Source organism: Hemicordylus capensis, chromosome 2, assembly GCF_027244095.1.
Source record: "Hemicordylus capensis ecotype Gifberg chromosome 2, rHemCap1.1.pri, whole genome shotgun sequence".
Taxonomy (NCBI): domain Eukaryota; kingdom Metazoa; phylum Chordata; class Lepidosauria; order Squamata; family Cordylidae; genus Hemicordylus; species Hemicordylus capensis.
Genome location: NC_069658.1, coordinates 385,871,972 through 386,823,141, shown reverse-complemented (window position 1 = coordinate 386,823,141; position 951,170 = coordinate 385,871,972). Strand labels below are relative to the sequence as shown.

At 43.9% G+C, this 951,170-nt stretch overlaps 6 protein-coding genes, 2 long non-coding RNA genes and 1 other non-coding gene across 23 annotated transcripts in view; 5 read left to right on the top strand and 4 right to left on the bottom strand.

The window, feature by feature from the left end:
- Positions 1-105,885: 105,885 nt before the first annotated feature.
- On the top strand, positions 105,886-120,489 carry FN3K (fructosamine 3 kinase). The gene is made up of 6 exons (XM_053293264.1): positions 105,886-106,446; positions 107,516-107,667; positions 111,969-112,060; positions 114,838-114,920; positions 116,931-117,053; positions 119,061-120,489. The coding sequence occupies exons 1-6, from the start codon at positions 106,306-106,308 to the stop codon at positions 119,397-119,399; spliced, it is 930 nt and encodes a 309-aa protein (XP_053149239.1). The 5' UTR covers positions 105,886-106,305; the 3' UTR covers positions 119,400-120,489.
- LOC128343826 (uncharacterized) lies at positions 106,454-123,180 on the bottom strand. Of its 5 annotated transcripts, XR_008315641.1 has the most exons (6): positions 122,557-123,180; positions 114,289-114,411; positions 113,867-114,008; positions 113,415-113,511; positions 107,205-107,317; positions 106,454-106,722 (listed from the first exon to the last, which is right to left on the bottom strand). It is a non-coding gene; the product is annotated as an uncharacterized LOC128343826 (long non-coding RNA). The 5 variants fall into 5 exon arrangements; XR_008315639.1 differs by having other exon boundaries at positions 113,415-114,008; positions 122,589-123,175; XR_008315637.1 differs by having other exon boundaries at positions 113,415-114,008; positions 122,557-123,174.
- Positions 123,102-341,947, top strand: TBCD (tubulin folding cofactor D). 4 transcript variants are annotated; one of them, XM_053293259.1, is made up of 40 exons: positions 123,102-123,273; positions 125,086-125,302; positions 129,892-129,942; positions 131,407-131,504; positions 134,836-134,937; positions 136,897-137,043; positions 137,812-137,867; positions 140,851-140,983; positions 160,281-160,326; positions 174,159-174,291; positions 181,026-181,177; positions 183,463-183,523; positions 191,665-191,739; positions 199,943-200,037; positions 249,069-249,225; positions 256,709-256,766; positions 263,384-263,413; positions 271,536-271,621; positions 276,465-276,545; positions 286,013-286,086; positions 287,841-287,958; positions 291,282-291,342; positions 292,513-292,535; positions 297,960-297,991; positions 299,740-299,802; positions 300,645-300,721; positions 305,518-305,596; positions 308,490-308,608; positions 310,948-311,039; positions 312,582-312,722; positions 320,314-320,397; positions 322,913-323,071; positions 323,664-323,802; positions 327,151-327,272; positions 329,639-329,716; positions 334,881-334,970; positions 336,873-336,960; positions 338,812-338,921; positions 339,754-339,838; positions 341,613-341,947. In XM_053293259.1, exons 2-40 carry the CDS (start codon positions 125,110-125,112, stop codon positions 341,619-341,621), a joined length of 3,597 nt encoding a protein of 1,198 aa, XP_053149234.1. In that variant the 5' UTR covers positions 123,102-123,273; positions 125,086-125,109; the 3' UTR covers positions 341,622-341,947. The 4 variants fall into 4 exon arrangements, with proteins under 4 accessions (XP_053149234.1, XP_053149235.1, XP_053149237.1 ...); XM_053293260.1 differs by having other exon boundaries at positions 123,189-123,317; XM_053293262.1 differs by lacking the exon at positions 123,102-123,273 and adding an exon at positions 123,502-123,640.
- ZNF750 (zinc finger protein 750) lies at positions 204,883-214,713 on the bottom strand. The gene is made up of 3 exons (XM_053293263.1): positions 214,483-214,713; positions 207,383-208,965; positions 204,883-206,008 (listed from the first exon to the last, which is right to left on the bottom strand). The coding sequence occupies exons 2-3, from the start codon at positions 208,789-208,791 to the stop codon at positions 205,300-205,302; spliced, it is 2,118 nt and encodes a 705-aa protein (XP_053149238.1). The 5' UTR covers positions 208,792-208,965; positions 214,483-214,713; the 3' UTR covers positions 204,883-205,299.
- A 1,489-nt stretch (positions 341,948-343,436) lies between the features above and the next one.
- On the bottom strand, positions 343,437-678,148 carry B3GNTL1 (UDP-GlcNAc:betaGal beta-1,3-N-acetylglucosaminyltransferase like 1). Of its 7 annotated transcripts, XM_053300502.1 has the most exons (12): positions 677,308-678,148; positions 666,947-667,063; positions 666,687-666,786; positions 660,875-660,939; positions 636,810-636,875; positions 591,840-591,935; positions 436,947-437,042; positions 421,724-421,848; positions 376,767-376,902; positions 360,406-360,474; positions 358,063-358,137; positions 343,437-343,661 (listed from the first exon to the last, which is right to left on the bottom strand). In XM_053300502.1, the coding sequence occupies exons 1-12, from the start codon at positions 677,497-677,499 to the stop codon at positions 343,581-343,583; spliced, it is 1,218 nt and encodes a 405-aa protein (XP_053156477.1). In that variant the 5' UTR covers positions 677,500-678,148; the 3' UTR covers positions 343,437-343,580. The 7 variants fall into 7 exon arrangements, with proteins under 7 accessions (XP_053156477.1, XP_053156481.1, XP_053156479.1 ...); XM_053300506.1 differs by lacking the exon at positions 376,767-376,902; XM_053300504.1 differs by lacking the exon at positions 591,840-591,935.
- A 15,714-nt stretch (positions 678,149-693,862) lies between these two features.
- On the top strand, positions 693,863-693,942 carry LOC128348439 (small nucleolar SNORD12/SNORD106). Its single transcript, XR_008318158.1, has one exon. It is a non-coding gene; the product is annotated as a small nucleolar SNORD12/SNORD106 (small nucleolar RNA).
- An 18,879-nt stretch (positions 693,943-712,821) lies between these two features.
- On the top strand, positions 712,822-747,301 carry METRNL (meteorin like, glial cell differentiation regulator). 2 transcript variants are annotated; one of them, XM_053300967.1, is made up of 5 exons: positions 712,853-713,221; positions 717,522-717,560; positions 721,046-721,434; positions 743,421-743,480; positions 746,205-747,301. In XM_053300967.1, the coding sequence occupies exons 1-5, from the start codon at positions 713,091-713,093 to the stop codon at positions 746,519-746,521; spliced, it is 936 nt and encodes a 311-aa protein (XP_053156942.1). In that variant the 5' UTR covers positions 712,853-713,090; the 3' UTR covers positions 746,522-747,301. The 2 variants fall into 2 exon arrangements, with proteins under 2 accessions (XP_053156943.1, XP_053156942.1); XM_053300968.1 differs by lacking the exon at positions 717,522-717,560 and having other exon boundaries at positions 712,822-713,221.
- Positions 747,302-766,574: 19,273 nt separating this feature from the next.
- LOC128347012 (uncharacterized) lies at positions 766,575-782,929 on the bottom strand. Its single transcript, XR_008317339.1, has 3 exons — positions 782,797-782,929; positions 777,811-778,018; positions 766,575-768,306 (listed from the first exon to the last, which is right to left on the bottom strand). It is a non-coding gene; the product is annotated as an uncharacterized LOC128347012 (long non-coding RNA).
- Positions 782,930-939,529: 156,600 nt separating this feature from the next.
- TRIM16 (tripartite motif containing 16) overlaps positions 939,530-951,170 on the top strand; it is a 14,305-nt gene continuing 2,664 nt past the window's right edge. The window contains exons 1-5 of the mRNA XM_053289005.1: positions 939,530-940,332; positions 943,989-944,084; positions 946,555-946,788; positions 950,791-950,962; positions 951,051-951,146. Of these exons, the coding sequence (XP_053144980.1) occupies positions 939,766-940,332; positions 943,989-944,084; positions 946,555-946,788; positions 950,791-950,962; positions 951,051-951,146 (1,165 nt within the window). The 5' untranslated portion in view covers positions 939,530-939,765. The remainder of the gene's footprint in view (positions 940,333-943,988; positions 944,085-946,554; positions 946,789-950,790; positions 950,963-951,050; positions 951,147-951,170) is intronic.

The following is a 951,170-nucleotide window of genomic DNA, read 5'->3' as shown; positions in this document are numbered from 1 at the left end:
GGTTTTTTTTTCTGTGCACCGTTTTCTTGTGGATTTCTTTCATGTGCATTCTTTTCTGGTTACCAACAGATGGTGATACCTACGGAATACAGGATGAGGGGTTGGCTTGTGATTCTTCTACATAAAGTACAGAACTCATGCAATTGAATGTTTTGGAATGCAGGGTGACTGAGGGAGAGATAGAATGTGAAGGGGAAATAAAGGGGAGCAGGAAGTTGGTTGGCAACCATGATGAGGAGAAAGCTGAAGAGTACGGATGGTGACAAGGGCTGCTGAGGCCTACAGCCATCCGCAGGGCCGCAGGGACCGCATGAGAGATGGCAGGAGGCGGCTGGAAGCCTCTCATGCTGCTAGTGTCTTCTCCCATCCACCTCCACGTCTACAAATGAGAACACTGGAGACCAGTTCAGAGAAGGCAGTAGTGGCGTGGGAGATTGGAGATGCCACTGTCTCCTTCTGCCCTTCCCTCCACTTGGCAAAGGGACTTTATTCCAGAGTCCCCAAAGCTAACAGTAGCAGCCCCTCCCCTCCCTCCTCCTCCTCCCACCCTCCAGGAATGAGAAGAGCTGCTGCCACCATCTGTGAAGCTGGGAGCAGTCACTAGCCAGCCTGTCAGTCAACCTCTGCCACGCCCCCTCCTTTGCCATTCAAATCAGTTACGGGGGCATAGTGGGGGTGCACCACAGGGGACGGGGCAGGCGATAGAACATCGTAGGGAGCCCACTGCAGGGCTTTGGCCTGGGCCCCCCAGTAACTTGTTGCTGCCCATACTGAAGAGAGAAGTGGGTGGGAGAGGAGAGCAGACACAGACAGGATGTCAGAAAGAAGGGAAGGAAAAACATTCAAACAAGCTTATTTTTCCAGAAAGCCTATTAACATCCAGCTAACAACAGACATTTGACATCATTGTTAAGTAATCAGAAGTCACTTGTTGTTGGTTCATTTGTATATTGGTTTTCCTCATTGTTTATAGTTGCGTTCTGTTTACTGTGTTAATCCATATTATGAAGAAACAGTATTTAGCGCCCATCAGCCCAGAGGCTGATTACCAGTCTGCCTCTCTCCATACCTTGAATTGAGATACTTCAATTGAGAACTGAGATGCTTCGCACTAGGCATGAGAAGAGAGATCCTTAATCAGATGTGCTTGGGTGTCAAGACTCATTGCTGCAAATCACAGTTCTATAGGAAAGTTTAGGAAAGGTGGAGAAGGGCTACTGCCCAGGATGGAGAACCACAGTTTAAAAGAAGAATTCCTATTCTCTGAATGTTAGTAATTGCACCGAATATTGGCATCTGAGCTTGAATTTTGATGATGTATCTAACATGGGTGGGTTGACTGGTTGGTTCATGTGAGGATTCTAAAATCTTTAGCACAGAATATAATCCCGTGGTCTACAATTTCACAATAAAAGGCAAATTATTATTTTTATACCTGCTAAGATGTTACACTCTTCAGAAGTCTTTGGGTGGTTTATTCTGCAGCTTCAGTATACTGATTTTTGTACCGAAAACAGGGAGCGTTGTTCCTGCTATAGACACCTCACGTAATATTTACATTCACTACCTACAGACAGTGGATGAAGGAGAGCAAGCCACATGCTCTTCAATATGTAAAGAGACCCAGAACAGAAAAAGCTGTCAGCTGAGCAATCAGTTGGTACTGTACACTGTTAAAGAAAAGAAAAATCATATTGCAATGAGCAGAAAAGCAAAGAAAGGGGGTAAATCAGAATATGCTGCACTGGTCTTCTGTGACAGAAAATCCCCTGAGAGTTATTCACACATGGCTTCATGCTGCGGGGTAAATGTTGAGCGAAGCCACTTCGAATTGCTCTCGCGGCATTGAGGGAAGCAGCCCCCCCGCTCTGTTCTCGGGTTTGCTTTTGATGCAAGTTCACATGGCATGCCTCCGTGTTTTCCTTCCAGCCAGTGGGCAGGGGCCACAGCCTTCTTATCATGCTAATGATTCTATGTCAGTGCCTCTCCCTATTTGCTCCAGCATTTTCAGAAAAAGTAGCTTAAAACCAGCATTTTAAAAACCCGAAATACATCGAGATAAGCTAGAATTCACAAGACCAAGCCCCATTTGTGTGCGGAGTGGGTCCAAGGATCTTGAAGGGACTTTGGGGTAAGTTTGGCTGGTGTGTGAACGCACACACTCTCTCCCAAAGGAGATGCGGGGCAGAAGCCCTGACTGTAAAGCCTCCTGGTGAGGACAGACTCACCCACAAAGAAGCAATGAAGGCCTGAAAAATGTATGGCAGATATTTAGTGACACACAATTTAGAGAGGGGAAATAATACAGTGGAAGAGCATATCCTTTGCACGCAGTAGGTTCTCGATTGCATCTTCAGTTAAAAAGATCAGTAGCAGGTGATGGGAAGGATCTCTTCCTGAGACCCTGGAGGGCCACTGCCAGTCAGAGTAGACAATACTTGGCCTAATGTTAGACCAATGTTCTGACTCAGTTGAAAACAGCTTCAGAGGTTCAATGAAGCCATGGTCTGAAAACAGTAAGTGTCATTCCAAGGGTACACATATTCCGTTTAATGCTGTGTTATAGCAGGGCAGTACATAAGAGAGAAGTTTGCTGCGCTCGACTTCTGTTCCTCGATTCTAGACTGATGAAAGCTCATTCAGGTGTAAATATAAGCAACACTGCTATCAAAAGCAACATGTCCTCCAAAGAGAACATATTCATTCCGAGTCAGTTGCCTTGGGTCTTCTAAAGAAGCTTTGAGGACTATGGGGCTAATGGAGTATAGACCGTAGCGTCTTAACAAGATGGGGGGGAGGAGTGCCAAAGGAGGCACAGCTACCTCTGCTTCCGAGTAGCAGCTCAGTTTGCTCCCCTCTGTCCCGCCCCACCCTGTCCCGCCCCACCCTGGTAGAGCTTAACCACATAGCTCAACCCGATGAATAGCCAGCCTGCAGGCAGCACGGCTCTCAGGGGCAACAGAGAGGAACAACCTGAGCTCTGCCAGGAAGCAGAAGTACCTGCGCCTCCTTTGGCGCCCCTCTTGCTCATTAGGACAGGCCAGAAATGAGTACAGAAGTTTTACAAAGTTGAGCTGTGAACTAGAATGTCCCTGGTTAAAATTTCACATCTTCCACAAACATACTAAGCAACATTCTGCAGGCCATTCTCTGTCAGCCGAAACCCACAATATTAATATTGTCCTACCTCACAGTGTTGTTGTAAACATTACTTAGATAGCATAAGTGAAGCATTTTGAACACTCTGAAGTGTTATGTAAATGCTAAGTTGTATTGCTATGGGTTGCTTGGGAAGGAAGGTGGATAGCCAGGGGGACAGCCAGCACCCAAATGGAACCTTCCTTGGCCTAATGTCTGAGTGGCAGCATAGTAAGGCAAACTGTAGCATCCAGATCTGGCTCTGAACTTTCTGACCATCTGGGTACCCAAGTAACTGAAATTCCGGTTTCAGTTCTATCCTTCATATATTCCAAGGCTAAAGTTGTCCATGTCACAGCTGGAGCTCTTCACAGGCAGCTGTCTGGCTGCAATGTGTGGATGAGTTTTTAAAACATGAGACAGCTGTGTACAGAAGCCCAGGGAGTGAGTCCCAACTCAGTCTTCCCCTCTTCCAGCACTAGTAAAGAAAAGAGCGCCTGTGTGGTGCTTTGGCTTGGAGCTAGGAAACTCAAACTCACATGCCTTCTGCCATGAAACTCAACTAGATAGCCCTGAGCCCGTTTATACCTCCCTGCCTAACCGACCTCATGGGGCTGTTGGGAGGAAATAACCTGTATGGGACAGGACTGTCCTGAACTCTTTGGAGGAAGGGCAGGGTGGAAATGTAACAAATGAAAAAAGCACCAGCCACCATGCTGCAGTGTGAATCTCGACCAAGATAACATGGAGCATTTCCAGATGGGACTTTTAGCTCGGAATGGAGGGTGTGGATTTGCACATTGGCCAGATTAGCACCAAAGTCTGTGTGAGCTATTGGGGAGCACTTCATACACAATTCGGGTGTTTGTTTGTTTTGTCAAATTTGAACTCACAGGAAAGCCTGCTGTCTGGAAAAGCTAATGGATTGGTGTGTTCTCCATGTTTTGTTTTGGTTTTTTTAATTATATTTAAATATACCCATCCCTTTTCTAAAGAGGGCCATGAATGCACCCAGAGCATAGTGAATCAAAGCATTGCCTGACTCATCTCCTAAACCTCATACATGTTTTTGAGAAACCTGGGATTTTATCCGCAGTGCTAGCAACAACACAGCAACAGAATATACCATCTCACATCATTGCATCTCCTAAAGCAGTGCATTGACATTGTGATTGCACAAGCAACTGAACCCATCAACACTGTAGATTTCACATGCTGGTTGAACAGTCAACATGCAGCTACATATCCACTGTGCCCTCTACTTACAGTGCACACTGGCACCGCATAAAGGAGCGCCTCTCCTTCCAAGGAACACAAGGAGAGAAGAGACTGCAGGCAGCTTTCCTCCCTCCCCACCTCCCATGCCACTTTCAAAACTTGCAGGTGTGAGTTTTGAAAGCCCCCATCATGGGCATGGGGCAAGGCAGCATCTGGGGGCTTCACCTCAAGCACCACAATACCTTGGGCCACTCTGTCAACAAACTATTGAAAATCCATGCAGAGCCAGAAAAAATGGAGATTTTAGGAACAACTTTTTGTGGGATTTTAGGAACAACTTTCAAGCCTTTTTTAGTGTTTTAGTACTCCTTTTTTAGCTTTTTATTAATAAAAATTTGTAATTTTAAATATGGTTTTAGCCTGGTCTGTTAACTTGTTTTGTTTTATTAATATTTTACTTTACATTGTATCTGTTTTATTAGTGTTCTGAACCACCCCGAGCAGTAGTATACTGGAGGGTCAGGCTATAAATATTATTATTATTTATTTACACAGTCAGACAGGTGTTATTGGCTGGTTTGTTTTATACAGACATCGAGTGCTTCCCAAGGACCTAGGATGGCTGAATTTTATTGTGAGTGTTGTTGCTGTTGTTATAGATATCGTCGCAGAATATAGGCTGTTCCCAGTAAAGCTGCTTTTTGTAATTGGCCGATGGTGATTTCTGTGGCCCCTATGGTGTTGAGGTGCTCTTCAAGGTCTTTTGGAACTGCACCCAGGGCGCCAATTACCTCTGGGATGATGATGATGATGATGATGATGATGATGATGATGATGATGATGATGATAAACATCAAAGCACATTCCTCTAGAACAGCTTGGAATATGCATAGGGGATGTTATCAGGGATGCTGTAGCTCCCTGTCTTGCTCATTTTGCCAGATACCACACATTTCCCATTTCACACAGACTAAGAAACACTCCACATCCTGTTAGAAGGAGCCAGCATGGATCTGAGTGCAAACTGTTCTGGTGGGGCAGCAGATGAGGTGATAAAGCAGCAGCTTTCCCAAAGTGGGCTAGCTGGCCACCTAGAAAATGCTGTGAGATGGTGGAGGCAGCACATGGCAGAAGCAGAGTCTCTGAACTGCATGCTGGTGATGCAGCCAACAAGGCTTGCCCAGGAGGTTTTTCACACATGGCTCTATGCCTCGGGGCAGGGGCGTAACAAGGCTGGAGTGGGCCCAGAGACAAAATTTTAAAATGGGCCCCTCGCTGATACACACACACACTTCACAATATATAGTCATGTGACTTGCTTCATGTGACTTGCCTCTGGGGGCCCCCTTGAGACATGGGGGCCCCCAGGCAGCCGCCTCCCCTTGCCTAATAGTAGTTACGCCCCTGCCTCGGGGAATCTGAAGAGTGAATCTGCTTTGCAGCAGATCCAAGGGATTTTAATTCAAGGGATAGATGGACCATTCGCATAGCCATCAACACCTTCGGAGAAAGCAGAAGCCCCAGAGTTTTTTTCAAAAGCTGCATGAAATAGAGGAATTTTGTTTTACCCTGGACATTACTCAGGCTAAGCCAGAATTCGCAGCCTCCATTGGGGAGAATCAAAGTCCTGTCTGTCCTGGTACCTGAGAGCCCACAGGGAGGTCGGGTTAAATCCAGCAAATATGTGGACTGGCACACTCCAATCAGGAGTGGATTCAAGGGGTAAGCCCAGTCTGTAAAACCTCCAGGAATTGCAGCCCTGAAAGAAAGCACACTCTGGCCCTACATCAGCCAGACTAAGACTAAGGACCATTGGGTTGTTCTCTTGGGCGGGGGGGGGGGGGAGCAAGAGGAGGAGTTGCATTATTTTCTTTTTGTAAGCTGCCTTGAGGTCATTCAAATTGAAAAGTGGGTATAGTATTTTAAAATAAGCAGGTGGGCAGTCAATTAGACATCATGGCAGGTCATATTGGTGATGATGTCCTCTCTCCCGTGCTATTTCCTGCTGGGTCTTAGCAAAGCTAACTGTATTTGACCAATGAGTCCAAAAATTCACAGCAAGTTTCAGATGCTTCAGAATGCAACTCTTGTAGGTTGTGAACTGTTCACAACATTTTCACAACAGAACTTGGAACGTTTCTGTTCTTTTGTTGCTTGTTCTGCTTAGCAACTGACCAAATCTGTAGATTTTGGATATCAGACAGGGCCTTATTCAATGAATTGGATGCACTTCATCAGTGCATCTAATTCCAGCAGCCAACAAGCATGGTGAGGGCTTGTCTCCCACCTGTCCTTGCAGCTGAAAAGAATAATTGGGTGACCAGAGCAGGCCTGACCAGTGTGGATGACCAGTTCTGTGGTGTTCTGGCATGGATGCCTCAGGAGAAAAGGCACCTGTGCCTTTTCCAAGAGCACTTCCAGAGTGCAGAAATCCCTTTTGCCAAAGGAGGGCATCTGAATGGTTGCGGCAAACTGTGCCTAACCAAAGCAGACAATGGGAAGACTGTGAGCTGCTTGTTCATCACTTGATTACTCAGTACTGAAATGTGAACTCACCCCAATGAAAATACTAGGTATGTCAGATGATGGAAGTTCTGTCTGTGGTGGTCCATTCACACATGCAGATTACCACTGATGCTACAGTCAGAAAATGATGTGCATGCACCTATGAACTGGCCTTAAGAACATTGCCACCAATCACAGGGAAGCATGAGAGAGAAAGATGCTAGACTGCATTATCTAATTGCATCACTTGTACTCAGAAGAATGTATGATCCACATGGTTCCCTTCGCAGCAAAGGGCTCCCTGCCTTGTCTGCAACTCTTTGAATGCCACTAGCTCCCTTTACATGATTTTACTACATTTGGCCCTGGAGATCTCATTTGTCTGTGGACACTGTGTACTGCTGGAAGCATCATTAGCAGATATCCATTTTTAAGTATCAGATTTTGAAGACATGAACAGCAGAGACAGAGTTGGAGTTTTGCAAATTAGGGAGAAAAAGAAGATCTTAGCTTTCCAAACAGCGAATATTTGATCTGGTGTTATCTAGAAAGAATAAAGAACAGCTTGAGCCAGATGATAGTGCGGAAAACTTGTAACTAATTTTGTTTTCTTTTATGAGTTTTCCAAATCTCTTTCCACACTGTCACTTTGGGGGAATAACCTCTTATGTTTCTTAATTTGGTTGGTGGAGTTCATCAGGATCAATGGATCATCTAACAAGCTATGTCTTAGTACCAATCTGGTGCTAGGTTCATAGGGGCCCTCGGCCAAGTGCCTTCGTGGGCCCCTCAGCAGGCTCTCCTTAGCCGTGCTAATTCTGGCACTCTTCCCCCTGGCAACCAAACCAGACTTTCTTTTTGCTTGATCCAATGCCACCATTTATTCACTACAATCTTCACTATACTATTACCCTCTTTTATAGCTAATATTCACTGCCCTTGGTAGGTGGGGGAATACTGTAGGCATGAGCGTTACACCCATAGAGTGTTAATCCATTCAGTTTTCAGGGCTGCACAACCATGGCCTTCCTCCAGCTCCCGTCATCTCTCACTCTTGGCCACTGTGCCTGGAGATGATGGGAGCTGTAGTCCAAAAATGGCTGGAGTTGTGCAGCCCTGAATTGGAAGGTAAAGATGATTTCTCAAAAGGTCATCTTTTTAAAACAATTCAGAAACTAAAAGATAGCTGTTGGACTTTCATGATGGCTCTGGCAGATATAACTGGCTTGTCTTTAACTTTAGACGCTATCACTTTTTCTGCCTGACCATCTTTCCAACTGCTCCTTTCCTTAATATCAGCCCACCATTCCTTCTTCTGCCTTACTGTCTGTATTACTGTCTGTATTTCAACCAACTGATTCCCTCGTCAGTCCTTCAACATCTTGTTTCCAACCTCTCAGTTACTTCACTCACTGAACTCTCTCTTCCTGCCACCCAGGTTTTGAAACCTACAGAACGCTTTCCACCAAAAAAATCCACCCATGCCCCCTAGAGACCATAACTACTGAGTCTAAGCACTTGGCAATGGCTGCCACGCTCACCTTCCCACTAAACCTCCAAACCAAGCAACGTGCAGAAACATAAACATTATTTAACCAAACCCTTTTTTCCGAGAGTCAGTTCTTCACAGACACAGTGTGGGGCATTGCATGGTAAAATAAGATGACAGCCACCAATGTGGCTGTCACTAAGGTAAGCCCCTCACAAATGTTTGGCAGCAGCAGCAGCAACTCTGAGTGCTTCTTGGCAGCTGTACTGATGTCTACCAACTTTTTTCACAGGGGCTTCAGGACTGACCAGGTGCCCTTTGATGGCCCTGGACCCCAAACCATTTCCTGAGTTGGCTGACCTCTGACACTGACCCTGCTTAGTGCTATCTGTGTCATTTTGCTCGGAGGAAATATAGAACAAAAAGACTCATATTTAAGCTGAAGTTTGTTTCATTGATAACGTCATGATACCAGGAACATTCAATCCAATCTTCACAACAGTCCTTAACATGAGTTGAGTTTTACAAAGTTCTGAATCCAATTATTCCATTTCTTATCACACAAGACATTTTTGTTGTTCACTCATTCTTAGATGCAGAAGTTTCTGTTTCTGCTTGGAGCCTACTTGTGCTCTGTCCTGGTGCTTGTATTGTAATCTAACTGGCCGTATTGCAGTTAACTCTGCATGTGATAGAATACACATTTAATATGAATAATGACACAGGTTTAATCCCTAGCATCTCAGTTTAAAAGTTTCTCAAAAAGCAGGAAGGGAGCAGGAGGAATCCCTGCCAGGAACTCTTGGAGAGCGATTGGCAGCCAGGAAATACTGGGCAAGATAGCTCCATGGTCTGAGACCTAACAGGGTAGCTTCATATGGAAGGACACAAGCCACTATCAATTTACTGAAGGCTGTGAAATGTTTAATTAGCAGTATTCAGGACTTGGGAGGGTACTGGAAGCTGAAGCAATTTTATAGGCATGAATAGACATATACGAAAATCTTTTAGTCCCTCAGCTTGACATCCTCCTCCGATGTAAGAACGTAAGATGAGTCCTCCAGGATCAGACCAAAGATCCATCCTGTCTAGAATTATGTTTCTGGCAGTATTCATCCAGATGCCTCCTTTTGTATGCCTCCAACATCTGGTATTCACAGAGATACTGCCTCTGAAGTGGGAAGTTCCTTTTCGTTACCATGGCTCATAGTCATTTGCTGAGTCCTCACCAAAACCTCCCTTGGAAGCTTTCTTTTTTGTCTGTTAAACCTGGACTATTGAACTCAGGCTCCATACAGATGTCAGTAACTTAATGGGTTTATTTACATGGCGACAGCATACCTTGTAGCAACCTGGCGCAGCAGGGAAATGATTTGGCTAGTAAGCCAGAGGTTGCCGGTTCAAATCCCCGCTGGTATGTTTCCCGGACTATGGGAAACGCCTATATCGGGCAGTAGTGATATAGGAAGAGGCTGAAAGGCATCATCTCAACCTGCGTGGGAGGAGGCAATGGTAAACCCCTCCTGTATTCTACCAAAGACAACCACAGGGCTCTGTGGTCGCCAGGAGTTGACATTGACTCGAGGGCACACTTTACCTTTACATACCTTGTATGTATGCAAGCTCCCTGACGTGGCTTGCAGCAGAGTTTTTCCTAGCCAAAGGGAATAGAATGAGGCTGGGTTGCCCTCAAGAGGACAGTGCACAGTTAATACACTGTGCCAGGATACAACACACTTTATCAGTCCTGCTGTGCTGATAAAAACTACCTTTCCCCAAAACTCAGGGTTCCTACATCCTATGATGTCTCCTCATCCCACTGATCCAGGTTATCCTCTTTCCTTTCTACAGACAGTCTCACACGGTGCCAGGTCCAGATCTGTGAGAGCCCTTGCCGTGTAAATGCCAGGGACCCCCTGCACCATAATAGAGTTTCCTTGGTTAGGAGAGGGGGAGCTTCTTGTCAGCTCTTCCTCCCATCCTTCACTGGAGGGTCAATCATTGGTGTCAGATGATCCTCTTCTTCCCACCCTCCCCACTGGAGGGGGTGAGGAAATAATTGGTGCCAGTGGCTCCTCCCACTCTTCCCATTAGAGAAACAGAGGGGGTTGCAGCTCCTCCTCGTTGCACCTTCCAAGAACAGGAGGATCTGTTCAGTGAAGGATCTGCTGCAGCATGATCAATGGGCAGGATGACCAATGAGGAGGATGAAAGGAGGCGACAGTAGCACCACTGTCTGCTGAAAGAGAGACACCACCACTGCCTTCTCCTGGCAGTCTAATGGCCCTGGGTCTTTGGGCCAGTGCCCAATTTGGCCAATCCCCAGTGCTGGGTTCAGTCCCATGCTTCCAACCAATTCTTTTACTGGCTGTTTTGCCTGCAACACAGTTCACATCTTATCAATGCAGAGACGGCATAGATTTATGGAAATCTCCATGAACTGGGCAGGGTGCAGAATAGCCTCTGCCATTGGGGCTTGCCCTGCCAGACACTAACTACAAGCGGAATTCCTCACCACCAACATCAGGGAATTTATACAGGCCTTTCCAGATAAACCCAACTTATTTAGCTGATAATGTATAAACAGTTTATCAGCTTTTGCGCATTCTCTGTGCAACAGGATGGCTGTTGTTCTTGGAATCCTGTTTGGTCATAATATTTAGAAGAGGGCTCCGATAGCTGAGATAAGCTGCTCACCCGCAACAGATGGCTCTGGAGACGCACAGCTGAGCCAACATTCTGCAGGGAATGAATAAACTTGTAAGTAATGCAAGTTGTTTGTAAGTGGTTTGGGTGAAATGTCATATGTAAGACTGCACAGGCATGCTCTGTTCAAGGTGTCTGAATTTATAGAAGCAAGCGATTCAATGAAAAAGGGCCAAATTTGGTTTTAAGGTTCCTTAAACAAATGTACAGCACATTAGATACCTCTCTGCTATTTGATCTGCAAGCAACCCTTGTTTTTTTCCTGGAGCTGATTTTCCTGCAAAGCCTGTTTACTGGGCTGGTATGTTGCGCTGCTAACTCAGTGCAAGGCATGATATGGCAGATGGAGACATTGTTTGTTAGCAAAGACATCTCCACGACTATGACCACTCCTCCTTCTCAAGCCTATGATGGTTTACTCAGAAGTAAGTCCCACTGAGTTCAGTGGGACACTGAGTTCAGTGGGACTTACATCTTAGCAAATATGCTTGGACTACAGTCTACAGTGGGGAAATGCTTGACTAACAAGCAGAAGGTTGCTGGTTCGAATCCCTGCTGGTATGTTTCCCAAAAACACCTATATCAGGCAGCAGCGATATAGAAAGATGCTGAAAAGCATCATCTCATACTGCACAGGAGGGGCAATGGTAAACCCATCCTGTATTCTACCAAAGAAAACCACAGGACTATGTGGGCACCAAGAGTCAAAATCAGCTTATTTATTTATTTTATTTGTGAATGACTTGACGGCACACTTTACCTTTACAGTCCAAAAGTCCAGTCCCATGCTTACTCAGAATTCAGTCCCATCGACTTCAGTGGGACTTACTTCCAGGTAAGTATCCATAGGATTGTAGTTTCTGACAGCAAACACTTATAAGTAAAATAGTTATGGAGCTTGAATGCCTCCCCCACCCCCCACATTATCAGGCAGTACTTATACTGCTTGGTTTAGATCAGGCCTGCTCAACTCCCTGCTGTTTTTGGACTACAACAACTCCCAGAATCCCACAGTGGCCAATAGCCAGGGATCATGGGAACTGAAGGCCAAAATCTGCAGGAGGGCCGAAGTTGAGTAGTCCTGGTTTAGATCCATACTAACCTGCACCCACACTCAAGTATTGTCACTGGAAGGAACTTGGTTTGATCCTTAGACTCAAAGAACATATTCCTTTGAGTTTCCTGTGGAGCATACATGGTTCCATAAGGCACATGTTCCAATTTTATAGGATAGCATGGACCAGAATATTGGTGGTGCCAGGAGCATCCTCGTGCTCTGCTTTATGAGAGGATCACGCACACAGTAGTGTTAATGGCACTACACTAGAGGCTGTTCCAAAGCAAAATAATAAAGGTTTTGTGATTTTCACGAACGTGTTCTCTTCCTTTCATCAACCCTTTGATCTCTTGCTTTTATTACTCCTGCTTAGCAGAGGCGTAACTAGGGAAAACGGCGCCCGGGGCAAGCATTGAAATGGCGCCCCCCCCGCGCCCCCAACATGCTACATTATACTTAGGTTTTTCCTCACAAGCGCCCGCCGCCGCCAAGCCAGGCCACTGACTGGCCGCCAGGCACCAGCAAAGCAATGGGGAGCGCGGGCAGCGCGGAAGGGACCGCTCGTGGGGGAGAGGGCGCCGACGCGCTCCCTTGACTGCTGCAGCGCTGCTGCACTGAGCAGGAAACATTTGTATTAACAAAAAATAAAAAAAATAAAATAATAATTTTTTGTCATGGCGGCGCCCCCCATGTGACCAAAAAAGATGGCGCCCGGGGCACGTGCCCCCCCTGCCCCCCCTATAGTTACGCCTCTGCTGCTTAGAGCAGGGGAAATGAACATGGCTGGAATATCCCCTGGATATGGCTGTCAATCACAGAAGATGAAGGCTATTAAAGCTATTTCTTGAGGCTTCCTGAACTCACCATTTGGCAGCAATGGGCAGGTTTAAACATTATGGCAAGTATGCTATACAGCAGAGGTTTGGGGTGGGGTGGGGAGACACAAATCAAAGTGCAGTTGATAGGAAGAAAGATTGTTGACTGTCCTCATAAACATGACAACAGGCTGACAACCAACATACTCAGAGGATTTTCGCTTAAAGCATCAGAAGATAAAAAAAGAGGAACTGACATGAGACAATACAATTACATTTAAAGTAATTAATATATGCTTCAATATAGATTCCAATCTTCACAACAGCCCTTAACATGAGTTGAGTTTTACAAAGAGAAATTATGATCTGCTCAAAAGGTATGTCAACACTATATATCTAAACTGGTTTAATATTAATTCCCTCCCTAGGATACTTTAGGAAATATAGTTTGGGGGGTGAAGGGATGGATGTCTACCGAGAATTTTCAGCATCTCTCCAAAATCTATTTTGTTGAACAAAGGATTCTTCGGGGGAAGTAAGAACATAAGAACAGTCCTGCTGGATCAGGCCCAAGGTCTATCTAGTCCAGCATATTGTTTCATGCAGTGGCCCACCAGATGTCTCTGGGAAGCCCACAGGAAAGAGGTGAGGGCATGTCCTCTCTCTTGCTGTTGCTCCCCTAGTATTTAAAGTCATCTTGCCTCTGAGGCTAGAGGTGGCCCACTGTCACCAGATGAGCAGCCATTGATAGATCTGTCCTCCATGAATTTGTCTAAGCCCCTTTTAAAGCCACCCAAGCTAAGGGCATCCACCACATCCCATGGCTGAGAATTCCATAGATTAATTATGCGCTGTGTGAAAAAGTTCTTCCATTTGTTGGTCCTAAATTTTCACTTAGTTTCAGTTTCATGTGATGACCCCCGGATCTAGTGCTGTAAGAGTGGGAGAATAATTTCTCTCTGTCCACTCTATCTACTCCATACATAAGTTTACAAACTTCTATCATGTCTCCTCGTAGTTGTTGGAAGTTAAGGACTTTGCGCTGTCTCTTGTCTCAAAGTCAGTGGAGGACAGACTAGTGAGTCAGAGGGCTAGAGGGTCAAGACATTGGTCATCCCTTCTCTACTGCTCTGACACTATCCCTTTGGAATGTAGATTGCTAATCTTAGGAACTTACTTCCTTCCAGCCACTTCCTTCTTCTCTCTCTTCTCTTCCTGTTCTTTCTACCTTGCAACATGCAAGTAAGCTCCTCTCCCTGCACCATGTGTGCAGAGAAGATGCAGAATCTATCTGCATCCAGCTAGCTAGCTAGATTAGAGATCCTAACTCCTCACTTTCCTATCTAGAATGGAGTTCTCTAATAAATGCCTTATATATTGATTTGAAACTATGAACTGGCTCCAAGTTACTTTACTCTCAGCATACACGCATGCCTAACTAAATCCGCTGTGTTGTGCCTCTGTGCACTCTGCTATAATTGAAAAAGGAATTCCCTACCAGAGAGAATTCCCAAAAGTAGTTGCCTCTTTTTCCAAACTAAAAAGCTCCAGGTGCACAGAAACATGAAGGAACAGTGAGAACCAGTGGGACACTGTTATCCCTGGATATAAACTCTATAGAAAGGACAGGGAGGGGCACCTTGGGGGTTGAGTAGCACTGTAAAAGAAGAGGTAGAACCTATCAAGCTAGAAAACCTAGGTGGACCGGAGTCCTACACAGGAACCCTGTGGGTGACAATACAAGGCCTGAAAGGACATGTGCTAGTGGGGATGTGCTATCGTCCTCCGGATCAAAACGCTGACAGTGACGGGGAGTTGCAGCAGGAAATCAGGGAGGCATCAAATAGAGGTAGGGCAGTAATAATGGGTGACTTCAACTACCCACACATAGACTGGATAAATTCACAGTCAGGTAATGACAAAAGGCCAGATTTCTAGATATGCTAAATGACTGTGCCCTAGAACAGTTGGTCCTGGAACCAACCAGAGAGAAGGTGACTTTGGACTTAATCCTGAGTGGCACCAAGAACCTGGTGTGTGATGTCAGTGTCATTGACCCTTTAGCGAACAGTGACCATAGTGCAATCAAATTCAGTATATATGTGGAGAGAGAATCACCAAAGAAGTCTAACACAGAGACTTTGAATGTCAGAAGAGGAAACTTCTCCCATATGAGGAGTAGGGATGTGCACAGAACCACGGAGGCGTGGTCCGGCACTGGAGGGTATGTAGCTTTAAGGGCGGGGGGGTAGTACTTACCCCTCCTGCCGCTTTCCCCCCTCCGGCGCTCAACTTTTAAGCAAAGTTTTTGGGGCGGCAGCATTCCTCCCTGCCGCCCCTGCCCCCGTCGTTGCCCAGCAAAAGGAGAAGTTTTGTGCACGCATGTGCTCATTGCAGCGCATGTGCACCGCACACGTCACACGCTGCGTGCACACGCAACATGTGATGTGTACGGTGCATGCGCATGGCAGCAGTGGGCACACGTGCGCCGCAACAGGCATATGTGCCGGAGGGGGGAAAGCAGTGAGAGGGGGGTAAGTACTACCCCGCCACCCTTAAAGCTACATCCCCCCCCCCGCCGGACCAGCCCCAATCCAGACCAGTTTGGAGGCCTCTGACATGGCCCCGGACCGGTCCGGTGCACATCCCTAATGAAAAGTATGGTGAAAAGAAAGCTGAAAGGGAAAATCAGGAGAGTCACTTTGCTCCAGAATGCATGGAGTTTATTTAAAACCACAATAATAGAAGCCCAGTTAGAATGTATACCAAAAAGGAGAAAAGCTACCACCAAGTCTAGAGGATTCCAGCATGGCTAACAAGTAAAGTCAAGGAAGTTATAAAGGGGAAGAAGACTTCCTTCAGAAATTAGAAGGCCTGCCCAAATGAAGAGAACAGAAAGGAACACAACTTCTGGCAAAATAAATGCAAGGAAACAGTAAGGGAAGTGAAAAGAGAATTTGAGGAACATTTAGCTAAAAGCATACAAGGGAATAAGAGGCACTTCTTTAAATACATCAGATGCAGGAAAACTGCCAGCGACGTAGTTGGACCTTTAGATAATGAGGGAGTGAAAGGGATTATTAAGGAGGATATGGAGGTTGCAGAGAAGCAAAATTAGTTCTTTGTGCCCGTCTTCATGGCAGAGGATACTGAGCATATACCTGTTCCTGAAACAGGCTTTTCGGGGATGGAGGCTAAAGAACTGAGTCAGATAGAAGCGACAAGAGATGATGTTCTAAACCAGGGATCCTCAACATGTGGGTCCCCAGATGTAATTGGACTTCAGCTCCCATAATTCCCAACGAAAGACCATGGGGGCTGGGGATTATGGGAGTTGAAGTCCAATAACATCTGGGGACCCACACGTTGAGAAACTCTGTTCTAAACTGTCTGGAAAAACTGAAAACTAGCAAATTGCCAGGGCCGGATGGCATCCATCCAAGAGTCCTCAAAGAACTCAAATGTGAAATTACCAACCTTCTTGCTAAAATATATAACTTATCCCTGCAATCAGGCTCTGCACCGGAGGACTGGAAAGTAGCCAATGTAACACTAATTTTCAAAAAGGGATCCAGGGGCGATCCGGGAAATTACAGGCTGGTTAGCTTAACGTCCATTCCAGGTAAATTGATGAAAAGCATCCTCAAGGATAAAATTGTAAAGCACATAGAAGAACAGGCCCTGCTGGGAGAGAACCAGCATGGCTTCTGCAAAGGTATATCTTGCCTCACTAACCTTTAGGAGTTCTTTGAGAGTGTCAGCAAGTGTGTGGATCAAGGTGACCCACTTGACATAGTATACCTGGACTTCCAAAAAACTTTCGACAAAGTTCCTCATCAAAGACTCCTGAGAAAACTTAGCAGTCATGGGATAAAGGGACAAGTACATGTGTGGATTGCTAACTGGTTGAAGGACAGGAAACAAAGGAGAGTTTGGAGAGTTTTCACATTGGAGGGAAGAAAGAAGTGGGGTCCGGTGCTTTTGAATTTATTCATAAATGATCTAGAAGTTTGGGTAAGCAGCAAGTGGCCAAATTGGCAGATGATACCAAACTTTTTCGGGTAGTGAAATCCAAAGCGGATTGTGAGGAGCTCCAAAAGGATCTCTCCAAACTGGGTGAGTGGGCGACAAAATGGCAAATGAGGTTCAATGTTGACAAGTGTAAAGTGATGCACATTGGGACGAAAACCCCCAACTTCAAGTATACATTGATGGGATCCAGCAAAACGGAGGTACTTTTTCACACAACGCATAATCAACTTGTAGAATTCTCTGCCACAAGATGTGGTGGCAGCCAACAACCTGGATGGCTTTAAGAGGGGTTGGATAACTTCATGGAGAAGAGGTCTATCAACAGCTACGAGTCGGAGGGCTATAAGCCACCTCCAGCCTCAAAGGCAGGATGCTTTTGAGTACCAGTTGCAAGGGAGTAGCAATGGGAGAAAGGGCATGCCGTCAACTCCTGCTGCAGGCTTCCAGAGGCATGGTGGGCAACTGTGTGAAACAGGATACTGGACTAGATGGACCTTGGGCCTGATCCAGCAGGGCCGTTCTTATGTTCTTATGCTGTAGTCTTGCCTCATAAGGAAGGTGCTCCAGGCCCCTGATCATCTTTTTCTGGTTCTACAAGGTCCTTCTTAAGATACAGTGACTAGAACTATACACAGTACTCCAAATTTGGCAGAACCATAGATTGGTATAAGAGCATGGAAAAAATGAAGGAAAGAGAAGAAGAGCATGACCAGCAGCAAAGTGGATGGACTCAATTATGACAGCAATGAATGCACCACTGAGAGACCTAAAAGGCCAAGTTGAAGACAGATCATCCTGTAAAGAATCTATCTACGTAGTTGCTAAGAGTCGATACCAACTTGACAGCACTTTATCAATCAATCAATCAATCATAATATTAGTATTTTTATTTTCAGTCCCCTTCCTAATGATCCTTAGCATGTAATTTGTCCTTTTCACAGCTGCCACACACTGAGTTGACATTTATTATTCATTCATTCATTCATTCATTCATTCATTCATTCGATTTCTATACCGCCCTTCCAAAAATGGCTAAGGACAGTTTACACAGAGAAATAATAAATAAATAAGATGGATCCCTGTCCCCAAAGGGCTCACAATCTAAAAAGAAATATATGATACACACAAGCAACAGTCACTGGAGGTACAGTGCTGGGGGTGGATAGGGCCAGTTACTCTCCCCCTGCTGAATAAAGAGAATCATCATGTTAAAAGGTGCCTCTTTGCCAAGTTAGCATTTTCAAGGAGCTGTCCACCACAATCCCAAGTTCTCTCTCCTGGTCAGTCACTGATAACTCAGACCTCCTCAGTGTATATGTGAATTTGGCGGCGGGGGGGGACGGGGACGGTTGCCTCAATATGCATCACTTTACATTTGCTTACATTGAACCGCATTTGCCATTTTGTCGCCAACTCACCCAGTTTGGAGAGATCATTTTGGAGCTCCTCGCAATCTGTTGTGGATTTCACTACCATAAATATTTTTGTGTCATCTGCAGATTTGGCCACCTCAGTCACTGCTTACTCCAACTTCATTTATGAACAAGTTAAAAAGCAGTGGTTCCAGTACAGATCCCTGTGGGACCCCACTTCTTACTTCCCTCCATTGTGAAAACTGTCCATTTATTCCTACCTTCTGTTTCCTGTCTTCCAACTAGTTACCAATCAACACATGAACCTGTCCCCTTATCCCATGACTGCTAATTTTACTCAAGAGCCTTTGATGGACAACTTTGTCAAAAGCTTTTTGGAAGTCCAAGTATACTTTGTCAACTGGATCACTTTTACTCGTGCCTGTTAACACTCTCAAATAACTCCAAAAGGTTAGTGAGGCAAGATTTGCCCTTGCAGAAGCCATGCTGGTTCTCCTTCTTCAAGGCCTGTTCTTCTATATGTTTCAGCACTTTCCATCAATTTACTCAGCACAGAAGTTAAGCTTACTGGCTTGTAGTTTCCCAGATCCTCCCTGGATCCCTTTTTGAAAATCTGAGTTACAATAGCTACTCTCTAGTCCTCTGGTACAGAGCCTGGTTGTAGGGACAAGTTACATATTTTTTTGCTAGAAGATCAGCAACTTCACATTTGATTTCCTTCAGAACTCTTGGTTGGATGCCATCTGGCCCTGGTGATTTGTTAATTTTTAGTTATTCAAGACAGTTTAGAACATCCTCTCGTCACCTCAGAATGGTAAAGTTCTTTAGCCTCCAAGCCTGAGAAGCTCAGTTCTAGAGCAGATATCTGGTCAGTATCCTCCACCATGAAGACAGATTCAAAGAACTCAATCAGCTTCTCTGCAATCTCCTTATCCTCCTTAATAGTCCCTTTCACTCCCTCATCATCTAAAGGTCCAACCACCTCCCTGGCAGGTTTTCTGCTTCAGACATAGTTAAAGAAGTTTTTGTTATTCCCCTTGACACTTCCAGCTATATGCTCCTCACCCTCTCTTTTTGCATCCCTTATTGTCTCCTAGCATTTATTTTGCCAGAGTTTATGCTCCTTTCTGTTCTCTTCATTTGGGCAGCACTTCCATTTTCTGTAGGAACTCTTCTTCCCTTTTATAGCTTCCCTGACTCTACTTGTTAGCCATCCTCCTTAACTTGGTGGTACCTTTTCTCCTTTTTGGTATGCATTCCAACTGAGCTTCTATTATTGTGGTTTTAAATAATTCCCTTGCTTTCTGGAGTGATTTGACCCTTCTGACTTTCCCTTTCAGTGTCCTTTTTACCAATCCCTTTATTTTTGAAAAGTTTTCTCTTCTGAAGTCCAACACGCCTGTGTTGGACTTCCTTGGCAATGCTCCACTGGCATATAAGCTGAATTAGATCACACCATGGATCACACTATGTTTCTACAACTCTGACATCTCACACCAGGTCCTGTGACAACTGTTCTAAGATACAGTCATTTAGCATGTCTAGAAATTTGGCCTGTCAATACCCTTACATGAATTTGCCCAGTATATGTGAGCATAATTAAGTTGCCCATTATTACAGCTCTGTCTCCCTTCGATGCCTCTCTCATTTGTTTCTCCAACTCCAGGTCACTGTCAGGGCAATAGCATGTCCCTCATAACACATTTCCTTTCAGTCCTCATATTATCAACCATAATAATTCTGTGGAGGACTCTGGTCCTTCCAGGTTTTCTTGCATGTTGGATTCTATCCCTTCTTTAATATACAGTGCTACTCCACCCCCAATTGGCCCAGCCCTGTCCTTTCTGTAGAGTTTGTATCCAGGAATAACAGTGTCCCATTGGTTCTCACCATTCCACCAGGTTCCCATTATGTCCAATATATCTGTTTTCATTAGCAACCATGCACTCCATCTCACCCATCTTGGCTTGCAGGCTTCTGGCATTGGTATATGAACCCCTATATGCTGAGTCTCTTACCTGGTGTTGGCATGTACTATCTTCCTTACTGCCATTTTATCTTTTTGACCAGCTGTCCTGTATTTTCATCTGCTCGACTCCTGGTTTGAATCTGTCTCCTTCTGGTTTATCTGAAACGTTTGCACCCTTGCACCTTTGGGAATTTTGCTGGCTGAACCAGATAACACCCAGTTCCTGTCAGCAATCCCCCAGGCATCATTTTAAAAACTGCTCCGTGACCTTCTTGATTTTAAGCATTAGTAATCTGGTCCCATCTTGATTCAAGTGGAATCCATCCCTTTGTACAGGCACCACTTGCCCCAAAATGTATCCCAGTGCCTAACAAATATAAACCCCTCCTCCCAGAACCACAATCTCATTCATGCATTGAGACCCCTCAGCTCCACTTGTCTCATGGGCCCTGTGCATGGAACAGGTAGCACTTCAGAGAATGAGTCCCTGTGGGTCCTGGACTTCAATATGCTACCTAGCAGCCTAAATTTGGCTTCCAGGACCTCCCCAACTACATTTCCCAACATCGTTGGTACCAACATACACCACGACAGCTGACTCCTCCCCAGCACTGCCTAACAGCCTATCTAGACACTGCATGACGTCCGCAACCTTTGCACCTGGCAGGCAAGTCAGCGTGAAGCCTACACGTGGGTCAAAAACACATCTCTCTATGCTCCTAATGATCAAATCACTCACTACTAGGAGGCCCCAAACCCTCGAAGGAGCATCCTCTGTGTGAGAGGATATGGGCACATCATCACCCAAGCAAGGGGTCCTTTCTAAGGGAGCACTCTCTTCTTCCTCAGACTGATGTCCTCCTTCCCTGAGACTTTCATTCTCCATGACAGCAGAGGAGCTGTCAGCCTGGGAGCGGGATGCCTCTATCACATCCCTGAAGGTCTCATCCATATATCCCTCTGCCTTTCTGAGTTTCGCCAGGTCAGCCACCTTGGCTTCAAGGGAACACATTTGTTTCCTGAGAGCCAGGAACTCTTTGCACCAAGCGCACACCCACAACGTCTGCCGCTCAGGCAGGTAGTCATACATGCAACACTCAATGCAATACACTAGAAAGCAACCCCTCCCCCTGCTGGCATTCTGCCTTCATAACATAAATTGGCTATTTAGAATATATAGAGCTTCTTAAGTTGAAAGCTAGGTCTTAGCTGCAATTGTCAGTTAATTGTCAGTTTCAAGCTCTGTTCTCCAAGAAATTTACAAAAGTGGGCTAGTACTCACCTCATGCTGGGTGTCTCCTTTGTGATAAAGGGGGACTGCTTGTGTGCCTCACCACACACTTCCCCGCATACCTCCTTTGATATATGTTAGGAATATCCTGTTCACAAACTCTGGGTAGCAAAGTTCCCCTGGTCTGAGCCTTGTCTTCATTAGCTGCTTCCAAACTGAGCCACCTCAGGGATGTAGCCCTACCAAAAGCTGTGTGACTCACCTACAGCTAATCCCCACCCAGGGGCATAGCTAGGGGAGAGGGGGCCCATGTTCACCCCTCTCTCTGATGGCCTCCCAGAGTGAGGGAGATATTGAAGATAATAGGGAGGGGTGGAGCTGGAGGGCCCTCAGGAGCTGGAGGGTCCTCAGGAGCTGGGGTGCCTGGGTTCTTTGAACCCTTTTGCTCAATTATAGCTACACCCCTGTCCCCACCCACTCATTCTCTAGGCACAACTGAAACTGCCCTGTCAAAAACCCCTAGCCAGCCAGAAATCAAACCCTAGAAAAGACTAGCCCTAACCAACCTAGCTTGACTTTCCCCCCTTGTCTTCTTGATTGGTTGGTTGGTTGGTTGGTTGATTTGCTTGCTTGCTTCTTTAGGAAGTAAAACAAACGTTTGCTGCCTCCCCTGGTCTGGGTTAAAGTTATATAAACCTTATATATTGTTTGTAGTGCCCATCAATCACAATCTAATATTTATACTTAAGGTGAGATGAACTCATCACAAAGAACCCTCCGAGTCTTTGATGTAACCCACTGGACGGTATTAGAGAGGGGGAAACCATTGCACAGATGCAGTTACCATCCATAGATGTAAGATTTAGCTCATTCAACAACGCTTATTTCAACCAAGTTCAGTTTGTGCCAGCCATAATATACTGTTCTCTCATGAGCAGTGTGAGGGTATCAAGAAACTACTTCTAGGGTGAAAGCTTTACCAGGAACATGGATATTCCCTGGATTCAAATGCCTGTCTCATCACTGCTAAAAGTTAACCAGATATTGTATCTCCATACACCTGCACATGGGTTAAATGTAGCTCATGTGCCATCATCTGCCTATTCCTCGAGTAAAACCTCAAATGTTTCTAGCGGCCAAAGGTATGACACTGTTCTAATGTGGCTTTTCTTGAAAGCTCTGAGAAGTTGCATTTCTATTGCTTCAGCTTCATGTCCACACACATTTGGTTTGGGCCTCTTTACTGCATCCCCTAATTGTTTAGATTTATGAGGCATCTACCGTAACCTCTAAGACAGCATTTAAAATCCCCCAGCTCTTGTTTTGTTTAATTCATTCCTTTTTTCTTGGAGTTTATGGTTCCAACTCAGCGAGTATAACTGTGCAATTGCCAACGTTCTGTTTCTTCTCCATAGCGCGAGGCAAGTCTACAACTCTGGAATGTATCCCTTTTTAAATTTCTTGCTGGCTCTGCTCACCTCCCTACTTCATAGTCCTTTCACCCAGGTGAAGTGGGCTTGCTTTTCCCCAGGAACCGGCTTCATCCACTCCCCGCCCCGACACATTCCCTTTTTGGTTTCTCATCCAACTGCTCTCAAACAGTTATCTAGGTAAAGCATTGCTCTTTGAAGGATTAATGAAAGTGCTCCCTGGTTTGGGTCTCAGTTGAATAAGCTTTTAGTGGCTTTTTGCATCATGTACAACTAATTATAGAGACAACACAAGCCCGATGCAGACATTATGCTAAATGAGTGTACAAATGTCTGTGCATTCGTACATGTGTTTGTGTGAATGACTGTACCTGTGTTCATTTTAAAAGTGAACCTGGATACAGACCCTTCAAATGCATGGTACAGATAGGAAGTGTACTTCTTTACCTGCATTCAACATAACATGTGAATGACTATACCTGTGTACAGATCTGTACCTGTTTATACTCTACACTTGTTGTACAAAAGTTGAACATAACATGTGAATGGGCCTATAGTCTGATAGAGTATCAAGTATTGATTTTAGACTCATTGGATAGGCTTCCACAAGACACTGTTTCTCAGGCATAAATTATCTACCAAGAAATAGGGATAGTAATTAAATTTCTATGAGGAGCAAACAGAGGTGAGTCAACTGTAGGGCTGACTGTATAATCTAAAGATGTTTTATTAAAAAAAACACCTCCAGATTCTGGAATGGATGAATACTTCTATTTCAGTGATGGACTGTCACTACATACCTGGAATACCAACAACTGGTTTCCCCACCAAAGGACCATCTAGGTAGTTGTCCTTCACATGGTTAAAACTAGCATCTGGAGAAGAGTATGTGAGAGTAGACAAAGTCCTATAATTAATCAGTTGGAAATGCAATTCACTGCATCTGCAGTCAAACTCCTTTGTCTCCTTTACTGGAATTGTTTAAAACTTCACCAGATTTTCATTACTGGCATGAGCACAATCAAGAATCTCTCATAATGCCTTTGTTTTTTCTCATTTTTTTCTGATGCAGAAGTGTTAAAAGATGTCTTAAAAGCCGATAAATTTCCAGGATAAATAATCACTAGTAATATCACTGATGAGTCTGTCATCCAATGGTCTGACTCAGTATATGGCAGTTTCCTATGTTCCTTCCTATCTATATGTTGTTGTTACTTAACTAATCAATATGTTAGTAGCCTTTACAGCAGACTTGTGCCAAATGCAGTCCACCAACCATGCATGGTCATCTGCCAAGGACAATCCCCACACCACTCAATTTTTGCATTCACAAGCAGGCAGCAACATCAAGAGGTTTACCTTGACCTTTAGTAGGCTACAGTACATGGTTGGTGGGCTACATACCTTTTGAGGAGTCACAAATTGTGTAAGCCCACTTCATAGCATCTTGTGTTGATGAATTCCACAGACTGAATGCCAACCATATGGGGAAAATACTTTATTTTGCTTATTTTAAACCTGCAGTTTGATAATTCAGTGCCTTCCCTAACTCTCATATTCTACAAATAGCTATATCCCCGTATCATTTAGTAACTTCTGCTCATAGAATTCCTTAAATTACTCCCTAACCTGAGTACTCTCAAGCCTGCAACAGATGGGCAGGGCAGAGTGATCTGTCTTGTAACCTGATGACAAAGCACCCAATGAGATAATGCCACCTTGTCCAGCAAGTTACTCCATCGTTGCTTCACTGGGGAGTGGTGTCCTGTGCAGTCCACAGTTTGAGATAAAGAACAATGTTGTAACAATTCTTTTGAACCCACGAAAATAAATGGAGTAGAGCATGCAAGAGAACTAGCCTGCAGATCATTAAAAGTGACCCATATCTTTTAACATTGTCAACAGTTGGAAGCGATTTCATCCCTCTAATTACTGTATGTTGGTTAATTTCCTCTCTGAATGCCTTTTTTCTTCTCTAACATCACCTCAAAGACAAAGTAAACTGAACGGTTCACAGAAACCAAGGTCTAAGAAACACCATTAATTTTTAAGTAGGCGCTGTGGCATTATAGTAATTTTCTTAGCAATTTTCTAGCCTCCTCCTAATATGTGTTAATGCTTGCCTCTCTCTCTCTATCTCTCTCTCTCTCTCTAACTGCAGCAGTTTGAGCTGACATTTTCAGAGAGCACTTTGCATGGACAGTGTTTCTTCACTCCCAGAGACCTGGCAAGTCCCTCTAATTGGGCAAGGGCACAGAAGGGATGCTGGTGTGTATGTGTGGCCAACAATACCTAAGAAGGTCTCAGCAATGACCATTCTCAGCCAAGGTGACATGTGATGCTGGCATTGTGTTTGGGAGGAGGGAGAGAAACTATCAGGCTTCATTTGGTAATTTTCACTATAAATGGTAAAGACTCCAAACTCCAGCTTTCTTAGGAAGTTTTTAGGCAACTTCAACTTTTATTCGGCTGAGGAAGCATTCTTTTATTTTGACATCACACGCATCCCCCTTTTATCATAGGGATAAAAAGTATCTTTTATCTAGACAGAATGCATCAAGTTGCAGAGTGACTCATCAAGCGAATCTATTCTATAAATTAAGCCAGAAAACAAGCGTCTCTGAGCCCTGTCAGAGTCTAAATGTCAGGCCTGGGGTACACAGTAATAAACAGTGATCTGCACTTTCTCAGCATTGGGGCAGCTGACAGAGGAGGCGGCAGCAGCTGCAGCAGCAGCAGCACAGGTCCCCCTGTAGGGTTGCCATGTCGCAACCCGGAGATCAGGCTGGTCTCTTTAACAGCACCACAGCATTGAAGGAGGACCCAGCTGCAACCAGTGTCTCCTGCCCCTTCCTCCAGTCTGTTGTGGGTCAGAACAAGAGCCTGCTGGAGGTGGGGAAAGAAGAGAAGCAGTAGATGACAGGACCTTGGCATCATCTGGCATCTGCTGATCCCATATCCAGCAGGAAGCCCACAGCTAACCCCTGGTCTGGCTCCCCTTTGCTGTTACTGCCAGTTCATCTGCCCTCTCTGAGATGGCAAGCACAAACAAGGGGGAGGGGGAGAGGAGTTGTTCCATTAACCTACCCTCTCCCTCTAGACCAGGCCTGCTCAACTTAGGCCCTCCAGCTGTTTTTGGACTACAATTCCCAGAATCCCCAGCCACACTGGCCAATAGCCAGGGATTATGGGAGTTGTGGGCCAACATCTGCAGGAGGGCCGAAGTTGAGCAGGCCTGCTCTAGACGGTGATGCGAATTGGGCTCGGAGGAAGAGGGCATGGGCAGTGGCGGGGAAGAGGTGGGCCCACATAGGGAACAGGGCACAGAAAGCATCTTGCCAAAACGCACACACACACACACCCAAACAGAAAGCACCTGAAGCTGGCACTGCCAGGAGAGGAACAACCAAGGGGGTGGAAAATATGACTGCAACCTCCAATTTGTTGCAGCAAAATTATTAGACAGGGACAATGTCCCTAGCTATCATGCCATCATTCGGGCAATAGAGTTAGCTACTAAAAAAAAAAAAAAGATGAGATTAAACAAGTGCTGCCAGTTCTCTGAGAGGGCAAAGAAGAGGAGGCCATGTGTGTGCCGGCATCACAGCCAGCATTGTGCCGCGGCAGCTGGGAGATAGCTGGGGGCAGACGCCAGGATTATGGCAATGGTGGCGATATTAGGAGGAGCAGGTATGGTCCTGCTCTCCTCTATGCAGCCGCAATGTGGCAATTTAGTTTCCCCTGAAAGCAGACAGTAGAGCAAAAGAATGGCAGAGAAAAAGGGAGAATTGTATGGACTTGGAGAGACCGCAGTGCACGGCACATATTGGACTTGGATCTGCCAGACCTGGATTCAAATTCTCTAAAAACCAAGGGTTTGCTTAATGGCCTCAAGCAAGACTCATATTTCTCAGTCTCTCAGATTGTTTGGGGAATGAAAATATAGAGGTTATAAAGTACTTTGGCATAAAAAGCGCTTTATAAACAACCAATTGCAATTTTTAAAAATGATCGTTTCTGGAGTCTGCAGAGAACTGTGAGTCACTGACAAAATGTTGGGGATTATATAGCCTTGTTTCCATCATGATTTACTGACCAAGAAGCCACCAAGGTCGGCAAGAGCCTATAGACCAGGCTCATCACAATGGCAGAGTGAAATGCATTTTAGATCACCTTTTCTGAACCATGCTAATATACTTTGTCTTTAGTATTTAACAGTTTAGTGTTTCTCAATCAACATGCTTCTTGCAAGCATGTCCAATCCTGGTGATTTTTATTGTACAACAACAGGTATGGTCTAAACAGTGTTCAGACAAACGGCCCTGGTATTACCACCCAGCCACACATTTAGAGCCTCATGTCAAAGTCCTATACGTGGAAAGCTAGCACCTCAGGGAGAGAAACTGGATTTGGCATTCACTGATGCTTAGCTATAGTCTCATTTCCATGGCTAAATTTCCAAATAAATTCCTACCATTTTGTGGGCATTGCAATTTCTCACAAGCAGTAAAGCTCCATCTCCAACAAAAGGCCCCCACATCAGAGGTACCTGTAAGATTAGAAGTCAGTCGAATAATATACATTGCAGCCTAAGCATGCAACCGTGCTAAAAGGAATGGTGGAACACACTTGGAGCCAAACTGGTTTCTACCCCCCAAGTAGAATGATTGGCCAGATCAGAGGTACATAAGAACAGCCCTGCTGGATCAGGCCCAAGGCTTATCTAATCCCAGCATCCTGTTTCACACAGTGGCCCACCAGATGCCTCTGGGAAGCCCCCAGGCAAGAGGTGAGGGCATATGCCCTCTCTCCGGCTGTGGCTCCCCTGTTGCTCTCAGCTTGCTTCTGAGGCTGGAGGTGGCCCTATAGCCATCAGACTAGCCATCAGGTCGGCAACGTGTGGCTCCCCAGATGTTAATGAACTACAGCTCCCATCATCCCAAGCTGTAATATAACGTGCTTGGACATGATGGGAGCTGTAGTTCAGCAACCTCTGGAGAGAAGCCTGGCCTAGACCCGGAGCTTGAAAGCAAAACAAATCAAAAGGAGCCCCCCCACCGCCCCCGCCAAATGTTTTTAGCTTTCAAACACAAGCCCACCCCCTCCTTCTGTTGCCAGTCCAAAAGACAAAAAACCTATTTATTTTTCCAACTCAACAACAGAGCATAACAAGGCAAGGCCATGGGAAACTATAAAAGTGCATTTCTTCCCTACGTGATGGAAATAAATTGCTCCTCCAATGTCTGGTACAGTGTAGTAATAGGGAGAGCCAGAGATAAACTGGAGCACTATCCTAAAGGAACACTGATGGCCGCAGGTAACAGGAATGTCTATGCTGACCCCTGATAACACACACTCAGAACTGCAAATCCTAAGTACTGGAGCCCCCCAGAGATCTAGGCAGACTGTACCAGACAGTCTCCTCCATTAGAGATAACTCCTTTACCCACAGATCCCACAGACAAGACTTTGCTGACCAAAGCCATTGCGCACAGACACACATACCCCCCGCACCCCACACTTCCCCTGGCTATCCTAGAGAATTCCGGTAAAGCTATTGGATTAAGATTCAAAGATGAAGGCAGTGGGGGCCATGCTTTGATAGTGCCTGGTTGGGCCAACCAAGGAATGTTATGGGCTTTTTCCATAGCTGTTTCTTCTCAAGCCTTAAGGCTTGCAACAGCAGAATGATGCAACTTTACAAACCAAAGCCCTTAGCTGCTCCATGCAAGGACAGGTAAACCTAGGAGGAGTTAGGAAATCCCTGCCTGCAAATCACTCTAGCATACATTCTATTTGGCTAAATCTAGGCCCCCAAAGAAAGCAGGAAGTCTATTGTATTGGTAATCTGGATAACAGCAGGATTCAGGCTGTTGCTACTGCCGCCCCTGCCTCTCCTGATTTTAGAACTCAAATTTAGGACTCCTGTGTGTGACAAGTTTACTGTGAGTCAGTGCTATCAGGCAGTTGGTCTGCAGCAGCTTCACAAAAATCTCTGGAAGCTACCGGGGCAGGAAAGTGGTGTTTATCACAGTTCATGCCACTTTGAAAGGGGGCAGGTTCTCCACTAGAATGTACCACATTACACAATTGTGCACAGATAAAAAACCAAAGAATCAGAACCAATCTGTTCTTGTGCCCTTAGCTGGCCTTAGGAATGGGTGAGCCAGGCAATCACCCAAGGCACCTATCTGAAGGGACATCAAGCTCAGCTTGCTGAATCGCTGTTTGTTAAGTGTACCATCTGCAGTGAGCTTTGGGTGGGTGGGTGGGAGATACAGCACCAAGAAAGAGCTTTCACTGCCTAATTTCTCTCTTATGGTTAGGGTGGGGTGTGTGTGCTTATGCTGGGCGTGTGTGTGCTGGTTTGGAAAAAGTATGGAGTGAAAGATTTGAGGAAGAGAGAGAAGACCGAAGGTGAAGGTACAGAAGGCCTGTGAGATTCCAGTGAGAGTCTAGAATGGAAGCAAGAGGGGAAATTGCTGAGAAGTTGCTCTGGGCCCTTTTCATGGGCATCGCTGGGATAAGTGGGAAACAGAAGGGCCTGTTGCACAGCTAGGTTCTGCAGTCCTGCACAACGGATAAAGTAACCATGGGAGCCAGCACTCCTTGTCAAGGCACGATTTATCCTAGGGTTGGCCCTGCCTAATGGTATTTTCCATTCCCCTAACACAAGTGGGGACACTTGGATCCAGGCAAATCTATATTTTACATGTAGTTCATAGAGTCTGTGTGTCTGCAGATATGCAATTGTGCACAATCCTGGAGTAATTTCTCAGATTTGAAACATACATTTGAGAAATTGTTCTGTTTTTTCTGGATTGTTCTTCCTTTCCTCCCCTCCCCCATAATATAACATGATATGTTAATGAAAGGAGTATATCAAAGTAAGGGTCATGGTTAACTTTTTTAAAAACTAAGAATAATTTGGTTGGTACTGCATATACCCCCTAAGTATGTAGACATTGCACAGGTTATGGGCTGGTAGAGGTACTATCACTTAGCTAGGTCATACTGGTCAATGGATTTCTGTTCACATTTACTTCCACCATAACAGAGGTGGAATAGTGAAGTGGTCAAGTGTGTGAGCTTGGCGGTCCCAGCTTCATGCCTCCCTCCAGCCATGAATTCACCAACTACCTAAGCAAGCCACAATATCTCAGACCTTAAACAACACTGTAAGGAAGGTCAGTGCTATTATCCCTTTAGGGCTTAATCTACATTGTTGTAAAGATTACTGAGATAATCTATGGGAAGTGCTTTGAATGCTTAGAATGTTGCAATATCAATGCTAGACATTGCTATAGAGTTGAGCACTTAGGACATGTTTGTGCAGGAACTTCCCTGGCTTTCAGTTTTCATTTTAGCACTGTATCAAAAAGACTGGAGAAGTTTCTGGGGGGAAATATAAACCTGTTGTGATGAATGAGAAGTCATTCAAGGCAGTTTACAAAACAAATTAAACACAACAAAATATTAAAATCAAAAACCATAACATAGCAACCGCAACTAGGGGAGAAGGAAAAATCCAGCTGAAACCAGCTGGCAAAATATCAGCAAGGATGGAGCCAGCTGGATCTCTTGTGGAAGGGAGTTGCATATGGCGGGACTGCCATAGAGAAGATCCTCTTTTATGCAGCACTTTTGGTATCTTCTACAGTGGCTGGTCCTTGGAACAAATGAGAAAAGAGATAGTGGGAGTGGAAGAAGCAGACTGTTGTGCTTCCTTGTCTGTTTTGTTAAAAGACAAGGAAGCACTGCAGTTAGGGTTGCCAGTTTTTTTAACTGGCCTAATTCTATGGCTTGAAGAGCAGCCTAATACACAGAAATTGAGTAGGTGAAGCTTCTACTGCTAAGGAAAGAAAGGGAAGGGCAGAAATTCACCGGCTTAGTTTCTGTGTACCAGGCTGTTGTTAACACCACAACAGCAGGGATAGAAAAGGGACTGGCAATATGAAAAACGTCAAAGGCAGAGGAAAGGCTTCACAAAACTTCTGAGAGGATACCCATTGACCACTAATCTCATAGAGCCAGCCCAGAGTGAGCACCAGAGAAGAACTGAGGAAAATTTAGCTCTAGTTATGCAGCTACCGTAGCTAATGAACTGAATAGCATTAACTCCCAAGGTCCTGCCTTCTAGGAGTTTGTAGGCTGCACTGTCCTGGCTGCAATGTAGAGCTGCTTTTTATCACTGAGGAAAGCGGCTGGCCAGCTGCTACCTTTGATAGGGAAGCAGCTTCAGAAACTCCCCAGGGCCTGCTGGTTGCATAAACTATCATGACCAGAGCCCACAGTATTTAAACACACCCATACACACACACATGTCATAAGAGGAGGCAAAAGATGCCCAAGATGCAACAGAGCAGGTTTCAGAGTTTTCTGGGTGCTGCACCCAAGAATAAGGGCAGCCGCTTCGGAGCTTAAAGGTCACAAACTCTCTTTAGCAGAGCTGTTCTTGTGGCTCTGGCTCTTAGAGACTCTTTCCAAGGCACTGAGGAGATGAGATGCTTGGCTTTTCCTATTGGCAGGCATCTCCTATTCACAAGCAATGCAGACAGTACTACTGGGGTTGCTCAGGTGTTTGCCAAAAACTCTCAGGCAGAAAGATTAGCTCCAGAAAGGGTTTACTCCCCCACAAAAAAAATTCTTGCCAATTCAGGGTATGCTGGGTGTTCCATCATGGCATGACATAATGAGGTGCAAGACGTGGGCATATGTTATCTTCCCATGATGTCACATTACTGTCATTCACACATCCCTGCTGAATGCATGTTGGGGTGGAGGGCTGGTGCAGTCTAATTAACAATGTCTGGAGTGCAAAAGCCAGAGTTTTCCTGCAGGGAACTCAAAACATTTATTCTGGATGACTCTAGAGGCTGGCGGTTAAAGGCAATAAATACAGATTGGATTTCAGAGTGTGTGGAGTAAAATTCTCATTTTTTAATAATATCACTGCTTGTGATCTGCCATTACTGAAAGAGATGTTGCAACACAATATCTGAGTAATTGAAGGATAATAGTATTTTCTTCAGCTCCGACTGGAGGAGAGCTGGACACATTAATCAGTCCTGGGGATAAAAGAAACAAAAAATGCTAGATGGTTTCCTAGAGACATTGCCAGGCTTGTGCTGCTAGGTCCAGAGGCTTTTGCGGGTGGGGGGGAGAGAAATACTGTAGTCTTCATGAGACAAATCAGTCATGGGTACCAGGATGGCAGCACCTTAGCAACATGAAACAGCTCTCTGATATAGGAAAGCCAGGAATACCCATGGCCCACCCTTTTCCCTTATCAATCCTGTGCTGCATTACAGCATAGGAGGAATACATTCCCAGGAAAAAAACATGGTGATGCTAACAGCTAAATGCTAAAAAGAATAAATGAGGGTAAGCTAGACTATGTTAAGAATTTTGTGAAGCAGGCTAAGATGAGGCAGTATTTGAATTATGAGGAGCAGGGTAGGCAGAGGGGACCCATACTCTTTGTGATAGCCCACTTGGGTACTGTTTTTAGAAGGCTATGGAGGCTATGAGTTGGCTAAAATTGGTGGAGGTCAGAGACTGGGGCTTATGGAAATACTTAAGGGTCCCCTGTCTTTTCCTTCACAATTCGAGCATTGAATGGAATGCACAAAGGGGTGCCGATTCCTATAGTACAGATATGGTTGCCTGATTAAACGAGTGAGAGATCAGAACTATATTCTGTCCATATTGGCTGGCCGAACTCACCTGGGCAAATGCAGCTGTCCCCAACTCTACTTTTCTTATACCAGCTATAAGAAAGGTCATCCTTACAACCTTTGCTGCAGGGCTGGAGAGGGCTAGAGGGAAGGCAGGAGCTTGCTTGGCTTTCCCCCACATGAGCAGCAGCCATCTTGGGCTCCTCCATACTGTGCATCCACACAGTCCTCTCACATTCCTAGGGCCAATGCCAGACTACTTTGCACCCTAGGCAAATACACTGACATTCTACACTCTGCGCCCCTCTGAGGTCTGCACTCTGCGCCCCTCTGAGGTCTGCACCCTAGGCAGCTGCCTAGTTGACCTAATGGTAACACGGCCATGCGCATCCCAGTGTGCACCACGCTCATGCTCAGTAGAGCAGCTGCTTCCCTCTGCGCAGCCACTCCTTCCCCCAGGTTTGCTGCCCAAAATGGCGGTGGGCTGGGTGGAGAGAAGCCCAGCTACCTGGCAGCAATTGCACATACAATCTTTAGAAATGTATAATAATGCATTCCTCTTATACTAGCCATAATTATATAAATTCATTTTCGCTTGTATTGGTGGAAAATTGGAAGCCTGCAACATATCTGTATCAGAAACCTCCCTCCGTTTTAGTGCAGCGTAATACAGGGAAGCTTTCCTTCATTCATGAATACCCTCATTCATAAAGATTCATCTCACAGTATCATCAAGGTTCTTTACTGGGAATGTCCTACTCTGTGTATATTGCCTTGATGCAATTCAGATATAAGCAGTAAGGCCTGGTCTACATGGCGCTTTCCAGATTAGACCCTGCAATGGGGTCACGTCATCTCTCGGACGTGTGCTTCCACACTTCCTGCGTTGTGACACCACAGTCCCTATGTGGACAGCAGGATGCCATTTACATTTCCAGTGCCTTGATTCGAATTTAATCACTGCAATATAGAGCTAGGATGTCATATAACTGGTGTAAAGAAGTTGCTGTTTTTCCGGGTTGTTAGTTTCCGCAAGACTGCTCCCCCTGCTGTTTACATTTTGAATGTGACTTGCCTGAATTGAGGCATCTTGCTGCTGTTGAGCAGCTAGTCTGGAAAGTGCCTATATGTAGTAAAATAAAATGGCAGAATTCTGAGGTGGTAGAGTAGTAATCTCTGTCACTTCATACTGTGGATGGGAGCTGGCAGATGCCATAAATTATTTCTCTAAGTATAACAAACCCTGCAAGCAGAAATTAGCACATCAGGGAGAGGGCAGAGAGTTGTGTGTTTTTTATGTTGGTGAGGCATTCAGAAAGTTGGATTACCCACCTGTAGTCCAAAGTGGTAGAGACCAATCTACCATCTCAGGACTTTATAAGTTAATTCCAACTTCATTTTTCTGAATGTATAGACTGGATTAGAGTATTTACAGTACAAGTAGATTGGAACATAGCAATCTGAGGAAGTTAGGTAAAAAATTGAAGCCTTTGAATAGTAGAGTAACCATAGAATTGATACAGAATGAACATATGAAACAAATTCTATGCATGATATGGGCATGTGCTCGAGTATTCATAGGACTAGATAAACACTCTGTTGGAACAAAAAATTGTTTTCACATCACTACCCAAAGAAATCTGGAATATAAATAGGCCCATGGAGTTTTGCATTTAGTGCAAGTCTCTAAAAAATTAAATTATAAAGACCCCACAAGAAACCAGCCCCTACTCTCAAAGAAATTATTCTTCATGAGTTCAGCATGGATTGTGGTGCTCACCATCTTATTGTTCTTGCCTACCACTGCGACTTTGTAATTCTGCTGGTATTAATGTATCCCAAAATGGCAGTTAGGTTTTAGGACTGGGCTGGGGGAGCGTTGGCCTCAGCACTGCCTTGCTTATTTATGTTCAGTCTGTGATGTTCGATGATGCCCTAAATGCCTCCCAGCATTGTGAAGGTCAACAATGTTTTCTTTCCGGGATATTATTTCCATCCCTGCTTGTAACAGTCGGAGGAAAGAGAAGTATTGTTCTGTGGGAATGACACAAAGCTATGCCTTAGTTCGCCACTTTTCTCCACCATTAATTTGTATGCTGTGGGCAGAAACAAAGACTGGGAAGCTGCTGGAAAATGATGCTACCATGTATCTGCTGGATGCAATTCCACATCCCACATGAGGGGCTGGGTGATGAGGAGCGGTTGTTACAGTGGAATATATGGGTGAAGAACCAGCTCTGATGGCAACAGATGTTTTATTTCACTTCCTGTCAGCCTCAAACCTCTTTGCTGGAAGAGATCAATGCTCCCTTTTCCTCCACCCAGGACAAAAATGCTCATGGGTTGTAATGACACTACCTAGGCCGTGCTTCTTTTAACAGGTTACAGGCCATTCTATAAAACGCTGCCCAGTACAAGCAGAAAGATTTGCTTGGATTTGCAGGGAGTGCTTTTGTGCCAACTTCCTCCAACATGTTTTACAACTGACCTGCAAAGAATGTGTGTCATTGAATAGGATATACAGCCCTGGAGAGCATAAAATACAGCTGCGTTGTTTAATAATCTCTCATCAGTGAGATTGGCAAGACAAGGGGAAGGTGATCTAAGGGAGATAACTCCATCTAGTGTGTTAGAAGGAACAGCTTTGCTACCTTCACCAGTGGAAGATTCTTATAAATTCACTCGGCCTGTCAGAGTGGCGCACAAGGGGTCATTCAATGTACTGACAACAGCAGTATGCAAATACTTCAGCCTTTGGCCACACGCTAAGAGAACACTCTGGATAGCTTCACAGTCAGATTAAAATGCCAGAGCAACCCGTGGTGGTGCACTTAATAAATTAGTGAGCGCATTTCATGTTTATCCTTAGCAAGCTTGGAGACATCAGAAAGCTGAATTTCTCATTGACAAACTGGTAAGGAGAGGGGGCTGCACACAATTTCAAACCGGGTTGGGCCCTACAAGACTCCTACCACTGTTAAGCACAAAAAGAGCTGCACCGGAGATACAAGGGGAAAATATCTTCATTTAAAGGAACTTCTGGGCGTGTTTGACAATAGACGTGATGGCACAGCAGCATATCTCCATTCCAGAGCTCCTGGCATGTTGCTGCTTTGCATAGCCCATCTCTTTCCTGATTTATAACCATGCATTCCAGATTTAGCTATGGAATGTCATAGAAAGTATCATAGAATTGTGGGGCTGGAAAAGATCTTCCATGCCAAGACTCCTTACAGATCAATCCACATAATCTATACTACATTATACTGCACTGATTTGTGGTGGGGGTGAAAGCCTCTGCACATCTTTCTACAAGGCCCCATCCCCAGCAATTGGTTGAAGTACTTTGATGTTATGGAATTTTCACTAAGATTGATACTAACTGTTGAACGAAATGTTCAGCTACAGAATGTTGGTGAACATTCCAGATTCCATCCACAATTCCTATCCTCCTATCCTGTGGCCCGCTCGTGAAGTGTAGCAGTTATAGACAGTCCACCTTGAGAAGTACCACTAGAGTATTCACATCCAGCAGAGTTGTCTAGGGGGAGGCAGCTAGTATAGTATGTGCCCCTCCCCCTTGAATTTGAACTTAGAACTATCAGTCACTCACTGTGATGTTTTCAATGACTTTTTTGCAGCGAAAATCTCTCTTATTCTGGCCAAACTGGATTCCACGTTTACTTCAGAGTTACTGTGGAGGTGTCCAGCAACTCCTCTTATAGGATTAGATTGGTTCACTTTCAGTTTGTGACTCCAGAGGATGTGGACAAACTGTTTCAGACTGTACAGCCCATAACCTGTTATTTTGACCCTTGCCCAACTTGGCTTATCTCATCTGGTAATTGTATTATCAGAGAGGGTCTGGTAAATATTATAAATGCTTCTCTGAGGGAGGGCAGGTTGCCTCCTTGTCTTGTAGCTATTATTAGGCTTTATTTGAAGCAACCTGTGTAGGATCCCTCGGAGTTAGCTAATTACTGACCTGTTTCCAATCTTCCATGACTGGGCAAGGTGATTCAGCAGGTGGTGTCCTCTCAGCTGCTCCAGGCAGTTTTGGATTATACAGATTATCTAGACCCTTTTCAAGCGAGCGTTCGAGCAGGCTGTGGGGTTGCGACTGCCTTGGTCAGCCTGATGGATGATCTCCAAATGGCTATCAAAAAAGGGAGTGCGACTTTGCTGATCCTTTTGGATCTCTTGGTAGCTTTCAGTAGCATTGACCATAGTATCCTTCTGGGTTGTCTGAGGGAGGTGGGATTGGGTGGTACTGTATTACAGTGGTTCCAGTCCTACCTCTCTGGTAGATTCCAGATGGTGTCATTTGGAGACTGCTGCTCTGCAAAGTGAGAACTAAAGTGTAGAGTTCCACAAGGCTCTATTCTGTCTCCAAGGCTCTTTAACATCTGATTGAAACCACAGGGAGAGATCATCAGGAGGTCTGGTGCAGGGTGTTATATGCTGCTGACAACCAGATCTATTTCTCCATATCAACCTCATCAGAAAATGGCATAACTTCCCTAAATGCTTGCCTGGAGGTGGTAATGGGTTGGATGAGGGATAACAAACTGAAGTTGAATTCAAATAAGACAGAAGTACTGACTGTGGGGAATCAGGACCCAAGAAATAGTTTAGTCCCACCTGATCTGGATGGGTTACACTCCCTCTGAAAGATCAAATACATAGGTTGAGGCAGTGACCAGGAACACTTTTTATCAGCTTTGGCTGATATGTCAGCTACGCCCATTTCTGGAGGTAAATTACTTTAAAACAGTGGTGCATATGCTGGTAGCCTCCAGGCCAGACTACTGTAATGCACTCTACATGGGGCTGCGTTTGTATGTAGTCCAGAAACTACAATTGGTACAGAATGTGGCAGCCAGACTAGTCTCTGGGGCAACCTGAAGGAACCACATAACACTGATTTTTAAAGAATTGCACTGGCTGCTGCTATGTTTCTGAGAGAAATACAAAGGAGTGGTTATTACCTATAAAGCTCACAATGGCTTGGTCCAGGGTACTTAAGAGAGCACCTTCTTTGTCATGAACCCAGTCATCTAGTAAGATCATCTGGTGTGGTCCAGTTACGGTTGCCACCAGCTTGTTTAGTGGTGACTCGGACCAGGCCTTCTCTGTGGCTGCCCTGGGGCTTTGGAATATGCTCCCTGTCAAAATAAGAGCATCTTCATCTCTGATTACTTTTAGGAAGACCCTCAAGACACAACTGTTTTCTCAGGCTTTTGACTGAAATTAATTTTAAACTGTTTAATCATTTTTATCCTATTTTAACTTTTTTTTATTCTGTGAAATTGTTTTGTTTTTACTCTGTTTGATATTTGTTGTTTTACATTGTGTACACTACCTGAAGATACACATCAGGCGATAATATAAATATGATAAATAAAGTAAGAGTTTAATGTAACTTAATGGATGAATTTGAATTGATGTCCTGTTCTGACAGAGGTAATTCTGAAGAAAAAATACACCCCTGTTCTTTTGTCAGCTTAAGGAGGTGTATTTAAGATATTTTTACCTCACCTATAAGGCTCCACAAGACAGCTTACAAGCTACTATACTATATAAGTGCTATACTGTACTTACAAGCTACTATAAAATCAGTAATGATACAAGTTGTCCTAGTAAGAACTAATCTGCCCACTTTCCTTTCACTATCGCTACAACTGGCCTAAATTTGGTCCAAATTGGTTAGGCAGTTTACATGTCAACCCACTTGTGCCTCAAACATTCACGTGTCCGCCATATTGAATCGGGGTGGATGACATCATCACAAACTACACCAGCCAGCCCTATGTGCCCTTCACCTGTAGTAAATTTGGTTCAAATTCGTTAGGCAGTTTACAGCTTGCAACTCAAATGTTAATGCATCATGACCAACCTCAGCATATCAGAACCTGGACAAGAAGTAAAGGTTCACAGGGTATTAGTGCGTGCTCCTGGGGTTGCAGGTGCTTATGCAAACCTCAGGTGCTGCCACCACTGTTCCCTTTAAGGCGTGTGCAGGTGTGCATGCTCACAAGTTTTCTGATGTCCGCCCAGTTAATTTTAGATCCTGCTCAGGTTGAATTAGGAAGGCCCCACTCTGAATGCATGTGCTCCACACAGTGCCTTGGTATAGCCGCCGAATGAAAAACTCAGTCTGCACAGAGATGAAAAAAATTAGAAGGACTACTGGCTGCCACTACATGTGAACTTGCCCAGTGTCTCCTCCCAAGCCCTCTGAAACAAATGTGTTTTGTTGCCATCTAAAGTTAGCAGGCTCAAATGAGACTCCCACCCAAGAAGGAGAAGGTTTTATGGCCTTGTTACCACCACTGTGTAACCACCTATCAGACCTGTGATGCTGAGAGAACACAAAGCAATATATAGGAGAACCTAAGTATTCACGGGGTTCAGCACGATGAATGTTAGAAAATGCTACTGGTGTGAAATATTAACTTCTGAATAACAGGGATAAAGAACACTTCTGGCATTTGGCTATGTGAACACACTCTGCATCTTTCTAGGTGGTAGCAGTTTGGCTTCTAATGTCTCTAAGGGTAACTGCTACCAAATTTTTTCCCCATTGAGGACTAAGATATCTACAAACAGCACATCCCACAGTCTTGTTGCCCATGCAGGAGTCCCACCGGAAGCTGAGCTCTCCTCACAGAATCTCTTGCATGCACCCTACAGGCAATAAATGGGTCACCCCATCCTCCATCAGTGGAACAAACTGAGCAGCATTAATCCTAGCAGGAAACAGGAAAGCCTTGCTGCCCAAGATAAGCCTGTGTATGTAGCTTTAAATAAGGCAACAACAAGGACAACATATTTTTAGCCTGGGTTGCTGCCACAGCAAGAGATGCACTATCGACAGGCCCTCATCAGCTCAGGGAAGTACATTAAGCCCCATGCCAGTTAGCACAGCATAGATTCTAATGCTGAACATTCAAAAACCATGTGCTTGGCCTGTAACCAATCTGACTTAACAGGTGAGATCTGTGAGAGGTTCCGATATGTCTCAGGGAACCACAGTTTCAATAAACTTGTGAGTCTATGAAGACTGGCCTTGATAATAAAATGAATGATAGAAACCAGATTAGAAGTATATGTTAAGTTAAGAGAGGCCAACCCTTTACTTTGGGACAGGAAATGGTACAAGATACATTTTCGGAACCTTCTGAATTACTTCTCGTGCTACACATTTTACACTTTCCCTAGACACATTATTTAGTCACTCTACTCATTAGAGGTTAAACATGCCACAGGTTACTGATCTGTTGCTGCCATGGGTTACTATTTTTCCTTGATAGCGGAGGCAAATCAAAGGATTTCATTCTCCTTTATGGTAGCCTGCACTTGCACCCACTCTTATGGCATTGTTAATTCTGGAGAATAGATGAGCTTTTCACTGGGCCTCTAGTTCCCACAACCACCTTAAGTGGCGCAGTGGGGAAATGCTTGACTAACAAGCAGAAGGTTGCCGGTTCAAATCCCGGCTGCTATATAGGAAGATGTTGAAAGGCATCATCTCAAACTGCGTGAGAGATGGCAATGGCAAACCCCTCCTGTATTCTACCACAGGGCTCTGTGGTTGCCAGGAATTGAAATTGACTTGATGGCACACCTTTACCTAGTGACCACAAGTAACACTCAGAGTGCTTCCATTCATGCTGCTCCCTACACAAGCTGCAGAAAGCTCCGTGCCTACCCCCCACCCCAAGCCGCAGGACCAGAGTGGGTTGTGTATGATGCACATCTGAATTTCTGTTTTCAGCATTAGGTCAGCCTGCAAGGGACAGTACCTGCCTTTCCATTTACACACCAAACTAGACGTGTGGGTCAGGTACCGCAAGGGCACACCCTTAGTTTTTTTCCTAGTTCCTAAATATTTGGCTGTGTTTTTTCCTCCAGTACTGACTTTTGGCTGTGTTTTTTCCTCCGTGCTGAATTTAAGGCAGTACAACAGGACCCATCGTACACACAAATTCGTGTTTCACACCACCTTTAGGTCTCTGAAAAACTCATCTTTAGGAGAGACCTGGACGGAAGTCACTCATGTAACTAAATGGAAATTCTCACAGATTAGATGGTTTTGTGACTGCAGACTTTTAGAATTCCCCACCATAATTGCCAGCTTATGAGTGCTGGCCAAGGGGTTCATATGACATCACATAGGATGTCATATGAGGCACATCACAGTCTTGTGACGGCTGTCCCCCTCCCCCCACCCTCAATGGTCTCCTTGCTTGTTTAGAGGATTTGTGAAGATGTGCAAAACTGAAAGCTAAAAGAGCCAAGCAGCCCATCTTCCACAAGAAAGGAGATGATGAACCAAGGAAGAAAGGCCTGCCAGGCCTATGTAGCCCAGTGACTGAGTATAGGGTTTGTCTGTCTATGTTGTTGCAGCCAATCCCAGTTTCCCCTACATAACAGGGGAAATGCACAGTATTGGCTGCCAAGTATCTTATTGTGAACAACATATCCTCCCTCCATCATCCACTGGACTGTATCCATCCACACTCTCTCTGCCTACAGACAGACTGCATTTACAAATAGGGCCCCTCAAGGAGCTCTGGAGACCCTACTACCACTGGAGAACACCTACTAAGCTATATAAGCAACATAAATGGAGACCTTTGAGCAGCCTGCTCTTGTGGGACGTATGGCCAGAACACACACAATAGTGTTACCTCATTTAACAACTATAATAAGTGTTGATCCACTTTCTCTTTCCCTCCCACCCTTAACTTTTCCCTCCTCCACTCCATCTTTCCCAGCTAGCCTTTCCCTCTCTCACTGAAGATTCCATCACATGTCTTTATCATTGTTTCTAATGCTATTTTTTAAAGAGAAAATTGTTACTTTAAAGACAAATCCCTCTTTTCCATGTTCTTTAACATTTCTATCCCACTCTGTCTCATAGGTTCAGAGCAGCTTACAGCAGAGCAGCCTACAGTATTTTTTAAAAGAAATATTTTACTTCTGTTCTCAAACTCTAAACAATTAATGGTTTGAGGAATAAAATAAGCCAAATGAAATCAACATGACATTAGAAACAAAACCGAGTTAGAAGAAGAACTTAAGGGAGCTCGATCCAAGTGTGGTGGTGGTAGTAGGGTCTCCAGAGATCTGTCCACAACTCTCCACTCCTGGAACACCCCTTTGCTTCCAGCAGCAACCCCAAGTGCTAATGGCAGCTGATGGAAAAGATGCAGCAGAGTGGGCTTGGCTAGGTGAGGGGCTAGAGCTTAGTCTTGGGTGTGGAATTCCAGAGACCGTCTCTGCCCAGGAGGGAGGTTAGATTTAACTAACAAGTGATGCTACTTTTCCTCGAGTAGCAGCACCAACAGCCAATGGCAGCTGCTGGGAAAGATGCTGCAGAGTAAGTTGGACAGGAGTCAGAGCCCAGTGCTAGGTGTGATGCACAACCCCAATGTAGGGGCGTAGACTTCTCAATTTCCTGGGGCGGGAGGGCAGAGGCACATTGGAGGAGAGGTCTTGTGGTAGCAAGCATGAATTGTCCCCTTTGCTAAGCAGGGTCCACCCTGGTTTGCATTTGAATGGGAGACTACATGTGAGCACCCTAAGATACTCCCCTTAGGGGATGGGATTGCTCTGGGCAGAGCACCTGCATGCATAGAGCACCACTAGCTTTTCTCCTTGTTATATTACTTCTAATCAGAGAATTATAGAGCAAAATAGCCCTGAGAGGCAGCTGTGCCTCCTAAGAACTTGCTGAGCTGCTACAAAGATAACACAGGACTGACTGATGAACTTGAGCATGAGAGTGTGCTGATGCTACCTGGCAGCCAGGATAGGGTGCACTGCCTCCCCACAAGAAATCAAGAGGAGGGCCTGAGTCCTGCCACCCCCACCTGACAGCCTGGAGGGGGCATTACCACCTCCGGGAAATCCCAGAGGGGCTTTGATCCCCACTGCTCCCACAAAGTTTACGCCCCTGCCCCGATGCTCTGCCCAGGAAGCAGGCGAAGGAGAGAGGCCTGCTGAGACACTAGAGGACTGCTTTGATCAAAGTAAGGAGTACTTGGGAAGAGGGATTGTATGTCAATGATACATCACATACATGCTTTGCATGCATAAGATCCCGGTTTCAATCTCTGGCACCTCTAGTTAAATAATGTTAGGTAGCAGAGTGAGGAAAAACCTCAGTCCAAGGCCCTAAAGAACTGCTGCCAGTCAAAGAAGCGCAGTTCTTTACATGCAGTTCCATAAGTGGGATGGTTGGTTGTGTCCGCCCCAAGGACTGACTTTCGATTAACAATTCAAAACTAAAAGATTCCATTCAATTGGGCGGGGGTGGGGGGAGATAGATGTTGGAAGTGAAGGACTTTGCGCTGTTTCTTGTCTCAATGACAGTGGAGGACAGACTAGTGAGTCAGAGGGCCAAGACACTGGTCATCCCTTCTCTATTTCTCTGACACTATCCCTTTGAAATGCAGGTTGCTAATCTTAGGGACTTCCTTCCTTCCAGCTGCTTCCTTCCTCTCTCCCCTTCTCTTCCTGTTCCTTCTGCCTTGCTCCTCTCCCTACACCATGTGTGCAGAGATGCAGAATCCATCTGCATCCAGCTAGCTAGCTAGATTAGAGATCCTAACTCCTCACTTTCCTATCTAGAATGGAGTTCTCTAATACATACTACTTAGATTGATTTGAAACTATGAACTGGCTCCAAGTTACTTTACTCTTAGCATACACGCATGCCTAACTAAATTCCGCTGTGTTGTGCCTCTGTGCACTCTGCTATAATGAAAAAGGGTTTCTCCTACCAGAGAGAATTCCCAACAATAGATTCACTAGCTTCCCCATTCTTCTATTACTCCTTGTTCTTCTGGTGGGGGGGAGTTAATTCAAGACTGACATTTGATTTGATATTTATTTTGGAATGTCTGCACAAAGCTGAAATGGAGATGGCAAGAGGTAACTTGGTTAAAGCAGAGAAACTTGGGAAAGAAACAATATGAACCATAACCATTCATTTCCTGCCTTTTTAGTCAAAGCTGCCCATTAAGATGGATTGGGGGAAGGAGGAATATGGAAGATTTCTTTCTTGACTGTTACGGCCAAAAGTCTTGCAAAGGTGTATAATTGCAGCAGAGATTTTAAACCATCAAAGGCTTGTCATTTTCATATTACTATGGGCAGAAGTGCACAATGATATAATTAAAATTTTACAGGTAAGTGCCTTTTCTGAGGAAATGCAGAAAACTTGGAGAAGCATCTCAGGCTTCCTATTTGACATTCTGATGCCATTTTCTTTCTTGATTTCTTTTTTAAAATCTCAGAGGAAAAAGACAAATCATAGTAGCAGCTAATCTTAAATTATTAGTAAGAAATTGTGATGACACATAGCACTGAATCTGCATCTCCTGCTGCTGCTGGAAAGGGATGCAAAATAATGTCCCACCCTCTAAAAAAAAAAAGAGAGAGAGAGCAACCATGTGGCATAAGAACACCCTGGACTGACAATATTTTGTCTTCTCGTCCTGTTTGTGCTTCATTTGGCCATGCAAATGTAACACTATTCTGGCAAAAATCCTAATTCACATTCACAAATGTTTTTCTTCCATAGTATGTATTTGTTATTTATTTATTTAGTGGATATATATACCACCCTATACAAAAAGTCCCTGAGTGTTTCACAATATTATCAAGCATGGCAAGAAGAGAGACACATTTGTGTGGAAATGTTATTTTATGTTCCAGTCAATAAGTGGCATTAACATTTGGTGGGAAGATAGTTCCTGTTGTTCATTCTGCCTGTTTCTTTAAGACAATAAAGAACTGTTACCCTAATGGCTTCTGTTCTTTGAGCTGCCATGAAAACCTCCAAAGGCAATTTAAAAATGAAAATGCCCTAAGGCAGTTGCAAAGCTGAAAACTGGCACACTGCACAAGTACTCTAGTGAGTCACCCACATTTCATGAATCAAGTATGTATTTCAAATAATGAAATGGTTTAAAACTGTGAGAAATGGAAATGTGGATTAGATTTTTTAAATGTTCTTCCTGAAGTCTGAGGGCTTTTCCATACACCAATAAAGTGTGAGATCTTGAAAACTTTTGTAGTAGCTCCAGAAGTTATTTTACTCACAGTCCACATGCTCTGCTCCTGTAGGCTTCTGTTCTCCCTCCGAGTGAGATTTTACCCTCTGGCCATATGACGAGCAGGGATCTCATGTAATCATCACAGCATCACCTGCCAGCCAGCTCTTGCATTCCAAAAAGAGCTTGTACCTTTCCTCAGTCATCACAGAAGTAGTGGGCGGCTCTTAACACACACATACACACCCCTTATCTTCCACCATTAGCTTCACAAAAAAGCTGGATTTTTATTTTATTTTATTTACTTCCAAAACACACGAAGTTGCAAGTTCAGTCCTGATATCTTCAGTTTTATGATCTCAAAACAGGAGGGCTGAGAAAGACTTCTGCCAAAAGAAGCCACTGCCAATCAGAATTGGACAGTATTAGAAAGGCAAACTGTTAGCCTAACTCAGAATACAAGATTAGCATTGGCCTGACCCGATGGCTTAACCAGCATCTAACAAGATTGTAGAGCAAAAAAACAAAAAGCGCTGTGGAAGCAGCAAGGCTCAATGGGAGTGATTTCCATAAACTGAGCCATTTATCAATCTCCTGTGGTAAGCAGCTGATGATTATTGCATCAGAAAATGCTAGAAATAAGTCTGTCTCTAAGAACAAGGCAGTCGTAGCATTCTGTCAGTTTCCTGGTTCTCTTATGCCTTGCAATGTAGCTTTGTTACTCTAGCAGCAGACAGCAAACCAAGAAATAAAACAGGTACATTCTGGAAATATATTGAAGCACAAACATGGCATGAATCACTTCATGTACTCCATTATGCAGCTACAAATGTCTGGAACTTAGAGGTTCTGAGCAACACAAGTTGTGCCCACAGTACAGTTCAAATATCCTTTTGTCTACTGTGGCCATAGTGTGGTTAGATAGAAAATATCAGATTTGACTAGCCCAAACGTCACCATACTCAGGGAGTATGAATATACATAGAGTGGGGATTGAACATGCTTATTTGATTGTCTAGCCCTATTCTCACAGCATATCAGGGCGAGTGACCCACACAGAGGAAGTAGGAGCATGGTGGCAGCATCCGCTCAATCTGCTCTCTTCACACAACTGGGAACTTTGAAAAATGAGGATTTCCAATTACAGGGTGAGAGCCCTGGAGAGAACTCACTGGTGGTTCAGTGGTAGGTTTCTCGCCTGCCAGGCGGGAGGCCCAGGTTTGATTCCTTGCCAGTGCAGCAAAAGGCCCTTATTGAGAGGAGAGCTGGTCTTGTGGTAGCAGCAAGCATGACTTGTCCCCTTAGCTAAACAGGGTCTGCCCTGGTTGCATATGAATGGGAGACTAAAAGTGTGAGCACTGTAAGATATTCCCCTCAGGGGATGGAGCTGCTCTGGGAAGAGCAGAAGGTTTCAGGTTCCCTCCCTGGCAGCATCTCCAAGACAGGGCTGAGAGAGACTCCTGCCTGCAACCTTGGAGAAGCCGCTACCAGTCTGTGTAGGCAATACTGAGCTAGATGGACCAATGGTCTGACTGAGTATATGGCAGCTTCCTATGTTCCTATGAGCCCTTTGTATGCACAATTGTACATGCAAGGACACCATGTAGACATTCAGATGGATGCACATAGATCTCTCCACCCCATGCATATTCCCTCATTCTGGACACCATGAGAATAAGACTTCTGCATGGAGTATATGCATATAGAACAGTATGCACACAGGGAGGTAATTCATATGACCAGGAAGGCCAGGATGGGGGAAAGGCTCATTTAACTCACCTCCCCCCCCCCCGATGATGGGCACTTGACCTTGCTGGGAGCACAGACCACGCTCCCAGGCAATCCACGCTGTGTGGTGCAGTGTGCAGCTCCAGAGGCCAGGATGATGCATCCTAGCCACCAGAGATCCTACAATGCCACTGCATGACATGAATGATGCATTGGGGGATTCCCCCAGGAGAGAGGCGCCCTAGGTGCCCATCCCTGTGTGCGGCCAAGCTGGAAGCAGCCCGATGTCACACCCGAGCAGGAAGCCAGGGTTAAGGGAGTGCTGTGCCAGGGTTCCAAATCATGTGGAGAGAACCCTACATGTGTACAGTTGGTTGTATACATATGCACTCCATACGGACATTTGACTGAATGTGTGCAGACAGGAGGTGGGGCCTGCTGATGTGATCCTGCTACTTCTATCCAGTCTCCCTGTATATATCATGAAAAATGGTTAAGAATGTGGACTTGGAGTTAATGGCAGGTTCAAATGTGTTCAGAAACCTCAGAATAGTGGCAAGCTAAACCTCAGATAACCCTTCACCATGAGTATGGAAATAAAGGTAAAGGTAAAGTGTGCCGTTGAGTTGGTGTCGACTCCTGGCGACCACAGAGCCCTGAGGTTGTCTTTGGAATAATACAGGCGGGATTTACCATTGCCATCTCCTATGAAGTTTGAGTATACTCAAAATCTGTACAGCAGGAACGTCAACATCCAAGATACTCTAGAAGATATTCCCTACTTGCAAGAGCCTCTAGTACGGGAAGATGAAGTTAGATCAGCACTCCGGTGGTGGTCATTACAAAGTTGAAAGGTTACAGGAATTGATGGAAAGCTACAGAAATATGGCAGGCAACAGAAGAATCAGTAGAGGCTCTAACCAAATTATGACAGCAAAAGAACAACACAGTGGCCAACAGATTGGAAGCGGTCAGTCTACATACCCATACCAAAGAAAGGAGACTTAACAGATTGTGCAAACCATTTTACAATATCCTTAATTTCACATGCTAGCAAAATAATGCTCAGGATCATCCAACACAGATTAGAGCCCTACGTGGAAAGGGAAATGTCGGATGTTCAAGCTGGTTTCGGAAAAGGCCGAGGAACAAGAGACATCATTGCTGATGCACGCTGGATAATTGGGAAAGCCAAAGAATACCCCAAAGAAGTCAATATGTGCTTTATTGACTACAGAAAAGCCTTTGATTGTGTCGACCATGTCAAGTTGTGGAATATCCTTAGGGAAATGGCATCCCAGAACATTTCATTGTTCTTATGAGAAACCTCTACACAGGACAGGAAGCCACAGTCCAGACAGAACATGATGAAACAGACTGGTTCCAGATTGGCAAAGGAGTAGGACAAGGCTGTATACTTTCTCCTTATTTATTCAATTTATATGCTGAGAGAAGCTGGATTGGAAGAAGAGTGTAGCTTTAAAGTTGGAGGAAGAAACATCAATAATCTGCACTATGCTGATGACACCACTCTGATAGCTGAGAATGAAGATGATCTGCAAGCTCTAGTAATGAAAGCCACAGAGCACAGTGGGAAAAATGGGACTACGACTAAACGAGAATAGGTAAACTAATGAGAATGGGTACAGCAACCAGCCTCAGAACTGATACTGACACTAAACTGGTGGATAGCTTCTGCCTTTTAGGATCGACCACCAACAGTAAAGGATCCAGCAGTCAAGAAATACGCCACAGACTAGCACTTGGTAGGGTTGCAATGAAGACCTTGGAAAGGATATTTAGATGCCATGACGTGTCTACACCGACAAAGATTAGAGCAGGGGCGTAGCAAGGTTGGAATGGGCCCAGAGACGAGATTTTAAAATGGCCCCCCCCCACACTCAAAGTCCAGGGCCTCCGCACACCCCAGGCCCCCAAGAATTTAAGTCTGATATTCCAAAATAAGTATGCTGCCTGGAAATACATTTAACTGAATACACACACGCACAGGTCACAATATATAGTGATATACATTGAGTACTATACATTTGTTTTACTTTTAATGCCTAGAACACACTAGAAAGATGAATGATTAAAATGGACCCCTTGCTGCAGATTAGCAAAGGAGACTTTCAACCATGCAGGGTGAGCCTATGTTTGTTTTCTCAGAATTCTGAACAAATTCAGTCAAGTTCGATTCCAGGAGGTTTTTCACAGGAGGCTTTTAAAGCCCTTTAAGACACATCTCCTCTGGAATGGAGGTGCTGCATTCACATGTTGGCCAGATTTACCCTGAAGTCCCTGCGAGTTATTGGGGAGCAGTTCACACACAAGAAAAATAAAATAAAAGCACCACACATGCTTCACAGTTCTCACTCAGACCTTCTGGGTTGCAAAACAACTTGAACATAAGTGTATTTATAAATGAATGAATGAATAAAATAAATATAATACTGTTTGTTCCAATAGTTTTTGTAATTTTCTGCCATGAAACAAGCCACTTATAGGACTTTTTAGATAGATCTTTTTTAAGCCAGCAAATTTTCCAAGCTGTTTTAAAATAAATATTCAGAGACTTCTCAGTCCCTCCCCCCCATATCAAAGCCCTAAGGCAAGCAGATCCCTATATATGGGGGTGGGGGTGGGAAAGGTAACCACAAAAAGGAGTTCACACTCTACTTGGCAAATGCTGGGCTGGGTTGGGCAGGGCAGCAAGGGGTCTTCTGCTGCAGAGACCAGTGGTGGCCACTCTGGCTGCCTCCTCCTTCCTGGCTGCCTTGGGCCCTACTCGAGTTCAGGCTTCACTGCGGCCTACACGGAGGCCTCCATGGAAGCCCCGCCCACCCGCCGATCAGCTGAGAGGCGGGAGAAAAGGAGCTCTTTGCAGCTTGTCTGCTGCCTGGATTGCCGGCCAGGAGAACAAGCTGGAGAGACGGCGAACAGGGCAAGTGGCTGAGGGGCCTTGGGGCTGGGCAGGGGGCAATGGGGAGTCACGTGAGGTGCCTCTGGGGGGCCCCTCCAGGCAGTGGGGCCCCCAGACAACTGTCTCCCCTTGCCCGATCGTTGTTACGCGCCTGGGACCATGGTTTTCCCCGTGACACTCTATAGATGCGAAAGCTGGACTTTGAAGAAGCAAGATAGAAAAAGCATTGATGCTTTTGGACTTTGGTGCTAGAGAAGACTTTTGAGGATACCATGAACAGCCAGGAAAACAAATAAATGGATTATAGAACAAATCAATCCAGAATTTTCACTTGAGGCACAAATGACCAGGCTCAAATTATCATATTTTGGACACATTATGCAAAGTCCCAGCTGCCTTGAGAAGTCCATAATGCTGGGAAAAGTTGAAGGAAAGAGAAAAAGAGGACTGTCAGCAGCAAGGTGTATGGACTTGATTATGACAGCAATGAATGCACCACTGATAGACTTAAAGGCCAAGCTGAAGACAGATCATCCTGGAGAGAATCTATCTATGTGGTTGTCAACACCAACTTGATGGCACGTAATCGATTGAATTGAAGCCCTTGATCAAAAATCAGAAACCCAGTGTTAATTCAGAGACAGATGTAAGGCGTGATAGGCTGCTTCCTGGCATCTGAGGTGGCCTGGCAAGCCACCACCCCTGGCCTTCCCTGGTAAACAATCTGCTGCAAATCCACTACGTAAAGGCAGCCACCTCACCCAGCCTCATTTGTGGGTTGACTGTATGGAGTGACAGCAGGACTTGGAAAGGCAAGAGCAGAACAAAAGCCTGGAAGCAACGAGCAGATTTACATTAGCAGAATTCGGATCAGCAGATACACAGACATATATGTTCAAACTGCAGGTCAGTCCAAGATTAAGCACCTTTTTCAGTCTCTGCTCTTTTTCTTTCACTGGAAACAACAATATTGACCTCGCCAATCCTGCAAAGGATTTGCATGTGAAGTGCTTTGCATAAAATTCCTGCTCAATAATTACTGTCATGCATCCATGCTACTACATGGGTCAGATCCTTTTTCAAAGGCCGGCAATTACCTTTTTATCATCTGAGCAATTTCTGATAAGACTGTTTAACCCTGAGGGTAAACTGAATGATTTAAAAAGGTTGCTAGAGAGAAGTGGTGATAGATCTGGACTGGAATTAGGTATGTGTTGAGAATGATGGAAGAAAAATCAATGAATCAGTCTTCTGATCCTGGAAGAGAGTAAATGCAAAGGATTTTGTTGGAGATGGAGCTCCAGTGCATTGACCTTCTGCAGCAACTATCCTAATGACTGCTAGAGGCATTGGGAGTAGAGGTAGTTAGTGAGGGTCTCCTTACCTGTCCCTGCTTGCCTCTACTCTATAACCCCTGCCTTGACTCCTCAGGTACTTCCTGTGCTGAGTCAGTCCTCTTCCTTTCCTCTTAGAGAGTAGATGGAAACATCTCTCTACCTACCTACCCATCCATTATGTAGCTGATAGATAGGACTAGGTCTTTCCTATCCAAAATGTAATTCACCAATAAACTTATTTAGTTTAGATTGTACAACAATCTCCATGCATGTTCTTTAAATAACTGCAACAACTAAACTCTGCACTCTACTCTTTAACTGGGGTGGGTAGCTTCCGGTTTTTTTGGCGCTTTGCTAAAATAAACACAAAACCCAACAGATTTCATGTATGCTTCCCTGCAGTGGGATAAAACTGTTTCTAATCCCTGCAAAGGATTTCATGTATGCTCTGATCAGCCACAGTATTTTAACTAATGAACAGGAATTGTTGGGTGAATGTCTCTAGCTCAATACATGAAGCCACATCCAGATGGGATCTGGCATCTCTAACTTGGATAGCTGCAGAATTGAAGTGTGTATGTCTGTGTCTTTTTGTTCCTGTCCATCTCCTATATATCAGTGTGGACTGAGGCCTAGTGGCAGTAAGCAAGCAGCCCTGTATGCAGTGAGGAAATGCTCTGGCATGGTGCATAGCACAGCCCATCATCCAGAACAGTATGTTTTATCCTCATTACATGTTTTATGAAACATTGCTGGCAAAAATGTGAAATTATTTGGCTGCATATGCATGGATCTGGCAAATCAAAAACTGTAAGTTTAGCGTCTCTGTTCTGAGACTAAAATGAAGTCAGATATTTTTAGCTACTCATTGTTAACAGGAGAACAAAGCCATCTCTACAATTCTGAGTCTCTTAGCATTCTGTAGTTGTCACATCCCTCCATGGTTAAGGCATGGCTTTTTCTTGGCCCCATAAACCCTGGAGGGCAAGAACATCCAGCCTTTAGGCAGCCCACCAACTCTATTAACATCAACTACTGAGCAACACAGCTTCCATACACAACAACACTTGGGCCAGGCCGGTAGCTCTGCTTGACTGTCAACAGACAGCGCTCATATAGATTGGCAAGCACCAGCTGTCCTCAATGCCTCTCTCTGGGTATTAGAAGTACGGGAATTTGATTTAACTCTGGGGAGAAAAACAGCTGATTTTGATGGATCTTTGCATGTAGCCAGGCAAGAGATGACATAAACACTATCGGCTAACTATGCTGCAAGATACTGTTGAACCAGAGGATCCCCCGAAGAAGAAGAAAAGCATGATTTAGGACACATTCTCATGACTCCTTAATGCAGAAAGATATTTTAACACCTTTTGTTTACATAAGCCACAGTGGCTAAAGCATGTTCAATTCTACGTCTGCAGACTTTAACTTGTTTAAACAGTTGGTTAACTAATAAAACCTTAATTGAATGGGTATTTTCAAGTTAACAGGAACAATCATTTCTTTTGTGAACCCATTTTGGTTCTGGAGTGGATTTTAAAAAGAAAAAACTCTTAAGAAGTTAGTGAGTAGTAACCAGAATTTATTCTGTTGTAAATTCACAGACTTCTTTCAATGGGGTCTTCCAGATGGTGATATAGTCCAATTTCAGTGCAAATTACAACAGGAGATAAAATTATTAATCCACACTACATTCAAGGCCATTGCATAATATTTGTAGCACCATCTGCTGGCAATCTTGGGCGATCCATAGAAAAAAACTACATTTCCCCCCCAAGTTAGAGTGAAAGGCACTTTCTGCCAGCAGATTGCGTTATTACACAATGTCCTTTAATATGGTACAGGTTTTTCATTTTATCTGCTGTTGTAATTTGCACTGAAGTTGGAGTATATTTATTTTATTTATCAAATTGCCCCAAACTGCCCCAAACTTCCATCTCTGGGTGGATCCATCTCTACATTCCATACCATATATTCCAGAAAATATATCATTTTCTGGAAGAATTCAATGTCTCAAGAGGCTGAGGAACTTATATTTAGATTCTGGTAAGATGCAGATTTATTTAAATATAAAACATCTTCAAAAGAGCAGGTACTAGTGCTGCCAGCTAGGACTGACAGAATTCTCCATTCTTCTAAAACATCTTTAAAGTGAAGAATGGTGAATGTAATCTCTTAGGACAAATCAACACTACACATTGAAGCATGTTTGAAACCTCTTCATTGCCATCTTTCAACCTCCCCAAGACAGTTTACAAATAATTAACATAGCATTAAAACAGGAACAAAATTGGATTACAGCAAAAACAGACACAGGAGCCGATAAAACTCTATCTACAACAGCGGCTAAAATAAATCTCCAAAATCCTCTCATGGTCCAAAGGCTTGGATGAAGAATGTGATTGATAAGGCCCACCTTCTCCTAGTTCAAACCGGCAGTTCTGACCAGCTTTCATCCTCAGCCAGAGGCACCGGTCAAGACAGACACCCCAAAAGGTGCCTACTCCCTATCCCATCATCCACAGCACAACTCTCACCAGGCCCACTACCAAGCATAATGAGGACTAACTCCCCAGAAACATTCCTTTAGTAATTGTGAAGAAACTTCAGGTTTAAAGTTCACACTATGAAAAAACATAGATAAATATACTGGGAGGACTAGACATATCTTTTTGATCATTCTCTTCATGTATTGTAAGCAAAAGAACAGCTCAAGCACGTTAACACGTGCTAATGTTGAGAATATGACCTAAAAATTTCCATGAGGGCTTTGGTTCTATGATAGTGATTATGAGAAGAAAACTGGAAGATGTTGTACATGCCAACTTAACTGAACACAATTATTTTGATAAATCATTGTCTCCAGAATAGGAACCTCAGAAATGTTAGCATTAACTTATAGCAAAGCAGCACAGACACCACAGTAATTTAAAAGAGGTTTTCCTTTCAGTAGAGAGATGTATACGAGCATTACCAAGCTCCATAAAAGCCCCCCTGAAAGAAACACACATTGTGTGCTGGACCCTGATCTTGGGGTACCACTCCACATCCTGACATTGCATTTTCTTATATGCACAACTGAACTGTTCATTAAATGTAAGTATTTCGCTGCTACTGAAGCAGTGTTTTCAGCAGTATTGACCCCGTGCTACCAGCCACACCCATCTCAAGCAGCTAATAGCATCCTCATCTCTGTGTATGTTTCTTCTTAGCTATGGATAACAAAAGCTATTAGGACAGGCCTTTGGCACAACATGAATTGGAAAGATAAAGCAACATGGTTCCCAAACACCCTGCATCTGGGAGTAGTATAAGGAGCAGTTTTGCTTCTACGAGTCATGAAAGGGGCTTGTGAGGTTGTGCATTATTTGGGGTAACTAGATGGCCATGATACAGAAGTCAAGCAATGTAGGACAGTTCTTCTTGAATACGGCAAATAAATGGGCAATGTTAGCCCCTTAGCAATGATGATCCTGCACAATCACTAAGGCAGGACAATTTTAGAAGCGTCTGTATTGGTGAAAGGAGTAGTTTTCCCCTCCAAAACTTATTTTGACAAAACAAAAGCCCATGCGAGTATCCATAGACACTCTGCCCCATTCATTAAAAGCCCAACTTCCACATAGCAAGGCAACATCCAGACTGAGTTAGTCATGACTAAGTCCCATTGAAATTAACGGGACTTAAGTTAGTCATGGCGAATTTCTCTCTTGATTTCAGTGGTATTTAGTCTTGACTAATTAGTCTAGACATTCCCCAATGTCTTTTAGTCTGAAAAGTGACCCTTCCGCCTGTTATTAATTCTCTGTAGAAAGTGAAACAGAGTTATCTTAGATCCCATGTATATTCTAATCAATTTAGATCTTTGTGTCATCTGCAGATTAGGGAAATTCAGCATTCACTGTTAAATACATCTTGAGGCTTTGAAATGTATATTTTAATATCAAGTTCACAAAAAGCATACCATATTCTGTGGCCTGTACCATTATTATGCAAAAGCATACTGTGTATGTATATTATAGTAATCCATGTGATACCATATACTGTGTATATACAAGTGTTATCTGCAATCTATGCATGCACATAGCACAGTATGTACTATACTGTCATATACATTTGTATGTGTGCATTCAATGTACTACACTTAAGTGCTTCCCACATAGCTACTTTAAAAAGTCCAATACAGATAAGTACAACCTATGTATGCACACATACAGTCTTATATACTGATGTCTACACACAATGTGAATATCTGTATGTTCATAATATCTTTATATCCAACTAATCCACAGTCCATAGGAGTGTATTTATATACAGTCATTTGTACAGATACAGTATTAAATGCACCAGGTAGATCAGCCTATGAGAGTGCTGTGGATGGGGCAGAAAGCGACCACATTGATGATGAAGCACCAGAGCTTTTGCACAACGAGAGGCTACAATTACAGGACCAATGTGGGAGAGAAAACAACTAGTGGGACAGAAAGAAAAGCGATTAGGAAGCATAAATTACCTTTGAGGACTTTCAGCTGAACTACAGGCTTTCGGCAGATCTCTTGGAACTGTGACTTCTTGGTGTCTCCGAGGAGTATGCCCAAATTTAATAGAGATCAGTGATGCTTGCTTTTAAACTTGAAGCACAGTAAGAACTAGTTTAACACAGAGTGAAAGGAGCTGGTGCAGATAGAATTAGACAAACTCTGGGAGCTGATTCTCCAAAAATAACTTAACTTCTTGCAACCCAAATTGAAGGGAGGCAAAAAGACTGCCAGGGTGTCTTCCTCACACACACTCTTTACCTGTGGCAGGAGGTGGCAATGGGGCTAGCTGAACTGCTTTTCCCTCCCTTGACTACGTCACCAGGTGATGGGGAGTGTATCCAGGCACGCGAGCAGGATGGCACAGTCTCTTTATTGCACACAGGGAGCACACACGCCACACTCAAGAGCCTGTAGAGCCTGGCAAATCTAGCAAATCGCCACACTTTCATGCAATGGGAAAGAGGCTGCTTCTCATCGGGAAAGAAGGCTAGAGAAGAAGATTGTTCTGCCCCGTCTGTGCATTGAAAGCCAACAGCAGCACTTAAGAGACAGCTCAGCAAGCGGCAGCTCCCTAGTCTCTGGAAGAGTTAAGGAAGAGAAAGAGGAGGAGTCTCCTTTCCCAGGGCTCAGATAACAGCAAAAGCCACTATGTTTCACTTCAGATGTGCCCCAGGCCCCTCCAGAACACTTTCATTCTCTGCCTGATGTTGGCAGATGATCCTCCCTTCACGTATGTGCCTCAGGACTAACCCTGTCTGTCACCAAAGCAGCACTCTGAAGTAAGTCCTGTGGCATTAAGTGGAGCCTACGACCCTTCTGAATAAACATGCTTAGCCTTGCACTGCATGTTTATCTGATTAGTGGACTAAGGAAGCATATTGCAAATGGGTGAGACAAACAGGTGAGCCAATTGCAGACTGAAGCTCAGTTTGAAGTGGAGGAGCTGGACACAAGGAAGCTGCGCTCCTGGGGGTTATCTGAGTGACTTTAGAGTAGGGATCAATTATGCGGCGGGTCCCGTGACAAGCTACGAGGCCAGTGAATCAGGGAGAGTTGTGGTAGAGCCCAAAGGTCCTGAACCCACATGGTCTGCAGAAGACTAAAGTTTAAACACATAACTTAGGCTGCCAAAATACCTAAGGCCAGGTGGCATGTTAATTGCAAAGCTGCCCTCATTTTTAATGCAGATGACACCGGGGTGCTGTTAGTTGGAACTTGGATGTACTACCAGTCTGGGAGATGGTGGTCAGCCTGTTCTTGATAGAGCTACACTCCCCCTGCATCAGGGCTTGACCATATAGGCAGGAGTCGCTAGGGAGCACAAGTCCAGAGCCAGGACTGGGAGCACCAGGTAGCAGACAAGCTGGTAGACAGAATGCCTTAGATTTGTAGTCCAATGGAAGAAAAGTCCTATATCCTGTAACGGTCGTCTATTGCCAGGTTTCTCTGGCAGCCATTTCCACAGTGAGCTATTTACAGTGGACTGGCAGCAGCTTTACGAACCAACAGCGCGACACCTAGGCTGGGACAAAGATTGTTGCCATCTCAGCCCTGTATGGAACTGCTGTGGAGAAGAGGCAGGAGGTCAATGCCCCAATGGCGGAGAAGGTCCACGACCCTGTAATTGTCAACGACCTGAGGCTCGTTTTCCTGGCAGCCATTTTGTGCGAGGAGAATACCAGAGGTGGGCTGGCATTCTTCTTTGGAGGAAACTTCAGTGAGAGCTAATTGATATAACTAACATTACTAAGTCACCTTGAAGACTTATATAGGTGGGAAGGTAGAAAACAAATTATTCAAATGAGTAAATAAATAATAAATTGAACTGGGGAAATTAAAGGTGGGCAGATATGGTATTGGAGGTGTTGCAAGGCTGCTGGCTAGTCTCTCAATATCTCTACCGGAACACTGTTTTTATCTTCTGTGTTTCATAGACTGTGTTTTAAAAGTCATGGCAAGCCACCTTGAGCTGTGGAAAGGCAGCATAGAAATGTTTTAAATAAAATAAAATAAATATCACTGTGCCCTGAACTGCTGGGCAAAGAATCTGGCATGTTTTAATAGCTCCAGCCCAATGAGCTAGAAATAGCTTGGGACAGACTGACTTCATTTTGCCTGTCTGAAGCTTGGAACACAGGGACAAAAAACTGAACTTGTCTATCTGGCATCTGAAAAATATCATCCTGTAAATAATGCCCCCAGAGAGCTTAAAGGTTCCCCTCTATATTGTTCCATACCTAAGCGGTAATGCTTTGAAAGGACTTACATTATAAGCTTGTAAATCAGGAAGACTATCATGAAAGCAAATGGTATCCATGATATACATACATTTCTAATCATAAAGAAGGATATTGAGGGAAGAGAAATATTTGGAAACATAGCTCTGGGTTTGGAGCACTACTTAAAAATTGGAGCAAACATCCGTCTGGAATTCCTGACCAAGTTTGTGGAAGATACTGTGGGAGCCTCCCCTGCTCTCATTGCTAGTGACAAAATGCAGAACCTGCTGGATTTTTAGAAATTATCCAATAACATTGGCAGGGAGGCAGCAATTCAGAAATCTCACTATACAGAGCAAAAAGAATCGAACCACAAATCCAAACAATGAAACAACTTCTTGCCTGTCAACTGTTAATTAAAGTATGAACACATTTCAAATGTAACCACTCTCTCGGTGATATGCCAAGCTATGAAGAGATGAAATAGGGTAATGGAGGACTAATTCCACCCCCCCCATAAGTAAACAATGAAGCAATTGTTGATAAGAGAAGGCGCCTGCAATTTTGGAAAACACCTACCACTACTACTACTACTACTACTGATATTTATATACCGCTCTACAACCAAAGTTCTCCAAGTGGTTTACATAGAAAAAACAAACACATAAATAAGATGGTCCCCTGACCCCAAAGGTCTCACAATCTAAAAAGAAACATAAGGAAGACACCAACGACAGCCACTGGAGGGATGCTGTGCTGGGGTTGGATAGGGCCAGTTGCTCTCCCTGTGCTAAATATAAGAGAATCGGCACTATAACAGGTGTCTCTTTGCTCAGTTAGCAGGGGAATCCAGAAGCTGCAATTTTGGAAAACACCATTTTCTATCTCTGCGACCTTTTGTTGCATGCTTGAACTCTGGTAGCTGAGCGGACCCAAAAAGTGCAGTCTGCTCTAGAGGAGGAACAGAATGGTCAGAGGTGTTGTTGGAGGGTGGTTCATCTGATCAAGGAAGAGATGTTCACCCTCTTCTGGATGGAGCTACATTCTTCCTTAAAGCCAAATACTCAGTCTGAAGGTGTTGACAGATTTAGTATTGTCATTAGAAACTCAGTTGGCTTCCATGGTGCAAAGTGCCTTTCAGAAACTTTGCTGTGACTCTACTGGACAAAGATAGCTTTCCCAAAGTGATTCATGTTCTGGTAATATCTCATTTAGACAACTGGGGCTGCCTTTGAATACTGTTCACAAACTTCAATTAAGTCAGAACACAGCAGCTAGATTGCTAAACAGGGCAGACTATAGTGACCATATCTTGCTAGCTCTCAAACAATGCCATTGTCTGCTGATCTATTTCCAGGCAAAATTCAAAGTGTGCTAGTGCTTTTCTTTAAAGCCCTAAACACTGGGACCCAGGAATCTAAAAGAACCACTTTCTCCTGCATAAAGCTGCCTGAGCATTATTGTCATATCTCTGACACCCTTCTTAGAGTCCCTACCTTCTGAAGTTAGGTGGTTGATGAACAAAGAGTTGGCCTCCTTAGTGGTGGCACCCTACAGCTGGAAAAATTTTCTTAGGGAGGCTTGTGGGATGCCAAAGTTTGTAGAGCTTTAAAAAATCCCTGCATGGATTAATCAGACATGCCTTTTATATGCTTTTTGATAAATAATGATTGTCATGTTGATCCCAAAGGATTCTGAGGATAATGCACCACTAAAAATAATCTGGCATGCAAATGATTGAAGCAGAGAGCAAAATGGTGTCAGAGTACTTACTACAGTAGTTTGTAGGTTTTGGCAGCACTAATTTGTCTTTGCTGCCTCCAGGAGCTCAGTACTGGAAGATGCTCTAGGCTATGTGTGCATATATCACCCATTTGCACAGAACAAGAATCAGCACAACTTCTGAGAGGGAGGGGAGCAAAGAAGGGCTGCAATTGGATAGCTTGGCAACAGACTCCACCAATGAGAGAGATGTGTTAATTGAGTGGCATGCCAGCTTGTCATGTAAGGAAATCAGCTGTTGAAGGAGGGTTGCTGCATTTAACAACAGCTCCTTCTATTACTCTCCCAGCATGAGGATAGACTCTGAGAGGTCAAAGGGATGCAGGTGACAGCCTGGAGCTCGGGAAAGAGAGCTGTTCAGACTGCTGGAACTGATAAGAAGACACTACTACATCCCTGCAAAAGGAAGAAATGCTGCTAAGAATGCTGAGACAGAGGCATATTCAGTTTAAATGGCCATCTTTTATCTTCTAAATCATCAAGAAATAATTGCTTGTCCCGATAGCTCTGGTGAGCTGGCATTAAAAATAGCACATGAACTACCTCCACTGTTTTTTTGCTACCAACTTCTTTGGAAGTTGGGCTTCCAAACATCATAATGTATTATTGTGCATCACAGCCACAATTTCTAGCTCAATGGATTACACATATAAGGTTTACATAATGAAGAAAACTTGAGCAATTCCCCCCCACACACCTAAAAAAATCCTTCAAAAACGTTTTATGGTCTAAGAAATTCATTTTGTACTATCTTCACATAATAGTATAGTAGTAACTAGTATTTTGAAAAATGTGAAAAAATTGGGGGAAACCCAGCTTCAGACATATTGCCACTAATAAGAATACAGTATGTGTCAGATTTAACAAATATGGAAACCTAGGTAATGTTGAAAGATGTGCCACCATAGCCTCAGTGAGGCTATGGCTTTATGGAAGGATAATTATTTTGTAGGTCATTAACAGATGCCAGCAGATCAACAAGGTCAAGGACCTCCATCTTTTCAATGTCCCCAAATTAAGTTGTTGGGGTGTTGTTTTTTCAGATTTTTAAAATAATAATAATTCAGCCCGGTCCTAACTTGTTATAACTCCCACATATTGTGAAGTAAAAGGAGGAATATAACAAAAACAGAAAACACTTATTAAAGACAAATTATAATGAAATTCAGTATGTAAAGCAGTGGTATGAAGAACAATATAAATCTCCTGGAGATAAAAATTGGAAAGATATTTGACAACACAGATAATCATTCTCAATTTACACAACTCTTAAAAAGTCGCATTACAAGACAACACTGAGGTGGTATCTTAACATATGGAGAATGTAGCTGTCCAGAGAACAATTTGTTATGGGGCAGCTAACAAATAAAGTTTATTATTATTTTAAAAGTTACAAATACTGAACTGGTCCATGTTGGGAACAGTGTGGTATCAAGGGGATATATGTACCTATATGATGGGAATTCCCCAAAAAATCAGCATGTATTGGGTAAATATTTTAGACAGATAACCCACAAGTGACAATACTGGGTTTCATTAATACTCTTATTCCAGTTAATAGAGATAATTAAAATATTGTTAATAACTGCTAGAATGTCTTTAGCTTGCATAGTGTTGTTCTAGAAATGAAAAACTGGCTGAAAAGACTGTGGGATGTGGCAGTTATTAAAAAAACCAACACATTTTTTGAGGATGAGAGAGACAAGAATTCAATCAAATATATTTCAAGACACTTGGACTCAGCTTATTAATTCCTGGAAAATGCATGGACAGACATATGGATTTCACACAGTTCTGCGACTACAAGATGTAACCAATATAGCATTTTTGTTGTAAACACTGTATGTTGTTTTTCCTTTTAATACCACAATAAAAGAAACTGAAAACTAAAAATAGCATGCAAACTTAGCCTCGCACACACAGATTGTGCGTGCTCCATGCCTCCCTCCTCCAGCTGCAAAGGACCAAACATATTCTGGCCTATCACTGTCCACAAAGTCTAAACCTAATACATAAGCCTGGTGCAGATGCAACACTGCCCAGCTGAGAGTGCCATGTAATCATCCGCTTTTATTTCCCCTTCCCTAGTTGTGTGGTTATTCCTCCCCACTTCCCAGTCTTTATAGGACTTCTTTCTAAAAGGTACAACTAGGAATATGTAGTTGTGGTCATGGCCTCTCTGAGGTGGCTTGATATGTTGCTTTTGGGCTTGGATACAAATGCCTAAAATACTTGTATACAGAACTGGTTGTTAAAAGCCCCTGTGTGTATAAGTCAAGTGTTTCCTCCTTTAATATGAGCAGAAGTGGGCCCCTGGATCTTTCCTGGTCAATGCTTCAGGGTATTTTAAACAGAAAACCTTATTCACACACCCACAAAATCTTTACAAATGACTTGGTATCCTTTCATTTTGTATTCAGATATCTGTACCCAAGTACAAAATGTAGCTCTGGTGGAGCAGCTGCAGGGGCCATTTTAAAGGGTTTGAATGTGCGCTATCAACACAGCTTCGTTTTTAGGTTCTGCTGGTCTACCACCTGTTTTCTCTGCGGAATTGGGGATGTGTGCAGAAAGTAATCTATAAAAGAGCAGGAACAGCATCTGAACTACCACAGCCTTCTAGAAAGAAAACTTGATGTGCTTCTGTTTTTATAATTAGGGGATTTTTATCCTGCTTTCTTATGAAAAAGGCACATCAATTATTTTATTTTATTTTATTTTATTTATTTATTTACTGTCACACTTATATCTTGCTCTTCCTCCGAGGAGCTCAGAGTGGTGCACATGGTTATTTTTATTCTCACAACAACCCTGTGAGGTAGGTTAGGCTGAGAGATACATGACTGGCCCAGAGTCACCCAGTGAGTTTCATGGTTCAATGGGGATTCAAACGCGAGTCTTCCTGGTCCTAGCCCAATGCTCTAACCACTACACTATGCTAAATTAAGATTAATAAAATCAATAGTAAGCAAAAGAATAAAACAACAGGAAAACCAACAGCAGATGTTACTGTTGCTGCTGCAACGGCAGCTTTTTAAAGAGGCTGTTCTCATGTGCAGCCTAACCCAGGCTAGGGAAGCCCAGCCTGGGTTGGGCTGCCCACGAGAACTGCTGGGATCAGGTCCGATCCTGGCAGGGCAGCGCCGCCTAGCCCGGCTCTCAATATGACAGCCCAGGACCATTTGTATGAAAAAGCTACGTAGTCACCTCATTGCTTTTTCAAAACATATACAAATGTGAGTTTTGCTTGTAGGAGGGCTGGAGCACCTCTGGAAGTCAAGATAAATCTGCTTATACACACACACGGTATAATTCTTAGAGAAGGTTAGGTTTATACAAGAAATTGAAGTTTAAAACCTCAAATACCATAAATAGTATATTTTTAAGAGCTTCAAGTCAGTTGCAGGCTTGGGGCCAGACCCCAAATTTGGCAGCTGACTTTGTTTTATGATTAATTAGAGTGAGGTAACAAAGCGAGACATATCTATTAACAAGGGTGTTTGCAGCATCAGTGGAGTATTCCAAAAACTGATTTCTTTGCCTTTAATCTTCAAACATCTTGATAGGAAAACAGTCTTTCCTTCTGCAGCCCCCATCTCTTCTGGTAGCAGGAGACGAGTGACTTTCAGACTCAGTTTTATCTTTATTGTTTCTGTTTCTTTAAACAAAACGGAAAAGCTCAAAATAAAAAATTTCCCAGTTAAAAAAAAAAAGTCTTAAACTGTTTAAAAGTGAGTCTCAGCGTAGAAGATATTCAAGCAGAAAACTACCATTTGGTGGCTTGGCAAAATGTACACATTTCCTAGAAAATGAATCCTACTTTTAGCACTCAGATGCCTGGCATCATTATATTCAGTGTGCTTTAATAAGCAGGGTTGGCCTCTGAACAATTAAAAATGTGGACAAATGAGAACTAATGACCCCGGATAACAGTGACAAGGGGCTGCTCGAAGTGAGGGCAAAGAAAATGTAAAGAACAGAGACAGTTCATACAGAAAATTAGGGAATTCTATTTGAAGATGAAATAACTCAAAATTATAGTACCAGACAGATATGCTCATAATGGTATCTATTTAACAAGTACAATGCCGGTTTATTCAATAGGTATACCAATGTGTAATAAATATGTTTTGAGACATACCTGTCAGATGTTCAGTACCTGTTTGGCTAGCACAGCACCGTCTGCCAGCCTGCTGTAGGAACTAGATCTCACAACTTGCTAGTGTACAATTATTTATCTATCTATTTATTTATTTATTTATTTATTTGTTCGATTTTTATACTGCTCTTCCAAAATGGCTCCGGGCGGTTTACAATTAAAAACAGAAACCATTAGATTAGATTTTCAATTAATTTTGAAAATCTGAACTATTTAGTTAGGGAGATATATTTTGCACAACAGCAACAACAGGCACCAAAAACTGCCCCCCCGCTTTTTTTTTGGTCTTAGAGATATTTATATGTTGAAGTCCACATTTCTTTGTTAGGTGATGCTACCAGACGACCTCATGGACCTTATCACCATCTTAAAGGTAAAGTTGTGCCGTCACGTCGGTGTCAACACCTGGCAACCACAGAGCCCTGTGGTTTTCTTTGGTAGAATACAGGAGGGGTTTACCACTGCCATCTCCTGTGCAGTATGAGATGATGTCTTTCAGCATCTTCATATATTGCTGCTGCCCAATATAGGTATCAGCAAGGATTCAAACCAGCAACCTCTTGCTCCCTAGGTAAGTTACTTCCCAGCTGCACTGAATAGGTACTTACATATCACCATCTTAGGAATTCCTTATTTCCTTCCCCTTTTGTTTCTCGACCCATTGTTGAAGGGTATATTCCTTATAACTAAGTATTCCCAGAAAAAGTTGTAATGGAACATACACAGTGTGGAGGTTCAGGGGGCAAACATCCCAGATAAAGGAACAGGGTCTAGGGGTGCCAGAAGCAGGAAGGCTGAGTGTGAGAAGCTCCATATGGAAAGCAGTAGTCCAGAAGGAAGCATCCTTATCAGCAACCAGCGTAAGGGCCCAGTTTTGAGCAAGGCAAGGAAGCTAGTGAGTAAACATGGCTAGATAGTGGTGCATAAAGGCAGAGAAAGGGGTAAAGACTCTTGGGTAATGGACAGGGCCAGGAGATAGTGGGGGCAAGGAACAGGGAGGCAGCAACCCCTTTCCCTCTGGCTGAAAATAAAGTGGGTAGGGTAAGGCCTGCTCTACCCCTTGTCCTCAAAAAAGCTGTGTTAAACTTACCCAGATTATCAAAGTGGGGCCCAGTTACTGTATTTTCCTGAATCCAAGACGAGGTTTCCCCCAAGTTCTTTGATGTTAGAATTGGGGGGGAGGGGTCATCTTAAATTCAGGATCCCCTTCTATTTGGGTAAATAGTATAAGCTATATTTAACCCATATTTTAAAAGGGGGTCATCCTAAATCCAGGGTTGTGTTCAATTTGGATAAATATGGTACATTTCAGCCATTGTAGGATAGTTATTTGCATCCAGTTGAATACTATTATGCTTTGTGGGTAAGCAAACAACACCTTGAAACAAAGGGGGTCAATTCCCCCTTTTTAAAAATCAGGAGAAATTCATGTTCCGTCTTTAGAAAAAGGTAATATGCATCCCTCCAATAACTTTTAAAGGTGTAAATTCTGATAGGGCTACTGTACATTTAGAAGTTATATTGGAGGCAGAATATCAATAAGAACAGCATTTCCTTTTACTGTGCTGCAGCAACAGGAATGCTGAATTTGACAAAATGCCTCTTCCATACAGCTTTTATCTCATAACCTTTGCGTAACCACATTTCATGCTGGATGTTCACAGTGGTTGTTGTATGTAGTAAAACCAAATATTTTTTTATCCACCAGCAATGTGATATAGTGGTTAGCCAGTGTGGTTTAGTGATTAGAGTGCTGGAGGACTAGGACCGGGGAGACCCGAGTTCAAATCCCCATTCAGCCATGATGCTTGCTGGGTGACTTGGGCCAGTCACTTCTCTCTCAGCCTAACCTACTCCACAGGGTTGTTGTGAGGAGAAACTTAAGTATGTAGTACACTGCTCTGGGCTCCTTGGAGGAAGAGCAGGATGTAAAATGTAAAAACAAAAAAAAACAAAAACAAACAGTTTGTAGTACTGAGAAAATGCCATATCCCACATTCTACAAGGCTTATCTTATAGAGACACGTCTGGATCATCTGAGAAAAAGGATGTGTGTATTTGTTACACTATAAACTTATTATCTGGAAGATCAGTGGTTATAGAAGGCAAGAGTCTTAAATTTGGAAAGCATGGGATGCCAGGGTTACAAAGAGGCAAAACAGCCTTGGGGTTTTTCTCCAGCACCTTCCCACAAACACTTAGGTAATCACAATAATATGTTGGTGACCTGCAGCATTGCAAGACCCCAGGGCAGTTTGCCTCTCCCTCTCTGCACCCCTGTTGAGTACAGTCTCGGGAAAATAAGGGAACACCACCTACAGTCATATTAAAGGCAGCACAGATGCACTTTCAGCTCAGTGCTGTCAATGGACTAATGTACACTCAGAACTGCCAACAGTGTCCTCCTTGCTTGGATGTCAGCTGTAGTGTGGGTACTCTGTGATGCCCTCTCTTGCTTCACATCCATCTTCATCTTCAAAACCTACCTTTTTCTATAATGCTTTGGGTTAACCCCTTAATCATCTTCCCCAACTAAAACAAAGCTTAAATAGCACTTTGCTCACATTCATCTTACCTTTGTCTCTCCCTTTCATACCTTCCTTTTGTTGTCTGCTTCCACTATCAAAAGTTAAGAGTGTAAGCTCATTGAGACAGGAATCTTCCCATCTGCTTAGGTTACTTTGCAAAATAAAATGTACGCTGACCACACTATATAAATAAATCTCAGCTTTAGATGTGAATTAATGCAATTACTCTCTAATACACTATTCTTTAAAAGCTATAACACAAATGGCAACTGAAAAACAGTTTCATAGAAGTAATTACTTCCTGTCCCAAGATACAGTATTATGGATGCCTGGAAGGCACCCTTGATATGTCCTACCATCCACCCCCCAAACCCCTTGGAGATCTTTGTATAATATGCCAGCAAGATGGTATATCCCAGCAGACTATTTCCTGCAGAACATACTGCCAGTTCACCAACACACGCACCTCACTTGGAAGAATCAGATGCAATGCCAAACTTGCTTATCAGTGGGAAGTTTGCATGACTGTTAAATGTATCCACCCGGCTATGAAGACAGGTTCACCCTCCCCATGACTCCAGAGAGTTAACCACTTGGGAAAACACCCAAGTCTGAGGAAAAGGGAAAAGCAGACTAAAATAGTTTAGTCTTGTTTTATTTTAATTTTTTTTCACAGAGGCTTCCAGACAGGGTGGGAGTCTTTGGTTGCGTCTGAGCTAAAATTACAGTAAATAGAGTAGTGGCTGGGAAGCCTGTGTTTGGGATAAGAGAAACTTGTACAAATTGCTCAAGAGCAGAAGAGGAGTACACCATGGATAAAAAGCCTATAAAGCACAGCTTCAGAGGTGTATTTCCCAGAAATGGCTGGAGAAGACAAATGCCTCTTCCTAGCCCCATGGCTCAGGGTATTTCTGTTACCAGTTCAAGTCCATAAAGAGGTCCACATGGGAACATGCCTTATTCAATTTGTTCCAATTTGGGGATGTACGGGCTGTGTAAATCTATAGATGTCTGGGGTTTGCGGGGAGCTATTGGGGCTTGAGCAAGAAGTTATTTTACAGGAATGGGTGCATGATCTGCTCGAGTTAGTAGCTAGCACATGAAAAATGGGCCCTCAAAAGTAAATAAACTGGATAAATGGTCAGAAATCTGGGATAACTTTCTTGAACTATTCTTAGAATTTTTTTTTAAAACCCTTTCTGATCTATTGGTGCAATGGTGTTTATTCCTTCTCTTCTCCCCTCCCTCCACCTCTGCTCCCTCTCTCCCTCTTTCTCTTTGCCTCTATCTCTCCTTTCTTTTTCTACCTCCCCTCAGCCACACCAGCGTGCAAAGGCTGGCTAGGGAATGGGAGATCGGGCTCCGGGGCAGGGTGAGGGAAGGGATGGGAGGAAATGGGGAAAGATGTATGTAAAATACAAACTGTCAAAAAACCATTAAATAAAAAGAAGACACTATTTTACATAGTTCTATATTGCTTCTCAGGTAAAGATTCACAATGCAGATTCACAATGCAGGGCAGGTGAAAAACAAGCACCACCACAACAACAAAAAACCAGCAGCCAAACACAAAAGCCAAACCACCATATTAAGGCACACACAAAAACCGAGTTGACTTGGCTTACCTGGAGCCAAGGAGAAAACAGAGTTGATATCAGGTGAGCATTCCAAAGACAGGGTGCCACAACTGAGAAGGGGTTCAGGGGTCACCACCTGCCTCATCTCAGCAAGCTGAAGGATCCACAGAAAGGCCTCCATTGAGGATCTCTATAGCTGGGCAGCTTCATGTGGGAATCCTTGAGGTATCTAGTTTGTAGGGCTCTAAAGGTCAAAACCAGGTTCAAGTGGAAGGGGAATAGCAGCATAGGTGGGAGGCGGAAGAGACAAATACTAGGTTTATGAAGAATATTTCTTTCTGAAGTATTCTTTGTAACTAATGCTTTTTTTCCAAATACATAGGGTAAAGCAGAATACTCAAAAAAGTCTACGGTTTTTTTCTTTGTAAAACAATGAAAAATACACCTTATTTAGACTGATATCTAGGGGAAATCCTTTACCATGATAACAACCAAACAAAATAAATCCAAAGCCGCATAGGACAAGCAAGAGCAAAATTTAACCAAATTAAGATCCTACTCCACGAGAATAAACTAGATTTGCAGCTAAGAATCAGAATGAAGAAATGCTATATCTGGTCTTTTCTCCTGTATGGATGTGAAACCTCCTGGACCACCAAGAAAAAAGCACATAAGAAACTGGAAGCCTTTAAGATGTGATGTCTCAGAAGAATCGATTGATTGATTAAGTGCTGTCAAGTCGGTGTCAACTCTTAGCGACCGTATAGATAGATTCTCTCTAGGATGATCTGTCTTCAACTTGGTCTTTAAGGTCTCTCAGTGATGCATTCATTGCTGTCATAATCAGGTCCATCCACCTTGCTGCTGGTCATCCTCTTCTTCTCTTTCCTTCAACGTTTCCCAGCATTATGGACTTCTCAAGGGAGCTGAGTTTTCATATAATGTGTCTGAAGTATGATAGTTTGAGCCTGGTCATTTGTGCCTCAAGTAAAATTCTGGATTGATTTGTTCTATGATCCATTTGTTTGTTTTCTTGGCTGGACGTGGTATCCTCAAAAGTCTTCTCCAGCACCAAAGTTCAAAAGCAGCGACACACAAGCAATGAAATGAGGTTAACTGAGTGCTTGCTCGGTGGTTTAGGTGGACTACCTGCCTTGGGAGCACCGGGTTCGCCTGCCATGACCACTGCCTTAGCCCGCTTTCCAGTGGTCGTGGGAATAGCTTCACTGACTTCTTCTGGGTATTCTTTGGCTTTCTCAGTTAGATAATTGAAAATATAATTTTGTGTAGCGTGCATCAGCAATGATGTCTCTTGTTCCTCAGTCTTTTCCGAAACCAGCTTGAACATCCAGCATGTGCAATGGTTTGCGCAATCTGTTAAGTCTCCTTTCTTTGGTATGGATATGTAGACTGACCTCTTCCAATCTGTTGGCCACTGTGTCATTCTCCAGATTTGCTGGCATAGTTTGGTTAGAGCCTTGACTGATTCTTCTTCTGTTGCTTGCGATATTTCTGTAGCTATTCCATCAATTCCTGTAACCTTTCAACTTTGTAATGACTGCCACCGGACTGCTGATCTAACTTCATCTTCCTGTACTAGAGGTTCTTGCAAGTAGGGAATATCTTCTAGAGTATCTTGGATGTTGACGTCCCTGCTGTACAGATTTTCAGTATACTCCTTCCATCTCTGTTTGATCTTCTCTTAATCAGTTACTATCGGTCCTTTGGCATCCTTAAACATACTAATTCGCAGTTGGAATACTCAGAAGAATACTCAAGATTAAATGGACCAGCAGAACAACAAATGAAGAAGAACAAAAACACATAAATAACTAATACAGACTAACAAAAGACGTAAACTGATGTGTGGACATATCCTCAGAGGAGTAAATTATCAAATACCACAACTAATGCTAGAAGGCAAGCTAGCAGGAAAAAGATCAAGAGGAAGGAGGAGAAAGGGATGGATGGATGGAAAGAATGGCTAGAAATGTACACAGAAGATATTATCCATGATTCTAGGGACTGTGATCTATGGTTTTTGCTGGCCACAACCCCCCAAATCAGAGAATACACATGAAGAGAGATTTAAACAGGATAAATAATAATCTGTAGAGCTCTTCCCACAATCCATGAGAATAGCTCCAGAGCGGTGTGCAGGGAAGGAAGGTTTAACGTACCTTCCCCGCAGATTATCACTGCGGCATCCCTGAGTGGGTGGATCACCCACTCAGACGACTGGAAGCTCACCCAACAGCTCCTGGGGTTGGGGTGCCAGACACGATGCTGCATGACCCCCTGTCCCCCAGAGCCCCAATAATGCACCGTGCAAGTGTGTGGTGCATTACTGGGATCCACCCCCCCACCGAGTGTGCCGGCCATGATTGCAAGCAGCTGCAGCTGACACACAGTTAGAAAAATGAAGTTAAAGGAGTGCTTGCTCCCTCAACCTCATTTAGCCTGCCTAATGAAGGACTGCCCCTTCATTCAGTGGACCACCCCCACCACCCTCGATGCTTCTGGCCACCACAGCCATGCTGCCCAGTTCCGATCCCCCTCCACCACCCCTGGCGGAGAACAGCAGCCCCCGGCAGTCCCAAGCCCGTCCCGGCACCACACTGCCAAGTCGGCGCTGCTATTGGCCATGGTGACGGCCACCCTCCTGCTCTGCACTGAACGGCCCAAGCAGAAGGTGAATCCAAAAACTGGTGGAGGGGAAGGTTTGGGTGGGTTGTGTTGCCCCGCCCCCTTTCCCTTGCTGTCAGATGCAGGGGGTGTGGCTTGGGGTGCTGGGGCGTGTGATGAAGGCCCCCTAGTTGCAATTTGTCCCCTGGCTGCTGGGAAGCTTGCTATGCCCCTGGCCTCAAAGGACTGATAATTTAACTATTGTTAAAAGCTTCTTAGCTTGACTCTACAAAAGAAAAATGAAGTGTCAGTAAGCAGCTAGGTTAAAAGAGGTCACAAGTACTTCACATAGTGGGATTAGTTGTCTTTCAGGGAAAGATACTTTGTTTGAACAGGTTTCATTTCTTCCTTGATTGCCTGATACTATGTTTGCTGTGTTCTTGAGAGCAAGGCTTGGTTCCTGCCTAGGATTTTTGGATCTTGATTGACTATGACCTTACAGCTTCTTTGTACATTCTGTGTTTTGGCTTAGGGCCTTATGTAGAAGTCTCTGTGTTTAATGTTTAGTTAGCATGCAGTGGTTTTATTTTTGTTTAAATGCTTAATGCTGTGTCTTTTCTTTTATTCTCTATTATTTAAGAAGCTGATGTTTTACCTCTGATATTCTATGATTTTACTCTATTTCTCGAGTCTAAATTTTGCACAAGGACTTCATGGTGAAACAGAGAGAGACAGACCTCAGACAAACAGAATTACCAGATTTATTAAACATAGGAAAGAAGGACAAGACTCAACAGAGGGAAGGATAAGGGGGAAGAACTGGGAAGAGGGAGAGGTTATGGAGGTTCAGGTTATATGGCATCTTACAGATGTTTTTCCAGGTCATGTACTGGCAAGGCAAAATGTCAGGACAATAATTTGTCTAAGCAGCCCTAGAAGCTAGCTACCATTGAAAATTAAACAGATCTGGACAGGTTGGAACATTGGGACAAAAAACCAGCAAGATTAAGTTCAACAGAGACAAATCTGAAGTCCTACATTCAGGTAAGAAAAACTGAATGCACTAGTTTAGGATGAGGCTGGACAGCATCAATACATGCGATAAGGATCTAGAGGTCTTAGTGGACCACAGGTTGAATATGAGCAAGCAGTGTAATGCAAGGGCTAAACAAATTGTTCTAGTAAGAACTAATCTGCCTACTTTCCTTTCACTATCCCTACAACTGGACTAAATTTGGTCCAAATCGGTTAGGCAGTTCACAAGTTAGCCCACTTGCACCTCAAACGTTCATGCACGTGCCATCTTGAATTGGGGTGGATGACATCATCACAAACTATGTGTTTGAGGTGTCCCTATGTGTCCCTACAACTGTACCAAATTTGGTCCAAGTCGGTTCCCACTTGCACCTCAAATGTTCACATGTCTGCTATCTTGAATTGGGGTGGATGGCATCATTACAAACTATGCCCTTGAACCATCCCCATGTGTCCCTACACCTGCACCAAATTTGGTTCAAATTGGTTAGGCAATCCACAAGTTAGCCCACTTGCGCCTCAGAAGTTTACACGTCTGCCATCTTGAATTGGGGTGGAGGATATAATCACAAACTACACTATTGGGGTGTCCCTTTGTGTTGCTACAATTGTACTCAATTTGGTTCATATTGGTCCAGACATTGTGAAGTTGATGGCAGCAGCAGGTATTGCATGGGGTGGGATGGACACACACACTCATGTACAGGCAGATGGATAGACACCCAGACGGAATGACAGGTGAACTCATAAGCCTACTGGAAAGTAGGCTAAAAAACTAATGCAACCTTAGGCTGCATTAACCGTGCATTTGAGAAGCCCTGTACCCAAACAAAACAATTTTTCCTCAGGGTCTCCTTCCTCCACGTCCTTCCTCTCACTGCTCCTTATGAAACTTGGTCAGGGATAGCACAGCCTTTCGTGGCCTGGGATCCTTCTGCCACCCATCCTCTGGCTCTTCTAGCCAGGGCCATCCCTAGGGAGGTGCGGGGCTGGGGGGCAAATCAGCATGTGCTGGGCCTCCTTAACATCTCATATCATTACAGAATCATACTGATTGGTGACATACAGTGTAAATAGTGTGAGTGAGGTTTTCGGACATGTCCAACCAGCTTGGACATATAATGCATTTCTAAAGAAAGAAAAATAAAAATAAAAGCACAACACATGCTTCACTGTTCTCATTCAGACCTCCTGGGTTGCAAACCAACTTGAGAATGGTGCATTTATTTATTTATTTATTTATTTATTTATTTATTTATTTATTTATTTATAAATAAATAAATAAATAAATAAATAAATAAAAATAAAATATTGTTTGTTTGTTCCAGAAGTTTTTTGAATTTTCTGCCATGAAAGAAGCCACTAATAGGACTTATTGGGTTGATTTTTTTTAAAAAAAATTAAATATATATATTAAAAAACCCAAGAAATTTCCCAATTTGTTTCAAATTAAATATTCAGAGTCTTCCTACCTCTGTGCCCAGTATCAAAACCCTATGGAAAGCTGATTCCTAAATATTCAAGGGCGGGGAATAACCACAAAAAGGAAATCACATTATACCTCCATTACTAAGCCTGAGGAGTCTGACTGCCAGCAGGCAAAGGTTGGGCTGGGCAGGGAAGAGGGTCTGCATAGAGCTGTGGTGGGCAAGGGCAGCCAGCGCTGGCCACCCTTCCTTCCTCCCTTCCTTCCTTCCTTCCTTTCTGCAGCAGGTAGCCTGCCTGCCAGCTGGCACTGGAAAGCTTCAGACTTCAGCTAGGCTGGCATGAGAGGCCTCTCTGGAACCCCCGCCCATGCACCGGCCAGCTGAGAGGCAGAGAGGGAAGGAGCTGTAGCAGCTTGCCTGGTGGGAGCCTTCCAATTGCCTTGTAATTATTTTATTGAAAGGTGGTATATAAATTTAACAATAAAATAAATAAATAAATCACAGGCAAGCCTGCATTGCATAAATAAAATAAAATAAAATTAAATTAAATTAAAATTAAAAGGTCGGCTCTTGGCTGGGCTGCGCGGGGAAATATAAATTGCTGGGACTGGGAGAGAACACAGGGCAGGCTGCAGTGTGCCAGAGCAGGGCCTGCGCGGGGCTGGGAGTGATCGCCACAGTTGCCCTGCTCTAAGGACGGCCCTGCTTCTAGCCAATTGCCACTCTGGTGCTTCTTTCTTAGGCCACTGCTTCTCTCCTGAGGTAACTCCAAAAATCTCTTCTCTAACGTTTACCTGAAAATATTCCTTCCTGTTGAGACTTCCTTGCTGATTAGAGGAGAGATTTGTAGATCCAGCTTCTGATTTATCTGGAACTTTTGCTTTCCCCCTTCCTCATAGTCACAAGTCATTCACTTTCAAGGCATCAAATGTGCTTACCTAGAGGTGTTCAAATTTTACCTCAGACCTTCCACAAACTAATATTTCATTCCCAGTGATGGACAGCTCCAACCTTTCTTTGCCCTTCACTGTAGACTTTGACTGGTTATCCTCCCCACATTTTGCAGACTAAGTTTGAACAAGTTGTTCTAGTAAGAACTAATAAGCCTACTTCCCTTTCACTGTCTCTACATCTGGACTAAATTTGGCTCAAATTGAGGTCCACAAGTTAGATCTCATGTACCTCAAATGTTCATGAGTCCACCATCTTGGATCGGGGTGGATGACATCATTACAAACTACACCATTGAGGTGTCCCTGTGTGTGACTCACTACAACTGTACGAAATGTGGTTCAAATTGGTTAGACAGTCCTCAAGTTAGTGCATTTGCGCCTCAAATGTTTACACATCCACCATCTTGGATCAGGGTGGATGGCATCATCACAAACTACACCATTGGGGCATCCCAATACAGCTGTAGTTCAAAACAGTTCAAATCAGTTAGATTGTCCACAAGTTAGTACAATGCACCTCAAACATTTATGTGTCCTCCATCTTGAATGAGGTGGATGACATCATCACAAACTATGCCATTGAGGTGTCCCTGTGTCTTAATAACTGCAACTGTACCTAATTTGGTTTAAATTGGTTAGACAGTCCACTTGCACCTCAGAAGTTCATGTGGCCACCATCTTGAATTGGAGTGGATTGACATCACCACACACTGTGCCATTTGGGCATCCCTATGTGTCCCTACAGCTGTAGCAAATTTGGGTCAAATTGGTTAGGCAGTTCACAAGTTATCCCTCTTGCTCCTCAAAGGTTTACGCGTCCACCATATTGGATAGGGTTGGATGGCATCATCACAAACTTTGCCATTGAGGTGTCCCTATGTGTCCCTACAACTCTACCTGATTTGGTTCATATTGGTCCAGGCGTTGTGAAGTTGATGCTGGGGGATGACACAAAGACAGACACATGGACACACACACACACAATGCTGGGTGATCCCATAAGCCCACTGGAAAGTAGGCTAAAAAAATAACCCAGCATTATAAACAAAAAATTAACTATGTAAAGACTAGGTCAAAATGAATTCTCCACAAAGACATGTACAACGTGTACAGGCATCTGAAAATATGTTCGACAGAATGTCTGAATAAGGCTCGAATTGCACTCTATTCTGTGCTTTCTCAGTTGGAAAGCTATCCAATTCTGGGCACTGTGTTCAAAGAAGGCCACGGATACACTGGGACAGGTTCAGAGGAGGGCAACAAAGATGGCGAGAGATACGGAAAACACGTCTACGAGGAACAGTTGAAGGAGCTGGGTATATTTAGACTGGAGCAAAGAAGACTAAGGGGAGCTGTGAGGGCCATTTTCAAATATCTGAAGGGGTGTCACATCAAAGAAAGAACTGACTTGTTCTCTTGTGCCTGAGGACAGCCCTAGAGCCAATGGACTGAAATTACAATGAAGCACATTTAGGCACTGGACATTACAGTGGCGGCCCGTGAACACGCCTCCAGGGGTGGGTGGGAGGCACCTTTAAGAGTAAATTAATTTGGCGCTCACCTCTGCCGTGGTGGCACCACAACGTGCCGCCCAGCAGTCCCTACGGTGGGGAAGTGGCTCCGCCACTCACGGGGCTGCTGGCGGGGGCTCGGCTCCGTGGAAGCCCGGTGAGTGGCGGAGGCACTTCCCTGCCGTAGGGGCTGCTGGGCGGCACGTTGCAGCTCCAAAGAGTGTCCCGTTGCCGCCACGGCGGAGGTGAGCACCGAACTAAGTGACTCTTAAAAGTGCCTCCCTCCTCCCCCTCCCCCGGAGGCGCGTTCACGGGCCACCACTGGGACATGAGGAAGAATTTCCTAACAAAAAGATTTGTTTTGACAGTGGAATAGTGTGCCTCATGATGGGCTCTCCTTCAGTGCAGGTTTTCAAACAGAGGCTGGACATTCATCCATTAGAAAGGACTGCTGTAGCAGGCCTGCACTAGGTTGATGTTTTTCAAACCAGCTGAATGCAACAGTGTCTTATGGACCTGAATGGGGGGTGGGTGGGTGAGTGGCAGAGTGAGTGGGTGAATGGCAGAGGTGATTCCCCGCCGTGGGGGCTGCTGGGCGGCACGGAGCACTGGCTCCATTTACCTTAAAGAACCCCCCCCCCCGCCGCCGCCCCTGGAGGCGTGTTCACGAGCCGCACCTGCTTCCATGGCTGGCTCTGAGAAGGAAGAGGCACAGGTTCTCAGCACAGCCAAGGTCTTCAGGGCAAGGAGGGCAGAGGGTGTGCACAGCACTCTGGGGCGGGCAGCCAGTGCTGGCCACTCTGCCTCCTGGCTGGAGAGTTTCAGGGAACTGGGGAGAGCTTCAGAGAGGCCTGCTCCAGCAGAGAAGCCCTTGGAAGCCCCGCCCACCTGCTGAACAGCTGAGAGTCGAGGAGAGGGAACTGTAGCAGCCTCTACTCTCCTGCACGGAGCCTCTGGATAGCAGGTAAGCTTGTGCATGGCTCCTGCAGGCTGCAGCTCTATAGCTGGGGGATGGGAGGAAGGTCAATGGCAGGCTGCTCCCCCACAGGGCCTGTCCCAGCGTGGGGCCCAGGGCGATTGCCCTGGTCACCCTTCCCTACGGATGGACCTGCTCAGAGGCGACATCACTTGTGTGCTGCTTTTAAAATATACTACTTATAGCAGTATATCAGAAGGAAAAGAGACAGACACTAATAAGTATCATTAAAACATGCCACAACTTTATTAAAAGAAGAAGAAGAGCTCACATCAGCTCCTCAGAGCTCTATTGTAGCCAGAGAACAGGCCCTGGAAAGGTGTGGAGAGGGCTGCTGCTCCAGGCCTGTGTGTCCCGAATGAAGGAAGGAGAAAAATAAATACAGTAACTGGGAAGCTTTATTGTCTCTAGGGGGCTCATAAAGTAGTCTATGAGTCCCTATATTGTTATAGAGCTCAGTGGGGGGAGGGAGAGATTTCTTGATCTGCCCCAGCTGCAGTGGAAGTGCACAGGTAAGGGAGCACTGCTCATTAGTATTGTCTAGAGACATGGAGGTTCAAGTTCCAAATAGTTTATTTAGGAAATCCATCAGGGAGGGAGATAGTTGCTAGCTTCATACAGGAAGTGGGGGAAGGGGAGAAGACAGAAATCTCTCCCTTGGGTGAGAGAATGAAACCCGAGACTATCACAGGGGAAGTAGAGTACAGAGAGCATGGTCAGAGAGGGAATGCCTTTACTGGCTATCTTTACCCCTATTGCTCCTAGTGATCAATAGGTGTTGTAAATCTGTTAGCTTGGCTAACCCAACAGGATTTACAACCCTTCAGCTGTCCCCCTGTGAGTTAAACAGAAAGTAGTAGCGAAGCTGCATGAAGGAAAACGAAAGGCTCACAAAGAAAATAGTAGTAAACGAATCAAGTCCCCTGAACTGAACTAGGTACCCCACTCTAACATAACTGAGTAATAACTGAAAAGAAAATAACAGAGCAAGGAATGAAATAGAACAAAGGACACCAGAGCAAGGAATTAATGGAACAAGAACACAGAGCAGGAAGGAACAGAAAAAGGGCAAACCGGAACTCGAAAAAGTTGAGGAATTCAACACAGAAACATGGTCCATGGTCAGCAATAGTTGTTAACAGCATCTGTGCAAGTCACAGACTGCTTAGTATATAGCTCAAGAGAACCAGCAGCCAATCAGGCTTCCCTGAGTCAGCACTTCTGCTTTCTCTCTTGTGATCTCCTGCGCCTGCGTATCTCCCACTAAGCTTTCCTCTTGAGATGTCTTCTCAAGACAGGTGAAATCCCAGCCTCCTCCTGATCAGCCTCCATGCCTGGCAGCTGTTCCGATTCCTCAGCTCCAGAGTCTGGAGCTCCTGGCCAAATCCTGTCGCTGTGCCTCTGAGCCCTCACTACCAGGCGAATCCTCCCGTTCCTCTTCTGACTCTTCTGAGTCAGAAGTCTGAGCCATGACAATAGGGTTGCTGGTGCTAAGAGTCTATACCATGCAGAGCTACATCTCATTCATCTCTATCTCTATCTCTATCTCTATCTCTATCTCTATCTCTATCTCTATCTCTATCTCTATCTCTATCTCTATCTATATGTTTAAAAGCAGTGTTCCCTCTAACAGGGATTCTCAGATATTGTTGACTACAACTCACATAATCCCTAAGCTATTGCCACTGAGGATGCAGGGGGTTGTAGTCAACATCTGGAATCCCTGTTAGAGGGAATATTGTTTAAAAGGTGCAATTCAGAGGGTTAAGGCCTACTATTTCAGTCAGATTGGCTTAAGGCCTACCACTGTTTTGCTGATTGTACTACCCTGAAGGGAATTAAATTAAGCAGGAGAACTGTGAGGTTTATGGGAAATTTCTGGGGAAACAATCTGTAGTTTTGAACATGGTTGTTAAAGCATTTGTTATTTTTAATTATAATTGGTGTGTGTGTGTTCTAAAGAAAAAGAAAAAATGAAGTACATATTTAAAGTGAATATTTAAAGTGAACACAAATGACCTGCTTCTTGTTGTGTCCTTATTTACTGCTGAATAATCATGAGGTGAGATCATACTGTCACTATTACTGAATTCACTAATTTATTTTAATTGTGTTTTTTCAGGCAGTTGGAATTGTGACTTTATCTTAGTTGATGATTTTACAAGGTTTTTGGTGTTCAGCATCAGGAAGTTCTACCATGTGGTTTGGATAAGTTCTTCCCCATAGTGTCTAATCAGATTTATTTTTTTAAAACACCTGGACATTCAGCTATCCAAAAACATTCAGTTTAAGATAATATGCTTTACATTTTTACTCGTGCTCCAAAAAGAATGGAAATTGCAAGTTAAGGTGCCCATCTTAACTTCTGTGCCATATAAGCTGTAAAGACTTTGTACAGTCTGGTATATAATGATGGCTTTAGAAATGAGGCTCCGGGCACTCAAACTTTGCCTTGGTTGGGTTTGGGAGGGATGTTGGGTTTGGTTTGGGATGCAAACCCAAATATTGGGTTTGGGAGGGATGCATCCAGGCAGACATTTAACAGGTGCATTTCCCCCAAATACTTCCTAGGGATGCTCCTGATGAATTTCTGCCTGATGCATCTCTGATCAGGGCAAAGTGTGGGTACATGGAGCCTCATTTCTAACGTCATCATCATATATTATTTCTTGTTTACACAGTCAAACAGGTGTTATTGACTGGTTTGTTTTATCCAGACATCGAGTCCTTCCCAAGGGCCTGGGTGGCTGAATTTAATCATCAATACTCTTGGTTATTATAGATATCATCGCAAAATATAGGCTGTTCCCAGTAAAGTTGTTTTTGTAATAGGCTGATGGTGATTTCTGTGGCCCCTATGGTGTTGAGCTGCTCTTCAAGTTGTTTTGGAATTGCACCTAGGGTGCCAATTACCACTGGGATTATTTTGGTCTTTTTCTGCCACAGCCTTTCCATTTCAATTTGTAGATCTTTGTATTTTGTGATTTTTTCTATTTCTTTTTCTTCTATTCTGCTATCCCCTGGTATTGCTATGTCGATTATTTTAACTTGTTTTTCTTTCTTCTCGACTACAGTTATATCTGGTGTATTGTGTGGCAGATGTTTGTCTGTAGTTTGAAGTCCCATAATATTTTTGCATCTTCATTTTCTACAACTTTTTCAATTTTATGATCCCACCAATTCTTGGCTACAGGTAGCTTGTATTTTTTGCAGATGTTCCAGTGTATCATCCCTGCTACCTTGTCATGCCTTTGTTTGTAGTCAGTCTGTGTGATCTTTTTACGACAGCTGATTAGGTGGTCCACTGTTTCATCTGCTTCTTTACAAAGGCGGCACTTGCTGTTTGTTGTTGACTTTTCTACTTTTGCTCTTATTGCATTTGTTCTTAGTGCTTGCTCTTGTGCAGCCAGTATTAAACCTTCTGTTTCTTTCTTCCAGTTGCCATTCTTAAGCTATTGCCAGGTCTTGGTGATGTCTGATTTTCCACTTATATTGTGCAAATATTGACCATGCAGGGGCTTATTTTTCCATTTTTCTGCTCGGTTCTTGACTTGTTCTTTCCTGTAGGCCTGCTCTGTTTAATTGATGTTGAATAGTTTCTCATTACTGACCATTTTAAGTTCTTCTTCTTCTTCTTCTTCTTCTTCTTCTTCTTCTTCTTCTTCTTCTTCTTCTTCTTCTTCTTCTTCTTCCTATTATTATTATTATTATTATTATTATTCAATTTCTATACCACCCTTCCAAAAATGGCTCAGGGTGGTTTACACAGAGGAATAATAAATAAATAAATACGATGGATCCCTGTCCCCAAAGGGCTCACAATCTCAAAAGAAACATGACAGACACTAGCAACAATCACTGGAGGTTCTGTGCTGGGGGTGGATATGGCCAGTTACTCTCCTCCTGCTAAATAAAGAGACTCACCACGTTAAAAGGTGCCTCTTTGCCAGGTTAGCAGGGGTGATACCAGACTATATAAAGTCTTTACATTTTATATGGCACGGAAGTTAAGCTGGGCAACTTTTTAGAGCATGAGTGAAAATGTAAAGCATCTTAACTCTCATCTTAAACCAAAGCTTTTTGGATTACTGAATTTGCTTGTGTGGGCTTGTGTGCAGTGGCAGCATCCCCTCCCACTCAATTGGTGTCCTAAGCTACCCAGGGCCTAGGCCTGGGCTACCACCAGCTCATGAGTGACATTGCCCACAACAGTTGATAGCAGGCAACCATTTAACATGCCCACCACGGGCATGTCAGCAGGCAGTAACTACTGTCAGCAGTAACTACTGGCAGTAACTACTGTCAGCAGGCAGTAACTGGTCCTATCCACCCCCAGCACAGTGCCTCCAGTGACTCCTGCTGGTGTCTATCTTATGTTTCTTTTAGACTGGGAACTCTTTGGGGACAGGGATCCGTCTTATTTATTTATTATTTCTCTGTGTAAACTGCCCTGAGCCATTTTAGGAAGGGCGGTATACAAATTGAATAAATAAATAATAATGATGAAAAGGGCCTGTCCTCCCCTATAACCTTTGGGAGACACTCCTAACTGCAGAGACAGTATTCTTGTGACATCTCACTAGTTCTTTAGGTAATGCAGTTGTTGCTCCTGTCTATCAGATGCTGTAGGAGGACCAGGTTGCAAAAGGAAGCCAGATGGATTGGGTGCCTCCCAGGGGAATGATGACTGAGTCGGCAATACCAGTTTGAGGCAGAGCTCACTATCTCACCCATGAAGATGAGGTCAGGCACTGAAATATCTTCCTACACATCCTCTGCCCTGTGTAGCCATATCAATGCCTCCTGCAGCTGGCTTGGCAGTCACTGCATCTCCCTCTAACTGAGGGAGCCCCCTGCTAACTTAGCAAAGAGGTGTCTTTTTAAAGTGGTGGTTCTATTTATTGAATGGTGTGGGGCGGGGGGACAACTGGCCCTATCCATTCTCAGCACAGCATCCCTCCAGTGGCTGTTGCTGGTGTCTACCTTATGTTATTTTTTTAGATTGTGAGCCCTTTGGGGACAGGGAGCCATTTTATTTAATTATTTATTTATATCGATGTAAACCACGTTGGGACCTTTGGTTGAAAACCACATTGGGACCTTTGGTTGAAGGTTGAAATATTCATCGTATTCATATCTCCCTGTCCTTGTCCCCACCTTCTTCCCTAACTAGCTGGTATTGGTGTGATGGTCTAAGCTAGCTAATGTCATCCTTGGCCTTCACTGCTGCTGCAATTAAACAAGAGCAATGCAAGACAACAGAGGTGCACCTAGGGAATTTTGGAGCCTGGACCTAAAGGCCTTTGGAGCCCCCTGCCCCCTGCTGGAGGTTAAGCATCCTCCTCCTCCACACACACGCACACACCGTGATACATACAGTATTTTCAACATTTGGGATCTTGAGGGCACAAACAGCAACTGAACTCATAAGAATGTAAGAATATACAACAGATATATTTATGAAAATATGCATTAGCTGAAACATTTCAACACACAACTTAATGTTTTCCCATCCCACATATTTCTTTCCCCCCACTCTCCCCTCTGTCTCTAAAGCAGAGGTCACGTTCGACTGCCCAGCACAGCGCTGGCCAGCAGCGACCACACCACCTGGGGCAGACTAAAGAGATTCTGGGGGCTCCCAGGGTGTGTGGAGGCCCTAGACTTCAGCCTGGAAGTCCAGGGGTAAGAGCGCCTTTGCAAGGCAATATATCCTACTTCCCTTTTCCTTCAGCATTCCAGGAGACAGAGAGCATTGAGCGGGTGGAGGAGAATGCCGGTGGAACAGACCATAGCTGGCATCCATCTTCAAACACCATGCTCTTATGTATTCTTCCCCACACTGTCATCCCCTTAGTAGCTTCGGTGCCAAATGCTGGACCTTGAAATCCCACCTGCCCCTGCATCAGCAACTACTACCCGATAGGTGTTCCCCACAAAGTACAGCCAGTTAAGATAGGAGTGGCAAGTAGTGCTGGGCAACCAGCCAAATTAATTTCCATAGGGCATCATCCACTGCAGGAACAAGACTCCCCAGGAAGAACAAGACTCCTCTCATCCTCTAATGCACCAAGGACCCCCTCCATGAAAGGAACACTTGTGGTCAAAAATATACCTTGTTCACTACCCACCTGTCCCCACCCCCTCTACCTGCGCAGGTCGAAGGACTGTATACTAGAGGTGTCAAAGCCAATTCTCATCGATGGCCTCTCCTGATGAGACTTGCTTATACACTGCTTTTCACCCAGGACTGGCCCCTAAATCAGCATACAGTTTAAATGAACAAAAAGTCGCAATACATTAGCAGCAACATAATGGAGCAGGGAGACCTTTCAAAATGGTGGTTCCCTTATATTTAGTAGTGGGAGGGCAACTGCCCCTATCCAGCCCCAGCACAACATCCTTCTAGTTATTGTTGTCTGTTTTATATTTCCTTTCAGATTGTGAGCCTGTTTGGCCTGGAACAGGCAACCTTGTTTGTTTGTCATTTTCTGTGCAAACTGTTTTGAGCACTTTTGTTGAAAAGCAGTATATTTGTAGTAGTCATAGTTGTAGACTTTTCACGTCCCTAGTGGTGAACCTCATAGGCCAGGTGTTGGAAGTGAAGGACTATACGCTGTCTCTTGCCTCAATGACATAGGAGGACAGACTAGTGAGTCAGACTAGTGAGGCTAGAGGGTCAAGACTTTGGTCATCCCTTCTCTACTGCTCTGACACTATCCCTTTGATATGTAGATTGCTAATCTTAGGGACTTCCTTCCTTCCAGCCACTTCCTTCCTCTTCCCCTTCTCTTCCCTTCCTTCTACCTTGCAACATGCAAGCTCCTCTCCCTGCACCATGTGTGCAGAGATGCAGAATCCATCTGCATCCAGCTAGCTAGCTAGATTAGAGATCCTATCTCTTCACTTTACTATCTACAATGGAGTTCTATTATAAATACTCCTTATATTGATTTGAAACTATGAACTGGCTCCAAGTTACTTTACTCTCAGCATACACGCATGCCTAACCAAACTCCGCTGTGTTGTGCCTCTGTGCACTCTGCTATAATGAAAAAAGGTTTCTCTTACCAGAGAGAGAATTCCCAACACCAGGCTCCTCCCTCAGCAGGGAAGGTGTAGAAGGAGCTGTAGATGGACTCAGGGGCTGGCTGGTGATAGAGGGCCCACAGAAAGAGCCCGCCATTGCTCTGCAGAGTCTTTAGAAAAGTTGCCACTTTTTTATAGGCCTGGGCCATAGACCTTTAATAGCAGCCCAACAAACAAATTTAGAAGCCGAAGGTTTCCCCTGCATTTATCTCTATGTTAGGAACGTTTTCCTGTGCTTGTTTTTTTCTTTTTTTAACTGTTGTTAAGATTGAGGGGCCAGTTTAAAAAAAAAAAAAGTCTAGCAAGAGCAACCTGCCACTCTGTCCTTGCCCTAGCTGCCAACCTCACAACAACCTTTATGGTGTGGAGTTTCAACACTGCCCCTATCACTATCATGCACCAGGGTAGTGTCTGTCACCATGTCTAGGCCTGCCTGCTTGTACCCAAAACTCACACATCCTGTGACAATTGGATGCAGAGCCATGCCCATGCTGCCAGCAATACTATCATTCATATTTATAGCCAGATGTCTCCATCTTCCACCAAGCTCGGAGCTATTGAAGCAACCAGTTCATGTGCTGGTCCTGGAAGGAGATCTGCATAGACCATCAGGCTTTCTGGCTAGGAGCAGCAGCTGCTCATGAATAGAGCAAGGACGTTGGTGGCTGACGTGTTGCACAATGTTCCGTCTACCTTGTAATGGAGCATGTGTACAGTGGCACAAGGACACTCTTGCTCAAATGCAGGAACTTGTGCAAACATCATTGCATGATTGGCAGCTATTATTTCCAATGATTCTCACAATCAGTGGAAATCAGACAAAGGGAGCTTAGCCCGGTTTCCCTAAAGCAGGTAACCCACTTAAATACCTTTCCCCTTAACCCAGGTTAGCGGAACGAGCGCTCCACTAACCCAGGTTTTCCGATTGTGTATTGCCACGGCACGCCTCCGTGCCATGGCAACACACGAGAAGACCCCTGTCAGGAGACTGCAAGCAGCCTCCCAGGCTCAGGGGCCTCCCCAGCATGCCCCGCCACACTCACGCAGGGCATCCTGGAACTTCCGGGGGCCACACAGCCCCTAATCCCTGCAGCCCACACTGGCTCCATGACAGAGACAGCAGTTGTGTGGGCGGTCAATTTGGCCACCCAGGGGTGCAGACTTGATCGTCTGCAGGGAGAACGGGCTAAGCCCACTCTCCCCGCAAACCACCTTAGGGCAGGTCTCACCGATCATGAGACTTGCCTCATTGTCTCCAATGGTTTGGAGAGAGCTTGTGTTTCTTTGGGTCACCATATCTTTGGATTTGGGGCTGTCATATTGCTCTTCCTTGCAACAGTACCTAGACACATTTTCAAACAGTTGCACCCACCACACCCACAAACTTAACAAGCCTATTGAACCTACAGTACTATTCAACCTTCAATGCTTAATAAAAGTCTTGCTTCAGCTATCATTCCTTTCCCTTACTTATAGGATCAAACAGCCAATCGGACAACCATGAAGCTCCGCTCCGCTCCAGGTGAACTGTTAACATGATCACAAATATATTTTGCGTTCAGACTGGAAAAACAAGCAAGTTTGCCTTAAACATAAGGAGTGTTTGCACTGGCCTTCAGAATCTTAGCACCTCTAGAATGTGTAAAGGTAAAATGTGCTGTCAAGTCGATTTCGACTCCTGTATTGGTAGAATACAGGAGGGGTTTACCATTCCCTCCTCCCGCGCAGTATGAGATGATGCCTTTCAGCATCCTCCTATATCGCTGCTGCCTGATATAGTGCCAGCGGGGATTTGAACCGGCAACCTTCTGCTTGTTAGTCAAGCATTTCCTTGCTGCGCCAATGTGTAGTAATCCTCAGATTTTAAGGACCTTTTTGTTTTGACTTACTTATAATCCAGAGACCACCTTTAAAGTGGCACTGGAATTGTGTCCCCACTGCCCTTTTGTACCCCTCACTTTGCACAAATCCCAACAGCCAGGGCAGGTGGATTGGGGTTAGGCCAAGACGAGAGCTATTACAGAGCTATAATATGAATCATTTCAAACCAATATATAGTAAATGCTGCCACCTAGAGGAAAGTTCATGTATCTCCAGGCAATTCAACGTTGATTGTTTGTTGATAGCACTTTTTCTCTTTTTGGCATTGATGCAGAGAGCATATCTACAAACCTCAAGTGGTTTAGCAGCTGTTTCCTCTCTCCAAGGAATCCTGGGAACTGTAGTTATGCAAAGAAGTGTGTATCCGAGGGCTCTCCAAAAGGATTTTCATCTGCCCCAAACTACAAGTCCCAGGATTCTCTGGAGGAAAGCCATTACAGTTAAACTGGAATAAAATCAATATGTTGGCAGTTCAAGGTTGCGGCAGATGCTGGGTTAGTGCAAGTCTGCAAGAGTTGCCAGTAACCTGCCTGAACTACTAAGAAACTATGCTTCATGACTACTTGATTGAACTGGCCACTCTTATCCCTCCTCATACCCTAAGAGACCTCTTAATTTGTAAATAGATGTATGGTCAGCCCTGCCTGGAACTGGTGCTCTATAGCCCAGAAGACCTTTGCCCAAATCCCTGGATGGAGGGGACTGGTTTTTATTAGTAGTAGTGAGGGTGAAAACACATTGCACATGCTCAGAGACATGCCTTCACATGGACCGGGACCAAGGCCTGGCATTTAAATGGGATTCGGAAGCTAAGCTATAGCAATTTAGGAGACAGAATGGACTGTCTGAAAAGAATCCTACTCTAGCAATCTAACTCAGAGGGGCTTTTACCCCTGGACTTCCGGACAGTTGTCCAGGGCCTCCACACCCCCTGGGCCCCCCAAATCCTCTTTAGTCTGTGGTAGCCATGCTTTTCATCCAGCCCACATTGTGCCGGGCAGCCGAGTGTGATTGTGACCTGTAGCGGGCAGTCGAGTGTCACCTCTGCCTTAGAGACAGAGAGAGGGGGGAGTGGGGAAAGAAATATGTGGGATGGGAATATGTTAAGTGGCATATTGAAATGTTTCTGCGAATGCATATTTGCATAAATATACCTGTTTTAAATTCTTACATTCTTGTGAGTTCAGTTGCTGTTTGTGCCCTCAAGAACTCACATGTTAAAAATACTGCGTGTGTCATGGTGTGTGTGTAGGGGGATGAAGCTTAACTTGCAGTCGGGGGTGGGGGGTGGAGGCCTATAGCAGCAGGCTCCAAAATTACCTAGGTGTACCTCTTCTCCTCCATGGATGGAGCTTTAGCTCAGTGGTAGAGTATCTGCTTTGCATGCAGAGTGTTCAATCCCTGGCATCTCCAGGAGGTTTTACAGACTGGGCTTCCCCCCCCAAATCCACTCCTGATTGGAGTGTGCCAGTCTGCATATTTGCTGGATTTAACCTGACCTCTGTGTGAGCTATCAGGGACCAGGACAGACAGGACTTTGATTCTCCCTGAATGGAGGCTGCAAATTCCGGCTTAGCCCAAGTTACAGTATGTCCAGGGTTTTAAAACCCCTCTATTTCCAGCAGCTTTTGAAAAAAGCTCTGGGGCATCTGCTTTCTCCAAAGGTGTTAATGGAGGTGCTGATGGCTTTGTGAATGGCCCATCTAATCCCTCGCATTAAAATGCCTTGGATCTGCTGTGAAGCAGATTCGCTCTTCAGATACCCCAAGGCATAGAGCCATGTGTGAAAAAACCTCCATGAGGCTTTACACACAGGGCTTCTGCCTTGAATCTCCACACAGCAGCCAAACTTACCTTGAAGTCCCTTTGAGATTTTTGGACCCACTCCACACACAAACTGGGCTTTGTGATGTGAATTCTAGCTTAGTCTTCATTTTTAAAATGATGGTTTAAGCTACTTTTTCTGAAAATGCCGGAGCAAATGGGAGAGGCACTGATGTACAGTTATTAGCATGATAAGAGGCACTCTCTCTTCCGAAATTCAGATCTATCTCTGCAGGAGCAGTCTCCCCCCCCCCCCCCACCATTGGCTAGAAGGAAAACATGGAGCATGCCATATGGACTTGTTTCAAAACAAAACCGAGAGCAGAGGGGAGGGGCTGCTTCCCTCAGTGCCACGAGTGGACTTAGAAGTGGCTTCGCTCAAAATTTACCCTGAAGCCTGAAGCCAAGTGCGAATAACTCCCAGGCAGGGCTGGGAAAGACTCCTGCCTGAAACCGTAGAGAATTGCAGTCAATCAGTGCAGACAATAATGAGCAGTGCAGACAGTACCAATGGTCTGACTAGGTATAAGTCAGCTTTTGACTCTCGGCGGTTCAGCGGTCTGGAAACAATCCAGAAATCAAATACTTCATTAGGGAGTTTTGAAGAAGAATAAACTCCCTGCAAGTGTCTGCCTGGTGACATCTTATATGAAGCTACATATCTCTGTGTGTACGCTGCCATTATGTGATGGGGAGGGCATGGAGGAAAGGGGAGAGTGGGGGCAGGAAATGAAGAGCACAGTCTTGGAACACCCATCGCCGATAGGTTCCTGTCTCGATTTATCACTATCCCAATGGCCAGGGACAGCCCCAGGAACCTTCTCAGACAGCAGGCTTTACCATGGGTTTTCTGCAAGGCTTTACTGCGAGTTCAAAACCTGACACAAAAAGTGGATTTTTTAACCCCGGGCTGGATATAAATCGGGCTACACTCGAACGCCTGATAAAAAATCCAAATTATGTGTGAAGTGCTTCCTGATAGCTCGCAGGGACTTCTTTTCCCCAATTTTGTGAATGCACATCTCCATTCTGGAGGTGATGTGAACTAAATGGCGGATGTGTAAAACATCCAGGTTGATATTCAGCAGTTTTCCATTTTCTGGCTTCGCTAACTTCACTGGTGATAAGAGAGCCCTATCTGTGGTAACAGGATCTGCACAGCAAAGCTATCAGGTAATAGTTGTAATGGCCATATGGAAAAGCCATCCTGTGGGATCTAATGACAGAAAAGTCATTTGTGAGCTCAGCAGACTGCTGCTTTCCCCTTGATGGACGTCTGCATACCAGAGATTATGCTAAGCACTGTCCTGGGAGAGTTTATCTGACCCACATTTCTCTGGCATCTCCCCAGACAGCCCAACGTGCCTAGGTCTGCTTTGCCCTTTTCACCCATGCATATTTTGATCAAATTCACTCATTTCTTGGTTCCCAGTTGGCAAGGGCAGCAGAATGCATTCTTGGAACCCTGGTTTTTTGTGCTGGTTCTTGGAGACAAGAATGTTTCCCAGGGTAAGCCCTACGTGAGGAATTATCTGTATTCTCACTTGTTGCTGCAAGCAATAACGGGCAGGGCATGTCTGAACTGTGGGGCAGGGGGAGGGATGGGTCCTGTTTGCTCTGGGTTTGAGAGTGTGATGTCTCCAAAATTTAAATGCTGTCTCTGCATGCAGTTTTGAAAGGTTATTTTGAGCTTCACATTTTTCTTTGCAAACAAAAATGTCTATTTCTAGATTTGCTGTCCCTGACTTGGTAGGGATTCAGACTAGAGAATGCAAGGCTCCCTGCCAGCACTACAGTGAAGCAGAGCGCTCTGTGGACACGGCCAAAGTGGGACAGACATCCAGATGCAACTGCTGTGGGGGAAGTGGCTGGCTCCGAGGGTTTTGTGGCCTTTGAGGCAGGGCAGGGATGACCCTGGGCAAACTGGGAGTGTACCCAAGAAAGCCGGTGATGCAGAAAAGGGTTCTGGGGTACACTCCTAGTTGGTAGTGAAATATCAATATAGCATGGTTGACCCCTTGTTTACTTGGAGGGCCAATCATTCTGGATCCAGCACAGGAACCTAGACTCGGATACTGCTTCTAGTATGGTTAGCGCCTGTTGCAGAGGCGTAACTATCATAGGGCAAGGGGAGACAGTTGTCTGGGGGCCCACTGCCTTGGGGGGGCCCCCAGAGGCAAGTCACATGACTGACTCCCCCAGCCACACACCCGCCAAGGCTTCCTTCAGTTGTATTCATCCTCCCAAATTGATGTGGGTGTTAAGACCTGGAGCAACCAGAACAGCATGTCTTTCTCGAGTACCATTACATGACTTGCATCGTCCACAATTTGCAAAACCTTTTAAAAAATAATTTAGGATGATGTTCTATTTTGGCACATAGGTGTGTGTGTGTGTGTGTGTGTGTGTGTGTGTGTGTGTGTGTGTGTAAAAACTATGTTTTCTGTTATCACTATTGAGCCCCATTTAAGACTTCTTTTCTTCATGAGCTGAGCTTCAGTGAGGGAGGGCCCATTTTAAATTCTTGTCTCTGGGCCCACTCCAACCTTGCTACGCCCCTGGCCTGTTGCATTGTGCTACCCCAGGCAAGTGCCTTGTCTGTCTTTATGGGCAAACTGTACCTGGTGGCTGCAGTGCTGGGGGCTCGTGTGGGTGTGTACAAGTGCATTTTCTCTCTGTGAGAAATGCAAAGAGAAGACAAATATAGAAGGAATGGAAACCTAACTATTCTGTGAAGGTGGAAAGTCTTCTCTATGGGATTATGTAGAGCTGTAGATTATATAGCATTTTCAAGGTGGAGCAGGGTTGCCTTCTCATCAGAATTCCACAGAACAAGAGGAATCCATACCAGATTGGGCCAGATCTTAAATCTCATGTGGGAGAGAGGCGAGGAAAGGACAGTATAGGACGTTGATGGGCAGCACAAAGGTGAAGGGTTGGGAGGGTATTGTCAAAACTGTTTTCTGTGTGTGGCATTGTATATATTGTTGCTCTCACAATGTTTATTTTTCTTCTTTTCCTTTTGCTAAGGTTTGTTTCTTTTTGTTTTCAGATGTCCTCTCTTTGTTTTTGTGTCTGGCATTTTCTCCCCTTTCCTTTTATACAGCCTGTGTCTTGTGTAACTGTTAATTAACACCAACTGTCAATGGTTTTCCTCCCTCCTTCCCTTCTCCCAATATTTTCTCTCCCCAACTTCCTCCAAACTGCCAGTGCTACTGACTGTGTCCTGTTGTTTGACAGGGGGAGAAGAACCTCCTTTCAGAACCCATGGCAGATTCCTTCCAGCCATTGAATGCTTGTTCAAGCATTCCCTGGCTATAAAATGTATAGCCATTTGCTTCTTTGGGGGTGCTTCTTTGCAGGTGGTTCTCAGGGGGAAGTCCAGGCTCTCCTCCCAAATCTAACATTTTGGGGCATGCCTTGTGATCCTTTCCAAATGCTTCTTCATAATGGGAGCTTGTGGAGGCTCTGTATCTATCCACGCACTTCATTAGCAGTCAGCAATATAAATTCTGTTGCACACAGAAACACTTATAAATTGTGTTACAAGCCAGATTATGACCTGTGTTGCAAGCTAAATTCTGGAAACCACATTGATTTTTCCAGTATAAATTCTTCAAAAACAATTAAAATATTTTTGTGACCAGGCTGCATCTTGCAAATTAGTTTTGTGCATTTATTTTACAAATTTGGTTGAAAAACCTACTTGCCTTGATATAGTTCCCATTGTCTCATTATAAATTATGGAATTTATAAACATGCAGTGGACCAGGAACCATAAATGTGACTATCTGCTAGAAGCAGCTATTAGTGTTTAACTATTCTATACCTAGAGATTGCCGTGAAGAAATTCTGCCCAAATTCTGCCCAACTCTAAGTCTGTGGGAATGTATGTGGTTCTAAAACTGCAGAACCCAGGGGCATAGCAAGACAGTGGATCTTGGGACAAGAAGTGAAGATGGGCCCCTGGGCCCTCTGCCTGTGAAGTGAAAAACAAGACATTCTCAACAAGCCCTTTCTCTTGCTCCTATGCAAATAATACACACTGCTCACACTCAGATCAGGAGCCAAAAGCTTGCCAGGGAGGCAGGAGGTTTTTCACACATTGCTCTATGCCTCGGGGTATCTGAAGAGCGAATCTGCTTCGCAGCAGATCTGAGGCATTTTAATGTGAGGGATTAGATGGACCATTTGCATAGCCATCAGCACCTCTATCAACACCTCCTCCCCCCCACCCACCCCCGCCACCTTGTTTAATTATAGTCATGCCCCTGGCAGAACCTGTAGTTGTGTGTTCATACACAATTGCTTTAGGAATTAGGGTGTTGGATGGAGAAGGCTGGCACCATGGAATAACAAAGACACTTGCAGGTGTCAGTCACAAAGTCTGGCAGGTAGGATTTCCTCCTATACAATGTTTTTAAGTGTGATGAATATAAACGGAGATACTACTCCATTTCAAACTGGTCCCATTTTTTAGGAGGGAAGCAATAGATATATTTTGTGTAGGGTTTAGGTCAGATGCTTCAAAGTAGCATTCAAACATAATATGGGAGTAGTGTAGACCTACAGTTCTTGCAGGATTTTTGGTCTAAGCTACTGCCCAGGATCTTCATAGGTTCTAGTTCTGAAATTGGCAGGACTTCACAGCTTTATAAAGCATAAACCAGATCCTTGCCAGTCTGGTTTTAGGCCGCAGCACAGCACTGAAACAGCATTGGTCACCATGCTGGATGGCCTGCATTGTAACCTTGATGTGGGAAGCGCACCTCTCTTGGTTCTTCTTGATCTCTCAGCAGCCTTTGATACTATTGACCATGCTATCTTCTGGAGCGCTTAAGTGGGCTGGGCATTGGGGGCACTGTTTTCTGTGGTTCCAGTCCTATCTTACTGGGTGATTCCAGTCGGTGTCGATTGGGGGTGAGTGTTCTGCACCCTGGCCCCTTTCTTGTGGGCTCCACAGGGCTCGGTCCTTGCTCCCATTCTCTTTAACATCTACATGAAGCCTCTGGGCCTGGTCATCCATAGGTTTGGGGTAGGTTTTCATCAATATGCTGATGATATTCAGCTTTATATCTCTACCCCTGGCCAAACAGGTGATGCTGTCCATGGGCTGGCTCAGTGCCTAGAGGCTGTCAGGACCTGGATGGGCCAAAACAAGCTGAGGCTAAATTCCTCAGTCTGCGATCTGGCCAATTGCCATGTGTGAGTTTATCTCTTGATGGGGTTGTGCTTCCCTTCAGAAATATGGTTCATGATCTGGGGGGTCCTTCTGGGCTCACAGCTCCTGCTTGAACAGCAGGTAGAGGCTGTGGCAAGGGGTGCCTTTGCCCAGCTTCGGCTGGTTCACCAGTTATGGCTTTTTCTCAACCAGCAGGCCCTGGCAACAGTAACTCATGCTTTTGTTACCTCTTGTTAGGATTACTGTAATGCACTCTACCTAGAGTTACCTTTGAAAACTATTTGGAAGCTTCTACTAGTCCAGAATGCAGCGGCCCACCTCCTCATGAGTGGCCATAGATTTGATAGTGTTACACCTCTTTTACGGTCGCTGCACTGGTTGCCTGTTCACTTCTGGGTCCAATTCAAAGTGCTGGTTCTCACCTATAAAACCCTTATGGGCTTAGCACTTGCATATCTCTGGGATCACCTTTCTTGGCCAGTTGTATACTGACCTGTGAAGTCTTCTCAGCTGGCCCTCCTTAGTGTCCCAGGCCCTGGTGTAGTTTGTGGTGCCTGGGCCCGTAGGAGGGCCTTCTCTGTGGCCACCCCTCTTCTTTGGAACACTCTTCTCCCCCAGATTCATTGAACCCCCTCCCTGGCTGCTTTTAAGGCCCTTCGACTCACCTGTTTCACCAAGCGTTTGCCCCATTTATTTATTTATGTATTTATTATGTAATTGTTATTGGTTTTGTTGTTTACTATCTAGAGTCTTTGGAGGAGAGGGTATAAGAAAATTTATATGTGTGTGTGTGTGTAATTGGCTTCTGGAGAAGGATAAAAATGAGGTATTAACTGACATCTGAAGAATATAGGACTGTTTCATATGACACAGTTTTAGCAGATATATATTAGACATTTAATGTATATCTATTTGTACTCTGTGTGAGTTGGATATACACAATTAGTTCACTACTGGAAAGTATACATCACAAAAAGACACTCCAGAACAGGGGTGGGCAAACTTGGTCCTCCAGCTGTTCTTGAACTACAACTCCCATTATTCCCAGACACAATAAATTGTGGCTAGGAATGATGGGAGTTGTAGTTCAACAATAGCTGGAGAGCCAGGTTTGCTCACCCCTGCTCCAGAAGAACTATGTTTCTATGTCATGCACATTAAGATTTACAGTGCATGTACATGCTAAATCCTTAATGTGTTTTTGTTAAAATTACAACATGTGAAGCAGCCTTCAGGCACCCTAGGCTCAGGAGCACGTAGGCACCCCAAATGCACTTTTTTTCATTGTGTTTTTTATTAATCTTGAAAGGGCTCCAGTGAACCAATGATAACACAAACTAATCCAGAGTGGGAGGAAAACTGAAAGAATGTGTCTGGAGAGAGAAGTCTAGACATTCACTTAAAGCAGAGACCCCGTCCCTGTGTGCCCCCATCTCTCAATAGATTCACTGAGGACTCTTGACTACAGTTAGGGACATGAGAAGAAAATGCAGGGACTGCAGAGGAAAATAAAAGGAAATATGGAATTATGACCTGAACTGGGGCATTTTGTATCTTGCTGTTTGAAATAAAGGCAAGAAGCAATGCAACAACCATACATTTTCAGATCAAACAATATTACTGCTATAATTTTATTACAGCAATTAAAAAAAATTAAGGAGAGTTTGTGTTATTGCTGCATCCATGCTATGGATCTCATCACATCTGACAAAACTGTTCTAATTTTGTGTGTGTGTGTGTGTGTGTGTGTGGTGGGACGAGGGAGTTTCTTTTAGATCCTTGTGGGCCCTGATTCAAACAAATACTTTCAGGACCAAGACTTCAGAATTTGTCACATTGCTTTGTATTCATGTTCCTACATTCCAGGAAAGGTGTTCCTTCTAACTGGAATGGGGTTTTGGAGAATAGTTTTGCGTCACCAATTGTGTGGACATATTTTCAGAGCCTGCATTATAATTAATGCTATTGGCTAAAAGTTCAAGGACAGGACATATCTGAGATGGAAAAGGAGATCTAAACAGTATATTAGCCTTTGGATAGGAAACCTCCTTTTAGCCTTTTGTGTGTTTTCATATAATACATATTTCTTTGCCGGACCTGCCACATACTATGTAAACAGACCTTTGGGTAATTCTTTACAGCTGACACATTTTTGCTAACAAATGTCAGAGCCCATTTGTCTCATAAGAAAGGCTCACTCCATGAAACAATTTATATTCCATTGTAGCAAAGGTGTGTGCATAGGCAGTGGCCTCTGAAAGCAGAGAACCCAGAAGACTACAGAATAATAAGCCCTAACCCATGCTGGATTCCAACTAGGACTGCCAGACGGGTTATTATAAACCTGGAAGGGAGGGAGAATTAAATGAATATTTAAATGAACCGGAAAAGGCAAATACATAATGAATGTTTTTAAAGAAGAAGGGCTAACAGACAAGATCTGAAACAAGATGGTAAATCCACATCACAAAGTCCCTAAGCTCTTGAGTTAAATCAGATCTTTCAGTAGATCAAAGCTTCAAATAATAAGGGGCATTGTTTCCTTATATCATGAAAAAATTCCTTTTTGGTCTCCCCTAAAACTTTCTAGAATAGAGACTGTACATCTTCCCTAATCAATAACCTCATTCAGATGCTATTAACAAAGGCTGTACTTGCATACAGTCTCTGAAAATGAGGCATAAGTCCCACTCGGCGTATATATCACTCCCCACTGTCAGGAAGGTCAGTAATGCTTACAGCCTTTGTCTGAAGAGATGAACACTGTAAGCATGACTGCATGCCTACCCATGATTGGAAGAGTGGGGTGCCCCAGTTTCCTGATGACAGGAAGGTGTACAATCATGCTTACAGCCTTCACCTCCTCAGACAAAGCCTGTGTGACTGCCTCACCCAGAAGGGAAGAGTGATTGGTGCACCGAGTGGTATTTCCTGATGTCTACCTGAAAGCTGTTTTATTAGAACTTTATCCTATTGTTCCTTGTCATTCCTTAATAATCTGGTGAACAATTTTTCTGTATCTGCTTTATGGCAGTTTTTAATATAAGAAAAATGGCTATTCTGTCCCATCTTTAAGTTTTCCAGGGACAGGTTCACATATTGTTGAATCTAAGAATTTTCTAACCATAACAATTTGCACATCCACCACTGTACATACAATGTCCTGTGTTATTCAAGTGTATCTGTATATATGTCCATATGTCAAACATGTAGTTATGGATGCCCTTGTTGGCCCAGATTCACTTGTGACTGCAAGATGAAACTAACATATGAACCAGATCTTATAATGCCACAATAACCACACAAATCTGCAAATTACTTTCATGTTGGCTATGTGCCAGGTATGGCTGACCTGCATGCTGTGTACTGTGAATAGTATACCAATAAAGAACCAACCTACAGATTACACATGGAAGAACAATACATGGAGTTCCCAATTTACAAACAGGCTGTGTTCCATAAGTCTGTCTGTAAGCTGGATGTTCATAACTCAGATCGTATATAGCTCCTAAGAGGGATGACTTGTATGTATGTGCAGGTTGGTGTTCGTATTTTGGGGACTTTGTTATGTTATGGAGCTTTGTTTTAAAGTATGAGTCATTTGTAAGTTGGGTGTTTGTAAGCTGGGGCGTGCCTGTATATGAAGATGTCTGCATAGGGTACTGTAGTCCTGCACTCCATGCCACTCCTGCTTCAAGAGCTAGGATGCACATGACTATTCCTTTAATGGTTTGTCATGTTGAAACAGGTGGTAAGGCTATTCACACAATGCAAGCCACCTTGTGTAACCCAGGCAGCTCGTATTGCCTGGAGCACTGGGAACCCTATGCTTCTGGCTGCTCCAGAACATGGTAGCCCTGTTTTTTTTTTACCCAGAGTCTTACCAAGGTAAAACAAACCTGTGGCTCATTTTAGCATGGCAGTAAGGATGTGCATGAACCGGTTCGTAAGCCCTTTTACGGACCTCTGAACCAGTTTGAAGGTCCGGCGGTATGATGGCATTGGCAGGGGGGTTACCTTTAAGGAGCAGGGAGGGAGCTCTTACCCCGCCACGTTTTCCCCACCAGCACTGTGATTAAAAATGGTCCTGCGAGGTGGCAACGCACCCCCTTGCCACTCTGGTACGCGTCGAATTTCTGGTATGCATCGGATGTTTCCCCACCAGCGCTGTGATTAAAAACAGTCCTGTGGGGTGGCAGCGTACCTCCTTGCCTCTCCAGTACATGTCGGACTTCCAGGCTGATGCACACCGGGGCGGCAAGGAGGTTAGTACGCTGCCACCCCGTGGGACCATTTTTAATCACAGCTCCAGTGGGGGAAACAAGCCCGTGGGGGGGGGGGAGCACCATCCCTGCTTCTTAAAGATACCCTCCCCCACACACACACTGTCAAACCAGCTGTTGCTGGTTCTGTGTACATACCTACTTGGTAGGCAATCATGTGCATGATCACCCCCGGGGAAATAGGCTTCCCTCCCAGCCCGCTGCCATTTCCAGCAGTGAGCCCGGGGGAAGGAGTGGCTGCCCTAAGCACGGGGAACTCTGGGATGTGAGAAGAGGAAGTCTTCCCACTCCCAGCTTTTGCCTTCACCACGCCGCTGCTCGTCATCGTATTCACCTCAGCCCTCTCACCTGCATCCATCATTTCGCTACCAAAATTATTCACTTCTTTTGTTGTATTGAAGTCACACTCCTCCCTACACTGCATCCTGTCTACTCTCTTATCCAGCACATACTTCTGTCCTCTTCTTGAAAGTTCTCCTTGGCCTTGTTTCTGCTCTCAGATCCCATGACACTCCTGCCCATGAACTTCACTCTAGCTGCATCACTCTTATCCACGTGAAAGTCTCCTGCTTCTACAAGCAACTCTGCCCTTTCTTCCTTGCTACCCTTGATGTTTTGAACTGCCTCCCAAAATACTTGCATGATGCCTCCATATTTCCTTCAAATTCACCTTTTCTGTAAAGCCTTTGGCACCTTAGTCCCCATACTCTCTACTGTGACTAAACTAAAGTATGTGTAACGGATCCATTTACATATTTTTCACCTGCTTATCCCTGCCTCCATTTCGTTCTCTTTCCTTGTGTTGAAATCCAGATTATGAGCCTCTCAGGGCAGGGAACTGTCCTCTCATTCTTTGTGAACAGCCATGTACATGGATGTTTTCGTTAATTAAGATGAGAAAACACAGAAGTATAGAACACAGCCTTTTTCCAGCCAAGGCTTGCTTTGGATTTTGAACCCTCAGCAGAAGAGTCTGTCCTGGTTTAAACTTTTCTTCATAAACAGAAAGGGCAGACATTTGATTTTAAAATGAGATTCTAAGGAATGTAATCATCCTTAGTGCATGTACATTGTGTGCAGGTACATTGACTGTCCTCTCTATAACACAGGTGCTGAGTTTTCCTCAACCTTCAGTTCATTCAGCTATCCTTTGGAAGAGCATCTAGTGTTCATCTATGGGCAGCAGCAAAGTAATTTGTTCTTATTGAATGGCTGAAATTTTATTTTGAGTCGCTGGTTCTCATGCAACCTTCCTTTCCTGAATTAAGGAGTCTGTTAGTACCCAGCATTATCACTCCACAAGAGTACTTAGCCATTGTAAACACTCTGTCATCACTGACTTAGTACTGCGAAAAGGGAAGGGAGGGAACTACTTGCCCCTAAATCACTCTTTCTCCTGATGGGAGTCTGAACGGGGAAGGAGGAGATCATGTGATCATGTCTTTCCTCTGTTCACTGCTATTTATACTCCCTTGAACTTCAGTAAGCTCATGATTGTCCATCACTACAAACATCTCGCCTAGAATATTTCAAATGCAAGCTCACAATAGACCAATCTCAGTGATCAGAGAGGCCAGGTAAACTCAATATCAGAAATTAGGAACAGCACAATAACATGATTCCTGAATCCCCAAAATTCTATCTATTTGGTCACTAAACCAGCTTCATTTTAATAAATTAAATCCAGGTTTAGTGTGCGTTCTTTCACAAAAATTTGTGTCTGTATTTAAGCCAGTCTGCTCATGGGAAAGGACTAGATGGAATTTTGGCCCAATTGAGCAGGGCAGTTCTTATGTACCAAGTGGCAAAGCTTTTCCAGGACCATACCACTTCAGGTTGCAGATGAAGGATAATATTTTGAATACTTCCCACTTGGTGGGTGGGCAGCTTCTGCACATAGACATAAACAAGTGTCAAGAGGCATGTATACTCCTCTGACAGTTTTCTGCATTCAGGAGGTTTTTGTTTTGTTTGTTTTGTTTACATGGGGGTGGATTATCCAAATATGCAGCCTCCACAGCTGCAGCCTGAAATGGTACAGTCCTGGGAAATTTTGCCACTTGATTCTGATGTATTAAACCTCAAAGGGTTCCTATTCCTCTTGCTAGTTTTATTACCACTTAGTTATCCAGGAAAACTGAATATGCAATATGGAGGCTATTTCAAGCAAAGCACAGTTGGGGGGTTGAAAGACAGATCAAAGCAATAAAAGGGAGTCTGAGTTGTTTTGAAGGAAGTGCCCATATAGAATGAGGGAAGCACTAGCTGCCATTTCTGACCTTCACTCCTCCATAATGTCTGTGAGTACCCATGATGTGACATTATGGTGTTCCATGTTGTCCCACCTCTGCCAGCAGCAGACAGTGATATAGCATGGAAGGGGAGAACATGGTGTACAATGATGACGTGGCACAGGTAGCTACTAGGTAATTACTACTAGACCTTTTGGTGTGGGTGGTGTAGGGACTAAACACGTGGCTGCTGTTTGTAACTATATACATGTGTGTATTTTTAGCAAGCATCACATCTAGCTAAGGGCTTAACCTTTGGATGAACAAACAATTGAGGAGTTTGCCATTCCAGAAGAGGAAAAACAGCAGTCAGCGGTATTCAGGGCTTGTAGTACATAAGAATAGTTCTGCTGGATCAGGCCAAAGTCCCAGCTAGTGCTTTACCAGGGATATACTGGCTTAAGCACAGACACATGTTTTTTTGAAAGAACACACACTAAATTTCATATGTGAAGAATGCATCAGCTGGCCCACGGTTACCAGCAGTATGTGGGAGCTGTCTCCTAATGGCTTTCTCCCCATGCCAGTCTAGTGATAGTGGGATCCAGAAATCACATGGGCAGGAGGACGGATAGCAATAGCAATAGCACTTACATTTATATACCGCTCTATAGCCGGAGCTCTCTAAGCGGTTTACAATGATTTAGCATATTGCCCCCAACATTCTGGGTACTCATTTTACTGACCTCGGAAGGATGGAAGGCTGAGTCAACCTTGAGCCCCTGGTCAGGATTGAACTTGTAACCTTCTGGTTACAGGGCAGCAGTTTTACCACTGCGCCACCAGGGGCTCTTTATCCTATCCCTGGTGGCACAGTTTTACCACTGTGCCACCAGGGATGACATTCAGGTGGGAAAAATCCATGTCATGGAGGCAGATAATCACTATAGGGATACTAAATACATATGTGAAAAACAAATGCAGATCACTGACCCTGCCCATGAAGTTTCTGGTCCAGATATTACCAGAGTAGCATGTGTGAATGAGCCCTTAGTACCATTTTGTGTCTCAAGGCAAAAGTTTGGCTACATCCACAAGTCTTTCCAATTAATACAGTACATAGAGCCTCTTCTCATGACCAGCGAGAAGGGCTAGGGGTTGGGCTGTGGGGAAGGCTGGTTAAACCTACCTTCCTCACAGATGAGCAGTCCTTCCTGGGGCTGGCGGATTGCCCACCCAGACAAGCACCAGCAACTGCCCGTAGCTCCGAGGGCCAGGGTGCCGGGACACGCTGCCCTGCCCTGCCCTCCAGAGCTCCAATAATGCACCGTGCATTATTGGGCTCCCTCCTCCACCTGAATCTGCCAGCCATGGCTGCAAGCAGCCACAGCTGACACATGGTTGACAAATTTGAGGGGATTTGCCAATTTTGAGGGGAGGCTTCCCTCCCATTTTGAGGGGAGGCTCCACGAGCAGGTTTGCTGCTGTGGTGCTGCCAGGATTGGATGTGATCCTGGCAATTCACACTCATGCACAAAACTCAAAACCGGGCTGGGCTCCCTTCGCCTGGTTTTCATGCACATGTGAATAGCCTCAGAGTTTCAAGGATGAGGTCTGTTGTCTCATCCTTGGCTCGCCACTTTGTCCCCCAAATTTTCCTTTTGGGAACTCACTTTCTTCAGCACTTATCCCACTGTCCTGTCATTTGTCTTTTCAAAGCATCTACTTTTATAAGCAATTTAGCTACCTCTCTCTACCATCTAATCTTTTTATATTGTTCTTTATTTCATCTAATCTGCTTTTAAATCTGCTTTTTCTAATAAATCTTAACCTATAGGGGATATTGAATAATCACTTTTCACAGAAGCTTTGGGTTTAGCAAACCTATTGCAATATCAGTGTTATCTGTAGGGCAATGATGGATAGAGTCACTGGGATAATCAGCCTGTTTGTGTATTTTGGTTTATCTAGAGGGATATTGCTTTTATATATTTTTCCATGATATACCTGATGCTATCTCTCAAACTCAATTAGTTAACCAAACTGGGCATTACTGTTGGTTAAGGTACTTATGAAACCAGATATGACGTATTTCAGATTCCTCTCTTCAGACCTGGAACAACATCTGGGGCAGTGATTCCACAGTGACTTCCCCCAGCTAGAAGTCATTCCCACAATTGATATATATATACATATAAGCTCATAAGATTAGGTATTAAGGGGAAATTAAACTAAAGTTGACCACATCAAACAATTAAGAAAAGCCTGAGCATCTGTACATGCGTGTCTCCTCTGACCACTTGATTGCTCCATAGTCTAGTCAGCACAGCAATTTCCCAACCAAGTGAGGGTGGGTGGGAATGAGCTCAGCTGTGTAGCAGCCACAGAGGTCAGGAACCATCAGCTGTGGAAGGAACACACAGTTTTGGGGAGGACTGAGCAAACACAAATGCAATATGAAGCTGCTTTTTATTTAGGCCATTGTCTCATCTAGTCCAGTATTGTCCACTCTGGCTGACAGTGCCTCTCAAGGGCTACAAGCTGAGCTCTTGCCCAGTTCTGTCTGCTACCTGAGATTTTTAAAGAGTGAAGCGCATCTTTTCAGCAGGGTGACTGATGTGGAAACACAGCCATTATATATCCAACACATAGTCTTCTTCCAAGTACTAGATTCAGATTGGGGGTGGGCTGTTCGTTTTGTTTACAGGAGAAACCAGATTTCCATCACGCTGATAGGCTGGCTCTCATGTCACTCATAGACCTAGTTCCTGTTCTTCTCAAAGCTGAGGTGTGCACAATACTGATTGCTGGCCCTTCTGTCAGTCAGCTTTCCCTGCTCTATCCTCCATAGGAACTGATTTAAAAGGCTGTGGAGGGGTGGGGCAGGTATTTTGGTGCTTGTTTGTTTGTTTGTTTGTTTTTTAAAGATAACTCACCACATATACGTTGGAGCAGATAAACTTACTCAGAATTAGCCCCACAGTTGGAAACCCACCATTGCTCCTGTTTCCAGGGTCTTCCTGCACACATGCTTACCACCGAACTATGGCACTGCTAGCTAAAAGTAGCAATTTAGAAAGGACCATGTAAGGCAACTGGGTGTACTTTAATTTAAGGTAACATGCCTAGTTTGGGACACAAGGGCCATAGGTCGGAAATAAAGGTGTTCCCGTATCTTTAATAGCTGTGTAGAAGCGGGAATTTTGGCAGGTTTTTCATACCATGCATGACAACCTGCAACTACTACATCCCTTCCTCTCTACACAACTTAATAGTTGTGTAGATGCAGGAGCCCTGTTCTTCTTTGGACTTGACAATCCTAGCTTTATATTTAAGCACTTTACAGAGTTACAATATTTGTAAAAGCTTCAGAAATGATGCTGATGTCAGTATTTCTCCGGTTGAGTGAACTGACACATGGCATCCAGCAACCCACATAAATATTTGCACTATATAATGTCATAGCCATGGTGGTGATGCAGGAAGGGCCGGTAGCCACAACAGGTTTCCAGAATTCCTTTTTGAACAGGCCACTAGAGGGCTGTGAGACTGAGATCAAGAGACGCTTCACACAGGCCTTTTTGTACAAGCTATTTGCCTGTTGCTATCATTGGAAGTTTGTTGGCAGCCGCAGGGCATATTGTACTATTGGTGACAATAATGACACTTCTATTTTATCTTATCTGTCCAAGTTCCCAACACTCTGTCCCTTTCTTATAACATTCCAGCATTTTCTAGCTGCTAGCATGACCAAGAAAAAGAAACCAGTACAGGGCTGTGCAGATAGGAGCAGGCTGGCTTGGGTCTTTATAGTTGGGGTTACAAAGGATAGGGATCAGCTTTAGCCTCCACCATGTCATGTCCCCAGTAAAGTCCTCCCCACCCCCAACTGCACAAGTGAATAACTCCCATTCATTCCTCTGAAGAAAAGTAAGGCACTTACACTTGCAGTGAATGTTGCTGTGGACTGTAGTGTAGCACTACACACCACTGACATGCTCATCACCACCAGGGAGTTATTCACATATGGCTTCATGCTTTGGGGTAAATTTTAAGCGAAGCCACTTCGGACTACACTCGTGGCATTAAGGGAAGCAGCCCCTCCCCTCTGCTCTCAGATTTTGTTTTGAAACAAGTTCACATGGCATGCTCTGTGTTTTTCTTCTAGCCCTTGGGGGGGGGGAGTTTCCTAAAGACTGATATCTCCATTTCTAAAGAGAACATCCCTCTTCTCATGCTAATGATTCTATGTCAGTGCCTCTCCCCATTTGCTCTGACATTTTCAGAAAAAGTAGTTTAAAACCAGCATTTTAAAAACCAGAATTTGCATTGCAAAGCCCGATTTGGAGTGGGTCCAAGTATCTCGAAGGGACTTCGGAGTAAGTTTGTCTGGTGTGTGAATGCACACACACGCCTCTGAAGTAGATTCCGGGTAGAAGCCCTGTGTGTAAAGCCTCCCTGGAGGACAGCAATGCCTCTCCTCTTCCTACTGGACAGTTATAGGGGTGAGGGGACAATATGTTTCTGATCTTCCCTCTCAAAAAGATGCTGGGTTTGGGAAGTGGAGGAGGCAAGGATGCAAAGAAGAGCATTGCCTTGTCCCCCACTTCCATGCCTGAATACACCTGCTAGGCGGAGAGCAGGGAAGTGGTCCTTATTATGCCTCCTCACGGCCTTGAAGCCATGGGGAAACAGTGAGCAGGACCAGATTGGTAAGAGCAGGCTTGCTCATGAGATAATGGCCCCAGTACTGGAAGAAGGGTGAGGAGTAGGAGAGTGGAGCCAGGAAAAGGGTTAGATATTTCCATCCCTTGTCCTCCTATTAAACCTTAAATTTAAGTTTGTAGTTAGTTGTCAGTGTCACCAAAATTTGTGATTAACCAAAACAGAATCCTCTGAAAGCTTAACAATCATAGCTCGAGTGAGAAGAAGTAGAAAAGAGGGAAAGAGCTAAAGGATTGGCATGAATAATGTGCCAAAAGCAGAGCTGTCTTACTGGAGTGGTTGTCCCATGAGGTGGTTACCTCAAAGTGGTGGATTACTGGGGTGTCAGTAGGGCAGCAAGATGCCCCAACTGCCTGCCTCTGCTACCCCTGCCATGAACAGCCAGTAGCGGCCGGTATGGGTAAATGAGGCACAGATGCAGCTCACAGGGACAGAAAGGATCTGAAGAGAGGATCTGTTAGTTCAATCCCTATGAAAGCACAGAAATCCACAAGTGGAAGTGAGGATCTTCTGAATGATTGCCACTGAGGAAGACTGCATACAGTCAAAATGTGTCTGGCAAAATAATAAGATTGATCAGATACTCCATATTCTAATTTCATATGGCACTGCGATCACATGGTGATATTTGTCCACACTTAGGAACATAGGAAGCTGCCATATACCGAGTCAGACTATAGCTCCATCTAGCTCTATTTTGTCTTCACAGACTGGCAGCGGCTTCTCCAAGGCTGCAGCCAGCAATCTCTCTCAGCCCTATCTTGGAGTCATTTATGCAATGCTCCTGCATAGGAAGAGGGAGGGGAGACACGACCAAGAGGTTCACGCAGATGAGACAGTAAATCTCTTCTGGAAAAGTTTGTATGGTTATGTGCAAAAAGACAAGAGTATCTCTTCTAAACAGCAATGGGACAAATTGTGGAAAAGGACGTCGGATGTAACCCCCCCCCGATTACCTGATGTGCCTTGAAATCCCCCACCCCCGAGTTACAGTACTACCTGCATATACTTCATAACCTTGTGGGTTTCCAAATCCTTGTGTGTAAATCTTTGTAGATATATCATGTACAAACAACCACTTTGTATATAATTGTGCTTTGGCAACATACTGTATGCTTTGGTAGTTTGTTGGTTCAATTAAAAAAATCTTGTCCTATTAAAAAAAATAAAAATCTTGTCCTATCTTGGAGAAGCCAGGGAGGGAACTTGAAACCTTCTACCCTTCCCCTGAGGGGAAGATCTTGCAGTGCTCACACATCAAGTCTCCCATTCATATGCAACCAGGGCAGACCCTGCTTAGCTATGGGGACAAGTCATGCTTGCTACCACAAGACCAGCTCTCCTCTCCCACAAGTTGACAGCATGATATTTCAGAAATGAATTATTGGAGATATTCTTGGGTTTAATTTTCTCAACTGGATGCACAGTGAATACTCTCACGAGACCTCATCTATTACTTTTTATGAACTCTTCCCTAGCTATGCCCCTGCTTGCACCTGTGCCTTCTACCAACAGATATGTGCTGCACTCTGTCTTCTCCTGAAAGGGAGCAGACAAAGGGCAGAAGTTTGTTAGTGGAAGGTGCAAGAGGAAGAGAGTGTGAGAGACAGAAAAGGATGCAGTTGTTGAAGCTGGCAAAGCAGTGGCGATGTGGAGAGGCCACAACTGCTTGCTGCCTTGCAAGCTCCATCCTTGCGGCCGTCAGTGACTTGCCACTTAAAGCAGCAATGCGTCCAGAAGCTGAGGCAGCCTCAGGGGGAAGAGAATGGCATCGGCAAGGGAGGCAGGCAGGGTAGGTTGGTGTTGTCAGGGGCAGGGCCAGCAGTGGCTCCTTCATTTGTTGCTTATGCGTGGAAGGGACCCCGGCCCCCAGTGTTCCCCAGTGCTTCACCCCGGTGTAGACAGAAAATAAGAACTGCTAGGGATACACCCAGCTATGCCTTCTCATACAGTTCGCTGCACAAGTTCATGGATGCGTGTGCAAAAAGCCCGTCCATCTGGAAAGACCATAGTAAAGGGGTAACGAATCCATGAAATAGTAATTGCCATAACATTATTGCCACATAACCAGTGATAATTACAACTTCAGGGATAAAGAAATGTAAACTAATGCATGCATAATATACTTTAATTCTTAATTCAATTCTTTAGTGGGCGCCAGAAGTCGAAATCGACTTGACGGCACACTTTACCTTTTACCAAGTAATATGTGAAATGTCCCAAAGAGCAAATGTAGGAATAATGTCTAGTCCAGGGCCTGGCCAAATTATCCAGCCCCTAGAAAACCAAGGGCATTTCCACAATGTGAGCCTACATACATTATCTGTCTTGCAAGTGTTTGTTAATGCAGCAGTATAAAAAGTAGGAGAGTCGTTTTGAACAGACATCCAATCTAACCAACGTAAACGTTTAGGAACTACAAAGGCAAGCATCAGTTTAATGCTTTACTAGCGAAAACGTCTTAAGGACGTTGCTCTTCTTCTTCCATCTCTCTCTCTCGGATTTAATATAGTGTAACCAGCATCCTTTACACCACACAGCCCCGTGAATGCAAATCGCTTTATTCGTGATCCGCACTGCAGCCTGATTAGAGCAGAAGCCTTGATGGGCGGTGTAACTTGAGGAGCGCTCCCCCTGGCGGCTTGTTGTTAGAATATTGTCTATTCGGTGCCCATGTGAGCACACATGTCGGGGGTGAGGGGGAGTTCGTCCAAAGGGAAAAATCAGGCCGACCGAACTACAAATAACAGGAGCTCCCAGGGCAGCCGCCTCGGAAGGCCTCCGCGATAGGCCCTGGGGCCTATTTAGTCGTAGCCGCTTGTGTTATGTTTTTAATTTACATTTGATTGATGAGAAGACTTCTCATCGTAGAGACGAAAGCCGCGCTCTGCAGAAGTGCTTTCTGTGCGAGCGAGCAGCTAATTTGTCCCCTCCGCTAGCCTTCTGCGCGCGCGTCATTTGTTGCGTACTTTGCAGCAAAGGAATAAGCAGGAGAAAGATCCCGATCTGTGCGTATTGGAGCCTGAGGGGGAAACGGCAGCACTCTGCATTTAACGCAGGCATGGAAAAACTGCTGAAGACCGAACTGAAAACGACCCTTCTGAAAGCATTTGGGAGCTCAGGCGGCGGATGCATAAGCCAAGGGCAGAGCTATGAAACCGACCACGGGAAAGTGTTTGTTAAAATCAACAGCAAGTCTCAGGTTAACGACGCGATTGACAGTTCATTTTAATAGCTGCAGGGGGAAAGGGCGTGGGGGGGGGGCGTGTTACTGGACAACAGGGGTTATTTCAAAGGTGAAGTTATAATAGGATCTTTGTTTTCCTTGCCAATTTCTCATGAGGTGGGCGAGGGCAGGGAATACACTATTGTCATCTTCCTCTGCTCTGCAGCATGATCAGCGACTGCTCTTCTGGATGTGGTTCTGAAGCCGTTTCTGAGATTCTTGACAGCAAATAGGGCAATGGTTTTTTAATCGCTGCATCATGAAAAAGGGAGTGAAAAAGAGAAAGCGCACCTTTTTATGAATTTGGAATAAGAATCTAATTAGAATTCCCTCCTATTCCAATCTGTGATCGTAGAACTTGAAATCTTGCAATAAAACCACTTTTTTGACAATAGAAATTAAGCAGTGTGCAATCAAAGCAAAATCTGCAAATACTGTATATATAGTCTTATAATCTACATATATTTTATTGTGTCCGAGACCTACCTCATCCTGCCTTGTCCCTCTTCAAAGAGTGTGTGGTGTGAATTCACAAACGAATGCAAATAAAGCCAACATAATTAAGATTTATTTGAATCCTGAGATGAGATGAAATGAAATTCTGCAATATCTGAATATCTTCCCATATGTCATGTTTGAATGTTTGTGCAGATTCATTTTAAACAACATTCATGCCAGCATTAATCAAACTACTAATAAACACAAATTTAATCAAAGGCCACGATGTTATTTACCTGATATGTACGTGCACAAGTTGCTAACTCTGACAGTAGCCTATAGACTTGGATGCAAGATTCCTGTCACCCATCCATCATTTGGGCACATCTGCGTTTGTTTATATAACTTCCTGGGGAAAGACAAAATACACCTGTCTAACAATTCCCACAGAAATCTTATTAAATTATCATACATTTACATTTGCAAGGATGAATAGATTTCCACAAAGGCAAAAATAAAACAACATCTTGCAGTCAGCTCCCCTACAAAATTCTAATATTCACTCTCGGTGATGTTCTCATTCCGTTGTATTCTTCTTTTTGACCAGGCTAGGACAATGTTTGAGGGAGAAATGGCAAGCTTAGAGGCTATTCAGCAAACCAACACCCTGCGGGTTCCACAGCCAATTAAAGTGATTGATCTTCCTGGAGGTGGGGCAGCATTTGCTATGGAGTACCTGAAAATGAAGAGTCTCAATAAGTACGTTTGAGTACTACTATATTACTCCTGTCCTTGTTAGGAAGTAAAATCAGAGGATCTGTTCTGTTGTCAGCAGTCCTCAGAGGTGACTCAAGCCCTCCCCACAGTGCTGGAGGCAGTGCCATGAATGGCTGCCCCCCGACTTTCTACCCCCATTCCGATGCTGGTGCACAGAGTGTGCAGCTCTTTTCTACCCTCCCTACCTAGGCTTGTCCCCTCCCTACTTTTTTTGTGGTGTGCAGTAGGGATATGCGAATCAATTTGTACCTGAATCTAGCTGATTTGGGAGATTTGGAGAAAGAATAAATCGCCCTTGTGGTCCATTGGCTAGATTCGGGTCCAAATCGAATCATGCCAGATTTGATTCAAATCAAGATTTGTATTCCTCCTATTAATTTCCACAAATTCCCAGCTTTCATTAAAAACAACAACACTAAGCTCTAGCCCTTGTAGAAGTGGAGTTATGGAGCAAAATGTGTGGTCACTATTTTTCAAGTGTTTGTATTCTTTGGTGTATAATAACTTTTCTTCAATGAATCCCTATGAGGATTCATTACACACCTTCATTTCTTCTATTCATTTTGACTATCTTTGGACAGTGCCGTCAACTGCCATCTGCCAATTACACTGCCCTCCCACCTGCAAGGCAGTGGGGTACTACTCAGTTTATGTTCTAGGGCAAGTGTTTAGACCAGGGTTTCTTAACCTTGGGCCCCCAGACGTTGTTGGACTACAACTCCCATCATCCCTATACATGGCCTTTGTGGCTGAGGATGATGGGAGTTGTAGTCCAACAACATCTGGGGGCCCAAGGTTAAGAAACTCTGGTTTAGACTCTTTGGTGTCTAATGACCTTTCCTAATAATTAATCCCTATGAGGATTCATTACACACCGAGTCTAAACACCTCAAAAATTCCTAAAAGATAATTTGAGTTCCCAGTGGGTTGTGGGGTAGTTGGCACATGGGATGCCACTAATTCCCCACCCTCACCCCAAAAGCAGTTGGGTCAAAATGAACAGAAGAAATGAAGGTGTTTAATGAAGAAACCAAAGAATCTGAAAACTACAATATTCCTAAAAAATAAACACAGTACCCCACTGCCTTGCAAGTGTGTGTGTGTGTAGTTGGCACATGGCAGTTGTCAGTTGGCACTGTCCAATGACAGTAAAAATAAACAGAATAAATAAAGGTGTGTAAGGAATCCCCATAGGGATTCATTATGAGGAAAAGTTCTTATACAACAAAGAATCCAAACATTTGAAAAATAGTGACCACACATTTTGCTCCATAACGCCACTTCTACAAGGGCTAGAGCTTAGTGTTTGTTTGTTTTAATTAAAGCTGGAGATCCATGTTAGGGTCAGTAAAAATGAAAAAAAAAATCATTAAAAATCAACCAAGCGCCCCACTGCCTTGAATTTTTGGTGGTAGGTGGCACCCACGGGGACCTACCCACCACCCAAATATGGTGCCCCTAGGACTTTTATAAGTGGTCCAAATCAATCTAAATCCAAATCAAATTGAATCAAATCCAAATCGAATCTGGGGTGATTTGGGGGGACAGATTTGGACACAAAACAAACCAGCAGGGATTCGATTCAGGCACACATTGAATTAAAAAAAATCAATTTGTGCACATCCCTAGTGTGCAGAGGGCTCTGGTCTTCCCTTGCCACCTCAGCTCTTCCCCTCCCCTACTCTTCTTTCTCCCTGGTCATACTCTCCACCATCGTTCTCCTCCTCCATTTTCAAATGTCAGAGGGGAAGGAAGTGTGGGGAGTAGAGTAGAGTGCTGGGCTAGAGCAGAGAGCCAAGCACTCTACTGTTTTCCTCCACACTTATTTTTGTTCCCTTTCCTCAATGGCGCTCTTACCCCTGAACTTCGGGGCTGAAGTCTGGGGACCCCCACACCCCCTGCCCCCCCTCTTAAGCCTGTCTTGGGTGGTGTGGCCGCCTCTGGCCTGCACTGTGCTGGGCAGGTGAGTGTCATTGTGACCTGTGCCAGGTAGAGACAGAGGGGGGAGTTGGGAAAGAAATATGTGGGATGGGAATATGTTAAATTGTGTGTTGAAATGTTTCTGCTAATGAATATTTGCATAAATATACCTTTTTCATATTCTTGCGTTCTTGTGAGTTCAGTTGCTTTTTGTTCCCTCAAGAGCCCACATGTTAAAAATCCTGTGTGTGTCACTGTGTGTATAGGGGGATGATGCTTAACTTGCAGCGGAGGGAGGGGGGCTCCAAAGGCCTTTAGGTCCAGGCTCCAAAATTACCTAGGTGCACCTCTGCCTTCCCTTCTGGCCTTTGAACATGCCAGAGGTAGGAGAAGAGGAAGAGGAGAGTGACAGCCGGTGTGCTGCCACCAGGTGAAATTTTTTGGGGTGGCAGGTAATCCACCACTTGTGGCCTGGCCACCTCATGAGACCTCATTAGAGGACTGGCTGTGGCAGTTCTGAAAAGGCCCTGTTTTACTGTCTTTAAATGACTCCCTGGAAAGAAAAATGCAAGGGAATTTTAAAAGCTCACATTCACGTCACATTATGGGATGACTTCAGTGAAGATATGCTAGCAGGGGCATTCTCTCTTTACTTACTTCAGGAATGTGTATTCTGTATCCTGACAATTAAATGTATCTGTCAGAGGTCTGAGAATGTCCATACTATTTTATCTGTCTTGTATGGAATGTTTTGGCTACACTGGGCGTCCTGTAGGTTTTGGGGCCAGCGGCTACCATTCTGACTTCCTGTGGTTCTTAAAACCTATAACATCTTAGGAGTTTGGTGTGGTGTTCAGTCTTGACTGAAATGTGGACAACAGGTACCACCGTGCATTACCCACAGCTATGTAAAGGGTCTTCTGTGCAGTAGGTTGCAGCATTACCACTTTAAAAGTGTGTCTCCCTAGGGGATCTCTCTTGCTGGAGATCTTCAAGCAGAAGCTTGACAGCCAGGGATACTCTAGCTCTGGATTTCCTGTACTGAACAAGGAATTGGACTAGATGGCCCATAAGACTCCCTTCAACTCTATGTTTCTAGAAGTGATGGAAATAGTATTTGAAAAGAAAAGAAAAAAAAATCCCACACATTTTCATAGGGTTTTGCTGCTGCTTCCCCCACTGTGTGAATTGTTTCTATCATGCTGAACTTGTGAATCCCCCAACTTGCTATATGGGCTATGGGGGATCAGCTTGCGTTGTGCACAGGTGCTGTTTGGCTTGTGAGGGAATGGAAATGCTGAACCCATGCACTGGTGCGCTTCAGAAAAAAGTGCAGGCATGAGTTGGCCTCAAGAGTGGCATGTACAGGCAGTCTATGTTTTATTAGTCTTGCAGGCAAGACTTGTGAGAATGAGCTCTAGGGATCTCCCAAAACAGATGCTCATGAAACAACCCGAGCCAATTTTGTTGTTCAGCACAGATTACTTACTACTACTACTGTTATTTATATATCCAATTTCAACAAAAAAAGTTCTCAAAGCAGTTTACACAGAAAATAATAAGATGGTTCCCTGTCCCCAAATGGCTCACAGTCTAAAAAGACATATCAGCAGCTATTGGAGAGATGCTGTGCTGAGAGTGAATAGGACCCGTGGCTTGCTACGTAAGATAATCACCACTTTCTTAGGTGCCTTTTTGTCCGTACCCTGGCCTCACAATTGATTTAACATGTCAACATAAAGGGCGATGATCCAGGTTGTGGGTATAATCTGTCCATACACAGAACCAGTCAGAAGACTGGGGAGATAATATATGCTTCTGCAGCCTGTGCTGAAAGTGAATCCACTCTCTGTTTCTACTTGAAGAAGAGCCCTGTGAAGGTCAAGTGTGTATATATTACAGTAAATGTCAGAAACTTGGGAATGCTGCCATTTTACTGGTAATTCTTAAGATCTTAGAACCCAGCAAGAAACGTCAGAGATGCTTGTATCATAGGGTTTCTTTTTGACATTTACTAGTAAATGCTGGAAAACTGGACAGCATTTGGACTAGACACTTATTTGGCTTTGGCATTTCCTTCTGGGCTCCTTAAAAGTTACCTGAAAATGTCAACATCCACCATATTTCTTACACTCGCTATCAAAAGTTTATCCCATATAAGGCATTGCATTCTCTGCTTTATGCTAGCCAGTCATTACTGGTGTACCATTCTTCATTATAGAAGATGGCTCTTTGCTCTCCAATGACTTTGATTTTGGGTGGGTTGAGGTGATATTAGTTTCCTGCTAATAAGCTGATGCTTACAGACTAATTCTGAAATGCTCTGATCCAAAATGTTGCATTTTGTGTCTTTGTTCTTCTAGATACTCTGCAAAACTTGGAGAACAAGTAGCAGATTTTCACCTTCATAACCAAAACCTTGGAGTGAAATTACAGAAAGATGAAAACACAGTTGGTAGCGTATTCGTAGAAAACAGATTCTGTGCACTGGTCTAACTTTGTAATGCTTTGTAACTCTGTAAAGTTTGTAACCTCTAGTCTCTTTCTAGAGAAAATTAGTTGTGCTTAAGTTCCATTTAAATTAATTGGATTTAAGCACAACTCATTTCCTGATAATTAAAAGCTGTAATGTTCAGACATTACGATAATAAAAAATTACATACTTTATAAGGAAACAATATATATGGGTTGGAGAATCCTATGCTCCTGCTGTGCCAAAGTCCTGTTTACCCTGGCATACTGTAGTTGTGATCCTATACCAGCACATGATGGGGAAATAAAAGAAGACCTGGGGTAGGGGTGTGATAGAGAAGTGCACCCCTGCTAGCTATCCCCCAGCATCCATACTATCCCACACCAATTGTGCTGATATGCCATGTGGGCCAGGTATGGAAGCGGCCAGTCAGTGTAGGCCAAGGGGATATGGCTGCATGATATCAGCACGCCAGACCACACACAAAAAATGTACAATCTGCCTGACACAAGGACGACATAGAATCTTCTGCTCCATGGCTACTGTGGCAGAGGCAACAAGAGGCTGGAAAAAGAGATCCAGAAGAGGATCTTTGAAGCAAGGGTTTGAATCCCCTTATACTACTGACACAGACAAAGTGGTTGTTCACACGACCATGCATGTGCAGGGTGGGCGGAAAGCGTTCAACCAGATGACCAGGGTTCATCCAGAAAGCAGGGTTCATCCCCAGACAACCCTTTGTAGCCCAAGTGGCACGCAAGCCATGCGCCCGCATGACAAGGGCTGCCAGGAACAGCATGGATGACTCTCTGCACTGCTCCCAGCTGCGCTGGTAAATGGAGACTGGGACTCATTATCCTGGCCTCCGTGAATCCCACAGTGCACTGCACGCCGAATCCACAGTGCACTGCACTCCGTGAATCCCACAGTGCACTGCACGCCACAGTGCACGGCACGCTCTAGGCAATCCTGGAGCCAGGATTAAGGGCACATTTGCCTTTAACCTTGGCTAAGAGCGGGCTGTGGCACTGGGTTTGTTGCTGCAGCACCGCTGGTATCCATGCAGTTCCCAGCAGTTCTCATGGGCAGCCAAGCCCAGGCTTGGCTGCTTGTGAGAACAGCCTCACACACTACTAACAACAACTTTTTTTACCATACAGCACGAAGGGAAGGACGATAGCTCCCTTGTAGCAGGAAGGCAGGGTAAGGGTTCATTTCTCCATAGGGAGAACTCCATCTGCAGAAAAATACTTTTTGCCAGGGAAGGTACTGGGGCAAGCCACAAGAAGAACCTGAACCCAACCAGGAGATATGATAATACTGGGGCCAAACTCACCTTTTGCATGACTGGCCAGCAATAACCATGACAGAAGCAAAAGAGGGAGAACACGTAGCTCTCAAACCCCACTATACAGATACTGCAGAACAGATCTCTAACCAAGCAGGAGACAGAAAAAGACACGTTACAGAGCATTAATTTTATCTCTGTACAGCCCCCCACCCGCAAAGTTGCAGCACAGGTCTCCTGGGGAAAGGATAATAGATTTGAGCTCTGGCTGTGATCCCCAGGAGATGAGAGAGAGTTCCCCACACACAGGCACAAAGATTGCAGTGTCTCAGCCAATCAGAACACTGCATTAGCGAATCACCTGGGTCTCACATCACTAGACTTGCCTTTTATGCCAGCTTTCCCATTTAGCCATGCACATCCCATGCTAATTTGCCTTACTGCCTAACAGCCCTTATTGGCATGCGCGGGCGCGCGCACACACACACACCCCAATTTACCATTACAACACTTATCTGGTTGCTGGTGAGCCCCAAGAAGGTAGGCTGCCTCTCTTCCACCAGAGAGGTACTTCATGGTCAGAGAGCAGTGCAGTTGTAGACCATGAGGCCAGGTAGCAGAGGGGTCCAATCCTGAGGCCAGCTGAAGTAAGAAACAAGAAGCAGGGTGAGAAAGGGATCCCTGTTAACCCTTGGCAACAAAGTAATAACTGTGACAAAGTGAAAGCTTTTACTGAAGAGCATCAGAGATGCAGTGGTATCTGAAGGAAAGACATGTGTGTTGGGTTTCCACCCTAGCAGAGCTTCAGTCCTGTATCCTTACAAGTTGCATGATAAGCAGCAGACTAACAAGGGTGTTGAGGGTCTGGCCGCACTTGTACAACTGTCAGTCATGGAGCTTCCAATGCTAAAGGGGTGCTTACCTAGAACAAGTAAGTTGGCAACTCCTTAAAGAAACAACTAGAGTCACACTGGGCACTGCTGCTGGTCATGCTGTGGGCTCTCCTTGTGGTTTGTCTGACCATCTATAAAAGTTGGAGGGCTGCCTGAAGACAGAAGAGAGAGACATGAAAAAAGTAACGTGCACTTATCAATGGCCTCTGGATCTGCATGTTCAGTGTTTCTGAGCAAGTGACTGAAAGTAGTGTTACCAGAATGCCCATTCAGTGGTGCCCTTGCTTGCTCCAGTCCTAGTTGCTTTATACCATTCTGTTTCTTCTCTTCCACTTTTTCCAGTCTTATTGCAATAAGCAGTACAAAATAAAATGTGGCAAACCGTTTGAGCTGAACAACAGCCGCAACTTAAGGCACAAGTCCTTGGTTGCTCAATGTGCATCTAACGTTTTACAAGTTACTTCAAAAATAAATATTACTGTTGATAACTATAATGCAATCACAACTATATAATATAAAATGAAATGTATATTCTCTGTCTTTGAACCTTTAATCTGAAAATTAATTTTGTTTAACAGGGAAAGGTGCAGGCATATCTGAACCCCGCTATGTGGATAAGTTTGGATTCCATATAGTCACCTGCTGTGGCTATATTGCTCAGGTAGGCTCCACATTTATACATATAATAGGCATAGAGGCTGTTCTTATGAGTGGCCAAGCCCAGTCTTAAGCAGCTTGACTGCCCACGAGAACCACCAGGATCTGAACAGATCCCGGCAGTGCTGCAGTGCTAAATCTAGTGCCGAAGACCAGCTCTTAGCCGAGGTTATAAGGCATTAAGCCTTTGACTCAGAGCCAGCTCACGTGGGGCGTGGGGTAGTGCTGAGTCACCCCTGCTGAGCCGCCTGAGTGGGCTTCCCTTTTAAAACTTACTTTAGACCTTTGGTAGATTAAAATGCTGCCACCAGACACTCTTTTATCAGAGACTGGACAGCCTGGACTGGAGTGTCACAGCTTAGACTTCTCTTTGTCTTGCTATTGGGCAAGATAAAAACCTTTTATATTTGCTGTTGGGCAAATATAAAAACCTTCCACATGTATGCCTACACGTGGTGAGAAAACAAGATTGCTAAGCTGAACTCTCAGAGACACTGTGCACTAGTGGGCTTCCCCCACCCTTCTTCCGAGTTAATAACCAACTCAGAGAGGCTTGTCAAAAGAAAAGAACAGTTTATTCATGACTACAGACTGGTTCGTCTGAGTCTCTAGCTTTTTAGATGCAGTTAAAAATCACTTAGGTTGGTTACAATAATACTTCAAAGCACCCAGATCTTTCTTAGGCAGTATGTAATGGTACTTAGTTGCTCAGTTAGAAAGAACAGATATTTAGGACTATACAAAACACGCACAGAAAGCAAAGTAATTCCGAACGCAAAGTCTGGCTAAATATACTTTCCCCTATGCTAGATTCCAAAGCCGTAAAGCCCTGGCTTAATTTCCCTTGAAAACTCACCAGAATTCCTGGCAAGATCAAGCCTGCTGCAAATCTCTCACCCTGAGATTGTCCTGCAGCATTCACCATGTGGGCGCAGACACCATGCTGCTCTGCACTCTCCCACTTCCTTCTTCTTCCCAGAAGCCCCAGCAGCAATCCTACTGTCCCACCCACATCGTGGACTGATTGGTCAAGATCTGGGGTGGGTGGGTCACCAGCCTGTCAGTCAAGACAGGGGTTCACTTCCCTTTAACTCTCTTGGGTTTGGTGATGCTGGGTCACCAAAGAGGTTAAGGGTGCAAATGCGCCCTTAATCTGGCTCTTGGGATCATGTGTCAGTGCAAGCTGTTTCCAGCTTGCACTGACACAGAGACAGGCACCTAGAGCACCTGTTCTGAGAGGGAGTGCACCATGGGATTCTCGGAGGCGGGGATAACGAGTCCTGGTCTCTGTTTACCCATGCTGCTCATGGCAGCTTGGGTTGTGTGGGTGCACGGCTTGCGCACAGCAGGTCTACAATGAGCGGTTATCTGGGGGAAGGTAGGTTGAACCCTGCCTTTCGCCCCTGCCTGCCTAACTGCACGTGTGGTCGTGTGAATAGCCCCCATAAGATGCAGAGACTACAATTAGTGGAATTTAATTTATAACTGCAATTTGAATTTTATAATGTTTAATTCAGGTTTTTTTTAATTTTCTGCTATACATCTGTGGAGACTTGCTTTCTTTTATATAAAAAGTGTTTATTCAAAAGCAAAGACTTCAAAGATACTTGCTGCATAAAAAAGTATTTATTCAAAAGCAAAGACTTCAAAGATACTTGCTGCATAAAATCCCTTTTTAATGAGAGAAATTTGTATTTTTCCTTCATGCTCATACTCTGTACTGGAGAAGATACAACATCAAACACAATTACTTTGTATCCTGGATACACTGATAAAGCCTCCATTGTTCAGTGCAAGAGATGGATGTTACCTTTATCATTATAATCTTTGCTACCAAATTTCCCCCGTGTATTTTATATTTCAACCTTATATTTGAGGTTGCTGACACAATAGACATAGTAATAAAACATAACTATTTTAATAATTGAAAATGTCGAGCTTTCTGTATCATCTGCTTAAGTGCTTAAGTATTGTTTTCCCATGATTACCTGAATGTTGATACTTGATTTTGTAGGTGAATGAATGGCAAAATGACTGGCCCACTTTTTTTATTCGCCACCGGCTCCAGGCCCAAATGGATTTGATTGAGAGAGATTATGGAGACAGAGAAGCGAGAGAGCTGTGGTCTCAGCTAAAGGTAGGGGAGAAATGCCAGAATGCCATTTTGAGAGATAAAGGTAAAGTGTGCCGTCAAACCACCTTGAGCCATTTTTGGAAGGGCGGTATAGAAATAGAATAAATAAATAAATAAATAAATAAAAAGTCGCTTTCGACTCCTGGTGCCCACAGAGCCCTGTGGTTTTCTTTGGTAGAATACAGGGTGGGTGGGTGGGTTTACCATTGCCTCCTCCCACGCAGTATGAGATGATGTCTTTCAGCATCTTCCTATATTGCTGCTGCCCGATATTGTACCAGTGGGGATTCGAACCAGCAACCTTCTGGTTGTTAGTCAAGCATTAAAAAAAAAAAAATATATATATATATATAAAATTAAAAAATAAATTTCCCTGCTGCGCCACTTAAGGTAAGGACAGGTTAAACGTATGAGCATCTGCAGTGTCTTAAGGCCTAGTTGTGCTGCTTTTCCAACTCTTTTCTTCATGTTGCCTTAACAGAAGGTTTTACTAGACTTGAGGTTTCCTTCCTACACAGCCCACTTTATCTCGCTATTGCCTGATCTACGCACATATACTGTACATTGGTTCATCTATTGCTCATCATAAATGGTGTCCTTTAGTTTCATATGTATGGTCTGTTTGGGAGCTTTCCCAGTTTGAGCTCTCTTTTCACACTTGGACCATTTTTCTGGTCGCATGCCACAAGGAATACAAGTCTGACAAAACGATGTATGGAGCCATAGTCTCCCTTTGGTTCTTCTTTCTCCAGACACATTGCATATTCATCCTGCTGTTTTTGCCATTTAGTTCAAACAAGCTGCAGTCCTGCCTCCAAGTCGGCTTTGGTTAGGAAGAATGGTTAGGACCCATGATTTAAATACATTTCTAACTTCCCTCATTCCAGGTATTGGGTGGAGGTAACTGAAAAATAGCCATATGCTTCCCACTGCTCCAGTTTGTGAGAAGTGCAGTAGAAGCATTACAGAGTTTAGTTTCCTTTGCATGAGAGTGTACTGAAATCTTATGGTGTCCTTGTAACATTAGTTTTATCTATAAATATACAAGCAGAACACAGTGGAATAAGATAAGAGCTCCCAGAGCATGCAGGAGCTCTTAATCCTGCATTTGATTTCCAAAGTAGGTAATTGCTTGGATTTCTCCAGTTCTCACCTCAACAAACTATGTTAATTCCAGTCACAGCTTTTTACCTCTATCTGATGCTGAATTCAAATTGCTACAAACTCTTTCTTTGTCTCTTGTATTAGTTCGGATAAATATCTCATTCCAAAGGCAGTGAGGAGAGATTTCCTGGCTATTAAGGAAAACATTCCTCAGTTATTAAGAGACATTAACATAATTCTGTGAAGTCTGCAACTATTTATTTATTGTCCTTTTAGGATGCCTATTATTGCTTGAACCCCCAAGGTGGGTTTCTAATAATTAAACCATCATTAGGAAAGGGCTGAAAAGAGCAAAATTAACAATAAATTACAGACTGGAAAGTGCAAGAGCAGTCACTACAGACAGTGATTAACTAAAACAACCTACCACAACCACCAACTCTCATGGCCCAAAGCCTTGAATAAAGAGAATGGCCTTCACTTGCCTATGAAAAGGCATTGGAGGAGTGTGTCTTCCAGGAAAGAGCTTCACAACCTGGGGGCAACAACTGAGAAGGCTCTGCCTTGTGTCCATGACAACTGGCTTTAGTTTGTACATGGAATAGAAGGTCTTGTAAGGTGGATAGATTCACCTGGGAGCAAGCAGTCCTTCAGATATCTAGGAATCGGATGCAAGTCATTTAGGACTCAAGACTATCCTTTAGTCTGTCACTTAAAACCACAGCAATAGTTCCAACCATACTAATTGCATTAAACTTATAATGCATAATAATTAGGATTAAAACAGGTGGAACACAACATTAAGGCCATTACATATATTTCGATATTTATATAGCACTTTACTATGGACAAAGTTTATCTCACTGGGCAATGTTTAAGGTTTGTTTCTGTTTATGCTTTTCACAGCCCAAGATCCCAGAGATGTTTTGTGGTCTGGAGATCATTCCTGCACTCATTCATGGGGACCTGTGGGCAGGAAATGTAGCTGAAGACGACTCTGGCCCAATTCTCTTTGATCCTGCTTGTTTCTATGGTCATTCAGAATTTGAACTTGCAATTGCTATGATGTTTGGTGGTTTTAGCAGCTCTTTTTTCTCTGCTTATCACAGCAAAATCCCCAAGGCTCCAGGCTTTGAAAAGCGCAACAAACTTTACCAGTTATTTAACTATATTAACCACTGGAACCATTTTGGGACAGGATATCGGGGATCTACTCTTAATGTAATGCGAAAACTCTTAAAGTAATCTTCAGACATAGTTATCCAGAGTAAATTATCTCCTGCTTTGCTGTTGTCAAAATGAGAAAACTGAAGTTTCAAAGATGATGGGCGGCCACATGGAAGTTGCAAGGGGAATGATCAGGTAGCATTACACATTTGATTCCTCACAAAGTGCTTGCAGTAGTTTTGGAATTTCTGCATTCTGCAATTGTTAGCCAGCATATTAATTACCACTTACCATTAATTAATAGCCATATTGGTAAGGTAGGGAAAATATGTACAGTTCATTATCCTAGAGAGTGATTTCTGTAATACAGTAAATTCACAAGCAACATAGACACTTCATCCACTGGAAAGCCCAATATTTCATTGTGGTTCTATAGTTAGCAACAGATGCTCCCATTTTTGAAAGTCACTTTTCAAATTGCATTGTCTTGGTGTGTTGAGACTACCACATTAGTTAGTCCATTTTAGCTGAAAAAATACACCTACAAAAATGTCCAATGGCTTGCATGAAAGCAGTAACTACCTCTCCCCTGCACCCCCCCCCCCACAGCAGCTCCTTCTACACAAACTGCTTTTAAAACTTCACTTCAAAAACTGGACTGGCATTAGAAGCTCTTTCTTCCTATGCAACGTAAGGAAGCTCTGTTTTATACAAACAGGTCACGCTATGTTGACTTCATAGTATGGTTATAATGTATACATTACACATTGTATTAAAGCTATAATGTACTATTTCATCTTCGAGACTGCAGCTAATTTATTGTGGCATGAGCTTTCATAGAAGAAGAAAACCTTTGGTTTTGAGGATCTTGTAATTGTAAACCTTGTTTTTATTTGAAACAAGCCAAATATATTTCAGATATTTCCCATGTGTTTACATGTGGAGACTGGTTTGGGGCAGTATAGAAATGTATTAAATAAATAAACAATAAATGTGGAGCAGCTTGAATAATAGCTTGGAAGCAGTGGTTACATAGGTTTTAGCCCTATAGCCTCACCCCTCTGTATTTAGCAGCCGCACCCTCTTCCACCTTTGGCTAAGCCTTTGTGTGTGTGTTAAGAACTGGATATAAAAATAATATGCTACAATAAAGAAAGCTGAGCTTGTACAGACTGCTTTTCCTCACCATTTGGAAACTGCAACCCACCCAATCACAATTAAAGTGCAGGGATTCCTCTAGGGCGGAGTGAGGGGTTTACGTGTAGGCCTGGGTCCTGGCACCTCTCTTTTTAGAGATTAAGGACTGCCCTCACTACCCTCAACAGGATTCTGAGGATGCAACCAAAATTGTTTGCCATCTTTTAAAGGTGTTAGCTCATAGTACTGCTGCTGCACCTGGTGGTAGTACTTTGATACCTGATCACAGATGCTTACTTTCAGCACATCACTTCCTAGAAATCAGAAGATATATTTTATAGTTCAACCATAAGACTTGCTTCAGCAATAAGTATGTAAGATACCTATTGTAGGATACTTATAACCACACATTTATCATTTTTTAAAACTGAATAAAGCAGACAACTAAATACACAAATCAAGTTACAAATGGAAGAATCAGGTCAATATTCCACGTTTGGTTTAAAATGAAAGTTAACTTGTGTACAGTTTTCACTTGTACTCTAAAAAGTGTGGAATGTTTAAGTGAAGGTAATCACCTTAACTTCTGTGTCATGCAAGCAATAAAGACTTTGTATAGTCTCATATATTATGCAGCTTTACAAGTAGGCTCTATGCACACACACTTTGTCTTGTTCTTTCAGCTCAACAGCAGGCTAGGAAGGGATGTGCCCAGGTAGAAATTCAAAAGGTGCAGCTCAACCCAATCACCTGCTAGAGATGCAGCTGATAAATGTCTGTATGATGCATCTCTGCAAGGTACTGTTTCCCCCAAATGCCACCTACTATAGAAAATGTCCTCCACTAGTAAAAAATGTTTTAAAATGACCAGCGCCATATTGATAGAGTGTTAATCACCAAACGTGGTGATTGTCTTTTATTTAGCAGGGGGAGAGTAACTGGCCCTATCCACCCCTAGCATAGTACCTCCAGTGACTGTTGCTGGTGTCTTTTTATGTTTCTTTTTAGATTGTGAGCCCTTTGGGGACAGGGATCCATCTTATTTATTTATTATTTCTCTGTGTAAGCCACCCTGAGCCATTTTTGGAAGGGCGGTATAGAAATCAAATAAATAAAATAATGTTACTCTATTAGTTAGGTACTAATACCATACAGCACTAATACAGTATTAGTGGCAAGTTAGTATGGTATGATGGTTCCCAAATGATTGCTTTAAAAAAATTGTAATTGTCATATGGCCTCCCTCTGGAAAAAACTTACAGTGGTGGCAGTTGGAAAGTAATGAAAATGGAAAAGGTGTAGGTGTGCTCTGAGATGGAAGTGTAGCAGTAGGACTCAGCCCCCCACAAACGCTGCTGAACCTGTGAAAAACCATGCCTGCCCCAAAAGATGGAATAGTTGTGCTAACAACACTTTACATGTGACATCACTGCACAGCTGCACCACTCTTCTATTTTGCTTCTGTATTATATACCTTCCAATAAGTGAACACAGATGCAGTACAATTGCCACTGAAGAAGAGCAACATGCGAAATGAGTCAGGTCTAAAATAGAGACAATATCAATTTGCTTAGCACCTTTGGGTTTCTGCCCTCTTTTTTTCTGTCTGAAAATACAAGCGGACGAGAGATGGATGATTAAATGTTGCATGAACCTCTGTAAAGGGGGAGTGAATAAGGTGTGACAATGCCCTGTTTGGAAGCATCCGTAAGCTCATCTCATCTCTCTCAACAGTCTGCTGAAAATACAGTCCAAACTAAATTACACATAAATAATTATTATGATGAATAGTTCTTTCATCCTGCTAAACCTTATCCCCTGCTTCTCTGGACTTGGCCATTTAAAAAAACAATATATTTTTATACTGCCCAAAACTTATGTCTCTGGGCGGTTTACAACCATGCCTACTCTCTGGGCACTTCCTGTTATGCTCCTTGTAGTGCCAGTCAGTTCTTGTGTGGCATGATCTCAGTGCGTTTTTGGGACATAGCAAATTGACCTTTCGCCCTTTACCCCTCCCGTTTCTGTTGTGGTGTGTTGAATCTGGGCATCCACACGCTTTTCAAAAAAAGACAGAAGAGTAGCACTAACAGCCCACCTGCACCTGTGGTTATTGCCTTGCTCTTCTACCTGTGTGTTTTTCAAAAGCTGGATTTCCTTCATTAATAAATGTGATGATTTAAGCTTCAGAATAATACGGGTGGACAACAGATGGAGCAGAGCTTCAGGTGATCATCCGTAAAAACTGAGTGAACGAAGTGTGACAATCCCAGACGAAGTACCTCGTCTAGAAGCACCCACTGCCGCTAGTGGGCTCTCGCTTTCCAGTTCCCAGCAACTCCCTTCTTTGTCCTGAGTGGCTTCCTGGCATTCATTAGGCTTTTGCAGACCACTGTTTCTCCTTATCTTTAGCTCTGACTACTGCATCACTGACAACACTTTTCCTGGGACATGCGCCTTGGTTGTGGTGGTTTTATATTTAAATAAATAACGAGCGTCGAAGATATCCTCGCAGCCATCTTGCCAGCAATTACTGCTTGTAACAACTGCAATAATAATCTTCTAATCTAGACAGACAGCTAAGCCAAACCTAGACACCATAGCTACGGCTTCCCGGCTGACAAGCTACCAGCCCCACTAATGCAGCGGTTCTCCTGACTCCCCGCCTTCGTTCGTTCTTTGTTCGGTCCACCTGGCTCCGCCCCACCCAGTCGCGGAGCTTTGACGATTCAAGCTTTTCTGTCCCTCGCGGGGAACCGTACTCAGAAGCTAGGCCCTGTAACAGGCGGCGGCAATTAGGATTGTAGCTAGCAAGGTAATGGGGGAAGCCTTCCTGGTCCCCAATGGAAGGGGATCTGGGTAAGACGGGCTGGGGTCCGTGCCGGAGATGGGGGAAAGGCTAGTCGGCGGGGAGGATCCCTTGAAGGTGGCTCCTTCTCACCAAAGCAGCCTTTCCTGGTGGCTGAATTGCAGAGCGGCTGGAGGGAGCGGGGAGCAGGGGCTGTGCGCGCGCTGCTCACTGGCAGAACTCCGTTGGGGGAAGGATGTGTGGGGGGCATCTGATAGCCAGCCCTCTTTAGGGCGTGTTCCTGCAGGGGTCTAAACTTGTTTAAATAGCAACCTCACACAACCCATACGGCAGAACTCGTGTTTGATGCTCAGCAACAGAGCACAGGACAATTGTAAGGGGGAGATTGTGTGAGTCTGAGCGTGCAAGTAGCCTAGAGAAATGCAAATGCCATACATTGTCGCAGAGGTGCACCTGGGTAACTTGGAGCCTGGACCTAAAGGCTTTTGGAGCCCCCACCCACAGTATTCTTAATATCTATCTATCTATCTATCTATCTATCTATTTTTGACATTTTGTATTTTACATCTTTCCCAGCCCCTCCCACCACCACACCCTGCCCCCCAGCCCAGCCTTCCCTTCCCCTTTCAGCACTGGTTGGGGGAGATGGAGAAATGGAAAGAGAAAGAGGGAGAAAGACTTGACCACACTACCCGGGACAGACTAAAAAGGATTTGGGGGCCCCTAGGGAGTGTGGAGGCCCTGGACTTCAGCCTGGAAGTCTAGGGGTAAGGGCGCCTCTGCATTGTTGCTGCTATGGTTTGAAAAGAATAATTTCCCAAGGGAAATTCCCCCAAATTTCCCAGTTTTGGGGACTAATTTATTCCCCAAAATTATTTGGGAATAATTTCCCAAGGATCAATAATTGTTCCTAATGAAACAATTGTCTATATAATTAATTATCTAAGCTAGAATGCGTGGGGATGCGTGGTGGAACTCTCATGAGATCCCGCAAGAGTTCCAGCATACTGCCTCACGCTCTGGTAACGGGCGCCGGGTCGGAGGAGAACGGGCCAGGACGGAGGAGGACAGGTGGCGGGTGAAGCCCCACTGCCCTGAGGAGCAGGATGGGAGGAGGGCGGGCCGGCGGGTAGAAGGTGGTGGTGGGAGGGCAGGGGAGATTGGGGCAGAAGATTGAGAACTAACTGGGCCTGAAGGGTGGGTGGGGAAACTAAGTGGTGCAGAAGTTTGGGGGGAGAACAAACTAGGCCTGAAGGTGGGGGGAGTGTAGTGGCGCACAGATGCTCTGTGCGGCACCAGCTTGTTTTGTATATTACACTGTAGCAAAGTGCATTTATTTCTTTAAAATATTATTCCAGGTAGAAGATGAAATAATGTATCTGTCAACTTTTGGGAATCGTCGAATTCAGATTTTTACAGTTTTGTAACCTAACAGTGTGTTAATGGTCTAATTTAGACCTTGACTGTCCACATCAGTTGGAAAAAATCTCACTCTGCCTCTCTTGATTGTGTGGCAGGAATCTAATCTCTGAGATATGGAGGAAATCCTTGCTTTGATTTTGAGCTAGGATTGGGAAGGTATGAGAGATGGAATCTGGCAGAGCTCATCTGCATTGTGAGCTGGAGAGGAATGAGCTGGAAATCTTGGGGGTAGAATGGCTAATATTTCAATACAGATTTGGGTGCATTGAAATTAGTCAGTTTAAAGTGCACTTAAGTCTGTTTTGGATGGTAACCTTTGTGTTTGAGGAGTGAGGCAGATTTTAATGGTTAAATTAAACCATAATAGTAATTGTTCATTTGCTGTGCTTTTAACAGAAGAATTTGTGATCAGAGTTGAGGATGGTTCTAAATGAGATGAGTGGTGATGGGTCTGAGCAAGAGGAAAACAAGGGCCTGGAACCTGATGTCATTGCCAGGGGAAACATACTTGAGAGTTTTACGGAGAGTCAAGAAGCACGAGAGTTGATTAACAACCTCCGATCAGTGCATGAGGACCTGATATTGCGAGAAACGGCAATTCAAAAGTTTAACGGTATGAGCTGTCTCTTTTCGTATGTATAGTTTTAGTATGTATCTCTTTTAGTATTTATAGTATAGTAAAGTATGTATAGAGACCCTATCTTCACATTTTGCTAAGAGCATGAACCACAAATGTCCTGCTTCAAATATAATTTCGTGTATGAGCTCACTAGGTGGCCTTAGGCAAGTCAGTATCTTTTGACCCCCTCTCCTGTTACCATATGGAGATAATTATACTTTCCCTATTTGAGGATACTGAAAATATTATTACTTTCCCAGAATCAAATCCTTGCTAATCTTTCCTATTACCGATATAAATCCTTAAATTTCCATTGAAGTGGTCTAGTCACTCTCTAAAAACGCCATTATTATTGTTTCATATTCATCAGTATTAGGCGTGTTATTTGTACTTGAGCAGTTAGTTCCCTGATGTTTGCCACAAGTAACATTGCATTCAAGACCTGATGTTCTGCAAAATACTCTGGTTTCACATTATTTTGCACATGTATTGTGAATTGCTTTCAGAAGATTTCAGATGCTGTAGGAATATCAGTCATTAATGCTTTATGTATTTTCTCTTTAATCTTCCAGTTTCCTACTTAACAGCATTCTTTCTATTTATTTACTTGCAAATGTGTTCTCAGTCTTATCATATTGAAGAGCTGATGACATTAACCAAAAAGTGGGTGCTCTTCTGAAAAGTTTAATTTTCCTCAGCAATCTGAAATTTGCTGATACCACAGTAACATGTTGCTTACGTGAACCATATAGAGTATGATAAGGCAGCAGTTGAAGATGTTGGCTGGATTTCAGACATGATGGAAACCAAGATTTGCTTAGCTAAAATCATGATCAACAAACCAGGATCTTAAACCATGGTTGGAAGCTGGTTTACAAACTACATTTTGTGCTAATCATGATATTCTGTTATGTCTGAATTCATAGGCCATTGACAAACCACAGGCAGGGCCATTGATCTACCTCAAGATGGCTGCTGCACCATAGGGATGTGCACAGAACCGGCAGGGGCTGGTTCGAGGGCGGGGGAGCATAGCTTTAAGGGTGGGGGAGAGTGCACTTACCCCTCCCTTTGCTTTCCCCCCTGCTGGCGCTCCATTTTAAAAGTCCCCGTCAGGGTGGCAGCGTACCTCCCTGCCGCCCCGTGCCCTCTTTGGCTGGAAGTCTTGGGTGCACGTGCATAAAAGGCCTCCGAACTGGTTCCGTGCACATCCCTACTGCACCATGGGAATGAGAGCTGCTTCTCCTCAGGTGGCTGCTGCATTATGGAGTTTTGTGAACTTTCTGAGAAGTGAAAATGAACTTTCTAAGCAGATGGAACAGCCAGCTCTAAACTATACGATATAGGAACATAGGAAACTGCTATATACTGAGTCAGACCATTGGCCCATCTAGCTCAGTATTGTCTTCACAGACTGGCAGCGGCTTCTCCAAGGTTGGAGGCCGGAATCTCTGTTGGTTCAATAAAAAAATCTTGTCCTATTAAAAAAATAAAAATAAAAATCTTGTCCTATCTTGGAGAAGCCAGGGAGGGAACTCGAAACCTTCTGCTCTTCCCTGAGCGGCTCCATCCCCCGAGGGGAATATCTTGCAGTGCTCACACATCAAGTCTTCCATTCAGATGCAACCAGGGCAGACCCTGCTTGGCTAAGGGGATAAGTCATGCTTGCTACCACAAAGTAGAAAAACAGCTCTAAACTATGATTTGCCCACTGTATATTGAAATTTTGTGTTATACCATTGAAAACCTAGTCATTGTAATGAAGAGCACAACATGGACATTATCATTGTGAGAATCTAGGAAAAATTTTATATAAACTTTACACACACACACACACACACACACACACACACACAGAACGCCATCTTCTTGGGCATTGTGGTGTAAGAAATGAGTTTTTTCTCATAATATGTGGAAAGCTAAAAGCATATTCTACCACGTTTGTCATGTCAGTCAGGGTTGTTCAAATGTTTAGTATCCTTAGACTGCCACCTAGTGATTATTTCGTGTAGTAGTGATGGATTAAGAGCAAATGGGAGTGCACCCATATACAGTATGCTCTGGTGAAACTGATTCTGTCTAATATAAAAAGTGTCTTGCATCCTGACTTACATTGCACATATGAAAATACTTTCTGATCACACAAGGGTGGAGGGCTAAATTTTGCTGATTCTTCCCTTCCCTCTGCTGTTTCTGATCCGATCCCATTATATGTCCCTGACTGTTGGAGGAACCAGTTGAGGGGGTGGACTCCCCCCCCATTAGAGGCTGCAGGTGTATTTCCCCCCCTAATTGGGGGAGTTTAGTTATTTTAAACTGGAGCTGAGTTTTAAAAAACAGTTTGTGTTGAATTTCTGCAAAGTGTTTAGAATGCACATTTATTTTGTTTTCGACATTCATTCTTCACACATGGTACTATGTACATATTAAAGATGCAGTGTAATGCTCTGTATTTAAAAACAGAATAAGCTCCAACCCTTAATGCTTTTTAATACAGAACGTTACAGTGCATCTTCAATATGTTTACCATATTATATGTGAAGAATGCAAGTGTGTGTCTTTCATTGCACATACATGTGGTGGGAAGCTACAATTGGCAGCAGTTTCTCAACATGTTCACACATGGGGGAAATAACAGTAGCAATAATAAATAATAAGCATTATTTTTTAGCCACCCCATAACAAACTCTTCTTTGTGTGACTCACAACATGCTTTTTTTACAATTCCTATCAGCCCCAGTCACAGTGGCCCGTGCTCAGGGATGATGGGAGTTGTAGTCCAGCCGCTAAAGGAGGGCCATCGTTGTGCAGCCCTGGTGTAAAGGTTTAACTACCATGGAGTGAGAAGGTTCTGAAACAAACCAATTTTGTTTGTTTAGGATTAAAATAGCGAAAGGTGACACAAAAGCAGGGAACAACGTTGTGCAGCCCTGCTTTACGCCTTTAATTGATCGCTAATTAAAGTGTTCCTGGTCCACTTCCTTTCGGGGCTGACTCGTTCACTTACAGTCTCGGCCCTCCAACAGACTGCCACGCTCCTCCTCCGTGTCATCAGCATGGACAGCAGCATGGCTGGACACCCTGCGCCTGCACTCTAGCACTGTGAGGGAACTCCATGATCTCTAGTGAGAGCTCGGTGCTAGCAGGTATTCATGCACAGTTGGAGGATGCAGGGGTTTAGATGCTACGTGTCCCTACCCAGGCACCATGTTGACCTGGTGCCTGGTGTTATTGAGAGCTAGTATAAGTCATAATATTAGCGTTTATTTTTGATCCCTTTCCTAATTATACCTAGTGTGGAATTTGCCTCTTTCACAGCTGACAAACACTGGGTTAGTGTTTTTATTGAGCTATATACCCTGATCCCAAGATCTTTTTCCTTGTTTGACCTAATCATCAGTGATATAAGAATATGGTAGTTTTTGCCTCAGTATGCACCACTATACACTTATTTACATTGAGCTGCATTTGCCACTTTGTTGCATGTTCACTGAATTTGGATAGATCCTTTTGGAGCTCTTCTCATTCTCTTTCGGTTTTTAACGTCCTGATTATTTATTTAATAAATGTGTAAACTGCCCACTACCAAAGTCTCTAGGCGGTTTACAGCATAAAACAAATGAAGAATTTAACAGTTTTAAAAAATCAGATTAAAATATCCATAAAAACACAGTGATTAGTGTGGCATGATGAACAAATCTGGCCACCTCACTGCTTATCCTTAAACCCAGATCATTTATGAACATATTAAAAATACTGGTTCCAATACAGATCCTTGGGAGACCCCATTTTTCACTTACCTCCATTAGGAAAACTGAGCATGTATTCCTACTCTCTGTTTTCATTTCTTTAACCATTACCAGTCTATAACATGACTTTATTAAATACTTTATTTATTAATTTTTTAAATTGAAATCCAACTACACCATGTCAACTGCATCGCCTCTGTCCATGTATCTCAAATAATTTGGAAAGGTTAGTGAGGCAGGCTCATTTTTGATGACATCTTTGTAAAGACTGCATTCTTTTTTTTTTTAAGTGGAAAGCTAGTGCATATTCTAATTCTTGTATACAACGCCAGTTGTGGGGAAGAGATGGCCCCCAAGAATGGGGGGATCTCAGGCGCTGTACTGAAACGTGTTATTTACCAAGATTTGGTAAACTTGGAGAGAGGAGGAAAGAGTGGGATGGCTTAGTATGTTTTGGCTCTTTCCATTATCAGAGTTCAAGAAGCTTGAATATAGACACTTACCCAGCCCCCTTCTTTACACCACAAGTAAAATAAATGCCCCATTAGTGGCCTGAGGAACTTTACAATGTGATATATATTATTAGTCAGGGCAGAAACCTTTCATTTGTTACTACAGTTTCCATTTTCACTTTTGAAATCCAAAGGTGATCTTTAATTACTTAGTATAACTACTAAAATGTGGCTTAGAGTGGAAAGAAACAGTGGTTTCAGTCTACATACTCTTCACTTTGAGTAATGCTTTAATTTTATGTTAGATGAACTGAATAATAGTAGAAAATTGGTGGTGAATGGTGAATGATTGATTTTCACTTATTGTACTTCTATATTTTAGTTATAATGAACAAGTACCAGGAGCAACCTCACCTTTTGGATGCACATTTAGGTAGGTTTTGTTGTGCCCTGTTATAAAAAGTTTTAATAGAATCTCAAGACTTCAAGTTAGTAATCTGTTGGGACTGAAATGGGAAAAGACTGGGATTACATTTGCCTTTACTGGACACTGGAATAAATTGCCTACCTCCATTGGCTTTGTAAAATCTGAACATTACATTTAGCAGAACTGTTTTGCTGTAATATGTGCGGTGTTTGCCTTTTAAAGATAACTTGGTTGGATGGAAGGATAATGTAAAGTCATTTGACTCAGAACAGGTAATAATGGAGCCATTATTATTATTATTATTATTGTTATTATTACATTTTTATCCCGCTCTTCCTCCAAGGAGCCCAGAGCAGTGTACTACATACTTGAGTTTCTCTTTCACAACAACCCTATGAAGTAGGTTAGGCTGAGAGAGAAGTGACTGGCCCAGAGTCACCCAGCTAGTTTCATGGCTGAATGGGGATTTGAACTCGGGTCTCCCCGGTCCTAATCCAGAACTCTAGCCACTACACCACGCTGGCATAATTGAAAATGACCTCACGTCTTTCCATATGAATGCAAGCTGGCCAGTCTACACTGTGCTGTTGTAACTCTGGGTAAAGGGATACAAAGATTCTGGGAATATCTTAACAAGACAAGCCAAGAACTGGTGGTCTAGTCTCTGACAGCTTAAGAGTCCCATTCTCCCTAAAAGAAAGGAGCCAGGGTTAAGGGTGAAACCTGTGGTGGTTACCTTGTTAGGATGTGTGTGTCACTTAATTCCATGCAGGTATGCTCGTTAAAGGCACTGCTTTTTTGTAGGGATGTGCACGTAACTTGTTTGGAGGCCCATTATGGGCCTCCGAACTGGTTCAAAAGGTGGCCGGTTCTGCTGGTTCGCTGTCCGGGGGCGGGGTGCTGCTTTAAAACCGGTGAGGGTGCACTTATCCCTCTCTATGCTTTTCCCCCACTGGTGCTCCCCTTTTTCAAAGTTCATCAGGGCAGCAGCGTATCTCCCTGGCGCCCCGTTACCCCCATTTACCAGATACAGCCAGAAGTATCCGTCGCACTGTTGCACGCAAGCGCCTGTGCCAGGACGTCGGATATAACTGGGCGCTTGCACGTGACAGTGTGTCGGATACTTCTGGTTATATCCGGTAAATGGGGGCAACGGGGCGGCAGGGAGGTATGCTGCTGCCCTGATGAACTTTGGAAAAAAGGAGCGCCGCCCGGGAACAGCGGACGGAGGGGTAAGTGTACCTTCCTCCGCTCTTAAAGCAGCACCCGCCGCCGCCATCGAGCTACCCCCACCTAGTTCCGTGCACATCCCTACTTTTTTGCACAAACATTTTAAGATGTGGGCCAAGGCCCCTTAAAGAAGATTGTACACTTTTCTTTTTTACTCTCTCAGAAGAATGAGAAATAGGTCATGTGGCATACGTTTGCAGGCTAATGTTTATTTTTCCTCCTTTACCATGTCTTCTTTAGAGTGGATGCTGAATTTATTACTAGGTATTATCCGGGATGAAGCATCTTCTCCTTCTCTAGTCCATCTGTCCTTTCAATTCCTTTACATCATTTCAAAGGTAGAAATGAATTGTAACCTATTAGAAATATGATTTATCCACTGTTGTTGAATGATATACAAGAATGTTATGTAGTAACGCATTAGCATATTAGATGTCATGTGAACAGCCCTATATAGGTGTATCTGTATCAGCTGTTTTTTGTGAGATGTGCCTCAGAGTGCTAAAATTTGGTAGTATTCTGCATCTCATCTTGGTTAGTGAGGTACAGAATATCACCCATTTTTAGTGTTTTCGAGCATCTCTGTAGTCCGTGTTTGCAGTTTATTATCTATCTATCTATCTATCTATCTATTAATTAAATTTATACCCTGCCCAAACTTATGTCTCTGGGCGGCTTATTATGAAGAAGTTGGCTCTTCATTAGAGGTACAGACTTCTTTGTAAAGCTCTTCATGAGGCCTAAATAACAAATAACATTGCCTGTTAGAAGCTTGCTGCTTGAAATAGCTTGTGCCATTGGATGACTTTAAGTATGTTATTCCTCAGCCTTCTGCTTCTAGGGGTCTCCACGTGAATATTCTTGTGATTGTCTTTGTGTATGTGGACTGAAAAAAATGCAAAGAACAGCATAATAATAAACTTTGTTAGCTGCCCCATAACAAATTGTTCTTTGGGCGGCTTACAACACAACATTAAAACATGAGATAAATACACACATTAAATCATAACAGACCAAAAAATGAAAGTGGGGGAAGAAAATACAAAATACAATACAAAAACAATTTTAAAAACATTTTTAATCAGTTACAATCAGATAATTTTTATTTTTTTTAAATTAAATTTAAAAATGTAACTGTCCTGGAACAACAAGGTACAAATGGGAAAACAAAAATAAAAGGAGTGAAGAAAGGAGCACTGATATATGAACATCTTTATGGGAGAATTATAGATTATCTAGAAGGCGTAGAAGGAGTTATGAAGTCCTGAGAGTCACTGCCTAAGACTACACCGTAAGCCAGCATGCATTGCAATCCAGTTTCTAGAGCTCAGGAAAACAAAACCAGGTGGGGGTACTTATCTTTATACAAATACTGGAGCGGACTCTGATGTGTGGATTTGGGAGGGTGACACGTCAAAGTATAAGGAGAATAGTATGGATGCTGATTGTCTTTCCCAGTTATCTTTCTTTAACTTTCCAAGGTTAGGGTAGTGTTAAACACCTCCGCCCCCGTATATCTACCTTGGCCACCCGCTTGGATGGCTTTAGAAGGGGTTTAGACAAATTCATGGTGGACAGGTCCATCAAAGGCTACTAGTCTGGTGGCTGTGGGCAATCTCCAGCCTCAGAGGCATGATGCCTCTCAATACCAGTTGCAGGGGAGCAACAGCAGGAGAGAGGACATGCACATACCTCTTGCCTGTGGGCTCCCCAGAGGCATTTGGTGGGCCACTGTGTGAAACAGGATGCTGGACTAGATGGGCCTTGTGCCTGATCCATCAGGGCTGTTCTTATGTTCTTAACCAAGCTCAAACAACTGTTAACTGGCATCACATGGTCAATCATAGTATCCTATGAGAGTCTGAGGGGGTTGGGAGTGGGAGGCACTGCTTTGCAGTGGTTCTGCTCCTACCTCTCAGGTAGGTTCCATTTGGAGACTGTTCTACAAAATCTGAAGGTTTGTATGGTGTCCCTCAGAGCTCCGTATTGTCTCCAGTGTTGTTTAACAGCTACATGAAACTGCTGGGAGAGATCATCAGGAATTTTGGTGCAGGGTGTTTTCAGTGTGCTGATGACACCCAAATCTATTTCTCCATGTCAATGTCGGGAGAGGGCATAACCTCCCTAAATGCCTGCCTAGAGGTGGTGATGGTCTGGATGAGGATAACAAACTGAGACTGAATCCAGATGACAGAGGTACTCATTGTGTGGGGTCGAAACTCTGGAGGTGATTTTGATCTGCCTGTTCTGGATGGGGTCACACTTCCCCTGAAGGAACAGGTATGCAGTCTGGGGGTGCTTCTGGATCCAAGCCTCTCCCTGGTGTCTCAGGTTGAGGCAGTGACCAGAAGTGCCTTCTATTAGCTTCGGCTGATACACCAGCTGAGTTCATTTCTTGAGATAAATGACCTCAGAACAGTGGTACATATGCTGGTAACCTCCAGACAGGATTACTGCAATGCGCTCTACGTGGGGCTGCCTTTGTATGTAGTCCGGAAACTACAGTTGGTCCAGAATGCGGCAGCCAGGTTGGCCTCTGGGTCATCTCGGAGAGATCATGTTGTAGCATGAAAGAGCTGTATTGAAAGAGCTACACCGGCTGCCGATAAGTTTCCGGGCAAAATACAAGGTGCTGGTTATAACCTATAAAGCCCTAAATGGCTTGGGCCCTGGGTATTTAAGAGAACATTTTCTTCGTTATGAACCCCACCGCCCATTGAGATCATCAGGAGAGGTCCGTCTGCAGTTGCCACCAGCTTGTCTGGTGGCGACTCGGGAACAGGCCTTCTCTGCTGTTGCCCCGAAGCTTTGGAATGTGCTCCCTACTGAAATAAGAGCCTCCCCATCTCTGACAACTTTAAAGACGCATCTGTTCACCCAGGCTTTTAATTAAATGGTGTTTTAATAGTTTTAACATTGCTTTTAAAATATTTTAAAATTGTTATAATGTGTCAATCTTTTCTGTTATCATTTATTTTGCTTTAATTAATGTTTTATCTTTTCTGTCATTTATTCTGTTTTAACTGATGTTTTAACCTTTCTGTTGTAAAACACCCAGGGATGTGAGTTTGGACTGTATAAAAATATGTTAAATGAATGAATAAATCAGTTGGCTCCCTTTCTTATAACTATTGATAGAGGCAGATAGAGTTTATAAAATAGAATGAAAAATAATAAAGCACTTTGTAAATTGATAAATACCCAAGAAATGATGTATACAAATAAATGTGATTGTACTACTTAGAATCTGAATAGAGATGATTCAGAGGGCGTGCATACATGTGGTTTTTGTGGTTAGGGGTTTTTCTTTTGGAGGTAATATTCCATCATGTGAGGAATGTTCTGCTGGCAATCTGCTGGCAGCCCAGGCACAAGTTTGCCATCTTAGTGAGAATTAGGCCTAGTGTGCCATATGTTAGCACAGTTGATGCTTAAAGGATGTCTTAAAGATACTTCTAAGTGGCATTCTGTGTGTGCTTTGGAGTAAGAAGGATTTGCTTCTAAGAAAACATGCATAGGATCAGGGTATTAAGAAGATCTAAATGTGACACTTTGTGCTTTGCGGGGGGAAATTGCGTGATGGATCTCTTTATTCAAAATATTTCCAAGCTTTTTATTTTACTATAACTGGAGAAGAGAACGTAGACTGAACATCCTTCTTTTTGTTAGGTACGAGGGTATAAACCCTTCCTAAGACTATTTCCTCATGAAGTAGTTGACGTACAGCCTGTCTTGGATATGCTTGTGTATCAGAATCCAAAAGACTACGAGGTGGGTTCTTTTCTTTTCTTACATCTAAAATAAATAAAAGCTGCAAAACTGGAAATGTGAGCAGATGGATGGGGAACAGGTATTTTAAAAATTTCAGCTAGAAGACCACAATGCTAATTTAGCAATGGCCATTAGGCTGCATTGACAGACACATAGTTGGTTAAATATTCTTTCGCTCACATTCTCTGTGAAGTAGCTACACAGCCATATTGTATCTGTATGCGCTACACACGCTTTCAGCGAAGCATGCTGCTCAGCCTACATTTTAAAGCCACAGCTACATTCTTGCAGCTCACACTTTATTCTTAGTGTGTGGAGAGTTGTGATTTGAAAAATATAATTTTTTTACTTTAATTAAAAGACCTGGGAATAGCAAAACCTTTTATGGAGTCAAAAACATGGATTCTTCCCCCGCCGAGTGATGTAATTTCTACCCTATGTTTGCATATGTCTCCAGAAACCCTGAACTTCTTTGGCAGGGTCCATGGAGATGGGCCTTAGGCTTGCTGAGAGAAATGAAGTAATCTCCCTTAACTTTGTTTGATTTACATCTGTTGATGATGTCATTTTGAAGTTTGATAAAACTGAATCCTGTTGGAAACAAATACAGTTCTGATTTTTTAATCTCTCTCTATCTAAAAATTTCAGTTTGTCACTCCTGAGGATGTGGACAAATTGCTCGGAATAGTGTGGCCTACCTCGTGTCCTCTTGATCCTTGCCCGACATGGCTTATATTATCTGGCAGGGAGGCTTTTGTAGAGGGCCTGGTAGAGATTATAAATGCTTCTCTGAGGGAGGGCAGGATGCTTGTCTGAAGGAGGCAATAATTACACCGCTTCTGAAGCCTGCCTTGGATCCCTCAGAGTTAAGTAACTACAGGCCTGTTTCCAGCCTTCCATGGCTGGGCAAGGTGATTGAGAAGGTGTTGGCCTCCCAGTTCCAGGTGGTCTTGGAGGAAACTGATCATTCTAGACCCATTTCAAACTGGCTTTTGGGTGGGCTATGGGGTGGATACTGCCTTGATTGGCCTGATGGATGATATCCACTTGGGAATTGACAGAGGGAGTGTGACTCCGTTAGTCCTTTTGGATCTCTCGGTGGCTTTCAATACTGTTGACCATAGTATCCTTCTGGAACATCTGAGGGGATTGGGGGTGGGAGGCACTGCTTTGCGTTGGTTCTGCTCCTACTTCATGGGCAGATTCCAGATGGTGTCTCTTGGAGACTGTTGTTCTTCCAACTATGAATTTTTGCATGGTGTCCCTCAGGTCTCCATATTGTTTCCATTGTTGTTTAACATCTACATGAAACCTCTGGTGGGAGAGATCATCAGGAGATTTGGTGCAGGGTATTATTAGTATGCTGATGACATACGTGGGTGGCCAGAGGTGCTTTTTATCAGTTTTGGCTGATATGCTAGCTGTGTCCATTACTTGAGATGAATGACCTCAAAACGGTGGTACATATGCTGGTAACCTCCAGACAGGATTACTGCAATGCGCTCTATGTGTGGCTGCCTTTTTATGTAGTCTGAAACTGTATCTCTGGCAACTTTTAAAAAGACACATTTTAAAAGACGCTGAAGATACATTTATTTGCCCAGGCTTTTGATTAGGTTTATGGTTTAAATTTTTAATGCTGGTTTTAAATGATTTTAATGTTAATGTTTTTAATGTTTAAATGATTTTAACTGTTAATTGATTTTAATTGTTTTTACTTGTAAACTGCCCTGAGCAATTTTTGGAGGGGCAGTATATAAATCAAATAAATAAATAAATAAATAAATAAATAAAATAATTTATTTTTATAATTTTTATAAAATATATTTATAGTCTGGATTTTGCATGTGAAGATGTTTTCACTCACACATATTGTAAACTTTCTGAGAACATGGGCAATACATTTATAACTTGTATTTTTGTACTAAAGAAAAATCTTTCCCTCTTATTTTTTGTTAGACCTGGGAGACTCGCTACATGCTCTTGCTGTGGTTGTCTGTAACATGCTTGATCCCTTTTGATTTGGCAAAGCTAGATGGGAATATCTCCTCTCCAGAAGGATGCACTCGAGTGCCAATAATGGATCGCATCCTCATGGTGGCAAAAGTGAGTATTGCTTTGATGTTAAGATCTATAGCAACTTCTATATGCTTGTGAAAGTGGAATACATCTTATAGTCTTCCAGGGTTACAGCAGGGCCATTGATCTAGTGTTGACTTGAGCCCTGAAACCTGGTCCCACAGGATCATATAAGACATGAACTAGGTTATCTTTTGGCAAGTTAGTGGGCAGCATCGAGACAAATGCTGCCCTTGTGTAAGCATGTTTAACTCATGTAATGGGAGCGGAGCAACTTCTGCATTCACCCCTTTTCTCTGATGCCCTCTGAAAATATGTCCCTGAGGGTTGGGAGAGAGGGAGGAGCAGCAGAGAGGGAAGATTGGCAAAAATTGCCTCATCATATGAGTGAAACATTCTTATAGGAAGGTATCATTTGTCTGGATTCTGTCCACTATTGTCAATCTCAGTGGCTCATTTGTCAAATGGGAATAGAAGGAGCCCACATTACAAGATTTTTGAAGACAAAAGAAGGTAAGCATTGTAAAATAACTGGCAAATGAAAATGTATGGATATAAAAACTGTATAGATAAATTCTGTTTGTACTGTAGACATAGGCGCACTTTCTTCTGTCCTCTCCATGGCGCTGAACCTCAGTTCGTGCACATCAAGAGCCTTTACATTGCAGTATTGTGATTCTTGCTTATTTTTGACTTCTGGATATGAAAGAGATTTGCTTTGAGGTACTTTGCCCACGAATGTGCATTTAGTTTTAATGTGGCAAATTATTCTTACTTGGTTCTCTTTGTTTTTAGTCCTATCTGGTTGTAAGTGACAAGGCTCGAGATGCAGCTGCAGTCTTGGTCTCAAAGTAAGTCACTTATACTAACATTGACCAAAGTTATGCATACGTGAAGTATTATGTGATAGTTTAAAGTTACAATATATGTAAATTGAGGCCTTTAAAAATATAAGAGTGTTACAATATATAGGCCATATGTATGATACTAGGAGGTGAGGCATGTTGTTGACCAGGCAAAATAATTTTGTGTCAATCATACTGCTAGGGAAAGTTCAAGAAAGTAAATTTATGTAATATAATTTTGTATTAATGTGCTTGCAAAAGGGAAATAAAATAACAATTTAAAATGGGCAGGATTTCAACTCCAAACATTCAGTTTGTTGAATAGTTACTGTACATAGTACACTTGAATCAGAAAATTAGTTGAGAAACATCTTCTAATTCTCTTGGGCATAATGTTGTTTTTGAAGTGTTGATCTGATTATTGAGTGTTAAAAATCTATTGAGAACAATAACAGTTAAAATATGATTATTATATTCAGAATTTCTAACTAAAAATATTTTTTAAAAATTATTTAATCCTTTAACCCAGCATATTCTGCTGTAAAAGGTATTGCATTCAGTTGCTTTATGTGGCAGCATTGTTTATGGACAATTTGATATTTGTAGGTAATTGTAGCAGGGTTTTCCCTTGCTAACTGGGCGAAGAGGCACCTTTTACCGTGGTGATTCTCTTTATTTTGCAGGGGGAGAGTAACTGGCCCTATCCACCCCCAGCACAGTACCTCCAGTGACTGTTGCTGGTGTCTATCTTGTGTGTTTTTTAGAATGTGAGCCCTTTGGGGACAGGGAGGCATCTTACTTATTTATTATTTCTCTGTGTAAACCACGCTGATCCATTTTTGGAAGGGCGGTGTAGAAATCGAATTAATAATAATAATAGTGAAGTTTGACTTTATTTTTCACAAACAAATCCCTAAACAGAGTCTTCAGAATAAACAATAGATAAACATGATGGGCCATTTGAAATTTAGTTGTCTTCCTTGTGTCTAATTGTTGCAGTACTGAAGGTGAATTTCTGCTATATGCATTGACTTTATGGAACTCATTTTTCATATGAAATTAGTGAAATGTAAAGGTCTCTGATGGCACAGCGGGGAAATGACTTGCCTAGCGAGCAAGAGGTTGCTGGTTTGAATCCCTGCTGGTACGTTTTCCAGACTATGGGAAACACCTATATCGAGCAACAGTGATATAGGAAGGTGCTGAAAGGCATCATCTCATACTGTGTGGGAGGAGGTAATGGTAAGCCCTCCTGTATTCTACCAAAGACAACCACATGGCTTTGTGGTCATGAGGAGTTGACACCAACTCAACAGCACAACTTTACTTTAAAGATCTCTTAGAGTCTCTCTTAGCATATGAGCTTAGCTTAGAGTCTCTCTTAGCATATGAGCACAACTGGGTATCTTGTAATTGCTCCTAGACACAGTACTAACATTTGTACAGAACCTTCAATAAATGCAGTGATGTGATTCCCTCCCTCTCCTCCCACACATTGATTTTTCATATGGACTTGTACAAATTATGATGAAAGCATATCGTTTTGGCAACATTTATCCCATCCTGCATGCCCTTTCTTCTAGTTTTATAGTGAACAAATCAGCTAAAAGTGAGGAATTATAATATATTTCGTGATCATATTGCTAAGCTGGAGATATGTTCACATGCAGAACATCTGTTCTGGCAAATGGGTCTTTGGGTTTCACAGAAAATATGAACTGAGGAGACCCAGGTTCAAATTCCTGCTTGGACATGAAGCTCATTAGGTGAATTTTGACCAGTCACACACTCTCAGCCTGACACAGTTTTTGTGAAGATAAAATGTGGGGGAGAATCATGCGTGCTGCCCTGAGCTCCTTGGAGGACTATTAAGGATATAAATGTAATAATTTTTATTACAGTAATTGTCCAGAGTATTGAAGTAAAGTAAATGTTAATTGCTAGTGACATCTAGTGGAGATTGTAGGTCGTTGGCTATACAAACCAACTCACATTTTGTGTTGGATTCTGAGGGAAGAAAACTGAGTGAAGATACAGAAAGTGGTAAATGTGAATTCTCTGTTATTGTTCAGTGCTGGCATTTAAAATAATACTGATTCAATCTTGTTACAAAATGAAGCTATAAAGCACTTTTTCTTTTCAAGTCTACTATTGTTCATGGTAAGAAACAAGTGTGGAATATACTTCTTCCTGCTAAGAATGAGAGGAACCAGCACTGGTTTTTAGTTAACTGCTGTCCCGAAAAGCAATGAAAGTTTGCTCCTGGGATTAACCCCTGCTAACAGGGCAAAAAGGCACCTTTTACTGTGGTGATTTTTTTTATTTAGCAGGGGGAGAGTAACTGGCCCTATCCACCCCAGCACAGTACTTCCAGTGACTGTTGCTGGTGTCTTATCTTATGTTTATTTTTAGAATGTGAGCCCTTTGGGGACAGGGATCCATCTTATTTGTTTATTATTTCTCTGTGTAAACCACCCTGAGCCATTTTGGAAGGGCAGTATAGAAATTGAATAATAATTATTATTATTCTGCTACCGACTACTGGCTATTTGCTGTCTTCCCTAGCAATTCCTGATTAAGACAGAGAAACACTTTCTTTGATCTACTAGCAGCTTTTCAGATAAGAGGAAAGCAAGAAATGCAGAACATTGTTCATTATCTGTAAATATTATACTATATAGGAAGATAGGAAATACTTTTGTTTTCCTGTTTCCAAATAGTAATTAAGTTTAGTGTATTTCTGCCCTCCTTCTCCCCCACCTTCAATTTCCAGAAAGGCTTGGTGTCAGTTGTGACTGTAAATGTCTGGGTGATGACCTTCTGATATGGTTAAAGAGCTGACTGTTGGAATGTCCCCAACCAAAATATGTTGGAAAGCATCCATTGGACAACTGCCTTTAGGAACAAAAACCAGTTTGGCTAACAGGAAGAATGAGTTACCAACTGAATTGCCCTGAATAAGTAACTTGCAGTGTTTTTTTTGTGACAGGTTTATTACCCGCCCTGATGTCAAACAAAAAAGAATGGCAGACTTCCTGGACTGGACCCTTTCAACATTATCTAAATCTTCTTTTCATACTATGGAGGGGACTATTGTAATGGATGGCATGCTTCAAGCCCTGGTAAACAATGCTATTACTTTCAGAGATAATCCCCCCCCCACCTTTTTTCTTTTCTTTTCTCTTTTAAATGCTTTTGCTGGCAGTAGCTCAGTAGCTGGCACTCAGCTACTCTCCCATCCCTTAAGCTTTGGAGACATATATATCTTTAGCTGTTTGAATTGCAGGTAGCTGCCAAGTGTAAAATGGAACAACATTCCTGTACTATTAATAGTTGCAGAGGAAGGAAGATTTCAGCAGGTGTGGGTTTTCTTATTTCTACAGCTCTATAGAAGGAGAAGCTGTACCTTCCCAAATTCTCCCTTCTGTGTAACTAAAATATACTGAAGTTTTGTTGCCTAATATTAAATCTGTCACCTACAGAAGAGTACTTGGGTTTTGTCAATTTTACCATGATGACTTGTGTGACTTGAGGCCAAATTAGGCAAGACTTGAAGCTTGTTATTAGCCCTGGTGTGCTTTCTTTTTCTTATGTGACTAGTTTGGGGGAGTTGTAAACTGGATAGGGACGTGTGTGTGTTAAGCCTATCCCCCATCATAGTCCTGACCCAGATCACCCCTCCCCACACTTGATATTTGTTTGGGGGGAGGGAAGACTCCCATTGGAGCCTGTGTGCAGATAATGGACTTGTACTTCCTTGCTGAAAATGGATTTAAGTAGGTTCACTTGATTGCTTCTTAGGTGCTATTTGTTAGCTTGGTTGTGAATGATATGACCCTCCCTTTAGGAACCTGCCATATACCAATTCAGACCATTGGTCCATCTAACTCAGTATTGTCTACACAGACTGGCAGCGGCTTCTCCAAGGTTGCAGGCAGGAATCTCTCTCAGCCCTGTCTTGGAGATGCCAGGGAGGAAACTTGGAACTTTCTGATGCTGTTCCCAGAGCGGCTCCGTCTCATCAGGGGAATATCTTACAGTATTCACACTTCTAGTCTCCCTTTCATATACAACCACAGCATACCCTGCTTAGCTAAAGAGACAAGTAATGCTTGCTACCACAAGACCAGCTGAACATTCCGACTCCAAACCTACTTCTGGGAATATCCCATTTATTTCAATGCAGTTTACTATTATTTAGTTAGTTAGTGTATTTATATAACGCCTCATACAAAAGAGTCCCTGGGCAGTTAACAATATACTATGTGTATGTATATATGTGTGTATGTATATGTATAAAGCATTAGATTTACCTCTATATAATATATGGTTTATTATTTTTTGCAAAACTTAAGAAACACCCAACCAGTTGAGTGTCTGAGGGCCTTGCCAAAGGTATTTTAAAAGGCCTCATTTTGGAGGCTTCTGGAGGCAACTGAGACTATTAGTTTCTGAAAAGTCTAAGCTAGCTTGATCATATCAGAATTCCTTTTTGCTCTGTGATATATTTATTAATTTGTATCTAGATTTTTAGACTGCTTGTTTTCCATAGGTCCCAAAGCAGTTTGCCATAGAATTAATAAACAAGTTGTTCTCGTAATAACTAATCTGCCTACTTGCCTTTTACTATGCCTTTGAGCCATCCCTATGTGTCCCTACAGCTGTAGCAAATTTGGTTCACAAATTTAAAAGGCGGTTCACAAGTTAGCTCATTTGTGCCTCAAATGTTCATGCACCTACCATCTTGAATTTGGATGGATGACATCATTACAAACCGCCAGTGAGGTGTCCCTTTGTGTCCCTACAGCTGTACCCAATTTGGTTCATATTGGTCCAGGTAAAGCAGAGTTGATGCGTGGTGGGGACACATACACATTGCCAGGTGATCTCATAAGCTTACTTTCTGTAAGGCTAAAAAGGATAAAATGCATTAAAAAACAAAAACAAAGAGCAGAACGATAAAAGCGCAGAATAGAGATGAGCATACCTAGCTCAACACCAGGGTAAAAGTACCAGATAGTAATCAAAAAGTTGTCTGAAGACCAGTGTTCCCTCTAACAGGGATTCCAAGATGTTGTTGACTACTACTCCAGCATCTCCAGCTGCAATGGCCTTTGCTTGCGGATTATGGGAGTTGTAGTCAACAACATCTGGGAATCCCTGTTAGAGAGAACACTGCTGAATACCCAAGAAAACAGTCTTCAACCATTTATGAAACAGAGAGAGAGAGAGAGAGAGAGAAGAACTGTCTTGCATACAAAGAGCATTCCATAAGATGGGGGCAATAACTGAGAATGTCCTGCCGCATGTGCACGACAACTGTTCTTGAGCCAGAGTCTATACACAAAAACAGGGCCTCTCTCCATGATTGGTTGGTAAAGCTAATTTTAATCAGTGTGCATATTCGTAACCTGTAAGGGAAAAAGGTACAAATGAAAGTATCAGCCGAGTCAAGTCACTTTTGTTGCATTTAGCCATAGACCATTGTAACTGCTATCTTCTTAGAATCAGACAGTCAACAGCAGAATAACTTCTTAAACAGTTTGTAATCTGCTTTATTTACTATGAAAATTGGAATATAAATATATTTAATACATATAGTAAAGAATAGTATCTCATTAATGCATCAGTACTCTTCTGGAACCAAGATTAATTAACCCCCTCCCCCACTACCACCATAGAGAATGCTCCAAATCTGGAAGGAAATTTGGATAGGGAGAATTTCATAATTTTTTCTAGCTTGTCCTTATATTCATTCAGGCATGGGTAGTAAATCTGCCTTTTGATGCCCAATTTGCATAGTGCACCTCATAGCTTGATTTTGTGTTCTGTTTGTACTCTTTACACTAGTGGTGGACCTGTCCAGGCTACAACTCACAATAACCAATCGGCATAACCAGTCCTCAAGCAGAGAAGCTGGCCTAATCCTGTTCCGTGTTACTTCTGTTGTAATGTTTTCAGTGATGAAGGGGATGATTAGGAGGTGAAGTTTAAGAATACTACTTCTACTCATCCCCCATTCTCCTGACCATATTTAAGACTATTGCCACAGGTGGGACAGGCTTCTTTTCCTAACCTGGCCTTGTTTCTCCAAACTGACCATGGCTTCCCAAGTCTCAAGGAGGAGATAAAGAATCCCTCCACTAGCCTGGCCAGAGTATATGTTTGGGATGGGAAAGTTGATGTATCTTTTCTGTTGTTGAATTGTGTGTACTATCCACATAATTTCATCTGGGTTCTGTTTTGTGGTATGATGCAATATCAGGAACTAGTTCTTAGATGTGCCAAAGCTGTGCTTGTGTTTCAGGGATCCCACACACAAACATGTATTGCACCCCATCGTGAGACTGACCAGTTCATCCAATTTTGGGGTGTTTGCCCACAGTTGTGGAAGTGCACCAGTGTGTTTTCTCATAGGCATAAATGGGAGTAATTCATTTTATTGGAGCAGGTACAGGATTGTAGTCATGGACACTGCTGAGCTGGGAATAATCTGTTATCTACTCTTCATGATTCTAGTGATTTGAGTGAAGGGTTTGCCATGCTCAACTGTGTCACAGATTGAGGTCCATTTACTTTGTCCTATAAGCATTGAGAACCAAGCTTCCTCCTATGCGCATAGCTCTATGCCTGCATCTGCAAAAATGTACTCAATTTCAGTTTTTCCTTATTCTTGTTCAAAGCAAGAGGAAAGAAAAATGTATTGCATTTCTGTTTTTCATTAGAGTTAAGGGTTAAAAGCCTTCTGCTCGTCAAAGTTGCATCATTGCTGCTGGTGCGTGATCAAACATGTAGGATGCATATTACAGTACTTTAATGCTTGTCATAATTCTTTTGAGTGTGGTTTGATTTCACCTGTTATTAGTGTGTGGTGTGTCTGTGTGTGAAGTGAAACAGGTGAAAACTTAACAAGCTGAATCGAAACTAGAATGAAATATAACTTCCTTGGAGCCAGAAGCCTGTGGGGGTGGGGGTATCCTCCCCTTCTTTTGACAAGAAGAGAACAGGTGTTGAGTAACTTCATTGATTTGACTGTCAACTTGGTTGTTTCTCCATATTGTTAATAATCACATAGATTGCGTATTAGTTGTCCAGTGTTCTCAGTGGTTATTTTCCTTCTATGATCCAAGATGAAATGGCAACTAACAGACAAAAATAATATAACTTGCAGCTGTGACTGTCACATGATCAATAAAACAGGGTTAGGAGAGCTCTTTCCTTAAAACTGTAAGGTGGGTTTGTCACCATGGTGGCGCTGGGATTGGGCCCGATCCCGATAGTTTACATGCACGTGCAAATAGCCTCTGTGTGAATGCAGCTCTCCTTCCATTCACAGAACAAGCTTTGACTGATGGAGCTCTACTCCACTAAAGGTGTGGATGGCACCCAATGCTTTTTTCTAAGTGCTCAGATTTCTTCTTGTGCATTAGATGGTAATTCTTACAACCACCATGTAAGAGAGAAGGGGAATGGGAATGAGGCTGAGGAAATGTGGCTTGCCCAAGATAATTCTGTCAGTCCAGGTTCAATCCCTGGCATCTCCAGCTAAAATGAACCCAGGTATTGGGTCTGGAAAGGTTCAGCCTGAGATCTTGGAGAACTGCTGCTAGTCATAGTAGATCGTATGGGCCAGATGAACCAATGTTTGCATGAAGTGAGATTTGAGCAATGGTGGTCTATTTGCAATAGTTATTTGAGAATATAGCTCCCCCTTAAGCATGAATAATGGTTTACTCTTAATAATTGACTCTTAGAGCCTATTCTGATGCTGTTTCTTTTCTCTGCATTTATGGAAGTAGATATGGATTTGGTGCTTGTGGATTCCTTACTGCTCTACGCCTGTTGTCTCACAACACATGTAATGTTTAGATTGAGATTTTTTTGGCTTTATTAGAATGCTGGATCTGCTCCCTGACCCTGTGTGATAAACAAAGGTTCTACACCCCAGAGTCTGACTCTGTGATAGGAAAGCTGCATTACAATTTACATTCAGATGAATGCAGGATCTCCTATGTTCAAATATATGCCGGGTAAATGCAGTGGTAGCATTGCCTGTTCACTTGGTAAAGGGGTGAGCAATGAGTATGTGACCCTTACACTCACTCTTCATCGTGTGATGAGATTCACTGGGAGCAGGAGGCGAAAGAAGACCGTAGCCTCTGAACAGGTCCAGAGTTTTAAAATGTTTCTTCCTGAACTTGTTTGAGCAAGCTGATATGCTACTGTTTAATTCATTGTTCTAGGCACAGTGGTTAACACTGACATAGTTCTTGTTGAAACATGCGCAGTGTATTACACAATTTGATTCCACTTATGGGCTTGTTTTTCTGCACCTGTTGATAGCTATACATCATTTCATAACAGGTGAGCTAACAGGTAGCACTGCTTGATCTCTTTCAGATGTCAGTTTTAAATACGGCACATCTGTATTGTAACTAAAAAGCAATATTTGATGCTTAATATATAGTGTTGACTGAGGATATCTACATTAAGTATCCACACCAGTGATTCCCAAATGGTATATTGGGATAGAACTGTGTGTTGGCACAGGCTTCTGTGTTCGTAGCCAATGTGGCATTAATTAATGTTTGGAACAATATAGCTAAATAAATAGAGCAATTTTATTTCTGGGTTGGAATGATTCTGAGGCAAGAGACAAAATTTTGTTGGTGGGACCCCATTAGTTAAAGGCTTGAGATTCTGGTATAGTTAATCTTTTTCAGATGGGTAGCCATGTTAGCAAAGACAACAGTCTTGTAGTACTTTAAAGACTAATACATTTATTATACCACAGAATTGCAAGAACTACAGTCTATTTCATTAGATGCAATTTGATTTGCTGTATGATGAAGTGGACTGTTGTTTATGAAAGCATATACTACTGTTGTTTGTCTCTAAGGTGTCGTAAAACCCTTTGGGATAATGTGTATATTTATACATAACACATATATGAATAATTTAATACAGCATTGATGGAGAACTGTTGGCAAACACACACACACACCTCAACAATTTGTCTATAATTTGAAGCTATATCTATTTGAGAACTCTGTTTTCTAAACGATAAACTCTTCTGTTCAGAAAGTTTGCTGTTAAGCCTGCCCCTATGTAACTAGCAAACTTTTGTTAGCCCTGCAGGGTGTAGCATGCCTGCTTCTTGCGTGACAGCAATGTCCTCATCTTGAAGTAGCCTGGGGCATAGAAACTTATTAAAATGGTGTTTAATTTCTTTTATAAGGAATACAGTATACAAATGTGAGTAATCACTTGAAAATAAAGCACTCTATCCAGCAAGTTAGTGAAACTGAAAATCTCAAGAACTATTCTTATTTGTGCCTAAGAAAAGGTCCTTTCCCTGAGAGTTGTACATGCTTAAAGTATTGTTTGATAATATCGCTGCACTCTGGTGGATTGTGCCCCAGGTAAGAAATAGCCCTGTTATGCAGTTCTTTAGTCTCAGAGGCACAAAAACGGAAGCATAGCTCTGATTGTTGCCCATATCACTGTATGTGATGTATATTTAGAAATCTAGGGAGGGAGGGCGTTGGGCGGGTGGTGTTCTGGGTACTCCCTGTTACTTTCGGCTGAACAGGGAGGTACGCTGCTGCCCCGACGGACACTTTTAAAATGGAACACTGGCGGGGGAAACATGGCAGGAGGGGTACGGTCACCCTCTCCTACCCTTAAAGGTATATCCCTTCGCCTTCGAGCCATCCCCCACCAGTTCCATGCACATCCCTAGTGTGAGTGAAAGAGGGCGTTTGTAAGAGGAGGAGAGCTGGTTATGTGGCAGTGAGCATGGATTGTCCCCTTTGTTAAGCAGGCTCTGCCCTGGTTTGCATTTGGAGGCGAGCTGGTCTAGTGCTAGCAAGCATGACTTGTCCCCCTAGCTAAGCAGGGTCCACCCTGTGTGACATATGAATGGGAGACTAGAAGTGTGAGCACTGTCAGCTATTCCCCTCAGGGGATGGAGCCGCTCTGGGAAGAGCATCTAGGTTCCAAGTTCCCTCCCTGGCAGCATCTCCAAGAGAGAGCTGAGAGAGACTCCTGCCTGCACCCTTGGAGAAGCCGCTGCCAGTCTGTGAAGACGATACTGAGCTAGATAGACCAAGGGTCTGACTCAGTATATGGCAGCTTCCTATGTTCCTATATAACACACTGATCTTATGTTTTTCTTCTTGCCTCTATATACAATTTTCTAATGTGTTTGAGATGCGGGCAGAGTGGAGTTCTAAACTGCTTCCTTTCTCTTGGCATTGGAATGAAGGGTTGAGGAACACATGATTTCCCCTAGCCCATTTTGAAGGTTCAGTTCCAGTTTGTGATTAATGCTATTGATAGTGTATAGATTTTCAATGACTCTAGTTCACTCAGAAATCTTTATGGACCATATGCCCATCTGAATTGCATCAAGCAGAAGCTAATAGACATATTCTGTTAATCCTCTAATATTTTGATTATTAGAGCTGTTTATTGGAACTGTTGACTGTGGAAGGAGAGTTGGTCTTGTGGTAGGAAGCATGAATTGTCTCCTTTGCTAAGCAGGGTACATGCTGGTTTGCATTTGAATGGGAGGCTACATGTGAGCACTGTAAGATGTTCCCCTTAGGGGATAGGGCTACTCTGGGACTGGGAAGATCTGCATGCTTGCATGTAGGAAGTTCCAGGTTCCCTCCTGGGCATCTCCAGACAGGGCTGAGAAAGACTCCTGCCTGTAACCTTGGAGAAGCCACTGCCAGTCTGTGTAGACAGTACTCAGCTAGATGGACCAATGGTCTGACTTGGTAGAAGGCAGCTTTCTATGTTCTTATGGCTCCAAATGTGAGAAAAGTACTTGAGAAGCATTTAAATGAGCCTAAGTGTAGTTGAGTTTATTTTCTCTCTCCCTTGATTCTGCAACTTCTGCACACATTACATTTAATAAGTTTATATAAAACCCATAAGTGTATGATTTTTAAAAGGAAAAATGAAACTTGAGAGCCATGGGAATCCTTGGGGATTATATGGATTATTTGCTTGCCACCCTCATTTGTATATAGATTCAGTCTTGACGATACACCTGATTCCCTTTTGTAACCATTTTTGTAAGTGTGCATTCAGTACGGTGAAATGGGCAAAGGATGAAACAGTGAATTGCCTGCCTGACCTCTGAGGGGTGCTGAAGAGCAATTGACTACCCTATCTTCAATCTTCCCTCAAGGCTGGGCATATCCCATTGCTCATAGTTTATTAGAGCCAGAGGGTAACTGCACATTCTCATGTGCTTGGCAGCAAAATGTGCCTGCTTCCAAGCAGTCATGCCATCCTTAATAGTGATGATTTGTATAGCTTGAGGAAGATGTCCCAGAGGTAATGCTGATTCTTACATCTTACAAAGGCAAAGTCTAAGTGTGTTATTTAGACAATTAGGGGGTGTGTCAGGTTTTTCCCTGATTACTAAGAAACTAGTTTTTGTTTGTACCTTGCACCATAGTATTTCGAAAGCAACAAAACCAGACCTGACACTTCTCTTGCTAGGATACGCCAATGGTTTTCTCTAATTTGTAGGTGGTGTAATTATTTAAAGGAGAGGTAGCTACATACCTCTCAACAGGTTGCTTTAGTTTGGCACATATTACGTGTTCCTATTTATATGGAAGGAATGTGGATTAGGAATGCCCAAGGCGTACATTAGACATTGTCCCTGCTTTCAATATGATATGCTGCAGACCATTAAAGTTTCTAAAAAGGAGGCAAAGCGAGCATGTTTATTGGCTACCTCATTAAAAATAGCTTTCTTCATTTTAAGGCGTACACACTTTTTGTTGCTTTAGGAGGAAGACAATCTGAACAATTTCCTCTTTTCACCTGTGTTATAAAAAGAGGTCTAGCGTTCATGGATGCTTAAAATGTAATTGCAATGTGATCTGAAGCCCAGGATCAAAGAGAGAAAGCTAAATTCATTGCATTTTATGTTTCTTTATTTCTTGTCCTGTTTTATTATTTTGAAGGAGCAATTCATTGTTTTTCACAATTCAGCCTAATAATCTCTTTGGAATAATATCATTGTCCACTGTGGTTTGGCATTTACAAAGTTTAGGCAAATTTTTTTGAAATTATGAAGCTGATGGTAAATTAAACATACTTGCTTGGGATTAAGACCCACTGACTCACTTATTCCTACTCAGTGCTGAATAAATTTGCATAGGACTGTGCTACACAGCAAGCATATTATTTGTGGATCTCAACCATGTGATAGGTTTTCATTTGGCTTTTCATGCTGAATAGTTAGCCCACTCGCACATGTATTGTCATTATGTGGCCAAACCCTTTGACAAATATTTGAGCTATAGCTAAGAATTTAGCCCACTGTCTTATAGTTATTTTTAAAAAAACAAACAAAAACCACACACATTGAAAACAGCTCTATAAGTGATTTAGAATCTGTATATTGTGTTTGGCTTCACTAAAACCCCGTACATGTGAGCCAGTACTACTCCTATTTTACAGATAAGCACAGAATGAGGGACTTGGCCCATAAGTTCATGCAGAAGTGAGATGGGTCCTAGGTCCATTAGATGCCAGTCTCTGAATCTCTTACAGTGTTATAGGGTTATCTCCCTGCCTCTCTCTAAAAAGAAATATAGTTGACAGCAGGTTGGATTGGTTTAAATAAAGGTGATTTAAATCGAGTATCTCACTGATGCTACTTCACATATTTCTTAATCAGTGGTGCCAGTCTGATCACTCAGTAGAACATTTACAACATCTAGAAAGACATGCTTCATGTTTTTCTTCATCTTATTTATTTCATCTTATTTATTTATTATTTCTCTTTGTAAACCGCCCTGAGCTATTTTTGGAAGGGTGGTATAGAAATCAAATCAAATAAATAAATAATGATAATAATAATGTTTTGCTTTTAGATAACTTGATTTTTATCAAACCAGGAAATATTATATAATGATCTTTTTTTAAAAAAAAAGTAATGGATACCTTTACTCGTTATCTTTGTCAAGCTGCCCTGCATATCCTTGTTGCACTGCTTACACTTGACATATTTTCTTTTTTACCCAGGGAAGGCATTTCTTCAAAATATTCCCAGATGGGAAGTCTCCTATACACAGAAGCAGTGACAGTTATTTGGTGGCAAAGTGTGGAGCAATACAGGAAGCTGTGTACTGAATAATGCCTCCCCCCACCTGATTGTTTTTCTACTTCACCGCCTTTCCAGTATTGGCTGGGTTCAGACTTAACATGAAACCGGAGGTCTCATCACTTCCAGTTTCACTAGCTGAATGTACACATGCAGATAAAGAAAAAAATGGACTCACAGTATCCCTCCCCAAACTCCATTTGTCACCTTCAGTTATTTCAAAGTTTCCTTGTCCCTACCTCTGGTTTGGAAGTGCCAGTGTTACATCTGAAACACTGGCACCACTGTTCACCTTCTCTGCAACCGGAGTAGAGGGAGGAAGCTCCTCCCTCAGTCTGACTCCCTATGAAGAGGAAACTCTTAAGTGTTGGTATAAAATGTTTGTGATGAGACTTCATTTTAAACATGGTTGCTGTTTTTTACATGAGAATTGGAAATTTAGTATTTTTTATACTTTAAAAAAATCTAATTTAAATCCAATTTAAATAAAAAGAACACATTTTTATTAAAACAAAACACCATCCATTTTTATCCACCCTGATTGACACAAGGCTTTACAAGCAATGGTTTATTCTCTAGGCACCTTACCCTTTCCTATAAATTCAGTTGCCGGAAATTGAAATGAGAAGAGACATTTAGAATGGAACATAATTTAAGATTATAGTCAGCATTTTTCAACACTTTAAAATACACTAGAGGTGGTTATTGCACAATTGCAAATACCTTGGTGCTTGTTGTTTCTAGTTTCCACTTCATTTCAGGCGGGGTTGTCAAATTTAAATGGATTGGAGGGCCAATTCCTTACCCAACAGGTGTCTAAGGACCACATGGAAATGATGTTAGATCCACCATATTTACCATAATCATTATCATCATCCTCTGAGGTACTGTGATGCTCTCCCCTGTACTTGACACACAGTTTCTAATGTGAAGAGAATTGGGTTTGATTAGTATATTGGGTACTCTTAAGAACACCTGATTCCTATACCTATAAATGGTTCTGTTTTGGAATATATAAAGGGGTGTTGTGGGCTGCATTGGGAACTCCTGAAGTTTCTGATAGGACTCTCAGGCCTTATGACTGTTCTAGAGCCTGAAGGCCTGTGTAGACATTGCCACCTTAACTAAGAAATGTGTGGAACTAGTTCTAGATCTTGTCAGGGTCCTTATTTCTGTGTACAGTTGGAGTCCAAAAGGTGATCTGAGATGAAAGTTATCCAGCCATTTTTGTGAGATCATTTTTACACAGTCATTCATGTCAGTTTAAACTCATCTTGCTGATTTTTGTGACTGGACAAATCCCTATATGGAAAGTAATGTCAGTTATACAATTGTATTTGCGATATAAACACTTCTCCAAAGGGTCAACAAAGATTCTGAAAATGGCTCTTAGTATATATATCATTATATATTTCTGAAGCACTGGTGATAGGAAAAGACACTTCTTTCTAACACAAGCGTATGCAGGATATTGCTAGCCTGCTTTATTTGAATTTCTCCATTGTTAGCTGGAAAAAATCAAGGCCTGATAAAGGTTCTCTGTTACTAGCATGCATTGTATTTAAAAACCATAAAACAGTCTTTGTCCATAAAGTGCTCTGTTACATTTGTAATGTAGTAGTATTCATTAATGCTTTGCCTAAGATCATGAAATACAGTTCTTCAAAATCTAAAACAAAGCAGGTGCATCGCCCCAGGGAGTTTTTGTTGCATTTACATCATAGCTGAAATTACTTAAGTCTGTAAATAGCAGTTGCATATGTGGAAATATTTCTAGGGTTGGGCCTTGTTCCTTTTATTTTAACTCCTGGCCATATTTATCCGAAAGGCTTCCTTCCTACTGGGTAACAAAACACAAGGTGGAAACAGAGTACTTAGTCTGGAGTCTGACTGAATGTTTACTTGAATAAATAAAAAATTAAATATTGTGTAGGGATATTATTTGGTTAGCATTAGCCATTTCTCCTTTAACTTGAGAAACTCTGGCATGATCCATCCCCAGTTCATCATTTATAGTGAGAAATATTATTTCAGATTTCAGTAGTGACTTGAACAGCCCTTGAAGAATATCTAGGAACTACAACTAGTGCAGAATGTGGCAGTGCTGGTTTTTCCCGGAAATACCCGTTGTTGACATATCACTTCCATTGTAAAAGTGCTGCACTTGCTGCCAATTTCCCCCCAGGTCCAATTCAAGGTGCTGGTTATGAACTTTAAAACTAAGAGACTGTCTTATTTCAGATGTTTCTGCCCACCTAACAAGATAATCTGTGTGGCAGTGCTTAAATAGATCTGGTTTGTGTGTACACAGAACAGAGCCTTCTCAGACTCTGGAATGCCCTTCTTGGGAATGTTAATTCATTGCCCCCTCCTTACTTTTTTTAGGAGTGAGTAAATGCTATTTTGTCTGCCCCTGTTCATTCCGTGGAGGTTGTGTTGAGTTTGTGCTACTGCTGATTTTGCTTGACTATTTAATTGTGTTGTTGGGTTCAGGGGTGTAGCTAGGGGAGAGGGGCCTGTGTTTGCCCCTCTCCCTAGCGGCCCCTCGGTAATGATAATAAAGATAATGAAGAAAATAGGGAGGGGTGGAGCTGGAGGGCCCTCAGGAGCTGGGGGTCTGGGTTCTTTGAACCCATCTGCTCAATTATAGCTACGTCCCTGGTTGGGTTTTTACTTGTTTAAATATTATTCATTACATTTACTGTTTTTCCTGAACACTGTCTTGAGATATGTTTTTATGAAGTATATATATTTGTTTTTAGCAGGGGCGTATCTAGGGGTAGGGCAGGCAGGGCACGTGCCCCGGGCACCACTTGAAGGGGGGTGCCATTTTTCTAAAATTAAAAAAAATTAAAATGGCTGCTGAAAACAAAATGGCCACCGCACATGCTCAAATGGCCTCTGTGAGGCCCTAGGCCATGCCAGGCCTCACAGAGGCTATTTGAGCATGCACAGTCGCCATTTTGTTTTCAATGGCCATTTAAAATATATATATATATTTTTAAAAAAATGGCCACCGCACATGCTGAAATGGTCCCTGCGAGGCCCTAGAGACCAGAGAGAGGAGGGGAAACCTTTTCAGACCCCCCCCCCACAGCCTTTAGGAAGCCCCCCGAAGGGGCTACAGGTAATTTTTTTAAATTACTTTTTTTAAAAAAATAATTTTTAAATTTTTTTTTTAAAAAATTAAGTCACTGTACACATATTCAGTTTGGCACCATGTACAGAGAATCAGATGGGTGTCAGATGCTTGGACAGGGGGCGCAATTTCAGTGCTTGCCCTAGGCACTATTTTCCCTAGATACGCCTCTGGTTTTTAGGTTGGCACTGTGTACAAATTATCTTGCCATGACTGCATCAAAGCATACTCTTCTGTACATGTATGTTCGGTCACACATATTAGGGGTGTGCACAAAACTAAAAAACCCTGTTCGGTTCAAGTAGAACTGGTCTTGAACTGAACCAGGTCCAGTCCAGTCCTGTGTTCACTAGAACCAGGCCTGGCCCAGCTCAAGTCTGAACTGGTTTGGGTGGGGGAACAATTTTTTTTAAAAAGAGAGACTTAACACCATTGCAGGGCTTTGGGGGTACTGCTGTGGCCACGGGGGATCTCCTGAGGTTCACCTTCCCCCTCCGGCCTCATCTCCAGTCATTTTTAGCTCATTACGGGCTCCTCTATGCTGGCAGTGACCATTTTGGAAACTGTCATGTATGCGCACTGGCCATCTGTGTGGCTGGGTTGTGACCCTGGCCATGCAGATGGCCAGTGTGCATGCATGATGGCCTCCAAAATGCCTGCTGCCAGCGCAGAGGGGCCCATATTGGGCCGAAACAGGCTGAAAACGCCTGAGGGAGAGGGAACCCGCTGTGGCCGTGGTGGCAGCACCTCCCACAGCCCCTTAATGGCAGTAAGTCCACTATATATATATTTTTGTTAACGAGAAAACTTGCTTTTTAAGCAAACAAAAAGCACACGAGACTGGCCCAGCAGGTTCAGATCGACCTTGAACTGAACTGGCCCTGGTCCGGCTTGAGGGCGAGCCTTCGAACCGGGCCAGTTTGAGTGTGAGCCAGCTTGACTGCAACCTGGCTTGCATATCCCTAACATATATAGCATCATAGTTACTGAGTGGTAGGAATATTGGGCAACTGGTCTGAAAAAATTGTTGGGAGATTTTACAGCTTCTAATTTCTGAGCATATTTTTTGTTTCATGTGTATTATGTGAATACTCAAAACATGATCCTATCAAACTAATTTCAGTTATAAGAAGTATGTAAAATTTCAAATTATTTTACTGTAACATAGTTTTCTCTGAATCCAAGAGCATATTTTTCCAAATATCCTGGAAAAGGGGAAAGACTTTTTAATGCATGCAGTATATAGCCAGTTGGTTCTGTTACAATGGACTTGATCCTCCCTAGATTGGATTTTTAAAAATTGTAAAATGCAGCATTCCAGAGTCCCAGGCAGTGGCCCACAATTATTATTTTGTTTTTGAGTTTATGCTCCTCATGCAAGAGTACTGGGTGCAGCAGTTTTGGTGGACATTGACTAGTGTCTTTCAAAGCTTCAAGATCATGAGAGTATAGTTACATTTGATGATAAGTTTGCAAGATAAAACAGGGGAAGACTGAAGTTATTTAGCAATCATAATAATGTATAGTTCAGATTGCATCTTGCCCCTGAGCAGTAGAGAATAAAACCCAGAGAAGAAGCATCTAAATCTTCAGATTCTACTTGCTACCTTGAGCATTTACTTCCTATCAGAAATCAGAATTCCTTGGGTTTTTTGTCCCTTCTATCTCAGACCCCTCTCCAAATGCTGCTATGTTGATTGTCATTCAGTTATTGCACAATTTATTGCTTTTATTGGGTTCTTTGCAGATAAATTTTCTGTATTCAGGCTGACTTGGACTCCACTATTTCTGCAAAGTCTGTGAAGGGGGTGTCCAGCAATCCCTCTTGCAGTATTAGACTGGACCAGTTTCAATCTGTGATTCTGAGGATGTGGACAGGCTGCTTGGGGCGGTGCGGCCTACCACTTGCTCTCTGGATCGTTGCCTGACTTGGCTGCTTCTATTTAGCAGGGAGATGGTTGGAAGTGGCCTAGTTAATATCATAAATGCATTGCTGAGGGAGGGTAGTGTGCCTCGTTGTTTGAAGGAGGCAATGGTTAGACCGCTTCTTAAGCCTTACCTGGATCCCTTAGCGATGGATAGCTACAGGCCAATCTCCCATGGTTGGGCAAGGTGATTGGGAGAGTGTTGGCCGACCAGCTCCAGGTGGTTTTGGAGGAAACTGACATTTCAAACTGGCTTTAGAGCTGGCTATGGGGTTGAGACAGCCTTGGTCAGCCTAATGAATGACCTTTTTTGGGGACTCGACAAAGTGAGTGTGACTCTGCTAGTTCTTTTGGATCTTTCAGTGGCGTTCAATACCATTGACTATGGCATCCTTCTGGATCACCTCGGGGATCTGGGGATAGGCGGCACTGCTTTGCAGTGGTTCCACTCCTATCTCTTGGGTAGGTTCCAGATGGTAGAGCTTGGTGATAGTTGCTCCTCAAAACAGGAGCTGTTATACATCAAACAAACAAACAAACAAACAAAGTGGAGTCTCTCGGGTTTCCATTCTGTCACCAATGCTTTTTAATATCTACATGAAACCACTGGGTGAGGTTGTCAGAAGATTTGGTGCTGTGTATCTGGAGCTTGTCTTTGTACTCTCTCAGCAGCCTCTGCTAAAGATGCTGTAAATTGCCATGAGCTCACTGTGAATTGGGCTTATTGCCACACAGTGCTCTGGCATATGCCAAATCTTTGCCTACAACGGCAACACATCACAAGATCTCAAGCATCTTCCAAGAAAGAGAAAGGAAGGAATAAACAGCTTTCAGTATCTTTTCATGGGAGTGGCTCTGAGAATTCCGATGGAGGACATCTGCAGCAATCTCTTATGTTAGGAGGGAAGGAAGATTCTCAGCCCTTTGTGGTGACTCAGCCACTGCCTCAGGAAAAGGAGAAGGAGTAATGACTCCCCATTGAGAGGTACAGAGGCATCCATGTGCAAACCAGACATGGAATATGCTGTCCTGCTGTGCAGCTCCAGGATATGATGGACAGGTTGCCAAGACTTAACAAAGTACACTGATTATTATACCTTCTTGGGTATCTCCATGGGAACAAATGACACTGCACAGCTATTAATGTTTTGCATCTGACTTTGAGGCTGTGGGAAGGAAGGTGAAGGTCTTGGGTGATCTTGTCAGTTCTTTCTGTAAAAGGTGGAGGGTGAGAGAGAGAAGAATTCACATGTATACACCTATTTTGTGGCAGCTTCACTGGCTGCCATTGCTTCAGAATAAATTCAGCATGATGGTTTTGACCTTTAAAGTCCTACATGGCTTGGAACCGGGGTCTCTGTCAGACTGCATTGAATCTACCAGAATCCTCAGATCCTCATCTTAGGTTCTGCTCTTGTCCCCACCAGTGACACAAATTCATTTGGCAGGGACCAGGTACAGGACCTTCTCAGTAGCTGTCTCTCCTCTTTGGAACACCCTCCCTGAGATTCTTCATCTTTCTCTCTCTCTCTCTCCTTGATTAGTTTTTAAAAGAATTTGAAAGCCCTGCTTTTTAAAGATGCTTTTTGAAATAATAAATGAATGAAGTAAATGGGGCCATTCTGGCTTAACTCATAGTACTCTAGTTAAGCAGGTCGGTGAATTGTGAATATTTGTTTTAGATATGTTGCCCCTCTTTTAAACAGACACAAAAATTGGCTGAGTTTATACATGATACAAAGCAATTATTTGTTTAGCAATCAAACAGCCATTAAACAATCAATTAATCAGTCCTTTATTACGGTCTCTGACCAGCCAAGGTTTGTTTTGTCTGAATCTGAGCCTGCCCATAAAACGTTGGTTTGTTTGACCCACCAAACCAGGACCTGAAACTATGGTTTGAAGTTGGTTTGAAACCATAGTTAGTGCTGACTGTTGCATTGTTAGCCTGCTTTCCAGTAGGCTTATGAGATCACCCAGCATTCTCTGTGTCCATGTGCCACCCCCCCCCCCAACTTCGCAATGCCTGGATCAATATGAACCAAATTGGATACAGTTGTAGGGACACATCGAGACACCTCAATGGTGTAGTTTTTGATGATGTCATCCACCCCAGTCCAAGATGGTGGATGCGTAAACATTTGAGGCACAAGTGGGCTAACTTGTGAACTGCTTAAGCGATTTGAACCAAATTTGCTGCAGCTGTATGGAAACATAGGGGCACCTCAATGGCACAGTTTGTGATGATATCATCCACCCCAATCCAAGATGGCAGATGCATGAACATTTGAGGCACAAGAGATCTAACTTGTGGAACTAGATTTGAACCAAATTTAGTCCAGTTGTGGAGACAGTGAAAAAGTAGGCTGATTAATTCTTACTAGAACAACTTGTGTTATATCTGCATTCATAAATCATAGTTAGAGATATTGCTCTGCTGCCAGAGGCTGCTACACCATGTTAACACCAATATTATGATGAACTGAAGATTTTGTGAAACTGATGGGAAGAAAAAAGACAAGCAACTCTAAACCATAGTTTGCCTTTTTGAACATCTGGAAGCTCAAACTATGATGTAGTTTCTGAGCTATTATTAGCATAAACCATGGTTTAACATTATGTCTGAAGTCATCCACTGATATTCTGTAGATATTTGCTCTTTTGAATTACATTGATCATTGCAAGTTCAGTAATTTGGAATCTTTGCACACAACTTGGAGAATCTAGGGCACATTCATGTGCTTAACTTGGGCTTCAGTCCTGTAGATTTGACTTTCTAATCTTTTTCTGTGAGTGGGTGGTTTATCTAGTATTTGATGGGCATAATGGGCAGATTTCTGTGTATGCCAGTTACTAGTGAGGTTCAGAGTATTCTCATTTGCGGTGAATGGGAAAGCTAACAGATTTTAAAATTTTACTTCAAAGAAAAACTACAGAAGTAGATAATCTTGGAGGGTCGATTTCAGGTGACTTCAATAGGTCAGCAGTACAGAATCTTTATTAGATGCGAGTAAAGAAATTTTTTTTAAAAGAACAGTAACTCTTCTGTGCTTTATTTGATGCTGCTCCTGAAACAAAATAGGTCCTTCCTGGATCTAGCTTAGCCTCCTTGAGGCTTAATGTTACAAATAAATTTTTGACAGCCATAAAGAAGTGTATCTTAAGCATATATATCTATATATTTAATTCTCTTTGCCGGCATGCGTGCCCAGGATCTGGCGGCGGAACTCTTGTGAGAGTTCCTGGCATTGGGCAAGAGTTCAGGGCAAAAAAAAAGGGCAGAGGATGGTGGTGTCAGGCTGCAAAATGGCCTGAGGAGGTGGCCTTGGCTGGCCGCCGGGAGGCAGTGGCGGGATGACCTGGCCTGGCCAGGCCAGGCCATCTTGGATAAGGGGGAGGAGACGGTGGCGGCAAAGCCCGGCCTGGCCACTGGGGGTGGGAGGCAATGGTGGGATGGCATACCAGGCCATCCCGGGTAAGGGGGAGGCAGCGGCGGCGGCGGCAAAGCCTGGCCTGGCTGCCAGGGGTGGAGGGTGGAAGCGGGATGCAGCGGGATGGCCAGCGAGATGAGAAAGTGGCGGGGAAGCAGTGGAGAGACTGGAAAGGGGATGAGTGGGCAAGAGAGTGTGGGGCAGGGTAGAGGGTGTGGTGGGCAAGGGAGTGGGGCAGGAGGGGGGTAGGGAGGGGATGGGGAAGGTGGGGCAAGAGAGTGGGGCAGGAGGGAGGGGGAGTGGGAAGCAGGGAGGGGGTGGGGGGCAAGAGAGTGGGGCAGGAGGGAGGGGGGCATGAGAGTGAGGAGGGAGGGAGAGTGGGGAAGGAGGGAGGGGGGAACAGCTGGCCCCAAATAGCGCACAGATGCTCTGTGCGGGTCGGCTAGTTATACTAGCCGACCCGCACAGGTCGGTTAGTGGCCATGGTGGTGGTAGTGAGGAAGGGACCGGTCAGCTGCTGCTGCTCCTGCAGGGAGGAGCAGGAGTGGGATGATGGTGGGGAGGTCTCTGGGGTTAGGGGCCTGCAGCTTGGCCAATCGGCGCTGGCAACGCCACAGCTGCAACCAAGAGGGTGAAGGGGATGGAAGCAATGCGATGGAGGAGGAGGAGAAGGAGCACAGCTCAGGTGAAGGTGGAGAGCTGGTCCAGTATGATTGAGAACTACTTTTGAAACATTTCTTGCGCATCTTAAAATAGTAGAATATTAAGAACATCTCTTTTCTTTTTCAGGCACAGCTTTTTAAACATGGCAAGAGGGAAGACTGTTTACCATATGGTAAGATTCTTCATAAAATTATAAACCACTTAGTAATTGGGGGAAAATACAGTGGGCATGATTGACTGGTGAACCTCAAAGGACAGTGAATTCCAAATTATCCTACAAAGTCATACCTCAGGGAGGAGTTGGATCAGGAGAAAGGGCACCCTATGAGTAGTTCTCCAGTTGTTGCTGAACACACTTTATTGTGACTGGGGATGATGGGAGTTGTAGTTCAGCAACAGCTGAAAAGGCAAGGTTGCCTACCCTTGCCCTAGAAGATCTCAATGTATGGGTGGTACACATGGGAGGATAAGATATACTGGTTCAAACCCACTTAAAACTTTAAAGGAACCTTGAATTGTGCCTGGTAATGGACCAGGAGCCAGTGTAGAAGACAAAGAATAGGGGTTGCATGCTCCCTACCCTGTGCGCATGACAGAAGTCTAGATGATGCATTCTGGATTAGCTGCAGTTTCTGAACACTTTTTGGGGCAGCCCCACATAGAAGAGAATCAACATTGGAGAATCAAGTCTCAGTGTGACCAAGACATGGGCTATTGTGGCCAGATCTAGATTACTCCTAGAGTAGATGCTTTGTGTGAGTGCAAAGCTGTAATGGTACTAGAATTTCACATTCTTTCCATACTTTCTGAGTTGAAATAAAGCATGATATTTTGATGTAGGTTTTTTCTTGCAGGTTTGTTGTACAATACAAAAGTTGATGGAAGTTGCAATAATTATTAAAAACTGTAGTGTGTTTTAATAATTATGTAATAATGTAGATAATAATGTAATAATCTCTTTAATAATGTAGTGTGTTTTAATAATTTAATAATTATTAAAAACTGTAGAGCAGAACCGCATAAAGAGCAGATGGGAGTCTGTGCCAGCAGGTCAAAGAGTCAAAAGAATAGCATACATCCGGGGAGAGATTCAGCATATAAGTGCTTATATGCCAATGCCAGAAGCCTCCGAGCCAAGATGGGTGAGCTGGAGTGCTTGGTTGCTAACGCAGAAATAGATATAGTGGGCATAACAGAAACATGGTGGAACAGTGAGAACCAGTGAGACACTGTTATCCCTGGGTATAAACTCTATAGAAAGGACAGGGAGGGGTGTCTTGGAGGAGGGGTAGCACTGTATGTTAAAGAAGGGATAGAATCTAATAAGCTAGAAAACCTAGGTGGACTGGAGTCCTCCACAGAAACCCTGTGGGTGACTATACAAGGCTGGAAAGGGAACGTGCTACTGGGGTCGTGCTATCGCCCGCCGGATCATAATGCCGACAGTGACTGGGAGTTGCAGGAGGAAATCAGGGAGGCATCAAGGAGAGGCAGGGCTGTAGTTATGGGTGATTTCAATTACCCACACATACTGGGTAAATTCACATTCAAGTCAGGACAAAGAGGTCAAATTTCTAGATACGCTAAATGACTGTGCCCTAGAACAGTTGGTCATGGAACCAACCAGAGAGAAGGCGACCTTGGATCTAATTCTGAGTGACACCCAGGACCTGGTGTGTGACGTCAGTGTCATCGACCCTTTGTGGAACAGTGACCACAGTGCCATCAAATTCAGCATACATGCGGGGAGAGAATCACCAAGGATGTCTGACACAGACATTTTGAATTTCAGAAGAGGAAACTTCTCCAAAATGAGGAGTATGGTGAAAAGAAAGCTGAGGGGCAAAATCAGGAGAGTCACTTCGCTCCAGAGTGCATGGAGTTTACTCAAAACCACAATACTAGAAGCCCAGTTAGATTGTGTACCCAAAAGGAGGAAAGGTACCACTAAGTCCAGGAGGATGCCAGCATGGCTAACGGGTACCGTCAAGGAAGCCATAAAAGGGAAGAAGACTTCCTTCCGAAATTGGAAGGCCTGTCCAAATGAAGAGAACAGAAAGGAACACAAACTCTGGCAAAAGAAATGCAAGGTGACAATAAGGGAGGCAAAAAGAGAGTTTGAGGAACATTTAGCCAAAAGTATCAAGGGGAATAACAAAACTTCTTTAAGTACATCAGAAGCAGGAAACCTGCCAGGAAGGCAGTTGGACCATTAGACAATGAGGGAGTGAAAGGGATTATTAGGGAGGATATGGAGGTTGCAGAGAAGCTGAATGAGTTCTTTGCATCTGTCTTCACGGCAGAGAATACTGAGCATATACCTGTTCCTGAACCAGGCTTTTTAGGGATGGAGGCTAGAGAGCTGAGTCCGATAGAAGTGACAAGGGATGATGTTCTAAACTGGAAAAACTGAAAGCTAATAAATCACCAGGGCCGGATGGCATCCATCCAAGAGTCCTCAAAGAACTCAAATGTGAAATTGCCGACCTCCTTGCTAAAATATTTGCTAAAATATTTAACTTATCCCTGAAATCGGGCTCTGTACCAGAGGACTGGAGAGTAGCAAATGTAACACCGATTTTCAAAAAGGGATCCAGGGGCAATCTGGGAAATTACAGGCCGGTTAGCCTAACGTCCGTTCCAGGCAAATTGATGGAAAGCATCCTCAAGGATAAAATTGTAAAGCACCTAGAAGAACAGGCCCTGCTGGGAGTGAGCCAGCATGGCTTCCGCAAAGGTAAATCTTGCCTCACCAACCTTTTGGACTTCTTTGAGAGTGTCAATGAGTGTGTGGATCAAGGTGATCCAGTTGACATAGTCTACCTGGACTTCCAAAAAGCTTTTGACAAAGTTCCTCATCAAAGACTCCTGAGGAAACTTAGCGGTCATGGGATAAGGGGACAAGTACATGTGTGGATTGCTAACTGGTTGAAAGACAGGAAACAGAGGGTAGGTATAAATGGAGAGTTTTCACAATAGAGGGAAGTAAGAAGTGGGGTCCCCCAGGGATCTGTACTGGGACCGGTGCTTTTTAATTTATTCATAAATGATCTAGAAGCAGGGGTAAGCAGCGATGTGGCCAAATTTGCAGACGATACCAAACTCTTCTGGGTAGTGAAATCCAAAACGGATTGTGAGCAGCTCCAAAAGGATCTCTCCAAACACGGGGAGTGGGCGACAAAATGGCAAATGCGGTTCAGTGTTAGCAAGTGTAAAGTGATGCACATTGGGATGAAAAATCCCAACTTCAAGTATATGCTGATGGGATCCGAGCTGTCGGTGACGGACCAGGAGAGGGATCTTAGGGTCGTGGTGGACAGCTCGTTGAAAGTGTCGACTCAATGTGCGGCAGCTGTGAAAAAGGCAAATTCCATGCTAGGGATCATTAGAAAGGGGATTGAAAATAAAACGGCTAACATTATAATGCCCTTATACAAAACTATGGTGCGACCACACTTGGAGTACTGCATACAATTCTGGTCACCACATCTTAAAAAAGACATTGTTGAACTGGAGAAGGTACGGAAGAGGGCAACCAAGATTATCAGGGGCCTAGAGCACCTTTCTTATGAGGCAAGACTACAACAACTGGGGCTTTTTAGTTTAGAAAAAAGACGACTGCAGGGAGACATGATAGAGGTCTATAAAATCATGCATGGTGTGGAGAAAGTGGAGAGAGAGAAATTTTTTTCCCTCTCACACAACACTAGAACCAGGGGTCACTCCATGAAATTGATTGCCAGGAGGTCTAGGACCAACAAACGGAAGTACTTTTTCACACAACGCGTGATCCACTTGTGGAACTCTCTGCCACAGGATGTGGTGACAGCCAACAACCTGGATGGCTTTAAGAGGGGTTTGGATGACTTCATGGAGGAGAGGTCTATCAATGGCTACTAGTCAGAGGGCTGTGGACCACCTCCAGTCTCAAAGGCAGGATGCCTCTAAGTACCAGTTGCAGGGGAGAAATGGCAGGTGAGAGGGCACGCCCTCAACTCCTGTCTGTGGCTTCCAGCAGCATCTGGTGGGCCACTGTGCGAAACAGGATGCTGGACTAGATGGGCCTTGGGCGTGATCCAGCAGGGCTGTTCTTATGTTTAAGGTTTGAGTTGTAATATGTTGGTAAATAGAACAAACTCCACAGCAGCTTTTTAAATATTTGCATGTATGTGGTGTATTCTGGAAGAATGATCACTGCCTGACAGAACTATGCAGGATTACTGGTTCTTCTATTAATATGGTAGCCTGAGGGTCATTCTTTAAAATGCTCAAGCATTGCTTCAGGTGACAAATATATTCAGTCTTTCCCCTCTTTTTGACCATTAACAGTGCTGTCTACACCTCATGCATCTTTTACATTTCTTATTTTTACTCTAGGACTGTTCCTGTGTAGGAGAGTGTTCTTTTCTGTTCATTTTGTAACAAATCTTGTGACTCTTCTAGTATGAATTTATAAACTGTCTTATTTCTGGCAAAAAAAAAAATAGCCTGAAGATAATGGCTCTAACAGGAGGTGGCAGGTATTCTCTGTTGCTAACAGGAAAAACTACCTGTATAAAGTTGTGATACCCATGAAGATTAATTAGGACATCCCAAAATACTGTGGCTCCTTCATCTTCTTCAGATAAAAATGGGACAGATGCAGGAAACATTACTGAACATTCTCCAATGTGGTCTCTGTCTTTTACACCAATGGGCTATGCGCCTGTGCAGAGACCTCATTGGAACCTAACAAGCTCAATTCTCCTGCTTTGGGCAGGAACCCCGCCCCCAGCCGCTATATGCGCCTGCACCACTCCTCATCCCCTCAGTCTTTTGTCCGCGCTTCTGTCAACATCGTGGAATCTGCAGCTTGGCAACGAGTAGGATTACTATTTATTCCCTTCTTGTTTTTTCTCCCTGCTTTCTTCTCTTTTCCTTTATTTCTTTTTTGTGTAGTTGCGTTTTTATCTCGGCATTTTGTTTTTTTCTGGGTTTCCCTCTTTTGGAGCTCCAATCCTGGCTGGGGCGGAGCGTGGTGGCTGATCTACGTATTTATGCTGGGCATGACAAACTTCAAGAAATGTGTTTGTTATGGATCTAAGATCCCTTCCCCTGATACTCATACTGAGTGTCTGTAGGGGTGTGCACAGAACTGTCTGGTCCCGTTCAGTTCGAGGCTGGACCAGTTCGGTCCGGCTCCCATCGAACACCCCCCCCCCGTCCAGTCCGGCACACATCCAGTCCTGCAAACTTTTTTTTTAAAAAAATTAAATTAAAAGTAACTACCTGTAGCCTCTTCGGGGGGCTTGCTGTAGCTGCGGGTGTGTGTGTGTCTGCGAGGGTTCCCTCTCCCTCCCACAGCCACGCATGCATAAATGCTCTCTGCGAGGCCCAGCCTCACAGAGGGCATTTGTGTATGCGCGGCGGCTAAAATGGCCGCCGCTTGCTTTACAGAGGCCTGAAAGGGCCAAAAAGACTACCTTTACCCGGCCGCGGTGGTGATGAGGGAGGCTGGCGGGGGGAGGGAGGGAGGGAACCCTCGCGGACACACACACCCCCGCCGCTACAGCAAGCCTCATGAAGGGGCTACAGGTAGTTAGTTTAAAAATTTTTTTTTAAAAAAAAATTTAAGTTCACGTACCTGTACCAGACCGGTGGTTCGGATCTGGTCCAGACGGAACCAGGGGTGCGGGGGTTTGGTTCGATCACGAACCCCCGGACCGAACCGTTGGACTGCAGACCGCCAGACCGGATCCACACATCCCTAAGTGTCTTTTGTACCTGGGGGAATCCCACATTGTTGAGACCTGTCTTCACTGCCAGTGGTTTACAAAGCAGGCTCACAAGAATAGGGCTTCTCACCTGTGCGCAGCCCTGTTGGACTTGGCTCTCCATTCTTTGGAAGCCTTATCATTGAAGCGGTCCATTAAGATGGCTTCCATAGTCCAGTCAGAGTGTTTGGAGTCCACTCCCATGGAAGTCGAAACTGGTCTCGGTACCGGTTTCGGTGTCTCCTTTCATCAATCCCTCGATGGTTTTGAGTGCTACGGTGTGTTCTGAGGACTTGCCTCAGCGTCCTCTGCCTGCGGTGCCGGAGCCTTCTCCGACTCCTTTGACATCAAAGCTGAAGAAAAAGAAGATGTCAAAGTTGCCACACCATTTACTGGCAGGTCAACAACTCCCTCCTATATCGAAGAAGAACGCGTCAGTTTCTGTGCTAGAAGGCGCATTGGCCAAGAAGCCTAAGTTTGATTCGAGACTGGCCCATACATCTCTGGATCGACTAACGGGCGTGGGCCACTCCGATACTGAAGTTGTCGGTTCCCGTTTGGGTTGCCGCTGGCTGGGAATTCGTTTGACATTGCACCTGATCATTCCCGCCCGTGTAGGGAGCTGTCGGTGGCAATGGATGAGCCTAGATACAGTTCGTCTGGGGAGGAAGCTTATTCGCCAGAGAAGCCTGCAGAAGATGCGTTGTGGCTGCCTAGACATCGTTCACCTCCTCGACGGTGCCAGGAGCATTTCCCCCCTAGGAATTGATGCTTCCGTTGGGACTTGGAAGATCGCTCCTTTGATTACAGGCTGGATTGGGACTGGGATCTTCTTAAGTCCATGTATGTGGATCGGTCTCGTGTACCAGAGCATCGTTCTCCCTTTATGGTGCTTGGTGCAGAGACTCACGGTCTTATGGACTGTCGTTTGGACTATGCTAGGTCCCGATATGGCCCTCGATATCCGGATGGCCCTCATATGGGAGATCTGGAACTGTTTGGGATTGGCGTGAACCCCCCTCACACTCCGAAGGGAGGTCACGCTCTCGCTCTCTACAACGCCCCTTTGGGATTGCCCTGAGCAACACGACACACTATCTACGGCCCCTGTTTTACAACAATCTTCAGTGCCTGCCCAGGTTCTGCCAGCGGAGCTTCCCGCCTCGGTACTAAACGATAAGGGCAGCAAGCCGGAATCTCCTACGGTTTCGACTGACTTGGCCCAGAATTCTCTGGCTCCTCCTGAGTCGGACTATGACAGCGATCCTAGCTCTTCGGAATCGGGGGGTGTTTCCCAGGGTTCGTCTCCTCTTGATATATAGTCGGATTCTAAGCCCATTTCTCCGTCAGAGGATCTTAAATAGTACTCGATGTATGTGGCCCGCATGGCTTCGGCCCTGGGCGTGAGCCTCGGTACCCAACAGAAAGGGGAATTGGACCCGTTGTTTAGCCTTATCAATGCGGAGGTCAAGGTTCCGGCCACTTTACCCCTTAACTTGGCATTGTTGGGGGGCATGTGGGGTCATTGGAAAAAGCCAGTGACTCTGTCTCAGCCTAACAGACGCTTGGAGAATTTTTATAGGGTGCAGTAACAGGATGATGCGGCCTTTCTAAAGAATCATCCCACCCCTAATTCTATCGTTGTAAAAGCATCTCTACAAAAGACCAGGGGTCACAGCCAGTTGGCACCTGGTGGCAAAGAGGGCAGACAATTGGACTCCTTCGGTAGGAGGCTTTACTCGGCCTTGGCTCTCCACTTAAGAGTGGCCAACTATCAGGCCTACAATGCCCGTTATAATCACTTTCTTTGGGAAAAAGTGGCCCCCTTTTTGTATCTCCTTCTGCAGGACAAGCATGATCTGTCTAAGGCCGTGAAGCTATACAAGTGGAGAAACAGGAACTCTATTTTGCCAGACACTCAGTGGAGTGCGCAGCTAAAGTGATGGACACATCTCAGGCTCTCAGGTGTCACACCTGGCTGCGTACGAGGCCCGCGCTAGGGTCAAGGACCTTCCCTTTGAGGGCTCTAGTCTCTTTGCGGAACAGATGGACGACACCTTTCAGAAAGTCCAGAAACTGCGGTGCACGGCAAGGTCCAGGATTGAACCAGAAGGTCTCTGCTCTCCTGTCAAAAGATGTGATAGAGACAGTCGCCAATCCGGAGAGTCCTGGGTTCTATTCCCGGTACTTTATTGTGCCGAAACCGGACGGAGGTCGGCGTCCTATACTGGACCTCAGGGCCCTGAACAGGTACCTGGTGTACAGGTGTTTCTGGATGCTGTTGATACCAACCACATACTGGCCATCCCAGAAAAGAATATGTGGATGGTCTCCCTGGACTTGAAGGACGCGTATTACCACGTCTCAATACGCCCTCAGCATCCACGCTTCCTGGGCTTCCAAATAGGGGGGATTTCCCTATCAGTTCAAGGCCCTGCCGTTTGGTCTCTTGATTGTGCCCAGGGTTTTTACAAAATGCCTGGCCCTGGTGGTGGCTTTCTTGCAAGAACACGGGTTGGAGATCCTATCCTATTTAGACAATTGGCTAATCCTGGCAAGCACCAGACGAGCAGTCCTGGACGCCCTTGAGATGGTTGTGGATGCCTTGCAGACTCCAGGTCTCCAGATCAATTTTGAGAAGACTCAGCTGGAATCGACCCACAGGATACAGTTAATAGGGCTGATTTTCGATGTGGCCTTGGAGAAGGTCTTCCTCCAGGACACTCGCATACATATACTCAGGAGGCTGGCCTCCGTCTTTCTAGCCAGGGGCCCACAGACTATGTATTTGGTGCAGCGCTTGTTGGGGCATATGGCAGCCACCCCTTACGTGGTTCCTCAAGTGTGCCTTCGGATGCGCATCATTCAGAGGTGGTTTTTAGACATGTTCGATCCCCATCAGAATCCGGTCCGTTTGGAGCGCACGCCCCCTCTCTGGGTGCAGGCGACTGTGGCTTGGTGGACTGATTCAACTTCTGAACGTCGGCACCCCTTTCCAGGTTCCTAGTCATGATGGGTGATTATGACCGATGCGTTGGAGCTTGGTTGGGGAGCAAACCTGGACAAGTTTCACCTGAGTGGACATTGGTCCTCCAGGGAGAGGACCCAGCACATCAACTATTTAGAGTTGTTGGCCATATTCAATGCACTCAAAGGATTCCTGGCAGTGACTGCAGGGTGCTTGGTGATGATCCAGATGGACAATACGATGGCAAAAGCCTATGTCAATCGACAAGGTGGCACATCTTCCAGGAGCCTTCTGTTCCTGTCACTGGACCTTTACCAATGGTGCGTGGCACATGCGGTCTCGCCCCATGTGGTCTACATACAAGATTCCCTGAATGTCCAGGCGGACACGTTGAGCCGTATGATGGTCTCCCACGAATGGACCTTGGACCAAGGTGTTCTCGGGAACATATTTGTAGAGTGGGTTGTTCCAGTCCTGGATCGATTTACTTCCAGGGACAATGCTCAATGTGCCCTCTATTGCTCCAGGGGAGGGGAAGGAGAGGGCTCTTTGGGTGATGCCTTTGTCCTGTCTTTGATGGGCCCTCTACTGTATCTGTTTCCTCCATTCCCCCTCATTCCAAGGGTGCTGAGAAAACTCAGGGTGGACCGGGCCAGGGCCATCCTGATAGCACTTTGGTGGCCCAGGAGGCCTTGGTTTCTGGATCTGAGGTGGATGGTGATGACTTGGATGTGCCTCCCTGATCTGCTGAACCTGCTGTTGTGGGAGTGGGGTTGGGTGCTCTACCCGGATGTTCGGGTCCTTCAGCTGACAGCCTGGAAGATCCTGCCAACTTCCCACTGAGACTCAAGGACATTTTGGTTGCGGCCCGAAAGCATTCCACGTGAAAATCCTATGGCCATAAGTGGACTAGCTTCTGTTCTTTTGCGTCCTTACATGGTTTTGATGAATTTAATCCCTCTGTGCAGAATGTATGTACATATCTGCTTTCCCTTAAGGAGTCTGGTCTAAAACTTTCCTCCCTTAGGGCACATTTGGCTGCCATTGTGGCACATTCCCCATCGACCCAGGCTTTGTGGTTTATTATTATTATTATTATTATTATTATTATTATTATTATTATTATTATTATTATTATTATTACATTTATATTCCGCTCTTCCTCCAAGGAGCCCAGAGCGGTGTACTACATACTTGAGTTTCTCTTTCACAACAACCCTGTGAAGTAGGTTAGGCTGAGAAAGAAGTGACTGGCCCACAGTCACCCAGCTAGTATCATGGCTGAATGGGGATCTGAACTCTGGTCTCCCCGGTCCTAGTCCAGCACTAACCACTACACCACGCTGGCTCTCTGGTTTAAAGACCCGGTAGTTAAGAGTTTCCTGAAGGGGTTTTCCCACGTTTTTCCGGACGATCCTGTTATGTCCCCAGCCTGGGATCTGTCTGTGCTTTTGGCAGGCTTGCTTCAGCCTCCCTTTGAGCCTTTGGCCTCGATCAAATCCTGTCTCCTGACATGGAAGGTTGCCTTTCTGGTGGCCATCACCTCCGTTAGGAGGGTGAGTGAACTCCAGGCCCTACGGGTTGATCCTTCTTACCTTCAATTCCATGAGGACAATGTCATAGTCAGGCCAGATGTCCAATTCCTCCCTAAAGTGGTCTCTATGTTTCTTCATTCTCTACCACTCATTCTGCCTTTATTTTTCCAGAACCCTTCCTCTGATGCAGAGCGTAGGTTATATCATTTGTATGTTAGGAGGGCATTTAGTACTTTTATTGTATCTGTGTCTATCTTATTGTTGTGAGCTGTCCCAAGCAGTAGTGCACTGGAGGGGTGGGGTATAAATATTTTAAATAAATAAATAAATCTCCTTCTATGTCCAGACAACTGCTGACTGGAGGAAAACTCCCTCCCTGTTTGTTCTGTATGATGGGCCACGTAAAGGTCTTCAAGGTTCTGCTCGGTCCATGTCAAGATGGATAGTCTTGACAACTGAGCTCTGTTATAAATTGGCTCATAAGCAGTTGCCTACTGCTCTTAAGGTGCACTTGGTTAGGTCCGTGGCGGCCTCTGTTGCCTTTGATCGCACAGTTCCCTTGGACACTATTTGTCAAGTGGCTACTTGGGATTCGCCCCACTCATTTATCCGCTATTATGCTATTGATGCCAGGGCACAAAATGATGCTGTGTTTGGCAGGAGTGTCCTGCAATCAATTTTCAGTTGATGTACTTGTTTCTGAAATAAATAATTCTGGCAGATTACATATTGCTTCTGCTTCCCTCCTCCTTGGGTGCTAGCATGTTATGCGCCCATTTGGTGTAAAAGACAGAGACGACATCGAAGAGCTACAGGTTTCTTACCTGTAACTTTGGTTCTTCTATGGTCATCTGTACTTTTACATGCCCTCCCGTCCTCCCTGCAGGGTCTCCTGAAGCTGGACTCCGTGACTAAGGGGATGAGGAGTTGCACAGCCACATATAGTGGCTGGGGTTGGGGTTCCTGTGCAAAGCAGGACAATTGAGCTTGTTAGGTTCCGATGAGGTCTCTGCACAGGCGCATAGCCCATTGGTGTAAAAGTACAGATGAACACTAGAAGAACCAAAGTTACAGGTAAGCAACCTGTGGTTAGTTTATAGCTAAGCCTGCTTATATGACTTCGTAGCATTAAAAATGCAGGGTGCTTAATTCAGTAAGTTTTTTGTAATATTAAGCTAAATCATGGAGACTTGGCTGGGAAAGCCTGGTGGTCCAGTCTGGTCCCAGCTTCTCCCCACCCCCCACCCCACTGGGTAGTCTGTATAAGATCAGGTGAGGGAATGTGGGCAGGGATGTGGAGTGGCTGTGATCTATAAGAATAGCATCTCCTTGCCAGGATCCCTGCTGAAGTACCTGATCATATTGAGTGTGTGTACTTAAGTTTGGGGACCAGGGATAGATTGGGACTTTTCTTGGTGTACCGATCACCCTGCTGCCCAGCAGAGTCCCTAACTGAGCTTGTGGACTTGGTTGCTGGTTTGGTGTTGGAATCTCCAAGACTTGTGCTGGGGGATTTTGGGACCAATTTGTCTGGGTTGGCTCAGGAGTTCATAGCAGCCATGATAACTATGGCCCTATCCCAAGTGTTCTCAAGACCGACACATGTGGCAGGTCACACACTCGATCCGGTCTTTTACTCTGATCAGGATGGTGTTCCATGGGTGGGGACTGCTGTGATTTCCCCATTGCCATGGACGGACCACCATCTGGTTAAGGTTGGACTCACAACCACCTCTGCAGGGATAAGGGGCCTATCAGAATGGTCCTCATGAAAAGGTTATTGGGTCCAATAGGATTCCAAGAACCTTTGGAAGGATTTAGTGTTGGCTCTGGTGATGATCCTGTTGATGCCCTGGTGGAGAATTTGAACAATCAACTCACCAGGGCAGTAGACATGATTGCTCCAAAGCGTCCTCTCTTATCCACTTCGAAATTGGCCCCCTGGTATATGGAAGATCTACAGGAGCTGAAGCAGCAAGGTAGACGACTGGAGCACAAGTGGAGAAAGACTCAACTCGAATCCAACAGATCACAACATTTGCGTATTTAAAGAGGTATGCTCTGGCCATATGTGTAGCAAAGAAGCGATTCTTTTCTGCCCATATTGCGTCCTCAAGCTCACATCTGGTGGAGCTGTTCAGGATTGTGAAGGGGTTAGTACATGCCCCTCATCCCTTGAATTAGAATCTGGAACCATCAGTTACTCACTGTGACATTTTAAATGAGTTCTTTTTGGGCAAAATATCTCATATTTGGGCAGACATAGTCTTGGATGCCACAGTTGTTGCAGTGTCTAAATTGGAGGTGTCCAGCAACTCCTCTCATGTGGTTAGGCTGGATCAGTTACAGTTTGTGACTCCTGAGGATATGCTTGGAGAGGTGTGGTCTACCACTTGTTCTCCTGACCCTTGTCCAACATGGCTTATACTATCTAGCAGGGGGTTGTTGTAGAAGGCCTGGTAGAAATTCTAAATGCTTCTCTGCGGGAGGGCTCAGAGGCCTTGTCTCAAAGAGGCAATTATTAGACCTCTTCTGAAGAAGCCTGCATCGGATCACTCAAAGTTAAGCAACTATAGCCCTGTCTCCGACCTTCCATGGTTGGGAAGGGTAATTGAGAGGGTGGTGGCCTCCTACCTCCAGGCAGTCTTAGAGGAAACCGATTATCTGAACCCATTATGGGCAGGCTTTGGGGTGGAGGCTGCCTTGGTCTATCTGATGGGAATTGACAGAGGAAGTGTGGCACTGTTGGTCCTTTTGGATCTCTCAGTGGCTTTCAATACTATCGACCATAGTATTCTTCTGGAGAGTCTGGAAGTGTTAGGGGTGGGATGCACTGCTTTGCGGTAGTTCCGCTCCTACCTCTCGGGCAGATTCCAGATGGTGTCACTCTATGAAATGTGGGTTTTTATATGGTGTCCCTCAGGGCTCCATACTGTCTCCAATGCTTTTTAACATCTACATGAAACCGCTGGGAGAGATCATTCGGAGTTTTGGTGCGGGGTGTTATCAGTATGCTGATGACACCCAAATCTATTTCTCCATGTCAGCATCATCAGGAGAAGGCATAACCTCCCTAAATGCCTGCCTGGAGGTGGTAATGGGCTGGATGAGGTATAATAAACTGAGACTGAATCCAGATACGACAGAGATACTTCTTGTGTGAGGTCGGAACTCTAGAGATGATTTTGATCTGCCTGTTCTGGATGGGGTCACACTTCACCAGAAGAAACAAGTGAACAGATTTGCGATCTGGGAGTGCTGCCGGATTCACACCTCTCTCTGGTATCTCAGATTGTGACAATGGCCAGAGGTGCTTTCTATCAGCTAAGGCTGATACGCCAGCTGCATCAATTTCTTGAGATGAACTATCTCAGAACGGTGGTACATCTCTGCTGGTCACCTCCAGACCTGCCTACTGTAATGCACTCTATTGGGGCTGCCTTTGTACGTAGTCCAGAAACTGCAGTTGGCCCAGAATGCGGCAGCCAAGTTGGTCTCCGGATCATCTTGAAGAAAGCATATTAATTTCATTGACTATAGTTGGGGGAGGGGAAGAAAATAATAATAATATATGTATATGTATATACACTTAGATTCTGAATCTACATGTATGTTTCACAGTGTAGTATTCAAAATATTTTCCTAGACCACCTCACACCTATTATGTATTAAAAATAAGATGGTAAATGAAAGTAGGACATACTTATTCATGTAGTAATTTAGTGCAACATGCATTGTTTGCTTACAGCTTCTACTGTGCTTGAATGCCTTGATAACTGCAAGCTCTCTGAAAGTAACCACACGCTCCTTCGCAAGCTGGGAGTGAAACTTGTTCAGCGACTCGGCCTGACATTTCTTAAGCCCAAGGTGGCAAAGTGGAGGTTTGTTCTTTTCAGAATCATGTTTCTACTTGCCTTCATTTTTTAATTAGGCTAATCTGAACTGTGAAGTCTGTCATTGTTGGAGGTGGATAAGTAATAAATACCATAGAGTCATTTGGTGACAAGAAGTTCTGGTTTAAACATATTGGCACAGGAGTGTTTATATTCCACAGGCATAAGTGGCTTCCTCCTTCCTGTACTGTGCATTACATTTCTTGTACAATGTGTTCCTTATTTTGTTCTGTATTTAACTGTTCCTTTTAGGGATACATTTTGGTTCATATGGAAAGCAAAATCCTGGCTTGTGTGTTAACTGGAAAACACTGGAATTTTCATACACAGAAAAACTTAATGGTATAAATGTAGAGCAGTGATAGGCAATCTTTGGCACTCCAGCTGTTGTTGAACTACAACTCCATTATCCGCAGCCACTGCCTACCCCTGGTGTCAACGAAATGCAGTGCAATGTAACATTGATGCCCAGTTTTACAAAAATTTCTGCCTGTATAAAAAGATTCATAGTCTTATTTCTCAACCTCAGGCAAATATTCTTTCTTCGAAGTGGTCTCTGTCTTCTACACAAATTGGCTATGCGCCGGTACAGAGACCTCGTTGGAATCTAACAAGCTCAATTCTCCTGCTTTGGACAGGAACCCCGCCCCCAGCCACTATATGCAGCTGCGCCACTTTTCATCCCCTCAGTCCTTCTTCGTCCGCACTTCAGTGAACATTGTGGAGTCTGCAGCTTGGCAACGAGTAGGATCCAGCTATCCCCTTGTTGTTTTCTCTCTGCTTCTTTGATTTCTTTCTTATTCTTTCTTTAATTTCTCTGTGTAGTAGCGTTTTTGTTCCTTGCATTTTGTTTTGTGGTTTTTCTCTCCTTTGGAGCTCTGATTCTGGCTAGGACGGAGCATGGTGGCCGGCCGGCCTTCGGCGTTTATGCCACGTACAATGAACTTTAAAAAATGTATCAGTTGCGTATCTAAGATCCCTTCTCTTGTGCTTGGGGGAATCCCTCATTGTCGAGACCTGTCTTCATTGCCAGAAGTTCACGAAGCAGGCTTGCAAAAATAGGGCTTCTCGCCTGCGCGCAGCCCTGTGGGACCTGGCTCTCAGTTCTTTGGAAGCCTTGTCGCTGAAGCAGCCCATAAAGATGGCTTCATTGGGACAATCGGAGCGTGCGGTGTCTGCTCCTGCGGAGACCAAAAACCCGGTCTCGATACCGATTTCAGCATCCTCTGCCACTCAACCATCGGCGACTTCGAGTGAGCCCACAGTACCTAAGTCCTCCCCAGATCTCTTGGGATCGGTACTGAAGTTGAAAAAGAAGAAACTGAAGTTGCATCGGGACTTGCTGGCGGGTCGTCACCTCCTTCCTATACCCAAGAAGAAGAAGGTAGAAGAAGCTCCTGCATTGGAGGCCCCTGTGGCCAAGAAGACTAAAGTGGCTTCAGATCATATCATGCAAAGATTGTTGGTGTCAATGTGGTCTGCTTTGCCTGTGGTGATGGAATCGTTTGACTGTGGCGACAGAGGAACCAGGTTATGCTTCCTCGGAGGAGATGTATTCTCCAGCCAGGCCAGCAGAAGACTCTTCATGGCTGCCCAGGCAACGTTCACCCCTTCAGGGCCAAAGAGCGCTTTCCCCTTAGAGACCGTGGTACCTGTTGGGAATCAGAAGACCGCTCCTTGATGTTCAGACAAGACCGATCCTGGGACTGTCGTGATCAGTATTATCCGGATTGATACCAAGTGGCGGAATATCACTCCCCCTTGAGCGCAGTTGAATCTTCTTACGGCGCATGGCGCTGGGACTCTGGATCGTGTGACTGGTACCAGATGGACTATCGGTCTGACTATTCTGACTATGCTCGTCCCCGCTATGGGTCCCGCTACTCGGAGGACCCCACATATGGGAAACGCTTGACGAAGGGTTGGCGAGACCCCCCCCCCACACACACATTCGGAAGGGAGGCCGCAATTCTCCCTGAGGGACCATACAGAGCATCGTGAACCACGCCCTTCAGTTCTGGTGATACCTCCAACTGCCTTGCCTGCCCAAGTGCTGCCAGCAGAAATTTCTGTGTCGATACCAGACAATCAGTGTAGCAAGCCGGGCTCACCTTAGGGCTCAATGTCTGTGGCACAGGACTCTTTGGCCCCTCTGGAGTCCGGATATGAGAGCGATGCTAGCTCTCCGGACTCAGGTTCTTTCTCTGGGATTGTTCTTGTTCGGTGTTCAGTCGAACTCTACGCTGGTCTCCCCGTCGGAGGACCTCAAACTATACACAGCATATGTGACACGAATGGCTTCAGCCCTGGACATAAACCTGGGGAACCAACAGAAGGGAGAGCTGGACCCGTTCTTCAGCCTTATTGATTCTGAGGCCAAGATACCGGCCTCTTTGCCCCAGAACCTGGCATTGTTAAAAGTTATCTGGGGTCACTGGAAAAAGCTGACAACACTTTCCCAGCCTAACAGGCGTCTAGAACATTTCTACAGGGTGCAACTGGATGACAATATATCCCTTTTGAAGAACCATCCCACCACAAATTCAATTGTTGAGGAGGCGTCGCTACAAAGGACCAGAGGTCACAGCCAGTCGGCACTGAGTGACAAAGAGGGCAGAAAGTTGGACTCTTTTGGGAGCCAACTCTGCTGCACCTCAGCCCTACATTTGAGGGTGGCCAATTATCAGGCTTATAACGCCCGATATAACCACTTTTTGTGGGTGGTGAGTCCCTTTCTGGATCTCCTCCTGCAGGACAAGATGGATCTGGCCAAATCGTTTGCCCGCGAGGCCCTTCAGGTAGCCAAACAAGAACTTTATTTGGCCCGGCATTTGGTGGAATGGGCAGCTAAGGTGATGGCCACATTTGTGGCGCTCCGACAACATGCTTGGTTGCGTTCATCAGGACTGCGTTACGAGGCCCAGGCTAGGGTCAAGGACCTGCCCTTCGAAGGCTCTAGCCTCTTCTCTGAACAGACTGATACAGTCCAGAAGGTTCAGAAGTCGAGGAGCACAGCGCACTCCATGTCATATGCTTCACTGGCTAGGAAAACACAGAGAACTGCCAAGTGGTCACTTTACCAACCATGGAAGGCCCCTTCTCAGCAACAGTTGCCTTCGGAATGGTCCTTTTGTGGTAGCAAATTCCAACCAAAATACAAGTTGGGTGGCCAGCCTAGTAAGCCAGACTTTCAGAAACAGCGCCCAAATATCCCCCAGAAGAAGCAATGACTTGGGGAGCTTCAGGACTTGCCTTGCTCCATTCTTGGCGAGTTGGGACAAAGTGACGACTGACCAGTAGGTCCTCACAATTATACGTTTGGGCTATGCCATGCAGTTTTGTGGGATACAGCCGGGGTCAGGGATTGTGGTGACTACTTGCACCCCGGAGTTGGATCAAGAGGTCGCTGCTCTCCTGGAAAAGGATGCGACAGCCCCAGGTTCTATTCCCGATACTTTCTTGTACCAAAGCCAGACTGTGGTCAGCGCCCTATACTAGACCTCAGGGCCCTGAACAAACATTTGGTCTACAAAAGGTTCCAAATGCTCTCGGTACCGACCATTATGACCATCCTGGAAAAGAACATATGGATGGTTTCCCTGGACTTAAAAGATGCATACTATCACGTTTTAATATGCCCTCAGCATCGACATTTCCTGCGATTTCAGATCGGGGGATCCCCTATCAATTCAAGACCTTGCCGTTTGGCCTCACAACCGCACCGAGGGTCTTCACGAAACGTCTGGCCCCGGAGGTGGCGTTTCTGCAGGAGCAAGGTTTGCAGGTTCTGCCGTAACTAGACGATTGGCTCATCGTGGCGAGCACTAGGTGTGTGGTTCTGGACGCACTCAAGATCACGGTAGATACTCTGCAGGAGCTGGGTATCCAAATAAACTTCAAAAAAATCTCAGTTGGAACTCACCCGTCGAATTAAGTTCATTGGGCTGATATTTGACATGACCTTGGTCTTCCTTCCAGTGGGCCACGTAGTTACTCTCTGGAGGCTGGCGGCCATTTTCCTAGCTGGTGGCCCACAGACTATGCAATCCATACAGCGCCTGTTGGGTCACATGGCATCGAGTACATACATACTACCTCAGGCACGTCTTCGTATGCGCGTCACTCGGAGATGGTTTTTGGACGTGTTTGATCCCTTTCGGGATCCAGGCCATCTAGAACGCACACCTCCTCAATGGGTGTGGGCGACGGTGGTGTGGTGGACAGAGTTTTGGCACTTGAGTGTCGGTATTCCCTTTCAACACCCTCGAGCCTGGTGGGTGGTCACAACAAATGCATTGGAGCTCAGTTGAGGAGCACACTTGGAAGGGCTTCATCTGAGTGGACATTGGTCCCCCAAAGAGAGGATTCGACAGATCAATTATCTGGAGCTGTTGGCCATTTTCAACGCTCTCAAAGGCTTCCTGCCCCTGATTGAGGGTCATTCAGTGATAATACAAACAGACAATATGACGGAGAAAGCCTACGTCAATCGACAGGGCGGCACGTCCTCAAGGAGCCTTCTGTTTCTGGCTCTGGACCTGTGGCATTGGTGTGTGGCGCATGTGGCATTGCTTCAGGCAGTTCATATTCAGGGTGCGCTGAATGTCCAAGCGGACACTGAGCAGAATGACGGTGGTCTCCCACAAGTCAGTAGGACCTGTCAGTAGTATTGCCTGGTCTACTACTGCTGTAGTTTGAGCCTTTGGCTTCAATTGATCCCTGTCTCCTGACCTGAAAGGTCGCCTTTTTGGTGGCCATTACCTCCACCAGGAGGGTGAGTGAGTTAAGGGCCCTGAGGGCTGTCCAACCTTACCTTCAGTTCCATAAGCACAAGGTTGTACTCAGGACAGATGTCAAGTTCCTGCCCAAAATGGTGTCTATGTTTCACCTGTCGTCCCCACTTACTTTGCCCGTGATTTTTCCAAATCCTTCATTGGATGCGGAAAGGAGGTTACACCGTTTAGATGTTCAAAAGGCATTGTCCTTTGTTCAGAGGTCTGCTGAGTGGGGAAAATCTCCTTCCTTGTTTGTTTTGTATGATGGGCCATGTAAAGGTCTCCAAGTCTCGGCCCAATCCATGTCTAGGTGGATAGTTTCCACAATTGAACTTTGTTATCAGTTGGTTCATAAGCAGTTGCCTGCTATGGTTAAGGCACACACTGTTAGGTCCGTGGCGGCCTCTGTGGCCTTTGAAAGTGCAGTCCGGTTGCACGCTATTTGTCAGGCAGCAACTTGGGCTTCCTCCCATTCATTTATTCGTCATTATGCAATTGATACCAGGCACAGAATGATGCTGCGTCTGGCAGGAGTGTCCTGCAATCCATTTTCAGTTGATGTACTTGTTTCTGAAATAAATAATTCTGGCAGAATCCATATTGCTTCTGCTTCCCTCCTCCTTGGGTTCTAGCATGTTATGCGCCCATTTGGTGTAAAAGACAGAGACGACGTCGAAGAACTACAGGTTGCTTTCCTGTAACTTTGGTTCTTCTAGTGGTCATCTGTACTTTTACATGCCCTCCCGTCCTCCCCGCGGGGTTTCTTGAAGCTGGACTCCGTGACTGAGGGGATGAGGAGTGGCACAGCTGCACATAGTGGCTGGGGGCGGGGTTCCCGCCCAAAGCAGGAGAGTTGAGTTTGTTGGTGAGGTCTCTGCACAGAACTGATGAGGTCTCTGTGCAGGCGCATAGCCCATTTGTGTAGAAGTATAGATGATCAGTAGAAGAACTAAAGTTACAGGTGAGTAACCTGTTTTCTTTATTTTTCTTTTTACTGGAGAGCAGACCCTTTCCCGTCTTGTGTATATTACATGGAAATTTTAAATTATAAGTTGCTACTGGATATCTCTCCCCCCCACCCCTGCCATTAATCTTTTACCCTTAAAACCACTCTTAAGCAAATTATTCCTTGTTAAAGGACGTACTTTTCTACTGCCAAATCCAAGTATTTGTTGGCAGCCTATATACATTTTGTATAGTTTTGTATCACTTTCTTGTTTTGTGTGTGTGCAAAATAAGGAGTTCTTTGAACACTGACTTGAACAGCTTTATTTACAATGGTCTAGATCCAAAGAACAGCACAAGTTCTATGTGTCCAGAGGAGCTTGGGGCTTGTTTATCTTTGATAGGAGGTGCTATCCCATGTCACACTTCTTTGAAACTGAGAAGTTTCAAAAGCAGTTTGTGATATGGTATGGAGGCCTACCACTCAAAGGAGTAAAAGTAAAAAACAAAACAAAAAACATTCCACTGGGTATGTTTAAGCACTTGAATGTACCTTAGAGCAGTTCTTTAACATGAACTGAAATACTTTATATTTACTTGGAGTTTTCAAAGACTAGCAAAATTCTCTTGAGGGTAATATTCGGAGCAATATTTAATTACTTGTAACTCTTGATATATATGTCAGTAGGCCCTCAGTGCCTAAGAGCTTTACTTGAATGAATGTACAGTATAGCTCTTAGGAATATTTATGTTTATTTGATCACTGGGCATTAGGCAGCTTCCTTGAGGAATGCTAAAGTATATTACTTCTTAAGTTGTAACCTATGTCTACACAATACCATTCTCTATTAGGTGCTCTTCTTCATAGAACGGAAATAACTTTAAAAATATCAAATTCTTATTTTCAAACTGTACTTCTGGGAGGTTTTGAAGAATGTACAAATTCTTTTGACTTCCATTTAGAATGGAAGTTTAGTATGTATTATATGTTTTTCCTTTTAGGTATCAACGGGGTTTCCGATCGTTAGCTGCAAATTTGCAGATTTCTACTGTGGGACCTGTTGCACCGAAAGCAATGAATGCAGCTTCTGTCACTGAGGAGGAGGAAGAGGAAGAGGAATATGACATTCCAGGAGATGTTGAAAATGTTGTAGGTGCGTTTGATCTAAAGTACTGTAAAGTCTGACACCATGGCTTGCGAACAGTTGCCTCATTTGCTTTTAAGGTTCAACTTCCTTCTCGTTATTAATCGGGAAAGCAAGAATGCAAATTATTTCAATTTAGCATCTCTTTAGCATTGTAGGGAAAATATTATGATGTCTCTGCTAGATATTTTTGTTCCCTGTTTACCCCTCCCCACATTCCTTCTGGTAATGAATGACTGAGTACCTCAGGATTTTTAAAATCTGAGACGTGGGACAAAACCATTATCTTCACCTTCTGGGGATCTTGATAGTCATAAACTACAATAAAAAGTGCATGTATGGAGGGAACCCTCCTATGTTTAACATTTTAATTAAAGGACATTACCAGTAAGAAGATGAGCCATTTTGTTCATTGTTAGCAGAGCATTCAAGCTTTAGGGCATTTTCAGATGCAACATGGAACCTTGGTTGAATTTGAGAATACTCGCTGTGCTTTCCCGTCCGAATGTGCCTCTCAAATTCATTAGAGGTACAGTTTTGCCAAACAAGCCGACATTTGTACTGAGGGTTTGTAGTTGGCTTGTTTCAAGTGTGGTTGAAATCACGGTGGTATTGCATCCGAAACGGCCCCCCTGTGGTTTATTCCTAGCTTAGCAAAAGAGGTGGGCACAGAGCAGCTGAGAAACAGCCTTGGATTGAGCGAATGGTGGAAGAAGGGGCCAAAAAATCACCACCAGCAAAACAAACCATGTTGCTGTTGTTTGTCTCTGTCGATTATTGTTTGCTTGATTTTGGAGTGTTGCATCTGCAAGCACCTTTAGTTTATGTCCAGTATAGATTTTTTGTTAGGTGGCATATAAATGTAAGAATAATAATCATATAACTTTAACACTTAAAACTTGAAAACTTGATTGAATAGAAATATTCAGTTGCACTTTAAGGTTACCACCTCCTTAATCCATGGTAATATAATACATTTAATACATGGCATATAATACATGCTGACTTTGGTATGACACTCTGTGGATGCGAAAGCTGGACTTTGAAGAAGCAAGACAGAAAAAGTATTGATACTTCTGAACTTTGGTCCTGGAGAAGACTTGAAGTGCTCGCTGTTCAAAAGGCCACATGCGGTTGCAGTGCTGCTTTCAGCAGCCTGTGTGTAGTGTTGGCAGGCGTATGGCTGCCGTGCATGCATGGTGGCCATTTGCGTGGTCAGCCACACAATGCTGACCATGCAAATGGCTGCCACACATGCACAGCGGTCAAGTGCAAGCTGATGCTGCATGCAGACTGCTAGGAACAGCACTGCAGCCACACGCAGCCTTTTGAACAGCAAGTTTCACACCTAGAAAAGTGGTGGGGCAACAATTGAGCAGGTAAGGCCCTGCTTACCTGCTTTTAAAAGGAACTGACCCCTGCCCTGCCCACGATTTCATGAGCCATTCGTGCACATCCCTAGCAGTAGCAGGTGAGGGATATCCTTTCATCTCCTGCTTGTGGGTTTCCTCAGAGTATATGGTTTGGGCCCTGTGATAAACAACATGCTGGACTCAATAGGCCTTTGAGTTGATCCAGCAGGGCTTAAGTTGAGTGATCTTGCTGCTTAAGTATCATATGCAAAGAAACCCTTGGGATTTTGTCTGGTAATTTAAATCAAGCGATTTTAAAATGGGGAATAGAGGTAGTGAGCCTTCCAGATCCTATGGTTTGGATGGGTGGGTGATGTGAGATGGTTGGAGCAGCTGTTATCGAACTAATAAAATGATGTTATCTCAGCAAGTCCTTTAAATATGAGGAATTGTATTTCCATTCAGATCACTGATTGATGTTTATATTATACTGATACTTGCCCCAGCAAGTATGAACATTGTATGTTTTTTGCTATGCTGAATGTGGCTGTAGGCATTAGTCATTGCCCGTGACATCTCTTGGAGGAGAGTGGTGAATCTCTACCCCCATCTACTCATCCCCACATACCTGCACCATTTTGCATTTTCTTTCATTACAAGCATTATTATCATTTTTTAAAAGGTGTGTTCTCATCCTCTCCATCATACTCTCTCTAGTTTAAACAAGCAAACGATAAAGGCTACGTTTTCTTTCAGTTGCAAACACCCTTTCCCCTTCCTTTAGTTGGGCATGAGAATATCTTGAACTGACTTAAACTAGTAAAGGGCTAATAGAACTGCCTTCCCCCATGAAAAGGGACTTCCTATAGAAAGAGTTTATACAAAGATAGGACTAAATATAACATCTGATTTTAATTTGTAATTTAAAACATTTTTTCACAGAGCAATTGCTGATTGGTTTGAAAGATAAGGACACCATTGTCAGGTGGTCTGCAGCAAAAGGGTAAGTGTCCTCAAATCAGAGAGGCTTTACATGGCTTAATCTGCAAATATCTCTAACTAAGGACCTTTTGCCAAAGAGGTGGATTTCAAATTAATATATGAAATTCAGCACCAGTTTTATCCTACTACCCCATTCCCTTGGCTCCTGATCTTATAATCCTCATGTAACAAATGTTTGATTGATTTATTGCTGGTCCTGGGTCCAGCTTCATCATGAAGCTCTGAGAACAGTTACATTGGATGGCAGATACTACAGGGGGCATTTCAGTATGTGTGATCTAAAGGAAAATGAGCTCCAATTTGGAGTGGAGGGGGTGTAATAGTAGCTTTTCATTTTGGAGGCAAAGATAACTGGGCCAGCAGTACTAATTACTGTACTTTAAATTATTATGGCCTGGTTCACACATACACTTTAACTGCAGTTAAAGCTGCCAGAGGTTATAACTGTAGTATGCCCGAATGCGCAAAACCACGGTTAAGGGCCTGAAGTTAACTTCAGTTTGCCCTGCCAAACTCCAATTTGATTTTGAACCTGAGGTTTTATCTATGTTTTGCTGCTGACAACTGCCGTTTTGCCCCTGAACTGTTACGCCTGAAGGCAGACTCACCCATAACTGCGGTTAAGCACCCAGTGCCAAACCCCAATCATAGAGGAGGAGGCGCAGACCAAGTTTTATTTTTCACACAGAGAGTTTGGGTAAGGGGGGCCCAGCTCCTTGAGCTCGCAGTCTGAGGGTTGGGATAACGCCTTAGCAGGCACAGGCATATCCCCAATAGACTGGCCCTCTCGTGAGAGTGATAGCCTCCTGGGCAGCAAGCTGCTTGCAGTGGCTTAGTGATGGGTCTGGCTGGAGTGCTCTGAGGGGTCTCCCCTCACGACATCTTCCCTGGTCATGGTGGGACAGACCCCCCCCCCCGAATCTTTAGCCCTGTCCCATCTGCATATCCTGTTCCAGCGAATGTGGGTTTCCCCCTTTCTTCCCGCAATGAAAACGAGATTTCATCTACCCTGGGTCCCCAAATCTCCCCCCCTGCCGAATTGGAGTTTGTGTGGTGCTTTTGGGGTGCATGGTTGGCAAAAGCAGCGCTTGCATTGCAGGGCATTTAAAGGGCTTTCAATGCGCTTGACCTGCCGAAGGTGCTCCAAAAATGCACGATCGCACTTGGCAGGCCCTGCTGGAGATCATTGCCAATCGTGGCTGATGCGGTGATGCTTTGCCCACAGTCTGGCCACAGAGATGGCTGGGATCAGGCTGGGAGGCTGAGCAGCAGGGAGAGGCTCCCCTCTGCTTCAATTCCTGTTAGGCTAACGGCGGTTTGCTGTACATCTGCAACGCGGATTGGAGTTAGCAATTGTAACTCTGGTTAGGGTTAACTGCAGTTATAGTGTACGTCTGAATGCAGCGTATGTGAAATTAGTTCATCTTACTTTTCATCAATCAGTCAAACTATTAAGATATTCCACATTGCTGGTTATTCCCCTCACAAGACCATTCCTTTCTCTCCACCCGTATGCTGCAGCAAACCATATCTAGAAAATCTGTAACTTAAAAAAAAAAAGTTGGAATTTTCCCTTCTTGTGTTAGTTGTCATGAATTGAGCATTCCAGGTGTTGCTCTTTCTCCTCACATATTAGAATATTTGTGAACATTCTGTACATTGCAGCAGCCCACATAGGTGCTGAGTACAGTTTGCTAACAGTTGCAGTACTTGCAATAGCAGCCATGAAGGAAGAAAAAAGATAAGTGAATAGTTTGCATATTTATAACCAATATCTGAAATTCTGGTGCTTTATGCACCTTGCAAGCTCTTATATCTGTGTAACACAAACTAATCCATCTTCTGGCTATGTACATCTCTTCTTTCTGCTCACTCTATTATCCAGTTTTAGTTCCTTTATTTAGTTTAGTTTTGTTCTGGGTGGCGGTATCAAGGCAGTGTGCATGCAGATGCATTCAGAATGGGGCCTTCCTGATTCAGCCTTAGTGGGATCTAAAATTAACTGAACGGACATCAAAAAACGTGTGTGCATGTACACAACTTAGCGAGAATACTACTCACCATTCTTCATTGCTTTTCCATTCCCACAAACCTTTATATTTCCATATTTTCTGGGGATTTATTTAGGCCACTTCCTCTCTTCCCATCCTTTCTACCTTACTCTTTTTCTTTTTCATTTTCATTCATTCATTTTTACATTTCTATACCACCTTTCGTTAAAAACACAACCCCAAGGCGGTTTACAAAAATTAAAACATACAATAAAAAATCAATAAAAAACATCAAGCTAAAAACATATAAAAACAATACAACAGATAAAAACACACAGAAGCCGCAGTAAAAACGATTATGTTAAAGCCTGGGTAAAAAGCCAAGTCTTTACAAGCTTTCTAAAAGCCGTGATGGAGTCCGAGGAACGAATGGCAACTGGGAGAGCATTCTAGAGTCTAGGAGCAGCAACAGAGAAGGCCCTGTCCTGAGTGCACGACAGCCTGGCCTCCCTCATTGTTGGCACCCGGAGCAGGGCCCCCTCAGATGTCCTCGTCAGGCGGGCAGCAACCCTTGGGAGCAGGCAGTCCCTCAAATACCCCGGGCCCAAACCGTTAAGGGCTTTAAAGGTCAAAACCAGCACCTTAAATTGGACCCGGAAACGAACCGGCAGCCAGTGCAGCTCTTTCAAAATGGGGGTGATATGTTCCCAATGGGCAGCTCCGGATAAAACCCTTGCTGCCGCGTTTTGCACTAGCTGCAGTTTCCGGATATTCTTCAAGGGCAGCCCCACATAGAGCACGTTACAGTAATCCAGCTGCGACGTGACTAAGGCGTGGGTAACCGTGGCCAGATCTGCCTTCTTGAGAAAGGGACGCAGCTGGCGCATTAGCCGAAGCCGTGCAAAGGCACCCCTGGCCACCGCCCCCACCTGAGCTTCCAAAAGCAGAGCTGGGTCCAGTAGTACCCCCAAGCTGCGTACTTGCTCCTTCAAGGGGAGTGCAACCCCATCCAGAACCGGTAGAATCGCCTCATCCCGATTGGCTCTCCTACTGACCAACAGTACCTCCATCTTATCCGGATTCAATTTCAGTTTGTTAGCCCACATCCAACCCATCACGGCCTCCAGCCCCCGATTCAGGACATCCACCGCCTCCCTATGATCAGATGATAAGGAGAGATAGAGCTGAGTGTCATCCGCATATTGCTGACAACTCAGTCCAAGTCCCCGGATGACCTCTCCCAGCAGCTTCATGTAAATGTTAAACAGAATGGGGGACAAGACCGATCCCTGCGGGACCCCACAGGCCAATGGCCAAGGGGCCGAGCAGTAGTCCCCCAGCACCACCTTCTGGACCCTCCCCCCAAGAAAGGACCGGAACCACTGCAATGCAGTGCCTCCGATTCCTATACTCGAGAGGTGGCCCAGAAGGATACCATGGTCGATGGTATTGAACGCCGCCGAGAGGTCCAGCAGAACCGACAGGGACGCACTGCCCCTGTCTAGTTCCCGGCGTAGGTCATCCACTAGAGCGACCAAGGCAGTCTCAGTCCCATACCCGGGGCGGAAGCCAGATTGAAAAGGGTCCAGATAATCCGTATCATCCAAGACCCTCTGCAGCTGGGACGCCACCACACGCTCCATCACCTTGCCCAGAAAGGGAAGGTTAGACACAGGTCTATAGTTGTCCAGGTTGGAGGGATCAAGGGAGGGCTTTTTTAATAGCGGTCTTACCACCGCCTCCTTGAGGCACGATGGCATCCTGCCCTCCCTTAATGAAGCATTAACGATCACCTCCAGCCATCTGCCTGTCCCCTCCCTGGTAGCTTTTATTAGCCATGAAGGGCAAGGGTCAAGAGCGCACGAAGTCGCCCGCACACTGCCCAGGATCTCGTCCACATCCTCAGGCCGCACCAACTGAAAAGAATCCAACACAACGGGACCAGATGGTACCAGAGGCACGTCTGCCGGAACTGCCAAAACTCTGGAGTCCAGGTCAGCACGGATGCTAGCGACTTTATCTGCAAAGCAACAGGCAAACCGATCACAAAGAGCTGTAGATGACTCCTCCCCCATTGTCCGGGGGGATGTGTGGAGCAAGGTTTTTACCACACGAAACAGCTCTGTTTGTCTGCACTGAGCAGACGCAATGGAGGCAGAGAAAAAGCATCCCACCACCACGGCATAGTCCCTAAAATGGCCTCTAGCCCGTGTTCGGTCGGATTCGTGGCGACTCTTCCTCCAGCGTTGTTCTAGCCGTTGTCCGAATTGCTTCATCGCCCTAAGCTCAGAGGAAAACCAAGGAGCAGATCGGGCTCCACCAAGCCGGAGAGGGCGTTTAGGAGCAACCGTGTCAACAGCCCGGGCCATCTCTCCATTCCAGAGGTCAACCAGGGCCTCGACAGGGTCACCAGCTCTGGACACTGGAAACTCCCCAAGGGCCGTCTGGAATCCAAGCGGATCCATAAGCCTCCGGGGGCGGACCATCCTAATTGGCCCACCACCCCTGCAGAGGGCAGACAGAGCAGTCAAACTAAACCCCACCAGATGATGATCTGTCCATGACAAGGGAGTGATCTCAAATTCCCCCAGCTCCAGATCATTTATTTCCCGGTCTGCAAAAACCAGATCCAGAGTGTGTCCCGCCACGTGGGTAGGGCCCGATACCAACTGAGACAGGCCCATGGTTGCCATGGAGGCCATGAACTCCTGAGCCGCACCCACTAGGGGGGTCTCAGCGTGGACAATGAAATCCCCCAAAACAATAAGCCTGGGGGAACCCAAAGCCACCTCCGAGACCACCCCCGCCAGCTCAAGTAGGGAGACTGAAGTGCAGCGGGGTGGTCGGTACACCAGCAGAATCCCCAGCCTATCTCTGAGGCCCACCCTCAAGGACAAACACTCGAAATTCTGAGATTGCCTGACCAGGCACCTGGAAACGGGGAGAGTCTCTCGAAAGATGACTGCAACGCAACTTATTTCTTCAGTCCCTGCTTCCCCCATCCCCCTCACCATTTTAAGTGTGGTGCCAGAGTTTTTCCAGGCAGCAGATCTACTCATGAATAAGGGACTTTGCCTGGTGCTGCATATGGGGAATTAACCTACTTGCTCATGAGTAGTGTTTGGCTGCTCTCTTTGCAGGTATGAGCAACACACCTGAAAATAACAATAGATGAACATTGGAGGAGGAGGGTAGTTTTTCTGGAAGCAGTCTGCCTGGTAGGCACATACATCTTCAGTCAATGGGTAGGGATTCATAGAAAGGAGAGGGCAGCCAGGTTTTAACTTTTATTTTCTACAGTTATATCTACATTCTTCCTTGGTCTCTGTACATTCACTCCCATAGGTTCTGTGCCTGCACGGTACCCTTTGGGAAATTTTTTAGAGCTTTGCCTAGGAGCATTTTGGCAGGAATCCTGCTCCTAGAGACCGTGCATGTTCACGGACGGACACACACACACTTTATACTACTGCCTTACGTATTATCCCTCAGTTCTTTTTCAAACTGCTGCAGCAGATACTTCATCTCAGTGTTTCATTCAAGTAAGCGTGTGCCTCTATCTTTTCTCTGATTTAGCATTTTCTTGTGTCTTTCTCATTCTGCTATTTTTTTGTTGAAATATTTTAATTTCTCTACACCACCCCCACCCCCAACACACTCCTTACCCCACTGCTTCAGTTGGTGCTGTTGCCTGACTGAGGCCAAAGGCCTTTGGTGAATAAGGTTACTTTTTAAAAGTGTTCCAAGTGTGAAGTGAAGCTTCCTTCCTTGGACAGTCACAAAACATTGCCAACTATTTACTTGGCAGAACTAAGCACTTCCTGCTTCACTCTGGGCAAAAGCCCTGTTGGTGTCTGATTTGTTAGCTAAGTCCCATATAGACAACTCTTTCACACCTGTCAAATAACACATACATTCATCTCCCCCCCACCCCCATCCCAATCTCCTCCTTGTGGAAAACAGCCAATATTTACACCCGGACATTCCTCAGCTTCACTTCATCATGGGGAGAATCTGTCTGCCTTCCTAGATTACATCCTGCTGTGCTCGTCCCTATCCTCAGATATGCAAACCATCCTCAATGAGTCTAGCAAACTATACTGGAAAGTCATATGCAGCAAAATGGAAGATATTCTCAAAATGGGCTCATCAATCCAGTATCTCCCTAACAGAATCATCACTTGGGTTGTCCTACCCTCTCTCCTTAGCCAGCTCAGGCCTGTCTGTATGTTGCATTTAAATTCATCTTGCAGCATTCTCTGCATTTCGCCAGCCCCTTTCACCAGGCCCCTTCTGCTCCTTGCTGTTGGTGAAGTGGAACTTACCCAGCTACTTTAACCAATACTGGCTGCAGTCTCCACTTGAGCCCTTAGTCTAGTCCTTTTCTGACTGATATCCAGGCTCTTCGAACACTTGGCATTTGAAGTTGCATTTCTTATTGCTATTATCCCAGCTAGGCAAGTGGGGAACCTCTGGGTGCTACATGCTGACCCTCCATAAGCTGCTAACTCGATCTGACTCTGTGTTTCTTCTGAAGGTCATATTTACATTCCAGCTATCTCGGGTCATCTGTCTTTCTTCCTTATACTTCAGACACTGAACATGCCTTATGCACCCTTATTATCTTCAGGACACTGTATTTTTACTTACATAGCTTCGTTTTGTAGAATGTAGCATCTCTTATTCTGCTATTCTGGACTCAACAAGCGTCTACTGCCTTGGTCTTCACATCTGCCCATTGGATCTCCTCTGTCATTTTCCTGGCTTATGTATTACCCAAGAAGCCTCTGCCATCTTGAATCTGACCATGCTTTACTAGACCTATTTCGACTTCTACAACTCATTTCTTACAACTTCACATCTTGAACATTAAGATGTTTTAATCCCAAACCTTTGCAGAACAGCTTGCTGGTCTCAAGCTACCACATTTCTTAAACGCTACATGTTGGATGTCAGATCTAGACGCGACTCTTACTTCAGGAGGGCAGTTATCCAGTCTTGTTTTCAAGATTTGGGACATGGTTTTTCTGCCTTCAGACCCAATACCACAGCTACATTGTTGGCACCTGTCTTTAAATTCAAATTGTGGATTTGAGAATGTACTACAGGATTTCATCTTCCTGGTTTCTGTTTGCACCTGCCTTATAGGTAACCTTTAGTTGCGATCTTCCTATAGGATGTGAATGTGAGACCATAAAGAAAAATGGTTCTTCAAGTGGTCATCTGTGCAGTCATAAAACCCTCTCTGCTGCAGTTTACTTAGCCATTGTTTTGTATAAGTTTGCTGCAGTTATCTTATTGAAGGGAGGATATGTGGGGTGATACATATCTACATCTGTCTATATACAATATATCTCTATCTGTGGATGGTCTCTGGGGCTGGAAAGCTCTGAGGGAAAGCTCTAGAAGGTTTCAGATGGGGCATTGTGCAGGTGCAGACCCCATAGATGTGACTGCACAGATAACCACTCAGAGAATATCAGTTACAGGTAAGAAACCTGCTTTGCCCCCTTCACATTCAAACTGGTAAAATATTTAGTGCTGATAGTATTCTCTTACCTTCCTGTTTCTATAAAATCCTGGGATTATGCTGAAGCATCTTTCTTTAAGCTGCTCTGTTTGGCAGGAGAAATTTAATGTACTGCTGCATAGCGGGAAGATGGCTCCTGACTTATCCTTGTATGCATTAAACCAGGGATTCTCAAACCTGGGGCCTCAGAATTTTGGACAACAACTCCCATCATCCCCAGCCACAAAGCTGTTGGCTGATGGGAGTTGTAGTCTAACAAAATCTGGAGACCTAAGTTTGAGAACCGCCGCATTAAACCTATTGTAAGGTGAGAGAAATTGTGATGGGCAGATAGAAGTAGTTCCAAAATTTTGCATATCATGATGATGCACTTCTCTTCATTCATCTTCCAATTTCAGAGTTAGAGCTGATTCCCCTTTAAATTTTGACACGATTTTTATTCCATTTCTTACAAGGGGCAGTCTTGTGTGAACTAGAATTTTAATACAGAGGCCTGAATTCTGTTTTTATTAGAACTCCAAAATACCAGTAATAGATTTTGAAGTGGGTGCTGGTGGCTTTGTTGTGGAATGTCACAAATAATGCATCTAAACCTGTATGAACTGCTTTTGATTTTTGCAGGATTGGTAGACTGACAGGAAGGTTACCAAAAGAGCTAGCTGATGAAGTTGTTGGATCTGTGTTAGACTGCTTCAGGTAATTCTTGCACATTTTCTAGATCTCCTACAAATTGTATAGTGAAATACATCCATCTCTGCTAGTGATTTAAGCTTTATTACAGTCCTTGACCAGTACAGAAATACAGAAATAGTACAAAGATTAAAAATGCCATTCAAAAGTAACAGTATAAAAACTATGAAACAATCTACAGATGTTATTGCTTAATTAATAAAGTAGCAAATAAACAACAATCAGACTCTTACCTTAATCTCACTCTATTATCTCATTAGCCAAAATTTCTGGCGAATTTGCAGCAGCACAAAACTTGGCTACATTATATGTCACCTCAAATCCTGAATCAGATAAAAGATATGCAATATACAGTTCATCCTCACCACTCGGCATATTATTTAATAGGGGAGAGATTAAAAATACTTGTAAATTCCGATTAAAAACTACAGTGTAGTAACACATGACCAATATATGGCATTAGTTCCACAGGGACACAAATTCTCTTTATACAGGATCTTTTTATATCTGCCCTCTTTTGTAGCTGAAAGTAGCACATCGAAACATGTCCAAGTATAAGCTCTGCAATATTTTGGAATTACCAATGATGAACAATAATCAGGATTATTGCTATGAGTAAGCCCCCAAGCCAGAATATGCATCGGAGCTAAGTTCGGCTCTTGTTGTTCTATATCTAAAATCTGTTGCCTCAAAACTCTTTTAGCTTGTTCATAACCCATATCTCTTGAATGTATCCAATGAAAATCCATATAGGACTAGCTTCTTTAAAGATTGTTTCCATACCAACTGAAATCTGTCCTATCCAGCTCTACTAGGAAGTCAGATGCGATCTGTAAGCACTTCCATAGCAGATAGATAGATGTTAGTCTCCTTTAAATTACCAGGATTTTTTAAAGTATGAAAAAACACCATGGAAATATGAACATCCTTGCAAAGACTTGGAGTTAATTTTTAAAGTTAATATAAAAAACCTAAAATAGTATCTCTTATTGTAAATAACTACAGTTGTCATCTTGTGCACACTTGTGAATAAGCCCATTGAGACTTCTGAGTAAAGATGCTTAAGCTTGGGCTGCATTCAAGGAATCTAACTGAATCCAAAAACAAGTTCAGAGAGTGCTCTGAGTGAACTGGAATTGAATCTAAACCTGAAATCTCTTGAACTTGAACTGAGCTTCTAAACACAAAGAGTAGTAACTGGTTCAGTAATGAGACATTCGAGAGATTCTCTTTAGATGTGGTGAAGGCTGCTCTGTACTCCAGCTACATTTTCGAGAAAATATTTTCCCAGTGAACCAACTGAAAAAAAGGGGAGGAGGAGCAGGAGAGATTGGTAGGCAGGGCCTAGGACTGGTAGCAGTCTTGGTGCTTAAGTAAAAACTGGCCCAACCAAAGGTATCCGACATCAAGGCCTTACTATGAAGAACAAATTCAAAAATAAACAGTTAAAAGGTTTTTGTTTCTCAAGTGCATTATTTATCATCATTGTAATATTTCTATAGAGTTGCATTGCAAGCAAAAGATTTCAATATTATTATGCATAAATTTTATTTCTATTGGTTCAAAACTGGTTCAAAGTGTCTGAAGTTACTGAAGGTTACTAAAGTTAGTGGCTGACATCCTGTCTACTAGAGGAAGTCATATTAAAATTAAATAGTCCTTTAGAGTAACTGTTGAGTACTACAGTATACTATTGAGTAATTTGGTCAGGATGTCAGCCAGTCTCTGAATCGGAGCTGAACCAGAAAGCTTAAAAAGTACTGGTGAATCTGAATCAAACTCAAATTTCTAATGGTTTGACTCCCTAGCTCAGGGGTGGGGAACCTTGGCCCTCCAGCTGTTTTTGAACTACAACTCCCAACATCCCCAGCCACAATTGTGGCTGGGGATGATGGGAGTTGTAGTTTAAAAACAGCTAGAGGGTCAAGGTTCCCCACCCCTGCCCTAACTGCATGTCTGTTACTACTGTCATAAGAGTGAACAGCTTCAGGGAAATTAGTTTTGCATATTTGATTGGAGTGAATTACTGAATATTAAAAACCTGCCTGTTTATGGATTCATCAAACATTTCAGTTATAAGAAGTATGTTTTTAGGATTGTCTCCAGTCTCTTTGCTTGAAAACATAATAAGAAAACAATTCTTTAATGTTAAGGTTTGAAATCTGGATATGGAATATAGTGTACAATTTTGGTTCTGTCAGCAATGCTTTTTGACATTTATATGAAACCACTGGGTGAGGTTATCAGGGAATTTGGTGCTGGGTGTTATCGGTATGCTGATGACACCCAAATCTATTTCTTCTTGTCATCAGTATCAGGAAATGGTGTTAGTCCCTTAAATGCATACTTTAAAATACTACAGGCAGTAATGGCTGGATGAGAGATAATAAACTGAAGCTGAATACAAGCAAGACGGAGGTGCTCATTGTTGGGGGGGTCGTAATCTGCAAGATGGGATAGAACTCTCTGTTCTGGACAAGGTTACACTCCTCCAGAAAGAACAGGTTCATAGCTTGGGAGTGCTCTTGGACCTGGGTCTCACCCTGGTGCCTCAGATTGAGGCTGTGCCAGAAGCACCTTTTACCAGCTGCAATTGATTCGATAACTTCACCTGTTTCTTGAGGAGAATGACCTGAAAATTGTGGTACACCAGCTGGTAATCTCCAGGTTGGACTACTGCAATGCACTCTTTATAGGGCTGCTTTGTACATAGTTTGGAAACTTCAGTTAATTCAAAATGTGACAGCCAGATTGGTCTCTGGGGTATCCTGCTGAGGTCACATTATGCCTGTTCTTAAACAGTTGCCAGGCAAAGTACAAAGTTCTGGTAATTACCTTTAAAACCTTGAATGGATTGGGTCCGGGTTACCTGAAAGAGCTCCTTTCTCTACAATGCACAATGAAATAATCAAGAATAGAAGATGCTCTTATTTCAGCAGGGAGCAAATTCCAAAGCCTGAGGGCAGCCACAGAGAAAGCCCAGCCCTGGGTCACCACCAGACGAGCCAGTGGCAAGCATAATCGGACCTCTCTAGAAGATTGTAACAGGCAGCAGGTTTATGACAAAGAAAGTGCTCTCTTAAAAACCCTGGGCCCAAGCTGTTAAAGGTTTTATAGGTAATATTATTTATTTTATTATTTTATTTTTACTTTTTATATCCCGCTCTTCTTCCAAGGAGCCCAGAGCGGTGTACTACATACTTATGTTTCTCCTCACAACCACCCTGTGAAGTAGGTTAGGCTGAGAGAGAAGTGACTGGCCCAGAGTCACCCAGCTAGTATTTGGCTGAATGGGGATTTGAACTCGGGTCTCCCCGGTCCTAGTCCAGCACTCTAACCACTACACCACGCTGGCTCTCTAATAACCAACACTTCGTATTTCTACTGGAAATGTATCGGCAGCCAGTGCAATTCTTTTTAAATAGGTGTTATGTGGTCCCTTAGTGTTGTCCTGGAGACCAGTCTAGCTGCCGCATTCTATACTAACTGTAGTTTCCGGACTACATACAAAGGCAGCCCTACGTAGAGCTCATTACAGTAGTCAAGCCTGGAGGTTACCAGTGTATGTGCTACTGTTTTAAGGTCATTTATGTCCAGAAATGGACATAGCTGACGTATCAGCCAAAGCTGATAAAAAGTGCTCCTGGCCACTGCCTCAACCTGAGAAACCAGGGAGAGCTTTGGATCCAGGAGCACTCCCAAGCTACATATATGATCTTTCAGGGGGAGTGTAACCCCATCCAGAACAGGCAGATCTAAACCATCTCTCGGTCCCGACCCCCCACAGCCAGTACCTCCATCTTATTTGGATTCAACCTGTTTGTTATCCCTCATCCAGCCTGTTACCGTCTCCAGGCAGGCATTAAGGAAAGCTAGGCCATTTCCTTTTGAAGTTAACATGGAGAAATAGATCTGGGCTGTCATCACCTTGAACCAGAACTCCTGATGATCTCTCCCAGAGGTTTCATGTAGATGTTAAAGAGCATTGGAGACAGTATGGAGTCTTATGGAACTCCACATTTTAGTTCTCGCTTTGCAGGACAGCAGTCTTCAAGCAACAGCATCTGGAATCTACCAGAGAGATAGGAACGGAACCACAGTAAAACAGTGCTACCCAATTCCACCTCCCTCAGGCAGTCCAGTAGGATACCATGGTCAATGGTATTGATAGCCGCAGAGAGATCCAAAAGGATCAGCAGAATCACACTCCCTCTGTCAATAGCCTGTTGGAGATCATCCATCAGGCTAACCAAGGCAATCTTAACCTCGTAGCCCTCATAAAAGCTAGTTTGAAATGGATATACAAACTGAAAATGATCCTATCTAATCCTATAAGAAGAGTTGCTGGACACCTCTACAGTAGACTGCACTAACTGTGGAATCCAGTCTGTCTTTAAAGCAGGTCGGAGAGGACATTTAGGAGTGATTGTTTCTACTGCTCTAGTGAGTTCTTTATTCCATGTTTGCACCAGAGTATAGACAGAACTACTAGCAGAGCCAACCCTAAACCCTTCCAGGGCTTCTTGGAATCCTGTTGGATCTAGTAACCTCCTTGAGCGGACCAATCTAATAGGTCATTCACCCCTGCAGAGGTGGGTCGTGGCTGTAAGTTCTGCCTTAACCAGATGGCTATCCGTCCATGACAATAGGGAGATGACATGAGTCCCCACACACAGAACAACACCCTGATCAGAACAAAAGACCAAATTGAGTGTTTGACCAGCATCATGTGTCGGTCCAGAGACCAATTAGGATAGGCCCACAGTCGTCATGGCCACTATGAACTCTTGAGCTGCTTTTGACAAACTGGTCCCAAAATGAACATTGAAGTCCCCCACCACCAAAAACCTGGGCCACTCCGATGCCAACTTAGCAACCAGGTCCATCAGCTCAATTAGGGACTCCACTGGGCAGTGGGGTGATTGGTACACCAGTAGAAGTCCCAGTCTATCCCTGGTCCCTAGACCTAGATACTCACATTCAATATAGACCAAATCTCTGACAGGGATCCTGGTAAGGGCGATGGTATTCTTATAGACCACAGGCATCCCACCTCCCCGCCCACATCAGTGGTCCCTTTTTTTTTTCCCCCCATCTCTATGTGGAATGTGTTTTGTTCTGGTTGGTAGTATCAAGTCGGTGTGTGCACACCTGCATTCGGAATAGGGCCTTCCTGATTCAACCTGAGTGGAATCTAAATTGAACTGAGTAGATATCCAAAAACTTGTCAGTGCATGCACGTGCACACTCCTTAGAGGGAACAGTGGCTCACATCTTTTCACCTGCTCCACCATGGAATAACCCTCTGGGAGAAGCTGGGGCCAAACCGGACCACGAGCCTCTCCCAACCAGGTCTCTGTGATACGTACCAAGTTGGCTCCTTCATCCATAATCAATGTATGGGCTACCTCAGATTTATTTTGAACCAACCTGACATTACAGAGTAATAAGGTGAGGTTCTGTGGGTAGTTGGCATTGCTCTCCAAGGTCAAAGAGGTGGTAGGCCTGCTGGAAGGGAAAACAGCAATTAAATTTCTGAATTCCCTTCCCCTATATCAGCCTGCTGGTCTACCAATGCCATCTCTTTGTCGATTTCCCACCATGACTGGTATAGCTGCCCCACAGTTATCCCCTACCTCCCCATCTCTGTTCATCCCAAAACACATACCTGTAGCAGGCCTAACTAAGTACTAAGTAAGACAACAGTGAGCTGAGCAGGAATCTTCCTTCCAGCAGTCCAAGACAATAAGGTGGCCAAGCCTTCAGTCCTACCCCTGAAGGCTGCCACCAAAGGCCAGCCCCCTTTGGCGGCAGGCTTCGATGGCCTCCTGCAGGCAGTTTGCGCCAGTGGCTGCGCCTCTGGCATGCCCCAGTCCTTTTTAAGCCATAAGCCCCCAACCCCACCTCTCATGTGGACTTCTGGAGCCTGGTTGCTGGAACAGCCCCCATGCAGCTGTAGCTTGTCAGGGCCATCAGACTGTGGCTCCAGCAGGCAATGATTCTCTGCTACTCAAGGCCAGTGGGAGGGAGGGCCAGCTCCACAAACTTCCTGGCTCAAGCAAGGGAACTTCTGCTGGTAAAAGAACAGACCCCCAGCCTCCCAGCAAGCCCCATCCTCACCCCTCCTAAATAATGAAACACGAACGTTCTTCACTTCTTAATACAGGTGGCCCTTGTTATCCACGGTCCTGGCAGTTTTGCGTATCCGTGGTCGGGCAATGTAGACCTGACCTTGTTAGATGCGGTTGAAAAATTAGTAAGAATTCGCCTATCCGTGGTTCCTGGGTGCCCGGAAACAACCTCTGAGGTCATTTCTGGCCACCCTTTTGCTCAAGGGAGCCATTTTGTGGCTCTTCTGTCAAAAAAAAAATAAGAATAAAAAAAAATCCCGCTCTGCAATTTTTTTCAGGAAATTGGTGGAATTCGGGGTTGGGGGTGGATTGCTGGATAGCTGGTGACCTGCAGAGCATGGCATGGCACTGTATTTCTATTATTTCTGCTTTTTAAAGCCCTTTTTCGTCTCCAGGAACCTAAACCCCAATTCCCATTGCCTCAAGGTCTCATTATCCGAGGTTTTTCTATCCACATTTGTAGGTTGTAGGTGAGACCTGAACCCCTGTGGATAACAAAGGCCCCCTGTATTTACTTTGCTCTCCTTTCAATAGAAGGAATTAAGACTTCTGATGACAAAATAGTTTTTTTTCTTTATTTAACATTTAATACAAGCAATATTTTAGTTTATTGACATGCTTGTGAAACATGATAATTGCTGTGTAGATTCAGCATATAAGCTCTCCTTCCATGTCTGCTAGTGCTCTTCCATTTTGAACCATATTTGCAATTTCTGTTATAGATTGCTTTCAATCCTTAATAAAACAATATCTGTGTGTGTCTGTGGTGCATACCTATCTCTCTTTTTGGACTGAGTTTTCCAGACTAATATACCTGACTTTCTACAGAGCCGGAAGTGCTGATTATGTTCACTAGCTCAGCATCTAGATTATAGATAGATAGATAGATAGATAGATAGAGATAGAGAGAGAGGGAGATTTATAAGAGTTTGCATAAAAGAAAGGGGAAGAGGAATAATGGTAGTCAGGCTAAGCCTCTTGTTGGGCATCTCAAAAGACTGGCATTTTGGTTAAAGGGCTTACCTTGGGTTACTCTTGCCAAAATTTGAACAGTCTTTAGGAGCCTTGGATTTGAGCCTGTGCTCTGTTGCTGCATAGTAATAAAGCATAGTATCTTGGCAAAAATGTGTGATACGTTGGGCTGCCTTTGTATGTAGTTTGAGAACTGCAGCTAGTACAGAATGCAGCAGCCAGGTTGGTCTCCAGGGTTGCCCGAAGAGCTATATTACTCCCATTTTAAAAGAACTACACTGGCTGCCAGTAAATTTCAGGGCGAAATACAAAATGCTTGTTATTACCTAAACAGCTTGGGTATGAAGTATTTAAGAGAACACCTTCTTCTTCAGCAACCCCACGGCCTGTGGAGGTCCAGTGGTGGTTGCCCTCGCCTCGGTTAGTGGAGACTCAAAACTGGGCCTTTTCTAGAATTGCCCCGGGGACGCTGGAACACACTTCCTAACGAAATTAGAGTTTCTTCTTCTCTGAATGTTTTTTTTAAAGGATCTAAAAACAGTCAGGCTTTTAGTTTATAGTTTTAAAGTTTCAGTTTTAGTGTTTTATTGTATTTTAAATTGTTTTAATTATGTTAGATGAATTATGTTAGATAGTTTATAGTTTAATTATGTTAGATTGTTTTAATTATGTTAATTAAAATTAAAAATTAAAATTAATTAATTAGTAATGAGCCCCTGGTGGCGCAGTGGTAAAACTGCCGCCCTGTAACCAGAAAGGTTACAAGTTCGATCCTGACCAGGGGCTCAAGGTTGACTCAGCCTTCCATCCTTCCGAGGTCGGTAAAATGAGTACCCAGAATGTTGGGGGCAATATGCTAAATCATTGTAAACCGCTTAGAGAGCTCCGGCTATAGAGCGGTATACAAATGTAAGTGCTATTGCTATTGCTATTGCTAATGTTTTAATGGTTTTATATTGTGAACCGCCCAGGGTCTTTTTTGTATGGGGCGGTATATAAATGTAATGAATGAATGAATGAACTAATGAATGAATAAATAAATTAATAATAAACAGACTGAAAATTGAAGCAGCCTGAACATAAGCCTCCTTTTTCTAAAATTATAGTTTCCAGGAAACTGACAATTCTTGGCATGGTGGATGTTTGGCACTAGCTGAATTAGGAAGAAGAGGGTTGTTACTACCTTCTCGGCTTTCTGACGGTAGGTTTGTTTTAATTTGATTAGTTCCTACATATATTGCATAACAAAAAATGAAAAACACGTTGAAAACTAGAGTGATTAATAAGCACAGCCAAATTCATGAAATACTTGAAATACTTCTACTAGCTCTTGGTCTTGGGAATGTCTTACATGCTACGCAAGTGTATTTCTCTGCCCCAATCTCTTTCTAATCACACACATTTGCTGACATTGCCTATTACCTCCTCCATTTTGTAGGTTTGCAAACCTTCCATCCTCCTTGACTCTTCAGTTTTCTTCTCATACCCTCTGGCTATAGTCTGGCATAGCTTCTTTTTTCAAGATAGTAATAATATTTTATGTTTGTATAGCACTTTAGCATGCTCAAGGCATCTCAAATCCATCATTGCTCACATCCTTACAACAATCCTATCAGTGATGTGGGGTGGATATTTTTCCATTTCTAAAATTTCATTGGCTAACATCCAGACTAACATTGGAACTTGCATGTGTGCAGACTACTGCTGCGCTGTCGCATGAGCAGGAAAGAAGCAACTTTTGCCAATCTTCCTTTGCCTTTGAAGCCTGCTGTGCGTCACCAAAATATGTTCTTGAGGGTCACATGATCCTCAGGGACATATTTTTGGGACACACAGTGGACTTCATAGGCAAGGGAAGATTGATGAAAACTGTCCCTTACCTGTGCAAGTGACAGTGCTGTGGTAGACTGGAAGTGGCATTACACCATGTGCACATACTGGTCCAGATGTCCAGCATTGTTTCATAAAATTCATTAGTAAAAATGAATGGATGCCAATGCAATATTAGGCAAGTTCAGCAGTTTCAAAGTTGTAGTGTTTTTTGGGTGAAGATACCTAGGAAGTGTGTGAGAGGCTGTTTTACTGGTTTATTGGGTATTCAAAATAAATAAATAAATACCACCACCACCTTTCCACATTGAATTTGTTTCAGTTAAAAGTGTCTTTATTGATTCCCACCCCACATCAAATATTTCAGTTCGAGTATTCAGCTACTTGAAAACTTTTGAGATGCAGGGTAGGAAATTAATATGTTGGAGGTGTATTTTTACTGTATAAATCAGTCAAATAACATGACAAATCAGGTCATAATCCATTTAGGGCATCATGAAAAAATTTATAGATTTTTAAAATATATATGCAATTTTTATGCAAATGAGGGGGAACTCTGCATGGGGAAATTTTCTGTTTCAAAAATTTCCAGAGAACCCACTTCTCTGAACTGCATAAAGTAGGTCAGTGTTATTATCCATACATTTCAGAGGAGTTTAGGACTGAGCTGACAGATTATCTAAGGCCACCTAGTGAAATCATGGCAGAGGCAGGATTTGAACTGGGGTCTTCGTGATTCACAGCTCAGTCTACTCTGTACTGTGGTACACTATATTAGGTGCACCATTTGTTCTCTGTACCTATAGCTAAAATTATTGGTGCTCATAAACTCTAAAGTAGACTTGCATATAAAGTAGACTTCCCCCTTCACCTTTCACCTCTTCTGGTGATTTAGAAAGCCTTTTCTGAATCTTCCTTTTCTCTAGTTTTCATATCTCACACCTTTTCATTCCGTAAGTCTCAGCATTCTCTTCAGGCTTTCTGTCTTTTCTTGCATTTCTTAGACACTTTCTCACTGTCTCTGTCCTTGAGGCTCCCCCCCACCCCTTCTCTCTCTGCACCAGGCCTTCCTGTTTGAAAGCCAATAATCTGTTCATTAGACTGTGCTGGCTCTCTTTAGCAAGGGTATTTCTTAGCAACCTCACCTACTCCCCTTTATATCCCCATCACTCACCTTGTCAATGCTTGACCAGTCTCTGTGTCTGACACTGTGGGCTTTCTGGACAAGAACTGGATCATTTATGTATTCTGTTTCATGCTAAGTATACTCTCACTACTATATATTCAATAGTGCAAATAATGTTCACAGTATGACTGATAGGTACTTTAGAAGAGTATGACTCCCTGATTTACTGGAGGACTCTTTTGGGATCATGCAGATAAGCAGCGAAGGAAAGGCAGAAGGTGAGCATCAGATAGCTGTGTAGCAACAGGGGCCACCCTGACCAGTCAACCTGGTTGGTAGGTGGGGCCTTGGGAGTGGGCCACAGTGGGAATGTGCTCACTTCGGTGCATTCCCAGGGTTTAAAGGAAGGCCCGTTTTGATTATCAGGGGAGTGGGCCAGAGCGAGAACTTATCTCTTGTGGTTTGCTTCTATGCTGTAAAATACTGTTTCCCAACCTGGGAGCCTCTAGAGCAGGGTTTCTCAACGTGTGGGTCCCCAGATGTAATTGGACTTCAACTCCCATAATTCCCAACCAAAGGCCACTGGGGCTGGGGATTATGGGAGTTGAAGTCCAATAACATCTGGGGACCCACACGTTGAGAAACCCTGCTCTAGAGGTTGCTGAACTACAACTCCCTTCATCCCCAGTCACAATAAATTGTGGCTGGGGATAATGGGAGTTGTAGTTCAGCAGCATCTGGAGGCCCCCAGGTTGGGAACTACTGCTATAAAGCAAGGCCTGTCCTGGTTGCCAGGCAATGGCTGACATCCTGACTAAGGCTGCATGTGCGCAGTGGGAAGAAGTGCCCATGCTGTGGAAGGCTTCCTAACTACTGCTAGCACTGGGGCGAGGGAGAGTGATTTTTTGCTTTTCTCTCTTTCCCCGGAAGTGCCCTGTACCACCCAAAAATATGTCCCTCAGTGCTGCATAACTTCAGGGGCATATTTTGGGGTGGCACAGGGCATTTTCAGGGGACGGAGAGAGTAAAGAAGATCACCCATCTGTGCAGTCACCCTACCTGCATTAAAAGAAGCCTTCTGCTCTACTAGTTCATCTCACATCGCATGCACACAGCCTTGAGATGTCAGCCAACATTCTCTTCGCCCGTCCTCCCTCACTCCTTCAATGATGAACGTCATGTTTTAGATGGTGTAATCCACTGATTAACTGAGTCATCCACTGGTGCTAGGAAGGAATTTTACCCATCTTCCCTAGTAGACCTGTGGTTTGGGGTTTTCCTCCCCTTATAGCAACATTTCTTGCCTCATATCCGTTGGGTCACTGGGCAGGGATCATAGCAAAAAGGACTAGCAAGCGTAGCATCCCTGCTTTCCCCCATCCTCTTTGAGGAAGTTCCCTTAAGAAGCTTTCTGGTTGGCCACTCTTGGGAAGTTAGCTTACTGTCTTTACCCCAAGCAGATGGCTTTGGAATTTGGCTGATTCCAAAGGCTGCCTGGCACTGTCTGGCACCCTGGTTCATTTCCAACAGCTGGACAATAACCATTTGTGTTTGGATCCCCTGCCTTTATGTATTCCAGTTCATGTTAACTTCTGGAAATAGTAATAAGCAATTTATTTGTGGACTTTTGAATCTCATTCTTGTGTGTTCTTCCAGCTTGCTTCAGTCCCTGCTGTGGGCACAACTTGTATACTAGAACAAATCCAGTCTTTCAGACTTTTGTTTTTCTTTGCAAGATATATAATAAAACAAAAGCAGTATAAACACTTTTATTTGTGCCATGATTATTCTTTGTTTTGCAAGTATGGTACATAACATTTTATTGCAAAATTAGGAAAATATGTCATACTAACAACTCATGAAACAGAAAATTGCTTTTGCTTTAAAAAAAAAAAAAGCCTCTGCACAAAAGCCACATGCACAACATCTTAGCATGCCAGTGTTTAGGGCACGAAAGATAATATAGATATAAACTATAGAAATAACTCCTTCACCAGCAATGCTCTTTCTAATATGAAGTGAAATAAATAACCCCCAGGTCTGTAGTTTCCTGGATCCTTGGTGTCCAAGGATGCAGTCAATCAAGTGTAGAAGCCTTCATGTGGGAGCATTTCTCTCTGCCTCTAACACTTGAAACTCCTTTGAAAATCCCAACCCCAAGACTTCAATTACTTTAATTGAAGGTGTGGATTGAATAATTTAAGATGTGGTTTGACTTTACTAAGATGACAGTCCAGTAACAAGGCTGCAGTGCCAGTAGAGTCATACCATAAGTCTTCCTGAGCTGACAAATGGATTTTTGTTCCAGTGCTTTTCCAAAGCAGTTTCATGCAGTTCTACATATGTTAGTATAACATAGGTTTCACAGTGGAATTGCAGAAGAATGTATTGGCATAAACACTTATGACTGAGGTGTTAAGTCAATCTGATATCAGTTTAGCTTCATACAGTTTGACTAAAGCAAGTTATATTTAAGCAATCAAAGAAGTTCACACAAAGACTGACATTTGACTTCAGCAAAAACAGGCGCAAGTCAAAAATTAGGAAGGATTAATATGAGTGCTCCCCAGTCCAGTTAACAAAGCATATTCTATTACTAAGCTTTACAAAGCACGTGGCATGTTCACACTTAATTAAACTGTAGAGGAATTTACAGAAACATATTGAACATAGGGATGTGCACGAACCTGTTTGGAGGCCCTTTTATGGGCCTCTGAACAGGTTTGACAGACTGGCGGTTTGACCAGTTCAAAGGTGGGCGGGGGATACCTTTAAGGACTGAGGAGGGTACTCTCCCCACCGTCTCCCCCACCGGGCTGCAGTTTAAAAGGGTCCGGCGGGGTGGCAGCGTACTTCCCTGCTGCCCTGTTGCCGGCTTGGGCTGAAAGTACCTGCCACGTGTGCACACATCGTGTGTGTGCACGCGCACCGGGTACTTCCGGTCACTTCCAGTTCGAGGAGGCAGCGGGGAGGTACGCTGCCATCCTGCTGGACCCTTTTAAACTGCAGCGCCGGTTAGGGGGAAGCACCCTCCCCAGTCCTTAAAGATATCCACCCTCGAGCCCTCCCCTCCCCCCTCGTTCCGTGCACATCCCTAATTGAACAACAACAACAAAAACCTTTAAACGACTTGAGAATGAAGTCACAGACATGGTATGGTATTGATATGTCATGGGTGATATTTTCCTGCTTTTGAAGACTACACCTTTTGAAATAAAAGTGGATGTAAAAGTCATCCCACTATAGTGCACTTACAATCCAACTTCAGTTTACATTTAAATGTTCACTTAGAAAACCAGGTTATGGAGAAATCAGGTTCAGGGGATATTGGGGTTGCTTTAAAACATAAATACAAATTAAAGACAGTTTATATTTACATGTTACTTGGAGGGATCAAACAGTCAGCTCAACTGAAAAATAGAAATTGTAAAGTTTTGGCTTTCTGATGGATAGCGTTGTTGGCAACTGTTCTCTTAAGTACTTGGTAGAGCATTAGAAAGTGAACTATTATGATACTCTGGTTCTCTTTCTCAGAGTAAACACTCTACTGCAGTCATTCGTTCTTACTCTTTTTGCTCCTTGCTGCAGTTTTGCCACTTCTCTTTGATTGGTCCTTTTTTGCCCCCTTGCTTTTTGACTGCAGTTATTGTCCTGAGTATCTGAAGGTTCGGGAGCAGGTTCCATATACTGAGAATTGTTGTTTTGATTACTTTTCTCTGCATTCTCCATTTGGACTTTACTAGGGCTATAGGCAGCTAACTGACAAAGCGCAACAGCTGCAGTTTGTTTCTGTTCATCACAGTTGTCAATTGTCCTGAGTTTCTGAGCTTCTTTCCTCTGCATCACAGGAAGAGGCTTATCACAGCAGCCCCTGCCCATGGAATCATCAGAGTTGCAAACCTCTGCTCCCAAATTTGCATTTTCAGGTTTTAAAGGTCCAGGGTCTTCAGCTTCATATGATGTGTTCTGGGATAATGTTTTTATGTTACAGTTGTCCTTTACTGAGAGATTCAGAGGCATTTCCTGCAGCTCCATGAAGTTCTGGTTTTCCATCTGGATAATGTGTGTACACATACTTTCATGAATAATGTTTGCAGCTGGCTTCTTGGAAAGATTAAGTGGTGCTATGCCTGTGTCGTCATCGGAATTGTCCAGGGGCTCCTCATTACCATCACTGGCATGCTGTATATTTTCATTTTCACTAGTGATACCACTGCTGCAAAAAAAGGGAAATTTTTTTGTGAAATTAGGCAGAATAAAAGTCGAAGTAAGACTAGTATGGTGTTTCATACTGGCAGCGGAAGCAATACAATAGACTGATTGCAAATAAGATACTAGACAAGATGCTATGAATTCTATAAAACAGGAATATATACAGATTAATGCAAAAATGGTATAAATGTGTTGCTACAAGGGGTTTTTTTGAACTTTGGAAGAACTAAATACCTGTTGATCTATTAGCAATTTATCGCTGCCTAATCTTCATTATTTTTAGGTTTTAATTTCTGTTTTTTTAAATTTTAAAATTGTTTTTGTATTTGTATATGTTTTTAACTTATTGTTAACCGCCCAGAGATGAAATTTTGGGGCGGTGTACAAATTTGATCGATAGATAAAATTATGGGATTGTATTGATAATAAATGATTAAGTTATAGCTCACCTAAAACTTCTGGGATAGATTGGGAAGGAAATATGTAAATGAGAGTTTGAGGGCTATATGCAGGCCTGTTATATGTTGTAATATATATAAATTATATATGTTGTAATATAAATAGCTGTTCAGAATTTTATTTACATACTTAACTATATTTTATATTTAAAGAACATTGGTCTTAGACTGACCATTGCAAGCCTTCTCTGGTCCAAGACTGTGGCTCATAAACTATATAGTATACCATGTATTGTGAAGTGGGTAGATCGCTACATTATCTTCTGTTCTTCTCATGCAACTTTATTTAGAGATATAGTTAACCTTGTTCTCAGGAGAAGAAACAGAAATTTTACATAAATTGAGTCCCTATCCCTGAATAGCTGGCAATATAAGACAGGAATTCTGTACACACTTACTTGGAGTAAACCCCATTTAATTTTGGACTTATTTAATATGTATGAGCTGCCACAATAAATACAATAAATTCAGGTTCAAATAGAGAAAACAACTCAGAAGACAGAAAGTAAAATAGCACTACTGTAAAATGAAATGTGTGAAATTCCATCCAGTATATTTTCCATTTCTAGCTCATTTACTCCTCTTTCCATGCATATCTCATTTTCTTTCAGTCACTCTACCCTGTTTCCCCGAAAGTAAGACCTACCCCGAAAGTAAGACCTAGCAGTAATTTCTGATGTACCGCTAATTGCCCTCGTGCATTTTTGGGGGCTAAAATTAATATAAGACACTGTCTTATTTTCGGGGAAACACGGTAGTTTCCCTGAATATAGTTACTTGCATACTTCCTACATGCCCTGTGTTTACCATTTTGAAATGCAATAAAAGCTGTCCTGGGAATCCCTGTGTAAAGTATCCTAAGGGCATGTTTGCTTTCTCTATAGAACTTTGGGAGTGGGGGAGATTTATTTATTTTTTACCTTCTGGGTGAATGGCCTCTGTCTTCCTTTGGCAGAGACAGAGTAGATTGGTCTGTACTTTTCCTTACAGGTCTGAATGCTGTAAAGTTCTCTTCAGATTGATCATACTTGCTAATACTAATGGAAGATGACTTGCTAGAAAGATCAAAAAGGCCTTCAGAAGCATGGCTTGTCTGAGTGAAGTTTGTTGGGCTGGGTCTGCCTGGGGACCCTGTTGCTGCACTTCCAGCACGTGGACTCATTTTGGCATTTTCTCTTTCATTTTGGTCCTCTTTGGAATTGTTTTTGTTGTGCAACAAAGAAATTTCTTTTTCATAATCAGCTGCTTTTTTGTGAGAATTCAGTGAATGTGACCTGGCAGGACTTGAAGAATGTGGGTATAGCAAAGTTGATTCCTCTATTAAATGAGAACTTGGGTCTCTATTAATACTAGCAATATGTGGAAGCCTGTAAAATGCTGGTTCTGTTGGCCTACAAAATCCATATGGCACTGGGGGATTAGAATGATACGGCTGGAATAAGCGATAATGTTCATAAGTTGCTGGGTTTATTGGTTTGGGAAGAGGGCTAGGATGAGGAAGAAAATGTCTTTGATCTTGAGAGCTGTAGACGTTGAGCACTGAACTTTCACACTCATGAGAGTTACCTGGAAGAAAGCAAGGTGCATAGATTGCTAATCCATGCTCATACAGAGGAGAATATTCTGGAATCATAGGCTGCATGTAAGATGGAATTGAAGTAAAACCTTTTGCTGGAGGAATTTTTTGAGAAAAATCTGGTGCAATAAGTGTGGACCCTGTTTTCCATGGATTGTTTGGAGCATGAAATGCTGACTTTGTGTGGAAGAGTGAGCCTTTGTTCGAATCGGAAAGAGATGTCAACTGCGATATATCATTACTGTCTTTACTGTTCCGATGCTCTCTTACAGGGACAAATGCAGAGGGTCTTACGATGCTTTCAAGGCCAGTTTGCATGTTGGCTGTACTTTCTTCTTCATTACCAGCAGAAGTTAGCTCCTTCTGAATTGATGGTTTTTGCACATGTACCAACTTACTTGTTGCTTGGTTTTGAACTTCCATGTTTTCCTTGGTGTCATCTTTGACAAAAGCATATTGAGGTTTAGAATCAAGATCTGACAGGGCTTTAGAGGAAGTTGGCTTGGCTGTAGGTTCTACCTGATTGATCTGCTTAGGCTCCAAAGAATTGGATTTTGAACACTTGATAACACGGTCCTGTTCAGACACTAAAGTTATTGAATTTTTGCAAAGCCCATACTTCATATGATTGAAAAGGTGTGATTTCTCATTGCAAGTGAAGGGACATTGAAAACACTTGTATTTAAATGGTTTTCCTGGAGGCCTTGGGATATAATGAGGCTTTTTTGGTTTACGCTCCTTTAGAAGGCTCATTGCTGTTCTTGTTATGAGATGTAGAGTTCCCCTTTTGGTAATTTGCTATCAGGTGTTTGATTTATGTTTTTCAGGCTTCCTTCTAACTCAGATAACAGGTTCTTGATAGACTTGATTTGAAACCAGTTATCCTTCTGGAAAGAGTCAGGAGAAAACAGCGCTTGCACCAGGAAACTGCAACACAAAAATGAATGTTAGAATTACAGGAATCTGAGACCTGGAAGAATGGCATATGTTCTTTCATATGTTGCACTATCGACCTTTTCATGTGAGAAGAGCCCTGCTGGATTAGACTGAGAGTCTAGCATCCTATTTTTAACAGCGGCCAGCCAAATGCCTCTGGGAAGCTCACAAATAGGACATGAAGGTGATGGTCTTCCCTTATTGTGTATGTCTCCAGCACATGGTATTCAAAGGTATATTGCCTTTGAAAAGATATTTTCCACTTAGCCATCATGTCTAATAGCTTTGATAGACCCATTCTCTATGAATTGGTCTAATTCCTCTCTAAAAAGGGATGTAAGCTAGTGGTCATAACTGGATCCTGTAGCAGTGAATTCTGTAAGTTGATACATCAATGAAATATTTATGTATTTAGCAAATTTGTTGAACACCTAACTTCCTTAGACTCAAGGTGGTTTACATAAGTTAAAACAATGAAGACAATAGAAGAAGGGGGGGGGGAGAAAAGGAAAAAGAACCCCCCCCACACACACACACTCATTAAAAACTAAAAGCCTTGCAAAATAGATAGGTTTTCAGGAGCTTCATAGAGGACAAAAGAGAGGGGCATTACGAGTCTCAGGAGGCAGAGTGTTCCAAAAGGAACATAGTGTTTCCTTTTGTCCATTCTGAAGCTACTGCTTATTCATTTCATTGGGTGATGCTGAGTTTTAATATTATGAGAGAGGAAGCTTAGCTTTTCTGGCTGCAATGTTTCTTAATAATTCATAATGCTATAAAGCTTGATAATGTCCTCTTAGTAATGCCCCCCTCTTGTGATGGCTTTAGTCAATTCTTGTAAGGAAGATACTCTAATCCCATGACAATTTTAGTTGTTGGGTTTATTTATTTATTTATTTTTGGTACCAGTGCTGTGACACCTTTTTTGAAATGAGGTGACCATAACTGTTCATGGCATTCCAGATGAAGCTGTGTATATGTGTGTGTGTAAGTGTTTAAAAGGTGCTACAATATTGTGAGTTTTATTTTCACTCCCTTTTCCTAACATTTTCAAACCCAGAATTCATATTTTTCTCTGTGAGTACATACTGAGTTGACAATTTAATTGAGCTGCCCGCCACAATTTCAAAATCTCTTTGCAGTGTAAGTCCCAGCCAATTCAGGCCCCATTAGTGTATGGAAATTCTTTGCCTCAGTTTACATCAATTTGCACTTGCATTAAATCTCAGAAGCTACTTTTGTTGCCCATTCACTTGGTTTGCAGAGTTCCTCACAGTCTGCTTTGGATCTCACCATCCTAAATCATTTGATGTTATCCACAAACTTGACTGCCTCATTCATTGCTCACCCTCAAATTCACAAATTACAAGCATTAGATATGTCCCACTAATGCAAAAGGATCTTAGAGTACCTTGCAAGGATAACTTCCCTTAAGGAAAAGCACACAGACCTATAGGTAGAGTCCTAATTAACTGATCCTGAAGTTCAGGGATGCCTACTACCTGAAATTCCTGTTAAACAAATTAAAAAGAGCTCATTTAAACCACAGCGGAGGGACATCCACTCAGGATGTGACTAGGAAAAGATGAAAGCAGGAGGGAGAAGTAGATAGATGGCAAGGAGGAGAAAAGGCAGGGCCTGAAAATAGCAGCAGACGCTTGAGTGCAATCCGGTCCAGCCAGTTGAGGGGGGAAAGGAAGAGATTCCTTGCTGGGGAGAAGTAGGGTGGAGTGGGATTGACTCTATCCTGGCGAGCTGACCTAGCTCTACTAGAGAACAAACCGGCTTTTTGAGCAGCCTAAGCAAATATTTAAGTACTATCTAGAGTGAATAACTTGCAACAACCCATAATGAGCTGGATTTTAGGTGCTTAAAATGCCCCCTCCCCCAAGACTGGTTATTAAGAGTACATAGCTGCTTTCTGTACTCTTTCCTGTGTTGCTAGTATGTATTTGTGTTAGTATGTGTTTGTGACCCAGCTGCCAGGTATAAATTTGAGTCAAGCATCCACTGATTTATAGGGACAGGATCTTGCTTTTTCTTAGAAAATGCAACAAGTGGATACTCTTAATACAGGCTGGTGATTTTTCTCGGCAGATAAGTCAGATGGGCTTGTATTTACTTGTTCCATTATGTTCACTGATTCTGAAGGCGTGAGAATCTCTCAGAGTCATGTTCTCATGATTTTATAGGATGTGTTATGGCAGAGATCTAAAAAATGATGATTTCATCATGAACTATAAGCACCATTATCAAAATGATGACTGTTGCAAAACCACATACTGTATCTGAGTTACCCGAAACTACAGTAATACTACTTGTTAAGTTAACAAGGAAGTTTGATGGGGATTTTTCTTTAAAAAAGCTTTTTGTCCATTGCTGATTAAATTATGAATTACAATAATACATGTTAAATATTTTCAATGTGAAACTACTTAGACTGGAGGGATTAATGCAGAGAAGAAAAGAAACGAGAAGAGAAAAGAAACCTTAAAGACAAAGTCATTTATTTCAGATACGTTTTCATAGGCAAAACCTTAACCTTGTAGGACTTAAAAAGTAATTTCATACACCTCATGAAAAGCATGTGCCACAATAAATTTGTTTGTCCTTAAGATGCCACACAACTCTTTGTTGCCTTGTTGCTATGACTATAGAAGACCAATACGGCTACTCATTGGCAAGTGATTATAAGCAGTTGAGTTTTTGTTCAAAGTATCAGTTACGGCCTCTTGGATTATTCATTTTGCTTAGTATTTTTCTTATATTTAACTATTTCTGCTTGAATTAGCTATTGATGCAAATTATTAGAAGCAAAGCTTATCATTTATTTTCTGTAATGTATGACCTATTTTAGGGATTTCTGACTCAGACTGGGATCCAAATAATTACTTCATGCCCAGTGCAGTTTGTAACTTCTGTTTCTCTTTGAGCAGCAGCAGACCCCACAAACTGCTTTTGAGACTTCTCTGAGCTTCTAAAGCAATTTGTCATTTAGTATGTGAGGGGGCAACTGCTTGAAAAAAATCACACCCAAACTCTTGTGGGGTGTGCAAAACTATTTGAATGTTTCTTTGGATCCCAGCCCAGATGATTTGAAACAGAATTGCAATTTGGAAAATACATTTCTAAAATAGTAAGCAAATTTTAGATAATTAGCATTGTGAGTGCAACTTAAATTTTAGGCAGTGGAGTATAACCAAAAGAGAGGCTTGTAACAGACTGTGAGTTAAGTTTGTACCCTGTTGTACCTTTTGGCTGGCTTGTAAGTCTCAGTGCACATAATGCTTGAAGTTTCTGTTGTCACAACAAACTATCCCCCAGGTTTCTGAAACTCAAGTTATGTATGTCAACAGTCTGAATTTTTATTATGAGGCAAAAATGTAATAAAAAGATAACATTTATTGCTTAATATACAATTTCATTTATCTAGTAATATAGAGGGCACTGCATTGTTTTATTAAACTGAAATGCTCATGTTAAGAAATTAAAATTTGCTCTGTAGGATCCTACAACTCCTTTGCATAGACCAGGAAGACAGGTTACTGAGCCATATGTTTATTTCCTTTAACTATAAATCTATTACTTTTAGGTTAGTGCATGAAAATAAAATAGCTTGTTAGAGGAAAGGTACCCTCCCTTTTACCTGAATTTCCCATATTTAATTGAGGCATATCTTTCCACGTAGTTGAAAACTCAGAAATTAAACTAATTTTGAAAGCATTAGTTTTGCTGTTCAGCTATTTCAAGTAGTGAAGGACAAAGTTGTTTACTAACTATCTATTAATTGTAATCCTGTGCACACTTATTTGGAAGTAAGTCCCACTGAACTCTGTGTACTTACTCTTGAGGAAACAAAAATTCAAGCTGTTAACTGTGTTAATCTGAGCTGGGTGCATAAAATGACTGTCCTTTTTAGCTTTAATATATGGCATTTTATTCAAACTTTGAAGGGTTTTTTTTAAAGTTCTTTTTTTTTTAAAGTCAAGCAGTGTGAGAGGAAAACCTGCTATTTGAATGTATTGTGGATAAATAGGAAAAGAAACATTCTGATTTCTTTCACTGCCCTCTCCCTGTAATTTCTTTCATGCTGTATTAAGGGCGTCTGTGCCTTTCTGCATAGCAGCCCACACAAAGATCCACACTCCTGCAAGGAAATATGGAGTTTTGTTTGGCCGTATGTTTTCTTAAAGATGCAAAACCAGCTCCCGATTTCTGTGATCTGGGCGCATTAGCAAAGTTAGGACTATTTTTGCTCTGAAAATAAACTCTTGAAAGTGTTGCACCAGCCTTCTAAGTAATATATTTCTTTTTTAAAATTAAAGGGGAAGCGTACACATTTTTAAAATTGCAGACAGTGGTGTAATTATCATATTGCTTAATAAGTCATAGCTATGAATGGCTTCACAACCATTTCTAAAGCATATTAATACGCACACACTCGGTTGCTGTTGCAGCATTCTTTTTAGCGATATTGATCTGGCTGACAACAAGTCCTCACTGGGGTGGAGCATTTTGAAGGGCATGCTATGATTAAAATATTGTGATGTGGCATTATTGCATAACTCAGGATCATGCCATTGTCACCTATCCAGTCTTTTGCAAGAACAAGACTTGTGAGTTTTATTCCAGTTTAGATTTTCCAAGGCTAGCTGCTCCTCCCTCCTGGATGTTTAATCCTTAAAACTGAAATGTATCCTCTTAAAATATTATTTAGTGCATGATATAGAGGGTGGGGATTAAATGATCAAAAGGGCAAATTCTATAAAGGTCAAGATTAGCTGTGGGAGAGGGAATTAAGTTTCATAGATAGCTGTTATGCAAACATTTGGCCCTGACTTTTCGAACAATAACTAATAACAATAAACTTCTGTTTTGAATACCTTCAAATCATTTTTAAATTATGAGAATAGCTGTCCACTTATTCATTTTTGAAAATCTAATATACCAGTGCAAATGACTACTGGAGCTATATTCTTCCCCCTCACACAACCCATGTATAGAAAGTACATTTTTATTAACTGAAAACAGTTGAACACATATTCAACTGTTATTTGAATATTGTAGTGCTCTGCTGAGTTTCAGTAGAAGTTCTAAAACTTTGAAATATGTGGCATCTTAGTTGTATAAACCTGTAAGCTGACCAAAATAGTCTAGCTGAACAAAATATAATAACTTAAGTTCAACAAGGAATTTAAAAGACATTCTTTTAAATTTAGAATAAAACAATGTTTTTCAGTCTTAATTGCCGTCATGTTCTAAAAATGAGCAAAACAGTGTGCAGTAAACAAGAAAACATTTTTTGTACTGATTAGAATAGCAGCTATATTTCCCTTTCGATTATAAAAATGCAGTAATGCACCTGCTACAAGAGACATTGCCTTTCTTTCAGCAGAGTGCAGTGTGGGGAGGGGTGGGGGGCAGGCTCACCAATACATCTGATTAGTATCTCTCCCTTCCCTTTAAAACTTTGTTGTGTTTTGATTGCTGATCTTAAAGTCCACTTACCTGTGAATTCGGCAGCTGAGATCCAAGATGTTCAGGGTTGTTAAACTGTTGCTGTCAGTGTTGAGAGAGAAGTACCTGTTTGCTGCTTGATTGTTAAGTGAAACTGAAGGAGGCTGTTTCAATGGGAGGGACTTAAAAGTGTAGGAGTTGAGCCCTGAGGGTGTAGAGATGCACCTGATATTACTTCAGCCTGAAGCTACAGTTCATGTGTTTCCATCCACTGCTTTCATTTGATGTTTCCTCAGTATCAGAGCTATGGAGCAGAACTCTTGCTGTGTTTGTGCCCTCTAACAAGCAAGTTTTTGTTTCTCTCAGTGACTTAATAATCTTCTCTCGTGGCGAATGGAACACAGTACAGACATGTTTTTCGGTTTTCATATCCTTTAAATAATTTCTGAGTGAGAGACTGATAATAAAGAAGACTTTAAATGGTCATAAAACAATAGAATAAATTACAGGCTGCAGCACATGGTGGTGTTTGATTGAGTTTCCTAGCCCTGCTCATTCTGTGAGAATAGCTACGTGAGGCAACATTCCTCCCCACTTCCCCACTGATACTTTTGTCCTCATGATAACTTCTGTCCGGGAGCGGCGAGACTGAACTAACTCCAAGCTTCCTTGCTGTATAAACCTGCCGAAGCTTGGCAGCAGCCTAATACATTACAAATGGAAAGGAATCACCTCAGTTGGAAACTGACTTATCACATCTGCTTAGTTTCTCCCTTCACAGTTTGATTTTCCAACTACTGAGCACACTGCATGGCAATTGCTAGTGTTGTTGCTTGATTATTTTGAACCACATCTGAGAGTGTGGGTGGCAGTTCAGTCTTGTAATAAGTGCTCAAGGGTTGGGTGTCTGTCTTCTGTTCCACTTGACCATGCCACTCCCTCATCCTACCCCACATTGCTGCTGCTGGTGTCTATTCTTCTCCCTCCTTGTTCAGCTGTGGGGCTGTCCCAGCTGCCTTTCGGAGACTAACCGAGGGGACAGCTTTCATAGCACAGCCTTGTGTTGAGCAAGGCAGCATGATCGAGGCTTTGTGTAAGATTGTCTTCCAAACTTAAAAATGGTCTTCCACTAGTTGTGCACTGCAGTCGTCATAGCACAGAGTGTTTTGACAAACTGCACATGTGCTCTGTTGGGTGACTCCAAGGGGTAGTGGGTGCTCCCTCCACCAAAAAAAATATTTCCCACTCCCCCATCCATCGGACTGCAACTTTACAGGTGACACAGGCATGGTATAGTATGGCCTTATACTATCGGTCTACTATATATATAGTAGACCGCTATATAGACCAAATACTATACTATTTGAATTAATGACAAATGACCAGTTAAGGGACTTGGCTATCATGGTTATTGGCCGGGGGGGGGCGGAACTTGTCAGAGTCTCTTGATCTGAAGAAAGTTGTAGACAAATGTGCTTCTTGTCACAATAGGAGATTTTAGCTTCATTAATAAGGTAAATAACATTCATTACCTTACCTCTGTATGCATGTAATATATAGCAAAATCCTCACTCTCCTAATAATATTCTTTGCCACCCCTTTGCTCCCTGAAACTAGTTGTTCTAGACTTGCTTCTGGGCTTTGTCCCCATGGAATTGGTGTGATGGGCTTAGATGCAATTGTTACTTGACAAGGCTGACCAAGCGAGTACTAAATTACAAGACTGTCACTGTGAATAATTAAAGCTAGGTGTTTATATTGATTTTCCGATAACTCATGGTTTTCTATCCTAGAGATAGGATCTGAAAGTCTATTTTGCTAAACGTTCTCATTATACAGAATGCAGATTTAAGATTGAATGTGTTTGAAAGTTGTTTATTATTATTATTATTTTATTTTATTTTATTTTAAAAACCCGTATCTCTGTATATACAGTTATACAAATTGGGTACAGTTATAGTGAGTGACACACAGGGACATTTCAATGGGGTAGTTCATGATGAGGTCATCCACCCCAATTCAAGATGGTGGACATGTAAACTTTTGAGATGCAAATGGGCTAACTTGTGGACTGTCTAACTAATTTGAACCAAATTAGGTACAGTTATAGTGAGTGACACACAGGGACATATCAATGGCATAGTCTGTGATGATGTCATCAATCCCAGTTCAAGATGGTGGACGTGGAAACATATGAGGTGCAAGAGGACTAACTTGTGAACTGCATAACCAATCTGAACCAAATTTGCTACAGTGGTAGAGACCCATAGGGGCACCTCAGTGGCATAGTCTGTGATGTCATCCACCCTGATCCAAGATGGCGGACATGTGAATGTTTGAGACTCAGGAGGTCTAACTTGTAGACTGCCTAACCGATTTGACATTTTGCCAAGTTGTAGGGATAGTGAAAGGAAAGTAGGCAGATTAGTTCTTACTTGAAAAACTTGTTTGTTTGTATGCTTGCATGGAATTTACAATATATCTAACTGTAAAGACAAGCCCTGAAAAATCAATAGAGAGTAAGCAATCCTTGCTTCATATGGTATCTAGGGGTTCTCAAACTGTGGTCCAGGAAATTTTTAATTATCATTTTTATTGTATGTGTTTTAACTTTTGTAAACCACCTTGGGATTATTTTTAATGAAAGGTGGTATATAAATATGACAATAAAATAAATAAATAAAAATAAAGCCTTTGGGGTTGCAAGTAACTTTAAAGGGGGTTGAGAGTGGCTGAAGCCAGAAGAGCGCTTACTCTCCAGAGACACTTGCTAGAGCTCTTCCCTGGAGAGGGGGCTCTCTTCAAGCCAATCAGCCAAAGAAGTTCCGTTGCTGTGCCTGCCTTCAGGTTTTTGAGAGAGGGAAGAGTTGGATGGTTGCTGGCTCCTGTCCCCCTTCCTGCCTCCCCATACCTTGGAGATGTCAGAGCATCATAGCTGCAACTCTCACTTGCCAGCTCTAGACATGAGCATTCCCTGGAACTCTCAAATCCCCCTCATCTAAGCCCCTTTCCATATTTTGTGGTTTGACCTTGAAAAATGTCTTGTATGTAAAAACAGCTGCCCCTCCGATATGCCAGTCTAAACTTGGTTAATCAAATCTCAAGTTTCCTGCCACCACCAGTTCTATTTTCTTCCCCTTCAATGGCAAATTGAAAATCCCACAGTTGACACCTGTACCACTAATTTAAATGGGCTGAGGAAAGAGTAGATTTTTAGCAAGCTGTAGTAACAAGAGGTCAGCCTCTTTGCCCTGTGCAGGGTATTCTTTTCTTCCTCTGAAGACAGTTCAGTAATTTTCCCCCCACTGTGTATTAGGGCTGCTGCAGGCCACAGCTAGGAGCCCATTAGGCCCCTAGGCTTTATGTTTGACAGCCCTTCTGTCTGTGAAAGTTGGTCTGTGTTAGCTTTCTTTTCATGCTTTGGTGAATCTGAGGGAAGTCAGGGTAGTGATGTTGGCCTGTGGGCATGATCCCAGTGCAGCAAAGAGCTTATTAAAAACCAGCCACTCCCTGGAAGTGGTTGCTGCTAGGCAGACCTGCTGAACTGGGGTGTAGCTCAAGTAGAGCAGAACATGCAGGTGCAGCAGGCATTGTATTAAACTGGAGGCAATAGAGTGAAGTACCTGGATATGCAAGTTCAGGGAGCAGGGCCTTGGGGACAGGATGCTTCTTGTTTTCTTCATTAATGGATATAACTGGTCCAGGTCAAATTGACCTAGAAAAGCTGACAGCTGTTTTTAATTGTCAAAGTGCATTTATGTACCCTTATATTGCATTGTATAATTATTACATATATGTAGACCAGTCACCTGACTGGTGACACCTTTCAAAAGAGGATGAGTGCAATAGTCATATTAGAGGCAATGAAATTCCAGGATTGATGCAATGTTGATTGTTATCATTTGTTATGCTCCTAACAATGACTCTACTTGGCATTCAGTTGTAGTAGAAATTGATCCCTGCATATTTTGGACTGCAGTTTGGGAAAGTGTTTCCACATCCACCCACCCCCACTACAAAGCTGTCATGCTATTAGCTTAAGATATGCCGTAGTTTGCAATAGGTAATATGTACAGGTGAAACTCGGAAAATTAGAATATCATGCAAAAGTCCATTAATTTCAGTATTGCAAATTAAAAGGTGGAACTGATATATGAGACAGACACATTACATGCAAAGCGAGATAAGTCAAGCCTTAATTTGTTATAATTGTGATGATCATGGCGTATAGCTCATGAAAACCCCAAATCCACAATCTCAGAAAATTAGAATATTACATGGAACCAAGAAGACAAGGATTGAAGAATAGAACAATATCGGACCTCTGAAAAGTATAAGCATGCATATGTATTCAGTACTTGGTTTGGGCCCCTTTTGCAGCAATTACTGCCTCAATGCGGCGTGGCATGGATGCTATCAGCCTGTGGCACTGATGAGGTATTATGGAAGACCAGGATGCTTCATTAGCGGCCTTCAGCAATTCTGCATTGTTTGGTCTCATGTCTCTCATCCTTCTCTTGGCAATGCCCCATAGATTCTCTATGGGGTCAGGTCAGGCGAGTTTGCTGGCCAATCAAGCACAGTACACTGTATACTTTTCAGAGGTCTGATATTCTATTCTTCAATCCTTGTCTTCTTGGTTCCATGTAATATTCTAATTTTCTGGGATTGTGGATTTGGGGTTTTCATGAGCTGTACGCCATGATCATCACAATTATAACAAATTAAGGCTTGACTTATCTCGCTTTGCATGTAATGTGTCTGTCTCATATATCAGTTTCACCTTTTAATTTGCATTACTGAAATTAATGGACTTTTGCACGATATTCTAATTTTCTGAGTTTCACCTGTACTTGTTTCGTTTAAATCAGTAGCTTCTGAGATTAATGTATTTTGAGGAAAATATTCAAAATGTCTTAGTAGTTGTGCTCTCATTTAGATTAGTTTGAGGAATTGTAGCCTGTAAGTAAAGGTTTCATATAAAACTATGGAGACTCACAAAACATATCAATAGCTTTATTTTATGGAAACTGCATTGTTGTGGGAAGTTCAAAGAATTTAGCCAAATTTCAGCACTTTTTTGTCTGCTGATTACTATTATCACCAGTATCCACTTGCATACAATACATAACCTTACCATGTTGTTACCTTCCTTTACCCTTAGGAGATCTTTTAACTGATAGTGTCACTCCAGATAAATAGCAGAAACCATTTAAGATCATCTGTGCTCCCAAACTGGCAAAGGATTCTTAAGAGTCTTCTTTCAATTCTTTTTTCATAACGCTTACTTTTACTAGCTCTGGATGCATGATTTTTGTCTTTCTCAATGACTTCCAATCTTGTCGTTTGGGGACCTGTTACTAGCCTGACCAAGTCAGATGCGCTGCATGTCGCCCATGTGGTTCCTGCTTTTCTTTGTTGTTATCTAGATTATCCAAGAATAAGCAAGAAGGGACTTGAAGAGGTGGAAAAGGAAAGCAGATCTGAGATGAAAGAATCCTAGTAAATAGCACTAGAACGTGCTACTAACACAGCTTTGTGTGCACATATGGGATTGGAGTCCTGCTAATGGAAATCAATCAGTTCATCAGATATGCTCAGGTTACAGTCAGGCCTCAGACAAAATAGCTGTGTAGTGCCTATGAGCAGTCTTTGCTTCCAGACCGAATTTCTTCCATTCATATAACTCAGTGCATGTGATCCTTCTAGCTACTTAAGGGTATTTTGTGTGCTCCAGTAAAGGAAAGTGCAGTATTGCTTTTTATCTCCCTTTGGTTTAAGATCTTATGCAAGAGGAAGGTGGGAAGCAAGAATTTTCTTGTCACAAATTAGGAGGATGTGTATCTCCCTGTGGGAGGAATGTACATCTCTTTGCCTTTTAATACAAAACGTGAAAGCTGGAGATGAAGTACAGCTCACTCATACTTCCTTTCATTTCTTACTACTTGGGTGGAATAGCCAAAATTGTCTTATTACTTTTCATGGTTTTGCACTAACCTCTCTCTCTCTCAGTGCCTAACGTTTGCTGCTTATTAATTATTATTATTATTACTATTACATTTATATCCCGCTCTTCCTCCAAGGAGCCCAGAGCGGTGTACTACATACTTAAGAGCCCCTGGTGGCGCAGTGGTAAAACTGCCTCCCTGTAACCAGAAGGTTACAAGTTTGATCCTGACCAGGGGCTCAAGGTTGACTCAGCCTTCCATCCTTCTGAGGTCGGTAAAATGAGTACCCAGAATGTTGGGGGGCAATATGCTAAATCATTGTAAACCGCTTAGAGAGCTTCCAACTATAGAGCGGTATATAAATGTAAGTGCTATTGCTAAGTGCTATTGCTATTAAGTTTCTCTTTCGCAACAACCCTGTGAAGTAGGTTAGGCTGAGAGAGAAGTGACTGGCCCAGAGTCACCCAGCTAGTTTCATGGCTGAATGGGGATTTGAACTCGGGTCTCCCCGGTCCTAGTCCAGCACTCTAGCCACTACACCACTCTGGCTCTCTTAGTGTACATGCACAGGGATCCTGCAATTTTGGTTTGGATTACCAGTCTGGAAAGAGAGAGGTGGTTTATCTCATAGGGATTTTGCAGAAGGTAGCAGCACTGAGGTGATATTTTGCAGGAATTAGAGAAGGAACCCTCATCTCCATTTTCCCTTCTCCAAATTCTCCCTGAAGGAAAGGAGGAGTGGCTAATTTCCATGTAGTTCACTTCCATGTGGACTCAGATTCAGAAAGGACAAGAAAGAGTGTGCACCAAATGTCAAATCTAGAAAAGTCAAGAAGGCTCCTGAATGAAAAGCAAATAAAGGAGTTTTCAATATCTTCTTAAATAAAAGAGGCAAATAAGCTAGAGAAATTGATAATGTTTGTCCCAGGCATATAAAACAAGAAGCAAAGGGGTTTGCACCATTTGTAAGCGGGCAATTGAATTTATGGAACCCTGCATGTGGATGAAGGGGCAGCACATTATGCCATCTAGAAATACTAAACAACATCCAGACTAATGCTGTCTTTGCATTTTCCTCCTTTCCTCTGTCTCCTTGAAAATATCCCCCTGAGGGCATCAAAGGGAGGTGAAGGTAGCATTAGTTTGGATGCTGCACTCTCTCTTGTCCAGATACTTTGGTGCCTTGAGGGCATAGATATATAAGTTTATTCAGTCATTGACCAGCAAACATTTACAATAAACCAGTACGAATTTTACAAATAATATAACAAAACCTGACCATAACAGAGATAATATCAGTGTCCATATTAGTTAAAAAGATAGTTTAAATAAAATTCATCAGACCGGCCAGGCAAATTATCTAACATAGGAGATATAAGTCTTAAACGGGGTTCACTATAAAAATCACAGTAAAGAATAACATGCGAGGTGGATGATGATTATTACATTTATATCCTGCTCTTCCTCCAAGGAGCCCAGAGCAGTGTACTACATACTTGAGTTTCTCTTTCACAACAACCCTGTGAAGTAGGTTAGGCTGAGAGAGAAGTGACTGGCCCAGAGTCACCCAGTTAGTTTCATGGTTGAATGGGGATTTGAACTCGGGTCTCCCTGGTCCTAGTCCAGCACTCTAACCACTACACCATGCTGGCCCTCCCCCCAGGGATTCTATAACCCCTTTGCACATGGGCAAAGTTGTAAAAATAGCGGAACTCCCTTAAACCTGCCATCCAATACTGCTGTAGGAAGAACATTTAAACGTGCTAAAGTGAGGGCTCGTCTAAATTTAGGGACAAGCAGCACATCAAAGTATTTAGCTGGTTTAAGATTAATAGCTTGACTCCCTAAGTATAAACCCTGCTTGAGCCATGCACCTTCTTGTTGAACTTCTATATCCAGGACACGTTGCTTAACTAACTTCCTGGCTTGCTCAATTCCTACAGTATGCAAATCCTCTATGGAGAGGCCAAAGGAATCAAAGTACTATATGTTAATGTTTTAATATAATACTAATAATGAATGTATATATTTGAAAGCTATCCTAGCCATATAAAATATAGTTAATTGATGTTAATAAAATATATCAATATATCACAACAGTTCCTGAGAACCATCTGCCCAGACTAGCCATCTTTCTGGGCTTATAAAGGACTGCTGCCCTGTGCTTCAGTTGCCAGAAACCTTTGAGGGTGGAAGACACCTTAACAGCTGCTTCTTAGAGATGGCTGCAGCCCAATGGTGAGAGCCTGTGTTGAGGACGTTTGTTGTTGCCAGCCAGTGTGCCCCCTAACTTGTGGGGCTGTGGCTGCTGCCCTGTGGGTGAGTCTGTGTGGGATTGGGGCCAGGGGGAGTGAGTGAGCAGTTCCTGAGGACCATCTGCCCAGACTAGCCATCTTTCTGGACTTATAAAGGACTGCTTTCCTGTGGTGAAGGGGCAACACCAAAGGGGGTTGCCCTTTGGGGGGAGCCACTTTGAGAGACAACGAGGGCAAGGGCCAGGTAGTCTTATTTTGGCTTCTGTTGTTTTTAAGTCCTGGGTGTTTCAGATCTGTCTTGGTTTGTCTGGGGATGGGGAGACAGGAGGTATGTCCACTGACTTTGGGGTGGCTAATCCGGTGGTGGTGTGGAATAGAAGAAGTAACATTGGCAGGTCAGCGAGCCGTTACAGGGGAAGGGAAATCAGAAATCTATTAGCTGTTTCCCCTTCCGTGTGTGCTGCCAGCTCCTTGACCTTTGGGAGCACTGCCAACCTCTCACCTTGCTCCTCTGTAATGTCAGGTCTGTCCAGAATAAGTCAGAAACCATCCATGACTTGATTCTGGGTGAAGGGGCAGACCTGGTATGTCTCAGAGAAACTTGGTTGGGGGAGGCTGGTGGCCCATTCTGGTCCCAGCTTCTCTCTCCAGGGTACTCTGTTGAAGAGCCAGTGTGAGGATGTGGGTGGGGAGGTGGAGTGGCTGTGGTCCATAAGAATAACCTTTCCCTAACCAGGATGCCTGTTGAAGTGTCTAACCATACCAAATCGCCAGGAGAGCTGGTCTTGTGGTAGCAAGCATGACTTGTCCCTTTAGTTAAGCAGGGTGTACTCTGGTTGCATTTGAATGGGAGACTAGAAGTGTGACCACTGTAAGATATTCCCCTCTTGGGATGGAGCCGCTCTGGGAAGAGCAGAAGGTTTCAAGTTCCCTCCCTGGCTTCTCCAAGATAGGGCTGAAAGAAATTCCTTCAACCTTGGAGAAGCCACTGCCAGTCTTCAAAGACAATACTGAGCTAGATAGACCAATGGTCTGACTCAGTATTTGGCAGCTTCCTATGTTCCTAATGTGTGTACCTAAGTTTGGGGACCAAGGATAATCTGTTGGTGTACCGATTGCCCTGCTGCCCAATGGATTCCCTAACTGAGCTGACGGACTTGGTCTTGGGTTTAGCGTTGGAGTCCCCCAGGTTTGTGGTGCTGGGGGATTGGTCCACTTTGGGACCAGTATATCTGGGGCGGCTCAGGAGTTCATAGCGCCGTGACAGCTATGGGCCTGTCCCAAGGGGTCTCGGGACTGACGCATGTTGCTGGTCACGGGCTTGATCTGGTCGTTCACTCTGATCAAGGGATGTTTCCCCTGTGATTTCCCCATTGTTATGGAAGGACCACCATCTGGTTAAGGTTGGACTCACAGTCACACATCACCTTCACAGGTGCGAAGGACCAATTAGAATGGTCCACCCGAGAAGGTTATTGGATCCATTAGGGTTCCAAGAAGCCTTGGAGGGATTTATCGTTGGCTCTGTAGGTGATCCTGTTCGTGCCCTGGTGGAGAATTGGAACAGCAAACTCACCAGGGCAGTAGACATGATCGCTCCTAAGCGTCCTCTCCGACCCGCTTCACAATTGGTCCCTTGGTATACAGAAGAACTATGGGAGAACTACGGAAGAACTACTGAAGGTGCGAACTAGAAGACTGGAGTGCAAGTGGAGGAATACCCGACTTGAATCAAACAGTTAACATCACAGAGCACATTTGAAGTTCTATACCCTTGCAATACAGGGCAGCAAAGAAGCCATTCTTTTCAGCCTGTATTGCATCTGCAAGTTCATGTCCAGCAGAATTGTTCAGGGTTGTGAAAGGGCTAGTAAGTGCCCCTCCTCCCTTAAACTAGAACTTGGAACCATCTATTACCCGCCGTGATGTGTTTAATGAGTTTTTTGTGGATAAAATATCTCATATTTGGTCCAACTTGGATTTAGAATCCACAATTACTGCAGTGGCTGAATCAGAGGTTTCCAGCGACTCCTCTTATGTGGTCAGGCGAAACTTTAATGCTGTAACCGCAGGTCATAACAAAGAAAACAAACAAGTACGTAGCACAATCATCCTAATGAAACAGAAATTATAATTTATAATAACTTCTGTTGGTAATTATTTTCATCATTTTCATAGATAAGAAGGCCAAAATAGCAACCTGGTTGGTAATAGGGATGTGAATGAAACTGTGGAGCTGCAGTCCGGCACTGGGGTGGGGGTTTCTTTAAGGGTGGGGGGAGGGTGTACTTACCCCTCCCGCCGCTTTCCCCCCACCAGCGCACGTTGTTTTTGTAAGCATTTGGGGCAGCAGGATACATCCCTGCCACCCCTTCCCCCTCTCGGCAGCAAAAGGCATCAAAGCCTTTTGCACGTGCGCTCGAACCGCCCCACGATCAGACTGGTCTGGAGGCCTGTAGAATGGCCTCCGGACCGGTCCGTGCACATCACTAGTTGGTAACATAAGGGAATATGTCTGCCAAAAGAAATATCAAACATTCTATAATGGAACTCCTAAAGTTATTAATAATCTGTCTTAGGGTCTTATCTCTAATTGACTTGTACCAGGGACAATAAAATACATAATGAATAATGTCCTCCACCTCACCAGACCCATAGGAGCAGAGTCGTTGTTCCACAGGTAATTTGTGAAATCTTTCCTAGAGATAGGCTGAAGGCATAGTTTGAAGGTGCATGGCAGTAAAGGCCTTCCTCAAAGATGGAGAATAGCAATTAGTCAAATACTGCGAAAAGGTTTTGTGTTTTTTATAATGTTGAAATCAAAAGGAAAAGCCAGAAAGTTGAACCATAGCAGCATTTCGTGCAAAAAGCCAATCTTTATTTTTCTCTCTCGACTCAAAAGCCACAACTCTGCAATTGGAGGCAAAGAATATCTCTCTATCATACGAGACAATCACACAGACCATAAGTTATTTTCCAAACAATAATTATGGCTATATTTTGCTAAGGAGTGATCCAAGAGGTTGTCTAACTTCTTAAAAATTTTTATCAAAGCAAGATGTATTCTAACTGATAAATAGGGGAGTCCTGCAGCAGGGGTACCCTGGAGGAGGCACAGAAGTTTCCTTAAAAAGGATAATGTGGTCAGGCTGGATCAGTTCCAGTTTGTGACTCCTGAGGATGTGGACAAGTTGCTTGGAGCGGTGCAGCCTACCATCTGTCCTCTTGACCCTTGCCCAACATGGGATCTGTCAGGGAGGTTGTTGTAGAAAGTCTAGTAGAGATTATAAATGTTTCTCTGAGGGAAGGTAGGATGCCTTCTTGATTAATGAGGCAATTATTAGACCTGTTTTGAAGAAGCCTGTGTTGGATCCCTCAGAGTTAAGCAACTATAGGTCTGTCACCAACTTTCTGTGGTTGGGAAAGGTAATTGAGAGGGTGGTGACCTCCCAACTCCAGGCAGTCTTGTATGAAACTGATTATGTAGACACATTTCACACTGGCTTTCAGGTGGGCTATGGGGTGGAGACTGCCTTGGTCGGCCTGATGGATGATCTCCACTTGGGATTTAACAGAGGAAGTGTGACTCTGTTGGTCCTTTTAGACCTCTTGGCATCTTTTGATATTATCGACCATAGTATCCTTCTGGAGTGCCTGATGGGGTTGGGGGTGTGAGGCATTGCTTTGCAGTGGTTCTACTCCTACCCCTCTGGCAGATTCCAGATGGTGTCCCTCAGTTCAAAATCTTAACTTTTGTATGGTGTCCCTCAGGGCTCCATATTGTCTCCACTGTTGTTTAACATCTACATGAAACCACTGGGAGAGATCATCAGGAGATTTGGTGCAGGGTGCTATCAGTGTGCTGATGACACTCAAATATTTTTCTCCATGTCAACATCATCAGGAGAAGGCATAACCTCCCTAAATGCCTGCCTGGAGGTGGTGATGGGCTGGATGAGAGATAACAAACAGAGACGGCGGTACTTAATGGCTCAGTGGAGGAGTAACTTGCCTAGGGAGCAAGAGGTTGCCGGTTTGAATCCCTGCTGGTATGTTTCCCAGAAACACCTGTATTGGGCAGCAGTGATATAGGAAGATGCTGAAAGGCATCATCTTATACTGTGTGGGAGATGGCAATGGTAAACCCCTCCTGTATTTCTCCCAAAGACAACCACATGGCTCTGTGGTCTCCAGGAGTCAATACTGACTCAACACCACAACTTTACTTATTGTGTGGGTTCAGAACTCGGGAGATGATTTTGATCTTTTGTTCTGGATGGGGGTCATACTTCTCCAGAAGGAACAGGTACACATTGTGGGGGTGCTTCTGGACACATACCACTCCCAGGTGTCCCAGGTTGAGGCAGTGGCCAGAAGTGCCTTTTATCAGCTTTGGTTGCTATGCCAGCTGTGTCCATTTCTTGAGATAAATGACCTTAGAACAGTAGTACATCTGCTGGTCACCTCCAGATTTGACTACTGCAATGCGTTCTATGTGGGGCTACCTTTGTATGTAATCTGGAAACTGCAGTTGGTCCAGAATGCAACAGCCAGGTTGGTCACTGGGTCATTTCGGAGAGACCATATCACTCCTATCTTAAACAATCTACACAGGCTGCTGATAAGTTTCGGGGCAAAATACAAGGTCTTGGTTATAACCTGTAAAGCTTTAAACAACTTAGGCCCTGGGTATTTAAGAGAACATCTTCATTATGAGCCCCACTGCCCATTGAGATCATCAGGAGAGGTTCATCTGCAGTTGCCACTAGCTCATTTGGTGGCTACTTGGGCCTTCTCTGTTTCTGCCCCGAGGCTTTGGAACGTGATCCCTGCTGAAATAAGAGCCTCCTCATCTCTTACAACTTTTAAAAAAGGCAGTCAAGACACATCTGTTCACCCAGGCTTTTAATTAGATTTTTAAAAATAGTTTGATGGTTTTTAATAGTTTTAACATTCTTTTAGATTTTAAATTGTTGTAATGTTTTAACCTTTTTACTTGTTTTCATTATTTTTGTTGTAAATCACCCAGAGACTTGCTTTTTGGGTGGCATACAAATACATTAAATAAATAAATCAACCAGGTTAATGAAAAATGAACAATACGACCTTATAATAAAGGTAAAAAGGTAAAGTTGTGCCGTTCAGTTGGTGTCGACTCCTGGCGACCACAGAGCCATATGGTGGGGTTTTTTTGTAGAATACAGGCGGGGTTTACCATTGCCACCTCCCACGCAGTACGAGATGATGCCTTTCAGCATCTCTCTATATATCTGGTGCCAGATATAGGTCTCTACCATAGTCTGGGAAACGTACCAGCGGGGATTTGAACCAGCAACCTCTTGCTCCCTAGGCAAGATACTTCCCTGCTGCACCATTAGGTGGTTAAGGCCTCATAACAGTCATCACTAAATGTCCAATTAAGTAGGGATGTGCATGGTCCGGACCAGCACTGAGGGGGGGTGTCTCCCTTTAAGGGCGGGGGGGTAGAACTTACCCCTCCCGCCGCTCTTCCCCCTCCGGCGCTGTCGTTTAGAACGAAGTTTTTGCGGCGGGAGCGTTCATCACTGCTGCCCCTGCCCCCGTTGTTGTTAGTAAAGCCTTCGTAAGAGCTCTTAGAGAAGCACGCATGCACGCGCGGTGGCGCACGTGCGCCTGTTGCTGCCGTGCACGCGCTGCCGACGTCACACGCGCACATGGTGGCGACAGGCGCGCGTGTGCTTCTCTAAGAGCTCTTACGAAGGCTTTACTAACAACGACGAGGGCAGGGGCGGCAGCGACGAACGCTCCCGCCCCAAAAACTTCGTTCTAAACGACAGCGCCGGAGGGGGAAGAGCGGCGGGAGGGGTAAGTTCTACCTCCCCGCCCTTAAAGGGAGACCCCCCCCCTCGGTGCCGGACCGGTCTGGATCCAGACCGGTCCGGAGGCCTCTAACATGGCCTCCGGACTGGTCCATGCACATCCCTACAATTAAGATAATTTGATCCAATGATTCATTTCCAAAGTACCGTACTGTCAATGGATGGGAGAAGTATAGACAGATATTTCCGTGTGCTTGCAATATCATGTATTGATTGAGAGATGAAATATCCAGTTGGTCTTGTAATATTGCCAAATGTATTTTGACTACCTCGGTCTTCTTCAGTGGCAAGCTTGAGGGAATATCTATATGTATAATACACTAAGGTTGTATGTGGCAAGCCCTAACCCCGCTGCAGCCACGGCAATAGAAAATGTAGGAGTGAGGCTTTCACATACAACCCCATTGTTGCTCATCCTCTCCACTGCCATGGGGCAGCATTAGGCAGGGTGATGTGGGTGGGAGGGAAGGCCGAGTGGAATTTCCTGTGGTGGTGGCGGGAGGCCAAGTGAGGGGGCCTTCTGTTGCCCCGCCAAGTCTCTTGGGTGGAGAAGGTTGAGTAAGTGGGTGGGAAGGCCAAATGCACTAGCGCACAGATGCTCTGTGCGGGTTCAGCTTGTCATATTATAATATATCTCTCTGTGTGTATAAATGTTTTTAAAAGCCACTATAAAACTAGACAGAATATACAAGGTATATTAAGATCTTATCTTATCTTAAATATCTTAATAGAAGCTAATATCCCAAATAATACTATTAACAAATGGGATACTCCAAGTGCAGTATTCTACTTGGAATAAATAAATTAATTGGAATTAATGAATTAATAAAATTACCAATATATCCAAATCTGGCTAAAATGAATAAATCTTAATGAAGGCTAATATCCCACATAATGCAAAGTTAATGTGCATTTCCAGTTCTCATAATACTTTATATATAGTCTACAACTCTATAAAAATATAAATTATCCTGAAGATAATCTGTTATACTTACTATCAAAGAATTCTCACTTCCAGTAGTACTCTCCAATCTCATCATGGGGATTAAACTGGCAATAGCTTCTCCCTTCAGCTTCCTCTGTTAACTGAATTCTAATGCCTTAAATAGATTCTGTCTGACCTCCATTGGGGCATTAGACACATCTGGTCACATCACTGAATTGAATATCCAGCTTCCTGATCCTGCTGCAACTTACACACACACACACACACACACACACACACACACACACACGTTAAAATGAAACAATCAGTATATCAAAAATGTCTTCATATATGTTATAAATATCTATTTGCGAAATCTAAAACAATGGCCAACAGTTCACTATATCTTAACCTGAAAACCAATTAACTTCCTCATTCAAACCAAATAGGGACCATGTTCTCAGTGTATGAATCCAATATAATTATCTTGGTCTCAGCCAAATATGTGCATCATTCCCCCTATTTTGAGAAATAGTTTGCGCCAAAACTTCAGGCTCTGTACCTGGTATTTGAATTCAGTTAAATGTTTGACCAAAGGAACTTGCATTTTCCAGATTTCTAATGCAGTTTTAATGTTCTATTATTCTCATCTGTCTTGTAGTCATTCCAACATCCAATAGTCCACAAGGACATTGTATGATGTAAATGACCCCCTTGCTGCTGCAGTTGAAAAGTTCTCTGATGTGATATTCCTTATGATTCTGAGGATTTCTAAATGTCTATGTCAGTTGCTGCATACTGAACAATGGCCACATCTAAATTGTCCCTTGGGTATAGTTCCATCTATAGTTGTGACACTTCTGGTAGAACCGTTGAACAAGTTGCTATGTACTAGCATGCCTCTCAAGTTTGCACTCTTCTTATGGGCAAACATGGGTTGTCCCTTGCATCCTGGGATATCTTGTAATAGATACCAATGTCTTTTAATTATCTGCTGTATATCTTGAGAATGTGTCATTGGTAATTGGAATGATCATCCTATTTGGTGTTTCCTTCTTGTTTTGAGAAACAAGTAATCCCCCTCGATCCAAAGCCTTAGCCCTATAAAAGGCTTTTTTGATTATTTGCATAGGGTAACTACTTTTCAAAAGTTATGTTTTCAAAATATTTGCTTGTCTATAAAAAGCATCCAGGTCTCCAAAATTTCTATGTAGTCTCTGCATTAGAGAATATGGAAGATGTGTTTTAAGACCAGTTGGATGATAACTGTCACATTTCAACAAAGAGTTCATGTGTGTAGGTTTCAAATATATAATTTCATTATTAGTACTACATTGAAGCATTAACACATAGTACTTGGATTCGATGTTGCTATTGTGATATTTGCTTAGAGTATAAGATGCTCCTTATAAATTCTGTACAAAACATTGGTGCTGATTAAATTTGGAAGAGATTTGGTTCATTTTATCCCCTGAAATTTCCATTCTGAACCAAAGCAACCATGATCAAGCTGGGCGGATTTGCTTCTGAAGTGATTAGGCTGTTTTGACAACCCTTGATGTGACAAGCTGGCTCTATTTTTATTCTTATCTGAATGTTCAGAGGTAGCAGTGTCTTCTGCAGCATCATTTAAAAAAGACTCCTGGAAGTGTTGTTTTCCCTTGCAGCCCTGGGAAAAACTCAGGATTTCTTGGGATTGTAGACTTTTCCATGAGGCCATTGCTGCAGCCCTGAGAAAAACTATAGTTTCCAAGAAAGTTTGCACCTTTCCCACGACTGTATGAGAAGAAGGCAAAAAAGGCTTCTGGGAGTCATTCGAAAATGATGCCATGGAAGAAGCTGTTACTTTGCTGCACCTGGATAAAAATAAAAATAGAGCCAGTCTGTCTCCTGCCCATGCCTGGGAAGTAATTAGAAAGGTGGGTGGGGGAGGACGTTTCAGCTCTGATTCCAACTGAAGGTGCGGTAGGACCTACCTTCAAATGCCAGAATCTAATTGAGGCTCCCCATCCTTCCAACCCAAGTTGAAGCAGGGCTGCTTCATGTAGCCCTATTTCTTATGGGGCATATTTGAGGAACATATTCAGAAGAATAGGTGTATTGAGAATTTGGTATGAGGGGGAAAGAACCTAGCTAAATGCAATACTGTGTATGTGACACACTGAAATTTTGGAAAATTTGCACGTACATAAGGTGGCATCCAGACTAGCTCTCCACTAGTGCAAAACTCCTTCCTGATTCCATTGGTTTTCTTTGAATTCCCCTTGCCCCCACAGCCATCCATACTGCATCTCACATTGTTGCCAAAGGTTGCTTAACCCTCAGAAATGACTTTTCTGGTGACTCTGGAAGCTGCAGTGACGTAAAGGGGATGGGTGAAAGTGCTTCTATTCACACAAGTGCTGCTCTGGATGCTAGCCACTGCAAGCAAGTCCTGTCACTCACAAGATGAGTAGTTCAGCTAAAAACCCTGTTATTATTTCCAAATAATATTGCAAATTGCAATTCAGTTGCTTAAATTGTGAGATGGTTTTTAAAATCTTGGAATTAGAAATGGCAATATATGGTTTGGATTACTGAGGGGTTGAGCTATGCTACTCTTAATGGTATCTTTTTTCCTATGAGGTTATTGAAATCATAATTTTGAAAGGTGAATTGACATACTAATTTGGCTGTGGGGCAGTCATGAACTCTCTCTGCTATTTTTTTAATTTATTTTATTTATTTTTACATTTTTATACCGCCTTTCATTAAAAGAAAACCCCAAGGCGGTTTACAAAAATTAAAAACATACAGCAAAAAGCAGTAAAAACATCAAGCTAAAAACAAGCATAAAAACAAGACAACAGATAAAAACACACAAGAACAGCAGTAAAAGACGATTATGTAAAAGCCTGGGTTAAAAGCCAAGTCTTTAAAAGCTTTCTAAAAGCTGTGATGGAGTCCGAGGAACGAATGGCCACCGGGAGAGCATTCCAGAGTCTAGGGGCAGCAACAGAGAAGGCCCTGTCCCGAGTGCACGACAGCCGGGCCTCCCTCATTGTCGGCACCTGGAGCAGGGCCCCCTCAGATGTCCTAGTCAAGCGGGCAGCAACCCTTGGGAGCAGGCGGTCCCTCAAATACCCCGGGCCCAAGCCGTTTAGGGCTTTAAAGGTCAAAAACAGCACCTTGAATTGGACCCGGAAACAAACTGGCAGCCAGTGCAGCTCTTTCAAAATGGGGGTGATATGTTCCCAACGGGCAGCTCCGGATAGAACCCTCGCTGCCGCATTTTGCACTAGATGTAGTTTCCGGATATTCTTCAAGGGCAGCCCCACGTAGAGCGTGTTACAGTAATCCAGCCGCGACGTGACTAAGGCGTGGGTAACCGTGGCCAGATCTGCCTTCTCAAGAATGGGACGCAACTGGCGCACGAGCCGAAGCCGTGCAAAGGCACCCCTGGCCACCACCTCCACCTGAGCCCCCAAAAGCAGAGCCGGGTCCAGTAGTACCCCCAAGCTGCATACTTGCTCCTTCAAGGGGAGTGCAACCCCATCCAGAACCGGTAAAATCTCCTCATCCCGATTGGCTCTCCTACTGACCAACAGTACCTCCGTCTTATCCGGATTCAATTTCAGTTTGTTAGCCCACACCCAACCCATCACGGCCTCCAGCCCCCGATTCAGGACATCCACCGCTTCCCTAGGATCAGATGACAAGGAGAGATAGAGCTGAGTGTCATCCGCATATTGCTGACAACTCAGTCCAAATCCCTGGATGACCTCTCCCAGCGGCTTCATGTAGATGTTAAACAGCATGGGGGACAAGACCGAACCCTGCAGGACCCCACAGGCCAACGGCCACGGGGCCGAGCAGTAGTCCCCCAGCACCACCTTCTGGACCCTCCCCCCAAGAAAGGACCGGAACCACTGCAACGCAGTGCCTCCGATTCCCATACTCGAGAGGCAGCCCAGAAGGATACCATGGTCGATGGTATCGAACGCCGCCAAGAGGTCCAGCAGAACCAACAGGGACGCACTCCCCCTGTCTATGTCATCCACTAGAGCAACCAAGGCAGTCTCAGTCCCATACCCGGGGCGGAAGCCAGATTGAAAAGGGTCCAGATAATCCGTATCATCCAAGACCCTCTGCAGCTGGGACGCCACCACACGCTCCATCACCTTGCCCAAGAAGGGAAGGTTAGACACAGGTCTATAATTGTCCAGGTTGGAGGGATCGGGAGGGCTTTTTTAATAGCGGTCTTACCACCGCCTCCTTAAGGCACGATGGCATCCTGCCCTCCCTTAACGAAGCATTAACGATCACCTCCAGCCATCTGCCCGTCCCCTCCCTGGCAGCTTTTATTAGCCATGAAGGGCAAGGGTCAAGAGCGCATGAAGTCGCCCGCACACTGCCCAGGATCTTGTCCACATCCTCAGGCCGCACCAACTGAAAATAATCCAAAACAATGGGACCAGATGGTACCAGAGACACGTCTGCCGGAACTGCCAAAACTCGAGTCCAGGTCAGCACGGATTCAAGCGACTTTATCTGTAAAGCGACAGGCAAACTGATCACAAAGAGCCGTAGATGACTCCTCCCCCATTGTCCGGGGGGATGTGTGGAGCAATGTTTTCACCACACGAAACAGCTCTGTTTGCCTGCACTGAGCAGACGCAGTGGAGGTGGAGAAAAAACGTTTCTTCGCCGCCCCCACCGCCACGGCGTAGTCCCTAAAATGGGTTCTAGCCCGTGTTCGATTGGATTCGTGACGACTCTTCCTCCAGTGTCACTCCAGCCGTCGTCCGAGTTGCTTCATCGCCCTAAGCTCCGAGGAAAACCAAGGAGCAGAACGGGCTCCACCAAGCCGGAGAGGGCGCTTGCGGGCAACCGTGTCAACAGCCCGGGCCATCTCTCCATTCCAGAGATCAACCAAGGCCTCGACAGGGTCACCAGCTCTGGACACTGGAAACTCCCCGAGGGCCGTCTGAAATCCAAGCGGATCCATAAGCCTCCGGGGGCGGACCATCTTAATTGGCCCACCACCCCTGCAGAGGGCAGACAGAGCAGTCAAACTAAACCCCACCAGGTGATGATCTGTCCATGACAAGGGAGTGATCTCAAATTCCCCCAGCTCCAGATCATTTATTTCCCGGTCTGCAAAAACCAGATCCAGAGTGTGTCCCACTACGTGGGTAGGGCCCGATACCAACTGCGACAGGCCCATGGTTGCCATGGAGGCCATGAACTCCTGAGCCGCACCCACTAGGGGGGTCTCAGCGTGGACAATGAAATCCCCCAAAACAATAAGCCTGGGGGAACCCAAGGCCACCTCCGAGACCCCCCCTGCCAGCTCAGGTAGGGAGACTGAAGTGCAGCGGGGTGGTCGGTACACCAACAGAATCCCCAGCCCATCTCGGAGGCCCACCCTCAAGGACAAACACTCGAAATTCTGAGATTGCCTGACCGGGCAACTGGAAACGGGGAGGGTCTCTCGAAAGATGACTGCAACGCCTCCTCCCCGGCCCTCGAGGCGGGGCTCCTGCACAATCTGGAAACCTGGAGGACAAAGCTGAGAGAGACCAACCCCGCCCAGCGCATTCAACCAGGTCTCCGTCACGCATACCAGGTCAGCACGCTCATCCACAATCAGATCGTGGATGAGAGATGTTTTTGCGTTAACTGACCTGGCATTCAGCAGCAGCACCCTAATCCTCGAAGGAGTGTTTTCAGAGCTCCCTAGGGTCAGAGGGTTGGGAGAGGGGCCGGAAAAAGGAACAGGCCTCAATTGCCTGGACCGATTTCCCCAGTAACGGCCCGCCCAACTCCCACTGCCATACCTCCCTCTGCCCACTACCCGTGATATTGCCGCCCCCACTCCAGACCCACTTTTTCGCTCTCCCAGGCACATCTCCCCAGACTAACCCACCACAGCTTCTTGGCTAATTTAAAAACCAGGACCAGGCTTATACGATCTCTGCTGATGTCTTAAATGAAGGAAGACAGATCTTCAAGGCAGATGAAGAAGGTCTTCAGGCCCCAGGCAGCTCGCCCCACGGCTGAGAGCCACAAGGATGAGAGCCGTTGTGCTCTCACCCTTCGGCTCGCGCCAAGAGGCTCACGCCCCTGGGCCAGCCTGCCCTTTATATTGGCAGAAGCCCCTGCTCAGCAACAGCCCAGGAGATGTTACACACCTGGAAGAGAAGTGGAGCAGAGGCAACAAACAGTCAGTGCCCCACCCAAGCTGTTCCCTGTTTCCTTCTTCTCCCAAGCCCCTGGGCCAGCCTGCCCTTTATATTGGCAGAAGCCCCAGCTCAGCAACAGCCCAGGAGATGTTCAGATGTTGGAACTGGTAGGCTTCTGTATGAATGCAGGATGTTGTATATAAAAGCCTGTTCTAGATGGGGTTACACTCCCCATGAAGGACCACGTTCGCGGTCTGGAGGTGGTCCTCATCAATCCAGCACTGTCGCTAGAGGCTCAAGTGGCTTCTGTGGCTTGGGAGAGTCTTTTATCAGCTTCAGCTGAGATTATAACTACAACTGTACCTGGACAGAGATAGCTTTACCACAGTTCGTCATGCTCTGGTAACCTCTCATTTAGATTACTGCAGTGCGTTGTATGTGGGGCTGCCTTTGAAAACGGCAGTTAGTACAAATATAGGGCTGCAAGATTATTAACTGGGACTGGGTGTTTTGATCACAACACTCCAATGCTTTGTCAGCTGCACTGTCTCCCAGTCCATTTCTGGGCCCAATTCAAAGTGCTGATTTCAATCTTTAAATCCCTAAATTGCTTGGGACCGAATTACCTGAGAAGGGCGCCTTGCCTCATATGCCCTGACTTGGACCCTAATATCTTTGGAAGCCCTGCTCCAGGTGTCCCTGCCAAACAGAGGCAGAGGGCTACTACGGAGAGGGCCTTTTTGGTGGTTGCACTCCGTTTATGGATCAGCCTCCCCAGTGAGGCTCGCCTGGCACCATCACTTTGTTCTTTTGAATACCAGGTAAAGACCTTTCTGTTCACTCAGACCTTTAAAATTTGATTTTTAAAACTTAAAAAAAGTCTTTCAATTGTTTTGTACTGTATTTTGTATATCTTGTCTGTGTGTGAGATGTAAATTCATGCATGTTATGTGTTTTTTACTCTGTTAATGCTGTGTTGTAAGCCATCCAGAGAACAATTTGTTATGGGGTAGCTAAGAAATAAAGTTGGTGGTTGTTATAAAAAGTTGAGGAGATGTAAAATGAAATGAATTTAAGAGTCCATAGAAGCTTCCCTCCTCCCACGTTTTCTTTCCTCATTCTAATATTGATTTGCATTGACAAGCTACCCCTTTTTACAGTAGAAGATCTAACATTCTGTCGTTTTTCTTGCGGTTTCCTTGACATTTATAAAAAGCAAAAATGCAAGAGATTGATGGTAAGCTGATCTAGAGAGGAATACATGTCCTAAGAAGCTACCAAAAGTGCTAAATGGGAAGCAAGAAGACTTGAACATCCCAAAATGATTTCTATTAATGAATTATCTACAAATCGGAAGAAAACTTTTGGGAAGGGAAGTAGAGAGCGGAAGTTTATATCTATGGATAAGAATAATAAGGAGCCTGTAAATGACGACACTGGTCAGGCCGCTGACTTCCCTTTTGGGGAGCACAAATTACAATCGTGGGAAGAATGATGATTCTTGGCACGGTTTCATGGTGGCTTCAAATAATAAGCTGGGGGCATTTAACACATCCTCTTTTTAAATTACTGAAACTCTGCTCCTAACTATATTAAGTAGCATTTCTCAAAACGCAAGGTAACTAGTTCATATAACCCAGTAGTGGCATCTGCATGCAGATCACCTTTGAAAATGATCCTGATTATATGCAAGTGCTTTAGAACAGTTGTCTCTAACGCTGAAATTCTGTGTAAATTCTGGAACTCTATAATCAATTCTAGAAAAACAAAAGACTCCAATACACTTGCACTGATAATTTGAATATTGTTTTGTTGCTTTCAGTGTTTCTGGAAAAAAGATACTTAGATAATTTATGAATTTATTCTCAAATAGAAATCCAACTCTAAATAATTACATTAATCAATACATGTTATATTCTATTCATGCTCTCCCACCCCACTTTGTTTATTTACATACCTTTTGAATTTCATTTATTGAGCAAAATTAGTTCAGCCAATCCCATTCTTACAACTCTAGTTTCTTACACTGGGCTAGTCGTTGTTGCTGATAAAGCTGGATTTCTGCTGTGCTGATTGCACAAAAATATTTTTCCCTTTTTTTTCTTTCATACATGTCTTTATATTAGCACAAATGGGTCATGTTTCCTTGCCTGGTATATTTCAAGCCAAATAAACATTTGGGTGCTTGAGTGAATGTGTTTTCACGTTGATTACTTTTACTGTCATGTACTTACGGAGAGTGAGCTGGAGATATGATTAAAAAACCCCACATACCACACTTTTGAGGTTGATGTGATTTTGTGCACCATTTCAATGAATGATGGAATTTTAGTACTTGACCACATGCCTAGTTAATCAGTTTCATGATATACAATGGGTGGTGGTGGGGGACTCAATAGATGGGACTCTTTGTCCCATGTGATGCCCTCCCCCTGCAAGGGGGTAACTTCGAAGGGGCTTGACTGATCCCCTAAATCCAGTATGGCTTTGGCTAAACAGATTTATTTGGCACTTGTACATGTTCATCTGGGAGTTCCCGGCACCCACCAGATTTGGAGGCTCCTCCTCCTCCTCCAAATATTGATATACTGCTTTTCAACAAAAGTTCTCAAAGCAGTTATGGTTCTATGCCCCAAAGGGCTCACACTCTATGAGAAACATAAGGCAGACACCAGCAACAGCCACTGGAAAGATGCTGTGCTGAGGTTGCGCAGGTCCAGTTGCTCGGGCCCTGAGAGGAGAGAATCAAGACTTTTAAAAGTGCCTCTTTGCTCAGTTAGCAGGGTCCTAGGGGACACATTCGATCATGGCCCCTCCTCTTTCCCAGCTTCCAGCCCTCAGACAGACTTGCAATCTGCACCCTTTGGGAAGGGTGCAAATTGGGTGCAGTCCATACTCAACCTTCTTGCAGTTTTGTGTTGCTGCAGTACCTGGACCTGTGTTCACGTTTCAGTGCCTCCTGGCACCAGGGTAGTCTCCTTAGATATGGGCGAGGAGTAGTGCTGATGAGCCAGCTCAACTGTGGGCTCTGCTAGTTTCTGCTACAGGTCCACGCTCCACTCCTGTTTGTTGCCATTGATTACCTCCTACCCTCATTGTATGAAAACATTTGGAAGGAAGTAAAGCACACCAAAAAATTGCTTATTTATGCCTGATGTGTCCTTGGGGCAAGCCATGGGCATCTGACTTTTTGTGGTGGTGGGAGCCAGCCACCCAATACCCTCCTGCCTGGGAGTATGCCCCATTGAATTCAATTGGGGGGGGCAACTGCCCCTGGCTCAATCCGGGGGTGGGTGAGCAGGCAACTGCCCTCTCTTGCCTCCCATGGACACCCATAGAGCAGGCCTGTACAACCTGTGAACTATTAAGCAAGTCATATTGTGGCCTTCAGGGTGCTTGGCAATCTCTCTGTTTTGCAGTTCTAGGAAGGCAGCAGAAAAAGGAGGCTTACTGAGCTTCTGGTAGGCCAGCAGGAGTGATCCATGAGCTGCATTCAGCTTGATTGCAACTTATGCCAGCTTCACTTGGAGCAATTACATTTACAGTAAATGTCTGGGTTGTGTGTGTCTCTGTGTGCGTATGTTTTGGTACAAATTGTGGTGCTCGTGTGATTATTCAAAAACTGAATTAGAGTATAATATTAGAATGGGTTCCCCATTGCTCAGAAAAGTGTTTTCTGAACTCCTTGCTCCTGGGAAGACAGGTTGCTTCCATGTTATCACAGGACTCAGAGCGAAGTGTTCTGTTGCAACCTGTAGTTAATGTTGTTAAGTTAGGGAGGGTGGGATAGAACAGGTGCTCATTAATACCTCTAGGCTACAGTTACAGGTGCCTGCATTTTTTCAAAACAATGTGCACAAACTTAACAGGCGGACCTGGATTCTGTTGGTTCTCTAAATATGATATATTTGAGCCAGTAATTACATAAGTATTCTTTTAATTTGAAAATGTATTAGTGTAACTTGTGCTTGTCTACTGCTGTTTGATGGATAATATGTATTATACATTATATGTATCCACCCACTGAAATCTTATGGTATTATTTTGAGTTTGTTTAAAATACACAAGAATCTGAATTCAGTATCTGTTTGGTTTTGAAATTAACAGTGACTGCTGATGTTTGACTGCATTGGTTTTTGAGAGGATATAGAAAGCTTATCCTAGGCTTTGTTTTTAGTCTGGGTACTACACTGTAAAGTTAAAATTTTTAACTTTACAGTGCAGTACACTGTAAAAACAGATCCCTAGGATAAGCTGTCTATGGTATCCTCTCAAAACTGATGTTATACTCAGCCATTAGCAGCCACTGTTAATTTTAACTTAAAATTAGCTAATGGCCTCAAGTGTTGCCAGAACCTGAGGGGTGTACTTGTGGGTCAGATGGGCCGTAACCCAAAATTTGGCTTTAAAAATTCTGGCAGTGCCCTCAACCACAAAACAAATACATTTTCCCACAAAAGCCTGGACAAATCCTATTTGTTGCATGCTCTTGTGTGAGATTGCAAAGTTACGGATATTGAATTCTATTTCTCTTCAATTGTCTGAAACAAAGATCTATCCATGTACACAAAAGTATGCCCATTCTGAACATAACTCATGTAGAGGTAGAAATTCCGCTTTAGCTGTGGTGGAATTCCCTTCCCAAAGCATGTTAACAAAACACCAACACCCTAATAACAGTATACAGGGCTAGAGGATGTCATTCTTACTAGATTTGTTAAATAATCTGCAACTGTATACAAAGCTATACATAGTTTATTCTAATTTATTGTATATTTTTGGTAGCTGAAGAACTTGAACAGTTAATTTCTTTCAGCATTTTCCTCATCCAGTTCCTTGTTTTGGGAATGTTGTGACCTCTTCATTTACTTGCAACAGTAAGTTGAGCTCTGGTCAAAATGGGTTCCTGTGATTTTATTGTTTTAATGTAATTTAAACAGATCCTTTTGAGGGTTCTTGAGTCAGTTACAGATGGAGACATACATTAATAGTTCTAATAGGCATTGTCCAAAATTTGTGACCTATATTCCAGTATATATGAGGTGGGGGGGTCTGCTTTTTTGAGCTAAGCAATGTGAGCATTTCCCCAGACTTGGTTTTTTATACATTTAGCTCCTTCTTTATTGGTGTCCTGCCACTGACCAAAGACTGTACTCTTCCAGTAAGCTTTTAATATTCTTTAGAATGTTGTTTTTGATTAGCTGGATCCTTAAAGTTTTTGTTTTATCTGCTTTGCTTTTGCTTATTATTTTTATTTATGGCATTTATTGTTTGATTATTCTGTGTTTGATTTTATTGTGAATTAATTTGATTGAGATTGTAAGCTACCTCAAGAACTTTCTTTTTGGAAGTGCAGGTTGTAAATTTTCAGATAAATGAGTAACTCTGCTTGATTAAAATAGCTGAATTGGTGATGGCTCAAGAAACAATGGGGCAAAATTAATAACAGCCACATGTAAACTGGAAGAGGCCCAGGTTTGGGGTAGGCAGCAGAAATTGATCAATGCTAGCTAAACAGGAAATATAGAGCCCTTGTACTGAATTTCAGCCACAAATTGAAAATTCCTGTGCATGTCCTCATATAACAGCAGGGGGCAAGCTCAAGACTGGAGCAGTAGCTTTGATTATCAGGTTCTTGGCAGGGAGTGGGAATGGTCTTTCATTATGCAGAAATAAGCGGCCCTTTTCCTTCCTCCTGTCCTCATGAAGGACCATAGATGGACCAATGGTCTGACCCAATATATCGCAGCTTCCTGTGTTCCATCTTTTGTGATGCCTGATGCCTACCTGAGTTAATAAGAAAAACCAAACTAGTAGCTGCTGCTTGACACCTGTCATTTACTGTCTCAAGGTGAAGAACTTATGATGATGGATAGATTATGTCTTTTTATACTTCTTGTACAAAACCAGTTTTTCCCTTGGTGATATTCAGTTTGAGGTGGAAAGAACAGCTTAAACAATAATATCAGTAGCAGGAGTGTTTAATCTTCACAAGGAGAAATTTATGGCAGATTTTCAAAAACTGCCTCCAGGGGCTGTTTCCGTGTTCCTGAATAACCAGTTAAATCCTTTTTCTTCTTCACCAGTTTATCCAACACGCTTGAGAACAAGTTGAACTACATTTTTCCAGACTGTGTTACTGCTGTTAGTTGTTTTTTCATTCCCCCTTTCACAAAACGTAGAAGAGACTCCCAAACTATTAGTTCTGCTCTGTGGCTTTCCCATGAAGAAGAGTTTGTGCCTTTTGAGGTTTTTAGGCAGTTCTTATAACTTAGGTGCACTTCAGAATTTACAGTGGGTGTTCCTAGATGATTAAAAAAAACCAAAACCCCAATGTTCTCTAGAATAGCATATTATCTAGACCAAGGGCAGGCAACCTTGGTTTTCCAGCTGTTGTTGAACTACAGCTCCCACGATCCCCAGCCGAATTGTGTCTGGGAATAATGGGAGTGGTGGTTCAACTACACCTAGAGAGCCATGGTTGCCTGCCCTGGATTCAGACCCTATTTAAAGGGCCTAGATATTACAGAGACTCATCTCTTCTTAATTAGAGGCCCACTGTAATGGCAGCTGGGGAAACTTAATCTATCAGTTCCTTTCCCTTGCCACTGCCATTGTTACTGCCTTGCTGGCGGGGTGTGTGTGTATGCGTGCGCGCGCGCACACACACACACACACACACACACACACACACACACACACACACACACACAGCAGCACGGGAGTCTTCAAAGGGAAATGTGTGTGCACCTGTGTTCAAGTGCACTGTAATGGTTCAACTTTTCCAAAAGCATTGTGCATGGTCCCTAAATCTTCCATTCTTCTGAAACCTCTATTTTGCCAGCCCTAAGGGAAGACAGCCCTCCTTAGCACCAACAGCATCTACCTCATCCTCTGCCATGGCTGCTTCTCGATTGAAGAAGAGGATATTTTTTTCTTCCAAGGGGTGTGTAATTTTCACTCAATAATTTTCAGTCTCTCCTTAAAAGAGGCTGGATCAGTGTTCCTCATTGAAAGGCTAGGGGCCAGTGTTGGCCCCCATCAGTGGTCCCTCTACTAATTTTTTTCATCTCTGTGCAGAATGAGTTTTGTTCTGGGCGGCAGTATCAAGGCAGTGTACGTGCACAAGCATTCAGAGTGGGGCCTTCCTGAGTCAACCTGAGTGGGATCTAAAATGAACTGAGCGGACATCCAAAAACTTGAGAGTGCGTGCACGTGTGCACGCCTTAGAGGGAACAGTGGCCCCCATTAACCTTAAATGCAGCCCCCTGACTAGTTTTTTCGCGGGGGCTGTGCAAAGCTTTGGCCAAAACAGAATATACTACATAGGCCCCTGGCACCATGCAGAGGTGGCCATTCCCAGCATGTGCTTTGTCCAGTGCCGATATGTGTGTGTGTGGTTGGCTCTTTATAGGGAAACTGAGTGCTCTTGAGCATGTCATCTTGAAAGGCATGCATGGAGTTCTGGGAAGGGTTGCTGTTGCTAGTGCTTTCCCGCAGACCTCTCAAAAGAGGGCTTCGTCTCTTTTAAAGGGTCTTCCCAGCACTGAGAAAAGCTCAGTACTGTGCGGAAAGAGCTCTCACATTGCTGTGGTTTGGGAGGAATGTTGTCTGGGTTCAGATATAAATGAACGAATTACTGATATCAATGCCAGAGAGAGAAGCTATTGTGAGAGCACCCAATTCTGATGGAACACATTACAAATCTGTGCTGTGTGCTTACTAAAATCGTACTTTTTGAAGTGCATACACATTTCACCTCAAATTCAGCACAGAAAACAATACAATATTTGGACTGCCAGTCTTGACAAAGAAAAGGAAAAATAAGAATTAAGTGACTTCTCTTTCCCCTGCAGGCTGTTGTTTTCCATAGGCTAAAGCCATTGATTAAACACATTGCTTACTGAACAGGATGTCATTTGAACCATGTTACTGGACTTGCAGATGCCAAGAGAAAGCCTTCTAAGGAAACCTGTGCAGTTGGTAGGCCTTGGCAGTATATCATTGGAACTGTGTGCAAGGTTTTATTCGGAAACTTCTTCAGCCCCACAAAGAAATTAGAAGATGTACAGGTGTATTGTTAAAGCCATTTGTTTTGTTTAATGTAGAAGTGACACATTTAGGTGCTAGGAGAAAATTAATTTTATGACCCACTGTAGATTGTGTCTTTTGGAGGTAGGGTATCCTAGCTCTAGTTCTGAACCATTTCACTTGCAGTAACTAGGTTTACAGGATCATTTGCACACTGAATGTGCAACTATTTTTATCTGAGGGGCCTAGTTTGACTACACATAATCTTTCATCAATATATCACCCAAAATAGTTGATGGTCAGCAGGAGGAAGTAAAGGATCTACAAGAAGGTGAACAGATCCTATTTTTCATGAGTCAGTTCATTTTTAAAAAATTTAAATGTTTATTGAAAGATAAAAGAAAAAAGAAAACAAAGTATAATTACATCTCTTGAAATATCAAGAAACATAGTATAGATCAGGGTTTCTTAACCTTGGGCCCACACATGTTGATGGACTACAACTCCCATCATCCCCAGCCACAATGGACATTGCTGGGAATGATGGGGGTTGTAGTCCATCAGCGTCTGGGGGCCCAAGGTTAAGGAACCCTGGAATAGATAGATCATTTGGAGTTCAAGACCGAGAGGAGGGAAAAAACGCCATACAAACAGTAAAACAATAGTTGTAGTATTACAAAATCATAACTTACAAATCAAAGCCAAACCTCGGAAACAAACAGTAACCTTGCTGAATACGGAAATTTATAAAAGGTTCCCAGACTAACACGAATGACTCTATTGAGGAATGATTCAAATAAACTGTAACCTTGGAAATCGAAGCATAGTCTCATAATTTCAGTAGCCAATCATCCATAGATGGAATAACTTGGGAGCACCAATTGGCGGCATATAAAATCCTAGCTGCAGTAATCATGTACAAAGATAGCTCAGTTCATTTAGTAGGGATATTGGGTTTAGTAATGTTTAAAAGGAAAAGTTCTGGCAAAAACAGAAATTTAATGTTTAAAATTTGCTCTATCTTTGAGTGAATTTGCTTCCAAAAAGATTGGGCCTTACTGCAAGTCCACCACATGTGGTAGAATGTCCTCGCTTGCTGATTACATTTCCAGCATTTCTTTGGATAGCTATTGTCAACTTTGTTAATAATCATTGGAGTGATATACCACCGATAAAACATTTTATACCAGTTTTCTCTTAGGTTGTTGCAAGAGTTAAATTTAATGTTCTTCTTCCATTGATATTCCTAGTCATAAATATCTATTGTTCTGTTTATGTTCTGCATCCACTCAATCATGCATAACAACTTGTATATCGCATCCAGCAAATGATCAGTCTTTTTATTTATTAATTCCTCGAACTCAGTTAATTCTCTAAGTTTTCCCCCTTGTCTTTGTATCTCCCTCTGCACAATCAAACTGATTTGTAAATATTGAAGCCAGGGAGGCTTTTGAGTCCATTCCAGTGTTAGCATTTAAATAGATTTTGGTTTAATCTTATCCTTAGTCAGATTTTGTAAGGTATGTACCTTTTCTCTCTAAAGTTTATATTTACTGGTCAATTCTTCTTCATGGAAATAGATGTTTAAAATTGATGCCAAAGGTGACAATACTGGTAGGGATGGGTCCGGACCGGTCTGGAGGCCATTCTAAAGGCCTCCAGACTGTCCGGACCTGGCCCGTTCGGTTCGGATGTTTGGGGTTCCTTTAAGGGCAGGGGAGGGTTTACTTACCCCTCCCGCTGCTTTCCCCCCTCCAGCACTCGTATTTCTTGTAATTATTGGGGCGGCAGGATACCTCCCTGCCGCCCCTTCTCCCTCTTCAATGCAAAAGGACATGCGTCGGGGAGACGTGAAGCTTGCACGCGACGTGCGCAAAAGGCTTGCCAGAGCCTTTTCAAAGGATGTTAAATTTTCACCGCCAAAGGTTCGTGAGGAGTCAGTTTAGTCAGTAACCCCTGTCATTTTATTATATCTGGGCCGGCATATTTCTTCCAAAAACAAGCCTTGCAGTGCTATGCATTAAATGTCATGTTTGCACACATCCTCTGTTATTCATTGCTTAAATCCTTTATGTAAGTTAAACTTCCTGTGTGATTCCTTAAACTTGAGAATGAGATCAATGAGGTGGTAGTTTGTAAAATGATTATGACTTGTATTCGCTAATTAAAGGGGCATGCCACTGCTTTATGTTGTGGAATTTATCAATTCTACATCAGAGGATTTATCACATCTCTGTCTTTCAGGTTAAGTGAGTTTCTTATTTGTCAAATGGAAACACTGCTTACCTTACCCTTAACAAGGTTTTGCAAGGATGAATAAGAGCTGCTTTGCTAGATCTGATTAAGGGCCATTTAGTCTTATATTATCTTTCCAGCAGTTTTTAATCAGATGCTTCTATGTACTCACAAACAGGGCACAAAGCATGACCATCTCCTGTTACACGCCACCATTATTTGGTACTGAGAGAAATCATCTTTCTGTACATGGAGGTTCTGTTTAGCTAGAATTTAGCTATTGACTGACTTATCGTCCATGAATTTGATTCCCTCTTTTAAAAAAATCTATGTAGGCTCTTATCACCAAATCTTATGGAAGCTAATCCTATAGCTATTATAGTAGCTATACCTTTTGTTAATTTAGTTTGTTGTGTTTGTTTTAGATAAACTTCAGCATATATAGCAGTTTATTAATGCTGATGTGGTAAATAATGATAAATAGGAATTGCAGGAGCAAAATACAACCAAAGTTAGTAACATCTCAGTGTCATTAATTTTAATGAGAGTGTTAAGCAGATGCTTAACACTTCCATCAAAATCAGTGGGATTTAAAAGTACTTAACTTTGGCTGGATCATGTTATAGGTGTGTCTCATAACTACTAGTTGAAACTATAAACAAAACATAAAGATTAGCAATAGTTTGCACCAAACATGGATGTTTCCTCATAGCAGTATTCCTGTTCTTCAGAGTCCTGTCTTATGAACTTGGCTATTCCTAATAGCTTCACTAAAATATGAAGCTTGTGAGAAGATGGAAAAATTCAAAGTGTTTTGAAGTGACTTGGAAAAGTTTGTTACCTATCTTAGGGTCTTCAAGAGACTGGCTTGTAAACACCACTGGAAGGTTGTGGAGAGTCCAGCATTCGCTATCGCCAGCCCCAAAGATGTGCGCTCTGCTGCTGAGGCTAGCTTTGGGAGAAGCATGTTAAAACAGGTGTTACAATAATCACTACTGCACCCTCTTCCATTAGGAGCTTGCTAAACACCCATTCTTATGGCTGTCGCTGGATCTTGATCCAGATAAACTGGTTGCTCACCTGTAACTGATGATCTGGATCGAGATCCGTTGACAGCCATAAGAATGGGTTCTGCGCCTGCGCAGGAACCACGTGGTAGCCATGCCTCAGCTTGTCGAGGCATCCAAGCCCTGCCCCCACGCCAGAGCGTACCATTTAAAAGCGGGCTGGATGCGATGTCCCTCAGTTCTTTTCCGGCCGCCTTTGCGTTTGGGCCTTGGTCTGCCGCCTCTCCGTCTGAAAGTTCCTTGTGAGCTCTTCATTCAAAAAAAAAAAGAGGGGGGGTGGACTGAATCCAGTGTATTGACCCATTTCTGGCTGATGAAAAATTCTGAATTTCTGACTCGGACCGGCTGACGACCTACAACTGGCTTTGACTCAAGGAACGGACTCGACTATCCTTCTTGCACGCCAAAATGGCTGAAGAGAAAAAGTCGTTTAAGAGGTGTGAGGCCAAACTTCCCTCTAAGGATCTTCATGACCTGTGCCTGATTTGTTTGGGTGAGGACCACAATGTGTCCTCGTGTAAAATATGCCTATCATTCTCGAAGCAGACACGGAAGAATCGGGCACTTTGCCTCAGAGCGGCGATCTATTATGAGTTGTTAAGTCCCTTGATGCCGGGCATACCTCGTCTTTCGACGTCGACACCACTATTGAAGTTGATGGCTTCATCATCAAAGCATTTGCCAACCCTAAAGCGTGTTTCGACATGGAGCCATACCTCGATATTGATTGCCAAGCACGCTTCGGCTTCGACCCAACACCGATCAAAGTCTACGACTATGGCCGCGAAGTCTTTGATGTCGACATCGAAGCCTTCGAGACATATCTCCTCTTCTACCGACAGCAAACTCAACGTCAGCAAACAATCTAAAAGGTCAAAGCCATCAAAGTGTACAGCGGCTGCTTGCACCTCGACCCCTGAGAAACGACAGAAGCTGATCAACTTGACAAGGGATCGTACCCCGTCTCTGTCTGCAGTTCAACATCCTTTATTGGTACTGACTGCTGTCTCAACTTCAGACCAACCAATGGAAGTGGAACAAACTGCTGAAAGACCGGTGTCAACCCGGCCGTTAACACCGATACCGACCTTTGTCATATCCCCACTCTGGGACTCAGCTTCTCAGGCTTGGAGGCTGAGGAACTGGGCCAATTTGAGGTGATGAGAGAGGGTGTTCTAAACTGTCTTGAAAAACTAAAAATTAACAAATCGCCAGAGCTAGATAGCACCCACCCAAGAGTTCTGAAGGAATGACCATCTTAGAGAAGTTCTTACTCCCTTAACCCTATCAGTTTTCTGCTGCCACTTAAAGACCCTACCAGGTTTTTAATGTTTAATTGGATGAGTATTTGGGATCAGTTGCTTTTTTAAGTGGTTCTGTTCTGTTCTTTGAATATTAAATGCTCCTTTTACTTCATACATTACCTTTGGATTACATGAAAGGTAATTAGTGCATTCCGTAAATAAGTAACATTTTTGTCAGGTTCATCAACCTGGCAGGTTCTGGCTTACAGTGAATTGAATATGTGGTGTTTTTATTCTGAAATAATTTTAAAAACAAAAACAAAACCTGAGTCAGTCTTTACATGAAAACTTTGTTTCTAACCCTTTAGCAATTTTTGCCATCATGTTTTGAAAAGTACAGAAATTTACAGCATGATCCATCCTCCTGCAGGTACAAATGACATCCTTCTAGACTTGCCTGTGTTGCAGGAAGTGCCTGTTGCGATTTAGTATTGTTGAGTTGAGTGCTTCTCTGGCCTTTCATTTAAGCACTCATGTATCCCTTTTAAAATATAGTAAATGCAACCCTGTTTGGCCATTTTCTTTTGAGAGGTTTACTCTTTCTCCTCTAACGGTGGAATGTGCAGCTCTTGTTTTTTCCCCCTCACAGGCAAGTTCAAAACAGCTTCTCTCCCACAGGAAGATTATCCTACATACAAAGTTATCCCCCACTGCCCCGTTATGTTGTAGTATCTTGCACTACTAATACACAATTGTAAAGGGAACGTAGCACCTCACATCGAATTGCTTCAAAACAATTATTCACTGTACAAACCCTTATTTGACGTTCTTTTGATTTTCATTTAACACAGCCTTCAATTAAATGATTCCATATGGAGTTCATATTTTTTGTTTCAAATCTTTTCTGCAGTTGTTCCTGTGATTTTAAAAGGACTGTCCTATGATGAGAAGAGGGGAGCCTGCAGTGTTGGCTCAAATGTACGGGATGCCGCTTGCTATATAAGTTGGGCTTTTGCTCGTGCCTATGATCCCTTGGAACTGAGGCCATTTGTTAATCAAATTTCAAGGTAAGTTACTGTAAATAAAACCTTGTTTTATTTATATGGATGGGAGAGATTTCAGAAAATTAACTATGGAACAAAATGTATATTTAAATGTGCTAATAAGTCATATAACATTAATGCAAAACCCACCTTATTTAAAATAATTTGGCAAAATATTTCACAGTAGTGGAAGCTGTTACTGGCTAAGTTTAGTTTGAATCAGAAATCATTTTGCTCTTGTACTAACTAGCAAGAATGGGCCGAGCTGCCAAATGTTGTTGGTTTTGACTTCCATTTTCTTTGAGAAATATTTGTGGGCTTCTTAAAGGAGAGTGGGGAAAAATGTCAAACCATTGTCTACAGATTATTTTACTTGACATATTGTGAACTCTGTCCATAATATGCTGCTCTGCCACCAATATATACATTTTGCATAAAGGACACTTCAACATAAACTTTAAAAATTTATGTGTGTGCAGTCAGCCCTCACCAACCATGTGGGTTCCATTCTGGAAAAATCACTCCTGAACTCCAGAAAATCACCCCCTGACCCCCAGAAATTGCAAAAAACCCACCCCAAATTGTCCGGAAATCTTGACATACTCGTCATACTCAGGCCACGTTTGGTGAGAGCTGCCACAATTTCCCAGTTGCGGATACTTAAAACTGTGATTGGGAAACCGAGGCCATTTGTTAATCAAATTTCAAGGTAAGTTACAGTAAATGAAACCTTGTTTTATTTATATGGATAAATAAATGGCGAAGGATGACTGTAATGTCATAAAAGGCCTGAGTCTTCATATAATGTATCTTCTTGGCTGCTCTCAGATCCTCTACCTATTCTCTTTTATGAATATATCACTACTACTCTTTATTTACCTGAAATACATTTCCTAGGATTACAATGCTTCTTACCAACCAGTTCCAAATTCTACAGAAATTCAGTCACCAAGTTCAGAACAAAGCATGCAAATCAAGCAATGTTAGGTAATAGGTTTTTGAAGGCTACTGATTTATACAGTTGAGGTTTCTGTTATGCCTGTGTAGTATGGTGTATAGTTTTTTACTGGAAGACCTCTGTTTAACTCTCTACTTAGCCATAAGATTTGATAGGTTAACTTTAGGCAAACACTGTTTCTCAGCCCAACTCATCTGATAAGGTTGTATGAGGAAGAACATAAGAACAGCCCTGCTGGATCAGGCCCAAGGCCCATCTAGTCCAGCGTCCTGTTTCACACAATGGCCCACCAGATGCCTCTGGAGAGCCCACAGGCAAGAGGTATGTGCATGCCCACTCTCCTCTGTTGCTCCCCGGAACTGGTATTGAGAAGCATCATGCTTCTGAGGCTGGAGGTGGCCCACAGCCACCAGACTAGCAGCCATTGATAGACCTGTCCTCCATAAATTTGTCTAAGCCCCTTTTAAAGCCATCCAAGCTGGTGGCCATCACCAGATCCCATGGCAAGGACTTCCATAGATTAATTATGTGCTGTGTGAAGAAGTACTTTCTCTTGTCAGTCCTAAATTTCCCAACCTTGAGTTTCATGGGTTGACTCCTGGTTCTAGTGTTGTGAAAAATTTATCTCTGTCTCCACTACATGCATAATTTTATTTACCTTAATCATGTCTCCCCTTAGTTGCCTCTTTTTCATAGTAAAGAGCCCCAGATGCTGTAGCCTTGCCTCATAAGGAACGTGCTCCAGGCCCCTGATTATCTTGGTTGCCACATCTTCTGCACCTTTTCCAGTTCAACAATATCCTTCTTAAGATACGTTTACCAAAACTGTATGCAGTACTCCAGATGTGGCCGCACGATAGATTTGTACAAGGGCATGATCATATTAGCATTTTTAGTTTCAATTCCCTTCCTAATAATCCCTAGCAAGGAATTGGGCTTTTTCACAGCTGCCGTGTACTGAATTGACACATTCAATAAGCTATCCACCACGACCCCAAGATCTCTCTCCTGGTAAGTCACTGAAGCTCAGATCCCATCAGCATATATGTGAAGTTGGGGTTCTTTGCCCCAATATGCATCACTTGACACTTGCTTACATTGAACTGCATTTGCCGTTTTGTCGCCCATTCCCCCAGTTTAGAGAGATCTTTTTGGAGCTCCTCACAATCTTCTGTGGATTTCACTACCCTAAATAGTTTAGTGTCATCTGCAAATTTGGCCACTTCACTGCTTACCCCAACTTCTGGATAACTTATGATCAAGTTAAAGAGCACTTGTCCCAGTACCGACATCAACAACTTTATTTGTTGGCCACCTCATAACAACGATTTTCTGAATGGCTCATGAAGTAAAACAATAAAGCAACAATGGAATAAAACATACAATAAAAAGCACACTAAAACAAAACAAGATTATAATAAAATACAAAAACATTTTCAAAAACTTTTTTTTTAAAGATCTGAGTGAACAGAATGGTCTTCACTGGTGTCTAAAAGAACAAAGTGATAGTGCCAGGTGAGCCTCACTGAGGAGACTATTCCATAAATGGGGTTCTACCACCAAAAAGGCCCCTCCTTAGTAGCCACCTGCCTCACCGCATTTGTCAGTGTTACTCAGAGAAGGGATACAATGGAATAATCTCCAGTATGCTGCCTTGATCTCCATGGAGCAAGAGCAGCATGTTGAAGCTAAGCCAAAAATGGCCCCTTCATAGGAACATAGGCAGCTGCCATATACCGAGTCAGACCATTGGTCCATCTAGCTCAGTATTCTCTACACACACTGGCAGCGGTTTCTCTAAGGTTGCAGGCAGGAGTCTCTCTCAGCCCTATCTTGAAGATGCCAGGGAGGGAACTTGGAACCTTCTGTATGCAAGCATGAAGGTGCTCTTCCCACAGCAGCCCTATCCCCTGAAGTGAATTGCTTGCAGTGCTCACATCTATTCAAATACAACCAGGGTGGACCCTGCTTAGCAAAGGGAACAATTAGTGCTTGCTACCACAAGACCAGCTCTCTTCCCTGCCCCATTTCCAGAAAGTGAAAATGGGAAATATTTTGATAAACATAGGAGTGATAGAGTGAAAGGGGAGGCCCGGCCAGTGGCAAGGTCCTCCTGGTTTGTGATGACATGGTATAATTCACAGGAACATTTGAGGGGGGAAATGGCAGCTGACAGTTGATAGCCTCTTGGAGGACTGCTGTTGAAACCCACAATAATGAACTAAGGAAGCCCAACCAAAAAAAAAAAAAAAATTAATGTAAGGACGTCTGTCCCTTCCGCCCTTCCCCCTGCACAATTTGAGGCAAACATTCTCTTTTGAGCTTTGGCTTAACCCAACCCTTCCACATATATGAGAACTAAATAAGATAATTATATTCGTGAACTTTGACCCTGATTTTATTTAATGGGGTCTCTCATGAGACTATTGCAGTATTAAAACCAATGAGTTCTTTGCTTTCTCTCCTCTAATGTAACCCAATGCTAAAACCAGCCCCATATCTCTGCTGCAAATCTCAGTTATATCCAGGTGATGTGATAACTTCTGCAATAAAAAACGCTGTGCTAGACATAAGATGACAGCATGATCATCTTGAGCATGTTACAGTTTCCTTGCCTGAGAACAGAGGCTTTCTTTCTGAGTCATCTGGGAATAATTTCTGAGGGTCTTCAGTCGCACACGTGCACTTTATTCAGACATGTGCTTTTTGCTTTAATTCAGTATTTAAAGTATTGTTATTAAAATATCGCCACACACAACCTTACATGAAGGGATTTCACGAGATCTATGACTGAAACATATGTTGAACTGATTCTCATGCAATCAGTTTTTTAGGCGAAGGTAGAAAGTGATGCTGGCAACTTGAATGTGCCCACAGAGCTTGTATCTGCTTTTGGATCACATCGGCACTACTCTAAATAAATATTTATCCATTTTCTGGGAAATAATATTTTTCTGTTGAGGTCCAGAAAAGCCAACTGTCTTTTCTAGTTGCAATAACTTAGAGTAGAGATTTATTTCCCAGCTCCCACACTGAGACTCTTTTCAGCATGACACACAGTTTCACCTGTATTAGCACACCTTGATTTGCAGCCAATCATATACCTTTTCTTTCTTGTCTCTCAGTTCTAGTCTTAGGTGTGTCACTCTTTCAGGCTGAGAAGAGTCATCTATTTGGCCACAAACAAATTGTTGCTACCTTTTTGAAAATGAACAATTCAGCATCTTGGAACAAATCTCTTTAAGTTCAAAACTATATAGATTACACAGTAATGTGCATACTCTATCTGGAAGAATGCAAATTAAAGGATGCAAACATGAAGATGGACTTTGTTAGTGCAGTTTTGTCACTCTTGTGGTTTTGTTTCGCTTCTAGATCCCTTTTGAATTCTTATCTTGCAAATATCTCCATGTGCGCTTTCAGTTTGATGCAGTGCACGCCTCGTTTCTCTCTGTGTGTTCAGCAGTGCACACACAGAATGTCGCACACAGAAAGAATGTTGCATATGCTATCTTCCATTTGTTGCTTATGTACAGCATGTGATATTTTTGAAAACAAATGGAGTGCGTAAAAATGCTAGTTAGACCTTTTCCCCACAAATATAGACTTTCTCAATAAACCATTATGTGCAAAACAGTATAATGTTCTAACAGGTTATTTAAAACCTCTTGTGGAGGAAGCTAGTATGAATTGAATGTTCATACGTAGGGTTAATTCTTAGAGCTTCAGTTGTCACTTGCTAAGAAATTCCATTCACCTGAATTGCTAGATAATTTTATTTCTTTGATATTAGTGAGGAAAATAATGGCTGAGAATAGTAATTGGAAAGTGAAGCTTTCGTTAAGACTCGAAAGCTCCCCCTTTACCTATGCTCCAGAACAGTACCATTTTTCAACTCAGAAGAAATTGATGACAGTGTGGGAGTGCAGGCAGATCAGTCTTCCCTGGAGTGTACAGCCTGGTGAGAAGAAAAGAGGGGTGTGACTGTCCTGTAAACTCCACTTAGCCCTAGGGCAAGCCTAGCTTGCAGAATCAGGAAATATGAATATTGCTTAGAGCTACATCTTGTGCTCTGATGAAATGCTGAGAATAATTTCCACACGAAGAATATATTTGTTGCCTGACTACTTCATTTTGAATAACAATTTTTGTCTGTTACATGTTGGGTAACATTTGTACTTCGTAACTGCATTTTCCATAACTGCTTCTCTTGCTTTTGAAACAAATTAAGGGGCCTTTTAGAGTAATAATCCAGTTATGTCTTTCAACAGGCATACATATTTGCCTTCCCATGGCTTTATCATAGTGGCTTTGGCATTCTTTCTGACCGGAGTAATTCTTTTTTGCTTTGATCCAAATTTCACAGAATATGTTCTGGTGGAATTTGTTCAGGTGGGAGGGGAGGAACGAAAAAGGGCTTCTTGCTGAAATTCCTCACAATGTTGTCAGTGAGTCTGCTGGTGCCAGAGGAAGCATGAGTATTCCCACCACCACCACCACCACCACCAATTTAAACAATTTAACTCCATACTTTATGTAGGTAGCAGTTGCAGTAACATCAGATGCACTATATGTTTTTGTTTGTTTGTTTTTGTCTGCTGGCTCATGCTGGCCACCATTTAGCCTACTCTCTTTAAGTAAAGGAAGCTTATGAGATCACCTGGCATTGATTGTGTGTGTGTGTGTGTGTGTGTGTGTGTGTGTGTGTGTGTGTGTTCCCTTCAATCAACTCCATAATGCCTGGACCAGTATGAACCAAATTTGCTACAGCTGTAGGGACACATAGGGACACCTCAGTGTTGTAGTTTGTGATTATTCATTTACCCCAATTCAAGATGGCAGGCACATGGATTTTTAAGGTCCAAGTGGGCTAACTTGTGACCTGCGTAACCGATTTGAACCAAATTTGCTATGGCTGTAGGGACACATAGATATGCTTCAATGGTGTAGTTTCTGATGATGTTATCCACCCTTATTTAAGATGGCAGAAGCATGAGCGTTTGAGGCACAAATGTGCTAACTTGTGGACTGTCTAACTGATTTGAACCAAATTTGTTACAGCTGTAGTGAGTGGCACAAAGGGACACCAGCGACATAGTCTCTAATGATGTAATCCACCCCAATTCAAGATGGCAGACAAGTGAACATTTGAGGCACAAGAGGGCTAAACTTGTGAACCGCCTAACCGATTTGAACCAAATTTGTACAGTGGTAGGGACACCTCAGTGGCATAGTTTGTGATGATGCCATCCACCCAAATTCAGGATGGCAGACATGCGAACATTTTAAGGCTGAAGTGGGCTAATTGTGAGGATGGTAATTTTCAATTAAGATTATAGTGGAAGGAAAGTAGACAGTGTATCTTGTTTAAAAGCCATAGAGTGCACTATAGAATGATGATACATCACCATATAGTGTAATTGCCGAATACATTCTCAGTGTGAATAAAGGTGCCTGATAGGAGCTAGATACTGAGGAGATTTCAAATGTTGTCGCCAGCACTTGCTGCACAAATACTGTTTTAAATTGTTTGAAGAGGACACCCATCCCTCTGCTGCCAATGGTAAGATCCTTGCTGAAATTGTGATAAATTTTGCCCCCATCCTTTGAAAATTACATACATGTTTTCCTCACTTTTCCTGCAAATTGGGCAGCAAAAATGAGAGACCTGTTTGGACTAATGCTAGTTTACACAAACAAGTAGTACCTATGATAAGGAAGTAATGCTGGCTTTCTTTTGTCCTTGATTGTTTGTGTTTATATATTTGTTGAGGAGCAAATGAGGACATATTTGTCTTCACCTGAAACGTTGTAGTATGAGTATTTACCAACAGAGATAAAACACTTTTTCTTGCAAGAATTAATAGCAAAAATATTTTACTGCCAGTAACTGATCGTGATGGAATTGTCCCCCTACAAATAGTGGTATATTTCTTGGTTATGTTAGAGTGTTATGAAATGTCGAGAATTTCATTACTCTAGTATAAAATAAGAAATGGTTTCTTAAAATCCATGCTATTGACAAAGGGACTGCTTGGTTCTTCGTGGCTCCTGTTGAGTTCTGTTGTTGGACAATATAAGTAGGCTGCAATATGAAACAAAGTGGGATGGGGGAACATCTTCTTACCTCAGTTGTGTCCTTAATTGTAGCCTGCTAGTCTTTGGCCAACCAGGATTGAAACATCTGAATTCAGCCACAGTTTCTGAGTTTTGGATATAATGTGGAACTGTGGCTTCTTTCAAAGTGAAAGTAAAAGCTCCCCACCTGCTCCTTATGTGTGAAGGAGGAAGAGACGGGAAATGAGAAACTGTGCTGCTCATAGAGACTTGTTCACATAGCCAAAAACCATAATTTTCTGTTGAGTCTGAACCAGGCTATAATTATGCTACATCATTGATGGGCTAGACATCTTTTGTTGTACTGTTTAAAGGCATTATATAACATTTCCCCCAAAAAACTTAAATATTCAAGAACTAATTTAAATGCTTAAATTTTGTCCAAACATATCTAAATGTTAAAACTTTATGTAATATATTTTCTCTTTTTAGTGCTCTGGTTATAGCTGCTGTATTTGACCGCGATATTAATTGCAGAAGAGCCGCCTCGGTAAGCTGTGACTTTACACATTCTAAACACGTCTGGTACTTGTATGGTGCTACAATAGTATGGCAACACAAGTTGCCCTTGTTATTTGCGGAGGTTCCATTCTCGCCTTTAACCATGAGTATGGAAACCTCAAATAAAGGAACCTCACCCCTCTGGGAATCTAGGAGTTATGTTCCTACCAAAAAATAAAATAAAAGCCAAACAAGTGGGAGCGGGAAGAAATAAGAGAAGAAATGAACAGTACTCTCCAGGAATCCAGAAATGTCCCGGAAAACCCTTGTTGTTGTTTTCCTATCAAAGGGTGGGATAAATTATTCTAGCCCTTTTTTCTTTCTCCTGCCAACTAGAGCTTAACCTGTTGGTGCTTAATTCAGATTTTATGTGTATGCACGCGCACACACATGCACAGACACACACACACTCTTATAGTTAAAAACAACAAACCATGTAGAAATATTTTAGATAAATCAGATATGTAAATCATCTGGGTCTTGTTGATTTTGTTTCTGGTGTGGAAATAAGTGGTCTACCCCTCTCCTGTGTAGGTATTTGACACTTTGCTGAGTGGTGTTCTCATTCTCCTACCCTCTGGTTTATTTAGCTGACACAGAGACTTATGCAAAAGAGGCAAACAGTTTGGTCAAGTTCTCCTTTAGCTTGAGGATGGGAAAACCTCATTTGGAAAAAACATCACCGTCTTTGGTGTGTCAACCTTACTGCTTTTTCTGTGATGAACTGTGTTGTAATCATAGCTGCAGGCAAACCCTGCATACAGTCTACCTTTCATGTCTAACCCTACCAACACTCCTTGTTGCAACGAAAAGGAGGTTGAAACAGAAACTGCTTAGGAGGAATTTATGGAAAGTAGGTATTCAGTGCTTAAGAAAACTCTTGTGTGATACGTTCTCTTAAAACAGTTTAAAACATCTAGTAGTAGTTTAAATATCACTTTTCCATGTGCAAAGCCTTTATTTTATCTCTCCTTGAGAGACCATTATTCTCATTTTTATGCAGAGAGGTCTCTGAAATTGAAGTACTTGATGTAGCACTCTCTAGCAGTGTTTCCTCTAATTTTTTTCATCCGTGTGAGTGGAATGCTTTTTGTTCTGGGCAGCAGTATTAAGGTAGTGTGCATACATGTGCATTATTATGTGCCACAACACACACACTCACACATATGTGTGTATTTTACAACTATCTTCTATTTATCTGTCTTCTGTTTTAATAGCAATTGTATTTGCCATTGATGGTTAAAAGTGGCCTATAAAATAATAAAAACTAGCTGGGCTGGATGCAGAGCATCTGCGCCTCAGGCTGGCCCACCCACTGCCGCTGTTCCCCACCACCAGCATGCCCGGCTTTCTGGCTGGCCAGCCGGCTGGCTGCTAGCTCCGCCCCCCTGCTGCCCGCTTCTCACCCTTCCCCCACACTTTCTGGTGGGCTAGCTGGCCAGCCCGCTTCCCCCCCCCCACGCTTTCTGACTTGTGGGCCAGCCGGAAAGCCGGCCTGCCACCTCCTCCTCCCAACTGCCAGGCCAGGCCAGCCCGCCACCACCTCCTCCGGCTGACCAGTGGCCAGGCCAGTGCCACGCCAGCCCACTGCTGCCTCCTCTCGCTTCCTCCCAGCAGCCAAGCCAGGCCGGCCCACTGCCACGTCCTCCGGCCAACCAGCAGCCAGGCCAGGGCCAGGCTGGCCTACCTCCACTCCTCTTCCCGGCCCAGGCTGGCCCACCAGAATCACTTGTTTAAGCAAATGGTCACTACTTTTTTGAATAGGTTATTGATGTAGTAAACATAGTTGCTCTCTGTTCAGAGTAACACTCTGCATTTGTTATGTGGGCTGTCTCCATTTCTCTTACTCTTTATTTCCATTAAAAACAACAACACCAACCATCAGTATTTACATTAACAAAGATTTAAATGTTGTTAGACCACAAGGATACATCCAGTTAAGACCATGAGGTGGAGAAGTCAGTGACTTGTTGAGTGCAGCTATTCCTAACTAGTTGGGATTCAAAAGGCCTTTTAGGTGTGCAGACCATTAGGCTTGCACATGGCTAATATGGTGTTTCTCTGTTTTTGACCTAATAGCAGATTATCTTATACTACACCGCAAGTTGCATTTGAAGCTGCCCTGAGTTTTGGAGGCAGCTTGCTTATCACCATGAGTGGGAGGAAGAAAACACCAAGGAGAGGAACTGAGTTTCATGCAGAGCTGCCCATATTGGCTCTCATGATGCGCATGACAAGGCGGTGTTGCTGTTCAACTGATGCTGCTGTGCACGTGGAAGTCAGCCTGGTATTGTTGTGCACCTACTTAAAACAGCTTGCCTGCACTTGCACACAGAACCAGTTTCCAGCATAAGTAGCAGCACTGCACAAGTGCAGTGGCATTGTCTTAAGTAATACAAGTGTGCAACCACTCAGTGCCACCAGTGCTGATTTTCACATGTGCAGCAGCACTGGCTGATTGGGAATATATGTGGGCTGCTGCTTTTGGATCTCTATATCTACAATGTGTATACCCTCATCAAAATATCACTGCATGGATCTGGTACTTCACATGGTTGAGAAGTGTTTGTTTCTGCATCTACAAGCAGTAGGAGTTTTCTAAGGATCTTAGGAGCTACATTTGATGCATGTGTAGAAAATAAAAGTATGCCTGATGCTTATATGACACTAAGGTGTGGGCATATTGCATATTTTATTTAGAAAGCAGAATCTCTCTTAATATTAATAATTATTGCATTATTAAATCAGGAATCAGTAACTGAAAATATTGCTGCTACTGATTTTTTTTAAAAAACGAATATAGCATTTTCCCATGACATAACAAAAGGTAGTAGAAATAAGTAGCCACTAGCATTTTGGATACCTACCAGCAGTTCAAGCTAAGACAGATTTAACATGACTCAACACCAAAATTAAAGATTAATTTAGTAAACCAATTCCCTCCTGCACCTTCCTAACAAAGTCATTGTTTCATTCAAATTTAATGTACATATTTGAGTGTTAACAAGCCTGCTGAATTCATTTTTCTCCAAACTGTTATTTTCAGAGAGTAGAACAAATTGATAAGCATAATTTGTGTAATTTAAGGCTTGTTAATTTGAAATGATGGGCATGCTGTATTATGAAGTTAAAAATGCACTGAACTGCCCCAAGATATGTGCTAAGTTTTCTTTTGAAGTCTGTGTGGGAATTGAACTCACTTACATGAAAATTTGGAAACAGGCTGAGATTTCATCTTTGCTGTATGTTATAATGGCAGAAAGAGTGGTTTACCTGAAGACAGTTTTTGCTGTTTAGTGTAAGCTTTTGAAGATCACTTTTAATTTTTAATATTAGACAAACTTAAACAATAAACTCTTCTGAAACATAACTAATTTATTCAGCCCAATTAATCCATCATAGCTAAGAGATTTTTTTTAGACGAATTATGGTTTAAGCATCCATTTTTTAATTGTGTCATTGTTTCAGTATGAACATTTAAAAGTAATGGTTTAGAGGTAATGGGACATAATTGCACGTACAAGAAAGAATGTGCTTGGCAACTTCTTAGGAAATAATTTATACAGATGGCAACTTCCAGCCCATTTCCAAATCTCGCAATTCTAGAAAAAAAAATGTTTAGGCTGTATAATACTAATACAAGCACTGGATAACTTTGTGCATTCACAATTCACTCACTCTGTTCACAGTTCAGTCCCTCTGTACTTATGGGCACTTTAGTTATCTCAGTACCCATTAGGTAATGAGACCTGAGTGAATTCTGCATGTGGTGCTACTACTGAGGATCAGGCGAAGACTTTAATATACTGTAACAAGTGGGTTTTTTTCTGCCATTAATACCATGAGGAACTATCTTCATTGATTCACTGGGACACTTCAGTGCAAAAGTAGCTACTTCACTGAAGCAACATATCCTGGCCAACTGACTTCACTATCCAGTCACATGGAATGCATATGATTTTCATAGAAACAGGGACAAAGTGTATTTGTGTGTAGGGGGGAATAACTTTTGTGTAGATCATATGGAAATAAAGATGGAACCCATACAGATAAAAATGACCAAGCTACCCTGGGTTTAGTGCTTCTATCCTAGGTGGCCAGATTTGGCTTTTAAAAAGTCAAATTCTGGTTTATGGCCCATTTGACCCACGCGTATACCCCTTAGGTTCTGGCAACTCTGTGTTCTATCTATCTATCTATCTATCTATCTATCTATCTATCTATCAATCAAACATATTTTTTGTACCACCCAAAACTTGCATCTCTGGGCGGTTTGCAATAAAACAATACAAATAACAAAAAAAGTTAAAACACTACAACAATTTAAAAAATTTAAAACAATGTTATTACTATTAAAATAGTATTTAATTAAAAGCTTGGGAGAACAGATGCATCTTTAAGGACTATTAAAAGGTTGTCAGAGATGGGGAGTCTCTTATTTCATCAGGGAGCACATCCCAAAGCTTTGGGGCAGCAGTGGAGAAAGCCTGTACTTGAGTAGCCACCAGGTGGACCTTTCCTGATTATCAGTGGGTGGTGGGGTTCATGGTGAAGAAGACATTCTCTTAAATACCCAGGGGCTAAGCTGTTTAGGGCTTTAGAGGTAATAACCAGCACCTTGTATTTGTCTGGGAACTTATTGGAAGCCAGTGTAGCTCTTTCAATACGGAAGTAATATGGTTTCTCCGAGATCACCCAGAGACCAACCTGACTGCTGCATTCTGGACCAACTGTAGTTTCTAGACTACATACAAAGGCAGCCCCACATATAGTACATTGCGGTAGTCAAGAATGGAGGTTAAAATCATATGTACCACTGTTTTGAGGTCATTCATCTCAAGAAACTGACTCAGCTGGCATATCAGCCAAAACTGATAGAAGGCACTTCTGGCCACCCCTTTAACATGGGACACCAGGGAGAGGCTTGGATATGTGAACTCAAAATATGTTATTAGTTGCCACAAATTCTTATTTTCAAAAGCTCAGTAAATTTGATTATAGATCACAGGAATGTAACATCATAATATTAATAAGCACAAACACACTTGATTTCCCAAGTGATGAAAAAGGCTCAGGGCAGTCTTTGTATGGGCAGTTTCCAACTATGAGCACACAGAGATCATTTTACCAACCATTCTACCATAAAAATTACCACATATTGGCAATTATTGTGAGGTAAGATTCTCTTTACCAACTGATATGATAATACAGACGATTAAGCTATCCTATTATACGACATTCTTTCTCGTATTCTTTCTCGTATTCGGGCCAACAATTCAATGTCCACAATTACTGTAGTGTCTGATGCAGAGGTGTCCAGCAGCTCCTCTTGTGTGGTTAGGTTGGATCAGTTCTAGTTTGTGACTCCTGAGGATGTGGAAAAGCTGATTGGATGGTACGGCCTACCACCTGCACTCTTGGCCCTTTCCCAACATGATTTATACTATCTGGCGGGGGGTTGCTGTAGAAGGCCTGGCAGAAATTAAAATGCTTCTCTGAGGGAGGCCAGGATGCCTCCTTTCCTTTAAGGAGGCAATTATTAGACATCTTTTGAAGAAACCTGCATTAGATCCCTCAGAGCTAAGTAACTACAGGCATTTCTCCAACCTTCCATGGCTAGGCAAGGTAAGTGAGAGGATGGTGGCCTCCCAGCTCCAGACAGTCTTGGAGGAGACTGGTTATCTAGACCGATTTCAAACTGGCTTTTGGGGGGCTATGGGGTGGCAACTGCCTTGGTCGGCCTGATGGATGATCTCCAATTGAGGACTGAGGAAGTGTGACTCTGTTGGTCCTTCTGGACCTCTCAGCGGATTTCGATACTATTGACCATAGTATCCTTCTGGAGCATCTAAGGGGGATGGGAGTGGGAGGTGCTGCTTTGTGGTGCTTCTGCTCTTACCTCTTGGGCAAGTTCCAGATGGGAACCCTTGGAAACTGTTGTTCTTCAAAATCTGAAGTTTTGTATGGTGTCCCTCAGGGCTACACAATGTCTCCGATCTTGTTTAACATCTACATGAAACCACTGAGAGAGATCATCAGGAGATTTGGTGCAGGGTGTTTTCAGTGTGCTGATGACACCCAAATCTATTTCTCCATGTTAACATCATGGAGGGCTGTGAAGCAGAAACACTCTGGCCAAGCAATTGTCAGTCTCCTTGTGTAGTTTATGAAAAGAGAAGGTGCATCTGAGAGTCATTACTATAAAAATCTTAAAACTTAATATTTGCCACACAAGCTTTTCCGGAAGCAAGTTGGAAAACCACCCTATCTCAGTACTTACATTCTAAGGGCATTGCCTTTTTCATTTCAACTGGAAAGCCTTGTGTCAGCAATAGAGGCCACTTTTGTGGGTGTGACTGTTTTTAATAAACGTGCATTCTTAAACTGTTGGCATGCAACATGCAGATTTAAAAGCACATTCACACATAAAGCAGCAGTGACAACTCCTCCTTGAGGGCATATTCAGCCAACAAAGCTGATTTTAATTTTTGAAATAAAGCCCATAGGTCATTTATACTGTTGCATGTTTGTTTTGAATTTATGATCTGGTGTTTGTCAGCAAGCTAACCTGACTCATTTTTATATGTTTGTTCTCTCTATTTGTAGGCTGCCTTCCAGGAGAATGTTGGTAGACAGGTACAGTAACTTAAAAAAAATCAACCCACTTTTCATTTAATTTCTTGTAAATCCACTGTAGCATAAAATTAAGTGTAGGCAGTGTGTCACTTGTAGAAGTGAAGTGAAGGTTTGGTGAATTTGGATAAATGGTTACAAAATGATGTAGTAATGCTTCTTGTGTACCTATTAAAAACATAATTATAATGTTTACTGTTTGCATACATTCTGGGGGAAAGCCTTCAGCTTCTTAAAAGGCAACATACTAACAATCTTACAGATCAGCACTAAAGTTAACTTAAATTTAGATCAGCTACTAGCTGTGTTCGAGCACTTGGTCACTGCATAAATGCAATGGAGGTGGGATGGGACACAGCTTTCATGAAAAATATTTTGTCCTAATTCTCAAGAGCAGTACATAGGAACATAGGAAGCTGCCATATACTGAGTCAGACGATTGATCCATCTAGCTCAGTATTGTCTACACAGACTGGCAGCGGCTTCTCCAAGGTTGCAGGCAGGAATCTCTCTCAGCCCTATCTTGGAGATACCAGGAAGGGAACTTGGGACCTAGATGCTCTTCCCAGAGCGGCTCCATCCCCTGAGGGGAATATTTTACAGTGCTCACACTTCTAGTCTCCCTTTCATATGCAACCAGGGTGGATCCTGCTTAGCTTAAGGAGTCAAGTCATGCTTGCTACCACAAGACCAGCTCTCCTCTTCAATAACTTCCCCCAGTATTATAAACAGTTGAGAAACTGTTAGATCACAGTGCAAGCATTGGAAAGAAAAGAGAGCGAATGCTCTTGATTGTACAGGAGAGGGAAAGTGCACCCTGCTCAAAGGAAAAAAATAAATTAATGCTTAATTTTGAAATCCTTTAGCACTGCTGTGAGAAAAAGCTTTGCACTATTTCTTCTTTTCTTGGGGGCTTAGTAGCTATGTGCACATCATATGCCTATTAAGTTATTTTAGGAGTAATGTAAACACCTCTGTACTCGAAGGGAAGAGACTGCTGTTTACCACCAGACATGCTGGAGGTGCTGTTTTAGTTTGTATTTTTAAAAGGGACAGGAACATAGGAAGCTGCCTTATACCATCGGTCCCTCTAGCAAAGTGTTGTCTACACAGATTGGCAGTGGATACTTCCAAAACTTTCAAAAAGAGAGAGAGAAAATGAGGGATAGTGGCGGTGTTGAAAGCTATGCGAGAGAGCCAGCGTGGTGTAGTGGTTAGAGTGCTGGACTAGGACCAGGGAGACCTGAGTTCAAATCCCCATTCAGCCATTATATTTGCTGGGTGACTCTGGGCCAGTCACTTCTCTCTCAGCCTAACCTACTTCACAGGGTTGTTGTGAAAGAGAAACTTAAGTATGTAGTACACCGCTCTGGGCTCCTTGGAGGAAGAGCGGGATATAAATGTAATAATAATAATAATAATAATAATGTCATGTCATTTTATTCTGAAAAACAGTTTATGTGGTCATGTAAATTAGTAGTTAGCAGTTGTTTTCAGAAGCATATTCCTCTAAACTTACACATCAAACTTAGTGGAACTTTGATTGAGAGACCAGAGAAAAGTGTCTGTGTGTTCTCTACTATCCTATCAGGATTGGTGGTGCAAACATGTGTATTCTTCTTGGAAATAAATTCCATTCTGTTCAATGGGACTTATTCCCAAGGAACAGTATTCAGTGTATTGTAGCCTCAGTCAATTATAATCCATTTGTGGAATAAACCCTTGTGCTATGATAATGTGTCATCAAATGCGCCGCCTCTATTATGAAATATGGGTATTGGGGATAATGTGTGCTTCTTGCCTTTTTCAGCATTTGTTTCTCTGTGAATCATTTATTTAACATTAGGGTTGTAGTCTTTCAGCATTCAAGTGCTGAGGAAGTTAGGATTATTAAATTAACAAATAAACCCAAACCCACCCCCTTCCCACATCCAATGATAGCTCGAGGTCAGTAATTTGCTTCCTTAGTATTATGTCAGGTTCACTATTTCACTTCTGAAAGCTTACCTAGTCTCTCTAACTCTCAAGCTTGACATTTCTCTGTGTGGATGCAGAAGAATCCTCTGTAGATCTAATTTCTTTCTTTGTGTGTGTGTGAGTGTGAGTGTATATATAATGACTTCTCCTGTATTCAAGAGAGCAGCTGTGAGACAAGTACTGATTCCAGAGAATAAACAGAGACCTGATAAAGAAAAAATGAGGGATGTAGTATTCCTTATGAGGGGCATGTGTTCGTGTGTGCAACTCATCTGCAGCAATATGGGTGATATGCTTTAAGGTATCCAAACACAGACTTTCTGTACTTTTCATAATCATACCAGTGAATTTTTTCAACATTAAGTGTGACTGTGAGGTTTTAAATCAAGTGTCAGTAAAAGAGCACACTAATAATAACAAACAGTAACAGTAACAAGATCTGAATTGTGGATGCTAGAAGCCTTTCAATTATTAGTTGGAAAGAAATATGACAGCCAAATTATCAGCCAAGGCTGAAGCAAAATCCATGATTTGACGTCCTGGTTCTCTTCAGACTTTTTTCCATAGCTGTAATTGGCCCTAGGTTTGGCTATTGGTTTTTTTTGTCTAGCACTTGCTCATGCTTAGTATGTTCAGTCCTTATTGCCTTAGGGTTTTGCCAACTTTTGCATTTAATATCAACTCTTGACTCCCACTGGGTCTGAAACTCAAACCACTCCCTTAAGTGTCTCTGCGCCCTGGGGTGGCTTTTGCCACACCTTTCATTGACGGGTTCTTACTGATGTGGCAAAACAGTCTGGTTAAGTATGCATGCAGCTCAGCTTAGTCCTCCATTCTACCAACACAACGTCTGGCAATTTCTCTTTTTGAACAGAGTGGCTGCATTTATTTGGCCTATATTGACAGATCTTCCCTTTCGTTTCTTACTGAGGTGGCCAAACTGTCTGGTTCACTTGATGAACATACTAGTGCTGGCCATGACACTACATTGCTTATAAGCTGGAAGGTGTGGTGAAGAAAATGTGAAGCAGAAAGGAGGGAGAAGGGCATTGCCTCTGGTGTGTCCCAAGTAAAACTGTGGCAAAGGTTTAGGATGTTCCAATTTCTTTGAGTGTTGTCATCCTAAAGATTTTCATAATTGCAAAACTACTCATATCATCATCTTGCATTGGTATGAATAAGCACCTTACCCTGACTTCACCGTGTATCAGGTGGGTGGTTTTCTCTGCTCCCAAATCTGTAGCTTTGCTTAGTTGATCGTACTCAGATTTATTGGGGAGAAGCAAATGTGTCATGTTCCAGTTCAAATAACTAAATTCTGTTAACTATGTAAATGATTCTTGCGTACTTGCATGACTGTACTGCTTTGAAATAAAATACATAAATTGTTTGCCAGTTTATTCCCATTTCTATATGAATTTTATATCGATTAAAGCAAACAGTCCACTTTCCAGACACCTCCATTGTGGGCACGTTTAAAGTAACAATTGTCTATACAGGTGGCCCTTGTTATCCATGGGGGTTCCATTCCTGCAAATTATCGTGGATATGGAAACCAGGAATAATGAAACCTTAACTTCATGGGGATTGGGGGGAGGGCTGAAAGTGCCTAAAAAGTGGGGAGAAATGAGAGTAGAACTGTATAGTAGCTTGCAGTGTTGCAGGGCTCCAGAAATGCCCACAACCCCCCCACCCCACCCCATCAGCTGAATTTTTGGCAAAACAATTTCCGGCCACTCCGCAACCACAAATAGGCAAATTTTAGCCTGTTTTCACATCACGGAAAAAGAAACTGGGTCTCTAGGACCCGTCCGTGGATGTGCAAAACTACGCTGACAAGGGCCACCTGTACTTGACTGTACACTTTGCTTGTATTGTATTGCAGGCTTAGTGGTGATGCCTCCCTCCACACAAAGACCACATTTTAAAGGGGTTGGCTTTCCACCAGGGGCATAGTGCCACTGCTGGTGCCCTGTGCTCAGCTGCTGTCAGCAGCCCGCAGCCCCCTAGCAACACACCCATGTCTGATGTCAGCTATGAAGGGTGTGTGGCTGTGTGCCTTGTTTGCGAGTAAATCAGAGCCAGCACCGTGTTTGCCGTGGCAGTGGAGAGTGCCTTTCCCTACTTGTAAAGGCAGGTTCCCGGCCAGACTGAAAACCCAGCACTGGTTGAAGCTTTTCAAAACAGAGCCACGCAGGATCTGGCCTGTTTGGGAACTAACTGAAGGCTTATAGAAACAGAAGTCCTTTAGATAATTTGTTGCAACCAGAAATCTGCCCAAAATATCTTTATTCCAAAGTCCTGGAAACTCTGAAATTTCTGTATATATTATTGCTCTTCACTAAATTTTAGAAATTTATGTAAAGCAGAAATGTATCTCTTTCTCTACAAGACATGCCCTAATGTTCAGAAAAGGCAATGAACCCTCCCTAGTGCAGAACTCCTAAATTCAAATGGCTTATATCCTATGCAATACTCTACCGTGGGAGAATATTTACATTTACAAAAGTAATTATAAAGTGTCAACAGATTGTGCATTCATGTGACGGGAGCCATTGTTTCAATTTTGTAACATTTGGGGCTATTGGATTAAATTTTTGCTTCACAGTGGTTTGAGGTGTTGCGATGCCTCTTCTTTCAGGAAAGATGTATTATTCCATAATATGACACTGAAGCAAATCAGGGTCAACTGAACAAAATGCCAGCTATCTGCCCTATATATCAACAATTAGGTGTGACACGGTGAATTTCCAAGCAATGATTGCATAGGTTCAGGTGTATTAGGAGTTAGAGAGCTGAATATCAGGTGCTTGATCCCGAGAGCAGTAGTCACCAAATGACTGCAGCAAGGAGTTGGTCTTGTGGTAGCCAGCATGAATTGTTCCCTTGCTAATCAGGGCCCACCCTAGTTTGTATTTGAATGGGAGATTACATGTGTGAGCACTGTAAGATATTCCCCTTAGAGGATGGGCCGTTCTAGGAAGAGTACTAGCATGCAGGAGGTTCCAAGTTCCCTGCCTTGGCATCTCCAAGACAGGTGAGAGAGACTCCTGCCTGCAACCTTGGAAAAGCTGCTGCCAGTCTGTGTAGACAATATGAGCTAGATGGACCAATGGTCTGACTTGGTATAAGGCAGCTTCCTATGTATTCTAAAATTCTGGATGTTTGGTACTATGAAATAAAGCCTTGTTAACTATAGCTATGAACTCAAAGCTTATGTTCTTCAGTATCTATAGATATGCTTCTCTTAGGCGTACCTGTTTATAATCCCACGTGTGGCAGCTCTCACGAGAGTTGCCGAGCACCTATGGATAGTGGCAGGGACAGGTGGATGGTGGCCAGGGAGGCTGGCAGGCAGTGAGGGAAAGCAGTGGCAGGTGGGCGGTGAGGGAACGCCCTGCCGGCGGGTGGTGATAGAAAGTGGACTGGGAGGGGGAGAACGGACTGGGGCTGATGGGCGGGGGAGAACGGACTGGGGCTGAAGATGAAATGAAGATTGGGGAGAGACAGGGAGAACTAAGGGCACAGACACTCTGTGCCAGATCAGCTAGTATGATTTATTTTATAATGAGAAATAAATTCAGATACAATCCTTGACCTAGGTGTATTCTGTTTCTTAGGGTCTGACAGATAGTAATGCCTGATTTAAATATTCTTTTGCACAAAACTACTTATATGGTGCTATGATATGAAATTCATGCAATAACACATTTTTATAGGTTACATATATGCATTTTCAGTATCACAGTCAGCTTTGGATAATTAGCTAAGTAAGAGTATATGGTCATATGGAGATGAATGAAATACCAAATTAAAGTATAGAATACACACACACACACACACACACACACACACACACACACACACCCCACCCCCAATTACTCAGGACCAGGGAAAACTACTGGTGGGAAAGGGTGCAGAGAATGGAGGGGACAGCACTATCTGAATGGTGATTGACTTTTGAGTAGTGTGAATGAATGTGCAGGGAAGTGGTAAGAAAACTGAATGTGTGAGTAGATAAAAGAAGTACATATGTGTGAAAAGGTGCGTGAGTAGTATGGAAGAACAAACACAAATATGGTGTCACAGGCAAAAAACACATATATGAATTTCTGAAGGGCTTTAGTTGTACAGGCTCTTCTATATAGGGTATATAAATATAAATGTTCTGTTGTTCTAATATTGTGGTTTGTTTAAATGTTAACCACTGTGGGCATTATGCTATAATAAAATGGAGAGATATAAATTCCGATAATGAAAATAAATAAAATATTTGTATGTAAATTCAATTATGCAGAAAATGGTTCAATTCAGAACATTTTTACTTTTTTTATTTACTCCCAAAATACTGCACTAATGAACTACAAAGGCCATCTAAACAGAGAAAACAAATTAATTTGTCATTAAGGTTATAATCCTAAATCCACTTATTTGGGTAGTAAGTTCCATTGGACTTTGGGGGATTTACTTCTGAGTAAACATGCATGTCGTGCAGTAAGTACACTGCTCTTTTTCACTTAAGAGTTGTGTTTATTATTATGATGGGCATGGTGTGTCTACTAGGGACTCTCACTAAGGTGAGAGGAGTTCCACACATTTCCTTTTTACATTCTGTATTGCACCCCACCAACTCCACCACAGAGTCCTTCTGAGTGAAGCCAGGCATACTCACTAGGAGTGCTGGGAGGGTCTTACTGACCTCCTTACATGATAGTCCCCAAGTACAGCACTTCATTTTCTCCATGGGAGTGAATGGCAGCCATTCCCTTGTGTGAGAAGGCAAAGGGATATGTTTGGGGAAGACTAAGTCTTCTTGGTGACTTTAGTGCCTAGCATGGGGGAGTAAGGTTTTGCCCTTCTCAGGTATGCTCCAGATGGCATGTGCCTAATAGATCACTTTATTGTGCCAGTGGAGATCTTGCTGGTTTTCTTTTCTGACTGCAGTCCCTCATACTGTTCAAGATGCTGCTGGGGAGGGTCCCCTAACCATTAGGAAGGGTCCCCGAGCCATTTTTGAGTAGGTTAGTTGTAAAATGCCCTAGTGTGTGCTGTGTGGACTGATGAATTCTCATTTCCGTGGTAGATCCCATAGATCTCAAAAGGAGCTGCTGAAAATTGAGGTAGACAAATATTTTATATACTGCTTTTCAAAAAAAGTTCCAAAAGCAGTTTACATAGCTATAAATAAATTAAATGGCTCCCTGTCCCCAAAGGGCTTACAATCTAAAAAAGAAACAGAAGAGAGATACCAGCAACAGCCACTGGAGGGTTGCTGTGCTGGAACTGGATAGGGCCAGTTGCTCTCTCCCTGCTCAATACACATTTAAAAGGTGCCTCTTTGCTCAGTTGGCAGTCCCCATCTATATATCCTTCACTTTGGGTTCAGGTTTTTATGTGATGGTAATGTGTGGCAGAACCTTGGGGATTAGCTTTTATATAGTTTGTAATAATTCTTTTATCACCTGTTTTCATTTTGCCATTAACTGTGTATTAAGGTGTAGGTAGGGCTGTGTGTGTGTGTGTGTGTGTGTGTGTGTGTGTGTGTGTGTGTGTGTGTGTATTAGAATGAGACACAAAGGTCAGACGTGGCAAGCCCCACCCCCAGTGATAAGTGCATGAGTGGCGAGAGAAAACTGGGGCAGCATGCTGGCAGCAGCCGAAGCGGGCATCTTGCGGGTGGCAAGCGCCTTCATGGCAATCTCCGGTGTTGGGAGCTTAACTGCTTTTGCCCGCGCTCAGCCGAGGAAGAGCAGGAGGGAGTTGGAGGAGGGAGGGTGAGGAGAAGGGCTGAGGTGGGCAGCTACTGCTGAGAAAGAGCAGGAGGGTGGCGGAAGAGGGAGGGCGACAACGGCACGGAGAGAGAAGGTAGGAGACGGGCTGAGGCAGGCAGCTGCTGCCAAGGAAGAGCAGGAGCCAAGGGGAGGGGTCACAGACTGGGAGATCCAGGGCGCAGACGTTCTGCGCCGGCCAGCTAGTATTTGTTATAACTAAAATTCAGGAATTCACTGTCATCCTTTCTTTCACAGAGATGTAGTAAACTGCTGCTCTAGTAGTAGAAAAGCAGCAACCTTTCAATTCATATTTGTTGTATATAAAATTTTGTTTTATGATTTGTAATTAATTAGTTTTCCTCTCCTAACTTTGATAGGGTACTTTCCCACATGGAATTGACATTTTAACTGCAGCTGATTATTTTGCTGTTGGCAATAGAATTAATTGTTTCCTCAATATCAGGTAAGATTATCTTAAATTTAAAGTAGAGAGCTTTAATGGAATTGTTTTAATGGAATTTTAATAAATGTATGGATAATCTGAATTTTGTAAGAATTTTTCTAGTTGCACCCATCTCTGTGTGGATAATCTGAGGAGAATGTGAATAGTGTGCTTCTTCTGCATATTCTTTGAGGGAAAATAGTCTCACATTTTAAGATACTAATGTTAAGTGCACAGCTCAGTTCAAACTCCACCACAAAACAGTGAGTCTCCTCGGGCTGATGCACACCCACCTAGCCTCATAAATTAGTGAATAATTATCACTGATGGTAAAGAGGTATGGATAGTTTAACACAGATAAATCTGAGATATATTCAAGGTCACCTATGCAATCTTTTTGAAATATGTTTTAATGGTTTGTAAATTAGCATCTTGGCCGAGAATACAGACTGAGGATAAGAGCGGATCTGCATGTTATGCAGAATTAAATAGAAGACTGAGGTGCTTAGAATGTTGGACTATTCCTCTGCGAAGTGCAGTGTGTGTTTGTGTGTGTGTGTGTGGGGGGGGAGAGTTTTTTTTAATGCTCTCTTGTATTAAAAATGTCCTGTATTTAGGAAGCTAGCACAGCAGATAGACTTAGCCTAGTTATGCTAGTTCACAACATGCACGGACTTTTGGTTTTTGTTTTAAACATGGGAGAATATTCAAAAATAGAGCCTCACTTGAAATCTGAAGTGATATTACAATCCAAAATTCTGTCACCTCGTTCTGTGTAATGTGTAGATCAGCTCTAAGCCCAAAGGCAGTTCTGTGTATCAGTTTGAACAATGCTCTTAAAACCTGTGGAGCAACATGAATATTCACTAAATGCAGGTCAAGTGGATGAAGCAAATGGATATTTGTTGGAGGCTTGAAAAAATAGCTTGTAAAAAGTAACATGTTTGGGTATCTATCAAAAGCATACTTCCCTTTGTTTTTAATACTCTGTTCCTAAATTATCTTATTTTTTTAATTGTCCCTTTCATCTTTCAGTTGCTCAGCCCACACTCTTCCATGACACTCCACCCTCCCTTTACTCTTTGCTTTCCTTTGTACACACCTTCCTCCTACATGCAGCCAGTTTCCCAACTTCTTTTTGTACTCTGAACAAAAACAAGGAAATATGACAAATACAATACTTCAAATATTTATATGCTGCTTTTCAACAGAAGTTCCCAAAATGGTTTACATAGATATAAATAAATAAAATGGCACCCTGTCCCCAAAGGGCTCACAATCTAAAAAGCAAACATAAAATAGGCACCAGCAACAGCCACTGGAGGGATGCTGTGCTGGAGATAGGTAGGACCAGTTGCTCCCCTGAATAAAGAGAATCACCACTTTTAAAAGGTACCTCTTTGCTCATTTAGCAGGGGAAATGTGATGGGTCAGGAAGGCACTTCTTTTTGTGGTGTTTTTTTTAACCTGATTCCTCCAAGATGTCATAGCTGGAGTAAGTAAGTAAATTTTGTTGTTGTAACCACTGGTCGTAATGTATCAAAACATAAAACATAACATTAAAACAGAGCAATAAAGTGAAATACAACATAAGCGTAACATAACAGATAAAGGAAAAAGAATCTTAATAAAATACAGTTTAAAATAATAACCTAAAAACACATCTGTAATTGCATCAATAAATAAAACATATAGAATAAGACTAGACCTCTACAATTTAGAGAGAGGCTTAGTAGATATAAATCATTTTCTAAGTTTAAAAGACAATAAAGCAAAGGTAGCAACTTGGTAACTTATGGAATCACATCCACAAGAAGGTAGTTTAAACATGCCACATCTGAGCCCTTAAATCTATATTATTGATTCTCCTGGGTGTGCCTTGGAATGTGCGTCCCAGTGCCCAGCTGATTGGTTAGGCAGAGGACGCGCCTGATTGGCTGAGGCACACCCAGGAGGATTGGTTGCCGCGGCAGAAGCAGGCCTGGCCGTGGAGTCCAGAGGCAGTGGCGGGCCCAGCTGAGCCATGGAGGCAAGGGCGGGGAGTGGGTGGGGGCAGAAGTGGCGGTGGGGAGGAGAGGTGGCTGGGCCTGGAAGTGGAGACTCGGGCAGAAGGTGGGGGCGGGAGAGGTAACTGCCAGCTCCAAAGAGCACACAGGTGCTCTGTGCAGGGTCGGCTGATTGGCTGGGCGGCGTAGTCACCTGATTGGCTGCCGCACCCAGGAGAATTGGCCAGCGGTGGGCCCAGCGACGGTGGCTGCAGGCCCGGCCTGGCTGCGAGGCAGCGGGCCCGGACGCAGCGGTGAGGGCCCGCAGCGGCAGCACTCTGCCCAGCAGCCTGGGCCCATGCCTGCCTGGAGCCTGGGGCAGAAGGTGGGGGTGGGGGAGAGGTAGCCGGCCTCAAAGTGGCTGGCCGCAGAGGTTGGCAAGTGGCAGCCGCAGAGGCGGCACTTGGTGTGGCGGCCGCAAAGGCGGCACTCGGCCCAGCAGCAGGCCAGGTGTCCATGGGAGGCTGGGGTGGGAGGGAACTGGGCAGTGGGACTTCCCTGTTTGCCGCCTGGGAGGAGGAGAGGCGGCGGGGCCCTTTTTGGCTGCCCTCAAAGTAGAGTAAAAAAAATTGAGGAGGGAGGAGAGAGTGGGGAATGGGGAGGGCAAGAGAGAGTGGGGGAGGGGGTAAGAAAGTGGGGGGAGGGCAAGAGAGAGTGGGGCAGGGGGAAAGGGGAAGGGGCAGGAGAGGGGAGCAGGAGGGAGGGGGAGGGAGGGCAAGAGAGTGGGGCAGGGGGGACAGGAGAGAGGAGCATGGGGAGGGGGAGGGCAGGAGAGAGTGGGGCGGGAGGAAGGGGAAGAGGGGCAAGAGTGTGGGGCAGAAGGGAGGGGGGAGGGAGAGTGGGGCAGGAGGAAGGAGGAAACAGCCGGCCCCAAAGAGCACACAGATGCTCTGTGCGGGTTGGCTAGTATATCCATAATCTGCCTCTGCATTTCCCCCCATGATCCCATCATAACAGCGGCAGTGTAGGACATAATGGATAATATCCTCCACTTGCCCCAAATCACAAACGCAAAGACGCTGCTCCACAGGGAGTTTGAGAAATCTATCTTCAAGATATGCTGTAGGCGTGGTTTGAAAGCATAAGATGGTAAATGCCTTCCTCAGTGGTGCACAGGTGGAATTAACCAGGTAGTGCATGAAGCTTCTATGTCTCTTATATTGACAGTACCAAGATGAAAACTTTGAGGGCTGCATCACTGTGGCCCCTCAGTTAGCATCCCGCTCAGGGAGCCAATCTCTGATGTTTTCTCTGCTCCAGGACTTAAGTTCCTCTATCAAGGGCAGGAAATACAGTTGCAATATATATATAGCACTTTCCCTAAATAATTCAAAGACTGAGAGATAAAATCACATAAAGCACAATGATAGTTAAATTTTATTTATTTATTTTATTTTATTTTATTTTTTAATTTATTTATTTGCTTTCTATACTGCCCTTCCAAAAATAGATCAGGGCAGTTTACACAGAGAAATAATAAATAAATAAGATGGACCCCTGTCCCCAAAGGGCTCACAATCTAAAAGAAACATAAGATAGATACCAGCAACAGTCACTGGAGGTACTGTGCTGGGGGTGGATAGGGCCAGTTACTCTCCCCCTGCTAAATAAAGAGAATCACCACGTTAAAAGGTGCCTCTTTGCCAAGTTAGCAGGGATAATGTCTTATTAAATCTGCTGAATCTGTGAAAATGATCAATTTCAGCTTTGTCTTTCTGAACAGCATGATGGTTTAAAATGAAGCATCTATATTTGTGGGGATGCCAAGCCTAATTGAAAAATTCATGTATACCGAGTGTGGCTTTGGTGTATATATAACATAGTTGCATTGATTAATCTTTTCATGGTAGAAGCAAGTGATGGAAAAACGTTTATTCAGCCAAATGATAAGTTGAATTAATGTTAAGCAAAAGTAAATGTAATGTTAACAGTAGCAGCCAGTGAATTCCAGCCACCAAAAATCTGTAACTTCTGTTTCTCATAAGTGTTCTGAGTCTTAAGTTATGTAATGAATTATGATTTGTCATCATCTCTAGAATTTTCAGTTCTAAATTAAACCATAACCAGTAACCTAAAAAAGAAAAGAAAAAAGATCACATTTCACAAGCGTACGTGCTCAAATATATTCTGTAGCAATTAGATGATTATCTTTCTTAGGGCCCCATGCTATGCCTCACAATAAAAGTAAAGCATATGATCAGGCACTGTGTTCCCATCACCAGTGCAGGAGTCCATCCCTACATCTGACATTGGGACCCAACTTATCCCTGTTCTCGGGAACAAGGCCACAGTTTTTCATGACAGAGAGTGTGGAGAAGTGTTGCTAATGGTTGATGTTCCGTGCAATGTTGTGTGTCCATAAGGCTGTGCTGCTGGGTGTTTGGGGAGATCAGAGGAGGTGGTGAAGTTGCGCAGATGGGGCAGTTGCCGTTGTAAATGGCAGTGGGGACACTTGCAGAAAGGCTGCTTTCAGAACCACCCCATTTGCAAAACACCACCGCTTCCTTTGATTCTTGCCATTGTAGTGCAGCATTACAGTACAGAGCGCAGAGTGTCAGCCAATGACACCTAGCTTGACATCCTAAGAGCTTCAGGAGTGGCCCTGCCAGCTAGTAAAGGAACATGGTATTCCAGTAGCGGCTTGTGCCATGACAGTGAAAGCCTTGAATAGTTTTGGACGAATAATATCACACTAAATGAAAGAAAGTATCTTTGTCTCTTTTAAGGGATAAAGTTGTTGTTAAATGTTTTGAAGACAGCATATGGATAAAGTTTCCCTTCTGTTTATGGTTTTTGTGCATCTTTCTCCCCCACTTCAGTGTCTACATTGCAGGTTTTCCTGAGTATACGCATCCAATGATTGACCACCTGGCTAACATGAAGATCAACCACTGGGATGGGTAGGTTTAATTGTGTTTATGTTTGGGAAGAATATTAAAAATAAGCTGTTCCCCTCCTCCTTCATTGCATCAGTGGTGATACCAGATGAGTGGAGAGTAGAGTTGCAGGCTCAGCCCGAGAGGCAGGCATGCGGGCTGCCATTTTTGTCCCTCGTCACATTTTGCGGGCGGACCAATTGGAGCTCAGGAGCGCCTGCATAAGCCACCGGCTCTGTCTTTCCTTTCTCAGTTGCTCTGAGAGCAGGCACCCTCCTGCCTGTCCCTTGACTCAGTGGGGGATTTTCCGTTTGCTTTTGGGGGGCCATGAAGGAATTCTTTTAATCTCTGCTGAGTGGCTGTGGTTGGGGCCTTTTTTCGCCAACTTCTCACTAACTTTGTTAAGGTTGGCACAGGGTTATTGGTCACTTTTCAGTTGAGTCTGGGTCGGGGTAGGTTAATTTGCAATGGAATTGGGCTGGAGAGCCGTTATGCTGAGTGGGAATATGGAGGAAGGCTTGCTGATCTCGCGACTCTCGAGCTGGATCCGTTCTCACTCTGATGCATGCCAGTGAACACTGCTCAGTGCCTCATGACCTGGGTTGAAGTGGCCTGGCATGCATCATCTCGGGGGTAACTTCGTGGAATAGATAAGGTTCGGACTGGTTCTGAGCCGAATCAAAGCCCGGTCCTTCACCCTCCTGTGGGCATACCTCCTATGAGATTGACCCACATAGGGGATACACACACTTTAGTTCAATTCCTCATTTCAGGTTTGTAATTATTTAATAAAGTGGCCCTAGTTGCTTCCAACTATGCATGTCTTGTTATTATTTGGGTCTGGGTTTGCAGTGTAAACCATTGATTTCTGTCTGAGATGCAACAACACACTATGGTTTGTGCTAAACAAGAAGCAAATAAGGGCTTGAGATGTGCAGGAAGGGAACATTACATGTAATCAAACCCATTATTTCACCACTCGCACATTTTACCTGGGGAGTGATCTGGAGTTGGCTTCCTTCAAGCCTATTTTTTAAAATATAAAATCTGTCTTAAGGCTATCAAAAGGAGCTTTGTGATGAATAACAAAAAACCTTCCTGCTGTTGTTTGTTGGATCCCTTTTGGATCCCCTTCCCATAGGTGAATATATAGAATTGTCCAGTTCAATTTAGTAAAGGTGCTGTGTTATGTTAGGTCATTTTAAGAGGTGAAAACAATTCCATTATTTATTTCATGCACTTTGTAAAGCTTGGTAAATATTTGGAGTCTCATGATTTATTCTTCAGAATGCTTTTAATTGAAGATATCCTAAAATGTTATACTTTACATTAATTCTAATGTAATGTTCTGATAAACCAGTTTTTGTGTGCGAATTCTTTCATACTGTGGCAACCTAGAGAGTTCTTAGGATCAATTTCATTATTTATAAATTCAACAATGGAAGGCCACTTTACTTCAAAATGTTTCTAAGGAACTCATCTATATGCTTAGCATTTCTCAACTCTATCCTGTGCTTAGTGAACTGATATGATTGAATTGGCCAGAAACTGGCCAAACTGCAATTGTTTTTATGAGGTATAAAAACACTCTGTGTGTTTAAATAATGAAAGAGGTTCATTATGATGAAGTTATAAACTAGGGTTTGATTATGATTACACCAGATTTTATTATTTGATTCTAGAGGGAGAACTCCCTAGCTTCCAGGAAATGTATGAAAAACTTAGTAACCATGGCTTGAGCTACTCTAGCTAAGAGATGTATTATGTAGGGGTGTGCATGAAGTGTTTCCTGCCCTTCTGTTGCTCCTACCCCACCCCACCCCCACCCCACATTGTATTAAGCAGCTGGGATGTCTGTTTTGAAAAGCCACATCTCCCAGCTGCGTCTTGCTTGGAAACAGGAAGTTCCCTGTTCCCAGCAGCCCGTGGACGGCATCTGGAAGGAAATGGCATCTGAGCATGTGTGGACGCGATCTTGAGTGGTCAGCAACACCATGCTGACCACTCAAGATGATGTCCACAGATACTCAGATGCCATTTCCTTCCAGATCCTTCCCATGGGCTGCTGGGAACAGGGAACTTCCTGTTTCCAAGCAAGATGCAGTTGGGCAATGTGGCTTTTCAAAACAGTCAACCCAGCTGCTTAATATGAACAGCACTGTGCTGAGGTGGTAGAGGAGCAACAGAGGGGCAGGTAAGACCTGTTTTTCTCATTAAAGTGACCCGTGGGCCCCCGCAGAAATGATTCGGCTGGGGCGGCATGAAGTGTTTCGGCATCACAAAATAGAAGCGCCGAAACACTTTGTGCACAACCCTAGTGTTATGTGATATGGTGGGGTACAGAACAATTAAACTATACTTACTCTATTTATTTATGGTCAGTGACCAAAAGAGAAATGTACAATCATTAAAAACTCAAAATCACATAAAATCCTTAAAATAAGAGTATATTATTTAAAATAAGTGTGTGTGTGTGTGTGTGTGTGTACACACACACACACACACACACACACATACCTAAAAATGGCAAGTTTTTTCACTTGCTCAAATCCTATGCTTTCCAGAACAAGCAGTAGACCTGATATCCTTCACAAGGTTAAAAACTTTTAAATCTCGCATGCTTAAATTGTTGCTTTGATTTCACTATGCATTAATTCCACAGTCTCTGCTCAGAATGAGGAACCGCCTAGAGGAATAGGAGATATTCCCTAGGAGGGTTATTGGATCCCCTTTGAACACTCCTGTCGACCCTGCAGATACAGGTGAAACTCGAAAAATTAGAATATCGTGCAAAAAGTTCATTAATTTCAGTAATGCAAATTAAAAGGTGAAACTGATATATGAGATAGACGCATTACATGCAAAGCGAGATAAGTCAAGCCTTAATTTGTTATAATTGTGATGATCATGGCGTACAGCTCATGAGAACCCCAAATCCACAATCCCAGAAAATTAGAATATTACATGAAACCAATAAAACAAGGATTGTAAATAGAACAATATCGGACCTCTGAAAAGTATACTCATGCATATGTATTCAGTACTTGGTTTGGGCCCCTTTTGCAGCAATTACTGCCTCAATGCGGCGTGGCATGGATGCTATCAGCCTGTGGCACTGATGAGGTGTTATGGAAGACCAGGATGCTTCAATAGCAGCCTTCAGCTCTTCTGCATTGTTTGGTCTCATGTCTCTCATCCTTCTCTTGGCAATGCCCCATAGATTCTCTATGGGGTTCAGGTCAGGCGAGTTTGCTGGCCAATCAAGCACAGTAGTCCCATGGTCATTGAACCAGGTTTTGGTACTTTTGGCAGTGTGGGCAGGTGCCAAGTCCTGCTGGAAAATGAAGTCAGCATCCCCATACAGCTCGTCTGCGGAAGGAAGCATGAAGTGCTCCAAAATCTCCTGATAGACAGCTGCGTTGACTCTGGACTTAATGAAGCACAGTGGACCAACACCAGCAGATGACATGGCTCCCCAAACCAACACAGACTGTGGAAACTTCACACTGGACTTCAAGCATCTTGCATTGCGTGCCTCTCCAGACTCTGGGTCCTTGGTTTCCAAATGAGATGCAAAAGTTGCTCTCATCAGAAAAGAGGACTTTGGACCACTGAGCAACAGGCCAGTTCTTTTTTTCTTGAGCCCAGGTAAGACGCTTCTGACGTTGTTTGTTGTTCAGGAGCGGCTTGACAAGAGGAATACGACATTTGAAGCCCATGTCCAGGATCCGTCTGTGTGTGGTGGCTCTTGATGCACTAACTCCAGCCTCAGTCCACTCCTTGTGAAAGTCCGCAACACTTTTGAATGGCCTTTTCCTGACAATCCTCTCCATGCTGCGGTCATCCCTGCTGCTTGTGCACCTTTTTCTTCCACACTTTTCCCTTCCACATAACTTTCTATTAATGTGCTTTGATACAGCACTTAGGGAACATCCAACTTCTTTTGCAATTACCTTTTGAGGCTTTCCCTCTTTATGGAGGGTGTCAATGATGGTTTTCTGCACAACTGTCAAGGCAGCAGTCTTTCCCATGATTGTGATTCCTAATGAACCAGACTGAGAGACCATTTAAAGGCTCAGGAACCCTTTGCAGGTGTTATGGATTGATTAGCTGATTGGAGCGGGACACCTGGAGCCTAGACTGTTGAACCTTTTCACAATATTCTAATTTTCTGGGATTGTGGATTTGGGGTTCTCATGAGCTGTACGCCATGATCATCACAATTATAACAAATTAAGGCTTGACTTATCTCGCTTTGCATGTAATGCGTCTATCTCATATATCAGTTTCACCTTTTAATTTGCATTACTGAAATTAATGAACTTTTGCACGATATTCTAATTTTTTGAGTTTCACCTGTATATATATTGGAATTATATGGCCTCACGAGCGAACCAGACCACTGGTAACATCCAGAAGAGAGCATTCCCACACAGTCCTTCTTCAGATATGAAAGATCAACAAATCCAGACTGGGTGTATTGAGCAAATAATAAATACAAATGCTGTCTCAAGCCCAACTTTTTTAAATTCAAAAGATTCAGATGATTTCTTGTTTATTACTACCTCTGAAGTGGGAGAGATATCTGAAGATTTGTATCCTTTACGCCAATTGGAGGATTTTGAAAAATCTGAACCAGGTGCCGAAACTTCCAATGGAGAGTCACGAAGGGAACATAAATTTGACTATGGACGTGAAGGAGCCAGGTGCCTAAGAGAAGTACCCGTTGCTCCAATGGAGATCATATTAACAGAAACCAGAGATTCCACTGCAAACCCAGCAAGGCTTGAAGATAAAAATACTCACACCTACAATGCATCCAAACCTAAACTCAAGCAAGGGAGGCCGTCAAAGCTTTCATTATGGGATGACCCTCATTTTGATAGATTTGCCCATGTATTGAATATATCATCTTCCTCAGTTCTCTCTAATGGTGAAGGTGAACCAAGGCCTCATAATTCGACTGTAAATCTAGAAGTTGCCTCGCCAGAGCCTATGTCGCCCTCTTTGGGCCAACCCTTACAGGGGAGTTACTTCCATACTTCCTCAGCTGTGAGCTCGATCACCCTGAGAAATAAGAATCCAATGCAACAACATGATAATATCCATTGACAATCATACAGTTGCCCGCCCCATGACCGACTAACGATTCTCTCCTGAAACATCTCTGGCTGGTGCCAAAAAAGACTAGACCCAGATTTCGAAAATTTCATCGACAGTCATGATTTAATCCTCTTGCAGGAGACCTGGATTAAGGGTGAACTTTACTTTCTTGATTATAAAGCATTTGTGACCCCAGCAATTGCCAGTTCCAGAGGGGGTAGAAACCGAGGAGGATTGGCCACACTTATATCCCCAACTCTAAGAGCCCAAATTGAGGAAATCCCCTATTATGAAGACTGGGTGTTAGCAGTATTATTAATATTTGCCAACTGTAGGATATTATGTGTTAATGTCTATTTACCTGCCTGTATGGTGGTAAGCAGATAAGAGCATATTGGAAGGCAGTGGAGTCATATCTTGCACATTTAATTTCTCTGTACCCTTCAGCCTCCAGACTCCAGACCCCAGGCAATTGCTGGGGTCACAAATGCTTTATAATCAAGAGGAGACTGCAATGCAAGACTGGGAAACAATGGTTCATGGCCATCTAACAAATCTACTCTGAGTTCTTCAGAATTAATTACCAACATTTACACCTTACCCTGCCTTCTTTTAGACAAGATAGGTAATCTTGCAGGCCATATGTTTCTTCGGACCGTTAATAATTTAGATCTTTTAATATTAAATGGTGCCATAAATGGAGACCGTCCGGGCCAATATACCTTTTCTTCAGGAGGTAGGCACTCAATTATTGATTACTTTGTGTCCTCCCGGGATTTTCTGGAGAGGATAATAGATCTCAGAGTAGAGGCGAGGCCAGAAAGTGACCATCATCCTCTTATTTTATCTTGCATATTAGCAGCCTCTGATGTCAAAGATTCACTGGGCAATTTAAACATGGATGCTAAAATTAATACAAATACCGCCCGGCAAAAGATCAAATGGACACAAAGATCTGCCCAGATAATAAATGAGTGGTGTGGCTCTGAAATAGGTGGGAGGATATGTGATTATTTTATAGGTCAGCTAGGACAGACCGACCATATATCTGATATGGATATGACTCAGGCAACAGTTAAGCATAATGAGATGATGACAAATTATGAGTATTTGATCCGCCAGCTTAGGCCACTGCTGAGCAGATGTGGTGGGGGTACCCAGACTAGAAGTAACAAAAAATGGTTCGACCAGGAATGTATTGCGGCTAAGAGAGCCTTAGTCCAATTAGCAGGTTTCTTCAAACAAAACCCATCCCTCATCTTACAGCAACAATTAAAGGAAAATAAAAGGCAATATAAATCTCTTCTAAGAGTTAAACAGGAAAAGGATATGAAAGAGCGATGGGCGGCAATTATAAAAGCTGTTAAAAATAATGATTCAGTTGGATTTTGGCGGCTAATTCAGATGCGGGCATATTTACATAGATCTATCCCCATCTCCCCTGAACAATGGGTGAACCACTTTACAATGCTTTACAGTGAGTCCCCCTTTTACCCGCAACTAGATATCCCCCTGACCTCTTTACCTTATTGGTCCCCGGTAACATTACAGGAAGTGAAATGCTTAATCGGCCAACTTAAGAAGGGCGAATCTCTGGGAAATGATTATATCCCTCCAGACTTTTTGATAGCAAACAAAGATTGGTGGGCGCCAATCTTAGCTGCATTATTCACCTATATAGACCAAACAACCCACATCCCCACTGATTGGGGCCTAGCGGTGGTTGTTCCGATATATAAAAAAGGAGCGCGGGATGACCCTTTGAACTACAGGCCAATAAGTCTCCTCAGTGTCATCAGTAAGCTGTACGCTAAGCATTTGTGCCTCAAACTTTGTGAGTGGATGGACTGGGAGGACATTCTGGAACAAGAACAGGCAGGTTTTAGACCTGCGAGATCAGTGATGGACCACTGTATTGTGCTTCAATATTTAATAGAAAAATACGTTTGCACCAAGAAAATCCCATTATATGCAGCTTTCATTGATTTCCATTAAACTATATTTTTTACTTTAAAATTGATAGTTCTAAAAAAATATTATCTAGATTGTATAAATAATTAGCTTTGGAAAATAAGGAAGGTAATCAACTTAAGGCCAAGGGAAAGAATAATTGAAAGAGGTGGGTCGGAGAGGACTTTTACGAGCGATCATGTCTAGTGCCCTGGTGAGTTTCTCACCAGGGCATCAACAGGATCACCGGCAGAGCCAAAACTAAATCACAGGAGTCCCCACCCATGGAGCATCACCCTGATCATAATGAAAGACCAGATCAAGGGTATGACCAGCAACATGTGTTGGTCCCAAGACCTCTTGGGATAAGCCCATAGTTGCCATGGCCACTATGAATTCCTGTGTTGCCCCGGACAGATTGGTCCCAAAGTGGACATTGATGTCCCCAAGCACCACAAGCCTGGGTGACTCTGCCAAACATGAGACCAAGTGTGTCAGCTCAGTTAGGGACTCCATTGGGCAGTGTGGCGATCAGTACAAAAGTCCCAGTCTATCCTTGGTCCCAAAACTTAGGTACACACATTAAGTATGGTCAGACATTTCAACAGGATCCTGGTCAGGGAGATGCTGTTCTTATATACCACGGCCACTCTACCTCCGCACCCATGTCCCCTCCCCTGCTCTTCAACAGAGTACCCTGGAGGGAGAAGCTGGGACCAGACTGGGCCACCAGCCTCCCCCAACCAAGTCTCTGTAATACATACCAGGTCTGCCCCTTAATCCAGAATCAAGTCGTGGATGGTTTCTGACTTATTCTGGAAAGACTTGGCATTACAGAGGAGCAAGGTGAGAGTTTGTGGGAGATTGGCACTGCTCTCCAGTGTTGAAGAACTGGCAGGACACCTGGAAGGGGAAACAGCTATTCGATTTCTAATTCCCCATCCCTTGTAATGGTTTGCTGACCTGCCAACATTACTTCTTCTATTCCCCACCACCACCGGAGTAGCCACCCCATAGGCAGTGGACACCCCCCCTCCCCATCCCCAGACACATCTGAAACACCCAGGGCCTAAAAACAACAGAAGCCAAAATAGAAATACCTGGCCCTTGTCCTTGAAAGTGACTACCCCAAAGGTGGCGATCCCGCTGGTGGTGGGCCTGGGCACAGACAAAAATCCTTTATAAGCCCAGGAAGATGGCTAGTCTGGGCAGATGGTCCTCAGGAACTGCTGACTCACTCCCCCTGGCCCCAATCCTGCACAGACTCGCCCACAGGGCAGCAGCCACAGCCCCACGTGTTAGAGGGCACACAAGCTGGCAGGCCGACAACAGCAGACAGCAGCAACACAGGCTCTGGACAGCAACCGTGACTGGGAAGCAGATGTTAAGATGTCTTCCTCCCTGCAAGGCTTCTGGCAACTGAGGCACAGGGCAGCAGTCCTTTATAAGCCCAGAAAGATGGGCAGATGGTCCTCAGGAACTGCTGACTCACTACCCCTGGCCCCATCTCTCACAGACTCAACCACAGGGTAGCCCCACAAGTTAAGGGGTACACAGGCTGGCATGCTGACAACAGCAGACGGTAGTAACACAGGCTCTTAGGAGATTTCTCAGTGATGGATCTAGCAGACAGTTATTTAGCAGGCTATACATGGTACAAGGATTTTCATGGCAACTAGGTGCAAATCTCCTGCTATACATTCTGATACAGAGTGGCTGAATAAAGCCTCATACATTAAATGGAAAAACTGATAACGAGAGAGCATATATTATATTTTTATAACTACTTTGTGAATTGGGGCCTTTTTGTTTAATTCTGGATATTATCTTATGTAGCTAGATTGAAAGTGTATTTAATGTACTGCAAGCATTTTCTACTGAGAATTTCTGTATTTTAAGCTCGTATTTTGTATAGGTTGCTTGCAGTTTGTCTTATTTGTGTGACTTGTAAATAGTAAACTTTCTTTGGGGTATACACACACACACACACACACACACACACACACACACACACACACTTTTTCTGTATGTATCTGAATCATATCTAAATCTAACTATAGAGAGCAACACTTGTGTGTGTGTGAGAGAGAGAGAATAGCGCTTATGCAAGAACCTCTTCTGTTTGCAGAAGAAGCTATTGTGTGAGCGCAGTTGCTTCCAGTAACAGTGTACTGCAGGGTCTGATACCACCCACAGTATATGCAGAAGAGGTTCTTGCATAAGCGCTATTCTCCTTCTAGTGGAAGGAGATTCTGACAATGACGGGCTGCTGCACCAAAGATTTGGATGCCACTCTTCGTCATTTCACACAAATCTCTCTCTTTATATGGATCTGTTGTCTTTATAACTGTAGCTGTTCCTGATTTTCAGGAAAGTACGAGAGTAGCTATGTTACAGTAACTAATCAAAATTTGCTTGTATTTTCCTCAATATTCCAGAGTTATTCGGGAATTTTCAGCCAAAGCTTTGCATAATCTCACACCACAGGCTCCTGAATATATGGTTAACAAAGGTAAGCACAAACAAGCCTGTACTAATTTTGTATTTCGTGATGGGTTGAGGCACCTGCAACTAGTGCCGCAACCAGCTCTAAATCTCATGTTGTTAAATAAGGAGAGAAGGAAGCAAGTCAGTATATCCAACAAACAAGGTAACTGGAGGTCAAAGTAGATACAGCATTAATAACATAATTTGGGGTGTGTGTGCGTGTGTTTCAGTGTAAATGGCAAGCTTCAGGGAACCCTGATCTAGATTGGGCTCATGCTGAGGGCAAAGGGTTAAAATCCATCCCCACTCTTTCCCACAATATTGTTCTGATCTAGGTTGGGTACTTTTTACAGTTCAGGTGTGTCAAAATGTGGTTGCCCAGCTGTTGTTGGCCTACAACTCCCATCATACCTGGCAACTGGCCACTGTGACTGGGGATGATGGGAGTTCTAGGCCAGTAACAGCTGGAGGGCCTCAGTTTGACATCTTTGATTTACATTTTTTAAAAACAAAATCATGTATAGCGAGCAACAAGAGTAATGTTGTGACAAGTTTGACCTTAGAAACCTCTAATTCAGACAACATTACAAATCTTCCACAGTTAAGTAGTAGGTGAGATTTGTAAATGTACAAACGTGGTTTTAAGCCTATGAGTAATATGCTGCAGCTTTTTTGTCCCCACTTTCTACAGCTTTCTCCCAGTGATGACAGCAGAACTAATACAGAATAAGTGGAGATTGAGGGCTGCTCCTTTGTTGCTTAGCCTGTGAAGCAATTTGCAGGTTTCTTTGTGAAATTGCAATTGGGAAGTTCAAATGGTATTTAGTAACATACTTATATAAAGTCTTTTTGCATATCTGTGTGTGTGTGTGTGTGTGTATGCGTGTTTATACACATACACACACATACATATACACACACACACATATACACTGGAATTTAGGATAAGTGCAACAAAGGCTAATAGCTGTTGTTGATCAATTTGAAATTTATTAGGGATTCAGCTACTGTACTTCACACTTAAAAGGAATAATTCTCTCTGACCAGTTAAGTCTATTTGCTTCCTTTTTAAAATGTGGTCTCTATTTAAGGAAAAGGAAATGCTATTACTCTTCATTTTTACACTTTTCTGGCAAAATATGTTGGCTAACACCCTGGCTAACATGTATGCATCATAACACGGTACACATGCAATGAGGTAATAGTGATTTTTGTCTGTACCTCCTTCCCTTTGCAGCTCTCTATGCCTATTCGAAATATATCCCTGAAGATCACAGGGCCCTCAGGAGCATATATTTGGGAGGTGCATAGGGTTCTAGAAAAAAGAGGGAATAAATGATCCGCTTGTGCACAATGCTAACCAATGAGGCTATTCTCACGACCGCAGGAAGGCAGGCTAAGGGAGCCCAGCCCGCTTTCCTGTGGTTGTGTGCTGCAACGGGGGCTGTGTGGCTCCCGGCAGTAAATCTCACTAAGTACCCCACCACCCGTTAAAAGAGGTTAGCGGAGCGAATTAACAGTTAATGGAATTAACAGTGCTAACCCCATTTTCCTGATCGTGAGATGCCGCACTGCAGTGACTCATAAGGAGACCCCCAACTGGGAGGCTACAGCAAGCTGGCCGCCCAGGGCAAGCTCCCTTCTCGTCTATGGGGAGAGCCCGGTTAGACTCTACACACGGATTGTGTGTAGAGCCTTATTATTCCCAGAATTTTTTTTCTAGGCAAATGTTTGTGTAATAATGTGATTTGTAACTTTTTCATGTTGACTCTCTTGCAGTTTTACCAAAACTTCTGCCATTGGCAGTGGGCACAGATCTGCACACTCGCCATGGAGCAATCTTGGCCTGTGCCGAGATCACTCATGCATTGAGCAAACTAGCAGAAGAAAATAAGAGGTAAAAAGAGACAATTTATTACGTTGTATTGTCTTTTATTCTTAATCTATTAATCCATTTCCATTATTGGTATAGTTAGGAAAGGTTAAGCTTAGAAGGAATTAAAGCTTCATTGAAATATTTGCTTGTTAAAACAAATCTTACAATTAAAAAAAGTGTATTTCAGACCTTAGCTGAAAGTATTGCTTTAATATTTCAGTGTGACTGCAAACCATGATTTTGTTCATTTCATAAAGGAGATGTCAGCATTTGATTTGATTTGATTTATTTGTTCTTGATGAGGACATAACAGCAGCAGAGTTTAGCTGTTATGCTGGCATAAGCTGGTTCCTGGAAATGTAACATTTCTCCCATTTCTAAGTCTTGTTGAATTATATTTGATAAATACTGTATGAACTATGAGTAGAGATGTGCATGGAACCACAGAAGCGTGGTCCGGCACTGAGGGGACTGTCACTTTAAGTGGGGGGTGGTAGTACTCCCCCCCCCGCCGCTCTTCCCCCTCCTGCGCTGGTGATTTTAAAAATCTTCTTGGGGCGGCAGAGTTCCTCCCTGCCGCCCCTGCCCCCGTCATTGTCCTGCTAAGCTTGGAACGAAGAAGAGCTATCGGTGCACATGCGCCCTTTGCGGCACACGTGCTTGTTTTTGCCACTGGCGCGTGCGCGCCACATACATCATGCGGCGCGTGCGCGCCAGCAGCAGAGACAAGCGCACGTGCCGCGAAGGGCGCATGCGCGCCGTTAGCTCTTCTTCATTCCAAGCTTAGCAGGACAACTACGGGGGCTGGGGCAGCAGGGAGGAACTCTGCCGCCCCAAGAAGATTTTTAAAATCACCAGCGCTGGAGAAGGAAGAGCGGCGGGTGGGGGGGTAAGTACTACCACCACCACCCCGCTTAAGGGTGACAGTCCCCCGAACCTCTGGACCGGTCCGGAGGGCTTTTCCATTGCGCCGAACCAAAACCACGCACACTACTAACTATGAGAAATGTTTAGCCTGTTTATGCACCTTGCTGCAGACATTTTCAACCCATATTTTGTGAGTTGGCATTTTCCCATCAAGTAACTTGGTTTCCAGTCTTCAGTAAACTAGTAAGAAGACTTTTATGTAAATCTCCCTTTTTAATTCTGATGCTGAGATTACTTACTGTGTGGCTAAATTTTGCACTACTGCTTGTAGTATCAGGAAACAAATGATTAATCCTTATGTCATGTAAGGTACATGTGTTGTTCTGGTGGTGGGTTGCTAGTTTAGCATCTTCTATATATTTAATTTCCTAAGATGTATCCTTGGCTAACCCCATGTCTGGCCACTCTTGCGAGAGTTCGGAGAGCTGCTGGATAGCCACGGGAAAGTTGGGAGGGAAGAAAATGGCAGCTGTGGTGGTGGTGGCAGCCGGTTGAAGAAGATGGCGGCTGGCTGCGATCGGGCGGCTGGCGGCCGGCCCAGCCGCGGCCGTGACCAGGTGGCAGGTGGGCTGTAGGCAAACAGCCAGAAAATGGCAGGGATGGCAGGGTGGGCGGCACAAAAGAAGATGATGGGGTTGGCGGGTGGGTAAGAAGAAGAAGGCGGTGGAGGGTGGGGGGAGAAGAAGACGGTGGCGGGCAGGCAAAAAAGTGGGAGCGGGTGGTGTGGGGGGAGAAAGCGGCGGGGGCAAACTAGGGGCGCAGATGCTCTGCGCCATATCAGCTAGTTATTCATTATTATTTAATATCAGAGTATTTTAAGTTATGTTGCCTGTAACTGTTGATTACTGTAATTGCTGTCTGGTCGTGGACCGTAATTTGCTGGCTGGTCGTGGACCATACCCCTGCTGGTTGAGTATCCCTGCTAATTGAGCAAAGAGGCACCTTTTAAAGTGGTGATTCTCTCAGATTTAGCCAGGTGAGAGCAACTGGCTCTATCCAGCCCCAGCACAGCATCCTTTCCGTGGCTGTTGCTGGTGTCTGCCTTATGTTTCTTTTTGGATTGTGAGCCCTTTAGGGACCGGGAGCCATCTTATTTATGTGTGTTTTATTTTTCTATGTAAACCGCTTTGAGAATTTTGTTGAAGAGCGGTATATAAATATCAGTAGTAGTAGTAGTAGTGATAGATGAGGAGGAGGAAGAGGAAGAAGAATCTAGTAAGAATACGAGTGGAGAACATTCCTTGACTGCCAGTTTGCAAAAGCGGTATGGCAGGGTGCATAATGGAGGAGTCTGCTTTAGTGGCTGCTGTAGTCAGAAAGCAAATAAGTTAGAAACTTAATAAAGGAGCAAGAAATCATCACCATGCTACTCTCTAAATCAGTGGTTTCCTTTAGGAGCTTCCTTCCTTGGATGTATTTTAGGGCTTATTATTGTGCCTCAGAAAGGAGATCACAAAGTAGACAGCATTATTATTGTTGTAATTATATGTATATACTGTGTTTCATCCAAAATGTTCTCAATGCAGTTTACACAGAAAAAGGAATAAGATGGTCAGCTCTAGTAATTCCACTTTCTACTGCCTCACAGTTGATAGAAAACTTAATTTAATGGTTTCATTTTTTGTGTTCCCTTTCTGCTGTGCTCTAGGCAGTTTTTTGAAAGGGTTCTGGTGCTTTAGGCACTAGCAGGTTTTCTGGGTAACCCATCCCTGAAGAACTTCCTCTCTGGTAGATATTTTTTCCAAAGAACAATGTATGGCTGTCCTTTCCCTAAACTAGTCTATGCCTGGTAGAATTCCCCTAATCTCCCATGCGACGATCAAGAGGAACAGAAACTGGTAGCAATCCTGTTGGGAAGGGCTGAAGTTCTGCTTGCTACAATAGAAGAACTGTCTTTTCCTCATAATCTGGTCTGGACAATGAAGCTGCAGTAATGAAAGCACTTCTAGTCCCACAATCCTAGGCTGCCACTCTGAAGAACTGTGGGGATGGATAAGAGTGAAAGCTGCTAGCACTGCTGCGGTCTCTGGAAGAGGAGGAAGAGCTAATGAATCCCTTTCCACATAAAGGAGGCATAGGTGGTTACCTGCTTATCCTTGGCTGTCAGCATGCAGTGACAGCTTGGCCATGTTTGTCCACAAACCACTGTAAAGAACTGTAATCCCTTCTGGAACTCTGGATAAGCTTAGAAAAACTCTTCAGTGTGAAAAGTCAATTAAGGCACATGCTCATCATTATACTGGTTGGTGTGCTTTATTGTTGAAATGTCTTTTTCAGAGTTCAGTGAGTATACCTGATGTATTTCATGATTCTCTTTCCAGCAACTGTTGGAATGCTTCTTTTGTTCTTTTGTAATGGCTTATTATGGAATCCAAATAATGCTATCTTAAGACTTAAAATCCATCTTAACTTTGCAGATCCATTACATCTTATTTGGATGAGAAAATCTTGGAAGGACTTAAACAGATTCATGTGGAGGTTGGTGCAAATTTTATCTACTGAGAACCTTGCTTCATATTTGTAAACTTGTAGTTTAAATATATGAACATCTCTTCTATTGAAATTGATAGTGTAAGTGATATTTAAGGTTGTGGACTTGGTTTATACCCAGTTTTATAGGAAATCATGCCCAGATTCTTGGATAATGCTTGAGGATGTTTCCTGAACTCACATCTAGAAGGTCATAATTTTGAATCGTGCTTTAAACTTTAGCTGCTTAGGTATCACAGATACACAATAAGGACTAGTCTGGGTCTGTAAAATAGCACACAGCTAATAGTTTATGTTTAATAGTAGCTGGATCTTTAATATATTGAACTGTAATTAGAAGTATTCATATTATCAATATTATCTCAATGTACATGTTGCTTTACAAATCAACATAAACAAGGGAAGTTTATGTGCCAAGGTGCTTACAATTTAATTACATGGAGACCTTTACTAGTGGCCAAGTTGTAACTCCAGGGATATAAATTTATCACTTCTAAGAATGTACAGCTTTTTACATAAACTAGTATGTTAAAGGTTGTATGAATTAGGAGAGGAAGGAGGTTTTTTGTATTTATGATTTGAAACATGGCCACAAAGAAAATTGTGCATTGATTAGAATATTGTGAGGAAATGAGATCCATTACAGGGGCTTTCTAGGTGGCTCTCTTATATTTAGAAGGGGAATAATAATTGTCCGTATTACATCCAGCACAGAGTCCCTGCATTGGCTATTGCTGGTGTGCACCTTGTGTTTCTTTTTAGACCATGAGCCCCTTTGGGACAGGGGACCATTTTCTTATTCCTCTAGCTGCTTTGAGAACCTTTGTGTTAAAAAACAACAATACTGCTTTGAGAACTTTATGTTAAAAAGTTTTATATTATTATTTTATTATTATTATTAAACTTCACCATTTTGAAAGTGGTTATCCTTTCACAAGCCATGGGTGTAATACACATAGATTTTAATCGTAAAAATAGGTGAAACAATATCCAGTCCCATCACAAGCACTCACTTAGATTCAGAGTTTTGAGGGAATATATAAGTAGCACCTGCTGTATTTTTATATAATATCAGGGTATGGGGGAGGGGGAGACAGGTGTGGCTTGGGGAAAATGAAAATTTGTCTTGAAAAATTCAATATCAATTTTCTTTTGCAGCTTTGTTGTCGTCAGCTGTACCGGTAAGAGAATTAATGCCAAATAGAACAGATTGTTTCAGATGTGACAATGAGATACTGGAGGATAAATAAAAAGGCTCTTGAAATTTTTGACCAAATACGTAATGGGTGGGAAATCACAATCTCAGCAAAGTTGCTTACATTTTGTTCTGTGTTTGATAAGGGCAGGCATAACCTGGATGGCATGCTGCTGTAACAGATCTTTTGGAAGTGCGAGATGCAAATGACTATTTGTTAATCAAGCGTGAGATTGTCACCCAGTCTTTCCATAGTATTCATGCAATGGAAAGTGTGGCAGACTCTGATAGCAATCTAAACAGGTTTGAAAGGGTCACGCAGTTGTGCAAAAAGCAGAAAATGAAAGCTGCTCTGAGACCAGGACTGGCTTCAGGTGTCTAGACAAACTAGGCAAAGTAAAACTTAGAGCAGGGTTGCATACCTTCGGCTCTCCAGCTGTTTTTTGGACTACTACTCCCATAATTTCCAACCCCAGTGGCCAGTAGTCAGGGCTTATGGAAGCTGTAGTCAAATATCTTCAGGAGGGCCAAAGTTGTGCAGCCCTGACTTAGAGTTTGCCCATCTCCAGTGTCACTTGATGCTCAGCAACATACAATTGGACCATGAAACAATTATGATTTTTGTGTGATATTTTGAGGCTGCTGGTATTCATGCCTTTCTGTGTCCTTCAGCCTTCTTCATGGATCATACAGAAATGTTCAAACCAATTAGAACTTTTTAACATTTTAGGTCCCCAGAATGTTCTGGCAGAACAAGTTGTTCTGACAGAATGAGCTTGGAAGGTTTTGAGTGTTTTGAGCATTCTAAACACCATTTTGGCAGGCTGTTTTCCTGGTTTTACCACTGCTGTCTGATTGGCTTGCAGTCTCCTTGCTTGATGGTTGGCTTATTTGTATGATGACAAGCCAACCATCAAGCAAGGAGATCGCAAGCCAAAAAGATGGCAGTGGCAAAACCAGGAAAACTGCTTGCCAAAATGATGATCGGAATGCTCAAAACACTTGAAACATTCCGAGCTCATTCTGTCGGAACAACCAGTTTGCCCGGTTGTTCTGGCAGAACATTCTGGGGATTTGCGTTCCATTCCAAGCACCTCCTGTTCTGTGCACATCCGTATTGCTGTCCTTGGAAATATTTGGCTTCAAAGAAATTTGGCTGGAAAAGAGCACTGGATTCCTTGGAAAAGAGCACTGGATTCCTTTGAAAAGCTTGAAAAAGCTTAATTATATGCTGTGAGGGTGAGCCAGACCCTGCAGGCCCAGAGCCCAAACAACACCCCAATCTCTTTAGTCTATTTTTAATCCAAGTCCTTAATTTTCCAATTTGCTCAATCGATACCCTGAATTCTAATGTTCTGAGTTCTAAATGTTGTAAAATGAAGCATCAAAATTGAGTTGAGGAACCTAAAACATTAGGACAGTTCTGTTTGGTTTGAACATTTCTGTATGATCCATGAAGAAGGCTGAAAGACACAGAAAGGCATGACTACCAGCAGCCTCAAAATATCACACAAAAATCATGGTTGCCAAAAGCCAGTGCCAAAAACAGGAAAACAGCCTGCTAAAATGATGCATAGAGTTCTCAGAATGTTCTGACTCAAAACGGGGTTGAGCTTGAAACAGGCTCAGAACACTCAAAACGGCCCGTTTCAAGTCAGAATGTTCCAAACTGGAACGTTACAAAACATAGAACTAGGGATGTTCTCCACAGCTCTAGACAGCAAGCTAAAGCAAGCAAACCTGTTCACTGCCTTTTAAAGCAGCCATCTCCTTACCTTGTCATCCTCCACAAAGGCTGCCTTTGCTCTATCTTATCCTTGCTTCTCTGCCTGTAAGCGGAGTTGTGAACTGGGTGCTAATCCTTGATTATTGAGAGTGCTGTTGCCTGCTTTCAATGATGAGAAGGGAATATGGGTACATAGCACATTTGATCTTTAAAAATTGTTTCAGGATTTGAGCATTTTTGGAAAAGCTGTAGAGAGCACCATTAAGATACCTGAACCTTTACAGTTTTTATTTATTTGTATACATGCAAAATTTGTTGCTATTAATAGCATTCCCCAGCCTGCTAAGAGAAAAGTGCACACCAGTTCTAAATTTACTTGTGCCTTTTGGCTTCAGATTAATGCATTACAATTCAAACATGGAAATGTAGACTTGAATTGGATTTCTGAGAGTAAAATAACCTTTTAAATGTGATCCGTTCTTTTAGGGGGGAAAGCTAGCTTCGATCGATGCATTAGTTAATAAGCTTGAATTCATTATTTGAATCCTTCATATTTATAGAAACTTTACAGTAGCTGGTTGTGGTTGCTGTAAATTGTTTTATCAGCATGGAATTTTCATTGTAACGGCTTTTTGTAGCAAAATGCAAGTTTGCATTTATTGGTGTTATCAGATGCTGAATAAAGTTTGTTATCAATTATACCTCAAACTAGCATCATACTTTCCCTGAATTATTATATTTAATAGGGTTATTCTTTATGAGTGTATTAACATACTTTCAGGATATCAAAATAGCTTTAAATAGCATATGAAATATTTCCCCTTGGACAATATTGTAACAACCAGTAACTGGGCTTTTAGTAGGCAAAGCACTCTGTTGAACAAGCTGAACTGGTTTTCTGAAGAGCAATCAAGGTGCAGTGCCCTGAAGGTTCCCAGCTGAGAAGTGGTTTCTTGGAATTTTGAGACAATAACAGCAGCCAGTTGTCTAGGAACACCAGAATATGTGTCTCCCCACTGCCCCATGTTTTTATTTACCAGTGTCTGGAATTAAGACTTCTGTTACAGAATAAGAAGCATATTCTCAGAGGACCAAGTGATTACAAGGGCCTGTGTTTGATTTCTGTTTGTTATGTAAATGAATAATGGCAAAAGCAGTGACAGTTGGGGGGCTTTCCGCATCATACCTACTTTACTGTCTTCCTCTGCCCTTTTTGGTTTTGCTTTACATCCAACCTGAAGAGTAGTTCTGGAAATTAGGGATGTGCACAAATCACAGTTCAGCATGTGATTCAGAACACATCCCTGGCCCCTTTAAAGCAGAGGAGAGCACATGCATACCTACTCCTTTGCCGCTTGCCATCACTTCCTGAATCAGCGATGCTCCTCGCAGGCAGCTATTTCACATGCTGGCAGTGCTCTCCCCCAGTTGCCCTCATGTGACGCTGGTACACGCATGGCCTCTGTGCATACGTGTTGTGATGGTGAGAGGGCAGCTGGGGCCGAGCACCGATGGCACACAAAAATTGCTGGGAGGAATGCGGCTGATTCAGGAAGTGGCAAGGGTTGGAGGAGCAGGTACGCACCTGCTCTCCTCCGTTTTCAGTGGGCTGGGCATATGTCCCGAGTCGCATGTCGAATTGCAATTCGTGCACGTCTCTACTGGAGATGAAGAAGTTATTGCCCTACTTTTGGATTCCACCCACTCCCCCACCCCCCCGCTGTGATTTTTGCCAATTAGACAAGAATCAAAGGCTATTGGAACCTAGTTGTTAGTGCCCTGCTTGTCCAGCCGCACCCAGATGGCAGCAAAAAATAAAACACACCCACACAGGTTCTCAAAAGCCATGTCTGTCATCTGGGACTTTGCTGCAACTTGTTCCTCCCCAGTTCTACAATTAAGTTGTATATCTTAGGACTATAGTGTAGCAGGGATGGTTTGCCTTGGCCCAACCTCGTGAATGATTCAGAGCCAAACTACAAGTTACAGCAGATATGAGGTAGCTGTTGAAAACGGCCTTCTGTGTCATCCTCCCATCTCTCCTCATAAGGTACAGAATCAATTACCTGTCAGTATCTCTGCCCCTGCACCATATATTTGGCTGTTGCTTGCCTGGGGGTCGGGGGATGCACCAAATCACAATGCCATCTTGCAGGTAAATTAAACAGCACATTATGGGATGGAGAAAGGAGAATTCAACATAGAGAGGTCATTTTGGGAAGCCATCTAGTATCTGCCTTAAGACTGTGGCTTGTATCTCAGTTCTATAAAACTTCCAAGAGACAGAGGTTTGGGGCAGGGTACAAATAAAATAAATAAAATAAAAGATAATGAGGTGTGTTGAAATTTTGGATAACTGTAGATTGAAAAGTAAAGTAGACATAAGAGATGCTAGCAGCATTTGCTCTTTTCATCTTACAAACATAATATTATTGTGGTATGCCCTTCTTGACTTGGTAGTATTAAAGTCATGGCAGTCTGAAACAAGCATCTGTTTGGGATTCATATTTTTCAGTTAGGATTAAATGCTCTAGATCTGGAAGGAGAAAACACTACAGACTAGTACCAGTGTAATATCCAGTGATTCAGTGATGCAGTGGCAAGAATAGTTTGAGGATTAGGGAGAGGAAGAGTATAGTTAGAAGCCATGGCAGCTGAGCATCATCCTGAGTGATGAAGCCCAGCCTTCACAGAGACTAAAGTTTCTGGCTGCTAAACATAAACTCAGCAGCCTATTTCCCCCACGATGACTGTTGCACATCTGGTCATACACTAATACCAACAAGAGGACTTTATCCATCACTAGTCCCCACAGCACCTCCAACAGCTAGCACTCTGAAAATTTCTGGTAGCTGTAGATATATTTCCAAAGTGGCATCTTCTGCTGAAGCAGAAATAGTTGGAGGATTGGGGAAAGGACTCATCTGTCCTGCTCAGTACTTCCCTTTGCTACTGTTGCTGTTGATAGCAGAGCCAGGAGCTGCCTGTAGCAGTTGGACACTAGTCCAGGTTCATTTGATACCATCAGTAGCACCTGGTATTCGGAACATGTAACGCTGAAAGTATAGGCTTGTGTCTCTTGCCTCAGGAATTCACGCCGATTTTCAGGAAAGCAGTGTTGAGAAAGTATCTTCTCCAAAGCTTATATACACTTAGATACAGATATGGGAACTGACATTGTCATTAATTAATACTCTTTCCCCTAAACGTTTGTATAACCAAAGGTAAACCCATATATCTTACCAAGTATTATTGACTATGCCTTACATGTATCCTTCTATAAGAGTATTTGAACTCTGAATCCTTCCACATAATATTGGTCTTTTAATTTATCACAGACAACCGTTTTCAAAGATGGAATAAGGGCCCTCTTGGGGGATCAGCTTAAATGATTAGGAGCACTAAGGAAATGGGATGGAATGGTTATAGCAGTAGAGAACAATAGTTCTCTTGCTATTGCATGGCCCAGAATACTCATACGTTGTTTTTCTGGAAGCTATCCTAAAAGAAGTTTTATATGAAACATGGAATGAAATGAGACATGTTGTATTTGTGTGATTGGATTTTGGCAAGGCATGAAAGCTTAGAAATATACATCTGTTTTCCTTGAAATTTCTCATGTTGTATGAAGGATTGGAAGTGACTTTAGATCTTCAGTGAATGTGTTTTTGCTTTGTTTTCCAGGGGTTTAGGTGGAGAACTAATGAGACCAGCTGGTATGTTACATGGCACATGTTTGGTCCTGTCTTTAATATGTATGTTTATTATAACCCTCTGCATTTGGTGCTGTTTTGCAGTCTTCTGATTTTTTGAATATTTGGTATAGTCGCAGTAAACATCAAAATGCCACATCTTAAGATCCTAAATTTTTTTGAATTTGTATTCCCGACCAAAAAGTTAAATTAAATTAAAAACATACCCGCTCAAAAACATAAAGCCTGGGTATGCTTGTCTCCCTGCTGGCCCACTGTCTTGGTGCTGCCCCCTCTGTGTGGGGATTGGTTTGTTAATTAGTGTAGTTCTTAATATATTTAATAATGATGAGTTTAAATCTACGAAATTAAATACTACATTATTATTAAATATAGCATCATTAATTCTACAAATTCAAATTGTAGCATTTCGCTTAGTGTTTTGATATACTATGAACACAGTCTTGATAATCCACAAAAAAAGTGTCTTTGTGTGTGTGTGTGTGTGTGTGTATGCACGCATGCACACACACATCCTACCTTATCATTTCAGCTGAGGAAGGCAGAAGCTGAAACATTTTGCTTTATCTCATCTATACTTCTGTTATAGTAACCTTTATTAATAAAATTAATTATTACTATTATTAATTACTACTATTAATAAAGAAGTTTTTTTGTTTTTAACTGTATCCTTTTAGGATCCAGAAACTACTTGTCTGAATACTTGTTTGATGCTTTATTTTTCATCTCTCTCTATGTACGTGTAAGCAGGTTCTTTGGCCTGATTTAGGAATAAGATGTACAGCACTCTGCTGCCCCTGCTACTTCCAGGATCAGAATTTTTTTTCTGATCTAGTGTACACATGGGGGCTCCAATTGCAAAATAAGCTCTGTATAAGCCGGACATTATGCACTGACTTCATGTTAAGGAATTGTTTGTAGTATTATGCAGAGCTGAGGAGTTGGTTAGATCTCTGAATGCAGCTGTTTTAGTGGATGTGATTGGTTGAAGGTAACTTTGACTATACCATAATATATAGCTCCAGAAGACTTAGAGGTGATTCTCACGATCAGTGGAAAGTGGGCTAAGGGAGCTTAACCCGCTTTCCACAGGCTGTGGGAACCACTGGGCCCATAGGCAAGCCCGGTTTCCCCAAAGCGGGTAACCCGCTTAAATACCCCTCCCCTTAGCCCAGGTTAGTGGAGAGAGTACTGAGGTAACCTGGGTTTTCTGATTGTGTATTGCCACAGTGTGGCTCCACACCGTGGCAACACACGGGGAGACCCCCATCGGGAGGCTGCAAACAGCCTCCCGGGCTCGGGAGTCTCTCGAGCATGCCCCGTGCTCTTTCGCGGGGCATCCTGGAACTTCCGGGGGCCACACAGCCCCAAATCCCCGCAGCCCCTGCCGGCTCCGTGATGGAGACGGCAGTCGTGTGGGCGGCCCATCTGACCGCCCAGGGCTGCAGCCTTGATTGTCTGCAGGGAGAGCAGGCTAAGCCCACTCTCCCCGCAAACCCCCTTTCAGTGGGTCTCACAGATCATGAGACTCGCCTCAATACCTTGTGTTAGAATGTTTATTAGGATGTGCTTAATCAATAAACATATTCACAGTACAGTATTTCTTTCATGTAACAGTGGCAGTATAACTGTTGTTATATTTCCTTGAGCAGAATTACATGTATGCAAGCCCCACTAACTTCAGTGGAACATTGCACAAGATTGTAATCTTCAGTGTTTTTGAAATGTTGTCAATCCTTTTTGTTTTCCAGTCTGCACTTTAATTGAAAAATTGTCACTTTCAAAAATGCCCTTTAGAGAAGATCCTATAATTGGTAGGTTGTTTTTGATATATTAAGTGTGTCCTGTCTTTCTGCTGAAAATTATATCCTTATTCCAGTGCCCAGGTCTGTTGATTTTGTGGCTGATGTAGATACCCATGCTTCCTGTTGTTACAGACTATTTCTTATGACTGTGCATGTTCTGATACAGCCCTTTTTGGCTCAGTACCTCTGCTTGTTATCTCCTGCTGTCACCGGCACCATAGTGCTATAACTGTTGCCACATTGAATTTAATATAGAATAGTAGTGGGAGGAAACAGAGCACCTGGAGGTAAGCAGGGGGTGGGGGTGGGGCGGGTAATGGAGACAGAATAGTGTGTCGACGGTAGCAGAAGAAGCTACGAGGCAAAATTTCCATCTGAACCACACCTCCAATTCCTGAGCACCCTGTTCATACGCCTTACTATTCATGCATTCTTTATATATTAGGATATCATTGATAGATACATCTTTTAACTTGATAGTGAAAAGAAATTGAAGATAACTGTCATTGGGGGGAAATACCTGGCAAACAATTTGAAAATATATAGAAGATTTAACACAAAATTCTAAAGGTGTTCATTTAGGAGAGGGAGTAGTTCTGTCAACACAGTGTAGAATAGTACTCTAACCCATTAAACAGTTGATGGTCATTAATGATGATAAACATGTTGGGCTGCAGCCACAATAAGTTAGTTATGACTAAGTCCCACTGAAACTTCTGGGACTTAAGTTAATCAAAACTAACCTGTCCTGTTGATTTCAGTAGTTTTGAGTCATGACTAATTTGGATACTGCACACTGAATTTTATGTAACAAGTATACTACCAACTATGCTTTCTTTCTTTCCTTCCAGATGGCTGGCAGTGGCTGATAAATGACAGTTTACGAAATCTTCATCTTGTTTCAAGCAATGCAAGACAGCAAATAAAAGTATTTGTCTATCTATCTATCTATCTATCTATCTATCTATCTATCTATCTATCTATCTCGCCTGATGTATACCTCTGATGTATACCTCGCAGTGTACAAATTAAAAAACACAACAAATATAAAAACAGTATAAAACTCTTAAAATTCATGGAGCAAATAAAACAAGCTCACAGGTAAAAACACATTAAATAATTTAAAATTTTCAGTTAAGAGCCTGAGAAAACAGGTATGTCTTGAGGGTCTTCCTGAAAGCAAACAGGGAAAGAGATGCTCTCATTTTGACAGGGAGCATATTCCAAAGCCCCGGGGCAGCCACAGAGAAGGCCTGGTCCCAAGTTGCTACCAAATGGGTCTGCAGAAACCATAAACGGACCACTCCAGATGATCTTAATAGGTGACAGGGTTCATGACAAAGAAGGTGCTCTCTTAAGTACTCTGGACCCAAGCTTTTAAGGGCTTTATAGGTAAATAACCAGCACTTTGTGTTTCACTCGGAAACATATTGGTAGCCAGTGCAATTCTTTCAAAATCTGTGTTATATGGTCCCTTTGGGTTGTCCCAAAGATCAGTCTGGCTGCTGCATTCTGTACCAATTGTAGTTTCTGGACTACGTGCAAAAGCAGCCCCACATACAGTGCATTACAGTAGTCAAGCCTAGAGGTTACCAGTTTTAGGGTCATTTACCTCCAAAAATGTACATAGCTGAAGTATCGGCTGAAGCTGATAAAAAGCGCTCCCAGCCACTGCATCAACATGAGAAACCAGAGAATGTTTTGTATCCAGGAGTACTCCCGAGCTATGTACCTAATCTTTCAGGGGGAGTGTAGATGTTAAAGAGCATTGGAGACAGTCTGGAGCCTTGTGAAACCATATTTTAGTTCTCACTTTGCAGAGCAGCAGTCTCCAAGTGACACCATCTGGAATCTGCCAGAGAGGTAGGGACAGAACCATTGTAAAACAGTGCCGCCCAATCCCTCAAGTGACCCAGAAGGATACTATGGTCAATGGTATTGAAAGCTGCCAAGAGATCCAAAAGGATAATCAGAGTCACATTCCCTCTGTTGATAGCCAATTGGAGATCATCCATCAGGCCGACCAAGGCAGTCTCAACCCCATAGCCTACTTGGAAGCCAATTTGAAATGGGTTTAGATAATCTGTATAATCCAAAACTGCCTGGAGCTGAGAGGCCACCACCAGCTCAATCACCTTGCCCAACCATGAAAGATTAGAAATGGGTCTGTAATTAGGCAACTCCAAGGGATCCAATGAAGATTTCTTCAAATAGTCTCCTTAAGACAAGGCATCCTGCCCTCCTTTAGAGAAGTATTTATGATATTTACCAGATCCTTTCTGATAATACAATTACCAGATAAGATAAGACAAGTGGGGCAAGAGAACAGGTTGTAGGATGCACATTCCGAAGCAGTTTGTCCACTTTCTCAGCAATCACAAACTGAAAGTGATCCATTCTAATCTCATAAGAGGAGTTGCTGGACACCTCCACAATAGACTCTGCAGTAACTGTGGGATCCAGTTTGGCCCAGATATATATTTTATCTGCAAAAAAGTCATTAAAAACTTCATCGAGAGTGTCCAGTGGTTCCAAGTTCAATTTCAAGGGGAAGGGGGTACATACTAGCCCCCTCATCACCCTAGACAAATCAGCTGGACATGAATTTGCAGAAGCAATGCGAGCAGATAACGGCTTCTTTGTCGCCCACACTGCCAGAGCATAGATCTTCAAATGTGCTCTGTGTTGTGACCGAGTCATGCCGAGTCTTCCCCCACTTGTGCTCTAGTTGTCTCCCTTGCCACTTCAACTCCCTTAGTTCATCTGAATACCACAGGGCTGTCTTTAAAGCAGGCCAGAGAGGATGCTTGGGAGTGATTGTGTCTACTGCTCTAGTGAGTTCATTATTCTATGTTTGCACCAGAGCATTGACAAAATCACTAGCAGAGCCAACTCCAAACCATTTCAAGGCTTCTTGGAATCCTGTTGGGTCCAATAACCTTCTTGGGTAGACCAACCTAATGGGTCCTTCACCCTTACAGAGGTGGGTTTTGTCTGCAAGTCCTACCCTAACCAGATCATGATTCATCCATGACAATCAGGAGATGACAGGAGTCCCCGCCACCCATGGAACACTACCTTACATACTATGTATGTATGTACGCATGCATGTTTGCTTGCTTGCTTGCCTGTTTGTTTGTTTGTTTGTTTGTTTGTTTGTTACATTTATAAATGGCCTAACACCTAAATCTCAAGGTGGTGTACAAAGCTTAAAATAATAAAAGCAATGTAAAAATCATAAACAATTTAAAAATAGTTTTAACAAAAGCATTTTTAAAAATTATTTTGCAAAACTCCTGAGAACACAGGTGTGTCTTAAGTGAGTTTTTGAAGGCAGCCAAAGATGTAGAAGCGCTTATATTGACAGGGAGCACCTTCCAAAGCCCTGGGACAGCCACAGAGAAAGCCCAGTTCCACATCGCCACCAAATGACCAAGTGGCAGCCGTAACCAAACCGAGAGAAGGCACTCTCTTAAATATCCTGCACCCACCCAAGCTGTTAAGGGCTTTATAGATAATAATCAGCACTTTGTATTTTGCTCGGGAACATATTGGCAGCCAGTGCAGTTCTTTTAAAATTGGTGTTATATGGTCTCTTTGGGACACCCTAGAGACCAATTTGACTGCTGCATTCTGTACCAATTGCAGTTTTTGAACTACATACAAAGGCAGCCCCACGTAAAGCGCATTACAGAAATATAGTCTGGAAGTTACCAGTATATGTACCATTGTTCTGAGGTTGTTTACCTCCAGAAGTGGGCATAGTTGGTGTATTAGCCAAAACTGATAGAAAGCACTTCTGGCCACTGCCTCAGTCTGAGGAACCAGAGAGAGCTTTGGGTCCCAGGAGTACAGCTGAATCTTGTTATCCACAGGGGTTCTTTTTTTCAGGGGAACCATGGATAATGGAACCACGGGTATCAGGGCATTGAAGTCAGTGGGATGGGGGAAGGGGTTAGATGCCTGGAGGCTGGCAAAAAGAGCAAAACACACATACAAAAACACAGGGGGGAACGACATAAGACAAATAAAGTGCCCTACCATTCATCGTGTGTGTCCAGCTGTCCAGGAATGCCTCCCCCCAGTCCCAAATTCCCAGTTTTTCCATGAAAATTTACAGCGGGAATGCTTTTCTTCTTCTTCCCCTATTGACAAAATGGCGACTGGAAATGACCCCCAAGGCCATTTCTATGAATTCTTTGTCTAATGATAAAATGACATGTATACAGAGATATAATATTCCATCCAATATAGAGTGCAATCTTATGTCTGTTTACTTGGATGTGAGTCCTACCATAGTAAGTGGGACTTGCTTTCAAATACATATGCATAAAATTGTACTATACATCGGTTAGTTACTATATAATTCTGTTTAGAACTGAAGGCATAGTATAGTGTAACCACGACTCCCCTTTCCTTTCTACCTGGGAGAATATGGAAAGGCTGCAACAAGCTCTGTAGTTTATAGCACAACCCGTAAGCTTTCAGGAAGCTGGCTGTAGTACAGTCCCAACCAGTCTAATGAGCTCTACCCAGATTGGCACCTTTCCCCATCTTATGGGACAGTTGCACAGATGTGCACCATGCATGAAGGCTGGTTTACCTATTAATGTATTAATGTTTACGTCTGTAGCTATTATGGATGTTGCTTTCAAAAGTACAGTGTTGTTTTCTAATCTTGCACTGTGTGAATGGAAGAACTTGTGTTCATGGAAGAGAGCTTTGCTCATGGAACAGTCTTCAGACATCCTCCTCTGAGCACAACCTTCTGTAAATGAGCTTCTGTTCATGCAGTGCATTATTAGGATACAATCCACGAATGGTTATGTGTACACAGAGTAGTTTGAGCATATGAAGCAAATTATTGAGTAAGCATGAGAGATATGCTCATATTTTAGGATTAGTAACTTAATTTATTGAAATTCATTTCAGCGTTATCAGTTTAGAATTGTCAAGGTTATATCGAAGAGCTTTAAAGATGTAAAAATCATGCACGGTTAAGAACATAGGAAGCTACCATATACTGAGTCAGACCATTGGTCTATCTAGCTCAGTATTGTCTTCACAGACTGGCAGCGGCTTCTCCAAGGTTGCAGCTAGAAATCTCTCTCAGCCCTATCTTGGAGAAGCCAGAGAGGGAACTTGAAACCTTCTGCTCTTCCCAGAGCGGCTCCATCCCCTGGGGGGAAGATCTTCCAGTGCTCACACGTCAAGTCTCCCATTCATATGCAACCAGGGCAGACCCTGCTTAGCTAAGGGGACAAGTCATGCTTGCTGCTACCACAAGACCAGCTCTCCTTCCCATGGTATCACCATGGTTCACCATGGTATCTTGAAATCCTTCTGCTGGCTAGATATTATCATCCAGAATCGTTTGTAATTTAATGCTGTTCATACAGCATGGCCTGCCTGTGACCATTTTATTCTGTAATAGGCCGCTAATTAAAAATATTCATCAGTTTAAAGGGTCTCCTGCAGATCAGTCAACAAAAACTGTGAGCAGGCTAAAGGTGAATATGCATGGCCAATATACCTTCAGCAGCCTCATTATTTAAAAGCACATGAAAGCTCCCTGTTTAAGGTGAATGGGTTATCTGACACAGAGTGAGAGATGTAGAAACTATCTTATGCACTGGAGTTTCCTACAACAGAAATGTTTCCTGCTTTCAACTTTAATATGAAAGATAAGATATTTTATTCTTGCAAAATCTTGCCTTTGTTTAGGAATCAGCAGTCTCTGCATTAGCTGCTCTGTGTAATGAATATTACTGCAGTGAAGGAGGAGCAAATCCAGCTCAACAAGGTATTGATTCACAAGTTTTTCTCTCTCTCCATTAAGGGATAACATATGACAATCTTGTTAGCTAGAAGCAGAGACAAAAGTAGCCATAAAATCATTGCTTCAGTGTTTAGTAACTTCTCAGGACCATCCCAGTTATGGAGGCATTTAAGATACACTTAATTGGAGGTGAAGGTAGTTAAAATGCATTGCTCGTCTCTTCTGGAGAAATGAAATACAGTCCTCTCTCGCCAACCATGAGGGTTCCCGTTCTGGCAAAACCTCACCATTGGCAAATTTGCAGTTGTCAAGCAATTGAAATCAATGGAAATCGTGCTTAGGGGAACTGTGGTCACAAAAAGACCAAAAAAATCAAAGAAGAAATACAAAGAATTTGCCCAAAATTACCCAAAATCCCTTAAAATCAACAAGAATAAGCAAGAGGAGTGAGGAGATTGAACCTCATGAAAATTTTGAAAGCCCCCAAATCCCTCAAAGCACTTTTGACCCCCCCCCCAACCACTCAAAATCACTTTAAATCATGAAGAGTTGACAGGATCAGCAAGAGGAATGAGTGGATTGAACCTCTGAACCACCCCAAAATTGCGGGACCCCCCCCCACCAAAAAAAATTTCACCAAACTGCAGATACTTGGGTTGCGGTTGGCGAGACCGGTCACAATTTCCCAGTCGCGGATACTCAAAACCATGATTGGGAAAACCACCGTTGCTGAGGGATGACTATAATCCTGATTTGCACATGTGCGGGACCATGTTGTTTGTACTGTCTCCAGCAAATTTCCGCTCCCAATTGCCACTTGATTGAAAAGTGTTCTGCATCACCTCCTGTACAATGTTGAGATGAGGCTTTTTAATGGCTGCCTAAGACATTTCCTAAGCCACCTAATGGCGCAGTGAAGAAACAACCTGCCTAGAGAGCAGGAAGCTATTGGTTCGAGTCCCTGCTGGTGTATTTCCCAGAATGTGGGAAACTCCTATATCGGGCAGCAGCAATATAGGATGGTGCTGAAAGGCATCATCTCATAATGTGCAGGAGAAGGCAATGGTAACCCCTCCTGTATTCTACCGAGAAAACCACATGGCTCTGTGGTCACCAGGAGTCGACACCGACTCAACCAACCAAGACATTTCCTAAGACAATATTCAGCTGTAGCAAAAACAGCCCCCCCCCCCAAATCTGGACTATACAGAGATGTAATAAAACTATATCCCATGGGAAGAGTAGCACTTGCACTCAAAGTGCTCCATAAACCAACAAATTTCCACAGCATCCAGATGGCGTCCAATCATTGCCTTTGTACCACACGATGTAGAGTGTAAGCTAGGTGCTGCCCCTCTTTCCTCTGCCCCACAGACTCACAGGAATTGAAGGTGGGGTGTACTTCTTTTTAATTAATATGGTTATTACATGTGTATATACCTCTTTTAAAAACAGAAATTCCCACAGCAGTTTACATAGCAAAGGAATGAGAAGATGGCTCCCTGTACCCAAAGGGATCACAATATAAAAAGAAAGACAAGTTAGATACCGCCAACAGCAGGGCTAAACAAGGCGAGAGAGAGATTGTAGGCTGGAAGCTGCTCTCATATTCCAATTGGGAAGGATTCACAGGCCCTCCTCTCACTAACAAAATACAAAGACTCCACATTCCTGCCCCTAGCCAGCAGGACAGCAGGTGCGCTTAGCCCCTTTATGCAGTTTGGCATGATGGTTGAAGTGCAGAGCTTGATGCTCTGGAATCTGACCATATACCGAAAAGCTAGGTTGCACTTTTACCATGGGATCAAGCTTTACTATGAGAAGATAAATGCCAGATTAGCCATAATCCTGTTTCTTTTTTATATTTAATAGCCTTTCCCTTGGCACACCCTTTTTATTTACAGTTTCGTTCTCCTTGTTGCCTATAGGAACATAAGAAACTGCCATATACTGAGTCAGACCATTGGGTCTATCTAGCTCAGTATTGTCTTCACAGACTGGCAGCGGCTTCTCCAAGGTTGCAGGCAGGAATCTCTCTCAGCCCTATCTTGGAGAAGCCAGGGAGGGAACTTGAAACCTTCTGCTCTTCCCAGAGCGGCTTCATCCCCTGAGGGGAAGATCTTGCAGTGCTCACACATCAAGTCTCCCATTCATATGCAACCAGGGCAGACCCTGCTTAGCTATGGGGACAAGTCATGCTTGCTACCACAAGACCAGCTCTCCTCCCATAGTTTCGTGTTTGATTTTTCTGAATCAATTTCTGTGTGTTTTCTTCTATGCTGTAGCTTTTAGCCATCAGTTCTGTTAAATTAACATTATACTGTAGGCTTTGTGCATGGTATCATGTTATGCTTAGATTCTCAAAGGTGCCCGCCATGTTATGCTCCCCTAGGCACTGAAAGGTACTTTCCAAGAAATAGCCTGTGGTTGGTTTTCTGCCACCTTTTAATTTTGTGCCTTGTTGCTAAGAAAATGTTCTTTGAAATTAATATTATTTCTGCTGCTACCTCATTATCTAGGGTGTCCTTAGAAAACATTTAAGCAAGAATAGAGTGCCCCGTGACTTCAGGCCCCTGTGTTTAAATATACAATGAATATGACAAATATTTCATGTTGAGGATAGAGCCCTGCTATGCTAACAAAACATTATCCTGGTAATTTTTGAATGACTAAGGGAAGAACCATTTGATACATGATCTTACATGACTATTTTAATTGAGTCTGTACTAACGAATGACATGTTTTATACTTTGATGCCTATTCCTGCCCGCCCCCCCCCCCCCCCGAGGAATTCGTACTTATGCAAATATATTTGGGCTCTAGAGGACAAATATTTTAAGGCTCCTTTCTTCCCCTTCCCACCTGTACCCATTTATAATATTGTGATAGTGTGACCATTGTATTTTTCTTTTTTAAGATGAACTGGTCAAGCAATACATTTCAGACCTTCAAAGCTCTGAGGAAATGATTCAGTGTGGCTTTTCGCTTGCCTTGGGTGCCCTTCCCAGATTTCTTCTGAAAGGCAGGCTCCAGGAGGTGAGCTAGAATGTGGTCCTTAGGCCAGTTTTGTAAGTGCTTGAAAGAATATTTGAATCAAACCTGACCATTTAATTAAAGGAAAATGGGTGTCCCAGAACATCTCATTGTTCTCATGAGAAACGTATACACAGGATAGGTAGCCACAGTCCAGACAGAACATGGTGAAACAGACTGGTTCCAGATCGGCAAAGGAATAAGACAAGGCTGTATACTTTCTCCTTATTTATTCAATTTATATGCTGAGTATATACTGAGAGAAGCTGGATTGGAAGAAGATGAGCTTGGGTTTAAAGTTGGAGGAAGAAACATCAGTAACCTGCACTACACTGATGACGCCGCTCTGATAGCTGAGAATGTGGATGATCACAAGTTCTAGTAATGAAAGTCAAGGAGCACAGTGAAAAATGGGACTACGACTAAGTGTAAAGAAGACTAAACTAATGACAATGGGTACAGCAACCAGCCTCAGAATTGATAATGAAGACATTGAAGTGGTGGATAGCTTGTGCCTTTTAGGATCGACCCTCAACAGTAAAGGATCCAGCAGTCAAGAAATTCGCCGCAGACTAGCACTTGGTAGTGTTGCAATGAAGGCCTTGGAAAAGATATTTAGATGCCGTGACGTGTCAATACCTACAAAGATTAGAATCATTTGGAAAATGGGTTTTCCCCGTGACACTCTATAGATGCGAAAGCTGGACTTTGAAGAAGCAAGATAGAAAAAGTATTGATGCTTTTGAACTAGAGAAGACCTTAGAGGAGACCATGGACAGCCAGGAAAACAAACAAATGGATCATAGAACAAATCAATCTACAATTTTCACTTGAGGCACCAATGACCAGGCTCAAACTATCATACTTTAGATACATTATGCGAAAACTCAGCTCCCTTGAAAAGTCCATAATGCTGGGAAAAGTTGAAGGAAAGAGAAGAAGAGGATGACCAGCAGTAAAGGTGGATGTACTCCATTACAACAGCAATAAATACACCACTGAGAGACCTTAAAGGCCAAGTTGAAGACAGAATCTATCTTTGTGGTCACTAAGAGTCGATACCGACTTGATGGCACTCACTCAATCAATCAATCAATTAATTAATCGGTAATACAGTATTACTAGTGTTTGAACAATGTTTGATCAAGGGGTTTTACAACCAAACAGTCCTAATGTTTTTAGTTTATGCAGCTGAAGAACTAAGATTAACAACTTTGGAAGTGCCAAGGGACATTCCCATCTACCTTTTGCATCTGGTCAACTGTAAGCAGGCTTGCACATTCTTGGCTAATGAGCAGACACAAAATTACATAGAAACATAGCAAGCTGCCATATACTGAGTCAGACCATAGGTCCATCTAGCTCAGTATTGTCTGCATAGACTGGCAGGGGCTTCTCCAAGGTTGCAGGCAGGAATCTCTCTCAGCCCTATCTTGGAGACGCCAGGGAGGGAACTTGGAACCTTCTGCTCTTCCAAGAGCGGCTCCATCCCCTAAGGGGAATATCTTACAGTGCTCACACTTCAAGTCTCCCATTCATATGCAATCAGGGCAGACCCTGCTTAGCTAAGGGGACAAGTCATGCTTGCTACCACAAGACCAGCTCTCTTCTAATGGGAGAGTGAAGGGTAAATAAATAATAAACAATAGGAAACAATTGTCATCAGAGTTGATGTAGCTGCAGTTTTCTCAGTATGTTTTCTTACATGTTGCCTTTCAGTACCATACTTAAATTCCCTTTGATGCAATACTGGGATGAGTTCATGGGTAGTTTGCAGTATTCTTCTACGGCAAGGAAAGCAGACAAACATTTTAACATAAGCTTGTGATCTTATGATATCTCTGTGGTCACACCTACAAATCTCGGAGAAGATGGTGCCAGTAGGCAATAAAAAGAAGCAAAGTGCATTAAATGTGGCCGACAAATGGAACTGGCTAGGAAACAGATGTAACTTTTCAAATGGCATTAGACAATCCTAGGAGGAGGGGGAAGGACTACATTCAGAGGAGCAAATGACATCTTTCCTCACAGAGTTACTGTACTTACTTGGGAGAAAAATTAAATTAGTGGAGCACTGTCAAGAGACTTGCATGAGTAAGCTTTGTATCCTAAACCTGTCACACGGATAAACGATAGATGTAGGCTGGAAGTAGATGTTTGATGACAAATGCAGGATTTCCAGCTCCATGTTTGTCTTTAATGTGCAAAATGTTTATGGGAGAGTACTTTTTCTTTCCACAAGCTTGCTTCCCAGCAACCTTTGCCTCCAGAGTTTGCAGATACAGTAAGTCCTCACAAGCAGAGTTAATAAAATAATAGCATGTTGTTCTGTTTTGTTCCAGGTTTTAGAAGGTTTGAAGAGAGTGTCTTGCATTTCACCCCGACATGTGAGCTTTGCTGAATCCAGAAAGGATGGCCTAAAAGCAATTGCAAAGTATGTTTGATAGTTTGCTTAGCACAGGGTTTTATGCTTTGCTGGAAAACAAGAGAAGAATGATTGTTAAGAGTGGGGAGAGTTGCCTTTGTGTTAAAGCTGCAATCTTCCAGTATGATATTTGACAGGGCAACTGTATTTCTAGGGTCATGTTTCAAAGGAAAGCAATGATGCTTGAAAGTTTAACTGTAGTTTTAGTATCCTCGTCGGAAAATCTATCTATCTATATATTTCTCTTAGGCTTACCCATTGCTAGTCCCATGTATGGCAGCTCTCATGTGAATTTGCGAGCAGCTGCCCGGATAGCAACAGCGACAGGGGAGAAAACAGTGATGGTGGCCAGCCAGCGGGAGGAGGCAGTGGGCGGGCGGGAGGAGGTGGCAGGCCAGCGGGCGGCTGGCCAGCCAAAGAAGGTGGCAGGCAGGCGGGGAAGAAGATGGCCAGTGGGCAGGCAAAAAAGTGGCGGCAGGGGGTGGGGGGAGAAAGCAGCAGTGGTGAACTAGAGGCCCAGCTAGTGTTGTTATATTATGAATTCTTCATGCATTAACTTTGGGGGGGGGGCAGTGAGTTTCATCTGGAGCAGGTCTTGATTGTTAGCAAGCTATGTTGCACTGATCAGAATACCTCCGTTAGAAAGATGGAGCTTTTAGTACAGAACTTGAAAAGGTAGAAACCATCCTCACAAAAATGCTTTTCTCTGAGCATCAGGATGCACAACATGCAACATGGTTTTTCATTTATTTATGTGAATATATGCTGTTGAGATTGCATGCCCACATACAGTGACCCATGTTAAATACCAAATGGTACCACCTCTGAATATGTCAGTGTTCAAGAATGTGTGTAACTCACTTAACGCTCCTTTGCCGATGTGCTGTTCCTTGGAAAGGGTTACAATTGGGCAGGTAAAGAGTGGAATACAACACTGATGCTTATGGAACAAAATGATGCAGAGAACTCTCTGGCACCTGAGCAGTTTGGCAAGCCAAACATGAAGGCTGTTCACAGGAGCAGCCCTACCTGGTAGGGCTGCTTGTGTGGGGCACTGGGATCAGGTCCAGTTCTGGTGCTCTCCTGCCAGGTAGCCTGGGTTTTTTACCCAGGCTAAAAGTGAGGTAAGGGACACGCACGCACCCTCCTACCCCACCACCCAGTCGTGTGGCAGCATGGACTACCATAGAGGCCGGGGGGGAAGGAGCCCCCCTGCCTCTAGAATGACTTCAGTGCACTGCTTGTGTCTTGTGATGCATTGTGTCCTTCCCCCGGCCTCTCGTTTGCTGCGCCACTTACCACAGCAGCACTTGTCTGAGAGTGTGGCGCACGAGCGGGCCGGCGGTGGTGGTCATGTGAGGGAAGGTCGGAGCAATCCTGCCTCCCCACTCCCTGGCTCCGGGGAGTGAGGTTGTGTGCATGACATTATGTTTAAAGAGCGAAATGAAGTAAAGCGTTATGTAAAATTTACGAGGAATGTTACGTGTGAGAAACTTATATATGGCGTTGTTAATTACTTTGTGATTGTGTGTATATATATTCTTCCTACAGAGTTTGCCTGACGGTGGGAGTGAAGGGGGAAGGGTCACCAACTGAATTTGTGTGCAAAACAAATGTGGCACAGATATACAACACATTGCTGGATGGGCTGAATGATTACACAACTGACAGTCGAGGTGATGTTGGAGCATGGTAAGGCGCCTAATCTTTGGAGACTGAGGTCCACCCCTGTAATCTGCAGTTCATGGCCAAAAGATAAAGTGGGTTGAAAGGACTCGATGAACTGCAGCAATTTAGAATGGTGAAAGATACTTGGACTGGGATAGTGATATAAGCAGATTATCAGGTAACAGCACTGTTGCCATGCACTGTGACACAGTGCTACAGACAACATGATCTAGATTGCCAGAGATCGCAAAGGAAAGGCCTGAGTCTAACCTTGCTCTATCTAGCTCAGTATTGACTACAGTCATCCCTTGCCAATTGCGGGTTTTCGCAGTCGCTTGAGTATCCGCGATTGGGAAATTGTGACTGGTCTCACCAACCGTGACCTGAGTATCCATGGTTTGGTGAGCTTTCCCCCCCCAATTTGGGGGGTTTGCCCGTGATTTTGCGGGGTCAGGGGGTCATTTTCAGGGATCAGGGAGTCGTTTCCAGGGTCCCATTCACTCCTCCTACACCTGGTGACTTGGGAGGATTCCCCTCCTAATTTTTACTGTATTTTGTGGTCCTTTCGCGACCGCGACTCCCCTGACCCCCTGTTTGCCATTGTTTTCAGTGGCTGTTCTACCGCAGATTTGCCAATTGCAAATCTGTCATCTCAGCCCTGTCTGGAACCTGGAACCTTCTGCATGCAAGCATTCAGATGCTCTTCCCAGAGCAGCCCTGTCCCCTGAAGAGAATATCAGTGCTCACATGTAGTCTCCCATGTAAATGCAAACCAGGATGGGCCCTGCTTCGCAAAGGGGACAATTCATGCTTGCTACTAGAAGACCAGCTCTCCTCCCATAATCTCCTTCCATAAACTGGCTCCAGTGTAAGTGTTGGTGTGACCACTGATGGGAATTTTCACTAATTTTGTAATCAGAAGCTCTTTAAGCTCCATTCTGTTTTTAATGATACGCTGTAATACTAAAATCTTATTTATTTATTATTCAATTTTTATACCACCTTTCATAAGACATCCCAAGGTGGTTTACAAAAGATAAAATACACTAAAACTCCATAAAAATCACATTTAAAACCTTAAAATCATTTAAACATTAAAAACTATAACACACCAAAAAACAACCATAAAAAAGACAAGCAGAAGCAGGAAAGTTGAGAGATCTGGCAGCCCCTAAGAGGTAAAAGGTCTTTAGTTGTTTTTTTAAAAGCAGCCACAGATGTCAAAGAGTGGGCATTCCCTGGGAGAGCATTCCAGAGCCTGCTCATATTGCTACACAACAGGACAGATCCGCCACTATCCACCACTGTGCAACTGCAATTGTGATGTGGCTTGGACTATTCCCAATGCAAGTTGTGTCAAAACGCACAACTGCACAATAGAAAACAGCAGCTGAGCAGCTCTATTGTGCAGCAATGTGGGTGGGTGTTTTAGATTAAAGCTGCAGTGCAGGCAGTTCAGAACCACCCACATCATGCTGCGGGACATGTCAGCTTCTGTGCTGCATGTGCATACAGATATCTGTTTGCATGGACATGTTTTTGTGTGAATGATTGTGCATCTGTTCACTTTAAAAGTGAACCTGGGTACAGATCCCCTCAAATGCAGTGTAGAGATGGGAAGGGTACTGCTGTACGTGTGCATAATGTAATGTGTGAATAATTACTGTATGTGCATACAGCTCTTTAGACAGAGTGTATTGTATTCAACGTAAGGCAGCCCATGTGATCCATACTCGGGAGCTGAGGCACTCCCACCTCCCAATAATCTGCTAACTAACAATATGGTTTGAGCAGCCACCATACGCTAAGTAGCAGCTGGGTAGGAGGGCTTTTTGTCCAGCCTCGTTAAAGACCAGGGTATAGCTGCTGGGTAGGGCAGTGACCCAGCTGCCATTCAGCACACAACCACCAAAGGTGCTTTAAACCCTGCCTCCAGCCCACTATCAGAAAACAGGAGTGCCCTCAGCCTCCAATCAGGATTGTATGAACTGCCCTGCTGCATTCGCTTGTGCATTGAGATCCTTGGCATTCAGATGACTTTCTTTGAAGTATAAGAGCTTATTAGTTAATCCTTTATTACATTTCTGATTAATGGATGCCATTCTTAGGATTGTTATTACCTGCCTGTCTGAGGACATCTTCCTTAGATGGAAAGGATTAAAACAGTCACAGACCAGCTTGCTTGCTCTCTCTCTCTCTCTCTCTCTCTCTCTCTCGCTCTCTCTCTCTCTCTCTCTCTCTCTCTCTCTCTCTCTCTCTCTCTCAGAGAATAGCTTTGCTGTCACATTTTGGTGACTGAACAGTAGGGGGTGCAGTTGTATAAACTGTTAGGGCTCTTTGACTTATCACGCTTGTTACTGTCTCTCACAAGCAAGCCTTTCTGTGTATTATTTTTAAAAACAAATGAATTGTTTTAATTCAAATTAAGCTATAGTTTTGACCTAAAGACAAGATGGTTAATATACACGACCAGAACATTAACCCAAACTAAACTTCTAGTTGATTGACAAGTGAAATGTATTGTGTAGAGCCTGGATTTTGAATGAAGGCGATAACCCATTAGGCCCTGTATTTAGCCTTGAATCAGGGGCTAGCCCTTGGTGCCCCGGCAAAGATTTTGGTGCCCACCCCCCAGCTGAGGCATGTGAAGCCCTGGCTTTAAATTGAGCTGTGCAGGCTGCACATGCGTGAGGTCAAGTGACCATGTTGCATGAATGACTGGCCTGCACTGGTTTGAGGGTTCAGTGGGAGAGAGTTCCCAGGCTATTGTGGGGGCAGGACCTTAACCCTTCAGAGATGAAAGGATGCTGCTGGTACTTTGGAAGTCCAGGCTGAAGCCATTTCTTTTTAGAAATGAATGCTGCTTCAGGTAATTCATGTTAAAGAGGAGGAGTGCAGCTTATGAGACTAGCTGTTAATTGGGGACTGAGGTGCAATTGGGACTGAAGACTGTGTATTTTGGACCCTTTGGGGTGCAGGGTGCTGCATTACGTTTTTACGCCACTGAACAATACTTCAGGGACGCAATACACCAGGGAGAAAGAATAATTGGAAGTGGTATATTTTGGCATTATTTATGCAGCCCACCCCACCAAAAAATTAGTACCCTTGTGGATGGGCTGGTCCTGTCTTGAACAAATGTTTTCTTTCTGCTACAATTAATGCAGTGAACAAATTGATTGAGGGAGAATTCACTAAAGAATGTTTCAGAATGAAATTTGAAATCTAGTCTATGAAAAAAACAATTCTTTCCTAAACTGTTGGATGTTTGTGTTTTAACAAGGGGCTGGATCTGAACTAAGCTCTAGTCATAATTAAATCCCATTGAAATTAAAGGACTGAAGTTAGGCATGACAATCTGACCTCATTCACTTCAATGGTGCTTCATCATGGCTAACTTGTTCTGAGAGATGACAGCACATTATGCAATACAAATACATTAATTGAGAATATGAATGGTGGAGGGAAGAGGTTAATACCCCTCTCCCCGGTGCCATTTGTGGGTCTCTGCTGTTGCATTTACCTTTTTTAAAAAGTGTGATATCTGATAATGGATTTCTCAACATTGTGTCTAGTTTTGCTGTATATCCATATTAAGTTGTCAGAACTTGTGCTCTGCATCTCATGTTTGTTTGTTTATTAGATTTATATACCTCCCTTCCTAACATGGCTCAGGGCAGTTTACACTAAGATTTAAAAAACACACGTAACAATTAAAATTAAAACCAAAAACCACTTAAAAGCAGATTAAAATTATATTTAAAACTAAATATCCTTAAAAACAAGGCTAAAATGATTATGACTGTATTACAGATGCTATGGCCAGTGCCCCTATACAAGATGTATGTGCCAATTCATTCCCGGTAGCTGGTGCTGATAGGAGCTGTAGTTCTGCCAAGGTAGGAAAAGAATCTCATAAGAACAGCCCTGTTGGATCATGCCCAAGGCCGATCTAGTCTAGCATCCTGTTTCACACAGTGGCCCACCAGGTGCCTCTGAGAAGCCCACAAGCAAGAGAGGAGCGCGTGCCCTCTCTCTGGCTGTTGCTCCCCTGCAACTGGTATTTGGAAGCATCTTGGCTGTGCAGCTGGAGGTGGCCTATAGCCACAAGACTAGTAGACATTGATAGACGTGTCCTCCATGACCTTTTCTAAGCTGCTTTTCTAAAGCCATCCAAGCTAGTGGTCATCACCACATCCCATGGCAGAGAATTCCATAGATTAATTACGTGCTGTGTGAGAAAGTACTTCCTTTTGTTGGTCCTAAATTCCCTGGCAATCAGTTTTATGGAATGACCCTTGGTTCTAGGGTTGAGAGAGAGAGAGAGAGAAAGAAAGAAATTCTCTCTGTCCACTCTCTCTACTCCATTCATAATTTTATACACCTCTACCATGTCTCCCCTTAGTTGCCTCTTTCCCCAGCTAAGAAGCTCCAAATGCGGGAGCCTTGCCTCTTAAGGCTCCAGGCCCATCTGTTTGCTGTGCACAGACACAGAAAGTTAAACAGCGGTGGGTTCTGCAGAGATGGTGAGGGTCTCTAAAGATCACACACCCTGTGGCATGACAAAGCTTGGGTATGTGTGCTGTTCTTGTTGCCAGAGAAAACCCCTTGTAGCAGAGAGTAGTGTGCAGGCATAAACCTTTGGGTGCTCGAAGGGAAGCAAGTGGCAAGCAACCTGCTCCCCTTCAGTCCAGCAAAAGCTCCATGATCCATTTAGAGCCAGAGTGGGGCATGCTTGCTTATCCCAAGCCCCATATCCTTGGACCCCAAACTGTTTGCAGGGACTAGAGTGATGTGAACTCAGGATAAATGTGACTTATCTCATTCATCCCTTCAGCACAAGACATGCTCCTGCAATGGCCCTGCAGGCAAAGATGCAGAGGAGCAAACACACCTCTTTGGGCTCCAAACTCATTGTTGGGCCTGGTGAGTCTGAGGAGGCCTGGCACTGATAAGTCTTGGGATTTGGCCATTGATTGATTGATTGATTTGATTTGATTTGATCTGTATACCGCCCTTCCAAAATGGCTCAGGGCGGTTTACAATTAAAACAAACCACTAAAACAATAAAAAGCTAAAACAAATTAAAAAACAATATAACAATTAACAATTTAAAAACATTTTAAGACAATTAAACAATTACAGTGATTAAAACCCCCAAAATTGGGTTTTGAATTTTAAAATAGACCAGATATTAAAAAACCCCAAATTTAGGAAGCTGAGAAAGCTTGGGTGAAAAGATGGGTTTTCCGGTGTTTTTTGAAAATTGCCAGAGATGGAGAAGATCATATCTCAGCAGAGAGCGCATTCCACAATCTTGGGGCAGCAACCAAGAAGGCCCGTCTCTGTGTAGCCACCAAGCGAGTTGGCGGTAACTGGAGACGGACCTCCTCAGATGACCTCAATGGGCAGTGGGGCTCATAATAAAGAAGACGCTCCCTTAGATACCCAGGGCCTAAGCCGTTTAGGGCTTTGTAAGTTATAACTAGCACTTTGTATTTTGTCCGGAAACCTATTGGCAGCCAGTGTAACTCCATCAGTAAAGGAGTAAATTTGGGGAGCCATTGCATGGAATATGGCTATCAAGGGCACAAAGGTCTCCCTCCTTCCTCTGCCTTCTCTCTCCATCACCCATCTTCCATTATTTTCTTGCAGGTCCCCACTTCTTATGTTTTCCATCAGTTATGGATATTCATCTTGGTACAGACACAAGTTGAAGGCTTGTTGCTGAGTGTACAAGACAATATAAACAGCAAGCCTTAGGAAATGTGAAAAGCTGTACTCAGTAGAAGCGCCTCATGCTGTAAGCTGTGATGAAGAGAAGAATTTAAGAATTTAAAAATAGTCTGATGTTAGGTGGCCAGTGCCCATAAAACATAAGCTTGGTAGCCCTCTAAAATTATTTCCTTTAGAAAAAAGCAATAATAAGAAAATTTCAATTGAGAGTACTAATCTTGAATAGAGACTGCTGAACAGGCTTTCTTGGGAAACTGTATTTCATATGACTGTGTTTTTTTTAAGTGTGTGTCTTCAAATACAAACATCTAAGAGATGGAGGAAAGAATTGCATTTCTACATGAAGAAAGCTTTAAAAAAAAAAAGGATTCGTGGGAAAGCTAACCAACTGTATTTTCCATATGCAAACTTAACATTCCTTTTGACAGATTGTTTGTTGGGACTTGTCCAAACTGTCTACAGGTGTTAAATGTGAATACTGTACCTAAATAGTAAGACGCCATATGAAAAAGGGAGAAAGCCTTCTTTGATGAAAGATTGCCAAACTGCTGTGATGTCGTTTGTTTCCCTCCATAGCCTAGTTTTCTATTAAACCATTTATCCACCCATTTGAAGACTTCATGCACTCACCTGCTTTTGACCAGGGAAAAAGTTCAGAAATGCAGAGGGCATGTTGCAGTAGTGAGGTAGTGGTTGATCGCTTGGGAATTATGCAACTGTCTTGGAAAGGAGTATGCATTCATTAATCCATTAGAAGGTGTGAGTTCTTCATTCTTCAGACGATATTTATGAGACCATTCTTGCAGTCCTTGTTTCTGGCACAGTTATCTTGACCTTCCCACTTTTACTAAAGCAGATTAGGATGGCCATTTAAACTTCCCTTGAAAACATGGAAATAGTAGTAATACACCTATATCCCAAACTTTCTCTTAAATATGTGAACAAATTGGTGGTATGGACAAGGAATGCTTTTCTGTTAGTACTATCTGTTAGGCATGTAAAATCTTTTAGTGCTGAAAGCAGGGACTTTTCAGTAGTGGCACCACAACCTTTGAACATTCTCCTCATGTAAGCCCACCAGGCCACTTCTTTATACATTTTTGACAACAGGTAAAGACTTCCTTGTTTGCTTAGGCTTTCTAATCTTAGATCTTTGAATTTTAGGGAATATGAGAAAATATTGAAGATGTCTGGGGAAACCTCAGAAGCCAGGGAGGGATTGAACAATGTTTCCCAAGCTATTACTCTGTGTCCTCTGTTATACATTCCCTTTACTCTACTTATTTCCAGTCCCCATACTACTGATTGCTTCCACAACCTGCTCCTGGTTTTAGGGGCCCTCAGCAACTTGCTCTCCATAGGTGCACTCCTACCTGGGTGGGTCTAACAGTGCCTCTTTGCCATGATGACACAAAGGCTATAGCCACAGGGGTGCTCTCAGGGTCCACCTGTCAGCCTTCCTTCCATTCACCTAAAATATTCACCTATACAAAAGCTCTGCTTCACACACCATTTCTTAACCTGTTCTGCTGAAACAGTAAGTTTATGTTGACACACATCAAGGCCAGCTTAAGAGGGTGAACAATCGAGCAATTTCTGGGCCCCAGACCAGTGAAGGTCCCACTGCCTCAACAGCACCTTTTAATATCCTTTTGGATTGAATATCCATGAATGTCAGAGGCATTGTGGAGAGAATGCTCAGCATGCCCACTCGGCTGCTGACTGGCTAAGGGGTGCCTTCCCCCCAACCCTGGAGCAGGGTCTGCCAGATTTATATCTAAAGAGGTACTTTGTTCAAATCACAGAAGGATATGGACTTATATGAAACTTTTTTATATTCGTGCACAATGGCAATTGGGTTTTCTGCTTTTTTCTACAGGGTGAGAGAAGCTGCTATGACCAGCTTAATGGAAGTGACCCTGCTGTTAACACAGAATGAGCCAGAGTTGATAGATGCAAACGTGTATGTATTTTGCAATGCATTTGTGTCGGGGGGGGCTCATTGCGAGTCACTCCTTGAGGCAAGGCATAACGTGCCACTTCTCTCTCTCTCTCTCTCTCTCTCTCTCTCTCTCACACACACACACACACACACACACACACACACACACACACACGGCCCTGTGGGTGAGCCTGGTCTTGCCCCTCTTCCCCATTACCTGCCAGGTGCAATGTGGAACTCCCTGCCCGCCTCTGTTTATGATACCGGGCAGCGTGTGGGCATCCTCTTTGCCAGCCCGTGTCTCTCACGGCCACTGTGTTCTCCCTTTCAGCACCACACTTGCCCTCTCTTTTGGGTGCAGGAGGGGAGAGACAGTGAGGGAGAGTGAGCCAGTTGCTGGCGTGGGGTGGCGGCGCGAGGAGGCAGGGCCCGGCAATGCTGGCTGTATGCTGCCTGCTCTTGCCACCACCCCAGCGGCCAGCTTGCACTCTCCTGCTGCCCCTCCCCTCCCTCCAGCACCCAAAGTGAACAAGCCTGGTGCTGGAAGGGAGAGCATGGCAGCAGGGAGAGTCAGGGACTGGTGAGGCTGGAGGCACCCAATGCTGCTGGATACACAGAGGCATATCTAGGGAAAATAGCACCTAGGGCAAGCACTGAAATTGTGCCCCTGTCCAAACATCTGACACCCATCTTTTAGATAACTTTACTATAATATCAGCTGAAAAATACAAGTCAAGCTCATTAATCTTTTAAAATTTCAAGAACTATTTAGCAGTGGACTTAGCCAGACCAAAAAATGCTGGAAAACTACAAATTTCAGTGTGCTGGGGCTCATGAAATACCCAAATACTATGTGGAGGTATACTTGGAAAACTAAACAGAAGTGCCTGTCTAATTCTCTACTATGCATTGTAGCATCACCATTACATAAGTTTTAAAAATCAATGGAGAATTTGACTTTTCCCAGATACTCTGAAAATAATTAAAGGATATGCAGAGTAAACTGTGTCACTGCTTGGACTATATTCTAGTCTTTCAGAAAGACAGTTAAAATGAGAGAAAGAGAGCAAGAAACTCCCAGTGGGCCTTAATACTAAGTATTTCACACTGATTCAAAGACAAACTCACCATTAATAGTCATATTAGCAAGACATCACATTTAAGTCACTTATCACAAGAAGCAAAGTAAGAGCAAATGAATACAATCCTAGCTCATAAGCTTCAGCTCAGTATTCACAAGCCCTGATTTTCTGTAGATAGTGCCAAACTGAATATGTGTCCAGTGACTTATATTATATTAAATTAATTTTTTTTAACCTGTAGCCCCTTCAGGGCACTTCCTATAGGCCATGGGAGGGGGGGCATCTTCAAAGGTTACCCCTCCCACCGCTGGCCTCTAGGGCCTCGCAGAGAACATTTGAGCATGGCTGTGGCCATTTTTTAAAATAATTGTTTTTTTTTAAAATGGCAGCTGAAAACAAAATGGCCACCACGCATGCTCAAATGGCCTCTGCGAGGCCTGGCATGGCCTAGGGCCTCACAGAGGCCATTTGAGCATGTGCAGTGGCCATTTTGTTTTTGGTGGCCTTTTAAAAACATAATAATTTTAAGAATTTGCGCCCCCCTTCAAGTGGCGTCCAGGGCACATGCCCTGCCTGCCCTACCCTAGATACGCCCCTGTGGATACAGCAAGCCGCGGTGCACTCTGGCCCAAAGGCAGAGCGCATGCTTGGAAGGCGAGTGGGAAGAGGGGCAGTGTCGGTGCTTGGGCTCTGGTCCAGCAGGTGGGCTGCTGAGGAGGCATCGGGAAAGGGGCACTGGAAAAAGACTGGAGGTGAGGTGGGGCTTGCAGACACCAAGTGGTGGGGGATGTCTGCAGTGTGGGATGGAGTTGCCTGCACTCACCATGTGAGGCCGTTACCTCACCTTTCCATATGGGTGAACCACTCCTGTTTTGGGTGCCCCGTGGTATGGCTAGGCAATGAGCAATTTCCCGAGAAGAGTCCTCTGCTAATACCTCCTACTTATAAAACGCAATCACCCCCACAAGTGTTCATGAAAGCATTCAGTCAGAACTTGTCCTTCTGTTACGAGCCCTGGGAATGCTTACTGTGGCTTCTGATTACTGTGTTCTTGTTAAACTGCTCTCCATTAATAGTCTCTTCTATTTAGAATAGATGTTGTGCCTCTTCTGTGTCAAGAAATGCTGCATATATTTTATATATGTATTTACTCTAAAAGGTTGCAGGCTACCTGTCCCAATGCTAAGCAGTTAGCTATTAACAAGAATGCAATAGAGTAAAACAGTTACAATACAACTTTAAAACCACGATGCTAAGAACCATACTAAAAGAGCAATAAAACCAATGAGAGCAGTGTGCAAAAGACAAGCTGAACTACATATGGTTTATGTTCTTGAAAGCCAACTCAAGGAAACCCAGTTTGACCAGTAAACCTTTTCCATGGTTTTGAGGCAAATGAAGTAAAAGAACCACTTCAGGCTGCTAATGGTGTGTGTGTGTGTGTTAAATTTCAGGTCCAAACGGATTATGTGCTGCCTGGCTCAACAGTCAGCTGAAAAAATTGACCGATTCCGAGCCCATGCAGGAACTGTATTCCTCACACTTCTATACTTTGACAAACCTCCAGTCCCACATGTACCCCACCGGGAAGATTTGGAGCAGATATTTCCAAGGTAACCCTTGCATAATGGACTCAGGGTTGAGTGATAAACTCTTGTCCATCAAAATGAAAAGGTCTTTTATTTTAATATGCTGTGATTACAAAATATGTTTCAAGACTGTGCTATTTCTTTCCGTCTTTTCAGGATTGAGCCTTTGTGATTTATAGTGACTATTATTACTGTTTATAGGGGGAAATGGGCAATTGAAATGCATTTGCTTTCTGCTTAAATTAGGATCTCAAACATGATTTGTCATGTGTTTGGAGTTAAATGTTTACTCTACTAATTGAAGATACGTATAATGTGGTTAATGTATTGTTATAGGATATTAAAATAGCATAATATTGCAGAAACTTCATTTAAACAGTGTGTGTTCTACAACTTGCCAAACAGCAAGTAGTAGAATCTTGCTGTCAAAAGATTTTCCCTTTTGATTTCAGTGACTACTTGAAATTCCAGAGCTTAGCACAAATTTTGGCCGAATTGACCTCCTGGCAATTTCACCCCATCTCCATTTCACCCCAAATTTTGCTGAGCTCCAGAATTTCAACCTGATTTATATAATCTTTGCTTTGGAAAGGACATCTCCTGTCTCTGTTCACAGGTCAGAGGCAGTAACATTCAACTGGAATGCACCATCACAAGCCTTTCCCAAAATCACACAGCTTTTGGATTTCCCAGCATATCGATACCATGTTCTAACTGGCCTGACAGTGTCTGTTGGTGGACTAACGGAATCAACAGTGAGTGAATAAAAACATATGTTTTGTAGGAGGAACTTTTGACCACAGGTTTAAAATGATTGGCAAGAGCTGTGTGTCAGCTCAGTGGGCTGTCAGCGTTTGAGAAACATGTTGTTGATTTTGTGGTCTTAAGGTTTTGTGTCGGATCTTGTGGCCTTAAGGTTTTGTGCCCAGCCTTTTACTGTTTAGTGTGTCTAAAGCCTGGTTGAATTTTCTCTTTTACCTGTTTCCCTGATCATCTCTATAACCTACTTTGTTTAATATTACTCAAGCCACTCTGGTAAGGTGAGAGACTGCAGGTTGCCTGACTAGAACCCACACATTATCTTCTCCCTATGCCAGCATTATCCTTCGTGGAAACTGGGGTAGTGCTGGCATGAGGAGGAGCCAGACCACAAGTAGGTGTAAAAAGGCACATTCCCTTCCCTCTTTTCCTCATTGCTTGTGACAGGGTTCCAAAATCTAGGGGAGCATTTTTAAAAAGGCAAGACACCTGGAGCGCTGGTTGTAGATTTATTATTTATTTATTTTATTGATTAAACTTCCCTCTTATTAAAACTCCCTCTTTCATTGACTATTTGGAGAGTGTTTCTGACTATATAGAGCCGTGGTTCCCAACCTGGGTTCCTCCAGATGTTGATGAACTGAATTCCCAGCATCCCCAGCCATAATAAATTGTAGCTAGGGATGCTGGGAGTTATAGTTCAGCAACATCTGGAGGAACCCAGGTTGGGAACCCCTGATACAGAGGGTAGTAACAATCTTCAAAACCTACTATCTAATCTGCTGTCTTTGTTTCAGATGTCAACGAAATATTGCTCATAGATTTTCTATAACTGTGAGGCAATTAACTACCCCTTGTTGCCTCCAAAAGTGAAACAAATTTTAAGAATATTTACTGTCATTTAACCTTATAATGACCTTTCTGTGTCAGTAAGGGAAGTTAAGAGCTGGGGAAGTTGCCTTACGACTCAGTTGCGTAGGCCCCTGTTACAAGCGAATCAGCATCTTGTCACCATTGGAGGCTTAGCGTTTGCGGTGCGAGCCCTTCATTCCATGTGCTCTCTATGCTCTTTTCCTGTTGTCCATTCACAAATGGCTGTCGATGCTGTGGAACTCTGCTCAGTCGCGTCTGTCTCTGGTTAGCATATAGCTTCAGCATTATCGTGTTTGTCCAGCAGCACTCTTGTGGGTGGCTGGGGTATGGGCCTTGGTGTGCCATGTTTTTGCACGTTGTATTTTTAACACGGCACTGGAGTGAGCGGTATCTGTGGAAGAATCTTGACTCGTCTTGGCATATGACTGAACTAAGTAGTCTGATGCTTTAAGCCTGCCTCCACAGTTCAGTATTTAGTTCAGTTATACCAGAGGTCAAGAAATGTTGGCTCTGTTCACCAGCCAGTCAGAATTTTTTTTACTCATAAAGCTAAGACAAGTGCATTACTCATCAGGCATACTTTTTCATTTGTCATAGACAAGCAGACTAGTGGATTTCCTGAGCCCTGAGTTATACAAAGCCTTCCATAGTGCAGTTGCAATGTATTGAGTTCATTTGCTGGTGCAACACCATGACTCAGAAAATCAAACCGTTGTAAGCGTCCTTCCACCAAATCCTTGTCCCCTTTTCCTTACAAAACAGTCCATAGAATCAGGTGACCTGAACTTCAACCATATTGTACTTACACAGTTGTGAAAAGTTACACATTTCCACTGCATCATGCCAGACTCTTGTGGTTTTTCATAATGATTTAGAGATGAAATTCAATTTCAGTAAAATGGCTTTAAATAGGAGGTCTTCCCCACCCAAATTTCACAGACAGAAAAAAATAGCTTTGAGTCACTGGAAGAGGTCAAAGGATGGCTATTTCCAAATATTTTCCTGTTGGATTAGTAGCATTTGTTACACTTGGTTTTCAAAAGTATAAACAGCTTGATTGCATCCAGCTCGCTTATTGTTGGCTTTGCCTCTTAGCTTAAGAGAAGAACCTTCTGTTCTGCTTTCAAAGATGTTATGCTGAATTCTTAACTTTGTGTGGACCTCCTTAAAATATTTCTCAATAGTTTAGTTCAGTAATTTTCGGACTTGTGCTGTGAGAAACGTACTATTGTATGTTTACACACTCCAAATGTAAATCTTTTAGTAGATAAGAATGGAGTATGCTTCCAATTTTAATTTTAAAAAAAGGTGCTTCAGATGTCTGGGGAACATGGAAACATTGTTGTAGCCCAATTCTCTTTTATAAAGTAAACAAAACCACAAACAAGCATTGAAAACTGAATTATATTTAGTCGAAAATTAATAGGCAAAATCGTGCCTGTTATTCAGAGAGGGGATTGTTGCAACAGGGAATACTGCATGTTTAAAATTGGATCACTGAAAGCAAGCAAGATTTCACTTTAGAATGAGTCTGTTGAGTTTGGTTGTTTCTATAAAAATCATTCCATACCAAGGATGTCCACAGTTTGCTTCCAAATTAGTTGGCAAGGTTTGTTCTGAAGGTGGTATTTCTGTGTTTACAACATTTGATGTCTGCCCAGGTGCTAAGATCAGGGCAAAAGAATTGCAACCCTGGGAAAAGAAAGATTAGTGAGAAGCGCCTGCTTGTGATATTCTTGGCTTGTCAACCTGCAGCTGACTTGTTTTGAACTTGCTGTCTTAAAACAAAAGATAAAACCAAAGGAGAAAATTGCAGGAAGCTATGAGGTACCCATAGACAGAATTTGCATGAGGCACAGAATAAAGCACAAAGTGCTGTTGCGTAGGAGATGCTGGAGGGGGCTCCCCAATTGTATCAGATATTTATGCCAGAATGATTAAGGCCCAGATGAAGTTCAAGAGGGCAACAATGCAGTGAGTTTTGTGGGTCAGTCAGTATGCAGGTGCTGTTCCCTGGATCCTGAAACTTATGTTTGGACGGATCAGTCAAATTGCATGCCAACTTCTGATTGAGAAAATCGCCACAGAAGGCAGTTGTGTTGCTTCTCATTGAGGGATATGGAGGGCTAGGGTTTGACAACAGAGGCACATTTGTGCTGGCCTTGGCTTTGGAAATGGCAGCAAGTGAAGCACAAAGGAGTCACCGCATTGCCAGCAGGGATTCCCAGATGCTGTTGACTACAACTCCCATAATCCCCAAGCGAAAGCTGTTGCAGCTGGGGATTCTGGAGTTGTAGTCAACATCTGGGAATCCCTCTTAGAGGGAACAGTGATTGCCAGGTGGTCTTGTGAAGACTGCAGATCACCATGTTATGTTCAGAAATGCTTTTACACTAGTAAGTGGTGTTTACGCCCCCCCCCGGTCACCTCTTGACCATAATGTTTTTATTGGGAACTTTTCTCATTTGTAGGTGCGTTGCTCATCACAGAGCCTCTTTGACTATCTGAAGAGAATTCAGATCAACATGGAAGCTATGAGCAGCTTTTGTGAAACACTGCTACAAGTCTTTGAGGACAATCTGCTGAATGACAGGTAACGTACGTGTGTGTGTGAGAGAGAGAGAGGGAGGGAGGGAGGTAGAGAGAGAGAACAATTAATTTTTATTTGGAACCCATGAAAAGGCCTTATGACATGCTACAAAACTGAGTCATCAAGTCAAAACATTTTCCTGGTTCAGCATGTCTCACCACCAAACTGCAGTCTCTGAGTGACTTCCTGAACAGGACACAGGGAGTCAAGAGTAGACTCCTGCATTCTAACACCAGACAATACCAGGGATCTATGCTATGGGATCCACAGCGTGAACTAGAAGCCTGTTCTGCACAGTGACAAACCCAAGTGCAGATACTGATCTGAACAGTTAATGTAGCTGCTGGATATCCCACCCTTTTGCCTAGTCATCAGATATGACATGGCTTCTTTCTAGACTCCCAGGGAAAGGATCATAAAGCAGCTTGTTCTGTGGCTCTGGATTGTTTCCAGCATTAGTGTTTCCTCCTCACATTTGGGGATGTGTGTCTGAAATGTGTACATAACAGAGGAATCCAGGAGCTTTGCCAAAATGTATTGCAGATACTTATTTGACCATTCCCTGGAGCTAAAGTAGCTGGAAGTTTGAATTTCTGCATTTTGTTTTTCTCTTTCAAATCTAAATAGTGGGGTGTAGTAAGTACAGCACTGTTGGATACTGGAGAACATATTCCTACATTAAATCCGTGACGAAATAGATTTTTTCCAGTTGGCTGTACAATTGATGAAAGAAATCAGCTTCATTCTTTGGGTTTTTCTAAAAAAATCTGGTTTTTCAGCAACATTTAAATGGGTCAGTTACTACAGAGTTAAAATAAAAATAAAAATAAAGACAAACGTTAACTTCCATTATGAGTGAAAAGTGATGACAGAATTGAAGGCAGCTCTGCAGGCCAGGCAGGCCAGCCCTCTGCTCAGTGTAGGAAATCAGAGCTACAGTATCCCAACAGACTGCTCTCCAGCTTCAGCCTAAAGTTCTTCGGTGAGGGAGAAGCCCCAGCCATGGGTTCCATTCCTGAACTGCGGCTTGCTTTCCAGACCCCTTCATTGCCCTCTGTTGAGCCCATTTCATTTTCTCTGTATGCTTTTTAAAATGCAGCACCCAGAACTGGGCATAATACTCCCGATGAAATCTGACTTGTTCAGGTAAATTGGGAATATCACTTTTTGACTTGGAAATGATGGTTCTGTTGATGCAGCCTAAAATGACACTAGCCTGTTTTGCAGCTGCATCACATAGCTGGCTCATGTTCAGCTTGTGATTGACTGCAGTCCCAAGAACTCATGCTTCTGCTGCTGCTTTAATTGTATTAAAGGGCTGGGAGTAATAGTTATGTTGTCCAATCAAACCCATTGCAATTGCTATATCTGAAGAACCTACCAAGGGCCTTGGAGAGGCAGTTGGTATATGTGGGACAGCAATAATTACATCTGCATCCTCTTGGCTACAAGCAGGGTCAAACATGCACCTTGCTCCGTCTGGGGCCACCTTGCTCTCCTCTCCTCTCCTCACCCACCACCACCCTGCAGGCCAGCCATTCTTGCTGCTGCCACTCACTGCGCTGCCTGCTCGCTGGTGGAAAGCCCCAAACAGGCCCTCTCTGCTTCCCACCAGCCTGGAGTTGGCTCAGAAAGCAAGAAATCCCTGCAGTGTGCTGGCTTCCAGCCGCTGGGATGCAGGAGGGGCCTGTTTGGGGCTTCCCTCTGGTCCAGGAGGAGCCTGGCAAGTGCATGGCGGGCAGGAGTGGCACGTGGTACAGTTGCAGGTGTGTGGAGGCCACCACGCTGTGGGGCCATGCCACCAGAAGGTGGGGTTCATGCTGTGGAGGGCAGGGGGTGGGGGTGTCTGTTCACACTGAACACTGGTTCTTTCTATCCTACAGTAGCTACACCACTGCTGGTAGGATACCGGGGGGGGGGACTACCCAGCTTTCCAGACTAACCCTGCCTTGTTGGACCTTGTAGTTTAGCTCACTTCCATGCCACCAAAGAAGAAGAAAAATTATTCACAGGAAAAACAAAGCTGGATATCCTGCACGCCACCACCGTGCAGTCGCCTGGCTGCACAAGGTGCATTCCCAAGGCACAAGCCAAGTGAGAAGGTGGTCTACTTCCTCCATTTCCCCATGGCAGGAACAAACAGCCACAGTTCAAAATGGCTACCTTTCCCTCCATTATCCTCCTGTATTGCTGGTGGAAACAAGGGAAGAGACCTTCTCTGTGGTGACACCCACAATGTGGAACTCCTTGCCCACAGAGATTTTGCTCACCCTCACTTTGATGGTCTTCTGCTGCGATTTGAAGACTTTTCTGGCTTAGACCTTGTGCCAAGCACGTTACTCTATTTTCTAATGTGTTGTGCTCACTAGGGTATCAGTACCACTGCTGAAGATGCTGGACCAGATATTGGCCAACGGCTGCTTTGATGTCTTTGTCACGGAAGAGAAGTAAGTGCTTGTTAGCAGGTGGCAAGGCATTCTTTCCTTTGTTGGAACACTTCCAAAGGGAGTGTTGCATTTTTCCTCATGTATATTATCAATCAATCCATCCATCTTTATTGATACGGTCTCAGACCAAACAGGCAGTACACGTCAAAGAGAACAAGTTGGTAAGCATAACAGAATTATAACTATACCTATAATACACAGAGTAAAATCCATACCCCTTCCACTACTGAGTCCACTATGCAGAAGCTAGCATTTGTTGCCTGATTTTACTCACAATCAAACTCAGCAACATTTAGGAGTATCTTGTCTTTCTGGTCGGGGAGCAAGAAACTAGTATAAAATGAATCCATATGGCCTGTTTAGTTTAGTTAAAAGCAGGGGAATGTAATGATAACCTAAATCCTTGTAAAACCCACAGTACAGCAGAACATGGGATGTGGTTTCTATGGTGCCTGAGACACAGGGACAAAGTCTTTTGGCCTTTTGGCTAAGATCAAGTGCCATATCATGTATATTACTGGTGTAATATACACGATACATAATATACATGAATATAAGAAGCTGGGTAAAATGTTCTGGAGCGTGACAGAGGATTTCTTTGGGAAAGTCTCTTACCGATAAACAAACCAAACCTCATTATCAGTCCTGAGAGGTGAGAGGTTTGCAAACCCATCCTTCAGCCTTCATAGGTGGTGCCTCCTACACTGGCAGCAGGATTCCCTTTCTTCCCCAGTGCTAACATGATTTCAAAGGCCCACTCTTGATTTTTGTGAAAGCTTGAATAAGGGGTGCGGGGGTGGGGGGAATGGGAGCACCCAAGTCCAGAATGTTTATTTTGGCCAGTGGATCCAGAGTTGTGGTGCACTGTGATATTTGTAGTGTCTGGAGTTGCATCACGTAAGTGACAGTGCACTAGCTGCAATCTGGGTTTTTAAGAGAACGGCTTCTTCGTAATGAACCCCACCGCCCACTGAAATCAGCTGTAGAGGTCTGTCTGCATTTGCCATCTGGTGGCTACTCAGGGACGGGCCTTCTCCATTGCTGCCCCGAGGCTTTGGAATGCGCTCCCTAGTGCAATAAGAGCCTCCCCATCTCTGACATCCTTTTAAAAGTCCTCAAAGACGCATTTCTTCACCCAGGCTTTTAACTGATATTGTTTTGGTTGTTTTGAATGTTATTTTTAGAATATTGTTTTCAAAATTTTAAATTGTGTTTTACATTTCTTGCTTTTAAATTTTTGTTTTGTTTTTAATTAATGTTTTACTTTATAATCTTGTTGTAAACCGCCCAGAGACGTAAGTTTTGGGCGGTGTAAAAATATGATAGATAGCTAGGACAGATAGACAGACAGATAGATAGATAGATCAATCAATCCAGGCCTAGCCCAAGTCCCAATAGCACTGGAGGTGATGTGCTGAGGCCTCCCCCCTTTGGCAGTGTGCTGAGCACACCTTTATTCTCCCTCCCCACTCCTAGATTGGGCAGTATAGAAGAATGTAATTTAAACAATTGCTGCCTCCTCCCCTCCCAAGGCAACACACTCAAAGGCTCTGGGGTCCATGAGGGTCCAGTGCTGGTCTCCCCATGGCAGACCCGCACAAGGGACACTTAAGGATAGTGATTTCCACTCAGCTCAGTAGCACTCCTGGACTCAGTGTTCCCGCTTGGGGCTTGGCAGCCCAGTGATTCAGCCTAGGGGAAAGGGGGCTGAGTACACAACGGATTCTCGACTGGGTTGGCTAGGGCAGTAACAGGCAGCTCTGGCCATCAGACTTCCATGAGGGCAATAGTGAAGACTTCTCCCAGGAACTTCACATGGGTCTGGAGGAAATGACCTTCTGTTTCCCCAAATGTGGGCAAACCTTAGGTTTCATCGTGGATAAGGGAACTAGACTTGGAGGGGGTGGTGGCAGCGGTGGCGATTCAGAGGAAGCACAGAACAGAAAGGGTCCATTGTGCCAAATCTGCATAACGGATGGGGAATCTTAGTTTATGGCTCTACAGCATCAAATACTTTTTAATGCTAAAGACCCTCTGGCTGAATTAAGAATGAGCAGAATTCAGTGGTGGAGCAGGTGTCACTTTTGCTAGGCAGCTTTTGCCCCAGTTCAGTCTTTGCATGATGTTGCTGTTTGATCCAAGCAGAGGCCAGTTTCTTCCTAGCACTGAATGCCTTTCTGTGCTTTGCTTCCTTCGCTCCTGTAGGCATCTAGAGTTTGGCAGGGGGGTAGGAGGTTGTCTGGTAACAGGGTTCAGTAATGTACCATCAGGAGGAATCTGTCAGTATAGATTTTAAACAAGAAGTCACCAGCTCCTTGACATTATCTACAGATGAGTGATTTCTTCAGTGGTCATTTGGTTCTTCTGCAGACTGTCAGCTGTTGTGGGGGGCACTCCATATTGCCCTTGATTTAAGGACCACCCTGAGTGATGTCATGATTGATCTGGATAAAATGCACCTCACCTTTTTGAAAAGCTCAATTTTCAGGAACACGTGTGCCCAATTTGCATAACACACAGCCTTTAGACAGATCCCTTCTCCCTAGGCATTTATCCTGTTACTGCTGGAGTGCTGCCATACAGAAGAAGGAATTTTCTCAATTTCCTTTGGAGAGGCTGTGCTATTTAAGATCAGGCATAGGTTAGAGTTAGTTATTGAAAATGTGGAATTGGCAGATGACAGAAAGCAAAGCAGGTCGATTTCAAATGCAGAATCCTACGCATAGGACTACATGTTCTAAATTCATTCCAGATGCTCAACTGCAATTGGCCTCCTTGCTGAATGCCTGTATTGTCATTTCCTTTGGATATCACACCTCATTCCCCATATTGCCATTGTCCTCTGCTGAAAAGCAGCAAGTACTCCTGTAACTGAATTAATCTCCAATATATTCCATCCCGTCTGTGAATGGTCTTGCATACTTGTGAAGAACATTAACCAGGCTAGAAACAAACAATGCAGTGAACATTCACCATCCCACATTTATAGTAGTGCTTGTGCAGTCTTCTGCTCACACAAGGAGATTCTGGTCAAGCCTTCACTATGAAATAGGCATACAAACTAGCATTTGTTTTACTAGGCCAACATTTTGGTAGGGATAAGGCTAATACGGATGTGCGAATCAATTCGGATTCAAATCAATTCAACCTGAATCTGGTCGATTCAGGTGATTCAAGCTTGAAATGAATCTGCTCAGACACTCCTGGCCAAATTTGAGCTTGAATCGAATTACGCCAGATTCTATTCAAATTGATTCAAGATTTCGGTTACTCCTGTTAATTCCCCCAGATTTCCAGCTTTCATTTAAAAAATAAAGCTAAGCTCTAGCCCTTGTAGAAGTGGAGTAATGGAGCAAAATGTGTAATCACTATTTTTCAAGTGTTTGGATTCTTTGGTGTATTATAACTTTTCCTCAATGCAAAGTTCATTGATTGATTAATTGATTGACTGATTGATTAAGTGCCGTCAAGTCAGTGTCGATTCTTAGCGACCACATGGATAGACCACACAGATAGTGTAAAGTTAATTACACACCTTCATTTCTTCTATTCATTTTGACTGCCTCTGGACAGTGCCAACTGCCAACTACCACCACCACACCTGACTCTCAAGGCCAACTACACAGCAACTACACCCAACTAAACACCCCCCCCCCACCCGCAAGGCAGTGGGCTATTACTCAGTTTATGTTCTAGGAATTTTTTCAAGTGTTTAGACTCTTTGGTATCTAATAACGTTTCCTCATAATGAATCCCTATGAGGATTCATTATACACCAAAGAGTCTAAACACCTCAAAAATTCCTAAAATATAAACTGAGTACCCAGTGGCTTGAGGGTTGGGGCATAGTTGGTGTTGGGATATGCAACAGCTGCAGCCTAACTTACTCTGTATAGTTTGCATGTAATCTGCTATGAAGCCAGAGGGGGCACTGTAGTTTCCTCTGTACTGGTTGGGCTAGCTAGGAGTTTCTATTCTCGTTCCTGTTCCTGTTCGTGAGTCAGCAAGTTCTGTACTGGCCTCTAAGCGTTTCTCTCACAAGTAAAGTTGTCTTAAACCTTGCTCTGGTGTTTGTTCTGAAAATCATTTTCAGAGTCCATTTTCAGAGTCAGCCAGAGTCAGTCAGACCATTTTCAGAGTCAGCCAGAGCTGGCAAAGTATAGAGACAAGCTGGCAGGTTGCAGGTGAATATTAGGCACTGGCATGATACCCCAGGTACAGCAGGACTTCACCTTTCAGCATAGGAGAGAGATCAGGTGCCAAGTGGAGAAACATTAGTAGGCAGAGGCAAGCGTAGACAGCTCACATTCTGCAACAGTTGGCACATGGGATGCCACTAATTCCCCACTCCCACTCACAAAGCAGTGTGTGGGGGGGGGGAATGAACAGAAGAAATGAAGGTGTGTAATGAAGACACCAAGGAATCTAAACACTTCAAAAATTTCCAAAAAATAAACTGAGTAATACTGAATGTGGCAATTGGCACTATCCAATGACAGTCAAAATGAACAGAAGAAATGAAGGCGTATGATGAATCCTCATAGGGATTCTTTATGAGGAAAGGTTATTAGACACCAAATTTGGGTGGTAGGTGGCACCCATAGGGACCTACCCACCACCCAAATTTGGAGCCCCTAGGACCTTTAGAAGTGGGCCGGACCAAATAAAATCCAACTCAAATCAAATCTGATCAGACTTGAGTTTGCAGATTCAAGTTTGAATCAAATCTGGCTGATTCGATTTGACCTCGAAACAAATCACAAAAAATCAATTCGTGCACATCCCTAAAGGCCAACCTGAGTTTCTGAGGTCCATGCTTTAAAAAAAAAAAAGATTGCAAAGTACAACATAACAAAATTCTCAATTATATGCAAAACTTTATCATATCAAATTGTTGGTTTTGCCACACTGACCACGCATGGAATTCCTGGGCTAAGTTAAATGGTTCCCAAAATGGCAGTTTGCTTTCCTGTTTTCACTTTCTTGCTCTTAGAGATGGTCCCATATGATGGGAATCTTCCAGCAGAAGTCAAGGGCAATATTGCTGTACAGCTCAGGGGTTAGTGGTTAGTTTTGTAATGACCAGTGCATTTCACAGGACTCAGAGAACTGTTAGTCTTTGAAAAACAAATTGCTAATTTTTTCCTCCCATTTCCACCCCCAGCCATCCATTTCCCATGAAGTTACTTAAACTTTGTATAGATGAGAGCAGGAAATCTAAAGACATCCAGAAACTCCGGTCCAGCATTGCAGTGTAAGTTGGGACAGAATTGTAAGAAAGTGGAGAATTATTAAATGGTGGGTTATGAAAATAAACCAATGTGTTGAGGAAGGAATTGTTGTTCTGCATACTATACGTGAAAAATGTAACAAAACTGACTTCCATAATAGTGTGATCTGCAGAGATACATTGGTCCACCTGTTTTGCAACCAAACGCAGGCGGTGCTGATCTGCCTGCACTGCTGTGGGCATTGAAGGAAGTGCCGGTGGCTTTGCACAAGAGTGCAAATACTCTGGAAGCACCACTTCAATTGGAAGCGTGTTGCTTGACCATCAGTGACATGTTTCCCATCTAGCAGGTGGGCTCTTTCAAATATTTGCACTCGTGTGCAAAAGCAGAGGACTGCTGGAGCTTCGTTTGAGCCTGCAGCAGCATGGGTGGATCAGCACTGTAGGGATGTGCATGAGCTGTTTGTGTACCCACCGGCGAGGTGGGCAGCGGTGCCCCTAAAAAGCAGGGAAGGAGCTCCTTCCTGCTGATCCCCACCCTGCCACTTTTCCATGGGCAGCGCCCACTCTCCAAAGAGCCGCCCAGGGCTGCGGCTCTGTTCCCTGCAGCCTCTGTGTGGCATGGGCTTGCATGTGGCCGGTGCTGGGCGGAGGCTTCCGGAAACAGCCATTTAGAGAGCAGGCGCCAGCGGTGGGAAAGTGGTGGGGTGGGGATGAGCAGGTAAGGAGTGCCTGACCTGCTGCTTTTTAAGGGCACACTTCCTGCCCCATCGAGCCGGTTTGAATGCCGCTGCCAGAGGTGCCGCCAAACTGGCTTGTGTACATCCCTACAGCACTGCCCATGTTAGCTGTGCAATATGTGAGCCACCAGTTGTACAATCAAGACTGCTAACGAAACCACCCACAGCGTTTTCCCTTAATTTTTATAAAACCATAGCATAGTTTGGATGTTGGTATTGCAGGCAAGCTCGTATGAAACTGTCCTGCCCTGTTAGACCATTGGTCCATCTAATTTATTATCTAAGCTGATTGGCAGCAGATCTCCAGGATATCAGAGAGGGATCTATCCCCAGCATGACTTGGAGCAGCCAGGGGTTGGTTGGGACCGTTTGCATGCCAAGTGGGTGGTCTACCACGGAATGCAGCCCTTCCCCAATCTCCCACCTAGCTAAGTGGGTGAGGGCTGAAATTCCTCTGGTTCTGGTGTGTATGATTTAAAACGAGAATTCCTAGAATTGTGCTAATAGTTTGCTTGCTTTAGCAAAAAAAATTCTGTAAAGCTTATTTACTTGTATATAGCAATTCTGAAATAGCAACGTAATAATCAGCATAGAGCAGATTCAGTGCTAGAAAACAGGCCGCACTTCCTGTCTGTTTCTGGTAAGTTTGTGAAAACATTTCTAGTCTTTTAAGTACAACCCAAATTTGTGTTTTGAATACCTAGTTTCAGCAACAAGGAGGGAAATGGGATGAATCTGGGCTTCATTAAGGAATGTACATATTAAGGAATGTCAGTTGGCTAATTTGCATTGTCTTGATTCACTTATCTGTCCATTTGCTGCTTTTATCTCAGATGTGTAGGCTGAAAATAAGCAATCCTCCCCCAGCAACCCCCACATGTTTTAGCAAACACTGATCTATTGTTTTCTGCAAGAGCCTCTTTATATTCCGTACTGGACTCTTAATTTTGAAATCCTCTTATTTGGCACATCCAATCCTAAGAATCGTTTTTGAACTCCTAATTATTTTTCCTGTATACATTTCCTCAATATTTGCATTGCCTCAGTAAAAATAAATGGTACATGTAGAGTGCAGACAAGTGCTTTATATATTATCTATCTTTCCTTTGTTGGACTCAATAAAATGGGTTTTTGTGACAGTATTGCAAAAGAAAGCTGCGGATGAGATGATACTTATTTTTTCTAGGTTTTGTGGTCTGATTCAGTTTCCAGGTGACATGAGAAAGAAAGTTTTATTTCAGCTCTTCCTCCTTCTTTGCCATCCATTTCCTATTGTAAGTATTAGAAGTGTTGCAGGATATTGCAGTCTTAGTAGATTGTGGGGAATGCCGCTTAATGCAATAGGTTTAAAGTTCATCTCAAATACTGACTGACACTCAGATTGATGTGCACACTGAATAACGTTATCCACATGCAATGGGATAATGTTATGGGATAACGATTTCTGTTGATCTTCCTTCTGCAGTCTTCTGTGCCACCTGACAATATATCCCTGATGGACCTGCAGCCCTTTAGGGACATATTTTTGGGGAGCACAGAAGGCTGCATATGGAAGTGGTTGCTCAGTGGGAATTGCCTTTCCTCAGCATGCACAATGTTAATCTGGGTGTCAGCCACTACATAAGAATGTATTAGCCATTTAAAGAGAGTGAGGGGGAAAATGCAATCTCCTTTCTTGGAGAGTACTCTCAGTACTACTTACCTGGATCCCATTGTTCAAAACACAAAGAGAATTGTCCAGCTTTCTGGCTTAGATGATGTGTATCCTATTTTCTGGATCTGTATAGTGCAAAGACAGACACGTTGCCTGTTTACATCTTATGCTGCCATTCTGGCTGGTTGCTCCACAATCTAAGTTTAGAACAAGCATGGGCATGCCAATGTGAGCAATAGGTAACACATTTAGCTGCCTGTTTGGAAGCTTTGCTTTTCAGAACATACCATATATAGCTGAATAGAAGACTACTCTGAATTTGAGACTATACTCCCCCCCGCCCCCGGTATTTCTAACATGAAAGAACTTGGGGAAAACCTAGACTTGGATTAGGTAAGAGCAATACAGGCAAATCGCCACTCACAGTTTTGTGTATCCGCAGTCGGGGAATGGGCAACTGACCTAGGCATATGTGGGGTGTGTGGGGGAAGACTAGTGTATTTGTGGGTTGGGGGTCGGCCATGGCCACTTGTAAAGGGGGATTCCCACTTGTAAAGGGGAATCTAGCAAGGATTTCCCCTTTACAAATAAAAGGCTTGGGTTGGAGGGGGGGGCGAGGGGAAAGGAGGCATTTTACTATTTAAAATAGCTGCGGTTGCAACAGTGGGGATTGCAGAGGGGATGGCAGAGCATTTTACCTTTTAAAATCGCTGAAGGTGGCCGCAGCAACGGCGACTCCTCCTCCTTCCAAGCCTCTATGCGTGGGCCAGTCTGGAGCCCATTTGGGGCCTGTGTGAGTGGAGGCCTGAAATGGGATGCAGAGCAGCCTGGGCGGTCAGTTGGAAGAGAGGCTTGGAGGGAGAAGGGGTCCCCATTGCTGCTCCTGCCGCAATCCCCGCCCTTGCAGCCACCTCCGTGGCAATTTTAGAAGGGAAAATGGACTGCTGCCTCCTCTGCAATCCCCACCGTTGCAGCCGCCTCTGCTGCCATCTGCAGTGATTTTAGAAGGGAAAAAGCGCCGCCTCCACCCCAATCCCCACTGGTGCAGCCATCTCTGTTGCCATCCATGGTAATTTAAAATGGTAGAATGCAAAACAAACCCCCCCCAAAACCACAAACCATTTGCGCCCAATTTTTGGCCATTTGGGGGCCAATTTCTACTTTTTAAAAAACACTACCACAATTTTAGTCCTATTTCCCAACCTTAGGATCCAAACCCCCGTGGTTCCATAGCCCCGATTACCCAGTATTTGCAATTTCGGCATCCACAGCACTAGACGTGAACAGAAACACACACCCGCCCCCGGAATACCAAGGTTTTCTTGTGTAAGACTTTACTGGGTGTTATAAGTTGCCTGCTCTGAGTAGTAGTGCTCAGTCTTCTGGGTTTTACTCAAATATTTAGTTAGCCAAATAAAAGTCACTTTCTCTATTGGACAGTTGATCCCCCCCCCCGTTTTTCTGCCTCCAGATAAGAAAGACAGCAGCCAGTCAAGTCTATGAAATGCTGATAACCTACAGTGATATTGCCGAACCTGATGTTATAGAAGAGGCCATGACCATTTTGAGTGACACTAACTGGTGAGTTAATCCATTCACAGTTACTACCACCACCAGCCAGCCACAAAATGCATTTAATCCTCTCTGCTAGAGTACAGATTATTTCAGACAGGTGTATGTTGCAATGGGAACCTGGGAGGTTTTGTGTGAAACAAAAGTAGCACAACCTGGTATTTCAACTTCCTTAGATTGAAAGAGAGAAATAGAACTAATTCAGACTGCATATCCCTGCTTGCCTATACTGGTGGACCTCGCTATCCGCGGATTCCATATCTGCGGTCAGGAAAAAGACACCCAACCTTGGCATATGCACATGGGGGGGGGGGACATGCCGATCTCGCATATCCGCAGGTCAGAGGTGACTAGAAATAACTGCGGAGGTCATTTCTGGATGCCATTTTCTTCGACGGAGCCACAAAATCGCTCCTGTCTTTGTTTAAAAAAAAATAGAAGAGGGGGGGGGAATGCAGGTTTTTGAACGATTTGGGGCCACAGCATGACTCTGGGGGCGCAGCAGAGCAAGCTAAGAAGCTCCCCCCCCCATGAAATTTGCCTTACTTTCGGCCAAACAGGAACCCAACCCCCGTGATCCCATAGGTTCATTTAACTGGATATTCGTGGTTTCCATATCAGTGGCTGCAACCCGGAACAGAACCCTCGCAAATATCGAAGTCCATCTGTATTGTAGATCACAGCGATTTGGAAGTCTGTCCCTAAACTACTTACATTGGCAAACTTGCCTCAAAATGCCTCAAAAGAAGTTTATCTTGGTAGGATGGGATATTTATGATAGATGAAGCCCTAATCTGTTGGGCTAATTTTATGCTTGATGCTATTTTTCTCCTTTGAACAGGGATGCAGAATTGGTAGTTGTGAGGAAGCAACGCAACTGTCTCTGTGACTTAATGAAAGTCCCCAAACCACAACTAGTAACCAAGGTAAAGTACTTGCAGATTCATTTAACTCCTCCTGAACGTTCTTTGAGATGGTTTCAGGAAGGACCTGGACTTCACAAAATGTGCAGTATATACAAGATTTCATGCTACAATATTTAGCGTTGTACTCCAAGGCCAGACCTCTTCAATATGTGCATATGTAGACATGCCAAAAAGCAAGTGCTTTATAACTCCCTCCTATCTCAGTCCTTGAAAACATTCCAGACTTCTGGTGCTCAGCTACCAGACAGTGAGCACGAATTAATAACAGTGCAGCTGGCTCTAAAAGTGTGTCTGACAGAAAGGAGTGATTAGAATTTTCACTCTGAATTTTACAGGAAAATGCAGATGCCACAGCATCTCTCTCTCGGGTCCCAACTTCACATATAGAAGTTGAAAGGCAAAAGGCTAAGCTGACTATTTGTTCCTAATTAATTTCTGAAACACCAAGATATAAACTGGGATTGTAGGTAAAACCCCATGGGCTGACTGGATACGCAGTGACTTCCTGGAGACATGGAAAGCAGTGGCGGTCGTGCCAGAAGGATTACTGCCCTTCTTCCTGTTTGTGACAAGGGGAAGGAATACGGATAACGCATCAAGCGCTGCCACTACATCTCTGCAGTAGTATGTGTCCATAATGCCTTTTAGCACAGAGCTCCCTATATTCCCTAACTGGAGGTTTGGAAAGCATAAACCATAAACTGCGCTATTGTGTGTGCTTTTCACAGAGTAGATTAGGGCAGGAGAGAGCAAGCTTGCAGGTTGTGTGTGTGTGTGTGTGTGTGTGTGAGAGAGAGAGAGAGAGAGAGAGAGAGAGAGAGCACGCTATGACACTGCCCAGCTTTTTTTTTTTTTTTTTTGCTTGCTTCTCTCACACACTGTTAAGTAATGATGGGAGTAACAATGTATACTAGAACAAAACATGCTTAGTCCTGAAAGCTGTTTTGTATTTCCTTGGTATCAAAAGATTTTAAAGTGGCCTCTTGGCTCTCTGATCTAAGAGTGACAGCCACATCTGCATCTCTTTGTGCTCTAGCTGAAGACTTCACTTGCCACAAGCTGGAGGAATTTTCACAGCAGTCTGATTCCTCACTAACCCAGTTTTCAGAGGGGATATAGGAAAATATGCAGTACTCTCCAGCTTGGAAAGCTCACATTTCACAAGGCTACAGAGAGAAACACACCATGCCTTGTTAAAGCCAGGAAAACACATTTGAAGTGTGTTTCTTTTACCAGCCCTCTTGAACTTGAGTCACCTTTTTTCGGGGGTGGGGAGCAGCTCAGAGTTTAATCCATAACATAAATTTGTATTCATGAAAGCCATTTCTGCTTCGATATGATGCTGGAAAAGTCAGAATGAACTGCTTAGCTAGCAGTTTAAAAACAGGTAATTAAAACTGGTGCCTGTTGTTCTGGATATGCAAAAACCTGCTGCATGAGGAAACAATGCACTCACTAGCACGTGTCACCCCTGTGTGTGCTGCCCTAGTTACATCCCCACATGGACATGGATGGTTGCACATGAGGCACTCGTTATCTGCATGTCTCTACCTTTGGATCAAGGCAACCAATACTTTTTATCAATGCCATCATTACTGAACACTTCCACCAAGAAAATAAGGTTGTACATCTGCATTTTAAATCAATGGATAACAAAGTGACTCACTAATCCCTCCAGATTGGTATCACTTATGTTTTGTCTTACAAGTGCACTCTTATGGTATGCCATACAATTAATCACCTGTTCTCTTCCTTTTGCTTGCTCCCCACTCAGAGCACCTGATTTGAACCCCATTAATTTTGAAAACCAATGTTCTTGGGACTTGTCAACACAAAGGAGGAGACAGCTATTGGCTTAGCATTCTGTATTCTGCAAACTGTATTTTCTGAGCGAAAAGGTAAAAGAGTGCAATCCTGTTTTCAAAAGCACCATGTGTGAAAGGACGCTTTTAGTCATTATATATTTGTGCTCATCCCTTAATCTGTAACCACAAGATGGCAGTTTGACCACATGATCTTTCCTTTGTTTTTCAGATTTAGTATCATTGCTGGTATTTTGTGTTGCTTGCTCAAAACTGAATTAAAGTAGCTCTTGGAAAGAGCACGCCACCACTGTTTCCTGTATTATTCCATTTGCCTCAGCTGTTAGCCCTTTTTAATAATGAAATATTTCACACACTAGTGAAGCAATTTAGACATGCATAACTCAGCACACAGTTTTGTAAGAGGAGCCAATCCACAAGCTCAGTTGCTGTGTACACACAAGGGTGGCAGTTTTGTGCTTTGGGCGGTGGGGGGGCGAGGGGCAAAAACATGTTTTTGTCTAGCTGACAGATTTGTACTTCTAGTGACACAATGATGTCCAGGAAAGGAGCGGTGATGTATTTGGCATATGTGAAGGGCACCAAAAACAAAGGGATCATAACCCAAATTCATAATATGCTTTCAACTGGGAAACTGAAAACATGCCACCTTTATAAACAGGAAGTCTCACCGATCCCTCCCCCTGGATCTGAAAGCACTAAGCCCAGCCGTGTGTGCTTCTTCTCTATGGCTGTTTGGGATGCTGACAGCATGCTGTGAGCAGCAGCACCTCATGAGTGCTGTCCAAAGCGTCCCCCCCCGCCTTCTTTGACTTGCAGATGAAGAGTTATTGCTACGGATTAAGTAAGTTTGTATAGGAAAACAAATGAGGTTTTGCCCCTGCCCCTATATAGGTCTCATTTTACAACCATGGAAGCATCTTAGCCATGTGCTGTATTTCAAGGAGAGGCACCACTAGTAGGATTATACAGGAGTTGTTCATTTTACCACAGCTGGCCTCAATGCAGAAGAGAGCATCTCATAGGACAAGTTAATATCCTGTCCATAGGAGCAAGACAAGCAACATAGAGACTGGTTTCATACATCTGCTCAAACAATATTTTAATTTTAAAACTTTTTCTCTCATGCTGGATGTTTAAGCTGCCTCAGGATGTCACAACGTGGGGGCCTCTAATCCCTGAATATGAACACTTACCTCACAAAGCATAAACAGAAAAGTTTTACTTGTGGTGAACCCAGCTGTTCCTGCCAATACTGGGGAGAGCGTAGGGCACTCACACTTCTAAACTCAAAAGTTTATAAAGTACCTTCCATATTGTTTACATTTGAAACTACTGTAAAAGAATGCATTTCCTTCTGCAAAGCAGCACAAAGAGCATCAGCTGTATGTCCCCTACAAAGCTAGCTATTCAAAGGAGTTCAAACTGAGAAAATGTATTTCATGTTGCCTGCAAATGGGGAAATCACTGCGGAATCTGGGTCTGTTAAATTACCTCACCTCAACTTTCTCATTGGATACCTGAATCAAGCTAGTGACTGGCTAGCCCCTATTCCCCCCCCCCACCCCAAGCCATGGGGGAGAACTGGGCCTACTCCTCCTCGGTGGTATGTGAAGCGGGGGGGGGGGGCGGGGGACACAAGGATTCTACTTTGTCTACAGGAAGCCCCTTTGTAGGCCTATCAGGGAAACTGGACATGTTCTAAGCTTTATAATTATTGTGCTTCCAACCAACCTCACCCCAGTTGTCTCCTTTCTGAAAACTAGACATGCAAGCACCATTTAACCTCTGAATTTATTAATACAAATCTTGAGGGAAGAATTCCTAAATAAAGCAGATATCCTCTATTAACACTGCAACCATTGCAACTCATGTATCTTCTGGTTTAACAATGTAGTCTTTCCAGTGCATCACAACCTTCAGTTAAAATGATAATAATCCACTCCTTCCTTCAGTTTCAACAGGTTCAAGTTTTCCTCAAACTGTCCACCTGTCAGATCCTGTGTGAAAGAAGAAAGAGATCACTTAGTTGAGCTTGTTTGAACCAAAAAGCACACCATCATGCCACTGGGATCCAAAGATATATATGTAGTCATGGTCCTTGCTACTAACTGTACCAAATGAGATCAAATTCAGATTGCAAAACTATTTCACCAAACCAGACTACTTTATTTAGAATATTTCTCCCCACCTTTCTCACAATGTCTCAAAGTAGTTTACAGAATTGGATAAAAATTCAAAAAATTATACAGTTATAATAAAAACATTTTTAAAAAGTTAAACACTGGATAAATTAGAAGTTTTTAAAAACCCTACTTTTGGTTACCCAATAGTGGGAAATGCCTGCATCTCTAAAAGACCTCAAGATGCATCTTTTAGATGCATCTCTAAAAGACCTCAACAGAATGGCGAGTGGGGGCCAACTGAAACTTTTGGGGAAGCGAGTTCTGCAGAACAGTCCCTATATAACGCATTGCTCCAAGAGGGACCTCAAATAATAGTGGCAGACACTGAGGCTGTTCTCATGTTAGGCTGCATGTGAGAACTGCCGAGATCGGGCCTGATCCCAGAGGGACAGTGCTGCCTAGCCCAGCTTTTTACTCTAGCTTTTAGCCGGGGTTAAGGCCGCAAGCAACACAACCAAAAAATGCAATTCTTACTTTGTTCTCAGTGTTATCTCATTCTTTCCTCCTTACCATTATTCCTACCCTGTAAGTATGTATGCCTTCTAGACTGAGTTTGTCTGCAGTAACCACCAGCTTGTCTGGTTGTTACTCATGAACAGGCCTTCTCTATTATTGCCTCGAGACTCTGGAATGCGCTCCCTGCTGAAATAACAGCCTCCCCATCTCTGACAACCTTTAAAAAGTCTCAAGACCTTTCCCCCACTCAAGCATTTTAACTGGGCTGTAGTTTTAAATTGTTTTAAAGTTTTTATTTTTAATCTGTTTTATATTGTATACTACCCAGATATGGAGGTTTGAGGTGGTCTACAAATCTGGAAACTAACTAAATAGCCAACCCACCCCAGCTCAGGGATCGTGTGTTCGTTCAGGCTACGTTCAGCCCGAGTGGACAGAGAAACGAGCGCCCGTCTCCAGGGGGATCCCTCCAATGTAATGTGTTGTGGCCCAATGCACGGTGAGATGTCCAGAAGCATGTCATCCTGACCTCTGGAGTCCTGTGCTGTGTGGTGCAGTGTGGATCATCTGGGAGCGCAGTCTGCACTACAAGCAACATTTCTGCAATCGTCTGGGTCGTGGGAATGGCCCCACTTACTGTTATGAAAATGAAGCCTTCGGTATCCTGCTATACAACATCCTTTTCAAGTTGTGAAAAAGTTGGATCAAAAGATGCAATTCATACTTAGTTCTCACTGGTATCTCATCCTTTCCTCCTTACCATTAGACCTGCCTTGTAACTATGAATGCCTTTTAGACTGAGGACATATTACTTCTGTGATCTGAGCATGCGACACTGCTGCTGCTGTATAGCTTGTAGTCATATCTGTCAGGAACCCACCCTGCTCAAGCCCAGGGAGGTGATTTGCTTTTATATTGTTTAAAACAACTTGGTCTTCAGCTCCTGGGAATTTATTCAGTTTTACTTTCTTTCACTGCCACCATATGATTACTTATTACCTTGCTCTCAGTAAACACCTTGGTTACGTAGCCTCATGAGTCCAGGATAGGCGTATATGTTCAGTGTACAAATGAAACAAAACTTGAGGTGTAGAACAAAAACAAGAATAAGTTTTTGTTTACAAGTGATTGGAATAAAGATCTCTGCAAGGAAGTGCACATAAACTTCTCTACAAAGTTTGCTAAGTACGTCAGCTGTTTATCTCTCTGGTTTCTCCTCCTTGATAACATGTAACATTTAAGGAGATGATATATCTGGGACAGAGGTAAATAAAACTTGGTTTACAGACTTAGTGAATCAACTCAGACCTTCCTGTCTGTGAAAGGTGCCCAGAAGTGAAGCCTCCTAGTGACACTCAAGGTTTCTTTCCCAGGCTTAACACTCCCCAACTTTTAGAGCATTGCCCCAGTATACTGCTGGTTCCACAGTCTCTGCATATTCACCACTCAGGCCTCACACAAACCCTGGAACAATCTCTCTTGTTCAGATCACATAAACCAATCTCTCCACTATGCTCTGTCCAACCTCTCACTCCTAGCTCTCAGCTCCAACTACTTCAAACTCCAACTGTCTTATTCTAACCAACTGCCCAATATAGGTGTTTCCCATAACCTCAGAAACATATCAGCGAGGATTCGAACCAACAACTTCTGGCTTGCTAGCTGAGTCATTTCCCCACTGTGTGGTACATGCATGTTAATATCTGAGGCAGTGGTTCCCAACCTGGGTTCTTCCAGATGTTGGTGAACTGCAACTCCCAGCATCCCCAACTACAATTTAGATGCTAGGAATCATTAGGAAGGGGATTGAAAATAAAACTGCTAATATTATAATGACCTTATACAAAACTATGATGCAGCCACACCTGGAGTACTGTGTACAATTCTGGTCACCACATCTAAAAAGACATTGTAGAACTGGAAAAGGTGCAGAAGAGGGCAACCAAGATGATCAGGGGCCTAGAGTGTCTTTCTTATGAGGCAAGGCTACAACACCTGGGGCTATTTAGGTTAGAAAAAAAGACGACTGCGGGGAGACATTATAGAGGTCTATAAAATCACACATGGTGTGGAGAAAGTGGATAGAGAGAAATTCTTCTCCCTCTCACATAACACTAGAACCAGGGGTCATCCCATGAAATTGATTGTGAGGAATTTTGTACCAGCAAACGGAAATATTTCTTCACACAACGCATAATCAGCTTGTGGAATTTTCTGCCACAAGATGTGGTGACAGCCAACAACCTGGAAGACTTTAATAGGGGTTTGGATAACTTCATGGAGGAGAGGTCTATTAATGGCTATTTGGAGGCCTCTAGGCCACCTCCAGCCTCGGAGGCAGGATGCCTCTAAGTACCAGTTGCAGGGCAGTAACAGCAGGAGAGAGGGCATGCCCTCAACTGCTGCCTGTAGGCTTCCACTGGCATCTGGTGGGCCACTGTGTGAAACAGGATGCTGGACTAGATGGGCCTTGGGGCCTGATCCAGCAGGGCTGTTCTTACGTTCTTATGAGAGTTGCAGTTCAGAAACATCTGGAGGAACCCAGGTTGGGAACCACCGATCTAAGGCCTTAGAGCCTGCTCCCATCTGTGCAGAGCAGTCATTCAACAGGCAGATGGTGAGGCCTTCCAAGTTCCTCCGTGCACCAACAGCAACAACAAGCCTTTCATGTCCTCCTGGCACAGTTACAGGTTTTCAGCCTAGATGTAGTAAGAAAGTTTGGGGGGAAGAGATGATATGCTCAGCAGTGCCCAAGGCAGCAGATAAGTGAAGTCTGGGGCCAGCGAAAAGACCCCTGGGCTTTTAGAAATCTTGATGTAGACTGGCAGGCTCCTAAGTCGGGCTGACACAGCTCAACTAATGAACTGAAGTTTAAGAAGTGAAGGCAAGAGCCATAGAAGTTGCTCAAGGTATGTTAAAATGTAGGGGATTAAGTGAAGGAAAGCATTTCCCTCACTGTAGATATTAGCAATCACAAGTTATCAGTAATAATCAAATGTTACTGTGGAAACAGGGGAACTGAAAAAAGCCAATTGCCCTATACTGGGTAGGAAAAGTGACTCAGGATAAAGTTGCTAAGCCATCCATTCATTTATTCATTCATTCATTTATATCCCACTCTTCCTCCAAAGAGCCCAGAATGTGAACATGAATATGTTTATATGCACAGCAACCCTGCAAGGTCAGAGGCTGAGAGAGGAGCAACTGGCCCAGTGTCACCCAGTAAGTTTTGTGGCTGAACAGGGATTTGAACTCGGGTCTCCTTGGTCTTAGTCCAATGCTTCAACCACTACACCATGCTGCAAGAAATGGCCAGAACGTGAGCCTTGACACACTTGAAGAAAACCCTGACAGCACCATTACTTTTACATGTTTGAGCCTGTAAAGCAATGTAAGTAAATGGGATACTGATGACAATTCAAAACATTCACGATTTGATGGATTTTACATAATGAATGGCTTCTTAACAGAGAGAAATCTTTTCCCAAGCAATTGGGATATTAAGTCTGGTTATAGGGGATTGCTTGAGATCCTATTTACTGCACAAAGAGGAACCTGATGCATGCTTTCCATTCTGCATCGTGTAAGGCAATGAAAGTTCTCCCCCTTTGTGATTTACAATAAATCACCTGAGTTACTAGCCACTTCAGCATTTCTTTTGAGCCTTTAATTTTACAGTACACGTAATTCATGTTTTCAGTGGGATTAGCTGCAACCAGTACTCTGATTTAGAAGAGTTTGAAGAAAGAAACCCATTGCATCTGTGCATGAATAATAAAGCAGATAGGAAAAACAATCCCTAAATATATAGCTAACTGTTCAATGTTCTTCAACCCGTGTTGTTTCTATAAAAACCCATATATATACCAAACCACACAGTACAGGCCAGTATTGTTGCCCCACTAAGACAATAGGGAATCAAGTCAGAGAGAGAGAGAGAGAGAGAGAGCTTCACAACTGAGCTAAAATTTGAACCAGCCTCGCGCCCTCACCCCTTTGCCACACTGGGTAGGATTTACAATGCCTCGATCAGAGAATACCTTTCAGGAAGAAATGCTGCTGCCTATGGAGACAAATGTGAGACATAGGAACATAGGAAGCTGCCATATACTGAGTCAGACCATTGGTCTATCTAGCTCAGTATTGCCTTCACAGACTGGCAGCGGCTTCTCCAAGGTTGCAGGCAGGAATCTCTCTCAGCCCTATCTTGGAGATGCCAGGGAGGGAACTCGGAACCTAGATGCTCCTCCCAGAGCGGCTTCATCCCCTGAGGGGAAGATCTTGCAGTGCTCACACATCAAGTCTCCCATTCATATGCAACCAGGGCAGACCCTGCTTAGCTATGGGGACAAGTCATGCTTGCTACCACAAGACCAGCTCTCCTCTCTCAAGACACTTTTTGTTTTGAAAATGGCCCGGACAATATACTCTGGCTTCCCCCACAAAGACTGAGAATACTCAGGGGTTTGTTTTTATATGTTATGCTGCTTCTAGCAGCCCGTGGTGCTGAAATTTCAGACGTGTGAGACACCTTTTTAGACCTCTCCAGTGCCATCCCACCCAGTCCTGCCATCTCTCTTTGCACACACCAACTGATTTGTTGCGCAGTGGGTACTGCGCTCTCACCCAACCACATCGAGGCTGCTGATGGGTGTGCAAGCAGTGCTGCCACAGCTCCTCCCACTCATGAGACTGGGAGAAAGTCTGGCCGTGCTGCGTACCCAACTGCCTCTTCTCGATAGCATCAGGGCTGCCCTTTAAGTCTGCAGCAGTCCTGACACAGCAGCTCTGTACTGCATCCTGCCCACCACTGAATCCTCAAAGCTCAGCTCCTCACAGAATTCCTTGAAAAGCAATCATATCTTTTTAACCATTATTATTGTGTCTAAGATGATGTGTCAAGGACTCACAGAAGTTAGCCAACAGAGTGGGTCAACTCTCCAGCTCAGCTCCTCCTTTGCTGCTGCGACAGTTTAATTTTAACTGAAATTTGACCCCCATCTACATATGTATACCAAGTCCATCTGTTACTTATTCCAATTTTCTGGACATCTCCATAATATCTAGCAGACCGATCTGTGGCCCGATAACGCAATCATTTTCATATCCTACGAGCAGCAGCCAATGATATGGAGCAGGGAACGTGCAGATGTCACAATGGTTAGTTCTGCTTATTGTTATGAAGAAGGAAGGAAGAGCCAGACATATTGCTACCGGCTTATATACAGCACCCTGCCAATGGAAGAGCAGGGGGCCTGTGCCAGTTCTGTTTCAGCCCAAATTGCTCCCACACTCATTCACAGTCTCCATGGCTCCTAAGGACTGTGTCAGAGGGGCAATTCCCCCATGATTCCCAATGGGAATACTGGTGCTACAGCTCTGACCTTAGGAGCTATGGAGGTGCTGAGAGTTCACCAGAAACCAAGGCACAGTTTGGGCTCAAATAGAACTAGTTCTGTTCTTACATACAGTGCAGCACCCAGCAGGTGGAAGTCACTGTTTCTAGTGAAAGCCACACATTTAACACAACAGGATTTCCAGTTGGTCTTCAGGTTCGCAGACACTGCATCAAATCGCAAAAGTAACGACAGTAAGTCTATTTTTCAACTTTAGGCTCCTAAGAGTCTGATAACCAACAGCCCAGGCAGATCTTTTCAATAAGAGGGGTTTGCCATCAACTATCCTATCATCTTCCTCTGTTTCCCCGTTTCTGTGCAATGCTGACAAGATTATCATTGGCCCGAACACTTTTATTTTCTGAATTTTCAAGTCTATTGTGATTTGGCATCAACATATTGCAATTAAGACTAATTCTAAAGTCCTAATTTGCATACAGGCTCCACTTAAGTCAGTGGAATATACATGCAGGTCTACGCAGAATAGGGTAGCATTTGGAGATCAGTTGACAAAAAAAAATTTGGGGTCAGCTCTGAAACTCAGCTCTTATGCTGCTGCACACAGCAATGCCTCCAACCTGCTACTTTTTCAACTGATAGTCAAGGATGAATTCAGTAAGTTGTACCACCACCAGAATCTCCCATCCTATTAAGCTTTTTCTATGCAAGTCCCCTTTAGTTGTATGGACAAAGTACTGGACCAGAGAGGGGTGGGGATCATGATTGCATGAGTCTCACCCTGAGTTTGGCCAAACATACTGAGGCTGTTCTCACATGCAGCCTAACCCGGGCTAGGGACGCCCAGCCTGGGTTAGGCTGCACATGAGAACCTCCAGGATCAGCCTAGTCCCGCTGTTAGCCGAGACTAAGGGAGCCAGCTTGTGTGTTCACTGGGACTATGTTTAGCCCCAGCCAGCATGGTGTAGTGGTTAGAGTGCTGGACTAGGACCGGGGAGACCCGAGTTCAAATCCCCATTCAGCCATGATACTAGCTGGGTGACTCCGGGCCAGACACTTCTCTTTCAGCCTAACCTACTTCACAGGGTTCTTGTGAGGAGAAACTTAAGTATGTAGTACACCACTCTGGGATCCTTGGAGGAAGAGCGGGATATAAAATGTAATAAACAAACAAACAAACAAAGAGATGGGTGCCTAGTGCACCCGTCTCCTGGGGGAATCACCCAATGCATTGTGCATGTCATGTGGTGCCTTGCGGCATTTCCAGAGGCCAGGACACGTCGTCCTGGCTTCTGGAGCTCAGCGCTGCAGGCACACGGTGCAGATTGTCTGGGAGCACAGTGCGTGCTCCCAATAGAAGAACTTGGTCATCTGGGGGGAAGGTGAGTTTACCAAGCCTTCCCACCCACCCCGCTCCCACCAACCCACCCACCCACCCAGTCATGTGAAAGACCTCAAAGAATAGCACAGCTCAAAGATAGTGCAGGCTCAACAAAAACCAGGATTTTTTCTTTACACATGACAAAGGCATTACAGAAACATGCACAAAGCAACACGGAGAACAACTTTCTTTGCTTGATTCAGTTGATGGCTTTTGCCTTCGCCACTGGATGTTTTTTTATTTAAACACAGAGAAGGAAGTGCATCAGGTAATTATTTTTGCCTATCAAGTTTGACTTTAAAGAGAATGCCAAAACAAGCTAGCCAAGAGCTGCTTGCAGGATGGAAGGTGCACTGCACAGCTGGCAACTGTTGAAATTCCACCCATGGGTTTAAAGCATTTCCAAAGGAAACAGCCAGCTTCTGTCAGCCATGCAAACTTCTAAAAAGGCTGTCTATCATATCCTCACACATCATTCCTAAGAGAAGGGAAAACAGCTCTTTTTCCGTAGAACAGCCCAGGATACAGCCTGCTTCAACCAAGCTCGCCACAACAGCCAGGATCTTTAAGCCTCATATTGAAATCTTCACTGGTTACTGCATGATTCATGTGTTCAGGAGACAAGGATGTCCAAGCCCTTCTTGTTAGCCAGTTTGGGGTTCTATAACCAAGATGGTCTTCCCCCCTTAATGTTGCCACTAACACTGAAAGCACACAGCATACTTTCTAGAAGAGAAGTTCCAACACTGCACATTCTGTGCTGACAGAGACACGCCACGGCAATTGGTAAGTAAAATGCAAAGAACACTCTTCCTGCTCTCCACCCAGCACTGCAGTGTGGAAGTGTTTTTCAACAGTCTCCACATGGGATGTATAATGTTTGAATTGGCCATGGAACCTGGGTCCCAGTTATTTTTTCATTACTATTATACAACCTCCCTCTTTTTATTAGCTCACAGATCATGCTCTATTAACTATTTACAGATCACCACACTCTATTCACAGCCTTATTATACTGAGCGACAATCATCTGGCACCTTCCTTTTGTGAACCAGCAGGATGAATGATCAGTAAGTGTCTAGTCATGCTCTGACATTATAATTTAGAGCACTGAAACATCTGGGGGATGTTGAATTTAAAAAATATTGGGAGGGAAATCCTGGCTGCTGTGATACTGTAAGAATGTGACAGAACATAACTTAGCCTTCACATTCAGAAAAATGAGAAGAAAATAATGCTGAAAGGACGAAGGGTCACAGCAAAAACCAAGAGGTCAAACCTCAGACTAGTAATGCATTGGGTGTGTATGTGTGTGTGTGTGTAAATGTGTGCACACATTCACAATGGAAGCAAGATGAGCTCAGTGGCAGAGCACATGCGTTGCATATAAATGAACCCAAGGACAATTCCTACCAACACCTATTAAAAAAGAAATCCTGGGAAAACCAGCTGAGACCTTGGAGAAATGCCTCCAATCAGAGTAGACAGTACTGGGCTAAATGGGCCAATGGTTTGACTCATGATGGCGGGTTTGCAAGTGCTAATCTCCTTGTCAGATCCAAAAGGGAAGAATCTGCAATGGAAGATGTGAATGGCAAAGGACCTGTTGTAGGCTTCTCCTATGTGGCCTGGAACAGCTAAAGGACAACACAAACAGTTAAGGCTGGTGTGGTAATGTCACAAAGGGTTCTCTGTTTGGTTGGGGGTGATGGCCTAAGAATATAGCCTTATTCTCATAACAAGTCCAGGGAAGGTGAACCCAACCAGAAGGGGAGCAGGATGATGGCACCAGGCCCCATCCACTGATCTATGTATAGAGGGGGAAAGTATGCACATTCACTTGAACATCTACATGGAGCCAATGCATGTACAACTGCAATGCATGTACAACTGCATGTGTAGGGCTCTCTCAAAATAACTTAAATCCTGGAAAAGCAGAGCTCCCAATTGCAGGGAGAGAGCTGTGTGTGTGCTCGTGCACACATCTTGGATTCATGCAGACATTCAAGTGAATGCACACAGATTTCCCCTGTGTTATATACAGGGTGATATATGATATATCGGATGGATGTGTTCCTTCATCCTCTGCATATCATGAGAATAGGGCGTATACCACTGATAATGCAAGAAGTGCTAACGATCCTTAGAATGTACAAGACCAGATGGTCGGGATCTCCTGTGAGGCACCTTCCATTCTGTAGGCACCTCCAATGGGGATATTCGTGACTTTAATTTAATCAAACTATTATTTTATTGTGGTTGAACGTAGAATAATGACTCAAGGACTCGGCTGAATTCATGCTGTGTATGTTCTTTATAGAACTATTAATCATATGTTAAGGTGGAAGTCACCTGTGAGTGAATGCCCCAGAATTTTTGGTTTTTCATTCACACCGCCATCTACATAAGAACAGCCCTGCTGGATTAGGCCCAAGGCTCATCTAGTTCAGCATCCTGTTTCACACAGTGGCCCACCAGATGCCACTGGAAGCCTACAGGCAGGAGTTGAGGGCATGCCCTCTCTCATGCTGTTTCTCCCCTGCAACTGGTACTCAGAGGCATCCTGCCTTTGAGGCTGGAGGTGGCCTATAGCCCTCCGACTAGTAGCCGATGATAGACCTCTCCTCCATGAAGTTATACAAACCCTTCTTAAAGCCATCCAGGTTGTTGGCTGTCACCACATCTTGTGGCAGAGAATTCCACAAGTGGATTATGCATTGTGTGAAAAAGTACCTCTGTTAGCTGGTCCTAAATTTCCTGGCAATCAATTTCATGGGATGACCCCTGGTTCTAGTGTTATGTGAGAGGGAGAAGAATTTCTCTCTATCCACTTTCTCCACACCATGCATGATTTTATAGACTTCTATCATATCTTCCTGCAGTCATCTTTTTCCTAAACTAAATATATATATTTTTTTAATTTTTACATTTTATATCCCGCTCTTCCTCCAAGGAGCCCAGAGCAGTGTACTACATAGTTAGATTTCTCCTCACAAAAACCCTATGAAGTAGGTTGGGCTGAGAGAGAAGTGACTGGCCCAGAGTCACCCAGCTAGTATCATGGCTGAATGGACATTTGAACTTGGGTCTCCCCAGTCCTAGTCCAGCACTCTAACCACTACACCACGCTGGCTCACTAGCCCCAGGTGTTGTAGCCTTTCCTCATAAGAAAGGTGCTCTTGGCCCCTGATCATCTTGGTTGCCCTCTTCTGCACCTTTTCCAGTTCTACAATGTCCTTCTTTAGATGTGGTGACCAGAATTGTACACAGTACTCCAAGTGTGGCTGCACCATAGTTTTGTATAAGGGCATTATAATATTAGCCATTTTATTTTCAATCCCCTTCCTAATGATCCCTAGCATGGAATTGGCCTTTTTCACAGCTGCTGCACATTGAGTCGACACTTTCAACGAGCTGTCCACCACGACCCCAAGATCCCTCTCCTGGTTGGTCACCGATAGCTCAGATCCCATCAGCATACACTTGAAGTTGGGGTTTTTCGTCCCAATGTGCATCACTTTACACTTGCCAACACTGAACCGCACTTGCCATTTTGTCACCCACTCACCCAGTTTGGATAGATCTTTTTGCATTTTACAGTCACTTGCTATTTCCTTCCATGTTTGATATATTGCAAATAAAAATACAAGCCATACTGTTAGCTCATGCAGATCTGCATTGAGCCAATCCAGGGTTCATTTTTTGACCACATGAGAATTTGGTATACACCAAAATCCTAAAAGTGCAAGCTCCGAGTGTTCCCAGTGTTCCCAGGAACCAGTGTTCCCTCTAACAGGGATTCCCAGATGTTGACTACAACTCCCAGAATGCCCGGCTGCAATGACTTTTGCTTGGGGATTCTGGGAGTTGTAATCAACAACATCTGGGAATCCCTGTTAGAGGGAACACTGGTCCTAACTAAAGGCAGGACCATTCTCCTATCAGTGCCATTAGAAGGTCAGGGCTACACCATTAAAGGCTCCATGAACTGCCAGGAGCCAGTTCACCGGTGTCTCCAGAGGACCCAACCAAGTAAACACTGAGCATCTGAGTACTAAGTACAGCTTGGGACCCTAAAGACAGCCTAGGTCCCCAAAGACAACAGCATTGGCTACAAATATTTTGAAAACATAAGTCTTCTTCAACATATCTCCCCCATCAGCTATGTTACATCTGAGAGAGAGAGAGAGAGAGAGAGAGAGAGAGAGAGAGAGAGAGAGAGAGAGCACCTTTCTGCATAACTGTGAGTCGTAGCCCAAGAGGCTGCCCCAGAGCAGGGTCCCAACACCCAGCTAAAGCATCCTTTACAATGGAGTGCTCAGCCATTGCTTTAGAGCCACCAAGGAAGGAGATGGCTCAACCCGCAAGGGCCCCCAGGCAGCCAGTTCTGTCGCTCAACAGCTGACACGATTGACACATGATTTCCTCACGTTTAACCTGCCTTCCTGTAATTTAAACCCAGCACTTATCATCCAGTCCTCCAGGTATCTGGAGAACAATTCTCCTCCAGCTTCTTGTCTGTCATTTTGAAAAAATATATATTTGAAAACTGTCAACGCATTCCTCCCACAGGCTGCATTTATCTCGGTTAAACATACCCAGCTCCTTCACCTTTTACTCATCTGGTTTGCCTCATGCCCTTCTTATCATTGTCACAGCTCTCAATTCTCTCTAGGCTGTCAGCATGCTTCTGGGATTGTGATGCCCAGAATGGGACAGAGGGCAGCTAATCCGGACTAATCCGTCCTGGGCAGGACTTCTGCTTTCACATCCCCTGTACAGATTGCAGAGGTTCAGCACAGCCTAGAACAGCAGTGCCATTTGGGTCACAACATTATAGGGCTTCCTCTGGCTTCCAATTTCTCATTTAATAAGGATTCCTGTGGGGCATTTCTCTCCTTTGCCTCTCTCTCACTTCTGCAGGGTTTGATACAATTCATCTCCCTGACAACTGCCTCCATCTCTTTTCAACTGTCAGCAGAGATGCGGGGGGAGAAGATACACACACTCATATATCTGAGGGAAATTAAATACACTGCAGTGTGGTAAGTTTGTTTTTCATCTCGTCTTTCATATGTGGCCTGTGTAGAAATGAAAGTTCAAGGGGCCCAAAAATACATCTGAGTCTGAATCCTCGGATTTATCCTTAGTCTGCATAATATCACAAGAGAGCAACAGAAGTTCAACTCCTCTAAGCAAGTTTTAACCAGTTTAAAAACCATTTCCTCTGCCATCAGGGCCTTCAGTAAGATGGCTTGCCCAACCACTAGAAACCACAGTCAGTGTTTCTTGGTGGTGGTGTGGTAGTGAAGGGAGGCTGGGTGACGCATTTAGCGCAAATTTTAGCTCATTTAGCTCATTTATGTGATGCAAAGAACAGTCTGCCTTGTACACTGAAAGAATAGAGGGGAAGCAGAAAGGCATTTCCAGTTGGCAAGTCATTTAGCTGCTCAGGAGCCTCTCTCAAAAGGGAGTTCATGAACTACAAATATGAAATGCAAGGAGTATCACAATACTTCAGAAGCTTGTAGAAGTGATTAGTCAACTCCTATATTTTTGAGTAATCTCTGAACAGGTCAACCTTTATCGCTAAGGCATTCTAGTTAGAAAAACACCTGCATCTTGGTATGAGTCACATTGCCAATGTATTTGTACCATCTATGAACAGTCTCTCAGTCTTTTATAAGCTAATTGTAAAATGTAATCTTTATCCGAAGCAAGAGGGTGGCTGGTACTCCATGTATGCTACACATGCGAGAGAAGAACTGGGCATTTTCTAGACACTGGTACAGAGATGGGAAGGCGGGGGCAGGCTTGAAGGGGTGTTTTCATTCCTGCAAACTTCTGGAAGTAAACGTTTGTAATTAATACCGTGAGGTATTAATACTGTGAGCATTGATACAGTGCTTCCAGAATGTCCCAAGTGCTTCACATGTATTGCCTCAAAACAATCTTGGACAGTAGGTCAATATGGCAGATCTATCTGTCTAGCAAACATATTTATATACTGCCCAAAATTCACGTCTCGGGGCAGTTTACAGTAAAACAACACAGATTAAAACAAAATTAAAACATCAAAACAATTTAAAATTCAGTTAAATTCTATGAGTCTAATTAAAAGCTTGAGTGAACAAATATGTCTTAACCACCTTTTAAAAAGTTATCAGAGATGGGGAGGCTCTTATTTCAACAGGGAGCACATTCCAAAGTCCAGGGTCAGCAACGGAGAAGGCCTGCCCTTAAGTAGGCACCAGACGAGCTGGTGGTAACTGCAGACGGACCTTCCCGGATGATCTCAATAGGCAGCAGGACTCATAACAAAGGTGCTCTCTCAAATAATAGAAAGTACAAAGTGAACTGGGAGACTCTAACGCAAGTCCTGCAACCAAGTCCGTTAGCTCAGTTAGGGACTCTGTTGGGCAGTGGGCTGATCAGAAGCCACAGTCTATCCCTGGTCCCCAGCCCACACATTTGATATAGTCATATATTCTGACAGGGATCCTAGTAAGAGAGATGATATTCTTATAGACCACAGCCACACCAGCTCTCCACCCACATCCTCTCACCTGCTCCTCAACAGAGTAGCCTGGAGGGAGAAGCTGGGATCAAACTGCCACCACCACCACCACCACCACTGATATGGTCCTTCCCTAGATGTAAGTTAAACTAGAACGTTGCTTGTGTTTGTTTTGGTTTGAATTAACACCATTCTAAAGCAACAAATAGTGCATTGGCTCCCTAGAAGGGATAGACCACCAAAAGGCTTAAGGTCAATAGATCACATGTTATAGAAAAGTCCAATTTCTTTCAGTTTCTGTAATCTGTGGGACAGAGTGGTTGTGCAACCATTACCCAGAACCTCAATTTTACACTTTTATCCCCCAATGATGAAGACAAAAAAATGCTCTCAGTTGGAATTGCACTAGAAATAATCTGTGAAAACGTGCTTTGCTACAAATGGAAACAGATTTTTTAGCCCGGTGTGGATTCCAGACAGGTGGCTTAGATCGCAAATTATACTCACCAATTTCACACAAATAATGAAAGGAGGGGAAGCATCCCTGAAATGGAGAATTGGGATTCTAGGTTTGGGGTTTTCCTGCAGGGAGACAAGCATTTTTCTTTTGTTAATTTGTATTCGAAGGTTGCCTTTTGGGACATATTAAAATGGTATTACAGGAGGTCCTCGTTATCTGGAGTTCCGCAGACTGCAGTTTCTTGTATCAGCAGAAATGGGTCTGAGAGACATGACCGCTTTATCCACGGTTTTTTAAAAAAAGAAGTCTATTTTTGCCTATCCGCAGTTTCTGAGTAGCCGGAAATGACTTCCGGTGTCATTTCTGGTCGCCATTTTGGAGGGAAAATACATTTTTATGGCTCTTTTATATATCTATATCCAGTAGAACCTCAATATCTGTGGACTCTACATCCTCGTATCCACAGTCAGGTAATTAATGCCTGACCTAGGTATACATGGGGGGAAATCAGAAAATAAGGGGTTAATTCTGTGTATCTGTGGGTCAAGAACACATTTTGTGTTCAGGAGCCTCAAAATGGCTCTTAAAAAAAAAAACCCTCACGATTTTTGGCCATTCAAAAGGACAGCCAAGTACGGTAGGCAACTTCTCCCCACATTTGCCCCTCAGATCTGGCTAATTTTGGATGATTTCTCCTGATGACCAGGAACATAACCCTGCCCCCATCCCATAGCCCCCAATGACTCGATATCGTGGTTTCCATATTCACAGTTGCAGTGTATCCGCGATTGCAGTGGAACCCCTGTGAATATTGAGGTCCTCCTGTATACACAAAAATTCACAAGCAAAATGGAGGATTTGGGTGGTTTAGGGGCATCGTTGGAGAGCCGGAGAGCAAGGTACTGTGCTTTTCTCCTCTTATTTCTGTCCCTTCTTGCTTTTTTGGCTGGTATTTTTTTTCCTGGCATGAGGAACCTAACCCCTGGATTCCCATAGGGGTAAGGTTTCTTTATTTGCAGTTTCCATATTTGTGCCTATAGGCAAGAACGGAACCCCCACAAATAAAGAGGGCCTCCTATATTTCCAAAGCAGCAAGGTTTCTTGTCAGCATTGCCTTGTGCTTGTACCTCTTCCTATTCTATTGCCTACGAACAATGTTATTTTGCTCTTTCTTGGTTCATCTTCACTGGAGCTGACTGGAAGTGCCATTCCCTCCAGTAATACCACCTTGAGAGCAAAGGGCTGTATAGGGTTACCATTTTCCCACATAGATAAACAGACATAAATTATAGTCCCATAGATTTCCCACTTCCCTTAAAATGTTGTTTTGGCTTCTTCATACAATGGAAAAAATCCTAGTCCCTCGTGAGTAGCAAAATTCCCACTGACGTCAGCAGGAGTGGGATCCAACCCCAGAAGAATAACCCCTTTTACTGGCATAATTTATTGAAATAGGAGAAACTAATTCAAAAAACCTCACACCATTCTGTTTCCCCCTCTGCTACTGTATTAATTTTACAGCCTCTTATTCAGGATCTTTGTTCTATAGGAAGAGAAAAAAACAGCAGGAGCTGAACTTCCTGGTGGGCAATGTTCTGCTTGGAAACATAGTTTTACTTCCCATTTCTCTCTCTCCATTCTGTATTTCTAAGGCAGTTCTTTAATAGGAGGACTTTTTATTCTTTTCTGCCTGTTTACTCCTATGCAAAATGACAGCCATTCATAAAGAGACTGGGACAGAGCTTGCTGTCCTACTTTAGGCCACTGACTTGGTACCAAACCATGTTTGTAAGGATATTTTTTCTTCTTTCCACAGCTGAAGCACTGATAAGTAAATATACATTCTATAGTAAATTTCAGATTTTGTAGCCTAACTAAAGCAGGCTACTTAGGTGTATGTCTGAAGTCTCCATATTATAATTCATCATTTCAGGTTTCTGGTTGCAATTTGTCCATGCAGAATGTGGGACCTCTCTCACAACCTCAATTCTACAGTATTAAGAGCAAAAAGCCCAGCATCATACACCATTCCTCCACAAAGGACTGGCGAAGTTTCAGATAGGAACACAGGAAGCTGCCATATGCTGAGTCAGACCCTTGGTCCATCTAGCTCAATATTGTCTACACAGACTGGCAGTGGCTTCTCCAAGGTTGCAGGCAGGAATCTCTCTTGGCCCTATTTTGGAGATGCCAGGTAGGGAACTTGAAACCTTCTGCTCTTCCCAGAGGGGCTTCATCCCCTGAGGGGAATATCTTGCAGTGCTCACACATCAAGTCTCCCATTCAAATGCAACCAGGGCAGACCCTGCTTAGCTAAGGGGACAAGTCATGCTTGCTACCACAAGGCCAGCTCTCCAATCCATAACATCTATGAAATGCCTGTTACCAACCTTAGATTCTTCGTAAGTGTAAAATCCTTTTTCGATTTTATTTTTGTCCACATCACAAAATGCAACCACCTAAGGGAGACAAGGTGAAAAGTATCAGGATAATTTGAGCAGAAGAAATGCCATTTTGCTCAGTTTGTTGGAGACACTGAATCTATTTCTCTGTCTTTATTAGTATTGCATATCAGGGCTCCCACAGATCATCTTTTCCCATTAGAGTCAGACAGCTTCTGTCACACCTTAGTAGGAGAATGAAAAGCCAGGAAAGAGGTGAGGTAAGAACCTAGGAGCAGAGCACCCTTTTTGCTCAGATCCATGACCAAGCCTGGCCTACCAGCTTCCATAAGGGTAATGGAGTACCACATGGCCTGCTATCACTGGTCCTCATGGCCAGAACCTTCCTCCTTTGGCCAGAACTGGGAGACGCTGCACTGGGAGATAGCCTTCTCCTCACAACATCCCTCAGGTTGAGTCCTGACTTCATTCTTTTTCATCACAGCTGTTACCTTATCTTCAAGCTTTCTTTCATGTGACAATTGCCCAGATGTCACTGAACATTCTCATCAAGATGCTCTGAGAAGGTTAGGATTCACACATTTCTCCATTTCAGCACACTTTCTTCACTAATGCTTTAACTTGATTGACCCATTGCATTTTTAGGCTGCTTTTCATCTTTTGACCCCAATGTGGTGTGCAAAGAATTGAAATATTAATCCATAATAAAAGAGCAACACTAAAACAGTTACAAACTAGATTACAGCTAAAACTGACATATTTGCAAATAATGCTGTCTCTCCAACAACAGCTAAGATGTTATCCTCCAAATCCTCTTATGAGCCAAATGCCTAGAAGAAGAATATGGTCTTAACCTGCCTGCTCAAACAAACAAACAAACAAACAAACGCCACAAGGAAGCTGAGAGTATGAGTTCCAAGGGGAGAGAATTCCAGTGCTTCGGAACAACACCTGGGAGTGCTTGGGAGCAACCCTGGCCTGGCAAGCAGACTTCTGTCAGCATGCAAAGCAGAGTTCCTCTCACAAGATCTTGAAAGGCAGGTAGATTCACTTCGGAGCAGGCAGTCTTTTAGATAGCTAGGCGCCTTCAAAGGTCCCAATCAGAATCTTGACTTGAACCTGCAAACAAACTGGCAGCCAGTGCAATTCCAAGGAACACAGCCAGACAGAGCCAGAGGCAAGTCATTTGGTACTGCCATGAACCTGGAGTTGAAGCTTTGAACTGACTGCCCCCCCAACCTCTCCCCCTAGCAGAACCCAAACTCTCCCCCATATAAAAAGAAATATTAGGTCTATAGAAAGTGCATTTTTAAAAAGAAAGTGAGAGAATCTGCATGTTATGTTTTCCTTTATAACTCAGCTGCATCTTCAAATTGGTTTTCATCACAGATTTTCATAACTCACTGGTTCCTGGTCTGGGCTGTGTGTTAGTCTAAAGAACATTTGAAAAGAATACAAAACCAGGAAATCAACACCAACTCTCTTATCTGGCCTTTGTTATTCAGCATGAAGCTGAATAACAATGAAGCTGAACACCTATCTAGCTCAAGAGGAGTAGGGCTACTCAGAAGGCCGCTCCGTCAAACTGGTTAATAGCTTGCTTCGGTCTAGAAAAGGGAGCGGGGATAAGATTTATTTATCTATTTATCAAATTTGTACACCACCCCAAACTTTTGTTTCTGGGAGGTTTACAGTGACTTAAGATGGGAATGAGCACAAAACCCCCCGGGAATCTTCTGGGAAATGCTATTTGCCATGCACATTTGGAAAATAATGCAAAACAAGAAATCATCTGAAATATTTGGCAAGACTATATCCATAAACAATTCTACATTAACAGCATGCTAAATATTTCTGCAGTGATTTATAACAGCACTGTCAAACATGACATTTGCTGAGCTTTGCGGTTTCCTCAGGCATTATATATGGATCATTCAAAATTGTCAAATTTAGAGAGCATCTTACTACACAGATAGGAACACACAAGTTCCAAGGGATTTGCAGCCCCTCCTCCAACTCTACACAGGTGATGGTGTACAGTATACACCTTTCCCAAGATCATCTCTGTATAGGAAATCATTTGAAGTGCTGAAGATGGAGGACCAGCAAATATGTCCACAGGGAACGTAATTTTTTCAGAACCACATGGAAGAGATCTGTAACAACTGTTAAGGATTCCAGCATTTATATCATTTCAGTGGCATCTGCCTTCTTTCCGTCTTAAACCATTTACGGTCCTGCAGAAACAGTCTTGGAATAGGCACTTCCTACACTAACCTACATCCACATGGGTGGTCTAGTCTTAAGTTGCTTATTTTTGTGCCAACAGTATTTACCTTTTAATAAAAAAGGAGGATGCATCCAGAAGGCACACAGAGAGAAATTTATGCCTAACTGTTTATGCAGTAAGCAGAACTTTGGGTAAGAGGCTTATGTGAACTGCTTACTTTAGAAGTAGGATTAATTCATATCCTTTATTTATTTCCCTGCCATCTATTGGCCCCAGTGTCTGGTCTCTTATGGAGACTGTGTGAAGTACTGCATGGCATTTGAGGAGAAACCAACTATTTTAATAGCTAAAGAACACATTGTTCAAGGTCATAACTGACTGGAACAGCATTCGATTTGCCTATTTCAAGTTCAGCCCCCAGGATCTCAGGTGCAAATGCTGCAAACACCAAAAGCCCCATCTGAAAATCTGCAGAGCATTATTGAGTTAGATGACCCCTAGTTTGGTTGTAAAAGTCATTGCCTGAAATTGTCACTTGTGGGGGTGGGAGGGGAACAGGATTCTAACTTTTGCTGTAGAGGAAACTATAAAGTGTTGCAATGTTTTCTTTCTTCCCAGTCTAACCACCTGTTTACTCAGCCCAGAGCCTGATTGTGGGATGACTCTGCACGTCTATTTGTTTCCAAGCATGTATTTGTCTAATTGATACATTCAGCAAAAACTTATATTCAAATTTAACGTGTGAAGTAGCCCTGGAACGTGTGCCATGCTCAGCCAGTGAAATATTATGTGATCTTGTGTACTTTGCAGATATCAATATCCTGGATTTCCACATTTTTAAAAAATTCCCATCATCTTATTAAGAAGTGGGAGAATACAGGAACCTGGTGTATCTATATACCGATATATTTGTGCAAGCATTGGATGGCTGAGTAAAAGAACATTCACTTTGCATGTAGAAGCTCCCAGGTTCAATCACTGGCATCTCCAGGTAGTGCTGGGAAAGACTCCTGCCTGGAGAAACCCCGGAGAGCTGCTGCCAGTCAGTATAGACAATACTAAGCTAGATGACCAAGGGTCTGACTTGGTATAAGGCAGCTTCCTATGTTCCTACATCACATGCTCTATATTAGGGATGTGTTTTGGCATCTCTAATCCAAGGTGCTGAAACAATTCGGGTCCCCCTGGCCAAAACATATCAGCGGGGGGGGGTGTACTTTAAATGGAGGAAGGCAGTGGGGAAATTTATGTGATGACACTTGTGGGATGCTGGGAACAGGGAATTTCCTGTTCCCAAACAGGAAGCCTCTGCATGGCGTTGCTTGTAAGAACGGACAGCGGGGCTGTTTTTATGGACAGTGAAGCTCTGGGGCGGCATTGGGCGGTGGTGGAGTGATGGAGGGGCAGGTAAGACCTGCCTCCCTCTGTTTAAAGCACCTCCTTGCCACCACCCCAGATGTGCACAAAACGCTTTGTGCACATCCCTACTCTATACGTGATGGCCCCCTGCCACTCTGTGTATATACCACCTCTAGCTTTCAAACACTGAGCCAGCCCATATTGTATTTGCTAATTTATACGAATTTAAAGGGCAGACTTTACATGTCTGAAGAAAAAAAATCCGGTTGCAAGATATCTTCACTGCAGAAAAAGTTCATGGATTTGCATATTCCCAGATGTGCCATCTGTGCTGTTGTAGCAGCACCATTATCTCAGCTAGAACTGGAGCTCATGCTGTACTTTTCTCATTAAAAGTGCTTGCATTGGATTGATAACTGGAATAAACTCATAAAAGTAACCCTAACATTTGTGCTGGTGAGGCTGGGATGACAAGCATAAAGCAGATCCTCTACGCATCCCATAAAAGTTTTGGTTTCTATCTATAACTGCAAGCTCAAGGTGAATCGGATGTTTTTAAACAAAAAGGCTCTGTTCAACTTCACTCTTGTAGAAACGCTGCCACCCCACCCTGTCAATCCCTTGAACCTGAGAACGATATAGCTAGAAAGCACAGTTTCCTTAAACTACTCAGACGGGTTGAGCCGTTTAAAGAAACAGCTGTTTAAACAAAAGAGAGGTCCTTGAAAGGTTGTTGACTGTCTAGCAATATCAAGACATTATGAAATCTCTCACATATAAAGAAAATGAACTGCCACCTAGATCAGTGGTGGGCAACCTTTTTGGTAAGTACACCACAAGCCAAGGCCAATTCATGAGACAGGGGTATTCTAGCATGCACCACAGACAAATGCAGTTACTCTGCTTTGGGGTGGCTTTGTCTCTAGTTTATTGAACTGGGCGAGGGGAGGTTACAGGAGTGCAGTGCTGAAAAGAAAGGAAGGCCATTGTCAGTGCTATTGTCAGGCCTGTGGGCTCAAATGTTCCTGTCCCAGTGTGCCACAAGCTCTTGCAGTGCCCGTGCCACAGACTGGCCATGTAAGATCTAGATGCCTTCCCCTACACTTGATTGTTAGCACATACAAAAAATGTCCAGTCTACAGAGTTAATCAAATCATTGCTAGCTGGACCTAAGTGAACTGGGAAAGCGTTAGCTAAAACCTACTCGTGGGCACAACGCAGTTTCATGAACACTGCAGTCTATTAAATGGATGTCCTGCCTTTAAACCAACATACTCATGGCAGCTACCCAAATGAACAATGCTGTGTAAAGCTGTTCCACTAAGCAGTCTTCAAGGGCCTGCCCTAATCTTCTGATTAAAAATAGAGGGTTGCCCCATCTGTCTGCTGCTGGCAACTGATGATGATGCTGAGGAGCCACAGCAGGGATGACAAGCAGAGCGCTGGCTTCAGCACCTCCCTTACTGCGGACACTTTATGGCCCACAAGTCAACTGCTGAGATGGCCACTGGAGAACAGTCGCTGACCCCTCCCTCTGCTGTGGCAACGTATATATTGCTTCAGCCGGGAGCAGCTATGGCCAATAAAGACCTGTCACTAGGAGCAGTCTGGCTTTGCTCAATGCTTTAAATATGACTGTACATTTGAGTAAATAAGATTATTCCTTATTTGCAAAACCTATTAGGAATAACATGATATGTTCCACATGTGAATAAAGTCTAACATAGGGCTGGGCAAAGCTGCAAAGAGCTTTAAAGGGAAAGATAAGGAATTTGTTCTAGATGTGGAAGGCAACTATAAAGCAGAATAGGGATTTGAGGAGAGGTTGCCTGAACAATGAGATAAACTGATTATTTTGCTAGTGTAGTTAAAGCACAAGAGGGCTGAGGAGCACCTAGGAAAGGCTGGAGTGAAGAACACTGCAGGTGCAAGACAAGAAAAGGCCAGAACATATGCTGCAGGGGTTGCCACCTACCCCTTGCCATTTTGTAGTGGGGAGCACACTTTCAGTGTGCTTCAATTTGTGTGGACTTGCTGATTTTCTTATTGCGAAGTGGCTTTTTAAAAGCATGTTGTGAGCAAAAGGCTCAGCATTTTTTGCAGTCATGTGAGTCAGAGAAAGACACTCGGCATTTGGGGGACAGTTTGGGCTGGTACTCCTACTATGGTTAAAAAGCTCTCACAATGAGGAATGCATTAATTTGAGCAAATGGATTAAACAGAAATCTAGTGAATCCTCATAGGACATTATCTCTTTAACATCGCTCCGACACATGGTGGAGGCACAAGCAGTTTCACCGAGAATGCTGCAAGAAGCAAACATACAGGACTTAATGAGTTAATGTTCCCAGCTGTTTTTCAATAGAAAAGTAAAGCAGAAAGAAATAAGCTTAATTACAACCTTGATACAAGCAAAATAATATCCTGGCCTGCAGTATTGCCAAAGCAAATGTTATGCAAAGGTCAGCTTGGAAGAATGTCAGCATCCAGCTAATCAGAGCCACACCAGCAGTGGGAAGGTCTTCTCCATGCTGCAATAAAAGAGCAAGCTGACTTGCCGGATGGACAAACACCACAGGCAGAGATCAGCATCATTCCATTCTTGCACCATCACCTCTCGGTGGGTGGCATCATTGGGTTTCCAACACATACTGCTGTACCAGACACAACTGCTAGCCAGAGACCACTGCATCAATGGCAAGCCAGGTTTAGAAAGTCTTACCTTGCTCATACATCAGAGAGCATTTTTAAACTGAGGAGTAAAAAGCTACACACGAAGGCTACAAAGGAGAGAGAAGGGATTGGTGGCCTTTCCTTAAGCAAGATCAGCAGAATGCCCCTCCCCCTCCATCTCCCTGAAACCATTTCATCAGCTGGAAACTATGATAAATGAAAGCAAATGAAGGGATTTCACAGAGCACATTGCAAAACAATAAAGAAGAATGATGAAATGTCCATGGCAACAAGCAATGTTGCAAACTGCACTCAAGTGACTAAGATGACTCAACATTTTGGAGTGAGTGGTCAAGTCTGTCAGCTTTAAAAGAAATAATCATTTGCATATGTCCCACACTTACGCTTCTTATGCTGGCAATAATCCATTATTTGCTACATTTACTGATCAGAGGTGGTGGCCTCGGACACAAAGCACTGGATGAGCTTTCAGCAAATCTGGGGTTACATGCTGCTCTCACAGGATCCAAGTATGATGCTAGAAACAGTCTTACTTGGAAGCATCTTACTTGTATCAGGCTATTTAAGTCACTGCCTTAAAGGTTTTCTACCCAATTTATGGAAGGAAATGGAAGCACAGAGAGAGGTTTCCTCTCCACCAGTTGGATAGGAAACTATTTGGTTTTCATGGTCAAATGTTCACAACTTCTATGTACAGATAAGCCAGAGAGTCTTATAAATAGCTCATACTCACAATTATGGATTCTGTGAGCCAACACAAGCATGGGAGAGGCAGAACAGAAATATGTTTGTTTATTTAGCACTTCTCCTCCCGAGACACTGCCCTCAGGCACACCAGTGTGGTGGTTTTTCTATCTCTTAATGACTTAATGATGTAAACGCATTATACATTAACCATAATGAGAGTTAAGGATTTTTTATTTATTTTTTAGTATAAATTGATTATCTGTCCCCTTTGGGTTTCTACATTTTACTCTGGTAAGGTAACAGTGTTTCTGAATTCATAAGACATTTGTGCCTCCAGTGGAATCTTCTAAATCTAGATGGACAAATCCAACTGCTTCAAATTAAATGAGTCATCAAGCAGCAAGTGAAACTGATTATGAATCCTTCTCCTCCTCTGAATGTGGTAGCATTCATATTTTGCGGGATGCTGTACACCACACAAAACTAACATGTTCCATACCCAGGGTAAGACAGACAAGACAAAAGCTGGAGAAGGAGGAAGGACAGGGCCAGTGGAAGTGATTAACAGGAGCTGATGTAGCTATAGTGATTTGCCACAAAGGGCTTTGCTGAAGTTATTGGAGTATTGAGGAAAGATCCAAAGATGGAGAGGGAGGATTGCTGATGCAACTAGTGCAGGGGTGTACCAAGGTTGGAGTGGGCCCAGATATGAGATTTTAAAATGGGCCCCTCGCTGCCTTCCTCTCCTTCTCCTGGCCCCATGTCTCTGCTGCAGAAGAACATTAAGGATATGTAATATAATGTAATATAATGTAGCAGATTAACAGAGGACAGGAGACTACAGTTACACAGTGTAAACAACAGCAGAACCAAATAATACAACAGCATCAGCTTTGTGAAATTCAAGAGGGCAATTCATGCTCACTACCACATGACCAGCTCTCCTCCCCTTCTGTGGTTTCCAAAGGAATCTTCTGTTCCAAGCTTAACAATTTTTGTCAGGGCTGTAGCATGGCAGGATTAAAAACAAAAAAAATATTCATATGCCCTGCCATTTGAGAATTGTAGAGATGTAAATTGGTGCCCAGAGGTATATTGTCCCAGTGTTTGGTATTCTAAACCTATCTGGTCTCTTTCGCTCACTCACCCTTGCCCAGGTTGGTTCATTAATGCAAGTAGCCTTGAATCTTTCTATCTGGCACCAGAGATCAGGTATCGTTTGAGCAGCTCGGCTCAAGAACTTCAGTATAATTTTTTTAAAAACCCAAAACATCCTTTCTGATTTACCCACATCTATTGGTGCAACAGTGTGTATCTCCTTCTCTTCTTCTCTCCCTCCCCTCCTGCTCCAACTCTTCTCTCTCTTTCCCCCATCCCTCTTTTCTTTTCCCACCTCCCCCCAGCCAGTACAGCGTGCAAAGGCTGGCTAGGGGAGGGAAGGTTGGGCTTGGGGTTGAGGCGGGGCAGGTGGGGGGAAGGGAGGGGGGAAACAGGGAAAGATGTATGTAAAATACAAAATGTCAAAAAACATTAAATTAAGAAACAACAACAATATTTTTCATTTGGAAAAGGTAGGTGAATGGATATCCAGGCAAACCAGTTTAAAATTAGCAAATAATTAGGAAGAATGCTAGGTTAGCTCCACTTTTTCCCAACCCTCAAGTATTGTGAGCCATTCTGGGAGCAAGAAACATTTTTTGAAAACTTGTTTGGTTGAAAAACAATTGAATATATTTTCAGCTACCACCACCACCACCACCAAAGAACCAATCAATAAACCCCCTGCCACCACCCCCTCTTTCCTTTCCACAGAGAAAGGAAAGGACTCGCTGCAAGTTCCAAGGGGAGGGGAAGAAGATCACATGGCATGGGTCATCAGGACTTGAAAATAATTTTTTAGAAGTTAAAAATAGCTCAGGCACAAACAGTCTCTCTCTCTCAAACACACACACACTCCATAAATGTGGGAAGAGGAAGAAAAACAAATCACACACAAAAAACACACAGATAAGAGTTGTTTGTTTGACTCTCCGTCCTTAGTTCAAGTGAGGGAGGAGCTCAAAATGAGGCTGGTGAAAGACAGGGCTGCTTTAAGCCAAAGTCACAGAGAACCTGTGAACCAGTTTGAAACCTACTCTGGGAAGAGCAGGAGCAGCTTCAGGAGGTGAGCAAGCTTTTCTAATCAACAACATCTAGCCTTTCCCCCCTTTAAACTAACTAACAGGAGGGCAGAGATTTTGAGGGGCTGGTTTCTCTTTAAGGGATAGGTCCTAGTCTGTGTGTGTGCTATTTGCCTGGGCTAACATTTGCCAGGGCTAGCAAACTCCTGTGATTTAGTTTGTCCCTGCCTGGAGGGGGTGGAGTCAGCTAGGGCTGGGGGAGGCCCACATTCCTTTGAGACACATCCTGTGTCTCAGTTTGAAGCCTACTCTGGGAAGAGCAGCAGCAGCAGCTTCAGGAGGTGAGCAAGCTTTTCTAATCAACAGCATCTAGCCTTTCCCCCCCTTTAAGCTAACTAACAGGAGGAGGGGAGATTTTGAGGGGCTGGTTTCTCTTTAAGGGATATGTTCTAGTCTGTCTGTGTGTTATTTGCCAGGGCTAACATAGTCTCTGTGTGTGTTATTTGCCAGGGCTAGCAAACTCCTGTGTTTTAGTTTGTCCCTGCCTGGAGGGGGTGGAGTCACCTAGAGCTGGGGGAGGCCCCACATTCCTTTGAGACACATCCTGTGTCTCAGTCTGAAGCCTACTCTCTACTTAAGAGGCGAAGGCCTGAGAGCATAGTGTATAGTGTGCAGGGATAGCAAACAGGATGTTTGAGTTTTGCAGGCATTTAGTGGGAAGAGTGTGTGGGAGCCTGGAACAAACCCCTGTGATCACAAGGAGCCCGGTGGAGAAGAGAACATAAGTACAAATCCATCCTTCATATTCTTGAGAAAGGTTCTTTGGATAGCTAAACAGCTGACCATTACAGCTGAGACCTATCCTTATAATAAACTATCTCTAAATACTGTAAACAGCCAACAACACCTGTATGAAGCTAGAAAGCCAGCAGGAGAGGGGGCACTTCCCAGTGTATTGCACAGAGTGTCGCATGTATGACTATTTGCTCCATGGGCAGAAGTCATGGGTGTGTGCTTGGTGCAAGGAGCTCCTGGCTCTCAGGGAACAAGTGCATTCCCTCAAGACCAAGGTGGCGGATCTGGAGAAGCTCAGAGAGACAGAAAGGCATGTGGAAAAGACCTTCAGGGACGTGGTAGAGGCATCCCACTCCAGGGCTGATAGCTCCACTGCTGTCAAGGAGAATTGAGGTCTCGGGGAAGGAGGACATCGGTCTGAGGAAGAGGGAAATGCTCCTTTAGAAGGGACCCCTTCCATGGATGATGAGCCCATATCCTCTCGCAAAGGGGATAGTCTCTTACAACTTTTAAAAGGGCAGTCAAGACGCATTTGTTCACCCAGGCCTTTAATTAGATATTGTTTTAATTGTGTTTTAATAGTTTTAACTTTTTAATTTTAATTGTTGAAATGTTTTAATCTTTTATTGGCTGTTTTTATTGTTTTGTAAATCGCCCAGAGAACTTGTGTTTCGGACGGTATAGAAATGTATTAAATAAATAAAAATAAAAATACTCCTCCGGGAGGTGGGGGCATCCTTGTAGTGGGAGATTTGATCATTAGAGGTATAGAGAGATGGATTTGTGACCTGCGTGTTGACCGCACAGTGACTTGCCTGCCTGGTGTGAAAGTTGTGGACATCATGCAGCATCTAGATAGGCTGTTAGGCAGTGCTGGAGAGAAGACAGCTGTTGTGGTGCACGTTGGCACCAACAATGTGGGGAAATGTATTCGGGAGGTCCTGGAAGCCAAATTTTGGCTGATAGGTAGCGTTTTGAAGTCCAGGACCCTCAAAGTAGCATTTGCAGAAATGTTACCTGTTCCACTTGCAGGTACAGTGAGACAGACAGAGCTGAGGGGTTTCAATGCGTGGATGAGATGTTGGTGCCGGGAGGAGGGGTTTAGATTTGTTAGGCACTGGGATACACTTTGGGGCACGCAAGGCCTTTACACAAGGGACGGGCTGCACCTGAACCAAGATGGAACCAAACTGCTGACACTTAAAATCAAAAAGGTTGCAGAGCAGCTTTTAAAATGTCACCTGGGGAACAGCCGATGGGAGTTGGATGGTATCCGGTTCGGTAAATGTCATCCTTTAAAGTGCAAGGGTGCAGAGGATTCAGATAAAACAGAAGCAGAAAGAGCAGAACCACATAAAGAGCAGACAGAAGGCTGTGCCAGCTGGTCAAAGAGTCAAAAGAAAGATAGCAGACACCAGGGAAAGGATTCAGCATATAGGTGCTTATATGCCAATGCCAGAAGCCTCTGAGTCAAGATGGGTGAGCTGGAGTGCTAGCGAAGAAATAGGCACAGTGGGCATAACAGAAGCATGGTGGAACAGTGAGAACCAGTGGGAGACTGTTATACCTGGATATAAACTCTATAGAAAGGACAGGGAGGGGTGCCCTGGAGGTGGAGTAGCACTGTATGTTAAAGAAGGGATAGAATCTAACAAGGTAGAAAACCTAGGAGGACTGGAGTCCTCTACAGAAACCCTGTGGGTAACAATACAAGGCCTGAAAGGGAACATGCTACTGGGGACATGTTATTGCCTTCCAGATCAAAACGCTGACACTGACTGGGAGTTGCAGGAGAAAATCAGGGAGGCTTCAAGGAGAGGCAGGGCAGTAATAATGGGTGACTTTAATTACCCACACATAGACTGGGTAAATTCACAGTCAGGTAAGAGGTCAAATTTCTAGATACACTGAATGACTGTGCCCTAAAAGAGCTGGTCTTGGAACCAACCAGAGAGAAGGTGGACTTCATCTTGAGTAGATTGTATACCCAAAAGGAGGAAAAGTACCACTAAGTCCAGGAGGATGTGGCTAACAGGTAATGCCAAGGAAGCCATAAAAGGAAAGAAGACTTCCTTCCGAAATTGGAAGGCCTGCTTAAATGAGGAGAACAGAAAGGAACACAAACTCTGGCAAAAGAAATGCAAGGTGACAAGAAGGGAGGCGAAAAGAGACTTTGAGGAACATTTAGCTAAAAGCATCAAGGAGAATAACAAAAACTACTTAAAATACATCAGATGCAGGAAACCTGCCAGGGAGGTGGTTGGGCTGTTGGACAATGAGCGAGTGAAAGGGATTATTAAGGAGGATATGGAGGTTGCAGAGAAGCTAAATGAGTTCTTTGCATCTGTCTTCAAGGCAGAGGATACTGAGCATATACCTGTTCCTGAAACAGGTATATAGAAGTGACAAGAGATGAAGTTCTAAACTGTCTGGAAAAACTGAAAACTAGCAAATCGCCAGGGCCATATGGCATCCATCAAAGAGTCCTCAAAGAACTCAAATGTGAAATTGCCGACCGATGTGAAATATATAACTTTTCCCTGCAATCAGGCTCTGTACCGGAAAACTGGAAAGTAGCCAATGTAACACTGATTTTCAAAAAGGGATCCAGGGGCGATCCAGGAAATTACAGGCCGGTTAGCTTAACGTCTGTTCCAGACAAATTGATGGAAATCATCCTCAAGGCTAAAATTGTAAAGCACACAGAACAACAGGCCCTGCTGAGAGAGAACCAGCATGGCTTCTGCAAAGGTAAATCTTGCCTCACAAACCTTTTGGTGTCCTTTGAGAATGTCAACAAGTGTGTGGATAAGGGTGTTCCAGTTCACATAGTATACCTGGACTTCTAAAAAGCTTTTGACAAAGTTCCTCACCAAAGACTCCTGAGGAAACTTAGCAGTCATGGGATAAGGAGGCAAAAACATGTGTAGATTGCTAACTGGTTGAAAGACAGGAAACAGAGGATAGGTATAAATGGAGAGTTTTCGCAATGGAGGGAAGTAAGAAGTGGGGTCCCCCAGGGATCTGTATTGGGACTGGTGCTTTTTAATTTATTCATAAATGATCTAGAAATAGGGGTAAGCAGCAAGGTGACCAAATTTGCAGATGATACCAAACTCTTTTGGGTAGTGAAATCCAAAACTTATTGTGAGGAGCTCCAAAAGGATCTCTCCAAACTGGGTGAGTGGGTGACAAAATGGCAAACGCGCTTCAATGTTGGCAAGTGTAAAGTGATTCACATTGGGATGAAACCCCCCAACTTCAAGTGTACGTTGATGGGATCTGAGCTCTCGGTGACTGACCAGGAGAGGGATCTTGGGGTCGTGATGAACAGCTCATTGAAAGTGTCAACTCAATGTGCAGCAGCTGTGATAAGGCCAATTCCATGCTCAGAATCATTAGGAAAGGGATTGAAAATAAAATGGCTAATATAATAATGCCCTTATACAAAACGATGGTGCGGCCACACCTGGAGTACTATGCACAATTCTGGTCACTACTTCTAAAAAAGGACATTGTAGAACTGGAAAAGGTGCAGAAGGGGAGTAACAGCAGGAGAAAGGGCATGCCCTCAACTCCTGCCTGTAGGCTTCCAGTGGCATCTGTTTGGCCACTGTATGAAACAGGATGCTGGACTAGATGGGCCTGATCCAGCAGGGCTGTTCTTACATTCTCATGTTCTTAACCTGCTTTGGGAGACTGCAGCTCACACTCCTGGCTACGAGACCGGAGAGAGGGCAAAGACTGGCCTTGGGGGCCACTCAGAGGCTGGGGGTCAGGAAACATTTGTCTCCCTTTGTCTTATTAAGGGTATGCCCCTGAACTAGTGTGATGGAACCAGTGTGATGGAAGAAATTTTAGGCAAAATGGGAAACTTCGAGAAATGCAACTGATTAGATGTACAGAACAGAGACAGTAAGAATGGTAATAAAAGATAAGAGGAGCGGCTGATTGACAGAGTGGCCAATTGACAGAACGTAAATTCACAGGAAAGACCCATTCATGGGAGAGCAGTAATCCAGTTCCCTGCTCATAGATCTTCCCTACAAAATTCCACATACTTGGTCTTCAATGTCATTTTGTACTGTATTATTATTTATTAAATGTAACAGCTTTCTAAAGAAACCTGTACAATATAGAAATGGCATTAATATAAAACATATATTAAATATATACATTTATATATATTTATATTTTTTATAAAATATACAAAAGAGAGCCAGCATGGAGTAGTGGTTAGAGTGCTGGACTAGCACTGGGGAGACCCGAGTTCAAATCCCCATTCAGCCATGATCCTTGCTCGGTGACTCTGGGCCAGTCACTTCTGTCTCAGCCTAACCTACTTCACAGGGTTGTTGTGAGGAGAAACCTAAGTATGCAGTACACCGCTCTGGGCTCCTTGGAGGAAGAGCGTGATATAAATGTAGTAATAATAATAATAATAATAATAATAATGAAATAACAACAACAACAACAACAAAGAACCATTAAAATGAGTTAAAATTCTAATAACAAAACCAGAAACACAATAACAGCAGTCATAAACAGTATTAAAAATTGAACAGGAACTTAGGAAAATTGCAAGAAAAGTTGGCAAAAGAAAATCAAAGCTGTTTCTTGCTATCTTCCGTGGGAAGGGAATTCCATGAAGAAGGTACCACCACAGAAAATGTCTTCTTGGCCTCTGTTCCCATCATTATCACTTCAGGACAGGAAGGAACATGGAGCAAAGCAATCTCTCCAGATCTTAAAAGAAAGATCCCTCCAAAGGCATGCTCCAAAGGAAGAAAAGCATTATGCCAGAAATAGACTACTGTTAGGGTCAATGAGGGCAGAGCCTTTAATGTGAGGAATAAGATCTTCAGGATTATGCAGAAAGCTTCAAGAAGTCAGCGCAGAAACAGAAAGAGCAGAGCAAAAGGATCAATGGAAAAGCAAGCACATTTCAGTGAAGGAATTCTGAAAACAATGGAAGAGTTCTCAGTTTGCTAGCATCATATATCCCTGGACTCTGGAGTATAAGATGCAAAAGATATGTTTGGACATAATTACAGTGGGAGCAAAAGCCGCTTCACATACAAATGTTTTCCAAAAAGGAGGAAATTACATTTTGATTTGATTTGATTGCAGTTGGCCAATGACTGTAAGCCTATGAGCAAAACCTTTTGTCTTTTTGACTGTTTTGTATAGCACCAAGAAACATATGGTGTTTAATAAATATTATCAACAAATCAGAGGTCAAAATCAAATATTATCAGAAATCAGAGCCACTCTCACCTTTAGGGGCCCAGCTCCCACTTGATATAACTCAAGTGATAAGACATATATATTCCTGATAAATAACTCTGTCTACAAGAAATATGCAATGCTGTAGTTAGTGGGTCGTCCATGAGTGTACATTTCATTTTCTGTATGGGTGGTCTGAGGAGGACTGCTGGTTAAACAGTCCACCTCCTCTCTCATGCTTTCTCCCCGTGTTTGTTTCTAACAAAAAAACTTGCTTGGAAATATAAGAATATTTCAAGCCTGCTTACAAAAGACTGCCTCTTGCTATTCGCCCCCAACCCTTTATTTTTAAGCATTAAGACAAAAAAGACATGACAATGAAAGGTGGCTTAGTCCCCAAAATATCCTAACAGGTCAATGCTCAAACCGAGAAAGAAATTGGCTGCATGTAACATCATGAGACATTTATCACCCACATTCCACCTCTTCAAGTGTAATAGGTTACAAAAAATGTAGTATATGCTGATTAAACACTATTCAAGTTGTTGATGAGCATGAAGTCATGGGATTAGTTTAAGGTCTCCTAGCTAAGCGTAGGAAGGGTGAAAGACTATAGGACTCCCAATTTTACTACAATAGCCTTAGTTGCAAAAAAATAATGAGACTGACTGAAAATGGCAACGGAGATATCATTACCATTTGCTATAACAGACTATCTAGCAGTGATATGTACCATACCCTAATAAAAGTAAGCTCAACCTATGTCACCTTAGCTCAGTTGACTCCATTGATACTGCTTCTCTTTTGGCATAATTATACTCAGGAGTATCATCTTGTCAAGTTATACTAGGACTGATATCACCTCACCTCATGCTTCATGTTACACTCACCAACTATGGCTGACAATTTTGTTGGAATTGTTTTGAAAGTCTGAAAGTGCAAGATGGTAGCTAATCACATATATAATCAAACCAACCTGTCACAGCATGGCAACCCAATATTACTTTTCATGAGGCATCTATGGCTTATTCTCCATCTCAGTTATTTCATTTTTAGAATGTTAGTGTTTGTTTACCCATCAAGAGAGAAAAAGTATGATTATGGACTTCTCAAAACCATAGATAACAGGTGGAAGGTTCTCTTCCAAGCTTGAGGAAATGGTCATTAAAACATACAGGCAGCAAAACTGAACACTCATCTGTGTGGCACCCACAGTTGCTATTTCCTTGAAAACTCACTTTTTTCTGATTAGTTGGAGATAAACTCCTAAAGAGCTTCCTGCCCTGTTTGCCAGCATTCCAAATGGTGAAAGATGTCCAGTATCTGAGGACTCTCTCATCCAGAAACAAGGCACGGTACGTCCAGATGGTTCCCCTGAGATATTGAGAAAGAGAGGTGAAAGAGTGAGACAACTTCAGACAGACATAGTGCATTCCAAACAGACTCACACAAAACACAGACTAATTCTGCTGCCAGAGGAGCGGAAAGCTGTCACTGGGGAAACAGACTCCTGTTTAAATAAAAAATTTGACATCTCTGGGAGATGGGCTCTCAGCATGTGGCTGCTGGGATACTTTTAAATCACACTGCTCAATTATTTGGTCAGCGTCAATATCTACGCTTCTTTTGGGCACAGAATACATGAGACCAAAATGTTCTGGCCCAGATAATGGTCTGAAGTCAAATTATATGCTTCCACAGTTGGAACAGAGGGGATCTGCCTGGATGGGAGATGCCCTGGAAATTGTATGTAAGCTACTCTACTCTCCTTGGGGGCGGGGGGGGGGAGAGGCATATAAATATTAATAATAGACATTTCAGTTTTGTACACAAATTTCTATGTACACAGAAAAAGAACATAGTTAAAAAGGAAGCAAATACCACATAACTGAAACCATATGAAAAATCCCACACAGTGGACCTAAACCCAGATACACTGAACAGCGAGGGACATACTGGAAATTTTAGTAAACATTCCAACAAACAACATCGCATGTGAACTGCTGCTGAAGACGAACCAACATTTTATCAGCTACTAAGTAGCATGTTCCAATTTAAAAAACCAAAAACCAAAAACAGCACTACTGTGAAATCTTAATCTGACACCAATATTTGGGTTTGTTTTTATGAGTAAACAGGATTTAGTTTCATTTTACACTTAAGAGAACAGGAAAGGACCACCACACACCCTCAGCTCATATTCCCCAGTTTGAAAAGTTGCATAACTCATCATTCCTTCAGCATTCAAATATGGCAGAACTAATTGGACCACGTTTAAAATGAACTTTTCCAAGGACTAGTTTTTCACAAATTAACACACGGCACATTTTCTGGTGTTTGCTTTTTACAATTGATTTCTATTTTTTAGGATGAGCCTTAATTTTATTTATTTATTTATTTTTACATTTCTATACCGCCTTTCGTTAAAAGAAAACCCCAAGGCGGTTTACAAAAATTAAAACATACAATAAAAGCAGTAAAAACATTAAGACATTTAAATGGAGAAGAGGAGAGCTGGTCTTGTGGTAGAAAGCATGACTTGTCCTCTTTTTAAAATTGATTTCTATTTTTTAGGATGAGCCTTAATATTATTTATTTATTTATTTTTATTTTCACACCCTGCTTAACTAAGGGGACAAGTTAGTTAAGGGGCCGGCAGTTCCCCCTTCCCCCAGACCTTCTTGGCCACCACCTCCTCCTCCCCACCGCACCCGGGCTTGGCCGACAGCTGCCTCCCCACCACGCCTGGTCACCGCTGCCTCCCCACCGCACTTGGGCCTGGCCGCTGCCTCCATTACCACCACTGCTGCCACCTCCCCACCGCAGCTGAGGGGGCGGGCCGTCTCCATTGCTGCCACTGCCACCTCAATTATTGCCACTGCCTCCCCACTGCGGCAGGGCCCAGCCGTCATCCTCCAACGTTCTCCCGTCCAATGCAGGGAACTTTCACAGCGTATCACGAGAGTTCCACTGCAAAAGCCCAGCCACGCATCTCCATGCATGGCCGGCCAAATGAATTAATTATATAGACTAGGCTTTCAAGCTTTTGTTATTGTTCTTGAGCCTGAAAAACTGGATTATCTCCTCATGTAAACTCATGTTAACTGCAGGGATATCCTTGTACACTAACAAAGCAAAAACAAATATATAATAAATCTAGGACCCTCCATATAATTTCTTTCTATGAGAGGAGAAGAAGAGCTGCCAATTGAGAAGAACATTCAGTCTAAGCTTTCTTTTCCCCTCTGAACTTCATCCCCATTCTGTCCTAAATTGCACTTTCCAAAAAATAAGTCTCATCAATTTGTAACACTATCAGAGAATGAATGATTGAAGTGATAGGATTTGTGCAACTTAAACTTCATGTTGATGACAGAGTCAGAAATTGATGTTTCTAATGTGCTGTCTGGCCAGGCTATGGAAACTTTTCAGCTTGCTGCACCTAAGATGTAAACAGACTACTTGGAGGAGTAAGGCCTAACTGGAAGAGGTTATCCAGAGGTTTGGGTTATGGTATCATCAAGATGCTAATGACCAGTGGCAGATCTATGCTCACCTCTGCACCCAGATACCCAGCTGATGAATGAAGCAGTCACTAGCTGTGTGTCCTGCATCAACATCAGAAGCACAAGTGCTGATTCTTACCTATAAATCCCTTAACGGCTTAGGTCCAGACTATTTAAAAGAGTGCCTCCTTTTCTCATAAACCCTGCCACCTGTTACGATCTTCTGGAGAGGTCCGGTTAAGGATACCACCGGCACGTTTGGTGGCGACCTGTGACCAGGCTTTTTCTGCGACTGCCCCAGGGCTTTGGAATATGCTCCCTACTGAAATAAGAGCATCTCCTTCTTTGTTTGTTTTCAAGTACCTCAAGACTATCCTGTTTTCGCAGGCTTTTAATTAGAATTAATTTTAATAATTTTAAAACCTTGTTTTAATATCTATTTTATTGTTTTATTGTCATGTATTTTAATTTGTAACTTTTACATATTTCAAATTTTGCCTATAGAGGTACATATCAGGCAATACAGAAATATGATAAATAAATAAATAAATTTATGCAGGGGGCATGACCAGCATTGGACTTAGATATGCCACTGGTTGGTCTTTCCTAGCTAGCAAGGTGAGTGTTTTGTTTGCCTGTTGGGTGTTCTTTTTTCTCCCTCACTTGGAGCAATCAATTGAGCAGCACTTCTGGCCCCAATGTCAGCCACACACCCTGAGTTACCATGTTTCTGATGTCAGTGCTGGGGGTGTAGCTGATGTAGGGGCTGCTGCAAGGCAGGCAGTGGGAGGGGCACTGCAAGCCTTCCTATACCCCTACTGATGACATCCAGCTCTACCTTTCATTTTAAACATCTAATTACAGGGAGTTCTTTGCATCTGTCTTTATGGCCAAGAATACTGAGCATATACTTGTACCTGAGGCTGAAGAAATGAGTCAACTAGAGGAGACAAGAAATTATGTTCTAAACTCTCTTGGAAAACAACAAACCAGAGCCAGATGGCACACCCGAGAGTTCTTTAAAAACTCAATAGTAAAACTGCTGATCTCCTGGCAAAAATATGTAGCTTGTCCCTACAATCAAGTTCTATACAAGAGGACTGGAAAGTAGCCAATGTGACACCAATTTTCAAAAGAGGATCCAGGGTGGGGGTGGGGATCTAGAAAATTACAGGCTGGTTAGACTAATGCCAGGAAAATTGATGGAAAGCATACTTTAAGGATAAAATTGTTAAGTATGTAGAACAGGAGGCTTTGCTGAAGAAGAACCAGAATGGCTTCTGCAAAGGTTAGTCATCGCACTAGCCTCTTGGAGTTCTCTGAGAGTGTCAACAGACATGTAGATAAAGGTGATCCACTTGAAATAGTATACTTTAACTTCCAAAAAGCTTTTGACAAAGTTGCCCACCAAAGGCTCTTGAGTAAACTTAGCAGTCATGGGATGAGGGGGCAGGTTCATTTGTGAACTGGTAACTGGTTGAAGGACAAAAAACAGAGGGTAGGGATAAATGGACAATTTTGACAATGGAGGAAAGTATGAAGTGGGGTCCCCCAGGGATCTGTACTGGGACCAGTGCATGTTAATTTATTCATAAATGATTTAGAAATTGAGTAAATAGTGAGGTGGCCAAATCTGCATATGACACTAAACTGTTTAGGATAGTGGAATCCAAAACAGACTGTAAAGCACTCCAAAAGAAAATCTCCAAATTGGGCAAATGTGGTTCATTGTAAGCAAGTGTAAAGTGATGCACACTGGGACACAAATATGCTGATGGGGGTTCTGGAGGATCCTTGGGTTGTGGAGCACAACTCACTGAAAGTGTCTACTGCAAAAAAGGGAAATTCCAAGCTAGGGATCATTAGGAAGGAGATTGAAAATAAAACTTCTAATCTTATAATGCCTTTATACAAATCTATGGTGCAGCTACATTTACCATATCTAAAAAAAAGAGATTACAGAACTGGAAAAGGTACAGAAGAGGGCAACCAAGATAGGAACATAGGAAGCTGCCCTATATTGAGTCAGTCCATTGGTCCATCTAGCTCAGTATTGACTACACAGACTGGCAGCAGCTTCTCCAAGGCTGCAGGCAGGAATCTCTCCCAGCCCTATCTTGGAGATACCAGGGAGGGAACTTGGAACCTTCTGCATGCAAGTTTGCAGGTGCTTCCCCCAAAGTAGCCCCATCCCCTGAAGGGAATATCTTACAGTGCTCTCACATGTAGTCTCCTATTCAAATAGCACTTACATTTATATACCGCTCTATAGCCGGAGCTCTCTAAGCGGTTTACAATGATTTAGCATATTGCCCCCAACATTCTGGGTACTCATTTTACCAGCAAACCAGGGTGGACTTTGCTTAGCAAAGGAGACAATTCATGCTTGCTACCACAAGACCAACTCTCCTCGCTAAACACTTAGGATTTGTTCAAATTTTTAGTTTGCCTAGGAACACAATAACATAGGAAGCTGCCTTGTTTATACTGAGTCAGACCATTGGTCCATCTAACTCAGTATTGTTTACACTAACTGGCAGTGGCTTCTCCAAGGCTTTAGGCAGGAATCTTTCCCAGCCTACCTGGAGATTCCAGAGATTGAACCTGGGACCTTCTGCATGAAAAGCAGATGCTTTACCACCTTGCTACAACCCCAACCTCATAGGTGGCATACATGGCACGCCCATCCAGGCACTGACCACACCTGAAGCTAAGACCTGCTTAGCTTCAGCAAGGTGGCAGTATTATGTGTCCTTAGTCCATAACTCTGGGGCCCAAAGATTATCAGAGGCCTGGAGCACTTCCTTATGAGGCAAGGCTACAACATCTGGAGCTCTTCAGTTTAGAACAAGTTGCCCTAGTAAGAACTAATCTGCCCACTTTCCTTTCACTATCTCTACAACTGTACTAAATTTGGTCCAAATTGGTCAGGCAGTTCACTGGTTAGCCCACTTGCACTTCAAATGTTTATGTATCTGCCATCTTGAATTGGGGTGGATGATATCATCACAAATATGCATTTCAACCGTCCCTATGTGTCCCTAAACCACCTAATGGTGCAGCAGGGAAATGGCTTGACTACCAAGCCAGAGGTTGCTGGTTCGAATCCCTGCTGGTATGTTTCCCAGAAACACCTATATCGGGCAGCAGTGATATAGGAAGATGCTGAAAGGCATAATCTCATACTGCACAGGAGATGGCAATGGTAAACCCCTCCTGTATTCTGCCAAAGACAACCAAAGGGCTCTGTGGTTGCCAGGAGTTGACACTGACTCAATGGCACACTTTACCTTTATGTGTCCCTACAACTGTGCCAAATTTGGTCCAAATCAGTTCCCACTTGCACCTAAAACATTCATGTGTCCAGCATCTTGAGTCAGGATGGATGACATCATTACCAATTATGCCCTTGAGCCATCCCTATGTGTCCCTAGACCTATAGCAAATTTGGTTCAAATCAGTTAGGCAATTCACAAGTTAGCCCAATTGAATCTCAAATGTTTACGTGTCCACCATCTTGAATTGGAGTGGACAACATCAGCACAAAGCAAAACACTGAGGTGTCCCTATGTATCACTCACTACAACTACAAAATTGTTCAAATCATTTAGGCAGTCCACAAGTTAGCCCTCTTTCGCCTCAAATGTTCACACGCCTGCCATCTTGGATCAGGGTGGATTACATGATCTCAAACTACAGCATTGAGGTGTCCTTATGTATCTCTACAACTGTACCCAATTTGGTTCATACAGTATTTGTCCAGGCACTGCGAAGTTGATGGGGACACACGGACAGAAGCACACATGGAATACCAGGTGATCTCATAAGCCAACTGGAATGTATGCTAAAAATGGCGATTAAGGTGAAACATAATAGAGTTTTATGAAATTATGTACAGTGTGGAAAGAATGGAGACTACAGCACTACATAATACTAGAACCAGGGGTCATCTCATGAAACTAGTTGCCAGAAAATAGTTACAAAAGGAAGTACTTTTTCACACAGTGCATAACAATGGAATTCTCGGTCATGAGTGGTGGCCATCAGCTTGGATGGCTTTAAAAGGGGCTTGGATAAATTCATAGAGTACAGGCCTATCAATGGCGACTAGTCTTGATAGCTATAAGCTGCCCCCAAGCTCAGAGGCATGATGCTTCTAAATATCAGTTGCAGGGGTAGCAGCAGCAAAGAGAGGGCATTCCTTCATTGCTTGATTGTGGGCTTCCCCAAGGATCTGGTAGGCCACTGTGGGAAACAGGATACTGTACTAGATAGGCCTTGGGCCTGATGAAGCAGGACTCTTCTTAGCCTGCTAAAATGTGTAACCAGTAGCTCTGGAAGCTGAGGGAGCTATTAGAGCTGTCCTAGATGGAGAAGTACCCCTCTGAAGGAGCATGTTCAGTTGGGGGTGCTCCTGGTTTGAGTTTTCACCCTGGATATCAAAGTGTTGGCAATGTGTGGGATAGCCTTTTACCAGTATTGGTTACCAATTGTTAACATTAAAGTTAGACTGATGTTACATGCTTCACAATGGAATGCCCTTGAAGACAATTCAAAAGCTCAAATTGGTGTAGAGCACAGCTGTCAGATCACTGGCAAGTGCAGGGCATCTGGAATGTGCAACACCCCTCTTGACACAGCTATGTTGGCTACCAAAATGCTCTCATACTCCATTCTAGATTCTGGAATCTGGAACTGGTTAGTTTAAGAATCTAGCTTGAGATCAGCCTTAAAGGTCCTACTCACAGGCCCACCCCATCAGCAGAGATCTGAATGGTGGGCACAAGAGAGAGGGTTTTCAGTGGTCACACCTCATTGGTGGAATGCCTACACTAGGGAGATCAATTTAATCTTCCTTTTGACCACTTTCAGATGACAAGTAAAAATGTTTCTTTTCTGGAAAGCTTTTGGCTCTCAATGGGTTATTTTTTAAGTGTTCTTATCGCTGCTTTTCTTACCTTTTAAAAAAAGGTGTTTTATTGATTTAAAGCTTTATTTAAAGTCAGCCCCATGGAACTCAGAACTACGGGAGCTGAAGAGGCGAGGTAGATGACTAGAGAGCAAGTGGAGGAAGACTCGGTGCATATCTGACAGATTGCAACACAGACCACATTTGAAGATCGATGCTCCGGTAGTACAGATCTCTGGTAGCAGAAAAGAAGTGGTTCTTTTCTGCCCGCATTGCTTCCTCAAATTTATGTCCAGCAGAATTGTCTAGGGTTGTGAGGGGGCTTGTTCATGCCCACTCCACCTTGAATTTGAATTTGGAACCATCCATCACTCACTGTGATGTCTTTAATAACTTTTTTGCGGATAAAATCTCTTGTATTCGTGCTGATCGAGATTCCACAGTTATTGCAGAGTCTACTGTAGAGGTGACCAGCAACTCCTCTTGTAGGATTAATTGGATCACTTTCAGTTTGTTACTCCTGAAGATGTGGACAAACTGCTCCAGATTGTACGTCCCACCACCTGCTCACTTGACTCATTTCATTTGGCAGTCACATTATTAGAGATGGTCTGGTAAATATAATAAATGCTTCTCTGAGGGAGGGCAGGATGCCTCCTTGTCTTAAGGAGACTATTAGTAGACCTTATCTGAAGAGACCTGAATTTGACCCTTCAGAGCTGTCTAATTACAGACCTGTTTCTAATCTTCCTTGGCTGGGCAAGGTGACTGAGTGAGTGGTCGCTTCTCCACTCCAGGCAGTTTGGGATGACACAAATTATCTAGACCCATTCCAAACTGGCTTTCAGGTGGGCTATGAGGTTGAGATTGCCTTGGTCAGCCGGATGGACGATCTCCAATTGGCTATCAATAGAGGGAGTGTGACTCTGCTGATCCTTCTGAATTTTTTGATGGCTTTTGATACCATTGACTATGGTATCCTGCTGGGTCGCTTAAAGGAGCTGGGATTGGGTGGGAATGTTTTACAGTGGTTCCATTCCCACATCTCTGGCAGATTCCAGATGGTGTCACTTGGAGACTGTTATTCTGCAAAGTGAGCACTAACGTGTGGAGTTCCACAAGGCTTCATCTTGTCTCCAGTGCTTTTTAACATCTACATGAAACCGCTGAAAGAGATCATCAGTAGGTTTGGTCTGGGATGTCCTCAATATGCTGCTGATACCCAGATCTACTTCTATATACCAACTTCATCAGGAAATGGCATGACCTCCCCTAAAGGTGATAATGGGTTTGAGGAGGGATAACAAGCTGAAGTTGAATCCAAATAAGATGGAGATACTGTCTGTAGGGGGTCGGGACCCGAGAGATGGTTTAGATCTGCCTGTTCTGCATGTGATTACACTCCCCCTAAAAGATCAGGTCTGTAGTCTGGGAGTACTCCTGGAACCTAAACTCTCCCTGGTTTCTCAGGTTGAGGCAGTGACCAGGAGTGCTTTTTATAAGCTTCGGCTGATATGCCAGATATGTCCATTTCTGGAGACAAATGATCTTAAAACAGTGGTACATATGCTGGTAACCTCTAGGCTTGACTACTGTAATGCACTCCATGTGGGGCTGCCTTTGTACATAATTCTGTATGATTGGTACAGTATATGGCAGCCAGATTGGTCTCTGGGTTTACCGGAAGGGACCATATAACACCAATTTTGAAAGAACTGCACTGGCTGCCGATATGTTTCTGCAGGGGCGTAGCAAGGTTGGAGTGGGCCCAGAGACAAGATTTTTAAAAGCCCCCCCCCCCTCACTGAAGCTCAGCTCATGAAGTAAAGAAATCTTAAATGAGGCTGAATAGTGGTAACAAAAAGCATACACACACACACACACACACATATCCCCTATGTGCCACAATAGAACATCATCCTATTTATTTTTTAAAAGGTTTTGTAGATTGTGGACGATGCAAGTCATTTAATGGTACTAGAGAAAGACATGCTTTTCTGGTAGCTCCAGGTCTTAACACTAACATCAATTTTGGAGGATGAATACAACTGCAGGAAGCCCGGGAAAGTCTGTGGCTGGGGTATCAGTCATGTGACTTGCCTCTGGGGGCTCCCCAAGGCAGTGGGCCCCCAGACAACTGTCTCCCCTTGCCCTATTATAGCTACGCCCCTGTGTTTCTGAACAAAATACCAAGTGCTGGTTATTACCTATAGAGCCCTTAATGGCTTGGGTCCAGGGTACTTAAGAGAGGACCTTCTCTGTCGCAAACCCTGTCACCTATTAAGATCACCTGGAGAGGTCCGGTTATGACTGCCGCCAACTCGTTCGGTGGCAACTCGAGACTGTTCCTTCTCTGTGGCTGCCCTGGGGCTTTGGAACATGCTCCCTGCTGAAATAAGAGCATCTCCTTCTCTGTTTGCTTTTAGGAGGACCCTGAAGACATACCTGTTTTCCCAGGGTTTTAATTGAAATCTAAATTTTAACGTGTTTATATTTATTGAGATTTTATCTGTTTTATGAATTGTGACTGTTTTATATTGTTTTCTGTTTTAATTTTTACACAGCCTAGAGATTTCTATATCAGGTAGTATAGAAATACAATCAATCAATCAATCAATCATTGTAAATGGCTGTATTTGGTTGATTCTACTGCTTTGTGGTTTTTAACAAAAAGTAGTATATGAATATCTTAAATAAAACATAATCCTAATAGAATTAAACATGTTGACTAGATAGAAATTCCTATTCCATGTTAAAAGTGTGACTACTGTGTCCTTACCATTTTGCCAAAATAAACTCATTTTTATGTGAATTTACTTCTATAAATGTATATTTTCAGAGCTAATGAACAAGATGCTTTGAAGAAACACAAACTTGCAAAACAAGATTATTTGAAACATCTTTTGCTCATTTCACACCCACTCATCACAAGTGGTTGACAAGCATGAACACAAAACCTTGCTTCACTTCATTTTCCCAAGCATTTAAACACCAACACATCCTCTTTTGGAACTTCACTCCCCAGCTCATTTTTCCTCACCAAAAATATGCCATATTATCTAGTAAGTAACCACAAAGCAGACAGGGCTGAAGCTAGTTAATTGTTCCCAGTTCCTTATTTGACACCGAGATACAGAGCTGCATGAGCTCATCTTTTGTGTGGATGCCTGCTTTGGGTGGCCCAAGGCTTATTTTGGGTTGCAAAACTCCCAGTTCCTTATTCAGAATGTTGCCTGGGGACAGCACATATCAAAGTGTTCTGAGGAAATATAATTTTTTAGGCCAGACAGAACCCTCTTATATTCCAAAGAGGACAATTTGCTGGTGATGAGAGTATATTATATGGGGTAGCCCAAAGTTTATTTTGGGGTGCAGTGGGATGAAAATGTATTCAGGCTCCTCATGCAGCTCCGTGTTTCTGTGCAAAATGAGAAACTTGGACCTAGAAAACAACATCAACCTCTTACAAAACAGTGTTGTCTCGTGACATTAGATGTTATTGGCATTCTTCTTCCAATGGCAGGGCTCCAGAGGGCTGATGGTGCCCCACCTCCCTGGTAAGCTCTTCCAAAAGTAAATTTGGGAGAGAGGATTAGCTGGACAGTAGCAATACAAAGCACTCGTGATGGCTGTACGAGTCACACCACCACCAAGAATCACACACAGAAAAACAAAGCCTACTGCATCGCAGTGATGGGATGAGCACACACGACTAAAAAACAACAGTGTTGACATCCAGATTGCTGCTGCCTTGGTTCTAAAAGCAAGCTGGACACTAGGTAGGGCCTCAAAGTTGGGCTGTGGGTCTGATCATCAGTACTCCTGGAGGAAGTTTGGAAACGTCTGCTTTTGGCAATGATTGTCTTGATTTTTATTTTTATCTGTGGCTGTTTTATGTAGTAATTACGATTACTGTTCTATCTTAAGAGTTTGGAGAGGCAGCATGCACATTTTAAAAATAAGATTGGTATCACCACCAAGAGCAGGGTGATAAGTCTGAATGCCTCTGCATCAACTTGTGTGTATTTTTTTTGAAAATATGTATACCCTTTGTCATGGTCAACTAGTCCCGTGATCTTAAGCTTAACTGATGCCACCAAGTAGACATTTGTATTTGTTTCTGGCTGTGCCTACTAAAATAGCCTTCCAAACCTCTGTTTCCTTCAAAGCTAGGTAGGGTGGAAAGGCTTCTAAATGGGGGAAGAGACACACAGACAGGCTACAATTTGTTGAATTCAAAAAAGGAGCAATTTTACTTTAAAACAGTTCAATTCTAAACAGTAGTTCTTTTGGAAAATTTAGTACAAAGAAACAGCCACATGGGCATCAGGAACAAATAAAATATGAGAACAATGCATCAGTCCAGCCTGCACCTAATACTGTGCCCTAACTCAAAGTCCTTACTGAGGTTTTTCCTCTCATCACCTCTGGTCAGCTTCTGCAGCAAGCCTGGCTTTCTCAGCCTCAAGTCTTGCTTTCTATCCAGTTCTGGTGGTTCAATTCCAGTCTGATCCTTCAGGTGCTTTGAGAGTGATTCAGTTCTCCAGAGAGTTTCAGCTCAACTCTCTCTCAGTGATTCCTCAGCTCTAATTTCAGCAGATCTTCTTTCTTGGCTCTCTAAGATTCCAGTTTCCACTCCAACTGGAACTTGCACTCCTTGAACTCCTTCACTTGAAATAACTTTCTGCTGCAGGCAAGTCTCATTTAATTCCTTTCCCACCCTCCAATTCTTCTAAACAAACTGATCAAAACAATTAAAATTCCCTCCATTATTTTAAAACAGATCCAATCAAATCAAACCCTCTCTTCCTCAAAAATTTAACCAGTACAATTCTTCTCCCTCCCAAACCAAACTGTAGAATAAGAGCTGTGAACTTCTGACCCTGGCACAGCTTAAAAATACACACAGACAGACAGAGACAGACAGACACAAGCAAATACATATTCAATACAGAAACCTGCAACACAAAAAGAGGAGGTTCAGGCCTCATTCCTTCATACCCTTCTTTTTGGCTAAAAGTATGTGTGTGTATGTGTGTGTGTGTATATCTATATCTATATCTATATATAGATAGATATAGCTATAGATATAGATATAGATATAGATATAGATTCTCTTAAATGTACCCATCGGTAATCTCATGCAGCTCTCTCAAGAGTTTGTGAATGAGCTGCTGGTGGTGTGTGTGGGGGAGAGCAAACGGGCAGAAATGGGCACAGGCGAGAGAGTGGCACCAGGGAAAGCGAGAAGATGGGGGGGGGGGAGAAAGCGGTGCCAGGGAAAGTGGTGTGTGTGTGTGTGTGTGTGTGTGTGTGTGTGTGTGTGTGTGAAGAAAGCGGTGGCAGCAGCGGCTGGCAGGGGAAGAAAGCAGCGGGCGGGCAGGGGGCGCCGGCTAGAAAAAGTGTTTGGCCAGGTGGCCGGCCAGAGGAAAAAAACATTGGAGAGGGGAGGGTTGAGAAAGAGGTGCCAAGAACTAGAAGTACAGATGCTCTGTGCCCAGGCCAGCTAATACAAAATAAATAAGCTACTCAACAACAACAACAACAAACAAACCAGAAGCAGAAAATCAGCACACATGTAACTTGGAAGCAAAATACTTCAACAAAATAATCTAAAACTGTTGGAAGTTAAAGGACTTTGCGTTGTCTCTTGTCTCAGACAGTGGAGGACAGACTAGTGAGTCAGAGGGCTAGAGGGTCAAGACATTTTTCACCCCTTCTCCACTGCTCTGACACTATCCCTTTGAAATGTAGATTGCTAATCTCAGGGATTAATTTCCTTCCTCTCTCTCTCTTCCCTACCTGCCCTTCTACCTTGCAACATGGCGAGCTCCTCTCCCTGCACCATGTGTGCAGAGAAGATGCAGAATCCATCTGCATCCAGCTAGATAGATAGATTAGAGATCCTAACTCCTCACTTTCCTATCTAGAATGGAGTTCCTTAATAAATGCCTTATATATTGATTTGAAACTATGAATTGGCTCCAAGTTACATTACTCTCAGCATACACTCATGCCTAAGCAAATTCCACTGTGTTGTGCCTCTGTGCACTCTGCTATAATGAGAAAGGGATTCTCTCACCACAGAAAATTTCCAACAAAAACAACCCCAAGGTATTATGTCTCTGTATGCATGGTTAGATGTGATGGTGGTGGTTTGCTACGTGTGAGGATGTGTGAGAGGACAATGAATCTAGACTATGGAGTGGCGTGCACACACACTTATTTATGCATATAAACTGGCCAGAAATTGCATATTTTGAACTTTTTTTTTAAGTGAAGATTAAAATTAAGCAGCAAAACCAATATGTCTACCATGAATAAAACACTGACAGTATAGAAGTGGAGGGAGAAGTTGTGTCGGAATGCCAACCTCTCCAATTAAGTCGTAAACCTGACAGCCTAGCTAAAATGGGGACTTGAGAATATATTCAGCTGGCAGATGTCTTTCTCTTCAAGTGCCTTTTTATGTCTGAACTTCCAAAACAAAATTCCAGTGTATCATTTATACACATCAGATAACATAAACAAATGCAAGACTTGTCTCAAAATGTTGAATCCACACGGCAATGGGACCATAAAAAGGTAAAATCTGCAAATACAGCACACAGGAGAGGATTATCAATTTATTCACTTAAAGCCAGGAGAGGCATTTTGCCCAAATTCCATCTTTCCTGCAGGTTGGTATAATCAATTCTGTTGGGCTTGCAACAATTTATGCTCGCTGTATTTAGGCTCATTTCTCTCCCTCTTCAATCATGTTTTGTGTGTTTTCTTAAGTAATCATTCCCACCATAAAAGTAATATTTCAGAATGTTATTGCCTACAATGGCATAAAGAAAAATGATCACAGCAGAGAACACTAGTTTACATTGAGGATTCTGTCACTATATTCCAACTAAGATTCCACATGATGTTTAAAAATAACTTGTCTCTGCTAGGTAGAACAAATTTATTTCTGGTTAATTTAATGCTTATGAACAGAAAGGCAAGTTTGGCACTGGCTCTGTATGCATATGAGTTACAAACTTCTTTAACAGACTCTTCCTTAATTAAGAACTGGGCACAAAATGTACCGAAATTAACAACAACAAGAAAAACCCATTACAATTCGCTGGACTTGGCCCCTGGAACACCCAAAGCCATTGCATGGTGTTGAGAACAGCAGCCCTATCCAGAGGTGCACCTAGGTAATTTGGAGCCTGGACCTAAAGGCCTTTGGAGGCTCCCCTCCCCTGCAAATTAAGCATCATCATGCCCCACCGGGTGACCACACCACCCGGGACAGACTAAAGAGGGTATGGGGGCCCCCAGGGACCGTGGAGGCCCTGGACTTCGGCCCCGAATTCGGCCCAGGGATAAGAGCACCTCTGGCCCTATCAAGAAGATTATACAATTTAGTTAGGACAGTAAACCTGAAATGATTCACTGGAAGTGTCCTTCATTTTGCAATTCTGTCTTCCTTGGGGCTACATGTGTTAGGTCTAACATCATGCCCTTTTTGTCTGCACTAGTTAATTCAGAACATAACATCAATCTCGGCGGCTGTTCTCACAATCATGAATCACTTGTGTACACAAAATTGTTTAGTGGATTATTTAATACAATTTGGTCTAAATGTTCTTTGTAAACAAAACTGTGGTGGACGGAGCAAGGTAACTAGATGGATGAATCCCAGTGCTTTCACTGTATCTTTAGGGAGTATAAATTTGTAACCCACAACTGATCATGGCTTTTATTTTGGATCAATTGCTAGAATACATTCAGAACAACTAACTCTTGCTAGCTCCTAACTAACTCCAGCTACAAACATATAAATATGGATGACCCAGTACCATAGATGTTATATACTTGGATTTTCAAAAGGTTATTGACAAACACCCTCAACCAATGGCTTAGAAATAAACTTAGAGCCTATGAAATAACAGCACAGGTCCTCTTGTTTATTGGTAACAGGTTAAAGAACAGGCAGCAGAGAGCAGGAGCAAACCAAACGTCTCACAATGGATGAAGTAGGCAGTGGAGTCCCACAAGGATCTGTATTGAGAGTTCCTGTGCTAACCTGTGCTATTTGCCTTATTCAGAAGTTATCTTAGGGGTGAGAAGAAGAAGAACAAGTCTACAGACATCAAAAGTATTCAGAATGGTGAAATCCCAAACAGGGTACAAATAGGACTCTTCAATTGAATGAACAGCAGCAATATAGCAAATAAGATTTAATGCAAGAAAGAGCAAAATGCTGCACATTGGAGCCTTAAAAAAATAATAAATCCTGAGTTCCCATATAAAGTGCTAGGGTCTGAAACAGCAGTGACTGACTAACCAGGAAAGAGAGCTAGAAATTGCAATGGACACTTCAGTGAAAATATCTGTAAGTATCTTATTTAGCTGGGGTAGAGTAACTGGCCATCTCCATCCCCAGCACAGCATCCCTCCAGTGGCTGTTGCTGATGTATTTCTTGTGTTTCTTTTTTAGACTGTGAGCCCTTTGGGGACAGGGAGCCATTTTATTTGTTTGTTTTGTAAACTGTTTTGGGAACGTCAGTTGAAAAGCGGTATATAAATATCCGTCATATTCATAAATTGCTCTAAGTTTTAATGAAGAACAAGATATAAATACATACACTAAATTTCAACTAAATGTTCAAAGGGATGAAAATGGAAAATTCCATGCTAGGAAAGGGATTGAAAATAGAACTGCCAGTATTGTAATACCACTGTATATACTTTTGATCGTCCTACATCAAAGGATACCAAAGAGCTAGAAAACAAGCAGAAAAGGGCACCCAAATGATCAAGGTGTTGAGCACATTTCCTTCAAAGAAAGGCTAGATCAGATGTAGGCAGACTTTGGCCCTACAGCTGTTGTTAGGCTACAAATCTCATCACCACAGCCGCAAATGATTGTGGATGGGGATGGTGGGAATTGTAGTTCAACAGCTAGAGTGCCAAAGGTTGCCTATACCTGGGCTAGATGGATAGCCAGATGGAACTCCTATGATCAGACTGTATACCTCTGAATGCCAAGTGCTGAGAATAGCCAGAAAGGAGGGCTGTCGTATCATACCTTGCTGATAGGCTTCCAAGAGGCATCTGGCTGGCCACTCATGGCAACCAAGTGATGGCCTACACAGACTTTGATCTGAGCCAGCAGAGTTCTCATGTGCCTATATTTTCAAAATGAATCCTTGCAAATATATATTTTTAAACCCAATGTTGTTCTGTTGGACACCTTCACAGAGACTGGAGAGTTTTGCATGACTTAAGACAGTCCTCCTGTCACTATATGGACAACAGAGCTAGCTAGCTACAGGAATGACATGTCTAAGCTAGCACACTTACCACTGTCAAGATACTTTGATTCTGAACAGAAGCTTCCCCACTCTTTCAAATTTGGGCCTCCCATAACAAAAGACTGTGGCTTCTGCCAAACTGTTCATTGTGGGAAAATGAGAGCTGGGATGAGACCAACTAATCAAATTCTTCAACTTTTCACCTGAATTAAGATTTGTAGCAGTCTGGTCTCCAGAGATGAAAGATTGATTATTGCACTGTTGGCTAGCCAAGTCATTTAAAAAGACTTCTCTAGAATTGAAAAGTCAAGCTCATGTGTGGCTTAACTAAGATAGGAATCCTTATTCTGCTTTCATATATGACAGATAAAGCTCTCCTTTGAATCTCAACTTGGCAGGATAGAATGTCCACGTTATTAATCACTGTTAAACCTTTAGTACAACTGCAAAGACCTATATAAAATAGCATAACATTTGGTTATGAATTATATGAGTTTACAAGATACTTAATCAAGTGAATTCAAACAAAACAGATTGACCAAGGCTCCGTTCAACATGGATCTGCTCTTTTAGGCATGATCATCGTATAGCAGAATGGCAGTCGGGCAGAAAAGATTGCTGAGCATATCTGCAGAGTGATAATCCATATCTGCTCACCATATCATCATTAGTTTGTCATGCAGTTAGTAAAGATAACATAGATTAATGAATCTTGAATAAAGTATAGGCCTGAGACTTACTGAACAAGAAGTACCCATAAACAGGTGAAGTAATGAATCCTGCAAAAACATGGCTTTATAGACCTCCAAGATAGAAGTTCACTCAATCACAATTCACTCCTAGCCTGCCCCCATGGCTTCAATCAACAGATTAACCACTAAATGAAGGTGGTAAACACAATTGTTCTATTAGAAGTTTTAAAACACAGAGACATTTATAACCCAACAGAGATCACAGGAAACTAGATAGAGAAAATTGGTCTTGGGTAGCTACCTTGGATAACAATTTGCAGGGATGCAAGTGGTAGGATACAGGTTTCCTGCTTGTACATAGAAAGAATACGAGTGTAAAAGTCCAAGAGAAGTGTGCCTTTACACCCACTGTGTGTTCAGCAAACTTCAAAAATGAGGTGTAAACTCACTCAAACTATTGCTGATGGGCTAAGATGAGTGAAAGGAGCTAGCAGGAGAGACATTAGAAGTTCAACATTTTAGAATCATGATCAACCTCTATTCTCAAAATATGCATAATGTGCTGGTTTATTTTATGCTACTACTTTGATTGCAATCAAATTCTGTGCCCAGTTTTACACTCCCTTAAAAAAATTTTTTTTCAATGTTATTTAAGCACACAGCTGGACACAGGAATACTGCCATAGTGCAAGATAACTTGATGCAAAGCAATGTTGTTTTATTTGGTAAAAGTCACACCGAAAGTAGCCAAGCCTGTTAGGCTATTTAAATAAGAATTTCTAACAAAAATATAAACAAGTTTCTTCCTTTCATACAATCCAGAGTCCCGGTGTTTATTATCCACAGATAGCACCTTCTTCAGGAAGCCTTTGAAACTTTTGGAAATGTTTTAATGGAAAGAAATTCATTTAAAGTAAAATATTCTTCAAACCTCAAAACAATGAAGACATCTGCAATTTTTATGAATCAGGATTTCACATCCTCCCTAATTATGTCAGGAGAATGGTAAAGGCAGGAATAAGTGGAGCATGAAGGTGCGATGATTTCTGGTGGGAATTATTAATTGGATCTCAGGAGCTGAGTAAACATTTGCCTCTCTGCATCTGAGAGCAGCCAGTCCTTTTTATGGCAGTTTAGCACTTCATCACCCAGGTGGGTGTCACAACTTGGAAAGTCTTCATAAATAAATGCAGCCAATTGGAACAGCCATTCCGCATGAAATTTCAACAGTGTCTAGAGGCCAAGGGCTGTAATGTTTACTGCCCCTCCAGCTTGCAATGGAATCTTGGATTTGATTGGAAAAAACTCTTAATAAAGAAAAAAAACTCTTAATAAAAACTCTTAAGTTAGACTTTTGACGTATGTCTGTTATTTAGTCTTTATAGGATACATTATTCCCAGAGGGGAATAGTTAATGTATAAAATTGTGCTACATTCCAAAATTAGACAGCAGTGGAAATTCTATAACTTTCTTCTAGGCCTTTAAAAAGAGCAAGACTTTCCTTTATTATTATTGGTTCTTATACACACACACACACACACACACACACAGAGTCTGTTTGCCTCTCCTGCTCACCTCCATGAAAAAGATTATTACAAAATTGTTCTGCACTAAAAAAGGTGTTCTGAATTAGAGATTTTGAAGTTATGTTACCAGCAGATCAAATACATTTACTTCCGCCAAAGACGTGACAAACTGAGGACTACACAGACTCAGATTTGGCTGTGATAGCCAAGTATAAAAAGTGCTAGTTGCTCTCCTCGAACCTGGAAATTGTTGCAAGCATGTCTATATATTTAGGGCTTCCACATTTTCACTAAGCAAATTCTGGACACGCATCAGTGAGACACAAAGAGGAGGATATCAAGGGTCTTCTTTTAACTGCAGTATAATGATGGATATAGTCATCCTTGGCATCAAAAATGTAGCTGGAAAATAGGCCACAAATGCCTATTAGTCCTTATAGCCCCCCTGGCCCACACTCTTTGCCACACATGGCCATTTCAGTTTTCAGAATGAGTATGGCAAACAAAACAGTACACATGATATTTCTACAAGAGAGTTTTTCCTCCGTTTCTTGAAAGCATACTTGCTATTGCATGTTAACCCTCTGGAAGGCCTTTTCATCTCACATCCTTTTTAGAATGAAAGACAAGACAGTTTTAAGTTTGTTCGGATCCCAAATTCTACCGTAAGAGTATATGATTCATATTTATTATGAACCGAGTTCACAAAATATGAGCCATCTATACTGTATAAGTAATTAATGGATGGCAGATCTATCTACATTACATATCTGATCCAGTTCCAGACCCAATTCATTGTCCTGGCTAGACTATAGCTCTATAAAGGAATGGAATTAAATAATAGTCAGTATCTGCCCAAAACAATAATTCCAATACTTCTTTGAGGAAAGCCATGGCTCACAAAAGAGTCTGAGACTGGTTTAAATTTGTAATGTGGATGTGACCACCTGCAAATCACGCATGTGATTACGTGCTAACTACTGTATGCAGTGCTGTTCAGAGTTTTATAGAACTTTAGCGTGAAAGGGGACCTTGGAGGTCTTCTAGTCCAACCCTGTGCTCAGTGCAAGGAACTGCTACAGCATCCCTGACAGATGTCTGTCCTGCCTCTGTTTGAAAACTTCCAACCAAGGAGAGCCCAGCACAGCATGAAGCAGACTGTTCTAGTGCTGATCGGCTCTTACAGTAAGGAAGATCTTCCTAATGCCAGTCTGAATTCTGCTTCCTCGAAATTGCAACCTATTGGTTCTAGTCCTGCTCTCAGGGGCAACAAAGAACACACCTGCTCCTCCTCCTGTGTGACAGCCCTTCAGATGGCTACCATATCTCCCCTAGACGTATCTGCTCTGGGCTAAACATACACAGGTCCTTCAACTATTCCTCATAGGACTTGGTTTCCAAACCCATCGCCATTTGTACTGACTTCCTCTGAACCTGTTCGAGTTTACCAATAGGTTTCTTAGAACGCAGGGCCCAGAAGTGGACAGGGCATTTCAAGTGAGGCCTGACCATCACAGAATATACTTGTGATCTGAACTATGTCTTTCTAAGATTGCATTCACTTTTTTAAGCAGCTGCACCACACTGTTAATTCATACTAAACTCATTGTCCACTAAGATGCACTGCTGCCAAGCCAGGTCTCCCTGTACTTGTGCATTCGTTTTTTCTTGCCCAAGTGTAAGACTTCACATTTGTCTCTGTTGAACTTCGTCTTGTTGGTTTTGGCCCAATATTCAAGCCTGTGGAGACCAGATTGAACCTTGATTCTGTCTTCCACGGTGCTAGCTATCTTCCCCTCTACCCAGCTTTGTGTCATCTGCAACTTTGATAAGCCTTCCCTCTACTCTGCCCTCCAAGTCATTAATGAAAATGTTGAAGAACACAAGGTCCAGGACAGAGCCGTGGGACCCCCCACTCCCTACCTCCCTCAGGATGCCTTAAACAAAGCTAAATCTCAAACTCTTGTGGCTACAAATAAAGCAGCCGGAAATAAAATGTGAGCTTAAGTATTAAGACATCAGAATTTAAATAGAAAACTCTCCAGATCTGTTTTTCAATAATTATTTCATGTTTTTCAGTAATTATTTCAGTAATTATTTCAGAGAGAGAAAGTGTGTGGGAGCAGAAGGAAGAAGAGAACAAAAGAAAGAAAGCACGAGTGTGCTCCATGGCACGCAGCACCAGCAGCAGAGGGATGGGAGGGAGAGTGGGGAGAAAGAGAGAGTGTGGTGCAGTGGCAGTGTCAGTGGTGGTGGTAGAGGAGGAGAGAGAGAGAATGTGTGTGAGTGGGGCGGGGGGGGGCAAGGGAGCAAAAACTGAGTAGTGGTGGCAGCACCAGCAGTGAGGGCGAGAGTGAGAAAGAAAGTATGCATGGCCCACATGGGATAGGAGGAGGTGGGAGCAAGAGAGAGAGAGAGAGTGTGGGCCAGTAGCATGGTGGCTGCAGCAGTGGCAGGAGAGAGGGAGAGGGAGAGGGAGAGGGAGAGGGAGAGGGAGAGAGAGAGACAGACAGACAGCATGTGCAAAGCAGAAGAGGAGCAAGAAAGAGAGAGAGCCCGCCATGATGGCTGGGGGGGACTAGTGGTTGTGGGGGTAGAGGTAAGTCAGGGGCCACCAGTGGGATCTGTGCAGGCCGCCAGTGGCCTTCAGGCTGCCCAATGAACGACAGTGATTTAGAACAAATAACAGTTCCACACTGCTGATGAATTTAGGGAACTAACAACAGTTAGAATAAACCAGGATCAAACCAGGTTTTGCCATCCCAGTTGTTCTAACTATAGTTGGTTAACAAACCACAGTTGCTAGAGTTCATAAGAAACATGCAACTATAGACTGTAAAATGAAATCAGAAGCTTTTACTCTCCTCCAAGAGAAGAGGCAAAGCATTCAAGCCCTCAATTATGTTTTAATCAAGAACCGGTGCTTTTTATTTTATTCATAAATGATCTAGAAGTTGGGGTAAGCAGTGAGGGGGCCAAATTTGCAGATGAGACCAAACTATTTAGGGTAGTGAAATCCAAAAGAGATTTCGTGCGCATGCGCACATGGTACTTCCGGCCAAAACCAAGGGCAGGGGTGGCAGGGAAGTACGCTGCCACCCCCAAAACTGCTTTAAAGAAGGTGCGCCAGTGGGGGAAAAGCAGCGGGAAGGGTAAGTTCACCCCCACCCCGCCGTGAAAGAACCACCTCCCCTGGCGCCGAACCACCAAATTATGCCACATTCAAACCAGTTGGGAGGCCTCTACAATGGCCTCCAGACCAGTTTGTGCACATCCCTACTGTAGGCTCCCAGTGGCATCTAGTGGGCCACTGTGTGAAGCAGGATGCTGGTCTAGATGGCCCATGGGCTTGATCCAGCAGGGCTATTTTTATGTTAGGCTTGTTCATATAACACAAAACCATGAGACTATTCACATGATTGAAGAAAATCGGGCTAGCCTCCGCTAGCCCGATTTTCATCAGTCGTGAGAACCACCGGGCTTGACTGCAAGCCCGGTGGTTCTTGAGCAACTAACCGGCTCAAGTAGCCCACCCCTTAGCCCAGGTTTGCAGAGCGAGTGCTCCGCAAACCCGGGCTATCGGATCGTGAGTATCCGCGGCATGGCTCTGCACTGTGGCTACTCACAAAGAGACCCCCGCCTCTGGGGATCTTGCCAGCATGCCCTGCGCACTCGCGCAGGGCATGCTGGAGCTTGCGAGAGCCGATCGGCCCCCACTGGCTCCGTCACGGAACTGGCAATCGTGTGGGCGGCCGATCCGGCCGCCCAGTGCTCCCTCCCCACTCGTGTGCAGGGAGAGAGGGCTTAGCCCGCTCTCCCCACTCACCCCACCAAACCGGGTCTCACTGATCATGAGACCCGGCTCCATGATTTTGTGTTACATCTGAACTATTGTTTGTGTTGGGATTGTGGGCAAAATATGTGACATGCAGCTGGAAAGCATAATGATTTCCAGGTGAAGGGACCATTTTCAGATTTGTACTGCTGAACTAGAAAAAATTAAGCAGAAGAATCAACTGAGAATGCAAACCAAATCTCTTAAAGAGTGAGCCAATTCAAAAATATTCTAGTTAACTTTGGTTAAAGGTCATTTTCAATCTTTTTTTCTCTTCCTTATAGTATAATTACATTCATCAGCCACCACATCCAGACTCACTGAGGCCTGATTCTACAGCATGAGCTGGGGTTTATGCTGATGGGCCTGTTCATGATCTAAATATGTAGAATGGCTTGATGTGGAAGAACTGTGATGAAATAATGCCAATGATATTATAGTTCTAGAATTCTGATATTCTTTACTTCACAGCCAACACATTTTCCACACATTGCCACCACATTTTTCAGTCTTTTGATGAATAAAAATAGATCCAGTGATTATAATTTAATAAGACTTGGTAAAACTATTTAATATGGCACAAAAACAGACCTCCGAATGAAGCCGAATACCTTTAGTTTTATATTTAAAAACCTTGCAAGTCAAGCAAAACAATAAAGTGTTATTACATGCTTTATTGAAATGAAGGAAACAACACAATATAAAAAGCACAGTATATATACACATATACACACACATGCAAGCACGCGTGCATGTATGCACACACACGTGTATACACACAAGATATTGCCACAACTAGCTCAAGATATTTTGGTGCCTGAAGCAAGGCACTAAATTCTGCGCTACCACCCTCCCTACACCATACCTTCCTTGACTATTCCTTCTGCGCTACCTCTGCTCTTCACTGCTGGGCCTGGCAGTGGTGGCACCCTTAGAGGAGGGAGAAGAAAAGGAAGAGGAGGCAGGGAGAGGAGGAGAGATTTCTTCCCATAGAGTTGGGTTAGAGTGGTGCCACTGATAGAGAGAAGCTGACTAGAGTAGTGTCAGTAGTTTTATGGTGCTGCTGGCAGCAGAAGAGGTGATCAAGCAGGGGAGAACAGTTCCAAATCTGTTGCTACCCCAGACTTGTCACCTGAAGCTACTTGCTTCAACTTGTTGCATGGTAATACTGGCCCTACTTGTTTTTGAGTGTGTGCATGTATATATGCACACACACACACACACACACACACACACACACACACACACACACACACACTCCCCAAATTGCTCTGACTTTCTACACATTCTAGTTATCAAAAGCAGTTTGCATGTTTCTGAGGCTACTCCAGGGGCGTAACAAGGCTGGAGTGGGCCCAGAGACAAAATTTTAAAATGGGCCCCTCGCTGATACACACACGCACTTCACAATATATAGTCATGTGACTTGCCTCATGTGACTTGCCTCTGGGGGCCCCCTTGAGACATGGGGGCCCCCAGGCAGCCGCCTCCCCTTGCCTAATAGTAGTTACGCCCCTGGGCTACTCAGAAAATAAATTAAATTGTGCCATATAACTTATGGGTCTTACTCATCACAAAGCCTTATAAACAAAGTACTAACAAAGTACTATAGTTTAACAATTATAATACACCCCATGTATTGTGTGCAGTGCTAAATTTTAAAAGAAAATGGAAAGAAATCATTGTTTCCATTGGTTATATGCACCAAACTTGAACTTGTTTCTCTTCCCCTTCTCCTCAGCTGCTCACTCCAGGCACGTGCATATTCTGGTCCTCAATGGATCCCCTTGCCACCAAGCAAACAGCAGCTTCTTCTGCTCTGACTCTTGCCCACCTCTCCATCTGATGGTTGGTACTGTATTTGCATTTGAACTTACTGTGCAAAGTAGAATATAAGAGCAATATGGCAAAATACCATACTATATGTTTTCTGTACTTTTGAGAGCATGGAATGGTTGCTCAGCTTGCTCTTATATTCTATAGTGCACGGTACATTCAAGGGTAACTGCAGATGCAGTAATAAGTAAGGAGGAGGCGGGAAGATCACTGACTGGAATGACTGTCCAATCATTCAGCACCTTATTTGAGCCCATTGGTTTGGGGAGAGCAGAGGGTGGGAGCCAGAGTGGAAGAAGATGTCATCAGCTTGGTGGGAAGGAAGAAGGAGAGAGCTAATGAGAAGCAGATATCACATGCACCCTTGCAACCAGCAGGAGTGACTGAGGGGCAAACAAAGAAGTGGCTCTGTGAAGTGAATATTACTTGTAAAAATGTCCATCTCTTTCCCCCCTAAAATGCATATCTCCATGTATTACACACATCATAGACTGAGGCTGATATTAAGGCAGAGGGAGTGTTATAATTGGAAAAATCACAGTAATTAATATATTGTTTCAGAATTATAAGTTGAAACTATTAAGTGCAGTGGAGGTACAGAAGATGGATATACTGGGATTATTTAACTCCCAGTTTTAAAAATGAAAGGAATAAGGATGGTGTTTTGTTTTGTTGTTTGAAAAAAGAAAGACAAAGTTTGATATTACTTTGTTTGGAATAGATTTCTTATAACCAGGAGATTATAATCACATATAACCAAGAGACGTTGAACCCATATCCTCTCGCACAGGGAATAATTCTCCGGGGGGTGGAGGTCACCTTGCAGTGGGCAATCAATCATTAGAGGTATAGAGAGATGGGTTTGTGACCTGCATGTTGACTGCACAGTCACTTGCCTGCCTGGTGCAAAGGCTGCGGACATCACGCAGCATCTAGATAGGCTGTTAGGCAGTGCTGGGGAGGAGACAGTTGTCGTGGTGCACATCAGCACCAATGATATGGGGAAATGTAGTCAGGAGGTTCTGGAAGTCAAATTTAGGCTGATAGGTAGCATTTTGAAGTCCAAGACCCCCAAGGTAGCATTCTCAGAAATGCTACCTGTTCCACGAGCAGGTTCAGCAAGACAGGCAGAACTGAGAAATCTCAATGTGTGGATGAGACGTTGGTGCCAGGAGAAGGGGTTTAGATTTGTTAGGCACTGGGATACATTTGGGGGCAAGCAAGGCCAGTACAAAAGGGATGGGCTGAACTTGAACCAAGATGGAACAGGACTGCAGCTTTTAAAATGACACCTGGGCCGACAGGAGCTGGGCAGTATCGGGTTCGGGAAATGCCATCACGTAAGGTGCGAAGGTGTAAAAGATTCAGACAAAGCAGAAGGGGACAGAGTAGAACCATATAAAGAGCGGATGGGAGGCTGTGCTAGCTGGTCAAAGAGATCAAAGAGCCAAAAGAAAGACAGCATACACCAGGTAAGAGATCCAGCATATAGGTGCTTATATGCCAATGACAGAAGCCTCCGAGCCAAGATGGGCGACCTGGAGTGTTTGGTTGCTAGCAAAGAAATAGGCATAATGGGCATAACAGAAACATGGTGGAACAGTGAGAACCAGTGGGACACTGTTATCCCGGATATAAACTCTATAGAAAGGCAGGGAGGGGCCTTGCACTCCAGTCCTCCACAGAAACCCTGTGGGTGACAATACAAGGCCTGAAAGGAAATGTGCTGCTGGGGACGTGCTATAACCTTCCAGATCCAAACACTGACAGAGAGAGGGCATGCCCTAAACGCCTGCCTGTGGCTTCTAGCAGCATCTGGTGGGCCACTGTGTGAAACAGGATGCTGGACTATATGGGCCATCGGCCTGATCCAGCAGGGCTGTTCTTATGTTCTTAAGAGTTAAATTGATCTCAAATATCCAAGAAGTGCTTGCTTGGGCAGAACCTGTTTAAAAACTGACTTATTTCTCACTCTCGCAACATTGTCATAAAACTTTCAAAGGCAGAGGAGAAGAACCTTGTTTGGTCTAATTCTGGATTGCTTCCATTACTCAGTTGTCAGTGGTTGCTTGATCCCTTGACTAAAAACTTGTGTATAGCAAGTTGTGGTACAAGCTAAGTCTAAGACCTGGTTGTATGGCCAAGCTCTCCTTTCAAGCAGTCATGAACAACTGTTTTTGCTAAGTATCAGGCCCAGTTCACACAAACTCATTATTTTCAACCAAAAAAGTTCTTAAAGTATTGTCAGATGTGAAAATGCTATGGAAGTCCCTACCCAGCAGTTCAACTCCTATGCTGCCTGACTTCAATCAGTTCTGCAAAGGGCTAGCAAGGAACCCTTTCTTTGTTTACTAGGGATGTATATGACATTTTGACTGGAAATGGGCTGTTCCAAGTGTTTTGAGCTCGAAACAAAACACCCTATAAATAAAGGGCCTGATTTGAGTTTGGAACAAAACCACCCTGTTTCAATCATAATCTTTCAGTGTTTCAAGCGCCATTTTGGAGGCCTGTTTTCCCCTTGCTGATTGGTTTTCTGGCACCGGCTTCCAATTGGCTTGCAATCTCTTTGCTTCTTGGTTAGCTTGTTATCATTCAAATCAAGCATTGTCATGGGCAACTGTGCCCCCATTGGCTGGGGGGAGGGAACACTTTTGGAGAGTATTTTCCTTGAATGTATTCAAAGGGACTGGGAGGCAGAGTGAGTCCTTATGCCTCTCTTGAGAAGAATACATCAGGAGAAGAGAAAGGTAGTTTTGATTTTGTGGTTTTATTTTCTCAGCACTGAGTATAATATGCTACTGTGCTATTGCTGCTGTAACTATCTGGTTTTGCTAGATCTCAGATTGACAAAGGTGGAACTTGGATACCTGCCTTTCTTGATTTGTGGTTTGTATTGCTTGTGAGATAGTGTTGTGGTGAGAAATTGACAGTGGCAGCTGTTTGTTTGTTTGTGTGTGTGTGTGTGTGTGTGGTGTACAGAACTGGTTCTATTAGAATCTTGTTCTAATAGAAACAGCCCAGTTCAACCGGCTTGGACTGGAACCAAACCAGATCCCCCAAAAGGGGTGCCGGTCCAAGTTTGAGCTGAATTGGCCCCGGCTCTAACAAACCAGTTTCGGTGGTTTGAGGAGGCATGCTTATACAGTAAAGGGGAATCCAGTGAGGATTCCCCTTAACAACCAAAGGGGGGGAACTCTGCCTACTTGGGGGAAAAATACCTCTAATGGGACTACAAGAGGATACCTGGTCATGGTGGCGCAGCTCCTCCAAATTATCTGGACCATGACCAGCTCTCCATCCAGTATGGCCTGGTTCCAGCCTCTGTGACACTCGGGTCTAATTGAAGGCTAGTTCGACTTGAACCAGCTCATGGTCTGGCAGCCCAGTACGTGTTCAGTTCAAACTCAAACCGAACTGCCAGAATCGGTTCGTGCACACCGCTAATGTGTGTAATATCTCTTGGTGATTACTGTGATGAGCTCTACATCTGGCCTTGAAACTAACTTGTGCTTCACTCACTGCTCTAGTCTGCTCTGCAATCTGCATTGCAAAGTGTTATACTCGTCAAAATGTGGCTGAAGTTGAGCTTATGACTATGCTTGCTGCTAAGTAAGAGTGCTGCTGTGAAGTAATGTAAGGAGTAGGGATGTGCAAAAAATTTCGGGCACAGAAGGATCTGTGCCCGAAACGAACAATTTCGGGTGATTCGGGGCCGAACCGAATCACCCCCGATGTCCCCCAATATTTTTCGGGCACGAGCCGAATTACCCGAATTTCGGGCATGAAAAATTCGGGTGATTCGATTCACGGTTGATTTTTGGCGATTTTTTAAAGTTTTAGTAACTTTGGGGCAGTTCGGGGGCATAGCATGGGATCTGGGCAAAAGGAGTGGGGTGGGGTGGTAGTGCCTAATGGGTGCAGGCTACTATCCCAATTTCAGGGGGATTGGGCAAAGGGCTGATTTTTGGTAAATTTCTGAAAATTTCATGTCTTTGGGGCAGATTGGGGCATATTGGGGCAGAAAGTGGGGCCTGGGGCAGAATAGTGGGGTGGGGTAGTAGTGCCTAATGGGTGGAGGCTACCACCCCAATTTCAGGGGGTTTGGACAAAGGGCTGATTTTTTGAGAATTTTTGAAGTTTTAGTGACTTTGGGGCAGTTTGGGGGCAGAAAGTGGATCTGCCCCAAAATAGTGGGGTGGGGTGGTAGTGCCTAATGGGTGGAGGCTACCACCCCAATTTCAGGGGGATTGGGCAGAGGGCTGATTTTTTGAGAATTTTTGAAGTTTGGGTGTCTTTGGGGCAGATTGGGGGCAGAAAGTGGATCTGCCCCAAAGGAGTGGGCTGGGCTGGTAGATAGTGCCTAATGGGTGGAGGCTACCACCCATCCCCAATTTAAGAGTGATTGGGCAGAGGGGTGAATTATGGTGAATTTATTTGTATGAGGTTTGTCTTCATAAGGTGAAGTGTGCTAAACTGATTACTTCCTCATATTATTCATAGTAAAGGAAAGTGTGAAAAAGTGAAAGTGGGGTCATGAGAGTTGTTTAATTGAAAAAAATCTCATTTGCTATGATAGAATGAGAATTCACACCTCAGAAAAAACTTCTGAGGTGTGAATTCTCATTCTATCATAGCAAATGATTTGGGTTAAATCCGAATCCGAACCGAATCAAGGGTGATTCGGGTGACCCAGATTCGGGCACAAAACAGAACAGGGGTGATTCGGTTCGGGTCCGAGCCGAATCACCCGAAATCCCGAATTGCACACCCCTAGTAAGGAGTCATAATTGTGTGTGAGAGAGCAACTCGTGCTAATGATATTACTGCAGTGCAGGCATTGTGACTGGTAGTGGATTCTGAGTCAGTGATTCTTTTTTGGCCATTTTTGGTCTGTGTTTGAAATATGTGTTCTGTGTTGGGAGGGACAGATCTCTTTTACTGTGTGCTTCTGCAGTTTTTTTCAAGGCAGGGTTGCAAAATGTATTGAAAATTGCAATGCAAAACTTGTGTGCACTCTTTGAGTGCAGCTTGTTCTAGCCACAGGGAACAATGGGGAAGAGCTGGAAACACCCCATTGTTCCCCATAGGTAGCACCCCCTCAGACACCAAAGTGGGTTGGGTAGCAGAGTATGATGGGTGCTACCTACCACCCAACCCACAAAAGAAATGGGCAAGCGGGCAATATTTAACACATTTTAACCATCCCTCCAAATCCCCATAGGATCCTATGGAGGTTTGGGGAAAAGATTAAAAAAATTAATCACCCGCTTGCCTATTTCTTTTGTGGGTTTGGGTGGTAGGTAGCACCCATCATGCCCTACCACCCAACCCACTTTGGTGTCCCTAGGAGCTACTCATGGGGAATAATGGGGTGTTTTGAGTTCCCCATTGTTCTTGATGGCTGAAAACTTGAAACGTTTTGAGGTTTTTTCCATTGAAACAGCTGGTTCGACAGCTGGTTTGATGAAACATTTCAGTCATTTTGCATTTTGTTTTGAACTCAAAACAGAACGTATCATCTGTGTACATCTCTATTGCTTACCTGCTCTTGCTTACCTTTTAAAAACCTTTTAATGGCTGCCTGTAAAGACATTTGCCCTTGGGATAACAGCAGCTTATATTTAGGGCAGAGTGAGGGAGAACATAGGGAGCTGCCTTCTACTGAGTCAGACCATTGGTCCATCTAGCTCAGTATTCTCTAAGATTGCAGGTAAGAGTCTCTCATCTCATCCCTATCTTGGAGATGCCAGAGAGGGAACTTGGAACCTTCTGCATGCAAGCATGCAGGTACGCTTCCCAGAGTGGCCCCATCCCCTAAGGCAGTGGTTCCCAATCTGGGATCTTCCAGATGTTACTTAACTAAAGCTCCCATCATCCCCAGCCACAATAAATTGCAGCCGGGGCTGATGGGAGTTGTAGTTCAGCAACATCTGGAGGCTCCTAGACTGGGAACCACTACCCTAAGGGGACTAGCTTACTGTGCTCACATGAAGTCTCCCATTCATATGCAGACCCTGCTTACCTAAAGGGCAATTCATGCTTGCTACCACAAGTTGACCACTCATCCCTGGTCTTGTGGTAACAAGTACCCTGAGAGTGAAAAATGAAATTGTTTTTAAAATGCGGAGTAAATGGCATAAACATGTGATGTAGCCAAAAATTAGTTTCATTCCCCGAACCCTGAATAGGGGGTCTTGCGGTGCCTTAGGCAATTGATTGGGATGCCTGAGGCAAGACACCAAATGCTACCTTGCTCCAGCCCTGCTTTCCAAATTGGGCCAGCCCCACCCCTTGGAGGTGCAGGCAGAGGAGAGGAGGTGGTACAGGTTGGGGAGAGAAACTCACTAGCCAGCAGGCTCTTCTCACCCCAATATCCTTCCAAAGGTTTGCAAGGACTGGATTGCTCTCTGTCTGCCCTTTGCAAGGAGAGAGGGGCCAAAAGGGGAGTTTGCTCAGCAGCCGCCATCTTAGCCCTGCTCTCCTGGTGATTTGCAAGAGCTGGATTGATAGCTCTGGGCCCAATCCTTGCAATGCTTTGCAAGTGGAGTGTGGTCAGAACAGGAGGCTGTGGCAATATCCCTCTCTTCCCCACACTCCATACCAAAAGTTGGAAGCACCAAATCTGACCTCTGCAAGCCTTTGCAAGATTCCAGGTAGAGGAGGAGGAACTGCCAGCAACTTCCCTTCTCTCCCCGTGCTCCTTGAAAGGGTCAGCACCTACCCTTTCAAGCCTTTGCAAGAGCATGAGGAGAGGAGGAAGGGCTGCTGGAAACCTCCTTTCTTTTCCCACGCTCATTAGCAGACCACTGCTGCATTTCCCACACAGTATTTTGTTTTATGTATTTATTTATTTAACTTCTATACCGCCCAAACTTTCGTCTCTGGGCGGTTAACATAAAAACAATTAAAACACATATAAAAGTTAAAACAATGCAACAATTTAAAAACAGCCATAAAGTTAAAAACAGACAATTTTAAAAAGTTAGGAAAGCTTGGATGAGCTTGGTGTTTTTTAAAAATTGTCAGAGATGAGGAGGATTGTATCTCAGCAGGGAGCGCATTCCACAATCTGGGGGCAGCGACCGAGAAGGCCTGTCTCTGTGTAGCCACCAGACAAGTTGGTAGTAACTGGAGATGGACCTCCTCAGATGACCTCAATTGGCAGTGTGAGTCATAGTGAAGAAGATCCTTTCTTAAATACTCAGGGCCTAAGCCGTTTAGGGCTTTATAAGTTACAACTAGCAATTTGTATTTTGCCTGGAAACCTATTGGCAGCCAGTGAAGCTCCATCAGCAGAGCTATTATCTAGCATTCTAGAATGTTTGATCCAGATCTAGATGTATCTAGAATGTTTGATCCAAGAGTACTCCCAGACTGTAAACCTCTTTCTATTGGGGAAGTGTGACCCCATCTAGAACAGGTAGATCAAGATCGTCTCTGGAGTTCTGACCCCACACAATAAGTACCTCTGTCTCATCTGGATTCAGCTTCAGTTTATTCTCCCTCATCCAGTCCATTACTGCTTCCAGGTAGGCATTTAGAGAGGATATGCCAGCTCCTGAAGAAGTTGGCATGGAGAAGTAGATCTGGGTGTCGTCAGCGTACTGAGAACACCCAGCTCCAAATCCCCTGATGATCTCTCCCAGTGGTTTCATGTAGATGTTAAAAAGCATTGGAGAAAGTACAGAGCCTTTTGGGACGCCATACTTAAGCTCAGATCTCGAAGAGCAACAGTCTCCAATCGACACCATCTGGAATCTGTCCGAGAGGTAGGAGCGGAACCACTGTAAAACAGTGCCTCCAACTCCCAGCCCCCTCAGACGTTCCAGAAGGATACTATGGTTGATAGTATCGAAAGCTGCCAAGAGGTCCAAAAGGACCAACAGAGTCACACTTCCTCTGTCAACTGCCAATTGGAGATCATCTATCAGGACAACCAAGGCAGTCTCCACCCCGTAGCCTGCCCGAAAACCAGTTTGAAATGGGTCTAGATAATATATAACTCCTCTGCTGATGGAGCTTCACTGGCTATTATCTGCTGGCTATTAATAGATAATATTTAGAAGTAGGTATGTAGGCAACAACACGGAAGGAACACCATGGAAAACCCTCAGGGTCTATCATAAATCAATTTTTCTAAAGATTTTTTTTTTTTAAAGAAAAGCATAGGATCCAGTCCATGTGTGTGTGTTTTCTACCACATATGAACTGCTCCTGGGGGTGCTTTATTTTTCTCTTAAGCAGCAAAGGAATAAATAAGAACCACAAACTGTAATAATAAGCAAGGAAACCTTGCCCCACAGGAGTGCTTGCCAGTAGATAATGGGTGGGGGGCTCCAGTCCACATACATGTTACACCCACAGTGCTACTAGACCCAGAAAATCCTGCTAGCACCCCTAGCACGTATCACCCCAGCCTACATGTCCTTTTGTAGGAGTGTTCAGTCAAGAAGTCTGCATTGTAGAGCTTTAACCTTGGGAATGTTTCCATAGCTTCAGGTTGTGTCATAAGGCCAAACAGTGGGTGGATGTTGGGTTCATGCAGAGAAGTGTGTGACTGTGCCTTCAAGCTAAATTATGTGATGATTACAGATGTGGGTTTTGTGAAAACCTGTAATGAACACAACTCAAAGTTACTAATATAGGTGAGAAATATGTAGCTTAAGGAGTGTCAAAAGAGAGGATTTTAGTTTCCCCCTTCAGGTTTCCGGTTCACCTAGGCTGCCTTTTACATTGGGATGTTCCCAGGGACAGTAGCTGGGATTCCTGCCTTGGGGGATAAGGGAATGCCATTTTCCCAGACTCCCAGCGCCAAGACAGGTGCAAAGGAGAGGAACTGTAGCAACTTGCACACAGCAATTAAAGAAACTGCCTGAAACAAATGAAACTAAAAACAATTCTTAAAAGTTACATAAACCACCTCCCACAAAAGATTCTCACTGGTTAGTTCCAGTCTTCATGTTAACTACAAGTTAATAGCCACAAGCAAATCCAATGCGTCATAAGGCTCAGTGAGTGCCAAGTTGAGGCTCCATATCCCTGCTGAAAAGGAATCTAATTTTTTCTAAAAGAACAGGTATCTCCACTCCCCTGAGTAGTGTTTTCCCACTTTAATCTGAGATTGTAACATGAGATCTGCTTCCTGCCATTCAGAATACAGTATATGTTCAGGACAAATAAATTCTAATTTTTCTTCCAAGTTCTAATTTTTTCCCTGTTTCATACACTTTGGTAGTGAAATTGTTAAAACATAGAACTGAAACAACCTGTATTTTCTAATCCCTTTCTCATCCTACCAGTGTAACTAAAGGAAAAGAAGAGGAATACACATGCATGCCTGCTGTGGGTAAGAGAATTATTTACTGATGTGGTAGATGGAAATCTAGAAATAAAGTAATATACAGGATATAAGAGATACAGCAACCCTATTACAGTATTTTCCTTCTCCATCCTGGGGGAATTACTAGCTCACCAACACAGACAACCTGTACTACTGGCGGCATGTACATGGCATCTGCATGATTCAGGCCAGAAGGTGGGGAGGAAAGACTCCCCTCTGCAAATTGTTGCTGACCCCCCTTTTCAACAAAAAAAGTTCTCTAAGTGGTTTACATAGAAAAAGAAATAAGATGGTTAACTATTCCAAAAGGGTTCACAATCTAAAAGGAAACCTAAAGTAGACACCTGAAGGGATGCTGTGGTGGGCTTTGATAGGGACAGTTGATCTCCCACTGCTAGATACAAGGGAATTACCATTTTAAATGGTGCCTCTTTGTTCAGTTAGCAGGGGTAATGGACACAAGCTAAGCAGGGATGCCCAGATGGTATTGACTACATCTCCCATAATCACAGCCAGAGGCCATTGGAGCTGGGAATGCTGGGAGTTGTAGTGAACAACATCTGGGAATCCCTGTTAGAGGGAACACTGAAGCTAAGTAACAGCAGCCAGTCATGGCTTCCCAGTGAGATTTCCCCTTTGTTTAAAAGCATGCATCATCCTTACATAAAGGTTTAGGCTTAGATCTGCCTGTTCTGGATGGGGTTACACACCCCTTGAAAGATCAGGTATGCAGCTTGGGAGTACTTCTGGACCGAAACCCCTCCTTAGGTTTGAGGCAATGGCCAGGAGTGCTTTTTCATCAGCTTCGGCTGATATGCAAGCTAAGTCAATTTCTTGAGACAAAAAAAAAAGTAGGTACCTCAAAACAGTGGTGCATATTATTATTATTTCTTGTTTACACAGTCAGACAGGTGTTATTGACTGGTTTGTTTTATCCAGACATTGAGTCCTTCCCAAGGACCTGGGATGGCTGAATTTTATCATCAATACTGTTATTATAGATATCGTCGCAAAATATAGGCTGCTCCCAGTAAAGTTGCTTTTTGTAATTGGCTGATGGTGATTTCTGTGGCCCCTATGGTGTTGAGGTGCTCTTCAAGTTGTTTTGGAATTGCACCTAGGGTGCCAATTACCACTGGGATTATTTGGGTCTTTTTCTGCCACAGCATTTCAGTTTCAATTTGTAGATCTTTGTATTTTGTGATTTTTTCTATTTCTTTTTCTTCTATTCTGCTATCCCCTGGTATAGCTATGTCAATTATTTTAACTTGTTTTTCTTTCTTCTCGACTACAGTTATATCTGGTGTATTGTGTGGCAGATGCTTGTCTGTTTGTAGTCGGAAGTCCCATAATATTTTTGCATCTTCATTTTCTACAACTTTTTCAATTTTATGGTCCCACCAATTTTTGGCTACAGGTAGCTTGTATTTTTTGCAGATGTTCCAGTGTATCATCCCTGCTACCTTGTCATGCCTTTGTTTGTAGTCAGTCTGTGTGATCTTTTTACAACAGCTGATGAGGTGGTCCACTGTTTCATCTGTTTCTTTACAAAGGCGGCACTTGCTGTTTGTTGTTGACTTTTCGACTTTTGCTCTTATTGCATTTGTTCTTAGTGCCTGTTCTTGTGCAGCCAGTATTAAACCCTCTGTTTCTTTCTTCAAGTTGCCATTCTTAAGCCATTGCCAGGTCTTGGTGATGTCTGATTTTCCTCTTATATTGTGCAAATATTGACCATGCAGTGGCTTATTTTTCCATTTTTCTGCTCAGTTCTTGACTTGTTCTTTTTTGTAGGCCTGCTTTGTTTCACTGGTGTTGAATAGTTTCTCATTATTGACCATCTTAAGTGCATCTTCTTCACTGTCCTTGATATATTCTTCAAGGCCTCTTTTCTCCTCCTCTACTGTTTGATGGACTTGCAGCATTCCTCTTCCACCTGAGCTGTGAGGGAGGTATAGCCTATCTACATCACTGTGGGGTTGCAGAGCATGATTGATGGTCATGATTTTCCTGGTCTTATGATCTAGCGTCTCTAGCTCTGCCTGGGTCCACTCTATTATTCCTGCAGTGTATCTGATAACAGGTATAGCCCAGGTGTTTATGGCGTGTATGGTGTTCCTGCCATTGAGTTTGGACTTGAGGATTTTTCTAACTCTCCTGATGAATTCACTTCCAATTTTTCTTTTAACTTCAGCGTGTGCAATGTTATCAGCCTGGAGAATGCCCAAGTATTTGTAATGTTTTTTCTCTTCCAGGTTCTTGATGTTGCTTCCATTCGGCAGTTCTATTCCTTCTGTTTTTGTTATTTTCCCTCTGTTCATTATTAATGCAGCACACTTGTCTAGTCCAAACTCCATTGCTATATCGCTACTGAATATACGGACAGTGTGTAGCAGCGATTCAATTTCTGACTGGGACTTTCCATACAACTTCAGATCGTCCATGTACAGCAGATGGTTGATTTTACTTGATGATTTAGATGTTTGGTATCCGAGGCCTGTTTTGTTTAGTATTTGTGAAAGTGGAGTCATGGTGATTACAAACAACAGAGGGGATAGTGAGTCCCCTTGGAAAATGCCTCTTCTAATGCTAACCTGTCCAAGTGTCTCACCATTTATTGTTAACTGTGTACTCCACATGCTCATTGCTTTTTAAAATAAATATCTGAATGTTTTTGCTGACACCAGTTAAGTTTCTAAACATTTTAGTATCCATGTGTGAGGCAATGAGTTGAAGGCTTTCTTGTAGTCAATCCATGCAACACTTAGATTTGTTTTATTCTCTTGCAATTTTCTAAAATCATTTTGTCAATCAGCAGCTGGTCTTTTTTGACTCTGGTGTTCAGGCAATTTCTTTTCTGTTCAACTGGAAGCTGTTTGTTAGTTAATAAGTGTTGCATTATTTCATCTGCTATTATTCCAGTTAATAATTTGAACATGGTTGGCAGGCAGGTTATCGGTCTATAATTACTTGGAACCGCACCTTTTGCTGGGTCTTTCATGATGAGATGAGTTTTCCCAGTTGTTAGCCATTGTTCAATATCACCTCCTTGCAAAATGTGATTGAACTGTTTTGATAGTTGTTTATGAAGGCTTGTTAGGTGTTTAAGCCAAAAGCCATGCAGTTCATCGTCTCCTGGTGCAGACTAATTTTTAATTTTCTTTGCTCTTTCACTTATTAATTCTGGTGTTATTATTAGATCTTGCATTTGTTGGTTACATTTTTCAACCTGTTTCACCCAGCCTGCTTTTTTATTATAATCTATTGGATTGTCTCATAATTTTCCCCAGAATTGCACTTTCTTCTTTATTTGGTGTTTCTATGTTTCTTGTAGTTTCTCTTTCTATGTTTTGGTAGAAACGTCTCTGATTCAACTGGAATTGGAGATTCTGCCTGTGTTGTGTAATTCTGGCTTCGTATCTGCTGATCTTCTTTTACAATGCTGTTATTTGCTGCTTTATTATTTCCAGGACTTCTCTCATTTTCCTTGAATCTAGGTGGTATTTTTGGATCAGATACTGTTTGGTGTTTTCATTCTTCAGCATCTTGTCTTTCATATCTTTCAGTTTACTAGCATCTGATCTAAGCCTGGTGACTTTATTTTCTAATCTAATCTTCCATTTAGGTGATGTACTGCTTTCTTTTTTGACAGGTCCACTGATCTTATATCCGAGCTCTTCTGTTGTTATTGTTGCTGCACTGTACACTAGTTGGTTTGTTTCTTGCAAATTCTTGGTTGTTATATCTGCAAGTGTAGCATTGACATCTTTTAATGCCTGAGCAAGTTGTTTTTTGGCGACTGTTTTTAGAGCTGGAAGTCGTACCCTGGTGGTTGTTTGGTTCATGTGCTCAGTTATTTTTTGCTTTAGTTCTTGTTGCTTTTCTGTTAAATGGCATTTGGGTTTTTGAGGTGAAGGAAAAGGGGAGGTTGCCTGGTTTTGATTTTGAGACAGTTCAGCAACAGTGGCATCCTCTATTTCCAACACCTCCTCCACCTGCGCCTGTGCAACTTCTTCAGTTGGTGGTAATTCTTCTTCCATATCTTGAGCCTGTGTTGCTCTTTGCAGTTCTTCCAGCTCAACTGCTGTAAATACTTTATTTCTCATTATGAATCTTCTCTGGTCTGCTAGCCTTTGTTCTGTTATTTCTGTATCTGGATACTTCTCTTTCCAAATTTGGTACATTCTTTTTAAATAACATCTTCTAGTTGCACTAGACTTGTAATAGCAGATCATTATTTCCTTGGCATTTTTCGTATATATTTTGTTCGGTTAAGTGACGTTTCTTCCAGTAACCTTGCAGTCTCCAGCCCTGGTTGCTCAACTGAAGATCCTGAGTCCTGTTGCCCACTTGCCACCAGATGTCCAGGGACTCCAGTTCCTGGTGTGGTCCTTGTTGACCCGGGCGACGACCGATCCGGTATAGATTTATTAAAGTTACGTCTCACCATATTGTTGATGGGAGAGGCACTCTTCGTCTGGCTCCTCTGGTGAGACCTGTCCAGTATGGTTGGACCTCTGGCACAGCTCTCACCTTCCTCAGAACACGCAAGCCCCACAACCACGCCAAGGTAGTGCCTCATTGGGGGTATTATTATTATTACATTTATATCCCGCTCTTCCTCCAAGGAGCCCAGAGCAGTGTACTACATACTTGAGTTTCTCCTCACAACAACCCTGTGAAGTAGGTTAGGCTGAGAGAGAAGTGACTGGCCCAAAGTCACCCAGCTAGTCTCATGGGGATTTGAACTCGGATCTCCCCAGTCCTAGTCCAGCACTCTAGCCACTACACCACGCTGGCCCCTATATGATTTGGGGGGTTTAGCTGCTGTTTGTTTAGATTGTAAACTGCCCTGAGATTTTATATAGGGCAGTATATAAATGTGTATGATATTTGGTGAAAGACACCAGTGTACAAAGTGGTTTGACTGTGGTTATTTATTTATTTATTCGATTTCTATACCGCCCTTCCAAAAATGGCTCAGGGCAGTTTACACAGAGAAATAATAAACAAATAAGATGGCTCTCTGTCCCTAAAGGGCTCACAATCTAAAAAGAAACATGATAGGCACCAGCAACAGTCACTGGAGGTCCTGTGCTGGGGGTGGATAGGACCAGTTACTCTCCCCCTGCTAAATAAAGAGAATCACCACATTAAAAGGTGCTTCTTCACCAAGTTAGCAGGAGTTTATAGCATCACAATCAGAGAATCACATAGCTAAATGAACACAACCTTCTGAGAACATTTGTTTTTATATACTTATTCCAGAATAGAAGATATGGGATTTAATTATTATTCTGGCATAACTTCTACATGTCTTTGGGGCCATCTAGGAAAGGTTTTACATATTCAGAGCTTGCAACTTCCTCTCCAAAATGTATCCCCAACACAAACCTGTTTTGCTATCAAAACAAAGACAACTGTAGCCTTATTCACAAGTTATGTTTAATTCATGTACAGTACAGTGTATGCACACAGATATCTGTATGCATATAAATTTATCACTGTCTGCCCTCGCCAGCCTTACTGGCTCTGGCGTTCCCTCAGCGGCCAAGGCCAGAGAGGCCCCAGGCAGGGTGGCCGGCCAGGCAGAGAGTGACCAGCTGAGACACTGAGGGACCAAAGAGCAGGGCTAGAGGGGCTGGGGGAAGGGCAGGGGCGAGTGAGGGAGGAGGCAGCAGCAGACAGAGGCACAGCTGAGGGGGATGAGGGTGAGAGCAGCCTGATATGGCAGGGCGTAGGTCCAATTAGTGGGGGATTGGGATGCATCAGCTGTCAGGAGGGATTTAAGGCAGGCTCGGCCAGTGATGAGGGGCAAGGGGTGATGAGGGGTGATGTTGGAGGGCGAGTGGTGGAGGCCTTTGTAGAGAGACTGCCACAGTGACCCCAAGGAGCCTGGAGAAAGAGGACTTGGGTGAACCAAATCCCTGCTCCTCAAGGCCCTGCCTGGGGGAGGTGAGTAGGAGAAGTAAACAAGAGAACTGCGGTGGAGAGACCAGTGTCGTGACAATTACACTTTATGTTCATTGCATATATAGTAAGTCACTTCCTATATCTGAGGAAATTCCCTTTTAAAATGAGCATATGTTCAGTCATTTACACAAACATATGCAGAAACATGCATATATACAGACACATGTACGCATGTATATATCATCATGTCTGAAGAAGGCTTATATAGCTTATTCAATAGAGGGCTTAAAAAAGGTTGACTCCCCGAGGTCAAAACGTGATCCAGCATTCAAATAAACTATATGAACCCAGGAAAAGTTTTTGAAACATCTTAACTATGTTAGTTTGCTTTGTAAACTGTTAATCACAGCAAGTGGTGCCCCTCAGCTGTTATAGTCTGACAGATAGCAAAGCTCAAAATTGACTCTATGAAGAATAATTTTTAAAAATACTTAATTTCCATATATAAATGTAACAGTGCATAGTTTGTCTAACTAATTTTATTTTATGTTGAGGAATGTGCACATTTATTTGTGAGGCTAAATATCCAAATACATATATATTATTTCCACGTATTTAGGTGTCAATGTTAAAAGTTATCTGTAAACAGATTACTAAGTCTGTTACCACCAAATTGCTCCCATTATAGATATATACGTTATTTCATTCAGATTCTATCATCATACAGAACAAACCATTTAATAATGTATTCTCATGCCTCTAGCAAAGGAGACTATGGGAGTGAGTCTGTTTCCTACTTCACAGATTTCTTTTTCCTTCCAGCAATCTATTCTGTAGGGTAACTTAATCGTGGGAATTACCCAGGGGAGAGGGGGAGCAATAATTAATCCCTACATTTAAATGCCACCAAAATGTATATAACTCCCATTAGCCAATAAGATATGAAGTTTCTTTCTCCCCCCCGCCCCCCTGTAATGAGAGTTGCAAAATTATATGAACACTACTTTGTTTCTGCCTGCAGGGTATGTGTAGGCCCTGACAAACTGTGATCAGCTCACTGAAGATTTAGAGTGATTGCTACCTTTGCTGAAAAGATTAGTTGACACACCTTTCTTTAAATAAACCATGTTCTTTAGTTTCATGCAGATTTACTTCTTGAACTGTGGCACAAAGCTACTGATATGCTTTACCTTGGCTATGCTTTCAAACAAATTAAATCTCTACATCGATATCTTCCTATCTGAATACATGTATCTAAGTGTCAGTATTATTAATTGGAATGTTTTATAGCTTACTATTTCAAAATCCAGACTTTATCCTAATTATCCATAAGACAATTTAATTTCATCTGGAGGATCTGCACAGAGTCAAGCAAAACTGTAAACTGTGCAGGTGGCAAATGATTTCAAATGACTACTGGCAAGGAAGAAAACCACATGATCATGAGCAGCGTGGCTGTGTGAATTGGCCTTGGGACATATAAAAGAGAAGTATTCACCTCCTGCACACTTGGAATGGAACCTGATCCGGGTGTTCATATGCAAGGTTGCTTCCAGGTGTCTATAACCTAGGTTCCGATGGAAAACCCAACCTGTTTACCTGTGGACAAATCTGAGTTGAAGAATCATGCAGCCATTGCTGTGTCCACCAGAGGGCTCTTAAATTGCTCCATGATGCCATCAAGTAGGACTATTTAGATAGATAGATAGATAGATAGAAACACCATGTACAGTTTTACTCTTAGCTAGGCTATTCCATTAATTCTTTTTTTTTTTAATACAAAAAAGATTTTAATTTAGGACTATCATATTTTATTTGCCACACACCCCACCTCCCACTTCTGGGGTGTATGTGCTCTAGATCAAGTGTGTTTTGCTGCTTCCCTAGGGGCAGCTCCAGAATTCTACAGGCCTTAGATAACCTGAAGGTCCTTGCTCAGGGGTTCAGTTCTGAATGCCCCAAAGGGAACTATTCTCTCTGCAATGGGCCAAGACTCTGGCTTTGAGAGTGAGCAAGAGTGAGAGTGAGAGACTCTAAATGGCAATAAGCTATGACTAGTAATCTGCACCCTTCACTAGAGGCCATTCCTGAGCACTTCCAACCAAGTTGTTTTCTTAGATGAAACTTGATCTCAAACTACATTGCAATCCAAAGTAACAACAGTATAATGGTTAAACGTTGGAACCATCAAATGTCACTGAAGCCTGAGTCCCATCCCTTGAGCACATTTCTAATTTCTAAGTTATGCAGTTGAAACCCTTTATACAAAAGTCAGTTATCTCTGCAGTCTCCATTTTAATGAAACCATATTAGGTTTCATTTTAATGAAACCACATTAAAAGCCAAATGTCCATGATCTAAAAATTTTGTATTGAAATCTGCATGTGAAAACAGGGGAAATCTTTCAAATCAAGCTCTATACAAATGGCATGAAAATCTAGTGTGTTTAATATCCCCGACTTAAACAACAAAATCGACAAGCACAGCTTAGAGGAATTTACATTGAAGTTCCCATAGGCTGGTTTCTTAAAGCTTCAAAAAACATGGTTCATCTCAGGAAAATGCAAAACCCTTAACGAAAGGGGGCTTTGAAGTTCCTGAAGCTTGTCAGACCATATTTAGGGAATCTCCTCAACCCAACTGAGTCCTTTTATAACCGTGCAAGAATTCCTTCCACCAACACATTAGGGATATGCATGAATGTTTTGGCGGGACAGAGAGCAGTACCTTTAAGCAGGGCTGTCCCTAGCAGGGCTGGGGGTGAATCAGCATGTGCGAGAGCCCCATAACATTTCAAATAGATAAAGAACATACATTTTTATGTAAAACCAAGACACAAAAATATACAGTTTAACACAGCAGTGGTACACCTAGGTAATTTTGGAGCCTGGAACTAAACGGCTTTCGATCCACCCCCAACCCCCGCCCACTGCAAGTTAAGCATCATCCCCCTACACATGCACACACCCTGTGATACACACAGTATTTTTAACCCATGGGTTCTTGAAGGCACAAACAAAAATTGAACTCACAAGAAATTAATTTCTTTTATATTAAAATAACGAATCAATGTATGTGGATTTTGTTTGTAATAATTTTAATTTGTATTGTAAGCCATTTGAAGACCTTGCAGTGTAAAGGCAGAGTAGAAAATAAAAAGAAGGGAAATGAGAGAGAGGATGCAACCATTTTCCCACTGGAATAGGGGCCACTTCAGACATTACAGGACTTCTATACATGAGCTGCTGTCTAGTAGTAATTAAAACAGGTTCATGTATAGAAATTCTGTGATGTGCACAGGATTCTTTTCCATTTCAAGCTTTATTTGTGCACAAATGACCCAAAGTAAGTATGTGTGGGCAAGAAGTTAGTATAAATGTGTGCGAGCAAGCTAGTTACTTCTTTGGGCTTACTTGCAAGGCTAAATCAACATGTTATCCCAATGAAGACTTAAACACACAATGCTTGTGGTGCTTTACTGAGTAACATGAGCAAGCCTCCTCTGAACTTGCAGTCGTTTTGAAACCGAGGGAGACGACAGAGGGCAGGCGGGAGGAACAAAGGTAGCCCACAACAGAAAGCGGAGAGAGAAGCAAAGGGGGGGGGAGCAAGGGGGGGGAGCAATGCAGTCACTCATCTTTAGCCTTTGTTTCTGCTGGGAGACATGATTAAGAAATCTAGCAAGAAGATTCACAGAATGCTTGCTTTTAAAAAATAACAGTTGTTTGCTTTACCTTCATCCCCCCCTTCTTGTGAGTTAGCAGTAACAATGCAGCTCGCGCTCCCCTTTCTCGTCATCTCTCCCTTTTTGCATCCCCCCCTTCACCTTCTCTTTACCTCCTGCTGCTTACTTTATAAAATGTTGCTTCTTTTACCTTCCTTTTTCCTACCGTCCATGACAAACACACACACAGTATTTAACACATGGGTTCTTGGCAGGGGAGGGGCACACGGGCAGGAGCGGAGAGCCAATGAGGCGGCTGCTGCTGCTGTGAGAAGGCAGGGCCAGGCACAGAAGAAAGTGACTAACCCTTCCCTCCCGCTGCTGTTCGGAGAGCCAAGGCCCCCAAGTGAGCAGAGAGCAAGCCTCTCGTTGCAGCTGCAACCGCTCGCTGTTCGCTGCTGCCCACCACAGAGCCAGTCCAGGCGCAGGGCCCGGTGTGGTCACTCCAGTCACCCCGCCTTAAGGTCGGGCCTGCCTTTAAGCATGTAAAGCGGGTCCTTACCTGCTCTTCCACCACCATGCCACTTTTCTGGGCATGGTGCCACCCAGAAGTCCGTGCGTAGCCGCGGGGTTTCACCCAGCAACCTGTGCGTGGTGGCAGGATGCACATGGCAACCACACATGCGTGGCGGCCATGGGCATGGTCAGCATGGTGTTGCTGACCATGCACATTGCCACCATGCATGTGCAATCTGCATGTTAGAAAAGTAAATATAATATTTTTTTCCTCAGTGGAACTTTTCAAGAGCCCTTCAAAGTGTAGTTGTTTCTGACAAACAATATGCTGTTCAAAATATGTTGGGAGTGAGATTACTTTGGAGCTTTACTGCAATAGATAAAACTATTTTATCCGGTGCCTTCCTGAGGCTTACCTCATTGTTTGTAGGTGCTACCTGTCTTCCCCCTGCCCCTGTTAATTTAGACAACCAGTTTCCTGATGAATTGGTGATTTTTTGGAACAATCACATAGTGATTAGTGATCTACTCTCTGTTTGGTCAATGACTGTAAATAAAATTACATTACATCACATAGTGAGATCAATGTGCAACTGTAGTGTGAAAAGGGAATTCAACGTAATCAGGCAGCAAGATTTCAGGCCTCCAAAATAAGTTTATAAAAGCAAAACAGTGCCACAACCAGGTATAGTGATGGGAAAGATTTAAGGGAGGACTAGGCCTCACTTAGAACAACTGCTGGGTGCGTGGGCGGGTCTTTTCTAACAAGAGAAAAAGCCCGGGAAAATCAAAATAGAAGGACCAATCCAGAGGATTGTGCAGGAACTACAGGCACGGTCACCAGCAGAAGAAGAGGAAGCTTCGTTCTGTTTCTTTGTTCTGTCCCAAGAGTGCCCTGAGGAAGCAGCTGGCCGAGAAGCTGCCGGGGGAAATGGGAGGCCACAGCCAAGAGGATGGAGACAGCAGGAAGGCCCCTGCCTGTGAGTAATAGGATAGTAAAAGAAAGCAGTCAGACCACAGTCTTCAAACCACATATGCCTGGAAAATGGCTTGAAAATATAATCCATACATATCAACACAAATGCATATGTTGCTGGGAAAGCCACTATCTACTTACTGAAGCCATCCAATCCCGCAAGCAATTTGGTATAAAGCATGTCTTACTCTAGAACTGAATGTGTTGCCGCTTGTGGATGGTAACGGTACAGAAGAAGGCACTGATCAACGCGAAAGACTCCACCGCCTTTTCTTATATGTTCATAAAAGAACAGCAGGTCTTCTGGGGTACCCTGGAAGAAACCACACCTTGTAAAAATCAAATAGTATATTATGCTACTGTGTTCAAATGCATATAGAAATCTCTGCACTATAACTCATACACAAAGTTAGAGGATCTTTAGAAATATTTACCATGGGGAAACATGCAGTTAATTTGAAAATGGGATGTCATTGTATTATAGTGGCGTAGTCATGCCAGTACAGTTAAGATGAGGAGTGTTTTCAACATTCTGCCATTATAAGCCCTGAACATTCTATTGCTTATAAAACCAAAGAGATCCATCCAATCTCTCTGAAATCATGCACATATACTGGGTGACCAGAGACACCATCCCTCCAAATTTGGTGCAAATTCATTGTGAAATATCTGTGATATAGCCATCATAACTCATAAAAAGAGATTTCAAGGTGTCATAAACAGATGGAACAGATTGCTTGCATGCTCAAGAGCTGCCACTGCAAGTGTGCAAAGAAATGCAGAAGCAATCACATCCTTGATGCACCTTCTACAGAAGGACTTGTCCATGGAGAGCAGGTGGGCACTGCCAAGACATGACAACACCTGGCAATCAATGCAAGATGTGACACAGTAGGATGATCAACGGTTTATGGGCAGCTTCAGAATGTCCAGACCAACCTTTGAGTTCCTTGCAAGTGAAACAGAACCAGTTCTCCACTGCCAGGACACCACCATGAACGGTGTTGTGCAGAAGCGGCTGGCCATCACGCTGAACAAGTTGGCCTCTAACATGAATTGACACTCAGCAACCTGTTTGCTATAGGCATCTCCATGGCATGTGAGATTTTCCATGAAATTATTGTCCCGATGAATGAGTTGTTCCTGAAGAGTGTGTTTCAGGTGGGCAACCCGCAGAAGAGGTCATGGCAAGGTTTCAGGAGAAGGATTTTCCAGGCCTTCTGGGATGTATTGACAGATGTTGGAATTTTAGTGGCCGCCATGACAAGTATTACAGCCATAAGCACTTCTTCTGGACAGCCCTGAATATATCTCCATGAAACACTGTATAGAGTCCACCAGAGCTTGCAAGTCTGTTTTAAAACATACTAAATGTGTAGCCTGGCCCCCTTTTCAGGAGGTATCCAAGACTGGTGCAGTAGAATACATTCCAAGGGACGCAGCTTGGGGGTACTACTGGACCCGGCTCTGCTTTTGGAAGCTCAGGTGGAGGCGGTGGCCAGGGGTGCCTTTGCACGGCTTCGGCCGGTGCGCCAGCTGCGTCCCTTTCTCGAGAAGGCAGATCTGGCCACGGTTACCCACGCCTTAGTCACGTCGTGGCTGGATTACTGTAACGCGCTCTACGTGGGGCTGCCCTTGAAGAATATCCGGAAACTGCAGCTAGTGCAAAACGCGGCAGCGAGGGTGTTATCTGGAGCTGCCCGTTGGGAACATATCACCCCCATTTTGAAAGAGCTGCACTGGCTGCCGGTTCGTTTCCGGGTCCAATTCAAGGTGCTGGTTTTGACCTTTAAAGCCCTTAACGGTTTGGGCCCGGGGTATCTGAGGGACCACCTGCTCCCAAGGGTTGCTGCCCACTTGACAAGGACATCTGAGGGGGCCCTGCTCCGGGTGCCGACAATGAGGGAGGCCCGGCTTTCGTGCACTCGGGACAGGGCCTTCTCTGTTGCTGCCCCTAGACTCTGGAATGCTCTCCCGGTGGCCATTCGTTCTAACGAAAGGCGGTATAGAAATGTAAAAATAAATAAATAAAAATAAAAATTCCTGCATAGGAAAATTAACCATGAATTGGATAACCTAATTTAAAGTGTTGTCTGCAATATTCTCTTTGTTCTCTTCCATTCCTAAACAACCCTCTGCCTCATTGTCAATCTAAAATAGAATGGGTGCTTGTGTGGGGAAAAAAGTCCCCAACAGGCAGAGGTAGTATCGCCAGGTGCAAGGCATGTTCATGTGTACATGCAATAGATGTTTTAATGTCTGCTTAGTTAATTTTAGATCCTTCTCAGGAAGGCCCCATCCTGAATGCACGGGTGCACAAACTGCCTTGATACTGATGTCCAGAGCATAACTCATTCTGCACACATGTGAGAAAAAGTAGAGGGGACACTTGTGCAGTCTATCTTTAGCCACTAAAAGTGGGAAGAGAGGGGCCCAATCCTCTCTTTCTAGGGGAGGGAGGGGACCCCAAGTCCCTTCCTCTCCAACTGGGGAAGACAGTTGTCTTTCCCTAGGGAGATTAAAAGAGGACTCCCCACAAGGGGTATGCAGGATCCTCACAGCAAGAAGTGAAAAGCAATTTTTCTGGATGTTTAATTCAAACGTGGCAAGCAGATTTCCCCCAGGAAGTGTCTACTTGCTGGTTGTAGGCTATTGTCTAATAGCGGGATATGGGTTTGCACTAGGGATGTGAATAAAACGGCATTTGTGTTCCATTATGAGCCTGGAACAGAATGCAAATGCCTGGTCAAGCCAGTTGTTCTGATGGAATGACTCCGTTCTGAGTCAAAACGTCTAAACACCATTTTGGTTTGCAAAATGTCTCTCTTCTGGCCTCTGTACACTCGCGGCAGTCATTTGCATGGTGCTGCTGAGTTGTTGACAGATTTGGCTTTTTTAAAGCCAAATTTTGGGTTACGGCCCATTTGACCCACGAGTATACCCTTTAGGTGCTGACCACTGGCTGCTGCATGTGCGCAGAGACCAGAAGAGCAACATTTTCGAATCCAAAATAGTGCTCAGAACATTTTGAGAGTTCCAGCTCAGAACGGGGTCATTCTGTTCCAAGCTCAGAACGTTCCGACAGCAAATCGTTCTGCAGATCTCTAGTTTGCACTGCAATAGCTACCGGGGGAATCTCTATGACTGCCCTTTTAAATGTAGCATCCGTAATCAACACACATTAGTCCCCCCTTCTCTTTAAGTTTGGATGCTTAAAATGCAGGTCACACATCCAGACCAAAAGTGGTGGTCACATGTCTTTGCCAGGTGCCACCTTTCTGGGCAGATAACAGATCCCAGAAAAACCAGCCACAATTAATTTGCATAAGATCCACCCTAGGTCTGAGAGCAGCTGCACAGATATGACACAGCATCAATTTTTCTCTTCTCCCTCCCTCCCACCCAGCCACAAACCCAATGCCCCCTTGCCCCAACTTCTAAGTTGCTATTTTGCATCTCTCCCCTCAAACCCCATCACCATCTGGAAGTGACCTTTGTCATCCTGGGGTATCATTAATTGTGCTTGTGCATGACAGTGTAGCTTGGGAGTTCTTGCAAAGGCAGTGGCACAAGTGGTGTCCTACTAAAGGCAGGTGATCAATGCCGAAAAGGCACAATTGTACTGAGCACCCCCCCTCTAATATGGTAGGCAATCGTTGCCGCTTTACTGATGTGCTGATGCCTTGCCCACAGTCTGGTAACACAAGTGGAACAGAGCTTGTTGGGATGCAGCCTGAGCAGAACAGGAAGAGGGAGGGGTTTCTCTGCCCAAAAGCTGGAGGTTGTTAAACCACAGTTGATCAACCGTCTGTGGCATGATTATCGGCTTCACAGATTAACCACAGCTTCATCTAGCCAAGGTTTGATGCTACGTCCAAACGAGGCCTCAATTTCTATCATGTTGGAGCACCTGGAAGCTGCCTGAGGAGAAGTGATGCAACTGTATTTTGCCTTTCCTACAATGCCTGACACAGCCAAAGCTAGAAAACCACTATCAAGGCAGTGCCATTAGGAAAAAGCACAGTTTGAACACTATAGGCACCCTTTGCAATTCATATTCTCCTTACATTTGTCTCATTGCCTCACCACTGATTTTTAGAAAACACTTATAATTAGGCATGTGTTTATTTATATTATCTTGAAAACTGCTCTCCATTTCAAACTGTTATAATGTTTTCATTGTCATCAGTCCATGGTTTTATAAAATAGGCATGATGATTTTTAAAAGACTATCATTCAATATAGCATAACTCCAGTGGCTAGAATAATTTCTTCACGGGATATTAATAGACCCAGTTCTACAAACCTTTTACTGCCATACAGAAATGCCACAAATATGTAAGCCTGCTCCCTGGAAGAAATCCTGCGAACAGCAAATCTTACTGATTTCTTATTACTTTTCATAAGATTTTTGAGAAGCAGAAAGCATATTCCAACAAATTTACAGAACATAGTGCAGATTGTTCTCCTCAAAGAAACTCTCAGGAATACTGAAGCAGGCATACTTTGGGGAGTGATCATAAGCATTATTTCACAACACCGTGAGAGGTTTTTAAAAAAGTAAATTCCCCACATTTCTTAGATTGCTTCAGGATGTGACGCTCAATGTCAATCAATAGAGCATGTGACACAACCTAGCACTATTCTGCATATATTCTGATATGATGATATCAGCCATGCAACACAAATGAGTCTCTAAAAGTCTTTCCCCTTATTTCATGCAACTGAAGGTGATGACTAAACCACATCGGTTTGACTTTAGTAACACTGCAGCCATTTGAGAAAATAATTGTCAAATGTTCTCGAGATATTGTTTGTTTCTCATCATTGACTTCTCATCAAGATGCCATGTGATGGCGCTATGTAAATAAATAATGTAAATGCATTGCAGCATCATGCTGAAAGTTAACCATAAGACAACACACACATGGCAAGTGGCCAAATTAAGAATATTTCAGTGGTCAGGGGCAAGTAGCTTAGCTATTGCAAGTTATTTGAAGACTGCAGAAAATAGAAGTACTCAAATAGTACTTATGGAAGGTACTACAAGTAGTACAATAGTATTGTAGTACTGTAAGTAATACATAGTACAAATAAGTACTATGAGAGGAGAGCTGGTCTTGTGGTAGCAAGCATGACTTGTCCCCTTTGCTATGCAGAGTCCACCCTGTTTTGCATTTGAATTGGAGGCTACATGTGTGAGCACTTGAAGATATTCCCCTTAGGGGATGGGGCCACTCTGTGAAGAGAACCTGCATGCTTGCATACAGAAGGATCCAAGTTCCTTCCCTGGCATCTCCAAGATAGGGCTCAGAGAGACGCCTGCCTGTAACCTTGGAGAAGCTGCTGCCAGTCTGTGTAGACAATACTGAATGAGATGGACATATGGTCTGACTCACTATAAGGCAGCTTCCTACGTCCCTAAATAATTAAAACTTTGTGTCATCTTGCATTATCTTTCTTAGGCTTCACATTATTCAGCCATAGGTTCCATGACGTAATGGTTAGTACTCTGGACTCTGAATCCAGTATTTTGAGTTCAACTTGATGGAACCTGCGAAGCTAGTGTCATCTGCAGAAAGACCATAACTCAGTGTACAGCAACTGCTTTGCATACAGACTCTCAGACTCAAGCCCTAGCAGTTCCGGTTTTTGTCTTCCCCGCCCTTTAAATTAAAGAAGGAGGTAGTAGGTGACGGCTATCAGAAAGACCCTTAGACCCTGCAGAACTACTGCCTGAAGTACACTAGTGAGCTAGATGGATCAATGGTCTGGCTCAATCATAAAGGAAAGGAAAGGTTGTGCTGTCGAGTCAGTGTCAACTCCTGGTGACCACAGAGCCATGTGGTTTTCTTGGTAGAACACAGGAGTGGTTTACCATTGCCTTCTCCTGCGCAGTATGAGATGATGCCTTTCAGCACCTTCCTATATCGCTGCTGCCCGAAACAGGAGTTTCCATATTCTGGGAAACACACCAGCGGGGATTCAAACCAACAGCCTCCTGCTCTCTAGGCAGATTGCTACTCTAACCCCACTGCGCCATTAGGTGGCTTGGCTCAATCACAGGCAGCCTCAAATGTTCAAATGATGTACTCTCTCTTCACCACTTGGGGCTTTCCTTCCAAGAATTATATGCAAAGCAGTTAGGTCGCAGAATTTGTTAATGTAGGAGAAGCATACTATTTGAAAGCAGATTCTTTGCTGAATGCTGGTTTCTGTGTCATACTGTGAATTCAGGAGCTATAGAAAAATTAACATACCTCTTCAGTAGATAAAGTTAACGCTCCAAATCAGTGGTGGAGCATGGTCTTGCTAGCATAATGCCCAACACTTCAACACTACCATAGCTAGCCCTCCCCATTTTGAAAAATACAGTTCTAAGTAAGATTTCTCACACTAATCTAGGCCCTTTCCCTTTATGTCTCAGATGGACACCCTGTTCTCTTTTCAGAGCCAATTAAAGGGGGGGGGAATCATACAGAGACTTTCCGCCTCTAATAAGACAATTAGCCGGCAACAATTGCCCTATGTTTTAAGGCTGAGTCATGCAGTTATGTGCCATTGACCCAGACTTTGGATCTGCCAGATTACTTTTAAAAGGGTACAAGTAGAGGTCAGGGAAGAGGATGCAACACATTTTGCAAAAACTGCCTCACTGTTCCAGTCTACCCATTTGGTTATATTCCCATTTAACTTCACTACAGGACGAATGTTAAATTGTCCAGTTACATCCTCCTCCTCCTCTCCTGGTTTAACACCTGAATCATACCAAGCTAGGGAAGGCAGAGTCCTGGGAACAGAGCAAGGCAAAGTGTAGCAGTAGCAGCAGCAGCAGCAGCATCTTCTTCTTGTTTAAGCCAGAGAGAAAGTCTGACCACCTGGAAGCTTTTATAAGGACCAGCCCTTACTATATGACATGCTCTAGCCAACTACTCTTCAAGAGGATACTTTGGATGATTGGACTGGTTAGCTTGAAGTTCCCCTTCTTTGTTCAAAGCTGGGTTGCAGCACACATCCAGAAAGACAATCTGACATTACTCCTCACATTTCACGTTGAGGATCCTCTGTAGGCTCTAGTCCTGCCAGATAGTTTTGAGGGACTGTCTTCAAGCAGCTGAAATTCTGATATTTGGGATGCTATTTTCACAGGATTACATATTATTAAAATATTTATATACCACTTTTCAACAAAAAGTTCACAAAGTGGTTCTATGGAATGGGTACATCAGAGCTATCTTACTTTGGAGAAGCACAAATGTTCTGTGCAATAGCATTTTAATTCTAGGGCATTTCCTACAATTACCTGAGCAGCTATGCATTCAGTTCTGATTGGGGGGAGAGGGAGGGAGGGAGGGAGGGGGGGAGAGAGAGAGATTTTACATAGGTTTCTAAAATTTATATTAATTGGAGTATTAAATAACGCAGTGGGCTGTAAGGGATCTGTGCAGTGGGAGAAAGAAAGAAGACATAACCATCAGAAAAAGAAAAATAGAATGCCTTCTACCTACCATCTAGCTAGATTTATTCTTCCCCTGTGCCTAACTTTGTGGTGTTGCTCTGTGTCAATGGCAAAATTTAAACCTGCTTCTGTTCCTTGTGTCACGCTCCAAACCAAGTCAAATTGGCCACATGGTTCTAATTACTGAGCAGTCTGCTGCCCAAAATCACATGCCTATTTGTAGATTTATATACTGTACTTGGTGCATAAGAGGTCCACCCACCCACCCACCCCCACATCTGAAGTAATATTTTCATCAGGTTCCATAATTAAGGATATGGCAGTTTAAATACTCAACATGTATTTCAGCATCAATGGATTTTCAAAGAGCTACTTTAAAACATGTCTGTATTATCATGCCAAAATACATGTCTGTATGATCATGCCCAAAGCCAGCTCAAGATATAAGGAGATTTGAAGAGCAGTACTGACCAGCCCATCAGAGTTGAAGAGCTCTTCTGTAATACTTGCCAGTCACTCTGAATTTAACAAAAATGTAACAACAGTGTGATAGTATCAAGATTTTATGGTCTGTGGCTCTGATCAGGGATGAGGATTGATTCAGGGAGAGCAGGTTGATAAAGTCTTTAGAATCAATAGGCATATGAAGAAATGTAGAAGGAAATAAATGTACTATCTTGACCTCAAATACACTGTAAGTCAAGTATGAAGACCTGGTGTAGCATAGTGGCTAAGAGGAAGTCGCCAGTTCAAATCTCATTCCAGCTATGAACTCTCAACCTCAGTTATGCATTCCCACCTGGCAACATGGGGCTAATAATGCTGATCTACCTTACAGGACTATTGCAATGATTCCTGAACTGATTATAGAATGTGGGTTCTATAATGCTACATAAAAGCTAATGTCATTTAAAGGCCACCATAACCCCAGCCCCCAATAAAGTGCAGTTAGTTGCTGTATATTTCCATTGAATGCAAGACAACAGAGATGGGTAAGTTATATCAGGAAATTTTTCTGAACAGTTGGCTGCTTATTAGACTGCAGTCATGCCTCCCTTGGAAGCTAATGATTCTGGATACACTTCTGCTAGATATTACCCAATAAAAGATTTACTGATTCAGTGCAAGATTAAACATCATCATGTTTAAACATCATGTAGTAGAATACACAGAGTTGTTCAGTTCTGAAGTCACAGGAACTCAGACATTATGTCCAGACGTCCTGTTATCCGGTAACAAACTCTGGGCTGACCACATTTGGTGAGAACAAAGGGGAAGGAAGTGAAAACATGTAGCAAAAATGCCTGTAGAAAACAGAACTAGAAAAATTCCAGGTACCTAGGAAATTTCTGCATTTTTCATCCCCATAAGGGCTGGAACTCCATAGGTGGCTGGGGTGGGGAGTGTGTGGAGAAGATTCTGACCAGCACTGAATACAGAACCCACATTTCTCCTTGTTTTGGGAGCATGTGCAGTGAGGATCTTGCAGCTACTGTAAGAGGTAGTAGCTACAGACTGCACATTCACACATGGGCACTTTATTTCTTCACTTGCTGCTAAACTTAGAGCCTATCTGTTTGCCCCGGTTTTCCAGGGTTTTTGAATGTTTAATAGTTTTGATTTTAATTGTTAACTAGTTTTAATTGTTTTTCTTTTGTTGCAAACCGCCCTGAGTCATTTTTGGAAGGCCAGTATATACATTGAATGAATGAATGAATGAATGAATGAATAATAAATAAACTTAAGACCACAGGTAATGTATACAAAAAAGGAAAAGCATAACAAGTGACACAAGGACATGTGTCTAACTTATACCCCAAACCTCTTGATTGCTTTTGGCAAAGACAAATCAGGCTCACTATGAAGCAAAACACTGAAAATGTTCTCAGGGGCAGAATCGGGGCGGAACCACCATTCCGGGGTGGAACCACCATTGAGCAGAATCAGGGTGGAACCACCATTGAGCAGACTGCTGCCCATCAGGGGCCATGCCTTGTGCCCCTGACATGCACCTCCTGCATCCAACTTCAGACGCGGGGGCATGGTTTAGCTCCCAAATGGGCCCGCATCTGACATTGGGCGTAGTGGGGATGGCAAACCGCTCCCTATGTCAGATACTGACACAGGGGTGGGGATTTATTATTCATTCATTCATTCATTCATTCATTCAATTTCTATACCGCCCTTCCAAAAATGGCTCAGGGTGGTTTACACAGAGAAATAACAAATAAATAAATAAGACGGATCCCTGTCCCCAAATGGCTCACAATCTAAAAAGAAACATAAGACAGGCACCAGCAACAGTCACTGGAGGTACTGTGCTGGGGGTGGAGAGGGCCAGTTACTCTACCCCTGCTAAATAAAGAGAATCACCATGGTAAAAGGTGCCTCTGTGCCAAGTTAGCAGGGATGGATAGAGGGATAGAGGGCCATGGCAGCGGGCTGAAGCTGGGCCACCGTTGGCCTCCCTCCATGCCTCTTTTAAATGTCTCTAAACAACAACACTCCTCTTTCAAAAAACTGCTGGTATCATCTTCATTCGTCATCATGTGGATCAGTAATGGATTGTGGTCAGGGATTTAATCCTCATTTCTCTTACAATAACCACCTCACACTATACATGCTTACTCTAACCATTAGACAAGAAATTAATATTCCACTTGTCTGATCCACCTCAAACACAGATCAGGTATAGCCCCTCACAACACTCCTACTTATTTTATTTTTTTGTATCACCATATAATCATGCATGTAAGTTTGTAGCAACATCTAGCTTCATAAGTGTTTCAAATCAGATTTTTCTTCCCAAAACACTCACCAGAAATATGCCTGAGGACCTGTTAGAACCTAACTTATTAATTTTACACTTAGACCATTTAAAAAACAGCTTTCCCCAGAATTACACAAATCCCGTTAAGCCTCTTGCTAGCTATGAGACTGAACCCCACGGTCATGTCCCGATGGGCCTTTAAATCATTTTGACGCAATCCTAAAACAGAAAATCCGTGACGACATTATAATTGCTCCATGGTTTGGGAAATAAATTTAAAGGATTACTTTCCTGAAAACAGAACTATATGAGCAACATTGGCAGAGCATTCTAATTAAACAGGGAAGAGGTGAGCGTCTAGTAGGGATGTGCTTGAAACGCACAGGGGCTTCCCCTTTAACTTGGAGGAGAGCAGGTCCATCCCTGCTCCTCCTCTGTTCACTGCCACTGTCGTACTCGCAGCGCTCCCACCAGCTATCAGCACGTGTGGGCGGTGCTTCCTCCCAGCTGCCCCCGTGTGGCTGCCACGTGCATGCCAGTGCCATATGGGGGCAACTGGGGGAGAGCGCTTCTGGCGCATGCTGATATTTGGGGAGAGCACCCCATGTATGGCGATGGTGGTTAGCAGAGGAGGAGTAGGGATGGACCTGCTCTCCTCCATGTTAAAGGGGCTGTGGAAGCCCTCAGTTTTAAAGGGATTGTGCTGTGATTCGGACAGTGAATCACATTTCTGCACATCCCTAAAACCTAGTGATGGGACTGGGGTGATTACTGCAGCATCCTTAGTAACACAATATTAAGTCATGTTGTTAAAAGAAAGAGCTTGTTTTAAAGAATTCATAAGCCGAATTTATCACTGGCTCTAGCACTTACTTTCTTGGACACATCTCAAGAACTGATCTCTGTTCATTTTTACCCATAATGTGCCAAGAATATCAGAGTCTGTGTTTTCTCTTGATTTTCCCCCAGAGCACCTTGACAAACCATTTGACAACCTTACAATATTTTAATGTAGCTTCTAAAAACAGCAGAGTTGGATCTATTATTTTTCCATTTCAGAGGCTTAAAAAAAATAAAAAATAAAACCCACCACTCTGACAGAGAAAAGAGAGAACATTCATTTGTTAACCTCAGAGGAATTCTAGTGATCCATACTGAAGTGTGTCCTGTACCTTAAGACTGTGGATTTCTTTCCCTGGATTTATTCCCTGTCACTGGTGGCAGTGAGGGTGGGGGAGGTGAGCAAAATCAAGCACAAAACCACTTCATTTGCAATCTGTTTGATTTGACCATTGACCATTATTTTCTGGGATTCATTAAAAAAAAACCCTTCCCTTAGTGTGTTAGAAAACCTGACATGTCTAACATTTCTAGTGCGGAAATACAAAGGAAGAGCTTGAGCTAGAGACAACACTTAGAGCCGTAAATGCCAGATGATGGTTTATTTAGTAGGCTCCCACAGTAACATTAGAAAAAAGGTCTCGATCACTTCTACAGACCTACTCTCCAACAGGCCATGAGGATACAGAGAAAAGTTCCATTGAAGTGTTTGTCTGTTGCCTATTTAAAAACATATAGTGAAGCCTTTTAGTAGTAACTGAAATATTGGGTTCACATGAACAACTGTCTTATGGCACCTTAAAGACTAAACATATCTTGTTTCGGCATAAATATTAATGGGCTAAAGTCTACTTCAACTGTCCATGAACACTTGTTTCACAAAAATTGTTAGTCTTCAAGATGTCACAAGACTCCTTGCTGCTTTTGCTGCAACAGACTAACAAAGCTGTCCCTCTCAAAGTTAGTACCGCAACTAGTTAGAATGCCCATACGGGTTCTCAGGAAGACAGCATCTCCCTATCAAAGAGCTGTGCAAAAGCTCTTGACTGTGCATTCTAAGTGTGTTACGTAATAAGATCTTTAACTCGTGTCTCTGGTGTCTGCCTTTTATTCCAACATTTGAAGAGCAGGTGCACAGATTTAGTCACAAATGAGAAAAGCAGGTTGCTACCATGGAGACCATTTGGTGCATGGAAATATTGGAATGTAGTCTTTTTATCTGTTTCTGTATTTATTGGCAGCAATATGACATCTGTAAGTTACTCTGCTAGATACTAAAAGGAGTAAGGGAGATAATTACTTAAAATGGTAAACCCGGTCAGCGCTTCCTCTCTCATCATTGCAGTGTCTTTTTTCTTGCAACAGGGTGCTCCTTTTAATTTTATGCTGTGTAGATGGGGTCAGGGGTGTGGCTAGGGGAGAGAGGGCTCATGTTTGCCCCCCTCCCCAGCAGCCCCTGAGAGTGAGGGAGATAATGGAGAAAATAGGGAGGGTGGAGCTGGGGGGCCCCTCAGGAACTCAACCTTTGGATGGGGTGTTAGTGTGAGCAATATGCAACATTCTTTTGCCTGAGAGAGAGTGACTTCTGACATTATATGTCTACTAGCTTAACCCTTGCAGAGCATTTGCATTCTAGTACTTGATTGCTCCCCGCAGCCCCCTCACCTCAGAGTTCTCTCCATCCTCACCTGAGCTGTGCTCCTCCTCCTCCTCCTCCATCCCATTGCTTCCACCCCGCTCATCCCCTCACCCCTCTTGGTTGTTCCTCCATCCCCCTTACCCCTCTTGGGCACTGATTGGCCAAGCCACAGTCCCCTAGCCCCACCCTCACCCAAGCCCCGCTCCTCCCTGCAGGAGAAGCAGCAGCAGTTGACTGGGCCCTTCCTCATTGCCGCCGCCATGGCTGCTCATTCCCCTCAGGATGCTGACAGGCTTGGGCCCATCCCTTGCCTGCGTCCCTCTGCCAATGGCCTCTGTAGCTCCAAACAGCAGCGATGGTTGACCAGGCCCTTCCTTGCTGCTGCCACTGCCACTCATTCCCCTCAGGCCACTGACAGGCCCAGGCCCGTCATAAGAACAGCCCTGCTGGATCAGGCCCACGGCCCATCTAGTCCAGCATCCTGTTTCGCACAGTGGCCCACCAGATGCCGCTGGAAGCCACAGACAGGAGTTGAGGGCATGCCCTCTCACCTGCCGTTTCTCCCCTACAACTGGTACTCAGAGGCATCCTGCCTTTGAGGCTGGAGGTGGCCTATAGCCCTCCGACTAGTAGCCATTGATAGAACTCTCCTCCATGAAGTCATCCAAACCCCTCTTAAAGCCATCCAGGTTGTTGGCTGTCACCACATCCTGTGGCAGAGAGTTCCACAAGTGGATCACGCGTTGTGTGAAAAAGTCCCTCTCCCTTCCTTCTTCCTCTCCCTTTCTCTCTCTCTCTCTCTCTCCTGCACTCGCTCTTCCCCTCTGTCTTTCTTCCCTTCCCCACCCCTCTCTTTTTCCCTTTCTGAGTTAATAGATTGTTTCCTCATCTAATTCACACAGTGGCAGCCTCCTTCTCTTGAGGGGCTCTATGCTTCCTCACAGCCCCTCTCCTTGCAGACCCCTGCCCCAAACCCTATTTTATATAGATAGACAGACAGACTGACAGACAGATAGATACTTCTCTCCTCTACAATCAGTAACAGCTGCATTCCAACTGACCTTAACCATCACAGGCTTCTCTCCCCTATCAACATAAGGAATTCCCAGTGCCCAATCAGCACGGTGCTACCACTCTGTTACCTCCGATTGGTAAAGCACTGTGTGGGCAGGGCTTGCCACGCATCATTTGCCATGAACCACCTAAGCCTTTTATATAGATAGATGATATGTGTGTCTTGTTTCAGCTTCCTGATAATCATAGCTTATATTTTATTTAGTATCCATGGAATACTGGCAGGAGCTGTTCAAAACAAGTGTGTACAGATACTGAGAAATGGTTAAAAAACTTGACATCCTTCCCTCACTCTTTCATCAATGAGATGTGTGTGAACTGACTCATGTTAATGTTTCCTAATGCTCAGTGAAAATAGCTGGCTGTAACCAATGCAATTCAGGTCTCACATATCAGAAACAGATGTAATACAAAAATACGCAAGTGAGACCTCAACAGTTTAAACTTGCTATTGAATTATTACGCAACTGCTGTGAAGTGCACCAATTATCTGAATGCACAGACAGACATGCCAGCATACTGTCAGTTGCAGTGAACACCACAGTAAACAGTATTATGTTGGCATCTGTACCTTTGGTTGTGTTACCAGTGACACTGTTACCAGAGGTGCTCTAACCCCCAGACCTTGGGGCCCTGGTCCATGGCCTCCAAGGTCAGGGGGAGCCTCCAAATGTCTGGGGGGCTGACTATAGCCACCCTGCACCTGTTCACCATGGCGAAATGACGTGTTTGGGTTTGTTTAAATCAAAGCCGCCGCATGGCCGAGGGGTGGCTGCCAGGGGGAGGGAGGTAGCCGAGCAGTCGACATCCTCCTCTCCGCCCCCCAGTGCCGGTGGAGCAACTGCTGGGCATGTCCTCTCAGTCTGTAGTGAATTACGAGGTGTGCCTGCACAGTTCAGATGATGAACATCGCAAGCCTGTGACTTCAGCAGCCACCCCTCCGCCATGCAGCAGCTTTGATTTAAAAAACCCTGTAGTTTTGCTGCAGGAGGCCCCCAAAAGGTTTTGGGGGCCTCACATTATGTGTGGGGGACTCCTCATGGGAGAGGGCTGCCACACGGAAGGGCTGGTCCAAGTGCGAAAATTACCTAGGTGCACCCCGACTGTTATTACTGACAGTATTAATACCTGTAGTGCCATAGGAATCTACTTATAATGCTACTGCAGTTCTTGTCTTGCCTTTCTGCTTGCTACATTTTCCCCCAGCTGCTGTGTTTATTCTAGTATGAACACATGATAGTATGGCCCTATCCAACCCCGGCACAGTACCTCCAGTGACTGTTGCTGGTGTCTGTCATGTTTCTTTTTAGATTGGGAGCCCTTTGGGGACAGGGATCCATCTTATTTATTTGTTGTTTCTCTGTGTAAACCACCCTGAGCCATTTTTGGAAGGGTGGTATAGAAATGTAATAATAATAGTAATAATAGTAATAATAGTAATAATAATAGTAGTAGTAGTAGTAGTAGTAGCAGCAGCATGGAGATTAGGATGGGCATCTTTATCAGGTACCAACTAGGCCCTCGCTTTAGTAGGAGTACAAATCAGAAACTGTGTTTAAGTTTTGTATGGCATAGGCAACTCTGAGATACCATTAAATAAGCTTTTATGTTCCTGCCCACAGAACTTACCTTTCCCCCTTCATCCATTCTGCCCACATGACAAAACCATTCACGGGAACAAAACCAAGTTGGCATAATTACAGTTGGCCCATGGGAAGTAAAAATCTGGAAAGACAAAATACACCATCACCATCAAAGAAGCACAACTCTTAAAAAATACTTTATGGACCAAAAGCCTTTTTCTGCAAAGACTCAGGGCCACACATTCTTTCACAAACATGTATCTGTTCCAGAAAGAGCATACATCCTGAAGTATACTGAAGGGGCCCAACCTTAGAGACTTAGCAAGCATGATGTGGAACATATATAATACAATCTCCTAGAGCTTGCTGACCACTTTCCTGCCACACACAGCCCATATTCCCCTCAGGGAGCAGGACACAGAGCAGGGCTACACAACTCCCCCTCACCACAGCTGCTGTTGGACAACATCTCCCATCATCCTCAACCAGTTGCCAAGAACCAGGGATGATTATTGAGTTGTATTCTAGCATCTGCAGGAGCGCCAAAGTTGTGCAGCCCCGAAGCAGAGGGAGCCAGGGCCCAGCACAACAGAAGAGGGGACATCTATCCGGTCAAACTAGCTCAGATTCTGGAGGATTTGTGAATACATGGACAGCTTGAAATTTGCTGCTGCTGCTGTCATTCAAAGCACATGGGAGCAGGAAGAAAGGGACATAACCCTTTTCCCCAGAAGATGCCATTCGTTCTGGAGGGAACAAACAAACAATCATTTTCTCCTACTGGGCATATAGGAGTTTCAAGGGAGAGAGGATTTAAATCAACAGAACAACAGAGTTAAAGGGGTAAGCATCTCCTCCCACAACACTATGTCTCTAATCAGATTCTCTTCGCCCCACAGGTACTTTGAACTTCAGACATCAATTTGAAAATAATCTGCTAGGACTGTTACTTGTATGCAGGAATGCAACTCAAATTAATTTGACTATTTTCTATTTGATTGTTTGTGGCATGCAGCAAATTCTTCATTAAGACCCAAAAATCATGACATGGACCTGAAACAGAGTCCCTGGGAAACAAAAACACCTGGATGTCTTACTATTTACACAGAAACATATGCAGAATATATACTGCTGAAGACTTTTGATACCTGGTAAGAATATATATATGAAACTAGTGTCTTGGGAAATTAAAATGAATGTGGCCCTTAATTTGTATATTTTTGAATGAGGACAGCTTCATTGAGTAATACCAACAAAGTCAGAAACTGTTTATAATCACCCTTTTCTGCTTTAAACAAATATGACTCAAATCTAGTGCTGAAATAAACCAGAATATCCGGATTATGTAAGGTAAATCTATTCTTTCCATTAATAAAAGGCAAAACGTCTAGCAAGTTTGCAGACTAATCCTGCTGACACGAAGCTGAAGGAGCATAATGCACCCTTAAGTACTATACACAAAGTAACTTGTACAAGCTGGTTAAGCAGACAAAGAAAAACAAAGTATAGCAGTCACTTCTTTACTGAAAATGCATCTGGCTTCATGATAAAATAGCAATACTATAGTAATAACAAATAAATTATTTTATTATTAAGCCAGCCCTAGCTTCTTAAATCTATACTAACAACTTTACTTTTCAAGTGGTATGCAGCACACAACAGTATCTCACAAGTTAATAAACTGGGGTTGGATTTTGAATTCAAACGGTCTCACTGACCTCTGCTCACTGCTATGAAACTCTTTCAGAATTAATAGCCTCTACAAAGAAGATGCTGAAGGGCATCATCTCATACTGCATGGGGGATAGCAAAGGTAAACCCCTCCTGTATTCTACCAAAGAAAACCACAGGGCTCTGTGGTCACCAGGAGTCAAAATCGACTTGATGGCACACTTTACTTTACAACATACACACATATGTATATGTCTGTGTGTGTGCACACACACCCCTCATTTCTCCACCCTAAATTTACAACAAAAATTTACATTCCATTTCCTAAAAAGATCCATATATGATCCTTAATTAAGAGCTTGCCATGGTGGATGTATGGTTTAACTAGTGAATATTCACAGCCTATTACAAAACAAGCACTAATAAATATTTTAACATTTGTCAGTTCTCAGAAAGATTAAAAAAGTGGTATTAAAGCAATCAACAATATTTAAAGTAAATTCTAACACTTGTGTGTAATTAGGGGTTGATGGATTTTAGCAGGTAGCAAATATTTGCTTTATTGCATCTTTTAAAAGTTCTTTTCAAAAGACTGTTTCACAACAAATTTAAAATTAATCTGTTTATCTTGCAAGGTATCTATTTCACTTTTGCTTAATAAAATCAAGGCAATTTACAAGAAATAGAAACAGTCTCACCCAAGTTGTAGGACTGATTTCAATATCTAAAAATGACACAGATCCACATACAGACCATATCATATCATCAAACCAGGTCACCAACTAACAGGTCACTGCTTGTGGAAGGCCACTATAGCTTACACCCATGGGCTTTAGTGGGGTTCCAAAGAACTGAAGTACCTCCAGTGACTGTTGCTGGTGTCTATCTTATGTTTCTTTTTAAATTGTGAGCAGGTGCACAGATTTAGCTGCAAATGAGAAAAGCAGGTTGCTACCATGGAGACCATTTGGTGCATGGAAATATTGGAATGCAGACTTTTTAGTCTGTTTCTGTATTTATTGGCAGCAACATGACATCTGTAAGTTACTCTGCTAGATACTAAAAGGGTTAAGGAAGATAATCACTTAAAATAGCAAATGGTAATAAATAAATAAGATGCATCCCTGTCCTCAGGGATCCACCTTATTTATTTATTATTTCTCTGTGTAAACCGCTTTGAAAACTTTTGTTCGAAAAGTGGTATATAACTATTTGTTGTTGTTGTTCAATATGTCATAGTGTACTAGTGCCATTGTTGATAAGAGTCACTCTTTAACCTTTAAAGTCTGAACGATCGCTTCTCAGCCTTTGGGCTAAGATCAAGTATAGAGTCTGAACCACAAGGAACTTTCAACAGAGCCTCCCTAAATCATCACAGCTGAGAGATTTATATAACTGGCTTCCAGCAGTAGCTTTATCCACCCCAGCAGATTTCTAATCTAACCACCAGGGGTAAGAGAGCATGTAGAAGCTGATCCATTATTTCCATCTGGGAAGAACAGAATTCGTGAGGTCAGACTTGTGATGGCACCGTGATAATTCAGTGAAGTTTCTAAGCAAGATTTCCATTTAGGTAGATGAGGATCAAAACAATTTTTCAAGGATATGTATACAAATAAACATAGCAGAAGCTTGAGGTGCAGTGACAATTTTTTTCCAGTCAGGAGGTACAGCCAAGATTGTATATATAAAAGTCCAGTGTACCTTGTTTATTGCTTGGTGTGACTAAGTGACAGCTGAGGCTGTGCACAACGGCAGGGAGCTTTCTAGGCCTCCGGCCAGCTGCATGAACTCACTGACACTCACACATCTTCAGCATCTGGTGCAGGCCTGTCTGATGGCAGCTACTGTTAGGAGAAGCGTTCCCTAGGTTGGACTTCAGTGTCCCAACCCCAAATTTAAGCCATGGGAGAGGAAGCTTATCATAGCTTCCCCAATATAGCCTGTAATCTTTTGCTATGAGAGTAAAGACAGATTCTCATCTGTCTTCTGGGTGGGGGATTATTTCTCTTAGAGAGTATTTTGAGATGGGAGCAAAATTTGCGTGTGTCCAGGTTTTCATCTTCCAAAAGGGTGTCCCCTTAAGAGACATACGAATAAATGATACCCATTTACTTTTATGAGAGAAAAATAAAACTGTTATTGGGGGCTCAGTTGATTTAGGCAGCAAAGCCTGTTCCTCAGACACATATTCTGCACTGTTAGGAGGACCCTTGAAATGTTTGCTACTCTCCCATCCCTCCAAAAGTGCAATTTGACTTCCAGAAACAATCTCTGAGGATTGAGCAGCCATCAGGGACATTTCTGGAAGTTAAATAGCACTTTCTGAGGGAGGAGAGTGTAGTGAAAATCACTTTCCTCTGTTGCTTCACACATGCTCAGCTGCACAGCAAGCCTTTGACCGAACTCCACAGCAAGTTCTCTGAGAAGGTGCAGCACTTGCTCCATCTTTCTAATACTGTGGAACATGTTGGCCACTGTAACTATTAGTATCAAGTTATGAGGACAGGTTTTACACACATCCCCAACAGTGTTGCCAACTGCACCCTTTCCCGTAATCTGCATTTAAGGACACCATTGTGAACAAGGGCTAATGTGAATGCAAAAAGCACACACATGAACCCTGTCTTTAGAGACTGCTGCTACCACAATGGTGTCCTCAAATGCAGATTGAGAAAAGGGGTGCAGTTGGCAACACTGTCGGGATGTGTGTAAAACTTGTCCTTACCTCTTGGTACTGATAGTTAAAGTGGCCAACATGTTCTGATATACTGGTGCAGCTACTGATTCTGTAACAACTGATGTAGTTATAGTGGCCAACATGTTCCTGGTACTGGTAATTACAGTGGCCAAGAGAATCACTCCCATGACTCACCATTTGAATCAATCTCAAACAAACCAACAAAAAATGCTAAGTTGAAGCAGAGCTAAATATTAGCACTAAATATTGTAATTACTATTATCTAAATAGAGAATAATAAAATAATTTTCCTTTTCCTGAGAGAATTATTTTCTTCCACACAGAGTGATGCCAGTATCACAGTATTATGTTCTTCTTTCAACATTCATGGCATGATTTATGAGTCTGTTAAATCAGAATACTATAATGGTACCAAGAAGGACAAGAAAGCAGTTTATTTGAGCTTTAAGAAGTTTTAGTTTTTTTATGCAGAGTCAAAATGGAAAAGAAAGATAGGTGTTATTAAGCAAAAAGGCATATTCAATCAATCAATCAATCAATCAATCCTTTTTAATAATAATAATAATAATAATAATAATAATAATAATTATTATTATTATTATTATTATTATTATTATTATTATATAATAAAAATGTGTCACCACAAAGCGGTTTACATGGAAGGATGTGTGTGTGTTAGAGAATGATTCCTCTTCAAAAAGAAGCTGACACTGTAAAAAGAAACACCAGCAATATCCATTGGAGAGACTTTGTGCTGCAGATGAATAGGGAAAAATGTTCTCCCCTTGCTCTGATATAAAGGAGAGCCACCATGTTGAAAGGTGCTTCTTTGCATAGTTAGCAGAGTTTCTGTTACACATAGCAGGAATGCAACTAGTTTAAAATGCACATGACAGCGGATTTTATGGCAAGGTCTTTTTCATGTTTGGCTTTTGACAGATTCAGTAAAGCTGCATTTATATTAAATATATATATTTAAACCAGAGACTAACAATGCAGCGTGTTAGTACAGTATAAGGCAATAAAGATTCCAGCTTTCAAAATCCAAAACATTTTGTCCAACTGCTTTTAAAACCTTAAAAACAAGATATATTTAAGCTGAATTATAACCCAACAATGAGTTAAATGATAGGGTAAAATACTTTATTTCTCACAATCTTAAAATTATAGTTCAGTAGCTTCAAACAAAATACACTGCATTATGGATTTCATGGATGGTAAATTTCAACATATTATTAAGAGGAAATTGCATCCTTCTGACTGACAGATTAAAGATAACTGGTTGTTTTTTTTAAACACAAAGAGGCTGTTCTTATGAGCAGCCTATCTGGGCTAGGCTGCTTGGATGGAACACCAGAATCTGCACAGATCCCAGCACTCCCACCCAGCGTAACCCTACTTCCTAGCCTGTCTCTTAGTCAAAATTAAGGGAGCAAGTGCTCCCTTAAACCAGCTGCTGGAATCATAAGAACATCCCTGCTGGATTAGGCCCAAGGCCCATCTAGTCCAGCATCCTGTTTCACACATTGGCCCACCACATGCCACTGGAAGCCACAGGCAGGAGTTGAGGGCATGCCCTTTCTCCTGCTCTTTCTCCCCTGCAACTGGTATTCAGAGGCATCCTGCCTTTGAGGCTGGAGGTGGCCTGTAGCCCTCCAACTAGTAGCCGTTGATAGACCTCTCCTCTATGAAGTTATTCAAACCTTTCTTAAAGCCATCCAGGTTGTTGGCTGTCACCACATCTTGTGGCAGAGGATTCCACAAGTGGATTATACATTGTGTGAAAAAGTACTTCCGTTTGTTGGTCCTAGATTTCCTGGGATGACCCCTGGTTCTAGTGTTATGAGAGAGGGAAAAGAATCTCTCTCTCTCCACTTTCTCCACACCATGCATGATTTTATAGACCTCTATCATGTCTCCCCGCAGTCATCTTTTTTCAAAACTAAAAAGCCCCAGGTGTTGTAGTCTTGCCTCATAAGAAAGTGCTCTAGGCCCCTGATCATCTTAGTTGCCCTCTTCTGCACCTTTTCCAGTTCTACAATGTCCTTTTTTAGATGTGGTGACCAGAATTGTACACAGTACTCCAAGTGTAGTCGCACCATAGTTTTGTATAAGGGTATGATAATATTAGCTGTTCTATTTTCAATCCCCTTCCTAATGATCCCTAGCACAGAATTGGCCTTTTTTTTTTTTTACAGCTGCCGCACATTGAGTCAACACTTTCAACGAGCTGTCCATCACAACCCCAAGATCCCTCTCCTGGTCAGTCACCGAAAGTTCAGATCCCATAAGCATATACTTGAAGTTGGGGTTTTTCGTCCCAATGTGCATCACTTTTCACAACATTGAACCGCATTTGCCACTTTGTCACCCACTCCCCCAGTTTGGGGAGATCCTTTTGGAGCTCCTCACAATCCGTTTTAGATTTCACAACTCGAAAGAGTTTGGTATCATCTGCAAATTTGGCCACCTCGCTGCTTACCCCAACGTATAGATAATTTATGAATAAATTAAAAAGCACCGGTCCCAGTACAGATCCCTGGGGGACCCCACTTCTGACTTCCCTCCATTGTGAAAACTCTCCATTTATACTTACCCTCTGTTTCCTGTCCTTCAACCAGTTAGCAATCCACACATGTACTTGTCCCTTTATCCCATGACCGCTAAGTTTCCTCAGGAGTCTTTGATGAGGAACTTTGTCAAAAGCTTTTTGGAAATCCAGGTATACTCTGGGCTGTACACAGCCCAAGGAGACACAGAGAAGGGCGCCTAGAACACACATCTGATGGTGGAATCCCCCAAGACACCGCGTGCTTATATCCGGAGGCAAAGAAAATAAGTCCCAGCCTCTGTTGACCTGAACTGCCAGGAGTAGTGTGGATAGTGATCTGCGCTGCTACCAGCAGCGTGGATTGTGTGGGCATGTGGCTCATGCACTGAAGACGTCCAAGGGAAGACAGGTCAAACCCTGCCTCCCCACCACCCAAGTATCCACTGCCTGCCCCAGTACTGGTCATGTGAACAACCTCTAAGATGTAAAAAACCCAAAATCAAATCATCAATTGATAATGACTCACTTTTCAGATGTAGTTGAGTTCCCTATTACTTGGTTTCAGGTGACATCATAAGAAATAATAGAAAGTTCTGCAGAGTGACACTCTCTCCATCCCCCAGAAAAATATTTGCCCTTTATTTCTTTTCTGTACAAGTATTTTTAGCCCGCTTTTCAAGTAGTAAACATATTCCCAAAGGCAGTAACTATAAACTGAAGGGCCCATTCCAAAAACACATTATTCACATCAGAGTGTTGTTCTTGCAATGTTTTCCATAAAAATGTGCTGTGGGGATGGAGTAGGCTCAGAAACACATGCCAGCACTGAATCCAGTTTCCCTCCTGGAAAGAGTACCCACAAACTCTACAGGGGTGAGTGTGTGTGTGTGCGCGTGCACAAGAGAAAGAACGTGCAGAATGAGGCAAATGCCACGATCAGTGCACACTTGAGTGCTGAAAGGCTGCATACTAAGCAGTAAACATAACAGCTGCGCAGGTTTTCCTGCAGAAAACATATAAAATGTTAACATCTCTAAACTCTTGTGTACACAGGCCTGGCAATCCTTATTGGCCCTGGATCTACAATGTAGGTGTGTGATGACTGTTTGGAAATGTGCCTAATGTGTTTATGTGCAAGTAACACGGGGTATTCAGAACAATCCCATTTGCTGCTAGAAGCAAAAGCTATGCAGATAGACCTGGATCCCACCCAATTAGCAACAGACATCCCAAAAATATGGTACTACTGGACACTATTCACATTTCTGAAGAGGTCACACACTTTCAGACATGTACTTGGAGCGTATTGCCAGAATGGATGGCACACATTCAAATTTGACCTAGTCTTAGACCAACAGCTTGCAATATTGTATTTATGGAAGTTCTATACTAAAGGAAACGTTTATATTATAGGGATGTGTTAAACAGCATTATATTTAGGAAAGAAATAGATCACATATACTTTAAATGTGCCACAAAATGTGGTATATTTTGGCAAGGACTATGGATGGGTGAAGATTGGACTGAGGGTGGACCCAAAACACCTCTGCAGGGGTGGGGGCCAGTTAGGATGGTCCGCCCTCGTATGGATCCTAATGGATTCCTGATGGCTCTGTGGGAGTTTCCTGCTGAGAGAGTGGACAATCCTGTTGATGGCCTGGTCTCCCTCTGGTATGAGGAGTTGGGTCGGGCAATTGACATGGTTGCGCCTAGACGTCCTCTCCCGACCCACCGAGCCCAAGTGACTCCCTGGTATACAGGTACGTTGTGGACAATGAAGCAGGCTGGTAGACGGCGTCAGCATCGTTGGTGGAAAACTCAGTAATGTACTGGAGGGGCAGGGTATAAATATTTTGAATAAATAAAATAAATAATATGGGTAAAACCTATTGATTCTGCTGTGCAAATAATTAATTTTCCTGAATTAATTATGGTTCCAGTTTGTGATTAATTCAGACAGCACAGTGGAGTCCAAATTACAATTAGGTCCTACTAACTCATGGTCAAGACTATCAAGACTCGAGGCCAAGACTGCACAACTTCGGCCCTCCAGCTGTTTTTGGTCAACAACTCCCATCACCTTCAGCCACAGAGGGCAATAGGGATGATGGAAGTCATAGTCCAGAGTTTGCAGGAGGGCCAAAGTTGTGCAGTCATGCTCTAGGATTTAGGAGACTCTGAACATGTCCGGGACTCTCGGCATCATCAGAAATGTACCCACTATGTCATTCAACCGTGCACTTCACCGCTCATGGTTACACTCTTGCAATCACAGATGTGCCTCTCATCATAGGGAGGGCTCGTCTCTTCAGACAAGCGAATGGGTGAATGACACGGCAGGGGTGGGACTTCCTCCCCCTTTGTCCCACTGTACATGGCTACAGGTGGGCTTTTAAGTAATATCTGAAGGAGGATTCTGTGTCCAGCTGAAACTCATTTTGTACAGAATGCATTAGCTATAACTCTTTTCCCACTGTATCTGCAGGCTGCCTGGTGAGGAGAACCCTCTGGAGTAGGTGCAGAATGCCTTCCCCCTCATCACTGAGGAACCCACAGCAACATCTCATGTATGTGGGATTAAAAAGCAGAGATTTATGCTCAGTAGGCATAGCCTGCAAAAACAGACATTAATCCCAGAACCATTCTCTTAGCAAATTAAGAGAATGTAGAAAAATAAGGAGGCCATTCTCACGTGCAGGCAAAACAGGGCCATAAGGAAGCCCAGCCCGGTTTCGTCTGCATGTGAGAACTGTCGGGAGCCACTCTGGAGCCTGCTTTCAAAAAAAGGTTAAGGGAGTGAGCGTTCCCTTAACCTCATTTTTCCATTCATCAGCCAGCCCTGGCCGCTTGCCTGTGGGGCTCCTGGCCAGCATCGGGGAGGATCCCCATAATGCACTGCCCCCCCCAAAACTGAATGACCCCCAAACAGAATGACCTCCCTGCTGACAGCAGAAGCCAGCAATCATCTGGGCAGGCGACCCGCCCACACAGCTTGCTGTGTGAGATGCACACAGCAAGAGGCCAAAGATAGTTGCAGGGAGGTAAGCATTTTAAGGCTTCCTCCCCACTCTCCCTTGAGCCCTTTCTCTGCAATCGTGACATCATAAGATCATTACATCATAAGATTGTACATGGAGCAATTCTAATGACAGAAGTCATACCTCCTGACCAGTGGAAGACTCTTTAAGTGTCTTTTATTTTTGTTTCAGTGACTCTTCAGCAGATCTTGTCTGCATGCTTTCAAAGCTACATTTTAAAGATCATGAAAGCTAAGCTTATAAACACGATATCATCTATACCAAACTTTGCAGGCAGTGAGGGAGCGAAAGAATACCCAGCCGGCAAACGAAGTGCTTGCTGCTGGGAGTGGGTGATGGGTCATGCATCACACTCTCAGCTGGTGAGTGCTTTGTTCGCTGGCTGGGTGTGGGAGGAGGGTAAGGGGGTGTGCTGGAGGAGGGGCGACGGAGTGCTGTGGCAGCCCCCCAAACCCTGGCAGCACAGGAGCATTCCCCACCACCACCACCACCACCAATGCTGGCTACACCCCTGTTTTGCACACTGCAGAGCATATAGAAATAAATATCCTTGTGGACTGATAGAAAAAGCTCAATTGCGCTTCACTTCCTTATATTGGCTGAAAATGCCATTCAACACAAGTCCTTCAGTTGCCATGAAAGCCTTCAATATATTGTGCATGTCTCTTGTAGCTGCCATTATGCAAACTGGAGACACAAAGCTTCCCAAGAAGAAAATGGTTTAATTGTGAGGCAATGCTACCAATTTAAGGCCCTAATCTGTTAAACCATTTAGACCTAACAATCTCATACCGTCAGCATGTTTCTTTCTTATTGCTAAGCACCAGCTCTTTGGTTTTATGGTTTAACACAGTCTGTGCTCACTAATCATTCTTAGCATAATCAATATAAATCCCTAAAAGAGAATGTTCAGAACCCAGGATGAAAAAGGCAGCAATTGTATTAATCCTGAAAGGCCCACTGAGAGAAAGTAGGCCTTGTGATATTTCACTGCCTCAAGACAACTAGTAACACATATGTATTTGAGGCCACACAGGTGTGTCTATTGAGGTGATGTAATCATCTCATAAGGAAAGACAGCTTAAGCACTGCAAGAGACGTTCATCTGTTTACAGTTAGTTTGCACTATTTGTTTAATCGGGTGATCATAATCAAAGGCTAAATTAAAATAGGGTAAATACAGGTGCTGCGATACGTCATTAAGCTGCATTCCAAAAACACAAGTCCCCAAGCCAACAAGAGCAGAATAAATGGTTTAGCAGAGTGTATATGCATTAAATACATTATTTGTGAAAAATACATAGCACTCTATTATTAGACAAATCAAATGTGTTTTTATAACAAGCTTCCCCCCCTCCCCCGTAAAGATGGACCATGTGAGCTTTGTCAGAGGTCTGCTAAGCTGGATAGCAACGAAACTTTTGGAGAGTAACTTTCAACTCAGAGATGAAAATTTCATTAAAAAATCCCTTGAGCAGAATATTTCAAATGCTTGATTATATGCTTGTGAGACCCCCTACTTCTGAGGCTTACATTTTTCAGATAACCCAAATAGCAAGATCCATGACTTCTGAATGCCTAAACAACCATCACAGTATATCATTTAATGTGTTAACTTGCACCTCTAATGTTCTACGTTGCCTTTGGTGACCTGAAGTCGAGTAAGTCAACACTGAGCTGAATGATAATCTTCAACATCTATCCACCTATTACAGATTGAAATAAAGTGCCCTATTTAAAAAAATATACATGCAAAGAATCAGAAAGATAAAGGGGCACAAAAGGAAGAAAAGCTAGTTCAGACATGGGCATAAGATCTCTGAAAATAGACACAATGAGCAAATACGCAGACAAGAGACATGGATATAAAGGCATTCTAGAAACCCCTTTGTATTACAAAATCAACTCAATATTTCAGTTTGGATAATCATAATTACAACCCTAGGCATGCTTGGCAGTGAACAGAAGAGGGGGCACTTTAATCAGCCAGGCATGCTGTAAACCACGTGCGACAGGGTAGTTCAAAACTCAGGTTATTAGAAAAACACATTGTTTGAAAAGAAGTTGCCTAAATTAAATTTATTATGCTTAGCCCAGAAAATAGGGGGAAATGCTTGGGTTATTGTTTGTTTTTAAATCAGCGTATTCATTTAAATAAGAGAAATTTATATCAGCAAATTAAGATAAATACACCCCCACCAGCAAACAACCTATTTTCAAATTCATAAACACAAAGTTCACAGCTCTGTCCATAATACATATGTTCCATTTAACTAAATGAAACTTCTACAAATTTAAGTGACAGCAGAGACCCACTCTGCTCTTTGCAATCCACATTGATAATTTAAAAAAACCAGCATGGGGAGGCTGATGTCGCTTCCTAGTCCTGAGGATAATGCAAACATTTTTGTGGGGTGCTATGGGTCACCAGACAAGGCTCTTGTGTCCCAGTGTAAAGCAACTGCCCTCCCTTTCTCCACAGTGTGCTCTATGGAACAGGGTGGAGCGATTCCCTCTGATGTGCTGAACTTTGGCTGTCTGCTGCCAAACTCAGGGGAGGACAATTCTATGTTGCATTGATCCTGGGAACAAGCAGCTTCTACTTGCTCTACAGCTTTACATGGTAACAAGAATTGCCCTTTACCCATCCTCTGCAACAGAAAGGAAGATCTAATATCACACTGAGATCTGGAACAGAAAAATGATTCTGCCTGCTTCCAAACTCAGAATGACATAAAAGACATCCCTTATATTATCTGCAATTTATGGAGAACTTATGGGATGGGATTCATGTGCTGCTGAGCATTCTGCCTTGCTAGAGAGCCATGAACACTTGCCTGCTACACAGATTGGCAAATCCTTGCTCAGGACAAAAGCAGCATTCCAGGAATCCAACTAAAGTATGCATTCTTCAATCAAAGGGTCCTTCTGGACCTGGGAGCTTGAGCTAGGTCTAGGTCTTCAGCTGGAGTCTAGAGTTTTGCTTTACTGACCAGCCAATGGTAGAAAGCCAAGCTTCTCAAAGTTATGTCCTATCTAGCCAATTCAGATTAGCACTACCTGCTAATCTCAACATTTGATGTTTTCATCTCTACTCCCTTCTCTGTCCGATTAGGACTCTGGGACTCGATTGCACATAGTCTAAAGTAGCTTACGAGGTTAGGCATGACATGGTTCCCACTTAAAGACTAGCACTAGCCTCCATAATCAATCTAGATAATTGCTTATAGAATAACACGGGGCTATTCAACCAAAGGTATGGGTACCACTGGTGGTACTTTACAATATGGCAGGTGGTATTTGGTCTGGCTGTCATGGGAATTGCATGGCACTGTTCCACTTGGCCCACCCCATAAGAAGTAGTGATGGCTGGGTTATCCGTCCACAAGCAACACTGTGTTACTTTGCAGTAGCCTGGCCCTTCAAAAGACACACAGGTTGGGCACAGTGGGCACAATCTGGAGAAGAGATCAAGAGGCAGCAGCAATAGAGGCTTCTCTCTCAATGCAGGGACAATTGTGAGGCATCCACCCACTTCTGCACACAGCAAATCTCTTGTGGCAGTACTACTCAGAAAAATGGTACATGTGAAACAACAAAATAGTTGAAAAGCCTACTATCTGTATCTATCACAGTATTGTCATGTGTTCTCTCTTTTCCTAAAAAACAAACCCTATTTTTAAAATACCATAGAACTGTTATGGGTGTCATGTGTTTCTCATTTTATAAATGGTTAGCCCCATTCAACAGCAGTACAGCTCTGCAGAATACAAGCCAATATCCCTGCAGCTTCCCCAAACGAGATGAATGATTTTTTCTTCAAAACATCACAACTTCGAATAAAGGATGTCTCTTCTTTGGAGCCTGGGAATTCAGAGTTCTGAGGCATGTCCTCACCTTTTGCCTGTGGGCTTCTCAAAGGGATCTGGTGGGCCACTGTGTGAAACAGGATGCTGGACTAGATGGGCCTTGGGCCTGATCCAGCAGGGCTGTGCTCATTTCTGTAGTTATGTTCTGATAATCCAAATCTGGTCCAGAGAGATCAGAGACATTCAGCCATTCAGCTTTACACACACACACACACACACACACACACACACACACACACACACACTAACTTAACCTGAAACTACCCCAAAAGATAAATGTACTTATACCTTCCAACCAAAGTGAAGTCCTTAATTACATTTTAAAAAATTGGAATTAGCCTAAGATTTTTCATTATCATATTTATCTCCTATATTATACAAATTATACATATAAGTATATATTAAAGAATGCACTACTGGAACAGATTTACTCTTCACCGCCACTTCGTTTCTTCTTTAAATAGCTGGGAATAACACTTCCCTCAGCTCCCAGAATCTTAAACTTCTACACATTTATTTATCTAGAGCTACTGCCAAAGCCTAGAGCAACGGGAACTCTCTAGGTCTGTGCAACAATCATGAGAAGTAGATAAGACACTCGTACACACGTAGGCTATGCCAAGTTATGCAGTCAGCAAGACAAACTGGTAAAACTGCATTAAGAAACAGTTTGTGAATTAATCCATAGGTGTAGATTTGGCTTCTTCAGTGAGATAATGAGTTTATTCTTCATTTTCTGCCTTGCCTTAGGGAAGCTTAAGTCATATTTTTAGCAAACTGAGACTTTTGCAGCAACATCATGTTGATTTCCTAGAGCTTCAGAAAAAAACTATGAACTGACTGTGTGTTACAGAGCATTCTTGATGAAATGGATAAACTGACTCGTGTCTTTGAAAGCAGTGTGTGGGTGTCTTTATTCAGGAGCACTGCAAAGCATGCATCAGTCTACTGACTAAGTTTGCCTTGCTATGCAGAACTGACTGTGTAACAAAAGTCCTTCTGTCATTTCTCAATAGTGCCTCTTCGCTTGGTCTACTGGCTTCATGCTAATCCTGTTGAGAACTATACATCGTACTGGTCTACAGAATCCCTGAATTGAACACTGAAGTCAGAAGCACTCTTCCTTTACCTACATTCATAAGAAGCTTTTCTGCTTTCTTCATAAAGAAGCACAGATATGAAACCTGGAACATTTCTATCAGAGGAAGAAATCCACATGAGGAATCATGTGGGCAAATCTACACATCTGGCCTTGAGCAACAGATTTCTGTGGAAAAATCCCTCCACTAGGCAGCAGGTGGAGTGTTTCAGACATAGTGATGGATAAAGTAAGATACCCTCTAAGGCTGTGAGACTGAGTGTCTACATTGCAAGACTGCTGACTAAGTTAAAAGAACAAAAGCTTTTGCATGACAGCACCTTTCATAGGCAACAGTTCAGGCTAACTACAGCAACATGACTATGAACACACACATATGCTGATTAATGAAGCATTAAATACACATGACGCCAATGCATCTCCAAATGGGAGGCAACTTTTTTGCCTCAATATTTCTTACATGAGTGTGCACTTTTTAATGTCCCACAATTACATTACCTATAAAGAAAAATGCAGAAAATGGGGAGTTGAAAAGAGTGATGGAGTAGTGCTTTCTTCTCAGCAGCACTCCTATGCAAGATCCCATCATTAAGAAAATACTTGCAGCAGCAATTTCATTGCATACTTATCCACTGAATATGAACAGTTACAGAGATAGACGTTTCCATACTATATGATATCTTGGAGCATTGCTAGCTAGGGAAATAAATAAATAAGCCATCACCAATAATAAATCGCATATCTGTGAGTCAATCTGAAGCTGCTGGTAATCTATGCCATCACACAGCACATGCTTTCCATCTAACCATCACCCTTTAAAGAACACAACGATATGCAACAACAAAAGACTTGGTGTGTAGAAGCAGGTTTGCTGCTGAATCCCTCTAAGCACACCAGGTCTCCTGTTGTTGCATATAGCTGGGCCCTTTAAAGGATGACAGTAAGATGGAAAGCATGTGCTGTGAGATGGCACAGATTACCAGCAGCTTAAAGGCAGTAGACCAAGAGGTAGGGGCAGGGGAGGAGATTTAAAACACAAAGACAGGCGAGAGCTAGGGATGTGCACAGAAATGCACGGGGGAGGTTTGAAGGTGGCGGGGGTGCTGCTTTAAGAGTGGGGGAGTGTGCAATTACCCCTCCCAGCACTTTCCACCTGCCGGCGTGTTTTAGGCAAATCCCATCGGGGTGGCAGCATACCTCCCTGCTGCCCCGTTGTCCAGATATGACCAGAAGTATCTGATGCGCCTGTGAGTGCCAGTGTGCATGTTGGACACAACATGCAAGGTCCCGCACCAGCGTGTCGGATACTTCCGGTCATATCCAGACAATGGGGGCAGCAGGGAGGTACATTGCCACCCCAATGGAATTTGCCTAAAATGGATGCTGGCGGCGGGGGGGGGGGGGAGCAGCAGGAGGGATAAGTGCACCCTCCCCTGCTCTTAAAGATGGACACTTCCCACAGTCGAACCGCCGGTTCTTTGAACCAGTTCAGAAGCCCATAAAGGGCCTCCGAACCGGTTCCATGCATATCCCTAGGAGCAGCTGAACCCTATCCCCATCCATGCTTCCTCCTTCAAAACCTGCTTTAAAAAACTATTTTTAAAAATCTCAGTAAGGCCTTGAGACCAGAACACCCTCCAAACCCTTCTTAAAGCCATCCAGGTTGTTGGCTGTCACCACATCTCGTGGCAGAGAATTCCGCATAATCCACTTGTGGAATTCTCTGCCACAAGATGTGGTGACAGCCAACAACCTGGATGTCTTTAAGAAGGGTTTGGATAACTTCATGGAGGAGAGGTCTATCAACAGCCGTCGGAGGGCTGTGGGCCACCTCCAGCCTCAAAGGCAGGATGCCTCTGAGTACCAGTTGCAGGGGAGTAACAACAGGAGAGAGGGCATGCCCTCAACTCCTGCCTGTGGCTTCCAATAGCATCTGGTGGGCCGCTGTGTGAAACAGGATGCTGGACTAGATGGGCCTTGGGCCTGATCCAGCATGGCTGTTCTTATGTTCCAGGAATGAAAGGCCAAAGAAAATCCGTTTTTTAAAGAGGAAGCACAGGTAGGGGAGGGCATTTCAACACCCCTTTCTTACCCATCCTGTGTTTTAAATTGCCTCCACCCTACACTTTTGTAGGGAATGGGCAGGATCCAAGTTGAGTTCTTCCACTATTACATCTAGCTGTGCCCTAATAAAGAACGTCTGTAATGACGCCAATTCATTAACCTGTTTTGAAATCATGACTCACCTATCCCAAACAATAATGAGCATGATTCAAAGAGCTTGGTGTTAGGAGAAAAGGGGATGTGCCACTTAAAACCTTCTGAAGAATAGGCTGGTAGCATTCACGTCTCAACAAGTTCCCCTTCTGTTTGGAAAGCTTCCAGACTCCAAGTTTCAAGGGAATTTGAAAGCATGAATGTTCCCATCCAATATAGCCACTTTTAAAAAATGCATTGCATTAGACTAATTGTAAGGCAAATCAATTATTTAAATGGTAAATAAGTAAATTGCCTTCTATGGAATCAAATCTCAATACTTTGCTTGCTATATTTTCTGTTCCACAGTCTTTGAGCCAGCTATAATTATAACAGAAATATAAACAGTTATGCAGAATTCTTCAGATATGCAGATTAATTTATAACTTCAATTTATTAAAATACTACTTTAGCTTGTGTTACACCAGGACAAAACTCCAGTGACTCCGAAGCTATGTAAAATTCAAATTGGCCAGACCACCTATTCTCCCTTTCACCTTGAATTTTTTTTTAAACAGGTGCTACTAAAGAGCAAACTAACTCCCACACAACTTCCTTAGCAGCCCAGAGTCCAAGCAGATCAACTAATTCTCAAACAATCTCCAAGACTAAACCAAGTAAAATGAGCATGGTATATTCTAACAAGATGCTTTGAAGACTGGGGAACATTTATATCAGAGTGGGGGGGACATGACAGAAGATGAAGTAGCATAACCCAACACAGTACAATAAGTCAGGTGGGAAACTAAGGACCAGGTGCTGCTGAGATACATAATAGTTAACATCATGAGGTATGTATGTACCCTGGAAGTTCCAAATTTCACTCCAGCCATCAGCTGTGGGTGAACATACAAGTCACTGAGACTATTCACACGATGGGTAGTGAATAGCCCGTTTTTGTCCCATCGTGTGAACCACCGGGCTTGGCTGCGAGCCCAGTGGTTCCCGAGCACTCCACAAACCTGGTTTTTTTGCTCATGAGTTGCCACAGTGCAGCTACTCGTGAGTAGATACACCCTGGCCGGGAGGCTTAAAAGCAGCCTCCTGGCTCGGGGTATCTCCAGTATGCCCTGCGCACTCACACAGGGCATACTGGAGCTTCTGGGGGACGTGCAGCTCACAAACTCCCCAGCTTTGGCCAGCTCCGTGACGGAGCTGGCAGTTGTGTGGGTGGCCGCTGCGGCCGCCCAGAGCAGACTGGCTGATTGTCTGCGGGGAGAGCAGGCTAAGCCCGCTTTCCCGGCTCACTCTCCCCAGGCGGGTCTCTTTGATCATGAGACCTGCCTCACTCTGTCTCAGTCTCTGCCTCCTATCTGTAATATACAACTAATACCTGTCTACCTTATATGGATCATGTAAGAACTGTTGGGAATGTTCTCTGGTAAGAGAAACCCTTTCTCATTATAGCAGAGTGTACAGAGGCACAACACAGCAGAATTTGGTTAGGCATGCGTGTATGCTGAGAGTAAAGTAACTTGGAGCCAAGTTCATCGTTTCAAATCAATATAAGTGGTATGTATTAGAGAACTCCATTCTAGATAGGAAAGTGAGGAGTTAGGATCTCTAATCTATCTATCTAGCTGGATGCAGATGGATTCTGTATCAACAAGAACTGCTCTTAGATCTTCTGTATTGGGGTCAAAGGTCTATGGCAGAGCAGATGCTGTGAATGCAGATGTTGCATCTAGAGGTGGCTGTATCATGAGATCATGTAAGGTGACTGCTTCAAGCAGCATGGGTGCCACATGGTAAAGGATGCAAATGCCGCATCTCCACTGCATGTGTCACACACATGTCATCAGACCACCATTGCCTGGTGCTTCTCCCACCTCATCTGCACCATCACATCCTCTACCATTTTCCCTCAGCATCCTGCTCCACCAACCTCAGCTTCTGGGTGTATCACTGCCACTTGCTGTTTGTACTCCAGCATGATGTAGCATGGAGTGCATTCCAAAGCCTTGGGGCAGCAACAGAGAAGGCCCATCCCCGGGGAGCCAACAGACGAGCTGGTGGCAACTGCAGACGAACCTCTCCTTATGATTTTGATGGCCGGTCTGGTTCATAGCGAATAAGGCGTGCTCTTAAATGGCAGTGAGCCGGTGCTGTTGCCATCTTCAGTTTAAACAACAACAAAGAAATCTCAGGCAGCAGGGCTGGGAAAGCTGGGAAGGTTTGTCGAGGTAGACACTACTGACTGAGTTAGATGGACCAATGGTCTGATTCTGTATAAGGCACTTCCATCTGGGAACGTTACTCTACTTCCAATTCTTAACCTGTAGGCTCTAGAAGTCTCTCAGTCACAGCCACTCTTTATGAGTCAGGCCACTGATACAGTAGTCTGTCTGCTGGATTGTATCCCTATATGATTGTGTTGTATGTAACTCCACTTTACAAAAGAAACTTGAGAGACTCTAAGTTCAGCCTCAGTTCCACTCATATAGCTACCTAATATTCTTCATCTTGTGAAAGGGCATCTATTATTATCAGAGCCATGTGTACATTCTTTGAACTCCCAACTCACCAAAGTCCCCTTTCCTTTCCTCAATAAAGGAATCCAACCCATATAAGGAATAGGAAGAATCTGAAAAATCTCCACAGAGATTAGAAACATTGCCTGAAGCCATTATGCTTTTATAGAAAACAGAACTCTACAAAGCAACACCTTTAACTAAGATTCACTGAGAAATGTGGTTGATTTTCCCTTGTATTTAATACTTCACTGCTAGCACAGAGGCAGTCCAGTGCTTCAGGGTTTATATTAGAGGCACAAGAAATCTAGTAGCAGACTTTTAATAACTTCCAGGTTCTTACTGAATACTAACAGCTAAGAATTGATCAACAGTTGCTGTAGATGCTAATCATAGCCATTACAAATAATGTAATTGAAAATTCATGAAAATCACTGAACATGCTCCCCAGTTGTCATTCCAGTAAAGCTTGTCTGAAAGCAACAGGTTTTGGTAGATAGCAGGGCAGCTGAGTGCAGGCAGGCCTCTGCTTGATTGGGGATTCTGGTCCATCAGCAAGGGCAAAGCTGTGCAGCCCTCAAGGACACCTTCCTGGATGCAAAAAGGGCTTTTGTGGGGAGGGAAGAGAAAATAACTCCACCCTTTGCCCACTCAGTGCTGCACAACAAGCCTCATACACAGTTTCCTGGTGGCTTGCCAGGATGGAGCTCTTGCTCCCCCCTTGTAAACTTGCATGGCATGTCAGCCAATGGCAACAGGGAGGAGGAGGAAGCGGCAGCGGTTGGGAGCCAGAAATGGCAAATCATAAGGTTGGAACTCTAGCTTTCTCTTTCATTCTGAGGATCCAGCTCTTCTAAACATGTTGCAAGAGTGATTCAAACCAAAGCAGACTTGGCTGAATTTTTGCTGAATTTTCACTGAAGAGTTCATTATGATCAGATGTTTTACACTATTAATGTTAACATGAGAAGAAGAAGAATGAAGAAAAAGGGGTGGTGGCAGTGAGAAACAGCTTTAAAACATTGCTCAATAATACTGGAATTAGACTGATGACATTTATCACATGAAACAAAACAAAAAATAAGATGAGAAGCAAAATTCACAGTCTTTTGGCTGCTGTGAAGACGTTTTTAAAAGGCATATGAGTAAGGCAGGAGCATAGCAAGGATGGAGTGGGGCCAGAGACAAGATTTTAAAATGCTACCCCCTCACTGAAGCTCAGCTCATAAAGTAAAGAAATCTTAAGTGAGGCTGAATAGTGGTAACAAAAAGCATAGTAAAATCTATCTATCTATCTGTAAACTTGTGTGCCAAAATAGAACATCATCCTAAATTATTTTTGAAAAGGTTTTTAAAATTGTGGACGATGCAAGTCATTTAATGGTACTAGAGAAAGACATGCTGTCCTGGTAGCTCCAGGTCTTAACACTCACATCAATTTCGGAGGATGAATACAACTGACGGAAGCCCGGGCGGGTGTGTGGCTGGGGGAGTCAGTCATGTGACTTGCCTCTGGGGGCCCCCCAAGGCAGTGGGCCCCCAGACAACTGTCTCCCCTTGCCCTATTATAGTTACGCCCCTGGAGTAAGGGGAACCAAAAGAAGTGGGGGTGCAGGGGATGAACTCAAAAAAGTATTCTATAAAAATATAGAAAAAAGGGGGCGAAGTCATAATCAACCTAATGTCTGCATTTTATAAAACAAGCTGTCCCAGCTTGATTACTGTATTTCTCTCTCACGCCTTTGCTGCTTGCTTCATCTTCACTGGTTTCCCTTCTCCATTCTTTTCACTGTATATCTCTTCCCTACTGGATTCATTATAAACTACCTTCAAAGCAATTATCTGTCTCTCTCTTTATTTTCCTCTCTCTTTATCTTACTTTATCTAATTTTCCTCTCTCTTTATCTAATTTCCCTCTCTCTTTATCTTACTGCACCATATCTCTCACCAATCAGTCCTCAAGAAGCAACCTTCTCTTTAAAACCAGAAGCTCTAGTCTCCAGTCTTTTACACGAGCTGTACCATACTACTGGAACTGTTCCCTGATATTCTGGCAGCTTCACTGCACCCACTTTTTAAAACTACCAAAGAACCATCTGTTTTCCTCGGCTTTCCTTAATTGGTGTCCTCCTCTTTTCCTTCCCCACTCCTTTTCTTTTCTCTCATGTATTACATTCCTTTTCAATTATAAGCTGCAGGCATGGCCTTGTCTTGATTGTATTAATTTTGTATAGAATGTAGCATTTTGAAACACTTAAAACATTAACTACTCTCTCTCTCTCTCTCATCTATTTAAACGAATGATTTATTCTTATATTCAGTCTTTTTGAAGAGAGCAGCCGACCCTTTGCACTGGGAATAAAATAAATAACAGAGTTTAAAGCTTTAGCTTTAAATTTCAGAAAAATACAATTGAGTGAAGACAAGGAACTGATTGAAAAAGAATTTGCTGTCCACATGTGATTACACAGCTTGCCTGCTTTCCATTTTCCCTAAAATAAATCCTATTATTTGCACAAGTACAAGTTTTTATTACATCACATGCAAAGCATTAAGCTCCTTTGGAGTCTGCAAAGCTACATAACAATGGACAGTATTTTTTCTTTTATGGAGGCCATAATGTAACAAATCTATGAAGTGTGCCCATAAAATCGACAGATTCAGTACCTTCTAACAGAAGTTATGATTCCCTTGCTGATAAAACCTTCATGGGAATAAGCACAAACAGCTTCATAATATAAGGGTATACTGTTCTCAAAAACTTGCCACGCCAAGTACATGACTCAAACTATTTCAATTGATCTATCCAAGTACCAGATGCAAAAAAGTAAACAAGATTAACAGTAACTTCAAGAGTTAATGCTTATGTGCACATTCTAGAACATAACTGTCCGGCTTGCCTCTATAAAAATACCGCCCAGAAATATTTATGATTACCCCTATCGATCCCATAATTATCAATCACCAAATTGTGTTAAGCTGCACTCTGGATTAGCCATCCCATACTGAAAATCCATTTAGAAAGAGAAAAGCCTAGGACAACCCTACTTCAAAAAGAACTATCAAGCAACACATAACTGGTGTCTATGATTCTTGAAATAAGAATCTATTGTGATCTCTTCTACAATCCTAACTTTCAGAACACGCATATACTGCACCCCCACTCAAACTTGGAGCATGATATTTTACCCAGGTTTCATCTCCAGATTCCCCCCATAATTATCTTTGGGACATAATTCCCCATATCTGTCCTAAATCAGCATATAACGTTGTTTAATAGTGAACTGAATGCAATTATGGACTTGAAATTCTGTCTTGTAACCAACCTGACTCTGAATAACAAAATAGTATCAGATGACAAAATCCCCCTAATCCTAAATTGAAATTCAATTTTGGTATTTGAGACAGTGGATTTTGTCATCTACAACTCCTACAAAAGAAATGATGTTCAGACATTTAAAGGACTGGATCAAACAAGATCCAACTTCAATTTGTGACACAGCTAGGAAATCCCCCCCCCCCGTTAAATGCTGGTGTGTAGATAGGTAGGTAGGTAGGTAGGTAGGTAGATATGGTAACCAAACCTTAACTATTTTTTAAATTTCAGAAAGAGAAATAAGTCTTGAAGCAACGTTTTGCCTAACTCTTCACACCAAGGAAGGTCAACATTTTTTTTAAACCACAGTTAGTGGAGATTTTCAAAGAGTTTGCTCAGTGAGGACTCTGCAACAATCTCCCATAGTAATAGGGTGCTCTACATTACAGATTAACAACACTTAGTTCTATTGTTAGACTTTATCTTGCTGTTTCTAACTTTGTGACATTTAGCACAATTTCCTTCCATTTCAGCAAATTACAGTTCCTACCCTGCATTCCATAATCACAATGAGAAAGGCTTACCATTCCCCCCGCAAGGCTGGATTAAACATTACATGCAAATGTGTAACGCATGAAAAGCCACCTAGGGAAGGGGCAACAGAGAGGGGAGAAGCAGTGTGGGGAGGGGGAACTTAATTTTTACAGCTGCCCCATTTTTCTCCTTACATGGCTTCAAACATGTCTTGTGACTAGTACCACAAGATATATCACATATGATAGAATTTGGCTCTAGATATTACACACAGAAAGCAACATTTTGGAGGGTACTGAAGAAAAGAAAAAATATATAATGCCACTCAAAACATGTATTTCTTAGTTCAGAAGTTCAAATGGTACCACTGAATTCTGGACAAGTGTCACTCCAGTTATGTTATTCTTAGGCAAAATGCAGCCAAAAGGAGACAGCATTTCCCTGCGTGGTTAAGCTCTACATTATTCCTAAATAATAAAGCACTGTTTTTGTCCTTGCCCCAAACTGCAGCACTGTTTCTAGCATCTTAGAAACTCTACAAAATCCTTGACTGTCTCAGACCACAAAGTTTCTTCTGCTGTATAACTAGTTGAGTATTTTGAAGAGTATGATTTCTAGTTTCATCCAAATAGAAAATGACATTGTTCTGGACTCAATTCCTTCTTTGGGACATCCTTCTTATACAATGATTGCTTTATGTTGGAGGCTCAAGCATCTCCCTTTGTTTATCTTAGTGACTTGGGCTTTCATCCAAGATACATAAATAACCAAATTTCAAAAAATGTGAATGCTGCTTGCATGGAATTTCGACTGCATGGGAGAGAATCGGCTTCATGTAGTTATAATTGAGCGAAGGGGTTCAAAGATCCTGGGGGCCCCAACACTTGAGGCCCCCCTAGCTCCACCCCTCCCCATTTTCATCATTATCTCCCTCACTCCGAGAGTCCACCAGGGAGAGAGGCGAACACAGGTCCCCTCTACCCTAGCTACACCCCTGGCTGGCTTTGCTTTTCACTGCTTGAGGCAAATGCAATGAGCCAGCCCCATCCCGGGCCAGAGCTGATGCTGCCCTGATCTCTCATTGGCCTCACCCTCACCATCCTCATTAGCCCAATGCTGCCTTCATCTTCTGGGAGCACACCACTGCTTGGTCCTACAGGCCAGCAAGACAGTGAAGATTCAGTGGCATCTTCACCTATCAACCTCCTCTCATGGGTACTCCAACTGCTCAAGCACCAGTGCGCACGCTCTCCCCCCCACCCACTTCACCCACTGCTTCTCCCCTCCAGCAGAAAACCTGTTTGCTTTGTTCCTCCTGGACACAAAGAGAGCTGTATTGATCCTTGCTGCCTCACCAACCTGCAACACCAAACAACAGCCATCAAGGAAGAAGGGTGGCATTAAACTGGTAAGGCAATGGAGTCAGCCAGCAAGGAGGAAAACAATACAGAATGGCAGTGGCAGCAGAGGTGAGGCAGGTGTGGTGGTGGTAAGAGGCAGATGGTGTAGGGCAGCTGCACTCTCCACTCTATGGTGCACTCATTGCTTGAAGCCATCCTCTCACATGGCCTCGCAGGAGAACCACACTTGGAGAGAAATGACCAAGATTCAGTTGATTGTGTTACTGCGTTTACATACAAAGATCTCGCCTCAATATGGCTACAACCTTTGTCTTCAATATTTTAGGTTCAACAGCCAAGTGCTTCTGATTTCTAAAAAAAGGAAATCGAACTTTTGTTGAAGTATGACTGAAAGATTGAGGTACAAATAATGATTAGTCTTTACAGTACATTCTTTGCATACAATTCATTAAGCTGTTTCTAGGCACCTCACACAGCAATGATTTCAAAACACACCATCCTAACAGCTCTGGTATCAACAGAGGCTGTTTTAAATGCATAAACATCCTGCTAAAACAGTGTGGCATTTGAGCCACATGGAAGGATTACTGTGCTGTGCAGCAAAGCCCCAACTGGTTTGTTTATTCTTTTCTTAAACCAGAGAGTTGTGTACTCCAGCACTGGGTGAGTAACTGCACAAAGCAAAAAAATACAAAAGCAAAACAAGAGAGCAAAGAGATAAGCAAAGTGTAGTCATGAAGAAAGAGAGGTTGTCTTGATGATTTGACACTTTTCTGGGAGTCTGAAACAGCTAAATTATTACTCTGCTCCCTTCACTGTAGAAGTGCAATATGGGAACAATACTCCTCAAAAAGAAAAAAGAAAAAACCTTAACATAATTATCTTTAGAAAGTACTCTAATAGAGCAATCCTCAGCTTACATCCATAGGCTGCTCAAAAGTTTAAGGATGCCTGCTCAGTTAATTTTAGGACCCACTAGGTTTGAATCAGAAAGGCCCCACTCTGAATGAAGGTGCGCACACACTGCCTTGATACTGCTGCCCAGAACAAAATTCATTCCGCACACAGATTAAAAAAATTAGAGAACACTGATCAGGGAGCCCTAATCTTGGATATCACAGCACATTGCATGGAACTAATCATTCTATCCTTGTACCCAGGAAACTTAGACCACACCAGTAGGAACTTGATGATGGGTTGACTGGTGAAAGGGCAATGGGCACAAACAGACAAGGCTCACAAGAAAATGAGATAGGCGCTTCATAAGATTACAGCCAGTGCACTAAGCCAAACAGAGGACTACATGGGGAGGGAGAAACATTATGTGCACAAGCCGGCACGAGCCTCAGGCTTGCTCATTCCCCCTCTCCTTCTTCCTTCATTCATGAGGGAAAAATATTTAAAACATCTATTCATGATTTGGAGAAATGGCAGTTTCCCATTTCTTCTGAACATGGAACACTGTGGCTTGGTCAAACCAAGGTTAGTCAGACAGTCACAGCTCGGGTGGAATCATGTTTCTTTACCCTGCTGAAGAGTTTGGATCAATTCCTTAACTTCAGTGGTAGAAACTGGTGGCCACTCAGGTATATCAGCAGGCAGATTCAGGGTCCCAGATGGATATGGGCCCTGTCCATCTCCATCAATTGCACTGAAGTGGGAGATCCATTCCCCAGGTGAAACTGGGGCTGCATAAACAGACTTCCTGACTCCTCCTCAGTGTATCAGACTCCAGAATCTATGCTCATTTCCCTCAGTAAGGGCAAGATCAAGGCTCCTCTAGTTGTTGGTATAAAAGGCCTTTTGCTTCTCTCTGAGCAGCTCTTTAACTCACTGTGATACTGAATAAAAATATTAGTTATTTTATTTATTTATTTAACATATTTGAGTACCGCCCAAAATGCAAGTCTCTGGGCAGTTTACAACAAAACAATAAAAACAAGTAAAAAGGTTAAAACATTACAACAATTTAAAACTTCAAATAAAGTTAAATCATCAAACCATTAAAACAGTATCAAAAACACAGAACGCTTCACGAATTTGTGTGTCATCCTCATACATTTAGTTGCTGCATACATAAGAGCTGTAAGGTGTTTAACTGCTAGTTTTGGTGGATGATGTTCCATTTTAAATATAAGAGGAACAAGGGGATTGATAAATATGTTACCTCATCTGTCCTCATAATCCTGGCTTTCCTTATTAGCTATCCTTATTAGCTTGGTCAGTTCCTTATTCTTATTCTTGCATTCCTTATCAAACTAGCTATGTGCTCTAGAAGTTTTGTTTGCTGTGCATGTGAGCACTAAGTAGGATCTCAATGTATTGATCCTGCCAATGCTTGAAATTTCAGTTCTTGAAGGCTGGCACTATTCAGCAGTATCCTAATGTCATAATCAATTTGGAAGGACCATGTGTGGCGTCGATCACCTTGCAGATAAACCTCCATCTTGGAATCAGTCATTATTCTGGGTTGGGAATTTAAGGGCTTAAGTAGCAGCTGAAGGGGAACGTGGTCACTTTCGGATCTATCATCCAGCATCAAGGACTGTACAAAAAATAGCAAAGAAGGTGATCCAACAACATAGCCAACAACACTTGTTCCATTCTCAGTTAAATAGGTAAAGCAGCGAACAGAGAGGTTTAAAGGGCTCCCATTAAAGCAGACAAGCTGGTGCTTAAAAATGAGGGAACACAGTGCTCACCCACCCTTATTAATAACTAGGTCATGAGAGTTCCTGCAGGCATTAATATATTCTATATCAAACTCCAGGGCTTTACTCATGCTAGTGTGGTCTTCTCCCATCATAGCATTAAAATCACCACATATCATCAAGTAGTGGTTAGCAAAGCCCAGGAGGAGATTGGCAATCGAGTGACCTAATTCTTATTTCTATAAGATACAAGCTTATTTGTTTCACTCAGGGATCTTAGAGGAGAGTTGACATTGACAAATTAAGGGGCCAGGGCTGCACCCTCAAGCAATTATTACTTGCGTGAAACACTTTCAACTTGGTCCCCTCAATATCTAGTATGCAAGGGCATATCTATGGTGAGGCAGGCAGGGCACATGCCCCAGGTGCCACTTGAAGGGGGCGCCATTTTAAGGTGGTGCCATGTTTTTAAATTTAAAAATTTTTTTAATGGCCACCAAAAACAAAATGGCCACCGTGCATGCTCAAATGGCCTCTGTGAGGCCCTAGGCCATGCCAGGTCTCGCAGAGGCCATTTGAGCATGCACAGCAGCCATCTTGTTTTCAGCGCCCATATATATATATATATATATATATATATCCACCACACATGCTCAAATGGTCCCTGCAAGGCCCTAGAGGCCAGCGGGGGGAAGGGGAACCTTTGCAGACCCCCCCACAGTCTTTAGGAAGCCCCCCAAAGGGGCTACAGGTTAAATTGTTTTTTTAAAGTTTGATATATGTCACTGTACACATATTCAGTTTGGCACTATGTACAGAGAATCAGGGCTTGTGAATACTGAGCTGAAGCTTATGAGCTAGGATTGTATTCATTTGCTCTTACTTTGCTTCTTGTGATAAGTGAGTTAAATGTGATGTCTTAATAATATGGCTATTAATGGTGAGTTTGTCTTTGAATCCGTGTGAAATCCTTAGTATTAAGGCCCACTGGGAGTTTCTTGCTCTCTTTCTCTCATTTTAACTGTCTTTCTGAAATACTAGAATATATTCCAAGTAGTGACACAGTTTACTCTGCAAATCCTTTAATTATTTTCAGAGTATCTGGGAAAAGTCAAATTCTCTATTTATTTTTGAAACTGATGTAACAGTGATGCTACAATGCATAGTAGAGAATTAGACAGGCACTTCTGTTTAGTTTCCCAAGTACACCTCCACATAGTCTTTGGGTATTTCATGAGCCCCAGGATACTGAAATTTGTAGTTTTCCAGCATTTTTTGGTCTGGCTACGTCCACTGCTATATAGTTTTTGAAATATTACAAGATTAACAATCTTGACTTGTATTTTTCAGCTGATATTATGGTAAAGTTAACTGAAAGATGGGTGTCAGATGTTTGGACAGGGGACGCAATTTCAGTGCTTGCCCTAGGCACTATTTTCTCTAGATACGCCTCTGCTAGTAAGAAGGAAAAATGAACTGCCAACCTAGTCCTATTCTTCTGGAGCATTTATGAGCTGGTTGTTCCCACACTTTGTATCCTTGTAAAACAAGAGAGTTCTTCTCTAGCAGCCATGTCTCCGGGAAGAAAACTATATCAAAAGACTATAGGTACTTAATGAAGTCTGAATCAACAACCTTATTCCTCCAACCCAAAATATTCCAGGATAACGGTCTGGTATTTGAGCAGAACTTGGTCTGTTTAGGAGCAGGTAGTCTGTTAAATCAACCAGAGGTCCATACCTATTAATTAAATGCCAATCCTGACCCCAGTTCTTCCCTCATGTTATTCTGCAGGGCCCTACTGTAGCCCATAGTTGATGGGGAGCAAGAGCCTGTAGGATCTACCTTATTCTGTCTGAAAGGTCCCCAACCAGCCTTAGTTCTGTTTGTAGTTTTCCGAGGCTGCTAACCAAAATTAGTTAATAAATCAGGAACAAACCATAGTTTCTTCTATTTGGGTGAAAAAGGAAACTGTGGTTAGCAGAATGTCAAAACTGCAAAGAGAAGATTTACAAATCATTTGTTCATACAAACGATTATATAAAATGGAGGAAGGGAGTGAGGAGCATGCAAGCCCACGGTCTGCACTTGCTATGCACTTAATGCTAAATCATGATTTTGTGTCACATCTGAACTAGGCTTGTGTGTCATTTTTAGGACAAACTGGGTGACAATCCATGAAGAACATTTAAGTCTTCCTGTTCAGTCACTTTTCCAATTCAACCCAACATCTGTAATTCCATATTTAACCTTGAGGATACAGACATGTGTTTTTCTTTAAGCTACTGGTGTTTTTGACATACTGGTAGACTGTAATAATTAGAAACCACACATTAATATTCCTATTTTATTCCCTCCCCAAAGAATGTGTATGAACCAATACTTTTAAAATAAATAATATAACCAAGGATTGCACAAAATGCAAGATAAAATTGTTCCTAACGACAAACAGTTACAGCTTGACAGGAATTAAGGTACAAATAATTCATTTGTACTACAATAACTGAATGTCTTCTCAGGCTATGGCAATAGAGTTCCAATTGAAAATCAAGCAGCTGTCCCCAACCAAGGATATGTGTACCCTAGGGAGTACTTAAAGGCTTTGGTAAGGGGTACATAGATGCCTCCAGCCTCCCCATGCCACTGCTGTGCTATATCCTCCAGATTGGAAAATTGTTACCTTGAAAGTCCTCCATAACATGTCATCTGCACTCACCCCTCCCTCAGTGTGTCTGTCAGGCTCAGCAAAGAAAATGCTGTTGCTGAGCATCAGCCAGCATTTGTCTCACAAGTGAGCCTGTCAGGCTGAGGAAAGGTTGGGTTGAGACTAAGCACAGGATGTGCCAATCACAAGGAGCGGAGGAAGGAGGAGTGGGGCCAGGCCAGGAATATGTTATGAAGCCCTGGCCACATACAGTAAGTAGATTCTTTCCCCCCTCAACTCATAGTTTCCAGTTACATTCCAATGACGTCTGTGTGCTACTTTTCTTGGTTGCTGCCTCCCTCCCTCCTCCTCAACCGCACATTTCAAGGTTGGCAAAAGCCAGGAAACTAATTCTTTTCATATTTATCTAAAAATGGCTAATCTATCCATTCATATAAAATAAGGGCAGGCAGAACATTGTTTCCAGGTGACTGGTAGCTCTCTGGGGGAGATGAAGTCGTTGCTGAAGATTCTGCTTTCCCCCTCCCCTTCACCTGGAGGAGTAGAACTAACTGCACATCCACCTACCTATCCAATGTGTAATTAATGAAGCAATCCACCTATGTCTCAGGGTCTGGTCAGCCATTCTCCTCCTACCTGGCAAGCCTAGCAAAGATTCTTCAGTGAGCCTTGCCTGAGCAAGATTAAGATAAGGCACCAGCAGTCCTAACATAAAGCACGCTGGACAACTGGTGTGTGTTGCTGGATGCCCAAGTTCTTTGTGGGTTTGTAGGCTGTCCTTCAAATTGGAGATGCTGGGAGCAGTTGCAACAGAAAAGTTGCTCATAACTGCAGTTCATCTCACTGCCTGCTCTGTTGCCCAACCACCAACAACGACCAAGCTGGATGGGATGGTCACCCAGCACCAATCCTTCTATTCGACAGTCTCTTCTCTGTGCATACATGATTCAAGGTAGCCAGGGGTTCATAAAATGCAACCTTTTACACTGTTTTACTGGCTTTGTGCTGCAATCCTACATGTCCACTCAGAAGGGGAATTTTCACCTAATTCCTCTTTATGGATATCCTCTCAAACTTTACGGATAGCCGAACTGCTCTGCCAGGATTCGGTTCAATTGAGGGCCAGATAGCCTCTGGTCTGGTTCATGACTGAACCAGCCCGGTTTGAGGCAAACTGATTCAGAACCGAACGTTTTGTGTACACTCCTACAATTCAGCTCCGGAGGAACTTAGCTTAATAACTTGGTACTTAGTAATACGTGTATATACCATAAATCTAATTAAACGCCTGGGTGAATAAATGTGTCTTCAGTGCCTTTTTAAAAGTTGCCAGAGATGGGGAGGCTCTTATTTCAACAGGGAGTACATTCCATAGTCCAGGGGCAGCAACGGAGGACGCTCATTCCCGAGTAACTGTCAAAGGAGTTGGCAGCAACTGCAGGCGAACCTCTCTAGATGATCTCAACAGGCGGTGGGGCTCAAGATGAAGAAGCTGTTTTATATAAATATAAAATATTTATATAAAATATGTTCATATGCTCCCCTTTACATAAAAGGGGACTCCATCACGACTTTTAGAAAGCTTGTTAAAACTTGGCTTTTTATCCAGGCTTTTACATAATCGTTCTTACTGCTGCTTCTGTGTGTTTTTACCTGTTGTATTGTTTTTATGCTTGTATTTTATAGATTTTAAATTTGGTTTGTTTTTATATTTTTAGCTTAATATTTTTATTGTCTTTTTATTGTATGTTTTAACTTTTGTAAACCACCTTGGGGTTGTCTTTCAACGAAAGGCGGTATAGAAATGTAACAATAAATGTAACAATAAAATAAAAATCAACGGATATCACTCACAGGTAACTTTGCTTGCTACAATCCCATTGGATTTTATCGAGTGAACTTTATGGACTGGAATGAGAAGAGAAGGAGAAGGAGAGGAGGAGAGGAGAGGAGAGGAGATGGGGCTGTGGCTGTGGCTCAACGGTAGAGCATCTGCTTTGCAGGTAGAAGTTCCCAGGCTCAATCCCTGGCATCTCCAGCTATGGCTGGGAAAGACCCCCCCCCACCTGAAATCTTCAAAAGTTGCTGCCAGACAGTGTAGACAATATTGAATGAGATGGACCAATGGTCTTACTCAGAATAAGGCAGCTTCCAATGTTCCTAAGAGGTTGTGATAAGAGAGCACTTGGCCTGGCCTTCCAGGGTTTTAATTAGTTTTAATTGTTTTAATGCTCTAACCTGGTTTTCAGGGTTTGAATTGTTCTGATTGTTTGTTTTTTTAGATGTTTTAATTGTTAATTGGTGTTTCTATTTATATTTCTGTTTTAACTGTTGTTGGTTTTAATGGTTTCTGATTTAATTGTAAACTGCCCTGAGCCTTTTCGGAAGGGCGGTATACAAATTGAATAAATAAATAATTATCTTAAATTTAGCAGGGGGAGAGCAATGGCCCTATCCAACCCCAGCACAGCATGCCTCCAGTGGCTGCTGCTGGTATCTGCCTTGTGTTTATTTTTTTCAATTGTGAGCCCTTTGGGGACACGGTACCATCTAAATTAATTGTGTATTATTTATTTTCTTATGTAAACTGCTTTGAGAACATTGACTGAAGAGTGATATATAAATAGTAGCAGTAGTTGAAGTTGTAGTTGCAGCTGTTGCTGTTACTGTTGTTACTGGGAGCCTACAGGCAGGAGTTGAGGGCATGCCTTCTCTCCTGCTGATGCTCCCCTGAAACTGGTATTCAGAGGCATCCTGCCTTTGAGGCTGGAGGTGGCCTATAGCCCTCAGACTAGTAGACATTGATAGACCTCTCCTCCATAGTTATCCAAACCCCTCTAAAGCTATCCAGGTTGTTGGCTGCCACCACATCTTGTGGAAGAGAATTCCACAAGTTGATTATGCGCTGTGTAAAAAGTACTTCCGTTTGTTGGTCCTAAATTTCGTGGCAATCAATTTCATGGGATGACTCCTGGTTCTAGTTTTATGTGAGAAGGAGAAAGATTTTTCTCTATCCACTTTCTCCACACCATGCATGATTTTATAGACCTCTATCATGTCTCCCCACAGTCGCCTTTTTTCTAAACTAAATAGCCCCAGGTGTTGTAGTTTTGCCTCATAAGGAAGGTGCTCTAGGCCCCTGATCATCTTGGTTGCTCTCTTCTGCACATTTTCCAGTTCTACAATGTCCTTTTTTAGATGTGATGTCCAGAATTGTACGCAGTACTCCAGGTGTGGCCACGCCATAGTTTTGTATAAGAGCATTATAATATTAGCAGTTTTATTTTCAATCCCTTTCCTAATGATCCCTAGCATGGAATTGGCCTTTTTAACAGCTGCCGCACATTAAGTTGACACTGCCAATGAGTTGTCCACCATGACCCCAAGATCCTTCTCCAGGTCATTCACCGACAGCTCAGATCCCATCAATGTATACTTGAAGTTGGGGTTTTTCGTCCCAATGTGCATCACTTTACACTTGCCAACACTGAACTGCATTTGACATTTTGTCACCCACTCCCTCCAATTTGGAGAGATCCTTTTGGAGCTCCTCGCAATCGGTTTTGGATTTCACAACCCGAAAGAGTTTGGGATCATCTGCTAATTTAGCCACCTCACTACTTACCCCAACCTCTAGATCATTTATAAATAAATTAAAAAGCACTCCTCTGAGTACAAATCCCTGGGGGACCCCACTTCTTACTTCCCTCCATTATGATAACTCTCCATTTATCCCCACCCTCTGTTTCCCGTCCTTCAACTGGCAATCCACATACAGGTGAAACTCGGAAAATTAGAATATCGTGCAAAAGTCCATTAATTTCAGTAATGCAAATTAAAAGGTGAAACTGATATATGAGACAGACGCATTACATGCAAAGCGAGATAAGTCAAGCCTTAATTTGTTATAATTGTGATGATCATGGCGTACAGCTCATGAAAACCCCAAATCTACAATCCCAGAAAGTTAGAATATTACATGGAACCAATAAGACAAGGATTGTAGAATAGAACAATATCGGACCTCTGAAAAGTATACAGTGTACTGTGCTTGATTGGCCAGCAAACTCGCCTGACCTGACCCCATAGAGAATCTATGGGGCATTGCCAAGAGAAGGATGAGAGACATGAGACCAAACAATGCAGAACTGCTGAAGGCCGCTAATGAAGCATCCTGGTCTTCCATAATACCTCATCAGTGCCACAGGCTGATAGCATCCATGCCACGCCGCATTGAGGCAGTAATTGCTGCAAAAGGGGCCCAAACCAAGTACTGAATACATATGCATGCTTATACTTTTCAGAGGTCCGATATTGTTCTATTCTTCAATCCTTGTCTTCTTGGTTCCATGTAATATTCTAATTTTCTGGGATTGTGGATTTGGGGTTTTCATGAGCTGTACGCCATGATCATCACAATTATAACAAATTAAGGCTTATCTCGCTTTGCATGTAATGCGTCTGTCTCATATATCAGTTTCACCTTTTAATTTGCATTACTGAAATTAATGGACTTTTGCACGATATTCTAATTTTCCGAGTTTCACCTGTATGTACTTGTCCCCTTATCCCATGATTGCTAAGTTTTCTCAGGAGTCTTTAATGAGGAACTTTGTTGAAAGCTTTTTGGAAGTCCAGGTATACTATGTCAACTGGATCACCTTGATCTACACACTTGTTGACACTCTCAAAGAACGCCAAAAGGTTTGTGAGACAAGATTTACCTTTGCAAAAGCCATGCTGGTTCTCCCCCAGCAGGGCCTGTTCTTTTATGTGCTTTACAATTTCACCCTTGAGAATGCTTTCCATCAATTTGCCTGGAATGGACATTAAAGCTAACCGGCCTGTAATTTCCCAGATCGCCCCTGGATCCCTTTTTGAAAATCAGTGTTACATTTGCTCCTTTCTACAGAGCCTGATTGCAGGGATATGTTTGTTGTTGTTTTTTGCAAGGAGATCGGTGATTTCACATTTGTGTTATTTAAGGAATCTTGGATGGATGCCATCTGGCCCTGGCGATTTGGTAGTCTTCAATTTTTCCAGACAGTTTAGAACATCAACTCTAGTCACTTCTATCTGACTCAATTCTTTAGCCTCCATCGCCCAAAAACCTGGTTCAAGAATAGGAATATGCTCAGTATCCTCTGCCGTGAAGAAAGATGCAAAGACTCATTTAGCTTCTCTGCAACCTCCATATCCTCCTTAATAATCCCCCTCACTCCCCCATTGTCTAATGGTACAACCGCCTACCTGGCAACGTTGCTTACCTGTAGGATATTCTTTGACTAGTCACCGGTTCAGTCACAGAACCCTCCTTGCTTCCTGTTGCAGTGACCTCTTATTAATTATTTTATTCTCTCATTTTGCTGTGATGGTCTATTTGAACAGAGGCAAGGGATGTGTGCACACCTATTTAAGCATCATGTGCTATCATTGCAAAAGGGGATTGACATGCCAGAATTTTAAAGATAAGTTCTAAAACATTTCAAATGAAGTTCTGTCCAAGCTCAGTTCCCATAAATGTGACTGCACAGATGACCACTCAAAAGAACTTGTCCTTGGGAAGTTAATCAGGCTTAAGGTGGCAGACCATAACAAGTGCTAAGCATTATGCCTACACAGGTTCAGTAACTATCCAGCATATTTTGTGTGGTTTTAGTGAGTCTGCTAGCTCCGTGTGGCACTTTGTTCTTTTGAATGCCAGCTATGCTTTTCAAGCTAAATATGGAAAAAGAAAAAGTGTGTGCGTGTGTGTGTACACACATAGATAGAATGCTTTTCAAATGTTACTTTCACTTTTGAGGCCAGACAGCTTCTCTTTTTAAAGAGTTATCTAAGGCAGACATTTTTATTTTTCTTGCATGACTAAGCCGTTTAAAACAACATGATAGCTTGGCCATAGAATTGCACACATGCAGAAATCGGCAACACACTCCTTTCTCTGTGGTCTTTTAAAAAAGCCATTAGAGGATGATGAAGAAAGAACAGGAATACATAGGAACGCGCTTCATTTGTGTTTTTTATTTTATTTTTAGGCTGTGTGTGGTGGAACAAACTTCATAACATCTCTGTTACTCAAGTAGTTGGAGATCATAAAGTAAACACTAAAAGAGAAATTTAACGAAAGCAGAGGTATTTTTGAAACTCTTTGTGACTTCAGCTACATAAGTACATCAAGTAACATGGCTAATTGAGCAACTGAACTTGAGAAAACCGCAGAGGCGAAACACACCTTGTGAATGATTTTGCACACAACTTGTGGCATGCCCAGTACTACTTCTGAAAAAAATCGAATTATCTGCTTTCAGAAGGAGAATACTGATGTGACACAGGGCCAATTCACACAACGAGGCTAATCACACAGTCTGCAAAAATCAGGCTAAGGGAGCCTAGCCCGATTTTTGCAGCCCGTGAGAACCAACGGGCTCGGCTGCGTGCCTGGTGGTTCTTAAGCGGGCCACCCGCTTCTGTAGCCTGGTGCTTAAACCGGGTTTGTGGAGCGAGCACTCCGCAAAGCCAATTTTAGCAATTGTGAGTTGCAGCGGCATGGCTCAGTGCCATGGCTACTCACAAGTAGACCCCCAGAGGAGAGGCGAAAAGCCGGGGGTCTCTCCAGCATGCCCTACACACTCACGCAGGGCATGCTGTAACAGAGCCGTCAGTTGTGTGAGCAGCTGCTTCACCCGCCCAGAGCAGACTGTCTGCTTGTGTGCAGGGAGAGCGGGCTAACCCGCTCTCCTCGCTCACCCTCCCCAGGCGGGTCTCTGTGATCGTGAGACTCGCCTCAACATTTTCCTAACAGAGTTACACCTATACCTAACTTGCCCTTTTAATTTAAATGAGGCTACTCTGAGTAATTTTTCTCATTGTGTCAGGATTTGTGGTGAACCTGTTCACACAAAGTTACTCTGTTAAAAACCAAAAATTAACCTAGTTTGAATGAACCCCAAGCCAACGTTGATGTCCAGCCAAGAAATGTCCATAGCATGCATCTAGGAGTGCCACATTACACTAGGACACGTGTGACTGAAACCACATTGGCTTTTTATATATGTAATGCTTGATCTGATGTGAAAGCTTATTATGAAACTCTAATATAGAGTAATAAGTTCATGATGCCAAGCATCACATAAACATCTGGTTGAGATCACTTGCAGACAATAGCACTGGGTCCTTCTGAAAATACAAACATTATTTATTTTGATCCCCCCACCCTTGCATCGCCTGTTCCTAAAGGAGCAGGAAGATAGCTGAGCAACTTAGACCATTTTAAGAACTCTGGCTTATCTCAGACACACAATGCTTGCTTGTACTTTAAAAAACAACAACACTTTAAAGCATCCAATCGTACATGTCTGCTGGAAGATGCTTAGTACTTTCTAGGCTTGTGCATTTCGATTCAGGTCCAAAACGTTTTGTGCCTGAAAATGGCAATTTCGGAGGTTTTGTAACCAAAACAAAATCAAGAATTAAAACACAGAGATTTTTGTTTCCAGATCGAAATAACTGTGTTTCGGACAGAATGCTTTGTTCTTTGGAAAAGCATTGCAATTGAAATTGAATTCTCTGATTCTCTCCACTCCAGCTGAGGCACTGAGTGATTAGCAAAAGATAAGATATGCAAAAAGCTGTTGAGCATGGATGGTTTAGTTAAGTATGTGTTGTATTCAGTGTGATTGAAATGCAAACTGACTTTGCAAAGGGATTTGGAAGACAGCATTTTGAGACAGAAATACCCAAATATCTTTGGGAGCTCAATGCAATTCCAAAGTCCTTGCTAAAAGCCATGGTATAAATTGTGTGGAGAACCTTTTCGAGAAGCTGGTTAGGAAAGTTCTAAAATTACACAGGTTTTTCTTTCCAAAGGTTTAGAAAGAATCTCTTGACTTGTTCAGGGATCTTTTGAAGAGCTATTTTGTTTCTCTTCTGATTTTTACAAGTTATAGTGGTGTCCAAGTTTTGTTGCCCAAGTTGAGCAGTCTAATGTAATTTAGGCCACAATGTAATTTGGTGGGACATGATGTCTAAAACAGTGGTTCACAACTTTTGCCATTACAGGGACAGGTCATCCACATGGGACTACAGGAGACAAAAGGAGGGGAGCGGGGAATACCCCTGTCAATCTAGTGACATCCCCGGGAATCTTAGTTGCTTCTCTCTTTCTTGTAACCATGATCCATGGTTTTGCACTTTCTTAAATGCAGTGATGATAAATCTCAACAATTCTGAACAGTAGGCTGATTTGTTTGGGCTACTGCTCACTCCGCTTCAGTTAAATGAACATTTGAAGCTGTTCCATAGTACCAAGGCAGTTCATTGGTTTATCTTGCTATCTCAAATGACCTGTGGTCACTATTCCATGGGGAGGGAGTATTTTTATTGAAAGATTGCTTGAATCCACAAATGGGTTGTGCTGCTGTGCTAGTGCCACAGGGACAGGCTCACACCCTATGCAAAATTCTCAAATAACTGTGCCAAAAAATTAAGTGTCGTTGTTGTTCATCATTATCTTCACTTTTTCAACTTGTTTTTGTGGGGCTTCAGGGGCAAAACAGTGGGTTGAGTGGCAGTGCCCCAAGGGTGGTGCACCCAGATTCCAAATAGGGCAAAGGGCTGATTTCTTAGGAATTTTTGAGGTTTACGTGTCTTTAAGATTTTTGAGGTTTCAGCAGCCGCATAATTCCACCTGGGGGGCACAGGAATGGCCTGAAGCAAATGGTGGTGTAGTGCACAGAGGGTGCCAACCACCCCCCTGGATTGCTAACCCATTGGGGTACTGGGCTTTGTTGTTTCTGAGGTGCTGAGTTTAGATTCTCTGGTAGCAAATGAGATTTTTAATGAAAAACCATGAATCCACTCTCATATGTTACTAGAGAATCTACTCTCAGAACACCTCTAGAACAACAAAACTCTGTACTTCATGGGTTGGCAACCCATGTGGGTGGTTGGCATCCTATGTGCACTACACCGCCACTTGCTCTGGGCCACCCCAGTGCCCCTCAAGTGGAGTTATGGGACTGCAGAAACCTACATTATACTCCATGAGGAAAATCTGAAAGACGTGTAACTTCATTAATTCTTTAAAAATCAGCTCTTTGCCAAATTCCTCTGAAAAAATTGTGGTAGCTTCCTTGTACCAACTGGGCACTACCACCAACCACACTCAACTCTGGGCCACCCCTCCCCCACCCCCTGCGTGAAGCTATACTTTTCATACCCTATGGGGAAAATATGAAAGACATGCAAACTTCAAAAATTCACCAAAAATCAGCAGTTTGCCCAATTCCTTTGAAATGTTTGTGGTAGCTTCCACTCATTGGGCACTATAACCCCCACCCACTCTTTTGACCATGTGACCCATTTTTAAAATCTGAATTAATTTGATTTCAGATTAATTCGGATACAAAACAAAACTGGGGTGATTCGGAAGGCTTAATTTTGGACAAAATACAAAATGGGGTTGATTTGGATTTGGTACAAATTGAAACAGAAAAAATACAAAACACGCAACCCTAATGCTTTCAGCCTCTGGAAAAACAGAGTTCTAAAGTTGGAGAGTGGCCACTGAGATTGTCTCTCTACTTGTTGCTCACTGTTTTAGTTTCTGATAGCAACTCCCAGCTGAATGTAGATACTGCAGTGAGGGAAAAGGAACGAGGTTGGATCAAATATTTCAAATAGTGAAGGGATTTTGTAGGTGTAAATCACCACTTCAATGTGTGTCCAGCACACTAAGAAAGCGGAAATGGGTGATTTGTGCTTCCAGTGAGCAAACATCTTCTGGAGATTGGTGGTCACAAGGAAGGTCCATGTTACTCATCAGTACTGGTTTGTTTAGGCTTCCTTGTTCAAAGGTCCCACAAACACTTACTATGGCCCTTAATTTTGTCACTAATGTTTTATGGCAGGTCTGCACAACTTTGGCCCCCCAGCTGCTGCTGGGCTACAACTCTAATCATCCCTATGTGGTTGGGGGTGATGGGAGCTGTAGTCCCACAACAATTGGAGGAGGGCAAAGTTGGGCAGCCCTGCTTTATGATGCCAGAGGCTGCCAACTAGGGATGTGAATGAAACTGGAGGGTGGGGGACACATCTTTTAGGGTGGTGGAGGGTGCACTTATCCCCCTTGCCGTGTTTCCCCTGCTGGTGCTCTCTTAAATACCGGTCCGGTGGGGGGAAGCATACCTACCTGCCGCCACATTCCCTCCATGGTCTGGAAGTGACCAGAAGTACCCTGCGCATGCACCTGATGTGCGCACACACGCAGGGTACTTCCAGTAACTTCCAGACCAAGGAGGGAACGAAGCAGCAGGAGGGTACGCTGCCACTCCACCGGACTGGTTTTTAAAGAGTGCTGGCAAGGGAAACGTGTGGGGGGGATAAGTTCCCCCTCCCCTGCCCTTAAAGGTCCTCCCTCGAGCTTCAAATTGGCTGAACCATTGGCTGTTCAAAACTGTTTGGAGGCCCATAAACAAGCCTCCAAACAGGTTTGTGCACATCCCTACTGCCAACAGGTCTGCTAGAGCAAGAGGATTCTCTCTATTAAGTACCAGGTCACAAGTTAATTATTTACAACCTTCACGAAATAATGGAGGCTGCCAAGAACAATCCAGTACCAAATTCAGATCAGTAGCCAAAATGGAAAAGAGTAGGATGACAGAAAACATTTTTTGCAGTTGGGTGAAGCTGGGACAAAAACGCTGGTTAGGAGTGGGGTGAGGAGAGTACCTAGCATGGAAAGAGCAAATCCTTATCTTAGGCCAAAAGGGTTTAGAGCAGGGGTTGCCAAACCCCAAATGTGGCTAGGGTTGATAGGAGTTTTTGTTCAGCAACATCTGGAGGACCACAGGTTGAAAACCCCTGCTTTAGAGAGATTAGAACTGAGAGTCATGGATCAGGTAGTATACTGGAGCTTCTGGACATATTCCAAGGGACAGTCCATTTAAGAGTCAAAGGGTGCTTCCCCATTAAAGCAGAGATCCTCTATATGAGACTGGGCTTCTGGCGTTAGTGCTGAGGACTGTAGCTAGGCACAACTGTGAGGAACTATTGCACCTGCCATGATGTTGGAAATGCAATTTGCCTTATCACCACTGGATGTGTAGTTTTGGGAAAAGGAAGCTTTCATTTTGAAAGACAGGAGCCAAATCACATTAATCCTGTGGAAGGCAAGAGAAGACAGGTGTTGACTTTCCCCACAAAACTTACTGATGCAGGACACGCAGGCTTGGTACTCTGCTATGTAGAGTTGGAGTACAGTAAAGCTTTCTACCGACTGGATCAAGCTTGTGATCGAAGTGAACAGCAATTGGGAACAGGGTATCATGGTAAGAAACTGCAGTCTTGTTTCTGAACTAAATATATACTTTCTCGATGTAGAAGAAATGGAACAAGGCTTGTCCCAAGAATCTTTGATCACTTCAAGCAATGCCAGAAACATGAGCAGTGCTAACAATGTGGGTCACGGTTTGGACCTCTTTCCAGATCAATGGAAAGTGGTGACTGTTCTTCTAGTGTGAAGGATACTGTCATGCAGACAAGTTGCTCAGTGTATAAACTGAGGTCTTTCATGGGGGAAGTAAGATTAGAGTCTTGTATGAGTTTTGAAGGTGAAGAGTTCCGAGGCAGCAGAGCTGAGAGATACTCAAGGTTGGAGTGAGTAGAAGTGTCCGATTCAGCATATGAATGCTGAGGAAATGAGGGATTAGAAGAAGATATCCCAACTGCTTGATAGTGGGGACTGAAGGTGCCTTGGTCATGGGTGGGGGAAGCAATGTCTGTGTTAGCAAGCCAAAAGGCAAAACTGAAGGGAAAGTCAGTAAAGCCATAAGATGCTGAAGAGTCACATATGTATGGAGGCCTGGATAGAATGACGGCATGGAGGACTCCATGTAGTAATGATGAAAAGTCGATCATAGTCATGACTGTAGGAATGCATTCATGGGAACTGGAAAGGAGAACAATCTTGCCAATGAGATAAAGACTGGCTGGGGAGAAAGACTGAGAATGAAAACACCAATCCTGTGAAGAACAGTAGCAGTTATGAGAATACTGCCAGACATCAATGCCAGAGGGTCTAATATCTGTAGTAAAAGTAACCAAGCATAGGAGTGGTGTTAGTCATCGTATGAACGCTAGACTTGAAGGTCTTGGAGATCAGGGTGCAAGAGAGGATCAGCCTGGAGCTCTTCAAGACCTTCAAGTCTACCTCACCTTCAAATTCAGAATGAGGTGATAGAGGATCATGTGGTGGATGGCCAGGCTGAAGCTGGCCATTATCTGAGCCTACTAAAGCTGCAGGAGGAGGCTGTGGAGGAACTGGCAGTGGTAGAAGAATCTGTAGCCTTGAGAGGATACGTTGAGGGACAAGCCTTCTAAGGTGAGGTTTACAGGTTTTCTTTCTCCGCCTGAGAAGCAGGAGCTGATTTCCACTTTGAAGCCCTGAAGATCCTCATATCCAAGCAACTTTTGGCATCAACATCTTGTCTTATGTCAGAGGCTAGAAAGATGGATTTGAACCGAGCATAAAGCGATTAAGTGGAAGGTGAAAGCTCTCTTATGTCAGCTGTTTGTGGCAATGCCAAAGGCCCACAGCCACAGCCATAATGAGTGGTGGTAGAGACAAGGAGTATAGGGGGAAATGGAAAATATAAATGTACAATAGAAATATTTAAGTAAAGGAAGGAGTGAATAAGAGCAACATTGAGATTAAGGCCATATCCACTTGGTAGGGATAACTGCTAAGCAAGAGAAGGCAGTTGCAACTGCCTGATGTATGGAAGAAGAACTGAAGGAAGGGATGTGGGCCATGTCTGCTTTGGCATGCACTATCATTCCAAACACTGGGGGGGGGGGGAGGCTGTCTCATGCCAAATCATTGAGGCTAAGCTCTAGAAAGTTCTGAATGGAGCACTGTGCAGATGCAGTTCCCAAACATATGCAAACAGAGAGAGACCACAGATAAGGTTTTAGCTTGCCAAACTAAATCCCGCCTTTGGAAGTTGTGCATGTGAGACTCTTTGCAAGCATAGAGGTTGAACTCTGAGAAACAGAGTTTGGTGCCGATGTAATGCATAACCATGCTTTATTAACCCATTTCAAACCATGGTTTCACATTTTGGTTGGTGCTCAGTCAATAGCCATATGCTAGGTATTCAGATTTAATATTTAACTAAAGTTAAAACAAACCATCGTTAAGTGTTATGCCTGCAAAAGGCCAGTGTGTGGCAGCTACAATCAGTTAGAGAGTTGGCTCTGCCTATATTCTTAGGCTAGCATTATCTCACTCCTTGCTAAAAATAAGATACATAATAAGAAAGGAGACTTAACTGGAAACTATATTTATCACTAATTCCTAATCTAACATCTACTGGGTGCTCTAATAGCAAGATAAGGAACAGACTCATACCCCAGTCAGTCACGAAGTAAAGCTGACTCAAAAGTGTGCTATGGCCACAGTGGTGCAAATAATACCATATTTGTCTGCTTAACAAAGAACAGAGATTGGCTTTCCTTTAAACACTTGCCTGACAGGCTCTATTTGATTTTCATAAACATGACAACTATACGATCATTTTATTTTTCTCCCTAAAAAATGAAACTGAAAGATAAATGAATTAGGAAGATTATTTTTTGAGCCTAAAGATTTTGAAAAGCTGACTATTAAAACTCAATGGTTAAAACTGACACAGTCTTTTGCTTTAATATTTTTCTGGTGCCCATGTAAGAGACATGAGGCTACTACACAGAGAGAATGCTGCATCTCCTGCTGAGTACTTTAGAACAGTAACTCATACAGTGAAAGAACAGCAGTAAAGAGAAAGCTCTTTAAAAATTAAAAATTTCCTGTTTCCTAAGATTAAAAGAAAGGTTGTAACAAAAAATACAATCTTCCCTCCACCCCACACAGGCATTATTATAAATGATAGTTAAGTGGGAACACTTTATACTGCTTTAGTTTATGTTTCAAATTGGCTCTCTATATTGAATATCATACACAAAAAGCACTGAAGGAAACCAAGCATTTCAACAAAGGGATTTTTTGTCATTAGGAAGAGGGCATAATCAGTGCCAAGAACACTCTGATCTGTTACAGCAGCTTGTTCTGCAACAGGGCAAGAGGTGACGCTTTACAAGTCTTTAACCATGGCTCTGAATGAACAGGAAATAAATATAAAGTGCCCATTAGTTTGCAATGGTCTAAGAAAAGCCAGGGCTGAGAGGAGTAAAAAGCCCATCAACATTCCCCTGTGTCAACCTCCGTAATAACCTTCAGTGGATTTACTCTCACAGGATTAGTTTTCCAGCTTCATTCACTATTGTTTGCACAGAAGCATGGCTGAAAAATTTTGTTTTGTTTATTTGCTCCACCAAAAAAAGAAATCCTCCCAGCATTAGTAGCTTTAAGATAGCATCTACTACAGAAAGAAACAGGCCTTGAGTGTTAATTAAAGTCACTAGCAGTGTTTGTTCCTGCTTTCATTCTTATTTGCTCTTAGTACACCCTATTACTAACTTAGAATTATTTACCAACCGTTGATCAAATCAGCATGCTGAAAACTTTTCCTAGCTCCAAATATTCTGAGACAAGACAGAAAGATGAAAGGAACCTCAGAAGACATAGAAGACTGACAAATATTAGCTGAGACCCCCGCCCTACCTTGGTTAGTACAAACTAACCAAATTGTAGGTTCCACTCCCCCACCTCATCCCAATCAGCCACTCTAAACATACACAATTGAGCCCATCTAGATTCTAACAAGTAGCAGAGCTACTTGAAAGTGTCGACTCAATGTGCGGCAGCTGTGAAAAAGGCAAATTCAATGCTAGGGATCATTAGAAAGGGGATTGAAAATAAAACGGCTAATATTATAATGCCCTTATACAAAACTATGGTGTGACCACACTTGGAGTACTGCGTACAATTCTGGTCACCACATCTAAAAAAGGATATTGTTGAACTGGAAAAGGTGCAGAAGAGGGCAACCAAGATGATCAGGGGCCTAGAGCACCTTTCTTATGAGGCAAGACTATAACACCTGGCTTTTTAGCTTAGAAAAAAGACGACTGCGGGGAGACCTGATAGAGGTCTACAAAATCATGCATGGTTTGGAGAATTTGGAGAGAAATTCTTTTCCCTCTCACATAACACTAGAACCAGGGGTCACTCCATGAAATTGATTGCCAGGAGGTCTAGGACCAACAAACAGAAGTACTTTTTCACATAACGCGTGATCCACTTGTGGAACTCTCTGCCACAGGACGTAGTGACAGCCAACAACTTGGATGGCTTTAAGAGGGGTTTGGATAACTTCATGGAGGAGAGGTCCATCAATGGCTACTAGTCGGAGGGCTGTGGGCCACCTCCAGTCGGGATGGCTCTGAGAACCAGTTGCAGGGGAGAAATGGCAGGAAGAGAGGGCACGCCCTCAACTCCTGCTTGTGGCTTCCAGCAGCATCTGTGAGAAACAGGATGCTGGACTAGATGGGCCTTGGGCCTGATCCAGCAGGGCTGTTCTTATGTTCTTATGTTCTAGAGCTGTATGACTGTGAAAATGTTTCCAGTTAGGCAATATAGGATGAAAGCAAGAGCTCAAACACTATATGAACATACATTAAGCTGTTTTATACAGAGTCAGATCTTTGGTAGCCTGGTATCACCTATTCTGATGGACAACAGCTCTCCATGATCTCAGACAGGAGACCATCCCAGCCCTGCTTCCTAAGATCCTTCTAAATGGGAGGGCAGGGATTAGACCTAGGACCGTTTGTATATAATCAATTTGCTCTGCCACTGAGCTAAGGGCCATCCTCGCATGGCATTCTCACACACTTCACCCAGAATCACAAGGAAAACTTACCATAGCAACAATTTTTGTGAAACAGAGCCAGCTCTGTAACAATTGGTACTAGGAGAGAGCGGGAAAGCAAAGTAGGGATGTCATACAGTAGTCCCCAGAATGAAAACATCATATTCGGCAACATTCTACTGTTTGCAAGTGACCATATGTACAGCGTTATAAAAACTTGCAGCCTGCCACTGAGAATCATTAGAAGTTCTTTAAAGCAACAGACCAATTTATATAAAGGTAAAGTGTGCTGTCAAGTTAGTGTCGACTCCTGGTGACCACAGAGCCCTGTGATTGTCTTTGGTAGAACACAGGAGGGGTTTACCATTGCCTCCTCCCGTGCAGTGTGAGATGATGCCTTTCAGCATCTTCCTATATTGCTGCTCCCCAATATAGGTGTTTCCCATAGTCTGGGAAACATACCAGTGGGGATTCGAACTGGCAAACTTCTGCTTGTTAGTCTGGTTGAACTCAACTAGTACGAATCAGACTCAAACTGAATGGGGCATGTTCAGTTTTGTGGCACCAACAGCCTCGCCCCAGGCTGGCTTGAATTCAAGCCACTTCAGGGGTTCTAAACTTTTTTTGTTTTTAAAAAGAATTAATTGACTGCTGTGGCGCCGCAGGTCTGGCCGGCCTCAGGGGGTGCTGGTGCGGACAGGTGGGGGCAGTGTCTCCTTAGTCTCCCTCTTGCCCCACTGGCCTCCCTCTGGTCCTGCAAGGGACATTTCGGCCTATTTTCAAGCCATTCCTTCCCAATGGCGGGGGCCATTTCGGAGATTGTGGCACATGCTCCCTGGCTATTTGCATGGCCATGGGCATGCACAACGGCCTCAAAAATGGCCGCACCCTCGGAAAAAGGGACAGAATGGACCCAAAATGCCCGTTGCAGGACCTGGGGGAGGCCGGCAGTGGAAAGAGGTAAACTAAGAAGATTCCCCTGCAGCTGTGCCAGCTCCCCCCCCCCCCGGGCCGCCAGTCCTGTAGCACTATGGTGGTGCATAATTTTTATTTTTATTTTAGAATCCGTGAACTGGCCTCAAGCCAGCTGGGGTGGTGGTGGTTCAGCTCGAGGTCAAGACGAACCAATCCCAGTCCGCCTTGAGGGCAAACCCTCAAGCCATCCACCACTTCAATGTCTTCATTATCAATTTTTAGGCTGGTTGCTGTATTCATTCTAATTTGTTTAGTCTTCTTTACATTAGTCATAGTCCCATTTTTTTAACTGTGCTCCTTGATTTTCATTACTAGAGCTTGCAGATCATCCACATTCTCAGCTATCAGAGTGGTGTCATCAGCATAGCGCAGGTTATTGATGTTTCTTCCTCCAAATTTAAAACCACGCCCATCTTCTTCCAATCCAGCTTCTTTCAGTATATGTTCAGCCTATGGGTTGAATAAAGAAGGAGAAAGTATACAGCTTTGTCTTACTCCTTTGCCAATCTGGAACCAGTCTGTTTCACCATGTTCTGTCTGGACTGTGGCTTCCTGTCCTGTGTAGAGGTTTCTTATGAGAACAATGAGATATTCTGGGATGCCCATTTTCCTAGGGATATTCCACAACTTGACATGGTCACTGAAGGCTTTTCTGTAGTCAGTAAAGCACATATTGACTTCTTTGATTTTCTCAATTATCCAGTGTGCAGCAGCAATGATGTCTCTTGTTCTTCTGCCTTTTCTGAAACCAGCTTGAACATCCGGAATTTCCCTTTCCACATAGGACTCTAATGAGCATTATTTTGCTAGCATGTGAAATTAAGGATATTGTGCGATGATCTGCACAATCTGTTAAGTCTCCTTTCTTTGGTGTGGGTATGTAGACTGACCTCTTCCAATCCGTTAGCCAATGTGTTGTTCTCCAAATTTGCTGGCATAGTTTGGTTAGGGACTTGACTGATTTTTCTTTTGTTGCCTGCCATATTTCTGTAGCTATTCCATCTTTTCCTGTAGCCTTGCAACTTGGTAATGATCAGAGTGCTGATCTAACTTCATCTTCCCGTACTAGAGGTTCTTGCAAGTAGGGAATATCTTCTAGAGTATCTTGGATGTTGACGTCCCTGCTGTACAGATTTTCAGTATACTTCTTCCATCTGTTTGATCTTCTCTGAATCAGTTACTATCTGTCCTCTGGCATCCCTTAATATACCAATCTGAGGTTGGAACCTCCTTCTGAATTCAGAGATCTTTTGGAAAACTTGCCTTGTTTTTCCATGTCTATTTCCATCCTCAAGGTATTTACAGATGTCATTGTAATACTGCTCCTTGTCTCTTCTAACAGCTTTCTGAAATTCCCTATTAAGTTCCACAGCTTTCTGAAATTCCCTATTAAGTTCCTTCCGGAGGTCTTTATCTTACTTGACTTTGGCTTCTCTCCTCTTCTTGGCAATTTTCACCGTCTGTTCTGACATCCATTTTGCTTTCTTCTGTTTCTTGATCTTTGGCAGTCTCTTTTCACAAGCATCCTTAACAAATTCTTTGATTTCATTCCACAGTTCCTCTGGTTCCCTATCAATGAGGTTCAGAACTTCAAAGCAGTTCCTGATATTCTCCTTGAAAATGGTTGGTACATTCTCAGTATCATACCGTGGAAACTGGATTGCTTTGTTTTTCTGCTTTAACTTGACTTGGAACTTGCACATGAGCAGTTCGTGATCTGTACCACAATCGGCCCCCGGCCACGTTTTTGCTGTTTATAACTGAGCTCTTCCAACCCCTTGCACCAATAATGTAATCAATTTGATTTCTGTGTACTCCATCTTGTGATGTCCATGTGTATAGGCGCCACTTTGGTGTGTTAGCAATGAAGAGATCATTGGCTTGGCAGAAACTAATAAATTGTTCTCCTACTTCATTTCTGTTTCCTAGGCCATTCAGTCTGTGTTTTCCTCCTTACAATTTCCAACTTTGGCATTCCAATCTCCACCCACCACCAGCACATCTTGCTTGCATAACTGAACCTGAGCATAGAACTCATCAGCTTCATCTTCTTCTGCATCAGTCATTAGGGCATAGACTTGAAAAACTGTCATGTTAAAGGGTTGCCTGTGCCTATAAAGATAAAAGGTAAAGTGTGTCGGGAAGTCGGTGTCAACTCCTGGCACCCACAGAACCCTGTGGTTTTCTTTGCTAGAATACAGGAGGGGTTTACAATTGCCTCCTCCCACGCAGTATGAGATGTTGCCTTTCAGCATCTTCCTATATTGCTGCTGCCCGATACAGTACCAGCGGGGATTAAGAACCAGCAACCTTCTGCTGGTTAGTCAAGCATTTCCCTGCTGCGCCACTAAGGTACCCTACCGCTAATCCTTGCCCTCCTCCGGAAAGCTCTGAAGAGGAACCCAAGATCTCCCCACAGGTGAGAAATACTCCTTGGCATTGTGCTCAAGTCAGCAAATCAAGAGTAAGTAAACAGAATTTTCTCTCTGCTGTTCTCTCTTGCTCCCTCCTTGCCCACTTAAATGTCTTTCCATTGCTCCCCCTCCCTTTTGCCTGCCCACCTAGTCATTTTGTTGTACTGTTGTCAGCATCATCTTTAGGGATTGTCTGTATTCTTGGCATTGCCAAATACTCCCATTTTGCATGGTACTTCTGTTATTTCAATACATTTCATTTCTTATTTCACAAACTAAGTCTCTAACTCTTTTGCTCCCCTAGGGGTACCCTAACAAGGATATTTGCCTATGCCCAGAGTGCAATTCTATGTTACTGCACACTTGTGAATTTGATTTCAGAGCTAATTCCCAACTCAAGCAAACAGTTACAGGCATGAAAGTTGACACACGTCAGACCACACTGGTTAACAGTGTCATCTAACTTTCTGCTTTGAGAACTCCAAGTGCTTTAAATATAAAATTTGTGGCTTCTGTTATTCTGGTAGAAGTAAAATAAACTCATGCAAAGTAGTCTATCAGCATTCTATAGGTCTAACTTGCTCAGGGATTAAAATCAGTAGGAGCTCATATGTAACTGATGCCAAAAGTGTGGGGCTTAACTTAGGTCAGAATGCAAAGAGCTTGGAAAGGAAGCAAAGGGTTTAGGGCCAAACTCATAAGTGTCGGTTATGAAAAAAAATGCTGGCAAACTGTGCATCCTCTACATAGGCAGGGCTACAAAAGCTACAATAAACCAAATAGTTTCAAACTTGATTTAGTAATCTTGTTGTATTAATATTCTTATATTTTCCATTTGATTTGTTCCATTTTGAACAAAATTAAATAGATTTTAAAATATGTATGAAATAACCTTCTAGATATTTGAGGTTTTCTTGGAACACAGAAGTTCTGAGTGGGGACTACCTCCTGCCCCACACACAGTGTGTATGTCCTGAGGAAAAGGCAAGAGAGGGAGCTCATACCACTGTCCCCTAATTATTACTATTTTGATATATTATATAATTTTAATATTTTTACACAAACTGCTTCAAGCTTAGGCAAAACAGTATACACATTTATTAAATAAAGGCCTTGTCTACTCAGAAACGGCTCTTTTACTTCTCCATCCTTTGTCCTTTAATTTACTATACTTAGAAATGAATAGTGCTATTCAGGGATGAAAGTATAAGCCATGGATAACTGCACAAAAGCCCTGGTTTTAAAAGCTATACAGAGGAAAATATACATGGAAAATGTGGTTTTCCACATATAGAGGTAAACAGCATGTCACACAAACAAGGCTAAGTTATAAAAACATCAGGGTTTTATAGCACAGGCCTAGGCATGTTTACTTAGAAATAAGACCACTGTGTTCAAAGGTGCCTACTCCCACGAAAGTGTACTGTACACAGCACTGCAAGCTTAAGCTCACTAAATGCTACAGGTGTAAGAGGGTGATGTCTGTACCTGTGTCTATCAAGGCAGCTGCTGGAAGCAGAGCTCAAAGAAGCTGCTGAACCAGCAAAGGTTGGCTACAAATACAGAGATTATATAGGAGCCAGGAGCTCTGCCTTTCCCTGGATGTCATGCTCTGCCTGCTCTGCAGTCCTGCCCCTTGTGGCAGACTGCTATATTGCAGCAGACCCCTGAGCTTCTGTTCTGAAGCCCTGGACAGGCCCTGCTCTATGGAATCACTCACTGGCTTTTGCCTTTAGCAGGAAGTATAAAGGCTTCCTGGCTGAGGCAGGCCTTGTCTCAGTATCAAGCTCCTCTTGTGCTTGTGTGTTGTCTTGCTCTTGCTCCTGAAAGTCTGCTTGGTGTGATTCTTGGCTTCTTCCCAACTCCTGGCTTCTGTCTGACCCTCTGGTTCCTGACAACTACTTAGTTATGACCTCTGTTGTGCTACTTGACCATTCCAGCCTGAATGTCTACCCAGTGTGACCCCAATGTGTTCCTGGCTTGTCTCAGCTCCCTGATACTGGAGCTCAGTGGCGCTCTTACCCCTGGATTTCGGGGCCAAAGTCCAGGGTCTCCACATACCCTGGGGCCCCCAAATCCTCTTTAGTCTGTCCTGGGTGGTGTGGTCACTGCTGGCCCATGCTGTGCCAGGCGGCCGAGTGTGATTATGACCTGTTCCAGAGTGGGGATGGAAATATGTGGGATGGGAATATTTTGTGTGTTTAAATGTTCCTGCTAATGCATATTTGTATAAACATACCCCACATGTTAAAAAGTGTGTGTGTGTGTGTGTGTGTGTGTGTGTGTGTGTGTGTGTAGGGGGGTGATGCCTAACTTGCAGCGGGGGCTTCCAAAGGCCTTTAGGTCCAGGTTCCAAAATTACCCAAGTACACCTCTGCTGGAGCTCAGGCTGGCCCTGATCCAAAACAGATACTTGACCTGTTCTCCTGAGTAGGACTATTGAGAGGGAGGTCCTAAGCAGCCAGGCAAGCACTTAGTCTCCACTGCTGGAGTTCAGACCTGGTGAGACACAGTCTATGCTCTTCGGGTCCCAGCGGTGTCAGAGGGGGCTCTGTGGAAAGGAGCATCACTACACCCTCAAAGCTCCAGTGTTCCTCCAAGGAGATGGAGGAGAAGGTTCCTACAAGAGGGATGACAAGCTGTCAAATTAAGGCCCTTGCTTCTGCTAGAGTCTTCATCTGGGGCGTGCTCCTTCTCCTCTGAGGGGGGTCTCCTCTAAGGAGCTCCCAAGTCTATAACCCAATATGTGCAGTCTCAACAATTAGAATGTGCATGCTGTGTTGTCTGAAAATCTATTATATTAATTCTCCTTGGTGTGCCTTTGAATGTGTGTCCCAGAGCCCAGGTGACTGGCTGGGCGGCGGACGCACCTGATTGGCTGAGGCGCACCCAGGAAAATTGGTTGCCGCGGTGGCGGCCCGGCCACGGAGGCCAGAGGTGGCGGGCCCGGCCCGGCTACGGAGGCAAGGCCCAGGACGGGGGAAAGAAAGTGGAGGGGGCAGAAATGTCAGTGGAGAGGAGAGGTGGCTGGGCAGTGGAGAGGAGAGATGGCAGAGGCTGGGGCAGAAGGGGGGGAAGAGGCAACTGTCGGTCCCAAAGAGCGCAATGATTCTCTGTGTGGGGTCGACTAGTCAGAATGAGTTACTGAATCACTCACAGGTGGTTATAGATCTGCATAGTTTTACTAGTTTTAATTGTATGTAATTTGTAATGTATTGTATTTTTTAGATAGTTAAGGTATGTCACTGAGGAAGACTTATTGTCAAAACACGTCTGGCATTTTAGATATTCTCAAGATTTTTGTGTGACAGAGGGGGCTATGGAGCCACTCCATTTTGGAAAGACATTCCATCTGAGAATCGGGTTTTATTATAACTGGCAGAGTTGTGACTGTTTTGATCACAGGAGGTCATGACTTATTTTGGGAGGTGAGCACTTCTGGATCAGTGTTACTTTGTAAGGACAAATATTTGATGCATTTTAGAAGGCTAATTCTGGTGATAGCCAGAATTAAATCCAATTGCTTCTCCATATCTGCCACATGCTGTTTAATAATTTATTTGGCGGCATCATGACCCAAAGTCAATAAATAATGTGGTGAGAAGCCATAACTGCCCAAATTGTCATAGAAGCTCTTGCACCAGGATGAGTGAAACTCATCTTTCAGAACCAAGGGGGCAAGGCCCTGGGGCATTCCTATGTTGTTAATACAGAGTAAAAAGTAGAAGAGAGCCATTTTTAAATTTACACATTCCTTGTGCAAGGCTCAGACACACTTTTGTCGGCATTTTTGCCTTCTATTTCTTTTGGCCATGAACACACATAGCTACATTCTTCTGATTCAGAGCCAGGCAATATTCTACTTCTCAGTGTTGAACGTTTTAAAAACAGAAGTATGTCCTTTCATGCTGAAATTTAGAGGAAATAAAACAAAAGGTGTGGCTTTGTATTTGCTGGGGGAAAATAAACTCCCTTAGCAATGGGGAAAATGGGGGGGGGCACACAGAAAAATTAGAAACCAGCAAACTATGGAACTGTTCAAGATGCACCAGCTGTGAACACTGCTCTTGTCCATACTAGAATATATTTAAGCACATGTTAATAGAAGTTTAATAGCCCAGAATAACATAACACATGTGCTCTAAAATACATATTGCACTTGGATAATTCAGCCTCATAGCAGAAAACAGATTTCACCAATTCAAGTGTCTGTGTGCATGTATTAAGACACTTGCAAGACTGAGAAAAAGCTATAATGGTACACATGGAAGTCCAACACACGGACAGGTAAAGGTCTAGAAACAGCAGATTTTCATTTTCTTTCCTCAAACCTCAAGACATGAATTCTGCCTTGCAACAGCAGCCAGCCCAGCACAACAGAACAATGTAACTCATAGCCCAATCTGGACAAAATTTTGCGGGAGTTCCCCCTTGAAGCAACCTCAGATAGCAGGAGACAGATCTGCAACAGCAGCCAGGAAGTTTTTCACACTGAGCTTTTAAAGCCCTTTAGCTCTCATCTCCTCTGGAATGGAGCGGGTGCGTTGACATATTGTCCAGATTTACCCCCAAAGTCCCTGCGAGTTATTGGGGAGCAGTGCTTTTGCCTCCTCCTGTATATGCCTTATATATGAAGTTTCTATTAAAGCTTATGTCCTGATATCCCAGTTCCTGGTTGAGCTTAATTATGATGGGTCAGAGGAATAAGGCAGCATGAAAATAAAATCAACTATTTTCTGATCTCAATATTATTGAAGTATCAAAATAAAATCACACAAACCACATATTTATCCAATCAGTCTACAGCAAAAAGGAATAGGGTGTCCCTATAACAACTTCAAAACAACTCAACCCCATATTAGGTGTAGTGGTTAGAGTGCTGGACTAGAACCGGGGAGACCCAAGTTCAAATCCCCATTCAGCCATGAAACTAGCTGGGTGACTCTGGGCCAGTCACTTCTCTCTCAGCCTAACCTACTTCACAGGGTTGTTGTGAAAGAGAAATTCAAGTCTTTAGTACACCACTCTGGGCTCCTTGGAGGAAGAGCGGGAGATAAATGAAATGAAATGAAATAAATAAATATTATCCCTCATTCCCAATTATGCAATGATTATTACTCTAAAACAGAAATAACCTTATGTTCCAATCCTGTGGTCACCTGTGAAAGGCAATAAGCTAACAGAACTGGGTACTCAGGCTGGTGTTAGTGCAAGATCGACACTGAGCACACACCGCAAAGCATCCAGACACTGCATGCATGCAGCACTCTCATAGACATCAGACAATCATGAAGCAAAAGGATACTGTGAACAGAGGCATATCTAGGGAAAATAGTGCCTAAGGCAAACACTGAAATTGCGCCCCCTGTCCAAGCATCTGACACCCATCTTTCAGATAACTTTACCATAATATCAGCTGAAAAATACAAGTCAAGCTTGTTAATCTTTTAATATTTCAAAAACCATTTAGCGGTGGATGTAGCCAGACCAAAAAATGCTGGAAAACTACAAATTTCAGTATATGGGGGCTCATGAAATACCCAAATACTATGTGGAGATGTACTTGGAAAACTAAACAGAAGTGCCTGTCTAATTCTCTACTATGCATTGTAGCATCACCATTACATAAGTTTTAAAAATAAATGGAGAATTTGACTTTTCCCAGATACTCTGGAAATAATTAAAGGATATGCAGAGTAAACTGTGTCACTGCTGGGAATATATTCTAGTCTTTCAGAAAGACAGTTAAAATGAGAGAAAGAGAGCAAGAAACTCCCAGTGGGCCTTAATATTAAGGGTTTCACACTGATTCAAAGACAAACTCTCCATTAATAGCCATATTAGCAAGACATCACATTTAACTCACTTATCACAAGAAGCAAAGTAAGAGCAAATGAATACAATCCTAGCTCTTAAGCATCAGCTCAGTATTCACAAGCCCTGATTCTCTGTACATAGTGCCAATCTGAATATGTGTACAGTGTCTTATATTATATTTTTAGTATTATTATTATTTTTACCCGTAGCCCCTTTGGGGGGCTTCCTAAAGGCTGGGGGGGTTGCAAAGATTCCCCCTCACCCCGCTGGCCTCTGGGGCCTCGCAGGGACCATTTGAGCATGTGCAGTGGCCGTTTTTAAAAATAATCTTTTTTTTAAAAAAAAGGCCACTGAAAACAAAATGGCCACAGCACATGCTCAAATGGCCTCTACAAAGCCTGGCATGACCTAGAGCCTCACAGAGGCCATTTGAGCATGCACGGTGGCCATTTTGTTTTTGGCAGCCATTTTTTTTTAAAAAAAAAATTTACAAAATGGCGCCCCCCTTCAAGTGGCGCCCGGGGCACATGCCCTGCCTGCCCTACCCCTAGATACACCCCTGACTGTGAAACAACGGACACCACTAGTATTGCCAAGAATTGTTCAAATGCTGAACAAATGCTCAGCAACATCTCTCCTTCTAAGGTCATTTCAGAATTTATGTCAAAGAATGGGCATTAGGAAGACTAATACAATTGGATGCAGTTCCGTGCAGTCATCTGAGGCTTGTGTGTACCTGTTATATGGATACCAGGATTGCATGAATGGTTTTAATATGAAAAAGATGAAGATAAATGCTACCTCTCTCTCATGACTATCATGTGTACTAACATACACAAGTACTTCTAGTTCATACCATACATCCTATATGCATACCAAGGGTGAGTGTGACAGGTGATCATGTGAACATGGCAGTAGAGTGAACTCATCCTCATGTATATGCATACCCTTCTTAAGTCACAGGGAGTAACACATGTGTGTATTATATAATTTTCTATGTGTTGCATATAGATTAATTCTCATATATAACATAGAAAATTATATATATTATTTGTTTATTACTTTTCTATACTGCCCCATCCACAGGCTTTGGGAAGTGCACAACAGGTAAAACAGTACAACAAACAGCATTTAAAACAAACAGGTTAAAACAATATAAAAACAAATCTAAAACAGTTCAGAGCCATTGAAAACCAATTAAAAATTCTTAAAAAGCAATTTAAAAACCTTGGAAGGCCAGACCAAACAAGAAAGTATTTAGGGCTCTCTTGAAGGCCAACAATGAACTAACTGAAATTTCTGAGCTACGTACAAAGGCAGCCCCACGTAGAGTGCATTGCAATAGTCGAGCCTGGAAGTTTTATATATATATATAAGTAAATTTAGATGTTGATTCTAACATAATGACCAGACAGAATTGGTTATCAAGGAGACACTCCTGGGAGGGGCCAAACAGTCAATTCCAGCAGAGCTAATAGAATGAGATTTACTGTTTAATTTCTCCCTCTACTGTGGCAAGTAAAATGGCTGCCTATTAGCACCAGGAAACAAGGAGGCAAAGACAGCTGGTCGCAGCCAAGCCACGGGGGCCATTCTGTGCCATCTCTTCTTCCGCTGCAGTCATTTGTAAGTCGTCATGCACAATATTTTTTAAATTAATGCTATTACTTTCCAATTGCTCTTGGTTTCTTATTGGATACAACAATCTCATCACACATTGCCAAGGCCCATAAAGCTTTTCAGTGTCAATATTTAAAAGCATTATTGAAGTTTAAATCAAAAACGTGAATTTTAAAATCATCGTCTGGGGAGAAATCACCCTCCGTTTAAAATATATAAACAGATCTGTCAGTAAAGATGTAAATAATTTAACAGCCACTGCTTACAGAAGACCAGCCCAATTTTGTGCCTTGTGTCTGATACGCACCCCAAGAGAGCTTGAGTCCACAAATAAATCCTTACAAACTGGCCTGTCTGCTGGGCCCACCCAAGAAAGTAAACAGAACTACTTTTCTTGATTTCAAACTCAACTAGAAATTTAAGAATGCAAAACAGAGGGATCTGTCCCACTCTCTCATCTCTCATTACAGAAGACTATAGAGATTTAACAGTACACTCAGTGTAACTGGATTCTTTGTGTTCATTTGCTCTAAGCTAAACCATTGCACAAATGACAATGGATAAATGACAATTTAAAAAAAGACAATGGGCACAGAATCCAATTGCACATACTTATCTCCTTCATGTGCTGACAATGTTCTTCCCATGGTATCCATTTAAAACTGTAAACAGAATAGAATCTTGCTACTGTAGTCCTCTCTCTGACACTTTACCCCTATGTATAAACAAGCTTTTTAAAAAGGTACAAAATTCTTACCATGATGTTGGTAACAATATACTGATGTTACCATGATATATGGTTGCAAAATTTACCAGAAAAAACAGGAGGGCAGCAGCAAAATGTCAGCCAAAAAAAATAAACAGTTTTTTTGCAAAGTTTACCAGTAAAGCTTTTCAATAATTCTATCATCACCTTAGAAAATGGATGTGAACATTCCTTAATATTTCATAGCACATCAATTTAACAAGCTCAAGCCATTGTGATTGCAGCACACCCTGCAGCACCTTAATTCTGGCAGACTCCAATACAATGATATGTTTTCAAAAGGCAAAACAACAATACCGAGAAATTCCAACCAGGAAAAATAATCAGCTGTCAGAATAAACAACTATCTCATTAGTAAGAGTCAGAAGCGTCTCAGGCCAGTTTTAAACTTTTGTAATGTTTCCCCCCGAAATGACTGAAGTAACACATTGATAGAACACACATTGATATTACACAGAACCTTACTAACTCTCATAAAGCATCCAATATGGTATCCTTCAAAAATCCTCAGTAAAGTGCCCAGGGCTCATTCATGTGAATGCCTGCAGCAAATATGTACAGCGTCCTCACCAGATTCACTGAGCAGGATACAGACCAACTTAGTCATGAATAATTCTCATTGAAAGTAAAGGGACTTAAATGTGCCATGTTTCATTTATTTCAATGGTGCTTATTCGCAACTAAATGATTCTGGATCTGCCCACTGTGTGTTACTAAATGGATAATGCTTGCAGACTGTAGTGCCACTAGGCCTCAGATCTTCCTCAAGAAAAAGCTATTTTAAGCATCCATGATGAACTCTGTTTAGCTTCCATTAAAAGACACACAGTCTGTTGCAAATTTTATTAGGACAAATCCTCTCCATCTTTCTTCAGATTAACTTCCAGTTGAAGTCAGCAACACTCAAAGGGCACATGCTCTTGTATATGGAAGATTAATGCATCAAAATCCTTTCTAAATATAGGAGAAGTGTGGGAAAGATTTTATGTCAGTTGGAAATCCAGTTATGAATGCCAAATAATGGCACTTTTCAGAAGCAAAAAAGATATGTTTTTCTTGGCCACAATACAATGTTAAGATGTAAAACATATGCATCCAAAGAAGTATGTGTATGGCCCCATGTAGGTGCATTACACGTGCTCCCACTCTACTTCTACTCCACGGAACTGACATTCTAACCCTTGAAAAGGCAAGCTTCTTGGGGGAACACAGGGGTCTAGAATATCTAACATACAATTTCTCTACACTCTTTGTGTTTATCTTGGCCATTTGCCCAGGTTTAGCAGCAAAATTGTTTTATCTTGGTGTACCTTCATTAGTCATACTGGAGCTAACTGGGCAAAGAGGCACCTTTTACAGTGTAAAAGTGGTGATTCTCTTTATTTGGCAGGGGGAGAGTAACTGGCCCTATCCACCCCCAGCACAGTACCTCCAGTGACTGTTGCTGGTGTCTATCTTATGTTTCTTTTTATATTGTGAGCCCTTTGGGGACAGGGAGCCATCTTATTTATTTATTATTTCTATGTGTAAACTGCCCTGAGCCATTTTTGGAAGGGTGGTATAGAAATTGTAATAAATAAATAATAATAATAATAATAATAATAATAATAATAATAATAATAATAATAAGAAGAAGAAGAAGAAGAAGAAGAAGAAGAAGAAGAAGAAGAGAGCCCTGTAAAACCCCAGCACCATCTTGAAAGGCACACACAGAGCGCAGGGAAGTGTCATCTCCTATTGTCATATGTTATTCTTATAGCCCTTCCCCCTGCCCTCCAGTGCTGGGAATAGCACAGCACTGCATGGAGGTGGGAAATGGCTCTCATATTTCTTCGCTGCCAAGAAGTCGAGTAATTCAGGTGGAGAGGGAGCCATGGCTATGTATTTTCACTTACTGCCTAAGGTTGTGTTTCCCCCCCAGTAAGATTAGCCCCATTGACGTTGGCTGATAATTTTGTTTCAAAGTGGAAAACATCTATCCAACAGAAATTATATTATTATGGGTTCTCTCAGGAAGCTCTTACGATGCTGAGCTTTGAGCAAGCTAAGATAACACCCAGACAACGGGTAATGGATATGTAAGGGCAATTAGATCAATCTTGCCTTCCAAGAGATGCATTTTTGAGCAACCAATCTTACATTTTAAGGGCAGCAAGATATTTAATTCATAATTAAATATGTGTCATAATTTAGAAAAGCTTCAACCCTTGCACTTTAATACACTTCCTATGGCAGCATTAGAAGTATCAGAAAACACCGTATGAAGCTCGGTTCTGGCCTTGTGGAGTAGGTGCCATTGAATCAATGGCTCATGTCCTTTTATATTGTCTTTTCTATAGGATATTTGAACTCATTTTATTATTCCTTTTTATTTTATTTTATTTTGTTTTTATATTTTACCCCGCTCTTCCTCCAAGGAGCCCAGAGCGGTGTACTATATACTTAGGTTTCTCCTCACAACAACCCTGTGAAGTAGGTTAGGCTGAGAGAGAAGTGAGTTCATTCAGATTTATTTTATCTTCAATATTTACTGTCCAATCAGAATGATTTAATTTTGTTAAAGGTAGCTAAATTTTGTTTTATAGGCAGCAAAATTTGTCAAAAGTCTTAGTTATTGTTTTAGTTTATTGTTGGTATCATATTGTCTCATCTTGGTTTTTGTTTTCTGGTCATTGACTGTAATAAAGGATTGATTGATTGATTGACCGAATGGCTCTAACATTGGATTTTTATTTTTTAAACAAAAGTGCCCCCTCTCCTGCTCATGCGCCTTGCAAGATACCGTTGTACATATGGACATATATTTTATTTTTATTTTATTTATTCTTACATTTTTATCCTGCTCTTCCTCCAAGGAGCCCAGAGTACATGGTTATGTTTATAGTTATGTTTATCCTCACAACAGCCCTGTAAAGTTAGTTAGGCTGAGAGATAAATGACTGGTCCAAAAGTCACTCAGTGAACTTCATGACTGAATGAGGATTTCAACCTGGGTATTCCCTAGCATAGTCCAACACTCTAACCACTACACCACACTGGTTCTACTACACCATTGTAAGACTACAACAACATTTATACACTGTTTTTCAACAAAAGTTTCTAACTGGTTTACACAGAGAAATAATGAATGGATGAAAGAAAGAAAGAAAGAAAGAAAGAAAGAAAGAAAGAAAGAAAGAAAGAAAGAAAGAAAGAAAGATCCCTTTCCGCAAGGGCTTACAATCGAGAGAATACTGGATTACCAACACTGCCAATATAAAATTTCCTTTTTACAAACCACAAAAATTAGATCATCAAAAAACCTGCCGATTTAAGACCAGCATTAAGCCTTCTCATTTTGGCTCAGGCTCCACAAAGTCGGAGAATTGGAACCTAAGGCTGATGACTTAACAGACATGCTCTGGGCCAACTCACAGGATGATTTCTCTAGCAATATAGATACTTCATGAGGCAGTACAGGACCAGGACAATGTGGGCCATCTTTCTCCTCCCATCTTGATTTGAGCCTCAAAGACCAAGGAAAAGTGTGGGTGCATGGAAGGCAAGTTGGAAGTGAGCACAATTCATGGCACTGCAGAACATCATTACTGATCACCTGGCACGTTTGTTAAGGCATCAGCCTTATATTCCAATTTCCTGGTGTTGTGGAGCTTGAGCCAGATTGAGATAGCCTTAATTCTGATCTTAAACCAACAGGTTGTTGTTTTTTACCACTGAATGGAGTGATAAACTTAATTCTACTAAAACCTATAAAATCCAAGTCCAGGCTCCATTTAGTGATGTCTCATTTACATTAACAACTTTAATGTAAATTGATCCTCAAATCTAGATGACATTGCACCAAGCAGAACTGCTATTTCATGCAAAATAGACCATGTGCTACTGGCCTCATCCATTGTACAACTGTATGTGGCCAGCAAGAATTAGACCAATCTCTCAGAAAAGTTAGAGTAAACAACACACCCTTAAGTCTGAATGCTGCTTTCATGGATAGTGGTTGTAAAATAATGGACAGAGGGCTAGCCCTTACTTCTCTTTGCAAGAGAAGTATCTGGAGTCTTTAATATCAATGACAATTAGAACTTATGCATATGTACACTCTGAATTTTTTTTAAAAAAGTAAATTCATTTATTTTCCCCCATAACAGTAGTACTGTACAGGCTTTGAGAAACCTGAACTAAGATAACTCTTTGGAAAATAAAATTCCGCAGCCACAAATCTCCCCTTGTTCAGTACTCTACTGAAATTTGTACCACACTCACACCTACTCTTCAGCTACCCCACACACCACACTCACACCTGCTGTTCAGCTACACTGCTTTGAAAAGAAACCATTTCCAAGACTCTTCATATATACACATTTCCTTTTCTTGATTGCAAATTTAGCTGGAGAACCCCACTCTAGTTTTGGGGTGAGTGGCTTGAGTTGAAGGGGGTTTCATTCTTTGTCATTTCATTTAGCAATGTAGCACATGGTCCAGGAGGTTGGGGGGAAGAGAAGCACTCACATTAACTTCCCAGCATGGGAGGACATACAGCTCAGACAAGCCTTAAAAGTCATATAATTTTAGAGTTGAGAGATACATTGAAGATCTTCTAGCCCACCCCTGCTCAGTGCAGGAAACTGCTACAGCATCCCTAGCAGATGGCTATCCAGCCTTTATTTGAAAACCTCTAGAGCACACCTGCTCAACGTAAGCCCCCCAGCTGTTTTTGAACTACAACTCCCATAATACTCAGTCACAGTGGCCAATAGCCACGCATTATGGGAATTATAGCCCAGCATCTGCAGGAGGGCCAAAGTTGAACAGCCCTGCTCTAGAGAAAGAAGAGCCTATCACTGCATGAAGCAGACTGTTCTACTGCTCACAGTTAGGAAATTCCTCCTAATATCTAACCTAAATCTGCTTGCTTGTCCTCTATGAAGAAGTCAGATGCTGCAGCTCTTAGTGCTAGAAATCCACAACCACACACTAGCAGAGGAAAGGAAGTTTGGTGGCTCTCTGAAAGCAGGCAGACTAGAGATTCAGGAGGGTTAGTGTCAGTTCTTCAGTCAAAGCACAATTATGCAGAAAAGAAGTATCTGGGCGCCTTGTCATCATCCACCCAAATCCAAGAACTGTACTTCAGTTCAAAACAAGAAACAGGCATGTTAATTCTCACTATGAAAAAGTAAAAATTGACTAAGGCAGCCACAAAGCCACCACAGGAGGAAAGCACATGTGGCATATACCATTCTGAATGTGGTATGGTGTAGACAGTGCATAAAACAATACAGCACTTTTAGACCTCAAACACACAATTGTGTTGGTAAGCTCTTTATAAGCTTTGTTTTGTCAGCAATGATCACTTTAAGAATAAAGCAATGTGACAGGGCACAGATCTGCTGCATAGTTTCAGCACTGCAAATGGACTTCAGATGTGCAGCAAGGCTTAGGTTTAACAATCACACTAAAATCTGTGTTCTATGGATCCACTGGTATATGAAGCAAGCTGCATTTTGAAACTGGAGAGGTTCTGGAAACAAATTCCCCTAGTGTGGAAAAGCCAGGTAAATTATAAGCCAAGCTAAAATCTTCTCCAAAGATCAGCTCATAATTTAGTTGGTTCAATACTAGCTGCTTCAACCTTCCCTGACTCCAGTTTCTCTCCTTTTTCCGTTTTCCACATTAAATTTTAAGGGAGAAGATGGGGGAATCCAGCAGTAGGGAAAGTTGAGAACTGTACAGGGCTCAGCATTAGTTAACACTGTGTTCCAGGCTACACAGTGGAGACTATCAAGCATGCTCAGAAGTCCTCTGTGGCCACCAGGAATGCTGAGATTTATCATTTTAATTCTTCCTGGCCAAATGGAGATGAAGCATATTTCTGAATGCTCCCTAAAGTCATTGGAGAAAGAGAAACAAATGTTGAGAAATAAGAACAGCACCCTGATATTTAATGGATCTTCTGCTCATATTTTCTCAATTTCTTTTAAGGTTTTGCTCTCCCCTTCTTCACTGGGGAACCAGACAAACCCTCATTCTTTCAAAAGTCAGGAAAAAGAAGGCCTTCCACCTCTGTAAAACTCTCCCCTTGCATCAAAAGGAGACAAGATAATGATGTAGCTACAGGCACCGAATAAGAGCTAGTTCAATTCAAGAATAATATTAAAATGCATGTACTGTATATTTAAGTGGCCAGCATCCTGACTAACAAAAGCATGAGAGCTAAATGAGAAGTGCTGCTGCTGCAGCATTCCAAATGAATACGGCACCAGCATTCATATTGGCTGGAGATTGATTGAATTTTGTTGACTCCCCTTCCCCCATAAACATTTTGTGCCACCTGAAAATGTGTCTCTGAGAGCTGTATGACCCTCAGGGACATATTTTGGCTGGCACTGGGTGGCACAAGGGGAAGGTGAGGTCATTGAAATTTCCCTCCACACTCAGGAGCCCTGGCACTGCTCACATAGCACTCAAGCTTCATTAGTCAAGATGCTGGTCCAAGTCTGTAAAAAAGCTAGAGATCAATTGCATGTGAAGAAAAAATGTTAGGAAAAAAGTTTCCATTTAACTCACAGAGGCTCGGTGTGAATAAAAGAAAGAGCCCATCCTTCTCCCAAGCCTGGAAAAGGGCAGAACAATCTCTCTCGCTTGCACTGGCATTGGATAGTGCATTAAGGGCCCAGAGGCACTCTAGCCCACAGACCTTGGGGACCCGGCCTGTGGCCTCCAAGGTCTGGGGGGAGGGGCTCCAGGGGATCGGGGGGGGGGGGCCTGCTGCCACTGCCCAGACACACCAAACCTCCAAAAGTTACCTTATTTTTAGCCACCAATGTGCGTGGATGGGGGGCAGATTGGGAGGTGAGCCGAGCAGGCCTCCCCCCACCCTGTGGTGGTGGCATCTGGTCCAGTGGTCCTTGGAAACTGCAAGGCGCTCCCTTTCTGCATAGGCTCATCTCCCCACCCCCACCGGCCGCGCACATTGGCAGCTAAAAATAAGGTAGCTTTTGGCAGTTTGGCATGGAGGAGCAGGCACGGTGTAGTGGCAGGAAGCCCTGCAGATGCAGGGAGGCCTCACAGCAGGGGTGGTCCAGGCACCAGTTTCACCTAGGTGAGGCCCCCTTAATTTGAGGCCCCGCTGTTGTTGTTTTCAATTAGTCCACAAAACTTTACTCAATCAATTCATGTCACCAGTTGATGCTGAGGTCCAGCTGGAATACAAAGTGCAGCACAATTATTTATGTTCCTGAGCCGGTTCTCTGCAAATATATTTATATGTCGCCCTTCATCCTAAGACCCTAGGGTGGTTAACAACAAGATAAAGAAAATTCAATGAAAACATTAAAACTGAACAAATGCAGCTATAAAATTTTAAAAAGAGAAAGGGACAGCTCATTGGCCAAAAGCTTGATTAAAAAGGACAGTCTTCACTTTCCTCCTAAAGGCTGGGAGGGGGGGAGAGCCATGCGGATCCCAGCTGAGAGCGAGTTCCAGAGCCTGGGGGCAATAACTAGAAAGGCCCTGTCCCGTGTACTCGACAAAGAGTTCAGGACTTAACCATTGCTTTAACCGGAGAAAGTATGTATGGGCAATCCCACTGACCAGCATATGGTTTGCTGATGGCCAGTTCTAAAGCGCATGCCAGCCAGTGATTTCAGTTTAACAACAGTCAGAACTTTCTTATCTCCTGAAGTCAATTCAAACACAATACTGCCGTCCCTCACCAACCACAAGGGTTCCATTCCTGGAAACCCTCTCGGTTAGTGAATTCACGGTTGACAAGGCATAGCAATGCATGGGAAACAGGCGGTTAAGGGGATCATAGTCGGAAAAGACAGAAAAAACAAGGTTAAAAATAGCCCCCAGACCCCCCAAAAATCAACCCGTCGCAGATACTCAAATCCGTAATTGGGAAATCCACAGTTGGCAAGGGACGACTGTAGTTTTCAGAGTCACTAACACACACAGCTGCCAGTCGTCAACTATAGAATTAATCTAGTGATTAATGAGAAATCAAGTTATGTCTATACATGTGTGAACCAGCCCACTGCAAAGGTTTTTCAAAATTTCACCCATATTTTAGTATGGGCTTCCATAATTAAAGCAAAAGATTAATCATGAATACTTGATTCATTTCAGCATCCTCATGCAATTAGTGGAAACAATGTGCATATGCATTTTTTATTTCAAAGGTTACACACAGAAAATGAACTAATTTCATACAATCTCATCAATTCAAAATGAATGCAAACAAAAATAAATTTTAAAGTCTACCAGGAATTGGTATATCATGGAGGGAGGGAGAGAGAGTTGTAAAGTTGTGACAAAAGAACAATTACCTATTGGTTAAAATGTTTCTAGTCAGGCGGGTGGGGCGGCGAAGGCCTTTGAAAGTAGAAGAAGGCCTTTGAAAGTATGGCATGCTTTATCTATGGTCCCCAGCTATTACAGTTAAACTGCCAAAAGACCTCACACACTGTACTACAACTTTACATCCAAAGCTGTAGATCAGGGCTGCTCAACTTCAGCCCTCCTGCAGATGTTGGCCTACAACTCCCATAATCCCTGGCTACTGATCACTGTGGCTGGGGATTATGGGAGTTGTCGTCCAAAAACAGCTGGGGGGCTGAAGTTGAGCAGGCCTGCTCTAGATGCTAGCGATCTATAGTTAGAAACAAAGATGCAATTGCATGTGTGTGTGTGTGTGTGTGTGTGTGTGTGTGTGTGTGTGTGAGCGAGCAGTTAAAGTGGGTTTTCAACAAAGAATTTTTTGTTGCTGGCTCATAAATGTTAAGTGAAAATGTATTAGTTATATCAAGGATTCTTAACCTAGGGTTGCCCAAATGCTTGACTACAACTCCTATCATTCCCAGCCATAAAAGCCAAGTGCCATTGTGGCTGGGGACAGCAAGGCTGGGATAGGGGACAAGATCAGAAAATTCCCTCCCCTGCCGCCTTCTTCAGAGGCAGGAGGGGAGAGCAAAGAGCAAAGTGTCACCCCGCCAGAGGCACCTCCTCCTCTCTCAGGGTCATTTTCCTCCCTACTTGTTCAATCATAGCTATGCAGGGGGGGGGGCAGGGAATCTGCTATGCTATGGAGGGAACAGATAGGCTGATGTTGTGTTTGGGGTCCAGACAGAGATAGGGGAGGGAAGAGAAGCTAGATCCAGAGCAGGGAAGCAGGGAAGGGGAGGGAAGAAATTATCCAGGCTTCAGTTTCATAGGAACATAGGAAGCTGCCATATTCTGAGTCAGACCTTTGGTCTATCTAGAGGGGACAAGTTATGCTTGCCACCACAAGGCCAGCTCTCCTCTCCTTTCCCAAGGAAAGGGGCAGAAAGAAATGAATAGAAGAGAAATAAGTAGTCAGAAGAAGTCTGTGTAAGGGGGAATTCACCCCCAAATTCACCCTTTCTAGTCAAAGAAACTCCTGACAAGGAGTCCCCTCAGATGGAGAGGCGAAGCCAGCATGGGTGATCTGTTGTGCCCTGGGCTACCTTCCCCAGTCCCTGCTGTCCCCACCTGACACACCTTCACAAGCTGCCTCTGGGCATGCTTTGCAACAGCACCACACTCCTTGCCCAGGCACCAAAGGTGCCCACACCGCTGCTCTAACCGACCTACCGTGCACCCCAGCCCATGGTGAGGAACATCACTGTATTGCTGCCAAGGGAGGCCAGCCAGCATTTGGAAAAACAGGATGGTGGACTAGATAGGTCTTTGTTCTGATCAAACAGGGCTTTTCTTATGCTTCTTTCTAAAGAAACTTCAATCAACTCTCACATCTAATTGATTATTTTCCCTGTCCCTTCACCATCTTTTGGTTGTGCTATTTTGCCTCTCTCCACCCCCTTTAATCAATTTCTAATCTGCATATTTGTTGTTCTGTAGTACAAAAGTTAAACATAGTTAAGCTTCTGCTAGGTCAGATCTCTCTAGATCATCTCTCCAACATGATTTAATTGTTGTTCAAATATGAAGTTAAAAAAACAAGAGAATATATTGTATTATTTCTCTTTCCAATCAAATGTAACAAAACTAATTTCACACATACTGGTGGTTACCTATGTCACTACATTATAAACACACTGTTTAATTATTATGCTTTGGGTTTAAGAGAATGAGGATTAAAAAGTAGAATTATATTTCTATATACCATTTCACACATGTGCGCATGCACACGCACGCAAACACACACAGTGTTAATAGCCTCCAACATGTCCCGACACATATTATTTAATCGACCCTAATTCACATGTACTCATCTTTTTAAAAAAACTAAAGAAAAAGAATCTATTAAAATGCATGATGGATGCCTCTTCTTTTTACCAGCTGGTACATGTGAATTTAATTTTAAATTATGTATTTTTTACAATGGTTATCTTACTCTTAATCCTCATCCATAAAAAAAGAGATACTATTCTCTTTCTTAAGAGTTGTAAATATTGTTTCTCTGAATGTATTTTACGGATTCCATATACTGTATGGAATATAATGTAACATTGTTTCATGATGAAAAAAATGTATCCCTTTTCAATACTCAGGGATGTGTTGCTCAAAGCTTGAGTTTGGAGGCAAGCAGAGGCGCTCTTACCCCCTGGACTTTGGAGCCTAAGCCCAGGGCCTCCACAGCCTCTGGGGGTTCCCAAATCCTCTTTAGTGTGGCCTGGGTGGTGTGGTTGCCTAGCGGAGGATGATGAAGCTTAATTTTTTGGGGGGGGGGCTCCAAAGGCCTTTAAATCCAGGCTCCAAAATTACCTAGGTGCACCTAGGTGCCATAGGCAAGTATGGTTTGGTGCTAATTTCTCTCTCTCTTAAATGGCAGGAATAACAAATTACATAGGAACATAAGTTTATTACATAAACTTACATCATTACATAATTGCATCTACTTACAAATTGCATAAAAACATACCTGTTTAGTAAGGCTTTTAGTCCATAGTTTTAAAGCTTTGGTTTAAGAGGTTTCATTGTATTTTAAATTGTTTTACTTATGATAATGTTTTAATGGTTTTATATTGTGAACCACCCAGGGACGTTTTTGTACGGAATGGTATATAAATGTACTAAATAAAATAAATAATTAATAAATAAGAAAAGTCCTGCTGGATCAGGCTCAAGGCCCATCTAGTCCAGCATCCTGCTTCACATAGTGGAGCATAATTCCACTGTTTTTCCACAGAGGTTTGATGCCTTAGGAGGAGATCTGGCCTTGTGGTAGCAAGCATGACTTGTCCCCTTAGCTAAGCAGGGTCTGCCCTGGTTGCATCTGAATGGGAGACTTGATGTGTGAGCACTGCAAGATATTCCCCTCAGGGGATGGAGCCGCTCTGGGAAGAGCAGAAGGTTTCAAGTTCCCTCCCTGGTTTCTCCAAGATAGGACAAGATTATTCTTTTTATAGGACAAGATTTTTTTTATTGAACCAACAAACTACCAAAGCATACAGTACGGCTGAGAGATATTCCTGCCTGCAACCTTGGAGAGGCCACTGCCAGTCTGTGAAGACAATACTGAGCTAGATAGACCAATGGTCTGACTCAGTATATTATATTATTAATCATTATTATTATTATTTTACACAGTCAGACAGGTGTTATTGACTGGATGTTTTATCCAGACATCAAGTCCTTCCCAAGGACCTGGGATGCCAGAATTTTATTGTCAATGTTGTTGCTGTTGTTATAGGTATCGTCGCAGAATATAGGCTGTTCCCAGTAAAGCTGCTTTTTGTAATTGGCTGATGGTGACTTCTGTGGCCCCTATGGTGTTGAGGTGCTCTTCAAGGTCTTTTGGAACTGCACCCAGGGCGCCAATTACCACTGGGATTATTTTGGTCTTTTTCTGCCATAGCCTTTCAATTTCAATTTCTAGATCTTTGTATTTGGTGATTTTTTCTATTTCTTTTTCTTCTATTCTGCTATCCCCTGGTATTGCTATGTCGATTATTTTAACTTGTTTTTCTTTCTTCTCGACTACAGTTATATCTGGTGTATTGTGTGGCAGATGTTTGTCTGTTTGTAGTCGGAAGTTCTATAATATTTTTACATCTTCATTTTCTGCCACTTTTTCAATTTTATGGTCCCACCAATTTTTGGCTACAGGTAGCTTGTATTTTTTGCAGATGTTCCAGTGTATCATCCCTGCTACTTTGTCATGCCTTTGTTTGTAGTCAGTCTGTGTGATCTTAATAATAATAATAATAATTATTATTATTATTATTATTATTATAGCAATAGCAATAGCACTTACATTTATATACCGCTCTATAACCGGAGCGCTCTAAGCGGTTTACAATGATTTAGCATATTGCCCCCAACATTCTGGGTACTCATTTTACCGACCTCGGAAGGATGGAAGGCTGAGTCAACCTTGAGCCCCTGGTCAGGATCAAACTTGTAACCTTCTGGTTACAGGGCAGCAGTTTTACCACTGCACCACCAGGGGCTCACCATTATTAAATTTGATTTATGGCATATGGTATATGGCAGCTTCCTATGTTCCTATGCCTCTGGGAAGCTCACAGGCAAGAGCTGAGGGCATGCCCTTCCTCCTACTAGTACTCACCTGCACCTGGTATTTAGAGACATCTTGCCTCTGAGGCTGGAGGTGGCCTGTAGACCTCAGACTAGTACCCATTGATATATCTGTCCTCCATGAATTTATCTAAACCTCTCGTAAAGTCATCCAGGCTGGTGGCTGTCAGCTGCCACCACATCTTGTGGCAGAGAATTCCATAGGTTATTTATGCATTGTGTGAAAAAGTTCTTCCTTTTGTCGGGCCTAAATTTCTTGGCAATCAATTTCATGGGATGACCCCTGGTTCCAGTGTTATGCAAGAGGGAGAAAAATCTCTCTATCAACTTTCACCACACATGCATTATTTTATAGACCTCTATCATGTCTCCCCTCAGTTGCATTTTTCTAAACTAAAAAGTGCCAGGTGTTGTAGCCTTGCCTCATAAGGAAGCTGCTCTAGGGCCCTGATCACCTTGGTTGCCCTCTTCTGCACCTTTTCCAGTTCTACAATGTCCTTCTTCAGATATGGTGGCCAGAACTGCACACAGTACTCCAAACATGGCCACACCATTATTATGTATAACAGCATTATAATATTAGCAGTTTTATTGTCAAACCTCCTCCTAAAGATTCCAAGCATGGAATTTGCCTTTTTTCACAGCTGCTGCATATTGAGTTGACACTTTCATCAAGCTGTCCACCATGACCCCAAGATCCCTCTCCTGGCCAGTCACTGACAGCTCAGACCCCATCAGTGTATATGTGATGATGGGGTTTTTTGCCCCAATATGCATCACTTTACACTTGTTAACACTGAAATCCATTTGCAATTTTGTCAGCCACTCCTCCAGTTCGGAGATACTCTTTTGGAGCTCCTCACAATTTCTTTTGGATTTCACTATCCTAAATAGTTTTGTGTCATCTGCAATTTTGGCCACTTTGGTGCTTACCCCAAATTCTAGATCATTTATGAACAGGTTAAAGAGCACTGGTCCCAGTACAGATCCTTGAGGGACCCTACTTTTTACTTTCCTCCATTTAGAGAACTGTCCATTTATTCCTATGCTCTGTTTTCTGTCCTTCAACAATTATCAGTTCACAAATGAACCTGCCCCATCATCCCATGACTGCTACGTTTACTCAAGAGCCTTTGGTGAGGAACTGAAATTACTGAAGACTGAACAAAAAGGTTTGTTTCACCTTCAGCATCACTCTGTGGTTTAAATTTCAGTCAGCATTTACCCTTTTGAGTGACTGGAAGATAGAAGTGTCTTTCAGTCAGTTCCCTGTTCTCCAAGGGGGATATCCTCCAGAAACAGCCCTACAGAGCTATTCTATGCATATTTACTTGGAATTATGCCCCATGGTGTACTCACTAACACTTACTCCCAAATAAGCATGCCTAGGATTACTGCCTGAAAGCAAAAGTGGTTTAGGGAGAGAAGAGGGCTTCATATTTGTTTGGGGCTGGCACACACTCCAGATACCCCACTGACTGAGCAGGGACAGGGCCTATTTTCTGGCCACTATTCTTGGTTAAAATTGTGGGTCCCTTAATGGGGGTGGAGGGAGATCCACAAATAACTAATAATTGCTTTCATTCATATTCTTAATAGTTAATTTTAATGTAATGCACTGAAAATTGACTTTGACCCCCCCACCCACACACACACCTAGTCATGGTTGATTCCAGCCCACCAAGATATTTAAGTTGTGCACCGCTAGTCCAAAGGTAGGCTACACATTCAGGAAGGTGGGTGGTTGAATTCCAGAAGTGGAGGGAGGGGGCAAGGCACAGCAAGACAACACAAGGTTTCGGGAATCTGGAACACAAGTAACTGGCTGATAAGTTGCATGAGAGAGTAGTTCTATAAGGGTAAACAGAGCTACTGGCTCCCCAAATCGCTTGATCCAGCTGGCGTATAAGCTGCACTACACCTCCAAATCACAGCCAGTGAAATGCTATAGAACAGCAAGGATGGGGCAGCAGATTCCTGGTGATGTAGAAGGTAAAGCACCTGGGGCTAAATTCCACGGTTCGATCTGTCTTAAGCCTCATGTGCTACAGGACATAGACAGTAAGAGAGATGTTTCCACTGAGAGATATGTCTCAGGTGATCACTGGCTTTACAAGCTTTGAGATATTCTAGAATCTTGAGGATATCAACTATCTGGACTGTAATACTTCCCGCCATCTGAGCCTTGTTCTGGATTTGTCCTCGAACATCAGAGGAAACCAGTGTTATTGCCCAGAGCTCATGTATGTGCATTGCTTAAAATCAGTCTCAGGGAACAATCTAAATTGGGGCCATGGTGCTGGAGAATGGGGAACCTTAAATTATTTCTACCCACATTATTGAACAGATTTAAATCTCCCTGCTCAAGCTTCTAATTAATTACAAAGATGATATATGTACTTTACCTGTCTCCCCACCCTCCAATTAGTAGCAGTTTGAGGAGAATAATTTAAACTGGGGAAACTGCGTGGGGAAAGAGTTAATCCCCTCTCCCAGTGCTTTTAAGCAAAGGGGAAAAAACCTCAAAGAGATCAATCGATATCCCACATCTAGTTTGGTATATAAAGATACACAGATGTCACGGTTAATAGACCTGGCTGCCAAGGAAGAAGTTGCATAGGAAAGAGAGTTATAAAGAAATATGGGAAACATTTGTGAACACAGTGTAAGGAGGACCACCATCTGGTATTCATTTCTCTCTTGTGCTTTCCTTCTATTCTTCTCATTTGGTTTTCTGCAGTGTATTTCAAGGTATAAATGCATGTGAGCATATGATGGAATGTAGAAGAAGTTCACAGCAAGATCCAAAATTAATAATAGAAAGGAACTTTTGCGGAAGACTGAAATTGTAAGGAGAACGTTCAAGTTAAGGGGGAGGATGGGGAATTAGATGAGGATAAAAATTCATATGAAACGGCTTCAAACAATTTTATTTATGTAATATGGTAATTACATATATTTTAAAAGCTTAAAACCAGTTAATCCTATGCTAATTAGTCCCATTTTTCATCAAAATATTCCTAAAGCCATATTTATTATATACTGACTTTGCCTCATTTTGAAGTCCTTGTTATAGATCCCAAACATTCCTCTCCAGCCATTTAGCTGATTGATCATCCTCTCTTTCCTATTCACTTTCAGACCTCCTTTCCTGTCTCAGAACACTAAAAGAATCCATCAATATTTTTGCCTTCTCCCATTTGACCCACTGCTCTTACTCCCTCATCCCTTTCCCCTCCCTGTAATCATCTTATTCATCCTTCTCCCACCATCAGCTGCAATCTTTCATCTCATCATTTCACATTCATTCCCCCACCCTGCCATTTTCATTGCTTACCTTCCCCCAACCTTTAAGTCACTCTGGGAAATTAATTGCTTCCTGTCCAGAGATAAAGACACTGCAGCCCACGCTACAACACAGAACTATATTAACTAAAAGGCTGATACTTATTTTGGGGGGGTCTTAAAGAGATAACCATATTAATGCAACATGTCATCAAGGTTGGAGAAAGGCTTACAAGCCAAAATAGGAAATTGGTAGGTTAAGATGATGTTTCTGAATGAAGCATTAATTAAATCAAGGCAAGTTGAAGGCTCTCTTGGTCAGGATAACTGCTGACAGCAATGATTTATTGGCTGGTTCTTAAGTGGGTTGCAGTCCCTTTGAAGGAGAAGGCTCACAACTTGTGAGTCCTCTAGGACCCAGTATTAGACCTGGATGTCCAGATGGCTGCCATGGCCCGAGAGGGCAGCTTTTGCCCAGCTTTGGCTGGCGCACCAGTTGTGTCCATTCCATTTCTGACTCAGTCTGAGTCACAGTAATGCATGCCCCCTTGGCATCAAGACTGGATTACTCTATATGGAGCTCTATATGTGCTCTATATGGAGCTGCCCTTAAAGACCCTTTGGAAACTTCAGACTGATCCAGAATGCAACCATGAGAGTCCTGAGTAGTACAGGATGTGTGGACCATATTAAACATGTCTTCTGTGGATTTGTTTCTGGGCATGACTGGTTCGCCTGCTCCCACTTGAGTCTGTCAGACCTTTAAGAACTAACAGAAAGGGTCTTCTACATGTACCACTTCTATCAGGGATTCATATGGTGGTCATGCAGAATAGGACCTTCTCTGTGGTCCCCAACCCCGCCATGGAACTCTCCTCCCTATGGATCCAGCTTGCCATCTGTCTGATGTTCTTCTGGCATACACTGAAAATGTTGTTGCAGCAGGCTTTTCTTCCTATCACTGTCTGAGAAATAATCTTAAGTGGCTCTAATGTTCTCTGTCTGATATAACGGTTTTATTGCTTTGCCAACACCCCCTGCCCCACATACACGCTTTTTAACCTCTTTTGAGATGCCTTCGTATATTTTCTATGGAAGGCGGTATATAGTTTTTTAAAAACAAAATCATGCTCCAGTTGCTGAAGGAACAGACTCGGAAAAATCATTGAGCCATATGTGAAACTGGATTTTTGCACTGTCATGGCATTCATTAATTCATTCATTGCAAAATTCAGAAATTGAAGGGTGGAGGTCTTCCAGCTCCCTATATTCCTAAAATATAGCAACAAGATACAAAAATACTAACTGTTTTTCTGCATATAAAGAATAATAAGAAAATGGTCAGAAACCTTAAGTCAATGCTATTTTGTCTTCAGGGAATGTTTTATACCAATGACGCAATTGAAGCTGCTAGTTCTGCCACTACAGAAATACAATCCTATTCCAAAAAAAACCCCAACAACTCTACTTTTCTGGGAGGTCCACCCCCATCCCCCGCAAAAAGTGGAAACAAAATATCTTTTACTAAAGTTTATAAATATTCATCTCCAATTCTTTCTCTGGATCTTCCTCAAGAGTGTGTGGTCCAGTTGTGGACCAAAACAATTGTGATTATGACCAAGGGAGCACTGCTGTAAACCCCAACTTGCATTAATGTTGAGCATATTTGGCATAAAAGCAGCATGCATCTTTATTATCTATTTTATCTTAATTATATATATACTGCATTTCAGGCAAACATAAAAGCAGTTTACAATCAAATATTAAAGTATTTTGTAAGGCATTAATAATAAATAAATAAATAAATAAATAATCAGAACAGCAAAGGCAAGCAAGATCATTCTTTTTTAAAAGCTAGATAAAAATATTTGCATGCATCTTTAGCTGGTTCATTAGAAGACATCTTATCTTTATTATGCAGTTGATTCAATAGAGTCCACCCCAACTTCCCAAGCAGAGCATGCCACACTTTCTCTATACACACCACTTTTCAGTCCCAGCTCTTCCCCATCTTTCCACCTAAAAGCATACTGCTCTCGATCACCCACAACCAGGCTCTTTCTCCTCACTCCCTTTCCTTCTCTAGCACCCCAGCTGTGCCTCCCCTCCTTACTTTATTCAGTGGCATGTTCCTCCTCCTGCCTCTAGGAATGTGCATGAGCCATTAGTCCAGCCACCACTGGGGGGTGGGGAGCAGTTCCCCTAAAAAGCAGGTAAGCAGTTCCTTACCTGCTTGTCCGCCACCTGGCTGATTTTTCAGAGGCTGTGTCCACTTTCCAAAAGGCCACTCTCCAAAAGGCCGTGCAGAGGCTGCAGGGAACAGTGCTGCAACTGTGCTCAGCCTTTTGGAGAGCGGGCACCGCTGCCAAAAAAGCGGTGGGACAGTGGATGAGCAGGTAAGGAGCTCCTTGCCTGCTTTTTCAGGGAACTGCTCCCTGCCTCGGGCGCTGGCGGTTTGAACGCTGGCACCCAAGCTGGTTTGGTGCTTCCCATAAGAGGTGCCAAACTGGCTCGTGCACATCACTCTCCGCATTCCAGAAGTGCTCTGTAAGACTATCCCTCAGCAATGTGTTTTCTGACCACAAATGACATCTGGATTATGTTGTCATTTTCAGCAATCCAGACTCCAGCAAGTATACCCAGCATTCTACCAACAGAAAACAATTGGAAAGGAGAAGCTTGGTCCAGGAAGCTTGAGTAAGGAATGGGACAAAAGAGTTCTGATTAGCTAAAATGTTGGGGGTCCAATCTGCCTGCTGTGTGGTTTCCAGGCAGAGTGAATGTCTATGTGTGTGGGGGACTAATGAGCAAGGAACAAAAGAAAATGCAGTCTTCTTTCTGCCCTGCCTGCCCTGTTCCACAAGGCAGATAACACTGAAATCTTATCCCTCCACCTCCAAGGAATAAGGAGAGCACTGTGACTCTGTCTGCATTTATGGAAGAGGGAAGATGATCCTAGGTATTCCTAGTAAGGTCAGGGAAAGCAGTAGAGGCATTTAGTTTGCTGCACAGCGTACTGGGCTGCTCAAGGACAGATACACACTCACACCTCCTCTAACTTTTCAAATTAGAAGAATTGGAATTTCCTGGTATTTCCAGAAAGGTCAGGAGGGAGATTGAAAATGCTATGTATGGTGGAGAAAGTGTGCATGAGAGAGCTGAATGCTCTCTGTGCACGCATATCTGTAAATGGACTCTGATGTATGCAAGTGTGTAACTCAGTTCTTACACTCAGAATAAGGATTTCCATTTGTAAAGATAAAACATTAACCAGAGATGAAAAGGTAATAAAATATTTCTTGATTATTTTTAAGAGTTTTATTGATTTATTAAATTTGTATACTGTCCAACTGGCAGTGCCCTTGGGGTAGTTTACAATGAAGAAAAATATTCAACATTAAAATCAAATCAAAAACAAATAAAAACCACTAACACAATAAAACAACCAGTAAAGTCAGTAAAACCAGTAAAGAGCCAGCACTGACCAATATTAAGCACAGAATTACAGACCAAATGCCTGATGGAACAAGGCAGCTTTAGTCTGGTGCTTAAATGTATAGAAGCAGCTTGTCAGGTGGGTCTCCCTAGGGAGGGCATTCCATGGGTGAGAGCCACTACCGGAAAGGCTCCCTCTCCCTCTGGAAGCCACCCACTGCACCATTGTAGGTGGCCTCTGAAGATGACCTTAAAGAATGGCAGAAATGTATTGGAATATATACTTCTTCAGATAAACGGAACTTAAGTCATTTAGGGCTTAAACACCAACACTATTAATTGGGTCTGGAAATTGACAACCAGTGCAACTGGCGAAGCATGGGTGCAATAAGTTCAAACTAGGCACTCCCAGTGAGCAGTCTTGCTGCTCTGTTCTGCACCAACTGAAATTTCCAGAAAATCTTCAAAGGGAGTCCCAAGTACAATGCAGTTATCTCTTACATTTATAGAATGGAAATTCAACATGTCATAGTTCTGCATGTGCTTCTGCAATTGAATTTGGGGCTTGTGCTACAGAAAGACAGGCAGACAGACCCTGCATCTTGTCTCTGAAAATATAAGCCCTGTTCATCTGAATTGAAAAAGCTTATTTGATGCCCTGAATGAACAATGTAAGAGCCATAAGCACACCCCACAAAAACAGGTAGGACTCCCAACTAACAAAATATTGATATTGAAAGTTATATTGAAAGTTTTAAAGTTGTATTTATAGTAATTTAGTCTGTTTTATATGATGTTTAAGTTTTAGTTGCTGTCTGTTTCAATTGTAAACTGTCCTGATATTTTATATAAGGTAGTATATAAGTTAGTTTTCTAAATAAATAAAAATAAATAAATAATAGCTAGGCTGCATAATATAGAGTCTATATTTATGGACCCCATGGATCACTCTAGGATTTCCACCAGCATTGTTTTATGTATTTGCTTGCTAGTGGCTATTTGATGGGGAAGGGGTGTGTGTGTGTGTGTGTGTGTGTGTGTGTGTGTGTGTGTGTGTGTGTACACGCTCAAATTTATCTTAGAATATCCCTGTGTCATCCCCATCCCCCAGACACCAAAAGCCTGTCATTATATCACTGCTCATCAAGTTAGGCTTCATCAGACGCCAGCCAAGCCTCTGGAGGAAACAGTCTGCCAAATGGAGAATTACAAGTTTAAAACCAAGCCAGTCCCAATCGGATAAGATTCATAAATCTCAGGCCCCATTAAACTGAGCTCGTTTTTGTCATCTAATTTGATCTTAAGTCTTCTGAGAAACCAGATCTTTACTGTTACCATGCTTTGGCATTCAAAGAAGGCACACAAAAACCAGGACAATTCTTATAAATTATTGCTCAGTATTCACTCTTGTTATTTCAAAAATGCAGACATTCAGAAATGATTGACCAGCTCTGTAGAAAAGAAACTCATGTAAATGTCCAAGCTTCTGCAACTATTTTTATTAATAACATGCTAATTTATAAAGCCAGAATAAAAAGTCTTTGTATTAATAAATGCTTCAGAACCCTGATTTTTTGTAAAATCCATTCAGTTACACTAGTGGTCTCAAATTTATCTCAAAATATGATAAGGCGCACATCACTGCTCATACAAGTTTTGATTTCACCCTAATACATAAAACAATAAAGCAAGGAAAGTTGTAAAAAGAGCTGTAAAAACAAGTCAAGGAGAACTGTTATATCTTAAGTACTCCTGGGGACTCATTTGCATGCTTGGTGGTCCTGCTCTCAGGTCAATTTTTTTTGTTAGTGGTGAAATGGATGAATGAATTTCTTATACATCTCAAGCTCCACAGACTTCTCATCACAGATTGTTCCTATTAAGATAGTGAGTTGGTCAGGGATCATAGCCATGCAGATTGATCAACAAATGACAAGGCACCATTATGGATGGCAGCATCAACCAATACCTTTAGGAACATTCATCCAGGACTCACAGACTTTGCCTTGTTGTTGAAAGCAGGAAGGAGTAGTTTGTGTGATGGAGAATCTAAGCAAATGTGAAATGCACTATTGCTGTACAACCTACATTTATGCTAAAGGGACATCTGGAAGAATTGTTCCTCTTCTCACTAGGCTACATTTCCCATCAATTTTGACTGTTTTCATTGTCTACTCAGGATGAAAGGCAATACAGTCCAGATGCTCAAAAAGTTACGTTTGTGCACACTTTTTGTTACAATGTGGAAACCATTTTTTCTTTTAAAGAAACATTTACTTGACCAGAAAATCCATCTTTCTACTGCCAGAAATAATTCAGAGCTGAATTACAGCAAATTACAACTCTAACAGTGACTGTATGGTGGCTAAACAATTTTACAAATGCAATATATACTATATGAAATGACAGGCATACGCTGAAAATGTAAGAAAAACTTCTAATATTTATTACTACAGTATATTCCTATTACTGTTATTAAGAATATTTGTACTTATTTAAGAATGTTTACTACTACTACTACTATTTATTTTATATATTTACCACCACCACCTCCAAAAAAATGGCTCAAGGCGGTTTACAACAAATAAAAACAATTAAAATCAATTAACAGTTAAAATAAAAAATAAATCAAACAATTAAAATCATTGAAACATTAAAAACATTTAAAACCAGCATTAAATTTTTAAACCATAAATCTAATTAAAGGCCTGGGTGAATAATGTGTCTTTAGCACCTTTTTTAACGTTGCCAGAGATGGTGAGGCTCTTGTTTCAACAGAGAGCACATTCCAAAGTCCAGAAACGGAGAAGGCCCGTTCCCGAGTAGCCGCCAAACGAGTTGGCGGCAACTGCAGGCAAACCTCTCTAGATGATCTCAACAGGCAGTGGGGCTCATGGTGAAGAAGACATTCTCTTAAATACCCAAGGCCTAAGCTGTTTAGGGCTTTATAGGTAACTAGTATTTTTAAGCCCGTTATGATAACGGGCGCTAGCTTTCTATCCCGTCTTTTCTGTCTCTCTCTCTCTCTTTCTGTCTCTTTTTCCCCCCTTGTCCCCTCTCTCTTTTTGTTTTTGTTTTTGTTGTTGTCTCTGTTTTTGTTCTTCCTTATTTTGCTTATACTTTTTGGGTGTGTGTGTGTGGATGAATAACGGCCAAAATGGCCCATGAGAAGGTGGCCGCCCCCGCCTATCGCCCTCCCGCGCACCCAGCTGCCGGAGCCCACCTTACCCGCTCCAGCCCGAAGGAGAAGAGAGGAACTCGGGAACAGAGCTACTCTCTGTGTTAAGCTGCTGCCCATACTGTTGCAATGGACGCAATAGGCGTCCTTTGCGTCCATAGCGGCAGTTTGAGCAGTGACTTAGCACAGAGAGGAGCTCTGCTCGTGAGCTCCTCTCTTTTCCCTCGGGCTGGAGCGGGTAAGGTGATCTTCGGCAGCTGGGTGGGCAGGAGGGCGATAGGCGGGGGCGGCGACCTTCTCATGGGCCATTTTGGCCCTTAATCTTTTTTGGGGCGGAGCGGGGAAGGTGATTTTGGGCAGCTGGGAGGGCGGGTGAGCAGGCGGGGGTGACGGCTGTGAGCGGGCGGGGGCCTCGTTGGCGGCTTCGCCGCCACCTCGCCCAGCTTCCCTGTCCCCCGTCTCGGTCTTCCCCCGCCGCCATTGCCCTCGCCTTTTTCAGGGCGGCCGCTTCTGGTTGCCTCGGCCTCCTCTCGCTGTGCCGCAGCTCATGGCCGAGGCGGTGGCTCTGCCGCCGCCTCGGCCACTTTCCCCCGCCACCACACACCGGCTAATGGCCGCCCGTGGCTGTGGGACACTGGTGTCTGCAGTCCTGTGTCCCTTGGGCTCTTCTGGGCCTGCGCTTCGCGCAGGCCCAGAACAGCCCAGGGAGGCAGGGACACAGATCCCCAACGTTCCAAAGCCACGGCCACTCACTTAGCCTTTTATTATATAGGATAACCAACACCTTGTATTTTGCCCTGATACATATCAGCAGCCAGTGTAATTCAGTGTAACAGGAGTGATATGGTCTCTCCTAGATCAGTATTTCTCAACCTTTTTGGAGTCAAGGACAGCTAAATTCATCATGCAGAGTTTTAAGGACCGCTACATTTTTTGTGTGCAGTTTCTAGTCCCAGACCAGCAGTTAGCAAAGGGGTTTCAAGTCTATCTATCAGTACAGGTGTTCACAGGTGTTCACCACTCAAATGTCCTGATGGGCCAAAACTGACCGTGACTTGGCTCATGGGGGCCGAGGTCAATTTTTAGGGTGCTGATTATTAAAATAACACTTAATCAATCAATTAAATCAAAGTGAAATTAATGAAAATGAATTTAATCAATATTTAACTTTTGAAGTTCTGGCTCAAAAGGGGGAGGGAGGAAGGATGAGACATCATGGCTCCCTGGCACCTGAGATTTGTCCAGTCCAGATTTAACATTACCATATTTTAAAAATAGGTTGCAACCTTACACTCCATTCTTCCAATTCTGTCTTTTCTTACTCCTCATCTATCTATTTTGCATATAAACATGCAGGCAGGAACTTGTGTCAGGTTCCTGTATACATAATATCTTGCTTCTTAAATGCATAAAAATAGTAATTTAATATTGCTTTTAAAATAGTACTCTCTCTTACACACACAGTACTCCCCCCTCCAGCTTTCCTCCTCTCTTCATTTGGTAATCACTGCCCTTGCTTTCCTTAGCAAATGGGACAATGCATGTTTGCTACCATAAAACCAGCTTATCAACTTAATTGATAGGAAGCTTAAAACATGACATCTCATATCATACTGGAAGTCTGTAAACAAACATCATCCAAAAAACCTCCAAGCAGTACACTCAGAACTAAAACACTCATTACCTTGAAAAGGTAATGTCATGGTAATGAACTTTACACATCAATATGGCATCCACATTAGGAAAGTAAACCACAGGGAATGGGAGGGGGGGAGATTTAACCCTTCATACCACACATTCATATATATCGAGGTTTTTACAGCTGTAATGATTTTTAGGCAGAGGTTTAGGGGGGGGAGTACTAGGTACTCACACATGAGTGGGAAGACTTTTAGTGGGTCTCTTCTTCATCCTTCTTTCCCTCCTTCTCTTTCCTCTATTCACCATTTCATACCTTGCTACACCCAGCCCCCCCTCCATCCCCTTTCTCGTGATCTCTTTTTTCCACTGGTTTTCTCAGTTCACACACATTGCACTAGTTCTCTCTCCTGCCTGCATGTTTGCTTTTAAAAATCCCAGTTTATGTTAGCTTCATCCCCTTTTTGGCAAGTCAGTAGCTCACCCTAGCCACCCCTTTCTTCATCTCCCTCACCCCCCCCCCATTTTATTTCTCAGTTCACACAGATTGTACTTGTTCTCTCCTGTATGCTTGCTTTTAAAAATCCCATTTTATTTGATCTTCATCCCCTTTTGTTGAGTCAGTACATGATCAGCCCGCCCCTCACCCCCACCCCTTTCATTCTTCTTATCTTTCCCTTCTTTTTTCATTTGATCAGCACTGTTGCTTACTTTTGTTTGTTTTCTTATCTTTTGCCTGCCTGCCTTCCTCTGTTCCTCCTCTGTAGTAGTTCAGAACAGAGTTTATGCATGCAGAAGTTCCGAACAGAGTTTATGCATGCAGCATTCCAGCCAAGCCAAGCACTCCCTGTCACTCGCCCTGCTACCTGCCTCGTGTATGTTTCACCGGCTGCATACCAGTGACGTCACTCACTCTCGCTATCTCCTCTCATCAAAGAGACTGGAGAGATTAGCTGGGAGTGAGAAAAGGCTGTCTGGGACTCCGGAGGAAGACAGAGCCCTGCAGCGAAGGCTGCCTGGTTAATAGCACTTACATTTATATACCGCTCTATAGCCGGAGCTCTCTAAGCGGTTTACAATGATTTAGCATATTGCCCCCAACATTCTGGGTACTCATTTTACCGACCTCGGAAGGATGGAAGGCTGAGTCAACCTTGAGCCCCTGGTCAGGATCGACCTTGTAACCTTCTGGTTACAGGGCGGCAGTTTTACCACTGTGCCACCAGGGGTTAAAGATTAGCTCCAGGGAGCTAATCTCCAGGGTGTTAAAGGACTGGCATGCTTGAAAAGGAGGGGGTGTTAAAGGACTTGCACGGACCGGCACTCAACCCCCTGGGGACCGGCAGCGGTCCGGGGACTGGCGGTTGCGAAACTGTGTCCTAGATGATCCAGAGACCAACCTGGCTGCCACACTCTGGACCAATTGCAGTTTCCAGACTACGTACAAAGGCAGCCACACATAGAGAGCCCCACATTTTCATTTTTAATGAAAAAGGTACACTAAACACTAAACGATACACTAAACAGCTTATATTCTAAAAGTAACAAGAAAATGGTTCCCTGTTCACAAAGGTAGCACAGAAGACAACTAAAAAACAAAAGAAAAGACAAGTCATGGGCAAAAGCACAGAAGGTTGTTAGATGGGTGGAGGAATAAGACAGTCATATCAAGAATGTCTGAACTGCAAAAGACCAAAGGAAAATAGCATTCACTTTAGCATCCAGGACTTTCTAATTTAGCACCATATTGAACTTGCTGAATGATAAAAAAACAAGTTGTTCTATTAAGAAGTAATCAGCCTACTTTCCTTTCACTGCCTCTACAACTGGACTAAATGTCATTCAAATCTAGGTCCACAAGTTAGATCTCTTGCACCTCAAATGTTCATGCATCTGCCATTGAGGTGGATGACATCATTACAAACTACACCACTGAGGTGTGCCTGTGCGTCACTCACTACAATTGTACCAAATTTGGTTCAAATCAGTTAGACAGTCCTCAGATTAATGCACTTGCGCCTCAAAAGTTCACACGTCTATTATCTTGGATCAGGGTGGATAACATTATCACAAACTACACCACTGGGACATCCCTATGTGTCCATATAGCTGTAGCAAATTTGGTTCAAATCAGACTGTCCAGAAGTTACTGCATTTGCGCCTCAAAAGTTCACATGGCCACAATCTTGAATTGGTGTGGATGACATCACAAACTATGCCACTGAGGTGTCCCTATGTGTCACTCACTTCATTGTAACCAATTTGGTTCAAATAGGTTAGGAAGTCCACAAATTAGCCTGCTTGCTCCTCAGATGTTCATGCAGCCGCATTTTGAATTTGAGCAGATGACATGCCATTAGGGCATCCCGATGTGTCCCTACAGCTGTAGCAAATCTGGTTCAAATCAGTTAAGCGGTTCACAAGTTAGCCCACTTGCACCTCAAAAGTTTATGCTTCCACCATCTTGGATCAGGGTGGATGACATCATCACAAACTATGCCGTTGAGGTGTCTCTATGTGTTCCTACAACTGTACTCGATTTGGTTCATATTGGTCCAGGCGTTGCAAAGTTGATGGGGGAGGGAGGACACGGACAGCCACACACACAGAATACCAGGTTATCTCATAAGTCTACTGTAAAGTAGGCTAAAAATGCAGCCATTTGATATTGTCAGGGTAACCTAATAATGGGGTACTTTGTAATTTTACTTGAATAGTAACGTGAAATAAACAATGGTAAAAATCTGAGCAGTCAAAACATATCTCATAAATTAAAATTTCAGCTAACCATTTGTGCACCAAGATCAGAATGATGCTGTCTCAAATCAGGGCCTCCAGCTGTCAGGCCAGGCAGCTTACCTAGGCAGCTGTCAGTCAGAGGAAGTTACTGGCCTTATTTTGCTGCACTGCAGTGCTATCCAGGAAAAGAGCACTGCTGTTCCTCAGTCATGCTAGGCCAAATGGGTCTGGATTACTAACAAACAGAGGCCTGTATGGCTCTACATACCTACTGCTTCAGGCTTGGCTCCTAAGTATCTCTTTTGAATGACTAGTCACACAGACATTCTTATCTTGGTTTACTTACCACACCTCCTCTCCCCTCCAGGACTTACATCTTTAGGAATCCAACCATCTGCTTGACTCAACTATGGCTCTACATCTGCCTCCTTCCAAACTCTCTCTGCTGTGTGCTGGACCTCTGTGTGCTGGACCTTGGTTTCTGCCTGACTTGACTACATAGTCAGATTGTGAATCACCCAAAGACTTGCATATGGGGCAGTACAGAAATGTATCTATTATATTAATTCTCCTGGGTGTGCCTTGGAATGTGTGTCCCAGAGCCCAGCTGATTGGCTGGGCTGCGGAGGCTCCTGATTGGCTGAGGCGCACCCGGGAGAATTGGCTGGCAGGGTGGCCGTGGAGGCGAGGCAGCGGCGGGCCCGGCCACAGTGGCGGCGGTGATGGTGGACCAGGCCATGGTGGCGGGTCTGGCCACGGAGGCGAGGTGCAGCGGCGGGCCCAGACACAGATGTGAGGCGGCGGATGCCAGGCAGTGGCAGGCCCAGCTGTGGAGGTAAGGCAGTGGCGACCCCGGCAGTAGTGGTGGCACCTCGGCCGCAGCGGCGGCACTCGGCCTGGCAGCCTGGGCCTGGCCAGAGACTGAGAAACTGGGGCGGCAGGGGAGAGGTAGCCGGCTCCAAAGAGCACACAGATGCTCTGTGTGGGGGTCGGCTAGTTAAATAAATAAAAAATAAATAGCTACCTCTGGCCCCCAAGAATACTGTTTGTCTGCTCCAAAAATTGACCTGTATTGCACTGCTGGACTCTGAATTGAGCTGAGGCCCAACATAGCTAAGGCTATGTGGCTTTTTACGATTAGCATAAATGCCTAGGGAGGCACAGTAGCCATGCATGAGACAGGTAGCAATTGTACAATTCCCTCCCAGAAAAGATCCACTCTGACTTTCCCAGTGTGTCAGAAGCATGAGAAGACTACACTTTTAATAGGGTGTGACTGTTAATTGCCTCTAGACTGTTTTATTGATTGTGACTATATTTTGATTGCACTGTTTTGATGTAGTTTTCACTGTACTGTTTTTAATTAATCAGTCAGTTTATTTGTTTAACCATAACCATAACAAAAAAAAAAGAGTTGAAAAACTGGATAGTTAAAATATAACAAGTCACAGGGCAGTTACAAATACAAAGATGGAACTCAGAATAATTCAGTAATACTGTTTTTAGGATGGTTAAATGGTTTTTAGGGTCATGTGACAAAAGGCAATATAAAAATACAATAAACCAATAAAATTGAAAAAGTGATTATATATTCATAGCTCTATGCATGCTTTTCCAGTTTTACAACAGTAAGAGTTCATACTAATTAGAACAATTAGGCGGGGTGGTGGGGCCCACGGGAGACTTGTTGATCATTCAAAAATATTACTCCAATACTAAACTGTCTATCAAAAAGACCTGCTCAAAACAGTAAGAGACAATACAGTAAGATACACCTATTCCTGTAGAAACTGATTCCAGCCAAGAGCATTCTGAAATCTGTATGCAGCTTCCTTAGCCTAAGAAGCAGTCTTTTTCTATTAATGCTGAAATAAGAGGAACATTGTACAGCAAAAGGTTTCTTTTTCTGCCTTAAGCGTGGCTTCAGACAGATGCTGCTGCTGAATAGTGTAGCTTCTCTTCAAAGAAGCTGGACATACAAATTTACCATTCGTCATAAATGCATAAATGTGTCCTGTCACACAAAGCACCACTTCCCCTAGCAACCAAGCCAGTGTTGTGGCATGCTGCAGACTTTGGCAACTTCTCTGTCTCTGTTTCAGTGTCGTAAGCAAAATTTGGGAGAGTTGCTTCCAAGTTCAATCCAAGGCAGGAAAAGAGATTAGAAATGACAGCTTTTTGCAAAATTGACATTAATGCCTCAAAGCATTTCACGTAGAATTAAAGTCCCTTTGTTAAGGAACTGGCAGCATATTTTCTTGAGCTGTGGTAACACTATTTTTTTCTGCCTAGCCAATAGTTTTACAAATGCAAATCAATTCCAAACTTTTAAAAATAAAGTTTAGACAAACCTCATAATCTGTCATTTTTAGCTTCTTCCTGTGTTAACATTAGAGAGTGCAGCATATGTTTCCTTTTTCTACAACAGTGGTTTTCAAAACTTCCTCCCCTCAATGAACCCTTCCCACATCAAGCTGACTGCCATGAAACCTTGGCACTAGTTATGTTGCTGAGGTTCATTACTTTCTGGATCAGGATACAAACCTCAGCAACTTATAAATGTTCACCTTCAAACCATGATGGTCCTGTGAGTGGAATCAGAGCAGGAAAAGAACTTCCTCCCTACCTGCTTGTCTGATTGTCCCACTTACCTTTCTGGCAGTGGCATTAAAATCTTGCTAGAGGCTTTCCCCATGTCTGCTGGAATTACTACAACCATGTTCCAGGGACCTGGAAGTGTGGTTTGTATGTATGTCAAGATATGTTGCTTCTGGGGAACCTAACATCTACACAGAACTCAGGTATCCTGGGAAAGCTACATTTCCCAGGGTCCCTGGAACCTATGACACAGTCAACATAATTAGGGATGTGCAATTCAGTATTTTCAGTGTTTCGTTTCGGACCTGAACCGAAACACCCCTGTTCTGTGCCCGAATTTTGCTCACCCGAATCACCCCCGATTCGGTTCAGATTCGGATTTACCCGAATCCGAATCGATTCGGGTAAGAAAAATGGGTCCTGGGGCCAAAAGAGTGGGGTGGGGTGGTAGTACCCAATGGGTGGAGGCTACCACCCAAATTTCAGGGGGATTGGGCAAAGGACTGATTTTTGGTGATTTTTTGAAGTTTTAATGTCTTTGGGGCAGATCGGGGGCAGAAAGTGGGATCTGGGCCAGAAGAGTGGGGTGGGGTGGTAGTGCCTAATGGGTGGAGGCTACCACCCCAATTGCAGAGTGATTGGGCAGAGGGCTGATTTTTGGTGAATTTCTGAAGTTTACGCGTTTTCAAGGTTTCCCCCCATTAGGTAGAATGGGGGGTGTATCGCTTCACATCGGGGGGAAAGGGGTGGCCTAGAGCGGTGTGGGGTTGGTGGTAGTGCCGGGTAGGGGCAAGGAAGCTACCTGAATTTTTTCAAAGGATTTGGGCAGAGGGCTGATTTTTGGTTAATTGTTGAAGTTCATGTCTTTAAGGTTTAGATTCTATGATAGCAAATTAGAGTGGATTCATGGTGTGTCATTGAAAATCTCATTTGCTATCATAGAATCCACACTCAGAATACCTCAGAAACAACAGAACCCTGTACGCCATGGGTTAGAAACCCATGGGGGTGGTTGGCACCCTATGTGCACTACACCACCACTCGCACTGGGCCACCCCAGCACCCCCCAAGTGCACTTATGGGGCTGCTGAAAGCTCCATTCTATTATAACTTATGAGGAAAAACCTTAAAGACGCGTAAACTTCGACAATTAACCAAAAATCAGCCCTCTGCCCAAATCCTTTAAAAAAATTCAGGTAGCTTCCTTGCCCCTACCCAGCACTACAACCAACCCCACACCGCTCTAGGCCACCCCTTTCCCCCCAACGTGAAGCGATACACCCTCCATTATACTTAATGGGGGGAAACCTTAAAGATGCGTAAACTTCAAAAATTCACCAAAAATCAGCCCTCTGCCCAATCACTCTGCAATTGGGGTGGTAGCCTCCACCCATTAGGCACTACCACCCCACCCCACTCTTTTGGCCCAGATCCCACGTTATGCCCCCTATCTGCCCCAAAGACCCTAAAACTTCAGAAATTCACCAAAAATCAGCCCTTTGCCCAATCCCTCTGCAATTGGGGTGGTAACCTCCACCCATTAGGCACTACCACCCCACCCCACTCTTTTGGCCCCAGGACCTTTTCAATTAAAGTAAAAGGAAAGCAATTTCTGCATTGAAATCAATGGAGGCAAAAAGGCGGGAAATTCAAAGAGACGTCAAACTGAAAACGGAGGGGGAAGAAGAAGACAAGGCTGGCACTTTTCCAGGGCACAAAAAGGAGACCCAAAACACCCGAAAAATTCGGACCCGAAACAGGGGTGATTCGTTTCGGGTCTGAAAATTATCGGGTCTCATCATGGGTGATTCGGTTCAGCTCCAAATCACCCGAAATTGGTCGTTTCGGGCACAGATCGTTCTGTGTCCAAAACGTTTTGCACATCCCTAAACATAATGTCCCAACAGGCAGTACAGAAGGAGGGAGGGAGGGCCTTCATCATCAAGGCTTCCCTGCCACCATTACTGCTACTGCTACTCATCTTGGAGATACCATGTTACTCCCGTACTGAAAGAGCTACAATGGCTGCTGATAAGTTTCCGGGCAAAATACAAGGTGCTGGTTACAATCTATAAAGCCCTAAATGGCTTAAAGATAAGATAAAGTGTTCCATCTAGTCAATCAACTCCTGGTGCACCTAGAGCCTTGTGGTTTTATTTGGTAGAATACAGAGGGGGTTTACCATGACCTCCTCCCACGCAGTATGAGATGATGCCTTTCAGCATCTTCCTATATCGCTGCTGTAGTACCAGCAGGGCTTCAAACCAGCAACCTTTTGCTTGTTAGTCAAGCATTTCCCCGCTGAGCCACTTAAGGTGACATCTAAATGGCTTGGGCCCTGGTTATTTACAAGAACGTCATCTTTGTCATGAACCCCACCGTCCACTGAGATCTTCAGGAGAGGTCCATCTGCAGTTGCCACTGGCTTGTCTGGTGGCTACTCGGGGATGGGCCTTCTCTGCTGCTGCCCCGAGGCTTTAGAACATGCTCCCTGATGAAATAAGAGCCTCCTCATCTCTGACAGCTTTTTAAAAGTCTTTAAAGATGCATCTGCTCAACCAGGCTTTTAATTAAATATTGTTTTAATAGTTTTAACACAGTTTTAAAATAGTGTTTTGAAAAATTAAATTGTTGTAATGTTTTAACTTTTTCTGTTTTTGCTTTGTTGTAAACCACCCAGAGATGCACGATAGATAGAGATACTCTTGATTCTGCTGTTGTTGCCAGACCATATAAGTGAGAAGGAGCATTGGGGAAGAGGGTCATGGGGAGGAAATTACATTCTAAATAAGTCTATTTTCCAATTTGGAGGGAAATAGCTTGGCTTGCAGAGCCCAACTGGAGAACAGGGTTCACCCATCAATATTTGGCACACTGGAGAGCAGGATTTTTAATGTTACATTTTTGTTCATGAAGAGCATCAACTTTAAAGATGTACCTGTTGGAACCAACTGCTCAGCAATGCCTGTTGGAACCAACTATTGCCCCAATAAATTGAGAAGTATGCCCTAGAATGCAACCAGAAGTCCCAGGTAGCTACACTGCAGGAAATAAATGGTAACAGTAAAAGCTGCTTTTCTTACTAAGAAATCTCACTAAGCTTTTCAAGCAACCCCAGAATTCCCGGGGGCACACAGTTTGCAAGTACTGTTCTTTGGCATCTTTTCCTCTCCAAGAACTACAGCCACAAAAGTGAGGAAGACAGGTTCTAGTATGTTCACATTAAGCTTCCTTATCTACAATATAACCTAACTGACTGACCTGAAACTCCCAAGCCAAACCACACACACACAAAAAAGAAAGAAAAATATAAACAAATTTCAATAGAAAATTTTTCAATAATTTTTTTCAGTAGAAAAACTGAAACATGCCATTTTTGCAGGTAGGTTTCAGACCTTGCACAGTGCTGGACTAGGACCAGGGAGACCCGAGTTCAAATCCCCATTCAGCCATGATACTTGCTGGGTGACTCTGGGCCAGTCACTTCTCTCTCAGCCAAACCTACTTCACAGCGTTGTAGTGAGGAGAAACTTAAGTATGTAATACACTGTTCTGGGCTTCTTGGAGGTAGAGCGGGATATTTAAAAAGTTAAAATCAAATCAAATCAAACCCCAGAAAAATTCATTACTTTCCTGGAAAATCCGGGAAAACTCTTCCATTGGAAAGCATGGGGAATAAGACCACATAGAACTAGGAAAAGACCAGATCACAGTGAGATAAGAAGATGCTTGCAGACTCCAAGCCCTCAATGACTGACTGACACAAAACTCCCGGGTAGAAAATTGCCATTTTTGCAGATGGGTTCCAGACTTCACCCAGACTACTGGAAAACTGCATGAATGCCCCAGAAAATGTGAGAAAACTCTCCCATTGGACAGCATGGGTCATGAGACTTCATAGGGCTAGGAGAAGAATAGAGTCACAGTTACATAGAGGTTAATATGCTTGCAAACGGCAAAACCTTTTATTAGAACATATTAGGTTTCTTGGTCCATCTAGCTCAGGATTGCCTACACTGACTGGCAGCACCTCCCCAGGCTTTAAAACAGGGGTCTTAGCCAGTCCTACCTGGAGATGCCAAGGACTTAAACTGGAACTTTCTGCACGCAAAGCAAGTGCCCTGCCACTGAGTTACAGCCACTATGTTTTAGAAGCAAAGCATAGCTGCTTATGACAAGAGCTAATGTAACACACTGCATGAGTAATTTTAAAGGGCATTACTGGGCATTACTTTCAACTGAAGGGCATTACTGAAAAGCCCAACTTACTGAAAACCCCATCATAGTAAAGGCTTACTGAAAAACCTGTCCTAATGAATACATACCGACTAAGGTTCCTTTTAACCTGACCAAAAAAATTTCTTAAAACCAACTCCTAAAGAACTAGTAAGATGACCCTCTGGAAAATTAAGCATTGAGAAAACAAACTATATATATTTGTTCAGGGTCAACTTGAATAGTGGGAAAGGATTTGATTCCAGATCAGAGAGATTTCAGTGGACAAATTACAAAAGTCTCCAGTAAGTCAGCAGCAAAACAAACTGTCAAGCAGTCATCCTTTATGAATTATTCACAGCAGCTTTGGTTTTACTTTCATAGCACATCAAGATTTTTTTAAAAAGCTGAATATTCAATATTTATTTAGTAACTTGGCAAAACCTATATAGGTAAAAGTTACAATTGCCATTATTTGCTTAATATTTTATATCCCACTTTGTTTCCCAATGGAAATTCAAAGCAGTTAACATTATTATTATTATTATTAGCATTTATATCCCGCTCTTCCTCCAAGGAGCCCAGAGCGGTGTACTACATACTTAAGTTTCTCCTCACAACAACCATGTGAAGTAGGTTAGGCTGAGAGAGAAGTGACTGGCCCAGAGTCACCCAGCTAGTATCTTGGCTGAATGGGGATTTCAACTCTGGTCTCCCCGGTCCCAGTCCAGCACTACACCACGCTGGCTTAACATAATAATTAAGACAAATTAAAAGTTTGAATAAGCAGCACGGTAAAATCTAAAAATTCACACAAACCCACACACCCATAGGAGGCAAACACAAAACGTATAAGCAATCAGAGAGTCATTAAAATCAGGAAATGCACAACTAAACAAAAAAGTCTTCACCCTGTACTTAAATATAGGCAGAGAGGGTGTGAGCCACACCTTGGGTGGAAAGCAGTTGCAGAGTGGGAGCAAGTACAGAAAAGACACGCTGTCATGTCATAACTAGGCTAATCTCCACGAAAGAAGAAACACAAACAATGGCTTCTGCAAAAGAGTGTGTGTGTGTGTGTGTGTGTAGGCTTCCAGTCATGATTCAAAACACTAGTTTTACCTTTAAAGCCCTGGGACCTAAAGGATCTCCTCTTCCTGCTAGAATCTGTCCCAACCCATAAACTATGGCACTGCTAACTAGTACAGTTGGTACAGCAAAGGTGTTATATGCTCCAAGCATCAGTGTCCATTAAAACTCTTACCTGCTGCATACTGTATAAGCAGTAGCTACCAAAGGATGTTCAAGGGCAACCTCACATGGAAAGAGTTGCAGTTGCCTAATAAAGAGGTGACAATAATGTGGATAACCATGGCCAGGTCCACTACGCAAGAAATAGATGCAGCTTGCATACCAATTAAAGTTGAACAAATGCCACTTGGGCCATGGCAGCTGAATATTTAATAGCAAAATTGGGTCCAGGTGCACTCAAGGGGAGTGTAACTCCATCCAGAACAGGTGGCTGGAGGAGGGGCTTCAGAGCATGTTGTCAGGGATACTGTAAGCGAGTGGAGGACAGATCTATCAATGGCTACTAGTCTGGTGACTACAGGCCACCTCCAGCCTCAGAGGCAAGATGGCACTAAATACCAGTTGCAGGAAAGCAACAGCAAGGGAAAAGGCATGCCTTCACGTCTTGTCTGTGGACTTCTCAGAAGCATCTGGTGGGCCATTGTGTGAAACAGGATGCTGGACTAGGCAGGCTTTGGACCTTATCCAGCAGGACTGTTAATATGTCCAGTTTTTATAATGTCTGAAGATGGCTTTCTGTGTCTCATCTTTACCAACATTCCACCACACATTCTAGAATCTAGCATAACTAAGACCTAAGCTAAAAAAAATATGTTTTGCATATAATTATCTGTTCTCGATGCTTGTTTTAAAATTTAGAAATAGCAGCCATGGTGGTAGGGGGGAATCCTCATTCGAACTGCTCTATGGGGGAGGAGGACTTTAAGCCTTTGCCGTACCACAGTTTCAACCACTTAGGGCCCCCTATATTTCCCCTAGGAAGCTTCCCTCTTGGGTGAAATAAGACTCATGGGAGGCAGATCTAGAATGGGACCATGGCAGGATGAAGAATTCAAGTCACTCTCTTCACAGTCCCCATCAGGGAAAGACACACACACACATACACATCCCATTAGCATCTATGAGCTTGCCGACATGATGCCCACCTGAACCACAAATACCTGGTGTGGTCATACTCATAGGTAGGACAACTCAGTTCACATAAGGTACTGGCCACTTTGAACACTAAACAGAGCATTTCTCTTGCACAATCAGCATTGTGTCTAAATCAGTCCTGAATTGGCAGTACAGATAATACAGAAGAATAGTACTTTACTGTGGACATTAACGCTTGGGTATATTACTGTTTGAAAGAAACAGGTGCAAACAGAATCTTAGTCAGTATATGCAGATGTGGGCTGGATCAGTTTCTCAATGGCTTCTATAGAGAGGTATAATCTGACACAGCTGAAGGGGAGAGAAAACTGCCCCTTATTATATAAACGGAGATCACCAGGCAAGAAGGGACATGTTCACCCCCCACATCCACCCAAATAGTGTCCAAGTATACAGTTTCATTTCCCCCCATAAGCGAGAAAAGCAAAACGCTCAAGGATGGTATTGCTGCAACCTCTAGCGATGATTATTCCATGGCTTTGGCAGCGGAGAAGAGAAGCAATATTTCAGTAATGAACTGCCTCTCTCCTCTTCCTCCTGAAGGAAGTCTTCAGTACTCTGACTAGTCATGCTCAGTGTGACACAGAAACAGAACCTTCATCTTCACCTCCTTGTTATCTTATACTGTCTTTATTGATCTAGTTACAGGTCACAAAAAGTGCTCAGGAAGCTCCTGTGTGAAGCTTCACATTTCTTCACATTTGAAAAGAACAGCCCTTAAAGTTGGGATCTTAGAAAGCAATGCTCTGCAACTTGCAGTGACAAGAATTAACAAGATACCCCTTTCATTTGATTTTGGATATTTGTTTTTGATGTATTACAGGTTTTACCACTTGTCTGCGTCATACACAAACAAAGCTTTACTGCACCACTAGCACTTGCAAATGGTTTTGAGAACAAAGGATTGCTGACGGATTTCATTCAATGAGAATGACATTAACTTTCAACAAAGCCAAGGCCAAGAATGAACTAGGATTCCTCAACTTGATTAAAAGCCCTTAATTACACAATTATTGCTTGTTAGGACAAGTCTCCTATACAGCTTCTGTCATCAACTGACAATCAGTTGTGCCCACCTGAAAACTGGGATGCAATGGTTGTAATATAAGAGAGCATACCACATGAGTCTGTTCTTTGTCTGCTCCACAGCAGTGCCTCTTAGGTTAAATGAAAGGCATGGATCTGTCCAAATAGCTGGTCCTCCCTCATAGATTCCTCTGCTGCATGCATGAGCCTCTCTTTTGGCAGACTGGAGTAAATAGCGTTGTCAAAACACACCAATTAGAAGTGTATAAAGTATGTGGACTCTAAAAAGCTAACCCAAAATGTATTACCAATATCCTTAATATCTTGGGCCACCACTTGGCTTTTATGAGACCTCCAGTTGGGAGGGGAGGGGATATTGAATAAACGAGAGATTCCCTGCCTTACCCTGATATCTAGTCAACATTATTTCATCCAGTATCGAGCACTCACAAAATAAGTTGTTAATTGAATTGTCTTATTTCTTGCCAAACATTTAAACCATTTTTATACAATTGCACTGCTGGCATGTCTGCTCCATGAGGCTTTCAGCTATGTTTTATCTATGTGCTTTTCATCATCCTGTCCCAATGTGAATATTTTGCAAATACCGACTTTCATTCTGTACTGTTTACAAAAGCTGTGCACACTCAGACTTCACAGCAGGAAACATGCACACACGATTCCATTCTACAGCAATAAACACTAGGGTTTTTTTTCCCCAAAAAGCTGCTGCAGTTGAAAAACTATATCAAGTGCAGTACTGAATGGACTCCAGACAGAACAATTCGTGTAGCTCAACAGGTCGAATGATCCTAGTCTAGAGTTTTATAAGGAAATCAGGAGAAAGCACCTTTGGGCAGATCTAGAATGCCTACTTGGTTTTGGATTTTTAAGCAGCACAATTTTGAAATTAAGAGTCACACACACACACACAACAGTTACTATGATACCCAGAAGATGAGGGAACTCTTACTATGTGAGATGGCAGAAGGATGATATAAAGCAGCTTTAGAACTATTTAGAGCAGGGCTTCATCCCGCCTGCAGATGCTGGCCTATAATTCCCATAATCCCTGGCTATTGGACAGTGTGGTTGAGGAGTATGGGAGTTGTAGTCCAAAAGCAGCTGGGGGATCTAAGTTGAGCAGGCCTGATTTAGAGTGTGGTCACCCAGGGCCTTTCCTGCTCATGCACTCTCCTTGCACACTCTCCTCTCAACACACTGCACCTCAAAGTCACACTATGTCTCCAATCCCGCACATACAGGTCTGACAGTTATCCTGAACTGGACAGCCAGTGCTGGCTTGTCACCGGCTCTTGCTCCTAGAGACAAACAGCAACAAGTCTCCCCACCTCCACTGCTGGCCCTACTCCAAGCGGAAGGCCAGCCCCAACTCCACCCCACCACCGCCATCCAAGTCCAGGGGCTGCCCTCTTCTCACCTTCAGCCTCAGTGACTGGGGCACGGCCCATGGGAGGCAGTATGGGCAATACCGACAGCCACAACACAGCTGCTTGGGATCTCCACCACTGCTGTGCTACTAAGGCCACCGCAGCTGCTGCAGCACTCTCACTTTCTTGCTCAGTCCCCGTCCCCGCAGCACCGTGCAACAGGAAAGGGAAGACAGGAAGAGAGAGAACTGGTCTTGACTTCGCCTCTTCACTGCTGCATTGCTAATCTGGCAAAGGGAGATGAGATCCTTTCACCAGGACCAGCTCTCTTTCACTCTCTCTCCTTTCCTCCACGTCAGTACTGGAGGGAAGGGGAGACCATGAGAAAGCTGCTGCCACTGCTTTAGTACTGCAGCAGTGACAAGAGCCCAGGCACCCACTGCTGTTGCTGAAGGCACAGTTCATGCTGCCTTCTGGGAGTGATTCCACTCCAGATGCTGAGACTGGAGTCAAGGAGGTAGAGCACGCTGCCTGGGCATGGAAGGTGAGAGTAGGACTGCTGGAAGAAAGCAGTGGTAGTGGTGGTGGAAGCAGGCCAGAAGGCTTCTGCCAAGGGGATGCATTCTGCCACCCTAAAAGAGGCCCCCAAGGACACCCCTGAGAGGACTGCCTCATGGGGGAGTCACTCCTGTAGGCAGGACTTGGCTCACTATAGAAGCTGTTGACATTCCTTCCTCTCTAAGCATCGAATGGTGGAAGAAACCACTTACACAGACACATCTCAGCATTGCCCAACGCAGCATAGCTCTGAGCCCCATAAACATGGGATGTAAGTCCTCATTCCCTAACCACACAGAAAGCCAATAGCCCTTTGAAGTTTTTAAAAAGAAGGCACTAGTCATGCATGTTACAACACTGTACTTATAAGACCACTGTTTTACTGCATGGCCAACGTTATACATTCAGACTGTGAGAATCCCAGCATTTGAAATGTATTGCTGTTCTAGGTGCAAAGAAAAAGCTAAGACAGTGACCAATAAACATACTGGCTAATGGCCTAACGAAGCACTGGTGCAATGGGAGACGCACCAGAGCTTCTGTAAAGTTCAGCTAACTCCACTCCACTGCTGGCTTAGTGGTGGTGGCCAATTTCAACAACCTCCCATTTCCAGGATATGCTCTGTGACACCCAAATATATGTCCCTAAGGGTTGTACAGCCCTCAGGGACATTTTCAGGTGACAGAGCAGGGGAAAGGGAGATTTTTTAAATTCTCTCTCTCTCTCTGAGACACACACACACCCCAAACGCATAAAAAAACTCTTCAGAAGCCCTGGTGGTACAAAGGTGCTCAGGTCATAGCAAGGCTGTGTAAGCAACTTTGTAAAACAGGATGCTGGACAAGGTAGGCCTTTAGCAGGGCTTATCTTCCTGGAATCCAGCAGGGCTTATCTTCCTGGAATAAATATATTTTCCAGCAAAATCTCTGGCATGGCAATACTGGTCCTAGGGAGAACTACAGAAGTCCTAGAAGTGATGCAGGTCAACCAAGTTTGCCCACCTTCAAATCACCCCAAAGGCATCCTTAGCAAATGGCTATGTTTTGTGCCCTCTATGTTACAAATTCTTGGGCAGAGAGATAGGCAAACATTTTCAAAGGAAGCTTTGTAAAGAAATGTAGCATAATTCATTTCTATTAAAGGAGAGTGGAATCTTTGCACCATTCAAAAAAGGAAAGGAAAGGGTTCACATATGTTAAAAAATCCTGGAAGCAGACCAAACTGTTTTTAAGGGGAAACAGTACTTCCTATCAATTGTGAATGAAACTGTTCTGGGGGGCTGGCTAAATACTCCAATCAGGCTTTTGGGCTAACATGGGGAATCAGCGTGACTATATGGAACAGTTCATTACAGAAGAAATTTGTGCAAAGGTTTGGTCTGGAAATGAGGAGAAGGCAAGAAAATGGTACAATCGGATTTATTTAGGGATAACTGGGGTAGAGGAAAATAAAAAGATTGGTTAGGAAAGGTGAAAAGGAAACAACATCTTTACTAACAGTATTAACTAGAGTATCTCGTAGAGGCGTTTTAGCTTGAGGTCCAAATTGTCAATTAAATCAGCTTAAAGCTTTACTTGAGAAACGATCAAGATGTAGACTTAAAGCAGAGAAAGGAGGAAGCAAGGAGATTTAAAAGGGCTAAGAAGTTACTGGTACCAATTTGTTGGTATGTTGGATGCACTTGCAGGCAGAGGTGCACGTAGGTAATTTTGGAGCCTGGACCTAAAGGCCTTTGAAGCACACACACACACCCCGCAACAAGTTAAGCACAATTTTTAACCCAGGATGCAGCCAGTGGCTGGATGAGATGAAATTAATTTTAGATTTGTTCAAGGCGTTCTGTGTCTATATATTTCATTCTCTTAGGCGCACCTGTCGCTAATCCCATGCGTGGCAGCTTTCGCAGAGGGGGAGAAGTGGCAGTCCAGTGAATGGCCATCATGGGGGGGGCAGGGCAGGGAGAAGCGGCAGCTAGCTGTGGGGGGCCGTGGGGGGCGGGGGGCCAGAGAGAAGCAGTAGCCCAGTGAATTGCTGGCATTCAGTGTGGGGAGACAGGGAGAAGATGGCTGATGAGTGGCTGCAAATGGCGGGCGTGACTGGCAGGTGGGCCCAGCAGATGGGCGGCCACGACTGGCAGGCAGCCAGCCAGAACGGCCGGAGTAGCTGCAACCAGGCCCAGCAGATGGGCAGCAGCAAACAGCAGGCGGCCGCCGCAACCAGAGCAGCAAATGGCAGGCAGCCGGAGGAGGGGCGGCCGGGGAGAAGCGGCAGCCCGGTGAATGGCTGGCTGCCGGGGGGGGCAGGGAGAAGACGACTGATAGGTGGGCACAAATGGCGGCTGCAAACAGCACGTGGGCCCAGCAGGCGGGCAGCTGTGGCTGTTGGGCGGCCGGAGTGGCTGCAACGGCCGCGACCGGGCCCAGCAGATGGGCAGCCATGAACGGCAAGCGGCCAACACAAAAAGAGCAGCAAATGGTGGGTGGCCAAAGCAGTCGCAAATGGCAGGCAGGCAGACGCAGCGACTACGGGCAGGGAGGGAAAGAAGAGGGGTGGCTGAGAAGAATGTGGTGGGGGTGGCAAAGAAAAAAGCAGCGGTGGTGGTGGAACTAGGGGCACAGATGCTCTGCGCCGTATCACTTAGTTTTACATTATTATGTGTAAACTGAATACAAGACAGTTCTACTAAATCACAGGCAATCAAAATCAATTGGTCAGGGGCTATAGATTGTTTAAATATTGCCACCAACTCACAAATACAGTTGTTAAAACAGAAGACAGATAAAGGCAATTGGCCAGCTGCTTCTAATACAAAATCAAGTATCTTAAAATAATGAATGTAAAAAGATGCTAATGTAACTGTTTCTTTCAACTTTAACAAATGTATATTAAATTGTGTGTTCATGTATTTTTCAAACTGAAGAATAAACTTCTTTCTTTCCATATTTATGGTGTGTGTGTTGTATCTATCTTGGCACATAGTAATGCACATGTGTGCATACTGCCTTGATACTGCTGCCCAAACAAAACTCATTCTGCTCACAGATGTAAAAAATTAGAGGGAACACTGCTCAGTGCACTCTAAAACAGCCATGGTAGCAGACACTGAGCCGGGTCTCACGATCAGTGAGACCCAGTTTCAGGAGCTAAGCAGGGAGAGCGGGCTAAGCCTGCTCTCCCTGCACACGAGCAGAGCGGGAGCCCTGGACGGCTGGATTGGCCACCCACACGATTGCCGGCTCCATGACGGAGCCGGCGGGGGCTGGGGGGAGCAGCGGCCGATTGGCCCCCGGAAACTCCAGCATGCCCTGCGTGAGCGTGCAGGGCATTCTGGCGAGACCCCCGGAGCTGGGAGGTGGCTTTTCACCTCCCCTCCGGGGGTCTCCTCATGAGTAGCCGTGGCGCAGAGCCATGCCGCGACTACTCACGATAAAAAAAACCCGGGTTTGCGGAGCCCTCTCTACACAAACCCAGTTTTAGGGGAGGGGTACTTAGGCGGGTTAACTGCCTTGGAGCCGTGGCTCCCACTATCAGGCAAAATCGGGCTAGGCTTTTTCCTGATCATGGGAATAGCCCCACTGTCTTTTCCTATAATTTGTTTATTATTTATTTATTTAATACATTTCTATATCCATCCCTATCCATCCAAAGGCTCTGGGTGGTACATAATGCGACGTCCCTGCTTCCATCATTGCACTACTGGACACAGCAACAGAAGCACTACATTATAGGCAAAGAAAGATGGTGGCTACCAGCTCTGAGCTGCCTCCAATAAAGGCGAGTCACTACAAGGGTTTGAGGAAGCTTAACTTGGAGGTAGCAGCACTGGGTTGGAGTCCTTTTTGGTAGCTGCCATCTTTTTTCACGAAGGCCTCAGGGCTTGGGCCCTCTGATGGTCTGGGTTGGCTGACCATGATGCCAGCCATGCAAGCACAGGCAAAATAAAATATCTTAGGAATAAAGCTATTATTTTGGGGGGAAATTTAGGACTAACTTACTCTCAGTTACTGTTGAGTAATACATTTGTTAGTCAGTACACTTTGAACATTATACTGTGTTTTGCTTCTGTATCTGAAAGAAATACTAGTAATTCATAGACCAGCCTTCATCTTAGCTACACCCACACATTACAAACAAAGGCCAAATAAGAAAAGTCCTTTCCTTCAAGTCACAGGGCACATGAAACAAAACCCATACACAACATGTTAACTGCTCTCTGTAAGAACACCATGATTATAATATGGATTAAAAACAGTACTCAAATAGAATCAAATTAAGGAAGTTCCATGATACTTATTTTCTTTCAAAAGAGAAGGCAGAACATTTTCTTTTGAAAAGAAAAATCTCAACATTTCCGTAATAGTAAGGTTTTCTAATGGATTACACAACTCTTCACTATGAGATTAATGGAAAGAAGGGGCTGTGTCCCTAAGTGTCCATGATTTGTTGGATCATGACCTGAATGAGCATCGAGTCTGCATTCTCTCTCTTCTCCCCTTCCTTCCTTCCTCATCTCACGTACCTGGCTATGAGAAAGGAATCCTGGTATGTTACACTACAGCTCGACATGATTTGATCCTGGTTTCATACTCTGGCTTGTAAGCCATGGAATTGGACAACATGTGGAACAGTTGTTGAACAAACCAAGTTTCTGGCATCACAATTCTGCACCAGAAGTGAGGATGGAAAAGGTGGCAGGAGACTTGTGCTCAGTCAGACCACATTCACAATCTAACAATCAGTGGTTTGTTGGATTGTCTGAACCAGGCCACTTTGTTTGCCCATCAGAATGCTTAATAGTCAACATCCAGGAGCTTGATCCAAGCACAACAATTTGCCTTAGGGCTGTTGAGCACAGTGGCTTTACTTTTTGATCCACAGTCCATCTGTACCCCTAATATTTTTCTAAAGACCTGGCTGTGTAAGATTGGCAATCCTGTATTCTACAAAAAAACAAAACAAAACCCACAGGGCTCTGTGGTCTCCAGGAGTCGACACTGACCCAAAGGCACACTTTACCTTTACAAGACTTAGCAGTTTTAAACTGGATTCCAGGACTAAGGCCAATGCTCTGCTTCACACAAAGGTGACTCCTTGTGTATACCATGTATCCTACAGCAAACATACAAACCACAGACAGCATCTTTAATCATCAATGCACATGTACCTGAAAATCCTGGTCCAATCAGAGGCATTTAAACATGCAGGTGTATTGTCCACACTTTATAGTCAATGCAAGAGATACTGCTAAACAAGCTGTAATTGCATTTGCCACATAAGGGCAGAGTCACCTTCAGAACCCAAATATGCATTTTCTGCCATCAATCTAAAAGAAGTCTTCAGCTTCAAATTATTCTTTTGAGGCAAGTTTCATTAGCACTATATTTTCCACTTCAGACACCTTTAAGATTCAGACAGTGTTTACATAAAAGATATAAGATGCTAATTAAATACAAGAGAAATAAAATCCTTGTGGTGTATTTGAGGGCTCTCTCTCTCTCTCTCTCTCACACACACACACACACACACACTTTTCTTGAAAGCAATACAAAACCACTCAGATCTAGCCAGTAAAGCTGCAGCCCTTGAAAAAGTTCAACCAGGTTGTTGTTGTTTCTAGATTTTCGTTACACAACAGAAGATCAAATGGGGTCATAAGACAAAAGAACCAACAACAAAAAAGGAGGAAAGGCTTCAATTCCTTCCCATTATATATAGGAGCAGATGACCCATGTTTTGCAGGGTTTTAAAAAAAAATTCTAAGTAATTTCTTATGTTCAGTATCTTTTCATGATAAAGATATTACTAAAGGATACTCATGTTAGTCTGTAGTATGTTAGTCAAGATCAGTTTTGTAGCAAAAGATCTTGCAGCACCATTATTTTTAATGGTGTAAACTTTTAACAAGTCTACATCAGCTATATTTCATGGTTTCTGACCTCTATTGCTGTAAAAGACACTATGAACTTTGAGAAAATGACCTATCAGGTCTGTGCTACTTTCTAACTAGTTTAATCTATGTATAATACATGTATTTTCAGTGTCTTGCCAAGCAGAATAGACTCCAAGGGACACTAATGTCATCCTACACCAGCTCAGAGGGGGCCAATGCAAACATTAACACCAGATTCTTATATTGCTCATTGATCTACTAAAGTGTTGATGACTTGATTTGTACCCCTTATATTCACAGGTATCATTTGAGTATACCCCCACATTTACTATTTAAGCACTCCGCAGGATGTGGCACATCTCAGATTTGACCACAGAGGAGAGCATTTGAAATGTTTCCTCCCAGGACATGAAAATGACAGATAAAAGTAACATTATAAATTATCTTTCTTATGAGGCAAGGCTACAATACCTGGGGCTATTTAGTTTAGAAAAAAGATGACTGCAGGGAGACATGATAGAGGTCTATAAAATCTCTCACAAAACACTAGAACCAGGGGTCATCCCATGAAATTGATTGCTGGGAAATTAGGACCAGCAAATGGAGGTACTTTTTCACATAATCAACTTGTGAAATTCTCTGCCACAAGATGTGGTGACAGCCAACTACCTGGATGGCTTTAAGAGAGGTTTGGATAACTTCATGGAGGAGAGGTCTATCAACGGCTACTAGTTGGAGGGCAATAGGCCACCTCCAGCCTCAAAGGCAGGATGCCTCTCAGTACCAGCTTCAGGAGAGTAACAGCAGGAGAGAGGGCATGCCCTCAACTCCTGCCTGTAGGCTTCCAGCGGCATCTGGTGGGCCACTGTGTGAAACAGGATGCTGGACTAGTTGGGCCCTGGGCATGATCCAGCAAGGCTGTTCTTATCTTGGTAATACATCATAAGAAAAAGTGCCCAGCAATGACAACACTGTCCTGTTATTTTTCTAGTTAAGAAGAACAAAGGGTAATTTTGGAATGGACCTTAAAACTCAGTTTGGAATTTGCAAAGAAAATAGGAAACACAGAAACGTGATAAGCATGACATGCCTGACCTCTATGTCCATCACTTTATAACATTTGAATCAACACTTCAGCACAGGACCTTTTAGGGCAGCATTAGATATCACATCCTTTCCAGAAACTGACTGGATGTGATACTTAAATGACATGACTCATCCATATTTTTTCACAGTTTGAGTAGTGTGCATGTACTTGTGCAACTTTTCCTGGAATTGTCCAATACAAAATAAGATGCCTAGAAAGGAACACCCTGCCTCAAAGTATGAATTTCTTGGAGTTAAACAGGCCATGTAAAACAGCACAAGCAGTATCATCATGATCCATTCTATGCAAGACAGGACACGTGTCCTTGGAAATAAAAATAAGCTTTTGATTGGTTTCAGGTAAAAGGTAAAAACAAGAGGAAGATGTGCCCACATCCTTTGCACATACTCATCTCTCAAGCCACAAATGCCCAAAATAACTTGGAATATATTCTGCATGTTTATTTCAATACTATGATTTATTGGAAATGTGCTAAACATACCCCTCATATCCTGTGCTTTATTTTTAAAATGGGCATAGCAGCAGGTATCTGCAGGAAATACAGGAATAGCAAATATATAACGCATGTCACAGCAACCCATTCGAGCAAGACACGTTAATTCTAAAGGACAGCACCCATTTGTTTTTAAAGGCATATCTTCATGTCTTTCCCCCAAGGATTAGCTTCCTATTATGGAAACAAGATCACTGTATTTATAACCCAAAGTATGACACTACCACACCATATCTTTTTGGGGAGGCTACTTTCTCTGTGCTTTTAACTAAAAAGGCAGACTATGAGTAGACAAGATACTCGTCATCACATAGTTTTATTCTGTATTTCAAGCTTGTATTAAGTGATGGGGTAGTGGTGTGCACGGAACCGCACCTCCACGGTCTGGTGCCAGGGGTGGTGGTTTTTTAAAGGGGGGGTGCACATACCCCTCCCGCCGCTTTTCCTTCGCCAGTGCTCCTTTTTTTAAAAAAAACTTCTTGGGGCAGCAGCGTACCTCCCTGCCACCCCTGCCCCTGTTTTCAGATGGAAGTGGCTGGAAGTACCGAGCACACCTGCACATCCAACATGCATACAGTACTTCCAGCCACTTCTGGCCGAAAATGGGGGCAGGGGCGGCAGAGAGGTATGCTGCCACCCCAAGACTTTTTTTAAAAAGGAGTGCCAGCAGGGGAAAAGCGGCGGGAGGCATAAGTGCACCCCCCACCCTTAAAGAACCCCCCCGATGCCAAACCTTCAAATTGCGCCACATTCGAACCGGTTCATGCACATCCCTATGATGGAGCAGGGGCTAGCAATGCAAAACTTTGCCCTGTTCCCATAAAAATATTTAATCCTCACTCTTAAACATTTTAAAAGCAGCTGGAGATATTTGTTCAATGTGTTCTGATCTACAGATATGTATGACATGCTCTGTTCCATAGAAGTGAATGACTGCTGTTCATTTATATACAAGAACATAAAGCAGGTGCAGTGTTTCTCAGAATAAAATATAACCATCTCAAGAGTGAAATATAACCATCTCCAGGCCATAGGCTTTTAAACAATACACTGTTGGTGCCAATCAGCTGAACTGTTTTTGGTGCCTTCTGAAGAATGGTTCATTGACCACAAATGACCATTTTTTCTTGTGCAGAATATATAGACAGGGCAAACGTCAGCTAAAAACTGATGCTCAACCAACTTGTGCAATCTGCACTACCTAATGGATGGTAGGGATGTGCAAACTGTTTGAAGGGGGTTTGGTTCTACATCAAACTAGTTCGGTTCGACAGTTCCGGGGTCAAACCAAACCCCCCCATTCAGTCCGACCCCAGACCGAAACACACACCCGCAACGGTTTGGGGGCGTTCGTGAATTTTTTAAAAAATTTAACCTTTAGCCCCTTCGAGGGGCTTCCTCTAGGCTGCGGGGTGGGTGGGTGTGCGAAGATTCCCCCTCCCCCGCCAGACTTGGTCATCACTGCCGTGGCCCATTTGGCCGCTTTTTTCGGCCTGTTCAAGCCTCTGTATGTTGGTGTGGAGGCCATTTTGTCCACCTCCGCACATGCACAAATGGCCTCTGTGAGGCCTGGCATGGCCCAGGCCATTTGCGCATGCGAGGTAGCCATTTTTTTAACAGGCCATGGTGGTGATGACCGAGGCCGGCGGGGGGATGGGGAACCTTCGTGGACAAACCCCGCCCTGTGGCCTAGAGGAAAACCCCCGAAGGGGCTAAGGTAATAAATACATAATTTTTAAAAAAATCACGAACCCCCCCAGACCGAACCGAACCAGGCCAACTGGTTCCATGCACTTCCCTAATGGATAGCAGTGAATCAGTTATATACGAGTTATGGTCAAGCTGGTGATCAAAGGTCTAGCACATCTTGATCAATGGCACAATTACACAACTCTAGTCTAGAATACGCCTGGGAAATTACACAATTGTTTTCAGGGGCAGAAAGTTAAGACCTTACCTTGTGCTTCAAAACGCTCCAGAGCTACAATATGGAAGGTACACGATAACCAAAAGTTAGACTGAACTGGAAACAAGGATATTTTATCCATATGAGGTCTTGTTGATTCTGCTTATAAAGAGGACCAGAACAAGCAAAATTAATAAGCAAAATATAGTTTTGCTTAGTACTGTACTTTCAGTAGCAGTATTTGGTTGCCCTTAGCTGCATGCTATGGTGTGCTGCAACATACTGTAGTTATACTTAACAGAACCCAATTTATTTGAGTGATCTGAAATTTTCATTATTACTTATGAAGTGCCTGGTATTTAGTAGGTGCTGTACATAGATTTTAAGAAGTAAATTACAGTTAAACCCCATTATCCGTGGGGCTTCTGGTCCACGGGGGAATCACAGATAACGGAACCACAGACAATGGGGCATTAAAGTCAATGGGATGGGGGGTTAGGTTCCTGGATGCTGGGAAATGGGTGACAAGGGGGTGGGAATGTGAAGAAAGTGCCCTACTATGCTCCACGGGTGTCCAGCGGGTATCCCATGAAAAATCAGAGGAACAATGCTTTTTAAAAAAACAAATAAGCCACAAAATGGCTCCTATTGACAAAATGGCAGTCTGAAATGCACTCAAGGGTCATTTCTGGCCACCTAACAACCACAGATACATGGGTTTTAACCCTCTTGTATCTGCAGATAATGAGGTTGGGTGTCAACATCATTGTCAAGCAGAGACTATGTTCTGCTGTAACACTGTTAATGGGTTCTTTGAAACCTCTTGTATTTGGGCTGACTTGGACTCCACTATTTCTGAAGAGCCTATTAAGGGGGTGTCCAGCAATCCCTCCTGCAGTATTAGATTGGATCACTTCCAATCTATGCCTCCTGAGGATGTGGACAAGCTGCCTGGGGCAATGCGACCTACCACTTGTTTTATGGATCCTTACCCAACTTGGCTGCTTCTATCTAGCAGGGAAATTATTGGAATTGGCCTGGTTAATATCATTAATGCATCACTGAGGAATGGTAGGAGGACTCCTTGTTTGAAGGAGGCAATGGTTATCCTCAGCAATGGATAGTTACAGGCCAGTTTCCAATCTCCCATGGTTGGGCAAGGGGATTGACAGTGGTGGCTAACCGGCTCCAGGCAGTTTTGGGGGAAACTGATTATTTAGACTCATCTCAAACTGGCTTTAGAGCTGGCTGTGGGGTTGAGACAGCTTTGGTTAGTCTGGTTGATGACTTTTACCAGGGAACCAACAGAGTGAGTGCAACACTGTTGGTTCTTTTGGATATCTAGGTCAGAGGGAGTGCAACACTGTTGGTTCTTTTGGATCTCTAGGTGGCATTCGATACCATCTACCATGCTAGCCTTCCAGATCGAATGGGGGAGTTGGGGATAGAAGGCACTGCCTCCTATTTCTCGGGTAGATTCCAGCTGGTGGAGCTTGGTGGTCTTGTCCCCTTAACTAAGCAGGGTCCACCCCAGTTGCATATGAATGGGAGACTAGAAGTGTGAGCACTGTAAGATATTTCCCTTAGGGGATGGAGCCACTCTGGGAAGAGCAGAAGGTTCCAAGTTCCCTCCCTGGCTTCTGCAGTCTGTGAAGACCATACTGAGTTATATAGACCAATGGTCTGACTCAGTATATGGCAGCTTCCTATGTTCCTGTGGTTACTCTTTGAAATGGGAGCAATTACATTGAGTCTGTCAGCGCGCCATTCTGTCACCAATGCTCTTAATAGCTACATGAAACTGCTGGGTGAGATTATCAGGCGATTTGGTGCAGGGATTTACCAGTATGCTGATGACACCCAAATCTATAGCTCATCATCAGGAAATTGTACATTCCCTAAATCCATGCCTACAGGCAGTAATGAGCTGGATGAGAGACAGTGAATAGAAGCTGAATCCAAACAAGACTGAGGTACTCATTGTAGGGGATCAGAATTTGAGAAATGGGTTAAATATTCCTGTGGTGGATGGTGTTACGGTCCCCCAGATGGAACAGGTATGCAGCTTGGGAGTGTTCTTGGATCCAGGCCTCACCCTGGTATCTCAGGTGGAGGCTATAGCCAGGAGTGCCTTCCATCAGCTTTGGCTGATTCAACAGCTGCGTCCATTCCTTGAAGAGAACGATCTCAAAACAGTGGTGCATCTACTGGTAACCTCCAGGCTTGACTACTGCAATGAGCTCTATGTGGGGCTGCCTTTGTACGTAGTTCGGCAACTTCAGTTAGTCCAAAATGTGGCACCCAGACTGGTCTTTGGGGGAAACTCAGAGACCATATTATGCTTGTTTTAAAACAGTTGCACTGGCTGCCAATATGTTTCCAGGCAAAATACAAAGTGCTGGCTATTACCTTTAAAGCCCTGAACAGCTTGGGTCCAGGTTACCTTAGAAAGAGCTTTTTTCTATATGATCCCCATCACACACTAAGGTCATCTGAGGAGGTCTGTTTCCAGTTACCACTGGTACATCTGGTGACAGATCAGAACTAGGCCTTCTCTACAGCTGCTTCTGGGCTGTGGCATGCACTCCCGGCAGAAATTCATAGCATGGGTTCATTGTTGGCCTTCAAGAGAGCCCTGAAAACTGTCTGGCCTTCCAGGTTTTTAAATTGTTCTTCAATTTAAAACATTTAAAATGGTTTTAAACTGTTTTTAAACCTGTTTTCATATTTATTTATTACATTTCTATACCACCCTATCCATCAAAAGGCTCTGGGCAGTGTACAACAACCAAAAACAATTGGTTTAAAATAATACTGTTTTCAGCCAATTGTTTTAGATGATTGATTGTTGGTTTTCTGTTGTTGTTGTTTTTGTGCACCACCCAGAGCCTCTGAATGGGACGGTATTAAAACCTAATAAATAATAATAAATAATAACTAGAAACCTTGTGGATACACTGAACTGCAAATAGCAGTGCCACATATAGCAAAGTTCACCTGTACATAGGTCCTGCCTTAAGAGACATCACACAAAAGGGGGAAGGGGAGGGAAGAGGAAAACAAGCAAAATTCAGGTACCAAGCCTTTCATGTTATAGAATTACAAAGTAGAGGACAACTGAGGAGACTTTAAACTTGTGCCACGTATGCACATCACTGCCAGTCATCGTAACAAACATCAGCTAATAATTAACCACAGAGTGATCACCACTCAGATATCTGTAATAGGAAAAAATATATATTCATCAGGCTCATATTGATAATCATCTGTGAAAACATGCAAGAGCAGAAGACCCCTGGGATTTGACATTCAGTGTGTAGGTCTGTTTGTTGATTGTATCTGGACTCAGCTGGCTGCGTGGATCTGGGAGGGGAATGCACAAGTTGTAGGTGGTGTGCCAGTGTATGCCCAAAGTAGATTATTTTACAAACACAGTAAAAGGAGGTTTCGTCTTAAAAGACCAATTTCTCTAGCACAGCCTGTACTAATGGAATGGACCCACCCCCAGCTTTCCCACAGCAACAGAAGAAGAGAAATACAAGGTGGCCCTCAACTACGAAGCAGGCTACAACAGAAAGCTCCCGCCGTAAAGTCAACGGGAAAGTGTTTAATGCCCACGGAGCTTGGAACCTTTCATGAAATGCCAGAAAAAGCAAGTGTCCACCCTGAAAAGCAAATTCCTCAAGTGTGAAGCTTTGGTACTGAGCCAACCACTGTGTTCTTATTGCATATTGAAACAGATTATTCCAGATTTCAGTAACATAAAAGTCTGCTTTATTAAAACACACACTGTTCTTTTTAGAAAACTTGTCAAACAAATACAAAGATTTAGGTGAATCTTTAAGTGAAAATGGCTGGAAAAGAGCACTGTGTGACATTGGACTCAGTCATGCAACTGTCTCTCTCTGATTACTGTTGAAGTGTCCCTGAATAGAAGACACCACTCCAAAGGGCAGGCGGGGGGGACATTTTTATTTAAATGTTATTGTTTTTATTTTGTTATTAACCACCCTGAGGTCTTAGGATAAAGGGCAGCATATAAATAAAATATAAACATAAATGATTATCACTGTCACAGAGTTCAAAATTCCAAGCAAACCAGCATTAAAAAAAGATATCACAGCACAAAAGCTTTATTCACTCAAGATTTTTAACTAGAGTTGTGGTTTTAAACTGTTTTAATGTTGTAAACCACCCAGAGATGCAAGTTTTGGGCAGTATTAAAAAATGTTAAATAAATAAATAAATAAATAATAAAATAACGTTTTGTGTTTGTTGTAAACTGCCCAGAGACATGCATTAGGGTGGTGGTGTACAAATATATTAAATATTTTTATTTTACTTTCTCCAATCCATATTTTCCCCAGAAGTTACCTGTGCCATCTGAAAGTATGTCCCTGAGGGTCAGGTAACCCTTTACCTCCGAAATGCATTAAAAAAATTATTTTTACTTGAAAATATTTATATCCTGCCTCTCCAGGATATACTTTCAGGATGGTTTAGAGCAATAGCAGAATAAAACAAGAACGGTATTAAGAGAAAAATTATTTATACGACTATGATGAATATTTATATACCACACTTCAACCAAAGTTCCCAAAGCAGTTCACATTGATATCAATAAATACATAAAATGGCTCCCTGTCCCCAAAGGGCTCACAATCTAAAAAAGAAACATAAGTTAGACACCAGCCACTGGAGGGATGCTGTGCTGGGGATTGACAGGGCCAGTTGCTCTCCCCACTGCTAAATAAAGAGAATCACCACTTTGAAAAGGCGATTTCTTTGAAAAGGTTATCACCCCTCCGTGAGCAGGGGTTTGTTTGTTTATTATACTTATACACCACCCCAAACTTCTGTCTCTGAGAGGTTAATAACAAATTAAAACAGAAATGAAAACCTTAAAACAAATTTAAAACCACAAGTCTAATTTAAAAGCTTGGGTGGAAAAATGTGCATTTAGAGACTTTTTAGTTGTCAGAGAAGGGGAGGCTCTTATTTCCGCAGTGAGTGCATTCCAGCATCTAGGGGAGGCAGTCCCCGTGTAGCAGTCGAACTTCTCCAGATGATCTCAATGGGCAGTGGGGTTCATGGTCAAGAGGACGTTCTCTTAAATACCCAGGGCCTAAGCGGTTTAGGGCTTTATAGGCTTACCCAGCCAGTGCAACTGCCTGCGCCAGTGCTCACTCTCCCTTGCAAACCCACACTGCTCACCCTCCCTTCCAGTGACTGTTGCTGGTGTCTGTTTCTTTTTAGATTGTGAGCCTCTGGGGACATGGAGCCATCTTATTGATTGATTTATTAATTTCTCTATGTAAACTGCTTTGGAAACTTGTATTGAAAAGCGCTATATAAATAGTTATTCTTGTTGTGTGGCCCAAACAAGCGTGATTCCCCCTCCGTTAGCAAGCTGCTGGCTCAGGTCTGGTCTCCGCACATGTGTAGAGCCCAGAACTGAGCCAGCAGCTTGGTAAAGTGGGGGAGCGCACTTGTTGGGGCTGAGGCAGGGATGGCGAGTGGCAGCAAGCGATGGTGCTGGCAGCAGCGCCGGCCGGGTAAGCAACATTTTACCTCTTATGCCGCCTCCACCTGACCACCTGTTACCGGGCTAAACCAGTTTACTCAAACTAGGTCTGGTTCAGTTTGATCATGTACTAAACCACTCCTAGTTCGGTCCACGATGAACCTCTGAACTGGCCCGGGTTCAAGACAAACTGCATTCATGCATACCCCTACTGATTGGTAGCCAGTGTAGTTCTCTTAATATAGGAGTAATGCGATTTTCTTCGAGATGAGACCAGCCTGGCTGCCTCATTCTGTACCAACTGCAGTTTTCTGACTACATACAAAGGCAGCCCCACATAGAGTCCATTGCCGTCGTCAAGTCTGGAGGCTACCAGCCTATGTACTACTCTTCTGAGGTTGATTATCTCAAGAAACAGACGCAGCCCGCGTCTCAGCCAAAGCTGAAAGAAACCTCCTCTAGTCACTGTCTCAACCTGAGACACCAGGGAGAGTTTTGGACCCTGAAGCACTCTCAGACTGTGCACCTGTCCCGTCTGGTGAAGTAAAGCAGACCTGATTAAAACTGGGTTTTTCAAAAAATTAAAAACTCAGATACAAGCTGAAGTAAAAGACATTAAAGCACCTCTATAAACTGATGAGTTTTAAAGCCTTTTTTTAAAAAACCCTGAAGGTGGGGAGCTAAGTGAAGTTCTTCCAGGAGGGCACCCCAGGGCCAAGGCACTACAACTGAGCAGGCACCATCTCTAGTTCCTGCTAACCAAATTTCAGCAATAGCAGGGCCACAAGCAAGAAGGCCCAGATATTATTTTATTTTTTATTTTATTTAAAATATTTCTATACTGCCCAAAACTTACTTCTCTGGGCAGTTTACAATTAAAATAATTTAAAAGATTAATGCAATTAACAATTAAAACCATTGAAAACTTTTAAAACCCAGTATTAAAAATATTAAAACTATAAATCTAATTAAAAGCCTGGGTGAATAAACGTGTCTTCGGTGCCTTTTTTAAAGTTGCCAGAGATGGGTAGGCTCTTATTTCAACAGGGAGCATATTCCAAAACTCCAGAAGCTGCAACAGAGAAGGCCTGTTCCTGAGTAGCCACCAGACAAGTTGGCGGCAACTGCAGATGAACCTCTCCAGGTGATCTTAACAGGCAGTGGGGCTCATGGTAAAGAAGTTGTTCTCTTAAGTACCCAGGGCCTAATCTGTTTAAGGCTTTATAGGTAATAACCAGCACCTTGTATTTTGCCCAGAAACGTGCCCACTGCCAGTGTAGTTCTTCCAACAAAGGAGTAATATGGTCTCTCCTAGATGACCCAGAGACCAATCTGGCTGCTGCACTCTGGACCAACTGCAGTTTCCAGACTATGTACAAAGGCAGCCCCACATAGAGTGCATTGCAGTAATCCAGTCTAGAGGTTACCAGCATATGTACCATTGTTTTGAAGTCATTATTCTCCAGAAGCGGATGCAGCTGGCGTATCAGCCAAAGGTAATAAAAATCACCTCTGGCCACCTCCTCCACCTGGGACGCCAGGGAGAGGTTCGGATCCAGAAGCACCGCCAGAATGCGTACCTGTTCCTTCCGGGGGAGGTGACCCCATCCAGAACCTGCAGATCAAAATTGACTTCCGAGTTGTAACCCCGCTCAATAACTACCTCCGTCTTATCTGGATTCAGCCTCAGCTTGTTATCCCTCATCCAGCCGATTACTGCATCCAGGCAGGCATTTAGGGTCATTATGCCTTCTCCTGATGATGCTGACATGCAGAAATAGATTCGGGTGTCATCAGCATACTGATAGCACCCTGCACCAAATCTCCTGGATGATCTCTCCCAGAGGTTTCATAGAGACAATATGGAGCCCTGAGGGACACCATATGAAAGTTCAGATTTTGAAGAACAACAGTCTCCAATAGACACCATCTGGAATCTGCCTGTGAGGTAGGAGAGGAACCACTGCAAAGCAGTGCCTCCCACCTCCAGTCCCCTCAGACATTCCAGAAGGATACTATGGTCAATAGTATCGAAAGCCGCCGAGAAATCCAAAAGGACCAACAGAATCACACTCCCTCTGTCAATTCCCAAATGGAAATCATCCATCAGGCCGAGCAAGGCAGTCTCCACCCCATCACCCGCCTGAAAGCCAGTTTGAAATGGGTCTAGATAATGAGTTTCTTCCAAGACTGCCTGGAGCTGGGAGGGCACCCCCTTCTCAATCACCTTGCCCAGTCAAGGAAGGTTGGAGACAGGCCAGTAATTGCTTAACTCTGAGGGATCCAAGGCAGGCTTCTTCTTAAGACAAGGAGTCATCCTGCCCTCCCTCAGAGAAGCATTTATGATCTCTACCAGGCCCTCTACAACAGCCTCCCTGACAGACACCATGTCGGGCAAGGATCAAGAGGGCAGGTGGTAGGCCGCACCATTCCAAGCAACGTATCCACATCCTCAGGAGTCACAACCTGAAACTGATCAGGGTCATCACATAAGAGGAGCTGCTGGACAGCTTGGCATCAAACTCTGTAACAATTGTGCAGTTTGAATCTAAGACGGCCCAAATACGAGAAATTTTGTTCACAAAAAACCTCATTTAAAATGTCACAGCGAGAAATTGTTGGTTCCAAATACTGATTCAAGGGGGAAGGGTTGCACATTAGCCCCTTCACGACCTTGAACAACTCTGGCGGATGTGAACTTGCGGACACAATATGGGAGGAAAAGAATCTTTTCCTTGCCACACATATTGCCTGAGCATAGATTTTCCAATGTGCTCTATGTAATAATCTGTCAGATAATCTGTTGAGTCTTTCTCCACTTGCGCTCTAGTCGTCTCCCTCGCCACTTCAGCCCCCATAGTTCTTCCGTATACCAAGGGGCCAGTTTCGAAGCAGGTCGGAGAGGACACTTAGGAGTGATTGTATCCACTGCCTGGTGAGCTGATTATTCCAATTCTCCACCAGAGTGTCAAAAATGTCACCAGAAGAGCCAACACTAAATCCCTCCAAGACTTCCTGGAATCCTATTGGAATCAGCAACCTTCTCAGGCGGACTATCCTAATGGGCTCTCTGCCCTGCGGAGGTGGGACGTGGTCATGAGTCCAACCTTAACCAGATGGTGGTCCGTCTATGACACTGAGGAAATCACAGGAGTCCACTCCCACAGAACACCATCCTGTTCAGAGTGAAAAACAAGATCAAGTGTGTAACCAGAAATATGCGTCAGTCTCGAGACCACTTGGAATAGGCCCATAGTTGTCATGGTCGCTATGAACTCCTAAGCTGCCCCGGACAGATTGGTCCCAAAATGAACGTTGAAGTCCCCCACCACAACAAGCCTGGGAGACTCCAATGCCAAGCCCGGGACCAAGTTCATCAGCTCAATTAGGGACTCTGTTTGGCAGCAGGGCGATCAGTACACCAACAGAAGTCCCAGTCTATCCCTGGTCTCCAAACCTAGGTACACACATTCAAAATGGCCAGACACTTCGACAGGGATCCTGGCAAGGGAAATATTGTTCTTATGGACCACAGCCACTCCACCTCCCCACCCACATCCCCTCCCCTGCTCCTCAATAGAGTACGCTGGAGGGAGAATCTGGGACCAGATCAGGCCACTAGCCTTGCCCCCCTGCCCCCGATAATGAACAGAGGGCACTGGCAGATTCATAGGGGTGAATATAATCTGATTCATAGGGGTGAATATAATCTGGTCCCAAGCCATGTAGGGTTTTTAGATGTCAAGCCCCAAAGGAAGTGGGGTTCTAAAGACAACAGCAATTTGTTGTTTTTAATTAGTTTCAGGGAGGCTGGGTCCTAAAAACAAACATTTAAGAAAAATCACATTGACTTGAGACGTTCGGCAATGGCTACACAACACTCAACAGGCATTTGTTTTAGAAGGCTGTACATAGAAGCGAGTATTGGAAAAGCTACTAGTTGTGAGCCAAAACAATGACACAACAACTGAGTGTGAAGTTTCACCTCCTCTCTTCCTAAAACTAGACTTCAGTTGTCAGTCACACTACACTGCTCTCTGCTTTTATTGGCTCAGCTCCTTCCGGAAGACGAAGTCAAAAGTTTCAGAAAGGGATTAAAAGTGCATTATTCCATTGTTAGCCCAAATGTCTTCTAGATGCAGGTATTCTTCCCTCTTAATTTCTTACTGTGTCATCATAAAACACCCACAACTGATATTTGCTTTGTGGCAGGTGGACTAAAGAGAGGAAATCCCTTTGTGTATTTCTGTATTTGTTACACTAGTACAGTAACTGGCTTGGTGCCTGCACCACAAACAAAATCTTAATTAATCTACCTCACAATAAGCACTGTGCCTGAATGTGGCCAAACCCAAGCACAGAACTCTGTGTTAATACAAACAGCTCTATTTTAGTCCTTAACTGCCTGTAGAATAGGAATAAAGCAGTGTGCCCGTTTACCAGAAAACTGTATCACAAAACAGAACAAACCCCCTGCAGTCTTAAAATTCATTGTATCCTGAAGTTGGCCTTGAATTCTCTGCAGCTGGCAAAAAGAAGAACAAGCATTACTACATGCAGAGCACCGACACCCACAGCACTGAACAGGCTGGTCTCATGTGCCAACACAGTACTGCAATCCCTGATGGCATTTTCATCTTGGGAAACTCAAAGAGTCTGTGAACTACTACTAAGGGTTGTATTGATGAGAGACTTTTATTCTGAGAAATGCCTGAAAGCACAGACTGCATTTTTCCTATGACAGAACACTACTTTCTACAGATTTATTACATATAACTTACCAATATCTACAGAAGGCCTAGACGAAGATGAAAGAACAGAATGTGGACTAGCACAATGTGAGATTGATATTGCTCCCTTAAATTCTCTTTCCCCTCACAACACATAACCCTCCCACAGGGATCACACTTCTTTCCAAACTTCCAAACTGTTTGACCTTGACGTTTAATATGGGACAGAGTTTCATCTGGCTAAGATGTGCATAATCAATCGTACTAGTATGTCTAGGAGCATTTATTTCACACACATACCCCTCCTATTTATGGTAAGAGCAGCAAAATGAAATAATGGATTTGAAACGCAAATGTTCATATGGGTTTTGGAAAGTGAGTATTCTGCCAAACTTGGCATATAATGAACTATTTTTTATTATTAAATGACCCTTTTAAAGTCCAGCACTGGAATCTGGGATGCAAGTTGTATATGGATATTTATGACACTAGATATTAGTTGCAGCTTTTTCTTTATTTGGGCCAAAATGAACACAGAATTTTAAGACAGCAGGGGGTTTGTTCTGTTTTGTGATAAACAGGCACACTGTTTCATTCCTGTTCCACTGGCAGACATGCTCATTAGAGTTTCCTAGAACTAAATATATTTGTACAAAATTCCAAAATAAAAAATAAACAAACAGAGGGCACAAAGTCCTCAAGAAACAACTGTTTGATAGATTAAAAAAAAAAAATCAAGGGAGCAAGCTACAATAGAACACAGCCTGTAAAAAACCTTTGAAGACCTTGTCAGTTATCCTTTGTAATAGAAAGCAACTTGGAAAAATTTGTGATAAAATAGTGATAACTAAATATTTCCACGCTATGTTCTTCTGATTTCCTTAAATTCAAACTACAAAAAACCCCAATTAATAAATTGATTTATTTTTTTGTTTTATTATTTTATTCCCAGATTTAAAATATACAGGTAGACCTGGTTACACACAGGGGTTCCGTTTCTCGCCTACTACTGCGAGAACATCAAAATATAAGAACAGCCCTGCTGGATCAGGCCCAAGGCCCATCTAGTCCAGCATCCTGCTTCACACAGTGGCCCACCAGATGTCTCTGGGAAGCCCAGAGGCAAGAGGTGAGGGCATGCCCCCTCTCCTACTCCTACTGTTTTTCAGACTTCAAGATTATCTATCTGGCTTCCAATTAGAAAATATTTGCTCTGCCAGTGGCATACATTGCCAGCTAAGCATTTTGGAAAGGAGTGGAAGCTCAAAGAGAAATAACATTCTACAGTTTGACATTATTCTACAATTCAATGTACAGAGTTTTTTTTAATATAATAAAGTGAAATGGAGAAGGTTCAGCAGAACTGTATAACACATGTTCAAAAATACAAATGAAATACCTTTTTATTTTACTTTGTAAAAGGTGACTTTTGTACCTTGTATCTTGAATTAGAGAAGTGCTTTAATCACCTGGGTACCAATATTGGTGGATGGGGGCCATAGCTGAGTGGAAGAGCATCTGATTGGCATGCACAAGGTCTCAGACTCACTCCCTGGCATTTCCAAAGGGGGCTGCGAAAGCCACAGTCAGTGTAGACCTGGGGTTCCCAGCCTGTGGTATTCCATGTGTTGCTGGCCTATAGCTCCCATCAACCCCAGATGCAATTTATGATGATTGGGGATGATGGGAGTTGTAGTTCAGCAATATCAGATAACACAGATTGGGAAACCCTGGTGTAGACAATACTAAGCTGGATGGACCATTGGTCAGATTGGTATAGACAGCTTCCTATGTAATACTTAGTTTTCAGTGAAGCAAAAAGACTACACACAACCATAGCAAGAAAACAAACTTAGTTTACAAAGCGTGGCACTTGAATGGAGAATAGTAAGAACTTGCCAGCAGAAACAGCTAATTCCCAGAGTCCCTATGAAGCAAAAGGGGCTGCAGTATCAGTAATCAGAAACATAGCACAGGAGTTTGCAATTGTTGTTCTAAAATCCCATCATTTTCAGCCACAATGGCCGAAGGCCAGAGCTCTGTGGTGAAAGCTCCAGGAAAGATGACATTTCTCAGCGACCCGCATGGCTCCCATGACATTCCTGGGGTTTCCTGTAACTGCGGATTCCTTTATTTTTACATCTATATCTTACTCTTCTTCCAAGGAGCCCAGAACAGTGCACTTGGTTATGTTTATCCTCACAACAACCTTCCTGCGAGGTAGGTCAGGCCGATAGATAAGTGGCTGCCCAGTTTCACCCAGTGAGTTTCATGGCAGAGTGGGGATTTGAACTCTGGTCTCCACAGTCCTAGGCCAACACTCTAACCACTACATCATGCTAATATAATACATACCCCAGACAAGTCAAAATTATTCAAAACAACAAGCTTCAAAGTTTATTCCCAACTAGGAAGGTGGAGACAACAATGTAATTTGTATATTTTAGCTACTTTTGTTTTCTTCTTGTCCCACTGTAAGAATTTGGATCCTCTCTCCGCAACCGCCACTCCCAGAATTCAAGACAGTATTCATGGGATTCCTGGAAGGACATCCATCCAGGCACTGACCAGACACAAAACTACTTAACTTCAACACAACGGTTGTATTGTGTGCTTTCAGACCATATCCTTGAGAGTCAGGATCATGTAAGCCTCAGATCTTCTCTATATCTCACCACAAAACCTTCAGTTCACGTGCAATTCTAGTCCACAGAACAGGCCATGAATGTTATAGTGAGGCCATTAAAAAACAAACAGAAGCATTTTTAAAAAATACTTCACATATGCTGATAAGGAAACAGTTGTCACTAACCAGGAGTGAGATCTCAGGGATAACACGGAAAGGTTTCTGAAAACATTAATTAAATGTATGCAGCTGTGCAAACAATATATTACCATACACAGTTCCGGTTGACCTACCTCCAAGAGGATATCACTGGGCACAGAACAGAGCAACTGAGGAAATATTCACACCACAATCCTACTTCACTTCCTCACATAGGGCCTTATTCAGAAGTTCATCACCTGCAATCATCGAACTCATGGAGTGGTGGGGTGCAGAGCAGGAGTACACTGGCTAACCCCCTGCAGATACACCCACTAGTCACACCCAGACATCCATGCAATCAGTGCTTGTTTGCAAAGGGCAGCACTGAACACAGGGAGAGTTCCTCCATGTAACAGTTGCCGCTTCCATTAAGCAAGCAGTTGTCCCAAGCTTGGGCAAGCAGTAGGCATCAACCAACCCATTACCTGGCTCACTGCTGTACCCCTCCTTTCTCCCCATTCCCATGCATTCCTCTGGCCAATGCCCCCCTGACTATTTCCACACATGTCTATGGTGTGGCATGGAGCATTAGTTGCAACCCTCCCTCTTCCTAGGAAAGGAGGCGGAAGAGCGCTGAGTTCTGAATACACCAGTAGGGTGAAACAGAAGGGAGAGAGTGATAGGTAGCAGCATAGTGTCCCACCTAAAGTGTGTCTTCCACTTGATGTGAAGGCCTGGACAGTCAGATTTATAAGTGACATGGAGGAACGTTCCTTTCCGCTTGTTTTTACAGACAAGCCCGGAACTACCCAGAGGACGTGGTCAGCCGGGTGCACTGGTACAGGGGACATGGATAGTCAGCATGCTCCAGACCTCAGAAAAAGATTACCAATCCCAAAAGTAGCCATGCTACTCACAGGTCCTAAAAGGGAAATCTAAAAAAAGGAACAAGTCCCTTTTAAACTGAAGCTGCAGAAGACTGGTGTGTGTGTGTGTGTGTGTGTGTGTGTGTGGTATTGTTTATTATTTATTTAAAATATTTTTATCCTGCCCCTCCAGTGCACTACTGCTCGAGGCAGCTCACAACAATAAGATAGACACAGATACAATATAAAAGCAAGAAAATTAACTAATCTTTTTAAAGTCAGATTAAAAACCACAAATTTTAGGTTCAAATTAAAACTGAAAATTATAAAAAGCTAAAGAAGCTAAAGAACCAACATGGTGTAGTGATTAGAGTGTTGGACTAGCACCGGGGAGACCCGAGTTCAACTCCCCATTCAGCCATGAAACTAGCTGGGTGACTCTGGGCCAGTCACTTCTCTCTCAGCCTAACCTACTTCGCAGGGTTGTTGTGAAGAGAAACTCAAGTATGTAGTACACCGCTCTGGGCTCCTTGGAGGAAGAGTGGGATATAAATGTAAATAATAATAATAATAATATAACAAAATAATAATGGAGCATTAAAAAGCCTCCTTAAAAAGGTGTGTTTTGAGATGTTTTTTAAAAACACTGAGGGAGGGAGCATGGCGAGGCTCTTCAGGGAGGGCGTTCCAAAGCCGAGGGGCCACAACTGAAAAGGCCCTTTCTCTAGTCCCCGCCAAACGGATCTCTGTTAGTGGCGGGGTCATAAGCAGGGCCTGAGATGATGAGTGGAGGGCCGTGGCAGACTCATATGGGCGAATGCAGTCTGACAGGTACCCCGGCCCCAAGCCGTGTAGGGCTTTAAAGGTCAACACCAGCAGCTTGAATCTAGCCCGGAAGCGGACCGGTAGCCAATGAAGCTGACGCAGGATGGGTGTAATACTCATGAAGCGACTTACACCCACGAGCATCCTTACAGCAGTGTTCTGAACCAGCTGATGCTTCCAAACAGTCTTCAAGGGCAGCCCCATGTAGAGCACCTTGTAGTCCAATCAGGATGTTACCAATGCATGTACTCCCTGCAAAGTAAAGATCAAGCAATATGCAGCCTGTCCCCTACCCCACCCATCTAATGGTAAAGAAGGAAGAGGAAAGTGCACTAAAGGGCAGTCCAACAGATATGTCAAATCTCTAGCAGAGTTCCACCACATTCATGATGGAACTCCCAGTGAGACTCAACAACACGGGATAAGTCTACCATCATCCCAACGCGATGTACAGCGCTACCACTTAAGCTATCAAGGCCAATGGCTAATGACTGAGATATCTTTCACAAGGTTGCCTAATCCGCTTTTAAAGCCATGCAAGTCAATAGACATTACTACATCCTATATAGCAGCGACCCACATAAGTATGCATCTTGTGATGTGCTTTTTGTCTCTCCTGAGCCTACTACTAATAATTTTCATCTGGTGATCCTGAGTGTTAATATTATGAGATAGGGGGGAAACCCGCATCCATCCATCCATCTTCCCATTTCCCAACAATGTATCTGTTGTAAGACAAACTTGTAGGGTATCTTTTAAAAAATCAACATGAGCAAAACAGTGTGAAGCATGTATTTATGCTGCAGTCTTTGGGTTTACTTTAATTCCCTGCCTGTCAGTTTATGGTATGACTATTTTTGAAGCTTATCCTCAATTTTCCGGTATTCCAACTGGCATTCTAAACACTCACATGATAAAAGCAAAAGCAAAATAGCAAATGTTAAGCATCTGGGTTTGATAAACTGAACACCATGATGAGAAATTCCTTCATAAATACCTCTTCTAGGAAGTGAGGTAAGCACACAATTCTCCTCTGGAGAGTAAAAGAAAGAGACGGGAGGATTCTCTTAAGGCAAATGTTAGACACTTTCCTTAAGGTTAGTTATGTCCTTCAGCCTACTTATGGTAGCAGTAGATGCCATGACAAAAGCTATCAATGAGATTGTTTAGCATAAAAGTCTTTCTTTTAAAAAGTGTTTAAAAAAATTGGGTGGGTTTTTTTTTTGGTTTTTTTTTTGTTTTTTTGCTAAATCAGAGAACAGCTGTGTGTTACACCATGTTACGAGGGGGCACTGTTGAGAGGTTCTTTAGGAACCTGTAGGTGAGGTTATAAAATAGGAAGTTTCCCAGAAAGTCACAACCACAAGTTTAAAAGTCCAAATAAAAGCATGTTTTATTGAATACAATGAAGAGGCTTGAGGTTATAATGCTAACAAGGGGAGTTAACTTGTGACTTGGACACTTAGATAGCTATATGTCCAGGTTCAATGCTTTACCTCTACTATGACTATAAATATGGTTATGGCTATGATCGATTGGGACAAGGATGGGAGGTGGTGGTGGTGTTTAGTCTGTTTGACAGAGAAGATTCCGTGAAAAAATCAAAGGCCGGGGAAAGCAAGTGAAAAGGGGTCGGTACACAAATCAGTTAGGAAAAGGAAAACAGATGGAGAAGGAACCCCAAAGGGGTTCCCATCTGCGAAGGGGAGCAGCTGCCTGCTCCCTAATAAAAGGGTGAATCTAGGGGCTGAACTTAACCAAAAAGTGTGAGTACAGGAGAAAGCCACTCCCTGTGCTGTATGGTGGACTGTATGAGCAGGTCTTAGTAGAGACAGCCAATGGATATTCCTGGCTGGTAAATTTAACTAGAGGCTGATTTCCTGGGGTTTCCACCCTGGGCTGGAGTTCCCTATGGGAGAGCCTTTCAGGTCTAATAAAACCTTCTAGCCTAGCTCAACCAGTCACACACACACACACACACACACACACACGGGATTTGAGGAGGAGAATGAACATCTGGGAGCAGAGGAAAGAGAAAAAGTCTCCCTACATCTTTATGACCTGTCTGGTGTGGAGAAAGAGTAAGCTGGGTTCTCTGTGCTGAAGCTAGGGTGCAATGACTGGAAGAAGGAGAGGGATGAATCCCAAAGACTATGTGCTTTGAGAGGCTTGACTAGCTATAATTATAGGATAAGGAGAGAACCTTCTAAGGTCACCTTTTGGTTATTACCTGTAGAAACTTCTGGCTAAAAACAATGTGACAATGGATTCAAAAGAGCTAGACAGGAAGATAGGCTTATCTTGATTACTGTAGGGCTGTCCTGGGGAAGTTGCTCTGTTAGCCCTTTGGCTTAAGCAGATCTGGGAAGAAGACAGAGTTAAGTGGCTGAACACTAGCTTCAGCAGGGGAAAGAGGAGAGAGGAAGGGAGTGTACCATCTATTCTGTGCCATCCTGCCTGGGAAGGTGGAGAGTACAGCTTATGGTAAGTACCAGGAGCTACCTCCCTATTTCCCTGAGGCTCTCTCTCTCTTTGGGAGCAACATTGCTGCAATCCTCTGTTGGTGGCAGAGCTGGAGGTCCCAGAGTGCTAACTCAACAGGCCCTGCGGGTCCTGCATTATTCCCTGGGCTGGCAGTATAAAAGAGCACACTGCCCCAGGTGGCGAGGTTACCAACCGGTGGGGTCGCCACCAAAGGGCAAGGGCTCTACTCTGTTTGCTGGAAGTAGTTTGAGCTGTTTTAATTATGTGCCTGAGTGAGGATGTGAACCTGTGGAGAACTGGGGATGCTGCAATTAGATAGGGGAAGGTATGGCATGGGGCATCATTTACATCAGAAGAAGGGAAGAAGTGGTTCAACATCTTATTCCTATCCCGTCTTCTAGCCGTTCCCATAATGGGAGGGTTTCTGGCTGCTTTACCAGTCCTTTGGCCTACTGGTGCTGCTGTTTAATGCCAGGTCAGTCCAGAATAAAACCTCTATCATCCATGATTTAATTGTGGAGGAAGGGGCTGACCTGGTTTGTATTACGGAAATTTCGGTGGGGGAGCTGGGAGAGATTAGTCATTCCCAGCTGTGTCTTCCTGGGTATTTAGTGCAGCATCAGCATAGGCTGGAGGGTGGGATAATATATAAAAGCTCTATTTTCCTCTCTAGGCCCCCTGTCCAAGTAAGTGCCGGTTCAGAGTGTTTGTACCTGCAGTTGGGCTCTCAGGACAGAGTGGGGATTCTGTTGGTGTATCACCCACCCTGTTGGTCTATCTGTTGGTATATCACCAACATTCTGTATCACCCATTCTGTTGGTGTATCACCCTCCTGCCTGGGCTCATGCAGTTGGTCTCGGATTTGATGTTGAGAACTCCCAGAATGATTGTTCTGGGTGATTTCATGCTGAGGCTGCCTTGTCCGGAGTAGCTCAGGACTTCATGGCTGCGATGACAACCATGGGGCTGTCCCAACATTTTGTTGCCCCAATACATGAATTGGAGCATTCTCTGGATCTGTTTTTTTTTTTTTTTTAAACTGGACAGGAGGATGGTGATCTGAATGTGGGGAATGTGTCATCTACGCCTTTGTCATGGTCAGGGGATGTGTCATCTATGGCCTTCTGAAGTTTAGTATTCCAGTGGCTACACCACTCTGCAAGCGGGGGCGCTATAAAAATGGTCCACCCCCAGAGACTGATGGACTCTGATGGATTCCTGAGGGTTCTGGGGGATTTTCCAGCTGGTATTGCAGGTGTTCCTGTCGAAATTCTAGTTGCTCTCTAGAATGAAGAGATGGCTCGGGTGGTTGACACAATCGCTCCCAAATGCCCTCTCACACAAAGTAGAGCCTCTGCAGAGCCTTGGTATATACCTGAGCTGAGGGCAATGAAGCAAGCAGGGAGACAGCTAGAAATAAGTGGAGGAAAATTTGGGGAAAGTCTGAGCGAACACAAGTTAGAGCTCACCATCAAGCCTATTCTGTAGCAGTGATGGAATGGAAGAAACATTTTTTCCCATCCACCACTGCATCCTCTCAGTGTTGTCCCGTGGAGCTTTTCTGGGCGGTGCTTGGCCTCTTGAAATCTGGCCCTGGGCAAGATGTATTGCAACCCTCAGTGGCATGATGTGACTCATTTGCACAGCACTTTGAGGGTAAAGTTGCTCACGTTCACCATGAGTTGGACTTTACAGTTGATGCAGGGTCATTGGGAGAGGTGTCCAGAGTAACAACTGGTCTAGTTTTGCTGGAGGAATCAACAATTATCAGTCCCCATGGATGTGGACAAGGCGCTTTTAATCAAGTTCAGCCGACCATGTGCTTGCTTGAACCTTGCCCTTCATGGCTTATTAAATCTAGTAGGGAGAGAATTTTTAGCTGGGTCCAACAGGTTCTAAACGCCTCCTTGAGAGAGTGAGTGGTCCCAGCTATTATTCAACCACTCCTAAAGAAACCCAGTCTGAACTCAGAGGATCTAAACAACTATAGACCTGTGGCCAATATTCTCTTCCTAGGGAAAATGCTTGAGCATGTAGTGGTTGACCAGCTCTAGACACTCTTGGGGGAAATGGATTATCTAAATCAATTTCAATCAGGCTTCATGCCTGGATTTGGAAAAGAAACTACTTTGGTTGCCCTGTGAGATGACCTGTGCAGAGAGAGATAGACGGGAAGTACAAATTTGTTCATTCTCTTGGATCTCTCAGTGGCTTTCAATACCATTGACCATGGTATCCTATTGGATAGGCTGGCCAAGTTGGGTGTGGGAGGCACTGCTTGGGAGGTGGCTCCACTCCTACCTCAAAGCCCATTTCCAAAAGGTGGTACTGGGAGGTCACTGCTCAACCCTCCAGGTTGAGCAGGCAATTACCCCTGCTAACTTGGCAAAGAGGCACCTTTTAACATGGTAATTCTCTTTACTTAGCAGGGGGAGAGTAACTGGCCCTATCCACCCCCAGCACAGTACCTCCAGTGACTGTTGCTGGTGTCTAATGTTTCTTTTTAGATTGTGAGCCCTTTGGGGACAGGGATCTGTCTTATTTATTTGTTCTTTCTCTGTGTAAACCGCCCTGAGCCAGTTTTTGGAAGGGTGGTATAGAAACTGAATGAATGAATGAATGAATGAATGAATATGGGGGAAATGTGCTTTGGGGTTCCTCAGGGTTCCCTCCTTTTCCCTATCTGTTCAACATCTACATCAGAGGTCCCCAACCAGATGTTGCTGAACTACAACTCCCATCATACCCAGCCACAGTTTATTGTGGCTGGGGATGATGGGGGTTGTAGTTCAGCAACATCTGGAGGGCCACAGGTTGGGGACCTCTGATCTATATGAAACAGCTGGGAGAGTCATCCAGAGATTTGGCTGATGAAACAGTTGTATCTCTCTTTTTCATCAAACACCAGTGAGGCGGTGACTGTCCTGAATGCCTGGATGCAGTAATGGACTGAATAAGGATTGACAAGCTGAGACTCAATCCAGACAAAACAGAAGTACTGTTGGTAGGTGGTTCTTCTGGTCTGGTGAATTATGTCCAGCCTGTTGTAGATGAGGTTGCACTCCCCCTGAAGGACCAGGTTCACAGTCTGGGATGCTCATCAACCCATCACTGTTGCTAGAGGCTCAAGTGGCCTCTGTGGCTCAGGGCTCCTTTTATCAGCTTCAGCTGATATGCAAATTGCAACCTTACCTGGACAGAGATAGCTTGGCCACAGTTATTCATGCTCTAGTAACCTCTCGCTAAGATTACTGCAATGCACTCTATGTGAAGCTGCCTTTGAAAACAGTCCAGAAACTGCAGCTGGTACAAAAAAGGGCTGCAAGATTAACAACTGGGACTGGACATTTTGCTCATATTTGGAAACCAGTGTTTCGTCAGCTGCACTGGCTTCCAGTCCACTTCTGGGCCCAATTCAAAGTGCTGCCTTTAAACTTTAAAGCCCTAAATTGCTTGGGGCCATGTTAGCTGACAGAGTGCCTTGCCCCATATGTCACAACTCAGTCCTTAAGAACTTCCTTGGAGGCCCTGCTACAAGCATCAGGATCCCAGTGCTGTCCTGGAGGGTATCCCAGGTTTTTTACACTGACTTTTACCCTGGTAGAAGGACACAAGTGTCCCCAGTAGTGTGTCTTCTTGGGCTGCTTGCAGCCCAAGCAGACACAGAGCTAGGTGCCTAGAGCGCGATGCATTTAGGGATTTTTGGAGGCTGGGCCGCGTTTTCCCAGGCCCCTGAGGGCTGTGCAGCTCCCAGGAGAGCTGCTTGTGTGGGTGCATGAGCTGCGTGACCAGGAGGATAGGAGAAATCATCTTGGGCGGGGGGGAGGTAGGTGCTATCCTTCCTTCTCCTCCCTGCCCCAATAAAAGGTTGTGCGTATGACCTTGATGAGTTTGGTTTTAGAAAAAATGATAAACATATATCATTTATCATTGTGTTGTGATCTGCACATGTGGCAAAAAAAGTATTGTTTGCATGAAGTAATAGACATGAACATTTCCCAATAGCAGTAATTTTTTGGGGTGTGTGTGTGTCACAATTCTCAGGAGTATAAAAAGTATCTTGAAGTATCTTATTTTTCACTAGGCTTTCTCACAATTCATTTTCTCATTCTGGCATCAGGAAGTTTGCTCCTGTCCAATGGGCATCATGAATTCTTCTGTACAAATCCAGCATGCTCTGGGGATTTCATTACGAGTGCCCAAATGTGCTTTGTGTACTCACTGGGACCCAGGGGCGGATCTGGTGTGTGTGTGTAGATTTAGATCTAGATCGGCAGTTCCTCAGCGGCGGCAGCAGAATCAAAAACAGTTTAGCTTCACTTTGTGCTGCTAGTCCTGCCCTCTCCAGCAGGAGCAGCCTGATTTGTTCTCTTGGGTCTTGTGTTCCCCCACCCCTGCTCTGGCCCACCTCTGAGTGTACTGCAATTTGCCACAAGGACAATGGAGTTGCTGGCTGTTGGGCTTATCTTCCTCCAGAAAAGTAAAACACAAAACACCCAACCTTTATCTGTTTGGGGTGTGTCCATGGGGGGGAGAGAGACAGTGTTTCTCTTCCCACCCACCCCCATGAACCGTGCATGTGTATGTACACACACACACACACACACACACACACACACCTCAATTTGTGTGCATGTGGGGTGTGTGTGTGTGTGTGTGTGTGTGTGTGTGTGTGTGTGTGAGAGAGAGAGAGAGAGAGAGAGAGAGAGAGAGAGAGAGAGAGAGATTTTGACATGTTAAAAAAAATCATTTTCAAAGTTTGCCAAAACTGTTCTAATACAAACGTGTAAGAAAATCCCTCTTCATCCCAACAATATAGCTTCTTGTGAGCAAATTAGTCACTTCAAAAATATTAATGAATATACTCTTAAATGTATTTTTCATTTTCAGATTGTGAACCCTTTGGGGACAGGGAGCCATTTTATTTATTATTTATATCTGTCTATGTAAACTACTTTGGGAACTTTTGTGAAAAGCAGTATATAAATATTCATCATATTCGTATTCTTTAAAAAGAATATAATGATAGGGGGAAATGTTCTAACAAAATGGACCTGTTTTTGTTCCTGCCTTTTATTCCTGAAGATATAAACTACCTATATTTATATGCTGCTTTTTAACAACAAAGTTCTCAAATAGCTTAAACAGCAAAATATGAGAAAATGGTTATTGTTCAACATGTTTCCCCTTATAATCTTTACTATTTTATTTTGCTTTGTACTTGTAACAGTAGCTTATATATAAATAACTTCCATTATTGTCTTTTTAATAAGCTTGTAATGGACTAAAATACCCTAACTTCTTGAAAGTAGCTAAATTTGTCAAGTAATTCACAAATTGCTAAAATGAACATTAAGTATTTCACCTCCCCCACCAAAAGTCTATTTGTATACACTTGCTTCAAAATAAGGTTTTGCAAACCAGATCACAAGAAACGCATTTTAAATACTCCCTTGCCCATGAAATACTAGGTTATCTTTAAATCCTAAAAAAATTGGAGTAAATCCATATATGACATTCTGCAGTCTTGTTTGAAATCAAATTGGTGGCTTTTCCTTCTGTATAGACACACAGTATACACTGTAGTGTATAGACATACACTATTGTTGAGGGGCGGAGCCACCACTGGGCGAACAAGTTCAAAGAACGGGCCACCACCAATTAGGTGGTCAGACGCGGGGGCATTATTTCGGTTGCAAACGGTGCCGCGCGGCCTTAAAGGCAGGGAGAGCCATTCCTGGTCTCACTGCCAAAGCAGCAGGGCCGATCAATCACCCTCCCAAACAGGTCTGCATGGCCCCTTTTAGGAGAGAGATCGGCCCAAGCTGCATTGGCAGAGCGGCCAGAACGGCCTTACAATAATCCTATGAGACAGGTGTGAGAGAGTGTGTCTCTGCTAAAGTCCCAAGGTGAATTTCAAGACTGAATGGGGACGCAAGTCCCCCAATCCTAGTCTTAACACTCTAATCACTACACCACTGTGGTTCTAAACTGTGTGGGTTTTGACTGCAGGAGAAACGGGAGATTCATTTTTAGCGGTGAAGTAAACTTGTGGGGAGGAGAGTGTTGGATACCTTTAGAGAACATGAAATAGTTTAATGATCAAAATGTGGGGAGCCTGTGGGCCCCAGGCAGGCCCTGTGGGCCCAAGTCCTGGATCTTTTAAATACCTAGCATCACCTCTGCAATGGAGAGAGGAAGTGATGGCATAAGACTATGTGTGGCACCCCAGAGGTTCATTAGAATCCAATCTGGCCCACCACCAGATTTGAGTTTGACACCCCTGGCATAATGCATCTGCAAGAGAGAGAAAATCCAAGCCCCAATATTTTAATATGTGTGTGTGTGGGGTGGGGGGTGTTTCCTGTTGCACCCCCTGTAATTTCCTCCTGGATCCGCCCCTGTTGGGACCTTAATAAATTAGTTTTGAACATACAAGCCTTACAAAGTGAAGAACAAGGCAAGTAGTAATATGGGGCTCTTTGCTAAGTTTTGGTTCCTGTAAGCCAATCTTTAGAATTGGTTGGTTCAAAGAATATTGGTTGCAGTTAAGATGGTTATCACACCTTCTGGTTCACTTCATAATTTCTTGCTAAAGCAACTGTAATATCTGCAGAACTGCAAAATTACTCATCATTAATAGCCCAATTGTTTAGACTTTATATGTCATCTAACCTCCAACAGAAAGCTACTGAGAAGGTAGGTGTTTGGAAAAACAGTCAGCTAAACCAAAATTTTGCATATGGAAGTGGAAAAAGAGAGACAGAGTGGGACCAGCAGAAAAAATAGCAAGACTGACAAAACCAGATGAATTTCAAAATCAGGAAGATGCACACTCTCTGGGCTTCTCAAAACCAGGAAGGAACTGTATACAGGGCGTAGTCTGAAGCAGAATATCCCAGAAATCAAAGAAGGAGGAAGCTCCTCTTCAGTCTTTGATCTTTTAACTGAGGCCCCCTTAAAGTTCTGTTCTTGGTTCGCTGCACTCTTGTCTTGGATGACCTCATCAGATCCCACAGATTTTGGTATCACCCATATGCAGATGATACACAGCTGCATAACTCTATCCCAGATCTCTCCTCCTCTGCCCACTCCGGCATCTCTGCCTGTCTGGCTGATAAAGTCACTTGGATGACTGCCAACAGACACAATCTGTCCAGGAATGAACTACTTATCTTTCTTCTCAAACCTCTCTTTTTTCAGTCACTCTCCATATCTATCAATAACTTCACTCCACTGGGCAGGAATGCGGCCTTGGCTTTATATTCTCTCTCTCTCTCTCTCTCTCTCTCTCTCTCTCTCTGACATTCATGTAGTTACCAAGTCACGTCACTTCTCCATGTACACCACTGCAAACATTTGCCCATTCTCTCCCTCCCTTCAAGTAAAACAGGGTTGTGCCATTTCAGCCCTCCAGCTGTCGTTGGCCTACAACTCCAATCTTCCTGACTACTGACCACTGTGGCTGGGGATGATGAGAACTGAAGGCCAGCAACAGCCAGAGGGCCAATGTTGTGCAGCCCTGAGCTAAAATGGCCCATCACCTTGACAACTGCAACTTGGTTCTCCCTCAACTCCTCCTTTCACAACTCAGTTTCTCACCTAACATGCCCCAAAGCGACCAGATTTGTAAAAACAGGCTATCATCTTTACGCCTACTGAATTCATTGTTTTAAATACCACTTCTAAAATAAATGTAATATCCAGGTTCCAAAAAGCACGACCTATTATCTCTCTCTTCTCCTTACCCCTGCCTCATAAAAAGGGCTGTTGAAAGTATGTGACTGAATTTTCCTATTAGCTACAAGTTTAGCTTGGCTGAAGACACATCCCCTTTTCAAGGAAAATGCTCTTTAGTCACCACTGGGTCAGACCCAATAAGATTATTCAGCAGTTGCATGTATCTCTCTATACAAAAAAATGATAAGCTCACTGGTTCTACGCACTAGGCAACTATTGCCACAAACAATCAATGGGGGCTTTAACATGTATGCCAAAAGGCAAAACACACACATTTTTAAAGGGGGGTGGAGGGGGGCTGCTCTGTGTTGATGATCTTACTCTTAAAATATACTGCTGAAAGTTTTGTAAAAATATAAAATCATATATATACACACACACACACACACACACAGAGCTTTTAATCAAATATTTTCAAGCACGAGATGACTACCACCACTTTGAGTATTTTTAGAAGACAACCAGAAGGAGATGTGGCACAGCAGCAGAGCCACCCAAATAGCAGCCTTCCACTCAATATAAAGAAATATAATTTATTTGGATAAATTCTCTTGTTTCCTGCAAGCACTGTATGTCCTCCATCCAAATCTAAATTCCTTTCCTGATAACAGGTGTGTAGCTTGTGGGGTGCTCTCTATTATGGCTAGTGCCTCAGTAGGGTTGCCAACTGTCCCATCGGGTGTGGGACGTCCCTCATTCCTGGGGTGAAATTCTTGTCCCGTTCAGGACTCAGCTTTTCCCACTTTTTGCCATTTGTTCAAATCATTTAAAAAAACAAACATTTGATGCTGCTATGCAGTGGCGCTGCACACTGTGGGGATGGCGGCGAGAGCTCCAGGCCGCTCCGCGCCCACTTGTCAAACTGTGAGAGGAGGTGGGTTGCTGCGGGCTGTGGCTGTGGCAGGCTGCAGGTGGCTGAGCAGGGCAGGCACTGGCAGAGCAGACAGTCTTCCTTCCAAGTGAGGCAAAGAGGCCTCTGCACAGGCTTGGCTCGCTCTGCCTTGTCACTGGGAGGAAGGCCGAGCCAGCAAAGGAGCTCCTCCCTTGGCCTGGCTTTTCTCCCAATGAGAGAGAGAGAGAGAGAGAGAGAGAGAGAGAGAGCAGAGCTCCCTCATTGCTGTCTGAGTCTGTCTGCTCTGCCTGTGCCTGCTCTGCTCCCAGTGTGCTCAGCCACCCTCAGCCCACTGCAGCCCACCAGCAATGCTCTCATGGTTTGACAGGTGGGCAACCACCGCACTGCACACACCCTTGCCACCTGGGGCCGAGTCCTGCCTCTAGGTGGCCTGCCCACACCCCTAAAACTCCCCATTCCCCCCCCCAACTTGTGTCTCGATTTGGGCCAACTCAGTGTTGGCAACCCTAAGTGCCTGGCAACTACAATTCCCCAAAACATGATAAGGTGCATGCAGATTGCACTGTCAACACAGAAGTGTCATCATTATGAGCTGGGAAAGAACTATCAGTAGGTTTTTTCCAATCAATCATCAAGAATGTCTTTGATAACCAGACTCATTCCAAATCTAGCCAAAGGAAGTTTGTTCATCACCAGTTAAGAGCGAGCAGAAAATCTGATGTAAATAAATGACCATTATTATTTATATACCACTTTTCAACCAAAGTTCTCAAAGCGGTTTACATAGAAGAGAAAATAATAAGATGGTTCCCTGTCCCCAAAAGGGCTTATAATCATAATATGAAATAAATATAATTTTATAGAAGGACAGGTCTTTTAATTCTATTCTTTATATAATAAGTAGAAAGCCATTAATGTTGCTGGAGATGGCTTCTCATAACAAACATTTACTTAGGAAATTCTTGTACTAGTCTTGAATCTTTACAAGCAGAAATGGTTAGCAATGATTCACTGAGCAAAAGAATGATATTTATGGTGACTTGAATAAGGAAAGCAAGAAGATGCCAGTATAAAGTCTAATGTCTGGATTGAGCCTAAGTGCATTTGTGGCCCCGATCCAGAAAACTGCACAACTACTTCATATGCCCAAAAGGACCTTGTACTGATTTTTCAAAAAACAGACACACACACACACACACACACACCAACCATACCATACCAGAAACTACCACTGACATCTGGAATGGGAGAGCAGCATTTCAGGAGCAGTTTCCAAAATGGCCTGAGGGCCTGATCTTCCTCTTTCCAAAAATGATTGAAAAATCCCCCTGGCCACATATAAGCCTTTAGGAACACCTAAAGTAACATTTAGCAAATCTTCTCCTCAAATAATACAACACAGGTGTTAAACTGCGGCCCTCCAGCTGTTTTTGGCCTACAACTCCCATCATCCCCAGTCACTGTGGCCAGTAAGCAGGGATGATGGGAGCTGGAGGGCCACCGTTTGACACCCCTGGACTACAGCAAAACTTTTTCACTTCTCCTTTGAAGTTTTTAAGCCCCGCCACCCCTTAAGAAAAAACTAGACTCATACTTTTGTGATTTGGAGTCAAGTGTGGTGATTAAGTAGAGAGGCATTACCTCCTTGCCCTCACAATAACCTATTTGACTTAACTTGGGCATTTCCCAGTGCCCATGTGCTTCATTGTGCAACCCTGATGTTTAATTTACTATTGAAGCTTCTTTGATGACGATGACTCGTGAAGTTAGCATAGGGCTGGATGGAAAGGCATAGGGTTACATTTAAACAGCTTGTACATTTTATTTATTTTCATTTTATTGTTAAATTTATATACCGCCTTTCATTAAAACAATCCAAAGGCAGTTTACACAAAGATTAAAAACAAGATGATAAAAATGACACAATTAAAATATTAAGCTAAAATATAAAACAAATATGACTGAAAAGATTTAAAATACAAGCATAAAAACTGTACAAAATACAAAGCAGTAGTAGTAGAGACAATCATATAAAAGCCTGGGTAAAAAGCCAAGATTTAACATGCTTTCTAAAAACTGTGATGGAGACCAAGGAGCAAATAGCCAACCAGGAGAGCATTCCAGAGTCCCAGGGCAGCAACAGAGAAGGCCCTGTCTCGCGTGCAAAACAACCAAGCCTCCCTCATTGTCAGCACCCAAAGCAGAGGCCCCTCAGATGACCTCGTCAAGCAGGCAGCAACCCTTGGAAGCAGGTGGTCCCTCAGGTATCCCAGGCCCAAACATGGACCCCATGTGTCACAAATCAATACAAGAGTAGACATTAGGGATGTGCACGAGCCGTTCATGCAGCCACATGCGCACCAGCCAAGGGATGAGCAGGTAAGGAGCATCTTACCTGCTTTTAAAGGGAACCACTTCCTGCCCCATCAAGCTGGCTTGAACGCCAGTGCCCGAGCTGGTTTGGCACTCCCCAGAGGAGGCACCGAACCAGCTCATGCACATCCCTAGTAGACACAGGCCAAAATCTACTTCCCACACTGGTCATTGTCTAATCTGGTCTATGATCGTAATAAAGATTATTCTGGTCATTAATTTTATTTACTTTATATACTCAGCCAAGACATTTAATCTAATCATATCATAATTTGATAACACACAAGTGTACTTTCTCAAATAATACATGAGTTGGAAAGCATTCGTTGATCAAATATATGGCGCTTCTTAACAAACATCTACGTTCAATATCAGAAATGACAAGGACTAAATCCTTGAAAAAAATGTATACTTTGAGGAAGTATCTTTGTTTTTTCTGGATACAGTTATTGTCATACCTGTTACCTCTTTAAAAAAAACCAAAAAAAAAAACAAAAACCACTTTGCCATAAATGGCCTTACAGTGCTAACAGAGCAAAGAGGCACTTTCCAAAGTGGTGATTCTCTAATATTTAGCAGAGGGAGAGCAACTGGCCCTCTCCAGCTCTGGTCCTCAGCACAGCTTCCCTCCAGTGACTGTAGCTGGTGTCTACCTTATGTTTCTTTTTAGAATGTGAGCCCTTTGGGGACAGGGAATCATCTTATTTATTATTTATTTTCCTATGTAATCTGTTTTTCAAACTTGTTGAAAAGTGGTATAATAGTAGTAGTAGTAGTAGTAGTAGTAGAGTGGCAAAGCACTTTACCTCCTAAAAATCACCACGGAGAAAAAAAAATCGCAGGAGGCATAAATACTGCTCCAACAGATTTCCTACTAGTTTACAAGAACAGGCAGAATCACAAGGCAGAATCACAAGCACAACTCTGGAAACCCCTAGGCACCACTTCAGCAGCAGTCAACCTTGCAGATGGCAAAACCAGGACTATCAATCTAACAAACAGGTACTAAATAACCAAAGTTTGCCTATATTTGTTTGGTGGTTGTTAGCAACACATTTGTATTTAAATATAAGTAAATACACTTATTCATTTCAAATATTTCATTTAAGCTGTTGAATGTTTGCATCTTGGCACATGCTTCTGTGTATTTACACTGTAAATTACATAATGGCTTCCAGTACTGGGCCCTGCCTGATCAACGATATCATCTTTCCAAGGCAGTTTACAAAAGTTAAAATACAATAAAATTCCATAAAAATCATTAAAAACCTTTAAATCAGTTAAACAGTATGAAGTACAACACATCAAAAAACAACCACCATTAAAGAAAACTACAGAAGAGAGCTGAGAGGCCTGGTAACCCCTAAGGGGTAAAAGCCTGAACAAATAAAAAGGTCTTTGGTTGTTTTTTTAAAACAGCCACAGATGTCAAAGAGCAGACATTCACTGAGAGAGATTTCCAGGGCCTGGTGGCAACAACAGAGAAGGCCCTGTCCCACATGCACAACAATTTAGCGCGCTCTCAGTGTCAGCTACAGAGCAAAAGCCCACCTGATGACCTTGTTGGTTGGGCAGAAACCCTTGGGAACAGGTGGTCCTTCAGGTATTCAGGGCCCAAACTGTTTAAGGGCTTTAAAAGGTAATAACCAGTACCTTGAACTGGATCTGGAAACAATTTGGCAGCCAGTGCAGCTCTTTCAAAATAGGTGTAATATGCTACAAGTGAGCAGTTCCAGAGAGAACTTTGGCAGCTGCATTCTGCACCAATTGCAGTTTCCGAATATTCTTCAAAGGCAGTCCCACCTAAAGCGCATTGAAGTAATCCAGCCACAACGTGACTAAGGCATGGGTAACCGTGGCTAGATCTGCCTTCTCAAGGAAGGGATGCAGCTGCAACACTAGTCGAAGCTGTGCAAAGGCACCCCTAGCCAGTGCCTCCATCTGAGCATCCAAAAACAGAGCCAGGTCCAGCAACACCCCCAAGCCGCACACTTGCTCTTTCAAAGAGAGTACAACCCCATCCAGAGCTGGTTCAATCTGCCTATCTTGAAGGACTTTTCTTCTGAATAGCAGCACCTCAGTCTTGTCTGGATTTAACCTCAATTTGCTAGCCCACATCCAACCCATCACCACCTCCTGCCCCCGGTTTAGTACATCCACTGCTTCCCAAGGATCCGAAGTCAGGGAAAGGTAGAGCCGAGTGTCACCTGCATATTGATGACACTTCAGTCCAAACCCCGATGACCTCTCCCATCAGTTTCTTGCAGAAGTTTAACAGCATGGGGGATAATACTGAGCCTTGAGGGACCCCATAGGTCAAAGGCCAAGGAGTTGAGCAGAAGTCCCCCAGCACCACCTTCTGGAACCTCTCCCCAAGAAAGGACCACAACCATTTCAATGCATTACCCCTGAACCTTACACCTGAGAAGTGGTCCAGAAGGATACCATGATCAATGGTATTGAACGCCACTGAGAAGTCCAGCAGAACCAACAGGGACTCACTCCCCCTGTCTAGTTCGTGGCACAGGTTATCCACTAGGGCAACCAAAGAAGTTTCAGTCCCAAACCCAGGGCAAAAGCCAGATTGAAAAGAGTCTAGGTAATCCATATCATCCAAGACCCTTTGCAGCTGCACAGACACCATACACTCTATCACCTTGCTTAAAAGGGAAGCTTTTTAACAAGCTGATAGTTATCCAAGTTGGTAGAATCAAGCGAGGGCTTTTTAAATAAGTCCTCACCACCACCTGCTTGAGGCTTGATGGCATTTTGCCCTTCCTCAGTGAAGCATTAATTATTGGCCTGAGCCACCTACTTGTTACTTCCCAGGCAGATTTTCCTAGCCATGAAGGCAAATTTTCCTAGCCATGAAGATTTCCAGAGCACATGATGTTGCCCACACAATGCCTAGGATCTTGTCCACTTGCTCAGGCTGCACTAACTGAAAAGAATCCATCACAGTCAGACCAGATGGTCGCCGAGGCATGTCTCCTGGAACTGCCTGGACTCCAAATCAGCAAGAATGTGAGTGACTTTATCTTTGAAATGACAAGCAAACTGGTCACAGAGGAGTGCTGATGGTTCTTCCCCCATTACATGGGGGGGCGGGGTCTGTGAAGTAGTGATTTTGCCACATGAAACGGCTCTGCTAACCTACACTGGGCAGATGCAAGGGAGATAGAGGGGAAATGTTGCTTCACCAACCCCATTGAATAGTCTCTAAAATGGGCTCTAGCCCGTGTTTCATCAGATTCGTTACGGGTTTTCCTTCAGTGTTGCTCTAGCCGTCATCCAAGTTGTTTCACTGCCTAAGCTCCAAGGAGAACCAAGGATCTGCTTCACTGAAACAAAAGATCAATAGTAGTAGTAGCCAGCAATAAATAAAAAAAAGTTAACTTGTAATTTGATGTTTCTACCACTTGCTTCAAGTTAAAAAGCTTTAAATCTCTTGAAAATGAGTGCAAACATTCCCATCCCATTACTTCTTTATCTTTCACCATACACATCTCCCCCAGTAGAAGCAAGAGACACATTGTATGCAATGGAAGGAAAACCAGAATCCACGGAAGGCTGAAATCATTAATAAAGGGCCCCAGACTGTTCAAAAAGGAGGAGGAGAAGTACTGAAACTTTGACCAGTGGTTGGTATACATGCAAGGACCAGGAAACATCCAGTTAAGAAATGTTTCCACCTTACAGAAATTCAACTGAGAGACTATTTAAAATTTAAAACACATGGACATAGCAAGTGGTATAGTCCACTCCTTGCTGAGCCGTTTCACCTTGGCAGATGGAGTACAGCTGAATGTTGGAATGCTTCCCATATAAGAAAATTCCCTGCACATGGAAAACTACCATATTAGGTAAAGTTTTTTTTAAACCTTAAGTTTTGCACCAACACACCAGTTTTCCATATAGAAGTAGTGTTGTGTAGGCAGTGGTGCACCTAGGTAATTTTGGAACCTGGACATAAAGGTCTTTGGAGGCCCCACACTACCCTGCAAATTAAGCATAACCATGCTCCACCGGGCGACCACACCACCAGGGACAGACTAAAGAGGATTTGGGGACCCCCAGGGGCTTTGGAGGCCCTGGTCTTCGGAGTGCCTCTGTGTGTAGGAACATTCAAACATCTTAAATGATGTGTGTAGGAACATTCAAACATCTGAATCAAACATCTCCAACTACCATCTGACATGGTACAATCCAAGAAATACTGTACAATGTTTTTTCAGCATGTTTAAATTGGCTTTGCATTCGTGCACAGTCCCAGACAAACATCTATTATAAAAGTAAACACTGTGTTACACAAATGAGTCCCTAGACATTCTAGAGACATTAAAAAGTTAGGTTAAAACAAGAGCAGAGACTTAACATTGCACTATGATTTTTGCTCCCCAGTTCTTCAGGCAAGCAAATACTAGTTCACTCCAAAGTTACAATCCACCCAATCTTCACCTACTTTAAACAGTATCAGTAACTGTTTAAAGGCACTTTTACAGCCCAGTCCTACACAAATTTACTCATGCATCTCACTGAACACAGTGGATTTGCTTCTGAATAAATATGCCCAAGATTGGACTATTAGTTTATTAAACTCTGCTTCTATACAAAACAGGCAACATCAGTCTCATAGAGCCAACTAATACACTCATATGGGAAAAGAACAACCCTATGTTAAAAACAGAATCAACAGTCTTCAAATGCAGAAATTATTTATGCTCAAGTCAAAGTTTTTAATTCAACTGCAGACAGCAGAACTTGAAGCCTAGCACCTTCTTACCTATTAAAAAAACACCAGACAATTACAAAAGGACTTTGTATGAGTTAACTGGGCTATTGCCCACACAGACTGCTCACACTGTCACCCAGCGTGCTAAGAGGAAATAGTTGCTGCCTTGAGCCTTGATCTGCCCACGTGAAACGAAGCATGCTGGCTGACCACAGAATGGCCTCTGTTCCCTTTTGCAATTGCCAACATCTGCTGGGCAGATATATGAATAATTTTATGTCAAAAAGCTCTCTCCTACCCGCTCCAAACCAAACTTTTTTTTTTGTTGCACTGCACATGTAATCCAAGACAGACTTCAATAAGGGCCCTGTTTTATTCATGGGTAAAATATCACAAAATTAATAGGAAGGGCTGAAACAGCAGCATTGCTGCCTGCTTTTAAAATCACGTGGCCAAAGAAGCATGACAATGCACTATTTCTAAACTAGTGAAATGTCCATCAAATGATGGAAGTATTTGAAATGTAAGATCATGGCTCAGTTTTTCAGTTTGGAGTTTTTGAGCATTAAAATATAGGGGAGGCAATGGGAGAGGATAGGATTTCTGGCTGTGGATTTTGCAACACGCTTAAGCTGTGCATTGAGATAACGTTTCCTGTACTACTGTTGTTCCTAGGTGGATGTTGTGGCTGCAGAATTGTTTTCCATGTGAAGGGTGATGAGCTTGCCAAACCCAGCTGGTTACCTTCCCATTCCTCTAAGCTTTCTGACAGTATCTCTCCTGCCACTACAGCGATCCAGAAGGAATAAGAGGACAGAGGTGTTTACAGACATTATTATAGAAGCCTTATGAGTCTCTGGGAAAGTTGCATCTAATGATTGCTTAAATTGTTTAGTATTGCATTCAAACATCTCTATATTGTCACATGGTGAAATGATCTTTCAAAAATACTCCCATATGAAGTAGGGAGGTAATATATATTAGGGTTCTTCACAGGGGCAGCTGAATCACAGTTTATGGCTGTGATGGAGTGCTCAAGGGACTGCTTTACCACAAGCATATTTCAGTGAGGGAAAAATGTAAAATAAGCAGCTAACTACATGCTTAAAAGTTGTAAAAATCTGAATTCCATCACAGATAGACCAAGAATCAGTCCTGATGTGATTCCCTGAGCCCCAAGAATGACTCTGGGGAAACTGCCCCAGACTCATTCTCAAAGACATTTAATCAGAAAGTATCATCCACATCATTTATTCAAGAAGATTCCTCGTATAAGTCATTAACAAGATTCCAGACAGCTCACAGAATCATCCCTAAACCCCTTGCAGAAATGATAAATTTGAACACAATGCCTTCAGTCACATGTAGATATAGTGTTGTCTTGTCTCAGAAACATCCTTCCGGCTCATGCACCTTTTCAGTGTTTGCTGTGGTGTACTATTGTATCTTCACTGAGGTTAGTTTGAACCACAGCTAACTTTAAATCAGAATTTGACACCAACTTCAATCTCTGGTTTAAAGTTAGCACAGTTAGCATTTCTTGATACAAACGTAATGCCGTATACCACCATAGATTCTGAAAAGAGAAAGGGGAATTTCAAGAGGGAGAGAAGAAAAGGGAGAAGAAGAGCACCATAAGGCATTCCCAATCTCTCAACACATCTACATTGGTTTTTCACCTATATCCATTCTTGGGCACACTTTGAAACCTTCTGTAGATGCAAGGCACTATGTCAATATTGGCCCATAGACCTGCCAGAATAATAATATCATGATCTAAAGTAGTAAGCTAAAACAAATTTAAGTCTCTTGGACCTAACATGACAGGAAATAGCACAATCCAACTCTAATAAAACATACCCTTTGCTTTCAGTACTGTGAGCTGCATTTGTGGTGAATTTGTGGCTATCTTGTGGTGAGACAATGACACTGCTGCAAGGGAGCAAAACTAAATTCTAAAAAGCAAGCAGTGGATGAAAGCGAGCAACTTCATTTGCATCTGAGCCAGAACCAAAGTCAAGGCTAAAGAAGTATCTGGAAAATTCCACCACTGTGAAACAAAACTTGACACAAGGTAATATGTATAATATGAGAACAGAGACCAAACTGTTATAGAGAAGCCTCTGCTCCAATAACAACACACTGAAAATTATTTGAGCGATGCAAAAGTTGTTTTGTGGTTTTAACATGATCACCACCATGTTTCTTACCTCTTTCACCACTCAAGAGAAGACTTTAAAACATGAACTTAAAGGGGATTTTTAAAAAACACACACATAGAGAAAGTGTGTGGGGTTCCCCCCCATTTAATTTATAAATGATAGGCTTTTCCCATAAGGGCTCGAGGCAGACCTTTATAGACATAGAGTAGCAAAGCTTTGTTATAAAATATTACATATGTGACATAAAAAGTAAAATATCTCTTTTAATATATGGATAAAAATACTGCAGTTAGAACATCTACTTCTCTTTGGGCATCAAATGTTTGCCCAAATAGGAAGGTTTTGCATCACATAGGAAGCTGCCATATACTGAGTCAGACCATTGGTCTATCTAGCTCAGTATTGTCTATACAGACTGGCAGTGGCTTCTCCAAGGTTGCAGGCAGGAATCTCTCTAAGCCCTATCTTGGAGAAGCCACGAAGGGAACTTGGGATCTAGATGGTCTTCCCAGAGCAGCTTCATCCCCTGAGGGGAATATCTTACAGTGCTCACACATCTAGTCTCCCTTTCATATGCAACCAGGGCAGACCCAGCTTAGCTAAAGGGACAAGTCATGTTTGCTACCACAAGACCAGCTCTCCTCTCCCCATCACCTCTAGAAGATGCTAGGGCTCCCAAGAGGATAGATTGTCCAGGGTTAGCAAACAGCTAGCAAGAAGGCCTTTCTGCATGCCTACATGCTCCAGCTCCATAAGATAGCATTCCCATTTATCAAGATAGGAGGAGATTGTTGTTTGCTAAGGCAAACCCTATTATCTGGGATTTCATAGTAAAGCACTGGATATAAGCTAAATAAAAATTTGGTGGATTTAGTAAATTCTATATACTTATGCTTTAACTTGAAAAACTAAGAAAAGCTTTTATATCCATTAGGTATATATGAACTCCACCACTCAACTATGTAACTATGCAAGGGAAGTGGATTTAGTTGCCATATTTGCATTCTGCAGATCACACTTTAGCAATGTATCCAATGGAAATTGAGATGGGTGCAAAAACAACTAGGCCATTTCAGAAGGTGAACCCTCTGTAACCAGAAGGGACAGTCCATCAGGAACTTTGATGGAATAAGCCTTAAATCAAGAAAACCATGTTCCACATACACATTTAAAAGAAGCGTCAGAAGCAGAAATTCCCAAACCTCTATGCTGTAAGAGTTAAGACAATTTGAGTTTTATCTCACTCTTCCTCCAACATCAAATATTTATGTATCGCCTTTCAACAACAGTTTCGAAAGCGGTTTACATAGAGGAAATAATAAATAAGATGGCTCCCTGTCCCCAAAGGACTCAAAATCTAAAATGAAACATAAGACAGACACCAACAACAGTCACTGGAAGTACTGTGCTGGGGGTGAATAGGGCCCCTGCTAAATAAAGAGAATCACCACGTTAAAAACTTTGCCCAGTTAGCAAGGGTAAAGTGTATGGATAAAGGTGATCCAGTTGATATAGTATACCTGGACTTTCAAAAAGCTTTTGACAAAGTTCCTCATCAAAGACTACTGAGGAAACTTAGCAGTCATGGGATAAGGGGACAAGTACATGTGTGGATTGCTAACTAGTTGAAAGACAGGAAACAGAGGGTAGGTATAAATAGAGAGTTCTCACAATGGAAGGAAGTAAAAAGTGGGGTCACCGAAGGATCTGTACTCAAAGGAGTGCTTTTTAATTTCATAAATGTTCTAGAAGTTGGGATAAGCAGTGAAGTGGACAAATTTGCAGATGATACCAAACTCTTTTGGGTAGTGAAATCCAAAACAGATTGTGAGGAGCTCCAAAAGGATCTGTCCAAACTGGGTGAGTGAGTGACAAAATGGCAAATGCGGTTCAGTGTTGGCAAGTATAAAGTGGGATCTGAGCTGTTGGTGACTGATCAGGAGAGGGATCTTGGGGTCGTGATGGACAGCTCATTGAAAGTGTTGACTCAATATGCGGCAGCTGTGATAAAGGCCAATTCCATGCTGGGGATCGTTAGGAAGGGAGTTGAAAATAAAAATGCTAATATTATAATGCCCTTATACAAAACTATGGTGCAGCCACACCTGGAGTACTACGTACAATTCTAGTAACCACATCTAAAAAAATACATTGTTGAACTGGAAAAGGCAACCAACGGCAACCAAGATAATCAGGGGCCTAGAGCACCTTTATTATGAGGCAAGGCTACAACACTTGGGGCTCCTTAGTTTAGAAAAAAAGATGTCTGCAGGGAGACATGATAGAGGTCTATAAAATCATGCATGGTGTAGAGGAAGTGGATAGAGAGAAAATTCTCTCTCACACACATAGCACTAGAACCAGGGGTCATCCCATGAAATCAGTTGCCAAGAAATTTAGGTCCAACTAACAGAAGTACTTTTTCACACAATGCATAATCAGCTTGTGGAATTTTCTGCCACAAGATGTGGTGACAGCCAACAACCTGGAAGACTTTAATAGGGGTTTGGATAACTTCATGGAGGAGAGGTCTATCAATGGCTATTTGGAGGCCTCTAGGCCACCTCCAGCCTCGGAGGCAGGATGCCTCTAAGTACCAGTTGCAGGGCAGTAACAGCAGGAGAGAGGGCATGCCCTCAACTCCTGCCTGTAGGCTTCCACTGGCATCTGGTAGGCCACTGTGTGAAACAGGATGCTGGACTAGATGGTCCTTAGGCTTGATCCAGCAGGGCTGTTCTTACGTTCTTAACTTGATACAATAAACCTTGGCTTCCATAGTAAGAATGTGCCAAAACATGCGTCAGTGTCCAAATCACAGCACAATCCCTTTAAAACCGATGTCTTCCCACAGCCCCTTTAACACAGAGAAGAGCAAGTCCATCCCTGCTTCTCCTCCGCTTGCCTTATTCACAGTGCTCTCCGCCATCTGCCCCCGTGCGATGCTGGCACACACATGGCATTCAGGGGAGAGCGCCACTGGCACACATGGATAGCTGCGGGGGGGGGGGGTGCCTTGTGTATGGCAATAGTGGCAAGCGGAGGAGGAGCAGGGATGGACCTGCTGTCCTCCAGGTTAAAGGGGCTGTGGAAGCCCTCGGTTTTAAAGGGACTGTGCTGTGATTCGGATGCCCAATCACATTTCGAGCACATCCCTATTCCATAGCAGTCCTGCTTGAGGAACAAAGAAAACTTCCCCATGAGAGCAGCCCTTCAAGTGACACTGTGCTATTTAAGACTCAAAGGACTTAATATATTATAGGGAACAGTGAAATTTCTTTAAGTGGAATAGACTAACACTGGCAGGAAGAGCATTATGTACCCAAGTGTTCTGCAGATCAGTGTTCCCTCTAACAGGGATTCCAGGTTGTTGTTGACTACAACTCCCAGAATCCCCAGCTGCAATGGTTTCTGCTTGGGGATGATGGGAGTTGTAGTCAACAACATCTGGGAATCCCTGTTAGATGGAACACTGCTGCAGATCCTGACAGGGATTTAACAAATATATTTTCCTTCTGATAACAGGTCACATTATAAATTTAAACATGGTGTAGAAAGGAACATTAAAGGGGCAAAAATCCTTAAAGAACAAAATCCCATATCTTTTTGCAGAGCTTCTTTTTCAATAATTAGCCCTTTTTAAAGGCAGCAGCAACTCATACATGGCATTTCCTTTCTTGCTGTTGGACTTAATCATTTCACTGTGATAAGCTACTTTAAAGTATGCACGCTGAACGACGTTCTGCAAAATCTGATGTAAAAGGTTAAATTCACCCACATCAGAGAAGCCAACTCATCCATGGAGAGGGCAGAGGCCCTACAGCTCCTCATCAGCCTCATACAGACCACTTCCTCCTCTTTCACATACCGGATGCCCTACAACCACTCACATTTCCGCTTGGGCTAGGGCCTGGGTAACATTTTGCTCACCACAAGACTCGTGCCTGCCCTACCTCTCATTGCTTGCGATCATGCTACTTCTCAAAATGTGCTGTAGCTGCAATGCCTCTTTTTTGTTTTTTTAAGAATAACTGAAGCTTGATAAGTAAATTTACAACAAATAATATACTTAACAAGAGTCAAACACCTATCCTAGGACAAAAATATTCACCATTTAAGGTGAATTTTGTTACAAAATTGTACTTAAAGGCCATAACATTTTTGCCTAAGTATTTTTTTAACTGAGAATTAATAAAGAGGTTTTCTGCAAAAGGAGCTAATAAGTTATGTGCATTTCAAAGGGGAGGCAGTATTTTGAGACTCTATTCGAACAAATATTTCCTTTGGACTTATACATTCCTCACCAAACAGTAAATCTGCAATTTTATTTTAGCATTTTTTAAAAATAGTAAAGCAGCTGAATTTATGAAGTATATTCATAAAGCGCAAAAATAAAATCATGCATAAATTTGCGGACATAAATTTTCCGGAAATAAATTTTTCTCCCTCTCTCAACACTAGAACCAGGGGCCACCCCATGAAACTGAATGCCAGGAAATTTAGGACCAACAAAAAGGAAGTACTTTTTCATACCGCGCATAATAAATCTATGGAATTCTCTGCCACAGGATGTGGTGATGGCCACCAGCATGGATGGCTTTTAAAAGGGCTTAGACAAATTCAAGGAGTCTATCAATGGCTACTAGTCTGGTGGCTATAGGCCACCTCCAGTCCCAGAGAGAGAACTCGCGTTTTGGGCAGTATAAAAATGTGACTGACTGACTGACTGAATACATACATACCAGTTGTAGGGGACCAACAGCAGGAGAGAAGGCGTGCCCTCACCTCTTGCTTGTGGGCTTCTCAGAGGCATCTGGTGAGCCACTGTGTAAAACAGGATGCTGGACTAGGTAAGCCTTCAGCCTGATCCAGCAGGGCTGTTCATATAACCACAGATCAAATCTTTTTTCAGCCATGAACTCTCTTTATGACTTTGGTCAGGGAAACAGCATTTAGACTCAATTCCCTATCTGTAAAGCGACATCCTCAGTGAGTTGCCTACCTCACATTGTTGTTGTCAAGTTTAAATCAATAATTACTGTGAACTGGCATCTATCTTTAAAAAAGAAAAAGAAAAAAAAGACTGTGAGCCCTTTGGGGATAGGGAACATTTTTTTAAATTTATTTTTATGTAAACTGCTTTGGGAACTTTTGTTCCCAAAACGGCAAATATTCGTTGTATTTGTATACCAAAGTTAATTGTTCCAAAGCCTTATGGAAACCTAAGGTAACCAGCAGCTGCCAGGGAAGACTGGGGCAGACATCCTGCCTTCACCCTTAGCCTCTAGAATGTGTGTCCCAACAGCAATAAAACCAACTGCATGCAGAGCAGCTACATGCAAGGTGCTCCCTCCCCTACAGTTAGCTAGCTTTGCGGGGCTTCATAGAGGGTTTCTATCCTTTTAATGGCAATCTTGGACTTCCCATCTACCTAGTACAAACTGGTATCCATTTTCATCTAGTACTGAAACAATAAATAAAAATATAATTAGGTGAGAACTTCCCACCCTTAATCCCAAGAGTATGTTGATACAGTTCTGGCTATTTCATCAAGCTACACATTTTTAAGAAGTTCCATATACATAAGCCTCTTCTGCCCCACCAAGACGGCAATACAGGGAAATTCTGCAGGTCATTCTTTAAAAATCTTTGTTCTATCTCAATTTGACACCAGTCTCATTCAAGCATTTGCTTCCATTCCAAAGCAACCTTTTGGAGCCTTCATTTGTGTCCAGCAGCAGAACTACCAGTGTTGAAGGTTGTCCCTTGAAGACAGACCCCCTCCCCTCCCTCCCCCCTGGCCATGCCTGCTGCCCATCTACCTCTGCCTGCTTGCTCACTGCCACCTCTCCTCTCCATGTTAGGCTCATCCAATTTTCCCTCTTCCCCTGCACAATGCCTCCTCTTTCCCTCCTCCTGTTCCACCACACACGTGCTGCTTGCAAATGCATGCTTCCTGTGTGCAGGGAGAGGAGAGGCAGCAGCAGGAAGGAGAAGGAGATATACACAATATTTTGTTTCAAAATTTGTTCAGAAAAATCAGCTGTATCTGCACCTTTTAAAATATATTTACATATTTTGAAGAAGTGTCATGGGATTTTTCCCTGAATTATATTTATCATCCTGCAGTTTGCACATATGCCAGCAAGATTAGAGCAGGGAGGAAATGAAACTGAGTTTATACAATATGAAACCAAAAAGGATACATTCTTCTCCTGAGCAACTTAAGTCCAATAAGAGATTTTAAAAAATGTCTTCCTGCTATACCAGCACAAAACCTAAGCACAAAATATGTGCTGCTTAAGACATGCTGGAATGATCTGCCAGTAATAAGCCATTAGATCCCTCATCATGAAAACAGGACAGGTTTCTTCCGCAACTGTGTTTCTTCTTGCCAAAGTCTCTTTTAGTCCAATGATGGCTGGCTGCCTGCCTGCCTGATGAAACAGTCAAATCTGCCCAGTTTCAATCACATAAGATGCATCTCACTTAAGAACAAACATACTTGAACTGGGTTTTCATGCTTTAAAATGTGCATTACACTAGTTAACTAATAAAACAGTTATTTATATAATCAATTATCACATGGAAAAATAAATTTGGCAGACAAGATTATTCTTTTCCACAGTCTGAGGAGCTCATCCTCCAATTGCATGGGTTGTGCACTGAGCATGCTCCAAAAGACAGGATCTGACCTTTTGAACTGTAGGTGTGGCTAGCTTCCTCCCTGGAAGGCGGCAAACTCCAGTTCCTGCCCTGTCTTGCTTCTATACACAGGGCTCTGAAGGGCTCTCCTGCAATCTTTCCTTAATTTTCCATTTTTGTGTGGCTAGCTTTGATTTTGAATTTGTTCTTTCTCTTCTTCCTCCTACTCTTAGCATAGTGCTTAGCATTGTTCCAGAAATAGCTTTTTCTCCAAAATTTCCAAATTTGTCTTTTTAATTTAACATTTGGCTAATTGGCTCGCCTTTACTTGCATTTTACATTGCTGCCCATTATGCAGCATTCTTATGCTGCAGCCCATTTTAGGGCTCTCTTTCCGAGGGCACACACTCAAGAGACCAGAGGGAGGCCCCGAGAAAAGGAGCCGTTCAAGGAAAGGCCTTCCTGCTCTGCCTTGCCTTTCCGGGAGTGCGATGCACACAACCACTCGGTTGCCCACGATGCTGTGGAGGCATCCAAAAAGGCTGCAAAAAGGCACATAAGAAATCCAAGCATTTGGAGGAGCCCAAATGGGCAGGCAGGTCCAGCCAAAAATGTGAAAATCCCTCGGCTTCTTCTAAGGTTTGACTAAGTGAAAGACTGCTGCTGTAGGCAGTCTGTGAGGCACACCCTCCATGCCGCTTGTCGACTATCAAGGAGGGGCCACCGCACTGCTGCCCGACTCCAGAGCTTCTCAGCCTCCTGCCCTGCCCTTAGAAGGGCTTGAGGGAGCCCAACCTCTAGCTCTGCTCTCTCCCACAAGACCTCCTGAGCCTCCTCTAAAGCTCCTGGTCAGCAAAGAGGTGCTACTTCAACAACCACGTGTCAATACTATCTCTCCACTGACCCGTGGTTGCCGCCGGCAAACGCACCAGCCCTCGCTGCTGACCAGCTGTTGCCACCGCCGTGTGTGCTGGCTCTTCCTGCTGTCTCGCTGCTGCCACTGCCATATGCACCGACTCTCCTGGGGCAGCTGCCACTATTGGAGGACCGGCCGCTCCCTCAACCTCAGCTATCGGGTCTGGAACAAACCGAGCGCCCGACACTCCTGCCGGTACCCAGCACACCGGCCAAGGGGGGCGTAAGTAAGGTTCCCTTGCCTTCCAAGGACTTGTTTCCCCCCTAATGTCTCTGAGTGTCATTTTATTGGGGGATTTTATTGTGAGGCAATTCACCTCCCTGATTCAGGCTCTCCTAATCAGGCCAGTCTCTCCACACCCCTCCACCTCCTCCCACTCTGCCTTCTCTTCCCCCTGCTCAGCCTAGGCCCAATGTGAGAACCTCTCTTTCATCCACTCTGGCTTCTAGCCCCTCAAGATGAGCCATCCCTGAAAATGAGAGGGGCCATTTCCAGCCTCACCCTAAGGGCACAAGAAAAAAAGAGGAGGTACAGATCACCATCATCGTCTTCCTTGGAGGGTGCGCCTCCCCACAAGTGTGCCATTGATGCTGTGGCACCTATTGAAATGCCTACTATCACTCCCCCCTTGCACCAAAGTGTCTTTCCACCTAGCTCTACTCACACTTCCATGATTCCCTTCCCAACTCTCTTTCGTGAAGTTATGATGGCAGAATGGGCAGTACCCACCTCCACTAAGCCCATCGGGGCTTTCCCCCCAAACCACTACAACTTGACCCAGGATGTCACCTCTCTCCTCACAATTCTATCTGTGGACCCACCAGTGCTAGTAGCTCAACTCGTTTCTGCCTCAGTGGTGACTAAAGAGGTGAATGAACAGCAAGTCCCTTGAGAACTGCAAATGCGACATTCTCCTACATAAAATTCATTCTGCCACTGCCAATGTCATCAAAGCTGCCTTCACTAACTCAATCTTCACTAGGGCCTCTATGTTCTAGATCAAGGAATTAGCAGCCTTGGTCCCTCCAGATAACCCTAAGTTGTGCCAAGGGCTCAAAGAACTGGTTAAGGCCTCTGCCTTTATGGCCGTCTCTAGCCTGGACTGTGTTCAACAGGCAGCCAGAGCTATGGCATCTGGGGTCGCAATATGTCACTCTATGGCTGAAGCACTGGAATGTTGATTCCAGATCTAGACTTAATCTGTCTGCCACTCCTTTTACAGGGGCTCGTTTATTCGGGGAGGCTCTAGACCCTATCTTTGTTGAAACCAAGTTTTTTTAAAAACCACTACTTTCAGCTTGCAGAGACTTTCGCAGAACATTTAGGTTCAATAATCAGTCCTTTCATTCCTCCAGGGACTTCTCGAGACCACCACCAACTAGGTCCAGAGACAACCTCACCTCTAACCACAGGCCCACCTGGCGCAACTAGGAGGAGGCACCTTCAGGTGACGCTCTAATCTATCTCCCCCACACTTCTGCCACCCAAACAATGACTACCACCCACAAAACAATGACTGCCTTCTGGTCTGGGGCGGCTTCTCCACTTCTACCATCAGTGTAAAGCCATGACACAGGACTGCTGGGTGCTTTCCACTACCACCCACGGATACACACTGGATTTTCTCTCCTCACCTCCGTCCCTGGTCACATAAATGTATCCTCAAAGTCAAAAAATCTGACCAAACATCTGAGAATAAAACAAGTAATCCTTCATCTGGTTCAGATCAAAGCCATCAAACCTGTGCCATTGACTAAATTATGGTGTGGCGTTTATATTATTTTTAGTGCCAAAGAAGGACAAGTCTTGGGAGGGCAGTTCTAGATCTCAAATGCCTCAAAACTTCATTTGAAAATGCAAATTCCACATGGAGTCCCTGTGAGGCCACTTGGCCCCAATAGTCTTCACCAAGGTGATGGTTGCCCTAGTAGCACACCTCAGGATGGGCAGAATCCACATACTCCTGTACTTTGTCAACTTCCTGATCAGAGTGCCATCTTTCCCCCAAGTACAACAGGCAGTACAGTGCACACTACAGACCCTAGAGTACCATGACTAGGGATGTACACAAATTGATTTTTTTTTATTCTATTTGTGCCCAAAACAAATCACCCTGATTTGTTTTGTATCCAAATCTTCCCCCTCCAAATCACCCCAGATTCAATTTGTATTTGCTTTGATTCTATTTAGATTTGGACTGATTCAGACCACTTAACAAGGTCCTAGGCACACCAAATTGGGGAGGGGGTAGGTTCCCATGGATGTCACCCACCACCCAAATTGCAAGGCAGTGGGACACTTGGGTTGTTTGTTGTTGTTGTTGTTTTAGCTTTTACTGATTTTGAACATTTCCACCATAGGAAACAATGGAGATTCAAAGTTGCCATATTCTAACCCTAAAATGGATCCCCAGCTTTAACTAAAAAATAACAAAACAAAAAAAACCCTAAGCGCTAGCCCTTGTAGAAGTGGAGTTATAGAGCAAAATGTGCAGTCATTATTTTTCAAGTGTTTGGATTCTTTGGTGTGTAATAACTTTTCCTCATAATGAATCCCTATGAGGATTCATTGCATACCTTCATTTCTTCTGTTCATTTTGATTGTCACTGGACAATGCCAACTGTCAACTGCCATGTGTCAGCTACACACCCACCCACTCCCCCACACACTGGGGTACTCAGTTTATTTTTTAGGTATTTTTAAAGTGTTTAGATTCTTTGGTGTCTTCATTACACACCTTCATTTCTTCTGTTCATTTTGACCCTACTGCTTTGCAGGTGGGGGTGGGGAATTAGTGGCATCCCATGTTCCAACTACCCTGCAACCCACAAGCCACTGGGTACTCAGTTTATATTTTAGGAATTTTTGAGGTGTTTAGACTCTTTGGTTTGTAATGAATCCTCATAGGGATTCATTATGAGGAAAGGTTACTAAGAGGCTAAATACTTGAAAAAAATCCTAGAACATAAACTGAGTAGTACCCCACTGCCTTGCGGGTGGGAGTGGGGTATAGTGGGCACATGGCAGTTGACACTGTTGAAAAGACAGTCAAAATGAATAAAAGAAATGAAGGTGTGTAATGAATCTTCATAGGGATTCATTGAGGGAAAGTTATTATACACCAAAGAATCCAAACACTTGAAAAACAGTGACCATACATTTTGCTCCATAACTCGACTTCTACAAGGGCTAGAGCTTAGCTCTCCCCCCCCCCCTTTTTTTTTAATGAAAGCTGGGAATTTGGGGGAACCAATAAGAGGAATCCGAATCTTGAATTGATTAAAATTGAATCAGGTACGATTTGACTTGTACCCAAATCTAGTCAAAGGACCACAGGGGCCTTGCTCAAGAAATGCCAGTATTACTCAATCACCACTTACACCAAACATACGATACTTTCCCAGCCAATATAACTAGTTATGAAGGTAAAAAGTCAGTAGGAGAGGGGGTGCTTCCCGGTGTATTGCATGGAGTGTTGCATGTAGAACTACCTGCTTGAGGGCAGACGTCGTGGGTGTGCGCTTGGTGCAAGGAGTTCCTGGCTCTCAGGGAAGAAGTTCATTCCCTCGAAGCCAATGTGACTGACCCGGAGAAGCTCAGGGAGGCAGAGAGATGTATGGATAAGACCCTTGGGAATGTGATGGAGGCATCCCACTCACAGGCTGACAGCTCTTCTGCTGTCATGGAGAATGAAGGATTCAGGAAAGGAAGACATCAGTCTGAGAAAGAGGGGAATGCTTCCTTAGAAAGGATCCCTTCCTTGGGTGACGCACCCATATCCTCTCGCACAGAAGATACTCCTTCGGGGATTGGGAGCCCCCAGCCAGACAGGTAGTTGAGGGGTATCAATGCATGGATGAGACGGTGTTGCCGGTAGGAGGAGGTTAGAGTTTCTCAGGCTTGGAAGCTGAAGAACTGGGCCAATTTGAAGTGCCAAGAGAGGATGTTCTAAACTGTCATGAAAAACTAAAAATTAACAAATCACCGGGCAAGAATGCACCCACTCAAGAGTTCTGAATGAAATCAAATGTGAAATTACTGCTCTCCTAGCAAAAATATGTTATTTGTCCCTACAATCAGGCTCTATACCAGAGGACTGGAAAGTAGCTAATGTAACTGCAATTTTCAAAAAGGGATCCAGGGGGATCTGGGAAACTACAGGCCAGTTAGCAGCTGCTTTCACAGTGGACCTTTACAGAGTACACTGCCGCGGTGGGGTGGTGGAGGCTCGCAGGAGTGGTAGGTAGGGCCTGCCTGTCTCCTCTTAAGGGAACCCCTCCCCGCACCTTGGGATGTGCCCGAAGTATTTAGTGTACATTCCTAATCTGTACTGGGACCAGTTCTCTAACTTATTCATAAAATGATCTAGAAGTTGGAGTAAGTAGCAAAGTGGCCAGATTTGCAGATGACACCAAACTATTTAGAATAGTGAAATACACAACAGATTGTGAAGAGCTCCCAAAAGATCTCTGCAAACTGGGGGAGGGAGTGACAAAATGCCAATGCGGTTCAATGTAAACAAGTGTAACGTGATGCATATTGGGACAAAAAAACCCCAACTTTACATATACACCGATGGGGGTCTGAGCTGCTGGTGACTGACCAGGAAAGAAATCTTGGGGTTTTGGTGGACAGCTCGTTGAAAGTGTTGACAGTGCGCGGCAGTGTGAAAAAAATTCCATGCTAGGGATCATTAGGAAGGGGATTGAAAATAAACATGGTATTATAATGCCCTCACACAAATCTATGGTGTGGCCACATTTGGAGTTCTGTGTACAGTTCTGGTCACCATATTTTGAGAAGTACACTGCAGAACTGGAAAAGGTGCAGAAGAGAGCAACCAAGATGATCAGGGGTCTGGAGCACCTTTCTTATGACCCAAGAGTTTTAAGTTTGGGGAAAAGAGGCAACAATGGGGAGATGACAGAAGTATATAAAATTATGCATGGAGTAGAGAGAGTTGACAGATACATTTTTCTGTCACAACACTAGAACCAGGGGTCATCCCATGAAATTGAAGGCCATGAAATTTAGGACCACCACCAAAAGAAACTTTTTCCACACAGCACATAATCTATGGCATTCTCTGCCACAGGATGTGGTGATGGCCACTAGCTTGGATGGTTTTTAAAAGGGGCTTGGTCAGATTCACGAAGGTCTGGTCTATGAATGGCTACTAGTCTGGTTGGCTATGGGCCACCTCCAGCCTCAAAGACAAGATATTTCTAAATACCTATTGCAGGGGAGCAACAGCAGGAGAGATGCAACATGCCCTCAGCTCTTGTCTGTGGCCTTCTCACAGTTATCTGGTGGGCCACTGTGTGAAACAGGATTCTGGACTAGGTGGGCCTGATTTTGCAAAAATGTGTTTCTTTTCAGTGCTCTTGTGAAAACCACATTAAGACATTTAGCAAGCTGGCTGAGAGAGAGAGAGAGAGAGAGAGAGAGAGAGAGAGAGAGAGAGAGAGAACTTAATTTTTATTTTGGAATATTTACAATAGAATTATCCAACAAAAACAAAGTGACTGTTGACTACACCAAATGATCATAAAGTTTTGCATTTATGAGACAAGGTTATGAGATAAGTTTTAGTAAGTAAATAAATACATAAGAATAGATTTTAAGCAGTCTGGTGTGTGCTTTTTTAGAATAATCAATGTAACCAGAAATGAATCTAACATAGTAAAAATTGGATTCAGATTGGTGGTGGTGTGTGTACATGATTTTTAAAAAATCAGATTGGTGGTGGTGGTGTGTTTTTAATCTGCTTGATCAAGGGTCACTCTGTGAGCTTCACAGTTCAGGGGAGATTTGATCTCTGAAGCCAAAGTTTAAACAATTTAAACCTTACAAGCCTACCTTCCGCATGGAAAATACTCTTGAGATTGCCTTGCTATCCATGTGTGTAACTTCCCCTAACCATTTCACAAATTTTGCACCAAATTCGGTACAGATTTGCCACATAGGGACACCTGAACAGCATGGTTGTAATGATGTCATACACCCTGATCCATGATGGCAACCACACAGAAAGCAGGTGGATTAGTTCTTATCTGAACTGTTTGTTCATATTTGATCTGGATCTGGCTCCTCCCCGCCCCCCAAGTATGATTAATAACAATAGTTTAACTGTTCTATGTAATCAGGTTCAGAAGATCATGTTTTTCATCTGCAGTGCTTTGGAAGAAGCCATACTGACGTATTATTCTGGACAATGAACTGTAGCACAAAGCTATTCATGTCTAATAGCATAAAATGCACTCAAAATCACTGTCAATTGACAGCAACTTTAATTCAAAGTTCTACACTTTATTTCTCCCTGCAAATGTTATTCTAGTCAACTTATTAAAATACATTTGTACCATGTCCCGTTGTCCAGCAGTTTTATATGGACCATGCTTTCATTTTCCAGGAGCTCAAGACAAATGTTTAATTAGCACAAAACAGCATAGGTTGATAGGAATCAGGCCTCTGGCACTTTTAAGAGGAACATCATATATAACCAAATACCTGAGTTGTTAGCTGCTCATTTGTTAGATTATTGATCCAACGAGTGTATCGCTCAGTTGCCTCTGCTGGCTCTCTCCGAACCTGGCAACCTATAATCTGAAATTAAAAACAAAATTAATTTTTAAACTAATTTCCCCCAATACTAACAGGGAAGTTATTTTTTTGGGGGGGGGGCAATTAAAAGCCTCTATGTGAGGCTGAAAGCTTGTCTGTGCTTTCAGCCTCAGACCAACATAGGTTTGTATGTATACCAAGTCACATTACTACCGTCCCCAAACTAAATCCAATACATATGGCTGAGCTAGCTTCAATACAGGAGTCAACGTAGATGAGAAAATTAGTCTTCTGTATCTGTCCAATCAGTTTGAAATGTTGTGAGCTTTTCCTCCAAGGGGTATGGTGCTTAGTACGGGACCGGATGTTGATCCAGTTGAGTCAGCACATTATCAGAACCAGTCCTGAGGTGAACAGCAGGTACAGGAATAACAGAAGCAGCTCTCACAATGGGACTGAAGTCAAAGACACTGCTACCACCAACCACTTATTTATATCCATGTGAGAATGCCTTGTCACCAGGAATACTTCATGTTGGCATGACATATATCTGCACTCTCCTCTTATTTAACACAGAGGTTTCCCAATCCACCTACCTAAAGAATACCAATAGCTTAGAATTATATTAGCTTACGTTTAAGCAAAGTTTTATTGAAGGAAAACAGAAAACAACACACATCTAGCATGCTAATAGGCAATCTGGACACTTTATAGTTAAGTGAGAGATAATTTGGCAAATACAAAACCAACATATTACCGTATTTTCTGGTAGAAAGGCCACATCAGCATAAAAGCCGTACCATTGAAAAACGGCTGAAATTTTTAAAAATCACATCAGAAACACCGCATTGGCGTAAAGGCCGCAGTTAAAGCACCAAGTACAACCCCCTTTCCCTTTCCCTTTGATACTATTTGCGCTACACATGGGGGCATTTCAGCCCCTTGCTCTTAAACCCCCCGAAGCTGTTTGCTTGGGCAGGGGTGACCAGGTTGGGCCCGCGGCGAGGCTATGGCCATATTTAGTGGCTGGACTGGGCACCATGAGGGCAGTGGGAGGCACCTTTAATTGGAAATGAGAAGGTTCTTGCCTCCCTGTATCGCTGCCCCTGAAAGCTGATCGGCTCTGCCACTTAGCTGGGGCAAGTACTGCTTGGAAGAGTGGCTGCAGCGGAGTGGCAGAGCCGATCCTCCGCCACTATTGAGAAGAGCTTTCAGGGCCAGCTATACAGGGAGGTAAGCACCTTCTAATTCCCACTTAAAGGTGCCTCCCGCTACGGTGCCTGTACTGGCTGCTAAATATGGCTATGGCTTTGTTGCGGGCCCAACCTAGCCATCCCTGCCTGAACAAACACCTTTGGGAGGGGGAGGGCAAAGGGCCAAAATGCCCCCACGAGGAGCACAATAGCTCTCCACAGGAAATGGAAGGGGGGGCATGCAAAACCATGGCCAGGAAGGCCCAACTGAGCTGCCGCCGCTCCTCCTCCACTGCCTCCGTTCCTTCCAGGCCCTCTCGACCACATGGAGCCTATTGTTGGTCGGAGGGTCCTCCGGTGCTGCTGCCACACCTCCTTCCCTGGGCCATTAATTCCGGTGCTGCTGCCACACCTCCTTCCCTGGGCCATTAATTCCGGTGCTGCTGCCACACCTCCTTCCCTGGGCCATTAATTCTAGCATGAACACTGCATCGGCATAAAGGCCGCAGGTGCAATAAAATAATGTTTAACAACGTATGCGCCGTAGCCGTTCTACCAGAAAATATGGTAGTATACTTTCACCATGATGAATACTTTACCAGTACACTGTTACCACACTTGCTCACATACCAAAACACCATATAACAATTAAAACATTCAAAACAGTTTAGAAACCCTGGAAAACCAGCTAACAGCAAGTTAAAAACATTTACAACAGATTAAAAACCCTGGAAGGCTAGGCCAAACATGTAGATTTTGAGGGCTCTCCTGAAAGTCAATAATGAATTCAAATTATGGATTTCTGCAGGGAGTGCATTCCATAGACCAGAAGCAGCTACAGAGAAGGTCCGCCTCTGAGTCGCCAGCAGAAGAACTGGTGGTAACTGGAGAAGGACCTCCTCAGATGACCTTAACATGCAGTGTGGATCATGCAGAAGAAGACGCTCTCTACGGTAACCTGGACTTTAAAAGGTAATAACCAGCACTTTGTATTTTGCCCAGAAACATATCTGCACTCAGTACTACTGTTTCAAAACATGCATAATATGGTCTCTCTGGGTTGCCCCAGGGACCAATCTGGCTGCCACATTTTGAACTAACTGAAGTTTCCAAACTACGTACAAAGGCAGCCCCATGTAGAGCACATTGCAATAGTCAAGCCGGGAGGTTACCAGCTGATGCACTACTGTTCTGAGGTCCTCCTCTTCAAGTAATGGACGCAGCTGTTGAATCAGTCAAAGCTGATAGAAAGCACTCCTGGCCACATCCTACACCTGAGATAGCAGGGTGAAGCCTGGGTCCAGGAGTACTCCCAAGCTCTGCACCTGCTCCTTTTGGGGGAGTGCAACCCCACCCAACACAGGAAAATCTAACTCATCTGTCAGATTCTGAACCCCTACAACAAGCACCTCTGTCTTGCTTGGATTCAGCTTCAATTTGTTATCCCTCATCCACCCCATTACTGGCTGTAGGCAGGCATTTAAGGAATGAATGCCATTTCCTGATGATACCGATGAAAAGGAGAAATAGATTTGGGTGTCATCAGCATACTGATAACACCCTGCACCAAATCTCCTGATAACCTCACCCAGCAGTTTCATGTAGATGTTAAAAAGCATTGGTGACAGAATGGAGCCCTGAGGGACTACATATAACAGTTCCCATTTTGAGAAGCAACTGTCACCAAGCTCCACCATCTGGAATCTGCCTGAGAGATAGGAGCGGGACCACTGCAAAGCAATGCCCCCTATCCTCAATTCCCCCTGATGATCCAGAAGGATACCATGGTTGATGGTATCAAACACCGCTGAGAGATCCAAAGGAACCAACAAAGTCACACTCACTCTGATGATTCCCTGGTAGGTCATTCATCAGGCTGACCAAGGCTATCGCAACCTCATAGTCAGCTCTAAAGCCAGTCTGAAATGGGTCTAGATAATCAGTTTCCTCCAAAATCGCCTGGAGCTGGTTGGCCACCACCCTCTCAATCACCAATACTGCCAATATTTGGCAATCTTGATACCATTGCAGTTGCTAAGGGAGTGCAGCCCGCTCCCAGGTGCTAGATAAGGACGAAAGGAGCGTCAGGACTCAATAACCAGCTGGCAGGTATGGGAAAAGAGACAGAGGGAGGAGAAAGAAAAAGAAAGAATTAAGAACAGTTTAATACCTATCCATATCTCCTGTTTTGTGTGCAACTTTCCAACAGGGAAAGATTTAGGGTCCCGCACAAAGGTGTTCCCATAGGACAGAGAGATGTTGGAGTTGCACCAGTTTCAAGATCTGTGGCACATTGTGTACTTACAACTAGCAAAGGGGGAGAACTGCAGTTCCCAGCAGTCAAGTGTGTTGGAGATGCAGATCCTGATGGCATCGACTCTTAGCACCAGCAACACCCTACTGAACATTAGGGGTAGAGCTAATGAGCAAGGAAATCCCCTCTCTGACTATGCTTTCTCAACTCTATTCCCCCTTTGTTAGTCTCAGGTTTCATTCTCTCACCTGTTAGACAGACTTTTCTTCCTTTCTCCCTTTCTGATGTAACAAGGAACTAGGCATGTAGACCTTTCATATCTCTCTGATGTATTTCCTAAATAAACGACTGTACTTAGAACTTTAACTCCAGGTCTCCAGACAATATTAATTAGCAGCATTCTCCTTACTTCTGCACTGTGTATTGGTTACTTCTTATTTACACAGCAGTTTACTTCTGCTGTAGGTGAGGTAGACAAGCCAATCTCCCCACCCCCCAAATCTCGTACAATAGCCAGGGATTATGGGAGTTGTAGGCCAACATCTGCATGAGGGCTGAAGTTGAGCAGCCCTGGTGTAAGGGTTAGTCTGTGGCAAGCCTATGTAGGGAATGGCCCAGCCTCAAAGGCTCTAGGATTCCACTCAGGAGTGTGTAGGGACTCTCAGGGAGTCAAGTAAAGGGCAAGCCCACACAGCAAGTGACCCAAGGACTCTGGCTGCCAAGGACGTCCAGAAAAGCCCAGTACAGGTTTCACTGTAACAGGTACGTGCAAGGAATGCTCAAGGCTAGTAATTTCAGGTCAGTAGCAATTCTGGACCCCACAATTCAGTGTTCCAACTTGGGGCTCAGCAACCCAGTGATTCAGAATGGGACAAGGTTTTGAGTACACAGCAGGTCCTTAAGTCAGGTAGGCACTGGGGCAGTAGAAGGCAGCTTTGGCTGCCAAGCTCCCACAACAGGAATTCAGCAAAGTTCTGAACCAGAGAACATGTGACTAAGATTTTGAGAGGAGAGACTTTGATAGGCATTTGCTCTTCACAAAGCCCCCAAAGGTGGAAAACTTTAAGTTTCAAGGAGAACAAATGATACAGAATGTGGGTGTGGTGGTGCTTATTCAGAGGAACAGCAGAGGGAAAGGCTCTGTTGTGTCAAATATGCATAAATGACTTGGGTCTTGAATATACTTGCATTCTGGGGTGCCTTGACAGTTAAAAAGCTCTCCAGCATCAAATACTCTTTAATCCTAAAGATCCTTTTGCCGTGTTAGCAACTCTAGTTTTATTATTATTTATTGCACAGGATTCAGTGGAAGTACTTCACCTTTTGCTAAGCAGCTTTTGCACCGGTTCAGTCTTTGCATAACATTGCTGTTTGATCCAAGAAGAGGACAATTTTCTCCTGGCACCAAGGGACTATTGATGTGCTGCTTCCATTGCTTTCTGTAGAAAGTTAATTTTCTGAAAAAGGGGTGGGGCAGGGGAAGGCTTTCTCAACAGTACTATTAACTAAGCTGTATTGGTAGTGAAATGTGTTTCAGTAATCCAATTCAAGCACATATTTAGAGCAAATAACATTGCATGCAAGTTCTTGATCCTACAATAATTACATCCTCATCAGAAATCTCAGTTAAAGAATTTCCATTCTCAAAACCTTTGACCATGGCTGTCTCACTTCCTTAAGAGATAGTAATATTTAACATCTACGTGCCCCTCTTGCTAATAAGAATAAGGTGAAAGAGAATTTAGAGATATTGAAAAAATATTTGGTGATAACATCTTCTTATTCCCTGCTGCCCATTTGATTGTCGGTGACAATTTCAATGCTAGGACAGGCTGATGTGTTATTTCTGTCCTTTCAGGCTTAACACTTAGTAATACTAATTTTTATTTCAGTCACTGACCAGCAAATTAAAAAAGAAAAAAGAAAAAAACATAAAAGTCTTTTAAAATTCCTATAAACATTTAAGCATGGTGGCGGGGGGGGGGGGGACGGGACACACCACCATAATTTGTAGGAAGGCAAGAAGAGAAAAACCGACTCAGTTTATAACAGCTATCCTTGGTAGATAGTGATACTTGCTTGTTCAGCTACATAGCATGGTCTTACGAATTCTGCTGGCAATCAGACAGAACCTGGCAACTGCATAAGAGATCCTGTCATCATGATCTGATAAAAGGTGCATATGTAGAAATTGGAGCAGCCCGGAAAATTTAATAAATATGGCGTAATATGCATATTACAGAAGTCCCTATAAAAGTTACAATATAGTAGAACATGCGCTGTTGATTCTATAGCTCCTGAATCGCAGAGACAAAAGCGCTCCACAAACGGGACAGTTTAACACTTTGGGCTCTGGATATACACAATAATCTAAACCTGTCTTCTACCAGAAGACCCAAACATTTGTATATTAATCATTCAGGGGTCTCTCGGGAACAAATTGCATGGTGGCAGGGGCAGATTATTCTTACAGTAATTGGATCTTCTGACCCATAGAGAAAATATACATTTGTATACAGCTGGTTCAGAAAATTGTGAAACTAATATTAACCTTGCATCTTTGGAGTCAGTTCAAATATAGATATTCCAAATGAGAGAAGGTCCTCCAACCAGTGGTTTAATGCTGAGTGCTACACATTTCATAATCAGTTGAGAAATATCTAACATTAACTATAGAGCAAATATGACAGGGTCACCTGCCATTTATTACCAAATAGGAAGAGTATAAAGTTTTAATTTCTCAAAAGGAAAATGGAAGCAAAAAGCAAATTCTTGCCACTGCTGATCAATGCATCACTCTCCTGTAATAGTAGTAGGACTTTATGGCAAACAATTATGGATAATCACCCTGCGGGAATGTTGCATTGCTATATACCAGCTGGGATTTGGGAAGAACACTTCAAGGCAATTGTTAATTATCCAAAACACTTCTCTAGAGATTACTCCATTCCTATCATGCTGGAAGCTCCTAGCCGGCTACCAGTTATTAAAGAAGAAATTAAAATCTTATTATACAACTATGCCCAGGGATAGGGTGGTGTTCCATGTGAGATACTTAAGGTAAATATGGACTGGTATGTCCCATTATTGGCCAATCTTTTTACCCTAATCAACAGCTCTGGCAAAATCCCTACTGACTGAAACAAAGCTTATATATAATATCTATTTATTTTTAAAGTGCCAGCTCTAAGACCAGTTCTATTATTATGGAAAAATAATGCTAATTACACCTCCAATAAACTGAATGAATGGATAGAGTAGGGGTGTCAAACGTAAGGCCTGCAAGTTGAATCTGGCCCCCAGAGCTCAATTGCCTGGCCATGAGCAGGAGTTAGCAAGCTAAGCAGCCGTCACGTTTCTTCCCTAGCCACTACCTAAACAGTGGCATTTCTTCCCATGTGCCTCAGCTTGCTTCCTTCCTTCCGCCACCCTGTCACTAGTATTTTTCTCCCCCACCTCCTATATACACTGAAGCCATGGCATTTCTCCCATCTGCTGCAGCTTGCTTGATCCCTGTTTCTCCTCCCATCCACCGTGCTGCATCTTCTTGGCAGGTTCTTCAGCCCAGCTGCGAAAAATAAGGGAGGGAGGGGGAAGGGGAGGAGGAACTCGTGAGTGGAGGGCAGAGGAAGGGAAAGGGTGAAAGAAAGAGGTGGGGGAAGGAAGGAGGAGGAAGGCAGACAACAGCATGAGGCAACAGAAGGTGGAACAAGGGGAGCACCCCCAGCAGAAGAAGGAGACTTATAACTTTATATTTATTTATTTGTGTTCAACCCCTGGAATGCATCTGAATCAAATCTGGCCTACCACCTGATTGAGTTTGACACCCCTTGGATAGAAAATGCTAAAAGTAGAAGATCGATTGCAAGGCAGATTGTTCTACATTGGATTATTTGACTCTTGCCCACTTAGTTGGAAATATTCACAGCCCAAAGAGAGCAAAATATTTAATGCTGTGTGGCCAGCAGGGTCTCCAGAAATGTTTTGGCTTTCCTATTTACGCACAATAAGTACCTCCATCTTATCTGGATTCAGTCTCAGTTTGTTATCCCTCATCCAGCCCATCACTGCCTCTAGGCAGGCATTTAGGGAGGTTATGCCTTCTCCTGATGATGCTGACATAGAGATATAGATTTGGGTGTCATCAGCATACTGATAACACCCTGCACCTAATCTCCTGATGATCTCTCCCAGCAGTTTCATGTAGATGTTAAACAACATCAGAGACAATATGGAGCCCTGGGACACACCATAGGAAAGTTCAGATTTTGAAGAACAACAGTCTCCAAGGGACACCATCTGAAACCCGCCCAAAAGGTAGGAGCACAACCACTGCAAAGCAGTGCCCCCAGTCCCAACCCCCTCAGATGTTCCAGAAGGATACTATGGTCAATAGCATTGCAAGCCGCCAAGAGGTCCAAAAGGACCAACAGAGTCACACCTCCTCTGTCAATTCCCAATTGGAGATCATCCATCAGGCCAACCAAGGCAGTCTCCACCCCATAGCCCACCTGAAAGCGGTCTAGATAATCTGTTTCCTCCAAGACTGCCTGGAGCTGGGAAGCCATGACCCTCTCAATTACCTTGCCCAACCATGGAAGGTTGGAGACAGGCCTATAGTTACCCAACTCTGAGGGATCCAAGGCAGGCTTCTTTAGAAGTGGTCTAATAATTGCCTCATCAAAACAAGGAGGCATCCTTCCCTCTATCGGAGAAGCGTTTATGATCTCTACCAGGCCTCCTACAACAATCCCCCTGCTAGATATTATAAGCCATGCTGGGCAAGGGTCAAGAGAACAGGTAGTAGGCCGCACCGCTCCAAGCAGCTTGTCCATGTCCTCAGGAGTCACAAACTGGAACTGATCCAACCTAACTACATAAGAGGAGTCGCTGGACACTCCACATCAGACGCTGAAGTAATTGTGGAGACTGAATCTAAGTTGGCCCTAATGCGAGAGATTTTCCTCACAAAGAATTCATTAAACACATCACAGAGGGGAATCGATGGTTCCAGATTCTGATTCAAAGGAAGAGGGGCAGGTACTAGCCCTCTCAGAACCCTGAACAACTCTGTCAGATGTGAACTTGCAGATGCAATATGGGCAGAAAAGAATCTCTTCTTTGCCACATGTATGCCTGAGCATAGATCTTCAAATGTACTCTATGCTGCAATCTGTCAGATTTGAGTCGAGTCTTTTTGCAACATATACAATTAAATTTTCTTTGGTTAAGATGTGACTGGACAGGAGCAAGATAGTGATAATGAAAATTCAGAATTTACAAGATATTTATCTTAATGTTCATTTCTTATAAAGAAAATTCCCACCAGTTGCTCTAAGGCTTAGAGCTTGAGCAACAACTTTAATGTTGAAGTCTGGAAGAGAGCGGGTGCAACAGATGAGAAATGTCTGTGACATGGCAATTAACATGAGGTCTCTTCTATTTCCTTTGGGTGCATAATTAATAGAAAAACCAAAATACTACTGGAGACCCTGTTGGCCACACAGTTTTGAATAAATTAGGGAAAGTGTGAGTGTGTGCACTGCTTCATGCCTTCTAGCATTAGATTGTATTGCTGTCATAGTTACTAGAATGAAAACTTCGAAATCAAACAGTACAACACATGTTCAGAGGTGGCCATCATTTTTAACTGTACAAGTGGCTTAGTGTCTCTTAGATGCATGCGTACCATCATCATCCAATTTTATTAGTCAACTGATCATAATAGCAAAGGACAGGAAAAAGAAAAATCCTCAGACAATAGGACAAAAATAACAAAACACCAGATTAATAATCCAACATTAAGGGTCTAGTATTAATACCAAGGTTTAAACATTTTGATACCTTCAAAGTTACAATGAAGAGTAGGTATTCATCAGATCTTCCTGGCAACTATCTACAGTGGCAACACCAAACTTCCTTGCACCTTTGTACAAATTAAAACAGAGTGCACAATTCAATCTTGCCTGAATTGTATGGTCGCAATCTTTATACCACTGAAATGCCTTGAAGTGACCTTCAAGAAGAATGCAGGGCCATGCATTAGATCTGGTCTAGGTACAAGCTCTTTAGTATTTAGGAATGGTTAAGAATCTCAGGGCGCACTTTCACGCATATTTGGGAAGCTCAGCCCATTGTCCAGAGGTGAGAGGACATGCTGGATTGAACCTGTCTATTGATGTCCATAATGTTTTAGGATTATAGCTTTGACATATGTGAGATCAGACCTGAGAAGCAAAGCTGGAGTCAAAAACCCTCAGTAAGTTGAACTTCTGAACCAAAACTTCCTTCCTTGAAAATATGAACAAATCTGCTAGTGCTAAATAAACAAATGAATTGGCAGAAGTGTAAGAATTCAATCAAAGCCAATAGCATGAAGCGCATTTCCAGCTCTGACTTAGTAGAGTTTAATCGAGCTTCCACATTTAGAATCAACCACCCTAGCAGCACACTTGGGTAAAACTTATATTGATCTCAAAAAGAATGGTTGTAGGGTCTCAAAAGATGGGAGTAAACCAGTAATACATGTTGGTAGTCAGGCAAGTTTGCCTGACATGACTGCTCACTAAACTGTCCACACTTAATTAAGACCATCCCATATCTTTCCCTAATAATCTTTAAGCAGCAGACTCCCCCCACCCCGCCCCAGAAACTGAGAGAAGTAATATGTTAACGCTGATTAGAAGCATGGTCCATCCACAATGAACTGTAAACGAGCTGTTTTCATTTAAGAAAAAGGCATTACACAGGGATTTGCTTGTATATATTAAAGCAAGACAGACTATCTTTCTTTCATTTTATGGGGTTTACAAAATAAGCCTTATGCACACGACGAGAACTGTATGTGGGGAAATTCAGAAGAGTAGGTGAAAAAAGATGCAAAGTGCTGGGCAAACAATCTTGCATGACTGAAAGGAACTCCATAACAAAAAGATAAGAAAGCTTAGCTTTTGTACACAAAGCAGACTGACCCGGCTAAAGCTACACAAATATAAATTAATGAACAGCTGCCAGTAAGTGACAGAGAAGTATTAGTACTAGCTTTCTGATGGCCAGGTTTCCAATTAAAGCAGGATACATTAAAGAGCCTCCCGCACTGCCCCGCCAGATTCTGAACAGCAGTAAAGCAGAGTTCTTGAGCACAGTGGATCTTCTCCATCCTGTCCTCTTGATTGCAGCCCCCCATCCTTGAAAAGCCACTTTTGCTGCTCATGGAGGTGCTTGCACCAATTTCCCATAAATTCCCCCTCCCTCTGCAGCCCCTGTACCACATCTGATGCAGTCCCTAAGAATTCCACAACCATCAGGAGCATATTTTCATGCAAGTCTGGATTCAATCAATATAAATACATGAATTTACCCAGACCTGACTTAAAAGTAGGGGAAGGAGGCAGAAGGGGCAGCCCAGGGCTCTGTGTTGCACAGCAGCAGAGCACACGCACCTGTAACTTCCACGCCACCCATCACTGCCATTAATCACCACCCTCCTCCCACTCCTCCCAGAAGCAGCTTAGTTTGTCCATCTCCTTCACGCACTACCTTGATACAATGGGGGAGAAAGTAGGAGCAACAGCCAGCTGGCTGGGCTGCTCAGTGAAGTGGAGCTTTGTCAGTCATACCCCACCAGCCCACATGATAAGGAAGGGGATGCACCAATAATGCACCCATTGTGATGTCCTCCAGCGACATCCCAATGCTCTCCTGACAGTCCCTCCATCATGGGACTGATCCTTCCATGCATGGGCCATATGTCCGAGTGTGAGGGGAGAGGATCAGCTTAGGGCTCAATAAAGCCTTGCTTCCTTCCCCTCACTAGCTGCATGGCAGCCATACTGTGCATGCCACTGGCATTGTTGTATAGTCCTCCCTCTCACTTGGGTATTAATGACCATTTTCAGCATCAGGACCAACTTATGCTGTGACATGGTCTTGCATCATAATGTGGTAAGTACGACAAGTTGGCTTCCAAGGTGTGGCTTTGGTCATTATGTTAATCATAAGTAGTAAAGGGAATTTTGAAGGCCATGCAAGGACTTATTGAACAAAGTATTTCCCCCCATGCGTTACAGACATTCTATTAGCTAAAAGTCTAACCCTCTGTGGCCCAGATAGCAATGAAGAGTCTGCTGTGTTGATCAAGCACTTTTTATAACAAAGAAGAGTGATTGTACCAGTGGATATAGGAAATGTACCATACTAACACTTGGGGAAAACTATTAAAAGCAAAATGAAAACATGGAAGCCAGAAGGGATCAAGATAAAGAGATGGTAAAACCATCCTGCCTGGCTTGCAAAATAAGCCCTTGAAGAAACTGACTTTAAAAACTATGAATATTTTTAGAGTCACATTAAAAATAGTGGCCAACATCTAGACTAAATGAAACACTGGTGTTGCGAAGCTGCACACATGCTATAGGGAAGGGCCATTTTTGTTGACTTCCTCTTCTGGCAGAAGAAGCACACTGTGACTCCCAAAAATCTTGTTTAAGATCTAATTCTTAGGAGTTATTGTTTTGTCCTGATTATTATGTATTATATTACTGCTGGCATATTTTGCTTTTAATCTTGTTTTAATCTTTGTATGTTCTCTGTATGGCCTATGGCTGTAATAAATTGATTGACTGACTCCCAAAAATGTCTTCTGAGAGCTGTGAAACTCACAGGGCCTTATCTGAAGGAGCCACAAATGGCTTCAAGGGGAAGATGAAATCAATGAAAATCAGTGTACCAGAGCTTCATTAATCTAGATATCACAATTTTTTTATTTAGGTCATTAATTTGAGTCACTACAACATACATTTAACTGAAATCCAACTATTAAGTTTAAAGAGGTGTCTTTGATGTCCACAGTTTCATTTCTAAATGTGAGAGTTAGTTCATAAGTTAGATAGATAGATAGATACTTTATTTACGGCCAATGGCCAGAACAGTAGTTCATGAGAAAAATGAGACCCAGGGACAGAAAGGTTCTTTGCTACTTATGAATTACAAAATGGAAAGGCAATGCAGAAACTCCAAGATGTCTCCTCTTGCTCTTAAAACCAAGAAAAAAGGTACTGAAATGGTTCTTTCAAATTTTTCTTTCAAACTTTACTGCAGAATATAAACAAAAGCCAACCCCAAGTGATTCTGAATTGTTCTTCCATTACAGTACTTTCAAATATAAAGTCAACAAAAATCTAAAGACCATCTATCTATATATTTAATTCTCTTAAACGTACCCGTTGCTAATCCCATGTGTGGCAGCTCTCACTTTGCGAGAGTTTGCGAGCAGCTGCTGGAGGATAAGTGATGGGGAAGAGAACAGCCATGGTAACTAGCGGAGCCTCACTGCCGGGAAGAGGCGGCTGGCAGGAGGCAGCTGGCAGGCAGACCGGGTGAGAGGGAAGTTAGGTGCCAGCGGTGAGAAAACAACTGGGCCAAACTAGAGGTGCAGATGCTCTGAGCCTGGTACAGCTAGTTTTAAATAAACTGCTAAATCATACGAATTTTTGATTCAATGAACTATTACTCTCCAAGTAAATATTCTGCATAAATTCATTCTTCATGTAAATATGCAGAAAATCAATATTTGACTTCCTTTTAGAAGCATGAACAAACACTGGGAAGGAATTTAAGAAAATAAGCAGCAACAATTATAGCCTTCAAGGTAACAGCAACCATGAAGATAGAGCAATTATTCCATATAGCAATAGCACTTACATTTATATACCGCTCTATAGCCAGAGCTCTCTAAGCGGTTTACAATGATTTTAGCATATTGCCCCCAACATTCTGGGTACTCATTTTACTGACCTCGGAAGGATGGAAGGCTGAGTCAACCTTGAGCCCCTGGTCAGGATCGAACTTGTAACCTTCTGGTTACAGGGCGGCAGTTTTACCATACCACTGCGCCACCAGGGGCTCATATACTTCAACTCTGCTACTAGAATATTTACAAACTCAAGATTAACAGCACAACCTTGTCTATAATTTATGTTTGCTGTTTAGGATAGGATCACTCCTAAAGCTCTCACACTGCTGGGGCCTAAAGATATGCCAATATACTGAATAAACAAAACCTTTGCACTGGCAGAGGCTACCATGAACAGAACCCTCATGCCAGCAGGGAACCATCAGCACAACAGGAAAGAAAAGCAAGCAGAGAGCAAACCAGATCTTATGTTCCCCAGGACCCATGCCTGCCCAGTGTAATGTTTCACCAACAAGAGAGGCAGCATAAATTAAAACATTGCTACTGACATCAGTGGAGAACACCAGATCATTATTTCTTCCCCCATTCCTAGCAAAGGAGCTGGGGCAGGAGAGCTCACTGAGAGCCCCGGCTCTGCCATCATCCCCGCAAGAAGACTCGGTGGGGCAATGGAGGCCGGCGGTTAGGAAAGAGAGAGAGAGGCATCTGCCCATGGAAACCAGCACTGAGTGAGTGAAATCAGAGCAAGGGAGGTGAGGGGTGTGGCAGAGAGCAAGTGAGGGGAGGGGGCAGAGAGCGAGCAATAAAGCAGGGGCAGAAAAGCACAAAAAGAAACCATTCATATCAAAGCCTCAGAACTTGCCATGTTTAATCTGTCTGACTCCCTAACAATGCTTCTGCTGTTCATATTTTATTTTAGTTCACTCCCCTCTATTACTATTCTCTCCTGCATTTCCCACTGAGTGGACAGGGCAATGGCAAAGGAGTCAACACCCTAAGAAACAATTTCAGAAGGAGAGTGTGTGTGTGTGCCTGTTATACTGCACATGCTTATATATCATTTTCATGCAGTGCTTTAGGACGTAACTACACATTTACATGCAATTGTAAATGAACCCTCTCAAGAAAAGTCACTTTTGGAAGGCACTACAGTATATGGAGGGGAGAGGTTGTAAAAAGAAGAGGAAGTGCTTAATCTTTTCTTTGCCCACCATTTGTGCACTCCAAAGATGGGTTTACTGTTATAGGGGTTCCAAACATGACGGCCTCTGTGAACTCTCTTGCTAATGCAGGGAGAGCATTTGGACCAGAGCAAGATCAATAGGAACATCCAAAACAAGGACAAGCAGTGCGCCTCCCTGTTAAAGAGAGTCAGTGGAGCTACAATTAAAACCAGACCAAAAACCAGTCTAATGTTCAGAGTATCATAGCTCATCCCTTTCCCACAAAAAAGCCCAAATGAGACAGTCATACAAATGTATGTCACACATAATTAGGAAATGACAATAAATACAATTCATGTAAATTTCTCCACTTGCTCTTAAGATTTAGCTTTCATAAACAATGAATAATATTTAAAACCCAATGATCACCGCCATATCTTCTGTATCTACAAAGTGGATTAAAATAGAGCATACTTGGTCATACACAAGGGTGCTGTGCAATCCTACTTATGTCTGCTACACTTGCCTGATTCCATGAGAACAGCACTTACTTCTCGACAAACATGCACCAGATTGTAGCCAAATGTGGTTTACAATTGAAATACATTATCCTAAAGTTTGGAGCTATCACATATTCCCATTCACTATGTTTTGAGATTCAAATAGGATTCTTTTGTTCTCTGGTATGTTTGAGGACAAAATGCATGCATGATGCTGCAGCAGTTGTGAACTGAACGTATTTTCAAGCTCCCTGGAACATACTCCTGAGCCTCAATCAGGAACAGATCAAGTCCCTGTACTCATGCCCTCTCCCCGAATACACATTTGTGCACTTTGTATCTAACACAACACTTATTTTGTACTTGGATATTATACCCAAGTACGACAATCTTACATCTGAAGTTGCCTTAAGAAAGATGCTAAGTAAGATGATGTCATGAGTTCTATGAAACAACAGTGCCTGTATTTCCCAAACTCAAATTTGTAATAGTTTCAAATCAACATATAAAGATAGAAATTGCATGTGTCAAGAAAGGGCAGTCAAATTAAACACCTGAATAAAGAACAGATTGTTAGATGAGCGCCTTACTCATAAATCAATAGGGACACGCAGTAGACTACACTGGGCATCAAGCTACTTGGAAATCCCACCCACTCTCTCTGATGTGTGAAAGAGATCCAAGATCTTTTGAAATTTTGACCCTCAACTCTGGATACTGAACGCCTTTGAAACTATGACCCTCTGTGCCAGAATTATTCACGTACAAAGAAACCTAAAGATGAAAAGAAAGAGGGCAACTATCACTTTCTTTATGTTTAAAGGACTCTTAGAGAAATGAATTCATATCCTGCAATATGTTCTCAGAATATAGAATATCTGTTAAGGTACACGCATTTCAAATTATCACTCAGATCGCCAGGAAACACACACAAAAACCTTTGTTCACTCAAAGCAGAAGTGCTTCTCTTACAGATGGCCACACAGATTAAAAGGAGAGTGTTTTCACACACTTGCGGGACCTGATGTTTGTACATTACACAGAGACACAAAGTTGTGTCGTCACATAAAATACACATCATCAGGTATAGAGCCAGAAGTTGCAAATGAAGAACTGGATGCAAGGCTACATGCATTTAAAACACTACACTTTTCTTTTTTAAAGTAGTGCTCATATATAGTTAGAATATAGGTTTATGAAAAACAAAACAGTATAAAATGCACTAATATTGATGCCCACACAAACTAAACTGTGTATTGCTAAAACACATTTCTGGGTCAGATCAATGGGCAATATGATTCAGTAATTTGTATCTGACAAACATTCACTTTTAGCTTTTACACTGTAAATACACAGAAAGCACTAGGCTCCATAATAAGGATAGGAATTAAATATCCTGGTGCTTTAATCCAGGGGCTTCTCAATGGGAGTGGGGTTAAAGAGCTCTTCGGACGTGCTGCAGACATGGTCAGTCTGAGTGGGTAGAAGGGGTGCATAATAAGGGGAAGTCTATGCTAAAACCTCTGTTTTACATGGGGCAGGGGAAAGAGTTAAAGAGTAAGTTTAGTCCTATTAGAGATTGTTCCTTGATTCAAATATCTGGCTGTCGTGATTGTGGGCCCATTCAGACGCAATACAGAAGCTTGGCTGAATTTCAACATTACCAGTTTGTTTTTTTTCATCCAAACGTGCTTCTGAAATTCAACTGAGTTTCAATTTGATCTAACAAACCAACCTCTGTAAACAAATTTTGTAGATGGCTTGTTTGTTTTAACCTTGCTTCAATTCACCATGCGAACTGACCCTGGTGGTATATTCTCAGCTTGTTACAAGAGCTCTGCCTCTGCTCACAGAGATGCAGGCAGAGAGTGAACAAAAAGCAGCCGAGTAATGCTGCTCCGTGTTTTCTTCTCCAGACATGCTCAGGTGAAACCTGCCCAGCAACTACTGATGTCACTGATACCATAAGTGGTCTGCAAACAGCAACTCTCCTATATACTGTTGTGTGCAGAGCACAGACACTGACCAGGAGTTTCAGTGGGTGGGGGAGAAGAGCAGACTGACTAAAGGGAGCTGGAAGCAAGCCGCAAGCAGCTTTCTATGTTGGGGCGCCATGCACCAGCATCTTCCTTTCCCTCTAACTTATTACAAGAAAATTCTGCACTGACAAGAAAGCTGCAGGCTAAATGTCTTTGTATAGCCACATCATAGCTTGGCTCTGACCAGCCGAGAACAGCCGAGGATGGGCAAAAAGAGCCAGTAGAGGCTTATGAAGCTTTTCCATGCCTACACCAAGCTGACTATCAATGGTAATGAAGGGAGTGACGGAGTGAAGCATTGTCAGGGGTCTGGCAGACTTGGAACTCTGGGGTATGTATCTGGGAGGACTGGGTGAAAGGAGGGGCAAAACAAACCATGTTTTTTAATAGTCTACGGAACACATTTTTGCTTGTTTTTAGAAACCTGGTTAAATTCAAACTTGGTTCCATGTTGCCTCTGACAGAGCCCTGTGACTAGCATGCTCCCTCCTCCCCTTGTGCAATCAATTCTCTACATTACTTCTTGATCATAAGAAACCTAATGAAACCAAAGCATATGCAGTATTGCTGTTTCAGAGAATATGCAATTCCTTCCTTTCAAATGGCTTCAAAGAGGGTGGGGGGAATCTACCTGTCATACAAAATAGTAGTAGATTTTTTTTTGCTTGGTCATTTTGGACCATATGGAAATAGGAACAGACCGTTTGCTCCAGCAAATACATTTTGTCCTACTTTGATCTCAGTATGAGAGCCCCCTCCCTCCATTTTCTGAAGCTGTACCAAGAGGATGTTATTTCCAAGCCCACCAAGGGCTTTTCAAGTGTTTTTATGATTTGTACTATGTCTTGTTTTTTTGCTTATTTTTTCCTTTAAAACTTCTTAATCTCTAAGGATCCATTTATTTTAGGCAATACAATATTAATGTTTTATTTAGCTCCTGACATTTTTTTTAACTGAAGACTTAAGGAAGGAAGTATACAGCCTTTACTCCTAATTTTAAAAGAACACAGACACATTAACCAAGGTTACAAAATTTAAAAGTAGGGCTTTCACATAACAGCAAAGATCTCCACAATTTTTGTGCCAGTTTAGACATATAATTAACATGTATTGGGGGGGAAAGTGGTATGGGTGTATTAAGCCTCAAATTAGGCATATGAATGTGCATACTTACTGTGACTAGATGTCTTAGTCATGTGCTAGTCACATACACATTAGCATTTAAATAAAGATGTCTTAAAAACAAGTTTGCTAGTTACTGAGGGCATACAAATTAACAGCAGGCCAACTCAATATAGCCTTTCATAGAAAAGTGTATATGGGTATATACCTAGCATATATGGATACGTGAGAATATCCTAGCAAGCCACAGCACCAGTTATCTAAAGGGAGAGGCAAGTCTTATACTGTTTATCGACAGTCTCAGTGGTTAACATTCATGGTAAGCATTTGCCACAGGCAGAGGGGAAAGTGGCTGACTATAAACATAGTGGTCTTCTGTATGGCCCCCTACAAGAACCTTTGCTGTGTAGAAATTCAAGAAATCTTGTTTTGGTCTCATTGTTAACAATTGCAGCTATTGCATACCTGTCACACTCTCCCTCTCTTTTTCAACTAGCTTGAAAATGAAAAGAATGATAAAGCCTGTAGAGTTCTACACTAAATTCCTCAACAACTGAGACCAAAACATGGATTATGTAATAGAAATAAATTATGGAACAAATTGATACAGTTACACAGATTTCCCTAACAGGAATACTTCAGATTATTCTGGTTCCAGGGGATTTTATTTTATTTATGTAGGGAAATACACTATAATGGAAAAGGAGGCATTCATGGAAGAATCAATGCTGATTACCTTTGAAGAGTAAAGCCGACCCTGTCTAGACCATTTCTGTAGAACAGGGGGTCATCATTCCTCATTTTAGGATATAGAAGCTAAACTGTGCATCTAGGGGGTTATTGAAGTTGTGCCGTCGAGTCGGTGTCGACTCCCGGCGACCACAAAGCCATGTGGTTTTCTTTGGTAGAATACAGGAGGGGTTTATTTATTTAACACATTTATATACCGTCCAAAACAAAAGTCTCTGGGCAGTTTACAACAAAACAATAAAAACAGATAAAAAGATTAAAACATCACCACAATTACAACTCAAAATGTTAAAACTATTAAACATACAATTAAAACAATTAAAATCTAATTTTATCTAATTAAAAGCCTGGGTGAACATATGTGTCTTGACTGCCGTTTTTAAAGTTGTAAGAGATGGGGAGGCTCTTATTTCAGCAGGAAGTGTGTTCCAAAGCCTCGGGGAGCAACAGAGAAGGCTCCGATGGTTTACCATTGCCATCTGCCACACAGTATGAGATGATGCCTTTCACCATCATCCTATATCACTGCTGCCTTTTCCCACAGTCTGGGAAACATATCAGTGGGGATTCAAACCAGCAACCTCTTACATCCCTGCTGCACCATTAGGTGGCTTCATATCTTTGGAAAATGCACAACTCCCTTTAGTGAGAGTATCAAGTCCACTAAAGATTCAAACACTTTTCTCTTTCCTTTCTCTGTTATTTTTATCCAGAGTTTAATAATTAAGCTGACCTTACTGCCAGTATTTCTTATTTATTGCGCTGATGAGGAACATGGTCATGAGTAATAGCTTTCCCTTCACATTTCTTTTTTAAAATCTCCGATGACTGGAAACTGTTGGACTTGTATAATTTATTTTGTCTTCCACATTCCCATTAGTAACAAATCACTTCTTCAGTAATCTGCTAATTAACTATGCAGCTGATGGTTTGGTGGGAAGGAATGGCCAGTTCTTATCCAAATGCAGCAACATTTTCTTAACATTTTAACAAGCTGGAGTCCCAGCCTATCATTAATGGTTAGCTGTGCTAGCAGATGAAAATCTGGGTGATGTTTCCTACAAACCCATATATTAAGCATTACTATTCACTCACACAGTCTCAGATGAGTCTGAAATCGGTTTCCAATTTTTTATTCAACCGAAGTGTATGAGCAGCCAGAATAAGTAACTGAAATGTGCGCATCTCCGCACCTGAAAATTAGATTTGGGCCACCCTGGATCATACATCCCTGCTACCAGAAGACTATTCCATACAATATGCCTTAAAACTGGGTCCAGCCCAAAGCTTCATTTTCTCTCTCACACTCGCACATATAAGATGTGTGTGTGCATTTGTAACCCCAGCAATTTTAGCAACTGGGCCCTGTAACTCAGCTAAAAGTAAGCATTAGCATTACTTAACACACTGCTCAAAGGGATCATTCTTCCTGTTTCCTCTTACATCACCACTATTGGCTAGAACCCTGGATCAAGGGAGTCATAAAAAGTTTATCCAATATAAAAGAAGCAGCAAACTCATAAACTGCCTTATTCCCTGATTGATGATTGATTAAGTGCCGTCAAGTCAGTGTCGATTCTTAGCGACCACACAGATTCCCTACACCTTGATATATTCCTTTAACAAACGTATAAAGAATATTTTATTTATTAAGAGATTTAATGCCCAAGCCCACAGACTCAAGGTGGTGTACAAAACATGAATAGCATTCAAGATTCAAAACAAAACAAAACTTAGAGGGCAAATGCCTGGCGGAAATGTCTTCAATAAGGTTGAAACAGAAGAGGCAGACCGAATCTGGGGGGGAAAAGAGCTCCTGAGTGAAGAGGCAGCAACAGAAAAAGCCCTTCCACGGGCCCTAGTACCATGGACCTCTCTAAGACCAGGGACTGAAAGAAAGGCAACCTGAGAAGATCTCACAGGACAGAACAGGACTGGCTGGGAGAGGCCATCCTGAAGGTAAACAGGTGCTAATCCCTGAAGGGTTTTAAAGGTAAGAACCAGCACTTTGAATTGGACCTGGAAGCAAATAGGTAACCAGTGTAGAAGTCGCAGAAGGGGTGTAACACTATCATATCTTCTAGCACCCATAAGCAGGCGGGCCGCTGCATTCTGGACAAACTGAAGCTTCCAAGTCATCTTCCAAGGCAACACCAGGTAGAGCGCATTACAATAATCCAAACAAGAGATGACGAGTGCATGAGTTACCATTGCCAGGTTCTGTCAGTCAAGATAGGGCTGTAGCTGGCAGACCAGCCAAAGCTGGGCAAAGGCACCTCTGGCCACAGCCTCCACCTGCTGCTTGAGCAGGAGCCACGCATCCAAGAAGGCCCCCAAATCATGGTCCACCTGGGGCAGTGCAACCCCATCCAGAGAGAGACTCAGACTCTGCAATTGGCTGGGTTGAGAAATAAGCAAAAGCAACTCAAAACAAAAGTCTTGATGGGATTAAGTCTAAGCTTGTTTTGCCCATCCAGACCCTGATAGCCTCCAGACACTGAGCAAGCACAGAAACAGCATCTCTGGAGTGGTCTGGGGTGGCAATATACAACTGAGTATCATCGGCATATTGATGGAATCTTACCCCAAACCGACAGATGACCTGCCCCAGCGGTTTTATGTAGATGTTATAAAGAATGGGTGAGAGAACCAAATATGATAATGCACATTATTTATATGGGTTAAATACTTTTTAAATTGTGGTTTCACTTTAGAAATACCTCTGCTACTACCACTCCATTACAACATTCCACAGTTTTAGTACATCTGTTAAGGTAGAAAATGATTTAGGGAACTTTGGTTGAAAAGCAGTATATAAATACGCATCGGATTCTGAATGTGTGCAGGCACCAGAGAGGTATATATTGGGGTCTCAAACTGAGTGAATGAATTTTGGGACCTAAATTTGTACTTACCTTGGCCCTGCATGACATCCAAACCAATAATCTTTGTAGTGAGTTTGTTTTCACCTACACATACTGAAACATAAGCCTAAATCAGCCAGTATGAATACGACTAATACCACTTTTCAAACAAAGTTCCCAAAGCGGTTTACATATAGAATTAATTAATTTAATTATTCTAATTAATTAATTTAATTAATCTAATTAATGAATCAAAGGGCTCACAACGTTTGACTTCCTAGATAATCCCATCTACGATAACAAATATTTATATGTGACGAATATTTATACAGTCATCCCTTGTCAATCGCAACGGTTCCGTTCCGTGAAAGCCTCACAGTTGGCGGATTCACGGTAGACAAGCCATTGAAATAAATGGCAAACGGGGTTAGGGGAATTGCGGTTGGGAAAGACCACAAAATGCAGTGAAAAAAATAGGGGGGGAATCCCCCCAAATCACCAGAAGTGATTAAGAAGAGTGGAGGGGACCCCCCAATCACCAGAAACCCCCCCCAAATTGCCATAAAATCTCACCAAATCGTAAATACTCAGGTCGCGGTTGGCAAGACCTATCACAATTTCCCAGTCGTGGATACACAAAACAATTGGCGAGGGTTGACTGTATACCGTTTTTCAACCAAAAGTTCCCAAAGCAGAGTGTGTGTGTGTATATAACACACACATACATATTGGATAGATAGATAGAGACTCCCTCCCCCCAAAGGACTCACAATCTTTAAAAGAAACATAAGAGACACCAGCATCAGCCACTGGAGGGATGCTGTGTTGGGGATGGATAGGTCCAGTTTCTCTCCCCCTGCTAAATAAAGAGAATCACCACTTTTAAAAAGGTGCCTCTTTGCTCAGTTACCATCTTGCTCCTCTGAATTCATTATTCTATTGTTTTCCATTGAATACCATTCCCATTGATCTTTAACCAAGAGGAGCACTGATTTAGTGCCTTTTCACGCTATAAAATTGGCTAGCCAAAAAAAACCCAATCTGCACAGTCTTTGGGACCCATTCTGAAGGCTAGTAACACCTCTGCTTTTCCATAATCGCACCTCAATTTTCTCCACTGAGAATGCAGCTTCCATTCCCATCAGACAGGTAATATAGGAAGAACCCCCTTCTTTGCTCCTGTGAGTTTTTCTCTCCCCCTTCACTCCCTGGGTGGGTGTGGGTAAGAGTGAGTTCTTGTAGTATTAGCCAGCTAGGCCAGTTCTGTCTCTCCTTTTTTCCCCTCCCCAAACTTCTTGGGATCTTTCCCATGTCTACCTCCCATCTCATGACCGGTTCTGATATCGACCGCTCTCTCTCACTCTCCCCAGCTTCTGCTGGATCTGTCCACTAACTTCTTCCACTAAAAAGACCACCCATTACTGCTTCCCTTCCCCACCCTCCTCCTTCGGTAGTAAATACCCATACAGTAACAACAGAGCAGAATAAAGATGTGTACCACGGTCGGTACGTTCCACCTTGAAATGGGTCATTTTGAGTGCTCCAAACTTGGAACAGAACATACTTTAAGAAGGGGGCCGGTTCCGAACTCTGAACGGGCTGGCCCATTCCAAGCACCATTTTGGAATCCAAAATTATTTATTTATATATTCATTCATTCATTCGATTTCTATACTGCCCTTCCAAAAATGTCTCAGGGCAGTTTACACAGAGAAATAATAAATAAATAAGATGGATCCCTGTCCCCAAAGGGCTCACAATATAAAAGAAACAAAAGATTGACACCAGCAATGGTCACTGGAGGCGCTCGGGTCAGGACATTCTGACGAAACAGGGTCATTCCATTGGAACAATCGGCTCTTCTGATGAAACATTTTAAGCATTTCTGAGTTCCATTCCAAGCTCAGAACACAAAATGTGTTTCATGCACACCCCTAGAGCAGAAGTAAAATATTAAAGCCAAGACCCATGAATATCTTAAGAATCTGTGTAATGTGGGAATACCCGCCAGTTCCATCATAGCCAAGCCTCCACTTTGTATTCAATAAAAGAGGGGTTCCCAACCTGTAGTAGTCCATATGTTGCTGAACTCCCATCATCTCCAGTTACAAGTTATTGTGGCTGAGGATGATGGTAGTTCAGCAACATCTGAGGTATCACAAGTTTGGAACTCCTGGAATAAAACATGTTTTATTTGGACTTTCAAACCTGTAGTTGTGGCTTTCTTGAGTAACTGCCTGTTTTATAACCATGCCTGCAAGGTCTCGAAAGGGATCCAGAAGGACCCCACATAACAAGGTATATAACACACAATGTTGCAATTCAAAGGCAGTCAAGAGGAACCTGGAACACCACATGTTCAAAGAAACAGCATAAAATAACATGCAAAAAGCATTCCACAGTGAGCTGAAAATGAAGAAGTTGTAGAATGTTGCAAGCTGTATTAGATTATAACGGAATCCAAATTAAATGAGTTTCAGAAGTGCTGCCGCAGGTAAAAACAAAAGGAAAATTACAAGGAAGTTCTAAAATTTCACCAACTAGCTGCCCTCTCTTATTTTGCTTTGAAGAAATGTCATGTTTTCATGTGTTCATGATTATATTTAATGACTGCTGTAGAGAGCCAAAGCCATGTATCTGAACAGCTCCAAAACTGCAGGAGAGATCTGGCTTTGAAATGATTTCCTATGCCTCAGGTCTATGCAGAGAACACGGCAGCATTGCTGCTACCACCGAGAATTTTACCTCAAATGCTTTACATAAAAGAGTCTAAGATTCCATGCTGACATAAGTGCCTTAAAATATAACTATGCATAGTTTTAACAGAAAACATTTCATCTCTATTTTGACATAAAGGATGAACAAGTAAACTTGTAATTCTTATCTTGTACTTGGCAGCAATAAGCTTTTTGGAGGTTACAAAACTGAACAACCTATTCACCTAAATTTGAAAAAATTAAATTCTGAGAATAAAGAATAATACTGTACCAGTAAATACTCTTCTGCAGAAGAACAAAGCAAAACATAATAGTGCAAGAGCATATATGAATATTGAAAAGCAGTATACAAATATTCATAATATTTATATACCGATGCTTTGGAACATGCTCCCTGCTGAAATAAGAGCTTCCCCATCTCTGACAATTAAAAAAAAAACTTTAAACACATTTGTTCACCCAGGCCTTTAATTAAATACCATTTTAATAGTTTAACTTCATTTTAAAATATTGTTTTAAAGTTTTACATTCTTATGTTTTAACTTTTTTGACATTTATTTTAACCAATGTTTTAATTTGTCACTTGTTTTAACTAATGTCTTAACTTTTTGTTTTCGTTGTAAACCGCCCAGACACACAAGTTTTGGGCGGTATAAAAATATGTAAAATAAACAAACAACAACAAAGTACCTCTGTTCCAAGACAGTACAGAATAAACTACCCTATTCCACACTTGCCAAGATGTAGTACTTTATTACTGAGGTTATTGCCACAAAAAGTTACTGTAGCTTGAAAGGCCAGACTAAACATGCTCACATACATTTCTGTTTTGATTTCATAGCAATTCATTAACTCTGAAACTGACATCCTCAGAGTATATAGGCTCAATTCAGACATTGCTTCATATCATGGTTTGGACTAACCAGAGTTTAGAACCCAAACCATGGTTTATAGCTGCTTTCCTTGCTTTTATTTTCTATCCACTCACTGCTTCCTTTCAGGGGTTTCTGGAGATGGATGAACAGCTATAACTATATAGTGCCCTTTCTGCTGCCCCTTCCGAGCTCCTTGATTTGGTGTCAGGCCTGGTGATTACGACTCCTAGACTTATGGTTCTGGGGGATTTCAATCTTCCAGCTCCTGATGGGGGTTCAATGGTTCGGGCGTTCATGAGCTCTATGGCTACCATGGGCTTGTCTCAGATCATTTTGGGCCCGACTCATGTGGGTGGACATACCTTGGACTTGGTTTATCTTTTGGGGCAATGGCAGGCAGATCTGGTCATGGAAAATATTGTCATCTCTCCCCTGCCATGTTCTGATCATTTTTTGATTAATATGCAGATTGCAGCAGTCCCCTGTTTCTACCAGGACAGCACTACAACACGGATGGTCCGCCCCAGGCGCCTCATGGATCCTGTCAGATTCCAGGAGGCTCTTGGGGACATTCCTTGCAATCTGGTAGGCATTTCTCCATCGCAGCTCATGGAATCTTGGAACATCAAGGTCACGAGGGCGTTAGATGAAATTGCTCCCAAGTGTCCTCTTACAGTTCGTGGATCCCGGCTCCCTTGGTTCTCTGAGGAGCTTAGGGAGATGAAAAAGACCAACAGAAGCTTGGAACGCCGTTGGAGGAAAACTGGTGCTGAAGATGACCGAATGCGACTACTTGCCTATATTCGGGAATATTCTAGGACGATAAGAGTGGCGAAATCCCACTATTTCTCCGCTCTTATCACATCAGCTGACTCTCGTCCAGCGGCCTTATTTCAGATTACCTGCTCCCTTCTTAGGAGAGAGGAGCCGGTAGATGTTCAATCTGGCCGCTGTGATCAATTTGCTCAATTCTTTGCTGATAAAGTCACCCGCCTTCAGCTAGAGTTGGACTCTACTTCTGTAGGAACTGATCAGATAGAGGAGATTCCACCCAGTGATGTTATATGGGACACCTTTGAGTTGGTCGAGGATATGGACACGATTCTCTCGGGTATGGGTGCGGCAACATATTGCTTGGACCCTTGTCCCTCCTGGCTGGTTAGAGCAGCTGGTGGGAATGTTAATTCTTGGCTATGGGAGTTGGTTAACTTTTCGCTACGTAAGGGTTTCGTACCAGCAGCCCTTAAAGAGGCGATAGTTCGCCCTCACTTGAAGAAACCCTCCCTGGGCCCTGAGGTCCTTGACAACTATAGGCCGATCTCCAACCTCCCTTTTGTAGCAAAGGTGTTAGAGAGGGTTGTATGTGCCCAGCTGGAGAAGGTCTTGGAGGAAAATGGTTATCTTAATTCTTATCAGTCGGGTTTCAGGCCTTGGCACAGCACAGAGACAGCATTGCTCACTCTGGTAGATGACCTTCTTCGGGACCTTGATGAGGGTAGTGTCCCTCTCTTGGTCTTTTTAGATCTCTCAACGGCTTTTGACACTATCGATCATGCTACCCTCCTTGACCGCCTGCGTGGGTTGGGTATCGGGGGCACTGTCTTACAGTGGTTCCGTTCTTACCTTAGTGGGCGTGTCCAATCGGTATGCATTGAGGACAGATGCTCTGACCCATGGCCACTCCTTTATGGAGTTGCCCAGGGTTCAGTTCTTGCCCCTGTCCTCTTTAACATCTATATGGAGCTGCTGGGTCAGGTCATTTCCCAGTTTGGGGTGAGATTTCATCAATATGCTGATGATACTCAGCTGTATATTGCCATCCCAGACCATTCTGGAGATGCTGTTTCTGTGCTTACTCGATACCTGGAAGCTCTTAAGGTCTGGATGAATCAAAATAAGCTCAGACTGAATCCCACCAAGACTGAACTACTCTTACTCAGCCCTTGTACCGGCCAACAGCCGGATGTGAACCTTGTTTTAGATGGGGTGGCACTGCCCCCGAAGCAGCTTGTACGTGATTTGGGGGTCCTTTTGGATGCACACCTCCTGCTTGAACAGCAAGTGGAGGCTGCAGCCAGAAGTGCCTTTGCCCAGCTCCCTCTGATTCGTCAATTACGCCCTTACCTTGATCGGCAAGCATTAATGACAGTGACCCATGCCATTGTTATCTCCCACCTAGATTATTGTAACACCCTCTATCTAGGGTTACCTTTGAGGACAATCAGAAAGCTACAACGGGTCCAGAACGCAGTGGCTCGTTTACTTATGGGTGCCAGAAAATATGACAGGGTATCACCTCTCCTGCAGTCATTTCACTGGTTGCCTATTCGCTACTGAGTTCAATTTAAGGTCCTGGTTTTGACCTTCAAAGCCTTGCGGGGTTTGGCACCTGTCTACCTACAGACCCGCCTCTCCCATCCAGTTACATCCTGTCCGGTCAGATCTGCTCAGATGGCCCTTTTGTCGGTCCCTGATTTCCGAAAGGCTTGGGGTGCTAGGACCCGTAAAAGGGCCTTCTTGTTTGCTGCCCCACTTCTCTGGAATTCCCTTCCCCTGCAGATTCGTTTAGCTCCTTCCTTGTTGATTTTTAAATCTCTACTGAAGACTTTTCTTTTTCACCAGGCTTTTATTTTACCCTGTAGTTTACCTATTGGGTTCCCCACCCCCAATAGTTACTTTAGTTTTATTTAGAATGTAATTTTAATTCTGTCTTGTTTTGTATGTTTTTGTACACCTCCCAGAGTCTTTGGAGTGGGCAGTACATCAAATGTTTCAAATAAATAAATAAATAAATAAATAAAAGTGAGTCAATTCAGACATCATACCAAACAACACTTAGCACAATCCTCAATTTGCAAACCCAGTTCAAACCATGGCTTCTAGTTTTGATTTGTTGGCTGATTGCAAACCACATTTTGTCAATTAGGTTATCACACCAAATCACAGTTAATGCTTTCTTAACCATGATTTGGTGAAACATTTGAATTAAATCATAGTAGCAGTTGTGAAAATGAACTACTCAGCCCTCCCAATACTATTAACCTCCCATGGTCTCAGTTTCTGAAATCAAAGAAAGAGTTTCTGCTTTAGAGAAGGACACTGACCCTTGCTTTTAGGTGGCTATAGTTTAAGTCACTTTGTCCATCTCTTTTTTGTTTGTCAAAAGTTTTGAGCAGATCTCTCTGCTGTTACACCCTCTTCCCAGCATCAACTGTTCTGTGCAAATAAGACACATTCCCTGATTTCACCTGTCTACAGATCAGTGCTACTGGAAGTTGAATATCCCCAATGCCTTCACTCCCATAATGACCTTACATTCTCCATTTTTGTTGTCTTAACAGTATAGGGAAAGTTCAGGCAAAATGGAGGCATATCTCCCAAAACATGAGATTTCAATTGCCTGTATAAGCAAGTTTTAATTGCATAACAAGCAAGTAGTTAGCTGATAAGCAGGTTAACATAAAGACATAAATGCATAGAAAACTTTCACTTCATACAGATTAAGTACAATCCTCTAACCTTTGGCAAGATTTCAGAGTAGTCCATGGTAGTGAAAGTTCTAGAAGCTGAAACAAGAAACCCATCCATGAAGAACCACTACAAAGAGGAAACTATTTGGCTAGATTTTTTTTAACTGTTCTGGTTGACACTCTCCAATAGTAAACATACATATGGGTTGCATAAAGGATATTGCATCTCAGGCAATGCCTGTGGCTAGTTGCCCGATACATGAGGAAAAGAAAATCATTTTTTTAACATTTTGTAAATCCAGCCAATTGCATGCATGAGAATATAAAATGTGATCATTGATTTAGCAACTATTCTATGAATCTAGGATTATAATACTACAGCAACAGAACCATTGTTAGATGTGGTTATTGGCATGTGGAAGCCATACTGGATATAAACTTAATTACAAAGTTGTATCAGTAGGGATGGTTTTCATTTGTGACATTTCATTAATGTAGAACAGACCTGAACTAAACACTAGCTTTGAAAATTCACTGTGGTTTTTCAGAAACACCAAATTAAAAGAATTTCTAAAGATCCAGTTTAATGAAAAACAAACACACAGCTGAATTCAAACGAGTTTCAATTGATTTATGTGGAAATACCCAATTAATGAAAGCTGTCGTATTGAGCTTTCAGTGTAAAAACTGTCCTAAGTATTGAGCTTTCCGCCTTTCCAACACAGAAATGCTCATAGGTCCATTTGGTTCACATCACTAGTGATTCCTATATTTTCTTGATTAGTGATTTTTGTGAAGTGCCAGGATCAAGGCCAATCCCGGCACTTCCTCCCCGGGTAGCCTGGGAATTTTACCGAACCTTTTTCTTGGGTAAAATGGCCCATATATGCCATTGTGGGTATGATTAGGTTGCATACAACCTGAGCAGACACAGAGCCGGGCACCTAGAGCGCCTGACTCACAAGGCAATCCTTCAATGCACTGCACTCATCGCGTGGTGCATTGTGAGTTATCTGGGGACCAAGACACATTTCCCCAGCCTCCAGAATGCTGCACAGCTCACAACAATGCCAGTCGTGTGGGCACCTGGGTCACGTGGCTGGGATCATCAGTGGATCGTCTGGGGTGAATATAGGTGCTATCCTGCCTTCCCCCTGCCCACCTATGAACTATCTCAGAAAAAATCTCTCTCTCTCTCTCTCTCTCTCTCTCTCTCTCTCTCTCTCTCAACATAAATGAGCCACAAAATGGCTACTTTATTCAAAATGGTGGCCAGAAATTACTTCAGAGGTCATTTCCAGCCATCTAGGAACCACAGATACACGGTTCTTAGCCCCTTATTTCCCTGTGTATGCCAAGGTCAGATCTCAATTGCCCAACCACAGACACATGAGAAAGCGGTTGTTGGAACCACATGTGCTGAGGTCCACCTGTAGTAGTAGTAGTAGTAGTAGTAGTAGTAGTAGTAGTAGCAGTAGTAGTAAATGAGTCATACCAGAATCATGCCATGATTTTTTTAAAAGTCAGTGCTGTATCATGGTCCTTTTTCAAGCCTAACTCAACCTTTCAAGTTCCAAGTGAAGACTAGGATTAATCCTAGTAATGGCTTCTACTTTAGATGTCCTATACTCAAGTGTGTTTAGAGGTCATTTTCTTTTTTAAAGTGGTTTGTGTGTCACTCCTAGAACACAAGTGTGTTGGACAGAATCCAAAACACAAGCAACACCATCTGTTTGCTACACGGAAAGCATTACATGGAGTTGCCAGCAAGATGGTTACAAAATTGGCAAATCAGACCCCTGAAATTATACAATCATTTTTAATACATTAGCTCAGGAAATAAAGCTCACAGAGAACCATTTTGAATGTTTAACTGTACTTCACAGGCCTTCCAATTAATCATTTAAATACGCTACAATATATCTTAAATCTTGATGTTTGTGGAATATATATGCTACTTCAAGTTTTCACAAACCAAAAAATGTATTAAAGATTGACAGTCTTCTCTAGAATGTAATATCATTTGAAGATTTAATTAATGTTAAAAGGCAACTACAAACAGAGTATTACAGTTCTTAATCTTAACAAGCAACTACCAACCACAAATAGATGCTACCCTATGTATCCACAAGCATTCCACATTGTCTATTTTATTTATTTGATTATTATTATACCGCCTTTTCAACAGGAAATGCTTGAGGCAACTTACATAACAAACAACAACAATAACCACCACCACCACAACAACCACCACGACCACCAAGAACTCAGAATAAAAATAAGCCACAATATTCCACCTCTGGAATCTTTCCAGTCTGGAAACACAAGTAACCTTGGTTCAAACAAATGCTATCTTTGTTAATCTACACTCATTTTAATATGTCCTGGAAAAGCACGGTCATCTTTTAGGTAACTAGAAAGAAACATTGGCTTACTGTGAAGGGTTCTCTTTCCCTGTGTTAGGAGCTCATCAGCTAGGGTTGTATACTGAGCATGCTCGAGACAGAATTGGATCATATAACGTGTTTTGCAGACAGAGGCACCTCCCAGCACCAGTTCCAGGGCTGTTGAGTGAGGTGAAATACATCAGGTGGAGAGAGCCCTGCTGTCGTTTGCTGGAATCTGCATGAGAGGTGATGGAGCTCAGGTTGGACTCTGCACATTGGAAGAGGAGATTGGACTCCTGCATCAGCAGTCTGGACCGTGTGCTGCACTGGCAAATGATGTGTGCCTTGACGGTTACGTTGTCCGTCCTGAGGAGCACGTGTTGACTTTGAAGGAGATGCTGGAAGCGGATGAATGCTAGGCGGGCTGCCCGAAGCTCTAGCCAGTTTATGGATCGTTTGGACTCCTCTGTGGACCATGAACCCTGTGCCAGATGACCCAGGCAATGGGCTCCCCATCCGGAGAGACTGGCATCTGTGGTCACCACTATTTGACGGGGCTCTGCTAGGGGAAGGCCCTTGAGCAGGGCCAAGGATAGCCACAAGTGGAGAGACTGTTTGGTTTCCTTAGGAAGAAAAATGGAGTTGTGGGTGGCAGACACAATCAGGTCCTGAAAGGGGAGGAGTAGCCACTGAAGAGTGCCATCTGGCCCAGGGGGTGCACTCCAGGCACGCGATCATTGAACCCAGAGCTTGGGACGGCCTCATGACATCCACCGAGCTCTTGTGTAGTAGGGGGTGCAACCCAGGTGAACCAGGCACTGAGAGGAGACGAGATGTCTCTTCTCTGTGTTCACCACAAACCCGTGATGTCATAAAGAGGTGATCATAGTGTTCACATCCCTCAGGGCCTGCTCAATGGACTGTACCCTGATGAGCAAATCATACAAGAACGGGTGGACGACCTCCTCCTGGAGGCATAGGTGGGCAATGAGGGAGACCATGATCTTTGTGAACCCCCAAGGAGCGGATGAGAGCCCGAACGGGAGAGCACGATACTGGAAACTGTGATAGTCGTATGCGAAGCAGAGATACATCCTGTGATCAGGCCTGATAGGGATGTGCAGATAGGCCTCCGAAAGGTCCACTGATGCTAGGTAATCCCCCAGGCGTACAGTCTCTTTGATGGCGTGAAGGGACTCCATCCTGAACTTCCTCTTCCGTACGAAGCAGTTGAATGACTTCAGGTCGAGTACTGCTCTCCAAGATCCATCCTTCTTTGGCACAAGGAAGAGAATAGAGTACGTGCCTTGAAATTTTTGCATAGATGGCACGTGCTCTATCGCTCGGATCTGGAGGAGGTGGTGAACCGCCTGAAGCATCCATAGATGTTTGTTCGGATTGTTGGACCATGGAGTAGGAAGAAAACATTGGGGAGGATCGGAGGTAAGTTCTATGGCATAACCGTTGGTGAGTGTGTCTGTCACCCAGTGGTCGGTGGCGATGGACATCCAGGTTGTCACAAATTCTGCCAACCTGCCATCTACTGGTATGGAGTCATTATCTGTGCTGTGTGGCAGCGGGGGTAAAAGACCTGGAAGCAGTTCCCTGCAAATTACCCCTGTAATTCGCTGCCACCACTGAGGTCTGCTGGAGCCTCTGGTGTTCTGGGGGTGGAAGTCCCAGAATTGGGAGTAGGGCTGGTTGAAGAGTTGTTTGTTGGAACGAAAGGAGTGGGATGAGCCACAAAAAATGCCTATGCAAGTCCCTTCATGTGGAAGGCATGGCCTTCTTTTTGTCCCTGGTCTCTACAAGGACCAGGTCTAATGCAGGTCCAAAAAGGTCCATCCCCGCAAAGGGAGCCGAAGTTAGAACAAGTTTAGACTTGGCATCGACGTTCCAGCGTTTTAGCCAGAGTGACCTGTGGACTGCCATGCCTGCCACCATTGCCCGAGATGACTGCTGTATGCAGTCCAAACTGGAGTCCACCATCAGGGCTGCAGCCTTTGCCATTTTATTAATACCCTGGCGGAGCTTGGGGAGCTCAGGGAGAACGAAGGCCACTAGCTCCTTGGCCCATAACACCGAGGCCCAGGCGAAGACAGAGTTAGTTGTAGCTGCTTTAATAGAGGTGGCTGTGGCGTCGTGTACCTTCCTTAAGAGGGTGTACCACCGCCTGTCCTCTTGGGACCTGAGCTGTTCCTGTCCTTCTGGGTGCAATATGGCACCCAATACCAACTGCTACAGGGGGTCTACTTTAGGGGTGGCCAATCGAGAAGATACCTCTTGAGAAAGCTGGTAGTGTTTCTTCGGTAAACTCCCGATAAGCTTGAAGGATGCCAGGCACTGCCACTCTGCACACAGCACCCTGAAAAAAAGGGGAGGAAACAGGACCGCCAAAACCATGGGGGCAGTAGCGGGGAAAACATTCTGGTCTAGAGTAGAGATCAGTTCTGTGGACTCCGAAGGTGCCACCATGGGGGCAGTAGCGGGGAAAACATTCTGGTCTAGAGTAGAGATCAGTTCTGTGGACTCCGAAGGTGCCACGTTGCTGATTGTTCTTTTTGCTTTGGACAAAAGGATGTCAAAATCTGCTGAGAAGAAAAGTCTGGCAGAGGAACCACCTCTGGGAAGATATGGCATATGGGAGGAACCACCTCATGTGAGAGTTCCCCCTCTTCCTTGGTGGAGTCCAAGGGCTCCACAGGTTCTGCCAGTTCTGAGTGCAAGGAATCGTATTCAGAAGCAGGGATAGGGGCAGCAGGAAGGACTGGTCTAACAGGGCCAAGGGGGGTAAGGGCATGGTAGAAGGATCTGGAACAGTAGGGGGAGGGGGAACCATTGGGGTTAAGATCAGGGGAATGGCAGGGCACCCAGGGCGCTTGGGACTCCTGTCTCCCCAAGGAGGGGAGGTGGAGGATTCTCTGTGCCTTCTCTTGTGCCTATGAGGCAGTGGCCTCGGTACAAACAAACCCCATTCAGATAAGGGAATTGCCCGCCAGCAGGGGCTCAAGTCCAGAGATGTGGACGATAGTCTGTCAGTGCCCTTTCTACCTGGAGGCCGCCGTCGCTTGGGTCCAGGTGCCGGGGGGTGCAAATGGGGCTGTGTGTGGCCCATGAGGTGATGCCACCAGGAAAGGGAAGGAGGGAGGCTCTGAAGACCCTTGCAGGGTCGGGTCTGGCGGCGGAACAATTAGCGGATCTGCAGGTGGCTCTAAATGTGGAGCCGCAGGTGGCTCGGGTAGTAGTTTCCCCTGAAAAAACTCTCTCAGCCATCGTGTGGCCCAAGGTGAGAACAGGGGAGGCATGCTACTCATGTCTGTAGGCGAAGCTTGAGGTTCCTCTGAGGGAGTCCACAGCACAGAGGATCGACCTGGCAGTGACAGGGGGAGCACGGACCAGCCGGTTCCCCCTCTACCACTGGGCCCATCCTGAGTGAGGTATCAGACGCCAGGAAGTCGCCCGAAGGGCGCTGGTCGCTGTCCTCATTAATCAGCATTTTGCGGTGCGCCTTACTCCCGTTCTTGGCTGGTTTTGATTTTGAGCGTCTGCAAACCGCCTTAATCAACAGCCTCTCGCTGAGGCCGTCATACTGGCTTTCTCCCTGGGCTGCTTCTTTTTCTTTGGGGAGGGCTGGCCCCCACAGTGCTTGGACTTCTTAGGAGCCTTAGCGAAAAAGCTGGTCTGAAGTCCTGGTCTCCATAGCCTGAGCCGCTGATGCGGTAGTGGCCGAGGAGGCCGTTGCTGCCGTCGCCATGCAGGCAGAGGTCGTGTGCAGCAAGTTGCACAGGTTTTGCGGCAGCTGCGACCCTTCAGATAAGGAGCCCTATAAGAGCTCCTCAGCATGAATGATCTCCATTGGAGCGGTGCTTGTAGTCAAAATGGCAGAACGTAAAAGAAGGTCTTTAGGTTAGAGCCAGTTAGGTCGAATAAAACTCAACAAGTCAACTTTGAATAAGTTGAGCAATGCCAAATTAAGAACAGCTCTCCTCTCACCCTTGCACAACCTAAAGGCGTTAGAGGAGGAGAGAAGGAGGTTAAAGTAAAGAAATTCCAGCCACAAGGTCAAAAAGTGCTAAAGGTAGCAGGAGCTCTTTCTACACAGTCCTATCACAAGCAAGACAGAACTGGGGCTGGGGCTGGGAGGCGCCTCTGGCTGCAAAACAAGTCACATGATCCAGTTCTGTCTCGAGCATGCTCAGTATACAACCCTACATGATGAGCTCCTACACAGGGGAAAACACGCGTTTTAATAGTTTTTAGCTCTCCTGTGAACAATACATAGTGCACTCCAATGCTATACAGCAAACCAATATACAACATATGTTTTATACACGCTTTAAACCTGGTTTAAAAAAAAAAAAAAGAGGCCAGAGAAAGGAGCTCTGTGATACGCTCATGAAGAATTTAGAGCCAGGCTCTCAAAGTTGATAAATATGTTTGTGTTTCTTAAAAAGGAAAAGAAAGAAAAAGAAAAATTCATTGCTGAGGTTGCATAAAGTCCCCTTTTCTGCTTAACACACTGGAAAATGTAATTGAAGAGCAGCTGATTTGTGTAACAACATTGCTTTCAGAATTATTGCTGAGAGCACACATTCCAGCTAGTGATCTGCTGACCATCAAGGTAATTCTAAATCGTGCATTTATCTTAGTTGCTTTAAAGTAATTATTTGTTAGGTCTGTTTCTCTTCTCTTTACTTTTAGCTATTGAATGAATATTTCTCAAAATACACAGAACAGTACAAAAAATGAAATTCAGGATGGTTATTAAATCTGCTGCAAAATATTCCCAATATATTTATTGTTCACATATTATTTTAAGTCACAGGTCCCACAGCAAAAGGTGGGAAGGCTGCCTTCACACCAGCATGGTATGCTAAGAAAATGAGCTCTCAGCCGACTTGTTTCTGTCTTTCAGAGTAAGAGTGTCCACATATACAATCTGACATAGACACAACTTAGATGAGCGTTCAAAGAAATAAAAATCAAATAAAAAAAAGCTGTACAAAGCAGCAGATCCTCAGCCATTCTCTTCCTAGTTTTCATAAGATACTAATCCCTTTGACACTTTTTCTTCTGAATTCCAAGTGTAGCTCCTAATTTCCCTACTGACTTTGCATTAGCAGTAAATCGGGTAAATATCACTTATCAAATCATTTTTTCAGGGTTTTATTTATTTATTTTATGAATACAGTTATATATTGTGCCTTTATATTTTGCCTGTTAGATCATGCCTAATTTACATGTTCAGGTCTGCCAAAAACATTCTGACAGAGACAAAAGTGCATGTGATCCATATCAACTCCAAGGGGAAACCAAGAATTCTTTAGGCCATGCCTTCTTCAGAAAGACTGGTTACAATGAATGCTTATTTCCAACTGAAATGTCTTTGCATAAAAGAAGTGTGGGGACATTCACTGACAGGGTAACAACATGGCCCCAAGTGCTGGTGCAGACTTGTAATTACAAAAGAAAAATAAGGCTAGAAGGTTATTCATACCAAGCCTTTTTGTGAAATGGAGACAAAAGAAAAAGCCAAGGATGTCAAGAAAATAGGTTGTTTCAAACGAACTTAGTCATGGCCAAGCACCAAGCATTGAAATCAATGAGATATGACTAACTCAAGTCCCATTAATTTCAAATGGGATTTAGTTAATCTAATCTTAGTTAGGTCTGGATCTGCCTCTCATAAGAGTTGCTTAATGTTCTTCCTATTAAATAAATAAATAATGGGCCTGATAATTAGAGTACCAAATCCAGTCCAGACTGTGTGTAAACAGCATCATCATCATCATCATCATCATCATCATCGTCGCCCCATAACAAATTGTTCTCTGAATGACTCACAGCATGGCATTAACACAGAGTAAAAACACCTAACACATGAAGTCACAACACACAAACACAAAATACAAGATACAGTACAAAACAATTTAAAAACTTTAAGTCAGTTTTAATAATCAAATTTAAAAGTCCTGAATGCAGAGAAACAGCTTTAGCTGGCATATAAACGCTCTCCCTAGTAGCCACCTGCCTCACCTTGCAGCAGGGCCTCTGATGAAGATCTTAGGGTCCCATTTAGGGCATACGGGGCAAAGCACTTTCTCAGGTAACCCGGTCCCAAGCCATTTAGGGCACTTTGAATTGGGCCCAGGAATGGACTGGGAGCCAGTGCAGCTGACAAAGCAATGGCAGGATAGGGTCAAAACACTCAATCCCAGTTAATAATCTTTCAGCACCTTTTTTGAACCAGCTGCAGTTTCTGGATTGTTTTCAAAGGCAGTTCCAAGTACAATGCAGTAATCTAAGTGATAGGTTACCAGATCATGAATAACTGCAGCCAAGCTGTTTCTGTTCAGGTAAGGTCGCAATTTGTATATCAGCCGAAGCTCATAAAAGACGCTCCAAGCCACAGAGGCTACTTGAGCCTCTAGCGACAGTGCTGGATCAGTGAGCAACCCCAGACTGTGAACCTGGTCCTTCAGGGGCAATGCAACCCCATCTAGAACAGGCTGGGCAGAGGGACTGAGTCTCAATTTGTTCATCCTCATCCAGTCCATTACTGCATTCAGGCACTAATTCATGACAATCCCCACCTCACCTGCGTCTGATGTAAAAGAGAGATGTGACTGAGTGTCATCAGCACACCGATGACACCTCAGGCCACATCTCTGGATGACTCTCCCAGTGGTTTCATGTAGATGTTTTAACAGATAGAGGAAAGAAGGGAACCCTGAGGAACCCTAAAGCACAACTACCAAGCGGTTGAGCAGTAATCCCCCTTTTGGAAACGGGCCCAAGGTAGGAAGGGAAGCACCTTCAAGCAGTGCCTCCCACATCCAACTCGGCCAGCCTATCCAAAAGGATACCATGGTCAGTGATATCAAAAGTCATTGAGAGGTCCAAGAGAATTAACAGGGTTGCACTCCCCCTGTTAATTCCTTCTCTGCACAGGTCATCCCACAGGGTGACCAAAGCAGTTTCTGTTCCAAAGCCGGGCCTGAAGCCTGATTGAAATAGATCTAGATAATCTATTTCCTCCAAGAGCTGGTCAACCACTTCACACTCAACCACTTTCCCTAGCAAGAGAATACTGGCCACAGGCCTATGGTTGTTTACATCCTCTGGGTCCAGACAAGGTTTCTTTTAAGAGTGGTCGAATAATAGTTTCCTATACAGGTTTGTTTCTCAAAAGGAAGACATCCCAGTAAGCACACGCAGAGTCAACAGCAGTGTATGGTAGATGCAATAAATCAGTAATTTATATCACACTGTCCAGATTTTGTGCTTAGGTTTACCCACTCCTGATCTAATAAATTCTGGGAAATGAGCAGGGCCTGGATATAAAACCATCTGAGCAAGGACCATAGCAAATCCAGAAGTGAAACCCAACAGTTTTTGGTGGATTTAGGAGGCAAGACCAGTACAAAATCCATCTATCCACCTAAGGTGTACAACTTTAAAAATCATTTCCATCTATTATTTTTTAAAATGGTCCTGCCCAGTGCTTTTTCTTGAAATGGCCACAAAAGCAGCCTATTTGGGGGCCCCTCCCCCAGCCTATTATTTCCCCAGCCCCTTCCCCCAGCCTATTATTTCAATGGGGACTCCCATAAAACTTTGTTGGAAGGGGCCTAAATGAACAATGAGCTTCAAAAGCATCACATTCTGGATGGGCTGTGGGGGGAAACCTCTGCAGCCTGGCGACTGCAAAGCCAGTCACATATTGGGCCACTTTGGACAGAGATTCTACTTGGCTCGTGTCCTGCATTAAGAATTGTGAGAAAATACTATGCATACTTGACGTGCTGCCTAGCTAGCTACTGCTCTCACTGCCACCACCAGATGTGCAAGTAGACTATTAATATTTTTAGGAGGGTTGCATGGTTTTGTATTTTCCTGCATTTTTAAAACTATCATCCCAGAACACAGGGGCACGTTGTCTTCATACGCTGTATATCTGATCGAGTAGTCTTACAGGCAGTCTGAAGCAGTAGCATTAAGTGATACATCACAGCTGAAAATCTGCTGTGGACACTACAATTTCACTAGAACAATTGTTGTGGAGTTTTATCATACACATACACCAATCTCTCCCCCCCCTCGCCCCCCAAAAGGGCAAGAAGATGAAATGCAAGTCTGCATCTTTCAACATTATGCTACATTGGTCACACAGCCAAATATATAAAAGCACTGCTATCTTCAGTTTTGAAGAATGGCAGCAGCAAAACTATATTTCTATGTAAACTCTTGCCAAATATATTTTAATTGTCCAGTTTTAAAAATATTCTAGATAGAATGCACTTAACTATTAAGTATTTTAAAACAAGGCTTACTGTTGTACATCCTCTCTACAGAACAATGCAATTACTAGAATACTTGATCAATCTAATCTTTTTATACATTACTAGTAATTTGAAGCCCGTTATAATAACGGGCGCTAGCCCATGTATTTCCCTCCGCCGCCGACGACGACGACCGGCCACGCACCCTCCCAGCTGCTTTTTCATCCAAACCGCGCCCCCCCCCGCCACGTTTAAGGGCCAAATCGGCCCATGCACTTACCCCTGCCCTCCGCAGTGCAGAGAAAAGGGGCCTGACGGGGCCAGGGCGCCGCCGCCTCGCCCGTACTTCCGCGGCGGCAGCCACCGCCATCGGGGCCAGTCGGCCCGCCGCAGCCGCCGCTGCCTCACCCACACTCATTGTCACCGTGGCGGCGGTGGCCGCCATCGGGGCCAGTCTCCCCGCCGCAGCCACCGTCACCTCTGTCTGAGGCTGCGGCTCTGCCGCCGCCTCGCCAGCATTCTGCTCCCGTTGGCAGCGGCCGCTTCTCCTAGGCCACCACTTCTCGAGCTCCAACATGGCCGCCAGAGTCTGGGCGGCCATGTCTTTTTGGGCCGATCTGGGCATGCGCTCTGCGCATGCCCAGAATGGCCCAAAAAGACACGGGCAGCACGGCCGCACGCTTAAGGCTTTTATGGTATAGGATTGATGTACTACAGAGACAGATAGCATAGAGAGATTAAAATAAAATAAGCAGAGCTCTCTCTTTTTATCTAGAGCTATTTGCTTCAGCCAGTGTGGTGTAGTGGTTAGAGAGTGCTGGACTAGGACTGGCGAGACCCAGGTTCAAATCCCCATTCAGCCATGATACTTGCTGGGTGACTCTTGGCCAGTCACTTCTCTCTAAGCCTAACCTACTTCGCAGGGTTGTTGTGAGGAGAAACTTAAGTATGTAGTACACTGCTCTGGGCTCCTTGGAGGAAGAGCGGGATATAAAATGATGATGATGATGATGATGATGATGATAGGAGCAGGAAAAGTCTTCAGCCTTTATTTGTGGGGCAATTCAACAAGATAGTGTCACCAAAATCATTCCAGCTCAACAATGGGAGAACCAAACTTGGACTGCCCTATGGATATTCCAAAGAAGAAACCAAAGCTCCAGGCTGCTAAAGGAAAAGTGCGCCATTGAGTTAGTGTCGACTCCTGGCGACCACAGAGCCCTTTGGTTGTCTTTGGTAGAACACAGGAAGGGTTGACCATTGCCTCCTCCCACACAGTATGAGATGATGCCTTTCAACATCTTCCTATATTGCTGCTGCCCTATGTAGGTGTTTTCCATAGGGGTTTCCCATAGTCGATATAGGTTTCCCATAGTCTGGGAAACATACTAGCGGGGATTCGAACTGGCAACCTCTGGCTTGCTAGTCAAGTTATTTCCCCACTATGCCATTATACCTACATATCAGGCACAAACAATCATCTCTCATTCCATCAGTTGTACTTTTATCCTTTATTCCCCACTAAGGTAACTAGGCACAAGGCAGACAAAATGGATGGCAGCAACAAATATCAAAACCAAAGTTAATCTTGATTATAATATGACATTACAAATGAAACCGAAAGCTCCATTGCACAAGTTTCTGTTTTTTGTTCTATATGTCATGTTACCTCTGAATGACATAACACAACACCTTGCAATTTGTCAGACTTGCAACCGAAACTGTGGTAAGACAACAGTAGCTCTCCAACTATTTGTTCAGCTTCCCAAACAAACCAAAGAGGAAGTATATTTTCATTGCACATGCAGCTACACCACCCTATCCTTTGTGGGGATAGAACGGATGCTAAAGTAGACAATAGAAAGTAGAAAATAGGGCAACTAAACAATTGAATATAATTCCAGCAAAAGAAAGCAAAGGCAGGTCAGCTGTGGATTGCCTGCCCAAGCCAACCACGCACTGCTGATTTAGCAGCAGTCACTGTTAAGACACCTGCAGGGTCATGAATAAACCATGTATTTGTTCCATTCCCATCCTTACCAAAATCTCGCTATTATGCAACATGTCCAAACAAGCAAAATTAGCCTGGGCAGAGTATGAGCTCATACTCTATCTACTATAAGATCTATCTTTTACTAGCAAGAAACAAATGTACGCATTAAACTCTTTTCAAGGTTTAGCTGTCTGTGGGCCTCTTAACAAGAATGTTTGCCAAGTTATGCATGGTAATACTGTGGTATGGACTCATGCCTAAAAATTAAGGTCAAACCATTTTGTTTCTGTCATGCTCATTCTAGTTCAAAGAAAAAGAAAATGATCATTATCCTTCTGGCCCCATCCCCTTATTATCTCACAAAGAACTCTTTCCCCAGCTATGTTTTTCACAAAGAGCCACACCAAGAAACAAGTGCCAAGCACTTTCACTTGGTACAGTTGTTTTTTTTAACACTGAACAACTACGATTAATCACAATATTCCCTTAGATGGGTTATGCTATCTACCTTAACATTAACATCTCCTTTTAAAAACTTTGCAACAGCAAAGCTTGTACTTTCAAGTTAAGTAGTTTGAAAACTACAGCAGAACCTTCAGTGTAACAGAGTAGCTAAGCTAGCTAATTCTAGTTCTCACTGTGGTTATGTTATCTGGGACCCCTTATTCAGGAAACAGATGTAAGGTACACTTCATATTACAGTGCAAGCCTCTTATAGGGGATACGTCTTGGGGACATGTTTTTGGTCTACCAAACATGGCTGTGCAAAATACTTCTGTCTATCAAGCACTGCTCAATTTATCCAAATTTAGAATATACTTCACCAATTCTATCTACCCTTTCAGTTTAAAAATATGCTTTTCTTATTTCCTCCCCCAACCCAGCCCTGGAGGTGCTAGTAGCACTGATGGTACACCATCATATTCCCTGGTAGTAAAGCCAGTATTGGTGGTTAGTCAACTGGAGCACAGGCTGGGAGCTAGGCATGTGCCAAAATGCAATTTGGCGACCGAATCACCAGCACAATCCCTTTAAAAACGAGGACTTCCACAAACCCTTTAACAAGGAGAAGAGCTCCTCCTCCCACTTTCCGCCACTCCTGTAATCCTGGCTCTCTGCCCAGATATCTTTGTGTGCGGGGGGGTGGGGTGTATGTCTCCCAGCTACCCCTGCATGCAATGCCAGCACACACATGGCCTCCAAGCATGAGCAGAGTAACAAAACAAAAACTCATTTTGAGAGCAGTAAAGTTTCCCAAGAATCAAAACTTGACTTTTGCAGAAAACTGCTTAAAATTACACAAAAATATAAATAAAACAGAAGACAAAGATCAAAAGTCCACACAAATGTGTGTTACCTTAAACATTTAGGGTTCCCCTCAGATATATCACACACACACACACACACACACACACACACATAAACCTATCATCTGCCCAGTGCCTTTGCCTACTGAACAAGAGCAGATTGTAGCTTTCTAAGAGATAAAATAATTGTCTTGGCAGATTTCAATGGCTACTTTGTGGTTAGCTCAATCCGCACAGCTGCAACCAACCAACCATCCTTACAGTGAAACTATATTGTGTAAGTACAGCTTTTGGCATCTCAGTCCTAACTATTCAACTTAAGCATACTTCTGCTATTACCATTGGGTTCTTGCAAGGGCACTCGAGTGCCTGCTCTCCTTCCATGCAGTAAGAAGATGTTAGGTTCCGTAGTCAAGAACCACCCACCACCAATATTCTGCAAACTCTGAACCAGCACCTGAGCTGAAAACTTTCTCTAGCTCACTTCTTTCAAAAATTGTCTTTGTGGGAGGTAAAGAAAAGTATCTTCTAGTGCTTCATAAAAAATGCATACAGGTCTAGGTAACTGCCAGTTATCTACCCTAAATCAGAATGATCCAAAAAGTCTATATAATAATGCTAGCATCACACAAATATCTTTAGGGGAGGAAGTCCCAGGTCTAGTATTCCAAGCGAAATGGGTTTCAAAGTCTTTCATTCCAGAACCTCAGAAAAAATTTCCTCTCTGCCAGAGTTTATGGATTTTACTTAACAATAGCGATGTGCTCGAAAGGCGATTTGGTGTCCGAATTGCAGCACAATCCCTTTAAAACTGAGGGATTTCCACATCCCCTGGGTATTTAAGAGAACATCTTCTTCACTATGAGCCCCACCGCCCATTGAGGTCACTTGAGGAGGCCCGTCTCCAGTTACCGCCAACTCATATGGGGGCTACACAGAGACAGGCCTTCTCGGTTGCTACCCCAAGATTGTGGAATGCGCTCCCTACTAAGATATGATCCTCCCCATCTCTGGCTATTTTTAAGAAACATCTGAAAATCCATCTTTTCAGCCAAGCTTTTTCAGCTTTTTAAAATTTTAGGTTTTAATTTTGTGGTTGATTTTACATTGTTGAATTGTTTTAAATTTTTATATGTGTTCTAATTGTTTTATCTAACTGTTAACCACCCAGAGACAAAAGTTTGGGCGATATATAAATTTGATAGATAGACAGACAGACAGACAAACATTGAGAGCAGGTCCCTCTTCCATTGACTCTGTTACAAAAAAATTAATCTACATTAGGAGATCCTGCATTTATTTGAACACAATATCTACCTGCAAGTAGACTGGATACAGCAGGATTAGGGGCTGAGCTTGGATTTGAACCTAGCAGCCTGATTCAATCCAAGCTCTGCCATGGACATACTGGATGGTCATAGGCAAGTTACTGCCTATGATCACCCAGTATTCATCGTATTCGTACTGTGTGTCAGTATACCTCTTGCCTTTGTAAAATTGGAATAGTGGCCTATCTTGTGTCATTGTTCTAAGAAGTACAAAAATATATGCAAGGCATTTAAGAAAAACACTAAACAAACACTGACTAAGTGCCATCAAATCGGTGTCGACTCTTAGCAACCACACAGATAGATGTGGTCTATCTAAACCACCCACCCAGTCCTGCTAAGCTGCCTCATTGTGGCGGAGGGGTGTTCCTGGGAGGAATGAGTGAAGTACGCCGGGAGGTATACTCCCAGTAGGGTCACCCAAAGCGCCAAGATCATTCCAGCTGCCCAGCAAAATCAAGCAGGCACCTATATTGGTCAGCAGTGATATAGAAAGGTGCTGGAGGCAGGCGATCACTTTAGTGACAACAACAAAAGCATCATTTCATACTTCGCGGGAGGAGGCAATGGTAAACAACTTCTGTATTTTACCAAGAAAACCACATGGATATAAAAACTAAGTTACTATTAAATGTTCACACTTTCAAAAGGCTAATCCACTGAACTTCTGGACTTCTAATGTCCTGAACTACTACTTCATACATTTCATAAATTTTGCGATCATTTTTTTAAATCAAAAAAATTGTTACTACTATTTAAAAGCTCGGGCCATCTAAATAAGAACATCTATCTTGAAACCCTCAGGGAAGATCAAATAAGAAACAAATTACTTCAGGAGAAGTTCCAGAAGCCTTTTCTTAAAATTCATTGCTAGCTGAAGACAGCAGCAGCAAAAAAATCTGCATACCAATGTTTTCCAAGCTTTCTTGTTAAAAAAAAACTGCATACCACACCATTTTAAAAAAGAGAAGTACTCACACTTTTGGGATGTTGAATAGCAGCTTCCCACTGCAACCTTATTCTCTGGGGCATCATCACATCATCCTGTAATAAATTGCACACTTTACTGAACATGGAAAAAGGGATCACCACTGTTCTCAAGCAATAATTGGAGATGGTTGCCAGATCAGCTGGTCACTTTTACAGCCCAAATAGACATTTAATCCCTGAATATATTAGAAGCAAAAGAAAAAATCCAAAATTTACACACTAGAAATAAAACCTACATTAAACATAGGAGGAATTTAACTTGTCACACCATGCTTTAAAATAAGTGAATTAGACACCACACAATAAGACTACAACCCAACATATACTTACGAGGGAGTAAATCCCATTGAAATCAGTGCAAGTAGGTTGAAATTCAGCATATATGCAAGTGGAGAATTGTCAAGGAAGTCCAACACAAATGTGTTGGACTTCAGAAGAGGAAACTTCTCAAAAATGAGGGGACTGGTAAGAAGGAAGTTGAAAGAGAAAGTCAGGAGAGTCAAATCACTCCAGAAAGCATGGAACTTATTTAAAACCACAATAATAGAAGCACAGTTGGAATGTATACCAAGAAGGAGGAGAGGTACCACCAAGTTCAGGAGGATGCCCGCGTGGCTAACAAGTAGAATCAGGGAAGCTATAAAAAGGAAGAAGACTTTCTTCAGAAAATGGAAATCCTGCCCAAATGAAGAGAACAGGAAGGAACATAAACTCTGGCAAAAGTAATGCAAAGAGACAATAAGGGATGCAGAGAGAGAGTTTGAGGAGCATATAGCTAAAGTGTCAAGGGGAATAACAAAACTTCTTTAAATATATCAGAAGTAGAAAAACTGCCAGGGAGGCGGCTGGACCCTTAGATGATGAGGGTGTGAAAGGGATTATTAAGGAGGATAAGGAGATTGCAGAAAAGCTGAATGAGTTTCTTGCATCTATCTTCGCAGCAGAGGATACTGACTGAGGAACTGGGCCAATTTGAGGTGACAAGGGACGGAAAAACTAAAAATTAACAAATCACCAAGGCCAGATGGCATCTACTCAAGAGTTCTGAAGGAACTCAAATATGAAATTGCTGATCTCCTAGCAAAAATATATAACTTGTCCATACAATCAGGCTCTGTACCAGAGGACTGGAAAGTAGCCAATGTGACTCCAATCTTCAAAAAGAGATCCAGGGGGGATCCTGGAAATTACAGGGCAGACAGCTTAACTTCGGTGCCGGGTAGATTGATGGAAAGCATACTTAAGTACAAAAGCATAAAGAAGAAAAGGCCTTGTTGAAGGAGAACCATCATGGCTTCTGCAAGGGAAAGTCCTGCCTCACTAACCTTTTGGAGTTCTTTGAGAGTGTGAACAGGCATGTGGATAAAGGTAATTGGTTGACATAGTATACTTGGACTTCCAAAAAGCTTTTGACAAAGTTCCCCGCCAAAGGCTCTTGAGTAAACTTAGCAGTCATGGAATAAGGGCACAGGTTCATATGTGGATTGGTAACTGGTTGAAGGACAGGAAACAGAGAGTGGGAATATATGGACAGTTTTCACAATGGAGGGAGGTAGGAAGTGGGATCCCCCAGGGATCAGTACTGGGACCAGTGCTCTTTAACTTGTTCATAAACGATCTAGAAGTTGGGGTGAACAGCGAAGTGGCTAGATTTGCAGATGACACTAAACTATTTAGGGTACTGAAATCCACAATGGATTGTTTTGGGCAACCAAAATGATCAGGGGCCTGGGGCTAGGCTACAGTCTCAACTTAGTCGCCTCTTTAGTTTGGAAAAGAGGCAACTAAGTGGAGGGACAGGAGAGCTGGTCTTGTGTTAGCAAGCATGACTTAGGGGAGAGCTGGTCTTGTGGTAGCAAGCATGACTTGTCCCCACAGCTAAGCAGGGTATGCCCTGGTTGCATATGAATGGGAGACTTGATGTGTGAGCACTGTAAGAGATTCCCCTCAGGGGATGGAGCCGCTCTGGGAAGAGCAGAAGGTTTCAAGTTCCCTCCCTGGCTTCTCCAAGATAGGGCTAAGAGAGATTTCTGCCTGCAACCTTGGAGAAGCCGCTGCCAGTCTGTGAAGACAATACTGAGCTAGATAGACCAATGGTCTGACTCAATATATGGCAGTTTCCTATGTTCCAATGCGGTGTATAAAATTATGCATGGAGTGGAGAGGGTGGACAGAGAGAAATTTTTCTCCCTCTCTCACAACACTAGAACCAGGGGTCACCCTATGAGACTGAAGGTTGGGAAATTTAAGACTGACAAGAGGAAGTAATTTTTCACACAGCAAATAATTCATCTATGGAATTCTTTGCCACGGGATGTGGCAATGGCCCCCAGCTTGAATGGCTTTAAAAGGGGCTTAGACAGATTCATGGTGGGCAGGTCTATCAATGGCTACTGGTCTGGTGACTGTGGGCCATCTCCAACCTCAGAGGCATGATGCCTCTCAATACCAGTTGCAGGGGAGCAACAGCAGGAGAGAGGGCATGCACATACTTCTTGCCTGTGGACTCCCCAGAGGCATCTGGTGGGCCACTGTGTGAAACAGGATGCTGGACTAGATGGGCCTTGGGCCTGATCCAGCAGGGCTGTTCTTATGAAATCTACTTCCAAGTAAACATACATAAGATTGCACTGCATAGATCAAACAGTTTAAACAATTAAGATAATAAATGCTTTTGAGAAAGAGATCACGTGTAAATTCAACTGAAGCCACAACCCACAGACCATTTAAACTACATTAGTAACCACCCATTCTCCTAAAGCAGGAACAATAACTGCAACTTTGTTTTACATTCAGCCAGTTTTCTTACAGTTCTATATAATAATGAAATTTTGCAGTTCCTATGCCTGTCAAACTACAAGTGTTTAACAATATACTACTAATATTCCTTGCTATCTATTTGATTCTCAGGCTACTATGTGCTTCACCCTATTCAGGAGGGGTACACATGGACCATTCCAACTGCGAACTAGTCTGCCATGAACTAGGTCAGTTCTAGCAGTTCACATATGAACTATTTTGAACTTTCAAGCCGGTTCATCGACCCAACCGGCATGTTCAACCAAACTGGTTTGGAGACCCATAGACTGAACCACCACAACCAGTCCATGCATACCTCCATTCAGTCCCTAAAAGGACTGAATGACTTTTAAGCTAATTTAACACTACACTTTATTTTTTTAAAAAAACAAGGACTGGAAACAAATGCCTGCCAGTGGCTCCATCTAATTCACCTACCTCAAGGTTAATGATAAATCAGAGAAACAGAAAGCAAAGCTGTGTATCAACTGAAAAAACATAGTTGAAATTGTCACAAGAAGAGTTGCCATGCCCCGCGAAATTCCGGGTTTCATCTGGATTTTAAGCATCTCAATTTATATAACATGCAAATTAGGCACCTGGATTTGGAAAGCTAGAATAGGGCAACCCTAGTCACAAGTCTTTTTTCATAAATACCACAAGTTATGTTAGAACTTCATATTTTTGAAGACACCTCAGGAAAAAAATATATCGACAGGTCAAATGCAGGTGGACAGACATGCAAGAAATGAGGTACTTCAGTTCTACGTTAACATGCCCATATATATAAAAGTTATTGTCAGGAAATTTCTAACAAATGTATAGTTTTGTTTGGTTGCTCTTATTCTGTTACTAATGGTAGCAGTCAACAAAATGCAAGCAAATATTACTTAGATCCTTCTAAGGCTGGATTCTGGATCAGGTATGGGATGGAAACTTGTGAGATGTTGCAAGATTCTACTCTGTACCCCATTCTGTTTAACATGCACAATACACCACCAAGAGAGGCCATCCACAGGTATTGGCTAAGCGTGTCATCAGTATGCTGATGACCCCAGGTCTATCATTTAAGTCTACTGATACCAGGGATGGAGTCCATGTCCTAAACCAGTGTCTGGAGGCTCTTCTGGGTTGGTTGGGGCTAACACACTGAAACCTAATCCAGATAACACTCTGGATCAGTAAAACCAGTAATCCAAGCAGTGAGGCAAATTTGGTCTTAGATGGAGTCACTCTCTCCCTCAAAGACCAAGTTTGTAACTTGAGGGTCCTCCTGGTCCAGATGCTATCCCTAAGGCCCAAGGGGAGGCAGTGCCCAGGAGTACCTTTTACTAGCTTTAGCTAATATGACACCTGCAACCCTACCTGGAGAAACGATAGATGATTTCTGTTACTCATGCATTGGTTACATCCAGATTGGATTAATGCAACATGCTCTACATGGGGCTGTCTTTGAAGACCTTTTGGAAACTTCAACTGATTCAGAATGCTGTCACAAGGATGCCTATGTGTGTTAGTGCGTAGCTATGGAACTATTACACCTATTCTGCAGTGACTTCATTGGTTGCCAGTTTGCTTCTGGGCCAGATTCAAGATGGTCATTTTGACCTTTGCATCTACAAAACTTGGGACCAGAAACTCTGTCAGATTGCATTCACCCACATGAATTTGCCAGTGTCCTCAGATAGTCATTTCAGGCTCGTTCTTAGCCCCAGTACTGATGCAGATCTGACTGGCAGCGACCAGGGAACAGGGACAGGGCCTTTTTAGTAGTGGATCCCCATCTTTGGAATGCCCTCCCAGAAACACTTAATCTGTCCCCTCCTTGATTTAAAAATAATCCCTTTTAAAAGAAGCCTTTTAACGTTTTAATTAGACTTCCGGCTTCAATTCAGCTTTAGTCCTGTCTGCTGTTTTATCTTGCTGTTTTGTTTTTATGTTTGTTTTATTTATTGTAAGTCACCTTGAGCAGAAGTGTGTTGGAGGAGTAGGATAAAAATACTTCAACTCAATTATCTCTCTCTCTCAACTGGTCAGTCCACAAACTGTAGAACACTCACAGACACACTGCAGGATTTCACCAACTGAAATATTTTCAACTATGTATTTATTGTGCTTGTCCAACTCCTCTTTAAGCATTAGTGTACACTATTAGACTACTTCCTTCACATTCCATCTACAGCTCAATTTGTAAACAGTTTAAAGTGTCTTCAAACAAAAAGCATTCGTATACAGTTACTAAGAAATAACATAATGTTCTTTAATGTGAAGATTTTACTATCATTCTTTTCTTTCCAGAAACATGCTTCAAAACAGTGTATCGAAAAATTAGCTAGAAGTAAATACAAAAGCTCCACCACACATTTATAGAGTGTTTCTTCTAAGCTTCAACACCAGGAAATGTGGCATAACAAATTAAAATTAGAAGATTTCAACTCTAAGCTAATCAATCTGTCTCGTGAAAATAATTTGGTTTTTTAAAAAACATATCTAGATACATTTCTCAATAAAATCATGCTACTAAACACACTATGGCATAAGAATAGAGAAATGATTCAAATAGTCTACTGTCAAACAAATTATAATAAGCAACTACTAGACATTTCTAGTATTTCATACTAGAAATACTAGAATATTACATTTCATAACATATACACCCAAAGTAATCCACAATTATAGGAATCTGGTAATCCTCTATAATAAAAGCCTTGGGTGTGCGCCCGTGTCTCTGCGCCCGTGTCTCCCTCGGCCGTTCTGGGCATGCGCAGAGCGCATGCCTAGAATGTCCGAGGGAGATACGGTCGCAGGCACCAGGTGGCCATGTTGGCTCCCGTCCGGGTGGAGGAGACGCGGGGACCGGGGAGGGCAGATGCGGCAGCGGCAGGTCCAGCCCGGCCGCAGGGATAGGAGAGGCGGCAGCGGCGAGGGACAGCAGCGGCGCCGCCATTTTCTTCTTGCCACCGCCAGCCCGGCCCAGCTCTACCCTGGGTTGAAGCAGAACGAGCAGGAGGAGCCGCGCCTCACGGCTTCCGTTGCGGAACAGGAGTGGGGAGCCGGAAGCGGAGGCTCGCGGCACCATGGGAAATGGAGTCTGTGCCGGCGGCAGAAGCCCCGGAATGACAGGTGGGTGACGCACGGCCACTTCCGGTAGAAACGGCTAGCGGCTGGGCTGGGTGAATCTATGGACATGGGGAGGGATGGCGCAGCTCGGTCCCTCTATGGTGAGGCTCCCCTTTTCATTTGCAATGGGAGTTAAAGGGGGAAAACGCCTCCGCTATGAGACTGGAAGTGTTGCTCTAGACCTTTTTTTTACTCGGGGGGGGGGACTGATGTCATTCCCTCAGGATGATGAGTCTGGACATCTCCCCCTAGATCCCGATAGATCCTGGGAGATCTATCCCTCCCAATAGATCCTGGGAGATGGAGGCGAAAAGGGAGGATATTAGCAGGATGCCCATAGAGAAAAAGTCGAGAGTCTCTTTCACTCACCATTGCATCCTTATTAGCATTTCTAAACTGTTTCCCGCCCTAATTCCCAATGTAAAACATAGAGGAGTTTCACCATAGAGAGCGTCACTAACTCTTTAAAACTCTGGGACTAGAGCGACACAGCCTGATTCGGCAACAATTGAAAGCTGACCCAGGCCATGTTTTTTTATGGTCGCTGTGTGGGGTTATTGGTATGTCTATATGGTAAAACTATACTTTTGCGCTGATTGAATAGAAAACTAGCACACACACCCCACTAGAGCCCGTTATTTAAACGGGCTTAAAAATACTAGTTAAACAGTATTAACTGTTTGCCCTGCTAACTGGGCAAAGAAGCATCTTTTACCGTGGTGATTCTCTTTATTTAGCAGGGGGAGAGTAATTGGCCCTATCCACCCCCAGCACAGTACTTCCAGTGACTGTTGCTGGTGTGTGTCTTATGTTTCCTTTTAGAATGTGAGCCCTTTGGGGACAGGGAGCCATCTTATTTGTTTGTTATCTCTCTTTGTAAACCGCCCTGAGCCATTTTTGGAAGGGCGGTATAGAAATCGAATTCATCATCATCATCATCATCATCATCATCATCATCATCATCATCCCAGGTCCTTCCCAGGTCCTTGGGAAGGACTCGATGTCTGGATAAAACAAACCAGTCAATAACACCTGTCTGACTGTGTAAACAAGAAATAATAATAAGCTTCCTGTTCTCCCGAGTCCATTTTGAGCAGGGAAGTAATTTGTTGAAAAAAAGAATGAAAATATCTTCATTTCACATAAAAAGCCACCAGAGATTTCTAGAGAAACCCAGATATATTTCTGTTAGTGAGGGGTCATCATGATCGCCAGTCACCTTTCATAGGAAGCTGCCTTATACCAAGTTGGACCACTGGTCTATCCAGCTCAGTACTGTCTACACAGACTGGCAGTGGCTTCTCCAAGGTTGCAGGCAGCAATCTCTCTCAGCCTATGCTTTGGTAGTTTGTTGGTTCAATTAAAAAATCTTGTCCTTTTTTTTAAAAAAAAAAAAATCTTGTCCTATCTTGGAGATGCCAGGGAGGGAATTTCTAGGAAGCAAGGCACTCAGCCAGCCTATGTCTGAATCATGCTTACCTGCTTCCACAAGCAACTAGGCCTGTCAAGTTCCACACAACTTTGCATCAGCTGAAATATATTCTTTAGTGTCAATTTAAATATACAAATAAAGATTAGTTGTGTTAGAATTATCTCCTTCATTCCAGAGTTGAGGGGGAAACCACCTGTTGCTAATCTCATGTGTGGCAGTTCTCACGAGATTTCGTGAGCGAGGGGAAGGGGAAAGGAAGTGGTGGCCAGGCTGGCCGGCCGGCCAGAAAACATAGTGGCCAGGCCAGGCAGCCAGCGAGAGGAAGCAGCAGCCAGGCCAGCTGGCGAGAGAAGAAGGTGGCCAGCGAGAGGAAGTGGCAGCCAGGCCAGCCAGCAAGAGGAAGCAGCAGCCAGGCCGGCAGGCCTGGGAAAAGAAGAGGTGGTTAGGCCAGCTGGCCAGCAGGCAGAGAGAATGGCTGAAAGGATGGGGGAGAGAGACAGGGAGAACTAGGGGCGCAGATGCTCTGTGCCAGGTCAGCTAGTACACCTTTATTCGTTTCATTTCAACAAAAAGTTACAAGTGGTCTTATGAGCAAGAAAAAACAATTTTCACAAAGTATATACTTTCTGAACAAACAGAAAGCACTCAAAATAGGCAGTCCTTCTCCCAACAGTAAGCTTTTGTACCCTGCAATCAACTAGCTGTCCGTGTCCTCTAGTAAGTACAGGATTCCGAGTTACTAATCTACTAGTGCTGTAACCCTAATAGATTTTTTTGCGTGGATTTCCCCTTGCTTGAAAAGGCTTGATGTGTCACCAGACTTTCCTAAGTTTGGATGAAAAGTTATAAGACTCAAAGTATTTAAATTGTGGATTGGTAAAAGTACAATGTGAAAATGCAGAACTCCAGTTCATTTTGCTGAGCAAGGAAGTGGGATACAAAACTTCCTTGATAAATGTTTATAATTTAGAAATACTACATACAGGGTGAATTCAAATGACCATAAGGTACTTCACTGATACTTACAAGTTTACCAGATGTTGCTTATAACTAACCGTTTTGGTGCTAGCTGCCTGCATCTTTTGGAAACACAAGAACATGCAAGAGTTGTATTAGTGAGCTTATGCTTATGATCAGGGGCTACACACCATTAGTTATCATAAACCACTTTGGTTTGCCTGAAAAGAAGAACTGTAAATACCTCAAGTAAATAAATAAAACATCTTAATGTGCATTTACAAGCATTTTAAAGTTCCTGCTCTGTGGTTCCTGGCTGCCCAAGTCCACCCACAGTGAACTGCAGATATAAGGGGAATGGGGTGGGGGTGGTGGAGGGAGATACTGATAAATCATAACGCTTATCAACATGAATGGGCCTGAAATACTGAAGTCTAATTATTGCCTCCCCCACCCCACCCCTTCTAAAACTTAAACTGCTAAGTTAGAATAAAAAATGTTCAAAAGCTCATTCACTCCTGGGACATTAGTCCCACGCTTTAAAGCATCAATTGAAAAGTCAGTTAATGGAAAATATGGCTGACCAAGCACACAAAAACTTAACAAGACTAATAACAAATGGGTGCCTAAGTGGACTAACTGAAATTAAGGTAGGACATGCCAAAGTACTTTATTTATTGTATTTATAGACCACCTGATATGTTTCCAAAAGCAGAGTACATGGTTTTAAAAAACAACAACCTGAAAACAGAACACACACAAAACAGCCTTACAGAGTAAAAACAATAACACAGTTCAAAAATATTTTCAACTAAAAGCCTGAAAAAGCAGGTGCATCTGCAGGGTCTTTTTAAAAGGCAGCCAGAGATGGGAAAGCTCTTATTTTGAAATTCTAGAGCCCTAGAGCAGCCACAGGAGCTCTTACCCCCGGACCTTGGGGCTCCAATCCATGACCTTCTGAGTCTGGGGGACCTCCAAATGTCCGGGGGGGGGGCTCCTGCTGCCACCCTGTGCCCGCCCCACTGCTGCCCAGCCTTTCCATTTTCACCACTGCCATGTGCATGGCCGGGGCGTGGGGGATGAGCAGAGCAGGCCTTGGACTCCCCCGTGGTGGTGGCGACGGGCGCAGCGGCTAGTGGGCCCATTCGTCTGGGCCTTGAGCACACCTGCGCAGTGGGAGTATCGAGCTTCGCAAGCCCGTGATGTCATAGGTTTGCAACTCTCGATACTCCCACTGCACAGGCGCACTCAAGGTCCACCACCAGCCGCTGCCACCACAGGGGAGGCCAAGACCTGCTTGGCTCACCTCTCACCTCCTGGCTGCGCACATGGAGGTAGCAAAAATGGCAAGGAGCAGCGTGGCTCCCCAAGACAGAGGCTCCCCCAGGATGGAGGTTTGATTTTTAAAAAAATTAAGGGGGGCTGTGAAGTGGAGGGGGGCTCCAAAATTCCCAGGTGCGCAACTAGGAGCAGCCATACAGAAGGTCTAGTCCCAAGTCGCCAAACAAGCTGGTGGCAACTATAACTGGACCTCCCTAGATGAGCTTAATAGGGGGCAGGGTTCATGACAAAATACATTTTATTAAGAGAAAATATTTGCCAATTATCCAATTATCTCTTCCCAAAGCCTGTAAAATGCATTCCAGGTTCTTCACATTCAATAAACTCCCTATTGGTAAATTATATATAATATAAATATATTTTTTAAAAAAATTAGAAGTTTATAATATATTAATATAAATGTCCTATTAGAAACTTATTATTATGAAACTTAAATGTCCTATTAGAAACTTATTATGTTAAATGCCACAACTGGAATACCTCCAATTCAAATAAAGGAACAGAAATAGTCAATTAGCTTGAACTATTAGCAAGTCAAACTATAGACTTTTTAAAATATCAGAATATTCCCACATCTTTGAACTTATTAAAGAACCAATATGCTGAAACAGATCTACAATATTTTTGAAGACTTTCCACCATGGTTTAAAATTTGAGTGAGCATATGCAAGTTGACTCTACAAGGGAAATGGAAACTAGGACTTATTTACTACTCCACCCAAGGAGACAAGACAAAAATAGCAAGGATGTCGATGGGAAATGTAGCAGCATGGGATCCAAACTGAGTAGATAATTTCTACTACATCCTCAGATGAATGTACACATCTCAAAATTGCACAGCTCTAGAAAGCAACACAGTTTCTTCTTGCATGCATAACAGGTTAAAAAATACAGGACCAGCTATAATCCCCCCACCCCACCCCGCTGCCCAGCCTATAAAACGTGCCCATACAACTAATATTTCATGAAGGTCAATTATACTCAGGTACATGCCACATAACCAACACCAACTTGGTTTTCTGAATAAATAGATACTGAATTGATGAACTGAAATCAAGACGCAAAGAGGTATATGGGAGTAGACACAGAAAATGCAAAGTCACACAGCTGGTTACATCTGTTTTTCAGCAATTACTATACAACATTGAGAAACTGCTTCAAAGGAGAACACGAAGTAATTCCTCGATGCATATTCATTCATTCGATTTCTATACCGCCCTTCCAAAAATGGCTCAGGGTACACAGAGAATGTGTACACAGAGAATGCATTTAAACTTTTTCCTTATTTTTCTCTTTCCTGAAAATACTCCAGTATTTAACACTCCAAAAAAGGTGGAAGTGGGGTAACCTTTTCTGTTTAAAGTACTTAGATGCATATTTTCATAATAGAGCAAAAACAGTTTTGGCATGAACACAAATGTGTTACTGTTCAAGCTCTTTTAAATTATTCCCAATAAAACATTTATGATCTATAGCAGAATGGAGTCTGGAAAGATGTTCATTAGGTGGGGTCTATTTCACTCTTCTCCCTCCCTTCCCCTCCACTTCTCTATTCATATTTTGCTTGGGAGATTTTTTGAAGAATCAGTGTGTTTTTAAAAAGTTATTTTGTAAAATAACTTGAATAGCTAATGTGTTAACAAACAAATATGTTCTGTGCCTGTCTCCTATAGTTAATGATATTGATTCAATAGAGAAAAAAAGAAATCCCTGAAATTGATATGCAATTTCAAATCATATCTCATAGTGTAGTTTATTTCAGGCTGTCAAACCACAATCTGCACTCAAAGTTTGAAGTTGGTTTGTTTATTTTGGATAGCCATGGTCTCACCTGATGTCTGAACTCAACAAACATGGTTTAATACTTTGTTTCATAGCTCTGCCCTTGCAGGGCTCTCAGACTGAAAGAGGCAAGCCTAGAACTAAGGAGGAGCCAAGATGACTAGCAGCTCCGCTCATGAGCTCCTGTTCCAACTCCGACTTTACACACACACCCCACCGCCCCCGGCACTACCTTATCAAATAAATGATGACTTTCAAGAGCAGAAAAAGAGCCCATAACAGCCCGGATGGTGACAATGGAGCTCATCAATCAGATGCAACAGGGAACCAAAAAGCAGGAAAGCAAATGAACAGAGATGGTGATGCCAAGACTCGTGAGTATACTTCCCACAAAGAACAGATTTACAGCTTTGGGCATGGAGACCCCCTCTCCCAAGGAGACCGCTCCTTGGAAGCCAGCTCTAAACAAAACTGCTTCCACACTGTTGCAAAGGGCCGACTAGAGAAGATCCCCCATGCCCCGCCCGCAGCCACATACCTCACCCCTCACTCAACTTCATCACTCAGCTCCTCAGTGACACATATCTTATTTCAGCAGAGTCCTTAATAACAATACTAGGACGTCTCAATAATATTACAATATTAAGAAAAAGTTGACAGTTTAAGGCGGGCTTTTGATCTATTTATTGCACAAAATCAACAAGGGGTTAAGAGCTCAGCCAAATGTGTTGACAGTAATTCCTGCCCAGACCCTCCCCTCACATCTAGCTCCATCTCTACACATAAGATGACACCAGGGCTCTCAGGAATCAACAGCCATTTAAACTTCTCCTGAGTCTCGCAATCTGCTCAGGCTGTCCTTGAAATTCCTAGAAGTGAACATCACAAATGGGTTCTCCACAGGGCAATTAGCTGTTCTCTGACCCAACTCAAATTTCCAGGCAGAAAACATTGGTTTAATCTCTCACCACTACTTGCTTTCACGGCTAAATACTAGACGCCTTTTTTAAAAACATTCCAAACCCCAGCAATGGTGGCAAAATTGATGCGCTTGACTAAACACCTACAGTTTTATGGGATCAGAGCACTGAGAGTTTTTGCTTTAAAAAAATCAGATCCATTATGTACGGCTGAATGATTAATTGCCCTTCTGTCAAAACAATTAACCCTAATCACTACAAACCCTCTTCAGGAAATCATCCCCACAATGCCAGATGAACTCCAGTTCCACAAAGCTACACAGGATGATTTGAACCAATTAAAAAATAAAGTTATTATGGTCAAGCAAAATACCAAACCACTCCTAGCTTTAATCTCGGGGAAAGGGGAGGCCGATTTGGAGTCAGATAATGACATGGACACTCAGACTCCACATGCCATTTAAGAACTCTCCAACTGCTATACCCCAAGATCTATTATATGCATCTAGATCAACTGCAAGGGTTAGTTTGCCCCTCCTTTGACCCCCCCGTGTGTTATCTGCCACCCACCAGGACTAGCTGCTATGCTGAGGTGAGACTTTGCAGGACTGGGGGTGTGACTTGGCAGTTTCCTGGATTCCATCTGCCTAGAGCTGCCTGCTCAGGGCTATATAGGGTTCTGCCAGTGGCAGCAGACCAGCCACCGGTGGGGTCACCACCAAAGAGGTGACACCAAAGGGGTTCGCCCCTTCGGGGGACAGCAAGGGCGAGGGTCAGGCTTCCTGGCCCAAGTACTCACATGTGGGGAAGCATTTAAAAGTTTGGCTTCTGGTTTTAGTTGAGACATGGGTGAGATTCTTTTATAATGTGTCTGGGTTTGGTTGGAGATGGGGAAAACAGGGGCCATATCCACTGATTATGGCATGGCAATTCCAGTAGTGGTGGAGAACAAAAGAAGTAACATTGGCAGGTCAGTGGGTCATTACAAGGGAAGGGGGATCAAAAATCTAATAGCTGTTTCCCCTTCCAGCTGCCCTGTCAGCTCTTTGACCTCAGAGTAGTGCCAACCGCCCTCAGAATCTCACCTTGCTCCTCTGTAATGCCAGGTTGGTCCAGAACAAATCAGAAACCATTCATGATTTGATTCTAGATTCAGGAGATGACCTGGTTTGTATTATGGAGACCTGGTTGTGGGAGGCCGGTGGCCTGGTTTGGTCCCAGCTTCTTCCTCCAGGGTACTCTGTTGAGGAGCAGGTGAAGGACTGCGGGCGGGAAGGTAGAGTGGCTGTGGTCTATAAGAATAACATCTCCCTTACCAGGATCCTTGTTGAGGTGCCAGACCATATCAAATCTGTGTACCTAAGTTTGGGGACCAGGGATAGTCTGGGACTTTTGTTGGTGTACTGATCACCCCCCTGCTCAATCGAGTCTCTAACTGAGCTGATGGACTTGGTCTCGCGCTTGGTGTTGGAGTCGCCCAGGCTTGTGGTACTGGAGGATTTCAATGTTCATTTCGGGACCAATTTGTTCAGGGGGGCTCAGGAGTTCATAGCGGCCATGACAACTATGGGCCTATCCCAAGTGGTCTCAGGACTGAAGCACATTGGTGGTCACATGTTTGAGTTGGTCTTTCATTCTGATCAGGGTGGTGTTCCATGGGTGGGGACTCCTGAGTTTTCCCCCTTGTCATGGAAGGACCACTTTCTGGTTAAGGTTGGACTCACAATCACTTCACACCTTCGCAGGACTGAAAGGCCTATTAGGATGGTCTGCCCAAGAAGGTTATTGGATCCAATAGGATTCCAAGAAGCCTAGGAGGAATTTAGTGTTGGCTCTGCTGGCGATCCTGTTGATGCTCTGGTGGAGAACTGGAACAGCAAACTCACCAGGGCAGTAGACAAGATTGCTCCTAAGCATCCTCTCCAACCCGCTGCAAAATTGTCCCTTGATATACGGAAAAACTACGGGGGCTGAAGCAGCAAGGTAGAGGACTAGAGCGCAAGTGGAGAAAGACTTGACTTGAATCCGACAGATTGCAACACAGAGTACATTTGAAGATCTATACTCAGGCAATACATGTGACAACAAAGAGATTCTTTTCTGCCCATATTGCATCCGCAAGTTCACATCTGACAGAGTTGTTCAGGGTTCTGAGAGGGCTAGTACGTGCCCCTCCTCCTTCGAATCAGAATCTGGAACCATCGATTACCGCTCTGATGTGTTTAATGAATTCTTTATGAGGAAAATCCCTCATATTCGGACCGACTTAGATTCAGTCTCCACAATTACTTCAGTGTCTGACCTGGAGTGTCCAGCGACTCCTCTTACGTAGTTAGGTTGGATCAGTTCCAGTTTGTGACTCCTGAGGACATGGACAAGCTGCTTGGAGCGGTGCGGCCTACTACCTGTTCTCTTGACTCTTGCCCAACATGGCTTATAATATCTAGCAGGGGGGTTATTGTAGGAGGCCTGGAAGAAATCATAAACGCTTCTCTGAGGGAGGGAAGGATGCCTCCTTGTTTTAAGGAGGCAATTATTAGACCACTTCTAAAGAAGCCTGCCTTGGATCCCTCAGAGTTGAGTAACTACAGGCCTGTATCCAACCTTCCATGGTTGGGCAAGGTAACTGAGAGGGTCATGGCTTCCCAGCTCCAGACAGTCTTGGAGGAAACCGATTATCTAGACCCATTTCAGACTGGATTTCGGGCGGGCTATGGGGTAGAGACTGCCTTGGTCGGCCTGATGGATGATCTCCAATTGGGAAGTGACAGAAAGTGTGATTCTGTTGGTCCTTTTGGACCTCTCAGCAGTTTTCAATAATATTGATCATAGTATCCTTCTGGAACATCTGAGGGAGTTGGGGGCACTGCTTTGCAATGGTTGTGCTCCTACCTTCTGGGTGGGTTCCAGATGGTGTCCCTTGGAGACTGTTGTTCTTCAAAATCTGAACTTTCCTATGGTGTGTCTCAGGGCTCCATATTGTCTCCAATGTTGTTTAACATCTACATGAAACTGCTGGGAGAGATCATCAGGAGATTTGGTGCAGGGTGCTATCAGTATGTTGATGACACCCAAATCTATTTCTCCATGTCAACCTCATCGAGAGAAGGCATAACCTCCCTAAATTCCTGCCTGGAGATGGTGATGGGCTGGATGAGGGATAACAAACAGACTGAATCCAGATAAGACCAAGGTACTCATTGTGCAGGGTCAATACTCAGGAGATGAGTTTGATCTGCCTGTTCTGGATGGGGTCACGCTCCCCCAGAAGGAACAGGTGCACAAGCTGGGGATGCTTCTGGATCCAAGCCTCTCTGTAGTGTCCCCGGTTGAGGCAGTGGCCAGAGATGCCTTTTATCAGCTATGGTCGATACGCCAGCTATGTCCGTTTCTTGAGATAAAAAAACCTCAGGACAGTGGTACATATGCTGGTAATTTCCAGACTGGATTACTGCAATGCGCTCTATATGGGTCTGCCTTTATAAGTAGTCCGGAAACTACAGCTGGTTCAGAATGCGGCAGCCAGGTTGGTCTCCAGGTCATCTCGGAGAGACCATATTACTCCTGTATTGAATGAGCTACACTGGCTGCCGATAAGTTTCTGGGCAAAATACAAGGTGCTGGTTATAACCTATAAAGTCCTAAATGGCTTGTGCTCTGGGTATTTAAAAGAATGTCATCTTTGTCATGAACCCCACCGCCTATTGAGATCATCAGGAGTGGTCCGTCTACAGTTGCCACCCGCTCATCAAGTGGCTACTCGGGGACGGGCCTTCTCCCTTGCTGCCCCAATGCTTTGGAACATGCTCCCTGCTGAAATAAGAGCATCCCTATCTCTGACAATTTTTAAAAAAATCTTTAAAGATACATTTGTTCACCCAGGCTTTTAATTAAATACTGTTTTAATAGTTTTACCTTTTAAAAAAATATTTTAAGGCTTTAAATTGTTGTCATGTTTTAACTTTTTGCTGTCACTTATTTTAACCAATGTTTTAATTTCTTTGTTGTCATTTATCTGTTCTAATGTTTTAACTTTTCTGTTTTTGTTGTAAACCGCCCAGAGACGTGGGTTTTGGGCAGTGCAGAACTATGTTAAATAAATCAATAAAATAATTTCACCCCCTAAACGCAAATTGTCAGTGCATCTGCCCAATTTCTTTGTGGATTCAGAAAGTGACAGTGAAGTAGGCAGCACAGTTCCCCCCCTCCAAGCCCCTCAATAGGAGGAATGACCTGCCTGCTCAAACCGGTGAGAATCTAACTTCCAGTTCAACTTAATGACATTATAAAGACTAGCATTAGATCAATGTACTGAGTTAGAACATGGCCAGTTGGTTTCACTGCAGGGATGCCAACTCCACTAATTTCCTCTCCCATTATGATATAATCATGGTGCAGGAAACCTGGATGGCAGAAAACCTCATGCTTAATGGCTACCACTCATATACAGAGGGTGCTGTACCCGGGGCAGGCCAAGGGAGCCTCAAAGGTGGCCTGGGGGTATTAGCTCCTAATACCCTACAGGGAATGAAGACACCCCTCACTTCGCTCAAGCATTACGCCATGTTTGATTATGCTAAAAGTGGCCATTCTAATCCACTTTGGCCCCAACTCGTTACTGATTAACAACATGTACCTGCCACCACAGTACTGGAAATCTGAAATTAGCTCTATATGGGCTGATCTTGAACATTACATAGCTGGCCTCCTTCTCTCCAACTCTGACACGCATGTGGTCCTGGGTGGTGCCTATAACACCAGATTGGGTCCGGATGATCACTCCCTATTCACATGACCCCACTGCCTCCCACCCAGTGTGGAAGCTGACCACATTCCCCCTAACCTGTCTATCAAAGGACCAGAAATCAAATTACGTGGGTATTTGCCTAGCTCAATTAATTGCCAGGCTAAACCTCTATATATTAAATAGCTCACTCACAGATGACCATCCAGGGAAATTCACCTACTTATCTTGCTTCCAAAATGAGTGCTGACTATATTGCCATCTCCAGGAACCTGTTCCATTTTACTGAGTTTTTTAGGGTCATTCCTCACCTTAACAGTGATCACTTCCCAATTTCCCTACAATTAACAGCCTTCACCCACCACCCCCATTCATAGGTTCACTTCCTCCCCACTATCTTATCGGCAGGAAAAGCCAGCTGCCATGCCAAGTGGACTCTCCAACTAGACCAGACAATAACGGAACTGCTTGCCTCAGAACCTTTCCAGAGCCTCCCTACTGACCTATGAAACCCTAGTGCTCGAACTTCAAGCACATTTAACCTGCAAAGCTGCCACTCCCTAAGCATCCCCTCCATTCATACAAATTGTGGTTTGATAAGGACTGTGTCAATGCCAGAGTAGCCCTTACCATATCTATAAAACCAGCCCAGAACCAAACACCAACAAACCTCCAGCGGAAGAGGCAATACAAACGATTGATTGATTGATTAAGTGTCGTCAAGTCAGTGTTGACTCTTAGCAACCACATAGATAGATTCTCTCCAGGGAATGCCCTCAACTCCTGCCTGTGGCTTCCAATGACATTTGGTAGGCCACTGCGAGAAACAGGATGCTGGACTAGATGGGCCTTGGGCCTGATCCAGCAGGGCTTTTCTTATGATGTGTCTTCAACTTGGCTTTTAAGGTCTCTCAGTAGTGCATTCATTGCTGTCGTAATCGAGTCCATCCACCTTGCTGCTTGTCGTCATTTTCTTCTCTTTACTTCAACTTTTCCCAGCATTATGGACTTCTCAAGGGAGCTGGATCTTTACATAATGTGTCCAAAGTATGAGAGCTTGAGCCTGGTCATTTGTGCCTCGAGTGAAGATTCTGGATTGATTTGTTCTATGATCCATTTGTTTGTTTTCCTGGCTGTCCATGGTATCCTCAAAAGTCTCCAGCACCAAAGTTCAAAAGCATCAATACTTTTTTCTATCTTGCTTCTTCAAAGTCCAGCTTTCACATCCATACAGTGTCACAGGGAAACCCATTGGCCAAACTATTCTAATCTTTGTGGGTATAGACACGTCACAGCATCTAAATATCCTTTCCAAGGCCTTCATTGCTACTCTACCAAGTGCTAGTCTGCGGCGTATTTCTTGACTGCTGGATCCTTTACTGGTCGATCCTAAAAAGGCAGAACCACTTCAATGTCTTCATTATCAATTCTGAGGCTGCTTGCTGTACCCATTCTCATTAGTTTAGTCTTCTTTACATTTAGCCGAAGTCCCATTTTTAAAATGTGCTCCTCGACTTTCATTACTAGAGCTTGCAGATCATCCACATTCTCAGCTATCAGAGCGGTGTCATCAGCGCAGTGCAAGTTATTCATGTTTCTTCCTCCAACTTTAAACCCATGCTCATCTTCTTCCAATCCAGCTTCTCTCAGTATATGTTCAGCATATAAATTGAATAAATATCTGAGAAACTATAAAGCCTTGTTTTACTCCTTTGCTGATGTGGAACCAGTCTGTTTCACCATGTTCTGTCTGGACTGTGGCGTCCTGTCCTGTGTATAGGTTTCTCATGAGAACAATGAGGTGTTCTAGGACACCCGTTTTCCGAAGGATATTCCACAACTTGACATGGTCAGCGCAATTGAAGGCTTTTCTGTAGTCAAGCACATATCAACTTCTTTTTTGTATTCTCTGGCTTCCTCAATTATCCAGTGTGGATCAGCAATAATGTCTCTTCTTCCTCGGCCTTTTTCTGAAACCAGCTTGAACATCCAGAATTTCTCTTTCCACATAGGGCTCTCATCTGTGTTGGATGATCCTGAGCATTATTTTGCTAGCATGTGAAAATGGAATGCAACAAAAGAGATGCTTTAGCAGATTAAGAGACTTTGTCTCAGAGCAAGTGCACAATGAAGGGAAGAAAAATGCTGAATCATCCTCTCTGCACTTCCCTAGCAAGGCTCTTCCCTGAACTTTCCTGTATCTTTGGTAGTTTCAAAAATGGCTGCCACCCCACCCCCCACTCTTTATCTCAGAGTTTGACACAAACTCACACAGAGTTTGACAGAGACTTGGGGTGGAAATCCGAGGGAAACACTCCTTTTGCTATGGGAAAAATACCCAAAAATCTTCCACGTGCAAGCCTACATGTGGTGAGAAAACTGGTAGCTGAGGACCCAGCCTGAAGGGTGTTTGCACCAAAAAGGGGGGAAACCCTTTAAGCCCCATCTTTCTCCTGAGCCAAAAGATTCACGCAGAGAGGCTTGTAAAATGCAAACAACAAAAAGAAAGAAAAAGGTTTATTCAATTGCTACAGACTGCTTCCATCTGAGGCTCCCTCAGCTTTTAGTTACAGGTAACTAAAAAGTATTATTCTTGTAACTCAGTGGTTACAAGAATACTTCAAATAGTTCCCCAGTCACAAACAACAGGATGTAGGAAAATACAAAAGCACCTTTAAAAACTTACGTCTTTTGCAATGCCCTGGCTGGATGGGCAAAGGCTAGTGTTTCTTAGTTTAGTTATGTTACAGATAAACAATAATGGACCAGTATCAGCAGCATGAAAAAAAACAGACAAAATAAACTGAAAATCTGACGCAAAGTCTAACTAAACAAACCTTCCCTAGACTAAACTTCCCGAAACCACAATACTAAAGTTCAGTTAGATTGTATACCCAAAAGGAGGAAAGGTACTACTAAGTCCAGAAGAATGCCAGCATGGCTAACAGGTAATGCCAAGGAATCCATAAAAGGGAAGAAGACTTCCTTCCGAAATTGGAAGGCCTGCTCAAATGAGGAGAACAGAAAGGAACACAAACTCTGGCAAAAGAAATGCAAGGTGACAAGAAGGGAGGCGAAAAGAGACTTTGAGGAACATTTAGCTAAAAGCATCAAGGGGAATAACAAAAACTTCTTTAAATACATCAGATGCAGGAAAGCTGCCAGGGAGGTGGTTGGACCATGAGACAATGAGGGAGTGAAAGGGACTATTAAGGAGGATATGGAGGTTGCAGAGAAACTAAATGAGTTCTTTGCATCTGTCTTCACGGCAGAGGATATACTGAGCATATACCTGTTCCAGAAAGAGGCTTTTCAGGGATGGAGGCTAAAGACCTGAGTCAGATAAAAGTGACAAGAAATGATTTTCTAAACTGTCTGGAAAAAATGAAAACTAGCAAATCGCCAGGGCCGGATGGCATCCATCCAAGAGTCCTCAAAGAACTCAAATGTGAAATTGCCGACCTCCTTGCTAAAATATATAACTTATTCCTGCAATCAGGCTCTGACCCAGAGAACTGGAAAGGAGCAAATGTAACACTGATTTTCAAAAAGGAATCCAGGGGCAATCCAGGAAATTACAGGCCGGTTAGCTTAATGTCCGTTCCAGGTAAATTGATGGAAAGCAACCTCAAGGATAAAATTGTAAAGCACATAGAACAGGCCCTGCTGGGAGAGAACGAGCATGCCTTCTGCAAAGGTAAATCTTGCCTCACAAACCTTTTGGACTTCTTTGAGAGTGTCAACAAGTGTGTGGATCATGGTGATCCAGTTGACGTAGTATACTTGGACTTCCAAAAAGCTTCTGACAAAGTTCCTCATCAAAGACTCCTGAGAAAATTTAACAGTCATGGGATAAGGGGACAAGTACATGTGTGGATTGCTAACTGGTTGAAAGACAGGAAACAGAGGGTAGATATAAATGGAGAGTTTTTGCAATGGAGGGAAGTAAGAAGTGGGGTTCCCCAGGGATCTGTACTGGGACCGGTGCTTTTTAATTTATTCATAAATGATCTAGAAGTAGGGATAAGCAGCGAGGTGGCCAAATTTGCAGATGATACCAAACTCTTTTGGGTAGTGAAATCCAAAACCGATTGCGAGGAGCTCCAAAAGGATCTCTCCAAACTTGGTATGCGGGTGACAAAGTGGCAAATGCAGTTCAATGTTGTCAAGTGTAAAGTGATGCACATTGGGATGAAAAACCCTAACTTCAAGTATACGCTGATGGGATCTGAGCTGTCGGTGACCAACCAGAAGGATCTTGGGGTTGTGGTGGACAGCTCATTGAAAGTGTCAACTCAATGTGCGGCAGCTGTGAAAAAGGTCAATTCCATAAAAGGGATCATTAGGAAGGGGATTGAAAATAAAACTGCTAACATTATAATGCCCTTATACAAAACTATGGCGCGGCCACACCTGGAGTACTACGTACAATTCTGGTCACCACATCTGATAAAAGGACATTGTAGAACTGGAAACGGTGCAGAAGAGGGCAACCAAGATTATCAGGAGCCTAGAGCACCTTTCTTATGAGGCAAGGCTACAACACCTGGGGCTATTTAGTTTAGAAAAAAGGAGGACTGTGGGGAGACATGATAGAGGTCTATAAAATCATGCACATTGTGGAGAAAGTGGATAGAGAGAAATTCTTCTCCCTCTCACATAACACTAGAACCAGGGGTCATCCCATGAGATTGATAGCCAGGAAATTTAGGACCAGCTAACGAAAGTACTTTTTCACACAACGCATAATCAACTTATGGAATTCTCTGCCACAAGATGTGGTGACAGCCAACAACCTGGATGGCTTTAAGAGGGGTTTGGATAACTTCATGGAGGAGAGGTCTATCATCAACTACTAGATGGAGGGCTATAGGCCACTTCCAGGCTCAAAGGAAGGATGCCTCTGAGTACCAGTTGCAGGGGAGTAACAGCAGGAGGGAGGACATGCCCTCAACTCCTGCCTGTAGGCTTCCAACGGCTTCTGTTGGGCCACTGTGTGAAACAGGATGCCTGACTAGATGGGTCTTGGGCCTGATCCAGCAGGGCTGTTCTTATGTTCTTATGCCAAAAGCCCTGGCTTCATTGCCTTGAACTCACCCAAACTTCAGGAGAGGATTCAAGTTTGCTGCCCTCCTGGCTTCCCAGGACTTGTAGAGAGATTTTCCTGCAGCCAGACCTCATGGCCACATCTCCCCCACGGCACTCCCAGCCAGTTTCTTCTAACAAAGAAACCTTCTCATGGCTCTCTAGGTTCCACACACCTGGTGTGCTGATTGGCTTAGCTCTGGAGTTCACCAGCATGTCAGTCAGGACAGATTTCCCTTCTGGTTCACTCTTTAGGGGAGGGGTGGCTGATCACTACAGATGCCATGAAGGCCACATGGTCTCTGCTTATCTAAGCATTCAGAGCAAAGGACTCAGCCATGTTCTGGCATATCACGGTTAATTCCACCAGTAACAGTTTGACGCATTTAGATACCTATATCTTACCAGGGACCTGGGGAAAACACTTCCAGAATATGTATGAAGACCTCGCCGATGAATGCAGCTCCCCCCCTCACCCCAGAAACAGGGAACCTGCTATGTGGCCACCTATGTCTACTGCTATGACTGAAAGTCTTATCACCCAAATGAGAACGGGGAAGCCTTCAGGGGAGGACCTTATCCCTCCAGAACTTATAAAAACAACTTAGAGTGGTGGGTTCCAGTCCTGGCCTCGCTTTTTACCTTCATTGACTCACATGGCTATATTCCCAAGGACTGGGGTCTGGCAGTCATAGTCCCCATATTCAAAAAAGGCAAAAAGGATAACCCCACAAACTATAGACCCATTGGTTTGCTCAACACAATCAGCAAGTTTTATGCAAGACATCTGCACTGCAAACTCAGGGACTGGCTAGATCAAGAAAGTCTTCTTGCAGAGGAGCAAGCTAGCTTTAGGGAGGGGAGATCCATGACTGACCAGTGTCTGGTATTTCAGCACCTTATTGAAAAATATTCCACCAACTCAACCTCACTCTATGCACCTTTCATAGACCTTAGGGCCGCTTTTGACTCCATCTCTCAAGTCAAACTTTGGGAGAAGTTGGAAACCTCCTCAATCAACTGTCGCCTCCTCTACCTGATCCGCATCCTTCATGCAGACACATTTCTCAAGGTAAGGTGCAGCCCAGAACAGCACCTCACAAACTCTGTCCCGACCCAGAATGGAGACAAACAGGGCTGTATTCCGGCCCCACTCTTATTCAACTTTTACATCAGTGACACAGTGAGCCACCTCAATAGCCCAGACTTTCACCCTCCCAAGTTGGCAGAAAGATGTATTTCTACCCTGCTCTATGCAGATGATGCCGCAATCCTTTCAAAGACCCCCACTGGTCTCAGAAGAGCTCTGGTAGTGATAGCTCAATTCTGCAAGAATGACCAACTTGAAATTTACCATCAAAAAACTGAAGTGATGGCTTTCGCCAGAAGACTCAAGTCCCGTGCCTGGAGTATAGGAGGCCATAAGAACAAACAGGTCATCAATTTCAAATACCTGTAGGTGGTCTTACATGCCTCTGGCTCAAGAAAGGTCCACAGCAATTACATCACCACACAAAGGAGCTCTCCCACCATTCTAAAATTTCTCCGAACAAGAGGGGGCAAATATATTCCCGTAGCACTCAGATTGTTTCAGTTGTGGGGCACCACAGCTGAGAAACTCCTTCCTAAATGAGATTAGACAGGTTCCATTCCTCTCTGCTTTTTGTAGATTGTGAAAACCTCCCTATTCTAAGAGGCTTTTAATTCTGCAGTGTAAGTGGCACTGTATTTGCCTTCTGCCGTATTTCCTGGATTGCTTCTTCCACTTTTAAAATTTTTTAACAAATTATCCTTCTACATGTCTTGTTTGTTGCCTAGATGCTTTTATTTTAAGGAGGGGGATAAATGAAATAAATATACAGAGTTCACTTACAGAATCCAGAAAGCACAGATAGATCCCCGAGCTCTGGTCTACTGCACGATTTTTAGCAAAGCCCACTGTTGAGAAAGTAAAGGTACAATATGCCACATGAATACCATTGTTTAGACTGTTTATCTCTGTTTAGTACTATGAATTAAAATACACATACACACACACACATATCATCTACAATATTATTTTTAGAATATAACTCTCATTAAGTAAGCTCTCACAAGTTCAAGAGGTTTGACTTGGTTATGATACAGACTTGGAGCCAAAACTTAATATTTTGTTGGCTGCTACTGGCTTTTAGCTCACTAACTCTTAGCTTAACCTAGTTTGCAAGGTTTTAGCTTAACCTAGTTTGCAAGGTTTTTGTGATAATAAAACTGCACTGGGAGGAAAGAGGCCATAGACTGGATCCTAACTTAACAAATCATGAACAAAAGTTCCAACCCATTGGCACCAATGGCACTTCTTGTCCAGAAAAACAAGTTGTCGGTGGTTCCCAATCCAAAAGGTAAAGAGTTAAACCTCCCCCACCCCCCATCATGCCATAAAATCAATCTAAATCTGCGGGGGTGGGGTGGGGGGTTACAGCTATTTTTTTGCTACATCCAAGAAAAACTGCTGGGCCAAATGGTTTGTTGACATTATATTTAATTTGGTCCCTGCTTTCTCTCACCCAAGAGGTATCAGAAACGAGGGAAGTAGCAGCAATGTGTTTGAGAGTGTAATAGTATGTAGCACATTACTCTAAAGAGAAGAGAGGCTAAGAAGGGTAGGAGTGATCAAAGTACCAGGAAGTAGGGGACAAAGGTTGTGAAAGGTTTGGTTTTACCCTTCGAATCAACAGTTGTGGGAAGACCATGACAACAACTTGTAAACCGAGTGAGTTTATCAAGTCATTCTTCAGGGGCATAGAGCTGAACCAACTACAAACATACTGAGGCCTCTTTCAGCCTGTCATTTATGTCCAGTTGTGATGATTTTAAGATGAGGCTGCTGAATCAAAGTAGAGTTGCCAGCCACAAATCTACCTCTCGATTCCAGGATATCTTAAACAGAGAGCATTATTGTTTCCTTTAAAAACAACATTGCAACATACAGACACACAGACACATAAAATTGTTAAAGCATTCACCAGTCAACTCAACGTATCATCTGCATCCTAGAGCACATACAAAAGGGCCAAAATTCTAGCTGTTCCTTCCTGAGCATCTCCCTCTATATAAGGGGGGCCAGCACGGTGTAGTGGTTAGAGTGCTGGACTAGGACCTGGCAGACCCGGGTTCAAATCCCCATTCAGCCATGATACTTGCTGGGTGACTCTGGGCCAGTCACTTCTCTCTCAGCCTAACCTACTTCACAAGGTTGTTGTGAGGAGAAACTTAAGTATGTAGTACACCGCTCTGGGCTCCTTGGAGTAAGAGCGGGATAGAAGAGCCCAAAGTTTTGAACAAGTATCATCTAAAAAAGAAAATCAATAGATCAGTGTTGAAAAACAGTTAATGTCGCCACAGAGCAGCACGACTTGCTCCAGCAAGTCTCTTTATCACTGTCTTCCCACCATCACCCCATAATATTTGCCTGTATAGTAAGTGAGGCAGAAGGGTGCAGTGATGAATGGCACTTTCACATGTAAAGGAATTAGCCGTAGACCATTCCTATAAGGAAGCTCACAGAGTTAGAGGAAAGAAAGCAATCTAGAAGTGACCAGAAATTTAAGTTCACTCACTTTTTAAATCAACTGCCCAGCACTCAAAAGCGACCTTGATCCATATTCTAAAACTTTTACGCCTTCAATCATAAATTCCCACCCTATTGACCCATTCTGATTTCTGACACGAAAGAAAAAGTAATGCTGATACGACAATCAGGATCAGAGTTTAAATACTAAAAATAGGCATTCAGAATATTCCCAAAGGTTTAGATACTATTAAAGAATACTGAAGGGCTACTCTTAAATTCACATGTGGGGAGAAAGAGGAGAAACAGTCTTGTGTAAGCATTTTTTAAAGTAGGATGCTTAGATTAAAAACAAGGCATTTAAAATGTTGGCTGTCAACTGTTATAACAATGTATTGATATTGACAATGTATTGTATTGATATGAACACAGTTACACGATTCCAAAGCTATTTTATCTGTATAGAAACTGGATATTAAAAACTGGTCTCACGCAATGAATCTTGTGTTTGGCATAATCAAAGAATTCACTCTGATATTGCTATACTGAGGAGAGTCAAATGTTTGTGCCAAGGCTTTGCATTTTGTAAGGCCTGCTTATTTAGTGAAAAGAGCCTGTTACCATGGCCACAGGAGTACAAACCTAAGACCCCGTGAGATATTAACATTCCTCACTCTTGGAAAGAAGTAGTTTTCTGGTAGTTTCTCTAAAGCCACTGACCCTTTCTTTTGTGAGGGTTTTTCTCTTTTCGGTTGTCTTTTCCCTTTTCCATGACAGAAAAGAATCAGAAATGAATCTTAATCCAGTGTAAACAGTCCAAGACGTGAAGACTGTCACATTGTTTCATTATTGGGGCTGCTTGTTTCAAAGGAAGTACTCCCTACAAGTTTTAACTACTCCTAACCATAGCAAAGTAAATCACTAAGGACAAAGGGGTCACAAAGATTTCCAACTAAACTGGCTCCCCAAATGTAAATACAAATGAGCTGCTCTTCACTGGAAAATGAGTACTGCATAGCAACCTGTTTTCCAAGGCAAATAATTTAACAGTGCACACCTTTTCCCCATGCTTCTTCAAAATGATTGGGAAAATTACAATGCATCATGAATATAGAGACAGAAATTTTTAAATGTAAGCTTATACACCTAGGTGTTGTATCATATTAATATGTATATTTTAAAGGTAGAAACAACAGATCCTAAAACCCAACCATTTGCTGACCACCAAACTATATGTTAAATAAATAAAATAAATAAGACCAAAAGCAGCACATTCGTACCTGTACATACTGTTATTGGCATATTGAAAGGAACAAATGCTGTATTCTTAACTACTTAAAGTAAATTATATTTATTTATAACTAGCTACAGGCACATCATGTTTTATATGTACAGTATGGAGAGCTGTAAAGTTCCCCCCAAAAGCGGGTGTGTATGTGTTCCAAACCCCTTTTCCATCTTCTCAACCCCTCAGGCATAGCAAAGAACGGGGCCAAGATTGCTCTTCCAAGCCTGATCAAACCAAACACAGAAAGAGGGGGAAGTGAACATTCCCTCCGACAAACACAGATCCTGGCTTTGGGACAGGGATAGAACGTGAGAAATATTTTCCTTCCCCTCCAACCCTGAAGCTGTCTTCCAGATGCTGCCAGGTGCCTGTTAGTGGAGGCCATGTTGTGTCAGAGGTGGTGGTAGGTTGTACTCTCACTGCAGTGCTGTTCCCATGCATAGTGCTTAAATGACTCCTATATAAGTAAATGGGGAAAGTAAAGACATGCACTCAGGGACACCATGGGGGTGGGGACTAAATCTACTATGGCTGTGCACTGGAACATCTGATGCCGATAAGTCTACAGCATTCCTGTGCCCCACATGTGGTGCTGTGCAGAGGGCACTGAGTCAGACCATAGCTCCATCTAGCCCAGTTTTGTCTTCACAAACTGGCAGCCGCTTCTCCAAGGTTGCAGGCAGGAATCTCTCTCAGCCCTATCTTGGAGATGTCAGGGAGGGAGCTTGGAACCTAGATGCTCTTCCCAGAGCAGCTCCATCTCCTGAGGGGAATATCTTACAGTGCTCACACATGTAGTCTCCTATTCATAGGCAACCAGGGCAGACCCTGCTTAGCTAAAGGGACCACAAGACCAGCTCTCCTCTCCATTAGTCATCTCCACATAGCTCCACACATTTCCAGGAGGGCTGTACTATAGAAACGGTAGGCATGGTTGGGAAGGCATACACAATCTGAGAACTATAGTTCTTTCCAACGCTATCCTCATGGAACTACAGCCCCCAGATGCCCACCCATGCCTTTCTGAGATGCCTGCACACCTTCCCAGCTGGACCCACTGCCTTCCATTCCTATAGGAGATATCCCATTCAGGAAAAGTGTGGAAATGTGCTGAGATGGCTGTAATGTAAGCAGCCATCTGTGTGTGTGTGTGTGTGTGTGTGTGTGTGTGTGTGTGTGTGTGTATCATCATCACCACACAATCATCAGCATCAGATGCTCCGATGTACAGCCCTAAAATCTATCTACTAGATCTGCCCCTCTCATCTGTGTCCCAGATGGAAAGCCATTTGTTTTGTTCCACCGAACTACATGGTGGCCAGGAACCAACACAGGACATATAAAAGAACCCAAACCATGTCCCAGGGAGGTGGGTTTTCTCTCTCTTTTTTCCTCAAATTACTCAACATTTTTGCCAAATCAGAGTATTATAGAATGTTGAAAAGTGGCTACTATATGAATAAAAGTACTTTGCTTGAAAGATGTTGACAATCCTCATGGTCAAAAATACCATGCAGAAAATTAAACTGTTAGCCTATAATAAATTGTTAAATGCTACTACAAGATAATTCCTAGTGTAAAAGGTTACCTGTAACAAGGTTCTTTAATAGACTCAAAGATAAACTACATAACAGACACAAGTAAGAGAACACCAGTGGACCAACTTCATTTTAAAAAGAGCAACTTTGGAAAGATTTGGAATTGGGATAGCAAAACTACAGCAGAAAACAGCAAGCAGGTTAACAAACCTTCTCCCCTTCTTGTAACAAACCAGGGTTTACATGCGTGTAATTCAGCCCTTATACAAAAATAGTGTCTAAAAACTGAATTTTATCCAAATTAGAGTTTCCTTTCCCTTTAACTTCTAAATAAGCATGAATAAAACAATCCCCAGAGTTTAATGGAGAAAAAGCATTACCAGTTTTACATGATATGAGATTATTATAGCTTTACTGAAAGGGGGCAGGGGGCAAATTAAAACTTTCTAAGTAAAGTATTTTACTTTCTAAATAAAGGTGGTCTATTTTAGAAAACAAATGACACATTTCCTTAAGCATTTTATTCTCTTCCTGCTTTAGTCTTACATTCCCTCTTCTTCATAAAACCAAAATGTTCATCTCACAGAAAGAGACAACTAGCTTTAAAACTCAATACAAAACATTTACAGTTCACAGTCCACTGAACTGATCTTCATTCTAAAGTGGTCACACTTGGCAATTTAACTTGAATCCATTACTTTTCAGCCTATTACAACAGTTTCAAAGCTATTTATTTTGGCTTGGATCACAAATTTAACCTTATTTGTCCTTTTCAATCTATGACACTAGCACACAACAGATCTGACTTTTTCCCATTCTGCAGCAAAGGTGGTGCATTTTCAATCCACCCAACTTTCATTTTCTAATCATTTAACCCAAACCTCATTATATATTATTTGCCTCCAAAATACAAGCACTAAAAGTGACTAGAAAATCTGGGGAAAACAAGTATTAGTTTCCAGCAATGTAAGTAACAGAGCATCTAATTATTTTCTTTTGCCAACAAAATCATGATAATTTACAATGTGAATCTAAACCCATTAAACAGAAATCCCATTAATTTTCAGTGGGATTTACTTTCACATAATGTATTTAGGATTAGTCCTGAATTAGTCCTTTAACCAAATAAATACAAACTTCAGTGACCTCAAAAAGTGTGTCACATTTGACATTTATTAAGGTGGAGTCTCTCCTCTGAAAACAGGATATTACTGGAATGCTGCCCACGTACAGAAAAAATTGTTATGCAGGGAACAGAATTACAATATCTTGCTCTTCTAAATAGCTACTGCTTTTTGAAGGTAACTACCTCCTCGTGGCTGAGATGAATGATGTCCTCCAATGAGTACCTGAATGCCTACTTCTTCCAACAGGATCTTCCATTTTTCTATTATATTTATCGAATTGTCCTGGTAAAAAGAGAGAACACTGAAGAATTAAATATAGTTTTTAACATTTCAAAGTTTAATAGTCAAGAGGGTAACAATACATTACCAGAATTTTATTAACTGGTATATTAAAATGATAATAGTACATTAGAACTAAAGAGTAAAACATAAATGTACATACCGTGCTAGCATCATTAAAAACAGAGAGTTCAATGGAACCTTGAAAGTCTTGCTCCAGAACAGATTTCAAACATTCATCCAACCAGCACTCAGCATTGTAAACTGGCAGAATTACAGACTACGATGAATAAGAACAAACAGCATAAGTTAATATGCACCATTGGTATTTACTCCCTGCTTCACCAAAATAGCACATGCTATTTTTATTATACCCACTGAACACCAGCACATTAGCCACTGAGCAGAAAACAAAAGGTGTTCTCATTTTTCTTTATAAACCGTTCTCCTTCCTAACTATATTTTTCTATTCTATATTCATTCGTAATAACAAGTGTGAGGGACAAAAGGAAGTTACCGTTGCCCCAGATTTGGCTTCTTGCTACTTAAACTAGATTGTCCTCCTTAACCTTTATCCATTCAATATAGCTTCACTTCGTTATTAGAGACAGATACAGGGTCATCCTGCCAATTAGTGATTAACCAACAGCAACCCTATCAGATCTGATGCCCACATGTAACTGTTATAGTGCAGATGCTTGCACCCAACAGACTGGTATCCTAACCTAGGGCAGAATTTGACCTTCTCTAAAAGGTCATTTAGAGAGGTCATTTGACTTATCTCTAAAAGCAAGTGAAAAAGGAACATTGGGTCTTACCTGTGAAGGGTCCTTTTTCACCGTAATTGGAGCCCATCCTTCAATTAGGGTTCTTCCTTTATGCTAACAAGAGTCAACAGGAAGTTGTCACAGCCAAGTTTTCCTGGAGGCGAGGATGAGCGCTAATCCCCAGTTCCGACTGTCGTGCTGAAGGATGCTGTGAACAACTATGGCGAGAGAGAGCTCTGTTTTGATGTTAATATTAAGCATAAGTTTTAAAAGTTGGAAATAGATTGGACTCACCCACTACCAACGGATGCGCCCCTCGGCCAGACATCGTCAGAGCACATTTTTCAATGAAAAGTCTCTGTTCCTTCTGGAACGATAATATCAACTAATGTCACCGGACTATATTGGCCAATCTCTACTAAAATTCATAACATTCATAACTTGTAACAATATTATCTAATGTTTACTATCACTCCTAACTCTAAAGTATTGATATGTTACTCAACATCTATGTTCCTACATATACACACACACTGTGACTTGCATCTGTTGTGATAGTTATTTTGCTTGGGATGCTGAATGGGCGGCCTCTGGATAGGGCCCTGGATCTCCACCACTGGAGGGATACCCTTACTGTGATTGGGATCCGGATTCGAATTCGTGAGCGAGTCATGATGTTGTCCTAGTGAGGAAGCAGCAACCACTGAAGACTGCGGGAGCGCCACCTGGCCCAAGGTGTGCACTCTATGCAGGCTGTCATGGAGCCCAGTAGTGTTGCCAGGTTCATGATCTGGCAGGAATATGTTACCAGTACTGTAGACACGAGCTGGCGAATCTTCTCCTTCCTTTCTGGTGCTAGATAAATAATGCCCCTGGCCGTGTCGAACACTGCCCCCAGATGCTGGAGTCTTTGTGTGGGTGTCAGATGACTCTTTTTCTGGTTTATCACAAAGCCCTCTGGACAGCCTTCTTGGCCCTCGGTTGCGAGTGTGAGCGTATAAGAAGATCATCCAGATACGGATGGATGCAGCTTCCCTTGGCCCTTATGTGTGCGATAAGTGCCACCATAGTCTTTGTGAATACTCTGGGAGCCAAAGACAGGCCAAAGGGCATCGCCCTGTATTGGTATTCCTTGTTGTTGAAGGCAAATCTGAGAAATCGCTGGTGTTGTGGGTGGATAGGAATGTGGAGGTAAGCCTCTGATAGGTCTACTGATGCCAAGAATTCCTGGCTTCTGACCACCTCTTTGATTGTCCTGAGAGACTCCATCCTGAACATGCGTTTCATTATGTATTGGTTCAGAGGCCTTAGGTTTAGGACTGCTCTCCACGAACCGTCCTCCTTGGGGACCAAGAACAGCATTGAGTATACGCCGCACCCAGACTCTGTCGCCGGGACTTGTTCTATTGCCCCGATCAGGAGGAGGTGGCGTATGGCCTGTGCTATTCACTGTCAATTTACCGGATCCTTGGGAAGAGGTGTGAGGCGGAAACTGTCAGGGTGTGTGGATGAAAACTCCAGGGAAAAGCCGTGCGCGACCGTCCAGAGAACCCACTGGTCGGAGGTGGCCCTGGCCCAGGCTTCTTGGAATAACTGAAGCCTGCCTCCGACCGGTGCGGCGTCATTGCCTGTGCTGTTGGAAGGAGGATGATCTGAATTGTTTGTTGAAAGGTTGGCGAGCCCCCCCGCCTGTTGCTGTTGCCATTGGGCATGGCTGGATGGGCGCTGGTTGTGCTGACGATAGTCACGAAAGGAGCCGGCTGATGAGAAGCTGGACTGTCTGAAAAAAGGCCAAAAATTTTGTGCCTGTCCCCCCGTCCTGAATGGTCTCTGACCTTCCACTCTTGTGGGGGGCATCACCTTCTTCTTATCCTTGGAGTCCACTAAGTCCAGCGAGTACCCAAACAATTTTTCCCCTTTAAAGGGGGTTGAGGCCAAATTGAGTTTGGACTTGGAATCTGCCTTCCAGTGCTTCAGCCACAGGCAGCGTCGGACGACCACCGCCAATACCATGGCTCTTGAAGCTTGCTGGATGCAGTCCAGACTGGAATCTGCCATGAAGGCAGCTGCCTTAGCCATTTTGTTGATGCCTTGCCGCAATTTGGTATTCTCGGGTAGAACCATCTTGACCAGTTCCTTAGCCCAAAGAACGGATGCCCTGGCGAAGATAGAGTTTGCCACAGCTGCTCTAACTACATTGGCTGAGGCCTCATGAACCTTTTAAAAAAGAGACTCACACTTCTTGTCCTCAGGGGCCTTTAGTTGTTCATCTCTCTCTTTACTAAGTATCGTCCCTGACACCAGTTGCGTGATCGGGGAGTCCACCACGGTGGGGGGGGGGGTGGCTAGCAAAGATGACACCTCCTGTGGAAGTGTGTAGAGCTTATTATAAAACTGGGCCATAGACCTGTGGGAGAAGGGTGTGCTCCACTCAGCCGTAAGAGTGGACAAGAACAATTGGGGGAAAGGAATAATAGGTGCTGGATTGGAGATAGAAGGGAATACCTCCTGGTCCGGCTCCTGCCCCACCTCCGGGGTCTCCAGTGGGGAAACTACATTGATGGTGCAGCGTGTCTTCGCCAGCAGGACCTCAAAATCCGACTGAGTAAATAGGCAGGTAGAACTCACTGTCTGCTGGGGCAGCTCTCCCTCCTCAGATATCTCTCCTTCCTCTGTCCCTGAGGAAGAATGATCTGGGCTGTCAGGTCCCTGAGGGGGTGGGGGTACAACCGGGTTGCCCCCAGGTCCTTCTGGGGTTGGTAGTGGCTTTCCCCCTGAGCCCTGTGGTGCTGGGACAGCAGAGGTGATAGGTTGGAGCTTTTGGAATGGCCTTTTTGGAGGGATATACTCAGCTTCCGAGGAAGAGGTAGAAGGAGAATGGTAACGCCTCCTCTTTCTGGCTATGAGTGCTCTGGGGACAAAATGGCCTCGTTCTCCCTCAGGGATGGGCCCCCTAAAGATTGCAGAATCTGGGGAGGATGATGAATCTCTGCTATGTCCCGCTCTAGTAGGGGGGTGGGGGCATTCCCGCCTCCATAGCCAAAGCAGGGAAAGCACTTTAAACTCCTTAGCTATGAAGCCCCTCAGCCACGTGGCCCCATCCTCTGTTATGGGTGGCTCTGTGCCTCCCTGCCCCAGCGAAGGGTTACTCATGAGAAACGGTGAGTTGGGCTCCTGGGCATTCGCCTGTTGGACCTCTGTGGGAGTAGCCATGGTGTTTCCTTCCCGGGCTCCATTGCCCTGGATCGCCACCGATGCGGTCGCAGGTGGTAAGGATGCGCCTGTCTGGGCATCAGCCCCCTTCCTCAGGTGCTCTGCTCCCTGGTGGGCCAGTAGCCTTGGGGACAGGATCCACCGGGGCTGCCTCTGCTGGCAGACCGCCTGCAACAGCAGGCATTCGCTCAGCCGCGCGATCGGCGGCTTCGTAGCTTTCCAGCGGCTTCCGGCAGCCTTCAGCTGCTCCGCTGCCCGCCGCTCTCTCTTTTTCTTCTTTGACTTTTTTCACGGCGCAGCATCGGCCGCCATGGAAAGGGTGGCGCATTGAGCTGTGCTCTGCTGCCCTGCTCTGGAGCTCGCCCCCTTGTTAAGGGTGGTGCTTGCATTCATCTCCCCCTCCGACAAGGACGCCAAAATGGCGTCGGCGGCATGAGCATGCTTCATTGGCTGGGGCTGCCGGACAAAAGGGAGGAGGGAGAAAGGGCGGGAGATTCCAAGCTGCGAGGGGGTTAGCAGAGGAGATAGGCTGTATGAACAGAGACCAACAGTGCCATATAGTGAAGGGGAAAAAAGGGCAAAAACAAGGAAACAGAGAAACAAAAGAACAAAGTTTAGGGGAGCTCTCTCTCTACTGCCAATCCTGAAGGCGACAGGAAAGGAACTGGGGATTAGTGCTCATCCTAGCCTCCAGGAAAACTTGGCTGTGACAACTTCCTGTCGACTCTTGTTAGCATAAAGGAAGAACCCTAACTGAAGGATGGGCTCCGATTACGGTGGAAAATGCCTTTGCTACAGCTCCTATTTTGTGGAAGGGTGTGCTGGTGGTGAGAGCCAAGGACTCACTCTGCCAACCTTAGAATGCGACATCAAAGGCTACTGGTAGTCCTGACCCTTCTTCAGCCCAAATGTACAATGAGAGGCAAACACAGCTTCACACCCCGATATATTGGAGGCTGCATACAGAATTAAAGTTCTAGAGCAAATAAATGCAAAGGTAACTGGCATTGTTTCATGTTCATGCCTTGCCTTCAGATTACATAAACCCAAATCTGAGACTGCTCTTCCAAACCAATCACAATTCATAGTCAGGAATAGTATACGAATTCAAGATTTCATAATCCTCTAGTATAAGTTGTTGGGTCGGAGTTCCAATGCACATAACTCTCAACAAAAGACCTTTATTGCACAAAAGAAATTAAAGATCACATATAAAATTAATTAAAGATCGTATACAACAAATAAGATAAAGACATTTCAGTGTAACACACCATCATCAGTTAAACAAACAGATGCACACAGATAAAAACCCTTCTCCATTCCTTAGCTAGTAAATTCCATAGACCTGATAACTATCTGTTCTGCGACTGTCGGAGAGATAATTGGGGGGGGGGAGGGGGGAGAGAGAAAGGGAACCACCTGATTTTTCTCAAAGGCTAATGAACCCAATAGCATCAATTTCTCTATAAATAATGCTTCCTTTATTTGCCTTTTTAAAAATTCCTTTCAATCCCCAAAATAGGTATTTTAGTAGACACTATTTTGCCTTCATACTTTTTTATTATATGCATTGACCAAGGTTTTGTTCTGTGTGCAATGCCTCACATCTGCTAGATGTTCTTTATATCTATCTTTCAGTGGTCTACTGGATTCTCCAATATAGAATGAAGTACAACCTAAGCACTGAATTTTATATATTGCACCTTTCTTCCCACAATTTCCTTCCCCCTGATCACACATCTCACAATCTTGTACATCACATTTCCTATCATACAACCTGGAGTTAACTAACAGTTGTTTTAGTGTCATTGGTGCTGTGCAATCTACATTCACTTTAATTCCTTGTCTTTCCAAGATCCTCTGGGTTTGCCATGTAAATCTGTCAGCGATGAACAGTATTTTATAGGCTTGGGCCCGAAACGTTTCGGAGGCCATTGTAGAGGCCTCTGAAACATTTCGGCAGCTGAGGCTGTTACGGTGCCAGGGGAGGGTGCAGTCACCCCTCCCGTTGCATTTCCCCCACCAGTGCTCCGTTGTTTTAAAGTCCCTCGGGGCGGCACCATTCCTCCCTGCTGCCCCGTTGCCCTCATTGGCTGGAAGTGGCTGGAAGTACCAGGCGCACATGCACCCTCCCCCGCCCTTGAATACTCCCGCCGTCGCCGAAACGTGGCGGAGCTGTTTCGGGCCCAAGCCTAGTATTTTAAATACTGGCAAACCCTTAATGAATTTAGCTCTTCTCCAGCTCCTTGAAACAGGCAATTCATACCCATTCTTCCTAATTAGATTTTGTGTTTTCTCTCTAGATTCCTTTTGATGTTCAACTGTGGAAACATCCTCTGCCCACTTTATCACATTTCTCTGCTGATTCTTTAATAAAGTGTCCTTTTTGGCTGACTTTCTGTACCATTTAGTCTCTAAATAATTATTTGATTTCATTTCTATATCTAGAAAAGGAAGCCAGCCCACCTCATTCGGTTTTTCCCTCATGAGTCTTATACTCCCTCCTCTATTCAATTTTTCAAATATTTCATCTGCCTGCTTTTCAGCAGAAGTGATAATAATAGAATCATCTATATAACTTTTGTACAAAATTACATCAGAATGGTTGTGCCTTCTCTCAATAGTATTCATTTATGAAATAGCCAGTAAGTTAGTTAGAATTGGATTTCATATGTTTAAAACCATATTGTAACAAATGGGGACTGGCAAATGGCGGATTTAAGCCTAGCCTTTATCTCAGAGCAAGTCCACCTGAGAGAGAGAAAAATGCTGATTCATTCCCGCCATGTTTGCTCAACAAGACTGTTCTTCTGGTAATCGCTGCCACCACACCCAAATTATTACAGAGTTTGCTCCCCCCGGATTTGAGTTAATGTCCAGGGAACTTTCCTCTTCATTTACCCAAATGGAAAAATACAAAAACCTCCCACATGCAGCCTACACGTAGTGAGAAAATTTGGTAGATTGCTGAACAATTAACCTTGAGGCATTGCACCAGAATAAGACACCTTTTTCCTGAGTGGAAAAAAATCCACTCAGGGACAGGTGAAATTACAAAGAATAAAAAGAGAAAACTTTATTCAAAATACTACAGACTGCTTTGGTCTGAGGCTCTAGCAACTTCCATTACAGGAAAAGGAAACACTCAGTACTTGCAAGAATACTTCCAAAAAGCACTCCAGTTGATAGCTGGAGTGGTACACTTCAAAATGTTAGTTACCCAGTTGCAAAGATAATTTAAAAAGCACCTCGAGTTGCCAGGAACCTTTGAAAGCACCTTTATAGGGTATAGAGACTTCTACAGAACCCTAGTTGGAAAAAGGGGTTCAGGCTAGTGTTTCTTAGAAGGTTATGTTACAAAATAAAACACAACTAGCTGACCCTGCACAGAGCATCTGTGCGGTCATGCACTGAACCTGTGGCATCCCCCCCACAACTCTCTCACTCGCACCCTTTTCCCCCCCACCGCAACTCTCTTGCTCACGCCCTCTCTCCCCCCGCTGGTCTTGTGGTAGCAAGCATGACTTGTCCCCTTAGCTAAGCAGAGTCTGTCCTGGTTGCATATGAAAGGGAGACTAGAAGTGTGAGCACTGTAAGATAGTCCCCTCAGGGGATGAAGCCGCTCAGGGAAGAGCAGAAGGTTTCAAGCAGGGTGGATTTGATTTAAATCACTAGCAGGGTGGATAAAAATAAAAAAAATCCGATTTAAATAAAAAAATCAGATTTTTTTTATTTAAATCGGATTTTTTTTATTTAAATCGGATTTTTTTATTTAAATCGGATTTTTTTGATTTTTATCCACCCTGCTAGTGATTTAAATTGTGATTTAGATTGTGATTTAAATTGTGATTTAAATCAGTTTGATTTAAATCAAATCCATCCTGGTTTCAAGTTCCCTCCCTGGCTTCTCCAAGATAGTGCTGAGAGAGATTCCTGCCTGCAACCTTGGAGAAGCTGCTGCCAGTCTGTGAAGACAATACTGAGCTAGATGGTCCAATGGTCTGACTCAGTATATGGCAGTTTCCTATGTTTCTTTCCCTCGCAACTATCTCTCTCTGTCCTCCGTCTTTCTTTCTCTGTCTCGCAGTCCTTGCTTCCCCCTGCCACTGCCAGGGCCTGTCGCCCACTCGCCTGCCAGCCTCCAAGCTCCCTGCTCCCTGCCGCTTCACAGCATGGCACAGCCAACCATCTGCCACCCAGAGCCAAATGTCTAGGTCCTGAAGCCGCCCCCAGCCTCCAAGCTGCCGAGCCAACTGTCAAACTGCTTTCCAGCTGCCCACCAAACTCCCTGCCACTTTGGAACTCTCTCACCCTCTGTCTGCCAATCACCTCCTCCCCCACTGTCAGCCAGCCGCCTCCTTTCTGCCACATCCCCACGCATGGCCCGTCTTGGAGAAATAAGTATATAGATAGACACACCAGTTGTAAGGATTTGCAAAGCACTTAACATAAAGAAATCTGACGCCAACTACCTAACACCCGGTTCCTTGGCTAAAACTTTCAAAAGCCCAGAAGCCCTAGCTTCCTTTCCCCTTGAAACTCACCCCAAACTCCAGGAGAGAATTCAAGCTTCCTGCAATCCTGTCTCCAAAGGATCTGCAGATGTCCTTCCATGAGAGAGGTCGGCTAGCTTTTGCCATGAAGAGCAAACTCCATTGCTCCCCACCAAGCCTTCCGCCCAACCTGGCTCCCACTCCATCTGCCTGGCTCCCACTCCATGAGAACAAAGAACCCTTTCACTTCATGTGCTGAGTGGCTGATCCCTAGAGATCACTGCCTGACAGACAGGGCAGGGTTCCCTTCCAGTTCCTTTAGATAAAAAGGAAAAGCTGTTCCTGACTGATCACAACACATATAAATCCAACATTATTGTACTGGGATGAAGAGATGTCCTCTTCTAACCAGTAATATTACTGGCAGCATTATTAAGCCATATCATACATTTGCTCAATTGCTCTCATAATCTTTCTAGCCAACCAGACTCAGAGCAAAAACTTGATTTGCCTAAGGGAAGCAACCAACAGACCTCTCCTTTTAGCTACCTTTTAAGCGACATTTCAAAGTTTCTATTGATACAGACCCCTTGCCTACAAGCCCTTGTATAAGAGACCAGTATCTACAGTATACCATAGAAGGGTATTGTATGTGCAAGGATCCACACATCTGTTTGCTTTGCTAACCATGACAAGCACTCCTTCCATATCTGGCAAGGGCAACAGGAAGGAAAGGAATCATCCCTGCCGTTAGAAACATAGGAAAATGCCATTGGTCCATCTAGCTCAGTATTGTCTGAGCTAGACAATGACTGGCAGTGGATCTCCAAAGTTCCAGACAGCAAACCAGTCCTACACGGAGATGTTAAAGATTGAACCTGAGACCTTAAGCGAATGTTCTACCACTTAGCTATGGCCCCATCCCCAGGTATAAGTTAGTGTTAGTTGCTCCAAATGCCTCCAAAGCTACATATAATACAGACAAGCCCCTGCCCGTCTCCTGAGCTTTGAATCGTGGTCTTGTGGAGGAAATAGAGTGTCTTTGTTGACCTCACATTGCACTTTATAAGTGCTTCAGGTGGGTCCAGAGCTTAGTCTGACTTGGAAAAACAAGACCCCACTCCTTCCCAAGCTGGAAGAGTGACAGGGGCATGACAACTGCAACATTTCTGGATCCCTACACACATTTTCTATTTTCCAGAAAAGCAACACATTCGTCAGAATTCTGGAATCTAGTTCGGGAAATACACATATTCTCAAAGAACCTACAATATTTAAAGCCACCAGGTGGAGAGGATTTGCTATCATCTTAACACAGATGTTGGCGGGAGTGGGGGGGGGGGAGATGCATACGATGAGCAACTCTTGAATTCCAAGTATAGCCAGGCCTCTCTCAGACGTACAGATGTTTTCCACATCATACTTTAAAAGAAAAAATACAATTTATGGAAACACTCCCTATGTGTTACAAATACAGTATGGCAAGCTGCCATTAATAAACTAATAGAGGTAACTTTTGAAGTTACTTAACAAAGTTACATTATGGCCTAGCCAAACATTACACACAATGCATGCAAAAAAATTCAAGCTGGTTTTTGTTTTTTAAAGTGAAACTATTTAATAAGAGGGTGATATGCTGCAGGAAGTGATTTGCCTGGGAAATCAGGCAGGGAAAGGGTTAAGCACCCCCTATTCCTCAGCTAAACTATCTCCAGAAGTACCTTTGTACTTTATTTAAAATTAGAAAAAGACATGACTCTCATGTCAAAACATAGTTTTGTTACACACATTTGTATGCAGTAGCTAGCTTCGGAGCAAGTCCATATAGCACACCTACAAGCAGAAAGGAAATGGTCTCAAGCACTGATTGCAGTAGCATCTATACCACTCTTGATACCTTATCAATGATAAGCTCTTGATGCTGGCAGTATAACTCTGTGGCAGCCAACAATCTTAAACATACCTAATGTCAAATTCAGTGTCTCCTTATGAACTTTACAAATATATCAAAATGATCAAGAGAAGTGTAAACAGAACATTATGGAACATACCACCTGAATCCTGTTTTCTCCTATTGCCCTACTCAAGGGTGCAACAGACTGCATTGGAAGCATGTCCAGAAGGGGAGATGAAGCAGTTGGATGCTTGCACTTGGCAAGACCAGAACCATCAGCACAGATGTCTTCTTGCAAAGGGGGAGGCAGTCTACCAGGTTCCCCAAAACTTGTTTCTGTCAAATCCATACGGGACTACACACTCAGCAAAAATCAGGGATGGAAAAGAGACAATGCAAATGAACAGAACATGGCATCCCAAGGGAAAGCAGTTGCAAGGCCATAGCTTCCTAAAGATCAAGCCTGGTTGGCTTTAGGCCTGCTGCTACCTAGGTGAGACAAGACTGTGCAGCTTTTCTACAGAAAGGGTTAAGATAGGAGGTGAAACTATGAGAATGGCTAGAAGAAAAGAGATGGTTTGAAGCCACAAGAAAGCCAGAGGAGGGGCGGGGGAGAGAGAGAAAGCAACATCAAGGAGAAGTCTTGTGTCACTTGAAATACTAATAATCTTTAAGGAGCCACAAGGCTCTTCGCTGGTTTTGCTGCAATCGAATGAGAGGGCTACCCCTCTGGAAAGAATACGAAGGTAGGTAAATTGCCAGCAAGAGGAATGAGAAGAGATGTACAGGGCGAGGGATGGGGGTGGGGAGAGAGAAAGGAAACAGAGAGAGGCGGAGGAAATGGGGGAGGCAGAGAGGTGACTGCTGCACAGGCTTAGTCTGGCTTCTCTCTCCGCCCCTCGCCCCTCCACACGCTTTTTCCGCCTAGCTCAAGAGCGCGCTCTCCAGCAGCCCTGCCACTTCCTTGCTCTCGGTGCCGCGCGCGCACATTACTTCTTCCCCACTTTCTCCTCGTGGAGGAGTAGAGACGGGTAGGCTAGAGAGGCAAGGGGCCAGGCGCCGAAGATGATCTGCTTTGGGAAGTGCGCGCCGCTGCCGCTGGTCTGAGCCAACCCCAGAGGAGGGAGGGCTTCTGGTGGGTGGTGTAGGTGGAATTTTGTCGCCTTGGCTTGTTAGGGATGTGCGTGCTTTTACTTTTTGCAAAAAGAGCTTCTCTATATATTAGCAAGCCGGGGAGGGAGTGCCACGCAAGACAGTCTCTTGCGTGGCACTTGAAGCATTAATAATCTTTAACGATTCTGAACGTGCCACAGCACTCTTGGGTGATTTTATAGATTGTTGGTTGATTTTATAGATTATAGATAGATCCTCTTTGCAGAGAAGTACTCTGCCTTTCGGGGTTTTTTAATTGCTTCCTACTAGAGGTTAAAGGCACTCTGCATGTGCATAGAAACATTGACCTTCTTTAGGATCCTTTTTAATACAAAGTTTTGTGTTCTATTCTGCACATACTCAGAACACTCAACTCGAGGTGGCAAAATGGGCAACCGTAGCTATGCCATATAGCAGTATTTCTCATGCATCCAGGGCCAGTGCTAGGGTTTTTTGCGCCCTAGGCGAGATCACCTTCTGGCGCCCCCCCCCCCCCCGGCCAATCATATTTCAAACACAAATGTATTATAGGAAGAATGAAAAGCACAGAATTTGAAATCCCCCCCCCCGCCAGCGCTCATCGGGGCAGCAGCGTTGCCCCCTTTACCGGATGTAACTGGAATTACTCGACACGCCTGTGTGCGTTGCACACGCACCCAACGCGCACAGATATGTTGAGTACCTCCAGTTCCATCTGGTAAAGGGGGCAACAGGGCGGCACGATGCCAGCCCAACGGACTTTTAGGAAATCGAGCGCGGGGAGGGGAGAGAAGTGCACCCTCCCCTGCCCTTAAAGTTACCCCAGGCCAGTTCCATGCACCTCCCTAATGTGGGGCCCATGGAGCAGACTTGCAGGAGCTAGGCAGCCAGGGGAGCCAATGGGATGAGAGGCAGTAGGGATGGGGAGGGACCCTTCTGGGCAGTCTCTCCCCGCAGTGAGCCAGCTGGCTGGGTCCAGGGGGGCTGGGGGGAGGTGGTGGTGTCTTGCCATGGAGCTGGTGGCCCTTTGGCTACTGCCAGCCACCAGGCACTGCCAGGCTCTCCCGGGGCTGTGGCTGCTGGTTTCTGCAGCCCTCTTGCCTGATGTCTCTGTGCCACCCACAACCCTAACCCTACCCCCCCCACACACCAGAGAGGGAGCAGCGGCAGCCCGCTGAGTGTGCGGGGCGGGGGGGGGCAGCCTTCTTGCAGGCGGCGGCAGCAGCGGCCTCAGCCTCCTCCTTGCAGGCCTCTCCTCCGTGGCCGACCAAGCAGGCGCTGCTTTCCGCCCTCCTGCCGCTTGTGCCAACGGCGTCGCCGTGCGCCCCGCGAGCTCCTCAGCGGGCAACTGCCAGGCTGCTGCTGGGTGGGCACCACCACCGAGGCCCTCGACTCAGCCGCGGCGGGCTTCCCGTGCTGAGAGTCACTCAGCAGAGCCGGCCCGCTGCTGACGGCGGCTCCGGGGCGCCCAGTGGCTGGTCAGGGCTCCGGGGTGAGGGTGGTCGCCCTCCTCCTCCTGCAGCCGCAACTGGCAGGCTGGGCAAAGCAGGGCGCGGGGGTGGGCTGGCCAGGGTTGCGGGGTGCGCAGCAGCAGCAGGCCGCTGCCCGGCAGGTGCCCCCGCTGGCTGGCCTTCGGTGGGAGCCTCCGCGCGGGGGGCTCCCTCTGGAGCGGGAGGCGAAGGCGGTCCTCGCAAGGCCTGGACTGCTCCGTCCAGCAGGCGCGGCGCGGCCAGAGAGAGCGAGCTGAGTCCCACCCCGCCCCCGGAGGAGGTGGCGCCGCCTGCTTGCTGCTGCTGCTGCTGCTGCCTCGGGGGCTGGTCGGGGCCTGCTGCTGCTGCCTGCCTGGCCCCAGCCACACGCGGCGGGGGGAGCCCTGGGAGGAGGGCGGCGGCAGCCCCGGGTTGGGTCCCCCGCCTCACCCCGCCGCCAGACAAAGGGCTGCTGCCTTGTCCTGCCTTCTTGGCCCCTCGCTCTCCCCTGCTAGGCAGGGGCCTGCAGGCTGACCGCTCGGGGTGGGGGGGCGGCAGGCTGGCCAGCGCAGCACCCCCTCCATTTTGGCGCCCTAGGCAACTGCCTAGTTCGCCTTAATGGATGCGCTGGCACTGCATGCATACTATCACAATCCTCTTTCCAACACCCACTTCACAAGTCTTCCTTCTCCCCCAGCAAAAGATGTTGCCCTTTTCTTATCTTCTCGTATTTGGGGGATGTGCTGGCACGAACAGTAGTAGGTTTTTGTCACCCGTTTTAGCTCTGCTTTCATTCATGTGGCAAGAGGTGGGAGGTGCTGTAGGAGGGGAATCATTCATCTTTGCCTGTGAATTGAGTTTATTCTTATCTGGAGTACTGATCAGTATATAAGTAAAAACAACCCCAAGAAATCCCCTGGCAGCTCAAAAACTACCAGCCTTTATTGTGGCATGAAGTTTGGTGTGCTATAGTCTGGTTCAACATGTGCTGAAATTGATCTGGAACTTAGGTAACCTGGTATATAGTAGGATGAGATTGAACATGGTACAGATAGTGTTGGTTTTTGTAGCAAGAATGTGATCGCACTATTCATCAATAAGTTAGAGCAAGAGTTTAAATGGTTGCTCCTGAACTTTTTTTTTTTTTTTAAATTTTATAGTCCATCTTCCATCATGAAGTTTGTGGCAGCATAAATGAGTTTCCAATCTGAAACAGATAGGGCGCATGCTCAGAGTAAGATTAGCATCGGTGTTTCTTTCTTGTAGTGCTTGTATGAGCTCTTCAACAGTTGTGTAATGGACAGAAATTCAACAGGTGTGAGTTTTCCCCTTTGTTGCAACTCAATCTTGGCAAACCTGCAATTCTATCCTAGCAAAACTGCACCTCTTGAAGGCCTGTCTGTCTCTCTCATACATCTGTTGGGCAGTGTTCCCTTTAAGGCAAGCATGTGTGCATGTTCTCACACATTTTTTTAATGTCCACTCAGTCAATTTTAGATTCCTCTGGGGTTGCATCAGGTAAGCCCCATTCTGAATTCACATGTGCATACACTGTCTTGACACTGCAACCCAGAACAAAACTCATTCGGCACACAGATGAAGAAAAAAAAATAGAGAACACTGCTGTTGCGTGCAGGATCTGAAAGAGATGGCAACCCCTGCCAAATGGTTTATAGTCTACCAGGGGGTGTATATAAGATCTCTTAATGTTGATTAGTTACATATAACATCCTTTAATCACACTATGTTAATCATAACATTTGTGGTAAAGATGGACAATTTTCCTCACCCTTTCAGTGTATCCTCGTAGGTGAACTGGGGATTCTAATTAGTTCATTAGAATCTGAACTAATTTACTGAAGCAAAGTACAAATAATATATGACTCTTGAGATATGACATTGGTTCAGTGATTTGCAGTGTGTAATGGAAATGAATTTGGAAAAAGCCAGATGTAGTGGAGTGGCTAGTCAGGTGATACGAGAGTAAAAAGGCTTTGCTAAAGAAGTGGGTCTTGAAAAGGTAATTAAAGGATGAGAGTGGCTTGACAAGTACAGAACAAGACATTGTTCAGTCATGGGGAGCAGCATGTCTGAAGGTGCAAGAGATGGGAGGATGCAAACAAGAGAAGAGAGCCACTAGCATCATCAGATGAACTTGTGCACAATATTTTTGTTTAATTTAAGCATCTTGAGCTCACAAACCGCATGCTCTAGAGTAGTCTCTTTTAAAGTCACTGGATAATTCTGAAGTATTGTGCAACCCTAAAACATGTGCCTGTTACCAGATGGCTAGATAAGCAAGCCTTCCATAGATATTTCCTGCACATTACTCAATACAAGCTTTAAAAAAAATGAATGGATTTTTTTTCCTTCTGCACACAGGCCATGAACTTCAGGTTCTTTGGACTGTGGCTTTAGTCTGCTACAGTTTCGCATTAACAACTCACTACTTAACTGCATAAATATCAAGGCTTCTAGTCAAATCATTACAATCTGGTAAGGCTGTTCTTTCCAAGCCTGTTGACTTCATTAACAGTGCTTGAAGCCTATTGTATTTTCAGACGCAAGGCTTATGCAAGATAATGACGTGTAGATATACTGTACTACCAAAAAAAAATTTAATCTATGTATTATTTACATTTTAGCTAGCTATATCTACAAGCACATATTTCTTGGCATGCACGTAATGGTGGTTACTTAACCTGGACTTAGAAACTTTATCTGCCTAATTGCTTTTCCACTTCTTCTTTTTGTTAGGAATTAAGTTAAGTGTATTTGCACCCTGTCATAATGTATATGCATGTGTGTATTTTCTCACACTGGTTATCAGAAAGTAACATTGCCATTGCCATTTGTTTTTATGACTTTTCACTTTCAATGCTGGAAGCATAATGACATGGCAGTAATCTTACACACTCATAACTCCTATTACTTTCCGTGGGAAAAGCCCAAAAGTAAATCTGTTTCAGGTTCACAGGTTTTTCTCCTTCACTCTAAAGTTGCTGAATGTTTGTGTGATAATCAAGTTTAATTATAAAAAGGCATATACCAGGTTTCAAAGAACCGTAGAAACGGTTCCATGAGCCCAAGGGAGCCTAAAACTTGCAATAAGCTTTTAAAAACATTTTTGTTGAAAAGCGGTATGTAAATAATGGTCATAATAAATAGATTTGCATGGAAACTGCTTGTGAAATGTGTGGGGCAGGAGAGTCAGAAGTATTTCTTGATATGACGTGAGGACCAGCTGTTTTTTAAAAATCAATCAATTCCACTGGACAAGTTTAAGTCCCATGCCTGAGTGAGGCAATTGCCAGCCAGACCTCAGTCAGCAGTTTCATACAGATACTGAAAAGCATAAGGAACAGAACAGAGCCCTGTGGGACCCCCTAACATAAATGCCAAAGGATGGAGCAATGGTCCTGCAACAGCAACTTCTAGAACTGAAGAACTAACCCACAGGTTATCCAGCTTCTGAGTTGAGAATATGATATATTGTTGGAAGTTGTTTTATTGTTAATTTTAACTTTTGTAAGCTGCCTTGGGACTTCTTGTGGAGACAAAGGATACAAATATTTTCTCCCAGCACAGGTCATTATCAAGGCAATGTGAAACTGAAGCAATTTATGTGCAAAAATCAGGCCTGAAAACAGATTGAAACAAATCTAAATAATCAAATTCCCCCAAAACTATTTTGAGTTTCAAGACCACTTACCTACTCAAGTGCAAAAAGGAAATATTTGTGACTGCTGGTAGGACTGGCCTTACCTATTACATTATGAGAGACCTCATTATGAGAGACCATTGCCTCTCATAATGAAGCATGAATAACTCCCTGGACCCAGCTGGTCACTCCCCTATTGCTAAATGTCATTGCCCAGAAAGGGCAAGGGTTGAGCCTATAGTTGGACTCACACTACATCAGTCACCAATCTTGTCTACATCCTCAAGCTACAGGTACTGAAATTCATCCAACAAAGCAGGTAAAAAGGAAAGTGTGCCATCAAGTCGATTTCGACTCCTGGCGCCCACAGAGCCCTTTGGTTTTCTTTGGTAGAATATAGGAGGAGTTTACCATTCCCTCCTCCCACGCAGTATGAGATGATGCCTTTCAGCATCTTCCTATATCGCTGCTCCTGATATAGTAGCAGGACCAGATGGTATACTGGACACCTCTCCTGATTGCACTGTAGAATTGGTGGAGTCACAAACCTGACAAGCATAAGCTCTTTTATCCTCAAAGTGCAAGACACAGGAGGCAATTGAGGGTCCTTCCAATACACTATGGAGGCCACGTTTGGGGGGAACCCTAAGTACTCAGATCAGTTTTGTTGGATATTTGAGGATTCAGTGATGGCATAAAAGTACTACTTCTTTGCCACCATCACCACCAAGAGATTAATAATGAATTCTTACTTGTGTTCAGTAGGATTCTTTACAAGTTGTCCTCCACCTAAGTTCTGGCCATTTCCCAGGCTGCTTTATTGTCCTAGCACCTTGGAAAACCTTGGAGCCAAACAGACTCCAGTCAACAAGAAAGGGAGTATCATGACCACTGCCTAAGTCATCCCTGTGTCCCACAGAGTGACAAGGGTTTCAACAGGAGCACCAGCCATGTTGACCAGAAACTCCCTGTGGGCTCTCAAGAATCTTTCAGCCTTCTAGGGCAGATCATTCTCATCAGTCCACTGCTCCTGCAGTGGGGTATAGTTGACAACAGCCTAAATCTGCCCAAGAAGTGGCCTATAAGAAACATGTCAGTAAAAAGTCAATCTCCCCAGTTGCAAATAATTATCCTGCTCAGTCAAGTACAATACATTTAGAGTGTGACCTGTAATATGTGTTGGGCCAATCACATGTTGAGCCAATCTCGTGGTTATCATGGTGGCCATGAAGTCCTGAGTTGCATTTGACAAGGCAGCCTTGACACAGATGTTGAAATCCCCAGAACTGCTGATATAGAAGTTCTCACTACCATGTTAGCTCAGGTAGACAGTCAGATAGGTAGCAATTTATTCACTTGTAGAGGGAAATTGTTTAGCTAATGTAAACCACTGAAGAGCACTGCTGGCAAGTTAATTCGATAGTTGACATTATAAGGCATGTAGGTAATAAGCACTTTATAGAATGATGTAGCATACTTAGTAGTATTTCCAGATTAGATGAAAGGTCAGAGATGAAGAGAGGTAATATGCTAAAGTTTGTGTCTTCATTGTAACTGTGTTTGCAAAATTTAAGGAAAGAACACAAAAAGAAAAAAATATCCCTGTTGAGTTATCCTGAATTTTTGGCATTTTAAATACATTAAAATCTTCTATCAGTCTTTAGACATTGTTCCATTTGGAGCCTGTCCTTGATTTTTAAGTTTCAGTTGAAACTGAATGATGAATTATATCTCTCGCACACAAATAGCTTCAACCCAGTTCTTCTACTTTGAAGGTCATAATGAACTCAGCTTCAGCACAGCTGATAACAAAAGAACATTTATGTTAAACACTGTTTCTGAAAATAACAAATAGGTATCTTAACTGAATGGTTGGTAACAGTTGTAATCCTGTAGAGATGGAAACTGCTTGTTTTCTTGACTGCTTGAATTGTTTACCATTTAGCTAGTACTAGCACAATACAGGATATGGGTTTGGTATACTCTCCTGCTAAATGAGCAAAGAGGCACCTTTTAAAAGTGGTGTTTCTCTTTATTTAGCTGGCCCTATCCAACCGCAGCAAAGCACCCCTTCAATGGCTGTTGCTGGCATCTATCATTTGTTTCTTTTTAGATTGTGAGCCCTTTGGGGACAGGAATCCACCTTGTTTGTTTATTTTTTATTTTATTTTTTAACATATTTCTATACTGCCCAAAACTCATGTCTCTGAGTGGTTTACAACAAGCAAGCAAACAAAAACTTAAAACATTAATTAAAATAAATGACAATAGAACACGTAAAACAGTAGTTAAAACAAAATAAATGATATATAGTAAAAGTTAAAACATTATTATGCATTTCTCTATGTAAACCACTTGGGAACATTTGTCAAAAAGTGGTGTATAAATATTCTTAGTAGTAGCAGCAGTAGTAGTAGTGCTGGGTTGGGGAGTCTGAGATCCACATTATATTAGGCAAGGTGGAGAGGGAAAATTGAGTCACTGACAATGTGTAGCAGAGAGTAGACAATTTTCTTCTTGTCTTGTTGATAAGAAGCTGTTATGCTATTTATTTTGAAAACTTTATGCTGAAGATTCAGATTTGTTGGTGCTAGACCTCACTATTCTAAACATTGAAAGGCTTTAATCTTGAATGTTTGAGTTTATACTGAAATCAGTGGTGCTATTGACAACATGAACTGCCTCATGCACTTACATTAGCCGTACAGACAGAGCCACATTCACCCATGTGTACTTTAAATTTGCTAAGTATCTAGTATAGTGCACTTTATCAAATATTTTATTTCCTTCCTAGTGATTATGATGTCTGTGCCATCTCTTTTAAAGTTTAATGTTGAAACAATGCTGTGACTTGAGCGTGTTCTTTAAAATAGAGGGTGCTATGGTTTCAAAAACATTAACAACTTTTGTTGAAGCTGGTGAATTGACCTCATGTGGCATGTGCATGTGCGGTTGCTTCCTCATTTCCCCTTTTAAAAGCCCTTATGCTAACTATTTTTTAACCACAGGAAAGTTTAGCTTCAGGGCTTCTATGGGTTGACATTCTACATTCAATACAATTCCAGTGTGTATGTGCCCCAAAATCCTTGCTGAAGTGTCTATCTTTTCATAATTATTGTCAAATCCCGTCAAAAAAAGTTTTCAGTTGGTGACCTTTGTCATTTTATTGAGTTAAGCAATAGCTTAATTGGATAGCTTACTTATTATTTATTTGATTTATATACCACCCTTCCAAAAATAGCTCAGGGCAGTTTTGTTAGTAAGGCAGCAGTGCTATGCACACTTAAGTTGCTCTTGCTTACTCCTCGATCTGGCCAATTGCTGAGTCTGAGTCTGGACGGTGTTTGCTTCCCCTGAAGGAGGTGGTCCAAGGAGGGGGTCCTCTTGGACTCACGACTCCTGCTCGAGCAGCAGGTGAAGGCTGTGGCCAGAGGTGCCTTGCCCAGCTTTGGCTGGTCCACCAATTGCAGCCCTATCTTGACCGGCAGGCCCTGGCAACAATAATGCATGCCTTCGTCATCTCTCATCTGGATTACTGTAATATGCTCTACCTGGGGTTGCCTTTGAAAACAACCCAGAAGCTTCAGTTGGTCCAGAATGCAGCGACCCGCCTGCTTATAGGTGCTAGGAGATATGATAGTGTGACACCGCTCTTGCGTTCACTGCACTGATTACCTATTTGCTTCTGGGTCCAATTCAAAGTGCTGGTTCTCACCTTTAAAACCCTTCAGGGCTTAATACCTGCTTACCTGCAGGACTTCCTCTCCCAACCAGTTCTGTCCCAACCAGTTCTATCCTGTGAGATCTTCTCAGGTTGCCCTTCTTTGGTTCCCTGGTCTTAGAGAGGTCCATGGTACTAGGGCCCTTGGAAGGGCTTTCTCTGTTGCTACCCTTTCACTTTGGAATCTCCACTCCCCACCCCCAGATTCGGTCTGCCTCCTCCCTTTCAGTCTTCAAAACCTTATTGAAGACATTTCTTTTCCGCCAGGCGTTTGCCCATTTATTTATTTATTTATTGGTTTATTTATTCCCCCCACCTTTAAATCTCAGATGCTGTTCTTGTTTGTACAGTGCCCTGAGTCTGTGGATTGGGCAGTATATTAAATCTCCTAAATGAATGAATGAACAAGCCCATTCAATTCCTTCCGTTATATATATTCTGTTATATTCCTTCCATTAAACTTTAAAAGAGATCTTGGTAAAGTAGATCCTGTGCCCAGTTATGATTACTTCTGAGTAATCATGCAATAGGATGACTACACATTATCAGCTTTGAATAATCTAGCACAGAAGTAGCATTTCTCATGTTTACTATAACAGGGCATCTTTGGAAGATGTGGAGAGATGACACAAAAAGCTGATAGAGACAGCTAAATTAACCTTTAATCTTGTTTCCCTGCTTCTGACAGCATCCTGTAACCATGGAAGATCAAAGTTATAACAGAAAATCTGTTCCTGTTCTTCCCCTACCTCCCCATGATCACATGACTTCTTTGCTCCTTGCAAGCAAAGCAAAAATAAAAATGTAGGAAGTATTTAGACCTTATTTTGTCCTTCAAAAATAGATATTGCAAGATATTAGTAGTAAAGTAGATCCTGTACCCAGTTATGTACATATAATGATTATTTTTGGTTTGACAGCTGTGTGGAACTCAGCTCAGTAGTACAGCTTTAGAATTTTACTTTACACAGTACATTTGAGAGGTTAAAACATTTTAGTATATAAGTACAGGAAACATCTGACAGCTTAAAATGGGAAAGTGCTTATAGAAATAAATCATAATCTGACAAAGGAATGTACACACAACTGGAAAAAATCTACAGCAGAAAGTCCACAAGATGGATTGAATATACATCTTTATAAGATATACAGCCAGAATGGAAGATAAGTTATGAAAAGACTTCAAAGGGTCAGGCCTACAAATTGATATTCTCACTGGGCTTGGCACTAAATGAAGTGCTATGAGCACTGCGGTGTGTCAGTAAAATCTGACCCATCTTCAACAGAATCATGATAATTCATATACTACCATGCTGGAAATATAGAGGTTGACCTATCTGAAAAATAAACCTTTAATAACTTTGTTGGCTCTCTTGCAAACAGTCATTCAAACACATCTTACATTTTAACTGTCAGTGCAATGAAGGCAGCTTATGATCTGTCAAACCTTATCCTTTCTGGCTTCAGTATAACAACTTATTTAAAAATTTTGCAGCTATAAAACCAAGTTAATATGGGAGTAGCATATGTGAATAAAAGTAAATACTGTATTGGGAGTCAAATAGTTCTGTGTTATTACAAAAAAAATATTTTTATTAATTAGTAAATGAGCAGGCACTTTTCAGTGGTTCTAGATTCTAGTAATACAAATAAAAGGTAGAGAAAAAGAGGAAACAATGTCTTCAGATCCCATTTGGAGCAGCCTAGGAACCAGCCAGGGATAAAATGGGTGAGAGTTGATATGGGTGATAGTGGCCCATGTAGCAAGAGTGTGCTACTTTTAGATTGCTATGCCATCTTAGGATCTCGAGCAAGCATGAAGGTAGAGAACAGTATATTTCCTTATTCTATTTTGTTCATGTGTTCACTCTGCCTGCCTTCGTTTAACTTGAATATTTTCTAAAGTTAAATTCAGAATTGGCATATGCATAGTTTGCTACATTTTTCAGGGGTCCCCACCTTACAGGTTACTAAAATACACCAGCACACATGCACAATGATAGAATCACAGGGATATTCCGTGCTGTGGTTTAATCTATGCGCATATGTGCTAGCATACATTGATAATTTGTAATCAAGCAAAAGGGACAAAATATAAAAACTACTGTAAACGTCACACATGCAGTGGTCTAAAGAAAGTCCAGAAATCAAAAATGGGGAAATGGTGGTGTGGCAGAGTGATAATGGTTCAGCACTACATCCAGTAACAAGATAAGTTACGATCTTGTTAAGAAGTAAGATTTAGACATCCCCAAAATTTGGGGAGAAATTTGGATAGGGAGAATTTAATAATCATTCCTACATGCTTCTGGAAGGACAATAATTGCTTTTCAACCATGCAGACACATTGAGACTATTCACATGGGCGGACCAACCCAAGCTAGGGCAGCCCAGGCTGGGTTGGAAGCTGTGACTCATTTTTCCAGTCTCCAGAGATTCGCTCTGCTTGGAGCAGCATGGATCATGTGAGAACACGAGCCACGCACCACGCAGAAGAGGACTGATCGTCTGGGGGAAGGTAAGTTCAGTCTTGCCTTCCCTCCATGCTCTCCTCACCCACTGAAAATGGTCATGTGCACAACCTAATTGTCATTTTATAGGGCGGGTTCACACAGCCTCCTGTAAGTATTTACCAAGTAGATACGAGAGGAACCAGATTACAGGGGGCATGCAATTCTGTATCGAGTGTGTCTTTTGCCACTGTTGATGCACCCAGTTACTGACTCCCATCTTAGATTTTACTAACTTTGTTAAGTCAACTCCAATTCCTGGTCAAGTTGTGGGGAGAATCTAAGGTGGAAGTCAGTAACTGGGTACATCAGTGGTTTCACACAACACAACTGCTGGGAGTGTGTGCTCTCTGGTTCTTCTCGTTGTTTCCTGGTAAGTACTTGTGAAGCCATGTGAAGTGCCAGGAGGGTTTGTGCAAGGAGAGCAGGCTTAACCCGCTCTCCCCACACATGAGCAGTCTCCATGCCCTGGCTGGCTAGATCAGCCGCCCACACAACTACCGGCTCCATCATGGAGCCGGTGGGGGCTGCAGGGATTGGGGGGCACCAGGAGGATTTATACGGGGAGAGCGGGCTTAACCCGCTCTCCCTGCACACAAGCAGCCTCCAAGCCCTGGGCAGCTGGATCGGCCACTCACATGAATACTGGCTCCGTCACAGAGCCAGTGGGGGATTGGGGGCTGTGCGGCCCCCAGAAGTCCCAGAATGCACAGGTCATTCTGGGAGGACCCCCGGAATCAAGAGGCTGTTTGTAGCATCCCGGCCAGGGGTCTACTCGTGTTGCTGCACACCATAGTGGCACATGAGCAAATAAATGAGGTTAATGGAGCGCTTGCTCCGTTAACCCAATTTAAAGGGAGGGGGATTTAGGCGGGCTAGCTGCCTTGGAACCACTGGGCTTTCCCGCAAGCCCGATGGTTCCAAGAAGCACCAGGAAGCAGGCTGGGTTCTCTTAGTCCACTTTCTGGTGATCGTCAGAATAGCCTCACTGACTGTTTCAGGCTTTGATTTTCTCCTTGAATGTGTAAATAAGTTGAAAATGTTAAAAAGAGTTCATGGGATTATTATATCTGATTGTTTACCCCTGTTTAGGAGTTCAAAAATAGAGTGAGAGTACACAAGTACAGAGCTCAAAATGGAGCTGGGAATCCCACCCCCAGATCTGTCAATCATCTTCCTACCCAATCATCTTCACACAAGCCCAAGCACAGATGAAGAAGGCGGGGGTGCATTTAGAGCGCACGTGTCAGGACATCCTCCTTGGACATCCTGATTCTCCTCCCAGTGTGTCCCTTGATCACTTGTGGGGGCTGTTTGTCTGAATGGCTCCTAAATACACAGTCCAAATCCATGTTTTCTGAGCATGTGTTTAGGGGTCACTCAGATGAACAGCCCCAACACACAATCAAGGGATGTGCTGGGAGGACATCATGGAGGATGTCTCAATGGGCACTTGCCCTCTCTTTTTTCACATGTGCTGGGGCTGGTATCAATTGAATTGGCCCTATTTGCATTGAATATAATATAATAATAATATAATATAATAATAATGTGTGAATAACTGTATCTATGTACAGATATACATACAGATGTACACAGGGGTTTAGCAAGGTTGAAGTGGGCCCAGAGACAAGATTTTAACATGCCCTCCCTCACTGAAGCTCAGCTCATGAAGTAAAGAAATCTTAAATGAGGCTGAATAGTGGTAACAAAAAGCATAGTAAATTTTATTGCATCATCTATATATATCTATCTCCTATGTGCCACAACAGAACATCATCATAAATTATTTTTTAAAAGGTTTTGTAAATTGTGGACGATGCAAGTCATTTAATGGTACTAGAGAAAGACATGCTGTTCTGGTAGCTCCAGGTCTTAACACTCACATCAATTTCGGAGGATGAACACAACTGAAGGAAGCCCGGGCGGGTGCGTGGCTGGGGGAGTCAGTCATGTGACTTGCCTCTGCCCCCCCCCAAGGCAGCGGGCCCCCAGACAACTGTCTCCCCTTGCCCTATTATAGTTACGCCCCTGGATGTACATACGCTGTATACAGACTGTACATTGATAATGTACAGAGGGCGACGTACTCATTAGGATCAGAGAGTCAAGATCCGAGGAGTCGTCAGGAATATAAAAATGTGCCCATCCTAGCTTGTAAGGTACTAGATTACAGATGAACACAGCAGGTGAGAATTCTTACTCTCACAGTCTTAACAAGATAATTCCTCTCAAAGGGAAAAGAGGGATTATGTACACATATATCATGTGAATTCTGTAGGAGTGAGGTTCTGAAGTCTTGCATGACCTCTACAGAGGTAACTAATGTTATTGGCATTTGCTTATGTAAATGCAGTTTCCTATGTTTTGCTTAAATATTCAGTACTCTTGTGAGTTATTTTTCTGCCCCCAAATACTTCTTAAGGAAACGTATCTTAATTTAGCAATATTATTTTTTTGTTCTCATTGACAAAGACAGAAGACATTTTCACAAGTATACTTACAACACGCTGCTTACAAAAGTCAGAGAGCTTTTTCCAGCTATAATGTTCCTGAATGCCAAGTAAAACTTCATTTCATACTGATACGTGTATTCTTGTACCTTCCCAGCTCACCCATTGCTGAAGTCTGTATTTCTTAACTCATCTAAAAAGATAAAATTCCATAAGTTTTCTGTCAAATATGTGGAGTGAGAGACCTAAAAGTGAAATGTGACTTATTAATCACCTGCCAGAGTGCAGGTCTTTACAAAATGAAACCTGAGCTCAGATTTTGTATAAAGTAAACAAATTACTCCCTTCTGCTGATCAGTTGAAAAAGGTAAAAGCAATATTGAATTCTCAGCCACCTAAATTTTACATTGTTGTTGGAAGGTTTCTGGTTCCCTAGAAAAACAGTGTTTGCAATACAACCAGATATAAGCAGAATGCTGTTAGTGAATTACTTTTTTTAAAGACCCCCTATATAACTACAGTATTTCTATTAATCTAAAAGCTGCAGGAGGAAGGAATCATGTTGAAGAAGGATAATAGCAGAGGAAGTCGACCTTCTGCTTCTTCAGTATTATGACTTCAGACATCAGAAGGCATAACAAAGGTGCATTTTTCTAATGCCCAGCTGTGCCAACAAGCAATGAATGAGCAAGCCATAGTCAACAGAGCAAGTTCAGGATATTGCAGAGAATGAATCAAAGAGTGCAGGCACTGAGAAATTTGGGAGCTAGGTATGAAGTACCTCAGAACTGAAAAGGGATTATGGGATCAGAAATAAGAAATTCCAAAGGAGTGTGTGTGTGTTGGAGTGTGTATAAGTGTAAAAATTTTGAATCACCCCCTCAGAAACAGAGCTTGAAGCAGGGACAGCATCAGGTTGGCATTATTGGGCAACTGCTGAAGGTCCATGATGGCCCTCAGAATGGCCTACTGCTGATCCCTGAGCTACCTCTGTGCCCATAGCCTTTGTGAGAGTGGCAGGGGGTCACTACGCAGGTAGGAGGGGGTCCATGGAGGGCAGTTCTGAGGATCTTCTGAAACCTAGAACCAGCCCTAGCATAAAATGTACCTCAAAACAGTCATGCTATTCTCAATAGCTAAATACTAAATATCTATATTGTAGCCAAAGCAATTCTAATTAGCCTAGAAGTTTGGAAATGGGACATTTTTACACATAACAGTCAAAAACTGGGACATTAGGTTTAATGTCCTTACAACAGATCACCTCATAACAGAGCATTATCAGCTGTCTTTAAGGGCCTGTCTGTATGGACAAACATAATGTGTGAACAAAATTACCATGGAGAGAGTCAGCAGCCATTTCTGTTATGGTGACACTCTTGATCAGCCGCTGTAAATGCTGCAAACCATATCCTTGATCTCTCTGCTACGTACTACTATTATTTGTATGCCACTTTTTTGAGGAAAAAAGTTCTCAAAGAGTTCACAGGAAAAGAAGAAGGTTGTTCCACACCTCACAAAGGGCTCACAATCTAAAAAGAAACACAAGGCAGACACCAAAAACAGCCACAAAAGGAATGCTGTGCTGAGGCTGAATATGGCCAGTTCGTCTCCCGCTGCCAAATATAAAAGAATCACCACTTTGAAAGGGTTTGAGCGAGCCCTTAATCTGGGATCGTGTGTTTGCTGGGGCTACGTTCAGCCCCAGTGGACACAGAAATGGGCATCTAGAGCACCTGTCTCCTGGGGAATCCCCCAATGCATTGTGCATGTGTACATGATGACTCTAACTTTTTCCCCCATCAGATCGGCAATGCTGATTAAAAAAACTTGCATTGTGCACGTCACACAGTGCATTGTGGCATATCCAGAGGCCAGGACGTGTCATCCCAGCCTCTGGAGCCCTGCGCTGTGCCATCAGCACAGACGGTCTGGGAACATGGTCCTTGCTCCCAGCAACAGTGAAATGTCTGCAGGAAGGTAGTTTAAACAGCCTCACCCCACTCCAGGCTGCCTGCTGCCCCACCCGCCCAATCATGTGAACGACTTCCTTGTGTGTGAATCAGGCTCGTTTGGTCAAATTGACTGTTGATAGACTTTTGCATAAGAAAAGAAAAGCACCACCTCTTGTATTAGTCTCTAAACATTGGTGCCACTTTGATCTCCAAAAATATACCCAAACCCTTGCCAACACTTCTTGAGCAAATTTCTAAAAGCCATCACCCTTTGATGAATATGGAACCATTACATAATGAGAGAGAAGAATTAGGACAGCTGTCTTCATCTGATTGCACTGCTGTGCTGTCCCATCTTTATTGGGCAATTGCTTTACATGCATTATATTATCCGAGAGAGAACCTTCCCTGCTTGGTGTGTGGCTGATTTGGTGACACCTGAAAGTAAGAGAAAATAATGAATAACTTTCTATGAAAACATTCATACTGGCACCACAAAGTACAAATATTTCCACATTTACTGCAACTTCTGACATTCTTTCCAGAGCCACCCATTTCTTTTCAAAGTGCTTGGGCTCCTGTATAATCACTGCAGCTAAGTATCACTTAGAATCCACAAGTCTTGATATATGCAATGCAATATTGTTTTGTGGTTGGTGTTGCTTTATCTTTGTCACATTCTCCCAAGATAATACTGGAAGAATATAATTCTTTGCATCCTTCTTTACAAGACACAACAGTTCTCTCCAACTCTGTATTGAGGCATAAGAGATAGTGACATTTCTATTTTTTCAAAGTAAACATTGCCAACATTGTATTTTTATCATTTGACGGTTGGGCAGGGGGCATTTGCTAGTTCCCCCATTTTAATTTCTTTTTCTAAGAAAAGGTGAAAAGACATTGAAGCTCTTCTCATGATCAGTGAGGAGAGCTTCTTCTGGGTCTGCGGGGAGAGCGGGCTATGCTCAATCACCCTGCAGACAATCAAACGGCAGCCCTGGTCAACCGGATCGGCCACTCATACAACTCCCGGCTCCGTCACATCCCCACAGTGGGGGCTGTGGGGATCGGGGGCTGTGCGGACCCCGGAAGTTCCAGGATGCTCCCGGTTGGGGGTCTACTCATATGTCACCGCATGCCGCGGCAACACACAAACAAAAAGATGAGGTCAACGAAATGCTCGATCTGTTAACCTCATCCAAGGGGAGGGGTACTTAGTGAGGTTTGCTGCCAGGAACCGCGTGGCTCCTGTTGTAGCACACAATCGCCCCAAAGCGGGCTAGGCTCTCTTAGCCCGCTTTTGGGCGATTGTGAAAACAGCCTCATTATCTCTGGGTTTACTCCTAATTCTGTATTCCATTAATGCAATTATATGTCAACCATGAACCTGATCTTATGCACGTTTACTCATGTAAGACCCAATTATGTTCAGTCTTGGAAAAGTGTGCATAGGATTGCAATTGAGCTGGCCTCCATAGATATCGGATGCAAGCATTTGTGCAGATAAATGCAAAAACCATGCAACCCATAATAAACATTACCAGTTAATTTGCCAGCATATCCTCATGGGTCACATGATGGCTTGAGACAGCAAGTTATTTGCTTCTAAATAATTAGTTGTCTTGGCTGTGCTGGTGGAAGACCTTGCTATTTGCAGGCCCAGCACTCATGGTTTTGCATATCTGCGGTCGGGTAATTAGCACCCAACCTCAGTATATGCGGGTGGGGGGGAGCAAAGAAAAAAGGGTTAAACCCACGTATCCGCAGGTTGGGGTGGCCAGAAATGACCTCGGAGGTCATTTCCAGCCTCCATTTTGACTGCTGGACAGATCAGGAGCCATTTTATGGTTCAAAATGGAGGGGAAACGTGATTTTGGCTGCTTTTTGGCCCCGTGGACAATGGTGAAGCACAGTAGGGTATGGTAGGAACATAGGAAACTGAGTCAGACCATTGGTCTATCTTGCTCAGTATTGTCTTCACAGACTGGCAGCGGCTTCTCCAAGGTTGCAGGCAGGAATCTCTCTCAGCCCTATCTTGCACATGTTCAGAAGCAACCTTCAGATGTTGTAACATTTGAAATTAAGCTATTAGAGTAGGGCACCTTGAAAGGCCATTTGGGGGTGATTGGGCATGATTGGGAGGGGACAGGACAACCTGCCATTTTTGGCATCCAGGAACCTAACCCACCAATTCCCATTGCCCTAATGCCTCGTTATTCATGGATTTGCTATATGCAGGGGCCCCAATGGAACAGAACCCTCATGAATAATGGAGTTATCCTGTATTTGCAATGTCTTATTGGAGGGTAAAATAGTGACTTGAAGGTGTACATATAGCCCTGATATGCACTTAGAAGAGAACACCTTAATTATGGGTGGATGTGATTGGATGCAAATATATTTAATTATCAGCATTCCAGAGCCTCAGCCCTCACTGGTTTATTAGACAGTCTAATACCATATTCTACTTGCATCTAATTCCTTCATTTAATTAGAAGTGAATTACATTAGGTGCAACCTGTAGCTTGGGACGTTAGTTTCCATATCCCCCGATTGCTGATTCATCTTGCACTCTTGCCTTTGAAATGTATTCAGGAATCCTTTAATCTCTCTTTCTCAATGGGGCATTATTTAATAGGCCATGTACCATGGCACTACCATCCTTCACCACCACTCCCTCATGCCTTATTTAGGAAATACCTTTGAATAAGTCATTGAGTTTTGCATGAAATTAAAACACAGCTGATAGCATGCTAGCTGCACCTTTAAGGATCCTGTTGCTGATGCCATTTCTTCTAAGGGTATTTTCAAAGAAAGATGTTTGCACATACCTTTTTAAAATCACCCATTTCTATTTCAATAGTGACTTTATCATTAATTACTTTGTTTCTGTTGGTATGCATGGTTCATAGTTATTTAACCAGTTCTCTCACCCCAAGTTTGGTTTAAATGCACAGTTCACCCAAAAGGATGATATACTCCCCTGTAGAGATGGAGTAAGAGAATATGAAGGGATGCTGGAATGAAAATACAATTTCACCCAGCTATTTGGGGAAATGGTGAAAATTAATTCGAGCCAAGTGCCTCCCAACCCTGGCCTGAAGGTTACTCTAATAGCTTAATTTCAAATGTTACAACATCTGAAGGTTGCTTCTGAACATGTGCAAAAGACGTTTCTGTAACCCATCCAGAATTAGAAGTAAAGGCTTCTCAGGCAGAGAGTCCCTATCAAGAAATGTCCCTATCTTTAATTCCTTACACAGGAGTAAGCCCCACTGAATTCAGAGGGACTTGTTTCTGAGTAAACATGCATAGGACTGATCTTCTGGATGGATATACCTGAGAGTTCTGCAAGCTTGTAGCAATAATTGAAACAACGCACACTGAAAAAGTAAAAGGACTTCAGAGGTGTGTGCAGCACAGCAAAAAACCTGCAATAAATGTATTTTGTGAGAAGCTGAGAAATACAGGTTGGATTCACCTTTTATAGATAGTACAGGCAGTACTTCTGTATGACACATGGATACAGGGAGAAACATAGTAGGACCAAAGGACATCCTAACATGGAAAGATGAATGGTCCTATGTGTTGAAGTTCCATGCTGTAAACTGCAACACATCATCACAATAGAAAGGAATGCAGCTGTGAAACTCTGTGTTAATGCAAGTCTCCAATGTTCAGAGACTAAGGAGCTGGATGGTAACATAATATTACTGAATTCCCTTTATAGCAATGAAAATTGTGACGAAGGAAACCAGATTTGGCAATACTTGGAAAACAGAAATCAGCAACGTTTCTGATTCTTAGAAATCAAGGCTTGGATTACCTTGCAGGCAAATATGTCTACAGTTACAAAGGATAAGACTTTCTTATGCTGGTAACCAGTACTCATAGTCACTATTAGGGCTGCCAGGACCAGATGGTGAAAAAAATCTGTATCTACAAATCTTCTGCTTGTTTTCCCGAAAGTAAGACCTAGCAGTAATTTCTGATGTACCGCTAATTGCCCTAGTGCATTTTGGGGGGCTAAAATTAATATAAGACACTGTCTTATTTTTGGGGAAACACGGTATCACCAAAAAAGTGGAAATGGAGGATGTTTTTCACCAAAAAGGTCTCCAAAAAGGCTCCATTTAGCATAAAATGTGTATATGTTTAGTGGTATTATATATGCATGTTTTGATAAAAAATGAATCATTTGAAAATAAATATAGGTCTCTACAACTATAAACATTTATATACAGCTTCTCAGCAGAAGGTTTCACAGCAGTTTTCACAGAAAAATCAATAAGATATTCTCCTATCCCCAAAGAGCTCAGTCTAAAAAGAAATGCAAGGTAACACCAGCATCAGCCATTGAAGAATTTTTTTGCCAGTTGCCCTATTCCTCTATATTAACTGCATATAGCTATTCAGCTAATACCAATACACATCCCCATTCAACCTCCAAGGAGCCTAGGTTTTAAGGGTATGGATCCAGAATGACTTTCATTTTAGAAGGGCTCTATCGTATCACCCCCAGCAGGCTTGATCTTTTCAATACACCAAAATTGCAATGGTCTGCTAGTGGTTATGTTCCAAAAAATGTTTAACCATTGGGGCCCATGCCCTACCTTTACATATACAACTCCCATGCTTTATAATGTGAGACCTAATCCACCTAGAGGTCATACCCACATACATAAGAGAACACTGACACCTGATGACATCTATAACTTTCTACTAAAGGTAAAGTGTGCGGTCAAGTCAATTTCGACTCCTGGCACCCACAGAGCCCTGTGGTTTCCATGTAAACAAATCTTGCAATTGATATTCTTTGGAGTGTTTAGGATTACAAAAACCTTAACATTTAACACAGTTCTTATAAACAGTACAGCTCTGTGGAAGAATAACTGCCTATCCCACTTTTGTGACACCACATGTGGAGGAATTTCAGATACTACCAGCCCCATGACATCAGTTCTTTACTGTTGCCACCAAGAAGACTTTTATTTTGTTGGGTCTACTACAACAGCCCTTAGGTAAAGTGTGCCGTCAAGTCGATTTCAACTCCTGGCACCCACAGAGCCCTGTGGTTTTCTTTTAGTAGAATACAGGAGAGGTTTACCATTGTCTCCTCCTGCGCAGTGTGAGATGATGCCTTTCAGCATCTTCCTATATTGCTGCTGCCCAATATAGTACCAGTGGGGATTCGAACTGGCAACCTTCTGCTTGTTAGTCAAGCATTTCCCCACTGTGCCATTAGGTGGCTTCTTACAAAAGCACTTCCACCTTTGCAAAAAGATACCAAAATCTCAGTAGAGTGGAAAGGCTTATAGGCTTGAGGTAGAGACAACCCCTTCTAATCTTTAGATGTAACAAAGTTTACTTTGGAAAAATATTAGTCAATTTAAAACATTAGCTTTGTGGTTTCTTTATACAGCACAAACATAGAAAACAAAACAGTTACCATATGAGCATAAAGGAGAAAAGAAAAGGTTGGAAAAAAGCATCCAACTCAACCATTCTAAACTGGTCCCTAATACAGAGTCCTCTGCAGTTACCTTCCTTTGTCAGCAACTTGATGGGGCTATTCCCACGATCAGGCAAAATCAGGCTAGGGGAGCCTAGCCCAATTTTGCCTGATCGTGGGAGCCACTGGTTTGCGATCGTGGGAGCCACTGGTTTGCGAGCGTGCCGCAAACCCGTTTTTTTTAAATCGTGAGTAGCCGTGGCGTGGCTCCACGCCGCGGCTACTCATGAGGAGACCTCTGGAGGGGAGGCGAAAAGCTGCCTCCCGGCTCCAAGGGTCTCGCCAGCATGCCCTGCATGCTTGCGCAGGGCATGCTGGAGCTTCCGGGGGCCGATCAGCCCCCGCTCCCCCCCCAGCCCCCACCAGCTCCATCATGGAGCCAGCAATCATGTGGGCGGGCAATCTGGCCGCCCAGGGCTCCTGCACTGATCGTCTGTGGGGAGAGCAGGCTTAGCCCGCTCTCCCCGCTGTGCTTCCCAAACTGAGTCTCACTGATCATGAGGCCCAGCTCGGTTTGTTTCTGGCACAGCCTCAGTTCCTGATCACCTTTACAGACTTGGGGCCAATCCTATTTACAACAATACTGAGGTTTGTGTGCCCTCATTCCTTCACAAGCCTCCACAAAAATATTGGCCTGTTGGGATCTGTGCATCAGGAGTATTTAATGTCTGTATTAGTAGCATTAGACTGCTGTAAGGCTGGCACTGTGCACCAGCATGTCTTGTAGATTAACACTGCATTTACTAGCAAACAGAGGCTTATTCACACACCTTGGTATATTTTGTAATAGGTGCCAATGTTGACAAATCATCTCCTCAGTCACAGGGGAATGTGCATCATATGTTAAGGGGATAGGGTTGCCAACTGTCCTTCATTACACAGGACATCCCTCCTTTCAGGGATGAAATGTTGCAGCTTCTTATTTTGAGAAGTTTTTGGTTGAAAAGTGGTATAACTCAAATATGTTCTAAATAATAAAAATGCTGGCACTATTAAATAGCACATAATTCAATTACATATACACAGGGGTGTAGCAAGGTTGGAGTGGGCCCAGAGACAAGATTTTAAAATGGGCCCCCCACTCACTGAAGCTCAGCTCATGAAGTAAAGAAATCTTAAATGAGGCTGAATAGTGGTAACAAAAAGCATAGTAATATATATACCTATGTGCCATAGAACATCATCCTAAATTATTTTTTAAAAGGTTCTGTAAATTGTGGACGATGCAAGTCATTTAATGGTACTAGAGAAAGACATGCTGTTCTGGTAGCTCCAGGTCTTAACACTCACATCAGTTTCGGAGGATGAATACAACTGAAGGAAGCCCAGGCGGGTGCATGGCTGGGGGAGTCAGTCATGTGACTTGCCTCTGGGGGGGGCCCCCAAGGCAGTGGGCCCCCAGACAACTGTCTCCCCTTGCCCTATTGTAGTTACGCCCCTGCATATACACCAATTATACTCAGGCTCTTGATTACCACTGCAGACACCTGCTGCCCGCCCCACCAAGCCAGCTTCCCCAGCCAGCCCCAACCCAAACTTTTGTCCCTCATTCTGGCAATGAAATAATTGTTGTAATTCCAATCTAGTTTTAAATGTATCATGACGAGGGGCTGAAACAAAAGACGTCCCTCTTTCTAGTGCCCTCTTCTTCAGATTAGAGACTTGGTATTTCAGCAGGTTCACTACTGAGTTATTGTCCAGGTTCTCTGTAATATCTTTGTGCTCTTGTACCCTGTTTGTACTCCAAGGTGTGTTGTTGTAATCCCTAGTCTTCGACGACCCTAAAAAAGGCCTAAGTGTTCTGTTACTAGTAGAAGGGGATATATATTTGTTGTATAGCTGCTTCCTTCACAAACACAAAATAATCTTATGTAGATTTAACTAAGAGTTTATTCAGAAACAACTCCATTTTTTCCTTCTCCTTTTCCTTCCCTTTTTCTTTCTGGCTCCTCCCCCACATTCTCTACAGGATCCCTATTGGGACAAACTTCTACACAACAAAACATAAAAGATACTAGAAGTCAAATCACTTAGTAAAGATTATACCCTTTAAAGAACAGTGACATCTGCAACCCTATGCACTTCCTAGCTGGACTTGCAGCACTGTCAATAGCTGCTGTACCATTGCAGGTATGGCTTGGTGGTATGTATTGAATGTGAATCTAGCAGTGCAGACCTTCCACCAGGTGAACCTATTTTAACAAAGAAGTGAGCAGGTTTCTCACAAATACGTACATAGGCTGCTGTTGTGTACTTAACTGACAGCTGGTTAAAGCACTCCTGCCATTTCTGGACCTGAAGCTTAGGACACCTTTCAATCCATGTTCAGCCGTGTATAGGATCCTTATGTGTCCTTGAGCAAATCAGTGCTACAGGGACTCAGTTCTCCATTTACAGAACAGAACAACTCCCACATTCTGCTGTGAAGTCAAAGAACATAAACAGTTTAATCCTTAGAGAAAGAAGCTATTGCCAGCGTAACCAGGAAAAGGCATTAATACCAGCATAACCAGCTCATAAGCAAACTGTTTATGAGCATATCTGCAGGGGCACCAGTCTAACCACATGGATAATCTGATGAACACAGATCTTGTTTGGCAGATTTTATCTCTCCTGCTTTATTCCAACATACATATTGATAATAGTTGCTGGCATCATAACTGGAAGGGTGGTGAAAGCAAGCAGAAATGGCCAGGTACTCTGTACCAGCACAAGGCCTAGGAGCAGTATGGCAGCACTTTCCCAAACTCTACTTAAAACAAAAACAAACAAAAACTTGGACCGTGTCCCCAGCATGTTGCCTAGGAATGTAAAGCCTATGCTTAATTTCTAAAAAGAGAACTGTCAAAGCCCAGGCTGGCATCTTCCCCAGAAGGGAGGCTTTCTCCATTCTGAATGTGTGTGGGGAAAGCTGCAGCCCTGGAGAGGGAGTTGCACTCTGGAGCTTTCCAGATTAGACCCTGCAACAGGGTCACACTGTATCATAGAAGTGTGCTTCCACACCTCCTGTGTTGTGACACCACAGACCCTACGCAGACAGCAGGGTGCCGTTCACATTTCCAATGCCTTGTTTCGAATTTAATCGCTGCAATATAGAGCTAGGATGTCGTATATCCGGTGTAAGAAAGTTGTTTTCCCCCCGGGTTGTTAGTTTCCGCGAGACTGCTCCCCCTGCTGTTTACGTTTCAAATGCAACCTGCCTGAACAGAGGCATTTGGCTGCTGTTGAGCAGCTAGACTGGAAAGCGCCTCTATACATGCCTGCCTTGTATGACTTAATATCTGTTTCTTCCGAGAAGTGGCACAGCCAGAGATAGGAGAGGGTGGTACTAAATGGGCATGCTTAAAGAAGGAGGGGTGGGACTCCAAGATCTGCAAGAGATTATTTCTGCTTATGTCAATGGATTGGAATCTCTGGACACTTTGTGTTTGGTTAAGGGTGAGAATTGGGGGACTTATGACAACTGTCAGTGATTACATCTGAATTTAAACAAAACAATACATTTAAAGAAAATTTAAATTAACAACATGGTCCCCAGACGGAAGATGCTTCCATACCCATGTTATAAATTAACACATAAATGAGCTATGGGCTGATTCCTCCTCTGAGAGATCAGGCAACGTGAGCATTCTATGAACCAGGAATCTTAGAACTGTTGTAAGTTCCAACCATATGTTCCAATGTTATTGGACTGGTAGCTAGGAACTAGGAAATCCCTATGCAACAGAGATTGTCATTCGCACCCTATGCCCATGATCTCAGAGGAGAAAGTCAATTGTGTGAGCTGGTTCCTGCTCTGTAGTTCATCAGAACTAGTATTCCTTTAAAGACCCCTTTACAAGCCTGGTGGTACTGTAAATGCTTGTGAAACACACACTAGCACATTCAGTTTGGAGGTTATGTTCCCATAGTGCTTATGATGGAGAAGGTTTCCTGCAACTGTATTACCATCCATTTGTGGATTTTCCCCCCATGTTAATTTTGTTTTGCAAATTAGGGTTTTGTTTGAACAAACCAAATCAGTTGATTGCAAAGTTCCAATGTGGTTACAGTAATTATATAAAATGATGATGCAGTAGCTGAAAACATCTAATTACTGTGTAGAAACAATACTAAGCATTATCATTCTGAGATTAAATATTGCAAAATTCTGTATTTTCTTAGGCACGTACTGTAATGTGAGCTTGCATTCTCAAGATCCTAATTTTCCTTATGAATTTTTTTTAAATTCCCAGAACAGAAGATTCTAGTTATAAGAAGTGCAGAGAGAAAGAAAGAACAAAAAAGTACTGGGCTTTCCTATTCATCTCAAGATTATCTCTGTAGTTACTGACCAGTTTTGTTTCATGACAGTATTAAGAATCCATTTATAATAGGTTAATGTAAGGTGATTTATTACCTACTGTATATCAGCCTTTGTCAGTTCCATGTGCAACAGACCCTCCTCACCTCACACTGTACATAGTGACTCCAAGTAATTTCAGAAATTCTATGGCTGATCAAATACCATTCCCGCATTTCTGAGGCGCTCATTAATATTCAGCCACTAGTAAAGCTAAGGAGAGCAGAGTCTGAGCCATCTTTGGCGGGGGGGAGGGGGGACCCTTGATTTATCTCTTCAAATTTCACAGAGCAACATTCCTGCTAAGCAAATCATATTTCTCCAGTCCTCTCTTCTCAGGACCACTCTGTTGCTAGGGTTCAGAGGTCCTGTTGTGGATATGGCCCAGGACTTTTATCCTGAGTAAGAAATGATTACTGAAGAAGCAAATACCTAGTTTTCATAACACTTCAAGGTCCAACCCAAAAACCAGGGGCATAACTATAATAGGGCAAGGGGAGACAGTTGTCTGGGGGCCCACTGCCTTGGAGGGCCCCGCAGAGGCAAGTCACATGACTGACTCCCCAGCCACGCACCCACTTGGGCTTCCTTCAGTTGTATTCATCCTCTGAAATTGATGTGAGTGTTAAGACCTGGAGCTACCAGAACAGCATGTCTTTCTCTAGTACCATTAAATGACTTGCATCGTCCACAATTTACAAAACCTTTTAAAAAATAATTTATGATGATGTTCTGTTGTGGCACATAGGGGTGTGTGTGTGTGTGTGTGTGTGTGTGTGTGTATGCTTTTTGTTACCACTATTCAGCCTCATTTCAGATTTCTTTACTTCATAAGCTGAGCTTCAGTGGGGGGGGGGATTTTAAAATCTTGACTCTGGGCCCACTCCAACCTTGCTACGCCCCTGCCAAAAATGACATAGTACTGCTCAAATCTTCCCTCTTAGAAGGAAGTTGTACTCTTACTAGGGCACTCAGAGAAAGGTCTTTCCTTCCCCATGCCACATTTTGAAAATCAATGCCATGAAGCAGCTAGAAAATACAAAGCAAACTGGCCAGAAAATGACCAGATGTCTTGCTAATATCAGAATGATCAGCTATCAAGTATGAGGAGTGTGAACTATTGGAGCCTTACAAGATTGTGCAGCTCTCACTGCTCCTATATTACAAATATGTGTATTATTGTAGGTTCCCTACAAGTATTCTCATAGCATGAGATGAGATCAATTATTAGCCACAAGTGAATTTTAGCCCGTTGAAAAACGGGCGCTAGTAATGCTTTCGGCCCCGCCGCCGAACCGCCCTCCCAGCTGCCCGATCCCACCATTTGTACAGGAAAGAGGAGCTCGCCAGCAGAGCTCCTCTTTCTGCAAAGGCTCTTCTCAAACTGGCGCTTTGAGCGGAAAGGGCGTCCTTTCCGCTCAAAGCGCCAGTTTGAGAAGAGCCTTTGCAGAAAGAGGAGCTCTGCTAGCGAGCTCCTCTTTCCTGTACAAATGGTGGGATCGGGCAGCTGGAAGGGCGGTTCGGCGGCGGCATTTTTCAGGGCCAATTTGGCCCTTAGTAATTTGGTGGGGGGACGGGAATGGTGGGATCGGGCCCCAAGGTTTCCCCCCCCGCCCGGCTTTACTGGCGGCGCCAGGCCTCGGCGGCGGCTCCGCCGCCACCTCGGCCAGCTTCCCCGCCGCCTCTTCCCCCGGCGCCTCTCTCCTTTATTTGCGGCGGCCGCTTCTGGCCCCGCCGCCGCCTCACCCGCACTCCCGCCGCCAGTTGCCCCGTCGCGGCCACCGCCACCTCTGGCCGTGGCCACGGCTGCGCCGCCGCCTCTCCTGCACTCTCCTCCTGGCGTAGGCGGCGGCCACTTCTCCTTCTCCCGGCCCCAACATGGCCGCCGGGTCCTGCCGTTCGTGCCTCCCTTGCCCTGTTCTGGGCATGCCCAGAACAGGCCAGGCACGAACGCACGCTTGGTGTCCGTCCACGGACGGACACCAAGCGTTTTATTAGAGAGGATGTTAACCGCTTTGGGAAGTTCGCCTGAAAAGCGGTATATAAATGCTGAATAAATGAATGTTAGGTCAACCAAACTTTCCTATTTATTGGCAGCATACTTCAGAATATTGGACACTGAGGACAACCAATGGGAAAGAGCTCCTAACTTCATGCCCTGCTTGTGGGCTTCCTAGAAACCTTTGATTGGCCACTGCCGGAAACAGGATGCTGGACTCTGTGGTTCCTTGGTCTGATCCAACAGGGCTGTTCTTACATTCTTGCAAATGTGATGTGGAAACATCACATTTCCTAGCAAATATACAGTAGTCTAGACAAACGATGGGGTCCTTACCCACACACCATACTATTTCCTGAGTCTTGAGGCCATTAACATGAACACTTTGCTGGTGGGCTGACTCCCCCCACCACTCAAGTAAAATTGTTGCAGTGTTGTGTGTTGCCCAGTTGGGTGTGCCATCATAAACTTAATGAATGGGGCAGTAGAATGTCCTGGTGCAGTCTGAGCCTGCAAGTGTCTTCCTCACATTACCCATTCACTACAAGCCAACTACAATCTAATTTGCGGGTGGGGGAAGCCTTTATGGGTAAAGTGTTGATGAGAATTGGTTCTGCTCAGCTATGGAATTGCAGCTTGATTTGGAGCCCTGAATTTCACAACCTACTGGATGAATAAAACAGGGGCCTGGAGCAAAATGCTATACTTGAATAGAAAGGGGTTCACACACAACTTTTGGGCTGGGTCAAGCAGAAGGTTGCCAGTTCAAATCCCCACTGGTACTATATTGGACAGCAGTGATATAGGAAGATGCTGAAAGGCATAATCTCATATTGTGAGGGAGGAGGCAATGGTAAACCCCTCTTGTATTCTACCAAAAGAAAACCACATGGCTCTGTGGGTGCCAGGAGTCGAAATCAACTTGACAGTAAGGATGTGCCCAAAACGTTTCGGAGGCCATTATAGAAGCTTCCAAAAAGTTTCAGCCACCGGGGCCATTTCAGATTTCGGAGGCGTTGGGGGTGCTCCCTTAAGGGCAGGAGAGGGTGCACTTACCCTTCCTGCCAATTTCCCCTGCCAGCACTCCATTGTATCAAAGCCCCTCAGGGCAGCAGCGTACCTCCCTGCTGCCTTGTTGCCGTCTTTGGCCGGAAGTACCGGGCACGCATGTGCCCATCATGTGTGCATGCGTGCACGGCAGATGGGTGTGCACATGCATGCGACGAGCACATGCACACCCGGTACTTCCGGCCACTTCCGGCTGAGGATGGCAATAGGGCGGCAGGGAGGTACGCTTCTGCCCCGGGGGGCTTTGATACAACGGAGCACCGGCAGGGAAAATGCAGTGGGAGGGGTAAGTGGATGAGTTAGATCTTCCTGTGCTGGATGGGGTTACACCCCCCACCAGAAGGAACAGGTACGCAGCTTGGGAGTGCTCTTGGATCCAGACCTCACCATGGTATCTCAGGTGGAGGCCATGGCCAGGAGTGCTTTCTATCAGCTTCGGCTGATTCGACAGCTGCGTCCATTCCTTGAAAAGAACAATCTCAAAACAGTGGTGCATCAGCTGGTAACCTCCAGGCTTGACTACTGCAATGCGCTCTATGTGGGGCTGGCTTTGTACGTAGTTTGGAAACTTCAGTTAGTTCAAAATGCGGCAGCCAGATTGGTCTCTGGGGTAACCTGGAGAGACCATATTATGCCTGTCTTAAAACAGCTGCACTGGCTGCCGATATGTTTCCAGGCAAAATACAAAGTGCTGGTTATTACCTTTAAAGCTCTGAACGGCTTGGGTCTGGGTTATCTTAGAGAGCGCCTTCTTCGGTATGATCCCCATCACTCGTTGAGGTCATCTGGAGAGGTCCGTCTCCAGTTACCACCAGTATGTCAGGTGGCAACTCAGAACCGGGCCTTTTCTGTAGCTGCTCCTGGCCTATGGAATGCACTCCCAGCAGATATCTGCAGTTTAGGCTCGCTGTCAGCCTTTAAGAGAGCCCTAAAAACCTATTTATTTGGCCTGGCCTTCCAAGGCTTGTAAAGTGTTGTTGTTTTTAAATGTATTTTAATTGGCTTTAAATAATTTTAATCATTTTTGAATTGTTTTTATATTGTTTTTAGCATTGTTTGAATTGTGGGTTGTATGTCTTTTTAAAAAGTTGTTGTACACCGCCCAGAGCCTCTGGATGGGGCGGTTTATAAATGTAATAAATAAGTGCACCCTCCCCCGCCCTTAGAGGAGCACCCCCGCCGCCTCCAAAACATGGAGGAGCGGTTCCGGGCTCAACCCTACTTGACGGCACACTTTACTTTACCTTTCAGGATATGGCTGCTCTTCACATCAAACTACAGAATTAGGAGTGGAAGTTCAACACAGATTCAGCATTAACTTTAATCCAAATCCTATTACACACAAAAAGGGAATATAAACTAGAAATAAACATATATTATATTTAATATATACATAAAAATAACACAGGGCTTTGATCTTGTCGCATGTAGGAAAGAACATGAACATTTGGGACTTTACAAAAGGAAAGAACCAGATTTTTCTTAATCTAAATTTCAGTTTCATTATTGGGGGGAAATTCTGCATACTCCCCTGCAGAAATATGAATATTTACTTTTCATTTTGAAACAACCTTTTTAAAAAAGCAACCCCTTGGGAAGGAACCTCTCTTTTAGGAAAGATGATACTAAAAGTGAAAATGAACAACTGTTTAACCCTGCATCAAATGAACATTAATTTCCTGTTTTAAAAACCTTCATTTATGCCACTGTTGAGGAGATATTTATCTTGTTTTATGTCCTCGTGGTAAGCTTAGTTTTTCATTTGTTTCTGACCCTCTAGCCTGTGTGCACAATACAACTTGTAGACTTCAGTGCCTAAGATCAGAAGTGCTGCAAAAACACACCACACGCTGCAATTTCAGATACTCAGCAAGGGGCTCCAATAGCAGCAGAAGACCTTGGGCCAAAGCCCAGAGCTGTTATATCCCACACAAGTACATGGACAACAGTGTTCTAAAAAATCCAAGGCATGATTTAGACAAAACAAAAGCAACACTAAGCTAAACAAATGTGATACTCACCAAAACAGAAAATCACAACAACTGAGGAAACATAATCTTGTACCCTTGCAGTTGCTAAGTTACCAGGAAGGAAGATGACATTTTTTTTGCAACTATCATGAACTGTAGCATGTCATTTTGTCCAATGGTTTTGACATAGCATGTCTAAGGATTCAGATGTATGTGCTGCATAGGCTATGTTGACTGAAATCTGTGAATACCTAGTAGTTCATCATGGTGATCTTTAGGTTGTTTTTTAGGGCTTTCACCAGCAATGCATTTGACTTGTTGAAAACAATGCTGAAGTACAAGTGACCTTGTTTACTCAGTAATAGATTGTCCTGTGTCAAAAGGCAGACTTACCAGGAGATTTGCAAGGGTGTCTTCTTTTCCCCCTCTACTGATGGGAATATTCCTCACTTAACACTGTCTTTCACTAGGGGTGTTCCTTTCCTGAGGTAAGGTGAGGCAGTTGCTCAGGTGTGGATTACTATTCATATTTCTATTGCTGATTGGATGTTATGTCTTATTTAGTTGTATGGATTATTCATATTATTATACACATATGTTTGTTTAACTTGAATATAATTTGTATTTATTTATTTAGTTGTATTTTTGCTTTTTATGTTATCAGATCTGTTGGGGGGAGGGGTTGTATCACAGATCAGATCCTTTACGTTATTTGTTTGGTGGATTCCTGGGGCACAAACAGCCAGTGGCAAAATGCCCCCTGCTGCTGCCATCATATCTGATCTTTGTAAGCTTTGCAGTTAGTGCAGGGAAAGAGTGCTTCTTGCAAAGCTTGCAAGAAGCACAAGGAGATAAGAGAAAGTTGCTGGCAATCTTCCCTCCTGCCTTCCCCTGGACTGTTTCCAATACAAAGCTTGCAAGGGTTAGTTTTGAAAGGGGGCTGGCCCCCACCAAATATTGCTGCTTTGCTTTTCACAAAAATGGGAGGAGAGCTGGTCTATTGGGTGGAGATCTGGTCTGGTGTTAGCAAGCATGACTTGCCCCCTTTGCTAAGCAGGGTCCCCCCTGGTTGCATATTTATGGGATACTACATGCATGAGCACTGTAAGATATTCCCTTTAGAGGATGGAGCTGCTCTGGGAAGAGCACCTGCATGCTTGCATGCAGAAGATCCCAAGTTCCCTCCCTGGCATCTCCAAGATAGGGCTGAGAGAGACTCCTGCCTGCAACCTTGGAGAAGCTGCTGCCAGTCTGTGTAAACAATACTGAGCTAGATGGACCAATGGTCTGACTTGGTATATGGCAGCTTCCTATGTTCCATGGTGGAGGGAAATATTTGGCACCTCACTTCAGGTATTGCAATACTTTGGGCCACCCTTATCTTTGACATTTTAATGTTTTTTATAGAACAACTGGGGGATGGGAACATGGAGTGATAAGAGGGAAATCCACAGTGGTAACCTCTTCAAAACTGCATGAACTAGGAGAACAGGATTCTCTTTTATGTCTGCAGAGGCAACCTGTAACCAGCAAGAGCAGATCTTCTAGTTGTTAATACCAGCAAGCAAGGTTGCTCTGGAACCTTTTATAAGCTCCATGACTATTGATGAAAGCTATATACATCTGTGGCAGTATTAATAGAATTCTATTAGAACAAGAATTGTTCTGGCTCCGTATCCTCAAAACTGAGGTAATCTGAGGGCAGAACAAGGATGTAAAATAATACATTGTTACCAATTGAAAAATTATGGGTATTCATATTAATTGGTGTCTAAATATAGGGATTGGCACAAACCAGTTTGGCGGTCCTTTTATGAACCGCCGGAAGTCCGGCGTTTGATGGATTAGTGGCGGTGTGTGTGTGTGTGCGTTACCTTTAAGGTGCAGGGAGGTGGGTGAGTGGGCCTCTAAAGGCTTTTAGGTCCAGGTTCCAAAATTACCTAGGTTCCTAAATTACCTAAATTACCTCTCCACCCTATGATATGTCTTCTAACTTTGTGGGGGGTGGGGGGAGTGGTCTGCAAGAGTTATATTACATCCCCCAATATATGATTAAAGGGGACACTTAAATGTATTTAATAATACATGCATTAAAGTTTACTGCTGAACCCGCACAGAGCATCTGTGCGGTAGTGCACTGAGCCTGTGGCATCCCCCCCCTCCTCCCACAACTCACTTTCCCCGCCCCACAACTTGCTCTCTCTGTCTGTCTCCCTCCCACAACTCTCTCTCCCCCAACAACTCTCTTGCTCACGCTCCCCCCAATTCTCTCGTGCTCCCCCCCGCAACTCGGACCTCATCCTCGGCCTGCCACCGGCCGCTTTCCTTCAGCCCACTGGTGGCCGTTCTCCCTCCCCAACTCGGCCGCTCTCGTTGGGCCTGCTGGGGGCCACTCTCCCCAGGCCTGCTGGCAACCGCTGCCACTGCCTCCTTTTCCTGGTGGCCCAGACGCCTCCTCACCCCGCCGCCTCCCCACCGCAGCCGGGCCCATTGCCACCTCCAGCCCCAGTCTCCTCTCTCCCTGCCGGCTTCAGACTTCCTCCTTCTCAGGGCGGCAGGGCTTTGCTCGCCGCCCGCCCTCATCCATTTCCCCTTATTTCCTCTTCCTTTTCTCCTTTCTCCGCTGTCCCCGGTACTTTCCTCTTATTTCCTTTCCCCTTTCTCCCCAGTCCCCTGCGCTGCTGAAACACCCCAACCACTCTCCCTGCCTGCTGCCTCCCTCTCTGCCTCTCGCATGGCTATTGGCTAAGCGAATCTAAGCAAATTAAGTATATAGTCAAGTCAAGTCAAGTTTTATTTACGGTCCTAGACCAAACAAAAAGTATATAGAAGATAGCTAGATTTGATTATTGAAAACTTAGCTGTTGGCTCTGAAACACTCCCTTTCCAGTTTAAGTGTACCAGTTCAAGCTTCCTTGACTGACTTCCTCCAGCAATAACACATATTTTATGCACTGGAGTAGCCAGGGGGAGAGGGGGCCATGTTCGACCCTCTCCCTGGCAGTGAATTTCTTCATTATCTCCCTCAAAATGAGGGGGATAATGAAGAAAATAGAGAGGAGTGGAGCTGGGGGGGGGTCCCCATCGCTGGGGGTCCTGTGTTATTTGGACCCATCTGCTCAATTATAGCTACACCCCTAATTTTATGCAACAACATAAAAGAGAACCTGTCCACATAATGAAAGAAGCAAATGATGGGGTCCATAAAGAAACAAGTAGTGAGATCCAGATGGCATACACCCATCACCCCCCCCCAGTGACTCCGAGCTGTAGATGACATCACAATTGCCGAAGTCATTGGAAAATTGCCATGTCTCAGCCGCCCAGAGACGTAAGTTTGGGCAGAGTATAAACTTAATAAATAAATAAATAATTTTTATTTTTTTTTGCGGGAGGGGACAGGTTTTCTCTGTCTTTAGCAACCGCATGTCAAGGAAACAGAGGTGCTCTTTCCCCTGGAACTCCAGCCCAAAGTCCAGGGCCTCCCAAATCCTCTTTAGTCTGTCCCGTGTGATGTGGTCGCCCAGCCAAGCATGATGATGCTTAATTTGCAGGGGAAAGGGGCTCCAAAGGCCTTTTGGTTCAGGCTCCAAAGTTACCTAGGTGCACCTCTTATTGGTGATGCTTTCCCCCTCACAAACTAGCAGAGGCTTCACCTGCTGAATGTCTGTCTGTCTGCCAGCCACCAGCTGTTTTCTAGCGCAGAAGTCCTGTCACTGACTCACTCAGACATTCTCAGTCGAGGGGAGACCCCGCTCTAGTCTATTCCAGTGACAGTGATGTTCCTGATCCTGAAACTAACAGAGAAAGAGCATTCCTGCAATGTTAGATAGAGAGAAGCAGCGAGGCTGTGCAGGAAGGGATGGAGTCCGCTCCGCGAAGACTCCATTGCGGGTTTTCACAGCCGGCTTTTGAGTGGGTGGTTCCTGTGGCGAGGTGGCTCCCCGCCCTTAGCTAAGCTGGAACGCAGAGCGAGCGCTGAGTTGGAGAAACGAGTGTAGTGTTGAGTGGAGTAGCCGGCCAACGGAGATGGGCTCATGCTAGCGGCTTGATTCGGAGCGGGTTTCCTCTCGCCATGTAGCGCAGGCTACGGGCGCTCTCCTCTTGCCTCGTCTGGTGGATCCATTCCAAAGCAGCCCGGCGGGGACCATGCGGAGAGCCCCGGCGCCCGGGCTGCTGCTCCCGCCGCCGTCACCGCTACTGTTGTTGCTAGGGCTTCTGGTACTGGACAGGGGCTGCACGGCGCAGTACTCCAGCGATCTCTGCAGCTGGAAGGGGAGGTAAGAACTTGGCAGGGGCTCCATGGGAGTCCTCGGAGGGTCGGCGGGGAACTCGGATGTGCAGCCCCATGTGCGTTGCTAAGGGTTCGGGCTTTGTCCGGGCATATCCCCGCGCCTGGGATTCGCTTCTCAAGGTGCGCTCCTTCAACTTCTGCAGGCTCTGTAAGTGAGCAACCCCTCTCCCCATCGCGCTCGATCCCATCTTCCTTTCTCTGGCTGGGCTTTCCTCTGTGTCCGGGTGTTGGGGGGGGGGTATTGATCGCTCTTTTTAAGGGAAGCATGCACACCGCAGGGGTCGCTCCCCCCGCCCCCATCGCCGTGCTACATTCCTTTTAACTTGAGTGCGCCCGCGCCGAAAGGGCAAGCGATGCTGCTCTGCCTTATCTTTACTTTTCGCTGCTTTTTCGGGCTTCTGGTTTTTCTCTCTCTCTTCCTCCAGCTTTTTTTTTTTTTTTTTTTTAACAGAGTTTCTTCCCACCACTAATTCAACCACTGTGGTTTGGATCGGGTTAATGGCGAAGTTAATGCACGACACGGAGATCTTGGGGTCAATCTCGCCCCTTGCCGTTCATTCCTAGGATAGCCTTGGGTGCGTAGTGGGTGTGGGTGGGTGTTAGTTCTTCTCTCCCCAATGTTGTGAGTGAAGTTTCGTCCTGGAAGGGAAGAGAGAGGGGAGGGGAGTAGGCGCTTAGCCGTGCTGGCTTGCCCTTCCCGCAGCTCATGGACACATGGATTTGATTGTTGCAGAAGGATAAAAGAAATCTTTCTTCCTCTGCTGTTTGCTCTGATTTATTGGAAGGGGGAAGGAGGGGACAGTTTGATTAACATTCCAGGAGTGTTCGGGATGAGCATTGCCAAAGCAACGGGCGAGGGGGAGCGGAGGGCGGTTGGCTTCTAGCAGACAAAGGTAGAGAGCGTTTTCTACTGACCACAGCACCCTCCACATCTGTGCAACCCAACACCAGAATAACACACTCTCTGTAACTTCTAGCTGGCGACCTCTTGCATTCGAGCATTAACTTAATTGCAACACAATAGGCTTGTAAGCCCTGCTTTTGTGAGGGAAGTTGACAGGGTTTGCGGGTATTGTACGCACTTGTAGAAGTTTTAGTTCTGGGATTTTTTAAATTTCTAGCTGGTTGGCTTTGCTTAAATAGATCAGGTGACCTTGATCTTAAAAAGTTTATTCTGAAACACTAGGCAGGGTTATGTCCCTCCGCCCCCTCCATAGAGGTTGCTTAACTTCGTAAAGGGGGTGGGGGTGAGGGAAGAAATCTAATCAAGACTTGGAAGCCCGATTTTGCTCTGTGCAGTTGGTAGGTGTTCCTTCAAAATAGTTGAAGCAGTATTGGTAAAATGAGGAGTTTGAGCGGGTGTTAACATTTCCCCTGACATCCTCTAGAGTTCACCTTCCTTGCAGCACCTGCTGTTGTACAATGCTAGTCTCGAAAGATAGTGGTCTAGAGTCTGATCTCTTGTTACACCTGTGGCATCACGTCACTGCTGTTACCTTAGATTTAAATCAGCGTTGCTGATGGCAAATTCTTACCCATTGCTTCTTGTCTGCCACAGCTATGCTAATCACTCTGGTTGTGAAATCTTTTAACAGGGGCATTGGCTCTTTTTCTCTCCTCCCCCCTAATAATTTTACTGAGCCTTTATGACTTTCAAAATCCTTTATAGATCATGACTTTGAAAAAGGCTCTCTCACTCAGACATGAAACCATTGCTAAATGAAGTGCATCTGCAACCTATATTTGGCTTTTTTGATATTTTTTTAAAACCAAGAACCCAATAAATGGCTTTATAAGACTTATGCTTGTTTTAAATTGGATGGTTGAGGCAGGAATACTAGACTATTGTGAGAATAGCAAAAAGACCAAAGTGGTGGATCAAATAGGATTTTGTAACATTCTTTTCAACTATTTGCTTTTGGGGGAAGAATGGGGGAAAGAATCCAGATAGTGTAACTATTTGCTTTTGGGGGGAATCCAGATAGTAAAGAATTATCTCAAGTGTTAAGAATTGTCACATGCACAGTTGCAAATATTTGCATTATCTAGAAAGATAATGACTGAAAATAGTGACACAGGACACGTGCTGAATGCTATCAGATAGTGTCAGCAGTCCTGCCTAAACTGTCCCCAAATCAGTTGTGCATTTTAACAGTTTCACCATCATGCTCCTGATAGTGTGCTTGCTGAAGTAGCTTTATGTACAAAACTCATAATTGCTTAGGCTGTAGTCCTAGGCACATCTGTCTGAAAATAACTTCTATTAACATTAGTGTGGCTTACTATCAAACAAGGAAGAGAGACCTATAGACCAGGCATCCCCAAACTGTGGCCCTCCAGATGTTGCTGAACTACAACTCCCAGCATCCCTAGACACAATTATTTGTGGCTGGGTATGCTGGAAGTTGTAGTTCAGCAACATCTGGAGGGCCGCAGTTTGGGGATGCCTGCTATAGACTGTCAACCACTGAATTAAAAGTCCAGACTTCCAATGTGCATAGAAAATGATGGATCTCCATACATATATACATACATACATATATTTCTAATAAATCATACATATACATACATACATATATTTCTAATAAATCTCTGGGATAAGTGATTATAAAGGTAAAGTGTGCCATTGAGTCGTTGTTGACTCTTGGCAACCACAGACCCCTTTGGTTGTATTTGGTGGAATACTGGAAGGGTTTACCATTGCCGCCTCCCACGCAGTATGAGATGATGCCTTTCAGCATCTTCCTATATCTTTGCTGCCTGATATAGGTGTTCCCAATAGTCCGGGAAACATACCAGTGAGGATTCAAGCCGGCAACCTCTGGCTTGCTAGTCAAGTCATATAGAAGAGTAACTGAGGCTGACTGGTAACTTCCCAAGATGAACAAGATTTGAATCTGCATTTCCCAGGTTTTCCAGCCCTGAGTGCTGGTCAACAATTGATCTCCATAATAATGCATAGCACTTTGGAGTGTTAAACATTTTGCATATATTCGCCAATGGTTCTTACAACAGCCCTGTAAAGTAAATCAATAGGATGATTCTTCCATATGCAGATTGGAGGCTGAGAGAGTGGCCTGCCTGAGGGCTACTTTGTGGGCCCATTGCAAAGGCAAGCTTCAAACCGAGGGTTTCCTGATTTGTAGTGCAGTTGCTTGGCTCCTGTCTTTGACCAGCTCTTTCTTACTTTTATATTGCTATACTGGTGAATGAACTCTTGCTTCTGGGCTTCATATAATTTGCTTATGGGTTTGTCAGTATTCTGAATGGCAGCCACAGGGGATGTTGGTGAGCAAAATGACTCATTTCCCTGTTGTGGGGTTGACCCATTTCCCCCCCCCCACCCCCAGTCTGTCATCAAGTATTTTAGTTTCAGGGAATGACACACGGTTGCTGACACTTGTAATTGCACAAGAAGAGAGCATCTGATTCCTGAAAAATAGGTGGAACTGACCAAAACTGGTAGCTCCGGTCTAAGTCATACTATTCAGACTTCAGGATATGAAATGGCACTAAGTCAACAACTTGACTTTTAGACTCCTTAAAAGGCTAGGTGCTGATGCTGTAACCCCTGCAACTGTTAATTCTGATTGTTTCTACTTAATTGAGAGTTGTGTGATGTGGGTGCAAGAAAGATGTTGAGGCAGTTCTCACAATGGTCAAAAAGCGGGCTAAGGGAGCCTAGCCTGCTTTTTGGCAATCGTGAGAACCACCGGGCTGGCAGGCGAGCCTGGTGTCCTCAATGCGGGTAACCTGTGTTGAGCCCTCCCCTTAGATGAGGTTAGTAGAGCGAGCGCTCCGCTAACCCCGTCTGTTTGATCATGTATTGCTGCAGTGTGGCTCCACGCCACAGCAACGCATGAGGAGACCCCTGCCAGGAGGCTGAAACAAGTCTCCTGGCCCTGGGGGTCGCTCCAGGATGCCCCACATGCTCATGTGGAGCATCCTGGAACTTCCAGGGGCCACGCAGCCCCCCCGATCCCTGCAGCCCCCGCCAGCTCCGTGACAGGCTTAGCCCACTCTCCCCACTAACCCACTCTTGGCGAGTCTCACTGGTTGTGAGACTCGCCTCGTTGTTTGCACATGGGAAGGCTAGTTCAGATTCCTTCTTGGTTAACTGGGTGGCTTTTCCACCCACTTTTTCAGCTTAATTTACCTCACTGGGTTGTTCTGTGGCTACTGAGGTTCTCGAAATAAGGGTATAAATGTAATCCTTGTGTATACAATAATCCTTTAAGAGTTGGTGGATTTTTCTAAGATAGCTTTTTTTTTCTTTTCTTTTCTAGCTTGGGGCAAACGAGCCTTGCATATCCTGGGGCAATCAGGTAATTCCTCGAATTTGGAAGGCTCTTTGTATCCAGCCTAGCCTTATGCAGTCAGTCTGTATCCCAGTTGTCTGCCTTCACCAGATGCTTGTTCCTTAGCATGTAAGGCCTTTTCACAGTCAAAAAGCAGCTTTTTTCCCCACACAATTTCATCCCTGCCTACAGATTTGCATGGAGGAATGTATTTTGTGTGCATGTGGTAATGATACATGCATTTGTTCCATGGCAATTCCTGCTAACCCCACTCCTCCAAAAATTCTGTTACAATGGCAGAAACTGCTCTGGAACAAACATGTAGTGTAGTGCACAGGGGCAGTGGAAAAACAAGCCATTAGTTGACTGTGTGAACAGGCGCTAAGAGTCAGCCAGGCAAGCTGCAGTGCATCAGTGAGTGACCCTACTACTTAATCTATGGTGGTGTCATGTGTCATAGTGAGAGGATTGGGATCACAAGGCTCCCAAGATCTGTAACTTGAAGATAGTAGCAATGTAAATACCAATCCTACTTCCTGTATTTCCCCTCCCCCACAAAAGATATCTACCTGACTTTCTAGTCTGTCTCATTGCCACACACACATAGTTCCTGATTGTTTTAAAATAATAAAGATTAACCTGAACAAAATGAGGAAACTACACTTCCATTTTTATGCCTATATAAAGAGAATGTTCCATTTCTCTTTTTGAGAGGGATACTTTTGATGGTTCCATTTTGCAAGACCTCTTATGCAGCTTTCATCTGAAAATGGAAATACTCTGTTCTGAAATGTTTCCCACTCATTCTGATGCTTCTTTGTTATCTCAGTTTACCAACTGGCAAATTCTGGGAATATTTCCCTCCCAGTATGAAAAATGATCCATAGATTATTTTGCTCCAGCAATTTTCTGTGTCTCTTGGCTGAAACAGACTTTGAAATAGACTATGGCCTCCAAGTTGAAGTGCAAAAATTAGATCACCTTGGCTGTAATGATGCAGAAATTTGTCTGTATATTTTAATATGCAATGTGGTATGTGCAGCTTTTTAATGGCATGTGTGACCCTTTCAGTATGGATGAGGGAACTACTGGATTTAGCAAAGTGTACAGTTCTTGGCATGGATAGAAGGAATGTGAGATGAGTTGGCAGTAGCTCATAGAATAGATTGTGTGGTCTTGGGGGAGGGCGAGGGTGGGTGGGTTACAGAGCAGTGCCTCTGTTCTCAATACAACTGATTTTTCCATATTTGACAGAAACGAATAATAGTAACAGCCTCCTTGTATTAGGTTTTAAAATAGCCTCTCTGATCTCTTGCATGTTGGAGAACTTATTTTAATTTTATGCTTAAACACCTTCTGCTAATGAGTCCTTTAGCTCCCTGTGCAAAATTGTCTTTCCATCTCAACCAGCTCTAGTGAGTGGCAGCTTTAATAAGGCCATGAGCATCTAGCCATCCAAGTAGTGTGCTTTGAAATTCACTCACTATTTTGAATCCTCCATTCCAATAGACTTCTTTTATGTGTATCCTAACTTTCTGTTCTTCCCAACTTGCCTTCTCTCCTGAATGGCACTTTGTAACTTACAGGATATAATTGTCTTCAAAGGAAACTTCTGTAATGTACCCACTTACCTTTCAGCAACAAGACAGGCTCATAGACACACTCCTCATGCAAAAATTCATCAGTGTCAAGTTCACTTACTGCAGAACCTCTAAGGGAAATTCCCATTCTCCTCCAGTGACCTTTCTGGATTATCCTAATTTCTGTGAAGAGATACCCCTTGAAATGGCTTTAGTTCTAAAACATGATATTTTTTTAATTTTCATTTTTTGCATCTCTAGCACACTCTTCTTCCAAGGAGCCCAGAGCAGTGTATATGGTTAGGTTTATCCTCGTAACAACCCTGTGAGGTACTTTAGGCTGAGAGAAAAAACTGCCTGGCCCAGAATTACCCAGTGAGATTTGTGGCTGAATGGGTATTTGAATTCCATTCTCCCCAGTCCTAGTCCAGCACTCTAATCACTACATGTCTCTCATATCATAAACATATGAAGTTTGGTCTTCATACTGGTGTTTCAATTATATGTTAATGAATATTTTAGGGGGAAATTCAGCAACTTCTTCCCTTGATGCAATTGCAGCAAAATAATTACTAAAGTGTCAGTGACCTGGGGCATAAAGGGTTCTGTTTCCATGTTGAGTCTTGGAACATGTGTCACCATTAAGAGAGCCTCTGAGCATGACTTATGTGCTGTTATCACGAAGTAATGGCAACATACTTAGGATAAAGGAGCAGAGGTTTTAGGCTTACCTTGGGAATTAAGCATCAAGGGTGGTCCCCACCCCCAACAAATGGTTTCTTCTTCATTGGTTCAGCCATATTCAGCTCTGTGAGCTAGGCTGTAATTGCAGTTCCCATTTTATAGATGGGGATGATGGAAGCAACCATATTTCGTAAGGTCAGTCAGTAGAGAAGTTTGGATGTAGCTCAGCACTCAATATGTTGCCTACCAGGACCACACTGGCATTCTGAGAGCAGCACACTTGAAGAGTATTGACATACACACAAACTGCTCAAAACTGCTCTTTATGCACAAGGCAAAACAACATATGCATGAAACATCTCATTGAGAGATGTTTCCTTGTGCTGGAGGGCAAAAGCATAGAGGTCAACAACTCCTTCTCCCACAAGCTTCTGTGCTCTTGATGTGGCTTTAAGGATTATTCTGCAGTGTATGGTTGCAGACAATATTATGGTGATTATTATTAAAATCTGAGTTTCTTGGAGCTTCCTCAGTAACCTCTAAACAGTATGTTATACTGACATTCCCAATAATGTCAGTCACTTTCCCCTTAAATGGAAACCATATGTTGGCCTGTGTGCTTCTTCTCCTTCTCCCCTACCCCGCTTATGTCTTCCCACAACTAGTTTAAATGCTAGTTGCTCTTAAATCAAATGTGCTTTTCATACTAAACTCCCAAGTACTGTATCTCCTGTTTCTGTGCACAGCTTACTTTTTTTTTTTTTAAATCAAAATTTTTATAAAGACGATTGGAAATTATGGAACTGCATTTTGCAGTTCTATTACCATAGTTAAGACAAACTTCAGAAAATGTATAGGATATAGTAGTTGGTGTGACTGCAGTGTAGACCTGGACTTGGGGCTAAGAGTTCCCCCTCAGCCACTGATTTCCAATGAATTTGTCCTTGTTTTAATTCTATTGCCCCATTTATAATTTATAAAAGCGAATAATCGGAACCTTGCAGAAATCCTGCAAAATGGAGTTAGTGGAATCTTCCCCCCCACCTTTTGAGAAAAGCACCAACGATTGAACACTTAACTAAACACCTTTTTAAAGCCCTGAGGGTCTGTCTGAAGCTACATTGTGTTGTGATGTTCCACAGCCTTCATATGAATTCCCACAATATGTATTCTCTGAGTGTACAGTATTGTCTTAAAATAAATGCAAGAGCCTTTACAATAACATGTTCTGTCTTCTTTCCCCCTCAGTGGATTAACACACGAATCTCATAAAAAAGACGTTGAACAGATCTACCTCCGCTGTTCAGAAGGATCCATAGAATGGATGTATCCCACTGGAGCGCTGATAGTCAATCTGCGACCCAATATTTTATCTTCCTCTTCCAAACATTGGACGGTTTGCATAAAACCCTTCAAGGACTCTGCAGGAGCAAATATTTATTTGGAAAAAACTGGAGAATTGAAACTGCTGGTCCAAGATGGAGACCACAGTCCCACCAGAGTGCATTGCTTCAGCTTTGATCAGGGCGGACTCTTTGTCGAAGCTACCCCTCAGCAGGACATTAGTCGGAAGATTACTGGCTTCCAGTATGAACTAATAAGCAAGGGGGCAGCATCTGATTTGCACATGGTTTCTGGTGAGTTATGAAATACTTCACAGCAGCTGTAGTTTCCTGGGTCTTGAATGTTTAATGCATACCAAAATTATTATGTGAAATAGGTATTCTGGAGTCTGCAATATATCTGTTTTCTGTCTGTCTGAAGTAGGGATCACAGGGAAGCCATTTAGTCACAAATGACTGAAGGTATTCTAGGTTAATCTACTAAGAATATTGTACCTTTCAGGTATAGAAGAGGAGTTAATTTAGGAAGAAAGGTGATAGGGCATTTTAAAAACGAATAATCTGGCAGCCCTTTGCTCTCATAGACAGTCAGTGAGGCTCTACACACGATTGGTGTGTAGAGCTGGGAGGGGCTTGGCGGGGAGAGCAGATCAAATCCACACTCCCCGCAGACCATCAGTCGTCGGCCTTGGGCAGCCGAATCAGCCGCCCACACAACTACCAGTTCCTTCTGGTAGGGGCGGTGGGGATTGGGGTCTGCCCCGCCCCCGGAAGTCCCAGGATGCCCCATGCACTTGCGGAGACACACACACACGCCCAACACCAGGAGCTTGTTTTAGCCTCCAGGTCGGGAGTCTCCTTGCGGGTTGCTGCGGCACGGAGCCGCGCAGCGACAATTCACAATCCGAGAAATGGGGTTAGTGGAGTGCTTACTCTGCTAACCTCATTTAAGGGGGGGGCTACTTTGGTGGGCTAGCTGCCGGTGTGATGGAGGAAAACCGGATTGGGCTCCCTTAGCCCGGTTTTCCTCCATTGTGTGAATAGCCTCAATATATACTATTCTGCCTGCTACCTTGAAGTTAACCTGTGTCCACTGCAGTTTTTACCTTGAGGTAGCAAGTACAATCTCAACCCAGTTTTTGGTCTCACCCACTTTTATTTATTTTATTTAGTTTATTAAAACATTTCTATACCGCCCAAAACGTACGTCTCTGGGCAGTTTACAACAGAATAAAAACAAAGTAAAACATTCGTTAAGACAAAAATGGGGTGGGGACACACACACATTACAACAATATAAAAATTTTAAAATAATATTTTAAAACAGCATTAAAACCATTAAAACAACATTAATTAAAAGCCTGGGTGAAGAAAAGTGTTACCTAGTGTACCCTTTACCTAGTGTACAAGTATGAATTTGTGAGGAAGGCCCCAAATCAGGGAAGTACCACCAATGTGATTTGGAAGAAGGGCCATGCCTTGTAAACTTGGGGCTGCTTCCCACATGACTGTGTCTTCTACATCAATCTCCCCTCCCAGTTAGGAACTGTTTGTACCCAGATGTCAGAACGGCACAGAATTGGTTGTGCTGCATGTACATGGGTGGATTGGCAAGCAATTCAACCACTGTAGTTCGCTGGAGACTCCCTTATTCTGACTTCATTGTTGTTGGCTTGCTTTTGTTCCTCCGATAGGTGGTCATTGACCTAATTATTCTTTTTTTCATAAAGGAATGGTAGGGCTTCTTCAGGGCTTGTGTTATTACCTCCTTGTCATGATCTCATCATGAGAATGATGCATACTGATAGGATTCATCTCATCCTGCAGCCCCTCTAACCATGCCTGAGTCGGTCCATCTCTAAACTAAACCATCTGCAGCTTTAAACCCATTTTCTTCCACCCTCAAAATGGCCTCAAATTGGCAGCATGGCATGAATGCTTCCAGCAATTAACAGCAACCTAGGACATACTGATGTCTTTTTGCAGCAATTAGGAAAAGGTCATGGGACTTCTAGGTACTCCTTTTCTACATTCACACAATCCACTGGGTAGTTTTGCAGGAACAGTGGCCCTCCAGAGCCCCATTTGGCATCATAGTCAATCAAGTTATATTACTTGATCATAGTGGGACATAATAAAAGCAGGGGTTTTGCCATGGGAACATTGCTTAATAAATCTGTATTAGTTTTACACATCCTCCTGCAGCAACCTATTTTAAAAAGGCTTCATCCCATTTATGTACCATAAGCTTTTCTTGCTGGCTTTTATTTATCTGAAGATAAACATTTTCCTTCTTTGCAAAGTGGTGTTGGCTCTCTCTGTCAGTTAAAAGTGTCTTTTGGTGACCTTTGATATGCAAGCATCCTATATTTGCTAGCATCTGCAACTCTCTGTATAGCTGATAGGTGGCGCATTTGCCATTACAACTACATGCTAGACATACAGGCAGATGTTTATTCCTGCACTGCCTGTGATATTTTAAAGTTGGCTATTTTGGGATCATAATGTTCATTCAGGGATTTCACTGTCACAGAATCGCTTAGCATCTTAGGATCTGTTTTCTAACACATTACCTGATCAATCTGTGTGCAAGTTCTGTTTTAACAATAAAAATCCTTTGTTCTTGAAATAATGAAAGGATGGTATTAAAATGTCATCCTTTTTATATGACTTCATATGCTTACAGTCTTGCAGTCTCCTTTGGTTGACTGAACTTCCATTAGCATTAAGGAAAGCTGAACTCTTTATCCATATTTTATCTGTCAGCTATTCTTCTGACACTTTTATACCATTTGGGCCTTCTGCAGGCAAGTATTAGCTCAATAGATTTCCCAACTTTCTCCCTATGAAAATTCAAACTACAGACTAGAGACAAGCGTTCTGACTTGTGCAACATTACAAGCCTGACTTTAAGCTATTGTTAAGAGGGCAGCCCAGTTCTCCAGAGCTGGAAATATTTCCTTTTTGAAGTACAGCTATAACTCAGTGAAAACGTAGGAGTGACCCCTTGGTTAGACTCTTAAGATTTTAGTCCAAACATTCAGCATCTTCCCTTCCCCCTTGGTTTTAAAGAAGTATCTGAGTTAGGTTGTGTTGGTCTGAAAAATTCATGGCTAACATCTCACTTCTGTGGATAATGAACTTACTGTTTTAAGAATAAAGTCTTGAGATGGTATGTAGCAAAGTTTCTCATTTGTGGAGAATCCCCCCCCCTTCCCCCCGCTTTGTCATGTTCTTTCATCAACAATATAAATGCTTGTTTTCCTACACTCCAATGATGATAATGAACCCAGCCTTTAATTTTTTCTACTCCTTTCCTAACCTAGCTGTGATCAAAGCTCACCAGTCATCTTATTAATATTGTAATCACCTGTTCTGCCCCCAGAATCATGACACTGCAGAGTGCAACAGCACATAAGCTGTCTTTGGCAAAGTGCCAAGGTTTTAATTAATAGATCGAGCATTTTATTAGTTTACACTCCTCTCCACTCAGTCTGGGCTTTGCAAATAATCCAATGAAAAAATAAGTTTGTGAGCAAGCTTCTTGGAGCACTGAATGACCACGGTGTGCTGTAACCCTAAGTCTCTTAATATGTTGGTTTGGACTTCTCCCCCCCCCCCTTAGCACTTAACCATTCAGTTGTGTGTACCATTATTCATCTACGTTTTCTGTAGCTTCTCTCGCGAGCTCCAAAAAGAGTGCTTCAGCATGAGGGAGGCATGCTGGAAGGCAAAACCACTGTAGCTTCATTTTAAGGCTAGTTTGGGTTGGATTTGCTATCATGTACTCACATGATACACTCCTGTGTTTGTGAATGGTAGAAGTAGGGGGAACATTCCTGGTAGAAGTGAAGGAGTAAGTTTAACTCACAATTGTGTACAGTTTAACTGTTCTTGCAGCATAGGATGGCAATGGCTGGGGATGTTCTGAATATGTGCTGTCCATATGTGGATAATGTTCCCTGCCAGTTCCACTGGCAGAGCTTCTATCTTCTATCTATATAAATCTCTAAGGCATACCCATGGCTAATTCCATGCTTGGCAGCTCTCGCGAGAGTTCATGAGCAAAAGCACTGTGGTGATTGGGCAGTGGGGATTCTATATGCAGATAGGATGGAGGAGCCTGCGATGGTTAAGGTCAGTTGGAATGCACTGGTTGGAAGATGTAGAGGAGAGGAATCTATATATAAAAGGATAGTGGGCAGGGGTCTGCAAAAAGAGGGGTCGTGAGGGAGGAAAGAGCCCCTTCAGGAGAAGGAGGCTGCTGATGTGTGAATTAGATGAAACAAGATCTGTTAAATCAGGAAGTAGGGGGGAGAGAGAGAGAGAGAAGGGAGGGGAAGAGAGAAAGAAGGAAGGGCAAGGGATGGGCCCGAGCCTGTCAGCGGCCTGAGTGGAACGAGTGGCAGTGAGGAAGCGCCCGGTCAACTGCTGCTGCTCCTCTGGGGAGGAGCAGGAGCGGGGCTTGGGTGAGGGTGGGGAGGTCTCTGGGGATAGGAGGCTGCAGCTTGGCCACTAGGCACCAGCAATGCTGCAGCCGTGACCAAGGGGTGAGGGGGCTGTAGTAAAGGGATGGAGGAGTGACCAAGAGGGATGAGGGGGGTGGAAGCAACAGGATGGAGGAGGAGCAGGAGTGCGGCTCAGGGGAGGGTGGGGAGATCTCTGAGGTGAGGGGGGCTGTGGCAGGGGGTGAGGGGAGCAATCAGGTACTAGCACACAGATGCACTGCATGGGTTAAGCTAGTTTGAATATATTTTTAATGATTATAAGTTGCTTTTGAGGCCCCCAAAAGCAGCTTATGATGAAATGAAATAAAAAGTAAAAATATTAGGCTGTTGCCCAAAACAGGAGTCTTGTGTTGAGTTCAATTTCTGTAGCATCTAGTACAGCTTGTGCTATGTCCTGACATCATTTTGAGGTGCATTTCCACAGTCCCATCCCACATCACTGGCTGTTGCTTGCTGACAAGGGCAAATAAATAATCATAGTGATTCCATGGCATATGGGGTAAGCTGTTCTAGTTGTTACAGAAGTGGAGGGGATTGCCTGCTTGACTCAAAGTAGGAGATGCAATAGTCACTTTGCTGAACAGAAAGGGCAACTGGGGATTCTGTTACAGTGCATTTCAGAAATCCTCAGCAGAATTTACTGTATATAATGTATCTCATACACATAGTTTCATAAATCGAGAATTGGAGCTTTATTAAATAGATGTAGAATAAAGAGACTTCTTTTTTGCATAAAAGGGTTACTTGAAAGGGTAACTACTGCACACACAAACCCCACTTTACTGCCTCAGATCTTTTTTACTGTATTTTAATGAAAGGAAGGAAAGTTGGGGTCCCTCAATGAGCTTGAATAATCTCTCTTTGCAGCTGTTCAGCAAAGATTCCAATCCTCTTATTCATGTTGAAAAGCACTACTCCATGAGAGATTGTTCCATGTATTCCGAGTGCTTTAACTCTAGGTCTAGGTTTTCACTACAAAACGGCTTCCATGTACCTTAGCCAAGATCTGCAAACTTATTTTACTGGAATTCAGAAATGTAAGCCCCTGTTACCTTCAGGGGTTGCTCTGCATTAGGCAAGTCAAACTTTAACAAACATTTCTTCTATCTTGATGAGATCTGCTCATTAAAACACCGGTTTATGGGTTTCCTATATTTTAATGTCTGGTAGCTAGCTGAAAACATTTCTAAATGCCTACATTCAAACATAGATGAAGTTTTCAAGTGAGAGCAATAACCAGCTATTTCCCATAGATTGTTAATGTTTGAGGAATATGTCCCTTCGAAAGCATTTTCTTTGGTATTGTTTAAGCATGTTTGGGCAGCGGGGGAAAGACAAAGAACCTGTGCAGACAATTACTGTGTGCCCTCCTTCCAAACATTGCACATAGTAATACTGGGAACAGGGTCTGGTCTTGGGCACATTCCCGAACTGCCGGTGAACTATAACGCAGTACCTAATCTGGAAGATACTGCAGTTTCAGTATTTGAATGCAAGATCTCCTTGACCCTGAAATCCAACCCACCCACCCCAGCCGCCTTTTTAAGCATGACATGGGTTGCAGATCAAAGAAACCTGTGTTGAAATAACTGTAGTGGCCCCATATAGACATAATACTGTCCCTTGCTTAACCATAGTTAGCATAGGTGAGGACATGGTGGCTGAGTTCAGATGTACAGGATAACCACAGTTATAGCTGACTAGGACTGTAACTGTAGTAGGTCTGAACACTCAAAACCATGGTTACAGGCCAAAAGCTAACTCCAGTTTGCCTAACCAAACTCCAGCTGGAAGCTTTGGTTATCTCTTAAGTTTTGTCACCGATAACTGAGGTCTTGCCTCAGTGTTACACCCGAAGTGTTACACCCGAATGCTGACTCAGCTATAACCGTGGTTTCGTGCCTATTCCAAATGCCAATCATAGAGGCAGTGGGGATGTGCCTCGACAACTGGTCAGCAGGGAGGGGCTCCCCTCTCCTTCAACTGGCGTTTGGCTGGTCACAGTTTGGTGAACATTTGCGGCGCGATTTGGAGTTAAGAATTGAAACCTCGGCCATGCTTGACTCCAGTTAACATGTACGTCTGAACTGGGCCGGTGTTTCTTCCAGCTGTACTTAGTAAGCATCTTCTGTATTGAAGCATGACAGGAGATGGCATGGGCTTGAAACTTTATCCCATTTTGTGGGGTTGAGGAGTGCAGTTTGACCAGGCACTAGGTAGTCTTAAAGTCACTTCCTGCTTTACAATTCGATCAGTTTAATACAGCTGATTTCCCTTTCCTCCTAGTTGGAGCCTTTCAGATGTCAAGTAGGTATTCAGCGGAATCTTGTTTTATTATCCACCCTCTCTGCTGGCCCTCATTCTTTTGGGCTTAAATGTTGTTGGCAGGAGAGGAAAGGGCGGAAGGATGTGTAAGCGAAGAGTCACTTGCTATAGCTTATTTGAAGCTGCACAGGCCCCTGGAACATGCTTTGCAGAGTTTTGTTTGCCAAAAGGCACATAATGACCTTTCCACAAAAAATCTGCATTTTCAGAGCCAAAGCAAGGTTACACCCAAAAGCCGTGGCTGGCGGGGGGGTGGGGTGGGGGGAGAATCCTTCCATGCCAACAGTAACACATACTACTCTGTAGAAGCAAAACAGGTTATTAAAATTAATAAAAGAGTGCTTTCTTTTGCTAATCCCCCAAACATGCCAGTACTTACAATAATGAGATGCAGATCAAGTGCCTGCATTGAAACATAAGCCTGTATCCTTTTCTTATTTAGGAATCTCTCGCAATTTTGAGCCAGCTGGAATAGATTTCTTATCTAATAATTCTGTACATCTATAAAATTCTGTACAAGTGTTTTCTTGACTGGTTGGGTCAGCCAATTGCTTATCTGAATAGTCACTTGGTAAGGAGAACTTAAGACAAAAACCTACTGGAGTATGTTTCTGAGTGGTTAGAGGCAGAACTGGGGGTACTTGGGATGATAGATTGCAGGATTTCTACACTTCAGAAAGGAAGCTGCTCATAAAATAGGGTGTGTCTATGCACTTATTTATGAAACCAAAGAGGACTTAATGCCCTCTCCAAGCTGAGTATCCTACCCATTTTGGACTTTCAAAAGTGCTGAGATACTTTAGAAATCTTGTCAGGGCATCAGCTATGGTAGGAAATAGTCGGCTTTGTTGGATATATCAAATGAACTGAGGTTCTTAGAGAGATCTGCACTTGGGTGAGGTATGCTGGAAAATAAAAACTCTTAGGATTTAAAATCGCCCTAGAAAGGGAGTCTTTTAGTGTCTCTGAAATGCTTACTATGCTCCTCCTCTGATCATATTGAGGCACTTCTGCGAGTAGAGTGGGCTTAGCCTGCTCTCCCTGCGCACGAGCAGGCTCTTAGCCCTAGGTGGCTGGATTGGCTGCCTACACGGTTACCGGCTCCGTCACAGAGCTGGTAGGGGCTGTGGGGCCCCCAAAGTCCCAGAACACCCCATGTGAGTTCACGGGGCATTCTGGGGAGACTCCCAAGGTGAGGAGGCTTGTTTTAGCCCTCTGGTTGGGGGCCTCCTGAGTTGCCACAGCGTGGAGACGTGTCGGCATCTCGTGACTAAGAAAATCAGGTTAAGAGAGCGCTCGCTCCATTAACCTGGTTTAAGGGGAGGGGTTCTTAGGCAGGTTAGCTGCTGTGGAACCACCAGGCTTGCCCGCGAGTCCAGAGGTTCTCATGATGGGGGAGAACTGGGCTAGGCTCCCTTAGCTCGGTTCTCCCCCATCGTGAGAATAGCCTCACTGTCCACTTTCTTGCCAATCGGCTTTCTTGCTTCTTCTGAATTTGGTACACAGATATCATCCTTGAAGATCCAAGTTGGCGTCTTGACAAAAGCATCCTAATAGGGCTGCTGAACACTTGTGGGCTACCCTGGGCTGCACTGTGACTTTACTACCAAGTTCTACCTGCAGGATAAATGCAACGATTCACATGCAGTTGGCAATAAAAATGCCTGGCAATCTGAACCTTTTCAGCAAGAAGCAAATGAACTCTTAAGTGTCTCACTAACTTTCTCAGAAGTGTAGATAGTGCGAGTAATGCCTGATTCTTTTTATAGATCTCAAAGGTATAGATAGAGCTTTACAGTATTTAATAATAATAATAATAATTATTATTATTATTCAGTTTTCTATCATTCTTCCAAAAATGGCTCAGGGTGGTTTACACAGAGAAATAATATATAATATAATAATATATAAATAAGATGGATCCCTGTCCCCAAAGGGCTCACAATCTAAAAAGAAACATAAGATAGACACCAGCAACAGTCACTGGAGGTACTGTGCTGGGGTGGATAGGGCCAGTTACTCTCCCCCTGCTAAATAAAGAGAATCACCACATTAAAAGGTGCCTCTCTGCCAAGTTAGCAGGGGTAATCCGAATAGAAGATGATCCTGAATTGAAGATGACCCTTTTGCCCAAAAGGAACAGCACTGTGAATTTTAAGATAACCCCCTACCCCGCCCCCAATTTCTAACCTCAAAGAACCTGGAAAAAAACTGGATTCAGGTAAATACATTTTTAAAAATTGTGTTTAAATACACACATTTTAAACACTTATGACTACAGATGTATGTTTAAGAATATGCATTTGCTGGAATTAGGGAAATACTAAAGGAGGGGACTTAAATACTCTGTAAAGCTTTTTGCCCCATCCCGTGGTTAGCAGAGAGACAACAAGTTATGCACAAAGAGGATATATAAACTTGCATAGCTGTTATAATGAATTCAGGTTGCAGAATCCTGCACCATAACTTGGATTGTTTGGGCATAGAGTACACACAGGTCTGTCCTACTTAGAGTTGAAGTGAGAGATCTACAGGAGCTTGAAATGATTACATAAGAAACAATTGAGTTCAATGGTGATTTATCTCAGATTCCACTTAAATATCACACCCTGCCTTCTTATTTCAGGCAAGAAAATAGGCCACCTCTTTTTTCATGTGTGAAATTTGAAAACCCAGTCATTAATTGGGACACAATCCATTGCAAACCTCTCTGATGCATCCCATGTTGAAACAAATGCGAACTGCACAAAAGTAGAGTGCTTTTGTAGTTCCACTTCATTTCAGTGGCCCTCACAGGAGAATTTTCCTGTCAGCAGTAGTCATTGGCATGCTTTGAGTATTATCTTCAACTTTCCTTGCATGGAATTCCAGATGCCACAATAAACTGTTCAAAATTCAATGGAAAAAATCTGAAATTAACCAAAATTCATGGCTTCTCACACCTAAACCCTCTCATAGAAACAGAACTCATAAAGGGCTGCTTAGTGTGTTTTTAAAGGTTCCCTTAATCTTTGATCTTATTTCACTAACTTGCCTTCCGGTTTAACTTTAACCAGCTCCTAGTCATTTAATTCAATTCCATTCCAATCTGGATTCCATATGGAGTTGAGACACTTTCCTGGCAGAGTTCCAGCCTGGGTTAATAAATAGCAGCTCTTAGTTTTCATTGTCCTGATACCAGAGGGCAAGAGAAAGTTATTCTTATGCTAGAGCGGCATACCAGATAAGAACTTACATGTATAAAGGGGCAGGAAACCTGCGGTAGGCTACACGTTTCAAGCAGGGTATTCCCCCTTCTTGCTAAATGGAACAGGATCCTTTTAAAATATTATTGAAGTACCTTGGAAGGAAGTATAATGTACTGTAGAAAACCCTTTTGAAGTAGAGGTTGAGCCTGAATGCAACAAGCCATGATGACCTCAACTACTGGTGCATTCCTACCCCTTGGGGTGGTGGGAGTGGAGATATTCAGTTGGTTTCATAATTTCACTATCAGCTCTTAAGAATCATCATTTGAATTGACAAAATAAAGTCCAACTAACAAAGTGGAGTTTTGCATGTTTTGGTGGAGTTATTTACTTTTAAAGTATATTTATCCCACTTTTCCTGAAAAATGTCCATGTGTCACACAGTAGTTTCATTAAAAACAGCATTACAGTTAAATATCCACCATTTGACAGCAGTCAATAAAACAAACGCTAAAGAGAACACACAAAACACATTAATTATATGTGGGGGAGCTAGTTGAAGAAAGGTGAGTCCTGCATTTGGCATAAGAATGCCCATGGAGAAGGAGCTACTTTCTGTAGAAGATGGTGCCACAGTAGAGAAGATCCTGTTGTGCATCATTTCCAAATGAGCCTTTGAAGGCAAAAGGACATACTAGAGAGCCTTTGCAGAAGAACTCGGGGTGGGTTGGGGAGAAAGGCAGATTAATATAGGAGGTAGTGGTCTTTATGTACCATGGTGTATTGACCAACACCTTGAAACGTGTCCAGAAACAAATTGACAACTATTGTAGCTGGAACAATAACCACGTAGTCTGATCATGAAGCCTTGTGCTTGTTAAAACCTTAGCCACTGCATTTTTGTGCCAAGTGAAATTTTCAGAGACTCTAAGGCAGCCCCACACAGAGCATGTTACAGTAATCCAAGCAAGAAGTAGCCAGTGAGTGGCTAAGCCTAACTAGGTTCAACTGATCCAGAAATGGCTGAGGATGAGGAGGACCACAGGCACTCCTGAAGCATGAGTGCAGACACTGGATCAATTAATACAGCTTGGCTTGGCTTTAAATGTCAAGAGATCAAAGTCTGCATACTGCAAAGAACTGGACCATTTAAAACATATTGGTGGACCATGGAGATTCTCATAGATGCAAAAAACCAGACTGTACAAGACGCTAGTTGAGCCTCTGCTGCTTTAGGCAATAGCAGGCCTGCAGAGTGTAACCCACCAGGCCAAGTGCCATTCACCGTCCATGTATTACAGTCTGCTAAATGTGCTTGACCGCCTCCTTATTTTTGCAGTCCCAGAAAGACCAAAAAAATAAAATAAAAATCAAGCCATTAATCATGCCTAGTGGACTGGCCAACATAACCAGTTGACACATTGTGCAGACCCTGGCGTGCACTGTTCCTTTTAATGCCATCAAAACATGCATAGACATTAACTGGGGAGAAGCCAGAGAGGAACTTTTCCTTTGCCAGATACTGCTTGCATTGCTTCACTGTGAGAAACAATGACCCAAACAGGATTTCATTATTTCCCCCACTAAACTCTTTACTAGGCTTTGCTTCAGAAACCTGATTTAATTCTTTCCTGGAAGCAGCCTTGTAGGGACTTTGAAAAACCCAACAGTATTCTGCTGTTGCAGACATACTCATGTATTGCATTTATGTTCCTTTAAGGACTTCAAAGTGGCATACATGGGGTTATCCCATTTAATCTTCGCAGCAAATCTCAGTCTTTAATTTATTGGCTGACACATAGGCTCATTTCAGAATTAAAGCCAGGCCATGGTTTGCATCACATGAACAAGCCTTGGACTTGCGTGTTCCTTCCTTCCCCTCATGCAAATCTGATTCCTTGGCTTCTGATTTCATGGAAGCCAATAGGTTGCCATAACGTATGAAGAGGGCAAATGCTAATCTTTTGCAAAATTGAAACTTGGGGAGAAGGGACCATGCAGGCCCCACAGTTGTTCATTTTGGCAATACATCTGAACTTCACTCATAGTGACTTGCTCCAAGTTAAGACAGAGTGAAAGTTTGACCCTTTCTTTTCTGCAGGAATAAAGCATTCCTTCTCTCTCGAGAGGGGCAAAAAGTTATATTCTATGAGCATAGACCAAGTCGACACACCTGGGATTCCTGACTTAAGCCAAAAGTAGTTTAACCTGTAAAAACATTTTTAATGAAATGCCATAGTCCCATCAGGCAAAACTCTAGATGCAGGGATAGTTTCATACAATAAACAAAAAAAGGAGATGAATTTTTGTTTTCTTTTAAAGGTAATAAGCCACAAGCCTTAACAAAAATGAAGGGAATTTGAGATTAATGTGTCTTTCAAATCCAGAAGAACCACTATGAGCACTTAAGCCTTCTTAATATATCAAGTTTTCTTCAGGCCCCAGTTGTAGCAACAAATCCCAGGATCCCAGCAGTGGGACTTGAAGCTTTCCTCAGGTATAAGTGGTGCTCTGGTTTTCAGTGGACTTACACCAGAGTTTGGCAGACATTCAACACATTCACCCTTTTAATCTTGTACTCTGGCATACTGATATCAAGCTCCTGTACAACTTGGGCCTCTTAAACTTGCTTTTTTCTGTTTTAAAATGTTGAACTTGATGAAGTGTAGAGACGTGTGCATTTCCAGGAGTTTCCTCTGATGGGTAGAACACAAAGGGCCACGTAGGGCATTCTCCAGAACTAGTAAGGGAGGAAGTATGAGTTGATTTCTCCATGCTTTTGAGTCTCCTATAAAATGAAGTAAATATAGGAGATGCATGTTCCCCCAATATGGGGACAGAACATTCATCTTTCTGGAGGGGAAATAAACATATTTCTTTCCCTCTCCTGGTACTTTGAATATGATCCTGAAACATGGGGTGTTGTTTATGGCTTCTTCTCTTACTATTTTTGGAGAGCATCCAAAATAGCGTCTGGAATGTTTGTCCCCATTGTTCTGAACAGCCAGAATGCAATAGTGAAAAAGGGATGTAGTCTGTATAAGCAAGAACCTTGGGATTCCCCACCTATAAAAAGCTCAAATGTGTTGTAAATCATTGTTTTCAGTGGTTATAGCAACTAATCGGTGTGCCATTCTGATTTGCTATTTATTGATGCTAGCATTCATATCCCACTTTACTTTCCTGAAAACAGGGTCTTGAAGTAATTAATATCTGAATTATAAATGGGATATTTGGTGATCTAGAAGTCTTTTCTTTGATGACTTGAATCGCCTCCATTTAAAGAAATCCATCTACTCTTTTATATTAATATTTCTGTAGCGCCATCCATGTGTATGTAAATGAGAAGATCGGTCTATGCCTTGAAGGAGTCTAAAGAGAGATATTTTATATATATATATATATATATATATATATATATATATATATATATATATATATGGTATATCTTTTTTGTAGCATTAGAATGACCCAGAGAGCATGTCTTCTTTTTGGTTTTGATTACAGGAGGGTTTTTTTTGGTGTTTTTTTAAAATAAATTTTGCATTTGTGGCTTTTTGGCCTTTTGAGTATACCTTTCCTAAAACAACTCCCAGCTGTTCATAGTTCTCCCATCTGAGGTTTTCATTCCAGTCAGATTTGATCATAATTGTTGTCAATTTTGGAGAAAATTGGACTTTCTGAACCCATATGTAATTATAGGAAAAACTACTAGTGTTGGAACAGTTTTCCTTCCATAATGAATGTAATCAAGTTTGACCACTGGTACACAAACAACTGCCAATAGTTCAACAACTAATTTGCCTTTGTCTAGATTTTGATTCAAAATAGTTGTTAGACATTGGCTAAAAAGAACCTTGGCCTATGATCTTGCACCTGGTAACAGGAGTTTCATTCATTTTAATGGGACTTGTACATATGTAACAAGGTGCAGAATCTCTGTCTTCGCATTCTAAAAGTGAATGTTGCAGTTCTAGGAACACATAAAACACATTATTTCATGTGGTTTCCAGTGTTTCTCCCCCCACTCCCTGGCTGACATTGAGGTCTTTCACATGACCTCATGGCTGATGCTGGACATGCTGCAGGGAAGGGCAGGAGCTTGCCTGCTGTGCACCCACATAAGCAGCAGGAGCTGAGAGTGGGAGGACTCCCCCCGTCGCATCCTAGGTCGCCACCGCACTATGATTGGGCAGGCTGCTCTCCTTAGAGCAGCCACTGCACTCTGCACAGCCCCCGCTCACTGCTGGAAATATGGCCCGGGGGAAGCCTCTTAACCTGGCTCACTCAGACGATTGCCTGCCAAGGTTGAGCAAACCACAGGTTCCAAGAGTTGACAGAGTCATAGGAAGCTGACTTATACTGAGTCAGACCATTGGTCTATCTAGCTCAGTATTGACTGAGCTCTTCACAGTCAGCTCTTCACAGACTGGCAGTGGCTTCTCCAAGGTTGCGGGCAGGACTCTCTCTCAGCCCTATCTTGGAGATGCCAGGGAGGCCACTTGGAACCTTCTGCTCTTTCCAGAGCGGCTCCCTCCCCTGAGGGGAATATCTTACAATGCTCTCACTTCTAGTCTCCCATCCATATGCAACCAGGGTGGACCCTGCTTAGCTAAGGGGAAGAGTCATGCTTGCTACCACAAGACCAGCACTCCTCTCATAATCCTCCTTTGTTTTTGTAGTACTTCCTTAATAGTGTCAGAACCTAGTGATTGTTGGAAGAAGATAATTGGCTAGATCAACTCTTGTTATGTTCCATTAAATGCACTTTCTTATGGTTGGAATGTCCTTTGCTGTGTGCTTGGAAACAGCAAACGCATAGATTGAAAAAATAGTCACATTGGTTATCTAGGCCAGGTATTCCCAGCCACAATGGCTGAAGGAGAACATCTAGGGACCCAAGGTTGGGAATGCATGATCTAGGCAAATTACTGTTTTTCCTGGAGAACAAACATAGCCATTGTGTGTTATGTCCTGTCTGCTGTTCCAGAATAGAATGGCAAGCCTATCTCTAAGAAGCGGCTAAAAGTAAAATCGCAGTTGTTAAGTGAGACTGTACTGTGGTGAAATTAAAATGTATATTTAGCTTGATGTAATATAGATAATAAGGTCTTTCACACAATCTTATGCAGGTGGTTTGCGGGAGGGAAGAGCCCCTACCTCTCTCTCTGAATGCATTGTGCTCCCAGTAGAGAGGCAGCCCTCTAGCCACAGAACTCTCTGACAAACATGGCTGCTGGGGAGCTGCTTAAAACAGGAATTTCAACACATGATCAGTGGACCAAAGTAGGACAGCTGCTTTTTTCATCCTGCCTCGGTAAAATACAAGGTTAAAAAGTTGGGTTGCCTACATTTGAACGGGCTGGGTAGGCAGGTGTCCTGTGGGTTCTCACGAGAAGAAAAAGGTTTACTGCCTCCTACCTTCTGGTACTTGGTCATGTGAAAGACTATAAAGAACAATAAGAATCTCTTCAACCCACAGGGAAAACTGCAAAACATATGTGCAAAGGCCTGGGGAGTTGTGATCATTTCAGTGTTGGCCAACAGCTTTTGGGAGCCTTACTCACTGCCCTACTGGATCAGCTTGCAGTGGGAAAAAGATTGTCTACCCTGAGCCAGGCTCCTCCACTGCACCCCCATGACAGTGCCTGAAAGGGATACTGCAGCTTGTCCACCCCAGAGGAACTGAGTGACTTAGGGAGCTAATGAGGGCTCTGTTGCCTCTAATAGGCTTGAGCCCGAAACATTTCAGAGGCCATTATAAAGGCCTCCGAAACGTTTTGGCTCTGGGGAGGGTTTCGGCGGTGTTTCAGCGCCGGCAGGGGTGGTACTTTAAGGGTGGGGGAGGGTGTACTCACCCCTCTCACCACATTTCCCCTGCTGGCGCATTTCCCTCATCAGCCGGAAGTGGCCGGAAGTAGCAGCCGTGCCTGTCGCATGCATGCATATGCATGGCAGATGGGCACGTGCATGCAACAGGCGCCCGCACGGTTGCTATTTCTGGCCACCTCTGACTCATGAGGGAAAAGGGGCAGCAGGGAGGAACGCTGTCGCCCCAAGGGGCTTAAAAATAATGGAGTGTCGGTGGGGGAAATGTGGTGGGAGGGGGGAGTACACCCTCCCCCACCCTTAAAGTTCCACCCCCGCTAGCGCCAGGCACATCCCTAGCCTCTATATAAAATTCGGGCACATCCCTAGCCTCTATATAAGTGCTCTTTTAGGCTTGACTTCTTAATCTGAGCAATTTGTCAAACCAAGTAACTAATAGACTCCCTCACTTCACTTGGTGGACTTTGTCCAGTTCCCAGCCACTATCTTTGATGCCATTTGCTGCCTCTGATCATTATGATCCTTGTCTGCCTGCTCTGGAACCTGACTCCATCCTCCTCAAGCCCATCCCAACCCCATCATGTGCCTCTGACCTCGCTGAGCCCTGACCCACATTCTGAAAATTTGTTAGAAAACAGTGGACGGTGCTTATTGCCACGCTCTGTTCAGTAACTAGAAGGAAAATGGCTGTTAGCTGGGCCTGCATTGCCACTTCATGGGTGTAAAAATAACTCCTAGTTTCCACCCCTGTAAAGAAGTAAAGAGAAGGCCTTCAGATACACAAGTTGGCAGTGGGGGTCAAGGGGTGGCCAGTGGCGGTAAGGTCTGCTTTAGGTTACTTCAGGTCATGACACTCCATCAAAGAAATTCCAAGTTGATTTGACAGCAAGCATGCACAATGCTAGCATTATGCCACGGATTCTTTAGCAGAGTTAGTATCCGGGCTTTGGAAGTGCAATGGAATTTGCTTTTCCTTCTTTTGCAGATTAGGAAATTGTGGTGTATAGTGTATGTTTTTTTAATTTTAAAGTTGGAGGGGCAGGAGGGGTGTATCTAAACTGCCTCAAAAGCAGAAAATGTAGTAGTGAGGGCAGTGATTTTCCCCCCTCCAAAAGTATCCAGTGTTCTGAAAAGCCGTGCTTTACTTTTGGAAGCATGTAGCAGATTTTCTCATAAAAGGTCTCTGTTCATAAATCTTAGTTGCAAGAGCTGCCTTTCCATAGCAACACACTACTAGAACATCAATAAGTACAGAAACGTGCTCTTCGAAGGAATTCTTTCTCCTTGTGAGAGTACTTAAATGCAAAGGGCTAAGTTTTTTCCAGTCTGAATTTTTTCAGACTTGCAATTCTTAAGATGTGCTTTTCAGTATTTAATGTGCCCCCCCAATGCAAATTGCACCTGTTGTACAAATTGCACCCCACAGGCTTTCATACAAGGTAATAAAGGGGGGGGACTTCCTCTTGCATATCTGCTGCCTTCCTCGCTCTAAGTGATTCATTCTTACAGTGGCATTGAGTACCCAGGCACCACCTGTTATGTGAATCAAACTTCTACTGAAAGCTGAGGGCATGAGGACACCACAAAACTGATTTGTCCATCCAGTGTAATGTCTGAAGCAGCAACTTGTTTATCTCCCTGGGGCGCTGACCTGTTTACAAGTTCTGGATGCATATTGTTTCAAATGTATCAGAAGCACATAAAAGGGATGCACAAATTACTCTGGTTTTGTCAGAGCTCTTGCTTGTAGCTTCAAAAACAAACAACCCACAATTGAACACCTCAGGGCTGTTCACATGAGCAGTCCTACCAGGCTTGTGCAACCCGATCCCAGCACTGCCTTACTGGGTAGCCTGGGGTTTTACTGAGGTGAGAGAGCATGCACGTGTGCCCTCTTACCCCAGCCCCCAGTCATGCAGGCAGCCCAAGCAGACACGGAGCCAGGGCACCTAGAGCGCCTGGCTCATGTGAGAATCCCCCAATGCACCATGCTCATTGTGTGGTGCATCATGCACAGCTCATCATGCATTGTGGGATTTCTGGGGGAGGGGCAGCATTTCCCTGGCCTCTAGAATGCTGTGCAGCTTGCAAAAGCGCAGGTCATATTGGCACGGGAGCTGTGTGGCCCAGGACTACACCGGATTATCTGGGGGGGGAAGGTAGGTGCTATCCTGCTTCCGCCTTCCCCAGCTCTCTCAAAGGTCATGTGAACAACATCCTTGACTACAAGGTACTGTGTTTTTACAACCAAAACAAAAACCTCACAAGCATTCAGAAGTTCCTTACGCTGATCAAGTGCTTCATTGGGGTTGTCAATATCTTTCGTCATACAGTGATCAAACTATCTGGGATGAGGCCTAGCATTATAGGAATTGGCCAAGCTATCAAATGAAGATTCATCTTTTCAGACATTACATTCTGGGGTAAAATATCAACCTTGTAAGAGTCTTAGATTCTTGTGTGTGCTGCCCAGACACCACATGGAGGAAGTAACAAACTGGGCTTAATCATGTTAGTTTGAACATGATCCAGTGATCCATACCGTTCCGGAATGGATGTCAGAGTCAGGAAAATGCTGCATTTAAATAAACAAGGTACAGCCTAGTTAATTTACTCACTGTGTGGAGAAAGTGTGCATGCCTGAGGCTCTTACCAAATTGCAGTTGTTATGGAGAATTTTTATGTCCGGCCCATGAGATTTTAATCCTAAATGCACTTAGAAGGAACAGATCACATTATATAATTCTGGTTATTAAATTCTCTCTAGCCCTATTCAAACATTCTACTGTATGTGCGTATGTGTATCTGTGTAAAATGAACATATGTTCATTTAAAAAGTGAACCTGGGCACAGGTCCCCTGGAATGCATAGGAAGTTCAGAAGTGCAAACGCTCTCCATGACAGCCCCCATGGCCATGCCCACCCCAACAGCCAGAAAAGCCAGCGCTTCGTCCCTGCACGTCTCCCACTCCATTACTCCCCTGGTGGCAGCTCACATGTTAACACTACTCAGTTAACATTATGGGTGTTATGTAAGATGAGAAGCGGGGTGCGGAGGGCGAGGAAGATGAGAGATGTTGGGTTATTACGTTCTTGGTTCCATTGAAGTCGGTGAGACTTATTTCCAGTCCTAGAAGTGTTTGTGTCTAAATGGACTTGCAGCTGGAAAAGAAATGAGATTAAATGGTTCTTGATTTGAATGTTCAGTGGCAGCTGAGGGGTAAACAATACTCTTCCCTACCCTAAGTGCTTTAGCACGCTTAACTTTCTGCAAATACGTGGGTGGGTGGGTGTAAGTGGATGGCTTTTCATTTTTATGATGGATGCAAATGCCTTGATGGTTGACAAAGAAGGTTGTGTCCCACCCCGCTTTCCTGCTCTCTGGGCCTCCAGTTCAACGGGTAGATTTAATTAGTATATTGCTTGATAGGGCAGACCTCAGAGAGAAAAGGAGGTCTGAATAACTGAATAGGGTATTATAGAAACATCTGCACTTCTAACAGCAGTACCTTCTCAGCAGAAGTAGCTGACTGAGTACAAAGAGCAGAGCATTCTTGCCTTGATTAGATTAGTGGAGGGTCTCTCTGCTGTTTCCAGCCAACAAAGTTCTTGGGGCTGTTAACAGATCTTTCCTTGAATTTCCACTTGATCTTCTTGTCCTCAGACACATGTGTGTCAACTTTGTTTCTTGTAATTTTGATAAACTTTTTGAGACTAAAGAGCTTTGTAAGCAGCCCAACTTCACAGGACTTTGCAATGTGAATTTTTACATGATGCAGTCATGATTTTCTTTTTTTTTTTTTACGTGCTTTGAGTTCTGCAGTATTCTGCGCTATAAATGTCACTCCAGTAACTAAAGTTTGGTTCTCACTCACAGTAGGTTACTCTTCCCATGTATGCAATTTTAAAGTATCATGTGAACAGAAATACACAAGGGCACTTCATAAACATGGCAACCATGCAGTTCTGCACCAGAGGATGGTCATGTGGAGAAATCTCAGTAGCGAAAAATAAATGTGAAGCCTCACCCCGTGACACAAACCTGCAGAGCCTGTCCAAGTGATGCATTGGCATAGTTGGGTTTATAGCCATTGGAAAGGTCTACACACCCTTTAATTGCTAGATTGTTGCTATTTGTTGAACTTTTCTATGCTGTGATTGCACAACTCTTAAATATGCTCTGTGTAATTATGCATGGGAGTCACCTTGATCTAAATTCACAAAGAAAAACCAATAAGGTGGCAGATCTGCCTTAGACGAATTCATGGAGGACCAGATCTATCAATGGCTACTAGTCTGGTGGCTATAGGCCACTTCCAGCCTAAGAGGCAAGATGAAACTGCCATGGTCACCCAGGTGGATAACCTATGCCGGGAATTAGACAGGGAGTGCATCCCTTTTCGTTCTGCTGGACCTCAGTGGTGTTTGATACCATCGGCCATGGTATCCTTCTGGACGGCCTCTCAGATATAGGGATTGGGGGTAGTGCATTGGAGTGAACCGCCCCACTGAAACGGTTTTACAGAGAGTGCGAGCGGGGGAAGGGAGTTCACCCTCCCCGCCCTTAAAGTTATCCCCCCCACCTTCAAACTGGCTGAAATGCCGGTTCTGGTCCTTTATTTTGGGGAGGTTCCAGAAGGAGGTGCTGGGAGACTTCTGCTCGACTCCTTGGCCTGTGGGGTCCCACAAGGTTCAGTATTGTCCCCCATGCTGTTTAACACCTACCTGAAACCGCAAGGAGCGTTCATCAGGAGGTTTGGACTTAAGTGTCATCAATATGCAGATGACACACAGCTCTACCTTTCCATGACATCAGATACTAGGGAAGCAGTGGATGTCCTGAACCAGGGACTGGAGGCGGTGATGGACTGGATGTTGGCTAGCAAACTGAGGTTGAATCCAGACAAGACGGAGATGCTGTTGGTCAGTAGGAAAGCCAATTGGAACTTGGGGGTGTTGCTGGACCTGGCTCTGCTTTTGCATACTCAGGTGGAGGCGGTGGCCAGGGGTGCCTTTGCACAGCTTCAGCTAATGTGCCAGCTGTGGCCCTTTCTCAAGAAGGCAGAGCTGGTCCTGCTTACCCATGCTTTAGTCACATCACGGTTGGATTACTGCAATGCGCTCTATGTGGTGCTGCCCTTGTAGAATATTCTGAAATATTCTATTGGTGCAGAATGCAGCTGCCAGGGTTCTCTCTGGAACTCCTTACTCAGAGCATATTACACCTATTCTGAAAGAGCTACACTGGTTGCCAGTTTGTTTCCAGATCCAATTCGAGTTGCTGGTTATTACCTTTTTAAATCCCTTTTATGGCTTGGGCCCTGGATACCTGAAAGACCACCTGCTTCCAATGGTTTCTGCCCACCCAACAAGATCATCAGGGGGGCCTTTGCTCCCTTTGTGAATGTTGAGAGAGGCTAGATTGTCATGCACATGGGACAGGGCCTTCTCTGCTGTTGCCCCCAGACTCTGGAATACTCTTGTGGTAAACCTTCACTCTGTGACAGCTGTTAACTGCTTTTAAAAAACAACTAAAGACTTTTTTATTTACTCAGGCTTCACCTTGAGGCGCCAGGTTTCTCAGCTTTCTTGCATTTGTATCTTTTTAATTGTTTCTTGGTGTGTTAAGGTTTTAATGTTTAATTTATTAACTTTTACAAAATTTTATTTTATTTTAACTTTTGTAAACCACCTTAAGTTGCATTATGAAAGGTGGTATAAACATTGAACAATAAATAAAACTCGCTGGCCCAGGTACAGAACATCTGTGCCTCCCCCCTCCCTCTTGGCTCCCCCCACCACCACCTGCAAGCCTGTCCACTGCCACTTTCTTCTGCCTCTCTTGGCAGCTTGCTCGCGAACTCTCGCGAGAGCTGCCGCACAGAGGATTAGCAACAGGTACATCTTAGAGAATTATATACAGAGATAAATAAAATTGTAGGAATGATATTGGAATGATTTGCACCATAGCAACTATTAAGGATATTCTCCCCTTGCTGTACCATTTGCTTTCTGAATTAGCTGCCCCTCCCTGCATATCACACCTAGGAGAGAAGTTTCTTTGAGAGAAGGGAAAACCTACCCAAGGATAATGATAGAAAAGCAAGATAGTTATACACAAGTAAATTGAAATTAGGGAGGAAATCACACAGTTGCTGTATGTTTACATCACGGTTTACATCATGTCCTGAACCAGGGACTGGAAGCGGTGATGGGCTGGATGTGGGCTAGCAAACTGAGGTTGAATCCAGACAAGACAGAGATGTTAAAATCCTTTTAACAACCTTTTCTTAAGCAGATTGGCTTTGAAGATATGAATTGCCTGCTGTTTTCAGTGGTGCACCAGGCTTGACCCTTAAGCTATTTTTGGATTAAAACTGCTTGTTTTGTGGAACATGAAGATGCTAAATTGCCCTTCTTTCTTTCTTAGCTCCCTGCCGACCTTGTAGTGACACGGAAGTGCTCTTGGCTGTCTGCACGAGTGACTTTGGTAAGTTTACTTTACTTGTTTGCGGCTGTTGCTTTCACCATCAGCCTCTCATGTGCCATTCTTCTCTTGTCCTGATAATCGGGTGGATTTGGCCTGCAGAAACCTCAGCAAATAGTCAACAAACTGGAAACCCCAGATTGCAACAAACAAGGACTCCTTTTCTCCCTGTTCTCGAGTAAACAAAGTGTGTCCAAGAAGTACAAAGGGAAGAAAAGAGGAAAAAGCTTTATGGGCTTTACCACTGAAGAGCTTCAATTAAAGCCATTGTATTTGCCTAGCTCTTTTCTGAAGTGGACAAAGCAAGACTGAGCAGCAATAATAGGGGTAGAAGTTCAAAGGTTTATAGGGGGCAGGCCATAGGAATTTCCCTCTTGGTATCCCTAAATAGGCCCTTGACAAATGCCTGTTTTAATCTAGTTTTTTTTAAAGGGGATGTGCTTTACATGTATCCCCACTCTGGCGGAGTTGAAACCAGGTATCTTCCATCCCATTGTGTGATATCCCACAAGCCTTCGCCCATGGGAGCAAAGGAGGCTGGCCCAAAATGTGCACCAAGCCCAACACAATGTGGGAAGTGAGGTTCGTTGTGAGGAGTAGGATCGTATTCTTACTGTGACATTCTAGCTAGTACTTGCGCTTTTGCAGCTTAAATAAATCCATAGAACTGGGCTGTTTAATGTCAGGTCCAGCTCCACATCAAGTGGGAACCCCAGCAGTGTGTAAAAAAATCTATCCTGAGAGGTAAAGCTGGATTTAACTGAAAGCAACATTCAGAGAGAAGGTACTGAGCCATGGCCCTTACAAAGAAACTTCTCTGTGTGTGTGCATCCACTGGAATTGGCCTAGAAAGCATATGTGTAGATATGAAATGCTATAGCAAAAAATGACCTATCCATTTTGTAAGAAAGAACAAGTGGGAGATATTATTTAATTTTGATCTGAGTATCTTTGGCCTCAAGGTATCTGCCTGTGACTATTTGTTTGAAGGTTTTGTAATTTCAAATAGTCAGAGTTGGGCTAATAGAATGTATCTTTTTATCTGTCTTGTTATCCCAAGAGACAAGTGGTGCTGCCCAACATAACTCATGAGGTAGCTGTTCTCCTCTTTATGATAGTTAAATAGCATTAAAGCAATTTTCCCACGCTTGGAATTTAATGTAAACGTTGTAATGAAACAGCTGGGCGTGTCTGGTCCTGGACATGTGCTTTAGATATAAATACAGGCTTTCAGTGTGGACCATATTCTCAACAGGGGCAAGCAAGACCCAGGAATTGTAGTGAGATTGCTCTGGGTCTGTCTTGATGGAAACTGTTGCCTGGACAGGTGGCTGTTTGCTGAGAGTGTTTCTTCATGGCAGAGTGCCAGAGAATTCAACTTAAACATTACTGGGCCATTAATAGAATATAACTGAAATATCTCCTTTGACTTTTGGCTCGGGTATCTAATTATCCTAACAATCCCATTTGATGGTACCTTCTGTAGGATAAATTCCTAGTAGTATGCCAAGGAAGGAAATTATTGCTTTCTGCATTTTGTGGTCTTAAACAGCAGAGTGATTTCAGTGCTCATAGGCGAAACTGAGAACTAAAACTGCCATGTTTTATAAGCCCAGAGGTTACCATTAGCCGCTTTAGCAGATGAAGCTCCATTAGCACATGGGCTCTTTCCCCTGTCATAATTGCCAGCGGGTCACAGATAGTTGCCTTTCTCACCGTTTCCTTTCTCCAGAATGGATGATCATAAAGGATGACAGAAGAATGTTTTCTTAACACCTGCTGTCTTGTATGTGATAGAAATTTTAAGTTATCTGGGGGTTTGAAGTAAAGTGGGAACTATCCATCCATATGACTACTCTGTTCATGATGGCCAATAGAAAAACACATTTCCAACAAGAACTGTTCCCATTCTTGGAGAATTGATTTAGCTACTGGACATCATGAGGGCATACATCTTCTTGGTTAGTACATTGCTGGAAACTGGAAATGAACAAGAAGATACTGAGTGCACACTCTTATTTATTTTCTCTGAAGCATCTAAAAATGTACTTGCAACCAGTTAAATTATGGGTCAAGACATTCTAAGGGAATGTCTTGATTTTTTAAAAAAAGAATTGGATTTAAAATAGACCACCTGATTACATATTGACACTCAGGGATTTGTTTTTTGTTTTTTGTTTAAAGGCATTGCTGTTCAGTATGAGTTGGAATGTCACTGACCAATACATAAAACAATATGACCTGAAAAGGTGCCAAGAGAGCAATTATATTGAAGCACTGAAGAACATTTTCTGTGCCTAATGCATTTTGAGTATCATATGACTCTTAATCACAGGCAACTGTAAAAACAATTTCAAAGAAATTAAATTGGCAATATAAATTACATTAAAAATCCTGAACATGTATACAGGGAAAGAAAATCTCCATTATCTGAAGACTTCAATACAGGACTGTACAAGGTTACTAACATTTTTTTGTTTAAAGAATAACATCTTTTGAAGATTTTGTTTAGCTTTGGCTTAGTTTAGATATGGAATCTGGGGCCACTGCCCCCCCCCCCACACACACACTGGATGCCACAGAGCCAATAGTCCCAAAGCATAATCCTTATCTAATGTGCAGGTAACATTAATGGGAATGGTGGGTGTCTGTATGTATGCTGTCTGTATACTATGACTGTTTTTACACATATAACCCCTTGACCCAATTGTCTTCTCTTCTTCCCAGTTGTTAGAGGTACCATCCAAAATGTAATCAATGAGGAGGAACAGCAAGATTCTGTCATTGATGTGAGCGGGAGTAGAATCTACAAGCAGAAGACGAAGATATTCAAGCCAGCAGAAGAAAGTGGTTGGTGGAAAGGACAGATCAAGACCCTCTTGCAATGTGGGGTGAGACCAGGAGAAGGAGACTTCCTCTTCACAGGCCGCATGCACTTTGGGGAGGCCAGATTAGGCTGTGCCCCTCGTTTCAAAGACTTTCAAAGGATGTACAAAGAGGCCAAGGACAAAGGGCTAAATCCTTGTGAAATTGGCCCAGACTGAGATGGCATTCTTCACCTGTAGGTCACTCTTGAGGCTTGGCCGGAACTAATCCTTAGTTGCTGCAGATGCGCTGATGTAAATGGAACTAATAACTGAGATTGGAACAATCTGATGTTAAGAATGATATTCTTTTTGGAGATCGTGAAGAAGAGACTGTATGTGCGTCTTTCAGGGAGGGTTTAAGTCTGGAGACTCCTGCTTCCGCAGGAGCCGTGACATGACAACCCTTGAGGTACCTTCCTATTCTGTGATCTTATGAATATGAGAACCATACAAGCCAATCCTTGTGGCCAGTGGCACTGTTACTCTAAATGGAAGTGACTGAGGTACGAGCTTTCAGAATTCCAAGTCTGGAATGCAATCCCACAACTTTTCTATTTGAACTAAATTATTTTTTCAACTTCCTTGGGGGGGTGGGGGGGAACAGTGAGAGATGCAACAAAACCATCATGTCTTAAAAATATCAGTCATCCGATGAACCTTTGTATCTTTGTAATACTAATGTTTTAAAATGTGTAAAGCAGATGTAGCATTTTGCATGGTATAAATGGACAACAGCATGATAGAAACCGGTGAAAGCTTTTTAACATTGATGCTTTGTAAAAAGCTTGGTGTACAATTTGGAATTGTTTCTTATGACAGAAATTTATGGAACCAAACTCTTGCTTTCCTTTTTTTTTTTTTTTTAAATTTAAGATAATGTACAATAGCCACCTGCAATTTTTGTTCAGGCTGGTGAATTGTTTGCATTCCAGAGAAATAAAAAGCTCCTGGATTTGGGCCAATGTTGTTATGATTTCTACACATCTCTCCCCTCCCTCTACTGATTTAAACCTACATAGTTCGAAGTGCAAAGGTGTTATACTCTGTCAGGGAGGATAGCAAAACTACTCCATTTCCCTAGATTGCATTCATTTGTGCACAATATTTGCACATGCTTTAGAATCTTTGCTAATTTCTTATTGCCTTATTGTACAAATCAAGATTTTAGTCTTGGACTGAAACACCATAAACTGCTAAGCAAACTTGAGAGGCTGTTTCCCATTTACCCTCACTAAGATCAAACATGAGTGTTGCCTTAATCTCAGGTCTTGCAAAGAGTTTGATAATGCAAGGAAATGGGGCTTTAATCCTTTACTCCTGCAGTGGTCCTGATCTCCACTGTGTGTAATGTCCCTTACAGTGCAACTTAATTTTTATTTTTTTTTGAAAAATTGAATATGCAAGCCAAACATGATCAAAATTATGCTTCATTTGGTCCTTCATCAGAGTATTCCTCAGAAGCATTATTGTTCTCTAGAACTATAGAAAACTACAAAACTTCTGAGGAAGGATTGTAGGAGGTAGCCTAATTTTTTGTATCTGTCATTTTTAATCTTTTTGCCCTGACCTGGGATGTAACTGTCGTAAATAAAAATGCTAAATAAAAACTAAAGCTGACAACTTTATGATACATATAATACAAAACATTTCTAAAAGACCTATTTTAAAAAGCCTAGGTGAGCAGAATGGTCTTCACCTGGCATCTAAAAGTACAAAGTGATGATACCAGGTGAGCCGCACTGGGGAGGCTGTTCCATAAATGGGGCCTCTTCCCCCAAAAACCCTCTCCCTATTAACCATGTCATCTCACCTCATTTGGTGGGAGGCACTTGGAGCAAGGCCGCTAAAGAAGATCTCCAGGTCTGGGTAGCAACATATGGAGCAAGGTGCTATTTTGGGTGATACATACTATCTATCTATCTCACACACACACACACACACACACACACACACAATTGAAACAGTAATGGTGTAGTAAGTCTTCTGTGGATCTTAGTCTTACTTGGGGTGTTTAAATCTCCTTTTCTGCTTTGTGAATGAATACTTGAGAAATTTGTCCCTCCACCCCACAAATTTATTTATTAATTGGGAAAGATGTCTTCCCTAGTTTTTATTTATAATATTTACACACACACACACACCATTCTTTATATATGTTGTATACACACACACACACACACACACACACACACACACACACACACACACAGCCTATTCCCACAATCACTAGAAAGTGGGCTAATGGAGCCTAGCCTGCTTTCTAGTGCTCGTCGGAACATGGCAGCTAGCCTGCCTAATTCTCCCTCCCCTTAACCTCGTCTAATAACCTTGGGGTTTTTTTTTTAATCGTGTGCTGCCGTGGCATGTGGCAACACGAGTAGACCAAACTAGGAGGCTACAACAAGCCTCCTGGCCTTGGGGAGGTCTCCCCAGAATGCTCCGCGCACGTGTACGGGGCATCCTGGGACTTCCGGAGATCGGGTGGTCCCCAATTCCTCACAGCCCCCACTGGCTCCATGACGGAGCTGGTAGTTGTGTGGGCGGCCATCCAGGGCTGCATAACTGATCATGCACTGCTTGTGTGTAGAGTCTTTGTGTGTGTGTGTGTGTGTGTGTGTGTGTGTATACACCCACTTCCCAAATAAGCTAATATTTTCTTCCATCCCAGTACATCTATGTGACTTGGGAGATTCTGGCTGCTTTCTTTATCCTATAAACCTTGGTTAGAAACTTGCTTCCCTTCTGATGTTGCCAAACACGCTGCACACTCAACTGGCAGCTGCATATCTGCTGCCAGAAATGTCCCTGAGGTCTTTGTCCTCGCTTATATCTTGTGCTTTGCTACACAGCAAGTTCTCTTTTGTGTGTGAAGTTTTAAAATTGCTGACATGCATTACTACATGCCTCACAGTAGCGGCAGGTGCACACATAAAAAAATTATAGGCTGTGTGAGGGAGGAACTATCTGAACAGTAATTTAATCTACAGCCCAGTTTATATGTGTGGATATTTTTAAGAGGGAGTATGAGTGTCTTGATCTTGAATGCATGGTCAGTGATGCTGCACTCTGACCTTTTGTCCAATTACATTATCTTCTACCTACGTACTTGGCTTAAGACCATAATATGTTTAAGGGTGTGAGTTTATAACAAGCACAGACTTGGATCAGTGAAAATAGATTTGATGATGCTGAACTGGAAACCATGGTGTTCAGCATATGTGAGTGCATTGGTTTACCTGGGAGTGGAAGAAAGGGGCCTTCCTGCAAATGCTCCTTTTTCTCTCAAACAGAAATCTGCACATAGTCAAAGCTTGAAAATTTGAAACGCAAATTCTGAAAGGCTGCCAAACACAATCACATTTCTCTTGTTAAATTTTAATCAAGAATTCTTTTTTTTTAAAGGAACCAAATATTGTTACAATGTACAGTTTTAGTTGATGAATTTCAAGCAATAAAAAAAGTGTGCTGGCTGGATTCAAAACACTAAATCTGACCAAAAAAGGAACATTGTGGTGAAAAGTGCTGCTGTGGTTGCAGAAACTGCTGCTACATTATCTGTATACAGCTTGGCTCATACCAATGTTTCTTCATGTAGTTGTGGACTTGTGCATGGCTGAAAATAAGTAGGAAATTTGTAGGAAAATGTGACTGTGTGAACGGGCTCCAAGTGTTTTCAGTTTGGGGTAAAGGCTTGTAGAATGCACAGACTGTAATTTCATCCCTGTGTGACCACTTTAAACTATGAAAATTCCCCTGAAGACACAGACAGCATTTTAACTGAGAATCTTAAGATCAAAGAAGAGAGGGTTTGTTTGTTTTTTGCCAGAAACAAATTCAACATGGTTTCCACCATAATACTTCAGAGAAAAACTAAGTGAGATGCCCTATTAGCTCTCTGATGAGGAGTCTGGAGACTGTATTGTAGCAGTTGAATGGGCTGTCTGGACTAGTATACTTGTGTGTGCATGCCCTGAACTGGAATATTAAGGGTGTGGCAAATTTCATTCCCTAGGGGTAATTTAGGAGCATATCATTATGAGTTTGTGTGTACTGTAGCGACTGCTGTTGATTTTGTTTAGCAAAGAGCTATAGATGGACTAGTTTCCCTGCAAAGCCCTGGTATGATACTTAGGACATATTCTGACCTCAGCCAAAAAGGACCTGTTGTATGCATTACAGCAAAGGATTCAATATCCTGTAGTCTTGTAGCAAAGTTTTCAGAGATTAGGAATCAGTTTGCTGCCAGACAGATGAGATCCTACTTTGTTTAAGGATTCCATGGCGAGGAGAGTGTCCTATTCAACAGCAAAGTGTCACCAGACCTGCTGTACTGTATCGCCAGACTAGCCCTACTGTGGTGTGTCATTCCTCTTTCTGTCCATGCTTTGTAGGAAATGCTGGCAGGATTTCCTACAATGCATGGTCAGGAAGAGGACGGACACAGCACCCCTTTTCTGAAGAAGCAGTTAACCAGTCAGTGCTGTTAATGTGCTGGAAGTATGGGGCTACTAAATGGCTGGGAGTGGTAGAGTTCTGGTGTTTGATTATGTACATACATGTCCCTGTGCTTTCTGTGCCACAGACTTGGCCACAAAGAAAAATCCTCAAAATTGGCTGTACTCAATCAACACAAGCTCAAAGACAGGGAGGCTATTCACACGAGCGTGCAAAACCGGGCTAAGGGAACCCAGCCCAGTTTTGCATGCTTGTGTGAACCGCCAGGATCAGGTGTGATCCCGGTAGCTGCACAATGGCAAATCCACTGAACTATTCCGAACCATTCCTTCCCCCTTGAAGTGATGGGAGGCAGGGGCGTAACTACTATTAGGCAGGGGGAGGCGGCTGCCTGGGGGCCCCCACGCCTCAAGGGCCCCCCCATGCCTCGAGGGCCCCCCCAGAAGCAAGTCACACATGAAGTGTGTGTGTGTGTATCAGCGAGAGGCCCATTTTAAAATTTTGTCTCTGGGCCCACTCCAGCCTTGTTACGCCCCTGATGGAAGGGGCAATGCTGTGATTCAAGACAGCATACACTTTTCTTCAAGAGCAAGCATTGAGGAGGTTGGGCCAGCTTTTGTGGGTGGGTCCACTTTTTATCTTAAGTTGAGCAGCTGATACAGTCTGCCCATGCCATCTCAGACAGGAGCTAAGACACATTTGCAAAAGGAGAAACTGATGACTTCCCTAAGATCCAACTGGAAGCTACTGCTACCAGCTGGGGATTATGCTATCTATCTTGAATTACTCCTTGGCCTATTTAGTCACTGGTTGCTGAGTAGCAGCAAGTGAGATATGTACCGTGAAGTCAGTGAAAGTCACATACTGGTAGAGATGCAGGTCTCCTGCAGTACTCTTGCTACCAAGATAACACCTTCCACTTTTGGACTGATGGTACAGTTCTCACCTATTGAATGGTAGCTGTCCCTTTATTGGAAATGTGATCTACTGCCATTACTATACATCTTCATGATTAGCTCCATGCTATGAAAAACCTAATCTGCTGATTCCTGCATACTAAGCAGGTCAGCTGATTCCCCCCGCCTCAGTTGATAACTCCATTTGATGGGAAAAGATTAAAAGTGGGAGGTGGTGATTTCAACTGATCCAAACATAGATCTATGAAACACAATGGAGATGAATGGACAAATGGAATCCTTTGCAATGTCACTCTTAAGTACTTGATGCCATGCATTTTTGTCTAATGTATTATGCTTGCTAACACAGCACAAAATTAAATCAATGTGGTGTGGGCGACGTTTTGGATTTGGATGAGGCCAACCTGAGTTTGAATCCTTGCTCAGTCATGGACCTCATAGGGGCCAGCTGCTTTTTTTCATCCTAACCTTCCTGACAGAGTTGTGATGATAAAATGGAATAATCTCCATATATGCTTCCCTGAACCCCTGGGAAGAAGTATGCAATATAGATGTGAGAAATAAACCAGGCAAAATCAGAAATTATGCCGCTGTCGGGCTATCCCTCTTGCTACCCACACTAAGAGCTTTTTGTGCAAGTGGAACTAAGGCTGCGACTGATGTGTGGTAACTTCCAGACTTCCTTTCTGCAAATATTTTTAGCATTGCAATAAAAAGATAGAAGTTGGTGTTTCTTGGACCTATTACCATGAAAAACTGGTTTTATCGCCTGTTTGGAAAGGATTCCCTAGCATCTACATCTCAAGATTGCATAGAGTCATGGGATGTACCACAAAAACTGTGAACCTCTTCACAACATGGGTGCAAGTGCAGCTTGATGAATTTGCTCTTCAAATCACATGCTTTGTCCAGGGCATGTTGTTGCAGTGAAAGATCAAGGGGATGAAGACACATCTGTAAAAAAGAGAGTTGGCACACAATGTGTGCAAATAATGTTTCATGCATATGAATACATGACAGAGGGGTGAACTGGTTTCTAACATTTTAAAGCCCTTGCCTTAGGAACATGGGAAGCTGCCTTACACCCAGTCAGATCCTTGGTCCACCTAGCTCATTAATGACTACACTGACTAGCAGCAGCTCTCCAAGGTTCTGGGTAGGAGTCTTTCCTAGCCCTGTCTGGAGATGCCAGAGGTTGAACCTGAGACCTTCTGCATACAAAGCAGATGCTCTACCATTGAACTACAGCCCCATTCCCAGGCTCCGTGTGATGTCATTTGTTTTAACCTACAAAAGGCTCAAAGCCAACACAATATTTGATGTTCTAGGGAACTGCCTATGCAGTAATCCCAACAGCACGTAGTAGTGATATTGTTTAATCAAGCGAGTCCCTGAGATGGACAGGGATTGGGCATCAGATTTATCCTTGGAAAATCTACATGGATAACCGGTTCTGTCATAGCACTTGCATTCATAGGAACCTACAAGGAGCAGTATAAAAAGGGCCTCAGGCTGATCTTCCTATGTAGAGGAGCCAGATCAGTTTGTCAAAACTAGATGCTGTTAATTTTATGAAGCTTCCTGGAACTTATGGGGTCCTATACAAGTGTGAGGTGACTCTTCTATGGAATTCTATGTTACAGAATCTGTGTCTATTGAGTTGTACTTTTGAACAGGGAATCTACTAAACTGGATGTTTGTGCCTCACAGGCAGATATAAGGAATCACAAGATGTCTCTTATACAAAAACAAATATCATATGTTTGTTTGTTGCAGTGGAGAGAAAGAGGAGGTTGTCTGAACATCTGAGGCTGGTGCATCCTCAGTGTGGCATTGTTGCTGTTTTTTAGCTGAATGAGCTACCTGCAAAATTAGATAATAGTAAAGTGCCTCATGATTCTAAAAGTCTGAGTTTTCTAGTGTGAGACAGGATGAGGCCATAGCAGCCAAGAACTGGAGCATTCTATGTTCTGTGAAAGGCTGGTTGCAAAATACTTGAGACTGCAGACATGAAAAATACATTGAGAGAAATACACACCACCGATAGTAACTTTAATTACTGGGCAAGTCAGGGTTGGAGCAATATATCTAATGATGTAACATGCCCTAAAACAAATGGATGAATCAGGGCACCAAGTTATCCCTTTGATTTCCAGGCCTTGCTGGAGCCACCCAGTTTCATTTAGGGAAATGAGAGATGTATACAAGAGTCATAGCAAAACTAGAAGATCAGGAAGAGACCTGTGTCTAAAACATCAAGTGTGTGGATATGTAGAATTCCAGACTGTAAAGGCTAGTAAAGACCTAAAAGGGAGAACCTAAAAGGTGGAGTGATTCAGGGGTTCTCAAACTACAGTCTCCAGATGTTGGACTACAACTCCCATTGTGGCTCGGGGTGGTGGAAGTTGTAGTCCAACATCTGGGACCCGAGTTTGAGAACCCCTGGAGCAGTTGGGTTCCAACAAGAGCCCTCTTCCAACAGTTATTGTAAAACGGCGGTGTACTCATAAATGCCACCCAAAGTGGGTATGGAAGTCCTGCCCCCAGCTTATCAATAACCCCCCTCGCGCCCCCTACCATTCCACTCATGATTACAGCATTCATCTGAAGAGGAGAATGATGTTAGTGTGATGGCAGGCGTTTCCATTATCAGAGGACTTACAGGAGTGCTGTAAGATATTCTCCTAGGAGATGGGCCTTAACTCAGTGGAAGAGCAGCTGCATGCTTGTTTACATAAAAAGTCCCTGGCCCATTCCCCACCATCTGCAGGTAGGGCTGGGAGACTTCTGCCTAAAATCTTGGAGAGCTGCTGCTAGTCCGTGTAACCAGTACTGAGCTAGATAGACAATGAATCTGTGTCAAAGTTGTCTACAGAGCAAGGCAGAAGTAAAACCAATCCATTACTCTCAGTTTGGGACAAGACTCAAATTATTCTTGTACCACTTTCAAAAAGAGCTATGGGCAAGTTAGATTGTGTGAACCCATGTCAAGGCAGGGATCTTAGATTCATCTCAGGCCTTAAACCAGCATGATGTGCATTCATACAATCATATTATTGTCAATAACCTACATTAAACCTAGATTCAAATAATATTGTGGACCAGGCCACAATGTCTCTCGCAGTGAGGACAAAGTCACATGGAACAGTTCAGCTGGAAGAAACCAAGCTTACCCTTGAAGGGTTGTTGTGCCATATCGTCCAGTGGGTCTATGGCAATTATATCTAAGATGTTTCCTTAAAGTAAAATTCATGGCCATCATGAACATAGTTATTTATGCTGCTATCCAGTTCATACCTAGAGATGGTCAGACATTCTGTGTGTCTCCACAATGTTAATTAATGGGAAAGAAAGGTTTTCCCCACTGGGCACTAAGACCTACATGAGAAAGGATTTCCTGCTTCTGACTGGCCCAGGAGCTTTTGCTCCATTAATACAGTCATAAAAAGAAGGACTTTATCATAATATATTTGGAACCGAATATAAATTTGAACAACTGTAACACTCTTTGAGCCGGGTCTCACGATTCGTGAGACCCGGTTTGGGGCAGTGAGCGGGGAGAGCGGGCTAAGCAAGCGCGCAGGGCATACTGGGGAGACCCCCGGAGACGGGAGGCGGCTTTTCACCTCCCCTCCGGGGGTCTACTTGTAAGTAGGCGTGGCACAAAGCCACACCGCAGCTACTCACGATACTAAAACCCAGGGTTGCGGAGCACTTGCTCCGCAAACCTGGTTTTTGACCAGGGGTTCTCAAGCAGGTTACCTGCTCTAGAACCACCGGGCTCGCAGCTGAGCCCGGTGGTTCTTATGATTAACAAAAATCGGGCTAAGCTCTCCTAGCCCGATTTTTGTTAACTGTGAGAATAGCCCCATAGTGTTGTATACAAAAAAAAAAAAAAAGCATACCAGGACTATGTACTAGTGGAACGGAGCCAATAAATGGGAGATGTTCATATGCTTCTCAGAGTCAGAAGCACCGGCTTTCTTGTGCAGTCATGTCTGTTGACAGTTGCAATAAAAGTGCCAGGGGAAGGAGGTGGGTGGGTAGGTGGGATGTGCCAGCTCCTGGCAGCCAATGCACAAAACAGGTCTCTCCAGTTAAATGCTGAGTCAAACAAAGTTAAACCAGTTTGGACCAAGGTGTATTTGCATTTCTTCAGAAAAATGTAAAAAACATCAACTCAACTTGTCAGTCAGAGTTTAAAAATGGGAACAGCATATGCTAACAATGGTGAGGGTAGCAAAGATGGTTTTTCTCTCTTCTTTGCTGACCAGAAACCTCTCTTGTATGCATTCTAAATCAGTTCACACATTCTAAATGCAAGTATGAACTGTCCAATGGTCAAGCACTGGGAAAGCTCTGCCTCCTCTTTACACTTGACTTGGACCTCAAACAATCAGCCTTGCAGCAATATTGCTTTGCTGAATAAGCATCGAAGCAAAGATGCTCAGGCATTGCTGAATAAGATAAAGAACAATCAGGGAATGAGACAAGATCTGTTTTGAGTATGAGGAAGTTGCAAAGGTGGCTTCGGTATTAAAACGGAATAAAGTCAAAAAGTTATACAACAACTTTTTCCCTGTGAATTCATCTACCATTGTAGACCTTTGCTATTGTGCTTATCAGAAGGCAGCCCAAACCTGCCTTAGAGCAAGGGTGGGCTAATTTTGGATTGTGCTATTTACAATGTTGATAGCCCGTCTTTCTACGTTGATAAAATATCTTGAGTTCCAAAGTACTCAGTGGCCTACTGTTGAAAACAATGGCATCCCATCTAAGAGTCATGACACTAAAGTGGGAGGGGGAATAAGGAGGGAAGAGGAAACTAAGCATATTCAGGCACTAACTCTTTCATGTTACTTAATGAAGTTACATCATGACTAGGTGGAATGGTCACTGCAGGAGATATATCCAACGATACATTTTAAATTTATAAATATGGGGTAGGCAGAAGGTAGGCCATGGTCCACCAGCAGATACCAGTTAACCCACAGGAAAATAGCCAATGATCCACTGGTGGACCATGGTCTATCTCTTGCCCACCTCATCATAGAGGTTTGGCAGTTGGACATAAGCAAGAGTGACAGATGTGTGATTTCCAAAACTACATAAAAAGTTACAGGTGTTCGTTTTAATAAGAGCCAATTCCCATGCAACAATTTGCTTTTGTCCATGAGGAATCACTACATGCCAGAACTAGAATCCGTTTCAGATACTGATATATTAAAGCAAAAAGTTGCAAAGAACATATCCATCCATCCATCCATTTTCTATACTGCCTAATATAGAAATCTCTAGGTGGTATACAGATTAAAACATAATATAAAACAATTAAAATCCACAAAACAGATAAAAATCACATTAAAATAATAAAAAAAAGATTTCAGTTAAAAGCCAGGGAAAATAGGTACATCTTCAGGGTCCTCTTAAAAACAGAGAAGGGTCCTCTTAAACAACATCTTCAGGGTCCTCTTAAACAGAGAAGGATATGTTCTTTTTTTTGCAGGGAGTGCAATCCAAAGCCCTGGGGCAGCCACAGAGAAGGCCTGGTCCCTAGTTGCCACCAAACGAGTTGGTGGCAACTGTAACCGGACCTCTTCACATGATCTTAATAGGCGTCAGGGTTCACAACAGAGAAGGTGCTCTCTTAAGTACCCTGGACCTAAGCCATTAAGAGCTTTATAGGTAATAACCAGCACTTTGTATTTCGTTTAAAAACATATTGGCAGCCAGTGCAGTTCTTTTAGAATTGGTGTTATATGGTCCCTTCGGATAAACCCAGAGACCAGTCTGGTTGCCGCATGCTGTATCAATTGTAGTTTCTGAACTATGTACAAAGGCAGCCCCACGTAGAGTGCATTACAGTAGTCAAGCCTAGAGGTTACCAGCATATGTACCACTGTTAGGTCATTTGTCTCCAGAAATGGACGTATCTGGTGCATCCACTGAAGCTGATAAAAAGCACTCCTGGCCACAGCCTCAACCTGATAAACTTCCCCTGCTAACTTGTAGTGGTGTGCACGAACCAGTCTGGAGGCCATGTTAGAGGCCTCCAAACCTGTTTGGAACCTGGCTGGTGCGGCAGTCCGGCACTGGGGCCGGTTCTAGCTTTAAGGGCGGGGGGGGGTAGTACTTACCCCTCCCGCCGCTCTTCCCCCTCCGGCGCTGCAGTTAAAGGTGAAGTTTTGGGGGCGGCAGCGTTACTCCCTGCTGCCCCTGCCCCCGTCGTTGCCTGGAAGTTGTTTAAAATACCAGGACGCATGCGTGCGTCGCGGCGTGCATGTTCATCGCTGCTGTGCGCGCGCGCACCGCACACGTTACACGGAATGCTGCCGCCCCCAAAACTTCACCTTTAATGCAGCGCTGGAGGGGGAAGAGCGGCAGGAGGGGTAAGTACTACCCCCCGCCCTTAAAGCTAGAAAACCCCCCCCAGAGCCGGATCGTGCCTACGTGGTTCCGTGCACACCACTACTAACATGGCAAAGAGGCATCTTTTAACGTGGTGATTCTCTTCATTTAGCAGGGGGAGAGTAACTGGCCCTATCCACCCCAGCACAGTATCTCCAGTTACTGTTGCTGGAGTCTATCTGATGTTGCTTTTTAGATTGTGAGCCCTTTGGGGACAGGGATCCATTTTATTTATTATTTCTCTGTGTAAACCGCCCTGAGCCATTTTTGGAAGGGCGGTATAGAAATCAAATTATTATTATTATTATTAATAAATAATAATAAATCAGGGAGAGTTTGGGATCCAGAAGCACTCCCAGAATACGAAACTGATCTTTTAGGGGGCGTTAGCAGTACTGCTACAAGCAATTTAATGTAGGCTGCTCAGCAATATAAAGTACTGTGCTAGAATACAGAGATGGGTTTAGCAGCAAACAGGGAAAGATATAGGTCTGACATCAAGACACTAGAAGCAGGGCAGGGATGATGTCAATCAATGCCAAAGGGAAACAGTTGAGACGTTTATGTGATTTAAATACAGAAAGGAGTGGCCATAATTATATTTACAAGAGTTTAAGGAATCTGATAGAACAGACCAAAGCAGAGAACTGCTGAAGGGAGATCTGGCAGAAAAAAAAGCAAGAGCTTATATAAGGTATAAAGGAGTGCAGAAGAATGTCGCACAGAAGAGGAAGTCATAGTCATAACAAGTTGTTCTAGTAAGAACTGATCTGCCTACTTTCCTTTCACTATCCCTATAACTGGACTAAACTTCGTCCAATTCAGTTAGGCAGTTCGCAAGTTAGCCCTCTTGTGTCTCAAAGGTTCATGTGTCTGCCATCTTGAATTAGGGTTGATTACATCATCACAGACTATGTGTTTGAGGAGTCCCTATATGTCCCTACAACTGTACCAAATTTGGTCCAAATTGGTTCCCACTTGTACCTCAAATGTTCATATGTCCTCCGTCTTGAAAGGGACACTGTACTATTCCCACATCCTCCCCCACTTTAAAAAAAGGAGGGGGTGGTGGAGATATATACTCCCTCCTACACACAAACACACTGATAAGCAGGTGACACAGCCTCAGCATTGCTTAATGAGTCTTTCTGCAGCTCTACGCAGTCTAGTGGATCTATGTAAAACTCAGGGGCGTATCTAGCATTGGGCAGGCAGGGCATGTGGCCCAGGTGCCACTTGAAGGGGGGGTGCCATTTTTAAAAATTGAAAAATGTTTTAAAATGGCTGCTGAAAACAAAATGGCCACTGTACATGCTCTAATGGCCTCTGTGAGGCCCTAGGCCATGCCAGGCCTCGCAGAGGTCATTTGAGCATGCACAGCAGTGATTTTGTTTTCAGTGGCCATTAAAAAAAAAAAAAACTATTTTAAAAAATGGCCACCGGACATACTCAAATGGTCCCTGCGAGGCCAGCAGGGGGAAGGGGAACCTTTGCAGACCCTGCCATGGCCTTTAGGAAGCCCCCCAAAGGGGCTAAAGGTAATTTTTTCAAAAAAATATTTTTTTAATAGAATGTCACTGTACACATATTCAGTTTGTCACTATGTACAGAGAAACAGGGCTTGTGAATACTGAGCTGAAACTTATGAGCTAGGATTGTATTCATTTGCTCTTACTTTGCTTCTTGTGATGAGTTAAATGTGATGTCTTAATAATATGGCTATTAATGGTGAGTCTGTGTGAAATCCTTAGTATTAAGGCCCACTGGGAGTTTCTTGCTCTCTTTCTCTCATTTTAATTGTCTTTCTGAAATACTAGAATATATTCCAAGCAGTGACACAGTTTACTCTGCATATCCTTTAATTATTTTCAGAGTATCTGGGAAAAGTCAAATTCTCCATTTATTTTTAAAACGTATGTAATAGTGATGCTACAATGCATAGTAGAGAATTAGACAAGCACTTCTGTTTAGTTTTCCAAGTACACCTCCACATAGTATTTGGGTATTTCATGAGCCCCAGCATACTGAAATTTGTAGTTTCCCAGCATATTTTGGTCTGGCTATGTCCACGGCTAAATAGTTTTTGAAATAGTAAAAGATGAATGGTATTTTTCAGCTGATATTATGGTAAAGTTATCTGAAAGATGGGTGTCAGATGTTTGGACGGGGGCGCAATTTCAGTGCTTGCCCTAGGCGCTATTTTCCCTAGATATGCCTCTGGTAGAACTGTTTTTGGTTCCTCTGGAAAGTTGCATTCCTCTGGAACATTTCTTCTGGAACATTCCTCTGGAATGTTTCTTAGTTGTTTGCACCTCTGCCGGTTAGTCATAAAGGTCATTTTGAGGTACAGCAGTCTGAGTTTCTTGCTGAAGTCCTTGCTGAGTCTCCAGCTAGGACTCAGGAAGAAAGAGCAAATGTTGTATGTTACAGCAATATAATCATCGGTCATTAGTCAGAATATCATATGACCGGGGAGCCACCTTGTGCACCAGATGTGCTGGCTTAGTCCAAGAGTCACTCCTGAACATACAAACATTATCATCGTGCTGCAGTATTGGCAATGGTTTAGACCCTTGATCAAAAAGCTCATGAAAGTTCATGCTCTCCTTCCATCAGTTGGAACTACAGCCAATGGAAAGAGGAAAGGCAGAACTGGGTGAGCAGGGGTGTGCCCTGCTAGCTGCCTCCTTCGGCAGCTCACCAAGCTCTGTCCATCCTTCCATCAACTGGGCTGGTCGATAGAAGGAGTTGATTGATAGAAGGAAGGCATGCATGTGGCGCATCAGGAGCGCGTGCACACCCAGGAGGGTAGGCAGAGCCAGGAGGTGGCTGGCAGTGGTGACTACAGGTGGCTGGTGGTGACAGCATCGACAATGCAGGCCAGGGGAAGGGGGATTTCTTGGACTCCAAATTTGCATTTCTGCTTGTTTAGTTTGAGTCCAGCTGCTCGAGTTCTCTCTAGGGCCTACTGGAAATGCCTATTATGTTCCATTTCAGTTCTGCCCCATACCAGAATGTCATCAAGATACACCTTGACCCCAGCTGCCCCATCAAAGATTTGCTGGAATGTCCTATGAAATATTTCAGGGGCCGATTTAAGACCAAATGGGAGCCTGCAGAAACAATATTTCCCGAAACATGTATTAAAAGTGCATAGTCTAGAACATTTTTTATCTAATGGAATTTGCCAAAAGCCCAAGGAGGCATCTAAAATGGAAAAATATTTTGCTCCAGTCATTTCACAAAACATGTCCTCTCTTTGGGAAGCAACAGCAGGAGAGAGCAATAGCAGGAGAGAGGACTTCCCCTCAGCTCTTGCTTATGGGTCTCCCAGAGGCATTGTTATGAAAATAGCCTGTTGGGAGCTCCCAGAAGCACCCCTACACATGACTTGGAGCTACAGGCTTGAAGTTTCCATTTTAATCTCTCTGAACTCAAGGGATCATGGGCTCACCATTTGCTTATACGAGCTAACTCACGAGGGTATATCGTCTGGCAGATAGCATAGGGAAAGGTAACTCCAGATTAAGCATAGCCTGCGACCGAAAGATAATTATTCCTCTGTTCTCTCTGATTCCAGCACAGGTGAGGAAGCTGAAGTAGACATGAGTTAATTAAGTGCTGCTCTTCTAACAGGAATGCCCAAATATTCCCCTCCATGTTGGCACATTGGATTAGCTTTTGAGCTTATCGTCTTCACAGAATAGAATAGAGAAAGTGTTACAGGCTAATTTCTCTAATGGGTGACTCGAGGCTCAGGAAGTGCACTAAAACATTCCAATCATCTACCAAGATCTTCCTGGCCATGAGATAAGCCCTAATGCACACAGGTTTCTCAAACCTATTCACTCCATTGTGCTTTTAGAGCACACCCACTGAAATTGGAACAGGACAAAATGTATTCTTTTGTCCATCACGGATGTCACCCTTTTCAGCAGAAAGATGTGGTCAGCATTTGGCCCCAGGGCAAGATGTGGCCAATTTGTATCAGAGACACAATCAAGTGTATGTCTCTTATCTGGATTCACCTGCTCCGTGTGCACATGTTTGGGCACCAGCTATACCATCCTGCTGTGCCTTGACTCTTGTATCCATCCCACTTTTTGCCTCCAGATTGCCCCTTTCCCCAGGCTCAATCTGTGCAGCATGCTTGACTGCATCGAGAGACTGGTCTCCTGAAATCAGGCCTCCTTTGGATGTCTTCTGGTTTCCTCACCCACGGGCACCACAGGGTCCCCGCTCTTACATCATACCTCCCTGCTTGTCCCTGGAGAGAGAGGGCCCTTGATATCGGCCAAGCAACAAGTGTGCAAACACACCATCAGAAGGAACTAGGTATATTAATCTCTGCTCTGAACTCTCTTCAGCCCCTCTCTTTCTGCTCTTTCAGTCTAAACCTGCTTTCTAAGACTGTTTCTCTGGTCAGCCTTGAGTGCATTTAATTCGGACTTCAAGCTAATACACCTCTTCATGAGCCTCAGTTGATATTATTAGCCCTGTTGGTTTTATTTGTTAACATTGTATTGTTTATTAATCAAAATTTCTCTTCTGTACCCCTAAACCCTAAATAAACCTGACTGTATTTGATTTCAACTCTCTGAGCCCTTTCTCACGATCAGTGAAAAAGGACTTGAGGGAGGAAGGCTTTTTGCACTTACTTCCCTGCAGATGACCAAACAGGCTGTCCCGCCACTTTCTGGGGCAGTGCCATATGAGAAGACTTAGATTGGAAGTATTTGGACTGAACAGCCTGGATTTCAGGAATTTGTTTTTGGGGTACCAAAGAGCGTGATTTGGCACAGTGAAGAGCATTTCCAATCCTCCTAGCCATCACTATAACTTTATCCAGGGTACGTTTCTGCTCCAGGAGCAGTTTTTCATGCGGTTTGTTTTCATAACAAACGGATCCCTGATCATCAGTAAAGTTGGCAAACTTGCAGGATACACTCAAGGCACGCAATGCTGTGACATATATTTCAAAAATTCAGGCAGGCAGTTGGAAACTAGAACAGAACTTGTAATATTCAACAATCACATTCAAAGTAGGGTTGAAACGATCATCTAAGGCTTGAAGAGCAGCTTCATAAGGGTTGGCAAGTGTCCCCTTCCAAGTTGATAGGAAAGGGCATGTTGGTATATATATTTTTGGCCTTCAGAGCCCAGACCGTGAAGCAATATAGTCTTCTGCTTTGCTAGATCAAACTCAGGGGTCTGTATAGTGAGGAGGTAATTGCAGAAATAGGGCCTCCATTGTATCCAGGGAAGAGCAGGTTCTCCTGGGGTGGACAAGAAAAATGGTGGTGGTTGGATTTGAACCATGCTGCAGTGGGCATCCAGTGAACAACAGAGGGGGAAGTACCTTCAGGGGTTGTGCAGGTCAGGAAGCTGGAGAAACCACCAGCAGCAGCAATAGGAGAAGGCAGCCGTTCAGGAATGTAGGCCCAGCAATGCAATGAGAGGAAGATGCAGGAACTTTCACAAGCTTTGCAAGCTCACACACATAGCTGGTTTAAAACCTTGTCGCAAAATATTTTATAGCTGTTTCCTTCGTAAATACAAAGAAATCTCATGTTTGTTTAACTAAGGCTTTATTCCAGAAACAACTCTTGTTTTCTCCTTCTCCTTCCCTTCCCTTCCCTTTCTGACTCCACCCCTCACATTTTCTACAGGATCCCCATTGGGACAAACTTCTGCTCAGCAAATCATAAAGGACTGCTTGACAGAATACCACAACCCAGCTGGTTCTAGTTGCCCAATGCCAGGGCACTTCTCCATGCCAGCTTGCGTAAGCTTGCAGGCCTGAGTGTTGGGCTTTGTGCTATATCTGGAAGGTGCTCCAAGGCTTCCATTTGTTGGCACCAGCATTGTCTCCCTCTGGCTCTTTTTGTTCTCCTTTCCCCTTTCCCACCCTGCCTTCTTTGGCAGGGCTGCTACAGGCACAAAGCTTCTTGTGATGTAAGTTTCTCCCTTTTTTGCCAGTGACTTTGCAAGGAGTAGGTAAGTAAGAGGTTCCCGGGAGCAGTGAGTGAGCAAGAAGTGATTACTTCATGACTTTGTTAGTACTCAGACATTTCTTCTGAAAGCTAACAGCTCTGGCTGCTGCAGGAAATATGATACAGGGATCAATGAAGCTTTAATTGACACAAACTAGCCAGTCTTCTTATCTGAAAGCATTTGTCTTTTCTTCCTTCTGTTCCTTGTGGAGTATATAGCAGACCAACATTTTGTCCATATTTCCAGGAGGTGACATCTGCAAGGTGCCTTTGCCTAGCACTGTGTAACTTGCTTAGTCACAGGGTGGGAGCAGGGAAGTGTTTCATGGATCATTGCTACTTTGCATAGCTGACAAAAAATTAAATATTATTAGCCTAATTTCTATAATGTGGGTGTGAACCTGATGGACATGATGGAACAGATCTTCTGCATTGCTGTGGTGCTTCTCCTGCAGTTTCCAGTGATAGTTCCATGAAACTCATATCAGCTGAGGTCCAATAATGAAATATTTGTTTTGTTCTCAAATGTAAAAGCTGAATTAGATTGATACACTCCTGCTGCAACAAGAGTGATTATTGAGATAATAAAAACAAGCCTGATAGTGCTAATACTGCATACAAGCAGAATGATATTTCAGCGCAACTAATAGGGTTTTTAGGGTTGTTGTTGGTGGTGGTTGTTGTTAAAAACCACTTTTTGTTTTTGAGCTTTTGAGGACCATCACAATGAGTATATGAAACTGATTTATGCTGAGTCAGATGATTGGTTCATTTAGCACAGTAGTCCACTCCACTTGGCCCTGGCTCACCTTGGTTTCAAGCAATGACTTTCCCCAGCCTGAGATCTTTTCAACTAGAAAGGAACCTGAGAACTTCTTCATGTGAGGCATATGATCTACCACTGATCTATGGTTCCTCCACAACTGTCATCCTATTTTCGAATTGATCTCTGTAGTCATTAGGTCTAGGAACTTACATGTTTAAGATACATATTTAAGATCCTCACGATCCTAATGAGAGCATTAAACTCCACCAGAGTGCCTTGGGCGAAGGGACTGAGTGACATGCATACTGCATACTGTAAGGCTATACACACAATCAAAATAGGGGTGGGGAGGCAGGGATGGACCTACCATACTGCCCAGATGATCTTCAGCCTCTTTGGTGTACCACTGTACAACCACACAATTTATGCTGCTCTGGGCAGCCAGGTTCTCTGGACTCGTTTTCCCGGTGCATTGGGGGCTCTGGGCGCCCGACTCTGTGTATGCTCGGGTTGCATGCAGCCTGAGCATACACATGACCCTGGCGCTGGGGCAAAGAGAGCACTTGCACCTTTATGCCTGGCTAAAGGCTGAGGTAAAAAGTCCGTTGAGGTGCGGTGGCAGCGCCAGGATTGGCTTTGAACCCAGCACTCCACACGAGTAGCTTAATCCAGGCTAGGCTGCACTAGCCTGGGTTAGACTGCTCGTGAGAATAGTCCTTAATGTGTTGCTTAACTTTACTGTTCTTTCACTGAGTAAGATGAAGGGTAGTACCAGGAAGCATATCTGAAGTAAGAGTACGTCACCTTTTCTAATAGTACCCAGTCTTGATAGGAAGGTTGCAAAGTGATGGCTAATCCACCCCCTCTTTTGGCTGGCTGGTCCAACTATTAATCATGCCATAGTTGTGCTTTGTGCCTAATTGGAACTGGAATTGCTTGGCGTCTTAATAGGGTGGTGGTGCTGCATTAATATCTTGCAGGGGCAGATAATGGGCCATCTTTATGTCTTCTCACCTTTGATATTTCAGATTATAGCTCTCAAGACTTGTTCATACAAGGTTCACAAATTGCTCAAGAGAGACTACATGTACACAGTCTAGGGTTGGCTGAGCACGAGATATTAGATACCCTAGAACATACACAGGGCGATCTGTCTTTGGTGTGAATCATGTCTCCCCAGCTCTACAAAGCAACTTAAGCCCTCAAATGTAGCCTGTTATACATAGTATATGCTTGCGCTCTCTCTCTCTCTCTCACTCACTCACTCTCTCTCTCTCTCTGAGCAAATTTCCAACACTAAGTCACACTCTAGGATGAACATGAAGTGAAGTCTAGTTGCACTTATGCAAATATGAGCAGTTTGATTCTCTGTTACGAAGGTCACCAGGGCCATGTTTAGCCTCCATCTGTGGTGTCTCCCAGTGCACCCTATTACTTTCTTCTATATAAGTGAATGGTTGCCATCCGTGCGGAAAAATAAATGGGGGCACTCTTAAAATTTGGACAAAATTTGCCCTCCGCTCCTGATATTGAGTGGCCAGGCCATATTGACTGGGACCTTGGAATGCAGTGGGCCTTTTGTCTAAGTGGAGATGTCCTCCTTTTTAGCCCCACTTCATAGATAGAGTCACCTTCCCTGTTGCAATTGCCGTTCTCTCTTTCTTTCCGCTAAGTCATTTTCCAAAATGCAGTAACCAGAACTATCCTAATATTTTATTTGCAGACTGGCCAACAAATCACTTTGGAAGCCTTGGCTGTAAGACTACAGTGCCAACCCGATTATCTGATACCCCATTGCTATCTAATTAACATATTAGATGGCTAGCCATCCTGTAGAATACTTCACTTCTGAAAGGAAGCACATTCTCATTGGGAATGTGTCCCTTGTGACCAGCCACCAATTAGAGATCAGATTATCACAACCACAACTGCTGAGGCTGGGGAGAGCTGGGGGTTGGCAGGAGCTTACCTGTCTTTCCTCATGCAATCCTTGCCACTTCCGGGCTCCACCGTGCAGTGTGTCCAAACCCTAACCCTAACCCGATGCAGCGTGGGGGTGTGGGGAGGAAGGAGGCTGCATCCTCCAGGATCCCACAATGCACCACATGAGGAGTGTGGTGCATTGGGGGAGCACTGTGCTGCCTGGCTACTCCTTCCCCATGGCTCTATTGGCTTCCAGCAGCCTGAGTTTTCATACAACTGGGTGGTGAGGAAGGAGGGTGCACCTACACTGTCCTACCTCACTTTTAGCCTGGGTACAAAACTCAGACTACGTGGTGGAGGAGCACTGGGATCAGGAGCGGGATCCCAGTGGTTCTCACAACTAGCCCTACCCAGGTTGGGCAGTGTTAGCCCAGGTAGGGTTGGTGGTAAGAATGGCCTTAGTGACTTGTTTGGGTTTATTTTGGGCTTACTCTTCCCATAGTGTTGTTTGTGTCATAAACTACAGTGGGAGTTTAGCCTTGTGAGATTTTGGAAGTCAAAGTCTATAACAAAAAGATAATACATTTTTAGCAGATACCTCATCTTTGACTTATTTCTACAGGTTGGTTCATTTAAATATATCAACATTTATAATTGTCCATAATCTATGAAATAGGTTGCTTTCGGGGGGGGGGGGAGGTTATGTGGCAGAGAAACTAGTCAAGATGTCAGTGTTAGGGTATAATTAGACAACATAGTAGAAGATCAGTTAATGGAGCTCTCACTTTAAAAAACAAAAGATAAAGGTGGCTGTACAGTGAGGAATTGGATTGAGTCTAGAGCACAGGGAGCAGGGGTTTAACCATTTATGTTGTGTTGTTTTCCCAATTTGAAATGATCCCTGGAAACTGCTATTTATCCTGTTAGAAAAACTACTACAACTACTACCAGTTTCAAATAGTGGCTTCTGGGGAGACCTTTTAGTGGCAAGGGGGAAATGGTTAATCCCTCACTTCCCTAGTGCTCTAATCCCAATCTGATTCATCCTCTTGCTGTTATTAAATTGGAAGTTGGGTATAATAATAGCTTGGGGGGCACAACCTTTGTCCAGACCATGGCTCATGGGGAAAGGGTTAAATACCCTTTCCCCATGTACTGTGGTCCCAGTCTTGATTCCCCCACTCCCACCTCATAGATGCTATTTAACTTTAAAAAATGCAGGGCTAAACTTCGTGAAGTGTAGTTGGCCCCGTTTATGTGTTCATTTCCTTTGAGTGAAGTGTGTTTTAAAATGTGGTACAGTACTGAAGCAATGTCAGTCAATTACGTTAATCAACTCTAGCAGCGGGTTTACAAAACTTCTGTACTCTTCTTGGATTTCCTTGACATTTCAGAAAGCAAATGGGCAGTTCGTTCCCCTGCAGATGTGTTCTCTTGGTCACAGCTGGACAAAATCCTTGGACTAAATCCACAGGCCTTATTTGTTGCTTCTTAAGCCTCCTGAAATGAAGGTGACATAGTAAATTAAGTCCTTCTTGATTGCTTTTCCTGAATGAGCAAATGAACACAGGAGGAGAAGAGGAATATGGCCTTCCTGACCACAATTTCAGGTAAGGTTACCTGGTATAAGACTGCCAACTATTCTTTTTCTGCAAGGAGAATGCAAGAGAAGGATCTGAAGAAACTGCATCAGCATTCCTATTTTATTTCAGCCCCAACTCTCACCCCCCTGGGCACTTTCCTAGAGTGGCTGGATTCTTGGAGAGTTGAAATCGCAGGGTCAGCTCACATCAGTCATACAAGGAATAAGATGTCATTATTCAGTGGACTATTCGGTGAGGGTGTTCATACAACTGTCCAGGAGGGCAGGCAGATGGGGGGTGGGTGGGGAAGGCTGCAAAACAACCTTATCTTCCCCCCAGATGATCCCTTGAACGTTACTGGGAGCGTGGACCATGCTCCCAGATGAGCAGTCCTATGTCAGGCAGCGCGGCACTCCAGAGGCCAGGACAACGTGTCCCAGCCTCCATGTATCCCACAATGCTCTGCGTGTTGATTCTGTACTTCTGCATATACACTCATCTATTAGCTTCAGGTTAATTGGTGGAAAACACCTATTCTTCTGCCAGTCTTTCCTCAGTGCAGCAATTTGCTGCAGACATGTCCTTCTCTGGTTACTTCAACAGTCCCCTGTGAGAGGGTTGTGGGTCTGGGCAGCAGTTTGACCAGGAGGGCTAAACTAAAGGGCATGAAGGGGTAATCTATGCTAATTGATCTTGAGTATGTGCACTTGGACTCTGGAGATCTCAGCTCATTGATTGCCTCCTATGTGACCTCAGGCAGAACACTTGAGTTTCATCCTCCCCTTTCTGCACCTGTAAAATTACTATCTATATAGCACTTTCCTGAAGGGTTCAAACCACTTTCACATACGTTATCTTTGTAATTCATAAAACAACCATGTAAGGCAGGGTTTCTCAACGTGTGGGTCCCCAGATGTAATTGGACTTCAGCTCCCATAATTCCCAACCAAAGGCCCCTGGGGCTGAGGATTATGGGAGTTGAAGTCCAATAACATCTGGGGACCCACACATTGAGAAACCCTGATGTAAGGGGAGACAGTATTGCTACAGATGTGAGGAAGGGTAGGATCCTGTCTTAACAGTGCAACCCTTTTTTCAGTGGGACTTGCTCCCAAGGAAGTGTGTGTAGGATTGCAGCATCAGGCGACTATGTTCATGGCTGAGCTGAGAGCTTGGGAATCCTGGGCGCATAGCTCGTGTGCTTAGCCACCACTCTGTCTGCTAATAATATACTTCAGTGGGTTGTTGTGAGGATAAGCAAGAGAGAGGTTGCAAAAACACTGCAAATGCAATATTGTGCACATAAATATTAATATCGTATAAATATTGATCACAGTTCCTAAGAAAAGCAAGTGTTTGATTCCAGTCACATGTATGGCACAAAGACTCCAATACAGATTCAAATGAGATACCGTGGAGCAAGTCAGATTTATGTCAGACAAAATCAGTCATGGATTATCAGCCTTGTTGTTCAGAGGTAAGAATGTCGCCTTAACAGTTAAAGCCCACGTAACTCAGTGGGTTCAGATCTTACTTGTGTCACTGCAGCAAGAAATCTGACATTTGACACAGACTGGGAAGTCAAAGAATGCAGGGAATTCGATGACTTGACACAGGATTTATTATACCGCCCCTGCTGCTTTAGCAGCCCATGTAATGTAATCGAAGTCATATTATTTGTCTGTGGTGCAGCTAATTTATAATGCAAAGCTAATTTCTAAGGAAACAACAACAATGCTGATGGGAGGCTACATACATTTGTTTTCTATGCAGCCGTAAAAGATGCATGAGTAGAAATAGACCTTTTTGCAGTCACTGCAATGCTATTTCCCCTTTTTTCTTTTTTGGAAGAAACTCAGTGTTTATATTCACCATGTTTATTGACCTGGGAGGGAGATGGAAATAAGCCAGACCTTAAGGGTAAAAGAAGCCTTTGTGTCTTTGATTAGGAAGCTATATTTGGGTCAGATGCTTAGCCAGAAGTTCCCTGTCACAGATGCAATTATCTGCTAAAACTGAATAATATCTTGTAAATCCTGGGGTCACAAACTGAGGCATAAGCTAAAAGGGATCCCCCCCCCCCCGAAACAAATCAGGTTCCCTACAAAGCAACATATGCACTGAGATTTCTTACGTTTACAAAATATCTCTATCCATGGGCTAGAGACAAAGTTAATGAGACAAAATGAGGCAAAGGGACTCAGGAGATGAATGTCTCCTGGCCCACAGCCTCTGAGGGGCCCTCTGAGGGCCCCCCAAGGCCAGTCCTTGCCCTTTCTCCAGTCCTGTAGCCAGGAGTGTGAGCTGCAGTTGTCCCTCCAAGCAGGTTCTCTGTGACGCCCAATTTCCCTTTTGCCATTCTGAGCGGAGGAGAGCGGCTGTAGCAGCAGCAGAAAGGCTTTGTGATCCCTCCGCCCCCGCTTCCCACATTTATGGGGAGAGAGAGAGAGAGAGAGAGAGAATGAGAGAGATTGTTTATGCCTGAGCTATTTATAACTTTAAAAAAGAGATTTTAAATGATTGGGTTCTTCCCTCTAAGTCCTGATGACCCATGTGAAGTGATCTTCTTCCAACTTGCAATGAGTCGTTCTCCTCTCTGTGGAAAGGAAAGAGCGGGTGCTGGCTGGGCGTTTATTGATTGGTTCTTTGATGGTGCCGTGTTTGTTGAAAATATATTCAATTGTTTTTCAACCAAAGAAGTTTTCAAAAAAATGTTCCTTGCTCCCAGAATGGCTGACAATACTTGAGGGTTGGGGAAGAGTGGAAGAGCTAGCCTAGCATCCTTCCTGATTCTTTGCTAATTTCAAACTGGTCTGCCTGGATATCCCTTCACCTGCCTTTTCCAAATGAAAAATATAGGTGTTTTTTTTTTTTTTAAATCCCATCATGCTACAGCCCTGACAAAAATGGTTAAGCTTGGAACAGAAACTGCCTTCGGAACCCACAGAAGGGGAACAGAGCTGGTCCTTTGGTAGCAAGCATGCATTGCCCTCTAATCTGCTACATTATATTACACATGTCCTTAATGTTCTTCTGCAGGGCACTTTCCAGATTAGACCCTGCAATGGGGTCATGACGAATCTCTGAAGTGTGCTACCACACCGCAGCCTCTACATTGACAGCAGGGTGCTGTTCATATTTCCAGCGCCTTGTTTCAAATTTCATCGCTGCAATGTAGTGCTATAACATCGTATATCTGGCATATAAAATTTGATTTCCCCCCAGGTTGTTAGTTTTCATGAGACTGCTCCCCCTTCTGGATGCTTTGCTATTTATGTTTTGAATGCGATTTGCCTGAACGGAAGCATTTTGCTGCTGTTGAGTAGCTAACTGGAAAGCACCCAGCAGAGACACAGGGCCAGGAGAAGGAGAGGAAGGCAGTGAAGGGCCCATTTTAAAATCTCATCTCCGGGCCCACTCTAACCTTGGTACACCCCTGTCTCTATTAGATATAATAGTGCAGAAATACCTTTGCATATGGATGCATAAAACTGCCTTATACTATTGCCTCAGACCATTGCCCAGTCTAACCCGGAACTGTCTACTTTGACTGGTTGTGGCTATCTGAAGTCTCAGGCAGTTGTCTTCCCTGGCTTTGCTAGTTGCATACTGCATGGAAATAGTCCCCAGTGCTGCTGCACACAACTCCTTTGTGAATCCCAACCCGCAATATTGAATGTTGAGCCAACGAGATACCAAGATATCCCTGCACATTCCTGACGCAGCCAAGGAGGTTTGTTTTTGCAGCCCCAGACCTTCCGAAGAATCAACTTGTTTGCAGCCAGATTGCTTTCCTATTCCACCTGTGCCTTCTACCTGAGGGCTTGCCTTGTTTCACCTGTCCCTGAGAACAAGAGGTCTCTCATGAGAAGGAAGATTTCTGCAGCCCTTGGGAGCATAAATAGGAAAAAGGCACACCGGCTGATCAACTGTCTGCAGGTGGCTGGCCTTTGATGCTGTGCCTTTGGTGTGGACTGGGGTTTGGGGGAAGGTTATATCAAAGTGGGATTGGGGGTTTCAGTTAATGTTTGTTCGTCCTCCTTTTATTGGGTTGTGCCAGGCCTTTTGCTGTCATGTGTTTGGGTTCTCTTAGTTAGGCAGGGTGATGTGGAGTGTGTGTCTGGGAGCTCTGGGGCAGCTATTACTGTTGTGGTGGAGAATAGAAGAATTGGTGTTGGCAGAGCAGCTGGCCGTTGCAGGGGAAGGGAAACCAGTAATTTAGTTCACTGTTTCTCAACAGCCGGTCCGGGGACCGGTGCCGGTCCGCAAAGAGTTGAGTGCCGGTCCGTGCCTCCAAAGCCTTTCTTGCTTCCTTTCCCTCCCTCCTCCCTTCCTCTGCCCAGAACAGATCCAAGAAGACTCAGCACTCTCTTTAGCTCAAAGCTGGAACTGCAGAATCTTGCCCCATGATAAATACAAAGGGGTGGGGGCTTGGAACTATTTGCTTATAGTCAGAGACATGTAAAGTTAATGTCTGAAAATTCTCATCACAGTAATACACATGGGGGAGAGAAGAGGGGAGGCTCTTCATTTGCATGCGCTTTAGGAGCCATCCAATGAGAGGGGCAGTTTTTCAAGATGACTATTGCGTTCCAGCCAGTCAAAGGAAAGCTGATTTGACTATGCATAAAGGGGGGGGGGGGCTTATGGCAAAGGGCAGGGATTTTGTACAGATTTTATTGTATTTATTTTATTAGAAATTTTAATTAATTCAATTTATTTTATTTTAATTCAAATTAATCTTGGCCTTCTAGAACTTCAAAAGTTAAATTTTGATTAAATTCATTTTAATTAATTTCACTTTAATTTGATTTAATTAATTGATTGATATTAAGTGTTCCTTTAATAATCAGCACCCTAAAAATTGACCTCGGCCCCCAGGAGCCAAGTCACGGTCAGTTTTGGCCCACCAGGTCATTTGAGTTGTGCACGCCTGTAGTATAGTACTAATAGATAAACTTGAAACCCCTTTACTAACAGGTCATCCGGGAAACTGCGCACAAAGAATGTAGCGGTCCTTGAAACTCCGCACGAAGAATTTTGCAGTCCTTGACTCCAAAAAGGTTGAGAAACACTGATTTAGTTACTGTTTCCACTTCCAGCTGCCCTGGTAGCTCTATGGTTTCGGGGAGCAGTTCCAGCTACCCACAGAACCTAGCTTTGCTCCTCTGCAATGCCAGGTCAATTCAGAATAAGACCGAAATTATCCATTACTTGATCATGGATGAGGGAGCATCATGGATGAGGGATCATGGATGAGGCTTGTCTAACTGAGACCTGGATGGGGGAGGCTAGTGGCCCCATTTGGGCCCAGCTTCTCCCACCAGGCTACAGTGTTGTGGAGCAGGCTAGTGGAAGTGGGCGTGTGTGTGTGTGGAGTGGCTGTGGTCCATAGGAATACCATCCCCTTTGCAAGGGCCCCTGTGAGACAATGGACTTATATTGAGTGTATATTTCTGAGGCTGGGAACTAGGGATAGATTGGGAATTCTGTTGGTGTACTGTCTGGAGCTGGTGTTGGAATCACCCAGACTTTTAGTGCTGAGGGACTTCAATATCCATTGTGAGGCTGACTTGTCTGGTATGGCTCATAGTACCAGACAATAGTACCATAGTACAACTTTGTACAACTATGGCCTATACCATCTACCCCATAGTACAACTATGGGCCTATCCCAACTAGTTTCAGGACCAACTCATGTTGCCGGCCACGCATTTTATTTGGTCTTTTGTTTGGATTGGCAGGGGGGGGGGTGTTCCATGGGTGTGGGATCCTGTGGTTTCGATCCTGTGGTTTCCCGATTGTCATGGGCAGACCACTACCTGGTTAAGGTTGGTTTCACAGCGACAACCCAGCCGTTCAGGGGTATAGGACCTATTAAGATGGTTCACCCGAGACGGCTGCTGGACCCAGTAGGATTCCAAAAAGCCTTGGAGGGTTGTAATGTTGGTCCTGCCAGTGATTCTATTGATGCCCTAGTTGGAACCTGGAACAGGGAGCTCACCAGGGCAGTAGACATGATCACCCCTTATGACCTGCTTTAAATGTAGCCCCTTGGTATAAAGGGAAGTTGCGGCGTCTGAAGCAGCAAGGGAGGCGACTGGAGCCAAGTGGAGGAGAACCCATCTCAAAATTGATAGGACACAACATAGAGCCCATTTGAAGATTCATGCAGCAGTGTTGCATGTGGGGAAAACCCCATTCTGGTCTGCACGCATTGCTTCTGCAGGTTCATGTTCATCAGAGTTGAAGGAGGCAATGATTAGACCACTTCTTTAGAAGCCTGCCCTAGATCCCTCAGTGATGGATAGTTATAGGCTGGTCTCCAGTCTCCCTTGGTTGGGCAAGGTGACTGAGAGAGTGCTGGCTAGCCAGCTCCAGGCAGTTTTGGAGGAAACCGAATATTTAGATCCATTTCAGACTGGTTTTAGAGCAGGCTGTGGGATTGAGACGGCCTTGGTCGGCCTGATGGATGACCTTTACCAAGGAATTGGCAGGGTGTGTGTGACTCTATTGGTTCTTTTGGATCTCTCAGTGGCGTTTGATACCATCAACCATGGTATCCTTCTGAATCGCCTGGGGGAGTTGGGGATAGGAGGCACTGCTTTGCAGTGGTTCCGCTCCTATCTCTCAGGCAGATTCCAGATGGTGGAGCTTGGTGATGGTTGCTCTTTGAAATGGAAGCTATTATATGGAGTCCCTCAGGGCTCCATTCTGCCACCAATGCTTTTTAACATCTACATGAAACTGCTGGGTGAGGTCATCAGGAGATTTGGTGTAGGGTGTTATCAGTATGCTGATGACACCCAAATCTATTTCTCCAAATCATAATCATCACGAAATAGCATTCACTCCAGTGTTCCCTGTAAGAGGGATTCCTAGATGTTGTTGACTACAACTCCCACAATCCCCAGCCAAAGACCATTGCAGCTGGGGATGCTGGGAGTTGTAGTCAAAAACATCTGGGAATCCCTCTTACAGGGAACACTGATTCACTCCCTAAATGCCTGCCTATGGGCAGTAATGGGCTAGATGAGGGATAACAAATTGAAACTGAATCCAAGCAAGACGGAGGTGCTCATTGTAGGGGCTCAGAATCTGAGGGATGAGTTAGATCTCTCTGTGCTGGATGGGGTTACACTCCCCCAGAAGGAGCAGGTGCGCAGCTTGGGAGTACTACTGGACCCAGGCCTCACCCTGGTTTCTCAGGTGGAGGCCATGGCCAGGAGTGCTTACTGTCGGCTTCGGCTGATTCAACAGCTGCATCCATTCCTTGAAGAGGAGGACCTCAAAACAGTGGTGCAGCAGCTGGTAACCTCTAGGCTTGACTATTGCCATGCATTCTACATGGGGCTGTCTTTGTACATAGTTTGCAAACTTCAGTTAGTTCAAAATGCGGCAGCCAGATTGGTCTCTGGGGTAACCCGGAGAGACCATGTTATGCCCGTTTAAAACAGTTGCACTGGCTGCAGATATTAATTATTTATTCTATTTCTATACCGCCCTTCCAAATATGGCTCAGGGCGGTTTACACAGAGAAATAATAAATAAATAAGATGGCTCCCTGTCCCCAAAGGGCTCACAATCTAAAAGAAACATAAGATAGACACCAGCAACAGTCACTGGAGGTACTGTGCTGGGGGTAGAAAGGGCCAGTTACTCTCCCCCAGCTAAATAAAGAAAATCTCCACATTAAAAGGTGCCTCTTTGCCAAGTTAGCAGGGGTTAGGATATGTTTCTGGGAAAAATACAAAGTGCTGGTTATTACCTTTAAAGCCCTGAATGGCTTGGGTCTAGGCTACATTAGAGTGCCTTCTTCTGTATGATCCCCATCACATGTTGAGGTAATCTGAGGAGGTCCGTCTCCAGTTACCACCGGTATGTCTAGTGGTGACTTGCAGCCACGCCTTCTCTATAGCTGCTCCTGGCCTATGGAATGCACTCCCAGCAGATATCCGTAATTTAGTCTCATTGTTGGCTTTTAAAAGAGCCCTAAAAACTTACTACTTTGCTCTGGCCTTCCAAGGTTTTAAAATTGTTTTCAAGTATTTTAATTGGTTTTAAATGGCTCTGAATTGTTCTAAAATTTTTACATTGTTTTAAGCAATGTGTTTTAAAATGGTGTTTGTTTTTACACTTTTTAAAATTTGTTGTACACCACCCAGAGCCTTTGGATGGGGCAGTCTAGAAATGTAATAAATAAAAATATAATAATATATAAGATAGACGTACATGCAATCTCCTCTTTGTGGATTTCAATGCCAGGATACTTGTCCAGTCCAGGAAATATTTTATAGTCACTTCTCTTTTTCCCCAGACTACTCACATGGAAATGGTATTTCCTTAAAGAGTTCGTAATTGAAAATTCATTTTTGTTTTGGCATTCCCTTAGTTGATTTACCTAATTCCACATGTGCTTCTTATAATATGATAGTGAGCATATCTCAACGCAACAAGTTCCACCTTGGAAAGATTTACAAAGATTTTAAAAAGAAGCAATCTTAGAATGATATGGCTGGAAATTAATCTCTTTTTGAGAAAATGTGGAGCCATGTGGTAAAGTGGGTCGATCAGATTTTCAGATTCTTTCATTATGGTCATCGACCAACTAAATAATCACCATACAATAATCATATATAACGAAGTGGGAGAAGGTGGTGGCGGTGGGAGGAAATTACATCAAGCAAGCAACTCTTTACAAATTTTACAGGCTACAAAACAAAACTTAGCCACTTTTAAGGAAACTGAATAATTGCAATCAGACAACAAATGCTGAAGATAAAACATATCAGTATGGCCGGGATAATTTACTGAAAGTGGAGAAATAAAACTATTGCAAATACCCTTATAAAACAAACAATAAAGTAAAACATGTGGATTTATTTCAATTGCTCCGATACCACAAGGGCATAACTGAGCTGTATAAGGTATTTTCTTATATTTTCCATCTAATACCACTGTAGCAGTGGGTAGAGTCTTTGACTTGGGCTTAAAAAACCTTGATTGATAAGCCTGCCTCTCTATGAAGCCCACTGGCTGGCCTTGAGCAAGTCCCTGACCAAATCTCACAGAGATGGTAAGCCTGTGTTAAGGCTGAAGTATGCTTTCAGCCTGTAATTTGGAGCTCACATAATTCAACACTCTTCTTTAAAAAACATATCCCTTGCACATCAAAAACTAGCATGTCAGGGAGAAGACTAGCTAGTTTTCTATGTGGAGGAATTATTTATTTTTTTGTATCGAGGACCACTCAGTCATGTGAATCCCCACTTACAGTCTCAGCTGGCCAGTGACAGGTTTACCACATTAGTTAGAATGAGGCCTATTTATTCCAGGGCTGAGTCAGAGTCCCTCATATCTTCCCTACCTCATAGACGGTTGTGAGAATAAAATGCAATAACACTATGTACACCACACTGACCTCTGTCTTTGGTGAGACATAACAATGATCCATAAAAAGTCTTGTGCAGATGAATTTTGTACATTTCGCTTCCTCTTAGACCTGAGAGCTCAAATGAGCTCCTTATGGAGTTTTGAATCCTTCATATTGTCAGGAAAATGTAATGCCCATTCTTGCAAGACATTTCCATCCATATGCAGTTCAGATGTGGGTAGCATGCATCACATATCTGCAAAATAAATAAGCCACCTTAAAATTATCTGAACTGAAAATGGGGTTAGTAATGAATTAAATAAGAGAAGTGGTCCTCTTAATAACTGATCATGTAACCCAACCTTCTAATATATCAAGTTTGAACTACATGGTACATGAGTGGATTGAAAACCTCTCAACTTGAGGGAACTTTCCATATTTAGGAGGGGGCCATGGCTCCGTGGTTGAGCACATACTTTGTATTCAGAAGGTTCCAGTTTCAATTCCTGGCTGACGTGATGCCAACATGCTATGTGGTCAGCATCAGGGTGCATATGCACCCACTATTTCCCAGCTAGCTCATGCAGTGATGAGGCTGAATGGCCTTTTCCCTCTCTTGTTGACGAGAGGCCATTCAGCCCCCTGCCATTGCACCAGCTGGTTAGCAAGCAACAGGGTTGGCAGGTGGCAGTGGTGAGGGCAAGTGAGAGGAAGGGCAGGAGGGGAGTGGTGGTGGGCCCCTCAGAGGAAGGACAGGAGGGGAGTGGTGGGGGCCCCCTCAGTGGCACAGCCCTGCTGCGAGCTGACATATGAAACCCATGATGTGGTGTTAGCCAAGCCTGCTTGGTATAGTTGCAGCCTTGTGATATAAGTATGTTTGAGAACACATCGAGTTCTCCTCTGCTACTGCACATTTCAGGGGAAGATCTATAAGGGTAATTTTCTGATTAACAGTTTGAAAACTAATGCATTACACTTATTGCACAAGAACATTTGCCTGAAACATAGTGGCCTGGTTCAAACAGTCGTTCAAATCTAGGTTTAATGTGGCTTCATAAGGCCTTGGGCCTGCTGGGTCAGGCCCAAGCCCCATCTATTCCAGCATCCTGTTTCACACAGTGGCTTACCAGATGCTTCTGGGAAGTTCATAGGCAAGAGCTGAGGGCATGACCTCTCTCCTGCTGTTGCTCCCCTGCAACAGCAGGAGTATTTGGTATTTAGAGGCATCTTGCCTCTTAGGCTGAAGGTGGCCTATAGCCACTGAAGCAGTGGCCACTGATAGACTTGTCCTCTATGAATGTATCTAAACTCTTTTTAAAACCATCCAGGCTGGTGGCTGTCACAAAAGTGCTTCCTTTTGTCCGTCCTAAATTTCTTGGCAATCAGTTTCATGGGATGACCCTTGGTTCTAGTGTTATGAGAGAGGGAATTTTTTCTCTATATATCAACTTTCTCCATACCATGCATGATTTTATAGACTTCTATCATGTCTCCCCTCAGTTGTCTTTTTTCTAAACTAAAAATTCTCAGGTGTTGTAGTAGGGGTGTGCACGGAACTGGCTGGCCCAGTTCGGTTCGGGTGCGAACGGCACCCAAATCTGACTGGGCCCGTTCGATCCGGCACCCCTCGAACCCTCCCCCCAGTTCAGTCTGGTCTGGTGGGGCTTCACGGATTTAAAAGTTTTTTTAAAAGAAAAAAATTATTTACCTGTTGCCCCTTCGGGGAGCTTCCTAAAGGCCGTGTGTCTGTGTGTGTGTGTGTGTGTGTGTGTGGGCAAAGGTTCCCCCTCCCCCCACTAGCCTCTTAAATCGCCACCGTGGCCCATTGTAATAATCCTTTATGAACTCCGTATACTGGCACGGTGGCCATTTTAGAGGCCACAGCACATGCTTAAATGGCCTCTGTGAGGCCTGGCATGGCCTAGGGCAGGCTTCCCCAAACTGCGGCCCTCCAGATGTTGCTGAACTACAACTTCCAGCCACATAAAATTGTGTCTAGGGATGCTGGGAGTTGTAGTTCAGCAACATCTGGAGGGCCGCAGTTTGGGGAAGCCTGGCCTAGGGCCTCTCAGGGACCATTTGCACATGCGTGGCAGCCATTTTTTCCCTATGGCCATTTTTTTTTAAATGGCTGCCAGGAAAAAAGTGGCCACCGTGCCTACTGTGAAGACAGATGCAAAGAACTCATTTCGCTTCTCTGGTATCTCCATATCCTCCTTAATAATCTCTTACACTCCCTCATCATCTAATAGACCAACCGCTTCCCTGGCAAGTATCCTGTTTCTGATATATTTAAAGAAGACATTAATATGATTGTGTGGACCCATGCCAAGGTGGTTTATGGCTCAAGATGAATCTGAGATTCCCACCTTGGTGTGGGTTCACACAATCACACTAATACTGGCAACCCACATTAAACCTAGATTTGAATGTCTGTATGAACCAGGCCAGTGTAGTACTATGAAGATATCCTACTACTTTGTCATGAGAGCCTCTCCACAGTAGCTGCTTCAAGTCCTCCCAAAGTGTGAGATGCTGGGATGGAGATGTTCCATAGAATAAGGAAGTAGGATGTTTTTACTGGCACTATGGAATACAGCAGTGATAGAGACAGGGCTTCAAGTGGCGGCGTGTTTATATGGTAAGTAAATAGACTGGCCCACAGTTTCTGTCAGGCATTTGTCATATGTTGCACATTTCAAATTCTTCATCATTCATTGTTCCATAAATTTTCTTTGTATTTACTTGACATCTCATTTTAAGGCTCAGACAAACGACAGAAAACTTTCCTTGGCCACCTCAGAGCTGCTCATCTGTTTGCTAGCCTCTGGGACCTTCATGTGTCCCAGCTTGGCCTACACTTTATCCTAACTAGGGAATGTGTCAAATGTTTCAGCCATTGCCCTTCTGATTCCAAGTTCTTTAGTATGTGATGGAAATGTGGTGTTTCAGATTCCCTCCCAGTCTCAGAAGGGTTACACTCGGCTGCCAGAAGGAAAACAACATAAATCATTCTTATGATCCCAAATAGGTTTGGCTGCCTTGCAAGAAAAAGTCCAGATTTAGGGTGGAGCATGAAGACACAATAGCAAATGCTGCATAAAACTTCACTTAGATGTAGTACAGCCTGGGAGGGAGGCTGCTTCCTTTGGCTCTTATCTATGGCAGATGTGCCGAGTGATTCTCAAAAACAAGGGGTTGGGGGGAGCTGACCCAGTGCTGCAAGGGTGCCTTCTCCTGGCTCCCAACAAGATGTCAGTGCATCTTGTCTAAAATTCATCATGCTGGATGATGTCATGACATGATGAGACATAAGATCATAAATTTATGAAGAAAAAGTCCCCATTGTGGGTCAGATGCTGGCAATAAATCCAGATATCAGTTCATTCCAAGCTTGTGTTATCCCCCACTCCCCCCCCCCCCCCGCCGCAAATTAGAGAAGAGCTGCTAAAAAGCAGATGGTTTTCATCTGCTCCCTTGGCATATGAGATGACACAACTCATCAACTATCACTGCTTGTCTCTCACAAACAGCCTCTCCGTGTACACTCTCTCCACCCTCTCTTGCTCTCCTCTAGTGTCAAACTAGAAATGCACATTTGTATTTTGTTTTGTTTTTATGGTGCCATATAAGAGGAGGAGAAGCTTTGAGGGTCTGACTGTCATTTCCCCCCTCCTCTCTCCTCCCCTCCCCCTGCTTGGACTTTACATCTGGCTCCTCGGAGTTTTGTTTTTTCCATCTTGCCCGGACGAGGAGCTGCCTGCCAGCCTGCTGCCTTCAGAAAAGCCTTGACACTTAACACCTTTGTCAGCCAGCAGTCCTTTGTGGCAGAAAGGGCTGCTGGGAAGTTTTAGAGGCTCATAAAGTGCTGAAGACGGGGCCAAAGGGGGCCGGCCTTTGGGGCCGTGCGTTCGGGGGTGGGACTGAGGGCTGGGGGATGGTTGTATCGTGGGTGGGTGGGTTTTCAGGTCAAAGGGCTGTTTTTATTGCCCTGTGTTGTGCCAGGCCTAGTTGATGAGATGTGTTTGGGCTCTCCTGAGGGGGATGATGCAGGGGGTGCGTCTGGCAGCCTTGGGGCGGCTATTGCTGTAGTGGTGGGGAATAGAAGGATTGGCGCTGGCAGAACAGCTGGCCGTTACAGGGGAAGAGAAATTAGTAATTTAGTAACTATTTCTACTTCCAACTGTTCTGACAACTCTCAGGCCTTGGGGAGCAGCACCAACTACCCACAGAGCCTGGCCTTGCTCCTTTGTAATGCCAGGTCAGTTCAAAATAAGATCGAAATTGTCCATGATTTGATCATAGATGAGGGAGCTGACCTGGCATGTAGAACTGAGACCTGGTTGGGGGAGGCGAGTGGCCCAGTGTGGGCTCAGCTTCTCCCTCCAGGTTACTCTGTTGTGGAGCAGGTTAGGGGAAGTGGGCGGGGGTGGAGTGGCTGTGGTCCATAAAAATAGTATCTCCCTTACCCAGGGCCCCTGTGAGACAGTTGACTTATACTGAGTGTGTATTTCTGAGGCTGGGAACTAGGGATAGACTGGGATTCTGTTGGTGTACCGTCCACCCCGCTGCCCAACTGACTCACTAACTGAACTGACAGAGCTGGTCGTGGAGTTGGTGCTGGAGTCTCCCAGGCTTTTGGTGCTGGGGGACTTCAATATCCACTTTGGGACTGGCTTGTCTGGTGCAGCTCAGGAGTTCATAGTAGCCATGACAACTATGGGCCTATCCCAATTAATGTTTGAACCAACTCATGTTGCCGGCCACTCACTGGATTTGGTCTTCTGTTTGGATCAGGGGGGTGTTCCGTGGGTGGGGGATTCGGTGGTTACCCCATTGTCATGGATGAACCACTACCTGGTTAGGTATCACGGTCACAACCCACCCTTGCAGGGGTGATGGACCTATTAGGATGGTCCGCCCAAAAAGGCTGCTGGACCCAGTAGGTTTCCAAAAGGCCTTGGAGGGTTTCGATGTTGGTGCAGCCGGTGATTCTGTCAATGCCCTGGTGGGAACCTAGAATAGAGAACTCACCAGGGCAGTAGATATTATTGCTCCAAAGTGTCCCTCCAGGCCTGCTTCTAAGATGGCCCCCTGGTACACCAAGGAGTTGCGGGGGATGAAGTGGCTTGGTAGGCGACTGGAATGCAAGTGGAGGAGAACTCGGCTCAAATCTGACAGGATGCAGCATAGAACCCATTTGAAGACTTACGTGATGGCAGTGCATGCAGCAAACAAGCGTTTTTGGTCGGCACGCATTGCATCTGCGGGTTCACATACAGCAGAGTTATCCCGGGTGGTGAGGAGTATAATTTCTGCTTCTTCTGCCGGAGATCCTCTGCTGTGATGCCTTTAGTGGGTTCTTTGCGGATAAAATCTCCTGTATTTGGGCCGACATGGACTCCACTATTTCTGCAGGGTCTGTGAGGGAGGTATCCACCGATCCCTCTTGCAATTTTAGGTTGGATCAGTTTCAATCTGTGACTCCTGATGACGTGGACAAGCTGCTTGGAGCGGTACGGCCTACCACTTGTTCTCTGGATCTTTGCCCAACCTGGCTGCTTCAATCTAGCGAAGCGATTGTTGGAGATGGCCTAGTTAATATCATAAATGCATCACTGCGGGAGGGTAGGGTGCCTCCCTGTTTGAGGCAATAGTTAGACCTCTTCTTAAGAAGCCTTCCCTGGATCCCCCAGTGATGGATAGTTATAGGCCAATCTCCAATCTCCCCTGGTTGCGCAAGGTAATCGAGAGGGTGGTGGCTAACCAGCTCCAGGCGGTTTTGGAGGAAACTGATTATCTAGACCCATTTCAAACTGGCTTTAGAATGGGCTATGGAGTTGAGACAGCCTTGGTCGGCGTGATGGATAACCTTTACCAGGGAATCGACAGAAGGAGTGTGACTCCATTCTGTCACTAATGCTTATTAACATCTACATGAAACCGCTGGGTGAGGTCATCAGGAGATTTGGTGCTGGGTGTTATCAGTATGCTGATGACACCCAAATCTACTTCTCCCTTCCTTCTTCAGGAAATGGCACTCATTCTCTAAATGCCTGCCTACAGGCAGTAATGGGCTGGATGAGGGATAACAAATTGAAGCTGAATCCAAGCAAGACGGAGGTGCTCATTGTGGGGGCTCAGAATCTGAGGGGTGAGTTAGATCTTCCTGTGCTGGATGGGGTTACACTCCCCCAGAAGGAGCAGGTGCGCAGCTTGGGAGTACTCCTGGACCCAGGCCTCACCCTGGTTTCTCAGGTGGATATCATGGCCAGGAGTGCTTACTGTCGGCTTCGGCTGATTCAACAGCTGCATCCATTCCTTGAAGAGGAGGACCTCAAAACAGTGGTGCATCAGCTGGTAACCTCCAGGCTTGACTATTGCAATGCTCTCTACGTGGGGGCTGCTTTTGTACGTAGTTCAGAAATTTCAATTAGTTCAGAATGCGGCAGCCAGATTGGTCTCTGAGTTAACCCGGAGAGACCATATTACGCCTATTTTGAAAGAATTGCACTGGCTGCCGATATGTTTCTGGGCAAAATACAAAGTCCTGGTTATTACCTTTAAAGCCCTGAAAGGCTTAGAGGCTTAGAGAGTTACCTTAGAGAGCGCCTTCTTCTGCGTGACCTCCACCGCACGTTAAGATCATCTGAGGAGGTTCATCTCCAGTTACTACCAGCCTGTCTGGTGGCGACTCAGAGGCGGGCCTTCTCTATAGCTCCTCCGGGGCTGTGGAATGCACTCCCTGCGGAAATCTGTAATTTGAATTCTCTATTAGCCTTCAGAAGAGCCCTTAAAACGTATTTGTTTCGCCTGACTTTCCAAGGTTTTTAAATCGGTTTTAATATTTTAACCTGGTTTCGAGGGTTTAAATTACTGCAGTTGTTTAATTCTTGTTTTAAAATGTTTTTAAATTGTTAATTGTTGTTATATTGTTATTAATTTTTGTTTTAGCTCTTTATTGTTTTAGTGGTTTGTTTTTAATTATAAACCACCCTGAGCCATTTTGGAAGGGCGGTATACAAAATACCATTGTCTGTCAATATACATTTTCCCTGTTTGGCTGCTTTATATTATTCTTATATATGTTTGCCATAGTCACGGTGGGATCCCCCCCCCCCGCCTTTTCGCTCAGGAGCTGGACACACATGTCACACACGTCTTCCATTGTTCCTGACTGAAGTAGTGTGTGACATGCAGTTGTGAGGAGATAGTTATGATACTGCCCTCTTGTGAAGCATCATTGTTGCGTGTGTTTGAGCCCCACAACAAGGGCATAGCTATAATTGAACGGGGGGGGGGGACTAGTGCCCGTGGGTCCCTTAGGGAAGCCACACTGGGTGATAGCTTGTTCCCCCCACTCTCTCCTCATGCCTCTCTAAAGAAGAAAGTTGTGGGACAGGGGCCAATCTTCACTTTTTGTCCCAGGGCCCACTCTAACCTTGCTATGCCCCTGGGTTCTGCAATGCATGCATTACGCTGCAGGACATGTAACCAACATGAGAGGAGAGCTGGTTTTGTGGTAGCAAGCATGACTTGTCTCCTTAGCTAAGCAGGGTTTGCCCTGGTTGCATATGACTTGATGTGTGAACACTGTAAGATCTTCCCCTCAGGGGATGAAGCCGCTCTGGGAAGAGCAGAAGGTTCCAAGTTCCCTCACTGGCACTTCCAAGATGGGGCTCAGAGAGATTCCTGCCTGCACCCTTGGAGAAGCCGCTGCCAGTCTGTATAGACAATACTGAGTTAGTTGGACCAGTGGTCTGACTCAGTATATGGCAGCTTCCTATGTTCCTACAACAATAGGCAGCTTCTAGAAACTAGGCAGCTTCCTATGTTCCTAACATCCACAATAAAGTTATTTCTATATTGTTCTAGGTTATTTAAATTCCAATTGCCAATATCCTTCCAGAATATAACATGAATCCATCTTGTTTTTACTGTTGTTATAGTTGGTAGTATTTTGTTAGCTTATAAATGTATGGTGAAAGAAAGCAGGATCCCCAGATAAATATATTCAAAACCTACTTGTAATGCAGCTGCTTCCTTACCTCTTCGCTCATTACAAGTCAAACAGAACCAGGTCTGAATGATCAGGTTGTCAACCTCTCAAAGTAGCCATATGTTCTGCTTCTTCTATATAAAAATGGATTTTCTTCCCCAGGGGGATGGGAGGGGAATACAATGCTTTCTAAGTGTAACAGAAAGATTCTTACATCAGAGAAATTCTCAAGGTAGATGCCTCCTTGCAGGAAACAGTGGTGAATATTGGACAAGCAGGCTCTTTTGGTGTTGTCTTGCTTCTTCCTTCCCACTGATAAAATCATGATTTGCAAGTTTAATGCACCTATTATTTCTCCATGCCACCCTCTTCTTTTAATATTTGGACTAGGGACCAGATGCTTTAAAACAGACCTATCCTATCAGTAAAGCTTGCTGGTTAGTGAATGGATGAAACCCTAAACTTCACTCTGAAATGAAGCTATTTTGGCCTCCATTTTCTTTGTTGGTACAACTAGTCTATCCCTTTTCTAAGCACAGCATAAAGGGTTGAGCAACTGAGCCAAGTGGCTGGGGTATTTTGGAAGACTGGAAACCTTCCAGTGGAGGCCAGTCCATCTTGATGGTTGCCACCATCAGGCAAAATTGGTTGCATCCAGGGCTGTTGCTACTAGGTACTTAAAAGATTTGGTTCCCAGGCTCACAGCCTCCCTTTTGATAATTAAATGAAAAATGATTGTAATGAAAAGTTACAATCTAGTTTACCAGAAGACATTGCCCATTTGGAGGCCATTTAGAAGGTGGGGTGGGGGGAACAGACTTTAAGGGCAGGGGGGTCAGACTTTAAGGGCATTTACCCCTCTTTCTACTCCCCCTCCCTCCAGCGCTCCCTTATTCAAGTCTCCTGGGGGGCAGCAGCATACCTCCCTGACGCCCTGTCCCCAATTTGCCTAGAAGTACCCGGAAGTACCTGGCATGCATGTGTGCCCACCCAATGTGCATGCGGATGAGCGCCATGTGCACGTGCACATGCCTGGCGCGCACATGCATGCCAGGTACTTCTGGGTACTTCCAGGCAAAGAGGGGATGGGGCGGCAGGGAGGTATGCTGCCGCTCCGAAGGAGACTTGAATAAGGGAGCACTGGCGGGGGGAGAGCAGAAGGAGGGGTAAGTGCATCTTCCCCAACCCTTAAAGTCTGACCCCCTCTGCCGTTGAACCACCTTCACCTGGTTGTGTGCACATCCCTACTACCCATCAGAAAAGCTTTCCTTGGTACTGGAATCTGACAGAGTTAAATTAATAGTATAGTCCATCCTATAACATCACCCATCAGAAAAGCTTACCTCAGTAATGGAATCTGACAAGTTAATGAAAAATTTCAGTCTTGTCCATCATAAAACATCAGGAAAACATGTCCCAGTACAGACATGTGAATGGGCACTGGAAAAACTTAAAACCTTAGTGTTGGACTAGGACTGGGAAGACTCTAGTTTGAATTCCCATTAAACTATGAAACTCACTGGATGACTTTGGGCCAGTCATGTATCTCTCGGCCTAACCTACCTCACAAGGTTGTTGTGAGGATAAAAATAACCATGTGCACCACTCTGAGCTCCTCGGAGGAAGAGCAGGATATAAGTGTAAATAAATAAATAAATAAAAATAATGAAAAAATGCTAAAACCTGACAAAGGAATGAAAAACTATGATCCAGTCCCTCAGAAAACATCACTGAAAAATACTGAAATCTGACAAAGTATTGAGAAAAGTTCTCTGCACCAGCCCTTGACTGATAAGATTCAGGCCTCCCCTTGAAGATGGTTCGGAAAGTTCAACTGGTTTAGAATGCTGCTGCCAGGATGCTCATGGGTGCAAGTTGCTTCATGAGTGTTACACCCATCCTGCGGCAGCTTCATTGGTTACCAGTCCACTTCTGGGCGAGATTTGAGGTGCTGGGCTTGACCTTTAAAGTCCTAAATGGCTAGAGGGCTGGGGCACATGTTGGACTGCATTCACCCATATGAACTTGCTCGAGTCAGGCTCTGCTCATCTCAGGCTCTGCTCAAGGCTCTACCACTAATGGAGATCCAGTTGGCGGGGACTACCACATGCAGTGCTAGCCCCCCCACTTGTCTCCATGCGCTCTAGTGCAAGAGTGCAACTATTTCTCCACTCTCCTCATGCTTGAAAATGCTCTGTTACAGAGGAAACATGGCCCTGAGGCTCAGGGATGTGCAGTGGTGCACCTAGGCAAAACTGGTGCCTGTATCGCCCCCACTATGAGGCCCCCGCCCAGTTCTGGGGGTTAGAGCGCCTCTGGGGATGTGTTTCCACTGTAACAGAGTGCTTCTGGGGTGCAGGGAGAGCAACAAAATAGTTGTACTCTCACTCAAGAGCTCCCATGCTTCGGAAACTATGGGCTAGCCACTGGATACAAATGCTTAGCTTTTGCACATTTCCAGATAGTAGATCCCCAAAAGTGGTGATGGGGGTTTTCTGCTCTGGTGCTTACCCTTTGAGCTATTATGGGGTGCCACAGAGCTCCATCTTGACATATGTTGTACTGCTGGTTTAGGGACTGAACAGTCTGGGAGTGGGAAGCAACCTGTTTTGGAAGGGGTCCCACTCCCTTTGAGGAATCAGATTTGCAGTCTGGGAACGATCTTTCATCCGGGGTTTCTGTTGGAGGCCCAGATGACAGTGATGACTAGGCACACCTTTTGCCCATGTAGGCTGCTGCACCAGTTGCCAGCTGATCCATGCTCTGCTCACCCCCAGACTGAATTACTGTAACCAGGGGCATAGTTAGGGAGAGGGGACCCATATTCACCCCTCTTCCTGGTGGCCCACTCGGAGTGAGCGAGATAATGAAGAAAATAGAAAGGGATGGAGTTGAGGGGCCCTCAGGAGTTTGAGGGCCCAGGTTCTTTGAACCCATCTGCTCAGTTACAGCTATGCCCCTAACTATAACTCTCTCTCCATAGGACTGCCCCTGAAAAGTGTTTGTAAACTCCGGCTGGTGCACAATGCAGCTGCTCAGCCACTGAATGAGGCTGCTCGTTGGGAATATATATCCTGACTCTCTTTGATCAGCACTGCATGCCTGGTTGTTTCTGGGCTCAATTGAAAAACATGGTAAGGAGAATGGGCATGGTAATTAGTATGCAGTATCAAAATCCAGTCCTGCTTATCCGTGGTCCTATTTTCCGCTTGGTACAGCCTGATACTATTATGGGCAGTGGCCTTTTTTTCACACACACCCCTGCACCCCTACACATGGTGCTGGCATGGAGGACGTGTATTTTGAAGTCTGGGAAAGATGCATGAACACGATGGTAAAAGGAAGGGTCAGAAAAATCACGTATAGAACCCTGGAAACAGGTCTCATGTATTCATAGTCATGCTGATGCCCCAAAACTGAATTATGTACTAAAATCTCCTTAGCCTTCCTGAGACCGATAAATCAGACATCCCTTTGCCTATCTCAGTTCACCAACACACCTGAATGCATTCCTTCCTGCATGTAGTGCATTCAGAAGGAATGTACTTCCTTCAGAAGTACATTCACCGATTCGATCCCCTGGGATTGTTCAGGCACTAAACAAATAGAAATCCACCCTTTCAGTCCACCTAGGTGATTGTCCAGGCAGGAAAAGCTTATCACCTGTCTGGCAAAAGATTGGCACAATTAATATATTGCTTACCCCAACTTTATTTCCTGGTCCTCCCCAAGAGGGCCCGGGACCCCTGGAACTTTCCAACCACATGGTTCCGACACTATTTAAGGAGGTTGAATGAGGTATCTCTCTCTCTCCGGTCCTGACCCCAGGTCCAGGACCCCAAGCTTGCTCAACTCTTCAGCAGGTACGCCAAGAGATGCATCGTCCCATCCTCCCCATGTCTCCAAGGATTTGTATTATTTCCTCCTCCTAAAATCTCCTTCCCTATCTGGTGTATGAGTGGTTATGTGTGGATGGATAGGATAGGTGGATAGGATTAGACTGCTAGGAATAGGTTAAGATTATTTAGGATTTGCCCCTTTGTTTTTTGGGGGTAATTCTGTTCTATTTTTTGTTGGCAGGGGAAGGGGGGCCCAGCACCTTCCTCTGGGATGAAAATAGTCTCAGCCAAACCTCATGGGAAGAACCGTCCATCTAGAGCAGGATTAAATAATACAAGATATTCTTATGCGATGAAGATGGATCCTGCTTCGGAGCGGACCACTCTGTCATGAGAGTGCCTGCCTATAGAGACACACATGCAGGCTAAAGGGCTTTTACCACCTGGCCTGGTTGAAAGTTCCATCTTAACCCCTGGGGAAGGGTACCTCACTAACATTTCTTTTCATCCCAGCAACTGCTGAGAACCGAGAATATAAGCACCCCTTCTAAGAATCTGGTCTCCCCACAACACATCCCCTTGATCGGTTTTGTTGTCCACAGTCACCGGGCTAGCAGGGGCCGCTTGAATCCACAGGTGTCTGCCCCAGAGTTCACTGCGGCAGCTGATTTGCATCTACCACAACATCGGGCCCAGTTGGGCCTGATTAGCCTTGAATGTAGGATTCATCCTCGGTCTTTCCTAATCTGCCCGCCTGAAGCTGCTCAGACACCTGAAGCAGTCTAGACCCCTTGGAAGTCTGGAAGGGTTGAGTGGAAAGGAGAAGGTATGGAACATGAGTTCTGTTGTTAACCAGAGGTACTGGGAGTGCCACATCAGCAGGGCCCCCTATAGCTGGAAGGCCTAACTGATGAGTGTTCAAACAGAGAGCTGAAACATATGGTGCTTCTGTTTTGTCCAATGGACTGGCCCTCTCATGAGAAGGCTAATTTCCTGGCCTGCAAGCCAGTGTGAGGTCAAGTGTGTGTTGGGTCTTCCTGAACCACTTGGCCCAGATCTGCTAGTCTAAGGTTAAGGTTTTTATTAGTCTGTAAGGTTTTTATTAGTGGAAAGTGTTAAACTTTAGAAAATCAATGTTTTGACATGCGGGTTGACTTGCATGTATACCAGTTACGTGGGAATGGTCACTTATGCCCTGTTTTCGATTTACCTCAATAAAACTTTGCTAATTGGACTTTGCTATGTCTGTAATTGTAATGAATACTCCTGCTAGCTTCAGATCCAGGTGAGGGGAAATCCCCCTTGTAAGTTGTAACAATACCATGTTTCCTGTAGTCTACCTATGCTACTATCCCTACTTCAAGCAGCTTGCGATTCTTGGGACAAAACCTCCTTTATGCCACCAACTTTCAGAAGACTCAAAACATGTACAAATAAGAGCACAAGGACTGCAACTTAGTGCTTCCTCAACCTACTCCAAATTCATGTATTTCCCATTGACATCATACTATATGTTCCACATCAGTCCCTGCTAATGTTTTTACCCCAAATTCTGGGAAAACTCAGACTGTGGAATAGGGAAGAGAGAAAACTGAAGAATAACATGGGAAAGATGTACTTTCTCCATAACAGGGTTATAGTGCTGGTTAATACCCTAATCGACATAACAACAAAGAAAGAATGTTTCCTATTAAAGAGAGAGAGAGAGAGAGAGATAACCCTGCTCTACCAGGAACATGGAACAATAAAGTTTGTTTAAAGCCATTAGAATGTGTCATATTGTTTATTTAACTGAAAGCAGCAATGTTGGGGAAGTGTTACAGCTGGGGAAAAGCTGAAGGCTACTGCACATTGGAATGGAATTAAGATTAATACCTGTCTTCCTTTGAAAAGAAACCAAGATAACCAAGGAGTTAAAAGCAACAGTTGTTGGCTGACTCGTTTAAAGGAGCAAAATGTTTTCTATTTTAGTTCGAAGTTCAGTTTTAGGTTAACAGACCTGAGGATGTGGTTGCAACCATAATGAGTTCAAGAGTTTTCTCTTTTCCAAACACAACCTAAGTTTCATTTAAGCTCAGATAGCACACTTAGCTATAGTGTTTGAGAAGGACCAACTGAATGATAAAAGAAGAAGAGAGGTGTCTGAATTCTTTTGACGAAGGGCAGAGGGTAGAGATTTGGTGATGCACGCATGGGTCTGGGAAGGAACTACCAAAGAGCCAATGGCCACCAAACAGGCTTCAAGCAAGATGAGTCATCCCCAGGAGGTGAAGGAGGAAACAATGTTAGGCAGTGTCCCTCTCTCCTCCAGTGACAAAACTGGATCTGAGAACACTCCCAGACTGCAAACCTGGTCCTTTAGGGGGACATAACCCTGTCCAGAATGGGCTGAATATCATCTTCCTGGGCAAATGAACCACCCATCAACCTCCCTTGTCTGGACTGAACTTGCATCGCCTCACCTGAATCAGATGTACAAAGATAAATAGTTGGGTATCCTCAGCATACTGATAGCATCCCACTCCAAATCCATGCATGGCATTCGCTTGTGTGTCCTATCAATGACTGTGCTGGTGTTGCTCATCTGTGTGTCTACAGTAACGTCTGTTCCTTCAGGGGCCAGCCCAAGATATTCCAGTACCCGAAATGCTTGAAGACTTGCCACCACAACTCCTCCTCCTCCCATGCTTTCTGGATTTGAAAAGGTATAGGGGGGAAAGGATTTGAAGAGAAAGTGTGGAGGAGAGGAGAGTTGGGGCCCAGAGCATTTCTGGGGAGACATTCTAAGCTGTCAGTCTCCTCCACCCACCATCTTCCACTTTGTTCCCCTTCTTTTCAAATTCAGGGAATGTGGGAAGAGGAGGTAGAGCAGCTGCTGCTGCTGCAGCAGAAGCAGCAGCAGATGGCTGTAAAGGTGGGCAGTGCCCCGTCCTGCTAAGCTGTCACCTGAAGCAACTGCCTCAGTCTGCCTGTTGATGGATTGGCCCTATGTCACTTGTTCCCCATGTCTGCTGGGCATAGCAATAATTATTCAGTGACTAAAGCCCCTCCACTTTAGCAGGGTTGTTTGTTTCTTATCTATCACAGTGTGCTAGTTGTGTCATTTCCCTGAGAGCTGCAGAAATGCCCTAAGCTGACAGATGTACTGGGACTTTTGAGGGAGGGGGACAGCTTAATATTAATATCTATCTATCTATCTATCTATCTATCTATCTATCTATCTATCTATCGTTAAATTTGTATACCGCCTTTCATAAAGCAATCCCAAGGGGGTTCACATAGAAAAATTAAAACAAGACTATAAAAACTATAAAAATTACACAATTATAATATTAAGCTAACAAATAAATAAAAACAGATCTACCTAAAAAGATTTTAAAATACATGCATAAAATAATCATACAAAATACAAAGAAGCATCAGAGGAGACAATCACATAAAAGCCTGGGTAAAAAACCAAGTTTTCACATGCTTTCTAAAAGCCATGATGGAGACTGAGGAGTGAATAGCCACTGGGAGAGATCATTCCAGAGTCAGGGGGCAGCAACAGAGAAGGCCCTGTCCTGCATGCATGACAGCCGAGCCTCCCTCATTGTCGGCACCTGGAACAGAGACCCCTCAGATGACCTTGTCAAGTGGGCAGCAACCCTTGGGAGCAGGCAGTCCCTCATGTATCCTGGGCCCAAACCATTAAGGGCTTTAAAGGTCAAAACCAGCACTTTTAATTGGACCCAGAAACAAACTGGCAGCCAGCGCAGCTCTTTCAAAATGGGTGTGATGTGATCCCAACAGGCAGCTCTAGATAAAATCCTAGCTGCCTCATTTTACAGTAGCTGCAGCTTCTGAATATTCTTCAAGGGCAGCCCCAGGTGTGGGTAACGGTGGACAGATCTGTCTTCTTGAGAAAGGAATGCAACTGGCGCACTAGCTGAAGCCGTGCAAAGGCACCCCTGGCCACCACCTTCACCTGAGTTTCCAAAAGCAGAGCTGGGTCCAGCAATACTCCCAAGCTATGTACTTGCTCCTTCAACGGGAGTGCAACCCCATCCAGAACTGGTAGTATCTCCTCATCTCGATTGGCTCTCCTACTGACCAACAGTACCTCTGTCTTGTCCGGATTCAGTTTATTAGTCCACATCCAACCCATCACGGCCTCCAGCCCCCGATTCAGGACATCCACTGCCTCCCCAGGATCAGGTGACAAGGAGAGATAGAGCTGAGTATCATCTGCATATTGCTCAATCCAAGTCCCTGGATGACTTCTCCCAGTGGTTTCATGTAGATGTTGAACAGCATGGGGGACAAAACTAAACCGGGTGGGACCCCACAGGCCAATGGCCATGGAGCTGAGCAATAGTCTCCCAGCACCACCTTCTGGACCCTTCCTCCAAGAAAGGACCGGAGCCACTCCAAAGCAGTACCTCTGATTCCCATATTCGAGAGGCGGTCCAGAAGGATACCATGGTCGATGGTATTGAATGCCACTGAGAGGTTCAGCAGAACCAACAGGGACGCACTCCCCCTGTCTATTTCCCGGCATAGGTCATCCACTAGAGCGACCAAGGCAGTTTCAGTCCCATATCTGGGGCAGAAGCCAGATCGAAAAGGGTCTAGATAATCCATATCATCCAAGATCCTCTGCAGCTGGGATGCCACCACACACTCTATCACCTCGCCCCAAAAGGGAAGGTTAGAGACAGGTCTATAGTTGTCCAGGTTGGAGGGATCAAGGGAGGGCTTTTTAAATAATGGTCTTACCATCGCCTCCTTGAGGCATGATGGCATTATGCCCTCCCTTAATGAAGCATTAATAATCACCTCCAACCATCTGCCAGTACCCTCCCTGACACCTTTTATTAGCCATGAAGGGCAGAGGTCAAGAGCGCACAATGTCACTTGCACGCTGCCCAGGATCTTGTCCACATCCTCAGGCTGCACCAACTGAAAAGAACCCAACACAACAGAACCAGATGGTACCAAAGGCACATCTGCCGGAACTGTCAAAACTCCATTCCAGAGATTTACCAGGGCCTCGACAGGGTCACTAGCTCTAGACACTGGAAACTCCTCGAGGGCTGTCTGGAAACTGAGTAGATCCATAAGCCTCCAGGGGTGGACCATTCTAATTGGTCCACCACCCCTGCAGAGGGCAGATGGAGAAGTCAAAGTAAACCCCACCAGATGATGATCTGTCCATGATAAGGGAGTTATATCAAACTCCCCCACCTCCAAATTATTTATTTCCCAGTCGGCAAAAACCAGATCCAGAGTTTGCCCTGCCATTTGGTTAGGGCCAGATACCAGCTGAGATAGGCCCATGGTTGCCATGGAGGCCATGAAATCCTGAGCTGCTCCTACTAGGGGGGGCCTCAGTGTAGATACTGAAAAATCCCCCCAAACAATAAGTTTGGGGGAACCCAAGGCCACCTTTGAGGCCACCCCTGCCAGCTCAAGTAGGAAGACTGAAGTGCAGCAGAGTGGTTGGTACACCAGCAGAATCCCTAACCTATCTCGGACACTCTCCCTCAAGGACAAACACTTGTTCTAAGATTGCCTGACCAGATACCTGGAAATGGGAAAGGTTGCGCGATAGATAACTGCAATGCCCCCTTCCCTTCCCAACCCTCTGGATGGGGCTGCTGCAGGATCAGGAAACCTGGAGGACAGAGCTGAGAGAGACCAACCCCACCCAGCTTATCCAACCAGGTCTTCATCACACTTACCAGGTCAGCATGCTCATCCACAATCAATTTGTGGATGTTTTAGCATTTACCAACCTGGCATTCAACAACCGCACCGCTGAGTGTTCTCAGAGCTCCCTGGGGCCACAGGGTTGGGAGAAGAGCTGGAAAAAGGAACAGGCCTCAATTGGATTAATAGCTTGGATTTATTCCCCTGTAGTCTTGCATGTCAGAGAACTCTCTTCAAGTGCCTGTTCACATGAATACATGAAATAGATGTGAGTAGGCCTGTTGGTTGGCTGGTTTCTAAACCTTTTGCTTCATCGGTATTTGAATATTTTTGGCGAAAAATTTCAGAAGGCAGAGAAGACAGAGCGAGCTAGACTTACAGGTGTGTGGGACCTTATTATAGAAGAGTTGGGAGTGGGCAAATGGGTAAGACGTAGGATACAACAGAAATCTCTCTGTCCCCCAAAGTGCAAAAGCTCTCTGCTAATGGCTGCATTTGCACTTAACGGGGGACCAGAGTTTCAGGGACATACGGTTTCTTTACCGTTATGTCCGAATGTGTGTAACTCTGACCCCATCCATTGCACGACCTGAAGTTTTGCTTGGGAGACCCCAATTTGAACCCTCAGATTGTAGTAAGTTTTGCTGATCAAAACCAAGGGTCCACAAAGTGTCCGTTTCATCTGAAGTCAGCACCAGAGGCTGCATTAGGCCGGACTGGTGTTGAGGGAGGAAGCTCCTCCCTCTCTCCCTTTGTGATTGGCTTGTAGGCTGTCCTTCAAGCAAGAAGAAAGCCCGCACAGCCAGTTTCCGCTCCACACTTATTGACCTATACCACGCTGGTTCTCCAGCCCGTGGATGGCCATGCTGTGCCACTTGACTCTTCTTTTTCCTGCCTTTCTGCTCTACCCCTGCGAGGAGGTTTGCCTGGGTATTTCCTTGCAAGTGCAGCAAACGCACCTACAGGGACCAGTAATACTAACTTCCTATACTGTTAGTTAAGATTTCATTGCCTCCTCACCTTGCCTAATCAATCTTTTTATTTCCCTGTACCCCGATTATCCCTAATTATCCCTAAATAAATCTGATTGTACCATATTTCTGTCTTGCCATCATTTCCAGACCAAGACTTTGTATAAAATGATACTGTAATGAACTATTCCATAGAGTCACACTGATTCCCCACACTAGTCCAAAAGTACCACTGGAGCTCCCCAAACTACCACTGGAGCTCCCAGCCAGCATTCCGGAATAGTTTCATTAACACGACTTTGAGCAGATGAGAATGTTAGTCGATCCTCTGTGTTACTTACTGCTTTTTAGCTTCAAGTCTGAACAGCTAAAGGATGCTGTGCTGGGGTCAAACATATATATCTGGAGGCTGACATCCAGACTTAGGAAGCGTTTGTGCAAATGTGTTGCACTAGCTACTTGCACTAAGTTAGCAGTTTGTGTTCCAGACTAGTGTTGCGCTAGCACAAATATCCTTGCACTTGTGCAACAAGGTGCACAATCTGATTCACTTCCTCCTGGGAAACCTCTTCCCCCATCTGTATATGTTGCAGGCATCATTTGCACGAGAAGATAACTCCAGGAGAGGGTAACTCCAGGCATGACCTACCAACAAGTAGGGCTGGATGGGGAAAGAGGGGAAATCATAAGATTTGTTGCTATATGAAACTCACTGCAACTTTGTAGTCTTCAAGTTTAGTATACATGTGCAGTACACAGCCAGCTCCGGGACTGAGCTTGGGTACAAACTGTCCAATTGTGTTGTTTTCTTTTGAGAAAAAGGAATTCATTCATTTCTAATCATCGCTTGCTTGCAGGGAGTTCTTTTGTTTTGTTTTTTCAGAGAGGATGTTTGGTTATGACAACCAAGTCATAAAACCTGCACACACACACACACACACACACACACACACACACACACACACACACACGACTGGTATGCAGATAGGTTTGTTGTGACTATTACACAACACAACAGATTTTTAGTTCTCCCCCTGCCCCAGCCTTTAGCTCTGCCTTCCTGCAACAGACTCCAGGCGTCTTAGTCCCCTGACAACATGAAAATCTCCACTCCATAAAGACTGTTTCAGAGACCAAATTGCCCTAATTTACGTGCTTCTCTTCACTTTGAAACACAAGACTCCTGATGATAACATCACAAGTGACAGAAGTGGGTATCTGTTATTAATTACAGGGTGACATGATGGACAAGCCAAGCCACAGAGGCCAGCACAGTCTCTTTCAGAGTTGCTCTTCTGTCACTTCAAATACAGGCTGGACACAATGCCTTGCATTTTCCACTTCACTAAGGGAAAATCCTGCTAAATAGTTAAGATTTTGAGGGACAGAGTAGTTAAAAGGAAGTCAAGGAGTTCAGCTGTGACAAAATGGCACCCTCACAAGCATTCTGAAACTAGGGATGTTTTTAGACACTGGAATACGCAGGGAAGGTGATGGGGTTCCGGGCTGAGCTTCTCTCAGGGAAGAAAGGCTTCTCTTCTCTTCTCTCAGGGACAAATGCAATGGTAATTTAAGCATGTGTTAAAAGATGACATGCCATGCAGCAGAATTAGGGATGTGCACGAACCGGTTCAGAGGCCATGTTGGAGGCCTCCGAACCGGTTCGGAAACGGACCGGTCCGGCGGTCCGGCACTGAGGGGGGTCTACCTTTAAGGGTGGGGGGGTAGAACTTACCCATCCCGCCGCTCTTCCCCCTCCGGCGCTACGTTTTAAATTGAAGTTTTCGGGGCGGCAGCGTTCCTCCCTGCCGCCCCTGCCCCCGTCGTTGCCCGGAAGAAGGAGTAAGACGAGCATGCATGCGCATGTAGTGGCGCGTGCACCTATCGCCGCCGTGCGTGCGCCACATACGTCACACGCATGCTGCGTGCATGCGTACTCGTCTTACTCCTTCTTCTGGGCAATGACGGGGGTAGGGGTGGCAGGGAGGAACGCTGCCGCCCCGAAAAATTCAATTTAAAATGCAGCGCCGGATGGGGAAGAGCGGTGGGAGGGGTAAGTTCTACCCCCCCGCCCTTAAAGGTAGACCCCCCCTCAGTGCCGGACTGCGCTGCGTGGTTCCATGCACATCCCTAAGCAGAATGCCAGCATTATTTATTTAACATATTTCTATACTGCCCAAAACTCTCGTCTCTGGGACCCACCAGAGTTGTGCAATATGCAGCATGCGCTGGTGGTGTTGTGGAGCAGGAAGTTGCACAGTGGCCAAAAACAGTTGTGGGCACTTGTGATGCACAAGTGCATACAGTTTTAGGTCATTGTGCAACTTCCTGCATCAGCAGTACCATTGGGGCTGCCTCTCATGCGGCTGACGTTCTGCTGCATGGAATGTCGGGCTTTTTAAAAATTCAGTTAGTAGCAGTGGTATCAAGCTTTCCTCTCACAGATCAGAACTGTAGCATAGGTGATAAGGTGATTTAATTCTCCACCCCGCCATGGTCCTAAGCCAGATTGGTCTCCCCAATGGCTGTTTGCCCTTGGGAGAAAGCTCCCATTGATGCCAATGGGAGCTTTTTTCCTAGAGCAGATAGTTGGGAGCAGGCGGAGGGCGGGGGCTGGGGATTGGCATTGTGGCAGAAACACAGGATTAAAGCTCCCATGTTGTGGTCCCAATCTTTAAGGGGCCTCAACTTGCTGCTATAAAGTAATGGTGGCGCAGTGGGGAAATGCTTATCTATCTATCTATCTATCTATCTATCTATCTATCTATCTATTTGATGTTTATACCACCCTTCCAAAATGGCTCAGGGCGGTTTACAATTAAAATCATGCTTGACTAGCAAGCATGAGGCTGCTGGTTCGAATCACTGTGGGAAACACCTATATCGGGCAGCAGCGGTACAGGAAGATGCTGAAAGCCATCATCTCATACTGTACAGGAGGAGGCAATGGTAAACCCCTCCTGTATTCTACCAAAAGAAAACCACAAGCCTCTGTAGTCTCCAGGACTCAAAATTGACGTGATGGCACACTTTACCTTTAGTGTGATACTCAGTGCATATTCAAAGGCACTGAATACAGATTAATTACTTCTTAATATAATTTTGCATTCTCATTCATATTGGCTGAAGTGTGTAAAGTGACCATCTCAGTCTTCCAATACGTATACTGATAGACATTCTAATTTGTATCAGTGATTGAGAAGAATATGGAAGCAGCAGTGGTAATTATACAAAATTAAATCATTCAGAATAAAAGGATGTGATTTTGAGTATGTGGCATGAATGTTGGTTGCCATTTTCCCTTAGAGAGGATCTCCAGGATACTGAAGGATTGTGAAAGGTGGGAATTTTAAAGAAGACATTCTTCAGGAAGCATGATGAGGTCTGGATATGGGGACAGGCCCTATTAGAATTGTTTTCTCTGGGGCCCAATATATATATATATTTAGGGGCTACATTTACATAAAGTTATCAACACCCATTTGATTTTAAACAAATTGACAAGAGTTTTTTGTTTGTTTCTTTTGTTGCCACTCAGCTGTGTTTTCTTTACCTCAGCTTAAATTCCCAGTCATTTAAATGAACGCACCTTGAAGAGAGGTGACAACCCTACTTTGTATCCCATGGCATAGGCAGCCCACCTTTGACCTTTTCGCTGCATTACCTGGAGCTGTTGATTTGACCTGGACAAGCTTTGGGTGCCTGCAGAGGCCCGGGGATGAGGAAGTCCGGCTGGGAAGAAAAGTGCTTGGAACAACAAAGTATAAGGCAGAAGAAAGGAGAGGGTTCCGTTCCCTTCAGCCATGTGCGCCATTCTGGGTAAATGACCCTTGTCTCCTGTTTTGTGTGTGAATGAGGTAGACATACACATCAACACATGGGTTTGCCTCCATCACATTTAGTTTGGCTCTCCACAAACTTTAAATGAGGATTAGATTAGTTCATATGGACAGGTCTATCAGTGGCTATTAGCTATGATGGCTAAATGGAAACTCCATGCTCAGAGGCCATTGAATACCAGTTGCTGGTGTGTGTGTGTGTGTGTGTGTGTGTGTGTGTGTGTGTGACCACTTTCAGGCCCTGCTTGTGGGCCACCCAGAGGCATTTGGTTAGCTACTCTTGGATGTAGGACCTTATTATTCTAGGCAGACCTTATTATTCTATTCAGATTGTACTGGGAGAGTTCTGTTGCCCATTGAATAGGCCTTGTGGGGATTGCCACTAACAGCCAGGAACGTGTATCTGTGTTTACAGAATGTGAGCGGTATTTGCTACATATTGTAAAGTAAGGCTTGTATAATTGATCTATATTTACTCAGTGCATAACAAGGAATTTTGTGTCACACAGACAATTTATCTACCATGAACTTCCTGTACATTCTAGCATTTAGTTTTAAAGTGCTTACATCACTTTTCTATGTGCATCAAACTTTGTAGATGTATTCCATGACAGCTTACTCCCAAACTTGGGCACCTTTGCCCAACTCCACATGTGCGTGCTTGTCTTGCTAATAAAATAAACAGATAGCGGGGAAGCAGCCATATCCACACATCGCATAAGGTAAAACTTCAAAAGGAAATTACATTTTAAAAATCCTCCATGTCATGCCACTTCTGTTCTCCCAGTCCCAAAACACATGTTTTGGATAAAATCTCCTGCTAAGATGACAGGGACAAAGGGTTTTGTAAAGAAACAGTAGGTTATATCAAGGCAGTCGCTCTGCAAGAAATTGTCTTTGGCGACTGGTTCAAGAACTCTGTTGGTGGCCCACTTAAGGCAATAGGATTCCCAATATTAACTTCAGTCCCATGCTGAAGCTATGTCGGGATGAGAGGTTAGAGGACTATCTGGTAAATTATCAGTTGCGCACAAGAAAGTCTTTGGTCATGATGAAGGAGAAAGTGAGGGGTGATTTATATGTCCCCTGCTCATTTCTGACACAAGCTTCAATAGCTCACGCTGCTTTCCTAATTTATAGCCTTGTCATCACAGACTTTATGGTGCTGCAGGATATGCAACCCTTCGTGGTTTTGAGTTCGTAAGCCTGAATCAATTGAATCCTTGATCCGTTAGGGTGGTATGTGGTCTGATGCAAATGCAAAAGATATTTTAAGGACAAGCCCAGGCCAGAGTTTGCCTGAAAACCACACTAATGCAAGAAGCCTAAACCGAGCCTGAACAATCTGGCTCATATAATACACAAACTTCTGTGCATGTTGTAACATGATATGCACACAGTTGCACAGATATGCTCTTGTGCACACACAATTGCACACGTGGTTATATGATACTACAGCCATTGGAAATAATGGCTGTACTATCATGCATTCGCAATCATATTTTTGCTTGTGTACAAGAGTTCGTATCGACCAGGCCTGCTCAACTTAGGCCCCCCAGCTGTTTTGGAACTACAACTCCCATCACCCCCAGCCACAGTGGCCAATAGCCAGAGATTATGGGAGTTGTAGGCCAACATCTGCAGGAGAGCCAAAGTTGAGCAGCCCTGGTTTAGACAAATGCATGGACAAAACTGTGTGCAGAATGTTAGCCATTGTCATGAATTTGCACTGGGTTAGATCCACAGGTCTCCTGGCAAGTGGAAAGGCACTTCTGTTTGCACAAGGCTCCCCCATCTGCTGACCCCCGCCCCCCGCTCCTGTTGTAGGCCCCTGTGCCCTAGCTCCTGCTCTTTTAGAAAGTCTTTCAACCAGACCCTCAAGAGTGAAATTAAAGGGTACAAGGGAACAGGGGTAGAAGGGAACAGGAAAGGACCATTATTGGAGTGGAACTTGGCTCACACCTCTCTGCCAGAATCTTTGGACCCAACCCAACTTTTAAAAATTACTGTATTTTGAAATGGAGACAATTTCGAGAAAGAAAAGTGTGCCTAGGTCCCATTGAAATCCATGTAAGGTTTCTTGAACTGCACCCAGTATATTCCAGTTTTTGAAATGGGTCAAGCTGCACTTCTTCATGGGAATATATATCGGATGTCTCCATCTGATTACAGAATATATTGGTTCCTGTTCAGGGAGTATATATGCCCCAAACGCAGAAGCTGTACTTCACATGCAATGGGGGACCCATTTTGAAATGTTGCTCATTTGTACTTATACACATGTTAAGTTCTGACATATAATGGAATTAGACAAACAGTTAAATGTATTATATATATTTTTTTTTCCTATAACATGCTTAGCAATTGTTGTGGGGTGGGGCTGTTAATATGGCCCTGATTTGATTGGCTTGTTCAGAAAACGTCAATGTTGCTCGCAAATACATGTTGGCATTAACTTTGTCTTTTCTAAAATTAAGGCAGCAAATCCCAGTGAATTCAGTGGCTGACACCCTGACTAACAAAGAATATGGGTAATAAAAGGAGGCTCTGCAGGGATGTGATAGAAGCCTTCAAGCAACTCCTGCAGTCCTCCTGTGTACATGTGCTTTTACCACAGGGCTAACACTTCTGAGTGCTGCTTGCACCCTGGACATGCTCTCCAAGATCAGAAACATGTCACTAGCCTCAAAAGACTTCCTTGAAACCAGCAGGGTGCTGGCCTAGACTGTCACCACAGAGACACTCAGGCCCGTACTCTACTGGCCAGAATACACTTTGGCACCAGGGCTTCTTTTCAAAGGAAGAGCAGGAAGATGGAGCAGAGGAAGAGGATGCTGCTGGAGATGGTAGGCCCTCCGCCCTTCCCGTGAGAAAGCGTAAGAGGGAGGGAGGGAGAGAAGGCAGCTAGGTATGCGATCCTGGCTGGGGGTGTAGAAGAAATAGTTCCTTGGCATGCAAAGTGTGCTCAGGGAGGAGGGTCAGCATAGTTGCTACCTCTGCATAGCTGCTACCTTAAGTGGTGCAGCGGGGAAATGCTTGACTAACAAGCAGAAGGTTGCCGGTTCAAATCCCCACTGGTATGTTTCCCAGACTATGGGAAACACCTATATTAGGCAGCAGCGATATAGGAAGATGCTGAAAGGCATCATCTCATACTGCGCCGGAGGAGGCAATGGTAAACCCCTCCTGTATTCTACCAAAGACAACCATAGGGCTCTGCGGGCGCCAGGAGTTGAAATCGACTCAACGGCACACTTTACTGTTACATACAATGGACTGGGCCCAGAAAATCCTGTTGGCACCCCGGCTTTTATTGAATGTAGTAGGATTTATAAGAAAACATGCTTAGGATTGGGCAGTGTGTCCCTCAAAAAACTAAAAACATCTTAGTCAAGAACAGTGTATAATGTCATATAGGACAACTCAAGGATATACTTTTGCAAATCTGCTCATACACACTCACTTCCTAAAAGCAAATGTTTATTGGGAAGCCCACACTTATGGGAGACGTTCGTCTGTTGATATGAAGTGCTTCTAATTAGGTGTCATGATATAAGAAGCTTCTTCAAAGAAATGGGAGAAACCCCATCATTTATTTTATTTTTTGTAACTGTCTGAGAAATATATTGCTGCACAGCTAATGTGTTTACTTTAGCAGGAAGCAGATGAAAAGTGCTGGAGATGCTATTACAGCCCATCAAGAACTCCAGACTGTGCAAAAATTATGCTTCCTTTACTATAATAATTTACAACCCCCTAAAAAATCCCCTTTGTTCCTTGGAATGATCTGTAGGACTGTCCAGGATTCCTACTCCCCTAAAGAAATCTGAGACAGTTTGTAAGGAGAAAAGGAGATTAAAGTCTCTCAAATCCTTTCCATATATTATAGAGCTTAATTTGGCTAATCTCCTAGCAATCACCACTCACTTCTTCTAGGCTGAGTTTATATAGACAATAGCTTATTTCCACTGTTCGTGGGGTTTGAGCTATGGAGTAAAGGTTTAAGGGAGGAAGAGATCACTTGAAAGCAGGAAGGTTGTTAAGTGATGGGCAGATCCAGTTCTTGGAAAATAGCCCAGGCAAAAGTGGGTGTAATGCTGGCCTCTCTTCTGTTGAAATATTTCCTTGTTGCAGATTCACAAACGTTAGCAATAGCAAAAATAAAACAAAATGAAAAGGGGGGAAAATCAAGAAAATTCAAAGTTTTGCTGAATAAGAAATGCTGATGCCAAATTTGAATTTTCAATCTGAATATGACTTTTAAAAGAGTAAGGATTCAAAATTCAAATAATTTAGACTCAACATAAAATCACATAAGTTGAACTAATTACCATTGCATACCAACTGCCAGATACGAATTACCATTGCAAGTCAACTATCGGATGTTAATTTGATATAACAAATTATATCAAATATTAATTTGATATAACAACTGTTGTAGTAGGGAATGTTACAAGTTTAAAAATTCAGATAGCAAAAGTTTCAGTAATGGAAGTTCTATTGTTCTCTGGATTTGAAACTAATAGACATCTTCAATATGGCTGAAATTTCTTAAAATGGCAGCAGTCACAGACATCAGCTGCACGTCAGCTAAAAATTGCATGAATGGGTAAAGTACAAACAACATTATTAAATACATATTGGCTAATTAAATACAGGCTTCTGTTGAACATTTCACATGTCTCCACTTTGGGGAATGTGGAAAGGGGGAGGCAATCATACGTCTCACAGAGGGCTACTTTGTTCATGGTTCTTGCACACACGCTACATGCACCATAAGCACACATGCCCTTCTCTCTTCCCAGCACACAGGTGTGCTTCTCCTTAATCATATGGAGGGGCTGTTAAGCTAAGCCAACCCTCTCTATATGTGCTACAAATAGTATGTGTAGAGCATGTAGAGAAGTAATTCATACAAACTGCCCCCATATGCTCTGGGAAGGAGGAGGAAAATACACACTCATGGTGCACAGCCTTATCATGTGTGCAAGGGCCAGCGGATGAAGTATCTCCTGAATGGGCTAAAAGATGTGTAGTAGTAGTAAAGGTTATTATGGTCGAAGACCAGTAGAAAATATATAATGTACCAGAACATTCAGTACCATCCTAGATTTGAGGCTACAAAACTATTATAGCAATAGCAATAGCACTTACATTTATATACCGCTTTATAGCCAGAGCTCTCTAAGCGGTTTACAATGATTTAGCATATTGCCCCCAACATTCTGGGTACTCATTTTACCGACCTCGGAAGGATGGAAGGCTGAGTCAACCTTGAGCCCCTGGTCAGGATCGAACTTGTAACCTTCTGGTTATAGGGCAGCAGTTTTACCACTGCGCCACCAGGGATATGCATATTATTAGCATAGTCAGTCAGCTACCTTGGCAAAGAGGCACCTTTTAACCTGGTGATTTTCTTTATTTAGCAGGGGGAGAGTAACTGGCCCTTTCTACCCCCAGTACAGTACCTCCAGTGACTGTTGCTGGCTATTTTATGTTTCTTTTTAGATTGTGAGCCCTTTGAGGACAGGGATCCATCTTATTTATTTAGTATTTCTCTCTGGAAACCGCCCTGAGCCATTTTTGGAAGGGCAGTATAGAAATTGAATAAATAAATAAAAATAAATTAATTTAAAAAAACCATTGCTAGTTAAATAGTTTTGGGTCAACTTTTGTCAAGTGATGCAAGCAACAGAACAATACTTAGCAACTTTATCAGATATAACTTGGTTCCAGTCTAATAGGAGGAAAGATAACTATAAAATTCATCAGACTTGTCTGTCAGTTTCATTAAAATGGGTATAATAAAAGTGGAGCCAATGTCTTGATAGCAGGGACAATACAGAAGAACATGTCCTACCATTTGGACGTTACCTGCTTCACAAGGACAAATGAGTTTAAAAAACAGAATGACCCAAAGAGAATACTCAGTTTTGTGCTTAATGTTTAATAATAGTGTTTTAGAATGTTCGCTGGCTGATTGGATAAATTAAACTGCATTTCTTTCACCTAAGAGATAGCTGCATTGCAGCTGTCCACTTCTCAATTGGGTACTTCCCCCTAGAAAAAGCAGGACAATGCCTAACTTATCTTAACTTTTAATTTTAATGGGACTACTTTGAGAAATATTCTTCATAATGTCAGCCATTATTATTATTAAAATATTCATACATTGATTTTCAGCAAAAAGTTCACGATGTGCTTTACATACAAAAGGAATGAGAAAAAAGAATGAGAAAAGGATGCCCTGTCCCCAAAAGGCTCACAATCTAAAAAGAAACCAGCAACAGCCACTGGGAAAGCCACAATATTGGTTTGCATACAGCCAGTTGCTGTCTCCCCCAGCCAAATATAAGAGCACCACCACTTTGAAAGGGGATTTTTTGCCCAGTTAGCAGGGGTCAGCCTGCTATTTTATGCCTTTAGCCTCACCTGTTTACTGAAAGCAGGTTTACATTGCTCCTTCACTTTGACAGGAGTGAGCACAACACCTTTTGATGAGCCAAATTCTGTTACAAGCTATACTTGGACGGATCCTATGAATCCATTGCAGCTGAGGCTTTGCCCCAGTCCAGCCAGGCACAGCAGGACACCTAGTAGCCTCATAAGCAAATAATACTGTAGCAAAGCACTGGGTGAAGGAATCTCTCCCCCACTCCCACCCTGGCCTCTTCCCCACTGAGTCTGCGGACTCATCTGTGTGGATTAGGCTCTAAAAACTGAAGGAATAAAGGTAAACTGTTTAACTTGTAAGATGATTAGACAGCATACAAATAGCTTGGCGGGTGTGTATTCTTCATTCCCTTAACATCAGCACATGTCTTAAACAACACCATGGAAACCTGAAGTGACCACTGTCTGTACCCATGGAAACTGCTTCTCATGATATCACTTTTCCATTAATGTAAGGGAAGCAGTGGCAGGCTGGTGCAGTGGTCAGCATCTGCAATGAGCAGAAGCTTCTAAGCTTAAGACTCCTGGTGTCAGAAGTAAATTAAAACTGGGTAAAGAATGAGGATAAGATTGCAGCCTTCACAGCCTGCGATCATACCCTGAATCAATGGGGGGGCTCTCAAAACCTCCGGGAGGGCTTTGTGGCAACTCCTAAATCTGACAGAGAACTCCCTCGTAAGCAAATAAAAAGGCAAGGATATATAAGGAAATAATTGCGCTGAGCTTAAAGTCAAACCAGAGCAGAGGAATTGTTGGCTGTAACAGAGGAGCGAAGTCTGAGAAAAGCTATAAAATAGCAAAGAGAATGAACTCTGACCCTGCTGAGAAAATGCAACAAAAGGGGATGAGTCTAGCTGGGTTTCCACACAATAGTCTGGCGAAGCCCAGTTAGACCTGTCCCCTTTTTGTTGTATGAGCTTAGCAGCATCAGCCTCCCACACCCGCATGATACATTTATACTGGCTGGGGAATGCGGCTCTGGAAGCTAGTTATGCTGACAGACCGCATTTTAAAAATTCAGATGAGTACCTTGTTTCTTCTTAGCTTCTGCCAAATCTAGCTACAACTCCCTCCCCGATAAAATGAGAATTGAGGAAGTGCATTAGCTTAAGATGCCAGTCCCCAGAGCAAACTCCAGTTCTTAAGAAAGTTCCTTGACAGTTAAAGATGTCAATTCTCAGAAGTTCTGAAATGGTCTTTAATACTAGACTGATAAGGTGATGTCAAACAGGACTGTAATCTTTCACAGTCTCCCCACCCCACCCCCCAACACTTTGCCCAGGAGGTGAGAACTAACATCTTTGACAGATATGCTTGGGTTTTCTTGCTGTTTAGTACAGCTGAGGCTACTACTAATCAGCAAAGCTAGATGTGGTTTGCCAGTTCACTGCAAGAGGCCTATGTTTGCACTAGGATTGGGTATAAGCATCAGATTCCACACAAAGTAAACCCGAAAACAATGGGTCATGGTATGTAATTAAACCAAAGAGGGAGAAAAGTCAATGACAAACAACATCGTGGGAAGCCCCCTTCCTTGGAAAGCTCACCAAACACTGAATCTTTGGAGGAGCTTGAGTTTCCAAAAGCTTAGTGGGATTCTTGTGGCTGCCTTCAGGATTGCTTAACATGTGAGGAAACATCCTTTGCAAGTATTCCTGCAGAGGAGGAACTGGGATTAGCTGAAGAAGCTGTGTAACTGACACTGGGCACGACAACTGCAAAACTGTTCTCATTAGGATTGTTTGTTGACGGCAGTGAACTGTGTGTCACACTGAAAACTGATACTGCTGAGACCTCAGCCTCCTTCTTGCTTCCTCCTCTTGTGGGGACATCCAAAGGGGAAGGGGAGGCAGCAGATATATTTTACTGACACAGAAGGAGGACCAGATACAGCACCAGAGCAAGGATGAAAGAACATTTCTGGCCAGCCCATCCTTGGTATAGTTCAGCTTTTCTTAGGGCTCTCCACCAGTTAAATATTTTTAGTTGATTAACCACTCACCATTTAATTAATTAATTGACTAAATTTAAATGAATTTTACTGTCTTACTGCATATTATTAAAACCACTACACATGTGCCTTTTTGAAATACCGCAGGAAGAGTGTGATTATTTACAATGTTAGAAGTCTCTCTCTTTAATATTCTGTGACGGACTGTTACCATAATAAACTAGAACCAAAACAGCACAAGATGTGCAAGTAAAGATCTCTATCTGGTCTTTAAAAAAAATTATTTAAACAAACCACTCCCCCACCATTGCTTGCTTTTTTGTTCAGACAAAATGCTTAGCAGTGAAGAATTTAAATTGTGCATATATTTAAAGGAATCAAAATAGGCAAGTAACCATAGGAGGTGGGTTTCCTTTCCTCTTTTTCACATACAGTTAAACTGTCCACAGCTGACACATTTGCTGTAGTGAAGCAGAGAATCCTTCCATTGCTTTCCCATAGGCTGGAAGATGGGAATGTCTAGAGTTACATTATTTATTCTTACTCTTATTGATTACAAAGATTTATTTACCACTTTTTAACAAAAAGTACTTAAAGCAAAAGTACTTACAGCAAAAGAAAATAGAAGATGCTTGCTTGTCCAAAAAGGGCTAACAATTCACACACACACCCCACACCACCACCAGTGCCATTGGAGAGACCCAGTTAATGAATTGCTGTCCTCTTGCTATATATATATAAAGTTGTAAAGTTTTGCCATCGAGTCAGTGTTGACTCCTGGCGACCAGAGAGCCATGTGGTTGTCTTTGGTAGAATACAGGAAGGGTTTACCATTGCCATCAGTATGAGATGATGCCTTTCAGCACCTTCCTATATTGCTGCTGCCCAATATAGGTGTTTCCCATGGTCTGAGAAATATACCAGTGGGGATTTGAACCAGCAACCTCTTGCTCCCTAGGCAAGTTACTTCTCCACTGCGCCATTAGGTAGCTGATATATATATATATTCCAAGTTTCCTCATTGTTCCCTATGGCTGGAATAAGCTGCACTCACAGGGTGCACACACAAATTTTGCACTGTAATTTGCAATTTATTTTGCAACCCTGCCTTGAAAAACACAGCAGAAGCACACAGTAAAAGGGAATCTGTCTAATTAGATGGGACTAGTTTCAGTGGAAATTAGTGGTCCTTGGCTTTTCTGTTGTTGCTTTTTTTGGTAACCGGAATCATTGTTTTTAGCTGTATGCCACTCTGAGTATTTTATTAGTAAATCAACTCATGCCAAGATATAAATAAAAAAACAATTAAAATGAATTACAGCTTCTTATCTGCACACTGCTGAGCACCAGTCCACTATTCATACACAATGGACAAGGGGATACCATTCACCACAGATGATATCAGAGCTGGTCCTGTCTAGAGCCACACTGCTTTGAGATCTGCAGATTCTGTTCTGTAGTCTTGTTCTATGCATCCCATATAGTAATACATTGCTTTCTAAAAGCAATGCAAGTTTATTAGTCTAGCAGGCTTTCAATAAAATAGTCTTCTTGACTGAACAATAACTGATTTGATGATGATGATGACGATGATGATGGATGATGATTGTATACCCATATGATGCTTCTCATTTTTTCAGTTCCTAAACTCACCAGAAGTTAACAAATTGAACCTTGGCACAGGAAATTAATCCAACCAAACACACGTCAGAACAATTGGCTCTTGTCCTTTGCTGGCTCTCCAAATTACTACTTTGCTTTGCTCCATGCTCATTATCTCCTAAGAGAGCCCTTTCTATAGTTAGATACTTATTTGGTTTAAAAGACAGTGGCGTTTAAGAAGCAAAAAATGGTATGTGGCCACAGGACAGGGCTTGTGTAAGCAATATATGCAAATACTCTGTGGTCCTGTGCTCCTGCACAGGGTTACCAACTCTGACTGAAGTTATTCCTGGAGATTCTCCACCCACAATATTTTTACCCATTTCCCCTACAATATCAGCTGTGAAAATCTCCAGGCTTGCTTTCAATACTCACCTGGAGACTGATGCCGATTCCAGAAGACCAGCCATGGAGCGAGGCTGGCGGCGGCCCATATTCGGCTGCCATGGCCCCTGGCCCTGCCCCCGCATCTGACATCAGACGCGGGGCCCAGCTAGCCACGCCCTCACATCTGACATCAGACACGGGGGCATGGTTTCCCTCCCAAATGGGGCCATGCGGCCCCATTTGGAAGGCAGATTGGCCAGCGCGGGCCGGAGTGACTCTCCCTGCCTTTAAAGGCAGGGAGAGCCGTTCCAGCTGCGCTGCCAACGCAGCGTGGGCTGATCTCCCTCCCAAACGGGGCTGCACACGGCTCCGTTTGGGAGGGAGATTGGCCCCGCTGCATTGGCAGCGAGGCCAGGAGCGGCTCTCCCTGCCTTTAAAGGCAGAGAGAGTTGCTCCAGCCCACGCTGGCAATGCAGGGCCGATTGCAGCGTGGGCCGATGCAGCGTGGGCCATTTCCATTCCACCAATGCAACGTGGGCCGATTTCATTCCCAAACAGGGCTGCGTCGCCCCGTTTGGGAGTGAAATAATGCCCCCCTGCATCTGACATCAGATGAGGGGGGGTGTCGGGGCCACGAGGCAAGGCCCTTGATTGGCAGTGGCCTGAGTTCTTTGAACCCATTCGCCCAATGGTGGCTCCGCCCCTGCAGGAGACTCCAGTCCAGACCTCAAGGGCTGGTTGCATTCGTGGTCTTTGTTACTGAAAAGCTGGGCCGGCCAGGATGGGTGAGCTACTAGGATAGGTGAGCTGGGTGGTTGCCTAGGGGATTCCAAGCTGTAGGGGATGCCAAGCTGAACTTCCACAAGCCACATGATTTGGCAACACTGATAATCTAATCATGGGGGGTGGGGAGAACCCTAACCCAGGGCACTATTTCTTCTAGGGCAAGCCCTGTTTGCACCCGTCAGTCCGCAAGTGATACTGCAAGCTTCTATGAAGGTTTCCTTTCATGCTTTTCACTTAGACCTGGTTAATTGACTGATTCTCGGTGGTTTACCACAAAAGTTAGTACATTTAGTACAAACCTTTCGTAATATCATCTTGACTAGATTACTTTGTAAAAGCAATACCTTTACCTATCATATCCAAAAGGAGGAAAGGGCCACTGGAAAATATTTTCCTCTGAGCATTTGTCGGTGGGGGGAGTTTCCCACACAAGTTATCCAACAACAGTATAATACTTGATAGAGATGGTGCAGATTGCTTTGCCTCAATGCCTTTGTTCCCACTTTCCCCTCAGAAGCCATCAAACATGTGCATGCACACACTGCACTGTACTATTTTTATGGTGTGGGCTGAAAAGCCAGTCGCTCCATGGTGGGAAGGCAGTAGTTGTGCCTGGAATCCAGGGAATTGCTGGCTTTGGGGCAAAGTGGCAGAGTATATTTATTATAGGTGCATGCTTTCATAGCTATTATCTTGCACATCTTCTACTTTTCTCTTCCTGTAAGGGTAACAGAAAAAAGGTGCCTTGGTATTTTTCCAGGAGCCTTCCAAGGCCTTAACAATTAAAATACGAAATGCATGTAAAAGGCCCATTTAGGTTGGCTTCTGTTGTTCTCCAAAAACCATAAACTCAATGAAGGAATAGAATGTGTTGTGTCAGCTGGATTTTAAACATAGTTCTAAAGCTAATAAAGGAGTGAGATTATAATAAAAATTTTTTTTGCTGCTTTCAGCAGGATGCACCTGCCAGAGAGCAGGCTGCATGCACCAGGAAATCAGTGCGCATGGTCAGGCTAGAGCAGTCTGAACTACTAGCTGCTTAACACCAGCCATTTGAAAAGGAATACCAATACTCTTTTTCCTCTTTAGTGGACCTGGAATAAATGAGAGGATGCACAAACCTTTTCCTAGCCAAAACTAGGAATGTTGAGGAAAACATATAGTTTATGTATGCAAATAAATGTAACCTACTGAAGTTATTCTCACGAGCGAGCAAAATGGGGCTAAGGGAGCCCAACCTGGTTTTGCTCGCATGTGAGAACCACCGGGCTCAAGGGTGAGCCACGGCGGCAAGCCCACCTAAATAGCCACTCCCTTAAATGAGGTTAAAGGAATGAGCGCTCCATTAACCTCGTTTTTCAGATCATGTGTCAATACAGCCATGGCGGACACACTCGGGGGAAGGGTGGATACCAGAAATGTACTGCGTACTTGCGCGGTGCATTACTGGGCCTCTGGGGGCTTCCCTGCACCCGACCCCCAGAGGTGCCAGGTGAGCCATGGCGAGGCGAGGACAGCCTGCAAGACAGCCCCTGCTCATCTGGGTGGGCGATCTGCCCACCCAGCACAGGGTAAGGGATTGTCTGCGGGGAGGGTCAGGCAAACCCGCTTTCCCCACAGGCCCCGAGGAAGCTCTTCTCACCGATTATTTATTTGGATTTTTAACTTGCCTTGTGCACTATAGTGGTTATAAGGCTGATGATTCTACTCCAAATCTCAGCTAAGCCTTAAATGCACAGAGTGGCCTTTAGAATCATTTGGAGTTCAGGTGGCCTTTGTTATTCATGAGGGTTCTGTACTCACTTATAGCTGCAAATATGGAAACTGTGAATAAATAAATCTTAAAGTAAAGTGTGCCATCGAGTTGGTGTCGACTGCTGGCGGCCACAGAGCCCTGTGGTTGTCTTTAGGAGAATACAGGAGGAGTTTACCATTGCCTCCTCCAGCACAGTACAGGTGAAACTCGGAAAATTAGAATATCGTGCAAAAGTCCATTAATTTCAGTAATGCAAATTAAAAGGTGAAACTGATATATGAGACAGACGCATTACATGCAAAGCGAGATAAGTCAAGCCTTAATTTGTTATAATTGTGATGATCATGGCGTACAGCTCATGAAAACCCCAAATCCACAATCCCAGAAAATTAGAATATTACATGGAACCAAGAAGACAAGGATTGTAGAATAGAACAATATCGGACCTCTGAAAAGTATACAGTGTACTGTGCTTGATTGGCCAGCAAACTCGCCTGACCTGACCCCATAGAGAATCTATGGGGCATTGCCAAGAGAAGGATGAGAGACATGAGACCAAACAATGCAGAAGAGCTGAAAGCCACTAATGAAGCATCCTGGTCTTCCATAACACCTCATCAGTGCCACAGGCTGATAGCATCCATGCCACGCCGCATTGAGGCAGTAATTGCTGCAAAAGGGGCCCAAACCAAGTACTGAATACATATGCATGCTTATACTTTTTAGAGGTCCGATATTGTTCTATTCTTCAATCCTTGTCTTCTTGGTTCCATGTAATATTCTAATTTTCTGAGATTGTGGATTTGGGGTTTTCATGAGCTGTACGCCATGATCATCACAATTATAACAAATTAAGGCTTGACTAATCTCGCATTGCATGTAATGCGTCTGTCTCATATATCAGTTTCACCTTTTAATTTGCATTACTGAAATTAATGGACTTTTGCACGATATTCTAATTTTCCGAGTTTCACCTGTATGAGATGATGCCTTTCAGCATCTTCCTATATCGCTGCTGCCTGATATAGGTGTTTCCCATAGTCTGGGAAACATAGTCTGGGAAACATACCAGTGGGGATTCAAACTGGCAACCTCTGGCTTGCTAGTCAAGTCATTTCGCCACTATGCTATTAGGGAGCCCATATGGGAATCCAGGAGTAAGTTTCCTTATGCTAAAAAGGGGGCCAAAGAAAAGCAGAAATAAAAGCAATAAAGGACAGAACCTTGCTCTCCAGGCCTCCAGCTCCCCCGCCCAACCTACAAATCCTCCAAAGTTTTGTGAATTTTTGGAAATATTCTCAGAATTCTTCTTCTTATTTTTAAAAAGAGCCACAAAATGGCTCAGTGCTGTAAAATGGTGGCTGGAAATGACACCAGAAGTCATTTCCGACCACTCAGGAACCACAGATAGGCTTTGCCTATTTTAAAATCCGTGAATAAAGAAACTGGGTCTCAAAGATCCAACCACAGAGAAGCGAAACCGCAATCCACAAGACTGCAGATGATGACGAGTTCCTGTATAGGGAATACTAAAACTGACCTATTTTATAGGGTATAGTTTGGTACACTGACCACACTAGCCCCAAAATGACAACATACCAATTCTCATATGGCATCCCATCTTATGGGATGGAGCTAATACAAGATTACTTGTATTAGCCGAATGTCATATTCTAATCGTGGGTTTTCCTCTGCAGTTTGTATATTATAATTTCAATGTCAGTGACTGAGCACTGGGTATACTCCCTGGCACAAAGCACAGTCAGCCTGTTTCAAAGGGGCTCCAGCATAGATTTAAATCCTCCATTCTTAAAATAGTCTCAGTCTGATTTCCCCAGATTGAACAAATGGTCACATGATGTATTCAATAATCACTTGCCAATCCAGCCTGCCCCCGCCCCCAAGGAGATAAATATAATTATATTCTGTTTTGTGATGCACCTACACAACTGTTTCATATGAGCACAGGTATGGTGAAGATTTTTTTGCTTTTTCAAAAGTATTATATAAATAAATTGCCACTGTGACCTAATATTGATCCTAGCTCTGAATTTCCTTCCATACCTTTTTTAAAAAGTTAGGCATTGTTTTGTTTTATTTATTTCTTTTTGCGTTGTTTACTTGGGGGTGGGGTGGGGGAAGGAGCAAAGGAAAAGCAGGGTGTATTTTGCATTCTGGCCCAAATAACGTGAACTACTAGGTCTTGCTATGGGTAAGGAGTAACTTTGCAGCTTGCTTGTTAAAAACCCTGAATATTCCATGGAAACTTAGGGTCCATGTGCAGTTCATTTATTTTGATCTTTTCATGGCCCAAGTAATAAAAAAGAGGGACTTTGGATTTTCCTTTCTGCCTGCTCTGCTGAAACTGTATAAAATGTTCTTACAGGTGACAGAACCAGAAGGAAAATCTAGATCATGCACAAGCAAAAGAAAGAAGTACTTAAACTTTTATGCATCAGATTTTCCACTCGGCATGGCAGCACCTGCATGTTGTACAATATTTCCAGTATTGAGTGTGTGTGTGTGTGTGTGCACGCACACACACACACACACACACACACGCTCACAGGGAGGGAGAAAGGACAAAAATAGATATTGGGGGATTCTAAGCATCTGTTTGTAGGTGTTAGAAGAAGAGTTTGAAGCAGTGAGCACTTTCCCTCTACTGGGATGAAGATGCACATGTTGCTGTCACCAGAGGTGCACCTAGGTAATTTTGGAGCCTGGACCTAAAGGCCTTTGGAAGCCCCTCTCCCCTGCAAATCAAGCATCATCATGCTTGGCTGAGTGACCACACCACCCGAGACAGACTAAAGACATCGGCCCCAAAGTCCAGGGGTAAGAGCGCCTCTGGCTGTCACCAGGAAAATGTGGTATGTTTCTATTTCAACGTTTTATTTGAGAAATGTAAAAAACGGATAAATGTAAAGCTTTGACATCAGGGATACGGCACCAAGTATTTCTTGCTATACCACTTAGGGCCAAACTAGACAACAAGGTTCTTCACACAAACAGCTCTACCTCAGGTAAGGCTGCTCCAGGGGCGTAGCTAGGGAAGAGGGGGCCCCTCTACATCCCTCTCTCTGGCGGCCCCCCAGAGTGAGGGAGATAATGAAGAAAATAGGGAAGGATGGAGCTGGAGGGCCCTTGGGAGCTGTGGGCCCGTGTTCTTTGAACCCTTTCACTCAATTATAGCTACGCCCCTGGGCTGCTCTTTGCTGGGGTAGCCCGGGTAATAAGCTCAGGCTTTTCTTGTGGGGTAGAAGGGGGCAAGCGTGCCTTTCCACTCCCTGGTTGTGTGCATGCTTGGGCTGCCTGCAGCCTGAGAATGCACAAAGCTGGGAGGCAAGAGAGCCTGTCAGTGGGGGAATCCCCCAAATCACTCTTCTCACGAGTGGCAGAGCCTACAAGGGAAGGTTGATCATGTGCTGGGAGGCAGGTAGGAGCCTGCCTTCCTGTAAACCCTGCCCAGCTTGGTCATGAGAACAACCTTAATGTCTCTGTTGTATGACTGGGGCTTACGTGTCTGATTTTTAAAAATGTAAATAGCAGGACCATAGATTTCCTACATAATTTCCTTTCATTGAGCTAATGTACTATAGTGACTGAAACAGCCACCGAATGGCGCAGCGGTGAAATAACTTGCCTAGGGAGCAAGAGGTTGCCGGTTTGAATCCCTGCTGGTATGTTTCCTAGAATACAGGAAACAGGGATGCGCGTTTCGTTTCGGATACAAAACGTTTTGTGCACAAAACAGGCCGTTTCGGCTGTCTTGTAGCCAAAACAAAACACCCAATGCTCCAAACAGAAAATTTTGTAGACAAAACAAAACGTCCCTGTTTCGGATACAAAATGTTTTGTTGTTTCGGCTGTTTTGGATCTCCATTTTGCAATCACAAAAAGTCTTTCTTCTTCAGTCTCCATTTTGAGTTTTGACATCTGTTTGAATTTCCAGCCCTTCCAGCCCGCAGATTGGCCAGCAAAAGCATTAGCTGATCTGCTGGCAATTGCCTCCTTATTCCTTTTAAGAAAATTTAAGGGTAAATTTTACCCTCATTGGCCAGTGGGGCAGTGTGCATTTCATTGTTGTTGTTTCACACTGTTGTGTGTAGATCAATTGCATCTTGAGTGGTGTGTGTGTGTGTGTGGATGAGCATGACCTTTGGAAATCTGCCTGATTTTTTCCAAAGCTCTGCTGTTGATGTGTGATGTTGATGTTATTTGGGGTGGATTCAGGGCAGAAAGGGGGCTTTGGGGGCAGAAGAGTGGTTCAGGTAGTACCGGTAGTGCCCCAATGGGTGCCTGCTGCCACCCAGATTCCAAAGGAATTGGGGAAAGGGCTGATTTTTAAAGAATTTCTGAAGTTGACATGTCTTTGGGGCAGATTCAGGGCAGAAAGGGGGCCTGAGGGGCAAAACAGTGGGTTGGGTGGCAGTGCCCCAAGGAGCACCTGCCACTTGCCCTATTCCAAAGGAATAGGGCAAAGGCCTGATTTCTTAGGAATTGTTGAAGTTTACGCTTCTTTAAGGTCCCCACCCCCAGGGAATAAAGGAGGTTTCAGAAGACGCATAACTCCACCTTGGGGGCACTGGGGTAGCCAGGAGCGAGTGGTGGTATAGTGCACACAGGGTGCCAACCACCCCCTTGGGTTGCTGACCCATGGGGTGTTGGGTTCTGTTGTTTCTGAGGTGTTCTGAGTATAGATTCTCTGGTAGCATATGAGATTTTCAATGACAAACCATGAATCCACTTTCACATGCTACCAGAGAATCTGACTCTACACTCAAACATCACAGAAACAACAGAACCCAGTACCCCATGGGTTAGCAACCCATGGGGGTGATTGGCACCCTATGTGCTCTACACCACCACTTGCTCTGGGCCACCCTGGTGCCCCGCAAGTGCAGTTATGGGGCAGGAATTATGGAGGTCCATCATTCCCTATGGGGAAGAACTTTACAGACGTGCAAACTCCATTACATCTTTAAAAATCAGCCCTCTGCCTAATTCCTTTGAAATAATTCTGGCAGCTTCCTTGCCCCCACTGGACACCACCACCCACCCTACTCTGCTCTGGGCCACCCCTTTCCCCCCAACATGAAGCTATACTTTTGCTGAAACCTTCCCTATGGGAAAAATCCTATACTTCAAAAATTCACCAAAAATCAGCCCTTTGCCCAATTCCTCTGAAATTTGGGTGGTAGTTTCCACCCATTGGGTACTGCCACCCCCTAGTTTTTCCCCAGGGCCATTTTTCAAAATCCAAGACGTTTTGGATTCGGATTTTGCAATTTCAAACAAAGAACAAAATTGGGGTGTTTCAGATTGGCTGATTTTGAACAAAGAACAAAATGGGGGTGTTTCGGATTTGGGCCAAAAACAAAACAGGAAAAAAAAAAAAACACAACCCTAATACAAAACACCTATATCAGGCAGCAGCGTGATATAGGTGTTTCTATATGCTGAAAGGCATAGTTTCATACTGTGTGGGAGGAGGCAATGGTAAACCCCTCCTGTATTCTACCAAAGGCAACCACAGGGCTCTGTAGTCGCCAGGAGTTGACACTGACTCGAAGGCACAACAACTATAGTGACTAACATGGTAACATTTCCAGAGGGGAAGCCATAGAGCCGGATCTCACAATCCGTGAGACCCAGTTTCTTCGGGTGAGCAGGGAGAGCGGGCTAAGCCTGCTCTCCCTGCTCACGAGCGGAGAGGGAGCCCTGGGCGGCCGGATCAGCTGCCCACACAATTGCCGGCTCCAAGATGCAGCGCGTGCAGGGCATACTGGGGAGACCCCCGAGCTGGGAGTCTACTCGTGAGTAGGCGCGGCACGAAGGCGCAGTGCGGCTACTCACGATTGTAAAAAGCAGGTTTGCAGAGCGCTCACTCCGCAAACCTGCTTTTTACCAGGGGTTCCAGAGCGGGTTACCCGCTCTAGAACTACCGGGCTTGCAGCCGAGCCCGGTGGTTCTGACGATTAACAAAAATCGGGCTAGGCTCTCCTAGCCCGATTTTTGTTAATCATGAGAATAGCCCCATAGTTAGTAAGCTAGTTAACATATTTTTATACAGCCCCAAACTTGCGTCTCCGAGTATTATAGTCTCAAATTAGGCTGTGTCAGTGGCAACAAACACAAAGAGCAACCACAACATTGTGATGTCAGATTTTGTGACCTGGAGCCCACTTCATCATATGCATGTAGAAATCTTATGCCACAATATGTGTTGGTTTTTAAGATGGAACAAGACTTTCTATGACTAAAAGTACAACCCTCCACATGGTTACTTGTAAGTAAATCCCAGCATGTTCATTGGGAGAATCCCAGTATGTTCAATGGGGTATACTCCGAGGTAAGAGTATTTAGGATTGCAGCCAGAATATGAACCAGGAAGTTCTCAGATCACCCCAGCCCCAAAGCTCACTAGAAGACCTGCTGTTGCTCAGCTCATCTTTTGCAGTATGGACATAAACAACATCTGCTTACCTTGCAGAAGTTTTGTAAGGATTCCTGAGCTCATGCACACAAAATGCTTCGACCATATGAAGTGCTATTATTTATTTATTTATTTACTCATTCATTCATTCATTCATTCATTCATTATTATTCACAACCCAGTATTGTCTGTTCTCTTGTTTTCACTCCGAAAGTAACATTAACAACTAGGAAGGCACATTTCTTACTAAGCAGTGCACAGAGCAGGATGTGCTTCAATCACAACAACAAAATTCAGTAAAACAGATGTAGGTGGGTAGAGCTTGGAGAGCAGGCAGCATTCTAGGACACAGCTTTCTTTTTCCTACATAGAATGCTCCAGAATTGAGTACAAAGAAAGTCATGAGTTGGAGGCTACTATACTTGTGCATTTATTTTAATTAGCCACAAACTGCCCATTACTGTGCTTGTTTTAGTTGGTGCCTCTCCCCACAACACTCTTGCATCATATTGCATTTTTCGCAAGCTTTGCTGGAGGGAATGGGCAGGACGAATCATGCGTTGCTGCATTAACTGGCTCAAAACTAACCACCCATCATCTGTCTGCCAACAAGAGAGTCATCATTTGCAGCATCACATCACAAGCTAGTTTTGCAGCTTTAGTCATGTACCAACATCACACTGCCTCTACCAGGGAAGAGTCACTTAACTTTACACTTTGTATAATGTCACACTCGATTGAGTGACCATTCATACCACTGACATTACTCCAAAAACACAGCTGAAATAGGGAGCAGCAAGTGGGATTTTCTTTAAGAAAAGAAAAGAAAAGAGGAGAGCAGGTCCATGCCTGCTCTCCGCTGCTGCATGAAGCTTCCTGCTGTGACAGCACTGCCCCCAAGAACCTGCACATGGCGCCAGCACGCATATGGCATCTGTGCATGCCATGTGTGGACCTCATCCAAATCGGTTTGGCACCGAACCTGTGCATGAACCCTGGTTCATGCACACCCCTAAATTGACATTAGAAGTAGTGCTTCTCAAAAAGATACAAGACTGATTCCCATCAAGATTGAAGAAAGTTCATTTAAAACCATGTTTAGCTCAGTACACAGCAGACAGCCAAACCATCCATGGGCTTCTAGTACAATTGTGAACATTATTGACTGAAATTTTTTGTTCAGTCTTTATTCATCTAATGGTAATAAGTGGCCAGCAAGGATTTTCTACATCTGTACATTATTTTTGATATCAACCATGATCTTGTTGATTAATCAGGCGTAGTGTAACACAGCGGAAACCGATCAGTGAGACCCGCCAGAGGGGGTTCTGCGGGGAGAGTGGGTTTAGCCCGCTCTCTCCGCAGACGATCAAGGCTGCAGCCCTGGGTGGCCGGATTGGCCACCCACACGACTGCCGGCTCCATCACGGAGCTGGCGAGGGGTGTGGGGATCGGGGGCCTCCTTGTGCAACACACGATCGGAAAACCTGGGTTAGCGGAATGCTCGCTCTGCTAATCTGGGCTAAGGGGAGGGGTATTTAAGAGGGTTACCCGCTTTGGGGAAACCGGGCTCACCTCTGAGCCTGGTGGTTCCCAAGGTCCGTAGAAAGCGGGCTAAGCTCCCTTAGCCCGCTTTCCACTGATCATGAGAATCACCTCACTAAGTTTTATTACTTAACTATTACCAGATCATAAACAACACTCCTACTCTGAGTGAAAGATCATCCTAAGAGAAATATAAGAGTCTCAAGCATCCAGTAAGAAATACAAACTGACCAGTCAGTCCACAGAACTGATGATTGACATCAACATTCTAAAACTCTACCACAAGCCTATACACGGATATACATACAACACATCAGTGTCAAGAACAAAGACAAGAAGCCCTTTCTCACGATCAGTGAGAAAGTGCTTGAGGACGAGCAGGGGGGAAGGCTGCTAGCACTTACCTCCCCTCAGATGATGCCTCTGTCTTTGCTGGGTGGGCAGATCATCTGCCCAGATGATTGCCAGCTGCATCTGGCAGTGCAGAGGCCTGGGAAGTATCGCCCTGCCCCCCCAACTCCCATAATGCACTGCAGGAGAGTGTGGTGCATTGTGGGGATTCCTCTGATGCCAGCCAGGAGTCCCGCAATCTCCCAGCTCCAACTGCAAGCAGCCGGGGCTGGCAGACAAGCAGAAAAACAGGGCTCAGGGAGCGCTTGCTCTCTTATGCTTGTTTTGGAGGCAGGCTCTGGAGGTGGGTTTGCTGCCATGCCGCTGGCAGGAGCTGAGCGGCTCCCAGTAGTTTTCACTCGCAGGCAAATCTGGGCTGGGCTTCCATAGCCGTTTTGCCTACTCATAAATCCCAACCTCAGGATCACAAAGGAATGGCCTAAAGAGGCTACACATTTTGACAGGTGTAAGGAAGCACCGTAAGGAATCCCCATGATGCACCACATACTCACACAGTGCAACGTCGTATTTCCAGGGGTTGGAAATACTGGCCCCCGACATCTTGGCCCCCAACCCTCCCTGCTGCCTCCCTCCCTCCCTGCATGGGGAATCGTCTGGGCGTGTGGGGAGTGCACCCAGCAATGGCTCCTTGATCATCTGTGGGGAAGGTAGGTTTAACCCGCATTCCCCACAGCCTGCTCTGGAGCCCTTTTCATGGATCACGAGAAGAGGCTCATTGTGTGCATGCTTGCCTGCTCTTCACTGGGAGGGCATTCCAAAGAGCCAGCACCATTATCAAGAAGTCCCTGCTTTTAGTGGATGCCCTCCAAACTTTAGACAGGTCAGGCACCCAAAGCATGACTTCAGAGGATGATTTATGTGTATGGTCGAGGGGTGGGGGGAGGCCCCAAGTATTAGCCTTTTTAGAGTTAGCACTTTGAACTGAACTGAACCTGGAAGCACACAGGACAATGCAAATGGAGCACAATATGCATAATATGCTCTCTGTAGTCTGTTCCAGTCAACATCTTGGCAGCTGCATTTTGCAGAAGCCAAAGCTTTCAAACTGGTTTCAAGGGCAACCCCACAGAGACCACACAATAATCAAAATCAGGGTAAAAGGCAGGCTACCCTCACCTGCATGAATGTGTGAGCTCACAAAAATCCCTCCAACACAGGTTGCTCAAAGAAGGGCAACCCAGCTTTTGTACTCTCCTCTTAACCAAGGTAGGAGGAGAAGAGAGCTCTCTATCTTGCTTTTCTGGTTGTGTGGATCCACTTACCTTTTCTACCCAGCCATTGGGACTCAGCAGGCCTGAAAATAATAGAGAGCTGTGCCTATAGGGGCTACTGTCCATGGCTGTGCCACTCTGCAAAGCACGCACTTGAACCTACAACTGGAACCACTTCAGCAGGGCTGGGTCAGACTCCTGCACCTTTGTGGCCAGAGGGCAGCTGTTGATGACATGAGACTTTCGAGACTGCTGCAGTGCAAAGCATGCTGGGAAGGCATGCTAGGCTTTCAGAGGACTTTCCATGCTTGTAGCTCCTGCTTTCAGTAATGGACAGGCCTGACTTGAGCATGTGTTTCCTGGGTTTGCTGACCCAAATGGAGGTGCTGCTACTGGGGTAGGAACTTTCTAACCCTGAAACCCACACCCAAGTGGTCATGTCAACAGGCCTACTGTGTTATAGTCATCCAGTCTAGAGGTGAAAGAGTTAAGTTCACTGGTAAAACTAGGCACATGCTTAAATCTCACCCATTGAAGGTGTGGTGGGGCTTCATAGTATTTTATTTTGTCATCATCATGCTTTTAAAAATGATCTTTTAAAAGATTGCTTGACCCAAAGAACCAGCCAAACCTCTGAGAGGCACAAGCACATAAGAACAGGAAGCCTGCACACTGAGGGCCAACCAAAAAAAAAAACTAAAGCAAAAGGAAAATAGTAACAGAATTGCAAGAGAAAAGGCATCCAAGGAAGCCAGCATTCTCAGACGCCTGTTACTGAATACTGATTTTCTTTTCTTTTAATATTTCTTGGGCTGATACTTCATCAGAACTGGAAAAGATTTTAGTTATTCACAGTTTATCCAAATTCATCAGAGGTTGTTTGTCTGGCAAATGTGTTGGAAATCTCAAAAACGATTCCTCTTTTTATATTGTTTCCACTCATTTTGGGGAGCTTGGCTTGGCTGCAAGTCTTTTAAGGTTTCAACTTCAGGTACTGGCCAAAGCCACAAAATTGCTCAGAGCCATGGAAAAATGTAAAAGCAAAGCAATTTTTTTTAAAATAATCCATGCTGAGTCTTTGAAGAAGGGCTGGGTTCATCTTTGGACTGGCAACCTCTTGCACAGTCTTGGTAAAATTCAGGAACTGACCACTGACCACAATGAACACAGCTGCAGAAAGATATTTATGAGCTGAGCAACTGCTTAGCCTCAGAGCAATGATGGATTTTTCAATTAATATCCGTGTGGAAATTTAATTACTAATTACTACTTGAATAACAGAGAATAGAAGTTTCAGATTTTTAATTGTATTCCCTTCTGGCTATCTGGAACAGACCAGTACAGGTACTGTTGCTACATTTATGGGGATCATTTATGTATTTTGTGGAGAAGGTGTCTCTGATGTTTTCCTGCCCTTTTTGACTTCTGCAGCAAGTCGCTGAACTGCAAGTACTGAACGTCTGCCGCAAGTCATTCAGACATCAAATTCAGCGAAATCAAATTGATTTCTCCAGCAAATGTATTCTGTATGGGTGTATGAGAAGCAGTACTTATTTTTAACCAGGCCTGTTCTCAGTGCTAGGGCTCAATCCTAGGTTAGAATACAAAGAACAGACTAAAAGACTCCTAAGCAGGTGTAAAGAACATTACCCCTACTACCCTGTTCTTATGACATATCCAGATGGTTGAATGCACGTACAGGGGGAATCAGGCTTCAGTGCCATGCTATGCAGCAGGCTTCCCAATCAGCTGAATGTCTGCATGTATACGTGTTATAACTGTACATGCACAGGGGGTCACTCCATACAATCTAAGCCCCATTCAGACATCACATCGTACATGCATACACGTGTCTGAACAAATGTATGCGAAAGAGCCCAACATGTGTACAGTTGAATGCACAAAAACACTGTGCAGATGTTCAGCTGGATCCAGTCACGCTGGACATGTAGAAAACAGGGCTATGTACGGACTTACCAGATTGTGCCTGTGTTGAATGTAGTGTGTAAACCACTCTAGAATCCTTGGAGATCAAGGATGGAATGGAGGAGGGATTGCTTTCCAATCGGAACCTCTTGGCATTTGCACACAGACTACTCAGATACTTTCCCCCCAAGAACTGATAAAAACCAGACATTCAGGGTTGTAGTACAAAACCTAAATATTAATCCTGTGACTAGGACACTTAGAGATTATTCCCATGATCGCCCAAAAGCAGGCTAAGGAAGCCCACTTTTGGGGTGATTGTGTGATGCAACGGGAGCTGCGCGGCTCCCAGCAGCAAGCTTCATTAAATCCCCCTCCCCTTAAATGAGAGTAACGGAGTGATTGCTCCATTAACCTTGTTTTTTTGTTTGTTGCTGCGGCACGTGGCAACACACAAGTAGATCCTGGACTCGGGAGTCACTCCAGGATGCCCTGCACACTCGCGCGGGACATCCTGGAACTCCTGCGAGCTGCGTGGCCCCAATCCCCATAGCCCCCGCCGGCTCTGTGACGGAGCCAGCAGCCATGTGGGCAGCCAATCTGGCCACCCAGCTATGAGAGGCTGCTTGTCTGTGGAGAGAGCAGGCTAAGCCATCCCACCGCAGGAGCGCTGGAGCACCTCGCAGTTATCAAGAGCCGATGGGCTGGACGGACAGACCCAGCGGTCGCTCTGTCCGCCACCACCCAGGGGAGGGGAGGGGAGGCCTGCTCAGCTCACCCCGCAGCCGCCACCCTTCGGCTGCACACATAGCCGCTTAAATTAGGGGGGGAAATAGAGGTTCAGAGTGGGAGGTCAGTGGTGGGGTGGCTAAGCCTGCTCTCCCCGCAGAACCCTGTCAGGCACTTCACACTTGTCATCTTAGCACCACTTAGTGCCACAACTTAGTGCCTCTTAGCACCACAACCTGAATAATAGAAACAAAACCTGCTCCAATAGGCCTTGGACATTTGTTGCCATCCATATTTCCTTGGAATGTGGGAGAGATTTCAAGTTTCGACCAGATTTTGATGCAAAACCTAAGTCTTCTGCCATCTGGTCTTTCAGTCTTGGGTTGCAAACAATGGCTGACATGATGTGTGGCCATCAGGGGTGCACCTAGGTAATTGGTCACTTGGTACAATTGGTCACAATTGGTAATTTCAGGGGGGCTCGCGGCGAGGGGGCCACCCCCGCTGTGAGCCCTCCTCACTGCGAACCCCCCTGAAACCTGCTTTTGGGGGGCCTCCTGCAGCCACCCACTCCCGCCCTGCCCTCTGTCCCCCCAATTTAAGTTGCCATGTACATGGCTGAGGGGTGGCAGCCAGGGGTGACCCGAGCAGGCCCCCCCTCCAGGCGGCAGACAAAGTGACCGCTGGGCTGTTCATTTGGCCCAGCGGCTCTTGATAACTGCAATGCGCCCCAGTGCCTGCACAGTTGATGTCACGGGCTAGTGATGATCTGTTTCAACTGCGCAAGAGCGCTGGAGCACCTCGCAGTTATCAAGAGCCGATGAGCTGAACGCACAGACCCAGCGGTCGCTCTGTCCGCCACCACCAAGGAGAGGGGAGGGGAGGCCTGCTCAGCTCACCCTGCAGCCGCCACCCTTCAGCTGCACACATAGCCGCTTAAGTTATGGGGGGAAATAGAGGTTCAGAGTGGGAGGTCAGTGGTGGGGTGGCTGCAGACAGGCTCGGACTGGCCCACAGGGCAATAGGGCATATTCCTGGTGCGCCCCACCCATGGTGCGCCCCTGCGCCCCACCGCACTTGGCAGCAGTGAATACTCCCACCCTTAAGTACCCATTCTGCTCAAAACCCGTCACCCTCCCCACATATATTCCACCACCCTCTCAGTGCCCCCAGTCCAGCTCTGGCTGCAGGAGCCCCCCCTCGGGTCATTTGGAGGCCCCCCGGACCTTGGAGGCCACAGGCTGGGGTCCAAGGTCCGGAGGTAAGAGCGCCTCTGGCGGCCATATGCTGCCACTGTGCACGTCAGGGCTGTTGCTGATTCGTTAGGCAGCCCCGACACTACAGTGAATGAGTGGTGGCACAATCCGTGTTACCGTCATTACTCCCATTTGCAACAATGGGAGTAACTGTGGTGGTGCTGATTGTCCAACTGCTTGTTCTCTGCAGCATCAGGGCTGTTTTACAAGTCTCCAAATGAAGCGGAACACAGATCTGAAGCAGTGCAAAATGGCACCGTACTGCTGCACATCATGTCAGCCGATGACATTTTTTTTCCTGAGCAAAATAAACTTCCAAGACAAATTAAGTTTTAACAACAACAACAAAAGCAAATAAAGGTTTAGAGGCTGTTCACATGAGCCTCTACCCAGGCTTGGGCAGCCTTGAGAAGTTTCGGGATCGAGGCCGATTCTGGTGCTGCCTTCCTGGTTAGCTCAGAATCTTTGCCTGGCCTTTTACCTGGGTAAAAGGGGGCAAATGTGCCCTTTTACCCAGGGCTGGGGTCGTGTGTATGCTCAGGCTTCAAGCAGCCTGAGCAGACAGAGAGCCAGGCACTTCGAGTGCCCGGCTTGAGGGGAAATCCCTCAATGCACTCTGCTTCTCACACAATGCATTTAGAGATATCTGGAGGCTGGGCTGCATTTTGCTGGCCTCCAGAACTCCGCACTGCTGAATGTTGCGCATCCCACACATGGATCGTGATCCTCTGGGTGTGTGGGGGGGGGGGGGCGGGGAGGGGGGAGGTAAGCTTGATCTTTTCTTTCCCCCACGTCCTTCCTGCTCGCTGAAAATGTTTGTGAGATTATAATATAGTAAATAAAACATTGCAGACCAATGTTATACATTCCAATGCATAACCGGAGAACTGTTTGCAAAAGCCTAGACCCAACTATACAACTTCAGCCCTCTAGCTATTGGCCACAGTGGCCAATAGTCAGGAATGATGGAAGTTGTAGTCCAACATCTGCAGGAGGACCGACGTTGTACAGCCCTGCAGACTCTGTGGCTTCCCAACTAGAGCAGCAGCCTCACATCTCCATGCTAATATTTCAGCACAACATGTTTGGTGATGTTGCACTCAGAAGTTCCCCAACCCCACGCAAGTGGCAGCCAATGAAGTGGAGTGGGAGTGGAGAGACTCAGAGTGATGAGATATCACCCATATTTTTAAACTAAATATTCCTGGGGAGATGCAGGAACAGCGGTGGCCTGCAATCTTGCATTCTTTATAACATGTAGTTTGGGCCTTTCCCTCCAGTTGTCAGCTATCTCATAGGTGGAAATAATGAACCCACTAGTATGGATTTTCCAAAGATGCAGGTCTGAGCACAAAGCTGCATACAGGCCAAGTTGGATAGCTATTTGAGATAGTCCAGAATATTCCTCTTCACTTCAAACTGTGGCAGCTGTTCTTCTAGCTGTGCAAGGAATGTGTGTGCTGATAATTTGATCCAATTATCACTCTTCAGCCTATGGCTGTCATGTTAAGAGCTCTCCTTTCTCACCCCCATTCTCTGCATGCTTGGGATGTCTGCAGGACTTTCTGCAATGGAAAGTGGAGGAGAGAAAGTGGAGGAGAGAACTTTCTCGGGCACAATTACACTCTGATATCAATGGCAGGCCAAGGTCTATCGTGAGGCCCTTAGGGACAGCGGGCAGCACCCAAAGTTGTTGAATTATAAGCAAGCTGTAAAATACCCAAGGGCAAGAGAAGGGTAGAGAATGTTACTTAAGGTAGAATTGGGCAGTGGTGGCGGTGGCTTGATCTACTCATTTTTAGTTTAGAATTTTGTGAGCATTTAAAATGATGGTAAAACAAGAGAGTAGATGATAGGGAGAAGGGCAAGCAAAGGATTATTGGAACTAAAGTAGCACATATATAAAGTCAGCCATAGAGGTTACACATATGTACATACAGAGCTATGGAGGGTGTGTGTGTGTTGCTCATGCATTTGATCACAGTTATCCAGTTATGCTTAGTTATGCATGCATTGATAATTAAAATAAACAACAAAATAAATATATAGAACACCCAGAGCATTGTGGTAAACAGGGGTGCCTCTATATGAGGCAAACTGAGGCAATGGCCTCAGATGGGGAGTGCAGTTCAGGGAGGTGAATGTGGGCACCTGGTCCTGCACCCTGCCGTGGATGTCAGCCTAGCTGCCTGCTGCAGGTCCCTGTTGCTACTCCTCCCACTCTCCTCTGTGGCACTGCCCTTCCTACCTCCTCTTTCCCCGCTCTGAGCAGTATTTCAGTCCTCCTCAAGGGGCCAAATACCTTGAGCTGCCATTGACGGCAAAGTAGACCACTTTGCCACCACTCCATTGCTCTGGATTTTCGATTTTCTGTACTGCAGCCTTTTTGCATTTCATTAAGGACCTGTCCCACCTGTAGAAATGGTGAAACATAAGAAGGAACCAGCACACTCTATGAGATGATGCCCTTTTGGACTGAGGAAAGAACTATGATGCTGCTTTCTAGATGTATCCAAACTCAGGCTCCACCCTCTATGCATTTGGGCTAGACCATCTTTGCTTTGGAAAGGGTGAAAACAGAGGGCGAGAGGCTTCCTGGAGAAACCCAAAGAAACATTGCCTAGCCCAGTACCAAGTATACTGTATAGAAGGCTAGAGACATTAACATCACCACCTAAGTACTAAAGCATTGAAAAGGATCTTCAGTATCATCATGTACACCATGGTTACACCCCTTTTGGATTGCGAAGCTGCATTTTTTTAACAAAGGCCTTGTGCTAAATTTTTATCAAGATTTTTGAATGATCCAGGACTGGCTCAGTTCAATATTTAAGCTTTTGCCAATAAGGAGAAAGCTGGATAATGGCAAATAAATTAGCCACGGTGTATTCACTCTGCAAATGGCTCCCATCCATCCTTGGATCATGCAGTGAGCTTTTTGGACAGATGGAATGTTGGCTGGCGTGCTTCACTCCCAAATTCAAAACATAAGCATTTGTGGGCTTTGATATTTCATCCTCCAAAGCATAAAAAGCAAATGGCAGCTGATTTGCACTATAACCATTGCTGTGTGACATGCAGTCCTTCCCTAGCATGACAATGACTTTTAGCTTCTGAAGGCAAAACCTAAAGGGACTGGGAGGGATGTTGCCAAGGGATCCTTATCAGGGCTTTGGTGGAACTGTCAGCTGGGCCGGGAGGTAAAAGCCCTCCAGCCTGCATGCGTGTCTCTGTGGCCAGGCACTCTCATGAGAGAGTGGTCTGCTCCGGAGCAGGATCCATCTTCGTTGCATAAATGGAATCTCTTTCGTGATTTAATCCTGCTCTAAATGGATGGTTCTTCTCATGCAGTTTGGCAGAGACCAAGCATGTCTGAACCCAGGGGAAGGGGCTGGGCCCTCCTCCTGCTACCAACTTGTAGAAAAAATAGAGCAAAAATAGAGGCTGCAGGAGAAATTGGGAGGGGGAGGGCATGCATCTCATGGTATATGTGCTGGAGTGTGGGCTGGTGTGGGTGTGTCACAAATGGCCATTGCTGGTAACCAATTCATTCTGTGAACATATGAGAAGAAGTAGAGGGATCTCTTGTGTAGTCTTTCTTTGACCAGTGCAAATGGGAAGAGAGGGGCTCAATCCTCTCTTCCCAGGGAAGGGAAAAGGGCCCCCCACAAGACCCTTCTGCAGAAGAGAGGGTTAAAATATCTTTGCCCTGCCCAGGGTGGGTGGATACTGCCGAAAAGGCATGATTGTGCTAAGAACGCCCCCTCTAATATGGAAGCAAATGGTTGCAGCTTCACAAGTGTGCTAATGCTTTGCCAACAGTTTGACAACACGAGCAGAACGGAACTTGCTGGGATGTAGCCTGGGTGGAATAGGAAGAGGGAGCAGTTCCTCTGGCCAGAAGCCAGTTTGCGGCATGATTTGGTTTGCGGCATGATTCTTGGCTTCACAGGTTAGCCACAGCTTTGTCTACCTGAGGATTCACGCTTTGGTCATCATTGGCCAGATCCGTCCAAGGCAGCCCGGGAAAGTCTTGTGAGATCTTGGGCCAAGATGAGATCTTGCCCTGGTGACCCGGGCAAGACCTTGCAGCCACCCTGAATGAGGCCTTGGAGCCTAATTGTGGTAATAGTTGTATATAGTTCAGGGCCACTAGGTGGCACTGTGTGAGGAGAGGGGAAAGGTTTGGGAAAATAAAGTAAAAGTTAGTTTCTGTTTCAGTCTAACATGGTGCCCAGACTCTTTGTTATCTCCTCACTTATGGTCGAAACACAGGTGTTCTAACTATCAAGCTGCATGAATAGCAAGCAATAGCACTTACATTTATATACTGCTCTATAGCCGAAGCTCTCTAAGCGGTTTACAATGATTTAGCACATTGCCCCCAACATTCTGGGTACTCATTTTACCGACCTCGGAAGGATGGAAGGCTGAGTCAACCTTGAGCCCCTGGTCAGGATCAAACTTGTAACCTTCTGGTTACAGGGCGGCAGTTTTACCACTGCGCCACCAGGGGCTGTTTTACCACTGTACCACCATGAATGCATCAGAAATTCTGCTTACTGTCTTATATTTTTGTATATGTCAGTGATGATGTCCCTGGGGTATAGGTGCAAAGTATTTGTTTAAAAAAAAAGTATGCTGCTGACAAATTGAATAAGTGAATTTACTGAATGCACCAAAAGTGGATCAGCTAATAAGACAAAATAAAACAAGAAACAAACAAAAGCAGCAAAAAAGATTTAGAAGTGGCATACACTAGAAAGGCTTATAGGGATATAAGAAGAGTCTTGCTGGTTCAGACCAAATGCTTATCTATTCCAACATTCTGCTTCCCACAGTGGCCAGCCAGTTGCCTCTAGGAAGCCCACATGCAAAAGGCATACCCCTCTCCCACTTCGTTCTCCTGCAGCTGGAATTCAGAGACGTAATGCCTCTGCCTGGAAGTAGCATATAACACAATTAGAAGCCACTATTAGTCAAAGATCTGTCCTTTTATACCATGGCTGCTGAATTTACTCAAGAGCCTTTGGTGAAGGACTTTGTCAAAACCTTTTTGAAAGTCCAAGTACACCATGCTGGCAGGATCACGTCTAGTCTATCCACATGCCTGCTGACACAGAAAGATCTCTAAAAGATTAGTGAGACAGAACCTATCTTTGCAGAAGCCATGCAGATTCTTCTTCAGCAAGGTTTGTTCTTTTAGATGCGTAATACTTTTATCTGTAATTACGATTTCCACCAGTTTACCAGGAGCAGCTTACAAGGAGCTCACCAGGAGCTTAATTTCCTGTATCTTCCCTGGATCCCTTTAAAAAACCCAGTGTCTGGTTACCTTCCAGTACTCTGGCACAAAGAAGTATTTTAGGGACAAGTTATGTGTTTCTAGTTTGAAGATCAGCAAATTCACATTTGAGTTATTTAAGAACTATCAGGTGGATGCCATCTGAACCCAGTGATGTGTTAATTTTTAATTTGTCAAGACACCATAGAATGTCATCTCTTGCTACTTCTGTTTCACTTAGTTCTTCATATTCCCTTCCCGAGGAGTCACTTCAGGCTTGGGTACCTGCCCTATATATTATGTAGTGAAGACAGATACAAATAATTCATTCAGCTTGTCTGAAATCTCTGTATCCTCTTTAAGAATCCCTTTCTCTCCTTTATCATCTAATGGTCCAACTGCCTCCTTGGTAGATTTCCTGCTTCTAATGTATTTAAAGTAGAATTTACTGTCCACCTTTATAATTCTAGCCATATGCTCTTCAAATTATTTATTTTATTTATTGTTAAATGTATATACCATCCCAAGGCGGTTCACAGAAAAATTAAAGCAAGACTAAAAAAATACACAATTAAAATATTAAGCTAAAATATGAAAATATGACTAAAGATTTAAAAATACAAGCATAAAATAACCATACAAAATACAATATATAAAGAAGCAGCAGTAGAGACAATCATATAAAAGCCTGGGTAAAAAGCCAAAATTTAACATGCTTTCTAAAAACTGTGATGGAGGCTGAGGAGTGAATAGCCACTGGGAGAGAGCATTCCAGAGTCTGGGAGCAGCAACAGAGAAGGCCCTGTCCGGAGTGCACAGCAGCCTCGCCTCGCTCATTGTCGGCACTTGGAGCAGAGACTCCTCAGATGACCTCGTCAAGCGGACTGCAACCCTCAGGAGCAGGCGGTCCCTTAGGTATCCCGGGCTCAAACCATTAAGGGCTTTAAAGGTCAAAACCAGCACCTTGAATTGGACCCAGAAATAAACTGGTAGCCAGTGCAGCTCTTTCAAAATGGGTGTGATGTGCTCCCACTGGGCAGCTCCAGACAAAATTTTAGCTGCCTCATTTTGCACTAGCTGCAGTTTCCGGCTATTCTTCAAGGGCAGCCCCACGTAGAGCGCGTTACAGTAATCCAGCCGTGATGTGACTAAGGCATGGGTAACTGTGGCCAGATCTGCCTTCTCAAGAAAGGGACGCAGCTGGTGCACTAGCCGAAGCCGTGCAAAGGCACCCCTGGCCACCGCCTCTACCTGAGCTTCCAAAAGCAGAGCCAGGTCCAGCAATACCCCCAAGCTGCAAAATTATCTTTTTGCATTTTTTATTGTCAGTTTACATTGTTTTCTGGAGTTGGTGTTTTTGTTCTCATTTGGAAAATGCTTCCATTTTCTGTAAAAAACAACACACCCTTCTTTTTATACCTTCCTTGACTGTACTTGGGTCAAAGAAAGTGAGCCAAGAAAGTGGGCTGGTGGGGTGTGTGTGTGTGTTCGTGTGTGTGCACCAAGGGCTCCTCAGCCATTGCTTGCACTCCTCTGACAAGCATTCTCTTAACTTGCCAATTACTGGCATCCTCTTGAACCTGGTGATACCTTTCCTGTTTTGTAGTATACATTCTAGCTGAGCTTCTGTTAGTGTGGTTTTAAATAACCTCTACCTTTCTAAAACAACCTTATCATTCTGGAAAGATTTGATCCTCTTGACTTTCCCTTGCAGCTTCCTTTTTACAAGTCTCCTCAGTTTTGGGAAATTTCCTCTTTTGAAGTAAAATGTGTCAGTCTTGGACTTTCTTGAAAGCTCCCCACTTTCATATATATTGAATCTGATAGTGCTGTTCCCTATTAATTAGTTCAGCTATCTATCTATATCTTTCTCTTAGGCATACCCGCCGCTAATTCCATGCATGGCAGCTTTCGTGAGAGTGTGCGAGCAGCTGCCTGGATAGCAACAAGGGGTGGGGGAGAAAACTGCCCTGGCGGCCGGTGGTGGGCCAGTGGGTGGGAGGAGGTGGTGGGCCGGCGGGTGGCCAGCCAGGCAAAGAAGGTGGCGGGTGGGCGGGAGGAAGATGGTGGCGGCGAGTGGATAGGCAGAGAGGGAAGAAGACGGCCAGCAGGCAGGCAAAAAAGCAGCAGTGGGGTGGGAGAAAGTGGCGGCAGCGAACTAGAGGTGCAGATGCTCTGCACCCAGCCCAGCTAGTATATATAGAGATTCCCTTTCCAAATGTTATTTGTGCCTTCTCCCCTGCAACCTTTTGTCTTTTTGATTTCACATATTCGTGTCAGAGTTAGTATTATTATCCCTATAGAAGTGGAGGGCTAATGTGGAGAGAAAGGGGCTTGCCCTAGGCCACCTACTGAGTTCATGGTAGTGGCAAAGTTTAACTTGGGACTTCCTAATTCATAGAGGCTATTCACATGAGCAGTCCAACCCAGGTGAGGGCAACCCAGCCCGGCTGCTCGGGTGGAGCACCAGGATCGCTCATGATCCCAGTGCTTCTGTCCCTGTTAGCCCAACTTTTAACCCTGGCCCTTAACCAGGATTAGAGGGCATGAGTGTGCCTGCAACCTCAGCTCCGGGTTTTAGCGTGCTCTCGGGCTGCACACAGCCCAAGCACACATAGCGTCAGGTGCCTAGAGTGCCTAACTCATGAGGGAATCCCCCAATACACTGTACTGCTTGTGCGGTGCATTTTAGGATTCCAGGATGTTGGGACTCATTTTCCCAGCCTCTAGAGATCCGCACTGCTCAGATCTGCACTGCTCAGATCCGCACTGCTCATCGTGTGGGTGCACGATGGTGTACCTAAGTGGAGATTGGCAATCATCTGGAAGGAAGGTAGTTTCATCCCTGCCTCCCCCACCCCCACCCATGTTCCCTCTAACAGGGATTCCCAGATTATGACTACAACTCCCATAATTCCCAGCCAAAGGCCATTGCAGCTGGGGATGCTGGGAGTTGTAGTCAACAACATCTGGAAATCCCTGTTAGAGGGAACACTGCCCCACACCCGCTCCCCACCCCTGTTTTGGTTGTGTGAACAATCTTATACTTTTCTATTTTAGCTACTACACTACATTGCTTTTCACACAAACAGCCCAACCCAAACAAGGGCAGCCCAACTTGGGTTGGACTGCTCGTATGGAGTGCTGGAATTGAGGGTGATCCCAGTGTTGCCTCTCACAGAAGCCTGGCTTCTAACCTGACTTGTAAGCCTGGCTTTTAACCTGTGTTAGAGAGTACAAGTACACCCTCTAACCTAGATGCAGGATCATGTGTATGCTTGGACTGCACCCACTGAAAGTGGTTGTGTGCACAACCTCTAGGTCTCTCTCTGAAAATAAATATGAGCAGCACTATGAAGCTTCCACATAGATTTGCTCCTAGTAAGATTTTTTTTTTTTCAGTGAGAGGCTGAAATATTTCACCCGACAAGCACTGCATGTTTCTTTCTGAGAGGTCCAGATTAGAGTTGAGCTGAAATGAGGGGTGCTGTTTGAGAATCCTATTGACCCCATGAAAACACCCCTTTCTGGTGAAGGTTCACAGCCCTTTGTGAAAGAGAGTGAAACTGTTTGCCAGGAGACAAGTGTCAGGGGAAAGAGGGAGCAACACATCTGTATTGCTGAAGCTACCAGGCCAGTGCTTTCTTAACCGGATCCAGTCATGTGTGGCTGAATAGTTGTAAAAGGTGGATGCAGAGAGGCATTTGAATGATATAGGCACCAGGGATGAAACTGCCAACCAAGACAGGGATCCTCTGTGCATTTATCTCAGCAATGAGCAGGCATGCCTGCTTCCTCCCACCATACACATCCTGTCCAGTCATTACAAACAAGTGCAGGCTGTGCCTTGTAACCAGCAAGCCCTTCCCCCATGCCAACACACTCATCCTGACCCCACACTATAAAGAACAACATCTGTCTGGGGAGAAAAATGCTGTCCTCAGGAAATGATTTGCTCTGGGATCTGGGATTCTGGGACACCAGTGCTCTTTATCACAGGTAGCATCTCTATTCAAGGACAGCATTTCTCTCCTCAGATAAATGTACTCAGGTACAATGTGGGGGGAGGGGGCAGGGCTAATGAGCACATTGGTGCGAAGGAGGGGCCAGTGGCATAGCTAAAGCACCCCCCCACACTAGCATGCCTCCCCTGCTCACCAGGCCCGTAACCAGCTGGTGGCATGGTGTGTACTTGCCACACCAAAAAATTATCTTTCCTCCCCAGCTTCACTGACTGTTTTCACAGAACATTTTATAACCTGCCTCCCCTGACTTCTGCAACCCCCACCCCCCCGGAAAAAAACAACAAATTGTTTTGAGGCTGGTTACAGGCCTGCTGCTCACCATTGGTGGCGGCGGCACCGCCGCTGCCGCCGCTCTGCTGCCTCTTGCCAGCCAGCTCAGGAGCCACTCAGAAGCAGCAGTCTTCCCTCAGAAATAGGTCCTCCCTGCGTCCGAGCAGTCCCCAAGCTGGGTGGAAATGGAGGCTGATGCCCACACAGGGCACACGCACGCCCTCCATTCCCAGATGGCTCGTGGGCAGCTCGGAAGTGGTGCGGGGGCTGTTCCTCTTTCCAGAGAGGAATTGGGGCCTCCTTGCTGCTTCCAAGTGGCCCTTGCGCTGGCTGGCAAGTGGCAAAGGGAGGCCACATGAGCAGTGGGGCCAGGGGCCAGCAGGAGCCATGGTGGCAATTGGGGGAGGGTGAAGGGAGGGAGGAGTAGTAGCAAGCAATGGCTGAGGGCCCTTGGTGGCCCCTCCACTGGCCCACTTTCTTTGGACATGGGCAAATACCTGTAGCTTCACCCCTGGGAAGGGCTAATGAATGCACTCTTGTGACTGATTTTTGCAATGACTGGACAGGGCTTTTGAGTGACAGCAATGCAGGTAGCCAAATCTGACAGGTTATGTGGTGTGGCTATGACATGCAGTAAAGAAAAAAAATGCATGCAGCGAAGAAAAAAGAAGTCTTAAAAATGACAGCATAGGACATCCTAACATGTAGACTGCAGGATAAAGTTGGAAGGTACTGTAAAAAATAATAATCTAGCTATGAACTAGATCTTCCATTGCAGCACCTACGTTACCTGTTTTAGGCAAACTCTATACTCATTTAAGTGGTCTGATGATCCTTGTTTTTGTTCATTTTTCTTAGTAACTCCTAACTTGTATAGATTGGTGCTTCCAAATTGTTCTTTTCCACCTCCACTGACTCAAATAGTTTCATTCATAAAAACAGCTGTGAAAGAAGACATCTCTCTCTCTCTCTCTCTCTCTCTCTCTCTCTCACACACACACACACACACACACACCCAAACCAGTGCCAATTAAACCTGGGGGCCCTGCCTCATTCAAATCCCATGTGGCAGCCCTGTTGGTCTCCAGAGGGTTGTCATGGTTATCCTGCAAATAGCTGATGTCATCCGTCTTTTGTAGAAGCAAGGCCTTTTCAGCTGACCAGCTCTGGGGAGAGCAGTTTTAAAATTCAGCGACATCCAGGGTCTCACTAGGGACTTTGCTACCAGAATGGCAATTGCCATTCTGGAAGGCTATAAGGGGGAAGAGGAAAGAGAAAGACTAAAATAAAAGATGTGAATCAGATAGGCTCCTAAGATTGCACAAGGATTGATGAGAAATGAGTGTGGCAGACACCAAAGGTATTGTGGGTAAACAATGATAGCAGTGATAGCAGAAAAAGATTGAAATCAATAAGGAATCTAATTGAAGCTGATGAATAGCAGAAAGAAAAAGGCAGTCAGAATTATACAATAGCAGGGGGGAAATGAAGAAATAAGCTGTTTGCGTTGTGACTTAGGAACTGAAAAGCAGGATAAGCATGCAGAGCCTTAAATGGTTTCCAGATAGTGAATGTCATATATCTAATGCCCTAGTTCTGGCATCCCTCTATTTGGTGATTAAGAATGCACAAATCCCAGCATTTTAGTAATACGAAACACTTATTCATTTATGGCCATATTCTAAGCTGCCTTATTCATATTAATCAGTATTTTAATCCTTGAGTAGGCACATTAAAATAGTCTGTTCGACAAAGCTCCTCTATTTAGCATGAGAAAGGATGCAAAACTTGCCTCTTAGGGGTTCTTTATTTAGAAAAGAAGTGCCTTTTATATGAAAAAAGCATTTAGAATTCACCAATCAAAATCCAGAGGTTAACTACTTTAAAAAATGGTTACACATTCATAATTGTAAGTCTGAACCGTTCAGTTAAATAGGATTAAAGTCTCAATAAGAGAGTCAAAGTCACTGGTTTCTGTACCTTATCCTTCAGTTATCTTTTATTGATGATTTCCTATATATTTCACTGAGAACACAAATGTACTCACAAGATTTTTTCCTCTAAAAAAATCCCAAACTCTGGGTTCGGGGTTGGCATTAGGAGTTGAAATGATTGGGCAGCTTTTGAAGGCCCAGGGCCATCAGGAAGGCCCACACGAGTCTTCCTTATACTGAGAGAGGGAATTGGTTCACATGTTACAATATTGTCTTATCTATTCTGAAGATCTTTTTACTGGATTGAAAGCGGAGACCTTATACATGCATCTGCTCTACCACTGAGCTCTCGCCCCTCAGCGTTATGTAAAGGCACATCTCTGCTCTCACTCTGCCATAGGATTTGATTGCATAACTTCATGATCAAAAACTCAAAAGAGTACTAGGCCTAAACCATTGACACACAGCATATTTGTAAAATTATACACAGCTATTGAACATAGATCAGGCAACTTTCCTCCCTCACCCCCATGTTTGGGGGCCTCAATGTGAAAAATTCTTATGATGAAAAATTCTCAATCTGTCCTGTGATCTCCACAGGAGAGCTATGCATACACAATGTATCCAACCATTACTTGTCCCTGTTTTCTTGGTATAGAACTACCTGTATTTACTTTGATTCAGTTGAAAGGCTTTCCGGGATTTAAAATCTGAATGAATGCCCCTCTCTGTACCCAATTTTTGCTGATGGAGGTGGTGGTGGTCGTGGTGGTGGTTTGAACCTAAGCAGCCAGTAAATTGTGGGCACTCTACTGAGTATGAATAAGAAATCCAAACCAAACACTGACCTGTTTGTCCTGAGTAACTTTCTGCTTTAAACTGGGTCATATCCAGGAAGCTGAGAAAACTATCCCTGCCTTGGTAATTCATTCTCCCACACTTGTGCCTTGAAATAGACTACTGTGTTTTTGTTTGGTTGCCTGCAAGACTTCTCTCCCTGCGCCTTGAATTCTTGTACTTCTTTGCATGAATTTTATCACTCCCTTGATCCTAAAATAGCTTCAGTATTTTTGGACTTCTTTGGAACACTCAAATGTCTTTAGGAATGTGGTTGTGAGCCATCCAAGGCGATAGATCATAAAACTGAACTCAGGCCACAGATGAAGCTGCTGGAAAAGTTCAACATAACTTTCAAGTGGTGTAACAGACTTTTTTAATATAAAAAAATTAAAATAAATTCTCTACATTATCAAGATGCTCCAAAAACATCCTGGTTTTCCTTCTTTATTGTTTGGAGTGTGTAGTGGACGTTAAATTATTGAGCTCATTCATTCTCACAGGGAAGAGAGGCAGGTCAGTCTTTAACGAGACCAGATGGACTCTGTAGAACACCCCTCCCCTTCTCCAGTTCTTTGTTCAGAATTCCACAGATCTGTATACGTTTTCTTACTCTTCGAAGCCCAGAATTCAGATCCTATCTCTGTCAATGACTCATTATTTAGACTTAGGTGAATTGTAGTCCATTTTCTTTTCTTCCTCATTTGTAAAATGACAATATATGTGATCTAACATCATTGGTGCAAGAGCTAGCACAGTTCAGGCTGTTGAGCATTTGTACATTTAAAGGATACATAAAGGATAAGCCTTCTGTGTTTGAGAGCTATGGCTGGGGCAAAAAAGCCCTCCTGTCTGAAATAGAGAACTGGATGTCAGCTCTTCATTTTTTGAAGAGAGAACCTTAATTTGTCTAAACAGGATGGCATATTGGCAAGAAAGTGGCAAACTGGACAAAAACTTCAAAATTGTGCACCAGTCTGTCTATGATGGTGTTTATTCACAACATAGACACGTCCATAGGTGCATGTGCTCCTTTACACTTGCTGCTTTGCAGAGAAACCAAAGGATTGAAACTCTCCGCATGTGAAGCAGGTGAAAAAGAAGCTCTTTTTAATTAGTCCCAAAGGAAAGAAAAAGAGAGGTAGAAGACATCCCATTCTGCGGTTGCTCTATTACCTCTCAACTTGATATGGAGGAGCACAAATAATATCTGGCATTTGCATCACACCTTGTTGAATGCTCAGAACAATAGTTCACACACATTATCTCAGTAATCCTGAGAACCATGAGAGGTAGATCAGTATTATTAGCCCCACATTGCACATGAGGAGGCAGGAAAAGTCTGAGGCTTAGAGGCCTTTAATTGAATTCATCACTGAGGAACAAGTTGCTAACTCTGATTGAAGCTGTTCCTAGATAACGTCCTCCCAGGATTGCTTGTAATGGTCGCCTGGAGATTGATGCCAATTTCTGCAGACTCCTGGCCATTCTTAGAGGGTTGCCAACCCTACTAAGGTAAGATATGCAAACCAGGGGCCTACTCAGTTTACAACTCATATTTCTTCACCACTCTACTGCAGTAGCTCTTAAAGCTGATGGACTCCCGGTCAGTTGTTGGAGCCAAGGCTAGGATTGCAGGAGCAGCAATAGTGTCAGGAATGGGAAGTGTCACTATAGTGGATACATAATTATCCCATAACAAATGAACTGTGTACCATAATCAGAGAGGAAGCAAGTCTAAGGTGCCCTGTCCTACAAGGTACAACTCTCCTGGAAAAAGCTATTTAGCAAAGCAAACAAGGTCTCTTTAGTATCTGGCTTCTCTTGCAGATACGAAACAGCAGTTCATTCTGAGATCTTTGCAGAAAAACATGACTAGGAAGTTTGCTTGCCCTTCTTGCCACATGGCATGGGTTCAGCTAGACTCATGTGTTAAATCCCTGGATTCATTACATTAGCGATCTATATACTGGCTGCCTTCATACCTCTTGAGGCTGCCTCAACTTGCCAAACTTTATCAGCTTCCTGTCTGCCCTTCCTTAAAGAGGAATCAAATGTGTTTTCTGACCTAGAGACTTGTTAGTTGGGAAATCTTTTAACCTTCTGCTAATTGTTTCTGGAGTTTGTTACTACCTACCGGATCCAATTTTGGCCTCTTAAAGAAATTCAGTCTCTTATTCAGGCTAATCTTTCCATTCCTTCTTTATGAAAATATGTACAGTAGTCACTAGATACTTCAGCTGTCCCTCTGCATTTGCAAGCTGCCACTCAATACTCTTCTGGGTGAGTACCACACTTCTTCTCTCATCAAGGCCCTTTCTTCATACAGTACAAAGCCACCACCAGTGTGCATTGCACAGTCTGCTTGTCTGAAGCCGGCTGAAAGCCAAAATCATTAGGATTTTGTAATTACATCGGCTAGCTGATCCCAAAAGGGTTAATTCTACAACTCAATTCTATGCATGTTTATTTGGAAGCAAATCTCTCTAAGTTCAGTAGGGTGCTAACCACTCCTGGCCAATCTAACTGAGCAAAGAGGCACATTTTATAGTGCTGCATCTCTTATATTAAGTAAGGAGAGAGCAACTGGCCTTATCCAACCTCAGCACAACATTCTTCCAGTGGCTGTTGCTGGTGCCAAGCTTATATTTCTTTTTAGATTGTGGGACAGGGAACCATCTTTCTTTTTAGATTGTGGGACAGGGAACCATCTTTTGGGACAGGGAACCATCTTTCTTTCTTACTTACTTACTTACTTACTTACTTATTTATTTAATGCATAGACGGTGCCATCCAAAGGCTCTGGACGGTGCACAACAAATTTAAAAAGACATAAAACAAACACCATCTAAAACATATTACTTAAAACAATATAAAAACAATTTAAAAACCATTTAAAACCAAGGGATCTGTACTGGGACCAGTGCTTTTTAATTCATTCATAAATGTTCTAGAAGTAGGGATGAGCAGCAAGGTGGCCAAATTTGCAGATGATACCAAACTCTTTCGGGTAGTGAAATCCAAAACGGATTGTGAGGAACTCCAAAAGGATCTCCCCAAACTGGGGGAGTGGGTGACAAAGTGGCAAATGCAGTTCAGTGATGGCAAGTGTAAAGTGATGCACATTGGGACAAAAACTCCAACTTCAAGTATACACTGATGGGATCTGAGCTGTTGGTGACTGACCAGGAGAGGGATCTTGGGGTTGTGGTAGACAGCTCGTTGAAAGTGTTGACTCAATGTACGGCAGCTGTGAAAAAGGCCAATTCCATGCTAGGGATCATTAGGAAGGGGATTGAAAATAAAACAGCTAATATTATAATGCCATTATACAAAACTATGGTGCGGTCACACCTGGAGTACTGCATACAATTCTGGACATCACATCTAAAAAAGGACATTGTAGAACTGGAAAATGTGCAGCAGAGAGCAACCAAGATGATCAGGGGCCTAGAACACCTTCCTTATGAGGCAGGGCTACAATACCTGGGGCTACATAGTTTAGAAAAAATACGACTGTGGGGAGACATGATAGAGGTCTATAAAATCATGCATGGTGTGGTGAAAGTGATAAAGAGAAATTCTTCTCCCTCTCCCATAACCCTAGAACCAGAGGTCATCCCATGAGATTGATTGCCAGGAAATCTAGGACCAACAAACGGAAGTACTTTTTCACACAACGCATGATCATCTTGTGGAATTCTCTGCCACGAGATGTGGTGACAGCCAACAACCTGGATGGCTTTAAGAGGGGTTTGGATAACTTCATGGAGGAGAGGCTACTAGTCGAAGGGCTATAAGTCACCTCCAGCCTCAAAGGCAGGATGCAGGGGAGTGACAGCAAGAGAGAGGGCATGCCCTGAACTCCTCCATGTGGCTTCCAGCGGCATCTGGTGGGCCACTGTGTGAAACAGGATGCTGGATTAGATGGGCCTTGGGCCTGATCCAACAGGGCTGTTCTTATGTTCTTATATTAAGCATGCCTAGAATTGCAACATGAAAGCAACAGTGATTTAGGGAGAGGAGAGGTCTTAGCATTTGTTTGGGGCTGGTATGATTCTAGGAGCCCCACTGACTGGACGGCCAGGGCCTATTTTTTGGCCACTATCCTTAGTTTAAATTGTGGGTCCCTCAACAAGAGGGAAAGATCCTCAAGTAACTAATAATTGCTTTCTTCAATATTTTTAATAATTCATTTTAATGCAAGAACGTGCTGGAAATTGACTTTGGCCCCCAACATCATGTCGTGGTTCTGGCCCACCAGGACATTTGAGTCATGTACCCCTGGTAGAGAGTTATCCCTGACAGGCAGAAATTCAACTGGTGTCTCCCAACATGGAGATATGTATTTTATTTATGTATTCATTTAATTATATTTGTGCACTGCCGCAAACTTCTGGCTCTGAGCATTTTACAAGAAGAAGAAGAAGAAGAAGAAAAGGCAATGTAAAAAACGGCACCTTTTGACTTCTGCTTTTTGTGCAGCTGTTAATATCTGCCTGTGGTGGTAACATAAATGTGTGTGTACATGAATGATTTGAACAAACCAGCCAAATCTTTCTCTGCAGGTTGTTAGTATATGATTATTTACATTCATCCAGTGACTTTGAGCTTTGTTTTGCCTCTAAATGTCAACAAATACAATAAGAAAACATAATAAAACAAAACAAACAAACAACAAAATAATATTCAAATCTGGTGCCTGCTAATTAAGTTGGGTGTCACTGTGACAAGATGGGTTCTGCCCAGCTAGCAAGCAATGAATGTTTATAATAACTTCTGGAGATTGTGATCACAGCAAGGGACTGGCTTTTGTATCTGCATGTAGCACACAAACTGTTTACTGAAATGTCAGGATGCCCAGCTAAATAATCCTGAGAGATACAGATCACACACCCTATGAGCTTCTTAGGCAGCTCAAGGCTGGCTCATGCACTGGATATGAAGTTTGGCCACTGTGTTAGCAGTAGTCCTGTGAGTTTATTGTTCTTGCATGATCTGAACATAAGCACAGCTGGGTGCACAGCCCTCAAAGTTCCAATTCTGTCACAACCATTTATTTTTCACTCAGAATAAACCATGCGTATTGATAATTGTTGTGTAGCTATAACTAATCGGCTGTAACTGTTATGAAGAATATGGGCTTTTTTTGAGCTAGGAGTGGGTACCTAGCTAAAAGGCTTTGTGGGGGCCCTTATATTGCTCATCTCTAATTTAAATTTGGTGATCTGGCACTGACAATAGCCAGTATTGGATGCTAGAAGAGAAATGTGAAAGAGATAAGGCCACTGTAGAATTTTTAATCAATTCTCTGCTTCTCATCAGGATGGACAGGGCACTTCCAGACAGGGCACTTCCATTGCTGTTGACTCAATATTTATGCGCAATACTGGAAATGCAGCAAAGTCGATGCTTTAAGAAAGCAGGTATCTTTTTTTCGAGATCTCAAGGTGTGATTTCAGCCATACTGATGAAGGGTTACCATTAAAAAATAATAATACAGGCTCTGAGTTTAGTTTATAATTGTGCCTATAATGTGCTGAAATTCAATATGTAAGTCTTTTATTGGCATGCAGACGCAACCGTAATGAAAACTCCATCTGCTAAATGTCTGCGTATCATGCAATTCTTAAAAGCACATGTTAAAATACATTGATCTACAGAAAATCAGCAGATAAAACTTTTCACAGCATGGAGATAAGCATTATCACCTACTAATGTCTGCACATCAAGCTGGTGTTCAAGGTACAATTGCAGAGGCTGAATATAAAGGGTTGGAAACCCTTAAATTAGAGTTGCGTGTGGGCTTCAGAAATGATGCGTACCAATAAACTTTCTCTCTTTAAAAGCCATTTTGGCTGGATCTTCATAAATTTCAGGACATGCTAAGCATGGTTGCATCCCTGAGATACAGGTGGGGTGCTCTCACCAATGGAACTGAACATGGTTTTGGATGGCCTGCTACTGTAAATTGAATGACAGAGCTACATTGAGCAGAATCTACATTTGATTTTAAAATGACTTCCATTGTATTATCTATCTATCTATCTATCTATCTATCTATCTATCTATCTATCTATTTTTATTTTTTATTTTTTTACATTTATTATTAGCATTTTAGAATAAAATGAATTAATTTGTGGATGCATCTATAGTTTGGTCTTTACCAGGGTGGGAGTGTGTGTCTGAACAATTACTCATAGTGGGCTTTCTGTAATACAAATTCTAGTACATAGATCTTATTACTAAATAAGGTACAGTTGCCACCTTTTTTGACAGAGGTATTTACCTTTAAAAGCTATTTGGCAGGCAGAAATTAAACCAGTGTGGCTTTTATGGGTGCAAATTAGCATCATTGAATTGTGGTTGTCATAGATCTGTCAAAGGTACTGAGCGTTTGTCAGGGGAAAAGCACACACAATCTCCACCTAAAGCCTTGTTATGGACAACAGGTTGAACTCGACTAACCAGTAATTAATTGCTTTGAAGATGCAAATTCTGATAAAAGACTCTACTCCTATTTTTGTTTATTCTTTCTTTGCCAGCCAACACCCAGCTAATGATGTATGGAGAATACCTTTCCTCCTCTCATGCAGACAGATGATCCTTCACAGTGCAGTCCCTGAAGAAGCAGGTAAGAAGTATGCCAAGTACCATGATGGGCTTTTCAAGTAAGGAGGTTGGAGGTTGAAAATGGAGAAAACCTCCATTTTCTCATGTCTCACATCAGCAATGGCCTACTGCTCTATTCTCAAGTGCCCCCTTAGTCTCCAGACAGTGACACAGGAATCAGACGAGTATTTTCCTGTGCCTGTTGATACATTGCTGGGAACACACCAGCTTTGTATTTTCCTTATGACCTCAAAAATAGTCAGGCTCTATAACAGGCTTGCTCAACTTAGGCCCCACAACTGGTTTTGGACTACAGTTCTCATAATCCCCAGCCACAGTGGCCAATAGCCAGGGGTTATGAGAGTGTAGGCCTTCGTCTGCAGGATGGCCGAAGTTGGGCAGCCCTGCTTTATGGAATGTTTTATGTCTTCTGCTTTCTTTTGTCTGTAGGCCCTGGGTTTACTACCTGAATTTCAGGATATTCTGCCAATGCCTGGCTCTGAGCTTTCATCCTCTATGCTTTTGCCATTACCTTTGCCTTTGTGATTGTGCTCCAACCATTGTAACAATTATGATCGAGGAAATAGCTGTTGCCAAAATTTGCCCTTCTGCAGATCTATTTAAAAAAACCACAGAAATCTTACCTTCTGTGGATAGTGTGTGTGTGTGTGTGTGTGTGTGTATGTGTGTGTGTGTGATCCTCTGGATAGCTCTGGGAGATCTAAGTTCAAGCCCTACTTTTATTAAGTGCTCACAGTTATATATTATTATTATTTAGTTAGTTAGATTTATATGCCGTCCTACTTCTATAGGACTCAGGGTGGCTTACAAGCAGAAACATACACAGCAACACAATTCCATAGAATATATCTTACATAACCTCATAAACCACAACCCCATACAGTACTCATTCCACATGACTTAATAACCATGGATTACAAGGTCACTCTATGACCAGCTATCTCAGCGACCGAACACCCGGCGGAACATTTCAGTCTCAAATGCCTTATGGAAAGCCAACAGATCATGGAGAGCTCTGATATTATCCGGGAGACCGTTCCATAGAGTTGGGGCCAACACTGAGAAGGCCCTAGCTCTCGTTGATTGCAGTTTAATATCCCTAGGGCCCGGGATCACCAAGACATTACTTGTGGCCGATCTCAGGACCTGCCAAGGGACATAGCGAACAAGGCGGTCCTGGAGGTATGGAGGACCCATACCATGTAGGGCCTTAAATGTTAAAGTTAATATCTTAAACTTAACCCGGGACTCAATGGGCAACCAGTGCAGCTGAACGAGCAAAGGTGTCACATGTGCTCACCAATGCGCTTTAGTTAGGACCTTGGCCGCTGCATTCTGCACCAGTTGTAATCTCCGAGTTAGGTGCAGCAGCAACCCCACATAAAGTGAGTTGCAATAATCTAACCTAGAAGTGACCGTCGCATGGCTCACAGTGGCCAAATCCGGAGGGGACAGATAAGGGGCCAGCCGTCATATTTGGCATAACTGAAAAAAGGCCTTTCTAGCTACCTCCATGATCTGAGCCTCCATATTCAAAGAGGCATCAAAAATCACAACCAGGCTCATCACGCTAGGCTGAGGTAACAAACACTATCAAGGGTTGGTAATTGGAAACTCCCCCCTGACCTCTTCAGGCCCAGCCACAAGACTTCAGTCTTATCTGGATTAAGCCGTAGATGACTTTGCCTCAGCCAGTCTACGACTGCCTCCAAACACCTGGTCAGCTGGGCTATGGTGTCCTCAGCCCTACTGCCCATCAACAGAAAAAGCTGGGTGTCATCCGCATATTGATTGCATCCTAGCCCAAAACTCCTCACCAGCTTTGCTAAAGGCCACATATAAATATTGAACAGCAAGGGCAAGAGAATAGCCCCCTGGGGAATGCCACGTTAGTATTTGACGTGAAGACCTCTCATCACCCATTGCCACTCTGTATCCCTAGTCTTGTATGAAAGAACTCAGCCACAACAAGGCCACGCCTCGAATCCCAGCATCAGCTACACGGTGGACCAGAATATCATGGTCCACAGTGTCGAACGCTGCTGTGAGATCTAACAGCAACAGCAGTGCCGACCCTCCCCTATCAAGCGGTGACGGAAATCATCAGCCAGGGCGACAAGGACCGTTTCAACCCCACGCCCAGGCCGAAACCCAGACTGTCCGAGATGGGTCATGAGTAAGGAGGAAACCCAGACTGGAAGGGTGACAAGATGCAAAGGAGGAAAATAGGACAGGGCTTGTACCTTTAACAATTGTGTAAAAGCAAGTATGTTGGCAGGTGCAGCTAATCTTGCGGGATTGAGAGAAGCTGCATTTGCTGAAAAGCTATCCTCAGTGCAAAGACTGAATGTACAGGAACTTTTTTCCTCCTTTACGTTTGGTTACTGATGGTGTTGCCCTGGGCAAGTAATTCTTGCTCAGCTGCAGTTTCCCATCAATAAAATGGGAATAATAATGACTGGAGCAAACATAATACAGACTGTAAAGCAATCAAATTTAAGTGCCAAACAAGAAAAACAGGAGTATGCCTAATCCAACAACTATTCATAGCACACACTGAACTCTACTGATAAGGGGTTCAGGATTTATCCAGAGGGTGGAAAACCCCAGCTGTAATCCTGTACCTCTGAGACTTTGGAATGGGAACAGGTAGATGGGTTATTGTTAAAAACCTTATTCACACATAAGTATGAGAGGAATGTGAGACAGCTAGGGATGTGAACGAACTGGTTCAGAGGCCCTTTTTGGGTTTGGCCGGTTCGAAGGGGGGGGGAGGATATCTTTAAGGATGGGGGAGGGCACTTTTACCCCTCCCACCAGTGCCGGTGCCTCCTTGGACCAGAAGTGGCTGGTGTGAATGAGCACATTGTGCGTGCGGTGCGTACGTATTACGTGCACGCACGCACCAGGCACATCCTGCCACTTCCGGTCCAAGGAGGCACCGGGGTGGCAAGGAGGTATGCTGCTGCCCTGCCGGACCATTTTAAAAGATAGCACTGGCAGGGGAAACGCGGTGGGAGGGGTAAGAGCACACTCCCCCATCCTTAAAGTTATCCTCACCACCACCTTCAAACTGGCAGGTGCCGGTTCCATGCACACCACTAGAGACTGCTGTCTGGACTGCTGAGGATTCAGAAGTTCTTAGGAATAAGCTCCAAAGAGTCTTTTGAAATTAATTTTTTTTTAAAAAAATAGATATAATAATGGCAGATGGCATTGGTGGCTGGTGCTGGAGATGCTGACAACAGGGCAAGGTACTTAAATTGTTTTACTTGTTCCAACTTGTACCCATTTAGTATCCAATTGTTAATTTTTGGTCTTTTCGCAAACTCTAGGATCTTGGTTTTACTATAATTAATTTCAAGTGAGTGCTCCTAACAATATAAGTTTTAAAAATAAATGGAGAATTTGACTTTTCCCAGATACTCTGAAAATAATTAAAGGATATACAGAGTAAACTGTGTCACTGCTTGGAATATATTCTAGTATTTCAGAAAGACAGTTAAAATGAGAGAAAGAGAGCAAGAAACTCCCAGTGGGCCTTAATACTAAGGATTTCACACTGATTCAAAGACAAACTCACCATTAATAGCCATATTATTAAGACATCACATTTAACTCACTTATCACAAGAAGCAAAGTAAGAGCAAATGAATACAATCCTAGCTCATAAGCTCCAGCTCAGTATTCACAAGCCCTGATTCTCTGTACATAGTGCCAAACTGAATATGTGTACAGTGACTTACATTATATTAATTTTTAATTTTTTCCCTTTAGCCCCTCTGGGGGGGCTTCCTAAAGGCCATGGGGGGATCTGCAAAGGTTCCTCCTCCCCCTGCTGGCCTCTAGGGCCTCTCAGGGACTATTTGAGCATGTGCGGTGGCCATTTTTAAAAATAGCTTGTTTTTTTTTTTAAAAATGGCTGCTGAAAACAAAATGGCTGCCGTGCATGCTCAAATGGCCTCTGTGATGCCTGGCATGGCCTAGGGCCTCACAGAGGCCATTTGAGCATGCACGGTGACCATTTTGTTTTTGGCGGTCATTTAATTTTTTTTTTTTTAATTTTAAAAAATGGCACCCCCCTTCAAGTGGCACCCGAGGCACATGCCCTGCCTGCCCTACCCTGGCGGTGGGAGAAAAACTGTAATAATATAGCCTTTCCTCCACCCTTTTCCCCCACCTTGAGTGATATATGTCCTTTAGCACCAATGGAGCTAAACCAATGGGATGGAAAATCAGCTTAAACCAGAATTCAAAAATAATAATCCAAGCCCTAGTCTCTATTTTGAACAACCCTGCTTCCAGCCATAGAACCACCCTAGGAACGCGGCTGGGGACCTGAAATATATTCTTCAGGAAATTAGATTGAACCGCTTCTAATTTAGAGAAATTAGTGTATATGCCCAGCTGCACTCCGTACAAGAGCTGTGCATGGACTTTGGCCTCAAAGAGTTTAATAGCCACAGGAATAAAAGGAGCACCTCTGGAGTAGTAATAAGATTGAATTGCCTGTGTGCTCTTCTTAACATTCTGACTAACATATTTTCTGTGTGCAGATCAGCAGCCAGAGGCCAGAAATATTACACCAAGGTACTTAAATTGTTTTACTTGTTCCAACTTGTACCCATTTAGTATCCAATTGTTAATTTTTGGTCTTTTCGCAAACTCTAGGATCTTGGTTTTACTATAATTAATTTCAAGTGAGTGCTCCTTACAACAGGAGGCCAAAGAGCACAATGTTCTTCTTAAACCTACTGGTGTTTGCTAAATAATGACCGCATCATCTGCATACAAGAGAATAGCGAGATGCTTATCCACTAATTTGGGAGGGTGATGATCCAAGTTGTTTAAATGGGAAGCAAGGGAATTAACGTAAAAGTTAAACAATAGTGGAGCCAAAATGCATCCTTGTCTTACTCCCATAAATGTTAGAATGTATTTGGTGAGGTGCCCCTGTGCACAACAGCACACTCTTACACGGGAGTTTTCATGAAGTTTTATTATCAAGCATAGTAGCCCACGATCCATTGATGAATTAAGTAGCTTGTTCCAGAGTTTGTCCCTAGGGATCAAATCAAAGGCGGCCCTGAAATCAACAAATCCTGCAAACAAAGCAGAGCCAGAATTGGAGGAATATTTCCCTACTATATGCTGCAAAATTAAGGCTGGGTCCATGACAGAACGACCTGCACGGAAGCCAAACTGCAAAATGTTGTCCATTCTGAACCAGTCTAGCAGACTCTCATACAAGTGCCTGGCGTACAGCTTACTTATTACACTGAGCCGACTAATCTATATTATTAATTCTCTTGGCCGCCCACCGTGGAGATGCATGTCATCGCGGCAAAACTCTTGAAAGTTTGCGCGAGAGTTCTGACCACGTTAATGGTGGCAGCCCGGCCTGGCCCAGCCCGGGCAGGTGGCTGGGCCGCCAGGCGCAGCCTGGCAACGGCCGCGGTGGGGAGGTGGCAGCAGTGGAAATGGAGGAGGAGGTGGCGGTGGCCTGGCCCAAGGAGGCAGCTGGGCCACCAGGAAGAGGACGAGGAGATGGGTGGCAGTAGAGCTGTGCTGCCCAGAGCAGCCCAGCTAGGCGGGAGGCAGAGCCTCACCCGGCCGGGAAGGAAAGCGCTGCTGGTGGCCAGGGATGAAAGAGAGCAGCCCAACAACAGCTGCAATGGGGAGGTGGTGGAGGGGAGGGGGAAAAAAGCTGAGAAGTCTGTTGCAGAAGCGGGGAGGGCAGGAGAGACTGTTGCAGAAGGCGGAGGGAGGACAGGAGAAACTGGGGCAGAAGGTGGGGGGGAGGGAACTGCCAGTCCCAAAGAGCGCACAGATGCTCTGTGTGGGTTCAGCTAGGAGGTCTATAATTCTCAGGGAGCTTCCTATAACCTTTCTTGTAAATTGGAATAATTACTGCCACACCTGTTCTTACCTTCAGCAGGTGCAACATCTCTTCTAAGAGGATATATTTATTGGGTCATGGCCTTGTCAACTATGAAATCAATGGGAATTATTTTCAAATAATTATCAGGAGGAACTGTTGCTCAATGGTAGAGCATATGCTTTGCATGCAGGAGGCCCCAGGTTCAATTCCCAGCAGCTCCATGTCAGGAATACATTTCCTGAAGGGCTGCTGCCAGTAAGTATAGATGATACTGAGCTAGACAGACCTGGTGGCCAGATGTTTAGGACTGAGTTGCCCATGGGCGTCTTTGGGATTTTCTGGGAGTGGGCAAAGCTTGCAATCTTATACTCATTACCTGGGATTAAGTCCTATTGAATTCAATGGGACTAGCTTAATGTGGGTGTGTGCCCCCTCTCCCTCCACCCACCCAATGCCCATGGAGATGCCAGTATATACTGACTCAGTATAAGGCAGCATGAAATATACATTGGCTGGCATGATGACTTAGGCAACTTGTCCTTTTAATCATAGTGGGACTACTTTGAGTAATTTTTCTCATGTCAGCCAGTATAGTGGTTAGAGTGCTGGACTAGGACCGGGGAGACCCGAGTTGAAATCCCCATTCAGTCCTGAAACTAGGAACTTTAAAAACTAGGAACTTTGGAGAGCGGGCGGCGGGAGAGCTCCCTGCCGTCCGCTTGCTTTGCCGGCTGCGCTGCAAATGGCTTCTAGGAAGCCTTTTGTGCACGCGCGCGAAAGGCTTCCTAGAAGCCATTTGCAGCGCAGCCGGCAAAGGGGAAAGGACGGCAGGGGAGTTCTCCTGCCGTCTTCTTGTAATGGGGGGAATATTTGGCAAGAAGGGGGCAAGAAGAGGACCTCTTGATAGCTGCAGGGGCGGCCGCAAGCCGAGCGGGACTTAGCTTGAAGGGGCGGCAGGGACTGGGAGTGATCCTGCCGCCCGATTACTATAGGAATGGAGGAGCCTCAGCCGCGCCAGTGGAGAACGGAGATTGAAGCCGGCGGAACCCTGCCGCCCGATTACTACTAGAATTACGGTGCCTTAGATGGAAGGGGTGAGTAAAGCCCCCCCTGTTTTTGTTGGAACCCCCCACCCAAACCAAAACCACCCCGTTTCCGGACCGGTCTGGAGGCCTTTAGAATGGCCTCCGAACCGGTCCGTGTACATGACTACAGTGCAATTCTGGGGGAAATAATGGGACAATCCAATAGATTATAATTAAAAAGCAGGCTGGATGAAAGAGGTCAAAAAATGTAACCAGCAAATGCAAGATCTAATAATAACACCAGAATTAATAAGTGAAAGAGCAAAGAAAATTAAAAATTGGACTGCTCCAGGCGACGATGAACTGCATGGCTTTTGGCTTAAACACCTAACAAGCCTTCATAAACAACTATCAAAACAGTTCAATCACATTTTGCAAGGAGGTGATATTGAACAATGGCTAACAACTGGGAAAACTCATCTCATCATGAAAGACCCAGCAAAAGGTGCAGTTCCAAGTAATTATAGACCGATAACCTGTCTGCCAACCATGTTCAAATTAACTGGAATAATAGCAGATGAAGTGATGCAACACTTATTAACTAACAAACAGCTTCCAGTTGAACAGAAAGGAAATTGCCCGAACACCAGAGGCACAAAAGACCAGCTGATGATTGACAAAATGATTTTAGAAAATTGCAAGAGAAGAAAAACCAATCTAAGTGTTGCATGGATTGACTACAAGAAAGCCTTCGATTCATTGCCTCACACATGGATACAAAAATGTTTAGAAACAACGGGTGTCAGCAAAAACATTCAGATATTTATAAAAAAAGCAATGAGCATGTGGAGTACACAGTTAACAATCAATGGTGAGACACTTGGACAGGTTAGCATTAGAAGAGACATTTTCCAAGGGGACTCACTATCCCCTCTGTTGTTTGTAATCGCCATGACCCCACTTTCACAAATACTAAACAAAACTGGCCTCGGATACCAAACATCTAAAACATCAAGTCAAATAAACCATCTGCTCTACATGGACGATCTGAAGTTGTATGGAAAGTCCCAGTCAGAAACTGAATCGCTGCTAAACACTGTCCGTATATTCAGTAGTGATATAGCAATGGAGTTTGGACTAGACAAGTGTGCTGCATTAATAATGAACAGAGGAAAAATAACAAAAACAGAAGGAATAGAACTACCCAATGGAAGCAACATCAAGAACCTGGAAGAGAAAGAACATTACAAATACTTGGGCATTCTCCAGGCTGATAACATCACACACACTGAAGTTAAAAGAAAAATTGGAAGTGAATACATCAGGAGAGTTAGAAAAATCCTCAAGTCCAATCTCAATGGCGGGAACACCATACAAGCCATAAACACCTGGGCTATACCTGTTATCAGATACACTGCAGGAATAATAGACTGGACCCAGGCAGAGCTTGAGACGCTAGATCGTAAGACCAGGAAAATCATGACCATCAATCATGCTCTGCACCCCCGCAGTGATGTCGATAGGCTCTACCTCCCTCGCAGCTCAGGTGGAAGAGTAATGCTGCAAGTCCATCAAACAGTAGAGGAGGAGAAAAGAGGCCTTGAAGAATATATCAAGGACAGTGAAGAAGATGCACTTAAAATGGTCAAGAACGAGAAACTATTCAACACCAATGAAACAAAGCAGGCCTACAAGAAAGAACAAGTCAAGAACCGAGCAGAAAAATGGAGAAATAAGCCCCTGCATGGTCAATATTTGACCAATATATGAAACAGAGGGTTTAATATTGGCTGCACAAGAACAGGCACTAAGAACAAATGCAATAAGAGCAAAAGTCGAAAAGTCAACCACAAACAGCAAGTGCCGCCTTTGTAAAGAAGCAGATGAAACAGTGGACCACCTAATCAGCTGTTGTCAAAAGATCGCACAGACTGACTACAAAGGCATGACAAGGTAGCAGGGATGATACACTGGAACATCTTCAAAAAATACAAGCTACCTGTAGCCAAAGATTGGTGGGACCATAAAATTGAAAAAGTTGTAGAAAATGAAGATGCAAAAATATTATGGGACTTCCGACTACAAACAGACAAACATCTGCTACACAATACACCAGATATAACTGTAGTCGAGAAGAAAGAAAAACAAGTTAAAATAATCGACATAGCAATACCAGGGGATAGCAGAATAGAAGAAAAAGAAACAGAAAAAATCACAAAATACAAAGATCTACAAATTGAAATTGAAAGGCTGTGGCAGAAGAAGACCAAAATAATCCCAGTGGTAACTGGCACCCTAGGTGCAATTCCAAAACAACTTGAAGAGCACCTCAACACCATAGGGGCCACAGAAATCACCACCGGCCAATTACAAAAAGCGACTTTACTGGGAAAAGCCTATATTCTGCGATGATATCTATAATAACAGCAACAACATTGATAATAAAATTCAGCCATCCCAGGTCCTTGGGAAGGACTCGATGTCTGGATAAAACAAACTGTCAATAACACCTGTCTGATTGTGTAAACAACAACAACTACTACTACCCATAGCAATGCTGAACACATCACGCCTGTTTTATAGGCAGGGACAGAAAGTAACTTTATGAAGTCCTTTCTTAGCCATTGTGAAGAAGTTTTTGTAAACTATGGTCCCATTCATACGTAACAGCAAACTGCGGGTAGACAAACCTGAGATTAAATGTTGTAACCATAAATTGCATCACAGACATTCATCCAACAGTAGCCCGGTAACCTCTGGTTTCAGAGTAGGGGAGCCACTACCTTTTCCTGGTCCACCAAGACCACATCCCAGCCAACTTCATAGCACTTATGTTGCCAGACTGTGGGCAAGGCATCAGAATGTCTGCAGCGTGGCAACCATTCGCCACGATCTTCAAGGGGGTGTGACAAATACAATCATGCCTTTTTGGAATGGACCGCCCACCCTCAGCGGGGAAAGGACACTGAATCCCATTTAAGCCCTTCTACTAACAACAATTGCCCTGGGCCAAAGCAGTCTTGCACAAGCACAATTTCTGGCAATGGGGAGATGCTGAGGAGTACTGTTTTCCTCTGGGAAGGAATCATGATGACTTCCTAGGAGGGAGTATCTCTATGAGGGAGGGCAAAGCAGCCTGGGGGCTGGTCCACTGTGACCAAGTATGCTCTTGCGATGGCAGACCCCAGCAAAGCAGTCCATGAACACCCAAGCACACTCCTGTCCACATATTGGCTTGCTGACTGGGGATTAGCCCTCTCATGAGAGGGCCAGTCCATTGGGGAGGACCAGAGGCTCAGTAAGCTTTCATCCTCCATTGGACTGCGCTCTCATGAATAAGGCCACACAAATCAAGGCCCCCCCCCGGCTTGTGTGTGGCCCATGTTCTCGCTGGTAAATAATAGAACTTGTACACCATGACCCCCCCTCCTCTCCAGCTAACCCTTTCATACTCCCAAGGTGTAGTGGCTGGTCCAAGTGTCCAGGTGGTACTGGGTGGGGGGCAGAGTAGGGAAACACTGGGACAAAGGACAGATCTTTACTCTCATTCAGATTTCTCAGGTTTGGACCAGTGTTGCAGAGTACGCAGATCAGCCGCCAAAGGGAATTATGGGAGAGGGGAGCCCCAATTATCAGCAAACCCAGGAAAGTAGGGTAGCTGTACTGGGCAAAAGCAAACACGGATATGTGCCAATGGACGACCGGACTGGCAGAGGGACTGCTTGGACTGTTTCACTGAGGCAGTCGCCAATGTGGCCAGTGCCTCATTATGAAGGTACTGTATCCTAGAAACAAGTAGAGTTGTATCAATTCTCTTTCCTTTCTTTCTTTACCACACAATTTCTTCCCTGCCGAGCCTGTCCTGCAATAAGTTCCCACTAGGGATGTGCAGGAATCGATGATTTGAAAGGTACGGTAGGAACCTTTGAATGAGGAGAGCAGGTCTGTACATGTGCCTCCACTGCTTGCTGCAGCAAGAAGCTGCCTTTGAAATTGCACTCCCCAGGTTCCCTTGGGCGGCAGCACACACATGGCCTCCGCACATGCGCAGCAGCTATTTGTGTGCCACCGTGCTGCCCGCCACTGCACAAGGGGTGCTGGGGAGTGCATGAGGGGTGCTGCAGAGTGTGATGCCACAGCTTCCTGCTGCACGAGTGGTGGAGAAGCAGGTACAGACCTGCTCCCATCGCTCTTAGAGGTCCTCCACTGCACCTTTCAGGTCATCTACTTGTGCACATCCCTAGTTCCCACCCCTCTCAATGGTCTCTTGTCCAGCTATATGGAGGTGGTAATGCAGTCTGCCCTGATGAGAGCACAACCTATCTGCGCTTTCATAAGAATGTCTGTGTCACTGCTCTTCTCTGCCTTGCCTCATCACACTGGCGAGGAAAACAAAGGTGTAAGCTGGTGTGTGCATGTGCTGGATAGTACTAATGGTAGTTAGACTTTGAGCAGCAAATAACAAACAAACAAAAAGCCCCTACGTGAAGGTGAGTTGCTGCTGAAGATACTGCTACATAATGAGGCTCTCCACAGCAGCAGTGTGGAGAGCCTGCAGGGCTTCTGCGGGGAGAGCGGGCTTGACCCATCCTGGGTGGCCAGGTTGGCCGCCCACATGATTACCGACTCCATCATGGAGCCAGTAGGGGTGGCAGGGATCGGGGGCCAGATGGCCCCCAAAAGTCTCAGGATGGCCCGTGTGAGTGTGCGGGGCATTTTGGGGAGACCCCCATTGCTGGGAGGCTTGCTGCAGCCTCCTGGTCAGTGGTCTACTTGCGAGCCGCCATGCTGCGGAGCCGCGCCGCAGCATCTCATGATCTTGAAAACAGGGTCAGCAGAGCACTCGCTCTGCTAACCTCATTTAAGGGGAGGGCTACTTTGGCAGGCTAGCCGCCCTTGAACCACTGGGCTCACCTGCAGTGGTTCTCACAGTGGGGGGTAAACAGGCTGGGCTCCCTTAACCCGGTCCCCCCCACCATCATGAGAATAGCCTCAACATGTGATTGAGCACTGCCTTCTGGTTCGCTATTTCCCCTTCCAATGTGTAGTGGTTCTTTGGAGAAGAGCATTTTCTTTGCTTTGATCATTGTCAGAACATAGTACTCAGAGATGCCATCCCTGAGTGTAATGCCAGAGAGATCTCCTCTGAGTGAGTGGTCAGGGCTGGTGTCATGGTTGGCATGGTTGAGCCACTGATGAGGACTCAGGGGCATTGCTGTGCCCATAGCATTTGTGTGATGGTGGTAACAGAATGACTCTTCTAGGGTCCACCCAGATGGGGGGAGCCCAAGGAATGCAGTGGGTCAAGGGCCCCCTGAGACCTGCAGCCAGCCCCACAGGTGATCCTATGCATACCGTGGATTTGACAGCAAAATAGGAAGCAGCAAAAAGCAGAATGCTCCCTCCCGCCACAGTTGTGGGAAGAGAAGCACAGAGAGAGCAATTCAGCCTGCTCGAGCTGCCAGGCGTCCTGCCACTGTCACTCAACTAGCAGAGAGGGACTAACAGGGTGAAGGCAGAACAATAGAGAATAGGCTGTCAAAAGACATGCCCAGTACAGAATGGTGGGAGGGGGAATGATGAATAGATGCTTCCTACACATGTTTACAAGGAGAGGCATTGATACCCCACCATGCTGGGTGCCTCCAGGGTCACTAACACAGAGGGATGAGATAAAAGAGTCACTGTCAGTATAATAGCCCCAGGCAGAAGGAATTTCCATCAGGGAGACCAGGACATAAGAGGCACTTACTATGAAGTTAGGAGTTGCAGCCTCATGTGTGGTGGAAAAGCATCTGGGAGTAGGATGCAGCTAGATGTGATGTTACAATAACTCCTGTTTCACCACAAAAAATGCCCAGATTTATTTCTTCCTAATGAGGGTACTATGAAAGATCACAAACATTTCTTGCATATAGCTCAGAATATGGGCCTGTATAAAACTGCCTCAGCTTCCCTTGTGTGTGAATGATTGGCACAGACTGTCTCCAGATATACTTTCTAGGGCTTCTGGTGGTGGAATTGTGATACCAGCGAGGAATGTGGGGAGGAGGAAGAATGGGTATTTTGTCAACATATAGCTTCCATGTAAGTGCCACTCTTGGCTCCATACAGCATTCCATCCATTATGACATCACAAGTGGTTGAATTTGTCACCCAATCGTAGGTCATTAAATGTTTGGGATCTATTGGCTGGGAAGTATCATCTGGAGGCTTCCTACATTTTTGCAGTTACAAAAACTTCCCATCAAACCTTGCTCATAATCCCTACAAACAAGTACCTGCAAGGCTCAGCCTTTCCAGCTTTTATATATGCTTTCTGAAATGGCAAAAGAAGCCAACTCAAGTTTGTCCAATGCTAAGCAGTTGAGAGTGCATTCTACCCACACACACAGAGCCCCAAACCCCACACCCAGCATGTGCTACAGCTCTCCATAGGCATACAAAAGGAAAGCTATAAGGAAACTGCAGAATGGCAGTACAATTTCTCTCTGCTCTCGTATCCAAATATAACATTTTATGTGACCACTGTGCCTCCAGCTCTACTACTCTCAGCCACCCAAACACCAGTGTGGTGCTACTGCTGTCGTTTCCTTCAACTGAAAACCAATCATTTCTATGAAACCTTGCTATGAAACCAGTTCTATGAAACTTTAGTTCTCATCCTAGGGGTGCCTCTGTTAAGAGGCACACTTAGGTGACATGGCCTCAGCTGGCAAGTGTGCTGCAGAGCGTCTCACCCCTCTGCCGTGTGTGTCACTCCACCTGGCGCTGCAGGTCTGCTGCTGCCGCCTCTTCCTGGCTCTTTCTCCCTCTTTCCCTGACCCCTTGGGCTGTAGCCTGCAGATGACACCCTCTTTTTCCTCCCTCACTGGCCTCCTCCCAGGTGTGCTTTGCCTGCCTGCCTGCCCATGCCACTACTCTTACTGTAGCAGCACGCATCCAGCCGTTTCACCCACTTGGGGCCTGTATGTCATCACTGCTTGCCTTGCTTGCCTGGCCCTCCATTGCTCACTGCTGCTTGTTCCCCCAGCACTGCCCTTCTCTAATTTTCCTCTTCCATCCAAGTACCCCACAGGAGTGCAGGGGAAAATACTTTCCTTTCCTTTCTGAGAATGCCCAGAAAGAAGAAGAAAGGTGATGTCTGTGGCCTTCAGCCCAGGGGGTAAGGAAGGAGGAGGGAACAAAAACGAGAGAGGAAAGAGCTGAGAAGAGGCACAGTGAGGGCACAGGAAGCCAGGAAGAGGGGTGGCATCTGTGGGCTCCATCCAAGGGGGCAGGACTGGTGAGGCAGAGGTTGGGGTTGGCAGGGGACAGGATAGCACTTCATGGCTCACTTCAAGCAGACCAATGCCTTGAGCTGCAACTGCCCTCATCCCCGACAGAAGCGAATTCCCCTGGCCTTTCCCTTACATCCCTCTCACCCCACTCTCCACATTGAGATTGTGAGCTCCGCAGGGCAAGGGCCTATCTGTTACTTAATTCTGAAAAGTGTCAAGTACTCTGGTGATGCTATATGAAAATACATATGGATACACATCCATGCAAGTAGCACTGCAGACATCACAGGTGAGCAGGGCGTCTTATGGAATAGAATGGGCATGCTGTCCATTTTTTTACTAGTGTGGTTCTGGAGATGTCACCCTCCTCTTCTGATGGCTTTTGTATTAGCGGTGGTGTGCTTTCTGTATCTGTAGTTTACCACGGTCTGTGTATGTGACACTGAAGCGAATGTTTGATGCCGAGCACTTTGACATAATGTTTGTTTTTTAAACTTTATATCATACTGAGTGGATTCTTCTAGCTATGTTCTAATACAGAATACATTCTCTTCCAGTGGCACAAAAGTCAGCTGCAGTTTTCGTCTGTTGCGCAGGATGAAGGAATATAGAAGGTCTCTCCAGCAGACATCGGCCCCATTTGCAACATTCCAAGAAAAACAGCAGGCCGCCCCCATCCTCTGCTGGTCTTGCTCCGGCCCAGAATTCACAGCTCATGACTCAGAGCAGGGTAGCAACCAATGCGCAAAATGCCAAACTAATTATTTCGCTTTGTCAACTTGGTAAAAACATTATTATTTTGGTAGGTGGCTGTGTTTTCATAAAGAAAGCCTTTGAGAAAACAAAACAAAATATTAAAGGGGGAGGAAAAAAAAACCCTTCGGTGACCTCTCTGTGTTTTGAGCCTTGGCTGAAACTGCCAAGTCATCAAGAGCACAGGTGCAGTTTATGACCCCCACTGTTAGGACACAGGGAAGCTGGACAGCCTCCTCTCTTATTTGGTTAAGATCAAGGAACTGTTTGGATATGTAACAGCTGCAGCCTAATTTACTGTGTATAGTTTGCATGTAATCTGCTATGAAGCCAGAGTGGGCACTGTAACTTTCTCAGTACTGGTTGGGCTAGCTATTCTCCTTCCTGTTCCTGTTTGTTCCTGTTCCTGTGCAAGTCAGTGAGTTCTATACTAATCTCTAAGTGCCTCTTTTTTGTCTCACAAGCATCTGGGGCTCTTTACCTTGGAAAAGAGGTGATTAGGGGGAGACATGATCTAGGTGTATAAAATTATGCATGGAGTTGAGAGGGTGGACAGAGAGAAAATATTTTCCCTCTCCCACAACACTAGAACCAGGGGTCACCCCATGAAACTGAAGTTTCATGGGGAAATTTAGGACCAACAAGAGGAAGTACTTTTTAACACTGCGCACAATTAATCTATGGAATTCTTTGCCATGGGATATGGTGATGGCCCCCAGCTTGGATGGTTTTAAAAGAGGCTTAGACAGTTTCATGGTGGACAGGTCTATCAATGGCTACTAGTCTGGTGGCTGTGGGCCATCTCCAGCCTCAGAGATGGCTCTCAATACCAGTTGTAGGGGAGCAACAGGAAGAGAGAGGGCATGCACATTCCTCTTGCCTGTGGGCTCCCCAGAGGCAACTGGTGGGCCACTGTGTGAAACAGGATGCTGGACTAGATGGGCCTTGGGCCTGATCCAGCAGGGCTGTTTTTATGTTCTTACATTCTTAAGTAAAGTTATCTTAAACCTTTCTCTGGTGTTTGTTCTGAAACCACACAGACAGCTCATGTTCTGCAACAGGAACAAGGAGACAAGAACTAAAATCTTTACTTGAATGAGCTGACAAGTTGAGGATGGCAATCATATCAAAGGAGAATGTGTAGCCTGAGTGTGGGGCTTTTGAAAAGATCGGCTTGGAAAACACATCCACAGAGCCTGCCTATCACAGGGTTACAAATAAGGGCAAGTGTGTCCCACCTTTCCGGCTTTTCTTCTCTGCAGTCTCATGGTGGGGGCGGGGGGAGATCAGCTGATGAGCAGTATTAGAGCCATATGATTGGGGTGGTTTGGATGGTCCACCCACCATGTGAATACACGGAGTGGAATATTGCGCCAAGGGTGGTGGCTGAGACATGCATGTCCTCATTTAGAATTGCATGGTGGGTGGGAATGACAGATGGGATTGTCCGAAATGACTCACTGTATGGTTTGGGGGTTTTCCTTTTGGTGGAAACTGCTGTATTACGTCATGATACATGATACGTCTTGTCCACGTTTCAGCACTCTTAAGGGCTTAGACTTTATTGTCTTTTACCAAAAGTAGTGAATATGTATCTGGGCCTGCAGGATTGACTTTGGGGGGTTTATTTGATGAACATCCATTTGGATCTTCTGCACAAAGGATACACTTCCTGCACAAAGGTCACAGAAGTACAGAAAGAGAGATTCATCTGAACTTCTCTGTATTACATCTCCTTTATTCAGGGTGAGTGATGTGTGTCCGTCCATCAAATATCTTACCTACATGTCAACTTGCTATGGATGGCTAGAAGCATCCAGGGACTTATAGTGCCCCTTCTCTGATTGCTGCCTGCCAAGGTAAGTTCACTGTTTGCCTTTTGAGCAGGCTGCGGTCAGGCCAGTACATCTTACCCCCAAATCAGCACATTACCCTGAGCTTGCTTTCTCCCATTTGTTGCATCCTGATGTTGTAGACTTGGTTTAAGCGTTCAAGAACTGAGACCCAAGTTCAAATCCAAGCTCTGCCCTGAAGCCCACTGTGTCACTTTGAGCCAGTCTCTCTCTCTCTTGCCAAAACCCCTTTGCCGTGTAGTTTCCCCACTTTAAACAGCCACAACCTCTGGCATGGCCTTTTTCAGTCCCTGTGATTGAGTGTCAAGAGAGCTGGACTTGAACCTCACTTCAAATTCCTGCTCAGTCCTAGACTGAGCACTCTTTCCCCCTACCCAGTGTTCTGTCTGTAAAATGGGAATAGCTAGCTTGTTTCACAGAGTTGTGATGAGGCCACAGACCAGGGAAATTTGTGGCAAGAGAAGACCTGTATGTGCAGTGGGCCTTTGTTTTCCCCTCTGCACAAACTAGCTGCTCCTCTGCTGTGTTGTAATATAAGATGCTTTCTAAAGTCCCTGAGCGAAGGAAGGGGCAGGGGGTGAAAGAAAACTCTGGGGACTGGGGCATCCTCGTGAAATGTAGGATTATTGGCACAGTTCTCACAGTCATGCTTTTTAAGGAGTCGCCCAAGTCAGAGGAGAAAATGTATGTTAAATCCAACATCTGTCCATATTTAATTGAATGCTCTAACCAGGTGTCCCATACACAGAATCTAAGTGGAGGTGATGGGGAAGCATCTTCTGGCTGCTCTTTTTCCTTTAGAAGGGAAGAATAAACTGCCAAAAATATTGCCAGTAGAGAAGGGGAATAAATCAATTTAATGCTGAGCTAGATTCAGTTTTGGAACAGGAAGAAATCAGGGGAGCCAGCTGCACATTTAAATAGTTTGCAATTTCAATGAGGTAATGTGGTTAAAAAATATACCTTTGAGATGATGTCTGGGGCTTATTCTTTGCAGCATCTCTCATCTGCTGCTCAGTTGAATGAACTGTCCAGTATCCCAAAACCTTTCTGGAAATATGGCCTGGAGTTCTCATCTCTCATTTTAATGTGAAACACAAAACTTAGTGGATCTAATGTGAAACTATAAGATCACACAGTTCTCTTAGCTGATCTGTAGATAGGTGGAGACATTATGAACAAGAATAGGAGGAGGCTCTGTGCCACAGTTTTGGCCAGTCCTCACCATCCAGTGATGTTAGGTATTCTGCCAGTCAGTCAGTCAGTCAGTCATCTTTATTCAGTCAGTTGACCAGCAAATCAAATAAATAAAACAACAGCACAATCAAGAAATACATTCAAACAATCCCACTAGTCCCACAACGCACCAGGGTGATCCAAATTCTACCAGCAATGTAGCAGAATTTCACCACTGAATAAGAGACACTAGAGACTTTATCTTCAAGTAAGAAGTTCACTAACAGATCGTTAGGGATACAAAAATGCCCAGGACCATCAGAATACTGAGACAGCAAGGGTGCAATTAAATGCTTTCTGACATCTTGATAAAATTAACAATAAAGTAACACATGAGCAACCGTCTCAATCTCATTAGCACTGCAGGGACATAATTGCGCCTCTGTCGGCCACTGATGAAATCTACCATAAAGTAAAGCAAATGGCAGGACATTAAAACGAGCTCTAGGAAAGGCCCAACAAAACTTAGAAAAGGTAATAGTGGACAAGTATGGGGCAGTAGTGGACAAGTATGGGGCAGTAGAGAATCCTGCCCATGATTTTAAAGGCCTATATATAGGATTGGAAGGAGAGCTGTCTCATTCTGTAGCTTGATGTCAGAAAGACGCTGGGATACCAGAGCCTTTGCTCTCCAAAATCCCAGCTCCAAGAGTTGTTCAGGGTCTAACCCTATCAAAAGCAATTTGTTAATTATCCCCTCAGACCAAGAAAGCCGGGGGGAAACAGAAAGGAAGAAGGGTATTAGGCCTACCAGCAGCAAGTGGATCTTCAGCCCATAGTTAATAATAACCCCCCAGGCCCTAGATTCCAACTTTAGAAGCCCTGCCTCTTGCCGGAGCACTGCGTTAGTGGGCCATTTAGGAGTGTTAAACAGCGCTCTGAGAAAACCAGATTAAATTCTTTCCGATAGGATAAAATTGTTATAAGGGCCCAATTGGGCTCTATAGGTGAGCTGTGACAGGGATTTAAATATAAACAACCTAACGGCCGCTGGGATAAAACCACCACCTTTAGTTCTAAAAAATCTGAGTATGGCAGCAGGGTTCCTTCAAGCAGAATCAGAAATGATTGAATATGGGCAGTCAGTTTCCCATTATACTGAAAAACCACCCCCAAATACTTAAAAAACTTCACCTGTTCGATTTTATGACCATCAACCTGCCAGGTTGAGCTTTTAAATCTGTTATTAAAACACATTATTTTAGTTTTGGCGTAATTGATGATAAGACGGTCTTCATGACAATGATGGGCCAGGGTATTTAAACCTCGTATAAGTCTGATCTTAGTCTATGATAAAATTGCTGCATCATCTGCATACATGAGGATTGGTAGATTTCCCCCTGCTAACATAGGTGCATGGGAGTCTATGAGCTGTATGCATTTTATAAGTGAATCAATATAGATATTGAATAAGAAGGGAGCCAATAGGCAGCCTTGTCTCACGCCTTTCTGTGTAAAGATTACATTTGACAGATGGCCCTCATGGCTGAATCTTACTTGGAGACTAGTATTTATTTATTTATTTATTTAACATATTTTTATACCGCCCAAAACTTACGTCTCTGGGCGGTATACAACAAGATAAAAACAACATTAAACATTAGTTAAAAAACAAAACAAGAAATTTAAAACACAACAATTTAAAATTTTTAAAATAATATTCAAAAACAACATTAAAAACAGTCAAAACAGTATCAGTTAAAAGCCTGGGTGAACACATGCATCTTTAAAGACTTTTTAAAAATTGTCAGAGATGGGGAGTCTCTTATTTCACTAGGGAGCACATTCCAAAGCCTCGGGGCAGCAACGGAGAAGGCCGGTCCCTGAGTAGCCACCAGACGAACCGGTGGCAAATGCAGACGGACCTCTCCTGATGATCTCAATGGGCGGTGGGGTTCATAACGAAGAAGACGTTCTCTTAAATACCCAGGGCCCAAGCTGTTTAGGACTTTATAGGTTATAACTAACACCTTGTATTTTGCCCGGAAACATATCGGCAGCCAGTGTAACCCCTTCAATACAGGAGTAATATGGTCTCTCCTAGATGACCCAGAGACCAGCCTGGCTGCAGCGTTCTGAACCAACTGTAGTTTCTGGCCTATGTACAAGGGCAGCCCCACATAGAGCTCATTACAGTAATCCATTCTGGGTGTTACCAGCAGATGTACCACTGTTTTGAGGTCATCCATCTCAAGAAACGGACGCAGCTGGTGTATCAGCCAAAGCTGATAGAAGGCACCTCTGGCTACTGTCTCAACCTGGGACACCAGGGAGAGACTTGGATCCAGAAGCACCCCTAGACTGCATACCTGCTCCTTTTGGGGAAGTGTGACTCCATCCAGAACAGGCAGATAAAAATCATCTCCTGAGTTCCGACCCTGCACAATGAGTACCTCCGTCTTATCTGGATTCAATCTCAATTTGTTATCCTTCATCCAGCCCATTACCGACTCCAGACAGGCATTTAGGGAGGTTATGCCCTCTCCTGATGATGCTGACATGGAGAAATAGATTTGGGTGTCATCAGCATACTGATAACACCGTGCACCAAATCTCCTGATGATCTCTCCCGGTGGTTTCACGTAGATCTTAAACAACATCAGAGACAACACAGAGCCCTGAGGGACAACATACAAAAGTTCAGATTTTGAAGAACAACAGTCTCCAAGGGACACCATCTGGAACCTGCCCAAGAGGTCGGAGCAAAATCACTGCAGAGCAGTGCCTCTCACTCCCAACCCCCTCAGATACTCCAGAAGGATACCGTGGTCGATAGTATCAAAAGCCCCTGAGAGGTCCAAAAGGACCAACAGAGTCACACTTCCTTTGTCAATTCCCAGTTGGAGATCATCCATCAGGCCGACCAAGGCAGTCTCCACCCCATAGCCAGCTCGGAAGCCAGTTTGAAATGGGTCTAGATAATCAGTTTCCTCCAAGACTGTCTGGAGCTGGGAGGCCATCACCCTCTCAATTACCTTGCCCAACCACAGAAGGTTGGAGACAGGCCTGTAGTTACTCAGCTCTGAGGGATCCAAGGTAGGCTTCTTCAGAAGAGGTATAATAATTGCCTCCTTAAGACAAGGAGGCATCCTACCTTCCCTCAGAGATGCATTTATAATCTCTACCAGGCCTTCTACAACAACCCCCCTGCCAGATAGTATAAGCCACATCGGGCAAGGGTCAAGAGAACAGGTGGTAGGCCGCACCATTCCAATCAGCTTGTCCATATCCTCAGGAGTCACAAACTGGAACTGATCCAACCTAACCACACAAGAGTAGTCACTGGACACCTCAACATCAGACACTGAAGTAATTGTGGAGATGAAGTCTAAGTCGGCCCAAATACGAGAGATTTCCCCCACAAAGAATTCATTAAACACATCACAGCGGGTAAGCAATGGTTGCAGATTCAGATTCAAGGGAGGAGGGGCACATACTAGCCCTCTCACAACCCTGGACAACTCTGCCGGACATGAACTTGCGGATGCAATACTGGCAGAAAAGAATTGCTTCTTTGCCACATGTATCACCTGAGCATCAGTCTTCAAATGAGCTCTATGTTGCAATCTGTTGGATTCAAGTCGGGTCTTTCTCCACTTGCACTCCAGTCGCCTACCTCACCGCTTCAGCCCCCGTAGTTCTTCTGTATACCAAGGGGCCAGTTTTGAAGTGGGTTGGAGAGGACGCTTAGGAGCAATCATGTCTACTGCCCCAGTAAGTTTGCTGTTCCAATTCTCCATCAGGGCATTAACAGGATCACCAGCAGAGCCAACATGAAATCCCTCCAAGGCTTCTTGAAATCCTATTGGATCCAATAACCTTCTCGGGTGGACCATCCTAATAGGTCCCTCGCCCCTGCGAAGGTGGGAAGTAATTGTGAGTCCAACCTTAACCAGATGGTGGTCCGTCCATGACAATGGGGAAATCACAGGATTCCCAACCCATGGAACACCACCCTGATCAGAGTGAAAGACCAAATCAAGCGTGTGACCAGCAATGTGTGTCAGCCCCGAGACCGCTTGGGATAGGCCCATAGTCGTCATGGCCGCTATGAACTCCTGAGCTGCCCTGGATAAATCAGTACCAAAGTGAACATTGAAGTCCCCCAGCACCAGAAGCGTGGGGGACTCCAACCCCAAGTCCAAGACCAAGTCAGTCAGCTCAGTTAGGGACCATAGTATTCTCATGAAGCTTAATAATCAAAGCCAAAAGGCGTTTATCAATGGTAGTAGTGGCAAGTTTTGCCCATAGCTGCTCCCTGGGAATGGTATCAAAGGCCGCTTTGAAGTCTTCGAAGGCTACAAAAAGCGAACCCTTTGCAGAGTGCACATGTTTCTCAATTAAGTGATACAAAATCAAACAGTGATCCAAAGTTGATCTACCCTGTCTGAAACCCACCTGTTCTTCTGCCAAATAGCCTTCCTGTTCTAACTAGTCACATAATTTATAGCAAAGATGCACAGTGTATAACTTGCTAATTATATTTAAAAGGCTTATAGGCCTGTAAATGGACAAATCCGCTCTGCAACCCTTCTTGAAGATGAGGACTATAATGGCTAAGTCCCAATCTTGGCATATTTGGGCTGTTCGATCAATATGAGTGAACAAAGCAGCCAGGATTGGGGCCCACCAATCTACGTTCCATTTTAAAAGATCAGGAGGTAGGTATTCTGCTGAGTATAGTGATTGTGTACTAGCTCCAATGGTATATGGGCATTGCACTGTGCCAGACATTCAACCACAACAAGTACCGTAGATTGGATCTCCTGTTTCTGGCCACATATCCAAGCACCTGCTGCATCCAGATAATGTATAGATATCTTTCCTGTTCTATTTCTGTGTCCTGCAATCCCAAGGAGAAACTATTCTGAACTCATCTGCTTTCCAGTTCCCTGAATTCTGCCTTTCCATCATATTCCTCTTTGCTGGAAAACATTGCATATGCATAGGGACTTTTGGTAATTTAATCAGTTCCCTTTTCTTCCTGTACTTATGGGAATAGGAAAGTGATCGTGACTATGTTGGGTACAACACTGATTTACTAGGGCAGAATGCTCTGTCCCAGCTGAAACAGTCTCCTTAGGATTACTTTACATATTCCATTTTTAAAAGGTGTATCCAGAGGATTAGGGGTGTGCATGAAACTGATTTTGCATTTTGTTTTGAGCTTTTAACAAAATGCAGACAGGTGAAACATTTCATCCAAATAATGGTCAACCCAGTTGTTTCAATGGAATAAAACTCAAAACAATTTGAGTGTTTCGGCCATAGGGAACAATGGGGAAACTTGAAACACCCAATTATTCCCTTGGGTTGTACCTAGGGTTGTACCTAGGGACACCAAAGTGGGTTGGGTGGTAGGGTAGGGCATGATGGGTGAAACCTACCACCCATCCCACAAAAGAAATGGGCAAGCAGATGATTTTAAACAATTTTTTAACCTTTCCTACAAACTCACATAGGATCAGAAGCCAGTGCCAGAAAACCAATCAGCTAGGGAAAAGCAGGTCTCCAAAATGGTGCTCGAAATGTTTTGAATCGAAATGGGGTTGTTTAGTTCTGAGCTTAAAACAGGCCCTTTATTTAAAGGATTTTTTTCCGAGCTCACAACAACCTGTTTCGAGCTCACAACAGCCTGTTTTGAGTCAAAACATTTCAATGTTGAAATGTTTTGCGCATCCCTACCAAGGATGAGTTGAGTTGGCACTAAAAAATGTAGCGTAAAAGTGGTGTGTTTGCAACCATGCGTATCGTGGCTGGGTGACAAACCCAGATTTGCTGCCATGCAATGTGTGAGAATATGGAGAACATCTCAAGCAAAACGTGCTGGCTGTTCAAATTATATATTTCCATGAACTTCCCATCTCTTTTATTCCTAGAAGGTGGCAACTAGGGCTGGCTCAATATTTTTTGGCATTTGAGGTGAAATAGCTAGCAGTGCTTCCAAAGAATAAGTATAATGAGTAAATAACATACTATTAACTACTCCAATGGCGCCCAGAATCCATTGCCTTAGGCAGTAGCCTCAGTTTGTTTAAGCTTGGAGCTGGTTTTGACCATACCTCCTGGCTTTGACTTGTTTGTTAAGTCTATTGCTGATCAGGGAAATCTTCGTGAGAATTCTGAGTGTGTGTGTGTTTATACCAATAGAAAAAAAAGGGCTTTGTGGGCTGAGTCCTTCATTTCTAGCACCTTTCACCACATCTGGAAGGGGAAGATGCCATCTGTGAAATGTTGTGCTTCTGAAATGTGCAACAATGCAATATTAATAAATCCCACAGATTCCTTTAATAGTGTTTGGTCACAAAACAATTCACAGCCTAACCCGTTTGCCTTATGTTAAACTGCCTTATGTTAAACAAACACAAGGGTTCCCATTCCCTTGAGAATGGCTCTGATTAATCACACTGTTTATAATGTGCTTATTTGCTGATTGGGAGGTCAAGCATGTTTGTCATTCCCAGCACTCTCTTAACTGGGATCTCTGCTTTACACTGGATCCATGTCACTCTTTCCCCCTTGTGCCACCAAAATCTACACCCCCGTTTTCTAATGAAATGTTTACAACATGGAAGTTGCTGAGATAATTTTAACCATCTGCCTTACCTCCAAGAAGGGAAGTTTTAATTGTTTAAATTTGGTGTGTGTGTGGTGGTGGGGGGACCACACCCTGGCCTTTTAAGAAACTTCCGTTCCTTTTTGGCACTTTGGGAGTCACAAATTAAACAACATCTTACTTTAAGCATCTGGATAGAGACAAACAGCAATCAATGCAAGGCTTTAAAGAAAGTAAACAATGCAGCACTCATCACTCATTCAACTTTCATATGGTTTTAGAAGGTGTACTTGGAAATGACATGACGTATTTCATGACAAATATTTTTGCATTTCTCAAACCTACCGACAAGTGTACAAGAAGGTAACCACAAGGCAAACTTCCTTACCTTCCATAAAACCTGGCCTTATAGGGAGGAGAAAAGAGATGACTCTTCATGGGTTGTTCTAGATTACTATCCTGGATTGTCAGGGTGCCACATCAGTGTAAAGAAATGTCGACTACCATCTCCTCTAAAGGGAATCTGGGACTTGAGGATACTCTGGTGAGGCGTTCTTGGGACTCTAAGTGCTCTACCCCATTTACTTGCTCATGAAGGAATTAGGCTCATTGGTCCCTGATCCTCACTAATAGCCCTAGAGCTGGTATGAGGGGTTTGGTAACCTTCATCCCCTCAATCCCGCTGCTCCAACTATGACAGAAGGAAGGAGAAATCAGATTATCTGTACCAAGCAGATACATGGACTTGGGGCAAGCCTGCCAATGCCTTGATTACCTACCCTGACAGCAGGCCCAACAGCTGTCAGGGTACACCTGCCTAGCTACCTTTACATACAGCCTCTGGAGCAAATTCACTCGCCTCCATCTATTCCCTGGGAGTTTCTGCTCCATCTGCTGGATGACCAGGACAAGTATAAGAGCAGTTCAACCTCCTCAGTGGTCAGGGTTGTCTATCTGCAGTTGTCATGGGGATTCCCTCATTTAACATAACTGCTCCATGGTTTTCATGAGGACCAGCCAATATCCTGATCTCTGCCCCAGTTCCACACAGATGATGGAGGCAATTGAAGTATTGGACCCAACTGGACAGCCACTTATTTTATGTTGCTCTCTGAGGCTGAGGGCCATGAAAGAAAAGAGACCCATCTTTTGTATGGTCATTTTTCATGCTCTGGTTTGAGCTAGAAAGTGCAAATTGGAGAGAATGGCCAGTTGACATGTAAGGATGCCCTTAAACAGATCTATACCATTCACCACTCACATACATGCCAAATGACTTGAAAATGCCAAAGCTTGGCCCAGTTGTGAACAGAATAGCATAAGCTAAGCCCAGGGAGAAATTAAACTAGTGTAAGACAATCTAGTCATTTTCACAAATGACGCTCAAAGTGGTTTTTGCATTTCCCATCTCTGCATATCAGTGGAAAATCAACGCTGACTGGAACCTACATTTGATTTTGAAATCTCTCTCTTTTGCTTTCTATCCCATCATGCGACATTTACATGCAAGTGCTAGTGTAGGGCTTTTTGGCATCAGGCTGTAGTGAGGAGAGCTGGTCTTGTGGTAGTAAGCATGACTTGTCCGCTTAGCTAAGCAGGGTCTGCCCTGGTTGCATATGAATTGGAGACTAGAAGTGTAAGCACTGTAAGATATTCCCCTCAGGGGATGGAGGTGCTCTGGGAAGAGCAGAAGGTTCCAAGTTCCCTCCTTGGCTTCTCCAGGATAGGGCTGAGAGAGATTCCTGCCTTGGAGAAGCTGCTGCCAGTCTGTGAAGACAATATTGCGTTAAATAGACCAGTGGTCTGACTCAGTATATGGCAGCTTCCTATGTTCCTATCATAATAGGCAACTTCTAGAAACTATGATAGAAGAGGCAAAGCCCACAGGACAGGCAAATGTCCAAAGCAGACATGGCTGTCCATATGAGATGAAAAAATGGCAGAGGACAGTAAGGCAGGGCACAGCAGAGGAGGCTGGAGAACTGTCCAGTCAGATACACTAGAAGAATAGCCTAATGCTTTCTCTCAGTGATTAGCTGCTCATCCTCTTGTGGGAGTTCTGTAACAGGCAGGTGAGTGTGGTTGGTCCTCCATAATTACCTGTCTCCTGGGCTCGAAAAGAGACTTCTGACCAGCCAGCTCAAAGCGCCCGCAGTTCTCTTGTCTGACTAGCTGTCCTAGTGGTGCAGTGAATCTGGAACTGTCATTGGTCTCCAAGGCTCCCAGTTGGAGGCCTGTGATGCCTGACCCCTGCCCACAAGTAGTGTGAGAAATGCTTAATGGCCTTTCAGTGTCACATGTGAAAATGCCCCGTGAGTGAACTGACTGTTTTCTAAGAGATGGTGTTAAAAGATTTACACTGATTCAAGGATCCTGCTTTAGATAGGTTTTTGTTTATTCTGTATCTGAATTCAGACTGCCTTAGCAAGCTCTTGGCTGAGCTCCTTGGTGGCTCCAAGCACCCTCTCCTGTTAATCTCGGCAATTGTTTATTCTATGGTGTAGACTACTTTGCATTGTCAGGACATCATCCCCGGACAGTGTTTTACTTGGCAGCATCTCTAGGTCTCAGTCTTGGCCTCTCCAGCTTTCTCATCATTAGCAACAAGAGAAAGTGAAGCAGACTCTGTGTCTGTTAACGACTTGGGGCAAGTTGCAGAGGGTTGACGAAGGGGTCCTCCTGGCTGCTTATGTGGCCCCAGGTATTTGGGCCCCAGAGGTGAACAATGCTACCCCTGGAGCATTTTTTTTAAAGGGATGGGGATTGAGGAGGGGAGGCTGCTTGCTGGCAGCCTCTTCTTGTTGCCTTGGACACTTATGCAAGAATGCCAGGGCAATGAGAAGAAGCATCTTCACAAGGGTTGGGCTGGAAGATCCCTGGCTTTGCAAGGGCTCTGTGTGAGGATGGAAGGTGGCCAGCAGCCCCACTCCTTACAAAGAGTCTTTACAAATTTTTGCAAGGGCCAGATCGGGAGCGCTTTGTAAAAACCTTGCAGGCAATGTGAGCCCCCACTTCCCATTACCTGGTGGAGGGAGGTGATAGCAGCTGCTCCTCTCCCTGGCTGCATTTCACCTTTTACCTGTGTAAAAAGCAGAGAATGCAGAAGCTGGAGCAGCAGGAAGAGTGTTTCTTCACTTTCCTGCCCCTCAAGCTTCCCCACTCCTTGCCTTATGAACTGGCAGAGGGCAGGACACAGCAGGGAGGGAGAAGGAGGAAGGGCAGTGGTGCCTGGTGTGCCACAACAAGTGTTTGTGTGGTCAGTAGCAAGTCCAGTCAGGGTGAGGTGGTGGCAACCCACCTACTGCTGCTGCCAATCCATTGCTGTCAGCGACCACCTCACCTCATTAGGGAGGCACACCTGTGCAGGAGACATTTCTGGGGACGTAAGCATAAGACCTGGAAGCAGGTTCTCCATGCATTTGCCTTCTGTCATTGACCCATCTAGCTCAGTATTGCTCACACTGATTGACAGCTGCTCTTCAGGGTTTCCGAAAGGAAGATCTTCCAACTCCACTTGAAGATGCCAGGGATGATTGAACCTGGGACATTCTGCATGCAAAACCTGTGCACTACTATTGAGCTATAGTCCCATCAGTACACTTTCCAAATGTAGCTTTGAATGGGGCAAGGGGAAGCAGCTGCAATTAAACAGCTTAGGCTCTGGGCATTTAAGAGAACATCTTCTTCACCATGAGCCCCACCGCCTGTTAAGACCATCTGGAGAGGTTCGTCTGCGGTTGCCACCAAGTCGTTTGGCAGCTACTCGGGGATGGGCCATCTCCGTTGCTGCCCCTGGACTTTGGAATGCGCTCCCAGTTGAAATAAGAGCCTCCCCATCTCTGGCAACTTTTAAAAAGGCACTGAAAGCACACTTATTCAACCAGGCTTTCAATTAGATTTATAGTTTTAAATAATTGTAATACTGGGTTTAAAATATTTTAAATGTTTTTTAATATTTTAAATGATTTTAATTGTTTAATGGATTTAGTTTTGATTCTAATTGTTTTTATTTTGACGTAAACTGTCCTGAACTATTTTTGGAAAGGCGGTATATAAATCAAACAAACAAATGTGATAATAATGATGGTAGATAGATAGATAGATGAATGAATCAGGGGGAAACACTTCCCCCACCATCACATGAACTGTACAATTCTAAGGCTACCTCTGCTGGATCAGGGCTTATGCCACAATTGGGGCAAGCTGCTGCTCCCATAGCTCCAAATAAATGCTGTACTCGGCTGTAGTAAGTTATCTAACACGTATGTGCCATGTGGCTGCTGTTAATCTTTCCCCCTCTGTTTCAGCTAGCTGGGTAGACCACAATCAACTTAACTGAGTAACTTGAAACTTCCATTTGTTGGTTGGCTTCCAGGCAACTGAAGGTTGCTTAACCTCCAGGCACATTTACAAGAAGCTGGAGTGGACTGGAATGCAGAGCCATTCAGCAACAACTTAGCCATCCCTTCTAGCAGCTTTTACTGGACCCATCACCTAGTTATCATAGCTGGAAGGCTGGATTGTGTCTCATCTCTAGAGAGCTATCTTGGAAGAAGAGAATGGGGGGAAAACCCACTAAGATTGTCGTTGTCTGAACAGCTCTTGGCAGGAATAACAAATGGAGGGTGCCTTCAACCCTGCCAGACTTTTCTCTTTCATTAGCACAAATGTCAGCCTGTAGAAAAAGAAAAGAAATACTCCCTTTACTTTGGAGATGCTCCTGTAGTCTGTTGCATAGTCTACTTGGAGCTGACTGGATTGTTGGCAGAACAGAAGGAGACGGAGCATAAATTACATGGGCTTTGCATCCTGGGCCATCTCTGGTCAGCATTTCACAGCTCCAAGGTCAGCTTTAAATTATCCCAGGAAGATGGATTTTTTTTTGCTTGATATGTTGGACAGTCTTGGCATATTGCTATTGAGCTTCCTGAATAGTAGAAAACGACCAGAACTATTTGCATTTGGCTCCGAAAGCTTTCCCCTTCTCAGCAAAATAGTTTTCACAGAGACAAAGCAACAGCAGGAGTAAAATAATGGCTGGAATAAAATAATGAGATTAAAACAAAACTCTTCTCACTCTGTTATTTTGTAAATAACCATGATTTGTAACAACTTTCAAACAATTCCACCCTCCATATATTCAAACCAGAGTCACTGAAAACAAGCAGAAGAATACAACAGCAGCAGTCAATAGCCTTTGATCAACGTGTACCTCTTAACGGGAAAACAATCTGTAAAACCTGGGCAGTCATTCCCCCTTGCTTTCCAGCTGATGTGCCTGATACATTTTCATACAGAGATGGTCTCTGCCATATAATAACAATTGTCATGTGAAGACGGCAGTCGGCAACCACAGGTCCATGGATACACCACAATACTTCCAAAGAGCTGTTTTGTCCCACCAGCATAGCTAACAAAAGCCTAGCCCGGAGCCTAGCCCACTTTTTAGTGATCGTGGGAACCACTGGGCTCACGGACGAGCCATGTTGGTTCCAAGGTGGCTAATCTGCCTAATTCCCCCTCCCCTTAAATGAGGTTAACAGTACCTTGATTTGTTTTGCTTGTGTGCCACCGTGGTGTGCGGAGACACACAAGTAGACCTCCAACCGGGAGGCTGCAGCCAGCCTCCCGACTGGGAAGCTGCAGCCAGAAGAGAAACCCCCAAGCACGTGGGGCATCCTGGGACTTCTGGAGGCAACGTGGCCCCCAATCCCAGCAGCCCCCACTGGCTCCATGACAGAGCTGGTAGTTGTGTGGGTAGACGATCTGACCACCCAGGGCTGCAGGCTTGATCGTCTGTGATCACAGAGCCTGGTAAGGCACTTCACACTAATCATGTGAAGCACCTCAGAGAATGAATACAATCAACTAACCTAATGAATGAATACAATCAACTAATATGTGGGGAAGTGCACCCATTAGTAGAATGTGTGGTAAAATACAATACAGAGAGCCACAGCTGGTTTTGTACTATTCCAGGGTAACTGTTGTTCCATTCTTAGTAACGGACTAGCTCTGTTGCTAAGGAGTAAAAACATTGGCAGACATCCAGACTAAAGAAATACTGGTGCATTGTTATGCTGCTAACATTGCACATACACTACAAGAGAGGGCAGTTTTCATCTATCTCCCCTTCTCTCTGAAACTGACTGTGACTCCCAAAAATATGTCCCTGAGGGTTGCACAGCCCTTAGAGACATGTTTTCAGGAGTCACAGAGGGAAATTGCAGTACGCCTACTGTAGATACAGCATGGGCTCTTCCCAGCTAGACCAGAACTTCCCACCTTATCCTCGCAGTACAGAATAAAAGCTGCAGCAGTGAATACTGTCTTCCGCACCATTGAGGCAATGTTAAAACATGCTCCCATAATGGTTTCTTGGAACACAGTCCTTGCTGAGACCCTGGACATCACTTCTTGCATGCTAATGTTTGTGTAGCTACAGTAATGGAGTCATGCACAAACGACTCTGGTGAACACTTTGCAAAGAAGTAGCTCTCCCCTTCTATTCTTCAGGGCTAATAATTCAGGGATTTGTTTAAGAGGGTGGGCTGAGTATGTCTTCACTAAACATTGATAGAGGAGTCCACAAGGTGTGTTTACTTATTGTTTTTTTAAAACCATAGGCTACTTAAGGTGTGCTTGTTTACAAATGGAGGGTTCAGGTCCCCAGAGCCCTATTATTTGTAAAGGGAACAATACCCTTCTGTGAGATTTCACAGGATTTAGGGCAGCTCATTTACACTTGTGGGTTACCTCCCAGGAACTACATTTGGCTACCCTAGCTGAAGTGTGAGCACAGCCACAGCAAGAGCAATTGATTCTTTATAGTTAGCTACACACGCTTCAATAATGAGGTGTGAATTAACACTCTTGCCAGAATCTTTGCTGGATTCCACTGAGACTTGGACACTTGTGTTCCATTTATTGCCTTACTCAATCACAGAGATGGCGCTCAGTGCAAACTTGACTGCACAGACAAAGTTTTAGGGATCTGAAGCAGTAGCTATTGATGCCCATGGGGTGTGCTGTGTCCTCCCTTGCAGCTGGTGGGCTGAGAGAGCTGTGAATATGGCAAACCAAATGGGTCTTCGGCTCAGCATATTAATTCAAATGACAGAGGATTCTATATCAACAATTGATAAGGACTAGAACAGGGGTTCCCAATCTGTGGTACTCCAGATGTTACTGAACTATAACTTCCATCATCTTCAGCTACAATAAACTGTGGCTGGAGATGATGTAATTCAGCCACATCTGAACCCCTGGACTAGAATATTTGATGTGAAGTTCATATATGCTTATTTTCCTTAAATTCCTTATTTCCTTTAAATTCTCATATTTCAATGAAAATCTAGTTTCAGATTCAACCAGTCTTATATATCAGGCACACACATTGGTTAGTACCTCAGCATTTAAAAAGAGGTAAAAGTCGGCATACTGACTTCCAATGCTTAAAGCTTAAAACCCATTTAAAATACCAGACTTTTTTGTGTAGCAACTACAGAAGCAAAGAAAAACAAACTTTATTTTAGGTTTTCAGTCCCCGTCTCCCCCCCTCCCCGCCCCTGACAAAGTCATCACACTAAAGCAGTTGTGGCTAGTGAGGATGCCGGTGGAGGGGCGGCGAGAGGCACCTTTAAGAGTAAATGAATTGGTGCTTAGCTCCGCTCTTGCCGCACCTGAACGTTGCTCAGAGAAACAGCCTGCTGCCCAGCACCCCCTGCAGCGGGGGAATCGCCTTCACCACTCACCTGGCTTCCACAGAGCCGATCCCCCGCCCATGGCCAGGTGAGTGGTGGAGGCGATCCCCCGCTGCAGGGGGTGCTGGGCGGCACACGTTCAGGTGCAGCAAGAGCGGAGCTAAGCACCAATTTCATTTACTCTTAAAGGTGCCTCTCATCATCCCTCTACCAGCGCCCTCACCAGCTGCTACTGCACTAAAGACATAAAGAGATAGCCCCAAGGCCTATCTCATCCAGCTTCCTTTTTACACAGTGGCCCACCAGATGCCTCTGAGAAACCCACAGGCAAGAGGTGGATGAGAGCATGCCCCTTTCTCTCCTGCTGTTGCTCCTCTGCAATGTGTATTTAGAGGCACCCTGCCCCTGAGGCTGAAGGTGGCCTATAGCCACCAGACTAGTAGCCATTGATAGACCTGTCCTCCATGAATTTCTCCAAGCCCCTTTAAAAGCCATCCAAGCTAGTGTGAACAAGTACTTCCTTTTGTAGGTCCTAAATTTCCTGGCCTTCAGTTTCATGGGATGACCCCCAGGTTCTAGAGAGGGAGAAAAAACCATATCTGTCCATTCTTCCTGTCCACTCACACAGATGTTGCTGTTTCAACATTTGAATTTCAAATCTGGGACAAATCCATGTTGAAAGGGGCTGTCACCTGAGGCATGGTAAAGCTGGGGAAATAATTCTATCAGTCAAACTAAGTCACACAAAAACTGCCCTTTAGAGCTCTAGGTAGTACGATCAAAGATTATCTTAATACAGCCATGTGAAAATACACAAAAACACTTATTACAGTCATGCAGGGTTTGGTTACAATGTGTCAACAAAGTGAATTGAATGACTCAGCGATTGACCCATTGACATCCATGGAAACTGGTGTCTAAATGAACATTAAGGCTGCATTCTTGTAATCTTTTATACTTTATAAGTGCACAATGTCTCATCATACCAAGTGCAGCCCATCACCCTTCTATCATGGCTATTAAGTGCTTGACATCCCCCCCCCCCACTTTTAAAATTGCCAGCCAGACAGCAGAAACGATTTTTTTTTTTTTAGTCCCTAATGGGCCACAATCAATGGCTGGTGTGCTGCATTCTGGGTGGGTCACAAGTGGCTCAGGTCTGTTTAAGTCCCATTGAAATCTGTGGCGCATAATAAGCGCATGTGGAACTGGGTGCAGGACTGCAGCCTATCACTTTTGACAAAGGAGACTAGGCAGGACTCCCTCTGATATCCATCCACAACTCCAGAAAATGGGACACGCCAGGATTTAACTACTGTTGTGCTGTGCTGAGTGTTGAGGGCAGCCATTTAGAAACATCAAATCTACCCCTTTCACCCCAGTGCTCTTCTACTTTTCTTTTAAACAGCAGTTGCTATAGTTTTAACTTTGGCAGAAATGTCTTCCTAATAAACCTTGGTTTGAAAGAGGGAGCCGTTACAAGGCAGTGGCTCCGATTTCACATGAGGCAGAAGCTTGGCATGGAGCCGTCCATCTGTAAAAATCATCTCCTCTTCAGTCCTCTGAGCATTTGCAGAGTGTGTGCAGCTTTCACACCAGAGAATTATCAGCACAGATGCAAAGTCCTTAAATGGCTTTTTATTACTTTTAAAGACAATGGAACCTTATTGCAACACGGAATGGAGCCAAGCCCTGTAATGATTCCTCAGGTACAAATGAGCAAGTGCCAGAACCAAATGCAAAAGTTCTGGTTTTTTCTCCAAGATTTGTGTTTTTGTTTGTTTTCTGCCTTGCCCCCCTACCACCTCCGCTCTGTTGCATTTTATCACTGAGAAAGATGAGGCATAAAAGCAAAACTCCGACTCATTCAACTAGCCCTCAAGTCCTCCAGCCCTTACAAGCTCCCCTGCCTCCTTTGGGGTGGGCGGGCTGAGGTTTGCCGGTGAGTGAGAAGAATGAGGGTTCCTTCCTGATCAGATGTAGAATCTCCCCACCTCCCCCCACTGCTGAACAGCTTGAAGAGAGAAAGGGAGGTCACCAAGTATATGCTGGGCCTCAAGGAGAAGCAGCCCCCAGGAACTAGAGAACCAGAATGAGAAGTGATCGGCTGTCTGATATGATAACTTTGTCCCCTAAGGAAGGATAATTCTCTCTCAAACATCCCTGACAGAGATCTCTTTAGCCTCTTCTTCAAAGCCTCTAAGGAAAGAGTCCTAGGAAGTTTGTTCCAGATCCTGCTGCAGCCAACACACACTTGCAGGACCCAAGGAGCTCCCTTAGGGCAAACTGTCCTGCTAATGCCATTGGCCTGGCTGCAGGGGTGAATATAGGCATAATCTGGAGTTTAAGCTGGCACCTGCAATATTGGCAGGGATGAGAGACAGCTCTCCCCCACCCCCATCCTGATCCAGTGGCAGAGTGAAGAGGCTCAGGTTCCATGAGACAAATGAGTTATCTCAACATCAGAGCCCCTGGTGGCACAGTGGTAAAACTGCCGCCCTGTAACCAGAAGGTTACAAGTTCGATCCTGACCAGGGGCTCAAGGTTGACTCAGCCTTCCATCCTTCCGAGGTCGGTAAAATGAGTACCCAGAATGTTGGGGGCAATATGCTAAATCATTGTAAACCGCTTAGAGAGCTTCCAGCTATAGAGCGGTATATAAATGTAAGTGCTATTGCTATTGCTATCAGGGCCCCTCCTCCTCCTCACCAGCCCTGAGCAAAGTTTAGCTCTTTCTGAAGCCAAGCACAGTCAGGACATATAGGAAAGAGTGTGAGCTTTGTGGTTCCCTCACTGGCTGGAGGCCTTCGACTCCTTAATCGGGCCTCAGTCTAGCGGGAAAGGAAGAATATAGGAGTGAGGAGACTGGAGTCCCCTGCAGTCCCTGCCTCTGTTGGCCACCTGCTTCAGCTCTCCCTGGATGGTCACCTTGTGAGAGTAAGGGCTGTCCTTGGGCTTGCTCACCATCCATTGCTTCCAGAGGTGCACTTAGGTAATTTTGGAGCCTGGACCTAAATGCCTTTGGAGGCCCCCCTGCTGGAAGTTAAGCACCATTTTTTAACATGTAGGGAGCGCTCATTCCCTTAACCTCATTTTAAACCTCATCCGCTACTTATGCGGATTTGCCGCCGTGTAACTGCTGGGATTGGGCCCAATCCCGGCGGTTCACACATGCATGCAAAACTGGTTTTGCAAGCGTGTGTGAATAGTCTCACTGTGTTGTAGTCTATTCTTTACTAGCAAGAGTGAAGCTGAACAGCCTTTTTTTTTTTTTGGCTTGTGACCCCAATGCAGGCGCCTTGCTATCCCCCCTTACAAGGGGAGACTTATGCAAGGCATTTGTAGAAGGGAATATTCCATAGACCTTTTGTTCCGATTTGCAGCATCACTGCTATGAAAGCTTAAAGGAACATGAACAATGCACATTCATGAATAAGTGATCTCTGTGCTCACAGGCCACCATGTAGCACTACTCCCCAACTATGCCCTCTCTTTCCCTTCCATAGCTCTAACACTCTATGATAGTCCCTCTCTAAAATCGTCCATCTCTCTCTCCAGTAATGCTGCATCTACAGGCAATTTTTCCTGGATTCCCTTTCCACCTTTGCAACTCTCCTCCCCTTTCTGCATGTCCTGTTAGAACATCTCCCCTTGCTCAGGTATACAATTATTGTGAGGTTGTCTTTCTGCCTTCTGAAAATGCTCTCTTTTGCCAATCCCCTCCCAACTCCAATTCATAGTTCTTCCATCACTTCATTCCGCTCCTTACAATGTCTCTCAGCTTTCCCAAGATACACTAGGGTTGCTTTCTACTAGTCTAGGAGCTGGTGGGAAAGGGTTAACAAAGCTTGGTGAGTGATTATAGATAGGTGAAGGGATAGTTTGCCATGAGACTGTAGCTGGAGGATAGGAAGATTAGCCCTTTACTGTTCCTTTCCCTTCTGTAGGGACCTAAGGGGGTCCGGTGAACTCTGAAAGAGGGTGGAGAGAGCCAAGAGAGCTTGTTCCAGATGAGCCCACCCCTTTTGTAATGAGGACCAAGTGAGTGTTAGGGTGGGGGCTTGCCAGGAGCAGGGCAGGGGGCAGCAGGCCACTTACAAACGATGGTTAGGGGAATGATTTATATCCCACCCTTTTCCCAAGGAGCACAAAAAGCCTATGAGGTAGGTTAGGCTGAGAGATAAAGGAGCTTCATGGATGGGGAGGGGATTTGAACTCAGACCTCCCTGATCCTAGTCCAGCATTCTAAGCACTACACCATACTGATTCTCAGCTGCAGCATTGTTCTCAGTTTATTTAATAAACATTAGTTAAATTTAACTGAGCCAGCGTGGTGTAGTGGTTAGAGTGCTGGACTAGGACTGGGGAGACCCGAGTTCAAATCCCCATTCAGCCTTGATACTAGCTGGCTGACTCTGGGCCAGTCACTTCTCTCTCAGCCTAACCTACTTCACAGGGTTGTTGTGAAAGAGAAACTCAAGTATGTAGTACTCTGGGCTCCTTGGAGGAAAAGCGGGATATAAATGTAATAATAATAATAATAATAATAATAATAAAATAATAATAATAACAACTGAGGTTCTGTGTTATGTCTGAAAAGACCTTATGTAAGAGTTGCTACCTCAATGTGCCTATTTTCCTCTTCCTTCTCCATCCTTTTTCTTTTTGTACCACCTCTTTGAGACTGCAAGCAATATGTTGCAGGGACTTGTCTATCCTTTTTTTTGTACAGTATTTAGCAGTATTATAAGTGCTTAAAAACAACACAGCCACCTAATGGCGCAGTGGGGAAGTAACTTGCCTGGGGAGCAAGAAGTTGCTGGTTTAACTCCCTGCTGGTATGTTTCCCAGACTATGGGAAACACCTATATTGGGCAGCAGCGACATAGGAAGGTGCTGAAAGGCATCATCTCAAACTGTGCAGGAGATGGCAATGGGAAACCCCTCCTGTAGTCTACCAAAGAAAACCTCAGGGCTCTGTGGGTGCCAAGAATCAACACCGAGTCGACACAACTTTACTTTACTTTAAAAACAACACACCACCACCATCACCACCAGGACACCTTGGGAGGGATCTGTATCATCCTTTTTCTGTAAGGGATCCTAAGGATTTATCATAACCACAGTTTCATTTTGGATCAGGGTGGAAAGCCCAGGCTTAGAATTTTGGGGTCACAAGAAAGAATGGCAAAATCTGGTATCCTTATTCTTTCAAATTCCATTTGCTTGGAAGTGAATCCTTTTGATTTCAATGATGCTTACTTCTGAGCAATGTGTATTTAAGATCACTGTTTAAATGATCACTTCTGGAATTTCAGTTGGCAAATACAGCCCTTGCTTTATCTCTTGTTCTAAAGATTAAACAAACTGCCTTGCGTACATCCACCCTGCATTGGTCTGGATGCTCTTCTTGCCTCAGCACCACTAGGATTTGAATCAGCTTTCTGGCTTGAGAACAATAAACTTGGAATGACCTATGCACTGAAAAATCCAGTCTCTGAGGCTTGGAATTTACAAACAGTCCTTTGAAATCCTTTGCAATGCTAGAACCACAGCAAATCAGCAAGTGAAAGGGAAATGGAAGAAATGTAGTAATTAGTTTCTTCTCCAGTCCTCCCCCCACCCCTTTGCCCTCCCTCTGAGAAATCTGGTAGGGGAAAATCAACATGCTTCTGAAGAAGGAAAGTAGAGTGTGTGCTCTCTCTCTCTCTCTCTCTCTCTCTCTCCATTGTTCTCTCTTCTTTTGACCTTTGCATGCTATCTATCAGGTTCATTCTGACACCTGTTGTAATAAAATAAACTGCATCAGGAATTATCTTCAAGGCTGCTCATCTCAAAGAGTGTGTGTACTAGTTCAGGGTAATGCACAGAAACAACAATAATCTGACGCATGTAACTGGTCTGCCCAGTTTCTTTCCTTGATATAAAAAAGGAGCAGAGATCACTGATCTTTAGGAGATCCTTAGTCTGATGTTGACAAACACCAGGGTGGATGCTTCTTGAGGTATTCCCTCCTTCACTGACAGCTCCAGCTCCAGATCAAATTCATTAACTCCATAATACTACTGTTCGTTTCCTGATAGTCCATTCAGATCTTTCATTCCTTTTAAACTCATGTACCCCGATCAGACCCACTATTATTGCCATTTCATGTAAACCCAAATCAAAGACTGGTTGCAATGTCAGGGATGAACAATCTAAGCACCAAAATATGTATTTAGATTATGTACTAGCATAATGTATACATGTTTGTAGACCAGGGAAACAATGGCTAAGATGGCCAGGCAAGGAGATATACGTCTCCGTTTCCTCAGTTCAGGATTTAGTTTATGAAAAGTGAGCATCCACCAGTTCTAGCCATCACCCTTAGCTCCACTCCATGTGGGTTGGATTTCTGTGCTAGATGGCTGCATTTCACAGACATCTGGATCCAATAATCCAGTTTATACAGGCCATAAAATTAGAAACTGAACACTCCAGAAGGCAGAGGTCACCAGTGATTCATTGTGATCTAATGTGCTGGGCTGCAGCTCTTTGTGGTCGGGTAACAGGCTGTGTGAGGAACGGAAGGGTGTAACAGTGGAGAAGGATCAGCCCACGCCTCTGAGCAAAAGCAAGAACTAGCTCTTTGTGTACTTTCTTAGCCTTGAAGAGTAGAAATGGGGACCAGTATCTAGATCCTATCTGTTTAACATGCCTACAATAGTCTTTATCCAAAAAAGCTTCTAGATAAGCCTCTGGAGGAACTGTACTGTTGTTTAACTTCTTGTATATTCTGACCATGATGCTGAGGATATGTAGAGGAGATTCTCACGGTCCACCAAAAGCAAGCTCAGGGAGCCTAGCCTGCTTCTGGAGGATCGTGTGCTGCCATGGGAGCTGCGTGGCTCCTGGCAGCAAACCTTCCTAATTCCCCCATCCCCTTAGCCGAGGTTAATGGGGTGAGCGCTCCATTGACCTCAGCGTTCTGCTTGTGTGTTGCTGCGGAGCGCGGCGACACACGAGTAGACCCCCGATCGGGGGGTCTCTCCAGGATGCCCCATGCACTTGCGCAGGGCATCCTGGAACTTCCGGGGGCCCTGCGCCCCCCGATCCACACAGCCCTTGCCAGCTCCGTGACAGAGCCGGCAGTCATGTGGCTGGCCGATTCGGCTGCCCAGGGCTGCAGGCTTGCTGGTCTGCGGGGAGAGCGAGCTAAGCCTGCTCTCTCTGCCTAACCCCATCTGGCAAGTCTCCCTGATCGTGAGACTCACCTCTTTGTGTAGCTCAGGGCCCCTGCAGCACATACTTTGAGCATGAGTAGCTCCCCCCAGCTTTGCATCCCTGCCCCACAAACACTATATGAGTAGCAGGGAAAGCACAGCGAGGAAGATAGACTTCTTAGCACTAGTTCTTTGATCCAGGAGGCCTGAAGGGGAGCATAGACGTGTGACAGGTTTCAGCGAGGTAGACAGCAAAACTGAGCCTACACTTCCATAATAACACATGTATTGCTTGAGATCTATAGCTGCCTCTGAAAGGCCATATTTTATTTTATTCAATTTATATACCTCACTTCCTAAAGTGGCTCGGGCGGTTTCCATTAAAATAAAAAACACACACTAAAACTATTACAATCAAAAGACATTTAAACCAGATTAAAATTAAAAATGATATTAGATATCATTAAGCCTGGCTAAAAAGATGGGTCTTTAAGGCTCTCCTGAAGGCCTCCAAAGAAGACAATCCTCTTATATCCACAGGGAGCATGTTCCACAACCTAGGGGCAACAATTGAGAAGGCCCGATCCTAGGTCACCACCAGATGAACAGGGGGTACTTGAGGACTGACCCCTCCTGATTATCTTAACGAGAGGTGGGGATCTTGTAGAGAAAGGCGCTCTTTCAGGTAACCTGGACTTAAGCCATTCAGGGCTTTAAAGGTAATAACCAGCACTTTGTACTTGCCTGGAAACATACTGGCAGCCAGTGCCACTGTTTAAGAACAGGCATAATGTGGTCTCTCTGGGATACCCCAGACCCAGAGATCAATCTGGCTACTGCATTTTGAACTAACTGAAGTTTCCAAACTACATACAAAGGCAGCCCTACATAGAGTGCATTGCAGTAATCCAACCTGGAGGTTACCAGCTGGTGTACCTCTGTTTTTAGGTCATTCTCCTCAGGGAATGGGTGGAGTTGTTGAATCAATCACATCTGGTAAAAAATGCTCCTGGCCACAGCTTCAATCTGAGGCACCAGGGTGAGAACCGGGTCCAAGAGTACTCCCAACCTACAAACCTGTTCTTTCTGGGGGAATGTAATTCGGGAGAGTCTGGGTGGTGGATCTATGGCTTTGAGGAATGTGACAAGTGTGAAATTCATTCACACTTAGATTCTTCTTTAGATTCTTCATTCAGGTTGGGTTAGTCTAAGAGGCTTATTTCTATCACAGGATCTCTATATAGCCAAGACATGCACCTGCATTATGTAATGTATTGTGTATGATATTACTTACTTACACACACACACACACACACACACAGCGAGCCTCCAACTGCTATTCTTGATGAGGGGCATCTGGAGCTTTTTGCAAGATAGGAGGCCCTCCAGATAGGAGGCCCTTTTCTGTCCTCCTATCTCCAGTTGTAAATCCCACGGACTTTGACATCCACCTTTTCACATACATCCCTTCCTTGGTTACAAGGCACTTTGCCAGGATGTCCAGTGTTTACAGCTACCCCAGGTATTCTTGGGCAAACATCACCTCCATCTGCTCAGCTCCCCTGGGAGATGACATGTTCTAATGATCCCACAGGCATCTGTTCAGAGCTATCTCCACATGATGGAAAATGCTGGGTCCTGATCATGTAAAGCGACCCACATCTGTGGGCTATGTTCACAGCATCAGATTAATACATACGATGAGATGCACATCCCATTGGCCCTGTGGTAGGCCAGCGGGAGCAATATTGTACAATATTGTTCCACACTATCCACACAGTCTCATATCCCCAGATATTTTGCATGAAATAAATTTAGGGCAAGATTTAGTGAAATATACCCTATTCTTCACAGGGAGGAACAGCTGAGGCGCATGAGAAGGCTAATCATTGCAGTCTATACATACTCAGCTGCCACACAGTGCCACATTTCTGCTACCCCTTCATTTATGTTTGCATCTCCCACTCAGCTGCTCATTCCTGAAGAGAGCCTGAAGTCCCCTTTTATGCATGCTCTCATAGCTGGGACATTAGAAAAGGAAATGTGTTTCTGTGTTCGAGTCTCATCTTTTTTCAATGGTTACACACACTTTTCTCTAGATACCAAAGCTATTCAGCTTTGGCCCTCCAGCAGGTGTTGACCTACAATTTCCACAATCCATGGCTATTGGCCACTGTGGCTGGGGATTATGGGAGTTGTAGTCCAAAAACAGCTGGGGGGCCTAAATTGAGCAGGCCTGCACTATATGAACTGAAGCAGAGGCGCTCTTACCCCTGGACTTTGGGTCTGAAGTCCAGTGCCTACACACCTCCTGGGGCCCCCAAATCCTCTTTGGTCTGTTCTGGGTGGTGTGGTTGCCAAGCCACCAGCCCACACTGCACTGGGAGGCTGAGTGCAATTGTGACCTGCACCGGGTGCTTTAGGGGAAGAGCAGGGAGTGCCCAAATAATAAGTGGGATGGGAATTTGTTGTTGCATGTTGAAATGTTTATGTTAATGCATATTTGCATAAATATACCTGTTTTATATTCTTACATTCTAGTCAGTCCAGTTGCTGTTTGTGCCCTCAAGAACCCATGTGTTAAAAATACTGTGTATGTCTCAATGTTTATGGTGTAGGGAGATGATGCTTAACTTGCAGCACGGTGGTGGTGGGGGCCCTCCAAAGGCCTTTAAGTCCCGGCTGCAAAATTACTTAGGTGCACCTCTGAACTGAAGTCTTCATTGTGCTGCTCAGCTTCCATCCAAGGCGTGCTCCACACATCCAGTAGAAAGACGGGGGCAGAATTGGTAGACTGGACTATGCTACTTCAGACTGCAAGGGCTGGTAGATCAGAGTTTCAAATGCTCCCTTAATGTGAAACACTCCCTGTAAGTAGAAAGGTAAAAGTAAAGTGTGCCATCAAGTCGGTGTTGACTCCTGGAGGCTTTACACACAGGGCTTCTACCCTGAATCCACTTCAGAGGAGAGTTCACACAGCAGCCAAACTTACCCAAAAGTCCCTTCGAGATTCTTAGACCCACTCCACACACAAGTCGGGCTTTGTATTGCAAATTCTAGCCTATCTCGAGGTATTTCCGGATTTTTTGAATGCTGGTTTTAAGCTACTTTTTCTGAAAATGCTGGAGCAAATAGGGAGAGGCACTGACGTAGAATCATTAGCATGATGATATTCTCTTAACAAATGCAGATGTAGCTCTTCAGTACACTCTCCCTCCCCCCCCTGCCAAACATTGGCTAGAAGGAAAACACGAAGGAAAACATGTGAATATGCATCAAAAGCAACCCCATGAGCAGACGGGAGGGGCTGCTTCCCTCAATGCCACAAGTGTACTTTGAAGTAGCTTCGCTCAACATTTACCCCGAAGCATGAAGCAGGGGCGTAACTATTATTAGGCAAGGGGAGGCGGCTGCCTGGGGCCCCCCATGCCTCGAGGGCCCCCCCAGAGGCAAGTCACATGACTATATATTGTGAAGTGTGTGTGTGTGTGTGTGTGTGTGTGTGTGTGTGTGTGTATCAGTGAGGGGCCCATTTTAAAATTTTGTCTCTGGGCCCCCTCCAGCCTTGTTTCGCCCCGGCATAAAGCCATGTGTGAATAACTCCCTGGCACCCACAGAGCCCTGTGGTTTTCTTTGGTAGAATACAGGAGGGGTTTACCATTGCCTCCTCCCACACAGTATGAGAGGATGCCTTTCAGCATCTGCCTATATCACTGCTGCCTGATATAGGCGTTTCCCATAGTCTGGGAAACATACCAGCGGGGATTCGGACCGGCAACCCAAAGTAGCCCAACAGAATATAACATATTCTGAATAATTTCTCATATTCAGTGCAGTGAAACATGGGAGGTCTGCACTGTAACTTGTGTCTCCAACATTGCCTGCGCTGTTGCAGCACAGGTCTGTTGTGCTCCAACTTGAACTTGAACAACTGCAGTTGTATTTAATATGTGTGTTATGACCTGAGATTACAACAATAAACTTATTACTTACATAAACGGCAGGTGGGTAATGCTAGCTCTATTATTCCTAATGGAGATCGTGAGGCCGTCCATTCGAACTGCCCTATCCAGGCTTGGTTAGTCCTACCTGGGGTAGGACTGCTCGCAGGGGCGTAACCACCATTGGGCTACCGGGTTCAAAGAACCCAGGCCGCTGCCCCTCAGGGGCCGTGCCTCATGGCCTCAGCACACCCTCCTGTATCTGATGTCAGATGTGGGGGTGGCATGGTTTCACTCCCAAATGGGGCTGCACGGCCCTGTTTGGGAATCAAATGGCCAGCACTGCGTTTGCAGCACAGCCACGAGTGGCTCTCCCTGCCTTTAAGGCAGGGAGAGCTACTCCTGGCTGCGCTGCAAACCCAGCGCTGGCCTCACTACTGAACCTGGGGCGTGGGGGCATGGCTAACTGCCTGTGTCTGACATCAGACGTAGGGGGCGGGATGAAGGAGCTGTGGCAGTGGCTGGGCATGGGCTGCCGATGGCCTCCCTCTGCTAGTAGCTGCTCGTTTGAAGCACCAGGAATGAGGCCAATCCCAGTGCTCCCCCGCCCCCCAGATAGACTGGGATTTTTATCTTGCCTTTTATTCAGGCCTTGGGTTGTATGTCTGCTTGGGCTACAGGCAGCCCAAGCAGACACAAAGCCAGGTGCCTAGAGCGCCTGGCTTCAGGGGAAATTCCTCCATGTAGCGTGATCCTCACCCGGTGCATCTGGACACTGGGATGCATTTTCCTGGCCTCCAGATGGCTGCACAGCTCTCAGGAGAGCCACTCGTGTGAGTGCCCCAGGCACACGGCCAGGAGATGGCCAGGATAACAAGAAGATAGTCTGGGAGGAAGGTAAGCTCGATCTTACCTGCCCCCCACACCCTCCCCACCAGGCTGCAATGGTCATGAGAACGACCTTAGTGTTGTGTAACTGTGATTGTGCAGTTTCAAGTTGGAATGGAACAGTCCATTTCGGCAACACTGTGGGCAGTGTTGGAGACACAGGCAGCAGCAGCAGGGGGTTGGGCATCAATAACAACAACAGAGGCGGCAGCAGCGACAACAACAACAACAACAACAGGATATAGGTCCCCCCCCCCACCCAGCACAGGCAAAATTGAGTTTTTAAAGCAGTTTTAAAACATTCCAAAATAGTATCCCCCTCTGCTGTCAGAGGTGTTGCAGTCCATTAGGCTCTTTATAGCAATAGCAATAGGACTTACATTTATATACCGCTCTATAGCCGGAGCTCTCTAAGCGGTTTACAATGATTTTAGCATATTGCCCCCAACATTCTGGGTACTCATTTTACCGACCTCAGAAGGATGGAAGGCTGAGTCAATCTTGAGCCCCTGGTCAGGATCAAACTTGTAACCTTCTGGTTACAGGGCGGCAGTTTTACCACTGCACCACCAGGGGCTCTTTCAGGCTTCTTCCATTCTATATAGCTGTATGGATAGACTACTAGACTTTTTGCACCTTGATTCTTTGATTCTGAGATTCAAACTAGTGTACCAAGTAGCAAAAGAATGGTTGTGTGAATGTGTGTTTTTGTCTTAATATGTATACATTGGACAATATCTCTTGGCTTCCTCCTTACACATGTCTCCGGTTGAAAATCTACACTTGCATGTCAGCTTTATGCCACTTTATCGACATGTTTTTCATTTTACAAATATGATACTTCTTGTGCTAAAAGGTAAGCTGAGTTTTCGACTTTGTTCTATAATTCACAAAGGTCTGCTGTAGTCTTGCACATTTCACTGTGCTGTCCTAGTTTTCTGAAGCAATAATTCCACACAGAGAAGTAGTTTTAACAGAGTCCTGTGCCTCAGCTGGGTAAAGACAAAGTCTGGCATGGTACTTTAAGGAGCTAACAAATTTATTGTTGCATAAGCTTTTGTGGTCTAGAGCCTACTTTATCAGATGAAATGGAGTGCAGTTTATGGAAGTGTGTTTGCTATAACAGATGAAGGCAGTAACCCTATACACCCTTACTTGGAAATAAGTCCCACTGAACACAGTGGGGCTTATTTCTGAGAAACATATACAGTATAGGATTGTGCTGTAACACAGCTACTCCTTTGGAATTTGTCAGATGGGTGATATCTCCTGAACATCTCCTGAATAACTCCTGAAAGGATTAGTCTTTTGAATTGTATAGCAGGGCCACATTTATCTCTGAAAACTTGTTTTGGAGCATCTTCTCTTCTCTTCTGCCCACTCCAGCTTCGATGAATCACTAGGCCTTGTGTCTTTGGACCAATTCCATCGACAGCCATGGAAGCAATATAGCTCTGTGTTTTGGAATAGAAGTCAAGCTCCAGATGGTTCTTTGGGCTGTGGTATGGACAGAGGCCAAGACTGCCAGCTCCTGGATCATATTTTGGTCCATTCCGCAAAACCACATGAGATGTGAGGCTTCACAAATGGGGCTTTTTACAGGATTTAAGTGAGAGGAAAACAACCCTCTTCGCCCCCAGCTCTGAGAAGAGAGGAGGGTTCAGGAGTTTCACATAACATCCAAGTAAAGGCCTTCAGAAAAGCAATGATAAGACCCTGTGGCTCTTTTCATACCATGAGGTTCTTACAGAGGTCAGTGCTGCAGTGGAATAGTGATTAGCATCTCCCAAGGTCTTTGCCTTTGCTTAAAAGCAGCTGTAGGGGCTTTGGTTTGGACTGAGATGATGATGACGATGATGACGATGATGATGATGATGATGAAGAAGAATTTGATTTCTATCAATTCCAAAAAACTGGCTCAGGGCGGTTTACACAGAGAAATAATAAATAAATAAGATGGATGGATCCCTGTCCCCAAAAGGGCTCACAATCTAAAAATAAACATAAGATAGACACCGGCAACAGTCACTGGAGGTCCTGTGCTGGGGCTGGAGAGGGCCAGTTACTCTCCCCCTGCTAAATAAAGAGAACCACCACATTAAAAGGTGCCTCTTTGCCAAGCTAGCAGGGGTTGGCAGGTGAGGAGCTTTCCTCCTATGCCATTTCATTAATTTAAATTGCCCCCTCTGAAGTTGCTGTTTGCAGCAGAGTGCGAGGGAGGTGGGAGGATGGTACACACAATATGGCTCTCCCCCACTTTTAACAACAGTTTTGTGGGAGGATTTGAATTGGGAAAATGGTGCAGTGGGGAAGGCTTAACCAGTCCCCAGCATCATGACCCTGATCTACATCAGGCTTCTTTCATGGCTGACTTTAAGCCAAGGAAAAGACTTCAGGCAATCTGGTCAAGTCTAGCTTGGTCCTTTTGCCATCGTTAATCATGTTATGGCTCTTAGCTGTAGGCACAGTTTACTCACATCTGGGAGTAAGTCAGAAAGATTTCCTCACAACTATCCAGTTGTGACCATGGAGAGACCATATCATCGGATATGACTATCCATGCTTCGATTCCCTCATGGGCCATGACAGGTGGTCTGGAAGCACAGTCAGCTGCCTGGGTTTGGCAAGGAGCAGGCACAGCAAGGCAGGGACTCAACAGGAAGACAGTTTTATGCTGACCAGCAAAGAAGCAGATGGGCAGTTTAACGCAGGTTCACCTTCATGCAAGAAACAAGTTGCTCAGAGCCTCATACTGAAGAGTACCAGGTCAAAGGTGGAGGCTTCATATGGCCAGGTGAAACTTGATTAGCTCTTCGTGTCACCTGGCAACTGCTGAGTGAGTGACCTACAATCCCTCCATTTGGTCATCTGCCTTGGTGGCCCCCAAGTGCTGTGGACAGCAGACCAGTTCTCTTGTGTCAAGCTACCACCCTGGAGAGCAAGGAAGGTGCTTGGGTCAGGTTTCCAGAGTCCCTGGTATAAATTCCCGAGGGCCTGGCAGAAAGAGTCCTGAGAAGTCTTGTGTGCTTCTCAGAATTCTTCCAGAAACTTATTAGAACTGCAAGAGCAAATCACTTCAAGCTTGTTGTGCATACATTTGGCAGAACAATCGTAATTTCAAAAGGGTGTGGTACAGCATAATGCTGTGGCGCTGAACCCTGTCAACATATGTCTGCTCTCAGTTACTAGCATGTAGGTAATCCTACTGAGATTAACTGTGCTGCATTAGCCAAATGCCTGTCCAGTTTGGGGGTGGGGTGCAATCAAGCAGCCCATGAGTTGAATAGCCTGATTCTCTTCTCCCCTGGGCCACTGCACTCATGAATCACAGTAATGGTGGGATTCCTGAATAAGGAGATGGAAAGAGAGCTCCCTTGCCTTTTCCCTGCCAGCAGATGGTGACCGGACCAAGCTTTGAACATATGTAGCTGCCTTATATGGGTCCATGTAACTCGGTACTGCCTACTCTGATTGGCAGGAGCTCCCCAGGGTTTCAGACAAGGATCTTTCTCAGCTCTACCTGGAGATGCCAGAGATTGAACTTGGGACCTTCTGCATGAAAAGCACCTGCTCTGCCATTGAGCCACAGTCCCTCCTATGGCTTTCCTTAGTGAGAGGTTTTGTCAGCAATCAGCATCGATGGCCTGAGTCATCACAGTAAGGCTCTACACACTATCTGTTTGTAGAGCTGAAAGAGGTTCTGTGGGGAGAGTGGGCTTGACCCGCTCTCCCGGCAGATGACCAACTACCCCTCCCCGGGCTTGTGGATTGCCCACCCAGATGAGCGGCGGCTTTGCTTGGGCGCTCCCGCGCCTGGCTGTGTCTCATCTGGCATCTCCGGAGGTCAGGTGAAGGGAAGCGCCACTGTGCGCTCCCCCACCCTGAGCCCCAGTAATGTGCACGAGTGCATTCCTGTGGTCCCCCTCCTCGAGTGTGTCCACTACGGTTGCATGGCAGACACACAACCCCCCCAAATGGGGTTAACAGAGTGCTCACTCCACTAACTGTAAGCGGGAGGGCATTTAGGCAGGCTTGCTGCCGGGAGCCACACGACTCTCATTGCTGCACATGAGCAGCAGAAACTGGGCTGGGCTCCCTTAGCCCGGTTTCTGCTGCTTATGAGAATTGCCTCAGTGTCTCCGAAGACACCAAAGGGATGCTTGCTCCCAACCTCATTTTAAAAGTGTGCTACAGAGGTGGGCTTTCTGCCGCGGTGCTTTTGGGAGTGGTTCTCACGTGCAGGGGAAACCAAGCTGGGCTTCCTTTGCCGGGTTTCGCCTGCACGTGAGAACAGCCTCTCTGTGCCAGTTTTAAATTGCTAGATGATCCCCTAAAACCAAAATAGGTGACACCAACAGAGGTGCCCTTGGAGCCTGGACCAAAAGGCCTTTGGAACCCTCCCTGCCCCTGTGGCTGCACGTTAAGCATCATCCCCCTACATGCACACTGTGACACACGCAGTATTTTTAACACATGGGTTCTTGAGGGCACAAACAGCAACTAAACTCACAAGAATGTAAGAATATAAAACAGGTATATACATATGCAAATTAGCATATTTCAACACTCAATGTAACACATTCCTATCCCACATATTTCTTTCCTCACTTGAATTAAGGGGTAATTCAAAAGGTGCATGATGAGAGAAAATATTGGATCATATACATATTTAACTAGAGAACAGCACAATGAACTCAGCTGTTACAAGTCCAGTTTCAAGGGGTCAGTAATTCAGAGGACCATAGAAGAGCATGATTCAAGTATGAGTTTCAGGAAGTCACAGACAGTCCTAAAGTGCCAAGCTCATGTGGGGATCACTCTGTCTCTGACATCCAGATGATCATCTCAGGTTTACATTGTAAGGTATTTGGGCAAAGCCCATTGAAATGAAAAGCAGTTCACACAGCTTCCATTTATATCTATGGGGTATGTGTAGGAAAACATCCTGGTGGATCGTCCTCTTGGTGCTAATATCAGGATGATTAAGCAGCAATTCTATTGCCAAAATGAACAACCAGTCTGCCAGCTTGCAGAGTAGTTATACCAGTCTGAGTTGCTAGTATGTCTTGTCTGCTGAGTCACAGAAATGAATAAAGCAGATGCAACAGGCAAGAATGTGCCCTCACAAGGATTAATCATTATCAATGCAAGACTTTGGCTTAGTCATGCTCTTTGGCACTGCAGGAGCTTTTGGTGCAGCTTCACAGGTTTCAGTTCAAAGCTGTGATCTCTGTTGCCCTCCATCCACCCAGCATATGTGTGCATCTGGGAGAGGGGAACGGGCTGATATTCACTGCATAAATGTGACACCTGTGAAGTTTCTCTGGCCTGTTCCCCAGAAGGTTCAGGGATAAGAACAATGAAGAAGAGGTGGTGGCTAATGTAGGAAGCCATCTCCACTCCTCCTGGAATGATAAGGCAAGGCAGAAAATGAGCAGAAGCCTGACGTGGAATGCATTCATCTCACTTGAACTAGCCATTAGCCTTACTCTCTTGCCATTTTTATTTTTTTTATTTTTACAATATCTTAACAATCAAGTTATACTTAATTAAGTAAATGTTGTCTTCCCGCTTACCAGTCTGCGCGGTTCTTGTTAACTATACATATAATCCATTGCTATAATATTACAAAACATATATACTCTGCCTTACAATTCAATTTTACCCTACCCCAACCTGCTGTGATACTAAATTTCAAACCCTGCTGAAAGGTCCATGTTAGAAAAATTGTTATTTAAGTAAAGTAAGAAAGGTTCCCAATCTTCTTTAAAACATTCCAAGTTTTCGTCCCTTATAAGTGTTGTAAGTTTTGCCATCTCTGCATATTCCCAAATTTTTATCAACCATCAAGGACCACTTCCTGAACCCAACAAACAATTACATGATGTTGAAGGCCTTTCTCCACTTGCTCTACATCAGCGAGCTTCACTCATTTTGTTGCGGGGGTCTTCCGGCATGCACCCCCCGCCACCAGCATGCATCCCCCCACCGTCTGCTGTGGGCCTGTGCCCAGTGCCCCTGCCCCACAATGGCATGTGATGAGAGCAGGGTGCACACTGAAGGTGCTGGCCAGGCACCTTCCTGTCTTCCCTGTTGCTGCCACCACTCCTGCAGGCTGCCGCCACTCGCAGAAGGCAGAGGGTGTGGGGGAGGGTACATACCCTGTCAGCAGGGGCAGGGGGCAAGGAGGGAGAGCCAAGTCAGGGGCTGCCAACAGCCCATGAGCCGTGTAATGCTGCTCTACATGGTATTCACATGCTCTGCAATAGTCACTCCTACACTGGCTTCTGAAGCAGGTGTTGTAAGTAAACCAGCAATAGCAGTTTCCTTTTAGAAAACTTGAGAAGGTGTAATGGAATGTTTCATTTTACAATGGATCTGGGTTTACATTACAGAATAACTGCAACTCAGAACACCGTCAGCAATATTTACTATATCTGGGTAGAAGTTATGGCAGCAAAGGAGGTATACAAGTGCACACCCTAAGAACATTAAAAAAAAACCAAAAAACACATTCTCAAAACCTTCCCACAAGATAAAACTGGGTATATGATTTACAGGTACAGAAAAGAGGCCAGCACTGAAAAATAGGAACAGTTGAAGTATATGTGTGGAGGAATAGCTGAATATCCCACCCACCACTGCCAACAAGTAGACTTTTTGTACAGCTGGGTCTACTACAACAGCCCTTACAACTTTGCAAAAATTACCCCAAATCGAAAACTCAAGAGAGCGGAAAGGCTTATAGGTGTAGAGTGGAGATAATTAAACAAGCTTCTAATCTTTATATAATAAGAAACTTTACTTTGGGGGAAAATATGTTCATTTAAAATGTTCTTTTTAGTTTCTTTACACAGCAAAATTTAGAACAGAAAACAAATACCAAAAGAACATACAGGAGAAAAGAAATGGTTGGGGAAACACATAAACTAAGCTATCTAAACTGGACCATACACAGAGTCTTCTGCAGTTAGCTTCTTCTCAGCAACCGGCTTGTTGTACAATCTCTTATCTTGGTTCAGACCTGGGGTTCACCTAGGGATGTGTGAATTGGCTTGACCTTGAGCCAGTTCGCCATTAAGCCAGCCCGGTCTGAGGGCTCGCCCTTGAGCTGGACGAGGCCTACTTCAGCTGGCGGTCAAGCCAAACCCACCGGCCAGGCTGGGGGCGGTTTGTTTGTTTGTTTTAAATGGCAGACTTACAGCCTCTAAGGCCTTGGGGGTGCTGCTGGCAGCCGTGGGGGTATGTGTGTCTCTGGCAGTTCCTCCCCTCCCCCTGCCCCCCGTCTCCCATCCATTTTTGCCCATTTGGGGGCAATTTAGGCCCTCTCCGAGCTCACAGCAACCATTTTGGAGGCTGCCACGTGTGTGCACGGGCCATTTGCGTGTCTGGGCTGAAACAGCCTGGGGGAGGGGGAACCGCCAGAGGACACCCCCCCCCCCCGGGCCTCCACAGCAACCTTGAGGCCTTGGAGGCAATAAGTCCACCATTCAACAAACAAACAAACAAACAAACAAACAAACATCCCTGGCACCCCCAAACTGGGCCTGAACCAGCTCAAATTTGTTCTGAGGCAGGCCCCTCATTCAGGTGCCAAAACCAAACATGCTTGGTTTGGTTCGAGCCCAGTTTGGACTTGAATAGAACCAGGAAAACCATTTTTGTGCACATTCCTAGGTTCAACCCAGCCTGGTTCTTCTTTGTGATTACAATTCTTGTTCCAGCCACAGCCACAGCCATAGCCACAGCACTGAATCTCTCAGCCTGTGCTAGCAATTCTTCAGCTCTGGTTCTCCAACTGTGTCTTCGGAGAGACTCTCCTTCTCTCTTTTCCAAACTGCACACTGGCTTTCTCCAGGACTGAAAACTTCTTCTAGGCCTCTCCTGCAAACTGCTTCCAGGACTCTCCTGCAGACTGACTCCCCTAAACACTCAATCTCTACTTATTTTTGCCCACACAGTTTTTCAAACAACCTAGTTAGAACAACACCTATACAGCCCCAGCACAGAAGTTCCAGTGACTGTTGCTGGTGTCTGTCTTATGTTTCTTTTTAGATTGTGAGCCCTTTGGAGATAAGGTTCCATCTTGTTTGTTTGTTATTTCTCTGTGTAAATCGCCCTGAGCCATTTTTGGAAGGGCGGTATAGAAATAGAATAAATAAATAAAACAAATAAACAACACCAAGTTCCCTCCATTTTTCAAAAAATCTTTCCCCTCCAAACCAAACTGTCAACTGATATTCTAAATGTGAAACAAAACACCACCAACAACTAACAGGCGTAAACTTTTGACCCTGCCAGTTTTTTCATGCATAGGGAATTGCAAACACAGAATCCTATTTACAATAATGCAGAGGTTTTAGGGATATTAGTGAAATTTGTAATTCATTTATTCATGAAGGACTATTTACAAAAAGAAGAGGTTTGGAAATATTATTGCAATTTACAATACAGGGGCTTATTTACAGAAAACCAAGAGGTCTAGGCCTCGTTCCTCTACAGTTTGCAAATAGTCTCCTTCTTCAGACATTGAGCATTTGGGGCCATGGGGAGATGCACAGCTTGGAGACTATGCTCAAGTGGGAGGATGCTTCCAAACTCTGCTCCTTATTAATTTCTTTAAAATACAGGGACACATTCCAAGTATAAAGATACCTGCAACCCTATGGAACAGTTTTTCAAGTGCTTAAACAGCAGTAAGGCTACACTAAGCTATGGCCCTACCAGTTTGTCCAAACTTATATGAGAAGAATGTAGCAAATATCTAGCCACACTCTTCCAACACACTTTTTTGCTGTGCCAAGTTCTGGGATGAGATCCTCATCCAGGTGTGCACAGGGCTCTCTGAGCCAGGTACTTCTTAAGGCAAGAAAGATCCACATGCATGCTTCAGCTATATTATGTCTGTAGCTGAAATCCAGAACATTACCAGTCAGAATTATTGTGCTGTCACATATTTGAAAATTCTGATGTGTGGGAGAACAGAGGATTAGAACCAGATCAGACTGCAGTCTACAAGTCCTTGGAAATTATGTACAGGCTTAGGCTGCTCTTTCATCCCCCTCTACTGACCAGTTTTGGAATGAGTACTGTAATTCTAATAAAAGAAACATATTACTGTTCTGCAAACTGGCTTAGTCTTTTTTTCAAGGGCACCACAAATTTTGCAAAGCTTATTTCATGTGGCTACAGATTTGAATGTAAAACTTCTTTTATCTAGAATGTACATTGATTAAAAATTACTTTGTCTTCTACTTTCTTCTTTTTAAAAGAGGTATTCATAAATTTCATGTACCATATTAGAAAAATTAAAACCACACACACACACACACACCCCACACACATGGCAGTTAGAGCTTTTTTATCCTGGTATAGAGACAAGTGGTGGGAATACTTTTGTATGATCCCCATCGCTTGTTGAGGTCATCGGGAGAGGTCTGTCTCCAGTTACGATCAGTACGCCTGGTGGCAACTCGGAGCCGGGCCTCTTCTGTAGCTGCTCCTGGCCTATGGAATGCACTCCCGGCAGATATCCGCAGTTTAGGCTCGCTGTCGGCCTTTAAGAGAGCCCTAAAAACTTACTTGTTTGGCCTGGCCTTCCAAGGTTTGTAAATTTTTTTTTAAAGTATTTTTATTAGTTTTAAATGGTTTTTAGTTGTTTTTAAATTGTTTTTATATGGTTTTTAGCACTGTGTCTTAAATGGTGTTTTTTTTATGTCTTTAAATTTGTTATACACTGCCCAGAGTCTTTAAGTGGGGTGGTTTATAAATGCAATAAATAAATGTTATAAATAAATAAATAAAAAAAAATAAATTATGAGGCTATTCCCGTGATCCCTGGAAAGCGGGCTAAGGGAGCTTAGCCTGCTTTCCAGGGATTGTACGAACCACTGGGCTTGCAGGTGAGCCCGATGCTCCCAAGGCGGCTAGCCCGCCTAATTCCCCCTCCCCTTAAATGAGGTTAACGGAGCAACATCATTTCTTTGCTCATGTGTCGCTGCGGTCTACACGAGTAGACCCCCGACCAGGAGGCTGCAGGCAGCCTCCCTAGCTTGGGGGTCTCTCCAGGATGCCCTTTGCACTTGCGCGGGGCATCCTGGAACTTCCAGGGGCCACACGGCCCCCGATCCCTGCAGCCCCTGTTGGGTCCATGATGGAGCTGGCAGTCATGTGGGTGGCTGATCCCTCCACACAACTATGAGCGGCTGCTCGTCTGCGGGGAGAGCGGGATAAGCCTGCTCTCCCCACAAGCCCAACAGAAGCTCTTCTCACCAATTGTGAGAAGAGCTTCAATAGCTGCTTAGTTTCTGTGTGTAAGGCTGCTGTGCTGTTAAAGGCAGGTTGGGGAAAAGGGTGCAAACTCCTGTACAGACCAAAAGGTGTTCTTAGCATTCCTTGTGAACAGGCCTCTAGGAGGAGGCATTTGGGAATTATTATAGGATGAGGCCTGCTTCTGACATTACAGTTCCTTATTTACATACAGTAATTCAGCAGCAGAATATGCTACTTAGAGGATCTATAACATCTTATTCCATGGAAGTCTAAAAGAAAAGTTGACAGTCATCTGTTTTAAATTGTAAGGACTTTTAAAACTATATTTATGTTTGCCCTTTTAACTCTCTTATATTTTATGCACAAATATTTACAAGTTAGCTACCTTGACCTATTGGAAAATGGACTTAGATGGATTTTTTTTAACCTAATATATTTATATACCACCTTCCAAAAGTAAAACTCTTCACAAGTCTGGTGAACACACTGAAACAATAAAACAACAAAATGAAACTGCAATAGAATAAAACATAGATAAAACAGAATGCCCAGAGTCTGCAGGGCATGGAGACTGCACTTTGGACACAAGGTGCAAATGAAAGAGCATTGCCTTAGTGCAGTGGTGCTTTTCGGACTGGACTTCCGGGCAGAGGTCCAGTCCCTCGCAGGCCTGGGGCCGGGGCGGGGGGAGGGCTCCAAATGCTGAGCATGCAAAATGTGGTGTTTCTCTGCAATACACCACATGCAATTTTTTAAATATTAAAAATAAAAAGTGTTTCCAGCTTTCCCTGAGCATGTTCTGGTTTAAAAAAAACACAGTGCATTGCAGCTTATCTGGTGATGGTGGAGATGAAGGTAGTGGCAGGTGGGCAGTGGGGATGGCACTAAAAGGCCTTTAGGTCCAGGCTCCGAAATTACCTAGTTGCACCTCTGCCTTAGTGTATGGAAATATCCAGCACTGTTACTACAATTTATACCTATCCAAGTTATTTCAGGAAGTGAGTTCTAAATAAGGTGAAGATGTGTGGAGTGGTTTTCAAGACTGGATGGACAAGAGGTCAGTCAAGACTTCAGTACTGAATTCATTTCTGGAATGGAAACTTGTTTTTCAGGTTCCCAGTTCCAAGAAGACCAGTTGCTTGAGGCTTTAGATCCCGGGAAAATGCTCTGTTTCCATGCTTAAGTTTTAATATATTTAACAGTGTGTGATTTACTTCTTCTTTTCCCTTCTTTGCCAAACAGATAAGAAAATGTAGAGGGCAAAATAAGGGAGAGGGATGAATTGCTGCAGTGTCAACAAGATGCCAAGGCCCAGACCTACAGCAAAATCTAGACTTATCTTCCAAAGGCTGCTGGTCATAGGTGATGATGTGCATGTGGGTGTTCTTCAAGAGGCAAGTGTGCAAAGTCATCAGAGTTCTAGCTGATTCTGCAGGTTTCTGAGCTAGGGTCATAAGGGGTGTGTGGGCTGGAAAAGCAGTGTTAGGACTTGCATTTGAAATCCTCCCTCAAAGTTATTATGTGTCATAGGAACATAGGAGCTACCATATACTGAGTCAGACCATTGGTCTATCTAGCTCAGTATTGTCTTCACAGACTGGCAGCGGCTTCTTCAAGGTTGCAGGCAGGACTCTCTCTCAGCCCTATCTTGGAGATGCCAGGGAGGGAACTTTGAAACTTCTGCTCTTCCCAGAGCGGCTTCATACCCAGAGGGAAATATCTTACAGTGCTCACACATCAAGTTTCCCATTCATATTCAACCAGGGCAGACCCTGCTAGCTAGGGGGACAAGTCATGCTTGCTCCAACAAGACATGCTGGTCTGCTTTTAGTTTCTGAGTCTTTTGTATGTCTGTGTGTTCTTAGTACAGCATATTGTGCATGTGTTGCCCCACAAAATGAGGGACACAGTGTGAATTCAAAGTATAAGAGTGCAAAGTGACTCCTAAGTGACTCCAGTCACTGAAGTTCAGTCTGTCCAAACATTCAGCTTTTTTCTACCTGGAAGTAATGGCAACAGCAACAATAGATATTTATATACTGCTTTTCAACAAAAGTTTCCAAAACGGTTTACAAAGAGAAATAAAAATAAATAAAGGTGCTCACAATCTAAAAAGAAACATAAGATAAACATCAGCAACAGCCACTGGAGGGATGCTCTGCTGGGATTGGATTGGGCCAGTTGCTCTCCCCTTGCTCAATAAAGAGAATCACCACTTTTAGAAGGTGCCTCTTTGCACAGTTAGCAGGGGACACCACCAGTAACACCACTCAGTTGTTTGGGGGTAGGGCTAACTCCCAAATACATGTGTACCAGATTGCAGCTGTGCACCTTTTCATATGTATACCTGGAAGGAAAACTTTCATTGAGTTTAATGGAATTTATTCCTAATTAAGCATGCATTGGATTGCAGCTGTAGTTTGAGGAGCTATTGCATGAGGAGTGACTGATATCTGTGGATCCACAGATGACTTGTTGGGCAAGGAATAAGGAACGGAAATATATTACTGAAGTATCTTCTATATCTTGTTTGCACTAGTTTCCAGCATTTCCCAAATTGTCTACCACAATGGACGACAAGTACCCCTGGGTTTAGCCACCCCAGCATCTGGTTACGTTTTCAAGTTCCTGTTCTCTTGAATGTTGTAATGAAGCACATTTTTCAAATAACTGAGCAATCACTAGGAAGGTCAATAGAAGGATTCAAGCATAGTAAAAACGGAGCTATGACAATGTGGCCCTGTTCCTTTTTGCACCCAGTGGAGCTGTAAGGTGCTTTGAGGACCTTACAGGCTGGGGCTGCAAAATAATCTGGCAAAGCTAGCTATATGTGGTGATGTTGCTCATTTTATTGTCATCAGTCTTATTATGGTAGTGGTGACAAGCAGCAGTCAGGGGCAAAGAAACCCTCAAGAAAGCCCAGCAATTGAGTTCACCTGTTGCACAGTTCTTATTATTCCAAGTGAACCAACCTGTTATGGGGAGGTGTTTTTCTACCTGTCATGCACTTGCTAGGCAACTCCCTTTACCTGCTATGGCCACAAGCAAAATCCAAACTGGATTTTTAGGTTCATGTGAACTGGATTCTGAGTATTGTTGTACTGCTGAAGCATTTCTTTGCAGCACACACTTCTTTTAAGTAGACAAAATCTACCTGTATGCTAGTGGTAGGCTGGTGAAGTATTATCATCTTCAAAATATAGCCTAGTGAAGTGTACAGGCATTGCATTGCACAAGAAGAAATTGCGCTATAAATATTCCCAGTGTGAGTAGATTTCCTTTTGTAATCCCTTACAGTTAGCAAGACAAAGTCTGATGTTCTGCATACAAGACTTCAGGTGGTGGGTGCGAAGTGAGACCACAGGTTACAAGTAGTGGAATAATATTTTCCTGATAAGAATGGCAGCATTGCTTTTTCTCATAAAGTGCTGTTGGAATTTTCTGTTTCGTGCCTGTGCAACACCCACATAAATCTATGTATCCTCCCCACTTTCTCCTTTATGTCTTACACAGTAGCCACTGTCTGGTGATCACAAATCATACTGAACTTAGGAAAAGTGTTGTGTGATGGTTTTTCTCCAGCTTGCCTATTACTGCACTCATATTTTTTGGTATCCATTAGGGTCATCCACATAACCACTGCAGCTGGGGATGGGGAGGGCAGGGGGAAAAGCTGGATTGACCCTATCTTCCCCCACTTGGCCCTCCCAGCCACAAAATGCTTGCCTGCCCACACAGTTGCTACTGTGGTGAGTGGTATGGCGATCTGAAGGCTGGGGAAGTGAAGCCTGGCCTCCAGGAATCCCACAATGCTGGGGATGCATTATGGAAATGCTAGAGGCCAGGTCGCTCTTCCCTCTGATCTCTATCATTTACATGGCTGCCAGAAGCCCAAAAGGAGCTGCAGGTGGCGTGATTGCCCACATGCCTGGGGGGTGATGGAGGAGGGCATGCACATGCTCTCCTACCTCACTTTTAGCCCAGGTAAAGAACACAGGCTACCTGGTCAAGAAGCGCCGGGATCGGGATCAATCTCAGCAGTTCTCATGAGCAGCTATACCCAGGTAAGGCTGCACTAGTCCAGGTAGAGCTGGTTATGAGAATGACATCATTGCCTTGTCTCTACAGTGGATGGCTGAACAATCCTGAACAGAGAAATGACTAAAGCCTGGTCTTGACAAAGGTAAGCTCATCATCCTATATAATAAGATCCCTGGCGTGTCCGTCCGTGTCTCTGGTGTCTGCGTCCGTGTCTCCTCGGCTGTTCTGGGCATGCGTGGTGCGCGTGCGCAGAAGAGCCGAGGGAGACACGGACACCGGCGCCGCCGCCATGTTGGCTGAGAGAAGGACAAGCGGCGGGCCGAGAAGAAGCGGCGGCTGCCGAAGCCGGGTGGGGGAAGGAGGCGGCGGGGGGAGCCGGCTGAGGCGGCGGCGTAACCGCGGCCTCGGCCAGAGGACACGGAACGGCTGAGGAGGTGGTGAAGCCGCAGCCTCGGCCAGAGGAGGCGAATGACCCGGCCGGGAGGACCTCGGCGGCCTGCCCGCCCCGGAAAGGGGAGGCCGGTGGTGGCGGGGGCCCTGTCCGGCTGAGGAGGTTGGCAGCGGCAGGCTGAGGAGAAGGCCCCGGCCCAAAGCCCCGCCCTCTGGGAATGATGGGCCCTGGCCCAAAGCCCCACCCGCTGGGAAGATGGCCACGGCGGCGGCAACAGTGGCAAGGAGTCGGCCTCTGTGAGGGCGCCGGGTAGGGAAGGCGGGGGAAGCCGCAGCACCCGAGGAGAAGACGACAGAGAGGAGGTGGAGGCGGCCCTTCCCCCGTTGGCTTGGTGGTGGTGGGGAGAGCAGGAAAAAGGTGAGCCCTGGAGGAGCGGCAGGGACTCTGGCAGCATTGGCGGCGGCAGGGCGTGGTGAAGAATGGGGCCTGGCCGCCTCCCTTGACCGGCCCTGAGGTAACACGGAGAGCCCACCTGGCCCAGGCCGTGCCGCCCGGGAAGATGGCGGCCCGTTGGGCCAGCCGCGCTCGGGCGCAGGGGAGGCAAACGCCGCTGTGTGGGAGGTGGTGAGCCCTGGTGGGAGGAGGCGGCGGGGGAGGGTAGAGTAGGCTAGAGGGGGAGGGGCAAGAGGGAGTGGGGCAGGGGGGAGGGGGAAGAGGAAGTGGGGCATGGGGGAGGGGGAAGGGCAAGAGGGAGTGGGGCAGGGGGAGGGGGAAAGGCAAGAGGGAGTGGGGCAGGGGAGGGGGAAGGGTAGGGCAAGAGGGAGTGGGGCGGGGGAGGGCAGGATGGACTGGGGCAGGAGGCTGAGAGGGAGGGGAGGGTGAGAGAGAGGGGTAGAAAGGGGGAGGGAGGGCAAGAGAGTGGGGTAGGAGGGAAGGGAAGCCACCGCCTCGCCAAGAGGAGGGCCAGAGAACGCGGTGCAAGAGGGAGTGGGCATGAGGGAGTGGGGCAGGGGGGAGGGGGAAGGGCAAGATGGAGTGGGGCAGGGGGAGGGGGAAGGGCAAGAGGGTGTGGGGGAGGGGGAGGGGGAAGGGCCAGAGGGAGTGGGGCAGGGGGAAGGGGAAGGGCCAGAGGGAGTGGGGCAGGGGGAGGGGGAAGGGCCAGAGGGAATGGGGCAGGGGGAGGGGGAAGGGCCAGAGGGAGTGGGGCAGGGGGAGGGGGAAGGGCAAGAGGGAGTGGGGCAGGGGAGGGGGGAGGGCCAGAGGGAGTGGGGCAGGGTGAGGGGAAAGGGAACGGCAAGAGGGTGTGGGGCAGGGGGAGGGCAGGATCAAGTGGGGCAGGAGGCTGAGAGGGAGGGGAGGGTGAGAGAGAGGGGTAGAAAGGGGGAGGGAGGGCAAGAGAGTGGGGTGGGAGGGAGGGGAAGCCGCCACTTTGCCCAGAGGAGGGCCAGAGAACGCAATAGCGGTCTACTAGCGCCCGTTAATTTAACCGGCTTAAAGTTACTAGTATTTCAATAAAACTGCTCCTGGACTGTACCACTGAAGCAGCAGCATGGGAATTGCATGACTGAATGCTTCCCCATATTGGAAAATAAACCCTTTTTGAACATAGGAAAGTAACCATTTGGGTCCTAGCCATCTCTCTGACTTTCTAAGGTTTTTTGGTAGCTGTTTGAGGGGGTGCGTTGTGATTCAGCATACAATCGTGCAACCCCTTGGGGCAGTCTAAGGTATTTTGCTGCCTGAAGTGAAGGAGAATTTGATGCCCCACTCCCCCACCACCATCTTCAGGGGGTGGGTACATAGCATTCCCAGGCTATGCTGCTAAAGCAGTGGTGACAGCATGAAAGCACTCTCAGACTAAGCCACCAAGCCAGGCAGGGGGAGCAAGGGCATTCCTACCTCACGTTGGCAGGGGGGAGAATGGAAGAGAGAGGCATTCCCCAGAGGGGTGACGAGGAGAAAATGAACAGCATGCCCCAGTGGCGCAAGGAAAGGTGACAGCAGCAGCTGGCAGGGAAGCCTGTGGAGTAGGGGCGTAGCAAGGTTCCTGGCGGCTGGGGGACAAAGTTAGGCAAGGAACCTCCATTGTGCTGGTGCCCCAGAGCCCCAAGCCATGCCCCCCGGGGCAACCTTACACCCCCCCCCAAGCCTCCCCTCCCTGTCTCTGGAACTCACAGTTTGGTGAGTCTTTTGGGAGGGTGGCAGCACCAGCTTGATGGCGCAGGTTGGGGCTGGGTGTGGGGGCCACCGAGGCTGCCGTCCTCTGTCTGGGGCTTGCTTCTGCATGGCAGCCAGGCCAGGGGGTGGAGCAGCGGTGAGGGGCTGGAAGGAGGAAGCATGGGGGGAGCTGGGGGAAACACTGCATGCCCCAGCAGCGCCTGGAGGCAGCCTTGTGAACCCCTTGTGGGCCCCCTGACCCTCCAGGCTGGGGGACATTTGTCCCCTCTTGTCCAGTGGACCCTACGTCCATGCCATGGAGTAGTGCCCGTGATAGGGAGCAGCATTTGCCACCCCCTGCGCCCCTCCTTGTGCCTACACTTGCCATGACTGTCTCACCCTGCCAATGAAAGGGCTATCCCTACATACCCCACCACCTGAAGTGGTATAGCTGAAAATGCTGATGGATGCAGGCAGTCCACTCTGGTTGCATTAAGACACCGTTTAAGGTCCCCAGGGTCACTACAACCTCTCCTCAGTAACTTATGAGGAAATAGAAGCCAGAAAGAGTGCCCAGTTGCAGCTTTGTTTGCTGTGGAACCAAGGACACAAATGCTGGTGGTGGTGGTGGTGGGGAAGCAGCTATTTGTGTTCTGTGCAAAGGTGCTTTTACACCTGGAACTGAAAATGGGTCAGAGTGACTCATGATTTCATCTCCAGAGTAGGCCCAATTTAAATGAGTGGGACTTATTTCCAAGTGAATGTGCATCAAATCAGGCTGTAATTCTGTTTGTAGTAGAATAAGCTTGTTCCCATGACCCTAAAGAGGGTTGGAGGAGCATGCAGCCAAGGTAGGAGAACCTTGTGCACTCCTGATTGGTGGTCATGTCAACTCAAAAAAGCAAAGTAGGAGGAGAGGAAAGTGATTGTGTGGGAGGTGTGAGCTTGCTATGGGCGCACCCTACCCAGATTATCTCCCCAGCATTTTACCAAGGGTGGATGAAAATCCATCCTTTTTAGCTCCCATCTCCCACATGGTCACTTTCCCCACACAATCACTCTCCTACCTTGCTTTTTTGCATTTACATGACCGCCAGTGGGGATGTACATAGCTCCCCTACCCTGGCTGGGTGCTCCTCCAACCTTGTTTAGGATCGTGAGAAGAAGCTTAATGTCTTTTTCTTCTTCTCAAAAGTAGAATATACATTTTGGGTAAAGAACTGCTGAGCAGCCATCACCTTCTATGAATTGGGCTCCTAACAGAAAAGGACTTGAACTTAGCATTGCTCGGGCCCCCGAGACCAAGTTCAACATTCCAAATCACAGCCCTTTCTTGAACTTTAATTCCTTGTCTCTCTGTGTTTCTAATGTGTTATCTGGAGCCATAATTCATTAAAACAAAAGGCACCTCATCACCAAAATGGCATTGTCATATTTCAGTCTAATGGAAGAAATTAGCCTCTGAAAAGCTATTGATTGCACAGCTTGAAAGCGCAACCCTCTAATCTTGGTTAAGCTTGCAAACATTTGATCTCTATTAAATAAAAAGAAATCTTTCTAAAGATACAGCCAAATTTGGAATGATATAGACCCTGAGGACTTGGCAGGGAGAGCATTTTACAGATTCACAAATTATCCATAAAGGGTTATAGACAAGGACAGATTACTGTTAATTGCCTGTTTCTTAGTGGATACATGCCATCACTGCCAGGTTATTTCACACATGCCACGAACAGCATTGTTGAGTCTCTCTTCTGCTGTTGGTGTGCATGTGTCAAAGATTATAGATGGGTGAACTGCCCCAGAATTGGTTTGGACTGGGTTGAGCAGTCAGTGTTGAGCGGAAGTTGAGAACATTGGAAAAACCCATTTTTGGATAAGTCTAAACGTGCTGCTAATCTCAACTACGGAGCCTCCAACGTCCCAAGGGGTATGGCTCCTATAGTGATTCTAGTGGTGCTCTCTCCTTTCTCTCTCTACCCTCTCTCTCTCTCTCATCCACTGCTCTTGTGACTACTTGAGCAGTGATTTGAAGGTTTTGTTCTTTGATCTCTCCTTTCTCGCTTCACCCTTGGGCCGTGAAATGCTGCTAGGCAGTGAGGCGATTCTCACGATCACAGGGGTGGACTGGCAGGGCACCAGGCGTGGGAGACTGCTCTTAACCTGTCCTCCCCCCAGGCAACCAAACTGTCCATCTTCGGTGCACCTCCAGTGTACCCACACAGGCAGCCCCCAACTGCAACTCCGTGAGCCATGGAGCAGGACGGCAAGATCTGGGGCCGCAACTTGTTGTTCCAGCCTCTGGATATCCCACAGTGCAATGTGCGACACACACGTTGCATCGGGGATTTCCCCATCAGACGGGCGCTCTATATGCCCATCTCTGTGTCTCCTCAGACTGAACTCAGCCTGAGGAGACACACGATATTTGGTAGCTGGGATAAGGGTGCAAGTGCACCCTTAGCTTCAGCTAACAGCTGGGTTTCTTAAGAGGGTTAGACCGGGCGGGGAGCGGAGGGATCCATTAGGATCCTGCTTCTTCTCACAACCAGCCTAACCCTGGCTGGGCTGCCCCAGGCTGGGTTAGGCTGGTCATAAGAACTCAGTGTATACAGAGCCCTTGGGGAATATAGTTTTATGCAGGACATCTGGCATTTAATTTAATTTAATTTAATTTAATTTAATTTAATTTACTTACTTACTTACTTAATTAGATTTATATACCACCCTTCAAAAAATGGCTCAGGATGCCATGGGTGAATTACATTTCCCAGGGTTCCCTGTACATGCCTCTTAGCCATTTGTCACATGTCATGTAGGAGAGATAGAGAGAAGAGCAGGAGAGCCCTTCTTACCTCACCACTGTCATAGAAGTAGCTAGGTAATTGAATGGGTGGATAAAAAGAGGGAGGAGTTCTTCTCAAGCTTGATCTCAAAGAGTGGGACCCCAACCCTGCAGCAGGAAAGACTGGGATGAACTCACCCCAGCCCCCATTGGAAGAGCAGGCAGGCAGTCCCCCACACATAGACACTTTGCTGCCTATGACAGCAGAAGAACCTATACTCTTCTCACCTGAATGTCATGCTTTTGTTTTTCAAGATGTTTTTCTAATATAGCAGTTATCTAAGCTGTTCTCTGCTCCTCAAATATAAGGATTTGTGATGGATTTCTTATCATAATTATGTATCTGAGTTGGAATAATGGTAAATCAAAGAAAGGATGTAAATGAGGCTGCACATGACAGTCTGTTTTCAATTAAGAGGATTGGAATGCTGACATATTTTTGTAGTTATGATTTTTTGTATGGTGATCATGAGAAATTTTAAGATAAAAAGTCTAAGTCCCAAATGAAGAATCAGGAAGTCAGACTCTGGGCAGCTTGAGGAAAGCTATGGACAAGACCCTGAATTAAAACCAATCTCCTTGAAATTATATTTTGAAATAACTACTGTTCTGATGTTTTATGCTTTGTCTTGAAAATGCACAAGTTTTCTTCTAGACTCTCCTGACAACAAAATCAGAAACATTGTCATGTATTATTCTGGTGCCCCCAGATTTTTAATTGACACTTATCCATCATCTGATAATTAGTTTTACATGGGGATGTCATCTGATCCATCAGTACATAATGGTACAAAAATGGCCCCCAAATAGGTTGCGTAGGTCTCATCCTTTGTTTACTGAGCTGTTTTTATGGAAGCCTGAAAGTCAAAGGGAAGGATGTATTCACCATTTCTCATTTTAAAAGTTGTCTCAGTGTTGTTGTTCATGCATGACATGATTCATCACTCCTTTGGGTGCGCAAATTTATGTCCCTTAAAGGAAACCAACATTGCGTCTACTGTGCATCGTCTGCTTGATAATCCCACCATAACAGCCACAAATCTTATTTCGACTACAGACTGACAATTTTACAGGCTTTGACAGACTGCATTGCCAGCAGGTCTCCTAGGGTTAAAAGGATGTGTCATTCAATATGTCTTTAAAGAATATCCACTCATTCTCCTGAGAATGAGTCAAACGTATAACATAATCTTGATTATGGGAATTCTGTATGCAGAGGATGACCTATCAGCTAACTAGTTTGCATGGGAGTAACAGTTTATGCTTGGTGTTGGAACGTATTTGTCTGCACCTGGATGGATATTTTGGCGATTTCTCACATTATCACTTATGTGTAGGAAGATCACATGTACACTCTATTTATACCATGACTGTGGGCATAACTAGATGCACTAAAGGACACTGAGCTGCTGGGTGCCTTTGCCCTCTTTTCCTCATAATGCATACTATAATCAAACATATGAGGCTTGCAGACTAGCACTTGGTAGGGTTGCAGTGAAGGCCTTGGAAAGGATATTTAGATGCCGTGATGTGTCTATACCTACAAAGATTAGAATTGTTTGGACAATGGTGTTTCCCGTGACACTCTATGGATGAGAAAGTTGGACTTTGAAGAAGCAAGACAGAAAAAGCATTGACGCTTTTGAATTTTGGTGCTGGAGAAGACTTTTGAGGATACCATGGTCAGCCAGGAAAACAAACACGTGGATCATAGAACAAATCAATCCAGAATTTTCACTCAAGGCACAAATGACCAGGCTCAAATTATCATATTCAGATACATTATGCGAAAACCCAGCTCCTTTGAGAAGTCCATAATGCTGGGAAAAGTTAAAGGAAAGAGAAGAAGAGGATGACCAGCAGCAAGGTGGATGGACTCCATTACGACAGCAATGAATGCACCACTGAGAGACCTTTAAGGCCAAGTTGAAGACAGATCATCCTGGAGCGAATCTATCCATGTGGTCGCTAAGAGTCGACACTGACTTGACGGGACTTAATCAATCAATCAATCAATCAATCACATGATTATTATTAGAGTAGGGTAAATGTCCAGCCCAAGGTCTGGAGCTGTGTGTATTGTAATTGTGTGTGAGGGAAAAAGCAATGTCGAGGGGGAGGGAGGAAGTGATTGTCTGGGAAAGAGAAAGAGGTTGGAGGGCTTTCAATAAAGTGCTGGATGCAAGAGCCGGGTATGGCAGCGCCCTCCAAGCCAGCTCTTCCCTTCCAGACAATCATTTCCTCCCCCTCCCACCTTGCTTTTGCTCTCGCACATGATCACAAAATGGAAATGGACATAGCTCCCCCAACTAGGCTTGGGCGTTTCTCCTCCCTTAATAATAATTGTGCAGATGAGGCTATGCTGCAACATCATTGTGCTTCCCCGTTGGCTGGCAGGATGGAGAGAAGCAAAGCATGATCTCATCTCATGTGGTGCTGCAGAACATGTAACAAGGAAGAGAGGACGGATACTCAGAGTGGCAGCAGCTCTGTGTCTTCTATAATGTCTAGTCCTGTAACATCATGCAGGGGTACTTACAGCTCCTTACAACAGAAAAGGATGCCAGTCATAGCAAAACATGCAGCACAATGTAATTAATATGTGCATCCACCTAGTATGCTCCTTTTACTCTAGTGACATAATTTGGGAATTTTTAAAAGCTATTCTCATATTTGTTTAGTATTAGTTAAGCTTTGTCACAAGAATGTTTGTTTTTGCCAACTGCATCTCTTGACTTCATTTTCCCAAGCTTCTTGTGCCCTGCCTGCAGCCAAAAGAACACAAAATCCTGCCCTTTCCAACCATGTGGAAGAAAATGTTGCCTGAAAAATTAGCATGAACGTAGAAATTGGTGTGAAAATATGACTGGAACATCGAGCTTTCCAGTGCATGCCACATCCATCTGCTTTTTGCTGTTTCAGAAGGGGATGGTACTTCTGCCCAAGTTAACCTTAACAGACTCGGGGAAAGTTTTCAGAGAACAGAAAATCCTCAAATCATCTGGTTGTTTCTGAATTTAAGCTTATGCCACTTAATCTGCAGATTTTGCTTCATTTTCTGTTTGCCTGTGAGGATCCCTGGATTATATGTAGAGACAGAGAGCAGAACTAGACTTTATTAGAGACAGGCATCTGTTGCCATTCAGTGTCTCTGTGCTCTCTTTTCATCAATATATAACTTATGATGACCGCTTGTATATAGTACTGGAATAAGAGTCAAGGGATGTGGAGCCATTGCTTCACTTGTGATGATTTCCCACATGTTTATCTCTTCCATGTAGGAAATCTATAGACATTTAGCATGATCTCATCTCATGTTCAGACATTTTGTTGATTACTCATACAGGTGTACAGTGTACACAGGTACAGATCTGTACACAGAGTCCGTTATTCACACATTTTGTTCAACACAGGTACTGGTGGATCCCATTACTCATGGGGCTTCCATTCCACAGATTTCCACAGGAAATGGCAGATAATGGGGCTTTATGTCTATGGTGATTTGGGGATTAGGTTGCTGCAGGGCAAAAAATGATGAAAAAACTACCAAAAAAGGTGGAAATAAGTTCAACAAATTGCTATATTGTGCCCCACAAGTGTTCTGCTGTCCAGTAATGCCCCCCAGAAGCTGCAATCCCACCATTTTCCTACCAAAAATCATGATTGAAAGAACTTTTTTTTAAAAAAGGAAATGAGCCACTAAATGGCTCCTTTCCCCAAATACCGGCTAGAAATGACCTCCAAGGCCATTTCCAACTACCCCAACCCTGTCAAGTGTCAGGGCAACTGGAGTTTGGTGAACATCTGCGGCATGATTTGGAGTTCCAAATCAAAACCCTGGTCACATTTACCTCTGGTTATCCATTATGTCTGAATGCAGCATACTGTATATTTAAATGTAGCTATGTACTGGCTTGGGGGTAGAGTCACAGTGTGTCTGCTCTCTTCAGCTGCTGAGTGGTATTCAAATTGATAGGTTTCCTCTCTCTGCATAAAAGACAATTTATTTATTCTTAGCCTATGTTTAATTAGTAATAAATATCAAACTCTTGTTTCTCAGTTAGTTGCTCCCTGTAATTTCTCTGCAACACCGCAGATGTCAAGTCTGCAAATGATGAGGTTTGCCTGAATGGCAGTACACTTCCTATCTGTACCATGCATTTGAGGGACCTGTACTCAGGGTCACTTTTAAAATGAATGCAAGTAGAGTTATTCAAACAAAAGCATGTACAAGTATACAGACATCTGTATACTCATGCAACATTTTGAGGCTATTCACACGATGGGAGAAAATCGGGCTAGCAGAGGCTAGCCTGATTTTCTCCCATCGTGAGAACCACCGGGCTCGGATGCGAGCCCGGTGGTTCTTAAGCGGGTGACCCACTTAAGTAGCCCGGTGCTTAAACCGGGTTTGCAGAGCAGAGAGCTCTGCAAACCCGGTTTTGGCCAACATGAGCTCCTCATGAGGAGACCCCTAGAGGGGAGGCAAAAAGCCACCTTCCAGCTCAGGGGTCTCTTCCAGCATGCCCTGTGTGCTCACGCAGGGTATGCTGGAGCTTCCAGGGACCGCATGGCCCCCGATCCTCCCAGCCCCCGCCAGTTCCATAATGGAGCCGGAAGTCATGTGGGGGGCTGCTTCGGCCGCCTGAAGCAGACTGCCTGCTTGTGTGCAGGGAGAGTGGGCTAAGCCCGCTCTCCCCACTAACCCTCCCCAGGCTGCTCCCGCTGATCGTGGGAACTGCCTCAGTGTCTGAATATGACTTATGTACCCCATCATATGTGATGAGCCCACATGTCTTCTTTTTGCTGCCTGTACATGCATTGGGAAGTCATGGTGGGCTACAGCTTCCAAACATATGCCCACCACATGGTGAAGTAGACCTGTCTGATCATAATACAAGATGGCATGCCTGTGGCATTTACTGAATTTTATTATAAAGAAGAAGTAACTGTAGAGCAAATCTTCATATGCAAAACCCTCAGTAACGTTAATTAAGCATGTGTACAAAGCTGCCCCTCAGTTGCTCCAATGTCACAGAAAGTTGTTTTCTGAGACCCTAAGATGTGGTCTAATCTTATAATAGTAACAACCAATCAGTAGTTTTATATTTTGGAATTCTTAGCTTAGCTGTTCAACCACCTTGTTTGGCAAAGGCTATTTAGAGTCCCGTTTGCAGGAGCAGAGAAGATTGCATGAATGGGTGATGTCTAGACCAGGTTGGCTCAGTTTAATGCAAGTGAATTGTGCTGTGAATATATAATGGACTTCACTTAGACATACGTGTTCATTAAGACATCCATTTTTATATCACCTTGCTTGTACCATCCACCTCTTATACCAGGCAAAATGAAGTAGCAAATGAATGTACTCAGTGTTGCAGGACTGCACTGTGTGCAGTTCGGCAAACTGGGAAGCCAGTTTGAAAACGGGGAAAGGTCAATAGAAAATATAGTTCAGAACTGGAAATATTTAAATTTGGAATGAATTTGAAACAATTCAATGTATCCACAAAACAGAAATAGTGCTACAAAAGTAAGATTCTTTTCCAGACCTAAGGCCTGAAAAGCATTGCAACCTACCAAAAAGAGTTTCATGTAATTCACTATGTTTTATGACCACAATCAAATCTGTTAACTGGGGATTAGTCTGTCAAACGTATCTCTGTTTGTCAACAAACATTTCCTCAGTGTAGCCATAATGGGTTCAGCTCAATGAGGGGCATGTGTGTGCCTGAATTAATTCTCACACATAGCACAGGTTTTCACTGTGTTCCTCAGGACCAGCAATAAACCAAAGCTCTGGTTAATCTTCAACAGGTTGTACAGTCAGATAAGTGAGCTACACATCACATTGTGGAGATGTGGAGATTGTAAGTGACCTTATGCTGAACATTAGGCCGAGGTACTAGCTGTTTTGGCAAACTATTTCAATTTCATCAAACACTCAAAGTCATAAACTATCTTGTTGATAAAGAACTTATAGATATCCTTCAGTAGCTGGGAAATCTATGGTCAGAGTAAAGGTAATGGAGTTCTATCTGAAGTTACATGCCCTTGGTGATACTAGGAAGCCTACTTCCTCTCACATAACTAGGAGGCTCGGAATGCTTTGTCTCAGCATGACTGTGCTCATTGCCCCAAGCCCAGAAAGCTGAATAGGTATCTCTTATGCCATGAAGTACCTTCACTAATTGAGGGCATGTCAAAAGAAATGCAAATCCCCCAGACTGGCTGCTTATCTAAGTGCTTATATACCACTTTTCAACAAAAGTTCCAAAGCAGTTTACATAGATACAAATAAATTATCTATCTATCTATCGCATTTATATACCATCCCATATAAAATCTCAGGGCAGTTTACAATCCAATCAAACAAATACCAAAACCTAAAAACCATACAGACAGATTAAAATTACTATAAATAAAACTTTAAAACATTATATAGTAAAAGCCCGATAAAACAGGTGTGCTTTTTCATTGATTTGGGGCTAGTGTGTAACTAGATCAAACGAGGTACACCACAATCTGTACCAGTCATGCATTGCTTGTATGATGATATGCAACGGACGACCAAGCCAAAATGGCAGGAAGGAGCAATTGATTGTCTTCTTGAGCTCTTGGTGGGATGCTGTTGTCACTGGATCATTCTGTGGCATGCTGTTAGTTCTTGACAAAACACTTGAAACCCCTACCCCAGCTTCCTGTCATGACACAGTGGGAAGAAGGAGCAGAAGGGCATTTGTGGTCTAAGACTTTGGTGTAGCACACTACAGAATTTGGTTCTGGCTAAGAATGTTGTGATGAAGTTAATGTCTCAATTTGGTCCTTGCTTTTGGTTGCTGCATTAAAATGAGGAGCAAAATGTGGCCTATGCTTCCAGTGAATTTCCCTTGGGAAAGGCAGGTGGGTGTAACTGGGCAGAGGGAAAGGGAAAATCTAGAGAAAAACATTGTTAGATGTGGACTCAGAGTAGTGGTGGCTGGTGAAGTCTGAAGTATTTATTTATTATGATAAATAATAATATTTATACTGCCTGATATGTACATCTCTAGGCGGTTTGTACATTAGCTATATTAAATGTGCCACTGTATATATTTTTGGAAGTTTGATGATTTTTAATATACTACTAGCTGACCCCACACAGAGCATCTGTGCAGTTGAGCACTGAGCCTCTGGCATCCCCCCCGCAGCGCTCTCGCTCGCCCGCACCCCCGCAGCGCTCTCGCTCGCTCTCCCTCAGCACTGCTCTTGCTCGCTCCCCCCCCGCTGCTCGCTCGCTCTCCCCCTGCAGCGCGCTCGCTCGCTCTCCTCCGCAGCGCTCTCTCTCTCTTGCTCTCCCCCGCAGCGCTCTTCCCCCTGCAGCTCGCTGGTTATCCCCCCCTGGGGCCGTTCCTCTCTGCTGCCACCACCATGGCCGCTTGTTCCCCTCAGGCTGCTGACAGGCCCGGGGCTGTCCCTTGCCTGCCTTCCTCCCTCTGACAATGGCCTTGGTAGCCCCAAACAGCAGCAGTGGTTGACTGGGCCCTTCCTTGCTGCTAGTGGTGCTATGGCCACTCATTCCCCTCATGCTGCTGACAGGCTCAGGCCCGTCCCTTGCCCTTCCTTCTGTCTCTCTTCCCCCTCCCTTCTTTCTCTCTCTCTCCTCCACTCGCTCTTCCCCACTCTTTCTTCTCCCTCCTTTCATGTTTTTTCTCTCCCTCCTTCCCTCCATGAGTTAACAGATTTTCGACAGCCTCCTTCTCCTGAAGGGGCTCTTTCCTCCCTCAGGACCCGTCTTTTTGCAGAGCCCTGCCTGCTCTCCTTTTCTATCCAGAACATCTTCCGACCAGTAACAGCTGCATTCCAACTGACCTTAACCATCCCAGGCCCCTCCTCCTTATCTGCATAGGGAATCCCCACTGCCCAATCACCATGGTGCTTCTGCTCTCAACTGACCTTAACCTTCACAGGCCCCTCCTCCTTATCTGCATAGGGAATCTCCACTGCCCAATCACCATGGTGCTTCTGCTCTCACAGGCTTCTTCTCCCTATCTGCATATGGAATCCCCACTGCCCAATCAGGTGCTTCTGCTTGCAAACTCAGCCAATCGCCTCCTTCCTACCATGTCGCCACTCATGGCCTGTCTACAAGAAATAAGTATATAGATTTATATAGAGTAATTATTGCATGTTGAGGGGCAGTATACCTTTGAATGCCCCTGTATGGTCAAGAAGCTATTCAAATTCTCAGACAAGCGGATAAATGCAACTTTTCCTTCACAAAAAGTTATTTCAGCATTACCTTGCCAAAAGAACTATCAAGATGGAAAAGACACCAAAGTGCAAAAAATATAGGCAAATACATATTGACCACCAATCTGATCTCAAACCATGGATTTACCTCATTTTTAAAGGATTTACGAATAAGCAAACATTTCAGTGGAAGGGCAAAAGGGCATCTTTTAAAACAATCCCCCATGATTCATTTTACAAAATCTCATTCCGATGCAACAAAAAATAATGTATTATTGGTGAGGGAGCAGAGAATGTATAATTCTTGGTTTTGAGTCTTTAAGCCTTTGCAAAACAGCAAAATAAAGTGGATATTTTAATCTACTGCATGCTTATAAAAACAGACAATAGGCATTTAAGGTAAAAGGGGGGACTCCCCCCCCCCGAACAGCCCTTTTCTTCTGAAAGGGAATACTTGCCAGATTCCTCTTTACAAGTATGGTCACAGAGCCAGCTCAACGGCTGGACAGGACTGGGACTGGGCTAGTTTGAGCCGAACTGAGCCACCCAGGGGCAACTCGAATCTCGTCCAGATTTGAACTGAACCGGGCTGGCCAGTTCCGTGCATATCTCTATTGTGCTTTATGTGATTGGCTGAACATTCTTTTTGCAGAAAATTTCTATTGGCTTATTATTTGTCAACTCAGCAGTTTCCATGGGACCTTTCCTGCCCAGAGAGGGCTAAGACAAGAGAAGCCTCTTTGTATTGAGAACATTGGAGCAAGGAAACCTTGTCATGTGATCTGTAATCTGCAAGTCCCTTCCTCTGCCATCAAGAGCCTAGACTCAGGATTCAGACATGAGAGAAGCATGGAAAATCCAAAATAAAACTAGGATTAAATAGTCAGCAATGATTAAGGTCACCCATAAGTCTTTGTTTAATTGATTTAATGCAATTAAATATTTAATTTCTTTCTTTTTTCTTGGGAGAGCCTGTCCCCATTTGGCTCTAAAGAGGAGCCTCCACTCAGAGAACTAGTAACAAATCTAGTCCAAACTGAGGCTATAAGTATGAGGTATGAGAAATGGGGAGCTCTGATTTCCTGCTGATATACGTACCCATTATTATAGCTGACAGAAAGAACTGTAGAAGTAGGACATATATATTTACTCTTTTGCCAGTTTCCCCAAAGTCTCCTCTTCCTATTCTTTTATTGCTTTTAAAATAAACAAAAAATGCAGCTGTTCCCATGGGAAGCAGTTGATACTGTTAGAAGAAGGCAAAATGCAGTCTAGTCAGTAGTGCCAGGTGGTGCAATTTTATTATGAGCCCAGCCATACATCAAAGCACTCGTTCTTGGATTAGGGTGGGAATCTACGTGGTGCTTCTGTGTCATTGAGATGATTCATATCAGTATTACGTTTCTGGTGGCAAATGATGCTATATGAACATGCTGCACGTGATGCAGAAGGTACAGTATCATAACCAGTGCTACATATGATAACAGCGGAGGTAAATAATCGCATGGAGGCCAGTTTTAGTTTTTTGAGACAGCTAGAATAATCTAGCTCTATCTACACTCTATGCTATTCATGAATTCAAAAAGACTCTAAAAGAACCCTCCCTCATTCTTTTCACTTTTGTAGGGAAGATGGCCTAATTACAAGATTATTTATTTGTTATTTTCTGTATAATCTACTACTACTACTACTACTACTCTACTACTACTGATATTTATACACTACTTTTCAACCAAAGTTCTCAAAATGGTTTACAAAAAAAAATAACACATACATAAGATGGTTCCCTGTCCCCAAAGGGCTCACAATTGAAAAAGAAACATAAGGAAGATACCAGCAACAGCCACTGGAGGCTCTAGCTTCCCTCTTCAGCTTAAGGAATGCATCTAAAACATTTTGGCAGTATATAATGGCCACCTATCACCATATCACACCAGTGGTCAAGTTCTAGAGCAGGCAAACAAGGACCCAAAGGCCAGAGGCAGGTGATACACCCCAAGGTGGGTTGGTAGTCAGGTTCTACCATGGGTAAACAAAGACCCACAGGCCAGAGACCATGATAAGATGGACTATTGGTAAGGAACCAGGCCATGAGAGTCTATTCAGCACCTTCCATGTCAACAGGAATCCCATTGGCTTTTGGGGTCACCTGATTCTTCTTGAGCTGGTTGGCCACTGTTTCCCCTGCCACCATTATCAGGGAGTGGGCACTGTGCACTGCAGCAGCAAGGCTCAGGTCAGTCAGTCCTTCCCACATAAGCTGTCTCAGTGGCACAAAAACTAAAGTTCTTGAGCCATACAGCCAAAGTCCCCGGCCTTATATGTCTCTATCTATATATTTCTTTACTACTGCAAAAAGATTGCTGTAGCCAGGGGCACATCTAGGTCATTTTGGCACCCGGACTGCCCCCTCTGTTAGCCCCACCTCCGGTGTGAGGCCCCCCTGAAATCTACTTTGGGGGGGCCTTCTGCCGTGTTGAACCTCCTCCATTAAAAAAAAAAATCATCAGCCGCTGTACGGCCGAGGGGTGACTGCCAGGGGGTCAGCTGAGCAGTTCTGCTCCCCACTGGCAGTGGCAGGAGTGATGCTGGGCCTGTCTGTTCAGCCCAGTGTCTCTTGCTAACTGTAAGGCACACCTGCGCAGTTGAGAGAGATCAGCTGAAATTAAAAAAACAACAACACAGGAGGTTTGGCGGGCGCAGGGTGGCTGCAGGAGGCACCCCTGGCCACTTGGAGGCCCCCCCGGTCCTTGGAGGCTACGGATCAGGGCCCCAAGGTTCGGGGGTTAGAGTGCCTCTGGCTGTAACTAGACTTCTCTAGTCTTTTTTTTTTTTAAAGTAAAAGGGCCGAAAAAGTCTTTTTGCCTATGGGCCGCAAAAAGCTTAATACGCCCCTGGCACCACTCAAGATGAAGTCCATGGTTGCCTTCTCTCTGGTTGGTTCCACCACCAACTGTTCTAGGGCACCGGCATTCAGTGTATCTAGAAATTTGGCCTCTTTGTCATTACCTGAATGTGAATTTACCCAGTCTATGGGGCTATTCACATGACTGTGCTCACGGGCAGGTGGTGGTGGTGGAGAAAGTCAAGGTTCAACCTTCCTTTGCCCAAACGATTGTGTGCAGCCCCTGCAGCATGCAAGCCGCACACCCACATGTCCTGCTCTGCCTATCTGTGCTGACTCCTGGCAGCGTGGGTAAACAGAGGCCGGAACCCGTTCTCCCAGCCCCCCGCATACCACACAAAGCACCTCACGATGATTGTGGTGCCTTGAGGGATTCCCCCATCAGAGGGGAAATCTAGGTGCCCATCTCTGTGGAGCTGAAGAGACACATGAGCCCTGCAGCTGGGTTAAGGGAGTGCTTGCTCCCTTAACCTCGGCTAAGAGCTGGGCTCAGGAGCAGCGTTAGGCTGCGTGGGAGCTCTGGGATCCGCATAGATCCCAGCACTCCACATGAGCAGCCTAGCTTGGGCTAGGCTGCTTGTGAAAACAGCCTCTATGTTTGGGTAAATCATATCACGCCAGTGCTTTGTCAGCTGCACTAGCTCCCAGTCCATTTCTGGGCCTAATTAAAAATGCTGGTTTTAATCTTTAAAGCCCTAAATAGTTTGGGACCAGGTTACCTGAGAGAGCGCCTTGCCCCATATGTCCCACCTTGTACCTTAAGATCTTCAGAGGCCCTGCTCCGAGTGCCCCTGCCAAACGAGGTGAGGTGGGTGGCTACTAGAGAGAGGGCCTTTTTGGTGGTGGCAGCCCCACCCTGTTTATGGAATAGCCTTCCCAGTGAGGCTCACCTGGCACCATCACTTTGTTCTTTTAGATGCCAGGTGAAGACCTTTCTGTTCACTCAGGCCTTTAAAAATTATTTTAAAAATTGATTTTTAAAAAGGTTTTTAACATGTTTTTGTATTGTATTCTGTATTTTGGTGTTGTTGTTTTGTGTTGTGATTTGTCACAAGTCCACTTATGCCTTGAGTACTTTGTAGCTGTGATCCAGGTGCTGGAGGCAGTACAGGAGCAACAACTGCCAGCTAAACAGATGGTGGGGGTGGGGGTGGGAGCTGGAGGACCTTGAATCCTGATTAGAGGATCTTGTGTGGGAGAGTGTTGGGGGGCTGAATTAGAAGGAGCATGAGTCATGGCCTGCCTGGTTTGAGGCCATACATGTTACTGACCCTTCTGGCAGCTTGTTGCCCTGCAGCAGGTTTCTAAGACTTTAGGACCTGGAACAAGTCCCAGCCCTGGGATCTGTTGGAAGTGAAGGACTATGCGCTGTCTCTTGTCTCAATGACAGTGGAGGACAGACTGGTGAGTCAGAGGGCTAGAGGTTCAAGACATTGGTCATCCCTTCTCTACTGCTCTGACACTGTCCCTTTGGAATGTAGATTGCTACTCTCAGGGACTAACTTCCTTCCTTCCAGCCACTTCCTTCCTCTTTCTCTCTTCTCTTCCTGTTCCTTCTACCTTGCAACATGCAAGCTCCTCTTCCCTGCACCTTATGTGCAGAGATGCAGAATCCATCTGCATCCAGCTAGCTAGCTAGATTAGAGATCCTAACTCCTCACTTTCCTATCTAGAATGGAGTTCTTTAATAAATGCCATATATATTGATTTGAAACTAGGAACTGGCTTCAAGTTACTTTACTCTCAGCATACACGCATGCCTAACCAAGTGCCTCTGTGAACTCTGCTATAATGAAAAAGGGATTCTCTTACCAGAGCGAATTCCCAACAGGATCAACCATTGATGCTCCTGTAGCAGGAACAACATAAGAGGCTTCCTGTCCGAGGCAGGCTTTGCCTCAGTGTCAAGGTTTCCGTGTTCTTGGCGCATTTGCTCTTCTTTACTGTATTGATCTGTCTGATCATCTTGATCTCTGACATGTTCATGACTTCCGGCTACCAGTTCAACCCTTGATTCCTGCCTGTCTGCTTGGCTTGATTTCCGGCATGTTCCCCACCTCTGACTATTGGTTTGACTCCTGGTTCCTGACTGTCTGCTGGGCTCATCCTTTGGTGTGTTCCTGACCTCTGGCTTCCAGCTTGATCCCTAAGCCCTGACTGGCTGCCTGCCTCTCCCAGTCCCAGCTCTGAGCTTTGTGTCATCTAGCCCATACTGCCCATAGCTCAGCCTTGACAGAATGGAAAGCGATGAACTCTTTGTAACCTGGATTTTAATCTGACCTAAAAAAGAATTATGGGTTTGCTTACCTTGCATTTTAAGTGAGTCTTATGAACCACCTGCCCCCAAGCGTGTATTTCCAAGTCGATACAAGCTTTGATTATTACTATATATGTTACCACCAGAGCCCGAGGGGGCACTATTTGGATTTTCCACCACTGCCAGCATTTGACTTCCCCTTATCTTGCAGTCAAACATAGAGGTTCCTGCTCTGCTCTGCTCTTGCTGTGGAAGATAACGAATTAGAGTATGTACTTTCCATTTTTGTAGCCCAAAGCTTGGAGATGTAAGAGGCCTAAGCAGCTGTTGGTGGGAATTTTGCCTGTGGTGGTTCTCCTCTTTTTGCATGAGAGAGGGAATCCTCCCTCCCTTGCTAGTGGGCTTTTGTTCTTTGAATAGCTGTGTGGTAGGCACAGAGGTACGTACTGCTTCCGCCATCATTACATTACTAATATCAGAGAAACCACACCTGCTGGAATTTCTCCTTGCCATAAAGTAAAGTAAAGTTCTGCGCTCGAGCTGGTGTCGACTCCTGGTGACCACAGAGCCCTGTGGTTTTCTTTGCAGGCCTGTAACCAGCCTCAACATTCTTTTGGGCGGATTGTAGAAGTCAAGGGAGGCAGGTTATAAAATGTTCAGTGAAATGTTCAGTCAGTGAGGCTGGAAGCAAAGAGAATTTCTTGGTGTGGCAGGTACACACCATGCCACCAGCTGTCTATGGGGGCCTGTTTCTTTGGTAGAATACAGGAGGGGTTTACCATGGCCTCCTCCAGTGCAGTGTGAGATGATGCCTTTCAGCACCTTCCTATATTGCTGCTGCTCCTTGCCATGCAAGTACTAAATACACTGGCTGACTTGATGAGTAAAATGACTCAGAGTAGTCACATTGAAATTGAAAGGACAAGTTAAGCAATGCTGGACGTATTAGAGGCTACATCCTCTCAGTGCTGACTTAACCTTCAATATATCTGGAGGCAGCCTAGAAAACCTCATGCTGAAGCTTTCATTTCTGTTCTCCCGTGAAGCAGTTCATCTACTGCATCCACATTTGTGTCAGTGGCTCCACAGGCAGGCAGGTAACCCACCCCCTCTTCTTTTTCTAAACAGGTGTCTTGGGAGGGCTGTGTGTGCCGCCCACATAGTAGGTCTAATGAACAACCCTAACCTGTTCAGCAAGAAGACAATTTATCCCCATCTTGCAGTAATTTGCCCTCCTGCCTTTTGGCTTGAGGGTTGGGTGGGGAGAAAGAGGATTTCATGTGCACATTGGCTGCTGACAATAATGAAGCGATGACAAGAGATGTGTGCAATCAGTGTGCTGAGGAGTGGTGACAGATCTGCTTTCAGGTTAGTGAGGGGAGGGGGAGGCAGACAGTATATTTCCAAACAGGACCTGCATCTGATCCAAATGCAGGTGAAGAGCTCTGGGAGGAGATAAAGTCTGCCTTTCTCACCATCAGCCAGCTATTTTTTCTTTTTCTTATTGATTGCATTTTGAGTCCACCCTTCCTCTAAGGAGCTTGAGAGGGCACACGTGGTTTTATTCTTGCACCCAACTTTATCTTCACAACAACCCTAAAAGGGAGAGAGCTGGTCTCGTGGTAGCAAGTATGAATTGTCCCCTTTGCTAAGCAGGGTCTGCCCTGGTTTGCATTTGAATGGGAAACTACATGTGTGAACACGGTAAGATGTTCCCCTGAGGGGATGGGGGCCGCTCTGGGAAGAGCACCTGCCTGCTTGCATGCAGAAGGTTCCAAGTTCCCTCCCTGGCAGCATCTCCCAGATAGGGCTGAGAGAGAACTTTGGAGAAGCTGCTGCCAGTCTGTATAGACAATGGGGTGGTAGAGCTGGGGTGGTAGAGCATTCAGTCATGTGATGCCATGCCTGCATTCAGCGGTGATCATGTTCCATGAGGGTTGTACTGCAAGCAATTTCTGTCTGTGAAGACCAGCCCTTAACCTGTTGTGAAGAGGTGAGCAGCTTCATTGGCTATGAAGGATGAATGCTACAAGGAGATGCCTTAATTGAAAACTGCTTCCTACATCATCAACACCATTCTGATCCTCCTCCTAGCTTCCTGCCATGTCACATTCGTATGTAACTAACAGCTAAGGGAAGAGGCTGTATCTTTTATTTATTTATTTTATTTATTGTTAAATTTGTATACTGCCTTTCATTAAAACAATCCCACGGCGGTTTACACAAAAATTAAAAAGAGGACTAAAAAAGGACACAATTAAAATATTAAGCTAAAATATAAAACAAATCTGACTGAAAAGATTTAAAATACAAGCATACAAACTGTACAAAATGCAAAGAAGCAGCAGTAGAGACAACCATATGAAAGCCTGGGTAAAAAGCCAAGATTTAACATGCTTTCTAAAAACTGTGATGGAGACCCTGGAGCGAATAGCCACCGGGAGAGCATTCCAGAGTCTTTGTGACATCACCATTGTTGGCCATCTCCTGCCTGGCTTTTTTGCAATGATGATATCTGGCCTGGCTGCCATGTTTAACAGGACTTGCATCTGGAACTATAAACACAAAGGGCCCTCCCAAAACATTTTCCTGCCTGACGCAAAAGACAAGAAGGTCAGAACTTAGGTTTCTGTGGACCCCTGAAGAAATCCCGCAGTAGTACCCTATTGTGCTGCTCTTCTACCACACCTCATCCCGCCGCCCTCCAATGGTGCTCTGGTCCCATGTGCATGTTTCCCCAGTCCCGGCTTACTTGAATGGGGAGAGAAGGGGATGCAACGGTGGGAAAGCGGCAGAAATGGGATGGTTGGGGCTGCACCCTCCCACTCTCCCCTTGGTGAATGGTGGGGAATAGTGAGATATGGGGCAGTGGCAGCAGCTCTTTCTTCTCCTCAGAAGGTGGGAGAAAGAGGAGAAGCTGCTGTGTTCCCTCTTCACTGAGAGGGAGGAGGAGAAGCCACTGCTGAATCCCTTGGCAACGGCTCCTCCTCCTCCTCCTCAGTGAATTCTCCCAGAATCCCCTGCTTTATTTCAGGGGACTCTGGGAGGAAGTCCCTTTGTGGAGTGGGGGTGGAAGGAAGCTGCAGGTGGTGTGAGTTTCTTGTAGCACTGCTATTTTCTCTGACCTGCTTCCCCATTTGTGGGTGGGGAGGTGGAGTAAGAAGGCAATGGCTCTGAGAGATTCATAGCACGATTGCCTCTTCTCAGCAACCCCCATCTGGGCCCTGAGGCATAGGGCAGGGCCTGTTCCACCCTAGTAATCTGCCACCTGAGGCGTCCATCAAACATTGTCTTATTATGAGGCTGGCCTTGTAGAAACATTTAATTGGTTTTCAAGGAGGAACAGAGAGGAAATCCAGGAAGGAGATGGAGCAGATGTGGACAGGTGTAGTGCTGCAGGGACACAGTCCTAGGACTTCCCCTCCTCCAGGGACTCAGCTGGGCTGCAAAGCCCTTTGCTTTCTAAATGGCAATAACACACTGCTCTTGCTAGTCCAACAGTTTGTTACATAAATGAATATGGGACTACAACTGATTTTGTTTACCATTTTTCCTGTCTTCTGTTACGGAGAAGTTTCCTCCATCCTTTGTGGTTGACAATCCAGGCTGCTCTTCCGGTGAATAACCACATGAGGTCCAAGCTTTGTAGGATTAGGAAACTATCCTTGACTTCATGTAACAGAACCCTCAAAATTATTGGATCTATGTGGGGTGTGTGGTCATCGGGGTGGGTGTGGCTATGGGGGTGTAGTTGGGATGTGTGGGGCTATGGTAGCTGTCATGGAGAGCCCCAAGACTTCTGAATCTGTGACTACACCCCTGGATGTTGATCTAATAAGCATGGGAAGATTCACTGAGAGCTCTGTGGCCTACTTGTACCACTATGCACAACCTATATGAAAAGAACATAACAACTAATGAAAATCCTCATCCCAAATCCACAGACCTGATCAAATTTACCTCTGCATCCACAGGTTGGAACAATCCAGTAGTGTAGTGGTGGTACCCAATTCAAATTAGCCAGGTTTTATACTGACCATAGTATTTTCACTGCAACTTTTCACTACTTCCTCAGTGGCAGCCTGTTACATTTTGCTGCCTGAAGCAGAGCACCAAATAGCCCTCCTCCCTCTTCACTCCCTAATTTTTTTCTCACAACCCAAGTCCTTCCTTCCTTCCTTCCTTCCTTCCTTCCTTCCTTCCTTCTAACAACTCTCTTCCTTTACCATTAGGAAGGAAAGAGGAAAAACAGCATAGTCTCATTTTGCTGCCTTCCTCTGTAGCCATCCATGAGAAAGGCACTAGATGGACTGTTGTGCCATCCCTGAGAACTGGTCCACAACCTCCCTCTTGAAGCTGTCTACTTCAGCTGCTTCATGGTAGGGCGGGCCAGCCCTGTGTTTCCCCATTTCAGAAAATGTGTCAGCCTGGGCACCTGACATGGAAGGCATTCTCTGGAATTACTGTGAGGAAGACACAAACACTAGTTCCGCAAGTGGTAAAGGCCTGACTCGCTTGACGCAGTACTACCTGGCTGTATGCCACAGGGATGTTTGGGTGTCATTCCTTACATGTTTGTTTGCTGTTCCATTGGCAGTCAGCAGTGTAGTTAATTGATTCCTTTTCTTGCAGCTGGACTGTGATGTGCAGCATGGTTCCCAGTCCTTGGAGGAACATAAATACCTTTAGCTCTTTATGCCACAATTAAAATGTGGAATTTGCCATTGGATAGCTCGGTCTTCTCCTGGTGCCCTTTTGCACAGCCTGGCGGGAATTGTATATTGTCTGTCAGGATGTGTACACACTCAGGAAAAGCACAGAGAAGGCTTGTTTTACACGAAGGTCTCAGAAAGTCTTAAGCAGACCCTCAGCTTCTTCCCCTCACCCCTCACATGGGGCCAGCAAATTGATGGTGAGGTGAATAACTTCTTTGACACCAAGAACTAGACCGAAACTATGTCAACGGAGACAGAGATGGGGCGGTGGAGGAAGCTTTTCCTGTTTATCCTGTTTGAGCTTTTGAGCTGCGTCCTGAAAGGTCACTGTGAAGAGGAGACCATTTTAACTAGGGGAGAAATGAGAGAGAGAGAGAGAGAGAGAGAGAGAGAGCAGAAACCAAAGAGTCAGGACAGGAGGTGGGGGCAGGGGCGGGGGGGGGGAGGCCTTTGGTAAATGTCTCGGTGATGACATACCTCAGGAACCCTTTCTTTGAAGAATGTTAACCTAAAGGAAAGAAGAAAAATCTCTGATGCATACACCGGTTACTTGTGTGAAGCCCTGAGGGAGGCAAAAGCCCTGAGGGAGACACGTGGCTCCTCAGCAGCAGGGCAGCATGAATAATCTGGAGGCCAGTATCACTCCTCTAAGAGTTAGCACATCCTATGCTACAATGACAATTGTTTATTTTGAGTACACTTTTACATAACTTTGTTTTGGCAATTCATGGTAACCTAGTCCAGGGCTGTCTGAGGTTCAAATAATGCTATGTGCATTTATTAATCATCTTCGTCATTATCTCACATTTCAACCAACAACAACAAAAAAAGGTTTTAAAGTGGTTTACATAGAAAAAAGAAATAAGATGCTTTCCTGTCCCAAAAGGGCTTATTCTTAAAGGAAACACAAGGTAGACACCAGCACAGCCACTGGAGGGAAGCTGTGCTGGGGTTGGAGAGGGCCAGTTGCTTTTCCCCTGCTAAATATAAAGTGGATCACCACTTTAAAAGATGCTTTTATGCTCAGCTAGTGAGGGTAATACTGGTACAGCATAGGAGTAAGAAGATAAGAGGAATCTGGGGATGGGGGACACATACCATTAGATTTTGTGACTACATCACACAAAATCTACTGGTATGTGTATGTCTACTGGTATGTAGTATGTTTGCGTGAGGTACTCACTTACGAAGGTACATCTTCTGTAGGCTAGCCATCTAATGGTGCAGCGGGGAAATGACTTGACTAGCAAGCCGGAGGTTGCTGGGTCAAATTCCCTGCTGGTCTGTTTCCCAGACTATGGGAAACACTTATACCAGACAGCAGCGATATAAGAAGATGCTGAAAAGGCATCATCTCATACTGCGCGTATGAGATGGTCAGCCCCTCCTGTATTCTACCAAAGACAACCTCAGGGCTCTGTGGTCCCCAGGAGTTGACACCAACTCAATGGCACCCTTTACTTAGTCACTTACAAACGTCTACTAACAGATGGGCATCTTGTCTGCAATTCCAAAGGGATGCTTTATTTGTGACATCTTTATTCTTCCCCTTCCCCAAGGAGTTTGTAGCAGCATGCCTAATATTAGGCTTGTGTGAATCGCGCTGATTGGATCTGGAGTCTACTTTGATGCTTCCAAGGGGACCCCACTTTGAAAAGGTGCTTTGTTTGGGGGACAGTCTGGTTTGATTCAGCCCAGTTTGAACGAGTCACTTTGAACTGGAGCCAAAGGCACCAAACCCATGCTCCCCTGACACCTGTACTTATCGGGTGGGCATTGTCTTTCATTTGGCTCCCAGCGGTGAGGGGAACAGCAGCTGCCGCAGAGCCTTGACTTTGAAAAATACTTCTGGAAAAAAACACATTTCTCTGTCTTCCCCTGCAGTCCAGGGAAAGGTGCAGGGTTTCCTGTGAATTGTAGTCTTTTTCATGATAGCACCTTTTAAAAAGTCAAGCTGCTGCAGCAGCAGCTGCTTCCTTGCTGCTAGGAGCAAATTGAAGCTACAGAAGACAATATTCTTACTTGCCTGGTAAGGACAGGGATTGCTGGGACCCTGGATTTGGGGAGGGGGATTCAGTGCTGAAGGGGTTCCATCAGGGGCTGGCGCTGGAGGCTGAATCAGTTCCGAATCAAATTGGCCCAAATTTGGCCTAATTTGCCCCAAATTCAGTTTTGGGTGGAACTGGGTCAAATTGAGCCAATTCGCTTCAGGTCCAATTTGGCTTCTGAAGCTTTGCACAGCCATATTGAGTAATGGCCAGGGTAAGACCTATTTAGCCCCAGAGCTGGAGTTACATCAGGTACCTTCAGAACTTTTGGCCTTCAAAAAACCTAACTACTCACCACTGAGACAAGTCTTATGGCACTTTAGAGGCTCAGGCATATATTGTGGGATAAGCTTTCATGGGCCAAAGTCCACTTTATTGAATGCATGAAGTATTCAATGAAGTGTGTAGATATATAATATATAAACTATGAACAGAGAGGACCTGTTTGTCTGTCTGTCTTGTCTGTCTATATATCTGGCCAAAAGGCCAAGCAGTGGAAGATATATACATTTTCTAAGCATTAAATGTGACGATAGAAATATATACATATAGAAAATAAATGTATCTAAAGTGGAATATTTCAAGGTTTTGCTTTGAGTTCTTTCCAAGTAGTTCCTTCTTCCCAGGGATCAGATTCAAATATCCAAAAATGTAAGAGCAATTAAAAATTATTTTCCATTTTTGTCCTCTCAGTGACATCTAGTGGTCTGTTTGCAAAGAGCACTAAAAAAAACACCACCCTTCCACAACCCAGAGCTGCTGCAGACATCAGTGGAAGAGGGTTGCTTCTGTAGTTGGCATCTTTAGGCAGCTCCTGCCTGGGTCTAGCTGGGTCTTGTGCCTTTCTGTACAGAGGTTGAATATTTCATTGGATTCGTTGTACAGAGGTTCTGTACTTCGTTGAAAACTTCATGCATTCTGTACTTCTTAGAACCTGGATGGTTCTCACCAACAGACAGGACCAGAAGATACTGCCCCGCAAGAAGATACTGTCCCCCGCCAAGTAAAAATACAGAGTTTTTAGAATGGTAGGAATCAAGCAGTGGAATCTGTACTGGGAATCTGTACTGGGTCCTGTGTATTATCTTGGTGTTAAGAATGATCAGTGAGGTAGCCAAGTTTGTGAATAACCTCTAATTATTCAGGATGGTAAAAATCCAACCACACTGGGAAGAGCTCTGAAAGGAGTTCTCCACATGATGAATGGAATACAAATTTGCAAATGTGATTTAAAGTAAATAAATATAAAGTGATGTACATGGGGCAAAAGAATCCATAATTTCATGTATATACTGATGGGATCTGAACTGGAGATTACTAGCTAGCAAACAGATATTCATATAATGGTGGATAGTTCAATGGCTGGCATGTTCTGCAGCGAAATGTGGGCGCTGCAGACTCACCCATGCTGCTGTAGAACTCTGATAAACATGGTAATGCCACTGCGTAAGAAGACTCTTCCAGCAGAGCTCATGCTTGAGTGATAGCAGGTCTTCAGGTACTTGCATTGAGGATGAAAATATGCACATTAGTCATGATACAGAGCCCTGAATGCATAAGGCTTCCCATTCTTCCCTTATTTCATTTTTGGCAGGACTCTCTCCAAACTAACATGAGATAACATGTGGCATTCTTCCCACTTTCTCAAGCAGTGAAAACCCCAGGGACAGCACTACTGAGTTTCGTTTCCTTTGGATGAGAGAGCACCGGAGACCCGTGGTGTCTTTCTTATACTTGCTTTATTGGCAAGCAGGCAAGCAAATCATAACTGCTGGAAATGGGGCACTCATATAAAGCAGCAGATCTGTTGCATCAAATCCCCAAAGTCCCCCGGCACTCAAAAGTGTGCCTTCAGCCAACTCACAGCTCCCTCTGTCTTTCTTTTTCTTGTCTCTATCCAAAGTTAAAAAGCCAACCACACTTTTGCATACATAATTTGCCGTGCTGTTATCTCAGATCCCACTCCTGTAAGCTGAACTGTCCATTCAAGCAGTCATTAAGAAAAATTAGCATTTTAATTCACATTCCAGACTTCCATAAAAAATGACCAAATCATTGGGATAGATTTGGCAATAAACTCAACACCAATATAGTGGCTGCAAGTAAGATAGAGAGCATTTCCAGATGAGTTATTCCACCTGAAAACAGAAGCTGTTAGCATTTATCAATGCTCTTTCCTTTCCTACTCAATGTTTGTGATTATAAACGGAGAGGTTAGAATAACTATGCAGTATCATTCAATGCCACCTGCTGGCCATTTGCGGAAAATTTGTGATGAAAGTCAACTTACTTTTAAAGTGGTTTCAAAAGACACGATTTTCATGTCACAATACCCACAAATGGCCAGCAGGTGGCATTGCATAATAGTGCATGGTCAGCTGACCTGGAAGGGATCATGATGACATCCTAGGAGGGAATATTTATTTAAGGGTAGGGAAAGGGTCATGGGGTCTGGTCCACTGTGCCCAAGGATGCTCTTGCGATGGCAGACCACAGCAAAGCAGTCCAGGAACACCCAAGCACACTCCAGCCCATCTAAATTTAGGGCCTGCTACTAGTGTGGGGCCTCTGTTCTCTCTGGTAAATAATAGAACTTGCACAGCATGACCCCCATCTCTCCAGGCAACCCTTTCATCCTCCGAAGGGGTAGTGGCCACTCCACGTTTCTGGGTGGTACCATGTGGGCAGACTAGGGAAACACTGGGGCTGGGGATAGCTGTTTACTGTCATTTACATTTCCCTGGTTTGAGCTGGTGTTGCGGAGTATGCAGATCCCAGGAGAGTAGAGTTGCAAACATGGATGACCAATGGACGACTGGACTGGCAGAGGGACTGCTTTTTCACAGAAGTCTTCAAAAGAGGGAAAGGTGTTGCTGGAGTACCCATCCCCACAGCTTGCTTGCGTTGATCAACCAGGCTGGGTGGCAGCTGCCGTCCGGCCCACATGCATGTCTTCATGGTTTTTCATTCTCATGAGAGAGCGGTCCTTGGGAGATGGGGTATCTTTACACATTATTAATGATTCAGCCCAATCCCTGTGTCACCCCTGGACAGTTCTTCTCATGAGTAATGCCATAGAGTGTGTGCTTGCACTCAAGAGGGAGGGACTGGGGCCCCCTTCCCCAACTTCATTGTGCAAAAAAAATAAAATAAATAAAAAATAAAAAATAGAGCAGAGACATTCAAGAATTCCTGGGTGGGGCTGCCTTTTAAAGCTGACACCAGGCAACACTGCTCTGCCATATGTTATCTTTGCAGCGATCTAATTGAGTTGCCCAGTTTATAGTGCCACTGCTACTGCATGTGCTTGTGAACATACTTCTTGACCAATTTATTTTTTTTGACCAAAACACATAGCACCCATCTTGCCATCCTGCCCCCTCTCTCTTCTGGTAGACAGAAGGGGGAACAAGAGACACAGTGGAGAGTGGGCATCCCCCCATGTGACTTTTCCCTTTGACAGGCTTAGAATCTGGGGATGGGGCAAGGCAGTGTCCCTGTTACTGGGCAAAGGCTCGAGGAGCACAGAGACAGGACAAGGGATGTGCTTGGAGAGGCGGCCAGCATGACATGTGGCAGGCATGGAGCGGGTGCATTCCTGGGTGGGTCTGGGCTGCCCTCTCTATGATTTCAGTTCTAGAAACAGCATGAAACCGCAGTTATGGGGGCATCTGCATTTGAATGTAGCATGGTCACCATCAAGCCTCTGGATGGAGCAGAAAAGCTCACTACAAATTGAAGGTTCAAACGGAAGTTTGGTGACGGAAACCGCAGGTCGCTTTTGCCATGAAACTGCAGTTGCACGCTTTTGGACATACACGGATTCCAACCTCTGCCCCATTCAACTCCGGTTTGGTGTTATGTGGGAATGGGGCCATTACCCCTGCTCTTTAAGGGTTAAAACATTAGATGCATTCTCATGACTGTTTTTCTGTCCCCAAAGGTTAGCAAGGATCAGTAGGTGATCCCAGCAGTAGGGGTGAGTCCGAACCGGTCCGGCGGCCATTCTAAGGAATGGCCGAACTGCCGGACCGGTTCGGCCCTGGCTGGTCCGGGTCCGGGTGGGGGGTATAACTTTAAGGGCGGGAGGGCTTTCTTACCCCCTCCCGCCTCTTCACCCCATCCAGCACCCATATTTAACTGAATAACGGGGCGCTGGAAACCAGCCCCATGACCAGACTGACAGGCAGACCGTGCAATCAGGCACCCCTCCCTGAACTCTGCGATTGCATTTCAGCAAATCCCAGGGGATGGGCACTTCTAATTGCCATACTGGGGGCACTACATGTGCCCACAATGGGCAGGTGTACATTCTGGAAGAGCAAGGCAGGGAGGGACTGTTCTATGCATCCAGGTACTGAGAGTTAGACAGTTGTCAGGAGGTGATGGTATAACCCCAAGGGGCCCATTGATCTCTGGCTGGCTTAGCAGGGAGGAGTATGCCCACTCAGCCATTGTCCTGTTCCCTATCAACTTGGCATCGCCTCCTTGTTCCAGCAAATAAGCTTGTCCTCCAACTGATTGGTGCCATCCGCAAGGAATACAACTTTTGGAAGTGGGCTTTGGCCCCCAACTTCCACAGGGGAAAAAAAATAGAAACACTGTAGGGAAGCCCCATCATACCAAGGGCACCAAGGACATCCTTGGGCAAGAGGTATCCAGGAGCCACCAGGGAAACCCTTCCCATCCCCATCTCTCCCTTTTATCATGTCATACAAGCACATACACCCCCCTCACACACACACCTTCACCCCAAGTGAGTAAGCAGAATCTGATGGTGCTGGTCCCACAGGCTGTGGATTGGCTGCTGTCACATGAGTGGCCAGGTCTCCCTGCTGGCCTCTTTCAGTGGAGTGTGGGGCTGCTGGCTATGTGTTGCTGGCTGTGGCATGCTGTGCTGTAGCTTGAAGGGGCAGGAATGTGGGTGTTGGGGCAGGTGGACGTGTCAGGAATGGATGGTGTGTTGTGTTGCTGAAGCGCCGCTGAAGGTGTTCTGGCTGTGTGGTCATTAAGTATGGATGGGAGGCCAGAGCATCAGGAGGCCAGAGCATCAGCAGGCGTAGTCTGCTGTGGGCTCAGGCATCCATGGGTGATGTGCAGGAGAAGGTACAGCATGTGCAGCTAGCCTGGATGCATGTGGGGCATGGGTTCACATGATCAGTGGATCCTGGTCGGGGCATTCAGCCAGATAGCTAGCCTAGATCTGATCCTGGGTCAAATATCCTGGATAACACTGCAGAACCTAGTCAGGATTCCTGCCATGTACACATTCCTATGATCACACTGATGTTGGTCAACACGAACTGGGATTAACATGGTTGTGAAAATGTGACCACTGTAAGAGTAATTTGTCCAGTGTCTATGCACTCCAAGGAAATCATGGCTCAGATAAAATAATGTAAGAATATTAGAGTTTGAAGGGACCTTGGACTCCTCACCCAAACCCCTGCTCAGTGCAGGAAACTGTTGCAGCATTTCCAAGAGATGGCTTTTCAGCCTTTGTTTGAAAATCTCTAGAGAAGGAGAGTCCACCACCACCACATGAGACAGATTGTTCCCTCATTGAATAACTCTTACAGTTAGGGAGAATCTTCCTAATGTCTGCTTCCTTTCAAGGAGTCAGATGCTGCTGCTCTTAGTGATGGAAGTCCACAACCACAAATTAGCAGGAGAGACACAGTACGATATGTCGGGCAGGCTGGAGCTTAATAAAGGCCAGTGCCAGGCAAAGCAGAAAGATACTTTGAAGAAAGATGCTGGACTGCTCTCCATCTTCTGCTCCAAACCAAGAATTGTATTTCAGCTCAGAACAAGACACAGACACCTCTCTTACTTGGCTGCTGGGGTGGTATTGAGAGTCTGCATCCCGAATCTCTGATGAGGAATTGCTCTTCTCCCCCTCCCCCTGATTTCCAGTTTAAGGAAACCTGATTAAGGAGGCAGCCCCTTAAAATATGCCAGGGGCTACATCCTGTAAACTGAGGAGAGGGACAGGAGAGTGGGGTCCAACACAATGTCAGAAAAAATAATGTCAGGGTTGCACCCTGAAGGGTCAGCCTTGTCAACAGTGCCAGGCTTTTAATTAATTAATTTTAAATGGCTTGTTTTATATTGTAAAAAAAATCCTTTTGTATATTAGTTGTATTTTACTTATGTAAACTGCCTGGGGATGCACATATCAGGCGGTATATAACTATGATTGATTGAGAAATAAACAGACAAACAAACAAATAATATTTTTTACTTCTGACTCAAGCTGACTGGATTGACTTTGGGGGTGGGGGGCATTTCGGCCCTCCCAACAATTTCGCTGTCAGATTGGCTTGGATCATATCAACATTTCTGCATACAGAGGCATAGCACTCATGAAACCATCACAGAAGGAAAGCACATGTGGCATATACAGTTCTGAATATACTTATGATGTAAACTGCATAAAACCATATTTTGGACCTCATGCATACAATTGTGTTGGGAAGTTCCTTATAAGCGTTGTTTCATCAGCAATGATAAATTTGCGTATAAAACAATGTGGTCTGCGGCATAGTTTCAAAGCATTGCAAATGGACTTCAGATGTGCAGCAAGGCATAGATTAACAAGCTCTGGAGATCCATCCTCATGGATCATTGGTAAATATAGAGGTCCGCACCAGCAACAAGTTCAAGTACACCAAATAATCCACATACATTTTTAAGTTGCTGGTGGGGGGCAATGTAAACAGTGTAAATGTAGAGTGTGATATCTGCAAGAACAAGGGTCACAAGGAGAACAGAGATGCTGGTGAAATCGTTGTTCAGGACTGGGCTCAGATGTGAATTTGGGGGGCTTGAAAAAGCCCTCCTGAGATGACAGGCAAATATTTAGAGCCTCCAAATTTCTTTTCTGCATCGGAGTTGATGGACACTTGATGGCTTCACTACCATCCCCCAAAACACCCTTCCTGCCAGTCCGAGCACTCTTAAAATACTCCTCCCCATTCTTCCCCAATCTTTAGTTACTGGTGGTGTGAATGATCTCCCCACAGTCCAGTGTGCTGTGCAGCAGTGTACCATAGGAAATAAAAATGATGGTGCACAGAGCTGCATCTCGCCCCTAAACTCGTCACACTAATCACCCCGATGCACTTTACCTAACTGGGTAAAGCTAAAATAATGGTAGTCTTTTGAACTTGTCATCTTCCCAAGGACTATGGTATGTATGTCAAGTCCAGAACATAAGAACAGCCCTGCTGGATCAGGCCCAAGGCCCATCTAGTCCAGCATCCTGTTTCACACAGTGGCCCACCAGATGCCCCTGGAAGCCTACAGGCAGGAATTGAGGGCGTGCCCTCTTTCCTGCTGTTACTCCTCTGCAGCTGGTAAACAGAAGGCCTAAAGCCATGTGAGTGAACTAGAGGAAACAGTTTCCTTTTTGCAGCAGTATTCCATTGAGATTATTTGCAGAGATCTGAGCAGTCCTAGATCTAGATGAAGTAAAAACTAGATACACTTCTGCATTAAACTGTACTTGCATTTTTGTAATCCAGGGGTTCCCAACTGGTGGTATGGGTACCACTGGTGGCACGTTGAAGAGTCCCAGGCGGTTCTTAGCAGGGGCTCAGCTGTATGCTGGATTGAGCTCTCTGCTCCCTCCCTTCTGCTTCCCCATGTGTCCTACGGAGTTCTCAGCTGCCCCTGCATCTCCTCTGGAGTCCACCTCCACGTCCACATCCGGCCCTGAATCCTTCTGGCAGAGCTCGTCCAATTGCAAGCTCTGTTGGCAGTGTGCACAGCCATCTTGCTATCGGTTGGCAGTGGGTGGGTGGGCTGGCTGGCTGATTCAGAGGCAGGGTGGCCTGAAGCATACCACGTGTGCTTGTGTGTATTTGCTGCCACTGCTTTTCTTCAAGGTTCCCTGTCCTCACCAAGGCTCCTTGCTCTTCCTTGACCCTGTGCCACCCTCTGCCAACTTCCTGCTTCCCTGTCTCCTCTCGTAAAGGTGTATGGTTGCTTGCTTGCTTGCCACCACCACCACCACTCCTTTTCAAAGGCACCTTGTCTCTTCAAGGCTTTCTCATTCCTGCATCCTCTCTGAACTCTCCTTGCCCAAATCCTCCTTGTCTCCTCTGCCTCTGCTTTTGTTGAAAAGTGGTATGTAAATATTCCTAAAACTAGTAGTCTTTGGTTGTGGATGGGTGGAGGGTAAACTTGGTTGGGGGAGCCTTTAGTAATTCCCTTGTTACTAGTAGATTGATTGTGGTTGTGTTCTTTTATTTGGATAGAAGGGATGGGGTAGCTGTCATCCTAAATGTAACATTTAAATTTATGTGTGTGTGGTGTGTGTGTTCTCTCTCTCTCTCTCTCTCTCTCTCTCTCTCTCTCTCTCTCTCTCTCTCTCCCCAAGGGGGTACCTGAGCTGAAGGTCTGCAGCAGAAGTGGTACGCTTGATAAAAAAGGTTGGGAACCCCTTCCTAATCTATAGAGCAGTAATGACTGGTGAGTGTGGGATGTTTGTGTGAGGGTGGGAAAATATAACTTTAAATGGTGGCAAACTACCGTTGGTATGCAGAATGATGTGCAAGGCAGAGGCACTCGACCCAGCATTCTGCAGGGAGGTTGACCCACCCCCACTGCTCAGTTGGTCTCCACACATGTGTGGAGGCCATTTGAGGGGTTAGGATGGCAGGTTTGTGCTGTGCTAACCTCTCAAATAGCCTCTGCACATGCACAGAGGCCAACTGAGCAGCAGGGGTGGGCTAAGGGACCCTCGTGAATTCACACAACCCACCCACCTCCCCACTGGGTTTTTGTGTGTGGAAAAAACTAATTAAAAATTCCATTGAAATACTTCTTTTTTTTATTTCTGTTTTTCGGCTGTTATAATTTGCAATTCATTAGAAGCACTTATGCCTGCATAGAGGCCAACTGAGCAGTGGGGTGCAGGCAGCATTTCTTGCACCAGGCAGGTAAGTCTGCTGCCATTTAAAGTGATATTCTCTCCCCTGCCCCTCAATAGTGTTCGCTGGACGCTACTGCTATAGCTCACATACAATCAGTGGGATGCAGAATCTGAGCAACTATCATCCTCTCCCTGGGTGGCTCCCTGAGCTTCTCAAAAAAGCCCTTGTTGAGGTGTTGTCAGCTACAGGAAGTGGGTGGAGAGTCTGTAAGTGTGGCAGAGCTCCACTAGTAAAGCAGGTGTTTCTGTCCAGCTTTCACTCCTTCCTCTACAGTGGCCTGTAGCCCATGGTGCTGATAAGTTCAGTGGGGCTTGAACGGAATGCAGTATTATGTACAAAGTACGTCTGTAATATTTCAACTTGTATCTCAGTCCCAGTTAGAACCAAAGAACAACAAATAAATTATTTCAACAGGTTTATTCTGAATATGGGACAGTATAATAAAATCCTTTCCAACAGGTGCTAAATAAAGAAAATTTTCTGTAGAGATTGCCCCCAAGTTCTGTGAAAGTTTTGCCCCTGAGTTCTATGGTTGCCCTGAAATTCTGTGGAAAAGAATTGACTCTTTGGATTGACTCTTTCCGATATTAGAGTAACTAAACACAACGCACAGTAGGATACATTCATACTCTTATGTTCTTGAACAGTTTTAATTCTTTTCTTCCAAAGCCGGGACTCCTGCTTCACAAAGGCAAGGCCTTTTAAAACAACTAAGAATTAAGCTTAGTGAGGGAATGAGTAATAGTTCCAGGTATTTCCTAGGCAACACACCAGTCTGTTCTGGGTAGAAGGGGGAGGCTTTGGCCTCCCCCTCCCTTTCCAAATAAGTGAAATAACAAGGCTTGGAGGGAGTGGCGCTTATCTACAGCTCTCTTAACAGGAAACAAATCAAACATGCCAGCTGCTTTCTGCATTGGGTCATATATGGTATAATTTTTAGTCATCTTCCGCTTTTGGAAAGTGGAAGGAAAGAGTTAATATCCCGAGGCACTCAGGAGCATTCAGGTGTGACTTATTTCATTTCTTGGCTGTGGCAGTTAGAGTTGAAACACTTTTGGAAAGCAGCTGTCGGAGTTGCTGAAACAGAGCTGTACAGGAGATCTTAGAAAATGGCTGACCCTGAACCAAATTGTCCTGAAGAGCTATCTCGAAAATTGGCACTTGAAGATTCCGACCCTACAGCAGATGGATCTCAGATCTATGAAGAATGTAAGAATGTAGGACTGAAAAATGAAAGGGAACTTCTGTCAGAACTTGAAAGAAAAGGCACCCTTACCAATGGAGGACACCTGGGAAATGATCTGACTGAAAATGGATCCAAGGAGGAGCCCCCAGGCCAACCTGGCTTGATTGGGGAAGGGGACACAGTGGAAGAGGAAGAGGTTCTTTGTGACTTCTGCTTGGCTGAGAAGGTGAAGGCAGTGAAATCCTGCTTGACTTGCATGGTAAATTATTGCCAAGATCACCTGCGGCCTCACCTGGAGAATGCCAAACTACAGACCCATAAACTCATGGACCCAATGAAGGACATTGACATGCAGAGCTGTGAGGCCCACAAGAGGCAGCTCAGTTGGTTCTGCCATACTGACCTGGCGTGCGTCTGTGAGGAGTGCCTTGCAGATGGACATAAAGCACACAAGGCAGTTCCCTGTGCGGAAGCCAGGAAAGAAAAGGAGGTAAATTATGAATATGTGTATACTATCGATGTGGTGATGGTGCAGACAGAGGGAGTGTCATGGAAATACGGGGCCTGAGTACTCTTTTCTTTTCTTAAAAAAATCTCAAAATATTTTACATGGTTAAAGCTTGTTTGTAGGCTAGATGCCACTGAGTGAAGCAGTTACTTTTTCTAGCTATCACTTTACATGTGGGATATCCTGAGGTTTTATTGTCTATTAGAAGGGTTATGGAGCTGGAGTATTATGCAGGATGAGCCCTTCTTCTCAAAGGAGTACTTGTCCTTTAATACAAAGGGAATTTGGCAAATTTGGATGAGTAAAGGCAAGCCTTTACTTTTTATGAGAAAATGCTTGTATTGTCAAATGTCAACTAAATTCAGGGCATATTCATACAACCCCTTGAGACTACGGAAATTGTCGATTCTGCTGTGTTGCTAAGGGCTGGGCCCATTGTGTGACTGCTGACTGTACATGCAGAACAGGGCATAGATTATTTTTTGGCACTTGAATGCAGCTTCTTGAAAAGCTATGTTTAAGTGCCAAATACAAATCCATGGTGAGTTCAGCATGTCCTTTTGACAGTCAGATGGTCTTCTCAGCCCCTAGGAATATGGCTGAAGTATAGGCTGCCACAGAAATGTAGTTGTCACAGGTATCTACAATCAAGTGAATAGGACCTTCTTATATCCCAAAGAAGGGTTTGTCCTTCTTCTGTAGGCATGTTAGTCCCCTAGGCTTTGGTTCAGAGGCTGCCACATAGACTAGCCATGCCCTGTCTGTGATTTTCAAAATACTCTGCATTTCTTTTTCCAGTACTGCTCCTCTTCACTGCTGCTCAAACACACTGACTGGGTATGAATTACTCCCTCCAGAGCAAACCCACACAAATAACCGAGTCTTTCAAGGCACATGAAAAGTCTGTTGAAGTTAGTTAGGGGCTTTGAAACAAGGACTGAGGAAGGTCATTCAGGGTTTCGCCACAGGGATTCAGAGAGAGAGAGAGAGAGAGAAATGAAATTGATTGCCAGGAGGTCTAGGACCAACAAACGGAAGTACTTTTTCACACAACACGTGATCCACTTGTGGAACTCTCTGCCACAGGATGTGGTGACAGCCAACAACCTGGATGGCTTTAAGATGGGTATGGATGACTTCATGGAGGAGAGGTCTATCAATGGTTATCAATGGCTACTAGTCGGAGGGCTGTGGGCCACCTCCAGCACCAAGGGCAGGGTGCCTCTGAGTACCAGTTGCAGGCGAGTAATGGCAGGAGAGAGGGCATGCCCTCAACTCCTGTCTGTGGCTTCCAGCGGCATCTGGTGGGCCACTGTGTGTAACAGGATGCTGGACTAGATGGGCCTTGGGCCTGATCCAGCAGGGCTGTTCTTATGTTCTTATGAGAGAGAGGGAGAGACTGATAAATTGGAATGATGAATTACATAAGAACAGCCCTGCTGGATCAGACCCAAGGCCCATCTAGTCCAGCATCCTGTTTCACACAGTGGCCCACCAGATGCCACTTGAAGCCTACCTGCAGGAATTAAAGGCATGCCCTCTCTCCTGCTGTTACTCCCCTGCAACTGGTACTCAGAGGCATCCTGCCTTTGAGGCTGAGGTGGCCTATAGCCCTCCAACTAGTAGCTGTTGATAGACCTCTCCTTCATAAAGTTATCCAAACCCCTCTTAAAGCCTTCCAGGTTGTTGGCTGTCACCACATCCTGTGGCAGAGAATTCCACAAGTTGATTATGTGTTGTGTGAAAAAATACTCCAGTTTGCTGGTCCTAAATTACCCGGCAATCAATTTCATGGGATGACCCCTGGTTCTAGTGTTATGTGAGAGGGAGAAGAATTTCTCTCTATCCACTTTCTCCATGTATGATTTTATAGACCTCTGTCATGTCTCCCTGCAGTCATCTTTTTTCTAAACTAAATAGCCCCAGGTGTTGTAGCCTTGCCTCATAAGAAAGGTGTTCTAGGCCCCTGATCATCTTGGTTGTCCTCTTCTGCAACTTTTCCAGTTCTACAATGTCCTTTTTTAGATTTGGTGAACAAGTTTGATGAGAAAGCAGCAAAGCAAGAGGTACTGAGATAGTTCTTTAGTACTGAAGAACTGCAAGGATTTATTTAAAGAAAAGGTTACAAACTAATGTTTAAAAACCTGCAGCTTAATTTCAGCTGTAGTTCATGGCTGCAGAGAGAGACCAAAAAACCCAGCTATCTCTTGAGAGACAAAATGGAGACTAACACTGGAAGAACAAAGAGGGGAGGAGTCTAACACTTTTATCCATGACCCTAAAAAAACCCCAGTGGTCACTATGAGACATTGCAGCTGAGAGCTGATACTGCCTGGGTCCTAGCTCCAACAGGGTCATCTTAAACTCAGAGTCATAATCGATTTGGGTAAATACAGTAGTTAAGTTCTGCAAGCAGTGGATATTACTTTCTGAAGATCAGTGCATGTTCTTGCCAACTGAAAAACAAACCATTGCATTCCTCATGCAGATGTTTAGGGAGAAAACTCAAACAGTCTAGTTTCTGCACCCTTTCCAAATAGATAAGGTTAAAAGTAAACACTGTCCTGCAATTCTCATCCGCTAGGATGAAGATAAGACAAGATCCTCAAGACAGAATGTATGCTTGAATTAAGGTGCAGGTTTTGAACCAGCAAGCATATGGGGGATCTTTCCCGTGTCCCAGATTCCACACTGAGATCTTCCAGGCCTGAAGCGTTTCACTCAGTCATTTTGTTTTATAATGAATGAAAATAATGCCAGCAATGGCTGTGAATCATCATTAGGCGGAGGAGGCATTCATAGCTGTCATGACTTACTTGTGTAGTGGGTGTGTGAACTCTTTGCCATTTTTTTCCTTCTTGTTCACTGGGATGTGATAACCAGTATTTGATGTTTAATACTAAAGAATTCATTTAAGGTTCATTGTTGCTGCTTCCTTTTTTGATTTCTTTTTACCTCCACCTTGCTGCTTTTCAGTTTCAAGGATGAAAACTCTGAAATAAAATTGGAATTCTTTCCTACCATTCTACATTCTCTTTGATAGAAAGAATTGGTTCGGTTATGAAACATAATCCATTGGGATTTGGTTGTCATTGATTATGAATAGTAGCTGTTTTATACAGATTACAGAGTTGTGTGATAATAGAAGTGGCCAGTTGGAGGAAATCTAAAACTTAAAACGATGACAATAGATTGGAAGGATTGAAATGTATTTTCATTTTATAAAATATTTAAGACTGCATAATTTTAATTTAGGTTTTGTTCTGACAATTAATTAGTTATATATTTTTATTTGAAATATTGTATTGGGTTTTCTTTATTATTGTTTAATTGAATAGGTTTTTTACTTTATTGTTTGTTTGTTTGTTTTATTGTTTGCCTATTTGTTAAATGAAAAAGCTTTCCCTAATGCTCTTAGTTATTTAAATCTCAGTGCAACCAATTTAATAATGAACTAGTAGCATTAAGCTGAATTCAAAAGATAGTTTAAAATCAAGGTATGTTAAAGATCTTGAGGGATGCAATTGCCTCTTTGAGGACTCATCACAGAAAATGGATACTTCAATTTGATTCATGAAGTTTAAAAGTTGTTATTGTGCTATATGGATCAATAATCCCTTGATTCATCTTTTCCACAGGATGAACTTCTTCAGATTCAAGCAGAATATAATTGGAAACTGAAATCAGCTGAAAATGCCATCGTTAAACTACAAAAGAATTCAGAATCTATAGTAGTAAGAGCAATTCTCTGCTTGAAGCTTAATCTCTGGTGGTGATGATAGCATCACATTAGCTGTTCTGAACTATATTAAGAATGCTTTACTATAGTCAGGCTTTGCTATCGTTTTTTGCTATAAATTTATTGTTATGGGCAGGGTTTTTTTCAGGGACCTCAGTAACCCTACTTTACCCTTATAAAAGCAGCTGGGTTCTTTTCCTTTCTTTAAAGAAAAACAGTGCCTAAAACTTGCAGCTCAGCAGTTAATGATCTTTCTCTTGCCATCTTCTCTCTTGTTCTCATTTTCTCATCCAAATATGATTTGTGACCCAGATAAGGTCATAACCTATCATGTGAAGTGTCTCCTTATTAATCTCTCCATACTAATCACAAGTTGGTAAACCTTTGCTATGTCCCCAAGAAATATTCTGTGCAAATGCACCCCCCCCCCATGCTTCTTTTTTCAAAGCCAGAATACTTGCAGGTGACAAACCTTACAAAATGGGGGATGGCAGGCCCAATCCTTTTGTGGGCTTTTGTTGTGGAAACCATTGGATGATATCATCTGGCAGATGAACCTCTGTGTCATGTTTCCACATAACAGTCAGGCTTCCTGCAGGGTTGGCCCTCATTAAAATAACAGACGAGTGATTAATGCAATTTATTACTGTCTTCTGGAAATCTTCTTGAGTCACACAACCCTCTAGATATGCGGGTAGTGCCTTGAAGAATGTGCTGACGACCTTGCTAACCCAAGAAGGTATATCTTCTTCTGCAGAGATGTCTAGAGTAGCACTAGTTTGACAGGCGCCTGCCGGGAGCCATCTAGTTGACAATTGTGGGAGTCAGGATCCTGGACAAGATGAGCCCTTGATCCAGGAAGTCCAGGTCTCTCTCTTGACTTTTCAGCTTAAAAATAAGAATAATGATGCCTTCCTTAACCTACTTGTTATGGAGATACAGGTAAAACTGAGCAGACAATATTCTGCCCAGTGGCTCAGAATGTTTCACAGTTTCCACCTTCCAGTGCACACTGGCCTGTGTTTGTGGAGGCCCTGAGAGAACTGACATGCACAGACCCGGCACTTTTTCTAATATCTTTAAATGGAGATAGCAACATTATATTCAACACATTAGATTACTCATATTTGTGTTTTATTCTTCCACATTGATGTACAATCTCCTTTTTAGCCTCTTTGCACAATATTTTTGGCTACAGACCTGCATTTCTGATTGGGTGAAGATTTGTGGTAAAATTCTCCTTATTACTTAGTAGGAATGTGCACGAACCCGTTCAGAGGCCCTTTTATGGGCCTCTGAACAGGTTTGAACACCCGGCGGTTCAGAGGCTCAAAGGCGGGGGTGGGGGAGGGTGCACTTACCCCTCCCTCCGCCTCCCGCCTTTTAGTAAAGGCTCCATTGGGGTGGCAGCATACCTCCCTGTCGCCCCATCCCCTCTTTGGCTGGAAGTGGCCACGGTGACACACACTCTTTTAACTCAGCTTACGGGCACTCTTGCGCCTGAAACCCGGGTTCAGCGGCAGGCTCTGTAAGTGAGCTTGCCGCTGAGATGCCGCCAGGAGCCACATGGCTCCATTGCTACACACGAGCAGCAGGAACCGGGTTAGGCTCCCTCAGCCCAGTTCCTGCTGCTCATGATTGTCCTTGCACATACACCAGTACCCCTCTCCCTCTCCTTCCCTCTCCTCTAATGAGATATATGTAGTTGGCAGGGGGGAGTCTGCGGACATGAGGCTGCTCCTCCCACATGTCCATTTTAACCCCGCCAGCAACTGGACTTTTGGTAGCAAGCATGCATTTCCCCCTTTGCTGAGCAGGGGCTTGTGGGGTCTTTGCTAAGCTGGTCTTGTGGTAGCAAGCATGCATTGTCCCTCTTGCTAAGCAGGGCCTGCCCTGGTTGCATTTGAATGGGAGACCACATGTGAGCACTGTAGGATATTCCCCTTGGGGGATGAGGCCACGCTAGGAAGAGCACCTTCATGCTTGCATGCAGAAGGTTCCCGGTTCCCTCCCTGGCATCTCCAAAACAGGGCTGAGATAGAGTCCTGCTTGCAACCTTGGAGATGCACCTCCAGTCTAACTAGACAATAATGAGTTTGATGGACCAATGGTCTTATTTGCTATGAAGCAGCTTATTATGTTCCTAAGAAGGGCTAATGTTTACAAAAGGCTAGCAGTTTTCCTCCCAGTAATTTTCCTGTGGCTCTGATATTTTAATTAGTACTGTTGGCTTAAGCTTGAAATGGTTTACTGCCCATATTTGCAAAACAAGAAATTTTCTTCACATGTTCTCTCTCTGAATCTTATGTTTAATGCCCCTGTTTTAGAGACAACTAGAAGATATGCATTATTCAGCTGTTAATTCATGATAAGGAAAGACATGAATGAAGGACCCCACCCAGTAGGTCTGGGAAAAATAGTCTGGACATATTTGAACTCACAATGGTGCCTTCTTGTTCCTGCAGAGTTCAGTATCTGAAGTGAAAATCATGGTGCAAGGGCAGTTTGAGGAGCTGCTGCAAGCTGTCATGAAGGCCCGCTCTGAGGTGCTCACTTTCCTAGAGGAGAAGGAGCGTGCTGCAGTTAATCATGCCAATGGGATAAAGAACCACCTTGAGAACAAGCGAGTGGCAATGGAGGAATGTAAGAACAGGCTGGAGAAGATGGCTACTCACACCACTGACATCCTCTTCCTAAAGGTGCTTTGAGTAATGATGCTGCAAATGGCCAGTCAATAGAGCCGACCTATAATGGCCATCACGTTTGGGTTCATGAATCATTAATGCAGTCAGCACATCCCATTTCAGACCATGCCTTTGTGTGAGCAGCAGCTGCAGCGTGCACATATGGAGCAGCTCCTGTGTATATTTGTGTGAGCACTGGTGCGCCCTGCAGCTCCTGTGCATGTTTTTGTGAGCAGGGGCTCTTCAACCAGGGTATTCACATGCACAGCCTAACCCAGGCTAGGGCAGCCCAACCTGGGCTAGGCTGCATATGTGAGGTGGCGGGATCGGGCTGCCGCCTCACACACCAAGACTGAGTTTTAAACCCGGAGTTTAGCCGAAGTTAAGCAAACCTATGGTTCGCTTAACCTCGGCTGGCGATCGTCTCGGCCAGGGATTCTCAACATTGGGTCCCCAGATGTTATTGGACTTCAGCTCCCATAATCCCCAACCAAAGGGCACTAGGGCTGGGGATTATGGGAACTGAGTCCAATAACATCTGGGCACCCAATGTTGAGAATCCCTGGTCTGGCTGACCGCTGCTGTATTAGACAACTCCCCCCCCCCGGCCCACCGCCATTTCCAGCAGCGAGCTGGGGTGAAGGAGGGGCTGCACTCATGCCCTGCAGCACACTGGGATGTGGGAGGGAGAAAGTCCTCCCGCTGCCAGCATCTCCCTCCACCGCACTGCTGCTCCTCTGGGTGCGTGGTATGGCGGAGGCGAGGATGGCGGCTGCTCATCTGTCGGGGAAGGCAGCCAAGCCACTGTCTTCCCTGCAGCCCACCCAGCCTCCCCAGTGCGGCCATGTGCACAACCTCAACATGTTTCCATGGGTTTCCTGCTGTGGGTGCACGTTTGTATGAGTAACCACTGCTGGGTGTTTGCATAAGGTCTGGCTGTGTGTGTTCATTCTTGTGGAAGGTGCTGCTGTTGTTTGTGTCTTTCTGAGATTCTTTGTTTGAGCTAATCCTATAGGTTTGTGGAGTTTCCCCCCCATTTTTTTTTTTGGTTAAGAGCCATTCCTCTGCATGCTGGTGTGGACAGTTTCTATTGCTGTGTGTGCTTGTGTTAGTAGCAACCCTTCCATGTCTCTGGGTGAGAAGCGGTTGTGTGTCTTTGTTACAGCAGCCGCTGTTGCTGTTGTGTCTTTGTGGAAGCAGTAGCTGCTAGCAGGGAGGTGGAGGGACCACCTGAGGAAGTTCTCCAATATTTCTCCTGAACTTCTCTTTTGAATACCCCTTTGAAGAAAATTCTGGCCCCAGCCCTATGTGCTGTTTGTTGTGTGTGTGAACTGTGCTGCTGAGTGACTGCTGGTGTGAGCAGCTGCTTCTGTTCATTTTTGCTTGGGGGCATTTTGACTTCCATGGGACCAATTTTCTATCATTTTTTCTGTGACGTCTTAGAAACATTCAACTGGTTTGGAGGGGCACAAAAGTAGGAGCACATACACGAAGGCAGAGCAAAACAGAATGCCTGTGGTCACTAAAATCAATGGCAGGACATTAGAAAAGATCCCACTGTAAGAGCGAGAGCACATTGGAGCATTCCCTTAACAATTAATGACAACAGCTTCGTAAAAGGCTGAGAGTATAGTAAATCCTGCTTTTATTTGTTACAAACGTATATCCTGCCTTTCCATTATTAAAATAATGCCCAAGGTGACTTACAAAAATCAGCAAAAACCCTGAGATCTCCTGTGGCTTCAGGCATGGTTGTGTGGAGTCCTCACCAGTGTTCCCTCTAACAGGGATTCCCAGGCGTTGTTGACTACAACTCCCATAATCCCAAAGCAAAGGCTATTGCAGCTGGGGATGCTGGGAGTTGTAGTCAACAACATCTGGAAATACCTGTTAGAGGGAACACTGGTCCTCACCATTGCCGGTCTTTAAGAGCAGATTAGAAAATCATTTGGTTGGTTAAATCTGAAGGGCCTTTTTAAATGGAAAGAGACATGGTCTGTGGGAGGAAAGCTGGTCTTGTGGTAGCAAGCATGACTTGTCCCCTTTGCTAAGCAGGGTCTGCCTTGGTTTGCATTTTAATGGGAGACTACATGTGTGAGTTCTGTAAGATATTCCCCTTAGGGGATGGGGCCACTCTGGAAAGAGCATCTAGGTCCCAAGTTCCCTCCCTGGCATCTCCAAGATAGAGCTAAGAAAGACTCCTGCCTGCAACCTTGGAGAAGCTGCTGCCAGTCTGTGTACTATCTATCTATCTATCTATCTATCTATCTATCTATCTATCTATCTATCTATCTATCATATTTCTATACTGCCTGATGTGTACATCTTTAGGTGGTGTACAACATTTAAAATAATATTTAAAAGTCAACAATTATTAAAATTAATTATAATTAAAAGCCTGAGAAAACAGGAGACTCTTGAGGGTCTTTCTGAAAACAAACAGAGAAGGAGATGTTCTTATTTCAGCAGGGTGCATATTCCAAAGCCCTGGGGCAGCCACAGAGAAAGCCCGGTCACGAGTGGCCACCAAACAAGCTGGCGGCAACCATAACTGGACTTCTCCAGAAGATTGTAACAGGTGGCAGGTTTTACAACAAAGAAGGCACTCTCTTAAATAGCCTGGACCCTAGCCATTAAAGGCTTTATAGGTAATAACCAGCACTTTGTATTTCACCCGGAAACATTTTGGCAGCCAATGCAGTTCTTTCAAAACTGGTGTTATATGGTCCCTTCATATTGTCCCAGACACCAACCTGGCTGCTGCATTCTGTACCAACTGTAGTTTCCAGACTACGTACAAAGGCAGCCCCACGTAGAGCACATTACAGTAATCAAGCCTGGAAGTTACCAGGTTATTTACCTCTAGAAATGGACATAGCTGATGTATCAGCCAAAGCTGATAAAAAGTGCTCCTGGGAGACCAGGGGGAGCTTTTGGTCCAGGAACAATACTGAGTTAGATGGATCAATGGTCTGACTTGGTATGAAGCAGCTTCCTATGTTCCTTCCTATATTCCTAGAGTCCTCGTATATGACTTTCAGATATATATCTAAGGGTCCATCAGTGGAGATAGGCATGCACAACTATTTAATGAAGGCAGTTCCAGGCATCTGACAGAAAGATAGTCTCAATGATCCATGAGATCCTTTCCCACTTAGCAGTGATAGACAATTATGGGCTCAAAAAGTGTGGAGGTGGGAAAGCTGACTCTGGGTTTTAGGATGCTGCAGCAGGGTAGCTGAGCTCAAGATGCCTGGCGGATACCCCAGAGATCCCAGAATTCCTAGGAAGCAGGCTGAGAAAATGGGCTCATAGTACCAGAAACAACTTCTGGCTGGAACCAGCTGAGAGACTGCTGGGCTTTGATGGCTCATACTAGTTACATGGAATATGGATGCCCACACCTGTAGCCACTGTGCATGTGCAGAATAACTGCACTGGCAGGGGGAGAGAGAGGGCTGAGCAGTGCCGTGCTTTTCCTCTGCCTTAGCACTGCCTACAGTTTTGTAAAAGGCAGATAGAGAGGCTATTCCCATGATTGCCCAAAAGCGGGCTAAGGGAGCCGAGCCTGATTTTGGGCGATCATGTGCTGCAACGGGAGCCATGTGGCTCCCGTCAGCTAGCCACATCACACACCCCAATGAACTTCCGGGGGCCACACGGCCTCTGATTCCTGCAGCCTCGCTGGCTCCATGACGGAGCCGACAGCCATGTGGGTGGCTGATCCGGCTGCCCAGAGAGGAGGCAGTGATCGTCTGTGGGGAGGTAAGCGCTTTCAGTAGCCTCCTGCAGCGATCGTGCAGATCGCTTCAGAGTGATATAGCCTGCTATTTTGTGGTACACTCAGGCATTCTGAGAGGCATGAGTTGGTATCTTGGGATTCTGACTAGGACAACAAGATGCTTTCTCCTGGGGAATTGGTGCTTTTCAGAATGCTTTACAGTGTTCAAATACTGTACGTGAGTGGAAGTTAAATGAAAACTAAAACTATGCATGTATGTGGGTATTTATTAATAGGAATATTGTGAATTCAAGAAGAGTGAAGGAGATGACACACTGCCCAGTGTGTATATTGGCCTGAAAGACAAACTGTCAGGGATCCGAATGGTGGTCTCAGAGTCCACTGAACATCTTTTACAACTTTTACGAACTTCCTATAAGGAAAGGTTGCAGGAGTTTGCCAAAGATGGTAAGTATCCCTCCCTCCCTCCCTCTCAGTAATGCTTTCCTCTGTTATTGTTAGACTTGAAACAGTGATGCTGCTTTGCTTTTTACAGAGGATGCTGGTATCAAAACAATGGTGTCTGCAATTGTCCCATCCAAACATCGCCTATCAGCTCCAGAACCCAAGGGCAGAAATGACTTTTTCAAATGTAAGTCTTTTATGGTGCAGCCCT

What these genes read in the sequence shown, in the direction of transcription:
- FN3K (XM_053293264.1), top strand. Translation starts at nt 106,306, where the DNA reads ATGGAAAAACTGCTGAAGACCGAACTGAAAACGACCCTTCTGAAAGCA. An exon ending in AAATCAACAGCAAGTCTCAG is followed by an intron (nt 106,447 to 107,515) that starts GTTAACGACGCG and finishes CTTTTTGACCAG; the next exon opens with GCTAGGACAATGTTTGAGGG. An exon ending in GAAAGATGAAAACACAGTTG is followed by an intron (nt 112,061 to 114,837) that starts GTAGCGTATTCG and finishes TTTGTTTAACAG; the next exon opens with GGAAAGGTGCAGGCATATCT.
- TBCD (XM_053293259.1), top strand. Translation starts at nt 125,110, where the DNA reads ATGGTTCTAAATGAGATGAGTGGTGATGGGTCTGAGCAAGAGGAAAAC. An exon ending in TGAAAGGCAGGCTCCAGGAG is followed by an intron (nt 308,609 to 310,947) that starts GTGAGCTAGAAT and finishes GTTTTGTTCCAG; the next exon opens with GTTTTAGAAGGTTTGAAGAG. An exon ending in CGAGGTGATGTTGGAGCATG is followed by an intron (nt 312,723 to 320,313) that starts GTAAGGCGCCTA and finishes TTTTTTCTACAG; the next exon opens with GGTGAGAGAAGCTGCTATGA.
- ZNF750 (XM_053293263.1), bottom strand. Translation starts at nt 208,791, where the DNA reads ATGAGCCTTCTAAAGGAGCGTAAACCAAAAAAGCCTCATTATATCCCA. An exon ending in AGAGGCCATTCACCCAGAAG is followed by an intron (nt 206,009 to 207,382) that starts GTAAAAAATAAA and finishes CTTTTTTTGCAG; the next exon opens with CAGTGGTATCACTAGTGAAA.
- B3GNTL1 (XM_053300502.1), bottom strand. Translation starts at nt 677,499, where the DNA reads ATGGATTTGACAGAAACAAGTTTTGGGGAACCTGGTAGACTGCCTCCC. An exon ending in TTCATCTCAGCCACGAGGAG is followed by an intron (nt 660,940 to 666,686) that starts GTAGTTACCTTC and finishes CTTTCTCAACAG; the next exon opens with TGGGCTTTGCTAAAAATCGT. An exon ending in ATGAGCAGCTAACAACTCAG is followed by an intron (nt 437,043 to 591,839) that starts GTATTTGGTTAT and finishes TTGTCTTTCCAG; the next exon opens with ATTTTTACTTCCCATGGGCC.
- METRNL (XM_053300967.1), top strand. Translation starts at nt 713,091, where the DNA reads ATGCGGAGAGCCCCGGCGCCCGGGCTGCTGCTCCCGCCGCCGTCACCG. An exon ending in CTCTGCAGCTGGAAGGGGAG is followed by an intron (nt 713,222 to 717,521) that starts GTAAGAACTTGG and finishes TTTCTTTTCTAG; the next exon opens with CTTGGGGCAAACGAGCCTTG. An exon ending in GCATATCCTGGGGCAATCAG is followed by an intron (nt 717,561 to 721,045) that starts GTAATTCCTCGA and finishes TTTCCCCCTCAG; the next exon opens with TGGATTAACACACGAATCTC.